The sequence below is a fragment of the Geotrypetes seraphini genome, chromosome 4 (genome assembly GCF_902459505.1).
Source record: "Geotrypetes seraphini chromosome 4, aGeoSer1.1, whole genome shotgun sequence".
Classification (NCBI taxonomy): Eukaryota; Metazoa; Chordata; class Amphibia; order Gymnophiona; family Dermophiidae; genus Geotrypetes; species Geotrypetes seraphini.
This window is the reverse complement of record NC_047087.1, coordinates 11,433,171-12,466,803: the sequence shown is the minus strand read 5'-3', so window position 1 is coordinate 12,466,803 and position 1,033,633 is coordinate 11,433,171. Positions and strand designations below refer to the sequence as shown.

The 1,033,633-nt window shown below is 43.3% G+C and overlaps 2 protein-coding genes and 1 long non-coding RNA gene across 7 annotated transcripts; 2 read left to right on the top strand and 1 right to left on the bottom strand.

Moving 5' to 3' along the window:
- Positions 1–35,312: 35,312 nt before the first annotated feature.
- Positions 35,313–56,632, top strand: LOC117359283. Its single transcript, XR_004539199.1, has 3 exons — positions 35,313–35,543; positions 48,427–48,697; positions 56,234–56,632. It is a non-coding gene; the product is annotated as an uncharacterized LOC117359283 (long non-coding RNA).
- Positions 48,429–121,442, bottom strand: CA5A (carbonic anhydrase 5A). 3 transcript variants are annotated; one of them, XM_033941787.1, is made up of 8 exons: positions 121,247–121,442; positions 117,900–118,097; positions 103,276–103,320; positions 92,775–92,893; positions 89,737–89,832; positions 88,778–88,840; positions 66,377–66,531; positions 48,429–48,563 (listed from the first exon to the last, which is right to left on the bottom strand). In XM_033941787.1, the coding sequence occupies exons 1-7, from the start codon at positions 121,368–121,370 to the stop codon at positions 66,433–66,435; spliced, it is 744 nt and encodes a 247-aa protein (XP_033797678.1). In that variant the 5' UTR covers positions 121,371–121,442; the 3' UTR covers positions 48,429–48,563; positions 66,377–66,432. The 3 variants fall into 3 exon arrangements, with proteins under 3 accessions (XP_033797678.1, XP_033797679.1, XP_033797680.1); XM_033941788.1 differs by lacking the exon at positions 89,737–89,832; XM_033941789.1 differs by lacking the exons at positions 89,737–89,832; positions 103,276–103,320.
- Positions 121,443–191,902: 70,460 nt separating this feature from the next.
- Positions 191,903–799,484, top strand: BANP (BTG3 associated nuclear protein). 3 transcript variants are annotated; one of them, XM_033941784.1, is made up of 13 exons: positions 191,903–192,528; positions 262,210–262,356; positions 305,788–305,882; positions 318,633–318,832; positions 346,550–346,672; positions 363,863–364,038; positions 421,662–421,901; positions 485,318–485,485; positions 550,043–550,173; positions 565,130–565,192; positions 598,062–598,106; positions 762,926–763,069; positions 798,783–799,484. In XM_033941784.1, exons 2-13 carry the CDS (start codon positions 262,287–262,289, stop codon positions 798,852–798,854), a joined length of 1,527 nt encoding a protein of 508 aa, XP_033797675.1. In that variant the 5' UTR covers positions 191,903–192,528; positions 262,210–262,286; the 3' UTR covers positions 798,855–799,484. The 3 variants fall into 3 exon arrangements, with proteins under 3 accessions (XP_033797675.1, XP_033797676.1, XP_033797674.1); XM_033941783.1 differs by having other exon boundaries at positions 191,904–192,528; positions 565,121–565,192; XM_033941785.1 differs by lacking the exon at positions 421,662–421,901 and having other exon boundaries at positions 565,121–565,192.
- The last annotated feature ends 234,149 nt before the right edge of the window (positions 799,485–1,033,633 follow it).

The following is a 1,033,633-nucleotide window of genomic DNA, read 5'->3' as shown; positions in this document are numbered from 1 at the left end:
TCACTAATATTAAAATGAGCACTCCGAGCAATTCTCTATCATCACCGAGTGATTCTCTAACCTCATTGTGCCATATTTATGGCCAAAATTTGCCAACAGATCTGAGATGTCGTAGCCTTACTTTCTGATCAGTGCCTGAGTGCTGATTGGCTCAGGCACTGACAGGAAAGAAGGTTTGACAGCTCAGACCCTCCCCCCCATGCAAATGAAAACAAAAACAAATTGAAGATCGTCAAGAAAGATGCCCACTTTCTCCCTCCATGTCGCACAATCCTCCAATACTACTACCCACCCCCACCCTGCAACAGAAGAGATGCCCACTCTCTCCCACCACAAATCCCCCGACACTACTATCCACCCCCCACCCCGCAACGACAGATATCCACCCACTCCCTTCCACCACACAATCCCCTGACACTACTACCCACCCACCCTGCAGGGGACAGATGCCCACTCCCTCCCGCCATCGCCTAACTAATCCTGGGATTGAGGAGTGTGGAGTATGATTCAGTCTCTTAAATTTACTGTTAATGCTCACCGTAGTACAGTGGTGCCTCACACAACGGACGCCTCGCACAGCGCACGCTGCGCACAACGAACTTTATGTCTTGATTCGTACAACGAACTTCGTTTCACACAACGAAGTCGCCCGAGCTGCATCCTTCCGCGCAGGCACTGCGCTTAACTGCCCTCTCTCCGCCTGGCTCCCTCTTGCCCCCCCGACTCCCCGACACGATCGGGGCAAAAAGGAGCCCAAGCCCTCTTGCCCCGCCGATTCCCCAACTCCCCGACAATATCGGGCCAGGAGGGAGCCCAAGTCCTCCTGGCCACGGCGACCCCCTAACCCCACCCTGCACTACATTACGGGCAGGAGGGATCCCAGGCCCTCCTGCCCTCGACGCAAACCCCCCCTCCCCCCAACGACCGCCCCCCCCAAGAACCTCCGACCGCCCCCCCAGCCGACCCGCGACCCCCCTGGCCGACCCCCACGACACCCCCAACCCCCTTCCCCGTACCTTTCTGTAGTTGGCCGGACAGACGGGAGCCAAACCCGCCTGTCCGGCAGGCAGCCAACGACGGAATGAGGCCGGATTGGCCCATCCGTCCCAAAGCTCCGCCTACTGGTGGGGCCTAAGGCGCCTGGGCCAATCAGAATAGGCCCGGGAGCCTTAGGTCCCTCCTGGGGGCGGGGCCTGAGGCACATGGGCCCAACCCGACCATGTGCCTCAGGCCCTGCCCCCAGGAGGGACCTAAGGCTCCCGGGCCTATTCTGATTGGCCCAGGCGCCTTAGGCCCCACCAGTAGGCGGAGCTTTGGGACGGATGGGCCAATCCGGCCTCATTCCGTCGTTGGCTGCCTGCCGGACAGGCGGGTTTGGCTCCCGTCTGTCCGGCCAACTACAGAAAGGTACGGGGAAGGGGGTTGGGGGTGTCGTGGGGGTCGGCCAGGGGGGTCGCGGGTCGGCTGGGGGGGCGGTCGGAGGTTCTTGGGGGGGGCGGTCGTTGGGGGGGGGGGGGTTTGCGTCGAGGGCAGGAGGGCCTGGGATCCCTCCTGCCCGTAATGTAGTGCAGGGTGGGGTTAGGGGGTCGCCGTGGCCAGGAGGACTTGGGCTCCCTCCTGGCCCAATATTGTCGGGGAGTTGGGGAATCGGCGGGGCAAGAGGGCTTGGGCTCCCTTTTGCCCCGATCGTGTCGGGGAGTCGGGGGGGCAAGAGGGCTTGAGCTCCCTTTTGCCCCGATCGTGTCGGGGAGGCGGGGGGGCAAGAGGGCTTGAGCTCCCTCTTGCCCCGATCGTGTCGGGGAGTCGGGGGGGCAAGAGGGCTTGAGCTCCCTCTTGCCCCGATCGTGTCGGGGGTGCCAGGGACCACACGGAGTCACCCACCGTACCACCCGATTCGGGTAAGCGCAGGTATCTGTGGGTGGCTTATTTGCGGGGGGGGGTGCCTTATTTTACATTTTTTTCTAAAAAGGGGGGGCTGTCTTATTTGATGGCCCTGCCTTATCATCGGGGAAACACGGTAGGAAAAAAAAAAAAATGAACAGTTAAGTCCCAGTTTTTGCCGCTGAGACTCTGCCCTCTCTCACTGTAAAATTAGACTCTACTTAGTCTGTCTTTAAATTTAAAAAATGTGTGTTGTTTTAAAAAACAATTATGTTTTTAGATGTATCTAAATAAAAATAATAACCAAAAATTTATCTTTTTTTATGTCATCTTAGCATATTTTATGCTACAGAACGAATTATTTTTTTTTACATGTATTGTTATGGGAAAACGCGTTTCACATAACGAACTTTTCGCATAACAAACTTGCTCCTGGAACGAATTAAGTTCGTTGTGTGAGGCACCACTGTACTTGCATTATATGAGAGTTTCTTTCTGGAGTTCATGAGACCTAACGTGTATAGGCATCCTATGAAGGTGTGCCTGAAAATTTCTTTTAATCAAGCCCATGGCACCCAAAATAATATTTATGCATCTTTCCACCATCTTTTCTTGGTCTCAGACTGCATTTCTTGGTATGCTGAGGATCTTCTTTCTCTATGATTCATGTTTCACAGAGTAATCGCTTGATAAAGACACATCTATCAGAGTAGTTGTGTTTTTCTGCTTCACTGCAATGTCTGGTTCCTCCCTTCTAACTTTTTATAAGTTGGAATATGAATGTGATCATATCCACTTCATGCTGCATAATTCTCTCAAAGTGACTTGGGTGTGATAGTATGTGATGATCTTAAGGGGGCCAAACAGGTTGAAAAGGTGACGGAAAAAACTAGAAGGATGCTAGGTTGCATAGGGAGAGGTATGGCCAGTAGAAAAAAGGAGGTATTGATGCCTCTGCATAAGACTCTGGTGAGACCTCATTAAGAATATTGTGTACAATTCTGGAGGCCTCACCTTCAAAAAGATATAAAAAAGATGGAATCGGTCCAGAGGAAGGCTACTAAAGTGGTCTTCTTCGTATGGGGACAGACTTAAAAATCGCAATATGTATACTGTAGAGAAAAGGCGGGAGAGGGGAGATACGATAGAGACGTGGCATAAATGCATATTACTCGAGTCTCTTTCATTTGAAAGGAAGCTCTGGAATGAGAGGGCATAGGATGAAGTGATCAGGAGTAATCTAAAGAAATACTTTTTTTACAGAAAGAGTGGTAGATATGTGGAACAGTCTCCCGGTAGAGGTGGTGGATACAGAGACTGTGTCTGAATTCAAGAAAGGCTGGAATAGGCATGTGGAATCTCTTAGAGAGGAAGAGAGAATGGTTACTGCGGATGGGCAGACTGGATGGGCCATTTGGCCTTTATCTGCCATCATGTTTCTATATTTCTATGATCCCAATGCTTTTTCAATACAGCAATAAGAACATAAGAAGTTGCCTCCACCGGGATCAGACCAGAGGTCCATCGCGCCCAGCGATCCGCACCCGCGACGGCCCATCAGGTCCATGACCTGTCAAGTGTTCCCTGCCCTAAAAAACCTATCCTTACTTCTATCCGTATCCCTCAATCCCCTTTTCCTTCAGGAATTTATCCAAACCTTCTTTGAATCCCTGTAGTGTCTTCTGCCCCACCACAACCTCCGAGAGTGCGTTCCATGTGTCCACCACTCTTTGGGTGAAGAAGAACTTCCTGGCATTGGTTCTAAACCTATCCCCTTTCAGTTTCTCCGAGTGCCCCCTTGTACTTGTTGTTCCCCACAGTCTGAAGAATCTGTCCCTGTCTACCTTATCTATGCCTTTCAGGATCTTGAAAGTTTGTATCATGTCTCCTCTAAGTCTCGTCTTTTCCAGGGAGAACAGCCCCAGCTGTTCTAGCCTGTCGGCATACGAAAGGTTTTCCATACCTCTTACCATTTTCGTCGCTCTTCTCTGGACCCCCTCAAGCAATGCTATGTCCTTCTTGAGGTACGGCGACCAATACTGGACACAGTACTCCAGATGCGGGCGCACCATTGCACGGTACAGTGGCATGATGACTTCCTTTGTCCTGGTCGTGATACCCTTCTTGATGATATCCAGCATTCTGTTTGCTTTCTTTGAGGCTGTCGCGCATTGTGCTGATGCTTTCATTGTTGTATCCACCAGGCACACCCAGGTCTCTTTCAAGGGTACTTACATCTAGCAATGTTCCCCCCATTGTATAGCTGAACATCGGGTTCTTTTTCCCAACATGCATGACCTTGCATTTCTCTATATTAAAACGCATCTGCCACTTTTTGGCCCACTCTTCCAGCTTCGTTAGGTCCCTTTGCAGGTTTTCACAGTCTTCCGTGGTTCTAACCCTGCTGCAGAGTTTGGTGTCATCTGCAAATTTGATAACCTCACATTTCATCCCTGTCTCCAGATCGTTTATAAATATATTGAACAGGAGCGGTCCCAACACCGACCCCTGCGGAACTCCGCTCGTGACCCGTTGCCAGTCTGAGTATTTGCCCTTCACTCCAACCCTCTGTTTTCTGCCCGCCAACCAGTGTTTAATCCATCGGTATACATCCCCCTCCACTCCGTGGTTCCACAGCTTCTTAAGCAGCCGTTTGTGGGGTACCTTGTCGAAAGCTTTTTGGAAGTCGAGGTAAATTATGTCTACGGGTTCCCCTTTGTCTATCTGGCTGTTTATTCCCTCAAAGAAATGTAGTAAGTTTGTGAGGCAAGACCTTCCCTTGCAGAAGCCATGTTGGCTCTCCCTCAGCTGCCCATTTTTTTTCCATGTGCTCGCAGATGCTGTCCTTAATAAGTGCTTCCATCATCTTACCCGGAACCGAAGTCAATCTCACCGGCCTGTAGTTTCCCGGGTCTCCTCTTGATCCTTTCTTAAAGATAGGCGTGACATTTGCTATTTTCCAGTCCTCCGGGATCTCCCCAGTTTTCAATGATAGATTACATATTTGCCGGAGTATTTCCGCTATTTCCTTTCTCAGTTCTTTTAGTACCCTTGGGTGGATTCCATCCGGGCCCGGTGATTTGTCGCTTTTTAATCTATCTATCTGTCGTAGGACGTCCTCATGGCTTACTTCTATTCGCTCCAGCTTTTCATCTAGATCCCCACTTATAATCTCCTCAGGTTCTGGTACATTGGATGTGTCCTCGCTCGTGAAGACCGACGAGAAAAACTTGTTTAACCTGTCTGCTACCTCTTTTTCCTCTCTTACCACTCCCTTTCTGTTTCCATCATCCAACGGTCCCACTTCCTCCCTTGCCGGTTGCCTCCCCTTCACGTACCTAAAGAACGGTTTGAAGTTTCTCGCCTCCCCAGCCAGCTTCTCTTCGTATTCTCTTTTTGCTTCCCTAACCACTCGGTGGCACTCTTTCTGGTGTTTTTTGTGTTCCTTCCGGTTTTCCTCAGTTTGGTCCTTTTTCCATTTTCTGAATGATGATTTCTTGTCGCTTATCGCCTTCTTCACTTCCTTTGTTATCCACACCTTGTTTTTTGTTTGATTCTGTTTGCGCCCTTTCCTAAACCTGGGGATGTACATGTTTTGTGCTTTTTGCACCGTGTTCTTGAGTAGGGACCAGGCTTTCTCTACGGTCTCCATCTTCCGTGAGCTGTTTCAGAGTTTATGTCTCACCATTTTCCTCATAGCTTCGTAGTTCCCTTTTCTGAAGTTGAGTGCCGTCGCTGTGGTTCTCTTCACTTTTGATGTTCCCATTTCTAGTTTGTACTGGATCATGTTGTGATCACTGTTTCCTAGTGGCCCTACTACTACCACCTCCTTTGCGGGTCCCCCTAGACCGTTGAGGATTAGATCAAGAGTGGTATCTCCTCGTGTCGGTTCCTGGACCAGCTGCTCCAAGAAGCAATCCCTCACAGCCTCCAGGAACTTTGTTTCCCTCGCGCTGCTGGAGTGTCCAATGCTCCAGTCTATCCCAGGGTGGTTGAAGTCTCCCATAACCGTCACCCTTCCGCTTTTGCATTCCTGCCTCAATTCTGCTTCTAGGTCATTGTCACTTGTTTCTAGCTGTCCAGGTGGGCGATAATAAAGTCCCAATTTTGTGTCGGCTCCCTTTCTTCCTGGTAACTTAACCCATAGCGATTCCAAACCTTCTGCCCTTGTTGCCGTATCCATCCTGGTCGAGTGAATGGAGTCCTTTATGTATAGCGCTATTCCTCCTCCCTTCTTACATGTCCTGTCTTTCCTATAGAGTTTGTAACCTGGTAGTACTACGTCCCATTTGTTGTCCTCAGACCATCATGTTTCTGTGATTCCAATTATGTCTAGGTCCTCTTTGTTGGCCATGACTTCCAGCTCTCCCATTTTGGTCCGTAGACTCCTTGCATTGGCGTACAAGCAATTTAAGTTTTGGTTTTTTACTTTCCCTGTTGTTCTTCCTTGGTTGATTCTCTTGTCGTCCCCTTCTTGGGGTGCCAGCCCCTGAGTCCCATTTTGTTCTTCCCCTTCCCATGGTGTGATTTCTTTGTCCTCAGCTGTCTTCCTCATTTCTGCATGTCCTTTTAGTTCCTGGTGTTTTTCCTTCTTTTCGCTCTCTAATTTCACTTGTTCCTTGAACTCCTGTAGTTCGTCTTTGAGTCCTTTTTCGCAATTTTCCTGCTTGCCTTGGAGGCCTACTTTGCATTTTTCCCTTTCAGTATCTTCCTTTGATATTCCTTCCTGAAGCGTCGACACCAGATCGACCGTCAGCTTTCCCCCTCTCCTCAGTTTAAAGCCTTGTCTATTGTGCTCTTGACGTTATTTACCAGCATTCTTGTTCCTGTCGTGCTCAGGTGCAGTCCGTCCCTCCTGTAGAGCTTGTTCTTTCCCCAAAAAGTTGACCAGTTCCTTACAAAGTGGAAGCCTTCCTCTTCGCACCATCTCCACAGCCATGCGTTTATGGCTTGCAGCTCGGTCTGCCTCCTTACATCTGCCCTCGGTACTGGCAGGATCTCTGAGAAAGCTATCTTCCGTGTCCTCAGCTTCAACTTCCTTCCCAGGGTCTGGAACTGCTCGGTTAGTGTAGTCCTGCTGTAATTTCTTCTGCTGACGTCGTTTGTTCCAAAGTTGATTATCACCGCTGTCTCCTCTGTCTCCGCTCCTTCCAGGATCCTCTCGATTCTGTCGGTGATGTCCTTCGTTCTTGCCCCTGGGAGACATGTCACTAGCCGGTCCTCTCTCCCTCCTGCTATGTGACTGTCAACTTCTCTCAGGATTGAGTCTCCCACTATGACTGCAGATTTCCCCTTCTTCAGTTTCCTTTTTGGTCTTAAGTCTGTATCTTTGGTGTGGTCCTCTACTTCTCCCTCAGGGTTCTGGTGGGTCTTGGCCTCCTCTCTCTGCTCGGGTATTCCACAAAGTCCTTCTCCCCCGGCGTCTGGTGGATTCCGTCCTCCATCTGGTGGATTCTGTCTTTCATCAGTTGGGTCCTGTCCGACTTGCTGGTGATCCTGTACCCCCACCATCCTGCAGGCCTCCTCGATGAATTTCTCGAGCTCCCTAACTTGCTCCTCAATGTGGCTGTCTCTGGTGGTGTCCTCAGTTGCCCAGCACGGTTCTTCTAAAGCACGGAGCCCCTCCAGCTCCTGGACCTTGACCTGCAGTCTCCCGACCTCATTCTTCAGGCTTTCCAGTTCCTGACACCGACTGCATATGTACGCCTGCCTCCCGGAGGGGAGGTAGTCGTACATATGACACTCTGTGCAGTAGACTGGGAAGCTCCGCTGGGTGCCTGCTGCCTCCATTTCTTCTTCTCCTTTCTTTAGTCTCTCAATGTGTGTGAGGTGTAAAAGTGGTGCCTGGCGTGCAGCTACCTGAAAAAGAAGAGAAAGAGAATGAGTAAGAGAAGAAAATACCTACAGTTTGTGGTTTAGATGTAGCTGCTGGGCGCCTGGCTCCTTCACAAGGCTCCTTCGCAAAGGCGCTCTCGCAAAGGCGAGCGCCTTTGCTGCTCGCCTTCGCTGCGCGCTGAACGGCTGTGCGCCGTTGGCTCCCCCCCTTTTAAGGGGGAGTCCGGGCGCTCCGACGCTACTGGTGACTCATGGGGGGTGGGCGGAGCTTTCTCTCGCCGCTACCCCACTCTGCCTGCCTTCGCCTGCTGTTCCTCCCTCGTGTCCTCCTCGCTCTTTCCTAAGCCTCCTCCACGCTCTCTCCTGGTGCCTGCTTGTGCCTGCTGCCTCCCCGACTCGGCCCGAAGCAAGTGCCCTGGCGCCGCAGTTCTCCTCCTTTTAAGGGGGAGTCCGGGCGCTCCGACGCTACTGGTGACTCGTGGGGGGTGGGCGGAGCTTTCTCTCGCCGCTGCCCCACTCTGCCTGCCTTCGCCTGCTGTTCCTCCCTCGTGTCCTCTTCGCTCTCTCCTAAGCCTCCTCCACGCTCTCTCCTGGTGCCTGCTTGTGCCTGCTGCCTCCCCGACTCGGCCCGAAGCAAGTGCCCTGGCGCCGCGGTTCTCCTCCTTTTAAGGGGGAGTCCGGGCGCTCCGACGCTACTGGTGACTCGTGGGGGCGTGGGCGGAGCTTTCTCTCGCCGCTACCCCACTCTGCCTGCTTTCGCCTGCTGTTCCTCCCTCGTGTCCTCCTCGCTCTCTCCTAAGCCTCCTCCACGCTCTCTCCTGGTGCCTGCTTGTGCCTGCTGTCTCCCCGACTCGGCCCGAAGCAAGCAATGTTGTAACATTTAAACAAAGTTTCCAATGGATGAGACCTGTCACCTTATTGTGTCTTTCTGTACAGTAGGAGCTTTTAGTGGTTTCAGATTGGAAGATAAATTGAAGGAAAACTTTTGGCAAGACATTACAGGGAGGAACTTGCTTTGGGGTCTTTCCTCTACAATGATTAAAGGGTTCTATGTGGAGCTGGATGTTAGCATTTCTGATGGATATGGAAACACTTTATTGTTTAAATACAAGCCCTCTTTTGCCAGACCAATTTTTAGTTAGACAAAATGGAGGAACTTACCCTTGTTTTTGGGAAGGATTTAATTTTTTAATGTTAGCCATTGGCATCCTCTATGTCTTTATGTTGGGACAATGAGGGGATTAAGTTACTTGCCCAGGGTCACAAGGTGCAGTGTGGGTTTGAGCCCACAACCTCAGAGTACTGAGGCCATAGCTTTAACCACAATGCCAAGTTAGCCAAGTATAGGACATTTCAGGCATTGTGACATCACTGATGAAGTTGGCACTTAGGCATTGGTGGAATGAGGCATTATGACATCACAATCAGCTCTGGTTATCAAAGGCTGAAATTTTTCACACTATTTATATATTCAATTTTCTATGCCATTCTCCCAAAGGAGCTCAAAACAGTTTACATTAATTTTATTCAGGTACTCAAACATTTTTCCTTGTCTGTCCTGGTGGGCTCACAATCTATCTAATATACCTGGAGCAAAGGGAAATTAAGTGACTTGCCCAGGGTCACAAGGAGCAGTGTGGGCTTGAACCCACAACCTCAGGGTGCTGAGGCTGTAGCTTTAACCACTGCACCACACTCTCCTTTTGCAAATTGTGGTCATTTGAGCCTTTGGCTGGCATCTGAACATTGTTGGAACGGCATTAAAATAGGAGGGGGCCTATCTCACAGGCAGTCTATGTAGGCCGACTTCTTGCCGGCTATAAATTTCTGCAGAATCTGACACCCCTCTGCACCCTTGACATCCCCACTGATCCCCCAGCCTCCCTTCAAGGATATCCCCCTCCTGACAACCTCCCCAACATCCCCACCAATCCTCCCAGCCCCTTCTCAACATCCCACAAACCCCTGGCATCCCCACAGATCTCCTCAGCGCGCCTGCCAACACCCCATGTAGCCCCCAACACCCCTCTGACATCCTCCCCATACTTTTCAAAGAAACCAGCAGGAGGGATGCCCACTACCTCCTGCCGATAGGACTGCCTCTTCAAAATGGCAGCCCTATTACCTCCCATTGCATCTTGGAATGCGCTGGGAGGGGCTAATTAGCTTAGCCTTCCCTCTGATGTCAAAGGGATTCTCCTATGTCAGAAGAAAGGCTTCCGGCTCAGCCGCTGTCTGCAGCTTTGTGAACTGCGCAGGAGGAAGAGAAGGATTAGACCTATGCACTGCTTCTTCGGTGGGGGGGGGAGGGGGGAAGCTTCTTCTTCCAGAGAGTTGGGGGGGTCTTCCAGAGGGGTTTCTGCCAAACTGCTGCTTCTTATTTTTGCATGTGTATGTGTGGGGGGGGGCAGAGGCTAAGCTTCTTCTTCTTCCAGGGGGTTGGGGGGAGTCTTCTGAAGGGGTTGCAGCCAAGCTGCTGTTTTTTTTCTGGGGGGTTGGGGGAGCATGGCCCCCCCATGCTGCCAAGTTGCTTCTTCTTGCAGGGGGGAGGGTAGATGTAAGAGGTAGGACAACAATTGGTAGGGCGACAGTTGGTAGGATCTTCCTACCAATTGTCATCCTATGAATTGTCTTCCTATGAACTGTCTTCCTAACAATTGTCGTAGACTCATGCACCAAGATGATCCACACTAAGCTTGCATTCTGTAAAAGGCACTCTGCATGGAGCATTCTTAATAGAATACTAGCTTAGTGCGCATTTCGTGCCCAACTTTGGATACGAGTACTTACACCTGGCAAAGGATGACATAAATGTTGGCGTCCAACTGATGGTAGTTAGGTGCACAAATTGATTGAGATTGTAGTTATTCGATAACATTCCACCTAATTTCTGGGAATGCCCTGACCCACCCATGTTCTTCCCATGGCTACGCCCATTTGGAGTTATGCACTATCAAATTTAGGTACCCATGTTACAGAATAGACCTAGGGTAGATCTGTGTGTAACTTCCAATTACTGCCAGTTAAGTACTTGTTAATGCCAATAAATGATTAACACTTGACTGATTAGTTTACTCATGAATCTGGGCTAGGCGTACAAATTTGGATGACCTATAGCAGTGATGGCTAACCTTTTTGAGCCCGAGTGCCCAAACTGCCGCTCAAAACCAAAGAATTTCCTCAAAGTGCCAGCACGTCAATTAAACCTTAATAAAAAGATTTTAGTATCTAAAAACTCTTTATAAAGTTGCCTGAACTATGTAACATCATTTTTAAAGGTTGTAATCTTTGTATTGTCAGAGAATCAATTTGATTCACAATCCTTTGGTTTTCATTTCAATTTATTGGCAATTTATAATGTTTTAATGATTTCATTCAATTTAATGAATTTAGGAAGAATTTGATTCAGTTACACAATATATTTTAAATGTATTATTCACATAACATGTCAAATGTATCCTGAGTAAAAAAAAAAGATAAACTTCTTAAAACTGTTAACTGTGTCAAGACTCGGTGTGCATTCCCAAAGAGTCTATACATGTTTTTTTGTAAAATTTACAATCAAATTAGAAAATAGTTAAATCATTACATTTCTAATAATATGATGTAAAGAAAACAAAAGAGCTTTCAATTAAACCAACCGTTTTTATTGGAAATTCCAGATTGGAATACAACAGGGCCATGTAAAGTCCCTTTTTTAAATAACATCTTTAAATAATATTTAAATAACTTAGAAAGTGTCTTAACTGTAAACTGAAAACACTGCTTCATGTAAACATATGCATTGGGCATGCTCTGAAAAAAATTAATGTGATTTTTGTTGTTGCATGCATGCTGATAACTTGTCAATCCTTGGCTCATAGTGCGTTAATTTCAGAGCAACACATGCAGCACTCATGTCATCCGTTAATCTGTTTCTAGCATCAGATTTTATATGATTCAAAGCTGAAAACAGCTGCTCACAAGCATAGGATGACCCAAACAAAGTAAGAAGAGCAATCCCAAGTGCTTTCATGGACTTAAAATTGTCTGGCAGAGAATTCCACGCTTTTAGGATTTCATTTTCAGAACTGCTAGCAATGATTTCATTTGTCACCCTTTCACACTCAATACGTTCAAGAGCCGCACGCAGGTCATTGAATTTACTTTTCCAGATAGAGCTTTCTTGAAATTCCAGTAGCTCCATTTCCAAATTTTGAATATCCAACCACTGTAAGCAGGAAAGATCAAGATCTTCAAATGTGGACTTTTCTGGGGAAGTTATAAATGAAAGGGTTGTCTCCATCTTACGGAACTGAGAAAATCTTTTACTAAAATTCTCCTTTGCTTCGGCTACAATGGTGGAATATGCTTTGTGGATTTCCTGGTGTTTTTTATGACTGTCCACAAATGTTGTAGAATTATCCAAATGTATTTTTAGGTTGGGAAAATATTTTAGCTGTCCACTCTCAAGGTCTTTTTCAAAAACATGCAATTTTCTCTCAAAAGCTTTGATGTCACTAAACATGCTTTCTGCTGTTTTTCCCATGCCTTGTAATTTTTTGTTTAGTACATTAAAGTGGTTAGTAAAATCTGTAAAGAACATGAGGTTGTGTGGTTTTGCAGCATTTACAGACTTGGAGCAATGGTATGATTGTTTCACTTTTGACCATTTGCCATTTAAAGACTACTTGCTACCCAAAGACTTCTAAGACTCCTGATGCAGGCCGGATGGCCGAAACGTGATCATGTCGAGTCATTGAGTTGCTTTGGATGTACGATTTTGTTTTGGATTAATAAAGACCATTGGATTTATCAGATGAGTTGAAAGACACTGTTTTTGTGCACCATCTTGATTGGACATTTCCACTTTGCCCTTGCTTCTACAGCAGGGGTGCCCACACTTTTTGGGCTTGCGAGCTACTTTTAAAATGACCAAGTCAAAATGATCTACCAACAATAAAATTTAAAAAAAAAACCACAAAGCACACTGTATGCAGAGAAAATGTTAGTTATCATTTATATTCCGTGGGTTTTCAAAGAGGTCAAGTCAGACGATTCTATGCAATGTCACTTCAGGAACAACTATACAAAAATAGACAAATATACCCCCTCCCTTTTTACTAAATCGCAATAGCAGTTTTTAGAGCAGGGAGATGCACTGAATGCCCTGTGCTGCTCTCGATGCTCATAGGCTCCCTGCGCTAAAAACCACTATTGCAGATATAAATTCTCTAAACAGACACATTTTGATCACTAAACTGAAAATAAAATCATTTTTCCTATCTTTTTGTCTGGTGATTTCATGAGTCTCTGTTTGCACTTCCTTCTTTCTGACTATAAATCCAATATTTTTTCTTTCTGCCCCTCTCCTTTTCTTTCTGTCTCTTTCTTTCTCTCTCCCCCCGCCCCCCCCAAGCCATCGCGCCAATTTCTCCACTTCCCCGATTCTTTCCCTACCCCCTAAGCCACCATGCTGATTTCTCCCCTGCTTTCATGAGCCAGGCCAGGAATGTACAAGCGCCGGACTCACAAGACTTCACCTCTGATGTCAATTCTAACGACGGAGAGGAAGTTCCAAGCCAGCCAGGCAGCGACTGGCTGACCCAGAACTTCCTCTCTGACGTCAGAATTGACGTCGGAAGTGAAGTCTTGTGAGTCCGGCGCTTCTATGCGCCTGGCCTGGCTCAGGGAGGCAGGAAGAAAAAGATTGCCAAGGCAACGCGATCGACTCACATTGCCTTTGCGATCTACTGGTCGATCGCACTCGACCATTTGGGCACCCCTGCTGTTATGGTATCCTGTCCTGACCTGAGGAAAGGGGTTTAGTCCCCAAAAAACTGCCTTATTTCTATTTCCTATTTATAAACTTTAATCAATAGATACAATACTACTTGATTCTACGTAAAGCAACAAAACAATTTTTTCTACCTTTTGTCATTTTTGCTTTAATCATCTTGTCTTCACTCTTCTTTCTAGCCAGCATCTGTCCGCTCTGTCTTCCATACAGCATCAGCCCCTTCCATTCACTGTCTGCCTCTCCCCGTTCCATATGGCATCTTCCCTCTTTTTATGCTCCTTCAATAAACTGTCTATCCTGTGCCCCTTCTCTTCTCCTTTGTACATGATTGATTTCAGCTCTGCCACCTCTCCATTTTTCTCTCTCTGTCATCATCCCGTCCCCTATGCTCTGGCATCTCTCTCTTCTCCTTTCTTTCCTTCGCACCCCATAGTCTGGTATCTTCCCTTCCCTGATTCTCTAGCATCTCACTCCTTTCCTTTTCTTCCATCTCTCCCTCCCCCTCCATGCTCTGTCTTCTCCTCCTTCCTTTCCCCCTTCCTTTTCCCTTGGTCTGGCATACTTTCCTCCTTCCCTCCATGCCCTGGCATCTCTTCCTCCCTCCCTTCCCTCCAATCCCTGGCATCTCATTCCATTCCCTCCCTCATCTTCTTTCTCCCTCCAGTTGGGTGCAGCAAGTCTCTCCCCCTCTGCTCCCTTTCCTCCTTCTGTCACCCATGACCTGGCGTCATGAACTTCTTCAGGCAGCAGCATTCACAATTTGCTGCTGTTGCCAGCTTCGGGCCTTCTTCTCTGTCGGGTCCTGCCTTCATGGAAACAGAAGTAGGCAGGACCCGGCGGAGAGGAAGGCTTGAAGCTGGCAACAGCAGTAAATTGTAAATGCTGATGCTAGCCGAAGAAGTTCATGACACCAGGTCGAACACCCGGGGCAGACTGCTACTCTCCCCCTCACGACCCTCCTAACTCTCCCTCCCTCCCATCACGAGACTCTAAACAGCAGTGCTCTACTCTAAGCAGGCTGCTTCAGGACTTTCTCCTGCCGTGATCCCTCTGGCACGTCACTGATGAGGGAAGGAGGGAGAGATAGGAGGGTCGGATCGGGTTGGGGTTCGCCCGGGATGATGATGAGGCTGCTGCTGCTGCCAGCGAATCCAGCAAGGGTGAGGCCCCAAAGCACAGCACTGGCAGGCCCCCCTGACTATTTCGGGCCCTACAGGGCCTATCCTTTAATCTGGCCCTGCTTCCCCCCCCCCATATGCCCTGACATCTCTCTCTTCCACTCCATGGTATGGTATTTCCTTTCCCTCCATCCCATGGTCTTTGCATCTCTTTCCTCCTTTTCCTGATCTTCCTTCTCCCTCCTTCCCTCTCTCTCCCCAATTGGGTACAGCAGTATTTCTCTTCCCCCTCCCCCCACTGAGTACAGCAGTATCATCAGCATTTCTCTTCCCCCCCCCAATTGGGTACAGCAGAAGCAGCATTTCTCTTCCCTCTCCCCCCTAATTGGGTGCAGCAGCATTACTCCTCCCATTCCCCCCCCCCCCCCCGTCTCACACACCCGGCAGATTCGCTACAGACAAAGGCAAGTTGCAAGTTTCCCTTGGTCGCTGACCTATCTCCCAAAGAGCAGCGACAGAGGGAAGTTTACAACTTGCTGCTCTTGCTTATTTCGGGCCTTTCTCGTTGCCGGATCCTGCAGGCAGGACCCGACAACGAGAAAGGCCCGAAGTAAGCAAGAGCAAGTAAGCTTCCCTCCGTGGCTGGCCTATCTGCCGCATGCTCCGGGGCTCTAATGGTCTGTGCCGGCATCTCTTCTCTCCCCTCCCCCCCCCCACGTAACTTCCGGTTTCAGAGGGAAGCCGGGTTCGAGTCACTTGCTGGGGGTTTTTTTTGTTTAAAGTCCGGCGGGTTTTTCGGCAGCTCTTCAGGCTGCGCATTAAGCAGTGGCGGCAGCAGGATTCGGCAGATGACAGCCGGGCGGGCATCTAAATTTGCTGGGCGTTGCGCCCGGCTGAAAAGCGCTGGGGAGAACACTGGGGAGCCCGGGCCCCCTGTCAGCTCCGGGCCCCTGAATGCAGGACTGATGGCGGCCCTGTCGGTCGGGTTAGCGCCACAAAAGTAAGGGGACCTGGCCGGCTGTGCTGCACACGGGGTGGGACGGACCGCCCCCCCTCCCTTGGTAGCCGCGAGGCTACTCCTCCTTACCTACCCTGCCTGCAGTACAGAGCCGAACGGAAGTCTTCCCGACGTCAGCCCTCCCTCCCTCCGACATCAGCGCTGACGTCGGGAAGACTTCCGTTCGGCTCTGTGCTGCAAGCAGAGCAGGTAGGGAGAAAAGCCGCGCGACTTAGTACATCCAGCTCCGTTCCCGTGCAGCTCTCTATTGCGGACCTTCCTGCGTGCCAGCTGCAAGGCCTTCGCGTGCCACAGCTGGCACGCGTGCCATAGGTTCGCCATCGCTGACCTATAGTGTACAGTATATTGGTGGATACAGCCACATTAAAAAATTTCTGCAGAGGATTTATATGCATCTTGGTTAGGTGCATGGGACAGAGGTGGTGGATCCTTGAACCTTGTGGCTCTGTAGCACACCTGAAGGTCCTTATCTATATAACAATTGGGGGTTGCCTGCATATTGTAAAGCTGTGGAAGAAAGTTTTAGAGTACAGAATGATAGGGGACAAATTTGTCCCCGTCACCATGAGTTAAGAACATAAGAATAGCCTTGCTGGGTCAGACCAATGGTCTATCAAGCCCAGAAGCCCGTTCTCACAGTGGCCAATCCAGGTCCCTAGTACCTGGCCAAAACCCAAGAAGTAGCAACATTCCAGAACCTCAAAGATTAGCAAGATTCTGGAATCCCCAGAGTAGCAACATTCCATGCTACCGATCCAGGGCAAGCAGTGGCTTCCCCCATGTCTCTCTCAATAACAGACTATGGACTTTTCCTCCAGGAAATTGTCCAAACTTTTCTTAAAACCAGCTACGCTATCCGCTAGATCCCATACTTGCTGACGCTGTCCAAGTTCTGCCACATTCGGGTTCTCCTTTCTCTTAACCACTTAACCAATTATTTAAACCACTGGAATTCTAATGTCAGTGGTTTAAATAATTGATTAAGTATCCCTGCAAGCTCCGTCCTCATCTGCACAAGCCTCGAACAAAGTGTTCGAGGCTTGTGCAGATGAAGACGGAGATTGCAAGGATGGGGCAGAGACAGGGACAGAACTCGCGAGGACGGGGATGGAGATACATCCCACGGGGTTGGGAACACATTTTTTCCCAACATCATTCTCTATTTTGGAGTGCCTTTCAGGAATGCTGGGCTTAAGGGTGAATCCTAGTGCTTAGGTCTGGCTGTTGGATCAGTACAGGGAGCTGCCGTGGGGTGGTAACGTAGATCTCCTGCATTCGCACCAGCTGGATTGCAGTGGCCTCCCAATGTCGATAGCTAGACAATACCAATGCAGATCTGTTGTTGCCAGTGAAAGAATTGACAGTCTTATCTGAAAATGTAAATTTAATTGATTGAGATTGATTAACCACCTTTATGAAGAAATTCAACCAAGGCAAGTGTACAGTAGATACAGCTTGACATAAACTATACTATTGTTAAAATCTAAAGTAGAGACAGAACTCTGAGGAGGTGGGTGAAGGGAGATACGACAAACAGAAGGGTTTTAGCTTCTTGCCATTTGTATTTGTTGAAACTAATAAAAATGATTGAACATAAACTTATTAGCAGAAAACCTGGCTCCTGTTGGTAGTAGTGGAAAGACAGATGAATAGAAAGACAGATAAGAAAAATACAAAAATTAAACTTGCAGTGGCTTAAAAAAAAAAAAAAAGGGAGAATCAACAATTGTATGTTTGACACCTGAGAAGCAGCTCTTCCTTCCAAGTTTCCAAGTTAGGGATTTATCCTTATCAGTTGTCCTTAGCTCCTGCATAGCAAACCATGAATAACAGGCTTATCGCTCAAACTGTACAAACGAAGGGGGGGTCCAGCAGCTCTCGGCTGAAACAATTCATTGAGCCACAAATTTTGTACTGTCCTCTATCCTTAGCCCTTGGGAACTTCTAAGGCCAGTACTCAGATAAAGTAGGACATCTTTGACAGTTTTTTTCCAGTGTGTTGCTTCCAGTGATAGTGTTAACCCTACGGCTGCCCCTAAATATTAGGCTGGGAGGGTAGTTGCCAGCCAGTCTAAAATGAGGGCAGAGCCTTGAAGGACTATTGCTTTCCATGACAAGGACAGGCTTTCAGCGGAGGAGCCGCTCATAGGCACTAGTCAGGTCTGTTTACTGCGACGTCTGCCCCTGATTGCTTCTTGGTTGGTTATCACCTCCGAGTCTTTTCCAGTCCATGAATATTTTTTGATTTTTGAGCCAGCAGATTCCTCCTGCTCTTTTGGATTTTGGACTACAGTGTAACAAGCCTTTATTCACAGTTACCCTGAGTCTTCCCCCCTCTTTTCATAACCTCCCCAAGAGCCACAGACTGGCTTCTTATAGAGTTCAGTAACATGGATCTAGAGCAGTGATTCTTAACCTTTTTTGAGTCAGGGACCCCTTTAAGAATCTGATGAAAGCTACAGACCCCCTTCCCCAGAAATATTCACATAAACACAACTTTGCATGCAATGAATATAATGTACTTTATCGAGATTTGATTGTCTCATACATACGAGGGCTGTTCAAAAAGTATCAGACCTTTATTCATAAAAAATATTCGTATTCAGATACAACAATCTTATACTAATCTCCTTCAAAGTAGTCCCCTTGGGTTGCCACACTTCTTCCAACAGTTCTGCTACTATCAGAAGCAGTGCTGGAAGCCTCTTTTGAGATTGCTCGCAACTGGTCCATCGCATTCTGCATGATGTCTTCTCTTGACTGAAATCTGGTCCCTTTCAGGGGCATTTTCAGCTTGGGGAAAAGCCAGCAGTCATACGGAACCATGTTGGGAGAGTAGGGAGCCTGAGGAATCACAGGTGTATTGTGTTTGGCCAGGAAACTCTGTATCAAATGCGAAGAATGGGCAGGTTTGTTAGCAGCTTTGGCCCGTCCTTCGCTGAAATTCTCCTGAAGTCCAAATCCTCAGTCAAAATGGAATGAACGGATCCAATGCTGATGCTCGCCTTGTCTACAAGTTCTCTGATCGTGATTCAACACTCCTGCATCACCAGGGTCCTCACTTGGTCAATGACGATTTCATTTCTGGATGTTGAGGGCCTACCAGAACGTGCTTCACTCTTCACTGATGTGCGGCCATCTCTGAAGCAGTTGTACCACTCCTTTTTCTGTGTGGTGCCCATTGCTTCATCCCTGAAGGCCTGTTTAATCTTGTGGATTGTTTCTACTTGGGAATCACCAAGCTTTACACAAAATTTAATGCAGTAGCGTTGTTCAACTTTTTCTGCTATTTTGTCAAAAATGAAAATCGTTGCTCACTTACACTTCCTCACTCATCAGCGGTCTACCGGTGACTGAAAGCTTCTGTAGGTGGGAAAAAATTCAAGCATGCACATTAGGGTCACCTACATACTTGCACCAAACCACGCCTCCCTAGCTTTATTTGTTTATGCAAGAAACATTAAGGTCTGATACTTTTTGAACAGCCCTCATATATGACATACACAAAGTAAACTTGAAAGTAAACAATCTAAAAAAAACACTCCTTTATGAAAAAAGTAATGGCCTCTCATAATTGTGAAATACAATCCTCTTGTGCAAATCAAAACAGATCTACTACATCTACTCTCTTGCTATTTGCGAGAAAAATCAACAGTACTGAGCTGTATAGTGAATATAAATGTTAATTTTTATCTGACCCTCACGGACCCCCTGAAATCCATCTATGGATCCCAGGTTAAGAATCCCTGATCTAGAGTATAGCCACAAGACTGAGTGATGGGTTGGACACAAAGAGAGGCAAGTGAGATGTCTTAATCCAATCAAGGAAGCTACATTTATTAGTCCACAAATAAGTCCAGCAGAGAGAAACTCTTTCAACTGTGGTCCTAACTAGGATCCCAGTTTCAGGAAAAGCCTTCCTTGGGACTAGTGAGATACTTGCTGAGAATGTGTACTAACTAAAACACCTACGTCATAAAAGACATTGGTAATAAACTTTGCGTGTTGGCGTGTCAAGCTCTGAAACAACGCCAAACCATTTCTGACTTATTTTATGGACTAATAAATGTAGCTTCTTTGGTTTGGATTAAGACATCTCATTTGCCTCTACTTTGTGTCTATTTTGCTTTTGTTACTGATGCTTGTTCTGTGCTTTTCTTTCTCCTTGACCCATTTATAGCCAGGGGCTATGAACATGGTTTCTGAAGCATCCCCCAGCCACCAAGTTCAGTCCATCAATACCTTTTGGATAGTGGGTTATGAGAACTACATAGATAAACATAGAAAAAGACGGCAGATAAGGGCCGCGGCCCATCTAGTCTGCCCACCCAATGACCCTCTCCTATTTAACTCTGTGCAGAGATCCCACGTGACGATCCCATTTCTTCTTAAAATCAGGCACGCTGCTTGCCTCGATCACCTGAAGTGGAAGTCTATTCCAGCGATCAACCACTCTTTCGGTGAAAAAGTATTTCCTGGTGTCGGCGTGCAACTTCCCCCCCCTGATTTTCCATGGATGTCCTCTTGTCGCCGTCGGACCTTTGAAAAAGAAGATATCCTCTTCTACCTCGATACGGCCCATGAGGTACTTGAACGTCTCGATCATATCTCCCCTCTCTCTGCGTTCCTCGAGTGAGTATAGCCGCAATTTATCCAGCCGTTCCTCGTACAGGAGATCCTTGAGTCCCGAGACCATCCGGGTGGCCATTCGCTGGACTGACTCCAGCCTCAGTACATCCTTGCGGTAATGAGGCCTCCAGAATTGCACGCAATATTCCAGATGGGGCCTCACCATGGATCTATACAACGGCATAATGACTTCAGGCTTACGGCTGACGAAACTCCTACGTATATTATACACCAATACCAGCCTTGTGCAAACTTTCCATAAGAACAGACTCACTTTTCTGGCCCTCAGAGGTCAGGGTGGATTCCAGGCAATGATGAATCTCATATATATTCCTTATTGCATGTCCCTTCTCCTCATAGCTATAGGAAAATGATTGAATTAGTACAGATTTAGAAACATGATGGCAAATAAAGGCCAAATGGCCCATCCAGTCTGCCCATCTGAAGCAACCATTATCTCTTTCTCTAAGAGATCCCACATTTTCTTGAATGCAGATACAGTCTCTGTCTCCACCACATCTTCCGTGAGACTATTCCACGCATCTACCACCCTTCTGTAAAAAAGTATTTCCTTAGATTACTCCTGAGTCTATCACCTCTTAACTTCATCCTATGCCCTCTCATTTCAGGGTTTCTTTTCAAATGAAAAAGACTCGATTAATACGCATTTACATCACGTAGGTATTTAAACATCTCTTTGTCACACAAGAAAAGTAATTTAATAACAAAAATTCAATCTCAAAAATATACCACAATGTTATTAGCCTAGTGGTGTAGCTACTCACTGAAGCACATTTGCTAATAGTGGAGAAAAAGCCTCAACTGCATTCAAAAATGCTTTCAATATCAGACGGCAATCCACAGGCAAAAAACTCCATAAAGTACAAAATGCTACTTTCAAAATGGGTCACCCAATACCACTGTGCACAGGAAAAACAATAGAAGAAAACCAAAAAGAACAGGAAACCATACTTCACTTATCTTCACCAGCTGGTATACTTTCTTACAGACCGTTGTGCTGGGCCCCCGCTGCTGATCATGATGAAATCGCACCTCAGCTAGTTCACAACACTGCAGTGAAGAAAAGCAGCTCTTCCAACAAGGCTCTTGTTTCGCCACCGAGTGGCTGCATCAGGGAAATTTCCAGTGTTCTCACTCTCCTCCAGCTCCATGCACTGAAGATTCCACCAAGACACCCAGATTTACAACCCTCGATCCTCCTGATGTCACTTCTGGTTAGACCCGCTTCCACTCAAAAAAGTCTAATAAAATGCACACCATTCAATCCTTTGATTCAGACCTTTAGGCCAAATACTGTCCAAAAAGAAAATGAACCGTTGCTCACTCTGATAGAGATTAGATTTCACATCACCTCTCCGTTGCGTCATCTGTATATGATCCTGCACAAAACCCAGAACTCTTCCAACACATGACAGCACTCCACACAGTGATGCGTCAGCACATCTACTTGTCTTTTGTGGGCAATATTTGAACGATGTTCAAACAACCGAATCTTTAGACTTTGTGCCGTGTGTCCTATGTAGCACAACCCACACAGCAGACTATAGCATAAATCATGCCCACAGTGTCACAAGTGGCAGCACATTTCATCGTCCATGCTGGTTGTCCAGGGATACATATCTGATCTCCTTCATTCATCAAGGTACAAGCTATGCACGAACAGCATTTTGTACTGTGGAGATTTTTGCCTGTGAGACAGAAATTGACCGGCTTATAACCCGTTGGTTGCCGTCTGATATTGAAAGCATTTTTGAATGCAGTTGAGGCTTTTTCTCCACTATTAGTAAATATGCTTCAGTGGGTAGCCACACCACTAGATTAATAACATTGTGGTATATTTTTGAGATTTAAACATCTCTATCATATTTCCCTTCTGCCTTTCCTCCAAAGTATACAGATTGAGATAACAACATAAGAATAGCCTTACTGGGTCAGACCAATGGTCCATCTAGCCCAGTATTCTGTGTTCGCGGAGGCCAATTCAAGTCACAAGTACCTGGCAAAAACCCAAATATTAGCAGCATTCCATGCTACTGTCCCATATCTGTCTCTTTAAGTCTGTCCCCCATATGCCTGATGACGAAAACCATGCACCATTTTAGTAGCCTTCCTCTGGACCGACTCCATCCTTTAGATCTTTTTGAAGATGCGACTTCCAGAATTGTATATAGTATTCTAAATGAGGTCTCACCAGTCTTTTACAGGGGCATCAATACATTTTTCCTGAATCTTTTTTTTTTTCTGTGTTTTCTTTCCAGTGTGCACAGGCCCTTTCCTGTTGTTCTCTGGTGGTAGTTTTGTGATGTGTGTGCACCCAGCACCTACTTCTGTTGGACTGGATTTTCTGTCTAAATAGTTAGTTACTTTAATCACTGCAGGTATTTCCTGCTGGCACAGATTTTGAATTGTCTGCAAAGATCACAATCAACAGCAGCTCAAGTGCTGAACCATGCAAGACCTCAGCAGTGAAATTATATTATTCTAAGAATATTCTTTTTTTTTTTTTTAAACCATGCTTTGTCTTCTGCAGGGTATCAAGTTCCCTGCCCAGCCAGATGAAGGCTGCATTTAGAGAAGGGGCTTTTTAGCTTGCCTTTATTTTATTCGTAGACAAAGTAGAAAGAATTTGGTCAGGTCATGAACTTGGCCCTAATTTGCCAGCAGGAGCATCACAAGCAGCAAAAGTGCCCTATAAACACATCCTCAAGTGCTCCCACCCTGCCCATTTCCATGACATCAGCAAGGGAAGCCAATGGAAAAGGCACAATTTTGGTACCCTAGCTTCCCTTGCACCCTGTGATTGTACCAAGCCGCATATAACTATGGCTCTACAATGAGAGAAGGAAGGAAGTTAAGAATGCACAGCTTTATTTGAGAGAGACACAATAAGTCCTTAGCACCCAAAGCAGTTTCTTGAGCAAAGAAAATTTGGGATTCGGGAGTATTGAAAATGTGAAAACCTGGAATGTGGACAGTCATCGTATCACTACATGTCTGTTCAGATAACATTAAAGATCGTGAAATTGGTATATCAGGGGATATATGGTAAAAATGCCTAAATATTTTAGGAAACTTTATGCATGTATCAGCCAAGATGCAGGTTGAGATCTGAAAAGCAGATGATTGCTAGATGGCGGGAGATGTGAAGAGGTACACTAGGCTGATACAGCTAAACATTCCTTTTCAGGGCAGGAATGCCCTTGCCTGGGAATTAACAATTATGCGCCAGTGTCTTCAGGATCAGAAAATTGCTGAAAACTTATTTATTTTTGTGCAGGCATACTACTGAAAAGAAGAACTATTGAATTGAGAGAGCTTTCTATATTATTACCATTTTATGGGCGATGTGAATGATAGTTATAACAGTTTTGATGTTTGTTTCATGTCATTATATAAGTACTATTGGAAGCGCTACATTTTAGGCAGATAATATATTTTAACTAAACCCCCTCCCTCCTTTTACAAAACGTAGCATGGTTTTTTAGCGCCGGCCGTGGTGGTATTAGCACCGATGCTTATAGAATTTGTATGAGCATGGAAGCTGTTGCACTATGCTACGATTTTGTAAAAGGGAGGGGGGTATAAATAACTAGGCCATGTTTATCCACTCCTACCCTAAATGAGATCATTTTCAGGCACCAGTCTGACCTCATGTGTAACTTGCTTTAAATTAGTCCCTTAGGGGCTCAAAATAACAATTTTTTTAAAAGTCCAAAACCCAGCCTAAGTCGGTACTTGGACGATCAAAAAGACAAGTCATCCAAGTACCAATAATCAAAACTGGTTTTAGACATATCTAAAATCATCTTAGGCCTTTACCCTGCCTTTGTACGCCTAGAGCGAAAAGGGGCATTTTGGGAGGAGTAGATAGGGCAGGATGTGGGCTGATCTAGACTGTCATCCAGCAGCCATAACCAAAAAAGTTTGACAGGTTGCCAGATGGAACTTATATGTTTGATTTACACCAAGTCAAAACAGGTATAAGTTCCAATCGTAATGCTTGTGGCAGGAGAGATGCCCAATCTCTCCTGCTGTGATTGCCTGAACCCTCCCTGAATGTTCCCCGGCAGGAGAAATGCCCACTCTCTCCTGCCGCCACCACCCCCCAAAGCGGTACGATCTTCACCGGCAAGAGGAATGCCCAGTCCCTCCTGCCGAACAGCCCCCCCCAAAGCAGCACGATCTTTGCCACCCCCCACTGCCGGACCTCCCCAGGACCCCCTCTAATCTTCTCCTGATGGCCAGCCGGACATATTCTCCCTCCGTCCATCAGGCCCGCCTTCTTCTGAATGATGGGCCTGCCCCTTCCTGGTGCATTGTGGGATGCATCAGGGAGGGGCCTAGGGCTTAATTGACCCAGGCACCTAATGCCCCACCCATAGGAATCTTAGGTTGCTACTGTAATTGTTTATTGCTTATGTTTGACTTATTCTTCCTGTATACTGCCTTGAATTTCTTCAAAAAGGCGGTAAATAAATCCTAATAAATACATTTGTAATATATTACACACACACACACCTACCTCTCAAAAATGAAAAATCCACAAAAAAAGCCATGCTTTCTAACTTTAAGGACATCAGGTCCTGCATAGAACAAACCTCTGTGAGGATTCCAAAAGAAAGGGCCAAGAAGAGAGAAAGCTGTTATACCCAAGGCACGTAATCTATGGTAATCTACTGCTCCGCTTTCCTCATTCTCCATCTCTATGGACAACACTCTCATCCTTCATGTTTTGTCTGCTCTTAATATCGGGGTCATTTTGACTCCTCTCTCTCCTTCAACGCCCAGATAAAACATATACGCTAAAACCTGCCGCTTCTTCCTCTATATTACCAAAATCCAACCCTTCCTCTCTGAGCACGCTATCAAAACACTTATCCATGCCCTCATCATCTCACACTTAAGACTACTGCAATTTGCTACTCTCAGGCCTTCCACTTAGCCATCTCGCTCCCCTCCAATCTGTCCAGAATTCGGTTCCACAACTCATATTCCAGGAGAGCCACTATACTCACGTTACTCCTCTCCTAGGCTTCATTAGCTTCCCATCCATATCCGAATGCAATTCAAACTCCTCTTACCTACAAATGCACTCAGCTGCCCTTCACTATCTCTCTTATCTTCCCCTATGATTCCCTCCCCCACCCCATGAGCTCTGCAAGTCCCTCCCATCTGTACCCTTCAACTGCCTATTACAGACTCCATCCCTTCTGCCTTGCTGCGCCAGAACAAGCTGCCCGAATCCCTACAGTGGGCTCCGTCTCTGGCAGTATTCAAGGCCCAATTAAAAGGCCACCTCTTTGAGAGTGCTTTTGACTCCCGACTCCTCTCATCTTGGGATCTGCATCCCCAACCCTATATGTCAAGTCTTCTCTGTCCAAGTTAGATTGTAAGCTCTTCTGTGCAGGGACTGTCTGTAAATGCCAAAATGTACAGCACTGCATACACTATATAAGTGATATGCAGTGGCGTACCAAGGGGGGGGGCCAGGGGTGCGGTCCGCCCCGGGTGCCAGCCCTAAGGGGGTGCTCCCGGCCTTGCCGTTCAGTCCCCCCCACCCCCGAAGGACCGCTCGCCCCACTGACCTTCCCGCACCACCTATGAAGCAGCCGCAGCAGGATCGCGACGTCAGCGATCTCTGCGCTGCTTAGGCGCTGCTTCCTGCGCCGCGGTTCCGCCCCTCCTCTGACATCAGAGGAGGGGCGGGACCGCGGCGCAGGAAGCAGCACCTAAGCAGTGCAGGGATCGCTGATGTCGCGATCCTGCTGCGGCTGCTTCATAGGTGGTGCGGGGAGGCCAGTGGGGGCGAGCGGTCCTTCGGGGTGGGTCGGGGCATCAGGCCTTCAGGGTGGGGCGGGCGGGCAGGCAGGCTTTCAAGGGGGAGAGGGGTGATAGGCAGGCAGGCAGGCCTTCAAGGGGGGAGGCAGGCCTTCAAGGGGGGGACAGGCCTTCGGGGGGGTGTGCAGACCTTCAAGGGGGGGCAGGCAGGCCTTCAAGGGGGGGATAGGCCTACAAGGGGGTGGGACAGGCCTACAAGGGGGTGGGGACAGGCCTACAAGGGGGGGGGACAGGCCTTCGGGGGGGGTGCAGACCTTCAAGGGGGTGCAGGCCTTCAAGGGGGGGGACAGGCAGGCAGGCCTTCAAGGGGGGGACAGGCCTACAAGGTGGTGGGACAGGCCTTCAAGGGGGGGACAGGCCTTCGGGGGGGTGCAGGCCTTCGGGGGTGGTGCAGACCTTCAAGGGGGGGACAGGCCTTCAAGGAGGGGACAGGCAGGCAGGCAGGCCTTCAAGGGGGGGGACAGGCCTACAATGGGGGGGGGACAGGCAGACCTTTAAGGGGGGACAGGCCTTTGGGGGGGACCCTGGTTTAGAAGTACACGGAGGGAAGGGGGTGTTCAAAGAGACGTGCATATGCCAAACTTTGGGGGGGGAAAGAAATAATGGGTCTGAAAATAGAGGAGAGGGAGAGAGATGATGGACCATGGGATTTAGGGAGGGAGGGAAGGAACAGAAAGGGAGAGAAAATTGGACACAAGGGATGGTGTGGGAGGAGGGATAGAGATACTGGATAGGAGGGTAATTGGGAAAAGAAAGGGGAGAGATTGTGGACTCTGGGGTGGTGGGGAAGGAGGGAGAGAAGCCGGATGAAAGGATAGTTAAGAAAAGGTGGATCTGTGGAGGGAGATGAAAAAAAGGAAAGATACCAGACTTCCTGGGGAGGGAAGGGAAATGGAAAGGGAGGACAGAGTTGGCAGATGGATGGTTAGCATGCAGAAAGAAGAAAGGAGACCCTGGCAAGCAAGTTATCAGAAGAAAACCAGAGCCTTGGACCAACAAGATTTGAAATATAACCAGACAACAAAAGGTAGAAAAATTAATTTTATTTTCTGTTTTGTGATTACAATATGTCAGATTTGAAATGTGTATCCTGCCAGAGCTGGTGTTGGACTGCAAATGTGAGCTAGGATTTAACAGAGAGAGAAAAGTCCTTTTTGTTTCTTTATTTTATTTACACCACAGCGCCAGTGTGGTTAGGAGAAGCCAAAGGGGGTGAAAAAGCTATAAAACCCACCAGGAGTTTTGAAAAAAATCACCCAACTGGGCAGGAAAATCGAATTGAAAAACCAATTCAATAGGCTGAATCGAATTCGAAATTTTTTTTCTTGAATCTGGCAGCATTAGTTTGCGCTACTGTCTTAGACTTTAGGACCTGGGATTGGGGAGAGATGGCATCCTCAGTACTTTATAATGCAAGTGAAACGAGGATTTGGTCAGACTTTTGAAGGGTCTGCAGAAAAAAAATATTGTATAGGCCGGGGACATGAGACAGAAAGAAATGGGAACTTTTCTTCCTTCTATTTTTGTGAATGGAAAGGCTGAGGATGTCAAGAGAGTTCAGTTAAAATATGTGCTTTATAGAAAATAATAATAATGTGTTTTATAAAGTTTATAGCATAGCTGGCCTACCCAGTGAGGTGTTCCTAGTGGTGGTGGTGGCAGCGTGTCAATGTGTTGAGAGGAAGAGGTGGTCTGGGAAATTCTGCTGAGCAAACTCCGGGTCCATTTCCACCCCCCAGTTAGTCCACTCCACTCAACTGGTTCACACAGAGTGGGTCTTTGGGTGTTGTTTTGAGATCTCTTCCAGTGGTTTATCAGTATCTCCTTCTGGTCCAAGGAAGGAAACTTTGTTATCCTTAGCATTGACCTACAGAATATGTTTGTAACAGCGCTGCTTGTGTGGCATTTTGCTATGTAGTGATCGAAAGAAAAAAACAGACCTTTGCACATTTTTGCACTATATGGTGGGTGTATGAGGAGATTTACATTTCCTGCACAGCTAAGTCCCATGTGAAGTTACCTTGTGCTGTATTTGACATCTAGCAAGGTCTCTGTTTGAAAGGAAAGATCTAAACTTAAAAATGAAGTGGCCAGAAGATATGGTAAAAGCAGATAGTGTAGCTGGTTTTAAGAAAGATTTGGACAAATTCCTGGAGGAAAAGTCCATAATCTGTTATTAAGACATGGGGCAAGTGTCTGCTTGCCCTGGATCGGTAGCATGGAATGTTGCTACTCTTTGGGTTTTGACCAGTTTATTAGTGTCCTGGATTGGCTACCATGAGAATGGGCTACTGGGCATGATGGACCATTGGTCTGACCCAGTTAGACTATTCTTATGTTATGTTCTCATCTGTAGGGGCCTTTGTTTTCACTTCTTATTTTAATGTATTTTTTTCTGAGAACTTATCAGTGTTTTTTATAATGGGAACAAAAATGGAAGAGAATTAATGTGTGTGGGATGAGGGGGGTAACTAATTTCTTCAGCTAAATATTTCAATCCACCTCAACCAGACATAGGAGAACTCACGCACCATTCACACACCCTCCAACCAAAAACATCAAAAGAAAAAAACTGTTCGACAACCTCCTAGCCATTCGAGCTGCAACACTCACACTCGACCCCCAACTCTACAACCTATTGACCTCGACCACAAACTACAAAACCTTCAAAAAAGAAATAAAAACCCTTCTATTCAAAAAACACATAAAACCGAACTAACACAATCAGAACTGTCCCAAGCATCACCTGCAACTACTCCATATGTACTTCTGATGTCATGACAATTCAGACATAATTTATGTTATGTTGTTTGGAATATAAGAAAATTTTCACTGCCTGTTTCTATTCTGACCATTTATTCCGTTTCATGGTCATTACAAAAAATATTTTTTACATGGGGGGGTGTAAAAAAAAAATGATGGGCCCCGGGGTGCCACATACCCTAGGTACGCCACTGGTGATATGTAGTAGTAATTTCTGGCAGGTATTTGAGGACTGGATTGGCCACTGTAGGAAAAAGGATACCTGGGCTAGATGGACCATTGGTTTGACCCAGTATGACTGTTCTGTTCTTCTAGTCCTTCAGGAAAAGGTCATAAGAAGGGGTCTTCTGAATACAGCAGATTGTCTGGGAACAAGCACAGGTACCTTTTCTCAAAGACAGAAGAGGTCACGCCCATTTACATATCAAATAGCATTTTACACACAGCATAGCATTTTAACACACCAACTCACTGACAGCCAAAGCATTTTATGCTCCTGAATGCAGGTGTGCTGCTTTGTTGTGAACCAACTGTAAAGAGGATGACAGGTTGTGGTAAAACCCATAAATGAGGCAGTCTCAATCTATAGAACTAACCCTCAGTACTCAGATTAAAGTTCTTAATACAGTAAAATCATCCCAGGGCTTCATCGCCGATATTCCTGAAACAAATAAATGTTCTGTAGACATGCAGACAGCATATAAAGGCTTCTCCGCTATTTCAGACTTGGTCTTGGGGAGTAAACTGCCTCTACCTGTTGATAAAACTCAGATCCTGAAATGGAATCTCTTACATCCTTTTGGCTCCTTTCCAACTCAGTGAATTGGCTCATTTAATACTCTAGCTTTGCAGTGTTAAGGAACTTGACGTTTATGCTAATCCCAGGTTGCCACGGTGGGAGATAATGCCTTTTTAAAGCTCACATTAATAAGCAGACTGGACATTATGTCCTTTAAAACAGTGGTGTGTGATGTGGTAATTGGACTCTTGTAATGATCCTTGCTTGGACTTCCCGGGGAAGTTCAGTCTGGATTCTATTAACGGCTGAACGTCAAGCAGCTCAGGACCGTTAACACAATAATGGCTAGTGCGCCTAAGAAAAAAACAGGCTTTGGTAATGTAGGCCTGGCTTTTAAAGGCCTACATTAGCAGCGCCTTTTTTGAGAATTGGACCTAGTAGCACCAAAGGTCATCTCCCCCAATACATCCCCAACCATGTCTGCTTTGACCATAGGTAGCGCTAGCCGCCATGCTGTAGGTGTGATTCTGGTGAACAATCTGTCTTTATCTACCAAGTCTATGCCTTTCAGTATTTTTAATGTTGCGATGATGTCCTCTCTCAATCTTCTCTTTTCAAGGGAGAAGAGGCCCAATTTCTCTAATCTCTCACTGTATGGCAACTCCTCCAGCCCCTTAACCATTTAGTCGCTCTTCTCTGGACCCTTTTGAATAGTACTGTGTAAAGAGTACGACAGGTTGTGCCAATAGGATTTTTGCTGCCGTAAAAATGTATATTGCTAACCTATACGTTTCTTTAGGGATCCCCTTCTATTGTAAAATTGAGTAGGCAAACGGATTATGAATTGGTTTCAAATGACAGTCAATTACTGCACTGATTTAAAGCCAATTAAAGCAATTAAGTTAGGCACCAGTAGGCGAGATCAAAGCATTTACCGGCGACTAATTTATGGCACTGTTTTATAGAATAGGCCCTCATGAATAGGCATCAAAATATAGTGCAGATAACCTTTTGATTGGTTAACATCTGTCTTATACTTTACTTCTCAGTATGTAGTCATACCTCCACCTCACCAGCCAATTGGGACGCATGTTAAAAAAAAAAAGGATGCAGCAAATGACACCTATGGTGTAGGCAGCTGCCTAAGACTCCGGTTGACCCAGGCAGGAGCATTGTTCCTTCGTCTGGGGGACCCAGACAAGGGGCGGTCATAGGATGAGGTAGGGGATCATATGACACTATCAGGGATTTTTGGGGAAGTGGTTGGAGGAAGAGAAAGGGAGGCAACTTCCAAGACAACTTTTTGGTTAATTGGAGAGGGCACTACAGAAAGCAATCCAGAACAGGGTGGTAAAGTTGGAGAAGGGGGAGCTGCTAGACATCTGCTCTTCTCAGCTAATCCTTCTATGCTGCTCTGGACCTAGCAAAACTTTCCCCTTGCACAATGCACGTGAGAATATTTTTTTAATTGTATAGTCATGGAACTGTTAATGATCACATTAATACACATTTTAATGCAGTGTGTGGCAATTCTTTCCACTTGCTGAAACCGTCTCTGCATTGCTCAGTTAGTAAAACCAGCATAATGCTTTCTGCATAGGCTCTAGGAATAATAATAATAACAGCTTATATACCGCAATACCGTGAAGTTCTATGCGGTTTACAAAAGATTAAGCAAAGGTACAAATTGACTGACTTCAAGAGGGGAAGAAGAAAGAGAAGTAATTAGACAGGAAATTCATTGTTGAGGAGAAAAGTGATCAAAAGGACAGTAGGTCGCTATTGAGGGGAAAGTGATAAGTGGATCAGTTGTCAAGATGTTTTAGGAACAGGTGTATTTTTAGACATTTCCTAAATTCCTCATAAGTAGAGGGCGAAAGTAATTGTTCTAGGTCTTTACCCCATGATGCTGCTTGGTGTGAGAGAAGGAATTCATGGAGTTTTTTTCAGGAATCTGAAAAGAAGCGACAAAACTGTGTTTCAGGTTCTTACCCCAGAAATTCAACAGTTGTTCCCAGCTCAATGGAAGTGGATTTCTTTGGATTTCTTCAGTCAGTGGTTCCACCAATAACTGCATAGGATAAATTCTGGGTCGCTCTCTTAACCAGCAGTAATGGAAGTTAATGTGTATACAAGGTACAGAAAAAAAACCTCATGCATCAAGTCTTTTGCTTTATTAAATCTATTTATATAATTTATTACTTGTTAATGAAATGATTTCAATTTGGGTTATATAAACACTGTATGCAGAAGGAGAAATCTACATTTCAGATTAATCACCCAAGACATCTTTACAAATATAGACATTGTACAAAATTCCTAAGGCCAGGATAAAAAAATACAGAAAGAAAAGTAGTGTTAAAATACATATTACAAAATTCATTAGTTCATAACCCAGGATAGTAGAATTAAGCCCTTTGAACTTAAATGGACAAGTCAGTTTTAAAATGAGGTAAAGACTGAGGGTGGCAGGAGATAAATTTGTTTACTTAGTAACAAAGTAGGTGATGGCAGGTAAAGATCTTCATGATCCATCAGTCTACCCAACAAGATAAACTGCTATAGATTGATATTCAAAGCAATTTAACTGGCCAGAAATGGCTCCTGGCTGTGTAAATCACCTGTTCAAGGCTAACTGTTCATTTTCAGAGGCTTAACCGGTCAGCTTGAGCCTAACAAAAACCCAGATACAGTCAAACCTTGGTTTGTGAGCATAATTCATTCCAGAAGCATGCTTGTAATCCAAAGCACTCGTATATCGAAGCAAATTTCCCCATAGGAACTAATGGAAACTCAGACGATTCGTTCCACAACCCAAAAACTTTAATACAAAATACTATATGTACTTGTATTGCAAGACCTCGCCCGTTTAGAACAGTCACTATACTCCCTCCGCGTTAGAGAGAGAACCATTGGCTCAGTTGTGATGATGTGACGCGTGTATACTGTATGTACTCGTATTGCAAGACTTTGCTTGTATATCAAGTTAAAATTTAAGAAAATGTTTTGCTTGTCTTGCAAAACACTTGCAAAACAAGTTACTTGCAATCCAAGGTTTTACTGTATATATAAGTATAAATAAGACCACGTAAAAGTCAGTCCTATTTTTATGTGATGCCCCATAATCAGATAAGTGCTGAATATGGCACTTAACCCGTTATTCTCAAATATCCCAGAATTTCACTGCTAAAGTATGGATGGACAGAGATAGCCTCGGCTTAGAATACCCACAGTACAAAACAAAGGCAAAGATGTCCTTCCAACCAAAAACAAGCCTTTATTCAAAACATGGTCCCAACAAGGATCCTAGTTTTGGCATATCTAAACGCCTTCCTCAGGGGACACTGGTCCAAGTACTTTTGTCACTATCGCTCCTCGGACCAGTGTCCCCTGAAGAAGGTGTTAGATATGCCAAAACTAGGATCCTTGTTGGGACCATATTTTTGAACAAATGAAGGCTTGTTTTTGGTTGGAAGGACATCTTTTGCCTTTTTAAAAATTGCTTACGTCTGGACATGGCCTGGCAATGGTCAACAAAATATTGCACACTGCCAGCTGAATATCAGACCCCTAGCATATATGACAACATACACATACTTGATTCTTGAGCTGTCTTTGTGTCCCCTGGTCCAGATTCGGGTTGTGGCCATCAAAGACCAAGCTGGGTAGAAATGCTAAGGTGACATTTTGGGCCGGATTCTGCAACTGGTCGCGTGTCAATCATGTACTGGCACCAGTAGCAGAATTGCAGCCACATGTAAAGTAGACTCGAGAAATGTAGGCTCAGCGTTTTACTGGCCTACATTTCCAGTGCCTACTTTACACGAGAATTGCATCCACAGGAGCTCCTACTGGCATCTACGGTCACTTCCGGCGCAAGCCATGCCCACTTTGACCATAGGTGTCAGTAGGCACTTCTGTGGGTAGGACATTGGCGGCCTGTTCTGTAGGCGCCTGCAGATGCTTACATTTTTTAAAGTTTTTAATTGGTTTTAAATGATGCAGTCAATTACTGCTTCGCTTATCGTCAATTAAACCAATTAAGTTAGGTATTGGTAGGATGCCTACTGCCACCTTTTGGCATCCCTACAAGAATTAGGGCTTTTATGATTACAGTAGACAAAGAAACAGTAAGATATAGGAATAGAAAGCTAAATTGCTTCCAGTTAAAGGAACTTCCTCAACAAAAGAAAAGAAAGGAGAAAAAAGAACACAGAGAGTAACTTATATCACCCAAGTTAGCAGTCAAACTGAGAAGGGCATTTGCTGTGCTTCTGTGTGTTAAGCTGCAAAGAACAACTCCTTCACCTTAAGGAATGATGAATGCCTAGGAATTTATTTCCTGAAATTATAGTAAGGGCCCTGAGCCATTAGTGAGAGGAATTGTGTTCTGTAAACGAATGGAAAGCCCCATAGGACCATCTTTTTCAGCAAACATATTGTAGATATCACTTTAACATGTGTTCTGCTCTTTTATTGGTTTCTGGTACAAGAGCCCCATAAAGTAATAAGGTGAAAACAGAACTCCTAGAAACTCTCCTCTTCCCAGAAGCTTAAAGTACACACATTTATTCTGAAGGCAGACATAGACATACAGTGGGGTACCTTGGTTTACGAGCATAATTTGTTCCAGAAGCATGCTTGTAATACAAAGTACTCATATAGCAAAGCAAATTTCCCCATAGGGAATAAAAGAAACTCAGATGATTCATTCCACAACTATGGTGGCCCAGGGGTGGGCACCTGCCTGGATAATGCCTGGGTGCCATAGCCCCTTCAGAAGGGCGACTTCCTTCCCTTGGGGTCCCCATACAGCTGCTCTCCCGCTTCAGGGCGATGCCTCTACCGTCTCTTAGCTCCTGAATTAAGCTGTTGTGTGTGCTTACATGTGACGCATGCGTTATCGGGACGGCTTAATTCAGGAGCTGAGAGCTTGTGCGCGTGCTTATATGGGATGGCGGACGGGCTTAATTTGGAGCTGAGTCGTGTATCAGGACATTGCTCGTTTGCGACGTAAGATTTGCGGGAGTGTTTTGCTCGACTTGCAAAACACTCACAAACCGCAGTACTTGCAAACCGAAGTTAGACTGTACTGTGAAGCAGAAGTTGTTCAGAAGGCCTTTGCACACCTAACATGTTTTTCTCTAGCTGAAAATGAAGAGATCCTTGGTAGAGAATGACATAGGGACAAAAATGAGTCTCCCCGACCCCGCAGGAAACCATACCCGTGTTATTCTTTAAGGAGAAAGGGAAGAATTAAAGTAAGAATGGGCTCAGCCACTGACCCTCAAGCCTTGTGGTGAAGAATACAGATGTAGAAGGACTGAGGTTCAGATAGACATGAAAAAAAATGACACAGGATGATTTCCCGTGGTTGTCCACGGGGACAGGGATGAATTCTGTCCCCATGTCATTCTCTAATCCTTGGTCTTCATTCCTTGACCTAGAGGGCCACCAATGAGTCATGATCTTAGGACACAATAAATGAGAGAGATTTGCATGCAATGGAAGTAGTAAACACACAAAACTCTCTCGTGCAACTTCATTAGGGATATCTGAAAACCAGACCTGCCATACATGCATGTATGTATGTATGTTCCATGGAGAAAAACATTTTATTGCATTTCGTGTTCTGTGAACCAAAATCAGTCAATTAATATCCCAAAATCAGCACAAATATGTTTTTGGCAGAGTGACCTATAAAAAGGTAGTGCAATAGTCAGTGGTGTCTCATACATTCCTGCCACAAAGTATTACTCTAGGTTTAGTTTCTGAAGGGGAAAGCACATACGAGAATGAAAGCACATACGAGAATGAGAAAAACTGCAGTAAACCCTCTGTAATTTCTGCAGGTTTATTTGCTGTACCAGAAATAGACCCCAGCACTGAGAAAGTGAAAAAATGTTGCTCTGACCACTCCTGGTAAGTCTCTGTACCCCATTTTTTGAATAGGAAAGATAGGGATGGGGGATGTGATTTGATATACCATCTTGCTGTGGTCAAAATCATTATCCCAGGACAAGCAGGCAGGTATTCTCACTAGCAGGTATTCTCACTAGTGGGTGATGTCATCCGACAGAGCCCCGATACGGACATCTTGCAAGCATGTCTTGCTTGAAGAAACTCAGAAGTTTCGAGAATGCCCGCACCGCGCATGCGCCAGTGCCTTCCCGCCCGATGTACCGGGCGTGTCTCCTCAGTTCTTTTCTTTCCGCGGAGCTGAGAAGTTTCTCTTCATTCTGCGCTGACTGAATTTCAGTTTTTTGCCTTCTTTACCCGCGTTTTTGTTTATTTCTTTGAATTTCTTTCACTTTTACTTTATTTAAAAAAAAAAAAAAAAAAGTTAAAATTATTTCTTCCGGCGGTTCGGCCGGGCCGGCCTCGTGGCTGCGGCCTAGCGCCTTCGACCTTGCAGCGTCGATTTCCGGCCTATGTCCCGGCCAATCACCGGTTTTAAAAAGTGCAGCAAGTGCCAGCGTGCGATTTCGTTAACGGACCCGCATCGACGCTGCCTGCAGTGTCTTGGTCCGGAACACGTTCCGAAATCGTGCCGGCCTTGTTCCACGCTCACTGCGCGCTCGTTTAAGAGGCGTTGCTTGCTTTGGGTGTCGATGTTCAAGATGGAGACTGCCAAGGACCTGTCTGCTTCTACGTCTGCTGAGGTTTCGCCGGTCCGTTCGAAACCTGCATCGACGACTCCTGCATCCAGCATCGTGAAGCCAGCATCGTTTGCACCGGCTTCAGCATCGAGTTCAGCATCGGCGGCCTGCCTCCGTCTCCTCGGTTCAGGTACCGTCTTCCGCTGTCCCTCCCGTGGTCATCAAAGTGCCCTAAAGCTAGCAAGCAGAAGCACTTTGCCACGAAGGAACGCGAAGACCGTGCAGGAGGACCCCCTTTCGGTGCGGATCCCTCCATATCGGCTTCGCTTCGATCCCTGCTGGAAGCTCAATTTGTCGAGCTTATGCAGACTATGGGACCCCGGCTTATCGCCAACATTCAAGGTGACGTTCCGCCCCCGGTCCCAGGGGGCGGTCCGCCCCCTCCCCCTTCGATCTCCCTGCTCGACGAGGGGGATCGGCGGAGGGCGGCGGAATCCTCCAAGAGGGCTTCCCTTCCTGATATGCCGCCTTTGGAGCCCATCACGCCTCCCCGACAACAGGGTACTAGATCGACCCCTGATAATCGGAGTCCTGGGCATACTGCATCGCAGGAGGAGTTCTTCCGCACTCCATACCAGACTTGGGTGGCGCTGCGTGAGTCCGCATCTTTGCCACCTCTGCGATCCACTGCATCTAGTCCTATCCATTCCTTTGAGTCTTCAAAGGATCGATCGATGCATAGAAGATCTCGTTCCCCGTCCCCGTCATCGGGAGGGGCATCGATCTCGGCACTCTTCTCGACACTCCTCACGTCATTCGGAGGTGTCTCCGCAAAAGAAAGATGCAGCGTTTTGGGATACTCCTCGTCGGATTTATCCCAGCCGGAGGGACCAGAGTATGAGGAACCATCTACCTCCTATTCTCCTTGCCGCTCCCAGCTCTCCCTGGAACCGGAGGCTTCTACTTCTTCTAGTCCGTCTCGCCGGCCGGCCTTGGCGGACCAACTATCTTTTTCATCCTTTCTCCGGCAAGATGGCGGATGACTTGGATGTGACGCTGGACACTGGGTCTCGATATCTAAAGAGTATCTGGACACCATGCATTTACCTCATCCTCCGGCGGAGACGCTTCGGCTTCCTCTGCATAAACTACTGGACCAGACTTTCATGCGTTGTTTTGAGACACCGTATTCATATACCTGCAGTTCCCAGTAAGCTGGATGCTCGATACCGCATCGTTCACCACAAGGGATTTGAGGGAGCTCAACTTCTCATCAGTACCCTTCTGGACGAGTCTTCTCTCAAGCGTTCTCACCCTTCCCAAGTCTACGCTTCCGTGCCTCCGGGCAGGGAGGGGAGAACGATGGACAAGTTTGGTAGACGTATCTACCAAAACTCGATGATGGCGACTCGAGTGCTCAATTACAATTTTTTCTTCTCTTCATATTTGGATTTCTTCTTGCCGGTGCTCCGCAAGTTCATCCCTTTCATCGATGCTCAGGCTCGTTTCCAGTTTGAGGAGGTGGTGGCGACCCTGTCCCCAGTTGCGGCTGCAGCTGATGCAATCCTCCTACGATGCCTTCCGAGCTCTCGGCACGTGCTGCGGCCTGTTCGGTCGCCATGCGTCGCCTGGCTTCGCACTATTGATATGGATCCGAACCTCCAAGGACAGACTTGCTAATGTGCCTTGTGCGGGAGCGGATCTGTTCGATGAGTCTATCGAGACTGTTACTAAAAAGCTTTCGGACCATGAGAAGTCTTTTCAGTCTATTCTGCGACCTAAGCCGAAGCCTCAGCAGTCTCGTCCCTCTAGACCCGCCTCAAATCTACCAGAGGCGTTATCAACCGAGGCAGACTCCTCCTGCGAGACAGCCTGCGAAGAGACAGCCTCCCCAGAAGACTCAACAGAAGCCTCAGATGCCGGCTGCACCCAAGGCTACTCAGCCTTTTTGACTCTCTTCCAGGAGCATAACCGACGTTCTGTCTTCCCCTGTTTTTCCCATAGGGGGTCGACTCCATCATTTTATCATCGATGGGAGTCAATCACCACGGACCTTTGGGTCCTTACCATCGTAAGAGAGGGATACTCTCTTCATTTCCAACGGGTCCCCCCGGACCACCTCTCCAAGAGAGTATCCTTCCAACTAACGCAGACCGCTCTTCTTCTCCAGGAGGCTCAGGACTTGCTTCGGCTTCGGGCCGTCGAGCCGGTTTCCGTTGGATCAGCAAAACCAAGGGTTTTACTCCCGGTATTTCCTGGTCCCGAAGAAGACGGGCGATCTGCGGCCCATTTTGGACAGTCGAGTCCTCAACAAGTTTTTGGTCAAGGAGCGGTTCCGTATGCTGACCCTTGCCTCTCTCTATCCCCTCCTCGAGCAGAACGATTGGTTATGCTCTCTGGACCTCAAGGAGGCCTACACTCACATTCCGATTCATCCGGCCTCCCGCAAGTTCCTCAGATTTCGGGTGGACATCTTACATCTGCAGTATCGAGTGCTTCCATTCGGCCTTTCCTCGTCGCCCAGAGTCTTCACGAAGTGTCTGGTGGTGGTGGCCGCTGCACTCCCGGAACATGGGTCTCCAGGTGTTTCCATACCTCGACGACTGGCTCATCAAGGCACCGTCGGCTCCAGGGGTCATTTCGGCGACCTTGACTACAATTTGTTTCCTGCAGAACTTGGGCTTCGAGATCAACTTTCCCAAGTCACATCTTCAGCCCACCCAGTCTCTCCCCTTTATCGGGGCTGTCTTGGATACCATCCAACTTCGAGCATTCCTTCCTCCTCAACGCATGGATGCTCTTCTTCTCCTCTGCCACTCGGTGTCTTCTCGCCAATCCATCTCAGCGAGACACATGATGGTCCTCTTGGGTCACATGGCGTCCACGGTTCATGTGACGCCTTTTGCCAGACTACATCTCAGAATTCCTCAATGGACCTTGGCATCTCAGTGGACTCAGGTGTCCGATCCGTTGTCCCGCCACATTGTGGTCACTCCTGCTCTACGGCAGTCTCTTCTCTGGTGGATGACCTCTTCGAATCTATCCAGAGGTTTGCTGTTTCACTCTCCTCCCCACCAGAAAGTTCTCACGACCGATTCATCGAACTATGCATGGGGAGCTCATCTGGATGGTCTTCGCACTCAGGGGTTCTGGACCAGTGCGGAACGACTCCATCAAATCAATCTTCTGGAGCTCAGAGCCATCTTCAATGCTCTCCAGGCTTTTCAACATCTGCTTCACGACATGGTGGTCCTAAATCGCACCGACAATCAGGTCGCCATGTATTATGTCAACAAACAAGGGGGCACGGGCTCGGCCCCTCTTTGCCAGGAAGCTCTTTGAGTCTGGGATTGGGCGGTCCGCCACAACACCTTCCTCAGGGCTGTCTACATTCAGGGGAAAGACAATGTCTTGGCAGACAAATTGAGTCGTCTTCTCCAGCCTCACGAATGGACGCTCCACTCCGACCCTCTTCATCGAGTCTTTGCACAGTGGGGGACGCCTCAGATAGACCTCTTTGCAGCCCCCCACAACTTCAAACTGCCTCAGTTTTGCTCCAGGATCTACACTCCTCATCGCCTCGAGGCAGACGCTTTTCTACTGGATTGGGGGAATCGCTTCCTATATGCGTTTCCTCCTTTTCCTCTCATTCAAAAGACTCTAGTCACGTTGAGATCAGACCATGCCACCATGATTCTAATTGCTCCTCGGAGGCCCAGACAACCTTGGTTCTCCCTTCTACTTCAACTCAGCAGCAGGGAGCCAGTACTTCTTCCAGTGTTTCCTTCACTACTCACTCAACATCAAGGTTCACTACTTCATCCCAATCTGCAGTCCCTCCACCTGACAGCTTGGTTCCTTTCAACATAACTCCTCACCAGTTCTCTCAAGCAGTGAGGGAGGTCTTGGAGGCTTCCAGGAAGCCTGCTACTCGACAATGCTATTCCCAAAAATGGACTAGATTCTCTTCCTGGTGCATTTCCAATGCCACGGAACCTCAGCGAGCTTCCCTATCTTCTGTATTGGACTATCTTCTACACCTGTCTCAGTCTGGTCTCAAGTCTACCTCTATACGAGTCCACCTGAGTGCTATTGCGGCTTTCCATCAGCCTCTACAGGGGAAACCTTTGTCTGCTCATCCTGTGGTTTCCAGATTTATGAAAGGACTTTTCCATGTCAACCCTCCTATCAAACCTCCTCCTGTGGTTTGGGATCTCAATGTTGTCCTGTCTCATCTTATGAAGCCTCCGTTTGAACCTCTCAACAAGGCTCCACTTAAGTATCTCACCTGGAAGGTGGTTTTCCTGGTGGCCCTCACGTCAGCTCGCCGGGTCAGCGAGCTTCAGGCCCTAGTGGCGGATCCACCGTTCACTGTATTCCATCATGACAAGGTGGTCCTTCGTACTCATCCAAAATTCTTGCCTAAAGTGGTCTCTGAATTTCACATCAACCAATCCATCGTGCTTCCAGTGTTCTTTCCAAAGCCTCATTCTCATCCTGGGGAATCTGCTTTGCACACTCTGGACTGTAAACGTGCTCTAGCTTTCTACTTGGATCGCACAAAGCCACACAGAACTGCTCCTCAACTTTTCGTCTCCTTTGATCCAAACAAGTTGGGACGACCTGTATCGAAGCGCACCATCTCTATCTGGATGGCGGCTTGTATCTCTTCCTGCTATGCCCAGGCTGGATTATCCCTTCCCTGTAAGGTCACAGCCCATAAGGTCAGAGCAATGGCAGCCTCTGTTGCCTTCCTCAGATCGACACCGATTGAGGAGATTTGTAAGGCTGCCACTTGGTCCTCGGTTCATACATTCACCTCTCATTATTGTCTGGATACTTTCTCCAGACGGGATGGACAGTTTGGCCAAACAGTGTTACAAAATTTGTTCTCTTAAGTTGCCAACTCTCCCACCATCCCATTGGGGTTAGCTTGGAGGTCACCCACTAGTGAGAATACCTGCCTGCTTGTCCTGGGATAAAGCAATGTTACTTACCGTAACAGTTGTTATCCAGGGACAGCAGGCAGCTATTCTCACGTCCCACCCACCTCCCCTGGGTTGGCTTCTCAGGCTAGCTACCTGAACTGAGGAGACACGCCCGGTACATCGGGCGGGAAGGCACTGGCGCATGCGCGGTGCGGGTATCTCGAAACTTCTGAGTTTCTTCAAGCAAGACATGCTTGCAAGATGTCCGTATCGGGGCTCTGTCGGATGACATCACCCACTAGTGAGAATACCTGCTAGTGAGAATAGCTGCCTGCTGTCCCTGGATAACAACTGTTACGGTAAGTAACATTGCTTTTTCTTCTATCCTCAGACATGACAGAAAGCAAGCATTAGTTGTAACAATTGGTAAGACCATACAGTGGCTTACAAAGAGGGGGGGAGGAAGCGGGCCGCCCCGGGCGCAATGTCGGTGGGGTTGCCAGTACTTCTCTGCCCCATCACGCTCGCGCCATCCCTCCCCCACCATCCCGAACCTATATAGAGCTTCGCTAGTAGTGAGCAACTTCTCCTGGTTGTTAATCGCACCAGCCTGGTTCCCCTCTGAATCACTTCCGGGTCATGGGGCAGGAAGTAATGTCAGAGGGAAATACATCACTGGTGCGAGGAGCATGCTGGAGAAGCCACTCGCGCTGGCGAAGATTTAGAGTATGGGGAGGGGGTAAGGGAGAGGAGGGCACACCACTGCCTCAGACGCCTCCTACCCTTACTAAGCCACTGAGACCATATGTTTTGATATCTACAATTATTAAAACAATTCTACAATCAAATGCTCCCAGACTCTCCTTTTTATGTATCACAAATTGCCCTTAAACATGGAACACACCAATTTCACACCGGCCAACCTGTTGAGACTGGTGGTTTGGACTTTGGTTTCCAGGAAACCATCTGTTCCCTGTGTGGCAGAATGTGCTCCAGTGTCAGGGTCTGAATTGGAGACCTTATCTGTTTAATGGTTGAGACAAACTGCCTTTTGCAAGATCTGTTTTTGACACTGAACCTTCAGTCTCAAGGACTCTGTTACAAATAAGACAAAGCACAAATATAGAAAGTAGGCTGTCCAAATTTAACGAGCTGCATCTTTGTTCCCCATTTTCCCTAGTTTAAAAGAGATACCACTGCATGGCTTACTCTAAATTATCCAAAAACCAGAAGCAGACTATCAGTGGAATACAGCACTCATTGTTCCCTAATCTGCAATCAAAAACTTTCTGCCTTTCCAGCAAGGTCAGCTGAAATTGAACTACAAAACCAACATTTGTGCAACTAACAATTGTTGCAATAAATTTGTACAAAGTTTAATGAACAAACTGGGAAACCAAGACATAAAAGAACTAACCATTCCTAGGACAGAAAACTGGTCCTTGACCTTCCAGACCCAAGGCATACTGATTTCCTAAAATACTTTTTTAAAAAAAACCTGTTTATTAAAATAGATCTGTAAAAGCACCAAGCAGACAAATGTAAACTCATGACCACTGCATGAACTGTCCAGAGCTTCGGCAGCAGCCAGTCCTTAACAGGAGAATGTGTCGGCTACCAGAGACTACGACTAGGCAACTGGCTGCACTGGAAGATATATAATTCTGCATAGCAGTAAAAGACTGCAACAGAGAACATGGCATTACAAATATCTAACACTGACTATTTCCAAATGGTTAAATTTTCACTTCCTACCCATAATGCATGGGCTAGCTGGCTGGTGAACCTGACAATACTTTGCCAATGTCCAGCCATTCTAGTACATTTGGACCCTTTGAATATTCAGCATATGGTTAAATCATTTCATTTAAACAGAATCAAATACCTCTGATTCCATTTAAGGGAAGATTAAGTTCTTACCTCGATAATCTTTCTAGTAGAAAGGCATATGAGTCTTTAACCAGTGAGTTATTTCCCTCTACTCATGAGTTTGTGTAGAAGGCGTCTTTACATTGTTTAGCTCGCCTCCTCTGACACTGCTCGGTTGCATCTCAGTTCGTACCAAAGCAGTTGAGAAGCACTACAAAGAGAAAAATAAGGAGGGGTGGAGGGGGAACTCCCGGCTCTATCTGAGTCTGCTTTGACTTAAAATTAAACGATTAGCAAACATGTCATATAAGACCTTAAAAAAACCAAGGTGGAACCCAACATGCCACCTACCTGAGTGCAACCGGCATTAACAATGATGCGACTCCCATAACTTCCAGTATGTTAACACCTTATTTATTATTTAAATCAGAAGAAAGTCAGTCACCTTTTGCTCGGCCTTCTGCTGTGAAAAGGCTGAAAAAGTGATGAATACCTGGAAGTCTTCCACAGTGTCCAAGAATGAGCCTCCTCGAGAGGAGGCACCATGGTGCCATGGCATTATCCAAGAACACCCTGACAGCCTTGCATTCCAGGGATTGCTACAAGGCCTACAGCATTAAGATGAATGGTGCACAGCTCAAATCTGTTGATCGACAATTTCTGCTGTCCAGCAGCCATGAACTGGTTGCCGTTGCAATATCCCCTCCAGTCAAAGAGACTGACATCCATCATCAAGATCACCCAGACAGAGCCACCAAAGCAGGCTTCTGTGTCGCCAAGGCATCAAGCCAAAAGCATCTGGAAAGAATCCTGTCTGTGGAGGACCATTGAGACAGAAGGGCCAACTTCTATGATGCTACAATTGACCCTAGCATTGAAGATGGTGCCAAGTAGTGTGAGCTTGCATCACCAGATCTGGCTTCAGTTTTTGTGGCTCTGGTAGAAAAAACATGGTCCTCCGCTGTATCTCAGTCCACCTTAGATGGTGCTCTGATCAAGCAATTGTCCAAGTATGGATGCACCTGGATCCCTTGTTGTGCAGATGCACTGCTGCAATAACCATCACCTTTGTAAAGGTTCGAGGCGCCATTGCTAGACCAAATGGAACACCAAGAACTGAAAATACTGTTCCAAGACCTGGAACCTCAGGAACTTCCTGTGTGCCGGAAAAATGGGAATATGCAAGTACGCCTCCGTCAAATCCAGAGGCTGGAAATTCTCCCAGCAACACCAATGCAATAACCGATCAAATGGTTTCCATATGGAACTGCGGCATTTTTAGAGCTACACTGACAGACATTAGATCTAGAACTGGCCTCCAGTCATCTGTTATATTGAGTATCTGCCCAAGCCTGATTCTTCTGCCAATTCTATGCCTTGCAAATCTAAGAGCTGCCTTACCATCGCTTGGACCCTTAGTACTTTTTTTGAATGTCCAGCAGGGGAGTCTCCAAATAAATCCAATAGAAGACAAGCGAACTCCAACTTGTAGCCCTCTCAAATGATGTTTAGCACCCATTGGTCCAAGCAAATCCTCACCTAAACATAGAAACATAGAAACAGACGGCAGATAAGGGCCCACGGCCCATCTAGTCTGCCCACCTTAATGTCCCTCCCCTACCTTTGCCCTGTGAATAGATCCCATGTGCCGATCCCATTTGTCCTTAAAATCAGGCACGCTGCTGGCCTCAATCACCTGTAGTGGAAGACTATTCCAGCGATCAACCACTCTTTCAGTGAAAAAGAATTTCCTGGTGTCACCTCGTAGTTTCCCGCCTCTGATTTTCAACGGATGCCCTCTTGTTGTCGTGGGACCCTTGAAAAAGAAGATATCTTCCTCCGCCTCGACGCGGCCCGTAAGATACTTGAATCGTCTCGATCATGTCCCCCTCTCTCTGCGCTCCTCGAGCGAGTATAGCTGTAATTTGTCAAGCCGTTTTTCGTATGGTAGATCCTTGAGGTCCCGAGACCATCCGGGTGGCCATTCTTTGCACCGACTCCAGTCTCAGCACATCCTTGCGATAATGCGGCCTCCAGAATTGCACACAGTATTCCAGGTGAGGCCTCACCATAGATCTATACAATGGCATAATGACTTCCGCCTTACGACTGACGAAACCCCTTCGTATGCAGCCCATGAATTTGTCTTGCCTTGGACGAAGCCTGCTCCACTTGATTGGCAGACTTCATGTCCTCACTGACGATACCCCAAGTCTCGTTCTGCTATACCGTTTTTGCTAGGATCTCGCCATTAAGGGTATAAGACTTGCATGGATTCTGGCTGCCCAGGTGCATAACTTTGCATTTTTTGGCATTGAAGTTGAGAGTTGCCATGTCCTAGACCATCGCTCCAGTAGGAGTAGGTCGTGCATCATGTTGTCGGGCACTGAATCTTCGTCTGTTGTGCATTTGCCCACTACATTACTAAGTTTGGCGTCATCGGCAAATAATGTTATTTACCTCGAAGCCCTTCAGCTCAAGTCTCTTATATAAAGATGTTGAATAGGATTGGGCCCAAGACTGAGCCCTGTGGTACTCCACTAATCACCTCCCAGTAAGCCGACAGCCTCTCCCCTAGCTGGGGCAGTTCATCTGTTTACCTGGTGTCATTGTGACTTCTTGGAGAATACTACGGGGTGTGGGTTGAGCTCATCTGGAGCCTCAAAACCCATCTAGAGCCTTGAAAACCACTGAGTGGAAGACACAATGGAGTTTACACGAAAACTCTGGCAAAAGATTTAGGTTGACAATCCTCCACACTGGCCAAAAGATAATCTAATCTCTTACCAAAGAGCATACGACCCTTGGAAGGTAGTCTACTCAAAGTAGCCTTCGAGCAGAAGAATCTCCAACCCATTGTCTAATCCAGAGAATTCAACAGGCAGAAATGAGAAGACTAAGACTGTGCTCATACCCCTGAATATATCATAAACAGCATCTGCTACATAAATCCACTCCCAAAACCAGCAACTGGTGATAGGTGTCTTTCTTTACTGTAGGAGCCTGATGCAGGATAGTATGGCAGAAGTGTGCTAGAAAGAAAGCTGCTGCCCGCCACCTTCAGCCCCAGTGCCCAAAGCCTCAAATTGTTGTTTTAGGACCAAATCCAGCCTGCGATCTTATGCATCCTTTAAAATCATTCCACCTTCACTAGGCAGAGAGGTTTGTTCAGCAGGACAAATATACTCCTGAAAATCCATAGCCAGAGGATACAACTTAGCCATGGTCCTGGCAATCCACAAGGAAACTTCTGGAGACTCCCAGTTCCATAAAAGTTTCATTGCAATGTCCAAATGCAAAAGAAAGTGTTCTGGGGCTTAGAACTGCTCATAACTGAATGCTGAGCAGTGGAGGCCTGCGGAGGCTCCAGCTTCAACACCTACAAGGACTCTGTGATGACCTCCAATACAGACATGGTTTAAATAAATGGCACACCTCTGGGTCCTCCCCCTGTTCCAGAGGCATCAAGGACTTCTGACCCGGAGCCTCTGCCTGGGAACTCACATCCTCTAAAAATGAAGATTCCTCTTGAAGGGGTAAGGGGATTAATTCAGAGCTCCAGTCATTCCATTCTCTCTCCGACTGGATTTCCGGTTATGATGCCTAACTGCAGGGGAGGGGGTAGTCACACTGTGAGGGAAAACCCTCTTGTGAGCCAGCCTGCATGATCCCAGGGGGGAACAGATGATCCCTGATGGTCAATATAGGCTTCAAACATATCGTCAAGTCTGACAAAATCAGGGGTAAATCACAGAACAGGAAGACCCGATTAACCTCCAGGATTCCCCTTGTCTCCATATGGACCCAGAAATTTCCGTACACCTGCGCTTCACAGATGTTGCCGAGGCACAGTCCAAGGGCTCTAGAGATGGATTTTTCCCAAAACCTGAGCCACCTGCAACTCCACCACTCTAGAAGGACTAGAGTGGCTATGCTCAATGCACCTGTCCTCCCCCTGACGTGCTCTGCAACATGTAGAACACTCCTCAGATGGCCATTCAACACAAATCTGGCATGAATCAGAGGTAAAACAACTTGAGGAGTCCATATCTATTGATTTTAATCAAAATTGGCCCTCGAACAACTCAATAAAAGTGCAATAAATATGGGAAAGGGGTTTTGAAGGTGCGGAACCTAAATTCCAAGCCCAGAAAACCCCCCAAACAGCAATTAAAGACCCTCCGATATGTCCCACAGGCTACAATGGCCAGTACTCACTGTGCTTGCTGGAGCGTACCTGCTTCAGCTATAAACAGAAGCTGGAAGAATCCTCCAGATGCTTGCCAGTCAAATGCTTGCCAGTCAGACTTGTTAGAGCCGCTTGAATACCCAGACTCCTACAGCTGCTCGCATCTCTTCGGATGGGGGGGGGGGGGACAGTACATAGCCCGGCAACTGATAAAGTCCCAGGGACTGACATGGATGCCAAACAGCTGCGCTCAAACTACCAGTACGACCTGGGAGTGAACTCGACTATAAGGGGATCAGGTCCCCAAGCCTGTTACTGCAGGCCTAGCTAGGTAGGTGCCCCCTAACAGGGTATCCCTCCCAGCTACAGACCTCATACACCGAGAGTCTATGTCTCCATCCAGGTAGAGCAGACCCAGGAAACCTGGGTACCTCTGTAGCACTGAAAAGTCTCCGGAAGTGGATAATAAAAAACAATAATAAACTGAAAATAGAGATCAGAAAGATACCTTCAACTCGCATGTAGGATAAACTGAGGAGCACAGAGCAGTTTCAGAGGAGGCGGAGCTGAAAAATGTAGATGACGCCTTCTACACACACACTCATAAGTAGAGGTGAATAACCCACTGGTTCAAGACTCGTATGCCTTTTGCACCAGAAGGACTAGTACGCTCTCTCTATACTGTGGGCTATCTGTCCATTTTCTAGAAATATCATTCTGAAAAATAGGAATGCCATCCCAAAGCTCTCCAGAGTACCATCCGATCTCAAAACACAACGAAGGCACGTATTCAATTAGTCAATGGCATTATGATATCTTTGACCACAGAAAACCCTTCGGAAAGTATACTGTATGTCTCATCATGGCAGTTTGAGAACCTACCGTCTTATACAGTCTGTGAAGAAAATGCTTTAGAAGAAATCCCACAAATTCCAAGCATTTTCTGTTAATGAACAGTGGCAAGAAAATATTTTTCACCACTTTTCATGAGGTTCTTGAGTTGAAAGAAGAGTTTCAGAATAAGAATATACTGGCCACTGGGTTGGAGGTGGTGTGGGTACTAGGAGACATCACTTGGCAGAATATTGAACAGGACTATGAGATTCTGTTCCAAGCCTGTTACTTTTGTGAGCTTTTTTTAAAAAAATATGTCTACCTTGTTGTCCCAGTCTTGGCTGGCTTACTGTTGACAGGAATGCTCTTTGGCTTTTGTCTAAAAGTGGGAGACGTTCAGCAGAGGCCTGAATGAAGAGCGGACGGTTCGATCCATCAGCGGCTGCAAGGGCCGGAAGTTGTCCACCATTTCTTTTCTTCCTCACCAATGGAAGTGAAAAAACAGGTTCCGAAAGGCAGCAAGCTGAAGTAGAGAATTGGACGAATACAACATGTTGAGTTTACAGGACAAGACTGTACAAATATTTCTTTTTGAGATCAGGACAACGTCACTACAGGAAACATTTGAGCAGTTCCAACAACAAAATGGTTTCATTGGTCAGTTGTATTATATTACTGTGTATGACACAATATTATAAGCTACAAGCAAAAAACAAAAGGAATTGACCCCAAAATATCCACAAAGAAGAAAATCCAGAGAAAACCAAAAAAACTCTGTGGAGTGACGATGTTCCCAAATGGACTTTATTTGAAAGTATCAAAGTTCCAAAGGTACACTAAAATCATCCACATAAAATAATTCCATCCACATAAAAGTAAATCATCCACATAAGAGCCTTAAAGGACCTAGTCCGCTAGGGATACAGGACCCAACACGGTCTGCGTTTCGACAAAAAGTCTCTTCAGGGGTCCCTGGGGGTCCTATAAAGGTGAGTACGGGGAAACAATTGTATGTGTGAACCGGAAAGTGAGACACTGCTTGCAAGAAGACTTTTTGTCGAAACGCGGACCATGTTGGGTCCTTGTATTCCTAGCGTACTAGGTCCTTTAAGGCTCTTATGTGGATGATTATACTTTTATGTGGATGAATTATTTTATGTGGATGATTTTAGTGTACCTTTGAACTTTGATACATTTCAAATAAAGTCCATTTGGGAACATCGTCACTCACAGAGTTTTTTGGTTTCTCACAATATTATAAGCTAAAATAGAATTTTTAATGTATATTATGACATTTCATTTCAACAAAGAGTGGTGTACCCTAGGTTAAAAAATTGGTCTAAGAGAAAAATGTTTTCTTGGGGATTGATTATTGGTGGTGTACTCCGCCAATTAAAAAAAATGTGTTGCTTGCTGCTAGGCATAGAATAAAGCCATAATTTATTGAGGGGAAAGAAGCAAGGACAGGTTTTCTGCTCAAAGGCTTTCTATCATACTGAGGATCTGTGAGGAGAAAGTAAACCAGAAAGACTGAAGTACATGCTACCTGATTTCATTTGGAGTAAAAGGAACCGTCATGAGTAGACCATGAGTTTTGTTATACAATCTGGTGATTTGAACAGAGGTATAGAGACAGTTTTACTGAGAGGGCCTAACAGACATCTCTTTCCCTATGGGAAGGGCACCAGAGTGAATTGGAATTGCTGATTGGTGAGGTGGACTGTACATACAGCACAGTTACTTACCGTAACAGGTGTTATCCAGGGACAGCAGGCAGATATTCTCACATGTGGTGACGTCATCTACGGAGCCCCAGCGCGGACAGCTTTTCAAGCAAACTTGATTGAAGTTTCAAGTTTGCTACACTGCACCACGCATGTGCATGCCTTCTCGCCCACTAGAGGGCGCATCCCACCTCGTGGTCCTCAGTTCCATAACTAGCAAAGAAGCCATCCCCGGGGAGGCGGGCGGGTTGTGAGAATAATCTGCCTGCTGTCCCTGGATAACACCTGTTACGGTAAGTAACTGTGCTTTATCCCAGGACAAGCAGGCAGCAATATTCTCCCATGTGGGTGACCTCCAAGCCAACCAAAAAAGGGCAGGTGGGAGGATGGCAATTCAGGAAAACAGATTACGTAACACCGACTGGCCAAACCGGGCCGTCGCTTCTGGACAAAGTGTCCAGACAGTAGTGGGAGGTGAACGTATGAACCGAAGACCAAGTGGCAGCTTATATATGTCCTCCATCGGAGTAGATCGAGGAAAGCAACCGAAGCTGCCATCGCCCGGACCTTATGCCCCGTGACTCGACCCGGGAGCGTAAGACCAGCCTGAGCGTAGCAAAAAGAAATACAAGCAGCCAACCAGTTGGACAAGGTGCGCTTGGAAACAGGATGTCCTAAACGATTAGGATCAAAGGACAAAAACAATTGGGGAACCTCCTATGAGACCTGGTACGTTGGAGATAAAAAGCCAACGCCCTCTTACAGTCAAGCGTGTGTAGCGCCGTCTCGCCAGGATGGGAGTGGGGCTTAGGAAAAGAACACAGGAAGGACAATGACTGATTGAGGTGGAAATCAGACACAACTTTAGGTAAAAATTTTGGATGGGTGCGAGAACCACCTTATCATGATGAAATACAGTAAAAGGCAGGTCCGCAACCAAAGCTTGCAGCTCACTAATCCGTCGAGCAGATGTGAGGGCAATCAGAAAAACCACCTTCCAAGTAAGAAATTTCAGAAGAGACTTGTCGATAGGCTCAAAGGGAGGTTTCATCAGTTGAGCTAAGACAACATTCAAATCCCAAACGACGGGAGGAGGCTTCAGAGGGGGACAAACATTGATTAGACCCTTCATGAAACACGTCACCAGAGATGAAGCGAAAGAGAACGTCCGTCCAAGTGCCGATGGAAGGCAGAAATGGCACTGAGATGTACCCGAACAGATGTCGTCTTCAGGCCGGAATTAGACAGATGTAACAAATAGTCCAGTACCGAAGACACCGGGACCGAATCCGGATCCAGATGACGCGAGGAACACCAGGAGGAAAAACCTGGTCCATTTCTGGGAATAACAAAGCCTGGTCGAGACCTTGCGCGAGGCTTCCAAAACTTCCCTCACCGACGGAGAAACCGGTACCGAAGTCAAGGGGCAAGGAACCAAGCGGTCAGGTGTAACGACTGAAGATTGGGGGTGCAACAGTGAACCTCGACTCTGAGATAGCAGAGAGGGAAACACAGGCAGAAGCAGAGGCTCCCTGACACTGAGTTGAAGAAGCAGGGAGAACCAGTGTTGACACGGCCACCGAGGCGCAATGAGAATCATAGTGGCTCTGGATGATTTGAGACGAACCAACGTTCTCAAGATCAGGGGAAACGGAGGAAACACATAAAAGGAACCTCCCTCCCCAGTCGAGAAGAAAGGCTCCGCTTCTAGATGGTCCGGGGAATACATCCGAGAACAATAAAGGGGCAGTTTGCGAGTGTCCGGGGAGGCAAACAGATCCACCTTGGAGTCCCCAGCGGTGGAAGACCTCGCGCAGGACTCTGGAGTTGAGTGACCACTCGTGCGGCTGGAGAAGCCGACTGAGTTTGTCTGCCAAGGCAGTTCTGTTTCTCCTGAATATAGACAGGCCTGCAGAAGATGTTCTGGGAGATCGCCCATTCCCAAAGGCGCAGAGCTTCCCGGCAGAGGACCAAAGAGCCCGTCCCACCTTGCTTGTTCACATAATACAATGGCCACCGTGGTGTCCGTTCGCACTAGGACTACCTGAATCGCGGAGTAGGTGGCAGAACGCTCGAGCCGCCAGAAAGATGGCACGAAGCTCCAACACATTGATGTGACAGCGGCGATCCTCCGCCCGACCACAGGCCCTGGGTCCGCAGACCGGTCGAGGTGGGCCCCCCCACGCGTACTCCGAGGAGTACCGTGGTCAGAACTTTGCGATGAGGAGGACGAGAAAGAGCAAACCCCCGAAAGATTCGAAGAGTCGGTCCACCAACGGAGCGAGCGTCTCAAAAGAAGGAGTCACTGCTATGCGACAAGAGACAGGATCGTGCTCCTGCGCCACTGAGAGGCCAGAGTCCACTGAGGAATTCTCAGGTGCAGTCTGGCAAACGGAGTGACGTGGACCGTAGACGCCATGTGGCCCAGAAGCATCATCATGCGCTGAGCCGACACCACAGGTAGCTGAGAGATCAGACGGCCCAACCGAACCAAAGCCTCCAAACGAGGAGGAGGGAGGAATGAACGGAGGCGAACAGTGTCCAGCACTGCACCTATAAACTGAAGTGATTGGGCCGGGCACAACTGTGACTTGGGAAAATTTACTTCGAACCCCAGTCGCTGAAGGAAGATGATAGACTGTAGGGTCGCTGAGATAACCCCCTCCCTGGTCGGGGCCTTGATCAGCCAATCGTCCAGGTACGGGAAGACCTGAAGCCCCCGAGACCTCAGGGCTGCAGCGACTACCACCATACACTTCGTGAGAGACTCGAGGGGACGAAGCCAGGCCGAAGGGAGGACCCTGTACTGCAGGTGTAGCTCGCCCACCTGGAACCGTAAGAATTTGCGGAAGGTGGGATGCACCGGAACATGGGTGTACGCTTTCCTCAGGTCTAGGGAGCACATCCAGTCCCCTTCCTCCAAGAGTGATACAATACCGGAAGAGACAACATCCGGAACTTCTCCCGGAACCAGGAACTTGTTGAGCGTTCTGAGGTCTAGGATGGGGCGTAAGTCCCCGGTCTTCTTTGGGACCAAAAAAGTAAACGGAGTAAAACCCCCGCCCCCGCTGATCGGGGGTACCGGTTCCACCGCCCGAAGCTTCAACAGGCCCTGCCTCGGCCATGAGATGGGAGCTGGTCCGATTGTATGGGCAAGCCCCCGGTGGCTGTTCCGGCGGCGCCGACCAAAAGTTGAGAGAGTAGCCCTCGGAGACGTCCGGAGCACCCAAGCGTCGGATGTTAATCTCGGTCCAAGCCATATAAAAAGGACCGGAGTCGACCCCCTATGGTAAAGGGGGTCCGCGCGATTCCGCAGAGGGGGGCCGCCCCCATCCCGATAGCCCGTCAAAAGGACGGCGCTGGTTTGGACGGGCCCTGCGCCGGAGCTTTCGCCTGTCCCCCTCCTTCCCTACTGAGGTGGGCGCCGAGGCGGCGGCCTAGAAAAGGCCGGGGTCGACTTTTGAGGGTACCGCCTCGGGGGAGGCCGGAAGGGTTTCTGCAGCGTGGCTCGAGGTTATCGGACGGACCAAGGAGGCCAACGAGCGCTCCTGCTCCGACAACCGTTGGTCGCCGCCTCCAGGGATCATCAAATAATTCGGACCCCACGCAAGGTAAGTCTGCAAGGCGTTCCTGCAGGTTCGGGTCCATATCGAGGGTGCTTAGCCACGCCAATCGGCGCATAGCCACCGCAAATGCCGACACCCTCGATACCAGCTCAAATGCATCGTACACAGCGTGAAAAAGGTACAGGCGCAATTGAGACAGGTTGGACATAAACTTGTCAAACCCTTCCTTGCGGGAGTCCGGCAAGGAGTCACGATACTGGGGCAGACTCCTTCACCATGCCACGCAGATAGGAGGAGAAGGCAAAGGCATAATTTAAAACCCTGGTAGCCATGAGGGAATTCGAATAGAGGCGACGACCAAACTTGTCCAGGGTTCCGACCTTCCCTGCCGGGCGGGACCGCCGCAGAAACTCGGGAGGGTTGTGTCTTTTTGAGGGCAGGACTCGACCAGCAAAGACTGGTGGGAGAGGTTGAGCCTTCTCGAATCCCTTGGGTGGTATCGTCCTGTACTTGGACTCCATCTTGGACGGAAACGCTGTGACTGTAAGAGGGGAAGTCAGGTTCTTAAGCCAGGTCTGATGAAGGACCTTATTCAAGGCTAGCCGAGGTTTCCCTGGGGGAGTGGGAAGGTCCTGCTCCTCGAGGAACTCTTTTGTGTATTGAGATCCAGCCATGAGGTCCAGACCCAAGGCACGTGCCATGTCCTGCACGAAGCTGGAGAAGGAAGACGGTCTGGCGGGCGGCGAGGGAGTTCTCGACCTCTCCGCCGAACAGAAGGGGGGAAGCCTCGTGGGAATATCGTGGTTCCCTACCGAGGACCCCGAGTTCCAAGAGGCAGATCCAATGGCCTCGAGGGGGTCGGGGAACGTCTCCGTCTCGAAGAACCCCTGGGAGAGGTCCCAGGCGTCCGAGGGACCGAGGCACGCCCCCTCCTCTTCGGCGAGGAGTCACGCGAACCCCCTCTCGCGGGGGAACGGAGAAGCCTCGGGTTATCGAGGCGGAGCTCCGAGACCCGCAAGGCCTCGCCCCCGAGCGGCGAGGAGCGACACGTCGTCGAGGAGAGCCTCGCGAACGCTTAGGCTTCCTCGGGTGACGCCTCGCCCGAGGCCGGCCCGAGGGCGAGGAGCCCCGGGAGGACCTCGAGGAGGAGGAGGAGGAGATCCGTCTCACCCTACGCACCTTGTCCCGGGGCCGTACGCTGCTCTCAGGCGGGGCCCCCGAGGCCGAAGTTGAGGGCAAGGTCGAGGCCGAGGTCGGTGGTGCCCCGGTACCCGAGACCGAGGGAAGTCGAGGACCGAGGTCGCCGCCCCCGAGGTCAAAGCAGTCGAGGTCGAAGCCCGCTGCAATTGTTCGAGGGCCCCAGACAGCTCCGAGGCAATCAATGCTCGGAGCAGGTCCTGGAACGCCGGGATCCCGACCATGGTAGGCAGGTCCTGAGGCGGGGGATGCTCCCTGGAAAAAACTGAACTGAGGACCACGAGGTGGGATGCGCCCTCTAGTGGGCGAGAAGGCATGCACATGCGTGGTGCAGTGTAGCAAACTTGAAACTTCAATCAAGTTTGCTTGAAAAGCTGTCCGCACTGGGGGCTCCATAGATGACGTCACCCACATGTGAGAATATGCTGCCTGCTTGTCCTGGGATAAACAGGTGGTTACATATATACAGAGTGAGGCAAAAAAAATAAAAAAGTAACCCCTAAAATGTTTTTTGCTATTTTATTCAGCAATTGCTTGGAATTTCAAAGGAAATTATTTAACGCCTTAAACATGGCAAAGTTATAGTTTTTAGCCATGACCACCCAGCGATTTTCACACATTCTAAAATGTTTGCACTTTAAAATTTAATACAAAAAAATAGTGTGTGAATTATAGATAAAAATGTCTTTAGTCTAAAAATATCAAACTAGGGAGATCATAACTGCTTTTGTGATGATATTAATATATACCACAATATCACAGCCTTAACAAAAATAAAAAATAACACTGATTAAATTAAAAGTAAAGTGCTCAGACCCTTTAACCGAACTGTTTAGTGAAATCACCAAACTGGTTGCCGATGGGCCCATCATTGCCTTTAACCGTCCCAAAACCGCCTACAAAATATATTGTGAAACAATGAATAGTTGAAATGAACTTATCTTTAGTTCCAGGGTGGTCAGTTGATCATGAAATTCTTAGGGCGGCCACAGTGTTTATAATAGTGCTCAAAAGTGCTGGTGTGCTAAGAATTTCATGATCAACTGACCGCCCTGGAACTCAAGATAAGTTTATTTTGACTATTCATTGATATATATTGTTTCACAATATATTTTGTAGGTGCTTTTCGTCCCTGCATCAAACAACCCCAAAGAATAAAATAAATGCCCGAGCTGGTGTTTTAAATTATGTTATCAAATACTACACAATGTGTTTTAGGTACTTTGACGTGTATATTCTTAATGCATGTGGTTTCCACATGCTGTTTCTCCCAAAAAATTGTTATGCAATCCTTGATATGGTTTCATTTATACTTTCTTGTGATATATTTAACTATAATTTTATTATTATATATTCTTAATATTGATTTTTCCATACTCCCCACTCACATGTCTTGGTTTATAGTCGTTTAATTCCATTAAGTATGTTTTACTTTTTTGATTCATATTATTACATACTTTTCATATACATGGATCTAATTTTATTTGATTGTCGTTCTTAAATTGTGTTTACGTGGTTTACTCATTTATTTTGTTGATATTTAAAATTGAATCACTCTTTGCTATTTTCACAAATTATGTTTATTGGGAGATTTCCCACATCCCTTTTCAATGATTTCTTAAGAGTCTTTTGCAATTGTTTATTAATTCTCATCGGTATCATCTGTTTTTTATTTGTTTATAAATGTTTTATATGTACTTTTTTAGATTTTCGTCTGAGCCCCTGGGGCAGGCTTTGCTTCAGAAGCTGAAACACGGACTGTGTTGTGTCTGGAAGGATGTTTGAAGAAAGACTGATTACCATATATGTTTAATGTTTCAATAGATGATTGCATTCAAAAAACTCTTATCTGTACTGTCCTTCTCCTCACTTTTCTTTGTTGCTATATTTACCGTGGGATGTTTTGCCTTGGGTTTTTTGGGGGGATTGTGGAGATCCCTGAGCCCTGCCAGCTGAAGATGTCCTCTGGCAATCAGGACAAGTGATTTCCTATTTGCTACAGCTGGCAGCACTTTTCACCCAATACCGCCAAGACAGCCTCTCCCCTTCTGCATACTTGTTTTTATGCGTGCACATGGCAGGGGAGGGGGGTTGCTGCAGCAGCAAAGGACCACTGGCTGTAGCAAGTAGGGGAAGATCACTTGTTCTGGCCCAACATCTTCAGCTGACAGAGCTTAGGGAATCCATTCTCCACCAGCCCTAAAGATGCCAGAAGTTTGGATGGGTCTAAACCCAAACCTCTCATTTCACTCTGATATTGGACTGAATAGAAGTGGAGGAAGCAGTTTGTGCAATCTACTTTTCATGGCAGAACCAGAAAGCCATGTAATTTTACCCATAAAGAAGACTCACTCTGTACACTAAGTTTACAATGAATCTACCATCAGGTCTGAGCTGTCCAGTCACTCAGGACAGACACTTAAAAAACTGCACCTCATTAAAACATGACTTGAAGATATTGTCAACTTACTGAAAGACTTTGGGCTAAATTCACTAAGCTCACCAATTAGTGTAGCCGACCAGAAGGACCCCCAACCCGATTCACTAACCTTCTGCCAGATCCAATCCACACATGCAAATGAGGGGAAATGGCATGCATAGTAGGAAGGCAGTGATTCATTAAACAGAAGATGGAACACCGATTGGGCTTGCCGATTCAAAAAGCGACAGCTGAGGGACAAGTCACTCATGTCCTTGCCGACTGTCCTGCTCTCTGCCACCCTGAAATCCCAATATCAAAAATAAAACCATCAACATAAAACATCTCCCTTGTGCAAAAAAGTGCCATTCGCTCTGCCGCCCTGCACTCTGCGAGCCCGTGGTTTTAACGAGTGGGCTTAACGCGGGGCTGCACTATGGCGTGTTCTGTTTTGTGTTTTTCTGGCTGCAAAGATTGTTCTGTTCCATGAAATGATTGTCATGGGGACAGCGAGTGCAGCCACCCCCTCCCCCTTTCGTTTTGACCTCAAGCTTGTGCGGAGAGCAGGCGCATGTGCAGATCACATCTACAGGCAGAGGATGGTCTGCACATGAGTCTGGATCATTCTGCAGCGATCCATGGGGTCGCTAAGGGGCGTGCGTCCGATCACTTCATTTGCATGAGGACGTTGTAGCGAATCAGAGTCGCCGAGCAAGACGGCCACGGATCACCCAGATCCGGTGAGCTTTAGTGAATCTAGGCCTTTATGTACAAACATAGAATGAATTACAGTATTCATCCAATCTAGTATCTTACAAAAACCCAGAACAGGAAAATAAACCTCCAGAAAGGTCTATTTCATATTTGGCATTCTGTTATTAAACATCAGATTCTGTATTTAGCAGTTTGACTAGATCATGCGCCAGGACTCTTTCATATCTAAAACAGTGTTCTACTAAACTGGTATTCTCAGAATATCTGCAAAATATGCATGGGACAGATTTGCATATGCTGGAGATATAAAGACCTTCCAATGAACTGGGCGTGTGCGGTCTGGCTCTCCTCCTCTAGCCACTTTTTAGTTGGTCAGGTCTGCCCTGTGCTAACTCCTCAGCTCTACCTGCCTTTAAATAAATCCCCTCATGTTGTTACTACTCTTATTTCCATTAGACAATTGCCCGTTGTTCCTCCCATCACTAAATGGAGGGAACAGGTACATCAGGTTTTACATTATCCCTCCTCTCATACCAGAGGAAAACTCACAAACTGACTTGAAAACAAGGAGGAAGAAATTTCAATAGCACCGTCACCTTTATCACAAGCAAAGAGTTCACTTATTTTTGGGGGGGAGGCAGATTACATGGAAGAGCAGCTTAGCTTGACAGAGGAACAGGAAGTTTTCTGTACGGCTTTTTGCATCTTTTTCTCATGCTCTTATGCTTTGCTCTATACTGTAATCTCAGGACACAGATGCATGCGATTGTGTAGGCAGTGTGCTGACCTGTGGTAGAGTGGGGAGGAGAAACAGTTTTGCTGCTACTGTGGTAGCCCCCGCCAGTCAGTGAGTGGCACTGAGTGCACGCCATGGAGATCCTGGGAGCCATCATGACATGGCATTAAGGAGAGGAGAAAGGGGGAGCAGGAAAGATCACACACAGCTTCCTCCACATCTCTGTGATAAGCGAGGGCGGCGTGAAATGGAAAGCAATGTGCACCACCTGTACCGCCATCCTACTGTGGGCTGCCAAACATCAGGGAGGAGCTCTGGATAGGTTTTTCTTTCAAATAACTTTCTATAAAGATGCCAAAACTGCTAAGCTCCAGCTAATAGCTGGAAAGCTGAAATTGCCAAAACTCTTGCCCTCATGCTTGGAATTCAGTTTTATAGAGATGTCCCAGTTGTGAGCTTTACCCAAAACGGAAGAGTATGAACAGCTAAGGTATTCTGCTTATTCCTAGGATAAGCAGCATAAAATCTGTTTTATATTTGGAGCTTAGTTAGGTACTTGAGACCCAGGATGCTGGGCTTGATGGACCTTCGGTCTGTCCCAGTAGGGCAGCTCTATGTGAGCCAAGCATAGGATAATGAAGCCATTGTGACATCACTGGTGAGGTTGGCTCTTAGGCATTGGTGGAATGACGGCATTATGACATCATAAGTGCAGCTCTGGAATGCTGCTACTCTTTGGGTTTTTGCCAGGTCTTGGGACCTAGTTGGCCACAGGATACTGGCTTAATGGACCTTTGGTCTGTCCACTATGGCAATTCTTATGTACTTAATTTATTCTTCTTTCTGTCCTATTAAATTTTTGAGATGGTACAAATTATCATGACTGAAAGACAAGCAAATATGCTCTTATTGATGTCAAGGAATTTCAGACTAGGTTGACAATCAGTCCTTATCTAATGTCAGACATGCAAGCTACCAATGTTGAATTGTCAGCTGGCATTTGAGATAAAGCTTGCTTTTTCTGTTTTAGATAACACAGCCAACACATAAACATGTTTGTTTACACAAGGCAATGGTTACCCCTCACTTTCAGTTGCACTTATTCGAGCTACAGTGAATTTATATACTTTAGAACAGTGTTTCTCAACTGCCTGTTGGGAGTATGCGTGCTAGCCGCCGCTCAGGATCTCTCCCTGACTGCCCCCCACTGAAGCTGCCGCTGATTCCTCCCTGACACCTGATATTCTATATCCACCCAACCCCCTCCAGTCCGTCGCCACACAACATGCTACATCCAATCATCCCCCACCGTCGCAGCAAATCTGGGCAAGGAAGGGCCCAAGGCACTTGCAGCAATTGCACGCCGCCGGTCCAAAAGCCTTCCCCTCCACCCCCCTCCCCGTGAATTTCTGACGCAGAGAGAAGGTTCCGGCCCAGCCAAGCAGCCTGGAACCTTCTCTCTGATGTAAGAATATGGCACTCAGGGAGAAGGGCTGATGGCCGGCAGCAATGCAATCGCACGAGATTGCGTCAGAGGGAATGTGCTACCGACGTGTAGAGTGGCCTGCGAGGTTCACTACAGCCAGCCGCGATCCTCAGCAGGCTGCTTTGAAGAGGAGGGCAGACGCAAACAGACCAGGAAGCCGTAATGCTGTACACTGGGGAACAGGTAAGGGGTGCTGCTGGACAGGGAGAACAAGGAAGAGGTGCTGCAGGACAGGGGGGGAGAAAACAGGAAGGGAGGCCTACTGCTGGACAGGGGGAGCAGGGAAGAGGTGCTGCTGGACAGGGGGAGGGTAAAACGAAGGGAGAAGGGCTGCTGCTGGACAGGGGGGGAGCAGTGAAGGAAGGGGTGGTGGTAGGTGGGTGGACACAGGGAAGGTAAAAGGAAAGGAGAAGGGCTACTGATGGACAGGGGGAAGCAAGGAAGAGGTGCTGCTGGACAGGGGGGAGGTAACAGGAAAGGGAGGCCTACTGCTGGACAGGGGGAGCAGGGAAGAGGTGCTGCTGGACAGGGGGAGGTAAAAGGAAGGGAGAAGGCGTAACTGCTGGACAGGAAGAGCAGGGAAGAGGTGCTGCTGGACAGGGGAGACATAAAATGAAGGGAGAAGGGCTGCTGCTGGACAGGGAGAGCAGGAAAGGGGTGCTGCTGGACACAGGGAAGTAAATGGAAGGGAGAAGGCTACTGATGGACAGGGGGAGCAGGCAAGGGGGTGGTAGGTGGACAACTGAGGAAAGAGAGAGGACAGATAAAAAGAAAGACAGACAGAAAGCGGACAGAGAGAGAAAGAAAGACAGACACACACATCTATTCTAGCACCCGCTAATGTAACGGGCTTAAAGACTAGTTATGTTATAAAACCTTATATGGTCAAGCACCTGAATACCTCTTAGAACTATTTACTTTATTCACAACAAACCGTCCACTGAGTAATACTGCTTCATTTGTTTTCCCCCAGGTTCGAGGTTGTGTGTATAAGAAGTTCGAACAACGTCTAATTGCTTTTTAGGCAGCCAGCTGGGATAGGGAGTTACATTCTTTATCTAGTAGGTCCTGTTTTTATATACATTACAGAAAGTTACTGAAATCAGTCTTGTTTGGAAAAAATTTTAGAGAATTGAATTGATTGATGTCTACTCTATAGTTCACTGGAAATGCCCAGTTTTTAATGTTTGTGTACTGCATCGATCCGTGAGGTTTTGTGGTATAGAAATGTAATGCATGAGCCAATCACTTTCACCAGCGACTCATCACATGTAAATTTAGCGGCCCTTTGCAAAACTCTGTGAGCCTCATTTGCATGCACAATTTTTTATTTCTATTTTGAAAATTTCTAATCCATTTATAACCTAAGCGGATTACAATAATCACATACCCAAATACAGATTAAAAATAGCAGGGAAGGGGTAAAACGCGGACCTCACGGATCTAAACCTGCACGTCCTTAAAAATCTGAGGTCCGTGCCACTTGTAGTTAGTTTATGGCTCTGACGGATCCGTCTCAGCATAGCGAGGGGAAAGTATTAGGATCCGTCAGAGCTAAATTGCCATTGAGGTCTGTCAGAGCCAGAGACTACCGTTGTAGGGATGGGACAGTGGCAGGAATGAATCAGCCCAAACAGTTCTGCAGCTTTTAATTGAAATATCCTCAGACATTGTAGCAGGTACACCTATTTCTGGCGATCTGTCTTCCCATCCCTGAATAACTTCCTCGGGCACGGGAAAGACATTTTAGCTCTGGAGGATCCTAATACTTTTCCCTCCCTATGCTGAGACGAATCCGTCAGAGCCAGAAACTAACTACAAGTGGCACGGACCTCAGATTTTTAAGGATGTGTGGGTTTAGACCCGCAAGGTCCGCGTCTTACCCCTTCCCAAAATAATAACTTTATTTTTCTATACCGCCATAGTCAAAGTGACTTCTAGGCGGTTCACATAGAAAGAAGGCTGAACAATCAGCGAATTAACAGAATGCAAGAAGAAAGATGTTACATAATACATTGGGGTTATAAGGGGAAAGAATACCTGAGAGAGGTCATCTGATTAGGAAAGGAATTTGTCAAATAGAGCGGTTTTACTTGATTTTCGGAATGTGTTGTAGGTCTGTCTGGCTTATTTATGTGGTTTCCCAGCCAGGACTGCTGCCTGTTTGCTTGGAACATGAAGGTTCTGTCTAGGAAGGATTTGTATTTGCAGCCTATGATCTTTGGGTATGCGAAGATGTTTTTGTTTCTGGTTGTACGTGTGGGGTTGTGCAGAGTGAAGTGTGTTTGCAGTAGGAAGGTGCTAGCCCCAGACTTGTTTTGTAACAGATACATGCAAATTGGAACAGTATTTGCGCCTCCCCTGGTAGCCAGTGCCATTTTTTGTAATAGGGGCTAATGTGGTCTTTTTTTTCTCAGTCCGAAGATCAAGTGAACTGCAGTGTTTTGCACTAATCTTAATTTTTGTACTGTTTTTTTTTGGGATACCCAGGTAGGCGATGTTGCAGTAATCCAAGGTAGATAGGATCAGCGACTGCACCAGTAATCTAAGGATGTTGTGTCAAAGTATGTTTTAATAGTCCTTAGCTTCCACAGCGTGTAAAAGCACAAGCACAACACAATGTACAATTCTTTACAAATAATCAAAGAGACTTAGCAGAAAAAGAACCAAACTAAACATCCCCTAGTTTAAAAGAATGCTCTGACAAATAAACTAATTTTCAAGGATTTTTTGAAAGACTTCAGATCTTGACAAGACATTCCATAAGCCGTGGACCAGCCATGTTTTCTACAGTGCACCCCATCGGATTTCTCCGGTAAGTTTTGGGAATCTTCCTCTTAGAGTGCTGGTGAATGAACTTGGTTGTTGAGTATCATGCATCCTACGCACAACGTATCCCATTTTTCATTACAGTTCAGGCGTCCATTGAGAGTGCTTTAAAGCAAAGGCTGGAGCATAGTTAGGCAGCCAATTGGTATAGCGAGGGTGAGAAGAAACCCCTCCCTCCACCCTCTGCTCCCAACTGCCGCACACCCCTTCCCCCATACCTTTTTAATGTTCACGGCGCAAACAGCAACCACAACTTGCTGCCCATGCCAGCTCTTCCAAGTTTATTATAAGATTTGATTAATCGCCTATTCCAAATTCTAAGCGATGTACAGTTAAAAATTACAGTCCGAGGGAAACAAACATGACTAACAAAATTATTACTAAACATATTAAAATTTCAATAAATACATAACAAAGGTCCAGAAAGTGACATCAGAAGAAGAGCATGATGCTGGCCTAGCAGCAGGTTGGGGTTGCTGCTCGTGCTGGTGAATGTTAAAAAAGTACAAGGACGCGGAACGCACACAGTAGTGGGGGGGGGAGGGGGAGCAGGGAAGGACGAAGAGTAGGACCCCCTTACTAGCCACTGTAGCAGCAATATCCTGAAACAGTTGCTAAATCTGCACCTTCCTACCTGTTCTTCCATCACATCTTCATGTTGATGATGTCTTAATAGTCTCCTCAAGTCTCCTGTCAAGGCATTTTCCCATTAGGGTTGCAGAGGATGTAATCAATTCCTCTTATGTCTCACGTGTTGCATACGCTCAAGAAGTGCTTGATACTGTGATGCAGTGATGTATGTTCAAACCCACACTGCCCTGTGACCCTTGGCAAGTCACTTAATCCCCCCATTGCCCCAAGTACATTAGATAGATCGTGAGCCTGCCAGGACAAACAGGGAAAAATGCTTGAGTATCTGAATAAATTCAAGTACTGTAAATCGTTCTGAGCTCCCTTGGGAGAACGGTATAGAAATTTGAATAAATAGTGTGAAAAAACTTCAGCCTCTGATAACCAGAGCTGGTATTGTGACATCATAATGCCTCATTCCACCAATGCCTAAGAGCCAACCTCATCAGTGATGTCACAAAGGTTTTGATTGTCATATACTTGGCTCACTTTACTACATTATGATTTCTAGAGTGGCTCAGTGGTTAAAGCTACAGCCTCAGCACACTGAGGTTGAGAGTTCAAACCCCACGCTACTCCTTATGACCCAGGTACATTAGAGAGATTGTGAGCCCACCAGGACAGACAGGGAAAAATTCTTGAGTACCTGAATAAATTCATGCTATGACATTAGAACAGTGCTTCGGGGCACTTCTTTTTTTCTGCTCACGCTTACTGTAATTCCTTTTTTTTGGCCTCTTTGTTCTCTCATTAAAATCACTGCAAGCAGTGCAAAATGCTACTTACTAACTGGAATTTGTGTGCTTTTCACCAGTTACCAATTAGCTGGTACATTAGGGTTTATGGTAATGGTGCTAGATTTACACAGCATTAACTGCATATATTGCATTATTCCTGTTTCTTGAATCTGTCACCTCGCATTACATGCTTTTTTGATCTATCAGTAAAGCTCTACCACTTCACTGAAACTTGCTGTCAGTCTGTTTACAAAGTCAACTCAGAGTGTGGGATTCTTTCCCAGAAGTTATTAGGTTAGAAAGGGATCTGCCAAGCCTTCGGAAAAGACAAGGGCACACTGTTTCTAACTTGCCTTTAGCTTAGATTAATGGACCTCTTCTTTTAAGCACGAGGAATTAGTTGCATTATTTATTTTTGTTACTCAGAGTACTTGTGTTCTATGTGAACTTATATTTTAAAATTTGTGTTATATGGGTTTTAAGTTCAGTATATTACTCTGTGGATGCTGCCGTGGGTACCTAGTGTTCGTTTGCGTCTGGCGTTGAAATTACCTAACCCTTATCTACGGACTGTTTTATCTTGCTGGTACGCGGTTCATAAACGAATGTTTCCAGAGCGGACGCTTTTTTTTTCTCAAATGGCTATAGTTGCCTTGCCTGCCAGATCTCCGGGCCGGGAGGGCATGGTTCGCCGTACATGGATCCCCGTGGGCCTCCGTACCTTGGGTCAGCTTTGGGAAAAATTATTCTATGCGTCCCTTTGAACAGTTACAAGAGGAATATGGCTTGGTGGCTAGGGACTTGTTTTTATGTACCCGCTTATGGACTTATAAATGGGCTTTCTTGGAGCTTTCGTTGAGTGATACTTGGCTTGAATTAGCTATATGGGCTTGGGTCGGAAGGGGGGGAGTTTCACGTTTATATTAGGCTTTACTGAAACGAGAATCCCCAACTGATCCCTATAAAATGGCCTGGGATAAAGATATGCCTGTGGGGCGTAGTTATACCCAGTGGGGATGTGTTATATCGTAAATTGTTTAAATTGACTGTTAATTTTATAGAGAATGGCTATAAAATGTATTATAGATGATATTATACCCCCGCCCGTTATTTTCTATTTCCCGAGGGTACGGATCGCTGCTGGTGCGGCTGTGACAGAAGGGGGATTTCATACATATAAGGAGGACATATGTCACACTGTGCGTGTATATTGGTAAGCAGGATGGGTTGTGTATTAGTTACTATATTACAGAAAACATTGCGGTATTTTAATGGACTGCTGGCTGCTTAATGGTTGGTGTCCCTGTTTTACTCTTCATGAGCAGAAATTAAGCTGCCTAATGTATTTACGGCAGCTGGCGTTCTCCCATTATCCCTGCTTTGTCAATAGTATATTCCCACCTGATGTCTAAACTGACGGCTATACATTGGTTTCTTATTCTAAAATCTGGGAGCCACCTTATGTACGATGGAGGCAACATCTCTCCTATAATTTTGCGAGAGGGGTTTGAAGGATTGGCCCAGCTCTTTTACTGCTCTCTTAAGTTTTGTTTTGACCTGTGGAATACACACACTATCCTATTGAAATGTTATTTTGGCATTTTGGGTGGGGGGGTTGGGGATGGGTGAAGTTTCCCCTTTTTCTTTTGTTGTGTTATTTCGCATTGTACTGAAGAGTTCCTGTACAGCATTTGGTGCTAGGGAGATGTTGAGGGAGGGGGGATTATGTTTTGTTGTTGCTGTAAATATTGGCTTTTTGTATTGCTTCCATTTTCTCAATAAAAATTTTGAAACTTAAAAAAATAAAAAATTGTGTTATGCAAGTTTTATGTTCAGTATATTACTCTTTATGGAAAACAGTTTTTGTTAAATGACCAAACAACCAATAAACAAAATTAGCAATACAAAAATACAGTGCAAGTCATCCAGTTATAAAATGCCAAACCCACCTCCCTCACCTAACCACTCACCCCCTATACAAAGGAGGAGAGCATGAGTCACCATTCTTAAACCCACACAACCCCAAGTACTCAACAACTGACTCCAAACCTTCTGAAAATTCCCCCCATAGCCATAATAATAGGTGTCCCAAGAAAATCTACCCCACCGGTTCTCTCCTCAAAACCCAAACACAATAACCATCCGTATATTACTAGTATATTTTGTTGCATTATTCTTAATGATCTCTTCGTATAATTTCATGTGTTGTTGTACCCCGAGATATTTGTGGATGGGGCAGGAGGTGGGGGCTAGACACACACACACCACACAGTTTTTGTAACTACTGGTGGTACTCACCTGATTCTGATTCACCTCTATTGGCTTCTTCTTGATAATCCAGGTAACAGACTCAGTCAGTGGTGGGTAGTCAAAGACCCATCATAAGTCCAATAATCTGGGCAGGATGGTATCAGTGTGGAGGGGTCAAAATATTTAAAGGCAACGACTGCATCCTAACATTAAAAATAAATTGAAATATACAGAACAGTCACTTTTATTATCAAAGGAAATTTAGCAAACTCATCCTTTCTAAGAGAGAAGCTATCTGAGTGGAATACCAAAGACTTTGTACTCAGCTCTTATCAGCTGGCTTTGTTATGACTTTCTAGACCAGGGGTGTGCAAAATGTCGATTGCGATCTTCTGGTCGATCGCAAAGGCAACACCAGTAGATTGCAAAGCCAGTGTTCTCCCTAGCATTTAGCATTCCCCAGTCACTGTCTCACCTTTAAAAGTACTGTAATTACGGCAGCCTGCAGAGCGAATGTAGCAGGCTGCCGTCAGCCTCTGTAGCACGTTCTCTCTGCCGTGGTCCCGCCCCTGACTTCAGAGGAGGTGCGGGACCGTGGCAGAGGGAATGTGCTACAGAAGCTGACGGAAGTCTGCTACTTTGCTCTGCAGGCTGCTGTAATTAGTTAATTACGGCAGCCTGCAGAGCAAACTGTGATAGTTAAGCCAAGAGGGAAGAATGGAGGCGAGAACGACCTGACAGTCACTGGTGTGCGGGAAGCAGCGGAGGTATGGTCCCACACGTCGGGGTAAGACTATGCCCATCGCAAGGGTCCTGGCGGGACGGGGGTTGCCTTAGAGACACTGGATCGGGGGGGGGGAGGAAGAGACAAAAGGACCTTGAGGAGGAAAAGCTGCCTTGAACCAAAAGGGAGAGGGAACAGGGCAGATCCTGGACTACTAGAGGGGTTAGAGAGGGGAAACACCCTGAACCGAGGAGATACCAGACCCTGGGAGGGGGAAGACAAAGACCTGGACCAAATGTGGGAGGACTCAAAATGTTAGCAGAAGGAAAATAGAGGGAGAAGCCTGAAACAAAGAGAGGCAGAAGAGAGGGAGCAGATGTTGGACTATGGGAAGTGCAGACAGAAGAGACAGAGGGGTAGAGACCCTAAGGAAGAACAGAGAGATGCAAGATCATAACAGAGGAGGGAGAGAGAGGGAGACATGTTGCCAATAGGGGTGGAGGAGAGAGGAAGAAAAGCGGGACTCCTGGAGGGACAGAGAGAGATGTTGGTCTGGAGGACAGAAGAGGTGCACTCGGTATATATATATATATATATATATATATATATAAGTATAAGGGGTCTTTACTAGGGGCCGCTAGCCGATTTAGCGTGCGCTAAATGCTAACGCATCCATAGAATATAATGGGCACTAAATCGACTAGCGCACCTTAGTAAAAGAGGGGGTTTCGTATTTTTATTGTTGGTAGATGATTTGACTTGGTCATTTGAAAAGTAGCTCCCAAGCCCAAAAAAGTGTAGGCACCCTGGTTCTAGACCCAAATTATTTATCAATTAATCTCTTCCAGCGTCCCAGGCTCTGTTGAGACAGCTTAAGCCCTGCCTTCTCTGTACACAGATACATTTAAGTGGATGAGGTAAAGGGAACTTTATACTAAACAAAAAACTGAAGTGGAAGAGGTGTTATAGGAAAGACACATTAATTTGATTAATTTAAATGCACAGTAAAAAAGCGGGAGAGAGGATGTGCCGTCTGACCAAAGCATGAGATTGAAACTTTACTTAACTTGAATTATTTCTGTCACATTAACCAAACAGAATTACAAATGTGTGAATTAAGTCAATGCTGAACTTGATTCAGGGTGACTGCCCAATTCTGATTTAGGCAAACCAATGATCACCAAGAAGTCTGTCAGAAAAATTCACTAGGGAAATCCAAAGCAGATCTGTAGAAATACACTGTACAGAGGCTGACCCCCCCCCCCCCCGATGTTTCAAAAATCAAAAGAGCTAAAGTAACAGTAAATGATTGAAGTTTCAAGTTTTTGTTAACATTTGATTCTATCGCTTATCCAACTTCTAAGCGAGCTACAGATAAAATATAAAGGGGAAAACAGATAAGAACTAAAATATAACACCAATGACAGGACAATTAAATTTATTTATTTATTTAGATTTCTATCCCGTCCTCCCAACAGCTCAGAACAGGTTACAAAAGGATATTCACAGTGTAGGAGGACATGAAGTTAAGACTTTGGTGAGACCTCATTTAGAATACTGTGTACAATTCTGGAGGCTGCACCTTCAAAAAGATATAACAAGGATGGGGTTGGTCCAGAGGAAGGCTATTAAAATGGTGTGTGGTCTTCGTGATAAGGCGTATGGAGACAGATTTAAAGATCTCAATCTGTATACTATGGAGGAAAGACAGGAGATATGATAGACACGTTTAAATACTTGCGTGATGTAAATGCACATGAGCCGAGTCTTTCATTTGAAAGGAAGCTCTGGAATGAGAGGCCATAGGATGAAGTTATGAATAGAAAATGACAAGGGGAAAAAATTTGTCCCCATCACTGCCCCCCGTGACCACCGTCCCTGTCATTGCCCCGTCCACACGACCACTGTCCCTGCCCCGTCCCCGCAACCACTGTCCTCACCCCGTCCCCGTAGCATCCATACAAGCCTCAGTACTGCAATATTTAGCTTATTCTTTCCTTATAAATCAAAGTTCTGGCTGCTGAACTAGAGAAAGAGATGTTCAGCTGGCAGGGCTTTGTTTATAAACTTTATAAACACAACTAATATACTACTTTATCCTAAAGCAAAAAAAAAAAAAAAAAGAAATTTTTTTCTACCTTTGTTGTCTGGTTTCTGTTTTCCTCATCTTCTCATTCAATTCCTTCCATCCACTGTCTGTCTTCTCTCTGCATCTTCCATTTGTTCTGTTACTGTGCCTCTCCCTTCATCCCCTCCCAATTGGTCTGGCACCCATCTTCCTCCTTCCGCTGCCCCCATAGTCTGGCATCTCTGTCTTCTTCCCTTCCAGCATCTCTGTTCCCCATTTCCCTTCAACGTCTTCTCCCCACTCTCTGTTCCCCATTTCCCTGCAGTGTCTTCTCCGCACTCTCTCTTCCCCATTTCCTTTCAGCTTCTTCTCCCACTCTCTCTTCCCCATTACCCTGCAGCGTCTTCTCCCCACTCTCTCTTCCCCATTTCCCTTCAGCATCTTCTCCCCACTCTCTCTTCACCATTTCCCTTCAGCATGCTCTCCCCACTCTCTGTCCCCCATTTCCCTTCAGCATCTTCTCCTCACTCTCTGTTCCCCATTTCCCTTCAGCGTCTTCTCCCCACTCTGTATTCCACATTTCCCTTCAGCGTCTGTTCCTCCCCACCCCCCTTCAGCGTCTGTTCCATTCCTTACCACCACCACCACCCTTCCCTCTCGCCACCCCCCTTCAGCACCCCTCGCGCAGTCCGAGCATTTCCCTCTCTCCCCCTTACCTTCGTGCCACGTTAGTGTAACTTATGCAGGCCGCCGGAGCCTGCCTGAAGTCACCTGCGTCTGCGGGCGGAAGCTTCTCCTCTGATGCAACTTCTGTACCAATTACACTAAGGCGCCATGAAGGTAAGGGGGAGGGAAGGAGATAGGTAGGTAGGAAGGAAGGAGGGAGGGGACCGCGCGCGTTTCCTCCCTTAACTGCGGAGACAAGGCCATTCACCACTCCACGGGGTGGTGGATGGCCTTGTTCCCATACCCGCAGTGAGCACTTCCCCCCCTCCCCCCACCTTGTCATTCTCTAGTTAAGAGGTGATAGGCTCTGGAGTAATCTGAGGAATACTTTTTTACAGAAAGGGTGGTAGATGCATGGAACAGTCTCCCAGAAGAGGTGGTGGAGACAGAGACTGTGCCTGAATTCAAGAAGGCCTGGAATAGTTACGTGGGATCTCTCAGAGAGAGAAAGAGATAATAGTTACTGCGGAATGGGAAAGACTGGATGGGGCCATTTGGCCTTTATGTGCTGTCATGTTTCTATGTTCTAAAGACAGGGACTACAGAGGGCAAAAGCATTAAAAAAGGAAGAGGGGGTACTGATAGAAGCATACAAGAAGACAGTTTCCTAACTATATAGGGGCGAGAGGATGCAGTTAGCTTTCAAAGGAATCAGTTTACAGGGAGCCAAAGGAGTAAAAAACAACATTAAGCAAATGGCGTAACTAATAAAGAACAACTAAATAACAGACTTACTTGAAAAAAAAGGAAAGCGGGTCGGAAATACAATTTGCAAAGGAAAGAATACGATAAAGGGACAAACGAGCAAGAAAGCAATCAGTCTACAAAATCAGAGCAACCACAGATAAAAATAAAAAATGTAGACCAGATTAGTCCAAAGTAGTTTATTTGTGTCATAATCCAAGAAAAGGGACTGTCTCAGAAATTGAGTTATTCATCTGGCTAAGTAATCAAGATGATGATTCAAATGCAAACAAACCACATCTATTATTTCATTTGCCAGAGAGATACTGTTTGAAATTAACAAATTATTGTATCTGATAAATAGAACCCAACTGACATTGATGCCTCGTTTCTCAAGTAAGTGTGCACTAAAACTTGGTACTTTTACTTAGACTGTGACACATTTATAACACAACAGAACTTGAAGAATTAATTAACACCTAATTTGTCCATAAACTCTACTTTGGACTAATCCAGTCTACTGAGCTGCCAAGGGGAGTCACAATCTTTGAGAGAGAGATTTAAGCCATGGCCCCAGCTCTACCTAGCCACACCCCAGTCTCAGCTCATCACACATCCCTAAGCCATCCACTTTACTTCCTGGCTCCACTCTGTCAAGTCTCAGCCATGGCACAAACAAGCTAGCTCCCCATCAAGCAGCAGGATTGTCAGCATGGAATGTTGCTACTCTTTGGGTTTTGGCCAGGTACTAGTGACCTGGATCGGCCACTGTGAGAAGGGGCTACTGGGCTTGATGGATCATTGGTCTGATCCAGTATGGCTGCTCTTATGCTCTTGTGTGTGCCAAGTATAGGACAATCAAGCCATTGTGACATCACTGATGAGGTTGGCTCTGAGGCACTGTGGAATGAGGCACTATGACATCACAATCTCAGCTCTGGAATGTTGCTCTCATTGGGGTTCTGGAATCTTGCTATTCTTTGAGATGCTGGAATGTTGCTACTCTTTGGGTTTTAACCTGGATTGGCCACCTTGAGGAAGGGCTACTGAGCTTGATGGACCATTGGTCTGACCCAACAAGACTTTTCTTATGTTCTTAATAAATCATCTCCTCCTGCTGCCGTGGGACTAGTCTTGCGATAAGAGCTGTGGGATTTTGTAGCTCTTATAGTGAGCCTGGTTTCATGGCAGCAAGAGATGAAGCCTTATTAAAATACACCATCTCCTGCTGCTGATTGCTGATGGACATGGAGACTGCTTAGAGCGCTGATGTATCTAGGACACAGTGAGCCCCTGTGAGGAAAAATTAAGATGTGTTTCCTGGAACAGAAACCCTCTCAGAGCTCCAATAAACAAACCCTGCCAAAAGCAAATACATTCCAGACCTAGAGTAAAGTGGAGGAACAGCCTATTGGTTAGTACAGCGAGATGAGATCCTGGTGAACTGGGTTCGATTCCCACTGCAGCACCTTGTGACCCTGAGCAAGTCACCTAATCATCCATTGTCCCGGGTACAAAAAACACCCTAAAGCCCATTAGGGACAAAGAAAGTACCTGCATATAAGGTATGTGCGACACACAAATGGAAGATTAGATTAGGTTAGATAGATATAATGTATACAGCAATGTGTATGTTTATAGCATTATAGAAATGATAAGTAGTAGTACATATGGACATTTCCCAAAGCTCAACCATTAGAAGGCTTTATTAAATGCCTTAAAGTGAAAAAGTAATTATTAATGGTTGTGTATGTGGCACAGTGGTTAGAGCTACAGCCTCAGCATCCTGAGGTTATGGGTTCAAATCCCATGCTGCTCCTTGTGACCCTGGGCAAGTCACTTAATCCCACCCCCCCCAATTGCCTCAGGCATATTAGATAGATTGTGAGCCCAACAGGGAAAAATGCTTGAGTATCTGAAAGCAATGTTACTTACCGTAACAGTTGTTATCCAGGGACAGCAGGCAGCTATTCTCACTAGTGGGTGATGTCATCCGACAGAGTCCCGACACGGACATCTTGAAAGCATGTCTTGCTTGAAGAAACTTAGAAGTTTCGAGATGCCCGCACCGCGCATGCGCCAGTGCCTTCCCGCCCGATGTACCGGGCGTGTCTCCTCAGTTCAGGTAGCTAGCCTGAGAAGCCAACCCAGGGAGGTGGGTGGGGACGTGAGAATAGCTGCCTGCTGTCCCTGGATAACAACTGTTACGGTAAGTAACACTGCTTTATCCCAGGACAAGCAGGCAGGTATTCTCACTAGTGGGTGACCTCCAAGCTAACCCCAATGGGATGGTGGGAGAGTTGGCAATTTCAAGAGAACAAATTTTGTAACACTGTTTGGCCAAACTGTCCATCCCGTCTGGAAAAAGTGTCCAGACAATAATGAGAGGTGAATGTATGAACCGAGGACCAAGTGGCAGCCTTACAAATCTCCTCAATCGGTGTCGATCTGAGGAAGGCTACAGAGGCTGCCATTGCTCTGACCTTATGGGCTGTGACCTTACAGGGAAGGGATAATCCAGCCATGGGCATAGCAGGAAGAGATACAAGCCGCCATCCAGTTAGAGATGTGCGCTTCGATACAGGTCGTCCCAACTTGTTTGGATCAAAGGAGACGAAAAGTTGAGGAGCAGTTCTGTGAGGCTTTGTGCGATCCAAGTAGAAAGCTAAAGCACGTTTACAGTCCAGATTGTGCAAAGCAGCTTCCCCAGGATGAGAATGAGGCTTTGGAAAGAACACTGGAAGCACGATGGATTGGTTGATGTGAAATTCAGAGACCACTTTAGGCAGGAATTTCGGATGAGTACGAAGAACCACCTTGTCATGTTGGAAATACAGTGAACGGTGGATCCGCCACTAGGCCTGAAGCTCACTGACCCGGCGAGCAGGACGTGAGGGCCACCAGAAAAACCACCTTCCAGGTGAGATACTTAAGTGGAGCCTTGTTGAGAGGTTCAAACGGAGGCTTCATGAGATGAGACAGGACAACATTGAGATCCCAAACCACAGGAGGAGGTTTGATAGGAGGGTTGACATGAAAAAGACCTTTCATAAATCTGGAAACCACAGGATGAGCAGACAAAGGTTTCCCCTGTAGAGGCTGATGGAAAGCCGCAATAGCACTCAGGTGGACTCGTATGGAGGTAGACTTGAGACCAGACTGAGATAGGTGTAGAAGGTAGTCCAATACAGAAGAAAGGGAAGCTCGCTGAGGTTCCGTGGCATATGGAAATACACCAGGAGGAGAATCTAGTCCATTTTTGGGAGTAGCATTGTCGAGTAGCAGGCTTCCTGGAAGCCTCCAAGACCTCCCTCACTGCTTGAGAAAACTGGTGAGGAGTTATGTTGAAAGGAACCAAGCTGTCAGGTGGAGGGACTGCAGATTGGGATGAAGTAGTGAACCTTGATGTTGAGTGAGTAGTGAAGGAAACACTGGAAGAAGTATGGGCTCCCTGCTGCTGAGTTGAAGTAGAAGGGAGAACCAAGGTTGCCTGGGCCACCGAGGAGCAATTAGAATCATGGTGGCATGGTCTGATCTCAACTTGACCAGAGTCTTCTTGAATGAGAGGAAAAGGAGGAAACGCAAATAGGAAGCGATTCCCCCAACCCAGCAGAAAAGCGGTCCGCCTCGAGGCGGAGAGGAGTGTAGAATCCTGGAGCAAAACTGAGGCAGCTTGAAGTTGTGGGGGCATGCAAAGAGGTCTATCTGAGGTGTCCCCCACTGTGCAAATATCCGATGAAGGGGTTTGGAATGGAGCGTCCAATTCGTGAGGCAGGAGAAGACGACTCAATTTGTCTGCCAAGACATTGTCCTTCCCCTGAATGTAGACAGCCCTGAGGAAGGTGTTGTGGCGGACCGCCCAATCCCAGACTCGAAGAGCTTCCTGGCAGAGGGAGGCCGAGCCCGTGCCCCCTTGCTTGTTTACATAATACATGGCGACCTGATTGTCGGTGCGAATTAGGACCACCATGTCGTGAAGCAGATGTTGAAAAGCCTGAAGAGCATTGAAGATGGCTCTGTGCTCCAGAAGATTGATTTGATGGAGTCGTTCCGCACTGGTCCAGAACCCCTGAGTGCGAAGACCATCCAGATGAGCTCCCCATGCATAGTTCGATGAATCGGTCGTGAGAACTTTCTGGTGGGGAGGAGAGTGAAACAGCAAACCTCTGGATAGATTCGAAGAGGTCATCCACCAGAGAAGAGACTGCCGTAGAGCAGGAGTGACTACAATGTGGCGGGACAATGGGTCCACTGAGATGCCAAGGTCCATTGAGGAATTCTGAGATGTAGTCTGGCAAAAGGTGTCATATGAACTGTGGATGCCATGTGACCCAAGAGGACCATCATGTGTCTCGCTGAGACGGACGGGCGAGAAGACACCGACTGGCAGAGTAGAAGAAGAGCATCCATGCGCTGAGGAGGAAGGAACGCTCGAAGTTGGATGGTATCCAGGACCGCCCCGATGAAGGGGAGAGTCTGGGTGGGCTGAAGATGTGACTTGGGAAAGTTGATCTCGAAGCCCAAGTTCTGCAGAAAACAAATCGTAGTCAAGGTCGCCGAAATGACCCCTGGAGCCGACGGTGCCTTGATGAGCCAGTCGTCGAGGTATGGAAACACCTGGAGACCCATGTTCCGGAGTGCAGCGGCCACCACCACCAGACACTTCGTGAAGACTCTGGGCGAAGAGGAAAGGCCAAATGGAAGCACTCGATACTGCAGATGTAGATGTCCCACCCGAAATCTGAGGAACTTGCGGGAGGCCGGATGAAATCGGGATGTGAGTGTAGGCCTCCTTGAGGTCCAGAGAGCATAACCAATCGTTCTCTGCTCGAGGAGGGGATAGAGAGAGGCAAGGGTCAGCATACGGAACCGCTCCTTGACCAAAAACTTGTTGAGGACTCGAAGGTCCAAAACTGGGCCGCAGATCGCCCGTCTTCTTCGGAACCAGGAAAATATCGGGAGTAAAACCCTTGGTTCTGCTGATCTAACGGGACTGGTTCGACGGCCCGAAGCCGAAGCAAGGCCTGAGCCTCCTGGAGAAGAAGGGCGGTCTGCGTTAAAGTTGGAAGGATACTCTCTTGGAGGGTGGTCCGGGGGGACCCGATGGAAATGAAGAGAGTATCCCATCTCTTACGATGGTAAGGACCCAAAGGTCTGTGGTGATTGACTCCCATCGATGACAAAAAATGATGGAGAACGACCCCCTATGGGAAAAAACAGGGGAAGACAGAACGTTGGTTATGCTCCCTGGAAGAGAGTCAAAAAGGCTGAGTAGCCTTGGGTGCAGCCGGCATCTGAGGCTCTGCTGAGTCTTTGCGGAGGCTGTCTCTTCGCAGGCTGTCTCGCAGGAGGAGTCTGTCTCGATTGATAACGCCGCTGGTAAATTTGAGGCGGTCTAGAGGGACGAGTACTGCTGAGGCTTCGTTATAGGACGCAGAATAGACTGAAAAGACTTTTCATGGTCCGACAGCTTTTTAGTAACAGTATTCTATAGACTCATCAAATAGATCAGCTCCTGCACAAGGTACAATTTGCAAGTCTGTCCTGGAGGTTCGGATCCATATCGATGGTTCGAAGCCACGCCAGGCGACGCAAGGCAACCGAACATGCCGCAGCTCGAGCCGAGAGCTCAAAGGCATCGTAGGAGGATTGCATCAGTTGAAGGCGTAATTGGGACAGGGTCGCGCCACCACCTCTTCAAACTGGAAACGAGCCTGAGCATCGATGAAAGGAATGAAACTTGCGGAGCACCGGCAAGAAAAAAATCCAAGTATGAAGAGAAGAAAAAGTTGTAGTTGAGCACTCGAGTCGCCATCATCGAGTTCTGATAGATACGTCTACCAAACTTATCCATCGTTCTCCCCTCTCTGCCCGGAGGCACGGAAGCATAGACTTGGGAGGGATGAGAACGTTTGAGAGAGGACTCGACTAGAAGGGACTGATGAGAAAGTTGAGCTCCCTCAAACCCCTTGTGGTGAACGATGCGGTATCGAGCATCCAGTTTACTGGGAACTGCAGGCAAGGAATACGGTTGTCTCAAAACAGCGCATGAAAGTCTGGTCCAGCAGCTTGTGTAGAGGAAGCCGAAGTGTCTCCGCCGGAGGGTGAGGTAAATGCATGGTGTCCAAATACTCTTTAGAATATTTGGACCCAGTGTCCAAAGTCACATCCAAGTCATTACCGCCATCTGTCGGAGAAAGGATGAGAAAGACAGTTGGTCTGCCAAGGCCGGCCGACGAGACGGACTAGAAGACGTGGAAGCCTCCGGGTCCAGGGAGAGCTGAGATCGGCATGGAGAATAGGAGGCAGATGGTTCCTCATACTCCGGCCCCTCCGGCTGGGACACATCCGACGAGGAGTATCCCAAACGCTGCATCTTCTTCTGCGGAGACACCTCCGAATGACGTGAGGAGTGCCGAGAAGAGTGCAGAGATCGATGCCCCTCCCGGTGACGGGACGGAGAAACGAGATCTTCTATGCATCGATTGATCCTTCGAAGCCTCAAAGGAATGGATAGGGCTCGATGCAGTGGATCGCAGAGGTGGCAGAGATGCGGATTCACGCAGCGCCACCCATGTCTGGTATGGAGTGCGGAAGAACTCCTCCTGCGATGCAGTATGCCCAGGACTACGATTATCAGGAGCCGCCCTAGCACCCTGTTGGCGTGGAGGTGTGATGGGCTCCAAAGGTGGCATCTCAGGAAGGGAAGCCCTCCTGGAGGATTCCGCCGCCCTCCGCCGATCCCCCTCGTCGAGCAGAGAGATCGAACGACGAGGAGGAGGGGGAGGGGGCGGACCGCCCTCTGAAACCGAGGGTCGGAATCTCACCTTGAATGTTGGCGATAAGCCGGGGTCCCATAGTGCGCATAAGCTCGACAAACTGAGCTTCTAGCAGGGATCGAAGCGAAGCCGATATGGAGGGATCCGCACCGAAAGGGGGGTCCTCCTGCACGGTCCTTCGCGTTCCTTCGTGGCCAAGTGCTTCTGCTTGCTAGCTTTAGGCACTTTGATGACCACGGGAGGGACAGTGGAAGGCGGTACCTGAACCGAGGAGACGGAGGCAGGTGCCGATGTTGAACTCGAAGCTGAAGCCGGGACAAACGATGCGGGCTTCACGATGCTCGATGCAGGAGTCGCAGACGCAGGTTTCGAATGGACCGGCGAAACCTCAACAGCCGCAGTAGCAGATATGTCCTTGGCAGTCTCCATCTTGAACATCGACTCCCAGAGCAAGCAGCGCCGCTTAAACGGAGGAGCGCAAGTGAGCGTGGAACAAGGCCGGCAACGATTTCGGAACGTGTTCCGGACCAAGACACTGAAGGCAGGCGTCGGTGTGGGTCCCGTCAGCGAAATCGAACGCTAGCACTTGCTGCACCTTTTTAAAGCCGGTGATTGGTCGGGACATAGGCCGGACAATCGACGCTGCAAGGTCGAAGCGCTAGGCCAGCAGCCACGAGGCTGGCCCGGCCGAACCGCCGGAAGAAATAATTTTAAGTTTTTTTTTTAGAAAAATAAAGTAAAATTGAAATAAAGTCAAAGAAATAAACAGTAAACTCGGGTGTAAAGAAGGCAAAAAACTGAAATTCAGTCAGCGCAGAATGAAGACAAACTTCTCAGCTCCGCGGAAAGAAAAGAACTGAGGAGACACGGCCGGTACATCGGGCGGGAAGGCACTGGCGCATGCGCGGTGCGGGCATCTCGAAACTTCTAAGTTTCTTCAAGCAAGACATGCTTTCAAGATGTCCGTGTCGGGGCTCTGTCGGATGACATCACCCACTAGTGAGAATACCTGCCTGCTTGTCCTGGGATAATGTAAATTACTTAGGCTAAAAATAAATAAAGATCTTGTGCTTTGGAATAGCCGATTATTCATTTCCCAAAGCTGACATATTACATTGACTCTTACAAAGGCATAGCACCACCTTATGTTTTTTCCCTTTTTTGTTCTCTTTCCTATATCGATTTTAGTTCTTCCCTGTACCTCCCCTCTCATTTGCAGTAAGTCAGTGTCGTCCCAAAATTGTCTATCTCCCCTTATTTTCTGGTTTTGTTTTTTTTAATTGTACAACACTTTGAATTTATGAAAAAGCGATTTCAAATTTGAAATAAACTTGGAAATTTCTACTTTTCTATAGATTTTCTCAACTCTCTTTTTCCAGAGTCTCTGCCCTTTTGACATTTCTTCTCTGCACATTATTCACCTTTCCTCTACATCCATCCTATCCAGCATCTTCCCTTTGTCCCTCTCCCTATTCTCTGCCTGTGTCCTGCATTGTTCCGTCCATATCAAGTATCCCTTCTCTGTCTCTCTGTTCCTCTGTCCCTCCCTATAGCTTCTTCCTTTCCGCCTGCATCTCCTACCTGACATTAGCATTTCTCTCTCTCTGACCTATTCCACCAATAGTCAGCATTTATCCCTCCCTCTCTCCTGTTACTCTTGCTCCCACTCATCCGCAACTCTCCCTTTTTCTCACACCCTGAATCCCACCTCGCTCCATGGTTTGGCATCTATCTTTCTCTCCACTGACCAAGCATTTCTTCCTCCTTTCCCACCCCCCTTTCTGGGCTGGGTCACTCTTTTCCTCTCTCCTCTCCACCCCCACATTTGCAGGTGCAGCATTTATGTCCCCTCTCCAACTCCCAGGTCTGGCCTCTGTCTCTCTCTCCTTCCCCCACCCCATGAGTCTGGCATTTCCTTTCCCCTGTGGCCCTCCCAAACAGCAGCGGTGGCTGGCTGGCAGGAGGAAGATCCTGAATCTGCACAGGGAAGGAAGGAGAGGAGAAACTGGTGTTGGATACCTGGGCAGGGGGAATGCAGGTCAGGGGCAGGAAGTCTGATCATAGGGAAGGAAATTAGAAGGCGGCCCCTGGCTCAGTAGGCATGTGGAAGATAACCTGTGAAAGTGGGATTCTCCCACTGAATGCAGGAGACTTGGCAGGTCTGCAACATTTTAATTTTTACCGATGACTGAACTGGGCCATTATGACCTTTGTCTGCTTAGTAAGGCGGATCCATAGAGTAAGGAGATTAATCTAGTCCATATACAATTGACAGGCGTATCCAATCCATTCATAAAACATATTTTAAAGAAGTTTGCACTTCCAGGAACAGCACACATCACATTAACAGCTTTGATTAATAGCATGCCTTCCCCCTCTAGTGGCAGTAATGGAAAACTGCACTTCATATGCTTTCTGTATCAGTCGGGTAACAGCTTGGTTTTATCAAAAGTAGGTCTTGTGAAACAAATCTAATACATTTCTTTAATGAGGTGATTGAGGTGTTAGACAAGAGAATTTTAGTAGTTTACTTGGATTTCAACAAGGTTTTCAACTGAGTTCAATAAAGGTAACTTTAGGGATGGGCCACTAGTGGCCAACTAGGTTAGAAATTGGCTGCATGGAAGAGAAAGAGCCGTGGTAAATGGTGTTCGCGCTGAGGAAAAGAGGATTACTAGTAGTTACCAGATTTTCTACCTATATATGATTGTGCAGGGGCAAACAGATGCATATGGAGGGATGGATAAAACAGACTAACGGACTCTCCCTAAACATGGCATGTGTCTAACAAACATTCAGATATTTAGCAGGTGTTATTAAAGAAAACAAATCAGGAACCAGGGCTATTAGGAAAAGTATACTCAAATAACACCAAAATCGGCAGCAATGTAGACTCACTGAAATGATGGAAAACACAAGGAGGGATCTAGTTATGTTTAGAAATGGTCTACAGCAGGGTTGCTCAACGTTGGACCTCAAGGGTCGCAATCCAGTCAGGATTTCCCCAATGAATCTGCATGAGATCTATTTGCATGCACTGCTTCCACTGTATGCAAATAGATCTCATGCATATTCATTTGGGAAGTCCTGAAAACCTGACCTGGCGAGGGCAAAAGTTGGATACCCCTTGGCTAGAGTTTGGAAGCTAAGATGAAGTGCTAAGAAATGTAGGCCATGCATTTGGACTACAAATTAAATTAAACCAAACCCAAAAAAAGGAAGGTTGATGATAAAATTAAATTGTAGGGGATGAAATTTTCTGGGGATGAACAAGAGTGGGATTTGGGAGTACAGAGTCAAAAGACAGAAGGATGCTTGGATGCATAGGAAGAGGAATGGCTAGCATAATAGCAATACTAGGTCAAATCGATGGTCCATCTAGCCCAGTATCCTGCTTCCAACAGTTGACAATCCAGGTCACAAGTACCTAGCAGAATTCCACATCACAAGATAACAGTGGCTATATGTAACTCTCTAACACGGTGTATGCAAACTGTGTGCCATGGCGAGATGCCGGTGAGGTGCCGGTGAGTCCCGCAAGAACTGATGGCAGCCATTCAGGACGCGGCTCGGGCCCAGGCAGGAGTGCGGAAAGCTCGGTTCTGCTGATACACATTGCGACCTTTGCAATGCCACCAGGCTATAAGGTGGATTTAAAAAGGTACGACGGGGCGGGTGTGTGTGTGTGTTTTAAAAAGGTACTGGGGGGTGTTAAAAAAAATTTGTATCTTCGCTACATAAGACGCACCAACATTTCCACCCACTTTTGGGTGGGAGAAAAGTGAGTTTTATGGAGCGAAAAAAAACAGTAGACAAATTCGGCGGGCTGGATTAAAAAACTAAACGGGCCATATTTTGCCCATGTCTGCTCTAGACACAGCCACAGCTGTTTCACTGTCGGAATATGTAGCTCATTGTGAGTCACTGAGTGTAACATGCGCTGTGGTTCGTATGGCATAATGCTATCCATCAAATGTTTCGGTGCCTTATTGTGTATATAAAGATGCACCATGACCAGTAATTTATAACATTGTGAATGGAGAAGGGTGGATAATAGGGTTCCTCAGGGGTCTGTGCTGGGTCCACTGCTCTAACATATTTATCAATGATTTGGAAATGGGAATAACAAGTGAGGTGATTACATTTGCTGTTGACACAAAAGTTATTCAAAGTTCTTAAATGACAAAAGAATTGTGAAAAACTGCATGAGAATCTTACGAGACTGGGCATCAGAAGGGCAGATGACATTTAATGTAAATGCAAAATGATGAACGTGAGAAAAAAGAACCCAAATTATAGGTACTTGATACAAGGTTCCCCATAGGAGTCACTGCCCAAGTAAAGCACTTAGGAGTCATCGTCAATGATGCATTCAAACCCTCTGTTCAGTTTGAGGCGATCAAGAAAGCAAATAGAACGTTAGGAACTCATATTAGGAAAAGAATGGAAAACAAGAACGAGAATGCTATGGTAAAATTATGTTCTTACCTGTTAATTTTCTTTCCTTTAGAAGCAGCAGATGAATCCAGAGACAAGTGGGATAGCTCACATCGACCAGCAGGTGGAGATAGAAAAACTGATTAACAGTTGGTCTTATAGACTGGTGTTCCTCCTGTCCATTCAGTTATGCTCCTTGCCCAAGCATCCAAAGATAGGAGAATGAGTATCCAAAAAACTTCTTTCCAGTAGCGAATGTTTAAATTAGAAATGTAAGAATACAATTACCAACAATACCCCAACTGAAAAAATTCCACCTAACACACAGACAGATAGTCCACAGGGGTGGGGCTCTGGATTCATCTGCTGCTTCTAAAGGAAAGAAAATTAACAGGAAAGAACATAATTTTACCTTCCTTAGCATAGCAGCAGATGAATCCAGAGACAAGTGGGATGTAGCAAAGCAAAACTCAAACCGGTTGGGAAGCCAATGCCGCCTCCGCAATCACCGAAGCGTCAAAACTAGCTTCCGCACGGGCAGCCACATCTAAACGGTAATGCTTCGAAAAGGTATTTCCAGACGACAAAGTAGCCGCCCGGCAAATCTCCACAAAGAAAGACCACCGGACTCCGCCCAAGACGTAGCCAATGCTCGAGTCGAATGAGCACGAAGCTGCTCCGGAACTTGCTTCCCCGTCAACAAATAAGCCGAAGCAATCGTCTCTTTGACCCAACGAGCAATGGAAGCTTTAGACGCAGCCATACCCTTGTTTTTGCCCGCGAACAACACGAACAGGTGATCCGACCGACGAAAGTCGTTAGTCACCCCCAAATAATGTAGAACCATCCGGCGCACATCCAGGAGACGCAATGACGAGTATCTCTCTCCCCAATCCTCCGTCCGAAAGGCCGGGAGGAATAAATACTGGTTCACATGAAAGGAAGAAACTACCTTAGGCAGGAAGGACGGCACCGTCCACAAAGACACTCCAGCATCCGAAATACGCAAAAAGGGGTCCCTGCAAGATAGCGCCTGCAGTTCCGACACTCGTCTTGCAGAAGCCATAGCAACCAAAAATACCGTTTTCAACGTAACATCTTTCAGCGTAGCCGTAGACAAAGGCTCAAAAGGCGCCGCCCGCAACCTCCCAAGGACAAGTTTAAGATTCCATGCGGGACAGGTTCGCTTTATAGGAGGCCGGATATGGTGAACCCCCTTGAGGAACTGGACCACACCGGGCTGCGATGCGAGTGCCGAGTGAGAAACCCGGCCCCTGTAACAAGCAATGGCCGCCACCTGAACCTTCAGAGAATTATAGGCCAACCCTTTAGCTACGCCCTCCTGCAGAAAAGAAAGAATAGCCGACAGAGACGCCCTGAAGGGCGAAATACCCTACCTCCTACACCATGACTCAAAAATTCTCCAGACTCTAGCATAGGAGGTAGATGTAGAAATCTTCTTAGCTTGAAGAAGAGTGGCAATAACCTGCTCTGAATAGCCCCTATTTCTTAGCTGCGACCGTTCAATAGCCAGGCTGTAAGACCAAAGTGGGACGGATTTTCCATGGAGATTGGACCCTGAGTCAGTAAGTCCGGAGTCACCTGAAACCTTAGCCGATCGCCTGCTGATAATTGAATTAGATCCGCGTACCACGGCCGACGCGGCCAATCCGGAGCCACCAGGATCACCCTGCCCTGAAAGAGAGAGATGCGTTGTAACACTCGACCTATCATTGGCCAAGGAGGAAATACATACAGAAGGGAATTCGGAGGCCACGGGAGAGCTAACGCGTCTACCCCCTCCGAGTCCTTCTCCTTGCGTCTGCTGAAGAACCGAGGCAGCTTTGCATTGCGGGACGAGGCCATGAGATCTATGTCTGGAAGCCCCCACCGTAGGACCAGCAGATCGAACGCCCGAGCTGACAGCTCCCATTCGCCTGGATCGAGAAGATTTCTGCTGAGGAAGTCCGCCTGAACGTTTTCGTGACCTGCAATGTGTGCCGCCGAGAGAAGAGGAACATGCTCCTCCGCCCATCGAAACAGCCCCATTGCCTTTTCAGCCAACTGAGGACTCCGGGTACCCCCCTGACGATTGATATACGCCACCGCCGTGACGCTGTCCGAAAAGACCCTGGTCGGGCGATCCTGAATCATGGACTGGAACGCCCGAAGTGCAAGCCTGATAGCTCTCAACTCCAGCATATTGATTGACCACTGAGTCTCCTCCCATGACCATACCCCCTGCACCGATGCTTGCAGGCACTGAGCTCCCCAGCCCAGAAGACTGGCATCCGTCGTAATCACGACCCATTCCGACGTTGCTAGTGGCATGCCCCGGAACAGATTGGACTCGTTGAGCCACCACTGCATGCTGAGAGCCGCTCGAGGACTCCACTGGAGACGCCGATCGCAGTCCTGAGATGCCGGGGACCACTGGGAGAGTAGAGACTTCTGTAATGGCCTCATGTGGAACCGAGCCCAGGGAACCACCTCCAGAGTCGCCACCATCGAGCCCAGAACCTGTACATAATCCCAAACCCGAGGTCTGGGCGACCCGAGAAGTAGACGAACCTGAGTATGCAACTTCTTCCCCCCGGTCTCGGGGCAGAAACACCTTCCCCCGACACGTGTCGAACCTCACTCCCAGATGCACCAAAGACTGGGACGGGGACAGAGAGCTCTTGGGAAAGTTGATGATCCATCCCAAAGACTGAAGGAGAGAAATCACTCTCTGAGTCACCGACAAACTCTCCTGCCTGGAAGAGGCGCGGATCAACCAGTCGTCTAAATAAGGGTGTACCCGAATTCCCTCTTTGCGCAGAAATGCTGCCACTACCACCATCACTTTTGAAAATGTGCGGGGAGCCGTTGCAAGACCAAAGGGCATCGTCCGAAATTGATAATGCTGGCCTAGGATCGCAAACCGCAGAAACCGCTGATGCGGAGGCCATATCGGAATATGGAGGTACGCCTCTTTGAGATCGAGGGACGTGAGGAACTCCCCCGGTCGTACTGCCACAATAACTGAGTGAACCGTCTCCATACGGAAATGGCGAACACTGAGAAATTTGTTGACTCTTGAGATCCAGCACCGGTCTGAACGATCCCCCTTTTTTGGGTACAATGAAGTATATGGAATACCTGCCGAGGCCCACCTCTTCCGGTGGCACCGGCATTACCGCCCCAAGATCCAGAAGCACCTGAAGAGTCTGTCGGACCGAGTCTCCCTTGGCCGCCCCATTGCACGGGGACACCAAGAAAGAATCGACGACGGGAGAGGCGAACTCTAACTTGTAACCTTCTTGAATAATTTCCAACACCCACTGATCCGACGTGATTTTGGCCCACTCCGCCAAAAAAGCCAATAGCCGCCCCCCTAAGGGAATGGCGGAGGGAGCCAAGACCCCGTCATTGTGGCGTGCGACTTGCTGGGGCACGGGCAGGCTGAGCTGAAGGAAGTTTCGCTGTACGAAAGGAACTTTTCTGCGAAAACCTAGGTCTCGAAGAAGTGGCGGAACCATACGTAGACCGGAATAATGGTTTACCTGTCCTATATCTCTTAACATCCCTGAAACGCGGTCTGGAGGCTGATGACTTCAAAGGGGGCCTAGGCCTATCTTCCGGTAATCGTTGGGTTTTGGTATCACCAAAATCTTTCACCAATCTATCTAAATCTTCCCCAAACAACAAACGCCCTTTAAAAGGGAGTTTTACGAGCCGAAGCTTGGACGCTGCATCCACCGCCCAATTGTGGAGCCATAAAGATCTGCGAGAAACCACCGAAAGAGACATCTGCTTTGCAGAAGCGCGAATAATATCATATAAGGCATCTGCCAAATACGCCAGTCCCGACTCCAAATCAGCCAGTTCCGATGGGACAGAACCCCCGGACTCCATCAAATTATCAGCCATCAACTGAGACCATTGCAGACATGCCCGCGCCACATACGAACTACAAATCACGGCCTGTAAAGTGACCGCAGCCACTTCAAATGACATTTTCAGTGAAGATTCAATCTTTCTATCCTGGCATCCTTCAGCGCAACTCCCCCTTCAATCGGCAAGGTAGTCTTCTTGGTAACTGCGGCCACCAGCGCGTCAACCCTGGGTAGCTTAAACTTCTCGAGTTTGTTCGGGGCAACGGGATATAAGAGCCGCATGGCTTTTGTCACCCTAAGACTGGCCTCCGGCGTGTCCCATTGCGCCGCGATAAGCTCCTGCATGGCTTCATGCACCGGAAAGGATCTAGGCGGTTTCCGCGTCCCTGCCATAAGGGGGTTTGTGGACTCAGAAACTTTAGTGTCCTCCTGTGAGATGTTCAATCCCTGCAACGCCTTTGAAATTAAAGAAGAAAGTTCTTCCCTATGAAAAAGACGGAGAGCGGAAGGATCATCCACTTCCCTACCCGGGGGATCCTCTGCTTCTAAGTCCAATACTTCACCTTCCTCCAGTGACTCAGGAAGAGATAAAGGGGAGACTGGAATAGGATCCCCTTCCTCCGCGGCCGCGAGTCTGCGTTTCTTCGCTACCTGTGACCTCACTGGAGGAGCAACAGTAGTAACAGCAGCCGCACCAGCATTATTACTAGAAGAAGTGGTAGAGGAAGTAAAGGGAACAGGCAGCCACGGAACATTCAACGGCACCGGCTGAGCAGGCTGAGAGCTCTGCAGCATAAAGACCCAGTGCATCAGCATGATAAATTCTGGTGAAAACGAGCCCAGCCCGAATGCTGCCGACCCTGCCTGTTATGTGCCGTAGGGCGGAAGCGCGGCTCCTCCCAGCGCTCCCGACGCCACTACAACTGCCGAATTTCCCTCAGCCACCGAAGTGCCCTGCAGCACGGCCGCGTCGGCCGCGAGGGAAGGGGAAGTCGATCGCGTCTCCCCCACGCGGGAAATGGCCAGGTCACACGCCTGTAAGAAAGAATCCTCTGCCGGTGCATCTGTACACCCGGCAGAGCACAAACCCGACAGTGTTCTGCGCTTCCCACAGCGCGAACACCGCCTAACAGTCTCTGCCGCCATTTAACACTTTTTTTTTTTTGAAACGGAGAAAACCCGCCAAAACCGCCGACGCAGCCCTCAAAAAAAAAACCGGCACTCGGGACCAAACCCAATGCAACAAAGTACAAAAACCAGAAATCTTACTTACCCCAAACTTTCACACTAATTCAGGAAGCAAGGATATGGCTGGCAATTGTCACTGAAAGCTGACCAACAAGGCCCAGCACAGCCTAGGCAGGCTCTGTTTTCTTTTTTTTTATACTGGAAAGAAGAAAAACCGTAGAGCCCAAGTAAACCCCTCAATCTGCTGGAGGGGAGGGTGGAGAAGGGACCTGGGAGGGCCCAGGTGTAGCTCCCAAAGCCAGCACCGATCAGCCAGGCACCCCAGTCTTTCTGAAGTGAACTAGTCTCAACAGAAGAATCCAACTGAACACAAATTCACTCGGCACAGCCAGAATCCAGGAGCTAGAGTGATAGCTCCAACCCCTGCTGGGAGATAGAGCAAACTGAATGGACAGGAGGAACACCAGTCTATAAGACCAACTGTTAATCAGTTTCTCTATCTCCACCTGCTGGTCGATGTGAGCTATCCCACTTGTCTCTGGATTCATCTGCTGCTATGCTAAGGAAAATGCTTTTGTATCACTCCACGGTGTGACCACACCTTGTATACTGTTTGCAAGACTGGCTACTGCATCTCAAAAAAGGATACAACAAAATTAGAAAAGGTACATAGGATGATGAAAATAACAAATAGGATGGGATGACTTCCCTAAGAGCAGTGGCATAGTAGGGGAGGGTGTGGTGCGTCCCGGGTGCGGTCTTCCTAAGGGTGCGGTGGCTCCCCTCCTCCTCTCCGCTCACCTGCCCACCCGCGCGCGCCCCTTGCCTTTCCCTGTACCTTTTTGGTGCTCTCTCTGATGTCAAAAGGGAGCGGACACCGACTTGGGCAGCATGCTGCTCGTGCTGGAGAAGTTAAAAAGGGAAAGGAGCGTGGGGAGGGGTGCCACTGCCCCTGGAGCGACTCACCCTTACTAAGCCACCTGCCCAAGAGGAAAGGCTAAAGAGACCAGGACTCTTCATCTTGCAGAAGAGACAACTGAGGGGAAATATGATATCATGTGTAGATGTACAATTAGAAGCGGAGCAAGTGACTAATTATTATAACCTTTCTAAAGCACACTTATGGGCATTGCAAAGGATGCAGGACCTACAAGAATCGACCCCAACTGTTTTTAATTTGCCACATAGACGTCTGTCTTCTCAAGAGGAAATAGTATTGCAGTTGGGTTCATCTTTTATTCCTGCTTCTCCTTATGATTATGATTATCCAATTTTTTTATTTAGATTTTTTTCAACTTGATCAAAATGATGACAATAGATCTTTTTTTACAAACTCATCGTTTACAGTCATCATGGATATCCCTTGGCCCAAAAGAAGTTAGTCCACAGCAAAAAGAAACAAGCCCCACGAGGAATAATCAAATAATGAAGGCACGGGGATGGAGCTGTACACATCAACCAGAGAAAACATGAATATTTATTAAAATGTCAGTAAAAATGTCAAGTTCAATTTGTGTTGCAGACCCAACATGGTCTGTGTTTCGGCATTGGAGCCTGCCTCAAGGATATAAGAAATATCCAGTAGATGGCAGTCTTGTATTATGGATGATTGCTAAACTGCAAAATAACACTTTCCCCCTGTTTTACTAAGGTGTCCTATGCGTTTTAGTCAAAATACTAGAACAATAAAAACCCTCCAGGGAAAAACATTGCATAATAGAGCTCTAATAGAGGCAGGCTCCAATGCTGTAACAGGTCTGCAACACAGATTGAACTTGACATTTGATAAAGACTTTTAATTGACTTTTTAATAAATATTCATTTTATCTCTGGTTGATGTGCACAGCTCCATTGTTTACCCAAAGTAGTCAGAATATACAAATGAAGCCACATGAAGAATGGCGTCACATCACCACATCCACTAAGTTTGGCCATATTACCTAAAGGTATAATGACATTAATTACCTTATACTTAATTGATGGGAACATATCAATCATGCTCTGAAGCTCTGTGTGATGGGTCCCCAGCTGCAGAAGAAAAAGTAGGAAGAAATGATCAGAATGCAAACTCCACTCACAACTGGAATCTAATTTGACCCTCATTGCATAAATCACTAAGAAGGCCGACTTTTACCAACTCAGTCAGTATGCAAGGCTATTAAAGTGCTTCAGCCTCTACAACCCCTCTTCTCCAGACCAACTTTGGCAGTGAAACTATTCATAGCCCTTCTCAGTGATATTCATGCTGTTACTATTGGGGGTAGGATCATTCTCCTCATATCCCACAACCTCACCAATAGTGTCGCACTGTTCAGGATATGGGACTCCACAGGTTAGTAAACCCCACAAGAGACAGGAAAGCTACATGCATACAATTTATGTAAACCACTTTGGTTATATCACAGAAAGGAGAAAATAAGATTTGCACTATGTGTCTTGTATTGTTTCTGTATCTGGTTTTCCTTCTTACAATGTTCATTATCTCCTCAAATTCCTCCAGTTTACAAAAACTGATTTAAGGTTTTCCTGGCAATTTAGAACAAAATACATTAAAAATAAGCATAACATATAATTACCAGAAATATTTCACTAACTTCTTTTGGAGGGGGGGTAAGTGGCGGGAGGACGACAGTTTTTTCCTGCTCATAGCTCAAATTGAAATGGAGACTGAAGTCCAGCACTAAGTCTCTGTTTCCATCTAACTGGAGATTCCCCCCATTTGACATCACCTTCTAACTAAGCCTAGTCATAGCAGTAAATCGACCTTCCAGAACCCTGAAGTTCCAATGCCTAAATCTGTCCACCAGCGGCTGCTGTGGCACAAGAGCTAGGGATCCCCATCCCCCACCCTAAGCTTCATGAATGCTGCCTTTAACATCTCTATCCTATGACCTTTAAAGGATTTAATCCTAAAGAAATATTACCTTCAGAAATACTCCAATGACTGCTAAACCATTCGCCTCCATAATGGCTTCTTCAAAGGATTTGTACAGGTCAGAATTCCAGTGCACCAAATGAAGCTGGGGAAAAAAACCCAAAGCAAACAGGGGCAACATATAGAGATTAAAGAAGAAAATCTGCTCATCTTGGCTTTAGAATGGAACCAGATGTAAATGTGAGTGAGGTGTAAAGGGTGTTTCTTGGAGGTTTAGACTGAACAACTAAAGACGGCCTAGAGCTCATCTCCTTCTTTCCCTTTTTATTGTGGAACAAAGACAAAATAGAAACAGAACAAAATCTCCAACAATAAACAATTTTTGCTATTGATACATGCCTCCCAGTCCCATCCGAACTCATCCCTAATTAAACAATGCCTCTACAAAAGCCCCCTGAAGAAAGAGAAGAGAAAAAAAGATATATTTATAGATAAGGTATGAGATGAGCAAGAAAAGCAGTACAGAAAATGACTGAAAAGTCATGACCTTTCCAGGGGCCCATACTCTTCTGACCCCTGGGCAGCAGCAGAAAGTTCTCCCCTAAAAAAAAACCCCCACAGTGTCTGATCCTAAGAAGCAGTCCAGGGCCCGCAAAACTCCTCAAGATACATTATTTAAAATTAAGCTACAACCTCGAGGTCACAAGGAAGCCAGCTAAGCCCCAAAACAAGCAGAGAGCATCTGCGAGCACGGCCAATTGCTTCTCGGGTCTCCCGAGAGGTCAAAGTATGCACTAATGATATCCAGTTCCAAAAAGATGGGGGTTCTGGGGCAGTCCAGGATTGCAGTATACATTTGCAAACAAGGAAACACACATTATGACACCACTGGGGGGACCTCCATTAGGATGGCCTTTAAAAGCTCCTGGCATATCAAGGGCCGATTGCTCTACGGTGCCCGAAAGAGTACACCAAAGTATGCGTTGTATATAATGCACCACAGCTGCCCAAAAAGAACAAATAGTCCAACAGTCCCAAAAAGAGTAGGTGAAAGTATTTGGTTCTCTACCACATTAAAGACAGAGAGGAGAATCAATGCCCCCAATTTTGTACAACTGCACTTGCATATAAAAAGGCCTTATAAATCACTCTAGCATAACACTCCTGTAGCATCGCTCCCTGTATCAACCTAGGGATCCCTCTTACGGCGCCCAGAATATTCCAATGACCCTGTCCCTACTGAGCTCTTGTCCCTATTTCCCTCATATCCGTTGGGCTCTCCCTCTAAGGTGGCTACCTAGCTGCGATGTCTTTTATTTAGGCGTCAGTAGGTGCTTCAACACTGCCAGTTTTTGCCGTTTCTGATGGTGGTTTTCAATTAACTTAGGCATCGGCAGGGTGTTTACTGATGCCTAAGCTTAGGCACTAGGTTCTAGAATTTTCCTGTTAAGGCTAGATGCACAAAACACAGTTACTAAGACCATGCGGGTTGCTGTAGGCCGATTTCTAAACAGTGATCGATGTTCAAACAGCTGCCCATGCAAATGAGTTTTGCGGGGGGCAGTCGTAATCCCATCCCATCACTCGCGTAGAAACTGGCTCTCACATAAGCGCAGAGCTGGTTTGGGGAAGCCTGAACAGCTGAGCGGTAGGGGAAGCCCCAAAGCAGCCTCCTGCCACTCAGCTGTTGGGGCTTTTTTTTTAATGGCACAAATGTGTGTGTGTTACACAAGCACAATATCTGTCCCCATATTAAAAAAAAAAGTTAGACCCCCCCCCCCGCCGATGAATCCCAGAACTAAAGTACAGGCAGTAGGGATGTCCACTCCCTTCTGCTGCCGTGACCCTCGCACCGAGCTAAGCTGAACTGACCTCCCTGCAGGACCCTCCTCTATGCTTCAATAAAAATTGGCAGGAGGGATTGCCTACTTCCTCCTTCCATTGGATGCTCCCCAACCACTCCCATACCTGTACATTAAAATGAGAGCAGGAGGGATGTCCAGTCCCCCCTGCTCGCAGGCCTTCCCCTTCCAAGTGCATCCAGGGATGCACGGGGAGGGGCCTTAGGCCCTGATTGGCTCAGACACTTAAGGCCTCTCCCTGGCCAATCAGGGCCTTAGTTCCCTTCCCGTGCATACCAGGATGCACCAGGAAAGGGAAGGCCCGCCACTTTGGAGTGGCGGGCCTGTGAGCAGGAGGGACTGGGCTTCTCTCCTGCTGTCATCTTAATGTACAGGTATGAGGATGGTTAAGGGGGGGTCATCCATTAGCAAGAGTGAGTGGGCATCCCTCCTGCAGATTTTTTGTAAAGTGGGGAAGGTGAGGTGAGGAGTCAGTTTGTGGGGTCCTGGCAAAGAGGAGTGGGCATCCCTCCTGCCTCTATTTTTGTTCCAGGGATTTTTTAAGTGGGGGAGGGTCATCATCCTGGAGGGGCTTGACTTTTTTTTTATTTTTTAAATGGGCTAGATGGAAAGAATAAGCAGGCATACCTATCGGGCTTTTTGGTCAATATTTGCGGTCCGCTTAAGGCACTGCAAATGTTAGCATTGATTTGATTGCTCATTTTAATATTAATGACTTAATTTTGTATAACCACACTGAAAACCACGCGGTGAGCCATTTTCAACGTCGGGTCACCAAATTCTGACAGTCGCTAAGCCAGTCAAACTAGTTTAGCGACCACTGGTACCAATCAAAGAGTTTAGTGCATCTAGCTCTTACTCTTTTGGGATCTTGCCAGTTACTTGTGACTTGGGTTGGATCTTCAGTTTATGTTCTTAATCCCTATTCTAGTGCTTTTCGGTAAGAATCCTGTTCGCCCTCACTCTAAATCACTGCGCTTAAGGTCTGTGACAAAAACTGTAGAAGTCACCCTAAAGTTCATTAATGCCATGTAACTGTTTAAAAATTTCTCCATAAGCTTTATGACACGTAAGTTTTAAAAATCCCCAGCCTTTCTACACCACAACCAGAGCAGGCAATGCACTTTACGTTTGAAAAAAATATGAAACGCAGCTGTCCTGGGTTTGACGGCGTCATCCAGTTTTGGGGCTCTTTCTTGCGATCCATTTGCTTCTCTCTACATACCTCTGCTGGAAACACTTTGCTGTCCACAGTATGTTCTGAACCCCAGTCGTTTATAGCTCCCCAGTGGAAATGGAACTGCTTTAATCGGAAACTGTTATTCAAGGGTCCCCCAGTGATAACTATAAGTTTAAAGGAAAAGTTAAAATGACTCAAAACTGATTTTTGACTTAAGAGTTCAACCTAGTCAAGCATCTCTTGCTGGTAAGAATGTAATGCCACAGGATAACCCTGGTTTATTTAGTTATATCCCCACCTTTAACAAGGTGTGTTACAATACCACATTCACAATAAGCATTACAAACAGCCATAAGACACACATGTATAAATTTCATCAACATATCATCCAAATTACCCAGTTAAAATGCTCAGCACCCATGCTTCATTTACAAAAAAAGAAGATGTCTCTTCAAAAGCCTCTTAAAAATAGTCACATCTTTTTGCTTTCTAATATACAATGGAATGGCATTCCACACTTCTGGACCAGCACAAGAAAAAGCTCCCATTCTTGTGACTTTCAACCTTGCCTGCTGGCCTCCCTTCGACTCGAGTTTCGCAATAGCGTAGTCGGGAACGGGGCATCATACGGCCAAAAGAACCCAGGAAGCCTCAATAGGGAAAATAAATGTTCTGCATTTATTTTCCCTACTGAGGCTTCCTGGGTTCTTCCTGACGACGCTGTTGCGAAACTCAAGTTGAAGGGAGGCCATTTTTATAAGAACACGGGGTCTAAAAAGAGCGTAGAACCAGAAGTAGAGGGGAGCAGTTACCGGACTAAAAAGGGGAGCAGTTACCGGACTTGGAGGGGAGCAGTTACCGGACTTGGAGGATAGCAGTGTGGAGACTCATTGGTGGTCTCAGTTTCCAGCAACAGCGGCTTCTTTCCCTGTCAGCTAACGCCGACAGGCATCCATAGAGACGGACCCCTGACGTCACTGGGTCCGTCTCCAACATCGTAAAAGCAGCCGCTGCCGCGCGGCCGCGGGGCGGGCACGCCCCTTTGGAGCCACAAGGAGCCGGGAGTCAACTTGCTGGTAAACTTAAAATTTGTTGAACATAGACCCTGGTCGGATTCTGCTCCCTGTAGTTGGATCCAAGATGGTCGCTGCATGTCTGCTGCAGTGAGGACGCCGTCTAAAGTTTCCTTTAACTATGCCGAAAAGACGGGGAAGGAACGTCGGAGGAGCCTCCCGGCGACCCTTAACTCCAGCGGTTACCATTGATGATTTTCTCCGACGCCTACAACGGGAGCAAGTAGAGTCGGGTGCTAGCTCGCTGGGGACGCCGCCGGAGAGTAGTGCGGTGGTGAGATCCCCTGGGCTCGATGTCACTTTTAGCCCCGACGTCAGGACGCCACCCCTTCAACCGACGCCGCAAGCAGCTAGCTCTCCACGGGACCAGAATGCACCCGAGGAGGTAGCTTCTTCTTTGTTCCCAGAGGCTAGCATGGAGGGCTTGCTGAATACAACAACGCAGAGTGACATGCTCTCTCTGCAAGGAATTGCGACCGGGACAACAGAGGCTGGGGGAATACAAGACGCCACTGAGGTAAAGCTAATTTCAGAACATTTAGATACTACACCATTACAACTTTTTTCACCCACAAAACCCCCTAAAGTCACACTTGATGCATTTTGGGACTTGGTAGTGAATTTGGGGAATTCTTTAAATCCTCAAATAAAAAGTTTGGACAAAGAATTAAAAGAACAAAAAGAAGAAATAAATGTTTTAAAGCAGGATATTTCTCAACTAAAAACAGAGTCACAAAATACAAGTAAGGAGCTAATGTTTTTGAAACAAAATCAAGATTTGTTGGTTAAAGATAATATAATACTCAGGAGGAAGTTGGAAGCTCAGGAGAACAATGGTCGAATTAATAATTTGAGATTTATAAATTTTCCAAAGATCTTGTCAACTTCTCCTAGAGAAATGGTGAAAAGGTATTTTATGGAAATATTGGAAATTCCTGAAAGCTCCTTACCTCCTCTTACAAGAGTGTATTACCTTCCTGCCAAGCCCCAATCCAAAGAAGAAGGAAAAATTGAGGAACCCCGGGAGAGATCATTGGACATTTCCGCAATACTGGAACAATCGGATAGAGAATTGGCTGTTCCAGCCACTCTCTTGTTGTCTGTTGCTTTGGCTCCAGACAAGGATTGGATATTAAAACTTTTCTTTAAAAATAGGTCCAAAGACTTCCTGGGACACCATATTCAGATTTTCCCCGATGTCTCCAGAGAGACTCAAAAAAGAAGGAAAGAATTTCTACTTTTAAAACCTGGAGTGACTCAAATAGGGGGTATTTTCTTTCTGAGATATCCATGTAAATGTGTGGTTAGATATTTATCATTGAAGTATATTTTTACAGAACCGTCTCAACTGATTAGTTTTCTCTCAGCGAAACGTCTTGAAAAAGGAATAACAGCGCCCATGGAAGGTTAGCTCCCCGCACTGTAGTAAGACATGGATTTTCTTTTAATTAATTTGATTTATATTTGTCCTACTCTTTAAATCTTGGATCCAATATATGGAGGACTAGTGTGTGATCAGCTAGATCATTATTACCTTATTTATCTATTTTTATTTTCAACTGAATTATGATTGTGGTATATTTTAATTTTGGAAATTTAGTTCAGTATGTTGTTTGATATCACTTTACTGTACAAGATGTATATGCTTGGTAATATTGTAAAATTCTATAATTAAAAAAAAAAAAAAAAAAAGAACCAGAAGTAGCAAGACTTCAATCAAGACAGGCAGTACAGTCACCGAGGGTATCCAGGGGGTGGCTATGGCACATGTGCAGATGGAGGGGAACCAGGACAGAGTACAGAGGTCTCTGTACAGACCGAGGCCATCCCCTCGAAAATGTCTACAGTCGCTACACAGACGGATGTAACGAATCAGCTAGATGAAAACCTTCTACTGGAGCTGAGGAACCTGAGGGAGGAGGTCCAGCGCCTAAGAAGCATTTGAGACGATGAGACCTTCATCGACGGCATCATCCAGGAACTGTCCCAGATCACCAAACAGGAACCTAACGGGACCATACCCACGACACCCAAGCAAACTACCAATCCCTCCAGACCAACCATCGGAATACAGGAGGAGGCTGGAGACGCTGACTCCTGGCAACTGGTAACTTCCTCCACAGGAAAACGCAGAAGACCTTCCTCATCTTCTATCTCTTTCTCTCACACACAGGGCTGTTCTACATCGACCCCGCAGATCACCTTGAAGAACAGATTCCAACTGTTACAGGACGAACCTGACAACGAGGTACAGAGAGATGATCAACAGGAGTTTCCAGTTCCAGAGACAACAGGACGACCCACCCCTAAGAAGCGCAGAGTGGTTGTCATTGGAGATTCGCTACTGAGGGGCACCGAGGGACCAATCTGCAGACCAGACTTGCAATCAAGAGAGGTTTGCTGTTTGCCAGGGGCCAGGATTCGGGATGTAACCACTTGCCTGGATAGACTCATCAAGCCTCAGGACCACTTCCCCATGATCCTCATCCACGTCGGAACAAACGACACTGCCAGGAGCACCCAGGATAGCATACCGGCAGACTTCAGAGCCCTGGGTGAGAAGCTGAGGAGGATGGATGCACAGGTGGTCTTCTCCTCGATCCTCCCTATAAGGGGCAAGGGCAAAGCCAGGGAGGATCGCATACAGAGGACTAACGACTGGCTGCGAGATTGGTGCAAGGAGATGAACTTTGGGTTCCTACAACATGGAGAGACACTACTAGGACTACAGGGACCAGATGGGCTACACCTGACTAGAAGAGGGAAGAACGTCCTTGGACACCGACTGGCACGCCTACTTCACAAGGCTTTAAACTAGGTATGTTGGGGGAGGGCACAAGCACAAACAACCCATCTGTCGAGCTATGCCATCAATACTTTTTTGGGACCGGGGTAAGCAAACACCACAATTCTGGGTCTGGGACTAGGACGAGTAAACACATTTCTAAGTATGGGGCGAATACACACATTTCTAAGTCTAAGTTAGGTTTACATTGTAATTCTGGGTCTAGGGAGGGTACACACATTGCTAGCTGTACTGAAAGAGTTAAAGTAGCTCAAACAGGTATTCCACCACAGGGTACAAACACTTTCAAACCTAGGATAGGTACACATTGCAATACTGGGCCTAGGGAAGGTACACAAGCTACAAGTAGTACTGAAAAGGTCCATGCAGCTCAAGCAGCAACAGCCCAGGGAGGCTTAGCAAACATACTACATGGAGGGCTATGTACGTCAACGCCCATAGTTTGGGCAACAAGATCCTGGAACTCAAGACTGAAATGAGAAACGCTGACCTGGATGTGGTGGCGATAACTGAGACCTGGCTCACCGACTCCCACGGGTGGGACATGGTGATACTAGGATACAACCTTCTTCGCCAAGACAGGGAGGGCAGAATGGGAGGAGGGGTAGCAATATACACTAAGGATGATATCAAAGTCACCAGAATCACGGATATCAGGTACACAGGGGAATCCCTTTGGGTAAATTTGGCCAGGGGGAACGACAAATGCCTGTATCTTGGCATAATATACAGACCCCCAAGGCAACAGGATGACATAGATATAGAATTAATCGGTGACATAGAGAATATCATCTTACGTGGGGATGCAGTGTTGTTAGGAGACTTCAATATGCCTGATGTGGATTGGAACACACTTTCCTCTGCATCCAGCAGCAGCAGGAGACTATTGAACTCTATGAAGGGAGCTAAACTGAGGCAACTGGTATTGGAGCCAACAAGGGAACAGGCAATACTGGACCTATTGCTTACCAATGGCGAAAGTGTCACTGAGGTCTCAGTGGGCGACAAGTTGGCCTCCAGCGACCACAACATGATATGGTTCAAACTCAGGAAGGGTTTCGCCAAAACTAACACATTAACCAGGGTCCTTAGCTTCAAGAACGCCAACTTTGAGGGTATGGGGGATTTCATCAATCAAGCACTACAAAACCGAGCAGGAACAGATAACGTAGAGGAATTGTGGTCGACTCTGAAAGCTATCATTCAGGAGGCGACCAATCGCTATATAAAATCAGTGAGTAAACGGCGCAGGAACAATAAGCCACAATGGTTCTCTGCGGAGATCTCGAACCTCATAAAAGAGAAGAAAAAAGTGTTCATCTCCTACAAACATACAGGATCTCAGGACTCTAGAGAAGTCTATTTGGCTAGGGCAAGAGCTGTCAAAACAGCGGTTAGAGAGGCCAAATTCCGAATGGAGGAAACTTTAGTAAAGAACATCAAGAAGGGCGATAAATCCTTCTTCAGGTATATTAGCGACAGAAACCGCAGCACAAGCGGGATAGTACGCCTTAGGAAACCTGACGGGAACTATGTAGAAGCAGACTCAGAAAAAGCTGAATTGTTAAACGAATACTTCTGTTCAGTCTTCACCCGTGAGGCGCCGGGTTCCGGCCCTCAGCTGCAGAAAAAGGATGGCTCAGGAGACCCGTTTAGTAATTTCAAGTTTACAACAAGCAGTGTCTACTGTGAGCTGTCTAGACTCAAGGTTAACAAAGCAATGGGGCCAGACAATCTACACCCCAGGGTGCTCAGGGAGATAAGGGACGTCCTGGCGGAACCACTATCTGCACTCTTCAATCTCTCCCTTAGTACAGGTAGAGTCCCGTTGGACTGGAAATCGGCTAACGTCATTCCACTCCACAAAAAAGGTTGCAGGACAGAGGCTGAGAACTACAGACTAGTGAGTCTCACATCTATAGTGAGCAAACTAATGGAAACCCTAATCAAACACCAATTAGATAAGATCCTGGATGAGGAGAATCTACGGGATCCCCGTCAACATGGATTTACCAAGGGGAAATCCTGCCAATCCAACTTGATCAGCTTCTTTGACTGGGTAACGGGGAAGCTCGATGTTGGAGAGTCCTTGGACATTGTATACTTGGACTCCAGCAAAGCGTTTGATAGTGTCCCACACCGCAGGTTGTTGTGCAAAATGAGTTCTATAGGATTAGGTAACACTTTGACAAAATGGGTTGGGGACTGGCTTGGTGGTAGGCTTCAGAGGGTGGTGGTGAACGGCACCCCCTCCGTAACGACGGCAGTGATCAGCGGAGTGCCACAGGGCTCGGTCTTAGGCCCGATCCTTTTCAATATCTTTATAAGGGACTTAGCTGAGGGGCTTCGCGGTAAAATAACGTTATTCGCCGATGATGCCAAACTATGTAATATAACAAGCAAGAGCACAACGAACAATATGAAACACGACCTACTCCTATTGGAGCAATGGTCAAGGACCTGGCAACTGAGTTTCAATGCCAAGAAATGCAAAGTCATGCACCTCGGCAGTCAAAATCCATGCGAGACTTACACCCTAAATGGTGAGATCCTAGCAAGGACTGTTGCAGAACGGGACTTAGGGGTGATCATCAGTGAAGACATGAATACTGCCAATCAAGTGGAGCGGGCTTCATCTAAGGCTAGGCAGATCATAGGATGTATACGTAGGATGTATTCGTCAGCCGTAAGCCTGAAGTCATTATGCCGTTGTATAGATCCATGGTGAGGCCCCATCTGGAATATTGCGTGCAATTCTGGAGGCCTCATTACCGCAAGGATGTACTGAGGCTTGAGTCAGTCCAGCGAATGGCCACCCGGATGGTCTCGGGACTCAAGGATCTCCCGTATGAGGAACGGCTGGATAAATTGCGGCTATACTCACTCGAGGAACGCAGAGAGAGGGGAGATATGATCGAGACGTTCAAGTACCTCACGGGCCATATCGAGGTAGAAGAGGATATCTTCTTTTTCAAAGGTCCGACGGCGACAAGAGGACATCCATGGAAAATCAGGGGGGGGGGGAAGTTGCACGGCGACACCAGGAAATACTTTTTCACCGAAAGAGTGGTTGATCGCTGGAATAGACTTCCACTTCAGGTGATAGAGGCAAGCAGCGTGCCTGATTTTAAGAAGAAATGGGATTGTCAAGTGGGATCTCTGCACAGAGTTAAATAGGGGAGGGTCATTGGGGTGGGCAGACTAGATGGGCCGCGGCCCTTATCTGCCGTCTTTTTCTATGTTTCTATGTTTAAGATTGTAATGAAGAGACTATAGCGCTGTTTTATGGGTTTGATCTGCCTTTGTTTCACTTTACATACATCAGATAAGTGATTTTTGATATACTTTGCTCTATATTTATGTTACTCGATGAACTGGAAGGCAGAAATGAGGGACGCTTTAGCGCTATGATGGTATAGAGATACAACCAGCGCATGTACGTTCAGTGGTATTGTGCACTTTTTGGTTGGTGACTGAGCACTTTAAAAGCACATGTTGCACTTTATATTTATATATTTATATTATTAACCATTTATTTATAGAACTTGTGGAGATAATTTTTCATTTTCAAAGGTAAGTTAGCAACAGCAGTTTATATTGTATCTTAAAATCAACCTTCAAGATTCACATAATCACTAGAGAATATGGCCCCATGTACTGGTCATGAAAGTAGCTCTATTTTTTGCAGTGTGTCAGTTCCTTCTTTCCAAAAAAAGGCCATGACACATTTCTGCACATCTGATGACGGATAACAAACCAGAAAGTGAGTCTCAGTCAGATAAGAGAGCCTGACTTTAACATAAGCCCTGTTCTATTGGTCATAAACCTTAAGAGGAACATCACTGAAAACAGTCAGGCCAGCTCTGACATAAGAATAGTCTTACTGGGTCAGACCAATGGTCCATCATGCCTAGTAGCCCTTCCTCACGGTGGCCAATCCAGGTCCCTAGTACCTGGCCAAAACCCAAGAAGTAGCAACATTCCATCCAGAATCTCAAAGAATAGCAAGATTCCGGAATCCCAGAGAGTAGTAACATTCCATGCTACTGATCCAGGGCAAGCAGTGGCTTCCCCCATGCCTGTCTCAATAACAGACCATTGACTTTTCCTCCAGGAAACTGTCCAAACCTATCTTAAAAAGGACAGCTTTAGAAAGGTGGCGCAAGCTGTCCTACTCCCCTACCTAGATTACTGCAACTCCCTCTACTACCCAACTAGAGATTCTTTTGATATGTAAACAGAGACTATTGATTATGTATCTTGCCAAGGGAGTAAACAAAATAATAATGTGTAACTAGAAATAAACTCAAAACATTTTGAAATGTGAGCGAGAGCCCTCAGTTCATAGGATCAGTTACAAATTTTCATCGAGAGCAACAACAAATAAGTGACAAGAACATTTAAGTTTTTTGTGGCAGTTGATGAGCAATACCTTATTGAAGGAGTTGGAGACTATCGTGATATTAAACACAAAAAATGCACAGCGAAGAATCTGATTACTGATTCACGTAATGAATTTCATACTAGGCACAGCAGAGGCGCAGGGATGTTCTAAATGACCGTACCCATTTGGGTTGAAGTCCACAAGACCTAAACTAAACTAAACTAAGCTAAGCCGTAAGTTTATATACCGCATCATCTCCACGGAAGTGGAGCTCGACACGATTTACAAAGCTTAAAAATATAAGAAGAGAAAGGAGAAAGATTTACAAGAGCATATGGATAGAGGGGATGTAAACAGGAGAAGAAATGTTATATGTTAGAAAAAAGCCAGGTTTTCAGTTGTTTTCGGAATAGCTGGAGGGATAGTGAGATCGTTCCAAAGGCCCATGATTTTGGAGAGGAGGGATTTTCCCAGTTTGCCTGCGTGGAGGATGCCGTGTAGAGAGGGGAAGGATAGTTTATGTCTGTGAGCGGATCTGGTGATGGCAGGCGTCGAGGCGATGAAGGATAGAGGGATTAGGGGCGGAAGGATGCCGTGAATGATCTTGAAAGCCAGGCAGGAGCAAGACCTGTAAAGTAACCCTCTATTGTGGGGGTCGGTCGGGTTATCCAATCCTATGAATCGAGGGCTCTCGCTCACACTTCAAAATATTTTGTTTATAAAACATTTTCAGTTACACCTTGTTATTTTCTTTACTCCCTTGGCACGATACGTAACATGTTGATAGTCTCTGTTTACATATCAAAAGAATCCTTATCTGGATTGATTTACATTCTTTTGGATTGGGTTCTTACAATTTGAAATCCCTCTACTACGGCATTACAGAGAAGGGACTGAAGCAAATGCAAATGCTCCAAAACTTAACAGTGAGGCTGATTTTTCAATTGAGCCGTTTTGAGAGGGCTAGTAGAGAATGACATGGGGAAAAAATTTATCACAGTTCCTGCCCAGTCCCCATGAGCTCGTCCTCATCCCTGTCCCGTCCCCACAAGCTCAGTCCCCATCCCTGCCCCATCCCCACAAGCTTGGTCCCCGTCCTGCAAACTATCAGATCCCATCCATACAAGCCTCGAATAGTTATGATTTTATACTGAACTTATTTTATTAAAGTATAAAAAGAGACAATATTCTGTACAATTGTCATTTTATAAACACGAATAATACAGAGCAAGGATCAACAAGACCCCTGTCTCCCCTCCCTTTCACAAATATCCCTTCTATTATTGTGAAAACTGAACAAACCAAATTACTACAGAATGCTACATAGAAAAATCAAGCTAACAGAATACTTCAGTCACACATGGCAGGAATAGTGTTAGGGGAGAGCAAGTAGGGCAACTGCCCCCTGGTCAGAGAGAGAGCCCTAAGCCAGCTGGAAGCTAAAGAAGCACAGCCTGGGCTTTGTGGTCCCCAGTTATGTCTAATACCATCTCTAGCAGGATACATATTTCAAATCTGAAATATTCTAATTACAAAATATAAAATAAATTAATTTTTGTCTACTTTTTGTTGTCTGGTAATTTTATTCTTCAAATCACATTGGTCTCGGGCTTTGGTTTTTGGTTCCTTCTGTCTTCTTCGTGGCATGGCTGGCTCGTAAAATAGGCGCAAGAGATGCCGAATCTGACAGAAGCGCAACTTTTTTACCACAGGAGCAAGACTTTTCACTGCTCCCAAGGGGCGGTAAAAGGTCTTGTCCCCACTCCTGTGGTAAACCAGTTGCAATGTCTCCATTCCTGCAGATTTACTGCAGTGACCACGTTTTACTGCAGTAAACAGTCCCCGTGTCATTCTCTAAGGTATAGTCCTTTCCTGCTGAAACTACATTGGTTATCAGTGAAAAAAGAATTCACTACAAATTAGCTTGTATGATCGATCCACAAGGCTGTCTACAGAGAAAACTCCAGCAGACTATTGACCACTATTAAGGTCTCACACACCTTCCTCAATTCAAGGTCTATGCAGTGTTTCAAGACAACATTCCCGTCTTTTTAATGAGTATGCCGGAAGATGATGTTTATTCAAACCTTTGAGTTCCTAGAACCACGCATCTGGAACAGTCTGCCTGAGTATCTGCGGTAGCTCAACACATAATGTCACTTCAGAAAAAAGTAAAGACATACGTTTTCCTACAAAACGTTGTCCAAGGACTTCCCCCCCCCCCCCCCAATCTATTATTCCCTGTAAACAGAGCAATTAATGTCAAATTTGCTTATCTCTAACCTTGAGTCATGAATGTAAAATCTTCCTGTGAGCTGCATTGATTCCCTGTTGAAAAATGTAGGATACAAGGTAAGTGCATTGTATTGTATAAACCCTCCAACCTAGGCAACCCTCACTCTAGTTCAGAAATTAGTGGTTTTAGATTCTCTTTCTGGAAAGAGGATAAGATAGAACTGCAGCAGATTCATCAAGTATTCTGCCCAAACAAGCCAGACACTGCGGTACAGGAGAAAACAAGATCATTCTTAATAAGAAGGCAATAGAATGGCAGGGCTGTGTCAGTCAAGGACTATTCCAGATGCAAACAATCTAAGATCATAATTCATCAAAGGATGAAGGACATGGAGTATTACGTGACTATCCCGAGTGTTACTTAAAGAGAAAGAACTGAAACTAAGAAAATGTGGCGGAAAGATACAGAAATTGTACTGGGTGCCACTGGCTTGATTAAAAAAATTTACAAGCGCATCTTGGTATGTTACCAGTGCATATTATACCTTATGAATTCCAGGAGGTGATGCTCTTTGGCACAATGCAAGTTAGAGAATGACACAGGGACAAATTTTTCCCCATCTCTGCAGGAACTCATTTTTCCGTCCCCGCAAGTTCTTTTACTGTCCCTTTCCCATTCCTGCAAGCTCCAGCCTCATCTGCACAAGCCTCAAACACTTTAAAATCCTAAGTAGCAATATTCTAGAGCTCAGATTGTGATGTCATAATGCCTCATTCCACAATGGCTAAGCTCCGTCCTCATCTGCACAAGCCTCAAACACTTTAACATCATAAATAGCAACATTCTAGAGCTCAGATTGTGATGTCATAATGCCTCATTCCACCAATGCCTAAGCTCCGTCCTCATCTGCACAAACCTCAAACACTTTCAAATCCTAAGTATCAACATTCTGGAGCTCGGATTGTGATGTCATAATGCCTCATTCCACCAATGCCTAAGCTCCGTCATCTGCACAAGCCTCAAACACTTTAACATCATAAATAGCAACATTCTAGAGCTCAGATTGTGATGTCATAATGCCTCATTCCACCAATGCCTAAGCTCCGTCCTCATCTGCACAAGCCTCACTTTTAAAATCCTAAGTGTTCAATGCTTCTGCGGTTATGGCTGAGCTTACAGGAATGGAGGGCAGGGACGGTGACAAAACTCATGGGGAAATGCTGCGGGGATGGGGACAAATTCTCTAATGCAAGTATTAAGATGGGCACCAGCAGTAAATCTTGAGAAATTGAGCAGTAGTGATACACCCTGGCATAGAAGGAAGGTTCATTCCTGTCAAGGTATGAACAATAATATTCTGTTTGGAAATATTACCTCTTAGAAAGAAGTAAGTGTGGTGAAAATTTAAAAAAAAAAAAAATTCCCTAAAACTCTGACTTCTTAATTTTAAAAGTGCCATTTAGTAAACTGCACATCTACCGAGTCACTGTATAAAGGGCTGTAATGATAGTTGTTATCTGGAACAGAAAGTACCTGTAGTGAGTGGAACTAACAGAGCACAAATGGAAAAATAGCACTGCTCCACCAGGAAAGTGCTCTTAGGTTTAGTTTCTTGGGAGTTTTTAAGATTTAAAAAACACTGGTCTAGAACAAGAAAACAGTCCTGCTGGTTTGCTCAACATCTTAACATGTTTGCAACAAAGACAAGCAACCTGACTCAAGAAGAAAATATAGATACTAAGGCTATCTAGATCCCAGTGGGATACATTTGCTACTGAATATTTCCTGGATTACTGTCTGTTCTGGTCTACATACTCTTGGGGGAAGCTGCACAACTCTGCACACAGAAATCTCCACCTGCTACGCAGAATTTTATATAGGTACCAATGCCAGAGACTCTTCTCGACCCTTCACTCTCCCTCTCCAAAAAATTGCATGACAAGAGGAGACGGTGTAGAGCTGCACATTAGGCCCTGTCCTCCTCCTCTGCCATTCGGGACCTCACTCGCATGGTTTGAAGCAGCAGTCAGCCCTAAGTGTAGGCTATCCACCTGCTCTTCTTGCCACTTGATCAGGGAAGACAAGCAAACTGGTGTGGGTACCAATGAAGGTGCTGGTCACTGGACCAAGCTGGGAAGGGAGGAGGAACAATGACCGCTGAGGGTATATGTCTGGAAGAAGGCAAGATGGGAGAGGATGGGGAAAGGTAAGATTTTGGGGACAGACAGAATTAGGGTTCTTGGGATTTAGAGATAGAGGGAGGGAGAGAAAACTGTGGCAACAGAGCTAAGCAGGGTACAGACCGAAAAAGTAGAAGGGGGCAAGTCTTAAAATGCAGGAATTCTACAAAGAAAACATACATTTATTTATTCAATTTTCTATACCGTTCTCCCAGGAGAGCTCAGAACAGTTTTACATGCATTTAATAATAATAATAATAATAATTTTATTTTTATATACCGCCAAAGCCATAGTAGTTCGAGGCGGTTTACAACAAGAAGAGCTGGACAGTCAGCGAAAAAAATAACAATGAAGTTTTTGGTTACATAAAGTCACAATGTAGGGATATCAAGTACATGTGAATAAGAGTACAGGGGAAGGTTTAAGAGTTCTTGGTTACAAATCGGTTAAACAGGTTGGTTTTAACTAGTTTTCTGAAGTTAAGATAGGATGAGGAGTACTTGATGATGACGCCTAGCCAGCCGTTTTGTTGACTTGCTTGGAAGGCTATAGAGTTGTGTCAAGGAATCTTTTGTATCAGCAGGTTTTTATTATAGGGTCGCTCTCTCCAAGATTCTCAGATTCAGAATCTTGGAGAGAGCGAGACCAGAAGCCTTTGAGCATGCGCAAATGCTCAAAGCCCAGTCCAGCCCGGCACAGGGAAGAGGGATCTCCCTCGCACCGCCCAGCCCAGCCCAACGAGGGAGGATCTTCGGGCACTGGCACTGGCACGTCCTGTGCATTGGTGCTGGTGCCGATGCCCAATCGGGTAAGCGACCGATGTCTTTGCGGTGCTGGGGGGGATGTAGGATCGTGAGGGAGGGGGGGGGGCGACGCGAGCGGGGGGGGAGAATGCCGGTTCGCAGGGAGGGATGCTGGATTGCACTGAAAAAAAAAAAATTGTATAACGCGCATGGTTATACTCTGTTTGTAAAATCGTGTATAACGCGCGCGTTATATGCGTGAAAATACGGTACTTCTTCCATTAAAGACCTGGGTGAAGAGCCAGGCTTTCACCTGCTTCCTGAAGTAGAGATGACCTTGTGTTAAGCAAAGCCTTTCAGGGAGTGCATTCCAGAGTGTGGGGGCTACTCTGGAGAAGGCTCACTGGAGGATATCACATCATGTGATGTCCTACGGAGAGGGTGTGGTTAGGGATACTCCTAGGGAGGACCTTAGAAACATAGAAACATAGAAAAAAGCAGCAGAAAAGGGCTATAGCCCACCAAGTCTGCCCATTCCAAGTATCCCCTCCCCTGAATTTACTCCCTTAAAGATCCCACGTGAGTATCCCATTTTCTCTTAAAATCCGTTACGCTGCTGGCCTTTATCACCTGGAGTGGGAGTCTGTTCCAATGATCCACTACTCTTTCGGTGAAGAAGTACTTCCTGGAGTCGCCATGAAACTTCCCTCCCCTGATTTTCAGCAGATGCCCTCTGGTGGTCAAGGGTCCCATGAGCCAAAAGATATCATCTTCTGACTCGATGCGACCTTAGTGACCTTGAAGGTCTGTAGAAGGAAATCTTTTTCTTCAAGTACTTTAGACCATTTCCTCTTAGAGCCTTGAAGTTTTAAATTAAGCTCTGTATTGTACTGGCAGCCAGTGAAGTTTTTGCAAAAATGGTGTGATGTGGTCATGTTGCTTACAGTCTTTCAGCATTCTGAATCAATTGGAGCTGGTGAAGACCCTTTGTACATCACAAGAAACAGGAGATGCTACCTCTACAAACATGAAAGCAGAAAATAAACAATGAAGGTGACTAATCGATGTTCAATTTCTTTTTTTTTTTTTTATAATTCTTTATTCATTTTTTCCTCTTTCAACAAGTGTACAATACACATATCAACAATTAACAAATCACTTGAAAATCTTATCAGCAATGTCTTTATATAAATAATAATCCCTCCTCCCCCCTGATATTAATTTCCAAATAACTCTCCAATACCCTCCCACCCCCCTTCTACTATAAAATGGTGTATCATTCACAGAAAACATGGTATTTAATCTTGACAATACAATGCTAATGGCTCCCAAATTTTAATAAAGTTTCTATAATTTCCTTTTTGTACCGCTATTAATCTTTCCATTTTATACAGATGATATAATGAGTTCCACCAAAAATTAAAACTAAGCCTACTGTGGTCTTTCCAGTTATTTGTAATATGTTGAATGGCAACTCCTGTCATAATCAAAAGTTTATTGTAACATGATGATATCTGACTCTTTTCCTCATAGACATGCCAAATATCACAGTATCATAAGATAACGCTACATGATTTTCCAATAAACAATTTATTGAACCCAGCTTGATTTCCAAAAGGCCAAAATATAGGGACAATAAAACAAAAGATGATCCAAAGTCCCTACCTCAAGATTACAATGCCAACATCTATTAGACAATTTATTTTATTGTTTGAAATGACTCAACACGATCATGTCTCGGACCAAAAGGGCCTGCCTCAGGAGTCTGGGTAATGATGGTGAATCAATAACCATAAATCTTCTTAATCTTCTATTTGCTCTAATGCATTCTAAAACACTCTGTTCTTTAGTGAAAGCTGTACGCCGCCGTCTCTGTAAAACATCAATACCCAGACTCCTGAGGCAGGGCCTTTTGGGTCGAAACACAATTGTGTCGAGTCATTTCAAACAATAAAGGAAATTGAACATCGATTAGTCACCTTCATTGTTTGTATTCTGCAGAATCTTTGTAGTCAGACCCATGTAGAATGCATTACAGTAATCCAGTCTTGCTGTTCTCTTGGCATTTACAACTGAGACAAGACTTGCTTTTGCAATGTAAGAAGAAAGGCAGCATAACAGCAAATGACAGAAACAGCTCTTGAATATTGCTTGGATATATATATATTTTTTTGGGGGGGGATCAGAGTGCAGTAAGTGTTGAATCTAGCTGTATCCCAAGGTTCCTGACATGATTTGAGGGGGGGAGTTCGTATGTCCCCCAAAAGATTTTGATGTCAGGTATGTGCCCACTTGTGCTAGGGACCCACAGAAGCTTGGAATTACTTGGGTTCAGGCAAAGTTTGTTTTTAGCCAGTTTTAGTCAGTTTATTCAGGGCTGTGGGGTAAGTCAGGTTCAATGAGTATGAGTAGCTGCAAATCATCCAAGTACATGTAGAACTGAGTCTTTATAGACAAAATCAGGTTGGTTGGCTTGAGGTAGATACTGAACAGAATAGATGACAGTACCGATCCTTGTGGTACTCCGGGGTAGAGGGAGCAGGTAGTTGGTGGAAGATCTCTTAGGATTCTGCCAAGGCCTTCCTCTGTTATTGGGTTGAGAGAGCTTCTTATGTCTGTGTCAGGAGGGGGTGAGTTAGGATTCTGCCAAGGCCTTCCTCTGTTATTGGGTTGAGAGAGCTCCTTATGTATGTGTCAGGAGGGGGTGAGTTGTAAGTTCCTGGTTAGCTAACTGGGGTGGGACTGCCTGTAAATCCTGGCAGAGACTTTTAATTTTGTTAGCTATGTATGCAGCAAAACCATTTCAGTTCAGTTTTGACTAAGCAGGCAGGTTCTGTAGTGGGGGTTGCAGTAGGCCGTTTACTCTGCTGAATAGGTGCCTGTTCAATGCATGGAGAGAAATATTGGTTTTGGGCTTCTGTTAAGACTGGGCAGTACTTTTGTCTTGTGTTTCCTATGATTTAGCCCAGGGGTGGGCAATGAGGGCCGCAATCCAGTCAGGTTTTTAGGAGTTCCCCAAAGAATATGCATGAGATCCATTTGCATACAAGGGGAAGCAATGTATGCAAATAGATATCATGCATATTCATTGAGGAAATCCTGAAAACCCGACTGGATTGCGCCCTTCATTGCCCACCCATGGTTTAGCCTGTCCTCATCCAAGTGAGATTTTCAGTTTCCATCCATTGCACTTAGGGGTTTCAAAGCTCTGAGAAAACCAAGGTGAGCATTTTTGAGTGTGGCATAAGACCTTTTATAGAGGTGCTGTTTTCTCTAAAGCAGTGTCCCGCAAACCTTTTTGAGCCCTCTAAAGTCTTAGCTAAGCGTGTATTCCAAATATCAACCTGTTCCGACATTGTAGTTGTTGTTTCAGCCACACATGGATCATCCAATACCTCTAGTCAGCTTTTTCTGGTCTCTGATTACCTTCCTAACTCTGGGAGGTGCCATTGTTCTATTGATCACTCTCTCCTCAAAAATGGATTTCCTGTCCTATTAACCCTCTTTCTTCCTCCCCTCTTAAAGTCAATCAATTGTACCTTTTCTTAATCTTTGTAAACCACATAGAACTTCACGGTATTGCGGTATATAAGCTGTTATTATTATTATTATTTACTTCAGGTGGTCACTTAGGAAAACTTAATTAGAAAATGAGCTTTCCACGACAGGGGTGGAGGAACAGTCTAGCGGTTAGAGCAGCTGCCTCAGCGCCCTGAGGTTTGGAGTTCAATTTCCCCTGCAGCTCTTGTGACTCTGAGATAGTCACTGAACACTTCATTGCCCCACCTATATAAGTATTGGCTAAAATATGCAAACCGCTTTGATTGCAAGTGCACAGAGAAAAAGTGGTATATCAAGTCCCTTCCCCTTTATTCTTTTATTTCAATACTGCTAGCTCAGTATTCCGAGATGTCAACCTTTTTGTAGTATGCGATTCTTTTTCATGGGATGGAGAATTGATCACCTGTTTGAATCCTAGTGCTGTCATCATGTCCGGGAAGAGGCTTGCGATATCTGAGGCTTTAATGTGTAGCTTGACATCTATAATGACCATCCTAGGGTAATTCAGGGTCACTTATGTAATCGGATCAAGAAGTTCTTGCACATCAGATGTGTTATGAGGTGATGGGTATGTCATTATGAGAATCAAGAGTGGTTTCTCCTCTTCTAGCTGGATTAAAAGAGATTCTGATTAATTTAGCAGGGGGATCACAATTCTGTGCAATTAGATTGTATCCCAGATCAGAACTGTTACCCCTCCTCTCTGGCTTCCTGGTCTCAGCTGATGTTAGAAGTTGAAACCTACTGGGCATAGTTCTCCGAGTGGTAAACGCCCACTTTCATCAGCCAAGTTCCACTTATCTAAGATGTTGTTTATGGAAGACATTAAGGACCATTGAAGATTTCTGAGCAGCTGATTTTCCGTTCACCGGTCCTATAGCTCCAAAGGGTGGTTTGGGGGTGCTGAGGGTAGCTTTGGTATGACTTTGTCTTCTTTGTGGTTGATGGAGGATTATAGTTTCCTCTCCCACACACCTCTCGATCTGCTGGGCCAAGGCACATTCTTTGTGTCAGAAGTTTCATAAGCAAATTTCAGTAGCAGGCATTACAGTCCTAAAAGACTCTGTAAATCAGCAATCTTATCACTTGGTTTTGTAGGATTAAAGGCTTTACTTCAACAGGTTTCAGAGAACATACCTTTTAAACCTGTAAATTCAGATCAGACCTGGGAGATCAAAGGCTTCCAGTAACGGAGAAAAACAAATGACTGTACTTTGCACTTCTGTGTGAATTTCTTTGGAGATTTAATGCTGAAGGGATTTCATTTAATTTATTTCAGCTTTATAAACCATTTTTATTGCAAAGCAGTATACATAAGTACACTCATAATAATTAAAAATACACAAACAAGGAAAAACCAGACAGTAGAGAAGTCCTACAAGCCTCAGTTGATGGTGGACTTTATTTTTACACAGGAAAATAATATAATGAAAGAGTAGAAATCACTCTAAATATATTATCAAAGTCCACTCTCTTCTGGAGGCTGAGAGGTGACAGAAAACGGCAAGAAAACAACAAACAAAACAGGTGGAGAAAAAGACCTCAGTTAAAGACCCGAAGGACTAGTAAACGCTAAGACTCAAATGCACACATCACTACAAGCATAGGAAGCGATTCCAAAACAGTCACAGGTCGTAAAAAACTCCACCTGTTATTTTATATAAAGTGTTTTTTTTTACACAAGGAGAGCTGTTTGTAATAGATAGGAAAGATAAAAAGTTTTTCCTTTCTCCAACAGAAGTCTGTAAAAGGTTGACTTGTAAATAAACAAAACGTTGAAGGAGTCTGATGGGAACCCAGCATGCATAGCAAGTACCTCACCTACTGAACTACTCCAGAAAAAGGCATGAGCTAAATACATTTCTAAAAAAATTGATTTGGCAAGACTTCTTGGGTAACAAACTTAAATACGATGCATTTCTAGCCAAAATCCCTGGAACAGTAAGAAATGGACATCCTAGCATGGAACAAAGCACAGAGCCAAGACCATATTTAAATGTTTTCCTGTATAGGCCCTCACAAGTGGAATGAGATCCTAAACAGAGAAACATGATGGCAGGTAAAGGACAAATGGCCCATCTAGTCTGCCCGTCCGCAGTAACTATTTTCTCTTTCTCTCTCTGAGAGATCCCACGTGCCTATCCCAGACACTCTTGATATAGACGCCAGCAGGAAAATTAGAGTAATTTAAAAAGATTATTAAAAAGGAATTCATTCTGCAAGATGAAGTATGGGAACTGAGTGTCCCGTTGTTTATTTACGCTCTGGTCGCTGACATGTTCTGTAATTGTTTGTTGCTATTTTATTGTATACGCATTGTTGTTTTATTATGTATGTATTTGTTGTGACCCGCTTTGTATAAATGGGATACAAAAATAAATTAACTATAACCATATGAGGACATTCCAAGCAAGACAAATTTGAGAAAAGACTTCAGCTATAAAACACAAGTTCATAATTTAATTATGTTTTTGGTTTAAGGTAAAACTACTGTATATACTCGAATATAAACCTTTCCAGGTATAAACTAAGATAACAGTGGGAAACTGTTAACTCGAGTATAAACCGGGGGTGGGGTGTTGTATGCAAGTATCACGGTCCTACAGGTGAACCTGGAAGTGCAGGAAAGAGAATATAAATGATGAAGTATGTGCATGCCACTATTGCCACCCCAGCAGCCAACATTTCTTGCGTCCACTTCCACACCCCCCCACAGCATTTGCTTCTCAACCCCCTGCTGCCACCACAGCAACCAACATTTCTCACTTCCCACCCATCACGTAGCTAAAGTTTGGGTTCCTCTTTTCCACATGCATCATTTTGTACTTGCTCACATTAAACGTCATCTGCAATTTTGACGCCCAGTTTCCCAAAGTCCTCTTGCAATTTTTCACAATCCTCTTGCGATTTAACAACTTTGAACAACTTTGTTGTGTCATCAGCAAATGTACCGTAATTATCTCACTAGTTATTCTCATCCCTAGATCACTGATAAAAATGTTAAAAAGCAGTCATCCCAGCAGATCCTTGGGGAACCCCCCTGTTTACACATATACAAAAGAGCATGTGAAATGTGAAACTGTAATTGTAAGTCTGGACATCTGGTACTCAGTGGCCTAGCAAGAGTGGGAGGCGCCCTATGATATTTTTAATACTGAGTTTCATTTTGCTGATATTCTTTTTTAAAAAAACCTAATAAAATATTTCATGAAATCATTCGATTTATTGTAAAATAACATTCTTTCTAGTCTCCACTTCGTTTACTCCTAGAAAGATTCCAAACATTTCTATAAGTCTATGTTGTTTAATCAAAGAATCACTTTACAACAGAATTATAAAATGATTTATAATCCACTCATATTTTGTCAGTTCAGAGCAACTAACAATACAGGAAGAGGGGCCATATCCAGGAAGCCACCAGTTTACTTCACTTTAGGGAATTGGTTCAAACTTTTCTTTTCCAAGTGTTTTCATCAACGATTGAGTAGGAATCATTTAAGTGAATCTTTTTTATTGTGCTGTGTGAGCTTGTTTTGGAAAATGAGTGAGTTATGAAGAATATTATTGTTTTGTTAGTTTATGAAATGATTTGTTTTTATGTCTTTTTGTAGTTTGTGACTTTGTTTTAATTATGTTGTTGGACTGTAACTCACTCAGAATTGTTGGATGGCTGCGATGAATAAATTTTTTAAATAAATGTACATCATTCATTTACAAAATACAAATAAAACAATCATTTTATCAAACAGAAATTCAATACTAAAAAGCAGCATTAGAAACATATTGTTTAAACAAATATGTTTTGATGTTTCGACAGAATGTTCCAAATGAAGTCAAAGACCTAAGAATTAGATATTTTTTTTTCCTAGTTTGGCAGTTTGATAGGATAATACTTGTTGAATAATTTCAAATTTTTTTAACACCTTTAGGGGAAAGCAGAAAAAATTATCGCTCAGTTTTCTAGAAATTTTATCACTCTCACTATCCCTCCCTTTTAGAAAACTGTGATAGCGGATTTTAGCACAGGCCGGTGCGGCGAATCCGACACTCGTAGAGTTTCTAAGAGCGTTAGGAGCAGCGCAGAGCATTCAGTACACTGGCCTACGCTAAAAACCACTATCACGGTTTTGTAAAAGGGGGGTATATTAAATTGATCTAGACCATAAATTACTTTATATAAGAAGGAAGAAAGTCCTTTATATAAGAAGGAAAAAATACTTTATATACGAAGTACTTTATATAAGAAGGAAAAAATCCTTCCTTCTACAGGAAGCCAATGCCAATTTTTCAAAATACGGCGATATTCTATCGGATTGTCTCAAGGAATAGATTAAACACAGTGCTGTATTTTGTATTGTTTGGGGTTTTTTAACCATTTGTTTTGTGCAACCTAGATATGCAATATTGCAATAGTCACGTTGATTTAAAATTATGGATTGCACTAAAGTTTTGAATTGATCATCACTGAAAAACTTGTGTATCTCTTGTTTTTTCTCAATAGATTCAAAAAATTTTCTGATTAACTGATTTATTTGAGGCTTTCAAGTTAACAAACATAAGAACATAAGAATAGCCTTATTGAGTCAGACTAATGGTCCATCAAGCCCAGGAGGCCATTCTCACGGTGGCCAATCCAGGTGACTAGTACCTGGCCAAAGGATCCTGCACACAATCACTTGCAACTCAGCCAGAAGGCCATCCATCCCATCCCACTGAGAGGCCATCTCATGCATACCTACTATCCTGTGAATGAAGAAATACCTTGCAATATGCCTCGGTCTATCTCCTTTAAGCGTCTTACTCTGACCTTTTGTTTTTAAACTTCCTTCCTCCAGAAAAATATTTGCTTCTTGCACAGAGACACTTAAACCTCTGTTATATCCTTGTCTGTGCCAGAGTAAACATTCAGATCCTTGAATCTCACTTCATAAGCTTCTCTGCCAACTACCTCTACTCTAGATTCTTTGCAAGGTGCAGCATCCAATATTGAACAAAACAAATAAGATTTCCCCAATGATCTGTAGTGGCACTGTGAATATCTATACAAGTACCAAATATTCATATTAAATTCAGTGAGGAAATGTTAACTTGAATAAAAACCGAGAGTTTATATTCAAGTACTGCCCGACTCTACACCCACCTGCCCCCTCCCAGACCCAGTGCTGGCCTCTCCCCAGGCCCACTTTAAAGCCTGGTAGTTTAGTGATGAGCTGCATGGAGACTACACAGCCTGATACCTCACCTCAGGGGAGAAAGGGGTCACTCTTGTCCTGGCTCGGATCTCCAGGATTTAAGGTATACCTCGGGAGAGGCCGGTGATGGGTTCGGCAGTAGGAGACTCGAATATAAACTGAGATCTCTTTTTTGGCCCCGAAATCTCAATTTATATTCGAGTATATACAGTATTTGTATATATTTGGCAGCTGCTCATTAGAAGGAGGCAGAATGACAACTAGGAAGCGCCAGCACACAAGTGGGAAATGTCGACATTCTTGTTCTGTGCCTTTCACCTACATAAACAGTAAGTTGCGATTATTTCAAGAGCTCCTCTAAAATATATATTTGGGCACATGCAACAGGAAAAAGATAGATAACATGCTGAAATGTGATAATTGCGCAACCGCCTCCTTTCAACCAAGACAGAGAAAAAAGGTTCTATTGCCTAACACACTACATAGAGATAAGGATGCAATCAGCGCCTGCTTATCAGCATATTAACTGTATAATGAGCATGAAGCAGGAGACTGTAATGGAGGTATCACAGCTTTACTACCTAGAGCAAACATGAGCAGAGACCAGTGCCAGAAGGAGGCCTGGTGCAACTTTTATCATACCATCAAGTATACGCATTGGGTCTGTGTATTTAAGGGTTTCTCTTACTTTGGGGCCCTTTTACCAAGTTGCATGGGCTTTAGCGCATCCTTACAAGGCCCATTCCTGCCTACTAAACTCATTTCTAGAGTAGTCATCCAAAAAGAGCTTGGCAATATTCCGGTGTGTTTAGTTTGAGCAGGATGCCGCCTGTGCCTGGTGTATCACTAACTGCAGCATCTCCTCTTGGAAACAGACAGGGTTCTGGGCTTGGAAACTTTTTCATTCTTGGTGAAACTGGACAGGGAGCCAACAGGCACTGCTCTTCCCCCGGCCCCAGGGCTTCTGCAGCCCCTGAAACAGAAAAGGCAGCGAGATCGGGGAGCAGAGAGCAGGGTGGCATGCAGCTGGACAGTGGGAAAAGAAAGCTTGCGACTGGTCCCCAGCAGTCGCTTATCAAGTTGATCGGCCAGCCCAGTCGGATCATGGATTTTGTGTTGTGAATCGCATCCCTGCCTACTTTGCATGCGTTTCTCCTCATCGGCATGCACGGATTTGAAGTGGATCGCAGGAGAGGTTAGTGAATGGGTCCCAAGGGAAATTTGGTCGCAAATTTAGTCTCAAACTGTTCGGTACATGATCGGTTTGCTTTGTGAATCTAGCCCTTAGACGCTTGTAATGTAGGCCACAGTTTTAAACGTCTATATTATAGGCGCCTAAGTCATTTAGAGAATTACGCCTAGTGGTGCCTAAATCTTTCTTCATCCCTAGACATACCTACATTAGTGTTAGGATCCACTAGGTTATAACACAATGGAAATAAGTCCACTTAATCACTGGATTAACAAAACAACAAGACTTGTTTATTTGATTATCTACAATCTTGGATATTGTGCTCTCAGATGCCTGCGCTGTTGAATCATAAATGATTTCTTGTCAGCTTATGCAGGAAAGGGGTATCTTTCATTGAACTCAGTATCACTATGAATATGAGAAAAGTGCTTCTGCTTAGTGCAAAATATTATATCAAAGTGCTCAAATGCAAAATAAATAACAATGTTCGGCACTTATCTCAAGGTAACTTTAACGCTGATATCGCCATTTTGTTTCTAAGACGGAGCATAGCTGCACACTATAACTCAGACCCCTGATGAAGCCGTAAACAGGTGAAAAGGGTCCCCATTGGGCAGTATGAACTTTATCTTGCTACAACAACGATGTCAGCATAGCTATTGCTAGCAATCAGCATTTTTGGTTGGCTTTACTAATGTCAGAAAAGGCCTATGGGACATTATATCAATCTGACTCTGGAATGTTGATGCAGTTGGACCCTAAACGCTCCTGCACATAATTCACATACAATAAGCATCCAGCCAGACTGGATTGTTTATCAAGAAGATAGGCTAAGCCAGAAACTAATCCCATCTACCATGCCTGCAAGTATCACACCTTCCTTATCAATTAAACTAACCATTGTTTCAAACAGTTTATACAATAGTTTCTATATTTAGAATAAGATTCCAAGCTATAAAAGGCTCCTCTCTACAACACCCCCCTCTCCGAAGCTTAGACCATCACCCCATCCCCCTTTTTCTCTCTCTGGCTCTCCCTGGAACTTCATGCTTCTCTGTCTCTCTTTTCCTCTGGACTCTGTAAGGCAGGGAAACTGCTTTGCTCTCTCCTTAATTGTAATGCTTAATTACAATGCTTATGAATATTGTTTTTCTGTAAGACTATTTCTATAATATATTCTTTATGCAAGCACTCTGAGTGGTCTTGTCAGTGATTTTACTCCCTAATGAAACTTCTGTGAAGGTATTGAACCCGGGACCTGGTGTATTGTAAGGCCACCTCACATAACCCCTCCAACTTTACATTGAAGGCTCGACCATCCTTACAAACGATATCAGGGTTAAAGTTACCTTGAGATAAGTGCCGAACATTGTTATTTATTTTGCATGTGAGCACTTTGATATAATATTTTGCACTAAGCAGAAGCACTTTTCTCATATTCATAGTGATACTGAGTTCAATGAAAGATACCCCTTTCCTGCATAAGCTGACAAGAAATCGTTTATGATTCAACAGTGCAGGCATCTGAGAGCACAGTATCCAAGATTGTAGATAATCAAGGATCCACTAGGTGCCATGCAATAAGCACCTATCTTTTGTAGAATCGCACCTAAGAAGATAGGTGCCTATATCCCAATTAAAGTTTTTTTTTTTCAATTATGAGCTTGTTAAAGCTCATTATTGAAGCCAATCTACTAACTAAATTAGGCACCTCTTAAAGAATTTCCCCCTTTGTGTCTAAGTGCATTGAAAATGAGCCTGCCCAAGTCACCTCCAGCATATTTACTAACTTTCCTTCGTACCTGATTTTTCTGTAGTATCATCAAATTCCACCAGGAAAGAGTAACCATTGTTCCAGATCTGCAGACACGTTGTGGGATCATAGCGGACTGTCAAGGGTTTCAATTTAGGATCGAAAACGCTGCTTCTCATGTGGATGTCAATGGGAGACTGTCTAGTTCCCCCTGTGACAGATGTGGAGCTCTGCCACAGTGGATGCACTAAACAGGACAAACAAAGAATAACAGTAGTAGTTAATGGACATTTTATTCACAATTATGTCAGATCTCAGCTAGAGAAGATGCATCTCTGAAGTAAATTGCAGTGTCATTATGCAAGTTTATTTTTTGGTGGCAGATTTGAAGCCAAAGGGTGCAAAATATGCTGCATATCAGTATTTTGAGACATAGCACATCAACAAGGCAAAGTGTCTGCTTAGCTGCAAGTCCTATATTCCTGTTTCACAGATCTATACAAAAATACTAACACTTCTGTAATCATTACTGTTTATTAAAAATTCAGATATAAAGTAACACCACAAGTCCAACAGCATTCACTACTAGGCTATAAAAAATCTTTGAGGTCTATTTAATTTATACATTTATTTTAAATATGGTATTTATTATAAGCCTAAAAGAGTGTCTCACAAACTTCTGGAAGCCGCAGCACACTAAACCCTGTGCTGCGGCTGGAGGGCATCCAGAAATGTGCGGTCCTGAGGGCCCAGATGGGGCCCTGAGCCACCAGTGGGGGGAGGGGTGCTGCAAGAGGAGAGGCATCAGCTGACTGCCTACAGGATGTGCCTCTCATGAGGTCAGGCGGTCAGCCGGTGCCTCTCCTTGCTAGCATCTCGCGGCGCACTAGCAGTTTGCAATACACTAGCCTAAAACCTAGGCTGCTTACAATAAAGCATTCACAATCTGTTGAACAAATGAACATTAAATAAATACCACATCATTTACGTCACCCTTAAGCTGTAAAATGATACAGAAATCTCACCAAGTTCATATAATGTCCTACAGTACTGAATATGAAAAGGTGCCAAGTAACAAGCTGACAGGTGTTTTTATGGATTATGTCAATTAAAAGATGAAATAGCAAATGTCCCCTTCAAAATTCTGACTCTGCACCATTTTCCTGTGGTGACCAGATCTTTTTAAATCAAAGTATCACTAGGCACCACTAGCCGCCTTCTACAAGCATAGATGTCTGTTAAGAGAACTTTTGCACTAATTGCAAAAGAAGATATTTACAGAAAGACAGGTTGCTCATGGGAACCAAAAAGGGGAAATAGCAAATGGAGTTCAGCAAGATGGTAATCTGTCTTCTAATAACAAACTCCCTCGGGAAGAGCTTTACAACGTTTGCAGGCAAGAGAGAAATTTGCTCCAGTGCACTCCACTTAAGCCAGGGGTGTCCACTGTCGGTCCTCGAGGGCCGCAATCCAGTCGGGTTTTCAGGACTTCCCCAATGAATATGCATGAGATCTATTAGCATACAATGAAAGCAGTGCATGCAAATAGACCTCATGTATATTCATTGGGGAAATCCTGAAAATCCGACTGGACTGCGGCCCTCGAGGACTGACATTGGACACCCCTGACTTAAGCAGTCAGGATAGGTAACATAACATAGTAGATGACGGCAGATAAAGACCCGAATGGTCCATCCAGTCTGCCCAACCTGATTCAATTTAAATTTTTTTTTATTTTTCTTCTTAGCTATTTCTGGGCTAGAATCCAAAGCTTTACCCGGTACTATGCTTGGGTTCCAACTGCTGAAATCTCTGTTAAGACTTACTCCAGCCCATCTACACCCTCCCAGCCATTGAAGCCCTCCCCTGCCCATCCTCCACCAAACGGCCATACACAGACACAGACCGTACAAGTCTGCCCAGTAACTGGCCTAGTTCAATATTTAATATTATTTTCTGATTCTAAATCTTCTGTGTTCATCCCACGCTTCTTTGAACTCAGTCACAGTTTTACTCTCCACCACCTCTCTCGGGAGCGCATTCCAGGCATCCACTACCCTCTCCGTAAAGTAGAATTTCCTAACATTGCCCCTGAATCTACCACCCCTCAACCTCAAATTATGTCCTCTGGTTTTACCATTTTCCTTTCTCTGGAAAAGATTTTGTTCTACGTTAATACTCTTTAAGTATTTGAACGTCTGAATCATATCTCCCCTGTCTCTCCTTTACTCTAGGGTATACATATTCAGGGCTTCCAGTCTCTCCTCATACGTCTTCTGGCGCAAGCCTCCTATCATTTTCGTCGCCCTCCTCTGGACCGCCTCAAGTCTTCTTACGTCTTTCGCCAGATACGGTCTCCAAAACTGAACACAATACTCCAAGTGGGGCCTTATCAATGACCTGTACAGGGGCATCAACACCTTCTACTGACTACGCCTCTCTTTATGCAGCCCAGCATCCTTCTGGCAGCAGCCACTGCCTTGTCAAACTGTTTTTTCGCCTTTAGATCTTCGGACACTATCACCCCAAGGTCCCTCTCCCCGTCCGTGCATATCAGCTTCTCTCCTCCCAGCATATACGGTTCCTTCCTATTATTAATCCCCAAATGCATTACTCTGCATTTCTTTGCATTGAATTTTAGTTGCCAGGCATTAGACCATTCCTCTAACTTTTGCAGATCCTTTTTCATATTTTCCACTCCCTCTTCGGTGTCTACTCTGTTACAAATCTTGGTATCATCTGCAAAAAGGCACACTTTTCCTTCTAACCCTTCAGCAATGTCACTCACAAACATATTGAACAGGATCGGCCCCAGCACCGAACCCTGAGGGACTCCACTAGTCACTTTCCTTCCTTCGAGCGACTTCCATTAACCACCACCCTCTGGCGTCTGTCCGACAGCCAGTTTCTGACCCAGTTCACTTTGGGTCCTAACTTCAGCCCTTCAAGTTTGTTCAAAAGCCTCCTATGAGGAACTGTATCAAAGGCTTTGCTGAAATCCAAGTAAATTACATCTAGCATATGTCCTCGATCCAGCTCTCTGGTCACCCAATCAAAAAATTCAATCAGGTTCGTTTGGCACGATTTACCTTTTGTAAAGCCATGTTGCCTCGGATCCTGTAACCCATTAGATTCAAGGAAGTACACTGTCCTTTCTTAGGTGCATTCCCTGCAGCTCAACTGCTAAGCTTATAGCCCCCATTCGCGAGGTGAAGGGTAAAACGGAGAAGCGGAGAGAAGGGAAGGGGGGAGGGGAGGACCTGAGGGGCTAGGTATGACGTCACCGAGCAAGACCTCTGACCCGGACAGCAGCAGGACGTGGGAAATGTCCCTGTGTGCACACCTGTGACCCTGTCACGACAGAGCCGGAGGGGAAGGGAGGGAGGAGCCACTTACACTCCACATTTCGCAGCTTGTAGGAGCAGGAGGCCAGGCTGCAGAACCTCCCGGGCTGCCCCGCGCGCAGCTTCCCGCCCAGCGAGGGCGCGAGGAGAGGAAGCAGCAGCAGCCGCGCGCTCATGCTGCCGAAAAGCTCCCGCTCGAGCCCGGGCGGCTGCCAGCACCGCCCGCAGCCTGCCCCGAGCCTCAGGGCCCCTCCCTCAACTTCCGCTTCCGGCGTGCGCGGCGTGACGACATAGCAATCCGCTTTGTGATATTTCGTCCGGCCTGGAGAGGGCGCTGCGCAGTCTTGCGGAATTCTATTTACATTACAACTCGGCCCTTTTATTTCATTCCTTTTCTACCCCGTTGACCCCAAGGAGCTCAAAAAACGGATTACAGGTTAAACAGACATAATAGACAGTTAACAGGTTATGATTTGCCATAAATTTCAGGACAATTATCCTACCCTGGCTTTTAAGAAAGATATTTACCCCCAAAACAACTGGTGCCACCCTTAACTCTCCACTCAAATTCCCTTGAGTGGCAACTCATTCCATTACATTAGTGACTTTTATTCCGCCATTACCTTGCGGATTCCAGAAGAGGTTATCTGGACATTTCCAGAAGAGTTCCTTCCAGGGACTGAAGTGCTTCAGTTTGCTGAGGTATTGACTAGAGAATGACACAGGGAAAAAATTTGTCCCCGCAACTACTGTCCACGCCCTCCTTCCTAGTGTGAGGGAACATGCGTGATCACGTATCGCACGGTCCAGAAGCCCCTTCCCGCCCGATCGCCGCATCCTGCCATCTCCCTCCCTCCACCTCATTTTAGGTGCCGAGTCCGACTTTAATTCTTCTTCTCCCAGCCGCACGCTTTCGATAAGCCACACACGCGGCTGCTTGAGCTGTTGACTCTTCTCCAATGACCCAACTTCCTGTTTCCGGTTGCGTCAGAGGAGCAGCTTCAACAATTCAAGCAGCCACGCACGCGTGGCTTATTGAAAGCGTGCGGCTGGGAGAAAAATTAAAGTTGGACTTGGCAGGCACTTAAGTTGAGGTGGAGGCAGGGAGATAGCAGGACGTGGGATGCGGCGATCGGGTGGGGATGCTGGTCCACGCGATCTGTGCTGGCTTCACTGTGGAGACAAGACCATTCACCACTCCACAGGACAGTGAATGGCCTTGTCCCCGTCCCCGCAGCGACCACTAATTTTTCTCTCCCCGTTTTGGCGGGTTACCCGCAGCTAGCCACAGGTAACAACCACCGTGTCATTCTCTAGTAGTGACGGCTCACAAATGAAAGGCCAGCACTGAGCGGTGTCTAATGTGAGGTTAGGTGCAGTCCAGAGGCCTTAAGGATCATAGCTATCTTCAGTACTGCCTTATTTTCTGACATGAGCTCATGGTGGAGTGGTGCACACTTAAGGGATTGTGGCACCCTGAGCCAGATTTTTTTATTGGCACTCCCCTCCCAGCTCATGATCCAGGACTGTTCCCCATTGGCATAGTAAGGGGGGCTGCCCCGGTCGCTGCCAACCTTCCTCCTCTTTCCCCCCACTCCTCCCCTTGCCACACACCCATGCCCCTTGCCATCCCCTATACCTTTTTTACTTCTCTGGCGCAAACAACATTGCTGCCCACATCAGCATCGGCACTCTCTCTGAAGTGACATCAAAGGGTGAGCCGACACTGACAGGGGCATGCTGCTTGCATCACAGAAGTTAAAAAGGTACGGGAAATTAGGTGGGGGGAGGGGCACCATTGCCTTGGGCGTCTCTCACTCTTGCTATGCTACTGCTGTTCCCTCCACCCCCAGTGAAGTGTGCCTGTCTCTTATTGCTTCCCTATGATCCATTTGGTCTTTCTTTCCTACTTTTCTTAACACTAACACACACAGGCAGGACCAGACTGGACTAGCAGAAGAGGCAGTGGGCAATAAAGAACCTCAGTCTTGCTCATATTTATTGCAACCTGCTTGCTTGTTTAATACTAGATTCAGTAAAGCATGAGCAAAGCAGAAAGGGTGAAGAAAGTGCTATTACATGGCAGTAGGGGGAGGAGAGCAGAAGGAACAGGAGAAAGTAGAGACTGAATGAAGCAAATGCACAGGAGAGGCAGTCCTGGGTGTGGAGAGGTGGATAGATATGACCGGGGCAATGTGTAGGGAGAGAGAGTAGAGAGGGATGGCAAAATGCAGCTGGTCCATTGGGCAAGGGTTCAGGAAGGTCACAAATGGGAGCAGGGCTAGTGGAACCTATGACAGACCATTTGAAATACAAGTTTACTGTTTGTGTGTGAACCTTATTGTAGGGTCTCCTACCATCTTCCTCCTAGATCCATCCTTTAATTATACTCTGGCTGTTAATCACCATTCACTAAGTGCTTGCCAGTTTTACTCCACTCAGATCCACAAAATGGTACACCTTTGCAGCACACTCTTTAGCTATGGGCAATATAGCCAGAAGAAGAGTTCCATCAAGGTCCTCTTCATGGTGATGTCATGCTTAGAGGGTAGGGAGCATCATATTGTATGCTGCAAGAGTACTAGGGTCATGCAAGGAGGTGGTCCATCAAAGAGAAGTGATAGGTGGGGAAAACATGTGGCAGAACCGGAGGAAACCCGGAGTGATAATCAGTAGTAAATGCTTTTGCTTTACCAGAGGAACAAGGCTTTTATACCATTCTCACAAGGCAATGAACAGTTTTTCTTCCGCATCTGTAATAAATCATTAAAAATTTTTACTGTTGCCAGGGATTTACTATGCATCCCCATCCCTGTGTTGTTCTCTAGTGAAGACTTCTTTTGCTGGTGTCAAGATACATTACATTTATTGACTTCTATTCCGCCTTAACCATGCATTTCTAGGTGGATTGCAAAAGAGATAAGATGGTCCTATCCAGCGAAATTACAATCCAGTGCATAGAAGAGCGTATTTAACATTTCCTGACCTATTTCCTGAATAACATATATACATATCATACTGCAGCATTAACACATCTTGACATGCTTCCTGAATACCAAGGTTTTTATTTCCTTTCAGAAAGTTCTATAATCTGACACTGTAGATAAGAGTAATAATATCAGGCTCTAATTTTGCTGCCTGAAATTATAGTAGTCCTTCAAGCTTCATGCCCTTAATTGAAGGGTAAGTAAATAAGTTCTGGATTCTCCTTGAGCTATGTATGTTTTTCAAGATGATACGGTTCAGGTAGGTTGGGGTCAAAACCATTTGAGACTTTAAATAGCAGGCAATAAAATATTTTATTATCTTAACTTCAAAGCTCTTATGTGCTTGAATTGTTTTAAAATTTCCTCTTAATATTGTGATCATAAAGTCACTGATGCAGTGCTCTAGTCTTCATTTGAAATATCTTTATTCATTTTAAACATTACAGAAGTCACCCAATAAAACCCTCCCTGTAAAAAGTACAACAATTGGCTGAACACATGGCTTGGAAAACCCATACTTGAGGCCACTACATACGCAGACTTTAGAAAATCCCTGAAAACTGGACTGTTTAACAAATTCTAAATTCCTATACCCAACTCTTCCTCGCCATGACCCTTCCACCTCGCCCCCTAATTCCAAGGCCCGAAACTAATTATACTTTCCACCTTGAATCTCATGTACTGACATAATGTATCTTTATTGTAACCCATGTACTGACTAAATGTATCTTTATGGTAACCCACCTGTATCCCTTACACTCACAAAATGCACCTTGATAGTAAACCACTTGTATTGTAACCCACTTGCATCCCATGTACTGACAAAATATATCTTTACTGTAACTTGTATCCCATGTACTGATAAAATGAATCTTTAATGTAAACCACTTGCATCCCATGTACTGACTAAATGTATCTTTATTGTAAACCGTTTCTATCCCATGTACTGTTAAATGTATCTTTATTGTAAACCGCTTCGAACTTCACGGTATAGCGGTATATAAGAAATAAATTATTATTATTATTAAATTCAAAGAGCGCTCCCAGAGGTATCAACCTGATTAGCTTTATCGTGTTGAATGATATCTGTATGAGTTGATTCTTGTCTTTGGCATTTGTCCCTTTTCTGCTTAGTAGCTCTCATCACTTTTTTTTTTTTTTTTACATTAAATATGTACTACATATGAGGAAGAGCATAAATGTTGAATATTTTTCTCATGTAATATTGACACAGTTTGTATCTGTGTGCTACTGTATTATTTTTTAGTTTCTTTTGGGAATTTGCTTTTAACTAATTTTTTGTTCCAGGTTAGGAGGTTTTATTTTGGTTGTTTTTTTTAAGGTATTTATATACTACCTATCAAGGTTATCTAGGTGGTTTACAATCAGGTACATTTTCCCTACCTAGCCTAGTGGGCTCATAATCTATCTAACATGGAGCAATGGAGGATTGAGTGACTTGCCCAGGGTCACAAGGAGCAGTGCAGGATTTGAACCCACAACCTCAGGGTGCTGAGGCTGTCGCTCTAACCACTAGGCCACTCCTTCCTCCAGCACTGGTGCAGTTGGGAATGTCTCTTTCAGGAATTCATCCTCCTGGAGTATTGGAGGTCTTATGAGTTTTCTCAAATTTTCCAGCTCTGAATTGTATATCACTACAAGGGGGGACTCTAAGGTTTTTTTGTACTACATTATCTTTTCCCTAGGTGTTTAAAGGCAAAGCCATCTTCTTGGAGATTATTTGGGGATTCAGCCAGGATTTTGAGGTGTTTATCTCCTTCTCTTGTGTCTCAGCAGTAATTGAAGAAAACACGTGCACTGGGGAGGGGAAGGCCTGCCATTTTGAAGAGGCGGGCTTGCTGGCCGGAGGGAATAGGCAACCCTCCATCCAGCCATCATAAATAAGGGGGAGGGAGCAGGGGGGTGTCAGAGGCACAGGGGGTATCAGGGAGGGCGTTGCTTTGCAGCAGTAGGGAGTGAGCATCTCTTCCACTACCGGGGAGGGGTGTTGCTTAGTGGCAGAAGGGAGTGGGCATCTCTCCCGCTGCCGGGGGGGGGGGGGGGGGGGGGTTAAAGTTATCAGTATTGGATGATTGTGTGACACAGCAAGAGAGAGTGTGAGCATCTCTCTTGCCGATCTTCGATTTAGGGTTTGTTTGTTTTTTTATTTTAATTTCCATGCCGGGAAGGGGGGGGGGGGGATCTAAGCTGTCAATCCTTACTTTCCTGTCAGTGCCTGAGCCAATCAGCAAATTTTGGCTGCAAATATTGCATAATGGAGGTTAGAGAATCACTTGGCGATTATAGAGAATTGCTCAGAGTGCACATTTTAATAGTGATGACCTCGTTGTACTACATTTGCATAGCAGTATCGGAGACTGCCAGAAAACTCGGAAAAGAACATGGTAAAGCCGCTAAAATACATGCATGCAGAACCGGCTGGAACCAAGTGGTATATATTTTAATTGGTTTTATTGTGTATGCGTACTTTTGTAATCCACTTTGTATAAAAGGTGGACTACAAATAAACTAAAGTATTAAAACTAGCTGTTTCCGAGTGTATTTGTTCTTTATCTACTGCCTATCAAGCAGTTTTTACATTCAGGTACTATATGCTCGCAGTAGACTCTTGAATTGTTAGGACTAGCTTACACTCTCAGCCATGGTAGTGGCATTGGACTTTTGGGGTGGGGAGGGGAGGGGGTGAGCTTGCACTGTTATTTTTTGGATTTGTATGCAACTTCTATTTGTATGTTCTGGTTGAAATAATAAAAATCATTTGAACATACATTCAGGTACTCAAGCATTTTTCCCTATCTGTCCCAGTGGGTTCACAATCGTCCTAATGTACCTGTTCTGCACAGAACTTCCGATATCGAATGTAAACTCAGTGAGCATCATCCCGGCCCCTAAATTTGGGCACTTTTCTTGAATCTTGGTACCTTATCTTTCACCTGCTCAAAGCAGCCCTGCAGTTCTTTAAAAGCAGTAATTATGAGGGAGATGTGGTCAAGTAATGTAATGTAATGTAATGTAATTTATTTCTTATATACCGCTACATCCGTTAGGTTCTAAGCGGTTTACAGAAAATATACATTAAGATTAGAAATAAGAAAGGTACTTGAAAAATTCCCTTACTGTCCCGAAGGCTCACAATCTAACTAAAGTACCTGGAGGGTAATAGAGAAGTGAAAAGTCTGCTTAAGAACACAGTTTTCTCTTAATATGTTATGTTATGTTCATTATCATTTGTTATACCACATATTACACACCTAAGAACATAAGCATTGCCTCTGCCGGGTCAGACCAGGGGTCCATCACGCCCGGCAGTCCACTCCCGTGGCGGCCCTCCAGGTCCATGACCTGAAAGTTTTCCCAACCTAACCTAAAATGTCCATACCCTATTCGCTCAATGTCCTGTAAGGTAAACCTCTATCTGTACCCTGTTATCCCTTTCGCTTCCAGTAAGTCATCCAGTCCCTTTTTGAACCCTCAGCGGTTTACATTCTAAATTATATTCCATATCAAATAAAAACCAATTCCTACAGAGAGATGAAGAAAAGAAATGACAAAATACAGCATCAATACTTCCTCATACTTGGGAAGAGCGAGAGTCTTCAACTTATTCTCGATCTTAGAAACCTGAACAAGTTTGTCAGGAAGTAAAGGTTAAAGAAACACTCTTTGGGGTATCATTTTGCATCTGCTTCAGCGCAACAGGTAGCTACTGGCACTGGACATTAAGACACACCACATTCCTAATCACATTACAAATTCCTGCATTTCTCCATCCCAAGGAAATATCATCAGTACAGAACTCCTTTGGATTCGCAAAAAGCGCTGCAACCATACCCGTCCTTCCCTGCACTAGGACTCAACTACCATAACTGCAAAAGACCAAGCACGCAGCCTAAGAATACTCCTTGACTCCAACCATATCTCTCTGGTGGTATCTTCCTCATTCTACTACCTGCGACAACTTAAAAAAATAAGGAACTACTTTTCTGAGTCTTGACTTCACCCAACTATTCTATGCCCTTGTCCTCTCACACATGGACTACTGCAATGCACTATTCATTGGACTCACAAAGAAGAACATAGGACATCTCCAGCATGTACAAAATGCGTCAATCGGACTTCTAAAAGACCTCCATGCCCGTAACTCTATATCCCAGGCATTATCATCAGCTCACTGGCCTACCCATAGTCAAATGTTGTGTCTTCAAGGGCCTGACGAGTGTTTAAATTCTTGCACATGACATCAGGCTACATGACAACCAAGCTTCCTCCATATGTGCCAAACAGGTTTCTCCGCTCCCAGGATGAAATATGCTTTAAAACGACCACTGGTCGTGCCCTTCAACTGCAAACTGCCAAACAACGTTCCTACTCCCATTTCATACTAAGCTGCTGGAAATCAGCTGCCCCAAGATCCCTTGAAGGTCTCCTGAACTTTAGGAACGCAATAAAAACATACCACTATACTTAACTCCCCTACCTATAGCTGGTGGATTACAAAGAAGTATATATTGGTACTAGATCCTCAGTACGTTCACGTTAAGATAAAAACTTGTATAAAAAAAAAAATCTTGCACTGTAATGATAGCAAATTGTAATCTGTAAGACAAAACAGAGAGAAAACTCCAACAAGACTGCAGTAGAAGTCAAACAGCAAAACCAAAAGAAGGACTGCAGAGATGATGTACAAGGTTCAGGAGTTTTATTGTAGACAATAAAATGTTGCTTTCCAAAGAATGGTTTACATTGGTTAGAAACCAGGTCCCGACACGGTCCGTGTTTCGAAACACACTTCTTCTTCGGGGGTCCAAGATGTTGGAATTCGGTATAACAAGAACCACATGGAAAATAGTGGCTGAACATAAAATTCTCCAACAGTTTCAAGAAACTCGATCCCCTTCTTCTGCTAATTACCATCAGAGGGAAGAAAACAAAATTAGCAGAAGGGGATCAAGTTTCTTGAAATTGTTGGAGAATTTTATGTTCAGCCACTATTTTCTATGTGGTTCTTGGTCGAGGAGTCGGGGGGGCAAGAGGGCTTGGGCTCCCTCTTGCCCCGATATGTCGCGGTTGGCTGGGGCAAGAGGGCTTGAGCTCCCTCTTGCCCCGATGTTGTGGGGGGGGGGGGAGTGATGCATCGCGGCAGGAGAGTTGCCTCATGTCCCCTACCGCGATGCCATCACTCCTCTACCCAAACTGCCGCGACCCCGCGGCAGTTCGGGTAGAGGAGTGATGGCATCGCGGTAGGGGACATGAGGCATCTCTCCTGCCGCGATGATTAGGTTGCCGGGCCGCTGAACTGATGGCGCCAGCAGCCATCAGCTCAGCGGCCCCTTTTTCGGCACTTAGACCTGGTTTTATTTTGTCTAAGTGAAAAAGGTCTAAGTGCCGACTAAACTGTATTGGTTATACCTGTTATACGCTTAGGTGTAGGTCGGCCCACCTCCCACCTACTGCCCGCCCTTTCCCCTCCTCTAAACACACCTCTTTTCTCTCTGTGCGTCTAGAGGCAGAGGAAAGGCCTAAGCTGGTTTTAGATACGTCTAAAAACCAGCTTTGGTTATGGGTACTTGGACGATCAGGCTTTTTGATCGTCCAAGTAGCCATTTAGGACACTTTTTAGACTTTTTTTTTATTATTATTATTACCCCCATAGTGCTTATCTATTTGCCTTCCCATCCTTGAAGGATTGTATCTACAAGAGATTCCTCGATAGATCTCTGTCATTCCAAGTAGGCAAATGGAATAAATGTCTTACCACCCTCATTTCAAATGCACCCTCCTACCAAACCTTCAGGAAATCAATTAAAACCTATCTCTTTGATAAATTTTGCTGACTCCTTTCCTGCCTTGTATCTCTGAAATGCCTCCGGATATACCTGACTACTCTTGACTTGCTAATGTAATTTCAAGTTTCAAGTTTTATTAGGATTTTATATACCGCCTATCAAGGTTATCTAAGTGGTTTTACAATCAGGTACTCAAGAATTTTCCCTATCTGTCCCGGTGGGCTCACAATCTTTTTCTGTAACATCGCTGTCTGTGTACAGTCTCTTCCTCTGTAAACCGCTCTGAACTGCTGTGGTATTGCAGTATACAAAATAAAGTTATTATTATTATTTTAACAATTTTTGCTTCAAATTAGGTGGCTGATGGAAGGCCAGCACAGATGGAGCTGGGAATATTTATTTTTAGTAATTCATCCTTCCTGGAGTAGTGGTGTAGATCTTATAATTTTTCATAGTTTTTTCCTGTTCTGGATTGTATGTCACTACCAATGGAATCCCGTCTGTGGTTTTCTAGTCCTTGTATTGTAGTAAGTTTTCTCTGAGTGTTTTAAGGGATGAGACAATATTCTTGGAGATTATTTTTGGGTTGTATCCTTTTTGTTTGAAGGATTCAGTCAGGGTCTTTAGGTGTTTATCTCTATCTCTTGGGTTAGAGCAGAAGCGGTGGTACCGTGTGGCTTGGCTGTGTATAATGACATTTTTTATATGTGAAGGGTGAAAATTTACATTGGTGTGATATACAGGCCTCCTTCACAGATGGAAGTGGACAGTGATTTAATAGTAGACATTCAGAATATATCTAAAAAAGGGGATGTTTTACTACTAGGTGATTTTAACATGCCAGATGTTGATTGTGGTATCCCTATTGCAGGGTCTTCTAGAAATAGGGAGATCCTGGATTCTTTACAAGGAGAACTGTTCCAGCAGTTGGTAATGGAACCCATGCAGGATGGGGTCATACTGGACTTAGTGCTTACAAATAGGGAAAGTGTTTCTGATGTTACAGTGGGTGATTATCTGTCATCCAGTGATCACTGCATGGTACGGTTTAATATTAAGATGGATATAGAGAGGGATCATTCAGAAGCAAAGGTTCTAGACTTTAAAAAAAACAACAACAAAAAACTAACTTTGTTCGGATGGGGGATTATGTAAAGGAATTGTTGTCTGGATGAGAACATCTGGAAGGAGTAGAAATGCAGTGGGGAAAACTGAAAGGAGTTATTGTAAGGGTGACAAACCTTTTGTGAGGCAAGTAAGTAACGGTAAGAAGAAAAGTAGGTCGCTTTGGTTCTCAAAAGTAGTAGCTGAGAAGGTAAGAAATAAGAGGTTAGCTTTCATAAACTACAAAAGATCGCAGAAAGAGAAGACAGGCAAAATTATCTGGAAAAGTTAAGAGAGGCTGGTCGTGTAGTCAGAAAAGCAAAGATGCAAATGGAAGGAAAAAATAGCCGACATGGTAAAACAGGGAGACAAGACTTTTTTTTAGATACATTAGTGATAGGAGTAAGTGCAAAAGTGGAATTGTGAGACTCAAAAGTGAAGGGGAAAAATATGTAGAAGATGATAAAGGTTGAATTGCTTAAATATTTCTTTTCTGTATTCAAGGCTGAAGCAGCGGAACCGGGACCGCAGAAAACAAATACGAATAAGGTTGGAGGAGTGATAGACCCTGATCAATTTTCAGAGGGTTGTGTTCGTGTGGAGCTAGCTAAAATAAAGACACACAAAGCGATGGGGCCAAATGGTGTACATCCGAGGGTGCTGAAGGAACTTAAAGAAGTTCTGGTAGCTCCACTGACTGATCTTTTCAATGAGTCTCTAGAGTCAGGAGTGGTACTGGAGGACTGGCGAAGGGCAGATGTGGTCCCTCTCCACAAAAGTGGAAGTAAGGAAAAAGTAGGGAATTACAGGCCAGTAAGTCTGATTTCTGTGGTAAGCAAATTAATGGAAACGCTTCTAAAACAGAGAATGGTCAAGTTTCTGGAATCCTGTGGATTACAGGACTGGAGGCAACAGAGGCAACATGGATTCACTAGAGGTAGGTCTTGTCAGACAAATCTGATCAATTTTTTTGACTGGTGACCAGAGAATTGGTTAGAGGGAGTGCACTAGATGTGGTGTATTTAAATTTTATCAAAGTTTTTGACAGTGTTCCACATGAACATCTAATAAATAAGCTGAGTGCCCTCGAGATGGGTTCCAAAGTGACGGGCTGGGTCAAGAACTGGTTGAGTGGAAGTCGACAGAGGGTGGTGGATAATGGAGATCGCTCTGAGGAAAGGGATGTTACTAGTGGTGTGCCTCACGTTTCTGTTCATGTTAACATTTTTATAAATGATATTGCTGAAGGGTTTTCGGGTAAGATTTGCCTCTTTGCGGATGATACCAAAATCTACAATAGAGTGATACTGTGAATAACATGAAGAAAGACCTGGCGAAGCTTAAAGAATGGTCTGAAATTTGGCAGCTAATTTAATGCTATGAAATGCAAGGTCATGCATTTGGGCTGCAAAAACCTGAAGGAATAGTACAGTTTAGGGGTGAAGAACTTATGTGTACGACAGAAGAGCAGGACTTGGGTGTGATTGTATGTGATGTTCTTAAGGTGGCCAAACAGGTTGAAAAGGTGAAGGCAAAAACTAGAAAGATGTAGGGTGCATAGAGAGGTATTGATGCCCCTGTAGAAGACTCTGGTGAGACCTCATTTAGAATATTGTGTACAATTCTGGAGGCCGCACCTTCAAAAAGATATAAAAAAGGATGGAGTTGGTCCAGAGGAAGGCTACTAAAATGGTATGTGGTCTTCATCATAAGGTGTATGGGGACAGACTTAAAGATCTCAATATGTATACTGTGGAGGAAAGGTGGGAGAGGGGAGATATGATAGAGACCTTTAAATACAATCAGCAAAAATTATTAGCCTAGTGGTGGAGAAACCCCATGAAAGTACATTTATAATAGGTGGAGAAAATGCTTCAACTTATCAACAATATATGGACAGCAACCCAATGAGTTCTTAAGCCAGGTGGATGGAGCAGGAGAGAATGTGATTGCCCTGACGCAGCCGTTGTTCGGCGAAACAAGAGCCTTGTTGGTGACATCCAGTTCCTTGTCTTTTGTCAGCATGAGAAGTGCTATAGCAGAAAGATCTACTCGCTGCTGTTGTTGCCATTGTCAGAAGACAAGTGAACCGTTTTGTTCTTTTTCTGGCTCCCTGTGCACAGTGATGGCTTTGGTCCTGTTTTGAAAAGTTACATTTTGAAACGTGTGGAGTTTTTTGCCTATGATACAGAGTAGGACTGGCTTAAGAACTCATTGGGTTGCCGTCCGTATATTGTTGATAAGTTGAGGTTTTTTCTCCACCTATTATAAACGTACTTTCATGGGGTTTTTTCACCACTAGGCTAATAACAATTTTTTGCTGATTGTATTTATATTTTGTTATTGCGATTTGGATTCTTGAGAGACCTTTAAATACCTATGTGGTGTTAATGCACATGAGTCGAGTCTTTTTCATTTGAAAGGAAGCTCTGGAATGAGAGGATATAGGATGAAGTTAAGAGGTGATAGGCTCAGGAGTAATCTAAGAAATACCTTTTTACAGAAAGGGTGGTAGATGTGTGAAACAGTCTCCCAGAAGATGTGGTGGAGACAAAGACTGTGTCTGAATTCAATGTGGGATATCTTAGAGAGAGGAGGAGATAGAAGATGCTGAGGATGGACAAGACTGGATGGGCCATTTGGCCTTTATCTGCCATCATGTTTCTATGTAATAGAAGTAAAACCTAGATTCTCAATCCATCCTCCTTTTTCTGGCGCCATATAGTAGTCCGTAGTAGTAGTAGTAGTTTTATGTCCGTATGGCTTTGAGTACACCTGCAGCTCCATTAGTAATGACAGTATTTAGCATCATCAATTATGTGAATGTACCTAGAGTTCTCTAAGCCAACTTAGAGTATAGAGTAAACCATCAACCTTTTATCCAACTCAGTCCTCAGGTACAAAAACATGGTTACGCTTTGCAGTTAGAAGAGGAGAGAGCCAAAGAATGTTATGTCGACATGGAGTATGAAAGGAGGGAAAGTGACTCATCTCCAATGGATCCAAATCCTCCCTCTTTCTTGCTACTTAAATCAGAAAATAAATAAATCTAGACTGATTCTGGGATTGCTTTTGCGTGTGTGCCCAGCTCAGGAATGACGTCATCTGCTTCAGGATGTGGGCAAGGCAAAATAATTTTGGAAGCCGCACCCAACTGGGGCTAATTTTCCCTTTCACTGCCTTCAGTGGTTTCCACAGCACATAAAAGGAAAAGTGTACAAATAAAACATAAGCCAGAAATAAAAATTAAAGCGTTGCTTCATTCCTCTATGGAACCCTGTGTCCTAGAGGTTGCAGAATTCTCTCAAATTTTCTTTCTGATGTTAACACACTGCAAATACTGATTTAACATCAGATTTAGATAAGAAGCTTGTCGGGGTAACACGAGGATACATCAATACCCTAGAGATAATCAAAGATCAGGGCCACTAGATAGGACAAGAGACTCTAAAGTATCAGTTTATGTCTCGCGCGGTTTTGACTCGTCACCTATAAAGCTATTATAATAATCTCCGTTTTGTTTTTCATTCCTTTTCTGATAATTCCTAACTTCCTATTTGCTCTCTCGGATGAGCTGAGGGTTTCGACGTATCCTCAACGACGACACCTAGGCTCATTGTACAAAGGTGTGCTAGCGTTTTTAGCGTGCACTAAAGCGCGTGCTAGCTGAAAAATTACTGCCTGCTTAAAAGGAAGCGGTAGCGGCTAGCGTGCACTATTCCACGCATTAAGGCCCTAACATACCTTTGTAAAAGGAGCCTCTAGATCAGTGGCGTACCTAGGATATGTGGCACCTGGGGCCCATCATTTTTTGACACCCCCCCATGTAAAAAAATATTTTTTGTAATAACCATGAAACTGAATAAATGGTCATAATAGAAATAGGCAGTGAAAATTTTCTTTTATTGAACCTCATATATGTAACCATTATTCCAAACATACCATAACATAACATAAATTATGTCTGAATTGTTATGACATCAGAAGTACATATGGAGTAGTTGCAGGTGATGCTTGGGACAGTTCTGATTGTGTTAGTTCGGTTTTATGTGTTTTTTGAATAGAAGGGTTTTTATTTCTTTTTTGAAGGTTTTGTAGTCTGTGGTTGATGTCAATTGGTTGTAGAGTTGGGAGTCGAGTGTTGCAGCTCGAATGGCTAGGAGGTTGTCGAACAGTTTTTTCTTTTCGCGTTTTTGGTTGGAGGGTGTGTGAATGGTGTGCGAGTTCTCCTATGTCTGGTTGAAGTGGATTGAATTATTTAGCTGAAGAAATTAGTTACCCCCCCATTCCACACACATTAATTCTCTTCCATTTTTGTTCCCATTCTAAAAAACACTGATAAGTTCCCAGAAAAAAAAATACATTAAAATAAGAAGTGAAAACAAAGGCCCCCTACAGATGAGAACATAACATAAGAATAGCCTAACTGGGTCAGACCAATGGTCCATCATGCCCAGTAACCCATTCTCATGGAAGCCAATCCAGGTCACTAGTACCTGGTCAAAACCCAAAGAGTAGCAACATTCCATGCTACCGATCCAGGGCAAACAGATGTTTCCCCCATGTCTTAATAACAGACTATGGACTTTTCCTCCAGGAATTTGTCCAAACCTTTCTTAAAACCAGCTACGTTATCTGCTTTTACCATAACTTCTGGCCACTTCATTTTTAAGCTGAGATCTTTCCTTCCAAACAGAGACTTTGCTAGATGTCAAATACAGCACAAGGTAACTTCACACGGACTTAGCTGTGCAGGAAATGTGAATCTCCTCATACACCCACCATATAGTGCAAAAATGTGCAAAGGTCTGGTTTTTTCTTTCGATCACTACATAGACTAATGCCACACAAGCAGCGCTGTTACAAACATATTCTGTAGGTCAGTGCTAAGGTTAACAAAGTTTCCTTCCTTGGACCAGAAGGAGATACTGACAAACCACTGGAAGAGATCCCAAAACAACTACCCAGGAACAACACCCAAAGACCCACTCAGTGTGTGAACCAGTTGAGTGGAGTGGACTAACTGGGGGGTGGAAATGGGCCCAGAGTTTGCTCAGCAGAATTTCCCAGACCACCTCTTCTTCTCAACACATTGACACGCTGCCGCCACCACCACCACCATTAGGAACACCTCAACGGGTAGGCCAGCAATTCTTATAAACTTTATAAAACACATTATTATATTTTCTTATAAAGCACATATTTTAATTGAACTCTCTGACATCCTCAGCCTTTCCATTCACAAAAATAGAAGGAAGAAAAGTTCCCATTTCCTGCTGTCTCATGTCCCCGGCCTATACAATATTTTTCTTCTGCAGACCCTTCAAAAATCTGACCAAATCCTCATTTCACTTGCATTATAAAGTACTGAGGATGCCATCTCTCCCCAATCCCAGGTCCTAAAGTCTAAGACAGTAGCGCAAACTAGTGCTGCCAGATTCAGGAAAAAAAAATTTCGATTCGATCCAGCCTATTGAATTGGTTTATCGATTCGATTTTCCTGCCCAATTGGGTGTTTTTTTCAAACATCCTGGTAGGTTTATTTTATAGCTTTTTCACCCCCCTTTGCCTTCTCCTAACCACACTGGCGCTGTGGTGTAAATAAAATAAAGAAACAAAAAGGACTTTTGCTCGCTCTGTTAAATCCTAGCTCACGTTTGCGGTCTAACACCAGCTCTGGCAGGATACACATTTCAAATCTGACATATTGTAATCACAAAACAGAAAATAAAATTAGTTTTTCTACCTTTTGTTGTCTGGTTATTTTTCAAATCTTGTTGGTCCAAGGCTCTGGTTGTCTTCTGATAACTTGCTTGCCAGGGTCTCCTTCTTTCTTCTTTCTCCGTGCTAACCATCCATCTGCCATCTCTGTCCTCCCCTTCCGTTTCCCTTCCCTCCCCCGGATGTCTGGCATCTTTCCTTTTTTTGTCTCCCTCCACAGATCCACCTTTTCTTAACTACCCTTTCATCCAGCAGCTCTCCCTCCTTCCCCACCACCCCAGGGTCCACCATCTCTCCCTTTCTTTTCCCAACTACCCTCCTAACCAGTATCTCTTCCCCCCTCCACACCATCACTTGTGTCCAACTTCTCTCCCTTTCTGTTCCTTCCCTCCCTAAAACCCATGTCCATCATCTCTCTCTCTCTCCTCTATTTTCAGACCCATTATTTCTTCCCACCCAAAGTCTGGCATATGCACGTCTCTTTGAACCCCTCCCCCTTCCCTCCATGTACTTCTACACTAGGGCCCCCCCTCCCCTGAAGGCCTGTCCCCCCCTTAAAGGTCTGCATCCCACCCTTGAAGGCCTGCCTGCCTGCTCCCCTTGAAGGCCTGCACCCCCCTCGAAGGCCTGCCTGCCTGTTCCCCTTGAAGGCCTATGCCCCCCTTTGAAGGCCTGTCACCCCCCCGAAGGCCTGCCTGTCCCGTCCCCCGAAGGCCTGCACCCCCCCGAAGGCTTGTCCCCCCCTTTGAAGGCTTGCCTGCCTGTTCTTCATGAAGGCCTGTCCTCCTGAAGGCCTGTCTCCCCCCTCCACAAGGTCTGCCTGCCCGCCCCACCCTGAAGGCCTGCTGCCCCCCCCCCACTACCTCAAAGGACCGCTTGGCCCCACCACCACCACAACCACCACCACGAAGCACTGCTCATTCCCCCAGCCTCCCTGCTTCATTTCCCTTGGGAAACAGCCTGCAGCAAGATTGCGCAATGCCAGCGATCTTTGCTTGCTTCGGCTGTTTCCTCCGCCACGGTCCCGCCCCTCCTCTGACATCAGAGGAGGGGTGGGACGTGGTGGAGGAAACAGCCGAAGCAGGCAAAGATCGCTGGCATCGCGATCTTGCTGCAGGCTGTTTCCAGACGCAACACCCGGCGCAGGGGGGGGAACCGGATCGGACCGGGAGCACCCCCTCAGGGCTTGGCACCCGGGGCGGACCGCCCCCCACTTGGTATGCCACTGCTCTAGATACTTTCCTGGACGGTGAGCCCTGTATCACATATCTATAGTTTAGGTTCCTATTTTCCACCTGCATCGCTTTGCACTTGCATTAAAAGTCCTGGGGTAGATATTCAGCCAATGATGGTGAGTATTTTTTTTAGCCAGCAGCAGTGTTGTTCCTCGATATTCAATTTGGGCCACGTTCAGGCACCAGCACAGAATATCCAGTCCTGGCTGCAGGCTCTCTCTTACGCACTTAAAAGCAATAATCAGCCCTTAAGCACCTGAGCAACACCACAAGGCTAGGATGGACTTATGTGGTCCGATATAGCTATTTAATGTAGATGGCTATTGGCATAAATGCAGACTCCGCCTCCGGACCACCCACAAAATAGACGGCTTTCACTTTAAAAGTCTGTAGCGATATTCACTGGCACTAACTGCTGAATATCAGCAGACTGCCTACCACAGTAAAGGGAGGGGCAGGGGCGGACTGCCCCCCGAGTGCTATCCCGGCAGGGGCGCCAGCACCTCTCTTCTAGGGTTGCCAGTTTTCCCAATCAGAAAATCTGGACCCCCCTAGACCTGCCCAGTTCTGCCCATCCCCACCCTGTAATGCCTTAATCCCGCCCCCAGTCCCACCCTAGCCCCGCCCCTCTCTGCTCTTGTCGGGCAGGGAGGAGGTCCCTGCCCCCTCCTTACTACACCACTGGTGCCTATCGCATGGCGCCTAGTGGTACCTAACAGTAAAGCATATGTGTTTAGTTATGTATTTATTCAATTTTTTATAGCATTCTCCCAGGGGAGCTCAGAACGGTTTGCATTAATTTATTCAGTTACTCAAGAATTTTCCCTGTCTGTCTCAGCATGCTCACAATCTATGTAATGTACCCGAGGCAATTTGGGGGGGGGGATTAAGTGACATGCCCAGGGTCACAAGAAACAGCATGGGTTTGAACCCACAAGCTCAGGGTGCAGAGGCTGTAGCTTTAACCACTGCGCCACTCTACAAATCAAAGGTGAGCCATGTAAAGGACAATCCAGCCATTGTGACATCACTGATGAGGTTGGCTCTTTATTGGTAGATGAGGCATTATGACGTCACAATACCAGCTCTGGTTATCAGAGGCAGAAATTTTTCACACTATCTAATGTATCTGGGGCAATGGGGGGATTAAGTGACTTGCCCAGGGTCACAAGGAGCAGCTGAGGCTGTAGCTTTAACCATTGCACCGCAGTGGTCAAAGTGGAGTGATTTAGGCACAATTCTGTGAAGGACTTGGGCACCTATAATACAGGCCTTTAAAACTCTGACCTACATTGCAGGCATCTAAGTTTTAAGGTAGGTGCCACTGAGCGTGATCTGTAATGGCTGCCCAAGAGTGAGCGACACGCAAGGCGCCTATCACAGAATCTGGCCCCAAATGTGTTGAGTGGCTACAGAAAACATGACCCAGAGCTTCCAATTAGCTTTAAATATGAATATTTATATTGACTTTGAGTGTTTTACCAACCCCAGCAGGCAATTGGATTGTCTCATTCACTGGCATCCACTAGTCTTATTATACAGGCAGAGTTTGATATTGATGAATTATCTTTGTACAGGTCTCATGGCAATAGCAACATTTCTGGAAAAGTAAGAGCTTAATTTCTAGGAATCATCCTTGAATGCAATTCTGCTCTTTTTATAGACTCCCAAGCCATAGGCGTGTTCTAGTCCAGCACTGTCAAAGGATGGGCAACCTCATCCTCAACCCAGTTATGTTTTCAAGATTTCCCCAATGAACCCGTATGCATGGAATCTACTTGCATAGATGGACACATGTATATTGGAGAAATTCTGAAAATCCGTCTGAGTTGTTGCCTTCGAGGATCAAGGTTGCCCACCCCCATTCTAGGAAGCATTCAGGAAAGGGAAGGGGGTGAGCCTAGAGAATATCAGAGATCAATTACCCTTCTCTCTAATCCAGACCTATTTCTCCTGCTGCTTTTGCCCCCAGCTGATCCAAACCTTCTCCAGCTCCATAGTTCCACTTCCTTTTTGTCCATAAATTGTCAAATATCCCAACTATGTGTAAAGCTACGATGCCAGCTGTTTCTGGACAGGCTTACATAAAAAGCTTATATTAAGCATATTAAATAACCAGGGCTGGTGTTAAGGGGTGGGGGTGCAAGCAGGGCAACTGCCTTGGGCCCCACAGGGGGCTCCTGTGGCCCAGCATCTCTTCCTCTTCCCTCCTTTTTCCACCCAGGTCCAATATTTCCTTTCCCTTTCGTTTCCTGGTCTACCTTAAAATACTTTTTTTTTTCACAAGGGTTGATGTGGTAGTGATTCTGATACTCTACCTGCAGCCAGCTCCAGAGCTTTCCCTCTGCTACTTCCCACCCTGCCATGTCACAAATCATTGTTTCTACCTGGGCAAAATGCAACAGAGTGAAAGCTCTGGGGGTCAGCCACAAGCAGTGTATCAGAATCATCATGCATTTTAAGGTAGACCAGGAAGGGGAGGGAGATGTTGGCGCAGGTGAGGAGAAGGGAAAAGATACCAGACTATCTTTTAGAGTTATTTTAAAGTAGACTCGGGGGGGGGGGGGTAGTATTTGAGAGAAAGGGGAAAATTCTGTACCTAGGATGGGGGAGGCGAATGGAGGAAGAAATGATGGGATGGGACACAGAGGAGGGAGAGAGATATTGTAGACAATGGAGAGAGGGACGAAAAAGAGAGGGAGAGATTTTGGGACCCAGGGGTGGAGAGAAGGGAGATATGCTGGATGGGAGAATGGGAGGGAAGAAATAGGGAACAAATTTGGAGCTGGGGAGCAAATGGAGGGATGGAAGATATAGGAAGATATGTTGGATCATGGAGGTGTGAGAAGAACACCAGGAATGAGAGAGGGAGAGATGGTGAACCATAGTGTGTTGGGGGGGGGGGGGCAGGAGGGAAGAGAGATGGGACAAGAAGATGCTGGAGGCAGAGGGAAAGGGATAGGGAGATGTTAGGCTACATCCATGTAGGAGGAAAAGGGAGGAAAAATGGTGGAACTGTGTGAGAGAGACCAAGGGAGGGCATGGAGATGAATGAGAAGGATAGTGATATGGTAATTGGGAGAAGATGAAAGAAACAGGAGGCTGAGGAAGGAGTGAGATGGGAAATGGAAGAGAAGCCGATGGAAACTGATAGGTAGCTGAAAATTAACGAAGCAAAAGAAGGGTGAGAAAGAGGGAAAAGGAGAGAAGAGATGAAAGGGAACGATGTATCAGAGACAGGTATAGTGAGGGAATGCAACAAGTGAAAAGAAATGGACAGCAACCATTGGAAAGAAGAATTAGCAGAAGACAGGAAAGCAGAAAAGAGAATCTGGGACCAATATGATAGAAGAAGAAAACATCCAGACCAATAAAAGGTAGAAAAAAGTGTTTTACTTTGAATGTATTAACTGGAATACGTTAGCTTTGGGATTAGGCATCACTGAGATCTTTGTATTGTATTCAGTACAAAAGGAAGTGCCTCTCCTTACTTCAGTGTTGCAGAAATTGCACAGTTTAACTTCTTGAGGATCCCCGTTCAGTTCTGGTCTTCATATTGCCATTTCTAAATTGTGATACTTTATTCTCTATTTGATGGAGGTCTATCTGTGTTTTGTCATGTGTGGTAGTAATGGGGGGGGGAGGGGAGGGGGCAGCACTCCGCAGCAGTATGTCTAACAGTGGCCAATAATATGACGCTTCTGCAAACCTAAGAGCTAGTTTAGTTGTGCACCAGGTTAATCCTCCGAGGCAAACCTAGTCATAAACTCTATCTCATACCCCATTCAACCCACTTTAAAACTCCTGGGAGTGCTGATAGACAGACGCTGTACCATGCACCCACAAATCAATAAAACACACACAAAAAAATCATTTGCAGTTATGAGAAACCTAAGGCAAGTTCGAAAATTCAACAGAAAACAATTTCAACTCGTGGTACAATCCCTAGTCCTAGGACTAATAGACTACTGCAACATACTATATCTCCCATACCCAGCAACCATGATAAAACAACTTCAAACAATACAAAACACAGCCCTAAGACTTATCTACTTGCTGAAGAAATACGACCATATCACAGAGGCATACCTCGAAACACACTGGCTCCCAGTTCAAGTGACAGTACTCTTCAAATTCTACTGCCTACTATTTAAAGCCATAAAAGGAGACAGCCCAGAACACTGGAATAATCAACTAAATCAATCCTCCTCAACCAGACACAAGAGAACCCACACACCATCATGTACCCGCCGACAAAAAACGTCAAACGAAAGAAACTGTATGAGAACCTCCTAGCTACTAGAGCTGCAAAACTGGACCAACTCTCCTTCCTACTAATCACGACCATAGACTTAAAAACCTTCAAAAAAAGAAACAAAAACCCTACTATTCAAAAAATACATTAAACTAAACTAACACAACCAGACTTGACCCAAGCGCCACCTGCGACACTCCCTGATCCTTACCATCTTAATAAATTTCCAGACTACTCCTTATGTATCTCCAATTGACCCAAAACCTGTACACTGTAATAATGTAATCTGCCTTGAAGCGCCAGGTAATGGCGGAATAGAAATCACTGATGTAATGTAATGCAATCAGAGCCTGGCTTTTTAAAGCCTTTTGATCGTTTTCACAAAATCAATACAGTAAAGGAGTAATGAAGAAATGTAAGAACAAACAGCATTTGTACAAGGAAGGAAGGCTTAGAGAAGATGCTTCTTGGTCAGGCTTAGAGAAGATGCTTCTTGGTCAGGCTTAGAGAAGATGCTTCTTGGTCAGGCTTAGAGAAGATGCTTCTTGGTCAGGCTTAGAGAAGATACTTCTTGGTCAGGCTTAGAGAAGATGCTTCTTGGTCAGGCTTAGAGAAGATGCTTCTTGGTCAGGCTTGTGTCCTTGGCCCATTCTGTACCTAGGTAATTTCCTTCATAACTAGCGGAATTTATTTTTTTTTTAAAGCTCTCTGAATAGTTATTTTTCTGTTTATAAAATTTTCTCCTTGCCTCCTCCTTCCGTGACTCATTCTATCCTCACCCTGCCACTCTACAGATTAAGCAACACTTTTTCATTATTCACTTTATGAGCAGAGAAAATGAAGTTAGCCAGATCTTGCAAAAGTATAATACAGCACAGTAAAGATACGAGGGGGGGCTGAAATGTTCTCAGCCCAGCTAACCAACTTCCTAAATTCTGAGCGTTATTTTGCCGCTGTAGCTGATATATGTCAATTTGCAGAAACAAAATTCTCTGTTTTGCCATTGTTTCAGATCATTGATTGAACCATATCTACGTTATTCTCTTCTTGGGCTGAGAACTTTTCAGCACCCCCTTTGTATTGAAATGACCATTGGGCTCATCTTGTTATGAAAAAGCTGTTCCCCAGTTATCTCTCAGATGGAGAGAGAGTGGGAAGGGGTAAAACGCAGACCTCATGGACCTCGCGGATCTAAAACCGCACATCCTTAAAAATCCGAGGTCCGTGCATTGACAAATCCGCCTTTTAGCTTATTCCACTGCTTTCCCTGCACGCTCAGCTCAGGCCCCTGGCTCTGCCTTCCCTAATGGCTAAGGAGGGAGGAGGCGCACCATGGCTTTTGCTAATTAGCCCAATCATCCCTTCCTCCAGATCTCTCCCTCTGCGCTGATTCTGAGAGCCCCTGCGATATGACACTGGATGGCAAATACCTGGGGTTTTTTTTTTTTTGGGGGGGGGGGGTTAAAAAAAAAATTGGTGCATAGATCTACAGTGCATCTGACTTTGTGGACCTCATGGATCTCAACTGCACATCCTTAAAAATCTGAGGTCCACGCCATTTTTAGTCTCTGGGTCTGACAGACCTCTATGACATTTTAGTCGCTAATAGATCTTAATGCTTTTCCCTCCCTAGGCTGAGACTAAAAGTGGCACAGACCTCAGGGCAAAAGTTTTGCCGCTAGTCTCAACCTAGGGAGGGAAAAGCATTAGGATCCGTCAGAGCTAAATTGTCAGAGCCAGAAACTACAAGTGGCACGGACCTCAGGTTTTTAAGGACATGCAGTCCGTAAGGTCTGCGTTTTACCCCTTCCCAGAGAGAGTTAATTTGCCAACTTTTCTTTACACTATCCCCACTTGCTGCAGTGTCTAAATCTCTATATGAATTTTATGAACTCCGAACGTGTAAAACAACATTACCATCATCTGTATATGTACGTGTGCACAATCCAAAAAAAAAACCAAACACCCACTCCAGTAACTGTTAGCAAATAAATATATGCATAAAGCAAAATGAATGGGAAAAAGCGCCTCAGTGTTCTTTATTATTTCAGGTGATCCATGGGAAACCACAAAATGATGGCCACGGGATCTTAGGACCTGTTATTTTCAGATACGCGACTTTAGACTTTAATACTACTAACTTTCGGAGCTATGTTTGCAATAGATGTTTCACAGAGTGCTGTGTTGCTTATCTGGGATATATTGTTGGATATTATTGATACATAGCTGAACTGCCACTGTTACTAATGAAGGCTTTTTCTGCCTATGATGGTAAACGGAGTAGAGTCTCTTATCATACTCACTCCGTTAATGTGCCTGAAGCTTTTTTTTCCCCTTCATTTTTAATAGTTGCGTTTGCATACATTTATTTGCTAGGTACTGGAGTGCTTTGGGTAATTTTGGGGATTTAATATAATTCCTCCAGTCCTTCAATTGTTATCTTTTGTATGTATATACGCACACACACAAACAGTGAGACTGAGTTTGGGGAAGTACAGAAAACAAAAAGGGGGGAAAAAAAGAAGCTGCAAGGTGACAGAAAACCACCAGCCACCCACATCATTCTTGCTGCCTGTGTGGGGCACATAAGAACATATGAATAGCCTTATTGGGTCAGACAATTGGCCCAATAGCCTGTTCTCACGGTGGCCAATCCAGGTCACTAGTATCTGGCCAAAACCCAGAGAGTAACAAGATTCCATGCAGAATCTCGAAGAATAGCAAAATTCCAGAATCCCACAGAGTAACAAGATTCTAGAATCCCCAAAATTAGCAACATTCCATACAGAATCTCAAAGAATAGCAAGATTCCGGAATCCCAGAGAGTAACAAGATTCTAGAATCCCAAAGAGTAGCAACATTCCATACAGAATCTCAAAGAATAGCAAGATTCCGGAATCCCAGAGAGTAACAAGATTCTAGAATCCCAAAGAGTAGCAACATTTCATACAGAATCTCAAAGAATAGCAAGATTCCGGAATCCCAGAGAGTAACAAGATTCTAGAATCCCAAAGAGTAGCAACATTCCATACAGAATCCCAAGGAATAGCAAGATTCCAGAATCCCAGAGAGTAACAAGATTCTAGAATCCCAAATAGTAGCAACATTCCATACAGAATCTCAAAGAATAGCAAGATTCCGGAATCCCAGAGAGTAACAAGATTCTAGAATCCCAAAGAGCAGCAACATTCCATACAGAATCCCAAGGAATAGCAAGATTCCGGAATCCTAGAGAGTAACAAGATTCTAGAATCCCAAAGAGTAGCAACATTTCATACAGAATCTCAAAGAATAGCAAGATTCCGGAATCCCAGAGAGTAACAATATTCTAGAATCCCAAAGAGTAGCAACATTTCATACAGAATCTCAAAGAATAGCAAGATTCCGGAATCCCAGAGAGTAACAAGATTCTAGAATCCCAAAGAGTAGCAACATTCCATACAGAATCCCAAGGAATAGCAAGATTCCAGAATCCCAGAGAGTAACAAGATTCTAGAATCCCAAAGAGTAGCAACATTCCATGCTACCAATCCAGCAAGTAGAGACTTCCCCCATGTCTTTTAATAACAGACTATGGACTTTTCCTGCAGGCACACCTTGGATTAGGGCCCAGTGCTGCCAAGCTGCCCGGTTTTCTGCCACACACTAGTTAAGTATGATGTATATTGTAACTAAGGTAATATGAAATATGTAACATATGATTTAAGAAATAAACATCTTTATATCTGAGGGGAAGGTGTGGCTCAGTGGTACAGCTAATATCTCTGCACACAGATGTTGCAAGATCAAATCCCTGTGACCCTGGGCAAGTCACCTAATCCTAATCCTCCAGTGCCCACCACTTTGAAATGCCAAAAGCCACAAAAAAAGTGAGATACGTCCTTATATAAATCATTCATGTCAGGTCTAGTTCAACTTTAAGGGTTTAATAGGTAATGAGTTTACTTGTTTTGATGTTCTAAATAATTATTAATCAATCTTGAAAAGTATTTCTGTAATGCTTTCTAATACTGCATTGGCTTTTAATATAAACGCTCAGGAGTTTGGTTACAGTAATTGCCTTATTCCTCTATAAAATATTTACTTCTTAGGGAGTTTTGAGTTTGGACTTTGGAAACCCAAGATAGGGTAGAGAGAAGAAGGTTGAAAAAGTCTGTTCTGGCTATAAAGAAATCGTGCAGGTGCCGATCATATTAGATAAGTGGGTGGACTGGGTGGTCTTCGTCTACCCTCATCTACCGTGTTATTCAAAACAAATTAATTTAAAAATGTAATTTCCAACCTTAGGAGGATCACGTTTAAGACTGAAATTAAATTCTAAAACTTCCATGGGTTTTCTCCTAGTTTGTTTCGAAATATATTGCCCAGTGGTTACTCACACCACACCGTGTGGATTCCTCTCGCACAGGGCTGGTGGCGTCTGAAGCAAACCACCCAGATCTGACCCTTTTAACCAAAAGAGGCTCCGGACTCATCCTAAGCGCTGTACCCTCAGGATACTCACGGGCAGCGAGGGAGCAGAAGCGGACGGGGAGCCTCCACAGAAGAGGCAGCCAACCACCCCCCGTCATCAGCCGCATCCTGCAAAAACCCCGGCGTCGATCAGGCTCCGAAACGCTCCTCCTGCGCTTCGGCTCAGGTCGGGCTTAATAGGCACCGCAGCCCGGATTCTTGCTGCTGATTGGCTGCAAGTGTTTGGAGGCGGGGCTGAGCGCACGTGCTTTTCTTGGGCGCTGCGAGGAATGCTGTCTTGGAAATTTGGTTGTCCAATCATAGGACAGCAGCTGTGATGAACGTGGGGGCCGAACAGAGGAAGAATTCAGGGAGGAAAGAAGTGCAAATGTTGAATACTGAAGATCTCAGTGGACCATATTTGACTGTTTACACTTCTCCCTCCCTTTCAGCTTGCTGGCTCCTCCCCCAAAATTATATCAGCTTGCATAGAGAAATTGCTTATTCCAGTGGGTACCTAGCATATGTGACACCCGGGGCCCATCATTTTTTGACACCCCCCCCCCATCTGTATGAAAAACATGATTTTTAGTAACAATCCACACGTCACACATGAATACCTAGGAAAAGGCAGCATCTTACATACTGCAGTGAAAAGTACAACATCAATACACCCATTGTAAAACTAAACAAGCCAGACTAGTACAGATCAATCCTACTCCGTCAATCCTAACAGAAAACCATGTCTTTCAAACACACAGAACACAGAAAACACCTTCGCCTAGTATGGAATATGTCATCACAAACTAACCCCTCCCTCTTTTACAAAACTGTAGTGTGGATTTTAGCCACGGTGGTAACAGCTCTGACGCTCATAGAATTCTGAGCTGCTACCACCACGGCTGGCGCTAAAAAATGCTCCACAGTTTTATAAAAGGGAGGATAAAATAGAAATACATAGACAAAGGTTAAATTGAACCAGCTGGACGCTGCATACAATGCAACACCACAGAAACAGTGACACATGTCACCTAAAACAATAAATAAATAGAAAATTTTTGTTCTACCTCTGTCTTCTGCTTTCCTCATCTTCTTGTTACTCTCTTCCTTCCATCCACTGTGACATCTCTCTGCCCCTATATGGCATCTTATCTCCTTCTATGCCCCTTCCAGAAACTTTATGCCTCCCCCTTCCATCTCTCCTTTCACCCCCATTGGTCTGGCATCTCTCTCCTCTCCTTCCCTCTCCCACACCTCTCTTCTGCAATCCCTTTCTTCCCTCATTTTCCTTTTCAATTTATTTTCTGCATCCATCTAGATTAAGTTCTTACTACCCTCTCATCAATTTCCTTTTTTACTGTCTACCTACAGCTCGCCACCTCTTTCCCTCACCCCCTCCAGTATTTCCATAACTCAATCCTTTTCCCCCCATTATGTGCTCTCCTTTTATTTATCCCCTTCTTCCATCATGTGCCCTCTTTCTCTACCCCTTCCATCTAGCTAAAGAAGCACTGCCTGGGCTTTGCAGTCCCCAGTTATGTCTCTAGCAGGATATATATTTCAAATCTGATATATTCTAATGACAAAATAGAAATAAAATGATTTTTTTCTACCTTTTGTTGTCTCTGGTTTTATCTTCTTTTCACTCTTTTCCTTCCAGCGTCTGCCCTGTCTCTTCAATCCAGCATCTGCCCGTAACATCCACTGTCTGCCTCTTCCAGAAACTGTCTGTCTCCCCCTGTCATCTCTCCTCTAGGACCCCCCCCCCTTTAGTCTGGCATCCATCATCTTCCCTCTGTTCCCTCAAGGTCTGGCATCTCTCTCCATTCATCTCTCTTTCCCTCCCCCCTGTGGTTTTTAGCATCTCTCTTTTCTCATTTCCTCCGCTCAGATCTGATATCTCTGTCCCCTTCCCCGTTCTCTGGCATCTCTCTCTCCTCTCTCTTCCCTTTTCTTCTCTGGTCCTCTTTATTTTCTGCCTCCGTCTAAATTAAATTCTTTCTTACTATGCAGTTCTCAGTTTACCCTCTTTTCACTGTGTCTACCCACAGCATGCCACACCTTTCTTTCACCCCTCCACTATCTCACTAACTCTATCTTCTTCCCCCATCCAGCATATGTCCTTTTTCTTTATCCCTCCTTCCATCCAGTATGTGTTCTCTTTCTCCACTTCCATTCAGCATTTGCTCTCCCTTCTCCTCACTTCCATCATCTGCCCTCTTCTCTCTCTATCCACTTCCATCATCTGCCACTTCTCCCCACTTCCATCATCTGCCCTCTTCTCTCTCCCCATTTCCATCATCTGCCCCTTCTCCCTACTTCCATCATCTGCCCTCTTCTCTCCACTTTCATCATCTGCCCTTCTCCCCACTTCCATCATCTGCCCTCTTCTCTCTCACTTTTCTCCCCACTTCCATCATCTGCCCCTTTTCTCAATCTCTCCATCCACCACAAACCCATCTTTCTCTCTTCCTCTCACCTTTCCGATTTTGGCAACAAGATTGGCAACACCCCCTCCCCTCCCTTCCCTCCCTGATGACACTTAAGATCGACAACGGGCCTCCTTCTCCCCCCAGCATCAACAGAACTTCAGATCGGCAAAGCGGTGCTCAGTTAAAAGCACTGAACTACCTGGGCGGAAACAGGAAGTTGTGTCAGAGGGAGTTTTGGGCTGAGCATCGTTGCATTGCTGATCTGAAGTTCTGTTGCTGCTGGGGGGAGAAGGAGGCCCGTTGTCGATCTTAAGTGTCATCATGGGGGGAAGGGAGGGGAGGGGGTGTTGCCAATCTTGTTGCCAAAATTGGAAAGGTGAGAGGAAGGGAGAAAGATGGGTTTGTGGTGGATGGAGAGATGTTAGAATTGACGTCGGGTGGAGAGAATTGGTCGGCACCGCGGGGAAGAGAAGCAGGGAGAACTCGGCGCTGGCCTGTTCCTGATGGCAACAGTGGCAGCCTATTCCCCGGCGGCGGTGGCAGCATGTTTCCCAATGGCGGTGGCATGGGGAGGTCAGGGAGAAAGAAAGAAAGGGGGGACAAGGAGCCAGAAAGAAAGAAAGGGGGCATGGAGAGAGGAAAAAAGAAGGGGGCAGGATGAAACAAAGAAAATGTTGGGGGAGGCAATGAGGTCTGGAGGAGAGGAAACATACAGGAGGCTGAAAGAAGGGAAGAAATATTGGATGCACAGTCAGAAGAATAAAGTGCAACCAGAGACTGATGAAATTATCAAGGGTAGGAAAAATGATTTTATTTTCAATTTAGTGATCAAAATGTGTCCGTTTTGAGAATTTATATCTGCTGTTTATATTTTGCACTATGACTCCTTTTACTAAACTGCAATAGCGGTTTTTAGCGCAGGGAGCCTATGAGCGTCGAGAGCAGCGTGGGGCATTCAGCACAGCTCCCTGCACTAAAAACTGCTATCGCGGTTTAGTAAAAAGGGAGGGGGTATATTTGTCTATTTTTTAATAGTTGTTACTGAGGTGAAATTGCATAAAATCATCTGCCTTGACCTCTTTGAAAACCCGCGGAATATAAATGATAATTAACATTTTCTCTGCGTACAGCGTGCTTTGTGTTTTTAAAATTTTATTGTTGGTAGATCATTTTGACTTGGCCACAAAGGTAAGGGGAGGGAGGGAGGGGAGCTGCTGAAAGACATCTAGTAATCCTTGCAGGCTTGACTGTGCAGGGAATTATTTTTGTAAAATCATGTTTTGTTATGACTGGCATTATTTAGATTTTAATTTCTACGAATGAATAAAATGAAAATGATATAAAATTATTTGATTGTTTTTATGTGCGTGTGCTGAAGGAAAGTGGAGAGAGAGTGGGCTGAGGATGCTGAAGGGAAATGGGGAAGAGAGAGTGGGGAGAAGACGCTGATTTATAAATTGACAATTGTACAGAATATTGTTTCTTTTTATACTTTAATATAATAAGTTCAATATAAAACAATTCAAGGCTTGTGTGGATGGAATCAGGTAGTTTGCGGGAATGGGGAACAAGTTTACGGGGATTAGTCCAATAAAATGGTATTTTCTTATTTCTCATTATTTATTTTATTTTTATTTGTTAATTTGTAAAGTGGTGATTGTTATGTATCAGTTTTTTCAAATTTACATCTACTGCCTTTATATTTTGCACTGTATAAGAGGACATGTGTTACTGTTTTTATAGTGTTATGGTGTTGCATTGTATGCAGAATCTGGTTTCTTGGCGGTTCAGTTTAACTTTTGTCTACATATTTCTATTTTTAGTTTGTGATCATTCCATATTGGGCGAGGGTGTATCTCTGTTCTTTATATGTTTTCAGTTGGCATTGACTGAAGGATCAATTGACTGTGTGGGATCTGGCTTGTTTAGTTTTGCAATGTATGTGTTGGTGTTCTAGTGCTGACTGCAGTATTTAAGATACTGCCTTTTCCTAGGTACACTCTTGTGCGATATTGTTACTAAAAATCATATTTTTCATATAGATGGGGGGGGTCAAAAAATGATGGGCCCCGGGTGTCACATATGCTAGGTACGCCACTGGGAAGAGGGAAAAGATAATACAATAAATTCAGTACTATAGGTGTGTAAAAGGCACAACAGAAGGAAAAACTTCAATATTAAAGAACCCCAAAGAAAAATCCTAAAAATAAAAGCAAAATTAAACCCGTCATTCTCACCACCCTCAGTCTCACTCAAATTCTAATTCCATGTCTCCAATCGAGCCAGGCCAGTACCATAAAAAACCTTGTGAGACCCAGTTCTGGTGATTGTAGGTTTCCAGTCCAGACCCTTGTCCCTCATTAAGCCAGAAATTGTCTTGTTCAATAAAAGGTACCAGAAAGCACAGTTACTTACCGTAACAGGTGTTATCCAGGGACAGCAGGCAGATATTCTCGACATGTGGGTGATATCATCCACGGAGCCCCGCAGCGGACAGCTTTTCAAGCAAACTTGATTGAAGATCTTAAAGTTTGCTAGTGCTGCACCGCGCATGCGCGTGTGCCTTCCCGCTCAGCTAGGGGGCGCGTCTCCTCAACGTGGCCTTCAGTTCATATAGCTAGCAAAGAAGCCAACCAGGGGAGGTGGGTGGGTTGCGAGAATATCTGCCTGCTGTCCCTGGATAACACCTGTTACGTTAATTAACTGTGCTTTATCCCAGGACAAGCAGGCAGCATATTCTCGACATGTGGGTGACCTCCAAGCTAACCAGAAGGGGACAGTGGGAAAGTTGTCAATTTAGGAGAACAGATTACGCAAGACTGACTGGCCAAACTGGCTGTTGCGTCTGGAAAATGTATCCAGACAGTAGTGTGAGGTGAAGGTATGAACCGAGGATCACGCGGCGGCCTTGCAAATCTCCTCAATAGGCGTGGACCTGAGGAAAGCGACAGACGCCGCAATCGCTCTGACCTTATGCCCCGTGACCCGACCCTGCAACGGGAGACCAGCCTGAGCGTAGCAGAAGGAAATACAAGCGCACCTTGTCCAAATGGTTGGCTGCTTGGAGACAGGACCCCCAACCGATTCAGATTAAACGATAAGAATAGTTGAGGAGCCGTCCGATGAGCATGAATGCGTTGCAGGTAGAAAGCCAACACCCGTTTGCAGTCAAGAGTGTGCAGAGCCACTTTTCCAGGATGAGAATGAGGCTTAGGAAAAAATACAGGAAGGACAATGGATTGGTTGAAACCACTTTAGGCAAAAACTTAGGATGAGTACGAAGGACCATCTTGTCATGATGAAAAACAGTAAAAGGCAGATCCACCACCAGAGCTTGTAGCTCACTGACTCTGCGAGCAGACATGAGGGCAATCAGGAACACCACTTTCCAAGTGAGAAACTTCAAAAGAGACTTATCGATGGGCTCAAAGGGAGGTTTCATCAACTGAGCCAGAACCACATTCAGATCCCAAACCACCGGAGGAGATTTGAGTGGAGGATGAAGATTGAAAAGACCCTTCATCAACTGGGAAACCACCGGATGCAGTGAGAGCAGTTTCCCATCAAGCGGCTGATGAAAAGCAGCAATAGCACAGAGGTGGACTCGAATAAATGTCGACTTGAGATCAGACCGAGACAAGTGCAACAGATAATCCTGCATGGAAGGCAATGGGGCAGACAGTGGGTCCATGCGATGCGCAGCACACCACGCAGCAAATCTAGTCCATTTCTGGGAGTAGCACTGGCGAGTAGAACTCTTCCAAGAGGCTTCGAGAACATCCTGAACAGACTGAGAGAAATAGAAGGAGGGAATCAGGTCGAGAGGAAGCACACTGTTAAGTGTAGAGACTGCAGTTTGGGATGTAGCAGTGAACCCCAACTCTGAGACAGCAGAGAAGGAAATACAGGCAGAAGCAGAGGCTCCCTGACACTGAGTCGAAGCAGAAGGGAGACCTGTATGGGCCACCGAGGGGCTATCAAAATCATGGTGGCGCGAACAGACTTGAGCTGGACGAGAGTCCTCAGAATCAGAGGAAAAGGAGGGAACGCAGAGAGGAACAGGTCTGTCCAATCGAGAAGGAAAGCATCCGCCTCGAGATGGTCTGGAGAGTAAATCCTGGAGCAGAAACGAGGCAGCTTGTGGTTGAGGGGGGAGGCGAACAAATCTATCTGTGGAGTCCCCCATCGAGCAAACACCTGCCGCAGAGTGGAGGAGTGTAGCGACCACTCGTGGGGCTGCAGAAGGCGACTCAATTTGTCCTCCAGGCAGTTCTGCTGGCCCTGGATATAGACCGCTCAGAGGAAGATGTTGTGACGTATCGCCCAATCCCAGATCCGCAGCACCTCTCGGCAAAGGGACAGGGATCCCGTACCCCCTTATTTGTTGACATAATACATCGTCACCTGGTTGTCGGTCCGAACCAGAATCACACGATCCTGAAGCAAATGACAAAAGGCCCTCAAAGCATTGAAAATGGCCCGAAGCTCCAGAAGATTGATATGACAGCGACAATCGACGCTAGTCCAGAGACCCTGAGTTCGGAGACCGTCGAGGTGGGCCCCCCAGGCGTAGGCGGAAGAGTCCGTTGTTACAACCTTCTGCCGGGGGGGGGGGGGGCGCATGGAAGAGAAAACCTCTGGAAAGATTGGAAGAGAGCATCCACCAGCGGAGTGACCGCTTCAAAGAGGGAGTCACCGCAATGTGTTGTGAGGCGGGATTCCGGTCTTGTCTCCACTGGGAAGCCAGGGTCTACTGTGGAACTCGGAGGTGAAGTCTGGCAAAAGGAGTCACATGAATGGTGAAGGCCATGTGCCCCAGCAGAATCATCATATGCTTGGCCGAAACCGTCGAATGAAGGGAGACCCTCTGCCACAGGTGAACGAGGGCGGCCTGCCGAGGCTGAGATAGAAATGAGCAGAGGCGAACAGTGTCCAGCATTGCTCCGATGAACTGCAGAGACTGAGAGGGACACAACTAGGAGTTGGGGAAATTGACCTCGAAGCCCAGACGCTGAAGGAAAGTAATAGTCCGTAGGGTCGCTGCAATAACCTCTGGCCTGGATGGCGCTTTGATGAGCCAGTCGTCGAGGTATGGGAACAGCTGAAAACCGTGAAGACCTTCGGGAAGGATGGGAATCCAAACGGGAGAACTTGATACTGAAGATGAAGACCTCCCACCTGAAAACTAAGAAATCTGCGAGAGGCTGGTGAATCGGGATGTGAGTGTAGGCCTCTTTGAGATCCAGCGAGCATAACCAGTCCCCCTCGTCCATCAGGTGATACAACATGGGAAGAAAGAGCATGCGGAACGTCTCCTTGACCAGGAATTTGTTCAACGCTCTGAGGTCCAAGATAGGGAGTTGGTCCCCGGTCTTTTGGGGGACTAGAAAGTACCGTGAGTAGAAACTAGTGCCCTGTTGACACAAGGGGACCTCCTCCACCGCCCGTAGGCGAAGGAGGGCTTGAGCCTCCTGAAGAAGAAGGGGAAGTTGCGACCTGTTGGAAAGACACTCTCTTGGGGGCAGGTCCGGAGGCGCCGTCAGGAAATGAAGGGAATATTCCTCCTTGATGATGGAGAGGACCCAGTTGTCCGATGTTATCAGCTCCCATTGGTGATAAAAAGAACTGAGATGGCCCCCGATGGGTAGAGGAGAAGGCTCGAGGACGAAAGGGGGCGGCATGCTCAAACCAGGATTGTCAAAAAGACAGCACTGACTTAGCCACCGCAGGGGCCCAAGGCTTTTGGGGGGACCTCTGCTGCTGCTAGCGCCTGGGTGGAGGTCTGGAAAAGGCCGGCGTAGACTTCTGGGGATAGTGCTGGGGCGGCAACTTGTACGCCTTAGGAGGAGTGGGCTTCACCTTAGGTTGAATCAAGGAGGCGAAGGAGCGTTCATGTTCAGAGAGACGTTTGGTGGCCGCCTCGATAGAGTCATCGAAGAGCTCGTTTCCCAAGCACGGGAGATTCGCCAAACGGTCTTGCAGATTCGGGTCCATGTCAACAATGCTTAGCCAGGCCAGGCCACACATGGCTATCACAAACGCCGTGACCCTCGAGGACAGTTCAAAGGCATCGTAAGTTGCCTGGAGCATATAAAGGCGAATCTGTGGCATCGAAGGAAAAAAACAACAAAAGACTAAAGACGCGGCGCACAGTGACTCCGATCGAAGAAAACAACAACAGGAGCCGCAGTGCAAGAAGGCACTTAGAATCGAACGCAGAGAAGAGAGACAGGGCTTTCTGGCTCCGCGGAAAACTAAGAACTGAAGGCTAAGTTGAGGAGATGCGTCCCCTAGCTAAGAGGGAAGGCACCCGCGCAAGTAAACTTTAAGATCTTCAATCAAGTTTGCTTGAAAAGCTGTCCGCGACGGAACTCCGTGGATGACGTCACCCACATGTCGAGAATATGCTGCCTTCGTGTCCTGGGATAAACTCAGGTATGTTCGTCTTCCCTGTCCCAAGGGCCTGCCATTACAAAACCTTTTTAGACAGGACATTGGAGTATCAGGCTGGGAAGATGAATTCCTGGTTAAATCCGCTAATTGCTCAAACCTACTCTTATTTTACATTTAGGAAATCATTAAAAACGTATTTATTCGATAAACAAGAATGCTGATTTTAATTTTACGCTGTGGTTTTTTTATTTTTTATTCTTCTAAACTTTTTTATTTTTTAGTAGTATTGGAAACTGTATTTTAACTAATGCTGTATCTGACTGCTGTATGAAGCATTGTTTTTATGAAATTGTATTTTTTCGCTGTTTCAGTTCTTCTTCTGTTGTGAACCGCCTAGAACTGTTGGTAGGGTGGTATATAAGAAAATAAATTATTATTATTATGTTCACACGTGGCCACGCATCCCGACTAAGAAGTGAAGCAATCTGTTCATTTTTATTATTGCACAGAAACAATTTGTCCTGCTCACCAGTTAATCATTATTGGTAGGGGGCATTGTCCTGGGAACCAAACAGCAAAGGCTTCATTCACTTAAACATTTATTCATGACCTTACTTCCCATTTTACAAAAACATTTACACAGTAACCTAGGCCCAGATTATCAAAAAGCCGCCAAAAGGTTAGTTGCTGGCAAGCGCCTACCGGCAACTAACGTAAGAGTTTTAATTGATTCTAAATGGTGTGAAAATTGGTTGCGCCATTAAAATCCAATTAAAATCTAATCAAAACAAAAAAATTAGGTGATGCTAGGCCGATTCCTGGACTGGTGCTTAGGTCCATTGCAGCTAGCGTCACCAGCGATTAGGGGGCGGCGCTGGGCGATGCTAGCCATGGTTCAAGATGGACTCCAGGCACCGGAAATGTAGTTCTGTAAAACCCTGGCCCACATTTCCGGCCCGTAGGGTCCTCGGGAGCCGCCATTCTGGAAACGGTGCCTGTCCCTGATTGACACACAGCGGGTGCCCATCTGCTTACAGAATCCGGGCCGTAGTAAATGACAGCAGATAAAGGTTTGCGTGGTGACAGGTCAAAAGCGCACCAACAACCCAGCGCAAGGTGGAAGCACACCGAAGACAAACAGTATTTTAAAGGGCTGCGACGGGGGTGGGGTGGGGGGGAACCCCCCCACACTTTACTTAACAGAGAACGCGCGGGCATTGGGGGAGATTTGGGGGGTTGTAACCCCCCACATTATACTGAAAACTTCACTTTTTCCCTAAAAATCCACAATCCAGTAATTATTCATTTTACTTGCTAAGTTTCACTATAACATGTCTTTTCCCCCTCTTTGGCATATGTAGTACATCAGAATTGGAACATTTTAGGATCAAATATGCAACTCCTTGGACAAAGTCTTGTCATGACCTCTCACAATTGAAGGCACAATAAAGTAAGCCAACTTCTTCCCCCACATGCCAGCGACTTTCATTATTTTTCAACTGGAGGTCACTTTTATTCATTTATTCATTTTCCATACCATTCTCCCAGGGGAGCTCAGAATGGATTTACATTAATTTATTCAGGTACTCAAGCATTTTTCCCTGTCTGTCCTGGTGGGCTCACAATCTACCTAATGTACCTGGGACAATGGGGGGGGATTAAGTGACTTGCCCAGGGTCATAAGGAGCAGCATGGGTTTGACCACTGTGCCACACTTAGAGCCAAATCTGTCACTGGACACAGTGGACAATACCCCGGGCAGAGGGAATCCTCTTTCAGTGATACAGTCAATCTGGCAGCTCAGGGGTCTCAGCAACTCATGTACTTCAAATGAAGCCTGCTTCATCTCACACTCTCTCTCTTCTTTAATCCACCTCTTCCCACAGGTACTCTCTCTTCCTTAACCATCCCCTCCTATTACTAATCATTTCTATGGCACTACTAGACATACACAACACTGTACATCAAAACACAGAAGAGGGGGGTCCCTGCTCAAAAGAGCTTACAATCTAGTCAAGACCGACAAATTGGACAAGAAGGTGCATCCATACACAGTGCCCAGGTGAGGGAATGATAAAGACAGATCTTGATGCTTAGAAGGCGGGTTGGAGTTTGGAATTGAAAGCAACTTCAAAGAAGTGGGCTGTGAATCTGGATTTGAAGACTGCTAGAGATGGAGCCTAACGTATTGAGTCAGGATTCCAGAACGTTATTGTTCTTTGAGATTCTGGAATGTTGCTGTTATTTGGAATCCCCAAAGAGTAGCAACATTCCATGCTTATCATATCTATAGCATTACTAGACATACACAGTACTGTACTTCAAAACATAGAAAACAGAGTCTCTGCTCAAAAGAGCTTACAAGCTACTCAAGACAGACAAACTGGACAAGAAGGTGCATCAATACACTATGCCAGTGGGGTATGAGGTGTCCGGGGCGGTGGCACCCCTTGCACACTACTTTCCACCCCCCTCACTCCTTCCCCACCTCCAAACCACACTCGTGGCCCTCCTTTCCACCCCTGTACCTCGTTCAATCTTTGCCAGCATGAGTGCTTTCTCCGGCCTGCTGCTCGCACCGATGTTGACTTTCCCTCTGATGTCACTTTCTGGCCCTGCAACCCAGAAGTGATTTCAGAGAGGAGTTAAGCTGGTACAAGCAGCAGACCTGAGAAGTTGCCCATGCTGGTGAGAATTTAAAGAGGTACAGGATGGGGGAAGGGAGGGCTTGAATGTGGCATGGGAAAGTGGAGAGGTGCCAGCGCCCCCACCAAGATGGCACCCGGGGCAGTCCACCCCACTCCTTACTGTGCCACTGCACTGTGCTCAGGTGGGGGAATTACAGAGGGAATGATAAGACAGATATTAGTGCTTAGAAGGTGGGTTGGAGTTTGGAATTGAAACTATCTTCAATGAAGTAGCCTTTGAGTCTAGATTTGAAGACTGCATGAGACGAAGCCTGATGGATCGAGTCAGGCAGTTTGTTCCAGGCATACAATGCAGTAAGGTAGAAGGGATAGAGTCTGGAGTTGGCTGTAGAGGAGAAGGGTACAGATAACAGAGACTTATCCAATGAACAGAGTGCTGGGGGGGGGGGGGGATTGGGGAGAGAGGAGAGATACTGAAGGGCTACAGAGCGAATACACTTGTAGATCAATAAACTGTATGCAGAAATGGCTAGGGAGCCAATGAGATGACTTGAGATGGATAATGTGGGCATAGTGACATTGACAGAATATGAGGGAGAGAGATTGTGTAGTGGAAGCCAGTGAGAAGCAGTTTGCAGTAGTCTAGGAGAGAGGTAATGAGGGTATGGATGAGAGTCTTGGCAGTGTGCTCAGAAAGAAAGGGTCTAATTTTAGCGATATTGCAGAGAAAGAAACAACAGGTTTTAGAAGTCTGTTTGTATGAAAAGTGAAGGAGAGAAATGAGTCAAAGATTATCCCAAGACTGCGAGCCGATGAGACAGGGAGGATGAAGGTATGGTTCACAGAAATAGAGAACGGGGAAGAGGAGAGACAGGTTTAGGTGGAAAGATAAGGAGCTCATGCTTGGACATGTTTAATTTTAGATGGAAGTGAGCCATGCAGGTAATGATGTCAGTCAAGCAGGTTGAAACCCGAGACTCAATGTCTGTTGAGATTTCAGGTGTAGAGAGATAGACCCGTGAGTTGTAGACATAGAGGTCATGTTTCATGTTTCTTAAAATTTGATATACCGCCTTATCCAAAAATAAAGCGGTTTTACACAGTTAATAATTAATAATAAAAAAAAAAAGAAAGAAAGAAGTGGACAACAAAACAATACCAAAAACGAAAGACAGCATATCGACAGTCAGTGACCAACTGGAACGAAAGGAGATGGGGAGGAACTACAATGTTTGTAAAAAAAAAAGAACAAAGAAAGGTAAAAAACAGAAGGAAGGTGAAACAATGAGCTCAACCAAAAAGGTTGGACTACTGTAGACTTAAAACATCCTTAAAAGGACGATTATGATTCAAACACATCTTTAAAGCATACTGAAAGCCATGGGAGGAGATTAGAACACCAAAGGAAGAAGTGTAGATGGAACAAAGAAGTGGTCCCGGGACAGAGCCCTGAGATACAACGACCAACAGAAGGATGGCGGTGGAGGAGGATCCACCAAAGCACTGTTAACCATCCCTTTTTTAAAAATAATTCCTAGCATCTTGTTTGTTTTTTTTTACCATGTGAAAAGCTGAGGATAGACTAGAGGCCTTTGGATTTGGCTATGAGAAAGTCATTGGAGACTTTTGTAAGGGCAGTTTCTGTAGAATGAAGAGGTCAAAAGCTTGAGATGAAAGAAAGTCAAGACAATGGTGGTGAACAGTGTATTCACTACACACACTTCCTCAGTCTTTTGCCAGCCAGTTTCAACTCCCAGCCTCCTCTGCTCTCAGCTTGCCTCCACAGACCCGTCTGCCTACCATCCCTTGTAGTTTCTCTCCTTCCCATATCTTAATCACTCTTACCTTCTCAGAGGATTGCTCAAGCACCAGCTATTCTATTCTTTTGTCGTACTTTGTGGTGCTTAAACCCCTGCACTGTTCTAACAATCTCACGAGAGCAGTATGGGAAGTCCATCAACGCATGGCTCAAACTCACTGGGAGCTGTGAGATGCTGTAAGTAAACCAAAGAGCTGTTCTGGAGGCACCACCTGTTGTGAGCCTCCAGAGAAGGTAGCATAGAACATGCATTGGAGAACAGAGTTAGCAGGGATGTAATTAGGGATGATTGGTACTGGATCCTGGTCATGTTATGATAAAAACTTGTTCTAGAAATCTTGCACTGTAACTATGGCAAATTTAACCTGTAAGCTGTATATTATGTATACAGTACTTCCCCGCAAATTCGTGGTTCGGAGTTTGCAGCTTCAGTCATTCGCAGGGTTTTTTTTTCTTAGTCCTGCTGTTGTTTTCACCATCGATTATTATTAGCGCAGCCGCTGCGAGGGAGATTGGGGAGGGGGGGGTGGAGAGAGGGAGAGAGAGAAGAGATCGGTGGCAATTGTAGCGGTAGAGCGCGCACATGTGATAGAGCCTTCCGGCCGATGTCACCGTGGCAATGAGAAGCCAAAAATGAAGCGGGGAGGTGGGCCCTAAAAGAAATCAGGCATTTTTGGACCACATCCATTTTTTTGCGAATTTTCACAATTCGCGGGAACTCTTGGAATGTAACCCCCGCAAATTTCGGTGGAGTACTGTATTGGTATTAAATCCCGTGTGTGTGTCAATTTGGGACAAAACTTGTATTGTAAAACTTGCAATTATGACAGTGTATTATGCATGTTCAACCTGTAACCCCTTCTGAACTAATTAAATAAAGAGTGACCCCTGACCTCTAGATCTTACAGGGGAGAAAACTAGCCTAGGACTTAAACAAACAACAGAGTGGAGCACTTTGTGATTGCAAAACATGTGGACAGTGAGTTAAATTTTACCTCTGTGGTTACATGGTGACATGTGACTTTTTTTTTTTAAGAAAAAGGGATTAAATTAATGCTAAGGCTGAAGAGTGTCCACTGCTATTATATTGACAAATTCAGGACAGGCCCAAGCATTAGGCCAGTCTGGGCAGTTCTAGAAGGCAGCAAGCAAAAAAAAAAAAAAAAAAGACAGAAAGAAAAATAACATTACCAGCAGTCAAAGTAAAACAGATTTTGACAACAAAACTCAAAGAAATAACAGGAGGTATTTTTATTAGGGAGGGTGGGCAGTCCATTTAATTAGATCATTCTCGGAGGATGGTGTTGGATTGATCATGATTGTTGGGTGGGGGAGAGAAAAGGGCTTAAAAATTAATTGGGGTGATCAAGCTTGAAGGTTTGCCTAGGCACTAGCCATCCCATGATCAAAAAGGTTAAAATTGATCAGGGATCACATGTGAAACTGTATATTTTTCCGTGAAGAATCAATTTGACATCTATTATATATGTTCTCATGCTTTTGCAAATTCTTGTTAAATTATCTGAAGAGTGTGGACATAAATCCTCGCAATAAACAAATACAGTGATTTTCCAAACTCTCAAACATATGTGATCACAGTGCCACCCTTAGAAGTTTCTAAAGCGGTGCTCTGTGGAATAGTGACAGAAGATTCAATAAAGAGCCCCAAAAGCAGTATCTGAAAGGGCCTCAAGACCAGAGCTAGGAAGTAGAGAATGACACGGTGACAAAATTCATCACCGTTCCTGTCCCCACAGATAACCCGGGAAATAATCCCATGTCATTTTCTAGTGTCTATTTCAACCTCGGTCCTTCTGCACCAGCATTCTTCAAAGCAAAGCTTGCGGGTCAGTGGTTGTGCCCAATTATACTCTGATTCTTCCCTCTCGCCTTAAAGAATGACATGAAGATGGTTATCTGCGGGGACGGGAACGGTGATGAATTTTGTTACCGTGTCATTCTCTACTAGGAAGCTCCTCCTTACAAGACACAGAAGTTACTATAAAGTGCCTCCCTCCCCCCCCCCCCCACTCTATGGAGCTGTTTGGGTGAAATTTACTTCACTGCCATGGAGCTTACAATCTAGTCAAACAAATATGAGGAAATGTAGCATATTGTGGTGAACACAACTAAAACCGATACGGCTAAGATCTGGAAAAGCGATGGTATAGACTTTCAAGAAGCCTGAGAGGTGGATTTTAGGTGGACATAATGGGCTACTTCATGAAGGCGGGAAGAAGAAATGAGTTTTGCTTGGGTGATGGGAATAAGAGTACATCAGTGAGAAACGGTAATGAGGCGTGGCACAGGTGCGCAGAAGTTTGAACTGTTGGGGGGAAATGTTCATTTGTTTGTTTATTCATTTATATCCCGCCCTTACAAACTATAACATTACATCAAAAATGCATACACCATCAATAAATACTCCCACAAGACAAAGCAAGAAATGCAAACCATATAATACATAGGCGACCAGCACCTTATTATCATCTTCTCCTATTCCTTAATAACATAGTTTCAAACCCTGTATTTCATCTGGCAAAATAGATGGCGCTTCAACAGTTTTGTTCTTTTTAAGTTCTGTATATTCTGCTGCTGTTGAATATACTCAGGAAGATTATTCCATTCCCCAGGCCCTATACAATGGAATATACTGTCCCTATACTGTCCTGTCAGTTTTAGCTGCCTCACAGATGGAATTTGTAGCTCCAATTGTTCTGCAGATCGAAGGGGACCTGGCAGAATGCCCTCAATGAGATGTTTAGGATACAGATTGTGCAAGCACATATAGACGTTTACTATTACCTTGAAGCAAATCCTATCCATCAGCATTCTGTCACGTGCTGTCTCCCCATCCTAAACAAAGTTCTGATCACTGAATTTTTGGGCTGACATTGGTACCCCCAGGAGTACCAAATTAAAGTAATCAAGAACCGAACGAACTGTTGGGGCCACGGACATGGGTGACTGAGACAGGTGACCAGCTGAAGTGGCAAGCCCAATGAGAATGCCAAAGCATCTCACCAGGGGGTGGGGACTCCCTACCTCCACTGTACCTATAGCAGGGTTACCAGATTTTCAGACATAGGAACCCAGACACATTGCCCTGCCCCGTTCTATTCTAGACCCGCCTTGTTTCACCTCTAGCCCTATCCCATTATGCTCTCAGCCCTGCCCCCACAAAGTTTCATCTTTCGTCTCCGACCTCCAGGCCGCATCTGGAGGGCCTCCGAGCATGTGCGGATGCGTGTAAAGTCAACCGCGCATGCTCAGAGGCCATCCGTACGTGGCCAGAGGTTGTGGCTTTCCAAAACCTGGACAAACTACCGAGTTTTAGAAGTCCATCCGGGCATCCAGACAGTCCTCTATAAAAAGGACATGTCCAGGTTTTCCTGGATGCCTGGTAACCCTATGCTATAGCAGTAGTAGAAGCTGCTTTTTTAATGCAACTGTTAGCTAGCACCATCAGTGATCTTGGGTACATCCCTCTAAATCAAAATTGCCTAAGTTACAAACTCAGATTGTAAGCCCTCCAGGGACAGGAAAACACTTACTAAGGCGTGCTAACCAATTAGTGTGCGCTAATCAAAATAGCACGTGCTAAACGCTAACGTGTCCATAGACTACTGACAAAAAGCCTGAGCTAAATCCAAAAATAAGAGAGGGGTTTCCACCATCCCAACTGATATCATCCAAAAGGAGTATCCCCCCTTTCACCTCAGTCAGTTGGAATTTTGGAGATGGGCTGCCCCCAGACCCAGCCTTCCTCCTCATCTAATGGTGCCTGATTTACCTCGGTGAATCGATTCATTGTCCAAGAAAATAGGACTCACCGATTCAGCAACCTACACCCTGGTGAGACCTGACATACCTCTGAGGCCTCCTAAAGTAGCAGTGGGCCTTCCCTCTGCTGCTTCACTGATAATGGAAGCCCCAGCAGAGCAGGCCGTGATGCAGCCTGTTCAGACTTCAGAGCGCCGCCGCTACTGCTGCATTAGGAGGCCTTGGAGGTATGTCAGGTCTCACCAGAGCGGGGGCTTGCTGAATTGGTGAGTTTGATTTTTTTGGACAATGAATTGATTCGAATTGATTCACCAAGGTCTCATGGTGGGAGAGTCATTGGGATGCTGCTGCACAGGGAAATGGGAGGGATGGAAAGCTGCTGCTCATGGTGATGGGAGAGGAGGAAAGATGCTGCACATGGGGGAGAAAGAGAGGAAGAATTGTTGGGATGGAGGAGAGGAAGGGAGAGATGGAAAAAAAAAAAAAAGATAGAAAGGGGTGAAAGGGAGAAGTCCTTCATATGGTGGAGGGGAGGGAGACATGCATGGAGAAGAGAGAGGAAGAAATGTTGGACAGGGAGAGATGGTACATAGGGAGAGAGAAAGAAATGATGCACTCTGAGCTTTGGAATAACCTCCCTGCCCCGTTGCGGAACCTAGGCTCATTCCAATTATTCCATAAGCATCTGAAAATCTGGCTTTTCTCCAAAACGTAAAGCTATCTATTTAAAATGTAAAGCTAGCTATCTTCTTCATAACCTTGACATGGATAACCTGGACATACAGATGATTCAACTGGACATACTGGCCTCACTTGTGTATGCTGGACACTACAGACCTATATTTTCACTTGTGTATGCTGGACACTACAGACCTATATTTTCCCATAGCCAGGCCCAGCCTGTACCTTGCTGTCTGTAAACACCTGCAGCCTTTGCAATGCTAACGTTTTTGTCTCCATTCCCTGCTGGGAGGATATTTCTCCAAGGTTCTGCTGAACTGTTATCAGTGCTATATGACTTCATATGCCAGGCACCCTGGAAAGCCATAAAACTTTTATAATGAGCAAGGATCCCTGCAGGACGATGTGGGTGTAGCGAGATGAGAGAACTTGGTACCAAAACATTTGCTCCCTGTCTCTGAACCAAGTTATGGGAACCAAGCAGCTGGATTGTTGAAAGGTCACCTTTGCCAACTTTCAGCATACAAGGACACCATCCCAAAGATGCACAGAATTGTAAAACCACTAATTAGCATCTACATATCTCAGCGCTGGAGAAAGAAAGTTCACCAAGAGTTCTCTGTTTCTGCAAGGCCCCCCCCTACTGGGGGGGGGAGGATGGAGGTGAGAGAGGCGTGGACTGAGAGGAGGAGGAGTTAGCTATACATTATTTTATGTACCAATAGGGAATTACATAACCAGAATTCAGGGATGGACTTTTTTTGAACAAAGGAAGAATTGCTCTGTATAAAAAACACGTGCATTCTAGGTAAAGCCAGAGAGATTCACTCACTTATGCTACGGGGAACTGCTAGCCCCCTGTTAAGCATATAGGTGCAAATTCTTCTCTCCATTGCATATTCTAAACTGACAATATATTTTTCTGATATGTCTCTGCTGCTGTAATACTTATAGTTTTTATACTAACAATAAATAAATATTGTCTGTTTTGGAAGATACAATGCCGTCTCGTAGTTATTCCAATGAGGTAAACAAAGCAGCATTTACTTCAACCTCTAATTTCTTATTATGTCCTTCCCTCATTTATTGAATTACCTGTAAATCGTGCCGAGCTCTATCTTTATGGAGATCATGCGATATGCAAACTTAAGGTTTTGTTTTGTTCCATTTCTCTTCCTCTCTCTCTTTTTTCCTCTCTTTCTTTCTCACTTTTTTCTCTCTCTCTCTCTTCTTTTTTTTTCTCTTTCTCATTGTCATTAAAAGGTGTCATGAATGCAGGTAAATTAGGAAAATCCCTTTTCTTCAAATTCACTGAGCTTTGGAACAACTTCCCTGCCCCGCTGCGGAACCTAGGCTCATTTCAATTATTCCGGAAGCATCTGAAAACCTGGCTTTTCTCCAAAACGTAAAGCTATCTATTTAAAATGTAAAGCTAGCTATCCTCTTTATAACCTCTAATTTCTTATTATGTCCTCTCATTTATTGAATTACCTGTAAACCGTGTCGAGCTCTATCTTTATGGAGATGATGCAGTATACAAACTTAAGGTTTAGTTTAGTTTAGTTTATAATGGAGGGGAGGAAAGAAAAGATGCTGCATGGAGGGGAACAGAGAAATTTGACCCAGGGCATAAGGCAGGGAGAGAGAGAGAGAGAGAGAGATGGTAGACAGTGGGAAAGAAACAAATGTTGGCTATGACAGTGGAAGGTATAAAATATAATTTTCTTTTCTATTTTGTGCTTACAATATATCAAATTTGAAATGTGTATCCTGCCAGAGCTGATGTTACAGTGAGTGTGAGCTAGGACCTAACAGAGAAAGGAAAAGTATTTTTTGTTTACACCATAGTGCTGGTGTGGGGTTGGATAGGGAAAAGGGGGTGGGATGGGTGGAAAGACTACAACATGAACCTGCCAGGATGTTTGTAAAAAATGCCTGATTGGGCAGGAAAAGTGAATTGAAATAGAATTTTTTTCCCCTGAATCGGGAAGCACTAATCTATACCTTCCAGGGTGTCTACACAAAGTATCATACACAAAGGGGGAAACTTTCCCCGATAGCTCTTCACAATATTGCTTACAAAAACGTTGATACCCTCCCCCCCCCCCTAGATCAAGGACATTTCTCTGTGGCACATCAATAGCAATGTACCTCTATCCTCAGATCTAGTCAATTACCTTAGGATCCATGTCAACAGCACTCTAAAGGGGAAATTATCTTTTTTTTTTTTAAATTCTTTATTTCTAATTTTAACAATTGATAATCTATAAAAGTATATTAAAAAAAAGCAAAAACAGCCTGTATATGTAAAGAATATCAATACAAAATATTTCATGTTACAGGAAATAATGAAAAATACTACAGGTTGTAATTAGTCCATCATATATATGGAGAAGAAGCTGAGATTGAGCTGAAATTAACATAAACAAATATATTTTAAAGGAAAAATAAAGATGAGGTGAAACAGATCCGAAACATTGCTTTCTTTTCAAGCTAACATACTGGAATAACTCAGGAAGCTTCTATTTAGATAACTAGCTGATGCCCAGGCGTTGCACGGGTATTTAATTATAGCAATAACACTGTAAATGGATTCAAATAAAGATACTTTATAGTGGTGAATGAAATTATTTTTTTACAGCTTAATAAAAAGTACAATATTCAAATTATAATGTGAAATATTTGACAAAATGAATACAATACAACTAACGCAAAACGTAGTTTCACCTCCTGGAGCAAGAACATATAAATTCTTGGGTGAACCCAGCCCTGAGCAAGCAACATAGAGTTGTGGGCCGCGAGACCCCCAGAACATATCACCCCAGGTAGTGAGGGATCTGCATACCAAGTTTCGTTCAAATCGGTCAAGCCGTTTTTGCGTGATCGCGGCACATACACACACACATACATACCTCCGATTTTATATATATAGATATATTGCTGCGGCTCATGAAATACGTATGTTTCCATTAAAGACCATAACTCACTTGCAGGGATATCTCAAAACAAAGGTTGCTCCCAACTGAATGACCCTCGGCCTCAAAATTAAAAATTGTTTCCTTCGCTTTTGGGTAGGGCGAGACACATCTGGATACATTCTTATAACATTAGACAAAAAGGGAACATCCTCATATTTGAAAAACAGCTTAAGCATTACATTCCCTATCCGAATCTATAGCAAATTGTACCTGTTGCTGAAGTCTAAACCTCCATATCCAGCTTCTCCAGGAAATTAGATAAGTCCAAACTATCAGCAGTTAAATTCTGCTGGTTTGGGCTTTGAGCTTTAATTCGTCTAGGGATTCAAGACAAAGTTAGACAAGTTCCTGCTGAACAAGAACGTGCGCTGGTAGGGTTAGTCTCAGTTGGGGCGCTGGTCTTTGACCAGAGAGCCGCTGCGTGAGTGGACTGCTGGGCACGATGGACCACTGGTCTGACCCAGCAGCGGCAACTCTTATGTTCTTATATATTTTGGAGATAGGTGGGTATGAGGTCTCCGGTACCTTAAGAACTTCATTCAAATATCTTTTAAACATAATTAAAGCAGTTGTCGGAAATATTTTTGGGAAATTGATAATCCGGAGATTACATCTCCTAATGGAATTTTCCACCATTTCTTGTTTAAAGTGCAAACTTGCAATGTCTTTAACCCAAGTCAATGCCTGGGCCTCCAAAGCCTTTATCCTGGTATCCGCATCATCTGCTATATTTTCCAAATTTAGTACTTTATATTACATTAGTTATTTCTATTCCACCATTACCTTGCGGTTCAAGGCGAATAGTCTTAAGTTCTGAATTTTCAGAATGCACCATGGTACACCTTAAGGAAAGCTGCTCAATTTGATTTCCCAATGAAGTTTGTAAACTGGATATCGCCTCCCATAAAGATTCCATATTAAAGACCTTGGGTCTAATCAAAGAGGCAATCTCAGTTCTGGGCCCTGCAGTGGAAAGCAAGGTACCTTTTGCCGCTATAGAAATCACTGAAGTTTCCTGGGCTTGTTCCAGTCTCCCCGCCGGCTGCAATGCTGTTAAGGAAAATTCCTCCTGCTTTCGTTCGTGGACAGCGATTCTGTCCTGTTGGGCCAGCAGAGGGACATCCTGGGTCGGTCCAGCCGACAACAGCTCCTCTGATGCCACAGGAGGAGTCGGCGGGCTCCGCTCATCCGGGGATAGAGTGGCTCCCTCAAAAGAGAACTCGCGCGCCTCAGCTTGCGCACACTCTCCAGCCGAGGTTTGATCCTCTGGGTGTGCTGTTCGGGCACTTCGCTTAACGAAGAGATCCATCGGCCCAGTCCGAGAAACAGCTGACTCATCCGGGAACACCCAGACCTTTGATTTCCTCTTCACCATCAGGCAGAAGAGAGGAGATGGGGAGGAGCTTACCTAAGATGGCAGAGAGACACCATCGCGGTTCTTTTGGAAATTATCAAGTTGCATTAGCATTTTTAATCATTGTAACCCGCATAAAATTTCACAGTCCTGCGGTATATAAACTGTTATTATTATAATTATTTCATTTAGTTTATTTGCTCCTTAACATGATTTAAAGGAGGTGAGGAGAGGCCTAGTGGTAGAGCTGCCTCAGCACCCTGAGCAGTGGCTTACTAAGGGTAGGAGCCACCCTGTATCCCCATACCCTCCTTGCTGTGCTCCCTGCTCCTTCCTGCCCCATTCCATACTTGTGCTCTCCCTTCCCCCGTACCTCTTAATCTTCGCCAGCGCGAGTTGCTTCTGCAGCATGCTCCTCACACCAGTGTTGGATTTCTCTCTGACATCACTTCCTGACCCCGTGACCCGGAAGTGATTCAGAGGGGAACCAGTCTGGCACTAGCAACAGACAGAAGTTCCTCGCGCTAGCAAAGATAATACAGAGGTACAGGGTGGGGGGAGGGATGGTGCGAGCGTGCCTTGGTGGGGGAGGGTGGGGCAGAGAGCTGCCAGCACCACCCACTGACTTGGAGCCCGGGGTAGCCGGCCTTCCCCTTACTATGTCACTGACGCTGAAGTTGTGGGATCAAATCCCAGTGTTGCTCCCTGTGACCCTGGGCAAATCATTTAATCCTCCATTGCCCTAGGTACAATATAAGTACCTGTATACTATATGTAAACCACAAAAGCAAACAAGATGCTAGGAATTATTAGAAGAGGGATGGTAAACAAGCCTCAGAATTTATAATACCTCTGCATCACTCCATGGTGCAACCTCAACTTGAGTATTGTGTTCAGTTCTGGTCATCTTATCTCAAAAAAGATATAGCAGAACTGGAAAAGGTTCAAAGAAGAGCAACCAAGATGATAAAGGGGATGAAACTCCTCTCATACGATGAAAGACTAAAGAGGTTAGGGCTCTTCAGCTTGGAAAAGAGGTGGCTGAGGCCGGGAGATTGGATTGAAGTCTACAAAGTCCTGAGTGGCATAGAATGGGTACAAGTGAATCAATTGGGTTGCTTCATGTACAAGGTTCTCTATGGCCTCTTACCAAACTTCACGACTGAAGTATTTGTGTTTACCCCCCCTCCGACCCGCCTTTTGCGCTCCAACTCCATCTTTGCCTACCCCTCCCTACAAGGAAAACCTAAAAAGCTTACGTGACAAAATTACTATCCTTTCAAGCAGCTCACTACAGCCAAGAATTACTCCCCATTATAGGGTCATCTTCATCATACATGCATTTCAGGCAAGAATTAAAAACATGTTCAACAAATTCCTAGTAGAACACAAAATCCTCAAGATGATGGAAAAAGCTCTTGGTACAGATTCATCCTACTCTTTCACCAGCCCCCTTCACTAATCCTGCATTTTCAGGTCTCCATATCTATATCTGTACCGAGATTCAAACTCTGTTCATTTCTTGAGTTTTCCTTGTATTACCATGATCATTTGTTATTTGTACTCCTAAGTTACTTGTATCCTCACTTTTCATGTATGATCTTCTAGTTAACTCCTGCTAACTGCATCAAACTTCATGGTGTATTGCGGTATACAAATAAAAATTTATGTTATGTTTTTACTCCATCAAAAATTACAGAGACTAGGGGACACTTGATGAAGTTAGAGGGAAATAATTTTAAAACCAATAGGAGGAAATATTTTTTTCACTCGGAGAATAATTAAGCTCTGGAGCATATTGCCATAGGATGTGGTAATAGTGGTTAATGTAGAAGGGTTTAAAAAATATTTGGACAAGTTCCTGGAGGAAAAGTCCGTAGTCCGCTATTGAGACAAACATGGGAAAAGTCACTGCTTGCCCTAGGTTAGTAGCATGGAATGTTGCTACTATTTGTTTTTTTTTGCCAGGTACTTGTGACCTGGATTGGCCACCATGAAGATGGGCTACCGGGCTAGATAGATCATTGGTCTGACCCAGTAAGGCTGTGCTTATGAAAGTATAACCACAAAAAGCAGTATACAAGTCCCATCCCACCTCCCCCCACAGCAATATTTAAGTTAAGCTGCATTAAGTCTACTAACCCCCAAGTTACAAGTAAAGAGAAGTACAACATGCAAATACATCTCATTAGTATGTAAATAACACAATGTGGCTTGCAGTGATACACCATAAGTCACGTTAGGAACCACAAATTACAGTACAAATTCTGGCTGAGGTTTTAACAGCATCAGAAGCTGTTCTTTTAAAAGTGAGCACTGCATTCGTCAGCAGCTCTTACTCTCTTTAAGCTCAGGGTTAGCGCAGGATGAGGTGGAAGTTGGCAGCAGCAGGCCTGGCCTCAACATTTTGCTACCATAGGCAGATGCCTAGTCTGCCTAGAAACTGGGCCAGCCCTGCATAGATGCACTATTGTAAACTTATCCTCAAAGAGAGCAGCAAAGGAGGGAAAAGGCCATAAGTATGTAAATAAATAAATAATTAGATCAAATTAAGATTTGTTACAGCACTGTAGACAGGTTCCAACATTTGCTAAGATATTTCCCATTTAAAAAAAAAAAAATTATCTGTGAATGGCTCCTAAAAAGGAGGTGGTAACTGGTAAGTGCTCCTGTGGAGGTTTGTGTGGGTTTGGGTTGTTTTGTGTTTTTTTTTTTTTTGGGCAAATCCCATGTGCTAATGGAAAAATTAGTGCAGGACCTGCAAAAAAATGAAAGAAATCCTTAATATATTGCCGTGCAAAATATGGGTTCAGTGCATGGGAAATTTCCAGATTAAAACATGCTAAGCCCATATTTAATATATGTATAACTTAAGAGCAAAAATTGAAAAGATCAGCTACAGTATTAGTAGTCATGCTTTCAACAGTGATAATCCCTCTGCATTACATGCCTGCATCTTGGGAAACTTCTTCATTTTTGCCTTATGATTTGAACCTTTCCCTTGAACACTGGAGTTACTAGGGAAAGAGAGGATTGCTATTTAATGAAGTGAAACAGAGTTACTGCCAGGTCTTGATCTCTTTCAAAAGGCTTATAATTCCACTATGAGTACTAGAGAGGATCAAGCCTATTTGGACAACTCAGCAAACTGGTTTGCTGTAATTGTTGATATCCGGCGAACAGTAGGAAAGCCTTAATATGCATTGTAGACCTTCTGAGTTACATATATCCACTATTGTAAATATCCCCCTTTTCAGTGACATGCTGAGATTTTTCCTGGCTTCTCTTTTTGTTTCTTGTAGTATCTACAAGTATTTTAGGCTTCTTTGTGATATTCCATTCTTTTTATGTTTTCCAGCCCAACAGATATGAGGCAGAAATTATGCCTAAGAGTCGAGAATGTCTGTCTGCCTGGAGATAAAATGATGATCTGATAATTTAAAGGCACAGGACCAAATCTGTCAGGGAGCAAAAACTGGTAAAAAGACATAAGGTCAAGAAAGGACCTGAAGGGTGGTATAGAAAAATAAATCCTCACCCCATATAGTTCCAGTTTCTGCAGCCCAGAACTTTTAGCAGTCAGTGAATTGCTCTTTTCAAACTGCCTATTCTCTGCTCTCCTGGTTGCAGATACACAAAGAACCAACACAAGATACACACACAAACAAAACACCCACACAGAAGCAGATGGACTAGCAATAATTCATGAGGCATACTTTGCATCCTTTCTCCACTAAGCACCCCCTCCCCCATTGCTGCATTGTTATTCTTGTTGGTCGAGCCCTTAGTGACTCAGATGTATTGTAGATAGAGTCCATCTAAATTTACTAGTGTAAAGTTTGCTGTGAAATGTAGTGAATGGAACATTTAACTTTTAGAATGGTTGCAATGTATGGCGACACCTAGGGGACGATTCTATAATGGCACCACAAAATTTAGGGTCGTCAGCAAAGCTCTTATGCCAGTGTCCCAAACTGTCAGTCAGGACCCCAAATGGGGTCACAATTCAGGTGGGTTCTCCATCATTCTGCACCTTCAGGGGGGTCACAGCCAAAAGGAAAGATTTATAAACTATAAAGAGTTTTTACCTCATGCAAAATTGTCATTTCTTTAATAAGACATTATTTTTTCTGAGGCCCTCCAAGTACCTACAAATCCAAAATGAGGCCCTGCAAAGGGTTTGAGTTGGAGACCACTAGTCTAGCCCTAGTATTTTTTGGAAAGAGTAAACAAGCAATCCACCTCTCCACATTCTACTCCACTCATATTTGGCCATCTTTTCTCTAAGCTGAAGACCTCTAACCTCTTTAACCTTTCCTCAAAGGGAAGTCATCTCATCTTCTTTATCATTTATCAGTGCTTCCCAATCTTCTGGGGATTTTATGTACAACATAGGTTCCCGCTAAGCTGCGTTGGCCTGCGCTCGCGCACAAAATATTACATCGCAGCGCAAAGTTTCTCTTCACAGCGCACACACGCGTCGGTAAGGTAAGGGGACGCATTGGGGGGATTGCACTTCCCCACAATTGCCATGCTTCGGTTCCTCTTCTTCCTTCCTTCCTCCCCCCCCCCCCGCGGGACCCTGCGGCACCATCAACTCTTACTCCCTCTAATGTCGGCCCTGCAGCTCCAGACTTCCTCGCACCTTCTCCCCTCCCCCTTTGGATCGCTATTATTTTAAATGTTATAGCCGCGGAGCTGTATCCATCAGTGGAGATGTCTAACCTCGGCCTGCCCCGGAACTCTTACTGCAGCAGCCGCCCGTCTAGGCAGGAACAGGAAGTCACTGTTGCAGTAAGAGTTCCGGGGCAGGCCGAGGTTAGACATCTCCACTGATGGATACAGCTCCGCGGCTATAACATTTAAAATAATAGCGATCCAAAGGGGGAGGGGAGAAGGTGCGAGGAAGTCTGGAGCTGCAGGGCCGACATTAGAGGGAGTAAGAGTTGATGGTGCCGCAGGGTCCCGCGGGGGGGGGGGGGAGGAAGGAAGGAAGAAGAGGAACCGAAGCATGGCAATTGTGGGGAAGTGCAGAGCTGCAGGGAAGAGTGTTGCGGTACCCAGCTGGAGGGAGAAGGAAGATGAGGGAGGGAATTAAAGGAGATGCCAGGGCTTGGAGCATAGGAGGAAGGTATGCCAGTCTAAGGGAAAAGGAAGGGGGAGATGTGAGAGCATGGAGGGGGAGCGAAAGATAGAAGAAAAGGAAAGGAGAGAGATGCCAGAGAATCAGGGAAGGGGAGATACCAGACTATGAGGAGAGGTGTGGGAGAGGGAAGGCGAGGAGAGAGATGCCAGACCAATGGGGTGAAAGGAGAGATGGAAGGGGGAGGCATACAGTTTCTGGAAGGGGCATAGAAGGAGAGAAGATGCCATATAGGGGAAAAGAGACGGCAGACAGTGAATGGAAGGAAGAGAGTTACAAGAAGATGAGGAAAGGAGAAACCACAGAAGACAAAGGTAGAAAAAAATTTCTATTTATTTATTGCTTTAGGAGACATGTGTCACTGTTTCTGTGAAGCATTGTATGCAGAGTCCAGCTTCTTGCTGGTTCAATTTAACCTTTGTCTATGTATTTTTATTTTATCCCCCCTTTTACAAAACTGTGAAGCGTTTTTAGCACCAGCCTTGGTGGTAGCAGCTCTGATGCTCAGAATTTTATGAGCATCAGAGCTGTTACCTCCGTAGCTAAAGTCCACACTACAGTTTTGTAAAAGAGGGAGGGGTTAGTTTGTGATTACATATTCCTTACTAGGCGAAGGTGTTTTCTGTGTTCTGTGTGTTCGAAAGACATGGTTTTCTGTTAGGATTGACGGTGTAGGATTGATCTGTGCTGGTCTGGCTTGTTTAGTTTTACAATGGGTGTATTGATGTACTGCTCACTGCAATATGTAAGATGCTGCCTTTTCCTAGGTACTCATGTGTGACGTGTGGTTTGTTACTAAAAATCATGTTTTTCTTACAGATGGGGGGGGTGCCAAAAAATGATGGGCCCCGGATGTTACATATGCTAGGTACGCCACTGTATGTAAAGATACCAGAAAGCTGGCGTAGCAAAAACTTCTAAGTTTTGAGTATTTAACCCTCCCACAATCTCACGGGCACTCGTTTCAAGTTTATTGAGATTTTGATTTAAACGCAATATCAAATATTTTCAATGCGTATAACAAAAATAAATTTGGGGAAATAAATAAAACCATTTGAACCAGTGTTCCCGCTAAGCTGCGCTGGCGTGCGCTGGCGCACAAAATATTACATCGCAGCGCACACGTTTCTCGTCACAGCGCACGATCGGAAGAGGCGTACGGCAGATGGCAGGGCGGCGAGAGGAGAATCGGGCGAGTTGGCTCATAACTTGCTGGCGCCCGATATTTTTGGCTCACGGTGAAAAAAGTTTGCTCACAACACCCGCCCGCTTAGAGGGAACACTGGTTGTGATACCCCTTAGTCTGGACTTTCCAAAAGTTTTAAGTCTTATTATAATTTCAAACAGCAAATGCAGTCTTAACTTAGGAGACTGATTCTCCTTGCAGTACTCCTGAGAGAATCTCTGCCAGTATAGCCACTTTCCGTGTCTTCTTTCTCCTTAGGCAAACCACCTAGTCACTGGAAAAAGTTGAAGGCCAAAAGGGTGTCTTTCAACTCCTTTTTCACTCTCTTATTCTTAAGTCCCTTTAACCAATCTTTAGCAACCTTGTTCTGTTCAAAACTCTTCTCCAGCTCATCAAAAGCAAAAAGGAAACTACAGCCTGGCTTTGTTCATAGCCACAAGGATTGGGCAGCCACCTCCCTTGCAGTGTTTTATTTTGTCACACTGGCTCGCCCGCTGTTGCCATTGGCAAAATAAACCTGTGGAGGGGCATAATAAAAAAAACGTCTAAGTCCCCTTTTGGCCTAAGTCCTTAAACGTTCAAAGCAGAAGCAGGAAAAATGTCCATAATCAAAACAAACGTCCAAAAGGAGTTTTGTTTTGATTATGGCCTGCCTCTACTAAACGCCCAGATCACCACTACGTCTACAAGTACACCCCCACGACGTCTACACTTTTTGGCCATAATGAACCAAAAAAACGCCTAAGCCCCAAACGTCCAACAGAAGGGTTTTTAGGTGAAGGAGGAGCCAGTCCTTTGCCTAAAAGCTGGATTCTGTAACCGGTGTCTGTCAAAAACAACACCGGTTACAGAACCACTCCCCTACAACGATCCAGGCAGGAGGGTGCCCAAGCCCTCCTGCCATGTCGAACCGCGACCCCCCCGACAACATCGGGGCAAGAGAGAGCTTAAGCCCTCTTGTCCCGGTGATCTTACACCTCCCCCCCCCGACTTGATCTGGCCAGGAGGGAGCCCAAGCCCTCCTGCCCCGGCGACCCCCCCTCTGAAAGTAACGGGCCAGGAGAGAGCCCAAGCCCTCCTGGCCCCGGCGACCCCCCCTCCAAAAGTAGGGCCAGGAGAGAGCCCAAGCTCTCCTGGCCCTGGCAACCCCCCCTACTGGATTGGGCCAGGAGGGAGCCCAAGCCCCCCTGGCCCGGCGACCCCTGCATCTCTCCTGCCTCGGGTCACGGCAGTTCGGGTAGAGGAGTGATGGCATTGCGGTAGGGGAGATGATGCATCTCTCCTGCTGCGATGCTTGCGGTGGGTAGGTTGCCGGGCCGCTGAACTGATGGCACCAGCGGCTATCAGCTCAGCGGCCCCTTTTTCGGCACTTAGACCTGGTTTGACTTCGTCTAAGTCAAAAAGGTCTAAGTGCCAACTAGGCAACCTGTAAATGTTTTGGTTATAACTGTTGTACGCCTAGGTGTAGGTTGGCCCACATCCCGCCCTTTCCCCTCCTCTAAACACACCTCTTTTCTCTCTGTGCGTCTAGAGGCAGGGGAAAGGCCTTTGCTGTTTTTAGATACGTCTAAAAACCAGCTTTGGTTATGGGTACTTGGACGATCAGGCTTTTTGATCGACCAAATAGCCATTTAGGACACTTTTTAGACTTTTTTTTTTTTTTATATTATGAACCCCATTGTGTCTGAAGATTCTGGACAAAAATATAATCCAATTCTTCCTCTGTATTAGGACTGTTTCCTTCAATTCCTCACTCTCTGGCTTCATGCACGTCAATATCCTGGGGCCCTTCCTCTGTCTCCTTCGGCTGGGGTACTTCCTTTATGTCCACCTTTCCTCCCACTTCCTTCTCTCTAATTGCCTGTGTTTTCAATCTCCACCCTAAAGGCCATGCCTTCCTTTGATGGACAACCCAATGATTGGGGAATATTGAAACCCCGCCTCTCATGTTCATTCCATTTTCTAGTGACCTCATCCTTGGCTCCCTTGCAGTGCGCAAGTGCTGGTACTCTAAACATTTATGCCTAGGTTATAGAATTCACACACTTGTGTTTTTGCACTTTCATAATCAGACTGTTATGATGTTTGTTTCAGGGAACAATCTTTGTAAAAGGGAAACTATCTTAGTACCTTAGTCATTTATTTAGCCCGTCTTTCCAAAGGAGCCCAGAACAGGTTACAGGAGTACATAGGGCAAATTTTTGTGAGATATACAGACTTTACAGCATGGACAAAGGGTTGTAGATTGCAGCAATTTCAGTATAGACATAACATGCAGACTTACAAATACAGACTTAGTGGACATAGGGTAGTTTAAATTGCAGCATTTTCAGTGTAGATATACTTGGAGGTGAAATAGCTTTTCTTTGCAGGTGGGTGCATCTTTGTTGTCAGAGAATGTGGTAGTAATTCAGGTTATATTTGCGGTGGCATGCGAGTTTTAGCGAGATTCCGTTTGGTACATTAGGTGGTGTCTTTGGGATTCTATCCGTCCGGGGTGTTGACGTGGGTCTTCAAGGAGCTGGATTTGTAAAGAGGAAGGTTTTCACGGCTTTCCTGAAGTTCCAAAGACTGTCTAGTGATCTAATGGATGAGGGAATGATGTGCCACATTCTGGGTATGTAATGAGAATATGAGCATCTTCGGGCTGTCTCAGACGTGAGTGATAAGCCTTTTGGCAGGACCAGCCGTATTTCTGTTTGGGATCTCAGTGATCGGATGGGGACGTAATTTTGTAGTTTTGATGCTCTATAGTTTGGTGTCATTTTGTGGAAAGTCTTGAAAGCTAGCATTAAGGCTTTAAAGGCGCATGATTTTTGGACAGGCAGCCAGTGCAGATCAAATTGAAGAATGAATATAGAGTGAAGACCCTGAACCTGCTTTATCAGTGTATAGTACTGTTATGTAGCAATAGAAAAACACATTGGGCTGAGAAGTATCAGAGTCAACCGTAATTATGATGGGGGGATTCTTGGAAGCTTCTTGTTAAATTTCATGAAAAAAAGAGTATGATTTACTAAGGATTATATCCCACAAAATAAGGCTGTAAGCATTACCTGAGTGAAGTGGAGCTCATGAAGATCCCAATATAAAGAACTGGCAGCACATTGCTGGATTCCCAGTAACAAGAGTAATTGGGAAAACAGACTTCTTGAATGGAAAATCTATCAGCTGTGCAGAAACAGATTTTTCTGCACTCACTGCAGAGGTTTCCTTTGGATGGGCACCTTCCACAGAAAAATGCAGGCTTTTAACACTTATCCAACATCTCTCCTCTCTCTCTTGCCCTATCTCTCAACCCCATCCCTCTCCGGTATACCTGAAACGCGCTGCCAGTGCTGGCCCCAAAGGCTTCCCTTTGCTGAGTCCTGCCAGGCAGGAAATAGGAAGTAACATCAGTGAAGGTGGGATGCAGCAGAGGGAAGCCTTCGAGATTGGTGCCGGGGACGCATGTAAGGTATGCCAGGGAGGAATGGGGTTGAGAGACAAGAGGGTAGATGCCAGGACCTTGCAGAGAAGAGAGGGGAGAGGGCACTGTAAAGAACTAAAAGGAGTCAGCATGGGTTCAGCCGAGGGAGATCTTGCCTCACCAATTTACTTGACTTCTTTGAAGGTGTGAATAAACATGTGGATAAAGGTGAGATGGTTGATATAGTGTATCTAGATTTTCAGAAAGCTTTTGATAAAAGTTCCTCACGAGAGGCTCCTAAGAAAATTAAAGTATCATGGGATAGGTGGTAAAGTTCAGTTGTGGATTAGGAATTGGTTATCAGATAGAAAACAGAGGGTAGGGTTCAATGGTCATTTTTCTCAGTGGAGTGCCACAGGGGTCTGTACTAGGACCAGTGCTATTTAACTTATTTATAAATGATCTGGAAATTGGAACGACGAGTGAGGTGATTAAATTTGCAGATGCGGATTGTGAAAAATTGCAGGCGGACCTTAGGAAATTGGAAGACTGGGCGTCCAAATGGCAGATGAAATTTAATGTGGACAAATGCAAAGTGATTACATTAGGAAGAATAACCTGAATCACAGTTACCAGATGCTAGGGTCCACCTTGGGGATTAGCACCCAAGAAAAGGATCTGAGTATCATCGTAGACAATACGATGAAACCTTCCACCCAATGTGTGGCGGCAGCCAAAAAAGCAAACCAGATGCTAGGAATTATTAAAAAAGGGATGGTTAATAAGACTAAGAATGTCATAATGCCCCTGTATTGCTCCATGGTGCGACCTCATCTGGAGTATTGCATTCAATTCTGGTCTCCTAATCTCAAGAAAGATATAGTGGTGCTAGAAAAGGTTCAAAGAAGAGTGACCAAGATGGTAAAGGGGATAGAATCCCTCTTGTATGAGGAAAGAGTAAAACAGTTAGGGCTCTTCAGCTTGGAAAATAGATGGCTGAGAGGAGATATGATTGAAGTCTACAAAATCCTGAGTGGAGTAGAATGGGTACAAGTGGATTGATTTTTCACTCCGTCAAAATTACAAAGACTAGGGGACACTCAATGAAATTACAGGGAAATACCTTTAAAACCAATAGGAGGAAATATTTTTTCAGTCAGAGAACAGTTAAGCTCTGGAACATGTTGCCAGAGGATGTGGTAAGAGCGGATAGTGTAGCTGGTTTTAAGAAAGGTTTGGACAAGTTCCTGGAGGAAAAGTCCATAGTCTGTTATTGAGAGAGACATGGGGAAGCCCATGTTGCTACTCCTTGGGTTTTGGCCAGGTACTGGTGACCTGGATTGGCCACCGTGAGAACGGGCTACTGGGCTTGATGGACCGTTAGTCTGACCCAGTGGGGCTATTCTTATGTTCTTAACTACAAGGGAATGTCTTCAAGTTTCAAGTTTATTAAGATTTTGATTTACACGCAATATCAAATATTTTCAATGCCTATTACAAAAATTAAAATTTGGGGAAATAAATTATTTAAACAATAGACATAAAGACATATCCACAGACAATAAAAAATACATAAGGATTACTAGGATAAAATTACATTTGTTTAAAAAAAAAAAAAAAACCCAAACATTTTTAGGGAAGAACAACATCAGGAAAGGTATGGATAGGGGAAGAAAAGGGAAAAAAAGAAAAGATTATCTAATTTAAGAATCAAATGCATCTCTATAAAGGTAACTTTTTAAGTTCTTTTTAAATTTTTCTAGAGAGATTTCAGCGCGTAGAAAGATAGGAAGTTTGTTCCAGAGCTGAGGTCCAAAAATAGAAAAAGTTGTATTTCTTCAAGTGCCTATTATTTTTAGTGTTGGAATGGTTATTAAATGTTGTTCTGCTGATCGTAGAGATCTGTCAGGGGAATAGGGTATTAAGTACCGATATAAAAATATTGGGGTATTAGTTTTCTGAATTTTAAATATAAGTAGCGCAATTTTGTATGTTATTCTATATGAAATCGGTAGCCAATGTGCATTTCGCAGAAGAGGTGTAACATGGTCGTATTTTTTGGAATGAGTAATAATCTTTATTGCAGTATTTTGTATGATTTGTAATCTTCTTATTTCTTTCTGTGTTATGCCATGATATAATGTATTGCAATAGTCTAGCCTGGAAATAATCAGAGAGTGAATTAAAATGTTAATCTACATATCAGAGAAAGATCCCCTGAATTTTATCTAGTTCATTAGAACAAATAATATATCATATTCAAGTGACTGGAAAATTTTTGATGAATAGCTCAGGGCTTCCCAAATCTGTCCTGGTAAACCCAGGCACTCATGTTTTCAGAAGATTCATAAGGCATGTCTATAACATGGATTAAAGATTTAGTATCAACCCAATGTTAGATCATAGAATTAGGAATTGAGAAATGCAGGTCAGTACATCTCACGTTTCACCAGTCGACACAATATCTGTTCTAAAATACAGGAGAAATGGAGGTTTATGTGCCAGGTGTATGTGCATAGACCTCCACTTTAGAAAAATAAACATATACTTGTACTATTAAGCCAGTACAAAACCAGATATCTTTGCGACCTTGAAAACATAACCAGTTATTACCTGATGCTGTCAAAATGACCAATTTCTTTTGTCAGTTTGGCATTTGGGGTGACAAAAACCATTCTAGGATTAAGTCGGCAACCCACCTAATTCCTCCAATGAAGTGCTGCTCAGTAGCAGCTGTTTCCCAAAATCTAAAGGTTCTTGGTAGCAGATGTGGCTCCTGACATTGATCTTTTAGGACCCAAACTTTTAGTCCCCTTCTGAAATGGAAAATAAATACCTATGACCTTGCCTTTCTCCTACCATGACACATCCAGACAAAGCCCCCTTACCATTTGCATATACATGGGTTTGATAAGTTCAAATCCCAGCTTTGTAAAATAGGAAATTATATAAGATATACTTTTAAGTGTCGGCTTATGCATGTATCAAATGTTAACAGGGCTTGTAAAATGAGGACCTATATCTCATGCATTCTTTGTGACTATCCAGAAAATGCATTTTGCTGTGAGCTCACCTAGCTGTAGTTCATACTTTCTAAACTCTCTAGAAATTGCCATGCTAGTAAATACTATGAGCGTTGCCGTACTGAGAGAGGTTAGAGACACTGGGCCTCTTGTCCCTTGAAAAGAGGAGACTGAGAGGGGACATGATCGAAACATTCAAGATAATGAAGGGAATAGACTTAGTAGATAAAGACAGGTTGTTCACCCTCTCCAAGGTAGGGAGAACGAGAGGGCACTCTCTAAAGTTAAAAAGGAATAGATTCCGTACAAATGTAAGGAAGTTGTTTTTCACCCAGTGGTGGAAAACTGGAATGCTCTTCTGGAGGCTGTTATAGGGGAAAACATCCTCCATGGATTCAAGATAAAGTTAAGACAAGTTCCTGCTGAACTGGAACGTACACAGGTAAGGCTGATCTGTTAGGGCACTGGTCTTTGACCTAGGGGCCGCCGCGAGAGTGGACTGCTGGGCACGATGGACCACTGGTCTGACCCAGCAGCGGCAATTCTTGTGTTCTTAGTTTTTACCGCTGCGGCTGGTGCGGCTTTGTAAAGGAGGGGGTTAATGAATTTTGTGTGTACAGTATATCCATGTTTATTTCTAGAGCTGTAGAGATCAAATTTGCTATACCTTATAACCATCCAGAAAGATTCTAAGACCAGGAATAAATACTGAATAAATGTACCTTCTTCTTGTATACAACAGCACATTATGAAGTGTCATACATTGTTCTCGTATTCACAGGGCTCTATAATATTTATATTTCCAATACTACCCTCTAGTGGTTAAAATGCTGAATGTCAAAATAAATTTTTCTTTCATTAATCACACATTATTTTAGATGGCAGGACAAAAGTTCTTCTTTCTGATTATATTTTACCAAATTCAATGAAGAAAACAATTTGTTTAATGAGAACAAAAGATAGGATAGAGTGGTGGGTGCATGAAATGGTCTCCAGTGGGGGTGATGGAGATAAGGACTCAAGATAGCATGGGACAAACACAGATAATCTTTAAGGGAGAGGAAGGGATAGTAGAAAGTAGTAGTTGATGTGGATGAGAGGTCTTTCTTTATCTGTCATAATTTTCTATGATCCTATGTGTTTTTAATATCCTCATCTTTGTGGCCTCAAATAAAAATCAGACCTCAGGGACTTCTTTATTTGGAAGTCTTTGATCTTCCTTCACAAAATATTAACATTAAAAGACAAGAGGGCTTTAATAATTTTGTAAATGGGACAAAGGAACTTGGCAACAAAAACAGATAATTTTTCTAGTTAAGATAATAGTACAAATACTATACAACATTTAAACCTGTAATTTATTTCTCTATAATATCACCAACATCTGACCTTTCCTCTCTGAGCACACTACCAAAACCCTTATCCACACCCTTACCACTTCTCACCTAGACTACTGCAACTTATCCACTTAACCATCTCTCTAACTTTCCATCCATTCAAAATTCTGCTGCACGACTTATATTCTGCCAGAGTTTCTATGAGGGTGGGTTCTGGATTTATCTGCTGTGACTAAAGGAAATAAAATTATCAGGAAAGACATAATTTTTCCTTCCTTGTCATCAGATGAATCCAGAAACTTATGGCAAAGCAGTCCTCAGTTCAGGTGGGAAACAGAAGCCACTTACGAGAGGACATGAGCCAAAAGCTGCATCTGACCTAGCCATATCAATCTGATAGTGTTTAGAAAAGTTATGTAAGGAGGACCAAATAGCCAACCAACATATCTTCTGCAAAATCAAGGAACGAGATTCTGCCCAAGAAGTGGAGAATGCTCTAGTAGAATGACCTTAAGAGACAGTGGAGTAAGCTTACCAGACAGAACATACGCCAAAGAAATTCACTTTTTGCAAGACAGGCTCGAAATGTTATGGTGCTCCAGACTAGAGAATAACACGGGGACACATTTATCCCCCATCCTCATGGGATATATCTCCATCTCCGTCCCTTCAAGCTCTGCCCTCATCTGCACAAGCTAAACAATGCACTATTAAAACCAAAACTAATCAAATATAGTGTTTCACAGGGGGGCTCTATTATCTCCCCTATTATTCAGTCTCTACATTAGACCTATCCTAGACATAGCCCATAAATACCAAATTCAGATTCACAAGACTCCTAAACTGCCTCTCAGAAATAAAAAAATGGGTGACTCAACAAATTACAACTAAAACAGAACTCCTTTGGATCTTCAAAGAACACTGTAACCTCACCCATTCCACACTACACTGGGATTCAACCACTATAACTGCAAAGAACCAAGCACATAGCCTAGGAATACTCCTTGACACCAACCTAGTATCTTCCCCATTTTACTACCTGCGACAACTCCAAAAAATAAGGAACTACTTTTCTGAGTCTGACTTCATCCATAAGAACAGCCTTACTGGGTCAAACAATGGTCCATCAAACCTGTTCTCATGGTGGCCAAGGTCACCAGTACATGGCAAAAATCAAAAGAGTAACAACATTCCATGCTACCGATCCAGGGTAAGCAATGGCTTCCCCCATGTCTTTCTCAATAACAGACTATGGACTTTTCCTCCAGGAAATTGTCCAAACCTTTCTCAAAACCAGCTATGTATCTGTCCTTGCCACAACCTCTAGCAATGCGTTCCAGAGCTTAACTATTCTCTGGGTGAAAAAATATTTCCTCCTCTTGGTTTTAAAAGTATTTCCCTGTAATTCTGAGTGTCCCCCTAGTCTTTATAATTTTTGATGGAGTGAAAAATTGATCCACTTGTACCCCCGTTCTACACCACTCAGGATTTTGTAGACTTTAATCATATCTCCCCTCAGCCATCTCTTTTTGAAGCTGAAGAGCCCTAACCTTTTTAGTCTTTCCTTATACAAGAGGAGTTCCATCTCCTTTATCATCTTGGTTTATCATCCTCCACTAAGAAAAATGACCATTTAGAAACAGAAACATGATGGTAGATAAAGGCCAAATGGTCCATCTTAGTCCGCCCATCCGCAGTAACCATTATCTCTTTCTCTCTCCGAGAGAACCCATGTGCCTATCCAAGGCCCTCTAGAATTCAGACACAGTATTAAACCCTAACAGAGACTCATTTAACCCTACCCTCTGTTTTCTATCCGATAACCAATTCCTAATCCACGACTGAACTTTGCCACCTATCCCATGACTCTTTATTTTCTCAGGAACCTAACTGCCCTGCCTACAACCAATCGATTACAAAGAAATGTATATTGGTACTAATAATAATAATAATTTTATTTCTTATATACCGCCAAAGCCATAGTAGTTCGAGGCGGTTTACAACGAAGAAGGGCTGGACAATCAGCGAAAATGGTACAATGTTACAATCAGATAAAATTAGGTGGTAGAGAAAAAAATGGTACAACAGAGTAAGTGTTACATTAGGATATAAACTTGTATTGATAAATATTGAACTATGGCAAATTTAACCAGTAAACTGTATATTGGTATTAGATCCCTGGTATGTGTTGAGTTAGGACAAAACTTGTATTGAAAAACCTTGCACTGTAACTATGGCAAACTGTAACCTGTAAAAACTGTATATCATGCATATTGGTATTAAATCCCTTGTATGTTTATTTATTTATTCATTCACTTTTCTATATTGTTCTCCCAGGGGAGCTCAGAATGGTTTACATGAATTTATTCAGGTACTCAAGCATTTTTCCATCTGTCCCAGCAGGCTCACAATCTATCTAATGTACCTGGGGCAAATCTGACAAAGATGGTAAAACAAAGTTTACAAAGCATGGTAAAATTATATGACAAAATATGGTATGGTGAGACATAGCATGGCGAGCATAGTTCAGTAAAACATAGCACGATAAATATAGTATTACAAAGCATGGCTAACATAGTATGCCATAACTAGCAAAAACAGGCAAGCATGCATGACGAAAGACATGGAAGACATGGAAGAGCAAACATTGTGTGGCAAACATGGTTTGAGAGATTATAGCAGGGCCAACATAGAATGGTAAATAATATGTAGAGTAGTTGGGTGAAGTCAGACTCAGAAAAGTAGTTTGTTTAATCTATTGTAACCTAAGAATCTTATAGTATTTCATTACTCCCATCCTGTACCTTATATTTGATGACTTTGTATTGTAACCACTTTTCTGATTGTCCAGCACCTCTTGTTGTAAACCGCCTCAAACTATCACGGCTTTGGCGGTATATAAAAATAAAATTATTATTATTCCTTATTTTTTTGAGTTGTCGCAGGTAGTAAAATGAGGAAGATACCACCTAAGAGATATGGTTGGAGTCAAGGAGAATAGTAAAATATAGTAGGCCAAGAAGGGCGAACAGCATGACAGGGAGTGGTAGAACATTAGGATGACAAAACATGGCATGGTGAGACATAGATTGAAACACATAAACATTTGAGACTCGAGACAGTGGAGAGTTGAACTCTTTGTCAGAAGGTCTGGGGAATTTGGGCTGGTGTACTTTCATAGAGGGTGAGTTTTTATTGCCTTCCTGAAGTTCAGTAGACATTCTAACAATCTTATGTAAGTAGTTCATTCCAGATGCATGGTATGTAGTGAAGAGTAAGATCTTTCTCGGGCGTTCTCAAGCCAGAGGGCATGTTCCGAGGGAGCGCCTAATTGTTTTTCTTCTTGTGAGCAAAGCAGTCGGTTCGGTTCGAGTTAGGATAAAAACTGGTATTAAAAAAACTTGTACTGCAACTATGGCAAATTGTAATCTGCTAACTGTATATTATATATGTTAACTTGTTCTGAGCTCTTTGGGGAGAACAGGATACTAAAGGAATAAAAAAAAGAGGCCCTTTAAGTTTAGGAAGCAATTGCAAAAAAATTTTCTGCAGCCTTTTTGGCTATTTCTATGTAATCAATTTTGCTTTATTTTTTTATGAAAACATTATGAAATATTCATAGTATATATTTCTTCTTTGAATTATCTTATGTTTCATATTTATGTATTTGTGCCTATAATTGTTTCTTTTTTAAATTCCTGTTCATTTTTTGTTATGCTTTCTATGTAATGAATACAAAAAGCTGTGCATGTTATATGAGGGCCCTTCAATAATTTATCTACCTCAGTAGGAAGAAAACAGTTTTAAAACAAATTTTTATTTTTCAGTATCACTTCATCCACTTTTCCTGAAATGACTTTAACCCCTTTGAAAATAATTCTGTTTGACCTTCAAACCAGAATGTCATAGCTTCCTTGACGTTTTCATCATTTGAAAATAGCTGTCCATGGAGAGATTACTTCAAAATTTGGATCAGGAAATAATTCAAGGGAGCCAGGTCAGGACTGTAGGATGGATGGTTCAGCTGCTTAAACCCGTATACTCAGATGGCAGCCTGTGATTGCCATGACATGTACACTGGCACTTTGTTGTGAAGCAGCAGCACGCCTGCTGTGAATTTTCCTCATCTTTTCTCCTTGATTGACTCCTGCAAAGTAATCATTGTGTTGGCATAGTTAAGGTTGTCTTGTGTGGCATGAACTGCAGAAACAAAAGTTCTTCATCATCCCTGAAGATAGTTGCCTACAGATTTTTTTTGTCTTGAACTTTTTTGTGGGTGGGGGATGACTTGTGCTTCCACTGAATTAACTCCATTTTGGACTCAGGCTCTCTGTGATAGACTCAAGTCTCATCTCCAGTCACCAAATGATGAAACAAATTTTCTTGGTCTTCACCGAACATCTCCAAGTTCTCCTGACAGCACTAGAGCCTTGTGGCCTTCTGACATGGCATCAGCATTCTTGGAACCCATCTTGCACTAACCTTGGGCATGCCCAACTTTTCATGAATTATTTTACAAACTGTACCTGCCAAGATGCAGATTTCTTCAGCTATTTAGGAAACCTTAATTTGTTTGTTTGACAAAATTAAATCCTCACCATCAACTGCAGCCATGTGTTCATGGATCTCCTTTGGCTTTTCCCCTTCTTTGGTGAGAAATTTTATCAGTGAACGGTGCTCCAAACCTAGTAGTTTCTTATTTGATTTGCACGAGGACTCTCCTGACATCCTGCCTCTTGGAATATTAAGACTCGCACTGAGCTGCAACTGTGCATGAGTACCGTATTTTCGCGGATATAACGCGCACCCGTGTAAAACGCGCACACGGGTATAGCGCGCAGAAATCACGATGATATGTACAAAAACTTTTGTATACCGCGCTCACGGGTATACCGCGCATGATGCCCGACGCTCCTTTCGCCCGCCCTGACTTTCCGTGCGCTGTCCCGACTCTCCGTTCACCCCCCCTGACTTCCGTGCACTGCCCTGACTTTCCGTGCGCTGTCCCGACTCTCCGTTCACCCCCCCTGACTTTCCGTGCACTGTCCCCCCTTGAAGTCCTGTCCCCCCTTGAAGGTCTGTCCCCATCCTGAAAGCCTGATGCCCCCTCCCGACGTCCGATACATCCCCCCCCGGCAGGACCACTCGCACCCCCACCCCGAAGGACCGCCGACTCCCCAACAATATCGGGCCAGGAGGGAGCCCAAACCCTCCTGGCCACGGCGACCCCCTAACCCCACCCCGCACTACATTACGGGCAGGAGGGATCCCAGGCCCTCCTGCCCTCGACGCAAACCCCCTCCCCCCAACGACCGCCCCCCCCCAAGAACCTCCGCCCGTCCCCCAGCCGACCCGCGACCCCCCTGGCCGACCCCCACGACACCCCCACCCGCCTTTCCCGTACCTTTGTATAGTTGGGCCAGAAGGGAGCCCAAACCCTCCTGGCCACGGCGACCCCCTAACCCCACCCCGCACTACATTACGGGCAGGAGGGATCCCAGGCCCTCCTGCCCTCGACGCAAACCCCCCTCCCCCCAAACGACCGCCCCCCCCAAGAACCTCCGACCGCCCCCCCAGCCGACCCGCGACCCCCCTGGCCGACCCTCACGACCCCCCCACCCCCCTTCCCCGTACCTTTGGTAGTTGGCCGGACAGACGGGAGCCAAACCCGCCTGTCCGGCAGGCAGCCAACGACGGAATGAGGCCGGATTGGCCCATCCGTCCTAAAGCTCCGCCTACTGGTGGGGCCTAAGGCGCGTGGGCCAATCAGAATAGGCCCTGGAGCCTTAGGTCCCACCTGGGGGCGCGGCCTGAGGCACATGGGCCCAACCCGACCATGTGCCTCAGGCCGCGCCCCCAGGTGGGACCTAAGGCTCCAGGGCCTATTCTGATTGGCCCACGCGCCTTAGGCCCCACCAGTAGGCGGAGCTTTAGGACGGATGGGCCAATCCGGCCTCATTCCTTCGTTGGCTGCCTGCCGGACAGGCGGGTTTGGCTCCCGTCTGTCCGGCCAACTACCAAAGGTACGGGGAAGGGGGGTGGGGGGGTTGGCCAGGGGGGTCGCGGGTCGGCTGGGGGGGCGGTCGGAGGTTCTTGGGGGGGGGCGGTCGTTGGGGGGGGAGGGGGGTTTGCGTCGAGGGCAGGAGGGCCTGGGATCCCTCCTGCCCGTAATGTAGTGCGGGGTGGGGTTAGGGGGTCGCCGTGGCCAGGAGGATTTGGGCTCCCTTCTGGCCCGATATTGTCGGGAAGTCGGCGGTCCTTCGGGGTGGGGGTGCGAGTGGTCCTGCCGGGGGGGGGGGATGTATCGGACGTCGGGGAGTCGGCCGGGCAAGAGGGCTTAGGCTCCCTCTTGCTCCGATCGTGGGTGCGGGTGGGAGCGCGTGCGAGCGGTCGTTCGGGGTGGGGGTGCGAGCGGTCCTGCTGGGGGGGTGAATCGGGCGTCGGGCGGGGTGGGAACTATGTTTAAAAACTTTTGTATACCGCGCTCAGGCATATAACGCGCGAGGGGTATGCGCGGTAGGTAAAAACGCGTATAACGCGCGCGTTATATCCGCGAAAATACGGTAACCTTGACACAACATGCAGACTTATTTCAACATGCTTGCTACTTTCTTTCAAGTAGATAAATGATTGAACACCCATCGTATTTGTTCCTTGCCCAAAACTGCACCTGCTAGTGCATGCTAATAAGGGACTCTTCTATTTACTACTACTGCTATCTATTCAGTCATGTCCGACCCTAAGAAGGTGCCAAATGCTCCAGCATTAAGTCTGCATTATCCAGTTAGTGTGCACTAATCAGAATGTGCTAGCTGGATAACACTTCCATGTCCATGACAAGTAAGCCTCTGTCAGATTCAGAGAGGCTAGATATTCCCCTGGAGCAACCGAGGCAATAACTGATCTCCGTCTCCATATGGAACTTGGGCACATTTAAGGCTGCATTGACCGAAGAGGCCAATTCTGGAATTGGTCTCCAGTCGTCCAAATCTTTCTCTGGCATGATAAAGTATATAGAGCAGGGGTCTCAAAAGTCCCTCCTTAAGGGCTGCAATCCAGTCGGGTTTTCAGGATTTCCCCAATGAATATGCATGAGATCTATGTGCATGCACTGCTTTCAATGCATATTCATTGGGGAAATCCTGAAAACCCGACTGGATTGTAGCCAAGGAGGGACTTTGAGATCCCTGATATAGAGTATCTACCCAAATATGATTCAGCATCCAGGACTTCTTCTATTGTCTGGATATGCAGCAACTGCTGCACCATTGCTCATACTCTTGCTTTTCTTTGGCCTTCTCGCCAGGGTGCCTGTAGCGTCAAAAGAAGCCACTTGACCCTCTAGGCCAGTGGTTCCCATCCCTGTCCTGGAGGACCACCAGCCAGTTGGGTTTTCAAGATAGCCTTAAAGAATATGCATGAGCGATTTGCATATAATAGAGGTGACAGGCATGCAAATCTGCCCTATGCATATTCATTAGGGCTATCCTGAAAACCTGACTGGCTGGTGGTCCTCCAGGACAGGGTTGGGAACCACTGCTCTAGGTGCATATGGCTAGTTATCTGGGAGAGACTTTGGATGCCTGTCCATTACACTAGTCATCCAGGGAAAGTTTTTACCAAGGGGTGGAGTCAATCATGTTGGGGGTGCCAAGGGGTAAACTTAAAAAAAAATATATATATATACTAGCTGATGCCCCGGCGTTGCATGGGTATTTAATTATAGCAATAACACTGTAAATGGATTCAAATAAAGATACTTTATAGTGGTGAATGAAATTATTTTTTACAGCTTAATAAAAAGTACAATATTCAAATTATAATGTGAAATATTTGACAAAATGAATACAATACAACTAACGCAAACCGTGATTATAAACAACATTTTTAGTTTTACCTCCTGGAGCAAGAACATATAAATTCTTGGGTGAACCCAGCCTTGAGCAAGCAACATAGAGTTGTGGGCCGCGAGACCCCCAGAACATATCATCCCAGGTAGTGAGGGATCTGCATACCAAGTTTCGTTCAAATCGGTCAAGCCGTTTTTGAATTACTGTGAGAATGGCAGCTTTTTACATTTTTTCCATTGACATGAATGGGTGACATCTGATTTTATGTTTGTAGCTCCGCCCACATGTGCAGGTGGGCCGTGAGACCTCCAGAACATATCATCCCAGGTAGTGAGGGATCTGCATACCAAGTTTCGTTCAAATCGGTCAAGCCGTTTTTGCGTGATCGCGGCACATACACACACATACCTACCTCTGATTTTATATATATAGATTGCTAGGTGTGTATATGTGGGAGGAACTACAGTATATTGGTTTAGGTCTGGTCATTTCAGAAGAAGGGATGGTGCTGCTATGGCAGGGGTGTCCAATGTCGGTCCTCGAGGGCCGCAATCCAGTCGGGTTTTCAGGATTTCCCCAATGAATATGTATGAGATCTATTAGCATACAATGAAAGCAGTGCATGCAAATAGATCTCATGCATATTCATTGGGGAAATCCTGAAAACCCGACTGGATTGCGGCCCTCGAGGACCGACATTGGACACCCCTGTGCTATGGGGAAAAGGGGAAGGAGATAGGGGGCCTGATGCCAACTGCATCAGCCTCAGAAATGACAGTAGGTTTCTGGCACTCAGCTCCAGTGGTCAATATCAGTGAATAACCCTGCATGCTAAATGGTTGCTAATCAGCTCTTTAGCATGCTATGCATACATGCTAGCCTTTAACAAGCAGGTAAACTGCTCCTTGAGAGTGTGCTGTAGCATAGGGTAGCTTTCTGCTTTAGCCTCCTTCTGTTTTTTTTTCCTTTGAAACAAACTATGCTTTTTGAGATCTCGCTGGGTGATCCACACTGGCCACTGTTGCAAATGGGATCGTGGGCTAGAGAGGTCTTGGTGTGATTCAGCAAGGCTTTTCTTATAATCCTGGAAACCAAATTCCCAAATGAAGATAGATGTAGCAGAGCCAGTGCACTCAGTAAGTCATACCAGGAAAGATGCAAGCTTTGCATGTAGATCCCGAAGGAGCGAGAGACATCACACAACACGCTTAGCAAAGCCCAGTTCTGTCCACACTGCAGCGGCTATATTTCTGGTTTTGTACGAAACAAAAGCATTGTGATCATGAAAGTGAAAACCGGTTCTATTCTGACGGCTCTTTGGGGGGATAATTAATAATTGGCGGAGAATAGTAGAGGAACAGTTTATTTAATCAGCAGCACAGCCTGGCCCGTTATGGCGGATCCGGAGGGGGTATTTGTCGGAGCAGAGAACTTCGTTTTACCGCCGTTGCCCTAGTCCAGCCAGTTGGCGCCTATTTGTCACCTTGGGCTTCGCGGGGTTTTATTTCTACGCGCAGCATTCTTCCCTTTTTTTTGGAGATCAGAGCGCGCCGCCATTTTGTGCCGTGGCGGCGCTGCGCCTGCAGGGGGCTCCCGCGGGCGCTCTCTCGCGCTGCAGCCACGCGCCAGGCCCGGCCCAGACGAGCGCGGCCGAGGGGGAAGCGCGGCTCGTCTCGCGAGGAAGGACGCCATTATCGCAGCTCCGCCACAAACAACACGAGAACTCGCCCCAACACGGTAATTCAAACCTGCAGCCGCTCTGCCCCTGCGCCGCCATGTTAGCCAGCGGCCCCGGCCGCCTCGCCGCCGCTCTCCCTCCGCCGGGCGGGCTTCTCGGAAGCCGCCGCTGCAAGGGGAAGCGGCGGCGCAGACTAAGCCGAGGGTCCGGGTGTTGGGGAGGGGGGGGAGGAGGAAGAGACGGCGCCCCCGCGCAAACAGAAACGGCGCGAGGACATTTTGCGCGCCCTCCGCCCGGTTTCTGTGCATTTTGGGCGACGGAGGGGGGGAATAGAGGCGCTTCTTGTCTCAGGAAAACTTGAGTTTGTGGTAACGTCGCCGGTGCTTCGTCGCTTATGCCCTTTTTTTTGTTTTTTTTTTTTTTTAAATTATTGGGGAAGGGGTGACGGGGTAGAAAAGCAGTGCGCCCCTCCCCCCGCCGTCTCTCACCGTTTGTAGCGTGACGTAGGACACTCGCGCGCTCTCTCGCTCTCCACAAGCTGCTCCTGACTTTGACCTTTCGTTTGTGCCCCCCCCCACTCCGTGGCGGGGGGGGGGGGGAGGCGTGACATCTCGCTCTCGAGACGCCTAAAATCGTTATGTGTGCGCGTGAATGAGTGAAAAGGGAGAGAGAGAGCGCGGAAGGAAATGAGTTGGGGGGGGGGGGTTTGTTCGCCCCTCGGTCACAGGCTGAACGGGGTTATTTTTTATTTTTTAAATCTTTCCGGCCCCGATAAAGACAGAAACGAAGCCGAAAGGGTCGACAATGTCTGGCAGCGAAATAACTCTTCCACAACTAAGACTAAATTTGGTATTGGGGGGGGGGGGGATGGGCCTAGAGAAATAAAACACTTCCGTGGCAGAGGGAGTTCCTGCATCTGCGGCCAGAGATGATGGTGATGATAGACTGTGTATATATAGCACTTAGGGAATTACTCCTGATGCCTCTTTAATCCTCTCCTGGTCACAGAATAGAAACAAACACGGACAGGCGTATACACAAAAAAGAACCCATATGCCCAGAGGGGTTGGAGCACATTAATATCAATATTAAATATATATATATTTTGAGTAGTTAGAAATATCTAATGGCATTGTGTGGATAGTTATGCTTATATATGAATGTTAATTTTATGTAGTATTTTCCCACTATTTTGATTAATTATGGGTTTATTAACTCCCATTTGCTGATCACAGCTGGGTGGTGTATACTATGCATGTAAATAAAGTTGCATCACAAACATCAGGGATTCTCTGCAGGCTTTCCCCTTTGTGACCCCCCTCCCCCCCCCCCGTTGCTATACCTCTATCCGTGATGGACTAGCTGTTATTGATTCAGATTTGTATTTCGTTTTCTTTGTGGTATACTCTGAAACTTTTTGGGTGATTGAACTATAGAGCTGTGTAGGGTGATACCTAACCATGAACTATGTGGGCTGGTACTGGTATGTCACCCAGTGATGGAGAAGCATGACAATGCCTGTTGCCTCGGGTCAGTGGCACCCTGTGATGAAACTCTAAAATATATCCTTTAAAGTCTATTGACAGTGACATCTATTAGCTAGTTGTACAGTAGAGTCTCGTATGTCTGATTCTCTCGGGAAGGGGTAAAACGCGGACCTCACGGACCTGACAGACCTAAAACCGCACGTCCTTAAAAAACTGAGGTCCGTGCCACTTGTAGTTAGTTTCTGGATCTGACAGACCTCGATGATAATTTAGCGCTGACGGATCCATCTCAGCATAGGGAGGGAAAAGTATTAGGATCCGTCAGCGCTAAAATCCGTCAGCGCTGACGGATCCATCTCAGCATAGGGAGGGAAAAGTATTAGGATCCGTCAGCGCTAAAATGTCATCGAGATCTGTTGGAGCCGCGGACCTCAGATTTTTAAATTTACTGGGGCTGCAGGAAACCGGTTTAAAGGATTTGTTTTAGAACCGCTCCAGCACTAGTCTCTGGCTCTGACACCTCGATGACATTTTAGTGCTGACGGATCCTAATACTTTTCCCTCCCTATGCTGAGACAGATCTGCCAGCGCTAAATTGTCATCAAGGTCTGTCAGAGCCAGAAACTAACTACAAGTGGCACGGACCTCAGATTTTTAAGGATGTGCGGATTTAGATCCGCGAGGTCCGCGTTATACCCCTTCCCAATTCTCTCTCTTATATATAGTTTGATTGATTATGGTATAATTATGACTGTATTGAAAATGATGTCAGAAAACACCATTTCAGAAGCTCATGTAACTGCTTTGAACTGACCTCCCAGTCATTAGTAGCCATATAGAAACTTTCAATAAACCACCTGGATTATCTGACTGCATTATAGGGATACATATAAGTTTCTCATTCTCTTTCCTGGTCTCATGTTTCGTTAAAAGCAACATTCTTAGGTACAGAAACTTACATTTCATTAGCAGAATAACAATGTCATTGTAAAACAGTTAAAACTGTATCGTAAACTCATAGATGTTTAAATAAGAATTGAAACGTTTAGCATTTCTTAAATATGAATGCATGTAATTTTATGCGGTATATAATTTTTAGAGAGAAAGAAAGGTCTCTTATGAAAGGAATGTCAAAAGACAAGGAACTAAGGGTGGACCAGTAAAAATGAATAGTGAAACCTTTGCATAAGAACTGTTGAAATATAAAGTTTATTATGATAAAAAAGACCATATATCTATGTAAAACAAACACCCAAAAGATGGTGGAAACTGAGAAGAGAGACTCGAACTTGACATAGTTCCCTGTTTTGAGTTATATGTCTGTAATGTCTTGTCGGTATAGTTTAATATTATTAGTTTGTAATTCCTCTTCTGTATACTGCTTAGAAGTACGATAAGTGGTATAACAAATTTTAAATAAACTAAACATTAGGAGTCAACAATGATCTGAATAGTTTAAAATATAAGTGACTGTGAATTCCATGTAAAGATTGTTTTTGTTAGGTGCTATCAACTCATGTTCGAGTCCAAACCACTTGATGAAAATCTTTAAGTTTTTGTGGCAGAATACAGAAGTAGATTGCCGGGCCTTTCTTCTGCGCAGTATAAATTTGATGTTGCCATTGTCGCATCGAATGTGATCCTCTGCCTCTAACACTGCCCATCTGCTGCCCAAGTGGGTGGTACATCATTAGTCTGACATCTCCACTGAAACCTGTCCGCCTGGGAGGCCCGGCTGGTAGTGAAACTACTGATGGCATAGCTTTATGCTTCACAGATGTGCATGAGCTCCAGTATGGCAAGCCCATGTACCATGACTGTGAAGATTACCTAACATCCAATCAGTTATTTGTGTTTTAAATCCATTCAGATCATTATTGACTTCAATGTGCGGTGGTGGCCCAAAAAGCAAACGGGATGCTAGGAATTATTAAAAAAGGGATGGTTAACAAGACTAAGAATGTTATAATGCCCCTGTATCGCTCCATGGTGCGATCTCATCTGGAGTATAGCGTTAAATTCTGGTCTCCTAATCTCAAGAAAGATATAGTGGTGCTAGAAAAGGTTCAAAGAAGAGTGACCAAGATGATAAAGGGGATGGAACCCCTCTTGTATGAGAAAAGACTAAAACGGTTAGGGCTCTTCAGCTTGGAAAAGAGAGGGCTGTGGGGAGATTGAAGTCATCAAAATCCTGAGTGGAGTAGAATGGGTACAAGTGGATCGATTTTTCACTCTGTCAAAAATGACAAAGACTAGGAGACACTCGAAGTTATAGGGAAATACTTTTAAAACCAATAAGGAAATTTTTTTTCACTCGGAGAATAGTTAAGCTCTGCAACGCATAGTGAGAGGTTGTGGTAAGAGTGGGTAGCATAGCTGGTTTTAAGAGAGGTTTGGACAAGATCCTGGAGGAAAAGTCCATAGTTTGTTATTGAGAAAGACACGGGGAAAGCCACTGCTTACCCTGAACCAGTTGCATGGAGTATTGCTACTCCTTGGGTTTTGGCCAGATATTAGTGACCTGGATTGGCCACCGTGAGAACAGGCTACTGGGCTTGATGAATCATTGATCTGACCCAGTAAGGCTATTATGTTCTTACTAGTCGTTAAGCCCGTTACATTAACGGGTGCTAGAATATATGTCTGTCTGTCTTTTTCTTTCTGTCTCTTTCCTCCCTCCATTTCCCTGTGTAGCGCTGTCTCTGCTTTCTTCCTCAGTCTGCACTCTCAAGCTGTAACATTACTGCTTAGCTTTTTCTCCCTGCAAGCATCTCTGCTCTCTTTCTCATCCCCAGTCTCTTTGCTCTTTTTCTCTTCTTGCAGGGATCTCTGCTCTCCTTTTTGTATATGTTCCTGATTCCTTCAAACTTCTGTTTTCTCTGTATGCTCCTGATCCTGTGTTTCCCTGTAGGTGTCTCTTTTTTTTAATTTAATTTTATTCCTTCTTCAGTCTCTGTTCTTTATCTGAACATTCCCTTCCTCAGTCTCTCCAACTGCAGCTCTCTTGCCCTCTAAGCCCCTGCTGTGCATGTCACTCCTGATCCCCTCTAGTGTTTAAGCCTGTTAAAGCCTCCTACCTTCACATGTCCCCTATTTTCAGCCCCAGCTCCAAACTCATTTTTTAGCCCCCCCCAGCCCTCTTCTCCCATCTTTTTCCTTTCAGCTTCCAGCCCTCTTTTCTCCCATGTCCCTGGAGCCTATTAATCCACCGAGAAGCCCCACCCTTCCCTGGCCCAAATGGAAGCGTCCCTTTCCCTCTCTGTGGCAGTGGTTGTTTTTATTTTTGGTTTTGGCCGGGGTTTCTCCCACTCTTCCTCCCCTTCCCCTTTTGCCCCCTCTCACTGTTTTGTTTTCCTGTTCTCACCCATTTTCTGCCTCGCTTTCCCTTTCTCTTCCAGGACCGGTCTTGCTGTCTTGTTATGGCGGCTGGGTTTCCATGGCAACCCTGCTCGCGGGTCTGTGAGTATTGGGCCCTAATGTTATTTCCTCCTATTTGAAGCTGTCCGGGTCTGGCGGCGCCGTGTCGATTGGAACCGGGGAGGCAGGGCCTGGCTCAGTAGGTGGTGGAAGAAGGCTGGGGAGCCGCTCGATGGATCGCAAAAAAAGGAGGAGGGGCTGGGCACTCGGAGAAGGGAGCCGTTTTAAAAGGCGCCCCCGCGGCTCCTCTCATGCGCTGCAGTTGCGTCGGAAGATGAGAGAGGAGCCGCGGCTGTGGCTTTGTGGGTCCGTAGTCAGAGAGAAGTAAGACTGGGGACTTGCGCATGCGCACTCCTGCGGCCACAGACCTACAGCGCACGGAACACGCAAATAGGAGTGCGCATGTGCGAGTTAGCCTTTTATTATATAGGATGACTTCTAATGCAGGCACTTGACACTGAAATATGGAACTGATTGTAACAAAAACCATCTATATAACATAGATATGTTAATCACAAAGTGTTCGATGCTCAAAGATTTGTGGTAGAGGAAAACTACCGTGAATCTAGCACTGGAAAAATTGTTGTGGCATGCTCTAAATAATGAGCATGCTAATTCATGCCTCATTAAAATCATGGCAAATCAGCAGCTCAGTGCACAAAATGTCAAGTGCTTAAGCAGTGATTGGCTCAGGCACTGGCAGAAAAGTTGACAGAATGAACAGATCCCAGGTGTAATAAAAGTAATTCTTTTTTCAAACTTTTAGGATTGTTTGAAATAAAGAGCTAGTTTTATTACACCTGGGATCCACTCTTCATTCCGTCTTCTATCCTGCTGTTGATTTTTTTTTTTTTTTGGCACCTTTCTTTGGATTCCACTGGCAGAAAATTTGACATTAGAAAAAAAAAATGCCTATCCTAATGTAAAAAAAACAAACCAACCGAACCTTATTGGTCTTGTGGTCCATCACCCTTACCTCTTTCCCCTGTCCAAAATGCCTGGTAGTCCCAGTGCTGCCTAGCTCATCCCAGTCCACCTGTAAGTCTCTCAGCTAGGCCTAGGCAGGCTTGGTGGTGGAGTAGAGACCCTCCCCCATACCTTTCTGTAGGAAGTTGGACTGGTGCCTGCTTGTGTTTGCCTCTATTTGCTGTCATCTTCAAAATGGTAGCAACTTGCCTTGCCTAGTGCATCTCTTATATGGTACTTAAGCCTCATCCCAGGGTGCTGTGTGTGTGGTGCTGCCATTTTGAAGATGATGGCGCCTTTAAGTTGGTCTCCAGCCTCCTGCAAAAAGATATGGGGGCAGATTGGGTCTCTACTTGACTACCAGGCCTGTTTCTGGGGAGGCTGGGCCTGCTTTGGCCTAGCTTGGGGGGGGGGGCCTTTAGGTGGAGTGTAGAGAATGACAAAGGGAAAAAATTTATCACTGTTCCTGCCCCTTCCCTGCGAGCTCAGTCCCCGTTCGTGCCCTGTCCCCGCCCTGCAAACTGTCAGATCCCATCCGCACAAGCCTCGAATAGTTATGGTTTTATACTGAACTGAGTGTTCTCCCCAGAATTTTTTTCCAGCCAGGTGGCATGAAAAAGTAGCTGGGTGAGGCGGGTTGCGGAAATTGGTGGTTAGAATAGGGTCATTAAATCTAGTGGCGTACCTAGTATATATATGATATATATGATAGTATATATATGATATGACTTTTTAACAACCCCCTCCTCAATATAAAAAAAAGTTATTTTTAGTAATAATCCATGAGTCACACAATAAGGATGCACCTAGGAAAAGGAAGCATCTTAAACACTGCAGTGAGCACTAGAACACCAACAAACACATTGTAAAACTAAACAAGCCATCCTGTACAGTCAATGCTAAAAGAAAACCATGTCCTTTTCATACACACTTGCCCAATATGGAATAATCACAAACTAAAAATAGAAATATGTAGACAAAAAAAATTGAACTGCCAAGAAACCAGACTATATACAATGCAACACCACAGAAACAGTGACACATGTCCCCTAATACTGTGCAAAATATAAAGACAGTAGATGTAAATTTGAAAAAGGTGATACATAACAATCACCACTTTACAAATTAACAAATATAAATAAAACAAATAACGAGAAATAAGAAAATACCATTTTATTGAACTAATCCATTTTTCAATTAGGTTTCAGAGTAGAGAGTTGCACAGGAAGAGAAATCCCACCCATCCCCGCCAGGATCCTCTCGGTCCCCACCCTTCCCTGTCAGGATCCTCTCCGTCCCCACCCATCCCTGCAAGGAATTACCTCCATCCCCGCCCGTCCCCATAAAAAGCAGCAATTACTTCTGACAGGATCATCAATTCCAGAGTTTCTTTTGTGTTTGCGCTGCTGTTTTCCTTGTGGAATCTCTTTGGTGGAACCCTTTTTTTGTTTTCTGTTCAGGTAATTAACTTATAAACCCCCTCTTTTACTAAGGCTGACGTGTCCATTATATTATATGGACGAACCCTGCTTCCAAAGCCTTCCATCCCCATGGGAGTCCCGTTGGCTAGAAGGGGGTCCCCATGGGAGTCCCGTGGGCCAGAGGGGGGTCCCCGTGGAAGTCCTGTGGGTTAGGGGGGATTCCCGCGATCCCCGTTCCCATGCAGACCTCTATTTCAGAGGCCAAATGTTTCTTCTAAAGAGTACAGTATACTGCTGTTATGGTATCCTGTCCTGACCTGAGCAAAGGGTCAGAAAAAACTGCCTTATTTCCATTTCCTATTTATAAACTTTTATCAATACAGTTACAATAATACTTGATTCTAAGTAAAGCAACAAAAAAAATTATTTCTACCTTTTGTTGTTTCTGCTTTAATCATCTTCTTTCTATTCAGCGTTTGTCCTCTCTCCCTTCCATGCAACATCTGCTCTCTCTCTTTGCCCCTTCCACCCAGCCTCTGCCCTCTCTCTCTCTACCCCTTCCATCCACTGTTCACCCTCTTTCTCTTCCATATGGCATCTTCCCTCTTTCCATGTCCCTTCAATAAACTGTATATCCTGTACCCTTTCTCTCCTTTGTACATGATTCATATCAGCTTCACCCCCTCCCCTGTACTCCGGCATCTCTCTCTTCTCCTTTCCTTCCTTTCTTCCCACTCATCCCCATGATTTGGCATCTCTATCCCCTTCCCTCCCCCCATGTCCTGGCAACTCTCTCCTCTCCTTCTCTTCCATCTCTGCCTCCCTCTCCATGGCCTGGTATCTCCTTTCTTTCCCTCCCTCCCTCCCATGATCTTGGCATCTCTCTTCCCCCCAGGCCTCCTTCCCATCTGCTTTTATTTTTCTCACCTCATTTCTTGTTCAGTGCCAAACAGACAGATAAAAGGTGGGAATGGATCTTTCACCTTCAGCTGTCTTCAATTTTTCTGCCTCCTTCTCAAATCTGTTTACCTTTTCTTCTTCCCTTTCCTTCATGTGCAGTACATCTCCCCTCTTTCTTGTTCCCTCTCTCTCCTCCCCCTGTAAATGCAGACTTTCTCCCTTCCTTCCATGTGCATTTTCCCTCTCCCTGTCCTATCCAAATGCAGAATTTCCCCCTTCTCCCTATTTCTCTCTATCTTTACCCCACCTAGCATCTTCCCCATTTCTCTTCCACCCTCTCTCCAACACCCAATTTTGGGAAGCCAGAAATCCAAGTTGGTGGGTATAAGAACCCCACTCCATAGGCAATCTGGATCTGGTCTCTCAACTCTTCTGTTGCCACCATGAATCTTTTAGGATTCATATCTTCATTGGCAGCAATCAATGTGACCAATACAATGTTTCTGACAATCTATGCAGATAGGAAGTTGTGTTTGATGGAAAGCTGTGGGGCTGGTTCGAACAGTATCAGTCAGGCTGCTTGTTGTTGGTGAAGATCTGAACTTTAAAAAAAATATGCAGGAGGGAGAGGTTTTTGGAGTTTTTAGCTAGCAGGGCCTGGGGATCCCGTCCAGCTAGATCAGAGATGTTTGGCTGTTGGGTGGGCCTGGGCCAACCCATGGCTATGCCACTAGGTCTATGTCTTTTCCTGCCCTGAGGGAACTGCTCCTGTTTTCCCTGCCCTCCTTTGCTCCTGTCTCTCCCTGACCCTCTTGCTCCTGTTTCTCTTTCTGCCTTCCCTTACTCCTGTCTATCTAGTTTCCCTTCCCCAAGCTCCCAATCAGCATGCAGCTGTTCTTTGTCCTTTCCTCACCCCATTGCCATCTCTGCTATTAATTATAAGCAAAGCTGCACAGGATTGCAGCTCTCTGCCTGCCGGCTGTTTCCTCTGGCCGGTCCTGTTTCCTCTGCTGTGGCCGCTTTCTCTGTCCTCTCCCATGGCTGCTTTCTATGCCCCCCACCTCCTCTGCTGCACAGAACCACGACTGCTTGCTCTAGGCTGACCCTGTCTCTTATTAACCCCCCCCCTCCAAATCACAATAGTAAACTAAAGTTTCAAGGCACATAGACAGAGGCCCATTTACAGGCGTATACAGTGTCATGCAAGGCTCCGCGAGACGCTTTGTAGGCTTGTGCCCTCCTTTCTTGGACTCGCGTGAGGTCAATGGCAAAGTTGGGACTGGACAATAGAAGATTCGCCGGGGAGCCCCAAACACAGAGAAGTGAATGAGATGCAAGCCTTGGCGAGAGACAGCTATCAGGCACGGCCCCCGCCGCTTCAGCCTCTCAGAAACCCAATATGCTTCCTTCTCCTCCACTCTTTTTTGGCTTTGAGGTTACCCACACTCACTGCGGCAAAGGAAGTTGTGGCAGCGGGGTAGCTAGCTCCGTTCGAGTTGGAGGCAACTTGTTACTTCCGGGGGGGAGGGGGGGAATGACCCACAGGGGAGCGCTAATGCCATCGATGTCGCCGTTGCCTCATCTGTTTGCCCTCCATCAACGGGCCCCCCTGACAGTTTTGGGCCCTGGGCCTATTTGTTAATCCGGCCCTGAACGGTACCACTGTCTGTGCCGGATTCCCTTCTCTTCCCTACCTCCCCCCCAGGACGTAACTTCCGGTTTTGGAGGGAAGAGAAGGGAAGCTGGCATGGACGGTGGTACCGTTAGAGCCCCAGAGCACGGGTTCAAGTTGCTTGCTGACGTTTTTTGTTTTTTTTTAAAGTCGGAAACTTTTGGCAGCTCTTCAATGTTGAGCAGCGGCAGCAGTAGGATTCGCGACAGTTGACAGCCGGGCGCTCACTTAAATTAGCTGGGTGGAGCGCCCGGCTAAAAAGCGCTAGAGAGAACACTGTGAACTTATTTTATTAAAGTATAAAAAGAGATAATATTCTGTACAATTGTCATTTTATAATCACAAATAATACAGAGCAAGGGTCAACAAAAGCCCTGTCTCCCCTCCCTTTCACAAATATCCCTTCCACTATTATGAAAACTGAACAAACCAAATTACTAAGAATGCTACATAAAAAAAATCAAGCTAACAGAATACTCGTACTTCAGGAATAGTGTTAGGGGAGTGCAACTAGGGCAACTGCCCCCTGGTCAGAGAGTAAGCCCTAAGTTGGAAGCTAAAGAAGGCACAGCCTGGGCTTTGCGGTCCCCAGTTATGTCTAATACCAGCTCTAGCAGGATACATATTTCAAATCTGAAATATTCGAATCACAAAATATAAAATAAATTAATGTTTTTCAACCTTTTGTTGTCTGGTAATTTTATTCTTCAAATCACATTGGTCTCAGGCTTTGGTTTTGGGTTCCTTCTGTCTTCATCGGGCATGGCTGGCTCCAGAAGGTAAAATAGGCGCAAGAGGTGCTGGGAAGGAGATGCTGAGTCTGACACAAGCACAATTTTTTTTTTAAACCACAGGAGCAAGACTTTTCACCACTCCCACGGGGCAGTAAAAGGTCTTGTCCCCATTCCCATGGTAAACCAGTTGCAAATGTCTCCATTCCTGTGGATTTACTGCGGTGACCATTGTTTACCGTGGTAAACAGTCCTCATGTCATTCTCTAGTGGAATGGGCTGGTCCGGGCCATGTTAAGCAGGGAGTGCCTTTGGACTGCCAATGCATCTTTGGACAGGGAAGGAAGGAGGTAATGGCAAGGGGGGCTAATGGACTGCTGAGAATTTTTTTTTTTTTTTAAAGAGAGGGGGGTCAAGTGGGGTCAGCATAGTTGGATTGGAGAGGGAGAAGGGATGCCTTCAGATACCTGCTTCTCTCATCTAACCCTTCTATGCTGACCCACTCCTGGGGTTAATTTTCTGGCACTGAGAAACCTTTTTTGGGGTGGAATTGGTACAGGGTGCTTAATGAAAGAATTTAGATGTGATATTTATTTTTTTTTATTTATTCAATTTTCTATACCATTCTCCCAGGGGAGCTCAGAACGGTTTACATGCATTTATTCAGGTACTCAAGCAGTTTTTCCCTTTCTGTCCCGGTGGGCTCACAATCTATGTGCATTAGAGCCTTCTGGGTACACCGATGTAGGCGCAAGTCCAGCGCTAATTATCTTTAGTGCTGCTTTAGGTTTTGATTACTGGGGCCTTAACACAATACAGAGTAGCAGGGGAAGAAATGTAGTTGAGACATATAAATAGATGAACTGGGTAAGATCAAGGCATTGGGTTAAATAAACTAGCTTGAAGGCAAATTATATGTATAGTTGAATAGAACTGGTTTCAGGTTCAGGGTATGTGGTAAACTAGACCAGATGTGGAGTGAATGGATAACTAGTCACCACAGTTAAAAGGCCTGGGAGAAGAGGCAGGTTTTCACCTGCTTCTTGAAGTTGTTAGATTTGATTTAGGCATATCTCCTCAAAGTGAGTTCTGAAGTGTGGGGGCTATGATTGTCACATGGGATGATTTCCTTTGAGAGTACAGATAATAAAGCTTTTTGAGAGGACCATAGAAGCTTCAAAGGTGTTTAGAGAGATGACTTATTATTTATGTACTCTTGCCCATTTTTCTGAGAACCTTGAAATTCAGAGATTGTTAAATCTGGCCCTGTAGAGCATTAGTAGCCATTGCAGTTTTTGCAAGAAGGGTATGATAGTAGTAACTGCTGCAACCCTCTCTGACTAGTTCATACTCTTTGTGGTTGACCAATATACTGGGCTTTATTGTAGTCTAGTTGTGATCTAAATAAAATTAGTGAAGGCCTTAGATAAGTGTTCAAAAATGACCAAAGATAAACAACGTGGAACACTCAAGTTTATATATGATGCAATAAAATATTTAAGCAAAGGAAAAAAAGACCTAACCCCCCCAGGGTCAAATCAATAGAAAGACGCCAGTTTGGGGTTGGGATACTATCATTGGTCAAAACCTCTGTTTTAGTTAATTAAATTTTTTAAATATGTTTTAAAATATTCATTTTAAATTATTTATATATGTGTTTTTCATCAATCTTAAAAAAATCATTCTCTCTCATACTCAATGGAAAATGAGCTAGCAGCAATTCAATATCAATCCATAAGCAACACTGTGTGTGGCAAACCAAAATGAAAATAGAAAAGCACTTATCTTTTCTAACCAGACGGAGGCCAAGGCTTCTTCAGGGGAAGTGCTATGAACTTACTACTGCCAAATAACAGCTAATGGATCGTTGCTTGATTTTCTATAAAATGCAAGAAGAATGAATAAAAATACATGAAAACGCATCATATCTAATGTCAGGAACATCGTGGATAACACAATTATTATAATGCACAACTTAACCATGAATTGAACAAAAAGTACAACTTATTTGTTGCACAGTCACTGCCGACCTGCTCATATAAGGTCTGACACAATGTCATCAGCATTTGAAAAAGACGCCGACATCATGACCAGCCAATAAAAACCAGCAAGCTTACTGACGAATGAGGATTCTGATCTACTGAATCTCTAATGAAAAAAACCTAGCGTTTATATTAATGTTATGATTATCCAGACATTTATATCAAAAATGTGAGAGTGGGTGTAAGTAAGCCTGTTTACCGGTGCTTCCTCTGCTCAACAGCTGCCATTACAGCTTTGGGTGAGGGAGGGAGGGAGGTTTGTCAGGATGTTTTTCAGGGAGGGAGGGGATTGTCAGGACCGGCTCTATTGCTTCAGGAATAGAGGGAGGGAGGGTTGCTGGGACCGGCTCTATTGCTTCGGGAATAGAGGGAGGGGAGTTGGGACCGGCTCTACTGCTTCGAGAATGGAGGGGAGGGGGGTGTTGTCAGGACCGGTTGCCTGCTTCTTTGGCAGCGAAGGGAGATTTGTGGCCACCATAATGCTTCTGGAATTGGAGGGAGGGAGCTTTGTGGCTGCTGCTGATGCCTCTGGTGCTGAAGGGGGGGATGGAGAGGGGTTGTTGGGTCAGGAGCACAAGTTTGGATGTTGTCTGAGGAGCATGGGAGACCATTTTTTTTTTTTCTGACAATTTTTTTGCCAGTTGGTTGAGAGTGCTTGTTAATTGAATACCGGTTAACTGAAATTCTACTGTATTTGTTTCCTGTTTTCAATCATCTCTAGTAGCAATTAGATTTTGTCTGGTTTTAATCTTGGACTTGAACTGCTGTGATGTACCAAGGTTAGGAGAGCTCTTTAAAGCTAAATATTATCCTTTCATATTTCATCCAAAAGTACAGAATTTTCCTGGCAGCATGTTTTTATTGAGCATGTCTTAAAAATCAGTGTTTTTAACTGTCAAGGTCTGACAAAGCTTGCATACAAGTTGTTAATGTTGGCTCAAGCCTCACCTATGTATTATTGAAATTGGCTTACACATTTGGATGTTTGAAATTTCCAATTGACAATAATTATTGAAAAATGTGGGAAAAGTTTTTCTAAACTTTCTTTTATTTTTCATTGCAGGATTAATTCTGTACTTTGATTTCTATCAAAACAGATAAATTGAACTGAAACACTTATAGAGGCAGCAGAGCATTCTAAACCATGTGGGGCAGGGAAGTCATACTGATCTCTTAAAGTATCAGAACTCAAGATATTGGTTTCTTCATCCTTCATAACATGCTGCATCAAGTGTAAACCCCTTCAGCACCATTGATAAAACCATTACTCCTCTCTCCTGGCTCAAAATCCCTGTTCCCGGAGAGGGGCAGGTATCTGGAACAGAAGGGTGATAGGCCAAAACACCTGTGCATTACTCTCCAGGACCACTGTAGTAAGCATATTAAAATATGATGTCTTACATGTCTCAGCATGCAACTCACAGGATAGATGATAAAATGCACTAATTTGTATATCCAGTGTAACATCACAATACTCTGATGTATCTAAGTCCCAATCTCAGACTTGATATAAATATCTGACCATTTATAAATGTACAGGTTGGGGGAGACCTAAGCCACCCTCATTCTGATGCAGTTGCAACATGGCCATGCATATTTGAACCTTTCTGTTACCCCACAGAAAACAGGAAAGGATCTATGCTATTTGCAAAGATCCAAAGATGTCAAAATTGGAGGCAATATTTGTAAAACATAAAACCATCTCCAGTGATGCACTTTTAAAGTGGTCTGTACCAGGGTTATGTTCGTGAGGAGCTAGCTAAAATAAATGTAGACAAAGCAATAGGGCCGGTTGGTGTACATCCTAAGGTACTGAAGGAATTTAGGGAAGTTCTGATAGATCTTCTGACTGACCTTTTCAACGAGTCTCTAGAGTCAGGAGTTCTTATGAGTGGTACCAGAGGACTGGTGAAGGGCGGATGTGGTCTCTTTCTACAAAAGTGGTAGTAAGGAAGAAGTAGGGAATTACAGGCCGGTAAGTCTGACTTCTGTGGTAAGCAAATTAATGGAAACACTTATAAAACAGAGTGGTCAAGTTTCTGGAATTCTGTGAATTACAGGACTGGAGGCAATATGGATTCACTAGAGGTAGGTCTTGTCAAACAAACCTGATCAATTTCTTTGACTGGGTGACCAGAGAATTGGATAGAGGATGTGTGCTAGATGTGGTGTATTTAGATATTAGCAAAGCCTTTGACAGTGTTCCACACAGATATCTAATAAATAAACTGAGTGCCCTCGGGATGACGGACTGGGTCAAGAACTGGTTGAGTGGACGGCGACAGACGGTAGTGATCAGTGGAGATCGCTCTGAGGAAAGGGATGTTACCAGTGGTGTGCCTTAAGGTTCTGTTCTTGGGCCTGTTCTTTATTTTAATTTTTATAAATGATATTGCTGAAGGGTTGTCAGGTAAGATTTGCCTCTTTGCGGATGATACCAAAATCTACAATAGAGTAGACATGCCGGATGGTGTGAATAACATGAAGACAGACCTGGCGAAGCTTGAAGAATAGTCTGAAATTTGGCAGCTAAACTTTAATGCTAAGAAATGCAAGGTCATGCATTTGGGCTGCAAAAACTCAAGGGAATGGTACAGATTAGGGAGTGAATAGCTTATGTGCATGACAGAAGAGTGGGACTTGGGTGTGATTGTATGTGATGATCTTAAGGTGGCCAAACAGGTTGAAAAGGTGAAGGTGAAAGTTAGAAGGATGCTAGGTTGCATAGGGAGAGAGGTATGGCTAGTAGGAAAAAGGAGAGATTGATGCCCCTGTATAAGACTTTGGTGAAACCTCATTTAGAATACTGTGTACAATTCTGAAGGCCGCACCTTGAAAAAGATATAAAAAGGATGGAGTCTGTCCAGAGGAAGGCTACTAAAATGGTGCGTGGTTTTCATCATAAGGCATATGGGGACAAAGATCTCAATCTGTATACTTTAGAGGAAAGGCGGGAGAGAGGAGATATGATAAAGACGTTTAAATACCTATTTAATGTAAATGCTCACGAGTCGAGTCTCTTTAATTTGAAAGGAAACTGCAATAAGAGGGCATAGGATGAAGTTAAGAGCTGATAGGCTCTGGAGTAATCTAAGAAAATACTTTTTTATAGAAAAGGTGGTAGATGCATGGAACAGCCTCCTGGAAGAGGTGGAGACAGAGACTGTCTGAATTCAAAAGGGCCTGGGATAAGCACGTGGGATCTCTCAGAGAAAGAATGAGATAATGGTTACAGCAGATGGGCAGACTAGATGGGCCATTTGGCCTTTATCTACCATCATTTTTCTATGGTCCGAAGCTAGATCTTCCTGAGGAGTTTTGCAGGGTGGCGACGTGGTTGTCTCTTCCCACGTTTGCCAGATTTTAAAGAGTGGATGGTATTGTCTGTCAGAGCTCTGCTTTCAGGTTCTGGGTCTTGAAGGCCGGCGCAGCAAGCCCATCCTGACTAGTTGGAGGACTGCTTTTGTATATCCTTATGATCTAGAACAGGGGTGCCCAAAAGGTCGATCGCAATCGAACAGTAGATTGGAAAGGCAACGCAAGTCGATTGTGGAGCCCATCCTGGGCTCCTTGATAGACTTGCGCTGCCTTTGTGTTCTGTTCTTCCTGCTTACCCGACGCCAGGCCAGGCGTGTACAAGCATCGGGCCCACAGCCTACCTCCCTGATGTCAATTCTGACTTCGGAGAGGAAGTTCCAGGCTAGCCAGGCATCGATTGGGTAGGCTTGTGGGCCTGGTGCTTGACCCGCCTAACATCAGAGATGCAGGGAGAAATTGGCAGCGGTGGCTTTGGGGGGTGGGGCAGGGATAGAGAAAGAAAGAAAGGGAAGGGCAGTGAGAGAGAAAGAAAGACAGAAAGGGAAGGGGGCAGGGAGAGAGAAAGAAAGACAGAAAAGGAAGGGGGCAGGGAGAGAGAAAGAAAGGGGGCAGGGACAGGGAGAGAGAAAGAAAGAAAGGGGAGGGGGCAGGGATAGAGAAAGAAAGGGGAGGGGGCAGGGAGAGAGGAAGAAAATGGACTCATGGAGGACAGAGAGATGTTAGTTGGGGAATGGAATGAGGTTTGGAGGAGAGGAAACATGGAGGAGGCAGAAAGAAAGAAAGGTAGTGTTACAAACCGGCACAGTGGTATCACCCTAGATTTCTGGGACTGCTTTTGTACGTCCCATTCATCCAGAATGATGCACCTGTTGCACTAGAAAAAGAGATTAGGTTATTAAACTTGGTAATATCTTTTCTAGTAGATAGGTGTGCCATTCTGGAGCTCTACCCTGTTTGTTATCTCCTGCGCCTGCCTACTGTCTCACAGAACATTTGAGTCCAAACTGAAATTTGGATATCAGTCAGGCCTTAAGGGTATAAAGAATAATCTATTGCTATAACACATTGATGTGTTATTTATTTATTTAGTTTTCATTGTTATTTACTTTTTTTTTTGATAATATATTTTTATTAAGATTTTTCAAAATTGAACAACTGAAAAGAAGCAAATTCACAACACAGCAAACCAAACAGCTAATCAACAAGTATCTGCACAAAAAAACCCCAATGTGAAATTACCACCATCTAACCCCTCCAAACCCCCCCCCCCCCCGCACAGTAGAGCAACACAGGCAAAAGAAGGGACTCTCAGGGACAAACAAATAAAAAAAAAAACCACAACAAAAAACCCCCCCAAAAGCTCAAACTGACTGTTTCCAAGTTAGGCAAGCATCCCAAACCTTATGATAAAAAGGCATAGTGTGACGATGAGTAGCCGTCAACTTGGACATCAACTGCAAATAGTCCAAGCAGGTACAGATGCATCTCAGAGCTGGTAAATACTTCTTCTTCCAACAAGCAGCCAGCTCAATACAGGCTGCTGAGAACAAAAAATAGCAAATCTGTGTTCCGATTTCATAAAACCCGGAACAGGGGCGTTCAGCAAACAACAAGCCATCAGAAGTGGCAATGTTTACGCAGTATAGTAACCAAAAGCTTACCAATCTCCTGCCAATATAACACCACAGCAGGACAACACCACCACACATGGCTAAAATCACCCCCCTGCCCACAGCCACGCCAACAAAGCGCAGAACCAGACTTATAAATCTGATACAATTTAACAGGAGTATAGTACCAACGATAATAGATTTTATAGCTATTTTCTATGAAAGCAGAGGACACGTAAGTAGTAAACAAACACTTATACAGATATTGCCAGGATCTCAGAGACAAGGACTCCCCAAAATCGATCTCCCATGAATGCTTATAGGGATCATCCAGGGGGAACCGCACCAACAGGACCTGGTATAATCGAGAAATTCCTCCCCGCCCTTTGCCCATGCGAAGAGCCCTTTCCAACTTGGTCTCACTCAAAGATCCTAAAAAGCATGTTTAAGAAGAAAGGCGCGCAGTTGTGTATAGAAAAAAGAGTCAACAGCCAAAAGCCCAAACTCCTCTTCTAAATGATCAAAAGAACACACATGAGTCTCCAACTACACCTGCCCCAGAGTATGAAGGCCTGCGTGAATCCAAAGCTTGCAAAAAGGTTCTGCACCATCTGGGGAAAACCCTGGAGTCAAGCATATAGGAGTCTGACGAAAAAATAGCCGCACTGGGAACAATTGTCGCCAGACCTGATACCAAGTCCGTAAAGTGCTGTGCAAATATGGATTAGGATCAGAAATACAGCCCCGTAAAATACCTATGTGGGCCCAAGGCAATTTCCATAAGTAAATAGTAGGTAAACCTGAAAACCTGGTTATTCTCAAAAATGTAACTCCTCCTCCCTCTCTGGTTATTCTAGTCCTCTAAATTTTCTCTTCATTTTGCCTCTTCCCTCCACTGGAGTTCCTTTCTACCCTAACTCTTGTTAACCGTGTCGAGCTTTACGAATGTAGAGATGATGCGGTATACAAACCTAAGGTTTAGATTAGATTAGATAAACAATACTGAACAATTCAAATCCAAATAAGAACACCAGGCGGCAATTTCCTGCAACCGTGCAGCCTGATAGTACCCAAAAAAATATGGGACCCCCATCCCACCAAAAAATTTAGACTGATAAAGTACAGTCCGCTGCACCCTCGGAGGACGTTTATTCCAAATAAAGGCAAAAACCTTTCGATTAAGGCGGCGGAAAAAAGAATCTGGCAAACAAATCAGGAGAGCCATAAACAAATACAGCAACTGTGGCAAAAGCACCATCTTGACCGCTGCTATCCGAACCGTCCAGCTCAAAGTAAGCCCCTCCCAACCATCCAAATCTTTAAAAAGAGTACTTAAAAGCTCCGGAAAATTAGCCGCAAACAACTGAGAGGTATGAAGTATAAGCCGCACTCCTAGATATTTGAGTGAAGAAGTAACCCAACGATAAGGAAAATCACGGTAGAGCATCAGAACCGTGTCCGAAGAAACATTAATATTGAGAATCTCAGACTTAACTATATTGACTGTAAAACCTGACATTTGACCATACATTTGGAGACAGTGGGATACCTCCCATAAAGATACCTCAGGACTCTGCAAAAACAACAGCACATCGTCCGCATAAAGTAACAATTTGTATTCACTAGGGCCTATAGATATACCCCGGATGCTACCATGAGCACGGATAGCACAGGCCAGCAGTTCACTAGAGAGAGCAAATAATAAAGGGGATAGGACACATCCCTGATGAGTCCCCCTGTGTAATTCCAATGGCGCCAAATAAATCCCATTTACTTTCAGACGTGCTAAGGGGGAAAGATTTAAAGCTTGAACCCAATGTAAAAACCGACCCTGAAAGCCCATGTGAGCCATAACCTGAAAAAGAAAAGTCCAATCTATCCTATCAAATGCCTTATCGGCATCAAGGGACAAAAGCAAAGTAGGGGAACCCTCCCGTTGAGCATACCACATCAAATTTAGTGCTGCTTTAATATTATTAAATGTTTGTCTATCATGTATGAACCCAGCCTGATCAGCATGTATTAATTTATCAATAACTAACCTCAATCTAGTATTCAAAATTTTCGTAAAGCTCTTTTAATCCGTATTAAGTAAAGAAATGGGACGATATGAACTGCAACAGGTCGGTGTCTTGCCCGGCTTGAGGATCACTGTGACCGCTGCAAGCCGCCAAGACTCTGGCAGAGGAGCCCCCGAATCCAAAGTCGCAAATATCCGCTCTAACAGAGGGGCCAAAAGATGTCGAAAAGCCTTATAAAACTTATTGGTATAGCCATCGAGCCCCGGCACTGTATGTAAGGGAAGACTTTTGATAACATCTAAAATTTCTTGCTGAGTAATAAGGCTAGACAGTATACCCAACTCTCCCTCAGATAAAGTAGGCAGGGAAAGCGAAGATAAATAAGCCTCCTGAAGAGAACAATCAACTCCAGCAGGGGACGTATATAAGGTCCGGTAGTACTCTTGGAACGCCTCCCCAATAGCATCAATAGTATGACATTCCCGCCCATCCGGAGTCACAATCTGAGAAATATAAATCCGTGTCCTCTGCTTCTGTAATTTATTCGCCAAAAGACGACTAGCCTTATTATTGAACTCATAATATTCCTGCCGTACCGTCTGAAGCTCAGTACTAAGCGTTGCCAATTCCAAATCCTTAAGGGCAATGCACAACTCATCAATCCGGGACTTATAGCTCTCAGAGCCCAAGGAACACCGTTCCATCCATTCTAACTCATCCAAGTGACTACGCAACTGTTGTTCCTGAGACTTTCGCAATTTATAAACATATGCCTGTAAAGATATAATTTTTCCCCTTAAAACAGCTTTAAGACCCTTCCAAAGCACACAAGGTGCAACATTATCAATATCATTGAATTCAAGACATTCTTTGATAGCATTGACTATCACTTCCCCATGGGCTGGTTCCAATAATAAAGCCTCTGGGAAACGCCAAGGACACCAAGCAGGATGCGACAACAAGCCCCATAAAGAAACCCGAACAGGCATATGATCAGAAAGCGTGCTAGATTGGAAGGAGCAAGAAGTTAAACGGGCTAATCAGAAACGGTCCTCAAGCCACATATCAATCTGAGAGCTACAATCCTGGGAGGAAGAGCTGTAAGTATACTTCCGATCCCCAGAGTGAGTGTGTCTCCACAAGTCAACTAAATCCCATCTAGCAATCAAAGAACGCAAACATTCCCTCTCCCTGCGAACAGAGGAGCCCTGTGTGGTGGTGTTATCCAATGCCGCATCCAAAGTAACATTAAAATCCCCCCCCCCCATCAGAAAGGGACCAGTTGCTGAGCGGCCCAACAAATCACTCAATCCTACAAAAAAAGAGCCCTGATCTACATTAGGGGCGTAAATATTCAACAACGTATGAACCTTCCCACCCACTAAAACAGTCAGTAGCAAATATCGAAACATAGAAGATGATGGTAGAAATGGGCCACGGCCCAACAAGTCTGCCCACTCTACTAACCCACCCCCTAATTTCTTCCTTGAAGTAACCCCACATGCCTATCCCATTTTCTCTTAAAATCCAGCACGCTGCTGGCCTCAATTACCTGAATTGGAAAACTATTCCAATTGTCGACCACCCTTTCGGTGAAGAAATACTTCCTGGTGTCATTATGAAATCTCCCACCTTTGAGTTTCAACGGTTCCGAATAACTGTTTGATCCTCCCCGGGAAATGAAGAGGCCAGCAGAATACCCACCCCTCTAGTTTTTTTACCATCATGCACATTAGAAGCAAAAAACTGTGAGAAATCTAGAATTTTGCATCAAATATTCGTGTTGGAAAGCAAATGTATTTCTTGAAGAAAAACTATGGTAGCATGCAAACGCTTCAATTCCCTGTACAATAAATGACGTTTATGTGGTATATTCAACCCATGAACATTAAAGGACGCATAATGGAGCGGCATACCCCCATATCACTTAAAACTGCTCAGAACAAAAGGAAAAAAAACATCTCCCGAATACAGAATAAAAACACACAAAATAAAAAAAAAAAAAAAAATGAAAATCAAAAAATCCTCAGGGTCCATTGTCTGAAAAACTCCAACCCACCCAAACAATCCCAAACCTCCTCCCCCTCCCACCCCCATCCAAAACAACAATACTCTGGAAAATTCCACTACCCAGTGGAAAAAACCCAGATATAAGGGGGGACACTGCAACCCTACGCTACTCACCCACCAGAGCCCAATGAAGAGCAAACCCACACAATGCAATATATAACCAACTCCCAAACAGTGAAAAAACTCAAAGCCCACCCCAGAGCCAAGTCACAAAGCCCCAACTCCCCATTGCAGTCCAGGAAAACCAAACAAACAGCCAGAAGACCCTCAAGGCAGATCACTCTCCGAGCGCTCTTGATCCGGGACCCGACGCTGAAGCCGACCACGGCCCCTCCTGGAGCGCTGCCAACGGGGAAGACCCAAAAAATGGAAAGCACGAAGGCCACTGCTCACTGAAGAATCTCGGGAACCAAAGTCCACCTCCGGGAAGATCAAAAAAGCATCCTCCATGGAGCGCACAGTCTTCAAAACACCCTCCAGATGAAACAAAAGCGCAAAGGGATAGCGCCAATGGTATCTGATCCCCTTATCCCGTAGATATTTCAGTAGCGGCCGCAAATCAGCCCTCCTCTGCAAAGTTACTGAAGCCAAGTCTTGGTAGAGTTCAATATCATGACCATCCCAATGAACAGGTGATTGCCTCGGGCCTTAGCCATAAGAGACTCTTTTATTGTGAAATCCTGAAAACAAGCTATAATATCACGTGACTGGTTAGTGCATGGGGCCTATAGAGCGCGATGAGCTCTTTCCAACTTAATAGTCTCCGGCAGCACAGCTGAAGTCTCATCTGAAAGAATATGGCTAGCAATATGCCTGACCACCACAGCGCAGTCCATATAGTCAGCCGATTCAGGAAGACCCCGGATCCAAATATTAGACCGCCGACTGTGATTTTCCAGGTCTTCAATTTTGTCCAGTAAATACAATTGTGTAGTTGGTAACTGTATGCTGGGTATCTAAGCGGGTAATCTCCATCTGTTGTTCTTCAATGCAGCCCTCCGAGATATCCACGCAATTCCCCAGTGCTAAAATCTCATCACGAAGGTCAGAGGCCAAAGCAGCCAATTCAGCACGAACCGCCTTTATATCCATGCCGATTTTTTGCAACATGCTCCGGAGGTCAGTCATGGAGTCCACTGCAATTGCAGGAACCAATCCGTCCAGGGAGGGAGAAGAAGAGTCCAAAACAGGGCCTGAACTGGGCGGGGCCGCTAAAGTTTTTGGGCGGTCACCAGTGCAAGTCGAATAAACATAGTCCTTCATCGAACGTTTACCCGATTGAGCCATCCAAGATAGGCACCAGAACAAGAGAAGGCTCCACACCGAAGCACAATCACAATGGGTTAAACAATGAAAAAAAGCTAATTAATCGGTGGGGAGTGCAGAGCCCGGTTTTCAAGCGGCCATCTTGAGTGATGATGTCAGCGCGCCCCCCTGACGTGTTATTTAAGCTCCATAAATGTTTCTGTTTGGAATGATTGTTCAGTGACAATGTTTAACATTTTTGTTATAATTTCAGAGCAGAACAGAGTTGTAGTTTAGGGGTTTCCTCTTGCCTCTCCTTCACATGTGTTTCTATATGGATCTATTGCTTGCAAACTGAAATGGGCAGCAGAGCCCTCTGGGTGAAGGAGGAGGGATTCTAAAGCTGGGGTGGATTCCTACTGCAAGGCTTGCAAGCATGGGGATATTATCCATTCAAAAACCTGTGAATGCTGATGTTCTGAAAATGATTTATTATATGTCCTTTCACAATAAAACCATAATAACATAAAAATACATATGAAAAAGTCCAACCGGACCCTACACGGTCCGTGTTTCAGTGAACACACCTTCCTCAGGCGTCCAATTGATGTCAAATGCACAAAGAAATGGACTAAAAACAGTGTACTTGTCTTTAAGCAAGTAGTAGGAACTGATTGGAGTCAAGCAGTTCCTACTACATGCTTAAAGTCAAGTACATTAAAACATAGGCTAAGTCATGGGCCAAATTTTCTATTAAAATACTTAGGGGTCCTTTTATTAAGGTACGCTAACCGATTTAGCGCACCTTAATAAAAGGACCCCTTAGTCTTAGTAGAAGTATAGGGTTACAACCTCTCCAAACCCACGCCGGCTCTGTGATGTAAATAAAATAAATAAAAAAAGACTTTTCCTCTCTTTTTAGGTCCTAGTTCATGCTTGCTGTCTAACACCAGCTCTGGCAGGATACACATTTCAAATCTGACATATTGTAATCACAAAACAGAAAATAAAATTATTTTTTCTATCTTTTGTTGTCTGGTCATTATTCAAGTCATGCTGGTCACAGGCTCTGTCTGCCTCCCGCAGAGCTAAACTAGCCTGCCAGCAAACTCTTCTAAACAGTTTGGATCGAACCATAACTAGCTGTTAACAGGCTGCTTGCAGGAGGATTCTAATTCTGCATTTTTAAACAGGCTTTTCTAGCGATACCATAATAAACTCCATTACACCAACCCGACGGATTCTTAATGGGTTTATTAATCGAGAAGTTTTTAAAACAAAAGTTGCAAGTAGAGCAATCCCATTTTTAAAAAATATCTGCTTTGCGATTACAGGAACATTGCAAGCAGCATAGCTGTGAGTGATATGAAGGTTTCTGCCTGCAGGGACGTATCTTTATCTTCAAAGCAGCCTGCATAGGATCGCCGGTCAGCTGTAGCGAACCTAGCAGGCTGCGTTGGCCTCCACAGCATGTTCCCTCTGCCGCGGTCATGCCCCTCCTCTAATGTACGGGATTGCAGCAGAGGGAACATGCTGCGGAGGTCGATGGCAACTGCGAGGCTCGCTACAGCCGGCCAGCAATCCTCAGCAGGCTGCTTTGAAGAGGAGGCCTGGAAGCCGGGATGGAGGACCAGGCGAAGGCAGAGGAAGGCGCTGGTGAAAGCGTAGTCGTGCTAGCGGGCCAGCTTAAGTAGAAATTTATAATTGTTTGGCAGGTCAAAATTTATTACACCACAGGCCAGAGTTTGACATGTCTGCTTTAGTACCTTTGCATACTCATGGTGAAGCATGGAAGGGCCAGTATTCCATCTATTTTGCAGTCTCAACGAAAGGAGGCACTTTTCAGCCCATTTGGTTTATTTATTTATTGGTTATGTACAGCAGGTATAATTCAAAATAAAACTTACAATTTTGTTAACAGCATAACAGTATTAAAAAGACCATATATAACTTATTTTATAGCCGAGGGGTCAAATGCAGATATTAGATGGGATCAAATGGGTGTTACAGAGTGCGTTGGGATAAACAGAGATGAGAGGATTTCTACCAGCAGATGGAGGAAAAAAAAAATTAGTTCTACCAATGACATCAATAGATAAGCTTTGGTGCCCCCTGGAAAATTCCATTATGTATCTGCCCAAGCAGAAGGCACCCATTTATTTACTTGTCGACTTATGACCGCAATTGGTTCTGACTGACAGGTTGTAAGTTGATCAGAACGCAAGTCAGCCTATGTTAAATTAAGGCAAGAATATTAGACTGGGTAATGATATTTTAATCATCTTAAAGCAATCTGTTAACAACATTTCCCTAGCAACAGCAGCAGATGAATCCAGAGACCAATGGTATAGCCCACATCTACCAGCAGGCGGAGATAGAGAAACTGATTAACAGGTGGTCCTATTGGCTGGCACTCCTCCTGTTTATCCAGTATTCTCTATCTCCCAGCAGGAAAAGGTCGCTATTCAACTAACTCCTGAATTCTGGCTGTGACTGGAAAATTATTTTCTCCTGTTGAGGTTTCTCTTCAGTGAGACTGCCATTCTGTTTCTCCTGTTGAGGTTTCTCTTCAGTGAGCTGGCAATGCTGTTTCTCCTGTTGAGATTTTCTTTTCAGTGAGACAGGGGTGTCCGGCTGAACGGTGCCGGCTTTAGGGGTTACACCTGGGCCCTCCCAGGTCCCTGCATCACCCTCCCTCCAGTGATAGAGGGTCTGACTGGGTCTCAATTTTTTTCTTCTTTCCCTTCTCTGTTAAAAAAAAAATAAAAAAAGAGACCACAGTTCCTCCATTCTGCTCGGTTACTGCTGATCAACCAGCTTTAACTGGCTTTGAAGCACAACCAGCCCTAACAACAAGCTTGTGAGTATGTCTGTTTGAACTTCAGGTTCTGTTTGGGAGTCTTAGTACTGTGGGTTTGGTCAACATGGAATGGAGGCTAAGTTTTATTGACTAGAAATTGGTTGAGGGAGCCGGGACTTTCCCGTCCTTTGCATGCACGCGCTTGGTTTCCTTGTTGGTTACAGCGCGGCAGTAGCGGTGCGATTTCATACTCGCACTTGTTCTCCTTGTTGGGTTTCAGTTCAGCAGTAGTGGTCCTGTTTATTCTGAGGCTCTCTTTCATCGGTGTTTGTCACAGCCATGTGCAGCTGATTGTGCAGGTGCCGGTTTATAGCAGCATGAGATGGGACATGTTTTTTCCGGCGCTGTGGGCCGTTCTTGTGGTTATTCCCTGAGTCTGATTTTATTTCTATGCAAGCCGCGGCAGGGTAAATTTTGCGGGGCTTGAATCCGACTATGTTTCTAGGAGCGTTGATGCAGCAGCCACGTGTCAGTGAGAATCAGGCGTGCGCTTGGGTCTCCGGTGATGGCGGGAGAGCTGCAGCATTCCGGTACTTTGTTTCCAGCTGACATTGGTCAGGATATGATGGGGCTTCTCTCTTTTCCGGTTCAGACAAGTTGTATGTGTTTAACCAGCTTTGGGACAAGCTTGGGCAGCTTTATTTGTCTATGTCTGTGTTCCTGCTGTACTCCCTTGAAGGAAGCTGCTTGTTTAATTGGACTCTGGAGTTAGCACTCAAGGGGTTTACCAGAGAGACTCTGACCTGTGCTAGGTCACCCAGTCTCGGTTTGTCTCCGGACTGGGGCGACATACGGCAACTCACGGCACGGTGAGATCAGCAGTAAGATAGTGCCCTGTATTTCACACAGGTATCTCATTGTCTCTGTTGGGATCCCTGCAGATTGAGCCTTTGTCTGTTGGTAACTGTCCTTATTTGGGCCTCTGTGCTGAGCTGTATGTGTCTAGTAGTGGCACAGGATATATATGCCTAAAGGTAGTACAAACAGTTTCCAAGTTCGGGCTGTCTCTATGGGCATAATGACACTGTGCATCTTCCTGCGGCCAGGACTCTTTCTCTATTTCTGAGGGGGCCTGGACTTCAGATTTCCATGCTTATCACGCTTGTTTCTCCTGTCACCATTTTCTCATGGCACATTCTAGATGGGCCCCCCCGACCAGACAGGAAGGGCTGTACAGTTCCGTTTAACCAGGAGCCAGTTACCTATTCTATCAAACCCGCGGAGGATCACGCGCTATGTGGCTGTTAGCCTCATCCCTGAAGCTCTCATTAGCGATGCGAGCTTTGTCTGATACCTGTAAGGATGCTGTTGTTTTCCACGGGGCGGTAGATGCAGCATCTTGATTGAGTCTAGTACGCATTCACTTTTAAGGACATACGTATTTCGCTCATGTTGCATGGGATTAGTACTGTTTTCATGGTTCCAGTATATTCCTCTTTACATTGTGAAACTTGATTTTTCCTAGGAGAATCTTCTTACAGATCCTATAATCTCATCCTGCCATTCCCTTACCTTCTGCACTTCATTCTGAGGGGATCTTGACATCTTCCAATGACTCTTAAGGCTTTCTCATGAGGGAGAAGACGCTATAATGTCAGGTCAGGGGGCTGTGAAGATTTTTCAGGATGCTTGCATCTTTGCATCCTCCTCAGGTTTCCAGTTCGTTCTTGGAGTCTCTATGTTTTGTGTTTCCCTTTTCAGTGTTACTGGTCCTCAGGACAGTTCTTGTAGTTCTTCGGGAACTAAGGGACGTTGTTCCACTTACTGTATGGTGCCCGAGACGGGGGTATTGGGCAGGCTGGATCTCATTCTGCTGAATTAGTTTCTCGGGGGTTACACATTTCTGCAGACAACCTGGGAGTATTACATTTTCTCTATGGACTCCGAATCGGCATTTGGTTTACCTGCCTCTCTTGGAGCAGCGCTTTCGGTTTTGGCATATGCCATTTCACCTACCCAAGGCTTCACAAACGTTTTAGGTGATGTGGGTGGTGGTACCGTTTTGGCGCTACCAGGTGATTCATCTAATTTCTTCTTGACTGCCTGCTTGATTCAGATGACTTCCAGTCGGGCCATTTGACTAACACGAAAAGGGTGGTATCTTTTCCTCAGTTCTTTACACGTGCATCTTCAAATTTGCACAGCGCTCTTTTCTCCTGTACTATTTATAGGTATATCGGGGTGATGTTTTTATTCATATAGGAGAGACATGTGTTTCTTTCCGGAGACTTGGGCGTGGGATCTCGGTCTCAGATTGGTATTCTTCTTCACTTACTATGACCAAGAGTATGGGATTCTGTACAGTTTCTGGGATCCATATTGCTGACTCCACTGGGAACTTCGGCTTGCTTTTCCCTTCTTACGGTACAGCAGTCGCTTTTGTTCCGGTGGTTCCCGGTATCACAGGGCTCCAATTTTTTGGTATGCTCCTCCTGCATTGCTCTGTATGATTTGGTGGCTCAGCGCGGTTTCTTTTTTCAAGGCATGCCTCAGTCTTTGCTGGACTAGCTCATGACCACCGACCATCCCGGGCTGTCGGGTTGGGGGGCTCGGTGGCTTCCATCCTCAGCTCCAGGAGTCTGGTCTTCAGAGGCAACTCAGTACTTGTTCATTCTTCTACTCTTGAGCAGGGTCAGGCTACCTTTCTGGAGCTTCAGATCATTCTTCTGGATTGCCGCTGAGGGTCCTTTTGGTCAGTATTAGGATGGGGGTATTTCTCTACAGCTTGGGCAGTAGGTGTTGTACTCAGTTGGCAGGTGAAGTTGTTCTGTTTCAATGGGTGGACTCTCATCTTCGTCTTCTGTTGGCAGATCCTTTTATGGATCAGGATAAGAGTTTGGATAGACTTTCTCTCCGCGGAATGTGAGCATGGCCCATTTCTGGTATGTTACAGTGTACAGCGCTGTGTACGCTCTGGAAAGTGTGCATGTTAGTAATAGTATAATCTTCTGCATCCTGGATATTGAGATTTGTGGCTCAGGCATTCTAGCTCTTTTTATGAACGTGAGATCTCCTTGACCTAGACCTCATGGCCTCGTCTCTCAATTCTAAGCTTCCTAGCTTTTTGGCGGGCCCAGGAAGTGGGAGTTAGAGGGGGTAGCTGCGTGGCTCCTTTCTCGCCTCTGCCTTCTCTTTTTCAGTGTTTTCCGCTGGCTGATGATGGCTTGGATTTGCCATCTCGAGTTCACTTTCTGACAGCCGGACTAAGAAGTTTCCTGGTATCTCCGGCTTTGCTCGCCTAGGGTCCGATCAACATGGATATTTGTACTACTTTAGTATTACGACCTAGTTTTTTGAAAAATCATGGCTGACGTGTAAGGGTTATGCGAAGCAGGTTGTTTCTTCTCTTATCCAGGTGCTACGGATGTCTTCTCCTGTGGCTTCTGCTTCCTTTTGGAGGTTTTTCCTTTCTTGGGTGCTTCTTAACATTTGAACCACTCCAGAATTCCTTTTTGGCACAAGTGTATTGCCGAAGGCTTAGCGTTCAATTCCCTTCAGCTTCTAGTGCCATTCTTGGCTTGTTACAAAGGCTAGGTATATTGCTCTTCGCTTACTTCTCAGCTTCATGTAGTTCAGTTCCTAAACAGAGTGCGGTATATTCATGCGCCTCTTAGCCCGGTTTGGAGTACAATCTTCACGTACTTCTTCTCAGTTTACCCAAGGCTTCATTTCATCCTTGTCTTTTGGGACTCTAAAGGGCTGTGGGGTTTCTTGTGGCCATGGCTTCAGCTCTGCAGTTTTCTATGTTGCAGGCCTTGTTCAGCGGGGATTCTGATTTCTGATTTCCGAAATATGGGGTATCAGTTCGGATGGTACCACTATTTCTTTCTAGGGGGGTGTCATCCTTTCTTTTATGTCATGCTTGCTTTTCCTTCCTTCTTCCTGGGAGGAGAAATTGGGAGCAGTGCTTTTATTCACTACATTTTTTGGTACGTACGTAGCGTTCTCTGCGAGCACGGTTTCTAACGACTTTTAGTTGTTTATATCTCCTTTTTGTATTCTTCAAGGGACGCCTCAAATGTATGGCGGCGTCCGAAGCCTCCATCGCTCGATAGGTCCAGGAGGACATTCTTTATGCTTGCTTGCTGGCAGGGAGAACTTCAGGACCAATCCGCTGGAGCGATGGCTACTTCTTGGGCTCGGCCCAGAGGTTTTTTCCTTGGAGGAGATTTGTCTCGCGGCTAATTGGTCTTCTGAGAGTGCTTTCTCTCCGAATTTCTGCTTGGATGTGGGGGCGCATGCGGTAGGGGCGTTTTGTGCTTTGGTTGTTGCGGAGGCGGCGTTTGCTTCCCACCCAGATTGAAGATTGCTTTGCTACATCCCATTGGTCTCTGGATTCATCTGCTGCTGTTGCTAGGGAAGGAAAAATTATGTTCTTACCTGTTAATTTTCTTTCCCTTAGACACAGCAGATGAATCCAGAGCCCCTCCCTTTTTGGATATTGTCTCTCGGTTTTTTCTTTTGCAACTTTCGCAGTTTGTTATTATGGCAGGTTGTTTTCTGTATTATTGCATTTTGAGATTTGTTATGGGAAAGAAGTTTTTTACATGCTATGCCTATTGATGGTTACGGATGCTTGGGCAAGGAGCTATACTGGATAAACAGGAGGAGTGCCAGCCAATAGGACCACCTGTTAATCAGTTTCTCTATCTCCGCCTGCTGGAAGATGTGGGCTATCCCATTGGTCTCTGGATTCATCTGCTGCGTCTAAGGGAAAGAAAATTAACAGGTAAGAACATAATTTTCCCTTTCTTTCTTTCTAAGTCAAACTACAGTACAATTGTGGAAAATCATACAAAAATAAGAAATACAGTACAGTAAAGTACATTTAATTCCTGACCTCACTGGTGCTTGGCTGCGGATTGTCGATATCTCCTTCATCAGGTGATGCTGTGGATGGGGTGATGGATAGAGTTGCTCTTTTCATAAACATAGTGAGCTTCGTCTGAATTGTTTGCTTTTTTTCTTTTCATAAATTTTGCAATAAGGACAAAATGTGTCACGTGCCATCTGTTCAATCCTCGCAAATCGTTCAATGTTTGGGTCCATGTCTTCAAAATGGGTGAGGAGTTTATTCAGTAGAGATAAACCTTCTGACAATTCCTTTGAGGTGAACATTCATTGTGGTGCCTCATCCTCTTGGTCTTTCTCTAATTCTCCTATTTTTTCTTCTGCCACTCTTTCTTCTTCTAATTCTATCAGCTCTTCATTTGTAAGTTCCCCTGATTCCCGGTCTAGCAACTCCTCAACATCTTTCATTTCACATTCCAATGAAAGGTCTTTTGACAGTTTCACTATTTCTTCACGCATTCCATCAAGTTCTTGTTCACTGTTAAATCCAGCAAAGGTATTCACATAGCACTTAACACACTTCTTTCATACACCATTCATACACTTTTCCGTCACTGAGTCCCACGCAGTAGCAAGATTTTTTATACACTTAAGAATGTTATACTGTTTCCAATAGTCACGTAGTGATAGTTCAGGGTCGGCATCTATAGCAGCTATGGCTTGGGCGAAAGTGGTTCTGAGATAGTTTGCCTTCAAAGTAGAATCACCCCTTGGTCCATTGGTTGAATAAGTGATGTAGTGTTTGGGGGCAAAAATAACACGTTCACATTGGGATAGAGATCAGCTAAGTGATGTGGATGTTCAGGCGCATTATCGAGCAACAGTAAAATTTTGAAGGGGATTCCTCTCTCAAAACAGTACTCACGCACTTGAGGAATAAAACAATTACTGTACCAATCCTCAAAGCCTGGTTCATCCAGGCATTACGGCTTGATCTATAATAAACTGGCAAAGTGTGTTGTTCACATTCTTAAATGCACGTGGATTTTCAGATGGTAAATTAATAAGGGCTTCAGCTTGAACCCCTTGATATTCCCTCCAAGCAGTAAAGTGAGTCTATCCTTGTGTGCTTTAAATCCTGGCATGCTTTTGACTTCTTTGTGGATGTAAGTACGTTCTGGCATCCACTTCCAGTATGACCCTGTTTCATCCACATAAAAATTTGCTCTGCAAGGTAGCCCTCAACCTTGATTCTTTCTTCTAAATTATCAACAAACTTATTAGCTCCTTCCTCATCTGCACTCGCTGCTTCTCCAATCACCCGAACATTATACAACTGGAATCTATTTTTAAACCTCTTAAACCAACCAGTACTTGCCACAAATTCTTGACTGTAGTCTTCTCCGGTGCATTCCTTTAAAGTCCCAAACAGACTTCTAGCCTTCGACTGTACTGTAAAGAGGCTTAACGGCGTCCGCTTTTGAATCTGATCTTACATTCAAATGTTTAACAATTTCTCCATAACCCTTACCCTTACAGTACTTTGCTTCATAATCACTGTTGACTGCAAAGGTGTAGAACCTTTTACAGCTTCACAAATTCTATTTTTGTCCTTTATAATAGTCGACACAGTCGACTATTATAGTCGATAAATTTATATCGATAAATAGTCGATAAATTTATATCACATGCGATCTCATTCACTTTCTTTTCTCCTTCATACTGTTTTATTATCATCATTTTTGTGTCTAAATCTATGGCCTTTCTTTCCTTTTTGGAAGGTTGAGAAGTGGACAAAGACAATTTCCTCTTGGTAGGTACAAACTCACGTGGGGCAACACCCCTGCCTGCGTATGTTATTATGCTGCGTAGCGAGACTTGGGAGAGCGGAAGATGTGTCATAAAGTTGAACAGTTGTAACTTGCATAGGTCATAAGTTGACGAGTACCTGTATTTTATTTTATTTAGTCATTTATTTAGCCCGTCCTCCTAAAGGAGCCCAGAATGGGCTACAAGAGTACATTCATAGTATGGGTTGGACAAACTTTAGTGAGAAATAAAGACTTTACAGCATAGACAAGGGGGTTTAGATTACAGCATTTACAGTGAAGACATAACATACAGCCTTAAAAATTCAGACTTAGTAGGCATAGGGTGGATTAAATTGCCCCATCAACCACTGCAAGCACAATGAGAAGCAAGCAAGTAAAATATCATTTAGTGGCACTTACTTCTCTGCATGTACCAGGGAAAAGCCAACCTGGCTCCGAATCGGAAAAAGTTTTTTTTTATTATGAGCAACTGAGAGCACACCCAAGACCCTTTGCCAAGGTCTTCCAGGGGCTAGGCCTGCATGCATCTGCCATGTGGTAGACCATGCTGGCTGGCACAAGCTTTCAGAGCCAGCAACTGAGCAGGGATAATTGATTTATTTACAGTGTGTAAATGTGGACTCTGTCTGCCTTTGCTCTGTGAGCATTTTAAATGTACTGTTCCCTTCCCCCCTGTAGCTTGAATGGATCTATTGCTCTGTCACAGTGTGCTTGCAAGACATATTTGCAGATAGTTCTTTCAATTCATTCAGACTGGGAGACCAAATCTCTGGTCATGTGTTAGGCTTTTTCTTACCTGCCCACCCCAAGTCCTTCTGCAGGAGGAGAGTCCCAGTTGGGGCCCTGATAGGGTTTTTTTTTTGGCTCCAGAGCTTGACTCAAATGGTTAATCAGGCTCAGCATGGGATTCTTCTTGGAACTATTCCTAGTCCTTACCCTAACCCTTATTTTTTTAATTTTTTTTTTTTTTTTTTTGGGGGGGGGGGGGGTAGAGGAACACTGGAAGTTTCTAGAGGGCACCACAGCTTATCAAGTGATGTTACTGGTAGAACTCAGTCTTTTCTCTGCCCCCACCTGCTGGTAGGAAGGAATAATCCATTGAGCAGAACAGTTTCATTGACTAAAAAGAAAAAAAAATTCAGGTAAGGCATAATTTCTCCATGTGCAGGGTCCTGGCAGCTGTGGCACCTCAGGGATCCCTGTCAGCAAAGTTATTTATATTTTGAGTTTGGGAGGGAGCTGGGGGTATCGGGAGAGGGCAGAGGTATATAGAAATTTTTGTGCCCACCTACTTTTGGTGGTCTGGCTTTGCTACTTCCATAAAGGATAAACTTTCCATACTATAGTCCCTCATAGCAGCTGTTATAAAGCAATCATTCACAGCAAAGAGATATTGGTGCACTCTGTAGAAAGCAATACCCTTTCTACAAGAAATGTCTGAGCTCTTGCACAAGAAGCTCAGACAGAGGCAAAAGAACTCTGCTTAGAAACAGAAACTTCTAAATTAAAAAAGCAGGTATCATCTTTTTGGTTGAACAAACTGGGCAGAGAGGATTGTATCAAAAAAGACAACTCTCACACCAGGTATATGGTATAATCAGCCACCAACACAGATTTCGGTGTTTTCCTGTCTCTTTTTTTTCCTGGCCAGTTAAATTGCCTGTTTGGGACTAAATGGTCATTTTCTGCGACACTTAACTAGTTAGGTAAAAATGACCAATTAGTGCTTTAAAAAAAAACCCGGCTACTTTGAGGGGTTGAGTCGGCACTTGGCCGATTGAGTGCCAAAATTCAGCACTTAATCAGCAAGGTGACCACCACATCAATAAGACCATATAAAAGTTAGTCCTATCTTTTATGTGGTGCCTCATTGCTGCTTAAGTGGTGAATATACTTAATGGACTGTGGTGTACCTGGCTCCAGATATTCAGTGTTGAATTGCCAAGCATAATGCCAACAGTGGTCAGAAAATAAAGGCTTTTAAAATGCAAATGTCAGGAAAAAAGTGTATACCACGATTGTATACATTAATATAATCCTAAAAAGCAGAGACTATCAAAGAAAAGAAATACATAAAAAATATAAAAAAAATCAGTTTTATTAAATAGACTTGCATATAGTATATGTAAACCATATTATACTTGCAGAAAGGCGGTATATCCATGACCCTTTACGTTTACCGTAAGTATCTATCTGGTAGATGTTCAGTCATGAGACAACTATGAAGAACAATGAAAGCTTATTAGATAGTGTTCAGTGCCTCCTGACTATATGAAGGCTTAAAGAAAACATAATTTTGACTCCTTGATTTAACTAAACTTTTTCTGAGATAGTTCAGGAAAGTCATATTTGGAGAAAAAGCTTTAAGAATGTAATTTTAAAAATTCTCCTTTAACTGTCCTGAAGGAAACATCAAGAAAAATATACAGTAAAACCTTGGATTGCAAGTAACTTGGTTTGCAAGTGTTTTGCAAGACAAGCAAAACATTTGATTACATTTTAACTTGATATACAAGCAATGTCTAGCAATACAAGTACATACAGTATACACACATCACAACTGAGCCGAAGGTTCTTCTCTCTCTGACGTTGCAGGAGTGTAGTGACTGTTCTAATAAGCAAGGTCTTGCAATACGAGTACGTATAGCATTTTGTATTAAAGTTTTTGGGTTGTGGAATGAATCGTCTGAGTTTCCATTATTTCCTATGGGGAAATTTGCTTTGTTATACGAGTGCTTTGGATTACAAGCATGTTTCTGGAACAAATTATGCTTTTAAACCAAGGTTTTACTGTATATCCTATTTGCATGAATACTGCAGGTATCCCTATAATACTGTTCATAACCATATCTGTAAGACTAATGAAAAAGTAGTCACCGGTGTAGTCAGGGAGGATTCCTGAGCAGAGGTCTTAAGAGTTAAAGCAGTTAAACTAGCTTATTCTAAATGATTTATTAAACTACCTTATTCAAGCCATTTATCCGAGCTAGGAACATAATAGACTGTATTGATAGCTAAAAGAGTCTGCCTAAGCATTTCCAGTGATGAGATTGTAATACATATAGGAAATTTAGAAATTAGAAATCATTAGACTGAAATTTTTGATTTTCTCCAATTTAGTTTGTTAACCCTTGCCCAATTCACCTTAAGGCCCTTATTTAACACATGTAGATAGGCTTACATATGTGAAACCATTTTAGAAAATTGGGGGGGGGAGGTGCTCTTATAGTTGGGAATACCCTCAATGTTTACTGTGCAAGGAAGTATATTAGGGGTGGGCTGTAGGCAGGCCTAATGTATTGATGTAGATTTCTTATCTTACAAGGGGAATTCAAATTAGGAAAAAAATTCCAGACATCTGTTTTTATACCTGACCCAAGACAGGAATAAGTGCCTGTTCTAGAGGAAGGTACTTATGCCAACAACTGGCCTCCCTGATCCACCCCCCTTTAATCTTGCCTGCTGGCTTCTAATTTCCCTCATTTATCCCCCAACATTTCACATCCCTCATCCCTCCTCCCCTTTTCACTGCACTCCCACTAGAGTTAAGAACATAAGAACTGCCATACAGACCAAAGATCCATCAAGCCCAGTATCCCGTTTCCAGTGCCAACCCAGGTCCCAAGTACCCAGCTAGATCTCAAGTAGATAAACAGATTTTATGTTGCTTATCCTAGGAATAAGCAGTGGATTTCCCCAAACCCTCTCAATAATAACCTATGGACTTTTAGGAAATTATCTAACCTTTTTTAAACCTTGCTATGCTAATTAAACATTGAGTAAAGAAATATTCTCTCCGGTTTGTTTTAAACCTACGGAAGGAACTGTATATGCTGGGAGGTGAGAGGCAGGTATGCATGGATGGGGAGAGGGACCTTGGGGTGATAAGTGTCCGAAGATCTAAAGGCGAAAAAACAGTGCGACAAGGCGGTGGCTGCTGCCAGAAGGACGCTGGGCTATATAAAGAGAGGTGTATAAATAAGGTGTTGATGCCACTGTACAGGTCGTTGGTGAGGCCCTACTTGGATTATTGTGTTCATTTTTGGAGACTGTATCTGGCGAAGGACATAAGAAGACTTGAAGCGGACCAGAGAAGGGTGACGAAAATGATAGGAGGTTTGTGCCAAAAGACGTATGAGGAGAGACTGGAAGCCCTGAATATGTATACCCTAGAGCAGAGGTAGGCAATTCCGGTCCTCGAGAGCCGGAGCCAAGTCAGGTTTGCAGGATATCCACAATAAATATGCATGAGATAGATTTGCATCTCAAGGAGGCAGTGCATGCAAATCCATCTCATACATATTTATTGTGGATATCCTGAAAACCTGACCTGGCTCTGGCTCTTGAGGACCGGAATTGCCTACTCCTGCCTTAGAGGAAAGGAGGGACAGGGGAGATATGATTCAGACGTTCAAATACTTGAAAGGTATTAACGTAGAACAAAATATTTTCCAGTGAAAGGAAAATGGTAAAACCAGAGGACATAATTTGAGGTTGAGGGGTGGTAGATTGAAGAGCAATGTAAGGAAATTCTTCTTTACGGAGAGGGTGGCGGATGCCTAGAATGCGCTCCCGAGAGAGGTGGTGGAGAGGAAAACGGCGACAAGAGTTCAAAAAAGTGTGGGATGAACACAGGATCTAGAATCAGAAAATAATAGTAAATAGTGAAGAACTAAGGCCAGTACTGGGCAGACTTGCACGGTCTGGGTCTGTATATGGCCGTTTGGTTGAGGATGGGCTAGGGAAGGTGTCGGTGGCTGGGATGGTGTAGATCAGTGGTCTCAAACTCGTGGCCCACCGGGTACTATTTTGAGGCCCTTGGTATGTTACCATTATTCTGGAGCGTTGCCCGTCTCACTGTTGTAATTTCACGCAAGCGCTTTCCTGCATCTGTACGCAATTGTGAGGTGGAGTAGAGCGGACAGTCGCGTATAGACGCAGGAAAGCGATTACATGAGGTTACAGCAGTGAGGCGGGCAACGTTTCAAAACAAGGTAACCATTGGAGGCAGTGCAGCTTGTGCGTGTGTACATAATCTCATGAACTCTCATGAAATTTGCACCTCTCCTGGCGGTGACTGCTTGATGTAAGATGGCAGTAGTGCCCAGTGCTGGAGGAGATGAGAGCTGAATGCGGTTGTGGACGCAACCAACGGACACTTAAGGCACAAGTTTTCTAGGCACAAGTTGGATATTGATTCTCTTCTCTACAAAAAAGCCTACAGGACTATACCAAAATCTTGTTTCTTGCAGTTGATACTTTAGATCAGGGGTTCCCAACCCTGTCCTAGAGGACCACTGGGCCAATCGGGTTTTCAGGATAGCCCTAATGAATATGCATGGAGCAGATTTGCATGCCTCTCTCTTCCATTATATGCAAATCTTTCTCATGCATATTCATTAGGGCTAGCCTGAAAACCCGATTGACTTGGTGGTCCTCCAGGACAGGGTTGGGAATCACTGCTTTAGATTAGAATCTAAATCACAATTTTGCATGAGGTAAAACTCTTTATAGTTTATAAATCTTTCCTTAATTGCTTCTGATAATTTCAGCTATACACAGCTGAAAGCAGTGCAACATGCAGAAAGTGAAAAACTTATCTAAACTTCACTTTCTGCATGTTGCTTTCAGCTGTGTATAGCTGAAATTATCAGAAGCAATTAAGGAAAGATTTATAAAGTATAACGAGTTTTACCTCATGCAAAGTTGTCATTTCTTTAATAAGATATTAACTATTTTTTCTGTGGCCCTCCAAGTACCTACAAATCCAAAATGTGGGTTTGCAAAGGGTTTGAGTTGAGACCCCTGGTGTAAATGGACTGGAGTGAACTTTGACAGAGACTTCAGTAGTTGGAACCTAAGCACAGTACCGGGCATAGCTTTGGATTCTTGCAAGAAATAGCTAAGAAGAAAGAAAATTTTTTTTTAAGATTGAATCAAGTTGGGCAGACTACATGGACCTTTTGGGTCTTTATCTGCCGTCATCTACTATGTTACTTAGTACCTTCATTGTGTGCCCCCTAGTCCTAGTATTTTTGGAAAGAGTAAACAAGCAATTCACATCTACCCTGTCTGTTCCACTCAGTATTTTATAGACCTCTATCATATTTCCCCTGAGCCATCTCTTCTCCAAGCTGGAGTCTTAACCACTTTAGCCTTTCCTCACAGGGAAGTGTTCCCATCCCTTTATTCATTTTCGTCATCCTTCTCTGAACCTTTTCTAATTCTGCTGTATCTTTTTTGAGATACGGTGACTAGAATTGCACACAGTATTCGAGATGCGGCCATACCATAGAGCAATACAAAGGCATTATAATATTTTCAACTATGTTTTCTGGTAAGGTTACGATGACCATTATGAGCATTGTTCTGCTTTTACTAGACACCAGGGACCCTGGTAAAGCTAAATATGATGCTTTACGAGGGAGTGCTGAAAAGTTCTCAGCCCAACCAACTGAAAAGTGATATTTTATTTTGTCATTGTTTCAGATCATTGATTGAACCATGTCAATGAAAAGTGTGGAATTTTCAAGTGTGGAGCTCCGAGTCATTATGAAGTTCCTATTCCTGCAGAAGAAAGCTCCAAAGAAAATCCATAAATGTATGATGCAAACATTGAGTGATAAATGCCCATCACACTCCATAGTGAAGAAGTGGTATGCAAACTTTCAGCATGGAGATTTCGAGACCTAAGATGCAGCAAGGTCTGGGAGGCCTCAAGCTGTGTCAACTCCTGAAATTGTTGACCATGTCCATGACCTGAATTTGGCAGATCAGCAAATATCGGTTAAAACAATTGTTGAGACACTACAGATATCCAGGGAATGTGTTAGGTGTATAATCCACGAGCAGCTGGGTATACAGAAGTTGTCAGCCAAGTGAGTTCCCAATTGTTTGAATACTGACGAGAAACGATGTCAAGTGGACACTTTCAAGTTGATTTTGCATTATTTACAGCAAGCTGGTGCCAACATTTTGGAGCGACTAGTTACTGTTGATGAAACATGGTTACACCACTATGACTCTGAGACAAAACAATAATGGCAGCACGCAGGGTCTTCAAGTCCAAAGGAAATTCAAGAACCAAAAGTCAGCAGGAAAAGTCCCAGCTAGTGTTTTTGGATAAGGAAGGTGTTGTAATGACTGACTATCTTCCAAGGGGCCAAATAGTTAATGCAGAATACTACTGTAACTTGCCGTGCTGATTAAAAAAAAAACATTGGAAGAAAAAAGAAAAGGGAAGTGGTGGAAAAGGTTCTTTTTTTTGCAAGACAATGCACATGCTTACAAGGCTATCAAAACAATGGATGTTTTGATGCAGTTGAGGTTTCCGTGCATAGACCAACCACTCTACTCACCAGATCTTGCTCCATCTGACAATTTTCTGTTGCCAAACCTTAAAAAGAGTTTGAAAGGGTGACAATTTTTGAGTGATTGCAGCAGCAGAGCAGTATTTCAGTGATCAGACATCAGAGTATTTTTGGAAGGGTTACAGACACTTCAGAAATTATGTGTCAAATGTGTTGAACTTAGGGGTGAATATGTGGGATAACTTGTAAGTTTCATTGCTCCATATCATTCCCTTCTTGGTTGGGCTGAGAACTTTTCAGCACCCTCTCGTAGGAACATAAATTATTTTGTCTAATTTGATCACTGAATAAGAAATGCAGGGGTGATTTGGCAAGTAGTACACTTGAGTAAATGGTGGTAAAGTTTCTTCCGGAACTTGCAAAATTTCTACCAGGTATCTCCTAAGCATATTCCTAGGAGTTACCATAGTTAATCTAGGAAAGTTAATAAGTCTCAAATTGTTATTTCGTGAATTATTCTCAAGTATTTCTAATTTCTTCCTGAGATTCATATTCTTAATTAGGGACTTTTGTTTCTGTTTAACCAATACTAAATTTTGGTCAAGCTTTTGAAGTGAAGATTTTTAAACAGTCAGATCTTCACTTAATCCCTTTAGCTCTTTCGTATGTTGAATCAATTTATTGGAAATTGGGACTAATAGATTTGGTAAAGGACTCCAGGGTCACTTGTGCAGACTTCTCCAAAATTGAAAACTTTTGCTGAGTGTAAAAATGCTCATCCTCAGAAGAAGAAAAGGATTCCTGGTTTTGCTCAGTCTTGTCTTCCTTCACCTCCCATTGCTAACACATCCCCAGATTCTCCTGCAGAGATACCCTCATCAGAGAGCTCTGCCTCCATAGTCTCTGGTGTTGAACTTGCTGCCTCAGGGGAAAGAACCTCTCCCATCTCAGGGGTTTCCTTGCCCTTGGGAGAATTGGTGATCCGAGGTTGTGGGGGTGGAGCTCTCATGTCGGGGCTGAGTGTAGTATCCGACCCAAGAGAGGCAGTTCCGGTTCACCGTGTCCAGGTGCCCTCAGCGGGCAAGCATCCGACGTTAATGATGCCACTCCCTGCATCTGCTGCAGCAACTCCTCGATGCTACCGAGAGTTGGCATTTCAGAGCGCTGCGATGCGCCACTGGCACTCTTGCCCCTCCTCTTCGGCATCAGAAGAAAAGCTAGGCCACAAAGCTGTCAGCTGAGGAAAAGAGAGTCGAAGTGGAGCGTTTCAGCATGTCTGTTCCAAGGCCATCTTGGAATCAGTCGTTTGGGATTATGTGCAAGTTCTTGGCTCCTTGATAGCAGCTCTGGAAGTGGTACCTTGGTCTTAGTTTCACATGAGACCATTGCAACAGTCTCTTCTGTCCAAATGGTCGCCGGTATCTCAGGATTACAATCGACGACTTCAATGGACACCTCAAGCCTCTCTCAGCATGTATTGGTGGCTGCCCAGTCGCAGTCTGTTCAGGGCAGTGGTCTCAAACTCGCGGCCCAGGGGCCACATGCGGCCCGCCAGGTCCTATTTTGAGGCCCTCGGTATATTTATCATAATCACAAAAGTAAAATAAAACCGTTTTGATCATCTCTCTTTACCTATAAATTACAATATTATTATTAAGACTTAGCCAAAAGGAAAGATTTATAAACTATAAAGAGTTTTATCTCATGCAAAATTGTCATTTCTTTAATAAGAATAAATTAACTATTCTTTCTGCGGCCCTCCAAGTACCTACAAATCCAAAATGTGGCCCTGCAAAGGGTTTGAGTTTGAGACCACTGGTTCAGGGGAATGCTTCTCATGTCCTTGGACTGGATAGTGATCACCATGAATGCCAGCCTGACAGGATGGGGACTCAGTGCCTTCAGTCCTCAGTGCAGAGTACCTGGACTCCGGAGGAAGCTCAGTAGTCCATCAACCAATTGGAACTGAGAGCGATTCATAGGGCTCTGTTGCCATTCCACACCTTGATCCAGGGCAAGCCAACCAGGGTGTTGTCTGACAGTGTCACAATGGTAATGTATATCAACAGTCAGGGGGGCATGAGGAGCCTTCAGCTGGCACGGAAAGTGTGGATACTTCTTCTTTTGGCAGAAGTTCATTTTCCTCTACTGTCAGCGGCTCACATTACGGGAAAATCCAACGTTCAAGCAGACTTCCTCGGCAGAAATCTGTTGGATCCCGGGGAATGGGAGCTTTTGCATGAGGCATTCAGTCTCATTGTACAGAAATGGGATTTCCTAAACATAGTAGATGATGGCAGATAAAGACCCAAATGGTCCATCTAATATGCCCAACCTGATTACAAAAGTTAGATAGCTCTAAGTCTAATAGATGCTGGCATTGTAATCTCGAAGCAGGGACCCTAGATCATTTAATATTTTATTGCCCCTGTATCATGGCCTTTTCGAAATCAATTTGGTCTCAAATAAATTCTTTATTAGAAAACCATGTAGCATTATCATATGATACAATTCTGTTTGGTATGTCAATGAGAACAAAAAGTCAAATTTCATCAAGCAATAATAAACTTCTATTGATTATGACAGGAGTCGCCATGCAACATATCACCAGTAACTGGAAAATTTATAATAATCTTAGCTATACATTCTGGTGGAATTCGTTGTGCCACATTTACAAAATGGAAAGAACAATTGCTATACAGAAAAGGAATTATAATAATTTAAAAAAGATTTGGGGCCATTGACAAATTATTGTAATGATTAGACATCATTTTCCACTGACAATATATTTATACATAGGGGGAGGGGGGATGTTATAAAGTTCTATTAAAGGTTTAATCAATAGATAAGAATACAATATTTATATGATATTTTTGATTGAAATTTTTGTAGGAAGGGTGGGTGGGGAGGGAATAAATTTATGTATTTACATTACATTACATTACATTACATTACATTAGGGATTTCTATTCCGCCATTACCTTGCGGTTCAAGGCGGATTACAAAAGGTTAATTTAAAAAAGACAGAATTACAATGATTAGCCAGAGAGGTAAGTTGTAGATCTTAAGAGCATTTAGAGGTCTTGTTGTTATTGCTGTTTCAGGAATTTCTTGAAAAGTGTGGTTTTTATTTCTTTTCTGAACGTCCTATAGTCTGGGGTGGTCATCAGAAGGTTGGAGATCTGGTTGTCCAGTCTTGCGGCTTGAGTGGCTAGGAGGCCGTCGTGTAGTTTTGTTCTTTTTACTTCTTTGATTGGGGGGGGTATGAATGGGGAGTGCGTTTTTCTGTGTCTGGTACTGGGTGCTTGGATGAGGCGATTGTTCAGGTATGATGGGCTGTCTCCGTGTAGGGTTTTAAATAATATGCAGTAGAATTTGAATTGGATTCTTTCTTGGATTGGGAGCCAGTGTGAGTTGATGAAGGCTTCAGTGATGTGGTCATGTTTTTTCAATGAGTAGATGAGTCTCAAAGCTGTATTTTGGATTGTTTGGAGTTGTCTTATCGTGGTTGCAGGACATGGAAGGAAGAGTATGTTACAGTAGTCCAATATACCTAGTATTAGGGATTGTACTATAAGTTGGAATTGTGTTCTTTCAAAGAATTTTCGGACTTGTCTCAGGTTTCTCATGATTGCGAATGATTTTTGAATTGTTTTATTTATTTGCGGTTGCATTGTGCAGCATCTGTCTATGGTCATGCCTAGTAGTTTTATGGTGGTTTGGATGGGATATTTGGTTGCGTTTATGTCTAGGATGGTTGTGGTTTGGATCTTGTCATTTTCTAGGAGGATGAATTTGGTTTTGTCTTGGTTGAGTGGTAGGGGATAGTGGAGATCCTTGTGGTACGCCGCAGGGGTTTGACCAGGATTCTGACTTTTCTTTGTTTGATTTTACACTGTAGGTTCTGAGTTTTAGGAATCCTTCAAACCAGGAGTATACTTTGTCTGAGATGCCTATTGCATCTAAGATCTGTAGAAGGATGTTGTGGTCTACTAGGTCGAATGCCGCCGATAGGTCCAGTTGTATGAGTAGCATTTTTTTCCCTGTACTAAGTTGTTGTCTGACGGTATCCATAAGGGAGCCTAGTAGTGTCTCTGTGCTGAAGTTTGTTCTGAAGCCTGATTGCATGGGGTGGAGTAGGTTATGGTCCTCTATGTAATTGGTGAGGAGTTTGGCTACTAGGCCTTCTATAATTTTGACATATAGCGGAATTGAGGCTATAGGTCTGAAGTTAGATGGAAGGTTTTGTGGTGCTTTTGGGTCTTTTTGGATTGGGGTGATGACAATTTCGCTGAGGTCAGCAGGGAATGTGCCTTCTGTGAGCGTGAATTGGATCCATTGTAGAGTTATGGTGCGGAATTTTATACTAGAGGTGGTAAGGAGATATGAGGGGCAATGGTTGAGGTCACAGGAGGCATGGCTGTATTTTTTGTAGAATTTGTTGAATTCTGACCATTGTATGTTAGGGAATTGAGTCCAAATTCTGTCTGCTGCGATTGCCTCTTTTCCTGTAGGGTGGATTGTGATTGGATTTTGATGGGATGGGTTAAGGATGAGTGTGGCTCTGGTGTTGGTGATTTTGTTCTTGAAGTGTTCTGCTAAGAGGGTGGGTGATGGTGGAGGTGTGTTCGTGGTGGTAGTGTATGGTTTGGTGTCTGTTAATTCTTTCAGGATTTGGAATATTTTTTTGGAATCTTGGGTTTCCGTGCCTATGAGATTAGTATAGTAGCTTTTCCTCTTATCTTTTAGTAGATTTTTGTATTGTTTGTTGATTTTTTTCCAGTCGGTTTTTGTTTGATCTTGGTTCTTTTTTCTCCATTTTCTTTCTAATCTTCTACACTGTCTTTTGAGTTGGAGTAATTCATTATCAAACCATTGGTCTGATTTCCTGCTGGTTCTGGTTTTGGTTTGTAGGGGTGCCAGATCATCAAGGATGTTGGTGGATACATTTTTCCAGTGGGAGATGAAGTTTTTTGGGTCGCAGTCTTGGATAGTTTCGTCTACATTTGACCAGAAAATGGTTGGGTCGATATGTTTGCGTGAGGTATATGTGGTTTTTTTTGATTGAGGTGTGTGTTTGGTTTTGGTCCAATTGATGTTGAAGTTATAAATGTAGTGGTCTGACCATAGGGATGGGGACCATGTTCCGTTAGGAGTTTGGATTGCTGGATTGGATGGTTGGTGAGACATGAATGCAGCAATGTCCAGTTGATGACCTTTTTCATGAGTGGTTTGTGGGTTTAGGATCTGGAAGGATAAGGCATTGAGGAAGGATAGACAGTTATTTGCTGGTGTGGAGGTTGTGTCTTCTAGGTGTAGGTTTAGGTCTCCTAGGATGAGGTTATATTCAGCTGTTAGTGAGTTTAGGTAGATGAAGTTTTCAAATTCAGGTCTCACTGTGGTCCAGTTTCCTGGTGTTATGTAGCAGAGCAAGCAGTTTAGAGAGTTTTTTAGTGTTGGGTTTGTGAGTTGACACGCTAGGAAATCCATTTGTGGAGTGGATGTTTTCTCAAGAATGTTTAGAGTTAGGGAGTTCTTGAATATTATTGCTAGTCCTCCTCCTCTTTTTTTCTCTCTGCAGGTTACTGTTATTTTGTATCCTGGCGGGCATACTTCTTTTATTCTAGGGTCTGTGTCTGAGGTTAACCAGGTTTCAGTGAGGAATAGGCAGTCAAGTTTTTCTGTTTTTATCCAATTTTTTATGTTTTCTGTTTTGGGTCCTAGAGATCTGATGTTAACATAGGCACAAGTAAGGGAGGTCGTGTTGGTCTGGGGAATGTGAGTTGTTTCCGGGTATATGAGTGTTGTGGGAGTTGGATGAGATTTTGTTTTCGGAGGTGTTGATCTTCTTCTCCAGATAACATTGATGGGGTGTTGAGTGCTGGTGTGGTGGTTCGGGTTTCTTGATGTGAGTATTCTTCTGTTGGGAATTTGGAAGTTTACGATGACAATAGAAAGAAATTCAAGTGATGTATAAAAGTTTTAAATGATGTAATATTGTGTACTTGTAAGATGAAAAATGAATAAAAAATTTGAAAAAAAAAAATTAAAAATTTGTTGGTTTTTTTTTTTCTTATTCTCCTTAGCTATTTCTGGGCAAGAATCTAAAGCTCTGCCCGGTACTGTTCTTAGGTTCCAACTACTGAAGTCTCCATCAAAGCTCACTCCAGTCCATCTACATCTTCCCAGCCATTGAAACTCTCCCCAGCCCATATACTCTCCCCCAAATGGCCATATACAGACACAAACTGTGCAAATCTGTCCAGTTCTGGCCTTAGTTCTTCAATATTTATTATTATTTTCTGATGCTAGATCCTCTGTGTTCACCGTCACCGTTTTCCTCTCCACCACCTCTCGAGAGTACATTCCAGGCATCCACTACCCTCTCCGTAAAGAAGAATTTCCTTACATTGCTCTTGAATTTCCCACCCCTCAACCTCAAATTATGTCCTCTGGTTTTACCATTTTCCTTTCTCTGGAAAAGATAGATATCATGGCCTTGTCTCGCATGCTAAAATTCCTCACTTCTTCAGAAGGCACAGGGAGCAGAATTCCGAGGGGGTAGATGCATTAGTTCTTCTGTGGCCTCCACAAAGACTTCTGTATGTTTATCCCGGTGTCAGGTCAAAAGCGCGCTGGAACAAAGGCGCGCCCAGACAATTGAACGCAGCGCGCGCCGCTCTAAATTACTGTTTTTAGCGCTCCGACGGGGGTGTGTGTGGGGGAACCCCCCCACTTTACTTAATAGACACCGCGCCGCGTTGTGGGGGGTGTGGGGGGTTGTAACCCCCCACATTTTACTGAAAACTTAACTTTTTCCCTGTTTTTAGGGAAAAAGTTCAGTTTACAGTAAAATGTGGAGGGTTACAACCCCCCAAACCCCCCATAACGCCGGCGCGATGTCTATTAAGTAAACTGGGGGTTCCCCAACAAAACCCCCCGTCATAGCCCCTAAAAACTGTAATTTAGAGCGGCGCGGCAGCGTGCGCTGCGCTCAATTGTCGGCACGCACTTTTGTCTTTCGCGCCGTTGTCTATGAACCGTTTATCCCCCTGGCCGATGATACATCGCATTGCTTGCTTCCCAGGGACAGTAGTGTTGGTTGCTTCGGACTGGCCATGCCATCCGTGGTATGCAGATCTGATGGGGCTACCAATGGATGATCCATTACGGTTTCCAGTAAAGCCAGACTTACTCACATAGGGTCCAATATGGATGGAATATCTCTCTCGCTTTGGTCTTATGAAAGGTGAGGCGTAAGGGGTATTTCGAGCAGGTTATTTCTACTTTCTCCAGGTGAAAAAGAGATCTACGTCCATGGCTTATGCCCATGTATGGAGAGTTTCAATTCTTGGTGTAGTCAACAGAGTGTATCACCGTTTCAAGCTTCTCTGTCTCACATTCTCTCCTTGCAGGATGGTGTGTCCAAAGGACTGGTGTACAAGTGGCAGCCATCGCTTGTTGCAGAGGCAGGGTGTCTCACTCTTTCTTGGCTTCTCAGCCAGATGTGGTCCGGTTCCTGATGGCAAAAGTAGTTTTTGGTGCCAGAGCGCAAAGCAAACTAAAGAAAATATTCACCGTTAAGCATGTGGATCTGGAGGTATGGAAGAGCACGTCTGTCTAGCTTGAGTGTGCATCGCGTGACCCCCCCTGTGGTCTGATTCCTGAAGGGGGTGCAACATCTTTGCTCGCCTTTGAAGAAACCCTGTCCAGATTGGAATCTCACTTTAGTACTTCGTGGTTTGCAAGTGTCTCCCTTCGAACCTTTGCATAAAGCAACACTCAAGGATGGTCTTTCAGGTAGCCATGGCATCAGCTTGATGGCTGTCAGAATTGCAAGCTTTATCCTGCAGAGATCCGTTTTTACGCTTTACGGACTCAGGGGTCTCGGTCTGGATGGCTCCTTCCTTTCTTTCTAAGGTAGTTTTGACTTTTCATGTCAATCAGTCTCTCTTTCTTCGTTCCGGGAGGAGGACTTCGGGTCTTGATTTTGTTCCTTGCAGTTACTCGAAGTTCGAAGAATGCTCATGCACTATCTTCAGATTACTAATGACTTTAGATTTTTGGATCACCTTTTTGTTGTGTTCTCCAGACGCAACAAGGGTATGGCGGTGTCCAAGGTGTTAGTATCCTGATGGGTCAGAAAGACTATTGCTTCCGCTTATTTGTTGGCAGGCAAGCAGTTGGGAGCGGATCTGCATGCTCACTCAACCAGAGCAGTAGCTACTTCATGAGCTGAGTCCAGGGGATTCTCTTTTTAAAATTTTATTTTATTTATTTATCATTTTTCAATAACATAAGAACATAAGAAACGCCATCTCCGGATCAGACCTTCGGTCCATCAAGTCCGGCGATCCGCACACGCGGAGGCCCTGCTAGGTATACACCTGGCTTATTTTATAGCCAACCATATCTTTATATGCCTCTCTCAAGGAGATATGCATCTAGTTTGCTTTTGAAACATATCAAGTATCCACTTGTACAGAAAGGTAAAGTTAGGCAGGAAATAAAATACAATTCAAATTATAATATACTAACCCAGTATATCTTAACTTTAACTCAAGTCCTCAATATGGATCCAAGATTTAGAATCAGCAAGAATATAACAAAGAAATAAAAATAAAAACTAACAATTATGTTGACTGAGACAGGAGATCAAACAATCTAAGAGTACTTCATATTCCTCCTATTTTCAGTCGAGCCGCTGACAAGAAGGTTGTCAGTTGGCTAGGATCAAAGAAAACATATTTTTGCATTTGATACACTATCACACATTTACATGGGTGGCGAAAAAAATAAGTCGCCCCCAAGAGCAATAACACCTGGCTTTAACAACAAAAACTCATGGCGACGTTTTTGTGTGTCTCGTGACAGATCTGGATACATTTGTATTTTATACTTTAGAAATTCTTTCTGTCTATTTTTAAAGAAAAGTCTTAATAGTCAGTTCTTATCCGGTGCTAAGGCAACTGTAAGCAGAAATGTTGCCGGATTTGCAACTTCCCTGTCTGAAAGTTCCAGCATTTTAGAAATATTAAGCAACTGTTGATCATCTTCCTTAACTTTTCTTCCCTTTTAATAGGTAAATAATGCACTTGGGTAAATGGCGGTAACAGTTCTTCAGTAATTTCCAACACCTCCATCATGTAACGTTTCAACATGTCTCTTGGAGTTACTGCCGCAACTCTAGGAAAGTTAATTAGTCTAAGATTATTATTGCGGGAAAAGTTTTCTAAAGACTCCAATTTTCTCCTTAAATTAATATTATCTCGCACCAGTGTTTCTGTAATTTGTTTGGAAATTTTCATTTCTTGGGAAGAATTTAATGTTGAATTTTTCAAATCTTGTAGATCAACTTTAATATTTTTAATTTCATTTTCTTGAGTATTAATTTTATGCTCTAGCTGAGAGAGCTGAGGATTAATTGTTTTAGCTAGATCCACCACAAGGTCCCAAATAGCTTCAAGAGTTACCTCTTGGGGTTTCTTTAATGTAAAGGAAAGTTTTTTAAGAAGAAAAGTCAATGTTCTCACCAACTGAAGTTCCCTCTTGGCTGCAGCTCTCCTGCTTACAGAGAAGCTGTGGTGCTGGCAGGTCCCCAGATTCCGAAGGAATGCCCTGTAGATACAGGGGTTCCAACTCCATGCTCCCCTCTAAGTTCCCTCATTGACTTCTCATGGCTCCTCCACCCGCGGGGAGCTGGCAATTCAGGGAGGAGGGGGAGGAACTCCAGTGTCGGGGCTCAGGGTGGTTTCTAGGCCCAAGGAGGAAGCCTCCATCTCGCCCTGGCGTGTCTCCAGCGGGCATGCTGACGGTTCCGTGATGTCCTGCATTTGGCGCAGGAGTTCTTCAATGTTGGCGAGTCTGGCCAGGCCTGAACGCCGCGAGGCTCCAGCGGCACTACGCCCCCTCTGCTTTGGCAAGTTGCAGGTAATTGGAGAGAAAGAAATAAAATTAGGCGCTCAACCAAACAGTTAATCCGCCATTTAGGGGATTCTCTTTGGAAGAGATTTGTAGAGCAGCGACATGGTCCTCTGTGAACACATTTTCTAGACATTACCGGTTGGATGTGGCGGTGCATGCAGAAGTATCTTTTGGTATTTCAGTAATTGTGGAGGTGATGTTTGCTTCCCATCTGGAATAGTGAATGCTTTGCTACATCCCACTAGGCTCTGGATTCAAATGCTGCTGTTGCTAAGGAAGGAAAAATTATGTTCTTATCTGCTAATTTTCTTTCCATTAGATGCAGCAGATGAATCCAGAGCCCCACCCTTTCTTACTATCTGCTATTGGTTCCCTTGTGGGGCATTCGTGTTTTGGGTTATAGTTGGTAGTTGGTTTCAGTTCTGGTGTTTTTCTATTTGATATTGTTTATGGGAAATAAGTTTTCACTTGTACAATTTGGTTATTCCTGATGCTTTGGCAAAGAGCGATACTAATTGGCCAGGAGGAGTTCCATCCATGAAGAGCACCTGCAAATCAGTTCTCAATCTCCACATGCTGGAAGATGAGCGCTATCCCATTAGTCTTTGGATTCACCTGCTGCGTCTAAAGGAAAGAAAATTAGCAGGTAAGGACATAATTTTTCCTTGGACCCATGGATTGAGTCCCTAAATTAATGCCTCCTGAATTAACCTCTTCTGTATTCTTCAGATCTTGAAGGAAGGAAGTTTCTCCATCATTTCTCTTCCAAATTATCATAATTGGGAAAGAAATCCAGGGTGCAACCACCCACCAGATTTCTTAATTAGTTACTTGTCCAGGAGGAAACAGGGTAGTGTGAGAGAAATAAAGTTGAGACAAAGATGTATAGATAGACCTATATATAGATCTAAGTTGGTGGCGAAATACACCTGAACGCCTGTTTCAAGATTCAAACTCCAGTTATTTAACTGGTAAGAAATACAGATTTATAGAAGTATACAGTATAATGGTTTATTTAGCAGAGCAATACAGATAAGTAGCAAATGAGAGAAATGATTCTTAGGAGAGTTTCTAAGTAGAGAATGACATGGGGACAAATTTTTCCCCATCCCCGCAGGAACTCAATTTCTCTGTCCCATCCCCGTGAGTTTTATCACTGTCCTTGCCCCATTTTAAAGTGTTCAAGGCTTGTGCAGATGAGGATGGAGCTTACAGGAATGGGGCAGGGACAAGAAAAGAACTCGACGGGACGGGAAAATGAGTATCTTCCTTAAAAGTTATATATTCTAGGAGAGATATGATCTTTTCCGCTACAGCTCCACAAATTTGGAATTCACTTCCACTCAATATAAAAGAAGAAAAATCACTTATCAAGTTTAAAAGTCTCCTAAAGAGCTGGCTATTCAAGGACGCTTTCCAATAGATTTGTCATAGCCTATAATAGTTTCAGGAAGACGATCTAATAGAATCAAGCGGGTATTTGTTTCCCTACCTTCTGTGGCTTAATCCTCCCCTGGTTTTATTTTTACTTTTAGTTTTTTTTAGAATTGTATTTATGTTAATTGTTGTTAACCGCTTCCCTCCTTATATGTACTATTGTATTAGTAATGAATGTTATGTTTGTTGGTTTTTAATATTTTACATAATTTCGGAACTTGTGTAAATCACATTGGAGGTAATCAAAGAAACTAAATAAACTTGAAACTTGAAAAATTTGTCGCCGTGTCATTCTCTGTTTCTAAGTAACCCTAGCACTAATTCTTAATATAAATACTTGAGCCTAATGAAAGCAAGCACAGTGCCTTGATTTAAAATACATTTCAATTTCTGGTTATCCCCCCCCACAAAAAAAAAAAAAAAGAACATAAGAATAGCCTTACTGGGTCAGACCAATGGTCCATCAAACCCAGTAGCCCCTAATTATGGTGGCTAACCCAGGCCACTAGTACCTGGCCAAAACCCAAGGACTAGCAAAATTCCATGCTACCGATCAAGGGCAAGCAGAGGCTTCCCCCATGTCTTAATAACAGACTATGGACTTTTCCTCCAGGAACTTGTCCAAATCTTTCTTAAAACCAGCTACGCTTTCTGCTCTTACCACATCCTCTGGCAACGCGTTCCAGAGCTTAACTATTCTCTGACTGAAAAAAAAATTTCCTCCTATTGGTTTTCAAATATTTCCCTGTAACTTCAAGTGTCCTCTAGTCTTTGTAATTTTTGACAGTGAAAAATCGATCCACTTGTACCTGTTCTACTCCACTCAGGATTTTGTAGACTTCAATCATATCTCCCCTCAGCCACCTCTTTTCCACTAAACTAAACCCAGATGTAAACCTGATCACAGAATGTAAAACATACATCCTGCAGCTGGCAGGGCTGTCGTCTTCTCTCTTGATTGTGAAAATGGCTGCTGTAAGACTACATTTTATGTGACCATTTTCAATCATCTGTGAGAAGCAGAAATGAGGGAAGGGAATGGGAACCTGTATACTACCTTTTTGTGGCTTTGGCATTCAAAGTGGGGTTTGCCCCTGCCCTTGTCAACCAGTAAACTACAAGGTCAGTTAAGGTAGGCGTGTGAGGGGGCCTAGTGGAACTTTGTATGGGAAGGCGACTTGAAAGCTTGTCAAGTGGGGATTGGGAGGGAAGGGGTTACCTGGAAGTTATGCAGGTACCAGCAGTCGGTGCTGGTACTCACACAGCAATAAGAACATAGGACTGCTATTTATACAGTTCTATATGTGCAATTAGCTATGTAGGTAATATTGCTGGCATCTGCACAACTCAAAGCTCCTCCTCATCCCTATCCTGGAACACCCCACTCCTGCCTGCTTTCAAAATGGCCGGTTAGTGCTGATATTCAGCAGTACTGTCCAGTAAAGTGCCACTGAATATTGGCATCTGGCTCCTGAGCACGATTTATTGCTGAATAGTGTTTCTTGCTATGCTGGGTCAATGATTGTAGAACAACTGTTTATAGGCAACAGTTAAAATATGTCTCGTTTGTATGTGAAAACCCACACAAAACAAATAAAATTATCTATTTAAAAATATGACCTCTAGTAATGTCATGCTTTCTTTAGTACAGAAATGGAGTATTTTCCCCTCTGCATCTTCCCTGCATTCAGACATCTTTCACTCCCTTACCCTTTGTTCAGTATCAACTGTTCTCCCCCAAAGTCAAAAAGTTAAATCTTGGCCTCCCTTCATGGCCCAACGTGGTAAACCGCATTCTTCCTCCAATGTAGTCCAACATCCATTGCCCAATTAGACATCACAACGGTACCTGCAGCTCCTGCCATCCCAGCTGCTGCTTAAAGGATGGTAACTGTGAGAGAAGAGAGATGAAGGAACTGACCTAACTTGGCACATGGTGGGGGAGGTTGTGAAGGGGTGAGAAGGGAGCAAGGCACAGCGAGACAACAGTTTGTTCAGTGGCTATGGCTTTTTCCTCCGCTTGACTCCATTCACTGGTAAGCTGGTTCCTTCCTGCAAGCCTCAAATTTGAGCTGTGGTATTAGTTGTGGGCCCGTGACAGTGCTTTGCTTGAGCTCATTAACTTCACTGCACTGCTCCAGGATTCATCAAAGGTTGTTGGCCTCCCATGTGACCTCACCAACATGTGGTGACTTGTTACCTCTGTGCCTGACTGTCCCTCTCCATGGGGTGAGGTATTTCCAAAATGGTTAATTCTCTACTTCGGTAACCCTCACTGATACGCATAAAGTTTGTATAAAATATTGCATTTTATTATTAGATTCTAGATGTCCTAACACTCTCCCTCTTTTTTCATCAGATGCCTGGGGCACACATCCCATTTGTTTTTCTCTAGTTCTGGTTCTGAGTAATATAAGCAGTATTAAATAAGCTTTTTTTGCTTACAGACATCAGCTTTCCCAGAACCAGCAAATAATCTGGTTTGCTTAAACCTTCAAATAATGGCCACATAGTCTGTGCAGTCTAGGTACTATATCTTCACATATGAATCAGAACTTTGCAAACATCAGCATAGGAGAAATTATTTGTATGACTGATTCATCCTGCATATTGATAGATATGGTAAATCAATGTTCTCTGTAGACAGTAGGATAAATTGGATACACAGTCCCTTCTACCTCCTTGAGAATTCAGGTTAAGATTTAGATTTGCAGTACCTCCAAAAGGTCATGATGTATGGGAAGGGCAACAGTCCTAAGTCAGAGGCTATACATAAATGCTTTTCAATAACTTGCAATCATTTGCTTTGAATCTGTCTGCTAGGTCTCATCATTACACAGTGAATATTTCTTCCATGCCCAAACTTCAGAAGCTGTTATTGTTTTGTTAGCAGCATTGTCAGTTTATATTAACTTTATGAGATATTCCATCCTTGAGACACCTATTTGATTTTTTTTTAAGCTTATGACTTTCCAATAGTAAATCAAGGTGAGTTGTCTTTTGATATTTCCCTATCACTAGAGAGTTTACAGGAAAGGAATGGAAAACAAAGATGAAAATGTTATAATGTCCTTGTATCACCATATCTCGAAAAAGATATAGCAGAATTAGAAAAGGTTTAGAGAAGGGCGACAAAAATGATAAAAGAGATAGGACGACTTCCCTATGAGGAAAGGCTAACGTGCAGTACATGCAGGAGGTGTGGACAGTATCTGCCCTACATGTAATACACAAGGCGGACGCTCACTGCATGGGCAGCACATTGCACACCTGAGCAGATAGCGCAGAAGACCCACGCTATTAACCCATCCTTGTGACACAGATTTATGTGGTGGTGCCATCCTTGACAGCAGCAATACTAGGTTCCCCTTGATATAATTGCCTCCGTCAAAGTTACTCTACTCCGATCCAGTCTTTCCAACAAGATTTCTCCATTTTGATCCCCCCGAAAGAACACTTCTACCTGATTGATCTCAAAGCCCCTCCTCCAAAAATAAAATTCTATAGATGCTCTACCCCTTTCTCACACCCCCCTCCACTGAGAGGCAGTCAACTCTCCCCTAGATCCCCCTCCAGCATCTCCAGTGACCATCCTCCCACCCCATTGTGCTCCAGTAAGAACATAAAAAATTTATTTTATATTCCACAATATACTTTATAGTTCAAGGCAGATAACAGAAAATAGAACTGGACATAAACCAGAAAGTACAACAAATTCCAATGCAAACAATACATTACATTTGAGAAAATATGCCAGCCTCCATCATTAAAATCTTAAGAATTATCTAACAGAAATTTTATGAACAAGTTTTAAGCTGGCCTCTGAATTCCCTATAATTATCTGCTGTCAATAACAGAGCATAAATTATTTTGTCTAATTTGACCACTGGATAAGGCAATTATTCAGCTGTTTTAATTTTTTTTTTTAACCCTTTAATGGGATGGGGGATGGAAGGGAAAGCAAAAAGGCTGATATTCCTAAGTGATCTGGTAGGGACTGAAAATGTAAAATGTACAGCTGACTAAACACAAAACTAAATTAGTTTGTTTTGGTAATCCAAGTGGGTTTATTGGTCAGAAAATAGTATCAAGTATTGGAGAAATTCTTATGATAGAAGAAAAATCTAGGGTTTTGGGAATTACTTTGGCTTGTGGTTTGATATTTGAGAATCAAATAAATGGATTGGTAAAGAGAGTCTTTTCTGGTTTGTGCCAATACATTCTGTTTTATCTTTAGAGAGTTTTCAAACATAGTAAAATAGTAAATGACGGCAGATAAAGACCCGAATGGTCCATCCAGTCTGCCTAACCTCACCCTCTTTAAATTTAAATTTTCCTTTTTCTTAGCTATTTTTGGGCCAGAATCCAAAGCTCTGTCTGGTACTGATTGTTAGGTTCCAACTACTGAAGTCTCTGTCAAAGCTCACTCCAGCCCATCAAACTATCTCAGCCGTTGAAGCCCTCCCCAGCCAATCCTCAACCAAATGGCCATATATGGGACACAAACCATGCAAGTCTGCCCAGGACTGGCCTTAGTTTTTCAATATACAGTATACCATTATTTTCTGATTCTAGATCCTCTGTTCATCCCATGCTTTTTTGAACTCTGTTACCGTCTTCCTCTTCACCACCTCCCTTGGAAGCGTGCTCCAGGCATCCAACACCCTTTCCTTAAAGAAGAATTTCCTTACATTACTCATGAGCCTACCACCCCTCAACCTCAAATTATGTCCTCTGGTTTTACAATTTTTGTTTCTCTGGAAAATATTTTGTTCTACGTTAAAACCTTTCAAGTATTTGAACGTCTGAATCATATCTCCCCTGTCCCTCCTTTCCTCTAGGGCAGGGGTGTCAAACTCAATCACATAAGGGGCTGAAATCTGAAAAAAAGGCTAAGTCATGGGCCAAATTTTAAATTAAGATTCTTAGGGGTCCTTTTATTAAGGTACGCTAACCGATTTAATGTGCGCTAAATACGTACCTTAGTAAAAGGACCTCTAAGTGACTAAGGGCCTGTTTTACAAAGCCGCATGGCAACAGCCCCAAAGGGGGCCGTTACCGTGCTGCAGCCGCTAGTGCGGCTTTGTAAAACAGGCCCTAATGCTTAGTCTTAGAAATATAGGGTTACAGCGTCTCCAACCCCACAACAGCTCTGGTGTAAACAAAATAAATATTGTAATCACAAAACAGAAAATAAAATTATTTTTTCTACCTTTTGTTGGTCCCAGACTCTGATTGTCTTCTGATAACTTGCTTGCCAGAGTCTCCTGCCCATTTGTCGTTTTCTTCTTTCTCCGTGCTAACCATCCATCTTCCATCTCTGTCTTCCCCTTCTGTTTCCCTTCCCTCCCCCGCAGGTCTGGCATCTTTCCTTTTTTTCATGTCCATATTTGCAGCTGCAGCAATGGACCCCACCATCCGCAGATCCACCATCTGTCTGTTTCTCAACTACCTTTTCATCCAGCATCTCTCCCTCCTTCCCCACCATCTCTCTGTTTCTCTTCCCAACTAGCCTCCTATCCAGTATCTCTATCCCCCCTCCACATCATCCCTTGTGTCCAACTTCTCTCTCTTTTTGTTCCGTCCATCCCTCCCTCCATCCCATTGTCCTCCATCTCTCTCCCTCTCCTCTGTTTTATTTCTTACCCACTCTACCCCACTCTCCCTCTAAGCAAACATATTCAATTTCTTTTTAGCCTCTCTTTCTATCCCTCCCTTCCTTTGATCAGCATTTCCTCTCCTGCCCCTCTCCATTGAGCATCTTCCCCTCTCCTCCCTGCTCTCCCCTCCCACATGTCCAGTATCCACTCTGTGTCCTTACTCCCTCTCTCCATGCTTATGATCTCCCTTTGTCATTCTTCACCCACCCCTGATCTAGCATTTTCTTGGTCACTCTGTTCCCTGCAATATCCAGTATCCCCATTTGTGTCCCTAAATGTCTGTATCCTTATTCTCCCCTCACTCCAGCACATGCACGTCTGGACCCCCTCCTTCTCTCCCTCTGGGTACTTCTACACCAGGATCTGCCTCCGTCCCGAAGGCCTGCATGTTTCCCCCCTTCTTCCCGGTCTCACCTTCATATTTGGCCTGCCGTTCCTACTCTCCCTCCATCCCGGCTTCCTGGTCTCTTAGCCAGCCGGCTGCGGCTGCTGCTGCTCTTCACACGCGTCTGCCTTCGCCTGGTCTCCTCTTCAGAGCAGCCTGCTGAGGATCGCTGTCCTGCTTTAGTGAACCTCGCAGGCCTCTGTAGACCTCGGTAGCACGTTCCCTCTGACGCGATCCTACCTCTGACGTACGGGATCGCATCAGAGGGAATGTGCTACCAAGGTCGATAACAGCCTGCGAGGTTCACTACAGCTGGCCAGTGATTCTCAGCAGGCTGCTTTGAAGAGGAGATCAGACGATGGTAGATACGAATGAAGAGCAGCAGCGGCAGCGGTTCGTGCTGGCAGACCAGATTGAGTATAAAGTTGAAAATGTCTGGTGGGCCAATTTTTAACTTACCGCGGGCCAGATTTGGCATGTCTCTCCTCAAACGTCTTTTGGCACAAACCTCCTATCATTTTCATCCCCCTCCTCTGGATTGCTTCAAGTCTTCTTATGTCCTTTGCCAGATACGGTTTCCAAAACTGAACACAATACTCCAAGTGGGGCCTCGCCAATGGCCTGTACAGGGGCATCAACACTTTCTTTCTTCTACTGGTTATATCTCTCTCTATTCAACCTAGCATCCTTCTGGCAAAAGCCACCGCCTTGTAACACTGCTTCTTTGCCTTTAGATTTTTGGACATTATCACCCCAAGATCCCTCTCCCTATCTGTGCATATCAGTCTCTCACCTCACATAAGGCTCTTTCCGATTACTAATCCCCAAATGCATTACTCTGCATTTCTTTGCATTGAATTTTATTGCCACATATTAGACCATTCCTCTGAGTACATAAGAATAGCCTTACTGGGTCAGACCAATGGTCCATCTAGCCCAGTGGCCCATCCTCATGGTCAGTTCAGGTCATTAGAACCTGGCAAAAACCCATGCTACCAATCTAGGTTAAGCAGTGGCTTACCCCATGTCTGTCTCAATAACAGACTATGGACATTTCCTCCTCTTAAAACCAGTTACAGTGCTGTGATGGGTCGAGCTGTCACCTGTCACTTCAACACCAGGCTCATCTGATCACATTTTTTTCTTTCCATCACCAGGTTCTTCTGGATACACTTCACTACCAGGCTCTTTTAGACACAACCAGGCTTAATCTGGCCACCAAAGATCATGCTGGTCCCTCTAGTCACCACCTGTCCTCTCCAACTGTCAAATTACTAGTCTCTTTACTTGGTGGTACTGGTCCCCCAGTCCCTCTGCAAGTCACTTGCCAGTCACCATCACCTAGGATATCCCTAGTGCACTGATCCCCAAAGACCTTCCTGCCACTGGTCAATCAGAGCCACAATACCAACGGACCTGGTTCCTGTAGGCCTTCCTGTCACCAGTCACACCCTAAGTATACTGGCCCCTCAGTCTCTGGTGACTCTCCAGTCACTCAGTCATGGCCGGTCATCATGCTTGAGCATTCTGGTCCCTCCTGGACTCTTTGGCCACTCCAAGCTCAGCCAGTCGAAGTTAGGTTTACCAAGAGTTAGTCTCTACTTTTCCAGGTTCTTTGCTCTGGAAGGCTTGTTTTCAAATCCCTTTTCCACTCAGGGTGAGTAGAGAGCTCCCAGGTGTCTTTGCAGCATCCATATGCAAAAGAGGTCCTGTCACAGGTCCCTACTTACCCTTGATTAACAGCAGGTAAATATTATCTACCAAGGATACAATTGCAGTCTCTGTGGTATAATCTGATCTGGAGATTTCATCAGATTGTGAGCTGTGCAATATATCATGGCTACCCAAAGAGTCTGTCAGTTGAGATGCCACTACTCCCTCCATTAACTCTACAAGTAGTGAAATAGATGCTACCAGTCTGTAATTAGATGTAAGCTCACTGGATTTTTTAATGATTTTTTATTATTATTGGGGTAATAAAGGGACTTGTGGTTTGTTTTGTAATAATGATTTCTCCCAACTCTGGCAGAAAGATGTCTAAAGATAGCATTACATCTAACTAACCAAAAAGTTGACTATTGAACAGCAGTGAAGCAGCCTTTAAAACATTCACAGAAATATGTTGGCAGATAAAAGCCAAATGGCCCATCTAGTTTGCCCATCTGCAGTAACCATTATCTCTTTCTCTCTCCGAGAGATCTCATGTGCCTATCCCAGGCCATTTTGAATTCAGACACAGTCTCTGTCTCCATCACCTCTTCCGGGAGACTGTTCCATGCATCTACCACCCTTTCTGTAAAAAAAGTATTTCCTTAGATTACTCCGGAGCCTATCACCTCTTAACTTCATCCTATGCCCTCTCATTGTAGAGTTTCCTTTCAAATTAAAGAGACTCGATTCATGCGCATTTACATTATGTAGGTATGCTCTGTAATGCGCTTCCAGGAGAGGTGATAGGACAGAATACAATATTGGGTTTCAAAAAGGGATTGGATGACTTCCTGAAGGAGAAAGGGATTACAGGGTATAGATGGAGGGTTACTATGCAGGTTACTTTAGAATTAGGGTATAAACAATTTAGGTGGTGGAGAACTTACAGGTCATGGACCTGGGGGGGGCCACCGCGGGAGCGGACTGCTGGGCACGATGGACCCCTGGTCTGACCTGGCAGAGGCAATGCTTATGTTCTTATGTAAACGTCTCTATCATATCTCCCCTCTCCTACCTTTCATCCAAAGTATACAGATTGAGATCTTTAAGTCTGTCCCCATATGCCTTATGATGAAGACCACATACCATTTTAGTAGCCTTCCTCTGGACCGACTCCATCCTTTTTATATCTTTTTGAAGGTGCGGCTTCCAGAATTGTACACAATATTCTAAATGAGGTCTCACCAGAGTCTTATACAGAGACATCAATACCTCCTTTTTCCTACTAGCCATACCTCTCCCTATGCAACCTAGCATCCTTCTAGTTTTCGCAGTCACCTTTTCAACCTGTTTGGCCACCTTAAGATCATCACATACAATCACACCCAAGTCCCGCTCTGCTGTCGTGCACATAAGCTCTTCACTCCCTAACCTGTACCGTTCCCTCGGGTTTTTGCATTTCTTAGCATTAAAGTTTAAATGCCAAATTTTAGACCATTCTTCAAGCTTCGCCAGGTCTTTCTTCATGTTGTTCAGCATGTCTACTCTATTGCAGATTTTGATATCATCCACAAAGAGGCAATTCTTACCCGATAACCCTTCAGCAATATTGTTTATAAAAATGTTAAAATGAACAGGCCCAGGAACAGAACCTTGAGGCACACCACTGGTAACATCCCTTTCCTCAGAGCGATCTCCATTGATCACTACCCTCTGTCGCTTTCCACTCAACCAGTTCCTGATCCAGCCCGTCACTTTGGGACCTGTCCCGAGGGCACTCAGTTTATTTATTGAACATCTGTGTGGAACACTGTCAAAGGCTTTATTAAAATATAAATACACCACATCTAGCGCACTCCCTCTATCCAATTCTCTGGTCACCCAGTCAAAGAAATTGATCAGATTTGTCTGACAAGACCTACCTCTAGTGAATCCATGTTGCCTCCGGTCCTGTAGTCTACAAGATTCTAGAAATTTCACCATTCCCTGTTTTAAAAGTGTTTCCATTAATTTGCTTACTACAGAAGTCATCCTGTACTTCTTCCTTACTTCAACTTTTGTGGAGAGGGACAAATATCCAACAAACAGTATATTTCTTATAAAGATTATTGATTTTGAACCAATCAAGGGGGGTGAAAGCAGACCATACCCTATCTGCTGGAATTTCTCCTGGATCTGAGAGTATTACCATCTCCAGGTAACTCTGCATTGTCTCTCCACACTAAAACCTGATGGAGAAGAACTTTAATTGAAAATAATTAGCCAACTGTATAGCAGAAGGTGATTTTCCATGTGAAGAGGTGAAACTAAGGCTGGATGTGAAAATTAGGCAACTTTCCACAAACAGCTAGCATCAGTGCCCGATCTCCAATTGAAGCACTCTCAAGCTCGGTGTGGACACTGTGATGCTGAGTCAGAAACTGGAGCTCTACTGCTGTGGGAACAGCAACAGAGGGTAAACTATCAGATCCAGGGCTGGGCTCCGCATGCACTGTCATTTTGGTCTCCCTAGTGCTGCTCCTCTGCACTGTCTCATGTCACACTTTGCCGCCACCTTCTCCACTACTATCTTCCAACAGCCTTTGCCCTGTGCTCAGCTTCTACTGCCTAAGTCTTAGGTGGATAATAAATATTTTAAATAAATAAAATAAATACTGGCAAGATTCCCGAACCACAAAGGAGAGCCAAGTTATTTGGGGGTTGCCCTAGAGCAGTGATCTCCAACTCAAACCCTTTGCAGGGCCACATTTTGGATTTGTAGGTACTTGGAGGGCCTCAGAAAAAAAAAATAGTTAATGTCTTATTAAAGAAATGACAATTTTGCATGAGGTAAAACTCTTTATCCCAGGACAAGCAGGCATGATATTCTCACATGTGGGTGACGTCATCTACGGAGCCCCAGCGCGGACAGCTTTTCAAGCAAACTTGCTAGAAGTTTCAAGTTTGCACACTGCACCACGCATGTGTCTGCTTCCTCGCCCACTAGAGGGCGCGTTCCACCTCGTGGTCCTCAGTTCATTTTTTTCCGCGGAGCCAGTAAGCCCTGTGGATTGTGAGCTCCTAATCTTTTTTGTGTCGCTGCTTCCTGACACCGCGTCTGATTATTTCGGTCGCTGTGCTTTTCGATTTTTCTGTGTCGTTTTTTATTCTGTTTCTTTTCTTTTCAAAAAAAAAAAAAAAAAAAAAATATTTTTTTCTTCTCGTTGGGCTCGGGGGCTCCGGCAGCCGTGGCCGCGGGACGTCGATCGTTCCTGGCCAGTTTCGTCGTTGATGTCCCGTCCTGTAACGGGTTTCAAAAAGTGCAGCCGGTGCGAGAGGCTGCTCTCTATTACAGACCCCCACCGGTGGTGCATCATTTGTCTGGGCCCGGAACACCCTACCACCTCGTGCGATCGCTGTTCCACCTTTCAGCCCAGGGCTCTCCGTCGCAGGAGGGCCAGAATGGCAGAGTTGTTTACGGCGGACCCCGTGGTGAAGGCCTCGACGTCGGCCTCGGCTTCGGCCCCGGCCTCGACCTCGGCCTCGACGACCTCGGGGCCCTCGGCCTCTCCTCGCCCTTCGACTTCCAAGTCGACCTCGGGAACGAAGACTACCTCGGGTAAGTCCTCCTTTCCATCCCCTACAGGGTCTGCAAAGAAGCCGTCCTCTGCTTCGACCAAGGCGGGTGGGTCGTCCTCGGCCCCGCCTCGGGCCCCGCCCGTGCAAGCCCCGAGGGAACACTCGAGACCGAGGTCGCCCTCCAGGGAGCATGCCCCGGATTCGGACCTCCCGACTTTCGTCGGGATCCCGGCTTTCCAGGAGCTCCTCAGAGCGCTCATATCAACGGAGCTGTCGGGGGCCCTGGAACAGCTGCAACGGGGCTTCGACCCCGGCGGCTGTTGCCTCGGTGGCCTCGGCCTCGGCGACCTCGGCCTCGGGTGCCGGGGCTTCCCTCGACCTCGGAGACCGGGGCTCCTCCGACCTCGGTCTCGGCTGTCGAGGCTCCGCCCGCCTCGGCCTCGGCTTCGGTCTTACCATCGACCGCGGGGGGATCAGCCGGAGCGTAGCGTGCGGCCCCGGGACAGGATGCGTCGGGTCCGCCGCATTTCCTCGTCTGTCGTCCTCGAGGTCCTCCCGGGGGTCTTCGCCCTCGCCTCGGACTCGGTCGAGGCGCCGGCCGAGGAAGCCGAAGCGCTCACGGGGTTCGCCTCGAGGGCGCGGTCGGTCTTCCCCGATCGGGGGCGAGGCGTTGCGGGTGTCGGAGTTGCGCATTGACAATCCGAAGCTTCTCCGCTCCCCGGCGCGTCGGGTGTCCCGTTCTTCCTCGCCGAGGAAACGGGGAGGGGGCTCTCGTCCCCCGGACCCCGGGGTCCTCGCCCCGGGCCTCGTCGAGGCGGACTCATTCTCCTACCCCCTCGAGGCCTGTGGAGAGGACATCGTGGGGCTCGGGGTCAGGGAGAGATCCCTTGTATTATTCGCACGAGGCCTCTCCGGTTTCCTCGGCGAGAAAGTCGAGATCTCCTTCCCCGCCTGCTAAACCGTCCTCATTTTCGGTTTTTGTGCAGGACATGGCCAAGGCCCTCGGGTTGGACCTCTCGGTCGGATCCCAATATTCTAAGGAGTTCCTTGAGGAGCAGGACCTTCCAACTCCACCTAGGGAGGCTCCTCGGCTCCCATACAATAAGGTCCTCCTGCAGACTTGGTTAAAAAATTTGTCAAACCCTCTTACAGTCACGTCAGTCCCGTCCAAGATGGAGGGCAAATACAGGACGGTGCCGGCTAAAGGGTTCGACAAGGCGCAGCTCTCCCACCAGTCTTTGCTGGTGGAATCTGCCCTTAAGAAGTCTCAGCCTTCCCGGGTTTCTGCGGCGGTTCCACCTGGTAGGGAGGGCCAAACCCTGGACAAGTTTGGCCGTCGCCTTTATTCCAATTCCCTGATGGCCACCAGGGTGCTAAATTATGCCTTCACTTTTTCCTCCTATCTTCGGGGTATGGTGAAGGACCTCCCTCAGTTTCGTGACTCCCTACCGGACTCCCAGAAGGCAGGTTTTGATACATTCATGTCCAACCTGTCTCAACTGCGGTTGTACCTGTTTCACGCCTTGTACGACGCTTTTGAGCTGGTTTCGAGGGTGTCGGCCTTCGCGGTGGCCATGCGCCGTCTGGCCTGGCTTCGCACCCTCGACATGGACCCAAACCTGCAGGATCGCCTTGCAGATTTGCCTTGTGTGGGGTCCGAACTGTTTGACGAGTCATTAGAGGCGGCGACCAAGCGGTTGTCTGAGCAGGAGCGCTCGTTGGCCTCCTTGGTCCGGCCCAAGCCTAGACCCCCGCAGCAGAAACCCTTCCGCCCTCCCCCGAGGCGGTACCCCCAAAAATCTACTCCCGCCTTTTCCAGACCGCCACCTAGACGCCAGGCTCAGAGGGGCAGAGGGGGACAAACACAAGCCCCGGCGCAGGGCCCTTCCAAGCCCGCGCCTTCTTTTTGACGGGCTGAGCGGATGGGGCAGGTTCCCCTCCGCGACCGCTCAGAAATCCCTGCCTATAGGGGGGCGTCTTCGGTCCTTTTACCCAGCCTGGACCGAAATTACATCAGACGCCTGGGTGCTCCGGACCGTCTCCGAGGGCTACTCTCTCAATTTCTTGTCTGTGCCACCGGATATGCCTCCGGGACCTTCCACTTTCAATCGGAGCCAGCTTCCCATCCTGCTGGCCGAGGCCCGGGCCCTGTTGAAGCTTCGGGCGGTCGAACCGGTTCCCGCAGATCAGCGGGGGACCGGGTTTTACTCCCGCTACTTTCTGGTCCCGAAAAAGACCGGGGACCTACGCCCTATCCTGGACCTCAGGAAGCTCAACAAATTCCTGGTCCGGGAGAAGTTTCGAATGCTGTCTCTCCCGGTTCTATACCCTCTCTTGGAGGAAGGGGACTGGATGTGCTCCCTCGATCTGAAGGAGGCATATACTCATGTTTCCGGTGCATCCTGCTTCCGGAAGTTCTTGAGGTTCCAGGTGGGGGACTTGCACCTTCAGTACAGGGTCCTGCCTTTTGGCCTAGCTTCGTCCCCTTCGAGTCTTCACGAAGTGCATGGTCGTGGTTGCGGCGGCCCTGAGAAATCGGGGCCTTCAGGTTTTCCCCTACCTGGACGATTGGCTGATCAAAAAGCACGACCAGGGAGGGGGTTATCTCAGCGACCGACAGTCTATCGCCTTCCTTCAACGACTGGGGTTCGAGGTGAATTTCCCCAAGTCGCAGTTACAGCCGGCCCAGTCCCTTCAATTTATAGGCGCAGTGCTGGACCACTGTGCGCCGACGTGCGTACCTCCCGCAGCCTCGCTTGGCGGCCTTGGTTCGGCTGGGGCGGGGTGGGTCTCGCAGCTGCAGGTGGTATCGGCCCAGCGCATGATGATGCTTCTGGGCCACATGGCATCGACGGTCCACGTCACCCCCATTTGCCAGACTGCACCTGAGAATCTCTCAGTGGACCCTGGCCTCCCAGTGGCGTCAGGATTGCGATCCGGTGTCCCGTCTCATTACGGTCACTCCTTCTTTGAAACGGTCGCTCCGTTGGTGGACCGACTGTTCCAATCTTTCCGGGGGGTTGCTGTTTCTGGCCCCTCCCTTTCGCAAGGTCCTGACCACGGACTCTTCGGAGTATGCGTGGGGGGCCCATCTAGACGGGCTGCGGACCCAGGGTCTGTGGTCGTCGGAGGACCGTCGATGTCACATCAATGTGCTGGAACTTCGAGCCATTTACATGGCGGTTCGTGCGTTCGACCACCTTCTTCGCGATCAGGTAGTCCTAGTTCGCACGGACAACCAGGTAGCGATGTACTATGTCAACAAGCAAGGTGGGACGGGCTCTTGGCCCCTCTGCAGGGGGGCGCTTCGCCTTTGGGAGTGGGCAATCTCCCGAAACATCTTCCTACAGGCGGTCTATATTCAGGGAGACCAAAACTGCTTGGCAGACAAGCTCAGTCGGCTTCTTCAGCCGCACGAGTGGTCTCTCCACTCCAGAGTCCTGCGCGAGGTCTTCGACCGCTGGGGGACTCCGCAAGTGGACCTGTTTGCCTCCTCGGAGACTCGCAAACTGCCCCTATATTGTTCGAGGATGTACTCCCCAGACCGTCTGGAGGCGGATGCCTTCCTTCTGGACTGGGAGGGGAGGTTCCTGTATGCGTTTCCTCCTTTTCCCTTGATCATGAGAACGTTGGTACGTCTCAAGTCATCCACGGCCACGATGATTCTCATTGCGCCTCGGTGGCCTCGTCAGCATTGGTTCTCCCTGCTTCTTCAACTAAGTGTCAGGGAACCTCTGCTTCTGCCTGTGTTTCCCTCTCTGCTATCTCAGAGTCAGGGTTCGCTGTTGCATCCCAATCTTCAGTCCTTGCACCTGACTGCTTGGTTCCTTTCCCCTTCACTTCAATCCAGGTTTCTCAGTCAGTGAGGGAGGTTTTGGAAGCCTCACGCAAGGTCTCGACCAGGCTTTGTTATTCACAGAAGTGGACCAGATTTTCATCTTGGTGTTCCTCGCGTCATCTGAATCCTGATTCTGTCCCGGTGCTTCGGTTTTAGACTACTTGTTACATTTGTCTAAATCAGGCCTGAAGACGACATCTGTCCGGGTACATCTCAGTGCCATTTCAGCTTTTCACCGGCACTTAGATGGTCGTGCTCTTTCGCTTCACCCTATGGTGCAACGGTTCATGAAGGGGCTAATCAATGTTTGTCCCCCTCTGAAGCCTCCTCCTGTTGTTTGGGATTTGAATGTTGTCCTGGCTCAACTGATGAAACCTCCCTTTGAGCCTATGGACGTATCCCTTCTCAAATTCCTTACTTGGAAGGTGGTTTTTCTGATTGCTCTCACATCGGCTCGAAGAGTTAGTGAGTTGCAAGCTTTGGTTGCGGATCCACCTTTCACGGTGTTCCATCATGACAAGGTGGTTTTGCGCACACATCCGAAATTTTTGCCAAAGATTGTATCGGATTTCCACTTGAATCAGTCCGTTGTCCTTCCTGTGTTTTTTCCTAAGCCCCACTCCCATCCTGGCGAGACGGCGCTCCATTCTCTTGACTGTAAGAGGGCGTTGGCATTTTATCTCCAACGTACCAAGTCTCATCGGAAGGTTCCTCAATTGTTTTTGTCCTTTGATCCTAATCGTCTAGGACATCCGGTTTCCAAGCGCACCTTGTCCAACTGGTTGGCTGCTTGCATTTCTTTTTGCTACGCTCAGGCTGGTCTCCCGCTCTCGGGGCGTGTCACGGGGCATAAGGTCCGAGCGATGGCAGCTTCGGTTGCTTTCCTCCGATCTACTCCCATGGAGGACATTTGTAAAGCTGCCACTTGGTCTTCGGTTCATACGTTCACCTCCCACTATTGCCTGGACACTTTGTCCAGAAGCGATGGCCGGTTTGGCCAGTCGGTGTTACGTAATCTGTTTTCATAAATTGCCATCCTCCCACCTGCCCTTTTTTGGTTGGCTTGGAGGTCACCCACATGTGAGAATATCATGCCTGCTTGTCCTGGGATAAAGCACAGTTACTTACCGTAACAGGTGTTATCCAGGGACAGCAGGCATATATTCTCACAACCCACCCGCCTCCCCGGGGATGGCTTCTTTGCTAGTGATGGAACTGAGGACCACGAGGTGGAACGCGCCCTCTAGTGGGCGAGGAAGCAGACACATGCGTGGTGCAGTGTGCAAACTTGAAACTTCTAGCAAGTTTGCTTGAAAAGCTGTCCGCGCTGGGGCTCCGTAGATGACGTCACCCACATGTGAGAATATATGCCTGCTGTCCCTGGATAACACCTGTTACGGTAAGTAACTGTGCTTTATGGTTTATAAATCTTTCCTTTTGGCTAAATCTTACTAATAATATTGTAATGTATAACTAAAGAGACATATGATCAAGAAACTGTTTTATTTTACTTTTGTGATTATGATAAGCATACCGAGGGCCTCAAAATAGTACCTGGCAGGCCGCAAGTGGCCCCTGAGCCATGAGTTTGAAACCACTGCCCTAGAGGGTCTGAATTTGGGGGAAAGATGTCTTGGAGTTCAAAAAGTCATGGCCATCTTGCTTCCAGTTTCACTGGAAGTCCCAGCCTTTTTGCCCTTTAATATACTAATCATATACTATATTAAGCAGTAGGAGACTGAGTTAGTGGCATCTTTTGAGATGAAGCAACACGAGAAGAGCTTTTAATATTTGTATAAGGTCCAGTAATACAATGAAAAAATTGATATAATATGATCTCGCTGGTTCTACACCTCTCATGGCTACAAAGTTTTCTTTCTTTCGTCACTTACCTAATGGAGTCTCAAATTAGTTTTGAACCCTCATAAAACTACTGGGCTTTGGATTACGGGTTCTTTAAAGTCTCTGTAGCTCCAATTTTGTGATCTCAACCTATTCAACTCTTGAATACTATGAAATATTTAGCAGTTCATTTACATTATGCATTGACATTTCATCAGCATTTGGATTCTGCTATCATACCTGATACCTGAAGCCATCCAGTGATTGATGTTTTTGCTTCTGTTGGTTTTGTTTCACTACCGGTTGCATCTAGATTCCTGGTCGCTCTCTTTGTAGTAGCCCTCCTTTTCCAGTTTAACTAAGGAGAGGTTTTATGTTGTCATGCTTAACGCTCACAACTCTCAAGCCATCGATCTGACTCCATATCTCAGTAGAATCTGAGGTTAGATTTTTTGGCTCACACTTCAGCTCACTGCTATCAGTTCTTCCAATACTTCATTTCAGCCATAACCCTCTCCCTGAGCATCCATTCATTTCCACAATAATGGATGCATTAGGGATTCCAACCCTCTGATCAAACCTTCTGCAACAGATTGTGCTCTCTGATTGGTCTTATCTTCACTGATCTTTTTTCCAATTACACTTCTACTCTACATTACGCTTCCTATTTGAATTGGTGAACCTAGAGCACTGACCTCTATTAACTTTACAGAAAAGCTCCAGAGCTCTCAGAATAATTTCTAGAGGAACAGTGCTGGTGCCTTCCTAACCCCCAGTAAGCCCAGTCAGCCCGTTCCCTATCATACAATGACCTAAGCCACTCAGGGCTTCATATAACCTGTTTCTTTTTCATCCTTTAACAGCTCACACATTCCAGAACCCAACTGTGGCTTAACCTTTTTTGTTAAAAATTGTGGTATATCAAATAGAATATTTAGTTACAGTTATTTTATCTGGGTCTTCATAACATTTCATTCTCCTTTGTTCGCATTCGGCTACTTCTATGAGGTCTGTTTACATTTAGCAACCTTAATCAATGATGGCCTTACTGGATTGCAGTATTTGCCTTTTATTCTTATTGAGCACAATTTTGTATCAGTTCACCAATTTCCTTCTCCTTCCATTACTCTATGCATACCCACATCAGATAGTATGTCTAAGCTTATTCAGCGGTACTGCATCATTTATTCTTTATTTAGAGGCTAACTCTTCCTCCATCCCTTTTGGTTAAGCTAGGAAATCCCATCTGTGAGAACATGCTGCCTGTTTGTCCTGGGATAAAGCACTGTTACTTACCCGTAGCAGGTGTCATCCAGGAATAGCAGGCAGATATTCTCACAGCCCACCCACCTCCCTTAGTTGGCTTCTTCACTTGGGCATAGAACTGACGACCTCGTGAGTTGGTGTTGGGCAGGAAGGCACTCGCACATGTGCGGGCAGTCTCGAAGTTTTGCTAAAAGCTTTAGCACGGTCAATACCGGGCTCCGTGGATGAGGTCACTCATCTGTGAGAATATCTGCCTGCTGTTCTTGGGTAACACCTGTTACAGATAAGTAACTATGCTTTATTTATATGCCCATTATTCATATTTGGTATTCATATTCAGCTGAATATTTTTGCTGAAAAGTAAAATATGCTATTCGGTACAGCTCTCTCACTGTAGATATCTACACACACGGTTTTGGATTTTGTAGGTTCTTATCACTGTGCCAAACAGATCTCTAATTTACTGTTCTCTTTTCATTCTGTACAGGTTGACAAACATTGGCAGAGGTGTGAGTCGCAAGTTATCTTACCTGCATTCCTGTTGTTATTACTACATGCCTCCAAATGATGTCAGAACAGGATCTAGGAGAAGTGGTTCAGATTGCAGTAGAAGACCTGAACCCTGATCACCCAGGTGAGGACAACGCCAAAATCTGTTGGTTTTGCTGGTCTTCAGATAGTTTATGTTCTGTAAAAAGCTTTTGTTGACTATTTGCTTTTGTATTACATCAGCTATTACCAATTTTTATGGATCATTGCTGTTAATTATTCAGAGCCAGTTTCAATGACCTGTTCTGCAGCCAGCTAGAATTTGCAGCTGACAGTGAGCGTACAACATTGTGAGGTACATTTTGCTCAACATAAGAACATAAGCATTGCCTCTGCCAGGTCAGACCAGGGGTCCATCGTGCCCAGCAGTCCGCTTCCGAGGCGGCCCCCCAGGTCCATGACCTGTAAGTTCTCCACCTCCTTAAATTGTTTATACCCTAATCCTGAAGTAACCTGTATAGTAACCCTCTATCTATACCCTGTAATCCCTTTCTCCTTCAGGAAGTCATCCAATCCCTTTTTGAAACCCAATATTGTACTCTGTCCTATCACCTCTTCTGGAAGCGCATTCCAGGTGTCCACCACCCTTTGAGTGAAGAAGAACTTCCTAGCATTCGTTTTGAATCTGTCTCCTTTCAATTTTTCTGAATGCCCTCTTGTTTTTGTTGTCCCCGCTAGTCTGAAGAATCTGTCCCTCTCCACCTTCTTTATGCCTTTCATGGTTTTATAAGTCTCTATCATGTCCCCAAAGTAATAGTATATACTAGGGAGGGTCCACCAGTATGCCTGCTTGTCCTTCCTTAAGCTCAAACAAATTTTTATAGTAGTGAGTAGATGTCAAACCCTGCCACTGGAGGAATACTGTAGTCTGATAAAGTTTGTGATATGGGGACTGAAATCCCCTTGGCAGAAAGAGTCTGTAAAAAGCTATGACACATTTTGCATGAGCCACTGGAGATCAAAGGTTTCCCCCATGTGTGGCAGTGGAAAGGGAGTGGAGACCTAAATTTAGGCACTGATTGCACACACTAATTTGTAGATTAGGCACAATATAGTCTATCCACCTCCACACATACAGTTCAAACTCCTATTACTAATCTACAAGTGTGTTCATGCCGCAGCCCCTCAGAATCTCTCCTTATACGCCTCCCCAAGACCTCCGTTCCTCAGATAAGCTGCTTTTATACTACTACTACTATTAATTATTTCTATAGTGCTACCAGACGCATGCAGCGCTGCACAGAGTCACAAAGAATAAGAAAACAGTCCCTGCTTGAAAGAGTTTACAATCTAAACAGGCAACACAGACAAACAGGATGTCATGGATACAGTTAAGGGGAACGGTTAATCAGCTGGCTGGGTTGGAGGGCAGAGGAGTAGGGTTAAGGATTGAAAGCTATATGAAAAAGGTGGGTTTTCAGTCTGCTTTTAAACAAGGGAAGGGGGTTGACGGACAAACTCGGGTAATTTATTCCAGGCATAGGGTGCAGCTTGATGAAAGGCATTTATTCCAGGCATAGGGGGACTAGATGAAAGGAACGAAGTCTGCACTGGAATTGGCAGTGGAGGAGAAGGGTAACGCTAAGAGTGACTTATCTGTACTGACTTATCTTACATGACTTTTATTTGAACCCTTTTCCTCCACAGACAGTTCGACTTCATTCCTTTCATCTAGCTGCCCTGTATGCCTGTAATAAACTACCTGAGTTCTTCTGTCACGCCCCTTCCCTTTCCTTGTTTAAAAGCTAACAGCAGACTGAAAATCCATCTTTTTGATTTGCCCACCAACCTAGCCAGCAGATTGACTGTTCCCCTAACTGTATCCTTGACATTCCTGTTTGTCTAGATTGTAAGATATTTTGAGCAGGGACTGTCTCCTTTGTGACTCTATACAGCGCAGCATATGTCTGGTAGCGCTCTTGAAATAAGGTTTTTTAAGGAGAAGAAGGTATAGTGTTAATGGAATTAATGTAAATTCAAAGTATTGAAGTGTGAATTGTGGTGTTCCTTGAGTCTCCTTTGCTTTTTAATTTGTATATGAACTCTTTGGGTTAATGGTTGACAAATGTAGGCATTTTTATCTTATGCTGATTATATTTTTATCTTAAATCAAGCATTAGATAATCTGGAGGAGGCTTTGAGATTTGTTCAAATGGATAATTGGGCAGCCAATAATTTCTTATAGATGAATAAGAACATAAGAAGTGCCTCTGCTGGTCCAGACCAGAGGTCCATTGTGCCCAGCAGTCCGCTCACGCGGCAGCCCAACAGGTCCAGGACCTATGTAGCAGTCCTCTATCTATACCCCTCTATCCCCTTTTCCTCCAGAAAATTGTCCAATCCCTTCTTGAATCCTAATACTGTACTCTGTCCTATCACGCCCTCTGGAAGCGCACTCCAGGTGTCCATCACCCGTTGGGTGAAGAAAAACTTCCTAGCATTGGTTTTGAATCTGTCCCCTTTCAACTTTTCCGAATGCCCTCTCGTTCTTGTAGTTTTTGAAAGTTTGAAGAATCTGTCCCTCTCCACTTTCTCTATGCCCTTCATGATCTTGTAAGTCTCTATCATATCCCCTCTAATTCTCCTCTTCTCCAGGGAAAGAGCCCCAGTTGCTCCAATCTCTCAGTGTATGAAAGGTTTTCCATACCTTTTATCAAACGCGTTGCTCTTCTCTGAACCCTCTCGAGTATCGCCATATCCTTCTTAAGGTACGGCGACCAACTAAATTTGTTTTGGTAATCCAAGTGGGTTTATTTGTCAGAAAATAGTACTGAGTACTGGAGAAATTCTTACAATAGAAGAAAAATCAAAGGTTTTGGGAATTATTTTAGGTTGTAGTTTGACATTTGAGAATCAAATAAATGAATTGGTAAAGAAAGTTTTTTTGTTTGCACCAGTTACGGACAATACATTCTGTTTTATCTTTAGAGTTTTCAAATGGTGGTAAGAGTTATCGTACTTCCTCAGAGTACTATAATTATTTATATTGTGATATTACACCAAATTTAAAAAATAGGCTGCAATTGCTTCAAAATATGGTTGCGCATTTGATTTTTAGAGCAAAGAAATATAAACGGGTTACTCCTCTTCTGAATCAATTACTTTGGTTGAAGATTGAGAAAAGAGCAAATTTTAAATTGGTTGTACTTAAATATCAGTTGTTGCAGGGAACGGAACCAAAAGGTTTAATGAAGTATATAACTTTCCCAATAGATAGAGCTACCTCATAACATAACACAAGATTTACATACCGCATGCCTCTCAGTTCAGAGTGGTTAACAAAAGAGAAAAATACTTTATCCCAGGACAAGCAGGCATGATATTCTCACATGTGGGTGACGTCATCTACGGAGCCCCGATGCGGAAGCATTTTCAAACAAACTTGATTGAAGATTTAAGTTTGCTCTGCTGCTCCACGCATGCGTGCCTTCCTGCTCCACTAGGGGGCGCATCCCCTCGTGGTCTCCAGTTCAAAATTTTCCGCTGAGCCTAGAAGTCGTGTTTTTTCAGGCTCTGCCCCAACTGCCTTCTAGCACCGCGATTTTTTCTTGTTTTTCTCGATTTAGTCGCTGTGCGCGAGTTTTTTTTCTTGTTTCAACTATTCTTGCTTCGTTTTTCACCGACCCGGAGGCTTCCGGGTCCCCGTGGCCGCGTGGCTATTCGAGCCGCGGCCACTTTCGATTCTATGTCCCGGCCTTTGACCGGCTTTAAAAAGTGCTCCCGGTGCGAGCGGCTTCTTTCCATCACAGACCCACATCGCCGGTGCATCCTCTGCCTGGGGGCCGCTCATCCAACCGACTCCTGCACCCAGTGCGCTACTTTCCAGAACCGGGCCCTCCGTCGAAGGAAAGCCCGCATGGCGGATCTTTTCGCCCCGGACCAACCCTCGGCCTCGAGGTCGGCCCCGGCCTTGACCTCGGCCCTGAATACCTCGGCATCGCCTCGAGACTCGAACCCGAAGTCCTCGGGACAACAGAAAATCTTGGCTCCGGGTAAGTCCCCTCTTCAGGTTCTGTACCAGCAAAGAAACCGGCCTCGGGGACACCGGTGACGCATGGCGGGAGTCCCATGCTTACAGCCCCGGCGAAGCCCTCCAAGCCTTCGGGCCGTGCCTCCACCACACGGGAATACTCTGATACGAGGTCGCCCCCGGTGGAGTGCACCGAGGCAGTGGACATGCCCTCGATGCTGTCCGTGCCCGTTTTCCAGGACCTACTCCGAGCGATGATCTCGTCGGAGCTGTCCGCTGCAATGGCCCATTTGCAACTGGCCTCGACCTCGACCCCGCATGTACCAGACCAGCCTGAGACTCGCGTCGAGCCACCTCGAAGAAAAGCGCGCAAACTTCGCCACATTCCATCCTCCTCGGACTCCTCACCGAGGCACCTGAGGCGCTCTCCCTCCACAGACCGCCGCGGTGCAAAACGTCGTGCTAAAACGACAGAAACCTCGAACCGCCGTACCTCCAAGAAGGCCCGGGGTTCCCCCACTCTACGAGGCCGTTCACCTACACCTCGTACGGGACCGCTAAGGGTGGCTGAGTTATCACTCTCCAACCCGCGCAACCTCCGAACTCCCCCTCGGACCGGGACTCCGACCCGAGGTTGCAGGTCTTCACCGAGGGAGTCCGGGTCGAGGTCACCGATTCGACATCGATCGGTACCTCGAACCCCGACATCGTCTCCGAGGGGCTCCTCGAGACGTCGGAGATCTACGACCCCGGAACACTTTCACAGTACTTCCCCGGTCTCGGAGCGTGGATCGGAGCAGGAACCTCGATACTCGAGGGAAGCCTCCCCATCCTTCTCCACCTGACGGAGGCCTCATTCACTGACCCTGCACGGGGCCTCGGGAACATCTCGCCCATCCTTCACTCGCTTTGTTGGTTGGAGTGAAAGGCCAATACTCAGACTGGCAATGGGTCACGAGCGGAGTTCCACAGGGGTCGGTGCTGGGACCTCTACTGTTCAATATATTTATCAACGATCTGGAGGCGGGGACAAAATGTGAGGTTATCAAATTTGCCGATGACACCAAACTCTGCAGCAGGGTTAGAAACACGGAAGACTGTGAAGACCTGCAAAGAGACCTAACGAGACTGGAAGACTGGGCAAAAAAGTGGCAAATGAGTTTTAACGTAGAGAAATGCAAGGTCATGCATGTAGGGAAAAAGAACCCGATGTTCAGCTACAAAATGGGGGGAACACTGCTAGGGGTGAGTACCCTTGAAAGGGACCTGGGGGTGATGGTCGACACATCACTGAAACCATCGGCGCAATGTGCGACAGCCTCAAAGAAAGCAAACAGAATGCTGGGCATCATCAAAAAGGGTATCACAACCAGGACGAAGGAAGTCATCATGCCGCTGTATCGAGCAATGGTGCGCCCGCACCTGGAGTACTGTGTTCAATACTGGTCGCCGTACCTCAGGAAGGACATGGCGATACTCGAGGGAGTGCAGAGGAGGGCGACTAAACTGATAAAAGGTATGGAAAATTTTGCATACGCCGACAGGTTAAAAATGCTGGGGCTGTTCTCCCTGGAGAAGAGGAGACTTAGAGGGGACATGATAGAAACCTTCAAGATCCTTAAGGGCATAGAGAAAGTGAATAAGGATAGATTCTTCAAACTGTGGGGAGCCACAAGAACTAGGGGTCACTCGGAGAAATTGAAAGGGGACAGGTTTAGAACAAATGCTAGGAAGTTCTTTTTTACTCAGAGGGTGGTGGACACATGGAATGCGCTTCCGGAGGATGTGATAGGCCAGAACTCTGTACAGGGGTTCAAGGAGGGTTTAGATAGGTTCCTGGAGGATAGGGGGATTGAAGGGTACAGATATAACTTGAGGTAGGTTATAGAAGTGGACAGAAACCACTTCACAGGTCGCAGACCTGATGGGCCGCCGCGTGAGCGGACCGCTGGGCGAGATGGACCTCGGTCTGACCCAGTGGAGGCAACTTCTTATGTTCTTATGTTCTTATGTTCTTTGTCCAGGACATGGGCCACGCTTTGGACTTAGACCTCCAGTCCGACTCCAGATACTCTAAGGAATACCTAGCGGAGCTGGATATGCCATCACTGCCCAGAGAGTCCCTCCGCTTACCGCCTAACCCGGTACTCCAACAGGCCTTCTTCAGGAACCTGGAGACCCCCCACATGGTCACAGCCGTACCCTCCAAAATGGAGGCCAAGTACCGCACAGTACCCTACCCAGGATTCGAACAACCACAGCTCGCCCACCAGTCGCTGCTAGTAGAATCCTCCTTGAAAAAGGCCCATCCATCCCGGGTCTCAGCCCCGGTCCCCCCAGGCCGAGAAGGCCGAACCCTAGACAAGTTCGGCAGGAGACTATATCAAAATGCCATGATGGCCTCTAGGGTGCAAAGCTACACTTTCACCTTCACATCCTACCTCAAACACCTCATTGGACTATTGAGAGCCTTTGAGACTGACCTACCGGCCTCCCGCCAAGGAGCGTTTGGCCTGCTTGTAGAGTCCCTCTCCAACCTGCGCCTCCATCTATTCCACGCGGCCTACGATGGCTTCGAACTCTCCTCCAGAGAGGCAGCCTTTGCTATCGCCATGCGCCGACTAGCTTGGCTGCGCCTGGTCGACATGGACCCCAACTTACAGGACCGGTTGGCTAACCTACCCTGCGTGGGAAAAGAGCTGTTCGATGACACGATCGAGGCGGCTACAAAACGCCTCTCTGAACACGAACGCTCATTTGCCTCCCTCGTCCGGCAAAAACCTAAACCGCCCGCGCCCAGGCCGTTCAGGGCCCCTCCACGCCGCTACCCACAAAAATCCACCCCTCCCTTCTCGCGGCCTCCACCCAGGCGTCCGCAAGCCCACCACCAGGCCATGCCCAAGTCCCAACCGCCTGCGACTTCCAAACCATCCCCGTCCTTTTGACGGGATTTGCGGAAGGGGGCGGGCCCCCTCCGCCATAATCCCAGGCCCCCTTCCTATCGGGGGCCGCCTCAAAGCCTTTTACCCTCGCTGGGAACAAGTCACGTCGGACGCATGGGTCCTTAGCGTGATCTCATCAGGTTACTCTCTCAACTTTCGGGCCATTCCTCCAGACAACCCCCCAAGGAATTGCCCACCCAACCGGATACAGCTACCCCTGCTCCTCTCCGAGGCTCGAGACCTGCTTTGCCTCAGGGCAGTGGAGGAGGTTCCCCTCGACCAACGGGGGAAGGGCTTCTACTCCCGTTACTTCCTGGTACCGAAAAAAACGGGAGACCTACGCCCAATACTAGACTTGAGACGCCTCAACAAATTTCTAGTACGGGAAAAATTTCGGATGCTTTCCCTACCGACCCTCTACCCCCCTGATCGACGAGGGCGACTGGCTCTGCTCCCTCGATCTGAAGGAGGCGTACACACATGTCCCAGTACACCCCGCTCACCGCAAGTTCTTGCGTTTTCAGGTAGGGGACTGGCACCTACAATACCGAGTCCTCCCCTTCGGCCTAGCATCATCACCTCGAGTCTTTACCAAGTGCCTTGTGGTGGTCGCAGCAACCTTACGTTCCCAGGGCCTCCAGGTATTCCCCTACCTGGACGACTGGCTGATCAAAGCCCCGTCCAGGGAAGGGGTTATCTCAGCGACCCAACAGACTATTACCTACCTACAAAGTCTGGGGTTCGAAATAAACTTCCCAAAATCCCAACTACGCCCCTCGCAGTCCCTACAGTTCATCGGGGCCACGATGGATACGGTTCTCCTCCGTTCCTTCCTCCCCCCTCCGCGCCTAGAGGCGTTAGTAAGTCTGAGTTGAAGTATCTCTCTGCTGACCTCGGTATCAGCTCGACAGATGATGACTCTCCTAGGCCACATGGCCTCCACCGTCCATGTCACACCCTTCGCCCGCCTCCATCTGAGAATCCCTCAATGGACCCTGGCCTCTCAATGGCGTCAAGACCGGGACCCGATCGACCGTCCCATGACAGTGACTCCTTCCTTGCAAAGATCGCTCCGCTGGTGGGCCGACTCTTCAAATCTTTCCAAAGGTTTACTCTTCCTCGCCCCTCATCACAGCAAGGTACTCACCACGGACTCGTCAGAGTACGCTTGGGGAGCCCATCTGGACGGCCTACGCACGCAGGGGATGTGGTCAGCGGAAGATCGCCGCTGTCACATCAACGTGCTAGAGCTCCGGGCCATCTATCTCGCAGCTGTAGCCTTTCAACATCTACTCCACGACCGGGTTGTCCTCATCCGAACCGACAACCAGGTAGCAATGTACTATGTAAACAAACAAGGAGGAACAGGGTCTTGGTCCCTCTGTCGGGAAGCCCTGCGCCTCTGGAAATGGGCAATCTCCAACAACACCTTCCTTCGAGTGGTGTACATACAAGGAGAACAAAACTGCCTGGCGGACAGACTCAGCCGCCTCCTCCAGCCACACGAGTGGTCACTGCACTCTCAAACCCTACGACAGGTGTTCAAACAGTGGGGGACACCTCAAATAGATCTGTTCGCATCCCCCCACAATCACAAACTGCCTCTCTTCTGCTCCTAGATGTACTCCCCGGACCGGCTCGAGGCCGACGCCTTCCTCCTCGACTGGGAGGGAAGGTTCATGTACGCGTTCCCGCCGTTTCCTCTGATTCTGCGGACACTTGTCCACCTGAAAACAGTACAAGCCACCCTGATCCTGATTGCTCCTTGCTGGCCACGCCAGCCTTGGTTTTCCCTTCTACTTCAACTCAGTGTCAGAGATCCACTGCCTCTGCCTCGGTTTCCCTCTCTACTATCACAGGGTCAGGGTTCGCTGTTACATCCCAATCTTCAATCTCTTCATCTGAATGCTTGGTTTCTTTCCCCCTGACTTCTCTCCCCGTGACTCAATCAGTCAAGGAGATATTGGAGGCCTCTAGAAAGACCTCAACGAGAACCTGCTACTCCCAAAAGTGGACCAGATTCTCAACCTGGTGCTCCTCTCACAGCCAGGACCCGGTGTCGATCCCCGTCCCCCTGGTCCTTGACTATTTACTTCAATTATCTCACTCCGGCCTAAAGACCAACTCCATTCGAGTACACCTCAGTGCGATTGCAGCCTTCCATCAGCCCCTGGAAGAGAAAGCCCTCTCGCTCCACCCCCTAGTCTCTCGCTTCATGAAGGGTCTTCTGAATGTCCACCCTCCTCTCAAACCTCCTCCGGTGGTTTGGGACCTTAATGTGGTTCTGGCTCAACTAATGAAACCTCCATTTGAGCCCCTAGACAAATGCCATCCAAAATTCCTCACTTGGAAGGTGATTTTCCTGCTTGCGCTCACTTCCGCTCGGCGGGTTAGCGAGCTACAAGCTCTAGTGGCGGACCCACCCTTCACGGTATTCCATCACGACAAGGTGGTACTCCGCACTCATCCAAAGTTCTTGCCTAAAGTAGTGTCTGATTTTCATCTCAATCAGTCCATTGTCTTACCTGTGTTTTTCTCCAAGCCCCACTCTCATCCCGGAGAGGTGGCGCTCCACACTCTTGACTGTAAGAGAGCGTTGGCCTTCTACCTCCAACGCACTCAACCACACCGGAAAGTCCCACAATTGTTTTTGTCCTTCGACCCAAACCGGTTAGGTCACCCATTCTCCAAGCGCACCTTGTCCAACTGGTTGGCCGATTGCATCTCCTTCTGCTACACTCAGGCTGGTCTCGCACTGCATGGTCGAGTAACGGGACACAAGATCCGAGCGATGGCAGCCTCCGTAGCGTTCCTCAGGTCCACACCTATTGAGGAAATCTGCAAGGCTGCCACGTGGTCTTCGGTTCATACTTTCACCTCCCATTACTGTCTGGACTCACTGTCCAGGAGCGATGGCCGGTTCGGCCAATCGGTTTTGCAAAATCTATTTGCTTAAATTGCCAACTTCCCTCCACCCCTTTTCAGTTAGCTTGGAGGTCACCCACATGTGAGAATATCATGCCTGCTTGTCCTGGGATAAAGCACAGTTATTTACCGTAACAGGTGTTATCCAGGGACAGCAGGCATATATTCTCACAACCCGCCCACCTCCCCGAGGTTGGCTTCTTTGCTAGTTAAGTGAACTGGAGACCACGAGTGGATGCGCCCCCTAGTGGAGCAGGAAGGCACGCATGCGTGGAGCAGCAGAGCAAACTTAAATCTTCAATCAAGTTTGCTTGAAAATGCTTCCGCATCGGGGCTCCGTAGATGATGTCACCCACATGTGAGAATATATGCCTGCTGTCCCTGGATAACACCTGTTACGGTAAGTAACTGTGCTATACATACACAGTGAAATATAATCCAGTTTTAAAAAATTTGTCAAATAGATAAATCTTTAACAATTTTCTAAAAGCTGAAGGAACTTAGGGAAGTTCTGATAGCTCCGCTGACTGACCTTTTCAACAAGTTTCTAGAGTCGAGAGTGGTACTGGAGGACTGGAGAATGGCGGATGTGATTTTCTCCACAAAAGTTGAAGTAAGGAAGAAGTAGGGATGGTAAGTCTGACTTCTGTGGTAAGCAAATACAAGACTTCTAGCAAACAATGTCAGGAGAGGAATAGAACAGGCTTTAAACTAAGAAGAAGGGGAAAGCCGACAGTCGACCAAGTGTCAACAATTTGGAAGAAGGTATCCCATGAAGATACCGAGGGGAAAAAAGGCTGGGAAGAAAAAATGGACAAATTACAGGAGTCGACTAACCCAGAAGAGGAGGTTAGAAGAAATAAAATAAAAGAGAAGAAACTAAAGACCGAAGCACAGGGAAAGGAAATGAAGGTAATAAAATACCAGGAGCTAAATTGCACATATACTAATGCAAGGAGCCTAAGAAACAAAATGGGGGAATTAGAAGCCATGGCCAATGCGGAGGACATAGACATCATTGGAATCTCTGAAATATGGTGGAATGAGGAAAGCATATGGGATACAGCACTGCCAGGGTACAAGCTCTATCGCCAGGACAGGTCAGAACAGAAAGGCGGTGGAATAGCACTATACATAAAAGAAAGCATACAATCAACAAGAATGGACACAACAGAGATGACCAACAAGCTAGAATCGCTATGGGTTAAAATATCTGGAAGGAAAGGGCCCGAAATAAAGATAGGCCTATACTATCATCCACCCGGACAAACCAGAGATATCGATGAGGAAATGGAAGCCGAGATGAAGCGAGAATGCAAAAGTGGTAACACGGTTATTATGGGAGACTTCAACTACCCCGGGATAGACTGGAGTCTTGGAAGCTCAAGATGCGCTAGGGAGACAGAATTCCTGGAGGCTATACAAGATTGCTTCATGGAGCAGCTTGTTAGGGAACCGACAAGAGGAAATGCCACTCTGGATCTAATCCTAAATGGATTAAGGGGACCTGCAAAGGAAGTGGAAGTAGTGGGACCGTTGGGAAACAGCGATCATAATATGATCAAGATCAAGGTTGAGGTACGAATGCCGAAAGGAAAGAGAACCATAGCAACAACTTTTAACTTCAGGAAAGGAAACTACAAAGCAATGAGGGGAATGGTAAAGAAGAAACTTAGGAACACTTCCAAAAAATGGTAAATAGTAGAACATGCCTGGTCTTTTTTCAAGGACACGGTGAGCGAGGCACAAAATCTATATATCTCCAGATTCAGAAAAGGGTGCAAAAAGAGTCGAACAAAAGACCCGGCGTGGATAACTAAAATAGTGAAGGAAGCGATAGGCGATAAGAGAAATTCATTCGGAAAATGGAAAAAAGACAAAACTGAGGAAAACTGGAAAGAGCACAGGAGGTATCAAAAAGAATGTCACCGTGTGGTTCGAAAAGCCAAGAAAGAATATGAAGAGAGACTAGCCAGGGAAGCACGAAATTTCAAACCATTCTTTAGGGAAGCAGCCGGCTAGGGAGGAGGTGGGACCGCTGGATGACGGAGACAGGAAGGGAGTGGTGAAGGAGGAAAAAGAGGTCGCAGAAAGATTTAACATGTTCTTTTCGTCTGTATTTACAAGCGAGGACACAACCAACATACCGGAACCTGAGCAAATCTTCAATGGAAATCAAGCACAAAAGTTAACATCCATGGAAGTGAGCCTTGAAGATGTAAGCAGGCAGATAGAAAAACTAAAAACTGACAAATCCCCGGGTCCGGACGGAATCCATCCAAGGGTTCTGAAGGAACTAAAGGAGGAAATAGCGGAACTACTACAGCAAATTTGCAATCTATCCCTGAAAACAGGCGTGATCCCGGAGGATTGGAAGATAGCCAACGTTACGCCCATCTTTAAAAAAGGGATCAAGGGTAACCCGGGAAAGTACAGACCGATAAGTCTGACCTCGGTTCCAGGCAAAATGGCGGAAGCACTGATAAAAGAAAACATCGATGAACATTTTGAAAAAAACAAACTTCTGATAACCAGCCAACATGGTTTCTGCAAGGGGAGATCGTGCCTGACTAACTTATTGCATTTCTTCGAGGGAATTAACAAACAGATGGACAGAGGAGACCCCATAGACATCATATACCTAGATTTCCAGAAAGCCTTTGACAAGGTGCCTCATGAACGTCTACTCTGGAAACTGAAAAACCATGGGGTGGACGGAGACGTGCATAGAAAGATAAGAAACTGGTTAGAGGGTAGATAACAGAGAGTAGGGGTGAAGGGCCACTATTCAGACTGGAGGAAGGTCACGAGTGGTGTTCCGCAGGGCTCGGTGCTCGGGCTGCTGCTATTTAATATATTCATAAATGATCTAGAAACAGGGATGAAGTGTGAGATAATAAAATTTGCGGATGACACCAAACTATTTAATGGAGCTCGGACAAAGGAGGACTGCGAAGAATTGCAAAGGGACTTGGACAAACTAGGGGAATGGGCGACGAGATGGCAGATGAAGTTCAACGTTGAGAAGTGTATAGTATTGCATGTAGGAAGCAGAAACCCAAGGTACAATTACACGATGGGAGGGATGTTATTGAATGAGAGTACCCAAGAAAGGGACTTGGGGGTAATGGTGGACATGACAATGAAGCCGATGGCACAGTGCGCAGCGGCTGCTAAGAGAGCGAATAGAATGCTAGGTATAATCAAGAAGGGTATTACAACCAGGACGAGAAAAGTCATCCTGCCGTTGTATCGGGCGATGGTGCGCCCGCATCTGGAATACTGCATCCAATTTTGGACACCGTACCTTAAGAAGGATATGGCGTTACTCGAGAGAGTTCAGAGGAGAGTGACACGTCTGATTAAAGGGATGGAAAACCTTTCATACGCTGAGAGATTGGAGAAACTGGGTCTCTTTTCCCTGGAGAAGAGGAGACTCAGAGGGAATATGATAGAGACTTACAAGATCATCAAGGGCATAGAGAGAGAGTACTACTAACTAATTACTTTATTTTTCTATACCGCCATAGTCAGGCGACTTCTAGGCGGTTTACAATGTAAGAAGGCTGGACATTCAGCGAATAACAAAGGTCTTAGTACAGTACAATGTAGAGAGGGATGGATTCTTCAAACTTTCAAATAATAAAAGAACAAGAGGGCATTCGGAAAAGTTGAAAGGGGACAGATTCAAAACGAATGCTAGGAAGTTTTTCTTTACCCAACGTGTGGTGGACACCTGGAATGCGCTTCCAGAGGATGTAATAGGGTAGAGTACGGTAACGGGGTTTAAGAAAGGAATGGACAATTTTCTGCTGAAAAAGGGGATAGAAGGGTATAGATAGAGGATTACTACACAGGTCCTGGACCTGTTGGGCCGCCGCGTGAGCGGTCTGTTGGGCACGATGGACCCCAGGTCTGACCCAGCGGAGGCATTGCTTATGTTCTTATGTTCTGTGAAAACTAGAAGGATGCTAGGTTGCATAGGGAGAGGTATGGCTAGTAGGAAAAAGGAGGTATTGATGCCTCTGTATAAGAGTGGCGAGACCTCATTTAGAATATTGTGTACAATTTTGGAGGCCACACCTTCAAAAGATATAAAAAGGATGGAGTCGGTCCAGAAGAAGGCTACTAAAATGTTGTGTGGTCTTCGTGATAAGGCGTATGGGTACAGACTTAAAGATCTCAATCTTTATTATTATTATTAAGTTTCAAGTTTATTAAAAAAATTTTAAACCGCTTAATCAGGTTTCTAAATTAACATAAAAACAGATTAAAATTAGGGATACTAAACAATACCAACATAATTTAGTGAAACACTTAATAAGACATATGGACTAACTTCAAACATTAGGAAAGAATGGGAAGAACTACAATCGTGAAAGAAATAGCACAACAAAAAAGGGAAAGAACAATAGGGTAGGATAAAAAGAGATGAAACTTGTTTGTTTTTGTCCTTAAGAGGACAGTTATTGTTCAAAGGCATCCTGGAACAAAAATGTTTTTAATTTTGATTTGAATTGTTTTGTTATGGATTCACTGCGCAAATGATTAGGCAGTGAGTTTCAGAGAGAAGGGTCAGTGGCAGCAAATTTATTGGAACGCAACATGTTGATTAATTTTAATGATGGTATAACAAGAAGGTTTTGTGACATTGGAGGAAAGGCGGGAGAGGGGAGATATGATATAGACGTTTAAATACAGTAATATAAATGTGTATGAGTTGGCATAGGATGAAGTTAAGAGGTGATAGGCTCCGCAGTAATCTGAGGAAATACCTTTTTACAGAAAGGGTGGTAGATGCGTGGAACAGTCTTCCAGAAGAGGTGGTGGAAACAGATACTGTGTCTGAATTCAAGAGGGCCTGGGATAGGCACGTGGGTTCTCTCCGTGAGAGAAAGAGATAATGGTTACTGTGGATGGGCAGCTCTCTGACCTCACAATGCAGGTGCACAGTGCCTTAGCCTATAAGAAGAGGAGATGCAAATGTTAAGAGCCTTAGCCAATAGGGAGAGAAAGAGATAATGGTTACTGTGGATGGGCAGACTAGTGCTGCCCGATTCAGGAAAAAAAATTTCGATTTGATTCGATTCAGCCTACTGAATTCGTTTTTCGATTCGATTCGATTTTCCTGCCCAAATGAGGTGATGTTTTTTTCAAACATCCTGGTGGGTTTATTTTATAGTCTCTTCACCCCCTTTGCCTTCTCCTAACCACACTGGTGCTGTGGTGTAAACCAAATAAACAAACAAAAAAGACTTTTCCTCTCTTTGTTAAGTCCTAGCTCATGTTTGTGGTCTAACACCAGCTCTGGCAGGATACAAATTTCAAATCTGACACATTGTAGTCACAAAATAGAAAATAAAATTAATATTTCTACGTTTTGTTGTCTGGTCATTATTCAAATCTTGTTGGTCCCAGGTTCTGGTTGTCTTCTGATAACTTGCTTGCCAGGGTCTCCTTCTTTCTTCTTTCTCCGTGCTAACCATCCATCTGCCATCTCTGTCTTCCCCTTCCGTTTCCCTTCCCTCCCCCAGAGGTCTGGCATCTTTCTTTTTTTTCGTCTCCATCCACAGATCCACCTTTTCTTAACTACCCTTTCATCCAGCATCTCTCCCTCCTTCCCCACCACCCCAGAGTCCACCATCTCTCCCTTTCTTTTCCCAACTACCCTCCTATCCAGTATCTCTATCCCCCCTCCACACCATCCCTTGTGTCCAACTTCTCTCCCTTTCTTTTCCTTCCCTCCCTAAATCACATTGTCCATCATTTCTCTCCCTCTCCTCTATTTTTACATCCATTATTTCTTCCTCCCCAAAGTCCGGCATATGCACGTCTCTTTGAACCCCCCTTCCCTCCCTCCATGTACTTCTACCCCCATTCCTGAAGGCCTGTCCCCTCCTTGAAGGCCTGCCTGTGCCCCCTGAAGGCCTATGCCACCATCCCTGACTTGTCCCCCCTTTGAAGGCCTGTCCCCCCCCTTAAAGGTCTGCACCCCCCCCTTAAAGGTCTGCACCCCCCCTTAAAGGCCTGTTCTCTCCTTAAAGGACTGCCCCCCAAAGGCCTGCCTGTCCCTCCTGAAAGCCTATACCACCATCCCTGGCCTGTCCCTCCCTTTGAAGGCCTGCCCCCCCCCTTAAAGCCTGCACCCCTCCAAGGCCTGTCCCACCCCTTGAAGGACTGCCCCCCTGAAAGACTGCGCAACCCCCCAGGAAGGCCTCTGTGTTCCCCCTGGACTCCCTGAACCGTTTACCTTATAGCTTCAGCCTGCAGCGAAGATCGCAGTTACAGTGTCTTTGCAAAGTGCTTTAAGCTGTTTCCTCCGCTGTGATCCTGGCTCTGATGTCAGAGGTGGGGCGGGACCACAGCAGAGGAAACAGCTCAAAGCACTGCAAAGATGCTGTAACCGCGATCTTCGGCTGCAGGCTGAAGCTATAAGGTAAATGGTTCGGGGAGGCAAGGGGGAACACGGAGGCCTTCCTGGGGGGGGGGGTGCATGCAGTCTTTCGGGGGGGGGGGCAGTCCTTCGGGGAGGCCAGGAGGGAAGCCGGACAGCAGCACTTCCCGACTGACCCTTCCTCCTCGCCCTCTAAAACAGGTGCAGCTCCTGCTTTATTTTATTTTATTTATTCGATTTTTAGCCCGTCCTCCCAAAGGAGCCCAGAACGGGTTACAAAGTACATACATAATAATCCAGACAGAGCAGAGATGACAGTTTACATAAATTACAATATAGATGACAGTTTACATAAATTACAATATAGACATGACAATAAAACATATGTACTAAGTAGCATCTGGTGAAATTAAGTGACATAGGTGCGTTGACTGGGTGGCATTTCAGGGTGAATGACTTTAAGGCGCTGGGTTAGTAAAGAGGAAGGTTTTCACGGCCTTCCTGAAGTTCCAGAGTCCATCTAGTAATCTGACAGATGGAGGGATTGTGTACCGAAGTTTGGGTATGAAATGTGAGTAGGAGCGTTTGCGGGCGGTTTCAGTTTTGAGGGAGCGGCCAGAAGGTATGGTCAATCGTTTTTCTCCTTGGGACCTCAGTGGTGGTTTTGGGAAGTAGATTTGTAGTTTAGTTTTCATGTAGTACAGAATCGTTTCATGGAAGGTTTTGAAAGCGAGGAGCAGGACCTTGAAGGTGCAGCGTTTTTGAATGGGCAGCCAGTGCATGGAAGCTAATGCAGGGGTAACATGGTCGCGGATGCCTTGGTTTTTTCAGAAGGCGGATTGCAGCGTTTAGCACCCTTTGGAGGCGGGAGAGAGTTTTGGTAGGGGGCGAGGGGAGAGGGTCCAAATCGGGAAGCTGATTTTTTTAAAAATTTAAATCGATTCGAATTGATTCACCTGAAGTGAATCGGTGAACCGATTCGAATCGGGCAGCACTAGGGCAGACTAGATGGGGAGTGAAGGGGAAGGAATTATAGGGCCAGAAACAGAGGGTACTAGAGAAAGAGATGGTGCGCAATGTCATGGAGGGAGAGTAATTGGATGTGAGGTGATGTGAAGAAAAGGGGAATGAGAAACTTGAAGAGAAGATTGTTGGAAAGAGAAAGGCAGAGATGGTGGACCTGGTGGTGGTGTAGAGGGAGGAACTGTATGTGCGTTTTAGAACAGATTCTCCCAAACCCTGGACACTTTTGTACATTTTGTAAGCTTTATAAAGAGGATGTTTATGTGCCCTTTGGAGACTTGGTTCATGGTTATGCTCTCCCTCAGAGTCACCAATATGCCTATTTTCAGTTGGGACACCTCTTAACTTCTAAAAAAAAAATCAAAAATTGATTAACGGGGGAAATGTACTTTTTTGGAATATGTTTTTGAAGACTTTAAATATACCAAACATGCCAAACATTTGATGAGTACTACACCAAACACTAATTCCAATTCTTTTTTCCTAATATGTCCCCCTGATAAATTCTAAACAAACCGTATTATGTAATTTTGCCACTTTATCTAAAAGGACCCCTCTGAAATTCTAAACAAACAGCAAATTGTAATTGCTGCTTTTTAAAATTCTGTAACTGTAATATTGTAATTGCTGCATTTTAAGATTCTGTATACTGTAATTTCACTAACTATCTGCATATTGTAACTCGCTGATTGTCCAGCTCTCTTCAGTTGTAAACCGCCTAGAAGTCACGTGATTATGGCGGTATGGAAGAATAAAGTTATTATTATTATTATTTTCTATGGCTATCTTTGGAATACCTTGCCTTGTTACTCATAGATATAGATGGAAAAGAGAATTACGTATGACTATTTCACTGGAGGATTGGGAACTTACTCGTATGGAACAAACTTTGACAACCGTTGCAGTAGCTTCAAATATGAAATAAAATAATGTTAAACTTGTGTAATGCTGTTTGATTAAATAAATCAAACTGTGATCTTTGACGGGTGGCCGCGTCGTGTTAAGGTTATAGTTATGAGGGATATTGCCCTGAGGAAACCTTAACAGGGTGAAACATGTTGGCGACTCTGTCCCTCTTCTAGGCTAACCACCCAAGTTAAGTGCACAGCATTTATTATTTAAGCACTTTTGCTATTTAAAGCATTTAAATTATTTAACTATTTAACTTATTGAAAAATTTAAAAAAACAAATATAGACAAAATATTAGATCTCTACAAAACCAGGTACCCGATGACGATTTAGGGGCATAAATCCATAGGTTATGAAAGTTTATTGAACCTATGGTGGCACCGCTGAGGGCCTGGGAAACTTTCTGTTAGAACCACATAGAAATAGGAGGAGTAGAAGGGAGGTTTGAACTGTAACCGCCCTTTGAAGTACTGCTAAATTGACTTTGGCATCTTATTGGAAGGATGTTGGCATTCCATCTTTGAACTTGTAGAGACGTAAACTGTGCTATGTTTACAAGATGGAAAAATCTAATCTAATCTAGTTTGAATTTCTGAATCATTCATCCAAAACAGGTTTTTAGGTGATTTACATGAGCAGAGGCCTGTACATTATTATGGGGAACTAGCTGATGCCCCGACGTTGCACGGGTATTTAATTATAGCAATAACACCGTAAATGGATTCAAATAAAGATACTTTATAGTGGTGAATGAAATTATTTTTTTACAGCTTAATAAAAAGTACAATATTCAAATTATAATGTGAAATATTTGACAAAATGAATACAATACAACTAACGCAAAACGTGATTATAAACAACATTTTTAGTTTCACCTCCTGGAGCAAGAACATATAAATTCTTGGGTGAACCCACCCTTGAGCAAGCAACATAGAGTTGTGGGCCGCGAGACCCCCAGAACATATCACCCCAGGTAGTGAGGGATCTGCATACCAAGTTTCGTTCAAATCGGTCAAGCCGTTTTTGAATTACTGTGAGAATGGCAGCTTTTTACATTTTTTCCATTGACATGAATGGGTGAAATCTGATTTTCTGTTTGTAGCTCCGCCCACGTGTGCAGGTGGGCCGCGAGACCCCCAGAACATATCACCCCAGGTAGTGAGGGATCTGCATCCCAAGTTTCGTTCAAATCGGTCAAGCCGTTTTTGAATTACAGGGAGAAAGGCAGCTTCTTACATTTTTTCCATTGACATGAATGGGTGAAATCTGATTTACTGTTTGTAGCTCCGCCCACGTGTGCAGGTGGGCCGCGAGACCCCCAGAACATATCACCCCAGGTAGTGAGGGATCTGCATACCAAGTTTCGTTCAAATCGGTCAAGCTGTTTTTGAATTACTGTGAGAATGGCAGCTTTTTACATTTTTTCCATTGACATGAATGGGTGAAATCTGATTTTATGTTTGTAGCTTCGCCCACGTGTGCAGGTGGGCCGCGAGACCCCCAGAACATATCATCCCAGGTAGTGAGGGATCTGCATACCAAGTTTCGTTCAAATCGGTCAAGCCGTTTTTGCGTGATCGCGGCACATACACACACACATACATACACACATACATACAAGTTTCAAGTTTAATCACATTTGATGAATCGCTTATTACAATATCTAAGCGATGTACAATTTAAAAACCATCAGATGTTGGTATTACATAAAATTTTAATAAGTCAGACATTGGGCAGACAATTTTTAGACAGACATGAATGAGTAGGGAGAAAGGGGAAAGTTACAATTTTGTTGTTTGTTAGAAATTACATAGAAGGGAAAAAACAGTAGGAAATAAAGGGGTAAGGTAAAATTTTTTAAATTATTGTAAAATGTAAGAATTTTGAATATATCGTGTCGTGGATCAAATTTGAGTATATCGTATCATGTATCAAATGCGTCTTGAAATAGATATGTTTTTAAAATTTTCTTAAAAGAGACTAGATCTTTTTCGCTTTTAATAAAATTAGGAAGGAAGTTCCACAATGTAGGGGCCATAACGGAGAAAATATCATTCCGTCTGGTGCCGATAATTTTCAGTGAGGGGATTGAAAGTAAGTTCAATGAGGATGATCTTAGAGTACGTGCAGAGTTATATGGAATAATCATTTTTGATATAAATAAAGGTTCGTTGGAAATTAGTGTTTTGAAAACCAGAAATAAAATTTTGAAAGTGATTCGGTGAGAAATGGGAAGCCAATGAGATTTGATAAATAATGGGGTCACGTGATCATATTTTTTTGCTTTGTAAATTAATTTAATTGCTGTGTTTTGGATCATTTGAAGCCGTCTTTTTTCTATCTAGGTTATGTTAATTAAGAGGGAGTTACAATAGTCTAATTTTGAGATGATTAAAGAGTGAACCAAAATGTTAATTGATTTAGGGTCTAAAAAGGTAGAAATTGAACGAAGAAGCCGAAGTCTGTAAAAACATGATTTAACTATTTGGCTAATATGGCTGTGGAATGATAGATCTACATCTATTATTATTACCCCAAGAATTTTCAGTTGAAATACAGATTCTAGAGGAGTGTTATCCAGTATGAATGGTATTTTTGAAATTATGTTTCTTTTCCAAGTAAATAGCATAGTTTTTGATTTTTGAGTATTCAGTGCTAGTTTATTATTGTTTAGCCAGTTTTTTATTACTTCTAATTAATCATTGATGCTTTTTATTTCTTCCTTTTTTCCTCCGATTTTATATATATAGATTACATGATCAATTTTGAGTACAAGTTTAAAAGTTTAAATACATTGTTATACATTATTATTAGAATTTATGATAGTTCAGAAAAGAGTTTGTGACAGAGTATTATCAAGAAGTTAAGAACATAAGAATTGCCATATTGAGACAGACCGAAGGTCCATCAAGCCCAGTATCCTGTTTCCAACAGTGGCCAACCCAGGTCCCAAGTACCTGTAGAAGATATTTTGGGTTGGTAGCAGTGATTATATTGCAGGTTGTTGAGGTATATCAAAGAGGTAAGTTTTCAATTTTTTCAAAATTTGAGATAATTAGGTTCAATCCTAATGGTTGTTGGGAGATCATTCCAAGTTTTGGTGGCTGTGTAGGTGAATAGGGAGTTATGGATACATTTGTTTTGGTTGGGGAGAGCATTAATAGGTTCTTATCATTGATTCTGGTAGAAGTGAAGTGGGAATTGGAGAAGAGTTGAATTATTTGCACTGAGGAGTTAGCATGGAGGGTAGGGAGCATGATGCAGGATAGTTTGAATGTAATATGTGCTTTTATAGGTAACAATGAAATTTGTGGTAGTATTTTGTGATTCTCGTTTTTTTTTAGTCTGAAAATCAGTCTGTTTGCTGTGTTTTGGACCATTTGTAATTTGTGTTAGAGAAGAGCTCAAGCCAGCATAGAGTGAGTTACAGTAATCTAGTTGTGATACGACCAGCATTTGGATGGTCTCTCCTGCTCCTGGTGTTATCTGCTGCTCAGCGTGGCCTGATAGCATGGATTTTTCCAGCTCCAGGCGCAGCTTCACTCCTGTTTTGGCTTTGCTGATCAGTGATCATGGGGATAGGCTTCCTGGATGCCTTTTCTGGGTACAACTGTATTCTCACTTCCTCCAGCCTCCAGTCTCCAGCCAAATTTCTATCTTACAGCCAAACAAATCCAGTTACAAACCTCATTGGTACTGGCGAGTCACCTCCTCTCCTCCTCCAGACGGCGTCTTTTGCAGCCCCCTCCCGGTTTTGAGGCTTGGCTGCCTGGTGGTCTTTATCACTTTGGCTGTTTCTCTTATGGGTTGAACATTAGGCAGGAGTGAGGGACAGTTACTGAGTCTTATCCCTCCTTCTGGCCTTTAACGATAGTGTGGCTTCTCTCGTGCCTTGCTGCAGTTGACCCAGGCACCTTCTTTAATTTCCTTCTACGGGGGTAACATTCTGGTAAATTCACTGCATGTATGGCCGGCACTGTCTCTGTGTGGCTGAGTGTGCGGCAATGTGCAGAAGCCAAATTGCGTGGGTGAAGACATGAAAATTTATTAATGTAAGCAATGAGTTGAATGCAGACTTGAGTTTTAAATAGTTTGGTTAATAGGGAATGCCGGCAATTGGCATTTAGGAATTGGTGTGAGTGATTTGGCCTATTCTTTAAGGTAATTGGCCTGCAACTAGTAGATTGTTGAATAGTGTGACAAGCCCCTAGGGTTATTGACTTTGGGATGAATGTGAAGAGTTGTGTAGGATATATGTCTAGAGAACAGCTTTGCTTGGACAATCTTTCAGTTGTTTATATGTATCGTCTGGGGTGAGGGATTCAAAGTCATTCCAAATTTGATCTACTGTGCGAGGGTCGTCGTTGGGGATGGAACTCCTCTCATATGAGGAAAGACTAAAGAGGTTAGAGCTCTTTAGTTTGGAAAAGAGACGGCTGAGGGGAGATATGATTGAAGTCTACAAAATCCTGAGTGGTATAGAACAAGTACAAGTAAATCAATTTGTTTTTTTACTGCATCAAGATTTACAGACTAGGGAACATTCGAAGTTACAGATTAATACTTTTAAAACCAATAGGAGGAAATATTTTTTCACTCGGAGAATAGTAAGTTCTGGAATGCATTGCCAGAGGATGTGGTTCGCATCTGTGGTTACATGTTATTTGGTGATCCTCTCCTGGATTAGTTAGACCTAGGAGTACTAGACATAGTAGATAAAACCAGTGCGCATGGCAATGGTTTAAGTATAAGGTTGTAATATGTGGTATGTTTTGTACTTGTGAATGTATCCTAGAATTACTGCAGTTTCAGTGTGATGGCTGGGTTTAGTTGCTAGTATACCTAGTTGCCATATATGTGAGTCTGCTGGTTTGTGCAGTGTAGGACTGTATACAGTAGAGTCTCGGTTAACTGGGACTCACACAACCGGCAAAAAAATCGCTGGTGGGGAAAAAAAAGTCCCCTGAAGAACCAGTGGCATGTCCTAAGCTGCAAATCCTCCCTCAAGCCCTTACGTAGCTATGAACCCCCCTCTCTCCCACTCCAAAGCACCAGCGCAGCAGTGGTCCTGAGCCACAAAGCCCTCTTTCCTCCTTCCCTCCCTCCTTAAGCCCCGAAGTGGCAGAAGCAGGTGGCGGTCATGAGCTGCGAATTCCCTCCCTCCTTCTCTCCCTTCCTTACCCGAGCATAGCCAATCAGCAGAAGGCAGCCTCAAAACAGGCTGCTTGTGGCCAGGCCTGGCAGGACTTTTTCTCTGATGCATTGCTTCTGACGCATCAGAGGTAAGGCCCTACCAGGACTGGCCACAAGCAGCGTGTTTTGAGGTTGCCTCCTGCTGACTGGCTACGCTTGGGTAAGGAAGAGAGGGAGTTTGTTGCTCAGGACTGCTACTTCGGGGCTTGAGGGAAGGAGGAAGGTTTTGTGGCTTAGGACCACTGTCATGCTGGTGCTTTGGGGCAGGATGGGGGTATGTGTTAGGGACTTGAACAAACTAGGGGAATGGGCGACGACATGGCAGATGAAGTTCAACGTTGAGAAATGTAAAGTATTACATGTAGGAAGCAGAAACCCGAGGTACAACTATACGATGGGAGGGATGGTATTGAATGAGAGTACCCAAGAAAGGGACTTGGGGGTAATGGTGGACATGACAATGAAGCCTCCGGCACAGTGCGCAGAGGCCGCTAAGAGAGCGAATAGAATGCTAGGTATAATCAAGAAGGGTATTACAACCAGAACGAAAGAAGTTATCCTGCCGTTGTATCGGGCGATGGTGCGTCTGCATCTAGAGTACTGCATCCAATATTGGCCGCCATACCTTAAGAAGGATATGGCGATACTCGAGAAGGTTCAGAGGCGAGCAACTCGTCTGATAAAAGGTATGGAAAACCTTTCATACGCTGAGAGATTGGAGAAACTGGGGCTTTTTTCCCTGGAGAAGAGGAGACTTAGAGGGGATATGATAGAGACTTACAAGATCATGAAGGGCATAGAGAAAGTGAAGAGGGACAGATTCTTCAAACTTTCAACAAATAAAAGAACAAGAGGGCATTCGGAAAAGTTGAAAGGGACAGATTCAAAACAAATGCTAGGAAGTTTTTCTTCACCCAATGTGTGGTAGACACCGGGAATGCGCTTCCAGAGGACGTGATAGGACAGAGTACGGTATTGGGGTTCAAGAAAGGATTGGACAATTTTCTATTGAAAAAGGAGATAGAGGAGTATAGATAGAGGATTACTGCACAGGTCCTGGACCTGTTGGGCCGCCGCATGAGCTGACTGCTGGGCACGATGGACCTCAGGTCTGACCCAGCGGAGGCACTGCTTATGTTCTTATGTTAGAGAAGGTTTCTAAAACACTCTTAATTAACCAGAAAAACAGTTATCCAGTATCCACCAATCCCCATGGATGGTGGATAACTGCAATTCTACTGTAGTAGCATATGATATGAGTAATTCTTAGTTACATTCTGGCAGTTATGTCTTGCTTCAGGGAGGTGTTTGTATAGCTATGGACATATTATCTCAGCAATTTTCAGTTTTTTTCTATCCCTCAAATCGTTTGACTTTCAGTCTTTCCCTGGTCTGCACGAAGGACCACACAAAGGGCCCTTTGGTGGGATAGGTCTGCCTGTTCAGTGGCCATTTAAAGGTTGAAGAGCAGGCTGGATCTGACATTGGGTGAATGGGGCCTGGTCTGATATGGTCAGTGTTTCCGGTGGAGTAAGGAGGAACCATCAAGTTGCTTTCTCTTTAACCTGCTGGAGCTGGTTTTACTTTGGTGGCCCTTTAAAGGGTGAAGAACAGGGTATATCCGATGTCAGGTGGGCAGAGCCTGGTCTAGCAAGGTTGGTTGTTCTGGTGGAATGAGGAGGGACCGGCAAAATGCTTACTTACCCTGCTCTTGTGTAAAGCTGTCCGGCTTTAAAATAGTGAACTTTTCATTTCTGTTTTTAGTGGGGATATAAAGAGTTTAACTTCTCTCTCCCATCTTAGTATTCCTTCACCCTCCTTTATGGAGGGTTTTTTGTTTTTTTATTAAGGTGTGTTTTATAATTACTAAACTTAGACAAAATGGAGGTTGTATTCAGCTATCATTATGTTCTGCGGAAACATTGATACTCTATATTCAGTATGGTTTTTGTTTTCTCTGTACATTTGTTGAACAATTTAATAAAGATTTCTTATTAAATAAAAAATAAAAAGAAACTAACAATCATGGTAGCCAAATAAAAAAGGCATTCCAGAATGCACACTTTTGTGAGTTAGTCATGATTTTAATCTGTATTTGATATGCGATTGGTAACCAATGATGATGAATAAATAGTAGTGAAACATGGTCAAAATGCCTGACATGGGAAAAATTTTGTATTGCATTCCATTTTGACTATTTAAATTTGGCTTTGGCAATGGCATACTGAAGTGTTCAGGCTCTACCATTCCTTATGTCAGTAATGTCACTGGAATATTGAAATTTCTCTGCCTCCCTTCTGCTGGAAGAGGTAAACAGTCTTTTAGTCTGGACTGCTCCAGCAGGACTCAAGAAAAGGAAATTAACAGGTAAGAATAATTTCACCATAAGAGTTGAGAACATCTGACTAATACGATATAAATTGAAGAGATAATAAATAATCTTCCTTTCATTATCATAGTAAAAGACCCAATCCATTCCAACTCATAATGATAATTCTGTTACATCCACTCCAGATTCTGTATGCTAGGTGTTTTAATCCGTGAACCAGATCTTGCGGAAAACTACATGGCTGAGAAGCCCCTTATAGTTTTTATTTCTGCAAGTGAACCATGCAGAAACTTTTCTGATTTGCTTCTTATTTTTTCATATTAAAGACAGAAAACAGAGAGTAGGTTTAAATGGTCAGTATTTTCAATGGAGAAGGGTAAATAGTGGGGTTCCCCAGGGGTCTGTGCTGGGACTGCTGCTTTTCAACATATTTATCAATGATCTAGAGATAGGAATAATTAGTGAGACAATTATATTTGCTGATGATACAAAGTTGTAAAAGTTGTAAAGCTGTAAAATCGCAAGAGGATTGTGAAAAATTGCAAGAAGACCTAGTGAAACTGGAAGACTGGCATCAAAATGGCAGATGACATTTAATGTGAGCAAGTGCAAAGTGAAGCATGTGGGAAAGAGTAACCCAAACTATAGCTATATGATGCAGGGTTCTGTGTTAGGAGTTACTGCCCAGGAAAAGGATTTAGGTGTCATTGCTGAGGATACGTTGAAACCCTCAGCTCAATGTGTGGTGGCTGCTAAGAAAGCAAATAGAATGTTAGGAATTATCAGGAAAGGAATGGAAAACAAAGATGAAAATGTTATAATGCCCTTATATTGCTCTATGGTACGGCTGCACCTCAAATACTGTGTGCAGTTCTGGGCACCTTATCTCAAATATGATGTAACAGAATTAGAAAAGGTACAGAGAAGGGCGACAAAAAATGATAAAAGGGATGGATCGATTTCCCTATGAGGAGAGGCTAAAGTAGCTAGGGCTCTTCAGCTTGGAGAAGCTACAGATTCAGGTCTATAAAATACCGAGTGGAGTGTAAAGGGTAGATGTGAATCACTTGTGTACTCTCTTCAAAAATACTAGGACTAGGGGACATGCGTTGAAACTACTAAGTAGTAGATTTAAAACAAACCAAAGAAAATATTTCTTCACAGAATGTATAATTAAACTCTGGAATTTGTTGCCGGAGAATGTGATAAAATCAGTTAGCTTAGAGATGTTTAAAAAAGGTTTGGATAATTTCCTAAAAGAGAAGTCCATAGGCCATTATTGAGATGGCTTGGGGAAATCCATTGCTTATTCCTAGGATAAGTAGCATAGAATCTGTTTTGCTATTTGGGATCTAGCTAGGTACTTGGGACCATGGAACCTTTGGTCTGTCCCAGTATGGCAATTTTTATGTTCTTAAGTTTGGTTTTTTGGGTGTCTTCAGTGGTGTGAGACCCCTTTTGGAGGGGTTTTCTGCCTGGGAAAGGATGCAGTTTCTTTGTAGCCAGACTGCAGCGTCACAGGGCCAAGAGAATAAGTTGAGAAATTTTTAAACTAGGAAAAAGGGGAAAGCCGACAGTCGACCAAGAGAGAGAGTCGATGGGAACCAGTATATCCAGTATATCCGGAGGATACCGTACAAGAAGATAGAGGGAAAGACTCACCAGATCACAGGCAAGACAGATCGAAAAGGACACAAGAGGGAAGGAAATACAAGAAAGGAACAGGCCGCAAACTCAAGTGTATGTACACGAACGCAAGGAGTCTTAGGAATAAGATGGGTGAATTAGAAGCTATGGCACAAAAAGATAACGTTGACATCATAGGCATTACAGAAACATGGTAGACTGAGGAAAACGTTTGGGACACTGTGCTACCGGGATACAAACTATACTGCAGAGACAGAGTGGCCCAAAAAGGTGGGGGCATTGCCATATACGTCAAAGAGGGAATTGAATCTACTGTAGAGAATACACCACAACTGACGGATAAGTTAGAGTCTCTATGGGCCAAAATTCTGGGAAAAAATGGCCTGGAAATGAAGATCAGCATCTACTACCGACCCCCAGTCTGAAGATATTGACAGAGAAATGACAGATGAAATTAAACACAACTGCAAGGGAGGCAACACTGTTATCATGGGTGACTTCAACTAGACTTCAACTAGACTGGAACCTAGGCACCTCCAGCTGCGTTAGGGAGACAAGCTCTCGGATGCTATAGGCATTTGCTTCCTGGAACAACTTGTCAAGGAAAATACTAGAGGAAATGCAATTCTGGACTTAATTCTAAATGGCCTGCGAGGACTGGCACAAGATGTAGAAGTAGAAGGGATGCTGGGAAACAGCGATCACAATATGATCCACTTTGATCTGGACTCAGGGGAGTCCAAAACGACAGCCACGGCACTGAACTTCTGAAAAGGGAATTATGAAGAGATGAGACTCATGGTAGGGAAGAAGATTAAGAAGAGGATAAGTACTGTAAAAACGCTAGAGCAAGCTTGGTCCCTTTTTAAGGACATAGTCACCGAGGCGCAAAATCTATACCGCTTATCAACAAGGGATTCAAAAGGAAAAAGAACAAAGAACCGGGGTGGCTCACTGTAGAGGTGAAGGAAGCGATCAGAGACAAGAAAACTTTGTTTAAGGAATGGAAAAAGTCAAAAATGGATGAAAACTGGAACAAGCACAAACAACATCGATGCAGGTGCCATAAGGCGGTAAAAGGGGCCAAAAGAGACTAAGAGGAAAAATAGCCAAGGAGGCGAAGAACTTCAAGCCGTTCTTTCGATATATTAAGGGTAAACGATCCACGAAGGAAGCGGTGGGACAGTTGGATGACCATGGAATAAAGGGAGTGCTAAAGGAGGACAAAGCAATCGCCGACAAACTGAACACATTTTTTGTGTCTGTATTTACCGAAGAAGATTTACACAGCATACCTGAATTAATCAGCCTATATGTGGAAACGAGGATGGAAAGCTGACAGGATTGACGGTGAGTCTAGAGGAGGTGTGTAGGTAGATTGATAGGCTTAAGAGCGATAAATCCCCGGGACCGGATGGCATCCATCCGAGGGTCATCAAGGAACTAAAGGGGACTATAGTTGAACTGCTTCAACTAATAGCCAATCTGTTGATCAAATCAAGAACAATTCTGGAAAACTGGAAGGTGGCGAATGTTACGCTGATCTTCAAGAAAGGTTCAAGGGGAGATCCGGGAAACCACAGACCGGTGAGTCTGACCTCGGTACCGGGAAAGATGGTAAAGTCGCTGATAAAGGACCATATCATTGATCATCTTGATGGACACGGACTGATGAGGACCAGTCAGCACGGTTATAGCAAAGGCAGATCGTGTTTGACGAACTTGCTGCACTTCTTTGAGGGAGTAAACAGACAGAAAGACAGACAAGGGCGACCCGGTCGACATTGTATATCTGGATTTTCAGAAGGTGTTTGACAAGGTTCCACATGAACGACTACTTCGGAAAATTGTGAGCCATGGAATCAAGAGTGAAATACTCACGTGGATTAAAAACTGGCTGGAGCATAGGAAACAGAGAGTGGGGGTAAATGGACAATACTCAGACTGAAAGAGCATCACCAGTGGGGTGCCGCATGGCTCGGTGCTTGGACCCGTGCTCTTCAACATCTTTATAAATGATCTGGACATTGGTACGACGAGGGAGGTGATTAAATTTGCGGACAATACAAAGTTATTCAGAGTAGTGAAGATGCAGGGGGATTGCGAAGATCTGCAATGTGACATAATCAGGCTCGAGGAATAGGCATCAACATGGCAGATGAGGTTCAACATGGATAAGTGTAAAGTGATGCATGTAGGTAACAAAAATCTCATGCACGAATACAGGATGTCTGGGGTGGTACTTGGAGAGACCTCCTTGGAAAGAGACTTGGGAGTTATGATCGACAAGTCGATGAAGTCATCCACGCAATGTGTGGCGGCGGCAAAAAGGGTGAACAGAATGCTAGGAATGATAAAGAAGGGGATCACGAACAGATCGGAGTGGGTTATCATGCCGTTGTACCGGGCCATGATGCGCCCTCACTTGGAATACTGCATGCAGCACTGGTTGCCATACGTGAAGAAGGACACGGTACTACTCGAAAGGGTCCAGAGAAGAGCGACTAAGATGGTTAAGGCGCTGGAGGAGTTGCCGTACAGCAAAAGATTAGAGAAACTGGGCCTCTTCCTCGAACAGAGGAGATTGAGAGGGGACATGATTGAAACATTCAAGGTACTGAAGGGGATAGACTTAATATTCTTAAACAGTACTTTGATATTTTTGGACCCTCAATACTTTTTCTGATCAATGAAAGCTTACAGCACAGCATTATGCCTAGGGAATGGAAAACCTCCATTATTTACCCTATTGTCAAAGACCACAAAATAAGTATCGAAGAGAAATCAAACTATAGGCCAATTTCAAATATCCCATTTTTGGCAAAAATAACAGAGAAAATAGTATTCAACCAAATATCAAACTTTATAGAACAAACTAATATTCTACACCCAAATCAAATGGGTTTTCGGCAACACCACTCTACTGAACATTCTTTGATAGGCATGACATTATCTATACTCTATCATTTGGATCATCATTCTTCTGTTCTTTTGATTTCGATTGACCTCTTGGCAGCTTTTGATATGATTGATCACAATCTCTTATTGAATAGACTACAATCCATAGGCATTACTGAGCAAGTCCTACTTTGGTTTAGATCATATTTGGACAACCGCTCTTCTATAGTTTCCTTTAATGATTCTATTTCTGCTAGTTTCTCGGCCACATATGGTATTCCACAAGGTTCTATCCTGTCCCCACTTCTGTTTAATATATTTCTTGCTCCTCTTATGACTCTTTGCCAATCCATTGGCTTCTCCGTATTTGCCTATGCAGATGATATACAACTTTTACATCCTCTTGACCCTAATAGTTCATCTGAAATTTCAGCTATCAATGAGAAATTAAACCAGATTCATTTATGGCTCGATAACAATAGATTATCCTTAAATATTAATAAAACTAATACCTTGCTCTTCCCTTGGAAAGACAATCATAAACTCGCTGTTCCTATTTCCATCCAAGGGGTTACTCTTAAACAGATAAATAAGATTCAAATTTTAGGTGTGGGATCCAAGATGGCCGATGGTCCTGGACGCTGAGCAGCACGCCGGAGATTTTCTGAAAACTTTTCTTTGGAAAGAATTACTTACTCAGAATGCCGAAGAGGAGAGGCCGCAGCGCCGCTGGAGCCTCGCGGCGTTTGGCGGTCCCCTCGTTCGGCAACATAGAAGAACTCCTGCGTCGGATGCAGGATGTCCCAGCAGCGTCGGTGCCCCCGCTGGAGACGCCTCAGAGGGGCGGGAATGAAGCGATCTCCTTGGGGCTGGAGACTACGCTGAGCCCCGACGCTAGGGCACCTCCCCCACCTCCTCAGGTTACCAGCTCCCCACGAGAGGAGGAGCTGCCGGTAGAAGGCAGGCATCTACCCTCGGAGGCCAGGGAGAACAGTGAGGGGAGCGTGGAGATGGACTCCCTGAGTTTTCAGGTGAGTCCAAAGAATATTGAGGAATTGGAAACATCAGGGACTACTTCAGGCCAGCAGAAGGATTACCAGGAACAGCTGAAAACTGGTGAGACCATTCAAACTTTTAATTCTTCATATGTTATTGAAAAACCCAGAGAAGTAACACTGGATTCAATTTGGGATTTGGTGGCTGACCTAGCCAAGTCTGTCAAGCCCCAGCTTTTGCAGCTGGAAAATAAAATTACTCTTCAAGAAACTGAGATAAAAAATATAAAAGTTGAAATTGGTGAATCTAAGAATTCTATTGAGAATATACAACAGGAATTAAAAGCATCAAAACAGCTTAATGAAGCAATAATAAAAGATAATACAAATATGCGTAGAAAATTGGAAACTTTGGAGAATTTTTCGCGTAATAATAATCTCCGACTGATTAACTTTCCTAAGATACCCTCGGTGACGCCTAGGGATATGTTGAAACGTTATATGTTGGAGATTTTGGGTATTCCAGAGGATACATTACCATCACTTACTCAAGTATATTATCTACCAATGAAACCTATTAAATCACCATCTAAACAACAGGAGAATAATCAACCAATTAATGTTTCAGCAATTTTGGAACTTTCGGATAGAGAGCTTGCATCTCCGGCAACATTGCTTCTTACTGTGGCTCTTGCCCCAGATAAAAACTGGTTGCTTAGGTTGTTCTTTAGAAACAAAATGAAAGAATTTCTTGGACAAAAAATATTAATGTTTCCAGACTTGGCACGGGAAACCCAGAGAAGAAGGCGAGAGTTTCTTTTGTTGAAACCAGGAGTTATATCTCTTGGTGGGACTTTTTTTCTTCGACACCCTTGTAAATGTGTAATACAATACCATATGAAGAAATATGTATTCTTTGAACCATTCCAGTTGACAGCCTTTTTGGTAGGAACTCGGCTGGATGAAGGAAAATCAAAATCAAAGTGAAGTGCATTTGAATAATGATATCCTTCCTCAGCCAAGGGATCTTGTTTTCCTAATATTTGAATTGATAGTTGTTAGTATTTGTTACTAAGTCCGCCTTATCCTTCTTGGATCTAATTTTGAGGACTTGAGCTGAATTTAAGCTAAAAATTTTTATTTTATTTTACTTGATTACCATGTATTTTACTTTTGAGTATTATTTTCCTGCTTTTCTTCAACTTTCTGTACAAGTGGATACTTGATTTATAACATGTAAAAATTTGATAAATAAATAATAAAAAAACAAACAAACAAAATTTAGGTGTGATTTTAGATGAAAACCTAACCTACCATGACCACGTTAGTTATGTGGTTAAAGCTACTTTCTACAGACTACGCCAAATACGGGCCATTTCAAAATTTCTATGTCCTAAATCATTGAATATATTAATTCATTCAATGATTATTTCAAAAATTGATTACTGCAATTCATTATTTAAGGGAATGGCTCAAAAAGAAATTAGAAGATTGCAGATAATTCAGAATGCCTCTATCAAATTAATTATGGGAGCTAAGAAGTTCGACCATGTAACTCCATTACTTCAAAATGCACATTGGCTTCCAGTATCACTTCGTATTTTATACAAATTATCTTTACTTACATTTAAATCGTTATTATATAAAACCCATGCTTTTATTTATAAAGCTTTAATACCATATAATTCTCCCAAATTTTTAAGATCAAATGACCAACTTTTGTTGGTCATTCCTACTCTCAAAATTATCAACACTCGAAGGCAATTTATTTTTACTGTTACGGCGCCTCAGACATGGAATTCACTCCCGCTATATTTAAGAGAGGAGAAGAATCTGGAAAAATTTAAGAGCCAACTTAAGAGCTTTCTTTTTAAAGATGCGTTCAATACCTAATTGAAATGTTAATTTGCTCTTTCGCTATTTGCTTTTTTGTCTATTCTTATCTTTAATTATTTATTTGTCCTCCCACTCCTATTTTGTTTTACCTTTAATTGTTGATTCTTTCCTATCTAAGATTGTATTTCTACCCCACCTGTATGCTTGTTCTGTTTTAATTAGTTTGTTTTTGTGATTTATACCCTTGTTAATAATATGGTCTATTTTATGTATATTTTAGAAATTTATTTTACCATGTGTACATCGCTTAGTATTTGGAATAGGCAATTAATCAAATAATAAATAAACTTGAAACTTGATAAGGACAGGTTGTTCACCCTCTCCAAGGTAGGGAGAACGAGAGGGCACTCTCTAAAGTTGAAAGGGGATAGATTCCGTACGAACATAAGGAAGTTCTTATTCACCCAGAGAGTGGTAGAAAACTGGAACGTTCTTCCGAAGTTTGTTATAGGGGAAAACACCCTCCAGGGATTAAAGACAAAGTTAGACAAGTTCCTGCTGAACCAGAACGTACGCAGGTAGGGCTAGTCTCAGTTAGGGCGCTGGTCTTTGACCAGAGGGCTACCATGTGAGCGGACTGCTGGGCACGATGGACCACAGGTCTGACCCAGCAGCAGCAATTCTTATGTTCTTAAGTTTCGGGTGGACCTGTGGAGCCAGCCTGCTGTGTGGCACTTCAAAGCTCAGGGTCCATTCCCTTGGGAGCAAGCTTGCCTCCATAACTTGTGAGAAGCTTCAGTGTAGGCTTTTTGAACCCTGAGTAAATGAGGCCCCAGGGTATCAGGGCACAGGCTGTGTTTTCCCGCCACTGGTTACATGGCCAGAGTGGAGGTTTTGGTTGGGGTCCGTCCAACTGGCAGCCTGAAGATCCTGAAGATTGGTTCATTTGGAGAAAATTTGAGGTAGAAATTCTTTCCTTTCACATCAGCTGCAGTGAAAAAAGCTGACAGGCATGGCACTTCAGTGACTGTAAGTACAGTTCTATTATACCTTGTGGGAAAATCGGGGGAAGTCTAAAACAGCGTCTAAAACTCCAAAGCCCCTATTTCAGCATTTTTTATTATTTTAAATTGTCTCTAAGGGCTGTTTTTGGCATGATTTTCCTGTCTGGCCATTTTGTATTTTATTGATCTTTTTTTTCCCCAAAGTCCTTTTTTCTGCCTCAAAACCCATTGATTTTGCATAAAATCAATAGGGATGGACTCCCGAGCCCCTAATCTATTGAATTCATGTGAGGATTGTGCCAGTCTGCCTTGTCCTTGTATGGTGTGCCGTGGTACGTGAATGGAGGGGTGCGGTTCTTTGGTCCTCTAGGGCAGTGATTCCCAACCCTGTCCTGGAGGAACACCAGGCCAATCGGGTTTTCAGGCTAGCCCTAATGAATATGCATGAGAAGTGATAGGCATGCAAATTTGCTTCATGCATATTCATTAGGGCTAGCCTGAAAACCCAATTGGCCTGGTGTTCCTCCAGGACAGGGTTGGGAACCACTGCTCTAGGGCAGGGAAGCCGAAGTGGGTCCACAAAATGGGAAAAATATCCTACCCAGTGTCCGTTTTTGTCAACAGCACAAAACACAAGTGCACCGAGTCTGGGGGCTCTTTAAGGGCCTTGTTGGGAGTCCAACAGTACACAGCTTCTACCCAGGTGTGTGGCTTTTCCCCAGGCTTTATCCAGCCCATGTGGAGGGCTTATCTTATAGACCCAGCTGACAGGGCGCAGTCATCAGGCCCCACGCTTCTAAACTGAAGCCAGTGATTCTTTGGTGAGGGTCCCTGCACAGGTCCCCTCTGCCCAGGCTCCTACGGACCCAGACGGCCTTAGTTGGCACACTGATACTCTGCCTCCTTTGTTTGCCAGACACTGCTTCCATTGTGATGATGCTGATACTCCTTGAGGAATGGTTCAGCAGGATACCTCGGGAAGCCCTGATCCGGGTGATGACCCCTCCATATGCAGCATCTGTCTACCATTTTACTGCTCATGCCATAAAGTTACTGAAGCTAGAGGGCAATGGCGTACCTAGGGTATGTGGCACCCGGGGCCCATCATTTTTTGACACCCCCCCATCTATATGAAAAATATGACTTTTAGTAACAATCCACATATCGCACAATAAGAGTGTACCCAGGGAAAGGCAGCAGTGAGCACTAGAACACCAACACATACATTGTAAAACTAAACAAGCCAGATCCCGCACAGTCAATTGATCCTGTAGTCAATGCCAACTGAAAACTATGTTCTTTTCATACACACAGAACAGAGATACACCCTCGCCCAATATGGAATAATCACAAACTAAAAATAGAAATATGTAGACTAGGTCGATCACGATCGACGGGTAGCTCGCCAAGGCAAAGTGAGTCGATCACCCAGGACTCACTTTGCCTTGGCGATCTATCGGGCCGATCAGTCTTCCTCTCCCCGACGTCAATTCTGCCGTCTGAGAGGAAGTTTGGGACAGCCAATCGCCTGGCTGGGCGGAACTTCCTCTCCGACGGCAGAATTGACGTCGGGGAGAGGAATGCTGGTCGGCCCGAAGCAGGGAGAGCATGGGGCGGCATCGGCGTCAGCTTTGGGGCCTGTTATCCATTGGTGGCGGTTTGGGTCCTGTTTCCCGATGGCAGTGGCAGTGGCTTAGGGAAGGGCAGGGAGAAAGAAAGAAAAGGGGCAGGCAGGGAGAAAGAAAGAAAGGTCAGGGAGAGAGGAAGAAAAAGTTGGGGGAGGGAATGAGGTGTGGAAGAGAGGAAGCATACAGGCTGAAAGAAAGATTGGTTGCACAGTCAGAAGAAGAAAGTGCAACCAGAGACTCATGAAATTACCAAACGTAGGAAAAATGATTTTATTTTCAATTTAGTGATCAAAATGTGTCCGTTTTGAGAATTTATATATGCTGTCTATATTTTGCACTATGGCCCCCTTTTACTAAATCGCAATAGCGTTTTTTAGCGCAGGGAGCCTATGAGCGTCGAGAGCAGCGTGGGGCATTCAGCGCAGCTCCCTGCGCTAAAAACCGCTATCGCGGTTTAGTAAAAAGGGAGGGGGAATATTTGTCTATTTTTGTATAGTTGTTACTGAGGTGACATTGCATAAAGTCATCTGCATTGACCTCTTTGAAAACCCGCGGAATATAAATGATAATTAACATTTTTTCTGTGTACAGCGTGCTTTGTGTTTTTAAAATTTTATTGTTGGTAGATCATTTTGACTTGGCCACAAAGGTAAGGGGGAGGGAGGGAGGTGAGCTGCTGAAAGACATCTAGTAATCCTTGCAGGCTTGACTGTGCAGGGAATTATTTTTGTAAAATCATGTTTTGTTATGTGACTGGCATTATTTAGACTTTAATTTCTATGAATGAATAGAATGAAATTGCTTGTTTTTATGTGTGTGCGCTGAAAGAAAGTGGAGAGAGAGTGGACTGAAGATGCTGAAGGGAAATGGGGAAGAGAGAGTGGGGAGAAGGCGCTGATTTATAAATTGACAGACAATTGTACAGAATATTGTTTCTTTTTATACTTTAATATAAACAATTCAAAGCTTGTGTGGATGGAATCAGGTGGTTTGCGGGGATGGGGACCGAGTTTACAGGGATTAGTCCAATAAAATGGTATTTTTTTATTTCTCATTATTTATTTTATTTTTATTTGTTAATTTGTAAAGTGGTGATTGTTATGTATCAGTTTTTTCAAATTTACATCTACTGTCTTTATATTTTGCACTGTAGTAGAGGAATGTGTTATTGTTTTTCTGGTGTTGCATTGTATCCAGGGTCTGGTTTCTTGGCGGTTCAGTTTAACTTTTGTCTACATCAGGGGTGCCCACACTTTTTGGGCTTGCGAGCTACTTTTAAAATGACCAAGTCAAAATGATCTACCACCAATAAAATAAAAAAAAAAACCACAAAGTACACTGTACGCAGAGAAAATGTTAATTATCATTCCTATTCCGGGGTTTTTCCAAAGAGGTCAAGGCAGATGACTCTATGCACTGTCACCTCAGTAACAACCATACAAAAATAGACAAATATACCCCCTCCCTTTTTACTAAACCACGATAGCAGTTCTTAGCGCAGGGAGCTTCGCTGAATGCCCAGTACTGCTCTCGACGCTCATAGGCTCCCTGCGCTAAAAACCACTGTTGCAGTTTAATAAAAGGAGGCCATAGTGCAAAATATAGACAGCAGATATAAATTCAGACACATTTTGATCACTAAATTTAAAATAAAATCATTTTTCCTACCTTTGTTTGGTGATATCATGAGTCTCTGGTTGTACTTTCTTCTTCTGATGTACTTTCTACATCCAATCTTTCTTCCCTTCTTTCAGCCTGTATGCTTCCTCTCCTCCAGACCTCATTCCCTCCCCAAACTTTTTCTTCCTCTCTCCCTGCTCTTTCTTTCTCCCTGCCTCCCTTTCTTTTTTTCTCTCTTTATACCCCCTTTCTTTTTTCTGTTTCCCTTCTTTCATTCTGTCTCCCTACCTGCCCCCTTTCTTTCTCCCTGCCCTCCCCCAAGCCACTGCCGCCGCCATCGGGTAACAGGCCCCAAAGCCGCCGCTGCCGCCCCATGCTCTCCCTGCTTCCCTGTGTCGGGCTGACTAGCATTCCTCTCCCCGACGTCAATTCTGCCATTGAAGAGGAAGTTCCGGCCCAGCCAGGCAGCGATTGGCTGGCCCGAGCTTCTTTTCTGATGGCAGAATTGACGGGGAGAGGAAGGCTGATCAGTTCGATAGATTGCCAAGGCAAAGTGAGTCTATCACGGAGCCCGTGGTGGGCTCCGCGATCGACTCACTTTGCCTTGGCGATCTACCGGTCGATTGCGATCGATCTATTGGGCACCCCTGCTCTAGACTGACACCTAACGTTCGAGAAACACACTGACCAACTGACTAAAAAATGCTTCGCTATTTTAACCATAAAAAAATATTTTGACATGGAATCCTTTAGGATACTAGTTCAATCCACCATCCTATCTAACTTAGACTATTGTAATATCACATATCTAGGGTCAACCAAGAAAATATTGCTAAGACTTTGCCTGGTTCAAAATGTGGCTGTTTATCTGGATTAAAAAAGTTTGACCATATAAGCCCTTTTTATGTGCAACTTCATTGGCTTTAAGAACTAGAGTTATTTTTAAATTCGGCTGCATTTGTTATAAAGCACTCTTCGGACTACTACCATCATATTTATCCACCCAACTAAAATTATTCTCATCAAATAAGAAGCTAGTAAAAGGTATGGAAAATTTGAGCTACAAAGAACGACTCGGAAGACTGGGATTGTTCACCCTCGAGAGGAGGAGACTGCGAGGGGATATGATTGAGACGTTTAAAATACTGAAAGGATTCGACAAAATAGAGCAAGAATCATCATTGTTCACATTGTCAAAAGTGAAAAGGACAAGAGGTCATGGACTAAAGCTGAAGGGCAGCAGGCTCAGGACAAATGTCAGGAAGTTCTGTTTCACACAGCGAGTGGTGGACGCTTGGAATGCTCTCCCGGAGGAGGTGGTGACGGAGACTATCATTCTGGGTTTCAAGCGTAAGTTGGATGCACACCTCCTTGCAAATCACATTGAGGGATACGGGTGATCAGGGTCTCAATCTGGGAGCACCTGGCTTGGCCTCCGCATGTGCGGGTCACCGGAATAGATGGACCTAGAGTCTGATCCGGCGAAGGCATTTCTTATGTTCTTATGTTCTAAGAAACTCGGGTATGTTTATGTACCCCGCTCTGAAAGCCTGTCGATTTAAAAGTTTCTTTGACAAAACTCTGGCTTTTCAAGCAGGGAAAAAGCACAGGGAATAGAAAGGAGGACAGCAAAATACCAGGATCTAAAGTGCATATATGCTAATGCAAGGAGCCTAAGAAACAAAATGGGGGAACTAGAAACCTTGGCCAGCGCAGAAGACATCGACATCATTGGAATCTCTGAAACATGGTGGAATGAGGAAAGCAAATGGGATACAGCACTACCGGGATACAAGCTCTATCGCCAGGACAGAACAGGACAAAAAGGAGGTGGAATAGCCCTATACATAAAAGAAAGCATACAATCCACACAAATGGACACAGCAGAGACGGCCAGCAAGCCGGAATCTCTATGGGTTAAAATACCGGGAAGGAAAGGGCCTGAAATAAAGATGGGCCTATTTTATCGCCCACCGGGGCAAACCAGAGATATCGACGAGGAAATGGAAGCTGAGATGAAGCGTGAATGCAAAAGCGGCAAGACGGTTATTATGGGAGACTTCAACTATCCTGGGATAGACTGGAGGCTTGGAAGCTCGAAATGCACTAGGGAGACAAAATTCCTGGAAGCTACACAGGATTGTTTCATGGAACAGCTTGTTAGAGAACCGACGAGAGGAAATGCCACTCTGGATCTAATCCTAAATGGGTTAAGGGGACCTGCAAAGGAAGTAGAAGTAGTGGGACCGTTGGGAAACAGCGATCATAATACGATCAAGTTCAAGGTTGAGGTAGGAGTGTCAAAAGGCAAGAGATCCATTGCGACAACTTTTAACTTCAGGAAAGGAAACTACGAAGCAATGAGGGAATTGGTAAGGAAGAAACTTAGGAACACTTCCAAAACATGGCTAACGGTAAATCATGCCTGGTCCTTCTTCAGGGACATGGTGAGCGAGGCGCAAAATCTGTATATCCCCAGATTCAGGAAGGGGTGTAAAAAGAATCGAACAAAAGACCCGGCGTGGATAACCAAAACAGTGAAGGAAGCGATAGGCAATAAGAAAAAATCATTCAAGAAATGGAAAAAGGACAAAACTGAGGGGAACTGGAAAGAGCACAAGAAACATCAAAAAGAATGTCACCGTGAGGTTCGGAAAGCCAAAAGAGAGTATGAAGAGAGGCTAGCCAGGGAAGCAAGAAATTTCAAACCATTCTTCAGATATGTTAAAGGGAAGCAGCCGGCTAGAGAGGAAGTGGGATCGCTGGACGACGGAGACAGGAAGGGAGTGGTGAAGGAGGAGAAGGTAATGGCAGAAAGGCTTAACATGTTCTTCTCGACTGTATTTACAAACGAAAACACGTCCAACATACCGGAACCTGAGCAATTCTTCAATGGAAGTCAGGCAGAAAAATTAACATCCATAGAAGTGAGCCTTGAGGACGTTCGTAGGCAGATAGAAAAACTAAAAACTGACAAATCCCCGGGTCCGGATGGCATACATCCAAGGGTTCTGAAGGAATTAAAGGAGGAGATAGCGGAACTACTGCAGCAAATTTGCAACTTATCCCTGAAAACAGGCGAGATCCCGGAAGATTGGAAGATAGCCAACGTTACGCCCATCTTTAAAAAGGGACCAAGAGGTGACCCGGGAAACTACAGGCCGGTGAGCTTGACTTCGGTTCCGGGGAAAATGGCAGAAACACTGATAAAAGAAAACATCGATCAACATTTTGAAAAACATGAACTTCTGATAACCAGCCAGCATGGTTTCTGCAAGGGAAGATCGTGCCTAACGAACTTATTGCACTTCTTCGAAGGGATCAACAAACGGATGGACAAAGGAGACCCCATAGACATCATATATCTAGATTTCCAAAAAGCCTTTGACAAGGTGCCCCATGAACGTCTACTCCGGAAACTGAAGAACCATGGGGTGGAAGGAGACGTACATAGATGGATCAGAAACTGGTTGGAAGGTAGAAAACAAAGGGTAGGAGTGAAGGGTCACTACTCCGACTGGAGGAGGGTCACGAGTGGTGTCCCGCAGGGCTTGGTGCTCGGGCCGCTGCTATTTAATATCTTCATAAATGATCTAGAAACAGGAACGAAGTGCGAGATAATAAAATTTGCGGACGACACCAAACTATTTAATGGAGCTCGGACTACAGAGGACTGCGAAAAGTTGCAAAGGGACTTGAACAAATTAGAAGAATGGGCGGCGAAATGGCAGATGAAGTTCAACATTGAAAAATGTAAAGTATTACATGTGGGGAACAGAAACTCGAGGTACAACTATACAATGGGAGGGATGTTATTGAATAAGAGTACCCAGGAAAGGGACTTGGGGGTAATGGTGGACATGACAATGAAGCCGTCGGCACAGTGTGCAGCGGCCGCTAAGAGAGCGAATAGAATGCTTGGTATAATCAAAAAGGGTATTACATCCAGAACAAAAGAAGTTATCCTGCCGTTGTATCGGGCGATGGTGCGCCCGCATTTGGAGTACTGCGTCCAATATTGGTCGCCGTATCTTAAGAAGGATATGGCGTTAGTCGAGAGGGTTCAAAGGAGAGCAACACGTCTGATAATAGGTATGGAAAACCTGTCATATTCTGAGAGATTGGAGGAGCTGGGTCTCTTTTCCCTGGAGAAGAGGAGACTTAGAGGGGATATGATAGAGACTTACAAGATCATGAAGGGCATAGAGAGAGTAGAGAGGGACAGATTCTTCGAACTTTCGGAAAATAAGAGAACAAGAGGGCATTCGGAAAAGTTGAAAGGGGACAGATTCAAAACAAATGCTAGGAAGTTCTTCTTTACCCAACGTGTGGTGGACACCTGGAATGCGCTTCCAGAGGACGTTATAAGGCAGAGTACGGTACTGGGGTTCAAGAAAGGATTGGACAAATTCCTACTGGAAATGGGGATAGAGGGGTATAGATAGAAGATTACTGCACAGGTCCTGGACCTGTTGGGCCGCCGCGTGAGCGGACTGCTGGGCACGATGGACCTCGGGTCTGACCCAGCAGAGGCATTTCTTATGTTCTTATGAAAATGAACTCTTGGCTGTGTCCTCTAATTACCCAATCCCAATCTTACCTTGAGTTCAGAAAATCGATAAAAACCTATTTGGTAAATTTATGTGGTGATTTTACATTATACAGTAAAACCGTGGATTGCAAGTAACTTGGTTTGCAAGTGTTTTGCAAGACAAGCAAAACATTTTATTAAATTTTAATTTGATATACAAGCAATGTCTTGCAATACAAGTTCATAGAGTATACACACATCACAACTGAGCCGATGGTCCTTCTCTCTCTGACACTGCAAGTGTAGTGACTGTTCTATATGAGCAAAGTCTTGCAATACAAGTACATACAGTATACACGCGTCACATCATCACAACTGAGCCAATGGTTCTTCTCTCTCTGACGCTGCAGGAGTGTAGTGACTGTTTTAAATGAGCGAGGTCTTGCAATACAAGTACATATAGTATTTTGTATTAAAGTTTTTGTGTTGTGGAACGTATCGTCTGAGTTTCCATAATTTCCTATGGGGAAATTTGCTTTGATATACGAATGCTTTGGATTACAAGCATGCTTCTGGAACGAATTATGCTCGCAAACCAAGGTTTGACTGTATTACATTGTACTGCATCATATTGTATTTCACTGTATTGTATTCCACTAAAGTCTACTGTATTTTGTGTCTTCGCTGATATGTCTCAGTTCTCTTGCTGTGAACCGCCTGGAACTTCCGGTTGGGCGGTATATAAAAAAATAAATTATTATTATTATTATACAATAACAATCTATTACATCATCTACTAATAGGGATTGAGACTCTCAGTCAAATATGTTTAAATATGTTTATTGATTTTACAAGAAAAGCAGAAATACACAAGTCACATCATTATCAACCCCCCTCCCTTCCCCTCACTCCCCCCAACACCCACCTCCCCAACTGCCCTCTACAACAAAAAGTATCCTCCAGCTGTCAATCTATTACGGGTTCAATAGGTTACTACGGGCTCTGTGAGTCAACGTTAACCAAAAGGGTTCCCAAACAGAACAAAATACATGACCCCTGGGAGAGTCCAAAGAAGTTAAAGACATACGCTCCAGCGATGCTTGTCGAAGCATCAGAATTCGCCAGAATGGCAATGTTGGTGGGTCTGATGTAATCCAATTATGTAGTATTGTTTTCTTTCCCATAAGGAAAGTCCGGGCCAAAAAGCCTCGAAATCCCTTCGGGGCCCCCCGGGGGAGTGAGTCCATCGTAAACAACAGTTCCAGACGATTAACATATCCTTGGTGCCACATTGAAGCAATATGCTGCTGCAGTTGTATCCAAAAGCCCTGTACCAATGGGCATGTCCAAAACTGGTGACCCAATGTTGCACTTGGTTGGGCACATTTATTGCAAGCATCTGTTGTACTAAGTTTTGCACGATACAGATAGGTTGGTGATCTGTACAGTCGTAAGTAGAATTTATAGTTCAATTCAACGAGGGTCACTTGAGAGGTCTCTCAGTCAAATATAAAATGGCTGTGTCTGATCACATTAAGTGATCACAGTCACTTTTATGTCTAAAAACTGCTTAGTTACTTGGCCATCATAAAACTTAGTAACCTTGAACTTCATTGTAAGGTTTCCATAAAAGATCTTTGAGGAATTTTCATATTTTCTTTTCCCTTACAGTCGTGTTGGAGAATCATGAAGTAACAGAAGATGATATCGGACCTTCTTTGAAACGACAGCGAATAGAAATAAATTGCCAGGATCCATTCATTAAGGTTCAGCTTATTTATATTCTGTTCCTTCATGTATTGATATCTAGAACAGTTTCTTAATTGGCGTGTGGTGGGAAAACCTCAAGTATATTGTAAAAATTTGTCTGCTGGTACAAGGAAAACTGCACTGGCCCTTTGCTTCTGCTGCCAGTGTCACTCTTTCTCTTTCCCTTCTCCACAACAAAGAAAAATGGGGAGACCCAATGATCCACCGATGAAAACAAAAACTGTGGATACAGATGTTCTGGAGATAATTTATTAAACACTGACATATAAAACCATGAAAATTCAATTTAAAAAGTACAATGATAAAAAATACTGTGATGAAAATCCAACCGGATCCTACACGGTCCAAGTTTCGGCGAACACGCCTTCCTCAGGGGTCCAATGGTTTGCAACCTCACATATAAAGAATTGGACTTAAACAGTCTATTGTCTTTAAACATGTGAGCAAAGAACACTGCAGACAAGCTGAAGTAGCAAAAAAATGCTAAGCCGAAACACGGACCGTGTAGGGTCCGGTTGGATTTTTATCACAGTATTTTTTATCATTGTACTTTTTAATTGAATTTTCATGGATTTATATGTCAGTGTTTAATAAATTATCTCCAGAACATCTGTATCCACAGTTTTTGTTTTCTTTCCCTTCTCCAGCACTCAGCTCAATGGATTTCTGACGGCAGGGCAGGCAGTGAGCCATGCTTTTTAACTGTTGCTGCTGCTTTCTCTGTCAGCTTTTCTTCTGATGTTGGAACCACATGGAATCTCTGGGTCTTATAAGACTTATCGAACTCCATGAGGTTCTGACTTCAGAAGGAAGCTGCCAGGGAAAAGAGTGCACTTGCTAAATTCTATTCCCAGCTGGAGACTGTCCAGATGGCTAAAGAGAAAGTGCTGATACTGGAGGTTGGGAAGGGAGGGAGGGAGGTGCTGATGCCAGGGTTTGGAAGAGAAAGTAAGATGGTGATGCTAGGGAATGAGAGAAAGGAAGGTAATGATGCAGGGTCGGGAATTACAGGGTAGATGATGACAAAATGAACACAGTATGGGTGTGCCACAACCTAAAAATAACTGCTTCTTATGAAGATGTGGTGGTACTCCTATATAATATTACTGGTAAAGTAGTATTTTTAATTTGATTACAGATAAAGAACTTTTATTTTTTATTCCAAGCCTCTTGTAAATCAGTGTGGTGGTGCTAGCTGGAAAGTGGTAACCAATTTAGCATGTGATCCTTGTTATAGGAAAATGAAGAAGCATGTAGACCCTCGACTGCAAAGTTCAGCTGTCTATTTTGTGTGGCAGGAGATACACAGAGCAAGTCTATGGAAGACTTTCTTGTGTCTCTGCAGTACTTTAACTGCTGGTGATTTGAGTTTTACATATGTACCACTAGATGGTACACTTGCTCTTTCTTGCAGCACCATTTGACAAAGCTTTCCTCCTGATGTTTCATGTCTGCACATAGGCACTGATTTTTGTACTCTAAAAGAGTTGTTTATTTATTTAATTTGTTTTATATCCCGTTCTCCCCAACGAGCTCAGAACGGGTTATAGGTTAACGTACCTAATATATAGACAGAACAGGTTACAATTTGCCATACTTATAATCCTAATTTGACATACATAGAGGATCTCAATTTAATATACAGGTTAACTTACATAGTAGATATTGCTTTTGAAATCATGCAGCCATTATAAGGGGGGACTGGGTGAAGAGGTGTTTCTATTGCTTTCCTAACGTTCAGAAGTCCTTCGAGAGATCTGATCTGTTGGGGCAGTTGATTCGTCAATTGATATGAAATGGGAGTAGGATCGTTGTCTGGCATTTTGAAGTTGGAGGGTATGACCAGGCTGGGAGCAGAGTGGCCTGTTCGGGATGTATGGGGGAAGCTTAGCTGAGATGTACTCGGGTGCCATGTTGTGCAAGGACTTGTAAGCTAGTATCAAGCCCTTAAAATGCAGCTGCTTCCCCTCACCTTGCTGGGCTCCCGATGCTGTTCTTCTTGGCCCTGTTTGATTTGTTCTTCCATCATTTTAAGGCAATGTCAAAATTACCTTCAGGCTCCAGATTCAAGACCAGCTTGTACCTTGAACCCCCAAGCTATGGAAGAGGATTTAGTTTTACCTGATAATTCAGTAACATAGTGAGATGCCAGGTAAATGCAGGTATCAGTTTTCCTTTTTACGAATTGAAATACAGTTATATTCAAGAGAACATCAAGTTTAATTGATTGGTGTAGTCTATGTTTATACATTTTTTGTTTTATGTATCTGCATGAAAGGCAAACATCTCAGTTATGTGGTACATTGGTCAATAGGTGGATTATTGTTCTGGGTTAGTAACAGACACATTATTAGATATAAGTTAGTTATAGAATGTTTATAAATGGTTGCTCTAATTTTCTTACAACATATAAGCAGAAGTAAAAGTAAATAAAACGAGAAAGATCTGACTGAATTTGCTTTGAGATCTTTATAATGTTGATAGTTGGATAGCTCATAGATAATGTGCTTGTTTACCAATAGAAAGAATAACACGAGATTAAAGCTTTAAAAGAAGGCGGATGTTATGCTTTTTTGACAATTTCTTCTTTGGGACTATCTAGGGGTCTTTCTCAACTGTTACAAAAAGCTTCCCTGTTGGCTAGGAAATGTATTCTTTTATTATGGAGATAGGCTGAAGTACCTACTGTTACCATGTGGAGAAACAAGATGTTTCTTTTGTTAAAATATTAATATTTGTATGTTAAACATGGTGGTCCTGGATGTTGGAGGAGATTTCGGGCTATTTGGGTGCATGTTTGGGACAATTTATCCCATAGAGCCCGAAGTGCTCTCCTGAACTTTTGACACTGGAATACTAGGGGTGGGGGTGGGGGTTGGATAAGGCTGGGGGGTAGTTGCGGTCTATTTGAGTCTTTATGGTCTGCGTGAAGAACAATGCGATAGACTTTCTTATGACTTGTTTTGTACTTGGGCTATGGTTCTGAATGTTGTGGTTTTGTTTTGTGTTCAACAATTTCTAAATAAAAAAAATGTTTTCAAAAAAACAAATTCTACAAAAAAAAAAAGCTTTAAAAGAATATGCCCCTAGTGTTTCTGGTTATAAGAACATAAGAATAGCCTTACTGGGTCAGCCCAATGGTCCATCAAGCCAAGTAGCTCATTCTCACGGTGGCCAATCCAGGTCACTAATACTTGGCCAAAACTCAGGAGTAGCAATGTTCCATGCTACTGATTCAGGGCAAGCAGTGGCTTCCCCCATGTCTTTCTCAATAACAGACTATGGACTTTTCCTCCAGGAACTTGTCCAAACCTTTCTTAAAACCAGCTACGCTATCCGCTCTTACCACATCCTCTGGCAACGCTTTCCAGAGCTTAACTATTCTCTGAGTGAAAAAAAATTTCCTCCTATTGGTTTTAAAAGTATTTCCCGAGATGTGGCAGAGACAAGATGGCGTCGTAGTGGAAGGACGCTCTAAGTTCTCCTCCTGCCAGAGAAGGTTTTTTTTCTTGTGGTACAGCTCTTTGAGTGATAATTTGTTATGCCTAAGACAGTGGTTCCCAACCCTGTCCTGGAGGAACACCAGGCCAATTGGGTTTTCAGGCTAGCCCTAATGAATATGCATGAAGCAAATTTGCATGCCTATCACTTCCATCATATGCAAATCTCTCTCATGCATATTCATTAGGGCTAGCCTGAAAACCCGATTGGCCTGGTGTTCCTCCAGGACAGGGTTGGGAATCACTGGCCTAAGAGATGAGGCAGGGTGGCTGCTACAGCCCAACAACCTGAACCTGCCTTAACAAGGCAAGGAGTACTTATGGGTTTCTTCACATCCTCGCCTCCCTTGCAGCCGCAAGAGAGGGGAATTTCGGCAGCGGATTCTTCGCTGCCCCTAGAGCTATCGGGGTCGCCGGCTTCACTGGAACTCGAGGTTGGAAGATTTTTGGTCAATGGAGCTCCAGCGGAGAGAGGGGAATTACCAGCATTACAGCCCCTTGTTAGACCTGCTGAGATTATTTTGGACACTGTTTGGACTGCGCTAGACTCCCTTTACAAGGTATGGCTGGGAATCTTTCCTCTTGTTCAGGCACAAACTTTGATGTTGGAAAAATTTGAAGAGGACTTGGAAGTCCCAGGGAGAAAAAGTTAATTCCTTAGAACAGTCAGTGCAGGGAATAAAATCTACTACTGGAACTATTCTGCAGGACAAACTTCCGATGTCGAGAAAAATAGAAAATCTTGAGAATTATACCAAAAAATTGAATTTAAGATTATTAAACTTCCCTAAGTCACTGACTATGACACCTAAAGAAACTTTATAAGTTTCTGAAAGAAGTTTTTAAATATCCCGATAATGGACTACTTCCTCCATATAAAATCTATTTTTTTACAGTTTCTCAAAAAAAGCCTTCTTCTGATCCTGAGGCTTTGCCTCAGGCAACGACAGCAGGTCCATTGGATATCTCAAATATATTGGAGAATTTTCAAGAGGAAGTTATTTTGTGTTCAACGCTCCTTACAACATTTATATTTCATCAAGGCAAGGAAGCACTTCACCCTTTTTTTAGGTTGAAGGAAGTCTTTTTTTTTTTTTTTTTTTATAAATAGTAAAATTAGCTGATAAGACTATAAAATGTTGATGATCTATCTCATCACTCTTAAGGATTCACTGCACCACTTTAGTACTGCCAGAAACTGATCCTGGGTGAATGAGCCATATTCCATCTACAAGAATGATGCCACCAACACTAGTCACTTTAGTTTAATAGTTCAGTTGGAACAAGATTTGACATTGCTCTCATCTTTCTCAACTTGTCACCTACTTTCCTCATCAGTGAGCAGAGAAAAATAATCAAGAACTAGATCCAAATTTCATCTAGACCAGAGGTGCCCAAAAGGTCAGTCGCGACCAGTAGATTGCAAAGGCAACACCAGTTGATCGCGGAGCCCATCCTGGGTTCTGTGATAGACTTGCTTTGCCTTTGCATTCTGTTCCCCCTGCTTCCCCGACGCCAGGCCCGGCGCGTACAAGCGCTGGGCCCACAGCCTTCCCCCCCCTGTCCCCGATGTCGGAGAGGAAGTTCTGGGCCAGTCAATCACTGCCTGACTGGCCCGGAACGTCCTCTCTGATGTCAAAATTGACATCGGGGTGGGAAAATTTTTGGGCCCGGTGCTTGTATGTGCCGGGTCTGGCATCCGGGAAGCAGGGAAAAATTTGCGGCGGTGGCTTGTTGGGGGGGGGGGGGATAAAGGGAGAAAGAAAGAGAGGGAGGGGGAAATTTGCCTTATATTGAAGAATACCAGTATGACTGTTTATATTTTGGGTTGGGGATTTGGCTATCTGGTGTATTTGTATTAAAATAAAAATTAGAAAAAAAAAGGAAAGGGGAGGGGGCAGGGAGAGAGGAAGAAAAAGTTGGACTCATGGAGGGATAGAGAGAGATGTTGGTTAGGGAATGGAATGAGGTCTGGAGGAGATGAAGCATGCTGGAAGCAGAAAGAAAGAAAGGCAGAAAGAAAAAATACTGTATTGGATTTACTGTCAGGAGAAGGAAGTGCAATCAGAGACTCATGAAATCACCAGACAGCAAAGGTAGAAAAAATGATTTTATTTTAAATTTAGTGATAAAAATGTGTCCGAATTTATATCTGCTGTCTATATTTTGCACTATGGCCCCCTTTTACTAAACAGCGATAGCAGTTTTTAGCACAGGGAGCCTATAAATGTCTGGAGCAGCACGGGGCATTCAGCGCAGCTCCCTGTGCTAAAAACTGCTATCGCGGTTTAGTAAAAGGGAAGAGGGTATATTTGTCTATTTTTGTATAGGTGTTACTGAGGTGATATTGCATATTTTAAAGTCATCTGCCTTGACCTCTTTGAAAAAAAACACTGAATATAAATGATAATTAACATTTTCTTTGCATACAGTGTGCTTTGTGTTTTTTTTTAAGTTTTATTGTTGGTAGATCATTTTGACTTGGTCATTTTAAAAGTAGCTCGCAAGCCAAGAAAGTGTGGGCACCCCTGATTAGACACACCCATCTTATGTGTGCTATATCTCATTTACTCCTTGATATCTTAAACAAAAACTGTCTTAATTGGTCAGCTATGAATCCAGAATTAATTTCCCATTATTCAGATGTGGCAAGACCCAAAAAACTACAACAATCAGAATAAAATTTTGGCCCAACCCTGAGGCTCTAGTGGACTTTTGCACTAGGCTAAATAAACATGATGCTATATACACCCTCCACATCCAACCGGTTATGTATGCAACGTGACATAATCAGGCTCGAGGAATGGGCATCAACATGGCAGATGAGGTTCAACGATGTCACAGGAGTTGGTAGAGCTCACTGCTCATTCAAATCCAGCAGCTGAAAAACTGGCACAAAAGCTTCAAAGTGTGCAGATGCAATAAGAAGAGTCTCAGGAGCAAAGTCTAATAGCTGGGTAGCCAGAATGAGGTTCAGGGAGGCCTCGGTGTCCACTTGAATTTGAAGGAAGGAGACAGCACAGATTGATATTACAAGAATGGGCAGAGTCATTACCCCATTCATAAATGCAGCAGTTGGGAAAATGGCAACTGTTGTAGGGTGAACAACAACTGATCAGATGTTGTGCACATAGAAACATAGAGTATGACGGCAGAAAAGGGCCGACGGCCCAACAAGTCTGCCCACTCAAGAACCCTCCCTCCCTCGAGAATCCATCTATTAAGCATTCCTCTTGAGCGACCCCACCTGTCTGTCCCATCATCCCTTGAAGTCGAGCGTGTTACTGGCCTTGACTATCTGACGTGGAAGGCCATTCCATCGATCAATTACCCTTTTGGTGAAGAAGTATTTCCTGGTGTCCCCATGAAACCCCCCCCCCTCCCGAGTTTTAGCAGATGCCCTCTTGTCACCATGGGACCCTTAAGAAAAAAGATTTCCTCCTCCACCTCAATGCGGCCCGTGATGTATTTGAATGTTTCTATCATGTCCCCCCTTTCTCTGTGCTCTTCGAGAGAATATAAGCATAGTCTGCTCAGACGTTCTTCATATGGGAGATCTTTAAGTCCTGAGACCATCCTAGTGGCCATTCACTGAATCGACTCCATCCTCTTCACATCCTTTATATAATGTGGCCTCCAAAACTGAACACAGTACTCCAGGTGAGGTCTTACTATGGATCTGTATAATGGCTGATAAAGCTCCTTCTGTTGAAACCCAGCATTTGTCTTGCCTTTATTGAAGCTTTCTCCACCTGATTGGCCGCTTTCATATCTTCCCGGATGCTTACTCCCAAGTCCCGTTCTGCTACAGTTCCTGTTAGGTTTTCACCATTATCTATATCTTTGTGAATGAGAGAGAGCCTGTAATGGGAAATTTTCAGTTCTAGAAAAAAATTGAATTTCACCTGTATCTTGTGTATTGTTCAGTCACTGTTGTTTTTCCCAAGAAGATGTTTATATTTTTTTCTCAAAATTTTAATAATAAAAAAAATTCAACTGAGTCTGAGAAGGTGTACCAATTAAATGCAAATTATCATATATATACCTTTATGGGACACTAAGGTGGTTATTTTAAAAGATCTATTTGTGTTTGGATGTCTGAAAAATGGTATTTAACTGTCCATATTGCATGGCTGTCCAAATCCCGATTTTATAAAGGAAAGATATGGACATCTGAAAATGCTGTACTGTACATCCGTATGGCAAGGAGGTGTAGTCTAGGCATGATTTGGATGGGACTAGGGAGAGTACAAAAGATGGCTGTCCAACTCTGATTGCAGAAGGGGAAGGGACATCCAAGTTCAAAAAGACATACCTCTGTATTTAGACCAGGTACTTAGCATGTCCAGGTTACAGAAAGATGCTGTGAAAGGAAAGTCACAGTAGATATTTCCTGTCCCTTAAGGGCTCATAATTAATTAAAAAAAAAAAAAAAAAGAAGAAGAAACACAAATTACAAAGAGCTGCAATAGGTCTCAAACCAGCCACCTCTGGTTTTCTGCATTGGTTTCAGCAGGCATCTCTACCCATTAGGCTACTCCTTAATGTGGATGCCCATGTGGCCATTTTATAATATGGTATTCCTCTGCTGCCACATAGATATTCATGTTCCTTGTTTTTGTTCCATTCATGGATGTTTCAGTTTGTAAAATGGAAAGCACTTGGATGTCTACTTTTCATGTACGAGTTTTGAGAACAGGCTGTACGTCAGGAGATCCTGTTTTAAAATTTATGAGAAATGGAGGCTTGGATGTCTATAGTAAGATTTATGGATGACTAATCAGTTACATAAATAAGTTACGTATCTCTGATTTTCTTTAGGGGAAACCACAAACTCCTTACCCAAGGTTCGTTATTTTGCTAGTTTATACTAAGAATATAGACCAAGGCTATGTGAAATACTTTATTATAGAAATATAAAAATTTATAATTCACAAGCCAGCTGTAATTAACTAATTATTGTTCACAAAATATCCGAATACATATATGAAACTCAGTACATAATTATCACACCACACTTGCTAGATAAATGAGTAAAACTAATTCTTGCACACTAAATAAATCCTTATAATAATAATTCCTGAATAGCAGCAATCAAAAATATATAGCTTATCACCACGGGACCCAACTAACCTTATTCCAAACAATAGAATTCTCTCTCTAACCCAGCTGAAAAGACATATAATTCCTTATTCTCACCACATAGATCAGGCCTCAGCAAAATCGGGGAGAAGGAATCGGTGTCTTTCCTCCGCTTAGCAGATATGGAAATTCTTCTGATTAGGAACAGTCCACTGGAAAAGTTGTAAATTAGGTTGGCAGCAAAGGTTTCCTTTATGTGATGGAATCCAGATCTGTATAAAAGTCCGGTTCTCTCCCTCAGGCAGAGAGTCACAAGAGGTAACTTTTCAGGTCTTAATTATTATAGAAGAGGTGCAGAGAATCCTATGATAAGATGCAAGCTTCCTTACATCCTAACATAGACTAATCAATTAATTAGGTATCTTCAGATGACCTCTCAGGACCAATCCAGAAACAGAACTTGAATGAATAGCCTTTTTGTATAGAGTCTCGTGCCTTCGTTAGATAAGAACAGCACAGGAGCAATGCCTCCCCCAAGATTTACACAGGCTGAGCATGTAGGCATAGCTGGATGTCCTTGACTAGAATACAGTTCTGGTACATACCCAGAATGCATCAGGCATCATAAACAGCAAAGACGTTTTCTTCTTTCTCTTCTTGCATGGTTCAGGCTGGAATGATTTCTTGCAGACAATGGTTCAGACTTTATGATGTCAGAGAGGCCTAACCTTCAGGTGTGAATAAGGAAACACCCCTACATGTCCATATTCTAAGTTGGATGTCCTTTCTAAAATTCTCTCTACATATCATCCCCATACACTAAGGCCTGGATTCTGTAAACTGCATCCCGATTATACATTACATTACATTAGTGATTTCTATTCCGTTATTACCTTGCAGTTCAAGGCGGATTACATAGGAAGTTATCTGGATTACATAGGAAGTTATCTGGATTACATAGGATGTTATCTGGACATTTCCAAAGGAGTTATAGAGTAGAGCAGGTTGCTTCAGGGTATTGAGAGGATTACTGTGGTGATTAGTTTGTTTTCAAGGATTTCTTGAATAGCAGGGTTTTTATTTCTTTTCTGAAAGTTTTGTCGTCTGGGGTTGTGATCAGTAAATTGGAGAGTTGGTGGTCTAGTTTTGCCGCCAGTCTGGCTAGTAGGCTGTCGTACAGTTTTTTTTTGTTTGATGTCTCTGATTGGAGGGTGTGTGAATGGTGTGTGGGTTCTTCTGTGTCTGGCTGTGGTAGTTTGGATTAGGTGGTTGTTCAAGTAGGCTGGGCTTTCTCCATTTATGGTTTTAAATAGTAGACAGTATAATTTGAATAGTATTCTTGCTTGTATTGGGAGCCCACATCTGGAGTACTGCGTCCAATATTGGGCGCCGTATCTAAAGAAGGATATGGCGATACTCGAGAGGGTTCAGAAGAGAGCGACACATTTGATAAAAGGTATGGAAAACCTTTCATAGTCTGAAAGATTAGAGAGACTGGGGCTTTTTTCGCTGGAGAAGCGGAGACTTAGAGGGGATATGATAGAGACTTATAGGATCACGAAGGGCATAGAGAAAGTGGAGAGGGACAGATTCTTCAAACTTTCGACAACTACAAGAAAGAGAGGGCATTCTGAAAAATTAAAAGGATACAGATTCAGAACCAATGCTAGGAAGTTCTTCTTCACCCAATGGGTGGTGGACACCTGGAATGCGCTTCCAGAGGGAATGATAGGACAGGGTGCTATATTGGAGTTCAAGAAGGGATTGGACAATTTTCTGAAGGAAAAGGGGATAGAAGGGTATAAATTGAGGGCTAGTATACACGTCTTGGACCTGATGGGCCGCCGCGTAAGCGGACTGCTGGGCATGATGGACTTCAGGTCTGACCCAGCAGAGGCACGGCTTATGTTCTTATGCCTCCTTGGCTATTTTTTCCTCGTAGTCTCTTTTGGCCCCTTTTACTGCCACATGGCACCTGCATCGATGTTGTTTGTGCTTGTTCCAGTTTTCGTCCGTTTTTGACCTTTTCCATTCCTTAAATGAAGTTTTCTTGTCTCTGATCACTTCCTTAACCTCTACAGTGAGCCACGCCGGTTCTTTGTTCTTTTTCCTCTTGGATCCCTTGTTGATACGTGGTATATATAGATTGTGCGCCTCGGTGACTGTCCTTAAAACGGGACCAAGCTTGCTCTAGCATTTTTACAGTGCTTATCCTCTAATTAATCTTTTTCCCTACCATGAATCTCATCCCTTCGTAATTCCCTTTTCGGAAGTTCAATGCCGTGGCTGTTGTTTTGGACCGATGTTTCTCCCCTGCATCCATATCGAAGCAGATCATATTGTGATCGCTGTTTCCCAGCGTCCCTTTTACTTCTACTTCTTATGCCGGTCCTCGCAGGCCATTTAGAATTAAGTCCAGAATTGCATTTCCTCTAGTATTTTCCTTGACAAGTTGTTCCAGGAAGCAATTGCCTACAGCATCCAAGAACTTGGTCTCCCTAACGCAGTCGGAGGTGCCTAGTTTCCTGGATAGTTGAAGTCACCCATGATAACTGTGTTGCCTCCATTACAGTTGCGTTTAATCTCATTCATCATTTCTCCGTCAATTTCTTCGGACTGCCCTGGGGGTCGGTAGTAGATGCCAATCTTCGTTTCCAGGCCATTTGTTCCCAGAATTTTGACCCATAGAGACTCTAACTTATCCGTCAGTTTGGCGTGTTCTCTCCAGTAGATTCAATTCCCTCTTTGGCGTATATAGCAATTCCCCCACCTTTTTGGGCCACTCTGTCTCTGCGCTATAGTTTGTATCTCGGTAGCGCAGTGTCCCAGACGTTTCCCTCAGGGATATCCCTGCCGCAATAAGTATAGCCGCTGCCAGTCCCCCCTTCCCTGAACAAACGAGGCTGGAGGGATCCCCAATCCATCCTGCCCGGAAGACTCCCAACTCCCCCCCTCCCGAAGATTGCCGGTAAGAGGGTGCCCAACCCCTCCTTCCGGAAGACCCCCCCCCCCCACCTCTGCCACAATTGCCCATAGGAGGGGCCTTAGGCGCCTGGCCATTCAGGCCTTAGGCCCCTCCCTGGTACATCCCACAATGCACCGGGAAGGGGCGGGCCTGCCACATTTTGATGGATGCCTGCTCCTGGAGCATTGTGGGACATGGTGCATTGTCCGACCAACTTTTAAGGTTAGTGGAAGGGGGGTCCAGGGGTGGGTGAGGTTTAGCAGAGGGTGTATGGTCCTCGTGTGGGGGGAGGGGGTCTTCTGGCAGGAGGGTTTGGGCTCCCTCCTGCTGGCAATCTTTGGGGAGTGGGGATGATGTCCGGCAGGAGGGGTTGGTCTCCCTCCTGCTGGTGATCATCGGGGGCAAGGAGTGGGAGGGGTCTTTCAGCAGGAGGGGTTGGGCACCTTCCTGCCGGCGATCATCGGGTGGGGGGGGGGGGGGTCTTCCGGCAGGAGGGGTTGGGCTTTCTTCTGCCAGCGATCTGCAGGATGGATTGGGCACCTTCCTGTTGGTGATCGTCAGGGAGGGTGTCTTCCGGGCAGGATGGATTGGACATTCCTCCTGCCTCGTTCGTTCGGGGTGGGGGTGGGGTTACTGGCGGCTGCAGCTACGGCCACTATACTAATCATGGCAGGGAGATCCCTTGCTGCGATAAGTATAGCGGCCGCGTCTACAATAACCTGATTGTCTAACCGGCGTCTGTAACATAGACATCGGTTACAAAATCGGGTTTTTTTAGGCGGCCTTAGGCCCAATTCTATATAGGACACCCCTCGGCTTCTGAGACCGGGCGTCCTATACAGAATCCTGGCTTTAATTTATATACATCTGTGGAACCTGATATTGTACACATGCCTAAAATATCAGTAGTCTGAGAATAGATCTTCTGGGTAAATGATGAATAGGCTCCTGAAACTTTAAACATTGTTTTTCACATTTTCTTCCATTGCGCTGCAATGCTATATATCCCCAAGACAAGTGCTAGCCTTTTGAAAGGTTTTCCTATATCTAGTTTAAGCACTGTAAGATATAAAGTGCATTGATGAAACACACATTGTATTATTAAAACTTGTGGAGTGAAAGCTAGGAGGCAGACAGTCATCCCTGGTAAGTGGTTTGTACTGTATGTCTTTTTTTAAAAACATGTTATTTTCCTCTAGTCGTTCCTGTTTTCCATTAACCAGACGATATGCCTACGATTGGACAGCATTGAGGCAAAACTCCAGGCACTAGAGGCCACCTGCAAATCACTGGAAGAGAAACTTGACCTTGTTATGAACAAACAGCAAAGCCCCATCCAAGTTCCAATGGTTGCTGGATCTCCACTTGGTGCCACACAGACCTGGAATAAAGTGCGATGGTAAGAAGAGGCCAAATTTAACTGATAAAATGAAATGATACTATGGAGTTGGGTGCTATAACGGTTGATCATTAACTCCAAATTAGGTTAAAAAACCTAGTATAGATTCCAAATGAGAAGACTAGGTCACAATTTAGTTCTATTTTTAAACGTATATACTGCCTCATTCTCTGAAAAGGAGACCTGAAGTTGTTTACATAAACTAGTACATGGATAATTGCAAAACCATCTGAAAATAATGCACTATTCAGTACTGAAGCAACTGCTATAATAAAAGTTAATAGTAAGTCCCGTTGACAGCTTTCTCAGTATTTGCCAACATTAAGCCTGATTCTGGCCAGTTCTCCTACTTTCCCACCATCACAGTGATCTATGGTACCATTAATTTCTCAAAAAAAAAAAAAAATCCTACCCTTCCTCAAAAGAAAAATATCCTAGTTCCAGTTTTTTGTATTATGAATAAATAACTTTCAGGAGCTGTTGTATTTACTAAGTGTCAATTTGTTTCTTCTAGGAAGTAAACTGCCTTCCAGTGTATGATGTGAGCCACAGTTAGACCCAGACTAAACACATCACACTGGGGCACGGGCAAGCTGTAATTATTTTCAGACTGATTCATTTGTGCTTTGGAAAAATATCATCAAATGTACATTATAATGATAGCAAATGCAAAGTTTATCTGAAGTTCAGTTGCTGGAAATTTTGGATTTAATCCTGAAAGGAGGGTGGCTCTGTTTGTTTTGACTTAGTGTCCTAGGCTGACCTCTAAGTGTTTCCGTTGTGTAGGAGTATTTTTATTTTCAAACTTTACTGACATAGCTTTCTAATGAAATTTAATTTTGTAGCACTTAAACATTTGAGACAAGATTTCATGTTTGTCTCTCTTTTCATGTATTTATGACCTGTATTTTTAAAACTTTTATGAGATAATGGCTGGTATTTATTCACAGGACACAATGCATCAAGTGTTTTAAGAACATAAGAACATAAGCAGTGCCTCCGCCGGGTCAGACCATAGGTCCATCTAGCCCAGCAGTCCGCTCCCGCGGCGGCCCAAACAGGTCATGACCTGTCAAAATCATCAGAAGGGGCCCCCATGCCACCTTGGTTTCCTGATGAGTCCTATCTTCCCATCGAAGTCCTAGCCCTCCGGTCTTGCACATGCACGACCTGGTTGGGTTTCTATACTTTCTCAGTATCCCACGATCCCTTTATCCCCCAGGAATCTGTCCAGTCTCTGTTTGAATCCCTGTACCGTACTCTGCCCGATCACTTCCTCCGGTAGCGCATTCCAAGTGTCCACGACCCTTTGGGTGAAGAAAAACTTCCTTGCATTTGTTTTGAACCTATCTCCCTTGAGTTTCTCCGAATGCCCCCTCGTACCTGTTGTCCCCTTCAGCCTGAAGAATCTGTCCCTATCCACCCTCTCTATGCCCCTCATGATCTTGAAGGTCTCTATCATATCACCCCTGAGCCTCCTTTTTTCCAGAGAGAAGAGCCCCAGCCTGTCCAACCTCTCGGCGTATGGGCAGTGTTCCAGCCCTCTTACCAGTTTCGTTGCTCTCCTTTGGACTCTCTCAAGTACCGCCATGTCTTTCTTGAGGTACGGCGACCAATATTGAACGCAGTATTCCAGATGAGGACGCACCATCGATCGATACAATGGCATGATGACTTCCCGCGTCCTGGTTGTTATGCCCCTCTTTATGATGCCCAGCATCCTGTTGGCTTTTTTCGAGGCCGCTGCGCACTGTGCAGATGGCTTCAGTGATGCATCCACCAGTACACCCAAGTCTCTCTCAAGACTGCTTTCTCCCAACAATGCTCCCCCCATTTTGTAGTTGAACAACGGGTTCTTTTTCCCTATATGCATGACCTTACATTTTTTCACGTTAAAGTGCATTTGCCATTTGTTTGCCCAGTCTTCCAGCTTGTCTAGGTCCCTTTGCAGGTCCTCACACTCCTCCCTGGAGCTAACTCTGCCGCACAGTTTGGTATCGTCCGCAAATTTTATAACCTCGCACTTTGCCTCCTTTTCCAGGTCATTGATAAATATGTTGAAGAGTAATGGCCCCAGCACCGATCCCTGTGGCACACCGCTCGTGACTCCCCGCCAGTCAGAAAATTGGCCCTTTACTCCGACCCTCTGCAGTCTACCCAACAACCAGTGCTCGATCCATCTGTGCACATCCCCTCCCACCCCGTGGTTCCACAGCTTCCTAAGCAGCCTTTCATGTGGAACCTTGTCGAAAGCCTTTTGGAAATCGAGGTAAATGATGTCAACGGGTTCCCCATTGTCCACCCGACTGCTTATTCCCTCAAAGAAGTACAGAAGGTTCGTTAAGCACGACCTTCCCTTACAGAATCCGTGCTGGCTTTTTCTCAGTAGGCCATTTCTCTCAATGTGCTCGCAAATGCTGTCCTTGATCATAGCTTCCACCATCTTCCCTATAATTGAAGTCAGGCTCACCGGCCTGTAGTTCCCGGGGTCACCCCTCGATCCCTTTTTGAAGATAGGTGTGACATTCGCCAATCTCCAGTCCTCTGGTACCTCTCCAGTTCTTAAGGATAGGTTGCAAACATGCTGGATTGTGTCCGCTATTTCTTGTCTTAGTTCCTTCAGAACCCTTGGGTGGATCCCGTCCGGACCCGGTGATTTGCCGCATTTTAACCTGTCTATCTGTTTGAGGACATCCTCCTTACTTACCTCTATGTGCTCCAATTTTTCAGCCTGTTCCCCACTCATGAGCTCCTCTGAGTCCGGAATATTAGATATATCAAGTTCTTTTTGTTATGACGAAATCATTCGACTGAACTTGTATGAAAGAAAGTGGGGAAAGCATACAGACTATTGCTTATAGAATTATTTCTAACTCCTATGCTTGTAATCTTTATTGCTTTTATGCGTTTGGTATGGAGACGAGAAGGGATTTAAGGAGTGGTGTTTTGTATCAAATAGTTCCCAAACATTCTGTTTATTTGGAAGGATTAATAAAATGAAACTAAGTGTGTTAGTATCTTTAATCATTATATGTCAACGTCAAATTTCAAAGGTGATCATCACTTCCATTATCTACCTGAAATTCATTCGGTGCATGGCAAAAGAGGTACTGTTCATACTTGAACAGGAAGCAGAGCCACTTACATATTCATAGAAACATGCTAGCAGATAAAAGCCAAATGGCCCATCCAGTCTGCCCATCTACATAGAGGCCTTAAAGGCCATTGTTGCAATACCAAGTAAAGGCCTTCTATAAGAACAGCAGACTGGTGTATGACAGACCCACTTACTATACAGCCTATCTCCAAAAGATGAATGTTAAATACAAGGTTCCCTCAGCTCTGAGTTTCAACCAAGTCCTGTTATCACATTCCTCTGCATTGTCAAGTCAGCCGTAAAGAAACCAGGTGCAGAAAATTTCTATATATAAGAACATAAGCAATGCCTCCGCTGGGTCAGACCTGGGGTCCATCGTGCCCAGCAGCCCGCTTACGCGGCGGCCCAACAGGTCCAGGACTTGTGCAGTAATCCTCTATCCTCTATCTATACCCCTCTATCCCCTTTTTCAGCAGGAAATTGTCCAATCCTTTCTTAAACCCTAGTACCGTACTCTGCCCTATTACATCCTCTGGAAGCATATTCCAGGTGTCCACCACACGTTGGGTAAAGAAGAACTTCCTAGCATTCGTTTTGAATCTGTCTCTTTTCAACTTTTCTGAGTGCCCTCTTGTTCTTCTATTTTTTGAAAGTTTGAAGTATCTGTCCCTCTCTTCTCTCTCTATGCCCTTCATGATCTTGTAAGTCTCTATCATATCCCCTCTAAGTCTCCTCTTCTCCAGGGAAAAGAGACCAGTTTCTCCAATCTTTCAGCGTATGAAAGGTTTTCCATCCCTTTAATCAGACGTGTCGCTCTCCTCTGAACTCTCTCGAGTAACGCCATATCTTTCTTAAGGTACGGCGACCAGTATTGGACGCAGCACTCAAGATGCGGACGCACCATCGCCCGATACAGCGGCAGGATAACTTCTTTCGTTCTGGTTGTAATACCCTTCTTTATTATACCTAGCATTCTATTCGCTCTCTTAGCGGCCGCTGCGCACTGTGCCGTCGGCTTCATTGTCATGTCCACCATTAACCCCAAGTCCCTTTCTTGGGTACTCTCATTCAATAACATCCCTCCCATTGTATAATTGTACCTCGGGTTTCTGCTTCCTACATGCAATACTTTATACTTCTCAACATTGAACTTCATCTGCCATCTCGTCGCCCATTCCCCTAGTTTGTCCAAGTCCCTTTGCAATTCTTCACAGTCCTCCTTTGTCTGAGATCCACTAAATGGTTTGGTGTCGTCCGCAAATTTTATTATCTCACACTTTGTCCCTGTTTCTAGATCATTTATGAATATATTAAATAGCAGCGGCCCGAGCACCGAGCCCTGCGGAACACCACTCGTGACCTTCCTCCAGTCCGAGTAGTGGCCCTTCACCCCCTACCCTCTGTTTCCTGCCCTCTAACCAGTTTCTGATCCATCTATGCACGTCTCCGTCCACCCCATGGTTCTTCAGTTTCCGGAGTAAACGTTCATGAGGCACCTTGTCAAAGGCTTTCTGGAAATCTAGGTATATGATGTCTTTGGGGTCTCCTCTTTCCATCTGTTTGTTAATTCCCTCGAAGAAGTGCAATAAGTTAGTCAGGCATGATCTCCCCCTGCAGAAACCATGTTGGCTGGTTATCAGAAGTTTGTTTTTTTCAAAATGTTTATCGATGTTTTCTTTTATCACTACTTCCGCCATTTTCCTCGGAATCGAGGTCAGACTCACCGGTCTGTAGTTTCCCGGGTTACCTCTTGATCCCTTTTTAAAGATGGGTGTAACGTTGGCTATCTTCCAATCCTCCGGGATCATGTCTGTTTTCAGGGATAGGTTGCAAATTTGCTGTAGTAGTTCCGCTATTTCCTCCTTTAGTTCCTTCAGAACCCTTGGATGGATTCCGTCCGGACCCGGGGATTTGTCAGTTTTTAGTTTTTCTATCTGCCTGCGCACATCTTCAAGGCTCACTTCATGAATGTTAACTTTTGTGCTTGATTTCCATTGAAGATTTGCTCAGGTTCCGGTATGTTGGTTGTGTCTTCGCTTGTAATACAGACGAAAAGAACATGTTAAGTCTTTCCGCAACCTCTTTCTCCTCCTTCACCACTCACTTCTTGTCTCCTTCATCCAGCGGTCCCACCTCCTCCCTAGCCGGCTGGTTCCCTTTAACATATCTAAAGAATGGTTTGAAATTTTGTGCTTCCCTGGCTAGTCCCTCTTCATACTCTCTTTTGGCTTTTCGATCCACACGGTGACATTCTTTTTGATACTTCCTGTGCTCTTTCCAGTTTCCCTCAGTTTTGTCCTTTTTCCATTTTCTGAATGAATTTTTCTTATTGCCTATCGCTTCCTTCACTATTTTAGTTATCCATGCCGGATCTTTTGTTCGACTCTTTTTACACCCTTTTCTGAATCTGGGGATATATAGATTTTGCGCCTCACTCACCGTGTCCTTGAAAAAAGACCAGGCATGTTCTACTGTTTGCCATTTTTTGGAAGTGTTCCTAAGTTTCCTTTTTACCATTCCCCTCATTGCTTTGTAGTTTCCTTTCCTGAAGTTAAAAGTTGTTGCTATGGTTCTCTTTCCTTTCGGTATTCCTACCTCAACCTTGAACTTGATCATATTATGATCGCTGTTTCCCAACGATCCCACTACTTCCACTTCCTTTGCAGGTCCCCTTAGTCCATTTAGGATTAGATCCAGAGTGGCATTTCCTCTCGTTGGTTCTCTAACAAGCTGCTCCATGAAGCAATCTTGTATGGCCTCCAGGAATTCTGTCTCCCTAGCGCATCTTGAGCTTCCAAGATTCCAGTCTATCCCGGGGTAGTTGAAGTCTCCCATAACAACCGTGTTACCGCTTTTGCATTCTCGCCTCATCTCGGCTTCCATTTCTTCATCAATATCTCCGGTTTGTCTGGGTGGACGATAGTATAGGCCTATCTTTATTTCAGGCCCTTTCCTTCCTGGTATTTTAACCCATAGCGATTCTAGCTTGTTGGTCGTCTCTGCTGTGTCCATTCTTGTCGATTGTATGGTTTCTTTTATGTATAGTGCTATTCCACTGCCTTTCTGTCCTGACCTGTCCTGGTGATAGAGCTTGTACCCTGGCAGTGCTGTATCCCAGTTGCTTTCCTCATTCCATCATGTTTCAGAGATTCCAATGATGTCTATGTCCTCTGCATTGGCCATGGCTTCTAATTCCCCCATTTTGTTTCTTAGGCTCCTTGCATTAGTATATATGCAATTTAGCTCCTGGTATTTTGTTGCCTTCATTTCCTTTCCCTGTGCTTCGGTCTTTAGTTTCTTCTCTTTTGCTATAATCTTTCTAACCCCTTCTTCTGGGTTAGTCGACTCCTGCAATTTGTCCCTTGTTTCTTCCCAGCCTTTTTTCCCCTTAGTATCTTCACGGGATACCTTCTTCCGAATCATCGACGCTTGGTCGACTGTCGGCTTTCCCCTTCTTCTTATTTTAAAGCCTGTTCTATTCCTCTCTTGACATTGTTTGCTAGAAGTCTAGTTCCTGCCATGCTCAGGTGCAGTCCATCTCTCCTGTAGAGTCTGCTCTTGCCCCAGAACGTTATCCAGTTCCTCACGAAGTGGAATCCTTCTTCTTCACACCATCTCCTCATCCACGCATTTATTGATTGTAGTTCCTCCTGCCTTTTCACATCTGCCCTCGGCACCGGTAGGATCTGTGAGAACGCTATCTTCTGGGTCCTCATCTTCAGCTTCCTTCCCAGAATCTTGAACTGTTCTATCAGCTTGCTTCTTCTGTAGTCTCTCCTGCTGACATCATTCGTCCCGATGTGGATCATTACTGTGGTCTCTTCCATCTCTGTTCCTTCCAGGATCTTTCCAATTTTGTCCACGATGTCCTTGGTTCTCGCTCCTGGCAGGCAGGTCACCAGTCGATCCTCTCTCCCTCCTGCTATGTGGCTGTCCAAATGCCTCAGGATCGAGTCTCCCACTAGTATCGCTGACTTTCCCTTCTTCAATTTTCGCTTCGGTCTCAGGTCATTGTCCTCGGTGTGCTTCGCTCCTTCTTCTTCTGGGCATCGACTAGTCAATTCCTCCCCCCCGTGTGGTGTTCCTCTGTGGGTGTCTTCTTTGAGGTCATCTGTTACTTGTTCGCCCTTCCATGCTGGTGTTGGTATAACTTCATCTTTCATCTGAAGTTCGTTCTCTTCCACCCTTCTCCTGTATGCTTCCTCAATGAATTTCTCGAGTTCCCTGACTTCCTCCTCGATGTGTCTCTCACTCGTGAAGTCTTCAGCTGTCCTGATTGGGTCCTCCGTGGTGTAAAGTCCTTCTAGCTCAGGGGTGCCCAATAGGTCAATCGCGATCGACCGGTAGCTTGCCAAAGCAAAGAGTCGATCACCCAGGACTCACTTTGCCTTGGCGATCTATCGGGCCAATCAGTCTTCCTCTCCCCAACGTCAATTCTGCCGTCGGAGAGGAATGCTGGTCGGCCCAAAGCAGGAAGAGCATGGGGCGGCGTTGGCGTCGGCTTTGGGGCCTGTTATCCATTGGTGGCGTTTTGGCTCCTGTTCCCCGATGGCAGCGGCAGTGGCAGTGGCTTGGGGAAGGGCAGGGAGAAAGAAAAAAAGGGGGCAGGCAGGGAGACAGAAGGAAAGAAGAGAAACAGAAAAAAAGAAAGGGGGCATGAAGAGAGAAAGAAAGAAAGGTCAGGGAGAGAGGAAGAAAAAGTTGGGGGAGGGAATGAGGAGTGGAGGAGAGGAAGCATACAGGCTGAAAGAAGGGAAGAAAGATTGGATGCACAGTCAGAAAAAGAAAGTGCAACCAGAGACTTATGAAATCACCAGACAAGGTAGGAAAAATGATTTTATTTTAAATTTAGTGATCAAAATGTGTCTGAATTTATATCTGCTGTCTATATTTTACAATATCAAGGTTCAAGGTTTAAGGTTTATTAATATTTGATGAATCGCTGAATCGATTTACAAAGCGATGTACACAATTATAAAAGAGAATAAGATTATAAAAATACAAATTCATTAACATAAAATTTAAGACAAGACAAACTTTAGTTGGAGGGGAAGGAGGGTAAAAGTTACATCTGTTATATCAAGAAAAACAAATATGGGAAAAACAGAAGGAAACAGGGTAGTTAAAAAATTAAAAGTATTATGAAAGTCTAAAAATATTAGGTGTAAAAAGCATCTTTAAAAAGGTGCGTTTTTAAGGATTTTTTTAAAAGAGAGGAGATCTTTTTCATTTTTAATGTGTTGTGGCAAAGAGTTCCACCATTGAGGGCCAATTACAGAAAACATGTCAGATCTTCTTGTACCTATTGTTTTCAGGGAAGGTATAGCCAGTAGATTTTACATAGTAACATAGTAGATGACGGCAGATAAAGACCCGAATGGTCCATCCAGTCTGCCCAACCTGATTAAATTTAAATTTTTTATTTTATTTTATTTTTTTTAATTTTTCTTCTTAGAAGATGATCTGAGTGAACATGCAGGGTTATGAGGAATTAGCATTCTTGCTATAAACTGGGGTTCGTTGTAAGCTAAGGTTTTAAATATAAGCAGCATAACCTTAAACAGAATACGATGACTGATGGGAAGCCAGTGAACGTCGATAAATAGTGGCGTAACATGATCATATTTTCTAGCGTTATAGATCAATTTAATAGCAGTATTCTGGATAATTTGAAGACGTCGCTTTTCTTTTTGAGAGATGTTGAGTAGTAAAGAATTACAGTAATCCATTTTAGCTATAACTAGCGAATGAATCGGAATGTTACGTGATTTGGGCTCGAGAAATTTGGCGATTGATTGAATTAAACGCAGTTTGTAAAAGCAAGTTTTGACTATATTGTTGATATGTTCATGAAATAATAATTTATCGTCGATTATAACCCCTAGAATTTTTAAGTTGGGGACAATAGTGGTTTTTAGCATAGGGAGCCTATGAGCGTTGAGAGCAGCGCTGGGCATTCAGCGCAGCTCCCTGCGCTAAAAACTGCTATTGTGGTTTAGTAAAAAGGGAGGGGGGTGGGTATTTGTCTATTTTTGTATGGTTGTTACTGAGGTGACAGTGCATAGAGTCATTTGCTTTGACCTCTTTGAAAACCCCCCGGAATAGGAATGATAATTAACAATTCTATTCGTACAGTGTGCGTTGTGTTTTTTATTTTATTTTATTGTTGGTAGACCATTTTGACTTGGTCATTTTAAAAGTAGCTCGTGAGTCAAAAAAGTGTGGGCACCCCTGTTCTAGCTCCTGTATCTTGTCCTCTAGTCGCTTGACTTCCTTCTTCAAGCTTTTCAGCTCCTGACACCGACCGCATACATATTACTGTCTCCCCGAGGGGAGGTAGTCATACATATGACAGTCTGTGCAGAACACTGGAAAGCTCATCTTCTGGTTTCCCTCTGCTTCCATTGTCGTTCCTACTTTAGGATAACAGTTGAGATTACGTGTTCCTTGTGTGCCTACTTCTTGCCTTGCTGCCTTCTTCTTGTGTGTGCTGCCTTTGCTCTACCTTACCTTACCTTTGCTTGTGTGTTTGTTCCTTGTGTGCCTACTTCCTTCTGCGCCTGCTTCTTGCCTTGCTGCCTTCTTCTTGTGTGTGCTGCCTTTGCCCTACCTTACCTTACCTTTGCTTGTGTGTTTGTTCCTTATGTGCCTACTTCCTTCTGCGCCTGCTTCTTGCCTTGCTGCCTTCTTCTTGTGTGTGCTGCCTTTGCCCTACCTTACCTTACCTTTGCTTGTGTGTTTGTTCCTTGTGTGCCTACTTCCTTCTGCGCCTGCTTCTTGCCTTGCTGCCTTCTTCTTGTGTGTGCTGCCTTTGCTCTACCTTACCTTACCTTTGCTTGTGTGTTTGTTCCTTGTGTGCCTACTTCCCTCTGCGCCTGCTTCTTGCCTTGCTGCCTTCTTCTTGTGTGTGCTGCCTTTGCTCTACCTTACCTTACTGCTGCTTGTGTGTGTTTGTTCCTTCTGCACCTGCTTCTTCTTTACCTTTCAGTCTTTCCCTGGAAAAGAACCTCAGCTGTTAGATAGTTTTGATGAGGAGTTCCAAAGGGTGATGCTATTGGCTCATATTGCTGCTTATTTAGTGCATTATATACCTATCATGTTTCAAAAGGTATAAAGTTTCTTGCTGCCAGATTTCTTGGTTGGTTGCATACTTCTGCCCTATGAGAGAATGTCCGTACAAGGATGGCAAATGCTCCATATACCTGGAGATTTATTTGGAAATAAAGTTTAAAAACTGTGGATTCCATTAAGCACCATAAGAACATAAGAATAGCCATACTGGATCAGACCAATAGTCCATCAAGCCCTGTAGCTTGTTCTCACGGTGGCTAATCCAGGTCACTAATACTGGGCCAAAACCCAAGGAGTAGCAAGAAGTAGCAAGTAGCAAGTAGAAGAAGTAGAAGAAGTAGAAGAAGTAGAAGTAGCAAGAAGCAGTGGCTTCCCCCATGTCTTTCTCAATAACAGACTATAGACTTTTCCTCCAGGAACTTGTCCAAACCTTTCTTAAAATCAGCTACACTATCTGCTCTTACCACAAACTCTGGCAATGCGTTCCAGAGCTTAACTATTCTCTGAGTGAAAAATATTTCCTCCTATTGGTTTTAAAAGTATTTCCCTGTAACTTCATCGAGTGTCCTCTAGTCTTTGTAATTTGTGATGGAGTGAAAAATTGATCCACTTGTACCCGTTCTACTCCACTCAGGATTTTGTAGACTACTTTACCTTGCAACATCAGCTATACCATCAGCAACTACATTCAGGGCCGGATTAATGGATAGGCCCAGTAGGCATGTGCCTAGGGCCCGAAATGGTCGGGGGGCCCGCTGAATGAGAACAGTGAAATTTTTTTTTTTTAAAACAGCGACAGACCCCCCCCCCCATCGATCGGCAACACCGGGGCCCCCCTTGATCAGTGGGCGGGGCAGGGCTAGGGGGTCCAGTGCACTTGTGTGCCTAGGGGTCCTCGATGAATTAATCCTGCCCTGTCTACATTATTCCTTGAGTGAACAAGTGCATCCCAAAACTAAAGGACCAAACCTCAACCTCCTCCTAAAATACTCATCTACCCTGAAACGACTCACAATTATCAAACAGATATCACCACCCTAACTTGTGCCTACGTAAACATCAGAGCCTTAGGACCTAAAACAGAACATATAAAAAACTGGATAAAAACTGAAAACCTAGACTGCCTCTTCCTCACAGAAACCTGGTTAACCTCAGACGCAGATCCTAGAATAACAGAAGTATGCCCTCAGGGATACAAAATAACAGTGACCTGCAGAGAGAAAAAAAGAAGAGGAGGACTAGCAATCTTAATCAAGGACTCCCTAACCCTAAATATACTCGAAAAAATATCCACCCCACAAATGGACTTCCTGGCCTGTCATCTCTCCAGCACCACACTAAAAAACTCACTAAACTGCATGCTCTGCTACATAACACCAGGAAACTGGACCACAGTAAGACCTGAATTTGAAAACTTCATATACCAAAACTCTTTAACAGCAGAATACAACCTTATCCTAGGAGATCTAAACCTACACCTTGAAGACCAAACATCCAAACCAGCAGAAAACTGTGTATCATTTCTCAATGCCTTATCCTTCCAAATCCTAAATCCACAAACCACTCAAGAAAAAGGACACCAACTCGACATGGCAGCCTTCATGACCCATCAACCATCCACCCCAGAAATTCAAACACCTAATGGAACCTGGTCCCCATCCCTCTGGCCAGACCACTACACATACATCTTCAACATCAACTGGACCAAGAAAAAACCACATCTAAATCCAAAAAAATAACCTACACCTCACGCAAATACATCGAGCCCTCCAAATTCTGGACAAAAATAGATGAAACAATCCAGGACTGCGACCCCAATGACTTCATCTCACACTGGAACAGTCTGACCACCAACATCCTTGATGAACTAGCCCCACATCAAACCAAAACTAGAACCAGCAGAAGATCAGACCAATGGTTTGACAACGAACTACTCCAACTTAAAAGACAATGCAGATGACTAGAAAGAAAATGGAGAAAAACTAACCTAGATTACACGAAATCCGCCTGGAAAAAAATTAACAAACAATATAAATTACTACTAAAGGACAAGAGAAAACACACTACACCAATCTAATAGGCACAGAAACCCAAGATACCAAAAATCTATTCCAAATATTAAAAGATCTAACAGACACCAAACCCTACATGACCACCAACAATACCCCACCCCCCCTCAGCCAACCTCTTAGCAGAACACGTCAAGAACAAAATTACAAATATCAGAGCCACCCTCAACTATACCTTATCCCACCTAAACGAACTCGCAATTCATCCCACAGAAATAGAATCAACTGCAGCAGACAGAGCATGGTCTCAATTCCCAAGCATACAATGGTCCAAACTCAATAAATCTACAAAAAGTAAAGCCACGCATCCTGTGACCTCAACCACTGCCCATCATATCTCCTTACAACCTCCAGCGCAAAATTCCGTACTCTACTTCTGCAATGGATACAAACCATGCTCACAGACGGCCTTTTCCCAACTGACCTCAGCGATACCATCATTACCCCAATCCAAAAAGACACAAAAGGACTAACAGACCAACCATCCAACTAAAGACCCATTACCTCAATACATCTATACGTCAAACTAACAGGACTAGTAGCCAAATTCCTCACCAACTATCTAGAAGACCATAACATAGTTCACCCCATGCAATCTGGCTTCAGAACCAACGTTAGCACAGATATATTACTAGGCTCCCTTATTGACACAACCAGACAACACCTTAGCACAGGAAAAAAAATGCTTCTGATACAACTGGACCTGACCGCAGCATTTGACCTGGTAGACCATGACATCCTACTGCAAATGCTGGACGCAATAGGTATCTCAGATAAAGTATACTCTTGGTTTGAAGGCTTCCTAAAATCCAGAACATACAGAGTGAAATCAGACAAAGAAAAATCCGAAGCTTGGTCCAACCCTTGCGGTGTACCACAAGGATTCCCACTATCCCCTACTCTCTTCAACCTATACACTGCCTCTCTCGGAACATTCCTGGACAATCTAGGCATAACCACCTATAGTTATGCAGATGACATTACCATTCTCATACCTTTTGATCAGCCAAAGTCTGCCATGACAAACACACTACACTGAACACCAGAAACAATAGCGACCTGGATGAAAGATCACAAACTGAAACTCAACCCAGACAAAACTAAATTCATCCTCTTCGAAAATGACAAAGTCCCATCCATAACCAATATAGAAATCAACTCGATCAACTATCCCATCCAAATCACCATAAAACTACTAGGAATGACTATAGACAGATGCTGCACCATGCAACCGCAAATAAATAAAACAATACAGAAATCCTTCGCAGTTATGAGAAACCTAAGACAAGTCCGGAAATTCCAAGAACACAATTCCAGCTTATAGTACAATCCCTAATCCTAGGCCTACTAGATTACTGCAATATCCTCTACCTCCCCTGCCCTGCTACTATGACAAAACAACTACAAACATTCCAAAATACAGCCCTGAGACTCATCTACTCATTGAGGAAACACGACCATATTACAGAAGCATGATCAAAACATTCAAGGTACTGAAGGGGATAGACTTAGTAGATAAGGACAGGTTGTTCACCCTCTCCAAGATAGGGAGAACAAGAGAGCACTCTCTAAAGTTGAAAGGGGATAGATTCCGTACAAACGTAAGGAAGTTCTTCACCCAGAGAGTGGTAGAAAGCTGGAAAGCCCTTCCGGAGGCTGTTATAGGGGAAAACACCCTCCAAGGATTCAAGACAAAGTTAGACAAGTTTCTGTTGAACAAGAACGTGCGCCGGTAGGGCTAATCTCAGTTAGGGTGCTGGTCTTAGACCAGAGGGCCGCCGCGTGAGCGGACTGCTGGACATGATGGATCACTGGTCTGACTCAGCAGTGGCAATTCTTATGTTCTTATCAACTCACATTGGCTACCAATCCAAGAAAGAATACTATTTAAATTCTACTGTATGTTATTTAAAACCCTAAATGGAGACAGCCCAACCTACCTGAACAACTGCCTCATCCAAACCTCCTCAATCAGACATAGACAAACACACACCCCATTCACCTCCCCCCCCCGATCAAAGAAGTAAAACGGAAAAAATATACGATGGCCTCCTAGCCACTCAAGCAGCAAAACTAGATAACCAGATCTCCAATCTACTGATATCTACCCCAGACTACAAGATGTTCAGAAAAGAAATAAAAACTATACTCTTCAAGAAATTCCTGAAACAGTCCTAACATCATATATACCATCCTTCCTCCCTCTTCCCGCCACACTGAAACTACTGGACTTCTCTTTACCTCTCTAGAAATGACAAATGATCTTCCATTGTAACCCACTGTTTATAATTCTGTTGTAATCCGCCTTGAACCGCAAGGTAATGACGGAATAGAAATCTCTAATGTAATGTAATGTTACTACTGTTGTAGGTGAACCTTCCAGAGGCAGCCTGCTTTGGTCTAGTCTAGTCAGCAAGAGAGAGCAAACAATGCAGATTACATTTGCTCAATTGAAACAACCCTCTCTTTTTTGATTGTCTTCTACAGTCGCAGCTACCCTGGCCTGCCTGTGGTGGGTCAGGTGCACTTCTTTTTTTCAGTAATGGAAGCAAATCACCAAGGATTTCTGGGTTCTCAGTTTAATAAAGATGGTTTATCTTTTAAGGTATCTCGCTCTGCCATCAGTTTGACCTTGACTATGGACTCATGTATTCACTTTATCTGCTTGCTTCAGGTAGAAGTCAATCTCTTACTATAGTCCAGTGTAATAGAGGAGGTTCTACCACAGGAGAGTAACCAAGGCTCTTCTAGATACTTACCAGTCCCCAAGAAGAGAGCATCAGATGAAAACTTTTCCAATTAGATCTTAGTGTGAAAAGCCAGCATTTTACAGTGAAAAGAATTGGAGAAGGAAGCTATGACCTGTTGGGCCGCCACGTGAGCGGACTGCTGGGCACGATGGACCTCAGGTCTGACCTAGCGGAGGCATTGCTTATGTTCTTATGACAATGGAAATTGCAGTAAAAGTGGATGTAATAGGCAGTGAAAGTATCATTTTATCATTGGGAAATTTGAAGGAGGAAATGATTAAATACCTTAATTTCTCACTGCAGAAGAACTACAGAGGAAGAAAATGAGACATATTTTCATCCAATAAAAGGGTGACACTCTTTGCATAAGGAGATTTGGCATCTTTGTAGCAGTTTTAGAAATATACTCTTAAATTGAAATAGATATATTTAGCATAAATCATTTTGTATTAACAGAGTTATTCTATAAATCATTTGCTTACCAGCTTTTGGATGCATACTGAAATAATGCAACCTGTAAGTTGTTTGAGACCCTTCATTATATTCAGATTTCCAGACCTACAAGTAATGCTTGGAGTAATGCTTGTAGATGATTAAGAAGAAATTTGCCTGTATATACAAGATTGTGGCGCAGCCTTCTCCCTGTGGTTTTCACATTCCACTGTTGCACTAAGATGTCAGGAGGCCAAGTATTCAGTAATTTGGTGTTAGAATATTTCAAGTCCAGACAAAGTATACAAATCCTAATCTGAGAATTTAGTGTGGAGTTTCACAGTGATCATCTGTAAATGGGAAATAAGAGTCTAGCACCATCATCTCATGTGCATGAGAAAGAACTTGCATTAATCTTGCACATACGCAGCCCAATCTATCTGTCAAAGCCTTTTCAACTGACCGAGATTTGAACTGGGCTGAATTCTGTTTTCTGAGCCAATTGCTATTAGCTATGTTGTTTCTAATGAGAAATTTATCATGGTTGTTGAAAAAAAGACTCATGTGGTTATTCCTCTTATAATTTTTGACGCATCAGTTAATGAAGATTAAGATCAATTAATTGAATGTTTCATATTTGAATTTTATAGATACCTTACCAGTGGCATACCTAGCATATGTGACACCCTGGGCCCATCATTTTTTGATACCCCTCCTTCTATATGGAAAATATGATTTTTAGTAACAATCTATATATTGCACAACAAGAGTGTACCTAGGAAAAGGCAGCATCTTAAACACTGCAGTGAGCACTAGAACACCAACACATATACATTGTAAAACTAAACAAACCAGATCCTGCATAGTCAATTGATCCAGTACAGTCGATGCTATCAGAAAGCCTTTCATACACACAGACAGATACACCTTTGCCCAATATGGAATAATCACCAACTAAAAATAGAAATATGTAGACAAAAGTTAAACTGAACTGCCAAGAAACTAGACTCTGCATATAATGCAACACCACAACACCACAAAAACAGTAATACATGTCCTCTAATACTGTGCAAAATATAAAGACAGTAGATGCAAATTTGAAAAACTGATACATAACAATCACCACTTTACAAATTAACAAATAAAAATAAAACAAATAATGAGAAATAAGAAAATACCATTTTATTGGACTAATCCCCGTAAGCTCGGTCCTCATCCCCACAAACCACCTGATTCTATCCACACAAGCCTTGAATTGTTTTATATTGAACTTATTATATTAAAGTATAAAAAGAAACAATATTCTGTACAATTGTCAATTTATAAATCAGCATCTCTCCCCACTCTCTCTTCCCCATTTCCCTTCAGCGTCCTCAGACCACTCTCTCTCTCCACTTTCCTTCAGCGCACGCACATAAAAACAAGCAAGTAATTTTATATCATTTTCATTCTATTCATTCATAGAAATTAAAGTCTAAATAATGCCAGTCACATAACAAAACATGATTTTACAAAAATAATTCCCTGCAGTCAAGCCTGCAAGGATTATTAGATGTCTTTCAGCAGCTCCCCTCCCTCCCTCCCCGTTACCTTCGTGGCCAAGTCAAAATGATCTACCAACAATAAAATTTTAAAAACACAAAGCACATTTGTACGCAGAGAAAATGTTATGTTTAAATGATTTTTATTATTCCAGCAGTAAGAAGCAAATACAAACAGTAGTACCATTCAGGAAATAACATTTTCAACAATATAATCAGTTCCCCTCCCAACCCCCCCTCCCCTCCCCAAGAATCCATGGCCAGTCCAACAGCTGAGAGTGGGAATAAAATCTTAATGATTCAAAAGTCTACTGCGAGCATGCGGTGTGAGGTCCTGCCAGAAGTAGTCCCACACCTGACAAAATTTGCGACCCAGGCCAAGAGTCAAGTCTCCCACCATGTGTCTCTCCAATGTTGCGTGCACTATCATTAGGGATCTCCATTTTCATATGATGGGGGATCACGGGAGAGCCAGTTGGTGAGGATGCAGAGAAAATGTTAATTATCATTTATATTCCGTGGGTTTTCAAAGAGGTCAAGACTTTATGCAATGTCACCTCAGTAACAACTATACAAAAATAGACAAATATACCCCCTCCCTTTTTATTAAACCGTGATAGTGTTTTTTAGCGTAGGGAGCTGCGCTGAATGCCCCACACTGCTCTCGACGCTCCCTGTGCTAAAACCTGCTATTGCAGTTTAGTAAAAGGGGCCCATAGTGCAAAATATAGACTGCATATATAAATTCTCAAAATGGACACATTTTGATAAATAAATTGAAAATAAAATCATTTTTCCTACCTTTGTTTGGTAATTTCATCAGTCTCTGGTTGCACTTTATTCTTCTGACTGTGCATCCAATATTTCTTCCCTTCCTGTATGCTTCCTCTCCTCCAGACTTCATTCCCTCCCCCAACTTTTTCTTTGTTTCATCCTGTCCCCTTCTTTCTTTCTCTCTCTATGCCCCCTTTCTTTCTGTATGTCTGTCTTTCTCTCTCTCTCCGTGCCCCATTTCTTTCTTTCACCCTGCCCCCTTCTTTCTTTCTCTCTCCATGCCCCTTTTCTTTCTCTATGTTTGTCTTTCTCTCTCTTTCCCCATGCCCCATTTTTTTTTCTTTCTTTCACCCTGCCCCCTTTCTTTCTTTCTGGATCCCTGTCCCCCCCCTTGCTTTCTTTCTGGCTCCCTGGCTTCCCCCCCTTTCTTTCTTTCTCCCTTCCCTCCCCCATGCCACCGCCGCTACCACCACCATGCTGCCACCACCGCCAGGGAAAGGCTGCCACTGGCCATCGGAAACAGGCTGGTGCCGAATTCGCCCTCCTTCTTTTCCCGCGGGCCGACCAACTCTGGGTGCCCGACGTCAATTCTAACATCGGAGAGGACGTTCCGGGCCAGCCAGGCAGCGATTGGCTGGCCCAGAACGTCCTCTCCAATGTCAGAATTGACGTCGGACGGCTAGAGTTGCTCGGCTCGGGGAAGAGAAGCAGCAGGGAGGGAGAATTCGGCGCCGGCTTCTTTCTGATGACGGCAATGGCAGCCTTTCCCTGGCGGCAGCCTATTCCCCGGTAAGTGGCCAGCTGAACACCCCCTCGGGCCTTGCACCCTGGGCGGATCGCCCCCCCACTTGGTACGCCACTGTACCTTACACTGTCCTAAGTTCTTAATTAGGATAACACTAATGGGAACAATTTTTCTTTAGTGCTTACGTACTTAAGTCTCAACTTAGCCCTTTGTATACAGAAATGGATACACTTAGGGCTCCTTATACAAAGGTGTGCTAGCATTTTTAGCGCACACACCGGATTAGTGCGTGCTAGCCGAAAAACTATCGCCTGCTCAAGAGGAGGCAGTATCAGCTAACGCGTGGGACATTTTAGTGCGCGCTAAGCACACGCTAAAACCGCTAGCGCACCTTTGTAAAAGGAGCCCTTAGTGTTTGGCTTTCTTTGACTGTTTGGAATGTATTTTTCATCTCTATAATATTTGTCTTTGTTGTGTTATTGAGGCAGTCTCATTTTGTTCCAGACTAAAAAGTAAGAATAGTACTGAAACAAAAAAAAATTTGTTCTAGTTGTTCTGCTGTCTTTCCTGATTTTCGTTCTTTATTTTATTTTTTTTATATCTTGCTGATATTTTTTTAATTCAAGCAAAATGCTTATTCACTTTTCTTTTGATGTGCATCCAGCTCATGTGGTTCTGAGGTCCTTTTTCCTTCAATAAAATCTTTATTCTGATTATCTTCATTGCAATAGCATACATATATCAAAATGCAGGACAGTTGTGGCTGGAATCAAATCTTTTTAAAGAGATTGTTCATGGAGAAGTGAGATAACATCATGTAAATATTTGATTGTTGTACATGTGAGAATCTTATATGTGGTAAGACATCTTATTGAGATATACTTGTGTTATCCCAGGACAAGCAGGCAGCATATTCTCACGTGAGGGTGACGTCATCCACGGAGCCCTGGCACGGAGGGTCCCAAGTACGTAGCCACTTTAAGAACTTTAGAAAATTCACGACTGACTGCACCGCGCATGTGCGAGTGCCTCCCCGCTCGACATAGGCGTGCGGCTCCTCAGTTCAGTCACGCCATTGAACGTTTGTTAATTTTTTGTGCTTGCCTTCCCGCTCACGCAGATTTCATATGTATATTTTATACGTACATTTTCTACGTTTCTTTTCTGCGTATAGTTAATAAAGTAAGTAGAGTTTCTTTTCTTTTTTTTCCACGCTGGGGCCTTTTCTTCCTCCTCAGCCTCTCATGTTTGATTTGGCTGAGGCGAGTTTTCCTAATTTAATATCTCGTCTGTTAACCGGTTTTAAGAAGTGTGGCACTATTTCGGTCACAGACCCACACAGTTGGTGTTTTAAGTGTTTGGGGCTGGAACATCGTATTGATGCGTGCACTTGCTGTTCTACTTTAAAAAAGTGCACCTTAAAATCCTGTCTTCTTCAACATAAACAACTTTTCAGTGCTGATACGGCAGAATCTTCCCCTTCAACTCCCAAGGCTTGGTCTTCAAAGGCACTGGAAGTGAAGGCACTGCGTCCCACGGCACCTCTGAAGTCACCATCATTAGCACCACCTTCTACTTCTGAGTCTCTTGCTCTTTCGGATAAGCTAGCAAGGAAGTCACCAGTCTCCCAGGTGGGATCGGTCACTATGGCATTGAGTCCAATCAAGTCAGCCAAACAACGACCCTTAATGCGACTCACTCAAACATCTAAGGGTTCCTCCTCTTAGAAGTCATCCTCTTTAGAGCGAGTCCCAGCACCTATGGTACTGGCAACTAAGCCACAAGTACCAATGCCTTCTGTGAAACAAGTAGCAGCACCCATGGTACTGGTGACAATGTCACAATTTGAGCAGTTCTTTCGTGCAGAGTATGGTAACATTTTCAATCTTTTGACCCTGGCACCAACTCTGCAGGTACCGGTCCAGCCTGAGCGTTCCAGTCCACAGGAACCAGTATTCAGTCTTCGGTGCCGTCTCCTAGATTATGTCACCGCCCATCATCCAGACATGCATCCAAGACTCCTGCTTTTAGTCGCAGCTCCTCTGTGTACATGTCTAAGCGCAGTTCTTCTAAGCACAAGAAGCGCGTATCTGTTAAGCATAAACATTGGACCCCTTCTCCTGATCAGTAGAGAGGGCATAAGAAGCATAGATCTCAATCACCAGTACTGGACTCTGATCTCTATGTTCAATCTTCTCTGGGTGCTTCTCCTTCTCCAACCAAAGTTGATGACTCTCCTGAGTGTCTCCACCGCAGTCTCCTAAAGAGTCATCTACTGAAGAGTCTTTTTCTTTCTCCCGTTTTATTAGACAACTGGGTAAGGACATGGCTCTTAAGTTGGAAGCTGACTCTAAATATATACCTGAATATTGTGAGACATATAACAGATCCCGAAAGAGATGCTTAAGCTTCCTGTCCATGTAATATTAAAGGACACTCTCTTTAGAAACTGGGAATCCCCAGGAGATAGCTTCATATTTGGAATATTGCTTGAGCAGGAATATATTTGGACACAAAATTATTCTATTCCCTATGGACTTTATGGAATTGGTTGCTTTATTAACTGCTTATGATGATGGAAGCTTAACAGGATTGGGCTCTCTACAACTGCCAGATTTCACAAATTAATGTTAGTAATTATGTGGTTCAAGGTGTATGCTTCCGTAACCTTTGCCTGTCTGCAATCATGCAAAATATTTAATGGATTTCAAGAAAGTGAATGTGCTTAGCTGTTTGAAAATAACCCAGGTATCATGTTGCTAGGAGTGTCTGTAGTTCTGGAGACCCATAAAGGCGCTTTTCAAAGTTCAATCCCTGACAATAATCCAGTTTGGGATTTTCTTCTTTCCAGCAACAAATTCTCCAAGTTGATTATAAGTTCAAAAACAGAACCGATCTAATTCAAGTCATGAAATTTAAAAGTTATAAAAATCCAATACAGTGTCTCACAATGAACAAATGTTTTCATTAGGCAAACACTTGGTCACATTTCCACTCTTTTAAAGCAGGTCCACAATGTACTGGGAATGCTGCTTTTATCTGGCAATTCCCAAATGCCAAAAGTCTAAAACACTTCTCTCAGGGGATAGATTGAGTACAAACGTAAGGAAGTTCTTCTTCACTCAGAGAGGGTTGGAAAGTTGGAATGCTCTTCCTGAGGCTGTTATAGGGGAAAACACCCTCCAGGGATTCAAGACAAAGTTAGACAAGGTCTTGCTAAACCGGAACGTACACAGGTAGGGCTAGTCTCAGTTAGGGCACTGGTCTTTGGCCTAGGGGCCTCCGCGTGAGCGGACTGCTGGTCTGATCCAGCAGTGGCAATTCTTATGTTCTTAATTTATTGCTCTGTTATGCTCTCTCAACTGCTGCAGGAAAAGGATTTGGAAAACTTCTTTTTCCTTCTCTGCGTCACACATTCTTAAGACTAGTCATACTGGGTCAGACCAATGGTCCATCTAGCCCACTATCTTGTTTCTACAGTGGCCAATCCAAGTCACAAGTACCCGGCAAAAATCTAAGCAGTGGCTTCCCTCATGTCTGTCTTGTCTGGGCTTATCAGCGAAAACAAATGCATTTTTCAATAAAGTAAACAGGTCATTCCATACCAAGTGGGCTAAAATAATAATAAAAAAAGCTCCTCACTGTTATGTCTCAAATTTTGTTTAAAATTTGTATGTAGAACTAGCACAGCATTAAAAAAAAAAGTTTGCCAAAATATCAGATCCTTAGTTGCAAAAGTCATTGAGCTAGACCCCCTTGTTTTACTGGGTACTGGTAGCATCGCACACAGCAGTGCATAACATGTCATTTTTAGCTGCTCATAAAGCTGACAATAATTGATGAAAAATACTAATTCTTGGCAGTCCAGCACAACTTTTTATGCTAGTTTCAGTGATGCTAGTATGAGCATCATGGATGTAAAAGCCGGCTTAAATATTCTGCTCAAAGTGCACCTTAAAACTAGTCACAGTTTGTTGTGACAGATTCTGACCAGTTTATCAACTGCTATAGTTCCAGAGCAAAAGCAGATACAAACTTCAGATTTTTATCATAGATTATCCTTACACTGGACACTACACTGTCAAATTTGCAGCAATTCAGTATGAATAGCTGCATCAGAACTTTCCTTCAAATTTTGCACCATTGACATAAGGGCTGAAATTTGTCAGTTTTCAGGGTCATTTATAAAAAGAGTCTGCCTGAATCTTTTTCTAACTAGTACCATCTGAAAGAGGAAATATTGCTCTACAAGTTTTGCAATGCAACACTTATCGAAATACAAATTTGCTTAAAAGTGTGGGATATTTTGTGTGCACGGCTCATGATATACACATATCACAAGGCTAGAAAATGTATATGAAATAGGTGTTGCATTGGTCCATGGTGACTTTGCCATTTCTGGTTCCCAAATGAGCAAATCAGTATCCCAATTGCCATAGGGGCACACCCAATAGACATGCAACAACAGCCATGGATGAGTTTCTTTTCCACAGGTTCCCAAGCCTGTTTGTGGGTTTCTATTCCACAGGTTCCCAAGCCTGTTTACATTATAGTTTATCTTGCCAAAGGGATTACAGCATTTGTTCTGTAAAGACACATATTCAGTGAGGAAAAGAGCTTCATGATGAAGGCAAACTTGGGATGCTTGATCTATCTTTGCTTTTGAGTGTCTGATCAGTAGCTTCTGCTCATGATTAGTAAAATCCTCAAATCTTTTCAATGCAGCCTTTTTTGCACAGAAAATTATATGGCACTTTGATGCACCAGTATCTTGCCCAATTGAATAGGGAAGCAAAGTTATATCCTCTTCAAAGTCTGACATCTGTTACTAAAAAATCGAAGAACACAATTTGAATCAGATATCTTAGCACAGGTTCAAAAATTTAAAAAATACCTAACTAAATAAAGCATGTGAATGGAGTCAAAGCAATAAACAAATATCTGGCAACTAAAATTCAATGCAAAGAAATGCAGAGTAATGCATTTGGGGATTAATAATAGGAAGGAAATGTATATGCTGGGAGGAGAGAAGCTGATATGCACGGACGGGGAGAAGGACCTTGGGGTGATAGTGTCCGAAGATCTAAAGGCGAAAAAACAGTGTGACAAGGCAGTGGCTGCTGTCAGAAGGATGCTGGGCTGTATAAAGAGAGGCGTAGTCAGTAGAAGGAAGAAGGTGTTGATGCCCTTGTACAGGTCATTGATAAGACCCCACTTGGAGTATTGTGTTCAGTTTTGGAGACCGTATCTGGCTAAGGACGTAAGAAGACTTGAGGCGGTCCAGAGGAGGGCGACGAAAATGATAGGAGGCTTGTGCCAGAAGACGTATGAGGAGAGACTGGAAGCCCTGAATATGTATACCCTAGAGGAAAGGAGGGACAGGGGAGATATGATTCAGACGTTCAAATACTTGAAGGGTATTAACGTAGAACAAAATCTTTTCCAGAGAAAGGAAAATGGTAAAACCAGAGGACATAATTTGAGGTTGAGGGGTGGTAGATTCAGGGGCAATGTTAGGAAATTCTACTTTACGGAGAGGGTAGTGGATGCCTGGAATGCGCTCCCGAGAGAGGTGGTGGAGAGTAAAACTGTGACTGAGTTCAAAGAAGCGTGGAATGAACACAGAGGATTTAGAATCAGAAAATAATATTAAAGATTGAACTAAGGCCTGTACTGGGCAGACTTGCATGGTCTGTGTCTGTGCATGGCCGTTTGGAGGAGGATGGGCAGGGGAGGGCTTCAATGGCTGGGAGGGTGTAGATGGGCTGGAGTAAGTCTTAACAGAGATTTCGGCAGTTGGAACCCAAGCACAGTACTGGGTAAAGCTTTGGATTCTTGCCCAGAAATAGCTAAGAAGAAAAAATTAAAATTGAATCAGGTTGGGCAGACTGGATGGACCATTCAGGTCTTTATCTGCCGTCATCTACTATGTTACTACGTAAAACGATTGGTAATATTGGGTTCAACAAGGCCTACTTAAGCCTATCAATTCTGAGCGTATAAACTATTTTAATACCTGGAAAATATGAATGGTACACAAATGTTAAACATAGTAAACAACTGATAAACCCAGCACTGCCTTCACTGGAGAATGAACTGCAAATGAAGCACAAATTATAGTACCAATCACTAAACTCACCACCAGAAAAACACACATTGCAACAATACTATAGAACCTTTCAAAATCTTTGATAAGCATAAAACAGAAATAGTGGTATTCAAATTATTGAACATAATTCCAAAAGCAAATATTATATGTCACACTGCTAAGTGTTCCTAACACAGGTGAATTTGTACATTTATGACAGTGGCATTGCAAAAACAAAAGGCATGTATTGTACAGAATAAAATTTTGGGCTTCTTTTACTAAGCTGCGATAGTGGTTTTAGCGCATAGAATTGCCTCGCGTGCTAGACGCTAACGCCAGCATTGAGATAGCATTAATTCTAGTCACATAGCGCTAAAAACGCCATCGCAGCTTAGTAAAAGGAGCCCATTGTCTTTAGGAAGATATAGGTAGACTCTTTTTTTTTTTTTTTTTTTAAATAATTGACCCTGAAAATTGATAAAATTCAGTCTCTGTGTCACAGATGCCAAACTTGAAGGAATGTTTTGATGCAGCTATTCATGCAGAATTGCTGCCAGTTTGAGAGTGATAGTGTAGTGTCCAGTGTAAGGATAATTTATGATAAAAATCTCAAGTCTGTATTTACTTTTGCTCTGGAACTATAGAAGCTGATAAACTGGTCAGAATCTGTTGCAAGAAACTGTGACAAATTTTTCAGGTGGGCTTTTGTATCCATGATGCTCATACTAGCTTTGTTGCAACTAGCAAAAATGAGCACTCTTGACCAATTAGTCTCAATTTTACAAGCAGCTAAAATGAAATTTTATTAGGTGTAAGAATATCAGAGCCCTTGTTTATATCAGTCTTTTTTTTACATTGAATTACACATTTTTAAAAATTGTATTGCCTCTTTTCTCTCTCACAATCTAAATCAGTGTCTCTCAAACTTTCTTGAGCCAGGGCACACTAAAGGTAGTGGCCACGGCTTGAGGCACCCAGAAGTGCGCAGACGTCACCGTGATGGCATCACGCACATGCGGCACATCATCACGTTGATGTCCGCGCATGTGTAGAGGTCCTCCAGATGGGCCCTGAGATGCCAGTAGGGGAAGAGGGCCGGAGAGAAGGAGAGGCACTGGTGCCAGCTGATTGCCTACAGCAGTGTTTCTCAACTACTTCAAGCTAAGTACCCCTAAGCCTAACAAATATCCACTGAGTACCCCAACCATAGACCTCCCTAGGCCCAGATCCCACCCCCTTTACTAATTGTAATGCAATTTTTTCCATTCATTTTTCATATACACACATTATACACAGCAGATATAAATTCTGAAAACTGACACATTTCAATCACTATATTGAAAATAAAATCATTTTACCTACCGGCGATCCTCTGCAGGCTTCTGTAATTAGCTTTAAAGATGAGACCGGGAGGCCAGGGGGGAAACCGGAGGACGCTAGAGAGAAGGGGGAAACATGAAATCCTTCGACGAATTGGGCAGCGCTGGCACTGTACCACATAGGGAAGTCAGCTGGCAGGCATCTCTCTTCATCCTCAGTGTGCCGCGGCACACTTGGAATCTCAGGAGGTACACTAATGTGCCTTGGCACACAGTTTGAGATACAGTGATCTAAATGCTTCAGAAGTTCAGTATGATCAGAATTACATGTAATATCACAGAAAAGGGAGCAAATGAGAAACTTACAGCAATGTAATTCTCACAGAGCAGTTTGCTAGTACATACATAAATAATTGCTGTTATATCACCTCAAGCCTATAATACTAATAACTTAAACAAATGAACCCCAAAGGCTTCAATGCAACTTCAATAGCAATTGCTGATTTTAGAAGCCACCTTTATTATCGTTGGCTCTAAGCTTGGGAAAAACAGAACAGTAAAAAAAACTCAGACAAACATACCAAAAAACAAAACATGTTCATCAAAAACCCAAACTTACCACATGCAAATAAAAGTTTAACTGTGACATAATCAGCAATATTCACCCGTAATTTAGATGGCATAGATTAAAAAAATAAATCATAAAATTTCACCGGAATGTGCACAATTTCAGTCACTTATCCGTCATTTTTATCCACCAAACGCACTGTAGCTGCTCAAACAACTTTGAAGATTGAATGAATAATAAGAGTTCACTATAATCCACTGTGACTGAAAACTCAGTTCTGGAGTTTGTAAAATAAAGTTGTGGGTACAATTGTGGTAGTAAAATAGTTGTCCTTACTTTGAAATTAAGTGATCCTGTTTTCAGTTGAAAGATGAGACCCCCATATCAATTTACAGGAGTTTAAAGGCTATGCATGAGTGAAAATTTCTCTTGCATCAACTTGGCCCAGAAAGAATTAGCAGTTTCTGGGCTGGTAGAGACAAGTCTTGTTCATTTTTCCCTGTAAGTCTAAACCTAACAAGGGGCAAAACCTTACTCAGCGACAATTAAAGATTTAGGGATCCTTTTACTAAAGCTTGATATGGTGCATGGCACTTAGCGCATGCTAATGTCTATTACTCCACTGGTTACCCTTGGAAGCAAGAGTGCAGTTCAAGTTTGCCTGTCACTGTTTCAAATCCATTCTTTGTTCGGCCCCCTTATACTTGGTTCCCCATTTTACCTTAGACTGTCCATCCAGACCCACTCGCAGAGCTCATCTCTTCAGCCATCCAACTCTAAAGACCTGCTGTTACAAAAGATACCTGAACAGAACATTTGCCTTCCAAGCAGGTCATCTAAATGATTGGCAATACTATCTTGCGCTCCTCATCCTACCTAAACTTCAGAAAATTATTAAAAACTAACCTATTTAACCGATTTGTAACCTAAGACCTCTTACCCGACCCTTCTCCCCCAAGATCTCTTTTGTCATACGTCTTCTTCCTGCTCACCGTACATTTGACCCCTTATATTGTACCTGTTCCCTGCTTACATATATTAATTGTATCTGTATTCGCTGATTGTCCAGCCCTTCTTTGTTGTAAACCGCCTCGAACTACTACGGCTTTGGCAGTATATAAGAAATAAAATTATTATTAAAATTATTATTATTAGCGCATGCTAAGCTTTAGTAAAAGGGTCCCTTACCATTGCTCAAGAGTTTAAGGTAGAAATCTTGTACTAGTGTTTTGTTAACTTTTATTTATTTATGTTTATTCATAGTGTTGTTCCTCAAACTACAGTGATACTGAACAATGAGCGACAAAACTCTGTGGTGGCCAAGATGGTTGGGCAGGAAGAACCTTTGAATAGAACTTCAGAATCCCTGGAAAATATATTAAGCAGGTCAGTATAATTGCTCACTAGTTTTTTTTCTCCTGTCTTCTTGTGATAGTTAAAACAAGCATGCCCTTTGCCAAAGGTATAGCTGCAATTGCATACTTTAGAAAGGAGTAAATGTAAGCAGGCTAAAATCAAAAATAGATATTTTTTGTGATTACAAAGAGGTAAAACAAAGCAGATGCTTCACTACTAAAGCAGTAATTTATCAGCTATTGTCTTAGTGGAAACACCTGTATTATGGTTATTGTGCTGTTCGTAAGTGAAAGCAGATCCTCCATTTCAGTATGCCTTCTTGGAAATGATAATTAGAGGCATCTTTTTATTGAAGCTGTTTTACATTGAGGACTTCTGAAGTTTTAAGAAAAACTTAGAATAATCTAGAGTCATATATTTGGTCATATTATATAAGAGAAAACAAAACAAAAAAAAATTCATTTTATTATGTTATGCTTTCTATTCCGCCTTTACATATTCAGTTCAAGGTTGGATTATAGTACAGCAGTTGAATCAGTTACCCAGGAAGCTACAATGGACAGTTTGACATGGACATTCAATAGAGTTGCTAGTACAGTTAAAGCAGTACAGTTACTAATATAGTTAGGTCATAGTTGCAAATGCATAGAATACTTCTGCTCGGTCTTCAACTACTGAATGAATACTTCTGCTCGGTCTTCACCTGCGAGGCACCGGGGCACGGTCCTCAGTTGCAGGCAAGGCCCAGCGTGGATGACTCGTTTCAGAATTTCGAGTTCACACCTGGCGACGTCTACTACAAACTGGCAAGACTCAAGGTGAACAAAGCCATGGGACCGGACAATCTACACCCCAGGGTGCTCAGTGAGCTGCGTGATGTCATGGCAGAACCGCTATCAGGACTCTTCAATCTCTCCCTAAGTTCGGGGAGAGTCCCCATAGACTGGAAAACAGCTAACGTCGTTCCACTGCACAAAAAGGGTTGCAGGGCTGAGGCTGCAAACTACAGACCGGTGAGTCTCACATCAATAGTATTCAAACTCATGGAAACACTAATCAAATGTAAATTAGATGCAATCTTGGATGAGGAGAATCTACGGGATCCCAGTCAACACGGATTCATCAAGGGTAGGTCCTGCCAATCCAATCTCATCAGCTTCTTTGACTGGGTAACAAAACAACTAGACTTGGGAGAATCCTTGGACGTTGTATACCTAGACTTCAGCAAAGCTTTTGATAGTGTCCCGCAACGCAGGCTGTTGAGCAAGATGAAATCAATGGGGCTGGGAGAAACACTAACTACATGGGTCAATGACTAGCTGAGTGGCAGACTTCAGAGGGTGGTAGTTAACGGTACCCTCTCTAAAACATCGGAGGTGACCAGTGGAGTACCGCAGGGCTCAGTCTTGGGCCCGCTCCTTTTCAACATATTCATAGGGGACTTAACTCAGGGGCTTCAAGGTAAGATAACGTTATTCGCTGACGCCGCCAAACTATGCAATATAGTGAGAGACGGCAATTCACCCGATAGTATGACACAGGACCTACATTTGTTGGAGCTTTGGTCCTCGACCTGGCAGCTGGGCTTCAATGCTAAGAAATGCAAGATCATGCACCTCGGCAGCAGAAATCCGTGCAGAACTTACACCTTGAATGATGAGACCTTAGCTAGAATTTCAACAGAACGAGACTTGGGAGTGATCATCAGCGCAGACATGAAAACTGCTGATCATGTGGAGAAGGCTTCATCTAAGGCAAGACAGTTGTTAGGTTGCATCCGCAGGAGTTTCGTCAGCCGGAAGCCTGAAGTCATAATGCCATTATACAGAACCATGGTGAGACCTCATTTGGAGTACTGTGTGCAATTCTGGAGGCCACACTACCGAAAAGATGTGCTGAGAGTAGAGTCGGTGCAACGGATGGCCACCAGGATGGTCTCGGGGCTCAAGGATCATACGAGGAAAGGCTGAAAAATTTGCGGCTGTACTCACTCGAGGAACGTAGGGAGAGAGGAGACATGATCGAGACGTTTAAGTATATTACCGGCCGTATTGAGATGGAAGAAGAGATTCTCTTTCTCAAAGGACCCTCAGCCACAAGAGGGCATCCGCTCAAACTCAGGGGCGGGAAATTTCATGGTGACACCAGGAAATATTTCTTCACCGAGAGAGTGGTTGATCCTTGGAACGAGCTCCCGGTGCAAGTGATCGAGGCAAACAGCGTGCAAGAATTTAAGAGCAAATAGGATGCCCATGTGGGATCCCTTAGAGGGTTAAGCCAAGGGAACCTGTCACCAGGAGTGGGATCCCTAGGATAGTAGACTTGGGGGGGGGGGGGGGTCAGTAGAGTGGGCAGACCTGATGGGCTATGGTCCTTATCTGCCGTCATCTTTTATGTTTCTATCATTCCGGAGCTTCCTTTCAAATGGAAGAGATTTGACTCATGCACATTTATGCCATGTAGATATTTAAACATCTCTATCATATCTCCCCTCTCCCACCTTTCCTCAGAAGTATATATATTGAGATCTTTAAAATTCTGTCCCCATACGCCTTAAGACGGAGATCACTGATCATTTTAGTATCCTTTCTCTGGACCAACTCCATCCTGTTTATATCTTTTTGAAGGTGCAGTCTCCAGAATTGTACACAGTATTCTGGAGTCTCACCAGAGTCATACAGGGGCATTAATACCTTTTTTTTTACTGGCCATACCTCTCCCTATGCACCCTTGCATTCTTCTAGCCTTCACCGTCACCTTTTCAACCTGTTTGGCTACCTTAAGATCATCACATACTATCACTTCCAAGTCCCACTTCTCTTTCATGCAGAAAAGTTCTTCACCCTCTAAATTGTACTGTTCCTTCAGGTTTTTTCAGCCCAAATACATGACCTTACCTTTCTTAGCATAAAATTTTAATGAAGTTTGAAAAATAGTCTGAAATGTGGCAGCTAAGGCCTTCATGATATTCACACCATCCGGCGTGTCTTCTCTATTGCAGATTTTGGTATTATCTGCAAAGAGGCAAATCTTACCTGACAACCCTTCAGCAATATTGCTTACAAAATTGTTAAAAAGAACAGGCCCAAGAACTGAATTTAGAGGTACACCACTGGTAACATCCCTTTCCTCAGTGAGCTCTGAAAAGGATTTAGGTCCCAATTCCTGCCCCATACTTTCTCTGTCTCTGTCATTTGGAAGTCAGGTACCTGGGGACATATCTTAAAGACCAGAAATCATCTTCCAAAACATGTCCAAATTTTATTATGAGCTTTACATTCCTTTTATATTATTCTACACGAATCAGTGTTGTCAGCATGTGACGTAAACACAAACCATATATGGACACAGGTCACATGAAACTTTAAAGACATCAGCATTTTTTCTATCTGGAGACTGAAGTCCACAGAGGGTCAGAAAAAGCCTTAACCAGCAGAGCTTCTAATCTAAATCTGTCTGTAAATACGGCTTAACAAAACAATTGAATTCACTTCACAACATCTCTGTTTAAACATACATGTCGTAGTATTTTCAAAAAGGGAAAGACAAACAGGGTCTGGTATTACAGCCTAAAACAAGGCCTAAGGACTTGATACGTGTCCCTTCAAGCTCTCCATTGACCACTACCCTCTGTCGCTTTCCACTCAATCAGTTTCTGACCTAGTCTGTCACTTTGGGGCCCTTCCCAAGGGCACCCAGTTATTTTTATTAGACACAGGTCATTTGAGACTGTAGCAGGGGAAGTTTCTCTAGAATGGAGAGGGCAGAAGCCTGATTGGAGTGGGTTGAGAATGGCTCAAGATGAAAGAAAGTCAAGACAAAGGTAGTGGACAGCACATTCAAGTAGTGTTTAAGAGAAGGGGGTAGACCGTGGTGGAGAGAGTGCTCAGGTCAATAGCCTGAAGGTTCCTGAATGTATTGGTGAGGATTGGTTGTATCTGAGGGGAAGGGTATTGAGTTGTGAAGGTTATCAGATGATGGTCTAAAAGTGGAAGAAATGAGGTGGAGAAGTTGACAGTTGAGGAGTCAGAGAAGAGGACAAGATCAAAGCAGTGGCCATTAATGTGTATGGGGTTAATAAAGCACAGCTGAAGATTGAATATAGATATTAGAGCAAGAAATTTTGAGGTGTCTTCATAATAAATGTTGAAATCATCGAGGATGAGAGAAGTAGATGAAGTTCGAGAAAGACAGTTAGAATCAGTGAGAAAGGAAGATAGTTTTATCAGGAGATCGATAAATGACCACTATTCAGAGAGGAAAGGTAATGAAAGATGGATGGGGTAGACTTCAAAGAAGGAGAGGTGAGACTGAGTTAGCCGAAGAGGTTAAAATCTATAGGTGCGGCCATGCCATAGAGTGATACAAAGGCATTGTAACATTTTCATCTTTGTTTTACATTCCTTTCCTGATCCTAACATTCTATTTGCTTTCTTAGCTGCCACCGAACATTGCGCTGAGGTTTTCAATGTATCCTTAACGAAGACACCTAGATCCTTTTCCTGGGCACTAACTCCTAACATTGAACCCTGCATCATATAGCTATAATTGTGTTCCTCTTTCCCACATGCATTACTTTGCACTTGCTGACATTAAACATCATCTGCCATTTTAACGCCCAGTCTTCCAGTCTAGCTAGGTCCTCTTGCGATTTTTCACAATCCTCTTGCGATTTAACAACTTTGTGTCATCAGCAAATTTAATTATCTTACTCACTTCCCCCTCTGTATTCACGGAGATAGGGGATCAGCATGGCCGCAAATACAGAAAAACTGCAAATAACTTTACGTATTTTATTCACAGTTTTTCTGTAAAAAACCTGAAAAAAGACACAAAACCGCGAATAACCTTACCTATTCCTATGAAGAAAGTGCTGCGATTTTCTCTGTACAACGCTGAGAGGATCAATTCTCTCTGTGCATCGCTGGGAGGATCGATTTTTCTCTGTGCATCGCTGGGAGCAGCGACTTCCTGTGATGTAAATTGGGGGCGGAGCCTACACACGACTAACTGAAACCGCGAACAATGAAATCACGAATACAGAGGGGGAAGTGTATTTCCATCTCTAGATCATTGATAAATATATTACAAAGCAGCAGTTCCTGCACAGACCCCTGGGGAATCCCACTATTTACCATTCTCCATTGAGAATATTGACCATTTAAACCTACTCTGTTTTCTGTCTTCCAACTAGTTCTTAATCCATAATAACACATTACCTCGTATCCCATGACTTTTTAAATTCCTCAGAAGTGTTTTATGAGGTACTTTGAAAATCCAAATACACAATATCAGCTGGCTCACCTTTATCCTTCAAAGAAATGCAGTAGATTGGTGTGGCAACATTTCCCTTGACTAAATCCATATTGGCTTTAAGAACATAAGAACTGCCATCTCCGGATCAGACCTACGGTCTATCGAGTCCGGTGATCCACACACGCGGGGAGGCCCAATCAGATGTACACCTGATGTAGTTTTAGTCACCCATATCCCTCTATGCCTCTCGTAAGGAGATGTGCATCTAATTTGCTTTTGAATCCTAGAACGGTGGATTCCGCAATAACCTCCTCTGGGAGAGCATTCCAGGTGTCCACCACTCGCTGCGTGAAGCAGAACTTCCTGACATTTGTCCTGGAGTTGTCCCCCCTTAGCTTCAGTCCATGTCCTCTTGTCCGTGTCACGTTGGCCATTGTAAATAATTTCTTTCCCTGCTCTATTTTGTCGATGCCTTTCAGTATTTTGAAAGTCTCAATCATATCCCCTCGCAGTCTCCTCTTCTCAAGGGAGAACAGTTCCAGTTTCTTAAGTCGTTCCTCATATTCCAAGTTCTCCATACCATTTATTAGCTTTGTTGCTCATCTCTGCACCTTCTCCAGCAGTTTTATATCCTTCTTTAGGTTGGGAGACCAATGTTGGACACCATATTCCAAGTGTGGTCTGACCATTGCCCTATAAAGCGGCATTATAACTTTCTCCGATTTACTCGTGATTCCTTTCTTTATCATGCCCAACATTCTATTTGCTTTCATTTTGTTCTTTATAATAGTCTCTGCCATTTTGCCTAGCATCGCTGTCATACTCATCGGTCCATCATTTCCAGGATCACCTCTGGAATCCTTTTTAAAAATCGGCATCATGTTGGCCACCCTCCAGTCTTCTAGTACTAAGCTGGATTTTAAAGAAAATTTACTAAAGCAATTAATAATAGACATCATTTTCCATTGAAAGTACATTTATACGTAGGGGGAGGGGAGAGGGTAGAAAGTTCCTTTATTGGTCTTATTAATAGATAAGAATACAATATTTATATGATATTTTGAATTAAATTACTCGTGGGAAGAGTGGATGGGGAAGGAATAAATTTATGTATGTAAAATCATAATTGAATGAATTTCAAGTAATGTGTAAAAGTTTCAAATGATGTAATATTGTGTACTCGATGTAAGATGAAAAATGAATAAAGAATTTGAAAAAAAAAAAAGAAAATTTACTAACAATAGCTCTGTAAATTCATTTTTCAATTCTATCAGCATTCTGGGATGTATACCATCCAGTCCAGGCGATTTGCTATTGTTCAATTTGTCAAATTGACCTATTACATCTTCCAGTGTTAGAGATTTTTTTGATTCATCAGAATTGAACACCATTTCTGGCACCAGTAACTCCCCCACATCTTCCTTGTCTTCCCTGTGAGCCCCTTTTATTCTTTGGTCGTTTAGTGGTCCAACTGATTCTCTACCTGGCTTCTTGCTTTTAATATACCTTCCAGCGCAATCTTTTGTTCAAGGTCTCTCTTTGCCTTCTTTATTAGCGCCTTGCATTTCCCTTTATCATTCCTTATGCTGTTTACAATTGTTTTCAGTCGGATCCTTCTTCCACTTTCTGAAGGATTCTCTAATAGCTTCCTTCTCCTCACTCATTAACCATGCCGGCTGCCGATTGTTCTTCCTTACTTTTTTTTTTTTAATACATGGAATATATCTAGTCTGGGCTCCCATGGCGGTATTTTTGAATGACATCCACACCTGTTGTACATTTTTGTTGTTTTCAGCTCTCCTCTGAGTTTCTTTTTTACCATTCTCCTCATGTTATTATAGTCTCCTTTTTTAAAGTTAAGTGCTGTTGTTTTGGATTTCCTGTGTGAACTTATTCCAGGGATTATATCAAATCAGATCATCTTATGATCACTGTCATCAAGCAGCCCCAGCACCATTACCTCCCACACCAATTCATGCATTCCACCAAGAACTAGTTCTAAAATTGCTTCACCTCTTATTAGTTCCTAAACCACCTGCTGCATACAGCAGTCCTTGATTTCATCAAGGAATTTTATCTCCCTACCTAGCATACCATGATGTTACATTTACCCAGTCAATATTGGAGTAGTTTAAATCACCCATTATTATTATGGTACCACTTGTCTCCTGCAGCTTTCCAAAGTATGTAAAACTTGACAAAAATAGAAATGTTAAGTGCCTCCAGAGAGTTTGGAGAGACAATTTGTTTATTTCACAAAATGAACCATTGATGAGATTTTGAGCAGGAAATGACTGACTGTTCTTTGGGCAGCATTCTCATTTACATATATGCTCTTGTAAACCACAGAAATTGAGTAATGGTTCAGAATGACTTTTGAGGTGCCTCTCATATATTATATGCATTATATATTGCGTATTTATTTTTTTGTTAATGCAGAATTTCAGAGATATTAATTGGTTATTTTGGTTGCTGTTTATATTATGGTTTATTAATATTTGGAGTAATATAGCAGCAAAAGGGCTAATAGTCAATGGAGTGACGGTATTTAAGTGTCATGGTAAAAATGCAACAAACAGTGGTAAGGACAGGCAAGAGAGGGTAAAGAAATATGGGGTAGATTCCTGAGAACTGGTTTAACTATTGCCCCATTGGGAAGGGGGGCGGTCCAAGATGGCAGCAGTATAGTGAAATGCTCCCGACTTGGACTCTGAGAATTTTTTTCTGTCCTCACAAAATGATGCATTCAAAAAGAAAGGGAAGCGTTCGGCCTGATCCCTTGGCAGTCAGAACCTCCTCACCTGCTCAGCGTTCCATTAGAGAGTTTGGTTTCACTTCAATCCTGCAAGTATCCGGAGGTCAGTCTGCTGTATCCTTTGCGGAAGGAGACACCAAAGATTTGGACTTGGGCTTCAACATCTCCCTGTCTCATCCGGGTTCTGTACCTCCACCTTGCCCTGCTTCCATCGCGGCACTGCTGATGGATCCTGGCGAGGAAGACTCGGCTGGGGAAACCCCAATCCAAGGGGCAGTAGCCGCAAGAGCTGTGAAGGAGCAGAGAGCTGGGAGTGGTAGTGAAAAACCGAAGGCAATAACACTGGAGAGCATTTGGGAAGCTCTCCAGACATTGAACACTTCAGTCACCAAATCTTCCAATGAAGTTTCAACTTTAGTAAGTACTGTAACTGCTCTGGGGAAGAAATTAGATGGGACAAAGGATGAATTTTCCCTACAGATGAAGAATGTTTCAGACAGAACTGATAAATTGCAAGAAGTAACAACTGGATTAATAAAAGGAAAAGTTATTCTTAATCGAAAAATTGAACAATTTGAGAATTACAACCACAGATTGAATTTGAGGCTATTGAATTTCTCTAAATCCCTGAGTGTGACCCCTATTGAGTTGTTTAAAAAATATTTGATTGAAGTCCTAGGTTTTCCACTTGAAAATATACCTCCTATTAATCGTAACTATTATTTGCCGGTGAAAAAAGAAATGGAAGCCACTTCAGAGAATTTACAAAAGAATTTAGATGAATCACCTTTAAATATTACAGATATATTGGAATCAACTATTACAGAAAATTCTGAAAGAGCGACCCTATTGGTGTCTTTTGTATTTGAGCAGGATGTTAATAATATCTTTAAGTTGTTTTTTTGTAATTCTCAGAAATTATACTATGGTAAAAAACATCTGGATATTTCCAGATGTGACTAGACATACTCAAGATCGTAGAAAATTATTTATTTGCAATGAGACCAGATGTGATCTCTTTTGGAGCTTCGTTCCTATTGTCCTATCCTTGTAAGTGCTTGGTAAAATACTTAGTTTCAAAATATGTATTCTTTACCCCAGAACAATTAAAAGCATTTATAGATTTGAAGAGGCTGGTAACTTGAAGTGCCTAATGTTACAGAACAGTTAAATATGATAGCGGGATATCCTGTTATGCCATTCCTGTTTAATTATATTTGAAAATTGATAATATCCTTATTATTTTCCTTCAGCCTCCCTCCAAAGTCACTGTGGGAGGTCTAAGAAAGATGTAATTTTTTTTCCTATTGTTTTCATTCTTCTTACAACTTACTTCTGTATTTCCTTAACAAGAGTTGTTTTTGTAATTAATTTCAAAATGTTAGAAAATTAAAAAACAAAACAAAACAATTGCCCCCTTCTGCCCATCCAAGCTACTTGAATGTGCTGTTCACTATGGCCTGGACTTCCTTTCATCTCAAGCTATTCTTGACCCACTTCAGTCAGACTTTTTGCCCACTGCATTCCATGGAAACTGCCCTTGCTCAGGTCTCCAGTGACATGTTTCTGGCCAGATTCAAAAGCCTCTATTCTATCCTCATCCTTCTCAATCTATCTGCTGTTTTCGACACTGTTGATCACCACCTTCTCCTTGATACACTGTCCTCACTGGGATTCCAGGGTTCTGTTCTCTCCCTGGTTTTCTTCCTACATCTCCCACTGCACTTTCAGTGTATGCAATGGTGGATCCTCCTCCACTGCTATCCCACTGTCAATCGGTGTTCCTCAGTGCACTGATCTCCTTCCGTGGTTTTCAGCACACCTCTATGCTGATGACTCTCAGAGCTACCTCTCCACACCAGATATCTCTTCAGGAATCCAAGCCTGAGTCTCAATCTCCCTGTATGACATTGCCGCCTGGATGTCTCACCGCCATATAAAACTGAATATGGCTAAGACCGAGCTCTTTATCTTTCCACAGAAACCTACCAGGTTTTGGGCGCAGACTGCCTTTCCCGCCCCGACCACATGACAGGATCAGTGGGGGCAGAGGTTGGAGTTGGTCTCTGGCCGGCTGGCAGTCCGAAGATCTTTATTCTTGGCCATTTGGAGCTGTTCTGAGGCAGAAAAGTCTCTTTTTCTCTACTCAGCTGCTGTAAACGCTGACAAGGAAAAAGCACTGCAGGAACTCCATTATTTTCTATGGGAACTTCAGGGGTGGCTTGGAAAACATTTTAAAACCCATTGTTCACAGTTTCTGTGGGTAGGGTTCAGGTCCAAAAAGCAAAAATGCAAGCAGTTATAAAACCAATAGTTACCACAAGAAATACTCAGCTTAATGAAAAATGCATAACATTATAATCACAATCCAGTTTGTTTTTTTTTAAGGAAAAAAGGATCTCAGACATCCATACCACAGACCAATTAAAGGTCAGTTGGCAATACTTGGATGGTGGTATCTTTCATCGACCTTTATGCTGTGTCTGTTGTATCAAATAGACATCAGAAAAGCCATACAGAGAAATAGCCGAGACAAAATCTTAAAGAAAACCTATACCATTGTAACAGTGTTACTCAAAATGATTTGGCAGGATTTCTTCATTAACAATGTAGCATATAACTCCCTCAGTATAACATCTGAACTGCTAGCTTGCTTTTTGGACCTGCTAGCAGTTCCAATTTTACATTGAGGAAATTTCTCTGTATGGCTTTTCTGATGTTTGCTTGATACAATAGACACAGCAGTTGATTTTGTAGCCTAAAGCTCTACAATATTGATTTCAATAAGAAATTATTTATTTCATTTAAGATTAAAATAATTTATCACATATATTTAAAAAACTCTATAAAGAATTGATAAAAAATTAAAATAAAGGTTTTTTTTAAGGATCGATGAAAGATACTACTATCTAAGTATTGCCAACTGACCTTTAATTGGTCTGTGGTATCGATGTCTGAGATCCTTTTTTCCTTTTCCAAAAAACCCCCCAAACAAACTGTATTGTGATTACAATGTTATGCATGTTTCATTAAGTTGAGTTCAGGTTCCTTACTTCCCCAAATCACTATTTTTTATTTTTGGATTTTGTTTATTTTTGTCATTTTTGGTGCAAATTTGTGATGGTGGCCATCTTAGATTTTAAAATTGATCTTTTTTTGCTAACTTTGAATTCTGCCTCAAAAACCCCTCGATTTGACTCAAGATCAATTGGAGTGGACTCCCCAGCCCCTAATCTATTGGATTTGGACATTGATTGCGCTGGATCAGTGATTTTTGAAACGTACTATAGCACACAGGGGAAGTGGCGGGATCTTCTGACTTTGCCTCCTCCATGTCCTCTTGGGCTGGGTAGCTGTCCTGGGTCTGTGCCTTCCAAAAGAAATCTCGTCCAGGGGCTGTTCTGAAATCTGATGCAGTTCACCTGCGTTCTGAGTCTGGGGACTCTTTTGATGCACCACATGTATCTCAACAGTACCCTGTCATGGTTGTGGAGTGGGCCTTATCACCTTATTTGGCTTCTCTGAACGGCATTTCCTCAGTCCCCGAGGCTTTTTCGGTCTATGATATCTGTGGCGAAGCTTCCTTTCTGGAGCTCTTTTGTCTTGCTGTGCCAGATTTCGATTGCAGTAGTTGCCATGCAGATTTTCTGTTTCTTCTGTCTCTTACCACTGTATTTAATTTGGATCCGGCTGATGCCTTTGCTGAGACTAGTTTTATCGGCCTCCCTGAGCATCCGGATTTGAAGGTTCTGCTCTTTTGAATTTATAGCAGGCTTCGGTCGGCTTTTTATGGCTGATGTTCTGAAAGAGCTCTATTTGGATTTTTCACTTTCCAGGCTTCGGTCTTGGTCCGTTCTCCTGTGTCTTTTCCATTCTGTCCATGGGTTTTCCATTCTGTCCATGGGTTTCAGAACAATGTGATCCCCGGTCAGCGTTTTCTGATCTGCTACAGCTGTGTCTCGATTTTATCATCTGAATCCTGCTCTTTGGTGGGTCTGAACAACCTGAGGTAGATTCTGTCATGGCGCTAGTTTCCATCGCACAGCCCTCCCTAGTCCTGGGGAGTAAAATTTCAGGATCGCAGGAGGCTGTTATGATATAAAATATTCTTTTCTAGCATCCTCAGGTAGCCGAATGGCAGTGGCCACTTCATTTCTGGCAAGTGCCTGTCATTCTGGCCTGCGCAATACATCCTCTGTAGTGGTGCTGGTACGGGTTGGTGTGGCTGCGGTGCCGGGTGTACTTTATGATCTCATTTGAGTCTTAGTACACGTTCTGTTGATGCAGAGTCTGACCGCAGGTCTCTTTGGACCAGTCTTTGGATATGGATGCTGTCTCGAGGATCTCCTTCAGCGGCCGTCCTCTCAAGGGCCGGATTCTTGTCGGTATAGGTCAGGATGACCTCTTCTCAGGTGGGATGCACAACGCCCTATGCTGCTCCCTGTAATCCTGTTTCGCTGGCCTTTGGGAGGGGATCATAGTTCTCTTCGTTTCTCCCACAGGTGTCATAGGGATATTCAGATTTTTCCTCCTAGAGACATTAACAGGTCTATGCTTCTGTTACCACGGTTCTGATTCTCTCTCTCTCTCTCTCTCTCTCTCTCTGTGTCTCTGTCTCACACACAGACGCACACACTCACATACACACACACACTTTCCTCACTTGCAGGCTGTCTTCTACTGTTTTATCAGAGTGGATTTGACTTTCATCAGATACTTGTTAAGCCTACTTTGCCTGCCTCTGGCTTGGTTTCTGGTGTCTGGCAAGTCGCCAGCAACAGAGTCCTGGGTCTGCAATATTCTGCAGTGCCTCTTAGTCTTTGGGATGCCTGAACCTGTTCCAGTACCATGAATGAGGACTTAGGCGGATGCTCCTTATACTTCCTCGTGCTGGAAGGGCTCAGTGATTTGGAGACATATTATGGTTCTACGGTCCCACTTCTTGTGAATTCCCCTTTTCTGAGTGGTCTCCAGGGGAGTTTCTAGTGTCCTTGGATCTCCCAGAGATTTACCTCCATATTTCAATCTCCCCAGAGCAATGCAGGGATTCTGGACCAGCGCGGACCGCCTCCATCAAATCAATCTTCTGGAACTCAGAGCCATCTTCAATGCTCTTCAAGCTTTTCAACATCTGCTTCACAACATGGTGGTCCTCATCCGCACAGACAATCAGGTCGCCATGTATTATGTCAACAAGCAGGGGGGCACGGGCTCGGCCTCCCTCTGCCAGGAAGCTCTCAGAGTCTGGGATTGGGCGGTTCGCCACAATGCCTTCCTCAAAGCTGTCTACATTCAGGGGAAGGACAATGTCTTGGCGGACAACTTAAGTCGTCTCCTCCAGCCTCACGAATGGACTCTGCATTCCTCGCCCCTTCATCAGATCTTTGCACAGTGGGGGACGCCCCAGATAGACCTCTTTGCGGCTCCCCACAACTTCAAACTGCCTCACTTTTGCTCCAGGATCTACACTCCTCATCGCCTCGAGGCAGATGCCTTTCTGCTGGATTGGGGGAATCGCTTTCTGTATGCGTTTCCTCCATTTCCTCTCATTCAAAAGACTCTGGTCAAGTCGGACCATGCCACCATGATTCTAATAGGTCCTCGGTGGCCCAGACAACCTTGGTTCTCCCTTCTACTTCAACTCAGCAGCAGGGAGCCATTCCTTCTTCCAGTGTTTCCTTCACTGCTTACTCAGCATCAGGGTTCTCTACTTCATCCCAACCTGCAGTCCCTCCACCTGACAGCTTGGTTCCTCTCAACGTAATGCCTCACCAGTTTTCCCAGGCGGTGAGGGATGTCTTGGAGGCTTCCAGGAAGCCTGCTACTCGTCAATGCTACTCCCAAAAATGGACTAGATTTTCTTCATGGTGTAGTTCTAACTCTAAGGAGCCTCAGCGAGCCTCCCTATCCTCTGTATTGGACTATCTTCTACACCTGTCTCAGTCTGGTCTCAAGTCGACATCTATACGAGTCCACCTGAGTGCTATTGCGGCTTTCCATCAGCCTCTACAGGGGAAACCTCTCTCTGTTCATCCTGTGGTTTCCAGATTTATGAAAGGACTTTTTCATGTCAATCCTCCTCTCAAACCGCCTCCAGTGGTTTGGGATCTCAATGTTGTCCTTTCTCAGCTTATGAAACCTCCTTTTGAGCCTCTGAGCAAGGCTCCACTTAAGTTTCTCACTTGGAAAGTGGTTTTTCTGGTGGCCCTCACATCTGCTCGCAGGGTCAGTGAGCTTCAGGCCTTGGTGGCGGACCCACCTTTCACAGTTTTCCATCATGACAAGGTGGTCCTCCGCACTCATCCGAAATTCCTGCCTAAGGTGGTCTCTGAATTTCATCTCAACCAATCCATTGTGCTTCCAGTGTTTTTTCCGAAGCCTCATTCTCATCCTGGAGAATCAGCTTTACACACTCTGGACTGTAAACGTGCTTTGGCTTTCTACTTGGATCGCACCAAACCACACAGAACTGCTCCCCAACTTTTTGTCTCCTTTGATCCCAACAAGTTTGGACGACCTGTATCGAAGCGCACCATCTCCAACTGGATGGCGGCTTGTATCTCTTTCTGCTATGCCCAGGCTGGATTACCCCTTCCCTGTAGGGTCACAGCCCATAAGGTCAGAGCAATGGCAGCCTCTGTAGCCTTCCTCAGATCGACGCCGATTGAGGAGATTTGTAAGGCTGCCACTTGGTCCTCGGTTCACACTTTCACCTCTCATTATTGTCTGGATATTTTCTCCAGAAGGGATGGACAGTTTGGCCAAACAGTGTTACAAAATTTATTCTCCTAAGTTGCCAACTCTCCCACCATCCCATTGAGGTTAGCTTGGAGGTCACCCACTAGTGAGAATACCTGCCTGCTTGTCCTGGGATAAAGCAATGTTACTTACCGTAACAGTTGTTATCCAGGGACAGCAGGCAGCTATTCTCACGTCCCACCCACCTCCCCTGGGTTGGCTTCTCTGCTAGCTACCTGAACTGAGGAGACACGCCCGGACCATCGGGCGGGAAGGCACTGGCGCATGCGTGGTGCGGGCATCTCGAAACTTCTGAGTTTCTTCAAGCAAGACATGCTTGTGAGACGTCCGTATCGGGGCTCTGTCGGATGACATCACCCACTAGTGAGAATAGCTGCCTGCTGTCCCTGGATAACAACTGTTATGGTAAGTAACATTGCTATTTGTGCGAGAACTAGTTCTGCTCCTAAGGATTGCATTAGGAGGTTGAACACTGATGGTGAAAGTGGGGATTCTTGAGGGAACCCCGCTGGGAGGGTGCCAACTACCAGAAAGTTCATCCTTACATACAGCATAATGCCAAGTGGTTAGGAAGCCATGGAACTTGTGTTGCCAGATTTCTTCTTTGAAAAAAGAGGATGCCTGGCCCTGCCCCATTCCTCCCCAGTCTCGCCCCATTCTGCTTCTGGCTCCACCTCATTCACCCCAAGCTCCGCCCCCCAAACCTCCCTGAGCTCAAAGGCCGCATTTGGAAACCTTCGCGCATTCGTGGATGTCGACATAATGTTGATGCAATGCGTGTGCATATAACGTCATCACAGTGACGGCTGTGCATGTGCAAAGGCTTCCAGATGCGGCCTCCAAGCTCAGGATTTCCAAAACCTGGACAAACTGCTGGGTTTTGGAAATCCCTCTGGGCAAGACTTGTCCAGGTTTTCCCGGATGTCTGGTAACCCTACTTGGAGCCAGGAGAGAACTGGGCCACTAAATGAAAAATCACTGAAGATCTCAGACATTCGATCAACATCTACTAGGTCAAACGTGCTGCTTAGGTCAAATTGGATGATGGTTGTGCTGTGACCCTAAACACAGAATGTGTGCAGAGAATAGTTGTGGAATCAGAGTCTAATGATGTTCTCAGAAGCAAGCATAAACATTTTCCAGAAGCATATTTACCAAAGCCATGAGGTAAGAGGAAAGAGAGTCTTCCTGGGTGAGAGAGAATTTCTTAGGTCTTTGAGTGATACAAGGTAAAAAGATAGGTAAAAGATAATCAACTAGGCAGATAGGAGCATTAAATTTGTGAAGCAAAAAAGAATGAATGAAGTCAATATAAACTATAGGGACCTTTTAAAATGTCTGGAAGAGGGCTTTGCAGGTGAAGAACCAGATCACAGGTTATTGTTAAGCAGATATATTAAATTTTGTCAATCAAAGCAGAGAGGTAAGAGGAAAGAGAGTCTTCCTGGGTGAGGAAGATTTTCTAAGGTTTAACTTGATGATATAAGGTACAAAGATAGGTAAAAGGTAATAAACTAGGCAGATAGGGGCATTAAGTCCGTGCACCAAAAGAGAAATATATTCATTGTGAAATACATCTGCAATTTTTAATGCAGGAACCAGTTATTCGGGTAGCAGGTAAAGACCATGGGACACTCGATGAAGCACAAAATCTAGGCGATCCTCGATGAAGTTTCAGAGTAATACTTTTAAAACCAATAGGAGGAAATATTTTTTTCACTCAAAGAATAAGTTCTGGAACTCATTGCCCGAGGATGTGGTAAGAGCAGTTAACGTAGCTGGTTTTAAAAAAAGGTTTGGACAAATTCCAGGAGGAAAAGTCTATAGTCTGTTGTTGAGACAGACATGGGATGGTGGCATTGAATGCTGCTACTATTTGGGTTTTTGCCAGGTACTTGTGAAGATGGGATACAGGGCTAGATGGACCATTGGTCTGACCCAGTAAGGCTAATTCTTATGTTCTTATATTGTTATAGGGTAAGTCAGTGAATCACAAACTATGTGCAGTGGTGAGATTCCGGGTGTGCCATCAGGGACGGAGTCACTTCTAGCGTTGGCAGCTCTCTATCTTTTTGCCCTCACATGAACCTTGTTTTCCCTGAGCTCAGGGTCGTGTCTGGAGGGACTCCAAGGATGTGAGGATGTTGGCGTGTGATGTCATCATGTCGATGTCTGCACATGCTCGGTGGCCCTCCAGACATGGCCCTGAACTCAGGGAAAACGAGACAAGGTTCATATGGGGTGGAGTGTGGTTATGGGTGTGCCACAGAAAAACAATTGCTCTGTTAATGTGTCGGAGTTTAACTTTTTCTGGTAGTTATCATCTTTAGAGTTTACACAATCAACATTTGAAAAGTTTTGAAAAGGGCCCAGATATGAAATAAATGAATTCAGTAGACCCATTCATTATGTTACTATAGTGTTGAATAGATTTCTTTTTTTCCCCTTAGTGTGGTTCCTGGACGCAGGCAAAACACCATAGTAGTGAAGGTTCCAGGACCTGATGACAGTCACAATGAAGATGGGGAGAGTGGATCTGAAGCCAGTGACTCTGTTTCCAACAGTGGCCAGTCAGGAAGCCATACTATTGGGCACAATGTTACCCTTATCACTTTGAATTCTGAAGGTAGGCATGCAGAGTTAAGAACAGGTTTATTTAAACAAAATGTATTAGGAAGAGTAGGTGACTGCAGTTATCACTACCACTTTACAGGATAAAATAGACTAGAAGAATGTATTTGTAATACCTTTAGCTGAAGACCAGCAATTCACTGTAGTCATGCAGATGGGTGATTTCCCTGATAAAGCCAGTGTTTCTTTCTGTGACTTCTTTAGTTATTTAAGAAACATTTCTATTCTACCAATGTGAAAACCTCTGTCAATCCACTATAGATAATACTCCACATACTCTGGTTTAGAATTGAGGTATGTGTAAAACTAACCTATTTGGAGACATTGCTCCAGAGTGTAAAATAGCTTGAAACACAACAGCCACCCAAAACACAGCAAGGCATACATTTATCTATCTTACACAACACAAAATTGGCATATAGGCCATTAATTCAATGCTTCAGCAAAAAGTAGTAATATCACTTTCTTTCAAACAGTAAAAATATTCCTGCAGTAGGCATTCTGTAAAATGGGCCAAGCTACTGAAACTGCCCAATCACAACCCAAAACTTATTCCACCTTAAAGAAAGTTGGATCCCATGGGAGACGCTGGTCTGCCAAACACAGCAGGCATGCTGGCACATTCAGTTAGTGTTATTAATGTGCACTACCTCGTTAGCACTCTCTAGGGCTATGAGTTCTACTAACGTTTTAGTAACTTTAGCTGTAAGTCTTTAATAAGATCCTTTGAGTAAGAAGGGACATTCCCATGTCAGATCCTAAACAACATCATCAAAACTTTTAAAATAAATTTAAATGTGGTGATGGGTGGTCTGATTCTGAAAGAGCTGCATTACTTGATATATTCTAATGACAACCTCATATAAACTGCTTTACAATAGCTTCATAGAATGAGAGATTGAATTACTGTACATATTGCTTTGGAAAATTATGGATTAGGGAAACTGTTGAACCTTGTAGAACACTTGGAAGTAGAGATCTCCAACTGGAAATAGCTTCTCCCCACTTTACTTACTGCCTGCAAAAATGAGGTGAAACAATCAAAACTCAGCCTCTACAGCAAAATACCCTGTCATTGGAGCAATGATTGATAGTATCAAACTCTGATTACATATCTAAATAATACTGTCTGAATCAAGAGAAATAATAAAGATTTTGCCCTATAGTATAGTCAAGTCAGGAGCAGAATCTGAAAAGAATTCAGAAAAAAACTTGCAATTGGACTGTTACTACAGCTTCTAAAATTTTACTAAGAAAAGGCAACCTGGTAATTGGGTGATAAGATCCAGGCTGATAAATATATATTAAGGACTTTTCAGTACTAGCTGAACTGTAGAGTGTTTCAGATGGGATAGAACCTGTCTGAACTCCCAAAGACTTCTTGCAGTACAAATGCAACTGACAGAATGTATTTTACACATTAGTTATAATTTCTAGTTGTTCCCTCTCTGTAACCTGCCTAAGGAGCATCTAAATGTTATGCATTCCATGTGAAGGTTGTTTTGTTGCTCTGGCAGGATAGATTTAGTAAAACTAAATTGTTTGATTTTTAAGATATCATATGGTCAGGCTCCGTTACTCTTGAGTTAGCTTCTGATTTTTCTTTCTTATCAGAAAACCTTACAACAAGGAAGCTTATTGCTTCATTTCCCAGATGTAAAGAAGATTAAGTACAAAAGGTTTTTTCCTATAAACAAAAGCACATTAAGTAGCTTTAACTTGGAATGCCCTGCCCTTGGAAATTAGATTACTATATATATATTTTTTTTAAACCAAATATCTTATAACACAAGTCAACACATCATTTTCATCAGAGTTAATGTTGGGAAGGTTTTGTAGTAATTTTCATGCTGATCTCAAATCTGTGTTTAGTTTTTCATTAGCACATCACATTTTTGTAATGAGGCACATTCTATATAATTATAAATGTTAATTGGGCGATATATTATGCGTTTATAGGATAAACCTATAAGGAGGGCTAGCGACAGTTGTCTTTGTCTTTTTATGCTACAGACATTATTTACGGTGGTTAATATCAGTCTTTATCATGCCAAGACATTGTACTAATCATCCAGATAGTTTCTGTTATGTCTGTGGTTAATTCATGATGAACAAAAGGAAGAACTGCAGGAATGGTGTACAAGATGCCAAGTCTTTAATTAACAAACATAGTTATAAGCATAAAACAGTTTGTTTTCAAATATGGTCCAAGAAGTTGATGAACCGGGACCTGACACGGTCCTTGTTTCGAAGAAACATTTCTTCCTCAGGGGTCCTAGTGTGAACAATTGGCTTTTTAAGACGCTTTAACTGTGTTATGCAAATGTTATATATTCAGGATGCGCGTTAGAGTGCTAGTAACGCTGATAAGTGAAAATTGAGCGGGTAACCTTTTTCCCATCCTATTGTTTCATCACCTTGCCCTTTTTATCTATTTATAAATTGTATTTAACCCTTTATTTATTTTTTTACCTTCTGTGTTTGGTTGGTTTAAAGTTGTATTAACCGTTTGGTTTGATTAATGTGTTTTCCATTTTACCCCAATTTTATCTTTATTTGTAAATTGCATTGAATTACGATTTTGCGATCAAATCAAATTTTTATTAAACTTGATCCGATATATAGTGGTGGTGAAACATCTGACAATATTGTTAGAGTGTGACTGTGAAGCTCCTTTGTGGTAATGAAGATGTGATTATAAATCTGATCAAAGAAGTGAATTATGTGGATACACATAAAAACATGCTTCCCAATGTGGAAAGTAGTGCCATTTGGGCCGGAACAACTGTGAAAAATGTGAAAATGAGGTGACATTAAAGAATTATAAATCTGTGTGAGTTTGAGGGGTGATCATACATACTTAAAAAGTATCACATACTAGGGTACCATATGGATAACAACTGGAAATGGCTAAAAAGAAATGTGTAGAACCAGTAAGAACAAGAAGTGAAAGTATGGTTAGAATAAAGTAAAATAAAATCAAGTAAAATGAGAGGAAAGGCATTAACAAGAGGTAAAATTATGGTATAAATTAAATAAGGTGAGAAGCGTAAAAGGCCCAAAGAAATGTGATGGTTCTAATGAGGACACGTTGAAAGCACAAAGTCCGAGGGTGGTTAAAGATTGTGACAAACTCAAAACTTGCAAAGGCACTCGTGGTGACCCAATTACGACACAGTTATATGGGAAAAAATACTGTGCAGTGAAATTACAACGGGGTGTAAGGCTGTGAACTTACCGGTTTTAGGCTAGTAAATTGCTGTGCTTTGCAATATGCAAAACAAAAAGTAAAAAGGGAAAGTGGTAAACAGCTGTTACTGCATGGGAGGGATAGCAGAAGCAAGGACATGCTGGCATTAACTGTAGGTAGAGGGCAGAACCCCAGTATTCCAGATTAAAAAAAGGGGTCAAAACTATCACCATGTTACACATTTTGCTGTCACCACTCACACTTCCTTTAGTAACACATATCTGTTGGTTACATCCAATTGTTCACACTAGGACCCCTGAGGAAGAAGTGTCAGGTCCCGGTTCATCAACTTCTTGGACCATATTTGGAAACAAACTGTTTTATGCTTATAACTATATTTGTTAATTAAATACTTGGCTCTTGTACACCGTTCCTGCAGTTCTTCCTTTTGTTCGTTGTTCGACATATCACTGCAGCTTTGTTGGATTTTTTTGCTCTTGCATATGAGGAAAGACTAAAACTGTTAGGGCTCTACAGCTTGGAAAAGAGATGGCTGAGGGGAGATATGATTGAAGTCTACAAAATCCTGAGTGGAGTAGAATGGGTACAAGTGGATCTATTTTTCACTATCAAAAATTACAAAAACTAGGGGACACTCGAGGTTACAGGGAAATACTTTTAAAACCAATAGGAGGAAATATTTTTTTACTCAGAGAATAGTTAAGCTCTGGAACGCGTTGCCAGAGAATGTGGTAATAGCGGATAGCGTAGCTGGTTTTAAGAAAGTTTTGGACAAGATCCTGGAGGAAAAGTCCATAATCTGTTATTGAGAAAGACATGGGGAAAGCCACTGCTTGCCCTGTATCGATAGCATGGAATCTTGCTACTCCTTGGGTTCTGGACAAGTACTAGTAACCTGGATTGGCCACTGTGAGAACGGGCTACAATTGATGGAACATTGGTCTGACCCAGTAAGGTTATTCTTATGTTCTTATAATCGTATGAATGGTACTGCTTTAGATCACTTTTGTCTGATTTCTTCATTGAATTTTTTGGCTAAAGTTCTGGAGAAGATTGTGCTGTAACAATTGCAAGACCTTTTGGATGTTAATAATATTTTGGACAATTCCCAATTTGGGTTTAGGCCTAAATATTCCACAGAGATGTTGTCTGTGTTTGACACAATTTGAGGTGGTTTGGATTATGAAATTTCTTATTTTATGGTGCCTAGCCTGGGCCAATCAGGCCTTAGGATTAGTGGGGATGGGCGGACCCGCTATGCCTAAGGCCTGATTAGTCCAGGCTTCTAGAGTCTGGGCCAATCAGGCCTTAGACTTAGTGGGGATGGGCCGGGAAGGGGCGCCCCATCTCATTTCAATGAGGCGGGCCTGTCGGCTGGACGGCAGCAAGACCCGTCCAGCCGACCAACATTTAAAGGTTAGTTGGGGGGGGAGGTCGTTAGCTTGGGGGGTCCAGAGGGGGTCCGGCTTTCCGGCAGGAGGAGTTGGGCACCCTCCTGCTGGCGATTCCGAGTTTGGGGGGAGGGGTGTTCCAGCAGGAGCGGTTCGGCACCCTCCTGCCGGTGATCGGACAGGCGTCCGCGGCTGCTATACTTATTGCGGCAGGGAGATCTCTTGCCGCGATAAGTATAGCGGCAGCGTCTACTTACAATGTAGACTAACATTTTGCTGGCCTACATTTTAAACATCTCTTCCTCTACTAGGGAGATGTTTAGGGCCGCCTAGGTTCGCCTAAGGCCCTTAGGTGAGCTTAGGCATCTTGCGGATCTCCCTAGGCCAGCGATGGCGAACCTATGGCACGCGTGCCAGCTGTGGCGCGCGAAGGCCTTGCAGCTGGCACGCGGGAAGGTCCGCAATAGAGAGCTGCACAGGTCGCTTTGATCCCGTGGGGACGCCTCCGAGGGTCGCGGGATTCCTGCGGGGCTGGATGTACTAAATCGCGCGGCTTTTCTCCCTACCTGCTCTGCTTGCAGCACAGAGCCGAACGGAAGTCTTCTCGACGTCAGCGCTGACGTCGGTAAACAAAGCCCTCCCTCCCTCCGACGTCTGCGCTGACGTTGGGAAGACTTCCGTTCGGCTCTGTGCTGCAGGCAGGGTAGGTAAGGAGGAATAGCCTCGTGGCTCGAGTGGCTACCAAGGGAGGGGGGCGGTCCGCCCCGCCCCGTGTGCAGCACAGTCGGCCAGGTCCCCTTACTTTTGTGGAGCTAACCCGACCGACCGACAACAGCCCTTGTCCGACAAACCTCCCTGCCCTTAACCGCGAATCTAAATTACCTTCTTACAGCAGCTGTAAGAAGGAAATTTAGATTCGTGGTTAAGGGCAGGGAGGTTTGTCAGACCGGGGCTGTTGTAGGTCTGTTGGTTGCGGAAGCGCCACAAAAGTAAGGGGACCTGGCCGGCTGTGCTGCACCCGGGGCGGGAGAGAAGAAGGGGGGAGAAGGACGCTGAAAGCACTGGGGAAGACAAAGGGGTGAAGAAGGACGCTGAAAGGCCATGAGGAAGACGGGGTGGGGGGGGGAAGGACACTGAAAGCATTTGTGGAAGACAGAAGGGGGAGAAGGACGCTGACAGGACATGGGGAAGACGGGGGGGGGGTGGAGAAGGATGCTGAAAGGCCATGGGGAAGATGGGGGGTGGGGTGGAGAAGGACGCTGAAAGGCCATGGGGAAGACGGGGGGGGGGGTGGAGAAGGATGCTGAAAGGACATGGGGAAGACAGAGGGGGGAGAACTAAACTAAACTAAACCTTAGGTTTGTATACCGCATCATCTCCGCAAGCGCAGAGCTCGGCACGGTTTACAGAGGTTGAGAGGAAAGGAACTACAAAGATGGATATAGGAGAGGGAATAAGAAGATAGGGAGGGAACAGGGTACTAGAGAACGGGGGGTGATTAGATTTTTGAAAAGAGCCAAGTTTTCAGGTGTTTACGGAAGGATTGGAAGGAGCTAACGTTTCTGAGCGGGGATGAGAGGTTGTTCCAGAGTTCTGTGGTTCTAAAAGGGAGGGATGTTCCAAGTTTTCCTGCGCGGGATATACCTTTTGTAGATGGGAAAGATAGTTTCAGTTTTTGGGAGGATCTAGAGGAGAGTGGGTTAGAGGAATTCCAAAGGAGTGGGATAACGGGGGGTAGGATGCCATGTAGAATCTTGAAGGCTAAGCAGGCACATTTATAGAGGACTCTGGAGTATACTGGGAGCCAGTGAAGCTTGGAGAGGAGAGGGGAGACGTGATCAAACTTGCCTTTTGCGAAAATAAGCTTGGCCGCGGCGTTCTGAATTAGTTGAAGTCTGTGGAGGTTTTTCTTAGTTAGGCATATATAGATGGAGTTGCAGTAGTCCAGTCTGGAGAGGATGGTGGATTGAACGAGGATGGCGAAATGAGAATGGTGAAAGCAGGATCTTACTTTCCTCAACATATGGAGGCTAAAGAAGCATTTTTTTTACCAGGGAGTTGAGGTGATCACTGAAGGAGAGGGAGGAGTCTAAGACGAAGTCTAGGACTTTGCTTGAAAACTCAAGCTGGAGAGTGGGGCCGGAAGGTAGTGGAATGGAGGAGGGTAAATGGTCTGAAATAGGGCCAAGCCAAAGTAGTTTTGTTTTGGACTCATTTAGTTTCATTTGTACAGATTGGGCCCAGGATTGGAGGTTCGTAATACATGAGGATATGTTTTCAGTGAGGTTAGAGACGCTGGCAGGGAAGAAGACAGAGATGCCAGACTATGGGGGGAGCGGAGGGAAGAAGATGGGTGCCAGACCAGTTTGGAAGGGGGGAGAAAGGGAGAGGCACAGTAACAGAGCAAATGGAAGACGCAGAAGGAAGAGAGACAGTGGATGGAAGGAACTGAATGAAAACATGAGGAAAGCAGAAACCAGGCAACAAAGGTAGGAAAAGAATTCTATTTCTTTTTTTCTTTTTTTTTTGCTTCAGGATAAAGTAGTATATTAGTTGTGTTGATAAAAATTTATAAACAAAAGAGGCTCTGGTAGAAACCCGTTTACAAAATGTGTATTCTTCCCAATTAATATTTCCAAATTAATAAAGTCTTTTTGCTTATTTGTAAACTAGTGTTTAAGCCCGTTAGATTAACGGGTGCTAGATGTCTCCTGCTTTTGAACCTGGGCAGGGGCAGAGGCAGAGCCGGGGCGGGAGGGAGTGACGGTGGGAGAGCAATTTCAAAGCTTCAGCAGCGGCGGCTCCTTGACCAATCCGCGCTTACAACGTCCCCACACTTGTGGTCTGGCTGGCTCCCCCACCAAAGCCCTTCGCAGCGGCAGCCCCTCCCGCATCCGTCCCCGCGTCCCAAGCCTCTCCGAAGGCCGGCTCCCACGAAAATGGTACCCCTCTGTCCAAAGCCGCGGCGGAAGCCTCCCTCAAGACACATTTCAAATCTGACATATTGTAATCACAAAACAGAAAATAAAATTATTTTTCTTACCTTTTGTTGTCTGGTCATTATTCATATCATGTAGGGGTCCCAGGCTATGGTTGGCTTTTCATAACTCGCTTGCCAGGGCCCCTTCTTTCTTCTTCCCTCCCTCCATCCCTGCAGCTGAAGACAGGCACCTCCCCCCAGTGGTCTGAGACAGGAGGGAGCAGTTAGGACAGGGTCTGAGGGCAAAGAGGGGCTCAACAGCACACAACCACCTTTCCTTCCCTCCCTCCATCAGGTGCTCCAGTGGTCTGAGACAGGAGGGAGCAGTTAGGAGAGGGTCTAAGGCTAAAGAGGGGCTCAACAGCGCCCAACCATCTTTCCTTCCCTCCCTCCATCAGGTGCAGTGAATCCACCAATGTTAAAAGGAGCCACGTCAAAATCGGAGGCCTGCCACTGCTGTAGCACGTTCCCCTCTGCCTTGGTCCCGCCCCTTCTCTGACATATGGGACCGCGGCAGAGGGAATGTGTTACGGTGGCGGCAGGGCTCCAATTTCAAAGCAGCTCCTTTTAACATAGGCGGAGGTGAACTGTACCTGATGGAGGAAGGGAAGGAACGGTGGGCCAAATTTCGGCAACGGCAGGAATTGTTTTGCGGGCCAAGCACCGTGAAACTTTGTTTCTTTAGGTAGCCCCGGTTGTTTACTTGGATTCAATGTGAGCCGGGTGAGGAAGGCCGCCGCAGCCTCGCGGCTAGGTAGGGGGACAACAATGGCGCTTATGCTCAAGCCCCCGCCGCAACTCCTCTCTCGATCCTGGTGCGGTTCGAGAGGGGAGTCGTGGCGGTGGCTTTAACATAAGCGCGATTGTTGTCCCCCTACCTAGCTGCGAGGCTGCGGTGGGGTTTCCATGGCAACCCGATCGCGGATCTCAGTGTAGGGCCGGGTCTGGCGGCGCCATGTAGTGCGGAAGCGGGAGGCGGGACCTCAGCACAGCGCCGCTGGCCCCCAGGAGCTCGAGGCCGGCTGCGGACATGCCTGGCGTGGCATGGTGCAGGAGGAACAGTGATCGGTGGAGAGCAGGTGATGACAGTGATAGATGGCGAGAGGTGGAGAGTAGGTGATGACGTAAAACGTGCGCATGCGCACTCGTGTTTTCGGGACGGATCAGGGAACACGTTTTTTTTAGTGCGCATGCGCGGCCTAGCATTTTATTATATTAGATGGGTTTCTACCAGAGCCTTTAATTCAGTAGCATAATTAAATGAAATAGCTATTTCTGAAGTTTATAGGGACGGGCGGGGATGGAGGGGATTCCTCGCGGGGACGGAGGACATTCCTCGCGGGGACGGGTGGGATTCCTCACGGGGACGGGTGGGGACGGGTGAGACTTTGGCGGGGACGGGTGGGATTTCTGTCTCCGCGCAACTCTCTAGTCCGCAATTAAGATATGCGGCACGGCGGGAGGCGAGTGTGCCGGTGTCTGCTTTGCAGCTCACCTGGCAACAGGGCCGGACTGGCCATTGGGAGGACCGGGCATTGTCCCGGTGGGCCGCGCCCATCCTCCTGTGCTGGCTGCAGTCCTGTGAGTGGATGTTTAGCCTGCTTGTCTTCCCCTTAGTATCCTATGAGTCAGGCAGTGTGTGAGGGGGAAGTGGGGGGAGGAAGAGAAGCTTCACACTGAGTCTGTCACAGGAACTCAGTGAGGCTGTAGTGTGACTCCACATGTGACATCTGTAATCAGGAACAGTTACTAGTGCTCCCATGCTAGAGAGGTGAGGATATGGGGGGAAGTTAATGTGTCTAATAATGTGCTCCTCTGTAAAAACCTCTGTATCTTCCATGGGGGACATGCTAAATTCGAGGAAATAAAAAAGCTGCTTATGATGATTGCATAGAGAAGTTCAGCAAGCTGAGAGGAGAGCTGGGCTCTCTGTGAACAACCAACACACTAATCCTCTGCGCTGTACCTTATGGAAAACTCAATATAGCAAAAAACAGTAAAGTGTATATGTGGCCCTTCACAGTGCTTTTGTAAACATCATAATAAAATAACAAAGGCTCCAATAATGAAAAATAAAAGTCCTTTTCCCTTACACTCAGGTTGCAAAAGTCCGGTTTTCACCCGGACAGTATATTTTTTGACCAAAACGGATGTCTACAATTAGTAAAATTCCCCAATCACATATTTTTTTATGGGGACGGATTTGTATACAGCACTTCATTAGATTTTTTTTATTATACAAATTTTTATCTTTTTGTAGACTTGAAGTCTTGAACAAAGAAAATGAGTACAGCAAAAAAAGCAAAAACAGATAGTGGAAGACCATTCCAAGAGGCCTGGACAGAGTACATATGGAGTGATTGAACGCAGTGGGAAAGCATTGTGTATTATGTGTAATGAAAGTGTTGTGTCTCGCACATCAAGTGTCAAACGTCACTTTGAGACCAACCATAACAGTGTTGCTGAACTTGGTTTAGCTTAAAGAAAAGAGTTCCTTGTAGGAAAATTAAAGAAATATCACTCCCAGTCTCTTAGTTTTAGCAACTATCTTTCAAAAACTAATCATCTTACAGTTGCCAGCTTTCAAATTTCACTGTGCATGGCAAAACATGGTAAGCCCCTCTCTGATGGAGATTTTATCAAAAAGGCAATTTTGGCTGGGAGTAATTCACTCTTCCATGATTTCCAAAACAAGGATAAAATTGTGCAGCGCATCTCTGAGATGCCGCTAAGCAGAAATACTGCAAAAGATAGGGTTCTGCGAATGGCTGCTGATGTTAGTCAACAGCTTACTTGCGACTTACAAAAAGCACCCTTCTACTCTATGTGCTTGGATAAAAGTACAGATATTACTAACCATGCAAGACTAGCGCTCATTTTGCGTTATGCTACTGGTGACATCATGAGAGAAGAGCTGGTAAAACTGCTGTCTTTGCCTGGAAGAACACAAGGGATAGATATCCACAATGCTGTGATGGAGGCTTTTTCATCAATGGACATAAGTCCAGAAAAAGTAGTTTCAGTTACTAGCGATGGAGCACCTAGCATGGTGGGGACAACATCAGGATTCATTCATTTCTTTGCTAAGGAAGCAAAACATCCACTGATTCAATTTCACTGCATAATACATCAAGAGGCTCTCTGCGCCAAAGAAAGCAGCAAAAAACTTGACGATGTCCTCAAAGATGTAACAAAAATGGTGAACTTCATCATGGCGCGTGCTCTTAATTTTCGACAATTTCAAGCCCTTCTTGATGAGGTTCAGGCACAATATAACACTTTACTGATGTACAATAATGTCCGGTGGCTGAGCAGAGGACGAGTGTTAGAGAGATTTGTGGCCTGCTTGGAAGAAGTTAGGCTATTTATGAACGAAAAGGGGGAAGACTATCCTCAACTCACCAACATGGCCTGGCTTACCAACCTCATGTTCTTTACAGATTTTACTAACCACTTTAATGTACTAAACAAAAAATTACAAGGCATGGGAAAAACAGCAGAAAGCATGTTTAGTGACATCAAAGCTTTTGAGAGAAAATTGCATGTTTTTGAAAAAGACCTTGAGAGTGGACAGCTAAAATATTTTCCCAACCTAAAAATACATTTGGATAATTCTACAACATTTGTGGACAGTCATAAAAAACACCAGGAAATCCACAAAGCATATTCCATCATTGTAGCCGAAGCAAAGGAGAATTTTAGTAAAAGATTTTCTCAGTTCCGTAAGATGGAGACAACCCTTTCATTTATAACTTCCCCAGAAAAGTCCACATTTGAAGATCTTGATCTTTCCTGCTTACAGTGGTTGGATATTCAAAATTTGGAAATGGAGCTACTGGAATTTCAAGAAAGCTCTATCTGGAAAAGTAAATTCAATGACCTGCGTGCGGCTCTTGAACGTATTGAGTGTGAAAGGGTGACAAATGAAATCACTGCTAGCAGTTCTGAAAATGAAATCCTAAAAGCGTGGAATTCTCTGCCAGACAATTTTAAGTCCATGAAAGCACTTGGGATTGCTCTTCTTACTTTGTTTGGGTCATCCTATGCTTGTGAGCAGCTGTTTTCGGCTTTTAATCATATAAAATCTGATGCTAGAAACAGATTAACGGATGACATGAGTGCTGCTCTGAAATTAACGCACTATGAGCCAAGGATTGACAAGTTATCAGCATGCATGCAACAACAAAAATCACATTAATTTTTTTCAGAGCATGCCCAATGCATATGTTTACATGAAGCAGTGTTTTCAGTTTGCAGTTAAGACACTTTCTAAGTTATTTAAATATTATTTAAAGATGTTATTTAAAAAAGGGACTTTACATGGCCCTGTTGTATTCCAATCTGGAATTTCCAATAAAAACGGTTGGTTTAATTGAAAGCTCTTTTGTTTTCTTTACATCATATTATTAGAAATGTAATGATTTAACTATTTTCTAATTTGATTGTAAATTTTACAAAAAAACATGTATAGACTCTTTGGGAATACACACCGAGTCTTGACACAGTTAACAGTTTTAAGAAGTTTATCTTTTTTTTTACTCAGGATGCATTTGACATGTTATGTGAATAATACATTTAAAATATATTGTGTAACTGAATCAAATTCTTCCTAAATTCATTAAATTGAATGAAATCATTAAAACATTATAAATTGCCAATAAATTGAAATGAAAACCAAAGGATTGTGAATCAAATTGATTCTCTGACAATACAAAGATTCCAACCTTTAAAAATGATGTTACATAGTTCAGGCAACTTTATAAAGAGTTTTTAGATACTAAAATCTTGTTATTAAGGTTTAATTGACGTGCTGGCACTTTGAGGAAATTCTTTGGTTTTGTGCAGCAGTTTGGGCACTCGGGCTCAAAAAGGTTAGCCATCACTGCCCTAGGCTCTCGGAGGCGCCTTCAGTATAAGCGGCCTGCAGCTGCCTAAAATCGGGATGGCACTTTTCAGAATCAGGGCCTTTGTGTATAGGCCAGGAGAAGCAATTTATATCAGCCGAAGCGGAACTTTTGTTCAATGGACAAGTTGCTGTTGGATGTGCCATCTCTGAGTGTAGTACGGTTAGCAAGGCTCTGTAAAACCATGTTCTTAGTACAGGAAAATGCTGTCGCAGGACTTGAGGCAGGCCATCAGTTTATTGCAGTTTGAGGGGTTTTAAGACTGTGCTGTTTGTGCGCTCTTTTGAGCCCTGGATAGGCTTTTTGTATTGTTATTCTGTTTTTTTCCTTATTGTATGTAAATGATCTGTGGGACAGATGGTGGTTTCGTAGCTTGCTGAAATGTGTGATGTGTTGTTATGGTTATTATCTTTGTTATGGGGTTTTTTTTCTGTGATTTTACTAAGTATGTTATTTTGTAAACCGCATAGAATCACTGGATATGTGGAATATAAATTTTTTAAATAAATAGATAAGCCCAGCATGACAGAAAGAACATGGAAAGGAGGTAGATTTACCTGTTGTTTAGGACACAGTGAATCAAGAAGATGAAGGCTCCCTGCAGACTGTTGATAATGGTGAATAAATATGACATTTCCACAGTGATGGAGCCAATTTGAAAGAATCCAAAAATCCAAGTACAGCCTAGTATGAAAAGTTGAGCGATGGCTTTAAATGTCAGTAATTTGAGTAAAATAATAAAGAAAGTATGTCTGATAAGTGGAAAGTGGGGGAGTTTACATTTCTGAAGGCGTAAAGGGGAACGCATGTCTTTTGAGCTGTAACTGACTTCCCAGATCATCCCATAACAATTTGGGTTTTCAAATTACTTACAATGGATAAGCATGACATACATTTGTATTGACTGGTTCTCTAATGAATGTAAACTTATCTTATTCCTATGCATTGTGGAAATCATGAAAACCCAACTGGCTGTGGGATCAACAGGCCAGATTTGGAAAATCCTGGACTAGTTCTTGCTTCATACTGCTGATAGTATTCCGAGTGTACCACGAGTTTAGGAATGTGTTTATTCATGTTTTTCAAATTCTAAGTAATGAGATTAGAGGGTATTCCTGTACAGTTGTAAAATATGCTTTTATAATAGTTCTCCTTGTAGGGACCTCCTGTAGAGTATACAGGGAAAGTTTCTTGGCTGCTTCATACATAGAAACAGAGAAAATGAAGACAGATGGGGATCACATGGCCTTTTCTGCCTGCCCATCTCTACCATTCACTATTCCTTTGTCTGCCTTGCAGATCCTGCCCCAAGTCTATTTAATATGCCACAAGTTAGGCTTCACTGCTTTTAGGTGCTCAAACAGAAGTTAAGTACTCAAATGGTGAATAAACATCAGTTTGGCAACAGAAATATTAAATGTAGTTCTTAGTTGTCTCCTGTGGTATGTGATCTGGCATGTTGTTTTTGGTGCACAATGATATAATATTTTATATATAGATTGTGTGCAAGTATTAACTCCAGTACCCAGTTCTGTTCCAATCACACAAGTATGTGTGCAACTGGGAAAAACACATACAAATAAGTGGCCAGATAACCAGGGCCACAATTAAATGATGTGTCCAATTCTGGAGATTGCACCTTCAAAAAGATACAAACAGGACAGAGTCGGTTCAAAGGGCAACTGCTAAAATGGTTAGTAGTCTATGATGAAAGGCTAAACCATCTAGAGCTCTTCAGCTTGGAGAAGCGACAGCTCAGGGGTGATATGATAGAGGTCTATAAAATAATGAGTGTAAAGGGTAGATATGAATCGCTTGTTCACACTTTCCAATACTAGGACTAGGGGACATGCGAAGAAGCTACTAAGTAGATTTAAAACAAACCGGAGAAAATATTTCTTCATACAATGTCTAATTAAACTCTGGCATTCATTGCCAGAGAATGTGGTGAAATCAGTTAGCTTAGCGGAGTTTAAAAAAGATTTGGATAATTTCCTAAAAGAGAAGTCCATAGGCCATTATTGAGATGGCTTGGAGAAATCCACTGCTTCTTCCTAGGATAAGCAGCATAAAATCTGTTTTACTACTTGGGATCTAGCTAGGTACTAGGGACCTGGGTTGGCCATGGTTGGAAACAGGATACAGGGCTTGATGGACCTTCGGTCTGTCCCAGTATGGCAGTTCTTATGTTCTTATCATAAAGCATATGGGGCAGATTTAAAAATCTCAATATGTATACTTTAGAAGAAAGGGAATATAATGGGGACAAACTATGTTTTGTACCACCAGCACAGAAGCTCATGTAAACCAATCTGAATTGACTCCCCAGTCATTAGTTGCGGTATAGAAGCAATTGCAGTGAAACAATTACAAATGGTGCAAGACATGGCTTTGAGACTGATTTTCTTCCTAAAAATGTTTCACCATATTTTGATTTTTTTTAATGTAAAGATTCACTGACTCCCTATTCAGGCAAGGGTATTATTTAAATTTTGTTGTATACTTTATAAAGTATTATTTGGTTTGTCTTTGTCCTAGTTAGTTGTCTGATTTGACTTGAGAGGGGTGTCTAGATCTTTGTGAGTTAGAAATTTATTTGCTTACCCTTCTGTTAGAGAAAAATGGATAATGAAATTGTTGGAGGGTTTGTTAGCTTATCGAGGGGCTAAGTTGGACATTGAGGTTTCTGAGTTGCTTTGTGCAACTGATTATTGGGATTTCTGGGGTAGAATTAAGATGTATGTATTCCAGAAATATGTGTGTAATTAGTAAATGATTGTATATATGGGGATTTAATTTTTGTAATTTGTTTTGAAGAGTGAAGTTTTGACAGATTATAAATCAATAAATGTAATGTAATCTTGGTCTTGATCTTGATCTAGCTTTGAGCATTGTACTCTGAACCAGTTAAACATGGAGTCAGTAGTGAACAGCTTTGAAAAAACATTAATGAACAAGGAAAATTTTACATGTCTTCAAGGATATACTAGAAGTTGATCTCCTACTCCTGGAAGCGAGTTTCTCTGCCCTGGTCTTTGCCCTCGACAGGGAATATGGGCGAGGATACCACCTGCACACCTGACTGCTCCACCTTCTCTCCCAGAGCCACAAAATCGCTTTTGATATGTTCACAGGGGTACCTGGCAATATCCTTAGTGCCAACGTGGATGAGCAGCATCAGATAATAGTCATCAGGCTTGATGAGTCTCAGCAAACTCTTTGTAACATCTTGGATTTTGACACCAGGCAGACAGCATATTTCTTGTGATATCATGTCTGGTCTGCAGATGGATGCTTCTGTACTCCTCAGAAGGGAATTGTCAACTACCACTATCTTACGCTAGTGGTTACGGATCCAGTAATTTTGGGGATTTCAAGCTTTTGTCCTTCCTCTCCTTGGTTTGCTCTCATCTCCTCTTCTTCCAGGACAGCATATCAGTTCTTCAGTTCAAGGGCGGAGGGAGTCACAGTACCAGTCTTGCAAGGTTCCATAATCTGAATCTAGCTGTCTTCCCTCAGTGCAGCCTCTTCGGCCCCACTGCTGGAAATGTTTGATGCCTCATGAACCATTTCATCGATGTACCTCTTATTCTCATGGATGCTTTTCAGTCTTGCCACCTCTTCTCTCAGTTCTTTATTTCCTTCATGAGAGATTCAAACTGAAGATAGCTTGCACATGGAAACACTCACTCTGCCTGGGTAACATTTTATGTCTGCAAAGAGACAGAAGTTATAACCTGAGCAGCAGCTTTGGTGATACAATGTTTCCCAGCCATACTGTGGTACAGAAGTACTTACACCAGGAAGAATAAAGAAAAGGCAGAAAAATCCTACCAAAATAATGCCCTGTTCCTGGTTGGCTGAAGAGCCTATAAATCAAAAGCTCTGCCTTGTGGTGGGCGAGAGGGAGTTAACACCAGAGCCTTTCCTCAACAGTTATTTGTGCCCTAATCTGATGTTATGCCCTGAAATGCAACCTAAAACACTATTTTGTTTTAAACTCTAACAGAGACACTATTGCCTAACTGATTTTGCTGAGCTAAAAAAGAGAACTACAATGATATAACCTACTGAAACCCAAGTTTACCTTTCCCAAGTTTGAATGCCAGCAGGCAAGATATTCCAATTAATGTTTTTTTCTCCTTAGCAGAGCAAATCCTCCCTCAGTACCTCTTCAGGTGTGGGGAAAAGGGTGTTTCCTGATCTGGTGAGAGGGTTTGTGGGTTAGCTGTTTCAGGTTTGTGCAGATTGTCCTTGTAAAGATCAACTGGAGAAATGTGAAGGGTAATTTAAGAGTAGTATTATTATAATTCGAGCCTAGGTGTGGGTAGGCAGAGGCATAGTTTTCACAGCAACCTTTGAACTACTATCTTAAAGAACTGTTCCAAGATTATTGTGTCAGCTTTCCATAGTAAAAAAAAATATCGTCAATATATTTCTTATAGAATTTGATATGGTCTTTGAAGAGTGATCTGTGAGAATTTTTTTGTGCTGCGTTTAGATTGGTGATGTTGGGAGCCATGGATGCTCCCATGACCATTCCCTTGATCTGTTGATAAAAAAACATCTTGAAACATAAAATAATTCTGAGTAAGAGCCAGAGTTGCAAAAGTTAAGATGAGAAAATTTGGAATTCTTCATAAAGTGTCATATTCTCTCAAGGTCTGCAATAGAGTAGACATGCCGGATGGTGTGAATAACATGAAGAAAGACATGGCGAAGCTTGAAGCATGGTCTGAAATTTGGCAGCTACAATTTAATGCTAAGAAATTCATGGTCATTCATTTGGGCTGCAAAAACCCGAGGGAATGGTACAGTTTAGGGGGTGAAAAACTTATGTGCATGACAGAAGAGCAGGACTTGGGTGTGAATGTATGTGATGATCGTGAGGTGGCCAAACAGGTTGAAAAGGTGAAGGTGAAAGCTAGAAGGATGCTAGGTTGCATAGGGAGAGCTATGGCCTATATAAGACTTGGTGAGACCTCATTTAGAATATTGTGTACAATTCTGGAGGCCGCACCTTCAAAAAGATATAAAAAGGATGGAGTTGGTCCAGAGGAAGGCTACTAAAATGGTGTGTGATCTTCATTATAAGGCGCATGGGGACAGCCTTGAAGATCTCAATCTGTATACCTTGGAGGAAAAATGGGAGAGGGGAGATATGATAGAGACGTTTAAATATCTACGTAATATAAATGCCCATGAGTCGAGTCTCTTTCATTTGAAAGGAAACTCTGGAATGAGAGGGCATAGGATGAAGTTAAGAGGTGATAGACTCAGGAGTAATTTAAGGAAATACTTTTTTACAGAAAGCATGGTAGATGCATGGAACAGTCTCCCGGAAGAAGTGGTGGAGACAGAGACTGTGTTTGAATTCAAGAGGGCCTGGTATAGGCATGTGGGATCTTTCAGAGAGAGAAAGAGATAATGGTTACTGTGGATGGGCAGACTAGATGGGCCATTTGGCCTTTATCTGCCATCATGTTTCTATATTTGTATAATGTTTAAAGGCTTCCATTTGCGGGATATTGGTATATAGTGCATCGATATCTAGGGTGACTAGCTTCATGTTATGAAGATCACCATCAAATTCATCTAAAAGTGTGATCATGTGGCCAGAATCTTGGACATAAGATGTAATTCGAGGAATATAAAGACCCAAAAAATAAGCAACAAAAATGGAAAGTGGGTCAAGTATTGATCCATTGACAGATATAATGGGTCTACCTTGAGGGTTAGTACTGGATTTGTGTATTTTTGGTAAAGTATATATAGTGGGAATGACAGGAGCCTTGACAGTCAAGAAATCTTGTTATTTGGACGTGAGAAAACCAGTGCCAAAGGATATGTTTAATAGTTCAGAAATTTCTTGTTGAAGCTTAGGTGTAAGGTTTTTCTCAAGTGGAAGATAACATTTGACTTCAAGTTGTCTGTTGATTTCATGAATATAATCTGTTCTGCTTTGTACTACGATTCCACCACCCTTGTCTGCTGGTTTGATAACTATATAGAAATTGTGTTCTAGAAATCAAATAGCCTGATATTATTTTTTATTCATGTTATAAAACCGTTGTCTCTTTGTAGATTCCAAAGCGGCAACATCTCTTTCTACACAGGATTGGAAGGCTTCTATTAAAGAATCTGTAGGACCTGGAGGAACCCATTTTGAAGACTTCTTTATAATAGACACAACTGTGTGACTGATATTTTTGTTGGCTAAGGATTGTAAGATTTGTAACTTGCGTGTAAATTTAAATAAATCAATTCTGGTCTGAAAAGGGTTGTATGTTACAGGTGGGAACAAAATTTAGAGGTTTTTTGTAAAACTCTGGTTTCAATATCCATATGAGGTTTAACTAAAAGGTTGAATATTGGAGTTTGTGATTCAGAGGAATTGGTATCACGAGGATTCAGACTTTGTATTACTTCCAACTGTCCTTCCTGAAGGGTATGCGGTCCCTGTTCTGTATTGGGATGGAATTCTGAGATAGTGGATACCTCCCTCTGTCTCTGTCTTTTATTTGTAATCTGTGGATATTGTTTTTGGATGTTTCTCTCTACCAAATTTCTTCTAAAAAAAACAAGAGGAGAGTTGGCATTAGAATGGATGTTGGTAGTCAGGCGAAGTACGTCTTGACTGCCACTGGTATCAGCCACGGGGCAACTGAAGAAGTGTAGAATACAGAATAGCTATATAATCTTAAAATTTAACCAAATTTGACTTCTTGTAGTATGATTTTTCATATCAATAGTCCTGCCAAAAATATTCAAATGAGGGAATGATTTCCCGATCACGAAAGAACACAAATTCTAGAAAGTTTGAGATAATTTGAATTATTGAGTTATGTGACTATAATTTCATGCATCTGGGGCCTTTATTCTGAGTATTCATATGCATAAACAGATTTGGACTTTATTCTGTAAGACTTCAGCATCAAGTAGCTTTGCTGAAGCAGGTTCAATTCAAATTATAAGAATCCACTTTAGAAAACATATGGATTGCCCAATCAAACTAAGAAGACTTCTTCCAACACAGTTTTCACATTTAGTGATCTTCCGGAGGAAGTGATAGCTTCCGGAGGAAGTGATAGGCCAGAACTCTGTACAGGGGTTCAAGAAGGGTTTGGATAGGTTCCTGGAGGATAAAGGGATAGAGGGGTACAGATAGAACTTGAGGTAGGTTACAAAAGTGGTCAGAAACCACTTCACAGGTCGCAGACCTGATGGGCCGCCGTGGGAGCGGACCGCTGGGCGAGATGGACCTCGGTCTGACCCAGTGGAGGCAACTTCTTATGTTCTTATGTTCTATTTAGAAGTTGTCTAACTCTTTCCAGGGAGAATAACATAAAAATTAATTGTAGAAAAGTAGGCCTCCAGCACCCAGCTGCCTGCTCTCAAATCTAACCTTAGTTTTTTTTACATATTACTAGTGAGGGGGTCAGCTCAGCCATGTCATTCCTGCCTGGCAGATCTTCATGATGGAGATATGGGTCCTGGATATCATCTCACAAGACTATTGTTTCAATTTTTTTCCTTTCAAGAGTCCAGATTTCCCAGATGCTTCAGCCATCATATACTCCTCCTTATTACATCCTGCTTCTAGCAATGGAGCTGACCTTTCTCATCCAGAACAACGAAGTAGAAAAAGTGTCTGAATGGAAATAAAACATGGGCTTCTACTCAAACTTCTTCCTTATCCTCAAGAAGACTCAGGGCCTTCACCCCATTTAAGATCTCCATTTGCTTAATGTCTTTCTCAGGCAAGACAAGTTCAGTATGATATTGCTTCCAACTATACGCACTCTTCTGAGACCTGACGACTGGCTGGACTGCTCGAGATCTCAAGGATTCTTACACCCACAACCCCATTCATCCCACCCACTGGTATTTCCTCCTCTTCAAATTCCTCAACTACTACTCTTTGGTCTTTCTTCGACCCCGTGAGTCTTCACAAAGTGCTTAATAGTGGTAGCAGCACACCGTCACAATCAACAACACACTGTCTTTCCTTACCTCGATGATCGGCTCCTCATGGCACATTCTAGGGATTGCTTACTTCTCACCTTCCAAGATACTGACCCACCCTACGATCCCTGGGTTTCATCATTACTTACGGGAAGGTTGACCCTGATTCCTGATCCCTCATTCACATTCATGGGAATTCACATATGCATAATCACAGCATATGCGTATTTTCCCAAGGACTGGCATAGAACAGTAACAAAGCCCTGCACCCAGGTGAGACAAGTCTCTCAACTGCCTGTGTGCCACATTTTATGCCTACTAGGCCACATGGTAGTATCTCTCTCCCTCATTCTGCATGCATGACTGCACATAAGACCTTTACAGTAGCACCACAAGTTACAATGGAATCGAACCCAGCCACACTCATGTCAGCTTCCACTTCCAGACTCTGTCAAGGCCTCTCTTCTATGGTAAATCCATTCACCACCTCTTCAGGATGGTTGTCTGTTCCAATCTCTGCCACCTCACCTTACAGTCACAAGAGATGCTTTAAACATGGACTGGGAAACCCATTTAGGCCATCTCCAAACTCAGAATCATTGGAGTATGAAGGAGCTCCTGGATTATCTAAGGATTAGTGTGATTGCTTATAAATGGTTCCAAGTTATTTTGGGGAGAAGATGCTGTCAGGTAAAGTGCACTGGTCAATTTTCCTCAGTGTGGTCCTCAGTTTGCGGAGTTCCATAGGAATCACCTATTTCACCAATATTGTTTAATGAAGCTATGTTATTTTTGGGAAGGAAGCTAACATAATTCAATTTTTAGACTTATACTCGTACATCAATGACATCACTATCTTCATTCCTTTTGAGGGGGAAGTTGATATTGTAATAGAAACTATTAAGAGATGTATGGATATTTTGGAGTCTTGAGCTAATTTGTTTAAACAGAAGCTTAATAGAGACAAAACTAAGTTTCTAGTAGTTAATAACCCATTTAAACCAATGAATACATATCAATTTACTAATGGAACAATGATAAAATTGAAAAGAACGTGAAGATTTTGGGAGTGATTACTTGGGATGTTTGAACTCCAAGTTCAGTCTGTGATTACAAAATGTTTTTGAACTTTATTGAGATTGCGTAGAATTAGAACTTATTTTTTGACAGATACCTTATGTATGACTGTTCAAACATTAATTCTATCCCACATTGACTACTGTAATGTTGTTTATATGAGTTGTAAGAGGGAGATTATCCATAAGCTTCAAACAGCCCAAAATACAGGTATTCACTTCATTTTTAAAATATGAGCGAATAGCGCCATTTATGTTAAAATTACATTGGTTGCCTGCTGAGGTCTAAATTATTTTCAGAATATGTGTTTTTATTTTTTGTATACTGTAGTGCAGGGCTGCCCAAGTCCGGTCCTCGAGATCTACTGGCAGGCCAGGTTTTCAGCATATCCACAGTGAATATGCATGAGAAAGATTTGCCTGCACTGCCTTCTTGGTATGCAAATCTCTCTCATGCATATTCATTGTGGATATCCTGAAAACCTGGCCTGCCAGTAGATCTCGAGGACCGCACTTGGGCAGCCCTGCTGTAGTGTATGGGTTGTCTCATATGTTGAGTCTAATTAATTTTTTGTAACAGAATGTCTGCAGCTTTAAGGGTTCTCTAGCAATATTAGAGACAATCTTTCTACCAGATAGAAAGTGCAGCTTTCTATTTTGTGGAAAGATTATGTATGTCTATTTTTTCAATTGGTTTATATTTCAAGCAACAAAATGATGGAATGCATTACCAGTAGGGATTAGAATTCAAATTAATTTCTCATTTTCAGAAAATGTTAAAAACATGTTTGTTAAGAAATTTTTAATGGAAGATAATTGATTTTGTCTGTGATTTTTATCTTTTGCTTAGGAATACTTTTTGTTGCTTGTCAATTTTTAAAGCCACATTGAACACTCGAGGTACATATAGGGTATAAGTGTCAAGTAAAATAAAATAAATGATTGCTATTGAATTTTTTACTGAAGGCTATATTCCTTCTCAGCTTAAAGAAGGCATTAAGCCCTTTCTAAAAAAGACAAAACCAAACACACAAATTCCTCTGATCTGCAAACTATCGCCCAATATCGTTTTTACTATTTTTAGCAGAGATCAGTATCAGTTTGGGGCCCAATAAAGCACACAGATATTGTTGATTCCATTCTTAGATATATTATTTCAGGGCTTTAATATGGGTGTAAGTTATTTGCTTGTGTTAAATATTTCTTCTGCATTTGATACCATAACATTCTGATAACTGAATTAGGTGTCCTAAATATTACTGCCACTATCTTGAAGTAGTTCAAGTTACATTTAGATGACTGATCTTAGCATATAAGAATTGGCCTTATAAAGTTCTCTTGTCCTCTCTAAGAACGGGAGTAGCACAAGGATCTGACTGTCTACTGTGAAAGATATTTATTTGTTTTCAATTTGTAAGTTTTTCACTGAGGTGGTGGTAGTGATTTACTATTGCTACTACTTATCACTTATATAGCGCTGAAAGGCTTACACAGCGCTGTACATTTTGACATTTATAGGCAGTCCCTGCTTGGAAGAGCTTACAATCTAACTTGGACAGACAGACATGACATATACGGTTGGGGATGCAGAACCCAAGGTGAGAAGAGTTAGGAATCAAAAGCACTCTCAAAGAGGTGGGCTTTAAACTGGGCCTTGAATGCTGCCAGTGACTGAGCCTGCCATAGGGAATCGGGCAGCTTGTTCCAAGGTAGAAGGGACAGAGTCTGGGACTTACAACTGAGCGGAGTTCACGAGGGGGAACACAGGGGGAGTTAAGCGAAACGAGATAGTGAGGGGCAGCTGAGTGAGTGCATTTGTAGGTCAGTAAGATGAGTATGAATTGTATTTGGAAATGGATGGGAAGCCAATTAAGTGACTTTAGGAGAGAGGTAACGTGAGTATAGCGGCTCTCCTGGAATATGAGTCGTGCAGCTGAATTGTGGATGTACTGGAGGCTTGATTTATGGTTTATATGGTGGTGAGTGATAACATCCAGATTTTTTGGAGGAAAGGTGGGAGAGGGGAGATATGATAGAGACGTTTAAATACCTCCGTGATGTAAATGTGCATGAGTTGAGTCTTATTTGAAAGGAAGCTCTGGAATGAAAAGGCATCTGGGTCTTAGTGGTCTCCCGGAAGTTGACCAGCGCCTGGTTGTTTTCATAACGTAAAAGTTATATCCAGTAACACTAAGTGCTGAATAGCTCTGGATATTCTTAGGCTAGCCAAAGGGCCTTTACCGTTTAAATGCTAAAAGAATATCGGACCCTTTTTAATTTTTTTATATGGTTACATTATCCTTTATGGAAATATGTTTTGGATTGGGAGTTTCACTCTAGTGAGCATAATCCTTTTTTTTTAGTTCCAACTTTATTAATTTAACAAAAGTAAAACACTACACAAGCAGTTTTATCCAATGAAAAACAAAGGGAGTCGGCCTCTAAACAGAATACTTTGTTTGCCTCTGTTGAAAGATTTTAGGAGACATTTCTTTCAATTGCGTGCTTTTTACTTGTATTGCTCCAAAAATGTGGAACTTGTTACCAGTGTTCTTGTATTTAGGTATTATCTTTAATTTCAAAAACAATTAGAATATTTTGAAGATGTTTTTAGTTAGTATGTTTACTCACATAGTCTAGACTGTTGGCTAGATGTTTATAAAATTAATATATGAAATATCCACAAAATAGAATTAAAGTACAAGCAGATAGAGTGGCAAACATATGTAATCAAAGGCTAAATCTATACTCTCCCCCACCCCTCTCTTTCTATATATAGATATATAATAAGTATTTATAATTTTTTTTAATAAATGAATGGGATTATAATACAGATGACTTCATTTAATGAAAATACAATCCTTTCTTCCCTTTTAAGCTGTTAATAATTTACAGTCTGTTTTGAGCATCCTTTGATTTATACAATGTTATTTTGGTAATAGAAGCCAGCATCCTGTTTTCAGTACAGCTGCATATATAGCTGAAAGCTTAAGGGAGTATTTAAATTAAGAAGAGCTCAAATCCCCTCTCTCCTTTTCACGGAGCTACAGCACCTGTTGTGTAGCAGCTGTGTGTCTCTCTCATTTTTGTGTTTTATGATTCACTTTTGAAGCATGCCAGTTGAACTGCATTGTTGTATATTGGTGTGGTTGTGATCCAATTTCCTGCATCCTGCTCTTTGACAATAATGGTTTTTGTCTTGTGGTGTAATCTTACCTGCAGATGAGGGCCTTATCCTTTTTTTAAAGGAAAATAATAAACAGCTGGTACCCTGACATTTACCTTTGTTGTGCCAAGTAACAACTTAGCAGTTTGCTTAGGCATATGTTTATTTCCTGGTTTTTAGTCCCAGGAGTCATACTTCACTTTGCAATGTAATCTTTTGATATATAACTTTAGACAATATTTTCTTGTAGAGTTTTGATTTAACATCTAATCTAATCTGAATTTATATATCGCACTTATCCAGAATAGGTTCTAGGTAATTTATAAGTAAAGAGGCCCATATATTATATGGGGAATTATAATGACAATGACATTTTGATTACAAATGTTTTTAAGTTTCATAATAGTGAGTAGGGAAGGTCTGACATGTAAATTGCAGTTTTAGGAGGTTTTTAAAATTTTTTTTATAGATTTTCAATTTACATAATCAAGATTATACTTGTACAGAAAGCAAATTCAAGACATACAAAGTAATGCAGTATAATTATAATTAAAATAAAAAATATTAGCTTAAATCCAGCTCAAGTCCTCAAATGGGATCCAAAACGTAAATAAGAGCGAGAATAAAGAAAATCCTATCTTAAAGAAATTATGGTAGGTTAGCAGAGATAAGAGCACAGTCTATCTTTCACTGAGCACTCTCCAGTGAAGACATCGACAAAAATATTGTCAATTGGGGAGGGTCAAAGAAAACAAATTTATGTGATTTATATAATATATTAAACATTTACATGGATGATGAAGAAAAAAGGTAGCCCCAGAAGCTAAAACACCAGGTTTCAATAACAAAAATTCTTTTCTACGTCTTTGTGCATCACATGCTAAGTCTGGAAACATATTAACTTTGAATCCCAAAAATTCTTTTTGTTTATTTTTGAAAAACATTTGTAACAAGTCTTATCTAAAGTAAGTGCAACTGTCAAAAGTAAAGTAGCAGGAACAGCTACTTCCCTATCAGAAACTTCTAATAAAGCTGAGTTATTCAATGAGTCCTGGTTCACATTTTGTTGATTATTTTGCATCTTACTTGGAAGGTAGTAAACTTGTGTGAAGGGAGGTAATGAAGCCTCAGGGACCTCCAATATTTCAATCAAGTAACGTTTCAACATTTCCCTTGGAGTTATTGTAGTAATCCTAGGGAAATTGACCAATCTAAGATTATTATTTCTAGAAGCATTTTCAAGTGATTCAAGTTTTCTTCTTAGATTTGTATTATCGTTGATTAGTGTCTCTTGTATTTTTTTTTTGAAGATATTATCTCTTGCTGCTAATTTTCTACTACAATTTTAGAGTCGCCAGTCATTTGCTTTAAATTAGTAATGTCTTTATCATGTTCTTTTAATCTCCCTTCAATCTGTTGAAATTGGGGATTAATAGTCTTTGCTAAATTAGCCACGAGATTCCACAAGGCGTCTAATGTTACTTCGCGGGGTTTTTGAAATTGAGAGAACTGTAAATGTAAAGTACTTTGCTTACCCATTGGCCTCTGAGCCCTAATCAAGTTTTCATACAACAAAAGTTTCACATGCTATTCTTAGGTACTTTATATCTCTAGTTAGAGGAGAACAATTGGCTTATCTCGCTGGATCTCAGGGAAGACTACAGGCACAGGACATAGCTCTGTTTTCAGATAGGAACAAAACATCCTCAGACCGGGTGCTACCCTTTGACCTTCCATCAGCACCCAGAGTATTCCTGCTCCTTCCACTTCTACTAGTCATCTGCTACATAATCAGTCAAGGGTGTGTAGACCCTTCTCCTCTTGTCAAGAGGGAATGCAAGTCTCTTCTTCAAAGCTAGCAGAGCAACGGAATACTTAACAGTTATTTTCATAATTTTTTTTCCAGCCTTATGAGTGATGTCTTCTTTCATCTCCATTCCATCAGATCTTCTTCACTTAGTGATTTTCATGCTTCAGTCTCTTCCTTTCAGCCAGTAAGTGTAGCCTTACACAATTATGTTCTAATCTGAACTCTTCTCATCATTTGGATGCCATTGAATTTCTTCCAGACCAGACAACCCAGCTCCCTATCTGCATTTCCTTGCATCCCCTGTATTAAGGAACTTCTTATTCACATTTCAGCATGAATAAACCACCATGATTCTCATGTCTCTACAGTAACTGAGGCAACCCTCATTACCTTTACTTCTTCAGTTCTATATCAGGGAGCCCATTTCTCTTCAAATCTTTCAATTGTCTGGACTCAGAGTGAAAGATACTTTCTGTCTAGAATGCTCTCATCTCCTCCACTTCCAGGACAGCATACCGGTTCTTCAGTTCAAGTGTGGGGTGTGTGTGTGTGATTCACACTACCAATCTTGCAGTTTTCTGTAATCTGAGTCCAGCTGATTGCCCTCAGCACAGCCTCTTCTTCCCCACTGCTGGAAATCTTTGATACCTTATGACCAATTTCATTGATGTACCTCTCATTCTCACGGATGCTTCTCGGTCTTGCCACCTCCTCTCTCTGTTCCTTTACTTCCTTCATGAGAAATTGAAGCTGAAGACAGCTTACACATGGAAACACTCCCTCTGCCTTGGTAATATTTTCTGTCTGCACAGAGACAGAAGTTATAATCTGAGCAGCAGCTTTGGTGATTTAATGTTTACATTACATTACATTAGTGACTTCTATTCCGCTCGTACCTTGCAGTTCTAGGTGGATTACAAAGAAGCTAACTGGACATTTCCAGAAAAATTACAGTTTAGGAATTAGGATTGCAAAGAAGATAACTGGACATTTCCAGGAGATTTGCAATTTAGGGAGCTGTATACATGGTTGATACTTTGGAGAGAGAAATTACAAGAGAGGGTGAGACTTTGAGGGGTATTTACAAGGGAGGGGAAGAGTTAAGATATCTGGATAAATTTTTTGTATAGCAGGGTTTTGATTCCTTTTTGAAATGATTTGAAGTCGCTCGTTGTTGTCAGCAAGTTGGAGATGGAGTGGTCAAGTTTCACTGCCTGCGTCGCTAGTAGGTTGTCAAACATCTTCTTGTGCCGAGTACCTTTGATTGGGGGGTAAGTAAATGGGGTCTGAGTTCTTCTTTGTCTAGTAGTAAGGTTCAGATTTAGGCGGTTGTTTAGGTAAGTGGGGGCAGTGCCATTTAAAGCTTTGAATAATAGACAGTATAGTTTGAATTGAATTCGTGCTTGTATTGGTAACTAGTGTGAGTCTAGGTAGGCAGTGGTGATGTGGTCATATTTACTTAGCGAGTAGATCAATCTGAGAGCTGTGTTTTGTACAGTCTGTAGTTGTTTTATCAAGTATGCAGGGCATAGTAGATAGAGGATGTTGCAATAGTCCACTAGACTTAGGACTAGGGAATGGACTGTACTGTACCAAACACTTGGAAATCTGCACTCGTCTTCCCAAAACTTAAACAATACAACTCGGATCCTTCTCTCCCCAAAAACTATCGCCCTATCGCTAATCTTCCTCTACTCTCCAAAATTACGGAAAAAATCATTCACTCCCAACTAACAGACTTTCTCGAAAAAACTCATGCATTACATCCTTGTCAAACAGGCTTTCGCTCTTCACATTCTACTGAACTATCTTTACTTGGCCTCATTTCAACCATACAATACTACCATGAACACCAAAAATCTGTTATTCTAATCTCTCTAGACCTCTCCTCAGCTTTTGACACCATCGATCATTCTCTTCTTATCTCTAGATTAAAAGATTGCCGCATTTCAGGTTCAGCACTCTCTTGGTTCCTATCTTACTTTCAGGAACGCAGCTCTAAAGTCTGTGTAAAAAACGAAATTTCCTCAACTATATTTCAAACTTTCGGAGTGCCACAAGGTTCAATATTATCACCATTATTATTCAATGTATTCCTCTCTCCTCTCCTTACATTAGCCCAATCGATAGGATTTACCATTTTTGCCTATGCAGACGATATTCAACTTCTTCACCCTATTAATATCACTAACACCTCTGACATAAAAGACATAAATAATAAATTGGATAACATAAATGAATGGCTATACACAAATAAACTTTCACTCAACATTGACAAATCTTGTGGGCTACTACTCCCGATTAAAAAATCTGAATCATTACCAGGAACTATCTCTATCAAATCTATCCCACTACATATGGAAACTAAAATTAAATTACTTGGCGTCATCATTGATAGAGATCTCTCTTTTCATGAACATATTAGTTCCGTAGTAAAGGTCTGCTTCTATAAACTTCGCATCATCAGATCATTAATATCCATTCTAAATACTGATTCTATTACTATATTAACCCACTCTTTAGTAATTTCTCACTTGGACTACTGCAACTCGCTCCTCAATGGCCTTCCGCAAAAAGAATTACGACGCCTTCAACTGATACAAAATACCGCAATAAAACTTATCTACAAAAAAACCAAATACGATCATGTCACTCCTCTCTTAAAGGAAGCCCACTGGCTTCCAATTTCTCATCGTATCACTTACAAAATTATTCTACTCACTTTCAAAATCAAACTCTTACATCAACCTACATTCCTCGATAAACTTCTTATTCCTCAAAGTTCCACTCGTACATTAAGATCATCTGACCAAAAACTTCTCTATATTCCATCTCTTAAAGATTTTTATTATACTCGCAAAACAAACTTCGCTATAAGAGCCCCTACCTTATGGAACTCACTTCCACAACACCTCCGCGACGAACCACAACTAGTTAAATTCAAGATCAATCTAAAGACTTTCTTATTTCGAGATGCTTTTAATCAAACCTAAAAGCATCTTCTCTCTCTTCCTTCGGCCAGCAAACTTCCATTATCTTAATGTTCCCCTCCCTTTTGTTCAATCCTCCCCCCCACTCTCTCCTTTTCATCTATACAATGTAACTTTTTCCCCTTCCACATTTACTGCCCTCACACTCCAGTTCGTCAAGTCTTTGTCATTTATGTTTAACTTAAGACATCTTTTTGCACATACTGCTACATTTAACGCTTTTTTTAAAATAATTTTATTGTAAACCGGCCAGACAATTGTTTGATGGTCGGGATATTAAAAACCAATAAACTTGGAAACTTGGAAACATGAGCCTATATTGCTCTATGTCGAAGAATTTTCTTATTTTTCGTAGATTTCTCATGGTTAAAAATGCTTTCTGGATAATCTTGTTAATTTGGACCTGCATTGTGCAGCATACTGTGGTACAGAAGTGCTTACACCTGGAAGAATAAAGAAAGGGCAGAAAAATCTTTCCAAATTAATGCCCTGTTCCCGGTTGGCTGAAGAGCCTATAAATCAAAAAGCTGTACCTTGGGGGTATTCAAGAGGGAATTAACACCAGAGCTTTTCCTCAACAGCAATTTGTGCCCTAATCTGATATTATGCCCTGAAATGCAACCTAAAACACTGTCTTTTTTTTTTTTTTTATTAAACCCTAACAGAGATTCTAAGGCTACACTACTGTGTAACTGATTTTGCTGAGCTAAAAAAGAGAATTAGAATGAAATAACCTACTGAAACCCAAGTTTATCTTTCCTAGACAGTAGTTCACAGGTTGCTGTGAAAAACTATCTTTAATGCTGAGCTTCTACAAACCTCTCTCTTAGAACCAGGCTTACTGAGAGTTAGGCATTAGACCAGCATTCCTCCCCTCAAGGGTCACCTGTGGGGTTTGATCTCTTTACCCATTGAATCCCTTCTGTACACAGATCCAGTGGATTCTGATCTCTAATACATGACACACTTTACTCATCATTTCCCGAAAGAGCATTGTTCTTCTCACTCATCTCAACTTCCTAATAGAGGTAGCCTCCAATATTCATTGCAGCCACTCTACAGACATACTGAATAGAGAATGACACGGGGAAAAAATCTGTCCCCGTCACCGGCCCACCATCCTCTGCACCGCCCCGTCACCACCGTTCCCTTCACCGCCCCGTCACCGTCACCGCCATCCCTTTCACCGCCCCGTCACCGCCACTGCCATCCCATTCACCGCCCCGTCACCGTCCCCGCTGCATCCATATAAGCCTTAGTACTGTAATATTTAGCTTATTCCTTTCTTATAAATCAAAGTTCCTGCTGCTGAACTAGAGAAAGAGATGTTCAGCTGGCAGGGCTTTGTTTATAAATTTTTATCAACACAACTAAAGCAAAAAATAAATAGAATTTTTTTTCTACCTTTGTTGTCTGGTTTCTGCTTTCCACATCTTCTCATTCAATTCCTTCCATCCACTGTGTGTCTTCTCTCTGCGTCTTCCATTTGCTGTTACTGTGCCTCTCCCTTCACTCCCCCCCCCCCCAATTGGTCTAGCACCCATCTTCTTCCCTCCGCTCCCCCATAGTCTGGCATCTGTCTTCTTCCCATTCTGTCTTCCACATTTCCCTTGGGGGTCTGTTCCTCTCCACCCTCCTTCAATGTCTGTCCTATTCCTTTCCACCACCACCCTTCCCTCCCTCCTTTACCATCTGTTCCTTTCTACTACTCTTCAGCTCCTCTCGCGTGGCCTATCTATCTACCTTCCTCCCTCTTATTTTCATGGCACGTTACAATGTAATTTGTGCAAGCCACTGGAGCCTGCGAGCTCGGTCCCTGTCCCATCCCCACAAACCATCTCGCTTCTGTGCTCCTATTTTCCCCATTTCTAATATCTCCCCTATGTATCTGCCATTGCCCCCCCCCCCTGTGTCCATATACCATCCCCATGGCATGTCCCCTTTATGTCTCTGTCCCTATGCCCCATGCACATAATTTCCCCTCTTTCTGTTACCTTCCTGTGTCCAGATTTCCCCTATCTTCCTCTTCCATACCAGTGTGTCTCTTCTTTTCAACCCCATCTAGCTTTTTTCCCTCTTTCTTCCCCCCCCCCTGCTTCTAGCATCTGGCTCACCTGCCTGTCCTTCCCTTTCTTTCCTGCTGTGGATTTTTCTTCCGTTTTCATCCCCTTGGCCCAGAATCCTTTTCCCTTTCACTCCCTCCTTCCAATTTGAGCCGGGAACACTAGCGATCGCACGGTCCCCGCAGCCACTACCTGCCTGCCCAATCGATCCTAGTGTTTATCCAGCTCTCTCCCTTCTCTCCTCACCTTAGTTTATAGGTTTTCTTTTTCGGCGACCCGCACGCTATCAGAGAGCCGCGCACACGCGGCTGCTCAGTGTTCAATCTTCTGCTCTGCTGCAACTTCCTGTTTCCGGTTGCGTCAGAGCAGAAGATTGAACACTGAGCAGCCGCGCGTGCGCGGCTCTCTGATAGCGTGCGGGTCGCCGAAAAAGAAAATCTACAAACTAAGGTGAGGAGAAGGGCGAGAGCTGGCTAAACACTAGAATCGATTGGGCAGGCGGGTGTGAGCTGCGGGGACCGCGCGATCCTTCATGCCTCACTGCGGGGACAAGACCATTCACCGCCCCGCGGGCGGTGAATGGCCTTGTCCCCGTCGCCGCAGCGACTGCTAGTTTTCTTCCCTGTTTTCGGCGGGTGACCCGCGGCTAAAATGCGGTGGCCGCGGGTAAACCGCCACCGTGTCATTCTCTAATACTGAACTTCTTTTCCAGACTACATTGTCTTTCTGGAAGAACAGTATTTCACTTATTGGACTGTAAACCTGCCTTGACTTGCTGACTACATTGGATTATGCCTTTCCAGAATACAACTCATCTGTTACTGTCCTTTAATACCAACAGACTGGGACCTTCTGTAACCAAGAAGTTAATCTCTCCATAGTCAACGGGCTGCATATCATTCTACCACGCTCAGGCTGGGCTGCCACTGAATAATTGTGTGCCAACACTTGAATTAGCATTGATGCCATTCTTAGTAGTTACTCCACTTCTCTTCCATTGTAGCCAAGTTTATTCTGTACTTGATATACCGTCTAGCAACATGTACCTAGATGGTTTACAATGCTAAAAATTTAAAAGAAAATAAAAAATAATGAAAAAGGGGAACAATTCTTTAAAAAAATATGTTAGACAAGATAGAAATGTACAGAAACGGAAGGATCATGGTTAGGAAAGTGTAAAATACATTGAGATAAAATAAATAAAAAAGAGAGGTAAGAGGGCAAGGAGAAAACAAAAGAGGGGGGGGGATGATGTTTAAAAGTGGTTCTTATTCATTACTGTGCATTGAGTGTTTAGGATAGGTAAATTTTCCGTTCTCATGTTAGAAATGCACCTCTAAATAAGAAAGTTTTTAGTTTGGTCTTAAATTTGTCTAAAGCAGATTTTTAAGTCCCCACATCATGTTTTCACATCCCATGTTTGGAGCCTAATTCTAGATGGAATAGTCAGTTCGGCCAAACAGTTCTAAAAAATATAAATAAAAATAAATAATACTAACTTATTCTCTATTTAATCACCAACTTCCCTTTATCTCATTCATTATAGCTAGGAAGTCCCATCTGTGAGAATATGCTGCCTGCTTGTCCTGTGATAAAGCACAGTTATTTACCTGTATCAGGTGTTATCCAGGGTCACCAGGCAGATATTCTCACAATCCTCCCACCTCCCCTAGTTGCCTTCTCAGCTTTTTTAATCAAATAATGATCCCGTGAGCCGACGTTGGGTGGGAAGACACTTGCGCATGTGCAGTATTGGCCTTCTCAAGACATTTGAAGAGTTAAAGTGATACTACACTTTTACACTGTCCGTACTGGGTTCCGTGGATGACATCACCCATCTGTGAGAATATCTGCTTGCTGTCTCTGGATAACACCTGTTACAGATAAGTAATTTTGCTTTCTCTGGGAATAATCTTGACTATGAATCCTCACAGGTGATGATACTGAAAACATTTGCCCTTAGAAAGCCATACTAGTTCTCACAGAAAAGAACAACCGAAACTGCACCAAAACTGAAAGATTTTGGCTGAAACCGAACTGCAACCAAAACTCATTGCCTGGTTTTGGTGAACAAATGAAGGCTGCTGGAGAATGTCAGAGCTTGTAGTCTACATCCCTCTGCTGGACCCACAGTATCTAAGCCAGAATATAATAATATAAATATTGAAAGACCGTATTTTACCTCCAAGCAAAATAGCTTCAACACATATGGACTGCAGCTAATGCAAACTGAAACTAAAAGCCATAGTGCTTTTACAGTGACTGACTTTGTGTCACACTTGGAGTGACAGCTGATGCCATAACTCCACAGAGGGGCTAATTTCTAAGCATCTTATCATCCCAAATTTAGACTTAAATTCCTGTAAAAATCTTGTATCAAAAGCATTAATTTAGGCCACTCTATTTATTATATAAACCAATGGTTTTCAAACCTGGTCCTAGAAGTTTTCAGGATATCCACAATGAACATTCTTGAGAGAGATTTGTATAGGCTGCCTCCACTGGATGCAAATCTTTAGCATGAATACTCATTCTGGATATCCTAAAAACCTGACTGGCTGGGGTGCCTCCAGGACCAGGTTTGGGAACCACTGATATAAACTGTTGTGCAAGATCATAAGTGCAGTACAATGGGAGTAAACTCCTTCTTCATCAGAGGGCTGGAACACTGCCCATACGCCGAGAGGTTGGATAGGCTGGGGCTCTTCTCTCTGGAAAAAAGGAGGCTCAGGGGAGATATGATAGAGACCTTCAAGATCATGAGGGGCATGGAGAGGGTGGATAGGGACAGATTCTTCAGACTGAAGAGGACAACAGGTACGAGGGGGCATTCGGAGAAACTGAAGGGAGATAGGTTCAAAACAAATGCAAGGAAGTTTTTTTTCACCCAAAGGGTCGTGGACACTTGGAATGCACTACCGGAGGAAGTGATCAGGCAGAGTACGGTACAAGGATTCAAACAGGGATTGGACGGATTCCTGAGGGATAAAGGGATCGTGGGATACTGAGAGAGGTGCTGGGATGTATCACAGGTATAGAAAGCTAACCAGGTAATAAGTATAGAAACCCAACCAGGTCGTACATGTGCAAGACTGGAGGGTTAGGACTTTGATGGGAAGCTAGGACTTAAATGGGAAACCAGGGTGGCAAGGGGACCCCCTCTGGGGATTCAGACAGGTCTTGACCTGTTTGGGCCGCCGCGGGAGCGGACTGCTGGGCAGGATGGACCTGTGGTCTGACCCGGCGGAGGCACTGCTTATGTTCTTATCACTGCCATATGTGAGGAGTAATCCTGAAGACATGTTTCCCCTCATACTTTGTCTATCCTCCATTGTAGAGTGCTTATAGAATTTCTATTTTATAGAAATTAAAGAGTCTGAACATCTCCATTCAGGCCATGCATTGGAATAACTTCAAGTTTCCAGACAATGTGCCCCTTCAATATGGAGTGGCCCTTCATTTGTGCGAAGCTTAAATCACAGAAATCCAAGTCACCAGGAAACCTCGCAGTTCTGGGTCAGTAATGGATTCCGGGAGACCAACGAGTATGAGATCAGCTGAAAATTGTCAAAGGACTTTTCCATTACAGCAGTGACTTCCTGGGTGATCTCTGCCACCCATGCTGACCCTGCAGAGGAAGCAGGCAAGAAGGTGGCATGTGCTATATACATATGGTCTCTCCCATTTGCATTTCAGCAGCTTTGCCGATGCATTGAGGATATACTCAAAGTTGCACATGTGCTGGTTCAGCATACCATTGTGTAGTTTATAACGCTAAAATTCTAGGGGTGCATAAGTATAGGGTGACTAAGAAAGGTTTGGGGCCCAGGAACCAGCAAGTTCACCTGTTCATTCCACTTTGTTGCTGAAAGTCCCAAAATAATTTATATGAGATTTGATCCACCAAGGAGACAGTAGAATTAGTAAATCTCTGCCCCAGAGAGTTTAATGTGTTGAGATTGTATTTTCAGAAAAAGATTCTTGCTCTCAGCTGCAGAGTTCCCTGTTTTGGAGCCAAAGTTTGCTGGTTTAAATCAGAATGTACCAGCTGAAGAACAGACAGTGGTGTACAGAGAGAGTGCCTAATGGAATATCAAATAGTCAACTGAGAAAAGTACAACCTTCCACCCTTTTGTTATCAATAACCTACTAAATCAGGTTATTTTAGCACATGGTCCCTTTTTATGCATCAAGATCTTGTGGTAAAATAGCCCATTTTAACAGAAGCCCACTTTAATAACTTCCCCCTTAATTTGTTTATTATGCTAATCTTTGATTACCCTGCTAATCTTCAATCCACTATACAACATAGGATATGATAGGTTCCAATATATGCATGCAAATGAATTATGAGAGGGCTACTATTTGGGTTTCTGCCAATTACTTGTGATCTGGATTGGCCACTATTGGAAACAGGAAACTGGGCTAGATGGACCATTGGACTGACCCAGATATGACTATTCTTATGTTCTTATATATTTTACCCATGTAATTAAGTAAACATGGGACTGAAAACTTATCTTCCCTCTGTGGATAATAGTACCTGAGCTGTGAAACAGGACAGGTGCTTTTTACTCATACTACAAATGGGTTGGTCCAGGCAGATGGGGAGCCGGCAGATAACATGTAAGGATTTAATTTTAAAATCTTTGTGCATGACTTATGACATAGCCTTTGCATTTGCACTAGTTGTCCGATTCTTGATTCAAATTGATTCATGGATTCAGTTTTGCTGACCAATTCTTTTTTTTTTTTTAAACTGGACTTAAAATTCAGGCCACTTAGCCGGTGTGGTCGGGACCAGCACCATATCCATAGTTTCAAGTTTCTTTATTTTTGATATACCGTCTATCAAAACAAATGTCTAGATGATGTACAATATAAAAAGATTGTAAGGGTAATAGGTAAATAAAAGCAATATTTTATCAAATATTAAAAATACTAGACAAATTCGGATTAACGTACATGAGACGGAAGGAAAGTAGGGGAGGGAAAGGTTGTTTAAAATACATCAAAGTAAAATTAATAAAAAAGGACGGTAAATGGGGAGTGGCAAAACATTAGGAGGGGAATCATTTCAAAAGAAGTATTAGATGTTTCAAAGCTTCACATAAATGCCTTTCCAGAATACAACTCATCTATTATTGTCCTTTAATACCAACAGACTGGGACCTGCTGTTGGCAGCAGTGGTGACAAACTGAAACACACAGGCTTTGGGACCTTCCTGTATATATCTGTGACTGCTGGCCCGCCCTCTCCAAAGTCATTTCTTTCAGATCAGAGCTGGCTGCGCGAATATATATGGGAAGGTCCCGCAGCTGGTCTGTTTGAGTTTGTTGCTGCTGTTAAGGGGCTGTGGCTGTGGGGTGGGGTGGGGGGGGAGGAGAGAGAGGGGGGAAGACATTGGTGGATGTTAGGTGGGTGAGAGAGGGGAGCAGATGATGGAAGATGGGGGGAAGAGAGGGGGTAGACATTGGTGGAAGTGGGGTGAGAAGAGAGAGAGGGGGCAGAAGCTGATGGAAATGGTTTGGAGTGGGAAAGAGAGAGAGGGAAGATCCTGGATGGAAGGTGAGGGGGGAATAAGCTATATAGAAGCCTGGATGGAAGAGGGGAGAGATAGGAGGAAGATGATGGAAGGTGGAAATGAAATAGGAGAGTGGGCAGACTATATGGAAGGGGGAAAAGATAGAGGAGGGAGATACTAGTGGAAGTGGAAATACAGTGTGGAGAGGCTGGATGGAAAAGGCAGACACTGTATAGAAGGCAATTGCTGGGTAGAAAAGGTCGGAGATAGGAAGGAGGGAGGTAATGATGGAAGGGGAAAGAAAGGGCAGATATAGGAGGCAAACACTGTATAGAAGGGGGAGAGAGAGAAGGTAGAGTTAGTGAAAGACTGGGAATAAGGAGAACTAAAATAGGAGAGCCAGGGTGAGGGAAAGATGGAAAGCTGCCAGTAGACCATAAAAAAGAGGGAACTTGAAGTCTAGATAGTAAGAATGAGATAAGTCTGGACATAGAGGTAGAAAAATAAATTGAAGAAAGCTGAGAGGAAGAGGAGGAGAAAAAATCCTGGAAAGAGACTTAAGATGGAGGAAAGCAGAAACAAGAGAAGTGAATGATCAGAAAATAAATGTTTGTTTAGTATTTTATGTATGTATGATTGCAATCCACTTATTATTTAGGCAGACTATAAATCTTTTAAATAAATAAATAAAATTAAATAAAGATAGAAAAAATAATTTCATTTTTAATTCAGACTAAAGTAGTATGATACCTGTGTTTATAAAGGTTAATAAATAGAAATAGAAAATAGAATTAAGATGATAGCTTTTCATTGGACTAATTTTAATACATTTTTGACCAACTGTCAGAGAACAAAACTTTCTTTCTCAGGTCAGGACAGCTTACTGTCTTGACCTGGGGAAGGAGGGGTCGGCCTGAGAGCTAAAATGTTTTAAGTCCTTCCAATAAAATAGCTTATTTTCCATTTTTTAATTTGTATTTGTAATTCTTAATTTGTAATGTACAGTGCGTGTAATACCATCGGAGTAATGTAATGGAGAATTTTTGCTAACATCAACTCAGTCCTTGTTTGCAAAAGAAGGCTATGTCATAGAAAGCAAATCGAATCATATCAAATCAAAAAATTTGATTCAATTGGCAAAATTGAATTGAATGGAAATTTTTCTTTCCTGAATCGGACATCACTAATTTGCACTAAAGTTCAATTCTTAGCATATTAGCTAAACATTTTTCATCCCTCTATAGAATACATACATTCAGTACATATTTTTCTTCACAGTGGGAACCAGAAAGGTATAGAATACTCCTTTATTAGATCTGAAAATGATGTTCCAGTGTAGACTAGACATTTACTTTATTAGGTTAAGCTTGAGAATGCAAGAGTAGAACAAACTCAGTTACACCCAAATCAATATAAAAATTGATGAATAAATGTTTTTATTTGGTGTAACTACAGTGCCATTATAAAAGTCTTTTGCTTTCCCCTTCAACCCAAGGTGATGATTTTTGTGTGGACATTATTATAGAGTGATGGAGAGCACTATGTGGCTTGCTTTCAATCTGTTTTATTTGGCAAGTAAATGAACCATGGTATGGCCCTTGAGTAAACCCCTTGTGTTTGCCCACACCCATAAAGTTCCTCAAAGATTTTTGGTTTTTGACTGAGTAATTCCATAAGAAGCAAGAAGGTCAAAAATAGCCTCAAGCCATCAGCCGCTCCCTGCTTGTTCAATTTTCATCAAATAAAAAGCTCTTCAGGGTGTAATTGATGGCAAACCTAAGAAAACAAGAGCATGAAGAACATGCCAATGCGCTGGTTATGCTGGTGTTTCAGATGTTTCCACCTGATCTTAATCAGGTAGATCTTAATTTTCCATGTAGCCAGACAGGGCAGACTGGTCATGCCTTTCAGTGCACAGAGATTGCTGTGACTAGCAGGACAAAGCAGGGGAGTAGACACAGCTGGGCCTTAAGGGTTCAGACACCTCTAATGTTCTGCCCACCCACAATATGCACTGTACAACTCAGGGGTTAGAATAATGATCTTGGAACTAGAAGAACTGGATTTGGACATTGAAGCTCATTATGACCTTTGGAGCAGGTCACTAACTCAATATTTCCAGTACCCATTTTTTCTGTAAACTCTCGGGGGCACAGGCTTATTGACTCTACTCTCTCCTTGGTGGATCCAGTATCTACGAGGGGTGCTGAACCAACCAACTTCCTAACTTCAGCCCAACCAACTTCTTAAATTCTGAACGTTATTTTGCCACTGTAGCTGAAAAGTGTTATTTTAGTTTGCAAAGTGCCAATTTGCAGAATCGTAATGCTATGTTTTGACATTATTTCAGATCGTCGATTGAACTATGTCAACGAAAAGTGTGGAATTTTCAAGAGTGGTGTTCCGAGCCGTCATGAAGTTCCTATTCCTGCAGAAGAGAACGCCAAAGGAAATCCATGAATGAATGATGCAAACATTTAGTGACAAATGCCCATCATACTCCACAGTAAAGAAGTGGTATGAAAACTTTCAGCATGGAGATTTCAAGACTGAAGATGCAGCAAGGCCTCAAATGATGTCATCTCCTGAAATTGTTGACTATGTTCATGACCTGATTTTGGAAGATCGGCAAATATCAGCTAAACAATTGCTGAGACACTACAGATATCCAAGGAACAAGTTGGGTTTATAATCCATCAGCAGCTGGGTGTGCAGAAGCTGTCAGCCAAGTGTTTGAATGCTGACAAGAAATGACATCAGGGCGACACTTCCAAGTTGATTTTGCAGCTTTTTTAGTGAGCTGGAGCCAACATTTTGGAACGACTAGTTACTTTTGATGAAACATGGTTGCACCACTATGATCCTGAGGCAAAACAACAGCACTTAGGTTCTCTAAGACCAAGGAAATTCAAGACCCAAAAGTCAGCAGGAAAGGTCATGGCCACAGTGTTTTGGAATCAGGATTGTGTTGCTGTTTTCCAAGGGGCCAAACAGTCAATGCAGAATACTACTGTAACATGCTTTGCCAATTAAAGGAGGCATTGAAAGAATAAAGGAGAGGGAAGCTGCAGAAAGTTCTCTTTTTGCAAGACAATGTCCCTTCTCTCAAGGCTGGCAAAATGATGGATGTTTTGATGCAGTTGGGGTTTCAGTGTACAGACTATCCACCCTTCTCGCCAGATCTTGCTCCATCTGACTATTTTTTGTTTCCACACCTTAAAAAACATTTGAAAGGGTGACAATTTTCAAGTGATTTGGAGGTGATTACAGCAGCAGAGCAGAATTATTGACCAGACATCAGAGTATTTTTTTGAAAGGGTTACAGAAACATCAGACACAATGTGCCAAGTGTGTTGAATTTAGGGGTGAATATGGGGAATAACTTGTAAGTTTCATGGCTCCACATTATTCCCTTCTTAGTTGGACTGAGAACTTTTCAGCACTACCTCATATATACACATGAAGTAATAATAAAATTAATAAGGAAATTATTTATCATAATCCAAATTTTTTTATGGCAAAAGATGATATGCAGCTACAGTGTCCATCAAGAGAAAGCGCAAGAGTAATAAGGAGGATCAGCTTATAAACCATTTAAATAGAACTCATCCTAACCTATTCCAACCCCTAATGAACAAAATTTCATAGCCTCAGTTATTCTTTTGTCTTAACTGGATAGGCTTTAGAAAATATACATAACTCCATAAACTTAGAGGGAACTTAGGAAAGAAACGAGCTGAATGCTAACACTCAGGATTTCAATTGTAGGAAAGCTTTCCTCCAGAGTTGAATAGGGTGATTTACATCAAGAAAAATATCAATTCTTTGCCCACAAAAGAAAATTTTGTTTCATTTAGCAGGAGAATCCCATGTGCTTTAGAATGATTGCTCTCTCTTACAACTAAAATCTGCTAATGTCTTCCTATACAAGAAGGAGACTGAAAATTAGAGGATAACTATAAAGTGTTCATTTAGATGCTCTGAATGACTACAAATGTTTTGTCAAAACTTCTCAAACATATTTATTGAAAGTGGCACAATACAACTTCTTTCCAGACAACAGAGTTACAGTCCCTTGGGGGTAATTTTGTCAGTTCAGAAATTGTATCTATTTATGTATGTGATCTTGTTTCCCGCTTAGATTTGTAGATAGGCAGGTTATAAATAATTTTAAATAAATAAATAAATATTTATACAGGAAACATAGGTGCCTGTGTGCCTTTATAAAATAGAACTACTCTATCTGTAATAGCACACACATGTTTGTGCACAAATTGAAACCTGCTCCAAAGAAGATGTAAATGTATGCTTGTACTCTCTTTTCCTCATGCTTTGTACTCTCTTTACTTCCATCCATAACTCTGCTTCCCATGAATGCCTATCCTGTGATCACATCAGTGTGTATAGTTCTATGCACAGTCCTAAAATAGCCATTTCTGTGTGCATAGCATGTTTTTTAGACATGAAAAATGCTTTTTAAAATTACCACCCTAATGTTCTGTTTCAGCCTCCAGCTAATCCAGAGAGCACATTAATTGCCAGTAAATGTTTTTCAATTAATATTTATTAGAAGACAGGGTTTTGAATCCCTAAATGAAGGCATGGCTGGATGGAAGAGGGGGGAGTTTAATGTGGTGGATTGTTTCCTGGGTTTTGTTGGACACAGTCTGCGGATACCTGGATCTGAATGGCAGCTCCCAATCAACGTGCTAGTCCATCTTAAATCATTGTGCACAGGGTACTAGGTCTATCTTAGAGTCCCACCCAGCTTCCTTAAGATTTCATGGTTTATTTTCCCCACTAGTTGTCACTTCAGGATTGGACTGGTCTTCCAAGTCTCCCTTAAATACTCTCAGCCCCTAAGACCCAAATCCCTACTTCAAAGTTCACATGAGTCTTGGGTAAGCAAGAGGATTTCATCTCAAACAAGAATCCATTATATTTCACATCCAGGGTTTTGAATTATATTTTCTAAAAAGGGTTAGGCTAGCAAGCCTACTTGCTACCATTCGTTTAACTCCTGGGTTTTGATTGCTTCCTAAAGCATTGGAACACATTTTGCATGTAGATTGTACTCTGGTGAATTTACCTAATCTATACCTATATGTCATATCTGTCTGTCCAAGTTAGATTGTAAGCTCTTCTGAGCAAGGACTGCCTATAAATGTCAAAATGTAGAGCACTGCATTCGCCTTTCAACGCTACATAAATGTAGTAGTAATTAGAATGAATGAATTAGAATGAATTTAAGAGCACTGTATGCTCTCAGTTGCAACATTATATTGCCACCTTGAATAGAGATCACTTAATATCCAGACACAGTCAACTTTTTCAGCATTTTTTTGAACAGGTGAAGGGAGATACTCTTGGTATCTGAGTTACATAAGGCTTTGACAGTGGTTTTGCCTTGCCAGGATCTGAGTAATTTAGTAATGTGCTGGGCCTCTGACTTTGGGAAGCAGTTCACTTTTACAAACCTTCTTGAATTGATACAGAATATTCCTAATTTGGTGGAGTGGGCAGTCTTCAGAGAATGCCAGTTTAGGGTATTACATAGAGCTTACATCACCTAAGCTCATGTTTTTCATATGGGAGGAATGGACTCGCCTCTATGTCAGAAATGTGATCAGAACATTAATTCTTTCTATCTTGCTTTTAGTTCATGTTAGAAAAATTTTTTGGGAGTTCATCATTAAAATATTTGGAGCATGGTATTTGGTAATGGGTTTTCTTCTGGATCAGTCAGAAATTTTTGTGCTGCAGGGTGGGAATGATGGTATTTTTTTTCAAAAGGCAGGTCATATTGGTAAAAAGGTTATCTTAAAGGTAGTTCAAACACCTTAAGGCTTTTGGAGAGACATTGTACTTGTACATCCCAACAGCAATACAGGAGCTTCACATCACCTTTTTCTTTTGAATTTGATGCCAATTGTTTCACATTATATGGTTCTCGATAAGTCAGACATTGTACAACTTGGACCCCTGAGGAAAGAGTGTTTTTCGAAATATGGACCATGTCGGATCCTTTCTTCTTATAGATGAGAAACACTTTTTGGACAACAAAAGTTCATTGACTCCAATAAAGTTCCTATGCTTTGTACATCATTTTTGCAGTACTTTCTGTTGTTTTTGCTGTTCGACTTCTACTGCAGATCTTGTTGGATTCTTCTTTGGTGAGGGCCATTTTCTTTCATAAAAGATATAGATTTCATTTTATTGTTTTAGTATTTTTGTAGGAAGAAATTATCTGTTTAAACAGTGGTGAGTATATATAACACGTTACTGCTAATGGTAATCATGACCAAAACATGAAACACCTTCTAAAGAAGGGATGCTCAGTATCAGTTTTTGAGGATTGCAACTCAGTCTAGTTCTCAGGATTTTCCCAGTGAATATGTATCAAATCTATTTGCATGCACTGCCTCCGTTGTATTTTGTAATTTCATACGCATTGGGGAAATCCTGAAACCTGACTGGGTTGTGGACTAACAAGAAGTTGTTGGAGGAAACAAGGTTGGGAGGGTAACATTAGATTGTAGGTAAAGTATCTATAATGGGTTAGAACAGTGATTCCCACCCCTGTCCTGGAGGACCACCAGGCCAGTCAGGTTTTCAGGACAGCCCTAATAAATATGCATGAGAGAGATCGGCATATAATGGAGATGCCAGGCATGCAAATCTGCTCCACGCATATTCATTAGGACTATCCTGAAAACCCGACTGGCCTGGTGGTCCTCCAGGACAGGGTTGGGAACCAATGGGTTAGAAGACTTTTGTTTTTCTCTGTTATAGAACAAGTTGCCTGGGTTGTGGCTTTTCTCCACTTCTTTTTTTAAATTAGTGTTTGGAGAGAGCTTTTTGTTAATTAGAAGACTGAATTTGATTAATCTCTTTCAATCAAAGCAACTGTAAAAAAAACTTTTTAAAATTTCTGTATCTTGAATCCTTCCCCTAGACTTTCAACTTCATTGGAAAGAAGATAGACAGGGTTGTTTTGGATCCATTTGCTGTCTCCCCTCCCCCTTCCTAATTTGTCATTAAAATGATGAGATAATGTACTTATTTTCAGTTGTTACTCTGCTTATATTATTATCTGTTTTGTGGATAAAGACAAAATACCAAGTGCAGGTCATAGAAATCAGTGCCAAGAACAGCACCCCTTACATACAAACTGCTTAAAAAATGAGAGAATTAATCTTCTTGTTTATTTTTTCAGCATAGCATGGATGTAATTAAGTACTTGTTATAAAGTAAATGGGCTAGTCTTGTATTATTGTGACTATTCTCTCTCTGTGATTGTGTGAGTTTCTATAGCTTCAAAGGTACTAGATTTATATGAACTATTTGTTTACTGTTTTGTACTTAAATACAGTTTCCAATCCATTTATTAAAAATTAATGATTGCAACCTCATTTCTTTTTGGAAACTCTTACATTATTGCTAATGGTATTATATTATTCTGAGTTATAAATAGCCTAAATAATTGTGTCCTTGTAATAGAATAGTAAGAAAGCATACAATCTTCTTGTGCTTCCAGGTTTTGTTTTTGGGTTTAAAAAAATTTTTTTTATTAGCATTTCTGTTTTAATTACAGAATCAAAAAGGAAAATAAGAAATCACAAATTACAAATCTAAAAAATAAGAAATAAGTCTCTTCTAGCCCACATTAAAGGTGGATATATCTTGAATCACCAAGTAAATAAGGAAACCATTAAACAAAGGAAATTAAATCATTTTGGGTCCTTTTACTAAGGCGTGCTAGCTAAAACAACTAGCATGCCTTAGTAAAAGGACCCCTTTATCTCTAGCAGTAGCATATTGAACTTAATTAACCCCTGATATCCTACATGGAAATATTTAACTAGAAACTGGGGCTTTGTCTACAAGAACATTTTCTAAATGCATTGGATCAAGAAAAATATAAGAATTCTCTATATAAGTAACAAGGCATTTACATGGAAATTTAAGGAAGAAAGACTCTCTGATCGCCAAAACTTTAGATTTAAGTGAAAGGAAGTTCTTCCTTCGTAATTGTGTTAGTCTAGAGACATCAGGAAATACTGAAACCATTTGTCCATAAAATGTACATTTTTCTTCTTAAAGAAAGTTTTTAATGCCACAATTTTTTGTTCTATTTTATTAAAAGAAACCAATAAAGTATCCCTCTTAAGATTAGTCTCTTGAGATGATTCTAGAAACTTAATTAAATCTAAGCTATCTGAGGAATTCAAATTATCGATTTCACCTTTAGGTTTTTCCTGTATGATTCCTCTGGGAAGATAATAAACATTAGAAATTTCCTCATCCTTTATTGATAAATTGGAGATAAACATTGAGGAATTCCTTACATGATAATAAATGAATAATAGGAAAATTAAGCATTCTCAGGCTTAAATTCCTAGAGGCATTTTCCAAGGATTCCATTCGCAAGTGTATCATCAAATTATCTTTAGTATTTATAACCAAAGCAGTCTGCTAGTTCATAATCTGAGTTTCCACTTTGTCCAATTTATCTTGTACAAATTGAATCTTCTCTTCTTGTTTTTGAAATTTAGCTACCGTTTGTTCAATAAATTGGCTGAAACGTTGAAGGTTATAATTTAAATTCTTATCAAGATAAACAATAGCTACAAAAATATCTTTCAATGATACATTCTCTACTTAGAACAGAATCATCCACTTGATGGCTTATAATTTTTACTGAGGTAAGTACCTGAGTTTTAGGCAGAGCTCCAGAACTTTGTAAGAAAATAAAAGCAGCATTAACATCATCAGGACATTCCTTTTGTGAAGTTACCATGCCTGTGTTCATCTCTGCACGTTACTACTGATGAAATAATGTAGGGGTTGGTCCCCCAGAGGAAAGAGAAGGTTCCAATGATAAAGATGGAACAAGAGACCTCAAATCCAAATTCAAAGGTTTCAAATCTTGTAAATGAAAATTCATAGACCCCCATAACTGTCATTGGAGCCTATGTCGTCTTCTTTCAAACTTTTTGTTTTCCCGTATCTAGAGAAAATCTTAGACTCCACATTCCTATGGGCTCCGAAGGGACTCAAAAGGGGCAGGACCTGCCCCTTTGGTCACATACCTTCGGGCACGTACTCACAGGAGCGTGTCCACGTTCTGCAGCAGGGCTTCCCTTTTATGCTGGAAAAAAGGTGGGCTTAGTAGCTGATTTCAGCCTCCCTTGGGTGCCCAGTACAGTGACTGCTAATTGAAATCTTAGCATTTCCAGATGACTTCACCTTTGGTTTTTAACTGTTATTGTAGAACTTTTTAAAACATTTTCTTTGTTAATGAGCATATAAAGTGTAATTCATACATATTAAAAATGTGGCTGTGTGCTAGTGGAGCACTCTCTGAATCAAGGAAGCATCCTTAGTGGAGGGAACAGAATCTTCGCAGTCAGTGATTATGGAGTTCTGTGCCTTTGCTTCATGGGGTTGTACTTTGCCACTTTGCCTTGAGAGTATGAGGATCTCTGCAGCAAGTATATACAGAGCCAGTCCATCCTTAGAAACTCCAGAAACTGCACAAGATTCCAAGACAACAAATACTGGTAACAATAGATGACAGTAGACTAAGACCAACCGACCTATTTACTCTGCCATTTTTTTTAGTCTCTACTTCTAAGGATATATCCCATTTGCTAGCTTTGACCATTTATAAGATATCACATCTTATCCAGGTCAGTTTTTGCTGTCTCTTTGTCCTAGGTAGAGAAACATACAGATTTGCATACTTAAGCTAATATTAAGGCCTTTGCACTACGAATGCAGTTCAAATTTGCATGCATCTGCTTCAAACAAAACTGGGGCCTAGCACCTTCCTACCTGCAAACACATTTTACTCTACACAATCCCACACGAACAACCAGAAACAAAACCATATTTGCTTATCCTAAAATTACTGGCTGCAAATGCAAATCCTACCTTGACAGAATCTTCATGTTCCAAGCTAACAGACAACAATCCTGGCTGGGAAACTACATAAATAAAACCAGACAGACCTACAACGCATTACGAAAATCTATCAAAACCACTCTGTTTGACAAATTCATCACCTAAACAGACCAATCCACGCTCACTACGCTTTTTCCCCCTACAAACCCGAAGCAATCTTCAGGCAATTCCTACCTCTCTCACTTTCCCTCCCCCTTGCAACCCCTCTTACATTCCCTCCCCTACAACCCTTTTCTTCTGTAACATTCCCCTCATGCATTTGTAATTCGCTGAATGTTCAGCCTTCTTTCGATGTGAACCGCCTAGAAGTCATCTGACTATGGTGGTATAGAAAAATAAACTTATGATTATTATTATTATCTGTCCTACCACCAAGGTCAACCTAAAATTGAAAGATGAAGTGTTTATGATACAAGTTGAACAGTGTTTATCATATAGCACAAATCAATTATTTTAATAAAAGTTAAACTTGTAAAAATTAAACCAATTTCTAGTACAATGGTGTGTCATTCTGGACAGACTGGTATTATCCCCATGCTCGCGAGTCATACAGAAGGAATCCACTCCAGATTTTGAATATCTCCATCAGAGGACCCTGCTGCCCCCTTCAGTTTTTCCATCTGTATGTGAGCTAGAAGGAGCCTTTTTGCTCTGCTCTGTATATTTCTTCCTTTTTTGGGGGGTCTTTTTCATGGTTGTTTTGGCGGCTTTTGGTGCTCAGCGCTTCCCTTGTCGAGGATCCAGCTCTGCCCGCATGGATGAGAAGCAGACTGAGGTCTGCAGCTGACAGGCCAATCCCTCTGTGGTACCTGTTGGCTAGCTTGTAGAAACTTTTCTAGAGATTTGTTTTGTTTCCTTATAGCATTGCTTGCCTACTGGGTCATAGGGCCTTGAGTGCAGGCTGTCAGGCATCCATAGAGAGCTCAGCAGGGTGCCAGCTGCATTTCGCCTCCCTTCTTTCATGTGTGTGGCACCACGGGGATTAGAGTCTTAGTCAGACTCTGGTCTGATTGGCAGCTCGAAGATTCAGCATTGGAAGAGTGGTCTATTTGAGGCATTGGTTTCTTCCAGATCCAGCTACCTTAGATGCTGAGGCAGCCTGCAGCACATATCTAGCACAGGTCACAGTGACTAAGGCTGTTACAGTCTATGAGGAAAAGGAGGGGGGGGGTGTCTTTAAAAGCTTCTTTTACAGGTTTCTGCCCCTTTTCTTAGGTTTCACCACCTCCAAAATCTATTTTTCACTGTTTTTTAAAATTTTAGTTAAGGTGTTTTGGAGCCGTTTGTTGGCGCCAAAACACTGCCATGGTGGCCATCTTGGATTTCCCAATTAAAAATAAAATTTTTTTAAAGTTCTCCAGAACCTTCAAATCAACTCGTTTTGCCTTAAAGCTGGCAGGGCTGGAGTCCTTTGGCTCCTTTACCCTTAATTCATGCCAGGTTTGCACTGGATGGGCGCCCCAAGAGCACTCTTGTGCCACTTGCCATGTTGGATGTGTAAGGGGGGGGCAGGAGCAGCTGGCTTAGCCTCTCCTTTGCTCTCTAGGGCTGAAGAATGGTTGTGGGGGGGGGGGGGTCTTTCGATTGGGAGTAAATCCCTTCCAGAGCCCCAGAATGATGGTCATCCTAAGCGCAGGAGCCTGGATGCTGTGGAGCCCAAGAGTTGCAAGCTGGAGTCATCTAAAGGAGACTCCACACTGCTTAATACGGCATTCTCTCTAGAATTTGTCAATCTCATGTGGAGAGCTTATCTGGATGACCGAGATCCCCAGGAGAAGTCTGGCAGCGCACCAAGAGGTACGCGAGAGGGCTTGGGCTCTCACAGTGTGTCTGCCTTGGTGTCGGAGGCTAGTCAGGATCTGGTGAGCCTTTCTGAGGGAGATTTAGAGGATGAGGGGTCTATCTGTATGCCTTTACTGTCACAGAGTGAGCCTTCCCTGTCAAGAGATGCAGGGTCGCAGGCAGGTGTGACTGCACAAGATACAGTGGTGGCCCTCAATCAACGGGATGACCCCACAGACCTCCAGCTGTTAGAGCTTATTGCTGACTCTTTGTGGGAGTTAAACGTGGACTCCCAGCAGGTCCCCTCTGTTCCCAGCACTATAATGAGCAAAGTGAGAGCCCAGTTTTCTTTGTTTCCTTGGTATCCTGATATCAATGTATTAGTCACAGAGCATTGGGATGCTCCTGATGGGTCCCTTAAAGTAGCCAAAACAATGGCTCAACTATGTCCTATGGTACAGGATTGTCAGCAACTGTTCACAGCCCAAGGTAGATTCCATGGTAGCACAGATAACCAAACGCATATACCTACCAGGTGAGGGAGACATGGTATTAAAGGATATGCAGGATCGCAGAGTGAATGTGATTCTTAAGAGAATTCAAAGTGCTAGCCTTGGGAATCAAAGCAGCTTCCTTTGTGATATGCATCTATCATACAAGGTTACGGGGGCTTAAACTGGTGGAGGATGACCCTTTGCTCCAGCTCCTATAAGCAGAAGTGGATCATGTAGCCAATGCTCTCTACAGCATTACTACTGAGTCTATCTGCCTGCAACCTCCATTCATGCCTTCTAGTTCTACCACCCCTATTTCTCTGAAAGAGGTTTGCTTGAATATTAATACCTTTCGTGTACTTGAAGGTCTGGATCATATCACCCCTCTCTCTCTCTCCTTTTTTCTAGCTTATACATATTCAAGTCTTCCAGTGTCTTCTCGTACATCTTTATGTCACAGACCCTGTACCATTTTAATCACCTTCTGAATCACCTCAAGTCTTTTTGCATCCTTGTAGAGATACAGCCTCCAAAACTGGACATAGCACTCCAAGTGGGGCCTCATCAACGACTTGTACAGGGGCATCAACACTCCCTTCTTCTGCTGGTTACGCCTCTCTCTATGTAGCCTAGCATTCTTCAGGCAACAGCCACCACTTTGTCACAATGTTTTACCACCTTAAGATTTTGAGACACCATCACCCCAAGGTCTCTTTCTTGATCTGTGCATGTCCATCTCTCGTGTATGTTGATATTTGAGAACATGATCATTTATATGCTCTTGTTGACTCTATTTTAGACATGTAACTGGCATATAAATGTCTATTTTTCATGTACTTTAGATTAGATTTTATGTGGCAGATACTAGTAGAACTTTAGACGTCCTGACCTGGATGTTTCAATTCAGATTTGTATGTCCTTTATAAAGTCCATTTCCACATAATTCACTATAGGAGATAATGAGATGGCATTTATCCATAATGGATTTGCCATCCTTAACTGTCTGTTTTTGTTTTGGCTACCGCTGCATACTGATCAGAAGATTTGAAAGTGTTATCCATGATGACACCTAGATCCTTTTCCAGGGGGGGGGGGGAAGGGGGGAGGGAGTTGACTCCTAATGTAGAACCTAGCATCATGTAGCTATAATTTAGGTTACTCTTCCCTATGTGTATCAGTTTGCAGTTGTACACATTAAATGCCATCTACCATTTGGATAGTCAAGCAATTTCTCATAATCCACATGCAATTTAACAACTTTGAATAATTTTGTGCTATGTGCAAATTTGATCACCTCACTCATGCCCATTTCTAGATCATTTATAAATATGTTAAAAGGAAACCAGTCTTAGTACAGATTCCTGTGGTACTCTAGTATTCCTCTTCGTCCACTTGAGAGAAATGGCCATTTAATCCTGTGTCTTGCAAATGATGAAAGACAGATGTAGGTTTGGTAACTCCAGTAGTTGGAAACAAAGGCCAGTGCTGGACAAACTTCTGTGGTATGTGTCCCACAAATGGCAAAATATACATGAAGATCAAATCTGCGCATTTAAAGTGTCTGTTCAGTGATGTAGATGTGATTCTCTTTAGGACGCCAATGTGTGATTGACACGTGATCAGGTGTCTGCCGAGATCGTCATCCTAAAGAGAATCAAGCCCTGTGTGAATAGCATGCACAGGATACTTACACAGGATACTTACACATGCACAGGTACTTGCTAATCTGTACCAATACAGCTGCACATCAAGCCTGTAGCACTTTTCCCCCCACCCCACTTCACACATACCAATATAGTCCACAAAACATCAACATCCAGGACTGTCCCCACATGACACATGCAAATGTACATGTAAAGGCACACAAACTGCAGTTAAGTACCAACACATGACCAATGACTGTATAAATAACCACATTCACTCTCATATACAAGGATTTTGGTTGCCAGGGAAGGTAAGATTATTGGTGGGGGTAGGGGAGAGAAAGGAGAGAGATCATTACCGTACTTGGATATAAACCCTCGGTTTATATTCGAGTCAACCTTTTTCCCCTTTGGGGGGGGGGGAACAGGGTATCCCGGTTTATATTCAGATAGGTTTATATTTGAGTATATACGGTAATTGGTAAGGACTAATGTATGGAAGTGAGGAGGGAAGAGTTGAAATACTCAATAAATATTCTATTTGGAATTCTTAGAAGAAAAACCTGGAGAAGATTTGCAGATAAAAACATAAGACTTGTCATACTGGGACAGACCGAAGGTCCATCAAGCCCAGCATCCTGTCTCCAACAATGACCAACGCAAGTCTCAAGTACTTAGCTAGATCCCAAGTGGTAAAACAGATTTTATGCTGCTTATCCAAATATACATATGAGAATAGTGTATATACAGTATTATAATATTCACAAGAAAGTGTTAAATGCCAGTTTGAAAAACTGAAAATGGACAAAGCCATGGGACTTGAGGTACATCCCAGTATATTGAAGGCACTAAGAGCTTCTTATGGGCCCTCTAAAGAATGTGTTTTAATACTGTAGATCCTTGGTGACAGGAGTTCTGTAGCATTGGAGAAAAACAGATGTGGTTATACATCACAAAACGGTAGGGGGTACAAAACTTCAAGTCAGTAAGTCTTTCTTCAGTGGTGAAAAGGTTAGTAGAGACGCTGCTGAAGGAACAGATGAATGTTTGAGAATCCAATGGGTTGCAAGATCTGAATCAAAATAGCTTTACAAAACACAGATTATACCAAACTAATCTGATTGATTGAGTGACAAGAGAATTCGATTGAGGGCATGCACTGGATGTGGTCTACATATTTTTCAGCAAAGCTTTTCATACAGTTCCTCATAGGAGGTTTATATATAAATAAGGATGAGACCCAAGATGGCAAACTGAATCAGAAATAGGTTGAGTGATAGATGAGGGTGGTGTTAAATAGTATTCACTGAGAAAGAAAAGAAAGTAGTAGAATGCTTTATTTGTTTATTCAATTTTCTATATCGTTCTCCCAGGGGAGCTCAGAATGGTTTACATGAATTTTTTCAGGTACTCAAGCATTTTTCCCTATCTGTCCTGGTGGGCTTACAATCTATCTAATGTACCTGAAGCAATGGGGCGATTAAGAGACTTGCACAGGGTCACAAGGCGCAACATGGATTTGAACCCACAACCTCAGGGTGCTGAGGCTGTAGCTTTAACCACTGTGCCACACTCTCCCCCACTGTTCCATCCTGGGCCCATTTCTGTTCAGTTTTTTTGAGCGTTGTTGCAGAAAGGTGGAAAAATATACCTTTTTGCAAATGACAACAAAATCAACATCTCGGAGAGCGTGGAAAGTATAAGAAGTGATGTACAAACAAGTGAAGTTACTTACCTGTAACAGGGTTTCTCTGTGGATAGCAGGATAAGTCAGCAATCCATGTGCTTCGCTGTGATTGTCTGAGGTCTGAGTTGGAGTGAGCGATAGTTTGGCAGTCATTTTCTGGAGGAACCTCCGGAGTGGGTTCTGATTGGCTCGTGCTTGGTGGAATGCTTTCCCCCATGCTAGTTGGCTCAGTGGGTGCTGGAGTGAGGGTATCTTTTGTGGATGATTCGTGGTTCTCTGTTTAGTGAGGTTCACTGCCCTGGTCTGAGAGGGAGATCATGATGAACTTGTCCCTGCATGAAGTCGGGGACAGTGGCAGTTGCCTGCCACCACTTGACAGGGGATCTTTCAGCTATGCTGTTGGATCTGAGAGCTGTTGGTGTGTGCTATAGCTAGGGGTGGCAGGGGTGTGAGAGTCTCCGTGTGCATGGATTGTTTACTGTGAGCTTCTATACCGCTACTAATAACTGGGGAGTCGATTCAGAGCGGTTTACATGAGCTTCTGTAATGGTGCTACAATGCATGAGCTTCTGTAGAGGTGTTACAATGCAGAGTTACAAAGACCTTTGAGGTATTACAATACTTGGGCTCTATAAAAGGGCTCTATACAGAGTTCCAGGGGCTTCTGTAGCAGTGTTGCAATACAGAGTTATTAATACCGGCATAATTATGCCATAATCAATCATCCTACTTATGTTACTGACACATCGATCATCCTACTTATATGCATATGTTTATACCAAATCAATTGTCCTACGTATATTCACATATAATACTAGGTTTAGTTTTGAAGCTAAGTACACAGTATTTACACACCTCCTAAGGAGGTTAGACAATTCAACTAAATATATAAACATGTATCTGTATCGTGTTTTATGTTTATCTTTGAAATATTATTTTCCCTCAGAGTCTAGTTTTCTGGGCTTTTGTGCTTTGAATATTTATATCCCTATTGGGTTCATCCTATTGTGTTCCTGATTTTTATTTTTTTTTTTTAAAGGGGGGGGGGGGAATGGGAGCTAATCAACAGTCTCCTCTATGTTGTTTTATTGGCTAAAGTAGTCTGTAAAGAAGGGTCTTTATCCCTTTCTTGAACTTTCTGGTATCCTTTTCTAATTTTAGTTCCTTCGGAAGGGCATTCCACCACCTTGGAGCCATCATTGAGAACATTCTTTTCCTCACACTTTTGTATTTGATGTCTCTGATGGAGGGAATTTCCAGCAGGTGATTTTGGCTTGAGCGTAGTATACATGTTGTGTGCTGATGTAATCTGGCCGCTAGATATTGTGGTTCAGCGAGATGAATGATTTTGTGTGTCAGCAGTAGGATCTTGAATTTCACCCTGCTTTCAATTGGGAGCCAGTGTAGTTCTTTCGATGAGGTCTCTTTTTCCTGTATCTCTGTGGGGAGGAGAAAAGAGTTGGAGGAGGAGGAGGAGGGTGTTCGGTGGTCCTTGTGCCTTTTCACCCTTTCCGGGGTTGTCCTGTGTCCGTGGCAGTCTCTCTCTTGCAGGGTTTTACCCTTGTGGTGATGGCCCTTTAAGGAGGTAGATCCAGAGGTGCTGCCTGTGTTGGTTTTTCCAGTGTCTGGCAGCAGTAGGGGTTTTTTTGTGCTGGCCCTTTAAGAGGTGGAACTGGCAGTAGTGATATCAGAGCAAGCAGCCGATTGGAGTTGAACAGCTGGGGCTTCCACTGAGCTGTTTTCACGAAGGTGCTGGGATGGGCTGAGGAGGGGATAGGAGACCCTCTGCTGCAAAGGTTAGTGCTGGGACCTGATTCGAGGGGGTGATTGCTGCTGAAGATGCTGCCTGGTAGCTGGAGGAGTGCTACTGGAGCTGGGAAGCCGCAGGATGAGCCTCACTGGTGTCAGATCCTGGCCTAGGACCAGGTGAGCTGGGTCTATTTGGGTCTGTCGGGAGGGGTCTTCAATGGTATCGGGAACAGTGCCATATGGAAAGTTGCAGTTTTTGAAGCCTCACCATTGGAAGGGAGTTTCCAAGTTTCTAAATTTTATTTAAAATTTGATTAAACGCTTATACAGATTTCTAAGCGATTTACAATTAAAATCAGGATTAAAATACATAGGTCATACAAACTAAGATGAGACTACCACTGACAGGAACAGAGGGAAAGAAGGGTAGAACTACATATGTAATAGACAAGGAACCATATAAGGTAAAAAACAGAAGGAATTATAAGATATTAGCCTGAAAAGGCTGAGTTGTCACTATGGAATAGTTAATTAAATCTGGGGAAGAGCCCTATGTTTGGCGATTTGTCTGCTTCAGTGCCAGAGCTGTTTAGAGAGTGTAGCTGCTTCTCGCTCGTTTTCGGGGACATCAGTAAGCACTGTGGGCTGGTGGCCATGAGGTGAGCTTCGCCAAGGCAGCAAACACAGGCTTCGTGAGGGACGCTGGCACTTATTTTCTTGTTGCAGCTCTGGCATTTTTTGGGAGCCAGTTTCGCCATTTCATCTGAGTTTGCAGGCACTGTCTTTCCTTGATCGGACATTTTTTATTTTTCCTTGGAGAGCAGATGGAATCTGACTGTTGGGCAGGGCGGATGGTTTATACTGAATGGCGAAGGGGTCAGCACAGGCCTATAAAGGGCCGCTTGCGCATGCTCAGAGGGGGCTTTTCCAAGCCTCAGCTCTAGGAGAGCAAATCCGGTCACCGGAGCTTGTCGGATGATGTCACCAATGTGTGACTGACTCATCCTGCTTGTCCATGGAGAATTAGACGTTTGGGCTAATGCTTGGCAGTTAAGCTTTAACATGAGGAAATGCAGTGATGCTTTTGACTGCCTATTTTTCACTCATGCTAATCCTTTCTTTTATTCTCAGTCAGAAACCATTATTTCCTCCTAGTAGATTGTTGTATGCTATAGTACTAAGTCTACTGGGTACAACAGGAACTGAATGTTCTCTCATCTCCTCCTCTCTTGAGTGCCACAGGAGACGTCCACTTTCATTGTGCTCTAAGCTGTCTTGATTTTCTATGTTCGTTGAAGCTGTAAATGCATTTTGTGACGTGTGAATGATCAGAGAGAACACTACTGAGAGGGATTGGTTTTGGAGAATTAGGAAGAATGTCACTAATTTCTTTAAAGGGTTGTATCAAGGATTGTATCAAGGATTTCTAAAAGCTTGATTGAAGGGTAGTATGGCTAACAGCTGTGGCACATTCAATGTTGTGTGGTTAATTTGTATTTGTGTGAATAATGATTTTTTTTTTTGCTTTAAAATGAATCTCAACTATTAACAAAATATGCTGAGAGGCTGGATAAACTGGGGCTCTTCTCTCTGGAAAAGAAGAGGCTCAGGGGGGATATGATAGAGACCTTCAAAATACTTAGGGGCATAGAGAGGGTGGACAGGGACAGGTTCTTCAGACTAAAAGGGACGACAGGTACGAGGGGGCACTCAGAGAAACTGAAGGGAGATAGGTTCAAATCAAATGCAAGGAAGTTTTTCTTCACCCAAAGGGTCGTGGACAAATGGAATGCGCTCCCGGAGGAAGTGATCCGGCAGAGTACAGTACAGGGATTCAAACAGGGATTGGACAGATTCCTGAGGGAAAAGGGGATCGTGGGGTACTGAGGGAGGTGCTGGGGTGTTGCATAAGTATAGACAGCTCACCAGGTCGTGCAGGTGCAAGGCCGGAGGGTTAGGACATTGATGGGAAGATAGGACTTCGATGAGAAACCTAGGGGGCAAGGGGGCCCCTTCTGGTGATTAAGGCAGGTCATGACCTGTTGGGCCGCCGCGGGGGCGGACTGCTGGGCGGGATGGACCTCTGGTCTGACCCGGCAGAGGCACTGCTTATGTTCTTATATCATCTGGACTAATATCAGAAATATCTTACCTCAATTAAACTATTACAACTCTGCCTACTTAGGCATTAACACCACTCTTATCCACATACTACAGCTCATCCAGAACACAGCTGTTTGAAACATATTTCTTTAATTTGTAGATTAGTCTATCTCAACCTTCATCAGACAACTACACTGGCTTCCAATACCATCTCGAATAAACTTCAAAATTTCAGGCATCTTATACCATATTCTCTACGGAAACTCAGCAGCTTCCCTCATCCAGCTATTCTCTGCTGCTTGGTCAACATCCAGAAGAATCCTTAACATAATTCAACTAAACCTGCCATTCACAAAGTACCTCCACTACAAGCGAATGGAGCAATAGCATAGACTCCACTCTATGCTAACTTATGTGGGAGTAAAAACCTGGAATGACCTCCCAGAAGCAATCAGGAAGGAGACAAACTACACCTCATTCAGGAAAAACCTGATGACTCACCTCTTTGACAGCTAACTGTTTCAGCTTCTTTCATCACCTCCCCCTCCATCTAGGCCCCTCCCCTTGCATTTCCTTGCCCCCTCCTTCCTCTCTTCCTCTCTGATTCTCTGATTGTCGCCTTGAGCTTGTATAGGTTTGTGCGACTTACAAATGGAAGATTAGATTAGATCATTATTAGCATGTGGCTATAGTTCTTTTAATCACTAGAGTCAGTTTAAAAAGCTAATTAAATAATTTAGAATTTACCATATAGTATGAAGAAGATAATTTTCAAAGCTGTTTACTGAATTAAAATGACCTGACTGAAAATAATCATTTTCTGCTCTTCCATATGATTTTTGTATGGTTGTATAGTATTTGGTTGTGATGAGGCATGATTTTTGTAATGCCGTTTATCTGAGAGTGGCTCAATATAGAACAAAGGCCTTACAAGTAATCCAAAAGGCTGCTGCAGATTCCTGTGGCAGTAGGAAAATTTGAACATATTACACTAATTTTAAAATGATTACATTGGCTGCCTGTAAAATATTGTCTGAAGTTGCATACTCAGGTGCTGGCATCCTGTCTCATGTTCTAAACTCTTTCTTTTTCCTTTGTGCTTTTGTGTGTTAGAGGACTATCCTAATGGGACATGGCTGGGGGATGAGAATAATCCTGAGATGCGAGTGCGTTGTCCAGTCACTGCAGCTGACATGCTCCACATCAGCACTAACTGCCGAACGGCTGAAAAGATGGCGCTGACACTGCTTGATTACCTCTTCCATCGTGAAATCCAGGCAATCTCTAACCTCTCAGGTCAGGGGAGGCATGGGAAAAAACAGCTGGATCCACTCATGATCTACGGCATTCGCTGTAAGTAGAGTCTTCTGTAGTTCAGAAATCATATCACCTCTTGGAGAGACTGTATTATGGGTATATTGAAATACTCAGCCAAGTGTGTGAGTAGAGTTATTAGTTAAGCAATCCAAAGAACTATCTTATATTTACATTTATCCTGGGACAAGCAGGCAGCATATTCTCACATATGGGTGACATCATTCACGGAGCCTGGTACAGACAGTCTGAAAAGTGAACTGTCACTTTAAATTTTAAGTTTCGCGACTACCCACACTGCGCATGCACGACTGCCTTCCCACCCGAAGAGTTTCAAGTTTATTTATAGCTTGATATACCGACCCTCACAAGTATCTCAGTTCTTCGTTTTCCACAGAGTGAAGAAGTATCTTTTTGACTGAACTCCATTCAGTCAGTGTTGCCTTCCTGCTTTGTGTAATTTTCTTCTTTTTTCATTTGTTTTTATTTCCTTTCATTAAAGATAAGTAAGAAGAGAAATCTTTGTCATTTTTTCTTGTATCTCGGGGTTTAAACCCTGGACTCAGCATCGAGACTTGTACTTGGTGTTCCTCTTTAAAATCGCACTCTTTTAAGGCTTGTCGAGCTTAGCAGGAGCAGTTCTTTGACACGACCACGGACATCGCCAGATCTTTTTTAATTGTCGACATTGACGGCTTCTGCATTGGCATCAACATTGACTTCGAACTTCCAGCATTGGGGGAGGCAGCTCAGAAGCATCCACTCCCCAACAAGCGTCATAGGTCTTTATAGCATTGAGTCTCTTGATGCAGGTTGTCTCTCCCTCATGGTATGTGTCCTCATCGAGGTCATCCATTTCATGACAACCTGCTGCACTGATGGTACTGGCTGTTGAGCCATCAGTACCTTTGCATACTTCCTAGTGCCGCAGGTCTCAACGGCATCGAGTCTCTTGATACGGACTGAACATTGAAGCCGACGCTCCCCAGCATAACAGTATGTCTCTTCCTTATGGTATGTATCCTCATCAAGGTCATCCACTTCGAGAGACCCTGCTGCACCGATGGTTCCGGCTATTGAACCATAAGTACCGGTGCATTCTTTAAGGTATCGCAGGTCTAAATGACATCGAATCTTTTGATGCAGACTGAACAGCGAAGTCATCATTCTTTATTTACAGTTGTTTCTCCTTCATGCTGTGCACTCATCAAGGCATCCTCTCTGAGACAACCTGCTGCATCAAGGATACCGCCTGCTGAACCATTAGTACAGGTGCATGTTTTCTGGGAGACAATCCATGAGTTCTTCTGGAGGGAGTTCAGTAATATGCTTAATTTGCAAAAAATGCTGCTACTAGCATCGATTCCCTTGGTACCGCCTAACTTAAGCATAGTGCTAAAAGGCTTCAAGGTTCCGATGTTGGCTGTCCATCGGAGCATCATGCTACTTCTCATTGGAAGTTCTCCGAGATTGACATTCTTTTGCTCATGGTATTTTTAATTTCCATACCGCTGCATGTTGCATGAGTGAGCTTCAAATGTTGATGTGGGATCCACCCTTTATGGTATTCCACCATGATGCATTAGTCCTAAGCACCCATCCTAAATTATTACCAAAAGTGGTCACAGAATTTAATTTCAATCAATCAATTGTGCTTCTAGTTTTCTTCTAAAATCTCATTCTCATCCTGGTGCAACATCTCTTCATACCTTGGTCTGCAAACGAGCCTTGGCTTATTACTTACAAAGGACTCAGTCTCACAGAACATCTCTTCATTGTTCATCTCCTTTGATCCTAACAGATTGGGCCACCCTGTATCCAAAAGAACTATTTCCACATGGCTGGCGGCCTGTATTTCATTTTGCTATGCTCACACTGAGCAGCAGCTCGGAGGTCATGTAACAGCACACAAGGTCCAAGCTATGGCAGCTTTAGTCGCATTATTTCGTTCCACTCAAGTTTCAGGTTTATTAGTTTCTTAATATACCGTCAATCAAACTTATCTAAACGGTTTACAATAAAAGTAATTATAAAAATAAATTAAAACTTTTTTTAAAATAAAAATTAAAGGGGGTTCACAGACATGAAGCCAATAGGAGGAGGGAAATGGGAATACATTGTTACATTTAGCAAAAAATAAAAAGGGGAATGTGTAAGTGGAAAACACAATCGGTAGATATAGGATTGGTCGTCCTCAAGTGAAGTGTTAATTCTCACGTATTGAATGCATCCTTGAATAGAAATGTTTTAAGTTTAGATTTGAATCTTGGCAGATCAGATAAGAGTGCTTGAAGTTCACCAACCCAGTGTGTAGATGTGATGCAGATTAAGAATACTTCCAAGTGAGATACTAGGAAGGAAGATACCAGTTGTTCAAAAGGTGGTTTCATCAGTATGGCAAGTATGATGTTAAGATCCCAAGAAACCGATGGAGATTTGATTGAAGGTTTGATGTACTGCAATGGTCCTTTTATGAATCTGAAAATGAAAGGATGTTCTGCAAGAGCCACTTCCGCTTCCTGGGTGTCACTTCCGCTTCTGGCTGGCGGCCCAACATGTGCGCACGCATGTGTGTCTCGCAGAACTGCGGCTGGCCATGGGGGAGTTCCAGGTGCACCGGTTGCGCTTCTTCTACTCCCATTGATGGGATCTGTAAAACAGCTGCTTGTTCCTCAGTTCTCACATTTACCTCTCATTACTGTCTGCAATCCTATTCCAGACCAGATGATCGCTTCAGCTAAGCTGTATTACAAAATTTTTTCTCTTAATGGCAACTCTCTCCATCCCATTGCGGTAAGCTAGGGAGCTCTTATGTGAGAAAATGCTGCCTGCTTGTCCTAGGATAAAGTACAGTTACCTACCGTAACACATGTTATTCAGGGACAGCAGGCAGATATTCTCAAATCCCACGCACCTCCCCTGGTTGGCTTCTTAGCTTGATTACGGAATTGAAGTACCTTGAGCCTCTTCAGGCAGGAAGGCAGTCACGCATGCATGATGCGGGTAGTTACAAAGCTCTTAAAATTCAAAGTGACAGTTCACTTTTCAGACTGTCCATACAGGGTTCCGTGGAAGACGTCACCCATATGTGAGAATATCTGCCTGCTGTCCCCGGATAACACCTGTTATGGTAAGTAACTGTGCTATATAGCATGTTGTACTTATTTGCATACAGTTGGCTAAATTATAGTCTAACTAGTGTTTAAGCCCGTTACAATAATGGGTGCTAGAGTAGATGTCTTTTTTTGTTTTTTATTTGTCTCTCTCTCTCTCTCCCTGGACGCTGTCTATCCCCCCAAAGCAGCCCCCTTTCCCTCCCCCCCTGGCCCCCAGTTGTGCCATGCCTGCCTGCTCTGTGGCCCCCTTATTTCCCCCCCACGATTGCTTTCTGCCCCCAGAACAACTCTCCTCCCAAAGCAGCCCCCTATCCCCCTGTTGTGCAATGCCTGTTTGCTCCATGGCCCCCTTCTATTCCTCCCCCCCATAATTGCTTTCTGCCCCCAGCACAACCATCCCCCCAAATCAGCCCCCTTTGCCTCTCCCCCTGTTGTGCAATGCCTGCTTCGTGGCCCCTCTTCTGTTCCTCCCCCCTCCCTGATTGCTGTCTGCCCCCAGCAAACCCCACCCCCCAAAGCAGCCCCCTTTTGCTCTCCCTCTGGCCCCCTGTTGTGGCATGGCTGCCTGCTCCCTGGCCCTTTTCTGTTCCCCCCATGATTGCTGTCAGCCCCCAGCACAACCATCTCCCCAAAGCAGCCCCCTTTGCCTCTCCCCCGTTGTGCAATGCCTGCCTGCCTGCTTCGTGCACTCAGCACAACCCTCCCACCAAAACAGCTCTATTTTCTGCCTGCTCCATAGCCCTTTTTTGGCTTCCCCTCCCGTTCTTACCTCCGTCCATCCATCAATGGTTCCTGCCGCCGCTGCCGCTCCTGTTCCTGTTCAAAGCGGCCTGATGAGGTTCGCGGCTGGCTGTATTGAACCTCGCAGGCCGCTCTCCATATGGTTGCATGTTCCTTCTGACGCGATCGCGTCAGAGGGAACGTGCTTCATGTGGAGAGCGGCCTGCGAGATTCAATACAGCCGGCCGCGAACCTCATCAGGCCGCTTCAAACAGGAGCGGCAGCGGTTGGTGCGGGAGGGGGGAGTCGTCGGGCTGTGGAGGCGATCGTTGGCTGGCTGCGGTCCCGGCTTGGAGAGGGCAGGGGTTGTCTGTCCAGCGTCTTCCGGGGAGTCGCGCATGCGCACTCCTGCAAGGCCACGGACCTACATGTCGGATCAGGGAAAACGGAATCACGCAGTTGAGTGCGCATGCGCGGCTAGCGTTTTATTATTTCAGATAATGGAAACAAATCTTAAGTCCTATGAAAATATAGCAAAATTTATGGAGTAGGATGATTTGAATATATTATGCCAATTTTAAAATGAGAATATATTCCACATAATATAAACATAAATATAAACATAATGTAAACTTGATATGTATATGCTATATACCTGATATGTAAACTCCCTGGAAATGTCCAGTTTTCACCCAATTTTGTAATCCGCTTAGAACCGCAAGGCACAGATGGAATAGAAATCTCTAATGTAATGTAATGTAATGTAATATATTCACCATCCCCCCTTGTGCTTCCTTGGTTTTGTAAAAGGGGGGTATATAATTTTTTTTTGTTTAACTATAGTGCTGTGCTTCATATAAACCACACAGAGTAATTTGTAAGCTTATCTTCATCAGTCCAATTTAAATTTCATCAATTTGTGTTCAAATTTATCAATTCTTTTAAGCTTCTTAATACACACAAACTATATATATTATATATTTATATATTATAGGCAGAAATAAGAAAGAGGATTGATTATGGTTTAAGAGGGCAGTATTGAGAACCAACTCAGAAAAAGCTAACTCTGTTTTGATGCTAACTCTTGTAACACCTTTACAAAAGTACCAGTATTGATTAAGGTTTAATAATGTATTGATTATGGTTTAATAATATCTGTATTGAAACCATCTCAGGAAACACAAACTCTGTATTGTAACATCTTTACAGAAGCTCATGTATTGTAGCACCATTACAAAGCTCAGATAAACCCGTTCTGAATTGACTCCCTCAATCATTAGCAGCGGTATAGAAGCTTTCAATAAACAATAAACAATTTAATTATTTTCACTCAAATATCTGAAAAGACTTAATTTTTGACACTGTTTAGACATTCTGAAAGGGGGGAGAGGCTCCCAACATGACATCACGTTTTGTTATAAACTGTTTCAAGGTTTCTCCCCTCTCTCTCCACAACGCACATCTCCCTTTCATGTTCTCATGTGGAATATATTTACATGAAGATTCATTATCAAATTATGCTATTTATCTGCCAGAGTGTGGTTATATAATTTTAAAATGATCACATTGGCTACCTGTAAAATATCAAATATAGTACAAGATCTTGGTTTTGATGTTTCAGAGTTTGTTTTACACTACTTCTATGTATTTGAATAATATAGGCTTGAGAGAGGATGCTATGGTATGATTTTAACATATGCAAATAGATATAGATGAGCAATCTTGGATATGGCCAATTGTGTATGAGTTTGTTGTGTTAGGGTTATTCGGCAATGAAAGTATATCTGCAGATCTGTGCAGAGAATGACCATTAGCATTTAAGTAATTGTGAATATTATCAACAATACTTAGCATCTTCGTTATAACTACATATTCCCATCATATTTAGCTCTTATATTGTTGGCGTGGTGAAGACATGACAATCAGTGTTTAAGCATGGGTGACAGGGGCCCACACAGAGGGGTGGGCACAACTCTGGCCACCTTGTAAGGCAGACTGGATAGATCGTGTGGGTCTTTATCTGCCATCATTTCTTCTGTTTACTGTGATGACAAGAAATATATCCTCTAGCATAGCAGTTCCCAAATTGCACCATGGTGCCCCGGGTCATGCAGCAAACTCACAGGGAAGCTATGGCATATTTTAAGACCCCCCCCCTTCAAATTTGTAGCACCTATTGACTAACTGGGATGCCAAAGCCCCTCCAGTTGAAGTGGTCTGCTTCCTGAGGAAGTCAGTGGCATGCTCCATTCACCAATTCAGGCACTCCCACACATGCTCAGTTCATTGCTTCCATTGCATGTAAATCTAGAAACAGAAAAGTGAAAGCAGATTAAGATCATATGGCCTATCCATTTCACCTGTCCATGCCATCTACTATCCCTTCCTCTCCCCTAAAGATCCTGTGTACCTGTCCCAGGCTTACACAGTTTTTCATTGCCACCACCTCCACAAATTCCCCACCCTTTCTGTCAAGAAGTATTTCCTCAGGTTACTTCTGAGTCTGTCCCTTTTCACCTTCATCCTATGCCCCCTCATTCTAGAGCTTCCTTTCTGTGCCACAGAGGTATTTCAACATATCTATCATACCTTCTCTCTCCCACCATTCTTCCAAAGTATACATATTGAAACCATTTTAGTAGCCACGCTCTCATGAATATTCTTTATGGTTTGACTGGCTGGGGAGCCCCCTGGACAAGTTTGGGAACTACTATCCTAGAAGCTGAGTGGGGGAGAGGTCTGGATTAATATTCAAACTATAAGGAAAATGTGGGAGCTGCCACAGGAATCTGCACAAGAGGAGCAGCTTTTCACAAATGCCATCCTAGAGCATACCTTAATTTGAATACATCGTAGATGATGATGATGTACAGCAAGAAAACTAGGATTTTTTTTTTTTTAACTAAAGTGCAGTGAAGCTTTCTGCTTACTGCATGGTACGTGCCTACATTACTTTGCAGTAAGATCAGACCCTACGCCCCTGAGATTCAATGTTGAATTTGATCTGGGGAGGGAGCCAGGATGTCTTTCGCCAATTGGAGACTCGAGTGTAGGACAGGTAAGGGATCCCTTGGAGAAGAGGATGCTTGCTTTAGGGGAGCTCACTAGCTTTGCTATTTAATTTGAACCCTCTCTGGGCGGCTCTCTTTCCAACTGCCTCTGTCCTGATTGGCCTTATATTTCCTCCAGCAACTGGTTAGTGATTCCTTCTAAGCCCTTCTGTTCCTGTCTGTTTTCCCCTTGGTCTAACTTGCCCTTCAAACTAAATTCCTTGCTCTGTTTTCTTTTCTTTCAGGGTGGTCAGCAAGCAGATTGATCTCTCCATCCCCCATCTCTCTTGCAGTCCATAGCTAGGCCCTCCCCCTGCTACCTCTGACTGGCTGTCTGTAGCCCCTCCCAAACAAGCACTAAGGTGACCTTGCTACCTTTGCTATTTAATTTGAATCCTTTCTGTGCGGCGTGTGATGCATCGCATGATGAAGGAGCACTAACAAGGAGCACATGCTCCTTAGTTTGCTCCTTCGTGTGCCTCCTTTGGGCACCTCCATATTTTCGCTTCCTATTATCGTATAGCTCTATTTCCTTCCTCTGTTCCTCTCCTTATGGCTTCTATTCACTTTCTGCTTCTAATACTCACTCTCCCCAATCTTATTCCCTTTCCCGTCTACACCATAAGCCCTCAATATCCTTCTTTTCCTATTCCCTCACCAGCTGTCTTGTCATCTACCTTATTCACTGCACTCAAGCTCAAACATTCTCTCTCTTCTATTCATCCTTCTCCTTTCTCTTTGAGACCCTCCCGTCTTCATTATTGCCGTCATTATTCCCCTTTGCTTCGACACACACTCTTACTCCTTCTTCTTATCTCTGCTGGAGATGTGAATCCAAACCCTGGCTCTCCATGCCAGCTGCTTCCCCACGTGTGTAACCACGTGTGTAATCTTATACCTATTCCTCTTCTTTAATCCTCCTCTCTCCCTTTCTCATGTGCCCTATGGAATACTCATTCTGCCTACAACAAACTGCCCTACATTCATGTCCTCTTTATCTCCTAGTCCCTCCACCTGCTTGCTTTAACTGAATCATGGATTTGCCCTGAGGACTCTACTGCAGCTGCTGTCCTCTTCCATAGTGGGTACCACTTCTCTCATACACCTTGCCCTACTGGTTGAGGCGGAGGTGTTGGGCTTCTTCTCTCTCCTTTTTGTAAATTCCAACCTCTTCACCCTTTATCCCACAGCCTTTCTTCATATGAAGTCCACTCCATCCGCCTATTCACTCCTTTACCTGTGTGGATAGCGGCCATTTATCGTCCCCCCTAACAAGTCCTCTTCCTCCTTTCTCACTGAATTTGACTCCTGGCTTTTGGGCTTTCTTGAGTCATCTTGTCCTTCCCTCATTCTTGGGGACTTTAACTTTCACCCTGATGATCCCACTGACAAGTATGCTGCTAAATTTCTTGCCTTAACCTCCTCATTTACATTACATTACATTAGTGATGTCTATTCCGCCATTACCTTGCGGTTCAAGGTGGATTACATCCAAACTAAAACAAGAATTACATTCAAAATTTGAAGGAATAAAATAAGCGATGACTTAAAATTTTTAAGGTAATAAAAATGTCGGGTAAAAGAGTTACCAACGGGAAGAAGAAGTCTTTAGGAGATAGGAATAGGGTGAATTATGGGGTTTTAGATAATGTTTGACCTCAAGCTTTGCTCCACAACCCCTACTCACCAGGATGGCCACTGCCTTGACCTAGTCTTTTCCTCCAGCTGCTCTCTCTCTAACTTCTCTATTTCATTGCTCCCCATCTCTGATCACCCCATCTGATGTCCTTCACCATTACTCACCCTCCCCCTTTGCAACGCCCAGTCACCTCCAAGAGGTTTCGAAATCTTCAATCCCTTGATCCTTCCAAGCTCTCATCCAGTTTCAACTCTCCTTGCCTCCACTATGTTATCTAAGTCTGTCCTCGAGGCTGTCTCGTCGTACAATTCTATTCTCTCCTCTGCTCTGGACACCCTTGCTTCCCCTATTTCTCGCTCTGTCAGGCATACCAAACCTCAACCTTGGCTCACTCCCAGTTTTGTTACTTACGTTCCTGCACCTGCTGTGTTGAGCACCTCTGGCTCAAATCTCGCACATGTGCCGACTTTCTTCACTTTAAATTTATGATGACCTCCTTTAATTCTGCACTTACACGGGTCAAGCAAGACTACTACATCCAACTAACTCCCTTTCTTCCATTCCTTGCCATCTCTTTGCCACACTTAACTCCCTCCTCAAAGTGCCCTCGCTTCCAACCCCTCCTTCTCTCTCTCCCCAGATTATGGCTGATTACTTTCATGACAAGGTCCGCAAGATCACTACAAAGTCACATCCTTCTCCCCTACATACCATCTACTCTCCTGAACTTCAACTTCGCACCTCCCCTTCATCCTTCACCCAAACAGCTCAGGAAGCTTCTCCTGTCTGGGCCCTCCTGCTTGTCCCCCAGTCAACTATTGCTGACTTTTCTGCTTTCTCTGTAATCACAGAGGAAGAAACGGCACAACTTCTGTCCTCATCCAAGCCTACTACATGCCTCTCAGACCCTATTCCTACCCCTCTACTCGACCCCATCTCACATACTGTTATCCTTCCCAGATGCCATATTCTCAATCTATCTCTTTCCACTGCAACTGTCCCTGCTGCCTTCATAAGAACATAAGAATTGATGCTGCTGGGTCAGACCAGTGGTCCATCCTGCCCAACAGTCCGCTCATGCGGTGGCCCCCAGGTCAAAGACCAGTGCTCTAAATGAGTCCATCCTCACCTGCGTACGTCCCAGTTTAGCAGGAACTTGTCCAGCTTAGTCTTGAACCCTGGAGGGTGTTTTCCCCTACAACATACTCCAGAAGAGCATTCCAGCTCTCCACTACTCTCTGGGTGAAGAAGAACTTCCTTACGTTCATATGGAATCTATCCCCTTTCAACTTTAGGGAGTGCCCTCTCGATCTCCCTACCTTGGAGAGTGTGAACTGTCTGTCTTTATCTACTAAGTCTATTCCCTTCAGTATTTTGAATGTTTTGATCATGTCTCCTCTCAGTCTCCTCTTTTCAAGCATTCAGTGGTTAAGCTGCTTCTCAAAAAACCCTCGCTGGACCCCTCCTGCCCATCTAACTATCACCCTGTCTCCCTTCTTCCATTCCTATCCAAGATACTCAAGTGTGCTATACTCTGTCGCTGCCTGGACTTCCTTTCAACTTGACAGATTCTTGATCCTCTACAATCTGGTTTTCGCCCCCCAACACTCCACAGAGACTGCCCTCGCTAAGGTCTGCAGTGACATGTTCATGGCCAGATCTAAGGGCCTTTACCCTTATCCTTCTTGATCTGTCTGCTGCCTTTGATACTATAAATCACAACTTACTTCTTTGATATGCTGTCCTCGTTTGGATTCTGTGATTCTGTATTCTCCTGGTTTGCCTCCTACCTTTCCCAGTGCACCTTTAATGTATGTATTGGTGGGTCCTCTTCTGCTGCTACCCCGCTAGCAGTTGGTGTACTCCAGGTTTCTGTCTTAGGACCTCTTCTCTTCTCTCTCTATACACCTCTTCCCTCAGTGCACTGATCTCCTCCCATTGCTTCCAGTATCATCTTTGTGCTGATGGCTCCCAGCTCTACCTCTCTACATCTGAAATTTCACTTAAAGTCCAAGAAAAAGTCTCTGCTTGTTTGGCTGACATTGCTGCCTGGATGTCCTGCCATCATCTGAAATTAAATATGTCCAAGACTGAGCTGCTCCTCTTTCCTCCTAAATTCTCTGCTCCTCCTCCTCCTCCTTTCTCCATTTCTGTAAATAATACTGTCATTGTTCCAGTCTCCTGTGCTCGCAACCTTGGAGTCATCTTTGATTCTGACCTCTCATTTTCTACATATATACAACATGCTGCTAAGACCTGTCGCTTCTATCTCTTCAGTATCACCAAAATTTGCCCCTTCCCAGACCTTTGTCCAAGCTCTCATAACCTCACGCTTAGATGACTGGAATCTACTCCTAACTGGTATCCCTCAGTGTCACCTCTCCCCCTTGCAATCTGTGCAAAACTCTGCTGCGCGACTCATCTTCTACCAACCTCGCTAAGTTCATGTCACCCCTCTCCTTAAGTCACTTCACTGGCTCCCTATCCGCCATCGCATACAGTTCAAGATCTTATTGCTGACCTACAAATGGGTTCATTCAATATCTCTCCTCGCTTCTCTCTCCTTATACACCTCCCAGAGAACTCCGTTCCCCAGATAAGTCACTCTTAACGTTACCCTTCTCCTCCACTGCCAATTCCAGACTTCGTTCCTTTCATCTAGCTGCCTCCTATGCCTGGAATAAATTACCCGAGTTTGTCTGTCAAGTCCCTTCCCTTGTTTAAAAGCAAACTGAAAACCTACCTTTTTGATATAGCTTTCAATCCTTAACCCTACTCCTCTGCTCTCCAACCCAGTCAGCTGATTAATTGTTCCCCTTAACTCTATCCATGACATCTTGTTTGGCTGTCTTGCCTGTTTAGATTGTAAGCTCTTTCGAGCAGGGACTGTTTTCTTATTCTTTGTGACTCTGTACAGCGCTGTGTGCATCTGGTAGGGCTATAGAAATAATTAATAATAGTAGTAGTAGTAGTAGAAGTCTAGATTACTCTCTAGGGATTTATTCCCCTATCTTCAACTTAAACACTATGGGGTTCATAATAATTAAAAAAAAAATCTAAAAAGTGGCCTAAATGGGTACTTGGATGATCAAAAAGCCTGATCATCCAAGTACCCATAATCAAAGCTGGTTTTAGACGTATCTAAAACCAGCTTAGGCCTTTCCCCTGCTTCTAAACGCACAGAGAGAAAAGAGATGCTTTTAGAGAAGGGGAAAGGGCGGGAGGTGGGCCGACCTACACCTAGGCATGCAGCAGGTATAACCAAAACTTTAGGCAGGTTGCCTAGTCGGCACTTATACGTTTAGACCAAGTCAAAACAGGTATAAGTGCTGAAAAGGGGCCGCTGAGCTGATCGTGGCTTCTGCGATCAGCTCAGCAGCCCCAGCAACCTGCCTACCCCCTACAGCAATAATCGTAGCAAGAGAGATGGCTCATCTCCCCTGCCGCGATCCACCCTTCCTCCCTAACGTTCAGGGCAGGAGAGAGCCCAAGCCCTCTTGCCCCGCGGCACCCCCGAACTCCATGACACTATCGGGGCAGGAGGGAGACCAAGCCCTCCTGCCCCGCAGCACCCCCTAACTCCCCGACACTATCAGGGCAGGAGGGAGCCTAAGCCCTCCTGCTCAGTGGCACCCCCGAACCCCCGATGAAGATCGGGGCAAGAGGAAGCCCAAGCCCTCTTGCCCCGCGGCACCCCCGAACCCTCCCGACATGATCGGGCAGGAGGGAACCCAAGCCCTCCTGCCCTCGACGCAAGGGCCCCCCACGAACCCCCGATCGCCCCCCCAATGACCCGCGACCCCCTGAAAACCCCACAAGGCTTCTCCCTAGAATTTGTAATCAGGCAGGCGGCCCCCCACTTTTGGCCCAGGAAACATCTTTGTTTCAAGTGATTGTTTCTCAAATAAGCAAGCCGGGCCCTAGCTCCAGTGACAATTCAGAGCCAGACTGGCAGGGTTGAAGGTCAGACTCCATGCCACTTGTATCTTAGGGCTTGGAGACAGTCCTGGAAGACGCCAGTTCCCTCTTTGGATCTGGTGGCCAAGATGCCTCTCTATCAGTGCATGGTCATGAATGGCTGCAATGCTCAGACCTTCTTTTTCCCAGCACATCCTGCCCCAGACATTACTGCCCTATTTACTGAGCAGTGGGAATCCCCAGAAAGGTCCTTAAGGATTGCTAAAGTCGTGTCCAGACTCTATCCCATGCACCTGAGTTCCAGCAGCTGTTTAATCAGCTGAAGGTGAACTCTGGTGGCTCAGGTCACCAAACGCACTGCTCTTCCGAATGAGGGAGGATGACGCACAAGATTGCAAGGTGGACATGGTTTGTAGAAACAATTTGAAGGTCTAGCTCTGGGAATCAAAGCAATGGTGGCAGCTTCTTTTCTGCTTGGGTCTGCCATACCAGATTGAGATGGGAGCCCTCTGCGGAGGAGGATGTCTGCTCCCAGCTTGTGCTAGAATGGATGGATTACATGACAGACACCATATATGACCTTATTAGGGTAATCAAGGTATCGGCATATGTGGTCTCTGCTCACAGAATGCTCTGGATTCGACAGTGGGCGGACGACTCAGCATCTAAGACAACCTTAAGCAGACTTCTCTTTAAGGGGCAGATGCTTTTTGGTAAGGGCCTAGTCGACCTTATGGTAGAGAAGGCCAGTGTAATAGATCGTTACCCTAAGTCTCTGTCGGAGAGCAGGCCTTGTCGATCCCAGGCTGGAATAGAGGTAATTTTCGTCCTTCAAGCCATTCTTGTTAGTACAACCTGAGTTTCTCTATCCAGAGATCCCTCCAAGATTATAGGCAATGATTTAGCAAACCCAGTTGCCTTCAGCAACCCTCAGGGTTGCACGTCAACCCACCCTCCAAAAAGTCCCAATGACATCAAGTTGGCGGCCGCCCCTCAACATATTGGAGGGAGGTCGTCTGCATTTCAGAGAGAGTGGGAAAAAATTTCCTCAGACCAATGAGTGCTAGATATCATCTGAGTGGGTCACAAGATCAAGTTATATCGTTGTCCTGTAGCCACACCTTTCTTTTTTTGTGTTCTGTTAAAGACAGAAGTGAAACATTGAAAAATATGTCAGAATTGACATACACATTAGGATCTATAAATCCTTTTTCTTTAAAGACCTTTCAGAGGCAGATCTTTCAAAATCTTCATCCAATGCAACAATTCCTTCAGTTTTTCCCATTGAAATATTGGGATAGACGGAGGCTGTATGAGGGTACCATATACAGTACAGGTCAGTAATTTATGTTACCTATCTGGAAGTAGTTACTTTAATTCCTATAATAGGAGGATACTCCCGTGTCTATCAAAATGAGTCAGCCATGTAGTGCCAGCTAACAATGAGGCACAGCTAAGACAGCTTTTTATTAAGTCATTTGGATGTAACTGATATGGAATCAAGTAAAAAATAACTAAGCAATTGTTTCCCCAATTCAAGAAAGGGGATGAAGTGGGAAATGAACTGTCTTCCTTTCTGAAAGAGTCTAGATCCTGCTGTTTTTGGATGTATTGATGATGTGAGTCAAACCAAAAGATGAATTAAAATTAAAAATATCATATGTTTTCATGTAAATGTCTGCTACTGAAAAAAGAGACAAATTTAGTTCATTATGAAGAGAATTTTGGTTCACATTTCTCATATGAATTTGTAGTGAAAAGATTTCCCTTCCTTTTCTCTTTTGGAGCTGGAAAACAAATGTGTATTTAATTTGAAGATATTTTGAAAAATGTTTTACCCAGAAGCCTGTAAGTATCACTTTTTCTAAATGAAGGGGTGTATGTTTATCTAAAAAAATTTCCTCATGATATATGACATACATTATACCACAAAAAAGAAAGCTTTATATTTTGAGGTATTTGTTCTCATTCGTTTTCTTGTGTGTAGTGGTAGGAGACACATTTTAGGAAACTAGCCAGATCTCTTTAAACATATTCTTTCAGCTATAAGTAGCTCATTGTTGCAATTACACAAACATAAGGGAGTTCCTGCTGAAAGATGATTGAGAAATGGCATCAATTTCAGTGAATTTCTTTCTTTTTGTAAATGGAAGTGTAGTTATGACTCTGGAAGGTTGTCAACATATTTGCAGATAAAGAGAGAACAACTAAATTAGGAGTTTGTGTTTAAAAGATGTGCCACAGTTGTATTTTAATGTATCTCTAGAGCATCCTTGTACAGTATTGTCTATCTAAGCTTCCTTGTACTGTTCTAAATTGTTCTCCATAAACTGTACTCGCAGGACACTGTCCACCTTGGTAGTACGTTCCCTCTGACGCGAACCCTTACGTCAGAAGAGGGGCGGGATCGCGTCAGAGGTAACATGCTACCAAGGTGGACAGCGGCCTGCGAGGTTCGCTACAGCTGGCCGGAAATCCTCAGCAGGTTGCTTTGAAGAGGAGGCCAGGTGAAGGCAGATGCAAGTGAAGAGCAGCAGCGGTTCATGCCGGCGGGCCAGAGGAGACCAGGAAGTTGGGATGGAGGAAGGGTAGGAATGGCGGGCCAAATCTGAAGGTGAGACCGGGAAGAAGGGGGCAAAACATACAGGCCTTCAGGACCGGGGCGGGCCCTGGTGTAGAAGTACCCAGCAGGAGAGAGGAAGGGGTCCAGATGTGCATATGCCGGACTGAGTGGAGGGTGGGGTAGGGTGAAGAAGAAATAAAACAAAGGAGAGGGAGAGAGGGAAAAAACAGAAATAGAGAGAAGTTGGACACAAGGGATGGTGTGGAGGGGGGATAGAGATTAAGTGCCTCAAAACTGTGAAAAATAAACAGTGGATCCTATTTGGAAAATTGGGTTTAGTTCTTACATGAGCAGCACTTTGGAGTACCTATAGATGCATGTAATTCATTCTTTGGATGCTTGAGGGCCATATCTCAAAGTATAGTGATAATGCCATGAAGAAAATGGCAGTGTACAAATGGATTAAACGTTTTTCTGAGGGAAGAGAAAGCATCACTGATGAAGAAAGGTCAGGGCAGCCAGTAACAAGCAGAACTGACAAAAACATTGCAAAGATTCATTGAATTGTGCATAAAAATCATCAGCTGACTGTGAGAAGCATATCAGACCAAGTAAATATTGATAGAGAAACAGGAAAATCTAACTGAAAATCTTGGCATGAGAAAGGTGTGTGCGAAAATGGTCTCAAAGGAGCTCACCGATTAACAAAAGCAAAGGAGAATTTAAGTTTGTCAAGACCTTTTGGAGAGGCAAGACAATGTTTTGGGCTGTGTTATCACTGGTGATGAAACATGGGTGTATCAATACGACCCTGAAACAAAGCATCAAAGTGCACAATGGAAGTCAGACAATTCTCCATGACCCAAAAAATTCTACCAGTTCAAATCAAGAATCAAAACGATGTTGCTAATCTTTTTTGATATTAATTACATTAGGGATTTCTATTCCACCATTACCTTGCAGTTCAAGGCGGATTACAAAAGAATTATCCAAGATGTATTACAACAAGAACTTACAAAAAAAAAAAAAAAAAAAATTGGTCATTTTCAAAAAGAGTAAGAAATGGGTAAGGTTATTTGTTTGAGGTAGTTGGCTTTAGTGAGAGGTGGAGTTTGAGACTTGCGGTATTATTTCTTTTTTCAGAGTTTTCTTGAAGAGTATGGTCTTTATTTCTTTTCTAAAAGTCTTGTAGTTGAGGGATGCCGTCAGCAGATTGGCGATTTGGTTGTCTAGTTTGGCTGCTTGAGTGGCCAGGAGGCCATCATATAGTTTTTTCCGTTTGACCTCCTTAATTGGGGGGTATGAGAATGGGGTATGAGTTTTCCTATGTCTGGTTGCGGTGTTGTGGATGAGGCGGTTATTCAGGTAGTTTGGACTGTCTCCGTATAAAGTCTTAAATAGTAGGCAGTAGAATTTAAATTGTATTCTTGCTGGGATCGGAAGCCAGTGCGATTGTCATTATGAATTTGTACCAACTGGACAAACAGTTAACCAAGTTTACTATTTGGAAGTGCAGAAAAGGCTGCGTGAAAAAGTTAGACGAGAATGGCCTGAACTTTTCACCAACAACTCATGGCTCTTGCATCATGTGCACCAGCTCACATGGTACTGTCTGTGAGGGAGTTTATAGCCAGAAAACAAATAACTGTATTGGAACATCCTCCCTACTCACTTGATCTGGCCCCCAATGACTTTTTTCTTTACCCAAAGATAGAGGAAATATTGAAAGGAAAACATTTTGATGACATTCAGGACATCAAGGGTAATACGACAACAGCTCTGATGGGCATTCCAGAAAAAGAGTTCCAAAATTACTTTGAAGGGCGGCCTAGTCGCTGGCATCAGTACATAGCTTCCCAAGGGGAGTACTTCAAAGGTGACCATAGTAATATTCAGTAATGAGATATGTAGCACTTTTTCTAGGATGATTCAGAACTCGTAAGCATATTTACCGTAAATGGATAGATAGAAAAATAGATGTCAGCAGATGTCAGGAGACATGTTAAGTCTGCTCATTTGTGCAGTTTTACTTTGTTGTCACTGTCCTTGTCATTTTCTACCCTTATGCTTCCTCTAAAATATGTCACAAGCATACTTGAATTCTCCCACTGTTTTGGCTTCTGTTTTCTCTGACTGTTGGAATTTTTTTAAAATGCCAATACCCTGCAAGGTAAAGCTGCATTATAGTTAACCAAACCAGCTTTGCATAATATTACTGTTTGAATTACATGCAAAATGGAATACAGTCTTACTCATTCCTTAAATTTATAAATTGTTTTATTATGGGAAATCTGGGCTAGGTGTGGTTGAATCATGTATCATTCTTGTAGCATTTCTCTGCTTTATAGGAGCAACAGATATTCACGTGCAATAGGCAAATCATTCTGGAACATGTAGGTTGTAAACCTCTGATCGTGAAATCCTGTGTAGAGAGCCTCATAAATATATATTTTTTGTTCTGCCTCTCCTCCCTCTGGGCTGTTCTGTAACTCCTCAGGACGTGAGATGGTAAAAGCATATCTGTTCTGCTTGTGTTTATTTTTCATTTAATTTTGTGTTTTTAATCTGGTTGCGAGGCTTTTCAGTGTTACAGAAGCTCCCAGTTTTGGGACATCTCTGGCTGCAGAGAACACATACTCTGAGGGCAGTAGTCTATAGCCAAAAGGCAGCCTGCTTCGCAGGGTACCTGCTTGGCCAGCCTTTAATAGTCTGGGAGCTCAAGGAACATTCCCTTTAGAGCAAGGATTGCTCAGGATTTGTCTGCAGAGAGCTTGAGCACAGGCTGAGTGGACCCGTGGCAGTCTTTCATCAGGATCAGGAGTTGACTGTGTTTCCTCCCCCTGATGTTGCATGCAGGTTTCAGTGGGGGTTGAGATCTCAGACCTGCTGGTTGGACTGAAGGGAAGTCTGAAGAAACAAGCTGTCTGGGTTTACAGGCTTGTCTGAGACGGAAGTTTTCTGGCTGCTGTATAATATTTGCAGCTCCCTGCATCAGTATGGCACAGTGAGTAAGACTGTGACAGCCTATGAGAAAAATCGGGGTTGAGGGGGTTCTCCAATATTGAATTGTAAAGGTTTCTGGGGCTAGGGACAGGGCCCCCCACCTCTAAAATCTTATCCCTCAAAATTTTTGACCTTTATTTAGCTCCCACGGGCCGTTTTTGGAGCTAAGATCACTGCCATGGTGGCTATCTTGGATTTCCCAATTTTGGAATAAAAGCCTCTATCTGACTCAAAACACTTGAATTTGGCTCATAATTAGTCTAGATCAGGGATCTCAAAGTCCCTCTTTGAGAGCCGCAATCCAGTCGGGTTTTCAGGATTTCCCCAATGAATATGCATTGAAAGCAGTGCATGCACATAGATCTCATGCATATTCATTGGGGAAATCCTGAAAATCCGACTGGATTGCGGCCCTCAAGGAGGGACTTTGAGACCCCTGGTCTAGATAGACTCCTCAGGCCAGTATACTGAGGATACATACCAGATTTGAGCTGGATGGCTGGTTGAGGACTGTCTGTGTGCCATGTGTCGTTTGGCATGTAAGTGGGGGCAGGAACCACTGGTTTATATTCCTTTAGTCCCTCTGGTGGTATGGGGTCCCAAATGGCTTGAATTCCAGGTCAAAAAGCCTTGCTGGAGTTGGGAAATGATAAAAGTGTGTCACAGGCAAAGTGCAACCACGCATCGGCTGTTAAGCCCCAGAGTAGAACTCAGGAGCACCTGCAAGGGCCCTTTGGGCATCCTGTGCTAACTTTTGCTCTAGAACAGGGGTGTCCAACCTGCGGTCCCGTGAAGTATTTTGTGCGGCCCCGGTCAAGGGCGATGCAGTGTTTTCTTCTGCTGCCCCCGGGTGTTTACCGTCTTGCTGGCTCCCTCCTCTGTCTTGCTGCAGTGTTTGCGCATTTGTACGGCCCCAGAAACATTTTTTTTAGCCAATGCGGCCCAGGGAAGACAAACGGTTGGACATCCCTGCGCTAGAATTTATAAGTATGATGTACAAAAGTGTACTTAAATTACAGTGGTTGCAGCAACTCCTTGGAGGTTGCTGCAATGATAATGTCCGAGGTTCCTTCCTGTAAGGGTGCATTTTCCCCACATCAGAGCCATGCACAAGATACAGGGAAGTTAAAGAATGTTGGGAGGGGACATTTTTGTTGCAATGGGAGACTGTCACACTAAAATATCTGGGTGTTCAAATTACTGTAAATTTATCTCAAATAATAAAGCATGAATGTATCTAAGTTATTTACAGAGACTACTGTCAAACTTTTACTGTGGAGGGTGTATCCGCTTTCTGTTTTGGGTCGCGTTCATTTATTTAACATGATCTTGGTGCCAAAATGGCTTTATATATTTCAAATGCTTTCTTTGTTTCTTAAGGGGAAAGATTAGAAGAAATTGTACTCTCTTTTGCAAGCCTATTTGTGGCAGGGTAAAAGAACACGTCTTCCCATTGGCATTATTCAGATGACTAAACGTTTTGGTGGTCTGGGTCTTCTAAATATTCATTATCTTATGGTTGCCTGTATTATGTGCCATATTAATGACTGGTACAGATCTGTACAAGACTTTTGTGTAACTGATGTAGAATTGGTTTTGATGTGCTCTTGGCATTTTAGTTGTTAATTGCACAAGATGGGTCTTAACCTGCTTGCTATCCTTCGGCTAAACCTGCTTGGCGTTGGATGAGTAAGCGGCATGGATTTTCAACAACAGTGACCCCCTATCTCACTATTTGTAGGAATCCTGCCTTTCCTCTGGGACAATCTGCTTCTGTATTCCATCGTTGGAAAGCGAAAGGTATACATTATTTAATGCATGTTCCCACAGAGGAGGGTCACATGAAGTCCTTTGTCACAATTCGGGAGGAATAGAGCTAGATACATGGGCCTATCCCGGGATGGGGCATGCCCCAAGTGTGGCTATGCACCTGCTACTTTGGGCCACATGTTTTGGCTTTGCCCGGTTATATAAGTTTTTTTGAACAGTCCACTTACATCCATATCTTCTCTTTGGACTTGTGAATAAGGATGGACCCTTTGCTATTGTTTGATTTATATTCGCTATAAACTCCTATACCTAGTGGATATCGTCACTTTTTACAGAGGGCAATCCTGATGGGGAAAAAAGTAATATTGCTAAATTGACTTGCTCAGTGTCCTCCTTTACTATCCTAATGGCGGATGCAGATGCTTACCTTACTCAAGATGGAACAGATACAGATTCAGGACTTGAACTCTCCTAGGGGTCGTCAATTCAAGTGCACCTGGTGTACATTTTGGAGTACTTTGACCCCCAAGGATGCGGAGCTGTCTTCAAGAATTAAAAATATAGCCTTCATAGGCCTCTGCTGTGCAGTGCTTGTTTATGAACATCACTAAAGCACAGGCCATAAGATTTCTCTCCCATCCAGACATTATTAAGATGCTGACAGACCATTGGAAGATCCTGGGCCCCTTCGGTTGGCAAAGGCCAAGGCAAGGCTTTACCTGATAGATGCTGGCCACAGGAAGGTCTCCTATATGTCTTCCCTCTATGGCCCATGATAGGGCGCCTGTTGAGATGGATAGCAGCTTATGGAGGTCCGGTGATCCTGGTCACACCTGATTGTCCATGGCAGTCCAACTTGGTTTGGCTCCAGCAGGATCGGGGGCTCTATTTAACTTGTCATTCTCTCCTCCTCACACAGGGTCTGATTGTGCTGCTGGATCCTGACTGCTTTGGTCTTACCTCATGGCTCTTGAGCACGCAGCCTTCACTAGCTGGGGCTGCCTGTACGAAGGCTTGTTGCTTCACAGCAAAAGGAAATCCATAGTGGCTGCCTTTGCGAAGGCTTGAAGATGTTTTCAGGCCTGGTGCATCCTGAGACAGATGGACCCATTTGTTCCGTCGGTTCCTCTTGTTCTGGAGTTTCTGCAGGATGGTTTGAAGAAGGGCCTAGTGGTAGCTTCTCTCTGGGTAATAATAATAATAATAATAATAACAGTTTATATACCGCAGGACCGTGACGTTCTATGCGGTTTACAATGATTAAAAGGTATTACAGATTGAGTGGAATAAACATAGTTCAGAGTTAGTGAATAAGAGTTCTAAAGATCATACAGATTGCCGGTCTTTCTTGTATGTGTCCTACTTTTATGAGGGGCTCATTGGCAGCTCATTTGGATGTGGCCTAAGCGACTTAGGCCTCCATTGCGCCTTCCCTCTCTGACTTAGAATCTTAACCTGGTTCTCCGTTCTCTGGCTCGTCCACCATATGAGCCTCTGGAGCAGGTGTCCTTTATGGTTATTCCTGGTGGCTATTACCTCAGCCCAAAGGTTCGGTGCTTCAGGCCTCTCTCCTCCTGGGATCCTTTTCTGCATATTATAGATTCTGGTGTGATGATGCGCATTGTTCCTTCTTTTCTTCTGAAAGTGTTTTCCGCTTTCCATGTAAATCAGGAAGTCCAGCTTCCTGCTTTTACTTCCTCCAGATCTAGGGAGCAACTGCGCATTGTTCCTTCTTTTCTTCTGAAAGTGGTTTCTGCTTTCCATGTGAATTAGGAAGTCCAGCTTCCTGCTTTTACTTCCTCCAGATCTAGGGAGCAGTACTGGGTGTTGCGGTCCTTGAACGTGTTCAGTCTCTTGTTGCAGTAGCTGGAGGTCACCAAGTCACCAACAAGTTTCACCTCTCTTATCTTCTGTTTGTTCTGGTGGGCCCTGCCCACTAGGGTAGGCCAGCTTTTAAGGCTACTATTTCCAGATGACCATTTCTGTGACTTACATGGCAGCTAGAAAGACCCCCCCCTCACGGCATGTGCTCATTCTACCAGAGGGGTTTCATCCTCTTGGGCAGAATCGTCGGCTGTTTCTCTGGATGAGATTTGCAGGGCTGCTAACTGGTCCTCCTTGCATATGTTCATCAAGTTTTACAGGCCTAATGTGGCGGCCAAGTAGGATGCTACTTTTGGTACCTCAGTTTTGGCAGCAGGCTTATCAGTCCCACCCTGTTTTTCTGGGATTGCTTTGTTACGTCCCACTGGTCCTGGAATAAAGTGGGATTGCACCTTTACAAAGGTGATGGGGGTAGCTGTAGCACACCTGTGCAAAACAGGGATTCAGTTTCATTCATAATTGGACGATCATCTAATCAGAGCCCTGTCCAAAGCTGAAGGTCACCAGTCAGTGACACAAGTTGTACAGCTCTTCTAGGACCTGGGATGGATTATCAATTTCTGGAAGAGTCATCCAAGTTTCCAAGTTTTATTTAAAATTTGATAAAACGCTTATAAATATTTGTAAGTGATTTACAATTAAAAGAACCAGGGTAAAAACACTTAAATCATACCAGACCAAAACAAGACAGTCGCTGACAGGAACAAAAAGGAAGGAGGGGAGAACTACAAATGTAATAAAAAAGTAACATTAAATAGGTAAACACATAAGGGAGGGTTGAATGGTAGCCAAAAAAGGCTACTGTGGAAACATAATTATTTTATGGATCTAATATTTGTCTCTAGCTTCAGCTCTCGAATGTGTCATTAAAAAGGAAACTTTTAAGAGAACTTTTGAATTTATTTAAATGTGTTTCTGCTCTGGTCCAATCCCTGAGTACCTGGGAATTCCTTTCAGCAAGATAGAAGACCATGTATTACTTCCTGGAAGCACGCAAACTGAAGCTAAGATGACAGATTTGGGAGTTCCTATGGCTTGGTATAGCCTGCATTTTCTGGAGTCCATGGTAGTGACCATAGATAGATGTGGTGCCTTGGGTGAAAGCTCGTCTACATCCTATTCGGAGTGCACTAATGTTCCGCTCATCTCCGCTCCAGATGCAGTTGCTCTGGATGGCGGAAGCATGTCAAAGTCTATGCTGTGGCTGGGTGGAGACAATATCTAAGGCCTTACCTCTCTGAATTTCCTCTTGGACGATACTGGTGACGGATGCCAGTCTGTATGGATGAGGAGGTCATTGTGAGGGTTGCCTAGTTTAGGGCTGCTTATTACCCTCTCAGAGAAGCTGGCCCATCAACAGATTGGAACTGAGAACCATTGGCTAGTACTGTGAGCCTTCAAAAAGTCCTTGGAAGGCAAAGTGGTTGAGGTTTTCTCGGACAATGCCACAGATGTGGCATACGTCAACAGACAAGGAGGCACTAAGAGTGCTCTATTAAAACTGGAAACCCAATTGTTCAGTTGGGTGAAAGTCCATCTAGAAGCCATTTTGGCCACATGTAGTGGGAGTGAATAAAGTGCAAACCAGCTTTCTCAGCCGCCAGACCCTGGATCCAATGAAGTGGTCTTTGTTCCAGAGCACTTTCATGAAAACTGTAAAGTGCTGGGGAAGGCAGATGATTGACCTGATGGTGTTAGGAGACAAAATTAAAGTCTCTTGGTACTTCAGCTGGCAATTTGAGCACTGGTGTGGATACCTTAATCCAACCTTGGCCAACAAGAGAGCTGTTGTACATGTTTCCCCCCCCCCCCCCCCATGGCAAGTGGTAGGCTGGGTCATTCGAAGAATATCAACTCATCAAGGGTTGGTAATTTGGGTGGTGTCAGATTGGCCGCATCGTTCATGGTACACAGATCTAGTGTGACTACAACGGGACAGATGACTCAGGCTGCCACCATTTCCATCACAGGATTATTTGTCCTGGAGGATCTGAAACACTGATCTTACAGCATGGCTCTTGAATGCACAGCCTTAGCACAGAAAGGATATTCAGAGGTTGTCATAACTACTCTGTTATGACTGTCAACAACTGTCACGGCCGATATTAACTAGAGCAGAGAGAAATAAGATGGTGATGGAAGCAGATGCCTGAGAAGGAGGCTCCTTCTTTTTCGGTCTGCCGGTGTCTCTTTTACATTACATTACATTGGTGACTTCTATTCCGCCTGTACCTTGCAGTTCTAAGCGGATCACAGTATAATACAGCTGGACATTTCCAGGAAGTTACAATTTACAGTATAAGATAGCTGGACATTTCCAGGAAGTTACAAATTACAGTATAAGATAGCTGGATATTTCCAGGAAGTTACAATTTAGGGGGCGCTTACACAGTAGATGCAGAGGACGCTTACACGTTGATGCAGGGGAGTTACAATTTTACAGCATTTCTCTTACCTAGTCATGGGTAAGAGGAAAGGAGCCCTTTGTGGCAACCTTCTGGCGGTGATAGTCGCACCGCGTTTGGTGCAGACCACAATTGAAAGAGCATTTGCCCGACGGGGTGAATCTGCAGCTACGACTTCAGGGGCAAGTCCAAATTTGTCGGGCGAGCTCAGCCTGCAGACTCGGGCGTTGTTAAGCCCAGAGCAAAGGCAGCCACCAACGCAACCCAGAAGCAGTTCAGTGTTGGGAGTGTCTGAGGAATCGATGTCCCGAGAGGAGATTTCGAGCCTCAGCGAAGGAGAATCGGTATCTCCAATACCATCAGAAGCTGGAGAGCAGCAACAGCTATCCCACACTGTAGCAGAGGTGAGAGGAGCTTCGGGTGGAACTAACATCACATTTGGGGTGCTGGAGAAGCCGGAAAAAATAGATATGGAGGCTTTATGGCAGGCCGTTTCAGTTATGGACGCAAACCTCAAATTGTCTTTTTCTACTTTAAATACTGAATATGGGACTATCCATTCCAAAGTGGAGCAACAATATGTGAAATGAAAACTTTGGATTTGGAATTAGTAAAGGAAAGAACATTTATTGCTAGGAAAATGGAAAGTTTCAAAAACCAATTAAGGAAAAACAATCTGAGATTCCTTAATTTTCCTAAATGTTCCTTAATTTCACCAATGGAGATGGCAAGGAAGTAATTTAAAAAATTTTTGCTTATTCCTACAGAAAGTTTGCCACCTATAGTCAGAGCTAACTAGTTTCAAATAAAGAAACCTGTAGAAATGTCTACTCCAAATGAGATTCAAGGGGCAAATAAAGAGGATATTAATTTAACAACTTTTCTGGAAAACTCTTTAGAGGTCATAACGGAAAGGAAAACCTTGCTAATAACTCTTGCTGAAAGTGATAGAGAATATGTATTACGTCTGTATTTTCGTCATATAAATGATCAGTTTTTAGGTTCTAATGTGTGAATATTTCCAGACATGTCTTTAAGATCTCAGAGGTGTAGAAAGGAGTTCTTGGCATTGAGGCCAAGAGTCCTAGCCTTGGGAGCAAATTTTTTGCTGAAATTTCCTGTAAAATGTTGTGTTTCCCATCAGAATAAGAGTTATCTATGTTTTGAACCTAAACAACTGTTAAGATTTATAGAATCAAAAGAGCAAGTAGTGCCCGTAGCTGAAAATGTATAACTTGTCATGAATGGCTGTAGTAACTGCAGATAAGTGCCGCTTCCTAGGTTGAATAAGATTTATTTTTTTCCTTTCATTAACATTTTTCTAAAATCTCTCTCAATATATGGTGGACTAAATAGGTTGAATTAAAGGAATAATCTAATTCACTGAGTTAAGTGGAACTGGGTTTATAAATTTTCTGTTAATAATCTTTGTAAATCTATATACAAGTATTTGATTTGCTTGTTTGAAATTTGACAAATTGAATAAATAAAAAGTTAAAAAACACAAACAACTATCATGGCCTATGCTAAGTACTAGTAGACTTTTCAGTGCTGGTGTGCTGATCAGAAGGTGGAGCTGTTTATGGCTCCCATATCCATAATCCTGTTGTTCCTTCTGGACAGACTTGAAAAGGGCCTGGTGATTGGTTCTCTCAAGGTTCAGGTATCAAGCTTCTCGTACTTTAGAGCTCGAGTTGCCTTCCCATCCTGATATAATCAGATTCCTGAAGGGAGTGTTGTGGTTGCATTCTCCTGTGAGACAACCATTCCCTATGTGGAATCTTAATATTGTTCTTTGGACCCTCTGTAAGGTCTTGTATATGAACCCTTACAGAATACATCACTAATGAATCTTACAGTTAGGATGGTTTTCCTAATGGCTATCTCCTCGGTTAGAAGGGTTTTGGAGCTTCAGGAGCTTTTCCTCAGATATATGGAGGTGGGCATCTCTCTATGCCCTATGCCTTCCTTTCTACCAAAAGTGGTCTCAGCCTTCCATGTAGATCAGGAAGTCCGGCTTCCAGCGTTCCATGCTATAGGCATAAGGAAAAAGGACAAAGTTTTGACTTTATGGATGTGAGGAGAGTTCTTCTCCGTTATCTTGAGGTGACAAATAAATTTTGTCTTTCAGATCATCTTTTTGTGTTAGCCATTTTTAACAGGGAAAACCTGCCTCGAAGGTGTCATTTCCAGATGAATTCACATGGCTATTTCATTTGTGTATAATGGCTGTGATAAATAGCTACTGATTTCTTTGAAAGCAAATTTCACTAGAGGTGTGACCTCTCCATGGACAGAATCTCGGGCAATTCTACCCAAGGAGATTTGTAGGGCAGCTACATGATCCACTTTCATACTTTTACAAAGTTTTATACAGTGGACATGGCAGCACAACTGGACACTGCTTTTGGGTTTTTGGTGCTCACAGCAGGCTCATTTGCCCTATCCTAGACTCAGGGGACTGCTTTCCAGTGAAGAAAGAAATGTGAGTCTTGACAAGTGGGATGTACCAAGGAAAGACTAAGTTCTTACCTCAATAATCTTCTTTCCAGTATAAAGAGACGTCAATCTTGATGGCCCTCCCTTTCAGGTTGTTACATAGCCTGCTTTCTGTCTCAGACATGTGTGTCTCCAGATTCTGATCTGTGAGCTACCTAGAGAATATGAAGATACTTACTGTTGTTTGTTTCGAGTACGAAGAATTAGCATTTAGCTCTATAGACAAACATTTAGGGGGACTATAGGAACTGCATAAATGTTAGTGCTGGTTGCACTCAGGTAGCTTGTTTGGTTCCACCAGGCTATATGTCTAATTGTTTGATTCAGTGTTATTGCAGAGCAGAAAAAAACTTGATTTGTCATAGAGTTCCCCATACCCTCCTTGTTATTTCTCCTTCATAGGGGTTATCCATTGCTTTGGTATGAACTGAGAGGAGCTGAGGAACTGCCCAGTGAAACATGGAGGAAGAGTTGAAAAATATAGATGATGCCTTCTGTATTCCTCATGGGTGAAGGGAAGATACCCACTTATCAAAACTCAGGTCTCTTTATACTGGAAAGAAGATTATTGAGGTAAGAACCTAATCTTTTGTTGTTTGGTTTAATATTATTCAATTTGTTTTCTGTGTAGTATACTAAAAACATATATATTTTATAAGTTTTTCAACATCCCCGAAGCCCTTTAAATCCCTATGGGTTTCGGGGCTGCTAGCGCGGTTTTGTAAAAGAGGTCAGTGTTTTGATCAACCTTAATAAAAAAAATAAATTAAAAAATTAAATTTGTGAAGATATCCCGAATAGAGAATGACACAGTGACAAAATTCATCACCGTCCCTGTCCCCGCGGATAACTGCGGGAAACCATCTTCATGTCATTCTTTAAGGAGAGAGGGAAGAATCAGAGTATGAATGGCCACAACCACTGACCCACAAGCTTTGCTTTGAAGAATGCTGGTGTAGAAGGACTGAGGTTGAAATAGACACTAGAAATGACATGTTATTGGGAACGGTGATGAATTTTGTCACCGTGTCATTCTCTAATCCCGAAGCCAATATATCTTCCAACCTTGACAAGATAGGGAGATTATCCAAATTTAGCAGCTTTAAAAAAAATAATTCAGCTCACCTAGTAATCTAGCATTGGAAAATTAATATTAAATCCAGCTGCTTCCTGAAAAAAACATGATTTCATGTAATTTAGAAACTGAATTCCAAAAGCTTGTATTCTTCCCTTTCCAATTTGATCCTTTTTTCTCTTGAAAAAATCAGAGTGAAATGCTATAAAAATGACAGCTTTTGTTGCTGGGTATAGTGTAAATAAATAGACATGTTTGGGTTTTTGTCAAGCCAATCATTTCTAAAACCCACAAGCTCCTTTAGTTTTTCAGTTCATTTTTCTTGGCAGCATATGTATGCTAGTTTTTTGTCTTTGCCAAATGGAATGCTGAAATGCTATAGGAAAGACTTATTTAATCATATGCTAAAGAGAGCATCAGAAATGGATATAGATCAGTATATGAATGTTTGTACATAAATGCACAGTCATGAATACGCATTTATATGTATAACATGTCTAGCTTTCTGTCCATCTGTGCTGCTGTTGCAGCTCTGACCACAAGAGAGTACTCATCTGTGAAACCCATGGATTCAGTAAAGTATCTGAGGCAGGTGAGTGGTTAGGAATGAAAAGGATGCCAGGAACTGGAAAGCTGGGAGGGTAGCAAAGGGCAGAGTGTTGGGGTTGGTGCCAGGGCCATATATCCTTGAATGGGTTGAAGAAAGGATAAACTATCAGTTTTTGCATAAGCAAGGCTGCCTATCTTGATCTACCCAGTACAATTGTGGCAGCTTTGTTTTGGATCTTCTGTACACATTGTGACAAGTCTTCTAATCAAGACCTTTTAATCTGGAAAAATGCTATTTTTACTGTAAAGCATTGTTTTAGATAACTACTATTTACTAAACAGTAGGCTTCAATTCATGAGGTCATCAGTTTTTTTTGTTTCTCGCGGAGTGAAGATGACGTATTTGAATTTTGTTCCCTTGAGTTTGCCTTCCCGCTTCAATTTCTTTATATTTATTGTTATTTTACTTCATTGTCCATTCTTTTCATCTTATTTACAACTAAATACGTTTCAGTGAGAACGGGCCTTTTGGCTATTTTAAAGTCTTTGCCCCTGCCGACAGCGTCAACAGCTTTTTAGCCTTCTTTTTACTCCACCTCGATATCTTCCTCTCCCGCTGCTTCTGAGTCCGGGGCTAAAAAAAACAAACGAGAAAAACAATCAACAAAATATCCATTGTTTTTCTTCATAAGTGACCCTATGAGTGAGTGTACTTAAGAGAAATCAGGTATATTCTACACAATCGCATGGTATTTGCAGAATAGCACTTATGTGTCAACATGTGTAAATATTTATATACAGTCAAACCTTGGTTTGCGAGCATAATTCATTCCAGAAGCATGCTTGTAATTCAAGGCACTCCTATATCAAAGCAAATTTCCCCATAGGAAATAATGGAAACTCAGACGATTCGTTTCACAATCCAAAAACTTTAATACAAAATACACTGAAAACATGCTTGTAATCCAAAGCAGTCATATATCAAAGCGAATTTCCTCATAAGAAATAATGGAAACTCAGACGATTTGTTCCACAACCCAAAAAGTTTAATACAAAATACTTTATGTACTCCTATTGCAAGACTTCGCTTATTTAGAACAGTCACTACACTCTTGCAGTGTCAGAGAGAGAAGAACCATCAGCTCAGTTGTGATGATGTGACACGTGTATACTGTATGTACTCATATTGCAAGACCTTGCTTGTTTAGAACAGTCACTACATTCCTGCAGCGTCAGAGAGAGAAGAACCATTGGCTCAGTTGTGATGTGTGTATACTGTATGTACTTGTATTGCAAGACATTGCTTGTATATCAAGTTAAAACTTAATCAAATGTTTTGCTTGTCTTGCAAAACACTTGCAAACCAAGTTACTTGCAATCCAAGATTTTACTGTATATGCACATATATGCCAGCATGCCACATCAGTACTATTCTGCAATTACCCACTTATGATGTACTTGCAAAGGAGGGGGGGGGGTAACGGCATATACAGGAATGGAGAGTGTATGAGACATAGCAAAAGCCCCCATTTATGCTCCTAACTTACAGATACTATAAGTTATGTGGGTATCTGCCAAACATACACCAGCTCAACGGATGATGCCAAGTGGCAGATACCCACATAACTTATAGTATCTGTAAGTTAGGAGCATAAATGGGGGCTTTTGCTATGTCTCATACACTCTCCATCCTATCTTTCATATACTAATCTATATCTATTTCTGATGCTCTCTTTAGCATATGATTAAATAAGTCTTATAGTATCTGTAAGTTAGGATCTATATGTGTAGCTCCTACTACATGCACTCTGGATCAGTGGTGTACCAAGGGGGGGCTGTCCGCCCTGGGTGCACGGCCCAAGGGGGTGCACAGTTGGCCATTCACTGGGGAATAGGCTGCCGCAGGGGAAAGGCTGCCATTGCCATCATCTGGAACAAGCCGGTGGCGAGTTCTCCCTCCCTGCTTCTATTCCCTGCGAGCCGACCAACTCTAGCCATCCAATTGCTGCCTGGCTGGCCCGGAATGTCCTATCCAATGTTAGAATTGACGTCGGGCAGCGAGAGTTGGTTGGCCCGTGGGGAAGAGAAGCAGGGCGAACTCGGCGCCGGCCTGTTTCTGCTGGCCAGTGGCAGCCTTTCCCCGGTGGCGGTGGCAGCAGCATGTTTCCCAATGGCGGTGGCATGGGAGAGGGCAGGGAGAAAGAAAGAAAGGGGGGGGACAGGGAGCCAGAAAGAAAGAAAGGGGGCAGGGTGAAAGAAAGAAAAAAATGGGGCATGGGGAGAGAGAAAGACAGACATAGAGAAAGAAAGGGGGCATAGAGAGAGAAAGAAAGAAGGGGTTAGGGTGAAAGAAAGAAAGAAATGGGGCACGGAGAGAGAGAGAAAGACAAACAGAAAGAAAGGGGGCATGGGGAGAGAAAGAAGGGGCAGGGTGAAAGAAAGAAATGGGGCACGGAGAGAGAGAGAAAGACAAACATAGAGAAAGAAAGGGGGAATGGGGAGAGAGAAAGAAAGAAATGGGGCACGGAAAGACAGACATACAGAAAGAAAGGGGGCATGGAGAGAGAAAGAAAGAAGGGGACAGGATGAAACAAAGAAAAAGTTGAGGGAGGGAATGAGGTCTGGAGGAGAGGAAGCATACAGGAGGCTGAAAGAAGGGAAGAAATATTGGATGCACAGTCAGAAGAACAAAGTGCAACCAGAGACTGATGAAATTACCAAACAAAGGTAGGAAAAATGATTTTATTTTCAATTTAGTGATCAAAATGTGTCCGTTTTGAGAATTTATATATGCTGTCTATATTTTGCACTATACCCCCTTTTACTAAACCGCAATAGTGGTTTTTAGTGCAGGGAGCCTATGAGCGTCGAGAGCAGCGTGGGGCATTCAGCGCAGCTCCCTGCGGTTTAGTAAAAAGGGAGGGGGTATATTTGTCTATTTTTGTATAGTTGTTACTGAGGTGACATTGCATAAAGTCATCTGCCTTGACCTCTTTGAAAACCCGCGGAATATAAATGATAATTAACATTTTCTCTGCGTACAGTGTGCTTTGTGTTTTTAAAATTTTTTTGTTGGTAGATCATTTTGACTTGGCCACGAATGTAAGGGATGGAGGGGAGCTGCTGAAAGACATCTAGTAATCCTTGTAGGCTTGACTGTGCAGGGAATTATTTTTGTAAAATCATGTTTTGTTGTGTGACTGGCATTATTTGGACTTTAATTTCTATGAATGAATAGAATGAAAATGATATAAAATTACTTGCTTGTTTTTATATGTGTGCACTGAAGTAAAGTGGAAAGAGTGGGCTGAGGACGCTGAAGGGAAATGGGGAAGAGAGAGTGGGGAGAAGACGCTGATTTATAAATTGACAATTGTACAGAATATTGTTTCTTTTTATACTTTAATATAATAAATTCAATATAAAACAATTCAAGGCTTGTGTGGATGGAATCAGGTGGTTTGTGGGGATGAGAACCGAGCTTACGGGGATTAGTCCAATAAATGGTATTTTCTTATTTCTCATTTGTTTTATTTTTATTTGTTAATTTGTAAAGTGGTGATTGTTATGTATCTGTTTTTTCAAATTTACATCTACTGTCTTTATATTTTGCACAGTATTAGAGGACATGCATTACTGTTTTTGTGGTTTTGTGGTGTTGCATTGTATGCAGAGTCTGGTTTCTTGGCGGTTCAGTTTAACTTTTGTCTACATATTTCTATTTTTAGTTTGTGAATATTCCATATTGGGCGAAGGTGTATCTATGAAAGGGACATGGCTTTCTGATAGCATCGACTGTACAGGATCAATTGACTGTGCAGGGTCTGGTTTGTTTAGTTTTACAATGTATGTGTTGTTTTAGTGCTCACTGCAGTGTTTAAGATACTGCCTTTTCCTAGATACACTCTTGTTGTGCGATATGTAGATTGTTACTAAAAATCATATTTTTCATATAGATGGGGGGGGTGTCAAAAAATGATGGGCCCTGGGTGTCACATATGCTAGGTACGCCACTGCTTTAGATATCTGTTTCAAGGCACTCAGTTATAGAACTGTGTACTGGGCAGACTTGCACGGTCTGTGTCCATATATGGCCATTTGGGGAAGGATGGGCTGGGGAGGGCTTCGATGGCTGGGAGGGTGTAGATGGACTGGAGTGAGCTTTGACGGAGACTTCAGTTGTTGGAACCTAAGAACAGTACTAGGCAGAGCTTTGGATTCTTGCCTAAAAATAGCTGAGAAGAAGGAAAAAAAAAACCACAACAAATTTTTAGATTGAATCAGGTTGGGCAGACTAGATGGACCATTCGAGTCTTTATCTGCTGTCATCTACTATGCTACTATGTCAACGCACCTATGTGGCTTTATAAACAGCTCCCCTGTCAGCTTCTGTAAAGAGTTAAGTGAGGCAGGAGTCACTTTGTGCGTATACCGGTATGTGCAAGTAAGAATTGGTATTTATGCATGTGATTATATAACATATACACATAGGTGCTAAGCATGTCTCTGATTCAACCATACTTTGGCCTAGATCAGGGGTGGGCAACTCCGGTGCTCGAGGGCCGGAATCCAATCGGGTTTTCAGGATTTCCCCAATGAATATGCATTGAAAGCAGTGCATGCAAATAGATCTCATGCATATTCATTGGGGAAATCCTGAAAACCCGATTGGATTCCGGTCCTCGAGGGCCGGAATCCAATCGGGTTTTCAGGATTTCCCCAATGAATATGCATTGAAAGCATTGCATACAAATAGATCTCATGCATATTCATTGGGGAAATCCTGAAAACCCGATTGGATTCCGGCCCTCGAGTTGCCCAAGTCTGGCCTAGATGCACAAAAGCCAGTCAGTATTACTGCTGAGTTTTCAGATTCTTCTTAAATATATCTTTGCACTTGCCAAATTGAAACTACTCTAGGGAATCTACTATAAGAAAAGAAGGGGAAAACTGTATTGCAGTGGATGGTTCCCCTGCAACATATTTAAATATCAATGACAGCAACTGAATAAAGATGCACCATAGTCAGTCTTTCAAGATGTTCCAGTGAGTCTTTTGAAAGATATCCAAGCAGGCTCTTGAAGACAGTCCATCCTCTGTTAGCAGCGAAAGGAAATGCACATGATTCACTGATTGGAATAATAAACTAACAGTGGGGAACGTGTGCAGCTTGTAAAAAGAAATCTTTGCCTTACTATTGCTCTTTACTGTAAAGTTGGAAGAAAAACTGCAAAGCAGCCACAAGCATCCTAGAAGTGAAAGAATTAATGGTTGAACACAACAGTTGTAATTGTTTGAGCTAACAGGGAGGCAGGGTGGGAGGAAATAAGGGAAGTAGAAAAACAGTTTAGCAAACTGAAAAGGACTTTATAAAGGCCAACATATCTTTATGTAAGGAAAGCAAATTAAAGGAAAAGGAAACTGCTATGGTTCTCCAAACAAGTGGCTGCAAAAAATAAAGGTAGAACAGTTAGTGTTCACAAAATACAGAAGATTGCAAGAACAACACAGGAATGGTCTGAAATAACAAAAGAGTTGGAAGTCAGGTTAAAAAGCGCTCAAAATAGGAAGAACTTTGGTCTAGATGAAATGACCAACTTTTGGCTCAAACAGTTAACATACTTTTAACAAGAAGTGAGAAACTGCAAAAATCAGTTGATCAGGCAGCCTAATTTATTTATTTATTTTTTTTTTTTTGAAACTTTATTTATGAAGGAAAGAAACATGGCTTTGAAATATATCAACAGTGCAATACTCAGTCAAATACAAAACAGTGAAGCTTATAACATCTTTATTGGTGTATGCAGTGCAAGCAAATGTTTCACGGATCCTTCCCATTATATATGTTTTTATCCTTGGACAAGCAGGCACCAAGACAACTGGAAGACATGGACGCAGAATTAATTGAAGACATAGAGAATATCACTCTACGAGGAGAAGCTGTACTGCTAGGGGACTTCAATATGCCTGATGCAGACTGGAACTCATTTTCAGCGACAACCAGCGGTAGCAGGAGGCTCTTAACCTCCATAAAGGGAGCACGTCTCAAACAAATGGTAACGGAGCCCACTAGGGCCCAGGCGATCCTCGACCTGGTACTCACCAACGGGGAAAGCGTTTCAGAGGTCTCAGTAGGAGATATGCTAGCCTCCAGCGACCACAATATAGTATGGTTCAACCTTAGGAAAGGCTTCCCTAGATCAAACACGAAAACAAAGGTACTCAATTTCCAGGGCACAGACTTCGCACGCATGGGAGATTTCGTCCATCAGACGCTGCAGGACCAAGCGGAGACCAATGATGTAGAAGCTAAGTGGTTAACACTGAAATCAACCATACATGAAGCAACTAGCCGCTTCATAAAATCAGTAAATAAACGACAAAGAAACAATAAACCCCAATGGTTCACCGTGGAGATATCGCACCTCATTAAGGAGAAGAAAAAAGCGTTTCTCTCCTACAAGCGCACGGAGAAAAGAGAGGCAAAAGTAGAATATAGGACCAGGTCTACAGTGGTCAAAATGGAAGTTAGGGAGGCAAAACTTCGAGTGGAAGAAATTCTGGCAAAAAACATTAAAAAGGGGGACAAATCCTTCTTCAGGTATATTAGTGACAGAAAAAGGAACACAGGCTGGATAGTACGCCTTAGAAGACCGGACGGAAGTTACGTGGAAGCAGATTCCGATAAAGCCGAACTACTGAATGAATACTTCTGCTCAGTCTTCACCTGTGAGGCACCAGGACACGGTCCCCAGTTGAAGACAACACAAAGCACAGAAGACCCGTTTCAGAATTTTGAGTTCACACCAGGTGAAGTTTACAGTGAACTGGCAAGACTCAAGGTGAACAAAGCCATGGGACCAGACAATTTGCACCCAAGAATGCTCAGAGAATTGAGCGATGTCCTGGCGAAACTGTTGGCTGAGCTATTCAATCTCTCCCTAAGTAAGGGGAAAGTTCCCCTGGACTGGAAATTAGCTAATGTCGTTCCTCTGCATAAAAAGGGTTGCAGGGCAGAGGCTGTGAATTATAGACCGGTGAGTCTCACATCAAGAGTGTGCAAACTCATGGAAACACTAATTAAAAGCAAATTGGACACGATCTTGAATGAAGGGAATCTTCGGGATCCCAGTCAGCATGGATTCACCAAGGGTAGATCCTGCCAATCCAATCTCATCAGCTTCTTTGACTGGGTAACAAGAAAGTTGGACTTGGGAGAGTCTTTGGATGTCGTGTACCTGGACTTCAGTAAAGCTTTTGACAGTGTCCCACACCGCAGGCTGCTAAGCAAGATGGAATCGATGGGGTTAGGAGAGACACTAACTGCATGGGTCAATGATTGGCTGAGTGGCAGACTTCAGAGGGTGGTGGTTAATGGTACCCTCTCTAAAACATCGGAGGTGACCAGTGGAGTGCCGCAGGGCTCGGTCCTGGGTCCACTCCTTTTCAACATATTCATAGGGGATCTGACTCAAGGGCTTCAAGGTAAAATAACACTATTCGCCGATGACGCCAAACTATGTAATATAGGAAGTGAATGCAGTTTACAGAATTATATGGCGCAGGACCTGCTTACATTGGAAAGTTGGTCCTCAACCTGGCAGCTAGGCTTCAATGCTAAGAAATTTAAGGTCATGCACCTCGGAAGCGGAAATCCATGCAGGACGTACTTCTTGAACGGAGAAACTTTAACTAGGACTTCAGCAGAACGAGATTTAGGAGTAATCATCAGTGCAGACATGAAAACTGCCAATCAAGTGGAGAAGGCTTCATCTAAGGCAAGGCAGATATTGGGTTGTATCAATAGAAGTTTCGTCAGCCGAAAGCCTGAAGTCATAATGCCATTGTACAGGGCCATGGTGAGACCTCATCTGGAGTACTGTGTGCAATTCTGGAGGCCACATTACAGTAAAGATGTGCGCAGAATTGAATTGGTTCAACGGACGGCCACCAGGATGATCTCGGGGCTCAAGGGTCTCTCGTACGAAGAGAGACTGAACAAATTGCAGCTCTACACTCTCGAGGAACGTAGGGAGAGGGGAGACATGATCGAAACATTTAAGTACCTCACGGGACGTGTCGAAGTGGAAGATGATATTTTCTTTCTCAAGGGACCCTCGGCCACAAGAGGGCACCCGCTCAAACTCAGGGGCGGAAAATTTCATGGCGACACCAGAAAGTATTTCTTCACAGAGAGAGTGGTTGATCATTGGAACAAGCTTCCAGTGCAGGTGATCGAGGCAGACAGTGTGCCAGACTTTAAGAATAAATGGGATACCCATGTGGGATCCCTACGAGGGTCAAGATAAGGAAATTGGGTCATTAGGGCATAGACAGGGGGTGGGTAAGCAGAGTGGGCAGACTTGATGGGCTGTAGCCCTTTTCTGCCGTCATCTTCTATGTTTCATCTTCTATCTCTGATATTCTTCTGGATATACCTAACCTCTCTCGGCTTACTAATGTAATTGAAAATATTTTCTGTAACATCGCTATCTGTGTACAGTCTCTTCCTCTGTAAACCACTCTGAACTGCTTGTGGTATTGCAGTATACAAAAATAAAGTTATTATTATTATTAGTATTATCATAAAAAACATAAAACAGTTTGTTTCCAAAAGGACTGATAAGACCGGACCCAACACGGTCCGTGTTTTGAAGAAACACTCCTTCCTCAGGGGTCTTAACATATATCAGTTTTTATACAGTTGTTATCCATCAGGTTACTTTGTTCTGATATATGTTAGGACCCCTGAGGAAGGAGTGTTTCTTCGAAACACAGACCGTGTTGGGTCTGGTCTTATCAGTCCTTTTGGAAACAAACTGTTTTATGTTTTTTATGATTTTCTAATAAAGCCTTGGCATCCTGTACATCATCACTGCAGTTTCTGGTTTTTGTTTCTCGTTTCAATTTTTAACTGCAGTCGAGTTGAATCCTTTGTTTGTTGCCTCAAATCATACATTCACATCCCACTATTGTTTAGAGAATCATTCCAGATGGGATAGTCGGTTCAGCCAAGCAGTTCTACAAAATTTATTCTCCACTTAAATGCCAACTACTCATCCAACCCTTTTGGTTTCACCAGGCTCATGATAGAATCAAACACATCTTCTCAGAGGCATGATCCTGACAGCTAGGGGGTCCCACATGTAAGAATATGTTGCCCGCTTGTCCTGGGATAAAGCACAGCTATTTACCTATAACAGGTGTTATTCAATGACAGCAGGCAAATGTTCTGACAACCCTCCTGCCTCCCCTAGTTGGCTTCTTAGCTTTGTTACTGAACTGACGGTCCTGCGAGCTGACGGGAGGAAAACCACTTGCATGTTTGCGGTACGGGCAGCCTCAAGACTTTTAAAGTAACTACACCTTTGCACTGTCCGTACTGGGCTCCATGGATGATGTCAAACACGTGTGAGAATATCTACCTGCTGTCCTTGGATAACACCTGTAACAGGTAAGTGTGCTGTCTTACATAAACATTTAAGTACCTGTTTATACATATCTCAAATGCAAATAGCCCTTCTAAAATGAGTGCCATGATATAATGCAGGGCTTGAAACATAGAAATAGACGGCAGATAAGGGCCACGGCCCATCCAGTCTGCCCACCCTAATGACCCTTCCCTACCTTTGCCTTGTGAATAGATCCCATGTGTCGATCCCATTTGGCCTTAAAATCAAGCACGCTGCTGGCATCAATCACCTCCAGTGGAAGACTATTCCAGTGATCAACCACCCTTTCAGTGAAAAAGAATTTCCTGGTGTCACCTCGTAGTTTCCCGCCCCTGATTTTCCACGGATGCCCTCTTGTTGCCGCGGGTCCCTTGTGTGTATTAAAGAAGTATGACTAGTTTGGTTTTAGAGTGGGTGGAGGAGAACAGTTGAATTTTCCTTTCCATTGCAAATGGAATGACTAAGTTCTCATTTTTTATAATTATTTTTCTTTAGTTCCTGTAAAAGTGGTTTCAACACTCTTCTTATCTACAAACATATTTTAATAACATTTCTATTCTGCTCAACACCAAGGAGGATTACAAATTATACACATAAACAAAAACTTGACATGAACAAGGACACGTCCCTTCCTACACTCTATTTTATTTTATTTTTATTGGTATACCAAATCATAAGTACATAATTGTTCATAATATCATCTATAACTTTACCAACCATGATTACTAGTGGTGTTCCATCATGGTGATATATTATTTTGATTAAAAAATCAGTTTTCTAGTTGTAAACCCACCCCAGCCCCTTCTCTCCATGCCTGGAATTACAAATTTAGGCAAGCTTTTGCAAAGCTGTGCTGTCGAGCAGCACACACTAAATGCTTAGCCGCGTATATGAGTAGAATGGGTATCTTAGCATTTAATGTACACTGCTCAGCAGTGCAACTTTGTAAAGGACCCGTTCACAAGAAAATGGTCCCAAATTTATGACTAATTCTGTTGGTATCTCCTCCAAATCCTAGGAGAACCTAGTCTGGCAACCAATCTTTCCGTTTTCAACAGGTAATAAATAATTTTTCCACGCTGTTACTGTGGGAGGATAGGGTTGTTGCCAGGAAGCTAATATGCACTTTTCTAGCCAAAAGAAACATTTTTTTGCAATAAAGAGTTGTGGCATTGAGAACTACAAACTGTGAGTCTAGTATACACATAATCGGGGTAATTCTAAACAGAGCCACCTAGATCTTGGTATTCAAACAGTTTCTACAAAATGCTATTTTGAGTGAATGAGCCCATATTTAATAGCATTTAGCATGTACTTTGCAGACAGGTGTTCACATAAGCACAGATTTATAGAAACAGAGAAACATGATGGCAGATAAAAGCCAAATGGCTCATCCAATCTGCCCATCCACATTAACCATTATCTCTTCCTCTAAGAGATCCCACATGCCTATCCCAGGCTTTCTTGAATTTAGACACAGTCTCTGTCTCCATCACCTCTTCTGGGAGACTATTCCATGCATCTACCACTCTTTCTGTAAAAAAGTATTTCCTTAGATTACTCCTGAGCCTATTACCTCTTAACTTCATCCTATGCCCTCAGATTCCAAAGCTTCCTTTCAAATGAAAGAGACTCATCTCATACACATTTATGCCACGTAGGTATTTAATGTTTCTATCATATTTCCCCTCTCACGCCTTTCCTCCAAAGAATACAGATTGACATCTTTTAAGTCTGTCCCCATATACCTTATGACAAAGACCATGTACCATTTTAGTAGAGGAAGCCTTCCTCTGGCCTGACTCCATTCTTTTCATATCTTTTCGAAGGTGTGGCCTTCAGAAGTGTACACAATATTCTAAATGAGGTCTCACCAAAGTCTTATGCAGGGGCATCCATACCTGCTTTTTCCTAATGGCCATACCTCTCCCTATGTACCCTAGCATCCTTCTAGATTTCACCGTCACCTTTTCAACTTGTTTGGCCACCTTACGATCACACCCAAGTTCCGCACTTCTGTCGTGCACATAAGTTCTTTACCCCTTAAACTGTACCATTCCCTCAGGTTTTTACAGCCCAAACTTAACATTAAATTTTAGCTGCCAAATTTCAGACCATTCTTCAAGCTTTGTAATATGTCTTGTTCGCTGAATACTCTTTATGTGTTTGTTCCCCCTGAAAATTGTAAAGTTTTTAAATTATGTTCATCGCTTTGAAATATGATTAAGCGATTAATCAAATTTTAAATAAATCTTGAAATCTTGGCCAGGTGTTTCTTCATATTATTCACACCATCCTTGGCGTCTACTCTATTGCAGATTTTGGTATCATCCGCAAAGAGACAAATCTTACCTGACAACCCTTCAGCAATAACGTTTATAAAAAATGTTAAAATTTGCCCAAGAACAGAACCTTGAGGCACGCCACTGGTAACATTCCTCAGAGCGATCTCTATCACTACCCTCTGTCGTCTTCCACTCAACCAATTCTTGACCCAGCCCATCACTTTGGGACCCATCCCTAGGGCACTCAGTTTATTTATTAGAAGTCTGTGGAACACTGTCAAAGGCTTTGCTAAAATCTAAATACACCACATCTAGTGCACTCTCTCTATCCTCTGGTCATCAAGTCAAAGAAATTGATCAGATTTTCTGGAGGAAAAGTCCATAGTTTGTTATTGAGAAAGACATGGGGAAAGCCACTTCTTGCACTGGATCGGTAGCATGGAAAGTTGCTACTCCTTGGGTTTTGGCCAGGTACTAGGGACCTGGATTGGTCACAATGAGAACGGGCTACTGGGCTTGATGGACCCATTAAGGCTATTCTTATGTTCAGATTTGTCTGACAAGACCTACCTCTAGTGAATCCATGTTACCTCCAGTCCTGTAATCTACAGGATTACAGAAACTTCACCATTCTCTGTTTTAAAAGCATTTTCATTAATTTGCTTACCACAGAAGTCTGACGTACCAGCCTGTAATTCTCTACTTTTTCCTTACTTCCACTTTTGTGGAGAGGGCCACATATGCACTTTTCCAGTCCTCTGGTACCACTCCTGACTCTAGAGGCTCATTGAAAAGGTCAGTCAGCAGAGGGACAGCTAAAAGCTAAGACGAACAAATGAGTTTTAAGTAATTTTTGAAATAGCAGTACATTGTTACAAAATTCCTTGATTTACAAATTGAAGTGGAATTAACTTTGGAGGAAAAATTGATGAACATAGAACAAAAGAATTGCCGCTGCTGGGTCAGACCAGTGGTCCATCGTGCCCAGCTGTCTGCTCCCATGGCAGCTCTTAGGTGAAAGACCAGTGCCCTAACTGAGTGTAGTCTTACCTGTGGACGTTCTGGTTCAGCAGGAACTTGTCTAACTTTGTCTTAAATCCATGGAGGATATTTTCCCCTATAACAGCCTCCAGAAGAGCGTTCCAGTTTTCCACCACTCTCTGGGTGAAGAAGAACTTCCTTACGTTTGTATGGAATCTATCCCCTTTTAACTTTAGAGAGTGCCTTCTCGTTCTCTCTACCTTGGAGAGGGTGAACAACCTGCCTTTATCTACTAAGTCTATTTCCTTCATTATCTTGAACGTTTTGAATGTTCCCTCTGTCTCCTCTTTTCAAGGGAGAAGAGGCCCAGTTTCTCTAATCTCTCACTGTACGGCAATTTTGATTGGAGCTTTTAATACTGATTGGATTCCCAAAATACTTGGAAATTTTAAATTCCCAGGTCCCAGGTCCTACCCCCAGGGTAGGGTTTGAATTAAGGAGTTAACACCAGTCAGCATTGGCTATGATCTGCCAATCATAAAGACATCATCATAATAATAACAACAATAAGAAATGCTTCTTCAGCCTTCAAAAATGGTCTGTTTATGTATATGATCTAATTGTGAAAACAAAATTTTTAGCCTTTGCCTTGAATTCCACTCTAATGTTAGAGCCAGTATAAACACAAGTGCCACAGCTGTGGATTAGCAGTGGGAACTCAAAATGCAACTATAAACAATGTGTAGCATGGAGAATAGCAGCAACAGTAAATTTAAATGGCCTGTGTGGCAGAATCATAAAATGCTGGGAGAGGCTGAGATCTTTGGATGTTTTTGGGATAAGATGCCATTCGTCCATTTCAGAAACTTGCTTTCTCTCCAGCACAGCAGCCCTCGGACAACAAATAAATTCCCCATGACAAATACAATGATGGAAAACAGTCTTCAGTTACGTTTATGAAGCTGAATTTACTCTTAAGAGAGATGATTCTTCCAGTTTATACTTATGGTAGGATGGATCTTTAGCATCATGCGTGACTGCATTGCCATAATAATTAATCCCTGTTTGGAGGAAAATGTGAAGTACACTCATCTCACTGGAATTCAGACACAGCTGTAAATAGATCCTGTCTACTGCAAATATCCTCTATTTACTGCAGACTAGGATAGGGTACATTCTCAGCTAAAAATAATTCAGTTCTGCAATTTGAATCTTTTGATGGCCTTTGAATGTTTTTCTAAGATGGGCATATAATTGTGAAGGAATATAAAAGGCTTTCAGTTGAACTAATTCAAGGAAGGTGGCCTTTGAATATGACATAACAATAGTGAAATAATTAATTTGCTTTTGGTTTTTTGCCAGTGACAACTCTTAGGTCTTTTCTTTTTTTTAAATAATTCTTTATTTTAATAAGTTTAACAAGAAAAAATATGATATAATAATCTCAATAAATTACATTTTAACATGATTCATAACCCTTGATAAAATGATGAGATAACACGTCTTGTCATACAAACAATTAAAACAATCCCACTCCCTACCCCCCCCACCCCCACCCCTCAGGAGGCCTGGACTCTTTTCATAAGGATAGGATGATATATAATTTAAACCTTTCAAAAATTCTCTTTTTCCAATTCAATGTATTTCTCCCATATATCTTTAAACTTCGCCCATTGATTTGTTAAAAGGGCCGATAATCTATCTCGTAGGTCTTTTCATAACTTAGTATTACGTTATTTCCCATATTTATGTCTTGTAGATGCCAAATTTTTTATAATTTTCATGTACCATTTAATGTAGTTTCCAAAAATTTTGTTGATCATGGTACTATAACTTAGAATATATGTACAGTACATGAATTTAAAATTCTGACGGCATTAGGATTTTATATGTTAAGATCAACTGTATATGACCTCCTTAGGCACAATATTCATTAATTTTCCATGTTGCATTGACGAGTGTGAGGTGAAGTCTGTATGACAGATTCTCAACGGAATGCATTCTGGAAACTGATTGAACTCTACCACATTTCTGCTTAAATGGCTTGCTGAAGGAGTACATGAAAAGAACTCTTTGGCTGCTGAGTACACCTCTGTAAAATGGCTCAGCGGTATTGGTGGTATATTTTTTATGGCTATCTCTTAATAATATCCTTCATTTGTTCTCCTGCAGAGTCATATGGCTGTTTAAATGGGATGGGGGAGGGGTTTAGGTGAAATTTAAACAAACAATTTATAGCTAGCAAACATTATATTTTGATAATATTTATTCATTAGCTTTAATTCAAGACTGTGGGTGCTAGGATCACGCAAGCCATGTTCAGACCAGTTACTGCTATGGCTCTAAACAAAGTCAACCAGAACCACACATATGCCTATCACATTAGATGGTATAGAGCAGGGCTGCCCAAGTCCGGTCCTCGAGAGCTTCTGGCAGGCCAGGTTTTCAGGATATCCACAATGAACATTCCTGAGAGAGATTTGCATAGCAAGAAGGCAGTGCAGGCAAATCTCTCTCATGCATATTCATTGTGGATATCCTGAAAATCTGGCCTGCCAGTAGATCTCGAGGACCGGACTTGGGCAGCCCTGCTCATCTAATGTGATAGGCATATGTGTGGTTCTGGTTGACTTTGTTTAGAGCCATAGCAGTAACTGGTCTGAACATCAGCTGTGGAAGTCTGTGAGAACATAAGAAAATGTTGTTTGATCCCGCCTCAAATTTCACTTTGGAGGATTTGGTGGGATATAAGTTCACTTATAACCAGAGATCAGTGCTGCTCTGATTTCTTCAGTGCCATTCTGAATGAAGTAAGACATCACTTACTTTTGATCTGGATATTGATTAGAAATACTGCTATAATTTTTATGACTGAATCATGGGTTTTACCCACAGATAATGGCTTGTTGAATTAGCTCCTTCTCCATATTGCTTCTAGCCAGTTTCGTGCTCATAGAGGTGGAGGAGTGACCTAGTGGTTAGGGCTGCAGCCTCAGCACCCTGAGACTGCAGGTTCAAGCCCAGAACTGCTCCTTGTAACCCTGGGCAAGTCACTTAACACTCCATTGAGACAGATAGGGAGAAATACTTGAGTACCTGAATGTAAATGGCTTAGGCTTTAAGTAGTGTGTATAAATTCTAAAATGAATAAATTACTTTTATGGCAGGGAATACAATGTATTGTAGTTGTGAATTATTTCTCAGATAAAGACTGATTTTATTCTAGTCTGCATGCCACCTCAGCATCTTTGTTTTCTATCATTCTCCAAGCCAGATGGAGACAAACTTATTGCAAATGGTTGATTCTGTGATATTTCTTGAGTAAGAGCTCTAAGTTACTTTTTAAAGTTCTATACTTTTTGTTGAACTTTTCAGCAACAAGAACATCCATGAGCAAAGAACAACCTGGTGGGGTATATCATTGTTTCAAACCTTATACATTACTGTAATTGACTCTCCAGTCATTCGTAGTGGTATAGAAGCTCTCAATATAATGGAGTAAAATAAAATACAATACCAAACAGGAAAACGCAGTCAGTTCAAGCATCACTTGAACTGCTACCCCAATATCCACTCCTGCAGCCGGAAAAATGCTGTGGAACTTTATGTAGTCACTAGCCTCTCCAATGAATTCCACATCAGCCGGAACTATATTGTTCTGTCCATCTTCATGGTGATGATGACCTCATATTTTAACATAACACATCATATTCCAGCAGCAATCTTATCTAAGGATGCCACCATCTTCCAGTTCGGCAGTCCTACCTTTAACCCCAAAGGTAGTAGAATGTCCAAGAGTTTGCACAGATATTTGTTCACTGGTAAGGAAGCAGGGCATCCAGAATGCAACATAATTAACAAATACATTAATGACTGATCAGTTTGCATAATGTTACAATTTTCTCCCCACATATTGTGTCAAAAAGAGTAAACAACGAGGTGTTCATATGTTAGGGTTATTATCCCTTAATCTGTTTAATTCCCTCCTTATGCTATGTTATCCCAGAGGCGATAAAATACACAGAAGCACAGCTTTAATTAAAGTTTTATTGTAAAGAAATTAATGAAATTACAGAGAGAAATTTTGTATAAATGGTTAATGTGTACCGTATATACTCGAATATAAGATGATCTGAATATAAGTCGAGGTACCCTTTCCCCCCCCCCCAAAAAAAAAAGTAGGGAAAAAGGTTGACTAGAATATAAGTGTTGAGGTTAATATTCATGTGCCCTGCCAGGCTCTGCACCCAGCCCCCTTCACTCCCTGCCCTGCCAGGCTCTGCACCCTTTTCCCCCTCTCTCCCGATGTCCTGCAGGCCTCCACCTGGTGGTCCAATGGTAGCCCGGGACAGGAGGAATCCCTCCCGTATCCTGTCCCGGCTGACTCTTATAATTTTTTTACCTCCCTCCCGCCTCCCCCCATGTACCTTTTTGAATCCCTGGTGGTCTAGAGGTGTAGCAGCCAGGAGCAAACTTTCTGTGTTCCTGCCCCACGCTGAGCCCCTCTGAATGGCTCCTGTGAGTTCTTGTGGTTCAGCAGTGTACCAGGCAGAAGTGAGCTTTTTGCACTCCTCAGCCTTGAGCCGCTCCCTGAATGGCTGCCGCCAGTTCTCATGAGTCCCATGAGAACTAGTGGCAGCCATTCAGCAAGCATCTCGGTGCTGGGCATAAGCACAAAAACTCGTTCCTGCCCAGTACACTGCTGGACCACCAGGGATTCAAAAAGGTAGAAGGGGGGGAGGTGGGAGTGAAGTAAAAAAATTGTCTAGAGTCAGCTGGGACAGGAGACAGGAGAGATCCCTCATGTCCTGGTCCACCAGGTCATATGGTAGGTTGGTGGAGGCCTGCAACAAGTCTGTAAGGGGGGTGGGTGGGCGCTGACCCAAATATAACACGAGACCTCCACTTTTGGGCCATTTTTTGGCCTCAAAATCTCATCTTAATCCTAATCAGACGGGCTTCCGTAATCACCATTCCACTCAATTATCCTTGATAAGGTTAACCACTAATATCATGTATCAATTAGATCACTAAAATTCAGTTATACTCATTATCCCAGGACAAGCAGGCAGCATATTCTTAACACATGGGTGACGTCACCGACGGAGCCCTCGGTACGGATCTTTTTAACTAGAAGTTTCTAGTTGGCCGCACCGTGCGTGCGCGAGTGCCTTCCCGCCCGACGGAGGAGTGCGTGGTCCCCAGTTTCTTCGTTTCCGCGGAGCGAAGAAGACGCGTGTGTTTTTTCAACGGCCGTTGAAACCACTTTTTTGCCTTCCCGCTCGCGCTTTTTTCCTTATTTTTTCTCTCTTACCTTCGGGTTTATTTTTCTTTGATTTGCAAAAAAAAAAAAAAAAAACTTTGCTTTTTCGCCTTTTTTCTTTCGTTTTTGCCCCGGCGGGGCCTGTTGCCAGTATACAGGCCTCGGGCTTCGATTTTGCGGAGGCTATCTTCCCCTTCATGCCCCCGCAGGTCGGTTTTAAGAAGTGCCAGCGGTGTGCACGCCCGATCTCCATAACTGACCCACACAATTGGTGTTTGCAGTGTCTGGGTCCGGAGCATCGGGCGGACTCCTGCACCCGCTGTGCCACTCTTCAAAAGAGAACCCTTAAAAACCGAAGAATTCAACAAACTCTTCTCTTCGGCACTGAGTCGGCGATGGACTCCTCACCTTCAACGGCGGTACCTCAAAAATCGGCACCGTCGACCTCGACACCGACCGACCCCACATCGGCGTCGCTGGCGCCAGGTAAGCCGGCTAAGAAGCCTTCCTCTTCCCTCGAGCGCCCTCCAGCTACGGTGGCGACACCGTCCCTACCGGCATCGCACCGGTCCCGCAAACGCTCCGCCCCGATCTCGGTGAGTGCCTCGTCATCGGCCTCCTCATCGCCGGGGCGTGGAGCGGCATCCAAGGAACCGAAGAAAAAGAAAGCGGTTCCGATGCCACCCCTAGATGACCGTATCTCGGCCATCTTAAAAGCTCAACTCCAGGAGCAGTTGAAGAAACAACTTGAACAACTGTTGCCCACTATCCTGGCACCGCTCCTTCCGGTACCAGACCGGCCCGAGCCCCGTACCGAGCCCCCGGTGTCCACCCCTTCGGTACCGGTGAACACCTCCATGCCGATCCTTTCGGCCCAACAACTTCATGGCGATCCGGTGGTTCATTCTCAGGCCACATTGGATCCTCCTCGGCACCAGGCGGTACGGCATTCTTCTCGGGACCGAGATCGACGCCGGTCGTCCTCCCCTGGTACCGTTTCGGTGCGCTCTGGAAAGTCTTTGTCCAAGACTCGCCATACCGCGCCCTCCACCCCGGTGTCTCGACATGCACCAGAGGTCAGGGACCCTGACATATGGGAGGAAACTCCTCTCGGTACCGAGGAGGATCCCTCCTCATCTGATGAGGAACCATCGGCACCCGATGCCACCTCTAAACCAGAGCAGTCCTCATTTTCTAAATTTCTGAGAGAAATGTCTGCTGCCCTGTCCCTTCCCCTAGAATCTGACTCAAAAAAGTCTCAAGCCTTTCTAGAGGCTTTAGACTTTGAGCAACCTCCTAAGGAGTTCCTCAAGCTTCCCGTGCATGACATCCTACGGGAAACGTTCTACAAAAACTTAGAAAATCCCCTCACGGTACCGGGAGCCCCCCGTAAACTGGACAACCTTTACCGTGTCATCCCTATTCCTGGATTCGACAAATCTCAATTGCCCCATGAGTCCCTTCTGGTGGAATCCACCTTAAAAAAGACTCAGGGCTCCAGTGTCTATGCCTCTACCCCTCCTGGCAGAGAAGGTAAGACCATGGACAAGTTTGGCAAGCGGCTTTACCAGAATGCCATGCTTGCCAACAGGGCAAACAACTATTCCTTCCATTTTTCTTTCTATCTGAAACACTTGGTCCAACAACTGTCTGCCCTCCAGAAGTACCTTCCTGAGCGCAAGGTCCCGCTATTCCAACAACACATCTCTGGCCTTCTCCAAATGCGCAAATATATGGTCCGCTCAATATACGACTCCTTCGAGCTCACCTCTCGGGCCTCTGCCATGGCCGTAGCCATGCGTCGCTTAGCCTGGCTCAGAGTCTCCGACCTGGACATCAACCACCAGGATCGTTTGGCCAACGCCCCCTGTCTCGGGGATGAACTCTTTGGAGAGTCACTGGATTCCACCACCCAGAAACTCTCGGCCCATGAGACCAGGTGGGACACCCTGATCAAGCCGAAAAAGAAGGCTCCGCCTGCCCGACCCTATCGGCCTCAATCATCTTACCAGCGGAGGTTCTCAGCCAGGCCACTCAATCCGCCTCCCCAACAATCTCGGCGACCCCGTCAACAGCAGCACCATGCCCAGGCTCGATCTCAGGCCACTCAACCCTCTAAGCCTCCTCAGCCTGCTAAACAATCTCAGCCCTTTTGACTCTTCTCTCCAGGGCATAGCCAGTCTTCCACCCTCGCTGCCTCTTCCACAGCCTATCGGGGGTCGTCTCACCATTTTCTCCAGCCGTTGGGAAGTCATCACGTCGGACCAGTGGGTCCTCAACATCATCCGCCACGGCTACTCTCTCAACTTCCAGACTCTTCCACCGGACAACCTTCCCGTAGAGTCTGCTTCACACTCATCTCAAACCCCCCTCCTCCTGAGGGAGGTTCAATCCCTCCTCCTTCTCAATGCCATCGAAGAAGTACCTCCAGATCAAAGGGGTCAGGGATTCTACTCCCGCTACTTTCTGGTTCCCAAAAAGACGGGAGACCTCCGTCCCATTCTCGATCTCAGGGACCTCAACAAGTGTCTGGTCAAGGAAAAGTTCAGAATGCTCTCCCTTGCCACGCTTTACCCTCTTCTTTCTCAACACGACTGGCTATGTTCCCTGGACCTCAAAGAGGCCTACACTCACATCTCCATCAATCAGAATTCTCGCCGCTACCTGCGGTTCCAGGTGCTACACCACCACTATCAGTACAAAGTGCTACCGTTTGGCCTCGCTTCCTCCCCCAGAGTCTTCACCAAGTGCCTTATAGTGGTGGCGGCCTTCCTCAGGTCTCACAACCTCCAGGTGTTCCCCTACTTGGACGATTGGTTGGTGAAAGCACCTTCATCTCAACTCGTGCTACAAGCTACTCATCACACCATCTCTCTCCTCCACCTCCTGGGGTTCGAGATCAACTACCCCAAGTCGCATCTGCTTCCCACCCAGCGACTTCAATTCATTGGAGCAGTTCTGGACACCACGCTGATGAGGGCCTTTCTCCCCTCCGATCGCCAGCGGACCCTGCTCCATCTCTGCCGTCAGGTACTCATGCATCCCTCCATTCCTGCCCGACAGATGATGGTCCTCCTGGGTCACATGGCCTCGACGGTGCATGTCCTTCCTCTGGCACGTCTCCACCTTCGCACGCCTCAGTGGACTCTTGCCAACCAATGGTCACAGACTACAGATCTTCTTTCTCATCCCATCTCTGTGACATCATCTCTTCAGCAATCTCTCCAATGGTGGTTGAACTCCTCAAATCTTTCCAGGGGTCTACTTTTTCATCTGCCCCCCCACTCTATGATCATCACCACAGATGCGTCCCCCTACGCGTGGGGAGCTCACCTAGGAGATCTACGCACCCAGGGACTTTGGACCCCACAGGAGCGTCGTCATCACATAAATTTCCTGGAACTCAGAGCCATGTTCTACGCCCTCAAGGCTTTCCAACATCTTCTCTGCCCTCAAGTCCTCCTCCTGTGCACAGACAATCAAGTCGCCATGTACTACATAAACAAGCAAGGCGGCACCGGATCTCGCCCCCTTTGTTTGGAGGCTCTGCGCATCTGGACCTGGGCCACGGACCGCAATCTCTTTCTCAGGGCGGTCTATATCCAGGGCGAACAGAACTCTCTGGCCGACAATCTCAGCCGCATCCTTCAACCTCACGAGTGGACGTTGGACCCTCCGACTCTGCTCTCCATCTTTGCTCGATGGGGCACTCCGCAGGTGGACCTCTTTGCAGCACCTCACAACCATCAGCTGCCCCAATTCTGTTCCAGACTCTTCTCTCCTCACCGTCTGGCTCCGGATGCATTCCTGCTCGACTGGAGGGATTGGTTCCTGTATGCCTTCCCTCCACTTCCTCTGATGTTGCGGACCTTGTCCAAACTCCGCAAGGACAACGCCACCATGATTCTTATCGCACCTCGGTGGCCTCGCCAACACTGGTTCTCACTCCTGCTCCAACTCAGCTCCAGGGAACCCATTCTCCTTCCTGTGTTTCCTACTCTACTTACGCAGCAACATCAGTCTCTACTGCATCCCAATCTGTCTTCGCTCCACCTGACAGCTTGGTTTCTCTCGGGCTGACCTCTCCAGAGAACCTATCTCAGCCGGTCCGCCTCATCTTGGATGCCTCCAGAAAGCCGGCCACCCTCCAATGTTACCATCAGAAATGGACCAGATTCTCCTCGTGGTGTCTCCGGCATCGTCAGGAACCCACCTCCTTAGCGGTGGAAACTGTATTGGAATATTTACTGTCGCTGTCCAATGCTGGCCTCAAAACTACCTCCATCAGAGTCCACCTCAGTGCCATCACTGCGTTTCATGAGCCTATTCTCGGAAAACCCCTCACGGCTCATCCTCTGGTTTCCAGATTTATGAGAGGTCTCTTCAATATCAAACCGCCTCTCAAGCCTCCTCCTGTCGTCTGGGACCTCAATGTGGTTCTCTCAGCACTCATGAAACCTCCGTTTGAGCCTCTTGCCACTACTTCGCTCAGGCTTCTTACCTGGAAGGTGCTTTTCCTAATTGCCATCACCTCTGCCAGGAGGGTTAGCGAACTGCATGCACTGGTTGCTGACCCACCATTCACTGTTTTTCACCATGACAAGGTTGTTCTGCGTACCCACCCTAAATTCCTTCCCAAGGTGGTCTCGGCTTTTCACCTCAACCAGTCCATTGTGTTGCCCGTCTTCTTCCCTAAGCCTCACTCGCATCCTGGGGAACAGGCGTTGCACACGCTGGATTGTAAGCGTGCCCTTGCTTACTATCTTGATCGTACCAGAGCTCACCGAACATCCCCTCAGCTATTTTTATCTTTCGATCCCAACCGTTTGGGTCGTCCTGTCTCCAAACGGACACTTTCAAATTGGCTTGCTGCCTGTATTGCCTTCTGCTATGCTCGGGCCGGTCTCTCACTGGAAGGAACTGTCACGGCCCACAGAGTCCGAGCTATGGCTGCTTCTGTAGCTTTCCTCCGTTCCACGCCCATCGAGGAAATCTGCAAGGCGGCCACTTGGTCCTCAGTTCACACTTTCACTACTCACTACTGTCTGGATGCGTTCTCCAGACGGGATGGACACTTCGGCCAATCTGTGTTACAAAATTTATTTTCCTAATGGCCAACCATCCCACCTCCCTCTTTGTTAGCTTGGAGGTCACCCATGTGTTAAGAATATGCTGCCTGCTTGTCCTGGGATAAAGCACAGTTACTTACCGTAACAGGTGTTATCCAGGGACAGCAGGCAGATATTCTTACGTCCCACCCACCTCCCCGGGTTGGCTTCTTAGCTGGCTTATCCTAACTGGGGACCACGCACTCCTCCGTTGAGCGGGAAGGCACTCGCGCACGCGCGGTGCGGCCAACTAGAAACTTCTAGTTAAAAAGGTCCGTACCGAGGGCTCCGTCGGTGACGTCACCCATGTGTTAAGAATATCTGCCTGCTGTCCCTGGATAACACCTGTTACGGTAAGTAACTGTGCTTTTCACTGGATTTATCGTCGGCCTTCGATACCATAGATCATCAATTGTTAATCCATAGGCTCGGCGACATAAGGATCTCCGATCAAGTATTAGATTGGTTTATATCATATTTTAAAGATCGTTCCTCTAAAGTCAAGTTTAACGGCTCTTCTTCTAATACTTTTTCTAATAGTTATGGGATCCCACAAAGTTCCATTCTGTCACCTATGTTATTTAATATTTTCCTCGCTCCACTCATCACACTAGGGCAATCAATAGGGTTTTCTATCTTCGCTTATGCGGATGATATTCAACTTACTCACCCTGTTGACCTGGATAACCTCGCATATATTTCTTCCATCAATTCGAAACTGAACCAAATCTGTCACTGGTTAAACACAAATATGTTAGCCCTCAACATCAGTAAAACCAAAGCAATGATTTTCCCAGTTAAGGATGGTTTTTTCTCTTCCGTCCCTATTACAATAAAATCTGTTCCTGTTCAAATAGTTACTTCTATTAAACTTCTTGGAGTCATCCTCGACGGAAAATTCTCGTTTCATGATCATATAAGTTCAGTAGTCAAGAAATGTTTCTACCGCCTCCGAATGATTAGATCTCTTGCTACTTTATTAGACCAAACTTCTTTAAATACTCTTATTCATTTGCTAGTCATTTCATGTCTAGACTATAGCAATGCATTATATAAAGGCATCACTAAGAAAGAAATAAAATGCCTCCAAATTATTCAAAATACTGCCATTAAAATTATTTCAAAAGCTCGAAAATTCGATCATGTCACACCACTTTTGATTAACGTCCATTGGCTTCCCATAGATCATCGAATTACTTATAAAATAATGTTACTGATACATAAAACCATAGAGGGGCATATGTCTTTTCTTATTTTCTTCATTTGGATTCTTTTTCCATTATTTAAAGGATGTTTTATTGGCTATAATAGCTTATTTCACTTCACATTTTAACTATGCTGGCTCTCTTTTTTCCACCTTTTTTAATACATGGAATACATCTGGTCTGGACTTCCACAATGGTATTTTAAACAACATCCATATCTGGTTTATACTTCTGATCTTTGCCACAGACCCTTTTAGCTTCTTTTTAACCATTTTCCTCATTTTATCGTAGTTGCCCTTGTGAAAATTAAATGCTGCAACAGTAGATTTCTTTAGCGACGTCACTCCAGTTAACGGCTCAAATTTGATCATGTTATAATTATTGTTTCCCAGTGGACCCAACACAATTACCTCCCATACTATGTCCTGCATTCCACTAAGGACCAAATCTAAAATAGCTCCCCCTCTTGTCAGTTCCTGGACCAGTTGCTCCAAGAAACAGTCATTTATGACGTCTAGGAATTTTATCTCCCTAATACTCCCTTATGTAAAATTTATCCAGTTAATGTTAGGGTAGTTGAAATCACCCATTATTATACTGTTGCCCAATTTGCCAGCTTTCCTAATCTCTGAAAACATTTCTTCATCTGTCTGCTCATTTTGTCCTGGGGGAGGGGTTGTGCTATATGTTGTCACACATAGAATTTCTATCCATATGGATCCACACTGCTATCTGTGTCTTGCAGAATCTGTTTTTTTGTTTGATTCAATTCCCTCCTTTAACATATAGCACAACCCCTCCCCTCCACATTGATCTACTCTATGATTGCGATATAATTTGTACCCTATAGGTCTCCTCTATCTGTCTACCTCAGCTCCTCCAAGTCTACAACTCTAGCTTCAAGGGAACGGATTCATTCTCTGACAGCCAGGAGCTCTTTGCATTGAGCACACACGTATAATTTCTTGCCAACTGAGAGATAATCATACATGTAACACTCGGTACAAAAGACTGGATAGCTCTCCTTAATACAGGAAATAAATATCATTCATTAGTCTACAATATTGCTGGCGTCAAGGAGGAAACATACATAGAAAAAGGGAAAATAAAATAACTACAAATAGGGGGCTTATTCTATAAATGGCGCCTAAATCAGCCAATGCGTAAAAAAAAGGTGCCGGCTGTGTGTCAGTCACACTTAGACGCTGTTTACAGAATCATGGCTAGCAGCGTCTATATAAAAACTGAGGCACCTGAAATGTAGGCAAGGGTTTTAAAGGCCTACATTCAAGTTTCAAGTTTATTAGGATTTTATATACCGCCTATCAAAGGTTATCTAAGCGGTTTTTTTTTACAATCAGGTACTCAAGCATTTTCCCTCTCTGTCCCGGTGGGCTCACAATCTATCTAACGTTTCAGGCACCCATGTTTTTGGAGAATCACGCTTAGTGGTGCCTAACTCATACTCACTTAGGCATTAGGCACCATTAAACACATTGCGATAGGCACCTATCTTTTATAGAATCGGATAGTGCCTATCGCCCAATTAATTTTTTTAACTAATTATTGAGGCTGTTAAAGGTATTTTGCCAATTAAGTTAGGCGCTTTTTATAGAATCAGCACCATAGTGTATTTATAGACTATGGTGAACTTCTTTCAGTGGACAATTCTTCTAGAGTTCTTGGGATAATTTTGGATTTTTGTATTATCTTTCTAGTCTTAAACTAACATTTTGGGTAAAAATAAAAAATGTTTGTTTAATTTATGATCTGTGCATTGTCTATTTGATTTGAATCATTTTGCGATTTTGGTTCAAGCAAATATTTTAGCTCAGCTTGACTACTGTTATGCTGTTTATTGCAACATTAGTGTGGATACACTCAAGTGACTACAATTGGTTGAAAACACTGCCTTCCTTTTGATTTTTAACAAGCCCAAATTTGATCATGTCTCTCCCCTTCTAAAGAAGATTCATTGGTTGCTTTTTTGGGCCAGGTTTTAAATGTTTATATCTTATTTTTAAATTATTTCATGGTATGGTTCCCAATGAATTTGTATCCTTAGTTTCTCACTGGTAATTTGTCTCGCAGATCATCTCACAGCATTACACTGATGTTTCCATCTTTTAAAGGTTTTGCTTAAAGACTCAATTACAATACTCCTTTTTATATGTTGCAGTATCCTTCTGGAAAAATTTACCAATTATCTTTCGATCTACAAGTACAGTAGACTCTCTGTTAACTGGAACTCAAGCAACCAGAACTCTAAGCAACCAGCAAAAATATCAAAGAAATACTGTAATACTTTAAATAAAAATGAAAATAAAATCAATCTTTGGCGGAAATTTAAGTTTAAACTTGGTACACCACACCTGAGTATGCCCACGCTTTGCCTACCACATGTCTGGTAGTTTGTCTGGAACAGTTTATGGTATGACATTAGTTAGGTCTATTTTTAATAGTAACTCTCAATCAACCAGAAACTACATTTATCTGGCATCTATCAAGCCCCATGTGATTCTTTGTTTCGCAGACAGCTGAAGATGTTACTTTTTTGAGAGATTTTATGTGTTTAAATTTAATTATTTTTTATCATTGTTTGTTAACCAGTTCGAGCACTATAGTTTAGGGAAGGTGTGGTATGAACATTAGATTAGATCAGACCATTGGATGTTTTTTCAGCTTGATGCTGAGATATTGAACTACATAATTATATGCAATCTGTCTTTACTTTGGCAGATTATAATTCAAGGTTTATTAGAGGGAATTCATATCAAACAAAATTGAGGCATAGTAGATATGATAAACTAAGAAGTTTAGACCCAAAGATGGTGAACTGGATGGAAATACACTGATAAGCAATGGAGGATAATGATTAATGGAGTTCTAGTCAGTAAAAGTGTGCTGTAAAGTGATATGTCACAATTCTGAGTTCAGTTCAATATTTCCACAATGGGCATTACAAAAGGGCTAGTAGGAAAGATTCATCTTTTGGCAGGTAAGACTAAGAACTGTCATAGAATAGCCAGACTAGATGATGTGCTCAAGAGCCTGACAACTAAGATTTAAGGATAAGAAAGCACAGTTCTGCTTTTGGGTTTACAAAGTTAGTGAGCACATTAGACAGGAGAAGTATTTTGGACCAGTGTCATATTGGATTGATAATAAGGTTGCCCAACAGTATTACCGGGCAGGGGTGAGAACCAAATGAATGTTAGAGGGTATACAAGACCAAATGTAACCAGCAGGAAAAGGGAGCAGTTAGTATCTTATCACAGATTATTATAAGATGGTTTGGTGCCCATATTGGGAGCCTGAGGGTCTCATTTTCAAAAAAGAAAAAGAAACATAGAAGCACAATGGCAAATAAAGGCCAAATGGTCCATACAGTCTGCCCATCCACAGCATCCACTATCTCCTCTTCTCCCTAAGAGATCCCATATGCCTGTCCCAAGCTTTCTTAAATTAATACACAGTCGTTATCTCTACCACTTCTACTAGAAGACTATTCAATGTATCTACTACCCTTTCTGTAAAAAAAAGTATTTCCTTATATTACTCCTGAGCATATCATCTCTTCATCCCATGCCCTCTCACTTTGAAGCTTCCTTTCAACTGAAAGAGACTGGCCTCATGCCTATTTATGCCACATAGTTATTTAAACATCTATCATATCTCCCCTCTCCTGCCTTTTCTCCAAAGTATACATATTGAGATCTGTCCCTATAAGTCTTATAATGAAGCCCACAGACCATTTTAGTAGTTTTCCTCTGGACTGACTCTATCCTGTATGTATCTTTTTGAAGGTGCGGTCTCCAGAACTGTATGCAATATTCTAAATGAGGTCTCACTAGAGTCCTATACAGGGGCATCAATACCTCCTTGTTTGTACTGGCCATACCTCTGCCTATGCACCCTAGCATCCTTATAGCTTTTGCCGTCGCCTTTTCAACCAGTTTGGCCATCATAAGATCATCACATACTATCACATTTAAATCCCACTTCACTGTTTGTGCACAAAAGTTCTTCACCCCCTAAACTATACCGTTCTCACAGGTTTTTGCAGCCCAAATTCTTGACCTTGCATTTCTTAGCATTAGATCTTAGCTGCCAAATTTCAGACCATTCTTCAAGCATCGCTAGGTCCTTCCTCATGTTATTCACACCATCAGAGGTGTCTATTCTATTGCGGATTTTGGTATCATCCGCAAAGAGGCAAATCTTACCCGACAGCCCTTCGGTAATATCGCTTACAAAAATGTTAAGAACAGGCCCAAGAACCGAGCCTTGAGAAACACCACTTTCATCAGAACGATCTCTATTGACCACTACCTTCTGTCGCCTTCCACTTATCCAGTTCCTGACCCAGTCCATCACTTTGGGGACCATCCTGAGGGCACTCGGTTTATTTATTAGATGCCTTTGTTGAAGAGTGTCAAAGGCTTTGCTAAAATTTAAATACATGATATCTAGCGCACTCCCTCTATCCAATTCTCTGATCATCCAGTCAAAGAAATTGATCAGATTTATCTGACTAGATCTGCCTCTATTGAATCCATGTTGCCTCGGGTCCTGTAATCCATTCTCCATTCCAGAAATGTCACTATTCTTTGTTTTAAAATTTTTTCCATTAATTTATTTACCACAGAAGTCAGGCTTATGGGCCTGTAGTTCCCTATTTCTTCCTTACTTCCACTTTTGTGAAGAAGGGACCACATCTGCCCTTCTCCTGTCCTCTGGTACCATTCCTGATTCTAGAGAAGCATTGAAAAGATCAACCAGTTGACCGCCGGAACTTCACTAAATTCCTTCAGTACCCTCGGATGTATACCATGTGGCCCCATCACTTTGTTCATCTTTAGTTTAACTAGTTCTTCATGAACAGAATCCTCTGAAAATCGATCAGGGTCTACCACACCTCCATCCCTATTTGCGTTTGTCTTCTGCAGTCCTACTCCCAGTGCATCAGCTGTGAACACAGAGCAGAAATATTTGTTAATCAATTCAGCCTTATCTTTATCAGCTTCTACATATGTCTAATGTTCACCTTTGAGTCTCAAAATGCCACTTTTGTACTTTTTTCTATCACTAATATATCTTTTAAAAAGTCTTGTTCCCCTGTTTTAGCATGTCGGCTATTTTTTTCCTTCATTTGCATCTCTGCTTTCCTGACTACTTTTCCAGATATTTTTGCCCGTCTTCCTCTTCCTGCGATCTTTTGTAGTTTATGAAAGCTAACCTCGTATTCCTTACCTTCTCAGCTACTACTTTTGAGAACCAAAGCGGCCTTCTTTTTCTCTTACTTTGCTTACAAAATGATTTGTTGCCCTCACAATAGTCCTTTCAGTTTTGCTCAGTGCAGTTCAGGAAAATGGTAAAAACTCTTTTATTTGAACGAGTATTCTACTCATAACTTGCTTTTCAGTTGTAAATTCTGCTTAGTTTTGTTTATTTGTTTTAGGTATTTTAGTTTTTACTTTTAAGATGCACTAGCAGGTCTGTGCTTTTAAGTGATTTATTATTGTAAGTTTTATGATGTTGCATGTTTATTTAATATGTATGTTTTTGGTTACCTGACTAGGATAAGCGGGATATAAATTGTTTAAATAAAAATAAATAAATACTGCTTCCAGATATTCCTATCTAGGAAACAATTCCTTGATGTAATCCCCCATCAGAACAAAGTTAGTTTTTTTTTTAAGTCTAGAACTTTTACTTTTAAATGAGCTCTTTCTAGAGTTGTCTTAATATTAAACCATATCACACGGTGATCACTGGATGCCAGATCACTTTTCAGAAACACTTTTCCCATTTGGAAGCAGGCCTGGTCGACCTCATGTATTCTGTGGTGTCTCCCTAAGACCCTGCCTGATAGCAGACCCAGACCCTCTAAGGGTTCTGGTCACTCTAATTTTCGTGGCTTCAGCCATTCTCACTCGTATTCCAATGCCACGTCTCAGACCAGAGCTCCTGGCTGCGATACTCCAGCTACATACATGCCCTGCCATCTGGCTCCGTCCTGCACCCCCTGCCAAGAAATCGCACTGTGCCAGGCTAAGGGGACCCTCCTCTACTGATCAGGGGCAGGCTGTCAGCGTTCCTGCCAGCTCAGTTTAGTATTATAATCCGACCTGTGGGTTCTGGCCTTTATTTGGTCGTGCTGCAATTGGAATCTTCCGCATGGGAACCGGACAAGGCACTTCAAGTGCAGGCCACTGGAGAGTACTTGCTTGGATATTCAAGTTCTAGAACGAGTGCTTCCCAGTCTGTCAGGCTCTGGCAGATACTCCATAGGCTTTATTGTGCTACTAAATGGCTCCAACGACTGGAGGCCTATTCTGGACTGCAGCATGAACGTGAGGCTCTCAAGATTCTGTGCTCTCACATGGAAACCCTTGCGATCTGTAATTGCAGCGGTGGCCCTGGGAGAGTCCTTTGCCTCTTTGGATTCATGGGGGCATGCTTGCACATTCTGATCTTTCTAGCCCACCGCAGTTAATCTGCGGTCTCACGTCCTACACAAACATTGGCAGTTTTTGGCTCTGCCCTTTGGACTAGCAGTGACTCCTTGTGCCTTCGTCGAGGTGATGGCGGTCTTAGTGGCTTACTTAAGTACCATGGATCTGCATGTACTCCCTGTCTTGGTCGACTGGCTAGTCAGAGCTCCCTCATTGGCCGAGGGTCGATGCATGGTGGGTGGAGGACCTTAGTTGGATTGTACATTACAGACAGGGCAGTCCCTCACCCAAAAACTCTTGGGCTGGGGAGTATACTGTATCTATGTTTCTCTTTTATGTGAGAGTAGTTTTTGAGCTCCTTTGAGGTTTTACTGGCTGTGTGCAGCTGATATTTTCATGTTACTCCTTTGAACAGAAGTTATTTATGACCTTGATTGGTCTGGGTGTCTCTACTTCATGTTGATTTGATGGTTCTTGGTGCTTAGGTACTAACTGTAGATGGAGCTAAGGAGCTCAGTGAAGTACAGAAAAGGCAGAGAAAAATCCAAAATGGATTCCTTCTGCAGATATTTATGGTAAGCGGCCATATGGTAAGCGGGGACTTAGAGGAAGGGTATCACTGTTCGCCGACGACGCCAAACTTTGCAACATAGTAGGCAGAAGCTTGTTACCTGATGATATGACACACGACCTACTGCTTCTGGAACAATGGTCGACTACTTGGCAGCTAGGATTCAATGCTAAAAAATGCAAGATAATGCACCTGGGTAAGAGAAACCCGCGCAGAACTTATGTACTAAATGGTGAGACCTTGGTTAGGACCACGGCGGAACGCGATCTAGGAGTGATCATTAGTGAGGACATGAAGGTTGCCAATCAAGTGGAGAAGGCTACCTCCAGGGCAAGACAAATGATGGGATGTATCCGCAGAGGTTTTGTCAGCAGGAGACCTGAAGTTATGATGCCGTTGTACAGAACCATGGTGAGGCCTCACTTGGAGTACTGTGTTCAGTTTTGGAGACCACATTACCGAAAGGATGTGCTGAGGATCGAGTCGGTGCAGCGAGCGGTCACCAGGATGGTCTTGGGGCTCAGGTATCTCACGTATGAAGAAAGACTAAAGAAATTGCGGCTGTACTCACTTGAGGAAAGAAGAGAACGGGGAGATATGATTGAAATGTATAAGTACATCACGGGACGCATCGAGACAGAAGAGGATATCTTCTGTCTCATGGGACCCTCGACCACCAGAGGGCATCCACTGAAAGTCAGGGGAGGGAAGTTTCATGGAGACTCCAGGAAGTACTTCTTCACCGAAAGAGTGGTGGATCATTGGAACAGACTCCCACTCCAGGTGATAGAGGCCAGCAGCGTGACGGATTTTAAGAGAAAATGGGATACTCATGTGGGATCGTTAAGGGAGTGAACTCAGGGGGGAGGGATACTTGGAATGGGCAGACTTGGTGGGCTATAGCCCTTTTCTGCCGCTTTTTTTCTATGTTTCTACCATTGGTCTAGAATGTCTCGCCTATCTAGTGGAAAAGAGCTTACCAGGGTAAGTACATAATCTCTTTTTCTTCCTTCCCTGTCTTTCCTAAACAGATTATAGCCTGGTTTAACTATATCCAGTCATGGCTGTCCGTGAACCACATCTCTGTGATTGCCACCAAATCCAACTCAGCTTCTAGATCCAGAACCTTGTTTTCCATACTTTGAGCATTAGTATACACTGCTTTCCAGACATTGCCCCCTTTTCCCATTTGTGTAGAGGTATTTAGTGATTCACTTACCTCAAGGCTTATACTCACCGGGGGGCTTTGATCAGGGTGTCCCAATGATTCTAGTTTAAAAGCCCTCTTCAGTAGGTTAGCCAGTCTGCTGCTAAAGATACTTATTTTCTTCTTTGAGAAATGCATACTATCCCTGCTCAGCAGCCCTTGGAAAATCATCCCCTGGTCCAGGAAGTATAAATGCTTTCAATGACAGCATCCATGCAGATGTCCTAAAAGTTGCCTAAAAAGGCAGATGGATATTTTTCTTGCTGAATCCTTCCAATTCGCTATTTTCAAAATCTGTTTCTAGACGGATATCTATGCTGTTTGTCTACAGTTTGTCTGAATTTCAAGACGGCATGTTAGAGGCATGGTATGGGCGGGACTAGGACGGACTTATGACTTAGACATTTTTCTGCTATAATCGAACATTTAACAATATGTCCAGGACACAATTTGTCATTTCACAAAAATAGGGAGACTGCTAATATAATCCTGTGATGAATATATCAGGTATCATCTATCAAATCACAGCTCTAATTGTTGTTAAATAAATACTTAAATAATAATAAAGTGCTCAGACCACTAACCAATAGTTTAGTGATAACACCAAACTGTGGCTAAAATAGGGACCATCTTAGCCTTTACTGTCCCTGACCCAACCAAAGAAAAGTGCTTAGTAATGATTTAAAAACTACTTATCTGGAATTGCTGAACGGTTGGATCGCTGTAGCCACAGCTGTGATAAAGTGGTAGAGTGCCAGTGTTAAAGTGCCAGTGCTCTATGTGCTTGAACGTGCTTTCTAATAATGGTCTAGTCCCTGGTCCCCCGACTCGAGTTTCGGCTCTTCATCAGGAGGGGACACTTGTTTCGGCACAATATACTCAGAAGACAACGAAATACGGGCTTATCCAACCGTTCAGCAATTCCAGATAAGTAGTTTTTAAATCATTACTAAGCACTTTTCTTTGGTTGGGTCAGGGACAGTAAAGGCTAAGATGGTCCCTATTTTAGCCACAGTTTGGTGTTATCACTAAACTATTGGTTAGTGGTCTGAGCACTTTATTATTATTTAAGTATTTATTTAACAATAATTAGAGCTGTGATTTGATAAATGATACCAGGACACAATTTGGACATTTGGGATGTCCAGGACACAATTTGGATGTTTGGAACTAGACCTGTTTTAACAATGAATAAGTGCCAAAGAGGTACTAGTCACACTGACCAGATGATCATTGGAGGGATGTAGGCCTGACTCCTCACATTCCCCCAATGGTTACCAACTCCCTGCCACCCCCCAAAGATGTAAATGAAACAGTACATATCTGTCTGTATGTCAGCTAGAAATGTTAAGCCAAGTCCTAGTAGAGTAGCAAGCAGGTGTCTGGAGTAGCCTAATGGTCAGTGCAGTGGACTACAAAAAAAAGAACCCAGGCTCATATTCCATTCTAACTACTATACTTGTAGTGGAAGGTGTGAACCCACCAAAATATGCATATCTGAAAAATGACTATTTTGATGAACAATTTTTGAAAAACAGGATAGACGTTTGCAGTTTTGAAAATGAGCTTGTTTGGTATTGGATTTTTGTGCATCTTCTACAAAATGTTCAAACTCAGTCTGTCTGTCGACTAGATCAGTGTTCTTCAGCCGCTGTTCCGTGGACTGGTGCTGGTCCGCAGAAATTTCCTGCCGGTCCACAGGGCCGGCATGTGTATCGGGCCCAAAACAGTGTTCTTCAACCACCGGTTCGCGGTGTGATCGATGCGGCATTATCTTCGGGCCGGCCTCCTCTTCCTCACTCCTGCAGTGCACAAAGCCGTGAGCAGCGGCTTCTACGCCTGAACCAGAAGCATTCTCTCTGACGTCGCAACGTCAGAGGGAAGGCTTCCAGATAAGGTGTGGGATGCGCGAGGAGCCACTGCCTGTGGTTTTGTGTACTGTGTCAGTGAGGAAGAGGGACCTGGCCTGAAGATAACACCGGGAGCAGCATAAAACGGCCAGGTGGGAGCATAGCATGGAGGGAGGGAGACAAAGGTAGGGGGAATGATTTTATTTTTAAATAGTGATTGAATTGTATCAATTTTGAGAATTTACATCTGCTGTCTGTATTTTGTTCAGGAAGAAATGCATTTGTTTCTATTTCTCTGGGGTTGTACTGCATGCAGAGTCTTGAATCTTAGGGTTTGTATATATTAGTTTTTGGTCCCATATTTGCATAGGGATTATCTGAGTTCTGGTAGGAATGAATGTTGAGAAGCATACAGTATGCTTTGCGTAGTTTAATTTTATGGTTAACCATTGTGTGTTGTTAATAAGATTATATTTTGTGTATATATGAAATATGAATGGAAAAAATAGTGTAACAATTAGTACTATTATGGGGGAGCGGTCTGGCCTACGACTTAGCCCAGTGTTCTTCAACCGCCGGTTCATGGACCGGTGCCAGTCCACAAAATAATTATTTTATTTCCGCCGGTCCATCGGTGTAAAAAGGTTGAAGAACACTGAACTAGATTTGAGCAGGGACTGCCTCTTCTATGTTTTGTTGTACAGTGCTGTGTACGTCTAGTACCACTATAGAAATGATAAATGGTATGTATGATAACAATACTAAGCATGTTCTTCTTGATTAATAAAATATTTCAAACTTAAGCAGAAGCAGTGTGAAATTGTTTTGCATCGACTAATGGAATATGCATTTACCTACCCTATTCCTTTTTGATTTTATATCAGGTCATCTTTTCTATAAATTTGGAATCACGGAGTCAGATTGGTATCGAATTAAGCAGAGCATCGATTCTAAATGTAGGACTGCATGGCGCCGAAAGCAACGAGGACAAAGTCTTGCTGTAAAAAGTTTCTCTAGAAGAACGCCATCCTGCTCTTCCTTTAATGGGTCAGGTAAATACTGTGTTCTGAATATTTTTTATTAACGTTTATTGACCAGATATAATAGACTAAGAAATCCTGTAGCCACAGGTTGTTGTTTTTTTTATTGAGCAGGATATAAATCCATTGACATAAAAATAACTCAACTATGTTTATTTTTTCTAAACCAAATCCTCTAATCCTTTGTAATATAATCTGGTAAATACTGTATAGATTTTTAAAGTGAAGCTGCAAAACAGCTAGGCATAATGTAATAAATAGAAGCTACTTTTATGAAATGTCCTCCAATTAGGCTAAGTGTTAAATGCCCATTCTGTTGCAAAGATATAGGATTCTGTACTAAAGCTGTTGCCCTCCTTTAGTCGTAAACTTTACAGAAGGGTGTCAGTCATATCTTTCAACTCCTCCCCTTCATCAGTGGAGAATAGCTCCCTCTTCAGTTTTTCCTTTTGCAAGAAGGTGTGTTCTGTTCTAGTCTGCTCTGCTTTCTTTTTATTATTTTTGGGTCTTATTGTCTGTCGGTTCTTTTTTCCTGCATGGCTTCAGTGCCTGAAGGCCCCCTGCTTGGGCTTATTCCACCGGGGAAAGGACGCAGACCAGTGAGGGTGAGCTTCTGCTCACAGGCCATTGTCTTGAAGTACCTGTGGAGCCAGTCTGCTTTGTGATTAATTGAAAGCATGGGGTCCATTCTCCTGAGAGCTTACTTGCCTCCTGATTTATCAAGGTTTGTGCGCAGGTTATGGGGCCCCTGTGTAACAACCCTTTGGTTATCAGAGAGCCAGCTGCGAATTATCTCTCCCTGACATGCTGCATGGATTTTTGGAGTTCGGAGTCCTTGGTCAGAGTCCTCCTGACTGGCAGGCAGAAGATTCCAGTGGTGAATTCGTTTCCAGCAGTCTGAGGCAGAAGTCCTTTCCCTGCAGACAGGCTGCTGCAAGCTAACAGATAGTCAGTGCTGTCACCTGGGACTGCATTGCGACCAAGCTCGAGCGATCCCGCTGCGCCGCGTCTTCCCTGTCAGAGACACGCTGCTCCACCGCCGCAATGCGGCCTGCCTGCGTCTCAAAATGCTCATTTATGCACTCCACTGCAGACTGAAGCTTATGGAGCCGATCTTCTAAGGCCGCCGACACCAGGCGGGAAATTTCCTGCGCCCACTCTCCCCACTGTGCTTGGGCTGAAGTCGGAGTCGGCGATGCCGCCATTTTGTGATCAGAGAGAGCAGACTTGGTTTTCGGCGGCCTCGCAGAATGCACCGGCATGCCGGACACAAAGCACCGCTCCTGGGGCTGCACTCGCGCACAGCACTTAAAGAAGGTCTCCGGAGAGAATTTTGCCGATCGGGCAGTGATTTAGCGAGAGTTCATCTGGGTTTAGGAGACCGGAGAGCTCAAGGGCACACGTCCGTTCAGACCTGATGCATCACGTGACCCCCCGGTAATTTCTATTTCTGAGGTTTCTAGTAATTCTGATACCTCCATTCCTTCTCCTGGAGGCTTCAGCTCTCTCTGGGATCTTTTCAAGTAGTAAAGTTCTAGAAAGGAGGGATATTATCTTCTGGTATCTTCAGTATGTTGATCAGGAAATTTTTGAACAAGTCCCAAACTGACATATAAGTAGAAATTTAAACTTCTATTCTGGTTTTCAAAATTTTCAATTTTTAGTGGATTTGTCCAACATTTGTTGTTTTATTGAAGTTTCCAAAGTTTTTATTGATTTATTAACCTTTTTTTTTTTTTATCTCTGAAGCTTGTTTGTGCACCTCTGTCTCTAATTGGACAAGTTTTGTAGAAAGGTTTAAAGAACAAGTCATGAATATAGTACATACCAAGTGAAGGTTCTCAATGGCAGTCCACAGAGAATCCAGCGTCACCACCTGGGGTTTTTCCAGCAGTTTGAGTGCAGGTATAATGGCCCGTTCTTGCTCTATGGCTCCTGAATCGCTTGGACCTAGTCCTCCTCTGCTCTCCCCACCGCACGATATCCACAGAATTCTGACTCCAGTGGGTTGCGACGAGTCCAATGTCGAAACACCTTCTTCTGGGCTTGCCTGGGATTCCGGCTCAGTTACACTTGGCAAACTCCGGGGACCCTCTCTAATTGGCCGCCTCTTCAGGGCCCCCCCAGGAGCTGGAGAAGGATTGAGTCCAGCTGGGCTCAATGAGAGTTCATTGTCCAGGTTGAGCCCTTCCTATGGCTCAGCAGCAGAAGCACCCAGAGACAATGGAAGTGAAGCGAATGTTGTTATCAGCATCTTCCACGGAGTTGAAGTAGCAGGAACAGGTGAGGGGTAAACCCGGTGCATCCCTCTTCTTTTAGGCATTTCTTAATTAATATAGGCAAAATCTCCACAGAAAATATAATGCTGAGGAGGGTGCCTACAACTTCACGTCCTGCTCAGTCACCACCTTGCCTCCATCTTTGTAATTTTTGACGATCCACTTGTACCTGTTCTACGCCACTCAGGATTTTGTAGACTTCAATCATATCTCCCCTCAGCTGTCTCTTTTCCATGTTGAAGAGCCCTAACATTTTTAGTCTTTCCTCATATGAGAGGAGTTCCTTCCACTTTATCATCTTGGTTGCTCTTCTTTGAACCTTTTCTAGCATCACTATATCTTTCTTGAGCTAAGACCAGAATTGAATGCAATACTCCAGGTGAGGTCGCACCATGGAGTGATACAGAGGCATTATAACATTCTTAGTCTTGTTAACCATCCTTTTTTTTAATAATTCCTAGCATCTTGTTTGCTTTTTTGGCCGCTACCACACATTGTGCAGAAGGTTTCATCGTATTGTCTACGATGACACCCAGATCCTTTTCTTGGGTGCTAACCCCCAAGGTGGACCCTAGCATCTGGTAACTGTGATTCAGGCTATTCTTCTCAATGTGCATCACTTTGTATTTGTCCACATTAAATTTCATCTGCCATTTGGACGCCCAGTCTTTAAATTTCCTAAGGTCTGCCTGCAATTGTTCACAATCTGCTTGCGTTTTGACAACTTTAAATAGATTAGTGTCATCTGCAAATTTAATCACCTCATTCGTCGTTCCAATTTTCATATCATTTATAAATAAGTTAAATAACACCGGTCCCAGGACAGATCCCTGTGGCACTCTACTGTTTACTCTCCTCCATTGAGAAAAATGACCATTTAACCCTACCCTTTGTTTTCTATCCAATAATCAATTCCTAATTTACTACTGAACTTTTACATCTATCCCATGACTTTAATTTTCTCAGGAGCCTCTCATGAGGAACTTTATAAAAAGCTTTCTGAAAATCTAGATATACTATATCAACCTTTTCTACAGATCACGAAAGCACGGGCGGTTCTCCATAGAGTACCTTCTTTTATATCAAAGGTGGTTTCTGATTTCCATGTCATCTAGGAGGTTTGTTTGCTTGCATTTCACTTCATGGGATCGATGCAAAGGGGTCAGATCTTCCGCAACTGATGCCAAGATTAAGGAAGGCATTTTTGTCGGTCCACAGATCAGACACGTCATCAATGACGAGAGATTTGAAGATTTGTTAGTTAGGCCAGAGAATTTCACCTGGAAAGCATTCAAGGATGTCATTGAGGATTTTCCTGGCAGTCATAGAATACCAAATCATATTCAACTGGTCAACAAACTTCTTAAAGCATGCGAAGCCATGAAGTGCAACATGTCACTGAAGATGCACTTTCTACATTCACACCTGGACACCAGCAACAAACATAGTGAAAGGTTTCACCCGGACATTGCCACTATGGAAAAAAAATTATCAGGGCAACTGGAATCCATCAGTGCTGGTTGACTATTGTTGGACACTGCCACAAGATGCATCAGACATTTAGTACAAATGAAAATCAGCAGGAAAACACTTTTAGCTATGGTGAACTATCACAGCATAAAAGAAACTTTGTGCATTAAAACATGTTATAGTCAAAATTCCTATGTGATATACAGTCAGTGGGAAATTATATTTGTGTTTATTTTGAAGGGGTCTATCATAATCACCAGTTTGTTTTAAGGAAACAAAATGTTAGTTGGAAAAATTTGTTGACTAGTGAAACTGGATGTCAGGAGAGCCTTGCTCTACTATTTGGCTGTCTGATCATCTCTTTGTCCTGACTATTCCATCTCGGCCAGGTGGACCAGCTTCTAAGTCCTCAGCTACACAGGCAACTATAACTCTTCTCCAGCTTCTAGGTTTCGAAGTCAGTTTTCCAAAGTCTCATCTTCAACCCTCTCAAGTGTTGGAGTTCATAGGAGCTGTGCTCAACACGACTCTTCTATGAGCTTTCCTACCCCAACAAAAACAAAACATCTTGCTTCAACTTTGCAATCATATGTCCGTTCTGCAGAACATTTCAGCAAGGCAAATGATGTGTCTCATAGTTCGCATGGCATCCACAGTTCATGTAACTTCCTTCGCTTGACTTCATCTCAGATCAGCTCAATGGAACCCGGCATCTCAGTGGTCTCAGGCCACAGATTCCTTATCTCAATAGATCAAAGTCCCTAGCCTCTTCATCAGTCTCGGCAATGGTGGTTGAAACCGACAGATCTCTCCAGATGTTTGCCATTTCACATCCCTCCACATCAAAGAGTACTCATGACGGATGCTCATCTAGACAGTCTATAGACTCAGAGTATGTGGTCTGCTCAAAACATTTCAGGATCGTCTTTCCAACCAAGTCCTCCTTGTTTGACTAGACAATCAAGTGGCAATGTACTCCATCAACAAACAAGGGGGAATGGTTCTCTTCCTCTTCGTCAAGAAGCTGTATACATTTGGAACTGGGCAATTTCTCGAAATATATTTCTCAAGGTGATATATGTGCAAGGGAAGCAGAATACCCTGATCGACAAGCTAAGCAGATTTCTTCAGGTGCACGAGTGGGCTCTCAACTCCAAAGTCTTGTGTTACATCTTCTCAATTTGTGGAATTCATCAGATAGACTTGTTTGCATTTCCCCACAATCACAAGTTACCTCAATTCTGCTCCAGACAGTACTCTCCTTATCGCCTGGAAACAGATATGTTTCTTCTGGATTGGTCACAGAAGTTCCTGTATGTATTTCCACCAATCCCTCTAGTTCTAAAGATGCTTGTCAAGCTCAAACAACAATCAGCCACCACGATTCTCATAGCTCTTGGTGGCCGCCCTAGACAACCTTGGCTCTCCCTTCTACTTTAACTGAGTGTCAAGGATCCAGGTCCATTATAGATCTTTCCATCTCTACTCACTCAGTCAAGGTTCTCTTTTGCATCCCAATCTGCAGTCTCTGCACCTAACAGCTTGGTACCTCTCAACCTAACTTCAGCTGGTTTCAATCTTTCTGACCCAGTACAAGCCATTATAACTGCTTCCAGAAAGCCACCTACTCGGCAGTGCTATCGACTCAAGTAGACATGCTTCACTTCGTGGTGTAATCTACATTACCTGGATCCCTCCACATCTTCTATTCCTTCAGTACTGAACTACCTTCTCCATTTATCCAACTCTGGACAAAACCACCGGTTAGATTTCACCTCAGTGCTATTGGTGCTTACCATGCTCCTTTCAACAATAAACTTTTGGCCACTCATCCACTTGTTTCCCAATTTATTAAAGGATTCTTAAACTCAAAACCTCCACTAAAACTGCCTCCAGTTATCTATCTGGGATCTCAATATAGTCCTCACCACTCTGATGAAACCTCCATTTAAACTCATGGTAGCCACTCATCTTGAGTTTCTCACTTGGAAAGTGATCTTCTTGATCTGTGTCACTTCTGCTTGTCGAGTGAGTGAACTTCAAGCGTTAGTGTGCTTTCATACCTTTCATAGTATTTTATCATGATAGGGTGGTTCTCAGAACTCATCTTAAATTCCTTCCGAAAATAGTCATGTAATTTCACCTTAATCCATTGTGCTACCTGTTTATTTCCAAAGCCTCATTCTCATCCTGGAGAAACAGCTCTTCACACACTGAAATGTAAACGTGCCATGGCTTACTATATACAGAGAAATAAACCACACAAGTCTGCCCCTCACCTGTTCATCTCTTTTGATCCTAATTGGGTTTGTATGTAACCAAACAAACTGTTTCTACATGGTTAGTGTCCTGCATTTCCTTTTGCTATGCTCAGACTGGGCTGCAGCTCGATAGATGTGTTACAGCACACAAGGTCTGAGCTATGGCAGCATCAGTAGCTTTTTTTGTGTTCCACTCCTATTGAAGATATTTGCAAAGCAGCTACTCGGTCTTCAATTCACATATTTACATCTCACTACTCTCTAGAATCCTATTCCAGATGAGATGGTCGTTTCGGCCAAGCAGTTTTGCAGAATTTCTTTTCTTCCTGTAGGCCAGCTGTCCCACCATCCTGTTCAGTAAGCTAGGGAGTCCTACAAGTGAGAATATGCTGCCTCTTGTCCAAGGATAAAGTACAGTTTCTTACCATAACAGGTGTCATCCGGGGACAGCAGGCAGATATTCTCCCATCCCTTCCACCTCCCCTAGTTGGCTTCTTAGCTTGCTAGTGGAACTGAGGAACTGTGAGCTGACGTCGGGCGGAAAGGCACTCGTGCATGCGTGGTGTGGGCAGTCGCAAAGTTTCTTAAAATTTAAAGTGACAGTTCCATACCAGGCTCCATGGATGACATCATCCACATGTGAGAATATCTGTCTGTTGTCCCCGGATAACACCTGTTATGATCAGTAACTCAGAAAGCCACTATTTATATATGAATGCCTACACCATGAAAGATTTCAAGGGAGCGTAGTTTGGGCTGGATTGCAATCTGTATGTGTATTTCCGATTTTACAAAAGGAATACACATATGTGGGAAAAAATTTCCAGCTCAAAAGCTCACATAGTTTTATAAACATAAAGTGTTCATTTGGCAATGCCTTACTTTGGGATTATGGAAGTTCTGAAGTTGTCATTTCCATGTAGAAGCTGCCACGTTAGTGCCGTTCATTATTTTCCACGGATATATTTGTAAATTGCACAAACTCCTGCAGGTCCTTTTCTAAAACTCTACTAGAAATAACGCATCCCAACCTGGATGTCTCAATTCTGAGCTCTGTGTTCTGTGTAAAATGGGGCTCCACTTTTCTGACAAGATTCAGTTCCCCAGCATTGTTAATGTGTGGAGCCACACTGTTGCTAATTGAGAAGCTTTGGATCAGGGCTGCTCATTTCCGGTCCTCGAGATCTACAGGCAGGCCAGGGTTTCAGGATATCCACAATGAATATGCATGAGAGAGATTTGCCTGCACTGCCTTCTTGGTATGCAAATCTTTCTCATGCATGTTCATTGTGGATATCGTGAAAACCTGACCTGCCTGCAGATCTCGAGGACCGGAGTTGAGCAGCCCTGCTCTGGATGGTTAAAAAAAAAATTAGAAATACAAATTTATACTGTAAGATGGAAAGAGTAATAATTGTAAAATATGGGATGATTATTCCAGGCTGCTACAATGTAATACATAACTGATGTCATGCCTCACTTAAGGACCTGATTCATTAAGAACTTTCTCCCATTCTGTGCCTTTGAAAAGACTTTGATGAATCAGTCCCTGAGTAGAACTCAACAAACAAGAAACACATAAATTCAAAAGGAATATAAAGTGGCCAATTACTTCATTGTTATTTTAATGTCTCAGGAAAATTATCTTAATGGTCTATAAAGAACAAAAATCTCTCAAAAGTGGGCTATAGCTTTCGCTCGGGAAAATGACCTAAGATTGACAAATGACTGACCATTCCACATTCCACCATTCTTCTGGCAATTAATGAACCATAAGTAAATGGGGGGAGGGGAGGGGACTGCGGTTGATCTTGAAAATAGTTTTATAAGACAACTACAGTACAGTATTTAAAAATTCTAGGCTAGCACTTTAGTAAGGAAAATGAATAGTTAATGAGAGATCCATTTTCTTTAGATCTGATTCAGTTCTGAAATACAGTTGGGAGCTCAATAGAACACAGAGCATCTGATTTGGGAGTGGAGCAGTTGTGAGTAGGACAGGAGCATCCTGAGTTGGACATGCACCCTATGCAATACATCTCCTAGGGCTCCTTTTACTAAGGTGCATTAAGGCCTTAACACGCGGAATAGCATGCACTAAATTGCCGCGCGCTAGATCTAAACGCCAGCATTGAGCTGGCGTTATTCTAGAAGTGTACCGCAAGGTTTAGCGCGCGGTAATTTTGTGTGTTCGCTAAAAACGCTAGCGCACCTTAGTAAAAGAAGCCCCTAATGTTCCTGCCCTGCTCACTATATCACAGTCAAGCCAGAGAGGTGATAGACAGTGTGCTATAGCCCTGGATATGGGTGAGCAGGGGTATAGCTACCATTGAGCAATCCCGCAAAATACCCAAGGCCACCCGATAGTAGGGGCCACAGGCAACTGGACTCTCTCTTCTGCGGTCTGGGGGCAGATTTTGAATTGTGTAAGTGTGATGAATTCCTTCTTTTTAATTGCTTAGCCCTGTTTTCTAAGTGCTACATTTTATTCTTAAGTTTCTGTGCCACAGAAACTAGAATTCCTTTCTCCATTTTCTCTGTTACAGAAACAGGAAATTTTGTTGTTCTGTTAAAATAAAGATTGTACGTTTTTATTGTGATAAATCCCTTAGTTTTTTTTCACAGATTAACAATGTTGTTAAGGCTTCTTTTTTTCTAATTGAAGTTGATGAAACTAAGCCCTTTTCTGTCTAAATCAGATTTGATCAAGGTTGTGTATGTATTGGTCACAAGTAAATTAGACTATTGTATGAGTGGTGTTCAATAATTTATCTACCTGAGCATGAACGAAAGTAGCAAGCATACTGAAACATGTCTGTGTTTATTGTGACATGTCTCAAGGTTACTCATGCACAGTTGCGGCTCAGTGCGAGTCTAACATCCTAAGAGATAGGATATCTGGAGAGTCCAAGTTGAAATCAAGCAAGAAACTGCTAGATTTGGAGCACTGTTCAGTGATAAAATTTCTTACAAAAGAAGGGGAAAAAACCAAAGGAGACCCATAAACGTATAACTGCAGTTTATGGTGAGTCTGCTCCATCATCCTAGAAAGTAAAATTTTGCAGCAAACAGTTTAAGTGGGGTAGAGAGTCCACTGAAGATGACCCTCGCACTGGACGGTCTGTGGAAGCAACTTCTACAGAAATGTGCTAGTCGAGGAATTAATGTTGTCAGATAGATGAATTAAGGTTTCCTGAATAGATGAAGAAATAGGCATCTCGGCAGGTACAGTTTAGAAAATAATTCATGAAAAGTTTGGCACATCCAAAGTTAATGCAAGATGGGTTCCAACAATGTTGACACCATGTCAGAAGGCCACAAGGCTCCAGTGCTGTGAGGAGAACTTGGAGATGCTCTGTGAAAACCAAGTGAATTTTTTTTTTCATCATTTGGTGACTGAAGTTTAGACTTGGGTCCGTCACAGAGGTCCCGAGTCCAAAATGGAGTCAATGCAGTGGAAGCCCAAGTCAGCCCCCACCCCAAAAGAGTTCAAGACAGAACAATCTGCAAGCAAAGCCATGGCATTTGTCTTCAGGAATGTGACAGCTGGGAGGGATTTCATGTCACACAAGACAACAATAACCGAGGAGAGTTATGCCAACACAGGAGTCAATCAAGGAGAAAAGATGAGGAAAAGTCACAGCAGGTATGCTGCGTCTTCAAGACAATGTGCCGATGCACATTGTCAAGAATGTGGGTTTCTGCAGCTGAACCATCCACCCTACTGTCCTGACATGGCTCTATCGGATTATTTCCTGTTCCGAGTTTTGTAGAAATCTCTGTATGGATAGTAGTTTCCAAGTGATGAAGACATCAAGGAAGCTCTGACGTCCTAGTTTGAAGGTCAGACAGAAGAATTCTTTACAAAGGGGTTAAAGTCATTGCAGGAAAAATGGATGAAGTGTATGGAACTATCAAGAATTGTCAAAGAATAGCATAAATAGATTTAAATTTGTACAGAATACTAGGGCCAAATTGGTAGAAGGAAAGAAAGTCTGACCATGTTATGCCCATTCTGATTATTTTACATTGGTAACCAATTGTAACCAGAATCTCTCTTAAACTACTTTGTCATGTTTGTAAGGTTTTTTGTTTGAAACAACCAGTATATTTGTTGGATAAATTGGTTAAATATGAGCCTTCGGTATAGCGGTATATAAGAAATAAATTATTATTATTATTATTACATTCTTTGCAAATTACAACTTCCCTCTTTGCTTCTAGTTAGTTTGACTACTGCTACAAACAGGACATTTTTAATGCTTATTCCTTTGTTAGGCTTAAATAAAGAAAAGCAAATTTTCAAGTTTCAGGTTTTATTAGGTTTTTATATACCGCCTATCAAGATTATCTAAGCGGGTTTTTGTTTTTTTTAAATTCTTTATTAATTTTCAAAACTACAACAGTGCAATACAACCAATGCAACTGATAATAATACAATAAAAGCACATTCATCTTTCTCATGTTCGTAATCATCCTTTTTCCCCACCCATCCACCCAAACAATTATCATTCCATATAACACAAACATATATTATCATAAATATCCTATCTATTCTGAATAATGATATCTTCACACCCATCCCAATTATAAATATTCAAAAATCAATTTATGACATAAAAATTCCCTCTCCCCCCTGCCCTGGATATGTACCATAGTAAAGAACAATCTAATTCACAGTCAACAAACAATTACAACGAGGTAACTTAAGATGCCAATGGGCCCCATATTAATTTAAATATATTACCCGTGTCCTAAATTTTCAGCATTTATTTTTTCAAATCTATAACTAGAGCAAAGACTTGCCCACCAGAACGAAAAATGTAAACGATCACATTTCTTACAATTTCGGGTGATCATCTGGATAGTTATCCCAGTCATTATAAGGAAAAGATGACTTTTATATTACATTACATTAGGGATTTCTATTCCGCCATTACCTTGCAGTTCAAGGCGGATTACAAAAGAATTATCCAAGATGTATTACAACAAGAACTTACAAAAAAAAAAAATTGGTCATTTTCAAAAAGAGTAAGAAATGGGTAAGGTTATTTGTTTGGGGTAGTTGGCTTTAGTGAGAGGTGGAGTTTGAAACTTGCGGTATTATTTCTTTTTTCAGAGTTTTCTTGAAGAGTATGGTCTTTATTTCTTTTCTAAAAGTCTTGTAGTCGAGAGATACCATCAGTAGATTGGCAATTTGGTTAGTTTGGCTGCTTGAGTGGCCAGGAGGCCATCATATAGTTTTTTCCGTTTGACCTCCTTAATTGGGGGGGTATGAGGATGGGGTGTGAGTTTTCCTATGTCTGGTTGCAGTGTTGTGGATGAGGCGATTATTCAGGTAGTTTGGACTGTCTCCATATAAAGTCTTAAATAGTAGGCAGTAGAATTTAAATTGTATTCTTGCTGGGATCGGAAGCCAGTGCGATTGGAGATATGCTTCTGTAATGTGATCATGTTTCTTTAATGAGTAGATGAGTCTTAGTGCTGTGTTTTGGATAGTTTGTAGTTGTTTTGTTATGGTTGTAGGGCATGGGAGGTAGAGAATATTACAGTAGTCAAGTAGGCCTAGTATTAAGGACTGAACTATGAGCTGGAATTGAGCTTTCTCTAATAATTTCCGAACTTGTCTTAAGTTTCTCTTGACTAAGAATGAATTTTGTATTGTTTGTATTGATCTATAAGGGGTTTAACATGTAATATTGTACCACAAATAACTGCCTTATACGTTAGAGGAATTGATGATTCCAAAATGTTATTTATTCTACCCCATATTGATCTCCAGAAGCTAAGTATCAAAGGACAATAGAACAACAGATGATCCAGTGTCCCAATGTCTAAATGACAGTGCCAGCATCTATTAGATTTTGAATTATCTAACTTATGTAACCTAACAGGGGTCCAAAAAGATCTATGTAATAAAAAAAAAATGTCTGCCTCATAGATGCTGACGCTGTACATTTCTATCTCCAAGTCCAATTTTTTTTTTTTAATCTGTGGTTTTACAAATCAGGCACTCAAGTATTTTTCCCTATCTGTCCTGGTGGGCTCACAATCTATCTAATGTACCTGAGGCTATGGAGGACTGAGTGACTTGCTCAGGGGCACAAGGAGTAGCGTGGGGTTTGAACCCACAACCCTAGGGTGCTGAGGTTGTAGCTCCAACCACTGCGCCACATACATCTTACTCACTAGAAAGTGTGTAAACACTCTGGCATAAAAGAAAACTCCTGGGATCCTTGGCCTGAGAGAATTGTGGAGACTGTATAAGCCGTGATCATCTTCGGCATTCCCACAAAACAACACTGGATGTTGTAAAGGAAAAAAAGCACAGCATTGCTTATGGAAGTGATGGCACTAAGTCATGATATATGCAGAACTAACACATTTGGAAATATTGCTCCAAAAAAGATCTTAGTATTTTAGCTGCTGTTCCTTGACTAACACTGGTCAACAACAAAAAAAGTTTTTCTTTGCTACTGAGAACTTAAGAAGTGTTCTTAGTTAATTTAATGATGCTGATTTCAGATATGTAATTGAAATTCAGCTAGCATGTCAGGTTTCTGAGATACACGTTACTGATTTTTTTAGACAGTTTGCCATATCGGCACAATATTGCGAGTATGAACTGTGTCCCTCCAAACTTGTGTTAAGGAGTTTATTCTGAAAACAAACACAAAGACAATATGGAGACATGTTACAGCATATATTTACGCCTCTCTTAAATCACACATTTCCCCATCCTTTATTCAATCCTTAATTGTCTCTCTTACTGTAAATATTGAGTTCTTCCCCTTTCCCTCATGCTTCTTTTTGTAAGTTTATTTAGGTATACATGAGTTTGTCATGTGTACTTAAATGTATCCCACATTTTATTAATGTACAACTTTTATAAATGCTGATAAGCATTAAAATCAGATTTTAAATAAACTTGAAACTTGATGTCAGCATGTTCATAAATGTTTGAGACACTTGCTTATACACTTGCACTGTACATTTGTCTTTCTTTGCAAGAACCAAGTCTCCCATCATACTGGGATTGAACTTTCCCTGATATCTGCTTTCCATCACCTTGATATCTGATGAAATCTTTCCCCATGCTCATCGCTGACATCACCAAGATTGGGTGGGAAGAAGTCGAGGTGAGAATGTAAGAAGTGCATTTTAAGTGACATTCTGGCACCCATTAGCTGATATGCTGTCAGCATGCTCTTCACAAGCTCAGCATAATTCTCTGATCTGTGATTACCAAGAAAATTCTGAACAACCAGCACGAATGCTTCCCATGCTGCTGATTCAACTGGGTTCAGCTTCTGTTTGAACGCATCATCAAGGATCAGTTCACGGATTTCGGGTCCAACAAAAACACCTTCTTCCCAAAACCAAACATACTTCTTAGGTGCTGAAACGCATCACCATTTCTGTCCATCGCCTTGACAAAATTTTTCCGCAGACTCAGTTTATGTGAAGTGTTGGAAGATAGATTTTCTCACAATGTACTAATGGAAGGTGCTTAACATTGTATCTGCCAAAATAATGCTTATATGCACTTTGAAGTCTGCTGGACAAACGCTTTCGCTGATCTTGTGCAGTAAATTGTCCGTAGACATAAAAGAAGTTATCAGGATGGTTATCACAACTTCGTCTGTTCATAATAATTATAATATCTTACTCAAAAACAAACAAAACATAAAAAATCACAGGTAGAAAAAGCAGCACAATCGCTTTTTAGTATAAACTTTCAAATTACTGGTATATGTGATCGAAGAGCTGTCCTAAAATGCAATATTGTGTTACAGAAACAGCAAAATACAGAACTTCACAGTAGCATTATTGACGAAATGATATAAACACAAACTGACGCATAACTTAAAAACAGGATGTGATAGACAAAATAGACAAAAACTGTTTTCAGATTTAGAGTCAGCATGTAGCCCTTGTTAAGGTACAGGTGACAGAACTCCAGCAGCAAAATGCTTGTTGACCAGTGTAATGTATGTTATCGGCAGATTTTATCACCTGTCCCATTGTTTACTTTTCCATGACATTAATGAATATGCCAACACTGTGTCCAATACAAATCCCTAGCACACTGCTATTGTATTTACCTCTCTCCATTGAGAAAACTGACATTTTAGGCCTACTCTTTACTTTTTCTGATGTTGCAAATTGGAATATATGTTTATGTTTATTAGTATTTATTTACTGCTCTTCATTGCAACCTCAGTGCGGTTTACAACAAAATATAGAAAGGAAAAGAACATCAAAATTTAAAGAACAGATAACGAGCAATTAATACAATAAGGTATAAATTAAATAAATCAAATCAAAATTAAAAACTAAAATCTAATAGTCGCTGTATAGTCAATACTTAACTTGCTAAAATTAGGAAAAGGCCAATCTTTAACAAAAATCTAAATTTTAAAGTTTGTATTATATCTTTAATAATTTTTATTTTGAATCTCATAGTAACACAGTAGACCTGTATGGTCCATCCAGTTTGCCTAATAAAATAAACTCATAGCATCAGTTATAACATAATATATATTCTTGATCTTTATCTGTCCTTTCCATTTTCAAGATCACAGAAGTCCCCAATGAGGAGTTGCCATCGAAGCCCACTCCACCCCATGTGTTTAGCCATAATCAGGGCACAGACTTTAGAAGTCTCCTTATCATTGGCGTTATTTTCCAATTACCGGAGTTAGTCTGTTATTGAGAGAGACACAGGGGAAGTCACTGCTTGCCTTGTATCGGTAGCATAGAATATTGCTACACCTTGGGTTTTGGCCAGGTACTAGTGACCTGGATTGGCCACTGTGAGAACAGGCTACTGGGCTTGATGAACCATTGGTCTGACCCAGTAAGGCTATTCTTATGTTCTTAGTGCAATAGGTGTGTCATTTTGGACAAACAGGTAATTTCTCTATGGCCATGAGTCTTGCAGGAATCCACTCCGGTTTTTTTCTGTAGTATCCCTTACTTCAGAGAGAGCTCTACTGCCACCTACAGTTTTTCCTTTTGCACGCGAGCCTGAAGGAGTGCTTCTAGTCTGCTCTGTGAGCAAGTGCAAAGTGATGCATGTGGGAAAGAGGAACCCAAACTATAGTTACGTGATGCAATGTTCTATGTTAGGAGTCACTGCCCAGGAAAAGGATTTAGGTATCATTGTTGAGGATACGTTAGACTCCTCAGCTCAATGTGCAGTGGCTGAGAAAGCAAATAGAATGTTAGAAATTATCAGGAAAGGAATGGAAAACAAAGATGAAAATATTATAATGCCCATGTATTGCTCTATGGTACAGTCGCACCTCAAATACTGTGTGCAATTCTGGTCGCCATATCTCAAAAACAGATATAGCGGAATTAGAAAAGGTACAGAGAAGCGCAATGAAAATTATAAAAGGGATGGCACTACTTCCTTATGAGGAAAGTCTAAAGTGGCTAAGGCTCTTCAGCTTGGAGAAGAGACAACTCAGGCGTGATATGATAGAGGTCTATAAAATGCTGAGTAGAGTGGAAAAGGTAGATGTGAATTGCTTTCCAAAAATACTAGGACTAGGGGACATGCGATGAAGCTACTAAGTAGTAGATTTAAAACAAACCAGAGAAAATATTTCTTCACACAATGTGTAATTAGTCTGGAATTAGTTGCTGGAGAATGTGGTGAAAAGGTTTAGATAAATTCCTAAAAAAGAAGTCCATAGGCCATTATTGAGATAGCTTTGGGAAATCCACTCTCATTCTTAGGATAAGCAGCATAAAACCTGTTTTATTATTTGGGATCTAGCTACGTATTTGGAACCTGGTTTGGCCACTGTTGGAAACAGGATACTGGGGGTCACGTGATGCAGCCTGCCTGAGTGGTCGCACGAAGGAGAGCTCCTGCCTCATCCCTGCTAAATCGGCGTAAATACCGACCCTTCTCTGTCCCTACTGCTGAAACGAGCAGACGAGACGGGAACTAACAACCCGCTCTTCTTATCTGGATCCTCAGGAGTGACCGCAGCGGCACGGGGCATGCCCGTTAAACCGGCGAAAGGCACCCGGGACAAACCCTCTCTTACCCCCTCCAAGATGGCGGCGGAGCAGGCCACATTCACCATCCCCGCTGGCGACTGGATCACCGACATCACGCGGTCGGTCACGGCGGCGCTGGCGGACAAACTTAATAAAATTCAATCAGCGGTGGACGAAATGCATGAGAAGTTCGACTCCCACAGCCAGCGTCTGACAGAGGTAGAGCAGCGCGTGTCCGACCAGGAGGACACGTGCGTGACGCTGACTGCCCAGGTGGAAGACCTCAAGCGAACGTCTCGGGAGCTACTGGCGGCCCTGGAGGAGCAGGAGAACAGGAGCCGTCGGAACAACCTGCGGCTGGTCGGGCTCCCGGAGGCGGTGAGTGAACAGGATCTTTATATGATTTTCAGCACGTGGCTCCCTGAGACCCTGAACCTGTCGGGGGGCGCGGAGGCCTTCGCCTGCGAACGGGCGCACCGCATTGGAAACCGACCCCTGGAGGGGGGAAGGGCGAGGACTGCCATAGCCCGCTACTCTAACTGGAGGGAAAAAGAACTTATACTCCGGGCTTTCCGAAAGGCGGGCGCCTTGGATTACAAAGGATCCCGAGTGCTTGTCTTCAACGATTACTCTGTGCGGGTGGCGGCCCAACGCAAGCTTATGGCGCCATCATGCACTGACCTCCACAACAGAGGAGTTAAATTCGCGCTGGTCTACCCGGCGAAGCTACGAGTCTGGCATGAGGGCAAATCTCTCACCTTTAACAGCGGAGAAGAGGCCAAGGCGTTTCTGGCGACTTTACCCGCCTAATGTCACCCTGTACCGGCGGTTGCTGCTCTGAGATTCACCCGCAGCTGCGGCTCATTATTTCCGGGAGCTGTGTTGGAGACCTTTTGACACTACCCTCTGCGCGTTCCGTGGGCCCGCGAGACCCTGCCGCTGTTGCGATGGTGGGGCTTACTTTCTCCCCTTGGATTTGACTCCTGAACCCGAGTGGCTGGAGCGGCCTGAGTGATACGTGCAAGGCATTGGGGGGCTGTGGTGTTTACGACTTTTCAGTGGACTTCTGTGTCTCCACCGGCTACACCAGCCCCTGAAAGAATCTCTCTGACCTTGGTGCGGGCTCCCCTGGCTGGAGGGGATCCCTTTTGAAGCGGCATGCGGCAGCTCTGGAGAACTTACTTGGACTTGTTGGTATCACCTCTTCACTGTTAAATGTTTGTGTTTCACTTCCTGTTTTTCTTACTAATTGCAGGGACTATATGCTAGGGGTATTGTTCAGTGGGTGGGGGGGGAGGGCTCCGGGCAGGTTGGGGGTACTATATGGGTTTGTATGCTGATGGGATGGGATCAGCCTGGGGGGCAAGTGTGGGGGGGGGGAGGGTGGAGGGAGAGTTCAGGGGGGGGGGAGGGAGTGGGAGTGTGTGGTTGTGTATGGGATGAGTGGGCAGGGGGGATGGGTGGAGGTCTGGGGGGTGGAACTGGAGGGCACAATGATAACAGGGGCAGCGAAGCTTAGCTGGGAGGCTTCGTCTGGGCCCAACTATTCTTTCTGCATGGGACGCATGCGTGTCTGGCTGGTGGAGCATGGATGAGCTCATAGACTCTGGGAGGAGTGTTTCCTTCTGGTTTGTTGTACTGCATAGAGCTACTCTCTCCCTGTTATGGCTGATTTAAGAGTTGTTTCCTTTAATGTCGACGGCATCAGGTCCCCGGTAAAGAGATCCCGTATTCTCACCAGCTTGCGACATTTGAAAGCGGACGTAGCGTTCCTGCAAGAAACCCACCTCACTCTAAATTGCGGAGAAACTGGGTCGGGGATGTCTATTCCTCCACCTCGGGGGGCAGGAAATGTGGGGTGGCAATACTGTTGCACAAGAGGCTACCTTTTATCTTGCATAAACAATTGACTGATCGGGAGGGGAGATATGTACTAGTGCTGGGGGAACTTTGGGGCTTAAAACTGTTACTCTGTAATTTGTATGCACCCAACTCTTACTGTCATAAATTTTTCTCTTCAGTTCTCTCCCTAATATCGGCTCACCCGGATTATCAGGTGGTCCTGGGGGGGATATGAATATCACTGCAGACCCGGGGGTGGATTGCAAACCTCCCAGGCGCAGTCTGAAGGATCATGATAACAAGGGGGTGGGCTTCCTGACGCAGCACCTAGGTCTGGTGGACGTATGGCGGACACTGCACCCATATGATTCGGATTTTACTTTTTACTCTCACGTACACAAAGTATATGCCCGCCTGGATTATATACTACTAGACCAACGGCTGTTCTCTAGGGCTACTAGATCGGAGATAGTGGACTCCACGATCTCGGACCATGCTGCTGTGGATCTCACCCTGACACTGGCGGCTGGCAGTAAGGTCTCCTCTTGGAAAATGGCGTTACACCTGTACCAAGACCGGGAATTCCGGACATATCTCCGAGCACGATGGGCGGACTATCAGGCTACTAACGATACCCCGGATATTGGACCGATATCTTACTGGTATGCCTCCAAGGCAGTCCTGAGGGGGCATGTGATCGCATACACTGCGGCTAAACGCAAGGCCCGGGGAGCAGAGCTCCTGTCACTCACGAGACAACTGCACGGTTTTCGCAGGGCCCATATCTCCTCTCTCTCGGATACGGAGAGACAGGAGTACAAGACAATACGTGATCGTATCGAGACTTTGCTTCATCACCGAGCGGAGCAGACCCTTGTGTTTCAACGGTATAACTTGCATAGATGGGGGGGAAAGACGGGGAGACTTCTGGCGAACCTAGTGAGACCCTATAAGAAACGTCAAATTATTACGGCAATCCGTGATGCTGGGGGCACTCGGCACGAAGGGGAGAAACGAATTGCGGAACAATTTGTTAAGTATTATGAAACTCTATACGGTAAGAGACCTCTGGATGAGGTGGCCCTCCAGAATTTCTTTAGGGGGTTATCATTACCACGCCTGGAGGAGGATCAAGCTGCATCTTTGAGCCTGCCGATTACCGAGGCTGAACTCCGTGTCACCATACGGTCCCTTAAACTGGCGAAGGCGCCCGGCCCAGATGGGTTTGGGCCCGAATACTACCGCATTCTAGAAGATCTGGTGGCGAAGCCCCTGAGTGCAATGTATAACGAAGTGGCGACATCGAGGGGCTCCTTTCCGGATAACATGGCTCACATAGTCCTACTCCCTAAACCGGGTAAAGACCCGGACCTGGTGGGATCGTTCCACCCGATCTCCCTACTAGATCAGGATATTAAGCTTTTGGCTGCGACTTTGGCGAGACGTTTGAATGGTCTTCTTCCCGATCTTATTCACCCAGATCAGGTTGGGTTTGTGCCAGGTCGATACGCCTCTATGAATTTACTGAGGGTCCTGGGAGCGATCCATGACAGGGTAGGCAGGGGTGGACAGGAGGCGGTGGCGGGACTGGACATGGAGAAAGCATTCGATAGCATCTCTTGGGATTATCTTTTTTGGGTCCTGCGTCGGGGTGGATTTCAGGGTGATTTTTTGGCCTGGGCTTCGGCCCTATATCACAACCCCAGGGCGCGCTTAATGATCAATGGGGGTTTAACGGAAGACTTCGGCTTGCAAAGAGGAACAAGACAGGGATGCCCGCTCTCCCCGCTCCTCTTCCTCTTGGCTATCGAACCCCTTGCGGCAAAAATCCGGCAGGATGTGACAATTCAGGGAATAGTGGTGCGGGGACAGGAATGCAAAATCAGCCTGTTTGCAGATGACATCTTACTCTACTTGGACCATGTTTCTATGCATTTGCCCAGAGCTCTGGAGGTGATTCGAGCCTTTGGAGCGCTGTCGGGATTACAAGTTAATTGTAGTAAATCGGAACTTCTGCTACTAGCCGGGGGCCGGGTGGAGCCCTGGCATGCGGTGTTGCCCATCGCGCCCACGACTAAACCAATGAGATATCTTGGAATATACCTCAGCACTGATCTGCCCACGCTCTACAACGCAAATCTCCGCCGGCCCCTTGATGCCGTCGCAAAACTGTGCCAAGCTTGGCAGGACCTGCCGCTGGGGATTCTGGGACGGGTAGCCTTGGTGAAAATGATTCTGGTACCAAAACTCTTGTACCCCTTGCAGGCCATGCCGCTTTGGCTCACCAGGAGGGATGAATTTGTCTTTAAATCTACTATCTCTCGCTTTGTTTGGAGGTCTCGCACTCCTCGGATAGCGATGTCCAAGCTTATCTTGGATAAATCCCTGGGGGGACTCAATGTCCCGGATATTCGGCTTTACAATGTTGCCTCTCTTCTCCGTTGGATCCACGAGGGCTACACTGAGTGCTCCCGCTACTCCCCTCGGGGATGGATGACGGGCTGGAGTGCCCCCTTTCGATTTATGAATCTCATTCACCGACATGATGATCCAGGGAGGCGCTACACTGTTTGTTCTCGTTTTCTGCGCCCGTTCAGACTGGCATGGCGTTGGTGGAGGAGACGACAGCACTTGCCTCCGGACATATCCCCTTTTATGCGTCTGGAGGGCAACCCCAGGTTCACGCCAGGCAGGGGTAGATCTGTATTTCAGCTTTGGTCGGCTCAAGGTTGTAAGTCGATGGAAGACATACTTAATTTGTCTCCCCCTGGATTTCCCACCTTTCAGCAGGTTCGGGACGCGTGGGGTCTCCCTTCGAATTATATGTTTTCTTATTTCCAGGTTCGTCACTACTGGGAGACGGAGCGTAGAGGAGTGGCGGGGGCCTGGGACAGGGGCCCTCTGGATACCCTGTTCTTGGCCACCCAGCCCGCGCTAAATTCTCTTGCGCACTGGTATCGCGTCCTTAAGTCGTCTCTGGCCACGTCGGTACTCACACCGGTGCGTATTTCCTGGGAGCGAGACCTGGGACAGGATATTTCTGAATCACAGTTCACTGCCTGCTTCACTACACTATATTCCTACACTAAATCTGCCGACTACCAGGAACTCCAGTATAAGATCCTTCATAGGGCCTACTTCACGGCACAGAGGGGAGCGCGAATGGGACTCTGGGAGAGCGATTTTTGTATTAAGTGCAAGAGCAGCGCCGGTACATATATACATTCCTTTCTGGAGTGCCCCCGGCTGGATGTGTGGAGGGAAGCCCTCCCCTTGTTGGAACAAGCGGTGCAGCGTACTGTGGAATGGGACTATGGGTTCTTGCTCCTGGGTCTGCAGACATCCCTCCAGGACCAGGGATTCACCACACCCCAATGCAGATTTCTTTATAACGCTATTTTAGTAGTGAAAAAATTAATCTTGACATACTGGATGTCTGAGGAGCCCCCTCCGTTGCCGCATTGGAGGAGTCGGCTTCGAGAGGTGGCTCTGTTTGAAATTCGATCCCATGAGAGAGCACCGAGCGTGCTTAAGCAACACTACGCTGGCTTATGGGTGAGACTGCGGGACTTGGTGCCGTCGACCGCACGAGAGGGGGACCAGGGGCCCTCTTAACAGGGAATTGACTTTACATTTTCTTGGCCGGCCCTCGGTGGTTTGCCCCATTAACTGACTCTTTATAGCCTTCTTTCTCTTTCTCTCTTTTCATACTTTGATGCCCTGGGGAGGGGGGGAGGGGGGAGGGGGGGGAGAGAGCTACCCGGGATATGAGTGACTGGTTTGTATGGGATGGATGATGATGAGTGCGATTGGTGTTCTGAGTGTTGCGTGGTTTTTGGGGGTTTTTTCTAATGGAAAATGGCGGGAGATCACTGTTACAGATGGGCGGTTCACCTTTCCATTTGTACCTCTCAACTTATGCCCCCACTGCTCTTTTTGTATTGTTCTGTTTTTGTATATAACACGCATATGGGGGTACACTTGGGGAAGTCTTGCTATTGCTCCTGATTGTTCCTGCTTGTTCTGAGTGATGGATTATTCTTTGTCTTTTTGATGGTTATTGTTACGCCCTACTGGGCGGTGTATTTTTCTCGCTGTCAATAAACATACGTTAAAAAAAAAAAAAAAAAAGAAACAGGATACTGGGCTTGATGGACCTTTGGTGTGTCCCAGTATGGCAATTCTTATGTTCTTAAAATAAGACCAGAAGATTTAGATACTGAGGTACCGCAGCAGCTCCTGCCAATTTAGAGTGCAGCCCCATAAGTATTTTTAAATCAAACTTAAAACAGGCATCAAGTCTTTTATTAGTCAAAATTTAACAACTTCCTTTACTAGTCCCTTTCTACTAACAGCCAGGGTCTTCCTGTGTAGATTGTGGGCTGGATCTGTCAGACTTCAGTCGGTTTTAATCTGATTTGAAAGGTAATTTTAAAAAATGCCTCTTGACCGCAAAAAAGAACAAGCTCTGCTCAATGGAAACATATCTCAACTGAATGAAAATTAATCGAGCCACTATGACATTTGATGTAAAACATCATTGCCCCTCATTATGTAATTTGCATTTTCAGGCATTTCCCCCTTCTTGCCTTTCCTTCTATGATCTTTAATATGATCTAACATTTAAAAAGAAATACAGAAAGTAGAAATATAGCAGTAACTCCACAGTGCAATGAAGAACTATCACCAAGAGCTACTGGAACAGTCAAATATGGAATGAAATGAATGACCAGCAGATTAAAAACAAATATAGAAAGATTTTTGCTCATGCAGTGCATCAATAAGCTGTGGAATCTTGCATAAGGTTTGATCAAGATGACAAACAGCAGGATTCAAGATAGATTTGGACAAATTCTTGGAAGAAAAGTCCATAAAAAATTATCAACTGGAAAAACTCAGGAAAAGCCATTGCATATCCCTGGAAATGAGCTAAGAGAGATGTACAAACATTTTGTGATCTGCTAGGTGTTTGTAACCCAGACTGGCCACCGTCAGAGACAAGGTGGGATTGAAGGACCTTGCTTTGACTCAACATGACTTCTCTTAAGTATAGCCTGTTACAGGTATTTTAAGTTAATCCAATAAAAAGATGGTCACCTATGCATCAGGAATTTCTAGAAACAAAATCAGAACATAACATAATATAATATAAGTATTGCCATTCTGAGACAGACTGAAGGTCCATCAAGCCCAGTATCTGGTTTCCAACAGTGGCCAATCCAAGTCCCAAGTATCTAGCAAGATCCCAAGTAGTAAAACAGATTTTTCGGCTGCTTATCCTAGGAATAATTAGTGGATTTCCTCAAGCCATCTCAATAATGGCCTATGGACTTGTCTTTTAGGAAATTATGCAAACCTGTTTAAAATCAATAATCCCTACCATCTTTTCCTCCTTTTCTGAAGTCAAGGAAGAGGAAACTGCTTATCTTCTCTCCTCCTCCAAACCTACCACCTGTTCCTCTGATCCAATTCATACCTGCCTACTCAGAGCTATCACTCCACTACTACTATTATTTAATATTTCTATAGCGCTGAAAGGCGTACGAAGCGCTGTACATTTAAACATACAATAGACAGTCCCTACTCAGAAGAGCTTACAATCTAGTTTAGACAGGCCATTTCATGGTTGGGGAGGTTATAGTGGGTATAGGTATCTGACAGCAGCAGGGTTGGGGAGATTATAGTGTGTATAGTTATCTGACAGCAGTGAGGGGGAGTTAAGAGTTGAAGGCAGTTTCAAAAAAGTGGGCCTTTAGTTTGGATTTGAACACTGCCAGGGATGGAGCACGATGTATAGATTCAGGCAACCTGTTCCAGGCATACAGCGCTGCAAGAAAGAAGGGACAGAGTCTAGAGTTGGCAGTGGAAGAGAAGGGTACAGATAAGAGGGGTTTGCCCGATGAGTGGAGATCACGAGGAGGAGCATAGGGGGAGATGAGTGAGGAGAGATATCGGGGGGAGTGGGGGGGCTTCAGAGCGAATGCATTTGTAGGTCAGCAAGAGGAGTTTAAACTGTATTCAGAAATGGGCGGGGAGCCATTGTCATCCCTCCCATCTGTCATACCCTCGACCTATCATTCTTCGCTGCAACAGTTCCTGATGTCTTCAAACATACCATAGTTACACCTCTCCTCAAAAAACCCTCACTAGACCCTCGCATTCATCTCCCAACTATTGCCCCACCTCCCTCCTCCCCTTCCTATCCAAGCTACTCGAACGTGCTGTTCACTACCTTTGCCTGGACTTACTTTCTTCTCAAGATATTCTTGACCTGCTCCAATCGGGCTTGTGCCCTCTCCATTCAGTGGAAACTGCCCTTGCTAAAGTCTCTGACCTGTTCCTGGCCAGATCCAATGGTCACTACTGTATCCTCATCCTTCTCGATCTGTTTTGCTGCCTTTGATACTGTTGATCACCACCTACTCCTTGATAAGCTGTCCTTGCTGAGATTCTAGGGTTCTGTTCTCTTCTGGTTTTCTTCCTATCTCTCCCGTCGTCCTTTCAGTGTATGTTATGGTGGATCCTCCTCCGCTGCCAAACCAGTGTGTATTGGTGTACCTGAAGGCTCTTTCTTAGGCCCTCTCCTCTTCATTTATACTTGCTCTCCTGGTACACTACTATATCTATATACTGTAAGTATCAACCAATAAAATTGGAAAGAAATTCTTATAAATCAAAGACCCCTCTTTTACTAATATTTACTAATATTGCTCAGTCTCTGGCAGTATTCCAATCCAGACTCAAAGCCCACTTGTTTGAAGCTGCTTTCAATTCCAAACTCCAACCCACTCGCTAAGCATCTATATCTGTCTGCACGTTCTTGTCCAGTTTATCTGTGTTGACTAGATTGTAAGCTCTTTTGAGCAGAGACTGTCTCTTTTATGTTTTGCTGTATAGTGCTGCCTATGTCTAGTAGCACTATACAAATGATAAGTAGTAGTAGTTGTAGTACTACTTCTAGAGTCTGTCTTCCTTGGGTGGAAAGGAAAGGGTCTCTATTTCAGTTTTTGTCTATATGTTTTTCTGGTCCCCTATTTTGTATCAGGTGAGGATCTGTCCATATTCTGCGTATGCAACTGAGGTGAAGGATTCTGTTACTATGAGTTGTCTATGTAGGAATCTGTAATAGTACAATGTGTTCTAGTTTTCTAATAGCAGGTTTATTTGGTTTTCTGGGGCCCAGTGTAATATTTATAGCATTGCCTTTTCATAGATGGGATAGGGCTGTTATTCTGTTTCTTATATATGAACATAAGAATTTCCTACTGGGTCAGACCAATGGTCCATCAAACCCAGTAGCCTGTTCTCATGGTGGCCAATCCAAGTCACTAGTACCTGGCCAAAACCCAAGGTGTAGTAATATTCCTTGCTACCGATACAGGGCAAGCAGTTGACTTTTCCTCCAGGAACTTATCCAAACCTTTCTTAAAACCAGCTACGCTATCCGCTCTTACCACATCCTCTGGCAACATGTTCCAGAGCTTAACTATTCTCTGAAAGAAAAAATTTCCTCCTATTGGTTTTAAAAGTATTTCCCTGTAACTTCATTGAGTGTCTCCTGGTCTTTGTAATTTTTGACAGAGTGAAAAATCGATCCACTTGTACCCATTCTACTCCACTCAAGATTTTGTAGACGTTAGTCATATCTCCCCTCAGCCATCTCTTTTCCAAGCTGTAGAGCCCTAACCATTTAAGTCTTTCCTCATAGAAGAGGAGTTCCATCCTCTTTACCATCTTGGTCACACTTCTTTGAACCTTTTCTATCACGATTGTATCTTTCTTGAGATAAGGAGACCAGAATTGAACGCAGTACTCCAGATGAGGTCGCACCATGGAGCGATACAGGGGCATTATAACATTCTTAATCTTGTTAACCATCCCTTTTTTAATAATTCATAGTATCCTGTTTGCTTTTTTGGCCGCCGCCACACATTGGGAGGAAGGTTTCATCGTATTGTCTACGATGACACCCAGATCCTTTTCTTGGGCGCTAACCCCCAAGGTGGACCCTAGCATCTGTTAACTATAAATCAGGTTATTCTTCCCAATGTGCATCACTTTCCATTTGTCCACATTAAATTTCATCTGCCATTTGGACGCCCAGTCTTCTAATTTCCTAAGGTTCGCCTGCAATTTTTCACAATCCGCATGCATTTTAAGAACTTTGAACAGTTTAGTGTCATCTGCAAATTTAATCACCTCACTCGTCGTTCCAATTTCCAGATCATTTATAAATCAATTAAATAACACAGGTCCCAGTACAGACCCCTGCGGCACTCTACTGTTTACTGTCCTCCATTGAGAAAAATGACCATTTAACCCTACCCTCTGTTTTCTATCTGATAACCAATTCCTAATCCACAACTGAACTTTGCCACCTGTCCCATGACAATTTAATTTTCTCAGGAGCCTCTCGTGAGGAACTTTATCAAAAGTTTTCTGAAAATCTAGATATACTATATCAACTGGCTCACCTTTATCCACATGCTAGAGGCTATCATATCTACTCAACTCTCATCTTATTTAGAGAGATTCTCCATTCTCTTACCTTGCCAATATGGCTTCAGTCCCAATTTCAGCACCGAATCCCTACTGGCCTCATTAATCTCAAAGGTTCAACAACTACACTCTTGTAATGATTTTGCAATCCTATTGCAATTTGATCTATCTGTGGCCTTTGATATTGTCCCCCACTATATTCTAATTTACCAACTTTCTGAGATAGGCATTGATTCCACAGTCTTAGACTGGTTCTCAAAATTCTTATGATCTCGCTCATACACTGATAATATGAATGGCACCATGTCATCTCCTTGGAAGCCGTTATGTGGACTCTGTCCCCTATTCTCTTTAACATCTATATGTCTACTTTGGAAACTTTTCCAACTATCTCCCTTTGAAACATTATATACATATGCAGATGACATTCTTGTCTTTCTTGAGATAGATTTGAATCTTACTAACCTCACTGAGAATATAATAGCATGCATAACGAAACTCCAATCCTGGGCCCTCATTGTACAAATGAAGCTGAATGAGTCCAAAACAAAATTACTTTGGCTTGGCCCAAAATTAGATCAGCTACCCACGCTCATTTCATTATCTTTTGGTCCCACACTGCAGATTGAATTCTCAAGCAAAGTTTTGGGCATCATTATTGACTCTATACTTTCATTTAATGACCATCTCAATTCTCTGGTAAAAAAAATAGTTTTTTTTAGCCTCCACATGTTGAGAAAAGTGAGATCCTGCTTCCACCAACAACATTTTGCTGTCCTTGTACAATCAATCATTCTTTCCAGGCTGGACTATTGTAACTCCATCTATCCAAGTCTAACCAAGAAAAGTCTTCAAAAGACTTAAGCAGATCCTGAATACTGTGGCTAGGTTGATCTTCGCAAAAAGTAAATTTTATCATGTTTCTCCGCTTCTATCAAAATTTCACTGGCTTCCAGTAATTTCTAGGGTTCACTTTAAATGTGCCTGCCTAACATTTAAGATCTTGCATGGCATTCTTCCTCCTCTAATTCCACTATCTTGGAATTCTACGAGACCTGACACTACCAGATCCACCTAAAAACTTAAACTATCTTTCCCCTTGTTAAAAGGCATTATCTATGCTGGAAAATTAGGGAAATCTCTTTTCTTCAAAATCACTGAGCTTTGAAATAACCTTCCTGCCCTGCTGCGGAATCTGGGCTCCTTCCAATTATTCAGTAAGCATCTGAAAACTTGGCTATTCTCAAAAATGTAAATCTCGCTACCCTCCTTATAATCACTAATTCTTACTATGTTTTTCCTTCCTTATATTAAAGTTCCTGTAAACTGTGCCGAGCTCTATCTTTATGGAGAGGATGTGGTATATAAACGTGGAGGAGCATAATCGAAAGGGACGTCTAAGTCCATATACGTCCATCTCGCAAGTCGTCGAAAGTTAAAAAGAGCCTAAGACACATTTTCGAAAGATACATCCAACTTTTTTTTACTTTCGAAAATCGTCTAATTATACGTCCTGCCAATCTGATCATCCAAGCCGCTAAATCGTCCATCTTTATACCACATTTCCGTCCAACTTTCCGTCCAAGTCCAAAACGACTAAAACAAGCCCTGTTGGACATGGGAGGGGTCTACAAAGTGATGGACTGCACACCCAGACATGCCACCTAAATAGTGGGGTACTTTACAGGGCACTGCTGTGAACTTCACAAAAAGGGTGCCATAGCTTTTCCTCACTACAGCTCCCTTATAGGTGAGGGTGAGCCCTCCTAACCACCTCCAGAATCCCCTAGACCAGGGGTGCCCAATAGGTCGATCGCGATCGACCAGTAGCTCGCCAAGGCAAAGGGAGTCGATCATCCAGGATTCCCTTTGCCTTGGCGATCTATCAGGCCGATCAATCTTCCTCTCCCCGACGTCAATTCTGCCATCGGAGAGGAAGTTCGGGCCAGCCAATCGCTGCCTGGCTGGGCGGAACTTCCTCTCAGACAGCAGAATTGACGTCGGGGAGAGGAAGATTGATCAGCCCGAAGCAGAGAGAGCATGGGGCGGCGTCGGCTTTGGTTCCTGTTATCCATTGATGGCATTTGGGTCCTGTTCCCTGATGGCAGCGGTAGTGGCTTGGGGAAGGGCAGGGAGAAAGAAAGAAAGGGGGCAGGCAGGGAAACAGAAGGAAAGAAGAGAAACAGAAAAAAAGAAAGGGGGCATGAAGAGAGAAAGAAAGAAAGGTCAGGGAGAGAGGAAGAAAAAGTTGGGCGAGGGAATGAGGTGTGGAGGAGAGGAAGCATACAGGCTGAAAGAAAGATTGGATGCACAGTCAGAAGAAGAAAGTGCAACTAGAGACTCATGAAATCACCAGACAAGGTAAGAAAAATGATTTTATTTTAAATTTAGTGATCAAAATGTGTCTGAATTTATATCTGCTGTCTGTATTTTACAATATGGTCCCCTTTTACTAAACCGCAATAGTGGTATTTAGCGCAGGGAGCCTATGAGCGTTGAGAACAGCGCTGGGCATTCAGCGCAGCTCCCTGCGCTAAAAAATGCTATTGTGGTTTAGTAAAAAGGGAGGGGGTGGGTATTTGTCTATTTTTGTATGGTTGTTACTGAGGTGACAGTGCATAGAGTCATCTGCTTTGACCTCTTTGAAAAAACCCCTGAATAGGAATGATAATTAACAATTCTATGCGTACAGTGTGCGTTGTGTTTTTTTTAAATTTTATTGTTGGTAGATCATTTTGACTTGGTCATTTTAAAAGTAGCTCATGAGTCAAAAAAGTGTGGGCATCCCTGCCCTAGACCCACTTATCTACCACCCCAGTAGCCCTTATGGCTGCAGGAGCCACTTATATGCCAGTAAAAAAGGGTTTTGGGGGTGTGTAGGGAAGTGCACATGTTTAAGTATCAATGCAGTGATTACAGGGGCTTATGGGCATGGGTCCTCCTCTCTATGGGTCCGTAACCCACCCCCAAGACGACTTAAGCTGCCTCTGGGCTGGACGACTAGGCTTTCCTATGCCAGGCGGCCAGGTGATGATGGTCTGGAGGCTGAAATTTAAAGTTGTGAATAAAATTTTTATGGGGGTGAGGGGGGGGTTGGTGATCGCTGGGGTAGTGTGTGGGGGTCTGTGTTATGTGTTTTCAGTGCTTATCTATTGAGTTTAGGTGGGTGTTTGTGACTTAGACCATGTTTTACATGGTCTAAGTCACAACGTCCAAGTTCCTTCTAGGCTCTGTTGTTAAACTTTTGGTTATACATGCTGTACGACTAAGTCTAAGCTGGCCCACGTCCCGCCCAACTCCCGCCCTCGACACGCCTCCCGAAACGCCCCGTTTAGCTTTGGACGTTGAGTGGCACTATGAAGGCCTAGGTCATTTTTAAATACGTCCAAAACCCGGTTTTATTATCGGCACTTGGACGTTTTTGAGAAATGTTCACCCAAGTGCCGACTTAGGCCAGTTTTTGGACGTTTTTCCTCTTTCGATTATGAGCCCCCTTAAGGTTTAGTTTAGTTTAGTTTATTCACACCTTCAAAGAAGTCAAGCAAATTTGTGAGGCAAGATCTCCCTCGGCTTGAACCCATGCTGACTCCATCTCATTAAATCATGTTTGTCTATGTTTTTCCGCAATTTTATTTTTATAATCATTTCTAACATTTTGCCCGGCACCAAAGTGAGGCTTACTAGTCTGTAATTTCCTGGATCTCCCCTGGAGCCCTTAGTTTTAAAAAAATTTTAATTTTATAAATATACATTCATACAGTATGTATATAAGAAAGAGAGATTTAACATATTAAATAAAAAAAAAAAATCTAACCAAGTACCATTATTAATATTATTCATCTCTCAATCTGGAGCCCTTTTTAAAAATCGGTGTAACATTGGCCACCCTCCAAACTTCAGGTATGACAGATGATTTTAGTGACAGGTTACAGATTACTAACAGCAGGTCAGCAATTTCATTTTTTAGTTCTTTTAATACCCTGGGATTTATACTATCCAGTCCTTGTGATTTATCACTTTTTAATGTGTCGATTTGGCTCGGTACATTGTCCAGATTCACCGAGATTTCTTTCAGTTCCTCTGCATCATCACCCTTGAAAACCATTTCCACTTCCGGTAGATCTCTTACATCTTCTTCCGTAAAGACCGAAGCAAAGAATTCATTCAGCCTTTCCGCTATAGCCTTATCCTCCCTGAGCGGCCCTTTTGCTCCTTGATCATCCAACGGTTCCACAGATTCCCTCATAGGAGTGTCTTTTTGCAGGGTTTTGTGTTATTTCGCACCGTGTCTGGCCCTGTTTGAAATTAGGCTGTAGAGCAATTGCTGCCTTTGGTGGCCTTGTCACCCAAAATAAAATTACTCATGACTGATAGTCTTTACATCTGGAGAATCAATACAAACAAAAGTCCATCCAAGTTAAACAAGGTGTCTGGTAGTAGAAGGAGAGTATGTATTGCTCCTGAGATGATGGTCCCAATTTGAATATTTTTACTGGCAAGTTAAAAAGACAGACTATCTGCTCCAGTCTGTCCCAAGACTTCTGCTGCATCCCGCCTCCTAAGATAATTTTTCGTTTCCCTTAGGCAGGATGCAGCAACCTATGTTAATCATTGCTGGCCACAGCCACCATACCTGGACAACACACACATTGCCTGGCCAACACCAAAGGTCACTTATTTTACAAAGGTTTGCTCTCCCTGATGTCAAAAGCTGGCTACGTTTCTGTATATTCCACTCTGTTATATAACACCGGGAAACTGGGCCATGGTTAGATCCGAATTTGAAAACTTCATATACCAAAACTCACTTACAGCAGCACACAATCTTATCCTAGGAGACCTAAACCTTCATCTTGAAGACCATTCATCCAAGCCAGTAGACAATCTACTTTCTTTCCTCAATGCCCTATCCTTCCAGATTTTAAACCCACAAACTACTCATGAGAAAGGACACCAACTGGACATTGCAGCCTTCATGACCCATCAAACATCTACTTCAGAAATTCAAACATCTAATGTAACCTGGTCCCCATCCCTCTGGTCAGACCACTACACTTACACCTTCAACATCATCTGGACCAAAAACAAATCCAAACCAATATCCAAAATAGTAACCTACACATCACGCAAACGCATCGAGCCCGCCATTTTCTGGTCAAAAGTAGATGAAACAATCCAAGAAGATAACCCCAAAGACTTCATTTCACACTGGGGCTATTTGAGCAACAACATCCTTGATGAACAAGCCCCACTTCGAACCAAAACCAGAAAATGCAGACGATCAGACCAATGGTTCGACGAAGAATTACTCCTACTCAAGAGACAATGTAGACATCTGGAAAGAAAATGGAGAAAAACCAACCAAGATCACACGAAAACTTCCTGGAAAAAAATTAACAAACAATACAAACTTCTATTAAAAGAAAAGAGAAAAAAACATTACACCAACCTAATAGGCACGGAAACCCAAAACACCAAAAAACTATTCCAAATATTAAAAGATCTAACTAACACCATACCCTATTTGACCACTAACAATAATTCCTCCCCTTCAGCCTCCCTCCTAGCTGAACACTTCAAGAATAAAATTACAAACACCAGAGCTACTCTCATTAGTAACCCAACCCACCTACTCGAAGTCACAATACTCCCCACAGAAAATGAATCTTGTGCTGCAGACAGATCTTGGTCCCAATTCCCTAAGATACATTGGACCGAATTCAACAAACTCTACAATAAGTACAGCCATGCATCATGTGAACTCAACCACTGCCCGCCATATCTCCTGTCATCAGCGAGCACTAAGTTCTGTACCTTACTCCTACACTGGATACAAACCATGCTCACAGATGGCATTTTCCCGAATGACCTCAGCGAAATCATCATCACCCCAATCTTAAAAGACCCAAAAGGACCAACAGACCTCTCATCCAACTACAGACCAATAGCCTCAATACCTCTATATATCAAACTAACAGAAGGATTAGTAGCCAAATTCCTCACCAACTATCTTGAGGACCATAACTTACTCCATCCCACGCAATCCGGCTTCAGAACTAACTTCAGCACAGAGACACCACTAGGCTCCCTTATCGACACAGCAAGACTCCCTTATCGACCTCAGCATTGGAAAAAAAATGCTGCTCATACAGTTGGACCTGACGGCGGCATTTGACCTGGTAGACCATAACATCCTACTGCAAATCTTGGACTCAATAGGCATCTCAGATAAAGTATACTCATGGTTTGAAGGTTTCTTAAAATTCAGAACATACAAAGTAAAATCAGACAAAGAAAAATCCAAACCTTGGTCCAACCCCTGCGGCGTTCCACAAGGGTCCCCACTGTCCCCTACTCTCTTCAACTATATACGGCCTCTCTTGGCGTTTACCTGAACAAACAAAGCCTGTCCTATTATAGCTATGCTGATGACATCACCATCCTCATTCCTTTCAACCAACCAATGCTCTTAATGTCAGACACACTACACAGAACTCTAGCTAAAGTTACGACTTGGATGGAAGACCACAAACTGAAACTCAACCCAGACAAAACTAAATTCATCCTCCTAGAAAATAACAAAATCCCAACCATAACCAACTTAGAAATCAACTCTATCAACTACCCTTTGCAAACCACCCTAAAACTTCTAGGTATGACTATTGACAGAGGCTGCACCATGCAACCACAAATTAACAAAACAATACAGAAATCTTTCGCAGTTATGAGAAACCTTAGACAAGTCCGAAAATTCTTCGAAAAAACACAATTTCAGCTCCTAGTACAATCTCTAATCCTAAGTATCCTAGACTATTGCAACATCCTCTACCTCCCCTGCCTTGCAATAATGATTAAACAACTACAGACAATTCAGAATACAGCTCTGAGACTCGTCTATTCATTGAAAAAACATGATCACATTACTGAGGCATTCATCAATTCTCATTGGCTTCCAATCCAGGAAAGAATACAATTTAAATTCTACTGTATACTATTTAAAACTATAAATGGAGACAGCCCAACCTACCTAAACGACCGCCTCATCCAAACCACCTCTACCAGGCATAGAAAAACACACACCCCATTCACTTACCCTCCAATCAAAGAAGTAAAACGGAAAAAACTATACAACGGACTACTGGCCACTCAGGCAGCGAAGATAGACAACCAAGTCTCCAACCTATTGACAACAACCCCAGACTACAAGATGTTCAGAAAGGAAATAAAAACTATACTCTTCAAGAAATCCCTTAATAAAGCTTAATACCATGATAAAGCTTAACCCCCCTCTTACCATCCCCTCCCTAACCCCAGATCCTACTTTTCCCTCTCTTGGAAACCTTCTCTGATATAACGTTGTAACCCTTCTTCCATAACTCTTTTTGTAATCCGCTTTGAACCGAAAGGTAATGGCGGAATAGAAATCTGTAATGTAATGTAAGTAGATTTTCTATTCCCTTTTCCACATTAACTTTCAAAGCCTCCTTACTCTAAATCCTGCAATTCTGTTGCTTTAATATTATATTTAACAAACTGTATTTTGCTACACCTTCACCTTTTCTTCCTACGCTATCCTTCCTGCATAGGCTATAGCCCAGTATAATTATGATTCTCATTGAATCATGTCTTTATGATTGCTATTATATCCAAGTCAACCTCGTCCATGACAGTCCTAGATCCAAAACCTCATTTCCCCTTATTGTAGGCATTAGTATATATAGCTTTCCTGATGTTGCCCTTTTCCCCCATTTCTATATTAGCAATCAATGTTTTACCTGGGGGGTTTTGTTCAACCATCTCCAACAATTCTAATTTAAAGCATTTTTCAATAGTTTAGATGATCTGCTGCTGATGACACTGTATTCCTTTTTTGATAAATGGACATCATCTCTGCTCAATACCCCTTGGGAAATCATCCTAATTTGCATTGCAATATGATATAGTATGTCAGAACATGAGTCTGTATCTCCTTTCAGCTGTCTTGATCCTGGGCAAATTTGTTGTATCCCTTTGAGCAGTTTAACCAGCTGTATTTGTGCAGTTATAAAAATAATGTCCCCGTTTCTTTTTTTACAGACAGGGTGCTTTGAATATTTCTGACATATTATATCGTAATGCAAATTTGAACCTTGTTTAAATGGATGACATTATGAATCCAGTTTGTTATTTATAACTAAAGGTTTCATATCAATATGGTAGACCATTTATTACTGTATTTTGTCCAGCAGATTATAATGTAATGCTAGAGTATCTGTCCTGGATTGGCAGAGAATTTTTTAATTAGGATTTATAGCTCATATTTCAGATACACTTTTAGATAAAAATGAAGAGATACGATAAATTCATTTGATACATACAGTATATCCTAGTTTTAAACTAATAATCATTTTAGACACATGTAGAAAAATGCAGAAAGAGATTTCATCAGTGATTGATTAGAGATGTGGATGAGATTGTGTGATATGGAAAAACGCTAGAGGTTTACCCTGTGGCTAAGGAATGTTCAAATTTATTTCAGTTGAAAGGTGTATAGTAAATGTTTCTGAAAAACTGACTAGATGAAATAATTTGACGAGTTCAAGCTTGCTTTTAGAACTACAGAAGAGCTTGGACTGAAAAGAGTCATATATAATTCTCGTTATGCTGGTATTACTTTGGCAAGAGTTAAAAAGGCTATCAGAAGGGATTATGTTCTTGTATTGCTGTATATCTAAAGTATATTGATTTACAGGTTTGAAAAATTCATATTAATTGCTTATTTAGATCATTAAACATCTTGGAAAAATTAATTTTCTAAAGAAAAGAAGGATGATACAATCACATAAATAAGTGATGTCATCTGATGACACTGACACAGGCAGTTTCTTATATAATTCTGGAAAGGTCTTTTCATTTGTGTTGTAGTCCATCTTTTTCCATGGTAATCATTACATGCTTTTTAAATTTTTCTGCATACAGAGTAAAATATTCTGCTACCATAGCTCCTCAGTTGGCTGTTTGTATTATTCCTAGTAAATTCCTATAGGAATTAATAGATTTTTTGCATGTAAAAGGGATCTTTTCAAAATTACCCAAGGGATTACACGCATAAAAGTATATGTAGTGACAAGGAGTTGCATACTTTCAGGGAACTCTTGTATAATATTCAAGAGAGTATTTTGGGCAGAGTGTAGAGTAGGTGGCATCATAGCATGCATATTTTGTGCATAAAGGTCTACAGCATCAATATAGGTGTGATTCTGTAACTTTTACCTTGGTGCTTTATAAAGACACATAGAGCTAGATGCACCAAAGTCAACGATCATCGCTATTATCGATCTGATTCATAAAGCGGCTCACCGCATGTTTTTCCCCTCGATCGCCCATTTTCTGATCTGGCCATTCAAATTAGCTAAAACCCCATGCAAAGTAGCCAAGTGATTGATGCTATGCTATGCAAAAATAAAATAAAATAGGGGTTTTAGCTGTCGGAAAAAAACCCAGTCTTTTCTTTATCAGCTTCTACGTATTCCTCCCCTTCACCTTTGAGTCTCACAATGCCACTATTTTTTCTTCCATTTGCATCTTTGCTTTCCTGACTACACGACCAGCCTCACTTAACTTTTCCAGATATTTTTGCCTGTCTTCCTTTTTCTATGATCTTTTGTAGTTTATGAAAGCTAACCTCTTATTTCTTACCTTCTCAGCTACTACTTTTGAGAACCAAAGCGGCCTTTTTTTCCTCTTACTTTTACTTACTTGCCTGACTAACTACAGACAAGGCTGCAAAACTGCACCAGGATAACCCAATTTATTTAACATTAAAAGAATCGTTATGTCATTTTCAAAAGACCAATTTATATAGTCATGCTCTGTTACAGTTAAGGACTCAAAGATAGATCACTATTTCATACACCAGTGTATAAAAGTGAGGGGAAGGAAAGAAAGTACATAGTTAAAGCATAGATAAACTTTAATATAGATCAATGATTCTAAAAGATATCACGCTATAAAATATGTGCATGAATTTAAACACATCAATTAAAATCCAATTTGGTCATGTCTCTCCTTAAGGCTGCATTAGGGAGTATGCTAGTTGTGGTTTATCTAGATTTTAGCAAAGCCTTTGACAGTGTTCCACACAGGTGTTTAATAAATTAACTGAGTATCCCCAAACTGAGGGGCCCCAAAGTGACAGACTTGGGTCAGGAACTGGTTGAGTGGAAGGCGACAGAGGGTAGTGATCAATGGAGATCGCTCTGAAGAAAGGGATGTTACCAGTGGTGTGCGTTTTTGGGAACCAGTGGAAGTTCCCAAGTGGAACCAGGTGGGAACCATTGGAAGTTCAGTTCTTGGGTCTATTGTTTTTAACATTTTTGTAAGTGATACTGCTGAAGCTAAGAATTGCTTTTCTGTGGAATCTGCAATAGAGTAGACACTCCTGATTGTGTGAATAATAGGAAGAAAGACCTAGCGAAGCTTGAAAAATGGTCTAAAATTTGGCAGCTAAAATTTAATGGTAAGAAATGCAAGATCATGCATTTGGACTGCAAAAACCCAAAGGAACGTTTAGGAGGTAAAGAACTTATGTGCATGACAGAAGAGCGGGGCTTGGATGTGATTGTATGTTATGATCTTAAGGTAACCAAACAGGTTGAAAAGGTGACGGCGAAAGCTAGAAGGATGCTAGGGTGCATAGAGAGAGGTATGGTCTGTAGGAAAAAGGAGGTATTGTTGCCCTTGGATAAGACTTTAGTGAGACCTCATTTAGAATATTGTTTATAATTCAGGAGACCGCACCTTCAAAAAGATAGGATGGAGTAGGTCCCGAGGAAGGCTAGTGGTCTTCATCATAAGGTGAATGGGGACAGATTTAAATATATCAATATGTATACTTTGGAAGAATGGCGGGAGAGGGGAGATATGATAGAGATGTTTAAATACCTACATGGCATAAATGTACATATATCAAGTCTCTTTCATTTGAAAGGAAGCTCTGGAATGAGAGGGCATAGGATGAACTTAAGAGGTGATAGACTCAGAAGTAATCTAAGGAAATACTTTTATACAGAAAGGGTGGTAGATGTGTGGAATAGTCTCCCGGTAGAGGTGGTGAAGACAAAGACTGTTTCTGAATCTCTTAGGGCAGGGGTGTCAAACCCAATCACATAAGGGGCCGAAATCTAAAATACAGATTAAGTCACAGGCCAAAATTTTTAAGATACTTAGGGGTCCTTTTATTAAGGTACGCTAACTGATTTAGTGCACACTAAAGATTAGCACATGCTAAATGCGCTCCTTAATAAAAGGACCCCTTACTCTTAGTAGAAGTCTAGGGCTACAACCTCTCCAATCCCACGCCTGCTCTGTGATGTAAACAAAATAAATAAAAAAGACTTTTCCTCTTTCTTTTAGGTCCTAGTTCACGCTTACTGTCTAACACCAGCTCTGGCAGGATACACATATCAAATCTGACATATTGTAATTATTTTTTGGTCCCTGGCTCTGGTTGTCTTCTGATAACTCGTTTGCCAGGGTCTCCTGCCCATTTGTTGTTTCTTCTTTCTCTGTGCTAACCATCTATCTTCCATCTCTGTCCTCTCCTTCTGTTTCCCTTCTTTCCCCCAGAGGTCTGGCATCTTTCCTTTTTTTTGTCTCCATCCCCGCAGCTGCAGCATTGGACCCCACCATCCACCATCTCTCCTTTTTTCAACTACCCTTTAATCCAGCATCTCTCCCTCCTTCCCCACCACCCCACGGTCCACCATCTCTCCCTTTCTCTTCTCAACTACCCTCCTATCCAGTATCTCTATCCCCCCTCCACACCATCCCTTGTGCCCAACTTCTCTCCCTTTCTGTTCCTTCCCTCCATACATCCCATTGTCCACCATCTCTTTCCCTCTCCTCTGTTTTTAGACCCATTATTTGTTTCCCTCCCCCCACCCTCAATCCGGCATTTGCATGTCTCTTTGGACCCCTCCTTCCCTTCTTCTGTGTACTTCTACACCTGGGCCTGCCACTGCTGCAGTCTCCCTCCCCAGGCCTGCATGTTCCCCCCCCTCTTCTTTTTAGTGTCCTCTGGCTTCCCGGGCTCACCTTCAAAGCAGCTTGAAGAGGATTGCCAGTCGGCTGTAGCGTACCTAGCAGGCTGCCAACGGCCTCCACAGCACGTTCCCTCTGCTGCGGTCCTGCCCCTCCTCTAACGTCCGGGATCGCAGCCTGCTAGGTTCACTACAGCTGACCGGTGATCCACTGCAGGCTGCTTTGAAGGTGAGACTGGGAAGCCAGGAGAGAGATGATGGACAATGGGATGGAGGGAGGGCAGCAACAGAGGGCATTTACTCGCTGGCCAAATCTAATTACCCTGTGGGCCTGACACCCTTCTCTTAGGGAGAGGAGGAGAGAATGGATGCTCTGATTCTGGTTCAGCAGGAACTTGTCTAACTTTATCTTGAATCCCTGGAGGGTGTTTTCCCCTATAACAGCCTCCGGAAGAGCGTTCCAGTTTTCCACCACTCTGGATGAAGAAGAACTTCATTATGTTTGTATGGAATCTATCCCCTTTCAACTTTAGAGAGTGCCCTCTTGTTCTCTCTACCTTGGAGAGGGTGAACAACCTGCCTTATCTACTAAGTCTATTCCCTTCATTATCTTGAATGTTTTGATCATGTCCCCTCTCAATCTCCTCTGTTCGAGGGAGAAGAGGCCCAGTTTCTCTAATCTCTCACTGTAAGGAAGGTGGGAGCAGTAGCACTGTAAGGAAGGTGGGAGCCTTTCTGCCTGCTTTCCCTTGCAACTCTACATTGGGAAGATTTCAGCTCTGATGTCTGGACAGTACTGGAAATAATATTGGAAGTGCTCTAGCACCCACAGCACCCACAAAACTGGCACTTATGGCAAAATTCCTGCTTCCCTGCCATGACTCAAATCTCTGCAAGCATGAGATAAGCAGTGCCACAAGTCCATATTGGTCTCGCAGTTTTAAGTCTCATGAAAAAGCTGCCCCCCCCCGACAAAGTGCTCCCTAACTCCCCCACTCCCCAAAAATGGCAGGAGGGATGCCCACTCCCTCCTGCCACCAGACGCTCCCATCTCTTCCGTGCCCCCCCTAACTTAGATATGGCAGGAAGGATGCCAACTCCCTCCTGCTGTCGGAAGCCCTCCCACCGCCCGGCACGGCCCCCCCCCAGTACCGGTAAGTTGGGAGCAGGAGGGGTGCTCAGTCCCTCCTGCTCCTCTGGCCTATAAGTTATGCGACACAATTATTTTATTATTTTGCTGCAGATGGTCAGGCTAGATGGGCGATTTGGCCTTTTTCTGCCATCATGTTTCTATGTAAAATGATGCTATCAAAACCCTTGAAACAGTTTTTCCACCCTTGTTCAACAGATGTAATTTACAAATTGGTTATATCCAAGGAACAGCTTTTCAACATACAGGAAAAAATGACATTCACTGGCTATGCTCAGTGTATTCAATGGAAGCCAATGAGTACGATTCTGCCTTTAAGCTGAAAAACTATTCCTTAGATATAATTAATTTATGAAGTTACAGCTGTTGAACAAGGGTGGAAAAACTCTGTTCTGAGAGTTTTAACGGTGTTCGTTTTAGATTACTGCTGATGCCAAATTTAGGAGAAATATGAACATGTTGGGTTTTAAATGATGTATTTAAATTCAAATACATATTTTATGGCGTGGCAAGTTTTAGGAATTGATGTATATTAATGTTTATTTGTGTTTTAAGGATGTTTTCTGTTAACCGAGTGTCTAGGGGTTGCAAATGGATATTAAGCACATGACTGATAATAAAGATCCCTGTGACATCTTTAATTTCATCCATTGCTGGCCACACTAATTTTTCCATACCATGTTTTGCAGATCTTTGAACAGAGGCGTAGCCTAGTGGTTTGTGTACTGGACACTACAAAAAAAAAAAAAAAAATCCTGAAACCAACCTGGAACAGTAACCCAGTATCCAGGGCCTGGAACCACTTTAACTAGAGTGTATGATTGATGGATGCTTGTCCTTATTTAATTGTGCTTACATCACTGCCTGATCTGTACAGTGTGGTTTTCTTGTCTTTTTTTTCTGAGTGACTTTGTATGTCTGAAAAGGGATAATCAGACTCAGGCATTGGGAAATGAGGCACTAATGAAATCCATAGGTCACAATAGGACAGTGCTGAAATGCCTCATTAAACACCAATTTATATTATATCTGCCCCTGTTTGTCCTCCCACACAATCTCTGTGTGGGCTTTAAATAGCAGAGATTCTTATTCTCTGGCTGACTTAAATGTCCATTTGCCTCACACTGAATGAATTCTCCTCTATATTTTATAGAACATTTGAGCATGTATGGTAGCTTCTGCTAAAATTGTAAGCCACCAAAAACGTTTTACCATAATGAGTGAGATAGAAAATCTTAATAAACTAGGAAACTAGAATCACAGTGGAAATCTGTTTACAATATACACCTTTAAAGAGTCAGTACGAAAGCAAGAAATCCTACGTGATGACACAGCGAGACCTGGAAACTTGCAACAAACATAATGCCAGCTGCGGAAACCTTGAGAGAACATAATTAAATTACTGGTTTGCATGTATCCAAAATTCTTTCAGTAGGGTGGCACTATGTTAAAATAAAAATGGTGTATTTTTATTTGTTCTTCAGCTTCCGCAAGCCTGTAACTGGATACAGTGATAATGGAAGAGTTTCAAGTAGCCAGACTAAAGTATATAGGATTTGGCTACTCCAGTTAAGCAGTAAAGTTCCTAATATACAGCCAAAAGGTTGCAGGTTGGAGGACGTGACATCAGCTTCTAAGAAGGATTCTTGAGCTTTAGCTCCGCGTGTTCCCCAGTTTACAATTGCATATACAGCAGTACTCAACAGTGTTTCTGCAGTTTTTCTTGCGGCTACCTCTGGCGAAATTGCCCTGCTTATATATGGCGGTTGAAGCAGCGTTCTATAAATTTGGCAGAATTTGCCTTTCCCAAACAATTCCCTGCCGGAGGCCGATAAGGCACCTTGAACAGCGGAATATGTGTGGAAGATCTTGGCTCAGCATCAGAACTGGGCCCCATGAGTGAACTGAGAGCCTGGATGGCAGAAATGAAAACTGATGATAAAGTGGTTCTGGCAGTCCTAACTACGCTGCCCTCAGATCTCAGAGGGTAGCCAATACTGAAGAGAGATTGGATGCAGCGAGAAAACCATCTCAATCTCTACAATCAGCTCCTAGCTGGCAGTGGCCAGTCTCAGGCAAGAGGCAATTACAGCAGCAGTCTTCTCAAACACATGTGGGGCCAGATCAGAATGGGGTGACCTATCAGCCATACTATGGCAGAATCCAGTTGGAGATGTGATAAGAGGCTTATACCGTATTTTCACGTAGATAACGCGCACCCGTGTAAAACGCGCACACGGGTATACCGCGCGGGAAACACAAATTTATGTTAAAAAAATTTAATATAGCGCGCACACGCGTATACCGCGCATGCTAAAACCTCCTCCCACCTACTCCGAACCGGCATCCTCCCCCCCCCGCTCGCTTACCCGCGTTTTACAACTTTTTTTTTTCAATCCGATCCGGCATCCCCCCTGCGAACCGGCATCCTCCCCCCCACTCTTGATAGAGCGAGACCAGAAGGCTTTGAGCATGCACAAATGCTCAAAGCCTAGTTCAGCCCGGCGCAGGAAGAAGGAGGATCTCTCCTGCACCGCACCGCCCAGCCCAAACCAACGAGGGAGGATCTTCGGGCACTGGCACTGGCACGTCCTGTGCATTGGTGCTGGTGCTGGTGCTGGTGCCCAATCGGGTAAGAGATGTTTGGTGCTGGGGGGATGTAGGATGGCGGGGGAGGGGGGGTGATGCGAGCGGGGTGGGGAGGATGCCGGTTCGCAGGGGGGATGCCGATCGGATTGAAAAAAAAAAGTTGTAAAATGTGCAAGGTTATGCACGGTTTGTAAAATCGTGTATAACGCGCGCGTTATATGCGTGAAAATACGGTAATCATTATTCATGGTGCATGAGCTGACTGTTATGCACTATCAATCTTCTTTTTGACTATCTTACGTGGATTTGTTTTGCTCTGACTTATAGATTATGCATGCTGGTTTCTTTAGTCTACTATATCTTTTGCTGGGGCTGGGTATGGTTTAGTTCAGGGGTGCCCAACGCGTCGATCGCGATCGACAGGTCGCTCGCTCAGGCGACCCCAGTCGATCGCAGAACGGGTTCCCTTCTTCCCTTCTCTTTTTTCCCCTCCTGACTGGCCCGCTCCTGAATTCTGCTGCTGCCTCCGCTGCTCAACATTAAAAAAAAACACAAAAAAAGGCTTGGAGAACTTATGCTCCGGGGGCTAACATGTGCTTGTACCGGCTTCCCTTCGCTTCCCTCTGAAACCGGAAGTTATGTCCGGGGAGGGGGAGGGGGTAAGAAGGGAAGCCGGCACGTACATGTTAGAGCCCTGTTCGTGGGCTAAAGCGGGAGACAGGTCAGTGAAGCTTGCGATTTGCTCTTCTTGCTGCCAGGTCCTGCCTACTTTCTGTTTCCTCAAAGGCAGGACCCGGCAGCATTTTTCCCAAAATGTCGATCTTGGGCCGATCAGCCTTCCTCTTCCCGACCTCAATTGTGCCGTCGGAGAGGAAGTTCTGGCCAGCGGAACTTCCTCTCCGACGGCAAAATTGACGTCGGGGAGAGGAATGCTGGTGGGCCCGAAGCAAGGAGAGCTTGGCCGGCGGTGGGCGGCTTTGGGGGCCTGTTATCCGATGGCAGCGGCAGAAGCAGTGGCTTGTGGGTGGGCAGGGAGGGAGAAAGAGGGCAGGCAGGGAGATAGAAGGAAAGAAGAGAAACAGAAAAAAAGAATGGGGGCATGAAGAGAGAAAGAAAGAGAGGGCAAGGAGAGAAGAAGAAAACATTGGGGGGGGGGAATGAGGTCAGGAAGAGAGGAAGCATACAGGCTAAAAGAAGGGAAGAAAGATTGGATGCACAGTCAGAAGAAGAAAGTGCAACCAGAGACTCATGAAATCACCAGACAAGGTAGAAAAAATGATTTTATTTTAAATTTAGTGATCAAAATGTGTCTGAATTTATATCTGCTCTCTATATTTTACAATATGGTCCCCTTTTACTAAACCGCAATAGCGGTTTGTAGCGCAGGGAGCCTATGAGCGTCGAGAGCAGCGCTGGGCATTCAGCGCAGCTCCCTGCGCTAAAAACTGCTATCGTGGTTTAGTAAAAAGGGAGGGGGTGGGTATTTGTCTATTTTTGTATGGTTGTTACTGAGGTGATAGTGCTTAGAGTCATCTGCTTTGACCTCTTTGAAAAACCCTGGAATAGGAATGATAATTAACAATTGTATGCGTACAGTGTGCGTTGTGTTTTTTTTTTAAATTTTATTGTTGGTAGATCATTTTGACTTGGTCATTTTAAAAGTAGCTCGCAAGCCCAAAAAGTGTGGGCACCCCTGGTTTAGTTGTTTACTGTTAATCTGGGGCTCATTGGTTAGGTCCTTTCTCCTTTAATTAATGGGGATTCTGAAATTGGGGATCATTTGTACAGGGTATATTAGGGAGGGGAGACTTTTGGAGAGATCTTGTTGCACAACCCTTGGAATTTCCTGACCTGAGCCTGAATGGGCCTTTAGAGGGAGTGGAGCCTGTTCTTTCTTTTGCTTCTTTCTCTTGGAGTTTAGATTATTAACTTTTAATGTTCGAAGTTTGAATAGCCCCTTTAAGAGGCAATTGCTGTTCAAGGAGGCAATACAATTAAGGGTCTTTATCCTTTTTATACAGGAAACCACCTTTTCTGTAAGCATGAACATCTACTACATCACAATAAGTTCTCTTCCATCTATTTGGCCTCCAATAAGCAGCATAAAAAACTTGGGGATACTCTTTGCTAGCTCTCTACAGCCTATTGTCACTCAGGCTATCCGTGACTCAGGGGGTAGATTTTTATTGCTCAAGATAGCTTTTAGTTCTGAGCTTTACACTTTAGTCAATCTATATGCTCCTAACGATTCGATTATTAGGCATGTAGAAAGCTGGGCGTGAGGATCGCCTGGTCATTTGCCTGCCTGGTGTGAAGATGGCAGACCTCAAATGTCACATAGATAGGATTTTAGATAGTGCTGGGAAGAAGACATTTGTCCTGGTACATGTAGGTACCAATGACATAGGAAACTGTGGGAGGAAGGTTATGGAAGCCAAATTTAGGCTCTTAGGTAGAAAGCTGAAATCCAGATCCTCTGGGGTTGCATTTTCAGAAATGCTTCCATTTCCACTCGCAGGACCTAAGAGGCCGGCAGAGCTCCAAAGTCTCAATGTGTGGTTGAGACGATGGTGCAGGGATGAGGGCTTTTGATTTGTTAGGAACTGGGCAACCTTCTGGGAAAGGGGGAGCTTGTTCCGAAAGGACTCACTGCAGTTCTATCACAATGCCCATATAGTGTTCCATTCACAGGATCAGTCAGCATCAAAAAGTAAATGCTACAGTGTACTAACACCAAGCACTGTTGAAAGTACAGATAAGTTTTTCCTGCTTAGTTTCAACAGTGCTTGGTGTTAGTACACTGTAGCATTTGCTTTTTGATGCTGACTGATCCTGTGAATGAAACACTATATGGACACTGTGAGAGTACTGCAGTGAACACTGCTGTGGAGTTTTTTTTAAGCCCATGAAGCATTAACTGAGGCTTTTTTCTCCATATATTTATATGCTGTGCATAGCTTTTTGCAAAATACTGTGTTTCTCTCTCACCCTATATTGTACTACATAGTGGTCAGTGGAGTGATCATTACTGTGTCAAGCATAATTTTTGCTTTTTCTTTGATAATTGAATTATATAGTGATTTCAATTACCCCAATGTTAACTGGTTAAATGTTACATCAGGGATTGCTAGGGAGGTAAAATTTTTAGATGTTATAAATGACTGCTTCTTGGAGCAACTGGGCCGGGAACCGAAAAGACGGGGGTGGGGGGGGGGGTGCTATTTTAGATTTAGTCCTTAGTGGAATGCAAGACATAGTACGGGAGTTAACTGTGTTGGGTCTGCTGGGAAACAGTGATCATAACATGATCAAATTTTAGCTGATACTGGGAGTAACGTCGCAAAAGAAATCCACTGTAGGGGCATTTAATTTTCAAAAGGGCAACTATGATAAAATGAGGAAAATGGTTAAAAAGAAACTAAAAGGATCAGTTGCAAAGGATAGGACTGTAAACCAGGCGTGGATGTTATTTAAAAATACCGCTGTGGAAGCCCAGACCAGATGTATTCCACTTATCAGCAAAGATGGAAAGAAGAGGAAACAAGAGCCAGCGTGGTTAAAAGGTGAAGTGAAAGAGGCTATTAGAGCCAAAAAAAATATTTTAAAGAATGGAAAAAGGATCTGAATGAAGAAAATAAGAAGAAACATTAGGACTGGCAAGTTAGATGCATTGCAAAGCATTGATAAAGACAGCTAAGAGAGAATATAAAGAGAAACTTGCAAAAGAGGCAAAAAACTCATAGCAATTTTTTTAGGTACATCAGAAGCAGAAAATCTGTAAGGGAATCTATGTGGGACCATTGGATGACCGAGGAACGAAAAGGATGCTCAGGGAGGATAAGGCCATAGCGGCAAGATTGAATGAATTCTTTTCTTTGGTCTTTATGGAAGAAGACATAAGAGATCTACCTGAACTGGAAATGGTTTTCAAAGGTGATGATGCGGAGGAACTGAAAGAAATCTCGTTGAATCTGGAAGATGTACTGAGTCAAATCGACAAGTTAAAAAGTGATAAATCGCCAGGACCGGATGGTATACATCCCAGGGTACTAAAAGAACTCAAAAATGAAATTGCTGACCTGCTGTTAGTGACCTGTAACCTGTCGCTAAAATCATCTGTAGTACCTGAAGTTTGGAGAGTGGCCAATGTTACACCAATTTTTAAAAAGGGCTCCAGGGGAGATCTGGGAAATTACAGACCCGGTAAGCCTGATTTCAGTGCCGGGCAAAATGGTAGAAACGATTATAAAAAATAAAATTGTGGAACACGTAGACAAACATGATTTAATGAGACGGAGTCAGCATGGGTTCAGATGAGGGAGGTCTTGCCTCACAAATTAGTTTGACTTCTTTGAAGGTCTGAATAAACATGTGGATAAAGGTGTGCCTGTTGATATAGTGTATCTAGATTTTCAGAAAGCTTTTGATAAAGTTCCTCACGAGAGGCTCCTGAGAAAATTAAAGAGTCAGGTGGCGAAGTTCAGTTGTGGAATAGGAATTGGTTATCGGATAGAAAACAGAGGGTAGGGTTAAATGGTCATTTTTCTCAGTGGAGGAGAGTAAACAGTGGAGTGCCGCAGGGGTCTGTACTGGGACCGGTGCTATTTAACTTATTTATAAATGATCTGGAAATTGGAACGAGTGAGGTGAATAAATTTGCAGATGACACTAAACTGTTCAAAGAAATTAAAACGCATGTGAATTGTGAAAAATTGCAGGTGGACCTTATGAAATTGAAAGACTGGGCAGATGAAATTTAGCACCGATTTTTCACTCCGTCAAAAATTACAAAGACTAGGGGGACACTCGATGAAGTTACAGGGAAATACTCTTAAAACCAATAGGAGGAAATTTTTTTTCACTCAGAGAATAGTTAAGCTCTGGAATGTGTTGCCAGAGGATGTGGTAAGAGCGGATATCGTAGCTGGTTTTAAGAAAGGTTTGGACAAGTTCCTGGAGGAAAAGTCCATAGTCTGTTATTGAGAAAGACATGGGAGAAGCCACTGCTTGCCCTATATTGGTAGCATGGAATATTGCTACACCTTGAGTTTTGGCCAGGTACTAGTGACCTGGATAGGCCACCGTGAGAACAGGCTACTGGGCTTGATGGACCATTGGTCTGACCCAGTAAGGCTATTCTTATGTTCTTATAATGACCAACAGGGATCCATTTTTGAGAAAATTGTTACTTTACTCTTAACAGCATGCTGAGGGTATGGTCCTGGTGGGGGTTGACTTCAACTTAACCCTAGATCCATCTCTAGATAACTCTGCTGCTTTGGCTACATATGCTGGTAGAGACCAGGAATGCCTTCATTAATTTTTGCATCACTGGGGTTTACAGGATATATGGAGAGCAGGGCATCCCCTTACATGGGACTATACCTTTCACTCACAAGTACATGATTCTCATTCTAGGCTTGACATTTGGATGGGAGATGGTTTAGTTAGTTTACAGGTGGCTGGGAGTGTGATCCATACTAGCAAACTGTCGGATCATGAACCAGTGGAATTGCTGCTCAATGTTACGGTTGACTCATTACCAAAGCCCCCATGGAGATTCTCTGATAAATTGCTCTTAGACCCCCAGATTGTGGAACAATTGGCTAAAGAGCTTAGAGACTATCTGGAATTAAATGATCGGGAGGATATAATGCCCCAGTTTCTGTGGGAGGGTTGTAAAGCAGTCATGCAGGGAATATACATGATATTTCCTTATGGAAAGTGCCTTGGGTGAAACTGCCAGTACTGTGGGAAAGCCTCAATCAACCTAATCTTTTTTTGTCAGTGGTGCTGCATAATTGGTATACCCTTCGTAAGTCCATGTTCCCCGAACTGGTAGACTTTTTACATAACCCCTATTTGTCTTACTCCTGATTTTGTTAATGGCTGGGAGGAGCCTATTAGGAGCTGCTAGGTCTGGGTAGGGCTTTGCACCTTAGGACTGCTTTGAATGGCACATACTGTGGTTTCTTTTGATTCTCTTCAAGAAGTCTATGGCCTCCTTGCCTGTGATTCCTATACTTATACTCAACTGTGGACATTTTTACAGAGGAAGGCCTTTTGGGAGTTAAAGTTGGCATGAGTCTCCCGGATCTATAAAGCTCTGTTGCTGCAGGAGGCCCCTCTGCATCCATATAAGACTGCCTGGGAAAAAGGAGTAGGCTTTTCTTATTCAGAGGGTACTTAGCAGTTAGTTTATAAGCAGCTGTTTCAACTTTCTGCTTCTTACACTCTGATGGAAAATGGCTTATACACCTCATAGAATTAAGACATTTACAGGAGAAGGCACAGATTTGTGACCATGAAGGGGATTTTCTACATATGTTGTGGCTCTGTCCCTTTATCAAGCCCTAGTGGCATATGGTGAGCCAACTGGTGGTGCATATTATTTACAAACATTGCCTGGTTATACTGGATCGGAACAAAAACTGACTGCATATGTATTTACAGCAGCACGTATGGTGTCACGGTGGCGGCATTACTCACTGCCTGACTCCTCAAATCTTGGTGCCAGTCTGCACTATCTACAAGTCATGTCTAAATTGAATGCATTGTGACATAAAACTTTGAAATCATATCATGCAGTGTGGAATGTTTATGTAACCTGGAGAATGGGATAACTGGGACAGTTTTGGCTCCAAACTCTTGTGGATTTTCTGAGGTTCCTTTCTAACTGTGATCATGTAACTTATTAATCAAGATCTCTTGTTCTGGGGAGGGGGTTGGGTGTGGGAGATTTTGTTGTTAGTTACAATTGCTTTAACTGTATTGTATTTTTTTTTATTTTTATTGTATCCATTGGAAAGCTCAGTAAACAAAATTGTTTAATTAAAAAACAAAACAAAATGGTTTCAGCTCAAATCCTGGGGTTCCCTGCTGGAAAAGTGGTGGTTGTAGTTTGGAATCAAGGAATTTTAAGTAGAGCCAGGTCTCCAATGGGACTGAGCAAAGCACAGTGCTCACCACAATGTCACCAGGCAGCTCTGTGAGCTCTATCAATAACTATTTTGACTCTGTTCTGTTCAAAATTAGATTAACAAGACTGTGTCCATTGCCCAGGCTATAAACAGAGCCCTTTCTCTTGGCATAGGCACAGCTGCAGCAGTTGTTATACATATGGAACTGGAACTGTATAAGATACTTAAAGCAAATCACCTGTGGCGAGCAGTAACATTAAAACAACTATTCAAATAATGTCCAAGTGATCTCCTCTATCTGCTTTCTACCTCTGTCTAAATAATGCAACAGAGATTTTAAACACAGAGTTCAGCTGGACAGTTTCTCAGCACTGTGTGCCAGAGAATCTCTTAATATATCACAGTTGTAAATGTGAAGCCAGATAGTTTATGTTGCTGTGATTTATAACTGTTGATATATCCTTCCTTCAAACTGCGTGCTCCTCATGATTTTTGTTTGTTTTTTATGGAGAATGTTTAAAAAGGGCCAAATATTACTTTTGCTTATTTGCGCCTTTAGGAAGTGGGGGAGAGCAAAAGAAGAGAAATCAGAAATAAAGACTGCTTTGTTTTGTACACTGCTGAAATTTATTATTATTTTTAAATATTCTTGTATGTATTGGAGATCAGACAAAAAGCAGTAACTGTCAATAGTCAGTCATCATACAGTAACTGGGATGTGTAACTGATAATGGACCCCAATCTCAAACTTAGCTCTTTCCTTCCCCACCCTCCCTTCACAATGCAGAATATATAATCATAATTTTACAAATATGATGCTAGTCTATATTTTAATGTGGATGATATCCAGCTTTCCAACACAATCTTCTAATAGATTGGATGAAATTGCATACTGGATTGATTTGCACAAATTGATCCTTAATTCCCCCAAATCAGAATCATTGCGAGTGTGTAAGAAAAATAGGACACTTCCATTTCTTCCTTGTATTCGACACTTTGATTCCTACAATAGATATGATTGTTTCTCTTAGAGTTGTTCTTGACAATAAATTTCCCTTCAGCCCCCATATATATCCTCAGTGGCCAATAAATCCTTGTGTGCAGTCAAGAAGATTAGAGCTCTTAAGCCTTTCCTAGATTCTAGAGCATTAAAAACCATGCTGCATGCCCTTGTAGTGAACTATTTGGACTATTGCAACTATTGGCAGGACTTCCTTTATATATGCATCAAGATTTACAAAGACTAGGGTAGTGGTCCCCAATCCTGTCCTGGAGGACCACCAGGCCAGTCGGGTTTTCAGGATAGCCCTAATGAATATGCAAGGAGCAGATCTGCATGCCTGGCACCTTCATTATATGCAGATCTCTCTCATGCATATTCATTAAGGCAACCCTGAAAACCCGATGGGCCTAGTGGTTCTCCAGGACAGGGTTGGGGACCACTGGACTAGGGAACACTCAATGACGTTACAGAGTAATACTTTTAAAACCAATAGGAGGAAATATTTTTTCACTCAGAGAATAGTTAAGCTCTGGAATGTGTTGTCAGAGGATGTGGTAAGAGCAGTTAATGTAGCTTGTTTTAAAGAGGTTTGGACAAGTTCCTGGAGGAAAAGTCCATAGTCTGCTGTTGAGACAGATATGGGATAGTAAGTAGTATGGAATGCTGCTACTATTTGGGTTTTAGCCAGGTACTTGTGACTTGGATTGACCTCCATGAAGACGGGATATTGGGACCATTGGTCTGACCCAGTAAGGCTATTCTTATGTTCTTATACTGGAGGTATTGCTTCAAAATGCTAAAAGGTTCAACCCTACCACCTACCTTATTTATGAGCAACGCTGACTTCCAGTTGTTAGTAGGTCCAAGTTCAAATTCTAATGTTAGCCCATAGTTCTTATTATTTTGGTTCCCCTATATACCTAAGTTCCTCCTTTATTCCATTTTGTTCTCAGGGTTCCCTCAGGCCCTATCAGGTCAACTTCTCATTTATCTTTTTCTTTGCTTAATAAAAATTGGATTCTTTTTAGAGTGTACTGCCTTTGGCCTATTGGCCTCTTTACCCTGGAGTTTATCTGTTGATATCTTGTTCAAGAGCACCCATAAAAAATTTAAATCAGTCCTGAAGCCATGGCCTTTTAATCGGCTTTTTCCAGGCTTCAGTAATTGGCCTCACCTTCCATATTGACATTACCTTCTTTTTACAGTTACATATTAGTTCAATGTCACTGGATAATGTTGATGTACTATTCTTCTCACCCTTTCATGCTCCATATTGTATTTTTATATTTATTTTTATCTTTTCATGGTCTGCTGAATACCTCAGGTATTGAATAATGCCATGATGGCTCGTCTGAATTGGTGGTATCTCAAATAACAGAATGAATAAATACAGTATTTTTCACTCCATAAGATGCACCCCAGATTTAGAGAAGGAAAACAAGAAAAAAACCCATTCTGAACCAAATTGTATACTAACATATACCCCACACCTTTAAATTCTGTCCCAGCCCCCCGGCACCTTTAAATTCCATCCCAGAACCCTCCCCCCCAATCAATCATCACTTTTACATACCATCCAGCACCTTTAAATTCTGACCCAGCCCCCCCCCCCCCCCCAATCAATCATCAGTTTTACATACCTCCAGCACCTTTACATTCCATCTCAGTCCCCCCGGCAGTACCTTTAAATTGTGGAGATAGGTGGACGGCTGCCTGCTGCTTATCGGGGCCCGCGACACTTCCTAATTGTACCAGTTGCTGGTGCTTCGCTGGATAGCTGCCTGCTGTTTACCTGCATGTCGGGGCCAGCGGCGCAGAAGCTCACTGCTGCGTGGGCGCATGCCACTTCTAAATGGCTGACTCAGTTCTCGTAAGGAGCTAGTGAGAACTGAGGCAGCCATTCAGAAGTGACCCGTGCCCGCACAGCAGTGTACTTGTGTTCTGCTGGCCCCAACATGCTGGTAAACAGCAGACAGCCGTCCAGCGAAGCACCAGCGACCAGCACAATTAGGAAGTGTCGCAGGCCCAGGCATTAGCGTGCTTGTGCGCCACGAGCCCCGACAAGCAGCAGGCAGCCATCTACCGACCTCAAAAATTTAAAGGGGGGGTATATTCGCTTCATAAGACACACCCTTATTTCCATAAAATATGGTAAATAAAGTATTCATAGTCCCAGATTCAGTCTCCTCTCAAACCTGAAAACTTCATAAGTTGATTAAAAAGAAAAAGCAACCAAGATCAAATTTATAGTAGCTTCTGATCATTTTCTCTGTGACTATTGGTAGGCCTTACATTGAAACACTAAAATAGAAGTCTACTACACTGAACTGAAAAACACACTAAAATATTTTTTGTCATATCTTCCACAGAATTTGGCTGATTCTTATGAAATTGACATCCCCACTTTTTACAAAACTGTAGTGCGGTTTTTAGTGCCGGCCGCAGCGGTAATAGAATTCTGCACTACGGTTTTGTAAAAGGGGGAGGGGGGTTAGTGCGTCGCGTCCAGAATAAAGTTGATATAAAATGTAAATATTTCCCACTGCACCACAAAACTACCTTATGAAAATGAATTATGAACTGAATAAAAACACATTAAAAAGTTTTATGGTGTACCGTATCTTGTAGAAAAATGTAAAGTCAAAAAGTAATGTTTCAATTAAGCAGATGTTTGAAGTGCACTCCCTTTGCATGAAGGCACGCCCTCAGCCTTGGCCGCCACTGATCTATGGACTTGTCAATGATGCTCTGCTTCAGCTCAGCCCAAACAGAGATGAGACACTGTTTAAGGTCTTCGTCATCAGATATCACTGTTTGATAGATGCGTTCCTGTATCTGCCCCCATATTTGGTAGTCAACTGGGTTTAGGTCTGATGAATTCGCAGGACAGAGTTCTGGACCAATGAAATCTGGGGGTCTCCTGATGTAGCAGTTCTACGGTGACCTTTGGGAAAATGCTTGAAGTACCTGTATGTAAACTGCTTTGAGTGTGGTTGTAAAACTATAAAAAGGCAGTATGGAAGTCCCAATCCCTTTCCTTTGCCCTGTTGGAAGATAACGTAGTCTCCCGACATTTGACTGATCACTGGCAACAGCTTCTGCGTCAAGAGGACATTCCAGTAGTATGCGCCATTGATCTTAACTCCAGGATTGATAATGAACAGATCTGTGAATCTGAGTTTCAAGATTGCAACTGAGACCATGACTGATTGGCTGAAGGTCGGGCGGGTCTGTAGTAGGCGTTTGACATTAACCTCACGCTTCAGTTTTGTTGAAGGCATTCTCTGTGCTAGTCGGTAAACCAGAGGAAGCTGATGCTGTGCTCTAGGTACTTGGTCAAAAGTTGCTTGCACCGTTTCAGGCGTGTGTCTTTGTTGTATAAAGTTAACTCTTGGGCATGACGCTTTTTAAGACACTTAAATTTCAGATTGGCATGAATTATCCTAGCCACAGTTGACTGGCTTATTCCTGCTTCTTTTGCTATTTTTGCGAGTTGTTCGGTGTTTGCGGTATGTCCTCCTGGCTTAGTACAAGATTGCCTACAATGTCAGTTGCTCAGATTTTGTGTAGTAGCACATCAAGGCCGTTTTCGTCCCAACCCTTCTGTGGGAACTCGTTCAACAATCGTCGACTGCTGTAACCTTTTAGCAGTACCAAGTTCTTTATCAGAATTCGGTCGTCTGCAGTGAAAACCATTTTGATAAAGAGACTGTTTCTGAGCGTATCCCATAGCAACAATTACTTTTCACAAGGTAGTTTTGTGGTGTGGTGGGAAATATTTACAATATTTTATATCAACTTCATTCAGGACATGATGCAATAACAACCCCCCTCCCCTTTTACAAAAGCACGGAAGAGGTTTTTAGCAGCGGTCGACTTGCTGAATGTTCTTCGCTGCTCCAATGCTCATAGGAACTCTGCGACCATTGGAGCAGCGCAGAGCATTCAGTGCACCAGCCAGCGCTAAAAACCTCTTCCGCGCTTTTGTAAATTTCATAAGAATCGGCCAAGTTCTGTGGAAGATACGACAAAAAACATTTTGGTGTGGGTTTTTTTTTTTCAATTCACAATGTATTAACTAATTTTTGGCTCAAAAGATGAGTGAGGGCATGCAACACAAACACTTCTCTCTTTGTAAAAGCTGACATTCACACCTCACTCCACTCACTGTCTAGCTCAATTAATACACAAGGATTTTCCTGCACATCTGTAAAACAACAGCTGGGGTTCAACATATAGAAAGTTCTTTGTATCCGTTTTCATTATTCCTTGACCACCTAGCAGGCTGCATTCATATCACAGATGCTTTTGAGTCACAAGTTAATCGAGGTCAGTAAATAATTCCACACTAGAAACTTGTTCTCAAGGGATATTTTCAACTGTCATGTTGCATTTCTTTACTTGTTAGTAGAATGTTGTAGGAAGTGTTGTTTAATTTATGTTTAAAGTTATACATGGAACAGATTTCATACTATGCCATCATTCAGCTTTAGTCGGGATAATGGTTCTGTATACCTAAAAATGCGTGTGTGTGTAGAAGACAAACGTTATATGACATTCATGTTCTGTGTACTATTCTTTCCTGTCAGCTTTGGCAGTATGTTGTATGAAGTGATTGCTAACTTCCTGTGTCCATTTTCATTCATTACTTATTACATGCTGACTTTTTTCTTTGGACCTGGCAACTTGCTCCTGCTGTTTGGACTTCTAGCTCAAGTGAAATCAGGATTGGGATCTAATGCCATTTGCAACTACTTGTGGGTTTTCTCTCCTATTTTTTGTTCTGTCCCAACTCACTGCATTTTTACACATATAAAATGCCCATACATATAATGCACACATGCATATAATGTGCGCAAATTGTGAATCTGTCTAAAAATAAATTGATATAACATGCTATATCAATTTATTTTTAAAGACAATTGCCAAACTAACTCTTTTTAGGTTCTTGCAGGCATTATTACATTACATTAGGGATTTCTGTTCCGCCATTACCTTGCAGTTCAAGGCGGATTACAAAAGAATTATCAAGGAAGTATTACAAAAAGGTCTTACCAAAAACAAATTTGGTCATTTTCAAAGAGAGTAAGAAATGAGTATGCTATTTGTTTAGGGTAGTTGGCTTTAGAGAGAGGCTATGTTTGATTTTTGCGGTGTTATTTCTTTTTCAGGGATTTCTTGAAGAGTATGGTCTTTATTTCTTTTCTAAAAGTTTTGTAGTCTAGGGATGCCGTCAGTAGATTGGCGATTTAGTTGTTTAGTTTGGCTGCTTGAGTGGCTAGTAGGCCATCATATAGTTTTTTCCGTTTGATCTCCTTAATTGGGGGGGGGGGGGTATGAGACTGGGGTGTGGGTTTTCCTAAGTCTGGTTGAGGTGTTGTAGATGAGGCAGTTGTTCAGGTAGTTTGGACTGTCTCCGTATAAAGACAGTAGAATTTAAATTATATTCTTGCTGGGATTGGGAGCCAATGCGATTTGAGATGCTTCTGTAATGTGGTCATGTTTCTTCAATGAGTAGATGAGTCTTAGTGCTATGTTTTGGATTGTTTGTAGTTGTTTTGTTATTGTTGCAGGGCAGGGGAAATAGAGGATATTACAGTAGTCTAGTAGGCCTAGTATTAGGGACTGTACTATGAGCTGGAATTGTGTTTTCTTGAAGAATTTCCGAACTTGTCTTAAGTTTCTCATGACTGAGAATGATTTTGGTATTGTTTTATTGATTTTAGTGCACAAACTCTGCAAAAACCTTTGTGAGTTTTAATAAAACGTGTGTTGAATGCATGAAAATACAATACTTTAGTCCAGTAATTATACCGACTCTTTAGTGTAAGGCTGTTCTTTTGCATTCCCTCTCTCTAAAATATTACAAATGTGGACCAAAATCGGGCCACCAAATGTTATAATTGTGCAAGCAATGTGAATTCCTCTGTAGTACTCCTACCCTTACCTACACAGGGACTGGAGGGCTTGAACTAGGAATAAAATGTGGCTGTCTTAGCATGATGGAATTATTCTTGAGTCGGCACTCTGTAGTGATCTAAAGTTGATCAAACCCTCTTTTCTGGGTTTTTTAGCAGGGCTTTCTGTAGAAATTGATGAAGCAAGGGCCAGTCTAGTGGTTAGAGTGGTAAATGCTTTGTGTCTCCTTGTGGACTTCTGTTCCTTCGGTCAGCCCTTGCTGTAAAGGCAGTGTTCCACAACCCAGAGAGTAGGAAAGGGGTTGTAGAATGATGCCTAGAAAGCCAATTAGATGCTTATAATTGTTGAGCTTTGAAAGAATTCAAACTACATGTCCTCTTTCCCAGGAATTTCGCTACAGCAGCCCAATGAATGTATGAATTGGGGTGGGTAGGGAGTGAAATATAAAATAGAAGACAATCCCCTGGGTACTGCAAATGAGATCTCATGTCACTAGATCACAGCCTAGTTCCTATTGAGCTGGAAGAAATAGGAGTAGGAGAGAACTGCTGGTGCTGGATTAAGGAGACTAAAAAGATGTTACATGATGTTATATGAAGTGAAGACTACATGTCACTAGACATGTTAATACCTGTAACAAATTATTTTTATCCAAGGTCAAGCAGGCAGCATATTCTCACATGTGGGTGATGTCATCCACGCAGCCCAATATAGACAGTGTAAAAGTGTACTATCACTTTAAGCTTTAGAAGCTTTAAGAATGCCCACACTGCGTATGTGCGAGTGCCTTCCCGCCCGATGCCGGCTCGTGAGATTATTAGTTTTTCATTTTCCGCGGAGTGTAGAACACATATCTAAATTTTGTCTTGTTGAGTTTGCCTTCCTGCTTTGTATTTTTCCTTAATTTCTGTCTTGTTACTTGTTTTTCTTTTACATCCTTTACAATTTCAAGTAAATTTCTTAATTTTCATTTTTGGGGCCTGTAGGCATTTTTGCAGTCTTTGTCCCCACCGACAGTGCCGATAACTTTTCAGCGTGCTTATCACTTGACCCGTTCTGTTGGTCTTTCATGCTGGATCTCTTCCCGATATTCCAGGGCTATATTTAAAATAAAAAAAGGTAGAAGAAAAATAAATGCTTACTAAACAAATGTTTTTATTCTTTTTCCTGCATTTTTGTAAGAAAAAATTAGGCCTGGAGTCGGGTACTTCTTTTGTGGTACCATTTCCTAGTGGTACTGGCATTGACATCATCGAGCGTCATGGGCATATTTCGCATTGAGTCTCTTAATGCATGCCTCTCCTCAACACCATTGATGCAGGCTGTCATTCTGAAGCGCGCCTCTTCTTGAGGTTACCAATGCTTTGAGACCCTGCTGCACCTATAGTACCTGCTGAGCAGCATATGGTAACGGTGCCACCTTTCACGGATTAATCATCTGATTGCTTTCCTTAGGTAACGAAGAGCATCGACAGTTCATCGTTCTCATCACTGGCGTCACTTGCATTTTCAGCATTGAGTCACTTGATATATGCCTATCATTGACGCTATCAATCATCGATGCAGGTTGTCAATTCTGAAGTGCTCTGCCCATATGGGTTTTTCAATGCTTCAACACCTGTAGCACTGGTACCGGCTTCTCTCACAGTATGCAGAGCATCTGTAGGTGAACGGCTGGCCATCGACTTACAATAATTTTGCCCTCGATACCTATATTTTACCTTCAGTACCGACACAGCTTTAGCATTGGACTCTGTTCGGTACCGATCCATCCTGCTCTGTATTCTTTATCTGCATCGAGACTCGGTGCCGATGCTATGTTTACCTTGGTACCATTGCTGCTCTTGTATCTTCAACAATTGGTACCAGTGCTTCCATTGTCTCCCTTGGTACTGACCTAACCTCAGCAGAATAAAATCTTGTCCTGGAATTGATAAACCGCAATGGTCACATTAGTCTTTGCTGGTTAAATCCACTTGAAAGCCTCCAGCTCCAGATACTATGGATAAGTTTGGTTGCTGTCTTTGCCAGACCTATATGTTGGCTAACAGTTCTCAGTTTCAACTACTGTCATTTAATCTCAAACAGCTGTTTCAGGTGGTATATTCCATTTTTCAGTCTGCCAGAATTTCCAGACTTCAGTCGACTGGGAAGAATCCACTATGACTATAGTCTTTTTCATAACTCCTTCATGGGTTTAGAGCCTACTCATCATGGGTCACCTCTGCTGCTTCTTTATATTTGCTTCCAATGAGAATTCATCACAGGTGTAGAACTTGTAAAGATGGATCTCCTATTCTGCCCATCATATCACTTCTGCACAGAGGGATCCACTTGGGGCATAGAGCCTGTTAAGCTTGGATCTCCTCATCTATTTGGCAACGGTCACCACTCTAGGTGTAGTACCTATAAGTGGATTACTTTGTTTTTCGCAGTTCTCCTCTGATACGACATTTCACACTCTCCAAATGTTCCACAATGTAGATTGTTTCATTGGATTCTTCTATTGTGCCTACAGTTCACCTCATTCAGCCGTTGAATTTCAATGAACCTCTCCGGGGATTCTTACATTGCTTCTTCCCAATCTGTCTTAGATGTTATATTTTACAGCCGGAAGATATCTCTCCCCATCGCCATGCCTCCATTGGTGTTTTCATCTCTCTTCTAAATTTATCTACCACTGTACTATCAATGTTACTATCCCTATCAAGTAGATCAACAAGCTATTCTCCATACTTTATTGAGGTTTCTATACTTCCCTCACAAAAAAAAGACATTAGAAGAAAACTCCAATTCCTTCGTTATTCTAATGACTTTGGAGGTCTGGGAATGGCTGTAGGGGAGGAGGAGATATTACACCTTTCAAACCTTACTAGCATTCATTTTTGGTCTGCCTCCAAAATTTCTAGACCTTGCATAATCCTCTAATTATTCCTTAATACCTTGCTATTGCTCACCAGAGCTGTCTTTTGTCACTAGTGCAAGGGCACAAATTTAAATCCTTTCAAGGGTACATCTCTATATTTCCAAGGACGCAACTTCATCTGTTTAATGTAGTTACTTTCACCTATTATGTCGCATGCCATACTGCTGTCTTCACAGTTTCTCTATTCCTCTTCTATTTTCTATCAGGAATGGCTGTTGCGTTATTTCAAGTTTGGACCATTTCTCTTTATGTCATACATTCTACTAGCACTTTTCAAAAAAAAATTTCTTACTATTTTCTAAAAATAAATAAATAAAAACTCGCCCCCAGAATGATGGTGTACCTCACTGGTGGAGCTGCACTCCCTAAACCCAGAGGTTGTACAACTGGGTCTCACTGTTCTCCTTGTTGACTCTATGCAGGTCTCAAATGAACATAAGAACATAAGGATTTGCCTCCACTGGGTCAGACCAGAGGTCCATCCCGCCCAGTGGTCCACTCCCACGGCGGCCCCTCATGCCTATCACCTATGTAGTGGTCCCTGATTATTCCTATAACCTAGCTCAATTCCTATCTGTACCCCTCAATCCCCTTATCCTCTAGGAACCTATCCAAACCTTCTTTGAAGCCCTGTAACATGCTTTGGCCTATCACGGCCTCCGGAAGCGCGTTCCATGTGTCCACCACCCTCTGGGTAAAAAAGAACTTCCTAGCGTTTGTTCTAAACCTGCCCCCTTTTAATTTCTCCGAGTGCCCCCTTGTACTTGTGGCTCCCCACATTGTGAAGATCTGTCCCTGTCTACCTTTTCTATGCCTTTCAGGATTTTGAAGGTTTCTATCATGTCTCCTCTAAGTCTCCGCTTTTCCAGGGAGAATAGCCCCAGCTTTTTCAATCTATCAGCATATGAGAAGTTTTCCATACCCTTTATCAGTTTAGTCGCTCTTCTCTGGACTCCCTCAAGTACTGCCATGTCCTTCTTGAGGTATGGCGACCAGTACTGGACACAGTACTCCAGATGCGGGCACACCAATGCACGATACAGTGGCATGATGACTTCCTTCGTCCTGGCAGTGATACCCTTCTTAATGATACCCAACATTCAGTTTGCTTTCCTTGAGGCTGTCGCGCATTGTGCTGACGCCTTCATTGTTTTGTCTACCATCACCCCCAGGTCTCTTTCAAGGTTACTTACCCCTAGCAGCAATCCCCCTATTTTGTAGCTGAACATCGGGTTCTTTTTCCCTACATGCATGACCTTGCATTTCTGTATGTTAAAGCTCATTTGCCACTTTTTTGTCCACTCTTCCAGTATCGTTAGGTCCCTTTGCAGGTCCTCGCAGTATTCCGTGGTTCTAACCTTGCTGCAGAGTTTGGTGTCATTCGCAAATTTTATAACCTCACATTTTGTTCCCGCCTCCAGGTTGTCAATAAATATATTGAACAGGAGCGGTCCCAGCACCGACCCCTGCGGAACTCCGCTCGTGACCCTTAGCCAGTCTGAGTAGTGGCCCTTTACTCCAACCCTCTGTTTCCTGACTGCCAGCCAGTTTTTGATCCATCGGTGGACATCCCCTTGCACCCTCAGTGGCATCCTTTCTCTTTATTCCCTTTGGGTCAATTGAGGTTTTTTTTCTCAATTTTCTTCCTGCAATGCATTCTATTCTTTTCTTCCTTGCTGACCCCTTCATTATTTTTGCCTATGTTGCTCCATTCTCTGGAACCTTCAGCAAACCCAGTACTTGGTATGGTTTTTGGGCTTTCTAGGGTACTGGCGTTTTTCCCTATCATGGCTATTTGGGTCTCTTGACTTTTTTTCCAACCTATTTATGTCCTCCTTCATGCTTACAACTTGCCATACATTCAGTGGAATAGTGGTCTAGTGCTTGGACCAGCTGCCTTAGCACCCTGAGGTTCTGAGTTCAACTCCCAGTGAAGCTCCTTGTGATTCTGGGCAAGTCACTTAACATTTCAAAACTGCCCAAATAGTTATTCCTATGCACTTCTATTCCAAATTTCCAACGACTGCTATGTTGGCTTTTAATTTCCATGGTGCTGTTTTCTATTCTTCAAGCATACAACATACTTTCTTTCTGCTAGTGGCCTATATGTTCTACCACCACTATTTTTCTCTTCTACTTTTGGGTATACCCCCATTCTCCCTTCACCACAGCCATTAGGATGGCACAGTGGTTTAAGCATTCATCTCAAAGAAATGTGCTCTCATGGGTTTGAGCCCTACTCCTAGTAGCATTTAAATTTCCCTTAGGATTCTCAGGTTTTTCTAATTCTTCATAGCCACCTACATTTCTTGGTGACCTTGACTTCCTCTCTCGCTTCTACATAAACATTTGCAAAGCACCTCTCATGCACAAGCATGTAATGAAAGTATAGTGTACTACTAGGGACTCCAGCCTCAGCACCTTGCCTTGTGAGTTCAGACCCTAGCTTCCCCTGCGACCATGCTGAAGTCACGTAGGATTTCTTGTGCCTCTTTCTGTTTCTAAAACTTCACTCAGACATACAGTTCTGGTGTTGGAACCAAATCTCCAAGGTTCAGGTTCCAGGTCACTTTGATTACATACCTAATTTTTCCCATCCCAAAGGCTACGCCTTTTTCTGTCTGATTATCTTCATAACTTTTTCCCAGTCATCCGGTCACTCCAGACTTTGCTTCCATTGGACTACATTTCTTTCTGGCTTTGCTCCTCTCTTGATTTCATCTACATTCTTGGTTGCTCTCTTTTCCAGGCACCTTTTCTACCAATTCTTTGAATGGGAAAAGGTGCTATTTCTTCTCATTAGCATTCCAATGTCTGAGATCTGTACTATGTTTACCTCAGTCCAGCCTGTAGCCTGACTTTTCAAGGCAGAGAGGTATCCTAGAGGTTAACACAACTGCTGGACAGTGTGCAGTCCTGGGTTCAAATCCAGCTTGAACATTTACATATGTTTTCAAAAATTTGCATATTCTACTCTAATTTTTTGAACCTTACTCCTTTAGCAGAAGCATTTCATGGTTTCTATTTCCAGTTACTTGTTTATTCAGTCCCTTCTCAACTGGTTCCCCTTTGTTTTCTTTTCACCATATATTATGAAAAGAACTGCATCTCCTCTGTTTTTCTTCCATTAGCTCTGTTCTTCTTATAAGACAATCCAGAGCTTTCACACAGCCTCCTGGCAGAATTGTTCATATATTTATTTATTTTTAACATTTTTATTCCGTTTATAACCTAAGCGGATTACAATTTTCATAAATTACATTATCTTGAGGCACTTTTAGAAACTTCCCTCTCTGTCCCAAATGTGCCCACATTCTAAGCTAAAGTGCTAGTAAATAGAAAAAAATGACAAAATAATATATTTATGTATGATCATATCCAGCAAAAATTGAAAATAAAGAAACAAACCAGAAGGTAATAAAATTAAATAGAACTCAACAACAACAACAAAAAACCAGACTAAAATGAAATAAATAAATAAAGTCTGGTCAGTCTGAAGGCTGAGTGAAGGTGGAGGAACAAGGAAGAAAGACAAAGTTCATGCAGGTCTTCAGGACTCTCCAACATTGATGCAGGAAAGAGCCAAGATCACCAGGCAGGACCATGGACGCTCGGAAGGACATCAGCTGTACAACGGAAATGGGACCACCTCCATATAACTTCTTCCGATCGCTGCAGGGCCTCTCAGACTGGCCGCCGACTTCAAAATGATGGCTTAATCCTCAGTTAGATAGTCTTTCTTTTCAGTTCTCTAATGGCTATAGCATGACATTTCTCTCCTTTCTATGCTTTTGTTCCTGGTTTCATCCTACAGCATTAGTCTATTCAACGGGAGCCATCCTTTCTTTTCTTTTTCCAATTTATGAGTTTTTCCTCCTCATTTCCTGTTTTCTCAAGAGGAAGCAAATGGCTTTCTGGGATTTTTTCATCTGGCTCTTTTATATGTGCCATTTTTTCTATTTCCCTTTCTACTTTTCTCCTTGAGTCCTTCTGGCAGCTTCCTTGTATATACTTGGACTTGCCTGCCGTTCTTTGACCGTCTCCTTTTTTAGAGCCTACCTACTCATTGCTGTTCTTACCTTCTTACCCTTTCCTCTTTCGGAGGATGGGTTATATAACTCTTATTATTACTCTTTTCTTCACTTGCTCTGCCTGCTCTAATAAGACAATATATATTCCTTCTGAGCGGAGACCTTCCTATGGGTGTTTTATTTAGAGACCAACACTCCCTCCATCCCATTTCGTAAGCTAGGGAGTCCTGCATGTGAGAATACGCTGCCTGCTTGTCATGAGATAAAGCACAGTTAGTGTAACAGGTGTTATCTGGGGACAGCAGACAGATATTCTCAAATCCCACCCACCACCCCTGGTTGGCTTCTTTATTTGGACATAGAACTCACGTCCTTGCGAGCCAGCTTTGGGCAGGAAGGCACTCGTGCATGTGTGGTACGGGCAGTCTTAAAGCTTCTAAAGCTTAAAGTGACAGTATACTTTTACACTGTCCGTACCAGGCTCCATGGATGACATCACCCACATGTGAGAACATCTGCCTGGTAAGTAACTGTGCTGTTTTTATTATTCAGTGGTGAGAGTTGTTGGCCCCATTAAGATCCCATTGTAGCAGTGATAAGGCTATATGATGAGTATGGATAGTGGAGAATAGAAAAAACCAATTTACCATGGTCAGCTGAAATTTCCCTGGATATGCTCCCTGCCATTGTTGATTCTTGTACTTATTAAAGAATCAGATATGCTGTATAGTATTGCTTCTGACTTTAATTGGGGGTCATCAATAGCTATATGATCATAAATCCCATTAAAATTACAAATTCACATTCATGACAATATTATTTTGTGCAGGTTTAGAAGCTGACTCTAAAATCTAATTACCGTAAATAGAAATTTGACTTGTGGTTATTAGCATGGAAAAAAAGGATAACTCTGAATACTATGCACCACAGAAGGAAAAATAACATTTAAATTAAACAGTATTTTTCTTAGTTCAACAGCATGACATTTTTTCCATTCTCCACCCTCCTTTTCTGATTCTTATTTCCACCTGGAAGTGTCTCATTAAGCTCAGGCTTCATACTTGGAGTAAAACGTTCTTACAGATTCAGCGTGTTTAATTCCTTTTGCTTGCAAATAATTTATGGTAAATTATTGTTGGGGGAAAACAGGCCAGAATTTTCTTGATGGGATGCAGTCATTACAGCAGAATTAGGTTAACTTAAAATGAATATTTAGCTTACCGTAAGTTGTATTACTTATAAGTTATAGATAGAACGGTAGATGAAGTGCTAAGGGTGAGGGATTGAGAAAGAGAGAAAATAATTTGAAAAACGATGTTAAAAATGTAATACAATTCATGAAAATAAAAATATTGGAAGAAAGACTGAAGCATCTTAACAATACCATCAATGGTATTTTGTACCCATGAGTAAAAGAAACTAAAATTTACCTGGCTTTTCCATAACATCCTGCTTTGAACCAGAAAGCAGCATAAAAGTAACATTAATAGTAATGCACATTTTAATAGCATAAAGAATTGTGGTTGCTTTCAACAACTAACTTGCAATGTGGAAATATACAGTAAAAGAAAGTATCCTTTATTTGTGTGATATTGGTGGTAGTGTGTATGTGACATAATGCTGGATTCTGTCATATTTTTCAGAATGTGTTCAGAGCAACGTGTCAGCATCTAATGAGATCCAGCAAACCCAGCCTCAGGCATTGCACTACGCATTGGCCAATGCCCAACAGGTTCAGATTCACCAAATTGGAGAAGACGGACAAGTCCAAGTAGTATGTGCTCATGTCTACTTTAATTTATTTTCATAGTAGAAAGGCAAAACACAGTACCTTTCAGTTTCCAGTGTTCAGTTCCAGCATGTTATCTTCTCAAAAACAGTATTATTTATTCACAGGGTCTGCTTTTCGGTATTATTCTTATTAGAAAAGATAGATATTGCAAATAATTGGCAATATGATGTCATAAGTAGAACTTGGATAATCCATCCATGGTTAATTAGTAATCACTTTTATAGCTTATATTAATGTACATTATCCTCATTTATTTTCATACTCTATTATGAAGAACATAAGAACATAAGCAATGCCTCTGCTTGGTCAGACCTGAGGTCCATCGTGCCCAGCAGCCCGCTCATGCGGCGGCCCAACAGGTCCAGGATCTGTGCAGTGATCCTCTATTTATACCCTTCTATCCCCCTTTCCAGCAGGAAATTGTCCAATCCTTTCTTAAACTCCAATACTGTACTCTGCCCTATTACATCCTCTGGAAGCGCATTCCAGGTGTCCACCACACACTGTGTAAAGATGAACTTCCTATCATTTGTTTTGAATCTGTCCCCTTTCAGTTTTTCTGAATGCCCTCTTGTTCTTATATTTTTTGAAAGTTTGAAGAATCTGTCCCTCTCTACTCTCTCTATGCCCTTCATGATCTTGTAAGTCTCTATCATATCCCCTCTAAGTCTCCTCTTCTCCAGGGAAAAGAGACCCAGTTTCTTCAATCTCTCAGCGTATGAAAGGTTTTCCATCCCTTTTATCAGACGTGTCGCTCTCCTCTGAACCCTCTCGAGTAACGCCATATCCTTCTTAAGGTACAGCGACCAATATTGGACGCAGTATTCCAGATGCAGGCGCACCATCGCCCGATACAACGGCAGGATAACTTCTTTCTTCCTGGTTGTAATACCCTTCTTGATTATACCTAGCATTCTATTCGCACTCTTAGCGGCCGCTGCGCACTGTGTCGTCTGATTAATTGTCATGTCCACCGTCACCCCCAAGTCCCTTTCTTGGGTACTCTCGTTCACTAACATCCCTCCCATTGTATAGTTGTACCTCGGGTTTCTGCTTCCCAGATGCAATACTTTACATTTCTCAACGTTGAATTTCATCTGCCATCTCGTTGCCCATTCCCCTAGTTTGCTCAAGTCCCTTTGCAATTCTTCGCAGTCCTCTTTAGTCCAAGCTCCACTAAATAGTTTAGTGTCGTCCGCAAATTTTATTATCTCACACTTCGTCCCTGTTTCTAGATCATTTATGAATATATTAAATAGTAGCGGCCCGAGCACTGAGCCCTGCGGAACACCACTCGTGACCCTCCTCCAGTCCGAGTAGTGGCCCTTCACCCCTACCCTCTGTTTCCTACCCGCCAACCAATTTCTGCTCCATCTATGTACGTCTCCGTCCACCCCATGGTTCTTCAGTTTCTGGAGTAGACGCTCGTTGAGCCACCTTGCCAAAGGCTTTTTGGAAATCCAAGTATATGATGTCTATGGGGTCTCCTCTGTCCATCTGTTTGTTAATTCCTTCGAAGAAGTGCAATAAGTTAGTTAGGCACGATCTCCCCCTGCAGAAACCATGTTGGCTTGTTTTCAGAAGTTTGTTTCTTTCCAAATGTTCAACGATGTTTTCTTTTATCAGTGCTTCCGCCATTTTCCCCGGAAACGAAGTGAGACTCACCAGTCTGTAGTTTCCCGGGTCACCTCTTGATCCCTTTTTAAAGATGGGCGTGACGTTGGCTCTCTTCCAGTTCTCCAGAATTACTCCTGTTTTCAGGGATAGGTTACAAATTTGCTGCAGTAGTTCTGCTATCTCCTCCTTTAATTCTTTCAGAACCCTTGGATGGATTCCGTCCAGACCCGAGGATTTGTCAGTTTTTAGTTTTTCTATTTGCCTGCGTACATCTTCAAGGCTCACTTCCACGGATGTTAATTTTTCTGCTTGATTGCCATTGAAGAATTGCTCAGGTTCCGGTATGTTGGTTGTGTCTTCGTTCGTAAATACAGAAGAAAAGAACATGTTAAGTCTTTCCGCGACTTCTTTCTCCTCCTTCACTACACCCTTCCTGTCTCCGTCGTCCAGCGGTCCCACCTCCTCCCTAGCCGGCTGTTTCCCTTTAACGTATCTGAAGAATGGTTTGAAATTTTGTGCCTCCCTGGCTAGCCTCTCTTCATACTCTCTTTTGGCTTTTCGAACCACACGGTGACATTCTTTTTGATACTTCCTGTGCTCTTTCCAGTTCTCCTCAGTTTTGTTCTTTTTCCATTTCCTGAATGAATTTTTCTTAATGCCTATCGCTTCCTTCACTATTTTAGTGATCCATACCAGATCTTTTGTTCGACTCTTTTTGCACCCTTTTCTGAATCTGGGGATGTACAGATTTTGCGCCTCGCTCACCGTGTCCTTGAAAAGACCAGGCATGTTCTACCGTTTAATATCTACCTGAGTATGAAAGTAGCAAGCGTGATGAAACAAGTGTGTGCATGTTGTAACGTGTCTCAAAGTTACTCATGCACTTCTCAGTGCAAGTCTAACATTCCAAGAGAGAGGATGTCAGAAGAGTCCTCGTGCGAATCAAGTAAGAAACTGCTAAATTTGGAGCACTGTTCAGTGATAAAATTTCTCACAAAAGAATGGAAAAAGCCAAAGGAGATCCATGAACGCATGACTGTAGTTTATCGTGAGTCTGCCCCATCATCCTACAAAGTAAAATTTTGGAGCAAGCAGTTTAAGTGGGGTAGAGAGTCCCATTGAAGATGACCCTCACACTGGATGGCCTGTGGAAGCAACTTCCACAGAAATTTGCAAGAAAATCGAGGTTTTAATTTTGTCAGACAGACTAATTAAGGTTTCCTGAATAGCTGAGGAAATGGGCATCTTGGCAGGTACAGTTTGGAAAATAATTCATGAAAAGTTGGGCTTGTCGAAGGTTATTAGTGCAAGATGGGTTCCAATTATGCCAATACCATGTCAGAAAGCCACAAGGCTTCAGTGCTGTCAGAAGAACTTAAAGATAGAAACATAGAAACATGATGGCAGATAAAGGCCAAATGGCCCATCTAGTCTAACCATTATCTCTTTCTCTCCGAGAGATCCCACGTGCCTCTCCCAGGCCCTTTTGAATTCAGACACAGTCTCTGTCTCCACCACCTCTTCTGGGAGACTGTTCCATGCATCTGCCACCATTTCTGTAAAAAAGTATTTCCTTAGGTTACTCCAGAGCCTATCATCTCTTAACTTCATCCTATGCCCTCTCATTGCAGAGTTTCCTTTGGTATTTAAGTCTATCATATCTCCCCTCTCCCGCCTTTCCTCCAAAGGAAATAGATTGAGATCTTTAAATCTGTCCCCATACGCCTTATGATGAAGATCACATGCATTTTAGTAGCCTTCCTCTGGACCGACTCCTTCTTTTTTATATGGGATGGAGTCCGTAGAAGTCTGTCCACCTTTGGTTACACTGCTCCACACTGCCTCACTGCCAACTCCAGCCCCCCCCCCCCCCTCCCCAGTTCATCTTGCCACATACTGGACACAGACCATAGAAGTCCGTTCAGCATCGTTTTCACTTCCCTGATTTTGGGCTTCCATTTAAGCACCATTCCTGGCCTTCATAAATAAAGTTCCAGTTTTTGATCTGTTGAGTTTTCTGTCAGTACCATCCTCTTTCTATTTAGTGATCCTTTGTGTCTATCTCACACAGTTTTGAACTCCATCACTGTTTTTGCCTGCACTACCTCTGTAGGGAGGGCATTCCATGCATCCTTCACCCTCTCCATGAAAAAGTGTTTCCTGATGTTACTCCTAAGTCTACCACCCCACAACCTCATATTATGTCCTCTAGTTTTACTGCTTCCCCATCTCTGAAGTAGATTTTGTTTGTAGATTAATACACTTCAAGTATTTAAGCATCTGAATCATATCTCCTCTATCACTTCTTTTCTCCAGATCAAAGCTAGTGTCCTCATTGTAGCTGGATTAATTTTGATGGGTTGGCATGGGGCTTTAATGATAGCTTCCATAGTTGGAGAACAAGGCCAGAGCTGAGTTGACTTCTATGGTTTGTGTCCTTAAAATGGCAAGGACAAATCATGATCAAGTATGCATATATATAATATCACATCATACTTTATGCAATGAGTTTATATTGTCTGGCAGACTGGATGGTCCATGCAAGCCTTTATCTGCCATCATTTACTATGTTACTATGTTTGTACTTGGGATGCCTTTCAAGAGACGTTACATCTGGAGTTTCCTCTTTGTATGGCTTCTTCATTTAAAATTGATAGTGTCGTCAGGGCAAAAAAGAAGATAGTCTTGAGCTCCCAAAGTATTGGAAAGAGAGGCCTTGCTGAGAGTGCAGAAGAAGGGAGAGATGAGCAGAATGTAGAAGGCATTAGGGGAGATGCATAGTATAGAACCTATAATGGCAAGGAAAGCCCGGGAAATGCAACTGCAAGGGAGAATAGGAAAGAGGAGTAGAAGAATAATATGTTTGAGAAGGATGGAGATGTTCATTATCTCTAAATATAATAGGACAACAGTATGTATACAGTTATAGCAAAAGGGTGCTTTACTCTTTTTTAAATATTTATATTTAATGCCATGAACTTTAGAGTCAAGTGCATTTTTCTACAATAGCCAGAAGATACCCGAGCTCATATAATATTTATGGAATGATTAAAATAGGTAACTTCTGTAAATTGATACTGCACAATATCTGGAAATAATAAATAGTGTTTGACAAACTGAACTACCTGAAAGCAATTAGGGTACTGTGGGCAGTCTCTAATCTAAGGCATTTAGCAAGTTTTCAATAGTAGACATCACACCATCTTTCTACTGTGCCAACTCTGTACAGACATCATTTCATAGTTACCACTACTTGAAGAAATCAGAGTACAGCATTTGCAAATGTTGTCACATATTGCATTAGTGTATTGTATATCCTCTAAGACAGTGTTTCCCAACCCAGTCCCGGAGCACCTTCCCCTCCCCCCCCTAGCCAGTCAGGCCCCCAGGATATCCACAATGAATACGCATAAACTTGATCTGCGTACACTGCTTCCATTATATGCAAATTTCTTTCATGCACATTCACTGTGGACACCCCGAAAACTCGACCAGCAAGGGGGCACCCCAGGACCATGCTGAGAAACACTGCTCCAGGATAGTGGTTTTCAGTCCATTTCTCAGAAACAACCTGGCCAGTCGGGTTTTCAAGATATCCACAATGGATATGCAGAAGAGAGGCAGTGCATGCAAATCTATTTCATTCACATTCATTGTGGATATCCTGAAAACTTAGGTTTACCATATTTAAGTGTTTAAATCTTTATTGATTTTCAAACTTTGATAATGCAATACAATTGGTAAATCATAAATACTGCATAGAACGCACTAATGACTATGCAATTATTACATTAAACATTCATTTACTCCCATCCTCATCTTAATTATTAATACAATGATACATATGAAGTGATTACAATATTTTAACTCCTCAAAGTACATTTCCCTCCCCCCCACCCAACCACCCTCCATGGATGTGTAAAGAAATCTAATGAAAAAGAAAGAAACATGACCCTTACTGTAATGCAACAAAAGTAGTCAATGGACTCCATACATCATTAAAGGACTTGCTATTCCCCAAACGTTCCGCCATCATTCTTTCATACTTATATGTGGTACACACATTAACCCACCAAAAAGTGTAATTAATCCTGTCATGGTTCTTCCAATTATGTGTGATCAGTTGAACAGCTATTCCTGTCATGATCAGGAAAAGGCGACTTTTATACTTATCTAAAGTAGGCTTAACATGTAGTAACGCACCATAAATTACTGCTTCATAAGTTAAGGGAAAAGATGACTCAAGAATGAGATTTATTTGTCCCCAAATTGACTTCCAGAAACTAAGTATCAATGGACAAAAATATAACAGATGATCCAAAGTCCCTATATTAATATGACAATGCCAGCATCTATTAGATTTAGAATTATCTATTTTTTGTAATCAAACTGGGGTCCAAAAAATCCTATGTAATAAAAATAAATAAAGGGTGTCTTACTCTTAGTAGGTTAAGTAAGATGGGTCAAGGGATGGTACCTTCAGGGATGGTGAATAGACTTGTTGGATCAGGAACTGGTTGAATGGAATGGGCTGGGTCAGGTCAGGAACTTGTTGAGTAGAAGACAACAGAGGGTATTGGTCAATGGAGATCGCTCTGAGGCAAGGGATGTTACCAGTGGTGTGCCTCGAGGTTCTGTTCTTGGGCCTATTCTTTTTAACATTTTTATAAGCGATATTGCTGAAGGACTGTCAGGTAAGATTTGCTTCTTTGCAGATGATACCAAAATCTGCAATAGAGTAGACCCCCAGATGATGTGAATGCTTGAAGAATGGTCTGAAATTTGGCAGCTAAAATTTAATGCTAAGAAATGCAAGGTCATGTATTTGGGTTGCAAAAACCCGAAGGTACGGTACAGTTTAGGGGGTGAAGAACTTTTGTGCATGACAGAAGAGCGGGACTTGGGAGTGTTTGTATGTGATGATCTTAAGATGGCCAAACAGTTGAAAAGGTGATGGTGAAAGCAAGCACGATGCTAAGGTGCATAGAAAGAGGTACTGTATTTATTTAGTTAGTTAATTTTCTAGCCCGTCCTCTTCATGTGCCCAGAACAGGTTACAGTGATACATGCACAAAGTTTTTGAGGCATACAAATAGTGGTACATTCACAGTATGGATTAATGAGAGAAAGCCAACTTGGATTGGGTCAAAGGAAATCTTGCCTCATCAATCTACTGCATTTCTTTGAAGGGGTGAATAAATGTGGATAAAGGTGAGCCGATTGATATTGTGTATTTGGATTTTCGAACGGCATTTGACAAAGTACCTCATGAAAGACTTCTGAGGAAATTGGAAAGTCATGGGATAGGAGGTAATGTCCTATTATGGATTAAGAAGTGGTTGAAAGACAGAAAATAGAGAATAGGTTTAAATGGTCAATATTCTCAATGGAGAAGGTTAAATAGTGAGGTTCCTCAGAGGTCTGTGCTGGGACCACTGCTTTTTAACATATTTATCAATGATCTAGAGATGAGCATATCTAGTGAGATAATTAAAGTTGTTAAATCACAAGAGGATTGTGAGAAATAGCAAGAAGTCTGAGACTGGAAGACTAGGCATCAAAATGGCAAATGACATATAATGTGAACAATTGCAAAGTGATGAATGTGAGAAAAAGGAACCTGAAGTTCAAGTTCAAGTTTATTATTTGATAAATCGCCTATATAAAACATTCTAAGCGATGAACAATTTAAAAACAACTTATGGGGAAACAGACAATTTTAAAACAATTTTAAAACAACATTTTAGAAAACAAATATTAATAAGACACAAGTAAAAAGTCAGGATATTTATAAGGTTTCTTTATACATGTGGCTTAGTGACAAACATGATATAAAAGGGAAAAAAAGTTACAATTATCTCAGTCAGAAAAACATAAAGGGGGTAAAAACACAAGAAGGGGGGAAGAAAGTAAAAAAAAAAAAATAAAATTATTTTGTAAAAGTGTACATTGGCTTGATCGATTAATTAATAAAAGCATCATTAAATAAAAATGTTTTTAAAAGTTTTTTTAAAAGAGATGAGATCTTTTTCTTTTCTGATAAAGAGTGGCAGAGCGTTCCAGGTTTGAGGAGCTAAAACAGAAAACATTTCATTTCTCCTTGTACCCACAATTTTTAAAGACGGAACCGATAGTAGATCTTGAGATGACGATCGGAGAGATCGAGGTGAATGATGTGGAGTGATCATTCTAGATATGAACTGTGGTTCGTTAAATGATAGTACTTTGAATACCAAAAATGCTATTTTAAAAGTAATTCAATGGTTAATAGGCAGCCAATGGGACTTGATCAATAGCGGTGTAACGTGGTCATATTTTTTTGCTTTATGAATGAGTTTTATTGCAGTGTTTAGAATTATTTGAAGTCTCTTTTTTTCTTTTTGCGAACTATAGCTATGTGATTCAGGGTTCCACATTAGGAGTCACCACCTAGGAAAAGGATCTAGATGTCATCGTTGAGGATATGTTGAAACCTTCAGCTTAGTGTGCAGCGGCGGCAGCTAAGAAAACAAATAGAATGTTAGAAATTATCAGGAAAGCATTGGAAAACAAAGATGAAATTGTTATAAAGCCCTTATATCATTCTATGATAACGGCTACACCTCAAACACTGTGTGTAATTCTGGTCACCGTATCTCAAAAAAGATATAGCGGAATTGGAAAGTGTACAAAAAAGGGCAACAAAAATGATAAAAGGGATGGGACAACTTCCTTTATCAGGAAAGGTTAGGGCTCTTCAGTTTGGAGAAGAGACGGCTCAGGGATAATATGATAGAGGTCTACAAAATACTGAGTGGATTGGAAAGGTTAGATGTGAATCACTTTTTTACTCTTTCCAAAAATACTAGGACTAGGGAGCACGCAATGAAGCTACTAAATAGTAGATTTAAAACAAACCAGAGAAAATATTTCTTCACACAGTGTGTAATTAAACTCTGGAATTCGTTGCCGGAGAAAGTGGTGAAATCAGTTATCTTAGCAGAGTTTAAAAAAGATTTGGATAATTTCCTAAGGGAGAAGTCCATAGGCCATTCTTGAGATGGCGTTGGGGAAATCCACTACTTATTCCTAGGATAAGCAGCATAAAATCTGTTTTACTACTTGGGATCTTGCTAGGTATTTGGGTCCTGGGTTGGCCACTGTTGAAAACAGCACACAGGGCTTGATGGGATTTTCGGACTGTCCCAGTAGGGTAGTCCTAAGTTTTATGTTACATTATTTAATGTCTGAGCTCTGTCTTACTGTTTTTATAATACCAGTATTAGTCAACAAATTTAGGAATCAGGTAAATTGGTATGGGGCAGAAATAAGGGTGGAAGAGGAATTAACAGTTTGTTTATCAGTTTGCTTGCACATCTGGGACAGCACTGTTTTGGCAAAACATTTAATTTTCTGCAATTTTTGGAAGGGGAATAAGTGGTACTAAATCTTATGAAAACTTAACATAAGAACTATATTTATAGACTGCCTTTCCCAAAAAATGACCCAAAGCAGTATAAATCATGCCATAATATATGAGCTTACCCTGGCCTTTATTCTCACAGAGGAATAAATCAGACTGCATCATATAAAAAAAACAAAAAAATCAGTATTAATGAATACTCTGCCTCTCAAACTAATTCACCACATGTAATGTAGTTTCCTTACCTACTATCCCAATGTGCTCCCAGATGCTTCCAAAGGAACTCTCAAAGGGCTGATCCCTTTTGCTTTGCCCTTTTGGGACTAACTTGCCAGTGACAGGCTTCAGTTAAATATTAGGATGTAACCAGGGGCATAACTACAGGGTGTGCTTAAGAATCAGGCCCGCCCAGTCAACAACAACAGTATAGACCAGTGAAAAGAGAACTGGAGGCTGTGTCAACATCTGCACTATCTAGTGATCATCTATGTTAACCATGGGCCCAAGAAAAAAAAAAAGTCATTCTTGGCTAGTACAACTGGCTGCAATATTAGTATGTACATGTAGGGGAGTCCGTGACGACAGCGTGTTGACCGGATGTCGTTAGCTCAAGCTCCGCTCTTCCTCTTCAAAAATACCCCTAAACTCGTGCTTGTCAGCAAGTTACACACTGAAACATCGTTTTGTTCTTGTCGGGTTCTCTCCTACTTCTATTCAGGAGCCCCGTTGGAGTGCAGACTAGCTCCTTTCGGCAGGTATGCCGATAAAGTCCATGAGGCCCAGAAAGGAAAAGCCTGCAAAGCCTCTTAACATGGCGGTCTCCAGCCCGATATCCCCTACTCAGCCACACCACGATGCGGACATGCACGTTTCCGTCTGCCATCTGTCCAAGTTGCTGGACAAGAAGTTGTCCAAGCTACACACAGTTTTGGAGGAGGTGAAGGACAGTATAGCAGGCCATGCCGCATGGATCCAGTAGGCGGAGGAGCATATCTCAGCACATGAGGATCGGGCGGTAACAGCGGACAATCGCATAACCGCTCTGGAGACGCAACTTAAGCAGCTAGAAGACCAGGCTGAAGAGGCAGAAAACTGCAGCCGCCGAAACAACCTGAGGCTTATTGGACTGCCGGAAACTGTCCGTGAATCGGAGCTTGGAGACCTGATGGCCACGTGATTGCCCCAAACCCTCGTACTTACATCCTCCTTGGGCCCAGTGCAGGTGGAGCGAGTTCATCGCATTGGGGCCCCGTGTGCAGAGGGAGCCCGACCGCGACCGGTCATAGCCCGTTTCCTAAACTATGAAGTTAAAGCACGCATCTTAGAGGCTTACTGGCAAGTTCGATCTCTGGATTACCAGGGTACCAAGATATTGCTCTTCCAGGATTTTTCCATCAAGCTTTCAGAGCGGTGGCGGGCTCTGGCGCCCTACTGCACACAGCTTCATGCCAGGGGGATAAAATTCACTCTCCAGTATCCTGCTATAGTGCGCATCAATCACAACAACGGCACGGTCATGATGGACACTCCAGCAGAGCTCCGATCCTACCTGGAGGGGTTGCCGGCCCCTTGAGTGGCTAGTGATGCTGCAGGCCTGGCTGGGCCTGTAACTCAAGATCCAGGGAGGAAGCTGGTTCTCCTTCTACCACCAGTGACGTCGGGAACCTTTTCGACTTGTCTATAACCCCATAGAGTGTAAGGGCCCCGCACATATCTTGCTCATGGAGGACCCAAGGAGTCCTTGCCCCTGGGCCCTTCACTACCATCTGGCTACTCTATGCTTCCTGGATCCGATGCGAACCATCTTCTTTGTCCGGCTCTGTACCTGGAATGCAGCAGGTTGACTCTTTCTTCTTTTGGACTGGAGCCTGGCAGTGCGCCATGTTTGGGAATTACTCCCATCTCTATTGCTTCTGAAGAGTATCTACCTATCTTTTTGTGTGTGTGCTGGCGGCATGGATATCTTGCTGAACATTGTTTTCTTGGGGGGAGGGGCTCGGGGTATATGTTCTGTTTTGGTTTTCAGGGAAGTTTGAGCGCTGGGTGGATGGATCATGTACGGGGGGGAGGTTGGGATGGGCAGGGGTGGGGGGGAGTGAGTCGGGTGGGGTATGTATGGGATCGTATGAATGGAGACTCGAGAGCACAGGCTTCTGAATCGATGGCCAGATCATTTTTGGCGGGCTGCTACACGGCTGTCTTTTGGGGATCGGTGAGTGGATCCTTTTTGCACTTCTGGAGGGGGGGGGCCTAGCTTGGGGGCCTTTTTTCCCTTTACTCTATGGAAGATCTTTCCTACACATGCTGTTACAAGACAGGTAGATTATGGTTCATTTGAAATTCTCCACCCTCAAAGTGGATGGGATCCATTCCCCGATCAAAAGGAAGAAAATATTTTCTTAGTTTCGTAAGGAGCATATTGACATTGCCTTCATACAGGAGACACACCTTACGACAGTGGAATATGAGAAACTCTGGAGAGATTGGGTGGGTGAGGTGTATTATTCTTAGTGGAATATGAGAAACTCTGGAGAGATTGGGTGGGTGAGGTGTATTATTCTTCTTATAGTAGTCACTATTTTGGTCCATAAACAACTTCCGTTTCAAATGCATAAAGTTATCCAGGATTGGGAGGGCCGATATGTCATGGTGCTAGGGGAGCTTTGGGGAAATAATTTCTTGCTTTGTAATGTATATGACCCTAATATTTACAATCATCGCTTCTTTTCAGGAGTGATGTCTCGGCTGGCACAGTACCCGGGCTACCAACTCCTCCTGGGAGGGGACTTTAATATCACGGTGGATCCCATTCAAGATTACGCTCCCACAAAGCGCTTCCCTAAGGATCACATGGGTAAAGGGGTTAACTTTCTGACCACGCAGCTTGGGCTTCTGGATATCTGGCGCTTGCTCCATCCCACGGAACACACCTATTCCTTCTATTCTAACCCTCATAATCTCTACACACGCCTTGATTATTTCTTGCTGTCCCCATCTCTATTACCTATAGTAGCTGCAGCAGAGATTCTGGAAGTTCCCCTATCTGATCACTCCCCTGTGGTACTTTCGCTTCAAATTGCCGCTGATCTCTCCGACCGGACTTGGCGTTTCCCGGGATACCTCTGTAAAGACCTCTGTAAAGACGGTTGTAGGTGAACCTGGTGGTGGGGATGCAGGTTATACAAGGTGGCTGGATACACAAGGTGGCAGTGGGGGAGATGCAAGTTGTACAAAGTGGTAGGGTACAACAAGATGATAGGTTATACGGGTAGGAGACACAAATGGGCACAAGTACAAGATGTCTGGGGCGAAAGAAATTACACCAAATTATAGAGTTACTGTGTAAGATCCGAGAAAGTTTCTGGTGTCGTGGCTCAGTTGCTTCGCAGAGGTGCACGCTAAGGACTCTTTTAAGGGTTCCATGACTGAAGGGCAAGGAGGGGGTGGAGTATGCTCCCACACCCAAGAGTACTCAGCCGCTCAGTTCTGGTTGGGCCGCAGGGGCCATTGGGAGGCAGAGCTCGTCTCCCACGCCTGCTCTGACTCCTTCCCTTGCGGTCAGACTGCAAGAGGTTGGCTGGGGCAGTTTCCAATCAGCAATGGGGCTGCCCAGAAGAGGGTTTAGTTTCCGCCGCAAGGGCTATTGGGAAGTGGAGCTTGTCTCTCACACCTGCTCCAACTTCTTCCCTTGCGGTCAGGCTGCAAGAGGACACAATTAGCTTGTTAATTAAATTGCACACATAAATTAGGAGTGCCATATATGGAATTTGGCCTCATGTGCAAAGGACTGTATGAAGAATCCCTTCTCAGCTCCTGATCTGCTGAGCCATCTGGCTTTGTCATCTAATAACATATTTTTTTGCTTAGCCTTTTTGGCATAAGAAGCCTTCTCTTCTGCAGGTTGTTGACATGAGATTATTTCAAACTGCACTATGGATATTTGCCTGATTAATTTTGCTAATGAGAGAAAATATTCTGAAATTGTTTTGCACAAATCTTTGCATGTATGATTTTTTTTCCTGCAATAAATGTCATTCTTGGTCAAAAGATATACTGTTTCAAAATTATGCAGGATGTTTGGATTTTTGTGCTGTTTTTTGTTTGATTTTGCCTGATCTAAAGATTTGACCCTAAATATTTGAAAAAGATGAGCTTAGTGGCACCACACGTATATTTGTTATGGTGGTTATATGGTTTATAGGGGTATATTCTCAAATATTCGTGGTAAAATCCGACAGGCCGCTGTCGCAGCCCTTATAGTAACAATTTCAAAAAGGCAAGTCATTCTTAAAAAACTGCACTTGCAAATGAGGTTGTCAGAGGGTCACTAAATCTGCAAGTGCCGATCACTGGTAATAGCAATCAGTAAATGCACAGAATAAACGTACAAATAAATAAAGACCCCCAAATCAAAGATGGGCAGGAGGGATACGCACTCCCTCCTGCCACTGCTATCAAGCAATCCCCCTCCCTTCTGACATCCCCCAGACAGTAGAAGGGATGCCCATTTCCTCCTGCTGCTGCCATAAAGCAAACTCCCCACCATTTCCCCCCCTCCGGCAGCAGGAGAGATGCTCACTCCTTCACGCCTTCAAGCAACCTCCCTCCGACACTTCCCTGGCAGTGGGCGAGATGCCCACTCCCTCCTGCCGTGAACCAACTGCCCCCTGGCAACAGGAGGGATGCCCACTCCCTCCCGCTGCCCCCCCTTACCTTGTTTACGAAGATTGTCTGGAGGCATGCCTCCTACCTTAAGCCAAGAGGCCCGCCTCTTCAAAATGGTGGGTCTTCCCCTCTACGGTGCATCCTGGAATGTGCTGGGGAGGGGCCTAATTGTTCTGGGTTGCTTAAGGCCCTTCTGGTCCAATCAGGGCCTTAGGCCCTTCCCCAGATGTGCTGGGGAGGAGCCTAAGTCTCTGATTGGTGCAGATGTATAAGGCCCCTCCTATAGGAGGGGGCCTTAAGCAACCTGGGCCAGTCAGAACCTTAGGTCCCTCCCCGTACATACCAAATTGCACTGGGTGGGCAAGGCCCGCCATTTTGAAAAGGTAGGCCTGTTGGCCAGAGGTAGGAGGCATCCTTCCGGCCTGCCTTTGTAAACAAAGTAAGGGGGGGAGGCGGTGGGGCAAGGGGGGGTCATTGGGGGTGCGGCAACAGGAGGAAGTAGGCAACCCTTCTGCTGCTGGCGGGGTGTTGGAGGTTGTTTGACAGCAGGAGAGAGGGAGTATCTCTCCCACTGCTGGGGGGGCTGCTTGGTGGCGGGAGGGAGTAGGCATCCTTTTTGCTGCCAGGGGGCGGAGGGTCGGGTGGGGTTGCTTCACAGTGGGAGGGAGTGGGCATCCCTTCTGCTGCCGGTGGGGGGCGGAGCGGTGTTACTCGATGGTGGCAAAATTTCCTGGCAGGTCAGAGTTGTCATGCCTTACTTTCCTGTCAATGTCTGAGACAATCAGCGCTCAGGCACTGACTAAAAAGTGAGGCTAAAACAGCTCAGACCTGCCAGAAAATTTTGCTTGCAAATGCTGAACAGCTCGGTGATAATAGAGAATCGCCTGTAGTGCTTGTTTTAAATATTAATGACCTCGTTGTAATACATTTGCATGGCAGTGGCTCAGAAAAGACCACAGTAAGCTGTTTTGATAATCCACCACTAAAATACATGAACACTAAAACTGGCTGGAATCGGTTTAGCGACCATGTTAAAGTTTTGAGAATCTTCCCCTTACTGTCCTTTGGCCAATCAAATTCCTTAATATCAAGTTTCAGTTTTTACAGCTGTGTTCTGAAATGATGGGAATGCGTTTATTGCATTAAATGAAAATATGTGAGAGAATTTATCACCCTAGCGCTTAAATTTAAGGTAATTGGTTTTGTTTTCTTCTGATGCTTCTTGTTTTTGTTTTATTGCTGTGGATTCCGCAGGGTCATCTTCACATAGCTCAGGTGCCTCAAGGAGAGCAGGTGCAGATTACTCAGGACAGTGAGGTGAGTGAACATGTTATCACTGGGAAAGTGGACAGAGGGGGTTGAAAGTACAGTGGTGCCTCGCATAACGGACGCCTCGCACAGCGAACGCTGCGCACAACGAACTTTATGTCTTGATCCGTACAACGAACTTCGTTTCACACAACGAAGTCGCCCGAGCTGCATCCTTCCGCGCAGGCACTGCGCTTAACTGCCCTCTCTCCGCCTGGTTCCCTCTTGCCCCCCCCGACTCCCCGACACGATCGGGGCAAGAGGGAGCTCAAGCCCTCTTGCCCCCCCGACTCCCCGACACGATCGGGGCAAGAGGGAGCTCAAGCCCTCTTGCCCCCCCGACTCCCCGACACGATCGGGGCAAAAGGGAGCTCAAGCCCTCTTGCCCCCCCGACTCCCCGACACGATCGGGGCAAAAGGGAGCCCAAGCCCTCTTGCCCCGCCGATTCCCCGACACGATCGGGGCAAAAGGGAGCCCAAGCCCTCTTGCCCCGCCGATTCCCCAACTCCCCGACAATATCGGGCCAGGAGGGAGCCCAAGTCCTCCTGGCCACGGCGACCCCCTAACCCCACCCTGCACTACATTACGGGCAGGAGGGATCCCAGGCCCTCCTGCCCTCGACGCAAACCCCCCCTCCCCCCAACGACCGCCCCCCCCAAGAACCTCCGACCGCCCCCCCAGCCGACCCGCGACCCCCCTGGCCGACCCCCACGACACCCCCAACCCCCTTCCCCGTACCTTTCTGTAGTTGGCCGGACAGACGGGAGCCAAACCCGCCTGTCCGGCAGGCAGCCATCGACGGAATGAGGCCGGATTGGCCCATCCGTCCCAAAGCTCCGCCTACTGGTGGGGCCTAAGGCGCCTGGGCCAATCAGAATAGGCCCGGGAGCCTTAGGTCCCTCCTGGGGGCGGGGCCTGAGGCACATGGGCCCGACCATGTGCCTCAGGCCCTGCCCCCAGGAGGGACCTAAGGCTCCCGGGCCTATTCTGATTGGCCCAGGCGCCTTAGGCCCCACCAGTAGGCGGAGCTTTGGGACGGATGGGCCAATCCGGCCTCATTCCGTCGATGGCTGCCTGCCGGACAGGCGGGTTTGGCTCCCGTCTGTCCGGCCAACTACAGAAAGGTACGGGGAAGGGGGTTGGGGGTGTCGTGGGGGTCGGCCAGGGGGGTCGCGGGTCGGCTGGGGGTCGGTCGGAGGTTCTTGGGGGGGGGGCGGTCGTTGGGGGGAGGGGGGGTTTGCGTCGAGGGCAGGAGGGCCTGGGATCCCTCCTGCCCGTAATGTAGTGCAGGGTGGGGTTAGGGGGTCGCCGTGGCCAGGAGGACTTGGGCTCCCTCCTGGCCCGATATTGTCGGGGAGTTGGGGAATCGGCGGGGCAAGAGGGCTTGGGCTCCCTTTAGCCCCGATCGTGTCGGGGAGTCGGGGGGGCAAGAGGGCTTGAGCTCCCTTTTGCCCCGATCGGGTCGGGGAGTCGGGGGGGCAAGAGGGCTTGAGCTCCCTCTTGCCCCGATCGTGTCGGGGAGTCGGGGGGGCAAGAGGGCTTGAGCTCCCTCTTGCCCCGATCGTGTCGGGGGTGCCAGGGACTACACGGAGTCACCCACCGTACCACCCGATTCGGGTAAGCGCAGGTATCGGTGGGTGGCTTATTTGCGGGGGGGTGCCTTATTTTACATTTTTTTCTAAAAAGGGGGGGCTGTCTTATTTGATGGCCCTGCCTTATCATCGGGGAAACACGGTAGAAAAAAAAAAAAAATGAACAGTTAAGTCCCAGTTTTTGCCGCTGAGACTCTGCCCTCTCACTGTAAAATTAGACTCTACTTAGTCTGTCTTTAAATTTAAAAAATGTGTGTTGTTTTAAAAAACAATTATGTTTTTAGATGTATCTAAATAAAAATAATAACCAAAAATTTATCTTTTTTTATGTCATCTTAGCATATTTTATGCTACAGAACGAATTATTTTTTTTAACATGTATTGTTATGGGAAAACGCGTTTCACACAACGAACGTTTCACATAACAAACTTGCTCCTGGAACGGATTAAGTTCGTTGTGTGAGGCACCACTGTATATACTTTGACAGATCTGTTAAACCCAGCATGGCCTGTGAACACAAATACAATCTGAATAATTAGAAAACAAGAGAGTTCAATCTGTATAATTCCCCCAAATGTCCTTTTCTAGAATACTCTGTATCCTTGTTTATTGAGTATTTTATCTTGATTGACTCTCCTCTATTGTTAGAGCGGTGTCTTTTCATGCTGTATGAACTAATTTTTATGATCCCACAGTTTCTTCCCTCCTCAGTTGAACTAGGACTGGGATGTAATTCATTGAGCCTTCATTTGCATTTATTCATGTCCCCACCCTTCCCTACCTTGCAAATCCCAGTTGAGCTAGGAAGCATAAGATGTGATATGAGGATTGATATACAAATCTATAAGGCAATAGAGACTTGTTTTTCTAAGGTTAAATTCCAAAGTCAAGCATATACAACCTTAGATAAAGATATTATTTATCCCATTTAGGACCTCAGCGGTGCAAGCTGTGAGGAAGTTTCATTCACAGACTTGTTAGCACAAAAGTCTTCATCGGTCTCAATTTTTTATGTATTTTTTCTATATATAAATTTTTTATTTAAATACTTCATTTAATAAATAAGTTTTGAAAAAAGTACTCATCTCTTTTAGAGAAGCATAGCAGGGGCTCTTCACCAACATAGGCTATGTTTCGCCCAGGGGGCTTTATCAAGGTATTTTCCCCTGACAAAAAGAAGAGAGATTTACCATAAATAACTTCAATCATGCCATTATTCTTTATATTTTTTTAACTAACTCATACAGACATAACTTCAAGCCCATATCAGTAGTCAAAAGAAATTTTTAAAACCACTCAAAAATATCTTAGCGCATACCTTTATTATGCCAGTTCCATGAATACTGCCGAGAGTGTTTATAGCAGAAACATGGCGGCGGCGTTCTTTTATCTGTAGTGTAAATGTAATGATCTCATATGTGCGTACCCTATCAGAATCGAAAGGGAGCATGGAGGCATTTAAACCAATGTCATCCATTCCACTTCGGTATTCAGACCATTTGGTTTAACTGTATTTAATGAAAAAATCATTTTTTGTTCCTTAAAGTTTAAACGTTCTACATGGTTTCCACCCTCCCACTCTATCTAAATACAATCAATTATCCTCCATTTTAAATCACTAATTTTATGCCTCATGGTCTGCCAGTCTTGAACAAGTGGCGCTTCTACACTTCCGGTATTGATTTTAGACTTGTGTTCCGTCAGTCTAACCATAATTTTTCTACTAGTTCTGCCTATATAGACCAGATCACATGGGCATTGTATCGCATATATAACATGAGTGCTGTTACATGAGGTGTTTATCCTTGATTTAAAGATCCTCTTGGTACCTGGATGAGTCCACTCAGGGCTCACGATCGCTTGCGAGCAACCAATGGCATTGTCCACAGATTTCCTGGGTACATATTTGTTCAGTAGATATAGCTTCATCTTTTTCCTCAAATTTTTGCAAAGCCAAAAATTCTCCAATAGTCCGTCCTCTCTTAAAAGAAACTGTTGTTGAAAACATGAATGAAGTTTTAGCACTGACCAATGGGACTTAATAGTTTGAAAAAACCTGCTACTTAAATCATTATAGGGAAGCACACAGATCAAATTCTCATCTACTTCACTGGTTTTACTTTCTTGAATCAATAAAGATCTTTGAGCATATTTTGCTCGAAGATATGCTTTCCTAATAGATTTTTTTGGATAGTGCCTTTCTCGAAATCTCTGAGTCATAGTTCTCGATTGTTTTTCAAACTCTTCTCGATCAGAACATATCCGTCTTATTCATAGGAACTGACTCACTGGTATATTATATTTCAGAAAATATGGATGGTAACTCAGAAAATGTAAGAAATTGTTCCGTTCAACTTCTTTCCTATACAGAGTGGTTTTGATAGACTGATCTTTAATTATCATTAGATCCAGGTATGCAACCTTATTAGGATGTAACGTCATAGTAAAGGTGAGGTGCGGATCCAGAGTATTAATCCATGTAAGAAAGTTTTCTAGTTCTGCATATGATACACCCCCAAAAAACAATATGTCGTCCAAATAGCGTTTCCATAGCTTTACATTATGAAATATTGGTGCCGGATATATGTAGTCTGCTTCGAATTTAGAGACATATAAATTAGCCACTGAGGGGGCTAAAGTCACCCCCATCGTGACTCCTTGAGTCTGATAATAGAAATTACCTCGATACCAAAAATAGTTGGATCTAACCATCAGGGTAGCTAGTTTCATGAGCCAGTCTTTTTTAAAACGGCCCAAGTCCATATTCCCTAAGGTTTCTTCCACAATCTGCAATGCAGCACATTGAGGTATTTGTGTGTATAATGAGGTAATATCTAAAGTTACTAAATAAGTAATTTCAGAGCGATTATTCACTATCTCTAAACATCTTAGCAGATGGGCTGAATCTTTCAAATAGGAAGGAGCTTTCTTTACCTCAGATTTCAAGAAATACTCTATAAATTTCAACAGCGGTTCTAAAACCGAATTTCTGGTAGAAACGATAGGGCGCCCTGGAGGATTCTTGAGATTTTTATGAATCTTTGGAAGTAGATATATTTTTGGAGTAGAAGGATAAGGTTCCATTAGGAATTGAGCCTCTTTCTTGGTAATCATTTTCCTTTTTGAACCTTCCTCTACTATCTCCTTTATCTCCGATTTCAGTTGCATAACATGATCTCCATCAACTCTAGAGTATGCAGCAGTATCGACTAGTTGTCTCAAAACCTCTTTATGATAGTCAGAGCGATCCCAGATAGTAATAGCCCCACCTTTATCTGCCCTAACTACCAATATATCAAATAACTGCCAAGACTGCCAGTGGGGGGTTGGTAGTGTCTGTTCAGGGAGAGAGAGGGAGTGCTGTCTTTTCTTGTAGGGGGACATGCTGATGGAGGGAGAAAATATCCCAGTTTGGGGTGGTTGTTTTTTGTTTGTTTGTTTGTTTTTTTTTTGGGGGGGGGGTTTGGTGGAAGCCACTAGTTCAATGGTCTCAAACTCGCAGCCTGGATGCCACATGCAGCCCACCAGGTACTATTTTGAGGCCCTCGGTTTGTTTATCATAATCACAAAAGTAAAATAAAAGTTTCTTGATCATATGTCTCTTTAGCTATAAATTACAATATTATTATTAAGACTTAGCCAAAAGGAAAGATTTATAAACTATAAAGTTTTACTTCTGCAAAATTGTCATTATTCCAGGACAAGCAGGCAGCATATTCTCAACATATGGGTGACGTCATCCACGGAGCCCCGATGTGGACAGTTTCACAAGCAGACTTGCTTGAAGAACTTTAAGAAAGTTCGCAACTGCCGAACCGTGCATGTGCAAGTGCCTTCCCGCCTGACGTAGGGTGTCTCCTCAGTTATAAGTTTTCCGCAGAGCTGAGAAGCACTCGTTTCAAGGCTCTGCACGAGAGTTAGTTCTACTCATACCTTCTCTCACCGTGTCTCGTGTATTTTCTTTACAGGGTCGCTGTGTTATCTGCATGTTTGATTTAAAAAAAAAAAAAGTTTTGTTTGTTTTGTAGATCATGTCATGGCGGGGCCTACTCTGCGGCCTCAGCCTGCGGGCTTTGATTTAGCTGCGGCTGTGTTTCATTCCATGTCCCAGCCAGTCACAGGGTTCAAGAAGTGTAGCCGGTCTCCATCACTGACCCACATAAGTGGTGTGCACAGTGTTTAGGACCGGATCATCGTCCGGAGTCATGTGCCCGCCGTGCTACACTTCAAAATCGAGCCCTTAAACGTCGTCAAGTTCAGATTGAGAAAATCTTCGGGGGAATGGATCTGTCTTTAACTGAAATCTCAACCCCGATTCTGGCCCTGACCTCGATTCCATCAAAGTCTTCTATAGGGCCAAAACCTTCGACCTCGCTCAAACCTTCCTCCATGGGAAAGTCTTCGTCTTCGGGAAAATCAGCTAAATCTTCTGAGGCACCGTTATCCTCAGTGTCTCCATCAGGTAAGATAGCTAAACCAACTCCTCCGGACATGAACCGGTGGGTCCGAGGCTACCCAGGAAACGTGTCTCAAAATCAAGGCAACACACTTCCTTGAGGTTGTCTTCCTCAGAGTCCATAGCCATACCAATTGTACTAGATCCAGTGGTTTCAGTGCCGGCTTTGCAGAATATGTTGGAAGCTATTCTGCATCAGAAGTTTGGTAACATGCTTGCCAAATTGACTCCTGCCTTGACCCTGCTTCCTGCAGTCCAGCCTGAGCACTCAGCAGTATTACAAGGAGTTGAGTCCTTGAGATCATTCTACACACTCTAAACAAGAAGTTGAGTCCTTAAGAGTGCATCAAGATACCTCTACACAAGGAGCTGAGTTCTTTTCAGTCTCGATGTCATTCTCTGACTTCCAGTCCTACCTCTACACATAAGGCACAGGACGAGGACTCCTCGACATTCATCTTCGATGCTGGATCCGACCCAATCACGGCACTGTGATTTGAGGCATAGTTCTTCCCCACATCATTTGTTGAGGCATTCATCGAGGTCCAGGTCTTCTTCTCGAGACAGACCTCGTTTATCAAAGCATCAAGACTCTTCGAGACCACCAACTCCTTTGTCGAGGAGATCTGTTGTGGAGCCTCACCATTCCTGTCAGTCGAGTTCTTCTCCTGCGAGGTTTTCTTCACCAGCTGGTTCTTCAAAACGACAACGTTATGCTTCATCGACTCATTCCAGAAGTGGGCGTTCATCTTCATCTTTGCCTATAGATTCAGATCTCAGGTATCAATACTCCAAAGAGGCTTCACCTTCGTTCTCTGCTGTGAAATGTACCTCGAGGAGTTCTCATTTACCTCCTCCTCAACGAGGTCATACCTCTTCAGATCTGGTGTCCTTTACAAAATTTCTATGCCAAATGAGTAAAAATCTTAACATCACTTTGCAATCTGACTCAAAATACTCTAAGGAGTATTTGGAAGAAATGGGTATGTCTCATCCTCCTAGGGATTCTCTTAAATTACCCATGAATGGCATTCTTTCTCAAACTTTCAAAAGAAATCTTGATACACCATACTCCGTTCCCGCTCTGCCAGCAAAGATGGAATCTTGATTTAAGATGGTCCATTGTAAGGGATTTGAGAAGTCTCAATTATCACATCAATCTCTTCTCGTGGAGTCTTTTTAAAAAGAATTAATCCTGCCAAAGTTTATGCCACAGTCCCTCCTGGCCGAGAGGGCAGGACCATGGACAAGTTTGGTCGTTGGCTGTATCAAAATTCGTTGATGACAAATCGAATTTTGAACTATAACTTTGTCTTTACTTCTTATCTGAAGCATTTAGTCAACGCCATGCCTGATTTTTCCAGGTATCTTTCTCAACCTCGACTTCCAGAGTTTCAACACATGCATCACACTCTGGCTCAACTTTGCATGCATATGGTTCAAGCTGCATATGATGCATTTGAAATGTTCTCTAGAGTCACTGCATTCTTGGTGGTGATGTGCCATCTTGCCTGGGTCTGCACCGTTGATATGGACCCAAATCTACAAGATCAGCTGGCCAACATCCTGTGCCAGGGCAATGAGTTTGATGATTCTATTGAGGCAGCTCCAAAGCACTTATCTGAGCATGAGAAGTTGTTTGCTTCCATAATCAGGCCAAAGCCAAAGCCTTCCACCACTAAGGGATATAGGCCTCCTCCATCTTACCAGAGGCATTATCCTCAAAAGTCAGCACCTTATTCAAGGCCACCTCCTAAGAAACAGCAGCAGCAACAGCAATGGCAGCATAAACCTCAGACCCAATGCCTCTCAGTCTTTTTGACCATCTAACACAGAGCATAACCTCAATCGTTCTGCCTCTGGCCTCTCCTCTCCGTATTGGTGGTTATCTCCATCATTTTTACCAACGATGGAAACTAATTACATCCGACCTCTGGGTCCTCACAATAATCAGGGAAGGTTACTCTCTTCACTTCATCCAGGTTCTACCAGATCTTCCTCCAAGAGAGTATCCTTCCAATCCGTCACAAACCACCCTTCTTCTTCAGGAAGCTCAAGCTCTGCTTTGTCTCCTTGCCATTGAGGAAGTTCCTCTGGAACAGCAGAGCATGGGATTTTATTCCCGTTACTTCCTTGTCTCAAAGAAGACAGGGGATCTGCGACCTATTTTGGATCTCAGAGCTCTCAACAAATTTCTTGTCAAAGAAAAACTGTGGATGCTGTCTCTAGCATCCTTGTATCCCCTTCTAGATCACAACGATTGAGATCCAGAGAGCATAACCAAAGAGGCTTATACTCATATTCCCATTCATCCAGCTTCTTGCAAATTTCTCAGATTTTGGGTGGGAAATCATCATTTTCAATACAGAATGCTACCCTTCAGCCTGGTATCATCTCCCAGAGTGTTCACCAAGTGCCTAGTAGTAGTAGCAGCAGCTCTGCACAACTATGGTCTTCCCGTATCTAGACGACTGGCTCATCAAAGATGCAACATCTCGGGGTTATTGTAGCGATCCAACAGATTATTTGGTTCCTCCAAAGTTTGGTGTTCAAAATAAACTTTCCAAAATCCCAGTTATAGCCCTCTCATAGTCTACAGTTCATTGGAGCTGTACTGGACACAGGCAACTCAGAGCATTTCTTCCTCAACAACGTCAGGATGCTCTCATTCAACTTTGTCAAAAAGTTTCATCCCTAACTTCACTCTCAGCAAGACACATGATGGTTCTCCTAGGTCACATGGCCTCTACAGTTCACGTGACTCCTTTTGCCAGACTTTACCTCAGAATCACTCAGTGGACCCTGGCATCTCAGTGGGCATAAGCTTCCGATCCACTCTCAGCACTGTGACTCCTTCGTTGAGACAGTCTCTCCACTCGTGGATGCTCTCTTCCAATCTCTCCAGAGGTTTACTGTTTCAAATGCCCCCTCATCAGAAGGTCCTCACGACAGATTCCTCAACCTTCATTTGGGGGGCTCATCTCGATGGTCTCCTTACTCAAGGGCATTGGTCCAGCACAGATCGTTGGTGTCACATAAATCTGTTGGAACTCAGAGCAATATTCAATGCTCTCAAAGCTTTTCAGCATCTTCTTCACGATCAAGTAGTCCTCGTTCGTACAGACAATCAAGTCATCATGTACTACATCAACAAGCAGGGAGGAACAGGATCTCTTCCTCTTTGCCAGGAGGCTCAGCAGGTTTGGAATTGGGCAATTCTTCAACATATCTTTCTGAAAGCCATCTACATTCATGGAGAGAAAAACTTTTTAGCAGCAAATTGAGTCATCTTCTACAGCCTCACGAATGGACACTCAATTTGTCACCTCTCCATCACATTTTTTCTCAGTGAGGAACTCCTCAGATAGATCCCTTTGCGTCTCCCCACAACAACCAGCTGCCTCAGTTTTGCTCCAGGATATACTCTCCTAATTGCCTCGAACAGATGCTTTTCTTCTGGAATGGACAAATCACTTTCTGTATGCATACTAGGCAATGTTACAACCAGAAATGGACTAGGTTTTCTGCTTGGTGCACCCTTCATCACAAGGAGCCTCAATCTACCTCCTTGTTTTCAGTTCTGGATTACCTGTTGCATTTATCTCAATCAGGCCTCAAATCAACATCCATTAGAGTTCATCTTAGTGCAATGGCTGCTTTCCATCAGCCCTTAGAGGGGAAACCTTTATCTGCTCATCATATGGTTTCCAGATTTATGAAAGGACTTTTCAGTGTCAAGCCACCTCTCAATCTGCCTCCCATGGTTTGGGATCTCAATGTTGTTCTTGCTCAGTTGATGAAGCCTCCATTTGAACCAATGTCTACGGCTCATCTAAAATATTTCACTTGGTAAGTGGTCTTCCTTATTGCTCTCACGTCTGCTCGTAGAGTCAGTGAGCTAAAAGTTTAGTTGCGGACCCACCTTTCACAGTATTCCATCAGGACAAGGTTGTCCTCCGTACTCATCCTAAATTCTTACCAAAAGTAGTTTCACAATTTCAACTTCCAGTGTTTTTTCCAAAGCCTCATTCTCATCCTGGAGAAACAGCTCTTCATACTCTGGACTGCAAGCGTGCTTTGGCCTTCTACTTACAAAGGACTAAGCCACAAAGATCTTCTACTCAACTTTTGTCTCCTTCGATCCAAATAAATTGGGACATCCAGTTTTCCAAGAGAACCATCTCCAACCGGTTGGCTGCTTGCATCTCTTTCTGCTATGCTCAGGCTGGACTGCATCTAGAGCAGAGGTGTCAAAGTCTCTCCTCAAGGGCCGAAATCCAGTCGGGTTTTCAGGATTTCCCCAATGAATATGCATGAGATCTATTTGCATGCACTACTTTCATTGTATGCTAATAGATCTCATGCATATTCATTGGGGAAATCCTGAAAACTTAACTTGATTGCGGCCCTCGAGGAGGGATTTTGACACCCCTGATCTAGAGGGTTGAGTCACAGCCCATAAAGTTAGAGCCATGGCAGCATCTGTAGCTTTCCATAGATTTACTCCTATTGAGGAAATCTGCAGAGCTGCTACTTGTTCTTCGGTTCATACATAAGAACATAAGTATTGCAGCTGCTGGGTCAGATCAGTGGTCCATCGTGCCCAGCAGTCCGCTCATGTGGCAGCTCCTAGGTCACAGACCAGTGCCCTGAGACCAGCCCTACCTGCATACGTTCTGGTTCAGCAGGAACTTGTCTAACTTTGTCTTGAATCCCTGGGGGGTGTTTTCCTCTATAACAGCCTCTGGGAGAGGAGAATGTTCCAGTTTTCCACCACTCTCTGGGTGAAGAAGAGCTTCCTTATTTTTGTATGGAATCTATCCCCTTTTAACTTTAGAGAGTGCCTTCTCGTTCTCCCTACCTTGGAGAGGGTGAACAACCAGTCTTTATCTACTAAGTCTATTCCCTTCAGTATCTTGAATGTTTCGATCATGTCCCCTCTCAGTCTCCTCTTTTCAAGGGAGAAGAGGCCCAGTGACTCTACTCTCTCACTGTATGGCAATTCCTCCAGCCCCTTAACCATTGTAGTCGCTCTTCTCTGGAACCTTTCGAGTAGTACTGTGTCCTTCTTCATGTATGGCAACCAGTACTGGACGCAGTATTCCAGTTGAGGGTGTACCATGGCCCGGTACAGCGGCATGATAACCTCCGATCTGTTCGTGATCCTCTTCTTAATCATTCCTAGCATCCTATTCACCCTTTTTGCCGCCGCCGCATGTTGCACAGATGGCTTCATTGACCTGTCAACCAGCACTCCTAAGTCTCATTCCTGGGGGGGGGGTCTCTCCAAGTAACGCCCCGGATATTCTGTATTCATGTATAAGATTTTTGTTACCGACATGCATCACCTTACACTTATCCACATTGAACCTCATTTGCCATGTCGCGGCCCATTTCTCAAGCGTGTTTATGTCACGTTGCAGATCTTCTCAATCCTCCTGCATCTTCACTACACTGAATAACTTAGTATTGTCTTCAAATTTAATCACCTCACTCGTTGTACCAATTTCCAGATCATTTATAAATATGTTGAAGAACATGGGTCCAAGCCCCGAACCCTGCGGCACTCTACTGGTGACGCTTTTCCAGTCCGAGTATTGTCCATTTACCCCCCACTCTCTGTTTCCTATCCGCCAGCCTTCCAGTCTTCCGGAATCCTTCCCGATTTGATTGACAGATTGGCTATTAGTTGAAGCAGTTCAGCTATAGCCCCTTTCAATTCCTTGATAACTCTCGGATGGATGCCATCCAGTCCTGGGAATTTATCATTTTTAAGCCTATCAATTTGCTTGCATACCTCTTCTAGACTGACCGTCAACCCTGTCAGTTTCCCGTTTTCATTTCCCGCGTATAGCCTGTCGGCTTCTGGTATATTGTGTATATCCTCTTCAGTAAACACAGACGCAAAAAATGTGTTCAGTTTGTCGGCGATGGCTTTGTCCTCCTTTAGCACTCCCTTTATTCCATGGTCATCCAATGGCCCCACCTCTTCCTTCATGGGTCATTTCCCCTTAATATATCGAAAGAACAGCTTGCAGTTTTTCACCTCCTTGGCTATTTTTTCCTCGAAGTCTCTTTTGACCCCTCTTACCGCCTTAATGCGCCTGCTTTGATGCTGTTTGTGCTTTTTCGTCCGTTTTTTACCTTTTCCATTCCTTAAACAAAGTCTTCTTGTCTCTGATCGCTTCTATCACCATTACAATGAGCCACTCCAGTTCCTTGTTCTTTTTCCTCTTGGATCCCTTGCCGATACGTGATATATATATAGATTTTGCATCTCGATGACTGTGTCCTTAAAAAGGGACCATGCTTGTTCTAGCGTCTTTACTGTGCTTATCCTCTTTTTAATCTTCTTCCCCACCATGAGTATCATTCCTTCATAATTCCCCTTTCGGAAGTTCAGCGCCATGCCCGTCGTTCTGGATCGATGTTTCGCCCCTGTGTCCAGGTCGAAGCAGATCATTTTGTGATCACTGGTTCCCAGCATCCCCTCTACTTCTACACCTTGTGCCGGTCCTCGTAGTCCATTTAGAATTAATTCCAGAATTTTGCGTTTCCTCTTGTATTCTCCTTGACAAGTTGTTCCAGAAAGCAATCGCCTACAGCATCAAGGAACTTGGTCTCCCTACCGCTGCCGGAGGTGCCTAGGTTCCAATCTATCCCCGGATAATTGAAGTCACCCATGATAACTGCATTGCCTCCCTTGGAGTTGTATTTAATCTCGTCCGTCATTTCTCCATCAATTTCTTCGGACTGCCCTGGGGGTTGGTAATAGATGCCGATCTTCATTTCCGTTCCATTTGTTCTCGGAATTTTGACCCAGAAGAGACTCTTAACTTATTCTTCATGTTCTCTTCGGTAGATTCAATTCCCTCTTTGACATATAGGGCGATGCCCCCACCTTTTTGAGCCACTCTGTCTCTGTGGTATAGCTTGTATCCCGGTAGCACAGTGTCCCAGACGTTTTCTTCGTTCCACCATGTTTCCGTGATGCCAATGATGTCAAGGTTATCTTTTTGTGCCATAGCTTCTAATTCACCCATCTTATTCGTTAGGCTCCTTGTGTTCGTGTACATACACTTGAGTTTGCAACCTGTTACTCTCTTGCATTTCCTTCCCTCTTGTGTCCCTTTCGATCTGTCAGGATTTCTGTCTTGCTTATGATCCAGTGAGTCTTCCCTGCTATCTTTCTGCATGGTATCCTCTGGGTATACCGGTTCATGAACCATCGACTCTCTGTCGACTGTCGGCTATCCCCTTCTTCTTAGTTTAAAAACTTCTCAATTTCTCTCTTGATATTGCTTGCAAGTAGCCTTGTATCGTCTCCGCTGAGGTGGAGTCCATTCTTCCTGAATAGCTTGCTCTTCCCCTAGAATGTCGTCCAGTTGCGCACGAAGTGGAATCCTTCTTCCTCACACCAGCGCCGCATCCATGCGTTGACTGCTTGCAGCTCTGTCTGCTTCTTCTTGTCAGCCCTGGGTACCGGCAGGATCTCCGAGAACGCTACCCTCTGCTTTCTGGTCTTCAGCTTCCTTCCTAGCATCTGGAACTGGTCCTTCAGTACTTACCTGTTCTAGTTCCTGTTGCTCACATTGTTTGTCCCCACATGGATCTCCACCGCCATATCTTCTTCTTCCACGTTGTCAATGATCCTGTCGATGCGGCTCAGTATGTCTTCTACCTTGGCTCCCGGTAGACAGGTCACCAGCCGATCCAGTATTCCTCCCGCTATGTGGCTGTCGACTTGTCTACTATGAAGGTTTTGGGTGTAAAACTGGACCAGGGCCTAACCATGAAAGACCAGGTGGACTCTTTGGTTAGAAAGGGTTTTTTTACTCTCTGGAACCTTCGGTCCATTAGAGCAGTGGTTCCCAACCCTGTCCTGGAGGACCACCAGGCTAATTGGGTTTTCAGGCTAGCCCTAATGAATATGCATAAGAGAGATTTGCATATAATGGACATGACAGGCATGCAAATCTGCTTCATGCATATTCATTAGGGCTAGCCTGAAAACCCAATTGGTCTGGTGGTCCTCCAGGACAGGGTTATGAACCACTGCATTAAAGTATATTTTGACGCTTCATCATTTAGAATTTTGGTACAATCCCTTATATTGAGCCAACTTGATTACTGTAATATCGCCTATCTGGCAATTTCCCAGAACAATATGCAGCGATTACAACTGGTGCAAAATGCGGCGGTCAGGCTGATTTTGGGGTTGAAGTTCGATCATGTAACTCCTTCATACCGACTCCTGCATTGGTTGCCGATGGAGGCACCTGTGAAGTTTAAGTTTGGATGTTTTTGCTTTAAGGTACTATTCGGTTTAGCCCCTAAATACATAATTGACCTTTTCTCTTTCTCAACCAATAGACATAAGAGAAGCTCACACTTGAATTTTGTTTCCCCACCGGTTAGAGGATGTAGATTTAAAAGACATCATCAACATCTTTTCTCATATCAGGCAGCATTATGGGGTAAAGATCTGGAACAATTACTTATGCTCACTAATACTTTTGGGGAATTTAGGAGACATCTAAAAACATATCTGTTCCTGAAGTACTTAGGTAGCTGATTTGTACAATCTTTCCCATAATAACTGATCTCTAGAGCTGTTAGTCACTAGTTTTTAACTTTGTTAGTTCTACTCAATTTGTATCATTTTTAATAATTGTAAACCGCATAGAACTTCATGGTCCTGCGGTATATAAACTGTTATTATGATGATGATGATGATGGAGTCCCGTACCTTCACCTCTCATTATTGTCTGGATTCTTTTTCCAGACGGGATGGCCACTTTGGCCAGGCAGTATTACAAAATTTATTCTCCTGAATTGCCAACACTCCCACCATCCCATTCTGGTTAGCTTGGAGGTCACCCATATGTTGAGAATATGCTGCCTGCTTGTTCTGGGATAAAGCACAGTTACTTACCGTAACAGATGTTATCCCAGGACAAGCAGGCAGGTATTCTCACATATGGGTGACATCATCGATGGAGCCCGGATGCGGACGCTTCACAAGCAGACTTGCTTGAAGAAACACGAAGTTTCGAGTCACCCGCATGCGCGAGTGCCTTCCCGCCCAGCGCAGGGCGCGTCTCCTCAGTTCTCAGTTTTCCGTGGAGCCGAGAAGTCCATCTTTGACTTTCTGCGTTTAACTTCGTTCCTTTGTGCCTTCTCTCAACTTCGGTTTGTGTTTTTTTCCCTCACGAATCGCTGTTTTAGTTTATTTCTTTTCTTTTTTTTTTTTTAAATTTTTTTTCTTCTTCCGTTCGTTTTCTGGGACAGGCCGCTTGGCCGCAGCCTGAGGACTTCGATTTTGCAGCGGCTATTTTTCTTCTATGTCCCGGCCTGTTACGGGCTTCAAGAGGTATAGCAAGTGTCAGCGTGCGATCTCTCTTATGGACCCTCATGGATGCTGCCTCAAGTGCCTTGGGCCGAAACATCATCCTAGGTAGTGCCTGCCTTGCCAAACACTTCAGCCTCGTGCTTTTAAGCGTCGTTGCATTTTGGTGGACAAGCTCTTCGAGATGGAGTCTTCTACAGATCCCTCGACTTCGAAGGCGTCTTCGGCCTCAACTCCCACCGAGGCTTCTTCCACGCCTACTGCTTCCACCTCGAGCCTCATCAGACCTTCGTCGTTTGCAACGGCTCTTGCTTCGACGTCATCTGCTGTATCTTCCCCTGTTTCCTCAGGTCAGATAGCTCAGCAGTCAGTTCTGCTGGTGGTGATTAAAGTGTCTAAGACTCCCAAGTCGAAGCACGCTAACACTACCTTGAAGGAACCTCCAGCCAAAGCAGGTGGTCCAGTTTCAGACGCGGATCCATCCTTGCCAGCTTCTTTCCAGACCATGTTAGAGAAGCAATTTATTCAGTTCCTTACTAACATGGGGCCCAAATTGCTTCCTCTTATCCAGCCTGGACATTCAGCAGACTCCTGCGAGGTCGAGCTGCTTCCTTTGCCCCAGTCTGAACTTACACACTCTTTGCAGGGAGCAGAGTCTCTGCGAGTGTCTGGTCTGGCATCCAAGCACATAAAGCAAGGAGCAGATTCTTTGCGAGTGCCTCGACGAGAATCCTCACACTCTATACAAGGAGCAGAGTCTTTGAAAGTGCATCGAGGTTCCTCCACCAAGCTTCTGGAGCTTTGATCTACAGCCTCTAGTCCTATTCGTACATCGGCTTCAGCTGCCCACGTCGCCGAGGCGAAGTCTCCTCGATCCTTGAGATCTGGTTCCGACACAGTTCTCACCGACATTCGAGGCCTTCATCGAGGCATCCTTCCAGGCATAGTTCTTCGTCTCACGACAGACCTTCTTCCTCGAAGCCTCGATCTACTCCAATCTCGACCATACCACCGACTCCTCGTTTGAGGTCTCCGATGCCGGACCTCGAGGATGTCCTGGTCTCGATTGTCTCGTCCAAGTCACCAGGTTCCTTTGATGCCTTTTTCTCTGCCGAAGCTTCATATTCGACACAGGCTGCCTCGACGTCCTCGAGTCCTTCTCGAGGCAAAGCATTGGCAGATCAGCTATCTTTCTTGTCTTTCCTCCGACAGGTGGCTGTAGACTTGGATATTCAATTGGATACTGGCTCCAAATTTTATAAGGAGTATCTCGAAGTCATGCATCTTCCTCAACCTCCGGCAGAGTCTCTTAAGCTTCCACTTCATAAGCTTTTGAATCAGACTTTTGGTCATTGCATGGAAACACCTTTTTCCAAACCAGCTGTTCCAGGGAAATTGGACTCTAGGTATAAGACTGTGCATCGCAAAGGGTTTGACAACTCTGTTATCTCATCAATCCCTCCTTGAAAAGGTCCCATCCTTCCAAGGTTTATGCCACCGTCCCTCCTGGAAGGAAAAGGAAAACTATGGACAAATTCGGACGTCGCATCTACCAGAATGCTATGATGTCCTCTAAAGTACTCAATTATAATTTTCAATTCATCATTTACTTTGAATTCCTTATTTCTCTTCTACCAAAGTTTTTGAATTATTTGGATAACCAAATGCATTTTAAGTTTCAGGAAGTCATTGCTTCTTTATCTTAATTACATCTCCATCTCCTCCAATCATCTTATGATGCCTTCGAGTTATCTGCCCGAGCGGCTGCTTGCTCTGTAGCAATGCATCATCTTGCCTGGCCTTCTGCTGCATCTAAGGCTTCTCAGCCTTTTTGACTGTTTGCAACAGAGCATAACCTCCACCGTTCTGTCTCTGTCTCCTTTTCCCCATATAGGAGGTCATCTCCATCATTTTTACAACCGATGGACAATAATTACATCGGACCTCTGGGTGCTTACCATCATCAGGGAAGGATACTCTCTTCATTTCACTCAGGTTCCACCAGAGCTTCCTCCAAGAGAGTATCCTTCCAATCCATCCCAGACCGCCCTTCTTCTGGAAGCTCAAGCTCTGCTTTCTCTTCATGCCATTGAACCAGTTCCCTTAGAACCCCTTCTCGAGCAGAACGACTGGATCTCAAGGAGGCCTACACTCATATCCCCATTTATCTGGCCTCCCATCAGTACCTCAGATTTTGGATGGGGAATCTGCATTATCAATACAGAGTACTACCCTTCGGCCTGGCCTCATCTCCCAGAGTGTTCACCAAGTGCCTGGTAGTGGTAGCGGCAGCTGTCCGAAACCATGGTCTTCAGGTATTTCCCTACCTCGATGACTGGCTCATCAAAGATTCCACCTCTCAAGAGGTTATTGTAGTGACCCAATGGATTACCTGATTCCTACAAAGTTTGGGATTCGAAATCAACTTTCCCAAATCTCAACTTCAGCCCTCACAGAATCTACAGTTCATTGGAGCTGTTCTGGACACTGCCCAACTCAGAGCATTCCTTCCACAACAACGTCTGGAAGCTCTTATTCAACTCTGTCATACAGTGTCTTTCCACTCTTCCATCTCAGCGAGACACATGATGGTACTTCTGGGTCACATGGCCTCCACAGTACACGTGACTCCTTTTGCCAGACTTCACCTCAGAATTCCTCAGTGGACCCTGGCATCTCAATGGACGCAAGTTTGCGATCCTCTTTCTTGACACATTTCAGTCACTCCTTCCTTGAAGAAGTCTCTCTGTTGGTGGATGCTCTCTTCCAATCTTTCCAGAGGCTTGCTTTTTCGAACACCCCCTCATCAGAAGGTCTTCACGATAGACTCTTCGACCTATGCTTGGGGCGCTCATCTCGATGGTCTCCGTACTCAAGGCCTCTGGACGGATCGTCAGTGTCATATCAATCAGTTGGAACTCAGAGTGATCCTCAAAACTCTCCATGCTTTTCAACATCTACTTCACAACACAGTAGTCTTCGTTTGGACAGACAACCAAGTCGCCATGTATTATGTCAACAAACAGGGAGGGACAGGGTCTGCATCCCTTTGTCAAGAAGCTCTGGAGGTTTGGGACTGGGCATCCGCCACAACACCTTCCTCAAAGCTGTCTACATTCAAGGGGCAAAGAATTGCTTAGCGGACAACTTGAGTCATCTATTGCAACCTCACGAATGGACTCTCCATTCTTCATCACATTTTTTCCCAGTGGGGAACGCCACAGATAGACCTCTTTGCACCTCCCCACAATTACAAACTGCCTCAGTTCTGCTCCAGGATATACTCTTTTCACCGCCTTGAGGCAGATGCTTTTCTTCTGGAATGGACAAATCTTTTCCTCTATGCATTTCCTCCATTCCCTCTTATTCTCAAGACTCTCATCAAATTGAAGAACGATCATGCCACCATGATTCTAATCGCTCCTCGGTGGCCGAGACAACCCTGGTACTCCCTTGTACTTCAACTCAGCAGCAGGGAGCCATACCTTCTACCAGTTTTTCCTTCTCTGCTCACACAGAATCAAGGATCTCTGCTTCATTCCAACCTTCAGTCTCTACACCTGACAGCCTGGTACCTCTCAACATAACCCCTCTTCAGTTTTCTCAATCTGTAAGAGACGTTTTAGAAGCTTCTAGAAAGCTTACAACTAGACAATGCTATCAGCAAAAGTGGACTAGATTTTCTACATGGTGTTTTTCTCATCATAAGGAGCCTCAGCATTCCTCCTTATCTTCTGTTTTGGACTATCTTTTGCACTTATCCAATTCTGGTCTCAAGTCCATCTCAGTGCAATTGCGGCTTTCCATCAGCCTATTGAAGGAAAACCCCTCTCTGCTCATCCGGTGGTTTCCAGATTCATGAAAGGACTTTTCAATGTCAACCCTCCTCTCAAACCACCTCCTGTGGTTTGGGACCTCAATGTTGTCCTCACTGAACTCATGAAGCCTCCATTTGAACCAATTGATAAGGCTCATCTGAAGTATCTCACTTGGAAAGTGGTGTTTCTCATTGCCCTCACTTCTGCTCGACGAGTCAGTGAGCTGCAAGCTTTAGTTACTGACCCACCATTCATGGTGTTCCATCATGACAAAGTTGTTCTTCGTACTCATCCAAAATTCCTACCTAAAGTGGTCTCAGAATTTCATCTCAACCAATCCATCGTACTTCCAGTGTTTTTTCCAAAGCCTCATTCTCACCCTGGAGAATCAGCTCTTCATACTCTGGACTGTAAACGTGCTTTGGCCTTCTACTTGGAATGCACCAAACCACACAGAACTGCTCCTCAACTTTTTGTTTCCTTCTATCCAAATAAGTTGGGACATCCTATTTGTAAGCGTACCATCTCCAATTGGATGGCGGCTTATATCTCTTTCTGCTATGCCCAGGCTGGATTACTCCTTCACAGTAAAGTCACAGCCCATAAAGTCAGAGCAATGGCAGCTTCAGTAGCTTTCCTCAGTTCTACACCTATTGAGGAAATTTGTAGAGCTGCTACTTGGTCCTCGGTTCATACCTTCACTTCTCACTATTGTCTGGATACTTTCTCCAGACGGGATGGACAGTTTGGCCAAACAGTATTACAAAATTTATTCTCCTAAATTGCCAACACTCCCACCATCCCTTTCTGGTTAGCTTGGAGGTCACCCATATGTGAGAATAGCTGCCTGCTGTCCCTGGATAACACCTGTTACGGTAAGTAACTGTGCTTTATCCAGGGACAGCAGGCAGCTATTCTCACAACCCACCCACTTCCCCTGGTTGGCTTCTTAACTAGTTATTTGAGCTGAGGAGATGCACAACCTATGTCAGGCGGGAAGGCACTCGTGCATGCGCGGTGCAGCAGTCACCAACTTTCTAAAAGTTCTTCAAGCAAGTCTGCTCGTTAAGCTGTCTGCATCGGGGCTCCGTGGATGATGTCACCCATATGTTGAGAATATCTGCCTTCTGTCCCTGGATTACACCTGTTACGGTAAGTAATTGTGCTTTTCTTTAATAAGACAACTATTTTTTCTGAGGCCCTCCAAGTACCTACATATCCAAAATGTTGCCCTGCAAGGGTTTGAGTTTGAGGCCACTGCACTAGTGGGAGGGAGGGTGGTAGGAATAGGACTTCAATGGGGAATCTGAAGCAATCCTGATTATTGGACATCTGGATAATCGGCACCCTATTGTACATATGTGTGATTATGAACATTGTTACAACTGAAGTCTTTGTTTTGTTGTTGCATTGGTTACCTGTTAACCATAGAATCACATATAAAATAGCATTATTTTCACACAAAATTTTAACGAACAAAGCTCCTGCATTTTTAGAAAGACTTTTAATCCCTTATACTCTTATAAAATCTTTAAGATCGGAAGAGAAATAACTCCTCCTAGTCCCCTCATAAAGAGTCATCTATTCTAGGAGAGACACGATCTTTTCCATCACGGCCCCCCAAATCTGGAATTTGCTCCCAACTAATATAAAGGAAGAAAAATTACTTGGCAAGTTTAAAAGTCTCCTGAAAAGCTGGCTTTTTAAGGATGTTTTCAACTGAGATATGCTTATTTTATATCCCCAGGATACTCGTTAGAGTAATAGTAAGGTCGATAAGCAAAAATTGAGCGGGTAACCTTTCCCCCATCCTTTTGTTTCATTACATTGCCTTTTTTGATTTGATTTACAAATTGCATTTAATCCTTTTTTTATTTTTCCTTTTTGTGTTTGTCTGGTACACAGGTGTGTGAATTGTCTTGTTTGAGTAATGTGTTTTTTTTTCCTTTTTTTACCTCAATTTTACTAGTACTTGTAAATCGCATTGAATTAAGATTTTGCGTTCAAAATCAAAACTTTTTTAAACTTGGAAACATGTTACCCTGCTGGGTTACTACCGGTAAATGGGAAAAATATCTGCATTTCTGTTAAACTGCCCCCCCCCTCAAAAAAATATACTAGTGGTACAATATGACATGTCTGAGCACTCTGACATGGGATATCTACAACTACAAAGGCTTTGAGGGAGCATAGGAATTAAAAAGCAGGGACAAGACAGAGGAAATCAGAAGTCAGGTTTTCATAAATCATAATTTGTCTGGCTCATTGCTTTGTGTCTGCCACCAGAAGGATGCAGCAAGACTTGGAGGGTACTATGAGGTACATGTGGTTTTCACACAGCATGAAAGTGGCACTGGGCAGTTCTATCATAAAGATATTTTATGATGTGACTACTGGAATATGTCATTACATTTTGAAAACCAATGCTGCTTCTAATACCCTTCTTTTGTCTGAGTCATTATTTTCGATGTGCTGCCAAGATGCCTTGGGCAAATCCTATAATAGTACTGTAATATAATATAGGCCAATTTTCTACTTCAAATGGATATTTTATGATGTGACTTGAAATATGACATAGGTTCGTGTTGCTGCAGCTTTTTCGTGGCTTGGCCAATGCAAGTCTTAGATGGAGAAGTAAATGGAACCGAGGAAATATTCAAAGGCAAACTGCCAGTTATTTTCTCAGCTCTTAGTTTATAGCTTTGTTTTTTGTGTTCTTAGGCTTATGTAGGAGACCCCTTAGATATTCGTATTGAGAAGATGGGCTTTAGGTTTAGGGAGAGCCCAAATTCCTTATCTTCTGTCATGAGGGATTGGGGGTGGATAGACTTCATGACCCTGTGTAGGCAGAATGCTTTATATGGCTTGAGGCAAGACTTTCATTTTTTTTCAATAACATCCAATTAAAATGAGTTGAAGTCTAGCTTGGGTTTTGGCAGCATATGCAAAAATGTACAGCTCCATTATGGATAGGTCATAGAAGCAGGAATTGAGACGTGCAAGTCAGTACTTTTTAGGGAGGAGTGGACTCGTGGTTAGAGCCCCCTGCCTCAGCTCCCTGAGGTTGTAGGCTTAATCCCTGTGCCACTCCTTCTGACCCTGGACAAGTCACCTAACCCTCCATTGCCCCAAGTACTATAGTTAGATTGTGGGCCTGCCGGGACAGATAGGGTGAAATACTTAGAGTATCTGAATGCAAACCACTTCAAATAGAATCAGTATTTAAGAAATGTAAATAAATAAATGAAAATAAAATTTTAGAACAGACTATATTGGCATAGAGCTTGTAGTAAAACCTTAACCCTAACCCTAACCCTAGACTGTCCCAACAACTGGTTCCTTTTACCAGCTTGGTATTTTGGTGGAGCAGGAACAAAACCTACAGGGGCATACCCCCCTCCCCCCATCATCCTTCCAGTGGTATGCTGTTCAGCAGTTGTTTCCCAAACCCTAAATGTGTTTGGTAGCAGATATAACTCCCAATGTCGATCTTGTAAGACATGGACATTTAATCCCCTTCTGAAATGGAGAATAAATATCTATGACCTTGCCACACCATCATCCTACCAAGATATTTAGTTTATGTATGTATCAAAACATGAATAGACAGACCAACAGTGGAGACGTACAAAGATGCAGATGTTCTGATTTTATTTCCAAACTCTGATCAATTTGTGCGATGGCTAGACACGCATGTGTTTCGGCCTAATCAGCCTGCCTTAGGAGCCTACAGTTTATTGACACACAAGATACATATATGTGCATACACATAAAAAATGACAATCTAGGAGGAGGAAGTGATGTCACTCTACCAAATGGCAGGGTAATTTTTGAGCTCCGATGGAGCTTGCTAACAAGTGCGATTCAAAAATCTTCCCGCGAGCGGTATTACTCTCAATTGAGGGGGGGGGGGGGCGTATAGCGGTTCTTCAGATGAATGTCTTACCCAGATTGTTATTTTTGTTTCAGACTACTAATCCCCATACCTGCTTGGACGTTTAAGATATTGCAAGCGGAATTTAGGAACTTTATCTGGCAGAATAGAGCACACAGGATTTCACAGACGGTGATACGGGCGGGTAGAGCTGGGGGTGGGAAAGGGTTCCCAATCTTCAATGGTATTACCAGGCTGCGCAATTGAGGATGTTATTGGAGTAGGACCTGGGTTCCCACAAGTGGGGTGTGCCGTTGGAACAGTCTTTTGTACCCCATGGTAGATTGTTCACTAGGCTTTGGTCTTCCCATACTGTTCAACAGTGGAAACTGGAGACTGACAACCCCTATATATTACACCTGATCAAGATGTGGGATAGAATGAAAAAGGACTGCAATAATGGGTTGGTGACTTCCACTTTAGCTACTTTGAGGGTTGAACCATAATTTTTAGTAGGTAAAACCAACCCTGTTTTTGAGAGGTGGGGGCATCTAGGGTTGACCCAATTTCATGATTTTTTGCGAGCGGGTACCATAATATCTTTTGAGGCCTTGCAAAGCATACCTAGGGTACGGGTAGGAGACTATTTGCCTTATCTTCAAGTAAAACATTATATGAGTGCTCGGGGATGGGATAAGACATCTCCCATTGAGGCTGAACAACTAGAAAAATTATGGGGGACTTTGCAGAAGGTGCCCAGGCCTATTTTCAATTATATATCAATATTTAGGGGGGCAAGTAGTACCGAATTTTGTTTTCCAATGCCATTGGGAGCGGAACTTGCATTGTACATTTACATCCAAAGAGTGGGATGCCATTTGTGCCAAGGTGGGTAGAGCAACCACCTGTGCATTATACAGGAGAATGCGTACAAGGTGTTGAGCCGCTGGTACTATACTCCAGAACGGCTCCATAAGATGTATCCCCAGTCTTCGGACAGTTGGGACTGTCCAGTGTTGGTTCCTTGCTGGACAGCAGTGGCTTGATCTCTGTCGCAGATACTGGGGGGTCACAGTCCCAGTTACTCCTCAAAGCTGTTTATTGGGGTTGTCTAATAATTGTGGGACCAGATGGCAAACCCAATTATTGAGAATGGGGCTGGCAGCGATCAAATGTCTCATAGCTGCATATTGGAAACAGTCCCTGGTGCCTGATTTGAATGAATGGAAAGTGAAATTATCTCTGTTGGGAAAAATGGAACTATATGTGGCTAAACGCAGAGGTTACTATATGCAATCAGTACATACCTGGTCTGTTCTTACTCAGAAATTGGCTATTTAGGTGGGAGGAGGGGGGACCTTGATCCTAATGTAAACTATATGTTTTTTTTTGGGGGGGGAGGAGGGTGGTATTGTTCTGTTGTTTCAGAAGATAATGTTGTTATTGCATTTTGATCATATTTGGGCAATGGTTTTCAGAAGAGCCATACTGTGTTACAATATTATGTTTTGCGCTGTTTATTTGTTTGAAAATCCAATAAAAACTTAAATATTTTTTTTAAAAAATGACAATCTAAAACATAAAATTAAAATATAAAATGTAATTCTTTAAAAAATATATTAAAAAAAGTATATTTAAAAAAAATGATGAAATAAGAGGATAAACATGAAAGTAATAATGATTTACCTATTAATCAATATACAGAAAATATACATCGATAACACCGATGCGCACATCATTTAATATTAACAAAGAATCTATATTGTATAGTAAATTTAATAACTTGATGGAAACAAACTGTATATTAAGTGCACATATATAATATCATATGATACCAGTACACTACTGATTGACACAAATGGTAGCAAACCTACCTTGTTGTTAATGGATCATGCCTTATGGAGTAAAACATATCATGGATAAACAACCTCAAAGTCAACACTATAAGCATCAAGAGAAAATATGGAACGATGAAGTGTGGTTGTAAAAAAAAAACCCTCAATGCTTCCATGCACATTAGTCCACGTGATTACCAGCACTGTAAGAACTATTTGGCAATTGTTTAAATTAATTATAAGTAATAAAATTTATATAATATATTTTGTTCTATACCCCCTTAGCAAAAGTGGGCCAGGTGATACGCATAATGATCAAACTTTAACCATGCTTAAATTGGAACAAGCAAACACATAAAACAACTATGTTCTACATACCCACTCTAATGTGTTAAAACGTGATCAAAGTAACATGGCAAGGTAAACGGTAGTTAAAACCAACCACACCCAAAGCCTCGAAAGCTGCAGTAAGCATTAATACCATAAAGAGTATGTGAAATATAGGATTAGAAAATTTTCTCTTGGTTGTGGCTCTCCAGGCCTTGGGAGAAAATAAGATTATTACTGTAAGGTTTTGCAGGGATGATGTTGCAGCAGACAAGCCCCCAATGATATAAGGTGGCGGCAGTGGCGTACCTAGGGTATGTGGCACCCGGGGCCCATCATTTTTTGACACCCCCCCCCCCCTCATGTAAAATTTTTTTTTTTTTTTTTTTTTTGCAATAACCATGAAATGGAATAAATGGTCAGAATAGAAACAGGCAGTGAAAATTTTCTTTTTTTTTTTTTTTCCAAAGTATTTTTATTGAGAATGGCAAAAGGTCCAGACAAGCAACCATGGTCTGTACAGAAACTTATACATTATCAAAAAGAACACAGAATGAGAGTAACAGCAACAACAAGCATGAACAAGCCTCTCCCAAGAGAAAATTGCCAATGAGAGGCATAGCAATACACAACAAAAGGCCAAAACTTGGGGCAAGCAAACAAATCCCACCCCAGAACCCACAAGAATAATAAGCCGGACTAGACCCTCAGCCATATTTTATAATGAAAAAAACCCCCACAAGCAACAACACCCAGACCGCTCACCAGACACACCAATCCGCACAACAAGCACCCAAGAAACACCCAGCCACCACCCAGACAAAACTACCAGACACACCTACCCCACCAAGCCCAGACCCAACCCCCCCTCCCCAGAGAGTGCAAGCGCAAAGTGGACCGTGAAAAGGGCAGCTGCAGAAGTGGAAAGCCCCAGATAAGTAGGTTAGCTAAAGAAAGCCCACAGATAGAAGAAATCAGGATAACAGAAGTTCCAACAAATGCTCCCACAGAAAATTTTCTTTTATTGAACCTCATTTATGTAACCATTATTCCAAACATAACATAACATAAATTATGTCTGAATTGTCATGACATCAGAAGTACATATGGAGTAGTTGCAGGTGATGCTTGGGACAGTTCTGATTATGTTAGTTTGGTTTTATGTGTTTTTTTAATAGAAGGGTTTTTATTTCTTTTTTTAAGGTTTTGTAGTTTGTGGTCGAGGTCAATAGGTTGTAGAGTTGGGGGTCAAGTGTTGCAGCTCGAATGGCTAGGAGGTTGTCGAACAGTTTTTTTCTTTTGACGTTTTTGGTTGGAGGGTGTGTGAATGGTGCGTGAGTTCTCCTATGTCTGTTTGAAGTGGATTGAATTATTTAGCTGAAGAAATTAGTTACCCCCCCCCCATTCCACACACATTAATTCTCTTCCATTTTTGTTCCCATTATAAAAAAACACTGATAAGTTCCCAGGAAAAAAATACATTAAAATAAGAAGTGAAAACAAAGGCCCCTACAGATGAGAACATAACATAAGAATAGCCTAACTGGGTCACACCAATGGTCCATCATGCCCAGTAGCCCATTCTCATGGTAGCCAATAGTGCTGCCCGATTCAGAGAAAAATATTTCATTCGATCCGATTCACCCTGTTGAATCGATTTTTTCGATTAGATTCACTGTTAATGACACCGCTTTTTAAGTTTAAACAAAGTATAACAATAAATTTCACAACAACAATAAATTTCACAAAGTACTTAAAAAAAAAAAAATCACATTTTTCCATTAAAGCAGTTCTGGAGACATTTGCTTGAACAGTCTTTTTTCCCAGTCCATAAGCAAGCAATATGAAAAAGATTTCCTTAATTATCTACTCAAACATTTTTGCTATTTACTTTCATTGTACCTAGACTATTATTCAGTAGAAAAAATGGACTTAACTGTGCAGGAAATGAATCTCCTCATACACCCACCATATAGTGCAAAAATGTGCAAAGGTCTGTTTTTTTCTTTCGATCACTACATAGCCTAATGCCACACAAGCAGCGCTGTTACAAACATATTCTGAAGGTCAATGCTAAGGTTGACAAAGTTTCCTTCCTTGGACCAGAAGGAGATACTGACAAACCACTGGAAGAGATTCTAAAACAACTACCCAGAAATAACACCCAAAGACCCACTCAGTGTGTGAACCAGTTGAGTGGAGTGGACTAACTGGGGGTGGAAATGGGCCCAGAGTTTGCTCAGCAGAATTTCCCAGACTACCTCTTCCTCTCAACACACTGACATGCTACCACCACCACCAACACTAGGAACACCTCACCGAGTATGCCAGCAATGCTTATAAACTTTATAAAACACATTATTATATTTTCTTATAAAGCATATATTTTAACTGAACTCAGCCTTGCCATTCACAAAAATAGAAAAGTTCCCATTTCAAGCTGTCTCATGTACACTTTTCAAATCTAACATATTGTAATCACAAAACAGAAAATAAAATTATTTTTTCTACCTTTTGTTCTCTGATCAATATTCAAATCTTGTTGGTCCCAGGCTCTTGTTGTCTTGCTTGCCAGGGTCTCCTTTCTCCGTGCTAACCATCCGTCTGCCATCTCTGTTCTCCCCTTCCGTTTCCCTTCCCTCTCCCGGAGATCTGGCATCTTTCCTTTTTTTTTGTCTCCATCCACAGATTCACCTTTTCTCAACTCCCCACCACCCCAGGATCCACCATCTTTCCCTTTCTGTTCCCAACTATCCTCCTATCCAGTATCTCTATCCCCCCTCCACACCATCCCCTGTTTCCAAGTTCTCTCCCTTTCTGTTCCTTCCCTCCCTAAATCCCATTATGCACCATCTCTCTCCCACTCCTCTGTTTTTAGACCCATTATTTCTAACCCCCAAAGTCTGGCATATGCATGTATCTTTGAACCCCCCCTTCCCTCTCTCCCTCTGTGTACTTTTACACCAGGACCCCCCTCCCCCGAAGGTCTGTCCCCCCTCCGAAGGGCTACACCCCACCCCTGAAGACCTGCACCCCCCGAAGGACTTTACCTCCCACCCGAAGGTCTGTCCCCCTCTGAAGGCCTAAACCCCACCCCTGAAGGACTGCACCCCCCCCCCCGAAGGCCTGCACTCCCTTGAAGGTCTGCACCCCCCCGAAGGCCTGTCCCCCCCTTGAAGGCCTGTCCCACCCCCTTGTAGGCCTGTCCCCCCTTTAAGGCCTGCCTGCCTGCCTTTCCCCCCCTTGAAGGCCTGTCTCCCCCTTGAAGGCCTGCACCCCCCTTGAAGGCCTGCACCCCCCCTTGAAGGCCTGCACCCCCCCTTGAAGGCCTGTCCCCCCCCTTGTAGGCCTGTCCCCCCCCCTTGTAGGCCTGTCCCCCCCCTTGTAGGCCTGTCCCCCCCTTGAAGGCCTGCCTGCCTTTCCCCCCTTGAAGGCCTGCACCCCCTTGAAGGTCTGCACCCCCCCAAAGGCCTACACCCCCCCCCGAAGGTCTGCACCCCCCTGAAGGCCTGCCTGCCCCCCTTGAAGGCCTGCACCCCTTGAATGTCTGCACCCCCCCCCCCGAAGGCCTGTCCCCCCTTGAAGGCCTGCCTGCCTGCCTGTCACCCCCTCCCCCTTGAAAGCCTGCTTGCCTGCCCGCCCGCCCCACCCTGAAGGCCTGATGCCCCGACCCACCCCGAAGGACCGCTCGCCCCCCTGGCCTCCCCGCACCACCTATGAACAGCCGCAGCAGGATCGCGAAGTCAGCGTCGGGTACCAGCCCTAAGGGGGTGTTCCCGGCCTTGCCGTTCAGTCCCCCGCCACCCCCGAAGGACCGCTCGCCCCCCTGGCCTCCCCGCACCACCTATGAACAGCCGCAGCAGGATCGCGAAGTCAGCGTCAGCGATCCCTGCTGCTTCCTGCGCCACGGTCCCGCCCCTCCTCTGACGTCAGAGGAGGGGCGGGATCGCGTCGTAGGAAGCAGCGCAGGGATGCTGACGCTGACTTCGCGATCCTGCTGCGGCTGTTCATAGGTGGTGCGGGGAGGCCAGGGGGGTGAGCGGTCCTTCGGGGGTGGCGGGGGACTGAACGGCAAGGCCGGGAACACCCCCTTAGGGCTGGTACCCTGGGCGGCCCGCCCCCCCCCGCCCCCCCCCCTAGGTACGCCACTGGGTGGCGGCCTTACAATCCGCCAGGTCCTGGGTTCAGAAGGAAGTGAAATTAATGAGAAGGACAGCCAAAAGTAATTGTATAAAGAATATATTGTGCAGAAATAGGCATAATATTACATAAAGACAATGTTTATAAAGATTCTAATGTACAGAAAGATATTCTATTATGTATCAGCTTCTGTGTTCTTGTGAGTGAGAGAGAAAAAGACAGCTTCCTGAATAGGTGCTGTGAGGACAAAGAGAGAGAGGGACGCATATCACAGGTTGAGAAACCCTAGACTACAGGACGTGCCTCTCACCATGAGAGGCTTATGCTGTAAGCAGTCAGCCAGCGCCTCTCCTCCTCACCGGCATCTCACAGCACTTCTGGAATCTGCCAGAGCACACAGTTTACGATACACTGCGATAACTCTTCACGTGGCCCTTTCCCCAATGGGGAAACAAGGTGCACACTCATAGTACAACAGCTACTTCAGTACTATAAAATGCAAAATAATTTGAATACCCCCAATACTTCAAGTGTGCAATAATATTCTGTTCCTTGCATATACTTTAAGGATATTCGGATATTTGCATTGGTCTTCAGTAATAGCTTTAGAAGAACTGCTGAATTGGCATAAAATCCTTAAGCTACTAGCTTCCTTTTATTTTTAACTTTTTCCTTTTTCTTTACTACTTTTGTACTTTTAAATATATAGTAATAAGTTAAATACAAAACTTTGACATCTTTAAATAGTTTCACTGAAGCATTTATCTTATTTTTTTGGTTCAGTGTTTACTTCTGCTTTGTTGGCTGGGGACATCTGCCGACATATTTTGCCAAACCGGCTTTTTCAAGGCAGTACCCTAAATAAGGAATAAAAAATACACTTGTATTCCCACCTCCAGATATATTTACTTAACTCAGTTATACATGAGAAGTAGTATTTATAAAGCGCTTACCGTTTTTGTTTAACAACCGTACATCTACACCCAAACTTGCTTAGGGCAAAAATGGCGGTGGTTTGATTTTATATACGTTTTACAGAGACTTCTCTATGAAAACTTTAACGATTTTAATACTTCAGATCTTGACTATTGTTCTCAAAAGTACCTATCTTCAACAGGAAAGAATCCAAACAATTTACAGGGGCTATAAAGGTCATAATAAGGTGTTCCACTCTATTTCTAAATTTAGTCCATTCGGGGTCACAGTGTTAAGAGCTCTTTATAATTTAAAATCTTTTCAAAATTACCACCCTTCCACAACTTCATAAATTACCCTCCATTTGATTTCCTCCCATGTATGATGTTTCTCCTTCCAGTGATCCACCAGAGGGGCCTGCAGGGCACTTGTCACTCTTTTGGATTTGTGTTCATTTAAACGAACATTATCGTAATTTGGCGCCTACTCCTACCAACATAAACTAGGTCACAAGGACATTTTATTATATACTGTACACTATGGGGCTCATAATAAAAAAAAAAACACACTGTCTAAAAAGTGGCCTAAATGGCTACTTGGACAATCAAAAAGCCTGATCGTCCAAGTACCCATAATCAAAGCTGGTTTTAGACGTATCTAAAACCAGCTTAGGCCTTTCCCCTGCCTCTAAACGCACAGAGAGAAAAGAGGCGTTTTTAGAGGAGGGGAAAGGGCGGGCGATGGGCGGGAAGTGGGTCGACCTAGACCTAGGCGTGCAGCAGGTATAACCAAAACTTTAGGCAGGTTGCCTAGTCAGCACTTATACGTTTTGACTTAGACCAAGTCAAAACAAGTATAACTGCCGAAAAAGGGGCCGCTGAGCTGATGGCGGCTGGCACCCACAGGAGAGGCCTAAGGCTCCTGGGCCTATTCTGGTTGGCCCAGGCGCCTCAGGCCCCACCTGTGGCCTGGTCCATTCCTACGCTGGCTTGCCTGTCGGATGGGCGGGCTTGGCACCTGTCCATCCGGCCAACATTTTTTGAGGTACGGGGAAGGGGGGTGGGGAGTCATGGGGTCGGCGGGGGGGGGTCGCGGTTCGGCGGGGGGGCCGGTCGTTGGGGGGGGTTGCGTTGAGGACAGTGGGGCCTGGATTCCCTCCTGCCCTTATTTTAGTGGAGGGTGGGGGTTAGAGGGGGTCGCGGGCCAGGAGGGCTTGGGCTCCCTCCTGGCCGGATCATGTGGTGTGGGGAGGGGGTGGATTCTGTAACCGGTGTTGTTTTTGACAGACACTGGTTACAGAATCCAGCTTTTAGGCGAAGGACTGGCTCCTCCTTCACCTAAAAGCCCTTGTTTTGGAGGTTTGGGACTTAGGCTTTTTTTTAGGTTGATTATATGGTGTTAATATAGACGTAGTAGTGGTTTGGGCGTTTAAACAGCTGAACGTAGAGGCAGGCCATTATAAAAAAAAAACTTCTTTTGGACGTTTTTTTTGATAATGGACATTTTCCCTGCTTCTACTTTCAACGTTTAAGGCCTTAGGCCAAAAGGGGACTTAGACGTTTTTTTTTTATTATGCCCCTCCACGCTTTTACTTTTACATGTGCGGAAGTAAATACTGAAGCCGAAAAATAAGATACATGCTACAGTGGGGAGTGTGTAGCACAGTGGTTAGAGCTACAGCCTCAATACCCTGAGGTTGTGGGTTCAAATCCCACGCTGGGCAAATCACTTAATCCCCATTGCCCCAGGTACATCAGATAGAGTGGGAGCCCACCAGGACAGACAGCGAAAAATGCTTGAGTACCTGAATATAAACCACTTAGGCTATAATATTTAAAGATGTCAAAGTTTTGTATATAACTTATTACTATATATTTAAAAGTACAAAAGTAGAAAAGGAAAAAGTGAAAAATAAAAAGGAAGCTAGTAGCGTAAGGATTTTATGCCGATTCAGCAGTTCTTCTAAAGCTATTACTGAAGACCACTGCAAATATCCCAATTTCCTTAAAGCTTTAGAAGTATATGCAAGGAATAGAATATTATTGCACACTTGAAGTACTTGTGGTTGAACATATTGGTGCAGTATAAAACATGGCAGCCAAATAGTAAGAGCTTGTTTAAGCAATTTGAATAAACACGTGAAAATGTCTTTATATGCTAATATTTATTCCTGTTCCTAAGTAGCTATAAATGTCCACAGCTTCAATGAAGCCATAATTTCTGCTGGTTTACTTCTAGTATTGTAGAAAGACAAATAGGCCCCCTGCTTAACCTCGAAACCTACATGACCTCTTCTAAACTTACCTTCATAATAAATTCTTTAAGCTTTCTAGCATAAGCAAAACTGTTTCCCCATCATAGAAAAAGGATAACTTTGCAAGGCATTCTTCCATACCATTTTATTGCCAAAAACATTCATAACTCATCAAGAATATCATAGGTTAGTAGACTTCCTGTAAGTCAGCAAAAATAAATTGTTATATAAATGAAAAGGAAAAAAATGGGTTGCTTAAGGAAGACCTACTATTAAGCTGGTGCTTCACCTTCCTATTTGCTGTTTTATTTTACAGGGCAACTTACAGATACATCAAGTTCACGTTGGACAAGACGGACAGGTAGGAAACACTTCTGTTCTTTTCACGTCCTCAGCAGAATTGATGCTACTTTTAAAACCCAAATGAGTTTTATTTGGCTTGAAAGAACACCATGAATCCATATTTCAGGCATGTATTCTTAACCCTGTGGGATCTCTGCTACACATGGAATATTTGATATAGATGATGAAATAGCTGTGGGATTAAGTATCTCTGTACTACACACAGAGTTTAGAAGAGCATATAGTATTGCAGTGTTTACATATATAAAAGTATGCAGTAAACTTATGTTGTCATCTTAAAGCAGTAATTCTGCTTGGATTCCTTAATATAAAATCTTTTTCATAGTTCTTGGCTTCATTGTTTCCCCTTTGGGGCCAGTTCACATGTCTGTTTCTTCTTCTTCGTAGCATATTTTATTTCTTATGATTTTATGTGCTTTGAAAAAGGAAATGTGTGCCACAATTAGGCCCACATTCTCTGGATAAATCCCTCTCCTTGTCTGCTTCTTAGATTTTTATATAAGGAGATTAAACATGATTTTCTGCAGGTAAATTTATGTTTGCTCTTGTAAAAATGTTCTATTAGCAGCATTCTTTTACCTGAGGAGCCAAAAATGGTCAGATTAGGTTAAGGGAGGGAAAATACACATGATAAAAATTTGAAATCATTGCATGGTCTTTTTGGCATGTAATTTGCAAATGTTTCCATGCAAGCACAAAGTACACTGGTACTTTATTCCTACATTGTGCGTATTGGCTCTTATTTTCAAAGGGTACCTGGTTAACCTGCAGTTACTTGTGGGCAATAACAGAATTGCCCTCAAAAAGGGGATTTTACTGAATTTCTCAGATTTAACTTCAGGAGTTGGCTAGTTCTGTGGTCTTAACTTGTACAAATCACAGCATCATTTGTTTTTAGTTCTTTGGTGTTATAAGTACTGCATGTTGAATGCAGACATAGAGGAGCTTCCTCCTCACCTCTTATAACTTAGAAGCTTTATTGTTACCTCATAAAAGATTGCCCAATTTGGGGACCATGTAGCAATCACACAAGTGCAACAATGAAATATAGTGGCGCCACCTGGGGGAAAAAGTAGTTTGGATCTATTAATACCTTTTGACTGTGGAACACATGTAGGACTTTGGAAGCCGATAATTCAGTATCAAGTGCTATTGCTGCTGTTGCATGAAAGTGGCAGCTGTTTTTTCTTTGAATTTTCAGTGCTGGTAGTTGCATTGAATTGAATTTAGATTTTGTTTTTCTGGCATGATAGTCCTTGGAATGAAGGAAACCATGCCAACAGAACTCTATCTACATATGGATTCTGTTAACTTCCAGAGATTATATTTCAGTGCACATTTGGTAGAAATAGAACCAAACTGAAAAAGATTATGCTTGTGCACATGAGTTAAAGTTTGAAGTAGTCTGATTGCCTGGAGGTTTCCCTGTAGGACAGTGGCCCCCAAACCTGCCCTGGAGGCTCCCCAACCAGTGACCTTTTTAGGATATTCACCATGAATATTCATGAAATAGATGTGGATACACTGCCTCACTTGCATGCAAATTTCTCTCATGCATATTCATTGTGGGAAATTTTTAAGACCTGACTGGTTGGGGAACCTCCAGGACAGGTTTGAGAACCACTGCTGTAGGCAGTGATCTCCAGATGATTTCCACCTTTATTATCTCTTCTTCCACATAATTTTTCTGCCCCATTTATTTATTTGCAGAGCTTGAAGGGCATCCATTGGTCCTGCATGAATTAAATGTCTGTAGCATGCATGAGGAATTTCAATATAACAAAAAATTGGTCCTTGTTTTCCACTTATAGATTTTAACCTCATGATATCACTGACCAAATAGCATTTTGTTAATAACCAAATTAAACCTGCAGTTCAGGTTGCTAATATCCTGTGAGCAGTCTGTCCTTCCACATCTGCTTTGCTATTGGCCTCTTTAGTTCAGGGCTTCCCAAACCTGTGCTGGCAACCCCATAACCACTCTGGTATGCATGGAGTACATGTGCATATGTTGGAACCCAGCAGATTGCTAGTTTATTTCATGCATATTCATTGTGGATGTTATTTAAACTCAACTGACTTTGTGATCCCCAGGACAGCATCAGAAAGCTCTGCTTTAGAGGTTATTGATGGTAAGTTGTATTCATTTTTTAAAGCATTGTACTACCCTATAGAATAGGGGTACTCAATTCAGACCTTGAGACACACCAATCCAATAGGGTTTTCAAAGAATCTACAATGAATACAGTGGAGGTAGGTCATGCATATTTATCTTATGCATATTCATTGTGGGTGCCCTGAAACCTGACTAGCTGGGTATGTCTTGAGGATTGGGTTGAGAATAAACAGAACATATTATCTGTAAAATCTTATTGTCTGATATGCACTTGACAGTGCATTACATTTCAAAATAATAAATAAGTTGGAGAAAAATTATACTCATAAATTCACCTAACTTATAATATATCAAATAAAGTGAATGTAATTGTAAATTATTCATCAAATAAAAAATATAATAAAATATAAATTAGAGTGCTTAGTGTGATATCTTATTCAAAACCAGCAGGTTTAAAGAATAAAGATGTATTACATCATTGCACTCACCTGCCTACCAACCCTTCAATACTGGTTAAATCTGATCTGTCTCAATAGACTTATATATACCAAGCAGTATGAAAAGTACTTAGCTGGATCCTGATGAAGATGAAATCAGATGATGAATACAAGGTCCAATATTGTTACACTCATCTTCACAAGATGGAAATAGAAATATGCGTACTTATAGGTTTTTGCAGGTGCTGACAATCATGCAATGAACTAATCCATATTGATGTAGCTGGCTTTGAAAAAAGTTATATAGAAGTGAGTCCCCAAAACAAAAAGATTGCTTTAACTGCTTCAACAAAAATCACCATATATCCAAAACTTCACAGCGTGAAAAGTTAAAATAAGATATCACACTGAGCACTCTAATTTATATTTTATTATATAAGAACATAAGAACATAAGAAGTTGCCACCACTGGGTCAGACCATTGGTCCATCGCGCCCAGCGGTCCGCTCTCGCGGCGGCCCGTCAGGTCCATGACCTGTAATGTGGTTCCTGTCCGTTTCTGTAACCTACCTCTTCTTTTTTATCTGTAACCCTCAATCCCCTTTTCTTTTAGGAACTTGTCTAAACCTTCCTTGAAACCCTGCAATGTGCTCTGGGCTATCACAACCTCCGGAAGCGCGTTCCATGTGTCCACCACCCTCTGGGTAAAAAAGAACCTCCTAGCATTTGTTCTAAACCTGTCCCCTCTCAATTTTTCCGAGTGACCCCCTTGTGTTAGTGGTTCCCCACAGTCTGAAAAATCTGTCCCTGTCCACTTTCTCTATGCCCCTCAGGATTTTGAAGGTTTCTATCATGTCTCCTCTAAGTCTCCGCTTTTCCAGGGAGAAGAGCCCCAGCAACTTCAACCTGTCAGCATACGAATAGTTTTCCATACCTTTTATCAATTTAGTTGCTCTCCTCTGGACCCCCTCGAGTACTGCCATGTCCTTCTTGAGGTACGGCGACCAGTATTGGACACAGTACTCCAGATGTGGGCGCACCATTGCACGATACAGCGGCATGATGACTTCCTTCGTCCTGGTTGAGATACCCTTTTTAATGATACCCAACATTCTGTTCACTTTCTTTGAGGCCGTTGCGCACTGAGTTGATGCTTTCAATGTTGTGTCCACCATCACCCCCAGGTCTCTTTTAAGGTTGCTTACCCCTAGCAGTGATCCCCCCATTTTGTAGCTGAACATCGGGTTCTTCTTACCTACATGCATGACCTTACATTTCTCTATATTAAAACTCATTTGCCATTTTTTTGCCCACTCTTCCAGTCTTGTTAGGTCTCTTTGCAGGACCTCACAGTCTTCCGCGTTTCTAACCCTGCTGCAAAGCTTGGTGTCATCAGCAAATTTGATAACCTCACATGTCGTCCCCGTCTCCAGGTCGTTGATGAATATATTGAACAGGATTGGTCCCAGCACCGACCCCTGTGGAACTCCACTCGTGACCCATTGCCAGTCTGAGTAATGGCCCTTTACTCCAACCCTCTGCTTCCTGCCTGCCAGCCAGTGTTTGATCCATCGGTGGATATCCCCTGCACCCCGTGGCTCCACAGCTTCTTAAGTAGTCTTTCGTGAGGTACCTTATCGAAGGCTTTTTGGAAGTCAAGGTAAATGATGTCTATGGATTCCCCTTTATCTACCTGGTTGTTTATTCCCTCAAAGAAATACAGTAAGTTCGTGAGGCACGATCTTCCCTTGCAGAAGCCGTGCTGGCTCGCCTTCAGTTGTCCATTGCCTTCTATGTATTCGCAGATTGCGTCCTTGATTAGTGCTTCCATCATCTTTCCCGGAACCGAGGTCAAGCTCACCGGCCTGTAGTTTCCCGGGTCACCCCTTGATCCCTTCTTAAAGATGGGCGTGACATTGGCTATTTTCCAGTCTTCTGGGATCTCCCCAGTTTTTAAGGATAGGTTACATATTTGGCTTAGTGTATCTGCTATTTCGTTTCTCAGTTCTTTTAATACCCTTGGGTGGATGCCGTCCGGACCTGGTGATTTGTCGCTCTTTAGTCTGTCTATCTTTCTGAGAACATCCTCTTTGTTTACCTCTAGTTGGACTAGCTTCTCATCAGGGTTTCCGTTTATGTGCTCCTCAGGTTCTGGGATGTTGGATGTGTCCTCTCTCGTGAAGACTGACGAGAAGAACTTGTTTAACCTGTCAGCTATCTCTTTTTCTTCCTTTACTACTCCCTTCCTGTCTCCATCGTCTAACGGTCCCACTTCCTCCCTGGCTGGTTGTTTCCCCTTCACATACCTGAAGAATGGTTTGAAGTTTCTTGCTTCCCCCGCCAGCCTCTCCTCATATTCTCTTTTTGCTTTCCTAACCTCTCGGTGACAGTCCTTTTGGTGCCTTTTGTGTTCCTTCTGGTTGTCCTTTGTTTGGTCCTTTTTCCATTTTCTAAATGATGTTTTCTTGTCTCTTATCGCCTTTTTCACCGCATTTGTTATCCACGCCGGGTTTTTGGTTTGATTTTTTTTGCACCCTTTCCTGAACCTGGGGACATACAGGTTTTGTGCTTTGTGCACCGTGCCCTTAAGTAGGGCCCAGGTACCCTCTACGGTCTCCATCTTCCTTGAGCTGTTGCTGAGTTTCTTTCCCACCATTTTCCTCATGGCCTCGTAATTTCCTTTTCTAAAGTTAAATGCTGTTGTTGTAGTTCTTTTCACCTTTGATGCTCCCATTTCTATCTTGCACTGGATCATGCTGTGATCGCTGTTTCCTAATGGTTCTAGTACTACCACGTCCTTTGCGGGTCCCCCTAGCCCGTTGAGTATTAGGTCAAGAGTGGCATCTCCCCGTGTTGGTTCCTTGACCAGCTGCTCCATGAAACAGTCCCTCACCACCTCCAGGAATTTTGTTTCTCTCGTGCAATTTGAGTGTCCAGTTTTCCAGTCTATCCCAGGGTAGTTGAAGTCACCCATCACCACCACACTTCCGCTTTTGCATACCTGCCTCAATTCAGCTTCCAGGTCCTGGTCGTTTGCTTCCAGTTGACCTGGTGGGCGGTAGTAGAGCCCCAATTTTATGTCTGCTCCCTTTCCTCCTGTCAGCTTAACCCATAACGATTCCAAGCCGTCCGCCCTTACTGTTGTTTCCATCCTGGTTGAAGGAATGGAGTCCTTTATATATAGCGCTATTCCTCCACCCTTCTTATGTGTCCTGTCCCTCCTATAGAGTTTGTACCCTGGTAGGACCACATCCCATTTATTGTCCTCGGACCACCATGTCTCTGTGACTCCAATTAAGTCTAGGTCCTCCTTGCTGGCTATAACTTCTAGCTCCCCCATTTTGGTTTTTAGGCTCCTAGCATTTGTGTATAGGCAAGTTAAGTCCCTGTTGTTTACCTTTTCTGCTTGTTTTCCTCGTGGATTGGTGCTCCTGCCTACCCCTTCATGGTTGGTCAGCCCCGGAGCCTCATTTCGTTCATCCTCCTTCTGTGGTGTGTCTGTTTCGTCCTCGCCCTGCTCCTGTGGTGCGTCTAACTCGTCCTCAGCCTACTTCTCCATTTTTGTATGTCCCTCTGGCTCTGGCTGTTTCCTCCTTTTTCCGCTCTTTAGTTTCATTTGTTCCTTGGCCCCCTGCTTTGCGTCCTTGGTTTTTTTGCCAAAAAATGTCCACTCAGTCCCTCTATTGTCCTTGGGTTTTTTCCCAAAAAATGTCCACTCAGTCCCTCTATCGCCTTTTCCCAGTTCAGTATCCTTGTTTGATACTCTAGTCCGATGTGTCGATGTCGGATCAACTCTTGGCTTTCCCCTTGTCCTCAGTTTAAAGTCATGTCTATGCCGTTCTGGATGTTGCGTGCCAGCATCCTCGTTCCAGCTGTGCTCAGGTGCAGTCCATCTCTCCTGTAGAGCTTACTTTTCCCCAGGAAGGTTGGCCAGTTTCGTACAAAGTGGAAACCCTCCTCATCGCACCATCTCCTCAGCCAACTGTTTATTGCTTGCAGCTCGGTCTGCCTCCTTGCATACGCCCTCGGAACTGGCAGGATCTCTGAGAAGGCTATCTTCCTTGTCCTCAGCTTCAGTTTCCTCCCCAGAATCTTAAACTGCTCGGTCAGTGTGGTCCTGTTGTAGTTCCTTCTGCTGACGTCGTTGGTTCCAACGTGGATTATCACTGCTGTCTCCTCCGTCTCAGCTCCCTCAAGGATTCTCTCGATTCTGTCGGAGATGTCCTTTGTCCTCGCCCCTGGGAGACATGTCACTAGTCTGTCCTCTCTGCCTCCTGCTACGTGACTGTCCACTTCCCTCAGGATTGAGTCTCCCACTATATTTTTTATTTAGTGCATTACATTTGCCATAGAATTGTGCTCAAATCATAGCTAGTCCAAAAATCTGCACTATAACAAGAACCATGGCCCTCCAGGCAATCAGACTACCAACATGATATTCAGCTGGCAGCGCTTGTGCTGTCCACTGCCTGTGTTAAACTCGGATATTCAATGCAGGGCCATTTCTGGGGACTGACGTTGAATATCCGGGGAGTTTTTAACCGATAAAATGTTAACTGGCCATGCCAATACTCAGCGCTAAACGGTTAACTTTCTAGCATTTAAGGATAGGACAGCTATTTTTTCAGTCCTATTGACCACTAAACTTAGCTGGTTAGCTGCTGAATATTGGTGCCTAACAGGATTAGTTGTTAGCAGCTAACTGAGGACATTCAGCAGGAGATAATCTGTTTTCTCACACTGAATATTTGCAGTTAGGCACTGAAATGCTATTTAACTAGCCAGGAGCCGTTCCTGGCTGCTGGTTAAATAGTTTTGAATATCTACAGATTGTATTTTGCTTATACCAGTACTCTCCTATATGGCAGAGAGCATTTGTGGTCCTTCCTATTCAATAAATCTCTTTCTTCCGGGGGATCACAAATTCTATCTAGTTTGAAGCAGAGTGCTGATATGCTAGAAACATAACGTGATGCCAATAGTTCATTTGTTGTTCTAATGAAGATTTTTGAAGAGTGAGTGGGAAAAGCTTTTTGGGTAGTAAAAGCCTCTCGTTATTTTATAGTAATATAGTAAATGATGGTAGTCTGCCCAACAAGGTGGTCAGGGTTGTACTTATGCTATTGTATGCATTACATTATTGATGTCTTCTACCTCGCCAACACCTTTCAGTTCTAGGTGGTTTACAACAAGAAATTAGCCTGGGCATTCCCAGGGAGATTACAAAGTTGATAGCTATAGTATGCGTCGGGATCTAGGAAGGGTCAATACAGTTTGGAGTGAAAGTCATTTAAGTTTTGCTTTAATTCCAACCTCTTTCTATATAGGCATCCTCTGTAATTATCTAATATACTGTATTTCTGAATTGCATCACTGTTTTTGTCCCACCACCTTCATCAAGGAAAAGGGGCAGCATTCCATCATCCACCTGCTTTTTCATGAAAATGTATTTCGTGACCTTACACTAGTGCTGCCCGATTCACGATTCGAATCGCTTCTCCGATTCACTTCAGGGGAGACAGGCAGGCAGGCCTTTAAGGGGGGTACAGGCCTTCAAGGGGGGACAGACCTTCAAGGGGGGGGGGGAACAGGCCTTCAAGGGGGGGACAGGCCTTCAGGGAGAGATGCAGGCCTTCAAGGGAGGAGGACAGGATTTCAGGGGGGGGGGGGGGACGCAAGTCTTTAAGGGGGGAAGCCTTCAAGGAGGAAGCAGGCTTTCAGGGATGGTGGCACATGCCTTCAGGGGGGACAGGCAGGCCTTTAGGTGGAGGTGCAGGCCTTCGGGGGGGACAGACCTTCAGGGGAGGGGGGCCCTGTTGTAGAAGTACACAGAGGGAGGGAGAGTAGGGGGGGTTCAAAGTGTGCATATGCCGGACTTTGGGGGGGAAGAAATAATGGGTCTGAAAATAGAGAAGAGGGAGAGAGATGATGGACAATGAGATTTAGGGAGGGAAGGAACAGAAAGGGAGAGAAGTTGGACACAGGGGATGGTGTGGAGGGGTGATAAAGATACTGGATAGGAGTGGAGTTGGGAAAAGAAAGGGAGAGATGGTAGACCCTGGGGTGGTGGGGAAAGAGGGTAGTTAAGAAAAGGTGGATCTGTGGAGGGAGACAAAAATAAAAAAAGAAAGATGCCAGACCTCCGGGGGAGGGAAGGGAAATGGAAGGGGAGGACAGAGAAGGCAGATGGATGGTTAGCACGGAGAAAGAAGAAAGAAGGAGACCCTGGCAAGCAAGTTATCCGAAGACAACCAGAGCCTGGGACCAACAAGATTTGAATAATGACCAGACAACAAAAGGTAGAAAAACTAATTTTATTTTCCATTTTGTGATTACAATATGTCAGATTTGAAATGTGTATCCTGCTAGAGCTGGTGTTAGACTGCAAACGTGAGCTAGGATTTAACAGAGAGAGGAAAAGTCTTTTTTGTTGCTTATTTTGTTTATACCACAGTGCCAGTGTGGTTAGGAGAAGGCAAAGAGGGTGAAGAGGCTATAAAATAAACCCACCAGGATGTTTGGAAAAACAATCAAACAAAACCTCCCAATTGGGCAGGAAAATCAAATCGAATCGAATTGAAAAACCAATTCAATAGGCTGAATCGAATCAAAATTTTTTTTTTTTAATCGGGCTGTACTACCTACACCCTACCACTCAGCATCCTCAATTCATGTCCTCTGTTTCTACTGCTTCCTTGTCTCCAAAATAATACCTTTATATGTCCAATGTCCCTCCTTTCTTCCAGGGTAATAATAATAATAATAACAACAACTATTTTTTATATACCGCAGGACCGTGAAGTTCTATGCGGTTTACAATGATTAAAGATGTTATAGATAGAGTGGAATCAACAAAGTATAGACTTGGTGATTGACAGTTCTAGAGATCATTTGTTGAGGGCTAGGATTGTATAGGTTTGGATTTACCATGGAAAAACTGAAGGCAGGAATTTTTGTTGGTCTACAGATCAGACAACTTATAAATGACCCACTTTTCATAGCATCAATGAATGAAATCGAATTAAGTGCCTGGCCTTCATTTTTTCTTGTGAAAATCTTTCTTAGCAGTAAGAAGGCGGACAAGTACACACAATTAGTAGAGGATATGCTCTTTCATTTCAACAGGCTTGGCTGTAACACGAGTGTTAAAGTCCATTATCTGCACAGTCACTTAGATCGCTTTCTAGTGAACCTTGGTGATTTATGCAAAGAACAAGGTGAAAGATTTCACCAAGACATAAAAATGAAGGAAGCCAGATACCAAGAAAGATGGGATGCACACACGATGGTAGACTATAATTTAAACACTACATTAAAATATCCTGATTTTTTTTTAATGGGCGAGCAGAGTGGTATATGGCACATGTTCTGTATCCCAAAACTAGAGCTTATAAGAAAAAAAATTGTGCCATTTTTGGAATCAGCAGGCCAAATAATACCCAGAAACAGGTCTAATATATGAGGCACCAAAATGAGCATTGGCCAGTGTAATTTGGCAATAATTGTCTTAAGAGACTCAGGAGTCCTTTTGCAAAGGTGCACTAAGCGTTTTAGTGCGTGTTTAACGCGCACTAAATGCTAATGCGTCCATAGGATAACATGCATTTAGCACGTGGTTAGTGCGTGCTAAAAACCATAGCGTGCCTTTGTAAAAGGACCCCTAAATGCCCCAAGTTTGCCAGCTGCACTGACTTACATTATTGATATTTATCTGAATTAATTTATTATACCACGGAGGCCTGTGTAGAGTCTATCCTCCATATGAAAGCACTGTGCTCAACTGTTTAGCACTTGTATTATAGTTTTATGATAAAGGGTGCCAAAATCCCAGTCCGGCATCTATCCCTCTAGTACTACTACAACTATTTATCATTTACCGTATTTTCACGCATATAATGCGCACGTTATACACGATTTTTACAAACCGTGCATAACCTTGTGCGTTATACGCGTGAGCGCGTTTTACAACTTTTTTTTTACATAGTTCCCCTCCCCCCGACGTCCGATTCACCCCCCTGCAGGACCGCTCGCACCCCCACCCCGAAGGACCGCTCCACGCACTCGCCCCCACCCCCCCACCCCGAAGGACCGCTCACCCGTACCCCCACCCCGAAGGACCGCTCGCACCCCCACAGCCTCCCGACCCCCCCATCATGTAGAAGCTCCTACCGTTGTCCTGCTGCTTCCTCTTGGCGGTCCCGGCCCTTCTGTGAGCCCTGCGTCTGCACTGCTTCCTCTTCCGGTGGTCCCGCCCTTTCTCTGACATCAGAGAAAGGGCGGGACCGCCGGAAGAGGAAGCAGCGCAGACGAAGGGCTCACAGAAGGGCCGGGACCGCCAAGAGGAAGCAGCAGGACAACGGTAGGAGCTTCTACATGATGGGGGGGGGGTGTTGGGAGGCTGTGGGAGTGCGAGCGGTCCTTCGGGTGGGGGTGCGGGTGCGAGTGCGTGCGAGCGGTCCTTCGGGGTGGGGGTGCGAGCGGTCCTGCGGGGGGGTGAATCGGACATCGGGGGGGGCATCAGGCTTTCAGGGTGGGGACAGGACTTCAAGGAGGAGAGGAGAGTCGGGGCGGGCGAAAGGAGAGTCGGGGTGGCCAGAGGAGGGGCGGGCGAAAGGAGAGTTGGGCGGCGACGGGAGAGTCGGGGCAGCATGCGCGGTATACGGGTGTGCGCGGTATATAAAAATTTATTTACATAAATTACAGTTTCCCGCGCGCTATACCCGGGTGCGCGTTTTACACGGGTGCGCGGTATATGAGTGAAAATATGGTATATAGTGCTGAAAGGCGTACGCAGCGCTGTACATTTAATTGTAACCACAGAAAGGCAACCTACACTGGGATTGTGCCCTTGGCCAGGGCCTCACCTTGTCCATAGGTTGAGCCAACCCTGGCCTTAATAAGGACATGATAGAGGAAGAATACATACCAAGTGTTTTCTTAACTCTTATTGGTAGTTTCAGTTATTCCTCTTACCTTAACCATCTGAGTTTCTTCATTAGATCTAAATCTAACAACCATTGCCCTTCCTGCTGTAATAAAATAGAACTATGATAGTTTTCCAGATGAGGAAAACTCAGGCTTGGATAACTTCAACTTTATAAGGGAAACCATGATTGTTTTCCCTTCCATAAAAGACTATTCGAGGTTCGTTGCTAATCTTTAATAAAACAACTGTGGAAACATGACTTGGGAGCATTTGAGGAGAATGGTCATACATTTGGAGACTCATTTTCAAAGCACTTAGGACACTCGAGTACCATAGAAACCTCTGGTTCTTTGTGTGTCTTAAGTGCTGTGAAAATGAACCCCATAGCATCTAATCTGCCCCACCAAGATAAATACAAAGGTACCTATGCCACTATGATCTCTCTCAAAAAGGTATAAATATGTTCAGTATTTTACATAATAGCCTCATATTTCATGAGGGCAATCCATATACCCAAATGTTTATCTGGAGTGGAAAATCAAAGAAAGAGTGGGGAAGGGACAGTACACATCAACCTAAGAAGCAAATTTTATTGTAACTGAAAATAACTTAAAAATATATCATATATGTAAAGCCAAGCCTTATGTAAAGTCCAAGTCTTGTTGATTTAATGGACCAACATGGTGCGTGTTTCGGCTTCTGTAGAAAAGCCTTCCTCAGGGTTCAGCCCAGTGGGTGACGCTCAATAAGAGACTCTTCAAAAGACAAGGCTTAAAGGCTGGAAAAACAGGGTCAAAATGATCATATAGTCAAAAATGCACTAAAAATCTGCACTCGCTGGGCTGATCCCTGAGGAATGCTTTTCTACAGAAGCCGAAACATGGACCATGTTGGGTCCATTAAATCAAGACTTGAGACTTTTTCATAAGGCTTGGCTTTATATATATGATATGTTTTTAAGTTATTTTAGTTTACAATAAAATTACATTTATTCCTTAGGTTGATGTGTACTGCCCCTTCCCCACTCTTTCTTTGATTTTCCTTGTTTATCCGTGGGGTTTTCTTCCTTCTGTTATGTTTATCTGGGTGGAAAGCATTCCAAATTGGCATTTTGTCTGATTTTAAGAAAGGGATCACAAAAGTGCAAAAATAACATAACAGATAAAGAGAACAAATGGCCTGAAGAATAGGGACCAAGTTGACTTTTATTGAAATGACCTGACACGGCCTGTGTTTCAGCAAGAAGCCTATTTTAGGGGTCTATTGAGCTGCTTCTGGCATTAAGAAAATAGCAAAATCTCATCCTTCAGATGTCTGCTAACTTTAAAACAAGCTCTTACAAACGAAGAATGCTTTGATTGTGTAGTTTGAAAACATACCAAACTGATTAATTAAATGAAGCAGCATTGTTAAAGATATTGTTTCCAAAAAATTGTAATAAATCATCAGCATATGCTACAATTTTATTCTCTTCATCTAAATGCTTGTTTTGATTGCAATACTAATCTAATCTTCTATTTGTGTGTCGCACATACCTATTAAGGCTCAAGGCAACTTACAGAGAGAAAGTAGAAAGAGGAGAAGGGCGGAGTAAGGGAGGTAGGGAAAAGAGAGGACTTAAAGGACGGCAACTGACTTGTAGGGAGAGAGTATGAGAGTTTCATGTAGATTCAGGTATCAAAGAGAAGAATTTTCAGTTTCTTCCGGAATAAGGTGTAGCTTGTTTCTATTCTGATTGTTTCTGGGAGATTGTTCCAAGTTTTTATACCCAGTAAGGTAAGCATAGAATGAAAAATATGCCTGTATTGGAGATTTTTTGTAGTTGAAAGGCTTAGTTGTATTCTGTTAAGGATTCTATTAGAGGTAGATCATGCCACTGAGAAAAGTTGGATAAACGGAGCTGCTGAATTTTCATGGAGTATGTGATGTATGATGCATGATATTTTGAAGTTTATCTGCGATGGGATGGGTAGCCAGTACAATTGTTTGATGTAGGCACAGATCAAGCCATATTTCTTTAGGTTGAAAATGAGTCTTACTGCTATGTTCTGAATAAGCTGCAGTCTATGGACTATAGTGATGTTGATTCCCATGTAGACAGAGTTACAGTAGTCCAGATACTAATACTAATGGCTCAATTGCTGGGTTGAAAAGTAAAAGAGAAAGAGGACATCCTTGTGTGTGGCGCAGTGGTTAGAGCTACAGCCTCAGTACCCTGAGATGGTGGGTTCAAATCCCACGCTGCTCCTTGTGACCCTGGGCAAGTCACTTAATCTCCCATTGCTTCAGGTACATTAAGTAGAGTGTTAGCCCACCGGGACAGATAGAGAAAAATGCTCGAGTACCTGAATGTAAACCACTTAGGCCATAAGTGGTTTATAAATACTAAAATAAATAAAATAATAGGCTCAGACAAATTACAATTAATTTATGTTCACACTATAGGATTAGCAAACAAAATATTCACCATACATATGAGGACCAAGGCCAAACTACTCCAGAACTGTAAACAGATATTCTCACTCTATATTATCAAACAGTTTTTCTGCATCAAGAAATAGTACCATTTCTGGAATATCATGAGATTGAGTAACATGTAAAATTATGTTACAAAATAGTCTTAAATTATCAGAAAAAAGTCTACCTAGCATAAATTCAATTTTCTCTCTTCTAATAAGGGTCGATAAAATATTTACTAATTTAAAAGACATTTTGGAATAAATTTTGCAGTTAGTATTAATCAAGGAGATAGATATATCATTTTTAGCATAGCATGGGTTTTTTAAATATATTTTGCGTTTCTGTTCTGCCTATAATTAGGCAGATTAAAATCAAATACATAAAATCATATGACCAGTACTTTAGCCTCTGACATTGTACCTAGAATAACCAGATTGCCTGTAATGAGGTGTGAGATAAGCACATCAATAAGCATTTAATAGACAGATCATCTGGGCCCAGTGAGTTGTTTAAGGCAAGATCTTTAATAGCCCATTGTATTTCATCAGCCATGATCTGATGGTGTTGAGCTCTGGTATGCCTTGTAAAAATAAATAAAAAATTATGATTTGGTCATCTAGGACACTAGCAGTTCTAGAGTATAAATTGGCATAATAATCCTGAAAACAAAATAAAATATCAAAATTAGCTGATTATTGTATACTAGTTGTTTAGCCCGTTACATTAACGGGTGCTAGCAGCCCTTCTCCCTTATTTTTACCTCCTCCCTGTCCAGCAACACCTCCCCCCTTTCCCTGCTCCCCCCATATAGCAGTAGCCCTTCTCCTTTTATCTCCCCCTGTCCAGCAGTACCCCTCCCATTCCCACCTCCCCCTATCCAGCAGTAGCTCTTCTCCTTTATGTCCTGCTCCCCCCCCCTGTCCAGCAGTAGCCCCAGGAAAAGAGTGAGGATCACAGGACCAAAGCTTTTATTCCAATCCTCTTGATGCCTGACATCCAAGTAGGGGAAATCCACTCTCCCCACCTCCTTGCTCCTGCTGCACTTCCTCCTCGGCTATACACACGTGCACACACACACTTACATACAGCTCTCCGGCTCCTTGTGCCCCTCCTCCACCTTCCACTTCTTCGGCGGGGACCAACATTTTCTTTATTTTGTTTTCTTTTCGCGTGTTCCTCCATCACGGAAAAACAACACTACCGGCCAACTTAGTCCCTTGCCGCCCCCTTCCCGCGGTCCCAACAAACGTCCTTACTCCAGCAGGGGCCGCAGCACTCTAAACACGCTGCTTCGCGGCCTGCTACTGCCCTGATTTGCTCTGCCCGTGTCGGGCAGAGCAAATCAGGGCAGTAGCAGGCCGCGAATCAGCGTGTTTAGAGTGCTGCGGCCCCTGCTGGAGTAAGGACGTTTGTTGGGACTGCGGGGCGGGAAGAGAAGAGGAGCGGCAGCAAGGAACTAAGGGAGCCGAAGGTAGGGTCGGATGGGAGGCTGAACAGGGGTTCGGGTGTGCCGGGGAGAGGAACGAAGACGACGCCGTCGACCGGAGAGAGAGAGAGCCTTTTGCAGCGTCTCTGAAATTGAAAAAAACTTCGGTCTTGACTTTTTTTTTTTTAGTTGAAAGACGCGGCGGTGGCTCCTCTCATGATCCCCACCTGCGTCGGAAGTCCGATGCAGGCAGGGATCGTGAGAGTAGCCACCGCCGCATCTTTCAAAGAACCGTAAGCCGCGCATGCGCACTTCCTATGTGTCGCTACAGCTCACAGAAAAGCGGCGCACACTTATGAACTGCGCATGCGCGGCTTACCATTTTATTATATTAGATGGGCACTATCTGTCTTTCTTAGTATTAAGATACTGGGTCAAAAGGTGCCGCAGTCAATTGGATTCCCCATAATAATTTGTTGCTTTCATATAGTGGCAGTTGCATTTCAATCGCATTTTCTGGAGATAGACTGTAGAACTGGAGTCCTTGTCCTCAATATGTGCTTGTTCCAGACTCTAACTGCTATAATTCCCTATTTTTGCTATTTGTATTGCCCTATTGAATAGGTTATAGTAACCCCTCTCATCATTGCTTTAAAAGTATCCCACCAGATGAGAAAGGGCGACTATGATAAAATGAGGAAAATGCTTAAAAAGAAGCTAAAAGGATCAATTGCAAAGGTTAAGACTATAAACCAGGTATGGATGTTATTTAAAAATACCATCGTGGAATCCCAGACCAGATGTATTCCATGTATCAACAAAGGTGGAAAGAAGAGGAAACAAGAACTGGTGTGGTTAAGAGGTGAAGTGAAAGAGGCTATTAGAACCAAAAAAACATCCTTTAAAGAATGGAAAAAGGATCCAAATGAAGAAAATAAGAAGAGACATAAGCACTGGCCAGTTAGATTTAAAGCATTGATAAAGATAGCTAAGAAAGAATATGAAGAGAAACTTGCAAAAGAGGCAAAAACTCATAACAATTTTTTAGGCACATCAGAAGCAAAAAACCTGTGAGGGAATCTGTGGGACCATTGGATGATCAAGGAGCAAAATGGGCGCTCAGGGAGGATAAGGCAATAGCAGAGAGACTGAATGAATTCTTTGCTTCGGTCTTTATGGAAGATGTAAGAGACCAGAAATGGTTTTCAAGGGTGATGATGCGGAGGAACTGAAAGAAATTTTGGTGAATCTGGAAGATGTACTAAGCCAAATCGACAAGTTAAAAAGTGATAAATCACCTGGACCAGATGGTATAGGTTACCGACCCCCAGGACAGACGGAGGAAACAGACACAGAAATGATAGAGGAAATCAACCATGGTTGTAGAACAGGAAACGTAACGATCATGGGGGACTTCAACTTTACGGGGATAAACTGGAATCTGGGAATCTCAAACTGCGGCAGGGAAACAAAGTTCCTGGAAATGATAGGGGACTGCTTCCTAGAACAAATGGTGGGTGAACCGACAAGAGGGACCGCAACCCTGGACTTGGTCCTAAATGGCATAACTGGAAGGACAACAGATGTAGAAGTCACGGCCTCGCTAGGGACGAGCGATCACAACATGATCACTTTCAAAATTAGCATCGGGAAGGGGAAACCAACCAAGACCCAAACCACAACATTTAACTTCAGAAAAGGGAATTATGACAGCATGAGAGCCATGGTTAAAAAATGGCTCAAGGACAGCTGAAATCCAAACGGTCGATCAAGCATGGTCCCTACTAAAAAATACCATCACTGAAGCGCAGAATCTCTACATTCCGCAGATATCCAAAAGAAGGAGAGACAAAAACAATGGAGAACCAGCTTGGCTATCTACAGAGGTGAAGGATGCAGTGAGGGAAAAGAGGAACTCGTTCAAAAAATGGAAATGTGAAAAAACAACGGAGGCCTGGAACTGTCACAAGGTCGACCAGAAAAAGTGTCACAAGGCGGTAAGAGATGCCAAAAAGATCTACGAGGAAAAAATAGCACGAGAAGCCAAAAACTTCAAGCCCTTTTTTAGATATATAAAAGGGAAAAAACCATCAAGAAAGGCAGTAGGCCCTCTCGACGACCAAGGAAGAAAAGGATGCATCAAGGAAGACAAACAGATTGCAGATAGGCTAAATTCATTCTTTGCCTCTGTCTTTACCAATGAGGACACTGCAACAATGCCCGAAACAGGAAGGGTATTCGAGGGAGAAATAGAGGAAAGCCTCACCACAGTGAACGTGGATTTGGACCAAATATACTACCAAATTGACAAGTTAAAAAGTGACAAATCTCCTGGGCCAGATGGAATTCACCCGAGAGTGCTAAAGGAGCTTAAGGTCGAAATTGGAGAACTATTGCAAACCCTAGCTAACATGTCAATTAGAACCGGGAAAATACCAGACAATTGGAAGATAGCGAATGTCATCCCAATCTTCAAAAAAGGATCGAGGGGAGAACCGGGCAACTATAGACCTGTGAGTCTTACGTCGGTTCCTGGGAAGATGGTTGAAGCACTAATCAAGGACAGCATAGTACAACACCTGGAAAATAACGACTTGATTAGAACCAGTCAACACAGCTTCAGGAAGGGGAAGTCATGTTTGACGAATTTACTTCAATTTTTTGAGAAGGTGAAAAAACAAATTGATAGCGGAGACCCGGTGGATATAATATACTTGGACTTCCAGAAAGCATTCGACAAGGTTCCGCACGCAAACTACAAAGCCATGGAAACTACAAAGCCATGGAATAGAAGGGGACATACTAAGATGGATAGGCAAATGGCTGGAGAACAGATTGCAGAGGGTCAGCGTAAATGGGAAGTTCTCGGACTGGGAGAAGGTGACAAGCGGTGTGCCCCAGTGCTCGGTTCTCGGGCCCATCTTATTCAATATCTTCATAAATGACCTGGAAGAGGGAACAACAAGCAATATTATCAAGTTTGCAGATGACACAAAACTAGGTCGGGCAGTTGGGACACAAAAGGACAGCGAAGAACTGCAGAAGGATTTGAACCAGCTGGAGAAATGGGTGGAAATGTGGCAGATGAAGTTTAATATAGAAAAATGCAAAGTAATGCACCTGGGCAGGAAAAACAAGGAACATGAATATAAAATGTTAGGTGTAACTTTGGGCAAGAGCGAACAAGAAAGAGACCGGAGGGTACTGATAGACAGGACCCTGAAGCCGTCGGCTCAATGCGCAGCAGCGGCAAAGAAAGCAAACAGGATGTTGGGCATGATAAAGAAGGGGATCACGAGCAGATCGGCGGACGTCATAATTCCGCTTTACAGAGGTCAGACCACACTTGGAATACTGTATCCAACACTGGTCTCCCTATCTAAAGAAGGATATAACCCTACTGAGAGGGTACAGAGGAGGGCCACGAAACTAGTAAAAGGTATGGAGAATCTGAGCTACAAGGAAAAACTCGGAAAACTGGGTTTGTTCACCCTCGAAAAGAGAAGACTGCGAGGGGATATGATAGAGACTTTTAAAATACTAAAAGGATTCGACAAAATAGAGCAAGAAACATCATTATTCACATTGTCAAATGTGACATGGACTGAAACTGAGGGGCATCAGGCCCAGGACAAATGTCAGGAAATGGTGGATGCTTGGAATGCTCTCCTGGAGGAGGTTGTGACGGAGACCACCATTCTGGGATTCAAAGGTAAATTGGATGCACAACATCTTGCAAATCACATTGAGGGATACGGGTTAACAAGGTCTTCATCAGGGAACACCTAGCTTAGCCTCCGCGTGTGCGGGTCACCGGTCTAGATGGACCTAAGGCAGGGATGTCCAATGTCGGTCCTCGAGGGCCGCAATCCAGTCGGGTTTTCAGGATTTCCCCAATGAATATGCATGAGATCTATTAGCATACAATGAAAGCAGTGCATGCAAATAGACCTCATGTATATTCATTGGGGAAATCCTGAAAATCCGACTGGACTGCGGCCCTCGAGGACCGACATTGGACACCCCTGACCTAAGGTCTGATCCGGTGAAGGCATTTCTTATGTTCTTATGTATACATCCCAGAGTACTCAAAGAACTCAAACATGAAATTGTTGATTTGTTGTTACAGGAGCCTCTTATCTCTTGGTGGTGGTCTCCACAGCGTCATCCCCGTTAGATGCCGCTCCCTTGGATGGTACCAGCTCACAGCAGCTTGAGCTGCTGGCTTCGGGGGAGGGTGGCTCTCTGCCAGGGCTGGCTTCTTTGGATTTCTGAGTGGATGCTTCTTATGACGGATGCCAGCCTTTTGGATTTGGGGTGCTCACTGCAGGGACCACTCCATTTAGGGTCAGTAGACTCCTCATCTGAAATGTTGGTCAGTCAATCAAGTTTCAAGTTTAATAAAAATTTGATTTGATTACAAAATTGTAATTCAATGCGATTTACAAATAACGATAAAATTGGGCTAAAAAGAAAAACACATTAATCAAGCCAGACGGTTAAAACAACTTTAGACCAACCAAACACAGAAGGTAAAAAATAAATAAATAAAGGGTTAAATACAATTTATAAACAAATAAAAATGGCGAGGTGATGAAACAATAGGATGGGGAAAAGGTTACCTGCTCAATTTTCACTTATCAGCATTACTAGTATTCTAACACGCATCCTGAATATATAAAATTTGCATAAGCCAGCTTTTCAGGAGACTTTTAAACTTACTAAGTAATTTTTCTTCCCTTATATTGATTGGGAGTGAATTCCAGATTTGAGGGGCTGTGCCGGAAAAGATCGTGTCTCTCCTTGAATAAATGAGTCTTAGTGAAGGGACTAAGAGGAGAGATTTCTCTTCCGATCTTAAGGATTTTGTAGGAGCTTTGGGCACTTCGGCTGGCACTACTCCCTCTCCAGTCTCTTCTGGATGGAACGGTGGTGTGAGTTTTCTCCATCAACACCACAGCGGTACGTAAATCATCAAAGGGACACAAGAAGCGCTCCCTTGGGCCAGGAGGCTCACATGCTGTTCCGCTGGGTAGAAGTGCATCTTCTGTCTCTCTTGGTGGCTCATGTAGCCGGAGTTGTTCATGTTTGGACCTGGGAGAATGATCCCTCTCGCGATTGCTGGCTTCAGCAGAGTACTCGTAGGCCAGGCTTCTTTTTTTCAGTCAATGAGCATAATGAAGAACCCTAGGGCTTGGCTCAGTCTAGGGCTTGGCTGCCTTGGTTCAGTCCTGGCCAGCTTGCGAGATCCTGTATGTGTTTCCTCTGTGGCCTCTGGTTGATCGGGTCCTCCACCGGATAGCAATGCTTCCTGGCCTAGTGCTTCTAGCTGCTCCAGACTGGCCTCGTCACCCATGGTATGCGGATCTCGTCCGTCGTCAGGTTGAGGTTGCTGTTCACGCTGTGAACATTAAAGAGGTAGTTGCAGGAGGGGGTAGGGAAGGAACATGTGGGGGTGGAGAAGAGGGCGGGGAAGGGGCATCTCTCTCTCTCACTATGCAACTGGGAAGGAGAACCCTGGAAACGTGCTTAAAAGAGACTACTGGATTCTTCAACGGTGGGTGGGTGACCTAGAACTTTTCCCCATAGGGAAAAGAAAAGGGTGAAGTAAGCTTTAATGCTTGATCTACTCGGTTTGTGCAGTAAAAGCCATGAAAAAGGAAAAGCATGTATTAATTGGGAGCTGAGTGTTCTAAAAGCATGGAATTTAAAACTGTCTGTTTAAAACTGAAAGACTGAGTATTTTGAAAGTTTTGATTGGGGTTTTTTTTTAAAATAGCAGGTGATTAGAAATCCTTGAGAGTCTGCACTACTGACTCATTGTAGTAAAGGAATGAAAAAGTATGGGCTTTCTTTTTATTTGTGGATTAGAAGTGAGTGAAACACTACCCTGAAGATAAGTGACTTTGAAAGATTTGAGGAATTTTTTTGCTTCCTGAAGATGTGGTTTTTTTGGTTTGTTTGTTTTTTACTTTATGTGGTTTCTGAATGCACCTTAACACGTGTGGCCCAGCGACTTACCTGAAATGGATGGGAGTTGTTAACCTTCTGGAACTAGATAGGATCACAGATTTCTTGGTCCAGTCGGGGTTCTCAGGGACTGAAAGAAGGATCTTATTGATGGTGTATGGGAAAACTGAAAAGCTAACCTGTTTACTATATTTTGAATAAAAATATAGTTGTTCCGGTAAAGCATAGTTTTTCTTTGGCATCCAAGCCAGGCCTGGGCTGTTATAATATCCAATAATTTCTGTAGTTCAGGTCCAAAACACTTAGGATAGTTATCTTTCTGTGTTTATGATTATTGAATGAAATCTGTATAAATTGGTAGGTGACAATCATATATACTTGAATATCAACTGAGGTAACCTTTTTTCCCCTCAAAAAAGGAGAGAAAAAAGGTTGGCTCGAATATAAACCCAGGGGGGGTGGGGTGTGTGTGTGTGTGTATTTAATATTCAAATGCAGTGCCTTGCCTTGTCCTGTTCTGCCCTGCCATGCTCTGCACCCTGTTCCCGCTCCCTTGCTGCTCTGCATCCAGCCCACTCACTCACTTCCTCCCCTGCCAGTCTCTGCACCCAGCCCCCCTCCCTCCCTGCCAGGTTCTGTACCCTTTCTTCCTCCCTCCCGAACCTGTTTGTGGGCCTCTGCTGGGTCTGCCATGAGAACTGGTGGTCCAGCGGTGACCGGGACAGGAGTCCCTCCCGTCTCTTGTCCCAGCTGATTCTAATTATTGTTATCTCCCTCCTGCCTCCCCCTCCTGTACCTTTAGTTTCCCTGGTGGTCCAGTGCTGAATCGCAGCAGGAGGGACCTTCCTTTGCTCCTGCCCATGCAGAGCTGCTAGCTAATTGACTACCGTGAGTTCTCACAGACAGCCTCTAAATTTCAGTTTTTTCTGTTTCTATGCAGTGAAATACAATACAATACAATCTTTATTTATATACTACCAGTACCTCCATGAAGTTCACAGTGGTTTACATAAATAATTATAAAGATTCAAATTATTAAATAGTATTACAAATGACGAGCAATCAAGTACATCTTTTATTCAGGAGGTTCCTAATATTAAATAAGAAAAATAGTTAGGGCTCCTTTTACAAAGGTGTGCTAGCGTTTTTTAGCGCATGCACTGGATTAGCGCATGCTATAGTGCGCGGTAGCCGAAAAATTACCAACTGCTTAAAAGGAGGCGGTAGCGGCTAGCACTCACGGCATTTTAGAGCCCTTAATTTGTGTGCTACTTTTAACATAATATACTCCATTGATAGTGTAAGTCTGATTAGTTTTTAGCCAAAAGACAGATTTCCTTATTTAGAAAGAAATTACTCAGAAGTATCTCTTGGAAGGTTTTAGGAAAAAAAAATTCTCTAGTATGTTGGTAAACTTTAAGGATTGACCTGATTTATGTTGATATTCAGGCCGAATTCCATTTTCTGTAGTGCAAATAATATTTTGGTCTGCAAGAGAATATTCATCTCAGAATATTAAGCAAGAAAAATGAGTGTCTTGCAAGATTCAAAAATAGTAACTTCTGCTGGAACTTAGCAAAGTCTGCTTTATTTTAAGCTCTCTTTCATCTCAAGGGAAAATAATGATTATTGTTTTCTCTACTTGATAGATTCTCAGTGAGACTTCAGTCATACAACTGAATTGCACAGAGTTTTTATTCCCTTAGGAATCCACTTGCTCAATCAGTGCTGGAGCATTGGGCTTTGATGAAAAAAATGCAAATATCTGTTTATATGTCTTCCAGTGATGCCGTTTGATGTTTGATACCTCTCAGAAAACAGCTTGCTGTTATTGTGTTATTGCCAGTTTTATTTTAGGGGTGGGGGAGAGAAGTTGAAAATGTTAACTTTGTTCTTCTAATATGCTTAAAGCAGCCATGCCTACCAATTGCTGAAAAAATAGAAATTTACCATAAGCAGAAGACAGTGGGGGCATTGGGTAAATGCACCATTTTCAAAAAGTTTATCTCTATGAGCATCAAACCCATTATCTGATACAAATTTCAGTATAGTAATTAATAACAAAACTGGTGCAAAATCGCTCTCATACGTTAGATTGGTTTCTTTTAATTTAAATATTTATTTATTGGGATTTATTAACCTCCTTTTCGTGAAAAGATTCACCCAAAACAGTTTTACAATACATTGAATAGTAATCCTGACTGTCCAATTAGATTGTAAGCTTGTCTGAACAGGAACCAAGTATTGCGTGTTGATTGTATAGTGCAGCATATGTTTTTCAGCGCTATAGAAGTGATAAATAATATTAGTATTTTCCATATCTATCCCAACAGACTCACAATCTAACTGTTGTACCTGGGGCAATGGAGGGTTAAATGACTTGCCCAGAGTCACAAGGAGCAGACTGGGATTGAACTCTCAAACTCAGGGTGCTGAGGCAGCAACTCTAACCACTAGGCCAACATCCTCCACTTCTGATTCAATTCTGCCTTGATTTTAGAGTGCAAAATGCTCTACTCAACACTCCTGTTATTTGGAAGTTCTAGTGTGAGTCATGGACCAGTGGGTTATTCTCCTCTAGTCAAAGTTGTGTAGAAGGCATCATCTATATTTTGTTTCTCTCTTGGTTCCATCTCCTGCATCACTTGGCAGTGCTCCAGCTCCTCGGATTTTTCCTTCTACACATGAGTTGGAAGGTGTATCTCTGATCGGCCCTCATCTTACTTTATTATTTTGGGGGGTTTTATCCGGATTGGAGGCTTTTCATTGCACCAGAGGTCCCCAGTGTTACTGGGGCAGCTCTTTCTGGGAGGAGACTCTCTTGGCAGAAATTTGTAGCTGGAAGGGCAGCCCTTTTCAAGGGCACCTACCTGACCAGCCTGAATTAAGACTTTCATTGGCTCAGGGACCATTCCCATGGGAGTAAGGCTCAGGCTGTGTGGCCCTTTGTTTTTCCTGAAGGCTCTAGCGGGTGCCAGCTGCATTTTCATCCCAGAAGACGCGTGAGAAGCTGTGGGGGTCTGACTGGCAGCCCAAAGAAACATGCATCTGGATTATTTTTGCATGCTTGTCTGAAGCAGGCACAGTATCGAAAGAACTATAACAGAACTGTGAGTAAAGTCTATGGCTATCTATGTGGAAAATTGGGAGTGGTCCCAAAATTTCAGTTTTCAAGGTTTCTGGTGCTAGTATTCGGGTCTCCTACCTCCAAAAACCCCTTTGCTGAATTTTTTGTGTTTTTATTCAGCTTTCCCAGGCCATTTTTGGCACCAAAACACTTTTGTGGTGGCCATCTTGGATTTCCCAATTTTGTTTTAAAAGTCTCTCTCTGCTTCAAAACACGTTGATTTTGGTTAAAATTGATGAAGATGGACTCCTCAGTCTTTTTTAACATGGATTCATGACAGAATTGTCCTGGATGGCCGGCTGAGGAGCCTCCGTGTTCCACGTGCCATGGGGAACATGAGGCGTGGAAGCGCAGGGTCCAACCCCCTCTGGTCTCTAGAGCAACAGAGTCACAAATGGCTTGGTTTTGGGTCAAAAATCCTTCCTAGAGTCCTTGGATAGCGACTCTGTGGATTTGGCGAAGCACAGGTGTGCAGACACTGCTGGACCATGAGGAGACAAGGTAAGTCCCTGCAGGGGTCCTCGGGGCATCCTGTATAGGGCTTTACTTCTTTTTTGTGAGTTTAATGTTCACAGCCTATCTGCAGTCTTGCCAGAGGTTGTGCAGGGGGTTTCCCTCTCAGAATGCAGTTCCCCACTTAAGGTTCACCACAGAAACCAGAGGTCCAGTCAGAGGATGACTGGGAGTCAGGGTCAATGCCTTTAATCCCTCAGTCTGAATCCTCAGTTTTGGAGCCCTGGACCAGCGGAAGGACCCGACGGTGTGCCACCTTTTTAAGCCTGCAGCTTTGCTAGAGGTCATTATGGAATCTTTGTGGGAATTGAAGCTTGAAGCCCTACATACCTCTACTCAGCTTTCAGTCATGAGAAGCTCTGAGGCTCAGACTAGAGGTCTGCACGGGAACGGGGATCGCGGGAATCACGTGGGTCCCACGGGGATCCCCCAAGGTCAACAGGACTCCCACGGGGACCCCTCCCAGGCTGACGGGAATCCCACGGGGATGGATCTGGGATTCCCATTCTGAGGCCTACCTAATGTCGATCGTTGAAATTTTCAAGTTGAGACTGGTCCGGGTCTAGCGCCGCGGCGGGAACAGTCATATTGAGCAGTGAGCTCAGCACGTAGGTGCTCAGTGTGCCTACGTGCTGAGCTCACTGCGTTGCAGCTGATTGGTCAGGCGGTGTCACGTGCAAGGCTAGAGCAGGATGTCAGACTGTATTTGGTGAGCCACCTGAGTCCCTCAAAGGCCTCGATACCGGCAACTGAGAGGAGGAGGAGGAGACCTGATTCAGAAGCGGCGGTGCGACCGAGAAAAATGCTTCATGTTGAATGGAGTGTTGTTTAATCAATGGAGTGTTGTTAAATCCCTTTTATTTTGCCCTGATGTCTTGTTTTACTCTGTGCTCTGGTTCACGCTTCTCTTTCAGTTTGCTACCGGCACTTCTCTATTTTGGTCGTATTCGTTGCTTCAGTTGTTTTGGTTTGTCCCAGTGTCTAGTTTTTTTTGTTTTTTTTTTTAATTGTTCTGGCATCATCGTCTATTCTGTCTTACTCACTGCTGTATCTGGTTTCATTGCCTTTCCTGCTGTTTAGCGCATATTTCAAACTTTCATTTTGATTGTTACCCTGTGGCTTTACCTCGGTTTCTCATTACATTTTAGTCTGGTTTATATACAATTGCACATGTTTTTATCTTCTCAATTGGCTTTTCTATGCTTCCACATTATTTTGTCTGGCTTATTTAATTTTACATTATTATTTTAGAACAATTGTATATACATGATTTTATCTGTTCTTTAGCTGAAAACATACAGTTATTGGATTTACACCTGATGATGGCTTTTATATGGGATTTTGCTTTGTTTTTTAAAACTATAAAATCCTTTTTTTAAAACTACAGAATCCAGTCTGTTTTACATTACATTAGGGACTTCTATTCCGCCTATACCTTGCAATTCAAGGCGGATTAGAAAAGAGCTAACTGGACATTTCCAGTGAAGTTATTTTACTTATTTTATTGCTTAAGTTGTGTTCTAGGTTTTTGCTTGACTTGTTCCCCTTGATCCATAAATTATGCCTTTTTGTTTCTATGCTATCATTGCTAGATTCTGTCATTTATCATGTGGCCAGATTTTAGAAATGCTTTAGGCTTTTCTATGTTTAATTGAGTTTGGTCCTTATTTTGATTTTGTTACACTATTTATGCATACATTTGGTATTTTAGTCATTGTGATTTTCTGCTTATTTATACTATGTTATGTGTTTTATTTATATATTACTTTATGCAGTTGGATTTCCATATGTCCATACTATGTAATGTGTTTCATTTATATATTGCTTCTTGCAGTTCCATCTGTGCATGTTATTTATATTGTACATTTTTGATCCTTTTATTTGTTTTACATATGTTCTTATTTATGCATTTTTTGGTCTATGGCTATGATTTCATTCTCTTTGGATTATATCTTCTATTGCCATTTTTAATATGTTATGTTTTTCTCTCCTTCTTCAATTTCTGCCATCTATCTTTGACATTAACTTTTAACATTCAACTTTCTTCCTTTTTTCTGCTTTCTTCTCAAAATCTATCTACTTTTCCATGTTTTCTCTTCCCTTGCCATGTATACTAAATTCATGGCTCGCCCAAATTATACTTGACACCTCTTCATACCTCCACTTTAGAAAAAAGCTCAAAACTCTACTTTTCAACGGACCAAATCCTTAACCCTCCCCTTTTCCGCCTTAACGTTTCCCCTTCTCCACATTAGAAAACAGATCAAAACCCTTCTTTGCAACAGACCAAACCCTTAACGCTCCCCTTCCCCCCTCCTCAACGCTCCTCACCTCTTCCTTTACTTTTCCGCCCGTCCCCCTTCTAAGATTGTTGCTCCCCCCTTTCCATCTAATATGCTTTGTTCCCTTCTTCTCTTAAACTCAATTGTATTCTATTACAGTACACACTGTATGTACTCCGTATTTAGCCCTTCCCTCACCTAAATTGTTAATGTAAACGAGTTTGACCCTACGATTGCCTTGTTATGTTCTTTTTTTTTTTTTCAATCGCACTGTATGTAATTCATCTATTTGTTGTGAACCGCCTTGAACTCCCTGGGTATGGCGGTATACAAAATAAATTATTATTATTATTATTATTCCCTCTTTCTTCTCCCCTATTCTATCCATAAACAGCATTTCTTCATCTCTCTTCTCCTCCCTCTCTCTCCCCTTACACTCCATCGCGGTGTACCATCTCTTCTCTCTCTCTCTCCCCTTCCCCTCCATCCCTGTACACCATCTCTTCTTTCTCTCTCCCCTTCCCCTTCAACCCTGTGTACCATCTCTTCTCTCTCTCTCTCTCCTCTTCCCCTCCATCCCTGTGCACCTTCTCCCTCTCTCCCCATGATCTGATATCTCTGTCTTCTCCCTTACCCCTCCTATGGTTAGACTTCTTTCTCTTATCCTTCCCTCCCCCTTCCCCTTTCCATGGTCTAGTATCTCTCTCTCCTTCCTTTCATCATCCTTCTTTAGACTTGTTCTTGAGCATGTTGGAACAAGTCCACTAACAGAACACACATAGCCTTGTGTTTCCTGCCCAGATTAATATTGGATTATAAACTGATACTCTCATAAGAATTGCTGCTGCTGAGTCAGACCAGTGATCCATCGTGCCCAGCAGTCCGCTCATGTGGCGGTCCTTAGGTCAAAGACCAGTGCCCTGAGTCTAGCCATATCTTCATATGTTCTGGTTCAGCAGGAATTTGTCTAACTTTGTCTTGAATCCCTGGAGGGTGTTTTCCCCTATAACAGCCTCTGGAAGAGAGTTCCAGTTTTCTACCATACTCTGGGTAAAGAAGAACTTCCTTATGTTTGTACAGAATCTATTCCCTTTTAACTTTAGAGAGTGCCCTCTCGTTCTCTCTACCTTGGAGAGGGTGAACAACCTGACTTTATCTACCAAGTCTATTCCCTTCATTATCTTGAATATTTAGATCATGTCCACTCTGTCTCCTCTTTTCAAGGGAGAAGAGGCCCAGTTTCTCTAATCTCTCATTGTACGGCAACTCCTCCAGTCCCTTAACCATTTTAGTCGCTCTTCTCTGGACCCTCTCGAGTAGTACCGTGTCCTTCTTCATGTACGGCCACCAGTGCTAGAACGCAGTATTCCAGGTGGAGGTGTACCGTGGCCCGGTACAGCAGCATGATAACCTTCTCCGATCTGTTCGTGATCCCCTTCTTAATCATTCCTAGCATTCTGTTTGCCCTTTTCGCCGTCGCCGCATATTGCGCAGATGGCTTCATTGACTTGTCGACCAGTACTCCCAAGTCTCTTTCCTGGGGGGTCTCTCCAAGTACTGCACCAGACATCCTGTATTCGTATAGAAGATTTTTGTTACCGACATGCATCACCTTACATTTATCCATGTTAAACCTCATTTGCCATGTCGCGGCCCATTTCTCGAGCATGTTTGTCACATTGCAGGTCTTCGCAATCCTTCTGCGTTCTCACTACTCTGAATAACTGTGTATCGTCTGCAAATTTAATCACCTCGATCGTCGTAACAATTTCCAGGTCGTTTATAAATATGTTGAAGAGCACGGGTCCAAGCACCGAACCCTGCGGTACTCCACTCGTGATGCTTTTCCAGTCCGAGTATTCCATTTACCCCCACTCTCTGTTTCCTATTCGCCAACCATTTTTTAATCCAAGTGAGTATTTCACCCTCAATTCCATGGCTCGCAATTTTTCAAAGTAGTCGTTCATGTGGGACCTTGTCGAATGCCTTCTGAAAAGCCAGATAAACAATGTCGACCGGGTCACCCTTGTCTTTCTGCCTGTTTACTCTCTCGAAGAAGTGTAGCAAGTTCGTCAAGCAAGATCTTCCTTTGCTGAAGCCATGATGGCTGGTCCTCATCAGATTGTGTCTGTCTAGGTGAGACATTCTAGGTTATTTCCCTATAGCCGCGGGCTGCTGCAGAAGGAATCCACTCCAGATTTTTCACTGCCTCTTTTGTACCACACTGGGCTCTCTAGCTCCACCTTCAGTTCGTGCCTGCAGGAGTGTTTGTTCTACTCTCCCCCGTTTTATTATTTTAATTCAATGTAATTTTGTCTCCTTTTTGGATAATTTAGTACTTGGAGTTTTTTGAAGCTCTGCCAACTTGACCGTTCATAGACTTTGGTCTATAGCTGACAGGCCGATCCCTCCAGGTACCTGTTAGCCAGCCTGCATATTTGTCTGGAGCTCAGGGCCGTCCCTGAGGTGCAGAAGGTAGTTTCATCTTTTCATGTTATCAGGAAGTGCATTTGCTTGTCTTTCAACCCCTGGGATTTAAGTTGCAGGACCGCGTTTTAAGAAGTTGGACGTGTGCAGGGTGCTTCTTTGCTTTTGGAGGTCACCAACACATTTCAACTCAGATCATTTGTTTGTTTTGGGCGGGGCATTCTTCTTCACAGTACAACTGTCCTTGTATCCCTTCACATTATCCTCCCCCAATAACTAATGTTCCTTTAAGAGGGTGGGGCAGGTTTTTGTACCAAGTGCAGCCTAGTATGGTGTGTGTGTGTTGTGGGGTTTTTTTGGTTGTTTTTTTAGGGGGGGTAACTGTGTATACAGGCAGTCCCTGAGTTATTGTGCCTGATGCTTTTTATGGGGAACAGGGATAGAGGGGATTCCTCATGGGGACGGAGGGGATTTTGGCGGGGACGGGTGGGATTTCTGTCCCCGTGCAACTCTCTAGTTGACTACATTTTTTCCCTTCGCATCCTGATATTACATGATGCTGATGAAGCATTGGGAGCATCCTGGTCTCCCTGTGGATGACCTGACTATGATGAAGTTGTATCCGATGGCTCCTGATTTTTAGCAGCTGTTTGTCCAGCTCAAAATGATTTTAAAGGATGCACAAGTCTGAAGGGTGAATTTAGTCCTTTTGCAGCCCAAATGCATAAACTTGCAGTTTTAGTATTAAATCTTATCTGCTAAATTCTGGACCATTATTCAAACTTCTCAAGATCCCTTCTCATGCTTTCCACGTTTTCCAGCGTATTTACTCTGTTGCAAATTTTGATATCATTTGCAAAGAGGCAAACATTTACAAACGTCCCTTCTTCAATATCGCTTACAAAAAAATATTGAAAAAAATCCAGTCCAAGGACTGATCCCTGATCTACCATTTAGTGAAATCTTGCCGCCTTAGATCCTATAGTCTGCTGGATTCCAGAAGCTGCGTTATCCTTTGCTTTATCACTATTTCTATTAATATATGTCATAAATGTTCAGATTTAGATGGTCCTGGAACCAATTCCCAGAGGCAGTGGATATAACAAAATAATTCACGATGTTTATTTGGAAAACATGGTATTTTATCTAAGAAGACAGCTTGTTACAAATGTTTAACACTTGGAAAAGTATCTTACAGGGAAGCTAATATGAGATATAAGATTGAAGAATACGTAGAATAAACCTGATGGAAGATGTCTCTCTCTATGTGTGCATATAGATTTGTGTGTCTGAATATATATGAGTATCTTTCTCTGTGTCTCTGTTTGTCTGAGTATAGGTGTGAGTCTTAGCTGAACTACTGTGCTTTTATACATAAAGAAATTGTAAATTTTTTTGGTATTGCCTGATTCCTAGCATAGGGCTAGATTCTCTAAGCCTACCAATCATGTTTTGACCACTTAGCGACCCCTTTGCGACCCCGACCCGTTTCACTAACCTCTGTGCTGATCATCCTCCAATCTGCGCATGCAAATGAGGGGAAACGGCATGCAAAGTAGGAAGGACTCGATTCACTAAACTAAAGAAGGCACACTGACTGGACTGGCCGATCCAAAAACAAGCGACTGGTGAGGACCAGTCGCTTGTGCAAAAACCCTGCTCAGACCGCCCTGCTCTCTGCCCAGACTCTCCTGTCCCTGCTAGTTTCAGAAGCTGTGTGAGGTGAGGCAGAAATTCAGAAGCCATGTGGGCTGCTGCTGTGCTGCCTCTCTGCTAACCTCTGCCCCGGAGCATCTTTAAAGAAGCACCTTTTATTTGAACGGAGCTCGCTGCTGTCTTTTACTGCCCCATCATCGGAGGCTTCTAGAAGGAGGAGGAAGGGGGATCCTTGGTGTCAAGTCGGCGAAGGGATAGAGGCTGCTGCCGCTGGGGATCGCCTTTCCCTCCAGTGCGAGCCAGTGGTTTTAACCCGCTTTAAACCCGTGGGTTAAAACCATAGGCTCCCACAGCAGGGAAGGGTGGCAGAGAGCAGGAGAGTCAGGGCCAGTAAAAAAAAAAAGAAGAAGAAAAAAAAAATGCATGCGCAGCCCATCTACAGGCAAAGTAGATGGCGTGTGCATGTATCGGGATCGCTACCCAGCTATCTGTGTTGTCAGTTGGGGGTGTGCCTCTGATCGCCCCCATTTACATGCAGAGGATTGGAGAATTGGTCGGCCTGCCTTGGATCGCCCACGGATCGGGTAAGATCGATGGGCTTAGTGAATCTAGGCCATAGAGTCTTTTGGTCTGGAGACACATTTTTTTCTAAGAGGTGTGATTTTCTTTAGAAGACACAGACTTTAGGAGCCTACCTGCCTGGTTTTTGTTGTTCAGACCACACTGCTCTTGTAACATACAAATAATAAGCTTAGCTGTAATGAGGGATGCCCAGATGGTCTGTTTTGCAATTGCTTGTGAAATGGAAGCATGCAGTGAGCATTCGTCAGTGCAATTTAAGCAACGTGCCATGATAGAATTTCTGTTTGTTTGAGAGTCCCTCCAGTTGAAATTCACTGCCACATGAAGGTTGTTTATGGTGATGATTGTGTCGATGTGAGTCTGTGCATGGCTGGGTTAAAAATGTAGATTGTGTGCTCAAAAACAAAGTGGGCGATCTGTAACAGCAACAAATGAGTCTCACACAAGAAAAGTTGATGAGCTCATAAAGGATAATCAGAGGATCACGTAAAGCACTACACTTCCCCCTCCGTATTCGCGGTTTCACCAATCGTGGTTTTGGTTATTCGTGGTTTTTCGTTTGCAGGCTTTGCCCCCAAAATTACATCAGAGAAAATCGCTTCACTTTCTTCACAGGAACAGGTCAGGATATTTGCAGTTTTATCATATTCTCTAGGGTTTTTTAACAGAAAACCGCGAATAACATACGAAAAGTTATTTGCGTTTTTTCTGTATTCGCTGACTTGTTATTCCCCTATCACTGCGAATACAGAGGGGGAAGTGTACATTGCAACCCTAAAAACTTTGAAAGAATGATTGCAAAGAGTCTGGGAACACAACTGTGCACTAGGCCTCACACAGCATGAAACATCAGAGAGGCAGTTGTGAAGATGTTTTAGTCTTACCCCATCTGCCATACAGCCTAGACTTAGCACCATGTGATACCTTTGGGGGCATCTGCTCAGCTTGAATGAAGAAGTGGAAAGGACTGTACACTTCTCCCTCCATATTCACAATTTCAGCATTTGCGGTTTCGATTATTTGCGGTTTTTAGCTTGCTGGCTCCTCCCCCAATTACATCAGCTTGCATAGCGAAATCGCTGATTCCAAGCATTTACAGAGAAAAATCGCTGATTCCCGGCACTTTCTTCACCGTGTTTTGCCTCTCCTTCAGGAACAGGCCAGGTCCATGTTATTCGCGGTTTCACCATATTCACGACGGTTTTTAATAGAAAACAGCGAATAACATCTGAAAAAATTATTTGTGGTTTTTCTGTATTTGCAGTTCTGTTAATCCCTATCACAGCGAATACGGAGGGAGAAGTGTAAGCAATTGGCTGAAGAGATCAGATCTTCTGTTCTTTTGGAACAGCTTTCAAAACTTGCCTATCCTTGGCAGAAATTGTGGCAAATAGTGGAGACTATGTAGAAAAGCACACATATATAGTAAAAGAGCAAGTTTTCAGCATTATTTACATTTTGTATTCATTATAATATTTTCATTTAAGCAAAAGTTATGAAGGTGGAGGTATTACTTTTTATTTAATCCTTGTAGTTTGTTGAAACTATAGCAGCCTCTTTTCCTCTTACCTGTGTTTACTTTCCTAATAAAAAGATTTGTTGTCCTTTAAAATATCTTCTTTCAGTTTTTCCCACTGCTTTTCTACTTTCATTAAATGTTCCCATCCAGCTAATAACTGTTCAATAAAAATATCACCTTATTTCCATTTTCTGCATGTCTTCTCCTTAACTTTACGTTTTGTCTATTTGTCATGTTTTTCTCCTTTTCCTTTCAGCTTTTCCTACTATACAGTTTTCAATGCCCTTTTATTTCACTGTGTCTACCTACAGTTTGCCATTTCTTTTCCTTGCTCTGACTCTCCTATTTCACTTCCTCAATCCTCTTTCTCTATCCCACCCTCGCATTCAGCATTTGCCCCTTCTCTTTTCCTGTTCCATTCAGCGTGTGTTTTCTTTTCTTTTCTCTCTTCTCACTCCCCACTTCCATCCAGTGCCTGCCTGCCTTCTCTCTCCCAGCATACCATCCAGTGTGTCTGCCCCCTCCCATTAAATCCAGCATGTCTGTCCCCATGTTCCTCTTTTATCCAGATTCTGACTCCTCCCCCTCCTATATCCAACGTGTCTGTCCCCCCCTTGTATTCAGATTTTGCCTCCTCTCCCCTTTTATCCAGCGTATCTGGCATCCCTCCCTCCTTCAGACTCTGTCTCACCCCCCTATGTCTCCCCTTCCATTCAGGGTGTCTTCCCCCCTCCCCATCTCTCCTTCCAGCATGTCTGTCTCCACCCCCATCTCCTCTTTCATCCAGCATGTCTGTCCCCCCCATCTCCCCTTTTATGCAGCATGTCTGGCATCCTTCCCTCCTTCAGTAGTGTAGCTTGACAGCCAATTTTGGGTGGACCTGAGCCCAAAGTAGGTGGACACAAAGTTTTTCCTGCCCCACCTTATCTATCACTCCTTTCTGCTCCTGCATCCATCTCTCTCTTTCTCCCCTCTCCACCTGTTGTGTATATCTCCCTCAATCTCATACACCCCCCATGTTCATCATCTCTCTCTCCCACCACTCTCCCTCCCTTTGGTCCAACATTCCTCTTCTCCCTTCCCCCATACAGCATTCTCTGCCATGTCCAACATCTCTGCCTCTATCCCACCATCTCTCTCCTCCTCTCTTGTGCTCTGGGTCAAACATCATCTCTCCCTTCCTTCCTTTCACCATAATTTTTAACATTTCTCCCTCTTGCTCCTCTCCTTGCAATATCTATCCCTCCCTTCTACCCCATATGTAATATTTTCCCTTGCTTGCCCCTCTCCACCCCTTTGCAGTATCTCTCCCCTCCACCTATGTCCTATAATTCTTTTTCTCTCATGTGCAGCATCTTTCCTTCTCATCCTTCCACTTACAGTTAATTCTCTAGCTGGCGTCAGGGGAGTAGGCTGGGCTCCTGCACCTCCCTCTCTTCTCTCTCTAGCTTCAATGGGTCAGAGACAGTGGCAGCGATTCCTACAGGCTGCCTGCCACTAATCTGCTGCATCCTGCCCCGACAGAAACAGGAAGTTGTGATTGTGGTAGAGGAGAGGCTTCTGGGTTAGCGGCATGCACCTATAGTAATCTCTAACTGACCCTCTGAAGCCATAGAGTGAAGAGAGGGAGGTGCAGGGACCACTGGAGCACAACCTGCTTTCCTGACGCCAGTGTAGAAAAGTTCTCCACTACTGGGTGGGCCAGGCCTACCCGTTGCTAAACCCCTGCCCCCTTCCTCTGCTTTGCAATCCCTTCCTCTCTACTCTGCCTGCTGTCCATCCGCCTTTCCCCTACCATCCCTCCCTCCCTCCCGCCCTCACCTCTCCCCCTGTGGTGCAAACCTGATGCTGCCCTGCTCCCCATCCCCAACCCGGTGTCCTACCTTATCATCCCTAGTGGTCTAATGGCATTTTCAGGGGCAGGAAAGAACCCAAATCTTTCCTGATCCTGCTGCCACTAGAGCCGCCGCCGCTGATCTGAAGATTTTCAAGGTAGCTACCGAGACTTCATGAGGCAGCCTTGCGAGACTTCATGAAGAAGCCACTAAACCATTAAAAGGTAGGTTTGGGGAGGGCTTCCCAGGTTCCCATTGCCACAGTATTATCGTGGCAACAGTTCCCATTACCATGGCACTACCATAGAACGGTCTACCACTACTGGGGTAATACTAGCCAAAATGGTCAACTCCCATTACTGAGATAACGTTTACTGTGATACTTCTCCATCTTGATAAAGTTAGTTTTCTTGGTGTCTAGTATATTCATTTTTCAATTAATTATCTTGGCTTGTGCCCGAATACTAAATCAATTCAAGCTTGCAGCAGATTCAGTAGATTTTTGAGTATTAAAATTCAATCATAAATAAATAATAAATATTCTAGAGATGTACCGTATTTTTCACTCCATAAGACGCACCCTAGATTTAGAGGAGGAAAACAAGAAAAAAACCATTCTGAACCAAATTCTCCCTGCCAGGCTCTGTACCCAACCCCATACTCCTTGTCAGGCTCTGTACCCTATCCCCCCTCTGGTAGTCTAGTGGTAGGCAGGACAGGGCGGACAGGGCACAGGGCAGGCAGGCCTAGTGGCAGGCAGGCAGAGAGGCCTAGTGGCAGGCTAGCCTAGGGGAAGGCAGGCCTATTGACAGTCAGGCTGTGGCAGGCAGGCCTAGTGACAGGCAGGCAGGCAAGCCCCATACCCCTCACGTACCCTGAATCATCCCCCCCATATCCACCACATACCCCCAGTACCTTAAATCATCCCCCATACCCCCTACATACCCCCCTGTACCTTTTAAAATCCCTCCCTCCCTCCCTAGATGGCTATCCTGGTATTTTAAACATCCCCCCACCCCCCGGTACCTTTTAAAACCCCTTCCTCTCTGGCTAGCTTTCTCCTCTTATTTCCCAGCCAGTGGCGCGGAGGTCAGAAGAGCGCGGAGGTCAGGAGCAAAGCTTTCCATGCTCCCGCTTCGGCCTGCGCTGCTTCTGAATGGCTGTGATCAGTTCTTGCAAGTCCTGCGAGAACTGATCGCAGTTATTCAGAAAACAGCGCGGCCAAAGCAGGAGCGCAGAATGCTTTGCTCCTGACCTCCATGCCGCTGGCTGGGAAATAGGAAGAGACAGCTAGCGAGGGAGAGATCATGCTGGACCACCAGGTTATTTGGAACAAGTTGCCGCGGATGGTGGGTGGGGGGGGTTTGTGGTTTAAAAAAGGTGCGGCGGCGGTGGGCGTGCGGGGGGGTTTAACAAAGGTGCAGCGGGTGTGGTGTTTTAAAAAGGTGTGGCGGTGGGAGGGGTGTTTATAAACGGTAAGGGGGGGGTAACATTTTTTGTACCTTCGCTACATAAGACGCATTGAGATTTCCACCCACTTTTGGGTGGGAAAAAAGTGTGTCTTATGGAGTGAAAAATACGGTAGCTTATCTAGTTTTTTTGGATCTCAGCAATATCACTCAGTAGCTCTGAATACTGAATCAGTCATATTTCCACAAATGCTTGTATCAGGGCTATAATTTCAAAATCAAGCACCTGCCTGTGCTGACTCCAGTCTCAAAATGTCTGCATCAACTTTCAGCCGTGCTCTTGTGAAATTGTGGCTGTAGGTCTTGATAGCCATTTTGATGGAGGAGAGGCAGGGGCAGGAGTGATGGGGATTGTTTCTCCCTTGATTAGGCTACTAGACTTCTAGGGTATGTCCAGGGAGTGATTAGAAGTGGCTGCAGAGTGGGATTGTTTTTGGTTGGAGGGGGAAGCAAGTGAATGATAATTTTGGATGGGGGTGGGGGGTCAGTTTCAGCCAAAAATACATCAACATTTCCAGCTGAAACTGAAACATGGCTAAATTGAAATTTCGAGCTGGTTTTGGCACCAGAACTGAAATTTAGGGCTCCTTTTACAAAGGTGCGCTAGCGTTTTTACCGCACATACCAGATTAGCGCGCGCTACCTGAAAAACTACCACCTGCTCAAGAGGAGGCGATAACGACTAGAGCGCACGGCAATTTAGTGCGCGCTATTCTGCTCCTTTGTAAAAGGAGCCCTTAGTCTATAGATTTGCAAATGCATTTTAATGCTTAGGACACCTCTATCTTCTCTGACTCAGCTCATATACTTTTGATGAGAATCACAAATAAGCTAATACATTATTCCTTCCACAGGATTTAACTTTACGGTGTCCCCCACAATGCTGCCGCGATCTGTATTAAGTAAAGTGGAGGGGTTCCCCAACAAAACCCCCCGTCGGAGCCCCTAAAAACACTCTTTTTCTTCAGCGCGCGCTTCCGTCTTGCGCTCAGTTGTCAGCACGCGCCTTTGTCTTCCGCAGTTTTGTCTATGAACCCTATCTTCTCTGACTCAGCTCATATACTTTTGATGAGAAGCACAAATAAGCTAATACATTATTCCTTCCACATGATTTAACTTTACAGTGTCAGGTCAAAAGCGCGCTGGGACAAAGGTGCGGGCATACAACTGAGCGCAATGTGGAGGTGCGCGCCGAAGAAAATAACTGTTTTAAAGGGCTCCGACGGGGGGTTTTGTTGGGGAACCCCTCCACTTTACTTTATACAGATTGCGCCGCGTTGTGGGGGGTTGGGGGGTTGTAACCCCCCACATTTTACTAAAAACTTCACTTTTTCCCTAAAAAACAGGGAAACAGTTAAGTTTCCAGTATAATGAGGGTGGTTACAACCCCCACAACGCCGCCACGATCTGTATTAAGTAAAGTGGGGGTGTTCCCCAACAAAAACCCCTGTCGGAGCCCCTAAAAACACTCTTTTTCTTCAGCGCGCGCTTCCGTCTTGCGCTCAGTTGTCGGCGCGTGCCTTTGTCTTCCGCGGTTTTATCTATGAACCAATTTTACACTTTAGAATGCAATCAGATTAGAGCTGTCCCAGTGGCTTAGTAGTAAGTGCCACTCACTGTTAATGTGAAGACTAATTTGATTTGTGGATAAAGATTTGCTCCCTAGGCCAGCTGAGTCTGGACACCCAGAGACAACATTTTCTGGGGAGTAGAGTTTGAGCAATTGTTCAGTGGCAACACCTAATAGCTAGACTCACAGTTCAAGTTAATTTTCAGAGGGAATTATGGTTTGTAGCTCCTTGTCAAGAACTGTTCTGTTTGTCTGACATATATTTTAGGGCTCAATTGAAAAAAGAAAAATGTCCCAAAAGTGGCATAAAGGGGGCAGATGGACATTTTTCTTGCTATTTTCAAAACCTATTTTCTAGATGGATTTCTATGCTGTTCGTCTAAATCTAAAGAGGGCATGTTAGAAGTATAGTGTGGGTGGACGTGGGACAGGCCTATGAGTGTCGGAGCACTTACCTTGCCGGCCTGCGCTAAATCTCTATTGCAGCTTAATAAAAGGAGGGGTTGAGTTTATATATTTTTCCTTTGATCCTCCTTAAGATGAATCTTGGATCCTTATAAATGGTGGACTTGAGTATACAATATAGAAAATATATTTTTTAATTTTTTTAAAATAATATATAATGTAAAATATAAATCAAAAAAATAAAAATAAAATTGCAATTGGCATGGATCTTGAAAATGGACCATGTGGTTCTGGATAATACAAAAGAAATGTAAGGCTTATATAAGTATCAGAGATCATTATTCAGGGTATCTTAGAAGAATGGAGGCTGCTACAGTTATTACTTCCTTGACCTGGGCAACTTCAGGAAATAGCTGGATCTGTTTTCAAAATTAACTCCTTACCTGTCTGGAACTCATGTTGAACTATGGGTGTAACCTTGCATGGAGATTTGATTAAATTAATGTATCTTTAGAGTTTCTCAAAACTGATTTTAATCTATTGCATCAAGCACGCGAGGGGATGCCTTACAAGAGTGAGGTAATAGCCAGGTGCATATAAATACTTTTGCAGATTGCAAATTCCATAGATCAGGGGCTGTCCTTTCTACATAATTGTATACCTACTAGCACTACATAAATGTTTAATAGTTGTAGTTTCCAAGTACTAATCAAGTTTATGTAACCTTAGATCTTGTCTCTTTACCTTTGGAAGCTGGCTGTGTACAATACTGTGCTTAGACTGAAATGTACAGTAATTACCAGGGACATTGTTTTTTTGGTTTATGTAAACAGTATGTTCTGGATTAAGGATCTTGATTGTGGAAATGAACTGTTTGGGGAAATTGTGTAGCCTGCAGGAGCACAATCTTTGTGGAATAAAATGATGCATTCTTGTCGATGGTTTAATTCTGACTCTGTGACTAAAACACAAACGATTCAAGATGACTGATTAGAAAGCTTAAGAAGGATTTGCAGTTTAATCTGTCATGTAGTTCATGCATTTTTGACTTTGGAATTGGGTTGGTTTGTTTTTTTAAAGTGGACACAATTAATATATAGTTGGTTGGCAGGGTGAGCGGCCTTCAAGTTTGGGAATTCGATATGCTTGGTTAGAGCTTTAGCTTGCCCGATGAATTACCTAGTATGTGTGTATACATGGGAAATAAACTGGGAACTTGGGCTTCCTAAATAACAAGCAGGTGTCAATGTGGGTGCTAGAACTTTCCATGGGGCAATTTTCAAAGCAAAATTATGAACATTCTTTCCCTTAGAAAGGTGGTGGAGCTTATTAACATACCTGCCACATAGGTTAGATGGCTGAGAAGAGTGATGTGGTGCCCCTTTTCCCCAGCCTGTCTTGACTCTGCTTGTTGCATGCCAACCACCCCTCCCCCCATGCTGCGGTATTTCAGGAAAGATTAATTACATACAAGAAGATTTTCCATGAAAAGCACATTCTTAGAAATGTATTAAGAAAAGAAAAAGAGAAAATAGGATTCAGTTCTTTGTACTTTAGTGGTTTTCATTAGCATCTTTTATGTTAGCTTTAAAGAGGACAAGAGCTCTTACATATTTTTCAAAATATTCTGTTTACAGTTGCTGTCCATTAATATGGCCAGTCATTCTTGTCGTCAGTACTAATTTTTAATGCTTTTAAGATGTTTCATTGGATTAGGAATAGGGCACTGAGATCATCAGTATTTTCAGAGTTTTTTCAGATTAACAGGAGATGATAGCAGTTAAGGATTGCATAAACATAATTTCCAAAAGAACAAAGAGAACATAAGAATCGCCCTACATGGACAGACCAAAAGTCCATCAAGCCCAGTCTCCTGTTTCCAATAGTGGCCAACCCAGATCCCAAGTAGCAAAATAGATTTTATGCTGCTTCTCCTAGGAATAAGCAGTGAATTTCCCCAAGCCATCTCCATAATGGCCTATGGACTTCTCATTTAGGAAATCATCCAAACCTTTTTTAAACCCTGCTAAACTAACTGATAACACATTCTCCAGCAACAAATTCCAGAGTTTAATTACACATTGACTAAAGAAATATTTTCTCTGGTTTGTTTTAAATTTAGCTTCATTGTATACTAGTTTTAGTATTTTTGGAAAGAGTAAATATCCACTCCACTAAGCATTTTATAGACCTTTATCATATCTCCCCTGAACCAACTCTTCTCAAAGCTGAAGAGCCTTGGCCTAGTTTCTTTTCTACCGTTCTCCTTATGTTGTAATAGTCTCCTAAGTTTTTAAAGTTAAATTTTATTCTATAGTGTGGACTTATTCCAGGGACTATATCAAATCTGATCATTTTATGATGACTGTTATCAAGCAGCCCTAGCACTATTACTTCCCACACCAATTTATGCACTCCACTAAGAACTAGGTCTAGAATCGCTTCACCTCTTGTCAGTTCCTGAACCAGCTACTCCATAAAGCAGTCCTTGATTTTATCAAGGAATTTTATCTCCCTAGCAGGCCCTGATGTTGCATTTACCCAGTCAAAATTGGGGTAGTTGAAATCAAACACAAAAAGAAACTAACTCTACTCTCTTCTAGAGAAGGTGAGAGAAGTAAGCTGCACAACCAAAAAAGTGGTGAAAAAGACCTCAGTATCCACAGTGCACTACTACTTTTAGGATGTGCTCAAATTATAATAGGTTGATATATATAAAAAAGATTTAGTGGTTCAATATCCTCTACTAATCACACAAATATAATCCACTATAATGATCTATTTAGTCAGCAGATGTCAATTAACTTTATTTTGTTCTCACCTCCCCTATATGTATTATTATTCTTCAGGGGGAAAAAGCCTCAGAGTTTTTGAGCCATTAACCCATATGGGTCACAAAAGGTGATATATTCACCCCGCTCTTAATCTGGTCATAGGTAAAACCCCTTCAGATTATTTATTTTTAATTTAATTTTTTAATTTTGTATTTTTTGTTCTTTTTTTCATTTTCTAAAAAGGGGATAATTATAATCATATGCCCATCATCAACAGTTCTGTTTGCATCGAAAATTTCATTGCACTGCTAAATAAATAGTATAGTCAGGAACAGTAATTCGTCGCTATTATAATTTGACTTTCATTGGTATAAACCAGCTGTAAAGCTAAAGAAAATTCAACTTATTTTATTGTATGAGTAAAACATATTGGATACTTCAATCCGATTTCTCAATATATCTTCCTCTAGTGGCTATCTGATAAGCCACGCGGTCTGCGTTTCGTGGGGTATAATCTTCCCCATTGTTTCAGGGTATTTTCTGTAGCAGCCCCAATTCTTTCTACTATTCAGCGACTCAAACTGCTGCCCTGAAAAAAGATTAAAATGGCTTCAGCCTGTTATTTGAACGCTATGAGTACAAAGATCATGTGTCAAGAGTTTGTTCGTTTGACTGAGTGATCAAAATCAATATGGCGTCGTCCTATCCTTGAGACATCATCAATTTCATATGTCATCAGTTCATTCATTCTATTGGATTCAGGGTCCATCAATCATACTGAAAGCTCTAAACAGTGATTTCCATGCTCTTTAATAAAAATGTTGCCATTCTCAATTGTTGTTAAGGCCCTGAGGGGCCAAGGATTCCAACCTGACAATCCAACGCTATTCCTTCTGTGCTAAATAACAACTAAAGTCCCCACCTCTCATCCCCTTTGGTATTTTTTCAAGCACCAAAGTTTTTAAAGCTAAAAATTCATGTTGTTTGTCAATACAATGTTTGACTAAAGGAGCTCCCAGCACTTTCCTTTTAATGTAACTCTTATGTTTATTTTATTTATTTTAAAAATTTCTATACCGTTTAAAACTAAATGGTTTACATAATTTACATACATAATTGTGTAAAAACATGATAAAACAGACACACAATCATCAGAAATCATATCTACAAACTAATACCATAGCTTATATAATGAGAATCATGAATAATTCATCAATTGTGGAGAGAGGAAAATTATTGGCTAATAAAGGCATCTACATATAATTGCGTCTTGAGTAATTTTCTAAACATGCCGTTTTCACTACAGTTTTATATTTGGCCTACAAGGGAGTTCCATATTTTAACTCCTTGACATTTGTCCTACATAGATTAAATTGCAAGGACATCTAATTATGTAAATTACCCCCTTGGTTTTACAGTTCGTACTAGATCTTAATTTATATATTTTATCATCACTAGGATTACAGAAGGAGGTAGTGTACTCCATTATTGTGCATATTTGACAGGTACCACAGCTTGTATGTTCTCCATTAGATAGTTATTCTTTATCTGTGATCTCCGATATTAAAGATGGACATAGCATCTCCTTTAGATTTTTATTTCTTCGGAAAGCTATCCGTAAAGCTTGATCTTTGAAAGTTCCCGTGATGTTCAAAATCTTCTAATGTCTCCTCAAGATACGTGACACACAATAGCTGTCTTGCGCGCAGTTTAAAATGTCGGCTTAGTCTTCCTTGGAGCTCAGGGCCATCCCCGACCTAGTCTCATTCCCTATTAAGCAGGGGGGTCTGTGTAGCTTAGGGGGCTCAGCGGACTTTCAAGAAGTTAGTATGTCCAAGATAAACATAGAGCTTGACACAGATACTATGCGTGTAAAGAAATAGGAGTAGTATGAACAAAGTACACGATACTAATATATATATAAATACAGATAAGTGTATATATTATATAAATATACATTAGCAGGTAGATTGATAGTAAAACAAGCAAAATAGGTAGGATGATCGATTATGGTTTAACTATGGGCTCCTTTTACTAAGGTGCGCTAGTGTTTTTAGCGCACGGAGGATATTAGTGCGCACTACACGGCTAGAACTAACGCCAGCTCGATGCTGGCGTTAAGGTCTAGTGCGCGGGGCAGTGTAGCGTGCGCTATTCTGCCATCATTCCTTCAAAGTACCTCTCATGCAGAAGAACCCTTTAATGCCTTGGGAGGTATGTTAGCCTCCAAGGGTCCCAGTTTAAGCCAGCAATTCACAGGCTACCTGTCTGCTGGTTGCTCTTTATTATATCAGGTGTGCACAGCAGGAAATTACATTGAGTCATTAATCCGCATTGAGGATCAGACCACATCAGACAAAGGATAAGAACATAATAGTCTTATTGGGTCAGACCAATGGTCCATCTGGACTAGTATCCCGTCTCCACGGAGGCCAATCCAAGTCACAAGTACCTGGCAAAAACCCAAATAGTAGCAGCATTCCATGCTACCAATCCAGGGGAAGCAGTGGATGTCATAATAGAAGCTTTATCTGCTTGCCAGGCCCAGATTTAGACCTTTTCTGTAGAATATTTTTGGGCATGAAGTCCAATCACTCCTGTGGATCCTGCTACAAATCAGAGGATGTTTCTGAACAGGATGTATCAACTGGTCTCCCCTCAGATTCTTCTCATCCCCAGTAAAGGAGAAAGTCCTCGCCCAATGATCTCTTCTTCATGAATTTTGTACTGTAAATATCTGAGACCATGCTATTTCCTTTAGAGAAGGAAGATAAGCCTAAAACAGAATCTTGGACATTTTTTTTAATTTCTCAAATCCCACACTTAACGTGTGACATTGCCTGTTCATAAGATTCTTAAAGATGTACAGATGGAAATGTGGGGAACTTCCTTCTCTGTATATCCTATTGATTAAATGGTAGATGCCATATATAGAGCCCAGAAGGCTCCCAGTTTTAAAAAAGACCAGTCAATGGTGGTCAAATCCATTCTTGAATAGGCAAAAAGATATTAATCCACTCTTTGATGCACTTATGGAGGGGCACATGTACCCTGAATTTTCTTGTAAGAAAGATTTACCAGAATCCTATAGTAACATCCCACATAGCTTTCTACCAGCTTTTCATGAGCTAGTACATGAAAAATCTGTGAATCAAGGTAGAAGGTTTTTTTTATAAGATCTCACTCAGAACAAACATGAAGACCTTAGGTTACTAGAGAGCAAAACACAGTCTTTTTGATCTTTGATGTCTTTGTAATGACATGGTGAACATCTACAGTAGAAATCAGTACTCATAGGCTCTCCTGGCTATGAGCTTCAGAAGTTAGGCTTGATTTACAGGGTGGCCTACTAATTTACCATGTAAGGGAGATTAATCTTTTCAATGATAAGTTCAAGGAAATGTCTCAAATAAGTCTTGTCCACCACTTCAGAATCTCTCTGTGATTTATTACAAATTTATTAACTGCAACTCAGACACAAATTTGAGTGGGGTATCAATGATCTACTTTTACCTTTAGAAGAGGTGTTATCTTCTCCTCCCCTCCCCCTTGACTCCGGTAGTTGCATCTAGGATCTGGGCTATATTATCCTGGACATCTAAGGGCTAAAGTATACAATCAGACTCTCAATATTTGTGCCTAGGAGTACCTTCTGATTAGGAGCATGTAGAAGTTTTTCCATAAACGTTCACCCCATATAACCTTGGCAATCCCACCAAATTGCCCATCAAGTACTTCATTATAAAATTCTCATATCAGGAAGAACTTTCAAAGGAGCTCTCCTTCCTATTACAAACATCAGTTTGGTGAATATTAAAATTGATGGCTTTGCATGGCTTTTAACAGTTTATGTAATTCCCTAGATGTGTATGTTTATATGCTGAGCCCAATAGACCCCCTGTTCCCTTAGCGGAATCAATCTTACAGCACTTCATCCAGATAACCCAACAGCTGTTCTGGTGGCTAACCCAATCAATTTTGAACAAGGGTGTTCCATTCCAAATTCCACAAACTCAAATTGTTGTCTCATAGTGATGTGTCCTACCTGGGACAGGGGTGCCTATGTAGATGGGCTCCACACCCAGGGCCTTTTATCTGCTCAGGAAAAATATTAGCTGATGAACTTCCAAAGCTATAGAAGATCTTGAACATACAAGATAAATTGACTATTGTGTCCTATTGGGAAGATATCAAAATATTCAGTTGGACCATCTCTCATAGAATGACCCTCAGTGCTAGGTACTTGGCAAGGAGGGATAGCACTTTCATGGATAAACTAGATTGTTACAGCATTTGAGTGGTCTTTTTCCCCCCCTATGTTTTTACCTTTGTATTTTGAATTTAATATAAAATGTAACCATTAATGAATTTTCCTATTGTTTCGATATATTAAGTAACAACTTAATTTTTTATTTTAAATTGTGTTTGTTTTTTGTAATATTGTCTATTTATATATTTTACCTATGTTTATAATTTTTAGTATTATCTTGTACATCGCCTTGAATGTAGAGTAGGCGATTAATCAAATTATTTAATAAACTTGGAAACTTGGAGAGATAGCAAGAGATACTCTATCAATGGGGAACACTTATATTGGATAATTTTGTGACCCCTTTGAAAAGTAAGGTCCTTCAGTTCTGTTGCAAGGTATGAATTAATGTAAAATGGCCTAGGATATCTTCTTCCTAAATTGGGGATAAGGACTTCTGTTTTTTGTATCTTACAATTCATCTAATGGCAAATATAGTACTCTGCTGAAACTCAGAAGAGACTGAGAATTAAGGGCCAGGGAACCATTCAGATTCAAGATTTCCCAGATCTTAATCACTCAGAATCAGGAAACCCTGTTATATACCAACATCAAGTCCTTGGCCCTAACGGCCTAAAGTTCAGGGGGTAAACTTAGTTTCTCTGAATCTGCCTGGAAACATATGTCAGATCTTTCTGGCAGCTAGAAGAGATTTCACTAGAATATCCTATAGTTTTAAATGGAGGAAGTTTGTTGTCTGGTATGAAGGAAAGGTCTTAGATCCCTTTTTCCTGTCCTATGCAGAAAATGCTTGAATACTTCCGCACTGCAGCTCCTTGTGACTCTGGCCAGGTGCAATGAAAGTGTCTATGTATAATATGTAAATTGCTTTGATTGTAACCACAGAAAGGCAGTATATCAAGAACCATCCCTCCTCCCCAAATCTCTGAGTTGGGTCTAAGGACCAACTGCGTCCTTAAAAAAACATGTTCCAAATCATAAATAATTTTCAAATATGACCTGGCTGGTGTATTATCACCAATCTTGTGATGTGTCAATTTTTACATATCTATCCAGTAATGCAATTTTTAAATGAATATATTTGTAGTTTTATGATGCCCGCTATGTATTGTACAGTCTTAATTTACACTTTTTTCATTTATTTCCAAACATTATTGCTGTAACTTTGATAAGGAGGCAGATTGAAAACATACCTATTTTATCTTGGAACTTATAATGCTTTAAAAGTAGGAGAAAAACACCATATTTCTCTCCTTCTTAAAAGACAGTGTCCAGTGCTTAACTTTTTGTTATCCAATTTTGAAATTAAAATTTCATTCTGACCAGATGCTTTGGAACACTATCTTTCTGTCATAGGAGAAGCAAATCTTTCGGTTTTTATTTTTAGATTGATAGTTCACTCACTCACACTTCATACTTTACTTTTTAAAGCCAGGCTCAGCAGTGGATTTAGTGAGGTAAAAAGAGTCTGAACCTGCAGTGGTTTATTACAGTAGTGATGTTCTTGATCTCACTAGACTGGTCACCAGACAAAAACTTTTCAGCTATGCATTGATTTATGCCTTTGAGAGATTTGGTAACTATTCTTTCAGATTCACTGGGCAACAGAATAGTGCTGATACAAAATGATTCCATATTTTTTTAAAACAGCAGCACTTGGATTGGAGGACATGATTTGGCATCATATGTATCTTCACACAGTAGAATTATGTATTTTTCTTCCTTTTATTTTTTTCAGATTGTTATATCTTATATACATCCTGCATAAAGAATCTACAGAAGTACACTCGCCCCTCCGTATTCGCAGTGGTTAGGGGCAGAGCCGGCCTGCGAATAACTTTTGGGCCGACTCTGACCCACCCCTGCCTCCCTCCGGTGTCCTGGACCTTACCTGGTGGTCTAGTGGTGACGCAGGGCAGGAGCGATCTTCCTGCACTCCTGCCCCATGCAGAGCTGTCATCAAAAAATGATTTCCCATTGTAATCTTGTGAGACCACGGGAACTCACAGTAGCCATTTTCAGTGACAGCTCTGCACGGGGCATGAGTGTGGGAAGATCACTCCTGCCCCGCGTCACAACTAGACCACCAAGTAAGATCGATTCACTAAGGGGGTCCCAGCACAAAAAAACGCAAATAGTCAAAACCGGGTGCGAATAAGGAGGGAGGAGTATAGTTGTAAATGTATTGGAGATTCCTTCTTCACATCTGTGTGACTCTGGAAGCTCATAACATAACTGCTATCATATCAAGCAGCAATATGGGGTAAAGACCTAGAAAAACTAATTGCGCACACAAACAACTATGAAGAATTCAGGAAACACCTAAAAACTTACCTATTCGTGAAATACCTAGGTAACGAACCGGAACATCAACCCCCCTCGTAACATCATCACATACCTGAACTTGCAAACTGTTTAACCCCAACCCCTAATCACTAACCATGAACACTCTATTCAATTTACGGAATATGTCTACTTCTGTGTAAACAGCTTGGCACTTCCTGGCCTTGCAACACACAAACTGTCGTTAACATTATTAATGTCATCAGATGTATATTGCTATTCTCTTTAATTCGTTGTACGAGATGTACACTGCTATACTCTTTAATTCATTGTACGTATAGTTTCTCTTTATTGTATTTACAGTTTCTTATATTGTAAACCGCCTAGAAGTCGCAAGATAGCTGGCGGTATATAAAAATAAAGTTATTATTATTATTATTATAACATATCTGTTGATTATAATTATTAGTCTTCAATGTCAGTCTGTCTCCTAGCCCTTAGTTAAAGCCCGTGGAGGGGCATAATCAAAAGAAATGTCTTAAGTCCAATTCGGATGTATGGTACTAGACGCCTAAAGTCGTCAGTGGTAAAATGTCCATTCTCGAAAAATACGTCTAGAATATATATATTTTTTTTTTCTGAAAATCGTCTAGCTGGATGGTCAGGCCATTGATCATCCAGACTACCAGTACATCTGTCTTTATACCATATTTTTGACCAAAAATTTGTCTTAAGTCCCCAAACGCCCAAGACAAGACCATTTGGATGTGGGAGGGGCCAGCATTGTGATGGACTGGCCACCCAGACATTGTGATGGACTGGCAACAGAGCACTGCTGTGAACGTCACAAAAAGGGTGCAACAAACATCTCACCAGAACTCCCTTATAGGATATGGTGAGCTCCCCAAAATACCCCCCAAACCCACTATACCCACCTGTCTACAACTCTAATAGCCCTTATGGCTGCAGATGGCACCTTTATGGCAGTACAGTAGGGTTTTGTGTTTTTTTGGTGGGCTCACATTTTCCACCATGAATGTAGTGGTTAGAGTGGCTTATGGGCCTGGGTCCTCCTCTCTATAGTTCACTAGCCCACCCCCCAGGCTACTTAAGCAACCTCTACAGCTCTACTAGACTTTCCTATAGCAAGTGCTGATATTCCGGAGAAAGGTATGTACATTTTTATTCTGATATTTGTGGCAGTATAAGGGGGTCAGCAATCACTGGGAGAGTGTGTGGGGGTCTTTACGTTGTCTCTGCAGTGGTTATCTGGTTACTTTGGATACCTTTTTGGCACTTATACCTGCTTTTACATTGTCTAACTCAGTGTTTTTCAACCTTTTTACACCTATGGACCGGCAGAAATAAAAGAATTATTCTGTGGACCGGCATCGGTCCGTGGACCGGCGGTTGAAGAACACTGGGCTAAGTCGTGGGCCAGACCCCGCCCATCTCTACCCAATCTCCACCCCAGACCCCACCCCCATAATAGTACTAATTGCACTTTGCACGTCCCGTGCCTCATCTGGAAGCCTTCCCTCTGACGTTGCAACGTCAGAGAGAAGGCTTCCGGTTCAGGCGCAGGATGCTCGTAGGAGCCACTGCCCATGGCTTTATGCACTGAATCAGTTAGGAAGAGGGAACTGGCTCGAAGATAACGCCGCATCGATCACACCGTGGACCGGTGGTTGAAGAATACTTTTTTTGGCCTGATGCATATGCTGGCCCTGTGGACCGGCAGGAAATTTCTGTGGACCGGCACTGGTCCATGGTCCGGTGGTTGAAGAACACTGGTCTAACTCACAACTTATAAGTTTCGTCCAGTTGCCTGGATTCAGTTTAGATTGTTATTTGTCAGTCTCAAGTGGTTCCTGGTTATCTCAGTTAAGTCAAATATAGCTGAATATGAGCAGGAAACCATATTTTATTAATGTATTTAATTAATTCATTCGTTTTCTATCCCGTACTCCCCAAAGAGCTCAAAACGGGTTACAGTTTAACATAATATACAGTTAACAGGTTACAATGCAAGATTTATCAATACAAGTTTATATCCTAATGCTGAAGATCTAGTATCAATTTAGATTTCTTTGTAATTCATCAGTCGTAGGCAGGGGAGTTAGGTGAAGAATATATTTTTATTGCTTTCCTAAAGTTGAGGAGACCTTCAAGAGATCTGATCAGTGGGGGGCAGTTGATTCCAGTGGCTTGGTATGAAATGGGAGTAGGAACATCATTTGATGGTTTGCAGGGGGTGTTTTGAGGCGTATTTCATTCTGTGAGCAGAGGGGCATGTACAGAGGAAGCTTGGTTGTCATGTAGCCTGGCACTATGTCGTGCAAGGATTTGAACGCTAGCATCAGGCCCTTGAAGACAAAACGTTTGGCTAGGGGCAGCCAGTGAGCTGATGATAGAGCCTAGAGGTATTTTAGAAGTCTGATTGCCACATTTTGTACATGCTGGAGATGTTGTGTATATAGATTGTAGATATTTGACAACCAGATGATCCTCTTATCACATCAACTTGCTATCCATCCCTTCTTTAAGATACATTAACACTATGCGTACTAGCATTTTTTCTGTTACGGCCCCTACCATCTGGAATTCAGCACCAAATGATATAAGAGAAATTACATCCCTTGATAAATTTAAAAAATTACATCCCTTGATAAATTTAAAAGTAACTTGAAGGCCTTTCTTTTTAAAGACGCTTTCGGTGTATAATAGTCCTTCTAAGGACGGTAATGGAAATCTGTTCCTTGCCAATTTTTAATCATTTTAGCCTATTTTACAAAATACTAGATTATTGATTTTATTGTTCCCCTTCCTTTTCTTTTGGTCCTTCTCCCGTTCCCCTTCCTTTTGTTTTGGTCCTTCTCCCCCTCTTTCTTTTTATACAAATTGTATTTCTGCCCTTTTCCATCCTGTATTGGTAAGTTAATATTTGTCGGTGCGTTTGATTGTTTGTAGCATTATTTGTAATTTGTTTTTTGTTCATCTATGGCCTCAAAAAGTCAGATCATGTAAGCCCGTTCTACAGAAAACTTCACTGGTTGCCAATGGAAGCAAGGGTCATCTTCAAGTTCGCCTTAACGGGTTCATCCCCGATTTACCTGTCGCGCCACTTTGTGTTTCCAGGCATAACTTGCACATGTAGTGCCTACCTGCTTGCCTTTCCCTCTCCGAAGGGCTGTGTCTACAAAAGATTCCTTGACAGAACTCTATCATTCCAAGCTGGCAAATGGAAGAATTGCCTGACCACTCTCATTTCAAATGCTCCCTCCTACCAATCCTTCAGGAAATCAATCAAAACCTATCTCTTTGATAAATTTCTCTGACTCCTTCCTACCTTGCTATATTACTGAAATACATGCTGCATCTCTTTCTTTTTCCATTTTTACAAAACCTCTCTCGGCATTCTAATGTAATTCCTTTTTCTGGTTCTTACCAACCCTCTCTCGGCACTCTAATGTAATTGATATTTGTTACCAATGTACTTGACAATATTTTTCTCTAACATCTCTGTATATGTACAGTCTCTTCACCTGTAAACCGCTCTGAACTGCTTGTGGTATTTGCGGTATTCAAAATAAATTATTATTTTTAACATACGCTCTTTTTATACTTTGTTTTTATATTATGTAAAACCGCTTTGAATTTTGATAAGGTGGTATATCAAATTTTCAAATAAACCTGAAACCCGATTTTAAAAAATTGAATAAAACGGGTGAAAGAAGAACCCTTGTAGCATCACACAAGGGAATCAGCAAGGGCTAATCCTGTCCTTGGGGATGTTCACTGCCATCAAATTCAATCTGAAGATCCTAAAAACCTGATCAACAGGGTTTTCAAAGACCAATTTGGGTAACACTGGGCTAATCTATTATTATTCAAAACCACAACTTGCTGCTGATTAAGCAAGGTTGCTGCAAAACTGACATTTGTTATGCCTAAACAATCTTATTCTTTGGCAAATGGTTTAGCACAAACCATGCATTCCTAAAATAAATCTCTTCAAGGGAACAAAGGCACAATAAGAATGCAGTTTTGACACACTTAAATCAGTTGCAGATTCCTGGTTTTCATGTGAATTCATCTGGCTAGAAGCTTTAATGTCACATTATTCTCACAGTACACGTGACAGTTTACTGATGCAAGCTATTATATTTGATGCTGCCTGATTCACAATTTCAAATAAAATGCCTTTTGTAAACACTTAAGACCATTCCTACTCTCACATTAGACATGTTACAATTTTATCCGAAGAATTTTGAGGTTTGAGAGACCACAAACTTAGACTTAGGCCTGGATGCACTAAAAATGGTCATTAAGATCAGGTGGGTTGATGTGGGCCGATTTTTTTTTTTTTTTTCCTTTTTTAAAATGGTGATCAATGTTCCTACAAGTTTGCATGCAAATGAGTTTCGCAGAGGTTCTCCGTAATCCCATCCAATCAGTCATTGAGAAAGCGACTCTCACATATGCGCAAAGTGGCAGGGGAAGTCCCGAAGCAGCCTCCTGCCACTCAACTGTTTGGAAATCAAAAACAAAAAGCCGACCTTTTTCAGAAATCCCTACTCAAACTTTAGAATAACTATAAACAAACGGAGTTATAGGAAATTATTGAGTTGTTTTTTTTTCATATATTTATAGTAGTCACACATGCACTTTGTGCCATTCACTTGACTTTTTATAAACACATTTATCATACCATTTTTATCAATTTAATAAAGTACTTGAATTAATTAACAGCCCCTCAATGAACTAGGAGGAAGGTATATCATACATGATAAACAGATCTCAGCGCATAGGACCTCCCATAACATACGTTATTCCAGGTCCATATTCTGTTAGATTTCAATAATCATTTATATACCAAACCTCCTTCCCTTCCCTTAATTAATTAGTTGGTATCTTTATTTAATTTAATTTAATTTATGTAGTATTATGTTAAAAATAATTCTACCTCTATAGTGAACAATTCATGATGTTTCTTCCTAATTAATAAATCTAACATTATTCAATCAATTCATCATTATAGCTGTTATCCATCAATTAAAAATCTTTTTGTAAACTTTTAATATATATCAGCAACACTTATCTCTTCACAGCAAACTGCAGTTATAATTCAATAAAGCCAACGTTGGATTAGCAGTTTGCTGTGAAGAGATAAGCGTTGCTCATATATATTAAAAGTTTACAAAAATATTTTTAATTGATGGATAACAGCTATAATGATGAATTGATTGAATAATGTTAGATTTATTAATTAGGAAGAAACATCATGAATTGTTCACTATAGAGATAGAATTATTTTAACATAATACAACATAAAATAAAATAAATTAAATAAAGATACCAACTAATTAATTAAGGGAAGGGAAGGAGATTTGGTATAAATGATTTCCTACCTATCTCTATCATGACCAAGAGTTTCAGGGACACATCTCTTATACTAGTGCGTAGAATCGCAGAATAAATCAGGTTATCCTAACTTTGGAAAGAGCACTCCGTAAGGCTAAAAGGCAATATCTACGCACTCAACTTCCTTCTGCCGGGAAAATTATGTGGCTGCAGAAGCTGCATTAAATTCTTCTACATGCAAGATGCCAGAAGATGGCAACTTATCGTAAATTCTTCAAAAATTATAGTAATAATAATGTTATCAGCCAGCAGTGAATTTTGCTCTCAGAAAAACACATTCAACAGTATTGTGGAGAAAAAGCCTCAAATCTTTTACTGTCAGAGCCAGCGATAACAAAAGATTTGTAGCTGCTCGCTGCTTATGACAGGCAAAACACTCCACTTGCAAATATGTAAGTTTCATCAGGGACAGGGAAAAATTAACAGACCATGTAAAAAATTCACTTAGCTTAATAGTATCAGCGTTATTTCTGTCACAGTGTTGTCTCTTGCTACCATTCGACTGTGCCGCTGTTTCCACTGCCATCCGCAGTGTCCCATATATAACAATTCAGTTTAGGATGTGAGGACAGTGCTTAACAGACTTTTATGGTCTGTATCCTGCAAATGACAAGACAAGATGGTTTCTATAGGCAGGAGCGCACTTTGATGGCAACTCCAGTAGTCGGAACCTAAAGATGGAACTGAGTGAACTTCTACAATCTGTGCCCTAGAAATACCAAAGGAAAAAAAAGACAATTTAACCATGAATATAGGGCCGACCGTTCAGGTCTTTATCTACTGTCATTTACTATGTTACTATGTACAGAGTGAAGCACCAAACTACGAATCTCATAACGCTAGCTGAAATTTGTTTGTGTCATTGCCTTATGCCATATGCTAACAGTAATAAGCCTCCCCCAAAACAGTTGTGTACCAGTGCAGCACTTTGTTATGATAAAGTATCTGTCTAACAGATTGTATTCATTAAATGGCATCTAACCACAGAATTGATCAGAACATACAGGATTTCTCAAGAGAGTAAACAAAGGCTGATTTGTGGCTGCAAGTGTGTGACATGCTGTTCTTTCAGAGACTGTGGGAAGTCTTTTGAATCTTGAGCTCTCCATTGCTCTGGCTCTTGGGTCAGACTCAAATATAGGCAATTTGGAAGAGACTGCCATCACCATTCTGATTTGGAGAGTGTGAATCATTAGCAAAGCTATCATAGATTCCATGCTTTTAACTCAGTAAGATTTTCCTCCACAATTTTTTCTATCATTTTCTTATGACAATTTTCTTCTCTTGCTGTTATTTTAGACTAGTAAGCTTTGGATTTGCTATACTCTTAGACTTCATTTTCTCCTCATCAAAATCTGGCAGAACGTTGTGGAGAATTGTTTATAAATTCGTATACTTAACAAAAAAATAAAAATCAAGAGGATGGAGACCATCCTTGTCCTGTAGGCTTTGCATTGAAGAACACATTTAGTCAGAGTGGAGGAGTTTTTTGATGTTTAAAGCATCAGGCTAAGAATTAGGAAAGAGGAGCCAAATCCTATTTCTTCCACTGATGTAACTTGGACATGTCACATCATTTACTACTACTAATCTATAATAATAAAACCCTAGAGCGCGCATGCACTGTTGAAAGATCAGGAGTCCTGGTAGCATGAGGTGTGCTTCTGTGCCAGTCCTCACGGCACCTGCGCTAGCTGGAGGCGCGTGTGCCAGCGACTCCTCCCTCCCGCTGCCGTTGCTCTTCAAAGCAGCCTGCTGAGGTTCGCCAGCCACTGTAGCGAACCTTGCAGGACGATCTCCACCTTCCCGATGGCGAGCAGTACCGGGGCAGGACACCGGGCCTGCTGCATGACGATCTGTGCCGAGAGGACCAGCTCCAGTTGGAGGCATGGAGGGAGGGTAAGAATGGGAGGGGGGTGGAAACGGAAGGGAGCCACGGAGTAGGCAGGCATTGCACAACAGGGGACCAGGGGAGAGGGAAAGGGGGCTGCTTTGGGGGTAGGGGTGTGCTGGGGGCAGACAGCAATCATCGGGGGGGGGGACAGAAGGGGGCCAAGGAGCACGCAGACATGGCACAACAAGGGGAGAGGGAAAGGGGCTGCTGGGGGGGAGGGGTGTGCTGGGGGACACCAAACAATCATGCTTTGCTCTGGGAAGGTGGGGGGGACACACAGAAGGGGGCCACGGAGATACAGGCAGGCATGGCGCAACAGAGAAATACAGGTAGGCAGGGGGCCAGGGAGAGACACAGACAGACAGACAGCGTCCAAGCAGAGAGAGACAAAGAAAAAAACCCAGACAGACAAACATCACCCGTTAATGTAACGGGCTTAAAGACTAGTAAACATAATATTTATATATCATTTTAATCACAAAGCTCTAAATGGTTTGCATGTAAAAGTGGAGAAGAACTACAGGAATAGTTTACCCAATCCAGCAATTACAATAAGGGCTCCTTTTACTAAGGTGTGCTAGCGTTTTTAACGCATGCAGGAAATTACCATGTGCTACGCTTCTAGAACTAACGCCAGCTCAATGCTGGCATTAAGGTCTAGTGCATGCGGCAATGTAGTGCGCATTAAAGCCCTAAAGTGGCTTAGTAAAAGGAGCCCTAAGTGATTTAAAAAACGAAGAAACTAATGAAAATGTTTCCTAAATAGCCAAGTTTTCAGTAAGTGCCTAAATTGCAAACAATCTGATTTAATTCATTTCAGTGCAGGTCCCATTATTGTCAGTGGTGCCTATTTACTAAAAACGCACATCGGTTGCTTAATGATGACTTATAAAATCAAGCCCATAGTGGTCAAATCATTTGCCACTGACTTGATGTTAGAGCAGTATTCAGTGTTCTTTTTGCATATTATTGTATTTCATTAAATATTGTTATCTATTTTGTCTAAATTTGTTGTTTTTAATGTTTTATGTAAATTAGTTATTAAATAATTTTGACTTGGCTAAACAACTCTACTTTCAATGTATGGTAATAAAATACCTGCATTTCAGAGGAACAAATAATTTTTATTTCAAAAATTATTTGCTCTGTATTTTTAGGACCAGATCTACTGTATGTTACATGCTCCCAGCTCCCTATGATGCCTCTCGTACTGTGAATTTCTAATATGAGTGTGCTCCCTTCCACATTCCAATAAACTCCAGGAGGACAAAAAGAGAAATCAGTTGACATGCTAACCCCAAATTTCAAAAAAAGTTTTATCATTTGAAGAATGAAAATAGTTTAGTTTTGTATACCAGCAAGAAAAAACATTTTAACATCAATAATCCAAACGTTTACGCGGTGGATATAATCAAGAAGATATGTGATATTAAAATATTTAGCTGTGAACCCTCATCGAGGGAAATATAAGTTTTCTCCTTTATACAGAGCTTTTTTCTAGGTTCCTTGAACCTCTTATCTTGCTACACCGTATGCAAGAACATAAGTATCAGACTGAAACAAGAGTTCTGTTTAGCAAGAAAAGTAGAAGCAATAACTTTGTCCCCAAGTTATTTTTTTCACTTTTGTATTATATGGTTGATGATACAAGATGAAATAGTAACTCACCACCTTCTGTTGAAGAACGGTTGTTCAAGCTCTCTGAAATTATCAAATGAAAAAGAAAGACAAATTTCAGTCTTTATATGACTACATATGAGAGATACCTGGGGAAACAAAAGTTAGAAACATCAACTGTCCAAGTTTTATTTCTCTCTGAGAAACTCAGCCCCCTACTTGTCCTGTTTGTTATTTAGATAAGTTTATTATATTACATGATAACCAGTCAGGTTTTCGATGGGATTTCAGTATCGAAACAGTCTTGGTTTCCCTGTTAGATTATCTCCACACATTATTTTTAGTCAGGATACAAGCGCTTTGATTCTGCAACTTGATGTAAGTAGCGCTTTGGATCTGGTCAACCATCCTATTTTAACTGACTGCTTAGAATCTATTGGTATTTCAGGAAATGTCCTGAACTGGTTCCGAGGTTTCCTTGGCAGTAGATCGTACCAAGTGTTCAAGGATGATCAACTCTCTTATCGTTGGGTAAACATAAGTGGGGTTCCTCAAGGCTCACCTTTATCTCCGACCCTGTTTAATATTTACTTTGCATCATTGGGAAACCTTTTGCAAAGTTTAAATGTTAGGTTTTATATTTATGCTGACAACTTCACTATAGTCATGTGTCTGACAGTAGAGATAACAAATTTTATAGCAACTATTCTGAAACAGATTGAATTCTGGATGATTGATTTCAAATTGAAACTGAACCCTGAAAAAACTAAATTTTTTCTTGCAAGTCCTAGTGACAAGATTAAAGAATCAATGATACACCAGAATGGTTGTGACTATCCTATAGAATAGTTCATAAAAATATTGGGAGTGACTTTAGATCGACACCTTACCTTAGAACAATACACAGATTTGTTACTCAGGAAATGTTTCTCAGTTCTTTGGAAACTCTGAACCATTAAGAAATATTTTGATACAGCTTCCTTTCATTTGTTAGTTCAGTCATCGATACTGAGTATCCTTGATTATTGTAATATAATCTACCTGGGCGCCTATAAGAAAATCTTCAAAAAACTAAGAGTGGTTCAAAACACTGCTGTCTGACTGATTTTCGGTCTGAAAAAAAAGGGAGCATATTACTCCTTATTACCAAAAATTACACTGGCTACCAATTGAGGCTAGAGTTTTATTCAAATTCCCATGTATTTGCTTCAAATCAATCTTCGGTATGTCCCCAAGTTACTTTGTTTCCCATTTCTCTTTAAATCACTCCAATAAGGCCCCCCCCCCCCCCCCCCCCCCCCGTAGAGTCCAGTTATTCACATATCCTACTGTTAAATTGTGTCGTTCGAAGAGATTTCTCGAGAGAACTCTCTCTTTCTAGGCAGCCAAAATGAACGCCTGGTTTGGAAAAATCATGCCAGGAGTCTCATCCTATTATTTTTTTAGAAAACTATTAAAGACACAATTATTTAACAAATTTGTAACCCAAGCTTTCTAATTTCTTTTTAAATATAACATGTATTGTGTACATTTTAGAAATTGATGTATCTTTTTGAACTGTATATTCACTGGATGTTCAGCCTTATCTGCTGTGAACCGCCTAGAACCATTCGTGGTCTGGCAGTATATAAGAATAAATTATTATTATTATTATTAACTAGATTGTAAGCTCTACTGAGCAGGGACTGGCTCTTGAATGTTTAATGTACAGCACTTTGTACTTCTGATAGCACTATAGAAATAAGTAGTAGTAGGTTAGGGCTTTGTGATGAAAAGGTATTATAATCTGAAAACTTTATACAGTTGAATCAAAATAAAAGATGATAGTATACACCAGATCCTGAGCAGGTTGATAGTTTATTTATTACACTTCTAACTCATTTCCCTGGCTTAAAAATAAATCAAATCATATAATAAACCCCTTCTCTAAAAAACTATAATGAATTACTCACAAAAATGGTACCAACACTTATAATGCAGCATAGTAGTCTAATATACTGTATGTTCAGAGACCCGGAGACTCCATGAGATATTTGTTTCAACTGAAGTCTCACTGACCAATCATTGCATATAATCTGAGGACTTAAAAATTCAATAACTGGTGCAGTCACAAAATTTAAAAAAATTAAGATAAAAAATTAAGCAAACTTATCTTAAAACTGTGGTCTCAAAACTTGTAGGGTCCCAACATGGACCATGTTTCGTTCTCTGCCACAGGGAACCCAAACCGAGATTCAAATACAAAAGTTCCAGGTCCCTGTGAATCAAACAGAAATACATAAACTCAGACTTCCATTGTATAACACAAAGGTGCCAAAACTCTAAAGTGAGAGGAAAACCCCTCAGTGAACACAAACTAATTCTTAGCCTATTAAAAGTTCAGGCATAAAAAAAAACCTCACTTCCACAACTTTAAGGGCTCCTTTTACAAAGGTGTGCTAGCGTTTTTAGTGCACGCATTGGATTAGCGCACGCTACCTGAAAAACTACCACCTGCTTAAGAGGAGGCGGTAGCAGCTAGCACGCGTGACATTTTAGCATGCGCTATTCCGCATATTAAGGCCCTAACGCACCTTTGCAAAAGGAGCCCTAAATATTTACTTATTGAAATGTTTTTTAAAATAGTTTTTAACTTTGCAGTTACTTATCTTAAAGCTCTTTTTTTGTAACAGTGGCGTATACTCTACTTCCTTTGATATATTGTATATAATTTAAAAAATCACCCAAATCAGTTTACTATAATAAATATTAAAATGTCAATAATAAATACAATAAAATAGAACATAATCAAAATCCATACATAAACAACAATGCAGCTTTAAATACGCACATAGATAAAGACTTTGCATGAATTTAAGCTTTGGGGACTAAAGATAGAATTGGATTAAGGCATAACATACTAGGCTCAAATGTTCTCTGTGGGGCTCTATCATATGTTCTCAGGACTTAAGAAACTAGTGTTGTCCATTGTATTGATTTTTTTTTTCTGAAAGGGGATAGATTCCGTACAAACGTAAGGAAGTTCTTCTTCACCCAGAGAGTGGTAGAAAGCTGGAATGCTCTTCTGGAGGCTGTTATAGGGGAAAACACCCTACAGGGATTCAAGACAAAGTTAGACAAGTTCCTGCTGAACAAGAACGTGCGCTGTTAGGGCTAGTAGTTCTTATGTTCATATGACTGGACAGATTATTTCATTAATATCCAGAAGTTAGGAGGATGACTAATGAATTTGATAAATGTTTGGCATTTAGATTCCATCAATAGCTATTCAAAGCTGCACCTTGTGTGACTAAGCCTAACTCCCTTGTCAGTAGCAGCCAACAGCTTCCTGATAGTATTCCCACTTCCAATAACCAATCCCATGCAGGCAAGGCCCAAGACAGAAGAGACTATGTATGAGTGGTATCTAGCCAATGGGATAGGAACACAGCTAAAGTTATAGGATGATCACTGGTTACCCATCACTTACCGACTGACATATAAATTTTTGCATCTTACTTTTAAATCTAGACAAGAACATTCTCCAGCATTTATAGACAATTACTTTTACCATATAATCCTTCAAGAACATTGCATTCCAGCCATCAAAATCTTCTTACTGTTTCTTCATCATTATCGTATTCCTTAGCAACAGCAGCAGATGAATCCAGAGACCAATGGGATAGCACACATCTACCAGCAAGCGGAGATAGAGAAAGTGATTAACAGGTAGTCCTATTGGCTGGCACTCCTCCTGTATCTTCAGTATGCTCTATCTCCCAGTAGGTGATGGTCGCTATTCAACTAGCTCCTGAATTCTGGCTGTGACTGGAAAATTATTTTCTCCTGTTGAGGTTTCTCTTCAGTGAGACAGGGGTGTCCGGCTGAACAGTGCTGGTTTTAGGGGTTACACCTGGGCCCCCCAGGTCCCTGCCTCATCCTCCCTCCAATGATAGAGGGTCTGACTGGGTCTCCATTTTTTCTTCTTTCCTTTCTCTGTTAAAAAAAAAAGGGAGACCACAGTTGCTACATTCTGCCCTGTTAGTGCTGTACAACCAGCCACTTACTGGCTTCAACCGGCCCTAACAACAAGCTTGTGAGTATGTATGTGTTTTTTACTGTTGTTTGAACTTCAGGTTCTGTTTGGGAGTCTTAGTACTGTGGGTTCGGTCAACGTACGTTTAAGGAATGGATATTTTATTGAGGCTAACTTTTATGACTAGAAATCCGTTGAGGGAGCCGGGACTTTCCTGCCCTTTGCATGCACGTGCTTGGTTTCCTTGTTGGTTACAGCGCGGCAGTAGCAGTGCGATTTCATGCTTACACTTGTTCTTCTCGTTGGTTTCAGTGCAGCAGTAGTAGCCCTGTTTATTCCGAGGCTCTCTTTCGTCGGTGTTTGTCGCGCCCATGTGCAGCTGATTGTGCAGGTGCCGGTTTATAGCAGCGCACATGAGATGGGACATGTTTTTTCCGGCGCTGTGGGAAGCACCACATCGTTCTTTTAGTTATTCCCCGAGTCTGATTTTCTTTCTATGCAGGCTGCGTCAGGGTAAATTTTGCGGGGCTTGAATCCGACTATGTTTCTAAGAGCTTTGTTGCAGCAGCCACGTGTCAGCGAGAATCAGGCGTGCGCTTGGTTCTCCGGCGATGGCAGGAGAGCTGCAGCGTTCCGGTAGTTTATTTCCAGCTGACTTTGGTCAGGATATGCTGTGGCTTCTCTCCTTTCCGGTTCAGACAAGTTGTACGTGTTTCACCCGCTTTGGGACAAACTTGGGCAGATTTATATGTCTATGTCTGTGTTCCTGCTGTATTCACTTGAAGGAAGCTGCTAGTTTAATCGGACTCTGAGGTTAGCACTCAAGGGGATTAACAGAGAGACTCTGACCTGTGCTAGGTCACCCAGTCTCGGTTTGTCTCCGGACTGGGTCGACATATGGCAAATCATGGCGCAGTAAGATAGTGCCCTGTATTTCACACGAGTATCTCATTGTCTCTCTTGGGGTCCCTGCAGATTGAGCCTTTGTCTGTTGGTAACTGTCCTTCTTATTTGGCCTCTGTGCTGCGCTGCATGTGTCTAGTAGTGGCATAGGATATATATGCCTAAAGGTAGTACAAACAGTTTCCAAGTTCGGGCTGTCTCTATGGGCATAATGACACTTCGCATCTTCCTGCAGCCAGGACTCTCTTTCTCTATTTGTGAGGGGGCCTGGACTTCAGATTTCCATGTTTATCACGCTGGTTTCTCCTGTCGCCATTTTCTCATGGCACATGCTAGACTGACTCCCCGACCAGACAGGAAGGGTTGTACAGCTCCTTCTAACCAGGAGCCAGTTACCTATTCTATCACTCCCGCAGAGGAGCACGCACTATGTGGCTGTTAGCCTCATCCCTGAAGCTCTCATTAGCGATGTGAGCTTTGTCTGATACTTTTTAGGATGCTGCTGTTTTCCACGGGGAGGTAGATGCAGCATTTTGATTGCGTCCAGTACGTATTCACTTTAAAGGACATACATATTTCGCTCACGTTGCATGGAGTTAGTACTGTTTTCATGGTTCCAGTATACTCCTCTTTACATTGTGAACCTTCATTTTTTTTCCTAGGAGAGTTTCTTTCTTCTTACAGATCCTACAGTTCTCATCCTGCTGTTCCCTGACCTTCTGCGCTTCATTCTGAGGGGATCTTGACTTCTTCCAATGACTCTTCAGGCTTTCTCATGAGGGGGAAGATGCTATAATGTCAGGTCAGGGGGCTGTGAACATTTTTCAGAATGCTTGCAACTTTGCATCCTCCTCCAGGTTTCCGGTTCGTTCTTGGAGTCTCTATGTTTTGTGTTTCCCTTTTAAGTGTTACTGGTCCTCAGGGCAGTTCTTGTAGTTCTTCAGGAACTAAGGGACATTGTTCCACTTACTGCATGGTGCCCAAGACGGGGGCATTGGGCAGGCTGGATCCCATTCCGCTGAATTAGTTTCTCAGGGTTATACATTTCTGCAGAAAAACTGGGAGAATATTTACATTTTCACTATGGACTCCGAATCGGCACTAAGTTTTCTTGCCTCTCTTGGAGCAGCGCTTTATCCCAGGACAAGCAGGCATGATATTTTCACATGTGGGTGACGTCATCTACGGAGCCCCAGCGCGGACAGCTTTTCAAGCAAACTTGATTAGAAGTTTCAAGTTTGCTACACTGCACCACGCATGTGCATGCCTTCTTGCCCACTAGAGGGCGCATCCCCAACTCGTGGTCCTCAGTTCATTCTCTTCCGCGGAGCCAGAAGCCCTGTGGAAATTGTGCTCTTAGTTTTGCCTTCTGTCACCGCGGCTGTGTCTCTTTTTTGACTCGGTCGCTGTGTTTCTCTCTTTTGTTCCTTTTATTTCTTTCAGTTTTCGTCGAAAAAAAAAAACAAAAAAACTTTTTCATTCGGCTCCGGGGGCTCCCGGTAGCCGCGGCTGCGGGACCTTGCTTGTTCCCGGCCGGTTTTTGGGCCCATGTCCCGTCCTGTGACGGGCTTCAAAAAGTGCACCTGGTGCGATCGGCTCCTTTCTATTACCGATCCTCACCGGTGGTGCTTGCGTTGTCTGGGCCCTGAGCACCCCACCGACACTTGTTCCCGGTGCTCCACTTTTCAGAGGAGAGCTCTCCGCCGCCGTCAGGCTCGTATGGCGGAGCTCTTTGCAGTGGACCCCGTGGCGGGGAAGGCCTCGACGTCGGCTTCGGCCCAGGCCTTGACCTCGGCCTCGACTCCTTCGTCCTCGCCCCGGGAGCCCTCGACGTCGAAGCCGGTGTCTTCGACTCCGAAGTCGGCGAAGGGTAAGTCCTCACTTCCTTCTTCATTTTCAGCCTCGAAGAAGCCATCCTCGATTTCCTCGGCGGGGGCGGGTGGGTCGTCCTCGGCCCCGCCCCGAGAGCCGAAGTCGGGTGCCCCGCGGGAATACTCGGTACCGAGGTCGCCCTCGAGGGAGCACCCGACGGCCCCGGATCTGCTGGCTATGATGGGGGTACCCGTCTTCCAGGACTTGCTCCGGGCTCTCATCGCCTCGGAGCTGTCCGGGGCCCTCACGCACCTTCAGCAGGCTTCGGCCTCGGCTGCCCCGGCGTCGGTGACCTCGGTCTCGGTACCCTCAACTTCGGGCCCGGGGGGGTTTTCGGCCTCGGCCCCGACCTTGCCCTCGACCTCGGCGGACCAGCCTGAGCGGAGTGTGCGGCCTCGGGACAAGGTGCGGCGAGTTTGGAGGATCTCTTCCTCTTCGTCCTCGTCGAGGTCCTCCCGGGGTTCCTCGTCCTCGGGTCGGCCTCGGGCGAAGCGTCGATCGAGGAAGCCCAAACGCCAACGGGCTTCTCCTCGACGCTGCGGTCGCTCCTCGCCGACCGGGGCGGAGACCCTGCGGGTCTCTGAACTACGCCTCGATAATCCGAGGCTGTTCCGTTCGTCTGAGGTTGAGTGCTCGAGGGACTCTTCGCCAAGACGAAAGGGGCGTGCCTCGGTGCCCCATACCCCGGGGACTTCCCGAAGGGGTTCCTCGGGGCATGGGCGGTCCCCGACCCCGCCTAGATCGCTCGGTGCGGCTTCTTGGGGTTCGGGGTCTGGCACGGGAAGGGAAACTCGTTACTCACGCGAGGCTTCTCCTTCATTCTTGGCGAGGCACTCGTCTCTATCTCCATCTCCGCCTTCAAAGACCTCCTCTTTCTCTAGATTCGTTCTAGATATGGGAAGGGCTTTGGACCTTGATCTGGGAGCAGGATCACAGTACACCAAGGAGTTTTTGGAGGAGCAGGATTTACCCTCTCCCCCCAGAGAGACGCCTCGGCTCCCTCTTAATAAGGTTCTTAGCCAGACCTTTTTGAGGAACCTTGACTCCCCTCTTACAGTCACAGCGGTGCCTTCTAAGATGGAGTCCAAGTATCGCACTGTTCCGTGCAAGGGCTTTGATAAGGCACAGCTGTCCCACCAGTCCCTACTGGTGGAGTCGGCTTTGAAGAAGTCGCAGCCTTCCAGGGTCTCTGCGGCGGTTCCCTCCGGACGGGAGGGACGGACCTTGGACAAGTTTGGTCGTCGCCTCTATTCCAACTCTTTGATGGCGACCAGGGTCCTAAATTACGCATTCACCTTCTCGTCTTATTTGAGACAGATGGTGAAGTCGTTGCCGAGGTATTATGGAGTCATGCCGGATTCCCATAAAGAGGATTTTGGGGCTTTTATGTCCAATTTGTCCCAACTGCGTCTCTACCTCTTCCATGCTGTGTATGACGCATTTGAGCTCACCTCTCGCGTGTCCGCCTTCGCGGTGGCCATGCGCCGCCTGGCATGGCTCCGTACCCTGAATATGGACCCGAATTTGCAAGAACGTCTGGCCAATCTTCCATGTGTTGGCTCAGAGCTGTTTGACGAATCCTTGGAGGCGGCGACCAAGCGTTTGTCTGAACACGAGCGCTCTATTGCCTCGTTGGTCCGTCCCAAACCCCGGGCTCTGCCGCAGAAGCCGTTTAGACCCCCTCCGCGGCGGTACCCGCAGAAGTCGACGCCGGCCTTCTCCAGGCCACCGCCCCGACATCCCCAGCAGCAGGGCAGGGCGTCCCAACCAAAGCCTCTAGCGCAAGGAGCGTCTAAACCCACTCCGTCTTTTTGACGTGATGCGCGGTTGGGGGCGGGCCCCCTCCGCACTGTCAAAAGACCCCCTTCCTATCGGGGGCCGATTGCAGGCCTTTCTTCCGGCCTGGGACGAGATCACGTCGGACACTTGGGTGCTCCGGATCATCTCCGAGGGTTACTCGCTAAACTTCTTAGCCATGCCGCCAGAACATCCGCCGGGGGCTTCTCCTGGCTGTCGACACCTGCTTCCTATTCTCCTGGCGGAAGCCAGGTCCTTGTTGAGCCTTCGGGCGGTGGAGCCCGTGCCCCCAAACCAAAAGGGACGGGGGTTTTACTCCCGTTACTTTTTGGTCCCGAAGAAGACAGAGGACTTACGCCCCATTCTGGACCTCAGGAGGCTCAACAAGTTCCTGGTCCGGGAGAAGTTCCGTATGTTGTCCCTTCCAGTCCTGTACCCTCTGTTAGAATCGGGGGACTGGATGTGCTCCCTGGACCTGAAGGAAGCATATACTCATGTTCCGGTGCATCCCGCCTTCCGCCAGTACTTACGGTTCCAGGTGGGGGAGTTGCACCTCCAATATCGCGTCCTTCCCTTCGGGCTGGCCTCGTCTCCTCGGGTCTTTACAAAGTGTATGGTGGTGGTCGCGGCTGCCCTAAGATCTCAGGGACTACAGGTCTTTCCCTACCTGGACGATTGGCTAATCAAGGCTTCGTCCCGGGAGGGGGTTATCTCAGCGACCCGACAGACTATCAGTTTTCTCCAACGTCTGGGGTTCGAGGTAAATTTTCCCAAGTCGCAGTTGTGCCCGGCTCAATCCCTTCAGTTTATCGGGGCCGTGCTGGACACGGTTCGCCTTCGTGCGTTCCTTCCCTCGTCGAGACTGGAGGCTCTGCTTTGCCTGGCCCGCCAGATTCTGCGGCAGCGCTCCGTCTCTGCGCACAGGCTGATGATTCTACTCGGCCACATGGCTTCGACAGTTCATGTCACGCCGTTTGCCAGATTGCATCTGAGACTCCCTCAGTGGACCTTGGCCTCCCAGTGGCGTCAGGATCGAGACCCGCTCTCCCTTCCTGTGACGGTGTCTCCTTCCTTGAGACGATCGCTCCGTTGGTGGACCAACTCTTCCAATCTTTCCGGGGGTTTGCTCTTTCTCGTCCCTCCACATCGCAAGGTCCTGACCACAGACTCTTCGGAGTACGCGTGGGGAGCTCACCTCGACAGTCTGCGGACTCAAGTGCTATGGTCGGCGGAGGACCGTCTTTGTCACATCAATGTGTTGGAGCTTCGTGCCATTTTTCTGGCAGCTCGTGCCTTTGGTCATCTGCTGCGAAATCAGGTGGTCCTGGTACGGACGGACAACCAAGTGGCAATGTATTATGTCAACAAGCAAGGGGGGACGGGCTCTTGGTCCCTGTGCAGGGAAGCTTTGCGCCTTTGGGAATGGGCGACCTCCCAGAACATCTTCCTGCGGGCGGTTTACATTCAGGGAGAGAAGAATTGTCTGGCCGACAAACTCAGTCGTCTTCTCCAGCCGCACGAGTGGTCGCTAAACTCCCGAGTTCTGCGTGAGGTCTTCGACCGCTGGGGGACTCCTCAGGTGGATCTGTTTGCCTCCCCGGAGACTCGCAAACTGCCCCTCTATTGTTCACAGATTTACTCCCAGGACCGTCTCGAGGCAGATGCCTACCTTCTCGACTGGGGAGGGAGATTCCTTTATGCGTTTCCTCCTTTTCCTCTGATCTTGAGGACGTTGGTTCACCTCAAGTCATCCAGAGCCACTATGATTCTCATCGCGCCTCGTTGGCCTCGTCAGCACTGGTTCTCCCTGCTCCTTCAACTCAGTGTCAGGGAGCCTCTACTTCTGCCTGTGTTTCCCTCTCTGCTGTCTCAGAGTCGGGGTTCGCTGTTGCATCCCAATCTTCGGTCATTACATCTGACGGCTTGGTTCCTTTCCCCCTGACTTCGGCGGTCAGGGAGGTGTTGGAAGCCTCGCGCAAGGCCTCGACTCGGCTTTGATATTCCCAGAAGTGGACCAGATTTTCATCCTGGTGTACCTCGCACCATCTGGATCCGAGTTTGGTTCCGGTGTCCTCGGTTCTGGAATATTTGTTGCATTTGTCCAAGTCTGGGCTGAAGACGACTTCCATCCGGGTACATCTCAGTGCTATTGCTGCTTTCCATCGGCATCTAGAGGGATGTTCTCTCTCTCTTCATCCTCTGGTGGTTCGTTTCATGAGGGGTTTAGTTAATGTTAATCCTCCTCTGAAACCTCCTCCTGTGGTTTGGGATCTTAATGTGGTCTTGGCTCAGCTGATGAAACCTCCTTTTGAGCCGATTGATAAGTCTCTTCTTAAGTTTCTCACTTGGAAGGTGGTCTTTTTACTTGCGCTCACGTCGGCCCGTCGGATTAGTGAGCTACAGGCTTTGGTTGCGGACCCGCCCTTTACTGTGTTCCATCATGACAAGGTGGTTCTTCGCACCCATCCTAAATTTCTACCTAAGGTTGTGTCTGATTTCCACCTCAATCAGTCTATTGTTCTTCCGGTGTTCTTCCCGAAGCCCCACTCTCATCCTGGAGAGGCGGCGCTTCACACGCTTGACTGTAAGAGGGCGTTGGTTTTTTATCTCCCACGTACCAAGTCTCATCGGAAGGTTCCTCAATTATTTTTGTCCTTTGATCCTAATCGGTTGGGACATCCTGTTTCCAAGCGCACCTTGTCCAACTGGTTGGCTGCTTGTATTTCTTTTTGCTATGCTCAGGCTGGTCTTACGCTCCATGGTCGAGTCACGGGGCATAAGGTCAGAGCTATGGCAGCTTCGGTTGCTTTCCTCCGGTCTACTCCTGTGGAGGACATATGTAAAGCTGCCACTTGGTCTTCGGTTCATACGTTCACCTCCCACTACTGTCTGGACACTTTGTCCAGAAGTGACGGCCGGTTTGGCCAGTCGGTGTTACGTAACCTGTTTTCCTAAATTGCCATCCTCCCACCTGCCCTTTTTTGGTTGGCTTGGAGGTCACCCACATGTGAGAATATCATGCCTGCTTGTCCTGGGATAAAGCACAGTTACTTACCGTAACAGGTGTTATCCAGGGACAGCAGGCATATATTCTCACAACCCGCCCTCCTCCCCGGGGATGGCTTCTTTGCTGGTTATGGAACTGAGGACCACGAGGTGGGGATGCGCCCTCTAGTGGGCAAGAAGGCATGCACATGCGTGGTGCAGTGTAGCAAACTTGAAACTTCAATCAAGTTTGCTTGAAAAGCTGTCCGCGCTGGGGCTCCGTAGATGACGTCACCCACATGTGAGAATATATGCCTGCTGTCCCTGGATAACACCTGTTACGGTAAGTAACTGTGCTTTCGGTTTTGACAAATGCCATTTCGCCTACCCAAGGCTTCACAAACATTTTAGAAAATGTGGGCAGTGGTACCGTTTTGGTACTACCAGGCGATTCACCTACTTTTTTCTTGACTGACTGTTTGATTCGGACATCTTCCAGTGGGGGGGTTGTGAGAAAATGCTTCAGGCAAAGAGCCAACTGCAAATACATGAACTTGACATGATGGTGGATAGAGGAACTCGATACATGAGCAGCAGCAGCACATCATCAGAATATATGTGTATCTGAAGAGCAAGAGAGTTTGAGTGTGTGTGTGTATCCCTGTCTTTGTGTTTCTCTGGTGAAGAGAGAATCAGATAGTTTTCCTTTGAAAGTTTGGGCTTTCTTGATTTATAGGTACATCAGCTGTAAATCTCTCTCTAACCTTTAATCTCATTCTTTGGAGGGGGGGGGGTCCTTGGCATCTCTGATGTATAGCAGAGAGCATTAGAGGTTATTATGACCCGGTTCCCAGCCTACTGCTCTAAGCACTAGGCCAAAGTTTCTCAACTTCTTCAAGCCAAGTACCCTGTAAGCCAGTGGTCTCAAACTCAAACCCTTTGCAGGGCCACATTTTGAATTTATAGATACTTGGAGGGCTGCAGAAAAAAATAGTTAATGTCTTATTAAAGAATTCTCATTTCTTTAATAAGACATTAACTATTTTTTCTGCGGCCCTCACATTTAAAGTTTTATATCTTTCCTTTCTCAGAACTGACACATATCAATCACTATATTGAAAATAAAATCATTTTCCCTACCTTTGTTGTCTGGTGACTTTATTTTTCAGTGCTTTTAACTATGTTTCCAGGGCCTTCTTGTCCATTGACTGTTTTTCTCTCCTTCTTCACTTTCTGCCTTGCATACATCTTTCATCAATCAGTCCGTTCCTGCAAGACGTTACCTCACAAGTTTGCCCAACTTCATTCAATAACTGTTAGTTTTTATATGGGTCCTCAGAGGGCCACCACGCATTCAAATACATCTCATAGTGCGGGGCTTTATGCACCCTTTCGTCACTGGACCTATGTTTTGTGTTATGTTTGTCATAAATATTATTTAAGTGATTTAAGTATAAATATGCTAAAAGTACTTAGCTTTTGTATGACGCTAGTCGGGAGGGTAGAAACATCAGTTATCCAACATGTTTCGCCCATGTATCTCACAGGGCTTTATCAAGGCTCCCTCTCCCGTTCATAACCACATTCTCCCACCAATGTGTCAAGAACGAAAATTGGTGGGAGAATGTGGTTATGAACGGGAGAGGGAGCCTTGATAAAGCCCTGTGAGATACATGGGCGAAACATGTTGGATAACTGATGTTTCTACCCTCCCGACTAGCGTCATACAAAAACTAAGTACTTTTAGCATATTTATACTTAAATCACTTAAATAATATTTATGACAAACATAACACAAAACATAGGTCCAGTGACGAAAGGGTGCATAAAGCCCCGCACTATGAGATGTATTTGAGTGCGTGGTGGCCCTCTGAGGACCCATATAAAAACTAACAGTTATTGAATGAAGTTGGGCAAACTTGTGAGGTAACGTTTTGCAGGAACGGACTGATTTATGATAGTATCCTTCATTCAAAAAAAAGGTGAAGTTAGTGCCTAGGTCTTCATTGCATACATCTTTGGCATTAACTTAACATTCAATTTTTCTGCTTTCTTCTCAAAATCAACGCTTCCATGTCTTCCCTTCCATTCCTATCTCTCTCTCCTTCCCTCTTTCCCCCCCACCGTGTAATATTTCTCTTTCCCTTCCTCCTTTCTACCCCCTTCAGTCCATCTCCCCTTCCTCCTTTCTGACCCTCCTCCCAGTCCAACATTTCTCCCTTCTTTCCACCAGTCCAACATTTTTTTCTCTATTCCTACTGCATGTTTCTCCTCTGGTCCTCCTTCCCTCAACCAAACAACTTCTCTCTCTCTCCCTCCATGAGTCCAACTTTTAACTTTCTGCCTTCTCCCCTTGCCCCAGTGTAACATTTCTCCTTCCCTCCTTTCTGTCCTCCTCATCCATCTTGCCCTCTCCATGAGAGAGGAGGGACAGTCAGTTGTCCACATGTCTAAGGGCAGCTAGGAACATAAATCTCCTGCTAGGAATCCATGGGTGTATGACACAGTGGCTGGCATTGTGTCTATTTTTCCAGTTTTTGGATTGTTTTATTAACTTGAAGGATCATACCAGCTGTCTTATATCCAAATGTTATTCAATGAAAACATTTATTTGGTGAAGAACTCAGATGATGGATGATGGGGAAAGCCTTTTCAATTGTACCATACTAATATTAACAGTACTCTTTCCATTGTAATGATTCAGTATCAGCCCTGAACGATTCAGATTGTCTGTTTTTGTTTATAGAATATGTTTTTACTTTGGTCAGTGAACTTGAGTGGGTGTGGGAATAATTGGCAAGCACACAAACACTGAAAAAGGAGCTTTACTTTTTTGTTCTCCTTGTTTTTTTCTGCTGCTTTGATGTTCAAATTCAAAGTCACATTTGTTGACCAGAAGATTCAAATAGTTTTGCAATTTATGAGCATCCCTAAAGTAAGCTAGAGCAAAGGTCTTATTGCCTCATAAGCACATACTATAATGTGGATATGGATATTATTTATTTTATTAAGTATTTAAATACCACTTATAGTCTAAATGATTTACATTCAGGTACTCAAGCATTTTTCCTTATCTATCCCGGTGGGCTCACACTCTATCTCAGTGTTTTTCAACCCTTGGTACGCAGATCGCCCTTTGGGGTATGTGGGCTGACCGCCGATTCCTCCTTGCCACCTCCCCCCCCCCACCATCCGCCTGCCCGTTCCATTTAATTATCCTCCACAACTCCGGGAAGGGAAGGGCCAGGGGCATGCAGCAATTGAATGCTGTCAGTTCACAAGCCTTCCCCCCGATGTCAATTCTGACGGATAGAAGTTCCGGGCCAGCCAATCGCTGCTTGACTGGTCCAACCTTCTCTCTGGGTCTTGGGGGGGGGAGAGGAGGAATAGGCAGTGGGTCAAATTGGGGGCAGGCAGGCTTCGGGGAAGGAGTAAGGGGGGATGGAACAAAGGCTGGAAGGCAGTGAGGGGTTGGGGGCACAAACTCGGGACATAGAAAGGCAGGAGGGAAGGAGGAAGGGTGCACTAATTTGGGACATAGGAAGAAGGGAGGGAGGTAATAGTAAGGGACAATTGTTGGGCCTGAGTGTGTGAGTGAGAGGGAAAGAGATGGTACACATGGGGAAAGGAAGAAGAAAGTTGGGCATAGAGAGGGAGAGAGGAGTGAGGCAGAGATGAATGGGGAATAGAAGGATGAGAAGGAGAAATGTTGGTTATGGTGGTGGAAGGGAACACAGGGATAGATTGAAGGGGATGCAAAGGGGAGGAATGTTAGGCATAGTGATAGAGGAAGAGATGTGGCATAGTGTTGGAGAGGGGTGATAGAAGGAGAAATGGGGAGTGGTGAAAATTGATCTGGGGGATGAGAGAAAGAGTAAAGTTGAACTCATGGAGGGACAGAGAGAGATGTTGGTTGGGGAATGGAATAAGGTCTGAAGGAGAGGAAGCATGCTGGAAGCAGAAAGAAATATTGGATGCACAGTCAGAAGGAAGTGCAACCAGAGACTCATGAAATCACCAGACAACAAAGGTAGGAAAAATGATTTTTATTTTCAATTTAGTGATCAAAATATGTCAGTTTTGAGAATTTATATCTGCTGTCTATATTTTGCACTATATTTGTCTATTTTTCTTTAGTTGTTACTGAGGTGGCATTGCATATTTTAAAGTCATCTGCCTTGACATCTTTGAAACCCCCCGAATATAAATGAGAAGAAACATTTTCTCTGCGTACAGTGTGCTTTGTGTTTTTTAAATTTTGTGGTGACCATTATGAACATAAGAATGGCCTTACTGGGTCATACCAATGGTCCATCAAGCCCAGTAGCCCATTCTCACAGTGTCCAATTCAGGTCACTAGTTCAATATTACATGCTACCTATACAGGGCAAGCAGTGGCTTCCCCCATGTCATTCTTAATAACAGACTTACCTCCAGAAACTTGTCCAAACCTTTCTTAAAACCAGCTATGCTATCCGCTTTTACCACATCCTCTGGCAATGCGTTCCAGAGTTTAACTATTCTCTGAGTGAAAAATAATTTCCTCCTATTGGTTTTAAAAGTATTTCCCTGTAACTTCATCGAGTGCCCCTAGTTGTGATTTTTGACAGAGTGAAAAATCGATCCACATGTACCCGTTCTACTCCATTCAGGATTTGGTAGACTTCAATCATATCTCCCCTCAGCCGTCTCTTTTCCAAGATGAAGAGCCCTAACTATTTTAGTCCTTACTCATATGAGAGGAGTTCCATCCCCTTTACCATCTTGGTTGCTCTCCTTTGAACCTTTTCTAGTGCCACTTTATCTTTCTTGAGATAAGGAGACCAGAATTGAACGCAATACTCCGGATGAGGTCGCAGCATGCAGTGATACATTATAACATTCTTAGTCTTGTTAACCATCCCTTTTAAAATAATTCCTAGCATCCTGTTTGCTTTTTTGGCTGCCGCCAGACATTGAGCGGAAGGTTTCATCATATTGTCTACAATGATACACAGATCCTTTTCTTAGGCGCTAATCCCCAAGGTGGACCCTAGCATCCGGTAACTGTTATTCAGGTTATTCTTCCCAATGTGCATTACTTTGCATTTGCCCACATTAAATTTCATCTGCCATTTGGACGCCCAGTCTTCCAATTTCCTAAGGTACGCCTGCAATTTTTCACAATCCGCATGCGTTTTAACAACTTTGAACAGTTTAGTGTCATCTGCAAATTTAATCACCTCACTCATCATTCCAATTCCAGATCATTTATAAATAAGTTAAATAGCACCAGTCCCAGTACAGACTCCTGTGGCACTCCACTGTTTACTCTCCTCCATTGAGAAAAATGACACCAAAACACCTGTATGCATCAATGAACTTAATTACCCCATCCAGCCCAACATAAAGATACTAGGCGTAACTCTAGATCAATGCCTAACCATGAAAGACCAGGTAGACTTCTTAATCAGAAAGGGTTTCTTCACTCTCTGGAAACTCAGATCCATTAAAGCTTATTTCGATACGTCGGCATTCAGAACCCTGGTCCAATCCCTCGTACTAAGTCAACTTGACAACTGTAACATAGCCATTTCCCAAAAAAATATGCGACGTTTACAACTAATGTAAAATGCAGCGGTCAGACTAATCTTCGGACTAAAGAAATTTGATCACGTATCACCCTACTACCGGCAGTTACATTGGCTACCGATGGAAGCACGCATAAAGTTTAAATTCGCCTGCTTCTGCTTTAAAGCGCTAAACGGACTTGCCCCTAAATACATAACTAAACTTTTCTCCTTCTCTGCCAACAGACACAAGAGAAGCTCTCATTCCTACTTCGTTTCCCCCCCTAGTTAGAGGTTGTAAACTGGAAAAACACCATGAACACCTTCTTTTACATCAAGCAGCACTGTGGGGTAAAGACCTAGAACAACTGCTTTCGCCCACTACTTATGAGGAATTCAGAAAATGTCTAAAAACTCACCTGTTCCTAAAGTATCTAGACAACTGACTCGCTCATCTTCTTTCTCCTCCATAGTGATTCCTCTGTCCTATTATCACTTTCTCCTCAACAACGCATTTCCGGTCCTATTAACTCTCCTTCTTCTCCTCTCTTAAGTTCAATCAATTTGTACCGCGCTTAATCTTTGTAAACCGCATAGAACTTAACGGTATTGTGGTATGTAAACTGTTATTATTATTATATAAACTGTTATTATTATTATTTAACCATACTTTCTGTTTTCTAACCGATAACTAATTTCTAATCCACAACTAAACTTTGCCACCTATCCCATGACACTTTAATTTTCTCAGGAGCCTCTCGTGAGGAATTTTATCAAAAACTTTCTAAAAATTTAGATACACTATATGAACCGGCTCACCTTTATCCACATGTTTATTCTCACCTTCAAAGAAGTCAAGCAATTTGGGGAGGCAAGATCTCCCTCAGCTGAACCTATGCTGATTCCATCTCATTAAATCATGTATATGAAAAATAGATGGAAGAAATTGCATTACAATTAGTATTATTATTATAGGGGGTGGGTCAGGGGCGAAGTTTGGGCAGGTACTCGGTTGGTATTTGTTAGGCTTATGGGGCACTTAGCTTGAAAAGGTTTAGAAACACTGCTCTATCTAATGTACCTTGGGCAATTGGGGATTAATTGACTTGCCCAGGGTCACAGGGAGCAGCATAGGATTTGAACCCACAACCTCAGGGTGCTGAGGGTGTAGCTCTAACCACTGTGCCACACACTCCCCAAAGTTTAATTACTCAGCTTTCCAAATCCTAGCTTAAGGTGGCTAACAATCTAAGACACTAGATATTTCCTTGTTCAAGAGGACTTTACTCCTGATGGAATTCTGTGCAAACATTTTGAAAATTTTGTGCACAATATTTCAAAATTCAGCAAAGCTGCCCTTCCTCTCTCAGGTTCCACTGGTGTACATCATAAGGCGTATGGGGACAGACTCAAGGCCTCCAAATGTTGTATTCTTCTCTCCATACAGTTCATAAGAATTATCCCTCTGCTGCTGTTCTTCCCTTTAATCTGCTGTTCTGAATATTTGTATCCTTGTTGCCCATCGTTTGCCATGCTACCATGCTCAGTACCCAAAACATGTACAGTGGTGCCTCGCATAACGAACGCCTCGCACAACGAACGCTGCACACAACGAACTTCATGTCTTGATTCACACAACGAACTTCGTTTCACACAACGAACTTCACACAACGAACTTCGTTTCACACAACGAACTTCGTTTCACACAACGAACTTCGTTTCACACAACGAACTTCGTTTCACACAACGAAGTCGCCCGAGCTGCCGATGTATTGCATCCTTCCGCGCAGGCACTGCAGGCAGTCGTTAGTCACTGCGCTTAACTGCCCTCTCTCACTGTATACAGTCGTCCTTTTAAGATAAACTCAATATTTTTTTATATATCATGGCTTCTAAAAAAAGCAGGAAGGTGATTTCTGTTGAAATGAAACGGGAAATAATTAGAAGGAGTGAATGTGGGGTAAAACAGTGTGACCTCGTCAAAGAGTTTGGCCTCAGCAAGACCACCATTTTCACCATTTTGACAAATTTATCTTTTTTTATGTCATCGTAGCACATTTTATGCTGCAGAACGAATTATTTTTTTTAACATGTATTGTTATGGGAAAACGCGTTTCACATAACGAACTTTTCGCATAACAAACTTGCTCCTGGAACCAATTAAGTTCGTTGTGTGAGGCACCACTGTACATAGGAATTTCTACTATTGCTCTTCATCCTTTTGATTAGTTGTTCTATTTATCTGCTCTATATGAAGTTGAAATCTTGTTGCTAAACCTTCTACTCGGTATGTAAACTTGTAACCCGTTCTGGGCTCTTCTGGGAGGACGAGCTAGAAATTTGACTAAATAAATAGATAAATATGTATATTTTGAAGGAACAGCATAAATGCGCATGAGACGAGCCTCTTTCATTTGAAAGGAAGTTCCAGAATGAGAGAGCATAGCCTGAAGTTAAAAGGTGATATGCTCAGGAGTAATCTAAGAAAATACTTTTTTACAGAAGGGTGGTAGATGCGTGGAATGGGCTCCCAGAAGGGGAGGTGGAGGCAAAGACTGTGTCTGAATTCAAGAAAGTGTGGGGCAGGCACATGGGATCTCTTAGGGAGAGGAGGAGATAATGGATGCTGCGAATGGGCAGACTGGATGGGCCATTTGGCCTTTATCTGCTGTCATGTTTCTATGTAGATTTTCTGGTAGTATCTTTTTTCATTCTGTTCTGACTTGAGGAATGAAGTGTTTGCTTCCAAAAGCCAGTCTAGAAATGAGGAGTAATAAATGTAAATTAATAAAGAAATAAAATTAGTTAGTCCAATAAAAATATAAATAAATAATATTTTTTGCCAACATTAATTTCAGTGCATAAAATAAGACATGCTCAAGTGTCATTTGTATGGACTAGAAGGTCAAACTTTTAATTCCCGAATCAAATCCAGCTGTAGTAGTAATAATGACAGGCAGCTCTTGAGTGTTTACCAGGCAAAAGCATTTCTCTATATCCATTCCATTCACAATTCTCTCCCTGAAACAGATGCATCCAATGAAAGTTCTCATGAAAATGTCTTGCTTTCTCTTCAGAACAAATTCTTCTGGGCCAACTCCTTAAAATACACAAGACATGGATTCCAAGTATGCTTTTACCTAGCATTGTATTAAGTTGAGTGTAATACTTCTAGATGAAATGGCTCTATCACAGCTGGAAACCAGCTTGGAAGCAGTCAGTTTCAATAAATGTCATATTTTCAACAAAAATGGAAACAAAATGTAACTTCAAGAAGTGAGCAATGAGAGAAAAGTTGATATAAAAAACTACCTCCCCATCCCAGTAGTTCACTCTTCCCTCATAATTATTCAAGTTGTTGGTAATGTTAATGAACATTTGTTGCCAAACTGTGGTGGTAAACTGGAAGAGAAAAACACAATTTTGAGGACAAAATTGTCAGTAAATTCTTCTAATACAAGTTAATGCAGTATTTGGATTATACAGTGTATACAAGATGGTTGATAATGAAATTCTTACTAGCTACCTATCAGGCTTCCTTTAGATTTGGATACCAATGACAGCCCCTTGAGATTTCTGGGTGGCCCCATTGTCATTCTGTTTTTTGTTGTTGTTCGTTTTTTGCTTTTTTTTTTTTTTTTTGGGGGGGGGGGAAGGGGTTGGCAACTTTTAGCTTCTCTACCCAAGCTTGTGATAGTTTCAAGTTTATTTAAGTCTTGATATACTGCTCAAGAGTGATCTATCTAAGCAGTTTACAATTTATAAAATTCTAATATGGAAATATAGAAATAAACTAAAATAGTATGTTAGAAAACATAACATAAATCTTTATTTATATACCACAAAAGCCTTTCGGTTTGAGGCGGTTTACAAAAGGAGGGAGGCAGCAAACTACAACATATGAGGGAAAATTAAAATTTATATGGAATACATGATTTAGCAGAGTTGTATAAGTGTGTGTGTGGGGGGGGGGGGGAATCAATTTAGACTAGAATTTCTTGTTTCAGAAAGAGGAATGTTTTTAGGAGCTTTCTGAAATGCATGTAAGAAGGAGAAGATCAAACCAGTTGACTCCATTCAGGATCTTTGGAAGCTGCTTGGTAGGATAGGAGTCTGATGAATCTTTTATGGGAAAGTTTTCAGATAACCAAGTAAGTAGTGCTTATGAATTATAGGGGAGAAAGAAAAAAGAGGGAAGTGGATGGGGGAAGAGCTTGGGACAAGGCATTTTACAGTAGAAGAGGATGCAATTAGGATTGCCTACATCCTTGAGACTCCCCCAATGAAAAATATGGAAAGTATGGTTGATATTTGACACACACCAATCAACTGTGCTGCAGCCCTACATGGAAAGATATCTGTTGGCCCTCCTTCAACTCATTAAGATCCATAGTGCCCAATTAGTGAAGATGACTGCATTATAGAATCTAGCCTAACTGGGTGTATACAAAGAGATTATGTACTTATCTTGGTAAGCTCTTTTCCAGTAGATAGGTGAGACATTCTAGACAAGTGGGTTATATCCCAATGGCCGTGTGCCATATGCAAAAAGAATCCACTCTGGATTTTTTCTGTGACTCTGTCCTACTTCACTGTGCTCTCTGGCTCCACCTGTATTTAGTACCCAAGAATGTTCTCGGTGATGGCTCCAAGATACTGAAAAGTTCAAGAAAGGGATAAAGACCATCCTCTTCATAGACTACTTTAGCCAATAAAACAACATAGAGCAAACAGTTGGCTAGTCCCCCCGCCCAAATCAGGAACTCAATATGAAGAACACAAAAAGGATATAAATAAACCAAGGGCTGAAGCCCAGAAAACTAGACTCTGAGGAAGATAATTCTTCAAAGATAAACATAAACATGATACAGATACATGTATATAGACTATATTTAGTTGAATAGGCCAAACTCCTTAGGAGATGTGTAAATATAGTTAGTAAACCTAATATTAGATGTGAATATAGGTAGGACGATTGATTTGGTATGAACATATGCAAATAAGAAGGACGATCAATGTTGATAACATATTTAGGATGATTGATTATGCCAGTCTTAATAACTCTGTATTGTAACACTGCTACAGAAGCCCGTGTAACTCTGTATAGAGCCCATGTATTGTAACACCTCACAGAAGCTCTTTGTAACTCTGTATTGTAACACCTCTACAGAAGCTCATGGAAAGTTGCAAACTGCTCTGAATTGACTCCTCAGTCATTAGTAGCAGTATAGAAGCTCACGATAAACATAGAGTCACCTCACAAAACGGGAAGTAGCAACATCCATGGTAATCAGGTCCGCAAACAACAGTTCTGCTCAAGAATTAATATGCAAACATTAACTGCAAACAGCCAACAAATGCATCAAAGGCGCTCAGAAACAACTCCTGCATAAAACAGGAACATATATACAGATTCTTCCAAGCCTATGGGTTGACTGACATCCAAGAATCAACCTGTAGAACCATAAACAGACTGAGACAGTAGCCAGGTGCAGAAAAAACAGGGCAGGAGTTTAGAATGACTCACCTATCTACTGGAAAAGAGCTTACCTAAGTAAGCACATAATCTCTTTTTCCAGTGCAATAGGTGAGACATTCTAGACTAGTGGGACATACAAAAACAGTCCCAAAAGGCTAGGGCAGGCTGACTGCACTTACCCTCAAGACTGAGGCCCAAAGGCAGAGTTCCATCTCGCTGCCACATCCACTCTATAGAATATGGCAAACATGTGCAGAGTGGACCTAGTAGCTGCCCTACAGATCTCCTCAGGGGAGATCATTTTAGCCTTGGCCCACAAGGAGGCCATGCTTCTGGTAGAATGCTCCTTAACAGACACAGGAGACTGTATATTGCAAATAATGTAGGCTGATGAAATGGCCTTATGCATACACCTGGAAATAGTGGCCTTGGAAGCATCAGTGTCCCGCTTAGAAGAATGAGTCAGCATAAAACAGATGGTCAGAGAGGCAAAACTCATTAGTGACTTCCAGATAATGTAGAAAAACTCTTCGAACATTCAATTTTCACGAAATGTGGTCCTTTGTCTTAGAACCTGTAGGCTGAAAAACGGGCAAATGCACTTCCTGATTAACATGGAATGCTGACACTACCATCTAAATGAAGGAATCGTGCAGAGTGAGATCCCTGCCTCTGAGATCCTCAAGAAAGGCTTTCTACAAGACAGAGCCTGAAGTTCCAAGACACGTCTTGCTGAGGTAATGGCAACCAGAAAAACTGCCTTCAGCGTCCGGTCTAAGAGAGAAGTGTCTTTCAGAGGTTCAAATGGAGACTTGGTGAGGCCAGACAAAACCAAGTTAAGGTCCCATGAAGGGAACGGCAGTTTGATTGGTGGTATAATGTGAAGAGCACCATTCAGAAATCTGACCATGTCAGGGTGAGACACAAGGGAAGGACTATGTGACTTGAACCTGCAGAGAAGCCACAGTGAGCTCTTTATTAAGGCCCGCCTGAAGAAAGTCAAGGAAATTCTTTTTCACGGAGAGGATGGTAGATGCCTGGAATAACCTCCCGAGGGAAGTGGTGGAAAGAAAACAGTGAAGGAATTCAAAAAAGCATGGGATAAACATAGAGGATCTCTAATTAGAAAATGAAGAATGTACCGTATTTGCCGGCGTATAAGACGACTGGGCGTATAAGACGACCCCCCAACTTTTACAGTTAAAATATAGAGTTTGTTATATACTCGCCGTATAAGACTACCCCTTCTTCCGCACACCTTCTGCACAACCTTCTGCCTGCCTGTCCCCCCCTTGAAGGTCTGCACCACCCCCGAAGGCCTGTCCCCCCCTTATAGGCCTGTCTCCCCCTTGAAGGCCTGCCTGCCTGCCTTTCCCCCCTTGAAGGCCTGTCCCCCCTTGAAGGCCTGCCTGCCTGCCTGTCACCCCCTCCCCCTTGAAAGCCTGCCTGCCTGCCCGCCCGCCCCACCCTGAAGGCCTGATGCCCCGACCCACCCCGAAGGACCGCTCGCCCCCCTGGCCTCCCCGCACCACCTATGAAGCAGCCGCAGCAGGATCGCGAAGTCAGCGTCAGCGATCCCTGCGCTGCTTCCTGCGCCACGGTCCCGCCCCTCCTCTGACGTCAGAGAAGGGGCGGATCGCGGCGCAGGAAGCAGCGCAGGGATCGCTGACGCTGACTTCGCGATCCTGCTGCGGGCTGCTTCACAGGTGGTGCAGGAAGGTCAGTGGGGTGAGCGGTCCTTCTGGGGTGGCGGGGGACTGAACGGCAAGGCCGGGAACACCCCCTTAGGGCTGGCACCCGGGGCGCACCGCCCCCTCCGCCCCCCCCCCCTTGGTACGCCACTGCATGTCAACAGTACTCGGCGTATAAGACGACCCCCGACTTTGGGGAGGATTTTAAGGTACTGAAAAGTCGTCTTATACGCCGGCAAATACGGTAAATTAAAGAGCTAATACTGGACAGATTTGCACGGTCTGTGTCCCATATGTGATGATTTGGCGTAAGATTGGGCTTGGGAAGGCATCAATGGGAACTTCACTAACTTGGAACATGAAGATGTTACTGGCCAGATTGTATGGTAGATATCCTACAAACAGGATGGTTGGATAGGCTGGAGTGAGCTTGGGCGGCAACTTGGTTGCAGTTGAAGCAGGCCATTCAGAGTGGGCTCCCTGATTGGCAAAACGTAAAAACCAAAAAATAGTCTTCGAGATATTTGGAGCATGGAGATAAAGCAGTATATTTCTGCATCTCAATGGCCACGAATTTGGACTTGGAGGTTGAAATGTACAGCGGCAGCATCTATGAGACAAACTTGGTTTTTCTTGTTGCATAGGATTTTTTGGACCCCAGTTTGTTTGCAAAAGATAGACAGTTCTAAATCTAATAGATGCTGGCATTGTGTTAATATAGGAACTTTGGATCATCTGTTATTCTATTGTCCATTGATACTTAATTTTTGGAAGTCGATATGGGGCCAAATTAATGTAGCACTTGGGTCATCGATACCACTGACTTATGAAGCCATAATTTGTGGTACTCTATTACATTTTAAACCTTCTTTGGATCGCTATAAAAGCTGGTTTTTCTTAATAATGATGGGAATAGCCATCCAGATGATAACACACAATTGGAAGAGTTATGATCGACTTAATTATACTTTCTGGTGGGCAAACTTATGTTCTAGCTACAAATATGAAAGAATGAATGCTGAAATTTTAGGATATAGTAGTGCATTTAAAAGGGTGTGGAGCCCATTGACATCATTTATTGAGTCACAATAGCTGTCATGTACCTTTTCTTTTTATCTGACCTCCTTACACATCCAGGTTGGGAGGAAGGGAGATGGGAAAACATTATAATCGTTATTCATTATGGGCTCCTTTTATCAAGTAATAGGGGGTTAGCGCGTGATGAAAAGTTGTGCGCGTTAACCCCGCTTGTGCGGCTTGATAAAAGGAGCCCTATATCTATTCTATTGAAATTATATATGTGGTTCTATTCTCATTAGTTAAGGGGAGAGGGGTGTGTGAAAATGATTGTTTTTGAAATATTTGTATATTTAAAGTGCTTTTGTTTGATTCGTTTATGTTCAAATTCACTGTATTGCACTGTTAATAATTGAAAACTAATAAAGATTTACAAAAACCCCCCACAAAACAACCCTAAACCTCCCCTATACATTTTTGGGGTCATATTTTTCTGTCTTTTTTTGCAGTCTTTTGTAGTTTATGAAGGCTACAAGCTCTTTGTCTTTTACCTTTTCAGCAACTACTTTTGAGAAACAAAAGAGCCTTCTTTTTCTCTTATTTACTTTTCTAACAAAAAGGTTTGTTGCCCTTAAAATAGCTCCTTTCAGCTTTGCCCACTGATTTTCTACTTCTGCCAGATGTTTCCATTCAGCTAATAGTTACTTGAGGTAATCTCCATCTCCAAAAAGTCAGTCTAGAACCTTCACTTTTGAATGAACCCTTTCCACACTTCTCTTAATGTTGAACTACACGTGCCAAATGATTACCCACTATAACAAAGCTATATTTTGAATGTCTTCAATTAAACATCTGTCCCCTGCATAGGAGGCCTGTATTTCACACCAGTGTAATAGAATTTCCATTCCCTTCTTCAGATTAACCTATAGTGCCACTTTCTTACACTATAAGTCCTGTAATTCTGTTGCTTTAATATTATCTTCCTACCCTATCTTTCCTGAACAGATTATAAGCCGACCTAACTATATCCCAGTCATGGCTCTTTGTCACCACCACTGAATCCAAGTCGACCCCTTCCATCACAACTTCTAATCCAATAAAACTCTTTCACCTGCCTTTTTCGTCAATGGAAGTGCAATTTGCTAGCCACAAAAGTTTACAGCCAATTCCTAATACTTTTCAGTTGCCAGCAGAAATTTGTAAATTTAATAGCTTATTAGCCTTCTCAGTCTGTGTTTGGATGACTGTAACCCTTATGTAATTGTTTTGTATTTTATGTTTTCTTGGAAGGATAAACCAGATGTGTTCTTTATCTGCTCTCATTTTCTGTTTCTGTGCTATTATACCTCAGTTGGTTTGCCCACATTAAACATGTAGTTAAATAACCACAAATACCTCTTCCACTTTATAGTGATTGGGAGAAGACTTAGCAATTAAAAATAACATTGTATTCCCTTTAAATCTGCATAACCTTCTATATGAATAAGGACCTACTGATACTGACCCTCTCAGTGTGGTCGGGGTTAACCTCTAATGTAAATATTTATCCTTTAATGTAGACATCTGGTTGTCCCTGTTTTCTCCTAGCTTTTTAGTTTACTGGTTTTGTGATTTATGCTACATTTCTTTGACAGCTGCACTGTTTGTCTTCCATAGTAGTGTAGTTGTCTTTCTGCAGTATTCAACTAGGAATTCCGTTCCTAATACCAGAGTGTGCAAACTTATTACCTTTTGTCCTTATTCCCAGTTTGTTTGTCTATGCCTCATGCCTTTTCGTTGATAGCTCAGTGCAAGTACCATTCAGGTACATTACGGAGTTGTTTCCCAGTCACTGGGTTTCTTACAGTCAGAATGGTAAATTTTACCAGCTTGCATTAATGTGATTTAGAGGTTTAAATGCTGGAACTTACATCCGTGGATTGCAGAAACATTTAAATACGGATTTTAGAATGTATTGATTTACATGTAGAACTGTCACATGAGACACATAAAGTATAGAAATCCTTTCAAACCAACAAGTCAACTTGATTTTTCATAGTAAGGGTACGATCTAGAATTACACCAAGTATCTTTATGGTTGACTGGATGCTATAGATTTTATAATTTAAAACAATAGATGTAACATCTTCATTTAAATCTGGTGATGCAAAGAAAAATTTGTTTTTTTCTGTATTAATTTTCAATTTAAATTCTGACATCCAAAATTCAATTATCTGTAGAATGTCAATCACAGTTTGATTGATTTGAGAGAAAGAAGTATGTACAGGAATTAAAATAGTGATGTCGTCTGCATAGCTAAATAATTTAATTTTGAACTGAATGCCATAGAAGTAGTTCCCCCTTCTCAGAAAGATCAGGGGTTCCACTCCAGGTATTTCCTAATCCCAAAGAGGACAGGGGTCTTTGTCCAATTCTCGACCTCAGAGACTTAAACAAATATCTTGTCAAAGATAAGTTTTGTCAAAGATAAGTTTTGCATGCTATCTTTAGGGGTTCTATACCCTCTTCTAGAACAAAACTTAAGAGGCCTGTACACTGTCACACTCCCGATACTGGGTTGTCAGAATGGCAACCGGGCAGTGCACAAAACATGAAATCCGGGCGTGCCTTTCCAAGGTGAAAGGCCCTGCTGGTGGTCACAATGTTAGGAAACACAAAAAATCAGGTTAACTGAGTTCTTTCAAAATAGTAGAGCTTTATTTAACAACAGTGCTGTAGTAAACCATGTAGCCACTGTTCTAGAGTCCAAATCAAAAGAACAAACAAAAACACAGCTCAGAAGGTGCGACTACCAGGTTAGCCTCAGTCTGAGCAGCCCTTTCTTCAGGGTAAATTTTCAACAGTCTCACCGGGTTTTCCACACCCGGAGCAAAACAACAATTGATGAGGTTTGTCCCTGGTAATATGAGTCAGTTAGCTTTAGCAAGCTCAGTGTTAGCCTGAGATTTAAACAGGCTTTCCCCTGCCAGATCAGGTAAGCTGGCGGGGGTGAGGAGTTGTTGAATCCACTTACAAAAAAAACTGCCAGAGAATGGCCCCACAATCCCAACCCAGGATCTTTTGTGGATTCAAACCCCACAACTCCCACTGAAACAATACTCAGTAGCAAAAACTTCATTTATCATGGGGAAAAAACAAAACCCACATTCAGAAACAACGTTCACAGTCCTTCTTCAATTCATGAGCGTACTTCCGGAGTGGAGCTTTGAAAATGCTCACCATTCACACAAAGTTAGCAGAAGTCCCAAAACATAATGTAGTACAAAAACAAACACCAGGAGAAACTTAGCTTTCTTCCATAGCAGTGTCCTCCGGCTCCCAGGAAACGTCCATAGGTTCTTCTGTTTGCACACCATCAAGCAAACTTGGCAGAGAGGGCTCATCCAGGTCTCTCATTTCAATTTCATCCTCAGCCTGGAACCTTGAAGCACCTGGCCACGAGCTTCCTCCCAGAGCTGGATCCAGACTGACTTTTCTCAGCTTGCTCTGCTCTATTTGGCCAGCCTTCAGGGAGCCACGCCCTACTCTGTATGGGGGTTGGGCAGCCTGGTTCTGAGCTTTCTGCTGTTTCTCAATTAGTTTGAGCAGGCGGGGGCTGGGCTGGCTAGGAGCTTGTCTCCTATGGTGTGTTTTAACAGGAGCTACTCTAGGTTTAGAGAACCTTACGATCTCCTCTGGTTTCCCCTCCTCCCAGACCTCTTGTTCTAGGGCACCCTTGCCAATGACAGAGCTCTGGGAACTGTCTGTAGGAGAGCTACTGCACTGATCTACTCTCCTAACAGTTAGGGGTTTTTGTCCCTTTTCTGGCACAAACCTCACTCTGGTGCCGGGTTTGTGACAACACACACATCCATACATCCTGATCAAAGAAAATTTCTGCATTTTTGGATAGCTCATCAACAGTTCCAGTACAAAGTTTTGCCATTCGGCCTAGCTTCTTCTCCAAGAGTATTCACCAAGTGCCTAGTGGTCATGACAGCAACCCTACGTACTCAAAGGTTTCAAGTGTTTCTATATCTGGACCATTAGCTAATAAAAGCTACATTGCTTCAAGCGGTACACTCGGCAACACAGTTGACAATAACTTTTCTTCAGCTTCTAGGGTTTGAAGTCAACTTCCCAAAGTCGCAGCTTCACTCCTCTCAATTTCTGCAGTTCATAGGAGCCTTACTTGACACTACTGGGGAGGTGGTGGAGAAGAAGACGGTGACAGATTATATTCTTTCTGAATCAGTACAAACCATTATAGCTGCTTCCAGAAAACCTATTCAGCAATGCTATCAATAGAAGTGAACATGCTTCAATTCGCTGTGTACGCTCCATCAATAAGATGTTTCTTCCTCTTCCTCCTTCTTCCTTCAGTGTTGGATTATCTTCTTCATTTATCCAATTCTGGTCTGAAACCACTTCGGTCAGAGTACACCTCAGTGCTATTAGTGCTTTCCATGTTTCTGTCAACAATAAACCTCTGGCCTCTCATCTACTTGTTTCTTGGTTTATGAAAGGATTTTTCAACTCCAAACCTCCACTCAAGCCATCTCCAGTTGTTTGGAATCTTAATGTAGTATAGCCAGTTTGATGAAACCACCATTTGAACCAATGGTATCTACTCATAAGTGTCTCACTTGGAAATTGGTCTTCTTGATTTCTGTCACTTCTGCCCATCAAGTGAGTGAATTTCAAGCATTGGTTTCAGACACACCATATATAGTATTTCATCATGACAAGGTGGTTCTCAGGACCCATCCTAAATTCTTCCCAAAAGTAGTCATGGAATTTCACGTGAATCAATCCTTTCTGCTTCCAGTTTCCCCTCCCCCCGGCCAAAGCCTCATTCTAATTCTGGAGATACAGCTCTTCATACATTGGTCTGTAAGCGTGCCTTGGCTTACTACATACAAAGGACTAAGCCTTACAGGATTTCACCTCAACTGTTCATCTATTTTGATTCTAACAGATTGGGCTGGCCTGTAACCAAGAGAACTATTTCCACATGGCTAGCAGCCTGTATATCCTTCTCCTATGCTCAGGCTGGGCTGCAGCTCGAGTGACATGTTATAGCACACAAGGTCTGAGCTATGACAGCATCAGTGACTTTCCTACTTTCCACTTCCATTGATGAAATTTGCAAAGCAGCTACTTGGTCCTCAATTCACACATTCACATCTCACTACTGTCTATTCTAGACGAGATGGTCATTTCGGCCAAGCAGTATTACAGAATTTATTTTCTTAATGGCCAACTCTCTCTCCATAAGAACATAAGAATTGCCGCTGCTGGGTCAGACCAGTAGTCCATCGTGCCCATCAGTCCATTCCCGCGGTGGCCCTTGGGCAAAGACCAGTGCCCTAAAGAGCAGTGCCTATTTCAGTAAGCTAGGGAGTCCCAAGTGTGAGAATATCCTGCCTGCTTGTCCTAGGATAAAATACAGTTACTTACCGTAACAAGTGTTATCCGGGGACAGCAGGCAGATATTCTCACATCCCTCCCACCTCCCCTGGTTGGCTTCATAGCTTGTTTATGGAACTGAGATACCTCGAGCCGGTGTCAGGCAGGAATGCACTCGCACATGCGTGGTGCGGGCAGTTACAAAATTTCTAAAAACTTAAAGTGGCAATATACTTTTACCACTGTCCGTACTGGCCTCCATGGATGACATTACCCACATGTGAAAATATCTGCCTGCAGTCTTGGATCACACCTGTTACAGTAATTAACTGTGCTTTCTGAGCTCTTCAGGGATAGGAATCATGAATGTAAATCACCTTTGAATTACTATTGAAAAAATTTGAGCTAAATCCAAATAAGTAAATATAAATAATTATATATTCAAATATATGATGATTATTTTCTGTAGAGGCTGTAGCCACATCTAAAGCAGATGTAACAAAAGTTCATAAACAGCTTTCAAAGGGAACATATACTGTATATGTGCATTGCATTATTGTATGTGGATCTGCACTTTGACAAGAAGTTTGAAGATTGTACCCTTGGACTATTTCAAGGGGTTAGTATGAGACAAAAAGCTTCCTAATAATCTTTTTTTTTCCAATGACTGATGTCAACCATTGCACCAAGTTGAAATGACTATAGAGTAGTTTTAATATCTATAAGGGCTTCTTTGTAGATTAAACTGGTAATGAGTTGAGAATAGTTCTGCGTGGGCCACTGAAAAGAGCACAGCAATATTTTGTGTGTCGAGAGAAAAGTCACTGAAGCCAGTTGTATGAGTAACATGACAATAACATTACAGCAGTGCTACTTAACCCTGTGGCACAATTGAAGCCTAGGACTGAAATGTCAAGGGTTGCATGGAATTTATACTATAGCATTCCCTTTATAAAAAATACATACAGTTAATTTTTTCCTTTACCACAGGACTAAATTTTTCCTGCTTGCCTTGTGACATTTCAACTTAGAATAATACCATTTTATATCTTGTTTTTGTGAAAAGAGACTTTGATGCCATGAGCATTTCATGTATAATTTTATTAAGCTTTTTTTCTCTGTGTAAAGCATGTTTTTGATTTGATTTTAATACTTGATGTACTGCTAAAAATCAAAGTGCTATAGCAGTTTGCAGTTATAAAAACAGCTCATTATAATATTGCTTAGGGATATAAGGTTTTATACTAGTTTTATGCTATCTGAGTAGGCATGCTCAGAGGTGTAGTATGGGTGGAGCTTGGATAAGGTTTTAATATATGCAAATAGTTTATAAAATACACATATATACACACATGTACTTCTCTTGAGATTAGATATAAATTTGTGCTCTACTGGGGGTTATTATAGGAGCCTATTCTATAAAAGCACCCAGATGCTTATCTTGCTTTTATAAATTACCATTAATATATACCTTAATGCCACTTTTTGTTTGTAATTAATAACTTATAATTTATAGTGACTTCCACCTTGGTCATATCTTATAGATATAAGACCCAGATGCACATTCCTGTTCCACACCTTTTCTGAATGATAGTTAGAATACTGAAATGAATCTACATTCTTTTCTTATCTGCTTATCAATTCTAAAGGTATAGTATTAAAAAAAAACAGCACTTATCTGGCAGCCGTAAGTCCTTGCGAATAGATAGGGTCTTCAAATCGGATCCTCACCCAGACCCATAAGAACATAAGAAGTGCCTCTGCTGGGTCAGACCAGAGGTCCATCGTGCCCAGCAGTCTGCTCACGTGGCGGCCCAACAGGTCCAGGACCTGTGTAGTAGTCCTCTATCTACACCCCTCTATCCCCTTTTCCTTCAGAAAATTGTTCAATCACTTCTTGAACCCTAATACTGTACTCTGTCCTATCACACCCTCTGGAAGCACATCCAGGTGTCCACCACCTGTTGGTGAAGAAAAACTTCCTAGCATTGGTTTTGAATCTGCGCCCTTTCAGCTTTTTCGAATGCCCTCTCGTTCTTGTAGTTTTCGAAAGTTTGAAGAATCTGTCCCTCTCCACTTTCTCTCTGTCCTTCATGATCTTGTAAGTCTCTATCATATCCCCTCTAATTCTCCTCTTCTCCGGGGAAAAGAGCTCCAGTCTCTCAGTGCATGAAAGGTTTTCCATACCTTTTATCAAACGTGTCGCTCTCCTCTGAACCCTCTTGATTATCCCTATATCCTTCTTAAGGTATGGCGACCAATATTGGACGCGGTACTCCAGATACGGACGCACCATCGCCCGATACAACGGCAGGATAACTTCTTTCGTTCTGGTTGTAATACCCTTCTTGATTATACCTAGCATTCTATTCGCTCTCTTAGTGGCCGCTGCATACTGTGCCGATGGCTTCATTGTCTTGTCCACTATTACCCCCAAGTCCCTTTCTTGGGTACTCTCAGTCAATAACATCCCTTCCATCGTATAGCTGTACCTCAGGTTTCTGCTTCCCACATGCAATACTTTACATTTCTCTATATTGAACTTCATCTGCCATCTCGTCGCCCACTCACCTAGTTTGTTCAGGTCCCTTTGTAATTCTTCGCAGTCCTCTTTAGTCTGAGCAGCACTAAATAGTTTGGTGTCATCTGCAAATTTTATTATTTCGCACTTCGTTCCTGTTTCTATATCATTTATAAATATATTGAATATTGCGGAACACCACTCATGACCCTCCTCCAGTCCAAGTAGTGGCCTTTCACTCCTACCCTCTGCTTCCTCCTTGCCAACCAATTTCTGATCCATCTGTGTACGTCTCCTTCCACCCCATGGTTCTTCAGTTTCTGAAGTAGGCGTTCATGGGGTACCTTGTCAAAGGCATTTTGGAAATCTAAATATACGATGTCTATGGGGTCCCCTTTGTACATCCGTTTGTTAATTCCTTCGAGGAAGTGCAATAAGTTCGTTGTTCAAGTGAATTTAATTAAAATGTATCTAAGCCTAAGCCTAAATCTCAACTTCCACATTTATGCTGACGATATCACTGTTGTGCTACCACTATCCGGTCTGTCGCCAGACTTCATTAATCTCCTATCCAATACCCTAAATCAGATAGAGCTTTGGATGAAGGGCTTCAAACTAAAGCTGAACACAGAAAAAACTAAATTTTTCCTGGCAACTCCAAATGAAAAGATAAAAGACAACACGATGTGAATGGCCGAGATTACGAAATTGACCAAACTATAAAAATATCCTTGACAGACACCTAACCCTGGAAAAGCATACAGATCTAATGTTCAAAAAAAGTATTTCAGCCCTATGGAAGCTCCGCACCATCAAAAAATTCTTCAATGAATCATCCTTTCGATTACTTGTACAATCATCCATCTTGAGCACGCTGGACTACTGCAACATTATATATCTAGGAGCTTATAAGAAAACACTTCACAAGCTAAGATTAATCCAAAACACTGCAGTCTGACTCATCTTTGGATTAAAAAAATGGGAACATATAACCCCATACTTCCAAATACTCCACTGGTTGCCGGTGGAATCCAGAATACTCTTCAAGCTTGCCTGCATCAGCTACAAAGCGGTCTTTGAGATGATACCAACTTACCTCGCCTCCCAATTCTTCCTCAACTGCCCTAATAAGAGCTCTCGCAGAATAAATCTCTTTAATTACCCATTTCTGAAATCATGTCACTACAAGAAGTTCCTTGACAGAATGCTATCATTCCAGGCAGCCAAACTGAACACATGGCTCGTAAAACCCATACTCGAGGCCGCGTCATACGCTGACTTCAGAAAATCACTGAAGACTCGTCTCTTTAACACAATTTGAGTTCTCTTCCATTGACAATTCTGTATCCCTGAAAGTTCTTTCTCTTCCCATTACCCCCTTACCCTCATTGCATGTATTTTGTTGTAAAACCTTATTCTCATTGCGTGCATCTTCTTGTAAACTGCCCCGAACTCATGTATCCTGTTGTAAACCGCTCTGTACTTCTGTATCCTGCTGTAATCATTCGTTGCTTGTTGCAAACATCTCATATTCTCATTGCATGTATCTTCTTGCAAACCGCTCTGAACTTATGTATCTTGTTGTAAACCGCTCTAAACTTATGTATCTTGTTGTAAACATATGTTTCTTGTTGTAATCATCGCATACTCTCATTGCGTGATCTTGTTGTAAACCGCTTTGAACTTATGGTATAGCGGTATATAAGAAATAAAATTATTATTATTATTTTATGATTGTCCATCAGCCTGATGAATTGTAATTCAGTCATATTATTCCATTGTCCAATAACCTTTTGTCCTTCAACTCAAGCTGTGTTTCGAGTACGTCATCAGGGAAAACAAAAGACCTAGGGGGAATCTCCAGCTGATAGCCTGTGCCTGGATGTCAAAATTATCGTCATCGGGAAAAAAATCCAATCAACACAACTGATGTAGCAACAACAATTCAAATATTCAAAAATGTATGTGTCTATATAAGAAAAGGAGAACATAAGAACATAAGAATTGCCATCTCCGGATCAGACCCTGGGTCCATCAAGTCCGATGATCTGAACACGCGGAGGCCCCGCCAGGTGTACCCTGGCAAAGGTTTAGTCCCCATATCACTGTATGCTTTTCAAGGGAGATGTGCATCTAATTTACCCTTACCCGTATCACTCTATAGAGCACAGAGCTTCAGACAATTCATTTTCATATTTAGTCTAATCATTAGTCCATTTAGAACAGAGCAAAATAATGCTTAAATAATTTGAAATACAAAAAGTGTTTGATCCAGATTGGAGAAGGACATGGAGACAAAGTTTGTCCCCCACCCTGTCCCCCATCCCATCCCCACCCCATTCTCACAGGTTCCATCTACGTCCCCATAGACTCTGTCCTCATTTGCACAAGCCTTGAATGCTTATGATTTTATATTTAAATCTTATTATTAAAGTATAAAAAGGGACAATATTCTGTAGAAGTCACAAACAGAGCCTTTAATTTCTATCTAGTTTTGGTACAACCTTCCCAAAGATTTAGTTGCCTGTGTTTTTACATCATCTGGGAAGGTAATTGGATTATATTTCAGACATGGGTGTGGAAGAGAACCTAAACTGTATTGAATGAACAGGAAAATTAGGGGCAAATTCTGTAAAGGACATGTAACTTTAGGTATCCACAATGTGGATGTCCATCGACTTAGGCGTCCACATAAAGTGGATAATAACACAATTAATTACTTTAACAAGCATTAATTGGAACTTAGATGACCAAACTCTGGATGCAATTCTCAAAATAGACATCTACAATTTTGTGGATGCCCATCGGGAAAACGTTGTGCCTAACAGGATAGGTGTGGGCGTGGCTTTGATATAGACGTCCATTTAAGAATCTCATGCCACTGAGCATGCTAACGCGTCTACCTAACACCTAAAATGTAGACGTTGCAAAACCAGGTCTACTTTTGAGCGTGAGTTAGGTGGATGTGACAGTTGGGCGTGCCGGAGGCATCAGTTGGGCTAAAGAGGACAGCTTGATATAAAGGTCAAAAATTTACTTAAGCAATGCACATGAAAAAAAAAAATATATATATAGATATAGATATAGATATATATATACTGCATACTAAATTTCTATTTTGGGGGGAGGGGACTTCTATTTGATAATAATAGAAAAAAAATGTTTAATTCATTACTCAAGCAAAGCACATTAAAAGTTCATTTCGAAAAGATTAAGAAAATAAAATATTTAGGTAGTCTACAAATATTAAAAATAAATAAAAAGAGATACCCTACTCACAATGACTGTGGTTCAGAAGAAGTGGATGTGTCTGATGCACAATCTTGACATCGTTGTGACATCAATATGCACCTAAATGGCAGAATGTCACAAAAAATAATAGGAATATGTGCTGGGGTTCCTGACCATACTAAGGATTTGAACCCACCACCTTGGGAAGATGGAAGAAATGCCTTTAACTACTAAGCCACAGGAGATTTCTTTTAGGCAGGGGTTCCTGCCATGTAAGATGATACCTTAGGAGATCAGGGAAAAAGTAATGGAAATGTTAAATCCACAACCCACACTCTCTTATGAGACCAAAAAGAAGCTGTTGTACTGGAGGGGAGCTTGTGTGGATTTGAAACCTTGACCTGTGGAAGATGGAAGAAGTACCTTTAACTACTGAGCTACAAGAGCTTTTGTTTAGGCAGAGGTTCTGTAAAAGGCAATGGAGTGACTTGCCCAGGGTCACAAGGAGTAGTGATGGATTTGAACACACAACCTCAGGTTGCTGAAGCTGTAGCTTTAAGCACTACACCAGTTTTCCGTGAGCTCTTACACTGAGCCATTCCTCACCTGCTTACTCTCTAGAGGTGCCAGTTATCTGATCATCACCACCACCACCACCACACACACTTCAGGCAATAAACCACATTTCAATTCAAAAGCCAAGCTTATATCCTCTTAATTCACAAGTAGTCATTTCTCTAGGATACATATCAAACGGGTACCTTCAATACTTGTCAAGTTCCTCTGCTGTTTTCCAAAAACTCTCACACCTTTTGGCCTCTGTGTTCCTCAATAATAAATAGGTACCATTGAGAATACATTCTGTATCTACTGAGAAAAGTCAAAGCCAAAAGTCATAACATGGGATTAGAACTGAACATAAATAAGACAAAGATCATGAACACAAAAAATGATGAAGATTTTGAGCTTGAAGGCGATAGAATAGAAGTTGTAAAGGACTTCAATCTCCTGGGCTCTTTCGTAAACAAAGAAGCAACTAGCAGGGAAGAAATACTGGGTTGCTCTTCAATGAAGGCTTTTGACAAAGTATTCAAAAGCAAGGAAATAACACTCCAAATGAAGATCAGACTAGTCCATGCATTCATTTTCTCAGTGGTCAATTATAGATGCGAAAGCTGGACACTATGGAAACAAGATAAAAAGAAGATCGACTCATTTGAGCTTTGATGCTGGAGAAGGATTTTATGCATGCTGTTGATTGCCAGAAGAACTAACAAATCAATTCTGAAAGAGATCAAACTGGTGATATCACTCGAAGCCCAAATGATGAAGTTATGACTGTCTTTTTTTGGTCACACCATCAGAAGAAAAAGATCATTGGAGAAGAATATTATGTTTGGGAAGAATGAAGGAATATTATATTACATTAGTGACTTTTATTCTGCCATTACCTTGCGGTTCAAGGCGGATTATATAAGAGGTTATCTGGGCATTTCCAGAAGAGTTACAGAGTTGAACGGGTTACTTCGGGGGGAATGAACCAGGCAAAGAAGGCAATCTACAATCAATGGCTGGACATGGTGGAAACAACCACAGGGATGATGCTGGAGGACCTTACCGGACTAGCACAAAACCAATCTCTTTTTAGATCTGTAATTCATCAAGTCACGGACTTGAGCACGAATCGATAGCACTTAACACGCACACACACACCATTGAGAATAACAAAAACTTGTATTAAATAAGCACAAGTAAATGCAGGTTTGTAAATGAGGCTATAATTTTGTGCCTGAGGTAACAGAAAGTAATACAGCTTATACAAGAAGGTCACAAGAAGCATTAGTGAGAGAAGCAGAATTTTAACATGGGGATCTGAGATGCCCACCCTTCCAAATGGTGCACTGCCCCAACTACCCTCCCCATCCAATACCCCCCATCCACAAAATCCACTAATTGAACATTCATTGAAACTTAAATGGCATAACAGGCAATAGATATACTATACACAACTTTGGAAAAAATAGTCCATAGCTTCGGTTGTTGTGACAAATAGAAATTTTCACCTGAGCAAAAGCTTAAGAAAAATAAATTATTATCAGTGAACTTAAGCTGTGGCCCAAGTGGACTATCAACCATGGTTAGCTAGAAAACTCATCTAGGCCACAGAATATACATATACAGTAATCCATGCTGTCCCTATGCATGCCTAGCCAGGGCCTATAGAACTGGCATGGGCCTCCTGACCAACCACTGCAAATTGAGTCATTTGCCTCCCAAGCCCCTAAAAATCTCAGTCCAAAGCTTGGGTCACTATCAGCCCACCTATGCTGGCTCCACAAAGGAGAGGAAGGAAGGGCAAACTACTTCTAAGGAACAAGAAAAAATATAGGTCCTGGTTCCTTAAGCCCTTGGGTCATTCTGCCCTCTCTTTCCAGACAGCCATCCCTGACACCCAATTCTTCCCTCAGTAGGAAAAATAAAGCTGGGACTAGAGAATGACACAAGGACCGTTTACTGCAGTAAATCGTGGTCACCGCAGTAAATCCGCAGCAATGGAGACATTTACAACTGGTTTACCGCAGGAATGGGGACAAGACCTTTACTGCCCCGTGGGAGCAGTGAAAAGTCTTGCTCCTGTGGTAAAAAAAAATTGCGTCCGTGTCAGACTCGGCATCACCTCCACAGCTCCTGCGCCTTTTTTACCTTCAGGAGCCAGCCATGCCACGATGAAGACAGAAGGAACCCAAAACCAAAGCCTGAGACCAATGTGATTTGAAGAATAAAATTACCAGACAACAAAAGGTAGAAAAAATAAATTTATTCTATATTTTATGATTAGGATATTTCAAATTTGAAATATGTATCCTGCTAGAGCTGGTATTAGACATAACTGGGGACTGCAAAGCCCAGGCTGTGCTTCTTTAGCTTCCAGCTGGCTTAGGGCTCTCTCTCTCTGACCAGGGGACAGTTGCCCTAGTTGCTCTCCCCTAACACTGAAGTATTCTGTTAGCTTGATTTTTCTATGCAGCATTCTGTAGTAATTTGGTTTTGTTCAATTTTCACAATAGTGGAGGGGATATTTGTGAAAGGGAGGGGAGACAAGGGTTTTGTTGATCCTTGCTCTGTATTATTTGTGTTTGTAAAATGACAATTATACAGAATATTGTCTCTTTTTATACTTTAATAAAATAAGTTCAGTATAAAATCATAACTATTCGAGGCTTGTGCGAATGGGATCTGACAGTTTGCAAGACGGGGACTGAGCATGCGGGGACGGGGACCGAGCACATGCAGAGGGGGCAGGGACAGGGATGAGCTCATGGGGACAGGGCGGGAACAGTGATAAATTTTTTTCCTCATGTCATTCTCTAGCTGGGGCTAATTAGCCTCACTTCTACACAAGAGCTCCACCTCCCTGACCCCAGACAAACCAATAACCACCGGGTCTGGCCTGGCTTTCCCCAGACACAAGAAGCCCAAATCTTTATTATAATGCCACTCAATCCCTAATCAAAAGCCTAAGTCTGGAAAAGCCTCTTACCTGGATTGAAGGCTGGCTCCCTTTGTTCTCTTTACATTGCTGCTATTCCTTCACTTATGCTATTACTGGGCTACACTATTATTTTTCAGAGATATAGTTTTTAATTTAGATTTATCTCTTATACTTGTGTTTTCTTCGTACAAACTGTAGAACTCCAGTCCTTGTAAGGTTTTGCAGATGCATAAATATACCAATAAAAGCAATTGTGTTGTCTGAATTTTATTCTGAAGCTAAGCACCCGTTTTGTGTTATCTCAGCAGGGTAGTAAGCAGTTATGGAACAGAAAAACAGATGTTTACTCTGTGAAACAATACTTTCAGTTCAAATCCTTCATAGATATCTGCTTGAAATTCACACTACCCTTTACTCTCTCGGTCTCCCCTAGAAAGAATTGAATGTTGTTCAAAAATGTAAAACTAGAAATGGACAAAGAAAATTCAAGGTGACGATTGGAAAGTTGAACTTGCTTATGTAATTTCTGGCTTATGCAGTTAGGAAGGGGGAATTCTGGCTGGCCCATGAATTTTACTGACATGTGAAAGCCTGGTTCCTATCCAAGCTCTTCAGGCCCACATCAGGGGCATCTGTACAGAAGTATGGCTGCAGACCAGAGCGTGCTGAAAGATATAAGGTATATTCTGAAGCTGTATCAGAAGGCTTCTGTCCTTTTCAGTAAATGGCATTAAAGCAGCAGCCCAAGATACTAATACAAAACAGAAGGGGCCTTTATACTACAATGCGCTAAAGTATTGCAAATTTGATGCATGTTGTTCAAAGTCTGTGCTCTAACCCAGTGATCCACAAACTATGTGGGGCACTGCATCAAACTCACAAGTGTGCCATGAAAAAGACGCAAATGAACTGCCAATCCAGCATTCCACCTCCCTTCCCCCAGCAGGAAATGATTGACTTGGTTGATAATATCTTCGGCACCTGTTTACAAGTTAACAGAAGAACTTTATAGACAATCTGATATTTTATTGGTAACCAGTGAAGTTGTCAGGGTCATGTATTAGATATACCACCTTTCTGTGGTACAACAAAAACAGCTGACATATTGACAGAATGGATGTACTTTTACTGTATTCTCAAACATGAGATGATAAGTGCATTCGTGCCATCTGCACTAATGACGGTATGCATAATGTGACCATATGTCCCATTTTGAATGGGGCTGTCCTGTTTTTAGATCCCCTGTCCCGTTGTCTTCACACACAGCTTTGGGATGCTGAATGTCCCGTTTTTAGAGACAGCGTCCCGAAGCTGTGCACAGGAACAACGAGACAGGCGATCGCTTTCCCTCCCTCCCTGCCGCGCCAAAGCCAGCCTCCTTCATTCCCTCCCTCCAGCGCCTGATTCAACCCCCTCTCCCAGTCCGCCACCACTGCTGCTGCTTACCAGCCTTCCTCCTTCCCTCCCTCTAGTGCTGATTCAAAACCCCCCTCCCCTGGTCCGCTACCTGCCACCCAGAAAAGGAAGGTTCAGGCGCCGGCTCACAAGCCTTCTTCCCAACGTGAATTCTTAAGTCGGAGAGGAAGTTCCGGGCCAGCCAGGCAGCGATTGGCACTAAGGCTATAGGAAGGGGCATTAAGGATATAGGAAGGAGGCACTGGGGGCACCAAGGACACAGGAAGAGGCACTAAGGACATAGGAAGGAGGCACTGGGGGCACTAAGGCCATAGGAAAGAAGGAGGGATGGAATAGAAAGGGACAATTGTTGGGCCTGAGTGCAGAAAGAAATGAAAGAAAGGATGCACAGTCAGAAGGAAATGCAACCAGAGACTCATGAAATTACCAGACAGCAAAGGTGGGAAAAATGATTTTATTTTCAATTTAGTAATAAAAATGTGTCCGTTTTGAGAATTTATATCTGCTGTCTATATTTTGCACTATATTTGTCTATTTTTCTATAGTTACTTAGGTGACATTGCATATCTGCCTTGTTATCTTTGAAAACCCCCAAATATAAATGATAATTAACATTTTCCCTGCGTATAGTGTAGTTTGTGGTTTTTTTTTTATTTTATGGTTACCATTATGAATTAATAAGATATTATGTGTACATGAAAAATGAATGGAATAAATTGGGGGCGGGATGGGACGGGCTAGGGCAGGATTGGGGGTGGGACTAACAATTAATAGATGTCCCGTTTTGATGAAAAAAATAAATGGTCACGTTAGGCATGCAGTAAGTGATCATGAGCTAAATGAAGATTGCAGCCCTTGCCCATTCTCTGTGCTTAACCCACTCATTTGCTACCCCATAACAGACTATGGTAGGTAGCATGTGAATTAACATATACTGTCTTGCCAGTGGGAACAACATCTAGTGAGAGACATGAAAAGCATCCTTCCCAGCCTGGAATTGTATTTCATAGCCAGCCAAAAGAGATGCTATGAGCACACCGAATCACAGTATATAGGCTGTTGATTCACTGGTAGGCATTCAGAGGGGAGCTGCTGATGAGTAGAATATTGTGACCCTACTCAGACTGGCTTGAATCCCATTTGCAAAGTGTGTGAGGATGTTCTGCTGGTTTGAGTATTGAACTGACTGCTTACATTTTATAAATTTTGCAGCCAAAAAATGCTTACAATGGTATACATATTCCATTGAGAATAATGGAAGAGGTTATTTCTTTATAAATGGCAGTGTAAGTTTGTTTTTTGAAATATTAAACTTTGTAGTATACTTGGCATTGCCAATGTGTGCTAATATCCCTTAGAGTGCAGGTTCTAGGTCCTGTGCAGAGTCTTGTGTCAACACTGCAATCATTTGTATTATGGATTATACAGTATGGGGCTCATAATAATTTATAAAAAAAAGTCTAAAAAGTGGCCTAAATGGGTACTTGGACGATCAAAAAGCCTAATCGTCCAAGTACCCATAACCAAAGCTGATTTTAGACATATCTAAAATCAGCTTTGGCCTTTCTTCTGCCTCAAAACGCATAGAGCGAAAAGAGGCGTTTTTAGAGGAGGGGAAAGGGCGGGAGGTGGGCCGACCTACACCTAGGTGTACAGCAGGTATAACCAAACCTTTTGATAGATTGCCTAGTCGGCACTTATACGTTTTGACTTAGACCAAGTCAAAACAGGTATAAGTGCCAAAGAAGGGCCCGCTGAGCTGATGGCGGCTGGCGCGATCAGCTCAGCGGCCCGAAAACCTACCCACCCCCAACTGCAACCATCACGGCAGGAGAGATGGCTCATCTCCCCTGCCACAATGCGATAACTCCTCTACCCGAACTGCCGCGATCAACCCTCAACCCGAACTGCCACGACCCTCCCCGTACCTGTACAAGTTGGCCGAATGGACAGGTCCCAAGCCCGTCCGTCCGGCCAGCCATCCCTGGAATTGCGGGCCTTAGAGCCTGATTGGCCCAGGCGGCTCAAACCCCACCCACAGATGGGGCCTGAGGTGCTTGGGCCAACTGAAATCGGCCCAGTAGCCTTAGGCCCCTCCTGTGGGCGGGGCCTTAGGCACATGGGCCCAACCCGGACTACTTCATCCTGCTGTGTAATCACGGGCGGGTGCACAGGTGGTTCTGACACCATTTTAGAAGGAGAATCTTGTTTATTTCGGATAGGCTGTAATGCTTTAATCGGCATAATTTGCTAACCAACAAAGAAATGTTGCTGGCGATTTCATGTTGAATAACCCCGACAGTAACTGTTCTGATGGCAAAGTCTTGTTCTTCTCTTTCTAACACTAATTTCTCATTGAGGTGGGTGACCACAGAATTAAAATATTTGGGTATATATCTCAGTGCTGATTGGAAACGAGTCTACAAACGGAGTGTATTAGATAAATTGGATGACGTTAAAACCTTTTCTAAATGGAGAGCTTTGCCAATGTATTTGGGGAGGGTAGCACTGGTCAAGATGGTACTTCTCCCTAAGCTTTTATATTCCCTACAAATGGTGCCTTTATGGGTACGTAGACAGGATGAGAGGGTTTATTGCTCCTCTTATGAGATGTTTGTGCATTGGACTTCTTCATTTGCTCCCCTGGCGTGTTTGGGGGGAACGCTATGGCGCATGAGGTGTTCCTTGGTATCAAATTCTTACTTTGATGCTTTGTTGCGAGCATGGAAGTGGTGGCATAGATCAGTTGGGGGGCAACGCAGATAATTGGGTTTTGACTCCTATTTGTCATAATCTTGAATTTCCCCCAGCTCCAGGAGATGGTCAGCGGATCTTGGACCATTACGGTAGGGGATTGTATTTAGGACAATGCGAAGAACTAGAGAAGTGCACGTTCTCAACTTATGTGGCCCTTCGAAAGGGATGGAATGTGCCATCTTTGCCATCTTTTACATATTTTCAATTACAGCATTATTATCAACAGAATCAACATAGCCAACCCCAGGGTGGTAAATTCCTGTGCATTGACATAATTTTTTTCCATTTCCCAACCTCCAATAATAACTCCTTCTCTATAAGGTATGGGGTGGGGAGGGAAGAAAGACAGTTACTCTATTTGAATTCTCTGGCCCGGCAGTAGTCTGATGATTTGAGGGTCCCTGTTTCAGGACAATATTTATAAAAGTGTTTCACACAGATAACCAAGAGTTCTAGAAATACCCAATTGCAGGACCTGCAATTTAAAATACTCCACAGGGCTTAGGTTACAGGGGGCGCAGGCAGGGTTGTGGTCTGGAGAAGAATGTGTGAAGTACAAATGTGCTCAGGATACTTTACTACATATGTTGATAGCTTGGTTTGGGTTTGATAAAAAATTTATATACATGCTTAAAGTTCTTTATAACAATTCACAAGCCTCTATTATGGTTGATGGTTTATTATCTAAATTATTTCCCCTTAAAAGAGGTACGAAGCAAGGATGTCCACTTTCTCCTCTTCTATTTAACCTAGCTCTTGAACAATTAGGGCAAATCAATCAATCAGGGGGTGTCTATTAAAAATTCATCATTTAAGCTCTCAATATATGCAGATGATATTCTCGTTTATACCTCATTAGATTCCATCCCACACATTTTAACTTGTATTGAGGAATTTTCTAAATTCTCTGGATACAAGATTAATTGGTGTAAGTCAGCGCTTCTCCCATTGACTTCTTATATAGATATAACACTAGAACCAAGACTTCTCAGAGTAAATGTCCAAAATAGAAGTTAGATGAAATTCAAATACAATAAAGTGAATGCATTTATACATAAATTCAGATATGTGTAATCCGACCAAGAGCCGTGGCTCCTATAGCCGAACCCACCTTCCCATCACTGTGTATGACTATAATGCTGGTGATATTGGGGTGCTTCTTAAATAATAAAAGTATTTTTCAGTGGCAATAAAAGAAAAAACAATTCCTACTTAACTTAAAAGAGTGTTGGTAGGTCCCGACATAGACCATGTTTCGAGGGTCTTTTCAAGGAACCCAAAGGAGGTGTTGGTAGTTTCAACTGCCAAGGAAATAATTGCTGGGTGATGTAGACGAGAAAAATTATACATAAGTTGAAAAAGTCACTTCTATAACTGATAAGTTATATGATCTACTCCACAATCGGAAAAGGTTTCTTCACTCTCTGGAAGCTTCGGTTCATTAGAGCATATTTTGATGTGTCATCATTCAGAATTCTGGTACAATCCCTCATACTGAGTCAACTTGATTACTGTAACATCGCCTACTTGGCAATTTCCCTGAAGAATATACGGCGACTACAATTAGTGCAAAATACAGCGATCAGACTGATCCTCGGGTTGAAGAAGTTCGACCATGTTACACCTTCCTACCGACTTCTGCATTGGCTGCCGATGGAGGCACGTGTGAAGTTCAAGTTTGGTTGTTTCTGTTTCAAGGTACTATTCAGTTTAGCCCCTAAATACATAACTGACCTTTTCTCTCTCTCAGCCAACAGACATAAGAGAAGTTCACACTTAAATTTTGTTTCCCCTCCGGTTAGAGGATGTAAATTCAAAAGACATCATCAACATCTCCTCTCACGCAGCATTATGGGGTAAAGATCTAGAACAATTGCTTATGTCTACTACTTATGGGGAATTTAGTAAACGCCTAAAAACATATTTGTTCCTAAAGTACTTAGACAACTAACCTCATCCCACAATAACTGATCCCTAGAGCTGTTAATCACTAGTTTTTAACTTTGTTAAATCCACTCAATTTGTAGCATCTTTCAATCAATGTTAACCGGAGAACATTGTTAAATCCACTCAATCTGTAACGTCTTTTAATTATTGTAAACCGCATAGAACTTCATGGTCCTGCGGTATATAAACTGTTATATTATTATTATAACTTATCAGTATCCATTGTCATCTGTGCGAGGGAAACAGAATTCTTAGAGGCTGTGAGGGACTGCTTTATTGAACAGCTCGTCAAGGAACCAACGAGAGGGAATGCCACTCTTGACCTAATCCTCAACGGACTAGGGGGACCTGCAAAGGAAGAGGAAGTAGTGGGACCACTAGGAAACAGCGACCACAACATGATCCAGTACAAATTGGAAGTAGGAACAGCAAAAGGGAAGAGAACCACAGGGACAACGTTCAACTTCAAGAAAGGGAACTATGATGCTATGAGAGAAATGGTGAGGAAAAAACTCAGAAACAGCTCAAAGAAAACAGAAACTGTAGAGCAAGCCTGATCCCTATTCAAGGGCACAGTGCAAGAAGCACAACATATGTACATCCCCAGATTTAGAAAAGGGTGCAAAAAAAAAAAATAAAAATGAACAAAAGACCCAGCATGGATAACAAATGAAGTGAAGAAAGCGATAGGAGACAAGAAAAAAATCGTTCTGGAAATGGAAAAAGGACCAAACCGGGGAAAACTGGAAGGAACACAGGAAATGCCAAAAAGAATGTCATCGAGTGGTTAGGAGAGCGAAAAGGGAATACGAAGAGAGGCTAGCCAGGGAGGCAAAAAATTTCTAATCATTCTTCAGATATGTTAAAGGGAAGCAACCGGCGAGGGAGGAAGTAGGACCGTTGGATGATGGAGACAGAAAGGGAGTGATAAAGGAGTAAAAAGAGGTAGCTGATAGGTTAAACAAGTTCTTCTCGTCAGTCTTCACAAGCGAGGACACATCCAGTGAACCAGAACTGGAAGAGATCTTCATTGGAGACCAAGAAGAAAAACTGTCGACAATAGAGGTGAGCCATGAGGATGTCCTCCAGCAGATAGATAGATTGAAAAGTGACAAATCACCAGGCCCGGACGGAATCCACCCTAGGGTACTAAAAGAACTAAGAAATGAGATAGCGGAAATACTCCAACGAGTTTGCAACCTATCCTTAAAAACTGGCGAGATCCCGGAGGACTGGAAGATAGCAAATGTTACACCTATCTTTAAAAAGTTTGACATCAGTTCCAGGCAAGATGGTAGAAGCACTGATAAAGGACAGCATCTGTGAACACATCGAAAGAAATGGGCTAATGAAAGCGAGTCAACATGGCTTCTGCAAAGGAAGATTGTGCCAAACAAATTTACTGCACTTCTTTGAATGGGTAAATAGACAGTTGGACAAAGGGGAACCCGTAGACATTATTTACCTCGACTTCCAAAAGGCCTTTGACAAGGTACCCCATGAGCGGCTACTTAGGAAGTTGTGGAACCACGGGGTGGAAGGGGACGTACACAGATGGGTTAAACACTGGTTGGCAGGCAGAAGGCAGAGGGTTAGAGTGAAGGGTCACTACTCGGACTGGAGAAGGGTCATGAGCGGAGTTCATCAGGGGTCGGTACTCGTACCGCTGCTGTTCAATGTATTTATTAATGACCTGGAAACGGGGACGAAGTGTGAAGTTATAAAATTTACGGATGACACTAAACTCTGTAGCAGGGTTAGAACTGTGGAAGAATGTGAGGACCTACAAAGGGACCTGACAAACTGGAGGAGTGGGCGAATAAATGGCAGATGAACTTCAATGTAGTGAAATCCAAGGTCATGCATATAGGGAAAAAGAATCCGATGTTCAGCTACCAAATGGAGGGATTAGTACTAGAGGGAAGTAACCTTGAAAGAGACTTGGGTGTGCTGGTGGATACAACAATGAAGTCAATGGCACAATGCGCAGCAGCCTCAAAGAAGGCAAACAGAATGTTGGGTATTAAGAAGGGTATTACTACCAGAACGAAGGAAGTCATCATGCCGCTGTATCGTGCAATGGTACGACCACATCTGGAGTACTGTGTCCAATATTGGTCGCCGTACCTGAAGAAGGACATGGAGATACTTGAGAGGGTTCAGAGAAGAGCGACAAGAATGATAAAAGGTATGGAAAACCTTTCATACGCAGAGAGCTAGAAAGGCTGGGGCTCTTCACCCTGGAGAAGCGAAGACTCAGAGGAGACATGATAGAGACTTACAAGATCATGAAGGGCATAGAGAGGGTGGAAAGGGACAGATTCTTCAGCCTATTGGGAACTACAAGAACAAGGGGGCACTCGGAGAAACTGAAAGGGGACAGGTTTAGAACCAATGCTAGGAAATTTTTCTTCACCCAGAGGGTGGTGGACACCTGGAATGCGCTTCCGGAGGATGTGATAGGACAGAGTACATTAAGGGGATTCAAAGAGGGATTGGACAAGTTCCTAAAGGATACGGGGATTGAGGGATATAGATAGAGGTAGAGATAGGATCATGAAAGGGTATAGATAGAAGAAAAATGAGGATTAAAGGGTTTTAGACAAAGGATCACTTACAGGTCATGAACTTGATGGGCCGCCGCAGGAGCGGACTGCTGGGCGCGATGGACCCCTGGTCTGACCCAGCGGAGGCAACTTCTTATGTTCTTATGTATTCCCAAATAATGGAAGGATATGCCTGCCCACTTTAATGGGAAAGAGGAACACCAATCTTTTGGGCTGGTTATAAATGCCAGTTATGTGCCGTTCTGTATCAGAGCTGGAGAATCTGCTGCCCCCATGGTTCCACCGGAAGTCTACTCATTCTTTTTAAACCCAGTCATATTAACTCTCTTGACATCATCTAACAAAAATATTTCCATAGCTTGATTGAAAAAAATATGTTCTGTGAATTACTTTAAACGTGATATATATTATTCTATAGAATGTCCTTTACTATTTGAAGGAGAAAACCACCATTCTTGATTTACCAATTCCAACCCACCCCTGATTTTATATTTTGCTCTTATATGCCCTTCAAATGTCTGCTTAGTTTTTTTCTGTAGGCAAGCCAGCACCATCCTTTTTATCATTTTGGTTCCTTTCTCTTTACCTTTTCTAGTTTTTCCATAGGACCCGAAGATCCCTCATGCAGTTTTGGTGTTAATTATTCTGGTAGATTCCTTTAACAAATATGAGAGATGGCCATTCAGAATTCTTAAAAGAAGAATTTCTTTTTAAATGTGTCTTTGGTTAGGTTATTTCAATGTGGGTGGTCAAAAAACAGCCAGCATATTCATCACACACCAGCACCAGTCCAACTTTAGGGGGAAAAAAAGAAAGAACTTAAAAATTTAATTAAACTTTCTGTGTCATCACTTCAAAATTTGACTTGGCTGATAGTTGTTGCTTGGTGCTTACTGGGGAACCCCCCCCCCCCCGCCCCAATTTTTTCCTACTACTATATCTGGTGATATATTTTTATGCTAACATTTTAAGCTGGTTTTGTGCTATGAGTTTGACATGTTTTGACTAGTTGTAACATGTTTAAAACACTTATTTAGACAGATTTTAATGTAGCTTGTCTGTAACATGTCCTGCTTCCATTTCTGTACTTACAGTTTTTGTTATGTTTGGATTTATATCATATCTATGGTATAATGTTATGTTATTTCACTGTTATGACTTAAAATTTCAATAAAAAAATTTCATTGAACTAGAACAGTATTTATGTTATCCTAGTAAATATGCTCCAGTCTGCTCCTACATACTTCTGAGTAATACTTCATTCCTGACTTGAGTAAGCAATCTGTTAACAAAGCTTTGCACTGAGTTCCACATTCTGTATTTCATATTGCAGTATTGTTCTTGTCATGGAAATCTCCCTGCAAGCCACAGAACTAATAGACTGGGACTTTCTTTTTTTCTTCTAGAGGACTATGTTATAGAAACATGATGGCAGATAAAGGCCAAATGGCCCATCTGCAGTAACCATTATCTCTTTCTTTCTCCGAGAGATCCCACATGCCTTTGTTTGTTCAGTGAGGATTGCAAATTTTCAAGATCTTTTACCTAGGAATTGTTAAAAAAAATATTTTGACAGAGTATTTAGGCCTTCAGTTTCAGTCATGACCATAATACATTCTTCTCTTCAGTGGGGCTGGATTGCTAAAGAATTAAGAAGCAAAGGGTTAAGAATTAAGGCAAAGGGTGAAGTAATAATCTTTTGTCTGAGAAATGGAGATGAATAAATGGCAACAAGGCTCACAGAACTTAGCTAGCGGAGAATCCCCATGTCTTCGATGCTCTGATAGGATTTTTGACATCTTGAAGGTTTCAGGCTGAGAATGCTGCCAAGTTGCAAAGCATTATGCATTTTACAACTCTACTAGATGTCTTGGTTTGATGTGTAGAGGTCACTACATACATTTCTAGGAGGTTGCATAATCCATTAATATCCTATTACTGGCAGCAATGAACCTGAGAAACTGACAGAAAGCAAATAAGGAATCTCTCTTACAAATGGCAAAGTGTTGTCTGTAATCTTAATATTTAAAACTTAAGGATGTATCCAATAGAACTATTTGCTGAGATTCATTTGCCCTTTAAGATTGAAATCTGATAAATGAAGTTTACAAAATTGCTAAACTATGGAAGAAACCCCAGTTCCTGTGTCTCTCGGGCGCAGTAAATGTTTGTATGCTGTGCTGTAAATGAAGAGAAAGCAGATGTTCATTGTTATTGCTTTGCATTGTCGGAATGGTGCAATGGAAAGAATGGATTCCATTTGTGGATACAACCCTGGTAAAATTGACAGTATCTGGGAGTTCCTGCTCACTAGACAGAGTAGAGCCATGCTTCTCACGAGACACATCCATGAAACCCTTTACAGAGCGTACTTGTACAACACTAGTGGTATTATTTCAAATGTCTGTTTGGTCATATTCTACCTTTACCATTGGGAAGGATAGACCTGAAGAAAATGGCAAAAACCATATGAGTTTTATTTTAATTAATGTTTTCCTTTTATATTTGATGAAAAGGAAAAAATAGAAAAATTGTACACTTTGATGCTATGAAATTGTTTTCTTTTAACAAAGTCATGATTCAACAGCTAAGGAAATGAGACAAAACTAGCAGTTGTGCTTTGGACATATTCACCTGCTACTAAAAAGTTTGGCTTTATATTTACTATCATACCTGAGCTTTATCACTTAGGGCTCCTTTTACTAAGCTGTGATAGCGTTTTTAGCGCACGCAGGATTTTAGCGCACACTAAACCCGTGCTACACGGCTAGAACTAACACCAGCTCAAAGCTGGCATTAAGGTCTAGCACGGGGCAATTCAGCGCACGCTAAAACCACTATCACAGCTTAGTAAAAGGAGCCCTTAGTTCTTACAGAATATCTATTTATCAATTTGACTCTGCACCTTGATAGAAAGGATATGGGCAAAGCGACAAAAGCAGAACTTTTTAATATAAGTTTTGTTGCTTATATTTTACAAGCTTGTATAAGGTTCTTTGCTGATTTTACATTGTGAAGAGTTGTATAGGGAGGCATCTGGTCTCTCCCACTACTGGGTATTAAAAAAGCGTCTGGTCTTTCCCACTATTAGGTATTAAAAAAGCGTCAAAGCTTTATAAAATACTAGTATTTTAGCCCTTTACATTAACGGGTGCTAGAATATATGTCTGTCTGTCTTTATTTCTGTCTCTCTCTCCCTCCCGCTGTCTTTATTGCTGTCTGTCTCTGTCCCTGGCCCCCTTTGTCTGTCTGTTTTTCTGTGTATCTCCCTGACCCTGTGTCTTTCTTATTTTCTTTCTGTCTCCCTTCCTCCCACTGTCTGTCTGTCTTTCTATCTATCTGTCTCTCTCCCTGCCTCCTATGCAGCAGCATTTCTCTCCCACCACTTCCCTGTGCAGCAGCCAAAGCAGCATTCCCTCCCCCTCCATTTCCCTCCCCCCCACACCACTTCCCTGTGCAGCAGCAGTAGCGTTTCCTCTACCCCCCTTTCCCTTCCTGCGGTCTGTCTGGCTCCCTTAGTCCCTTACCGCCCCCCCTTCCCTTCCCGCGGTCCCGACTACGAACCTGGCGATTCCAGCAGCGTGTGCAGCAGTCTTCACACGCTGCTTCGGGTCCTTCTACTGCCCTGATTTATTCTGGCACGTCCCTGATGACATCATCAGAGACGCGGCAGAGCAAATCAGGGCAGTAGAAGGGCCCAAAGCAGCGTGTAAAGACTGCTGCACACGCTGCTGGAATCACCAGGTTCATAGTCGGGACCGCGGGAAGGGAAGGGGGGGCAGCAAAGGACTCGGGTCCCGAGCGGCGGGGTCAGCACAAGAGCCGGGGCAGAAAGTTGCTGGGCTCCTCGGGTCTGTCGCGGAGGCCAGGCTGGCTCCGTTTCTCGGTTCGTCCCAGGGAGGGGGGGGCAGGAGGCGCTCTTTGTGCCCCAGCCCTTCAGAGGGTGCGTGTGAGTAGCCAGGAGGCGGTGACAGGGGCTGCGGCGGCCGTCTCCGAGTGACACCAACTCTCGCTTCTCCTTTTCTGTCACTCCCGGACCACTGCCCCGTGCCCTCTGACGACTATGGTACACTTTTATTTTTCCCCCTGCGTGGCTGCCTCTAAATGTCCCGCCGCCGAACATGCCTGTCGCGTCTCTAGCACACCTTCGGATACGTAGTAAGCGTGCATGCGCACTCGTGCCGCCACATCCCGACAGATCAGGGATCAGGGAACACGCGGCGCGAGTGCGCATGCGCGCTTAGCGTTTTATTATTATAGATTAAGGGAGGTTGATAGAAAGAAGTTGCCTTTGATTATATATGGTGTGGTGACCTAAATGTAAACCCTGGGGAGTTGGACTGGAAATATTTTTGGACACACTCTGCAAGGCCCACTATGTCAGCATCTATTTGCCAATCCACCTATTTTACCTTACATAAACCTTATTGAACCCCCGCTAAATTGGCTAGAGTATTACAGTCGTCTTCGGATGTGTGTTGGTCTTGTCATCAGCAACCTGGAACTCTCTTGCACCTTCTTTATACATGCCCTAATATGCAAATTTATTGGTCGAGTATTTGGTCTAAAATTCAAGTGATAATGCATATTAATAATAATGTGTTACCTTTGTCATATAAATCTATCATATTGCGTTACGCAAACCCAAATATCTCTTTACCAGCATCATTCAATAAAATCTTTGATTCTATGATTGCGCGAGCCATTCATCATATTATCTGTAATTGGAAAGATAACTCTTACGCTTAAATTCCTTGAATGGTGGAACCATCTCTGTGCTATTAGGAAATATGAGGAAATAATAGTGATTAAGCAAAATAATATTGCTAATTTTACTAGAACGTGGGCCCCTTTAAATGAGTTCTTTAATGACTACGTTAATTGACCCTATTATGTTTTGAGAGTACGCAACTTATTCTGTTATAGTAGTGTATTATTGCTATGCTTTATGTACATTTCTGCAATGTAGTACTGTATTTCTGTTATGTTTATCTATACATTTCCATATTTTAAAAATTCAATAAAATATTATTTAAAAAAAGAAAACCAGCCCAATATTCAACCAGATATATAAGTTCTCTGACAGCTAATGAATATATAAACTCCAGTCAGAGGAAATTTTAATCTGATACTATCCTTACAATGGCTGAAAATCCACAAACTGATCGAATACTATGGGGCTCATAATCGAAACAGAAAAATATCTAAAAACCGACTTAAATCAGCACTTGGATGATCAGTAACAAAAAGCGTCCAAGTGCCGATAATCGAACAGGTTTAGACATATTTAAAAATGACTTAGGCCTTTACAGTGCTGCTGAACGATCAGAGCTAAAAGGGGCATTTTTGGAGGAGTGGTGAGGGCGGGATTTGGGTGGGACGTGGGCCGTCCTAGATTTTACAACACTGCCTAGACGGAACTTGAATGTTGTGACTTTGGCCATCTAAAACCAGGTCTAAGTCCACAAAAGGTATCCAAAGTGACCAGATAAGCACTGCAGACACAAAGTACAGACCCCCACACACAGCCTCAGTGATCACTGACCCCCATAAAAAACGTAATAACAACTTTCCATATCTGCTTCCAGAACATCAGCACCTGGTAGCCTGGCATAGGAAAGCCTAGTAGAGCTGCACAGAGGTGGCTTAAGTGGTCTTGGGGGTTAGTGAACCATGGAGAGGAGGACCCAGGCCCATAAGCCACTCCCATAAGCCACTCTAATCACTGCATTCATGGAGAAACATGTGCACCCCACAAAAAAACCCAAACCCTTTTGTACTACCATATAAGTGGTTCCTGCAGCCATAAGGGCTATTGGGGTGGTAGAGAGGTGGGTCTAGTAGATTTTGGGGGCTCACCATGACCTATAAGGGAGCTGTTGTGAGATATTTATGTGGCACCCTTTTTGTGAAGTTCACAACAGTGCCCTGTAAGGTGCCCCACCACTCTGTTGCCATGTCTGAGTGTCCAGTCCCTTACTTTTCTGGCCCTTCCCACATCCAAAAAGTCTTTTTCTAGGCGTTTTTGACTTGGATGAATTTTTGGATGAAAATGGGTATAAAGATGGACAACTTAGCGGTCTGGACGATCAGAAGGCTGGACGTACAGTTGGGACAATTTTCGAAAAAAAATATGCTGGACATATTTTTTGAAAATGGACCTTTTCCCTTGTCCAACTTTGGACAACTTATGAGTTAGGCCAAAATGGAATTAAACGTTTCTTTTGATTATGCCCCTCCACGCATATAGCTAAAGGGCAGGCATAAAATTATTTCTTTACGACTGATATTTAGACACTCTGTGGATGCCTGCTTATCATGTGGAAATTGCTTTATATAATTAGTTCTTTTCTGCTTGAAATTTAAATTTAGTTCTGTTTCACAGTGTTACCTTATAAACAGACATGATTTTTTGATGCAGTGTTGTTTTAAAAACCAGTGCAAATTAGGTTTTGGATAGAGAGAATGTTGTGGAATAGTTATAGTTACTGCCAGACTTCAAATTTACCTCAAGAGGTAAATTACCCAATCTCTTACCAGACAGTACTCACTCTACCTATATCACATCAGACAAATGTATTCAATTGCATATCCAAACCAGCTCCATATGGTGTACAAGACCAAAAATACAAAAGCATATAATTAAAAAAATACTGTGATACAGAATAAAACCCAGAGCTCACCACCCACTCGATTACTTGTAAGCCATCCCAAATAAATATATCTTCAAATGTTTCTTTAGCTTCCACTTGAAAATTTAAGAGTTCCAGAGGAGATCTGGGAAATTACAGACCGGTAAGCCTGATTTCATTGCTGGGCAAAATGGTGGAAACAATTATGAAAAATAAAGCTGTGGAACATCATGGGAGATCTTGCCTCACCAATTTGCTTGACTTCTTTGAAGGTGTGAATAAACATGTGCATAAAGGTGAGCCGGTTGTTGTAGTGTATCTAGATTTTCAGAAAGCTTTTGACAAAGTTCCTCTTGAGAGGCTCCTGAGAAAATTAAAGTACCAAGGTGGCAAATTTCAGTTGTGGATTAGGAATTGGTTATCTGATAGAAAACAGAGGGTAGGGTTAAATGGTCATTTTTCTCAATGGAGGAGAGTAAACAAGGGAGTGCTGCAGGGATCTGTACTGGGACTGGTGCTATTTAACTTATTTATAAATGATCTGGAAATTGGAACGACGAGTGAGGTGATTAAATTTGCAGATGACACTAAACTATTCAAAGTTGTTAAAACGCATGCGGATTCTGAAAAATTGCAGATGGATCTTAGGAAATTGGAAGATTGGGCATCCAAATGGCAAGATGAAATTTAATGTGGACAAATGCAAGTGATGCACATTGGGAAGAATAACCCGAATCACAGTTACCAGATGCTAGGATCCACCTTGGGGTTACCATGTCATTGTAGATAATTTGATGAAACCTTCTGCCCAATGTGTGGCAGTGGCCAAAAAAGCAAATAAGATTCTAGGAATCATTGAAAAAAGGGATGGTTAACAAGACTAAGAATGTTATAACGCCTCTGTATCTCTCCATGGTGCAGCCTCACCTGGAGTATTGTGTTCAATTCTGGTCTCCTTATCTCAAGAAAGATATAGCGGCACTGGAAAAAGTTCAAAGAAGAATAACCAAGATGATAAAGGGGATGGAACTCCTCTTGTATGAGGAAAGACTAAAATGTTAGGGCTTTTCAGCTTGGAAAAGAGACAGCTGAGGGGAGATATGATTGAAGTCTACAAAATCCCGAGTGGAGTAGAATGGGTACAAGTCAATTGATTTTTCACGCTGTCAAAAATCACAAAGACTAGGGGACACTGTATGAAGTTATAAGGGAATACTTTAAAACCAATAGGAGGAAATATTTTTTCACTTAGAGAATAGTTAAGCTCTGGAACGCATTGCCAGAGCTTGTGGTAAGAGCGGATAGCGTAGCTGGTTTTAAGAAAGGTTTGATCAATTTCCTGTTATTGATAAATACATGGGGAAAGCCACTGCTTGCCCTGGATTGGTAGCATAGAATGTTGCTGCTCTTGGGGTTTTGGCCAGGCATTAGTGACCTGGATTGGCCACCGTGAGAACGGGCTACTCGTCTTGATGATGTTCCATTGGTCTGACCCAATAAGGCTATTCATATGTTCTAACTATAAATGGTAGAACTTTTTCCAGTTCTCTATATGTTTTTCTTGTTCCTCTTCAGCTATTATTTATTTATTATTTTAGATTTTTAACTGCTTTTTCATGGAGAGATTTACCCAAAGCAGTTTACAATTCATTGAATAGTAATTGGGTACTCTTGATTATTAGGATTAGGAAATTGGGAGCACTATTAGATTCATTCTTCGAGGACAAGCAGGTATAATATTCTTAAATATGGGTGATGTTTAGAATAGTACAGTTTAGGGGGTGATGAGCTTTTGTTTATGAAAGAGGAGTAGGACTTGGGTATGATAGTATGTGATGATCTTAAGGTGGCCAAACAGATTGAAAAGGCAATGGTGAAATCTAGGATGATGCTTGGATGCATAAGGAAGAACTATGGTCAGTAGATAAAAGGAGGTATTGGTGCCTTTGTATCAGACTGGTGGGACCTCATTTAGAATATTGTGTATAATACTGGAGACCAAACTGTCAAAAGATATAAACAGGATGGAGTCAGTCCAGAGGAAGGCTACTAAAATGGTTGATGATCTTTGTCATAAGGCATATGGAGACAGAATTAAAAATTTCAATATGTATACTTTGGAGGAAAGGTGGGAGAGGTGAGATAATAATAGACAACATAAACAAAGAAGGAGGACCTATGTTCCAAAAGTACAGTAAAACCAAAACTAAAGGCTGGAACAATAGGCTCTGGATGTCACAAGAACCAATAAAGATTTATTGAGGTCAAATATCCAAAAATGTAAATAGCAAGATATAACATATGAATTGAAACATATGTCAGACCCTACACCAGTGGTTCCAACCCTGTCCTAGGGGACCCCCCAGCCAGTCAGGTTTTCAAGATATCGCTAATGAAAATGCATGAGAGAGATTTGCATATAATGGAGGAGACAGGCATGCAAATAAATCTCATGCATATTCATTAGGGATAGCTTGAAAACCCAACTAGCTGGGGGTCCCCTAGGACAGGGTTGAGAACCACTGCCCTACACAGTCTGTATTTCAGCTATCTTTGACTTCGTCAGAGGTCCTTAAAAAGAAATAGAACAAATAAAGTTGTATATCAGTGTTAGTTATTACGTGAACAAATTGTGTACAGGAATGGGCCAACGTAAGTGCTCAAATTGTGAAGATGTATGGTGTATGTGCCTCTAAATAGAGGTAAGATGTTCGTGCAGGTGATGAGTGCAATGGTGGGTGATCAAAAAGAGTAAGAAAAACAGATTATATATGAACAATATAGACGTAATGCCTCAAATATGTTTTAAAAAGATAACATTATATGTGTGTGATGAATAAAATGAATGTGATGATAAAAAGTGACTAGAATGTTAGTGAAACCTAATATTACATAATCATACCAGAAAGTATGACTAGTTACATAAACGTTGAATAATACGAGAAAAGTAAAATAGAACAAAAATAGTGCTAAGACAAAGCCTGATGGAAGTGCAACACTAAAATATTGCTGAAACGAAACCTGGTTAAAATGCCTAAAACGAGATCAAGATACTAAGAAAGTGCACGAGGAGTATGTGACTATGCTGTGAAAGAAATTATACAAAGGGTATTACCACACAAAGGAAAATATAAAAGACATGCATGTCATCCAGTGCCGAGAATCAGTGAATGAATTTCTGAATGTTGATACCACTTGTGGATTTGAATACACCTATGTCAGTGATTTGGTGAAGCACGGTCTAAATAGTTCCTTTACCTGATAATAAACTATGTCAAGATGTATGATTCACAAGAGGGATTGTTGAAACTTCCTATTGAGAATGAACAGAAATGGCCTTAGCTCAAGGTAATTTTCTATACCAAAATCAAGTTATAAACAATAATCTGAAATTAAAGTAACGCATATGTGGGTAGGAACATGAAAAAAATGTGTTGTTATAAAAAACTTTTATTCTCTGTTCTACTCAGTTGACTAAAAATAAACTGTCTGGTGGACCCTAATAAAAACAGTAATTGGAAAAAATATCTTAAAAACGCATTAAATTGACTGTGAGTAGTAATGGTGCCAAACTTGTGAAACTTCATGAGAACACGCATATATAGTAAAAACCAACTGAATTGGAGGTAAGACTTTAAAACATCGTATTCTGTAAAGTGTCTTGAGAAACATGTGTACCAAATCCAAACAGAGCTGAAGTATAAAGTGGAAAATGATTGTGCACTTACTTCAGTTATGTCAAGATTGCTCCTGAAGGTTGTCAGAGTGAAAAAAATGCTGTGACAAAGTGTGCAATTTTGATATTGAATGACTTGTGCGTTATGACATTAAAGACGGGTGCACCATTTCTTCACACAACAACAAACATTGATATACAACTTTATTTGTTTTTTTTGTTCTATTTCCTTTTCCTGACGAAAGCAAAGATAGCCGAAACACAGACCGTGTAGAGTCTAACATATGTTTCAATTTGTATGTTATATGTTGCTATTTACATTTTCAAACATTTAACCTCAATAAACTTTCATTGGTTCCTGTGACATCCAGAGACTATTGTTCAATCCTTTCATTTTGAGATAATGATAGAGACATTTAAATACCTACATGGCATAAATGTGCATGATGCGAGTCTCTTTCATTTGAAAGGAAGCTCCGGAATGAGATGAAGTTAAAAGGTGATAGGCTCAGTAGTAATCTAAGGAACTACGTTTTCACAGAAAGGATGGTAGATACATGGAATAGAAACATAGAAGATGACGGCAGAAAAGGGCCACAGCCCATCAAGTCTGCCCACGCCAACAACCCTACCCCCTTGAATTTACCCCCCTAGAGATCCCACATGTGTATCCCATTTCCTTTTAAAATCCTTCACGCTGCTGGCCTGAATCGCCATGAAATTTCTCACCCCTGATTTTCAGCGGATGTCCTCTTGTGGCAGAGGGACCTTTAAAAAAGAAGATATCATCCTCCACCTCAATACGGCCGGTGATATATTTAAACGTCTCTATCATGTCTCCTCTCTCTCTACGTTCTTCGAGTGAATATAGCTGCAATTTATTCAGCCTTTCTTCATACGGGAGGTCTTTGAGTCCCGAGACCATTCTGGTGGCCATTCTTTGAACCGACTCAACTCTCAGCACATCTTTTTGGTAATGTGGCCTCCAGAATTGTACACAATATTCCAGATGAGGCCTCACCATTGATCTGTACAATGGCATTATAACTTCGGGCTTCCGGCTGATAAAACTTCTTCGGATACAACCCATCATTTGTCTTGCCTTTGATGAAGCCTTCTCCACTTGATTGGCAGTCTTCATGTCTTCGCTAATGATCACCCCCAAATCACGTTCCGCCTTGGTCCTAACTAAGGTTTCACCATTTAGTGTGTAAGTTTTGCATGGATTCCTGCTGCCGAGGTGCATGACCTTACATTTTCTAGCATTGAAGTTTAGCTGCCAAGTCGAGGACCAGTGTTCCAATAGAAGTAGGTCCTGCGTCATACTGTCTGGTAAAGTGTTCTCACTTACTATGTTGCATAGTTTGGCGTCATCGGCGAATAATGTGATTTTACCTTGAAGCCCCTGAGTCAGATCTCCCACAAATATGTTGAAGAGGATCGGGCCCAAGACTGAGCCCTGAGGCACTCCACTGATCACCTCCGACGTTTTTGAAGGGGCACCATTTACCACCACTCTCTGAAGTCTACTGTTTAGCCAATCACCGACCCATGTAGTTAACGTCTCTCCCAGTCCCATTGATTTCATCTTGTTCAATAGTCTGCGGTGCGGAACGCTATCAAAAGCTTTACTAAAGTCCAAGTAAACGACGTCTAGGGACTCACCCACATCCAGTTTCCTTGTTATCCAGTCAAAGAAACTAATTAGATTGGATTGGCAGGACCTGCCCTTGGTAAATCCATGTTGGCGGGGATCCCGTAGATTCTTCTCGTCTAGGATCGTATCTAATTTATGCTTAATTAGTGTTTCCATGAGTTTACTCACTATGGATGTGAGACTCACCGGTCTGTAATTCTCAGCCTGGTAGAGGTGGTGGAGACAAAGAAACTGTGGAACAGGCCTGTGGGATCTCTTAGGGCCTGTTTTACAAAGCCGCACTAGCGGCTGTGCTGTGGTAATGGCCCCAAAGCCCATAGAGATTTAAAGGGCTTCGGGGCCATTGCCGCGCGGCAGTCGCTAGCGCGGCTTTGTAAAACAGAGGGTTAGGAAAAGGAGGAAAAAGTGGATGCTGCGAATGGGCTGCCTGGATGGGCCATTTGGCCTTTATCTGCCATCATGTTTCTATGTTTCTATCCCGGTATGAATACTACCAAATATACTTGCACTTTAAATCTTTAGGCAGTGCCCATACCACATGTGTGTCAGTGTCTTCCCACCCAACATCAGCTTGCAGGACCATCAGTTCTTCATTTTCCATGGAGCTGAGAAGCTATGTCTTTAGTTTTCTCTTCAGCGTGTGAAACATTTCCCTTTTTTGTGCCTTCCATATTTATTTTTCATTTATGTTACAATATTTTACACTAAATCAAGAGAATCCACAATTCCAAAATTGATAATATCAATTCATTCAAGTAATAATTTAATGATTTAATGATATCATAATATTTAACAATAAAAATATTCCAAAAACTCAGAGGAAGGAGCAGAGAATTTCATAACATTTGCATATCTCCATTAACAAAGTCATAAATAATTTGTTCATTAATAAATAGTTCACTTATCTTTGAAAGCAGTCAGAGACTAATTCAGTCTTCAAACTAAAGTCCGAGGAGATGTTGAAAAGCAAAATGTAGGTCCTTAACCATCTGAAAAAAGCAAGTGTTCATAAGTCTATGTGCAGCCAAATCGCAATAGGTGCAACGCCAAAGCAAGGTGCAAGTGCAGCAATCATGTGTTCAAAATCATGTTCAGGAACATCAAGAATAAATCCATCCAATGTAAAATGTTGAATATAAATACATTCCATAACAAGTTCAACTCCCTCAACACGAGTCGTGTTTCGATAACACTCTTCATCAAGAGGAAGAATGGGTAGGAAGATGAAACCAGCTTAGCCACGAGCAACGGTCAAAGCTGCCACCGAAACATTACAATATTTTACCCAACTTTGATTCATTTTTGTCAACTTTTCATTTTTTGGCCTTCAGGTCACTGAGCCCTTTTTAACTCCTGGTATCATCAACCATGTTTGGAATCTTAGTTACTTTGACCTCCCTGGGCCATTGAGCCCTTTGACTTAGCATCGGCCATTTTCCTCTCTGTGTGAAAGAGGATACCAAATGGCTTTAAAAAATGTTCTCGATATAATCAGACCATTTCAGGCTCTGACTACATAATTGATGTGTCCAGTATCTTGGTCCTGAACATTGGAACATTCACTGTGAACCTCTGTCTCCACATGAAAAAGAGATCCCTGATAACCCGAAAACTTTTTAGTACCATGTTGGCATCGACATGTAAGGGGACTCAGAACCCAACAACCAGCCTCCCGTGACTCAGGGAATGACACTGGCACTGAGCATCAACAACGCATCCAGAGCACTGGGCTCCTTCTCCATTTTCATTTTCAAAAACAACCAGCCAGCTCCATTATTGCAGTATTATCGTGTCTAACTCCTGCGATTTATAATACTCATACCACTACGTCAGGGTTTCAGATATAACTGCGAAACTCTCTTAGGATCTCAAAAAAGAAAGAATATTTAAGTGTCCATACATTGGCATATAATCCATTCTCTGTATTGCTTGCTTACAAACTGGAGCATCTCTCATCTCCGTATCATTCAAATGTAACCCAAAATAGCAGCTATATTTAAAAGGATCCTGACAGAGTATACAAATCTAAAAAGAAATCAGCTTTCTGCTAGTCCAGTAAGGCCCTCCAGCGTCATCCCCATGGTTGTCAGAAAATAAGGCTCAAAAGTAGGGAGTTATTGCTTATATTGCTGGATATAAATTCAAATACTTCTTAAAATCACAGCTTTATTAATCTTTCTTTAAAAAAATTTTTACAGAATTTTTATTTGTTTATAAATTAGTAAAGTGCTCAGTCCATTAAACCAATAGTGCATAGATGACATACGCAGTGGTTAATCTGGGGCTATCATGAACTTTACCGCCCCTTTACCAACCTCCTACCAGATAGTAAAAAGAGTGCATAAAAAACAACTTATCTGGAGTCTCCTCTCAGGTTGGATTTCAATCATGACCACTGGATAATTTACGAAAGTGAACTTGTGCAAAAAGTGCTAAGGTGCTGTAAACATGACTCCTTTGGGTATCTACTACCCCCCGACTCGATTTTCGTAATTATCTTCGTCAGGAGGGGTACTAGGAGCATAAAAACAGTGCATAAACTTAAATTACTACCATATATTAAACATTCATGTCATCTTATAAAGTAATTTAACACATTACTATTGCTCAAACTTTTAAGATCAAACTACTTACATAGAATTGATGTACATTCATACCTGTTAGACAGCTCACACTACTAGGGGAGAACGAGCAAAACAGGGAACTCTCTCTGCTCTAAGCTAGCTTTAAATACTCTATCTTTATACCCAACCCGGAAGGACTCCCCATAAACCGGAACCTAAACCTTTTACAGAGTAATCCATTCAACTTCCATATTCAACCCTGTATTAGTGAAAGTTTTCCAGTTAAATATGAAACGTTGTTCCTTATACTGTAATGTTTTACTTATGTCACCCTGAAAGTTTTTAATATGTATTAAAACTGTGTAACATAACGAGTCAACTGTGTGAGATTTCTCAAGCCAATGAAGCGAAGGAAGGAAAGGTGACTAGTGGAGTCCCTCAGGGTTCGGTGCTGGGGCCAATCCTGTTCAATATGTATGTAAGTGACATTGCTGAAGGGTTAGAAGGAAAAGTGTGCCTTTTTGCAGATGATACCAAGATTTGTAATAGAGTAGACACCGAAGAGGGAGTGGAAAATATGAAAAAGGATCTGCAAAAGTTAGAGGAATGGTCTAATGCCTGGCAACTAAAATTCAATGCAAAGAAATGCAGAGTAATGCATTTGGGGAGTAATAATAGGAAGGAACCGTATATGCTGGGAGGAGAGAAGCTGATATGCACGGACGGGGAGAGGGACCTTGGGGTGATAGTGTCCGAAGATCTAAAGGCGAAAAAACAGTGTGACAAGGCAGTGGCTGCTGCCAGAAGGATTCTGGGCTGTATAAAGAGAGGCGTAGTCAGTAGAAGGAAGAAGGTGTTGATGCCCCTGTACAGGTCATTGGTGAGGCCCCACTTGGAGTATTGTGTTCAGTTTTGGAGACCGTATCTGGCGAAAGACGTAAGAAGGCTTGAGGCGGTCCAGAGGAGGGCGACGAAAATGATAGGAGGCTTGCGCCAGAAGACGTATGAGGAGAGACTGGAAGCCCTGAATATGTATACCCTAGAGGAAAGGAGAGACAGGGGAGATATGATTCAGACGTTCAAATACTTAAAGGGTATTAATGTAGAACAAAATCTTTTCCAGAGAAAGGAAAATGGTAAAACCAGAGGACATAATTTGAGGTTGAGGGGTGGTAGATTCAGGGGCAATGTTAGGAAATTCTACTTTACGGAGAGGGTGGTGGATGCCTGGAATGCGCTCCCGAGAGAGGTGGTGGAGAGTAAAACTGTGACTGAGTTCAAAGAAGCGTGGGATGAACACAGAAGATTTAGAATCAGAAAATAATATTAAATATTGAACTAGGCCAGTTACTGGGCAGACTTGTACGGTCTGTGTCTGTGTATGGCCGTTTGGTGGAGGATGGGCAGGGGAGGGCTTTAATGGCTGGGAGGGTGTAGATGGGCTGGAGTAAGTCTTAACAGAGATTTCGGCAGTTGGAACCCAAGCATAGTACCGGGTAAAGCTTTGGATTCTCGCCCAGAAATAGCTAAGAAGAAAAAAAATAAAATAAAAAATAAACTAAAATAATAAAAAAAAAAAATTAAATTGAATCAGGTTGGGCAGACTGGATGGACCATTCGGGTCTTTATCTGCCGTCATCTACTATGTTACTATGTTACTATGCTATGAGAGGGGCAGTAACACGGGCACAACGGATATTACTAAGATGCTCGGTAATTAAACTAAACTAAACTAAACCTTAGGTTTGTATACCGCGCCATCTCCGCAAGCGCAGAGCTCGGCACGGTTTACAGAGTTAAGAGGAAAGGAACTACAATAAGGGATAAAGGAGAGGGACTAAGAGGAAAGAGAGGGACAGAATACTGGAGAATGGGAGGTGATTAGATTTTTGCAAAGAGCCACGTTTTCAAGTGTTTGCGGAAGGATTGGAAGGAGCTTGAGTTTCTGAGTGGGGATGAGAGGTTGTTCCAATGCGAGTCTTTATCATCCTACTCGTCTGGCCGATATATAATCTGTCACACGGATATCTAATGCAATATATCACTCCAACGGACTCGCAATCAGTGCCCGAAGATAACTTAAACTGTTTACCATTGAAGTGGGGGACTGTTATCTGCTCCTCTTCCATAACAAACTTACAGTTACAACAGTGACCGCATTTACGATGAGGGGGTAAGTGCCTATGATTAGTACCATATGGCCGATATTTAAGTTATTCCCCCAAATTACTAGATCTACTGAATGCAAATCTGGGATTGGCTTTCAGCTCCGGATGAACTTGTAGAACTGACCAGTGTTTTAATATTATATTTTTTATCGTATTACTCATTGAACTATCAGGTAAAACACAAGCTATTCGTGACTCTTGATCATGTGTTGCTGGAAGGAGGAGCCAGGGACGGTGACAACTCCTTGCTCGTTTCCAAGCCTTTTAAACAATCTTTTTTGGGTAACCCCTGTCACAAAATTTATGATATATGGTGTTGGCCTGTTTGGTAAACTCCTCCTCCCTTGAACAAATACGTCTTATTCTCAGGAATTGACCCGTTGGAATGCTGTTCCTCAATACTCGTGGGTGGAAGCTTTGGTATTGGAGTAGCATATTTCTATCAGTTGTCTTTCTGTGTAGACTGGTGATGAGAGTATCCTGATGTTTTGTTAAAGTAATATCTAAAAACGAAATACTATCCTTACTGTAAGAATATGTAAATTTAATATTTGAATCACATGAATTAATTTCTTGTAAAAATACATGTAACAGTACCTCATCACCAGTCCACACAAAAAGAACATCGTCGATAAAACGCTTCCAAATCAAAATATACTTGAAAACCTGGAACTATACACAAATGTGCTCTCAAACTTAGTCATATAGAGACATGCCAAGGTAGGAGCAACCGCAGCGCCCATAGCTACCCCCTTCGTTTGAATATAGACATTGGTCTCAAATTTAAAATAATTATTAAAGAGAATAATATCCGCTAATTGATTTATCATACTTTTTTTATTTTGAGCTATGTTCAATAGAGTAGTATGGGTTTTCACAATAGACGCTGCGGCTACTTGTGGCACATTTGTGTATAAAGCTACCACATTGGCTGTCACTAATATTGCATCTTGCGGAAGCGGCGTGTGAATCATTCCTTCAATAATTTGTAAAACATGCGCCGTATCTTTCACATAGGAGGGAGCCAGGGAAACAAACTGTTTTAAATATCCATCTATGTATTTAGAAATTGGTTCAAGGATAGACCCTTTACCCGTGACTATGGGGCGTCCAGGTGGATTACTGGGATCTTTATGCACTTTGGGTATAAAATATATTTCAGGAATCCTAGGTTTATCGGTATGAAGGTATCAAAATTCTTTTTGAGATATAACCCCAGTGGCTCTAGCAACATGTAATATATCATCTATCTTATTCTTTATAGCACACGTAGGATCCAGATCCAGAGAGGAATAATAGTTTAAATCTGTTAATTGTCGGTAGGCTTCCTTTTGATAATTTACATAGTGTTGTATGACAATGCCACCTCCCTTGTCTGCCCGGCTGATGATAATTGAACAGTCACTTTGAAGATCCTTGATAATGCGACGTTGGAAGTTGGATAAATTAGATCTTGTCTTAATGGGCTTGGACTCCAAAGCCTGTATGTCCTGCAAAACCAATTTCTCAAATGCTGTTATTGAGGCGTCGGGCACTCCTGGGGGCATCAGGATACTCTCATCACCAGTCTACACAGAAAGACAACTGATAGAAATACGCTACTCTAATACCAAAGCTTCCACCCACGAGTATTGAGGAACAGCATTCCAATGGGTCAATTCCTGAGAATAAGACGTATTTGTTCAAGGGAGGAGGAGTTTACCAAACAGGCCAACACCATATATCATAAATTTTGTGACAGGGGTTACCCAAAAAAGATTGTTTAAAAGGCTTGGAAACGAGCAAGGAGTTGTCACCGTCCCTGGCTCCTCCTTCCAGCAACACATGATCAAGAGTCACGAATAGCTTGTGTTTTACCTGATAGTTCAATGAGTAATACGATAAAAAATATAATATTAAAACACTGGTCAGTTCTACAAGTTCATCCGGAGCTGAAAGCCAATCCCAGATTTGCATTCAGTAGATCTAGTAATTTGGGGGAACAACTTAAATATCGGCCATATGGTACTAATCATAGGCACTTACCCCCTCATCGTAAATGTGGTCACTGTTGTAACTGTAAGTTTGTTATGGAAGAGGAGCAGATAACAGTCCCCCACTCCAATGGTAAACAGTTTAAGTTATCTTCGGGCACTGATTGCGAGTCCGTTGGAGTGATATATTGCATTAGATGTCCGTGTGACAGATTATATATCGGCCAGACGAGTAGGATGATAAAGACTCGCATTACCGAGCATCTTAGTAATATCCGTTGTGCCTGTGTTACTGCCCCTCTCGTAGCCCATTGGCTTGAGAAATCTCACACAGTTGACTCGTTACGTTACACAGTTTTAATACATATTAAAAACTTTCAGGGTGACATAAGTAAAACATTACAGTATAAGGAACAACGTTTCATATTTAACTGGAAAACTTTCACTAATACAGGGTTGAATATGGAAGTTGAATGGATTACTCTGTAAAAGGTTTAGGTTCCGGTTTATGGGGAGTCCTTCCGGGTTGGGTATAAAGATAGAGTATTTAAAGCTAGCTTAGAGCAGAGAGAGTTCCCTGTTTTGCTCGTTCTCCCCTAGTAGTGTGAGCTGTCTAACAGGTATGAATGTACATCAATTCTATGTAAGTAGTTTGATCTTAAAAGTTTGAGCAATAGTAATGTGTTAAATTACTTTATAAGATGACATGAATGTTTAATATATGGTAGTAATTTAAGTTTATGCACTGTTTTTATGCTCCTAGTACCCCTCCTGACTAAGATAATTACGAAAATCGAGTCGGGGGTAGTAGATACCCAAAGGAGTCATGTTTACAGCACCTTAGCACTTTTTGCACAAGTTCACTTTCGTAAATTATCCAGTGGTCATGATTGAAATCCAACCTGAGAGGAGACTCCAGATAAGTTGTTTTTTATGCACTCTTTTTACTATCTGGTAGGAGGTTGGTAAAGGGGCAGTAAAGTTCATGATAGCCCCAGATTAACCACTGCGTATGTCATCTATGCACTATTGGTTTAATGGACTGAGCACTTTACTAATTTATAAACAAATAAAAATTCTGTAAAAAATTTTTTAAAGAAAGATTAATAAAGCTGTGATTTTAAGAAGTGTCAGAAAATAAGGACCAGTTTGCTTACCTGATCTGCCTTATTGTCCCTGTGTACTGTCAGTGAAGGCCCTACCTTACCTCTAGCTTTTTCTTTCCCTTGCTTGTAACTGTTCTGAAAAGTAATACTACTAAATTTCTTCTTACTCTCTTCCTGTTGGAAACTGCAATGCCATTCAGATGAAAGATACTAGAAATTTGCTGCTGGATCATTCACCCTTGAAATTATGCAAGAACCATGGAAGTTCCTCCGCATCATGAGTTTTATTTCCAATATTTTATGACATTTTATCCTAGGATCGGTGTAATAAAAAAAATTACAATTGTAATAAAATGCTTGATGAAAAAGATTGACCAAATGAAAACATGGGGACTAAGCACTTGACTAAGCCAATGAAAACAAATGAGCTTTTCATTTCTATTTGAAAAGTCCATGAAAAATGCCTCTTGATTATTAGGTAGAAAAATGTCTCATGGTGGGAGGGGGGAGATGGATGATAGCAGGAAAATGAGGGGTTGAATAGTGAGAAATGAGAACTAATTCTAAGTAGCATTCGGATTTATTTTACATTTCAGTTGTCTCCAGTTTATAAAATATTGTCTCTGTGACAAATTTTTTCTCTTAAAAAATATAGTGACCCTCTTATTAAAGGATGGTAAACTTAATGTACTTTTAGCGCACGCTAAGTGAACATTAACTAGTTTTCAAAAATGATTTCTTTTAGAAGGGGTAAATCATGAGTGAAGAATGGACATAGAAGCATTAACCAGCTAGTGCATTTGTGGATGCCAACTGGCTAAAACTGGGTTAATGCTGGAACACTTAAATTGGAAGCAGTAAGTGCACTCGTGAATTTTTTTTTTTTTTGTAATTTCTGCATGCTAGTGGAAAAATTAGCATGGAACCTGCAAAAGAAATTTTAAGGCCTAAATACTGCAGCACATGGGAAAGTCCGACATTAAGAGGCGCTAAGCCCAGATTCTAACACCCTTTATTAAAAGGGCCCCAAAGATTAGTGTGTAGGTTTATGTTCTCCTGCACCCATTTTGCCTCTTAATTACAAGGTTAGAATCTCGATTTTACACATCTTGTTTCTGTTTTGCATCCAGACCTTTTTAGACTTTTTAAAAAATTCAGTCTTAACTTGGAGGTAATGTTGTAAGTGACTCGAGCATTTAAAATAGTATCTCTACAAACTCAAGCAATGTATCAATTCGATGTTCAGCTCAATGCCAGATATTACGTAGCATATGCTGTCAACAGAGCCATTTATGACTTATAAATAAAGACATTCTCATGGGCAGGATATGCTATTAGGCATATATTTTATCACATACATGTATATAGTCTATTTCTACCAGTGTAAAGTTAATACAACCTCAGCTGATGTAACTGTGCAGCAGCTTTCAGGATTTTCCCTGCTGAGTTAGAGGAGGGCGGGTTCAGGCAGTGATGAGTATACCTGCCCCAGTCATTCAGAGAGGTCCCCTTGGGAGAGAGAGACTTCCCTGAGCAAAGAAGGTTCAGAATTGAATTACTACCCTAGCCATTGGTTAAGGGCAAGTTAAGTCTGGAAAGGACTGTTTGACGGAGCTGACATTGTGAGACTGTTGATACTTAGCTGGCTGAGGTAAACCCAACTTATTATTCCAAGAAATGTGGAATATATTCATGGGTCTGGCTGGAACTGTTTATTTGAATATAGAAACTACTTCCCCTAAGCCTGTGAGGGAACAGGCTCAAAAAAGTCTTTTCTTATAGTTTTCATATGTGTTGGTGCTGTTTGTGTGAAGGTGAACAAGGGGGGGTCCAGGAAACCCCAGCCAGGATCTCCCACAGACCCCATATGTTCTCTTTATACAAAGGTACACCCTAGGTGACCTGTTATAAAATTACCCTCCAAGTTGCCATATTCCTTCATGTATATAAGCTATAGTACCATGGCTGCATCAGCTAGCTTTCTAAATCTGCTTTCCCATTAACTCCTCTTGTAATCATGTGTAAGAGCTCAATACTTACTTCTATTGTAATGACGTCTCTGTAGAATTTAAGCTTCATTAATATCATCCCTCTATGTCAACATAGGTTGCCTTTTTTTGTTTAATAAAGCTGAGCATTTCAAGTAAGAGAAGTTTTTAAGCCAAACTAATTGAACAATGACTTATTTTTGTTTGGAAAATTCCAATAATGATAAATAGGTAAATCAATATTAAGGTGTTCCCAATAATATTTGTTTTTATATTTCATTAGTCCAGGTACTGTATATTTGTTTAAGAGGATCAGATTTATAAGCTCATGTTAAAACATCAGGCAGTTTAGAAAGATTATAGTGGATGGGGTCCATTAATCAGTTCAATGAAGACTATTAGTTTAAACTGCATCCTCAATACAAAAATGATTAAAAATCATAGTTCCATATTTTAAATTCTTAAGGAAAACATATTTCAGAAGTGAATTTTGCAATTCAATAGGTTGGGCGTTTTCTTGTTTTTAGGGTTCCTTTTGCTAAATTGCCGCGCGTGCTAGACCTTAACGCCAGCATTGAGCTGGTATTATTCTAGAAGCATACCGTGCAGTGTAGTGCGCGGTATTTTCATGCATGCACTGAAAACGCTAGCGCTCCTTAGTAAAAGGAGCCCTTAGTTTGTGTTGTACTGTATATAGCCTCTGTGTATTCTTTCCTGATTCTATAAATGGCACACACATTGCTGCACATAAAATTGCGAGCTAATTAGTGCCAGTAATTGGGCATTAACAATCAATTGGCAACAATTTGGATTTACATGCGCATCTTGTAAGAACTATTCCATAAAGATCCATGCACAAATATAATAACACATAACTTAAAAGGGGGAAATGAGCAAACCAAGGGCATTCACTAAAGATAAGAATAGCTTTACTGGCGTCAGTTGGTAAATCCTCACATCCAAAGTATGATGTGGAAATCGACTTGAATCTTTATTCAATAAACTGCAACCAACTCTCTGTATATAGACTGGCGCTCTACACGGATTATTTAATCACCATTTACTAAATCTAGTCCTTTCTGTCTTACAGTGCTAAGAAAGCTGTTATCATACATCACATATCTTTAATATTGCAGTGTTCAAGTTTACATGTGACTATAGAATAGATTGAATGGTCAATTATTAATCATCTTTTCATTGAAATCAAGTAATCCATCATATACCGTTTCCTTTTTTTGTCATATTTGGGTGTTTAACACACATTTAAACTTGATTACTTCTCTACATAATAGTAAGAAAGCTGTGAACTCAAGGGCAGTACTAAGGGTATTAAAATGGCAATCAGTGAAGGAACGTATTTTAACAAACTATCAAATTATAACTTACAAGAAAGGGTTTGCTAATGTTTCATTCTGTTTAAACATGGAGCTACTTTTGAAAGTGTTATTCCACTTTTGAAGAATTTATTTTCTAATAGCATAATGGAAATTCAATAGACTTAGCAGTAAATGTTGGATAAAATAGTGTGGTTTATTGTTTATTCAAAATATTTTATTAAACGCTTATCCAACAGTATGAAGCATTGTACAAAGTATTTAAAAATTACAGGAAGACACACATGTCAGCATTGTAGACATACATGTACTAAATTATTGGACAAACATGGACTAAACAGACAAACTCAGGCCATAAAAACAATAGGATAAGGGGCAGAATTACAATTTTTTATAGAAAGAATACATAAAAGGAAAATACAATAGGAAATGGGAAATAAAATTAAGAATTGGTGGAGTGGGAATGAGAAACAGTTAAAATTGTCAAAGTAGATAGATAACTAATTATCAGTTATAGGCATCCTTAAAGAGCAAACACTTTAAACTGCTTTTGAACTTCTGCATTTTCGTTTGGCTCTTAAATATAGAGGAAGAGAGTTCCAGATCAAAGGAGCGGTTACTGAAAAAATAAGGGTGCGACAAGTGCCGATTATCTTCAGGGATGGGACATTAAGGGTATGCTGGGAGGCTGATCTTAAGGCTCTAGGGCAGTGGTCTCAAACTCAAACCCTTTGCAGGGCCACATTTTGGATTTGTAGGTACTTGGAGGGCCTCTGAAAAAAAGTTCATGTGTTATTAAAGAATTGACAATTTTGCATGAGGTAAAACTCTTTATAGTTTATAAATCTTTCCTTTGGCTAAGTCTTAATAATAATATTGTCATTTATAGCTAAAGAGACATATGATCAAGAAACTGTTTTATTTTACTTTTGTGATTATGATAGACATACTGAGGGCCTCAAAATAGTACCTGGCGGGCCGCATGTGGCCCCCGGGCCGCGTGTTTGAGACCACTGCTCTAGGGGGATCATAAGGTATCAAGAGTCTGTCTATGAATGCTGGCGCATTGGTTTGTAAAGTTTTAAAAGTCAGGAGGGCGATTTTATATGTTATCCTATGTAAAATGGGAAACCAATGAGCTTTTTGCAATAGTGGAGTGACATGCTCAAATTTATTTGAACCCAAAATAATTTTTATAGCAGTGTTTTGTATAAGTTGAAGACGTTTTATATCTTTTAGGCATATACCTTTTAATAGTGAATTACAGTAATCTATTTTGGATATTACAAGCGAATGAGTTAACACGTTAAGGGATTTAGCTTTAAGAAGGGGAGCCAAAGATCTAATCATCCTAAGTTTGTGAAAACAGTTTTTTACCAGTGCACTAATTTGAGGACGGAATGAAAGTTTATTATCAATGAGAACGCCTAGTATTTTTATTGTAGTAGTTTGTTTAAGAGGAACATTATCGATGGAAACTGGTGCTATTAACTGTAACCCTTCTTTCCATGGAAAGAGAACTGTGCTGGTTTTAGTAATGCATAAAGAAAGCATGTTGGCATTTAGACAATCATGGATTTTGGCTAATTTGAGATTGATGATTGTTGTATGTTAGTCCACCTGAAAGGTAATAAATAGAAACAAAACAAGTTTTTGAATGCAATACATTCTTCATCATCTCAGAATAAGGCAAAATATAGTAATATTAGAATATATATAAGAGAAACATAAAAACATTCCAATAACAGGCTCATACGTGCCTTTAACAACACTGAAGCATGAGATTAATACCAAATGCCTACTACGGACCCACCTGATCTTCAGCCAATCAGTCATGATCTCGATCGCAATCTTGAAACTCAGATTCACAAATCTGTTCTTCATCGATCCTGGGGTTAAGTGCATACTACCAGGATGTCCTCTTGATGCAAAAGCTGTTGCCACCCCGTAAATACCTCAAATACTTCAGAAATACAAGAAGTCAACAATAAACTAGATAAAATAAGTGACTGGTTTCACACAAATAAACTTTCTCTTAATATTGATAAATCATGTGGCCTACTATTCCCAACCAAAAATAATGAGACATTAATAGGAAAGATTTTCATCAAATCCTCCCCCATAAAAATTGAAACAAAAATAAAATTACTGGGAGTAATTATTGATAAAGACCTCACATTCCACTACCAAATCAGCTCAATGGTAAAAACATGTTTTTACAAGCTTCACCTCATTCGTTCTCTTACTTCCATGGATGCAATCATAACTTTGGTTCATTCCTTAGTTATCTCCCACCTCAACTATTGCAACTCTCTATATAACGGAATTCTCCAAAAAGAAATCCGACGCTTACAGTTAATCCAAAACACGGCAATAAAACTCATTTACAAATTAGGGAAATATGATCACGTCACCCCTCTCCTGAAAGAAGCGCATTGGCTCCCCATCACACACCGTGTTACTTATAAAACCATCATGCTGACCTTTAAAATTAAACTCGCCCACCAACCTTCCTTCCTCAATAAGCTCCTCATTCCACTGCGCCCTACATGGACGCTAAGATCAGCAGACCAGAACTTACTTTCTATTCCTTCTATAAAGGATTTTTTCTATACTAGGAAATCAAATTTTTCAGTAGTTGCCCCAACACTATGGAATGCCTTACCATCTCAACTCCATCATGAAAAACAAATTGATAAATTTAAGGTTAGCCTAAAGACTTTCCTATTTCAAGATGCTTTCAACTGCTCTTGAATTATTTCTTTTTACTCAACCAACCGCTTCTACGAAGCGATCCTATCCCTAATGTTTTATCCTCTCCCTCCATTTTCTTTCAAACTCCTTTTTTTTTTCTCTCTCTCTTTTTCTTTCTTCCTCTTCTAATTATGTAACTTTACCCCTCCCTTCCCCTTTATCATCACTTTCAAGTTTGTCCCGTCCATGTCCTTAATGTACACTTTTATTAAACTCCTCTTTTATAAGTATAATCTTTTATCCCTATTTTTAACATTTTATTGCAAACCGTCTAGATACCAGTTGATGGTCGGTATATTAAAAATTAATAAACTTGAAACTTAATAAACATATCTGTCACATGTCAGGAAACTATCTTCCAACAGGACAATGCCCCAGCACTTTGGGCAAAGAACTGCTACATTGGGAGACCCCAAACTTCATTGGTCCAGACCTTTGTCTTGCAAATTCATCAGACCTAAACCTAGTTGACTACCGGATCTGGGTCTGATACAGAAATGCTTCTACCAGAGAGCGATATCTGACATCGAAGACCTGTTTGGGCTGAGCTGAGGCAGAGCATCATTGACAAGTCCATAGATCAGTGGCAGCCATGGCTGAGGGCATGCCCTCGAGCAAAGGGAGCGCACTTTGAAAATCTGCGTAATTGAAACATTACTTTTTGACTTTACATTTTTCTGCAAGATATGCCATAAAACATTTTGATGTGTTTTTATTCAGTTCACAAATTCATTTTCACAAGGTAGTGTTGTGGTGCTGTGGGAAATGTTTACAACATTTTACATCAACTTCATTCAAGCCATGATGCACTAAATTTCATAAGAATCGGCTGAGTTCTGTGGCAGATATGACAAAAAAAACATTTTGGTGTGTTTTTTTCTCTTCACAGTGTATATGAAAGCAGAGACCCATGTGGTCCAACTACTCTGCCTAATAAGGTAGCCAGAGGATATGATAATAGCAGTTAGCATAGCTGGGTTTAAAAAGGGTTAGAACAAGTTCCTGGAGGAAAAATCCATAGTCTGCTATTGAGACAGACATAGGGAAGCTGCTGCTTGCTCGGTAATCGGAAGCATGGAATGTTGCCACTATGTGAGTTTCTGCCAGGCACTTGTGACCTGAATTGGCCACTGTTGGGAATAGGATATTGCACTGGATGGATCATTGGTCTTATAATTCTTATAAGAATTGCCACTGCTGGGTCAGACCAGTGGTCCATCGTGCCCAGCAATCCACTCACATGGCGGCCCTTAGGTCAAAGATCAGTGCCCTAACTGAGACTAGCAGGAACTTGTCTAACTTTGTCTTGAATCCCTGGAGGGTGTTTCCCCCTATAACAGCCTCTGGAAGAGCATTCCAGTTTTCTACCACTCTGTGGGTGAAGAAGAACTTCCTTACGTTTGTACGGAATCTATTCCCTTTTAACTTTAGAGAGTTCCTTCTCATTCTCTCTACCTTGGAGATGGTGAACAACCTGTATTTACTAAGTCTATTCCCTTCATTATCTTGAATGTTTCGATCATGTCCACTCACAGTCTCTTCTTTTCAAGGGAGAAGAGGCCCAGTTTTTCTAATCTTTCACTGTACGGCAACTCCTCCAGCCCCTTAACCATTTTAGTCGCTCTTCTCTGGACCCTTTCGAGTAGTACTGTGTCCTTCTTCATGTACGGCAACCAGTGCTGGACGCAGTATTTCAGGTGAGGACGTATCATGGTCTGGTACAGTGGCTTGATAGCTTTCTCTGATCTGTTCATGATCCCCTTCTTAATCATTCCTAGCATTCTTTTTGCCCTTTCGCTGCCGCCGTGCATTGCGCGGACGGCTTCATTAACTTGTCAACCAGTACTCCCAAGTCTCTTTCTTGGGGGGGTCTCTCCAAGTACTACACCGGACATCCTGTATTAGTGTATAAGATTTTTGCTACCGAAATGCATCACCTTACACTTATCCACGTTAAACCTCATTTGCCATGTTGCGGCCAATTTTTTGAGCATGTTTATGTCACGTTGCAGGTCTTTGCAATCCTTCTGTGTCTTCACTACTCTGAATAAGTTTGTATCGTCTGCAAATTTAATCACCTCGCCCTTTGTTTAAAAATATGTTGAAGAGCACGTGTCTAAGCACCGAACCCTGCGGCACTCCACTCGTGAGGTGTTTCCAGTCCGAGTATTATCCATTTATCCCCACTCTCTGTTTCCTATCCGCCAGCCAGTTTTTAATCCACGTGAATGTTTCACCCTCAAATCCATGGCTCGCAGTTTTTTTAAGTAGTTGCTCATGCGGAATCTTGTCGAACGCCTTCTGAAAATCCATATATACAATGTCGACTGGGTCACCCTTGTCTATCTGCCTGTTTACTCCCTCAAAGAAGTGCAGTAAGTTCATCAAGCAAGATCTTCCTTTGCTGAAGCCATGCTGGCTGGTCCTCATCAGATTGTGTCCATCAAGGTGATCAATGATACAGTCCTTTATCAGCACCTCTTCCATTGTTCCCAGTACCGAGGTCAGCCCTTGGAAAATCATCTCATGGTCCAGGATGCATGCTACTCTGCCTTTTTCTTTACCCTCAACAGGGAGGATTGTTGAGAACACAAATCTGCACCATGATGTCACTGGGCTAGATGGACCATTAGTCTGACCCAGAATGGCTATTCTTATGTTCTTATTCAGCGCCGAGCTGTACCTAGATACTGCCACTGAATATCAGGGTTCTAGGTAGCTGCTGTGGGCTATCAGGGCCAGATAGTGCCTAGGTACTCTGCCTGGATTTCCCCTTTTATGTTTTTTTCTTTCCCCCTTTCTTCTTTTGTATATGTAGGTCCAAAATGTTTTGTTCTGTCATACAATAAGCCCCTCGTGCTGCCTGTATCTATTCATTTTAACTATAATATATGCATTTTATTTTAATGTACACCACCTAGGAACCTGATTAGGTGGTATAACAAATTTTTAATAAACTTGGAAACTTTTCGGAAGCTTGATTTTGGTACTGCTGTTGAATCATTTAACCAGGAAGGAGCCTTTCTATTTATTTCTTTAAAACATTTCTAATCCGCCTTTGTCCAAGGCGGCTCACAGTGTTACATACACAATTCACCTGCTTAAATCACACTGAACATCATCACTTATATTTTTGGCAAAGTCCAAGGAATCTTTATTGGCTGCAGTCATCCAGTCAGGTTTGTTTGTTTATTTGGAACTCTTTGAAATTGTTTAAAGCTGATCTTATTTCTTCCAACTTGTGCTGGTCTGTCAAACTTCTATTGTATCATTTTCTCATAGATGCAATATATTTAACCCAAAGCATGTGGGAAATCATTTCTCAAAATTTTTTTTAATGAAATTTAGATAATTTTGAATGCTTTACAGGTACCTGTTGTGCCAAGCATGCAAAGACTTTTTTAACGTGAAAAACCTCTACCATTACTGGAAAGATTTTTCTTTAGTTAATGTGCCCTTCTGCAGGAATACTGCTAGGGTAGGATTAATTTGTCGAGGGCCCCTAGGCACACAAGAATACTGGGCGCCTGCCCCGCCCCACTCCACCATGCGCCAGGTAGAAACAGGAAGCTGTGTCAGAGGGAAGCTTTGGGCAAGCAGCACCGCTTGCACAATTACAGTTCCCGTTGCCTTTCTTACCCGCGTTGCTTGCTTGTCTTACTTTCCGTCGATGGGGGGGTTGCCGATCAGGGGGGCCTACGTTGCCGATAGATGCTGGACAGGCCCATCGCCGTTTGGAAAAAACAATGTTGATGCCTTCCTTCATCGGGCCCCCCTGACCATTTTGGGCCCTAAGCACGTGCCTGCTTGGCCTATTGGTTAATCCTGCCCTGAATACTGCATACATAATAACATAATTTACAAATCTGAACTTTGGTTGTGGAGAAAGCAAATGTGATTTTTAAGGTCAATCTTTATGTCGAGACCCTGAGATGAGTTAGTTTGTTACGCATTGCCTGATCTGGTATGTTTTGTAGTTTATTTTTCTTTCTTCTCAGTGAGTGTTGGTGTTTTGATTTTCTGATAAATAACTTGGATTGTAAAAAAGAATAACAACTTCATTCCTGGTTAGCCTTTCAGTCATCTGCTTCTTCGGTTTTTTATGTTGACTTTTATATTTCTTAGTCACTACATATCATGTGTTGATGATTATTTGGTTTTCCTACAGTAGCTCATACTTTCAAAACACTTAAGTATAGCACTGTAACTCTATCTTTGTTATTTAACAATTTAAGATTTATTTTCTGGTATTTTGAGGATGAGGTTTGATAACCTAGACAAATAGCAACTAAAGCTGAGCAGCCCAATGTATCTTAGTGGCTCCTCTGCATCCTTTCTTTCATTACAGACAGAGCCATCATATACAAAGAGCCTTGTCATGGCAGACTGGCTGGAAAAATAATGAAGATTTATTTGAAAAAAGCATGTTAATATTCCTTTGAAACTCATATGGTTTAAATACACTTAGCCACAGCATACCATAGTTTATGATAAATACTAAATACAAACTGACCACAAGAGCCAAAAGCATGCATTGTTCAATAGTTTTATCCTTACCCTCTATTTCTGTGGGTCACCTTTCTTGCATTTTGTCATTTGTTTGTATAAGTGTTTTGATGAAGCCTCAAAACAGACATTACTAAATTCCATTTATTCAGTAATGTAGGCTAGATTATAACATGTCTAGTTATAGGCCAAATCAAATGGGGCAGTTGTAGAAATTCAAAGATTTATATCCTTAAGAGGATATAAATGTATCACTCCATGGTGCAACCTCACCTGGAGTATTGTGTTCAGTTGTGGTCTGTTTATCTCAAGAAAGATATAGTGGCAATAGAAAAGGTTCAAAGAAGAGCGACCAAGATGATAAAGGAGATGGAACTCCTCTTGTATGAGAAAAGACTAAAAAGGTTAGGGCTCTTCAGCTTGGAAAAGAGATGGCTAAGAGGAGATATGATTGAAGTCTACAAAATTCTGAGTGGAGTAGAAAGGGTACAAGTGGATCAATTTTTCACTCTATCAAAAATTACAAAGACTAGGGGATACTCAATGAAGTTACAGGAAAATACAATTAAAACCAATAGGAGGAAATTTTTTTTTCACTCAGAGAATAGTTAAGCTCTGGAACTAATTGCCAGAGGTTGTGGTAAGAGCGGATAGCGTAGCTGGTTTTAAGAAAGGTTTGGACAAATTCCTGGAGGAAAAGTCCATAGTCTGTTATTGAGAGGGACATGGGGGAGGCCGCTGCTTGCCCTGGATCGGTAACATGGAATGTTGCTACTCCTTGAGTTTTGGCCAGGTACTAGTGACCTGGATTGGCCACCGTGAGAGCGGGCTACTGGGCTTGATGGACCGTTGGTCTGACCTAGTAAGGCTATTCTTATGTTAATTGTAAAAGCCCATTTTTAAACTGTGTAATGCAACTCCTGGGACATAAAAATGACTTTCTTGTATTTGTAACTATGACCTAACTGTATTAACTGCACTGATCTACCTGTACCAGCAAATCTATTGAATATTCTTGTCAAACTGTCCATTGTAGCTTCCTGGGTAACTGACTTAACCTCTTGCAATGTAATCTGACCTCTTGAACTGAATAGGTAAAGGTGGAATTGAAAACCTGTTTAACATAACATATTCGGAAGGGTTTCTATTTGAGTATATAAGGTATTTGCGAGTGGGCAAAGGGAATGAGTTTGGAAAGGACGCAATCCTACTGCCAAATATTTTTGAAATGTCAAGAGAATCTACACTGTTAGAGCCTGGAGACTCTTATGGCTCCAAACACCTGACCCCGTGTTTCCCCCAGGTATTTTAATGGGGGCTAATAGGGATTTTTATTATTATTATTATTATTATACAGTAAATGTGGCTTCCCATTGTAAAAAAGTAAAAATCTTAGTTTTTTAGGCACACTCAAACCATGTACCAACAATGCCCTTTGAAATCTCTGCATACTAGTGGCTCTACACATGCAAATAACAATAGCAAAAAAACCCTCATCATAAGGACATTTTTTAGGGCAGTAGAACTAGAGGACACAAATGGAGGTTTCAGGGAGGTAGACTTGGGAGTATTGTCAGGAAATACTTTTTCACAGAAAGGGTGGTGGGTAACTGTAATGTCTTTCCAACAGAGGTGGTAGAGTCAAAAATGGTGAGCGAATTCAAAATTCATGAGATAGACACTGGAGATGCCTAAATAAAAAGAAGATGGAAACACAACATGGCTGTTGAGATGTTATCTTGGGCAGGAGTAGTGGAAACTGAGAAAGTGAGCTTTGATGGAGTCTCCAGTAGATAGAACCTAAGCACACTACTGGGCAGGGCTCTGGGTTTCTGGCCCAGAAATATCTAAGAAAAAGGACCATTTAAACTAAATCAATTTATGGAGCATGTATGGTTGGGCAGACTGGATGGACCACTCGGGTCTTTATCTGCCATCATTTACTATGTTACAATGTAAGACATAGTAACTGTCTATGTCCCGCAAATGGTGAGAGATTGAAAGACTAGCTGAATCCAGCATGGGGGATCTGAGACTAATGCCAGACAGACTTCTATGGTTTGTGCCCGATAAAATCCGACGGGCTGCTATCGCAGCCACGATTGTAACGCTTTCAAAAAGGCGAGTCATTCTTTAAAAAACACGCATGCAAATGAGGTTCACAGAGGGTCACTAAATTTGCATGTGCCTATCGCTGGTGATAGCTATCAAGCATATGTGCAGAATACACTCACAATTTAAAAAAAAAAAAAAAGACCCAAATCGAAGATTGGCAGGAGGGATGCCCACTCCCTCCCACCTCCACTGTCATGCAACCCACCATGGCAGCAGGAGGGATGCCCACTCCTGCCACTGCCATAAAGCAACTCACATGACACACATACACACCTTCGGCCAAGGGGGGATGCCCACCTTAAAGCAACCCACCTGACACAAACACACCCCCCGGCAGCAGGAGAGATTCCCACTCCCTCTTATTGCCGCAGTTGTGCCTCCAATGACCCCCCACCCCCCATGTGCTTCCAATGACCCCCTGCCCCTCTACCTTGTTTATGAAGGACGGCCGGAGGGATGCCTACTCTCTCCGACTAGCAGACGTGTCTCTTCAAAATGGCAGGCCTTCCTCTCCCCTCCTATGGGAGGGGCCTTAAGCGTCTGGGCCAATCAGAGCTGGCACATCCAAGAATGCACTAGGGAGGGGAAGGCCTGCCATTTTGAAGAGGCAGGCCTGATGGCCAGAGGGTAGTAGGCATCCTGCCAGCTGGCCTTTGTGAACAAGATAAGGGGGGTTGTCGGTGGCGCAGCGGTGGAAGGGAGTGGGAATCTCTCCCACTGCTGGGGATGTGTGTGTCAACTGGGTTGCTTGACAGTGGTGGTGGGAGAGAGTGGGCATCCCTCCTGCTGCCGGGGGGGTGTGTCAGGCAGGTTGCTTGATTGCGGCAGGAGGGAATGGGCATCTCTCCCTCTGCCAAGGTGTGCATTTCAGCTGGGTTGCTTGATGGCAATGGGAGGGAGTGGGCATCCCTCCCTCTGCCAGGGGAGGTTGGGAGGATTTGCTTGGTTGGCAGGAAGAGGGAGTGAGCATCCCTTCTGCTGTGGGTGTCAGGGGAAGGGGCAAAATTTTCTGGCAAGTCTGAGCTGTCAAGCCTTACTTTCCTATCAATGCCTAAGCTAATCAGCGCTCAAGCACTGACCCGACAGTAATGTTATGACAGCTAAGACCTGCCAGATAATTTTGCCCACAAATGTAGGTTAGGAAATCGCCCGGAGTGCTCATTTAAGTAATAATGACCTTGTTGTAATATATTTGAATAGCAGAGTCAGAGTCTGCCAGGAAGCTCAGAAAAGAACATGGTGAACCCTTTTGAGAATTAGCCAGTAGAATATTTCTGCGCTAAACTGGCTGGAACTGGTTTAGCGACCATCGTTAAAGGCACAGTAGGTTTTGAGAATCTTCCCCTGAATTGGGGGTGCTGTGCAGCTTAGTGGGGAGGAGAATGCATCGTGACTGGTAAGTTGAATACCATGAGCAATACTTAGAGTCTTGGTTGTAATCACGTATCATCCCTAGCATGTTTGGCTGCCAATAGGGCTGGCATCATGGTGACTGGGGCCTGAACAGGCACAGCTCTGACCATCTTGTTGGGCAGACTGGATGGACCATGTTTTTTTTGTGGGGGGGTTTTCTGTCATCATTTACTGCAGTACTGTGTTCTGCCATATTTTTTGAAAATAAATGGGATGAAACACTGAAGCTATCCTTTTCAAAAGGATGACAATAAATCATCTCTCTTCTTTAAGTAGGAATCGCTCCAGTTTCTAGTGAGGAAAAAAGGTGCATGAGTTATCATGGATAGGGGCATTCCTTGTTTTAGTAATAAATATTCACAATATAAATTGTACATACACAGGGTTGGAATAGGTCTATCTGACCAGATAGTTGCAACATTTGTAACATTTCCAAGACCGCTGAAACTTAGGAAACAACCATGATTTAAAGCAGTGTGTCACAAACTTTTTGAAACCACTGCACAATGAACTTGGGGCCATGGCTGGAGGGCCTCTGGCCAGGTGCAGACGTCAACGTAATGACTTCCCGTGCATGTGTGATGTAATCACATTGATGTCTACGCATGCATGGAGGACCTCCAGATGGGGAGGAGAAGAGCATGGAGAGAAGGAGGGGCGCTGGCGAGGAGGAGAGGTGCCGGTTGACTGCCTCTCGCCACGAGAGGCACGTCCTGTAGGTAGTCAGCTGGCGCCTCTTCTCACCGCCATCTTGCCGCAGACCCTGAATCTCATCACGGTACACGGTTTGTGATACACTGATTTAAAGCATGTGCTTTAAGACAATATAGTCTTTTATGTATGAAGTTTTCTTAATATCTGTAAAGGTTTTGCTAGTGTAAGTACTTCCTTACCATAACTAATGCTTGTATATGAGCTTGGTAAAAGACATTGGTTAAGCCTACATACCAGACAATAGTTCTTTGCTTCAAATAACATGAATACCACCAAAACCTTTCTTTTTAAGCAATTCATCTGGTACTTAGAACAAGCAGACACCTTCAAATTATGTTTTGCCTACTGGCTTCACTCTTAATCCAGTGGTGAAAGAAAGAAAAAGTACCTACTACTTAGCTCCTTTAACCATTATGGATCAAAGTAAATTAGGCTGCTGTTGACTTCTCTGCAATCAAAAATATACACGTGAAATACAGGCTGAAGAATAAATCTAACAATGCAACAAGTATATTTTCATTCAGAATGAAAAAGCATACAAAAGATTAGAAAGAAAATTAGACAAGAATTGACTGACTTATCTCTTTCATGCTTGTCTTCTTTCCTGTTCTCTTTGAAGATTCCTTTAATGCTTTCAGCCTATTTATAGTAAAAGTAAAATGTTTCCCTCACACCATCAATTGTATCTAAAAGAGCTACATACACTTCTTCCTCCGTATTCGCTGGGATAGGGGATTAACAGACCTGCGAATAACTTTGTCATATGTTATTTGCTGTTTTCTATTAAAAACCATTGTGAATATGGTGAAACTGCGAATAATATGGTGGGAGACCTGGCCTGTTCCTGAAGGAGAGGTAAAACACGGTGAAGAAAGTGCTGGAAATCAGCGATTTTCTCTGAAAACATTTGGAATCAGCGATTTCTCTATGCAAGCTGATGTAATTTGGGGGGGGGGGGGGAATCAGCAAGCTAAAAACCGCGAATAATTGAAACCGCAATTATGGAGGGTGGAGTGTATATACAAACAGTATAGGGATAATTTTATAAAGCTTTGTCCAAGTTTAAAGCCTGTTCTAGCAATGTGTCTAATGGTCCTGAAACAATAAAGTTCTGTATCTCAACTTGCAAGTTGCTTGCAGAAAGCTGTCAATCATGTTTTCAACTCTATTTCTTTCCCAGCTGTTCCTGCTCCCAGTTTGTTTTCTACAATCATGTTTCTCAAAAGTGCTTCTGATCTGCTCTGTGGTTTTATTATTTTTGGGTATTTTTCTCAGTGTTTGTTTGGAGGCTCAGTGCCCAGAGGTTCCCACTTGTTGATACCTCTGCTTGGGAGACGAAGCAAACCTGCATGGTGGAGGTCTGCTGCCAGCAGCATCAGCCCATAGGGACACCTAGCTAACCAGCCTACTTTTATATTTTTTTGAGCTCAGGGGTTGTTCCCTGTGTAGCTGCTCATACCCCTAATTTACTCAGGAGCTTGAGCACAAGCTGTTTGACTCCTTCCTAGCTTGGCCAGGGCTAACAATAGGCCAGCTGCTTGGTCCTTCCTCCCTTTCACGGCATGGTTTTTCGGGGGATGAGGCTCAGTCTGAACTCGGTCTGACTGGCAGCCAGAAGACCAGGTTCATCTATAGAATCTGTGAGCCAGATTTCTTCTCCATTGATTCCAGCTGAAATCCTATGCTGAAGAAGGCAGGCACCACATGGCATAGTGAATAAGGCTATTGTAGCCTATGGGGAAAATCGGGCGGGATATCCCCAAAAGTTGAATTTAAAGGTTTCTGATAACTGGACCTAGGTCCCCCACCTCTAAAAACCCTTTCCCTGTGATTTATTTCCTTCAGCAAATTCTCCATGGGCCGTTTTTGGCATGAGTTTTCTCATAGCAGTCATCGTGGATTTTAAACAATCTTTTTTTTGTAGCCTCCATCTGCTCTTCTCCAATGCATGGTCTATTTCCCGCAGAACCCTCAACAGAATACTTCTAAATCTCCCTTCCACAAAAAATCTTTAATACAAACGTGTTTTCCATTCCATGCTCATCTTTCTAGGTATAAAAAAACTTGGAATGACCTTACTGAAATGACTAGAACAGAACCTAACCACACCATATTCTGGAAGAAACTGAAAACTCATCTATTTGACACTTAATCACCTGTATCCTCTCCTCACCCCTCTCCCTACCCCCCACCTACCCACCTCTTTTCTTTTCCCTCCCCTTGTCCCCCTTCTCCATCCTCATCCTCCTCTATAAATCACCTTGAGCCTACCTAGGTATGAGCAACGCAGAAATAGAAGATTAGATTAGATTAGAGCCAGTCCTGGATGCAGAATCTGGCTTGGGTAGATACTCTATATACTTCATCATGCCAAAGAAAGGATCAGACAACTAGAGGACGATTATGGATCTTAAGTTGGTAAATGTGGCACTGAAAAATACCAAACTTTCGCATGGAGATCGTGCAGTTGGTCGTAGTAGCAGTGGTGCTTGGGTAATTTCTTGCCTCCCTTGATATAATAGAGGCCTGTCTTTACATTCCCATCTTCCTGGCCCACAGGAGGTACTTGCAATTTCATGTGCTGGAGCAGCACTTCCAATTCTCCATGCTCCCCTTCAGCCTAGCCATGACACCACATATTTACCAATGTAATGGTGGTGGTGGCAGTGTATCTCCGCAAAGCTGAGATTCAGGTGTACCCATATTTGGATGATTGGCTCATCAGAACTACTTCCAAGGAGGAAGGCAAGCTGGTGATTTTGAGAGTAGTGCAACTCCTCCAAGACTTGGGTTGGATAGTCAACTTCAAGAAGAGTCAGCTGGAATGAACTCAGTGCCTGGAGTACCTGGGAGTCTTGTTTGACACAGCCCTGGGCCAAGTGTTTCTTCCAGAGCCAAGCAGACTGAAGCTGTAGAAGCAGATTTTGGAGCTGGTGGAGAGGGAACAGAGGGATAAATTGAATGGGATGCAAAGGGGAGGAACATTGGGCATAGTGATAGAGAGAGAGCTGTGGCATGGTGGAGAGGGATGATAGAAGGAGAAATGGACAGTGGTGAAAATTGAACTTGGGGATGAGAGAGGAAGAAAAGTTGGATTCATGGAGGGACAGAGAGAGATGTTGGTTGAGGAATGGAATGAGGTCTGGAGGTGAGGAAGCATGCAGGAGGAAGGAAGAAAGAAAGAAAAATGATTTTATTTTCAATTGCGTACAGTGTGCTTTGTGTGTTTTTAATTTTGTGATTATATTGTGTGTATAAGAAAAATGGATGGAAGAAATTGCATTACAATTATTATTATGGGGTGGGGTCTGGGGCAGAGTTTGGGGTGGAGTTTGGATGGGGGTACTTGGTTGGCATTTGTTAAGTTTAGGGGATACGTGGCTTGAAAAGGTTGAGAAACACTGCTCTACATGTTTCTCCCATGGCCCATGTTCAGTTGAGTCATCCGCAGGATTGCGATCCATCCCAGATTGGTAGTTCTGTAAGCACCCAATCCCATTCTACATGTTTCCCCCATGGCCCATGCTCAGTTAAGTCATCCGCAGGATTGCGATCCAACCCAGATTGGTAGTTCTGTTAGCACCTAATCGGCCTCACAGACCATGGTATGTGGACCTAGTCTTTGGGGATGAAGGACTGAGACAACCGGTCCAAGTGGATCTTCTTACTCAAAGATCGGTCCCATTAGAGAATCCGTAACACTTTGGGCTTACAGCAGGCAGCCCTGACAATAAAGGACTATTCAGACATGGTCATTACACATTGCTCAGAGCTAAGAAGCTATCCTCAGTGGCAGCCTTTGCCAAGGCCTGGAAGGCCTTTCAGCACTGGTGTGCAATGATGGATGTAGAGCTCTTGCAAGCTTCAATTTCGGTAGTCCTGGCCTTTTGGCAGGAAGGGCTTCAGAAGGGACTTGTGGTAGGTTCCCTGAAAGTACAGATAGTAGGCTTTTCTTGTTTCCAAGCTCAGGTGGAAAGAGGCTCTTGGCCTCTCACCCAGATGTTGCCCAGTTCATTAAAGGGGCTGTGCGGTTGCACCATCCAGTGTGTTCCCCTTTCCTTTCATGGAACCTTGACATTGTGTTGCAGGGTTTCAGTATAGCTCCGTATGAGCCCTTATGAGAGGCTTCCCGGTGGCTTCTTGGTGGCGATTACGTCGGTGAGACGAGCTCTCAATTTGCAATCTCTTTCCTACATGGAACCATTCCTTAGGTTCATGAAAGCAGGGCTCTCTCTACACATGGTTTCATCCTTCTTACTGAAAGTAGTCTCTGCCTTCCATGTCAATCAGAAAGCCCATTTGCCCGCTTTTCACCCTAAGGGGACTAAGAGAAAAGATAAGGCATTGCATTTGCTGGATGTTAGGTGAGTGCTTCTCCGGTACCTCGAAGTTACCAATGAGTTTCGTCTTTTGGATACCTTTTTGTTCTGAACAGTCATGCCAAGAAAGGGAGGATGGCGTCTAAAGTCTCGATTCCAGATTAAAATGGCCATTTCCTCCGTATATGTGAACTGTGGTAAACAGTCACCAATCGCATTGAAAGTGCACTCCAGTAGAGGTGTTGCTGCCTCTTGGACGGAGACTAGGGCTGTGTCGCCTGAGGAGATTTGTAGAGCAGCTACAAGGTCTACCCTACAAGGTCTTCCTTATATACCTTAAGTAGGTTTTATAAGGTGGACATAGCAGCCAGGAACAACAACACTTTCGAGGCCTCCGTCTTGAAGGTAGGTGCAGCAGCCCCACCCTAGACTCTGTGGACTGCTTTGGTATGTCCCTAATGTTTCAGGACCACTAAACACATTACACTAGAAAGAAAGATTAAGTTCTTACCTCGGTAATCTTCTTTCTTGTAGATGTGTCTAGAGGTCCTGAAGCCCTGCCTTGTGAATGGGTTTCACCTGCCTTCTGCCTTAGGATCAGTCTAGATCTGAAGAAGTATCGGGGTCTCAGAAGAGCCAAAAAAAAAAAACTGAACAGAGACATAGGACAATCCTGGTTTAAGTCTCTGCTTAGTACATGAGAACATAAGAATTGCCGCTGCTGGGTCAGACCAGCAGTCCATCATGCCCAGCAGTCCGCTCACGCGGCGGCCCTCTGGCCAGAGACCAGTGCCCTAACTGAGATTAGCCCTACCTGCGTACGTTCCAGTTCAGCAGGAACTTGTCTAACTTTGTCTTGAATCCCTGGAATGTGTTTTCCCCTATGACAGACTCCGGAAGAGCATTCCAGTTTTCTACCACTCTCTGGGTGAAGAAGAACTTCCTTACATTCGTACGGAATCTATCCCCTTTCAACTTTAGAGAGTGCCCTCTCGTTCTCCCTACCTTGGAGAGGGTGAACAACCTGCCCTTATCTACTAAGTCTATCCCCTTCAGTACCTTGAATGTTTCAATCATGTCCCCTCTCAATCTCCTCTGCTCGAGGGAGAAGAGGCCCAGTTTCTCTAATCTTTTGCTGTATGGCAACTCCTCCAGCCCCTTAACCATCTTAGTCACTCTTTTCTGGACCCTTTTGAGTAGTACCGTGTCCTTCTTCATGTACGGCGACCAGTGCTGGATGCAGTACTCCAGGTGAGGGCGCACCATGGCCCGGTACAGCGGCATGATAACCTTCTCTGATCTGTTCTTGATCCCCTTCTTTATCATTCTGTTCACCCTTTTCACCGCCGCCGCACATTGTTCGAACGGCTTCATCGACTTGTCGATCAGAACTCCCAAGTCTCTTTTCTGGGAGGTCTCTCCAAGTACTGCCCAGGGCATCCTGTATTTGTGAATGAGATTTTTGTTACCGACATGCATCACTTTACACTTACCATGTTGAATTTCCTCTGCCAAGTCGATGCCCATTCCTCGAACCTGATTATTTCACGTTGCAGATCTTCGCAATCCCCCTACGTCTTCACTACTCTGAATAACTTTGTATCGTCCGCAAATTTAATCACCTCGCTCGTTGTCCCTCTGTCCAGATCATTTATAAAGAAATCGAAGAGCACGGGTCCAAGCACTGAGCCCTGCGGCACCCCACTGGTGATGCTCTTCCAGTCCGAGTATTGTCCATTTACCCCCACTCTCTGTTTCAAGTTTATTAAAAAATTTTATAAACCGCCCAATCGACCTTCTAGGCGGTGAACATTATGTTAAAAACATATATAGGGTAATATATGTTCCAGCCAGAGGGAGTGATAGGACAGGGTACGGTATTGGAGTTCAAGAAGGGATTGGACAATTTTATGAAGGAAAAGGGGATAGAAGGGCTAGTATACAGGTCCTGGACCTGATGGGCCGCCGCGTGAGCGGACTTTTGGACATGCTGGACCTCAGGTCTGACCCAGCAGAGACACGGCTTATGTTCTTAATCCACGTGAGTATTTCACCCTCGATTCCATGGCAGGACATGCGAGTAGCTATGAGCTCTATTCATGGTTAGTGCTAGTTGCACAAGTTTGGATATTTTATTGTTGTTTATTATGTTTGTTACAGAGCAGAGCAGAATTTTAATGTCGTGGATTTTTCCATATTTCTATTAAAATTTAAGTGATAAATAATAATAGTAGTTTCCCTCCTTCCAATTATGTCTTTTGCTACAGTGCTACTTGATTGCTATTGTACGAACTGAGGGGGTAGGAGCAGTTCCCTAAGAAGGAGGCAGCGTTGAAAACATGATTGACAGTTTTCTGCAAAGCAACAGAACAAAAAGAACCAAAAGTCCAACTTCGTCTGCAGTAAGAAACAGACCAGAGCAAACAAACCAAAACTGCAGGCTTGTACACGATGCAGGCAAATTTTATTATGATAAATGAATCTTAAAAAACCTTTTACCAGACAGGGGACCCAACACGGTCCGTGTTTCGGACAACCTTCATCAGGGGTCCGTTTGATGGCACGCCAAAAGAAACAGCCAAAGTGCAGTAAAAGTCCGTCACAGTTTTCTGCAAGCAACTTGCAAGTTGAGATACAGAACCCTATCGTTTCAGGACTACTAGACCCATCTACAAGAAAGAAGATTACTGAGCTAAGAATCTAATCTTTCTTTTTACACACAGAAACATGCTCTTGTAAAATAGCGTGCAGGTACAAATGTAGAAAAGGAGACACATTGAAAGACTCTGGCTACTTTCATGCAGTTGCTGTTCTGGCATTTCTGTGGGTGTAGTTGGGTTGGAGCTGGGGCAGAGTTGTGACATGCAGCAAATTTTATTAAACATGTATGTACATAGAGCACTAGGATCATGACCCCAAGAGAATCAGAGAAAATGAAGAGGTTATGGGACATTTCTATTCCAAATGATAATAAATTAGATGCCAGAAAAACAGACGTAATAAAAGGGATACCCCAGAACAGCAGTGATCATACAAGTGTGATTCCCAAGTGATTAGCCTGTGAATCTTGTTGACAGAAAGAAGATGCAATCAGAGACCAAGAAAATGTGACAGTAAGGTACAGAAATATTTTTCATCATTTTAAGCACTCTTGAATAGGTTGCCTACATATGTTATATCGAAAAGAGCTCCAGAGGGAAGTTCTCTTTGGCACAATGCAAGTGCTATAGTAAATTTGAGAGATTGAGGTCATACTCCACATACTCTGGCTTAGGTGTGAGGTTCATTGCTATCGTAGTATGTGTACAACTAACCCATATGGAAACATTGTCCCCAAGAGAATGAAAAGGGTCAAAAGGACATAAAACATAAAATTCAGCAGCAGCTGGTGGATTGCTCTGTATCTTAGGGAGAGAGAATAAAGTTTTCTTTTCAAGTCTTGCTGAATACTTTCAAATGGTGACCATATATATATATATATCTATACCATACCTCAGCAAAGCAGCACTCCAATTGAAGTAAGGTTAGAAAGAAAAGGAAGAATACAGACCATATGTCGCCCGGGATAAAAAAAAGTAACAAGAGTGCAGACACTACAAAACAAAACTCATCAAATGAAGAAAAACAAGTAACATAGTAAATGACAGCAGATAAAAGACCTGAACAGTCCATCCAGTTTGCCCAACATTCATACTCATTATACATTCATGTTTATTTATTTTTTTAATATATAGATTTACATTCTTAAAGATAAAAATACAACACTTGAATACAGATTCATAACTTCTCTGGAAAATTTATAGTGAAAAACAAAATCACCTAACTATAAGAAAATTTCATTATTTGGTCCACAATATTTTTTATGGACCAAGCAAAAGCAAGAATACAGAGGTAAACATCTATAAATATATATGCAGTAAAACCTTGGTTTGTGAGCATAATTTTTTCTGGAAGCATGGTTTTAATCCAAAGCACTCTCAGACGATTCGTTCCACAACCCAAAAACTTTAATACCTAAGAAACCTGCCTTGGCGCTGCTGCAGCTCCTGCGCAGCCACTTCTTATAGCGAGGCGCCTCACGTTCCATACGGACTTCTTCTTGAATTAGCTGGGGTTACACAAAGGACACTCATTCACAGGCAGAAATTAGCAAGGAAAGAAAAACAAATAAAGAGAGAAAACCTGGGAACGTCCAGGGGCCGAGGCAGGGCTGAAGATTTAAAGTGAGGAAACTTCCTGCGCCTTCCAGTGGGCTGCGCTGCTACCTCCTCATCCCTTTGCATGGGCGCACACACCTTACTTGCCACCACTCCCACGCTTCAACTTGTGATGCTTGTGCTGCACTCAGCTATGTGATGTGCGTATGTTGTACGTACCTGTATTGCACTCAGCTGTGATGACGTGACGCGCGTATACGTACTCATATTGCAAGACAATGCTCATTGATCAAGTTAAAATTTTATAAAATGTTTTGCTTGGCTTGCAAAACACTCACACACCAAGTTACTCACAATGCAAGGTTTTACTGTGTGTGTGTGAAGATAAATCTCTTCACACATCGAATCTCGGCGAGAAGGAGAATTAGAAGTCCTTGAGCATGCACACATGCATGCTCAAGGCCGGGGTGCCGGTTTGAGCGGGGGGGCCTTTGCGAGTGGGGGGAGCAATGCCAGTTATCGGGGGAGGGGAGGTGCTTGCAAATCGAGTCAACACTCGGTTTGCGAGACACGTTTTGCAAGAATGTTTTGCTCGTCTTGCAAAACACTCGCAAACCGGGTTACTCACAAACTGAGGTTTGACTGTACATATTCAGGTCTTCCAACCTCCTCTTGTACGTCTTTGGTGCAAGCTCCATGCCATACCAAAGAGGGTTTGGATGAGCAATTCATAGTTGTAGCTCAGGTCAACAAATTGCAGATATGATAGTTCACAATCACAGCAAGCATAAAAAAAACCTGGTACAATTGACATCTGCGGATTCTGTAAGAAAGCTGGAAACAGTTTTGTATCTTGTAGTTGGCTGTGAATTTCTGATGGCAGAAAAAATCTATACGGAAAGTGACACATCTCATCCATTGGAAACTTTGTAAACAGTACAGCGTTTCTGTACCAGAAAAGCACAAAAACCATGAACTGAAGATAATTATGAAGAATTAGCTTTTGGGACATTCCCATTCCAACCAGTACAAAGCTGGATGCCAAAAAAATATAGTGATGAAGGAGAAAAGCACAAGAAATTGCATTGATGATAGAGGTGTCAGTACTGTGAATCATATGGAAAGAGAGAAAATATTAAAAGTACCAAGAAATACAGTTGGAGACCAAGAAAATGAGACAGAAATTATTTTCCATCATTTTGAGGCAGACTACATAGGTTATATGGTCTTTATCTGCCTTCATTTTTTCTCTGTTTCTATAATTAAAAGGAATTTTCATGCACACCTTGATAAGTTGCCTATACATGTTACATTTTATGAACTCCAGAAAGAAGCACTTTTTGACACAATGCAATTACTGTAGCATTAGCAGTATATTTGAGAAACTGAGATAGCAAGTGAGTAATTGGAAAATTCCAAAACTCTTAAATTCTTAGACCTAACCAAATTCTCTATAGACTCATGTTTGTCGGTATGCAGTGAAACTACCTTTGATATTTGGAGTAACAACAACTTGTATTGAAGCCACCTATTTATTTAACTTAGATAAATGAGTTTCATAAATCCCATATTTTTATCTTGTTACTCAAATTTATCAACACTCTCTTTAGAGAATTCACATACCGGACTAATAATACATACCTTTAAGCAATGCTTCAGTTCATGAAAAAGACTTGGGAGTAATGGTCAACAAGTCAAAGAAAACTGTCCGCGCAATGTGCGGTGGCAGCGAAAAGGGCAAACAATGCTAGGAATGATTAAGAAGGGGATCACGAACAGATCGGAGTAGGCTATCATGCCGCTGTACCGGGCCATGGTACGCCCTCATCTTGAATACTGCATCCAGCACTGGTCACCGTACATGAAGAAGAACACAGTACTACCCAAAAGGGTCCAGAGAAGAATGACTAAAATGGTTAAGGGGCTGGAGGAGTTGCTGTACAGTGAGAGATTAGAGAAACTGGGCCTCTTCTCCCTTGAAAAAAGGAGACTGAGAGGGGACATGATCGAAACATTCAAGATAATGAAAGGAATAGACTTAGTAGATAAAGACAGGTTGTTCACCCTCTCCAAGGTAGAGAAAACGAGAGGGAACTCTCTAAAGTTAAAAGGGAATAGATTCCGTACAATCGTAAGGAAGTTCTGCTTCACCCAGAGAGTGGTAGAAAACTGTAATGCTCTTCCGGAGGCTGCTATAGGGGAAAACACCCTCCAAGGATTCAAGACAAAGTTAGACAAGTTTCTGCTGAACCAGAACGTACGCAAGTAAGGCTAGTCTCAGTTAGGGCACTGGTCTTTGACCTAAGGGCCGCCACGTGAGTGGACTGCTAGGCACGATGGACCACTGGTCTGACCCAGCAGTGGCAATTCTTATGTTCTTATGTACTTTGATAGTGTTCCACACAGACGTCTAATAAATAAACTAAGTGGCGTCGGGATGGGTCCCAAAGTGATGGGCTGTGTCAAGAACTGGTTGAGTGGAAGGTGACAGAGGGTAGTAATCAATGGAGATTGCTCTGAGGAAAGGGATGTTACCAGTGGTGTGCCTCAAAGTTCTGTTCTTGGGCCTATTCATTTTAACATATTTATAAACAATATTGCTACAGGGCTGTCAGGTAAGATTTGCCTCTTTGCAGATGATACAAAAATCTGCAAATAATATTTGGGTTGGTTCTGCCCCTACCCCCGCATCCCCCCAGCTATTTTAAACCCTGTAAGCCCTCCCCCTTTAGCCCCCCCCCCCCCTTGTAAGCCTTACCTGATGGGTTAGCACGGTGTTTTTCAACTTTTTTACACCTATGGACCGGCAGAAATAAAAAAATTATTCTGTGGACCGGCATCGGTCCATGGACCGGCTGTTGAAGAACACTGGGCTAAGTCGTGGGCCAGACCTCGCCCATCTCTACTCAATCTCCATCCCAGACCCCGCCCCCATAATAGTACTAATTGCACTTGCACATCCCGTGCCTCATCTGGAAGCCTTCCCTCTGATGTTGCAATGTCAGAGAGAAAGCTTCAGGCAGGCTCTGGCGGCTTGAACAAATTACACTGTAACGTGCCACGAAGGTAAGAGGGAGGGAGATGGTCGGAGCGTGCGAGGGGTGCTGAAGGGCAGGGAAAGGAACAGACAATGAAGGGAGTGGCGAGAGGTTCAGGCGCAGGATGCCCGTAGGAGCCACTGCCCATGGCTTTATGCACTGAATCAATTAGGAAGAGGGAGCTGACTCGAAGATAACGCCACATCGATCGCACTGTAGTCCGGAGGTTGAAGAATACTGTTTTGGGCCTGATGCACGTGCTGGCCCTGTGGACCGGCAGGGAATTTCTGTGGTCCGGCACTGGTCCGTGGACCGGTGGTTGAAGAACACTGGCCTAGCGGGTTTTCAGAGCAGGAGCGATCTTCCCATGCTCCTGCCCCGTGCAGATCGCTCATAGGAAATGGCTGCCTTGAGCTCCTATAGTCTCTCGAGACTACGACGGGAGCTCAAGGCAGCAATTTCCTATGAGCGATCTACACAGGGCAGGAGCGTGGGAAGATCGCTCCTGCCCCGAAAACCTGCTAGACCACCAGGTAAGGCTTAAAGGAGGGAGGGGGGCTTACAGGGCTTAAAATAGCCTGAAAAAATAAATGGGTTTTTGGGTTTAAAACCGCGGATTCGGAGGGGGAAGTGTAACCTGTATTAACGTTATCAACCTTTATTAATGATATCTGCTTAGGGGTACTTTTACTAAACTGTGTTAGGAGCTAATGCATACCTAAAGCAGCAAAACATGGAATACTGATTGATTTCTTTGACTGGGTAATCAAACCGTTGGATATGGCAGAGGTGCTAGATATCATATACTGAGATTTTAGAAAAGCCTTTGACACAGTGTCACATAGGTGGTTGATAAATAAACTGCCTTCAGTAAAGGACTTAAAGTGACAGACTGGAACCAGGAGTTCCAGGCAAATACTGACTATAATTAAGGAAGAAACTAAGGATTTTAACACTGATGTTGTTATCCATCTGGGAACAAATGACCTGGCCAACAACTCCACACTTGCAGCACAGAAAGCTTTTCGGGAGCTTGGTGAGGGCGTGAAACCTTTTGTAAAGACTTTAGCTTTTTCTGAAATACTGCCTGCATATGGAAAAGGAGAGCAAAGAGTGAAAAACACAGAGGACTTTAATAGATGGCTCAGAGCCTGGTGTCATCAAGAAGGCTTCAGGTACATAGGAGGATGGGGAAATACATGGAAGGACAAGAAGCTATATTGCACTGATGGGCTACATATTACTACAGCAGGAAAAAGAAACCTTGCAGAGAAATTTAGACAATATTTTTCTAGGCATTTAAACTAGAAGGTGGGGGTGGTGTATGTACGAAGGACAATTATAGAGACCACCCCCGGCAAAAGAAAAGATGTGATAGTAGTAAAGGCTGCAACATAAGCAATATCAGCAACTCATTTCTTAGTATTGCAACGGAAAGTGAAACGACACAAAAATCCATACAAAAAAGGAGATTATCGCTGAAAAATAGCTGGAAAGCGATGACCACAAATGCTCGCAGTCTAAGCAACAAAGTTCATGATCTGCTAGCCCTGATATTAGAGGCAGATCTAGATATTGTTGCTATCACAGAGACATGGTTCAGTGAATCACATGGATGGGATGCAAACATACCGGGATATAATCTTTTTAGGAAGGACAGAGATGGTCATAAAGGTGGAGGAGTAGCTCTCAATGTAAAGATCAATATCCAAGCGACCGAAATGCAAGGGACCTGGGGAGAGGAAGAAGCGATATGGATTGCTCTGAAAAGAGAAGATGGAACTTCTATCTACGTGGGTGTAGTCTACAGACCTCCGACTCAATCGCAGCAAATTGATAAGGATCTGATTGTGGATATCCAAAAGTTTGGAAGGAAAGAGGAGGTTCTGCTGTTGGGAGATTTCAACCTGCCGGATGCGGACTGGAATGTTCTGTCTGCGGAATCGGAAAGAAGTAGGGAGATTGTGGATGCTTTTCAAGAGGCTCTGCTCAGACAAATGGTGACGGAACCCACAAGGGAAAAAGCGATATTGGATCTGGTCCTCACAAATGGAGAGAGTATCTCTAATGTTCGAGTGGGTGCTCACCTGGGTAGTAGCGATCATCAAACGGTTTGGTTTGATATAACGGCTAAAGTGGAGAGCGGCCGCACGATACTTAAAGTCCTAGATTTCAAACGTACGGACTTTAATGCAATGGGAAAGTACCTGAAGAAAGAGCTGTTAGGATGGGAGGACATAAGAGAAGTGGAAAGACAGTGGTCTAAGCTGAAAGGAGCGATAAAAATGGCTACGGACCTTTATGTGAAGAAAATCAATAAAAACAAGAGAAAAAGGAAGCCGATATGGTTCTCCAACCTAGTGGCTGAGAAAATAAAGGCGAAAGAGTTGGCGTTCATGAAATATAAAAAAACCCAAGAAGAGGAGAGCAGAAAGGACTACAGGGTGAAACTGAAAGAAGCCAAGAGAGATACGTTTGGCGAAGGCACAGGCGGAAGAACAAATGGCTAAAAATGTAAAAAAGGGAGATAAAAATTTTTTCAGATATATTAGTGAAAGGAGGAAGATAAAAAATGGAATTTCTAGGCTAAAAGATGCTGGGAACAAATATGTGGAGAGTGATGAGGAGAAAGCAAATGTGCTAAACAAATACTTCTGTTCTGTGTTCACAGAAGAAAATCCTGGAGAAGGACCGAGATTGTCTGGCAAAGTTACACGAGAAAATGGAGTAGATTCTGCGCCGTTCACGGAGGAGGGTGTTTATGAGCAACTTGAAAAACTGAAGGTGGACAAAGCGATGGGACCAGACGGGATCCATCCCAGGATACTAAGGGAGCTCAGAGAGGTTCTGGCGAGTCCTATTAAAGACTTGTTCAACAAATCTCTGGAGACGGGAGTGATTCCTGGGGATTGGAGGAGAGCGGATGTGGTCCCTATTCATAAAAGTGGTCACAGGGATGAAGCAGGAAACTACAGGCCGGTGAGCCTCACTTCAGTTGTTGGAAAAATAATGGAAATGTTGCTGAAAGAAAGGATAGTGTATTTCCTTGAATCTAATGGGTTACAGGATCCGAGGCAACATGGCTTTACAAAAGGTAAATCGTGCCAAACGAACCTGATTGAACTTTTTGATTGGGTAACCAGAGAGCTGGATCGAGGACATATGCTAGATGTAATTTACTTGGATTTCAGCAAAGCCTTTGATACAGTTCCTCATAGGAGGCTGTTGAACAAACTTGAAGGGCTGAAGTTAGGACCCAAAGTGGTGAACTGGGTCAGAAACTGGCTGTCGGACAGACGCCAGAGGGTGGTGATTAATGGAAGTCGCTCGAAGGAAGGAAAGGTGACTAGTGGAGTCCCTCAGGGTTCGGTGCTGGGGCCAATCCTGTTCAATATGTATGTAAGTGACATTGCTGAAGGGTTAGAAGGAAAAGTGTGCCTTTTTGCAGATGATACCAAGATTTGTAACAGAGTAGACACCGAAGAGGGAGTGGAGAATATGAAAAAGGATCTGCAAAAGTTAGAGGAATGGTCTAATGCCTGGCAACTAAAATTCAATGCAAAGAAATGCAGAGTAATGCATTTGGGGATTAATAATAGGAAGGAACCGTATATGCTGGGAGGAGAGAAGCTGATATGCACGGACGGGGAGAGGGACCTTGGGGTGATAGTGTCCGAAGATCTAAAGGCGAAAAAACAGTGTGACAAAGCAGTGGCTGCTGCCAGAAGGATTCTGGGCTGTATAAAGAGAGGCGTAGTCAGTAGAAGGAAGAAGGTGTTGATGCCCCTGTACAGGTCATTGGTGAGGCCCCACTTGGAGTATTGTGTTCAGTTTTGGAGACCGTATCTGGCGAAAGACGTAAGAAGACTTGAGGCGGTCCAGAGGAGGGCGACGAAAATGATAGGAGGCTAGCGCCAGAAGACGTATGAGGAGAGACTGGAAGCCCTGAATATGTATACCCTAGAGGAAAGGAGAGACAGGGGAGATATGATTCAGACGTTCAAATACTTAAAGGGTATTAACGTAGAACAAAATCTTTTCCAGAGAAAGGAAAATGGTAAAACCAGAGGACATAATTTGAGGTTGAGGGGTGGTAGATTCAGGGGCAATGTTAGGAAATTCTATTTTACGGAGAGGGTGGTGGATGCCTGGAATGCGCTCCAGAGAGAGGTGGTGGAGAGTAAAATTGTGACTGAGTTCAAAGAAGCGTGGTATGAACACAGAAGATTTAGAATCAGAAAATAATATTAAATATTGAACTAAGGCCAGTTACTGGGCAGACTTGCACGGTCTGTGTCTGTGTATGGCCGTTTGGTGGAGGATGGGCAGGGGAGGGCTTCAATGGCTGGGAAGGTGTAGATGGGCTGGAGTAAGTCTTAACAGAGATTTCGGCAGTTGGAACCCAAGCATAGTACCGGATAAAGCTTTGGATTCTTGCCCAGAAATAGCTAAGAAGAAAAAAAAAAAAAAAAAATTTAAATTGAATCAGGTTGGGCAGACTGGATGGACCATTCGGGTCTTTATCTGCCGTCATCTACTATGTTACTATGTAAAAACAGGTTAAGTGAAAGAAGACAAAGGGTAGTGGCAAATGGAGTTTTTTCCATGGAAAAGGATGTTGTTAGTGGAGTGCCACAGGGATCTGTCCTTGTGCCAGCTCTTTTTAACATCTTTATGAGTGATATTGCGGAATTACTGGCTGGTAGTTTGTCTTTTTATGGATGATAGCAAACTCTGTAATAGGGTAGATGCCTCGGAGGGTGTGGATGACATGAGGCATGATCTACTGAAGTGTGAAGAATGGTTCAATAACTGGCAACTAAGATTTAATGCTAAAAAGTGCAGGGTCGTGCACTTGGGCTGCAAAAATCTTAGAGAACAGTATAGTATAGGGGGTGAAGTATTTCTGTGTTTGAAAGAAGAGCAGGTCTTGTGGGTGTGACTGTGTCTGATGATCTTAAGGTGGCAAAACAGGGAGAAAAGGATGATGGTCAAAGCCAGGAGGATGCTCAGGTACGTAGGGAGAGGAATGGCCAGTAAGAAAAAGGAGGTATTGATGCCCTTGTATAAGACTCTGGTGAGGCCCAATTTGAAATACTGTTTGCAATTCTGGAGACTGCACCTTCAAATAGATATAAATAGGATGGAGTCAGTCCAGACAGCCGCTACAAAACTAGTTAGTGGTCTTTGTCATAAAACATATGGAGACAGACTTATAGACCTTAATATACGAGACTTATAGAACTTAATATATATACTCTGGAAGAAAGGCGACATAGAGGGGATATGATAGAGACGTTTAAATATCTTCATGGCATTAATATACAGAAAGTGAGTTTTTCAAATGAGGGAAAACTTCAGAATGAGAGGGCATATGATGAAGTTAAGAGATGATTGGCTTAGGAGTAATCTAAGGAAATTCTTTTTACAGAAAGGGTGATAGATGTGTGTAATAGTCTCCTGGTAAAGGGGGTAGAGATAAAGACTGTCTGAATTCAAGAAAGTATGGGACAGGCATGTGGAATCTTTTAGGGAGAGGAGGAGATAGTGGATACTATAGATGGGCAGACTAGATGGACCATTTGGTCTTTATCTGCCATTATGTTTCTATGATTCCTTCCTTGCTCTGGTCAAAGGTGCCCAATTATCTCTCCAATGCTGACATAAGTGCTGCTCCCCCCTCAAGCCAAAGATTTTAACTTGCACTGCATGCCTTGGCTTGCCAAAAAAGACAAACAACCCTACAGTAAATACACAACAAAGAAGAACTAGGGAAGGAATTGTGCACATTAACCCGAGATAAAGCAGACTTTATTGAATACAAACAACTATTGTAATGCAAAACATACCATATAAAATATCTTGTAATTTCTTCCAGACCCGGTCATATTTTATATGTTTTGCATGTAATTGTTGTTTGTATTCAATAAACTATGCTTTATCTCAGGTTGACGCACACAGTTCCTTGCCTACTTCTTCTTTGATACCTTGGCTTGCCCCCATGCCCTACCCAAGCCTCACCCTACTTTTGTCTCCCCAAACATCTGGGTCATCGACCGCCTATGCTTCTACAGTTCAGGGTACCTTACGTTTTAGACAACTTGCAAATGTCAGTGCATACCTTCACCCGGGCTCTGAAAACTGTCTCTGCCCATGCCCAGCTGCTGTTGGCTCAACGTTTCTGTATGACAGCACACAGGGCTAGCCCTGCATGCATTTCATAGTGCTCTATCTTTTCCCCTGATTACAGCTTACTGGCCTGGTTTCAAAGAGAGAGAAATGAGCAGTCCATAAAATCTTTGACCCGCCCCTGTGGCTTAAATCTGGCATTTCAAATTAAGTTAAAGGCAGCTTCGATGCTAATGCAATAACAAATGGAGTGCTCAAGAACCCTAGGAAGCTTTGCTTATGGCACAAATAAGCTTTGTACTGTACAGTGTGTGGTTTTAGCCTTCACCGAGATTCATCTGAAATATATTAACCATTGTGAGAAGGTGAACAAAGGGAAAAGTGCAGAGAAAGAAGCTGTCTGTCAAGCCTCAAACAAAATAGCTACCACTGAAAGTGCTGCCAAAAGCACTGATGGCGATGGGTGTGAATAAAAAGAAATGGGGCAGAACGTTTGAGCTCCCTCCAGCATGCTGACAATAACTGCAGTGGATGCTTTTCTACCTCAGCAGTGGCTTGGCTCCCCTGCTCTTTCCATTCGTATCAATGCAAAACACATGCCACTACTCTAACACCTTCTCAGTGCTGGAGTTTTCCTTGGCACGATTGGCAAAGCTACTGAGTGCAGACATAGTAACTGGAATCATCCACAATGAGCTTAAGTGGAAAGCTCAACTGAATTTATTTGCATTCCTAATCTAGAAAAACAAGGAGATTTAAAGTATTTAGGGCTGAACTCAGAGGCTTTTCTGTCTCAGTTTCATGTCAGGCAAGTTAAAGAGAAGTACCCAGATGGCCATTAGGAATAGAGAATGACACAGGGGAAAAATTTGCCCCCGTCCCCGCGACCACCGTCCCTGTCCCCACGACCACTGTCCTCACCCCGTCCCCACGACTACTGTCCCTGCAGCATCCATACAAGCCTCAGTACTGCAATATTTAGCTTATTCCTTCCTTATAAATCAAAGTTCTGGCTGCTGAACTAGAGAAAGAGATATTCAGCTGGCAGGGCTTTGCTTATAAATTTTTATCAACACAACTAATATACTACTTTATCCTAAAGCAAAAAAAAAAAAAAAAGGAAATAGAATTTTTTTTCTATCTTTGTTGTCTGGTTTCTGCCTTCCTCATCTTCTCCTCATTCAATTCCTTCCATCCACTGTCTGCCTTCTCTCTGTGTCTTCCATTTGCACTGTTACTGTGCCTCTCCTTTCCTAACCCTCCCTCTACCCTTCCCCCCCAATTGGTCTGGCATCCATCTTCTTCCCTCCGCTCCCCCCATAGTCTGGCATCTCTATCTTCTTCCCTTCCAGTGTCTTTTCCCCACTCTCTCTTCCCCATTTCCCTTTAGCGTCTTCCCCCCACTCTCTATTCCCCATTTCCCTTTAGCGTCTTCTCACCACTCTCTCTTCCACATTTTCCTTCAGTGTCTTCTCCCCACTCTCTCTTCCACATTTCCCTTCAGCATCTGTTCCTCTGCACCCTTCTTCAATGTCTGTTCCATTCTTTTCCACCACCACCCTTTCCTCTCGCCACCCCCTTCGTTGTCTGTTCCTATCCCCTGCCCTTCAGCACCCCTCGCACGCTCCGACCATCTCCCTCCCTCCCTCTTACCTTCGTGGCATGTTATAGTGTAATTTGTTCAAGCCGCCAGAGCCTGCTGAAGCCTTCTCTCTGACAATGCAACGTTAGAGGGAAGGCTTCCAGATGAGGCACGGGATGTGCAAGTGCAATTAGTACTATTATGGGGGCGGGGTCTGGGATGGAGATTGGGTAAAGATGGGCGGGGTCTGGCCCACGACTTAGCCCAGTGTTCTTCAACAGCCAGTCCATGGACCGATGCCAGTCCACAGAATAATTATTTTATTTCTGACGGTCCATAGGTGTAACCCATCAGGTAAGGCTTAAGGGGGGGTGTCTTACAGGGCTTAAAATAGCCGGGGGGAAGCGGGGTTTAGGGGCAGAACCGGCACAAATATTATTTGCAGTTTTTTAATATTCGCGGGCCAGGTCTGCCCCTAACCCCTGTGGATACAGAGGGAGAAGTGCAGTCAGTAAGGCCCTTTAGACTGCAAGTCTTCTCTGTTGCAGGCATTTCTCTAGTGTGCCTGATGTAATGCATATTGAACTATCCCTGAAAAGAAGTAAGAAATAGCTAAACAAGCTAGTGTTCAAGAGTTGTATTCTCTACTTTGAGTTAATGTAAAACCTTATGAAGGGAGCTCTGCACTCAAAAGCTAGTTGTAAATGTGATAGGTTAGTCCAATAAAAAGATCTCACTTACAGCTTATTTGTTGACCTTTAATTCTGCACATCCAGGTGGATTACCCTACAAAAGCTAATGTGTCAAGAAGTTGTCTGTTAAAATACATTGAAAATAGGAAAATTTGTTTCATAGATGCCTCTTCCATGGACACAAAGTGGACTGAAGGGATTCTCATATTCCCCATCTTTGACACAATTTATTTTCTGAATTGTATATTGTGGCGAGGCCAGGAGTAAGCCTAGCGCTGGCAACCCGGCTCCCGCCCCAGGCGTAGGACGGAGCGCTCCCAGGAGGACTCCCACTTGATAATCAGTAGAATAATTAGTAGACTGCTTTTTTGGGTAAAGTTCAGCTTTTATCTTTATTACCCCCAGTTCAAAGCACTGGGGTTCCAGTAGTCCCTCGGGCTGAGTGGACTTAAAACAAAGCATACATTCACAAGGCTTCTTCCTTATAATATAGTCCAGCCTGCTGCTCAGGCAAAAAGCCAAAAATAAACCAAAACGTTTTCTCTTTAGTTTTACTGCTTTTGTCTGCAAACACTTCAGGAAGCTTTTTATACCTGACCCACCCGAAGTCCAATGCCCCCACTACCCCTATGCTCCTGGGTAGGGCTAGGGAACTTTATATAACCCAACCTTTTAAGACTTGTGTAAGTCCCCTCCCAAAAGTTCCCTGCTTCAGGGTTACGTGATGTCAGGTCTCTGAGTTCTGTGCAAGCTTCTCGGGAAAGTTAATTATGGTTCTCACCTCCTTCCCTTTATCTACAATGCCTCTCTCTCAGGCTCTAATTGATGCATTCACAAATGCTTACAGTTCTGCCTAAGGGAGAAAGAACGCTACACAAAATACATTCATTTTCATTCCCCTCCCCCATTCATACCTTATTGACTGTGATTCTACAGGAGATCCCAGGCTGCTAGATCGCACTCCATTTCACTGCTTCCAGATAGCTCTCCCTCTAATTCCATTAGGGACTCTTCGCTTTCTGAGACCAGGTAAGAACTCCCTTCAGGGGCAGCTAACGGCTGTGGAAGCCTTTCTCCTCCCTGGAACTTCTGCTTAGGAGTCAGAAGTCTGTTAGCTCGGGAGGGTTGAAAGACAGCCTGTGCTTTAGCTCTGGTCTGAGACAGAGAACTCCTAGCAGGCTCCTTCCTGCTCAGCACGGCACTTCTAGTTCTAGCAGTTCCTGAATTCCCTCCTGAATTCTCCCCTGCATTCCTCCCTGCGTTCTCTGTATTCTTCCCTGCATTCTTCCCTGCGTTCTCTGTATTCTTCCCTGCATTCTCTCGAGTGTTCCCAGCTGTGCTGATTTTATGCTGCAGGCTTGTTCCCACTCTCCCTCTGGGTTCGTCCTGCCTGTCAGCCTCACCCCTCTCATTAACCATGCCTGTGCTGGTTTTCTTTACTAGAGGTTTTGTTGCAGAACTGCCCAAGGTGTTATAAAAGGGATTATAGTGCCCTAAACCAGATGTTGTGGTTTCTGCCCTTCTCTCTCTGCCTTGCCCTGCCTGTTGGCTCTTGGTGATAGGAACAGGGTTACTTGGCAGCTTCCTGGGCTTAGGGATAGGGGCAGCCCTTTGCAAAGCAGGGTTTAAACCCGGGTTTAAACTGCTGACAGGCGCTTCCCTGTCACATACCCCCCCCCCCCCTCAAAACACTATCAGTCCTTTTATCCTTGGGCAGGGGTTCTTCCCCTTCCTCCAGTCGTGACAGAATGTCCATGTTCTGCTTTCCCCAGGTTTGAGCTTCATCCACCCCAGTGGAACCCCAACCCTGGTTTCCTCGACCTGTTTCCTCTAACCTCTCTTCTTCCTGCAGATCTGGAAGGAAAACCTTCTCACAAATTAATTGGGCTATTCGGTCTCCTTCCCTTATCCTATAATCTTCCTCCCCTAAATTGAAGAGGAGTATTTTTAGGGGCCCCCTATAGTCGGGGTCCACTACCCCTGCTCCCACACATAGCCCATGCTTAAGTGCCAATCTGGATCGAGGTGCTATTCTCCCGTAGCAACCCGGAGGTAAAGATACTTGTAAATCTGTGTTTATGACCTCCCGGCCTCCCTTGGGTATTATTCTTTCTTGGGCACTGCTTAAATCAAAACCTGCGGCTTGGCTTGTAGCCTTATAGGGAGATCTCGCCCTATTAGACAGCCGCACAAACTTTAATCTTACCTCGCAGCTCTCCTTCTCAACAAGCCCCAGATCTACCACTCTTTCCCTCTCCTCCTGGTCTCGGATCCCGTCTGACTGTTCTTTAGGAACGGGTCTGGAATGACAGGGCTTACATTCGTGGTACCAGATTTTAACTTCTTGTGGTAAAGAAGGCCAATAAAACTGAGCCTTCGCCTGGCTCAGGGTTTGGGCCTCCGAAAGGTGACTCGTCTTGGGGTTCAGATGGGCGACCCCAAACATCCTCCTCCTAAAGGATTGGGGCACTACCAGATGTCTATGTTGCCTCCCCGTTTCCTTATCCCAAGTCATGATGGTGATGTTTAATGGCACTACTCAGTCAAGTGCTTTTGAATAGCAACAGCCAGCCAGCTGAGCAGGAGAATCTCCTTCCCAGTTAAACGGTTTTGAATATTGACCCCCAAGGTTTTTGTTTGATTTTTGTAAAGATTGGAATAAAGAAAGGTTCCTATACTCCGAGCAATTAAATTATGGCATCTTGAATGTAGTGCCCCCATAACAACTCTGTTCTAGATATCCATTTTCAATTAGCAGCAACAGAATATCAAAATTTATGTTTATGTTTATTGAAAGCTTTTATACTGCTACTAATGATGGGGGGAGTCAATTCAGAGCAGTTTACATGAGCTTCTGTAATGGTGTTACAATACAGAGTTAGCAGTTTTTGAGATGGTTGTCAATACAGACACATTTATACCATAATCAAGTCATCCTACGTATCTATCATAATAAAACCCTAGCCATGCATGTGCACTTGAAACACCGTGCCTCTGCATGTGCAGTAGAAGAACCGCCAAGCAGGGAAGCATCGGAACCGCCTAGCAGGGAAGCATTTCATCACAGTGGCAGCAGTCCTGACCCACCATCCCTCATTCCTTACCCAAAGCAGCAGTGGCAGTGCTGTAAACAGGCTTTTCTTGGCAAGCCCTGGCAGGGCCTTTCCTCTGCTGCATCACTTCGGATGCGGTAGAGGAAAGGCCCTGTCGGGGCTGGCCATGAACAGCCTGTTTACAGCGCTGCCACTGCTGCTTTGGGTAAGGAAGGGGGGCTGCGGGTCAGGACTGCAGCCACTGCTACTGCTTTGGGGCACAGAGGGAGGGAGGAGGGGTTGGTAGTTCAGGACCACTGCTGCTGCCTTGGGTAAGTAACGGGAGTCCAGGAGACCAGACCCACGTGGAGGGAGGGCAGATTTGTGGGGGCGGTGGATCAGGTGTGTGTATATGGAGGGTCCTTCAGGATGAAGGGCTGGGGAGGGGCAGCCTGTCCAAAGATTCAGTGCAGTGGTCAAGGAGGAGGTAGGTGGGGGGTTGGGGATGGGGTTTGAATTGGTGCAGGCTCTGGTGTTGGGGTGCGGTTGGGTGAAGAGGGTTAAAGTAATGGGGAGGGGGAGAGTTGCAGTACCATGGGGAGGGGGAGGGGCAGGGGAGAGACAAGAGAGAAATTGGTCCTGGGGTGGGGTACAAGAGAAAGGGCAAAAAAGGAAGAGAAGGTGGGTGGGGGTAGAATATAGGGACAGGAAGAATGGCCTTGGAGGCAATGGAAGGAAGGATAGATAGGAATGGAGCTGGGACTGAAAGGGTGTTAAATGCAGTGGAGGATCGATGAGGGCCAAAAGAGTGCAGAGGACTAAGGAAATGGTGATAGATAGCATCGGGAGCCAATAGAAAAAAGAAAGAAAGAAAGACATAAAGACAGACAGGGGGCAGGGAGAGAGACAGGAAGAAAGAAAGAAAGATAGATATATGGGGCAGGGAGAGAGACAGAAAGAGAGAAAGAAAGAAAAATAGATAGATGGAACCAGGGAGAGTGATAGAAAGTGAGAAAGAAAGAAAAATAGATAGTCGGGGCAGGGAGAGAGACAGAAAGAAAGAAAAACGGGGTCAGGGAGAGAGACAGAAAAAAAAAAAGAAAGACAGGGGCAAGGAGAGAGACAGAAAGAAAGAAATTCTACACATCTATTCTAGCACCCCTTAATGTAATGGGTTTAAACACTAGTATACACATATAATACTAGTAATTAATTTAAAAAGTAACAACTAACACATTTGTGGTAACCACATTTATTTGTAATATATTTGTATTTATTTATATACTACCAATTGTCTAAGTGGTCCCTATCTATCCCAGTGGGCTCACAATCTATCTAATGTACCTGGGACAGTGGAGAATTAAGTGACTTGCCCAGGATCAAATGGAGCAGCGTGGGTCTTGAACCCACAACCTCAGGGTGTTGGGCTGTAGCTCTAACCACTAGGCCACTCCTTCCTAGGCATCTGAGCTTTCATGTCAGATGGAATACTTAAAAACTTATATTGTTTACAAATTAGCCATATTTTTGGAAACCCTGAGCGTCACTCAAGGGGCAAATTGGCTTCCACACATTTCTGTGAAACTGGTTGCAAGTATGTTTACAGTACAGTTTTTATCAGAAGCCAAGTCCCAGTAATTGTGTTGCTTTATTTGCAGGTGTTACAGGGTGCTCAGCTGATAGCAGTCGCCTCAACTGACCCTACAGCTGGAGGAGTAGATGGGTCCCCTTTGCAAGGAAATGATATCCAGGTCCAGTACGTCCAGTTAGCACCAGTGACTGATCCTTCTGCTACTACACAGGTTTGTACTTTAAAACCAAGTCATTCATCTCCCAGCGTGTTATATGAGCTATTTGTAGTAGTGAGAATTTTGCATAAGGATATGCCTGAAATCCATTCTTTAACAGCAATTTTATTTATTTACTAGTTTTTTAGCCCGTTACATTAACGGGTGCTAGAATAGATGTGTAGACTTAAGCATTTCTTTCTTTCTTTCTGTATGTCTGTCTTTCTTTCTCTCTCCCTGCCCCCTTTCTTTCTTTATGTCTGTCTCTCTCTCCCTGGCCCCCTGTCTGTCTGTCTTTCCTTCCCGCTGTCTGTCTGTATCTATTTATTTCTGTCTCTCCCCCCTGACCAGTAGGAACCCTTCCCTGCTCCCCCTGTCCAGCAGTAGCCCTTCTCCTTTCTTTTGATCTCCCCCCTGTGCAACAGCAGCATTTCTCTTCTCCCCCCACCCCCACCCTAGTCTTCCTTCTCCCTCATTCCCTCTGTCTCCCCAAAAGGGTGCTACTGCAGCACTTCCCCCACGGTCTCACACAGCCATCAGCAGCATTTCTTATTTACCCCTCCTCCCCCCTTCCTGGGTCTCACACAGCCGTCGACAGCGCAGCATTCACAACTCGCTGCTCCTGCTTGCTGTCCTTCGTCGCTGCTGGGTCCCACCTACTTTCTGTTTCTGCGAAGGCAGGACATGGCAGCAAGGAAGCCCCGAAGCAAGCAGGAGCAGTGAGTTGAAGTCTCCCTCTCTGCCCTATCTTCCTTCAATGCCACCCTAGCCAGGAAGCGACTATGGCCATGCTCCGGGGACTCTTAACACAGTGCTTGCTGGCTTCGCTTCTCCTCCCTTCCCCATCTCCGGTTTCGGAGGAACAGGGTCAGGAAGCCGGCAAGCACAGTGTAGTCAGAAGTCAGCCGGCGTCAGAGATCAGGAAATCAGCTGAGGCAGGCACTGTGCATGCGTGGGCACGGCGCCATGGATCATGGACCCACCAACTTTGAAGTCCGCATGCGCGCTAAGGGAATTATTATAGTAAAATTTTAAAATTGCATCCTGCAATTCTAAACGAGTTATAGAAGACATACATAGTAGTTATCGACAGTTACAAACAAATAACATCTTATATAATAACTAGTCTTATAGCCCGTTACATTAACGGGTGCTAGAATATATGTGTGTGTGTCTCTCTTTCTTTCTTTCTCTCTCTCTCTCTCTCTCTCTGTCCTTAGCTGCTTTCTTTCTTTCTGTCTTTCTTTTTCCTTGGCTGTCCATCACCACCCCTTGCCTGCTCCCCCTGTCCATTCTCCCTTCCTTTTACCTCCCCTGTGTCCACCACCACTCCTTCACAGGTCTCCTTATGCAGCAGCACCCCTTCTCCCTTTGTTTTACCTCCCCCCTGTCCAGCAGCACCTTCCTTCTCCCCCTGTCCAACATTAGGCCTCCGTTCCTTTTTCTTCATCCCCTCCTGTCCATCAGCACCTCTTTCCTTCTCCCCCTGTCCAGCAGTAGGCGTCCCTTCCTTTTTATCCCCCCTCATCCTTCTTATCCCTATGATACACTTACCTTGCTCTGCCCCTGATCAGAGGCTCCCGACAGCCGCCCAGTTGCACCCATTGGAAAAGTTCCCTCTGCGGCATCCCTCACCCCTCCTGACGCGACTCCCGCTGTCCCGCACCTGCCCCTGTGTCTTTCTGTGTCCCTTCCTCCCTCTGTCTGTCTGTCCAAAGCAGCATTCCCTCCCCCCACACCATTTCCCTGTGCACTTGCCCCTGTGTCTTTCTTCTTGTCTTTCTGTCTCCCTTCCTCCCTCTGTCTGTCTGTGCAAAGCTGTATTCCCTCCCCCTTCCATTTCCCTCCCCCCACACCAGCTCCCTGTGCCTGCATTAGCGTTTCCTCTACCCTCTTTCCCTTCCCACAGTTGCGACTACAAACGCGGGCCGAGTCCTTTGCCGCCCCCCCCTTCCCTTCCCGCATGCCCGACTACACATGGCGATTCAAGCAGCGTGTGCTGCAGTCTTCACACGCTGCTTCGGGTCCTTCTACTGGCCTGATTTACTCTGGCACGTCCGGAGAAAATCAGGGCAGTAGAAAGGCCCGAAGCAGCGTGTGAAGACTGCTGGACACGCTGCTTAAATCGGCAGTCGGGCCTGCGGTAAGGGAAGAGGGGGGGTGGCAAATGACAGCGGAAAGTTGCTGGGCTCCTCGGTGGGGGCGCTGAGTGGCCGCGATCCCTCTACTCCCAGACCCCCCTCCCCTGGAGGAATGGAGATCGAGTTGCCGCCATTTTGAAGATCGTTCTGCCCTGCTCCTTGCCTTAGTATATTTTTAAGTTGAAAGACACGGTGGCGGCGGCTCCTTTCAAGATCCCCGACTGTATCGGACTTCCGTCGCGTCCGACATCCGTCTCGGGGGAGGAGAGAGAGTGTTTCGGGCGCATGCTGCACTCCTATCTGAGATGCTGTACATCTCACGGAAAACGGACGCACGCTATGGGACTGCGCATGCGCGGCCTAGCGTTTTATTATATTAGATACTTTTAAAATCAATTTCATAAATAAAATCTATTGATACCTCATACTTTAAAACCAACAGTAACTCATAGTCAAACTGTCCCATTTTCAAGAGAAAAAACGTTGAAACAATGCTGTTTTCAGTCATTTACTGAAATTCAGTAAAGATGACACCTCTTTAATTTCAAGTGGTAAGGTGTTCCACCATTGGGCCCCCTGCACCACAATAGCATATTAGCTGAACCTGCTTCAGTGGCATTCACTAGATTGCAATGCACGGATGGGCAAGTATGGACGAAAGAGAGTACTTATCTCGAATGGTTGTTTATTCTGACTTAACTTGTAAACTCAATTTGAGCAGATACTGGCAACCAAATCGTGAGGCTCCCTCAATTAGGCGGGTCGCAGCATTCTATATTAATTGTAATTCTCAAATTGAGTTTTTTGGTAACCCTAAATAAATGGCATTACAATAATCAATTGTGGGGATCAAAATTGCACTTATTACTGTACAAAAGTCATGCAGAGGCAAAAAATCTCTCAGTTTACGAAGCATCCGGTTTGAAAAAGGCTTTGGACACTACTGTTCTTATCTGCAGCTTAAAGGCAGCGTGGAGCCCAAGATCACCCCCAAATATTTACATTCATTAGCTACTGGCACATCCACGCTATCTAAAGTCAATACAGCTGGAACATAGTAGTTTAGTTTCAGATGGTTGATGTCCATCCACTCTTTGATTACTTTGAAATCACAGTTAATCCTGTAGGTGATGCAGCACCCTCTCACATTATAGATAACATAACAACCTAAGAATAGCGATACTGAGTCAGACCAATGGTCCATCTAGCCCAGTATCCTATTTCCAACAGTGGCCAATCCAGGTCACAAGTTCCTGGCAGAATCCCAAATGGTAGCAACCTTCCATGTAGCGATTTCAGGACAGGCAGTTGCTTCCCCCATGCCTGTCTCAATAGCAGACTATAGATTTTTCCTCCAGGAACTTGCCCAAACCTTTTTTTAAACACAGCTATGCTAACTGCTATTACAACATCCTCTGCTCGAAGTATGGGAAACAAGATTCTGGATCTAAAAGCTGTGATGTAAGGAGATGAGTTGGATATAGTGGCGATCACAGAGATGTGGTTCATGGGGAACCATGACTGTCCAAGAAAGACACGGTAGGAAGAAAAGGAGGGGGAGTAGCATTTTATATGTTAAAGATCATATTAAAGCCACACAATTGCAGGATCTACAGGATAAGGAACAGGCACTGTGGATCAATTTGGAATGAAGGAATGGTGAATATATTTGCATTGGTGTGATATACAGGCCTACTTTACAGACGGAAGAATTGGATAAAGATTTAATAGTATACATTCAGAATATATCTAAAAAAGGGGAAGTTTTACTAATAGGTGATTTTAACATGCCGGATGTTGATTGGAGTATCCCTATTGTAGGGTCTTCTAGAAATAGGAGGATTCTGGATTCTCTACAAGGAGAACTGTTCCAGCAGTTGGTAATGGAACCCACGTAGAATGGGGTCTTACTGGACTTAGTGCTTACAAATGGGGAAAGTGTTTCTGATGTTACAGTGGGTGATCATCTGGCATCCAGTGATCATTGCATGGTGTGGTTTAATATTAAGACAGTTATAGAGAGGGCTCATTCAAAAGTAAAGGTTCTAAACTTCCAAAAAACAAACTTTGTTCGGATGGGAGATTACGTCAAAGAATTCTGGAAGGAGTAGAAATGCAGTGGGCAAAACTGAAAGGAGTTATTGTGAGGCAAGTGGACGGCATGCTGATATCTCCTGTTGCTAGATATCTATTACCTGCGGGGGTGTTGAGACATTTTTACTATACATACTCCTCTGCTCATGCTTCTTTTGTATGCTATTTGCATGGTTCTAATGTGGTTAAGCTGAGCAGCTTGGACTTCACTTCACTGCGCATTTCTACTCTCTCTTGACCCCTGTATGATACTGCCTTTGATAATGTCTTTGACACTGTTTTTGTTATTGCTTCATACTGCAGAGGGCAATGGTTGTCCATGTGTTTCTTGTCTTAATAAACATGATATTTAAAAAAAAAAAAAAAAAAAAAGTAAGAGGAAAAGAAGGCCGCTTTGGTTTTCAAAAGTAGGAGCTGAGAAGGTAAGGAATAAGAGGTTAACTTTCATAAACTACAAAAGACCGCAGAAAGAGGAAGACAGACAAAAATATCTGGAAAAGTTAAGAGAGACTGCTTGTGTAGTCAGGAAAGCAAAGATGCAAATGGAAGAAAAAATAGCTGACAGTAAAACAGGGAGACAAGACCATTTTTTAGCTATATCAGTGATAGCAAGATGTTCAAAAGTGATATTGTGAGACTCAAAGGTGAAGGAGAGAAATATGTAGAAAAGGCTGAATTGCTTAACAAATATTTCTGTTCTGTGTTCACAGCTGTGGCACTGGGAGCAGGACCACAGAAAACAAACACAAATAAGGATGGCGTATACCCTGATTGATTTTCAGAGGGTTGTATTCATGAGGAGCTAGCTAAACAATGGGGTCGAATGGTGTACATCCGAGAGTACTGTAGGAACGTAGGAAAGTTTTGGTGGCTCCACTGACTAACGTTTACAATGCTTCCTTAGAGTCAGGAGTAGTACCAAAGGACTGGAGAAGGACAGATGTGGTCCCTCTCTACAAAAGTGGAAGTAAGGAAGAATTAGGGGAATTATAGGCTGGTAAGTCTGACTTCTGTGGTAAGCAAATGAATGGAAACATTTTTAAAACAGAGATTGATGAAGTTTCTGGAATCCAGTAGATTACAGGACCGGAGGTCTTGTCAGACAAATCTGATCAATTTCTTTGACTGGGTGACCAGATAATTGGATAGAGGGAGTGCGCTAGATGTGGTGTATTTAGATTTTACTAAATTCTTCAAAGTGAAGGAAAAGATCTTGGAACACCACACTGAGGAACACATATTGTTCTCCTGTGGTTGTATAGTGGTGGTAGGTATCTTTCATTGATCAAAAACCTTCACATTTACTATAACTGTATTATTATTATTAGCCTTTCTTTCTACTTATTAAATAATTTACAGCCTGTTTTACAAAGCCGCATGGCAACAGCCCTGAAGCCCTTTAATTCTCTATGGGCTTTGGGGCCGTTACAGCGCGGCTTTGTAAAACAGGCCCTTAATCTTTTTTCTTTTATTTCTTTTTTTACTTTTTAGAATTTTCATACCAATAAATAAATAAATACCCCTGCTGATATTTCAGCAGCAGGCAAAAATATATGCCGTTAGCATTGTATACTTGTTGGTATCGATAACTGCCTCGGAACTTGTTCAATCACTTCACTTCTATCTTTGAATTACATGTCCCGTGCAAGAAAAGCAAGTAAAAAAAAAACGTATCTCATATTTGGTGACTTAAGTGCTGTTATCTGTATTGCCAGACCTACAAGATCCGTGTCCTCGGAACTGTCTTGAAAATGCCCAATGTCAATATCATTAAACAATGTTCGATGGGACCCGTTTTGCCTCCCAATGTTGGCTTCATCAGGTTTTTCTGGTCCGGAGGAGCGCCTGACCAGAAAATCATGTTGGTTGGCTTCTCCTGATGCAGCAATCAATGTGACACAAGGATTCCCTTGGGAAAGAATTTATTTTGTATTGGCTGTGTTGGCTCATGCCTGGATTACAATCATCGACTGAATCTTAAGAACATAAGAATAGCCTTACTGGGTCAGACCAATGGTCCATCAGGCCCAGTGGCCAATCCAGGTCGCTAGTATCTGGCCAAAACCCAAGCAGTAGCAATATTCCTTGCTACCGATACAGGACAAGCAGTAGCTTCCCCTATGTCTTTCTCAATAACAGATTATGGACTTTTCCTCCAGGAACTTGTCCAAACCTTTCTTAAAACCAGCTACGCTAGCCGCTCTTCAGGTCCCATACCATATAACATTTTATATATCAATGTAACTACTTTAAAATGTATTCTTTTCTCAACCATCAACTAATGCAATTGATGTAAAAATGGAATCACCTGATCATATATCTTAGCTTTGAATATCAGACATGCCCCTGAGTTCTGAAGCAATTGCAACCTATATTTCAACTTCAGTGTAATACCATAGTACAATAAATTACAATAATCTAACTGGGGTAAAATAATTGCCTTAATTATTGTTTGAAAACTCTTAGTAGAAAGGACAGAATATATTGCACATAATCAGAAAAAACCCTCTTATTCAAACCATTAACTTGGTTCTCAAAAGTTAAACCACAATCCAGTATAATACCCAAAAACCTAGATTTCTCCTCAACTGTAAGTATCTTGCCAGTAGACAATACTATTTTTTTTATCCATAAAACATTCTGGATTGCCAAAACAAACCAACTTCGTCTTCTGTTTATTCAATCTTAAAAATATAATAGATGTCCAATTATCAACTAATGTTATTGTATTCTGAATGCTGTAAATCTAAAAACCTCCTCAAAATTTTCTAAAGCTGGACTCAAAATAAAATAAACTATGCACGTAAAGAGTGAATCCTGCTGAAGCTCCACCCATGTGAATGCCCCCTTGCAAATAGGTTTCAGGTTTTATTAAAGTTTCATATACCACCTCGGTGTTCTCCCCAGAAATTTTTTCCAGCCAGGTGGCATAAAAAAATAGCCGGGTGGAACAGGATGGGGAAATTTGGTGGTGCAAATTTGGTGCTATGCAAATTACCCCTCCATGCTTACGGTGAAGGAGTAGGAGCGGAAAAGAGGGTTAGCGCACGGCCGGAAACGTTATGCAAATTACCCCTCCCTGCTCACGGTGAAAGAGTAGGGGCAGGGAAGAGGATTGGCGCGTGGCTTCGATGCTGGTGGTGCGTATGCAAGATGACAGCCGGGTGCTCACCTAAATTAGCCGGGCGGAGCGCCCGGCTAAAACACGCTAGGGAGAACACTTCACCTTATTGAAAGTCAAAGTGGTAAATATGCATTACACAAGAGACATGCATATTAAGAGAATAGCACTTGAGAGGGATTTGGCAAGTACATACCTATATGCACACATGCGCATGTATTCTAAACCTTTACACCTGTAATGTAACATTTGCCTCCATAATATCAGATCTCATCTGAAATCAGCCCACATGAATGAGGTCTACTTAGCTGTGATGTAAACTTCTAGTCATACATTCACATCACATGGCTATTTGAAGAGGGATTCCCAACACTTAACAGTTAGTTTTCTCTGTTTGTCCTACAGAATCTCTTTGAGGTTTAAGATTTCACTTCATCATCCCTAAGGCCCATTTTTGTAATTTTCAGATGCCTTTAAAAAAATGGCTTGTTGTAAGGAAACACAAGAGTCTGTGAAGGTTGGCACTTTGCTTTTTCTGTTTGTGCCTGAACTTACATACCAGCTATAAAGCTGGTGTAAGTGTGGGAGCCTAGATACAGCAGAATTTTCTAGGTCAGTGGTTCCCAACCCTGTCCTGGAGGACCACCAGGCCAGTCAGGTTTTAGGGATAGCCCTAATGAATATGCATGGGGCAGATTTGCATGCCTGTCACATCCATTATATGCAAATCTCTCTCATGCATATTCATTACAGCTATCCTGAAAGCCCGACTGGCCTGGTGGTCCTCCAGGACAGGGTTGGGAACCACTGCTCTAGGTTACATGTGTTAAACACAAGGCCCACCTATTTCCAGCCCAAGCTCCTCCCTTGTGTGCAAATATCCACTTGTTAATATAGTAAATGACTTTAGATAAAGACCTCTATGGTCCATCCATATGGCCCAACAGCCGCATTCATTTTTGACACAAAGTTAAACCAACAATCTAATAATTATTCAATCTAAAATGTTTCCTTTTCAAAGATGCCTACGAGAAATCTACCATTCTTGATATCTTGCCATCTTTTATCTTACCCCCTCCCTTCCCTGATGATTTTTCCTTTTCTGTTTTCTTTATCTTCAAAAATGTAGCTCTCCCTCCTCTCCTCCTATTTACTCTCCTACCCTGTGTTGTGTTAGTTTGGTCCGTGGTAGGTCTTGTTTGTTTTTTGATATTAATTCCCCCCTTTCTTTAAATTCACATGTATTATTTTAATGTAGAACGCTTTGAATCTTATATTTAGCGTTTAATCAAATTTTAATAATAATAATAAACCATGAATTTAATAATAATAAATTATGAAACTATGAAGTTCCACAATATGTTTTTCACTTCTCCCCTGAGATAAGCAAGACCTGTACTCCAACTATATGAATATGGTAAAATGTGCATTGTTGCTCCTGATCCATATTGCCACACACAGGACTCAGATCCTAGAAGTCCGCCCAGCATTGGCCATGCTGCCCCACCACTGGAGTTGCAGTCCAAGCTAACTCCAGCATATCCCGATCCATCTTCACACTTACTGGACCCAGACCGTAAAAGCCCATCTGGCATCAGCATCACTGCTGGGGCTGCCATTTAAGCACTACTCCTGCTTATCATAAATGAAGTTATAGCTCTTGATCTGTAGAGATTTGTGTTGATACTATCCTCTTTTTATTCTGGGATCCTTTGTGTCTATCCCACATATTTTTGAACTTCATCACTGTTTTTGCCTCTACCACCTCTCCAGGAAGGGCCTGATGTATTTACAGAATAGCGCTTAGGGTGATTACTGACATTTACCACTGTATATGCAAGCATCCACGCTATATAAAACTGCCTTTAAAGGGGCTAATTCAGTGACGTATATAACATAAAAGTTGCCACATTGAGTCAGACTGAACACAGGTCGCAAGTATGTGGCAAAATCCCATAAAACAGATTTTATGCTGCTTATCCTAGGATTAAACAGTGGATTTCCCCAAGCCATCGTAATAAGGCTTATAGACTTCTCTTTTAGGAAATTATCCAAACCTTTTTTAAACCCTGGTAAGCTAACTGCTTTCACCACGTTCTCCAGCAACTAATTCAAGAGTTTAATTACATGTCGAGTGAAGAAATATTTTCTCCAGTTTAGTTTAAATCTACTACTTAGTAGCTTCACTCATGCCCCATAGTCCTAGTATTTTTGGAAAAAGTAAACAAGCGATCTACATCTATCTTTTCTACTCCACTTATTATTTTATAGACCTCTGTCATATTTCCCCTGAGCCGTCTCTTCTCCAAGCTGAAGAGCCCTAGCTTCTTTAACCTTTCCTCATAGGGAAGTCGTTCGATTGCTTTTATCATTTTTGTCACTCTTTGTACCTTTTCTAATTCCATTATATCTTTTTATAGATGTGGCGACTAGAATTGCACACAGTATTTGAGATGTGGCTGCACCATGGAGCAATACACGGGCATTATAACATTCTCATCTTTGTTTTCCATTCCTTTCCTGACTCTGTTCCTAACCCTAACATGTGCTTTCACCACACACTGAGCTGAGGGTTTCAACATATCCTCAAAGATGATACTTAAATCCTTTTCCTGGGTAGTGGGGATACTTAAATACTTTTCCTAATGCGGAGCCCCACATCACATAACTAAAGTTCAGTTTCCTCTTTCCCACATACATCATTTTGCACTTGCTCATGTTAAATGTCGTTTACCATTTTGATGCCATCTCGCAAGGTCCTCTTGTAGTTTTTCACAATCCTCTTGCAACTGAACAACTTTGTGTCATCAGCAAATGTAATTGTCTCATTAGTCATTCCCATCTCTAGATCATTGATAAATATGTTAAAAAGCAGCGGTCCCAGCACAGACCCTCCCATGACTTCTCAGCTTCCTCAGAAGTCTCTAATGAGATTCTTTGTCAAGTATCTTTTGAAAATTCAGATACACAATTATCCAGGTTTGTTCACTCCTTCGAAGAAATGCAGTAGCTGCTAACATTTACATGCCAGTTAAATGCATAAATGTTTCAAGTACTAGCATATGCTGTCTACAGAGAACGCCTGTTTCAGGTGAACTACTTTGATATTTTTTTCATTCAGAGATGTCAACTTCAGCAGTGAATGCAGCAGGTTAGTTCAATAGCTGAATGCTTGTCAAACATGAGTTCTGGATTTCATCTGAGGTTCAATTTCGGCCTTTCAGGATAGATATGTTGATGTAATTATTACATTTCCTGGTGTTTAAGAGAGTCAAAGGGGGAGGGGGAGCAGGCAACCTGCTAGAGGTCGGTACTGGAAATAACACTATAAGCTACACCATGCTGAATCGATATGATAGTCTCTACAATATTTAGTGTATATACTTGGTATATATATTTGATACTGTTTCATGGTATTTCCTTTTATTAGGTTTCAATGTGATGTTTTCAAGTTTACCTGATTTATGTTGATATTTGGTCATTTTATTACCCTTATGCTGTTAAGTAAATTATATGTTAGACTGCACTTGCTGTACATTGCCTTGGGCGAATCTCTTCATATAGGTAGTTAATAAATCCCAATAAATAAATATATGTTTCTGTACATGCAGGATAAGTGTGTAAGTGCTATTCTAAGACTATATGATATCCTCAGATAGCGTCCCAGCAGGACCGCTCGCACCCCCACCCCGAACGACCGCTCGCACGCGCTCCCACCCGCACCCGCATCCACGATCGGAGCAAGAGGGAGCCCAAGCCCTCTTGCCCGGCCGACTCCCCGACGTCCGATACATCCCCCCCCCCCCGGCAGGACCACTCGCACCCTCACCCCGAAGGACCGCCGACTCCCCAACAATATCGGGCCAGGAGGGAGCCCAAACCCTCCTGGCCACGGCGACCCCCTAACCCCACCCCGCACTACATTACGGGCAGGAGGGATCCCAGGCCCTCCTGCCCTCGACGCAAACCCCTTCCCCCCAACGACCGCCCCCCCCCCAAGAACCTCCGCCCGTCCCCCAGCCGACCCGCGACCCCCCTGGCCGACCCCCACGACACCCCCACCCACCTTCCCCGTACTTTGTGTAGTTGGGCCAGAAGGGAGCCCAAACCCTCCTGGCCACGGCGACCCCCTAACCCCACCCCGCACTACATTACGGGCAGGAGGGATCCCAGGCCCTCCTGCCCTCGACGCAAACCCCCCTCCCTCCAACGACCGCCCCCCCCCCAAGAACCTCCGACCGCCCCCCAGCCGACCCGCGACCCCCCTGGCCGACCCCCCCACCCCCCTTCCCCGTACCTTTGGAAGTTGGCCGGACAGACGGGAGCCAAACCCGCCTGTCCGGCAGGCAGCCAACGAAGGAATGAGGCCGGATTGGCCCATCCGTCCTAAAGCTCCGCCTACTGGTGGGGCCTAAGGCGCGTGGGCCAATCAGAATAGGCCCTGGAGCCTTAGGTCCCACCTGGGGGCGCGGCCTGAGGCACATGGGCCAAACCCGACCATGTGTCTCAGGCCGCGCCCCCAGGTGGGACCTAAGGCTCCAGGGCCTATTCTGATTGGCCCACGCGCCTTAGGCCCCACCAGTAGGCGGAGCTTTAGGACGGATGGGCCAATCCGGCCTCATTCCTTCGTTGGCTGCCTGCCGGACAGGCGGGTTTGGCTCCCGTCTGTCCGGCCAACTTCCAAAGGTACGGGGAAGGGGGGTGGGGGGGTCGGCCAGGGGGGTCGCGGGTCGGTCGGAGGTTCTTGGGGGGGGGGCGGTCGTTGGAGGGAGGGGGGTTTGCGTCGAGGGCAGGAGGGCCTGGGATCCCTCCTGCCCGTAATGTAGTGCGGGGTGGGGTTAGGGGGTCGCCGTGGCCAGGAGGGTTTGGGCTCCCTTCTGGCCCAACTACACAAAGTACGGGGAAGGCGGGTGGGGGTGTCGTGGGGGTCGGCCAGGGGGGTCGCGGGTCGGCTGGGGGACGGGCGGAGGTTCTTGGGGGGGGCGGTCGTTGGGGGGAGGAGGTTTGCGTCGAGGGCAGGAGGGCCTGGGATCCCTCCTGCCCGTAATGTAGTGCGGGGTGGGGTTAGGGGGTCGCCGTGGCCAGGAGGATTTGGGCTCCCTCCTGGCCCAATATTGTCGGGGAGTTGGCGGTCCTTCGGGGTGGGGGTGCGAGTGGTCCTGCCGAGGGGGGAGAAGAATCGGACGTCGAGGGGGGGCATCAGGCTTTCAGGATGGGGACAGGACTTCAAGGGGGGACAGGCAGATCTTCAAGGGGGACAGGCAGACCTTCAAGGGGGACAGGACTTCAAGGGGGACAGGCACGGAGAGGCGGGGCAGTGCACCGAAAGTCAGGGCGGGTGAACGGTGAGTCGGGGCAACCAGAGGAGAGTCGGGGCAGTGCACCGAAAGTCAGGGTGAGTCGGGGCAACCAGATGAGAGTCGGGGAGGGCGAAAGGAGAGTCGGGGTGGCCAGAGGAGAGTCGGGGAGAGCGAAAGGAGAGTCGGGGTGGCCAGAGGAGAGTCGGGCAGCATGCGCGTTATATGCCTGAGCGCGGTATAGAAAAGTTTTTTTACATATCTTCGTGATTTATGCGCGCTATACCCCTGTGCGCGTTTTACAACGGTGCGCGTTATATCCGCGAAAATACGGTAATTTGCAGGTGGTGTGTATGCATGGGTGGAATGCAAAGTTCATGCACAACTTATTGAATAATCTAACTTGTGTGCATATCTCCACATAGGCAACACTAAGTACTGCTAAGTAGACCTAAATGACCATGGTTTCAATCTAGCCATGACTTTTGCCTGTTTATCCCTTGAGTTTTATAAAGACATGGTAAGTGCAGAGGCTGTGCAGTAACTGTTGGGGCTAATGAAAGTGTTCGAGCATGCACTAACTGCAATGTGAAGTCTGTACTGGACAAATTTGTCCCTGTCCCCACAGGAACTCAATTTTCCCATTCACGAGCCTCAAGCACTTAGATTTTAAAGTGTTTGAAGCTTGTGAAGATGAGAACAGAGCTTGCAGGAATGGGACAGGGGCAGGAAGAGAACTTGCCGAGATGGGAAAATGAGTTCCTGCAGGGTCGGGGAAAAGTTTGTCCCCATGTCATTCTCTAGTCTGTACCCAGTTCCCTCCCTGTGCTACGCAGTTTGCATAGGATTTTTAGCATGCTGCCTGTTTCAGCATGCAATAGCTGTTAAGCACAGGTCTGGGATGATCATTAGCATGTGCTAAAACCTGCATATTAGTAATAATAAGAATAATAATTAATTTTTTTGTATACCGCTATACCAAAAGTTCAAAGCGGTTCACAACAGAAAAGATAATAACACAGTCGATAAAAAAGAATACATCAATTAAAAAGCAAGAAGAAGTTAAAACAGTTGCACAACTAAAATGTAAATATGTCAAACAGGCGTGTCTTTAGTGATTTTCTAAAATCAAAATAAGAAGTAGCCTCATGTATAGGTTTTCCAAGCCATATGTTCAGTTTAGCGGCCTGGAATGATAAAATTCTGTCATAAAACTTCTTATATTGACATCACTTTAGAGAAGGGTAATTAAATAGGGTTATTCTACGTGTACTCTTCTTAGAATAGTTCAAAGAAAAGTGAGAGGCAAGGTAATCCGATAGCATCCCGAAAACTGCTTTGTAACAAATGCAAGAAAACTTAAACCGAACTCTGAACTCCACTGGCAGCCAGTGGAATTTTTGATAGAAAGGGGTAATGTGCTCCCATTTTTTTTTAGTACAAAAATGAGGCGAACTGCAGTGTTCTGAATCAGTCTCAATTTTTTGAGTATTTTTTTGTAGGCTCCTAAATATATAATATTACAATAATCCAAAATACGCAAAATGGATGTCTGCACCAGCAAACAAAAAGAAGGTTCATCAAAAAACTTCTTAATGGTGCAGAGCCTCATATGTCTTTCCTTTTAACCTGTAAAATTACCCTTCACGTGTGCAATGAATTTAATGGTACTGTCCTATGCACCTCTAGGAATGAAAGTATTAGCACACTGGCATGAGACATTGCAGCACTCTTTCCACCCCAATCAAGGGGCATTAAGGATTATTTACTTTAGTATAGCTGGATCTGCATTTTTGTTTGAACAATATCAAAAGCTATGGGGCTCATAATCGAAAGAGAAAAACGTCCAAAAACCGGTCTAAATTGGCACTTGGACGAACATTGTCAAAATACGTCCAAGTGCCGATAATAAAACCGGGTTTTGGACGTATTTCTAAACGATCTAGGCCTTCATAGTGCCGCTGAACGACCAGAGCTAAATGGGGCATATCAGGAGGAGTGTCGAGGGCGAGAATTGGGCGGGACATGGGCCGGCTTAGACTTAGTCATATTGCATGTATAACCTAAAATTATACAGCACAGGATCAACAGAACTTGGACGTTGTGACTTAGACCATTTAAAACATGGTCTAAGTCACAAAAACCCACCTAAAGTCACCAGATAAGCACAGCAAACACATAATACAGACCCCACACACTACCCCAGTGATCACCGACCACCCCACCCCATAAAAATCATAATCACACCTTTAAAATTCAGCCTCCAGACCATCATCACCCGGCAGCCCGGCATGGGAAAGCCTAGTCAACCTGCATAGAGGCGTCTTAAACCGTCTTGGGGTGGGTTAAGGACCCATGGAGAAAAGGCCCCATGCCCATAAATCCCTGTAATCCCTGCATTGATACTGAAACATGTGCACTCCCCTAAACACCCCCAAAACACTTTTGTACTGGCATATGATAATAATAATAAGAGTTTATATACCGCAGGACCGTGAAGTTCTATGCGGTTTACAATGGTTAAAAGATGTTACAAATTAAGTAGAATTAACAAAGTTAGAAGCTAGTTATTAACAGCGCTAGAGATCAATTATTGTGGAGTAGGATTGTACAGGTTAGTTGCCTAAATAATTCAGGAACAGATATGTTTTTAGGTGTTTCCTAAATTCCCCATAAGGGCTATTGGGGTGGTAGATAAGTGGGTCTAGGGGATTCTGGAGGTGGTTTGGAGGGCTCACTGTGACCTATAAGGGAGCTGTAGTGAGATGATGACATGGCACCCTTTTTATGAAGTTCACAGCAGTGCTCTGTAAGGTACCCCGCTATTTAGGTGCCAGCGAAACTGGACCGACAACTCATCAATCTGCTGACTTCGACCACAGACTACAAAACCTTAAAAAAAGAAACAAAAACCCTACTCTTCAAAAAATACATAAAGCCAATATAACACAACCAGTAATGTTCCAAATCCCGCCTATATTACCAACTACTCCTTAGCAAATTAGAAAATGTTCAATCTATTCCTAAGTACTTCTTAATATCTTTTCAATATGTTCTTCTTAAGATCATAGCAATTCTTATGTAATCCGCCTTGAACCACAAGGAAAAGGCGGAATAGAAATCACTAATATAATGTAATGTCTGGGTGTTCAGTCCATCACTTTGCAGACCCCTCCCACATCCAACAGGGCTTGTTCTAGGCATTTTTGACTTGGACGAAAATGTGGTATAAAGATGGACGATTTAGCAGCTTGGACAATCAGATCAGCAGGACGTACAGTTAGACAATTTTTGAAACAAAAAAAACACGTATTTTTTGAAAAAGTGTCCTAAGTTATTTTTTACTTTGGACGACTTGCGACTTGGACGAAAACAGACGTTCCTTAAGATTATGCACCTCTATATGTTGAGGACATTGAAATTGGGCCTCATGGATTTGGAAAATATTCACCATAACATATATTTATAAAATAAAACCATTTTTTGATATTTTGCAGAAAAGTGGTAGATTTGAAGGCAAAAAACTCAAATAGGCAGGAGAGTTCCTTCACAAACAAATTCCCTTCCCATGCTAGAGTACTAAAAATGTAAGCTGTAAATAATTCCATGGGCTTTCATTATATTTTAGAACCATATTTTCTACCGTGTTATTGCATAATTACTGAGTTCCAGTAAATGCAGGGTGACATCCCTAAAGAAATCACATGTACTTGATTATCCCCCCCAAAGCCCCCCCCCCCAAAAAAAAAAAAAACCTGCCTTTAAAACACAGATCTATATACATTTTTTATTTCTGGCACTGAAGTGTGTCTCTGAACTAGAATGCAGCCCTGTTCATTGATGATCTTGACTGGGAAGTTGCAAGGTTAAGATAGAGGAGCATGATAGATATGGGGGATAGTCTTGATATAGCCTAAGAGCAAAACATGTTGGACAGAGTCCTCAGCCGACAACTTCTGTGATAGATAAGTTGAAGCTTTATTAATATTGGCTAAAGTTGAAATTGAAGCAGAATAAGTTGGAAACAAATATGAATTAGAAAAAATAACTGAATATAATGAATCAATGACAAATTCAATGCAAGAAATCTTTTTCAAATAATGGCAGTGGGACGATTTGAAGCACTTCCAAAGATCCAGCTTTAATTATAATTAATTATTTGAAAGTAAATAGATTATGAGGTTGTACAGTGTGGGTATTTTGGCCCAGATTCACTAAAGATAGCAACTCAATCGCTGTTGGCCGATTCTCTGGCTGATTTTTAAACAGCGATTGATTTGCTATCAAGTTTGCATGCAAATGATTTGCATCTCTGTGCAAATCATTTGCATGTAAACTCACTGACTCAATCGCTCAGTGAGCGATTGAGTCGGTGCAGAGCCCTGACATAAGAACATAAGAACTGCCATCTCTGGATCAGACCTTCGGTCCATCAAGTCCGGCGATCCGCACATGCGGAGACTCAGCCAGGTGTACACCTGGCGTAATTTTAATCACCCATATCCCTCTATGCCTCTCGTAAGGAGATGTGCATCTAGTTTGCTTTTAAATCCTAGAACGGTGGATTCCGCAATAACCTCCTCTGGGAGAGCATTCCAGGTGTCCACCACTTGTTGTGTGAAGCAGAACTTCCTGATGTTTGTCCTGGACTTGTCCCCCCTTAGCTTCAGCCCATGTCCTCTTGTCCGTGTCACATTGGACATTGTAAATAATTTTTTTTCCTGCTCTATTTTGTCGATTTCTTTCAGTATTTTGAAAGTCTCGATCATATCTCCTCGCAGTCTGCTTTTCTCAAGGGAGAACAATTTCAGTCTCTTAAGTCGTTCCTCGTATTCCAAGTTCTCCATACCTTTTATTAGCTTCATTGCTCGTCTCTGCACCCTCTCCAGCAGTTTTATATCCTTCTTTAGGTTGGGAGACCAATGTTGGATACAGTATTCCAAGTGTGGTCTCACCATTGCTCTATAAAGCGGCATTATAACTTTCTCCGATCTACTTGTGATTCCTTTCTTTATCATGCCTAACATTCTGTTTGCTTTCTTTGCCGCTTCCACGCATTGTGCCGACGGTTTCAGGGTCCTATCTATCAGTACACCCAAGTCCTTTTCTTGTTCGCTCTTACTCAGAGTTGCACCTGACATTCTATATTCGTGTTCCTTGTTCTTTCTGCCTCCTGTCACTGATGTCAGATCTTCTGCTTTTTTTTTTTAATAGGAAATATGTTCTGTGCAATTTAAACATGCACCATCTGTCCCATTAAAAAGGCCGTCCCCCTACACTAATACCCCTGATCCACCGTCCCGCCCTGAACCCTCCAAAATGTCAGGGGGATGCCAACTTCCTCTTATCACCGCAATGCCCTTCCCCCCCCCTCATACCTTTGCCGTTGGGAGCAGGAGAAACTGCAAACACCTCCTACTCCACTGGGCCTTAGGCCCCTCCCCAGTGCATCTTGTGATGCACGGAGAAGAGCCTAAGGCCCTTATTGGCTTAGACAAGTCATGCTCCTCCCTTGGGAGTGGCCTGAGGCATCCAAGCCAATCAGGGACTTCCTTAAGATGGAGCTTAAGGTAGTTCTTGATTGGCCATGAAAAAAAAAACCCAGGCAGACCTGTCAAAAAACTGGCAGACCTGTCAGTAACACAGTTACTGATAGGTCTACAGCAATTGGGTTTTAGGATTGTAAAACCTGATGCAAAATAGCCAAGCAAATGTTAGTGAATCAATTGCTTGGCTATTTTGCATGGGGTTTTACAAATTTGCATGGCCGGATCGGAAAATGGGCTATCCAGGGGAAAAACATCCGGTGGGCCATTTTGTGAATTGGGTTGGTTAGCAGCAATTGTTGCTTATCCTGTAAAAACAGGTTTAGCGACGATCGTTGACTTTAGTAAATTGGGGCCTTTGTACTTATGTTTTAGGTGCCAGCAACAAATAACAGTATTAATAGAGTGAACATAAGATTAGCCTTACTAGGTCAGAACAGTGGTCTATCTAGCCCAGGGGTGTCCAATGTCGGTCCTCGAGGGCCGCAATCCAGTCGGGTTTTCAGGATTTCCCCAATGAATATGCATTGAAAGCAGTGCATGCACATATATCTCATGCATATCCATTGGGGAAATCCTGAAAACCCGACTGGATTGCGGCCCTCGAGGATCGACATTGGACACCCCTGATCTAGCCCATTCTCACGGTGGCCAATCCAGGTCACTAGTACCTGGCCAAAACCCAAGGAGTAGCAACATTTCATGCTACCAATCCAGGGCAAGCAGTGGCTTCCCCCATGTCTTTCTCAATAACAGACTATGGACTTTTCCTCCAGGAAATTGTCCAAAACCTTCTTAGAACCAGCTTCGCTATTCGCTCTTACCACAACCTCTGGAAACGTATTCCAGAGTTTAACTATTCTCTGAATAAACAAATACTTCCTCCTATTGGTTTTAGAAGTATTTCTTTGTAACTTTGAGTGTCCCTTATTCTTTGTAATTTTTGACAGCGTGAAAAAATCAATTCACTTCTACCCATTCTACTCCACTCAGGATTTTATAGACTTTGATAGTAAATGTATAAGAAGAGAGAACTAAATGCTTTTACATTAAAAAAAACAAATAAAAAATGGTATAGGCCAGTGTTCTTCAACTATTTTACACCTATGGACCAGCAGAAATTAAAGAATTATTTTGTGGACCGTCGGTTGAAGAACACTGGGCTAAGTCGTGGGCCAGACCCTGCCCAAGTCCTCCCCAGACCCTGCCCCCATAATAGTACTAATTGTAACACTATTTTTCTATTCATTTTTCATATATATATATACACACAATATAATCTTAGTAACAACACATAATAGTTAACCAAAAATTAAACTGTATGCTTCTCAACATTCATTCCTACCAGAACACAGATAACCCAAAATACACCAGAGCAAATATGGGACCAAAAACTAAAAGCTGATTTTACTAAGCTGCGATAGTGTAATTTTAGCATGTGCTAAACCTGCTAGAACTAACGCCAACTCAACGCTCTCGCAGCTTAGTAAAAGAAGTCCTAAAAGTACTAATATATATACCAGTGGTTCCCAAACCCTGTCCTGGGGGACCCCCAGCCAGTCGGGTTTTCAAGATATCCCTAATGAATATGCATGAGAGAGATTTGCATATAATGGAAGTGACAGGTATGCAAATCTCTCTCATGCATATTCATTAGGGATATCTTGAAAACCCGACTGGCTGGGGGTCCCCCAGGACAGGGTTTGGGAACCACTGATATATACAAACAAACCCTAAGATGAAAGATTCTGCATGCAGTACAACCCCAGAGAAAAAGAAACAAATCCTGAACAGTGCAAAATACAGACAGAAGATGTAAATTCTTAAAATTGACACAATTCAATCACTAAATTCAAAAATAAAATCATTCCCCCTACCTTTGTTGTCTCCCTCCCTCCATGCTGTGCCTTACCTTCTGGCCTGCTCCTGCTTGGCCGTTTTATGCCGCCCCCGGTGTTATCTTTGGGTTGGCTCCCTTTTCCTCACTGCTGCAGTGCATAAAGCTGCAGGCAGCGGCTCCTCGCACGCCCCACGCCTCATCTGGAAGCCTTCCCTTTGACTTTGCGACATCAGAGAGAAGGCTTCTGGTTCAGGCGCAAGACGTGCTTAGGATCCGCTGCCCGCGGCTTTGTGCATGCGGCAGTGAGGAAGAGGGAGCCAGCCCGAAGATAATGCTGCAGTGATCGCACTGCGGACCGGCGGTTGAAAAGCGCTCTGTGGACCGGCAGGAAATTTCTGCAGACCGGCACCGGTCCATGGGCTGGTGGTTGAAGAACACTGGTATAGACTACATACACATCAGTGAAATATAAAAAAGTATTAGCTATGTAGACTCAACAAAGCCATTGTTCATCCCAGGAATTATGCTGTACTACCTTTGACATCTGTAGGATACTTGCAGCCTAGACTAGCCACTGTTGGAAGGAGGATGCTGGGATCGATGGTCCTGGCTTATCAAAGTTTCCTACCTGATGGGATAACAGAGAGAGCAGAATAGATTTTGCCTCAGATACCCAGATTTGTGCTAGCTTCTAATACAGTGCTTAGCCAAAGATAAACCAAAAGGAACATGGATAAAATCTACATTTCATAGTATGCTAAAAATAAACTAAATATAGATAATTGGTTGAACCTAAAAAAGGCAAATGTTTATAAAAGTGATCTTAAGTGGTAATCTGAGCAGGTACTGTGAAGCTGAAAGCCACAGAGCAGCCACCCACACAGGAGTTTCAAAGTGATTGCCTTCATCAAAAGGGAACGAGGAGAACAAGAAACAACCCAAAATGCAATGTTTGCCATAGTGTTGAAACCGTTGTAAAATTCTCTTCTGCTAAATGGTTGTGGCCATTCATTTTCAGACACACGAGCAATAACAAGTAGTATCACTGCACACAGTGGTCTCGCAAAGTAAAGGCAGCTTGGACTGAAATGTGGACCCAGCACTGTGTGTGCTCCAAATGTCCATGCTGTGCAGCCTCCTATTAACCTATTATGGACCACCCCCATGTTCATAATAGGCTGCTGTGTTCTCTCTCCTGCAAAAAGCCAGCATAAGTTCTTTGTGTAACACATGCTGGCCTTGAATTAACTCAATAAGACAGTTCTGCTGAACAGGTTGAAGACCAACAAAAGGCACTACGCATTATGCACTTGTGGAGAGAGATGAACTATATTACAATAAAGGTGCCTTCAATATTAAGAACATAAGAACAGCCCCACTGGGTCAGACCAAAGGTCCATCAAGCCCAGTAGTCCGATCTCACGGTGGCCAATCCAGGTCACTAGTACCCGGCCAAAATCCAAAGAGTAGCAACATTCCAACATCTCAAAGAATAGCAAGATTCCGGAAACCCAATGAGAGCAACATTCCAGAGCTGAGATTGTGATGTCATAATGCCTCAGAGCCAACCTCATCAGTGATGATGTTACAATGGTTTGATTGTCCTATACTTGGCACACATAAGAGCATAAGAACAGCCATATGTGTCAGACCAATGGTCCATCAAGCCCAGAGCCCGTTCTCACGGTGGCCAATCCAGATCACTAGTACCTGGCCAAAACCCAAAGAATAGCAACATTCCAAGCTACCAATCCAGGGCAAGCAGTGGCTTGCCCCATGTCTTTCTCAATAAACACTGTCTGTGAACTCAGCAAGGAAATTACTGCTTGCCTTTATGAATTTACATCTGCTAAATAATAGCTGGCCCTGTATACATTGAACCTTTGCTGGCTTCTGCTGGAGAGAGAAAACAACAGATTATTTTGGATCGTAGGATACGGAATGTGACTTATTCGTGCTCATGATCCCACATGTAGGACTGGTGTCAGAGTTGCCAGCAGAGACCTCTACTTGCTAAATCTTGGAGGAATTTGTAGGATCTGGATCAGACCTGGAGAGGTGACAATCCAATCTATGCCATATGACTCTCCTGGAAGGATTCTTTTCAGCTGTTTTCCATCATAATGTCTAAGCTTCTCAGATATTTCTTCCTAAGCACTGAAGTCCTAACAATTATTATTGTTTCATAACTTGCATAACTATAACTCTTTCTCTGTAAACTTATTTCTGCCTCTGCTCTGTTTGCATTTCTTCCATATTACGGCTTTTCTAGTATTAGTTCTTTGTAAAATAAGTACATTGTTATGTGTGATTCTGATATGCTGTTAAAAAAAACCCTTCTGTTGGTTTTGCTTTCCTTACTCTCTGCAGGAATTTAACATCGTTCATACAATAAAGTTATTACAGGGCAAGTCAAATTTGATTTCAATCACCAGTGAGGAAACAGTGTAAATTTGATGCAAATCAAATCCATTTTAAATCCTTAGATACTCTACTTATAAACTATAAAAGAAACATCTCCCTGTTTTATCTGAATGGCATTACAAATGAAATATACATATATATATTGTTCAAATGTAACCTCAGAAATCTACTAAAAAGTTTTGGCCAAGGAACACAGGCAGTCCTTAAAATAGTACGACAGAGAAATATATACTAGTCTAGAAATCCCACATGTTCAAAACTTTTCCCTTCAATATATTCAAAGCAGCAGCAGGTCTCATGATGTGGTTTTATTCAGGTAATTAAGCCTTGCCTTTGTTGCACTGTTTGCATTTTATATGCGTGTTTGTCTTACCCATTGGTATAGCAGCTTTATTAAAATATTCCAACATGAAATCTCTCCTGTGACCATGATTATTTGCCTTTGTATCATGATCTTAAAACTCAATGGAGGTATATCCAGAACTGTACACTTATCCCTCAGTACTTCAGAAGTTTGATCTGCTCCTCACGTTTTGTGTCATTTTCAATTCATGTACCCTCTCCCTTTCTATAGGTGGGGCCTTAAACAACCTGGGCCAATCAGAGCCCCAGGCCCCTCCCTGGTGCATCCCAGGGGGTTGGAGGCAGGGGGGGGGTCGGTGTTGTGATTCAGCGGGAGATAATGGGCATCTCTCCCGCTGCTGGTAGGGGGTTTCTTCTCAAAATGTTTTTTCTAGCAGTCTCTGACACTGCCATGCCAGTTTTAACAGTGCTGTCACTGGACCAGTCTCTGATTTTTGTCGCTAAAAGCCGACGCCACTGGAGTGCTCATTTTAATGTTGAAGAGCTCATTTGCATGTCAGTGTTGGAGACCGCTAGAAACCTCGCTAAAAACAGAGATAAGCCGTTTTGATAATCCACCACTAAAATGCGTTCAGGCTAAACCATCAGAAAACAGTTTAGCAACGGCGTTAAACATTTGAAAATCTGGGCCTCAGTTCCCTAGGTTTATTTAAATCCTCAACATTAGTTAAGGAATCTAACAGATTAGTTTTTGTATTTTTAGAGAGGAAGGTAAGGGCTTGATGAAAAATGTATGTGTGTGTACACACACACACACACACACAATGAAACAGAAGGGGAGCTTGAGACTTACTTTCAGGGAAATTGGAGGAGACTTCTTGGGCTGCTCCCGAGCCCACTGCAGCAGCGCTCCTTTTCTCCTTGGCCTTGTCGGCAGGTACTGACTGAGACGGACCCCTGACATCATCGGGTCCATCTCCAATTGTTTAAAGCGAAGCCGCTGCCGCGGTTGCGGCCGCAGGGCGTGGCCGAAGGGGCCCTTTGGGCACGCCCCTTGGAGCCACAAGGAACCGGGGAGTCGGAACTCAAGTTTGTACACTTCCCCCTCCCCATTCGCGGTTTCCCTACTCGCGATTTCACATAATCGTGATTTTTGGGGGGGCGGGGAGGAGGAAACCCCCCCCATATTTTTGTCTTCCCCCCCCCGGCATCCCAGCCTTACCTGGCTGTGTCATGCAGGATAGCTGGGTGAGTCATTTGGGCTTTGTGTTCCATGTTGTGCAGGCCTTGTTGTTCAGGACAGTCGCTCCGCTGTAGACACAGAGGCATCGGCGGCACGGGGAACGAGGGAGCAATTGTTTTCTGGCCGTTTGAGTTCGGGCATCGGGAATGCGCCTGTCTGTGGTAGTGTGCAGGAGCTGAATTCCAGCCTGCGGGATAGTGCGCTTTGCCGGTTGGGAGTGCTGGTTTTTGGGGCAGGAGCGATCTTCCTATGCTCCTGCCCCGTGCAGATAGCCATTAGGAAATGGCTGTGGGGAGTTCCGTAGTCTCTCGAGAGACTACGGGATTCCCCACAGCCATTTCCTAATGGCTATCTGCACGGGGCAGGAGCGCAGGAAGATCGCTCCTGCCCCGAAAACCAGCTAGACCACCAGGTAGGGCCGGGATGCCGGGGGAAGGTGGAAGGGAGGCGGGGGTGGGTCAGAGCTGGATATTCATGGTTTTTCGCCATTCGCAGTCCGGCTCTGCCCGTATCCCCCGCGAATAAGGAGGGAGAAGTGTATTGCTTATTTGTACATTTGTGTTTAGACTGACTATGGGGAAAAGAAAAATTAAGCCTAAGAGCTCAACTCCAGCTGTATCTGGCCCCATGGATAGGCATTTAACTTCACTAACTGAAAATCCTTCAGTAGTACCACTAAATATGAATTCCTCTTTGTCGGGTGCCTCATTGAGTCCCCTCAAATGGACTTCTCCCCTTCATCCAGTATCAAGTGATAGTAGGAATATAAACCCTGCTATTTCCAATGAACAAGTCGTATCCTCCACTCAGATTAATAAGTTAGTTTTTACTGAAATACCTAAATCACTGATTATTTCAGGTGGAGTGGAGGAAAATCCACTAACGGAGGAAACACAGGATATTACCCTTAAAGATTTGTGGTTAAGTATTTCTAGAGTTGAAGGGTTTCTCAGGTCAACGATGAAACAAATGGTGGAATTTTCACAGTCTATTTCTCATAAATTAGTAAATGTGGACTCCAATTTGAGTTGTTTGGATAAACGATTAAACGTTATGGAAACTCAATGTAATACACTTCAAGCTGTCTCGGTATCTGCTGTTAAAGATTCTACAATGATACATTCTAAAATGCAATCTATGGAAAATATGCATAGAGCGAGCAATCTCCGCTTGGTCAATTTCCCAGTAACTCATCTACTATCATCTGAAATTCTGTTAAGAAAATTTTGTAAAGAAATATTGGGATTGGCCAATGTGGAGAATTTTCCAATTAACAATTATTATTATGTTCCAAAAAAAAAATAGAATCTGCCCAGGAGGTGGACCATCTGGTCACTACCAAAATTAATTTGACTGAATTTCTGGAAGATACCCAGGATGTGATTCAGAGTTGGTCCACCCTGGTGATAACATGCATGAGTGAGATAGATAAGATGTTAATAATGAAACTTTATTTCAAAAATAGGTTAACAAAATTTTGTGGGGATTTGGTTAGGATTTTTCCGGATGTCTCTAGAGCTACTCAATTGAGGAAGAAAGAGTTTTTGAAATTAAAAAGTAAAGTTTTGGCTCTAGAGGCATCCTTTAATCTGACATTTCCATGTAAATGTTTAGTCAAGATACAAAATATTGAATATTTTTTTGGGATCCCATTCAATTACAACAGTTTTTAGTTGCTAGAGAACAGAAAGGAGTTTAAATTTTCCTTTAAGTTTCATTGCTGAGGAAAAATAAGAGGAATAAATTAGAATCCCTATTAAGTAAGAAATGATTGAAGGTTCGCTAGGGTGAATTGAGAATTATTTATTTTATCTTTTCCTAAACTTTTTGTTGGAATTGTATCATGTCTCCCCATTAATGTGGGCTTGAAAAGGATTTATGTATGTATGATTGATTATGTATAGTTTGAGATTCCTCTTTTCTCATTTGTCTTATTGGATATTGTAAGTATTCAAAATTATAATTTAAAAAAAAACCCCAAAAAACCAATGAAACAGGAGATGAATACTTCCCCAAAACTCGGAAAGTGAAGAATAAAAAGTAAAGGAAGACTCTGGTGCTCAATATCTTTTATTGGTTTGTCGTGATGTAATAAAAAATTGAAAAAATTTTGCTCCTTTGGAGAAGATTGTGTTTTGAGATAAGTGGCTAAGCCTTTCCTTTGTGTATCACCAACTTGCAGAGGTATTTGCCAGGTTTTATGAGAATCTTGTGACATTTTTTAAAGGAGATATTGGATATAATGACATTTTACTATAGACTCCTGAGGCAGGCCCTTTGGGGCCAAAACATGATCGTGTCGAGTCACAACATACCAATGAAAGATATTAAGCTCCAGAGTCTTCCTTCGCTGTTTGTTCTTCATTTTCAATGTATGTGTGTACACCATCCACAAGGACTGGTCAGGACTGTGATCTCTCATGTCCATATATTTCTTTTATCAGACACATTCATAGAAAACGTACAAGATTTGATGTCTTTGGTTCATTTATTTACAAAATCCAATTTTAAAATTGCCTATTTTTATTCACCCTGCTGTAGTGTATTACAAAATGTAGGATTTTGTGAAATGTTTCTTTCTAGCCAGATCTGTTTTTCAGGAATTTTCCATGGTTAAATGCCCTGCGTCAACCAGGAAAAACACAGAAGTGACTTCCATGCTATATGCCCCAGTAGCTCCAATGTAGTAAAGGATTTCACTGTTCACCATGTAAAGCACCATAGTAAAGAGCAACAAGATGTTATCTGTGCCTAATACACAAAAGATAAACAAGGAGCTAAGAGCCTAAAGGCTTCCCGCTATGGGCCTGTTTACACTATGGACTTTTAACCAAGGTGTTACTCAACTGATTGGCTACAATATGAGATTTTAACAAAGATAAACACTTCCCATAAAGACCACCTGCAAGTGTTAAAAGATCACCCTTCTATGAAATCTGTGAATATGCATACGATTCACTGCCTACTACTGAAATAGCCTGAGACATGAATTTGAAGACAAAAGCACAGAACTGAGCAAGTTTCTTCATTTTACCTGATCATATTGGGATAATGCTTTTACAGTAATGGATCAATTAGCATTCCTAGTTGATAAAAGAGCTGGGAGGCTGATAAGCACAGATGGAGAGAGGGACCTTGGGGTGCTTGTGTCTGAAGATCTAAAGACATCTAAACAGTGTGATAAGGCAGTGGCTGTAACCAGAAGGATGCTAGGCTGTATAGAAAGAGGAATAACCAGCAGAAGAAGGGAGGTGTTGATGCCCCTATATAGGTTATTGGTGAGACCACACTTGGAGTATTGTGTTCAGTTTTGGAGACCGTATCTGGTGAAGGATATAAAAAGACTTGAAGCGGTCCAGAGGAAGGAGACCAAAATGGTAAGGGGTTTGAACCAAAAGAAGTATGAGAAGAGACTGGAAGACCTAAATATGTATACTCTGGAGGAGAGGAGGGACTGGGAAGATATGATATAGACGTTTACTTGAAATCATTTTTATTAAGCATGAGAAATTACATGTAATATGAAGAGTGAATATACAAATATATATACAGTAGTTATATAAATAAACAATCAATAATAAATTGAAACTATTTCTATTTCAATTACCACATTGTATCTTACAAACCCATTGCTCACCGCCCACCCACCCAATTTCCCGATTAAATAAGGATATGAATATAAGAAATAAAAATAGTTATGATTATAATTAGAACTACCCATGATACAGACATTTAAATACTTGAAAGGTATTAATATAGAACCAAATCTTTTCCAGAGAAGGGAAAATGGTAAAACTAGAGGGCATAAATTGAGGTTGCAGGGGAAGAGACTTAGGAGTAATATTAGGAAATTCTTTGTCACGGAGAGGATGGTGGATGCCTAGACATTAATCTCCACCTCGAAGACCACACATCCAAACAAGCAAACGAAATACTCTCATACCTCGACGCCCTATCCTTCCAGGTCCTCAATCAGGAACCCACGCACAATAAAGGCCACCAACTTGACATTGCAGCATTCACACCTCATAACCTACACTCCCCAAATATTCACATCACCAATGGTACATGGCATCCCTCTCTTTGGTCAGACCACCACAAATACACCTTCACTATCAACTGGCTTCAAAACAACATAAAATCTATGCCCCAAAAAACAACCTTCAAATCTAGACAGAAAATTGAACTGCCACATTCTGGGACAAAGTGGACCCTGCATTTGACACCATAGACCCTTCAGACTTCACAAAACACTGGCGCACCCTAAGTGAAACAACCTTGAATGAGCTAGCCCCAGAAAAAACCAAACACAGAACCTGCAGACCATCAGACAAGTGGTTCGACTCAGAACTCCACCTACTAAAAAGGCATTGCAGACAACTTGAAAGATCTTGGAGAAAAAAGAGAAATGACCAAACCAAATCCGCTTGGAGAACCCAAATCAAACTATATAACAACAAACTTAAGGAAAAGCGCAAAACATACTACACTAAACTAATTGGCACAAACAACCCCGATACAAAAACACTCTTCAACTTAGTAAAAAAACTTACAGACACAAACCCATACCTTGCCACTCAAGGCAACAAAACTCCAACAGCTTCCCAACTAGCTGACCATTTCAAACTCAAGATCATCAAAATCAGAACTACCTTCAACAATTCAACCACCATACTCAACAAGTTAATAACTACCCCCACAACAGAAGAAGCCATAACAGCAGACAGAACATGGGCCACCTTCCCAACTCTACAATGGCCTGAACTGAACCGACTATATAAAAAATACAGCCACACCTCATGCGACTTGAACTACTGCCCATCGTATCTACTCACAAATGCCTCCCCTAAATTCAAAACCAGCCTCATGCAGTGGATACAAAGCACTCTCATAGAAGGCCAATTCCCACAAGATCTAGGAGAGATCATAATCACACCCATACTGAAAGACCAAAAAGGTCCAGTAGACACACCTACCAACTATAGACCGATCGCTTCGATCCCACTCTATGTCAAGCTGATTGAAGGACTTGTGGCTCAATACCTCTCTAACTACTTAGCTGACCACAATATACTTCACTCATCCCAATCAGGATTTAGATCTTACCACAGCACGGAAACACTACTAGCAACACTACTGGACATAGCCCGACAACAACTCAGTAAAGGTCACAGGATCCTAATTATCCAACTAGATCTCTCCGCAGCCTTTGATCTAGTTGATCATACCATACTACTCCAGATACTTGATGCAATAGGGATCTCAGGGGTGGTGTACAACTGGTTCCAAGGATACCTTAAAACAAGAACTTATAGAGTTAAGATAAACAATACGAAATCCAACAAATGGTCTAATCCATGTGGAGTCCCTCAGGGATCTCCACTTTCACCCATTCTATTCAACCTCTACATCTCTTCCCTTGGTACCACTCTAGACAACCTAAATGTAACATCCTTCAGTTATGCAGACGACATAACTATCCTCCTCCCCATCGAAACCCAAGACAACTCCGCAACTGGACACTTGGAAACAATACTGGACGAAGTAGAAAAATGGATGACAAACCACAAATTAAAACTAAACTCGGACAAAACCAAATTCTTAATGCTTGAAACGGACAAAATCCCATCCATAACAGACCTGGAAATTAAAACTATCAAATACCCAATCCAGACCTCCCTCAAAATCCTGGGAGTGCTGATAGATAGATGCTGCACTATGCAGACTCAAATCAACAAAACTACCCAAAAAGCATTCTTCACAATGCGCAACTTAAGAAAAATAAGAAAATTCTTCGACAAAGAACACTACAGGATCATTGTTCAATCCCTGGTACTAGGACTTGTGGACTACTGCAATATCCTATATCTACCATGTCCTACAAAAATGATCAAAAAACTACAGACCATTCAGAACACAGCTCTCAGACTAATCTATTCCCTCGAAAAATATGACCACATAACTAACGCCTACCTAGACTCACATTGGCTACCGATTAGAGCCAGAATCCAATTCAAACTATACTGTCTAATCTTCAAAGTACTCAACGGTACAGCACCTGCCTATCTAATCGATCGTCTAAACCGTAACCTTCCACCCAGAATAAGAAGAACACTGACACCATTCTCATACCCACCACTCAACGGCACTCATCGCAAAAAGCTTTATGATAACCTCATAGCAACACATGCAGCAAAACTCGAACCCTCCATAACCAGATTATTAACCTCAACATCTGACTTCAAAGCATTCCGTAAAGAAATCAAAACACTACTTTTCAAAAAGCATATTCAAAACACCTAATCACTCTCCTCTTCCACGTACACTGACCAGGTTTACCCACTCCCTGGCACCATACCCTCAACCGACCAAAAAAAAAAAAAAAATCATATTACCTACCAACGCCTGGAAAAGATTTGATATGTAATGTAATATAACTACTTTCATCCAATGTTACTAAGACTATACTCATTCTGTTACTATGTCTTACCCTAAATGTCATGTACCCTCCTGGAAATGTCCAGCTTCTTCTTATGTAATCCGCTTTGAACCGCAAGGTACAAGCGGAATAGAAATCACTAATGTAATGTAATGTAATGTAATGTAGAATGCCCTCCTGAGGAAGTGGTGGAGAAGAAAATGGTGACAGAATTCAAAAAAGCATGGGATAAACACAGAGGATCTTTAATTAGAAAATGAGTGGTATAAATTAAAGAACTAAGGCTGGTACTGGACAGAACATAAGCAGTGCCTCTGCTGGGTCAGACCAGAGGTTCATCTTGCCCAGCAGTCCGCTCACGTGGCAGCCCATCAGGTCCAGGACCTGTATAGTGATCCTCTATCTATACCCTTCTATCCCTTTTTTCTTCAGGAATTCATCCAATCCCTTATTGAACCCCGATACCGTACCCTGTCCTATCACACCCTCTGGAAGCGCATTCCAGGCATCCACCACTCTTTGGGTGAAGAAGAACTTCCTAGCATTAGTTCTGAATCTATCCTCTCTTAATTTTTCCGTATGACCTCTCGTTCTTGTAGTTTCTGAAAGTTTGAAGAATCTGTCCCTCTCCACTTTCTCTATGCCCTTCATGATCTTGTAAGTCTCTATCATGTCCCCTCTAAGTCTCTCTCACTATACATGTATATTCAAGACTAGGAATACTTTTTGGGGTTTTGCAGTTTTTTACTAGTTAATTTGTTTTGGTATTAAACTCCATCAACTAATACCATAAAATCTTGCCATTATAAGAAGTTCTTTGAGAACTTTCTCATTTCAGGCTGCCAAATTGAACATGTGGCTCGGAAAAACTATACAAGAGGCTACTTCTTATTTTGATTTCAGAAAATTGTTAAAGACACATCTATTTGATAGGTTGACATCTTAATGTGTTCTGTTTTAAATTATCTTGCTTTTTAATTGATGTATTTTAATTATATGTATATGTATTTTAATTATATCTGTATGTTATTTTATTTGTACTGTATGTATCAATTTTTCTTGTGAACTGCTTTGAACCTTTTTGGTATGGCGGTATATAAATAATGAATTATTATTATTATAAATGTGCTGGATTTCTAGCTTTGCTGTACAGATTGAGAGTGGCACTCTAGGGATAAAACTCATGACATGAGAATGAGTCCCTCAGGAGCTGACATGAGCAAGCAGCAGGAGAATCATTGTGTGATGTAATCAGACCGGAAGAATCCCACTCAGCATCTTAATCAGATCTCACTGTGTGGTAAATCCCATGTGAAAACAACAATAATGATGAAAAACTATGAAACTGAGCAGATAGAGTCTGAAAGTTAAGAAAGAGCCAGGCAGAAGCAACCTAGAGGTCACATATTTCTACAGTGAAGTACAACACTGGAGACGTATTGCAGCAAGTTTCATAAAATCACCATTGATCCACCAGAAATTTGTTTAGCTTGTATACCATAAAATCTAGAAGGATATTTTTTTCAACTACAAAGGATTCTTAGCATCACTGTGAATTCAAATTGTAGCATACTAGAAAATACAGCCTACTATACTATCAGAGCTGTCTGATGCTCCGGTAAATTCCTGAACTATGAACAAGTGGTGAGTGCTGGTAGAAATATTTGGCAGAATTATATGGAGCATATGAAAAATCGCAGCAAATGACCTGTAGAGTTCTATGGGAAAAAATATCTTACTGACCTTTTATAGCTCATTGGCAAAAGATCACAGAAAAAAGGGGAAGAACTAACAGTTTGACACTCCCAGTGTTTAGAAACAAAGTTTTCATAAAATGATGATGTGTGTGGTATTTCATGAGAATTAGTCCTTACTGTATGATTTTCTGGAAGTCATCTTGCCAGCCTCTGTACTTTTTGTAGGTTTGAGGATTGGCATAGCTGCTCACACATGTCAGACGTGCTAATTCAGCCCTTTTTGTCTGTGTTAATGTAAGAGGTAGAGCTTGTGCAGCAATGCATAGTGATGAGAATGTAATCGTATCAGAAGATGTGGCTGGGCTTTAGGATATATTTCTGTAGCTCCACACTCCCCTCTCTTAGGCACCTGGGCGCTGTTATAGAATATTAGTGCAAACTAATATCAGCATACCTAACATTTATATACTTCCAACTATACCAGCCCTAGACCTGACATAACTTTAGATACCAAAAGGCAACATAGACTCATGTAACTTGTAGTATTCTTTTAGTTAAATGTGTAACTGGAAGCCCTACCCATTGTTATGCCCTCATTTGATGCACAGTATTTTTACTAATAATAGGAAGGAACCGTATATGCTGGGAGGAGAGAAGCTGATATGCACGGACGGGGAGAGGGACCTTGGGGTGATAGTGTCCGTAGATCTAAAGGCGAAAAAACAGTGTGACAAGGCAGTGGCTGCTGCCAGAAGGATGCTGGGCTGTATAAAGAGAGGCGTAGTCAGTAGAAGGAAGAAGGTGTTGATGCCCCTGTACAGGTCATTGGTGAGGCCCCACTTGGAGGATTGTGTTCAGTTTTGGAGACCGTATCTGGCGAAAGACGTAAGAAGACTTGAGGCAGTCCAGAGGAGGGCGACGAAAATGATAGGAGGCTTGCGCCAGAAGAGTATGAGGAGAGACTGGAAGCCCTGAATATGTATACCCTAGAGGAAAGGAGAGACAGGGGAGATATGATTCAGACGTTCAAATACTTGAAGGGTATTAACGTAGAACAAAATCTTTTCCAGAGAAAGGAAAATGGTAAAACCAGAGGACATAATTTGAGGTTGAGGGGTGGTAGATTCAGGGGCAATGTTAGGAAATTCTACTTTACGGAGAGGGTAGTGGATGCCTGGAATGCGCTCCCGAGAGAGGTGGTGGAGAGTAAAACTGTGACTGAGTTCAAAGAAGCGTGGGATAAACACAGAAGATTTAGAATCAGAAAATAATATTAAATATTGAACTAGGCCAGTTACTGGGCAGACTTGCACGGTCTGTGTCTGTGTATGGCCGTTTGGAGGAGGATGGGCAGGGGAGGGCTTCAATGGCTGGGAGGGTGTAGATGGGCTGGAGTAAGTCTTAACAGAGATTTTGGCACTTGGAACCCAAGCACAGTACTGGGTAAAGCTTTGGATTCTTGCCCAGAAATAGCTAAGAAGAAAAATTACAAAAAAAAAAATTAAATTGAATCAGGTTGGGCAGACTGGATGGACCATTCGGGTCTTTATCTGCCGTCATCTACTATGTTACTATTATTATTAATTATTTCTATAATGTTACTGGACATTCACAGCGCTGTACACATTCTATGCAGGTACTGTCTCTGTCCCTAGTGGGCTCACCATCTAAGTTTTGAACCTGGGGTAAGGTTAACAGATTTTAGTTAACTAAAATCTGGTAACCCTACCCCAGGTTCAAAACTTAGATGTTCAGAGCAGTTGTCCAGAACCAGTAAAACTTCACAGTTCTCTTCCAGTTCAGCTTCTCTACAATGAGCTCTTGCTGCTGGCACGGTAACCAATCACTAACAGGGAAATTCTAAAACCGGTGCTGAAACTTAGGTGGCCACGTTAATTGACAAACACCATTAGAAACAACGAAAAGGTGTTAGGTGCCATAAAATGCCTATGTAGGTGCAATTCATGGCATAAAGTGTGGAAATATAGGCCCGGAAATCCCTGGCCTATATTTCTGGTGTTTATCTTGCCCAGAGATGCAATTCTGTATATGGCACTGTGAATGGCAAGCGATTGGTGGCCGCTGATGGCGCCATATACAGAATTCGAGCCTAAATGTTTCTCTGGTTACCCACACTTTCTTGTTAGCATAATAGTCCACAGGTAGATGACGTACACCCATCAAACATTGGGGATGTTGACTTTTTCCAATCAAATCATTGTCAACTTTAATTTGTGTGTGCCCGCAGCATTGGTATATGTAAGAACAGTTACCCTGTCCTTTGTGTCTTTAATCCCATATGGTACTCATTCATCAGCTGTTGTCAGTGTTTTTCTAGGAACATAGCACCAACAGAGAGCTGTTTCATCAGCATTGTAAATTTGTTCAGGACCAATTTTTCGATCAGAAATCCTCTTAGCAAATTCATCATATAATTTTTTTCACCACAGATTTTAAGAAATTTAACACTGTGGTGCTTCTTAAATTTCTGCAGCCAACTTTCTGAATATTCACACATACCGTCAAAGTTCAGTTTTTGATGGTATTTTTTTGGCTTGCTTCATTATCATCAAACCAGTTGATTGCATGTGTTCAGGCCTTCTTTGCCAAACCTACTCAATCAGCACGTGATCTAAAATCATTGGGTTTTTTGCCCTATGCAATGTTTTTCTGGTTTTCATTAATTTCTGGTCACCACTCTCACTGTAAAACTTAATAATTAATTTTTCTGTTTCTTTAAGTCATATGGTTATTGTTGCCACACTATATTTTTCAGTCAACCATTGTACCCACACACCTTCATCAAGCTACTTCAATACTTAAACTTTCTGTGCTGTTAAAAGAGATAACTCCTTCCTTTTTCTGCTTCTCAGTGCCACTCTGAGTGGTATCTGCATCTCTCTTTCCCTTTTTTCAGCCATCCGACCTTTTCAGCTTCTCACTGCCACCCTGGAATCTTAAGCTATTCACTTTCCAGCCCTCCAACCTGAGAAAAGCATGCATCTGCATTGGTTTCAGTGTGTGTCATGCAGGAGAAAGTAACTACTACCAGTTTGCATCAAATTTCGGAGCTTTTTTGGTTTTCAGAGTTTCGGATAAAGGATCTTGTACTTGTTTTAAAATAAAGTGGTTATTGCTTAGGAATTCTTCTATTTTTTTCCTTAGTTAAAGTTAATCTATATTTCTTTTAATACTGTATTTTACTGTAAGTAGGTAGGAGTGATTTTAGGATGGTGTGATGGTGTAGGATATAAATTGAGTTATGATCAGTTCCAGCTTTTCTAATAATTTATTATTAGCTTCTATGATTTGTTGTGCACATGCTTTTAATTTGATCTGATTATATTTTCTTTGTTGTTTTATTTTATTCTTACTTGGTGTAATTGTTTCTATAGAGTTTTTTTGTTATTGTACAATTTTTAACATATTTGTCTGATGATGGCAATATTACATTGTTTATATTTGGTATCTATGCCACTTTGTATGGTATTTTTATCAGTTGCCTATTTATCACTTTGAGTGGTTTATAAATGGTTAAATTTTTGCTCAGAGTTTCTGAATATTTTCTCTTCTTTTGTTTTAGAGTACGGAGACTCTTCAGTCATCTATCCAGCCAGAAATGCAGATCGAGCATGAAGCTATTCAAATACAATAGTGCAGATATAAGGAGCTGCTGCCATTCTCTAAAACAGACTGCATAATTCTATACAGCCGTTCAAGAAAAAAAGATTACCCTTACTGATCCCCTGAAGGGTCTTCTGTCTACATAGCAAGAGCTTGCACCTTCTGCACTTGATCCTTGCACAAATTCATGTCTGCTAGGTACAGAAAGCTCCACAAGAACATTACATGATATATGAAACTGGTTTTAGCAAAACAGGATTATATGAGTACTGACAAGTTCTTTTGTTAAGTATACCTAACTGTCCATCAGTAATAATTTTGAGGTGAGGTTATTTTACTTTACCACTTATAGGTAAAAATAATCATGTTTAGATAGTTTCCACTCATTGAATTGCCTTTTTTTTTTTTTTGCAATAGCCTTTATAAGAAAATCAAAACTAAAACTGAAAAAAAACCCTATATGCGACAATATAAAGAGCCTTTTTGCTAGTGGTTTTCTGTTTGGGGTATTGAAATAGATTTTGCATTTGTTACAGAGGACTACTAACAATTTTCTTTGCATTGTTACTTAACTTTTCTAGGAAAAGAATGCTACTAAAAGCTGTAATTATGCATTTCTAATTAAATAAATAAATGTGTATTTATGATCAGTGCAGCCAAACCTCAGTTCCAGGGGTATTCTGATTTTCTAATGCTAAAACATGAGCAGATTCTCTTTCTTATCCTACACAAAAGCTGCTTGAGGGCTAGATTTTGGTGGGGGAGGAGGGTATTGGTATCCCTGCTTTGCAGCGTGAAGATGGAAATTGTAATCTCAAGACTTCCCTGCTAACACATTTTGCTAGTTTGATTGAAAATCTACAGCTTAAACATAGAAACATAGAAATAGACGGCAGATAAGGGCCACGGCCCATCTAGTCTGCCCACCGCAATGACCCTTCCCCACCTAACTCAGTGAATAGATCCCACGTATCTATCCCATTTGGCCTTAAAATCAGGCACGCTGCTGGCCTCAGTGACCTGAAGTGGAAGATTATTCCAGCGGTCAACCACTCTTTCAGTGAAAAAGAATTTCCTGGTGTCACTGTGCAGTTTCCCTCCCCTGATTTTCCACGGGTGCCCCCTGGTTGCCGTGGGACCCTTGAGAAGGAAGATATCTTCTTCCACTTCGATGCGACCCGTGAGATACTTGAACGTCTCGATCATGTCTCCCCTCTCTCTGCGTTCCTCGAGTGAGTAGAGCTGTAACTTATCCAGCCTTTCCTCGTAAGGGAGATCCTTGAGACCCGCGATCATCCGGGTTGCCATTCTCTGGACCGACTCTAGTCTCAGCACATCTTTTCGGTAATGCGGCCTCCAAAATTGCACACAGTACTCCAGGTGTGGTCTCACCATGGATCTATACAATGGCATAATGACTTCAGGCTTACGGCTGATGAAACTCCTGCGTATGCAACCTATGATTTGCCTTGCTTTGGAGGAAGCTTGCTCCACTTGATTGGCAGCTTTCATGTCCTCACTGACGATCACCCCTAGGTCACGCTCTGCTTCAGTTCTTGTTAGGATCTCGCCATTTAGGGTGTAAGTCTTGCATGGATTTTGGCTGCCCAGGTGCATGACTTTGCATTTTTTGGCATTGAAGCTGAGTTGCCAGGACCTAGACCAGTGCTCCAGTAGTAGTAGGTCGTGCATCATGTTGTCGGGCATTGAATTTTTGTCTGTTGTACTCTTGGCCACTACATTGCTTAGTTTGGCGTCATCAGCGAATAATGTTATTTTACCTCGGAGACCTTCTGCCAAGTCTCTTATGTAGATGTTGAACAGGATCGGGCCCAGGACGGAGCCCTGTGGCACTCCACTGATCACCTCCGTCGTTTCGGAGGGGGTGCCATTCACCATTACCCTCTGAAGCCTACCCTCAAGCCAGTTCCCAATCCATTTCGTCAACGTGTCGCCCAATCCTATAGAACTCATCTTGCTCAGCAACCTGCGGTGTGGTACGCTATCGAATGCCTTGCTGAAGTCCAGGTATACGATGTCCAGGGACTCCCCAACATCCAGCTTTCTCGTCACCCAGTCAAAGAAGCCGATCAGGTTGGATTGGCAGGATCTCCCCTTAGTAAATCCACTTCAAGGGATTTTACCAGTGGTATGCCTCAAGGTTCTGTTCTTGGGCCTGTTCTTTTTGAAATTTTTATAAATGATATTGCTGAAGGGTTGTCGGGTAAGATTTGCCACTTTGCAGATGATACCAAAATCTGCAATAGAGTAGACACGCTGGATGGTGTGAATAACATGAAGAAAGACCTGGTGAAGCTTGAAGAATGGTCTGAAATTTGTCAGCTAAAATTTAATGCTAAGAAATGCAAGGCCATGCATTTGGGCTGCAAAAAACAGAAGGAACGGTACAGTTTAGGGGGTGAAGAACTTATGTGCACGACGAAAGAGCGGGACGTGGATGTGATGATTTTAAGGTGGCCAAACAGGTTGAAAAGGTAATGGCGAAAGCTAGAAGGATGCTAGTTTGCCTAGGGAGAGGTATGGCCAGTAGGAAAAAGGAGGTATTGATGCCTCTGTATAAGACTCTGGTGAGACCTCATTTAGAATATTGTGTACAATTCTGGAGGCCGCACCTTCAAAAAGGATGGAGTCGATCCAGAGGAAGGCTACTAAAATGGTGTGTGGTCTTCATGATAAGGTGTATGGGGACAGACTTAAAGATCTCAATCTGTATACTTTGGAGGAAAGGCGGGAGAGGGGAGATATGATAGAGACGTTTAAATACCTACATAATATAAATGTGCATGAATCAAGTCTCTTTCATTTGAAAGGAAACTCTGCAATGAAAGGGCATAGGATGAAGTTAAGAGGTGATAGGCTCCGGAATAATCTGAGGAAATACCTTTTTACAGAAAGGGTGGTTGATGCGTGGAACAGTCTCACAGAATAGGTGGTGGAAACAGAGACTGTCTGAATTCAAGAGGGCCTGGGATAGGCACATGGGATCTCTCCGAGAGAGAAAGAGATAATGGTTACTGCGGATGGGCAGACTAGATGGGCCATTTGGCCTATATCTGCCATCATGTTTCTATATTTCTAATTGTTTGTGGGTTTTCCAGGGAAAACAAAATAACTCTCAGGATTTGAGTTGCTTCATGTTATCTAGCTGAAAAAATTTTACACCATCCCAATATTATAAAGTTTTGGATCAGCAATTCAATAAATTTAAAAGCCTTGAAAAGAAAGTCATTCACATTTCTCCGAGGACAAGCAGGACATTGTTTCTTTTATGTGGGTGTTATCATCTATCATAGCCGTAGTGCAAATGCTGCTTAGCGTAATATCTCTTTAAGGGGCTTTAGGCTGCATCCCACCATGCATGCTCAGGGGCTCCTCCTGCCTGACAAGTAAGTGTAGAACCATCAGTTTCAGTTTTTCCATGGAGCAAGGAGGTTGCATTTGTGATCCCTCTAAAGTGCATCTGAGAATGTTTGTCTTTTTGTGCCTTCCCATGCAAGCTTTTCTTTATTTTCCTGATAGTTTTCCTCCTGGACCTCTCTGGACCTAAAGGATGTTTATACCCACATTCAGGTGCTCCCAAGTCATGACACGAATCTTAGATTTTGAGTAGGGAATCACTACTCCCCACCTGAGGAACCCTCCTTCACGGGTTTTGTCATGAAAATGTCCAGAACATAACATAACACTCCATTTGTATACCGCAAACATCTTGCAGTTCCTAGAAAACTACATTCTCAGAGAATTACAAAATAACAATGGAAACATACATTATGTCCACATTATTCCCCCCAAAATTGCTTAAATAAGTAAGTTTTAAATAAGTAAGTTTTTAACATTGTCCTATAATAATTTATTGAAAGCTTCTATATCGCTACTAATAGCTGGGGAGTCAATTCATAATATTTAAGTTGGAGATAGAGGATGAACACAGGTCAGAATATTTTTTTACAATCTTGGGCTATATGACTTCCTACCTCAAAACGCTGTGATATACCCCTTCACAGAGTTTTCTAGGGTGCACAGATGCAGAATTGGGAGACCCCTCTGTGCAGCTGGTTCCTAAGAAGGTTGATTATATTTACATGATATAGAAAGCTCCTGGGTTCAAGAAGGACCAGCTGCCCCACCATTCTATGGTGGTTGAATCCACTCTCAAAAGGGCTAGACGTTCAAAGACTCATTCCTCAGCTCCCCCAGGCAGTGAGGCTCAGACACTGGACTCTTTTGGGAGAAATGTTTATCAAGTCTCAATGCTTTCCACATTCAGGTTTACCAGTTCTACATGAGAATATAACTGCTGTCAAAATGCCTGTCCAAATAACCTTCCAGTAGGAGGGAAGCCCCTTGTAATCTCTGACTATTATGTTCTCCAGCTAGTCTGGGTAGGTTGTACACTCCACTGGCAAAATACCCTTTGTGTCAGAAAACAGTCAGGATGTGGCAGTGGACCACTGGTTGCAGCATAGTGCCCCAAGCCATATACCTAGTGGGAAAAGACAACAGTTTGCCAAATAGACTGATAAGGGTGATGTAACTGCACAAATAGTCTCTCAGCATGAACATAGCTCACAAGATCTTCCAAGAGTAGTCACCCCCTTGGTGGATCTTTCTGCCACTCAACAAGGTCCCTCAGTTCTGCTCCAGGCTCAAGTTTCCGGGCAGCCTAACTTCAGTTGCGTTCCTCCTCCATTGGGGGGTGGAATGGGCCTTCTAACTGTGTTTCTTCCTACTCCTCCAGTAGGAAAGACTGTAGAAAATCAAGCAGAACTGTGGGATCATGATACTCATTGTGCCTTTCTGGCTAAGCCAAATCTGGTCTCTCCTACTTCTGTAGTTGTTCTCCAAAGAACCATAAAGGTTGGACTGTTTTCCAATCCTCATCATGCAGACAGAAGGGTCACTTTTGCATCCCAATTTCCAATTGCTGGCCTTCACAGTCTAGATGCTGAGTGCACAGAATTTGGATCTTTTCAACTGCTTGTATCCAGGATCCTGTTGACTTCCAAGAAAGATTGTACTAAGAGGTATTACACTTCTAAATAGAGGAAGCTTGCCATCTGGTGTAAGGGCAAGGCCCTATATTCTATTTCTTATCCTGCACCTCTGGTTTAAAAATCAATTTTGTAAGGTTTCACCTCAGTGCGATTAGTGATACTATCACTGTGTAGGAGGTAAACCCATTTCTGTACAGCCTTGAAAGGTTTGCTTTTGACAAAACCCCTTTTCAAACCTCCAACTGTGTTATGGGAGCTCACTGTCATCTTAGAATTACAGACCAGTAGCAAGTATGAGGGTGGTTTGAAAAGTTAAGTCAAAAACAAGTTAAACAAATTTTTTAAAGTTATATTTCTCAACACAGTCTCCATTGAGGGCTGTACGCTTAGTCCAGCGAGTGTCCAGTTTTTCCATCCCGTCAGTAAAATAGATTTTGTCAAATTTTAAAAAATATTTGTTTAACTTGTTTTTTTACCAAACCTTTCAAACTGCTCTTGTATACCATTGGCGGTTAAATGAGTAGAATCTTATGTTGCAGAGCTATTATTAGATTTTTGACAAAATTTTATTGTTTAGATCCTTTTCAGTTTGGTTTTAGACCATATTATTCTACTGAATCAATTTTATTAGCATTAGTCTCTGAGATAAAGTCATTGTTTGCATGCTCTTAAAGCAGTGTTTGACACAGTACATTACCATAAATTACTGTATAAACTGTTTTCACTTGGGATTGCAGGTAACTTTTAGCTTGGATGAAAGAATTTCTCACACTTAGATACTACAAAGTTAAAATGGAAACGCAAATTTCACTGGGATGCCACAGGATTCCTTTTCAATATCTATATTTCATCTTTTTGTGATAATATTTCTGTTTGTGGTGCAAACATTTTTTCATATACCGATGATGTTTCTATTGATACCCAATGAAGACATATCGCAATTTTCATCTTGTCTAAAAAAAAAAAAATGGTTAAGCTCAGCACATGGTTTTAAACTGAATAGAGATAAAACTAAATTACTTTGGCCCAATAAGAGTTGGACACAATGTTCCTAATGTTCCATGTTGAAAGTTGATAGTGTTCCTAAGATTCTTGGGACCTATCTAGACATACGGCCTCTTTTACAAAGCCACATTAGCGACTGCGCTGCGCTAACAGCCCTGAAGCCCATAGAGATTTAAAGGACTTCGGGGTTGTTGCTGCGCGGCTTTGTAAAAGAGGCCGATAAAGTTGTCTTTAAAATTTCAAACAGATACAGTGATTAGAGCTACCTTTTACATTTTACATTGTCTCAAGAAAGTTTGATCTCTTTTTGATGAAAATCATTTTTAAATTTTAGTCCAAGCACTTGTCCTCTCCAAATTGCATTATTGTAATGGTCTACTCTACACTGTCTTCTTTCTAGTGGTCTGATTTCTAGACTACAGGTAATTCAAAACATAGTAGCAAAGATTTTTTTTTTTTTAAAGAGGTCAGATTATGCAAAGCCTATTTTGGTAAGACTTCATTAGTTGCCAATTAAGGCCTGTATTATTTTCAGATTATCATGTTGGATTCACAAGATGTTTGTGGACATTTGTCCTTTTTATTTATATTGTTTGTTTTCATTTCCTTTATCTCCACTTTCCTCACAAGCTGGAAATTCTCATTTATTTTCCATCTTATGGTAGGGTTAAATATTTAAAAAAATCCCTGTCTGGTTCAATTCCATACCAAGCAGTTTCATCCTGGTGTTCTTTACCTGCTGAACTGAGAACAATTTCTTCTTTGCTATTAAAGCTTACTTGTTTAAAAAAAAAAAATCCCTTTTTTACATTTTAATTTTTTGGATTGAGGTTTTGTAAAATCTTTTTTTTGTTATCTGCTTGAACCTGTTTTAAGGGGTTAGCAGAATACAAGTACCATTGCCATTAACCAGATGATGTAAGCATCTTTTTAGCCACTTGACTCCTATCATCTGAAGTACCTGATCTGGAAGGTTTTATTTTGGTGAGTGGTCACTTCAGCTCAGAGAGTCTCAGGCTCTAGTAGCTGTACCACCTTATATAAGATTTTATCATAACAGAGTGGTTCTCTACATACATCTTGTTTCTTCTTAATCTAGTGTTGGAATTCCATCGTAATCAGTCAGTCATTCTGCCAACATTCTTCCCAAAGCCTCATGCCCATCCCGACAAAAGTGCATTGCACTGCATTTCTTGGATTGCAAGTGAACCTTGGTCTTCTATCTGGGGCAAAATAAAGCCCATAGACAGTCCACCCAAACAGGATGGGGGAAGCATGGGTAAATGCACTTTATCCAATTGGCTAGCAGCCTGCATCTTATTCACTTTCACCAAGGCTGGGCTGACTCTGGAGGGTTATGCCACAGCTCACAATATCAAAGCCATTGAGATATTCAAGGCTGCAATGTGATCTTTGGTTCACACATTCACATCTCATTACTGGCTTGAGCAAAATACCCAACAGGTTTGGTCAGACAGTCCTGCAAAATTTGTTTGGCATCTAGAATCCAACTCCACCTACTTAGGCCCATTTTCTTCTTTTCCAGGCTGCACTTTCACAACAGGCTGTATATAATTTAAAGTTGATTGTTTTGTTTGTTTGTTTTTGGGGAGGGGGGTTAGGTTGGCCTTGCCATTGCAAGTTCCTATTGTCCTATCGTTATTGTCTGTGGTGAGCCTAGTAGGTAGGGATTTCCACATGTGAGAAACAATGACCTACCAGTCCTTAAAAAAAGTAAAATTACTCATCTGTAGCAAATGTTCTCTGAGGACAGCAGAGCACGTGTCCCTTGTCCCATAGGAGTTGTATTCTTCTAGCTATATTTTAGTACTGATAGTCTCATCCATGCATCAAGCGGGAAGTTACCTGTGCACATACAATGGGATGCTGCCAAAAGTCCCTTAAAGAGATATTACTCTGGGCTGTGTTCACACCAGAGCTCCGTCAGATGAAGTCATCCACATGTGAGAATATATGTCCTGCTGTCCTCAGACACCTGCTACAGGTAAGCAACTTTGCTATTTTGCTTAATTGTGAATGTTAACAAAACTTTCTAGAGCTGTAGTAATTACCAGTATTTTTAAAACAATTGCATACCAATAATTTGGATTTAGATTGAAGATTTTGACTTTAATACTTAGAAATAAATCCAAAGCCTGCTTTAAGGTGGATGGCCTAGTACCACATTTCTGTTGCCTGAATTCCACAGAGTTGCAAAGAAAAGAAGGTTGTGGAAGAATAATTATAGCAATGGGTGTTTCTATATTCTACCCATAGTTCTGGACACAGAGTGCCTGCATTGCTCTCCTCCCCTGTTCCAAGGAGATCTGTGTCCTGCTCAAGTTGTTTGGATTGCGCAAATAATTGGGAAGTCCACCGAATAGGAGAAAGAATGGATATACTCTAAGTAATGTGGAGTGCAGAGACATGCTTTATAAATCAAAGATACTAAACAGAGGACTGGTTTTGTTTGCTTTTATACATGGAAATCTGCCATCTTTTGCAGACAAGAGCTTCAATTCACTGGAAATTAACTTCAAAAAAAAATGCTGGCATCGGTGCTTAGATAAGAGAGAGCTGTGGTAGATTATTTCTCGCCAAAAGTATTGCCCTGTGACATTAATGGTATTGGAAGTACATATGTCCACAGAGTCTATTCTGAGAACATATGCAGTGTGGACCAATTTCAGTGAACATTCCAAAGTGTCTGGCAAACTCTTTATTCACACCTCCCAAGCCAGTCATATTGAAACAGCTTCTCAGTTCTAGAAAGAATGTTAAGAAACTCTTCTTTCTTATTCTTGTTCAAACTGCTTGAGAGAAATACCAAGGATATGACCTTGTTCCTGCTGTCGTTTTTCTTGCCTTTGTCTCAATCTATACCAGGGGTAGGGAACTCCGGTCCTCGAGAGCCGTATTCCAGTCGGGTTTTCAGGATTTCCCCAATGAAAATGCTTGAGATCTATTTGCATGCACTGCTTTCAATGCATATTCATTGGGGAAATCCTGAAAACCCGACTGGAATATGGCTCTCGAGGACCGGAGTTCCCTACCACTGATCCAGACCAAGATTTTGTTTCATTGGATCACATCAAGGGTCACTTTATTCATTATTCCATCCTTTCAGCTCTTTGTGCTGATTACCTGCCACATTAATTGCATTTTCCCATTTTGCCCTCAGCCTTTATTTCATACTAGTGTTTAAGCCCGTTACATTAACGGGTGCTAGAATATATGGCTGTCTGTCTTTCTTTATTTATGTCTCTCTCCCTGCTCCTGTCTCTTTCTTCCTTTCTTTCTGTCTCTCTCCCTCCTGCTATTTTTCTCTCTCTCTCCCTGGCACCCTTTGTCTGTCTGTCTGTCTCTCTGGTCCCCTGTCTGTCTTTATTTCTGTCTGTCTCTCTCCCTGGCCTCCTTTGTCTGTCTGTATTTCTTTCTGTCTCTCCTCCCCCCCCCCCCCCCACTTTACTTTGCAGAAGCAGCAGCGGTATTTCCCTTCCCCTCCAGGGCCCTGTGAAGTAGTAGCAGCATTTCCCCCCACTCCCTTCCCCTCCAGGTCCCTGTGAAGTAGTAGCAGCATTTCCCCCCCCCCCACACTCCCTTCCCCCATCCCCACTTTCCTTTGCAGAAGCAGCAGCGGTATTTCCCTTCCCCTCCAGGTTCCTGTGAAGTAGTAACAGCATTTCCTCCCCCCCACTCCCTTCCTTCCCCCCCCCACACTTTCCTTTGCAGAAGCAGCAGCGGTATTTCCCTTCCCCTCCAGGTCCCTGTGAAGCAATTCCCTTCTCTTACCGTGAGCTGTCCTGCTCCGTTTGGCCCCTCCCCCTTCCCTTCCCGCGGGCTGGCCTGCTGCAGCTGAAGGTTTTTGTTTCAAGTTTTAAAAGTGCCGGCGGCGGCTCCTCTCAAGCTGCTGATCTCCTGTAAAGAGCAGCCTGCGATGGTGGCTGGCTTTAGCGAACCTCGCAGGCCACTCTCCAGCCTCGGTAGCACATTCCTTCTGACGCACGGGATCGCGTCAGAGGGAACATGCTACCGAGTTGGAGAGCGGCCTTCGAGGTTCACTAAAGCCGGCCACCATCGCAGGCTGATCTTTACAGGAGGATCAGCGGCGAGTGAGGGCCAAGGTGTGTTCCCTGCCGAGGACGCGGGCAGGGAGAGAGCTTGCCTGGCTTCCAGGGTGAGTGAGGGCGGGAGGAGGGGAGTGGCCAGAATGTTTCCTGCCGCTGGGTTGGCTGCCACGGATCACACACCACAGTGGCAGGCAACATGAAATCCTAAGTGCGCATGTGTGCTTAGGGTTTTATTATATAGGATACTATCCATTAATATAAGATAAGCAAGGGAAGAAAAAGGGCCAAAGAAATGGGGAAAACACAAAATGTAGCCTAAGTTGCATCACAATATTAAATTATAAATTACAGTACCCCATCAGTCAGTGGGGAATGCCTAGTAAAATAATATGTCCAAGGCTGCTTAAATTTGTTGAAAGAAGTCTCCAACCAGATGTCAAGAAGGAGGTAATTCCACAGAGTGGGGGGGGGGATGTCATTACTCAAAAACAAGAGTGACGTGGGCAGTTAAGACATAACATATCATTTGTATACCGCAATACCTTGCAGATCTATGTGGTTTAACAAATTTAAGAGAAGCTGAACATCAACAGCGAGCTACAAAAAGTTAATCTTCACAAAATTTTGCATATGAATATGCACTACTACTACACTTCCTCCATATTCGCAGGGGATACGTTCCACCTATAGCCGCGAATCGAACCTCACACATTCTGGAACACAGTCGACCCCGAAATCGACCCCAACAACCCCAAAGAATTCATAAACAGCTGGAGGACCCTCAGTGAATCCACACTAAACGAACTTGCTCCAATAAAAAACAAAAACAAAATAGACAGACCATCTAATAAATGGTTCGACAACGAACTTCTACAACTAAAAAGAAAATGCAGACAATTAGAAAGGTCATGGAAAAAACAAAAACACAACAACATCAAAGATGAATGGAAAATCCTAATCAAACAATACAATACCAAACTGAAGGAAAAACGAAAAAACTACTACTCCAAACTCATCAGCACAGAAAAACCAGACACAAGAATACTTTTTGACATCTTAAGAAATCTCACCGATACCAAACCATTTCTCGCCACCCAAGGAAACCAAACCCCCACAGCCACCCAATTAGCGGATCACTTCAAACGCAAAATCATCACAACCAGATCCACATTCAACAATTCAAGAATCAACATAGAAGAAATACGAATTAATCCCAAAACAGATGAAGCAATCCCAGCAGACAGGATATGGACAAACTTCCCAAAGATACAATGGTCAGACTTGAACAGGCTTTACAAAAAATACAGCAAATCCTCATGTGACTTGAACAACTGTCCCTCATACTTACTAGCAACAGCTTCCACCAAATTTAAAGCTAGCCTCACACTATGGCTTCAAACAACACTAAGTGAAGGTCATTTCCCACCGGAATTAGGAGAAATCATAATTACACCTATCCTAAAAGATCCCAAAGGTCCTATAGATAATCCTGCAAACTATAGACCAATCGCTTCAATCCCTCTATACATTAAAATAACAGAAGGCCTTGTCGCACAACACCTCTCCAACTACCTTGAAGACCATCACATACTACATCCATCACAATCTGGATTCAGATCCAACCACAGCACAGAAACTCTATTGGTATCACTATTAGACATTGCCCGACAACACCTCAGCAAAGGAAACAAGCTGCTTCTCATTCAACTCGATCTCTCTGCAGCATTCGACCTAGTTGACCATCACACACTACTCCAGATATTAGACGCAATAGGAATTTCAGGTAATGTTCACAAATGGTTCCAAAGCTTCCTCAAAACACGAACATACAAAGTCAAATCAAAAGAGCACATATCCGACCCATGGTCAAACCCATGTGGAGTACCACAAGGATCACCATTATCACCCATATTATTCAACCTCTTCATAGCATCCCTAGGCATAACCCTAGACGCCCTAAACACAGTATCATTCAGCTACGCAGATGATATAACTATCCTCCTCCCCTTTAATATTCAAGACCCCTTATCCACAAACTACCTGAAAATGATAATGGAAACGGTAGAAAAATGGATGTCAAGTCATAAACTAAAACTGAACTCGGAAAAAACTAAATTCCTACTACTGGAAAGGGAAAAAAAACCATCTCTCACAGAACTAGAAGTAAACACAATCAAGTACCCAATGCAAAGCACACTCAAAATCCTGGGAATCCTACTAGACAGAAATTGCACAATGCAGTCTCAAATCCACAAAATCATCCAAAGAGCATTCTTCACAATACGTAACCTAAGAAAAATAAGAAAATTCTTCAACAAAGATCAATACAAGATATTAGTACAATCCCTAGTACTGAGTATTGTAGATTACTGTAACAGCCTATACCTATCATGCCCAAATTACATGATAAAACAATTACAGACAGTTCAGAACACAGCCCTCAGAATCATCTACTCACTAGGCAAATACGACCACATCACCAAAGCATACTTAGACTCACACTGGCTACCAATAAAAGCAAGATCTCAGTTCAAATTCTACTGTCTACTATACAAGGTAATACATGGAACAGCACCCAGCTACCTAAACAACAGACTACACCGTAACCTCTCACACAGATCAAGGAGAACCCAGAGCCTATTCACTCACCCCCCTCTCAAAGGAACACGACGAAAGAAACTATACGACAGCCTTTTAGCGACACAGGCAGCAAAGATCGATACTACCATCACCAATCTACTGACCAAATCAATAGACATTAAAGCATTCCGAAAAGAAATCAAAACTCATCTCTTCAAAAAACACTTCCCATCATCATAACCTCACAAAAGTTTAAGATAATGCTCTCATGACTACCCAAACACCACCACCAGCAACACCCGAATCCGAACAGTATTATCTCTACTCGTCTAAACAACAGAATCCGGACAATATTATCTCTATTCGTCTAAATAACCTATCACTATCTACTATCTACTACCAATTTATCCTGGAAAAGTCCAGAACAACAATTGTAACTTAACGCATTCTTGTTTATATGTACTGTAATGCTACTGGAAATGCCCAGTCTTCTAACTTGTAATCCGCTTAGAACCGCAAGGCACAAGCGGAATAGAAATCACTTATGTAATGTAATGTAATGTAATATTTGTTAATCACATTTTTTTGTAAAAAATAGCGGTTTTGTTAATAAAACCGTGAATAACATATAAAATTCATATTCGCGGTTTATGGAAGAGACTCTATGGATGCTGGGAAGCAGCGTTTTTCCCTGTGCACAATGTGAACCAGTGATTTTCAGGGTTAAAGTTTTTGAACTTCGATTTTGTAGGAGAAATCATGGAAGCTGAGTGAATATTGTTAAAAGTTTAACTTTTTTTTTACATTACAGCAAAAGGAAAGGAACATTAATCATGATGTAATTTTGGGGGGCGGAGTCACCCGACAAAAAAATCGCGATTATGTGAAACCGCGAATACGGAGGGAGAAGTGTAGAAGGTTATGTTGTGAGAAGTGCAGTGAGAGAGTAAGGCGATCAAGGATGAGATTGACATAGAGGAAAGAGAGAATGTCTGTCTAGAAGCCCTGGTGTGTGATTACCGGGATTTTAAAGGGATGTAATAAGAAACTGGAAGTCAGTGCTCTTCCTTGTCAAATTTCTTCTTTCCATACGTAAGTTTTACTGTTACTGCGTCAGAACAATGGTCCATCTAGCCCAGTATCCCATCTTCATGGAGGCCAATCCACAAGTACCTGGCAAAAAACTAAATAGTAGCAGCAGTCCATGCCACCGATCCAGGGCAAGCAGTGTCTCAACAGGAGACTTTGGACTTTTCTTCCAGGAACTTGCCCAAACTTTTTTTAAACCAGCTACAGTAACTGCTCTTACCACATCCTCTAGCAACACATTCCAGAGCGTAACTATTCTCTGAGTGAAAAATATTTCCTCTTATTGATGAGATCAAAGTACCAAGAATTACAGTAGCCCAGTCAAGAATAAAATACGATTTCTTAACCAGGGTGGAGATCTGCATATCAAATGTGATACCAAGGAATTGCATGCCATTTTACTGCATATAATTTTAATGTAAAAAACAGCATAAAATTGCCGTTCTAATGATGTCATAATGCGATAACGTTATAGACGTTGTGAAGACATCTATGTGACGCCTAAAAGGCGAGTCTATAAAGTACGCCTAACTATATAGATGCATTTAAATTGGCTGAGCGCGATTCTCTATTGTGCGGTAATAGTGTTGTGCTGCTGGACAGCCTTCAAGAAAACCCCTAATAAGTGTTAGGGGTGAGATTGGCCACCCCACAACAGCCACAAAGTTCAGAACAGATAGTGTGAACTCTACAAAAAGGAAGCAAAACAGACCAAAGAACAGTTCACTGGCAAGAAGTAAAGCCCTTCTTAGGTATGTTGATAAAGAATCCAAGAAGAGGATCCAAAGTTGAATAAAGGAACTATCCTCTTGTCCCTTCCTCCTAGGATTAACATTCTCTCCATACAGAGTAAATTGTGCATTTGATTTCTTCAAAACATCAATGCAGGAGATTCAATTTGTATCCACTATAATACAAGGCAATACTTGATAATTAAATAATCCTTTTGCAAGAAATGGCAAGATTTGGTTTTGTCCCATTCTAGATCATCTTCCAAATCTAGTAAGCATAACTTTACACACTTAGGAAGAGTTCCTCTCAGTAAATGTTTCACATGACTCTACAGTGCATCCTAAAAATGACCAAGCTTGCGCACATCCACCAGCAACGAAATAAGTTCCCATATCTATAACAGCTCGATCTACCTGACCCATCTGGCATATATAGTCTGTAAAACCATTTAAAAATGTAATTTTCACAACAAAGAACTCTCTGTCAGATCAATCCCATTTGTGTCTCTTCCAGAAAGTCTCCCGGTGTATAATCTCAGCTAACTATTGGGCCAAACTTTTAACTGTATTTTAAAAGGTATTTTCCAGAAACTTTTCATAAATGCCTTGTAACAGATTCCTATGAGACCTTTCCATTCTTCCACATTGAGGAGCAGATTCTATATAGTGGTGTTGACTAATGCTGCATTAAGTGCAATTTTATAAAAGGCACATGTATAGAATCATGCTTAGCGCAACCTAAGTGGCATTAGAAGTCACAACTTTTAGGCGCACCTATTTATGCCAAGGTTTTCTTGGCTTAAATGCCTCCACTTAAGTTAGGTGTACAATGGCACCTAAGTCAAAAACAGATGCCTAACTCAAAAAAAACCCACCCACAATCCACCCCCTAACCATGCTTACTTCTAACTGTACACTTTGGATTAGGCAGCTACATTTTATAAAATTACGTTTTTCAAGTTAGGTAGCTAACTTTCAGTTAAGTCCAATTAATGTCAATTATCAGGTGTTAAGTGACAATTAGTATCAATTAACCCTATTAATTAAGATAGGCACCTATATCAGCTAGGTGTTCCAATCAGCTAGGTGAACTATATAGAATATTCCCCTGAGTTATCAAAGTTTGAACATAATGTTTCACCTGCATATATTGATATTTATCCCTCTTACAAAGTTCTCATTATTATACTATATTTGGGATTAACAACATTTCGCTCCTAGTTTAATTTTCATCTTTTCATTTTGTAAAAAGAAGATACGTGCCTGGCCAAAACCCAAGGAGTAGCAACATTCCATGCTACCGATCCAAGGCAAGCAATGGCTTCCCCATGTCTTTCTCAATAACAGACTATGGACTTTTCCTCCAGGAAACTGTTCAACCCTTTCTTAAAACCAGCTATGCTATCCGCTCTTACCACAACATCTGGCAACATGTTCCAGAACTTAACTATTCTCTGAGTTAAAAAATATTGCCTTCTAACTTCATCAAGTGTCCCATAGTCTTTGTAATTTTTGAAGGTGTGAAAAATCAATCCACTTGTACTTGGTCTACTCCACTCAGGATTTTGTAGATCTCAAACATAAATCCTCTCAGCCGTCTCTTTTCCAAGTGAAGAGCCCTAATCTTTTTAGTCTTTCCTCATATGAGAGGATTTCTACCTCCTTTAATATCTTGGTCACTCTTCTTTGAATCTTTTCTTGTACCTCTATATCTTTCTTGAGATAAGGAGACCAGAATTGAACACAGTACTCCAGGTGAGGTCACACCATGGAATGATACAGAGGCATTATAACATTCTTAGTCTTGTTAACCATCTGTTTTTTTAATAATTCCTAGCATCCTGTTTGCTTTTTTGACCTCTGCCACACATTGGGTGGAAGATTAAATCGTATTGTCTACAATGACACCCAGATCCTTAGGTCGTTGATGAGCCTCCACTTGGAGTATTGTGTTCAGTTTTGGAGACTGTATCTGGCGAAGGACACAAAAAGGCTTGAAGCGGTCCAAAGGAGGGTGATGAAAATGATAGGAGATTTGCAACAAAAGACGTATTAGGAGAGACTGGAAGCCCTGAATATGTATATCTTAAAGGAAAGGAGGGACAGGAGAGATATGATTCAGACGTTCAAATACTTGCAAGGTATTAACGTAGAACAAAATATTTTCCAGAGAAAGGAAAATGGTAAAACCAGAGGACATAATTTGAGGTTCAGGGGTGGGAGACTTTAGAGCAATGTAAGGAAATTCTTCTTTACGGAGAGGGTGGTGGATGCCTGGAATGTGCTCCCGAGAGAGATGGTGGAGAGGAAAACGGTAACGGAATTCAAAAAAGCATGGCATGAAGACAGAGTTTCAAGTTTATTAGGATTTTATATACCACCTATCAAGGCTATCTAAGCGGTTTTTACAATCAGGTACTCAAGCATTTTCCCTATCTGTCCTGGTGGGCTCACAATCTATCTAACGTACCTGGGGCTATGGAAGACTGAGTGACTTGCTCAGGGTCACAAGAAGCAGCGCGGGGTTTGAACTCACAACCCCAGGGTGCTGAGGCTGTAGATCCAACCACTGCGCCACACACTCCACCACCTCTAGACTCAGAAAATAATAGTAAATATTGAAGAACTAAGGCCAGTACTGGGCAGACTTGCATGGTCTGTGTCTGTATATGGCCTTTTGGTTGAGGATGGGCTGGGGAGAGCTTCTATGTCATGCAGAATGTTTATTTTATTCGATTCAATTCCCTCTTTAACATATAGCACGCACTCCCCCCTTTCCAATTTGACCTACTCTATCCTTGCAATATAATTTGTATCCAGGTAATACAGTGTCCCATTGATTGTCCTCCTTCCACCAGGTCTCTGTGATTCCTATTATATCTACCTTATCATTCAGAACTATATACTCTAAATCTCCTATTTTATTTTTTAGGCTTCTAGTATTTGTATACAGACACTTTGAAATCACAGGCTGCTGTGAAGATGGAAAATTTGAATATTTTACTCTGCCTTCCTCTTAAACCATCCTGGCTTTCTTTCACCATTATTAAAATCTCTCTACTGGGACTCCCTAAATATCCTGTTTCAATAGTATCCTTCAAGTATACCTCACACCGAACCTATCCGCTCCTGGGCGACTGGCAGCTTTCCCCCGCATCTCAGTTTAAAAACTGTTCTAGCTCCTTTTTAAATGTTAGCGCAGCAGCCTGGTTCTATCCCGGTTAAGGTGGAGTCCATCCTTTTGGAACAAGCTCCCCCTTTCCCAGAAGGTTGCCCAGTTCCTAACAAATCACGCATTGAGACTTCAGAGTTTTGCCTGCCTCTTGGGTCCTGCGAGTGGAACTGGGAGCATTTCTGAAAATGCTATCCTGGAGGATCTGGATTTCAGCTTTCTACCTAAGAGCCTAAATTTGGCTTCCACAACCTCCCTCCCACATTTTCCTATGTCATTGGTACCCATGTGTACCAAGACAGCTGGCTGCTCCCCAGCACTATCTAAAATCCTATCTATGTGACACTTGAGGTCAGGCATCTTTGCACCAGGTAGGCAAGTAACCATGTGATCCTCATGCCCATCAGCCACCCAGCTATCTACATGCCTAATGATTAAATCATCAACTACAACAGCTGTCCAAAGGGCAGAAGCCCCTGGAGACACATCCTCGGTGCGAGAAGATATTGCCTTTGTGCACACAGGACACTATGGCATAAAACTCATTATAATATTATTCATAGGACCCCTGAAGAAGACATTCTGTCGAAACATGGACTGTATTAGGTCCAGGGGCCAAAGCTTTTCAGCGGACTGTGTCCTAGAGGTTTTTATGTGGTTTGCCAAGTTTGAATATTATTTTAATAATAATAAAGTCCATCTCAGGAACATCATTTCTCCTCATTGTTTTTTGCTTCTTCTTGGATTTGTCTGTGGAGATCATTGAGTCAATTCTCTTGTTTTCGCCTGGACATTTTCTGCCATGTTCTGCTATAGCAGAAAAATGTGCAAATCAGAAATCCACCCCAACCCCACCCAAAGCATGCCCTCTTGCAAACAAACAGCATGGAAAACCATCTGAAAAAATGTGTTTCGAAAATGGCAGTTTGGACGTTTTAGCAAACAAAATGGCCAAATGCTAGTTTTTGGACATTTGTCTCTGTAAGCATGTGCCAAGATGCAATGGCATATGTTATGCAGATGTAGCATGAAAAGGGTGCATATTTATTCATATAGATTATAGCAGTGGTTCCCAACCCTGTCCTGGAGGACCACCAGGCCAATCGGGTTTTCAGGCTAGCCCTAATGAATATGCATGAAGCAAATTTGCATGCCTATTACTTCCATCATATGCAAATCTCTCTCATGCATATTCATTAGGGCTAGCCTGAAAACCTGATTGGCCTGGTGTTCCTCCAGGACAGGGTTGGGAATCACTGGATTATAGAATAGGCTTTAATAGGTGCTGAGGCACCATTTTCCTTTTTACTCTACTGGTGTAAGCGGTTATTTATTTATTTATATCTAAGCAGTTTCCAATATCAACCATTCATAAAATAAAACCATAACAACACATAGTCCTTCTCATTCAAACAATTCTGGCTAAGTACCCAATACAGCATAGGGGATTTCCCATCTGCACTACATGGAAGCATCAACTAACAATTGTGTCTTTAATAATTTCTTGAAGCATGCACGGTCAATACATAGGGCTCCTTTTACAACGGTGCACTAGCGATTTTAGCGCATGCACTGGATTAGCGCGCACGCTACCTGAAAAACTACCGCCTGCACAAGAGGAGGCGGTAGCGGCTAGCGTGTGTGGCATTAATAATAATAATAATAATAATAATAACAGCTTATATACCGCAATACCGTGAAGTTCTATGCGGTTTACAAAGATTAAGCAAAGGTACAAATGGATTGACTTTAAGAGGGGAGGAAGAAAGAGGGTTAATAGGACAGGAAATCCATTTTTGAGGAGAGAGTGATCAATAGAACAAGTTAATCGCTATAGAGGGAGAGAGATGAGAGGATCAGTTGTCTGGATACTTTAGGAATAGGTGTGTTTTCAGACGTTTCCTAAATTCCTCATAAGTAGTGGGCGAAAGCAATTGTTCTAGGTCTTTACCCCATGATGCTGCTTGGTGCGAGAGAAGATGTTCATGGTGTTTTTTCAGTTTACAATCTCTCACTGGGGGGGAAACGAAGTTGGAATGTGAGCTTCTCTTGTGTCTGTTGGCTGAGAAGACGAAAAGGTCCGTTATATATTTAGGGGCTTTGAAGCAGAAGCAGGCAAATTGAAACTTTACGCGCGCCTCCATTGGCAGCCAATGCAGCTGCCGGTAGTAGGGTGTCACGTGGTCAAACTTCCTCAGCCCAAAGATCAGTTTGACCGCTGCATTTTGCATCAATTGTAAACGCTACATGTTCTTTTGGGAAATTGCTAAATAGGCGATGTTACAGTAGTCAAGTAGACTCAGTACGAGGGATTGGACTAGGGTTCTGAATGCCGCTGTATCGAAATAAGCTTTAATGGATCTGAGTTTCCAGAGAGTGAAAAATCCCTTTCTGATCAAGGAGTCCACCTGGTCTCTCATAACGTACCTTTGTAAAAGGAGCCCATAGTCTTAAGTGTCCAGGGAGATTATTCTCTAAATGAACAGCAGCAATTGAAAACATTTTCATTTTTGTAGTTGCATAGTACACTCCCATTTCCTTAATTGCTGTTAATTTCAAACCTCCCTCTGACCTCAAAGTCCCTCTAGGTCTATAGATAGCGTGCGAAAACAGGCCGGAGCTGATCTATACAAAACTTGGTGCACCAAAGACAGTACTTTATTCTGTTTCCTCTGCTTCATTGGCAGCCAGTGTAGTTGTTTCAAAACAGGTGAAATGTGTTGCATTCTTGGGGTGTCAGCAATCAACCTTGCAGGGGAAAAAAAAGGAAGCAGTGCAATGTTGAGCATGGAGCAGACTAGAGATCAACCTTATTTCAATAAGTTTGCCAAGGAAACCAAGCAGGGATGGTTTCTTTTTCAGCAATAATAAGATAAATAGAAAAACCTTCCTTTGGTAAGAGCCAGAAGAGTTATGCTTTAAGAGAAATCTGTCATGCAGGCTAGGTCAGCTACTTCATATTTGAAGACACAAAAATGTTCCCTGGAGGAGGCCAAATTATTTGTTTAACAGAGAAAACAGCTGTAGGCCAAAAAAAGTGCCAGAGTAAAGGGTTCTATCTCTGTCTTATGGCTGACTTCTTTAATATAATCACACAGGGACTGACACTAGCAAAAAAAAAAGACTAACCACCCCCCCTTTTACAAAAGCACAGAAGACGTTTTTAGTGCATGAGTAACCCTGAGACATGTCACAACATGCACAGACTAATTTCAGCACACTTGCTACTTTCTGTCATATTCAGGTAGATAAGTTATAGAATTCCCCTCGTAAGTCTTCTCGGTTCTGTGTGGTCCTAGTCTTTGGTACAACCTACATAATCAAAATGTGAGTTGCTAGCTTGTGGAAGCAAATTGACCAGTACTGCTTGACCAAAGGATGTTCTTGTTGAATCTTGGACCAAACAATAATTTGCAGTGAACGTATGGGAAGAGGAACAGTAGCTGTTTTGGTGATGGTATTCAGCAAGGCAAATATTCAGATGCCCACTGTTGCTGCTTTAGCTCTAATTTGATGAGATGACTTTGGACCTTAGCATTCCTTGTTTACTATGAAGCAAGCCAATTTGTAGTCTTGAGAATGAAGGCCTTTTGCATGAAATTAAATGAGGCTTTGGAGAGAAGACAGGAAGCACTATTTCTTCAATTAGATAAAAAGATATTATTACTTTAGGCAGAAACCTGGAATGTGTCTGAAGAACAACTTTGTGATGATGGAATTGTGGGTAGGGTTCATATGTTATTAATGCTTGAAGTGCATTCATTCTCCTAGCTGAAGTGAGTGCTACTAGGAAGAATACCTTCAAGCTCAGGAATTTCAGAGATGCAACTACTACTATTTATTACGTACGCAGCTCTTTACATTTTGACTTTTTTGTTATATTTTTATTTAGAAATTTTTATACAAGATAAAAGATAACAAATTCAACCTTAAACAAAACTTAGGATAAGAGAGTCTACCACGTGGTTTCTTCTCTGAGACTGAAAGAATCCAACAAAAACAAGTCAATATCCACCCCCCCCCCCTCCCACACACACACACACTCTCCCAAGCACTCCAGTGTCAAAAATTCAAAAGAGCACTTCGGGCTCCATGGGACAAGCTGACCCAAACAGGAGCTCAAATAGCCCAGAATTTTCTCCAACCAGGGCCACTATTCTTAATATCCAAATATTCATACTTTAACAAGGTAAATAGTAATGGTAGGTACCTCTGCCTGCCGCCATAGTAAAAGTATGCATTTCCTAGCCAACAAAGAAGATGGATAAAGTATAGAATAGAGAGACAGGGGGCATTGCTCCCATTTGGAATTTGAGATCTTACCACCATATGTCTCAGATTTGACTTTGGGAAGAACATGGGCCATGAACATTCGGATTCTTTCTTGTGGGAGAAATGCAATGCTTGGGATAGTGATCAAAGGGTGGATTTCTGAAAGTTTGAAGAGAAATCTAGGATCCTGAAGAAGTGTGGTCATTGTTTTCAGAAGCATGAAGGCTGATGACTCAACCATTAGAAGCCAGTTGCCTAAGTACAGACTTTCTTAAATGCCCGTGTCTGTGAACCACAAGCACTTGGAGCATTCTCTGGGGCTAATGAATGGCCGAAGAGAAGGACTTTGTACTGGAAATGATTGGACCAAAGGGTAAACCGGAAGCACTTTTTCTAAAAAGATGGATTGAAATATTGATATATGCATCCTTGAGATCCATGGTGCAAATTCAATCTCCTTTTGAAAGGGTGAATAAAGGTGAACTGCTGTTAAGACTGGCCTTGTCATGTGTTCTTTTGTTTATTGCTACCAAACAAGTCAGAGAGGATTAAAAAACTATAGGGGGTTGGGTGGGATGCCTATCTTTCTCTTGGTCCTTTCGAATCTTCTTATTCTAGCCTTCTGAAAGCTCCCCATGTAAATCCCAGCCCGCCTATATTCCATCACCCTACTGCCAAGGTCAGGTCTGCAGAACTAAACTAAACTAAACTACGCCTTAAGTTTATATACCGCATCATCTCCACGGAAGTGGAGCTCGACACGGTTTACAAAGCATTAAAAATATAAGAAGAGAGAGGAGAAAGATTTACAAGAGCGTATGGATAGAGGGGATGTAAACAGGAGAAGAAATGTTATATGTTAGAGAAAAGCCAGGTTTTCAGTTGTTTTCGGAATAGTTGGAGGGAGTCCAGGTTCCGCAGCGGGATAGTGAGATAGTTCCAAAGGCCCGTGATTTTGGGAGAGGAGGGATTTTCCCAGTTTGCCTGCGTGGAGGATGCCGTGTAGAGAGGGGAAGGATAGTTTATGTCTGTGGGCGGATCTGGTGGTAGCAGGCGTCGAGGCGATGAAGGATAGAGGGATTAGGGGCGGAAGGATGCCGTGAATGATCTTGAAACATCTCTCAGAAATCAGCATATACAAGCTATCCTCCAATTTTATATGTTTAAAAAAAACTGAAGTCAAACTTTAATTTCTCTTTTTGCCCTAACCACACCATTTCAGGATAGGACATGCTAGATCTATCCCAATTCCAGTGGCCTTCTCTTGATCAACACACCAGGAATTTGAGGCAGAAAGTCTTCCATGAAAATAGACATTAAATCATGTTTGATTCAAGTTCACCTACTCTTTCCCCCTCTGCTCTATTAAAAGGGCCTTGACATGGCTTCAAACTATTATCTCTGTCTGTGTAATTTTCTAGCTGCCCACGCCTCACTTCAATAGCCTCCATGAGGAGTCAGGGCAGCAGGGCAATACCCTACCCCCAACATAAATAAAAAAGATAATAATTGTAAAATAATTCCCATGGATCCTGCTCCATGTTTATTGGCCAAAACTAATAGAGGGTTCCTGAAGAGAGGCCAGCCTGTTGAATATGGTTTCAATTTATTGAAAACGATATGCCTAATTCCCTTTCCAACTGTGTAAACACATTTAAATTGTTTTTCAACAGATTCTTGATACTAAATAACATTGTTATTTGCTAAGTGTTAATCATGAAAAAGATACTGCTGCTGTAACATTTTATTATAGACATAAGGTACCCATTCAGTACTGGGAATAAATCTTGCACCATTCTGCTCAAAGGAGAAGTTTTTGCCTCCCAAGAACAACTTGTGAAACATGATTGCCATTTTCTGCATCACCTTTTAAATACAAAGTAATAGTGATAAATAATAATGAAGGTTTTTACAATGTGCATGACGTATCAAACTGAACTTAACCCACTAAAATCCAGTTTCTTAGAACTTCAGAGGATTTAGAACTCAATAAATTTGACTTTTAAGGCTTATTGTATAATTAATACACCAGAGTCTTTTACAAGCAAATGCAGAATATTATAGGAGGTGGCGTGATTGGCTTCTAGTTGTCCTATGAGTGTGCCCACTTGCAAATTATGGTAGGATGTGCTTTATAATTGGCTTGGAGGTTTGTCTGAGTGTGCTCAAGTGCAGAAGCTAAAGGTATGCTGTGGAATTGACTTGGGGGTGTCACATGGGTGTTCTCAAGTGCAGGTCTGGCTACACGCCTGAGAGACATTATTACCTATTTCTTCAGTTAGAAATATTTCTCTCTCTCTCTACCCTAGCATTCATCTGGCTCTGGTTTCTGTAAATCAATGAGATAATCACCCTGAGATCTTTCACCTGATTGCTGCATGTTACTATCCACCCCACCCCCACCTCTTTTTTTTTTTTTTCTTTTTCTTGTGCCCAAACTGTATGACTTTGTACTTTTTACATAATCCACACTTTACCATGCTCCTCAGGCTCTCTTAAATCATTTTGTCCCCTCAGAAGCAGTATGTACCAGATCTTAGTGTCGCCTGCAAAAAGAAAGCCTTTGCCTACTACTCTGCAATATAACTTTTGAAAACATTAAAGAGAGCTGAGTCAATATGTCTTCATGCTTCCTTCCATTGCACGGAGACAGGGGTTTAATAGAAGCTCTTGTCCTGGAATAGAATAGAGGAGTAAACCAGTGGTTAGAATCAGACTGAGATCCAGGAAAGCCCAGTTCAAATCCTACTGCAGCTTCCTGTGATTTTGGGTAAGTCAACTCTTCATTGCCTCAGGTACAAATTTAGATTGTAAACTTTTCATAGACAGGAAAATATCTACTGTACCAAGACGTAGCTGACCTTGAGCTATGAGGGGCGTTCAATCATCTACCTGAATATGAAAGAAATTAACAAGCATGTTGAAACAAGTTTGTGCATGCTGTGACATGTCTCAGGTTTACTCATGCACAGTTGTGGCTCAGTACAAGTCTAACATTTCAAGAGACAGAATGTCAGGAGAGTCCTCGTGCAAATCAAATAAGAAACTTCTAGATTTGCAAAGGAGATCCATGAATGCATGACTGCAGTTTATGGTGAGTCTGACCCATCATCCTAACAAGTAAAATTTTGGAGCAAGTAGTTTAAGTGGGTTAGAGAATCCATTGAAGATGACCCTCACGCTGGACCCACCCCAAAAAAATTCAAGACAGAAAAATCTGCAGGCAAAAAAATCATGGCAAGTGTCTTCTGGGATGATGAAGGACTTTTGTTTCCGGAGTTCAGGCCACACAAGACAACCATAGCCAGGGAGAGCTACACCAACACAATGATCGATTTATGGCAGTCAATCAAGGAGAAAAGATGAGGAAATCTCACAGGCATGCTGCTTCTTCACAACATTGCGCACATGTCAAGACAATCATAGGTCCATATATTATGAATTTTTGGAAATCAATTTGGGACCAAATTAATAATTTATTAGATAACCCAGTGGCATTATCCTATGATACTGTGATTTTTGGTATGGAAATGAGAGCAAAAAGTCAGATTTCTGCGAACAACAATAAATTGTTACTTATAATGACGGGTTGCCATTCAGCAAACTACATATAATTGGAAGGATTGGAGGAGACTAAATTACAGTTTTTGGTGGAACTCTTTGTGCCATATCTATAAAATGGAAAGATTTATTGCAGTACAAAGAGGGTATTTCAAGAAATTTCAGGATGTGTGGAAACCATTAGCAAAATTTTGAAAGGATTAGTTGAAAATGTTTCCCTTTAATGTATCAATTAATTTGGGTAGGGTGGGGGATATTTTATTAATATGTTTTTTATATGATTATGGAATATATAAGTACATAAGTAGTCGCCTCCGCCGGGGCAGACCAGAGGTCCATCCAGCCCAGCGGTCCGCTCACACGGCGGCCCATCAGGCATATTGCCTGGTCAGCGGTCCCTGACTAATTTTATTGCCTACCTCTACAGTTATCTCTAAACCTTCCACTGCTCTTATCTGTACCCCTCAATCCCTTTGTCTTCCAGGAACCTATCCAGGTCATCCTTGAAACCCTGTGAAACCCTGTACTGTGCTATTTCTTATCACGGCCTCCGGAAGGGTGTTCCATGTGTCCACCACCCTCTGTGTGAAAAAGTACTTCCTTGCGTTTGTTTTAAACCTGTCCCCCTTCAATTTCATCGAGTGACCCCTTGTTCTTGTGGTTTCTTTCAAATTGAAAAATCTGTCTTTGTCAACCTTTTCGATGCCCCTCAGGATCTTGAAGGTCTCTATCATATCTCCTCTGAGTCTCCGCTTTTCCAGGGAGAACAGCCCCAGCTTCTTCAGTCTGTCAGTGTATGTAAGGTTTTCCATACCCTTAATCAGTTTAGTTGCTCTTCTCTGGACTCCCTCAAGCATTGCCATGTCCTTTTTGAGGTACGGTGACCAGTACTGTACACAGTATTCCAGATGCGGGCGCACCATAGCCCGGTACAGTGGCAGGATGACTTCCTTCGTTCTGGTCGAGATACCCTTCTTAATGATACCTAACATTTGGTTTGCTTTCCTCGAGGCTGTGGCGCATTGTGCCGACGCCTTCAATGTCGTGTCTACCATCACTCCCAAGTCTCTTTCCAGATTACTGACCCCTAGCATTGATCCCCCCATTTTGTAAGTGAACATCGGGTTCCTTCTCCCTATATGCATGACCTTGCATTTCCCTACATTGAAGCTCATTTGCCACTTTTTCGCCCATTCTTCCAATGTCGTAAGATCCCTTTGGAGATTCTCGCAGTCAACCGTGGTTTCAACCTTGCTGAATAGTTTGGTGTCATCTGCAAATTTGATGACCTCGCATTTTGTTCCCGCCTCCAGGTCGTCAATGAATATGTTAAACAGGAGCGGTCCCAGCACCGATCCTTGAGGAACCCCGCTCGTGACCCCTTGCCAGTCCGAGTAATGGCCCTTTACACCAACCCTCTGCTTCCTGTCTGCCAGCCAGTTTTTGATCCATCGGTGGACCTCCCCGTGCACCCCATGGTTCCATAGCTTCCTGAGCAACCGCTCATGTGGTACCTTATCGAAGGCTTTCTGGAAGTCTAGGTAAATTATGTCTATGGGTTCTCCTTTGTCCACCTGGTTGTTTACCCCCTCAAAGAAGTACAACAAGTTTGTGAGGCACGACCTACCCTTGCAGAACCCATGCTGGCTCGACCTTAGCTGTCCATTTTTTTCGATATGGTCACAGATGCTGTCCTTAATCAGTGCCTCCATCATCTTTCCCGGGACCGATGTGAGGCTTACCGGCCTATAGTTTCCCGGGTCGCCCCTCGAACCCTTCTTGAAGATGGGCGTGACATTAGCTATTTTCCAGTCCTCCGGGATCTCTCCAGTTTTTAGGGATAGGTTGCATATTTGCTGAAGTGTCTCTGCTATTTCATTCCTTAATTCCTTGAGCACCCTTGGGTGAATGCTATCCGGACCTGGCGACTTGTCGCTCTTTAGCTTGTCTATCTGCCTGAGGACATCCTCCTGGCTCACCTCTAATTTGACCAGCTTGTTATCTTGATCTCCATTTTCTATTTCCTCTGGTTCCGGAATGTTGGATGTGTCCTCCCTCGTGAAGACCGACGTAAAGAAGTCATTTAACTTGTCAGCTATTTCTTTTTCCTCCCTCACTACTCCCTTTCTATCCCCATCATCCAAGGGCCCCACTTCCTCCCTCGCTGGTTGCTTCCCCTTTACGTACCTGAAGAATGATTTGAAATTTTTTGCCTCTCCCGCTAGTCTCTCTTCATATTCCCTCTTTGCTCTCCTAACCACTCGGTGGCACTCCTTCTGGCTTTCCTTGTGTTCCTTTTGGTTGGCCTGCGTTTGATCCTGTTTCCATTTTTTGAACGATGCTTTCTTGTTACTGATCGCCTTTTTTACAGCTGCCGTTATCCATGCTGGGTTCTTTATTCGATTTTTCTTGCACTCTTTTCTGAACCTGGGGACGTACAGGTTCTGTGCTTCGTGCACCGTACGCTTGAGCAGGGTCCAGGCGCTTTCTACGGACTCTACCTTCCTTGTGCTGCCGTTGAGTTTCTTCCCCACCATTTTCCTCATTGCATCATAATTCCCTTTTCTGAAGTTGAGCGCTGTTGTTGTGGTTCTTTTCACCCTGGATGATCCCAGTTCTAGTCTGCACTGGATCATGTTGTGATCGCTGTTTCCCAGTGGGTCTAATACCGCTACTTCCTTTGCAGGTCCCCCCAGTCCACTGAAGATTAGATCAAGAGTAGCTTCTCCTCGTGTAGGTTCCATGACCAGCTGTTCCAGGAAGCAGTCCCTCGTGGCTTCCAGGAATTTGGTCTCTCTCTCGCAACTTGAGTGCCCGATACTCCAGTCTATCCCAGGGTAGTTGAAGTCTCCCATCACCACCACACTTCCATTCTTGCATACCTGCCGCAGTTCCGTCTCCAGGTCCCGGTCGATTTCTTCCGATTGGCCAGGCGGACGATAGTATAGACCCAATTTGATGTCTGCTCCAGATCCTCCTGGTAGCTTAACCCATATTGATTCCAAGCCTTCCGACCTTAGTGCTGTTTCCATTTTGGTTGAGGGTATGGAGTCTTTTATGTATAGCGCTATTCCTCCACCCTTCTTGTGTGTCCTGTCTCTCCTGTAAAGTTTGTACCCTGGTATGACCACATCCCATTTATTATCATCAGCCCACCACGTTTCTGTGATTCCAATTATGTCCAGGGCTTTTTGACTGGCTATAATTTCCAGCTCTCCCATTTTGGCCCTGAGGCTCCTCGCATTTGTGTAGAGGCAATATAGGTCCTGATTTGTCGCCCGCCCTGCTGTTTTCTTTCCATGGCTCGGCGCTCCCACCTGGCTTGCCTTTACTCGGTCATCCACCTCCCGTGGCGTGTCCGTTTTGCCCCCATCCAGTATCTCCTTTTTTGGATGGTCCTCTTGCTCCCATTGTTCTCTTTCAACCATGCCTGTTAGGCTCGTTTGTGCACTGGGCCCCTGCATTGCATCTGTGGGCCTTTTTTCTGAAGATTTCCACTCAACCCTTTTGTTTAAAAGTTCCCTCCCAGTCCCTTTGTCCAAAAAGTCCCTCTCAGCCCCTTTGTCCAAGAGTTCCCACTCGGTCCCTTTGCCCAAAAGTGTCTCCTCAGTCCCTTTGTACAAAAAGTCCCTCTTAGCCCCTTTGTCCAAGAGTTCCCACTCGGTCCCTTTGCCCAAAAGTGTCCCCTCAGTCCCTTTATCCAAGAAGCCTCTCATAGTCCCTTTGCCCAAGAATTTTCTCTCAGTCCCTTTGTCCAAAAGATCCCACTCGGTCCCAAGCTCTCTTTTGCAATGTCCTTGTTCGGTATCATTTTTTGATACCAATGTCCGGTGTGTCGAGGCCAGATCGACTTCCGGCTTTCCCCTTCTCTTCAGTTTAAAGCTAGGTCTATGGCGTTTTGGATGTTTCTTGCCAGCTGCCTCGTCCCAGCTGTGCTCAGGTGCAGTCCATCTCTCTTGTAGAGCTTGTTCTTCCCCAAGAAGGTCGTCCAGTTTCGAACAAAGTGGAATCCCTCCTCCTCGCACCATCTCCTCAGCCATCCGTTCATTACTTGTAGTTCGCTCTGTCTTCTTGTGTCTGCTCTCGGTACTGGTAGGATCTCCGAGAAGGCTATCCTATTTGATCTCAGCTTCAGTTTCCGCCCCAGGATCCTGAACTGCTCAGTCAGTGTAGTCCGGTTGAAATTTTTCCTGCTGACGTCGTTGGTTCCAATGTGGATTACAACTGCCGTCTCCTCTGTCTCGGCTCCCTCCAGGATTCTATCAATTCTGCTGATGACGTCCGTTGTTCTTGCCCCCGGGAGACATGTCACTAGTCGGTCCTCCCTTCCTCCGGCAATGTGACTGTCCACTTCTCGCAGGATTGAGTCTCCTACTACAACAGCAGATTTCCCCTTCCTCAGATGTCTCTCTGGTCTCAGGTCCGTATCCTCCGGGCTCTGCTGGATCTCCGCTGGTCCTTCCGCCAGGTCCTGTTGGGTACCATCATCTGCATTTTCAGACCCTACGCTAGGTCCCACTCCCATGGTGTTTGTTGGTTCCTGACCTCCAGCTGCCGGTTCCCGTCTGATACGCTGGTGGTCCTGTGCCTCTGCCATCTGCCAGGCCTCCTCTATGTACTTCTCGAGCTCTCTGACTTGTTCTGAGATGTGGCTCTCTCTGGTAGTCTCCTCCGTTTCCCCACACTGTTCCTCTATTGAGCAGAGTCCCTCCAGCTCCTGGACTCTAACCTTCAGCCTTCCGACCTCCCTCTTCAGGCTATCCAGTTCCTGGCATCGATTGCATATGTATGCCCGCCTCCCAAAGGGGAGGTAGTCATACATATGACATGCGATGCAGTATACTGGGTAGCCCTGCTGGATTCCTGCAGCCTCCATTTCTCTGTTTTCTTTCCTGTGTTCGCGTCCCCCTCGCCTTTCTCCTCTCCTGCTCGCTGCCGCTGGAATCGGCAGCGAGCCCTGTAGCTTCTGCCCTCGCCTGCCTGCCTATGGTAGGGAGGGGTGGGAAGGGGGAGGGATAAAAATTTATGTACTGTACAAATGATAGAATGTAAAATGATATATTTATTGTTAATGTGATTGAATATATATATATATATATACATTTAATGTAATTTTGAAAATGAATAAAGAATTTAAAAAAAAAGACAGTCATAGGCTGCCATCTGAGAATGTGGGTTTCAGTAGCTGAACCATCCACCCTACAGTCATGACCTGGCTCCCTCGGATTATTTCCTGTTTTGAAGAAATCTCTCAGTGGAGAGCGGTTTTCAAGTGATGAAGATGTCAAGGAAGCTGTGACGTCCTGGTTTGAAGGTCAAACAGAAGAATTATTTTTAAAGGGGCTAAAGTCATTGCAGGAAAAATGGATGAAGTGTACGGCTGTTAGGGACATTAAAAAAATAAAACAAAATTTTTTTGAAAACTCTTTTCTTTCCTTCTGAGGTAGATGGATTATTGAACACCCCTCGTATGACTGAATAAAAGGATGAGTCAATTAAAAATCTCTTCCCCATAACGGGTTATAGAAAACTGGCGCTATTGCTCAGTACTTATTGGTGCAGACAGAAAGCTATGCTAAGTTATTAGAACTCTTTTAAACGGGTGGCCTGTAATCCCATGCTCCATTCCCTCACTGCTAGCTGACTATTGAGTTTAATCTCTCAAATAAATTCACAGCATTAGCCATTACAATAGCATTCTCTGGGCTTTTTTTTTTTTTTTTACCAAGACATTCTAGTCTGTAAATTTGTGGCAAAAAGAATCTTAGTAAAACTCTTTCATGCCATTTTGTGATGCTGTTCTAGGAATTGTAGCAGTCTGTGAATGTGCATTGGACAGAGTTTTCTTTTGAGCTGGTATAGATTTTTGGTTGGTCATAAGAGCATACAGTGGTGTGCAAAAGTTCAGCATCAAATATTTAATCATTTGAGACTCAGTTAACATAATAATCTAATCTACTAACTGAACATAATGTAATTTCATGCAATTTCTGGGACTTCCTTTGATAACTGTGACTATTCAGTTACATCTGATTGATCAGAATGATTTTGATAACAGGAATAAGAGTTTGTGTGAAAATTGAATCAAAATTCACCAATCAGCAGTGTAGCATCTGCAGCAAATCAGAAGTGGCATTTTTGCAGCCAATCAGCATTAAGCTTCACTACATGGTGGGAAGTATAAATTTCCGGAATTCCTGCAACTGACATCATTCAAACTGATTGACCTGCAACATCAATAGCCACGAAGTCCAAATTTCAGTTCTTGTCGGAGAAAAACCAGGTTTGAATAGTGGAGTATTCCAGCAAGCAGGTTGCACAGAGGGTGGGATGCAATCAAAGAACAGTGATCGGGGTGCTTCAGAAGAAGAAGGAGACAGGATGAACATAGGATAGACAGTGTTCAGGTTGACGAAGAAAGACAAGTTACAGACAAGATCGAGTGTTGGCAATAGGAAGTGGGCATCACCTCCATTGCTGAGAGTGTTGGAACAAGTGCTCAGCCATGGCTAGTACAAACACAGTGAGGCATAGGTGCCTGGAATTTGGTTTGAGAGGGTGTAAAGCAAATACAGTGGTGCCTCGCATAACGGACGCCTCGCACAGCGAACGCTGCGCACAACGAACTTCAGGTCTTGCCTCCCACAACGAACTTCGTTTCACACAACGAAGTCGCCCGAGTTGCATCCTTAACTGCCCTCTCTCCGCCTGGCTCCCTGTGCAGTGGCGCTACATATTTTAAACCCCCCTGCCGCCACTGCTGCATATTTTTAAGCCTCTGCCGCCACCGCATATTTTTAAACCTCCCCCCGCCGCCACATATTTTTTTATAAAAGCCACCACTGCTGCAACTTTAATCTCACCCGCTCACTCGTAACTGGTGGTCTAGCAAATTTCCCAGCCAGAAGCACAGAGATCAAGAGCAAGCCTTCTGTGCTACTGCCTGGGCCTGCGCTGATCTCTGAATGGCTGCAGTCAGCTCTCGCGGGACTCACAAGAACTAACTGCAGCCATTCGGAGATCGGCATAGGCCCACACAGGCGTGCAGAGGAATTGCTCCTGATCTCTGCGCTTCTGGCCTGTACGCCACTGGCTGGGAAAGATGGGAGGAATTAAAAAAGGTACCGAGGGGGGATGATTAAAAAGGTACTGGGGAGTATGTGGGGGGTGATTATAATACACAGCAAGGATCAACAAAACCCCTGTCTCCCCTCCCCTTCACATATATCCCCTCTACTATCAAGAAAATTGAATAAGCCAAATTATTATAGAATGCTACACAGAAATATCATGCTAACAGAATACCACAGTCACACATAGCAGGAATAGGGTTAGGGTAGTGCAACTAGGGCAACTGTCCCCCCTGGTCAAAGAGAGCCGTAGCCTCTGCCTGGACTTTGCAGTCCCCAGTTGTGTCTAACACCAGCTCTAACAAGATAAATTTATCTTTTTTTATGTCATCTTAGCATATTTTATGCTACAGAACGAATTATTTTTTTTAACATGTATTGTTATGGGAAAACGCGTTTCACATAACGAACTTTTCGCATAACAAACTTGCTCCTGGAACCAATTAAGTTCGTTGTGTGAGGCACCACTGTAATGGCATGGGCTGTGCAATAAGGCAAGTGGACAAAGGAAATGTTGGAGAAGGTGCAGAACATATGCATGCAGATATCCAGGAGAATTCAAGCCTGAATGCCTTAACCTGTCAGTTAAGCATCCGACAAAGGTCATGGTATGGGGATGTATGGTGGCAAGTGGTGTGGGTCAGCTTCATATAGTAGAGGGCATGGTGAATGCAGTGAAATCCATTGAAATCCCACAGAAATGCATGATGCCTTCAGCAGACAACTTGTTTCCTGGTGATTACTTCTTTCAAGATGATAATGCACCATGTCATCGGGCAAAAACTGTATTCGAATGGATGAAAAAGAAGGGAATGAAAACAGTTGATTGGCCTGTTCAGTCACCAGATCTCAATCCAGTGGCACAAGCTGTCACTGGAAATATATATATAAAAAAACAAACCCAGCCAACAACGAAGCAAGACCTGATTGTGTCATTGAATGAAGCTTGGAAGAGGATTATCACTCACGAGCATCTGGTGAAGCTGGTCCACTCTGTGCCTGAAAGGTGTCAGCTTGTCCACGAGAGCAAAGGCTAGCCAATCAAATGCTGAAACAGGAGACAGGACAAAACAGCCCAGTTCAGGGCTAACTATAGAAATAAAAATAAAACGAACAGTAATACGAGCATAACAGAATCGGTTACTACAATTTATTGATTTATTGCAGTTGTTTTCTACTCCGTTGTCCCCAAAGAGCTTGGAACGACTTTCAGGTTAAACATTCATGTTATATAGTTGACAGGTTACAATTTGATAATTACGGAACAAGTTTACATCACAAGGTTTTAATTTGCCACAGCTATGTGTAACAGTGCATGTTTGGTTAACCTAATGTGACACATATTGAGATCTAGTACCAATATATATTTCTCTGTAATCCATTTGTCATGGGCAGGTAATGGATGTCACTTCTTTTCATACAGCCATACGAGCACAAGACATTATCATTGCCAATGTTCCCAACAACATTTCTCTGGACTGAAAATTAATTTAAAGGCACATCTTTATCAAATATACATTTACAGTAACTGAACATATGATCTTAGAATGGAAAATTAAATAAGATAATACAAAGCAAATGGTTGCATAACTTAAAATACATCACACAAGTCAAGTAATGCAGGACTTTTGCGCACCTTACTGGGTCAGACCAAAGGTCCATCAAGCCCAGTAGCTCGTTCTCATGGTGGCCAACCTCGGTCACTAGTACCTGGCCAAAACCCAAAGAGTAGCAAGATTCTGGAATCCCAGAGAGTAACAAGATTCTAGAATCCCAAAGAGTAGCAACATTCCATACAGAATCTCAAAGAATAGCAAGATTCCGGAATCCCAGAGAGTAACAAAATTCTAGAATCCCAAAGAGTAGCAACATTCCATATAGAATCTCAAAGAATAGCAAGATTCCAGAATCCCAGAGAGTAACAAGATTCTAGAATCCCAAAGAGCAGCAACATTCCATGCTACCGATCCAGGCCAAGCAGTGGCTTCCCCCAAGTCTTTCTCAATAATAGACTATGGACTTTTCCTCCAGGAAGTTGTCCAAACCTTTCTTAAAACCAGCTATGCTATCCACTTTTACCACATCCTCTGGCAATGTGTTCCAGAGCTTAACTATTCTCTGGGTAAAAAAAAAATTCCTCCTATTGGTTTTAAACATAGTTTCCTGTAACTTTTAGACTGTAAGACTCTGCAATGTTCCAATCCAGATCACAACTAGATGAATATAGAATAATATGCACCACGGTCTGAAATTTGTTCTAATAAGTTTGCATGCCATGTAACTTTATTGCAAAACAAACTGCATGGCCAGAATTCTGAATTCCACTTAAAGTTATTCTCATGCCTTTGTGCTAGTTATTTCCCTGGAACTCTTAGGCAGATATATACTATACTATCCAGGAAGTATAACCTTAACACACTGGAGTCTCTATAATTTTCTGAAAACTTTATTGCATAAATGTAGTTGATTTACTCACAGTTGTAGATTTCTCAGAAGTTCACTGCCTCAAGGCAAGAGACTCCATAATTCTGAATGTTGCAATAGTTCAAGAAGATGGGAAATTGAAGGGAAGGAGATTTATGGCAGAAGCTAAAGAGTCATCCAGTAGATTAAAGTAGTTCCAGAGATGAGAGAGCAAATCATTCATGAGTGCGGTCAGATAGCTTAAGGTAAAAAAACAACAACCTAGTACTGCTCGGCAGGGGATAGAGAAGTAATGTGCTTCCTAGACAAGATGGAGTGTGTCTGCAGGGGGGGGGGGTCGGGAAGGATTGGGGACAGAGAAGAGGGCAGGGGAGTAGTGCCACTCACCCTCGCTATGCCACTGACTCTAGCAACTTCGCTGAAGGGAGCAGATAACAAGTTGAAGAGAATTTGACGTGTCTCTTTTCCAACCTTTCATTGTTCCAGTGAACTTGTGAAGTAAGAATAAAATGGTAGATGGTAGAATTCAAACCAAACTCCTTAAGTCTTTGCAAATCTAGTATGAAACACTCATCAAAGCAGGAAAGACCAAGTTCTGTTTTTTTCAACACGTTTGGTTTGTTGTCAGTGATATAAGCCAAAATTTAGAGATTATCTACAATATATGCAGTAGATACAATTATTAAGAGCTCAGAGATACACCCCTCTTCCTCTGGGAAACCATAATTTAGGATCCCTAGAAGGACTAGGTTTTATGGCAGTGAAATTAAAGGTTTGACAAAAGAAGGGTTCATGATTAAGGCTTGTATTCTTTATCACCCATTCCAGTATTGCCAGTTGGATATGATGAACATGTTGGAATTAGTTTATCAGAATTGCTTGGATTATATAAATGTGATCCTGATGAGAGAGATCTAGTTGCATGTAGAAGATTTATTAGAATCACAAAGGGAAGGATTTATCCAAACAGTGCAAGATTTGAGTTTGAATAGAGTTCATTATTCATCTGCTCATTTAAAGGTCCATACTGCTAACCTATCCTTTTCCACTCGTACATTCAGTCTAACAATGGATTGAGGTAAGATCAATGAGGAAGTTTTTAATGAGGGACTGAGAATTAGGGGATCAAGGTTAGAGGTTGAGAACCCAGAGCAGGACTGGAAAAGAAAGATGGAGCTGGTAAGGAAAATGCCAGAAGTGTGTACTGGCTGGTTAACGAGACTTTGATGGTGGGCTGTTATCCTTTTAATTCAGGACAAATTATTTTAAAGCCAATTACTTGGATGCAGCAGATTGTAATAACTAAAGACCACTTGCCAATATACTACTGTATTTCTGTCTAAATTGATGAAGATGGTGATAGCTAGGCAGTTGGGTGAGCACTTGACCAAATATGAATTTTATATCCTTTGAAATCAGGTTTTAGACTTGGATTTAGTATGGAGACAGTATTATTTGGGATAACTGAGCTGTGGAATATATTGTATAAATACAAGCAATCTATTATTTGCAGTAGAGAATGACACGGTGACAAAATTCATCACTGTTCCCGTCCCCGCAGATAACCGCGGGAAACCATCTTCATGTCATTCTTTAAGGAGAGAGGAAAGAATCGGAGTATAATTGGGCACAACCACTGACCCGCAAGCTTTGCTTTGAAGAATGCTGGTGTAGAAGGACTGAGGTTGAAACAGACACTACAGAATGACAGTCTCTGGTATCCAGAGCAGATATTGTGATGTCATAATGCCTCATTCCACCAGTGCCTAAGAGCCAATCACATCAGTGATGTCACAATGGCTTCATTATCCTTGGCTCCCATAAGAATCAGAGTATGAATGGCCACAACCACTGACCCTCAAGCTTTGCTCTGAAGAATGCTGGTGTAGAAGGACTGAGGCTGAAATAGACACTAAAAAATGACATGGGATTATTTTCCACGGTTATCAGCGGGGACGGGAACGGTGATGAATTTTGTCACCGTGTCATTCTCTAATTTGCAGCATTCGACCTGATTGATCATTGCTGCATATCAATTTGTTGTGTGTGAACTGCTAGTTTGTTGTGTTCTTACCTCTCCATTGTGTATTTATCATTTCAGTTGTATTCTCCTTGCTTTCTGGTGCCCAAACTTCAACCAATAGTGACTGTTCATTGGTGTCACATGATCACTGACATCCCTCCTCAGCCCAACCTAATTTTGTTCTTGCTTCCTGATGCCGAAACTTCTCTCCTAAACTTAGTCAGTGAATTGTATAGTAAACTTGAAACTGGTTATATTGCTCCTCAACCTTTCTGTTGCATTTGACTTAGTCTATCTAGAAGTGTATGATGAACTAGTTTCTATTGGTATTGGTGGCATTGCTTTGAATTGCTTTGCATGCTATCTGAAGGAGCAAGCATTTTAAGTATGCACTTCTGGGTCTTTCTTGTGGAGTTCCACAAGATTTATTTTCTTTTGCCCTATTTCTTTAGTCTTTCTCTCAGTCTGCTTGCAGTTCTAATGCAGATTCATACTATCAGCTCTTACTACTATGCAAACGATATTCTTCCGATTCGACTTCTCCAGATCTCCTACCTTTTCAAAATTGTCTGAGTGAGGTAGTTGATTGGTTAAAAACACATCATCTTGTACTCAATCCTGAGAAAACAGTAGCCTGCTGGATTAGATTCCTTAACTCCTCCTTCCCTAGTACCTGTTCTTTTGGACTGTCCAATCATACCAGTTTCTTCCTTCAATTATTTAGGAGTACAATTAGATGCAGCTTTCTCACTCGATCAACAAATTTCCTCTTGTTGTAAAATCAAGGCTTTATTCTCTTTGTAAGCTTAGAATGGTTAGAAACTGTCTTGACTCCCACTGCCTGAGGCTTCTTTTATATTCTTACATTAATTCACAGAATGACTACTGTGATGTTTATGAGGGCCTTAGCAAATCAAACCTACAGTGCCTCCGGACTCTACCAAATACAGCAGCAAGAATTCTTTGTCAAGCCACACACAGGGACAGAGCAACTCCCTTATTCAAACTATTACTTTGGATCCCAATACCGTATAGGATACAATTTCATATACTGTATACACTTTCAAAGCTGTTCATGAAGGTAAACCAAATTATCTAGCATCTCTTACCCCACTGCTACAAAAAGCCCACTGGTTGCCAGTCCTACACAGGATAACTTATAAAATCGCCCTTTTGACATTTAAAACTTTACAAACCAATACACCAGCATTTATAGACAGATTTTTGATCCCATATGACCCTCCTAGAGCTTTAAGATCTATTTCACAGTATAATCTTAGCATTCCATCTTTAAAAATAATTGGTACACGTCGTACCTCAATCTTTTCCGTGACAGCCCCTTTGATTTGGAATTCTCTTTCTTTACACTTAAAAATGGAAAAAAAACTTGCAAAAATTTAAAAGCAACTTAAAGTGCTTTGTTTTTAAAGATGCTTTTAGTTGATCAACTGTCTTTTAATAATTAACTTAATTTTGTTTCTTACATTTATTTCCCAATTCCCTTTTGTGTTTCCCTTAATTGTTTCTTACATTTTCTATATCAAATGTATTTCTCCCCCCTTTCTTATTTGTGTCCAGGGGCTTTACGGTCCTTTTTACCCAGTATGTACTTGTTGTTGGTCATGTAGGGTTTTTTTATTAATTTAATTAATCATAGATTTGTTATCATAATAAAGTTTGTTTTATTTGTCAAAAATTTTTTGTTTAAATGTTAATTTTTATATTTTGTAAAACGCTTTGTAGTTTCGAATAAGCGTTTAATCAAATACCTGAATAAACATAAACATAAACCATTCCTTATACCCTTGCCCATCGTCTCCGATCACTGAATGGCCACTACCTTGTCCTTCTATCCCCAGATGGGAATCAACTCATAACACTGCATTCTCAAATTTCCTTCCACCATTTATTTAGAATTAAGAACATAAGAACATAAGAAGTTGCCTCCGCTGAGTCAGACCAGAGATCCATCTCGCCCAGCGATCCGCTCCCGCGGCGGCCCATCAGGCCCATTGCCTGAGCAGTGGTCCTTGACTATTTTTATAATCTATCTCTACTCCTATCCCTATCCTTAATTCTTATCTGTACCCCTCAATTCCCTTGTTCTCTAGGAACCTATCCAAACCTTCTTTGAAGCCATGTAACTTGTTCTGGCCTATCACAGCTTCTGGAAGTGCGTTCCACATATCCACCACCCTTTGGGTGAAAAAGTACTTCCATGTACTCTTAGAGAGGAGAGACCTTTTTGCACATCACTTAAGACTTATTTAATCTTGCTTCCTCTACAACCTAACTTAAAATAGGCATGTTAGAGAGCTAAATAACACGGCAAACCTGCCCAAACTTCCCTATCTCAGAGTATTATCAGAAACTTCATTGGTTGCAAATTGAATCGAGAATATTATTGAAACTTGGGTGTTTCTGTTACAAAACTCTACATGGTTTAATTCCAACTTATATCTCTGACCATTTCCTTGTTTGAGAAATTAGATTCTTCGCTTTTCCCCGCTGTAAAGGGTTGCTGGTATCAGATTTTTCAGTTGAATTTTGGCTTACCAGGCTGCCCTTTGGGATAAGAGCTTTGGTAAGTTGATTTCCAGTTCCTATTCTTATATTAACTTCAGGAAATTATTAAAAACCCATCTTTTTTAAGAAGAACTTTTAGTAACTTAATTGTCATATCACTGTTTATGCAGTTTTTTTTTTACTTGTAAACCGCATTGAGGTTGTAGCGGTATACAAGAGTACTTTTATGTTGCATTACTAGCCTTCTATTCCCCCCCCCCAATCTATACCCATTTTCCCTATAGTCATTGGATCTTATTTGTACAGTATGCGTGACATTTTACTTTCCTATTTTATAACTGTGGAGTTCCTTTCAGTGCTTTTAATTATTTATATTATGTAAACTACTACTCTGATTTAAGTCCAATAAGAGCAGTATTTTAAAATAATAAATGCATCTTTGTCTCTACCATCTCTTCCACGAGACTGTCCCATGCATTTCCGTAGATTACTCCTGAGCCCATCACCTCTTAACTTCATCCTATGCCCTCTCATTTCAGGGTTTCTTTTCAAATGAAAGAGACTCGATTCATGTGCAATATACATCACGTAGGTATTTAAATGTCTTTATCATATCTCCCCTCTCCCACCGTTCCTCAAAACTAGACATATTGAGATATTTAAGTCTATCCCCATATGCCTTATAACGAAGACCATGCATCATTTTAGTAGCTTTCTTCTGAACTGATTCCATCCTTTAATATCTTTTTGAAGGTGCAGTCTCCAGAATTGCACACAATATTCTAAATGAGGTCTCACCAGAATCTTATATAGGAGCATCAATACTTCTTTTTTCCTACTGGCCATACCTCTTCCTATGCCACCTAACATCCTTCTAACTTTTGCTGTTTGACCACCTTAAGATCTTCACATTCAATCATGCCCAAGTCCCGATCTTCTGTCATGCAGATAAGTTCTTCACCCCCTAAACTGTACTGTTTCCTTGCGTTTTTGCAGCCCAAATGCATGACCTTGCATTTCTTATCATTAAATTTTAGCTGCCAAATTTCAGACCATTCTTCAAGCTTCACTAGGGGCTCCTTTTACTAAGGTGTGCTAGCGTTTTTAGCGCATGTAGGATATTACCATGCGCTATACCGTGCGCTACATGGCTAGAACTAATGCCAGCTCAATGCTGGCGTTAAGGTCTAGAGCACGCTATTCCGCGCGTTAATGCCCTAATGCACCTTAGTAAAAGAAGCCCTAGGTCTTTCTTTGTTATTTACACCATCTAGGGTGTCTATTCTATTGCATAAGAACCTAAGAATAGCCTTACTGGGTCGGACCAATGGTCCATCAAGCCCAGTAGCCTGTTCTCACGGTGGCCAATCCAGGTCACTAGTACCTGGCCAAAACTCAAGGAGTAGCAATATTCCATGCTACCGATCGAGGGAAAGCAGTGGCTTCCCCCCATGTCTTTCTCAATAACAGAATATGGACTTTTCCTCCAGGAACTTGTCCAAATCTTTCTTAAAACCAACTATGCTATCTGCTCTTACCGCAACCTCTGGCAATGCATTCCAGAGCTTAAATAGTCTCTGAGTGAAAAAAAATTCCTCCTATTGGTTTTAAAAGTATTTCCCTATAACTTCGAGTGTCCCCTAGTCTTTGTAATTTTTGACGGAGTGAAAAATCGATCCACTTGCACCCGTTCTACTCCACTCAGGATTTTGTAGACTTCAGTCATATCTCCCCTCAGCCCTCTCTTTTCCAAGCTGAAGAGCCCTAACCGTTTTAGTCTTTCCTCATACGAGAGGAGTTCCATCCCCTTTATCATCTTGGTCGCTCTTCTTTGAACCTTTTCTCGCACCACCATATCCTTCTTGAGATAAGGAGAGCAGAATTGAATGCAATACTCCAGATGAGGTCACACCATGGAGTGATACAGGGGCATTATAACATTCTTAGTCTTGTTAACCATCCCTTTTATAATAATTCCTAGCATCCTGTTTGCTTTTTTGGCTGCCGCCACATATTGGGTGGAAGGTTTCATCGTATTGTCTATGATGATACCCAGATCCTTTTTGGTATCATCTGCAAAGAGGCAAATCTTACTTGAGAGCCCTTAAGCAATATTGCTTATAAAAATGTTAAAAAGAACAGGTCCAAGAACAGAACCTTGAGGCACACCACTAGTAACATCCCTTTCCTCAGAGCGATCTCCATTAACTACTACACTCTGTTGCCTTCCACTCAACCAGTTCTTGACCCTGCCCATCACTTTGGGGCCCATCCCGAGGGCACAGTTTATTTATTAGACACCGGTGTGGAACAATGTCAAAGGTTTTGCTAAAATCTGAATACACCACATCTAGCGCACATCCTCTATCCAGCTCTCTGGTCACACAGTGAAAGGAATTGATCAGATTTGTCTGACAAGATCTAACTTTTGTGAATCCATGTTGCCTCTGGTCCTGTAATCCACTGGATTACAGAAACTTCACCATTCTCTAGCGTTGCCATTAATTTGCTTACCACAGAAATCAGATTTACCAGCCTGTAATTCCCTACTTTTTTCTTACTTTCTCTTTTGTGGAGAGGGCTTCTCTAGTCCTCCGGTACCACTTCCTACTCTAGAAAAGCATTGAAAAGGTCAGTCAGCAGAGCAACCAGAACTTCCCTAAGTTCCTTCAGCACCTTCATATGTACACCCTTTGGCCCCATCGCTTTGTCTACCTTTAGTTTAGCTAGCTCCTTAGGAACACAACCCTCTGAAAATCAATCAGGGTCTACCACTACTCCATCCCTATTCACGTTTGTCTTCTGCGGTCCCACTCCCAGCACTTCAGCCATGAACACAGAACAGAAATATTTGTTAAGCAATTTAACTTTTTCTTTCTACATATTCAGAATGCCACTTTGAGGTTCACAATGCCACTTATGCGCTTCTTATCACTGATATATCTAAAAATCCAACATGACATCTTAAAAATAAACCAGGCCTTAATGGGTAACCAATGAAGTCTCATCAAAGTAGATGTAATATGGTCAGATCTTTTTAACCCCAAAATCATTTTTGCAGCAGTATTTTGGACAGTTTGTAATCTGGAGATCAAATTAGCAGAGAGAAGACAATTGAGAGTATTATAGTATTCTATTTCAGAGAGAACTAAAAGCTTGAACTAATATTATAAAATGTTTTTCTTCAAACAATGGACAAAGTCTTCTATGACAGTGTAATTTAAAAAAGTAGCTTCAATCAGTATATCTGTTTGGGATTTCGAAGACAGTGTAGTGTACAAATGGACACCAAAAACATTAAAACATAACCACAATATTTTTCCATAGTTTGGCAGATTTAAATACCCAAGAAAGTTCTAATAATTTAAATCTCTTTTTACCCTTTGGGAAAGGAAACCAAGAGAGATTGTGATTATGCAATTTGCAATTTCTAACTGAATTGGGAGAAAAGGTGTGGCAGCCATGTTAATCCGTTCTTAAAGATAATATGTAGAAATAAAAAGAAGCAAAACAATTTAGAATTTAACAATTTTGGAAATTGTTATTGTCCTGGCATTTAACTGAAATGAACTATGAACTTGGTGAGCTTTCTGTATCATCATTACAGCTTATGGGTGATGTAAATGATATACCTGTCATGCCCTGCTAACATGATAAAACAATTGCAAACAGTTCAAAATACAGCTCTCAGACTGATATATTCATTGAAAAAATATGACGACATTACCATTACCTTCCAAGACTCCCACGGCTCCCTGTACAAACACGCATACTCTACAAATTCTACTGCACGCTATTCAAAGCCCTGAATGCAATGGACCAACCTATCTAAACAATCACCTAACAAGGAACAACACATTCAGACCAAGGAGAACACAGGCACCTTTCACTCACCCCCCCCCAATCAAAGACATACAACGTAAGAAAATGTATGACGGCCTACTAGCCACCCAAGCAGCGAAACTAGACCAGCAATTCCAACCTGCTGATCACATCATCCAACTACAAAATCTTCAGGATAGAATTAAAAATCAAGTTATTCAGGAAATTTGTCAAGTCAAACCAACCTTCTCAATATAGCAAGTTTCAAGTTTAATAAAAATTTGATTTGATTGCAAAATCGTAATTCAATGCGATATACAAATAATGATAAAATTGAGGTAATAAAAAAAAAAAATACCACATTAATCAAACCAGACGGTTAATACAATTGTAGACCAACCAAACACATAAGGTAAAAAATAAATAAAGGGTTAAATACAATTAGTAAACAAAAAAAAGGGCAAGGTAATGAAACAATAGGATAGGGGAAAGGTTATCCGCTCAATTTTCACTTATCAGCGTTACTAGTATTCTAGCGAGCATCCTAAATATATAAAATTTTCGTAACTCAGTTAAAAGCATCCTTAAAGAACCAGCTTTTCAGGAGACTTTTAAACTTACTAAGCAATTTTTCTTCTCTTATATCGATTGGGAGCGAATTCCAGATTTGAGGGGCCGTGACGGAAAAGATCGTGTCTCTCCTTGAATAAATGAGTCTTAGTGAAGGGACTAAGAGGAGAGATTTCTCTTCCGATCTTAAGGATTTTGTAGGAATATAAGGGATTAGAAGTCTTTCTAAGAATGCAGGAGCTTTATTCGTTAAAATTTTATGTGTAAGTAATACTATTTTATATGTAATTCTATAATTTACCGGTAACCAATGCTTTTCCTTCTGAAGGGGAGTCACATGATCAAATGTTTTCCTTTTAGTAATTATTTTTATTGCTGTGTTTTGTAGGATTTGCAATCTACGTATCCCCGGACCCTAATGCTTCTTCTGGGTATGCCCAGACCAAGGGCTAGATTCACAAAGCAAACCGATCGTGTACTAATCAGTTTGCAACCGCTTAACAAGCAAATTTCCCTCCGGCCTTTTTCACTTACCTTTCCTGTGATCCGCTTCGAAAGGGACAGAGGTATCAAGCTACCGGCTCACATGGGCCTACTCTTAGAGAATGACACGGATAACTGCGGGAAACCATCCCATGTCATACTTCAGTTGGTATCTCAACCTCAGTCCTTCTACACCAGCATTCTTCAATACGAGGCTTGGGTCTGTGGTTGTGTCCATTCTTACTCTTGATTCTTCCCTCTCTCCTTAAAGAATGACATGGGGATGGTTTCCCACAGTTATCCACGGGGATGGTGACAGTGCAAATTCTAGCAGTGTGTCATTCTCTGAGTCAGTCAGGGTCCAATTCACATGGAGAATCCAGATCCCTTTGGTCTTATGGCATGGCTATTGAGTGCTCAGCCTTAGCATGCAAAGGATATTTGGAAGTAGTTATTTCTACTTTTTTCCGAACTAAAAAGCCTTCGACTGTTATGGCCTACACTAATGGTTGGAAGGAAGGCTTATTAGCCTTGGTGTGCCAAAGATAATATGGAGCCTTTCAAGGCTCCGGTTCTGGTGATTCTTGCATTTCTTCAAGCCAGATTAGAGAAAGACCTGGTAGTGGCATCTCTCAAAGTACAGGTGGCAGGACTCTTGTGCTCCTGAGTTTGAGTGGGAAAGGTTTTGCTGACTTCTCATCCAGATGTGACCAGATTTTTGAAGAGAGTGCTCAGACTGCAGCATCCATTATGCCAGCCCTTTCTGATATGGAATCTTAACATTGTCCTGAAGGGATTTTGTAAGCCTTCGTATGAGCCCCTTCAAGAGCACGGTGAAGACAGTATTTCTGATGGCAATCATTTCAGTGAGAAGAGTCTCGGAACTGCAGGCATTTTCATGCAAAGAACTATACCTCAGGTTCAGTCAGTCAAGATGAGGCAGACCAGCTTCCAAGGCATCTATTGCCAGATGGATTGTTATGGCAATTTCATTGATATACATTGCTTGTTGCAAATAGCCGTCTATTTCTCTCAAAACTCATTCAACTAGAAGTGTGGCAACTTCCTAGGTAGAGACCAGGGCAGTGCTGCCCGAAGGGATCTGTAGGGCAGCTACTTGATCAACTCTCCATACCTTTACAAAATTCTACAGAGTGAACGTGGCGGTTTTGAGGGCAGGCTCATCAGTCCTACCCTAGGCATCTGCCACAGCTTTGGTACATCATCTAGAGTACAGACTCCTATGTCCTTACTTCGTAATGTAAGATTAGGTTCTTACTTGAATAATCTTCTTTCTATTAAAGGACATAGGAGACTGTATAGAAACATAGAAACATAGAAAGATGACGGCAGAAAAGGGCTACAGCCCACCAAGTCTGCCCACTCTACTGACCCACCCCATTAAGTCTGAGTGCTAATGACCCAGCTCCTTAACTCGACCCTCGCAGGGATCCACGTGGATGTCCCATTTATTCTTAAAGTCGAGCACGCTGGTGGCTCTGATCACCTGCTCCGGAAGTTTGTTCCACTGATCCACCACCCTTTCTGTGAAGAAATACTTCCTGGTGTCACCACTAAATTTCCCTCCTCTGAGTTTGAGCGGGTGCCCCCTTGTGACCGAGGGTCCCTTGGGAAAGTATATGTCATTTTCCACCTCGACACGACCTGTGACGTACTTAAATGTCTCTATCATGTCACTCCTTTCCCTGCGCTCTTCTAGAGTATAGAGCTGCAATTTGCCCAGTCTTTCTTCGTATGAGAGACCCTTGAGTCCGGAGACCATTCTAGTGGCCATCCGCTGGACTGACTCAGCTCGAAGCACATCTTTACGGTAATGTGGCCTCCAGAATTGCACACAGTATTCCAGATGAGGTCTCACCATGGTTCTGTAAAGTGGCATTATGACTTCAGGTTTGCGGCTAACGAAGCTTCTATTGATACATCCCATCATTTGCCTTGCCTTGGATGAGGCCTTCTCTACCTGTTTGGCAGCCTTCATGTCTGCACTGATGATTACTCCCAAGTCCCGTTCTTCTGAAGTCATAGCTAGTGTTTCTCCATTCAAGGTGTATGTTCTGCATGGATTTCTGCTGCCGAGATGCATGACCTTACACTTCTTAGCATTAAAGCCCAGCTGCCATATCGAGGACCAGTTTTCCAACATGATCAGATCATGCATCATGCCACCGTGCCAGTTTTCAATGTGCCTGCTTCCTGCCTCGGACAAATCTCTAGTTCAAAACTGAAGATTTTCTCCTATCAGTTGGATGAACATGTAACTATATACGCCTAATAAAGCAAAAGTTTGTTGAGTTCCTGAGCTCCATATGTGTTTGTGTTAGTTGCACATAGCACGGTGTTTTGTTGGTACATCTTAGTTCATACTAGTATTGTTCTTTTTCATGAGTTACGGAGCAGAACAAAGATGTACAGTTTGTTTTTTTTCAGGGAAGTTCCCCATGCCCCTCTTTCTGCTTTCTTCTGTTATAGTGGATATCAATTGCTTTGGTACAAACTGAAGAGGGCACTATACTCCACTGGTAACATAGTAACATAGTAACATAGTAGATGACGGCAGATAAAGACCCGAATGGTCCATCCAGTCTGCCCAACCTGATTCAATTTAAATTTTTTTTTTTTTCTTCTTAGCTATTTCTGGGCGAGAATCCAAAGCTTTACCCGGTACTGTGCTTGAGTTCCAACTGCCAAAATCTCTGGTGAAATAGGAGGAGCTGAAAGATGTAATTGACATCCATCTGCAAGCAGCTCGCGACCAGAGGATATTCACCTAGAGTACAGACTCCTATGTCCTTTAGCAGAAAGAAGATTATCCAGCTAATAACCTAATCTTCCACTAACTTTTATAGAATTGCGCTTAGCGCCACACTAGTTGGCACCTAATTTATAGATGCCATATATAGAGAATCAGACCCAGAGAGTCATCAGGCCAGATCAGCAGTAACACTTTAGTGTGGAGCTCCTCCTTATGTCTTGTAACCCTCTGATGTCACAGGGGGAGGAGATAAGATGGTTCAGGATGGAAACACACAGAGCTGCAGGCTTCTGATGGTAACAAGGTCAGAGTAGAGGTTTTAGGCATTAAGCACAGAGAGCCCTCAGACTAGACCAGCACATTACCACTCCAGTATGAAGCTCCTCCTTAGGTCTCGACGCAACCCTGTAATAACACAGTGGATGGACTTAGATGATTCAGGCAGGCAACATGCAAATGGAAACAAGGAGAGCTTCAGGTCAGAATAGATGTTCCAAGCAGTAAGCACAGAGAGTCCTCAGGCCAGGCCAGATCAGACGTCCTGTCACAGGATCTTATAAACACAGGATAACTGACCATTTCTACTTTCAAGCTGTATGTTGTGATAGGTTGTTAGCACTTGACCTTCAGCTGCATGCCATGCAGGACAAAGCACCCAACATGTGCCACCTTGTAGCAGGGAATATTTGGCTTAGACTGGGATGCATTCAGGGACTGATGAAATAAACTAATTACTAAGGTGCATCTTAAAAAAAAAAAGGTTATGCTTCATATGCAAATTACAAGAGTGTTAAAAAAAAGTGTACAGACAGAAAAATGTATGTGGTATATACAGTTTTATGCATGGGGGGCTTTTGCGCAGAGACATTACATTAGTATTTATGGATTGCTAATATGCCCCAGAAAGAGTTCAGTGTGATTTACAATTTAGAAGAGCCTGGTCATATCCAAGGAGTACATTACTTCATTATCCCATATATGTTTTTAATATAATGTTCACCACCTAGAAGGTCGATTGGGCGGTTTATAAAATTTTTCAATAAACTTGAAACTTCATGACACATATAGCTTGGTATGTAATCATATAGGCAAATGATTATGGCATATGGTTTGGAGAGAAGATTGGCTATATCTGGTATTGTAGTCTTGATAGTAGAGGTTCTGGTATGGGTGTCACTTTCCCAGTTTGTAGGGAGCCTGGTCATCTTACGAGATACGAGAGGTGATTTGTGTCTCGTATGGTAGCCCTTAATTTATTCTCTGCACCTCATCAGTGTCAGTAGGTGGGCCGATCATTGCTGAAGTGCAGTGAATAAATGGATATTAAGTTCCAGCTGGGCAGAGGCGTCATGTTCTGGCTCTCCCACTTCCTCCCAGAAATGAGAAAAGCCTCTCCCCACTTGGCTTGGTGGGCATTAATGGGAGTTAGGGGGAGGGAGTGGCCTCTCAGCCTCTGCATGTTTTAAATATATGGAAGATCGGGGAGAGGAATGCTTGACCCCCGTTCATGTTTTCACATTTATTGGAGGAGTTTGGGGTCTACTCGCCCAGTAGGTGTTTTTTTAAAATTTTATTGGTAAATTAGAAGGGAGTTTGCTCAGCCCATTACAGTTTTGTAAATTTGGAGGTGGTGGGGTAGGGAACAATTCTTGCTCACCAAGAGAGATGGGCAGAGATGCCAAGTTATCCAGTTCTAGACTGGAGATTTTGGGACAGTCCTGGATTTGTGGCTACCCGGTCCTGGTGCATTGTGGGGCTTGCAGAAGTGATTTCAGTTGACATCTAAGACAGCAAATAGAATGTTAAAGGAATGGAAAACAAAGATGAGAATATTATAATGCCCTTTTATCACTCCATGGTGCTGCCACACCTCAAATACTGTGTGCAATTCTGGTTTCTGCATCTCAAAACGGATAAAGGAGAAATGAGAAAAGGTACAGAGAATGGTGATAAAAAGGATGGGATGGCTTCCTTTTAAGGAAAAGCTAAAGTGGCTAGGGCTTTTCAGTCTGGAGAAGAGAGAGCTCAGGTGAGATATGATATAGAGTCACTTCATTGGCTCCTTGTCTCCGCATACAATTCAAACTCCTCGCACTGACCTACAAGTGTATTTGCGGCTTCAGCTGCTCAGTATCTCTCCTCTCTCCCCACACTCTACACCCCCCCCAGCACTCTACTCATTGGAAAAGTCTTTCTTATCTATACGTTTCTCCTCTACAGCCAACTCCAGACTCCTACTTTGCTGCACTGTGAGCATGGAACAAATTTCCTGACTCGGTACATCAAGCTCTGTCTCTGGCAGTATTCAAATCCAGAATCCAAGCCCATTTCTTTGAAGTTGCTTTCAATTCCAAACTCCTACCCATCTGCTAAGCACCAATATCTGCCTTATCATTTCCTCTTTAATTACCCCACCTGTGTAATCATGTTACTCCACTACTACGAAAAGCTCATTGGTTACCAGTCATACATAGGATAACATATAAAATTGCCCTTTTAACTTTCAAAACAATACAAACACACACCCCAGCATTCATTGGCAGACTTTTAATCCCATATCACCCACCTAGAGCCCTTAGATCCACTTCCCAACACACTCTTAGTATCCCATCCCTAAGGATAATAGGTACTCGCCGTACCACAATCTTCTCGGTAACTGCGCCTATGATTTGGAATTCTCTTCCTATATATATAAGATCCGAACAAAATATACAGAAGTTTAAAAGCAATCTAAAATGTTTTCTTTTTAAAGATGCCTATAATTGACTATTTGATTTAGTCCAGCAAATTTGTTAACTTTTCCCTACCCTAATGTATTTTCCTTTTATGTATCCCCTCTCGATAAATATTGTAGTTCTCCCCCCCCCCCCCTTCCCTTCTACTGTACCACTGTGGTCTTAATAGTTAAGTAAGAAAAACTGTCTGACTTTTTTGTTTGTCTATAAAAGTTTTTATTATTATTGTACAACGCTTAGTATCTAGGATAAGCGTTTAATCAAATACATGAATAAACTTGAAACTTGAGTATGAGACAGTGCTAAAAAGTTCTCAGCCTAACCAAGTAACTAGTCGTTCCAAAAGGTTGGCACCAGCTCACTGAAAAATGCTGCCAAATAAACTTGGAAGTGTCCATTCAACGTCGTTTCTTGTCAGCATTCAAACATTTGGGCGCCCACTTGGCTGACAGCTTAGAAACATAGAAACATAGAAACCGTTGAAACATAGAAACATAGAAACCGTTGGCGGTGCTCTTCAATCTCTCACTAAGATGACGGCAGATAAGGGCCATAGCCCATCAAGTCTGCCCACACTATTTACCCACCCTCTTAAATCTACTGACCCCCTAAAGAATAATTGTAATTATAATGTCACTCTACTGACCCGCTCATTCAGTCCTAGTGACCCTATCCCTTGGCGTGACCTCGTAGGGATCCCACATAGGTATCCCATTTGTTCTTGAAGTCTGAGATGCTGTGTGCCTCGACCACCTGCACTGGAAGCTCGTTCCAATGCTCAATCACTCTCTCCGTGAAGAAGTATTTCCTGGTGTCTCCACGGAACTTCCCTCCCCTGAGCTTGAGCGGATGTCCTCTTGTGGTCGAGGGTCCCCTGAGAAGAAAGATATCATCTTCCACCTCTACCCGTCCCGTGATGTACTTAAATGTCTCAATCATGTCTCCCCTCTCCCTACGCTCCTCGAGAGTGTAGAGCTGCAATTTGCTCAGTCTTTCTTCGTACGGGAGACCCTTTAGCCCCGAGACCATCCTGGTGGCCATCCGCTAAACCGATTCAACTCTGAGCACATCCTTACGGTAATGTGGCCTCCAGAATTGAACACAGTATTCCAGATGCGGTCTCACCATGGCTCTGTACAGTGGCATCATGACTTCAGGTTTCCTGTTGACGAAGCTTCTCTTGATACAGCCTATCATTTGCCGTGCTTTAGATGAAGCCTTCTCCACTTGAGTGGATGCTTTCATGTCAGCACTGATGATTACTCCTAAGTCTCGTTCTGCTGTAGTCTTGGCTAAAGTTTCTCCATTCAGGGTGTAAGTTCTGCAAGGATTTCCGTTGCCGAGATGCATGACCTTACATTTCTTGGCATTGAAGCCCAGCTGCCAGATCAAGGACCAACTTTCTAAAGTACGCAGGTCGTGCTCCATAGCATCCTGAAGATTATAGCCGTTTACTACATTGCATAGTTTGGCGTCATCAGCGAATAAGGTTACCTTGCCTTGGAGCCCTTGAGTCAGATCCCTAATGAATATGTTGAAGAGGAGTGGGCCCAGGACCGAACCCTGTGGCACTCCGCTGGTCACCTCTGACATTTTAGAAAGGGTACCGTTGACCACCACCCTCTGAAGTCTGCCACTAAGCCAATCTTTAACCCATGCAGTTAGAGTCTCTCCTAATCCCATAGATTTCATCTTGTTCAGCAGCCTGCGGTGTGGGACGCTGTCAAACGCTTTGCTGAAGTCCAGGTACACGACGTCCAGGGACTCTCCTGAGTCCAGTCTTCTTGTTACCCAGTCAAAGAAGCTTATTAGATTGGACTGGCATGACCTACCCTTGGTGAATCCATGTTGGCTGGGATCCCGGAGATTTCCCTCGTTCAGGATCGTATCTAATTTATACTTAATTAGTGTTTCCATGAGTTTGCACACTATAGAGGTGAGGCTTACCGGTCTATAGTTCGCAGCTTCAGCCTTGCAACCCTTTTTATGTAGAGGAACGACGTTGGCTGTTTTCCAGTCCAACGGAACTTTCCCCGTACTTAGTGAGAGATTGAAGAGCACCGCCAACGGCATTCGGAGAAACTCAAGGGAGATAGGTTCAAAACAAATGCAAGGAAGTTTTTCTTCACCCAAAGGGTCGTGGACACTTGGAATGCGCTACCGGAGGAAGTGATCGGGCAGAGTACGGTACAGGGATTCAAACAGAGACTGGACAGATTCCTGGGGGATAAAGGGATCGTGGGATACTGAGAAAGTATAGAAACCCAAACCAGGTCGTGCATGTGTAAGACCGGAGGGCTAGGACTTCGATGGGAAGATAAGACTCATCAGGAAACCAAGGTGGCATGGGGGCCCCTTCTGATGATTTAGACAGGTCATGACCTGTTTGGGCCGCCGCGGGAGCGGACTGCTGGGCTAGATGGACCTATGGTCTGACCCGGCGGAGGCACTGCTTATGTTCTTATGTTCTTATGTTCTGCCAGGACATCTCTCAATTCTCTGAGCACTCTTGGGTGTAAATTGTCCGGTCCCATGGCCTTGTTTACCTTTAGCCTTGCCAGTTCGTTGTAGACGTCCCCAGGAGTGAACTCAAAGTTCTGAAACGGGTCATCCACGTCTTGTATTATCATCAACTATGGTCCGTGTCCTGGTGCTTCGCAGGTGAAGACTGAGCAGAAATATTCATTTAGTAGTTCTGCTTTTTCTGAATCCGCCACCGCGTAGTTTCCGTCCGGTTGTCTAAGGTGTACTATACCGTCTGTGTTCCTTTTCCTATCGCTGATATACCTAAAGAAGGATTTGTCCCCTTTTTTAATGTTTTTTGCCAGAGTTTCTTCCACTCGACGTTTGGCCTCCCTAACTGCTGTTTTGACCGCTGCCGATCTGGTCTTATATTCTACTTTAGTTTCTCTTCTCTGGGTGCGTTTGTAGGAAAGAAATGCTTTTTTCTTCTCCTTAATGAGGAGTGAGATCTCTTCAGTGAACCATTGGGGTTTGTTGTTTCTTTGCCGTTTATCTACTGATTTTATGTAGCGATTAGTTGCTTCGTGTATGGATGATTTCAGGTACGACCACATAGTTTCCACATTGCCGGTCTCTGCTTGGTCCTGTAACGTCTGATGAACGTGATCTCCCATACGTGCAAAGTCGGCGCCCCGAAAGTTGAGCACCTTTGTTTTTGAAATTGATTTAGGGGATCCTTTCCCAATGTTGAACCATACCATGTTATGGTCGCTGGAGGCTAGCGTATCTCCTACTGAGACCTCTGAGATGCTTTCCCCGTTTGTGAGTACCAGGTCTAGGATCGTCTGGGCCCTAGTGGGCTCCGTTACCATCTGTCTGAGATGTACTCCTTTTATGGAGTTCAGAAGCCTCCTGCTGCTGCTGGTTGCTGCTGAAAATGTCTTCCAGTCTGCGTCAGGCATGTTGAAGTCCCCTAGCAGCACAGTGTCACCCTGTAGAGTTATATTCTCTATGTCTTCAATTAATTCTGCATCCATGTTTTCCGGTTGTCTTGGAGGTCTGTATACCACACCAAGATACAGGCATTTTTTACTACCTCGTGCCAGATTAACCCAGAGGGACTCCCCGGTATACTTGACATCAGTGATCCTGGTAGTTTTGATGTCTTCCTTAATGTATAGTGCTACCCCTCCACCTAACCTGCCCTCTCTGTCCTGACGAAGTAGATTGTACCCCGGTATAGCCATATCCCACCCTACCCCGGTATAGCCATATCCCACCCTACCCCGGTATAGCTTCTGCACACCCAGCTGCTCATGGATTATATACCCAACACGGTCCCTTGCTAGCTGTAGTTTCAGCAATTGTTTTAGTTGATATTCTCTGATCTGCAAAAATCAGATCATGGACATGGTCAACAATTTCAGGAGTTGACACCATTTCAGGCCTCCCATATCTTGTTGCATCTTCAATCTTGAAATCGTCACACTGAAAGTTTGCACACCATTTCATCACTGTGGCGTATGATGGGCATTTGTCACTCAATGTTCGCATCATACATTCATGGATTTCCTTTGGAGTTTTCTTCTGCAGGAATAGGAACTTCATGATGGCTCGGAGTTCCACACTTTCATTGATATGATTCAATCGATGATCTGAAACAATGTTAAAACAAAGCATTACGATTTTGCAAATTGACACTTTGCAAAATAAAATAACACTCTTTTCAGTCTCAGTGGCAACATAACACTCAGAGGGAAGTTGGTTGGGCTGAGAACTTTTCAGCACCCCCTTGTAGATGCAAATTCTTGTCCAGTTTGTCTTTCTTGCCTAGATTGTACGCTCTTTGAGCAGTGACTGTCTCATCTATGTTTTGCTATATAGCACTGTATATGTCTAGTAGCGCTATAGAAATAAGTATGTTTATTAGAATTTGATATTCCCACATAGCATACAACTGTTCATAGTGATTTACAATAAAATACGGCATAGAAAAGAACTATCTAAAATCTACACAATCATTAGGTACAATTTTATATTACTGTTTTTTTGCGAGTCGATCGTCTCCCTGCGGGATATCTTGTACGAATGCTAAATTAAACAATTATGTCTTCAAATGTTTCTTAGAAGACTTAAAATTTCATTCCAAACGGATCTGTCTTGGCAATTGATTCCATAGACTTGGCACCAAACAGAAGAAAGCTTTAGATCTAGTCAATTCCCACTATGGGCTAGATTCACTAAGCAAACCCATCATGTACCGATCGTTTTGCGAGGCCTTAACGACCAGATTTCCCTCCTGCAGTATTCACTAACCTGTGTAGTGATTCGCTTCCGGTGCGCGCATGCAAATGAAGGGAACTGCATGCAAAGTAGGCAGGGACGCGATTCACTAAACTTTTTTTCAATCCAACTGGGCTTGCAAAAAGTGACTGGTCAGGACCAGTCGCTGAAGCCCTTTGCAACTGCCCTGCCTTCTGCCGCCCTTCTTTCTAACCTGTTAGCCCTATATTCCGCAGCCCCGGAGCCTGCCTGCCTGCGCCGAACCCGAACCACCTGCCTGCCTGTCCCGATCTCTCCTGCCTGCTCGCCCCAACTCTCCTGCTCTCTGCCGCCCTTCCCCGCAGTACAAGCCCGTGGTTTTAAAGTGGGGTGGCACGCCACAGTGCAGCACCAGCTTTAAACCCGCGGGCTCGCACTGAAGGGAAGAGGCTGTCGCTGCTGCAAAAATTTAAAGTTAAAAAAAAGAGTCACGGCTAGGATGGGTCTGTGCATGCGCAATCCGTTTCAAGGTTTTTTTCAAGTTTTATTAGGATTTTATATACCGCCTATCAAGGTTATCTAAGCGGTTTTACAATCAGGTCCTCAAGCATTTTCCCTATCTGTCCCGGTGGGCTCAAAATCTATCTAACGTACCTAAGGCTATGGAGGATTAAGTGACTTGCCCAGGGTCACAAGGAGCAGCGTGGGGTTTGAACCCACAACCCCAGGGTGCTGAGGCTGTAGCTTCAACCACTGCGCCACACACTTCGTGCAGGCAGATGGGGGTGTTCCTTCGATCGCCCCATCTGCATATTATAGGTTAATGAATTTGTTGGACCTGCCTGAATTGGAAACAGATTGTTCCAATTTGAGCAGGTTAGTGAATCTAGCCCTTTGTTCTTTTAATTGATGGTATAACCAACCTATTGTCCTCTAATGCAGTGTTCTTCAACCACCGGTCCATGGACCAGTGCCGGTCCACAGAAATTTCCTGCCGGTCCACAGGGCCAGCATATGCATCAGGCCCAAAACACTGTTCTTCAACCGCCAGTCCACAGTGCGATCAATGTGGCGTTTTCTTCAAGCCAGCTCCCTCTTCCTTACTGATTCAGTGCACAAAGCTACGGGCAGTGGCTCCTACGGGCATCCTGCGCCTGAACCGGAAGCCTTCTCTCTGATGTTGCAACGTCAGATGAGGCAAGGGACGTGCAAGGTGCAATTAGTACTATTATGGGGGCGGGGTCTGAGGTGGAGATTGGGTAGAGATGGGCGGGGTCTGGCCCACGACTTAGCCCCGTGTTCTTCAACCGCCGTTCCACAGAATAATTTTTTAATTTCTGCCGGTCCATAGGTGTAAAAAGGTTGAAAAACACTGCTCTAATGATCTCAACATTCTTAATAGAGAATATGGATTTAAGCAAATTCAGATAACTTGGTTGTTGCAAATGCAATGATTTATGAGTTAGCATCAAGATTTTGAACTGAGTGCTATATGATATTGGCAACCAATGATACAAAAGATATAATGGCGTTACATGATGAAATTCACCCTTATGAGCCAAAGTGGAACAGGTAGATATGAATCACTTGTTTACTCTTTCCAAAAATACTAGGACTAGGGGGCAAACAATAAAGCTAAGAAGTGTTAATTTAACACAAATAGGAGAAAATATTTCTTTACTCTGTGTAAACTCTGGAATTTGCTGCAAGAGAATGTAGTGAAATCAGTTAGCTTAGCAGGATTTAAAAAAAAAAAAGAAAAGAAAAGCCCATAAGCCATTACTAAGAAGAACTTGGGGAAAATTCACTGCTTATTCCTAGGATAAGCAGCATAAAATCTGTTTTACTCTGTGGAATTTTGTGGCCATTATTGGAAACAGGATACTGGGCTTGATGGAGCTTCTGTTCTTATGACAGGATCAGGGATGTAAATTCAAAACCACGACTGATGAAAAAAATATCCATCCTGGAAGTGGACAACTTGGCATCTTTGGTTTGATAAGGGAAATAATTATGCTGGTATGTGAAACTGCTACGTGAAGCAACAAACGCTAAGGGCTCCTTTGACGAAGCCAGGTGAGCGGTTTTAGCACACGCAGCTTTTTAGCTAAACCCGCGCTACACGGCTAGAACTAACACCAGCTCAATGTTGGCATTAGCAGCTAACGCGGCCGACAGTTTCACGCACGCTAACGCGGCTTCGTAAAAGGAGCCCTAAATACCAGATCAGACCTGCAGTTAAATTCCTAGTGATGGAAACCCGATAATAAGACAGGAGTGGGCTCTGCCTGACCTTTGAGGACGGCAACCCGCTTAGAAGGAAGGGACCTCAAGGACCTTACGGACCTCGTGGATCTTAAACCGCACGTCCTTACGTATCTGAGATCCGTGCATTGACAAGTCCGCCTTCTCTTTCCCTGCAGCTCAGCTCAGGCCCCCGGCTCCCTCGCGGACCTCACGGATCTGAACCGCACGTCACATCCTTAAAAATCCAAGGTCCGCGCCACTTTTGGTGTCTGGCTCTGACACAGCTCTGTGACAATTTAACTCCGATGGATCCTAGCATAGGGAGGGAAAAGCATTAGGATCCGTCAGAGTTAAATTGTCATAGAGCTGGGTCAGAGCCAGAGACTAAAAGTGGCACGGACCTCGGATTTTTAAGGACGTGCGGTTTTAGATCCGCGAGGTCTGTGAGGTCCGTGTTTTACCCCTTCCCCCAAGAAATATGTATTCAATATCTATGCATAGAATGGAGGCAGATCATGCATATTCATTAGGGGAATCCCACAACTTTGTCCTCATCTGCACAAACTTCAAACGCTATAAAATCCTAAGTGTTGGAGGCTTGTGCAGATGAGGGATAACCGGCAGAGACAAATGTGTCCCCCCCCCCCGGTTTCTGAGGGGCATTAAAGGCTGAGCCAGAAGCCCAAGTTGGTGGCACTGAGCAGGTCTCGCCTCTCCTAAGCAGCAGAAGGGCTTCCAGTGCTAGAGAGTTAAGTGTGTGAGAAGGGGGAGGAGAGGGAATCCCAGGCTGGAACTTGAGCCTGTGCAGAGAGGCGATGCCGAGGAAATCACTTCGCCCTGCGATTGGCGCCACAGGCAGGCTCGAGAAACCGGCGGCAAAGGTAAGGGGACGAAAGCTCAAGGCGAGCAAACGTTAGGCAAAGGCGATCTGAAGACGCGAGACCCCCAGTTTGAGGGGGAGGGAGGGGGGGTCAGGTCCAGCCATGGGCCTTTGCAAAATCATCGGGCACAGCTGAAACCTTGAATTGAGGGAGAGGAAAGGCTGCTTTTGCACAGTGCAAGCTGCTTCTCTTCTGGGACGCTTTGGCCAACAGGAGGGAAGATCTGCATCAGGCATTGCAATATCTCCAGGGCATAAATGCTCTCTTTGCAACTGAGAGGGAAGCAGAAATCTTCAGTTGAATACTTCCCTTAATGCTCTCCTGACAGCAGGAGATCATAAGAATAAGGTCAACATTTGTATCCTAGTACAGTAACAACACTTCTGAAGAAGTCTGTCAGGCACTGGCCAGAGGTGCTCAGAGAGGGCAAAGGTCAGCCATCCTTTGCTGTCCCTTCAGAATAAATGAGAAAACGGTGTGTTTGTGCCCACCTGCGATCTGTGTTGCCTTTATTGATAGAACCCAACTGGCTGGGGATCCCCCACTGCAAAGTTCATATTCAGAAGCTTCTTCAAATCACAATTAACCTTTCCTGATAACCTTCTTCCTGATTACAGCCTAATTGTTTTAAATGCAATAATCTCCTTTTAGTTTTGGTCTGTGTTTCTGAAGCTGACTAAGCTCCAAGAAACCAAGTGCTTTAATGTGTCTTGGTAAATCAGATGCTCTACAGATAATATTGACTAGTGCTGGTAAAAGCCATCTGATGTCTGCCTTTAAACATCTACAAGATGAATGAACTGACCTGGCTTCTCATCTTTCTCTTTCCATCTTCCACTTGTCAAAGGCCTTCACTTGGCTTTTTCCTTGTGCTATTAGAGACTGGTCATGGAGTCATTTCAATAACAGGTAGTCCTGAGCCTGGTTCTCCACTGTCAGCCGCAGGTTGGACTTTCTAATTTTCTATTGGTGACGATGTAGGCTTACTGTTCTCTTTTTCTCTTCTCTTCTTTCTGTGTTACATCAACATTGGGTCATGTTTTCTCTTGCTCTGGGCCTGGTATTGGACTGGTGTCGGTGTTGGGCTGGACTTCCACTCTTATCTTAGTTTTGCACTAGTGTCACTGTTAGAGTCAAGTTGATTTCTCATTGTGTTTTCAATGTAACTGAATTGTATTGTTATGTGCAATCTTATGTCATGCCGAGTCCTCATTAATTAGAATTACAAGCAATGTATTATTGCGTAGAAATTTGTATAGAGTTAAATATGTTACAAAGGAATTATACATGCTACAAAAACTTATCAAATGATACCTCCAGTCTGAGGTAATCTATGTGACCTTGGACCAGGGCTGCCCAAGTCCGGTCCTCGAGATCTACTGGCAGGCCAGGTTTTCTGGATATCCAAAATAAACATTCATGCGAGAGATTTGCATACCAAGAAGGCGGTGCAGGCAAATGTCTCTCATGCATATTTATTACAGATATCCAGAAAACCTGTCCTGGCAGTAGATCTCAAGGACTGGACTTGGGCAGCCCTGCCTTGGACTACAAGTCACCTCCCACTTCTACTTTGCAGCACCATTAATGTACCAGCTCTCAGTTTGTATCATAAAGTATTTTCTGTAGCATCCTTGTGCTGTACGAAATTGTATCTTCTTAAATTGTACTGTAAGTCGCCTCGAACCTATTAAGGTATAGTGCGGTTCATAAATCCCAGATCAAAGATAGCAGCTGATCATTAATATGGGCTGGCACTTCAGAAGACGTTCTTGAATAAAGAGCTGCCTTTTCTCAGCTCTGACTCCTCCTTTTCGCTCTGACGGTAGCTCTTGTATGTCGTGTCAACTGGCAATCATCAGAATGAAAGGTACCTAGAAGTCATTATTGCAGAAATGTTTGCTACAATGATCTCAGAAGAGCTACCCAGGTTTCATGGTATTGGCATAATCCTCTTAAAACTGTGGGTTTCTTTTTCATTTTAAAAGTTAGAACTAGATTATAGCATGAGAGGGATACAACTATTTCCTCTAATCCAGGGATGTCAAAGTCCCTCCTTGATGGCTGTAATCCAGTCGGGTTTTCAAGATTTCCCCAATAAATATGCATGAGATCTATTTCCATGCACGGCTTTCATTGTATGCTAATAGATCTCATGCATATTCATTGGGGAAATCCTGAAAACCCACCTGAATTGCGGCCCTCGAGGAGGGACTGACATCCCTGCTCTAATCTGTGTGATTCCTAAAACTCTGCTAATGTGGTCCTTTGTAATTTTGGAATAGTTTTGTCTGAATGTGTTGGGGTTTTTTTTTTTATACCTGTCATGTTATAAGATGTTGGGCTATAGCAGGGGTAGTCAATTCCGGTCCTCGAGAGCAGGAGCCAGGTCAGGTTTTCAGGATATCCACATTAAATATGCTTGAGATAGAATTGCATCTCAAGGAGGCAGTGCATGCAAATCTATCTCGTACATATTCATGGTGGAGATCCTGAAAACCTGACCTGGCTCCAGCTCTCGAGGACCAGAATTTCCTACCCCCGGGCTATGGGATAACTAATACCCAGCATCAACTCTACCTGCTGCTATATCTGATTGCTAAGTTCCTCTCCTGATGGTCTTCTCATTGATTAACTCTGAGATAGAGGCTTAAATTTCTCCAGTGCAGTTCAAATGACCATCTTCAGTGGATTACAAACTGCCATACAAACCAACCCAATAAACCCATACAGTTAGATAGCATTAAAATCATAAAGTCTGCTGGCAACACTCGTAGCATGGAAAGGACTAAACTAAACTAAACCTTAAGTTTATATACCGCATCATCTCCACAAAAGTGGAGCTCAACACGGTTTACAGGAATTAATAAAGAAAGGAACTCCAATGGAAAGAAGAAGGGCTTGGTAAAAAGGAAGGAAAGAGGGGACTTAGTATAATGGAGAGGGAGGAGTAGTTACATTTTAGCGAAAAGCTTGGTAAAAAGGAAGGAAAGAGGGGACTTAGTATAATGGAGAGGGAGGAGTAGTTACATTTTAGCGAAAAGCTTGGTAAAAAGGAAGGAAAGAGGGGACTTAGTATAATGGAGAGGGAGGAGTAGTTACATTTTAGCGAAAAGCTTGGTAAAAAGGAAGGAAAGAGGGGACTTAGTATAATGGAGAGGGAGGAGTAGTTACATTTTAGCGAAAAGCTTGGTAAAAAGGAAGGAAAGAGGGGACTTAGTATAATGGAGAGGGAGGAGTAGTTACATTTTAGCGAAAAGCTTGGTAAAAAGGAAGGAAAGAGGGGACTTAGTATAATGGAGAGGGAGGAGTAGTTACATTTTAGCGAAAAGCTTGGTAAAAAGGAAGGAAAGAGGGGACTTAGTATAATGGAGAGGGAGGGAGTAGTTACATTTTAGCGAAAAGCCAGGTTTTCAAATGTTTTCTGAAGCATTGGAGGGAGGTCGAACTCTGAAGAGGGGCAATAAAGCTGTTCCACAGCTCGGTGATCCTGAAGAGGAGGGATGTTCCAAGTTTGCCTGTATGGGATATGCCTTTTAAAGAGGGGAAGGATAGTTTGGGAAGGACACATTTGTACTGACTGTTGCAGGGGTATCGGAATAGAAGAGTGAAGAGTTTCTGCTGGGTCATGGCAGGCCATTGACCTGAGACTTTTTGTCACTGAGCTTGAATCTTTCAGATCTTGCTTCCTTTCCCCCAGTACATCTGGAATGGAAGGAGGATCACTATGCTTTCCTTGACCTAGTCCCCTTTTTTTTGTCTTTTCTAGAAAATGATTATTGTCAGGAGAACTACTGTTGCATTTCCCAGTATATTACGGAGATAAAGTGCTAAATGACTATCCACGTTAATGTAAATTCATGGAGGCCTCAGTTTTCATTGAGATAGAATGCTACAATCATCCCCACCACCAGCAGCATCGCCGTGCTGACTGCGTTCTCTCCGCCCTTCTGCTTTCCATCTCATACGAGGCAAAAAGATTCTAATTGCAACAGTGGTCTGTAATCTGTTTTAAGGTCAAGGAGCATGGATCTGAAGTACCACCTCTCCGTGGTGGAATCAGTCCAATGTAATAAGACAGCAAAGCTTTATTTATGGAGTCTGTGTATATGCATTATTTAGGGAGTGTGAAGAACCACACAGTTAAAGACAGGGCCTTTGGCCCCTCCCCGTGCATCACATGATGCATTGGAGAGGGGAAGGTCCGTCATTTAGGACTGGCGGCCTGAAGCAGGAGCCTCAGAGTGGGCTTCCTGCTTCCAAATTTTTTTAAAGGTACAGGGGAGGTTCGTGGAGGGGTGAGGGGGCATCCCTCTTGCCATTTTGGGGGGGATGGTGGCTCAGGGGGGCCTGGCACAGAGGGGGGCCATGGTGCAGGGGGGCCTTTTTCTTTTTTTTTTTTAATGGGACAGATTGTGCGTGTGTAGCACACACACATCTGTGCCATTAAAAGGAAGGAGCCCTAACAGCAGTGACAGGAGGCTGCTTCCCCTGTCAGTGCTATTAGGGCTCTGCACATGTGTCAGTCACTCACTGAGCAATTAATCGGTCGCATTTTCATACAAATGATTTGCACCTTCGTGTAAATCATTTGCATGCAAACTTGATAGCGCATCGATCGCTGCTGGAGAATTGGCCAGTAGTGATCCAGTCGGTATCTTTAGTGCATCTAGCCCAGAGGTTTCAAAGTCCCTCCTTGAGGGCCGCAATCCATTCGGGTTTTCAGGATTTCCCCAATGAATATGCATTGAAAGCAGTACATGCACATAGATCTCATGCATATTCATTGGGGAAAACCTGATTGGATTGCGGCCCTCAAGGAGGGACTTTGAGATCCCTAATCAGGAAGCGCCTAAAAATACATCTGTTCCTGAAGTACCTAGACAGCTGACCCATACATCTTTTTCTCCTCAATAACAGTTCTCTTGACCTATCAATCACTTGCTTTCACCTCTTAAGTTCAATCAATTTGCACCTTCTTTTATTCTTTTGTAAACCGCATAGAACTTCATGGTACTGCGGTATATAAACTTATTATTATTAATCTAGCCCAATGTTCAGTTAAAGGAACAAAGAGGCAGAAAAGACTAAGGACCCCTGTCTTAATGGGTCTGCGGTGCAGGATAGATGGATCAGCATAAGCATCTTTCCCACAGCTATTTCAGGTCTATCTTGAGGTTTGCCTGGCACAGGTTGAGGTGGTCCCACACCGTCATATCCAGAGATAACAAACAAATGGACAAAAGCAAAATACATCGACTGCAAGTTGGTCTTTTGATGGATTTGTTAAACAACCTTTCTTTGTGATGTGAGTAGTCACGGGGTGAAAACTTCTTAGCACATGTTAGCCCCATGGATCTTTTTGATCTATCCCTGGATCCTAACGCTTCATCTAATTAACTATCTTGGAATTTCACCGAGTATGTCCAGATCACCTCTTTTGTAATCTGCCTAGAACCGCATGGTATTGGCGGAATAAAAGACACTAATGTGAGTGATCTCGTTTATTAGTTTAGTGGCTCTTCTCTGTACCTTTTCTAACATTTTGAGATCCTTTGCAAAGGATCCCAAGTCTGACTCTCCTGTGAAATCGTTACGATTGGTCAAGGCTGTGTGTCCTTTCATCTGCGGTCAAATGAGCCCGTGCCTTCGTGTGGCTTTTTTTGACTGCCAGCTTTACTGCTCTATTTGATAGTAGATCGAGGAAAATTTGAAAGAGGTGTAACTTAGTTAATTTCCAGGTCTGAGGAATGGCTCTCTGAAGTCTACTTGGGTAATAATTTATTATGGACTCTTCCTCCAAGACTTTGTTTGATATTCCATCCCTGAATGGACCTTCCAGCTCCTTTCAATAACTACCGGACATCTCATAGTTGTAGATTAATTAACAAACTAATGTCCCCCTAAGATAAGATGTTGGACTAGTTTTAATATGTTTAAAGAAAGCCATAAAAACTACCCTGTTTAGTGAATATGTCATATCTCAAAAACAGTAAGCTTTTATTTGTTTTATTCAGCTATTATTTGATAAACTGTATTTCCTAGATAAATGTTCTAGCTCTCTTCCCCCTCCCCCCCAAAACCCCCCCTGTTTATTAGAAAGACAAGATACAGCATTTTCCAATATACTTCAACCATAGAAAAACAAACAAATGGAACAAGATAAGACGGAGAACAGTCTTGGGTTCTTATAACCCAGACTCAGCAAAAGCCCACTCTACTGAAACCCCGCCCCCTCTCCCCCACCCGACCACCCCCCATAGTTCTTAATATTTAATCCTCCTTAAACTTTGCTCCTACAGATGGAACAGAAAAGATGGGTTTGTTTTCCATTCTATCATCTGGTCAGTACAGAAGAGACATTATTTTGCTATATGAGGTGCAGGTCGTTACTGCCATGTCACCTGCTCACCTGGGAGGGACTCGGATGCATTTACTATCACCACTAGCTCAGACCCACAACAAAATAATGGAAAAACACAGCCACCCCTGGGTTATCTTCACCGTACTGCTCGTCTCCCCCCCCCTCCTGTGTTCTCACAGTCTGCTGGGGCCCAGGTATCCCTGTGTTGTTGGCTTGTATCACTGGCAGTCTATGTGTAGTACACAGTGCTGACTCTGAGTCCAGATTAGAGAATGATACGGGGGCAAATTTTTCCCTGTTCCCGCAGTAACTCAATTTCCCTGTCTCATCCCCGCAAGTTTTGTTGCTGTCCCTGTCCCATTCCTGGAAGCTCTGCCTTAACCGCAGAAGCATGGAACACTTAGGATTTTAAAGCAATTGAGGCTTGTGCAGATAAGGATGGAGCTTAGGCATTGGTGGAATGAGGCATTATGACATCATAATCTGAGCTCTAGAATGTTGCTACTTAGGATTTTAAAGTGTTTGAGGTTTGTGCAGATGAGGGCGGAGCTTAGGCATTGGTGGAATGAGGCATTATGACATCACAATCTGAGCTCTAGAATGTTGCTACTTAGGATTTTAAAGTGTTTGAGGTTTGTGCAGATGAGGGCGGAGCTTAGGCATTGGTGGAATGAGGCATTATGACATCATAATCTGAGCTCTAGAATGTTGCTACTTAGGATTTTAAAGCGTTTGAGGCTTGTGCAGATGAGGACGGAGCTTGTAGGAATGGGATGGGAAAATTTGTCCCCCATGCCATTCTCTAGTCCAGATCTCTTATGCACATAGGCTGCCCAGTGTTAATAAATAAGAATGGCTTTACTGGGTCAGACCAATGGTCCATCTATCCCAGTATCCCGTCTTCGAAGTGGCCAATTTAGGTCATAAGTCCCTGGCAAAAACCCAAATAGTAGCAAATAGGAGGCTATTATTTAGGATGCGATGGGATTTTGGCCCTGAAGCTTTGGCAACGTTTTTCAAAAGGGAATTTGCTCATTTTGGCTTTCCAGTCCTTGATGAAACTGTTGGCTGATGGCAGAAATACATCTGGTTCCCTTCTCAGCATTGCCTCAGGAATATTTGTATTGTAGGTAGTTCCAGTAATTGGTGTGACCCTCAGAATCAAGATTGTCAAAATTGTTTTCAAAGTTTGTCAGCCATTATCTCAGCTTCTTGTCTTGGCTCTTAGAGATTTTGGGGGGTCTCCTTCCTTCAGCTCGTTCAGGCTTGATTCAGCCTTATTGACAATTTGAACTATACGGTGATATATTTTTGTTGTTCTTTTATATGAAAGAAAATCCTTGCAGTTTTTATCTGTCCAAGAAGTACTTCTTTAAAAGGAAAAAGAAAAGCTGAGGCAAGGAGACATGCAAATGACTGGCCTGGGGACACTTGTTTTACTTTTCTGCAGAGGTAGAGTAGAATGAGTCTTGCTTTTAACACAGGACAGAAGAAAAGAGAGTAGGAGGTAAAGATCTGCTTTCCCCATGTGTTTGAGCCATTTCTACCCAGTTTCCCAGGGAATGTTGGCGATGCCTGCCATAAATCATTTGGAGAGAAGCCTGCTGCCTCTGAAATTAGAAGGCCGTTGCCCTGCCATAATGAGTACTTTCATGGAACATGAAGGCAAGAAGAGTGTCTTTCCTTTCATAGTTCCATTTTCATAATGTTTACCGAGCAAATTGCTAGCAGTTGCACAGTAGGAAAGGAGAAGCCTGTTTCTATCTTTGCCTGCACTGGTCGTTCCTGAGACATCCTTGTTGCTTCCATTTGTCAGTCAGACAGCTCAGTTGACATTCTTCATTATTGATGCCAAGATCCAAAATAGTTTGTTCAGCCATTCCTGGTTCTTAGCAGTGGGTAGATTCACTATTGACTATCTCTGCTCACTTGCTTCAAAAAGAGTGAAGCCTAAGGTGTAACAGCTGCTCTGTAGCACAGCTCCCTAGGTAACTCTTACTTCCTGGCTTACGGCACTAGGAAGTGAGCATAACTTGCTTTTTTGATTTGGGGTAGAAAATAAGGATCCAACTTTTCTTGGACATGCAAGAAGGCCATGTAGACCTTTGGGAGGGTATCACACCACTGGTAAAGGTTACCAGCCCCCCCCCCCCGCCCCCCTCATTCAAAAATGCAGAAATGCTGCCTTGATTCCCATCTCAAAATTCAAGATCTAGCTAGGTCTCCCACGCCACTTTAGGATTCCAGATAACTTTTGTATGTTTCTGCGACTTACTGAGCTTTAGCTGCCCGGATTTAGAGAAAACTGTGGGTTGAGAGCTCAAATGGAGTCATAAAACCTGTGTTTGAGGTTGTGAACTGCGCAGGCTCCTCATAGGATATAGTTGTCCTGAACTGTCTAGGAGTCATACACTTTCTGTGGCCATGTAATTTGGGGACATGGCACAGAGAAACTGGTAGCAGAAATTTATTTGGGTATGTGCATGGCTTTTACTAGGCTTGGCTGGTTTGCTAATTTGTCACAGTTAAATTATGTTTCTGTGTGCAAGGAATCAAAATACCATAAGGGGACGGGGAGCTGCATTCAGCCACTGAAGGCCTGGCTTCTTTGCACTCATTAGAACATAAGAATTGACGCTGCTGGGTCAGACCAGTGGTCCATTGTGCCCAGCAGTCCACTCACGCAGCGGCCCTTTGGTGACAGACCAGTGCTCTAAATGAGTCCAGCTTTACCTGCATACGTTCTGGTTCAGCAGGAACTTGTCTAACTTTGTCTTGAATCCCTGGAGGGTGTTTTCCCCTATGACAGACTCCGGAAGAGCGTTCCAGTTTTCTACCACTCTCTGGGTGAAGAAGAACTTTCTTACGTTCGTACTGAATCTATCCCCTTTCAACTTTAGAGAGTTGCTAGGAAGTTCTTCTTTACCCAACGTGTGGTGGGCACCTGGAATGCGCTTCCAGAGGACATAATAGGGCAGAGTACGGTACTGGGGTTCAAGAAAGGATTGGACAATTTCCTGCTGGAAAAGGGGATAGAGGGGTATAGATAGAGGATTACTGCACAGGTCCTGGACCTATTGGGCCGTCGCGTGAGCGGACTGCTGGGCACAATGGACCTCAGGTCTGACCCAGCAGAGCCATTGCTTATGTTCTTATGAGTGTCCTCTCATGCTCCTTACCTTGGAGAGGGTGAACAATCTGTCTTTATCTGCTAAGTTTATTCCCTTCAGTATTTTGAATGTTTTGATCATGTCCCCTCTGTCTCCTCTTTTCAAGGGAGAAGAGGCCCAGTTTCTCCAATCTCTCACTGTACAGCAACTCCTCCAGCCCCTTAACCGTTTTAGTCGCTCTTCTCTGGACCCTTTCGAGTAGTACCGTATCCTTTTTTGTGTATGGCGACCAGTGCTGGACGCAGTATTCCAGATGGGGGTGTACCATGGCCCGGTACAGCGGCATGATAACCTTCTCCGATCTGTTCATGAGCCCCTTCTTAATCATTCCTAGCATTCTGTTCACCCTTTTCGCTGCCGCCACGCATCGCAGTTGGACAAGGATGGCTGTTAGTAGTTTTCCTCTTTGCTGGCATAAAACATATAGTTTAGTAACTATCAGTTGTTCTACATGGGACTTACCCCTGTTCTGGAAGTGACCATGGCTCAGAAGTCGTCTCGCATGGACCTCATGTAAGCAGCAGATCTTATGATAGCCAGAGGTTCAGTATTTTCTTGTGAGGCGCTTCTCTCTCTATAGATGGAGAGTTTGCAAAGAGAACCTCAGAGTTTGCATCTCTTGCCATGAAGCAGATGATAAATCACTTCCTACTCTAGAAATGTCATTCCTTTTTTTTGTTGCTGTTGCAAGAGATGAGATCAGTGCTTTGTAAAGGGAGTTATCAGTTGGCCCCAGAAGTTAAGTAAAAATGTATTCAAAATTCACAGCTAATCCAAGGCAGCTGTGACGGAAAGACAGCCACTGCCTCAGCTACAGTGCAGTAAGTTCCGTTAATAATAAGCCATGAGAATCCAGAGAACGTGTCAAAACGCTTCGGGGATAAATGATTGCACCCGCTGGAATCATGGCCAGAAACACCCAGTGAAAAGCGTGCTAAGGCACTCTGAGGACAGACACTATTCTCCTCCATGAGCAGCAGTGATTGATCAGCAAGAATGTGTGACCAGGACCCTTGATCAGAAAATACTGTTGCCAGCGGGTTACGTGTGGAAGATTATGTCTCAGAAGATCTACACGGCAGTCCCCTTGCGTCTTTGCTGCGTATCAGGACCTGTTTATACATACTAACACAGTGCCACATTTACTGTTAGCACATGCTAATTGCTATATTAAATGTTTAACACGGGGATGGACTGCACCTTGAACATAAGAATAGCCTTACTGGGTCAGATCAATGGTCCATTCTCATGGGGGCCAATCCAGGTCACTAGTACCTGGCCAAAACCCAAGGAGTAGTAACATTCTCTACAGAATCCCAAGGAATAGCAAGATTCCGGAATCCCAGAGAGTAACAAGATTCTAGAATCCCAAAGAGTAGCAACATTCCATCCAGAATCCCAAGGAATAGCAAGATTTCGGAATCCCAGAGAGTAACAAGATTCTAGAATCCCAAAGAGAAGCAACATTCCATAGAGAATCTCAAAGAATAGCAAGATTCCGGAATCCCAGAGAGTAACAAGATTCTAAAATCCCAAAGAGTAGCAACATTCCATACAGAATCTCAAAGAATAGCAAGATTCCGGAATCCCAGAGAGTAACAAAATTCCATAGAGAATCTCAAAAGAATAGCAAGATTCCGGAATCCCAGAGAGTAACAAGATTCTAGAATCCCAAAGAGGAGCAACATTTCATAGAGAATCTCAAAGAATAGCAAGATTCCGGAATCCCAGAGAGTAACAAAATTCTAAAATCCCAAAGAGTAGCAACATTCCATACAGAATCTCAAAGAATAGCAAGATTCCGGAATCCCAGAGAGTAACAAGATTCTAGAATCCCACAGAGTAGCAACATTCCATGCTACCGATCCAGGGACTTTTCCTCCAGGAACTTGTCCAAACCTTTCTTAAAACCAGCTACGCTATCCGCTCTTACCACATTCTCTGGCAACGCATTCCAGAGCTTAACACAGCAGATCATACAATTCACTTAGCATTCGCTTATTTGTATTAACTGCTGCTTTCCACAAAGTGTTGGGGTCATCCCTAACAGTTAAGGAGTGTCAGCTGCAGAATTTCACCATTAACGTACCCTGTACTAGAGTTGCAAAATCACAGCACACCTTAGTAAATAGGTTGCTTTATGTTCTTCTGTGGAATAAATAAGAGAGTAACAGGACAAGCGGAGCTAGGGCTGTCCACAAGTTCTTTGTGATAAGGATAAGTTCATTTCCTCCTAGGGTGGGATATCACTCAGCCCTGTCAATTTGAGTAATGTATATTTGCTCATGTCTGTCCACTATATATAAGTATGCAGCATTTGAGTATTACGTGTTCTTTATACTTCACAAATTAAAAACAACATGTTAAAAATTAAAATAAATTAGCCTTGAGCCAGTCCTAGCATCAGCCTCATTCTAGCTATGAACCTGCAGCTCCAATGTTTTGACAGCAGGGTGCTAAATCCAGCACTGGTTAGCCCAGGGGTGGGCATCTCCGGTCCTGGAGGACCGGAATCCAGTCGGGTTTTCAGGATTTCCCCAATGAATATGCATGAGATCTATTTGCATGCACTGCTTGCAATGCATATTCATTGGGGAAATTGAAAACCCAAATGGATTCCGGCCCTCGAGGACCAGAGTTGCCCACCCCTGGGTTAGCCTGTGTCTATGGCATTACGTTTGTAAGCAACCTTATTTAGAAGTATGGGGTCACATGGAAATCCATTCTAGCAAAGGTGTCCTAGAGCAGTGTTTCTCAACTCGGACCTGGAGTACCCCCTTGCCAATCAGGTTTTCAAGATATCCACAGGCTCCTTTCGGTATTTGGGGGTCTATCTTTCGGGCTCCACAACTCAGCTTTAGTTGCTTAATATTCCTAAGCTTTTGGCTGACACTAGGGTCCAACTTGAGGCCTGTGGTGACCTCCCTCTGACCTTGATGGGCCGTATAGCTTTAATTCGCATGGTGATTTTTCCGCATTGGCTGTATGTGTTACAAACTTTGCCACTTTGTTTGTTGAAGAAGGATCTTGCGTGTTTGCACCATTTATTGTCCCGTTTTTGCTGGAATTTGTGTAAGCTGAAAGTTCGCTTTCAATATTTGGTGGATGGCTGGAAACAGGGGGGCCTCGGACTTCCCGATTTTGGCCTTTACAATGAAGCCTGTTAATCATGCCTCTGAAAGACTGGTTGCTGGAAGAACATCAGCATACTCCTTTGGATTTTGAATGTGCTTTCTATGCTCCTCATGCTTTGCATAGTCTCTTACATTTGCCTACTAAGGAGCTTCCCACTGAGTTCTGTGCATATGTTCTTTTGAAATCTATATGGGGGAGCTTGATTGGCAGAATGGGAGGGGACCTGCGCGTGTCGAATCAACTTCCCCTCCGTGGGAACTTGACTGTTCCTCCGGGCCGGGATAACCCTTCTTTTCTTAGCTTGGCTACTCGCGGATTTCGTCTCGTGGAACATCTGTTGACTGAGGAGAGCCGTTTGAAACCTCTTGCTGCTTTTGGGGACCGCTTGGGTGATACTTTTGCCTATTGTCAAGTGAAACATTATATTCTTTCTCTTCCACAGGATCGGCTTGCTCTACTGATGGGGGTGTGTCTTCGGGTTTGCTTTTTTTTGAAGGGGTGGCAGTTCATTGAAGGTGTCGGCATTGTATAGGGCCCTAACGGAGTTTACGGGCCCTAAAGAGGTATTGCGATTTCGAGAAAGCTAGGGTCGTGAACTTCACATGGAATTTAGTACTTAGGATATTCTGCGAGCCCTGCGGGAGGGGGGGGGGGTCCCTAGCTTGATAACGGGAGCAGTGTATTGCGAGTTTTATGTTAGAGTGATCTATAGGGCCTATTACACTCAAGTCCAATTGCATAAAATAAGAGGTATTGACTCGCCCCTATGCCTGAAATGTGGCCGGGATCCTAATACTTTAGCTCTTTCCTTTTGGGATTGTTGGACTATACAAGTTTTTTGGAAGTCTATCGTTCATTACTTCCGAGGCTTATTTTTGAGACCAAGTGTGGGTATCGTGGAGCAGTTGGTCCTTGATCTGCCTGGGGCTTTTCGTGGCCTTCCTAAGGGGGGTCCCCTCTGGTGTCGTAAGGTGTGTCTTCTTGCTTGCAAATGCATTTTGCAATCCTGGACTGTTTCTGAGCCTCCCTCTTTTTGGACCTGGAAAGCTCTGGTGCATACTTTGGCCATGTGGGAGGCCCGAGAGGCGGTTGGTCGCCCTCGTCGCCAAAGTCGCTTTCTGCTTGTGTGGGGAGTCTATTTGGATAGCTTATCTCCTAGAGGTCGCAGTCTCCTTTCGAATCCTCTTGCTTAGCCTTGTTGAGGTTCATCGCGCTCACTCCCGGGATCGGTTCCCTTTGTTTTGTTGACTTTGTTGGGGGGGGGGGCTTTTCTCTTGTGACTGCCATGGGCCACCAGAGCACGGGCCTTTGGAGTTTTGTTGTTTGACTTCTGTTTGCTTCATGGGACAAGGGGAGTGGATGGGAATTTTGTACGGGTGATTATTGCTGCGGGGTTCGGGGGACGAGGGGGGGGGCTGGGAGTTTCCACTCTTGTTCCACCAAAACAACGTGATAACTTTTGTATTGTTGGAAGATCTTTCCTTTGACTTTGCTGTCTTTGTTATTTGTTGTTTTGTATTCATAATAAAACAGATTTGAACATAAAAAAAAAAATAGCATATAATGGAGACAGAGTATGCAAATTAAGTTTATGCAAATTCAATGTGCATATCCTGAAAACCTGACTGGCAAAGGCGTACTCCAGGACCGAGCTGAGAAACACTGACCTAGAGGCGAGTGCTGGTGTCCAGGGGCAAGAGGAGGATGCTGGACCCTTGGTAACCTCCCTTGGACCAGAATAATAAGACGCTCCACACATGGAACATTAGAAGGCAGCGCCTGTAAATCGAGCAGGATGCTGTCTCTGTGGCTCAAGCTAGAATTTGTTCCATCAGGTCTAGTAAGCTCTCAGCTCCTTCCTCTGTACTTTTAATGAACCTAGAAGGGTCATCTCGCAAGAAACCATTAGTGCACTTGGCTCAGTACAGGCTACATGACTTGAATAAGGTACATTCAGAATCTGGAAGCATACCGATTAAAGTTACTCCTCATTTGATTGGTCCCAGATTGCTTATATACAGCCCTGTACCGAGAAGGGAACATGCAGGTCAGGGGCTTGGCCAGCAGAGTGAATCTATCCTTAAGAGACCAGATACTACAAGAACTGACAGAAATTTGGCTTGAAGCAATCATGGAGACTGGAGCCAAGAGCGGGGGAAAAAAAGCAAGATAATGAGAGGAGAGGCAAGGAGAAGATAGGGGAAGAAAGAAGGGGAAATGGGAGAGGAGAAAGAACTCCACGTATTGAGCTGGGAAGCACAGGAAGAAATAAGTGTAAATGGTTTGATACCAGGCCGAAAAGAACTGAAGGGAAGAATATGGAATTTGCACAAGCTGCTGAAAGTCAACAGCGAATGAATGTAGGATTTGATGTTTGCTCAGGATTATCCCTTCCTCTCCTGAAGAACATGTAGGTTTGCTTAACAGAGATGCTTTTACAATAGGGTTTCCTCTTCAACACTCTACACTCCAAGCTTCTTTTTAAATCAACATTTTATTCCACAAGCTATAAAAATGGCAGTTTTGATGGATGTCTTGATGCCATTTTGTTCTTTTAATCCCAAGAGCAAGCTGCCATACTGAGCCCCGGAAGAGCCATTGGCCTACCCAGAGATCAAAGATTTAGTCCACTGAGGGTTAAAAGGACAGTCTAAGGGCTAGATTCACTAAGCAAACTGATCGGTTTGCGACCCGATTTTACTCCGGCCCGATTCACTTACCTCTCTGCCGATCCGATTCCAATCCGCGCATGCAAATGAGGGGAACGGCATGCAAAGTAGGCAGGGACACGATTCACAAAACAAATTTTGCTAACCGACTGGGCCGGCCGATCAACCCAAGAAGCGACTGCTGGGGACCAGTCGCAAACATCCTTTCTGACTCTCCAGCTCCACTGCCGCCCTGCTCTCTGCTGCCCCAAATCTCTCCTGCCTGCCACGCCGAATCACCGCCCTGCTGTCCCCTGAATCGCCACTCTGATCTCCCCCGAATCTCTCCTGCCCTTCCCTGCACAGCGAGTCCGTGGTTTTTAACCCACGGGTTTAAGCGGGTTAAAATCACGGGTTCGCAAAGAAGTTGAGAGGTTTAAAAAGAGGCTGCTGCTGTCGCTGGGGATCGAGTCGGGGCCCACAAAAAAAACAAAACGCAGCGAACGAAGACGAACGCATGGGCAGACCGTCTACAGGGAAAGCAGATGGTCTGCGCATGCATCTGGATCGCACACTAGCGATCCGTGTCGGTGCATGGGGGCATTCCTCCGATCGTCCCATTAGAATATTGTTGCCGCGATCCCTCTCTTCCCAGACCTCCTCCCCCCCCTGGAGGAACGGAGATCGGCAGCTACAGCCACTGGCTTCGGCATCTTCTATCCACTGCGGCTAACCCTAGCGGAAACAGGAAGTAGTCAGAGAGGGCGGGCCGCAGTGTTGGTTGCACTGTGAAAGGAAAATAACAGCATTAAGGGATCAGGGAGCAAGGCAGAACTTAAAAGAGGAAAACCTTTGCATAATTATTATTAAGTTTATAGTTGCCGCTGCGGCTCCTCTCACGATCCCCGCCAGCGTCGGATCGTGAAAGGAGCCGCTGTTACAGGGAACGATTGCGGCGGCGGCGACGGCAAAGTTACTTTAAGGGGAGGGAGGAAGCAGTCTTAAGTTGTTTGATCTCAGGTTTTTATTAAAGAAGCACAAACAGGGAACGGCGGCGGCGAAGGAAGAGAGGGAGAGAGTACTGTAGGGGCAAGCGCACTCCTACCTGCGGGTGGAGCAGGCCAGACCGTAAGCCGCGCATGCGCACTTCCTATGAGTCGCTACAGCTCACGGAAAACCGGCGCACGCATAGGAAGTGCGCATGCGCGGCCTAGCGTTTTATTATATTAGATTGAAGAATCCATCGGTCCTGCCCAGATCGGACACGGATCGGTCACGATTGGGCAGGTTAGTGGATCTAGCCCTACGCAGAGCACAGTGTGTATAACTGTGCCATAAAGAATCTCAGCTTGAAACCTTTCATTACCTTACACTATGTTAACAACTTTAAGTGTACGGCCCTGAACTGGGAAACCCAAGTTCCAGTCCTACCTGTGTGCTGAAGTTGGTGCAGGACAGGCCCTTTCCCTAGTCTGGTGCTGTGTATTTTATTAACAATCTTCTGCTGTGTTTGAGAAATCGGTGATACTGAAAGAGCTCCTCAAGTGAAAAGCGATGGGCTGTCAGTAAGGATAAGAAAGGATTGAGACAACAGTCGGCTACATTCATATCAATGGAAACGGATGTATTGCTTTCGGAGGAAGGTGGAGACATTCGAGCAATCCAAATTCCTTGCGCACTGCCCAGAGAATGTGTCCTCTGGACAATCCAGTTCTGGATTAACTGACCCCGGATGATGTTTTTATCAATGTGATGGGATTTCATAAATCAGGAAGCAGGTTTCCTCTTTTCTCTCCCAATGCACTTAGGTCTTTGCAGGGCTGGCAGACAACCCGGTTCCCGGAGGGAAGCTCTAGCTTTTTGACAACATCCACCCTTATGCGTTGTGGTCTCAGCAATGATTATGTTACTTCGAGGAGGCAGGGCTGTTTATCAGGACTGATTTACTGCCTATTAGACGAAATTCACCCAAGGCAGTGTACAGCAAGAATAATCTGGAAACTTACAGTAGTAAAACATTCAGATAACAGCAGACAGTATAGCATAGGATGCTACGGACAATGTCAGCATGATACACATTAAAACATCTTAAGAAGCAGCAAAGGGTGTAAGAGGAGGTAGGACATATAGACAGAAAAGATAGATTAAAAGGAGTAACTACTGCCACTACAACTATTACTTATTTCTGAATCGTTACCAGACGTTCACAGCATTAGGTAGTCACCCCTATTTTCTAACTTAAAAAAAATTCCTTATGATCTCTGCTAAAGTGGAAACACTTGGAGAATGAGCAAATCCTGCTACAGTGTGTGTAGCTGGTGTTAATCCTTGCGTGTGTGACTAGCTACTTCTTTTAAAGGCTTGGGAGAGCTTTCACCTGCTTCCAGAAGTAGAAATAGACTTGTGGGAGCCTTTCTGGTGGAGTGTTGAGGGCTGTACTGGAGAAGGCTCACTGGCAGGTGTCACATCCAGTGGCGTACCAAGGGTGCACGCTCTAAGGGGTGTACAGCCAACACACTGGGTGCGGGATTTCCCGCCCTACTCTGCCACTGCTGCTTTCCCAAACCAGCAGCAGCGGCAGTAAACTTTAAATTCAGCCATCATGGGACCTTCCTGCACCTCCCCGCGGCTGCCGATCCACCCTCCCCCCCCCCCCTCAGACATCACTTCCTTTTTCCGGAGCAGAGCCAGCAGCCGTGCGGAAGTGCAGGAAGGTCTCGCGATGACTGCATTTAAGCATACAGCCGCAGTGGGGAGGTGACAGGGCAGGATACTGGATGTCATTGGGGTTTAGGGAGAGAGAAGGGAGCAGGATACTGACATGGAAGGGTGGTGGAGGGAGAAAGAGGGGGCAGATGTTGATGGAAGAGGGGTGAAGGGAAAGAGAAAGGGCAGATGCTGATGTAAGTGGGATGGATGGAGAGAGAGAGAAGGGGGCAGACGGATGTTAGTGGGGAGGGGGGAGCAGATGCTGGATGGAAATGGGGATGGGAGAGAGATAAAGGGGAGTAGGCACAGGAAGGAAATGGGAAAGAGAGAAAGAGGGAAACAGACACTGAATGGAAGTTGAGAGAGGGAGCAGATGCTGGGTGGAATTGGAGAGGACAGAGAGAGGAGAAGATACTGGATGGAAAGGGTAGAAAAAGAGGGCTGTTGCTGGACGGGGAAAGGGGATAGTGGAATACTGGAGGGGGTTAGGGAAAGATGTGGCAAGTTGTAGGTAGACACAGTGAAAAGAGGGAAATTAAGGACTGGATAGTAAGAAAGGATTTAATTTAGATAGGGAGGATGGCCCTGTCATGCATCTCCCCCCACTCTTTCCTGCCGCTTGAGTACCCCCCCCCCCCCCCGCATATCTCTTGAAACGTTTGCCGGTATGAGCAGCATCTTCCACTTGCTGCTCGCGCAGTTCTTGGCTCTCTTCTGATGTCACATCCTTGCTTCATGACCAGAAAGTAACAGAAGGGAGTCGAGGCTGGCGTGAGCAGCAAGTGGAAGATGATGCTCGAACCAGTGAACATTTAAAGAGGTATGCTGGAGGGTGGAGAGGAGGAGAGGCACCAGCATCCCCCGCAAATACAGTGCCCGGGGCGGCCGGTCCCCCCCTTTACCTATGTCACTACAATCAGGTTCTGTAGACATTTTTATGTTCCTGGAGGGATCCCATTAGCGTTCAGAGAGAACTAAAACATGGGATTTGATCTTGTGTCCCCTGATTTAAGTTCCTCTGTTCTGCAAGGACTCGTCTGTGCCTATTTTCAGAGGAATGCTGCCAGGTTTTCCCTGTTATAATTTAAAGGTTTCAGCTTGTAAAATGGCTCTTCGGGATGGTCTGGATGTCATCTTGTTCGATTGCTGTGAGATTGGGGAGGGGGGCTATTCTTTTGAAAATGTCCCTCTGTGTGTTTTATAAGATACCTTGGCAAAGCATCAGACCATGGCCCAGATTCTCTTAACTGGCGCTAATATTTTTAGGCACCCGTAGGAGCCCAAATTCAGTTTAAAACACTGCTCAAACCACGTTTTTAACTGAGTTTCAAGGCGCCGATATCGTGCCTGCGTAGGACTTTAGGCCACCACTATGGGCATGGCTAACAGCGGAAGTGGCGTTAGGTGGCCTAAAGCATCTACGTAGGCGCAATCCACGGCAGAGTTAGGCGCTGGAAATGAAGGTCTGGAAAACCTGGATCTACATTTCTGGTGCCTTATCTTTCGCTGAGGCGCGATTCACTATTTCCAAGTTTCTTATAAATTTGATATACCACCTTATCATATATTTCATGGTGGAGGTATAATAACAAATGGGGTAATACAAATAATATACCATAAAACCCAACAACATAGAAGGATTCGGGCAGCTTGTTCCAAGCGTACGGCAGAAGGGACGGAGTCTGCACAGATAGGAGGGACTTACCAGCTGAGCGCAGCTCACCAGGGAAGGGGGGGGATAAGACATCTTATGGGAGTCAGTAGTGTGAGACTAAGTAGGCTCATTATTCTGTATAGTCCCAATGGAACAGTATGGAAGCATCTGGAAGATGGTTCTTGGTTTGGTTTTCCTCCGCTCCTAAGCCCTGGCTTCCCATTCTCACTGTCAGCACAGCTCTGCTCTAAGCTAGCTTCTGGGGTCTAGGACATCATGAATGAGGGGGGTAATGCTATAGTGGGGTGCTACCCCATATCCTTCCATATAATGCAGGCCAGGGAAAGAGGGGACTGGGGGTATAATGGTGCTAGTCGGAGGAGAAAGAAGGGAGTGAGTAAGAAGGATGTTGTGTTCTAGAGTCACCACGAATGAGGGAGGTGGCGTTGTGCCAAAGTTGTTACCACCAAATGAGGTGCCAGTTTCCATTTTTGCAGAAGGCACTAGAGTCGGAGCTAACTCAGCTCCCCACTGAGCAAGCACTTACTCTGGAGCCACTAGAGCAGTGCCTCACAAACTTTTTCCACAAACTACACTCGGGGCTGCGTCTACAGTGCCTCTGAGCATGCGCAAACGTTGATCGGTGATATCGCACGCATGTGCATGATGTCAGGGGAGCGTGTGGGCAGTGGTTAAAGCGCATGCTGCTCCTTGTGCCCCTGGGCAAGTCACTTAATCCCCCCATTGCCCCAGATACATTAGATAGAGTGGGAGCCCACCAGGAGAGACAGGGAAAATGCATGAAGTACCTGAATGGAAACCGCTTTGAATGTGGTTATAAAACTACAAAAAGATGGTTAACAAGTCCCAATCCCTTTCCCTGATGTCATAATGCCTCATTCCACCAATCAGAGCCAACCTCATCAGTGATGTCACAATGGCTTCATTGTCCTATACTTGGCTCACTTTTACTACATTATGATTTCTAGAGTGGTGCAGTGGTTAAAGCTACAGCCTCAACACCCTGAGGTTGTGGGTTCAAACCCACGCTGCTCCTTGTGACCCTGGGCAAGTCACTTAATCCCCTGTTGCCCCAGGAACATTAGATAGATTATGAGCCCACCGGGACAGACAGGGAAAAATGCTTGAGTACCTGAATAAATTCATGTAAACTGTTCTGAGCTCCCCTGGAAGAACAGCATAGAAAATTGAATGAATAAATAGTATCTACACATGCTCAGAGGCCCTGTAGATGTGACCCTGAGCTCGGGGGCCTTCCACAACCCAGACAAACATCCCCCCATTGCCAGGGTGAGGAGGGCAGAGAAGAGGAGATGCAACAGTACCAGCAGTGACCGACTTGTCTCTTTCCCGGCACACAGTTTGTGATGCACTGTGCTAGAGCTTTCGCTATGGGATTTTCGATCAGAGAGCAAGAAGCACCACATGCGAACGTGGCTCTGGGGGCTGTGGAGCAACTGATTGCTGAGCTTTCAAGGTTTGTGCATTCAGGTAGAGGAACAGCTCATAGGACCTTTCCGGATGTACTTGGATGCTAGAGTATTGCAGTCAGTGAGTTCTAGATATGAGTGATGAAACGAACAGGATCCATTTCTTGGTCCCAAAATCGTCCTGCAAACATTCTATCATCTATTACAGACGTCCGGAGGCAATTCCCCTTAGAAAGAAAGATACCAGACAGAGTTCTAAAGGGATAGCCTGTTTTATTATTAGTCTGCATTCATTATATATCTTCAGTGGTATTAGCAGATGACGTAAGTACAGACCATATCTAGTGACAGGATACATAGGCTTCAAAGAAGTAATCAAAAAGGAGCAGGATATGTACTTCATTGTTTAAAGCTAAAAGGTGTAAAAAGCTTCCTTTATCTATCTCAACCGGTACATAGCAGTGGGGGGGGGGGGGGGGGGGGGGGGTCGAGCCTTCATTGTCTGAGAGCTAACTTCGTTAACATAAATTAAATGACCTCTTCCCAAACCATTAAGAGAGTAAACAAAAACATTCTACATTTGATTACTTCCAGCATGGACAGAGACAGAAAACTTATCCATTAAAATGTGTCCTTTCATAGACAGAGACAGAAAACCTATCCTTTCCTTTCAATCCCCTCTTACGTCATGAAAATGACGTCATAAATGCACAGCATGAGCGTGGAGGGAGAGATGTCTCTTGAGGAGGGGTTTTAGGGGCTGTAATATGAGTCAAACAGCGCAGGAACAGTCTAAAATTACATATGCAACAAGAGTGCAGATAATAATAAAGATTATAACAATAAGAAGGTCTTTCACCCACCCCTGCATCCAAATAAAATACAGATCCCAAGGATTAGATAAACCAGAATTACGTTTAAGTTCAGCAGAGAGGTCTTCTAATTTTTTTAATGGCCATAGTAACCTTACCCGTGGGACCGGCATTGTCAGGAATAAAGGTGCAACAGGATAAAGTATTTTTGACACCCAACAAAGCATTGCTGATTATAATAAATGTAATTAATCCAATCAGCATTCTTATTGATAATAATAAGGGACTCAAACCTAGCCTTAACCTGGTCTCGGGCCTTGAATTCATCTGGGACCCCTCTTGGGACCCTTATCTCATCTATGTATAGCTAAAGCGCACTGGCCTATCTACTGGCTGAGTAGTTTAACACGGAGCCGGAGGTCTCCACAGAGCCAGTAAATATCGCCTAAAGCAAAATCTAATGCGGCAACAGTGAAGCATACCTATAATTTCCAAAAAAGAATACTAGGCTGTAGTTAAATTTCCAGTATGCCTCGGACAATAGTTTCTGATTAATACATTAACACATTTTAGCTAATCATGATTTAATCAGGACTACTTGAAACCGTCTTCCTGCCCTCAGGGTCTATCTGCATCCCCATGCCAGAGTCAGATTGATACAATTTCCCATAGGCCTTGAGTGACACCAGCTATGCCAACCAAAATGCTGAACGCCTGCAATAGCTATGCTGACATCTTCCATATTCTTTGAAATGAAAGCAAACTTGTGGTACCCTTAGCCAGCTTGCCTCGCTTATGCCTTGCCAATCTCTAACAGTATATCATAGCTGTCCTCCAAGCTATGAAGATGAACAGTTCCCATTATGAGTTCAAACCTCTGTCTTAGGTTGCATAGGTCGTATCTATATCTTACCCGTCGTTGAGCGAATGAACGGTGCATAAGGGATGCAGGAAACTTTCTCAGGAGGCCCAGGCAAAAAGATACAACGATGTCATAAGAGAGTATGTAAGTATGGGATATGGGATAATATTATCTCTAACCCTGGTAATGGTAATGCAATAGGCCATGCCAAATTAAACCAAATTAGAACCAAATTAGCAAGTGTCAGAGAAGATACTGGAAATTCATGTATAACTGCCTTAAAATTAGAAGGAACCTTGTGAGAAAAGAAATGTACACGTGTTTCACTCTACAGCAAAGGAGAATCATAGCAAAATTTGTAGAATAGTTAAGATAGGGTGAATTAAAACATTAAATACATGGTCTGCAGTGGGCGAATACTCAAAGAAAAGTTCCCAAACTTGAGACATGAGCATCTCGGAGCAAATTTTGTGCAATCTGTTCATTTTCAAAAGTGATAGTATGATTCACTTCTTTGGAGGTTTTCTTAAGTTGTTCAATAAAGTTCAGTAGCTTATGAAATGTCTCATTGCCCATACCAAGAGGTAGTAGATGTACAGCATATGAAATAAAGTCTGGAATGTCCATAGAATAGGTTAAATAGGTGGAATTGTACAGCAAAGCGTTCTTAGGAAGGTGGCTATATCCGATGAACAGGAAACATTGTGTAAAATTCTTTGCAGTCAGGGTACAGGAAGATGAATTACAGTCTCTTTAAACTGGTGAGATGCACGCTTGGGATGAAATGTGCACAGGATCTGTGTTCACCCTTGAGATGAAATGATGTCTGTGCATACAGGGAGGGATTTGAAAAGAGTCCCGATATCATTCAGCAGCTGTACTTCAGTGTGATCCAAATAAGAGATAGAAAACGGGAGAGAAACCATGTTGCCTGTACTGAATGGAGAGAGAGAGAGAGAGAGACCAGGTTGCCTGTACTGAATGTGGCAACATGTGACAATATTAATACATTTACTTGTTATAGTTATGGCAAAAGAGAGACAATATTCAAGTACTTAAGATTCTTAATCAGACATTCCAAAAAGATATGTTTTTGTGTGCTGCATATAACTATTATGGCAATTCAGAGAGACCATAATTCTGTACTGAATGTATTAAAAAAATTATGTCAGAAATGTGTACTGAATGGTTCATATCTAGTGAGCACCATAGAATAAACATGCATAGATATAGAATAAAACCTTTTCTTAAAAATATAACCCCTAACTAAGCTACATTTAGCATATGCAAATTATAGGGAAAAAAGAACATTGCGCATTTGGGCTAGTAAAAAGTGGGAAAACAGCTAGCTCTAGAAATGGCCAATATTATGTATCCTGGGGTACCCCTCAAACCAAAACAAGTAGACAAAACACAAAACACATAGCTCTAGGCTTCAAACTATTCTTCCATCGGTCAAGTGTTCAGAGCTGAACTTATCTCTGGAAATAAACACATTGTTATAGAAAAACAAAACAGAGATGAACACATGAGTAAAGTATATGGACAAATAATGCATAGCATAACCATCTCATATTTAGAAAAGCTAATGTCTCTTTGGATCGTCTTTATCTCTGCAGTGACAAAGAGGATCCCTGGAAAACACCAGAAATATCCTAGTGCCAAAACTGGGATGGGCATGCATATATCCGAACCGCTGCTAAGAAAAAGAAAAGAAAAACACATTTTAATTTTGCAACATCCTAATTTCAGCTAAAACAATAGGAAGGAATTTTTTTCCAAATCACAAATGTGCCAGCTGTGGCTTTCCAGATTTTATCTTTAATAGTCCTGTTCATGCGTTCGACAATACCGGAACTCTGTGGGTGATATGGGAGATGAAATTTCCACTCAATGCGGAGTGCGATAGCTAAATCTTTGCATACTCTGGCAGTGAAAGCAGGACCATTATCTGAGTTGATGTGTGTGGGACATCCCCACCTAGGGATGATTTCGCAAAGTAAAATGTTCACCATAGTCTGAGCAGTTTCATTTGTAGTGGGAAAAAACTTCAGGTTATCGGGAGAACATGTCAACAATAACAAGGGCAGCTGGTATACAGGGTTTCCCCTCTTTGCACCAAAGTCCTTCCGAAGGGCGGCTTTGGGCACCGGCCAGATGGGCATTGATTAAGCCAGTGACCAGGGTCTCCGCAATTAAAACATCCAGTACTTCTAGATGGATTATTACCATCTCAATCGGAGACAGGGGCCCGCCCCCTACGAAACCCATGACCCCCTCTTCCGCGAGGAGCGAACAGGCGCGGTCCCCAGGTAGGTAGCTGGCCCTGATAATGCAGGATTTCCCGAGGCTTAGAGATCTCAAAGTGTAGGAGAGTGTTGTGTAGTGGTTAGCGCTACAGCCTAAGGAACCTGAGGCTTGGGGGTTCAAACCCCGCACTGCTCCTTTTTCCAATCTGAAATTATGCATGAGAACTAGTGGGCCATTCTGAAATCATTTGTTTGACCAGAATCTGCAAAGGAGAATGGAGGTTAGAAAGGAAAGTCTGAATAAGTAGGGAATCCATATTTGCATGGGCACTAAGACCTGCCTCTTGGGTCCAGGTTTCATTAAACCTCTTCAACACCTATCAAGCTCTGTCTTTAATCCTGATCAAATCACATTGGATTCCTGTTACTTATCGCATTACCTTTAAAATCCTACTTTTAGTTTTTTACAACACTGTCTTTGAACGAACCCCAATTCATTAATAACTATTTATTCCCCATAGTATATCACATTATTTAAGATCCATTAATCAAAAACTCTTAACAATTCCATCACTGAAAGTTATCGGAACTCGTCATCATGATATCTTCTCTGTAATGGCCCCACAATTATGGAACACCTTAACTCAGCATGTAAGAGAAGAAAATGGCCTAAACCATTTTAAAAGCAATCTGAAGAGCTTCCTTTTTAAAGACGCCTTTAATTTATTTATTCCCTATTCCTATTGTTTTCACCATTCATGTCTTCTTTTGTGCTTTATTAATACAATTGTAGTTCTGCCCTTTTTTCCTTATGTATCTGTTAGTTTGTATGTCAAACTCATGTAATTTACTATAAATAAGCATATGTGTACACCTTTTGTTTTTTATTTGTAAATCGCTTAGCAAATTAAATTAAGCTATTCAATAAGTTAAAAATAAACTTGAACTTGAATCTCACAAATTTCCATTTTTTTTTTTTTACTCTATCTGTAAAACTGATTCTGGCCTCTGTATTAATTAAAGTTAATTTATCCTGACCTTCTTTGGTAGTATTAACATTGGGGCGGCCGCAAGTGCGCAAAATCAAAGGTGCCACATACCTCAAGCTGAATTCAGAGTCTGACTTCTTTCCCTTATCCTGCGTCTCCAAAAATGAGTCCACAGGAAAGTGATAGGAGTCCGGCAGGGCTGTGAAGGTTTGAGTGACCTTGGTATTTAGATACAGAAAGTCAGGACATCCCTATGCACTAACACTGTTTTTTTTTTCCTGGCTGTCAAATCACTTTTTACTCTTTCCAATTCTATCTGCATTGTATCTCAATCCTGTTGCAATGCATTATATAAAGGCATCAGTAAGAAAGAAAGATAATGCCTCCAAATTATTCAAAATACTGCCATTAAAATCATTTCAACTTAAAAGCTCGAAATTTTGATCATGTCACACCACTTTTGATTAACTCCCATTGGCTTCCCATAGATCATCGATTTACTTATAAAATAATGTTACTGATACATAAAACCATAGCTTCCGGTCTACCTGATTTCATCAACCTCCATCGCACATTACGTTCTTCTTATCAAAAACCTGTTATCCATTTCCTCTTTAAGACACATTGGCACCATGCATACTAATATCTTTTCTGTGATACCGTCTGGAACTCAGCACCAAACTATATAAGAGAAAGTTCATCACTTGATAAATTTAAAACTAGCTTGAAGGCCTTTCTTTTTAAAGACGCATTTGGAGTATAAAAGTCCTTTTAAGGACTGTAATGGGACTTTGCTCCTTGCTTTTCTTATTCATTTTAATCTTTTCTACAAAGTGCTAGATTATTATTATTTTTTGTTTGTTTCCTCACTTTTGTTTTGATCCTTCTCTCTTTCTTTTTCATTATAATTAGTTTTGTTTTTAAATGAATGCCTTTCTGACTGTCTGTTTTAATAATTACACAAATGTATTTCTACCCTTTTTCATTTTGTTTCGGTAAGTTCCCCAAACAAACCTGAAACCTACTTACAGGGAGCTCTTCTACGTTTAAAGGTTTTAGAAACCATATTCGTTCTGTCCACTGAATATACATTAACATTTTGTAACATTTCCAATATTCTTTTATCATTCTTAAAAACTTATTTCAGACAATTTATCTATGTATCAAACAAGCTACTGAAAAGTTCTCAGCCGGCCTACAAACAGTGCTGAAAACTAGTCAGCCTGCTTGTCACTACAACAAAGGAGAAGGAGGACGAGAAGGAGGGGCTGCCACAGAATCAGAATCAGATCTCCGACTCCAACTCAACCACTTCACCCATACCACACATCCATAACCTGTTCACTCACATTCAATTCATATTAAGCCCTACAGGGTTCACCACTTTCACCTACCCTATTCAACATTTACATATCCTCTCTAGGACACCCACTGCAAAAACCAAACCTGATCTATTACATATATGCAGACGACATCTCCATCCTAATCCCAATGAATAGCATAACAAATGAAACCTCAAAATACATTACTCATATAATGACCGAAATAGAACATTGGACAAGCAACTTCAAACTGAAACTTAACACAGAAAAATCAAAAATCTTCCTTGCAAGCCCAACGGATAAAATTGCCAATTCAACGCTACATATAAAAGACCATGATTACCCAATTACCAACACAATAAAAATATTGGGAGTCACATTGGACACACACACCTCACTATGATTGAACACACGAATATAGTGGCAACAAAATGTTTCACGATGTTATGGAGATTAAAGACCATCAAAAAATACTTCGACCCACTATCGTTTAGATTACTAGTGCAGTCACTAGTGCTTTCTACCCTGGACAATTGTAATATCGTTTATTTGGGTATCATTCAGAACTCAGCTGTCCGCTTGATATATGGATTAAAAAAGAATGACCATGTCATCCCCCACCACAAACCACTGCACTGGCTGTCAGTCGAGGCAAGAATATTATTCAAGTTCTCCTGCATATGTTTCAAGCTAGTTTGGGGACTAGCACCTATGTATCTACAAACCCACTTTGCACTCCACAACCCAACAAGACAAACCAGAAACAGCTATCTTTTTTTTGCATACCCAAGCATAACCAATTGTAAATACAAAACCTTTCTGGACAGAACCTTCATGCTCCAAGCAGATAAACAACAACATTGGCTAGACAGTTACATTAATAAAGCCGAACTGACCTACAATGCCTTTAGAAAACTCATAAAAACTACCCTATTCGACAGATACATCACCTAAACAGAACCTCACCAAGTACTCTTTCTTTTCACAATGCTCTCTGAAATCCTAATTCTTGCTGTTTCTGAATCTCTAAACAAACTGTACATTGTAATTTTTTTCCCTTTTTTCAGGAAAGCTGCGATTTTTCTTTACAGGTCAGCTCCGAAATTCTTAGCAAACATTATATTTTGTAATTTTGATTCCTAATGGTCTCTGTACTCTGTCCTAATAGTCTCTGTACTCTGTACTCCCTCCACATATTGTAAATCGCTGAATGTCCAGCTCTCTTAAATGTAAACCGCCTAGAAGTCGCAAGATTGTGGCGGTATAGAAGAATAAAGTTATTACCATTATTATTATTATTACTGAAGCGAACAAAGTCTCATCTATCTAGGAGGTGGAGAATCCTAAGTGCCTTTATGACCCATTAGAAAACAATATCACAATGCAGGAATTTTTTCAATAACAAAAACAATATAACAATGCAGAAATTTTCGCTTACCTTACCTTATAAGCGAGGTACATTAATAATATACAATATAATCTTATACTCTATAAAATCTTATCTAAGCGATAGAAGAGAAAAGCGCATGCAAAGAATGGTACAGATGACAGAATGAGCAGACGTAAATCCACAATAGAGACTTTCCAAAAGTCTTCACTTAATTTCATTCTTCCCGAAAGAATGGCAGCTGCTTATTTTCGCGGCGGGAATTTACCGAAAACTCCACATTAATATTTGTCCTTGCCAAAAGAACAGTAACCGCGGCGGGTTTACCAAAAACCCTACAATAAATAAAGGGTTGGAACATGACTCCAATACCTGTGAGTATTAAAGAACAGAATTCAAAATTCAGAAATATTCACAAAATATTGGTAATGTCAAGTCCATCGCGGACGTAGCCCCCAAATTGAAACGAACAGGATCCATTTCTTGGTCCCAAAATCGTCCTGCAAACATTCTATCATCTATTACAGACGTCCGGAGGCAATTCCCCTTAGAAAGAAAGATACCAGACAGAGTTCTAAAGGGATAGCCTGTTTTATTATTAGTCTGCATTCATTATATATCTTCAGTGGTATTAGCAGATGACGTAAGTACAGACCATATCTAGTGACAGGATACATAGGCTTCAAAGAAGTAATCAAAAAGGATCAGGATATGTACTTCATTGTTTAAAGCTAAAAGGTGTAAAAAGCTTCCTTTATCTATCTCAACCGGTACATAGCAGTGTGTGTGTGTGGGGGGGGGGGGTCGAGCCTTCATTGTCTGAGAGCTAACTTCGTTAACATAAATTAAATGACCTCTTCCCAAACCATTAAGAGAGTAAACAAAAACATTCTACATTTGATTACTTCCAGCATGGACAGAGACAGAAAACTTATCCATTAAAATGTGTCCTTTCATAGACAGAGACAGAAAACCTATCCTTTCCTTTCAAGTGATGTCTGGGACTCTGGGAAAGACGAGTAGGGATATGATCCTTGCCAGGATAAACGTTTTGAAATGTACAATGAATCTTGCGAAGGAAGTATGAGGGATGGATGTTCCTAGCTTGCAGGGGAAGGGCACTAACCAAGGTAGAGTGAGAGGGAATCCAATGGGAGAAGAAATTAGTAAGGGGCAAGGCAGGTCAAGTCAGGAGGTAGTAGAGAGCAGAGAAGTTTAGAATGGGGAGGGGAGGGGGGTTGGAGTAAGCATGGGGGGTGATATTAAGCAGTTTACCCCAAAACAAAAGTGAAACTTCATTGAAGTGAAGGAAAAACAGAGCAAGATGATGTAGGGTTACCAGACGTCTGGATTTCCCCAGGTGGCTTTTCAAAACCCAGCACTTTGTCCAGGTTTTGAAAAGCTTTCCAGGTAGCAGCGACGTCGGGATAGCATGTGTGGATGCAACGCGGTGATGTCATGCGCATGTACCAGTGCAGACTGCTTGTTTAGCACAAAGATAGGTCTAAATCGGAGGTGTTCACTTCCAGTCTTTGGGGGCTGCAGGTAGGTCACGTTTTGAACTACAGTAGTGATCCGCGAATTCGCCATTCTGAGTTCGTGGCCTTGGTCATTCGTGGGTGATGGGTTGGGTTTTTCTTTTCTTTTCTTATTCCTCCTGCTGCTTTTGATCCACGCACAAACCATCACCTCATCCTGTCGATTATTATTAGTGCAGCCTCTGCGAGGGAGATAGGGGGGGGAGAGAAAGAGAGGAGATCGGTGGTAGAGCACGCACACGCGATGGAGCCTTCCAGCCGATGGTGGCCAATGGCAGCAGCTGCTCGGCTGAGAATGATGCACTGACATTGTGGCAATGAGAAGCCAAAAATGGAGCTGGGAGGTGGGCCCTAAAAGAAATTAGGCATTTTTATACCACGGTTTTTCACAATTCACGGTCACTTCCGGTTCACCACACAATTGTTTCCCACGTATTCACCTTTATAGGACCCCCAGGGACCCCTGAAGAAGACTTTTTGTCGAAACGCAGACCGTGTTGGGTCCTGTATCCCTAGTGGACCAGGTCCTTTAAGGCTCTTATGTGGATGATTTACTTTTATATGGATGGAATTATTTTATGTGGATGATTTTAGTGGACCTTTGGAACTTTGATACTTTCAAATAAAGTCCATTTGGGAACATCGTCACTCCACAGAGTTTTTTTGGGTTTCTCTGGATTTTCTTCTTTGTGGATATTTTGGGGTCAATTCCTTTTGTTTTTTACTCCTGGAAGTAACCCCCGCAAATTTTGGGGGGAGTACTGTATTCTCTAATGACTATGCATGTTATAGATTTGCATTCAGTAGGTTATATAGCAGAATGCATGTTAAGCTTCTCTTGCATGTTCTGGAGGAGTTCTCTCTGTGCAGCACGTGAGGTCCATCAGTGAGATATGTCCGGACTGCCAGAGGCTCATCCAAGACCTGCCTCAGGGACAGTCAACAACAGGTCTTCATGGGATCGCTACTGGATATGCATGCCCTCTACATCAGTGGTTCCCAACCCTGTCCTGGAGGACCACCAGCCAGTCGGGTTATGGGGATAATGAGAAAGATTTGCATATAATGGAGGTGGCAGGCATGCAAATCTGCTCCACGCATATTCATTAGGAATATCCGAAAACTCTGGCCTGTTTGCAGCCTTCAAGGACCGATCTGCTGGAGAAGGGTAGATTTGCCTTTTCAGCCACAGCAACGGCTCTTCCGTTGCTTCACGAAGCCTTTGCTTGTTTTTCTGGGCTGGAACATGTGGGCAGCAGATTACACACATGCAGTGTGACCTCACTTACCAAAACACTCTTGAGTAATGACATCCAGATCTGCTTCATCCTTTGATCACTGGAGTATCGGTCTTTGTGATATCAATTTGCAAAGGCTGCTCTTTGGCTCTCTGTTGGCGTTCAACTGAGTTGTCTTGATGCTCACACCTTTATAAACAAGAGGGAAGGAGAGAGTCACCCAGTCGGCTCTGCTGCTTTTCTCTCGTCTCACTTTTCTGTAGCTGGAGAGGAGCTGCTAGGAAGGTGTTTCTAGTCCTCGAAGTTCATAATATAAACTGCTTGAATTAATTAGGAGTCATGGTTGAAAGCTGAGTAGCTGCAGTCGGGACAGATGGACGCCTCACCATTTGTGCCCCTCCATGTTTGAGGAATGGTCTAAAGTGCCTGGACCTTTTTTTTTTTTTGTTGTTGTTGTTGTTGAATGAAGTGACAGCCCACCTCATATAGAAGCACACCATATTGTCTGAGCCAATGCAAAGACTCCCTTTCCTCTCTTCGGTCAGACTCGGCACTCCCCTCCCTGGATTTTCAGCCTGATTTTCCTTCTGCAGCTCTGTCCTTCTCTTTACCTCTAGGTTCCTCAAATTCCCTGTAGTAGAATCCAGTCGGAGGTGGGCCGCTGTGGGTTATGCAGAACCGAAGCAGAGTGATTGTTCTCTTTTTCTCTCCTGGTACCAGAACCAGTCCTGCTGTGGCTTACTTTTGCATTTCACTCTTCCTTCGCCAAAGAGATTATTTCTAAACTGAAGCATAGGGATGTTATGTGACCAGTTTCCAGTCAGAGTGGTGGTGAGGCCAGAGATTGGGATTTTATTTATTTAGTCATTTTCCCCAAAGAGCTCAGAACAGGTTACAGGTTACGATTTGCACTGGATTTGCCATAATTTCAGTATAAATTTAAGATACAAGTTATTATCCTAATTTGACACATACTAGGGGTCTAATACTAATATCCTCTATAATTTACAACGCCGTGATCCCTGACAGCGTGATGTGTGACTCCGTGGTCGTGTTTAATTTTCGTCGCGTGCGTTGGCTTGCATCACGTGTGGCGGTTTGAGTGGCGGCAAGAGCAATGGCAGGAGGGTGTCCTTCGGCCTGGACAAAGGTGCTGCGAGGCGTCCGGCTGCTACTGCTGCACAGGGAAGTGGAGGGGGAGAGGGAAAAGGGGCTGCTTTGGGGGAGGGGTGTGCTAGGGGGCAGGTAGCAATCTTGGTTTGCTTGGGGGGGGCCAGGGAGAGAGACAGAGAGACAGACAAAAAGAAGTGGAGGGGGAGAAGGAAAAGGGGTTGCTTTGGGGGGAAGGGTATGTTGGGGGGGCAGACAGCAATCTTGGTTTGCTCGGGGGGGGGGGGGGGGCAGAGAGAGATAGAGACAGAAAGAATGACAAACAGACAGGGTGCCAGAGAGACAGACAGACAGCGGCCAAGGAGCGAAAAAGAAAGACAGACAGACAGAGGGCCAGGGAGAGACACAGACAGAAAGAATTACAGATAGGCAGGGGGCCAGAGGGACAGACAGAAAGACAGACACAGCCAGCAGCCAAGGAAAGAGAGAAACAGAAAGAAAGAAAGACAGACACATCCAACCTGATCAGCTTCTTTGACTGGGTAACGAGGAAGCTGGATGCTGGTGAGTCCCTGGACATTGTCTACCTAGATTTCAGCAAAGCATTTGATAGCGTACCACACCGCAGGTTGCTAAGCAAGATGAGTTCTTTAGGTCTGGGCGACACATTGACAAATTGGGTTGGGAACTGGCTTGGAGGTAGGCTTCAGAGGGTAGTGGTGAATGGCACCCCCTCCGAAATGTCAGAGGTGATAAGTGGAGTGCCACAGGGCTCCGTCCTGGGCCCGATCTTGTTCAACATCTACATAGGAGACTTGACAGAAGGGCTCCGAGGAAGAATAACTTTATTCGCCGATGATGCCAAGCTAAGCAATGTAGTGAACAAGAGCACAACAGACAATAATTCAATGGCAGATGACATGATGCATGACCTACTTCTACTGGAGCACTGGTCTAGGTCCTGGCAACTCAGTTTCAATGCCAAAAAATGCAAAGTCATGCACCTGGGAAGCCGAAATCCACGCAAACTTTACACCCTAAATGGCGAGATCTTGACAAAAACTGAAGCAGAAAGAGACTTAGGAGTGATTGTCAGGGAAGACATGAAGTCTGCAAATCAAGTTGAGCAAGCTTCATCCAAAGCAAGGCAAATCATAGGTTGCATACGCAGGAGTTTCGTCAGCCGTAAACCGGAAGTCATTATGCCACTGTATAGATCCATGGTGAGACCGCACCTGGAGTACTGTGTACAATTTTGGAAGCCACATTACCGCAAGGATGTACTGAGACTGGAATCGGTCCAGAGAATGGCCACCAGGATGGTCTCGGGACTCAAGGAGCTCCCGTACGAGGAGCGGTTAGGGAAGTTGCAGCTCTACTCACTCGAGGAACGTAGAGAGAGGGGAGATATGATCGAGACATTCAAGTACCTCACGGGTCGCATCGAAGTAGAAGAGGATATCTTCTTTTTCAAGGGTCCCGCGGCAACAAGGGGACATCAGTGGAAAATCAGGGGCGGGAAACTGCACGGTGACACTAGGAAGTTCTTCTTCACAGAAAGGGTGGTTGATCGCTGGAATAGTCTTCCACTTCAGGTTATTGAGGCCAGAAGCGTGCAAGATTTTAAGGCCAAATGGGACAAACATGTGGGATCTATCCGCAAAGATAGATAGGGAGGGTCATTGGAGTGGGCAGACTTGATGGGCCGTGGCCCTTATCTGCCGTCTATTTCTATGTTTCTATGTTTCTATGTTTCATCTATTCTAGCACCCGTTAATGTAACGGGCTTAAAGACTAGAATATATATAATATACAAGTTACAAGTTACAATTTGCCAGTTATCCTTACACTGCAAATTTTCTGGTACATGTTTTATCCTAGCTTGACACACACACAGACAGTCTGCAAGCTAGACAGAAACATAGAAAGATGACGGCAGAAAAGGGCTACAGCCCACCAAGTCTTCCCACTCTACTGACCCACCCCCTTACTAGGCCTCTGTAGGGATCCCACGTAGATGTCCCATTTATTCTTAAAGTCAAGCACGCTAGTGGCCTTGGTCACCTGCTCCGGAAGCTTGTTCCAGCGACCCACCACTCTTTCCGTGAAGAAGTACTTCCTGGCATCACCCTTAAATTTCCCTCCTCTGAGTTTGAGCGGATGCCCTCTAGTGGCCGAGGGTCCCCTGAGTAGGAAGATGTCATCTTCCACCTCAACACGACCTGTGATGTACTTAAACATCTCTATCATGTCCCCTCTCTCTCTGCGTTCCTCCAGAGTGTAGAGCTGCAATTTGTTCAGTCTCTCTTCGTACGAGAGACCCTTGAGTCCCGAGATATTTCTAGTGGCCATCCACTGAACCGACTCGACTCTAAGCACATCTTTGCGGTAATGTGGCCTCCAGAACTGCCCACAGTACTCCAGATGAGGTCTCACCATGGTTCTGTACAGTGGCATTATGACCTCAGGTTTCCTGCTGACGAAGCTTCTATTGATACATCCCATCATTTGTCTTGCCTTGGATGATGCTTTTTCTACCTGATTTGCAGCCTTCATGTCTGCACTGATGATCACTCCCAAGTCTCGTTCTATTGTCGTTCGTTCTATTGTCATCCTAGCTAATGTTTCTCCATTTAAGGTGTAAGTTTTGCACAGATTCCTGCTACCGAGGTGCATGACCTTTCATTTCTTAGCGTTGAAGCCCAACTGCCATGTCGAGGACCAGCTCTCCAACGCAAGTAGGTCCTGCGTCATATAATCCTGCACATTACTTTCCCTTACTGTATTACATATTTTGGCGTCATCGGCGAATAATGTTACTTTATCCTGAAGCCCTCGTGTCAAGTCCCTTATGAATATGTTAAAAAGCAGTGGATCCAGGACTGAGCCCTGCGGCACTCCGCTGGTCACTTCCGATGTTTCGGAGAAGGTGCTGTTGACTACCACCCTCTGAAGTCTACCACTCAGCCAATCATTGACCCATGTAGTTAGTGTCTCATCTAACCCCATTGATTTCATCTTGTTTAGAAGCCTACGGTGTGGGACACTGTCAAAAGCCTTACTAAAATCCAAGTACACTACGTCCAGAGACTCCCCGGAGTCCAACTTCCTTGTTACCCAATCAAAGAAATCGATGAGATTGGATTGGCATGACCTGCCCCTAGTGAATCCATGTTGATTGGGATCCCTCAGATTCCCCTCCTCCAAGATCATGTCCAGCTTGCGTTTAAGTAGTGTTTCCATGAGTTTACACACTATCGATGTGAGACTTACCGGTCTGTAATTCGCAGCCTCTGTTCTGCTACCCTTTTTGTGCAGAGGAACGATGTTGGCTGTTTTCCAGTCTAGGGGGACTCTCCCCGTACGTAGGGAGAGATTGAAGAGCATGGCTAGTGGTTCCGCCAGGACACCGCACAGCTCTCTGAGCACTCTTGGGTGTAATTTGTCTGGTCCCATGGCTTTGCTCACCTTGAGTCTTGCCAGTTCACTGTAAACGTCAGCTGGTGTGAACTCGAAATTCTGAAATGGGTCTTCCGCGGTTGGGTTTGCTTCCAGCTGAGGTCCGTGTCCAGGTGTCTCACAGGTAAAGACTGAGCAGAAGTATTCATTCAGTAGTTTGGCTTTGTCGGAGTCTGCTTCTACATAATTTCCATCCGGTGTTCTAAGGCGTACTATTCTGCTGGTGTTCTTTTTCCTATCACTAATATATCTGAAGAAGGATTTGTCCCCTTTCTTGATGTTCTTTGCTAGATTTTCTTCCACTCGGAGTTTGGCCTCCCTAACTGCTGTTTTGACCGCTGCAGACCTAGTCCCGTATTTAATGTCAGCTTCTCTTTCCCCCGTGCGTTTGTGTGAAAGAAATGCTCTTTTTTTTCTCCTTGACGAGGTACGAGATTTCATCCGTGAACCATTGAGGTTTCTTGTTTCTCTGTTGTTTATTAACTGATTTTATGTAACGGGTAGTTGCCTTCTGTAGGGTCAGTTTCAGGGTTGACCACATAGCTTCTGCATTATCAGTTTCCTCCTGATCTTGTAGCGTCTGTTGGACAAAATCTCCCATGCGTGCGAAGTCTGTGCCTCGGAAATTGAGTACCCTCGTCTTTGTTTGTGATCTAGGGAAGCTCTTCCTAAGGTTGAACCATACCATGTTATGGTCACTGGAGGCTAGCGTTTCTCCCACCGAGACCTCCGAGACACTTTCCCCGTTAGTAAGCTAGGATGGCCTGGGCCCTACTGGGCTCATGTACCATTTGCTTAAGCCGTACTCCCTTCATGGACGCTAATATCCTCCTGCTCCCACAAGTTGATGCTGAGAGTGTGTTCCAGTCAACATCAGGCATGTTAAAGTCCCATACCAGAACAGCGTCCCCCCGTAAAGTGATATTCTCAATGTCCTCAATTAATTCTGCGTCCTTATCCTCCGATTGTCTTGGAGGTCTGTATACCACACCAAGGTATAGGCATTTTTCTCCACCTCTGGCCAGGTTTACCCAGATGGATTCCCCGGTGTACTTGACATCGGTGATCCTGGTTGTTTTGATGTTTTCTTTGATGTAAAGTGCTACCCCCCCTCCTAACTTACCCTCTCTGTCTTGGCGGAGCAGGTTGTACCCTGGTATAGTTATATCCCACCCATGAGAGTCTGTGAACCATGTTTCGGATATAGCCACTACGTCCAGGTCTGCATCCACTATTTCGGTTTCCAGTTCTAGAAATTTATTCCCTAAACTGTGCGCGTTAACATACATAGTTCTCCACTGTTTGTGTTTGCTAAACCCATGTGGATAGTTTCCCGTCCGGGCCAAAGAGTCTCCTAGCGAATCTTTTGCAGTGAGGGTACTTACCTCGGACCTGGAAGCGGAGTTTTGGTTCATCACATCAGGGTTGTTACTTACTGCTCCTGTATATATATGTGTACCCTCCCCTTTCCCCAACTTACCTAGTTTAAAGCCCTTCGAAGCAGGCGGGCTAGACGGTGTCCGAAGACGTTCTTACCTCTGCTGGTCAGGAGTAGTCCGTCTGGTCCCTGGAGTCCCTGCAGCGCCTCTCCATGGTTCAGGAAGCCGAAGTTCATTTCCCAGCACCACCGTTGTAGCCACTCATTTGTCTTCAGGATACGTTCTTCCCTCTCTCTTCCCTTGCCCCTAACAGGAAGAATTGAAGAGAATACTACCTGTGCATCTGTCCGCTTCAGCCTCTTCCCCAGATCTCCAAAGTCTCTAGCTATGTCCTCCAGGCTGTTCTTGGCGGTGTCATTCGTTCCAACGTGGATGAGCAGCATGGGGAAGTGGTCCTGGGGCCTAAGAAGTCTGTCAAGGCAGGTGGCCACATCACGTATTCTGGCTCCAGGTAGACAGCAGATCTCCCTCGACTGTATAGTTACAGTGCATAGTTACAGTGCCAGATTTTGCAATACAAGTTTTCCTTACGTGACATGTACCAGGATACGGTATCATTATACTTTTTCTTTGTAGTCCATCAGACAAGGGCAGGGGAGTTAAGTGAAGTTGAGTCCTAAAGTTGATTCCTACAAAGGATCTGATCTGTGGGGGCAGTCGATTCCAGTGGGAGTAGGAACGTCGTTTGGTAGTTTGCAGTTGAAGGGCACAACTGGGGGGTGTATTTCATCTTGGGAACGGAGGGCCTGTTTGGTACATATGGAGAAAGCTTAGCTGTCACGTAGCTGCCCACCATGTCATGCAAGGATTTTGAGGCTAGCATCAGGCTCTTGAAGACACAACATTTGGCTATGGGCAGCCAGTGAGCCAACATCAGAGCTTGGCAGACAGGGTTGTGGGCAGGGAAGTTTTTTAAAAAGTCTGATTGACGCTTTTTGTACATGTTGGAGACATCGCATACTGTTCACCCTGAGACCACTGAATAGGCGCATTGCAGCAATCCATGCAGGAGAATCCTAAGGCATAGAGTGGTTGGGTGAAGTTAGTTGGGTAAAGTCAGTTCCTTTATATTTCAGAGTTGTTGCAGGTAGTAAAATGAGGAGGATACCACCTGAGAGATATGGTTGGAAAGCAGCAGGTTGCTGTCAAGGAGTATTCCTAGGCTGTGTGCTTGGTTCTCGCAGTTATAGTGGTCAAGTCCCAGCGCAATGAGGGACTGGCGCGGTTGCAGTGTTCTTTACAGACCCAAAGGAGTTCCCTTTGGGATTTCTGGGATCCCGGCTGGGGGCCCAGGAGGGGTAGCCTAATGGTTAGTGCAGTGCCCTGAGAAGTAGGGGAACTGGGTTCAATGTCCACCATGTCTCCCTGTGACCCTGGGCAATCACCCAACCCAAACAAGCAAAAGGGAGCAGAAGAAAAGTTCCATGGGATGGTTCCATTTTCCGTTTGGATCTCTGGTTGTGTGGGTTGTTGGGACATGTAGGCTGCAATGTCGAGTTGGTGTCCTTTTTCGTGTGTGGTTTGAGGGTCTAGTATTTTATATGTTAAGGTCTCGAGGTATGATAGTAAGGTTCCAACATGTTTGCAGGATTGGTTTTTGAGGTGGAGATTGAGGTCTCCTAGGATTAGGTTGTCGTTAATGAGTTTCGATTATATCAATTCTTCAAATATTTGCTGTGATCCAATTACTTGGGGTTATGTAGCAGAGTATGCATGTTAGTGTTCCTTTGAGAGATGTGTTTGGAAGTTGACAGGCTAGTAAATCCATGTATGGATTGGTTGTTTTGTCTTGTATTTTTAGGTTTATTGTGCTTCTGGCTATGATGGCAATTCCTCCTTCTCTTATTTTCTCTGCAGACTATTGTTAACTTGTGGCTCTTTGGGCAAGTTATTCTGGGGTCCGAGTCAGAGGTAAGCCAGGTCTCTGTGAGGAAAAGGCAGTCTAGGTTATCTTCTTCTATCCAGTTTTTTATGTGTTCTGTTTTGGGGCCTATGGCTCGATGTTCACATATGCACATTTGAGGGTGGTCTAGTCTGTTGGTGTGTTGAGAGTAGTTTTTGGGTATATGAGTGATCTTTGGTGGGATTGTTTTTTTGGTCTTATGTGGGTTTGTCGGTTTTCTTGTTGATTGTGGGGTGGGTTGGTAAGTGTAAGTCTGATAGATTGAGTTTCTGTCTGTTGTAGGATGCCAGGTTGGTTGGGTGATTCCTTTGGAATTTGCTATAGTTGGTATTGGAGAGATGTAGTTTGCAGTTGCTTTCCAGTTGGTTAGGAGCGGGGTTATTAGTAGGATTGCTTTTGGGTATTTTGGTGATGTGGTTCTCATGTTGGTGCTAAGTGTGGCGGCTATTGTAGTTGTGGATAGAGGCAGAGTGCTCTTCCGCGCCCAAGACCCGTCTCGGTCTGTCGATGGTGGAGGGTTGAGGGTTCGGAGAAGGCTTAGTGACTAGCAACAGTGGGGAGGGAAGGTTTGAATTTGAGTCGCTGGTCCTTCCAATTGGCTTGGCAGTTAATGGTGGTGAGGAGGGGCGGAGTGCTCTCCAACGCCCTTGTCTCGTCTTGGTCCATCGATGGAGGAGGGTTGTAGGGTCAGGAGAAGGCAGGAAGTGTTCAAATTTGAACTGCTAAAGATCTGGATGACCAGTGCCTAAATTTGCACTTTGTTACATTGTGCTGTACTTTTTAGGTGCTTCAGAATTAAGAAGTCTAGGCTAGGTAAAAACTGAAGCAGTATATAGTGGTCAGGGTGGGCGAGAAGATCCTTCCTTCTAGTGCTGCATTCCCATAGGACAGGGGTGTCAAAGTCCCTCCTGGAGGGCCGCAATCCAGTCGGGTTTTCAGGATTTCCCCAATGAATATGCATAAGATCTATTAGCATACAATGAAAGCAGTGCGTGCAAATAGACCTCATGCATATTCATTGGGAAATCCTGAAAACCCAACTGGATTGCGGCCCTCCAGGAGGGACTTTGACACCCCTGCCATAGGAGCACAGTGCGGAGATGCTGCTGCTTGAAGTGGTTTAGTTCTGACATTCATATGGCCAACATTTTGAAAGCTTGGGCCCTTTTTAAGAGCAGAGAAGATAAGTAGTGTCTTGCTCCAGTTTAAAGAAACAAGAATATCTGAACTTTTAATGGGAGAAAAAAAAAAGGTCTGTTTTCTTTGGCTGAAGTCAGATGTTCCAAATGTAAGGGGAATCATTGATATCACGCTGAGCTGTGGCTTCCTGTGATGCCAGGATTTGAAAGCTTGACAGGATCCATATAACTTTCAAAAATAACTTAGAGCACTTTCTCTGTTGGGACTCAATCTGTTTCTTATGTATCGCCTGCTGCTGCTGCTGCATTCATTCCCTTGGCAAGGTACCGACCCACTTTAGAATAAAACAGAAGCTCTAACTGCCTCCCGAACAGATCGAATTGCAATTGTACAGCTAATATTTGCTTTTAACCTTTCGGTGCAAGGAACTGAACCAAGCACACTAGCATGTGCGATGAATATTGAGCAAGGCAGTTGGAAATTGCAGCCTACTGTGGGGGTAGCTATTAGACAAAACTGGAGGAAAGCCCAACTTTGTGGGACTTCGTCTCTCCCGTCTGCTCATCCTTGCCACCTGCTCGGCTCTACAACTTCTTCCTCTCCATCAGAGAACCCCTGTGTTTGCCCCATGCTTTCTAGAATTCATATCCACCTACTCCACTGGAGGCCTTCTGTAAAAGAATATTTCTTTAGATTACTCCTGAGTCTTCTACTTTCACCCTCATCTTCCAGAACTTTCTTTCTACTTTGTGGAGGGGGAAGTATGGGAGTAACAGGGTGAAGAAGACCTAGACAGCCCAACCCCCAGCCCAACTGCAGTGCTGTCACACAGTGGCGTACCTAGGGTATGTGGCACCCGGGGCCCATCATTTTTTTGACACCCCCCCCCCCATGTAAAAAAATTTTTTTTTTTTTTTTTTTTGCAATAACCATGAAATGGAATAAATGGTCAGAATAGAAACAGGCAGTGAAAATTTTCTTTTATTGAACCTCATTTATGTAACCATTATTCCAAACATAACATAACATAAATTATGTCTAAATTGTCATGACATTAGAAGTACATATGGAGTAGTTGCAGGTGATGCTTGGGACAGTTCTGATTGTGTTAGTTCGGTTTTATGTGTTTTTTGAATAGAAGGGTTTTTATTTCTTTTTGAAGGTTTTGCAGTCTGTGGTTGATATCAATTGGTTGTAGAGTTGGGGGTCGAGTGTTGCAGCTCGAATGGCTAGGAGGTTGTCGAACAGTTTTTTTCTTTTGACGTTTTTGGTTGGAGGGTGTGTGAATGGTGCACAAGTTCTCCTATGTCTGTTTGAAGTGGATTGAATTATTTAGCTGAAGAAATTAGTTACCCCCCATTCCACACACATTAATTCTCTTCCATTTTTGTTCCCATTATAAAAAACACTGATAAGTTCCCAGAAAAAAAATACATTAAAATAAGAAGTGAAAACAAAGGCCCCTACAGATGAGAACATAACATAAGAATAGCCTAACTGGGTCAGACCAATGGTCCATCATGCCCAGTAGCCCATTCTCATGGTAGCCAATCCAGGACACTAATACCTGGTCAAAACCCAAAGAGTAGCAACATTCCATGCTACCGATCCAGGGCAAGCAGACACTTCCCCCATGTCTTAATAACAGATTATGGACTTTTCCTCCAGGAATTTGTCCAAATCTTTCTTAAAACCAGCTACACTATCTGCTTTTACCATAACTTCTGGCCACTTCATTTTTAAGTTTAGATGTTTCCTTTCAAACAGAGACCTTGCTAGATGTCAAATACAGCACAAGGTAACTTCACATGGACTTAGCTGTGCAGGAAATGTGAATCTCCTCATACACCCACCATATAGTGCAAAAATGTGCAAAGGTCTGTTTTTTTCTTTCGATCACTACATAGCCTAATGCCACACAAGCAGCGCTGTTACAAACATATTCTGTAGGTCAATGCTAAGGATAACAAAGTTTCCTTCCTTGGACCAGAAGGAGATAAACCACTGGAAGAGATCCCAAAACAACACCCAAAGACCCACTCAGTGTGTGAATCAGTTGAGTGGAGTGGACTAACTGGGGGGTGGAAATGGGCCCGGAGTTTGCTCAGCAGAATTTCCCAGACCACCTCTTCCTCTCAACACATTGACACGCTGCCACCATCACCACTAGGAACACCTCACTGGGTAGGCCAGCTATGCTATAAACTTTATAAAACATTATTATATTTTCTTATAAAGCACATATTTTAACTGACCTCTCTGACATCCTCAGCCTTTCCATTCACAAAAATAGAAGGAAGAAAAGTTCCCATTTCCTGCTGTCTCATGTCCCCGGCCTATACAATATTTTTTTTCTGCAGACCCTTCAAAAGTCTGACCAAATCCTCGTTTCACTTGCATTATAAAGTACTGAGGATGCCATCTCTCCCCAATCCCAGGTCCTAAAGTCTAAGACAGTAGGGCAAACTAATGCTGCCAGATACAGGAAAAAAAAATTTTGATTCGATTCAGCCCTATTGAATTGGTTTTTCAATTCGATTTTCCTGCCCAGTTGGGTGATTTTTTTTCAAAACTCCTGGTGGGTTTTATAGCTTTTTCACCCCCTTTGGCTTCTCCTAACCACACTGGCGCTGTGGTGTAAATAAAATAAAGAAACAAAAAGGACTTTTCCTCTTTCTGTTAAATCCTAGCTCTCGTTTGCAGTCCAACACCAGCTCTGGCAGGATACACATTTCAAATCTGACATGTTATAATCACAAAACAGAAAATAAAATTAATTTTTCTACCTTTTGTTGTCTGGTTATATTTCAAATCTTGTTAGTCCAAGGCTCTGGTTTTCTTCTGATAACTTGCTTGCCAGGGTCTCCTTCTTTCTGCATGCTAACCATCCATCTGCCAACTCTGTCCTCCCTTTCCATTTCCCTTCCCTTCCCAGGAAGTCAGGTATCTTTCCTTTTTTTCATCTCCCTCCACAGATCCACCTTTTCTTAAATACCCTTTCATCCGGCATCTCTCCCTCCTTCCCCACCATCCCAGAGTCCACCATCTCTCCGTTTCTTTTCCTAATTACCCTCCTATCCAGTATCTCTATCCCTCCTCCACACCATCCCTTGTGTCCAATTTCTCTCCCTTTCTGTTCCTTCCCTCCCTAAATCCCATGGTCCATCATCTCTCTCCCTCTCCTCTATTTTCAGACCCATTATTTCTTCCCCCCCCCAAAGTTTGGCATATGCATGTCTCTTTGAACACCCCCTTCCCTCCGTGTACTTCTAAATCATGGTCCCCCCCAAAGGCCTGTCCCCCCTTAAAGGTCTGCCTGTCCCACCTTGAAGGCCTGCACCCCCCTTGAAGGACTGCACCCCCCCCGAAGGCCTGCACTCCCTTGAAGGTCTGCACCCCCCGAAGGCCTGTCCCCCCCTTGAAGGCCTGTCCCACCCCCTTGTAGGCCTGTCCCCCCCCTTGTAGGCCTGTCCCCCCTTTAAGGCCTGCCTGCCTGCCTTTCCCCCCCTTGAAGGCCTGTCTCCCCCTTGAAGGCCTGCACCCCCCTTGAAGGCCTGCACCCCCCCTTGAAGGCCTGTCCCCCCCCCCCTTGTAGGCCTGTCCCCCCCCCTTGTAGGCCTGTCCCCCCCTTGAAGGCCTGCCTGCCTTTCCCCCCTTGAAGGCCTGTTCCCCCCCTTGAAGGTCTGCACCCCCTTGAAGGTCTGCACCCCCCCAAAGGCCTACACCCCCCCCGAAGGCCTGCACCCCCCTGAAGGCCTGCCTGCCCCCCTTGAAGGCCTGCACCCCTTGAAGGTCTGCACCCCCCCCCGAAGGCCTGTCCCCCCTTGAAGGCCTGCCTGCCTGCCTGTCACCCCCTCCCCCTTGAAAGCCTGCTTGCCTGCCCGCCCGCCCCACCCTGAAGGCCTGATGCCCCGACCCACCTCGAAGGACCGCTCGCCCCCCTGGCCTCCCCGCGCACCACCTATGAAGCAGCCGCAGCAGGATCGCGAAGTCAGCGTCAGCGATCCCTGCGCTGCTTCCTGCGCCAAGGTCCCGCCCCTCCTCTGACGTCAGAGGAGGGGCGGGATCGCGGCGCAGGAAGCAGCGCAGGGATGCTGACGCTGACTTCGCGATCCTGCTGCGGGCTGCTTCACAGGTGGTGCAGGAAGGTCAGTGGGGCGAGCGGTCCTTCGGGGGTGGCGGGGGACTGAACGGCAAGGCCGGGAACACCCCCTTAGGGCTGGTACCCGGGGCGGCCCCGCCCCCCCCCCCCCCCCCCTAGGTACGCCACTGCTGTCACACTAGATCAAGGATTCTTAACCTTTTTTGAGTAGGGTTACCAGATTTTATTTTAGACCTGCCTCCAGGCCCGCCCAGTTCCACCCATCCTTGCCCCGGTCCCCTGCCCCCCCCCCACACTGCCTGCTCTCATCTGGCAGGAGGGCATCCACGCATGCGCAGAGTGCGCTTGACATCATCACTTGGCTTCCACGCATGCGTGGCTGATGCGATTTCAAGGAAGCTTTTCAAAACCAAAGTGCCAGGTTTTGAAAAGCCGTCTGCACCCCTCGAAAAGAAAGTCATGTCCAGGGAAATCCAGACCTCTGGCATCCCTATTTTGAGTCACGGATCCTTTTAAGAAGCTGATGAAAGCTATGGACACCCTTCCCCAGAAATATTTGCATGTACTTTATTTATCGAGAGTTGATCATCTCATACAAAGTATTATTAAACTTTTAAAGTAAACAATCTAAAAAAACTACTACTTTTTTATGCAAAAGGTAATGGCCACTCATTATAATTAAGAAATACAATCCTCTTGTGCAAATTAAAATAGATCTATTACTACATCAATTCTCTTGTTACCTACATAGAAGATGACGGCAGATAACGACCCGAATGGTCCATCCAGTCTGCCCAACCTTAGCCTCTCTTTAAATGACTGATTTAATTTAAATTTTCCTTTTTCTTAGCTATTTCTGGGCCAGAACCCAAAGCTCTGCCCGTTACTGTGCTTAGGTTCCATCTACTGAATTGTCCATCAAAGCTCACTCCAGCCCATCCTCCACCAAACGGCCAAATACAGACACAGACCGTGTAAGTCTGCCCAGTACTGGCCTTAGTTCTTCAATAGTACTGGGTGTATAGTGAATATAAATGTTAATTTTTATCTGACCCTCACGGACCCCCTGAAACCCATCCAGGGACTCCCTAAGAGTCCACGAACCCCATGTTAGAACCCCTGCACTAGAGTCTGATATGCAGGTTTAGTAATCAGCCAGGTCTTAGGAATCAGCTCATTTTTTTTTCTTTCACTCATACAGTGCAATCTGTGCTGCTCCCAGGAAAAGTATTTAGGCATCGGTGTAAATCAGTGGTCTCCAACTCAAACTCTTTGCAGGGCCACATTTTGGATTTGTCGGTATTTGGAGGGCCGCAGAAAAAAATAGTTAATATCTTATTAAAGAAATGACAATTTTGCATGAGGTAAAACTCTTTATAGTTTATAAATCTTTCTTTTTGGCTAAGTCTTAATCATAATATTGTAATTTACAGCTAAAGAGACATAAGATCAAGAAACGGTTTTATTTTACTTTTGTGATTATGATAAACATACCGAAGGCCTCAAAATAGGACCTGGCGGGCCGCGAGTTTGAGACCACTGATGTAAATAGTCAATCTTTTGATTAGTTTGTTGTGGCAGCCAAAGAAGCAAGGAATGAAATCGAGAATAAATCAAAGAACATAATCGAGCCTCTGTATTGCTTCGTGGTGCAACTGCACCTTGAAGATTATGTGTCATCTGGGTCTCTGCATCGAAAACAAAGCATTAAAAAATTGCTAGAACTGGAAAAGGTACAGAGGACAAAAGGATCGAGGGGATGGAGCGATTGTCCTGTGAAGAAAAGCTGCAATGATTAGGGCTCCTTGGCTTGGAGAAGAGATGGCTGAGGGGGAGGGGGGGATATGATACTGAGTGGAGTGCAACGGGTAAAAAAGACTAAGGGGAGACTCTCCATGAAGTTGCACCCGATGAATAAGGAAGCACGGCAGTTTGTTGCCAGAGGATATGGTAGAAGCTGTTTTAAATGATTAGGATCTTAAAAGGTTAACATAAGAACATAATCATTGCCTCTGCCGGGTCAGACCAGGGGTCCATCGTGCTCAGCAGTCTGCTCCCGCGGTGGCCCCCCAGGTTCCAGGAGGTGAACGCCACAAATCATTCTTAAGGTATTGAAGGAGAGCCACTGCTCATCCTATGGAATCTTGTTTTTAGGATCCTGCCAGATACTTTTGCTCTGGATTGGTCATTTTTAGAAACTGGATTCTGGGCTTCTGACCCACTAAGGTACCTCATATGTTCATAGTGGGTTTGATTTGAAGGGTCTGAAGTGTCACGGGGGTGTCTAACATTGCAGGGAAAGTTCCTTTTAAAAGAACAGGTAGAAATGATGGCATATTTATAAAACTTTACAAAAGAAAATGGTAGGAGGTTTGCACCATAAGATGTACGAGGAGAGACTGGAAGCCCTGAATATATAGAAACATAGAAACATAGAAAGGTGACGGCAGAAAAGGGCTACAGCCCATCAAGTCTGCCCACTCTACTGACCCATCCCATTAAGTCTGAGTGCTGCTCGACCCACGTAGGGATCCCACGTGGATGTTCCATTTATTCTTAAAGTCGAGCACGCTTTAAGAATAAATGGGACATCCACGTGGGATCCCTATACCCTATATACCCTGGACGCAGGGGTAGGCAATTCTGGTCCTCGAGAGCCACAGGCAGGTCAGGTTTTCAGGATATCCACAATGAGTATAGTTGAGATGGATTTGCATGCACTGCCTTCTTGACTTGCAAATCTATCTCATGCATATTCATTGTGGATATCCTGAAAATCTGACCTGCCTGTGGCTCTCGAGGACCGGAATTGCCCACCGCTACCCTGGAGGAAAGAAGGAACAGGGGAGATATGATTCAGAAGTTCAAATACTTGAAAGGTATTAACATAGAATGAAATCTTTTCCAGAGAAAGGAAAATGGTAAAACTAGAGGGGGGTGTTAGACTCAAGGAAATTCTTCTTTACGAAGAGGGTGGTGGATGCCTGGAATGCGCTCCCGAGAGAGGTGGTGGAGAGGAAAACAGTGACGGAGTTCAAAAAAGTGTGCGATAAACACAGAGGATCTCGAATCAGAAAAAGATAGTAAATAAGAACATAAGAGTTATCGCTGCTGGGTCAGACCAGTGGTCCATCGTGCCCAGCAGTCTACTCACGCGGCAGCCCTTAGGTCAAAGACCAGTGCCCTATTTGAGTCTAGCCTTACTTTTCCTGTTCCAGTAGGAACTTATCCAACCTTGTCTTGAATCCCTGAAGGCCAGTACTGGGCAGACTTGCACAGTCTGTGTCCCGTATATGGCCATTCATTTGATGATGGGCTGGGGAGGGCTTCGATGACTGGGATGGTTTAGATGGGCTGAAGTGAACTTTGGCGGAGACTCCAGTAGATGGAACCTAAGCACAGTAGTGGGCAGAGCTGTGGCTTTCTGGCCCAGAAATAGCTAACAAAAAGAACAATTTAAATTAAATCATTAATTTATAGAGAGTGCATGGTTGGGCAGGCTGGATGGACCATTCGGGTCTTTATCTGCCGTCATTTACTATGTTATGTAAGTAAATGACAAAGAATTGTATTAATTTCATGCTGAATTTCCTTTCTGTACAAGTTTTATACTTGATTATATTGAAAAATTCAATAAATATAAAAAAAAAAAAAAAAGAATTTCCCTCGCAGAAAAAATTTTTGTTTTTGTGACATAAACACTCGATACATCAAGGACGGACTTGTGATTTCATTAGCTTTGTAACCTACGCAGTGAAATTTTAAACTGGCTGATGTGTCTGTGAAAGTGTGTTAGGGCAAAGAATGCTACTTTCAATGTTTCCCAAAATAACAGACCTGACCCCGTCTTGGGTATTACCTAATCTCTGTCTTTGAAGTAAAGTATGGGGAATCTGCCAGGATAGGATGAGAGCGTACAGAGCTGATGGTTGCAATCTGCTGCATTTTTCTGACAAAGTCCGTGTGTTCAGAGCTCTTTACTGCCATGAATAATCAATCTGTAGATCTCTGTTTTCAGCATCTGCCATTGTAAATTCTCTTACTCAAAGTACAAGTCAATTGAAGATGAGAAAAACTAAGTTCATAAACCACTCAAACCAAACTCAGATTTATAAGGCGGCTCACTGTAACATGGAATTATATGTAAAGGTCAAAATCTTCTAGGCAGCCGTGGTCCCAATTGAGAAAACTTGTCTTATGATTTCCCTGCTGTTATTTCAAAGGATATCATCAACTTTGCTGACCAAATGTTTTTCAATCACTTCCTCTCCTCTCCCTCCCCCCACCTCTCTCTCTCTCTCTCTTCCTCCCTTTGTTGCTTCCTGTGGGTTTATCTCTTTATGCTTCCATGAGATATTAACAGACTCCCAGATTTATCTGAAGTCATCAGTAACTCCGAATTTGGGCAAAATTTCTTATATCATTTGGCCACTTGCTGTCAAATCCTGTATTTCTTGTTGAAAGGTTAAAGGATTTGTCTTGCAAAGAAGATCTAAATGTGCATTTACGATGGAGACATGGGATGTGCTGTTATGATGCTGCAGCTAGAGAATGATGGGGAAAAAAATTGTCCCCTTCCCCACCCTGTTTCCGCGAGTTCAACTCCATCTCCGTTAGCTCGGTCCCCGTCCCTGCCCCATCCCCACAAGCCATCTGATTCCATCCGCACAAGCCTCAAATAGTTATGATTTTATACTGAACTTATTTTATTAAAGTATAAAAAGAAACAATATTCTGTTCAATTGTCATTTTATAAACACAAATAATACGCAGCAAGGGTCAACAAAACTCCTGTCTTCACTCTCCCTCACAAATATCCCCTCCACTATCGAGAAAAATGAATAAGCCAAATTATTATAGAATGCTACAGAGAAAAATCAAGCTAACAGAATACTTCAGTCACACATGACAGGAATAGTGTTAGGGGAGTGCAACTAGGGCAACTACCCCCTGGTCAGAGAGAGCCCTAAGTCAGCTGGAAGCTAAAGAAGCTTTGCAGTCCCCAGTTATGTCTAACACGAGCTCTAGCAGGGTACATATTTCAAATCTGATATATTCTAATCACAAAATAGAAAATAAAATTATTTTTTTCTATCTTTTGTTGTCTCGTCATTTTATTCTTCAAATCATGTTGGTCTCAGCCGCTGGTCTCTCTTTTGTCTTCTCTTAATTCACTTGCCAGGATCTCCTGACCATTTGACATTTCTTATGTATTGTTCCCCATGCTCAGCATCTCCCTTCTCTATGTCTCCTATACATCCCTTTCTAGTATTTCCCCTGTGTCCATCTTCCTGCCTTCATCATCTCACCAGGGAGGTGTACAGGGAGTAGGGAAAAAGAGAGAGAGAGAGAGAGATCCAGGGTGCATCTCCTCTCCCATATCTCCCTCTCTCATCCCCCGATTTATATGCAGAATTTTTCACCACTGCTCACTAGCACCATGCCCAACATTTCTCCTTCTATCACCCCTCTCCAGCACCATGCCACACCTCTCCCTCTATCACTGTCCAACATTTCTCCCCTTGCATCCCCTCTATTCCCTCTCTACCACCATATACAAGTTCTCCCTCTCATCCTTCTCTTCCCCATTCATCACTACCTCACTTCTCTCTTTCTTTCTTTCTCTCTCTCTTTCTCTCTCTCTTTTTCTCTTTTTCTTTCTCTTCCCTCCCTCCCTTGTGTCCCAGGTTCATGCCCGCTCTCTCTCTCTTTCTCTCTCTCTTTTTCTCTTTCTCTTTTTCTCTTTCTTTCTTTCTTTCTCTCTCTTTCTTTTTTTCTCTTTCTCATCCCTCCCTCCCTTGTATCCCAGGTTCATGCCCACTCCCTTCCTTCTGTGTCCCTAGTTCGTTCTATTAGAAGAATGGGGAAAGGGAATGAGGTTGTGGAAGCATTCAATTCAATGACATGGAAATCTTCGTTTTAAAACTTGCTTTCTCTTGGCAGCTCTGGTATTGAGAGGGGCTATGGTCTAGGAGTGAACTGAGGGGGAATGGAAAGTAGCAGTGTTCCAATTCCTCACAAAAATTAAAAATATTCCCCATTATAACCCACAGGCGGTAGAAATGGGCTCTGGGCTATGTGAACCTAAGGATGTAGCAGGTGGCAGGAGATCATTGACAAAAGTTGGAAGGAGGGGAAAAAGGGACATATGGTCTTAAACTCTGTGTTTCTTGGTTTGGCTCCCTGGTGTTCTTCGTGTTTGCTAAATCCTTGTTCTACGCTCTTCTCTCATTCTGTCTATGGGACTGTAGAATTGTGAGCGGGGGTTGGGTGTGGAGCCTCTACGGACGTAGTCAATATAAGTAATTTAATCCACAATTTATTAATTGCACTATACCAAAGAGGTTCAAGGTGATTTACATTCAAAAGAGGCTATAAAATCTATGGGAAAACACAAAAACAATCAATAATTAAAATATCATCATAACATGAATATTACAAGTCATATTAAATATTTACGAAACCTTCAATAATTGATATCCGTCCTAATGTGAACAGATTATTCCAAATTGTAATGACAACGTAAGCAAAAGAGGAGTCGAGTTGTTGTTTATACCATATTCCTCTAATCTGTGGAAAATGTAGTAATAAAGTACCACATAATCTGGTGGAAGAATAAGGCAAATGAGAAAAAAGCAAAATAAGAGTTTTTAAAAAAAAATTAATTCTTTACTCATTTTTAAGCCATAAATAAGTGCAACATATTATGTAATCATCCTATATAATAAAACCCTAAGCGCACATGCGCACTTGGGATTTCGTGTTCCCTGCCGCTGTGGTGTGTGATCCGTGGCAGCCAACCCAGCAGTAGGGAACATTCTGGAAGCCAGGCAAGCTCTCTCCCTGACCACGTCCTTGGCAGGGAACACACCTCGGCCCTCACTCGCCACTGCCGCTGCCGCCACTGCTGCTGCTGCTGATCCTCCTGTAAAGAGCAGCCTGCGATGGTGGCGGGCTTTAGCGAACCTCGCAGGCCGCTCTCCAACTCGGTAGCACGTTCCCTCTGACGCGATCCCGTGTGTCAGAGAGAACGTGCTACCGAGGCTGGAGAGCGGCCTGCGAAGTTCGCTAAAGCCCGCCACCATCGCAGGCTGCTCTTTACAGGAGGATCAGCAGCGTGAGAGGAGCCGCCGCCGGCACTTTTAAAACTTGAAACAAAAACGTTCAGCCGCAGCAGGCCAGATCGCATTAAGAGAAGGGAGGGGCCAAATGGAGCAGGACAGCTCACTGTAAGAGAAGGGAATTGCTTCACAGAGACCTGGAGGGAAAAGAAAATACCGCTGCTGCTTCTGCAAAGAAAAGTGGGAGGGGGGAGAAGGGAGTGGGGGGAGGTGGGGGAAAATGCTGCTACTACTTCACAGGGACCTGGAGGGGAAGGGAAATACCGCTGCTGCTTCTGCAAAGGAAAGTGGGGGGGGGAGGGGGGAGGAGAGACAGAAAGAAATACAGACAGACAAAGGAGGCCAGGCAGAGAGACAGACAGAAATAAAGACAGACAGGGGACCAGAAAGACAGACAGACAGACAAAGGATGCCAAGGAGAGAGAGAGAAAAATAGCAGGAGGGAGAGAGACAGAAAGAAAGGAAGAAAGAGACAGGAACAGGGAGAGAGACATAAATAAAGAAAGACAGACAGGCATATATTCTAGCACCCGTTAATGTAACAGGCTTAAACACTAGTATCACTATAAAAGCACTTAAATTCAATCAAAATTGTAATCTATGACAAATAGATATATCACCCCCCCATACTCATATTCAAAAATTGCACTCAAAGAATTAAAAATATTTTCCAACCCCCCCACCCTGGACGTGCATGATCAAAGGGCAAAATCAACCATCACTCTTTGCAAAATTTTATCAATGGCTCCCAAATCTTCAGAAACTTCTTATAATGTCCCTGTTGTATATCCATAATACGTTCCATTTTAAAGACGTGACATAGAAACTCCCACCAAAAGGTACAGTTCAATCAATCCCAGTTTTTCCAATTTCTTAAAATAAGCTGAATGGCAACCCCTGTCATAATAAAGAGAAGTTTGTTATTGTGAGATGATATTTGGCTTTTAGCTCTCATCAAAGTGCCAAATAGCACAGTGTCGTTTCTTAGTGCCACTGGATTTTCCATTACTTTGTTCACCTGATCCCAAATAGATCTCCAAAACTGAAGTATCAAGGGACAAAATAAGATTATCTGAAGAGTCAGTCTGTAATATACAAGTACGATGAACTATGCAAGTCGATTTAAACTTAATTTGCCTCTCAAATGAAAACCAATGAAGATTTTTATATGCTAACGCAAGACTTTCATATCTTTTCAGACCAAAAATGAATCTAACCGCAAGTAACTGCAATTTTTAAAATCAGTTTTGATGTTAAGTTCAAATATAAAGAATTACAGTAATCAAGTTGAGGTAATACTAAAATCTGAACTAACGTACAAAATGATGTTCAAAAAAGCACGACTTCACTAGCCTAAGTTTCCTGATAACATATAAAATCTTCCTCCATAAAATTAGAAATTTGAACTTCAAATGTAAGAGACGAGTCTAAAAGAATACCCAAAACTTTAGATGCTTTATCTACTTGCAGGGTAGTACCCAATTGTAGAGTATGAAACGAAAGAACAGAAGATAGTGAATTGTGAAACCATAAAACCTTCGTCTTATTTGCAATTCAATTTCAACTTATTAGTGGCAGCCCAATCTCCAATTCTATTCATGCAATCGGTGATCTTAGCTGAAATGTCCTCCTTGTTTGAACTTAATGGAATTAATAAAAAAAATATCATCAACACAGGATAACATACAGACTTCGGCTGACATACGCACTTTTTGTAGAGTACTCCTAAAGATATTAAAAAGCATAGGAGAAACGAGAAAGAAATCGTTAAACCAGTTAAGTACAGATCCATCTCTACCCAACTCTCTCAAAATACGAACTGCACCGATATGGAATTGTAACAAAATAGATTGATAACCTTGACTCAAACATTGCTTAACTTTAGTTGTTAATGTTAGCAATAGCAGCTCTGTACTGTGTCTGGGTTGAAACCCAAATTGAGACAGGAAAAACGATCAATGAACCTTGAAAGCTGCGTATTTACTAATGCTCTTACTATTTTGGTTAAGAAAGGTATATTGGCAACTGGTTTGAAGTTAGAATTCTGTGATAAGTCAACGTTCTATTTAAGAATAAGTTATCCTGCTGTTGTATCGGGCGATGGTGCGCCCGCATCTGGAGTACTGTGTCCAATATTGGTCGCCGTACCTTAAGAAAGACATGGCGTTACTAGAGAGGGTTCAGAGGAGAGCCACACATCTGATAAAAGGGATGGGAAATCTTTCATACGCTGAGAGATTGGAGAAACTGGGACTCTTTTCCCTGGAGAAGAGGAGACTTAGAGGGGATATGATAGAGACTTACAAGATCATGAAGGGCATAGAGAGAGTAGAGAGGGACAGAAAGAGAGAGAGAAAGGGAGACAGAGAGAAATAGAGAGAGAGAGAGAAAGGGAGAGAGACAGAAATAGAGAGAGATAGATAGAGAAAGATTGGAGGAACTGGGACTCTTTTCCCTGGAGAAGAGGAGACTTAGAGGGGATATGATAGAGACTTACAAGATCATGAAGGGCAGAGAGAGAGTAGAGAGGGACAGATTTTTCAAACTTTCAAAAAATAAAAGAACAAGAGGACATTCGGAGAAGTTGAAAGGGGACAGATTCAAAACAAATGCTAGGAAGTTCTTCTTTACCCAACGTGTGGTGGACACCTGGAATGCGCTTCCAGAGGACGTAATAGGGCAGAGTACGGTACTGGGGTTCAAGAAAGGATTGGACAATTTCCTGCTGGAAAAGGGAACAGAAGGGTATATAGATAGAAGATTACTGTGCAGGTCCTGGACCTGTTGGGCCGCCGCGTGAGCGGACTGCTGGGCGCAATGGACCTCGGAGCGCAATGCCTTACCCAGCGGAGGCAATGCTTGTGTTCTTATGTTCTTATGAGTGATAACAATATTCCCCATTTCAAGTGGTAAAGACCCCTCTGATAGTAGGTTGTTAACGAAAAATAACAACCATGAAATTATAACATCTGGAATCTTAGCGAAAAGAAATGAGGGACATTTATCTAAAACACAAGAGTGTTTAGAAAAGCTCTTTACCAGAGGATTTAAATCCTCAACAGTTATGTCATCAAATTGATCCCAAACCTGATCTGCACTAATTCCTGAAGTGGGAGTGTCTAAAATATTATCTTTTTGCATAGTAGTTTGGGAAGTATTCTCTAGATCTTGGCGAACTGTAACTATGGGCCCCTTTAACTAAGGTGCGCTAGCGTTTTTAGCGCATGCAAGATATTACCACGCGCTACGCAGCTAGAACTAATGCCAGCTCAATGCTGGTGTCAAGGTCTAGCATGTGCGGCAATGTAGCACACGCTATTCTGCGTGTTAAAGCCCTAATGTAGCTTAGTAAAAGGAGCCCTATGTATTTTGTCTAAAAAGAAATCGGCAAGGTCCTGCACTGATGACAGCAGCTCCTAAAATAGGAGGCCTAGTCGGATTAACTTTTTAGGATTATTTTTACCCAATCCTATTTCCGAAGCATAATGAATTTTCTCAGCTGCTGAAATAGGCAATTTATAAGTTTTAATTGCAGATTTTGAATTGAATTATTTTTCTACATTTTTGTTTATCTATCCTCAGTTCTTCAGTAGACCAGGAATTAGTCCTTAATGGGAGCTAATTCATAGAATACACTTACTATTTCCTGATCCCAAACATTATGCATTTTTTTGAGAATTTGAATTGGAAAAATCCAAAGATGGTATAACTTTATCCCCCAAAGCAGCATGCTTTTTAAAACTCCTGCTTTTATCTATAAAACACTGATTCCCTATTCCACAAATAGAATATTGCGGTCTAACGAACAGCATTTATTAACAATTCCATCTCTTAAAATTATAAATACTAGAAGACAATATATCTTTTCTGTTACTGCACCACAAATGTGGAATTCCTTGCCAATCTACCTAAGAAAAGAGCACGATATTGACAAATTTAAGATTAATTTAAAAACGTTCCTTTTTAAAGACGCCTTTGATAAATAATTTATAATCTGGATCACAATAATTTAATAATTAAAAAATTTCCCACCTTATGTTTTTCCCCAACCTTCTTTTATTATATTTTGTAGTTCTTATCCCCTTCTCCTTTTACTCATGTTTTGTTAAATATGTATTTAGGATTTTTTATTCTTTTTTAAATTAATTTTTAAGGTCATGTATAATTAATGTCTTAATTTTTATTTTTTATATTGTAATATTAATTATTTCTATTTATATATATGTATGTTCATCGCTTTGAAAAAAAGACAAAGCGATTAATCAAAAATTTTAATAAACTTGAAACTTGAAACTTGAAACTTTCCTCATGTACAAATGCAAGTTGAAAGTCAATGGCACCCATGACCATTCTACCATAGATAAAGCATTCAAAGAAGATACAGCTACAAAAACAAGGGAATTGCTTTTCATGAGAAGATCCAGATGAAATGAAATCTAAAGAACAAGATACCAAGAATTTCTTAGAATCCAATACCCTATCATCATCATCTAATTTTTGGGGTAAATGAATATCGCCTAAAACCAAGAACCTAGTACGTTGACAAGCATAATGATGAAGGCTGTTTCTTTCACAAGTGTGAAAATGGGAATAAAAATCTTGGAGTTCAATTATAATCTTCCAAAAGCCTGTCCCTGATAGGACCCTACTGTCGCAGTGTGCACTTATATTTATCTTTAAAGTTAACCAAAACCAGGCCTGGCTACTACTACTATTTATCACTTATATAGTGCTGTATAGTTTGATATTTAATAGACGGTCCCTTCTCAGAAGATCTTACAATCTAACTTCTCCAGCCTGGCCTCAAGCATTAGGATTGTCAAAAGATTCGAAGATAAAACTTGGCCAACCTGAATTAAACTTCTGCTTCCTATACATGTGGTTTAAGAGCACCATTGCTTGTGAATGGATATACATCTTGAGGCCCAATCCCTGACGCAGTTTGTAGGGGAAAGAGAAAGGGACTTGTATACCGCCGTTTTGTGTGAACTTGTAATCCACCTAGCTGATAGGCGAACTAGAAATTTTTTAAATATATAAAAACATAGAAACAAGACGGCAGATAAAGGTCAGATGGCCCATCATCTAGTCTGCCCATCCACAGTAACCATTATCTCTTTCTCTCTCTGAGAGATTCCACATGCCTATCCCAGGCCCTCTTGAATTCAGACACAGTCTCTGTTTCCACCACCTCTTCCGAGAGACTGATCCACACATCTACCACCCTTACCATAAAAAAGTATTTCCTCAGATTACTCCAGAGCCTATCACCTCATAACTTCATCCTATGCCCTCTCATTCCAGAGTTTCCTTTCCTATGAGAGACTCAACTCATGCGCATTTACATTACGTAGGTATTTAAACGTCTCTATCATACCTCCCCTCTTCCGCCTTTTCTCCAAAGTATACAAATTGAGATCTTTAAGTCTGTCCCCATGTTTGTCCCCATATGTTTGTGTTTACTAAGTTTTTTTTATCTACTGCCCTTCTTGGGGACCTTGAGGTGGTTTACAACAACTTTGAAAAGAGCTACAATTGTGATGGGACAGAGAGAAAAAGGAGAATGGAAAAAAGGAGCGAGAGAAGAGAAAGGGGAACATAGCTTTTAATCACTTATCTACTGTCTCAACCGTCTAAACCAAAGCTCCAAGCAAAAATATGACTTTGAAGTACTAGTGCTCTAGAAACAAGGAATTCCATAAGGGGAAAAAGCAGAATGGCGAGTGGACTGAAGCCTAGTCATGTAAACCTATTTTGTATCTAGGACAATGGAAGATAAAGTGACTTGCCCAGGGTCACAAGGAGCAGCACTGGGATTTTATTTTATTTAATTAATTAATTCAATTTTCTATACCTTTCTCCCAAGGGAGCTCAGAATGGTTTACATTAAATTATTCAGGTCCTCAACCACAACCTCTGGGTGGAGAGGCAGCAGCTCTACCAGTGAGCCACACTTTCAGTTTGTCCCAGTATGGCAATTCTTATGTTCTTATCTGAGCCAAGTATAGGGCAGTGAAGCCATTGTGACATCACTGATGAGGTTGGTTATTTGCCATTGGTAGAATGAGGCATTATGACATCATAATCTCAGCTCTGGAATGTTGCTGGTCTGACCCAACAGCGGCAATTCTTATGTTCTTATGATACTAGGCTTGATGAAAGGGAAAGGGAATGGGGACTTGTATACCGCCTTTTTTGATGCTTTTTAGCATTTCAAAGTTGACATTCTAAGCGGTGGGCACTGAAGGATTATGTGACTTGCCCAGGGTCACAAGGAGCAGCACCGGAATTTGATCTCATGACCTCTGGGGGCAGAGGCAGCACACCTTTAGTCTGTCCTGATGTGGCAATTCTTATTTGAGCCGAGTATAGGACAATCCAGCCATTGTGACATCACTGCTGAGGTTGGCTCTTAGGCGTTGGTGGAATGAGGCATTATGACATCACAAGCTCAGCTCTGGAACGTTGCTACTCTTTGGGTTTCTGCCAGGTACTTGGGACCTGGGTTGGACACTGTCGAAAACAGGATACTGGGCTTGATAGACCTTCAGTCTGTTCCAGTATGGCTGTTCTTATGGGAGCCAAGTAAAGGGCAATCCAGCCATTGTGACATCACTGGTGAGGTTGGCTCTTAGGCATTGGTGGAATGAGGCATTATGACATCACAACCTCAGCTCTGGAACGTTGCTACTCTTTGGGTTTCTGCCAAGTACTTGAGACCTGGGTTGGCCACTGTTAGAAGCAGGATACTGGGCTTGATGAAAGGGAAAGGGAATGGGGACTTGTATACTGTCTTTTTTGTTGATTTAGCATTTCAAAGCAGTGGGCACTGGAGGATTAAGTGACTTGCCCAGAGTCACAAGGAACAGAACTAGGTTTTGATCCCACAACTTCAGGGTGCTGAGGCAGCAGCTCTACCACACTGTGGCAGATAGGTTGGAATTGCAACCTAGCACCATATGAAGTCCACTCTGTCCACATAGAGATGACCATTGCAACCATCACGATGACAATGACCAAGTAACAGTTTCTTCTTTAGCTTGGAAACTCAACTTTTGGATGCCAGAACCAAGCTCTCAGGTTGCCCAGTTCCATGAGGGAGATTTCTGATGGGTCCTACAGAACTGAATGCAGTGAGTAGGCTTAGCGACTGCAAAGCGCACACTGCCTTGACATTAAGTTGAAAACTAGGATTGGCCAAAAATCTCCCTCCTGGAACTGAGAAACTTGGCAGTTCTGCAGAACTCCAGAGATGCCAAGTATGAATCGTCCCAAAGAGTGAGATTGAAGGCCAAAGAGTGAGGTTTTTCAGACAGTGCAGCTAGGATATAAATCTCTAATGATTTAAGTACCATATTGCTTTGCAAATGACAAAAAAAAAAAAGCAAATAAAATGATATTTGCTTTTCTTTGAAGCCTCTAAAAGCATACAGACCAATTGCAAACAAATGGGTGAATATCCTGGAAGTGAAAATTGTCCTACACTCACTGGCTGAAAGTATGTGAACGGGATTCAAAGCACAAGTACCAGTACTTCTGTATGCCAATGAGGGGGGAGTGAGAGAAGGGGCTCAGTGTAAAAGAGCCTTTTAATGAACGTAACATACTAATGAGCGAGAGAAGAGTTCAGAAAGTGTGAGAGAGGGAAGGGGATGGGACTCGATATACCACCTTTCTGTGGTTACAATCAAAGTGATTTACATATTGCATACAGGTACTTGGAACAATGTGACTTGCCCCGAGTTCCACGGAGCTGCAGTAGGAATCAAAGGTGGTTCTCCTGGTTCCTCAGACTTCTGCAGTAACCGCTAGGCTACTACTGCTAGTTACCAGATTGTGCAAAGGAGGACATGTGGCCCCGCCCTGTTCCATTCTTGGGCCCTCCCCATTCCGCCCTTAGGTCCGCCCCGTTTCACCTCCAGCCCTGCCCCACACAAACCTCGTCTTGTCAGGCCAGGTCACCAGACTCAGCCTCGATCTTACCAGTTTTTCAAAGCCGTCAGGACAGTCCTCTGAAAAGAGGACATGTCCAGATAAATCCTAAGTATTCCACTACTCCTGAAAGAGCCATCAAATGAGTGTGACACAATCCTTTTTTTTTAAATGTTTCATAACTTTATCATATTTTTTTGACAAAAGAAAATTTTATTATAAAAAAACCCTTTAATACTTTATTGTATTTTTAAATGTTTTTTATTTTTCAAAATAACACTAAATAACGTTAATATTCATTATGGGCTCCTTTTATCAAGCCGCGCTAGCGGGGTTAGCACGTCGGATATTTCATCACGCGCTAACCCCTGCGGCCGACTAAAAAACTAACACCTGCTCAATGTAGGTGATAGCACCTAGCGCGGCAGGCAGTTTAAGGCGCGGTATTGCGTGCATTAAACCCCTACCGCAGCTTGATAAAAGGATCCCTATATGTAGACACTCGTAATACAAAAATTTAACAATTTACATAAAATAACATCAAACAGAAAGTTCACAAGCTGCAAATTTGCATCTCAGAGAATAAAAGTCATGAAGGGCTTCCAACCAAATTCCTACAGTATTCATCCAACTGGGCTCATTTCTTAGTAAAACTATTTTGTTTGTAAGCTATTATTTCTTCATATTTTCTAATTATACATAAATGATTCCACCATTCATGAAAATTGAGTTTAGAGTTATCTTTCCAGTTGTAGGAAATGTGATGACTAGCTAGAGCAATCGTCGTGTCAAAAATTTTATTAAATGATGATGGAATCGAGATGTCTGGGTTAGATGAGCGCAATATGATGGATTTATAGGAGCTAGGCAGATTGTTTTCCAGTTGAATTACAGCGAAAATGCTTGACCAGTATATTTGTACGTTTGGGCATTCATACAGGAAATGCACAAGAGCACCAGGTTGCGTATGATAGGACCAAAAAACCCTGAAGAAACTGAAAGTGAAAATTTAGTAATTTTAGTGGGGGGTCCAATATGCCCTATGTAAAGTAAAAAAAAAAAAAAAAAAGTAGATTGACATATTGAAGCTGACATGGTGGGTCGAGCAGATAAAGTCCAGGAGGAGTTCCAATTTATTTCTTCTGGAATTAATTTCAATTCTTCTGACCGGAGGTCATCAAAGGAGATTGTGACAAACTCCTAATGAGGGAGAGAAGGGGCTCAGAGAGTGTGAGTGAGAGAACCTTCAAATGAGGTGACTCTCTCCTAATGAGGGAGAGAAAGGGCTCAGAGAGTGTGAGAGAACCTTCAAATGAGGGTGACACACTCCTAATGAGGGAGAGAAGGGGCTCAGAGAGTGTGAGAGAACCTTCAAATGAGGGTGACACACTCCTAATGAGGGAGAGAAGGGGCTCAGAGAGTGTGAGTGAGAGAACCTTCAAATGAGGGTGACACACTCCTAATGAGGGAGAGAAGGGGCTCAGAGAGTGTGAGGGAGAGAACCTTCAAAGGAGGGTGACGCACATGTAATGAGGGAAACTTAGTGTTACAATGACGATGGAGAGTTCCAGAGACACAGGGTGATCCTAAAGGAATCGGGATGGGATTTGGGGGACAACAAGGTTGGATTAAAATTTCGGGCTGCAGGGGGAGTAAAGCTGGCAGTACTTGGACTTAGAGGTTTAGTTCAAAAAAGAAGCACTATATATACAGTATTCTGTAGTGCTGATTTTAAAGGACTAGAGATGGGATTTAGGCACATTATTCATGGACAATTATTGTTTCAAAAAGAGGCCTATGAGTGGAAGGTCTATGTGGTGGTCCCGCATGGGAGTATAGTGTGACAGCTTTGAATAAGGGATTCTCCTGTCTGTCACTGCCAGTAACAATCGATGTTCCTGAAGCTGGTGTACATTTTCGAAAATCTGTTGTGCTTCAACACGTCAAGTGAAATATTCCTGGAAAACAACCAGCAAAAAGTAGTCATATTATATTGCAGTTGGCATATTATTTTTTTTTCCACTGTTTTATTTTCATGTTTGGGAAAACAGTTTTCCATATATTCTGTGGAAATGTGGTGAGGGCTACAAAAGTGCTGATCGCCTAGAGTCAAGGCTGTTATTAGCACACACAAGTACCATGATGCGTATCAGAAGGTCGTGTGTGGTGGTGACAGTCCAAACCTTAGTGAGCGAGTGTGCTTCTCATGCGTGCAAATGGTCGCCTGAGTACCCCAGAACCTTTTCCAAATGCAGCAGAGTTGCTTCTCTTGATTTTTTGGGGGGGCACCTCAAAATTCCAGTGAAAGGGGAAAATTTTTAATATTCCGTGGCCACACAAATGCTTCCAGTGCATGAAAGGGGCAGCTGGTGGAGCTCATTGTACCAACTGCCAAAAAAAGGCCATTGTTATGTGTTCTCTCAGGGTTTCCGCAGCTGGCATTGTGCTTCTTGCAGGTTTCATAAGAACATAAGAATTGCCACTGCTGGGTTAGTAGACCAGTGGTCCATCGTGCTCAGCAGTCTGCTCCCGTGGCGGCTCTCTGGTCAAAGACCAGAGCCCTAACTGAGACTAGCTCTACCTGCATAAGTTCCGGTTCAGCAGGAACTTGTCTAACTTTGTCTTGAATCCCTGGAGGGTGTTTTCCCTATAACAGCCTCCAGAAGAGCGTTACAGTTTTTTACCACTCTCTGGGTGAAGAAGAACTTCCTTACATTTGTACGGAATCTATCCCCTTTTAACTTTAGAGAGTGCCCTCTCGTTCTCCCTACCTTGGAGAGGGTGAACAACCTGTCCTTATCTACTAAGTCTATTCCCTTCATTATCTTGAATGTTTCAATCATGTCTCCTCTCAGCCTCCTCTTTTCAAGGGAGAAGAGGCCTCGTTTCTCTAACCTCTCACAGTACGGCAACTTCTCCAGCCTCTTAGTACAGTGGCATGATAACCTTCTCCAATCTGTTCATGATCCTCTTCTTCATCATTCCTAGCATTCTGTTCACCTTTTTCGCCGCCGCCACACATTGCGCGGACGGCTTCATTGACTTGTCGACCAGTACTCCCAAATTTCTTTCCTGGGGGGTTTCTCCAAGTACTGCACCGGACATCCTGTATTCGTGTATAAGATTTTTTGTTACCGACATGTATCACCTTACACTTATCCATGTTAAACCTCATTTGCCATATCACGGCCCATTTCTCGAGCATGTTTATGCCACATTACAGATCTTCGCAATCCTCCTGCGTCTTCACTACTCTGAATAACTTCGTATCGTCCGCAAATTTAATCACCTCACTCGTCATACCAATTTCCAGGTCATTTATAGATATGTTGAAGAGCACGGGTCCAAGCACCGAACCCTGTGGCACTCCACTTGTGACACTTTTCCAGTCCGAGTATTGTCCATTTACCCCCATTCTCTGTTTCCTATCCGCCAGCCAGTTTTTAATCCATGTATTTCACCCTCAATTCCATGGCTCGCAATTTTTCGAAGTAGTCATTCATGCGGGACCTTGTCGAACGCCTTCTGAAAATCCAGATATACAATGTCAACTGGCTCGCCCTTGTCTATCTATCTGTTTACTCCCTCGAAGAAGTGCAGCAAGTTCGTCAAGCAAGATCTTCTCTTGCTGAAGCCGTGCTGGCTGGTCCTCATTAGATTGTGTCCGTTGTCACAAACCCTCTGCAGTGGCGGGCTGTCGTGTGACAAACACAAGGATTCTGGCGTGTCCCCTCTAACCAGGGGTACCTTCAGGACTTTTCAGGTGGCTCTATGTGACCGCCTAGGCCTATGAGAGACAAGGCAAGCAAAGAGTTTCCAAATATCACCAGTGAAACCAAGTTCTTCAAATAGGAATATGATGTTTATTCTGACCCAGAGGTCAAAAAGATGCAGCATAAAACAAAAATCACTTTTGCATTTCATTCAAAAATAAAGTCAATTGTAAAATAAAGATATCACAAAACAGCAATCTCCTGTAGTTGATTATTCCTGAGGTCATGTGCTCTGACTCAGGATTGCTTTACACTGGTGTTCACTCATAATTCAAACTTTCTCTCAGCATTAATATCAAAGGCATGTAACAGCAGATTTCAGCAGCCAAATAAAGTTTGAAATAAACCTTTGCTGTAAATCCAAATTAAACCAAAACTCTTTAGGCAATATAGCTCTTGCAAACGGATCAGCTTTTCCCTCAGCTCCCTGTGCAGGCAAAACAAACAGCTGAGGGAGATAAGCTAATTAGCTCTTCAGGAACGGGAGCCACAGCAGGATTTCTAAAGTTCAAAACACAAACTTAAAATGTTCTATCTTGAGCTTCTTGTTTCCAAACTTGACTTTAAATCACTTCCATAGTTTAGGATTCAGGTAAGTGTTATTGTTAACCCAAAAATACTCATAAAGTCCAAACCTATCTCACATTCTTCAGGCTTGTTTGCACAGCAGAAAAACATAGGCAAAAGGGAAAAAAAACCACAAACCACTAATGGTTTCCCAGTTACTCACTTTCTTCATTCAGTTTCCATACATTCTGTCTGGCTCTCTAGCATAGGGCCAGCTACTTGTACCTCCATGCTTTCCACACGGTCTGGAATCTGGAAGTTTGAAGTGGGAAGGATTTCTTCCAAATCCTGCATGGGCCAATCTGGCACGGTTGTCTCTCCTGCTCTGCTCCACAGCTCCTCACCTGCCTTAGGCTGTGGGAGTGACTCACCCTGGTCACTCGCTCCTCCTCCTCCTTGTCTCAGCCTGCTTTTAAACAGCTCAGAGCCAATCCCCTTCAGCCTGTAGCGGGGGATGGGCTTTGGCTCTACAGCAGCTTTTCTCTGCCTGGGTTTATCTAATGCAGCTACCTTCCTCGTGGCTTCTCTAGCTGCCCTAAAGCCCGGAGGCTGCTGTTGCCAATCTGCCTGCCTCTGCTCCAGATCACTACAGCTCTAATCATAGGGGCAAGGGAGGTTAGCCTCAAGTTGAGCGCCAGAATCAATCTGATCAGCTCTTCTGCACCCGATCCTATTAGGGACCGAACTAGTGCTGGTGCTGGGTTTGTCACACCGTCAAGGTGATCAATGATGCGGTCCTTTATCAGCGCCTCTATCATCTTTCCTGGTACCAAGGTTAGACTCGCTGGTCTGTAGTTTCCTGGATCTCCCCTCGAACCTTTCTTGAAGATCAGTGTAACATTCGCCACTTTCCAGTCTTCCAGAATCCTTCCCGATTTGATCAACAGATTGGCTATTAGTTGAAGCAGTTCAGCTATAGCCCTTTTCAGTTCCTTGATTACCCTCGGATGGATGCCATCCGGTCCCGGGGATTTATTGTTTTTTAGCCTATCAATCTGCCTGAATACCTCTTCTAGACTGACCATCAACCCTGTCAGTTTCCCGTCTTCATTTCCTGCTTATGGCTTCCGATATGTTGGGTATGTCCTCTTTGGTAAATACAGATGCAAAAAAATGTGTTCAGTTTGTCGGTGATGGCTTTATCCTCCCTTTATTCCATGGTCATCCATTGGCCCCACCGCTTCCTTCATGGATCATTTCCCCTTAATATATCGAAAGAACGGCTTGAAATTTTTTGCCTCCTTGGCTATTTTTTCCTCGTAGTCTCTTTTGGCAACCTCTTACCATCGGCATCGGAGGCGAGGTACTCGACTGGTTCCGAGGATTCCTCACAACCCGCACATATCAAGTACGCTTCAACTGCAAACTCTCTAAAACATGGAGAAACCCATCAGGCGTTCCACAGGGGTCCCCACTATCCCCACTACTCTTCAACGTCTATACATCTTCACTAGGCATGCAGCTGGCCCGGCGGGGTATAAAAGTATTCAGTTATGCGGATGACTTTACAATCATTATCCCGTTTATCACGTCTCCCTCTGAAATCACCCCCATAGCAACAGAAGCGCTAAACCTGATGCAACAATGGACCACAGAATTCAGACTAAAGCTCAATTCAGATAAAACTAAATTCTTTATAGCCTCGCCACACCCACATACCACGACAAAATCAATACACATTAACAATCTTAACTACCCCATTCAACCAACAATGAAGGTTCTGGGGGTATTACTGGACCAAGGTCTAACTATGAAAGACCATGTGGACTCCCTAGTCAGAAAAGGGTTTTTTACTCTCTGGAAACTTAGGTCCATTAGAGCATACTTCTACGCTTCAGCATTCAGAATTCTAGTACAATCCCTAATACTAAGCCACCTTGACTATTGCAACATTACCCATCTGGCCATCTCCAGGAAGCAAATGCAGAGACTTCAACTGATACAAAATGCAGCAGTCAGGTTGATTTTCAGGCTGCAGAAGTCCGATCACATAACCCCTTCCTACCGACTCCTGCACTGGCTGCCAATGGAGGCACGTACGAAGTTCAAGCTGGGATGTCTCTGCTTCAAGGTATTATCTGGCCTAGCCCCTAAATACATAACAGACCTCTTCTCATTCTCAACCAACAGACATGAGAGAAGAACACACCCGAAATTCGTTTCCCCACCGGCTAGAGGATGAAAATATAAGAGATACCATCAACAACTTCTATCGTATCAAGCAGCCTTATGGGGCAAAGACTTAGAAAAACTAATTACACACACAAACAACTAGGGTGAATTTAGGAAACACCTAAAAACATACCTGTTCTCGAAATACCTAGGTAACGATTCAGGACAATAGTCCCCTTCGTAATCCCACCCAGATCTGATCTTGAAAACTGTTAACCTCTAATCTCTAACTATGAATGCTCCACTCAATTTATGGAATTTTTCTAATTCATTGTAAATCGCACGGAACTTCACGGTCCTGCAGTATATAAACTGTTGCTATTATTATCACTGTTGTTACTATCAGATGTTCTCAGCTATACTCTGTAAGTCGCTGTCTGTACAGTTTCTCTTCGTTGTAAACCGCCTAGAAGTCGCAAGATTGTTGGCGGTATATAAGAATAAAGTTATTATTATTATTATTATCTTATGGCGCCTGCTTTGATGTTGTTTGTGCTTTTTCCAGTTTTCATCCGTTTTTGACTTTTTCCATTCCTTAAACGAAGTCTTCTTGTCTATGAACACTTCCTTCACCACTACAGTGAGCCACGCCGGTTCCTTGTTCTTTCTCATCTTGGATCCCCTGTTGATATGCGGTGTATATATAGATTTTGCGCCTCGGTGACTGTGTCCTTAAAAAGGGACTATGCTTGCTGTAGCATTTTTACAGTGTTTATTCTCTTCTTAATCTTCCCCACCACGAGTCTCATCCCTTCGTAATTCCATTTTCGGAAGTTCAGTACCGTTGCTAAGGTGAGCGCCTTTAATGCTCGCCTTCGATGCGCGCCGAATGGCTGAGCTCCATTGGCCCTTCTCCTTTTAAGGAGGAGCTCCGGTGGATGATGTCATGGGGTGGGCGGAGCTACCTCTTGCCGATGCCCCTTGCTCTCTCCTGCCTTCTGTTGCTACTGATGCTTAACGTCACTTCCGGTGTTAGCCACGTCTACAGTGGCATTAGGCATCTCTGGAGGTGTTATTCTGGTGCCTTGAAATTTCTGTTAAGTACTGTTTTAAATGGCATTTTGGACTTAGGCACCTAAGTTAATGCACCGTGTAGAGAATATGGATCCAAGTGCCATTAATATAACACTGATAAATCCTTTTGCTACTGGTGAATTATTATTTTGTCCGGCAGCAGAAATGAATGATTTAAAAAATAACTGACAGTCATATTTCTTTAACAGTGCTACCGTTAGCTTCTTCAGTTAAAACTTAAGAAGATTCATCATACTTAGAGACTTGTACAAGGTGCTACCCAAAAATTCAGGGAATTCAATTGTAAAAAAAAAAATTGCTTACCAGTTTCCACCGTCTCCTTCGAAGTAGTCCCCTTGAGAATGTATACAGCGATCCCAGCGTTTTCCCCACGAGTCCATGCATCTATGGAAGTCATCTGTGTATATGGCTGTTTGGGGGAGGATGGGCTGGGGAGGGCTTCAACGGCTGGGAGGGTGTAGATGGGCTGGAGGAGGTTTTGATGGAGATTTCGGCAGTTGGAACCCAAGCACATTACCGGGTAGAGCTTTGGATTCTTGCCCAGAAGAAAAATTTTTTAAAAATACTTTTTCAGAACAGTTTTGTTTGGAGAGGGGAGTTAGACAAGGGTGTCCGTTATCTCTTTTGCTATTTGCTATTGTTTTGGAACCTTTATTGTTATTGCTTAAACAAGCGAAGGAGATTCATGGTATTCCTTATGCAGGTCGCGAATACAAAGTTACTGCTTATGCAGATGATATTTTGCTTCATTTGAGGAATCCTGAATCTACCATCCCATATTTGCTGGATCAGATTAACAGATTTGGAAAATTCTCTGGTTACAAAATAAACTGGAGTAAATCAGAGGTTCTTCCATTGAATGTACATTGTGCAAAATGTTTATTTGATGAGTTTCCTTTTAATTGGAAGGATGTTGGCATTAAATATCTAGGGATATGGATTAAAAGTACATTGGAAGACAAGATGAAAATAAATGAAAGATCATTATTACTATATATACTACATATACTAAAGGTCACGGAGATGTGTGAGCAATGGAACCCTTTACACTTGTCTTGGCGGGGGAGAGTTCAAATGGTCAAAATGATGATCTTGCCGGTAATTTGCTACCAAATGGGTATGTTGCCAATTTATTTTCAAGGGTCCTTTTACAAAAAGCTAAATGGTATTCTGACAAAATTTATTTGGCTAGGAAAAAAAAGCAAGAATTGCTTCAGTATCTCTACAAAAACCAATTGCGGAGGGTGGGGTAAATTTTCCCAATTTTTATAGGTATCATCAAGCCTATATAATATATCAAGGTATGTATTGGATCCTCCCTGAGTTCTTGGAACATTACCCAGACTGGCTATATCTTGAGTGGAAAATCATGTCCCCAATGAGATTATCTCATTATATTAAATATTAAAATACCTAGTTATGCTAAGGACAATGTGATTTTATTGGACACCTGGAAAACAATTAAATTTATTGATAAATTAACAGATGTCCCTATAATGAAATCTACTTTGCAGTCCTTATGGTTAAACTCCAAGATTCAAATAGGCGATGTTGGGATCGCTTGGAAGAACTGGATGCAGGCAGGAATTCGGACATTAGATAATGTTATATCTAATGGAAATCTGCTTGATTTTTCACAACTGCAATAATCATTTGGCATTTTAAAATCTCAACAGTATAGGTGGTTGCAGTTGAAGCAGGCTATTCAGTGTGGGTTCCCTGAATGGAAAAATTTAAAAACTTATTTTAGCCTGCAGATCCTTTGCTACCAAACTGATCTAGTAGGACATCAGGCTGCCCAGTGGTACAAATTGATTTCTGGATTTTTAAACAAAAAATAGTCTTAGAGACATCTGGAGCATCAAAATAAAACAGTATATTTCTGTGTCTCGTTGGCCACGAATTTGGACTTAGAGATTGAAATGTACAGCATAAGCATCTATGAGGCAAACATGGTTATTTTTGTTACATAGGATTTTTTGGACCCTCAGTTCGATTAAATAAAATAGATAGTTGTAAGTCTAATAGATGCTGGCATTGTCATATTGATATAGGGACTTTGGATCATCTGCTATATTTTTGTCCGTTTATATTTATATTTTGGAAGTCAATTTGGGGACAAATAAATTTAGTTTTGGATTCAAACGTTCCACTATCATATGAGGCTATAATTTGTGGAACGATATTACATGTGAAACCCACTCTAGATAAATATAAGAGTCGTCTATTTATGATCATGACAGGTATAGCCATTCAATTGATAACGAGTAACTGGAAGAACCGTGATAGAGTAAGTTACACTTTTTGGTGGGTGAATGTGTGCACCACTTACAGATATGAAAGAATTAATGCAGAATGTAGGGGACTCAGTGATGTATTTAATAAAGTTTGAGCCCATTGACTAAATTTGTAAAATTATAATAATGTATATTTATCTTATCTTTCCTTTTGTTCATTCACCTTTACACATCCATGGGGGTTGGGGGGTTGGAGGGAGGGGAATAAATATTAATGGTGACATTTGGGTAACTTTATTCTTCATTTATACTATATATTATGTTATATTATGTTATTGTTATATGTAGGAAAACTGAAAATCTTGAATGATATATATGTTACCTGTACAGATATTAGTGTAATGTATGTAATACCTACTGTTTGTTCATTTGTATGACACTGTTTTAGATTAAAAATCAATAAAGATTAAAAAAAATAAATTTAAATTGAATCAGGTTGGGCAGACTGGATGGACTATTCGGGTCTTTTATCTGCCGTCATCTACTATGTTACTATCTTGGGCGAATGCCTTGAGGACCTCCTGCGATTCTGTCTGGATCTCTTCAATCGTGTTAAAATGGCGCCCTTTCAGTCGTAATTTCATTTTGAGGAATAGGAAAAAAAATCACAGGGGGCAAGATCAGGCGAAAAGGGAGGGTTCGTAATCACTGTAATGTTTCTGGGCCTTCTGGCGTCTCATGTTCAATTTGTCCGACAAAATTAATTGAACTGTCCTGTATGACTGTTCTACTATCTCACAAACATTGTGGATAGTTTGCCTACGATCTGCAAGGATAGTCTCACAAACATTTGTTATGGTTTTCGGTGCTGTGCTTGTTGACGGTCATCCGGAACGGTCATCGTCGTGAACAGATGTTCGTCCGTCCTTGAAGCATTTGTACCAAACAAAGGTTTTGCTTTGGCACATGACATTATCTCCAAAGGCTTCCTGGAGCATACGACGGGTTTCTGCAGCAGTGTTAAGTTTGAAACAAAATTTGGTGCAGATTCTTTGCTCAGTAAAATCCGTCATATCACAATCTGCAGAGTCACTAAAACGCACTCAGCTGCACGCCCATTGGCACACTGATTTACAAAGCATACTACTAGACACACCTAGCGGCAGAAGGGCATACTATATCCAGTTTCTGTGCACTGTTAGGTAGCACCTCGTATTCTTTTCTCCCACTCCTTGGCCTAGAGGAGGAATGTAAAGGAAAACCTGATCCAAAGGGTGACATCCTTGCTATGATGTGCTTACCTTCTAGCGCTAGAAGAGGTGAAGGCTGGAGATGGAGCCTGCAAACTTTCCAGGTCTGTGTTCCGAACACCGGGACCTTCTGCTGGCCTGACCGCAGGAAAGTGACTGACGGGCTGGAAACACTGCTCTGCTTTTACAAATTATTATTTAACTTTTTTTGGTGTCGCTTTAATGGATGGGAACCAGACCGTGCAGTACGTCGAAAACAAATTATTTTCCTTATGTTGCTATAAAGTAACCTGGAACTGCTTTACTTTTTTATGTGCTGGCAACCGAATTTCCAAAGCCTGAGAAGCTGGAGAAATCAGAGCCTTCCACTTCCAAGAGAAACCTTGACCCCTGCCAATTCCATCTCTGTGATGTTTGAGTGCATGCAGCATGTCGAAGGATATTGTTAGTAAGGAAACGGGACTTTACAACATATTATTTTAATTTTACTAGATATTTACAGTGGGGGGTTTTGCAGGGACAGTTGGAACAGCTTTTTTGTTGGAGGGGACCAGACAAACCAATCTCTGCCTCTGTCCTCAAACTCTCTAGTTGCTGATGCTGTGTTGAAAGTCATAGCCCTGGTTTTCCACCTCATTCCACTGCCTATGGAGTAAGGAGATTGGTGAAACTCTGTGCATTTGGTTTCAGATGAAGTCCAGATCTTTAATATAGGAAGAGAAGTGGACAAAGAGAAAGTTTAATAATTTAAAAGAAAATATTAAAACTATAAGGCAATGGCATGCAACATGATTAAAGTATTATACTTCCGAATAGACTGTGGCGGAAATGAGAAGAACCGCTAGAAGAAGTCTTCAGAGAGTCTTCTCATTGGACCTTGTTAATGATGTGATATTGCACCGCCCACTTTCTTTAACCTCCCCCTTTCCTATTGAAGAGTTTGTTCATAACTCTCTCTGGGTCATTAGGCCAACTGAACCCTTTCTTGATGCCAGAGCATTCAAAACTCTCTTGCATGCATTATGCAGTTGCCTTGATTACAGGAACTTTGGCTTGCCAGAAGTGTCTTCAGTTTTTCTGGGATACACCTATGAGACTGTTATACAACACAGAACATTACAACTGCATCCCACCCCCTATGGTTTAGGAAACTCTTTCGCGCCTGGTATCTTGTAGAATTAAAAATGTTACGTCTTAACCCACTGGACCTTTTATTCTGGAGTCCCGCTCTACTTAAACTCCCTAATGATTCCCATTTATCCTTGGCATAGACTAAGATTCTTTGAGTTGTATCACCTCCTTGACAAATCAGTCTTGAGACCAGCTTTCTTGCTCCATCCTTATGGAATTCTCTCTCCATCAATGTCCCAGATTCAAATTCTAGGAGATGGTCAAAGCTTAGTTCCTTCAGAATGCCTTTTTCAGCCTTTGGCTCCTTTATTAGGGGTCCTTCTGAAGTGGTGAATACCAAGTCTTTTTCCTCTTGTTTTTAACATATTGTCCTTTGTTCAGGGTTTTAAATTGTTGTCCAATTTGCCCCCATAACATTGTGTGGCTGATCCACTTTTTGTCCTGCCCTAATTGTTGTTCTCGGCTGTGTGGGTCGACTCCCTGAATTCTGTGCTATAAACCACTTTAGTGGTATTGGTTATTGAATGATGGTATACCAACCCCTTAATTCTCTAAACTTGCATGCCCAAATGTATGGCTAGTGCACTCAATTGATACAATAAGATCAATTGTGTGTGCAACTTAATTTAATAACTGACTGTTAATTGGTTTAAAATGGTGTTTTGTCATTCTAGAAGTTGTATGCACCAGTTCTATTGGGTCCAAATTCTAGGGGGCATGGATGTGGAAGGGACACGGACGGGTCAGGAGTGTGTCTGGGAGTTTAGCATGCAGATTTCTAAATACTAGGAGTTATTGCCAGCATTTAAGCACGAGCCCTTCACCAGCCTTTGACATCATGCAAGTGATTGCGTCTAAAAGCAGATTCGAAACTGCAGACTTATGCTAATATGTGCAGCTGCAATGATAAAATTTACCATTAGCATGCATGATGCCAATGTCTAAATGTTTGTACTCTGTCTTGAACTCCCAAATGCTAAACAAATATGCAAATATCTAGCGCCAGTCCCTTTTATGGTAACTATGGCATTTTTCTAGTATATGCAAAGATTATGAAGGATACTTTGTTGACAGTGTCAAGAGTCTATTGTAGACATGCAACTTCTTCACATGGTGCTGTAGACACCTTGCCAAGAAGTTTTCCAAATCTGGTCCTGGGCAATTCTTCGCAACATATTTCTCAAATTTGTTAATCTAGCAGGAAAACAAAACATCTTAGTAGACAAGTTGAGCAGACACCTACAACCTCATGAGTGGTCACTCAACTCAACCATTTTATGTCAAATATTCTTGGATTGGGGAACCCCCAGAAGTACATCTTTTCGCTTCCCCTCACAGTCACAAACTTCCAGTCTTCTGTTCCAGACTCTACACTCCCCATCATCTCGAGTCAGATGCCTTCTTCCTTGACTAGGAAGACCCTCCAGTTCCTCTAGTTGGAAAGATTCTATTCAAACTTCACCCAGAGCAAGCCACCATGATTCTCATCGCACCTTGGTGGCTGTGCCAACTGTGGTTCCCTCTCCTCCTACAACTCATTGTGTGGGAGCCTGTTACACTTCAAGCCTTTCCAACATTGCTGATACGGAACAAAAACTACATCAGTCAGAGTTCACCTCAGTGCTATTAGTTCTTTTCATACATCCTTTAGTTTCCAGATTTATAAAAGGCCTTTATGATACTGGTAAACATCAAAAGTAGAGTTGCAAAAAATCTCAATAACAAAATAATCTCATAAGGTGTATTCAGTATCAGTTGAATTCTGGCTTTAGGTTTCTGCACAAAGTAGAGGGAAAAAGACATCAGACGCCCTTTATGCCATTTCAAGCAGCCAATGCTGATCAATTGAATAAGACATCCATGTAATCATTGGTCATAAAAAAACCCTCTTGTAATAATATAATTTCAAAAATCAAAATAACTTATCTTTGGTTGGAAAATTATGATACTGAGCCACCAATCAAGCCGCCTCCTGTGGCCTGGGACTTTAATGTTATACTTTCCACTCTAATGAAGCCTTCATTTGAACCACTCTCAACTTCATCTCTCAAGCATCTCACTTGGAAAGTAGTCTTCCTCATATAAGAACATAAGAATAGTCTTAGTGGGTCAGACCAATGGTCCATCAAGCCCAGTAGCTCATTCTCACGGTGGCAAACCCAGGTCACTAGTACCTGGCCAAAACCTAAAGAGTAGCAACATTTCAGCATCTCAAAGGATAGCAAGATTCTGGAATCCCAATGAGAGCAACATTCCAGAGCTGAGATTGATGTCAATGCCTCAGAGCCAACCTCATCAGTGATGTCACAATGGCTTGATTGTCCTATATTTGGCTCACATAAGAACATAAGACTAGCCATACTGGGTCAGACCAATGGTCCGTGAAGCCCAGTAGCCCGTTGTCACGGTAGCCAACCCAGGTCACTAGTACTTGGCCAAAACCTAAAAAGTAGCAACATTCCAGCATCTCAAAGAATAGCAAGATTCCGGAACCCCAATGAGAGCAACATTCCAGAGCTGAGATTGTGATGTCATAATGCCTCATTCCACAGTGCCTCATCAGTGATGTTACCGTACTTAATACTTCTTTTGAGCAACAGGAGCCACAAAAAAATCCAGTTTAAATTCTGAAACACACTTTAAAAGTTATCACTTTTGCCTTAAAATATAACTCCAAATTTAGTTTAGAAATCTCAATAAATCATGAGAACCAGCAGGTATCAGATAAGTTCTTGACCCACAACTCACACAAACTCAGCCCAACAGTCAAACTTTTACAGGAAATATTATTTCAAAAATATCCATTCCTTCCACACACAGACAAACTCCAGCAGCCCCATCATTTTCTCACCAATTTCTGGTGATGCCTTAAGCTCTCTGCCACAATAATGGCTCTTCTAATGATAGAGACTATTATGTGCAGAGCTTCATGCTGCAGACTCTCTGTCCCTCATCTCTATGATTTCCCTGCAGCTCCCAGGTTCTATGCATGGGCCCATCCCCGAGCAGCCTTCAGCAGTTCCTCATCAAATTCTCTGTTTTAAATATATTATTTATTTTCTGTTACATATATTTAATTGCAGAAATTATATACATTACTTGATGCAGGCACTTTTGTAAGACAATTGATATGCTGTGTTTGCCTAAAAAGACTGGTGCCTGTGAGAGGTAATTGAGTGTGGGTAATCACCGTAGTGGAGATCGCCTTCAAACAATGATTACCCACACGCGATTACCTCTCACAGGCATCAGTCTTTTTAGTACATTGTGCATCACCACGTTCATCCTAAAGGCAAACTTTGGACCCCTGAGGAAGATATTCTAATCGAAACACAGACCGTGTTGGGTCTCAGTTTCTTTAGAACAAAGGTGGATATATGTCTTTAAACAGCGTATCGATTGTCTTAATAAAGTGCCTGTATCAAGTACATCGTTTCTGCAGTTTCCCTTTTTTCAAGTTTCAAGTTTATTAAAATTTTGATATAAACGCAATATCAAAAATTTTCAATGCGTATAACAATTAAAAAAAAATTTTTTTTTGGGGGGGGAGGACAACATAGAACAATTTAAACAGTCAAACATACCATCAATGCACACAATTAATAAGTGATGCATAAGGAAAAAGGATTGAACTACAATTATTAAAGAAAGTAAGAGAACATGTAAGGAAAAACAACATCAGGAGGGTAATTAAAAATGTTTTACAAATAAAACAAGGTCTAAAAATGAAAGGGAGACGTTGTGAACTATATATAGATCTGGTTAGATATAAATATTTTAACCTGAAATTGTTGATAAAAGAGTTATCCTGTTTATGACTCAAATGCATCTTTGGATAGGTGGTTTTTTAATGTGCTTTTAAATCTTTTGGTTCTTATTGGTTTGACTTTCACTGCAGACCTGTTGGATTTTTCTCTTCTTGTTGACATATGGATTTTGTCATGGGATTTCTTGACAAGTAGGACAGCATTTTGATTCAGCAGTTTTGCCTACTGAGGTACCATGTCCCCTTAGAGCAGGGGTGTCAAAGTCCCTCCTCGAGGGCCGCAATCCAGTCGGATTTTCAGGATTTCTCCAGTGAATATTCATAAGATCTATTTTCATCCACTGCTTTCATTGTATGCTAATAGATCTCATGCATATTCATTGGGGAAATCCTGAAAACCCGACTGGACTGCGGCCCTCGAGGAGGGACTTTGACACCCCTGCCTTAGAGTATACTTTGTAATACAATGCTTTTCAATCAGTATCTACTCAACAAATTCAAAAAGTGTTTGGTAGGATTAACAACTCTTTCTGTATTCTTGATAATCTCGACAACCTTTAACTCATAAGTAGGCATAGTTGTTAGATTGGTTAACTCTTTATTTAATCTGCTTTGAATCAGCAAAGAATACAGTGGAATAAAAACCATCTTTATCATAGCATCACTTACTCTTGACCCTTGTTTCCCCTCTGTTTTGAAAGGTTTGGGGGAACTAGTTTTGCCACAATTATTCATAAATCTTTTTCAGAAGGGGGCACTGCTGTGAACTTCACATAAAAGGTGCCAGCTATATATTTCACCATAACCCCCTTTATAATTTATGGTGAGCCCCGACCCCACCCCCAAAACAAACAAACAAACAAACTCTACTATACCCTCCTGTGTACCACCCAAATAGCATGTATGCCTACAGGTAGCACCTACATGGCAGTATAGTAGGTTTTGGGTGGGCTCACATGTTCTACCATAATTGTAGTGGTTAGAGTGGCTTATGGGCCTGGGTCCTCCTTTCTATGATTCACTAGCCCGCCCACCAGGCTACTTAAGACATCTGTGAGCAGCTCTACTAGGCTTCTCCATACCAGATTCTGCTGTTTTAGAGACATAGAAACATAGAAGATGACGGCAGAAAAGGGCTACAGCCCATCAAGTCTGCCCACTCTGCTTACCCACCCCCTGTCTATGCCCTAATGACCCAATTTCCTTATCTTGACCCTCGTAGGGATCCCACATGGGTATCCCATTTCTTCTTAAAGTCTGGCACGCTGTCTGCCTCGATCACCTGCACTGGAAGCTTGTTCCAATGATCAACCACTCTCTCTGTGAAGAAATACTTTCTGGTGTCTGCAGCAGCCACTCTCTCCTCCTCTCCCTATTGGCTAAGGCTCTTAACATTTGCATCTCCTCTTCCTATAGGCTAAGGCTCTTTACACCTGCATTGTGATGTCATAGAACTTTCTGATTATAGAAACATAGAAACATGATGGCAGATAAAGGCCAAATGACCCATCATAGAAACATAGAAACATAGAAGATGACGGCAGAAAAGGGCCACTGCCCATCAAGTCTGCCCACTCTGCTTACCCACCCCCTGTCTATGCCCTAATGACCCAATTTCCTTATCTTGACCCTCGTAGGGATCCCACATGGGTATCCCATTTCTTCTTAAAGTCTGGCACGCTGTCTGCCTCGATCACCTGCACTGGAAGCTTGTTCCAATGATCAACCACTCTGTGAAGAAATACTTTCTGGTGTCGCCATGAAATTTTCTGCCCCTGAGTTTGAGCGGGTGCCCTCTTGTGGCCGAGGGTCCCTTGAGAAAGAAAATATCATCTTCCACTTCGACATGTCCCGTGAGGTACTTAAATGTTTCGATCATGTCTCCCCTCTCCCTACGTTCCTCAAGAGTGTAGAGCTGCAATTTGTTCAGTCTCTCTTCGTACCTTTTTGTTCTCATTTTTGCATGTTAGAAGGGAGTCATTGAGCACTGGGGGAGTGTGTGTGTGTGGGGGGGTGTTTTACCTTGATGTATGCAATGGTCATCCGGTCAGTTTGGGCACCTTTGTGGCACTTAGACTCTTCTAAAACAGGTCTAGTTCCAAACATATATGTTACGTCCAGGATGTCCTCCAAAATGTTTGATTATCGCTGCAAGATGTCAATGTCTAACCAACCCTTGGGAATGCCCAAAGCCTACCATAACATACCTCCACCATGCCCATCTCATGCTCTGGACGCAGAGGCTGGAATACCTCACTAGACAGAAAGATGGTTTTGATTATCGGAACTTGGACATCCATAGAAACATAGAAACATAGAAAGATGACGGCAGAAAAGGGCTACAGCCCATCAAGTCTGCCCACTCTACTGACCCACCCTGGCAATTAGGATGGCCAGGTGCCGATTTTGGATGCTTTTTGGACGTCTATGTTTTTCGATTATGAGCCTGAATATCTCTAGGGAGTTTAGATATTCAACTGGTATTCCGCAAGCTCCTATTTTGTTTAACATCTTCTTAATACGTCTTTGTAGCGTGGGCTTAATTTTACGATCTATTCAGATGCCATCCAGTTTTTCTTGAAACTTGATAAGACAGTTGAAGATGCTTTTAGCACTTTACATACATATTTGTGTATAATTGCTCATTGGTTGAAGGGCAATCAGTTAAAGATGAATATTGCAAAAACAGATTTTGTTTTTGGTTGATTTGTCTCTTGACATTCTTCGTTTCTTTAAAATGGATGATGTTGAAATCCCTGTGGTTGATAAAGAAATTTAGGATTATTGCTTGATTCTCATTTTTCAATGAAATGTCAGGTTTCTAAGATAATCAGCTCAGTATTTTTTAAAAAGTTGAAATTAATCGATTTTTTTAAAATCTAATTTTCATCTGATTGTGCAAAGCATTCGTTTTTTTGACTATTGTAATAGTTTTTTTAATGAGACTACCTAGAAGTGATTTTAGAGCATTACATTTTTAAAAAAAATTCTTTTTCAAATATTAACAGTGCATTACAAATAATTTAAACATAAACAAATCAGGAAAAGCACTTTAGACAATCATTTTCTCCCCCCCCCCCTTTCACCAATAAAAGTATAACACATATATAATTTCAATAAATAATAATTCTTTCCCCCCTCCCTCCCACCCTGGATGCATAAGGAAATCAACTAAAAAGAAAAGGTACATGACAACTAATGTGACACAATAATTTTTTGCTGATTGGTAGTTGTTTCTCCATGGTTTCTCGCTACAGCTTCTTTCATCTCACTTTCTTCTAGTCTTACCCTCTCCTCCCATCCTCCACTTCTCACCCTTTTCTCACTTTCATGTCTTGTTCACTCCACCATAACTCCTTCATTCTCTCAGTTCTACAGAGCTACTCCCCATCTCTTTCAGGTTCTCTTCTGCTCAAGCAGAGGCATAGCTACCATTGAGTGAGCCTGTCAAAATGCCCGAGGCAGCTGAACTCTCCCTTCCATAAAGCCGGGTCTAGCACCTTCTCCTATTCTCTTTCCCACCTGCCAGGTCTTCCAGATGCTACATCAGTAAAGGCTGCCTCTCTGTCTAGTGTGGCTTTATCCTCTGCTGTGTCCTCACAGGAAGTTGCATCTGAGTGGTAGGACATGGCAGAGGAAAGGTCTCATCAGCCAGAGAGGCAGCCTTTAGCCTCTATCTCTGCTGCTGTAGGACCTAGTGGGGTGGAGGGAGGTACCAGACCCAGCTGAGGGGGAGCATCTTGGTTCTTCCACCCAGGGCCTACTAAGTCCCAGCTATTATATAGGGCCCAAGGGTGCCTAAATCATTGAGCACCCAACTGTCAAGAGTGCGGACATGTGGGTGTGTCACCAAGTAATGCATGCAACTTTTAGAATATTATGAGTGCATTTAGGTGCACCAACCATTAACCTGTCATAAATAGACCCACCTAACATTTGGTGCACTAATATGGCTTTGTGTTAATATTTTATATGGCTTAGGTGTACCCTTAAACTGTTATAGAACTTGTGTTATGAGCGCCCCTTTGTAGTATCTTAAATGAGACACCAATGCCTAATATACAGGATAAGCAAAAGTGATGCTGTCTGACTGGCTGGTTTGGAGGTTTAGTGGGTCAGGAATATCACCTCACCTCTTCCACAGATGAATAAGGTGACCTTATCCCTTAATTCCTCTTGTGAGTGATCTTGAATTTTGATTGCTTCCATTGTTTTTCCTAAAGATACGTACAAAGCTTTCTTTACACATACAATACATTTAAATTCTGGCATGGTTCAGTCAGGTTCCTCAGGCATCTCCTTGGGTTGTCTTCATATGGTTTGACGGTTCACTCAGCTGTGATCTCAGGTCCCAGATGTCTTTGCTGGATGGATTTCTGTGAGTTGTTCCCTCTTTCTTGTCTCCTCCAAAGTCTATTTGCAGAATTCATTCAGAAATCTGAAGATGGGCTGATCCACAGTAGTCAAGTTTAACTATGATTATTAAACTATCATTTGTGATTTGGCCTATTTTTGCAATTCTTGCATCCTTTTCCAGCTAGGCTGTAGACCAGGCTTCACACTTGTTTTATAAGATTTAATACATGGAGGGGCCACAAATTCACAGAATGGTCACACTATACATTTCAGGGGATTCACTGGTATGGTTAAGTTTACCAACTGAATCCAGATTTGCTTGACAGGGTAAATCCAGTCCTGGATTCACACACTGCATGCAGGGATGTGTAGTTCTGATTTCCAACCCCCCCCCATTGCATTTGCTAAGAAAAAGCATGACTACAAGTCCCTGCATGCAGTGGGGCAAACCCACGATCAACCCTGTCGCGTGAATCTGGATCTAGTTGACAATCCTAGGCATGGTACCAGGCATCTTTTCATTGCCGGGGGGGGGGGGGGGGATATTTATTTATTTAAGAAATTTATATACCGAATACAACCTAAGCGGTTTGCATAAAAACATGCATAAAAGTTTGACAGTGCAAACATGATTATCAGAAAACCTAGCTCTTCATAACATTATAAAAACATTGATAATTATAAAAATCCCAATCACTTGATAAGGGAACTCGATTGGCAAATCAGAACTACATTTCCCTGTATGCCATATGGGGGGGGGGGGGGGGGGAACCCAGGACCGGCATAGCTTCTACCTCTGCACACGGGACTTTATGATCAGCCTAGTGAAGTTTCAAAAGTGACACTAACCCTTTTAATACAATGTGTGCCAAAGAAACCATTTATCATAGCCAAAGAGCTTTAATATATTATATATGTCTTTTTATGGAATATCACTTTGCTCATTGTATTACTGATGGCTTTTATTTTCGCATCTGTAATCTATTGCTTATTACTGGCAAAGGTAAATCCTCTGAAGCAAGCAATAGTCCGAGAGTGTTTGGGGAGGCTGTGGGAACTAATTATAGAAAGCATAGTACACGTGATTTTGCTTAGCAGATCTGATTGCCTAAAGACTGTCATTTGTTTAGGTGACTTAAGGTTTCCAGGCACAGCAGAACCATTGCCAGGCACTGGGGTGTATTTTTACCTTTTTTTTTTTTTCCCAAACTGGTGCTGCTGACCTTCAGTTACAGGGCAACCAAGCTCATGGGCGCTGATGCATGGCCAGGATTCCCGGACTTGGAATGCTCTTGGGCTTATAGAATTAATATGCCAAAACTTCTTGGAAATGCTACAGGAACTCCGAGGGCCTGTAGAAAAAGTCAAGCTGACTTCATTTCTGTACAATTCACATGTAATTTCTACCCGTTTGTGCCAGTTTTCAAGTGAAAATAGAGGCAAATTTCATGGGTGGAGTTTGGGGAGGTTCATAGACAACCCCGCGAAAGACAAAGGCACGCGCCGACAACTGAGCGCAAGACGGAGGTGCGCGCCGAAGAAAATTACAGTTTTTAGGGGCTCCGACGGGGGATTTTGTTGGGGAGCCCCCCCAGTTTACTTAATAGAGATTGTGCCGGCGTTGTGGGGGGTTTGGGGGGTTGTAACCCTCAAACAGTGTGCAATCCTCACTCAGCAGGATAAACCATTCAAAACAGAACAGACCAACTTGTGACGTTCTTCAATTTTCTTTATTCAAAAACTTTTCTTTTTTCTTATCATTCTTGCTCCAATGCTCAAATGCCCGACGGGACCCGTTTCGCCAAACTGGCTTTATCAAGGGTTCCAGCAAGGAGCACTGTACAATACAATAAATTAAATTAAAGAATTAATATACATATTATCATAAATTTATATAACATCCTGAAAAACTGCATTTTAACTAATAAAATTTATATTGAATGTGCAAAAATGCAAATCCCATATAAATATTTAAAGTAATCTATTACTTATCATTCACAAATCAATACATGCCTTCATGATTACCTCAATGAATATTCAATAAATACCTCCCTGAACACAAACAATGATAAAAAGATAATAGAAACCAACATATTTGATGAATCCATATTCATATATTATACAACTCATTTGTGATATATAAAAAAATAATTAAATAATCAAATAATTATTTCATATACATCACTAAAAACAAATCGTATGTACAAATACAAACTTTAATAAATGATAATCAACCCATAGAAATTTGACATTCTTAAAACACAATCTATCTTAAAATAACTTAAAAACTATATATATTTATGCCACCACTTATAAATTGAAATTATATCCATTACAGATTCATTGCTTAATCTTCATTGTAACAAAGCCACGTGTGTGGTAACTATTCTTAGGGGACCGTAGCTCAAATGAATTTTATAAACTACTTAGGGCCTAAGTTACTACATCATTTCCGCCCGTCATGTTGGGAATATTCAATGGAAAGCAAACACCTCATGAAATCCTGCCTCGGCTGCAAGAGGAAGCCAAATTAAGGTCTGTAACTTCTTTTGTGCTTGATAGTGTGTTACAATGGTTTTTTCTCTTAACCAGACAGCTTAGCTAGCCTCCTTCTCATTGAGTTTTCTGACTATGTTTTTCGCTTTCCGTGATGAGTTGGAGTTGTGCCGTTTGCGGGTGGGTCTTGCCTTAGCCCAGATTAGCTTAAGCAGTAGTTTTTAATAGAAGATTTTGAGTTGCCCTAACTTCATGAGGTGTTTGCTTTCCATTGAATATTCCCAACATGACGGGCGGAAATGATGTAGTAACTTAGGCCCTAAGTAGTTTATAAAATTCATTTGAGCTACGGTCCCCTAAGAATAGTTACCACACACGTGGCTTTGTTACAATGAAGATTAAGCAATGAATCTGTAATGGATATAATTTCAATTTTTAAGTGGTGGCATAAATATATATAGTTTTTAAGTTATTTTAAGATAGATTGTGTTTTAAGAATGTCAAATTTCTATGGGTTGATTATCATTTATTAAAGTTTGTATTTGTACATACGATTTGTTTTTAGTGATGTATATGAAATAATTATTTGATTATTTAATTATTTTTTTATATATCACAAATGAGTTGTATAATATATGAATATGGATTCATCAAATATGTTGGTTTCTATTATCTTTTTATCATTGTTTGTGTTCAGGGAGGTATTTATTGAATATTCATTGAGGTAATCATGAAGGCATGTATTGATTTGTGAATGATAAGTAATAGATTAATTTAAATATTTATATGGGATTTGCATTTTTGCACATTCAATATAAATTTTATTAGTTAAAATGCAGTTTTTCAGGATGTTATATAAATTTATGATAATATGTATATTAATTCTTTAATTTAATTTATTGTATTGTACAGTGCTCCTTGCTGGAACCCTTGATAAAGCCAGTTTGGCGAAACGGGTCCCGTCGGGCATTTGAGCATTGGAGCAAGAATGATAAGAAAAAAGAAAAGTTTTTGAATAAAGAAAATTGAAGAACGTCACAAGTTGGTCTGTTCTGTTTTGAATGGTTTATCCTGCTGAGTGAGGATTGCACACTGTTTGAGTTGTTCATTTTACCTCACTTCCTATCTTCAAGAACCTCTCCTGGGTTGTAACCCTCCACATTTTACTGTAAACTTAACTTTTTCCCTAAAAACAGGGAAAAAGTGAAGTTTTCAGTAAAATGTTGGGGGTTACAAACCCCCACAGCCCCCACAACGCCCCCACAATGCGGCGCGATCTCTATTAAGTACGCCCCCCCCCCATCGGAGATGTAAAAACAGTAATTTTCTGCGGTGCGTGTCTCCGCGCTGCGCTCAATTGTCTGGGCGCGCCTTTGTCCCGGCACACTTTTGACCTGACACCTGCGCTCAATTGTCTGGGCGCGCCTTTGTCCCGGCATGCTTTTGACCTGACACCGTTTGGGGAGACTGTACAGTGCTAGGACTCAGGTCTTGAAGAGTGTAAAACTCCCTAGTGGTGATGTGATACAATTACATTACAAATTCATTATTACAATTAAATGTATTGGAAGATTAGGTTTCTACCTTTGATAATCTTCTTTGTTAGTCCCTGTAGGATTCCAGACACTAGGTGTTCAATCCCAAGCTGCAATCTGGGAGTTGCAGAAATCCACAAACTTTTCTGAGCACGTGCTCCACCCCCTTAGCCTGAGAGCTTACACGATGTTCACTAAAATAGATGCTGATATGTTCATATTGACTCTAACATCCTAGCGGTAGAGCAGAGGGCGATAGTAAGGGAGATATGGCATGAAAGACCAGCTCTTGCTAAAACAAAAAGCAGAAATCTCAGTATAGCATGGATTGATTATAAAAAAGCCTTTGATAGCGTCTCAGATTCCTGGGTAATAAATTGTCTTGGGATGTACAAAATAAACCCTACACTGATAGAGTACATGAAGTTTGCCCTGAAAATGTGGTCAACGACCCTGTTCTAGACGTCATTCCTAAGGTCAAGATCCACCGAGGAATACTTCGAGGAAACTCCTTCTCACCACTCTTGCTTTTTCATAGCACTTAATTCTTTGAGTGCATGTCTTAACTCTGTGGGTTATGGACTTAGCCTTAATCCTTAAACTGGCAAAGATCCAGAGGTAACATCACACCTGCTGTTTATGGATGACTTGAAACTCTACAATCCCAGCAATCAACCGTTGGCAGAATTCCACTTAGTTGAACGCTTTCCAGATGACATCAGGGTGACTTTTGGTCTGGAAAAATGTGTTAAGCCAATTTTCCTGAAAGGAAAATTGAGCAAAACTGAAAAGATCTCTCTGACTGATGAGTGTGTCAGGTGTTAACAAATATTTAGGAATCTAGGAGGGAGCACTGAGCGGAAGACCAGCAAAGAGTATTCCAGGAGATTAAAATTGAGATGGAATAGTGCTCTAACATCAAAGAATAAGATAAAAGCTATCAACCAGTTTCCAATTCCTGTACTCTTATAACTTTGGAATTGTTAATCGACCTCTTAAATGCCTTGAAAATTGGATATATGAGCTAGACAACGCCTCCATGTTCATAAGGTAATTTTATCAGTCTAGGCCAAGTCTGCATCTCTAGAGCAAAGGAGAAATAGATTATACATATAAATAGGGTTACCAGAAGTCCGGATTTTCCTGGCCATGTCCTTCTTTTGAGGACATGTCCGAGTGTCCGGATGGCTTTTCAAAAGCTGGCACTAATGTCTGGGTTTTGAAAAGCTTTGAAGAAATCAGTATCTGGCAGGAGGGCATCTGAGCATGCGCGGATTTCCTCCTGCCCAACAAAAGCAGACGGTGGGATTAGGGCGTTCCAGGGTAGGGATGGATGGAACTGGGCGGGCCTGGGGGCAGTTCTAGGGAGTCCAGATTTTCCGATTGGAAAATCTGACAACCCTACATGTAGAGCTACCATCACACAGAAAGCGTTGAAGTAGGAATCTAGAATCCAGTTCTATCCTAAAACTTTGTCAGGCTTTGGATAAGCAGAAGAAATGAGTGAGAATTCACCTATACGCACAGAAATGGACCCAACAGAACATGCAAAGCTTGAGAATTTTTTTATTTTTTTAAGAATTAGATCAGCAAAGGAAAACAATTAGGAAATGCACCATTCAGCCCCCTAGTGATGGTAACACAAGATTACTGCTAGAGGTTGTGGCTGCTATTTTTATGAGGAACCACCAGGGGGGGCAGGAGCGAATGAGTCTCACTACATATAACGCTACTCCCCCTCCTTTTCTTCCTACCCTGTCTTTCCTGAACAGATTATAGCCCGGTATAACTATATCCAAGTGCTGTCTCTCCACGAATCAGGTCTCCGTGATCAGTGGCATAGTGGGGTGAGCGGTGGCACATAACATAACATTTAGGGCTCCTATTATGAAGGCGCGTTAGCGGTATAACGCGCGTAATACCGCACGCTAAACCGCCGGCCGCGCTAGCCTCTACCGCCTCCTCTTGAGCAGGCGGTAGTTTTTCGGCTAGCACGGGGGTTAGCGCGTGATGAAAAGTCTCGTGCACTAAAGCCGCTAATGCGCCTTCGTAAAAGCAGCCCTTAATGCGGTTTACAAAAGACTAGCTACGATACATAAATGAAAATGAAAAATCTATTAGTATTAAGAACTCAGAAATTTAATAATAAACAAGAAAGTCTTGAGTTGTTTCCTGTAATGAAGGTAAGAAATGGATGGTGATGACAAAAGCCGCCTGAAATCCTTGCCCCATAAAGCAATTTGAAAAGAGAGGGTTTTATCATGATATCTTTTGTACCTACAGCCCTTAGATGGAGGAAAAACCAAAAAGGCTTTGGCAATACGCGAGTATTGCGTAGAAAAATAACAAAACCACTCAGTTAGGACGGAACCAAACCCATTACAGTGCTCCCCCGAGATTCGTGGGGGTTCTGTTCCAGGAACCCCTGCGAATCTCGAAAAATCGCGAATACGGTTTTTCATGGGGAGCCTGAAGAGGGCAGCAGGGGAGCAGCCGGAGCGCCACCGGACCGCCTCTAGTGCAGAAAATCACTCACGGTTTGCTCCGACCACCACTTCCTGCATGAAGTCGGGTCTTATCCAATCAGGAGCTGCGTGTCAAAGCAGCTCCTGATTGGATAAGGCCCGACTTTGTGCAGGAAGAGACGGTCGGAGCAAACCGTGAGTGATTTCCTGCACTTGCGGTGCTCTGGCTGCTCTCTCCTGCCTCTCCCGCTGCCCTCTCATTTTCGGTGGTTCGTGGTCCAAAAATACCGCAAATGACCGGGACCGCAAACAACCAGGGGAACACTGTAATACCTTATAATAGAGACACCCCAATTTAAAAAGAATTCATGTATCCACGGGATAGCCAATGCACCCCTCTCGCACCCCTTCCCCATACCTTTTTATCTTCGGCGCAATCCGCCAAGAACATGCTGCTCGCACCAGTTTCGGCGCTCTCTCTGATGTAACTTCCTAGGCGCAGGTCCCAGAAGTTACAGAGACAGCACCGAAGCCAACGTGAGCGGCAGGTTCGTGGCTGCTTGCACCAAAATTAAAAAGGTACAGGAGGGAAGGGGTGTGCATGGCAGGGGGAGGAATGGGAAGGGGGATGGAACACGGGAGGGGTGCCAGCGCCCTGAGGAAGACCGCGCCCAGGGCGGTCCGCCCCCCTCCGCACCCTCCTACACTACTATCCATGATCACCATGAAATCCAACTCAGCCTATTCCATTACAGCCTCTAGATAAAGATCCTTGTTTCCCATACTTCAAGCATTAGTACACAGTGCACTGCTTTCCAGACATTTCCCCCTTCTCCTATTTGTGTAGAAGTATTTCGTGATTCAGTTGCCTGAGGGCTTATACTCACCTGGGGGCTTTGATCACCTGCCCCAACGATTCTAGTTTAAAGCCCTCTTCGGTAGGTTTACCTGTCTTATACTCGCCTGAGGGCTTATACTTGCCTGAGGGCTTATACTCACCTGGGGGCTTTGATCACCTGCCCCTGATTTAGCTAGATTTCCTTGAGGGTATTTTGTGATGAACAAGGAGGTGGGAGAAGGCCTTGGTTTTGCGTTGACGAAGTGTTCACGAATGGATCTCATCGTCTGCATCTTTTGGCACATAGACTTGCCAGCATTCATACTCTAGAGCAGAGGTGTCAAAGTCCCTCCTCGAGGGCCGCAATCCAGTCAGGTTTTCAGGATTTCCCCAATGAATATGCATGAGATCTATGAGCATACAATGAAAGCCGTGCATGCAAATAGATCTCATGCATATTCATTGGGGAAATCCTGAAAACCCGACTGGATTGTGGCCCTCGAGGAGGGACTCTGAGAACCCTGTTCTATCTCAACCTCAGTCCTTCTACAGCAGAGGTAGGGAACTCTGGTCCTCAAGAGCCGTATTCCAGTCGGGTTTTCAGGATTTCCCCAATGAATATGCAAATAGATCTCATGCATATTCATTGGGGAAATCCTGAAAACCCGACTGGATTGTGACCCTCGAGGAGGGACTCTGAGAACCCTGTTCTATCTCAACCTCAGTCCTTCTACAGCAGGGGTAGGGAACTCTGGTCCTCAAGAGCCGTATTCCAGTCGGGTTTTCAGGATTTCCCCAATGAATATGCAAATAGATCTCATGCATATTCATTGGGGAAATCCTGAAAACCCGACTGGATTGTGGCCCTCGAGGAGGGACTCTGAGAACCCTGTTCTATCTCAACCTCAGTCCTTCTACAGCAGGGGTAGGGAACTCTGGTCCTCAAGAGCCATATTCCAGTCGGGTTTTCAGGATTTCCCCAATGAATATGCAAATAGATCTCATGCATATTCATTGGGGAAATCCTGAAAACCCGACTGGATTGTGGCCCTCGAGGAGGGACTCTGAGAACCCTGTTCTATCTCAACCTCAGTCCTTCTACAGCAGGGGTAGGGAACTCTGGTCCTCAAGAGCCGTATTCCAGTCGGGTTTTCAGGATTTCCCCAATGAATATGCATGAGATCTATGAGCATACAATGAAAGCCGTGCATGCAAATAGATCTCATGCATATTCATTGGGGAAATCCTGAAAACCTGACTGGATTGCTGCCCTCGAGGAGGGACATTGACACCCCTGCTCTAGAAGATGTGAGTTAAACTGCAACTGTAAATTAAGGAGCTGGCCCATGGAGTCCAAGGAAACATTTCAGTATTGGTCGTTTCTCCTTCCATCAGAGGGTTCTGTAAATTAAAACATAAACATAAGAATAGCCTTATTGGGTCAGAACAATGGTCCATCTAGCCCAGTAGCCCATCCTCACAGTAGCTAATCCAGGTCACAAGTACCTGGAAAAAACCCAAATAGCAACAACATTCCATGCTACTGATCCATGGCAAACAGTGGTACCCCCATGTTTGTCTCAATAGCAAACTTTGGGCTTTTCCTCCAGGAACTTGTCCAAACCTTCCTTAAAACCAGCTACGCTATCCGCTCTTACCACATCCTCTGTCAACGCGTTCCAGAGCTGAACTATTCTCTGAATGAAATTGTGAAAGAATCCCGAGTTCTAGAGTAAAAGCATCTCTATAAAGGAAGCTTTTTAATGCTCCTTTAAATTTATCAATGTTTGGTTCCTCCCTAAGATAGAAGGGCAGTGAGTTCCAAATTTGGGGTGCTGTAACGGCGAATGAAGTGGTCCATCGCCTATGGAAAGTTTGAGGGATGGGACATAAAGTTCTAAGAGGAAAGAAAACAATATCTAAATCACATACCAGTCGTTAAATAATACGTTAGTATTGTGGAGTTTGATTTCCCAAATCGCAAATTCCTTGAAACTGGAAAGGGAAAATGAACCAATACATACCGACTGGATAAAAACCTTAATAAACCTTAAAAAACCCTCCTTAAAAATGACATAACAACATTGAAAAGCATTTAAAGAAACCACCGCTCTACGTATGTGGCTTTTAGCAGAACCTTAGGGTCAAGGGGAACTAAAACGAAACTCGTGTTGCCCTTATTTTAAAAAACTCAGTTTGGCCTCAAATTAATAGGATGTTAGAAAATCCGGCAGCCTTGACATATGATACGATTTTATTTGGAACAACTATGAGAGCAAGGAGTCAAATCTCGTCAAATAACAACAAACTTTTGTTTATTTTAACTGGAATAGCAATACAGCAAATAACATACAATTGGAAAAAGTAGGACAGGTTAAATTACAATTTCTGGTGGAATTCTGTATGTCATATATACAAAATGGAACTCACTATTGCAACGCAAAGAGGTTATGTGAGTAAATTTCAGAAAATCTGGGGACCGTTAACAGATTTTTGTAATGAATGATTAACTTTTCCCATGATAAGATATTTGATTAGGGGGGAAATGGGTGGGCTTTACTTGTTGTTATTTCATAATACATGATTATTTGAATAGTTTCATAGTAATGATACTTCTATGTATTATTGAGTAGGGAGGGAGAGGAGGGGAGGGGAGGTTATTCTATTCAATAAGAATAATTTATATATTAGATTTCTTATATAATATTTAAAATATTACAGAATATTAATTTGTAATGAATTGTTATACTTAATGTATTATATGAGAGTTAATCAAGTGTGTATCTTTAAGTTCATATGAGTTTAACTGCTACACTTGTTGTAACATGCAAAAATTAATAAAGAATTATATATTAAAAAAAAATAATAATAATTTTTCCTAAAAAAAAACAACCCAGTTTACTCTGCTGGTAATGGTGATTTGGTTGTACCATCTAGACAGGAGTTGCGGTTGCAAACCATGAGGGCTGCGACTTTTTCATGTGGGGGCCCAGCAGACTGGAATCAACTCCCGGGTTACATCACCTGTTTTGGCAAATGAAATATGGGGCCTAAGAGAGAAGAAAATGTATAAATGATATAAAGAGACAGGGGAGGGGAATTGTGGCATGGGAATAAGTATTATATGTGAGAGTGGGGTGGTTTGGTTTTTTTTTTTTTTTAATGTGTATTTTTAGGCAGGGCAAGACTGTTTGCACGTATGTGTTTTTGGAACCTGCTTTGTATAAAGCGGGATATAAATAAAACCCATAAACCATAAAAGGCCCCTTGATGTTCTGCAGAGCTGAGAAATAGGAATTTTAAGAAAGTAATTAAATTAATTTATGCAGTGCCTGATCCTTTCAAGCTTACATGCAGGAGGGCAATTTCCGAGGTATCAAACGCTCCATTTTTTTCTATTTCTAAACCCCATCATCATACATAGTGATACTCAGGTTGCTTTTCCCTCATCTCTAGCTCACTTAATTTAAATCCTTTCCGTCATGGCCTTTGTATTTTCATTTTTAAAAAATTTGGTTTGTCTTGACTCGTATGTAACTCCAAGCAGGTACTATTTATTTTCAGCCGTTTTAGACATGTCATAGAAGTAGGATTTGAAATGTTCAAGTCATAAGAACATTAGAACAGCCTTACTGGGTCAGACTAAGGGTCCAGCAAGTCCAGTAGCCCATTCTCACAGGTGGCCAATCCAGGTCCCTAGTACCTGGCCAAAACCAAAGGAGTAGCAACATTCCATTTATGTAGAATCCCAAAGAATAGCAACATTCCAGAATCCCAGAGAGTGAAAAGATTCTAGAATCGGTAGCAACATTCCATGCTACCGATCCAGGGCAAGCAGTGGTTCAATAACAGACTATGGATATTTCCTCCAAGAAATTGTCCAAACCTTTCTTAAAACCAGCGTCCCTCCTGCTTTCTTTTTGGTGAAGGTCGTGGACGTTTGGGGGCACCTGGCACGGGGGTGGGCATTCCTACTGCCGTTTCGCTGCCATGGGGGGGGGGGATCGACATGGCAGGAGGGAGTTGGCATCCCTCCCGCCGATCCTCACTAGCATAGGGGGGTGCTTGTTGGGGAGGGCCGTCTTCTGCAGGGCAGGGGGGGGATTTTTTTTAATGGGGCCGATATTGTGTGTGTGTAACGCACACAGCATCTGTGCCCATTAAAAAAAGAAAGAAAGAAAAAAACAGGTTTCCGGCCCCGAACAGCTGAGTGTCAATACACCTCAAGTTTCACCAGCATTTTGGGACAAATCTGCCGACGTAGAACTTGTTCCAAAATATAGGAGAAATAGATGTTTAAGCATAAACATCCATATAATATTAACAGGTTCAAAGCCAGCACATAACCATTGTACAACATCATTGGTTATCTTTGCGGCCTTCGAAAACATAACTGGCTATTTTCCTGACACAGTGGCCCATTTCCCTTGCCAGTGTGGGGTTTGGGGAAAGGGACAAAAATCACTGGGGGATTAAGGGGACAATCCCTCCAAATCCTTCCAGTGGAGTGCAACAGTAGCTGTTTCCCAAATCCTAAACCGACTCCTTCTGAAATGGAGAATGAACATGCCACGCCCAGACCATGCCCCTCTGCCATTGGCACACACTTGGGTGTGATGGATGCTCATCCTGAATTTGTAATATGGAAAGAAACATCCATGTGCCAGTTTTTTTGCACATATCAAATGCGAATATGGTTTATTTGATTTAATACACCGCCTTTCCTTATACAATAACGGAAAACTTATAAAACATACTTGCAAAATGAGGATCTTTGTACTCGACGGCAGTGGTCCCCAACCCAGTCCTGAAGGACCACTAGCCAGTTGGGTTTTCGGGAAAGCCCTAGGGAATATGCAAGGGGCAGATCTGCTCTCCTATCATCTTCATTACATGCAAATCTCTTTCATGCATATTCATTAGGGTTATCCCAAAAGCACAACTGGCTAGTGGTCCTCCAGGACAAGGTTGCGGACCACTGCCCTACGGTGTTGTTTATGTCTTCTATGTGTTATGCCAATTTTAATACTATGAATAACCCAAACCAGGTAGGCCATGGTCAGTCTACATTCAGGGCTTTAGGTCAGGACAGCTCTTCCTTTCTGAAATGAATTCCAAGGCTGGTGCATTGCTTTCCTGGTATCCACACTTCACCTGCAAACCTCTACAATGGTTTGAAGATGCTCAGGCTAAATGTCGCTTGCGGGGGACTAATTTGTCTGTTGAGTGAAGTGCTGGACACTCTTCAAAGAGGTTTCGCTCAATGTTCTCACCACATATGGCTCTTCCCTTGGATGCAAATCCAGATCTGAAGATGTTTTAAAAGCAAAGTGAGAAGTCTGTTTTCCAACTCTGACCAGTGTGGACATTCTTTCCACTGAGGTTTACTGCATGGTACAGAAGAGGAATTTCCTTACCAGGCATCCAGTGGAATAAAATGTTTATTTAATTGTTCCCAGCTTGGACTAGACCTGGAGTCCTTCTCCATAAATAACCGCTGAGCAAGCTAAGTTAGTAACGAACACAGCTGGAGGTCCTGGTTGGTTGATGGTAGGCGTACTCTATGGCTTTTGTGAGAAGCAAGCTTTTGCAGTTCCGGCCTTTGTTCCTTCATCTTCCCATTTTATTATTCCCCTCCCTATCCCATTTTCCTTTTCTCTCCTGCCATTTTTCTCCTCTGCTCTCTCCTTCCTGTCTCAGAAACAATTTTTCTTTCTTTTCTCTTAACAAGGACAACACAGTTACAAATCCCAATGCACCTTTCAGCGAGAATCTGATCCATCAAAATTGTAGGTGTGACATGAGAAGTAGGCAGCCACGAGTCCTTTCCCTTCATAACCACACAGAAAATCTCGAAATGCTTGCTTTGATTTCTGTTGGAGCTGACTTATCTCAATTTTTTACTCTTTCAAAAAGTACAGAGGCTACAGGACACTCGATGAAGTTACATGGTAATACTTTTAAAACAAATAGCAGGAAATGTTTTTTCACTCAAGTGAATAGTTAAACTCTGGAACTCATTGCCAGAGGATGCGATTGCAATGGTTAGCATTTCTGGGTTTAAAAACTTGTCAAGTTCCTGGAGGAAAAGTCCATAGACTGCTATTGAAGCAGACATGAGGGAAGCCACTTGTCCTGGAATTGGTAGCATGGAATCTTGCTAATAGTTGGGTTTCTGCCCAGCACTTGTGAACTGGATTGACCACTGTTGGAAGCAGGATACTGGGCTAGATACCCAGTTTGGGTTGTTTAAATAATTCGACCAATTCTTTAGATGTTTGTTCAGTGAACTTGATGAAATCAGTGAAGTCTGAGGTTAAAGGGTTTTTTAAAAACAGATTTAAGAACATAAGAATAACCTTATTGGGTCCAAATTCAGAGTCTTTGGAGATGGGGGAAATATCCTGGATGCTAAAAGAGGCAGTTGAACAATTGGCCAATTGATAACTGTTGCTCCATTTCATTTTTATTGTTCCTTGCTAATATAATGTAAAAACTTGTTCTTTATGAATTGCATGATTTTTTTTTTTTGTTTTGTTTTGGGTTTTTTTTTGGGGGGGGTCAAAACCAGCTTTTGGATCATTTTCAGTTTGGGTTTCATTCCAAATTTTCTATCGAATTATTGATGCTCAATGTTTGTGATAATATTAGAGCTGATTTTGACAAAGGTAAATCTTATTTGATGGTAACAATCATCAGCTTCGTGGCCTTCTAATTCAGAGCCTAAGTTCCTGGGGATTGCAGGGAAGGGTCTTGAAATGATTCTCCTCCATTTTTGGAGGATAGATATTTTAGAGTTGAAGCTTCTGATGATGTTTCTTCATGGGTCAAGGTAGTGTCAAGCATGCCTCAAGGATCTGCCTCTGGGACTTTTGTACAAATTATATGCAGGTGATATTCCATTTTCTCTGACATTCTCTGACCCTTGGGACAAGACACTGCATTTATTGAAATTCTATTTACAGATTATCACCAATATTTCTAAAACCCAAGTTTTAGTACTCTGATGTATTACACCACTGGACTGTGCCTTAGAGTTCGAGATTGATGGAGAGATTAAGGACCTGTTTTACAAAGCCGCGCTACCGGCTGCCGCGTGGCATCAGCCCCGAAGCCCTTTAAATCTCTATGGGCTTCGGGGCCGTTACCTTGCAGCAGCCGCTAGCACGGCTTCGTAAAACAGGCCCTAAGTATCTGGAGATATTAGTTGATTTCTCTTTGTCTTTTAATTTGCATGTGAAATTGTTGGTGAAGATGTTTTTTTAGGTCAGTGTTTCTCAACTCGGTCCTGGAGTCCCCCCTTGCCAGTTAGGTTTTCAGGATATCCACAATGAATATTCATAAACTGGGTTTGCATACACTGCCTCCATTATATGCAAATTTCTTGCACCTATATTCATTCTCCAGTGAATATGCATGAGATTATTTGCATGCACTGCCTCCATTGTATTCAAATAGATCTCATGCATATCCATTGTGGAAATCCTGAGGGCCAAAGTTGGTCGCCCCTGGTTTAGCCCACCCACTGAATCTTCTGCTATTAATGTCATCGCACGCCATTTGCAACCGGGCTCTCCGTACACCCGAGCCGCACAGTGCAGGGTTTCTGAGAAATCTCGCAGGACTTCCCCCACCTTCCTGAAGCAAGCAGCTTAAGCATGTACATACTAACCAGTTAGTGAATTCAGTGTTTCTCAACTCGATCCTGGAGTCCCCCCTTGCCAGTTAGGTTTTGAAGATATTCACAATGAATATGCATGAAAGACATTTGCATATAATGGAGGCAGTGTATGCAAATCAAGTTTATGCAGATTCACTGTGGATATCCTGAAAACCTGACTGGTAAGGGGGGACTCCAGGACCAAGTTGAGAATCACTGATCTAGATTACCGCATGGATAATGCAGGAGCCCTTATACCTACAAAATGGATGTTTGTAACTGCTCCTGCAATAATGTAAAAAAACATGTCTGCATGCTAATGGCAAAATTAGGGCATGTCTCAGTGTAAACACCTCTAGTGAAAAATGTTTTCCAAATATTACAACTGCCATTCACAATATATGTTTCTTGTAGAAGATATGCTCAAAGAAGAACCAGAGACATAAGTTAGCTTGACTTTGTCTGCTGGCATAGAAACATAGAACATGACGGCAGAAGAGGGCCACGGCCCATCTAGTCTGCCCACACTAATGGCCCACCCCCTAACTACCTCCATGAAGAGATCCCACATGCCAATCTCATCTTTTCTTAAAATCTGGCACGCTACTGGCCTCAATTACCTGTTGTGGAAGATTATTCCAGCGATCAACCACCCTTTCAGTGAAGAAATATTTTTTGGTGCCATGAAATTTCCCACCCCTGATTTTCAACGGATGCCCTCTTGTTGCCGTGGGTCCTTTAAGGAAAAAGAGATGACATATTTGAACGTCTCAATCATGTCTCCCCTCTCTCTGCGTTCCTCGAGTGAGTACAGCTGCAACTTACCCAGTCGTTCCTCATACGGGAGATCGTTGAGACCTGAGACCATCCTGGTGGCCATTCGCTGAACTGACTCGACTCTCCGCACATCTTTTTGATAATGCGGCCTCCAGAATTGTACACAGTATTCCAGATGGAACTGTACAACGGCATTATGACCTCGGGCTTACGGCTGGCAACGTATCATATTATAATAATTGCACATAATTCTTTCTTTTTCGTCTTTCTTTACTTTTCTATTTAGGTTTCAGCATTAAATACTTTTATAAGGAAATGATTTCTTTCACTTAACTAGCTAGCCGCTACCACCTCCTTTTAAGCAGGCGGGCTAATCTTGTGCGGGCAAGAAAAACACTAGCGTACCTTAGTAAAAGCTCAAATCCTGCCAATCGCCTTTTTTGAAAGATGCCAAAAAGAAATTTTTATACATGGTATAAAAATGTGACTTTGAGAAAATACACTGCAAAAAAAAAAACCCTGGCATTATACCATTGTTCAGGAAAAGAATTCCAATTCGCAATATAGTTTCTTGGGTGTTCATTCAAAAGATTAAATCAGAAAATATATTTGTGAAAAATGACTTCAAACAGACCCACCACTCAATCTCCACAAAAGAGTTAAGTCACCTCCACGGGTGTTCACATGTGGGTTATCCAATACAGTAAATTTAGAATCAGTTAATAAGTGATTGTGTTGCACACAACGGTTAACTAATGGTGCAAACTCCACAAGCACTTTTGTGAACACAGACGTAATAAATCACGTCTGTCAATTAAAAAAATGTACTGTAGTAAGTATAGTTGGGAACATTCACTCGCACATGAAGAAGACTCAGTAAATCATAATAAACAAAATGGAGAAAACCAGACCTCAATATCCTGGTTCATAGACACACAAGGCGATGGCTAGAAGAATGCAGAGGACCGCAGCCGGAATTGTTCATAAGGATTATATCCAGAGGCACTTAACTTTCAGAAGTACGGTAATTCAGTCTTCTTCATGCACTCTGGAACAAACCGCCGATACTTCTCCGACCTGTTTTGCTGCTTTCACGAGCTACCTCAAGGGAATAATGGAATTTTCATCCAAATGACATCTCCACAAGGTGGAACTAAGTCTTCATAAATGGCCGCCTCTTCAGTTTATTGTTGTGGACTTTTCCTGAACAAATACTATTTATTCAAGAAATAAGAAAGACAAGACAAGAGAAATCAGTGTAGATGATTACTATTGATGTTATGTGGAGATTTTTGTAGACCTGTGATGAGACAGGTTCCAAGAAGACGCCTTGTGTGTCTATGAACCAGGATATCGAGGTCTGGATTTCTCCACTTTGTTTATTATGATTTACTGAGTCTTCTTTGTGTGAGTGAATGGTCCCAACCATACTTACTACCATACATTTCTTTAATTGATAGAAGTAACTAATGGTGCATCCATGACTTGCTTATGTACTATTGTTGACATGTTTAATAATCCTAACACTTCTGCTCTCGCAGTACATCCCACATAGTACTTGAGAAAATGCTTTATCCAAGAGTACGTCATCACAAACAGGTCAGTCACAATGTGACAAAACTTTTATTTAGGTATTGAACTAGTTATATTTAGGGAAGAATTAATCAAAGGACGCTGCAGTTTGATGAATTCCCCCCTTAGTTAAGAGCATAAGAACTGCTGCTGCTGGGTCAGACCTGGGGTCCTTCGTGCCCAGCAGTCCGCTCACGCGGCGGCCCTCTGGTCAAAGACCAGCGCCCTAACTGAGACTAGACCTACCTGCGTACGTTCTGGTTCAGCAGGAACTTGTCCAACTTTGTCTTCAATCCCTGGAGGGTGTTTTCCCCTATAACAGACTCCGGAAGAGCGTTCCAGCTTTCTACCACTCTCTGGGTGAAAAAGAACTTCCTTACGTTTGTACGGAATCTGTCCCCTTTTAACTTTAGAGAGTGCCCTCTCGTTCTCTCTACCTTGGAGAGGGTGAACAATCTGTCTTTATCTGCTAAGTCTATTCCCTTCAGTATTTTGAATGTTTCAATCATGTCCCCTCTCAGTCTCCTCTTTTCAAGGGAGAAGAGGCCCAGTTTCACTGTATGGCAACTCCTCCAGCCCCTTAACCATTTTATTTGCTCTTCTCTGGACCCTTTCGAGTAGTACCGTGTCCTTCTTCATGTACGGTGACCAGTGCTGGACGCAGTACTCCAGGTGAGGGTGCACCATGGCCCGGTACAGCGGCATAATAACCTTCTCTGATCTCTTCGTGATCCCCTTCTTTATCATTCCTAGCATTAGTTACCATATAACATTGCAAACCATGGCTTCTGATATGAGTCATGAAGCCACCGTATGTTTCACCTGAAGCTTATTATATATTCAGCTGTCAGCAGGAGATTTTTTCCACAGTTTTGAAGGTTGTCCTAACTGCACCATTTGGGAAGATAAGTTCATTTCTTTTCCATAGAAACACTCTGGAAAGCAGTGCACTTAGAGTATTCTAGACACAAGCCTACCATCCTGTGCTCCTTTTAATCAGAGAAGAGTACGCTCGTAATTGTGCTTCTACATATAATTAGCCGGGAACAACCTCAGCCTTTGCTTTATATAATGGCTTGTGGATTTAACTTTTAAATCATTTCAGTGAAAAGATATATATCAAAACCCCACAATTTACAGAGCTGCTCGACTGTTTATTTGCCTGTAAAAAAGGTTTAGTTTACTCTTCCTGCAAGAGCAGATCAAACCAGGACTGAATTACAGCACAAGTAAATTAGTCAGGTGCCCAGGGCACAAAGGTTTAGGGGGGTCTTGTCAGATGTGCTTAGGACAAGGGGTAGGATTGCCAACTGTCTGGATTTTTTCAGCATTGTAGAGGTTTGTAAACGAATTGGCTCCAAGCCAGAAAGATAGTTGAAATGTCTGGATAGTTTTCAGAGTTTAGCCCCAATCTAGAGAATGACACGGTGACAAAATTCATCACCGTCCCCGTCCCCGCGGATAACCGCGGTAAACAATCTTCATGTCATTCTTTAAGGAGAGAGGGAAGAATCAGAGTATGAATGGCCACAACCACTGACCCGCAAGCTTTGCTTTGAAGAATGCTGAGATTGAGCAGCAACATTCCAGAGCAGAGATTGTGATGTCATAATGCCTCATCCCACCAGTGCCTAAGAGCCAATCACATCAGTGATGTCACAATGGCTTCATTATCCTTGGCTCACATAAGAATCAGAGTATGAATGGCCACAACCACTGACCCGCAAGCTTTGCTTTGAAGAATGCTGGTGTAGAAGGACCGAGGTTGAAATAGACACTAGAAAATGACATGGGATTATTTCCCGCAGTTATCCCGCGGAATTTTGTCACCGTGTCATTCTCTACCCCAATCCTCCCCATTTCCAGTGCAGAGATTGTGGTAGGATTCAGTCAATGGAATGGTTCCTAGTCACAGGATGGAGGAGACAGAGTTCTGCAAGGGCCTTGGAAAGAGAAGGGGTAGGAAAATAGGGTTAGCATAATTTGAAAAAAAAAAAAAAACCCCGGACACATAACTCAACTCTGTTCCGCCTCTGGCAAGCCTCCTCTTCCACAACCAGCTCCGGCTGTATCTGGAGGGCCTGGAGCACGCGTGGTATAAGATCATTCCAAAATAAAGGGTCAATAAAAAAGTATGCCGAAGATCAAGTAGACAACCCTTATTCAATAATGTGTGACCTACAAACATTCATTATTGTGTAAATATCATATTTTGGGGGATCATCAGAGTCTTGCGCAGTAATCTATTATGATTTTTGTAGAAGACTGCAGAAATCATCATTAATCCATTTTTTATCCTTTCGTTTTTACCTTTTTTGTGTGAAAATTAGTAACTTTTGTGTTGAACATAGAATCAGTTACAAAATCTTACTCTTAATTCCTTACAGTCCTTCTAAATCGCTTCGTTCAATGTCACAGAATCTCCTTGTCGTACCATCACTAAAATCAATCAACACGCTGAGATCCAACAACTTCGCTGTCACTGCACCTTCTCTTTGGAATTCGCTGCCTAATCATTTACACATCAAATCCGTATTAAATCAATTTAAAGCAAAATTTAACACATTCTTGTTCCAAGATGCATTTGGACAATAACTATCCTTTTAAGGACTAAAAACAAGCTTTATATTTTTACCCTTACCTATTGTTTTCCCCTTTAACTTTGCTCTTTTTCTCAAAGATTGTATATCTTGCCCCTTTTTTCCTAACTGTGTGAAGTTAGTCCCTATGTTTTGGTATGTTTGATAACCTATCCTGGTTTTGTTTACTACTTTTTACTTTAATTTGTTTTTATGAAACTTTTTTTTACTCTATACACCGCCTAGAAATTTTATTAAGCATTATAAAATTTTTTTAAATAAACTTGAAACTTGAATAATTTATAATTTAAACATCTACTTTAAAAGTTTTTATTATTTGAAAGCTCAGCACTTCTCTTTTCATCAAGATTGTGTCGGCTGGGGACACTGCCGACATGTTTTGCCGTCCAGGCTTTTTCAAGGCTGTTCCCTGTGCATAAAAAGAAAATAATAATAATAGTTTCTTTTTATATACCGCCAAACCATCAGTTCATGGCGGTCCACAATAATAATGCACTGGGCATTGAAAATACAAAGTCATAAGGCATTGATTAAGAATAGAAGTTACATAATTCAGAATAATAAAACATTAAGCAAAGAAGTTTTCAGCATCATAAAACTATTAAAAATAGAAAAAATTGGGACCGGCTAAGTTACAGTTTTTGGTGGAACTCTTTTTGCCATATTTTCAGAATGGAACGTGCTATAGCTATTCAACAGGGGCATTTTAAGAAATTTGAGGATGTTTGGGAGCCATTAACTAATTACTGTAAAGAATGAATATGACTTTTTCCCTTTGAATATACATGTCCAAGAGGGGGGTGGGGATGATTTATTGTTTTCTTATAATTGAAATTAATTGTTTGGCTATTAGGGGGGTGGAATATTAGATCTGAATTAGTTTCTGATAGAATATTAAGTTATCTTAAAGTATCTTATATTGCACTTATTGAAAGTTTTAAAAATGAATAAAGAATTAAAAAGAAAATAGAAATTTCGCAATTCAATTGGCAGTACAAATAATCCAATACGAAGTTAGATGGATTTTTAGAATAAAGATTAACATCAATTTTGTATTTCATATTTTTTAAATAGGTAAGTTTTAAGATCTTTCCGAAATTGATAATAAGTAAGGAAAGGGGAAATAAGGACATTCAGACATGAATTCATTACTCTGGCCTGGAATGCCAAGGTCCTATCCAAAAATTTTTTGTAGCGGCATGCTTTTACTGAGGGAAAAGAAAACCAACCTGGTCTTCTGATGTTTTTATTAATAGTATAGAATCTAAAATGGGAAGAAAGATAAGGTGGTGCTAAACCAAATAAAATCTTAAAGCAAATACAACCAAATTTGAATAGTACTCTAGCTTTGAATGGCAACCAGTGAAGTTTTTGGTAATATAAGCTGATATGATCATGTTTTTTAAGATTAAAGATCAAATGAACTGCTGTATTTTGTATTATTCTCAATCGACTGATTATTGTTGTTCTTTTTTTTTTATAAGAACCTAATGTCATATATATATATATATATATATAAAGTAAGCATGCTTTCCAACTCTGTTCTAAATTAATATTATCAGATATTTTTAGGCAAACTCATATTACATCCATTCTTGCTCACCAAGATGGCGGTGGCGTTTTTTTCGTGTGTATTTAGTTGAGCTGATGATGTTATGTGGTCACAGGTGGAGGGGGTCCAGCTTCACTGCCTGCGTCGCTAGGAGGCAGTCGTACACTTTTTTGCGCTGAGTTCCCTTGAGTGGTGGGTAGGAGAATAGGGTCTGGGTTCTTCTTGGTCTGGATATGCGGTTATGATTTAGACGGTTGTTGAGATAGGTGGGTGCAGTTCCGTTTGTTGCTTTGAATAAGAGACAGTAGAATTTGAATTGGATTCAAGCTCGTATCGGTAGCCAGTGTGAGTCTAGGTAGGCATTGGTGATATGGTCAAATTTTTCTGAGTGAATAGATCAGCCTGAGGGTTGTGTTTTGAATGGTCTGTAGTTGGTTTATCAAGATTGTAGGGCAAGGAAGGTAGAGGATATTGCAATAGTCCACTAGTCCTAGGACAAGGGATTGGACTATGATCCTGTAATGATCTTTTTCAAAAAAAATTCTTATTTTTCGTAGGTTGCGCATGGTGAAAAATGCTTTTTGGGTGGTTTTGTTGATTTGGATCTGCATTGTGCAGCATCTATCTAAATCTAAACCTATATTCTGCATCTATTGAACCTAGGGTTACAGAGGTCCAGATCTACCTGGACATGTCCTTTCTTTAGAGAACTGTCTGGGCAGATTTTATAAACCCGGTAGCTTGTCCGGGATGTGGAAGTCCCTGGCTCTGACAAGAGCTCAGTGCAGCATCTGGAGGGCCTCCGAGAATGCGCAGATGCAACATCATGACATCACATGCATGTGACATCATGACGTCACAATCCGCGCACGCTCGAAGGCTCTCTAGACAGGACCCCCAAGCTCAGGGAAGAAGAGACGAGGTTTGTGTCCTCTTATTGCTTCAATAAATCTTGTAGCCCTAACATTGGGCATCATTTATGGAACTCCTCAACTAAGGGTTAATGCCAATTAGCAGCTAATTATTGAATTAAGTTATGCATGTAATTGATGCTACTCAATTTTGCGCACTAAGCTTTAGATTGTACATGCAAATTGATGGAAATTAGAGAAGCGTGTCGCAAACCTTTTGAAGCCACAGCACACTAAACTCGTGGCCGCGGCTGGAGGGTCTCCTGACATGTACGGATGTCGACGAGATGATGTCACGCGCTTGTGTAATATCATCATAAGGTCCACGCATGCTCGGATGCCTTCCAACCGCGGCCCTGAGCTTGTTAACCCTGGGAAGAGAGGTGCCGGTGCCGGTTGACGCCTATAGGACATGCATCAGCTGTAGGTAGTCAGCCGGCACCTCTCCTCCTCACCAGCATGTCGCGGCGCGCAGTTTGTGATACACTGAATCAGAGGGATAGTTTTCCCTTCTGTCATCTTACATCAGTATCTCAAACTTTTTTAGCTCCGGCACATTAAGGGCTTCTTTTACGAAACTGCGTTAGGGCATTGCCGCGCATGCTAGATGCTAACGCCAGCATTGAGCTGGTGTTAGCCTAGCGCGCAGTAATATCCTGTGGGCACTAAAAACGTTAGCGCACCTTAGTAAAAGGAGCCCTAAACGGAGCAAATGTTCTTCACGGCACATTATAATTAAAATTATAAAATTGCAAAACCAATAAAAAAATTGAATTTGAGAGTTATTTATTTAAAGTTCTTTAAGTTATGTATGGGTCATTGTAAAACTGAAGTACATAGCCCAGAATTGCAAATCAATGCGATGGATGTGCTTGTTTGTTGAGTACAAATGAACTCAAAACACAGCTCGATAGTTGACAAGCCAACACGCATTTCATCATCCACCATCTGCAGTCCTTCCATTTTTTTTCAATTTAATTTCTGTCAAAGCTGAAAATCCAAGTTCGCAAAGCTAAGAAGATCCAAACGGTAACAAAAGCCTCGATTGCTTTGTTGCTCAGGTTAGGATAACTACCGCATAAAAAAATAAAATTACGTTAGGTTTCAAGGACCAATCACGTCAAAGAATGATGCTCGTCTGGGCGGTTGTATCCTTACGCACGCAGGCGCTCAAACATTGACAGGCTCTTGTGTACGTGTCTATTCTAGTCGTTCTTATGAAGGGAATTTTTAAAAATAAAGTAAAACTCTGGAATCTCTCGTGACACATCTGGAATTTCTTCGGCGCACAGAGAGTCATGATCTGTTAGAAAATAACCCTCTATGATAGTCCCTGTAGCCATCTAATATAATAAAATGCTAGGCTGCGCATGCGCACTCGAAAGCCGTGTTCCCTAATCCGCCGCAGCCATGAGAGTGCGCAAGCACGCTTACACGCATCGGGCTTACCACCGCTGCTGCCAGCTGAGGTCTGCGCATCGGGCTTATGCTCAAGCCGCCGCCACGGCTCCTCTCTCCAACCACACCAGGCAGGGATCGAGAGAGGAGCTGCGGCTGCGGCTTTGAACTTAAAAATGAAGTTACACAGCTGGGGAGAAGCCGCAAGGTTGCGGCGGCCTTCCTCGCCTGCCTCTCACGGTGCGGCTGAGCGCTGGCAGTCGGCGAAATCCTAATGCTGACACTGAATCCAGCGGGCCCAGGACGGACTTGCTCCAGCTCGCGCCACCTTCAAAATTACGGACCCACACGACTCCCTGCTCGCGCAGACCTTCATCAATGAAAAACGGCACTACCATTTCAAGTTTATTTTTAAAGTCGCTGTGGCTCCTCTCATGAGCTGCACCTGCGTCGGAGAAGGCTTCCGACGCAGGCAGCGATCATGAGAGGAGCCGCCACGGCAACTTTAAACTTTAAAAATAAACTTCAAATGGTAGTGCCGTTTCCCAATTTCCGGCTGTGCCTTTGCTTTCTCCCTAGCCCCCAGTGCCCTACCGGTCTGTACCTTTGTATTTATCCTTTCCACTGTGCTTTTTAATAGTTGAGGCAGCAAAACAGCCATGCAGGTGGTGCCTGAGCAACAAGCCTGAATAAATAGGGAGCCGATGCAGAAGCTATGTGGAGGGAGACAGCAGAAAGGGGAGAGGTAAGTGGTATATGCTGAGAGGGAGACCAAGGCAGGAACTGAGGAACATCCAAAGGCAATTGTCTGACTGGTATAAGGAAAAGAAAGAAGGGAACACATGGTAAAGACCAAAAAAATTAGCTATAGGGGCCTCTACAGACGGAGAAAAAAAGAATAGGGATGTGAATTAATTAGATTCAGTTCATTTAGACAACTTAAAATGAAGTGGGGGGAGAGAAATGCTACTGCATAGGGGGCAGGGAGAGAGACAGATAGAAAGACAGATAGACATATTCTAGCACCGTTAATGTAACGGGCTTGCTTTGGGGAGGGGGTAGGGAGACAGAAGGGGGCCACAGAGAGACAGTCAGGCAGATAAATACAGGTAGGCAGGGAGCCAGGGAGAAAGACAGAGAGACATACAGAAAGAAAGACAGGGGGCCAGGAAGAGAGACAGACATAAAGAAAGACAAACAGACAGGGGGCCAGAGAGACAGATAGAATAAACACAGATAGACAGTATGCAAGGAGAGAGACACAAAGAAAAAAAAAGACAGACAGACAGCGGCCAACCCAGACAAACACTAGCCAAGGAGAGAGAGAGAGAAAGAATGACAGACAGACATCTATTCTAGTACCCGTTAATTTAACGGGCTTAAAAACTAGTTGATTTATAAAGGCACATGGAGACCTTTAAAAATACAAGTGTTAAGTAGCAGAAATCGTGTCCTTTTTGCAGCTATAAGCATTTAAGGGCTCCATTTACTCTGCGGTAGCGTTTTTTGCGCTACACGGAAAAACTAGCGCCAGCTCAATGGAGGCATTAGCGCCTAGCATGCGCAGCTTAGTGAAAGAAGCCCTAAATGTTTGCACCTAGATTATGCAAATATATGCAGGGATTTCCATGTTTTATCATCTGCAAGTCAGTATTCAGCCTTTGTTAAAAATAAGATTTAGGGCTCCTTTTATCAAGCCGCGCCGGCGGTGTCAGCGCGTCGGACATATCATCACATAGAAACATAGAAACATAGAAGATGACGGCAGAAAAGGGCTACAGCCCATCAAGTCTGCCCACTCTGCTTACCCACCCCCTCTCTATGCCCCAATGACCCAATTTCCTTATCTTGACCCTCGTAGGGATCCCACATGGGTATCCCATTTCTTCTTAAAGTCTGGCACGCTGTCTGCCTCGATCACCTGCACTGGAAGCTTGTTCCAATGATCAACCACTCTCTCTGTGAAGAAATACTTTCTGGTGTCTGCAGCAGCCACTCTCTCCTCCTCTCCCTATTGGCTAAGGCTCTTAACATTTGCATCTCCTCTTCCTATAGGCTAAGGCTCTTTACACCTGCATTGTGATGTCATAGAACTTTCTGATTATAGAAACATAGAAACATGATGGCAGATAAAGGCCAAATGACCCATCATAGAAACATAGAAGATGACGGCAGAAAAGGGCTACAGCCCATCAAGTCTGCCCACTCTGCTTACCCACCCCCTCTCTATGCCCCAATGACCCAATTTCCTTATCTTGACCCTCGTAGGGATCCCACATGGGGATCCCATTTCTTCTTAAAGTCTGGCACGCTGTCTGCCTCGATCACCTGCACTGGAAGCTTGTTCCAATGATCAACCACTCTCTCTGTGAAGAAATACTTTCTGGTGTCTGCAGCAGCCACTCTCTCCTCCTCTCCCTATTGGCTAAGGCTCTTAACATTTGCATCTCCTCTTCCTATAGGCTAAGGCTCTTTACACCTGCATTGTGATGTCATAGAACTTTCTGATTATAGAAACATAGAAACATGATGGCAGATAAAGGCCAAATGACCCATCATAGAAACATAGAAGATGACGGCAGAAAAGGGCTACAGCCCATCAAGTCTGCCCACTCTGCTTACCCACCCCCTGTCTATGCCCTAATGACCCAATTTCCTTATCTTGACCCTCGTAGGGATCCCACATGGGTATCCCATTTCTTCTTAAAGTCTGGCACGCTGTCTGCCTCGATCACCTGCACTGGAAGCTTGTTCCAATGATCAACCACTCTCTCACGCGCTAAGCCCCGCAGCCGGCTTAAAAATCTAACGCCTGCTCAATGCAGGCGTTAGCGGCTAGTGCGGCAGGCGGTTTAATGCGCGGTATTACGCTTGTTAAACCCCTACCGCAGCTTGATAAAAGGACCCCATAGGCTCTCAAATCAACATCCTACCCATTTCAGAAGATTGCTAGAGAAAAAAAGGGGGGGGAGGGTAATAGGATGATTACGGAAATATCATAATCTCATTGTTCAAAAAAATTTAATAATTGCCCAAATGATTTTTAGTTTCTTAACTTAACTTTATCATCAAACAACCATTTTTATCCTACTATGTCTTAATATATAAATCTCTTTTTAAACACCAATGGCATTTATTTTGGCCGTTTGAATCTATTTATTTAGCAGTCTGAAACCCTAAAGCAGTGGTTCTTAACCTGGGTTCGACTGAACCCCAGGGGTTCGGTGAGTCAGTCTCGCGGGTTCGGCGGAGGTCAAAACACACCTCCGACTCATATAGCGCTTTGGTCACGTTCAATCATCTATCAGTTATTCAGTGATTTTGATCAAGACTGATCGTGTACTCGGTTTTTTGATCTATCAATCTGTAACTAACGCCTTATATACATCAATCAATTCCTGATCAAAATTTGTGATTTAACTGATAGATTGAACGTGACCGAAGCGCTTATGATTCGTGATGATACGCCCCGCTTGTCCATAATTGGCTGCAGGTGATCACGCAACATCGCTTGGCCTATCTGTGCTGCAGGGGATTTGATGCGCACAGTAGTCGAATTGTAACTGTTGTGATGGTACGTCGTGTGATACCTATCTTAATATTTTAATCCCTTACTAACTATGTCGAGCAAAATACGAAAGTGGTCGACGAATATGTACAATATGGATTCACATGTATAACGGAACGTGATGGGAGTCAGCGTCCTAATTGCATGTTATTGCTAAGAAAGCTCTGGAAATTTTCATACCGTTTGTTACAACATATCTTTGCGAGCAATCCTTTTCGAGGATGCTGGACATAAAAACGAAGAAAAGGAACAGACTTTGTTGCGAAAATGACATGAGAGTGGCATTTGCCAAGGTAAAGCCGCGCATTTCTGAACTGATCTCTGAGAGGCAACAGCAGAAGTCACACTGATTTGCAGTAAATTTCATTATTATGTTATTATTATTCGAAATATAGGAGAACTTTTTTGTTTTCAAAATTGATATTATTTTTTCCCTCACTGTATACCTATGTTTTGAATTTGTAAAAATCATATTTTATTTTTCCAATAAAGAAGGGTTCGGTGAACACGCATATGAAACTGGTGGGGTTCAGTACCTCCAACAAGGTTAAGAACCACTGCCCTAAAGAGAGGCAGCGCATAAATCCTCCGCGGAGGGAGTTGACATACTGGATTCAGTGCTGATTGTGGCTGGTTCCACTATAACAGGGGTAGGGAACTCCAGTCCTCGAAAGCCGTATTCCAGTCGGGTTTTCAGGATTTCCCCAACGAATATGCATGAGATCTATTTGCATGCACAGCTTTCAATGCATACTCATTGGGGAAATCCTGAAAACCCGACTGGAATACGGCTCTCGAGGACCGGAGTTCCCTACCCCTGCACTATAAGATAAGTGTTGCTTTGTTCACTACTGTTATGGTGATATTCACGAAATTAGCGTTTTGATACAAAACAAATGCTATATAAGAAATTAGTGAGCAAAATTTTTTTTTAAAATTAAAAAACACAGATTTAATGCCATAGATCATGTTTTAACAACACAGATAGCACACATAATTAATTTATAAGGTAGGGTGGGAGGCGTGAGCGTACATGATTAACAAATGGTTCACAGGATTCGGACCTGGAATTGTATTTAATCATAGGAGGTCTCAAATTTTATGATATGCTCATCTCCTTTAGTAATATTTGGTGTTTAAAAAGAGATTTTTTATATTAAGACATAGTAGGATAAAAATGGTTGTTTGATGATTAAGTCAAGAAACTAAAAATCATTTGGGCAATTATTAAATCTTTTTGAACAATGAGATTATATTTTCCTAATCATCCTATTACCCGCCCCCCTTTTTTCTCTAGCAGTCAGTATTCAGCCGGCAGCAATGAGCATTTTGCTGACTGCTGCCAGGGTTATTTCTGGATACTTAAAGCCAGTTCTGTCCAGGCTTCAGCAATGAATATCCAGGTTTTTTTGGAACTGTCTAACACATAACTGACTGCTAACTCCAACTGAACCAAAAGTAAAACTTATCTGAACTCTAAAGTTTTCCTCCAGTGGGGAGTGTGTGGTGCAGTGGTTAAAGCTCCAGCCTCAGCCCCCTGGGGTTGTGGGTTCAAACCCCCACTGCTCCTTGTGACCCTGGGCAAGTCACTTAATCCCCCCATTGCCCCAGATACATTAGATAGATTGTGAGCCCACCAGGACAGATGGGAAAAATGCTGGACTACCTGAATAAACCGTTCTGAGCTCCTCTGGAAGAACGGTATAGAAAATTGAATACATAAATAAAACACCAGTGTGTATATCAGGGGCATAGCTACCATTGAGTGAAACCAGGGCTGCCTGAAGTTTCACCCTCCCTTCATGTTTATTCCCTCTCCCCACCAGCACCAGGGACTGTCATTTGTCTGGTCCCCTCCAGCCTTCCAAATGCTGCACTATAAGAAGCCAGTCCTCCAAAAGCGGTCTAATCTAGAGCTTTTCCTCTGCCCCTTCCATCCACTGTGTCCCAATCCCTCCCCCTGTGGCCCTTTCCAGCTTTTCCCTCTCTGTTCCCTTTCTCCTCCTACAGCCCTCAACCCAGGGCAAGCATCTCTCTCTTCGTTTCCTCTCCATTTGTGGATTTAGCATCTTTCCTACTCTTCTATCCTCATTTTTTTTTCTCTCTCTTCATCCTGTTCTTCCAACTCCCCTGTCCCAGCATCTCTCTCTCTTTTCCTCCCTCCTTGACTTCAGCCTCTCCCCCACTGCCTTATCTAATCTCTCTCTTGTCTCCAGGCCATCTCCTGCCCTATAGTAAGGCATCATTTTTTCCTCCCCCCTCCCCGCGATTTGGCCCCCATGCCCCCATGAAGTTTGATAACTCCCCCTCCCCTCCCTCTTTCACTTGCTCTCTTTCTTTGTCGTGCCTTCCTCTCTGTTGGGACCCGCCTACTTCCTGTTTCCGCGAAGGCAGGACCCAGCAGAAAGAAAGGCCTGATGCCAGCAAGAGCAGCATGTTGTGAAAGCTGCCACTGTGGAGAAGTTCCCGGGCCATGATGACACTGGACCTGCACTGTATCAGTGAGGCCAATTTTTTTTTGTTTTTTTTTCCCCCAGATCGAATCAAATCAATTCAACCGGTGATTTGAATAGGGAATCGGGCAGCTCTAGTTGGCAGTCCCAAGTGGCAGCCTAGCAGTGGTGACATGCCAACACCTGTCAATTTGATGTGGACACCTGGATAAATAATTGTATTAGAGCAGAGATTCTCAGACCTGTCCTGGGGAACCATCAGCCAGTCAGGTTTTCAGGATATCTCTCATGACTATAAATAAGACAGATTTGCATGCCTCCATTATATGCAAATATGTTTTGTGCGTATTCATATCCTGGAAACTCGACTGGCAGGTGATCCTCCAGGACAAGCTGAGAATCATTGGGTTACGCTATCATTAGTACGGGAAGAGCTAGATGTGAACTATTTGAATAGGTGAAAAAAAGAAGCATTTTCAGACATTCCCTGGCTTGTTGTCTGAGCCGCCTCATAGTTTCCTTCATGAAGTGGTGAAATATGGTTGTTTTTCCATTTGTAGAATAATGAGTCTCTACAACAGACGTTCGGAAAAACAATCAAAGTAACATTGCCATGAAAATATCATGAAAGTGGAAGTGAGCGTTGCTTCATTGAAACGAAAGCCTCTTACACAGTTACAGCCCACCTATGTCCTCGCAAAACAGTGGATGGAAGGGCTCCAGAAAGAGGTCAGTGTATTATCCTGTGCAAATGCTTAGCATATGGTTTTCGAGTCTTGGGAAGCATCTGCTTATCTTATTTTTTTCTCCCTCAAATAAGCACGAGACACAATTACATGAATTAATGGAATACTGGAGACAACCCAGCACTGGCCAGAGAAACCTTGGAACTAGGAAACGGCATGTTTGTAAAATTCTGGCTTCCAGTGAAAAGGTGCAATTCTAGCAGTGAATTGAATCTGATGAGATCTTGAAGGTCTCCAGAGTTGGTAAAAAAAAAAAAATTAAAAATCTGCTGTTGAACTGAACTGGGCCTTCAGAGGTCTGAGACACATTCTTACAGACTTGGAAAGTGCATACTTAGAAGCCTATTTTGGAAAATGCAAGGGTGAACTTGGTCAGTCCCACTCTCCAAGGCTTCCGCACATTGGGGTGCCAAATAGGAAACCCTTCAGTGAGGTCCTCAATCTTTCCCATTCCCAAAGGCAAGGTAGGATGTGAAATACACAAAGCTAGAGCACACCAAAGGTCCATCATAAGAACATAAGCAGTACCTCTGCTGGACCAGACCAGAGGTCCATCATGCCCAGCAGTCTGCTCATGCGGCGGCCCATCAGGTCCAGGACCTGTATAGTAATCCTCTATCCCCTTTTCCTTCAGGAAATCATCTAATCCCTTCTTGAACCCCGAAACCGTACTCTGTCCTATCACACCCTCTGGAAGCGCATTCCAGGTGCCCACCACCCTTTGGGTGAAGAAGAACTTCCTAGCATTGGTTCTAAATCTATCCCCTCTTAATTTTTTCGAATGCCCTCTCGTTCTTGTAGTTTTGGAAAGTTTGAAGAATCTGTCCCTCTCCACTTTCTCTATGCCCTTCATGATCTTGTAAGTCTCTATCATGTCCCCTCTAAGTCTCCGCTTTTCCAGGGAAAAGAGCCCCAGTTTCTCTAATCTTTCAGCATATGAAAGGTTTTCCATACCTTTTATCAATTGTGCCGCTATTTTCTGGACCCTCTCGAGTATCGCCATATCTTTCTTAAGGTATGGCGACCAATACTGGGCGCAGTACTCCAGATGTGGGCGCACTATCGCCTGATACAACGGCAAGATAACTTCCTTCGTTCTGGTTGTAATACCTTTCTTGATAATACCTAGCATTTTATTCGCCGCCTTAGAGGCCACTGCGCACTGTGCTGACGGCTTCATTGTCTTGTCCACTATTACCCCCAAGTCCTTTTCTAGGGTACTTTCACCCATGACCAGCCCTCCCATCGTATAGCTGTACTTCGGGTTTCTGTTTCCTACATGCAACACTTTACATTTCTCTACATTAAACTTCATCAGCCATCTCGTCGCCCACTCTCCTAGTTTGTTCAGGTCCCTTTGTAAATCTTCAGTCCTCTTTAGTCCTAACTCCACTAAATAGTTTGTTGTCGTCTGCGAATTTTATTACTTTGCACTTCGTCCCTATTTTCTAGATCATTTATAAATATATTGAACAGCAGCGGTCCGAGTACCGACCACTGCGGAACATACTTGTGACCCTCCTCCAGTCAGAGTAGTGGCCCTTCACTCCTACCCGCCAACCAAATTCTGATCCATCTATGTACGCCTCCTTCTACCCCATGGTTCTTCAGTTTCTGTAGTAGGCATTCATGGGGTACTTTGTCAAAGGCTTTTTGGAAATCTAAGTATACGATATCTATGGGGGTCCCCTTTGTCCATCCGTTTGTTAATTCCTTCGAAGAAGTACAATAAGTTCGTTAGGCACGATCTTCCCTTGCAGAAGCCATGTTGGCTTGTTTTCATCAGTTTATTCCTTTCTAGATGCTCATCGATGCTGTCTTATCAGCGCTTCCACCATCTTCCCCGGAATCGAAGTCAAACTTACCGGTCTGTAGTTCCCCGGGTCACCTCTTGATCCTTTTTTAAAGATGAGTGTAACATTTGCTATCTTCCAATCCTCCGGGATCACGCCTGTTTTCAGGGATAGATTACAAACCTGCTCTAGTAGTTCTGCTATTTCCTCCTTTAGTTCTTTTAATACCCTAGGGTGAATTCCGTCCGGGCCCAGAGATTTGTCAGTTTTTAATCTATCTATCTGCTTGTGTACGTCTTCAAGGCTTACCTCCATGGATGTTAATTTTTCTGCTTGATCTCCTTTGAAGATTTTTTTTCAGTTTCCGGCATGTTGGATGTGTCCTCTTTTGTAAATACTGACGAAAAGAACATGTTTAGTCTATCCGTCACTTCTTTTTCCTCCTTCACCACTCCTTTCCTATCTCCGTCATCCAGCGGTCCCACCTCCTCCCTAGCCGGCTGTTTCCCTTTAACATATCTGAAGAGCGGTTTGAAATTTCGTGCTTCCCTGGCTAGCTTCTCTTCATATTTTCTTTTTGCTCTTCTAACCACGAGGTGACATTCTTTTTGATGCTTCCTGTGCTCTTTCCAGTTCTCCTCGGTTTTGTCCTTTTTCCATTTCCGAATTGACTTGCTGATGGCAAATACAATTAATAAATATGTGGAAAGATCCCAAGATGGACCCTACCATCTGGTAACTGTGATTTGGGGTTATTCTTCCCAATGTGCATCACTTCGCATTTGTCCACATTAAATTTCATCTGCCACTTGGACGCCCAGTCTTCCAATTTCCTAAGGTCCACCTGCAATTTTCCACAGTCTGCATGTTTGTTTGTTTGTTTTTACCAAGTTTGAACAGTTTAGTGTCATCTGCAAATTTAGTCACCTCACTCGTCGTTCCAGTTTCCAGATCATTTATAAATTAAGTTAAATAGCACCTGTCCCAGTTCAGGTCCCTGTGGCACTCCACTACTTACCCTCCTCCATTGAGAAAAATGACCATTTATCCCTACTCTCTGTTCTGTCTGATAACCAATTCCTAATCTGCAACTGCATATTGCCTCCTATCCCATGACTCTTTAATTTTCTCAGGAGCTGATCAAGTAAAGTTAGGTGGCATGTGTGTGTATACATGCTAAACATTTACACGCATATATGATTGTGCTTTGACTACCTGATACTCCTGCATAAACTGTGGAATGGTTTCATAATGGGCCCTTTACTGGCTTTGAGGTTCTTTTGGTAAGCTGAAGTAAGCGTTAAGATGTGCCTATTGCAACTTAAAAGGGCTTATTACGGGGTGTGCTGAGATCTTTCAGGGTCAATTTCAAACGTGCATGCAGGTGAGTATTTGTGCGCTAATCAGCCTGTCTGCACACTAACAGATTTACTCGGGAAAAGTGTGAGCCCTTACTGCCTGCATAATAAATGGTGGTAAGGGCCCACATGCATTAGTGAATGGCTATTATTTTGGAAAATAGAAAATCAGCTATTTTCCAACTGAGGTGGACGCGGGAAAGATCCGTGTAAGGGCGCACTAAGGCCACTTTCTACCACAGCTTTGTAAAAGGAGCCGTTAACATGAGAAATCCTTTCTAAAATTACCTTCAGTGTGTTGTCATCTGCTTCCCCTCCATGAGAACTGACAGCTCTCTCGGGCCTTAATTTACTGAGCCTTTTCCCCCAGAGACTCAGAAAGGGGTCATTAATGCACGATCTAAGTCTAACCACCAATTGCTAAAGAAAAGCGAAGAAAGCCCCTGCCCGGATCTCTCTAACCTTCACATACAGGGAAAAAAATTCACACTGAAAGCAGAAGGTTCACTTCTATCTCAAGAGTCTTGCCATAAAACTTTCACTTTGAAAAGTTTGCCAGGAAAAGTACCAACACATGTTTACACAGACAGGTTTCCTGACTACAAAATATGTGAACGATTCAAAACCATTTGCCCCGAAAAACCTCCTCCTACGACAAGTGAATGGCACCCTGCACGTGTTTTACAAGAGCCCTTTTCTCCAGGGTGAATCTGTCATAAGTGTGTTTCTGTGATGCAGTCTTTTCAGACTTTGTATAAAGGCCGCCTGTTCCTATGTGACATCACAGCTATAGATTAGAGTGATTTAATAGAAGGAATGACCACCCTGTAATGCCTGACATGCAATTGTAGGCACTTGGCTGTCATGATATCTCTCTGTTCTGCCTCTCACTTCAGCAGCTTGCATTATTTTTGTACTGGAGTCCCATTCCCTAGAACTGGAGCTCTCCCCAGCCCCTGCTTTTATACTATAGACATCCTGCAATATTCCTTGGTATTCCACTACTGCAGGGATCTCAAAGTCCCTCCTTGAGGGCCGCAATCCAGTCGGGTTTTCAGGATTTCCCCAATGAATATGCATGATATCTATGTGTATGCACTGTTTTCAATGCATATTCATTGGGAAATCCTGAAAACCCGACTGGATTGCGGCCCTCAAGGAAGGACTTTGAGATCCATGCACTACTGAGACCACTCAGCTTTACTATTAAACCTTAATCCTGGCACACAGTGAGTTTGTTGTAGCATACTTAAGAATAAGATGCATCAGGAAACTGAAACAAGATTTTATTCAGTATAAAAACCTTTTATTTTGTTATTGCTTCAGATGGGGGAGGGGGAGGGTTGTGAGTATCATCTCCTTTAAGAAGGATCAATGAGAACAGCAACTGGGCAGAATGTAGCCTGCAGAATTCTTGAACTGCTTAACAAAACAGTGCCATCTGGTGGCCTTACAATAACTACCTCATCTATAAAGCAGTAAGTTTGACACATGGCTGTTGTTTATCGCATGGACCCTATGAAAGACTCACTGTGACACCAAAAAAAAAAAAGGGAAGAATAGATACCCCCACATGCTCTTTGAATGGGTGTTTGGTTTTTAATTCCTTGGATCAGGTTCAATGCATCTGGATTGATTTAGTCCTGCAGCACTCCCGTGTTTAAGAAAATTATTCTGCTCTTTTGTGGAGTCTTTTTTTGAAAGACAGTTTTGTGTTGAAGTTTGTGGGGGTGTCTATTCTGAGGTCTCTTTTTCTCCACTTTATTTTTGGTGCCGCAGTGATTCTTTCATAGGGGTCCATACTATATATAAACATGTTCTTGATGTATATTGCAAGACATCCTACCCTCAAGAGGTTCCTACTATTTCAAGTAATGCCTTCTTAACAAGCAATTTTTCTTTGCTGACCGTAGCTTAGAAAGCCAGGAGAATCCACTTCCGGATAGTGTGAGCCTGCTAGGGACAGAGAAAGTATTTGCATATACTAAGTAGAGCACTGCATATGTTTAGTAGCACTATAGAAATACATAGAGTTTTGCAAGTATAGACTTGGAGATTTGAGTCCCTGTGCCCATCTACCACGTGGAAATGAGACTATGAAATGGAATATATTGAGAACTTTTCCATGTGGGATGTCTGCTTGTCATGGCATTCAGCAGACTAATTACTTAGCCACATTGGCATGAAACATTAGCTTAAAGATTCACAGCGTCAGTCTGTTTGCTGTGACAAAAATAATATGCTTCATACCAGCGGTGAAAAATTAAGTACCTGAGCAGGGATAAATCCTGATACTGTTTGTTCTATTTCTGAAAGCCTGGGGCTCTTAACACTGAAAAATGTGGGAGCGAGGCCCACAGACAACACATAGACACATTAGTTATATGCTTGGTCAGTTCTCTTACGCTGATTACAGAAGGATGGAAAGCTAGTCAGAAAATCCCAAATGATCATTTTCTGTTTCCTAGAGAACATTCATTTACTTCAGTTTTCATTTTTACCCCTTTATCTTTCTTTTACTTTTCTCCCTGGATTTCACCCAGCAAAAACACAACACGGAAAAAGAGTAACACACACTGTAGAATTTTGATGCTTTTTCAGTGCTACTGCTTAAGTTTGTGGTATATCTGCACCTTACTTTTTGAGGTGAAGACATAAATCCTTCATTTCATAACAGGTCACATAAATTTAGAGAATACTGCCACCTATGTAGGTAAGTGTAAATGGCAGCTTCACACCTAATCAGTATTCTCTAATTACACCCTCAAATTGCACAGTGTGTATCTTGCAGGGATCTCAAAGTCCCTCCTTGAGGGCCGCAATCCAGTCGGGTTTTTGGGATTTCCCCAATGAATATGCATTGAAAGCAGTGCATGCACATAGATCTCATGCATATTCATTGGGGAAATCCTGAAAACCTGACTGGATTGCGGCCCTCAAGGAGTGACTTTAAGACCCCTGTAGAGGGACAAACACCAGGGTGCCAGCATTAAAGGGTGCCATACGCCTGGGCCGTGATGTCACCTTGCCCATAAGTTAGGCTGCCAGTGGCAAGGCTTGTTCGCTCCCTCCCTCTCATTCTCATGCTCACTCTCTCTGCCCCCCTCCCTCCCACTTACCCAAGTACTTGGTGGTGCAGCAGTCTTAGATCGGTGATGTCTTGACATGACTCCTCCCTCTAATCCTCAAGGCCTGCCCCCTCATGGGATTGGGTCTATGAGAGCACTTAGAGCTGCACCCTTGCTGGAGCAGGCCTCTAATAGGTGGAACTGTTGACCCGGTGCAAGGCAAGGCATGCTGGGATTGGACGCTCAACATCCAATCTCAATATGCCTTCTAGAGAGAGCATGGGACGCTGAAGTGCTTCAGCATGTACAGTGGTGTCTCTCTTTTGCTGCCGCCGCCATCGTTGGAAGTGCTCGGACACTTAGAAGCACGCAGACAGAGTAATAGGGGTGTGTGGTCCTGCATGGAGAACTGAGGATTAAATGCAACAAGAAAGAAACATTACTATTGCCAACTATTCGTTATTTTTTTTTATTTTCATCTTTTGGGGAAAGAAATCCTGTTCTTTTTTGTTTCTCTACTACCATGGAATTGGTGCAGCTGTGGAAAATCATCCTCCTTCTTTCAAAAGACTGGGTTTCACATTGCGGATGGTGGTGGTTATAAACTCTGCTTTTTCCTCTTCCCTTCAGTCTGTCTCTACATATATTTATTTATTTAAAAAATTTCTACACTGCCTAAATCAGGGGTGGGTAACTCCGGTCCTTGAGGGCCGGAATCCAGTCGGGTTTTCAGGATTTCCCCAATGAATATGCATGAGATCTATTTGCATGCACTGCTTTCAATGCATATTCATTGGGGAAATCCCGAAAACCCGACTGGATTCCAGCCCTTGAGGACCAGAGTTGCCCACCCCTAAGACCTAAGCGGTTTATATAGAAAACACACATAATCAAAATAACATAATACATTGAGTCATCAAAATGATCTAAAATAAACTATCAAAATCTAACCTAGTAAAAAGCTCTCAATGTGATGAAAGGAAGAGAGAGGGTTTGGGTGACAAGTGCTGCATGGATTTCCCCGATTTGGGGGCAGGAGACTGAGGAGGTTCTGCTTCGATCTGTGGGTGACAGACTGCAGGGAAGCAGGCTTTTGCAGTTTCCACATCTCATTTTCCCATTTAGCCCTGGAATCAATGTCTTTTCTAACATCATTAATAAGTCACTGAGGGGGTGTTTTACTGAAGATTAATGCATGTTATCAACTACTACCTATCACTTATATAGTGCTGAAAGGCTTACGCAGCGCTGTACAGTTAGACATTTATCAACGGTCCCTGCTCGGAAGAGCTTACCATCTAACTTGGACAGGCAGACATGACATATAGGGTTGGGAGATGCAGAACCCAAGGTGAGAGAAGTAAGGAGTCAAAAGCACTCTCAAAGAGGTGGGCTGACATTTATAGACGGTTCCTGCTCAGAAGAGCTTACAATCTAACTTGGACAGACAGACACGACATATAGGATTGGGGATGCAGAACCCAAGGTGAGAGGAGTTAGGAGTTGAAAGCTCTCTCAAAGAGGTGGGCTGACATTTATAGATGGTCCCTGCTCTGAAGAGCTTACCATCTAACTTGGACAGACAGACATGACATATAGGGTTGGGGGATGCAGAACCCAAGGTGAGAGAAGTAAGGAGTCAAAAGCACTCTCAAAGAGATGGGCTGATATTTATAGACGGTTCCTGCTCAGAAGAGCTTACAATCTAACTTGGACAGACAGACATTACATATCGGTTGGGGATGCAGAACCCAAGGTGAGAGGAGTTAGGAGTTAGCAGTCTCGAAGAGGTGGGCTTTTAACCGGGCCTTGAACACTGCCAGAGACGGAGCCTGCCGTAGGGATTTCAGCAGCTTGTTCTAAGCATACGGTGCAGCAAGGCAGAAGGTACGGAGTCTGGAGTTGGCAGTTGAAGAGAAGGGCACAGATAGGAGGGACTTACCAGCCGAACGGAGCTCACGAGGGGGAACACAGGGGGAGTTAAGCGAAATGAGATAGTGAGGGGGCCGCTGAGTGAGTGCATTTGTAAGTCAGTAAGAGGAGTTTGAATTGTATTTGGAAATGGATGGGAAGCCATCTTATTCCTATAGCTCTGTTGCAGATAACATGCACTAATCTTTAGTAAAAGACCCCCTGAGTGAGGGAATTCTGCCTGTCTCTCTTAAGATCGCTGGGGGCAGGGTGGGAGGCGGAGCTAAAAGTTGGTCCAGGCCACCGTGATTCTCAGATATATACAAATTCTCCTTGGATTGTCGGTGAAGACTTGAGTCTTGTACGAGGTGTGACTGATTTCTTTGCGCTGAGCATTTGCTGCCAGAACAGCCGAGGTCTAACAACGCAGGAATGGCAGAAACCCCAAGTTAAATGTATGAGGCCTGCAGAGTATCCAGTTTAGCAGTGAGAGCTAATATAAAAACCCAGATCCAACTGGCAGAGCCTATGCTTTTGGCATGAGATGTTTTATTACATTGGGATACTTGCACAAAGTATTTTTACATCACGTAATCCTCTTAAAACATATGGACAAAATTGATAATTACAGAAGTGTTATTTCAATCCATTTTCCATCTTTTTTTCCTGGGCACACTCCATGCCTGTGACCAAAATGAGAAGGAGGAGGACAGAGAAATGCGAAGTTGAAAAGGGACTTAGGGATGCCTCCAATTTACCATGGGGCTCAAAGCAAAAGCACTTTTCAAATGTGGAACTCTGTCTCTAAATCCTGGCGTGGTGGAGTTGGGACTTGTATACTGCCTTTTGTAGTTATATAACCACACTCAAAGCGGTTTACATACAGGTACTTAAAGCATTTTCCCTGTCTGTCCTGGTGGGCTCTCGATCTGTTAAGTGAATTGTCCAGGGTCACAGGGAGCAGCACGGGGTTTGAACCCACAAGCTCAGGGTGCTGAGGCTGTAGTTCTAACCACTGCGTCAGACTCTCCTCCAATACAATATCAGAAGTGAGCCGAATGTAGAACAATGAAGTCATTGTGACATCACTGATGAGGCAGACTCTTAGGCATTGGTGGAATGAGGTATTATGATGTCACAATCTCAGCTCTGGAATTTTGCTACTCTTTGGGTTTCTGCCAGGCATTATGACATCAGGGAAAGGGGTTGGGACTTTTATTCTGCCTTTTTGTAATTATACAACCACACTCAAAGCGGTATCTGGGCCAATGGAGGATTAAGAGACTTGCCCAGGGTCACCAGGAGCAGCACAGGGTTTGAACCCACAACCTCAGGACACTGAGACTGTAGCTCTAACCACTAAGCCACACTCTCCTCACCGTGGGGTTGGAAAGGGGCAAAGTATATGAATTTACCCTCAATACCCTTTAGCCCGGGGCTTATTTTTACATCAGACCATACAGGACCTTCCTAAATGTTCCTGCAGGTCGCCATGCAGTCCACTTCAGAGGCTTATTATAGCTATAAGACACCAGTTCATTTGGGCTTAATTGCGGACTAGCTCTGGTCTGTTTGACTAATGCATGATTGCACTGGAAGGCTCAAGGCAGAAACCAACCCCATGTCTGACTTAAACACATGTCTCAAGGCAAATTGTAGAGTCTACTGTTATGTTCCTTGGCCTGGCAAGAGCCAGCAGATGAATGAGGGATGGATATGGCTTGTACAAGAAGCTTTTCTTCAAGATGTTTAATATCACCAAAGTTTACTGTAGTTGTGCTGCTGGAACCTTCTACAGTATAAATAATAATAATAACAACGTGTATCTTTATATACCGCAGTACCACAGACAGTTCAAAGCAGTTTACAAAGGAAGAAATGCCTACAACTGATTTATCACATATATATACAGTGGTACCTTGGAATCCAAAGTTAATCCGTTTGAGTTCCAAAACAATTTTTCCCTTTGAAATGAATAGAAACTGGATTAATCCACAAACTCTGCAGGATCGGGCCTACCTGGCAGAAACAGCAAGATCGGGATCCCCAGCGGCAAGACAGCAAGATCGGCAACGGCAGCTGCAAGTGGTGTTCAGCCCAAAGCTTCCCTCCCAGGCGGAAACAGGAAGCTGCGTCAGAGGGGAAGCTTTGGGCTGAGCACTGCTTGCAGTTCAGATTCCAGGGCAAAAATGAAGGAAAAAAAAAGTTTGGATTCCAAATCGTTCGAGTTCTGGGGCTTTTGGATTCCGAGGTACCACTGTATTCAAGTTTCAAGTTTAATGGAGATTTGATTAATCGCTTAATCATAATTCTAAGCGATGTACAGAATAATAAAATTACAAAATATGGGGAACAATACAATGAGTAACAAAACAAAACAAAAAAACCCAGATCTAACAAGACTATTGACAAACTTAAAACTAAGAACATAAGGGAAGAGAGGGATAAGAACTACAAATTATTTGAAAGTTAAAGAGACATATAAGGGAGATACAGAAGGAAAGGGAAGTTAAAGATTACTTCAATAAACTTAGAGAGAAAAAGTAAAATTGGTTGGAAGACTAAATGGCTCATTTTCAAAGGCGTCTTTAAAAAGAAAGCTCTTTAGTTTACTTTTGAATTTTTCTAAGTTGTGTTCTTCCCTCAAGTGAATAGGAAGTGAGTTCCAAGTTTGGGGAGCTGTGACACTTAACCTGTCGCATCTTCCCTACTGGACCTCCCTTTATCTGCTTTTTCTTAACAAATTGTAGTTCCTCCCTTTTTTCCTATTGTTCTCATGTCGCAACCCCAACCAAGTATGTCAGTCTTGGAAGGTCTATGTTTATTAATTGTTGTTTCTTCCCTATTTATATTCAAATTTTTAATGTACAACGCTTTGTATTCCAGGGGAAGCGTTTTATCAAATTTTAATAGACTATGAAACTATGAAGATTAGAAAAAGCATTCTAAAATTCATCAGCATCACTCAAATTTATGAAAAAGATGAGTTTTCATTGATTTTCTAAAGGCATTTGAGACAAACTCACTTATTTACCAGCTTGAAATGATAGTGTTCGGTCTAAGAATCTCTTGTAAATACAACCCTTCAGACAAGCAGTGCAAAATCAAAATGGAATGAGAGAGGGATTAGAGCTGAACCTGTTCTAGGCAGGCAGACTTAAAGAGAATCCTAGCTTGTCATTTTTTTTATAATAAGGGCTAACATGATCTGATTTTTTTTTCAGGCCAAAAATGAGGAACTGCCGCATTCTGAACAATACTTAGTCACTTAATAGTTTTCCGAAAGGATGCCAGAAATACCTAATATCAAAGATTGAACCAACAGTCTGAAGGATGCAAAATCAAAATAGTGTTTGAGAGTACGGCGACGAATAAACTGAAATATTACCAGAAAGCTTTATTTACAGGCACACTTGTTTGGGGGATTTTCCTGGGGGAAAGAAAGGGAAATCCCACCTGCTAACATCCTAGAAATACCAGGTGCCAAGCATTGAACGACTGATGGAGCCTGATCAAGGAGGACTCCAGCCAGGTCAGCTCCAAGCCCAGGGATGCACACAAGGGGGCGCTATATTTATATTAAGCAAACTAGAGAAAGCACATATCTTACTTCTGCCCTGATGTTACCCCTTGCTGGAACCTGCTCCAGGTTCCTGAGTTTTCTAAAAGGGAATTTGATACTCCTCCCCCAGAAAAGACTTGCCAATGAAGATGGATATCTGGGAACCGGTCTCTGGCAATGGTGTTCTGCTGCAGTGGCACATGAAGATCTGCCATCAGACTGTTTCTTGGCTCTGCTCAGTTAGAATGTGCTGGAGAGCGACTTAGTGACCTGCCTCTGGGCCTGGCAGCTGAAAGCTTCTCTCACCCCAGTAACCTCCTGTAACACATCTGGTTTATATGAATAGATTGGACAAAACAAACCAGTTCGTGCCTAATTGCTTCGGTTTTCTTGTTGGTCCGTCATTTCTGGGAAAGCTGCAAAAGAGCGTGTGGCCTCGAGCCATGTGCCTGATCATTGCAAACATAGAATCAGCTTCATGGCAGGTGCAGCTGCCTCCCCCCAAATCTCTCTTGACAGCGTGTGGCTTGTTCCTTCATGGGAGGGGGGGGGGGGGAATTGCTGTATGCAAACAAGAAACAAGGAAGAAAGTCAGTCACAAGAATTTAGATGTGTGTTGGTACTCGATGAATTGCCTTTCCTCAGAGAGATGACAAGGTGATGTACAATTTAATCATAATTAAAATGGAAATAGAAAGGGAACACCATAGTGGCAGCAAAAGAGAAAGGAGAACAGAGTAATAAAATTGCTGGGTCGGTGAATCCTCCGATTGGTAGGGTCTATCTGCATCAACATTCCAGAGTCAGATTAATATAATGTCTCAAAGGCCTCTGTTGACATTGATTAGGCCAACCGAAAATGCTGACTGCTAGCAATGCTAGGCTGACAAGTTTTTAAAGAGGGTCTTCAATATAGCAAAAGAGTGTTCCAGGCAAGGGGCAGAGGGGAGTGAGTTCCAGAGAGAGGGGGCGAGTCAAAAGAAGGCACAAGATCTGATGAGGTCATGTTAGGCTGATTTTGAGGTCGGAAGACGGAGACGATTATTGTTGAAGAAGACATGGACGGCATATGGGAGGACCAAGGCAGAGAACTTTGTGGGTGAGAATTAGGATCTTGTATTGTATTTATTGTTGAATGAGAGAAGCACAGGTGAAAGCATAAAGAAGAGTCAGTTGCGAGGGGTTATCCAGATAAGATTGTGTTGATTTAAATTGATGTAGAGAGATGAAAGTTGACTTAGCAAGAGTGGAGATCTGAGGCAGGAAAGAGAGTTCGTGATCAAAGATGATTCCAAGATATCTATATTGTGTAGCTTGAGGGATGTGCGTGTTATTAAGCATAGGGGAAGAAGAAGGGGTTGAGGAAAATCTTGTGATCCAGCATTTGATTGTTTTAGAAAGGTTTAGGGTAAGACGGTTTTCATGGAGCCAAGTGGCAATACAAGAAAGGGCTGTATTTAGTAAAGAGCGATCTGGATTGATTGTTTCATATAGGACAGGGATGTCATCTGCTTAGTAGAAGACCTGTACGTATGTTTAGGCCTTGAATAAGGGTTGTTAAGAGACTAAGGAAGATATTGAATAACAATGGGGCCAGAACCGAGCCTTGTGATACTCCGCAGCTGAATGTGTGTGAACTTGAAATGTGGAAAGTGCATCTTTCAGAAAAGAGCGGAACCAGAAACCAGGTGCTTTGTCCCAAGGTTATTTTTATTGTGCACACCAGGTGTTCAGCAGTTCATTTGAGACAGTAGGGTACAGACTAAAGTTGAGTCAAGAAATGTGCTCAGTCTAAGAATGAAAGAAGGGACCACTGTCTGATTTGGAGTAACCTATAGGCAACACACCAGTTTTCTATACTGCAAAGCACTGCCTCCACTGTTAGATAGGCCCATGCCACCAAATAATGAACCCCCAATGTCAATGAGAATACATTCCCAAGGACCTAAGGTATCATCAATGGCTTAGCGGGGGAAGGGGGAAGGTGCCCCCCTCCTGTCCACAGAGCTCTTGAACTTTTGGCCGGTAGCGAGCAACACCTTCTCCCTGTTGCATGCACCGGCCTCAGCTCTCTCCCCGATGTCACTTCCTGGTCCCATGATCAGAAAGTGACTTCAGAAGGAGAGCCCGAGCAGCAGGGAGGAGGTGCTGCTTGCTACCGGCCAAGATTTCAAGAAGTATACCACCTTCCCCCGCTATGCCACTGCTTCCAGTTTCTCAGGCAGAATCTTCAATCTGTCTTTATTTCTCATGGGGGCAGTGTCTCCAAATGGGTTAGTTTTATGCATAAAAATAAATGAGTACAAGCTGAATATCTTAATATAGTAAATCACCAAAAAGATATTCAAAAAATAAGCAAAAACAGGGACTAGTTAGATAGGGTTTCCAATTTCATAAGGAGAAAAGACCTGTTTCCTCCAAGGATACTTATCATTTGGAAAAACTCTGATTGCTTGGCCTATAAAAACTCCAATTCAAGTTCATCAGTTTTACACACATTTATATTATGAAATGTTTTGAAAATGGACTGATGAACTTGAATTGCTAAAATGGAGTTTTTGTAGGCCAAGGATGTTTTTTCCTATGGATAGCTGTTAAGCAATCGTAGAGTTTTTCCTTCAGAACGATAATGGTAAGGCATAAAAGTGGTGGAACTGGTGGTGCGCATTCGTCCTGCATGCAGGTGTCAGCGCATGATTGTCAGCGCGCCAATGCCCTTCGTGTTTTTGACGTGCCACCCCTGAGTGATAGGGTTGGAAAGTGATAGATTGCAGTCACGGAGTATTCCTAGGCTGCGCGCTTGGTCTTTTGCAGTCATGGTAGTTGAGTCCCCGTGCAGTGAGGGACTGGCGCGGTTGCAGTATTCTTTGCGGATCCAAAGGAGTTCCGTTTTGGAGGCGTTTAGTTGTAATTTGTTGCAGGACATCCAGTTTTCGATTCCCGAGAGGCAGTTTAGGAATTTTGCGATCTGGGCATCACGGGTTTCTCCCAGCGGTAGGTCTAGTTGGATGTCATCCGCGAAGGAGTGAATCTGCATTTAGTATTGGCAGGCTATGTTTACTGAGGAATTGTCGTCATTTTCATCTCGTTTCAGCTTTACTTTTTACTTCAAGCATTAGATGAAACTTGGTGAAATTATTACTCAAGTAAGTCACAGATGTTTTCTTGTATTTCTTTATAAGTAATACAACTTCTACTAGTTATATTTAGTATATCATTGCCAACCACAACCAATGATTCGCGAACGGCTTGAAGTAAGCAGCCCACTGCAGTAAACCTGATCTGTCCATTAGAAAACAGGAGCTAGCATCGATCCATTCTACCATTTGAAGACTTCCCAGAAGCACTGCAGTCCAAGAAAATGGAAGGCCTGGGAATGAGTTTGTCTAAGTCTTCCAAGAGCAGAGGAGCTGGCAGAGCCTTACATGGAAAACCAAGTGACATTGGACCATGAAACGAAGAGTTGTTTGCCATTGTCAAAGTGTCAAAGAGAATAAAAACTGGGAAACCCTGAGCAGCATCCCATGAATGCAACGATGAAGGCCAAGGAGTTGGATGCAGACAAGGTTTGAACTTCAGCTGACAGCAAAGGCCGTGACCTGGAAACAATTAAGTTTGTTGTAATGATAGGGAGATTTTTCCACACCTGACTTCTTTTCCCCAGCCTAAATTCACCTCTGTTACCGTCCACTTGTTATGCTCCTGAAGTTAAGAGTTCAGTGACGTTTGTAGAGATCTGGAATGAACTTCCTGACTCCATCAGGCTTTTAGGCCAGCTGCAATTATTTCGTAAATTCCTGAAAACTTTGTGGTTCTCGCTATTTTTAAATGGTTTAACTACAGCCTCAACGAAATGATATTATAGTTATTTTTCTTATGTACTTTAGTTTTTAATTAGTTCTTCTTTCTCTTATGTTTTCTATTATGTACTCTAGTCTTAATCAAATGTGAACCGAGTTGAGCTCCACTGGGAGATGACCCGGTATATCAACCAAAGATTAGATTAGATTGAGTAAAAATGTACACATTCAGTCCTCGTAATTTCAAAGAGGCCAATTTATGAGCGTAACTCTTATAAATCCACATGTGTGATATTCAGTACTTACTCCATAAGTAACACTGAATAAAGATAGGACTGACTTTTATGCCGTTAGATTTCACTTAGAAGGTTAAGTGCTAAATACTGGCATTACTCCTCCGCTTCCAGTGGATGAGATGTGACTTTCTGTACAGAATCTTTCTGCCATCAAAACCTTACAGCCACTTAATGAGAAACCGTTTCCAGTTCTTTCTTTGCTTGCTGTGAGCCGTCTCATCCTTGGGTTTCTAGTCACCTCTCCATAACCATTCACGTGTCTGGTTTTGATCAATAAATGGTTCTCCGAGTAAATTTTTATATTGCCCTCTGTAGCTGAGCATTTCTCACTTATTTTTCTTAGTTTGCTGATCTGATTCTCTAAAGAAGTTTTGTTCTCGCTTTGCGTGTTATGTTGTCTCCATTTCTGTGCCGTAGGTTGCGATAAATACCAAGGAATCCCATGCTAGATGATCTTGAACGGTTCACAGTCATAAGTGTGCGGGACAAAGCCATGCCGACATTAGAGAGCAGACAATTGAGTGCAAGACTCGAGCGTGCCGCCGTAAAAGTTTATTTTAAAGAGCTCCGACAGGGGTGTGCGAGGGGGAAACCCCCCCCCCCCGTTTACTTAATAGTGTTCACGCTGCTGTTGGGGGTGGTTTTGGGGGGTTGTAACCCCCCATTATAGAGGAAACTTAACTTTTTCCCTATTTGTTAGGGGAAAAGTTAAATTTTCTGTATAATGGGGGGGGGGGGGTTACACCCCCCACCCACCCCCAACAGCAGCGTGAATGGCAGCACAAACACTATTAAGTAAAGTGAGGGGGTTCCCCCCATACCCCTCATCGGAGCCCTTTAAAATAAACTTTTACGGCAGCGCACTGGAGTCTTGTGCGCAATTGTCTGCTCTCTATTGTCGGCGCAGCTTTGTCTGTCGCGTTTTTGTCCCGTCACCCTTTGAACAGCAGTACTAATGCCTTTTTTTTTTTTTAATAAATCTTTATTGATTTTCAAGTAGTAACAGTGCAATACATATGAATCTGAACGTATAACAAACAAGAAAAGCACTTTCAACTTACAAATATTCAAAAGTAATCTTTCCCCCACTCTTATTTAAAGTACTAATACAAGCAATAAAAGATGCCCCAATATCTCAGCATTCATTTTTTTTAATATTTGTAGCTGGAGCATAAGTTCGCCCACCGAAAAGGGAAGTTAAGGTGATCATAGTTCTTCCGATTCCGTGTTATCATCTGCATGGCTATTCCCGTCATAATTAAGAATAGCCGGCATTTATAATGATCCATAGGGGGTTTAACATGTAATAAAGTTCCACTTATTATAACTGTCTTGAAAATAATATGTAAGCGTACAGGTGTCCTCAACCACGGTGCTATGTGTTCCAACTTTCTACCACCACAAATTAACCTAGCAGCTTGTCAGAATACCTGTCCAAATCAATGACGGATCTGGATTCTGGACACTTTTGTTCCCATTGCAACACCTTTATGCTGTTAAGTAGGTCTGGAAGCCTATGATAGCTCTACATGTATCATTTATCTCTAGGAGGCCCAGTCCTCTTCCTGCTCTTTGGATATACTGTATAGTACCAGCTCGCACTGATTTTTATGAATATCCTCGAGGAGTTTTCATGTTTGCTCATCCAGTTTTTTTGAGATCTTTAAGAGGTCACTCTACAATTCCAGAGCTGATTAAAGGCTTCTATGATATTTAAAAAGCACTTTCCAGTATCAATTTTAATCTTCTGTAATGTCCTTTACTGATCTTTTCTCTCGGTCATGTCAGTATTTTCAGTTCTGCTTCATTTTCCTGTAAGGAAGATTCCTCTGCACATTTTTGTTCAGGCCAAAAGTCATCTTGATGACATCTGAGAAGCTTTTCTCTACGTGGAGTTGTGTTTTCATCATACTAAAGCCCTTCTCTAGCACCCTGCTGAATTGTTTTGGGTTCGCTCTAAAGAGTTTAGGTTCAGTTTCTGCTTTTAATTAATTATTGGAACATCTGAATTGAAGGTCGTCTTCCATTAAGGCAGCACATTTCAGTTTGAGGGTTTGGATTTTTCGCATTACGTTTGACCTTTCTATCAGGGACTCTTTGGCACACAATGGTTTTATCATTCTCTGGCCCTGGGTTTTCCTCAGTAAAATTCTTGATAATTTTGCATAATAGTATTGCATTTGATTTATTTCTGTGCCATCAATAAATTATTCCTTTCTATGGGTTATGGCCTTATTCATCTTATTTCTCATACTCTATATTTAAGGGGTCCTTTTACTAAATCATGCAAACCGATGTAGCGTGTGCTAAGGTGCCCCTAGAATATAATGTATTTACATCTGGTTATGTAAAGATTAATCCTCTGCAGAATACACTTCATATCCTTTATGTACCTAGGAAAAGTAGAATATCAAATGAACAAAGACATAAATTCTGCTTTGTTTATCTTTTAGACCAGTGGTTCTTAACCTGGGTTTGACCGAACCCCAGGGGTTCGGTGAGTCAGTCTCGCGGGTTCGGCGGAGGTCAAAACACACCTCCGACTCATATAGCGCTTTGGTCACGTTCAATCATAAAAACGAAGAAAAGGAACAGACTTTGTTGCGAAAATGACATGAGAGTGGCACTTGCCAAGGTAAAGCCGCGCATTTCTGAACTGGTCTCTGAGAGGCAACAGCAGAAGTCACACTGATTTGCAGTAAATTTCATTATTATGTTATTATTATTTGAAATATAGGAGAACTTTTTTGTTTTCAAAATTGATATTATTTTTTCCCTCACTGTATACCTATGTTTTGAATTTGTAAAAATCATATTTTATTTTTCCAATAAAGAAGAGTTCGGTGAATACGCATATGAAACTGGTGGGGTTCGGTACCTCCAACAAGGTTAAGAACCACTGTTTTAGACCTTATGATTTTGCTTTGGGCTAGGTTTACTAAACTGCATTATGTGCTAAGAAAGTTTAATATTTGTTATACTTGAAGCCGCCTGTTGAACTGTTGATATTTGGGGTTTTATTCTCCTCATTATCTATGGCTGAGCTGTTGTACCTGATTTCATTGGTGACTCCTGTTCTAGTCTGTGGCCGAAGGAGGACCTGTGGGGGGGGGGGGGGAGGTTGTGGTTTGTCTTGGTATTTCTGGAAAATTGTGAGCTTGTTCTTTGTATTTTCTCTTGCTTTTGTTTCTTCTTGTTGAGCTCAATAAACATATTTTGACAATGCTGTAAGTAAAGAGGTCCCATTGCATAAAATGGAAACCGTGGTAAGTCGCACACGTTAATGCAATAGCGTGTTTTGGTAAATCTAGCCCTGATAACACCCAGAATTGCTAGCTTTAAGTTGTGGACTCTTACTGGGGGGAAGAGGGGAAATAGGGGTTTGGGGAATATGGTTCAGTTTCCCCAGAAAAGACAAAGCATAGAAAAGTTACCATATATACTCGAAGATAAGTCGAGACCCCCATTCCCCCCCCCCCCAAAAGGAGGAATAATGGTTGACTCGAATATAAGATGGGGGCTTAATATTCAAGTGCCCTGCCGGGATCTGCACCCAGAGCCCCCTCCTTCCCGCCTAGATTTTGATCTGTCAAGTTTTGTGTCAATATTATCCTCTTTCTATTTAAGGATGCATTTTTGAACTCCGTCGCTGTTTTGGCTTCTACCGCCTCTACTGGGAGGTCATTCCAGGCAACTACCACCCTTCTCCATGAAGAAATATTTCTTGACGTTACTCCAAAGTCAGCCACCTCGCAACCTCATATTATGCCCTCTAGTTTAACTGCTCTCCCATTGCTGAAATAGATTTGTTTGTAGATTAATACCCTTCAGGTATTCAAGCCTCTTCTCATATGTGTCTCGGCGCAATTCCAATATCATTTTTGTTGCCTTCCTCTGGACCACTTCAAGTCTTATTACATCCTTAGCAAGGAACGGCCTCCAGAACTGAACATAATAGTCCTTGTGGGACCTCACCATTGACCTGTACAAGGGCGTCAACATTTCTCTTTTTCTGCTGGTGATTCTATTTTATCACATTGCTTTGCAGCCTTGAGATCCTCAGCTTCTCACCCCCAAGCATATACAGCTCCTTTGGATTTTTATTCCCTCTGCACTTCTTCGCATTAAATGCTAACCTCCAGACATTAGACCATTCTTCCAACATTCACAAATCTCTTCTCATGTTTTCTATTCCCACCGGCATGTCTACTGTGTTGCAAATCTCCGTGTCATCTGCAAAAAGACACACTTTTCCTTCTAATCCTTCAGATATATCACTCACAACTATATTGAAGAGAACTGGTTAGTGTCACTGAAATCGTCCGGTCCGTGCCTAACGGAAAGCTGGTTATTCCGGGGACATTCCGGGGCAGAGTCAACACCCTATGTCTTGTTTGTAGGTCTTTACTGGCTCATTTGGTGTTAGTCCCCCACATTAAAAAAAAAAAAATGTTTTATTTTATTGTATAACGCTTTGAATTTTATGATTAGCGTTTCATCAAATTTTAATAAAACATAAGAACATAAGAATTGCCGCTGCTGTGTCAGACCAGTGGGCCATTGCGCCCAGCAGACCGCTCACGTGGTGGCCCCCAGGTCAAAGACCAGTACTCTAAATGAGTCCAGGTAGTAAGAGGAAATTTCTTAGTTCAGTCCAGCAGCCAGCAAAGTATGAGGTCTCGTGATGTATTTTTACAGGAACATTCAGGAAGGGACAGTCCTGGGGGTGGTCACAGTTTTTGAGTTGAATTATGAATATCAAATGGCGGGTAGATGAAGAAAAATGGGTGTGGAACATCTGGCAAACAAAGGTGAAATTCACAGCAGCTCTTTTTTGCAGAAACAGAACCCAACACAGACCGTGTTTCAGGAAAAATGTCCTTCATCAGAAGTCCATAGAACACTCGAGGCCACGATAGCAGTGCTGCCGCGGTAAATGCACCACAGTCCATAAGGAATGGAATAGGCTTCAGCGCATTAACCACAGCATCGTCCTTACTGCGGCTTTGTAAAAGGGGCCCTAAATGAACAAGAGCAATAAGACTGTACTGATGATACATCAACACAGCGGTCTCCAACTCAAACCCTTTGCAGGGCCACATTTTGGTACTTGGAGGGCCACAGAAAAAATAGTTAATGTCTTATTACAGAAATGACAACTTTGCAGGAGGTAGAACTCATTATAGTTTATAAATCTTTCCTTCTGATAACTTCAGCTATAGGAAATTCTACTTTACGGAGAGGGTGGTGGATGCCTGGAATGCGCTCCCGAGAGAGGTGGTGGAGAGTAAAACTGTGACTGAGTTCAAAGAAGCGTGGGATGAACACAGAGGATCTAGAATCAGAAAATAAGATTAAATATTGAACTAAGGCCAGTACTGGGCAGACTTGCACGGTCTGTGTCTGTGTATGGCCGTTTGGAGGAGGATGGGCAGGGGAGGGCTTCAATGGCTGGGAGGGTGTAGATGGGCTGGAGTAGGTTTTAATGGAGATTTCGGCAGTAGGAACCCAAGCACAGTACTGGGTAGAGCTTTGGATTCTTGCCCAGAAATAGCTAAGAAGAAAAAATTAAAAAAAAAAAAATAAATTTAAATTGAATCAGGTTGGGCAGACTGGATGGACCATTCGGGTCTTTATCTGCCGTCATCTACTATGTTACTATGTTACATGCAGAAAGTGAAAAACTATCAAAGTATCAACCGCAAGAGACAAGATTTTGGACCAACTATTTTGAGGCCCTCAGTATTATACAGAATGATTCTTTATGGAAAACTTGTGCCTTAAGTGTCCAGCGGTCACGTCTGCAACCGCCTTCGGCTCTCACGTCCTCCAGCACCGGACACACGAACAAGCTGCACTGCCTCCAATGGTTACCTTACATTCTGGAACGTTGCCCGCCTCACTGCTGTAACCTCACACAAGCGCTTTCCTGCGTCTGTACACGATTGTCCTCTCACAATTCCGTACAGACGCAGGAAAGCGCTTGCGTGAGGTTACAGCAGTGAGGCGGGCAACGTTCCAGAATGCGGCCACCGGACACGACCGCCGGACACTTAAAGCACAAGTGTTCCATAAAGAATCATTCTTTATAATACCGAGGGCCTCAAAATAGCACCTGGCGGGCCACGAGTTTGAGACCATTGCATTAACACAATGATAAATTTAAAAATAGCTTAATTCAAATAGAACTATGTCTACTTCATACGAACCATGAGAATCAAATGTGAAAATAGTCAACTATTTTTAAAAAGTGAAGGCATCACGATATGTGAGGGGAGGGGAGACATGATCGAGACGTTCAAGTATCTTACGGGCCGCATCGAGGCGGAGGAAGATATCTTCTTTTTCAAGGGTTCCACGACAACAAGAGGGCATCCGTTGAAAATCAGGGGCGGGAAACTACGAGGTGACACCAGGAAATTCTTTTTCACTGAAAGAGTGGTTGATCGCTGGAATAGTCTTCCACTACAGGTGATTGAGGCCAGCAGCGTGCCTGATTTTAAGGCCAAATGGGATCGGCACATGGGATCTATTCACAGGGCAAAGGTAGGGGAGGGACATTAAGGTGGGCAGACTAGATGGGCCGTGGGCCCTTATCTGCCGTCTATTTCTATGTTTCTATGTTACTATGAAAGGTAAACAAACTCTTCAATTGGTGTCATAAAAGTGTATATTTAAAATGAAATTAAAAAAGTGAATTACCAGTAAATACGACTATGAATTGAAAGCTCCTTCGTGGTTATGTAGAATAAAGAGCTCTGTCTTCAACCAAGATACCTAAGAATACAGTAGATCATAGAATTAACACAATCCTAAAATTTAAATATCAGTTGGGGGTGAGGGGTGAGAGGGGTCCGAAGGCCTGAAAATTAATTGGAAGGGCTCAAGATCACCGAATACTCTCTCATCAGCCCTAAGTCCATAATTGCGCAAATTGCCTTCAATACAATGTAGGTTCACCATATTAAGTTTGTATTGTATAGGATTTTTATGGAAACCGCGTAGACTCTATAAGCACTATATCAAATAAAATAAACTTGAAACTTGACTAGAGAATACAGGCCGCAAATTGCAGTCAGGAGCTAAGTGACCCATATGCTGAGCCTTCAAACACACACAAGCATAGCATCTGGAGTAATGTGGGAACTCTCTACGTTGTTTTGGCAGGTTGGCATGAGGCCGTCTAGCAACGAATTGCGACGACCAGCCCGTAGCTGTGTGTTGCAGCCCTGTGTTGCCGACCGGAGACAGCAGCTCTAAAGGTAAACAGCTTGAAATAGAACTGCTTGACTTGCTCCTTGGGTGCATGCTTATGCATTTGTAAGTCCATGCTCCCTATGAAAATGTTTCACGATGGGTTGTAAATTAAGAAATAGATATACAAATAGTACTAAACGTAGATGATTAATTTATAACGGGATCTGTTTATACCTTCTCAGTGCTCCGCTTTATATGTATATACGAGAGGAGCTTGGGATTTAAAATTGGCTTTATTTAGCTCAAGTCAATAGTAACACAGATCAACAATCTTAATTAAGGTCAGATTAAAGAAATATATAGAAACTCAGTAAGATGTTATGCTTAATGTTTCCACACAGTCAGTGCTACATATTTACTCTAGCCTACTCCTGGTTTAGTGAATGAACTTGAACTTTGCTAGCTGCTGTCAGTCTAGGACTGCTCTAAAAAGAGTCTGATTTTCAAACAGAATTTCACTGTAGGAGTATTTCTCACCTCTGCCCAGGAAGAGATTGTTGTCCCTCTCCCCCACCTTCCTGGCAAAGCATCCTTCTCTATGACACATCTTTCCAGTCCCTCTGCAAGGCTGGAAGCCACCAGCTCTCTCTCACAGTCCTCTTTCTTCTTCTCCTTCTCCTTCTCTTTTCTCCTTCTCCTTCATGTTTAGGAAATCCATTGTTATATAGGATTTGTCGTCATAGCCTATTAATGGTAAGTCTTGTCATTGGCGGTTGACAGGCTAACGTGGAAGTTATAGAGCTTGGCAATTCATGATTGGTCCAGCTTGACGAGGATTAAGTCATGGGAACTGGTCCTATGTTGCAAAGGCCAGGTCAGCTTAAGCATACACAACCCATTCTCTTATAGGCTTATTAAAGGAGAGTCTCCGCAGAACTGCCCTCTAAACACATTCATGGGTTTGCAGGATTGCTCCAGATCAGACCTAAATGGTTTTCCTCCATGATTAAGGTAACCGTACATCCCTTTTTGAACAGGACAGTCCCGTTTTAGGATCCCCTGTCCCGTTGTCCCCACACACAGCTTCGGGACGCCAAAATGTCCCTTTTTCAGGGACAGCGTCCCGAAGCTGTGCGTGGGGACAACGGGACAGGAGATCGCTTCCTGTCCTTCCCCTGCTGCACCAAAAAAAAAAAAAGCCTCCCTCCTGGCCCAATTTAGGTCCACCGCCGCTGCTCCTCTGCTGCCTCTACTCGCACCTGGAAGCCTTCTTCCCAACGTCAATTCTGACGTCGGAGAGGACGTTCCGGGCCAGGCAATCACTGCCTGGCTGGCCCAGAATGTCCTCTCCGGGATTGGGGGCGGGACTGGGGGCGGGATTGGGGACGGGACTGAATATTTCACCCTCAAGAAGAGGAGACTGCGAGGGGATCTGATTGAGACTTTTAAAATACTGAAAGGATTCGACAAAATAGAACAGGAAACACCTTTATTCACATTGTAGAAGGTGACTCAGACAAGAGGTCATGGACTGAAGCTGTGGGGGACAGGGCCAGGACAAATGTCAGAAAGTTCTGCTTCACACAGCGAGTGGTGAATGCCTGGAACGCTCTCCCGGAAGAGGTTGTGGAGGAAACCAGCATTCCAGGATTTAAGGGCAAGTTGGATGCATATCTTCTTGAAAGACACATTGAGTAACTAAGGTATTCGCCAGGGTAGACCTGGCTGGGACTCTGCGTGTGCGGATCGCCGGACTAGATGGACCCTTGGTCTGATCCGGTGCAGGCATTTCTTATGTTCTTATTAATAGATGTCCCGTTTTGATGAAAAAAATAAATGGTCACGTTATCCATGATTCTTCTGTCCCATGACCTCACCTAGAATAAACAAGCCAGCTCCATTGGTTTTTTTGGGGGGGTGTTTTTTTTTTTACCTTGGATCAATAATGCTGACAGCTTAATTCTCTTTAAAACATACAGTTCAGCCTGGTCTGGACAGCTATGCAACAAAGCCCAAGTTTAACCTAACTTCCCTATAGCCTATGGAGCTCATAATCAAAACGAAAATACGTCTAAAACCCCGCCTAAATCGGCACTTGGACAATCAAAAAGACAGGTCATCCAAGTGCTGATAATCAAAACGACTTTTAAACGTATCTAAAAGCAGCTTAGGCCTTTTCACTGCCGCTTAGGCTAGGCTAGGCTTGGCTTAGTCCTGCAGTGAAAATCGAAAGTTTGATGAGATTGCCTAGACAGAACTTATACGTTGTGACTTAGGCGATCTAAAAACAGGTTCATTTAATTTAGCCTAATAGTCAATGAGTATATCAAATCTGTTGGAACTATCTGATAAAGCAACTTTACTTCTTACCGTAGCTCTCGCACCAGATAAAAACTGGTTTCTGAGACTGTTCTTTAAAAATAAGCAAAAGGAATTCTTAGGCCTTAAAATACAGATGTTCCCAGATTTGGCCAAAGACAGACAGAGAAGGAGACGTGAATTCTTATTAATGAAACCTGGTGTTACAGCCCTACCTTCTACTTACGACATCCATGTAAATGTGTAGTTATTTACCGATCTCGTAAATTTGTTTTCTTTGAGCCATCACAACTGACAACGTTTCTCTCAACGTCACGCTTGGAGAAAGAGGAGAAAGTGCTCCTTTTGAAAGGAAAGGTTGCCCTAGTTTCACCCAACTAGCTTATTGCCAGTGTAAATGTAATTGTCCTTTTATTCTCGCTTACTATCCATTTTGGATTCCTTTTGAGGGTGTCAGGTCAAAAGCGCGCCGAGACAAAGGCGCACGCAGACAACTGAGCGCAACGCAGAGGCGCGCGCTGAAGAAAATGACTGTTTTAAAGGGCTCCGACGGGAGGTGTGGGGGGGGAACCCCCCACTTTACTTTATACAGATCGCGCCGCGTTGTGGGGGCGTTGGGGGGGGGGTTGGGGGGTTGTAACCCCCCACGTTTTACTGAAAACTTAACTTTTTCCCTAAAAAACAGGGAAACAGTTAAGTTTCCAGTATAATGAGGGCGGTTACAACCCCCCAAACCCCCCACAACGCCGTCGCAATCTGTATTAAGTAAAGTGGGGGGTTCCTCAACAAAAACCCCCGTCGGAGCCCCTAAAAGCACTCTTTTTCTTCGGCGTGCGCTTCCGTCTTACGCTCAGTTGTCGGCGCGCGCCTTTGTCTTCGGCAGTTTTGTTTATGAACCCTTTTGAGGACTTGAGTTGAAATTCAAACATATATTTGATTTCCTTATTCTTTGTTGAATTCCTTTCTGTACAAGTTTAACCTTGATTATAATGAAACTTAATAAATATATAATAATGATAAAAAAAAAAAAATTAGCCTAATATAGCAGCAAGCAGCTACGTTATTGTGGCACACACGCTGTAAAGGTAATTTTAAACAGCAAGAGGTTCATTTCAATAATCCTAACATGCCTGCCATCCGGCTTGATCTGCTCCAGCACTGCATACGCCTTTCAGCGCGATAGACATGATAAATATTAATAGTAGCAAGGCAGCTCTGTACCTGGACTATGTGTCTCCACCTCTGGACTGACTGTGAATTGCAGCTCACAGTTTGCCTGGGAAATAGTTCAGCATTTGAAGAGAGAAGAACACACTATGGCTAGGATTGCCAACCAACTCCAGATTCATCCGAGAGGGTTCATCCAGCCTTAAGTTAACCCACTGCATTTTTTTTAGGGAATGCAAAAGTTAAATTAAACCCACAGTTCCCTGCATGCAGTGAGGTAAACTCAGGACTGGATCAACTCTGTTGGGTATATCTGGAGCCAGTTGGCACCGAGGCAGTGTGTGAATACAAACTCTTATTTACTGCTGATAGTACAAAGCTGGCTGTGGAGAAATCACAGCACAAAAAAGCTAAAAACCCTTCTTTTTGTCCCTGATCCTGTTTTTTTTCATTAAAAAGGTCTCAGAAGCAATAAAACAGGGCGACAGAGAGCAGTCTGGGTACCTGAGAGTTTCAGGCTCCCATGATGCACTGCAAGGGTCAGTCGGAACAACCACAGAAACGAATGACCGTGCATCTGCTTGTTGAGAAGCTTTGTCCTGTTGTAGCTGAATCTGTGGTGTTGCAGTGTATGGTCTACAAAGCAATTTATGGAGAGAACCCTACTGGACTTGTACCGGCCATTAACGTTATGCACTCTGTCCTCAAACTAAACTTTCCATCTCCCAAACATATGCAATCATTTTTATTTTGTATACCACCATACCCAGGGAGTTCTAGGCGGTTCACAGCAGTTAGATGAAATACAAACAGTGCAATTGAAAATTGAAAATATGAACAATGCAATAATAGAAGTCAAACTAGTTATATGTCTACAATTTAAGTGAAGGAAAAAAAAATACATACAAGCAGTGGCGTACCTAGGGTATGTGGCACCCGGGGCCCATCATTTTTTGACACCCCCCCCATGTAAAAAAATATTTTTTGTAATGACCATGAAACGGAATAAATGGTCAGAATAGAAACAGGCAGTGAAAATTTTCTTATATTCCAAACATAGCATAACATAAATTATGTCTGAATTGTCATGACATCAGAAGTACATATGGAGTAGTTGCAGGTGATGCTTGGGACAGTTCTGATTGTGTTAGTTCGGTTTTATGTGTTTTTTGAATAGAAGGGTTTTTATTTCTTTTTGAAGGTTTTGCAGTATGTGGTTGATATCAATTGGTTGTAGAGTTTGTGGTCGAGTGTTGCAGCTCGAATGGCTAGGAGGTTGTCGAACAGTTTTTTTCTTTTGACGTTTTTGGTTGGAGGGTGTGTGAATGGTGCGTGAGTTCTCCTATGTCTGTTTGAAGTGGATTGAATTATTTAGCTGAAGAAATTAGTTACCCCCTCATCCCACACACATTAATTCTCTTCCATTTTTGTTCCCATTATAAAAAACACTGATAAGTTCCCAGAAAAAAAATACATTAAAATAAGAAGTGAAAACAAAGGCCCCTACAGATGAGAACATAACATAAGAATAGCCTAACTGGGTCAGACCAATGGTCCATCATGCCCAGTAGCCCATTCTCATGGTAGCCAATCCAGGATACTAATACCTGGTCAAAACCCAAAGAGTAGCAACATTCCATGCTACCGATCCAGGGCAAGCAGACACTTCCCCCATGTCTTAATAACAGATTATGGACTTTTCCTCCAGGAATTTGTCCAAATCTTTCTTAAAACCAGCTACACTATCTGCTTTTACCATAACTTCTGGCCACTTCATTTTTAAGTTTAGATCTTTCCTTTCAAACAGAGACCTTGCTAGATGTCAAATACAGCACAAGGTAACTTCACATGGACTTAGCTGTGCAGGAAATGTGAATCTCCTCATACACCCACCATATAGTGCAAAAATGTGCAAAGGTCTGTTTTTTTCTTTCGATCACGACATAGCCTAATGCCACACAAGCAGCGCTGTTACAAACATATTCTGTAGGTCAATGCTAAGGATAACAAAGTTTCCTTCCTTGGACCAGAAGGAGATACTGATAAACCACTGGAAGAGATCCCAACACAACACCCAAAGACCCACTCAGTGTGTGAACCAATTGAGTGGAGTGGACTAACTGGGGGGTGGAAATGGGCCCGGAGTTTGCTCAGCAGAATTTCCCAGACCACCTCTTCCTCTCAACACATTGACACGCTGCCACCACCACCATTAGAAACACCTCACTGGGTAGGCCAGCTATGCTATAAACTTTATAAAACACATTATTATATTTTCTTATAAAGCACATATTTTAACTGAACTCTCTGACATCCTCAGCCTTTCCATTTACAAAAATAGAAGGAAGAAAAGTTCCCATTTCCTGCTGTTTCATGTCCCCGGCCTATACAATATTTTTTTCTGCAGACCCTTCAAAAGTCTGACCAAATCCTCGTTTCACTTGCATTATAAAGTACTGAGGATGCCATCTCTCCCCAATCCCAGGTCCTAAAGTCTAAGACAGTAGCGCAAACTAATGCTGCCAGATTCAGGAAAAAAAATTTCGATTCGATTCAGCCTATTGAATTGGTTTTTCAATTCGATTTTCCTGCCCAGTTGGGTGATTTTTTTCAAAACTCCTGGTGGGTTTTATAGCTTTTTCACCCCCTTTGGCTTCTCCTAACCACACTGGCGCTGTGGTGTAAATAAAATAAAGAAACAAAAAGGACTTTTCCTCTCTCTGTTAAATCCTAGCTCACGTTTACAGTCCAACACCAGCTCTGTCAGGATATACATTTCAAATCTGACATATTATAATCACAAAACAGAAAATAAGATTAATTTTTCTACCTTTTGTTGTCTGGTTATATTTCAAATCTTGTTGGTCCAAGGCGCTGGTTTTCTTCTGATAACTTGCTTGCCAGGGTCTCCTTCTTTCTTCTTTCTGCGTGCTAACCATCCATCTGCCAACTCTGTCCTCCCTTTCCATTTCCCTTCCCTCCCTAGGAAGTCTGGTATCTTTCCTTTTTTTCATCTCCCTCCACAGATCCACCTTTTCTTAACTACCCTTTCATCCAGCATCTCTCCCTCCTTCCCCACCACCCCAGAGTCCACCATCTCTCCCTTTCTTTTCCCAATTACCCTCCTATCCAGTATCTCTATCCCTCCTCCACACCATCCCTTGTGTCCAATTTCTCTCCCTTTCAGTTCCTTCCCTCCCTAAATCCCATGGTCCATCATTTCTCTCCCTCTCCTCTATTTTCAGACCCATTATTTCTTCATCCCCCCCCCAAAGTTTGGCATATGCACGTCTCTTTGAACACCCCCTTCCCTCCGTGTACTTCTAAACCAGGGTCCCCCCCAAAGGCCTGTCCCCCCTTAAAGGTCTGCCTGTCCCCCCTTGAAGGCCTGCACCCCCCTTGAAGGCCTGTCCCACTCCCTTGTAGGCCTGTCCCCCCCTTGAAGGCCTGTCCCTCCCCCTTGTAGGCCTGTCCCCCCCACCTTGAAGACCTGCCTGCCTGTCCTCCCCTTGAAGGCTTGTCCCCCCCCCTGAAGGCCTGTCCCCCCCTTGAAGGCCTGTCCCACCCCCTTGTAGGCCTGTCCCCCCCTTGTAGGCCTGTCCCCCCCTTGAAGGCCTGCCTGCCTTTCCCCCCCTTGAAGGCCTGTCCCCCCCCTTGAAGGCCTGCACCCCCCCGAAGTCCTGCACCCCCCCCCGAAGGCCTGCACCCCCCCTGAAGGCCTGTCCCACCCCCTTGTAGGCCTGCCCACCTCCTTGTAGACATGTCCCCCCTTGAAGGCCTGCCTGCCCCCCCCCTTGAAGGCCTGTCCCTCCCCCTTGAAGGTCTGCACCCTCCCCCGAAGGCCTGTCCCCCCCCCCTTGAAGGCCGGCCTGCCTGCCTGTCACCCCCCTCCCCCTTGAATGCCTGCCTGCCTGCCCACCCGCCCCACCCTGATGACCGCTCGCCCCCCTGGCCTCCCCGCACCACCTATGAAGCAGCACTACCTATGCTCCCGGCCTTGCTGTTCAGTCCCCACCACCACCCCCGAAGGACCGCTCGCCCCACTGACCTTCCTGCACCACCTATGAAGCAGCCGCAGCAGGGTCGCGACGTCAGCTATCCCTGCGCTGCTTAGGCGCTGCTTCCTGCGCCGTGTTCCCGCCCCTCCTCTGACGTCAGAGGAGGGGCGGGACCGCGGCGCAGGAAGCAGCGCAGGGATAGCTGACCTCGCGATCCTGCTGCTTGCTGCTTCACAGGTGGTGCAGGAAGGTCAGTAGGGCGAGCGGTCCTTCGGGGGTGTGGGGGGACTGAACGGCAAGGCCGGGAGCACCCCTTCAGGGCTGGCACCCGGGGCAGACCGCCCCTCCCGCCCCCCCCTTGGTACGCCACTGCATACAAGCCATAAGGAGGGAGCAACAATCTTAAAAGAATGAGAGGAGATAGTAATGAAGTACGTTAAGGATTCGGTCTGTCGAATAGTTGAGTTTTAATCTGCTTTCTAAAATTGAGATATGAAGAGGCATCAAGCACGATTTGGACGAGCCAAGAATTTAGTTTAGCCGCCTGAAAAGAGAAGGTTCTTTCGAAGAATCTTTTAAGATGACATGATTTTAGTGAGGAAAAAGTAAACGGATGTATTCTGCGGCAGCTCTTATCGTTGTAACTCAGGTTGAAGTGAGGGTAAAGATAATCCGGTGACAGACCAAATACTGTTTTGTGGCAGTGCTTGGGTTCCAACTGCCGAAATCTCTGTTAAGACTTACTCCAGCCCATCTACACCCTCCCAGCCATTGAAGCCCTCCCCTGCCCATCCTCCTCCAAACGGCCATGCACAGACACAGACCGTACAAGTCTGCCCAGTAACTGGCCTAGTTCAATCTTTAATATTATTTTCTGATTCTAAATCTTCTGTGTTCAAAGAATCGTGGGATGAACACAGAAGATTTAGAATCAGAAAATAATATTAAAGATTGAACTAGGCCAGTTACTGGGCAGACTTGTACGGTCTGCATCTATGTATGGCCGTTTGGAGGAGGATGGACAGGGGAGGGCTTCAATGGCTGGGAGGGTGTAGATGGGCTGGAGTAAGTCTTAACAGAGATTTCGGCAGTTGGAACCCAAGCACAGTACCGGGTAAAGCTTTAGATTCTCGTCCAGAAATAGCTAAGAAGAAAAAAAAAAATAATTTAAATTGAATCAGGTTGGGCAGACTGGATGGACCATTCGGGTCTTTATCTGCCGTCATCTACTATGTTACTATGTTAGATGCATGAGAACTTAAATAGCACTCTGGATTCAAACGGCAGCCAGAGCAATTTGTGGTAGAAAGGGGTGATGTGTTCCCATTTCTTCAAGCCGAAGATGAGACGGACAGCCGTATTTTGGACCAACCTCAACTTCCTGGAGATTTTCTTGAAGGCGCCTAAGTATATGATATTACAGTAGTCCACTCAGAATAGACACTCAGAATAGAAGATTGTACCAACAGACGAAAAGAGGCTTCATCAAAGTACACGCTTTTTAACATTCGGTTCACATAGGCGCTTGTTTGATATCTTGTTTGTGGTTCGTTTCATACCTTAACCACCATGGACCCCTGAGGAAGGTGTGTTATCCGAAACACGGACCGTATCGGGCCCCTTGGTTGGTAATAAGGTTGTATATTCATTGCATTTTTATTGGTTTAATAAACGACGTCTGCATCCTGTACATAATCTGCAGTTTGGGTTTTGTTTTTTGCTCGCTGCTTGTTTAACTGCAGACTACGTTGGATTCCTTTTTTGTGCGGAGTTTCCAAAGCACCGAGATACTTTTCTTACATACTAGGTCAGAGTGTTTCTCCATTGTGAGATGCTTGTCTAAAGTGACTCCTAGTATTTTTAAGGATTGCTCAATATCATAATCCAGCCCATTCACATGTAACGTAGTTTCCTTGATTTTGTCATGTGGAGCTGCCAAGAAAAATTCAGTTTTTTCTGAATTTAACTTTAATCTAAACGCTGGCATCCAAAGTTCAACCTGATTTAGAATAAATGATAGTTTAGCAGCTCTGATGTAAAGCAGGTTAGCGGAATGACTATGGTGATGTCGTCCGCGTAGATAAAAAATTTGAGCTTTAGAGTCTGCAAGAGGTTTCCTAGGGAGGCAAGGTAGATGTTAAACAGGGTGGGGGACAAGGCCCTGACCCAACCGTAGGAGATAGTATCGTCCTTAAACACCTTATAGGATCTATTTCCCAGAAACCCATGGAACCAATTGAGAACATGGCCTGAGATTCCAATGGATGTCAAACAGTCCAGCAGAGTAGAATGATTGACCAAGTCAGATGCACTACTCAGATCAAGTTGCCATATCAAAGCACTTGATTCTTGGCTGAAAAGTAGGTGAAGGTAATCCAACAGAGAAGCTATGATTGTTTCGAATTCAAGGCCCAAAAGGGTGGCATAACCTACCCTTATTTCTCTGTCAGCTGCCCAATTACTACAGTTTCAGAACAATGCTAAAGAGCTGTCTCTTCTCTGCGTGATTTAGAAGTTGCCTATCCACTTATGTCTTCTGCAATCCTAATGTAACCCATAAATTAGTCATTATCTTGATTGTGAACCGCATTGAATCCTACTTGAAAACTGTGGGATATACAATAGAATACAGTGTCTTTTATATAAACATAGAAACAAAGAAAAATGACGGCCGAAAAGGGCCACAGCCCATCAAGTCTGCCCACTCTAATGACCCACCCCCCTACTTTACCCCCCTAGAGATCGTACATCCCATTTACTTTTAAAATCTGTCACGCTGTTGGCCTTAATCACCTCAAGCGGAAGTTCATTCCAATGATCAACCACCCTTTCGGTGAAGAAATACTTTCTGGTGTCGCCATGAAATTTCCCGCCCCTGATTTTCAGCGGATGCCCTCTCGTGGCCGAGGGTCCTTTAAGAAAGAAGATATCATCTTCCACCTCGATACGGCCCTCTGCAAGGAATCAATGTGGTTTACAATAAGTGTTAGATCAAATTCCGTGTTCTTTAAGAACTGTATGGAATGGTATCTTGAATAGGCTTCCATTGAATCCTTCAAAAACTGAATTTTGGGGGATTTATGGGAAAAAATGGTGGAGAAAATTTTACTTATTAGCATCCTAATGTATTGTGAGATGAAGTGGTTATATTGCCAAAGAGCAAATTAGCAGCTTACGAGTAGAATAGGATGCCAATTTAATTTTTGACAATGAGATTTCATCTATAGTTCTTGCTTGTACTACCTCTGTCAGCTGTCTATTTTTTTCAGTTTGATTGGCCAAATTGCATGGATAGACTATTGCACTACTCTTACTACTATGAATTATTTCTATAGAGCTACCAGATATACACAGCGCTGTACAGAGTCACAAAGAAGACAGTCCCTACACCAGAGAGCTTACAATCTAAACAGACAAGACAGACAAACAGGATGTCATGGATACAGTTAAGGGGAACGGTTAATCTGCTGGTTGGGTTGGACAATCAAGCCATTGTGACATCACTGAGGATGTTGGCTCTTATTGGTGGAATGAGGCATTATGACATCACAAGCTGAGCTCTGCTTCCCAAAGACTGAAACTTTTCACACTACTACCACTATGAATTATTTCTATAGCACTACCAGACGCACGTAGCGCTGTACAGAGTCACAAAGAAAACAGTCCCTGAGTTGGAAATAGTTCTTTTAAATAAGGTTGAACATGTTGATAATGGTGAGAAGGCTATGAAATAATTTCTTGGAATTCCATACAGGTATTTGGGCATTGTAGTAAATATAATTAATTGGCTGCTTAAGTAACTATCTCTTTTCTTTTCTTTGATTCTCCTTAACTCCTCCTGATGTGCGCTTGATAGGAAGAAAACTACTAAATTTGGTAAACTGTTTGTTGCCTTTTTTCCTTTATGTTGATTGTAACAAATGGTCATCGATGAGAGTGCTCATTTGAATACTGATGAGTTTGTTGTCATCTATTTACATACGAACCATGGAAAACACCACAATTTGCCCTTTTTTGCATCATTAGCTCAAATTCTTTGATGCTAAAACTGGTTTAGCAACCATCGTTAAACACATGGTGAGTTTTGGTTTCAGCGCCGGTCGGGAGGATAACGGTTCAGACGCTCATAGGAATTCCTAAAAACACCAGCGTGGCTTTGTAAAGGAGGGGATTATATGTTATTCAGTAAAATTAGTGTTTGGATTTCCTCTGGCCTCTTTTTTTCTTTCTTGGAAGACCATTTATCTGGTTTCCTGCTTTAGCGTTTGTTGTTTTTTGGTACTTCACAAGTTCTGGGATTAACAGCTAAGAGCTTGAAGCCATTACAGAGGATTCAGAATTCCGCTGCACGGCGTCTGGTGAATTTGGTGCATCATGACCACATTACACCAATTCTTGCCTTTGAAAAATGTCTTAGTTAAACTGTTGATTCTTTCAATTGTTTTTCATGGGACAGTCCCAGGATGTTTTTTTGAAGAAGGTTTCTCATTATGTTCCCAATCGATCTTTGCATTCTCAAGGGGAAAAACTTTTTGTCTTGCTTCCAGTTAGATTTTTGTGAATCGAACAGGCTTGTTGTTGGGCGGGAGAGAGGAGATATGATGGAGACGTTTAAATACTTACGTAATGTAAATGCGCATGAGTCGAGTCTCTTTAATTTGAAAGGAAATTGGAATAAGAGGGCATAGGATGAAGTTAAGAGGTGATAGGCTCCGGTGTAATCTGAGGAAATACTTTTTTATGGAAAGAGTGGTAGATGCCTGGAACAGTCTCCCGGATGAGGTGGTAGAGACAGACTGTGTCTGAATTCCAGGCCCTCTTGTGCAGGTGTAAAGAGCCTTAGCCAATAGGAAGAGGAGATGCAAATGTTAAGAGCCTTAGCCAATAGGGAGAGGAGGAGATAGTGGATGCTCTGGATGGGCCATTTGGCCTTTATCTGCCATCATGTTTCTATAAAGCTCTATGACCTCACAATGCAGGTGTAAAGAGACTTAGCCAATAGGAAGAGGAGATGCAAATGCTCGAGTACCTGAATAAATTCATGTAAACTGTTCTGAGCTCTCCTGGGAGAACGGTATAGAAAATTGAATTAATTAATTAATTAAGCACATTAGTACACATTATGCAATAATTTTAGGCGCCAGATTCAGTGATGAAGTGAGGGTGAGAGATGCCCAGAGCAGTGGCGCCCCTCCACTGCCTTTGTATCCTTCCCCGCTCCTACCTGCTGCGCATGCCCCCCACTCCTTCCCCGATCCCGCCTGCTGCATGTGCCCCCTGCTCCTTCCCCACTCCCACCTGCTACGCCTGCCCCCCCCTCACTCCTTTCCAGATCCTGCATGCTGCAAGGGTGCCTTTCCCTTCCCCCTACCTCTAGTTGAAGTTGTTGTTTGCGGTGGTCAACAGCGTGCTCCAACGGGGGTTGGCTCTCCCTCTGGCATCACTTCCTATACGAAGTACCCGAAAGTGACATCAGCGTGGAGGGGAGGAATGGGAAGAGGCAGGGGACTGAGAGGAGGAGGGTTGCCGGTGCCCCCTCCAACATGGCGACCGGGACGGACCACCCCCCTCATCTCCCCACCTTACTATGCTGCTGCCCATATTATAGAATGAGGTTAATGTCCTTGAATGTTTCTTGGCCCTTTAGAATTAAGAGATCATGATCGTATAAACAAAGCAGATATGGCCCTTCTCTCTTCCCCTCCTCCTACCCCCCAACCCCCCCGACAATATTACTGAACAGGCTCCAAATCCCCAGCGGAGTGATTTAACATGAATCATATGATGGGCCAACACATTCTGAAATATGCCAATGAATGAACGGAGCTGAAACTCAAAGGCAGGGCCCAGCTCTAGCCAAGGTGCAGTGAAGCACTCAGGGTGGACTCCACAACTTAGCAAAGCCGTAAAAATGACCGCTGCTCAGGAACGCTAAAGGATTTGTCTTCTCCAATGACGCTGGAGCGCCTGCAGGAGAAGAAGGACTGCGGTTAGGAGACGATTTGTATTGTGGGTGCCAGAACACAGCTAAGTATTTTTTGGTCTTGACAAAGATCTGTTAGTGATCAAAACTTGAACGAGGGAGCTGTACGACATTCATTTGGCCTGATCCTCTGCGATGCTCTGCATGACACATTGTTACTTTAATATTATGGTTTGACGGATAATATTAAAAGCATTCATTATGAAACTGCTGACTCTGAGGTTCTTTAATAATATAAATGTATTCCCTTTTTTTTTTTTTTTTTTCTCGTTCTCAAATATAGTAACAGCCAGGCCTGTGTAAAACAGTCACACATAAGCATTTAGAATTTAGTGGATTCAGACACAGGACACGCCTTAATCTTTGCAGTAGGTGTAGACACACTCAAGTCTTTTATACAAAAGACCTCATTTGTTTGTGTCCACTCCTGGGACACTTTTCCTGATAACTACCCAAAATCCACTCCAGAAAATATTCTTAAGTTCCCATTTGCCCATGAGAACCAGGATATAAGCATGATATCTGAGCTCAGGGTCCTGGTGGCTCTTTCTCACATGCAGGGAGAGACGGAATCTTGCAGTTGTTGACGGGTGTCCAATTCTGGAGGCCGCACCTTCAAAAAGATACAAAAAGGATGGAGTCGGTCCAGAGGAAGGCTACTAAAATGGTGCGTGGTCTTCGTCAGAAGGCATATTGGGACAGACTTAAAGATTTCAATCTGTATATGTTGGAAGAAAGGCGGAACAGGGGTGATATGATAGAGATGTTTAAATTACTAAATACTAATTATGTTTCCAGCCAGTGGTAAGGGATGCATCTGAGAGAGAAAACCACTAAATATGAAATTGTGGAGAAAAAGCCTCAATACTGGTAACTTTGACAGCAATCGATGCTGATTATAAGCTGGTCATTATACTTCTCATCGGCATAAAAAAAACTCCACAGTATAATAGTTACTCTAAGCATTCATCAAATCTAGTGAGATACTTGAGATGAGCCGTAGACATTGGTTCAAATGGAGGCTTCGTCAATTGAGCAAGAACAACATTGAGGTCCCAAACCACAGGAGCCGGTTTGAGAGGATGTTTGACATTGAAAAGTTCTTTCATGAATCTGGAAACCACCGGATGAGCAGAGAGGGGTTTCTCTTCAATAGGCTGATGGAAAGCTGCAATTGCACTGAGATGGACTCGGATCGATGTAGACTTGAGGCCAGAGGTGGATAAGTGCAAAAGGTAGTCTAAAACAGAAGATAAGGAGGAATGTTGAGGCTCCTTATCGTGAGAAAAACACCACGTAGAAAATCTAGTCCATTTTTGGTGATAGCATTGTCTAGTGGTAGGCTTCCTAGAAGCCTTGAAAACGTCTCTTACAGGTTGAGAAAACTGAAGAGGAATTAAGTTGAGAGGTACCCAGCTGTCAGGTGTAGAGACTGCAGGTTGGGATGAAGCAGAGATCCCTGCCTCTGTGTAAGCAGAGATGGAAATACTGGTAGAAGGTAGGGCTCCCTGCTGCTGAGTTGAAATAGAAGGGAGTACCAAGGTTGTCTCGGCCACCGAGGAGCAATCAGAATCATGGTGGCATGGTCGTTCTTCAACTTGACCAGAGTCTTGAGAATGAGAGGAATGGAGGGAATGCGTAGAGGAAGAGATTCGTCCATTCCAGAAGAAAACATCGCCTCAAGGCGATGAGAATATATCCTGGAGCAGAACTGAGGCAGTTTGTGGTTGTGGGGAGCTGCAAAGAGATCTATCTGAGGCGCTTCCCACTGAGAAAAAAATGTGACGAAGAGGTGAGGAATGGAGTGTCCATTCATGAGGTTGCATAAGACGACTCAAGTTGTCCGCCAAGCAATTTTTCACCTCTTGGATGTAGACAGCTTTGAGGAAGGTGTAGTGGCGGATTGCCCAGTCCCAAACCTTCAGAGCTTCTTGACAAAGGGAGGAAGAACCTGTCCCTCCCTGTTTGTTGACATAATACAGGGGTGCCCAACACGTCGATCGCGATCGACCAGTAGCTCAGGAAGGCAACGCGAGTCAATCGCGAAGCCCATCCCAGGCTCCGTGATAGACTCGTGTTGCCATCCTGATCTACCGGGCCGATCAGCCTTCCTCTCCAGTGTTCTCTCTAGGGCCTTTTAGCTGGGCGGTCCGCCCAGCTGTCATCTGCTGCTGCCGCTGCTACTGAACATAAAAAAAAAACAAAAAAAAACCGGCTTGGAGATTTCAGCCCGTAGCGAACTTATGCTCCGTGGCTCTAACGTGTGCGTGCCGGCTTCTCTTCTCTTCCCTCCGAAACCGGAAGTTATGTCCGGGGGGGGGGGGAGAAGGGAAGCCGGCACGCACATGTTGAAAGCCCTGAAGCAAGCATTCGCTACGGGCTAATGCGGGAGACAGGTTAGTGAAGCATTTGTTCTTCTTCCTGCCGGATCCTGCCTACTTTCTGTTTCCGCGAAGGCAGGACCCGGCAGCATTTCCCCCAATAGGTTGATCACGATCTTGGGCTGATCAGCCTTCCTCTTCCCGACGGCAGAATTGACATCGGGGAGAGGAATGCTGGTTGGCCGAAGCAGGGAGAGCTTGGGGCCTGTTATTGGTGGCGTTTGAGTCCTGGTCCCCGATGGCAGTGGCAGTGGCTTAGGGGAGGGCAGGGAGAAAGAAAGAAAAAGGGCAGGCAGGGAGACAGAAGGAAAGAAGAGAAACAGAAAAAAAAGAAAGGGAGGCAGAGAGAAAGAAAGGGCAGGGAGAGAGGAAGGAAAAGTTGGGGGAGGGAACGAGGTCTGGAGGAGAGGAAGCATACAGGCTAAAAGAAGGGAAGAAAGATTGGATGCACAGTCAGAAGAAGAAAGTGCAACCAGAGACTCATGAAATCACCAGACAAGGTAGGAAAAATGATTTTATTTTAAATTTAGTGATCAAAATGTGTCTGAATTTATATCTGCTGTCTATATTTTACACTAAGGTCCCCTTTTACTAAACCGTAATAGAGTTTTTTTAGCGCAGGGAGCCTATGAGCGTCGAGAGCAGCACTGGGCATTCAGCGCAGCTCCCTGCACTCTAAAAACTGCTATCGTGGTTTAGTAAAAAGGGAGGGGGTATTTTTGTATGGTTGTTACTGAGGTGATAGTGCATAGAGTCATCTGCTTTGACCTCTTTGAAAAACCCTGGAATAGGAATGATAATTAACATTTTCTATGCGTACAGTGTGCGTTGTGTTTTTTTAAAATTTTATTGTTGGTAGATCATTTTGACTTGGTCATTTTAAAAGTAGCTCGCAAGCCCAAAAAGTGTGGGCACCCCTGACATAGTACATGGAAACTTGGTTGTCCGTTCGAATGGGGACTGCCTGGTCGTGGAGAAGATGTTGAAAAGCGTTGAGAGCCTTGAAAATTGCTCCGAGTTCCAACAGATTGATGTGACAGTGATGATCCGTACTGGTCCAGTGGCCTTGTGTACGGAAACCATCGAGATGAGTGCCCCAAGCGTAGGGCGAAGAATCTGTCGTGAGGACCTTCTGATGGGGGGGGAGGGGCGTTTGAAAAAGCAAGCATCTGGAGAGATTGGAAGAGAGCATCTACCAACGGAGAGACTGCTTCAATGAAGGAGTGACTGATATGTGTCGAGAAAGTAGGTCGCAAACCTGCATCCATTGAGATGCCATGGTCCACTGAGTAATTCTGAGGTGAAGTCTGGCAAAAGGAGTCACATGTACTGTGGAGGCCTTGAGACCTAGTAGTACCATCATGTGTCTCGCTGAGATGGAAGAGCGAGAAGACACTGTATGACAGAGTTGAAGGAGAGCTTCCAGACGTTGTTGTGGAAGGAATGCTCTGAGATGGATAGTATCCAGAACAACTCCGATGAATTGTAAATTCTGTGAGGGCTAAAGTTGTGATTTGGGAAAGTTGATTTCGAATCCCAAACTGTGTAGGAACTACTTAGTGCATTGGGTTGCTACAATAACACTGGATACAAAATTACTTCCTGATAGTTTTGCAACAGATTTAGCCGTGCCTCAGAGCCCGTATTATCCAGCACAATAGTATTGATAATTTGTGGCAAGTCAACGGTCTAGGTCTCAATCATTGGCAACAGGCTATGTAAGTTATTAGTTATTTTTGATATTTTCTAACTTTTTTTAGATTTTTTATCTTTTTATCTAAATATTCATGTAGACATTAAGAGATAGTGCAAAACTTCAAAAGCACTTATCTTTTTTGTGGAGCACTGTGAATCCCAACGGGGCCACCGTTTCACCCACCGTGGCTTCGTCAGGGGATCAAATGACAGTGCCTAAAACATAATAAATTAGTTAGCTTTAAAATGTTATAACATCCTATCAAATGCAAAAATTTGTAAAGCAAACTCAATTGAGCAACTTACGAAACACTTTTAACTTGGCTCCTCACATTTGTACTGCTTACTGCAAATGGCGGCGACCCGTGGGAACGCCGAGAATTTAAACTTATTTTAATGACCTGTCGGAACTCACGTGATTTGCGTGAACCACGCACAAAACGTGCTGAATATACACCTTTGAAGGGAACCAGGTGATACAACTTTAAACAAAAAAAAAATGCAGAGAGTCAAAGAAGGACTTAGCTCCACGGAAAACTGAGAACTGAGGAGATGCGCCCTGTGCTGGGCGGGAAGGCACTCGCGCATGCACAGTGTGGCAGACTCGAAACTTCTGGTTTCTTCAAGCAAGTCTGCTTGTGAGGCTTCCGCATCGAGGCTCCGTCGGTGACGTCACCCCTATATGTGAGAATAGGCTGCCTGCTTGTCCTGGGATAATGCCTCATTCCGCAAATGCCTAAGCTCCGCCCTCATCTGCACAAGCCTCACACTTTAAAATCATAAGTGTTTGAGGCTTGTGCAGTTAAGGCAGAGCTTATAGGAATGGGGCAGGGGCAGGGACAGCGACAAAACTCACGGGGATGGGTTGGGGAAATTGAGTTCCTGCGGGGACAGTGAAAATTTGTCCCCGTGTCATTCTCTAATTTCCATAAAACCAACACACAATGCAGCACCCACCTTGATGCCCCTTGCCTTCAATCTACATGACCTGTTCTGACTTCTCAATTGCTCATTTCATGTTCGGGTTTAAACATGGTCCTTCTGTGCACCTTTCTCTGTCTCCTGTGGAAGCCTGACACAATTATACCTCTGCTGTTAGAGCTGCAATGAATTGCAGAAGTTTGCCAATTTACTGACTGATCTTGTGCGCTACGTCTTTATCCTCAGATTGTTCTAGGATGGCAGACTAGGGGACACTCGATGAAGTTACAGGGAAATACTTTTAAAAGCAATAGGAGGAAATAGTTTTTCACTCAGAGAATTGTTAAGCTCTGGAACATGTTTGTCAGAGGTTGTGGTAAGAGCGGATAGCGTACCTGGTTTTAAGAAGGGTTTGGACAAATTCCTGGAGAAAAAGTCCTTAGTCTGTTATTGAGACAGACATGGGGGAAGCTAGTGCTTGCCCTGGATCGGTAGCATGGAATGTTGCTACTGTTTGGAATTCTGGAATCTTGTTACTCTCTGGGATTCCGGAATCTTGCTATTCTTTGAGATTCTGTATGGAATGTTGCTACTCTTTGGGATTCTAGAATCTTGTTACTCTCTGGGGTTCCGGAATCTTGCTATTCTTTGAGATTCTGTATGGAATGTTGCTACTGTTTGGGATTCTAGAATCTTGTTACTCTCTGGGATTCCAGAATCTTGCTATTCTTTAGAAGTCTGTATGGAATGTTGCTACTCTTTGGGATTCTAGAATCTTGTTACTCTCTGGGGTTCCGGAATCTTGCTATTCTTTGAGATTCTGTATGGAATGTTGCTACTCTTTGGGATTCTAGAATCTTGTTATTCTCTGGGATTCCGGAATCTTGCTATTCTTTGGGAGTCTGGATGGAATGTTGCTACTCTTTGGGATTCTAGAATCTTGTTACTCTCTGGGATTCCGGAATCTTGCTATTCTTTGGGAGTCTGTATGGAATGTTGCTACTCTTTGGGATTCTATAATCTTCTTATTCTCTGGGATTCCGGAATCTTGCTATTCTTTGAGATTTTGTATGGAATGTTGCTACTCTTTGGGATTCTAGAATCTTGTTACTCTCTGGGGTTCCGGAATCTTGCTATTCTTTGAGATTCTGTATGGAATGTTGCTACTGTTTGGGATTCTAGAATCTTGTTACTCTCTGGGATTCCAGAATCTTGCTATTCTTTAGGAGTCTGTATGGAATGTTGCTACTCTTTGGGATTCTAGAATCTTGTTACTCTCTGGGGTTCCGGAATCTTGCTATTCTTTGAGATTCTGTATGGAATGTTGCTACTCTTTGGGATTCTAGAATCTTGTTATTCTCTGGGATTCCGGAATCTTGCTATTCTTTGAGATTTTGTATGGAATCTTGCTACTCTTTGGGATTCTAGAATCTTGTTACTCTCTGGGGTTCCGGAATCTTGCTATTCTTTGAGATTCTGTATGGAATGTTGCTACTCTTTGGGATTCTAGAATCTTGTTATTCTCTGCGATTCCGGAATCTTGCTATTCTTTGGGAGTCTGGATGGAATGTTGCTACTCTTTGGGATTCTAGAATCTTGTTATTCTCTGGGATTCCGGAATCTTGCTATTCTTTGGGAGTCTGGATGGAATGTTGCTACTCTTTGGGATTCTAGAATCTTGTTACTCTCTGGGATTCCGGAATCTTGCTATTCTTTGGGAGTCTGTATGGAATGTTGCTACTCTTTGGGATTCTAGAATCTTCTTATTCTCTGGGATTCCGGAATCTTGCTATTCTTTGAGATTTTGTATGGAATGTTGCTACTCTTTGGGATTCTAGAATCTTGTTACTCTCTGGGGTTCCGGAATCTTGCTATTCTTTGAGATTCTGTATGGAATGTTGCTACTGTTTGGGATTCTAGAATCTTGTTACTCTCTGGGATTCCAGAATCTTGCTATTCTTTAGGAGTCTGTATGGAATGTTGCTACTCTTTGGGATTCTAGAATCTTGTTACTCTCTGGGGTTCCGGAATCTTGCTATTCTTTGAGATTCTGTATGGAATGTTGCTACTCTTTGGGATTCTAGAATCTTGTTACTCTCTGGGATTCCGGAATCTTGCTATTCTTTGGGAGTCTGTATGGAGTGTTGCTACTCTTTGGGATTCTAGAATCTTGTTATTCTCTGGGATTACGGAATCTTGCTATTCTTTGAGATTTTGTATGGAATTACCGTAAGGATGTGCTCAGAGTTGAATCGGTTCAGCGGATGGCCACCAGGATGGTCTCGGGGCTAAAGGGTCTCCCGTACCAAGAAAGACTGAGCAAATTGCAGCTCTACACTCTCGAGGAGCGTAGGGAGAGGGGAGACATGATTGAGACATTTAAGTACATCACGGGACGGGTAGAGGTGGAAGATGATATCTTTCTTCTCAGGGGACCCTCGACCACAAGAGGACATCCGCTCAAGCTCAGGGGAGGGAAGTTTCGTGGAGACACCAGGAAATACTTCTTCACGGAAAGAGTGATTGAGCATTGGAACGAGCTTCCAGTGCAGGTGGTCGAGGCACGCAGCATCTCAGACTTCAAGAACAAATGGGATACCTATGTGGGATCCCTACGAGGTCATGCCAAGGGTTAGGGTCACTAGGACTGAATGAGCGGGTCAGTAGAATGACAGTATAATTACAATTATTCTTTAGGGGGTCAGTAGATTTAAGAGGGTGGGTAAATAGTGTGGGCAGACTTGATGGGCTATGGCCCTTATCTGCCGTCATCTTTCTATGTTTCTATGTTTCTATGTTTCTATGGAATCTTGCTACTCTTTGGGATTCTAGAATCTTGTTACTCTCTGGGGTTCCGGAATCTTGCTATTCTTTGAGATTCTGTATGGAATGTTGCTACTCTTTGGGATTCTAGAATCTTGTTACTCTCTGGGATTCCGGAATCTTGCTATTCTTTGGGAGTCTGTATGGAATGTTGCTACTCTTTGGGATTCTAGAATCTTGTTATTCTCTGCGATTCCGGAATCTTGCTATTCTTTGGGAGTCTGGATGGAATGTTGCTACTCTTTGGGATTCTAGAATCTTGTTATTCTCTGGGATTCCGGAATCTTGCTATTCTTTGGGAGTCTGGATGGAATGTTGCTACTCTTTGGGATTCTAGAATCTTGTTACTCTCTGGGATTCCGGAATCTTGCTATTCTTTGAGATTCTGTATGGAATATTGCTACTCCTTGGGTTTTGGCCCGGTAATAAGGACCTGGATTGGCCACTGTGAGAATGGGCTACTGGGCTTGATGGACCATTGGTCTGGCCCAGTAAAACTATTCTTATGTTCTTAACTGAAATCGAGTTTATTTTAATGCAATACCTTGACAACTAAAGTCTGGGCAAGCTAAGGATAGACCTTTGCCAAATGAGACAGAATTTCTCAATTGCGCTTTGTGAAACTCACCTGAGCGGAGCCTGTGGATTGCAGGACACTGCAGTCTGCCCTTGCCTAAGAGATCTCTCTAGTCGGACACTCCTCTGCCTTATGATTCTAATTTTCATTTTTACCTCTGCCCTTCCAATTTCAAGGATTGCCCTGAGTATCTTACAACAGGTTATAAATGAAATACATAATATACCAAACATCATGTCATTCAACAAATGTAATTCATATAACACAAATCATAAATAGTTCATAAAATATAATTTAAAAAAATTGAAAAGTACAAAACCCCCAAACTCTACTGCTTGGTTGACTCATATTAGTCAACTCTTACTAGGGGGTGGACGGACCAACGTAGCCTTCAGACAGAGTTTACCTATTTGTGGTACATTTGGAGCACAACGGTCTGATGCACTATTCTGAATGAAGAACTTGCCAATATTAACAAGGACACAGAACTACAAACCAGATTGTGCAAATCCAGGCTGCAAGTCTGGGAAGTCTAGACTTAGTCCAGGCAGCTTTCCTAAGTAAAGGGCAATATTTTCTACAGCAAATTTTGTGGGGCTAGGGGAACCCCCTAATCCAGGTATTTGGGAGGTCTCAGTGTGGGGAATGGGCAAAGAGAGCAGGACATGGGCAAAGAGTGGGGAAGGGCAAAATATGACCACCCCCACTCCACTTTGGGGTCAGGCCCTCTTAAACTGATGCTTTGACTAAGCAACTGGTCCTGAGTGCATTGGGATTACAGGAAAAGATCTCAAGAGTCACAGACAGGTTTAGTTTTCAGGATACCCCCAACTTATTATGAAGAGGCCTATGGATCTTTTTTACTAAGGGCAGAGGTTGCGTTATGATTATCACATCAGACTGGTGAGTGGACTGCTCTGTTTGCTATGGCACTCCCCCATATCGTTGGCCATTAGAGCATTGTCAACGGTACTGCTAGGAATACTCTGGTCTGAAGGTTTGGAGCTGGGAGAAGTTCAGTCTTCTTTTTGTCAGAGACTGGAAGGAATTTAGGGAGGATCAGTCTTTCAGTGGAGGAGTAGCCTAATATCAGAGCATCAGGCTGACAACTGGGAAAGCCCAGTTCAAATTCCACCGCTGCTCCTTTGTCATATTGGGCAAATCACTTAACCCTCATTTGCATTAGGTACAAGCTTAGATTGTAAACCCTCTGGGGACATGAAAATACCAAGGGTACCTAGCTGTACAGTAACTTGCCTTGAGCTTCTACTGAAAAGGCCTGAGCTAATCTATACAAATGATCCCCGAGTGGAAGCAATTGACAGATTAAAAGGTCCCAGAGGTCAACAGCCTTCCAGCCTTACCTAGTCCTGGCTCAAAACTCTGTACATGCTGGGAAGCATAGCCGCTCAGAATGCTGCTACGTTTTGTAAAGTATTTAGGGAAACGGATCCAATATTCGTCCCTGAGGAATCTGGGAACTCAGCACCGCCTGCTCCAAAGGCAGCCTCCAGTCCAGAAGGGATGTGCATTTGTTAGCAAGGAACAGAAAAACTCAAACCTGCAAGACAGTGTTGCAACGCCAGATAAATCTATCCTAAAGAAGCATTTTACTGTCTAAAGATGTTTATTTGGAAACAGAAATATCTTGTGTGAAGCATCTTTTAACTGCTAATGCCTTGGGTTCTGAAGGAAAGCCCTTTCACCATTCTGATGATCTGTGCCATGATTTGCATGGACCCAACTAGACTTTGAGAAGGCTGAGGGAAGATATGATTGAAATCTACAAAATCCTGAGTGCTATAGAACAGATACCAGTGAATCCATTTTTTTTACTCCATCAAAAATCACAAAGACTAGGGGACACTCAATGAGCTTCCGGGCAAATACTTTTAAAACCAAGAGGAGGAAATATTTTTTTCACTTAGAGTATGGTTAAGCTCTGGAATGTGTTGCCTGAGGATGTGGCTAACAACAGTTTGAAAAAGGTTTGGACAGATTGCTGGGGAAAAAGTCCAAAGTCTGTTATTGAGATGGACATGGGGGAAGCCAGTGGGATCAATAGCATGGAGTGCTGCTGCATTTTGGGGTTTCTGCCAGGTACTTGTGGCCTGGATTGGCTACTGTTGCAAACAGAATACTGGGCTAGATGGATGATTGGTCTGACCCAGACTAGTTATTCTTCTGTTCTTAATTCTGACATTGAATGATACCCCCAATATAGTGTGGTTACTTACCTGTAACGTAGGTTCTCCGTGGACAGCAGGATAGTCAGCCACATATGGGTGTTGTCCCAACAGCAAATTGGGAGCTGACTCATCCTGCTTGACCTAGGAGAATCAGAATATTCATTTGCATACTTTTCTTATCAAAGATCAATTATTGCCAAGCTTTGACTGAGAATCTAACAGATCAGAATTTAAACCCCAGCCATTAACATTGAAATAAAACTTGGATACAGCAGTGCTGTCCGCACAATGAGAGCGCCTGGTTTTCAGGATTTTCACATTGACTATGTATGAAGTAATAGAAACGGTGAATGCAAACAGACCTCGTACAAATTCATTGTGGAAATCCTGAAAGCCAGGCTAGGTTGTGAACTGGATTTGAGGGCCTCCTGCTCTAAATACTGCCAAGGCGGTCTGCTAGGATATTTGAATGCTGCAGCTACTGAGCCGCAGCTCAGGGAAATGTGCCACCGTCATCTGAATATCACATCCTAACATGCAGAAGCAGAGGGTGGGTCTCCAATTGTGGACCCTATGGGGTGATAAAAAATGGGAAGAAGTGCATCTGGAGCTTAGCCGTGGAATTGCATTTGGAGTTGCTTTTCCAGTTTCAAACCACTGCCAGATGCAATGAGACTAGAGGGGTAGCCAATGCCTTTTATGACTTCACTAGCAACAATTATGGCCATTGAGGGATGAGGATTTCAGGAACTGCTTTTTACCCTTCCCCTATTGTACCAAGTGGGGGTAGGTATGAGTTCAGTAGTCTGAACATCTGGTGGATACTATATAAATCATGATGATGATAATATATTCAAGGTGAAATTTCTGTGCAGTGTGTTTGTGTTTGAGTGATTGATTTCAATTTGTCTCTCTGTCATGTGTTTAACTATTGCTGTGGACCTCAGTGCTTTCTGTGGGTTTTTCGCTAGCTATTAGCGTTTACAGTTCAGAGATTTTCTGCTTGTAATTTCAGCAGGCAACTTTTCCAGCTTTCTTATACAACAGACTTCTTGTACTGGGCTGTCAAGACGCACAGCTGGGAGAAGGGGGGCTGAGGAGCAGATACACATTTCAAAGTCTGCGCATTCTTCCCGAGCTCTTGTAGCCAGTAAGATTTAGAGCTGTCGCCACAGAAGAATCAATGCTTATTTTGCCAAGTGACTTCTGTTAGTCTTTCAGTGGAAATATCCCTCACTGAGGGCTTGAAGAGATGTGAGGGAAAGCTTCCATATATCCTCTTTTAAGAGGACAGGTAGGTCCTCTTTTTGGATTTCTTCAGCTATGTCTTTCAGGTTTTTAAAAAAAAAATTTTTAGGAAAATATTGGTGTGGAAAAGTAGCCTAGAGCTTAGTGTACCTGCGGAACTAAGAACATAAGAATGGCCCTACTGGGTCAGACCAATTTATTTATTTAATTATTCATTTTTATAGCCCGTTCTCCCCAGGAGCACAGAACAGGTTACAAGGATACATACACATAGTTTTCAGGAACAGAGATACGTACATTACAGAATCAATAACATGCTACAGGATCAAAACACAAAGTTATAGAATCAACAACTTACAACGTATAGAGAATGTGACCAAGAACACATGCTTTACAGAATCTAAAAAAATAAGTCATAGAGTCACGAATGGGCATTAACATATCTTCAGTGAACGGTAGAAGAAATGGTTGGCAGGCTCAGGTGTTCTGAAGTAAGGTCTGTCAAAGTTTGAGACCAGAATTGATCTGGTCCATGAAAAGAAGCGTCTTTACTGCTTTCTGGAAGGTCGATAGGTTATCAATTGCCCTAATAGCAGGAGGGAGTTGATTTCATAATTTAGGTATGCTGCAGGAATATGATCATTTTTGGGCTGTCCCCCAGTGGAGGCTTTTTGCTGGAGGGTTGGAAAGTCTGAGTTCCCATTGCGAACGGAGGGGTGGTAGGACCTTTGCGTTCCAAGCAGGTAAACAGCAGTCTTGGTTGGGTAAGTGTATTTGTCAAGCCTTGTTGTCCTACAGTATTTTTCGGAACTTGATCAAGACGACATTGAAAAATTCATTTCTTAGAGTGATTGCGTTATTATGAACTGTTATTCTAAAAGTTTACATAGTATTTTCTTAAAGAATATTTGTACTTATAAGAAATATTTTGTATTTTCCTATCATCTTGTATTTCGCTGATTGTCCAGTCTTCTTTGATGTAAACCGCCTAGAAATCAGTTGGTTATGGCGGTATAGAAGAATAAGAACATAAGAACTCGGGCTTGCAGCAGGTAGCTGGGAGGGCTGAGCCGAGCACGTGGGAACCAGAGAGAGACCAGAGCAGAGAGGAGAAATATCGGGGAGTGCAGGGAGAGACCGGAGCAGAGAGGAGGAGTACAGGGGAGTGCTGAGAGAGACCGGAGAGGAGAGGAGGAGTACCGGGGAGTGCAGAGAGAGATCGGAGGAATGCAGAGAAAGATCGGAGGAGTGCAGAGACTGCTAGGACAAGGAGAAGAGAGGGGCTAAGGCGAAACGGGCAGAGCAGAGCCCAGGGGAAGAGGCGAGAGATAGCTCCGTTATGTTATGTATGTTATGTTATATTGGGAGTTTCTTCGCTACATAGTCAGGTGTCATGTCGCGGAAGCGTTTAAATGCTAATACTAGTTTCTTTGAAGATATTGTTATAGCAATCACTTTACAAATTAACTCATAGAAATAAAATAAAAAATGGAAAATAAAAAATACAATTTTATTGGACGAATCAATTTTCCAATTAGCTTTCAGAGGCCAAAATCTCCTTCAGGGCAGTACAGTATATGTTCCAGTATCTTGTCCTGACCTGAGGAAAGGGGTTTTGGTCTCCAAAGGTTAGTAAATTATGTATTAAAATTAGTCCAATAAAAGATTATAAATAGCAAACAGACTACGGTAAATGTTTATAAATACAGCTACAATACTACTTTATTCTAAAGAAACAACAAAAAATCATTTGTTGTTTCTGTTTTAATTATCTTCTCTTCACTCTCTTCTTTCTAGGCAGCATCTGTCCTCTCTTTCCCTTCCATGCAGCATCTGCAATCTCTCATAAGAACATAAGAATTGCCGCTGCTGGGTCAGACCAGTGGTCCATTATGCCCAGCGTCTGCTCCCACGGCGGCCCTAGGTCAAGGACCAGAGCCCTAACTGAGTCTAGCCTTATCTGCATACGTTCTGGTCTAGCAGGAACTTGCCTAACTTTGTCTTGAATCCCTGGAGAGTGTTTTCCCTTATGACATAGAAACATAGAAAGATGACGGCAGATAAGGGCTACAGCCCATCAAGTCTGCCCACACCATTGACCCATCCTTATAATTCTACTGGCCCCCTTAACTCTACTGACCTGCTCTATTAAGTCAATATCCTAGCGACCCTATTCATTGGTTTGACCCTCGCAGTGATCCCACATAGGTATCCCATTTATTCTTGAAGTCTGGGATACTGCGGGCCTCGATCACCTGTACTGGAAGCTTGTTCCAATGCTCTATCACTCGTTTCGTGAAGAAGTACTTCCTGACGTCTCCACGAAACTTCCCTCCCCTGAGATTGAGCGGATGTCCTCTTGTATTCGAGGGTCCTTTGAGAAGAAAGATATCATCTTCCACCTTGACCCGTCCCGTGATGTACTTAAATGTCTCAATCATGTCTCCCCTCTCCCTAGCTCCTCGAGAGTATAGAGCTGCAATTTGTTCAGTCTTTCTTCGTACGAGACCTTTTAGCCCCGAGACCATCCTGGTGGCCATCCACTGAACCGACTCAATTCTGAGCACATCTTTACGGTAATGTGGCCTCCAGAATTGCACACAGTATTCTAGATGAGGTCTCACCATGGCTCTGTACAATGGCATCATGACCTCAGGCTTCCTGTTGACGAAACTTCTCTTGATACAACCCATCATCTGCCATGCCTTAGATGAAGCCTTCTCCACTTGATTGGCAGTCTTCATGTCTGCACTGATGAACACTCCCAAGTCTCGTTCTGCCATAGTCTTGGTCAAAGTTTCTCCATTCAAGGTGTAATTTCTGCATGGATTTCCATTTCCGAGATGCATGACCTTACATTTCTTGGCGTTGAAGCCCAGCTGCCAGATAGAGGACCAACTTTCTAAAGTACGGAGGTCCTGTTCCATAGTATCCTGTAGATTGTAGCCGTTTACGATATTGCATAGTTTGGCGTCATCAGCGAATAAGGTTACCTTACCTTGAAGCCCTTGAGTCAAATCCCTAATGAATATGTTGAAGAGAAGTGGACCCAGGACTGAGCCCTGCGGCACTCCGCTGGTCATTTCCGACGTTTTAGAGAGGGTACCGTTAACCATCACCCTCTGAAGTCTGCCACTTAGCCAATCTTTAACCCATCTAGTTAGTGTTACTCCTAACCCCATCGATTCCATCTTGTTCAGCAGTCTGCGGTGTGGGACGCTGTCAAAAGCTTTGCTGAAGTCAAGGTATACGACGTCTAAGGACTCTCCCGAGTCCAGCCTTCTTGTTACCCAATCAAAGAAGCTGATAAGATTGGACTGGCAGGACCTACCCTCGGTGAATCCATGTTGACTGGGGTCCCGGAGATTCCCCTCATTCAAGATCATATCTAATTTATGCTTAATTAGTGTTTCCATGAGTTTACACACTATTGAAGTGAGACTCACCGGTCTATAGTTCGCAGCCTCCGCCTTGCAACCCTTTTTATGCAGAGGAACGACATTGGCTGTTTTCCAGTCTAATGGAACTTTCCCCGTGCTTAGTGAGAGATTGAAGAGCACGGCCAACGGTTCCGCCAGAACATCTCTCAATTCTCTAAGCACTCTTGGGTGTAAATTGTCCGGTCCCATGGCCTTGTTCTCCTTGAGCCTTGTCAGCTCGCTGTAGACGTCTTCAGGTGTGAACTCAAAATTCTGAAATGGGTCTACCGCAATTTGTTTTGCCTTCAACTGTGGTCCGTGTCCCGGTGCCTCACAGGTGAAGACTGAGCAGAAATATTCATTTAGTATTTCGGCTTTTTCGGAATCCACCACCGCGTAGTTTCCGTCCGGTCTTCTAAGGCGTACTATGCCGTCTGTGTTCCTTTTCCTATCACTGATATACCTAAAGAAGGATTTGTCCCCTTTTTTAATGTTTTTTGCCAAAGTTTCTTCCACTCGAAGTTTGGCCTCCCTAACTGCTGTTTTGACCGCTGCAGACCTGGTTTTATATTCTACTTTAGTTTCCCTTCTCTGCGTACGTTTGTAGGAAAGAAATGCTGTTTTCTTCTCCTTAATGAGGTGCGAGATCTCCTCAGTGAACCATTGGGGTTTATTGTTTCTTTGCCGTTTGTCTACCGATTTTATGTAGCGATTAATAGCTTCGTGTATTGATGATTTCAGGTACGACCACATAGCTTCCACATTACCGGTCTCTGCTTGGTCCTGCAGCGTCTGATGCAGCGTCTGATGCAGCGTCCCCCATGCGTGTGAAGTCGGTGCCCCGGAAATTAAGTACCTTTGTTTTTGTGATTGATTTAGGGAATCCTTTCCTAAGGTTGAACCATACCATGTTATGGTCGCTGGAGGCTAGCGTATCCCCTACCGAGACCTCTGAGACACTTTCCCCGTTGGTGAGTACCAGGTCAAGGATCACCTGGGCCCTAGTGGGCTCCGTTACCATCTGTTTTAGTTGTGCACCATTTATGGAGGTCAAAAGCCTCTTGCTGCCACTGGTGGTTGCTGAAAATGTGTTCCAGTCTTCATCAGGCATGTTGAAGTCCCCTAGTAGTACAGTGTCGCCCCGTAGAGTGATATTCTCTATGTCTTCAATTAATTCCGTGTCCATGTCTTCCAGTTGTCTTGGAGGTCTGTATACCACACCAAGATACAGGCATTTATTGCCACCTCTTGCCAGAGGGACTCCCCGGTGTATTTGTGATCCTGGTGGTTTTGATGTCTTCTTTAATGTATAGTGCTACCCCACCACCTAACCTGCCCTCTCTGTCACGATGAAGAAGATTGTACCCCGGTATAGCCATATCCCACCCATGTGAGTCCGTAAACCATGTATCGGTTATTGCTACCACGTCTAGGTTGGCATCCCTTATTTCAGTTTCCAGCTCTAGAATTTTATTGCCTAAACTGTGAGCATTAACATACATGGCCCTCCACACTTTGTGTTTGCTAGGTCGCTGTAAGGCGTTTTCCACATGAGTCTGTGTGGCACCTAGAGAACTGTTTGCTATGTGGGCCCTTACCTCGGAAGCAGAGTGTCGACTCATCCCATCAGAATAGTTCCTTTCCGCACCAGTACATGAGTAGGTACCCTCCCCCAACTTACCTAGTTTAAAGCCCTACGAAGCAGGCGGGCTAGTCGGTGTCCGAAGATGTTCTTACCTCTGCTGGTCAAGTGGAGTCCGTCTGGTCCCAGAAGTCCTTGTAACGCCTCTCCATAATTCAGGAATCCAAAGTTCATATCTCGACACCATCCTTGTAACCATTCGTTGGTTCTTAGGATACATTCATCTCTGGCTCTTCCCTTGCCTCTAACTGGGAGGATTGAAGAGAAGACCACCTGCGTACCCGTCTGCTTCAGCTTCACACCCAAGGCTCCGAAGTCTCTGGTGATGGTCTCCTGGGAGTTTCTTGCAGTGTCGTTCGTACCTATGTGGATAAGAAACATAGGAAAATGGTCATGAGGTGTGAGTAGTTTACCCAGGTTGGTGGTGACGTCCCGTATCCTGGCTCCAGGTAGACAGCAAACCTCTCTCGAGAGTGTATCCGGCCTGCAGATTGGTCCCTCGGTGCCCCTCAGCATGGAGTCCCCAATGACTATTACTCTGCGCTTCTTTCGTTGGGGGGGGGGGAGGGGAGTCGGTCATCAGATGGAGCTGCTTGTTGGGTCTGCTCCTGTTCTTCGTGTTGAGTCTGTTCTTGTTCGTCGTCGGCAGCTTCTTCTTGGAGAATCTGGAATCTGTTCCTCAGGACGAGGTGAGGGGTTGACGTAGGGTTGGCCTGTTGGGAAGAAAAAGAGGAGGATGAAGAGACTGAAAAAGAGGGGGGGGATCTCCTTTGTTTGCCTTTGCCTGTGGAAGAGGTCACCAGCTGCCAGGTGTCATTGTCGCTGGCCATTGCCTGTATCCCAAATGTTGGTTTCAAAGCTGATGATTTGGGCATCTCGAGAATGGACTTGTCGTGGGCATGTTCTGTGACTTGAGACAACTCCTGAACGACTCCGTCGATGTAGGCTTCATCCTCACGGATGCTCCTCAGGCGTTCCACCTCCTCCCTGAGGCTCCACAGTTCCTGCATGAGGGATCCATCCAACTGAGCGGCCTCCTCTGTCTGCGTGGAGACTGTAGTGTAATGCCGAGGGATGGACTCGGTCTGCACGGAGACCTATGTCCATCGTCCTGGATCCTCCTCCCTCCGCACGCCGTCCGTGATCTCCTCTTGGATTCCCATGGTGGCTGGAATGCTGGAATTGATTGTAACCTTGGCGCTTCTAGTCCTCCCTGCCATTTCCAAGTTGTGATTTAGGTCTGCCTGTCAGTAAATTAGAAAAGAGAGAAAGTTAGAAAAAGCCGACTGAGAGTTAGTGTGAGATTGCGAAAGATATTGATGTCTGAGAGATTAGGGTGTCTGAGAGATTAATGCGAGATTGTGAAGGTATTGATTGTCTGAGAGATTAAGAAGTCAAGAGCTGAGGGTGTATGAAGGGGTGGCTGTTTTCCACCACTCTCTGGGTGAAGAAGAACTTCCTTACATTTGTACGGAATCTATCCCCTTTTAACTTTAGAGTGTGTCCTCTCGTTCTCCATACCTTGCCTTTACCCTCTTTTTCTGCCCCTTCTATCCACTGTCTGCTCTCTCTTTCTGTTCCATCCACTGTGCGCCCTCTCCCTTCCATCCGGTGTCTACCCTCTCCCCCTTCCATATGGCATCTTCCCTTTTTCTATATCCCTTCCATAAATTATCCTGTGCCCCTTCTCTCCTTTGTACATGATTCATTTCAGCTTCACACCCTCTCCATTTAACTCTCTCTATCTCCATCCTCTTCCCTATGCTCTAGCATCACTCTCTTCTCCTTTCCTTCCCACCCCACCCCACAGTCTAGCATGAATTACTGTTTAACACAATTGCTTGACTTTTCCACGATTCATAAACATTCATCATTCATAAACCTTATATAAAAGATTGAGTCCCTTGCATTATTAGTGCCTCAGACTCTCATGTCTACCTTTTAATCTCCCGAGGAAAGGAAGGGATGAGTATGAAGCATGAGTCCAGTGATCATTCCATGCACAGAAGTACCGCTGGCTGAAGCTTTTACAGGAACCTAAATGGATCTTCCAAAGTCTGTAGACTTTAGGGGTATGACAGTAGCACCTGATTCTACCGGTCCATCGAAAAATCAACTTTCAATCACTAAATGTTAATCCAAGTGCTGAGATACGTTATCCATAAATAGTGCTGAACAAGGAAAGCTTTCCCAAGAATATAATTATTGTCTTTATGTCTTGCTTGTTATTAAATGTTTAGATGAGTTAGAATAAAAACATTCATAAAAATATAAGACATCATAAATCATTGCTCAGAGAACGGCACTGGCTCCCAGTTCACTTGAGAATTCAATTTAAATGCATTTGTGTTGCATTTAAGATTTTATTTGGCCTCTTTACTACTCTTGTCCCTTTGGACTGGAATGTGGGTAGATCTCACCTGGCCAGAAGTTCTTAGAAATGAAAACTCTCCTTTCCCTCTATTAGGGGTAAAAGTAAACCTATTAGCTCTGGTCTGAATGGAAGGAGCAGATTCCAGAAGAACTGGTACAGTTGTCGGTCCTGATATATTTCTGCCCTGCATTTGTCACAAAACAGTGTCCTCACACCAGAGGTTAGCAGATGGTGACCTTGTGATCCCTTTGCATCTGGTCCTGATTTACTTTAGAGCTTGCATGCTGCATTGTCTTCTCTTCCAGCTGTCGCAGGAAGCAAGATCTCATCCTTCTAGTCTCCTGAGAGCTTCTCTGACTTTCTCGTTTAGCATATAGGCCAAATTAGCCCTCATTTTTTAAATTCTGGAAATATCCCTGCCTATTTCATTGACTGTCTTCCTGTTCCTCACATTCTAAAATCTCCCTCATGTCTCTAAGGTAAAACAACTACAACTCCCTTTTACTTCCATTCAGACAGCTTGTCTCCCGGGACCATCTGTTCTCCCCCCAAATTCTGCAGAGTCCATCCTTTCTAGAAAATGAAGTCTATGCTTGTTCACTTAGTTGGAGTGATTTTGGTGTCCAAACTCAATGTTCCATGACCAAGAACCTTTCTTCTAAGAGGCTTACTACCTGTTATCTCAACCCACACCATGGTTTAGTCCTTTTTATCCTACTTATGGTCAATCTCAGTTTAAAAACAGGTGTTGTTTCTCCATAATGGAAACAGGCTACTCTGTGTCCAATTTAAAAAACCCATGGCCTATCCCTAGCCTATCACTACACATCTTTCTCAAAAATCCTTGAAAAAGTTTACTTGCAACTGAGCCAATATGTTGAAAGAACTCTGGCACTCTACCCTCATCAGTCAGACTTTCATCTTCACCACACCCATAAGGACCATAGTAACATTATTATTGCCATTCACTCGATCTATCCGCAACATTCAATTTGATCAATCATACTATGCTTCTAATTACTGGAGTCTCTATTGATCCCATTCGTTGCTTAAACTCATTAGTCCTCTGTCTTAGGCTCTGAGAAATTGAATTTTTTAAAAAAAGGTCTTAACTTTCTATTATACTTTTATCAATATGTTTAAAGTTTCTTACCCTCCATTTGTATTTTCCTTGTATGTATCCTTTACAATACTTACTGTGAGCTGGAGAGGGGTGTGACAAGATGGCGGCGGTGAGTGAGTCGCAGTGAAGCGGAGCAGGAAGATCGGGATGTTTGCAGGAGTTTTTCTTCTTACCTATTTCCTGAGCGCAGAAGCCGCCGAAGAGGAAAGGGGTGTTGAGGGCCGTTCCCTCGTCGGCCCTCTCTTCGACACCCATGCAGCAAGCCATCTAGCAAACGGTTGACCGCTTTTTTGCGGCTCAAGCGACAGCAACTCGAGCTATCGGAGGAGGTGACCCGGTTTTGGGAGAAGGCGGTGGAGAGCTTTTTTGAGCAAGATTTAAATATGATCTTAAGATTATATTTTAAAAATTCTCAAAAATTATTTGGAGCACAACGTATTTGGATTTACCCAGACGTCTCTAAAGTGACTCAGGAGCGAAGGAAAGATTTTCTTTCCTTACGGCAAAAAACTCTTAAACTGGGTGCTACATTTCTACTAGCTTACCCTTGTAAATGTTTGGTAAGGTACTTGGGAGTCAAATATGTTTTCTTTTCTTCAGAACATTTAAAGGAGTTTCTAAGAGTTAAAAAGATTACTAAGAGTTAAAAGACTACCAAGGTATGATGTAGAATGGAATATAATTAAATTAGAGGGTAGCCATGCCTCACTAAGCCTTTTCCTCTGAATTAAATTCTTTAATTTATGTCTCCAATATTATATGATTATCACACCCCTTTCATTGTGGTCTAAGGAAGGGATAAAATGTTTTATTTCAAATTTGAAATGTTTTGTTCAAATCTGATATATTATTTTGGTGAAATCTGTTTTCTTTCTCTGTATTGCATGGAACAAGATTACGCTTGTGAATTGTTGTTTAAAATATAAATAAAGAATTTAAAAAAACCCCAATACTTATTGTAGTTCTCCCTACTTCCCTTATGTATTGGTACATCAGGTCCGTTTGTGTTGGTTTTAGTTAATAATTAAGACCTTGTTTTAAATTGTAAATCGCTTTGAATTAATGATATTGCGATACATCAAAATTTTAATAAAACTTGATTACAAGTACTATGTGGATGTGATTTAGAACCTTCCTTCAAGATAGATCATTCAGGCTTAAAATATCCTCATCATCATCTTCTTCACTTCTCAGGCCTCTTCGGTGTAGAGTACCGAAAGCCCCCATTCTTTCCCCCCTACTATTCAATTTGTTCATCAGTCCCCTTGCACTAATAATACAAGAATGTGCTATTCTGTCATTCTACATCTACACTGACGATATTCTTCTCTTATATCCTATTAATTCAACTAACCCAGATTTTCACCTGCTCTAGGTCTGCCTGAACAAAATTGCAAAATGGCCGTCTGATCATCACTTAGGGGTCCTTTTATCAAGGCACGTTAGGGGTTGAAGTCACCTAGCAATACTGTGTCCCCACGCAAGGTGATATTTTCTATATCTTCGATTATTTCCATATCCAGGTCATCCTGTTGTCTTGGGGGTCTGTAAATTACGCCAAGATACAAGCATTTGTCCTTCCCTCTGGCCAAATTAACCCAAAGGGATTCCCCAGTATACTGGACATCTGAGATTCTCGTGACCTTAATGTCATCTTTAGTATATAATGCTACACCCCCTCCCATCCTACCCTCTCTGTCCCGGCGAAGCAAGTTGTAACCCGGTATGACCATGTCCCACCCGTGGGAGTCTGTGAGCCAGGTTTCGGATATCGCCACCACATCCAGGTCGGCATTCCTTATTTCTGTTTCCAATTCCAGGATCTTGTTTCCTAAACTGTGTGCGTTGACGTACATAGCCCTCCATGTTATATTTTTGTTATGTCTCAGTGGGGATATTCCTGTTTGAGCTATTTGAACACCTTTAGCATTGTTTGTGTTATTTGTGCTTTCCTGAGGCTCAGAACCACAATGTGTACTCCCCATATACCCAGAACTACAGTGTGTACTCCCCCTAGACCCGGAATTACAATGTGACCCATAAATATGATGTGACCCTACTCCCGACTCAAAAGTGTGTGCACTCACCCCTGACCCAGAATTTCGGTGTCTACTTTCCTCAGCCTCATAAATGTATTGGCATTTTAGTTCGCCTGGTATATTGTTTGTGCCTGTACCCTCCCCCGACTTACCTAGTTTAAAGCCCTGTGGAGTAGGCGGACTAGGCGGTGTCCAAGGACATTCTTCCCTCTTCTGGTTAGGTGTAGCCCGTCGTGTCCCTGTAGTCCTTGCAATGCTTCTCCATGGTGCAGAAACCCGAAGTTCATCTCCTTGCACCATCCTCGCAGCCAGTCGTTCGCCCTTTGTATTCGATCCTCTCTGGCTCTGCCCTTGCCCCTCACTGGGAGAATCGAGGAGAAGACTACCTGCGCATCCATCCTCCTCAGCTTCTCCCCCAGGGCCCTGAAGTCTTCAGGTATGCTGTCCGGGCTGCTCCTTGCGGTGTCGTTGGTTCCGACGTGGATTAGAACCATGGGGAAGTGGTCTCGGGGCTTGATGAGTCTGTCAATGCAAGCAGTGACATCCCGGATCCTGGCCCCTGGCAAACAGCAGACCTCTCTTGATTGTAGATCTGGTCTGCAGATTGGTCCCTCGGTGCCCCTCAGCAGCGAATCTCCGATGACCACCACTCTGCGCTTCTTAGGGGTGGGCTGTACTGTTGATTCCGGAGTTGGAACCATCTGCTGAACAACTACTTGTAGCTCTTTCTCCGGACCTTCCTGTAGCAGCTGATATCTGTTCCTCAGGGCGATATGAGGTGTCGATGTTGAGCTGTCCTGTATGGGGGAAAAAGAGACAGAGTTAGGTCCTCTGCGTTTTCTTGTGGAGGAAGTTACCAACTGCCAGGAGTCAGCGTCTCCAACCACTTCCTGCATTCCGGTAGTTTGTCTCAAGGTGGCCGTTTTGGATGCTATGGGTGTTCCCAGGGTGGTCTTGTCAGGTTCCTGTTCAGCGATCTGAGACAGCTCCTGGATGACTCCATCGATGAAGGTCTCGTCGTCTTGGATGCTCCTTAAGCGCTGAACCTCCTCTCTCAGGCTCTTTAGCTCCATCAAAAGGCTTTCGTCCGGTTGATCCATTACTTCTGTCTGCGTTGAGACTGTAGACATCTTTGAGGGGATGGCCTCGGTCTGTACAGAGACCTCTGCCCTCCGTCTTGGTTCTCCTTCCATCTGTACTCGGACCATAGCCATCCCCTGGGTGCTCTCGGTGACTGAACTGCCTGTTTTGATTGAAGTCTTGCTGCTTCTAGTCCTACCTGCCATTACAAAGGTTTATTGTTATTATTTCTTAATTTAAAATAGGTTTTTTTTTTTTTTTTTAGGATGTTTGTTAGGGTTGGGGCTGTTAGGTGTTGGTCAGTAAGTGTTGAGGGAGGGATAGAGGTAGTTAGTTAGTTCTTGGTCTGAGGGATGGAGTAGTTAGTTAGTTAGTTAGTTAGTAGTAGTAGTTAGTTAACAGTTAGTTAATTGTCAGTTAAGAACGTCTGTTTGTTAGTGTGCCTGTTTAGTGAGAAAGATTTAGTAGCTTGTTGGTGAGATAGAAAGTTGTAGATTGATAGTTCTGCTAGCACACTCTCCGCTCACTGTTCTGCCATGTGCTCAGAACTCTGCTACCATGTGCTCAGGACTAGGCACAGCTCCTGCAGTCTCCCTTCGGCTGGCCTTGCACTGTTAGCGCGTGATGAAATATCCGTAGCGCACCTTGATAAAAGGAGCCCTTAGTCTGAACTCCTGGAAAGACTCCTGTTGGCTTTCAGGACACCAGTCCTATCCCGAGGGTGACCTTCTCTTGTTTGGCTCCATGATCACTCCAATTCAAATGTTTCGGTATCTTGGAATAATATTTGACTCTCAGGTATCTTTTGGTCTCAAGTTTCCTCACTGTGTAGGTCCTGTTTCTTTACCTTATGACAGCTATGTTCGATAGAAATAGCTTCTACATACTTATTCTTTCTCTGTTTATGACTAAGATGTATTATTGCAACATCATTTATGCTGGAATTTCACAAACTCTGATTCGCAAATTACAAACCACCCAAAACTGTGCTATTCACCTACTATGTTGCATAAGCAGGTTTACTCATATCTCACCACTTTTGAAAGATTATCATTGGCTCCCAATTGAAAAGCAAATCACATTTAAAATCCTTTTTCTGGTATTGAAAGTTTTTCTTTATGGTTTACCTGAATATCTCCATTGTCTAACTCCTCTCTGTACACTCCAGTCTATCAACGATCACTGGCTAATTTTGCCATCACCCCGATATGCTCACGTGGAATCCACATGACACAGTGCTTCCTTTTTGACAGCTCCGGCATTATAGAACTCATTACTTTTGGCGATTTGTAGCGAGTCTTCCTTGAAACAGTTCAAAAGTGCAATGGTTATTTTAGCAGGCTTTTAGGGACTGATGAGGGGGCCACGTGGGGTCCAACTGCTGTGCTTCCTGGAATCTCTTTATCAATTCCCTTGTCCTCTTCGGGCTTGTATATTATGATTGTAGGCGTGTGTCCTTAGTTATGGCTGGTTCTATCCCATCAAGATTTATAATTCATTTCCTTTATTTTAACTTGTAGGTTGTGTACCATCTTGCTCTACTACTATAATTAAAGGTGGAACAGTAAGTTTGAAATAAATAAATAAATGTCCTCTCTTTTCCAGGAACTCAGGCATTTACAGGTCTTTTAGCAGTCTCTCCCTCATCTCTCGCTCTATTTCTAATCAAAGCAGTCCATCTGTATGAAAGATTCTGGAAGAGATATGTCAAACTATCGCAGAAATCCTTACCATTTGCATTAGTTCCTGACAGTGGATTGATGAGGTCAGACAAAACTGTGCTGTATCTCTGGCACTTCCTAAGGGAAAGTGTCTTCAAAGGACCATGTTCCCATTAAACTCTGCAGATCTCTGCTCAAAGCACTTAGGGCCAATAAGGATTATTAATCATTTAAAAAACATTTAAAGGCATGCCTTAATACGTAAGCCAAATTGCAGTTCTGTGAAATGTCATTGTACTGGCTGAAAGATCTCTTACTTATAAGTGTTTTAAAGCAGGGTATTCTGACAATTTTTGCTCTGTGTGTTAGTCCCAGGCCTTTTCGCCCACACTTATCTCTACTGGCATATGTTGCTAATTTTGTTGTGAAAGTTTGCTTGGCCAGTGATCTTCATTGCAAGGCCCATGAGCCAACGGCAGCCCATGGAGACCTTCTGGATGGCCCGCGCTGCAGTCCGGGTTTCCATACCCTCCCCATGGGATCCAATGCTTCTTCTTTCCAGCAACTGCTCTCTGACTCTTCGGGCTGCCAGTGGGAATCAGTAGCAGAGGGAAAGGTTCCGGGCTGCCGGCAGCCTGAAGAGTGCAAGAGCAGCTGCCAGGAAGAAGGGTAAAGAACTACTGGATCCCGTGGAGGGGGGAATGCAGGGGGGGGGGGGTCAAGGGGGATCATAGGGGAAGTGGTTACTAGAGTTACTAGAGAGATGCTCTCCAACTCTTCCGTAAACATCTGAAAACCTGGTTATTCTCAAAAATGTAACTCCTCCTCCCTCTCTGGTCATTTTAGTCCTCTAATTCTTTTCTCCTCTTTTTGCCCCCACTGGAGTTCCTTTCTACCCTAACTCTTGTTAACCGTGTCGAGCTTTACGAATGTAGAGATGATGCGGTATACAAACCTAAGGTTTAGATTAGATTAGATGCTGGACCGTGGAAATGGGGAGGTGAAAAAGGAAAGAGATACCAGACCTCCTGGGAAGGGAAAGGGAAGGGGAGATGCCAGACCATATTAGGAGGAGGAGGAAGAGAAGGGAAGGAGAGAAGATGAGATACCAGACCACAAGAAGAGAGAAAGGGAAGGAGAGAAATGTGTTAGACTACTGGAGAGAGAGGGAACAAGCAAGAGAAGGGAAGGAGGAGATAGAGAAAAAGCCGAAAGCCCGAAGTTATAATGCCGATATACAGATCCATGGTGAGACCGCACCTGGAGTACTGCGTCCAGTTTTGGAGGCCACACTTCCAAAAGGATGTGAAGAGAATTGAGTCGATTCAGAGAACGGCCATAAGGATGGTCTCAGGACTCAAAAATCTTCCATATGAAGATCGTCTGAGCAGGCTACACTTATACTCGCTCGAGGAGCACAGAGAAAGGGGGGACATGATAGAAACTTTCAAATACATAACGGGCCGCATCTAGGAGAAGGAGGAAATCTTTACTCTTACGGGTCCCACGGTGACAAGAGGACATCCTCTAAAACTTAGGGGAGGAAGATTTCATGTGGACACCAGGAAGTACTTCTTTACCGAGAGGGTGATTGATAGATGGAATGGTCTTCCACGTCAGGTGGTCGAGGCCAGTAGTACGCTAGACTTCAAGAGACGATGGGACAAGCAGATGGGGTCGCTACAGAGGTATAATAGAGAATAGTTTCTCGAGGGTGGGAGGGATCTTGATTGGGCAGACTTGTTGGGCCGTCGGCCCTTTTCTGCCGTCATATTCTATGTTTCTATGTTTCCAGACTAAGGTAGGGAGAAAGAAGGAAGGGAAGGGAAGGAGAGAGATACCAAGCCACAAGAAGGGGAAAAGGGAAGGAGAGAGGTGTTGGACTACTGGAGGGGGAGGGAAGGAGAGCGAGAGAGATGTCAGACCATGGAAGGGAGGAGGAGGGAAGGGAACGAGAGGAGAAAGATAACCAAACCACAGGAAAAGGGAGGGAAGGAGAGAAAGAGAAACCAAACCAGGGAACGGGGGAAGGGAAGAAGGAAAGAGAGATTCTAGACTAAGGTAGAGGAGAGGGGGAAGAGAAGGACAAAGAGATGCCAGACCACAAAGGGGGAGGAAGGAAGAGAAGGAGGGCGGGAGAGAGATGCCAGATTGTGGGAAGGAGTAGAGAAAGATGTCAGACCACCGGAGGAGAGAGAGAGAGTTAGGAGATGCTGCACAGAAATAGAGAGGAAGGGGAGAGAGAGGAAGGCGATGTGCACAGGGATGGAAGGGGCGGGGAAAGGAAGAGAGAGAAAAATGCTGTTTAATAAAACATGGGAATAGGGGAGAAGAAAGAGGGAGGATATGGTACAAGGGCAGAGAGAGGGAAGAGATGGTGCATGTGGACAGATGGGAAGATATGGAAAAGTATAGGAACATGTTTGTCGGTCCTCCTTCATCCCTTTTGAACCCAAAATGGCCCCCACTTAAAAGTTAGCGAAGACCACTGGACTAGGCTATTTAGGAATATGTTGAAAATGTACAAGAGTGTGAAAACTTTTACAAGGCATTGCAACTGTAAAACATCCCAACTCCATCCTTCCAGGCTTTGATATTATACAAGGCTTTCCTACTTCCTAGTGTCCAGTAGAGGAGTTGACCCTCAAACACGATTGCTCACTGCCTTCTCGCACTCATTGCTGAATGACTTACACATGTTACCCACACAGCCTGTTCTTACCGATAAACGTGATTGCTTGCTCCTGAATTATGCATAGATCTTCCTACTTCCTGCTTGCACTGTTAAACATGATTGACACTGTATAAACCAGGGGTGTCCAACCTGCGGTGCCGGTCGAGGGCGATGCCGTGTTTTCCTCTGCTGCCCCCGGGTGTTTACCGTCTTGCCGGCTCCCTCCTCTGTCTTGCCGCAGCGTTTGCGCATTTTTGCGGCCCCCAGAAACATTTTTTTTGGCCAATGCGGCCCAGGGAAGCCAAAAGGTTGGACACCAGTGTTCCCGCTAAGCTGCGCTGGCGTGCGCTGGCGCACAAAATATTACATCGCAGCGCACAAGTTTCTCGTCACAGCGCACGGCGTACGGCAGATGGCAGGGCGGCGAGAGGAGAATCGGGCGAGTTGGCTCATAACTTGCTGGCGCCCGATATTTTTAGCTCACAGCGAAAAAAGTTTGCTCACAACACCCGCCCGCTTAGAGGGAGCACTGTTGGACACCCCTGCTTTAAACATAAACATACTTATATTTATATTCCTTTTTTTTCATTCTGTGCTATCCCTTGCCTTTTTTAAGCATATGGAGTTTCTTTCTATTTTAATTGTAATTTTGTAAACTTCTCTGCTATTTCCTAAGGGAGGGCGTTGTATTAAATAAAATTGAACCATAAACCCTAATTGTTCACTGCTGAGCATTTTAGCATGCACAGCTAGAACTAAGGCCAGCTCAATGCTGCTGTTAGTGTCTAGCCCATGCTAGTCCAAGCGTTAATACCCTAACGCGGCTTAGTAAAAGGAGCCCTTAGTAAATGACGGCAGATAAAGACCCGAATGGTCATAGAAACATAGAAACATAGAAATAGACGGCAGATAAGGGCCACAGCCCATCTAGTCTGCCCACCCTAATGACCCTCCCCTACCTTTCTCTGTGAATAGATCCCACGTGTCTATCCCATTTGGCCTTAAAATCAGGCACGCTGCTGGCCTCAATCACCTGTAGTGGAAGACTGTTCCAGCGATCAACCACTCTTTCAGTGAAAAAGAATTTCCTGGTGTCACCTCGTAGTTTCCCGCCCCTGATTTTCAACGGATGCCCTCTTGTTGTCGTGGGACCCTTGAAAAAGAAGATATCTTCCTCCGCCTCGATGCGGCCCGTAAGATACTTGAACGTCTCGATCATGTCTCCCCTCTCTCTGCGCTCCTCGAGCGAGTATAGCTGTAATTTGTCAAGCCGTTCTTCATATGGAAGATCCTTGAGTCCCGAGACCATCCGGGTGGCCATTCTCTGCACCGACTCCAGTCTCAGCACATCCTTGCGATAATGCGGCCTCCAAAATTGCACACAGTATTCCAGGTGGGGCCTCACCATGGATCTATACAATGGCATAATGACTTCCCTCTTACGGCTGACGAAACCCCTTCGTATGCAACCCATTATTTGTCTTGCCTTGGATGAAGCCTGCTCCACTTGATTGGCAGACTTCATGTCCTCACTGACGATCACCCCCAAGTCTCGTTCTGCTACCGTTTTTGCTAGGATCTCGCCATTAAGGGTATAAGACTTGCATGGATTTTGGCTGCCCAGGTGCATAATTTTGCATTTTTTGGCATTGAAGTTGAGTTGCCATGTCCTAGACCAGCGCTCCAGCAGGAGTAGGTCGTGCATCATGTTGTCGGGCACTGAATCTTTGTCTGTTGTGCATTTGCCCACTACATTACTTAGTTTGGCGTCATCGGCGAATAATGTTATTTTACCTCGAAGCCCTTCTGCCAAGTCCCTTATAAAGATGTTGAATAGGATTGGGCCCAAGACTGAGCCCTGTGGCACTCCACTGATCACCTCCGTCATTTCGGAGGGGGTGCCATTCACCACCACCCTTTGAAGCCTACCTCCAAGCCAGTTCCCAACCCATTGCGTCAATGTGTCACCTAATCCTATAGAACTCATCTTGCCCAGCAACCTGCGGTGTGGTACGCTATCGAATGCTTTGCTAAAGTCCAGGTACACGATGTCCAGGGACTCCCCAATATCCAGCTTCTCCGTCAC

Bases quoted from the DNA above. Each gene is read 5' to 3' on its own strand.
- CA5A (XM_033941787.1), bottom strand. From the start codon at position 121,370: ATGAGCGCGCGGCTGCTGCTGCTTCCTCTCCTCGCGCCCTCGCTGGGC. The intron at 118,098-121,246 runs GTAAGTGGCTCC...TGTCCTGTTTAG, and splicing joins CAAGCTGCGAAATGTGGAGT to TGCATCCACTGTGGCAGAGC. The intron at 88,841-89,736 runs GTAATATTTCTT...TTTCTTCTGCAG, and splicing joins TCATTGGAGTATTTCTGAAG to CTGGGGACCCATCACACAGA.
- BANP (XM_033941783.1), top strand. From the start codon at position 262,287: ATGATGTCAGAACAGGATCTAGGAGAAGTGGTTCAGATTGCAGTAGAA. The intron at 305,883-318,632 runs GTTCAGCTTATT...ATTTTCCTCTAG, and splicing joins GCCAGGATCCATTCATTAAG to TCGTTCCTGTTTTCCATTAA. The intron at 485,486-550,042 runs GTAAATACTGTG...CATATTTTTCAG, and splicing joins CTCTTCCTTTAATGGGTCAG to AATGTGTTCAGAGCAACGTG.